The sequence below is a fragment of the Melospiza melodia genome, chromosome 2 (assembly GCF_035770615.1).
Source record: "Melospiza melodia melodia isolate bMelMel2 chromosome 2, bMelMel2.pri, whole genome shotgun sequence".
In the NCBI taxonomy this organism is placed as follows: Eukaryota; Metazoa; Chordata; class Aves; order Passeriformes; family Passerellidae; genus Melospiza; species Melospiza melodia.
This window is the reverse complement of record NC_086195.1, coordinates 74916022-75898994: the sequence shown is the minus strand read 5'-3', so window position 1 is coordinate 75898994 and position 982973 is coordinate 74916022. Positions and strand designations below refer to the sequence as shown.

The 982973-nt window shown below is 35.8% G+C and overlaps 1 protein-coding gene across 4 annotated transcripts; it reads right to left on the bottom strand.

Annotated features, from left to right (window-relative positions):
• Positions 1-78431: 78431 nt before the first annotated feature.
• Positions 78432-689884, bottom strand: CNTN5 (contactin 5). Of its 4 annotated transcripts, none has more exons than XM_063148896.1 (26): positions 689764-689884; positions 689260-689355; positions 499700-499839; positions 393469-393599; positions 312607-312825; positions 304272-304395; positions 298989-299164; positions 261796-261891; positions 238780-238983; positions 223978-224080; positions 208888-209069; positions 201886-202022; positions 200252-200381; positions 197982-198132; positions 143488-143615; positions 142373-142548; positions 128703-128823; positions 115093-115251; positions 114518-114667; positions 105316-105386; positions 102952-103186; positions 92054-92163; positions 85014-85200; positions 84443-84555; positions 82886-83054; positions 78432-81250 (listed from the first exon to the last, which is right to left on the bottom strand). In XM_063148896.1, exons 4-26 carry the CDS (start codon positions 393521-393523, stop codon positions 81147-81149), a joined length of 3300 nt encoding a protein of 1099 aa, XP_063004966.1. In that variant the 5' UTR covers positions 393524-393599; positions 499700-499839; positions 689260-689355; positions 689764-689884; the 3' UTR covers positions 78432-81146. The 4 variants fall into 4 exon arrangements, with proteins under 4 accessions (XP_063004966.1, XP_063004968.1, XP_063004965.1 ...); XM_063148898.1 differs by lacking the exon at positions 689764-689884 and adding an exon at positions 644362-644462 and having other exon boundaries at positions 689260-689512; XM_063148895.1 differs by lacking the exon at positions 689764-689884 and having other exon boundaries at positions 689260-689512.
• Positions 689885-982973: the final 293089 nt, after the last annotated feature.

Below are 982973 nucleotides of genomic sequence, written 5' to 3'. Positions count from 1 at the left end.
TTTTTTACCTTATTGATTATAGTTTATTTAACTAAGTAAACAATGGGACTATGAAAAACATCATCAAGGTGAACACCAAGAAATTAAATTTTCACATCAATTATTCTTTCACATACAGGATCTGGTTCCCTAAGTGGATGCCTTCCTTACTAGCCTTGTCACTTGTATCACTTTGAACATGAAAGAAGAAACAGGCTATAGCAGATGTAAATTGTGGTCCTGCCCTTAGTCAACAGACTGCAAGTTAGTGCCAGATAAGCACTGGGTGATTACATGATCTTGATGAGCAGCTAAAAGGCAGGGTATATTCAGCTCAGCCCTGTGCTACACCTTTGCACAGTGTTTGGGTCAAAGTGGATGTCTATGGTGACTGCAGCCTGAATAGATATCATGAAACAGGAATTACAGAAGGGACTGGAGGAAGCTCAGTCACTTTGGAAGATTGTGCTAGAAAGGATGCCACAGAAAGCTTAGCAAGAGAAGGCAAGTGGACAGACAGCTCTGCTGTCTGCTTTATCATGTGTACCTCTACTGCGTGGAACCTAGCTGGATACCAATTGCAGCCATGCTGTGTAGGGGAAACAGACCTCAGGAGACAGCAACTGGTGTCACACATGAAGCCTTTGCTATGCTTCTTGGGTTTTCAGGAGCCAAATCAGATCTATGAATATCAGGCAGTGAGATGGCATCATTTTCACCAACTAGTAGTTTAATAGTTTGATTTGCAAGTATGTAAGGTCCTTAAAGTAAAGGTCATTATTAATTTCTGACTTATCTTCATACATCACTCTGTAAATTTGAAGTGGTAATTGTAACATACATCCTGTGCACTCAGTGGAAGAAGATACTTGTTTATCTCTGCTGTCTGTCTGTAAGTTATGACACAAATGTCAGTAAGGCCAAGAGCTCTTGCATGCTCACATTAGTTACTGTTCACCAGAAGACTGAAGTCCTAAGCAGTACCCTTTAGCACATAATTTGCATTTATGTTGACTCAGCAGATAACTGGGAAGGCTTTTTATGGTACAATGTCATCATTTTTGGGTGTGTTGATATCTGCTAGGTCTGTCCTAGCAGAGCACCTGTGGGAATTGAAGGGCCTTCATTAGCAACTCTGGACAGTGGGCGCTGGTAACGAGCCCACTGTCAGCACATTGCTAGTACTGCCCTGTGCAGAAAGAACGCAGTTTAAATGCCCATCCAAAGGGCAAATCTTGCAAGTCTCTTGGCAGCCATGAAGCAGTGAAAGCATTTTGCCAAATAAGAGGCTGGATTCAGTTTGGAAAGATAAATCTGGATTAGGCCAAGTTAAACACAGTGATAGAAATATTGGACGGCACATGAATTACCGGTTTCTCAAAAGCAAGCCCTACCCTGAAAACTAAACTTAATTGCAGAAAATTTTACCCAGAAAGTAATGCAATTCCAGAGAAAATACTGAACAAATGCCATTTTGAAGTTAATCTTGAAGTATTTTTTTCACTAATGTAATTATGTGTTTACAGATGTACATAAGCCAGAAAATAAATCAATAATTTGTTTATTTGAACATTTCTCTAACCCCCTGGGTAACCTAAAGCTCTGCTTTTGTGCATGGTCAGAAGTGCCTAGGTCTTGACAGGAATAAGTAGTTCTGAGTTTATGAGTTCTGCCTGAATCCAGAAAAAAGGTATTCTTTATTCTTTTTTATGGCATATAAGGAAAGAATAATTTATGTACCTACTCATTAAAGCCTACAAGGATGTTTTCTAATTCTGTCCTTCTCTGAAAACTAATCAAGTAATTTATGTGAGTGTCACTGAGTAGCAGTGCTAGGGTGGAAGACACAGGCTATGCTTCTGGGTGTTTGGATCATATTTAGAACAGAATACATGCAGTGAAATATATTTTTCTTTTTACAGGTAGGGAAATGGAGACATTAATAATGCAGGAGAAAGTTACTTCCATAAACTTGTATACACTTGGAAGTTTGCTAAATACCTATTGTAGAAAAGCAGTGTCCCCTTGAGGATTTACAGCAAAATGATCATCCTAAAATAAATTAGGGATAACTATCTCAGTAAATCTCAAAACGCATAAAAGAAATATAGTGCAACATTAAATTGCTCAAGAATATTTTAGCTAAGCATGTTCTTATTCTTTCTTTATATGGGAATTCTGTTTGTGGGGTTTTTTTTCCCATTTGCTTTGTAATTGATAACTGCTATGGTGTAGATTTTTCTCTTCATCCTCTAAAATATGTGATTAACATTGTAATTTCCCAGACACTGAAGTGTTTACTGGCAAAAGTAAAAAAGTGCTTCTTGTTTTAGTAAGAAACCAAATCAAATAGAAAGTGAAGTCTGTTTTTCATGGCTTCATCTATGAATGCTCAACAGGTCTTCATGTGAACAAGGGAAATATGCTCTTTCTTTGAACTGTGTCCTCTTCTCATCAGTGTTTCATTTTTTGTTTAATGCATAATGTTTTCATTACATTAAGGGAACAACAGGGTATCCCTCCTGTAGATAGTGAAATAGCTATCTGTCCTTATACTTTAGTCCTCAGGGTAACTTTTTTTGTTTGAGTTAAAGCCCTCTTGGTTTTGAGTTTCATAGAGTGTATAACCAGAAACGCATTGATAGTCATGTGAGATATATTACAAACGTGTTTGAAAATAAACAAATCACAAATCTAAAAAGCTATTAAATTAGGCTGGATAATTTTTCATGTAATTGTAAAGACTCGAATAGAAGATGGTCTCAAATGTTGAAATTATGTTTCCTATGATGTAAACCAATTCAGATTTCATTTCTTGTATCAGTAACTTAAAAATTTGAATATTGCCTAGTGATGAGCCCGTATTTGGGAGAAGAGGAAGAGATTGTCCTCAGCCTATTTTACACGTGGCCAACAAAACTATCTGATGTTTCTCAGAGCCATGGGAAATCAAGCTGTGATTCAAATTGCTGTTAGTCTGTTTTGCTATTCAATATAGAGTTGCTTCTGTGTGGTCCTTGTCTAGCACTATAATTATGCAAATGATACTGGCTGAGGACAGACATCTTAGAAAGCAGATGCTCCTAATCTGGATTCCAAAAAATATACATTTTGTATCTCTCTCCTCCTTGCACCAGAAAAAGAATATTTTGAAATGTGTTTATTGCAGTGACTCTCCCACCTCTTCCCTCTGTTTCTGAAAATATAGAAATTTAAGGGAAGATCAAAGGAGACATACAGTATGAATTTCCTCTCCTGAATCATCCCTTGAGAAAGATCTTGATTGTCTTTTTTTCTCAATATATTTTTTTTAGTTTGTTCAAATAGTATCCTCTGTTGTTTCACCACCCTGCTGAAAAGTTTCTCCAGCTCTAACCTTTGCTATCAACAGTAGTTTTTCTTTTTCTTCTCCCTTGTACATGGAAGAACAATGATTGTCTTCTTCTGACATTTTTACCATGTTTCCTTCATCTTGCTTTCTAGACCAAACAAACTTCCTGCATTTTGTTTTTTTTTTTTTTTTCCTAAAAAAACCCTCATCCTCTTCTTAAAAACTCTTGCACTTAAAAAAACTTTAAAAAAAGAAAAAGAAAAAAAGAAATCATAATTCTGTCCAGTTTTTTGCTAGACATGAAGCTCCCAAACCAGGCACAGAATTACCTGTGAGAACTCACAAAAGCTGAATTTGTAGGATTGGTTATCGTTCTCAATATTTCATTCTATAAGGACATGGCTCTTTGGAAGGATATCACTCTATATAAATCATTGTAACCCTAGGACGATTCTGTCCTCACCATCTAAATAAACATTTCCTATTCCATATTTTGTGTTCTGAATTTTATTTTCTCTTTTCACCAGTGCACTTTTTTTATTGTTATTTGTTCCAAACCCGGAAAGATAAAGCTAGTTGTCTTACTGATTTGTCAATTTATTTTTTAATTCTGATCCTTTCACCAACAGTATTTTCTATTTCATCGTGACTAATTTTGATAAATGAAAATTTGAACTTAAATCTCTTTGTGAGCTCTCCTCAGGACAGGGCACTGAACAGGGCACTACTAGGTATTTTCACTTCCTCAGCATCTTTTGTTTCTCAAAAATATGCTCACTATTCCCTTTGTCTTCCAGTTACTTCTTACTGCCAGAAATTTTTCACTTTTTTTGTCTAACTCTTTATGTTACATTACATCCACTCACATCTTTGCTTTCATTGATGTGTCCTTGGTTTATGTTCATCCTTGCTTTCGGTTTTTGTATGTACCATTCTTCACTGGTCTAAGTTACTGAAGAGCTCTCAGTACAGACATAATTGTCTCTGCTACTCCTACTGTGTGGCCTTTCCTGTTAAATAGTTTGGCTTACAAAATAAGCTTTCTTTAGTTCTACCTGTGCTTCTTCAAATTCTTTCAGAAAATGTCTCCATTTACCATCTCCCTGTTTTCTGAAATACTCTTTTCTGAAAACCTTTGCCCTATTCAACTACTTTTGCAATCTTGTATCAGTAGAGCAATAACATTTTTCCTTTAATTATAATTCCCTACGCATAATTCTCTATGCTTTCCCAGGAGTCAGAACCATATCTAAAAGAAATATTGGTATGAAAGAAGAGACTGCTCTCTAAATAAAAAGTTTAAATAACAGTTGCTCCTGATGATTCCTTGAGCAACTGCTTCAAGTTTTATATGTTTTATATAAGTTGAGGTTATAGCAGATGAACAAGCTGAAATTGAATTATCAGTATTATATCATTGCAAGAAGGCATATTTTCTGTCAGCTTCATTAGGAAATAAGCTCTGGGCTGGACAATTTTGTCTTCTTGGTAGTTCAAGGATGAGGACTAGGTGGAGAGGGATAAGCAGGGAGCAGTGATAGTGATCAGAAGTCCAGGAAATAAGAGGAAATGCTGAAAGAATGCAATGTGTGCTTTATGCAGACAGAATACTCACAGTATACTAAGTGATACAAGACTGCTTTGGAGAAAAGGGGGTATTTGGTTTACATGCTCGGACAAAAGGTATTTGGTTCCAATTGCAGCATGAGAGATTTGGCTTATACAAGGAAAATGGCTGGTGATAAGGATACTTAAATTTTGGAATAGTCCCACTTATTCATAAAAGCTATAAATCATAGTGGAAATGCATTTTTTCATTGAAAATTTTCTAGTTCATGCATGTCCCTAAGTAATACTCGTTTCCCATAAAATAGAAAATCTCTCAAGGTTCTTCTTATCTCCTGATTTTCAGGTTATGACATCTCTAGATTTTATCATCTCTCTGAATTGCCCTATTTTGTCTGCTACTTATAGATCCCACTCATGGGGAATTGATCAGATTCATTGAAAACATTGTTGAAATCCCAACATTTGTGCTGGCCATTCACATTTTATTCTATCTTTTCAAAGACTAAGCTTAATTAGACCTCATTGAAAGCTTATTGAAATCAAGAGAAGTTCAGACTGTTTTCATGGGCTTTTAGTCTAAAACATTTAGCTTTATTAAACATGTCTTACTTTGGTTTTGTCATTCTAACCCCACATACTTATTGTGTAACCTTTCCTTGTCCAAAGATTTAGTTTGCTTTAGTTTGTCCTTTTTTTCTGAAGTTACTGGCTTACTGGAATAAAAGGTGCATTTTCTCCCACATATTAAGATTGTTCGAACATTTCCTTCAAGCAGTTAGGTTTCTGTTGAGCCAATACCTCAAACACTTTCATCCCAGTATTTAAGTTGCTGTAGATAAAGAATTTTCTTGCAACTCTGCATGGTTCCTTGCTGTGGCAGAAGGGAGCTTTTCACTGACTTCTCAAAATGAGCATTCACCCATCTGTCTTTAGAACAAACAAGTATGTTTCCACTTCCTACACCCTTGCCACTTCAAAGTGAGGTCTCACTTTGTGCTTGGAAAAAAATGCTGTTGAGTTTTTCTCGATTTCTACATCTCAATCTGATGCAAAGGAGAGGGATCCCAGATTTAGAAGAAATCCTGCTGAGTTTAGAGTTGTGTTCACAGTTCATGAGAAGAGTGCAGATTTCATGCAGCCAGGGAATTTCACAATGTGAAATTAGTCTGTCTTTTCAAAAAAACATTTTGAAGTAATAACAATATCTACATATTTGAAAGGTTGGGAAATTTTAAAGCTATAATCACAAATGTAAGTGTACTCTTTTGTTCATGTATCTAGCAGTAGATATTTTAAATAAATTTAATAATTTAATTTTTTACCCTGAGCACTCACAAACTTGTAGTGCAATTAGCACCGTCTCTTTAACTTTCACAACACAAATATTTTTAATGGTTCTTTTATCCTAGACTTATGTCTGGAAATTTCATGGCAGCTACTGAGTAATAAGTTCAGATGTCTTTTATGAAGATTGCACAATTTTAGAGATTTTATTTTGAAAGACTGTTTTGAAAGTCTGTGCCTTTATAATATCTATCATGCAGGATATCAGAAAAAAAGCAGAGTTACTGCCATAGACAGTCAGGCTACACAGACACCATTTTGCCTCATCAGTGCTGTGAGGAAGTAGGGTACCATTCTGGCAGAAACCTGAGGCAGGTGACTTAAATGACTTGTTCATGGTCTGATTGGAAGCCTGTGACAGAGCATGAAACTAATTCATGTCTTTTGAGCTCAGAATTAGTCACAGCTTTATGATCCTGATTTTCTCTTGCTTTGATGGGCATTTCAGCAAAGACAGTGATTGTGCGAACATGATTCTCTGTCAAGAGATTAGTATTAGGGATAATTTGTACAATTCTCACTCTTCTGCTGAAATAAACAGATGTAATCACCTTTTAATGGAGAAGAGGTTCTGTTTTATAAGAAAATATGATTGCTTGAAGTCAATTAAAAGAACTGTAATAATACAGTATTGTGATAACAGAAACATGGAAAACCAGTTTGTGGGCTAAGTGAAACAGTAGTGCCCATAATGAAACAACATCCTCCAGGCTATAGCAGAACCTTCCAACCATATAATTTAGGTCTTTCCAAAGACAAGGCTAGCCTTATGGCTTCAGATGGCTGAGGCAGAGAGACAAAACAGTCTAAACAGAACCAGAGATGGACATATGCCAAAGTAACAGCATTTCTCATCCAAAGATCAAGAGGAAATGTGCCAATCTGCAGTGCTTTTGGCAACAGGCCATCTTCCTCACTTAATCTAAAGAGAAGGCCTGTCTGGATGTTCTTACAGTCTTGAGATGCACTGAATTTGGTCTCTGGTGCTATGTGATGTGGAACAGAAAATGTTGATTGGGAACTTTGTAAGCAGGCATAGGTCACATTGCCACTTATTATGCAAGAAAGTCACTAGAAAAACAAGGTAAGTTACTTCCTGATGGAAATTTTTCCTCCCCTCCCACAAACATCTGTTTTTATTATACATATACATTCTTGCCTGAGGTGATCTCTATCGTGTCATAAATTTTGTTAGGATTCACTCTGGATAGGGGGCCTTAAGTGTGACAGGAACAGGATGCTGAGTCAGCAATATCTTTTTACACCTACAGATCTCTTACTTTCAAGCCTTTCTCATCTTATCCCACTTCTTCTCTACTACTGACTTAATCTCACAACTGGGTCTTTAAATTCAGGATATTTAACTGGGTCTTTAACATCAGAATATTCTTATTTCAGGTGGATTTGTGCTATAAGAGAGGTCTCGTTTACATCTAGAACATTTGGAATAATGGTATCTACTTTTACTTTGGAGTAAACAACATAGACTTCTGTTTCCAAATGTCTTTATATCACTTGCCTGTAATCTTTTTATTCTCATTTCTCCAATTTAACAATTGCTGTAAACTGTTTCAGTCAAGGGTTGTCTTCTTGTTGCAAAACATGCGTGGGATGTCTGTTACAAGAGACTGATTGTAAAAACTACAACAATACAAGCAACAATCCTGGGTCGAACTAATCTCCTTTATCATATATTTACAAAACAACTCCTGGAGCTGCTTTGATCATGCTAGTGTTCATCCCATGAAGGATAAATTTTATTCAGATTTGAACTGCAATTAGCATTTAAAATTTAAAAATGCCTACTTGTGTAGCATTTTATATAAAAATTCTGAAGAGTAAATGAACACAAATGTGCCTAAGTAATTTTTCTAAAATCTTCGTACTGAAGAAAACCCCTCGGGTATCTCTGGGTTAAAGTGCATGAATAATTTAAGTATTTTTCCTATATGAAGTTTACAGGCTGTTCTTCAGACTGCTTCATGCATCACATATTAAAAGCAAACAAAAAAAGAAGAAAAAAAGAAAAAGAAAAAGAAAAAGAAAAAGAAAAAGAAAAAGAAAAAGAAAAAGAAAAAGAAAAAGAAAAAGAAAAAGAAAAAGAAAAAGAAAAAGAAAAAGAAAAAGAAAAAGAAAAAGCTGCAATGGCCCTGAAGGCAGGATTCAGAACACAATGGAGCATAAGTCAAACTCAAATCCCCTTGTGCAGGATGTCTGAAGCTCTGTGTGTGTGCTGTGGGGTCGTAATACAGATTCAGGAAGGTGAGAGAACTGCATTAGGAAGAGAGGATGTTAAAAGTTTAAAGCTCTTTTGAGCTCAGAAGGGCTTAAAAGTCTGGATACCTTTATTTTTTAGAAAATACTCTGTCAGTCTGGTTTGACATTGTCTTAGAAATGCAAAAAGAAAAACCAAACAAATCCAAACTATACTTTAATTTCATTAGTGAAAGTATTTGTTTTAGTGTGTTGGTACAGCACTTGTTTTGGTCTGTAACTGTTACACAACTGCAGAGTGCAATGTATATATTTTCTAAGCTGAAATGCAGTTCAATGGGTGGATCAGTGCTCCTCCCTGCTCAAAGCTGCATGATTCTGCCCTTTCCTTTGCCCTTACCTTTGTCTGACCCAGGGGCATCAGACACACCAGTGCAGATGTAACCCTGCTACTCTATTGCACTGGCTTAGTGGAGCCATGGACCTGTGTTGTTGAAAAGCACGTGAGTGGTTATTTCCACAGGGCGAGCACAAAAGCAGCTACAGGCCTGCACTGCCATGTGTGCTTGCTTTGGATGGAGTAGAATTATTTTTCTTCACAGTGGAAAGTGAAGAACCACAGTTAACCAGGGTTAAACCACGACACCATGCCGATCAATAGTCTGGATCTGTGCAGAAACCAATCCAGAGAGATGTGGGAAGTTTTATTGGAAGAAACTTTGCTGGTTATTTAGGCAAAAGACTTGAGGACTCTGTTATTGGATTTGTACATCTGAATACTGGGTTTGGTGTCTTGTAGTTTAGGGCCATTGGGAACTTCACTGGTAAAAGTTGTGTGCTTCTTGCATTAGGAATCATTAAAGCTTTTGGTTCAGGTTTCCTAAACTGTCTTCTATATGTAACTCAATTTTTATCCTGCTAATTGCAACTTCTGGAAACTAGGCTATGGTAGGCAGCTCTCCTTTCATGGTCAAATCATAGACTTACTAAGGTTGAAAAAAAACTGTAAGATAATCAAGTCAAATAATTTACCTGGCAGTGTTCACCACTAGACCATATCCCCAAATGCCAAATCCACGTGCCTTGTGAACACTTGTAGGGATGGTAATTCCACCACTTTGCTGGGCAAGTGTTGTCTTTGCAGTGACTGCAATCATTTGCTCCCATTTTTAGCAGTTTTAAGAAAGCTTATTAAAATATATTTATGGTTTTACTGTTTGTAATTCATATAATGTATCCTAAACCCATGAAATTAATGTCAGATTCTATATTGCTTTTGCTACAGAAAAAAAGCCCAGCAAAATAATGAACAAAACCACAAACAAAAACCAAAATGGAAAATATTATTAATATACACCAAGGATAGATGACATGGAAAAGTAAAGTTGGTTTGGGTTTATATTAAGCGAAAAATAGTACTTTAGTAAAAACTGGAGGCTGCTTTTGAAGAATCATATGCTTTTAAAACTCTGGGAAGTTTGCTTCTTTTTTGCCATAAAAATCAAACCTAACTATAAATAACTTTCATGTCTGAAAATAGTTTTATTGCTGTTGCTATTTTGACAGCTATCTATGAAATTCAGGGTGCAAACAATTCTGTTAAATTAGATTCAGTGTTTCAGGTAATCCCTTTCTTACAGCGGTTGGCATTTTCTCAATTTCCTTAAATCAAATGAGATAGTCCTAAAAGTGAACTGGCAGGTATCAAACCAGTGATCACCAGCAGAAGAATGTAGCAGGTGAATACAGACATACATGGAAGAAAATTTTTTGACACAAGGCAATATCAAAGATGACCCTTGGCCAAGACAAATGACGAACATGACTGCTTCCACTGCTGCCTTAAGGAACCTTGTTCATTTGAGCCTTACCTGTATCAGCTGCAATGACATATTATTTCTATTGGAATGAACACAAAACCATAACATCTGAAGCTGCTTAGCTAAAGTTAAATTCATGTTTGTTTTAATACTTCTGGTGTTTTATTGTACAGGTTTTTGTTTGTATACTTTATTTCAGTAATAAATCTTCAGATTCCGTTTCTGATGGATTGTGATTGATTTCTATTTATATTACAGCCCATGCAATTGCATATTAGTTAGTTTGAACAAGTATTCTTTGGCTTATTCAAAGAAGTCTATGAACTAATTAATAGTTAATATTGAGGAGAAAATTCTATGTGAGCTGGCAAGCATTCTCCAATCTTTATAATAAGAAATTACAGTATTTGTTAGATTTTTAATGGTTATTTGTAAATGGTTTTGGAATATTAAAAGAGCTACATTAGTATAGTGAATTTCATACCTTCCTGGGATGTGAACAACATGATTTTTCCATGGAAGTTGATACCACCTGTCAGAAAAATTAATGTTTTTCTCATTTTCTGGAAAATATCAGATGATTCAGGAAAAATAGTCCGTGAAAACAAAGTTTTCTTAGTGTACAGTTCTTGTGATGTTTACCATGGAAAACCAAAAACTTAGACCCATAAAATTGAAACACATGGTGAATCAAAATCCTGTGTCTAACAACATCTCTTTCAGAAGTCTTCACTAACAGATTTTTGTAGTTCTAGAAAATAAGGGCTGTGGGATAGCAAATAAGCCTTACGCAGATTTACATTTCATGGGTTTCCATTCTGAAGGCTCTGCTGATTCAGCTACCAAACCTGTAATATGCTACAGCAATTGTATATGAAATTGCTGCTGTGCTGGCATGATTTTGCTGCTCTTGGTTTACAGGCTTAACATTTTCTGTTTTCTTTGGTATCTCAATGCTATGTTTAATATTAAGTATTTCTACACATAGAGAAACAGATTCCAGCCAGACTTCTCTGCATTTGTGCAGACCTGAAGTATCATTGCCAGTCTGGTGACACTCAGTCCTTGAACCTCTGTGTATTCAGTGTCTGCATAGGCTGTTTATTTGCTTTGTATTTTCTTTATACTGAGACAGGCTGCTTTGGACTCTCCCTTGTTCCCACCTCGTGTTGGATATTTTATATCTTTAATCATCACTTACACAGTCTTATCTGCTTGCTATCTTATGAGGTAAACAGTCTTGGGCCTCACCACTCACATGGGAGGCTGCCAAGAAGTCTGACTCATTTAAGAAATGCAAGACTTTTTTTAGATTGTTTACTTATGACCTCTATTACTGTAATATCTTCAGACTTACTAGTTTTAATTTTTCAATTTATGTATTTCCTCACAACAAACATGGAGTGGATGTCCCTCTTTTGCTTTGTTCGTTTGTCTCTGTGGTTTGGTAGACAAAATGTTGGTAGATCAAAATAAGATGGTTTGAATTTCCGTATGAAATAGATGGTGAATTCATTCTCTGCTGAAAGTGTTAGAATTTAGAACCTTGTGGTAAGAAACGTTTATCATTTATTCCTTAGAAATAAGATCTCATTGATTTATCTGAATGAACCCTCTTAGGGTACTCAAACTTTGCCCCTTATTATTGGCATCTTGAATGATTTTAAGTTTTCCCCTTGTATTGTGTTTTGTTTTATTAGATACATTTTACATAGCAATTAAGTATCTTCTGCAGTTCAGTTCCCAAAGGATTTCAATGTACAACTGTACTGAAATGTCCTGACACCCCTCCAAAGTCCAGAGTTCATCCCACATCTCCCAACACTCCCTGCAGTGTCAGGCAGCCACATTCCTTGGTGAATCTTATACCTCCAGCTCCAATTATTTTTGCCACATGTCCCTAATGGCTGCTTTCCTTCTTTCTTATATAAAGTCAAAGCAAGAGCTTGGTGTACAACTTCCTCACACCCCCTGACCTCTGAGCTGCTGGGAAGACATACCTCTCCTGTCACACCAAAGCACTCTGAAGGCTGCTATGAAGTCCAAGTTCTCCCACAGTCTGTAATTACAAAGCCAGGAAGGATGACTCTGACTAACAGTAGGTAGTCTGTGGAGAGACCTGATATATTATTAGAGCTGTGAGCTATGAGACTTTTGGAACAAAATGCAGATGTGATCTAAAGGGCAGTAACTCAATCTTTTCCATCCAAATGTAGGTAAAGAAAGTGGTGTCCTTTGGAAGCTGTGCTGGATATCTCACAGGAAATGGGAAATGATGGTCTGATTTCCCTGAGGACATGCACTGTGGGTAGATACCCTGATCCAAATTTCCAAGGAAAGCAGATGCTTGCTGGCAGAACTGGTACCTCCTGGTAATGAAGCATTTACACTAGCAATAGTAACAAATCTATCCTGAAATGCATCACATGGGTTTGGTAGGACTTGGTGACCTCAGCATCCTTTTGGTCCCACAGCTTGAAAAAAAAATTGCAATCCTTTGCATGCCTGTGTGGTTGTTAAAGACTCAGCAGCTGGGTAGGTGCCAGTGTCCAGCAGGGACAGAAAGTGCCTGCTTGCTTTATTCTCAAGTTTCAGTCCTTCTCCATCTCTACGGTAAAATGCTGGAGGAAAAGAAGTAAGAAAACAGATTTTTGATTAAATTCTTGTATTAATTCCTGGCTTGGCCTGCTATAGCCAGGATACAGATTACTGTGAATACCCTTCAAAAGTATGTCCTATCCATTACCTGGAGAGAATTAGACATCCAACTTGGAATAGTTGCTGCAATTTCAGCCAGTCACTTTAAGTTGGGCCCATGACAGACCTTGAACTCTTTATACCTCCTTTTTCATCCCTGTGGAAATTGTTTTGACTTGTTTTTTTCTTGGTGATTCATGGATCCCAGTCTCCTTCCTGGAGCTGTTTGGCTGAAAATTAGGAAGAAGTGAAATTCCAGATCGTTATCCTGGATATGATTTTGCAAACCCTCTATCTTCTACCTTTACTGCCTTCCTCGAAAATGTTACTGTCCTCTTCTCAGTTTAGAAAAACTTCCCCTCCCCACACACAGGCAGGCACACACATTCCCTCTCCCAGAAGAGCTTTATGCCACGAAGTCCTCTGCCTGCATTGTTTTGAACTCCTGACTTTATGGCAGTTACTCAGATCCTCTCAGTCTCATATTCTTCAGGTTTAACAAAGCAGGCATCTGTTATTCTTTTACTAACCGTGGGATAAAGGTCAGCTCTAAATGCCTCATCATGTTTTCTAACTACTGACGTGAGACACTAGTGCACAGTTCCAGTTGGCAAGATCTGTCAGCAGATAAGAGGATATAAATCAGTGCATATTGCCATTTTTCCCCTAAGATATCATTGCCTAAAACCTGAGTGGGAGGAAGTCAAGGTACCAGCACTAGCTACTGTTTTCCACAATGGAAGACTTGGATAAGCTCATCGATTTAGTTCTTTTAATGATATTTGAATTTATAAATCAGAAGTGTATTTGGTACTTAGACTGAAAAGATGAGACTCAAGTAACCTGTCATGATATCTTCAAATATTCCTGGTGGTAGTGCAGGTTTCCTTAGTATTTTATACTTTCCATAGTATTTTATGTTTCCATGATACGAATGGCAGTGACTTGAGAGAAGTAATATACTTTATACTGTATCTACTACAGTCACCTTTGGCTCTTGCTTACCCTCCTTCATGGGACAGTGTCCTCCTGCTGCTCCATGCTGGGGAGGGGTGGCCACAGGAGTGATCACCCCTGGCTTCATCACCGGCAGATCTAAAGGAAGAATGGCCAAGTGTGGGCAGAAGATTGAGGCAGTCCTTCCCACAGGCAGCCAGGGACTGAGCTGCGTCAGATGTGAGGTGCATTTACACCTGAGAACTTTCACCATCCATAACATCTTTTCTAGGGTTTAACTTTTTTTAAAAACTGGTATTCCATCCAGAACTTTGTCACCTTAAGTGACTAAGAGCTGCTGTGCTAGTGATTTAAGGGTATGGTTTAAGCATGGCTTTGAAAATGTTGGCAAATATTTAGGTGGAGTTTGGAGGTAACCCTAATCAGGTTCCTCATTTAATCAGATTACAGTGGGAGAAAAGCCTGATGGATTTTTTGGTGTGTTTGTGGGGGTTACCCCCCTTTTTCTTCTCCCCCAAAGTTAGGCTTGTATGCCTTTGAGTAGCCATCCTATTTTTTTTTTCCTCTCTGTCATTATTGTAATTTTCTTTTCATTAGATCATTATCACTCTGCTCATTTGACTGGGAATTTCCCCCAGGAGTCTGCCTTGCCAAAAGTGGTATTATTTTATGACAGATTTACATGAGAGCAGGTTTTTCAGGTTCTTGGTGGTAAACCATTTGGAAATATGTAGACTGGAATACTGCACTTTTCTGTAAAAAGCCTCATCAAGGTCACAAACTTTTCTTGTTTTCTATATCTTCTTTCAGCCTCCCAAATAATTACCAGCCAGCAGTGCAACCAAGGATTGCAGCCAACACGTAGTCCTTATGGCTCCAGAGCCTTTTACCCTTTTAATATCAGCATGGTATATCTGATATTAAATAACTGTTCAATTTACTGCTATGATTGAAACTTGAAACACTTTTTCATTTTCAAACAATAGATGGGGGGGGGGGGGGGGAACCCAGCAGTTTTATGGCAACTACAAAGGTTTGCAATCTGGATTCTGTTCTTCCCCAAATTAATACTTTGTGTGTGGGAATTTGTGTTCAGTACCAGTGCTTAAACTGTGAATGATCCTGAATACATGCTCCTGACAGGGAGGCTTGTCATTCAGGAGAAAGTGAGTATTTCAGAGATGTAGGTCACGTTATAATTTCCACATCTGGAGAAGGCTGAAGAAGAGATGCAGTGGACCCCTTCTTCCATGCCCAAACCTTGTCCAGTGGCCTAGTAGACAACATTTTTGGACACTGAGAGAACATGTGTCACATTAGCACTACGTCCCTCCTTTGTCATCAGTCTGAGCTTGTGGAAGATGCAGTGGAAGCTCTGTCATTCAGCCCTGCAAACTGAAGCTCTGTAACCTTAGGAAAATGTTGATTAGGGCATGGTGTGGCTGACTCTGCTGAGGCTGCAGCCTGAGACTCCAGCCAGGCCGTATGCAGTTGCACGAGCACTGTAAGGGGAACTGTCCCCTGAAATCAAGGCGTGTAACTGAATATCCATGTCTGAAAAGCCCAGCTGGTGTGACTGAGCATGTACTTAGGCAAGCAGATTTGTGTGTGCATCTTTTGAAACCACCCAGTCAGGCTGCACTTTTAGCACTCGTTCCCATTTGTGTTAACTTGTAGGAACTTGGCGATTATACATTATAATTTTCAATTCAGATTTTCAGGTGATTTCGAAGAACCACATCTGACAGTGAAAGTTTTATTGAAGAACTGTGTTATAAACTTATGATGTGGTTTTAATCAGCCAATACATAAAGCTAGTTTTAAACTGATACTTAAATGGTGAGTTTATTTATATAATGTAATTAAACATGCAGTTAAATAGTGCATGTTAAATTGCTGCAAGAAGAATTTTGCTCTCTAAAATGAAAATTTTCAGCCGTTGACTTTTGTGCAGGTTTCCCCCCTTCTTTGTAAGTGTATTATTCCTAAAGTTTTAATGTGCCTGTACAGTTAACTGTCTAAATGTCAGTTTTACAGTACTTCAGCGTATATGCACTATGAAAAAGTGCAAGTTTGAAAACATAGCTCTTAATAAAATAAATGTCACATGTGGCAGTTTGTTTAAATATTAGGGATCTGATATTTGTGTGGAAAACACTGCAGCTTATACTCAAATATTTATTAATCTTCCCAAAACCTGTACTTGTGCAGCGTGAGCAAACTGGTGGGATAGAAATTTCGGTCTCTTCATTTTGCATTCACATAGCCCAGTCCTAAAATGCCCTCTGCTGGGCACTGTCAGCAGCTAGGGAAGCAAGAGTGTTTAAGGTTGGCAAAACTGATATCATATGACTTACATCATCCAGCAGAGCATCTAAATTTTGAAGGAATGTCTTATTAAAGTTATTTAAAGCTTAAGAGTGTGTAATATGGAACAATTTAAAAGGGAAAAAATTAACTACTTCTAGTTAGATATGTTTCTAAAAAAAATAGTCTCGATAGTCTCGTACTGGGATTAAACCACTTTTTGTTGACATCATCTCTTTTTTTTCTCCAATTCTGGATACTAACAGCATTATGTTACAGAAATTAATAGGTATTTGGGGAAAAAAAAGATAAAAAGATAAAATCTAACATATTGATATTCCAACATTGTGGGGCCAGGAGAAGCCACATTTGTTACATAAAATTGGGGCTAAGAGAGAGTAGAGAGTTTCATCACTGGTGTTCACTGCTCTGTCAGAGCTTCTTTTCCCTACTCAATGTGATGATAACGTAAAAGTAGGAGGGGGAGATCTCAACTACTTTCTGTTGTTAAACATAATCTGATGGATAAATGGCCCCAGAGATTAAAGGACAATAATGTGATCAGGTCAGTTAATTGTGGCTCTGGAATATACCTAAAAGGATGGTATCCTGCTTAGTGAAAGGTAAACAAGGAGTTATCCTACTTGGGCTTTAACTTGGCATTGACACCTGTAAATACTTATGATGTTATGGAACTGGTAGTCTAATAATGTCAGCTTGTCACTGGTATGTTTTGTGGTAACCTTGTCCGGTGCTGTCCGTATACATGAGCTTCCACACATAACTGCTTTATATTGCCTCAATATACTAATCAAAATTGGAACTCCGTGTTTTGTATAAGTTGGTGTGTGAAATCTGATTGAAAAATTCTTAACAAGATTCTGCAAGAAATATTGTTACTATTTGTATTTACTTTCTTTAAGATCAAATATCTCACTTCTCTTCAGATGCAAGTCCTGGACTGCTGTGTACTTGCTTGGAACCTGGGATTTTTCCTTTTTCTGGAGCATAAATATATGTATTTTTAATGGGGAAAAAAGCAACCAAGAGTTTGGCCTGTGGGTACATGAAAATAGGTTTTCAATTTGGAGCTATTAATTCTTTATGATTAAAATTATATCCATTAGAAATTCTGTATGTATTAAACACGTTTTCTCTGTGCAGCAAATTAACTGACTCACAGAGTTTTACATCTTGGCTTCTGACTCTTATCTCTCATAGGGTCAGAAACAATTTTTTTGTCCAGATGGGCATGGATTAGTACAAAAGACATTTTAATTAAATGGAGTTAAAATTGTAGTGTACTGCACTTTGTTAGTTTAATTGCAATTGTGCAACATATGTTGATAATCCATCTGAAAATTTCAATCTATTCCATGCAAAAGTAGTCACAATAAAGTGCTAGAGTTTAATTGAAAAATAACAGCAAAACTGAACAAAGAGTGCTGTCCAAGTCATACTCATTAAACAAGCCAGACCCACTGATGTACTAGGGCTTTTGTGAAACTAGCAGGAATTTCCTGTCCAAAATACTTGTCTTGTCTTTTCCTAATTTTGAAATCTGTGTTAAAAAATATGGTTATTTTGCCACTATGTTACACGATACCATTTGTTGTCTTGTTTGTTACAATATGCTACTTCACGTTGGAAAAATAAAACAAAAATAATCATTTTTATAAAGCAAGCAAGGAGGAAAATTAAATCTCTCTCCACAGCTGAAACAGAACAACCTGCAGGGAAGAAACATGCTAAAGCACATGTCAAATTTATGTGACAGAAACAGTTTTTAAATGCCTTAATGTTATTTTTGGTATTTTTTTCTGCTTTTATTATTTTATACCACCCCTCAGTGTACACTATACCTCATAATGACTGCTTTTCTTCTGATAAGAAGGTAAGAACTGGAAAACTTTTGTTAAGAACTGGTAAACTTATGAGAGGTAATATCTGGCATTTTGGCAGGATGATAGTGAATTCAGTTGTCTTGTAAGCAATAATTAGGAAAAAAACCCCAAAACTCCATGGCCATTTGAATAAGGAATATACTTTTTGGCCTGATGTCTGAGATTTAGAAAACATCTGATATTGTGATATTTACGGTAATATTACAGTGCCTGCCAGGACATTTTTGTTCATCTTTAAATCATTGCCAGTTAAAGTTTTGGTAGGATAGTGGGAATAAAAGACAAAGCTAAGAACACCTTCTCCTCATCCTTCCCTCCTCCCAAGCTTCAACTTCACTTGCAATTTTTCCACCTTCTCTTCCCTGAGCAGCGTGGGGGGTGGGAAATGGGATTGTGGCCAGTTCCTAACACTTCATCACTGCTGCTCATTCCTCCTCACAACCTTCCTCTGCTGCAGCATTGGGTCAGGTCCATGGGGTACAGTCCTTCAGGAGTTTCTTCAGCCTGGGTGCTTCACATGGACTGGAGTTCCTCAAGAACTGCTCTGTCACGAGTCCTGTTTCTGGGGGCAGTTCTTCACAAGTGGACTGCTTCAGTCTGGGTCCACCACGAGCCACAGCTCCTGCCTGAAACACTGCTCCTCTGTGGGCTTCTCTCCACAGGCTGCAACTTTCTTCAGGTACACCAGTGTTCTCTGGCATGGGGTTTTCCTGGGGCTGCAGGTGGATCTTGGCTCCATTGTGGACCTCCTTGCACTGCTGGCCACAGCTGCCTCACCATGGTCAGCACCATGGGCTGCAGGAGAATCTCAGGTCCAGCATCTCCTGCCTCTCCTCTTCCACTGACCTTGGTATCTGCAGGATGTTCCTCGCACAGTTTCTCACTCCTGTTATCCCTCCTGCACAGCTGTTTTTACCCTTTATTAAACATGTTGTCACAAAGGTGCCACCAACGTCACTGGAAGGATGTTGAGTTGGCTGGAAATGGCTCTCTCAGATTTGGGCATCTCCTTCTGTCTCTTCACAGATGCCACCCCTGCTTTTCCCCCACTACCAAAACCTTGCTGTAAACCCAAGACATCTTGTACCTTCTCTGAAGGAAAGGGAATACTGAAATTCCTTTTAAATGTTTATACAGAGCCATGTCATACTTCTTCAATTTATATTGTTTTAAGAAGATGTTAGTATTTTTAAGAAGATGTTAGTATTGTTTTAAGAAGATGTTAGTATTAGAAAGAAATACTCTTTCTAATGAAGATAATACTGCCTGTTTTCACTAAAGGAAGCATATGCATCACATAAATAATGATAAGTCTAAGAACAATTTTTTGTGTGGAGTAAAAGAATTGATTTTACCACTTTATCTCCCACATTAAAATTATTTTTTTCATATCTCCTCTCATATATATATACATTATTTTTTCAAAGTTTTCACTTGAAATGGGGAATGTTTTGGAACCTTCCTTAACTAGGACTCCAATCCAGGCCAACAGAAGAAGTACTCTGTGCTTGCAGACCTAATTCCCCCTGTTCAAATGACTAGAAACTTTTCTGTATTTCAATAACAGATTTTGCTAAAATATTGCCCTGTCAATACATCATCAGGGGATATTTCATAAAGAAGACATGCCTTACTGTGATGCATAAAATCCCTGTGTGTGTGATGGCCGCAGCCTCTTGTGCTGCACAGGAAAAGCTCCAACCCATAGCTGTCGTGATCTTTTGCTCTCTTTATTTATAGCTGAAAGCTTTCATATTAGTGTCTGACACATGGACTTGTTTAGCAAGTCCCTGTCCTGTTATAAAAAGATCTGTTAATATTTTTAACAACTTTCTTTGCATGTTTGAACTTCAAAAAACAAGTACTGTAAAGGTAGCATGTCCTTATTATTTCAGTAGTGTTTGTCTGTGGGAAAGGGAAACCCACTTTTTTTCCTTTAATGGATTTCATCTATTACTGGCAGCTGATTTATTTTCTGAATGTTCTTTAGTTTTTTAACGGAGCTTATATATTTTTGCTTTATACATTGGAATCCTGCCTCATCCTTATGTGACACATCTGATAAAATGTTTTTGTAACTGCTTATTTTTTTTTGCTTTCAGAATTGGTTCTCTTCCCTTGGATATACATTCTCCAGTGGAAGCCTAAAAGCAATATATAGTTCTTCTGTTGCATCTGTCTTTTGCCAGTTTGGAGACCCAGACATCTAATTTTCAACTTGATTTATAAGCTGTGCAGCTGGTAGTGAATTTATGGTCATTACTGCTTTTAGACAATGTATTCTTGGATTCATCTTGCAAAGTTCACATTTTCAGAAATAGTGCCCTTTTTTCCCAAATCCTTCAAGTTGCAAAAAAAAGTTAACACTTCCTTCCCAAAGCAAGATCTTTAGGGAGAAATTCATTTTGTGCTCTCAGTGAAGGTACAAGGGATCAATACTTTGATATGTTGTTTTACTTTTTTATGTTTCTCTACTTTTCCTCTCAATTCTTATGGCTGAGGAAAGACCTTACATATGAAAGATCTCTGACTTATCATTTCCATGGGTCTATTATTAGTACTGTGGTTTTCTCCCTTAAAATTATCTTTTAATTTTTTTTTTCTGTGATGAAGTCAAGATTTTGTTTGCTTTCCTGGATCATGATCTCATTTTTATACACCAATTTGCTAATAAAATGCTGGGCTTAATGCTGTCCATTTGTAATCCTTTCTTTGGTGCATGGAGAGGCTAGAGTTGATGTTTTCCTCTCTCCAATGCTGGAATATTTGACATAAATATGTCAGTAGATTAGTGGATATTTCACTGTCAGTTAAAGAGTATCTCTCATCTATTTTTTTCTGTTTCTTTTCTTTTCCTTTTCTCCCCAGAAACATCAAGTTATTGCTGCCAAAACTTCAGAGCACAAATCAGCCAAACAAGATTTTCTTTCAATATGAATTCTCTAAATAAATCCCAGTAGAACTGGAGCAAATTAAGGAATTTGCTAATTAGCTGTTAATGAGTGATAAATGTTCTCTGCCAGCATATATATTCCCTGTTTTGATAGTTTAGGGAGCTCAATGGAACAAGTTGTTCAAACTAAACTGTGTCACTGCTAAATAGTACTTCTAATGCAGCAAAGCTTGTTGAATATTTCCAGGTAATTATTTTCCTGTAACAATGTACCTGGATCTTATGAGGATTAGAATTTTTTGTTAGAAGTGAAAATTTTGAAATATTAAGAAAAAAAACAGTGGAGGTGTCCATTAAGAACATTATGGCTTAATAATACTGTGGTTTTTAATTTGAAATTAATTTGAAATTATTTAATTTATTGAATTATGTGTATGAAATATTGGTAATAAAATATTTTCATTTTCCTGCTAGAAAATTATTTTACCAAATTAAAGTCAGGAAATTTTATGGGGAACTTTAATTGCAATTATTTTATTATTATCTTTTTTCCTCTCCTTTTCTCCTTGAAATATACTTATTGCAAGGCATGATCTCTGCATCCCAGTCTGAAATAACTAAGAATTTATTAGGTCTCTTTCCTGTAGAATTAAAAGAACTGATAGGAAAATTGCTATTGTAATGATCAAGAACTGGGGAAATACAGACCAAGAACAAGATTTCTTCTCAATTTAAAATAAAATTTGTGCATCTCAGATATATTTGGGAACATTTTCAATATACTGAAACTAAAAGAGTTTACAAAGAAAACCACCAACTATTTCCCTCTGGGGCTTCTAGCAGTGTTCTAATCAGTATCCTGTGTATTGGACAAAGCTGGATAGATGTAGAAGTGGGAAGTTCTCTGATGCTAACATCCTCCTAGGCACAGGGCAAATTGTCTTTTGAAAGATGTACATTAAAATGTATAGCATGCTTTTATCTGGCTCCTCTTTGTGTGCAGAATTAATAATTTCAAACAGTTTTGCCTTCTTTCAAATGGTAGTTATTGTAGGGGCTGTCAATGCTGTGCACTACATCAGTTACAGAGGAGTCTGAATTAAGCTAAGCACTAGAGTCTGCTTTTTTAAAAGCACGGATCAATTCACACTGAAACAATAGCACATGCACTGACTTAATTTCTGGTTGACCCACCTTTCCACAATTTCTAGTTCTTCCTGTACATGAGGAAAGCAGGGAAGGAAGTTTTGCTCACAGACTTTGTGTACACCAGGAACATGTTGATCAACATAGCTAATAATCAGCACCAAATAAAACCTATTTTATCACTACTGACGCTAATTTCACAGTCCAAGGTTCATATTTTCCCTTTCTCTATGAGTTTTTGAAGATTTTTTTTCCCGTCTAACAGCATATAAGCCAATAAAATGAAAATTCCTCTATCTTAGCTTGATGGTTTGCTCAGCACAACAGGGCAGTCAAATAAACAGGCCAAGCACTGGAAAACTGACACACTTGAAATTCATAAGAGCAAGTTTAAGTGGTTCTTTAAAACCATTTTGAAAGCATCATTAATCATGCTGGGCACTGAGCCAGTATAAGCAGCTAGTTACAATTGTATTATTCCTTTTAACAGAAAAGATGAACTTTCCTCATCTTTCCTCTGCATGGTTCTTTGCGCTTAAAGTCCATCCAGCCTCAGCTAGAAATATCCCTTAGCAGGTTAGAAAAGAGAGACAGCAGGAGGCTTACTTCAGTTTTCCACCCTCCCCTTCATGATCTTTGCTTTGTAATGGTTTTCTTTCATCAGGAATATATACCTTCAATTGTAAAACTAATGACAAGTCTTTCTTCTGTTCAGGGATACTCTACACACTATCCAAACAGGCAAAAGAAAAAAACAAAGCAGATCCCCAGGTTGTTCATTCCTCTACCACAGGTTACCAAAAGGATGGACTGCCTATACCAAAAATAAATTTAGAAGCATTTCTGTGGGCCACTTTCACTGTGTTCTATTGTTCTTTAAAGATCTCAACATGCAAAATTACACTGAACACTTAGAAAATAAAATTGCCAATAGAAACTTTTTGTGGTGTCTTATTGTTCCTCCCTTGCTCCCTGTCAAACTGGGGGAGTTTTTTCCACCTATAAATTATTGCATTCACTAATTATGGTAATTATGACTAATTATGCTAATTATGTCCTTTGAAGATGAAAAATGTTATTCTTTGATTTTATGGATGTAGCTTCCAAATTTATGGATGTGGGTTTAGAGGCCGTCCCTTCTCAAGGATTTGCACATGATAATAATCAGGAAAATTATATGTTGTCCTTTACTGGAATGCTTTTTATGTGCTGGTCTCATTCAGAGTAAAGATAAGCTTTGAAGACTTGTATTTAAGTCCACTGATTTAAATAAACTTGGGGTTAAACTTGGAGTTCTAGGAGGACTTGGTATGTCATCTTTATTTCCCTTAGTTCTGAGTCATACTCTTACACGTTTCTTTATTTAATTCTTAAAAAGCAGACAACAGAAAATTTGGCCCAATTATGACCTTGATCCCCTCAATTTAATATAATTTTCATTTATTTCAAGGTGAAATTTTATGATGGACATTTAATTAGCAAATGAGGCATCTGTATTAATTTTAATCTTTGCATTTAGCAAAGTAAGTTTCTCCTATGGAGATGAGGAAGTATATCCTCAAATCAAGATAAATTATTTGTACCGAGAGATGCTTGCCAGCCCATCATAACCACAATTAGAAAGCCACTGATGCTCTGTAAGGTATCAAGAAAAAATGTATTTGTCAGAGTCAGCGCTACAAGAAGAGCAGAGTGCAGGTAACCTTTATGTCGCTTTAGGTGGTGTAGCACTGAATGGCCCTTCAGCCCCTGAGCAGATCCCATCCATAGAACACACCCTCCCTTGTGGATCCTTGGAGCTATTTGTTTTTTTACATGGAAGGAGCTCTATTCATGATTCCTGCTCTCAGACAGGAGAGATGTTTGTGTGGGGCTTGCAGCTGCACAATTGGATGGAAGCAAGGCCAGGCAGGGAGTGGAACTGCCAGTATGAAGTAGGAGCTGCCACAGGCTCCTCTGTTAAAACCAGCTGGTTTTCTTTGTCCTGCAGCCAAATTCTGTGCAGCACTGGCTGGGCTGGTCCTGCATTTACTTGATCGTTCCTTCTGTGTGCAGTGGTGGAACAGTCAGGGCCATTGCGCCACTCCCGAATGGTATTTTATTAGGTAAGTTACATGGTGGAATTCAGTATATGTTGATACCTCTGAACTTCAAGAGAGTTTTCCTTTCCTCTGTTTCAGGGACAACAGGAGAAAACAAGTTCTCAACACAAAACCCCAGGGAAAGTGCTTGAATTCCTTATTAAGTCCACAAGCAATTTGTTGGGTAAATAAACCTAAGTAAGTGTTCTTAAATCATCTATTGAAATACAGGGTGATTTGTAACGTTAAAGACTGCTAATAAATTGGTATTGCAGAGCTGGTAAAACACATCATATATCACCAATTCTCGTATAGCTCCTGTGACATGAATGCAATTACATTATTTTACATTTCAAAAGCAAATACAGAGAGAAGGAACAAGTCAGAGGGAACAGCTAAAATGCAGGGGGAAAATGTACTTAGAGATGCTTATTGCATCATTTTTCCTGGTTTTTAACACTGCAGCAATGGGGACTCCTTCTTTGCCCTCCAATAGAAAAGCATCAGAAGTAAAAGCATGATAATTGATGAAAAACAGTGTGTACAAACATATAATGGAGAGTTAATGGGGTATTTAATAAATAAGCAGTTTAATGCAAAAGTGGCAGTTCTGTGAACATTTCCTATTTCAGAAAGAGTGTGGCTGAACACTGTGAAGATGCACTTCAATTTGTGAAGTAAATTCCATTAGCTGTTTCTTCTCTAATAAAAACACATAGAGTTTTTCTGTCCATCATCTATCTATCTATCTATCTATCTATCTATCTATCTATCTATCTATCTATCTATCTATCTATCTATCTATCTATCTATCTATCAATCTATCTATCACAGTTTGTACTATGATGAGAACCTCTCACCAGGCCTTCTAGTACTGTGAGGCTCCTTCTAAACTGTATTGTCAAAATTCTCATCAAAATTTGTGTGGGCACAAGATGTTCTTCTTTATTGTATAGAAATAACTCATACCATGTTCTCTCTCTCCACTGTTTCACTCACGCAGAAGCAGGAGGTCAGTGCAGGGCATTAATACTTTGATATTTTCCATTCTACTCACTGCAACTAAATTTCATCAACCTGTGATATATTCTGCACTGACTGATACAGGACATTGAGAGTTCTGTATTGTGCTGCATAAACCCAAAGACAAAAACAAGGCCACTGGTAAGTAGTCCAAAGGTTTCTCTACATTTGATGTGGAAAGAGTGAATGCTTTCTTTTTGCTCCCCTTTATGCTCTATTTGGTACATAAACAAATAATTATTTTTCCTTTTAATTTCTGAAGTACTCTTTATATATTTGAGTCTTGATCAATAAAAAAAAATCTTACTAAAAGCTCTATATACTGAAAATAGGACTGGATAATTTTATTTTTTCTCCTATAGGAAATTGCTGCATTGTAGTGATGCTACATTACAGCATGAGAAAACATACCCAAATGAAGTAATTGTGCATGCCTTATAGAGATTTTCCTGGGTACAGGATGGGACAAATAGACCTTTCATAACTAATACTAATTATTTTGCATTAATACTTTCTAGGAGGCATGAGTACTACTAAAATGTAGTTGAAAACAGAGTGCCACTACAAAGAGCAGATGTTAAAAGGTCTTCTATGCTTATACGTGGCTTCATGGGAAAAAAGAGCTGATAAGGTTCAAGATCAAATAAAAAATAAAGAAATTAAAAAGGCATAAGCTGAAAATATATTTAGACTTTAAATCTGTACAGTCTATGGGTTTTGTTAAATTAGACTTGATTTGGATATGTATATTTGTGTTGAGACGGCTTCAAATATCCATTAATCCATCCAATTTCAATCATAATGTTTAGAGGGCTTCAATGCTAGCAGTGCAGAGATCTACCTCAGCCAGCCTTAAATATGTGAAAGATTATGTTTAAGTCTGTACTTGTCACCCTAGTTGCTTTTGAAGTCAGTGAAAACTAATAGATGCTTTGAAAGAATGTCTCATGTGGCCTGTGGAGAGTGGAGAAGAGTGACTTACACTCTGCTGTCACTCACCCTCTGGAAGTGCCTGTTTCTTTCAGTGGCCTGCAGAAGGGGCCTGCCAACACTAGCTGGGATTTAAACCTTGATGTCAAAATGAATGGATTTCTTTCCACATTACCTGTCACTGCTTGAGCATGCTGTTGATGCTTTCTGTGTAGTTCACACTCTATTTAGAAACAGAGCTTGACTTTTTAATAGATATAGAAGGGGAAGGAGATAATGACTCCCCTTAGTTTAACAAACTCGTGCTAACTAAAAAATCAATTGCTTAATATTAAATTCTGGAGTAGCAATGCTGAAAAAGTTAAAGTCATGGTGAACTGAATGAGCTGCAAGGAGAAAAATCTGTGCATCCTATTAACTAATTGCACAACAACATACAAGTAGTTTTTTTGCTAGAATGCAAGAAGTCACAGGAGCAGAAGGAAAACTGTAATGTCCTTGAATGACCTTTGTGGTTATTAATGCTGTTCAAGTCACTCTGCCTGAAATTTCCAACACTTCAGCATGTCACAAAAGATCATTTTGTTTTAGCTGTTTTTAACCTTCTAATGTTTTTGTTTTCTTTGAATTTTAGAATGAGGTGAAGTTGTCTGGGAAAGTTCTTAATTTTTTAGATTTATATGCACAAATTTTCTCAAGTATTTTGTTTAAGAGGCTTTTAAGTATTTGTTTATTCTTCTGGAAGATTTTCAGCTTTCTAATCTACATTCTAGTAGCAAAAACAGAATTGGAATTGAAGATGCAGAGTCTGGTCTTTGAGATTTTTTAAGCAAAACTGATACTAATATTAATTCTATTTTATAGATTTATTATTATTTCCTTCCTGATGTCCCTACATGATTGCATGTTGCAGCCAAAATAGGTAAATTAACTTAATTTTCATGTTCCCTGTCTTCTAAGGATATGTGGTTACTTGATTTGAAGAAATTCTCATTTAGTTTTGTTTTGGGATGGTCTACTTACTTTTTTTTCCTTGCTTGCATGTTAGTTGAGCTTTTACTTCCAAGATCTATTTATTACCTACAATTACATCTTCTGCACACTTCCTGTGTGCAGCAATGCTGTGGTTGTGTCTAAGTAGTTTTTGCCTTAAAATGAAATGAGTGGTAATATCAGTCAGGAAAGATATATTCTTGACACCACTTGGCATTATGTTGAAACATTAAGTCAAAAAGGAAAAACGTAAAAGATGCTTGGTTGTCTTCTCTAATGTAAGTTTTAGATCTTCTTGTTCAGAACACCATTTACAACTGATGTGATATGTAATAATAATATCAGAAAATATCATGTTAATGGTGAGTTCTTTGAATCCATATACTATAGCTCTCTGAATGATGCTTTAGTTTCCTCGCAAACTGTTCTTGACTTCTATACATTTTTATCACAGTAAAAAATATATTTTTTTTTAATTAGACATTTGATCATATTGCACATAAATTAACGTCTTCAGATACTCTGAGGGACAGATTTAATTTCCTTTCAAATGTCTAGAAAAATACTGCTTTTTTGAGACTCCTTAACATTTTGGTGTGACTGTGTCAGAAGAATGCTGTCCTGTCAGCCTGATGGTAGCCACAATTTCATGAATAATCTACTATTTTTATTTCTGAAAATGTTTGTTCCTTTGTCTTTATCTATCTTGACAAAAGTAACCCATTGCTGACCTCAATATTCTTGGATTTTTTTCCAGCATAAGTTTGTAGGCAATAGTGAAATTAACCTTTGATCTCAACTTTGTGTCATCTCTTACTGCATAGCCTTATATAAATACCATTTTCATGTAATGTGTTTAAAGTCTGGCTCAGAGCAATTACTATTAATTGACGTTTGGTCTATCAGCAATTTTTTCTGCTTTAGAACTCATAATTAATGCTACTTGCTTTCAGTGCTAATCCTCTGGCCTCCTTGAATATTTTATGATTGTTTTTATTCTTAAATTGCTTTTTGTCTGCTCCTGGCCACTGACATGTGCTTATTACAGCATTCACGTTCATCCAATTCTTTTAGCAACTTTGTATTGTTGCAGTTACAGTTGCTGTTCCAAAAATTGACTTTCACAGTTTGTTACACCTTAATAAAGAGCTTTTTAGAGCCCTGGCATTCTAATCAGCAATGCTTGCCAAGAAGAGTTCATTGCTTGCAATGCATTAATTGTAAGGAGTACCTTGTTACATTTCTGAAACTTCCTTTTATATATGTGTATTTTTTTCTTCATATGGGCTGTAGTGCGACTCTGCTTCAGATACTCCCTGCCCTTGTCCTGATGGCCACGTTGCTTTTGCTGCCCAGGATATGGTTGGCTTTGTGGGCTCTTGGCTTGAGTCCAGCTGGAGGATATCACTTGTTCTTTCCCCATCTACAAATGCTGTAATCCCATTGTAAAAGGACAACGGATTTGTCAGACACAATATACCCATGGAGAAGTCGTGTTGGCTGCCACCAATCCATCATATTTTCCATGTGCCTTTCAATGATTTCCAGGTAGATCTGCTCCATGACCTTGCTGGGAACCATGGTGAGGCTGACTGGCCTATAATTACCTGGGTCTTTTTTGTCCCTTTTTTGAAAATGGGGGTTACATTTCCCCTTTTCCAGTCAGTGGGAACTTCGCTAAACTGCCCTGACCTCTCAAATGTGATTGAAAAGTGACTTGGCTGCATCCTCTGCCAGTTACCTTAAGACCTGTGGGTGCATCTCATCATCTGCCATGAACTTGTGTGCCTTTGGGTTCCTTAGATGTTCTCAGACATGATCTTCTCCTACAGCAGATGATTCTTGACTCTCCCAATGCCTGCCTTTGCCTTCTGCAACCTGGGCAGTGTGGCTGGAGCACTTGCTGGAGGAGACTAGGGAAAAAAAGTCATTGAGTACCTCAGCCTTCTGTCCTTGGTAACCAGGGCTCACATTTTCCCTTTGATTTAATATATCACCAATGTATATAATAGATAACATTTTGTTATGTATGCTGAATATAAAAGATAGATTACATTTTGTGCAACGTTAATATCCCACTTTGCCTGCTGGATCTGTATGTTGAGCATAGGAACCTGAAACAGGCCTCTCTTTAACATATGAGCTATTTGGATTTATAGAATGAGATGCATGTACCTGCAAGCTTGTGTATCTGTAACCTGATCCAAGACAAAGCTCACACTCCTTGCCATAAAATCCTGCTTCTTTAATTCCTTACATTATATTGGGAACCTCAGGTAATCAGGTCCTGATTTGAGTAGCAGGAAAAAAGGGTGTAGAATGGAAGTGTGCATCTTGAATACATTAATTTTATTTGATTTACCAGTTTGTTGTAATATCTGAATTGGAGCAAAATCATACCCTGACAGTTTGAGAATAATGTAAAATGTGAGTTCAATAAAGGCTTTTTCCTGTTGACCACCAGTATTTTAAAGCCCCATTTCACAAGTATTTTCCATTTTACTTGTTCCTGTTTCAGATTAGACAGCCCCAATGGTGAAACAGAAATGAAAATGTCAACATTTTACAAGACTGAGTCCTTGTGAGATAGGTATATTTTTTGGTGCAAAAAGGTTCATACTCGCTAGGTAGTTTTAGTGCACTGCTCTTGCAGACAAATGAATTAATAAGGAGAGCACTTATAAAAGCCCTTCAAAGTAAGTAAGATCATAAAATGGTGAATAGCTAGTTTTGACATTTTATTTATTTAATTATAAACTTTTAATGGTTTTTGTTAGTTTAAATTATTTTGAAAAATACACATTGCACTCATCTTCCATTTGTTATTTTAGGTTAATGACTGATTGTGTGGAATGGAAATAAGCATTACCTATTTAACAATTTCTTAATAGGAAATATAACTCAAAACCACTAAGCACGTAGAATTTGCATTTGAACACAAAGAGATAAAAGTAGAGAAACTTGTGGGGAAGAAGAGCACTCCATCTATATTATAATAAATTATATCCTTCCTGAAAAACTTTTCTATCTGCAGCAATTAAATGGGTTAATCACTTCTTATCTAGGGGCATCTACTGACATAATTAATTTAATTGTGAGCTAGCAGTGCTAGAAAAGATACCATGAATAAGTGTATACATTCTGAGTGGTGTTGACTTAGGATGTTTACCATTTTTAATCCATTTGTGGTTTGTTTTCCTGATTCTATTTTGCATAATATTAAGTACTCTAATTACTTGCTGAAGTAGCTAGCTGAACTTTACTTTAAGGAATCGAACATATACAGTGTCTAATGTGTGTGACTGTCTTGAAGACATAATTGCCTTGAGAATTATCTAGGGATGTAAAAGTGCATTGTATTTAAATTTGGAAAAAACAGCAGTATGTGTGCATTCCAAACAAATGTTCTTGCTTATGAAAAGGTAGGACAGTGTGGAGTGAGAAGCCATAACTGGATGTGTTGCAAATGTGCTGCTTCTAGGTAGGCTTCTCATATCTACCCATGATGGAAGAGTGTTGGAAAGATTCTCTGTGGTGTGTCTGGTGTTTCTGATTGATTCATACTGGATATCAAGAAGACAAGTCTGAGGTTACAGTACAGTCCTCACGGCAAGACAAATTAGAAAGACAGCTCTCATCAGAGATCCTTGAAGAGATACAAGGTCCTCATCAAGGCCATGGTTTTAAAGCTTTGTTTACAGGGTTTGAAAGCTTTGCTTAATTACTGACTGATATGAATCCTTTTTTTTTTCTGTTTACCCTGATACCCTTGAAGAAACATATTTTAACGACTAGATTGCCAAGACATGGGACAGCAGTCTCCAATAGTCAGATTTCTTGGATGGAATTCTAATTACAACTAACAAAAATATAGATTTAGTTTACATAATTGGTTTTCAAGAGAAAAATACTAATTGTAGGTGAAATGGGAAGAATTCATGCAAAATCCCCAACTAACCAGTACTCTTAATTAAAAAGCTCTACTAATTACTGCCAACAACTAAACAACAAGCCTATCTGATCTTTTTCCTTTCAAAAATGTCTTCCTCAAAGGCAGATAAGCCTTAGATATCTCTGAGCATAGCCTACAGACAGAATGGGTTATTGAATCTTGTCCTGCTGTGCATATACTTCCTTCTGTGTGGTTGAAGAAACAATTCTATCACATTTAACATTATAATATTCAGAGACAAGACCAAGGATTGTCAATATTACTAAGGTCTAATTTGGCCCTGATTAATGTAAATATCCTGAGATGGAATAAATCAGCAATTTCTTTGAAATCATTGTTCAGCATCTGATCTTCCTCTAAATTTTGCCATTCTGCTATGACCTAATTTTGTGGTTTGTGTCCTAGTGGATGGAATGATTTCATGGTGCCTTGCCTGGACCTAACATTATTCATACAGTAGTTGAGATTCAGTCTGTTATTTTGATTAAGTTTGCAAAATGTGTAAAGAGCAAATCATTGTTCTCAATCTGCAGTCATGTTACATTAAAGGTTAAGGGATTCAGAACCCATGCAAAGATTACTACCAAGATATTTACTCTCACAATGAAAATACCTGCAGTGCACAGAGGCACAACAAAGTAGAAATAGATCTGACCTTTTTATTAACATTGTCAGGGGTAACATTTCAAAACATTCACAGCAGGAACCTGAATGATCATGATTGCGTTACAGGGGAATTCAAATATTGTGGTCTAATTCCCTACAACACAAAGATATTACAGAATGAATCACTTGCCTTTTTCCCTTTATAAACTCTCTTTATCCTTTTCCCTAGTAGCCTACCAGCTTCTGAACTCTAAAATTTAGTATATCCTTTGCAAAAAATATTGATTTCCTGCTTTTCCAATACTAATCAGAATGAGTGGTTTACCTTTATTTTCCCATATTTAATTAATTAACAATTACTTTTCCCCCCAAATATTATAGTGTTCAAACATCCTTTAAACTGTGGTTTAGATATTCCTTCAGGATGATTTCTAATGGCATAAACACCAGATTAGCCAAATATCTTTGCCACGTACTTTAGATTTACATGTTCCAGGAAGAGTGCCAATGTGTGCCAGACCTGCTTGCAAGCATGCGTTTCCTTGTATTTGAAGTAAATGTGCTTTTTGACTAGCTTGTAAATAATTGTTTTCAAAAATCTGAATATATTCGCTGTTTAAAATTACGTAGATTTGTAACTATAGTCCTACTTCTTGCTTCTTCCATGTATAGAATGATGATTAAAATCCATGAAGAAACTATGAAAATCAAACTGACTTCCTTCTAGATAGGACTGACCTTTTGAACCTCTTTTTCGTCTATTAGAAAATGAGAGTAGTAATAGTTACAGGCAAAATTCCCAGAAATGTTGCAAACTTTTTCCACCTGATTTCCGTCCCTCCTTTTTTAGACTTAAATTGGATCAAAATTCTTTAAAAAATAAAAAAGATGAGGAATTCGATTAGCAAATGGATTGTTTCTAAGTGGTTGGTTTTTTGGGTTTTTTTGTGTTGTTTTTTTTTTTTTTTTTTTGTGTGTGTGTGGTTTTTTTTTGTTTTTTTGGGGTTTTTTGAGGGTTTTTTTTTTGTTTTTCTATTCTAGGAAAATAAAGACTTTACATGATGCAGAGAAATTTCTGGAAAACAGATGTGAGGACTAGAGAGGTAATCCAGGGGAAAAAACGGTAAAGAGCTGCTTCAAGGTCATGCCTGTGTTACCTGTTGAGGTGTAACCCAGCTCTTCTGGCCTTAAATCTGGTCTCCACTGTTTTGGAAATCTGTTTCCACATGCTGAGATGGAGTTGAATTTATACTATGGATAAATGGCACTCATGATTTTGTTTGGGCTTGAGAACTGAGATCTCTTGTGAGTAATAATTGATTGCACATAGATGTGTGAGAACATGGCCGTGTCATTGTGATTTTAGTGAACTATGTGCTGCCTAGTTATGTAGGTAATAGTGATTTATTTCAAAATGATTACTGAAGATATTTTATAGAATTTGGATAAACACAATCCATTTTGTGCTGTACCAAAAAACACTTTTCAATATGCATATATATATATATATCTGTGTTTTAATAACATTGTGTTTATCAATGATGTAAATATTCTGAATTTTTTTTGGTTTTTAATTGGCATAGCATATACTAAGTCAAATACTTTCTAAAGGTCTGTTAGTTCTATAAAACCATATTTATGAATCACCCTTGTAATCACACCTATGAATGAAATCAGTTTTGCTTTATGAGTTCTTTCTTCCAGGAAATCTTGCTGATTGGCATTACAGACATCTTTCATCTTCAGTGACTTCTAAATCTGACTTCCAAGTTGCTAGGCTTGGAAGAAGATCTTGTCTTTTTCTATTTAGGTTATCCTGTTCACCTTCTTCAATTAGCAGTTTCTTTATTAACATCAGAGATTTTTATTTTTAAATATGCCAAGAATTCATTGGTTTAATAAAACACAGTGTTTTCAGTACTTTCCAGACATCTACTTGAACAACTATGATGGATATTAAGACAAATAACAGAAAACAGCTGATTAAAAAGTGATTATTCCTAATGTATGCATCTAAAAATAAATATTCTTGGGCTGAATCTGAATGTTCTTTTTGTGCTATTATTTACTATTTTATTATCTTAATGAAGACTCATACAGTGGTTTGAGTTTGACATTTATAGATCATGTAGTTCCAACCTCTCCCACCATCAACAGGGACATTTTTCACTAAATGAGAATGTTCAGAGCCCCATCCAGCCTGGCCTTGAACACTTCCAGGGGTGGGGCAGCCACAAATTCTCTGGAAAACCTCCGTGTGCCTCTCAGTACCTAATGAATCTTTAGGTACAATTTAAATGATCCTCTTTCAGTTAAACCAATTCCTTCAGTGACATTATCTTGTTGCTTCTGGCTTTGGTAAAAAATCTCCTTCCAGCTCTCTTGTAGTCCCTTTGGGTACTGAAAGGCCACACTTGTGTCTCTGTGGAGCCTTCTCCTCTCCAGGCTGACAAAAACAATTCTCTGAACCCGTCTTCATAGGAGATGTCCAGCCCTCTGATCCTCTTCATGTCCCTTCTCTGTACACTCTCCAGTAGCTCCATGCCCTTCCCATATTGGGGGGCCAAGAGCAGCACTCAGATGGGGTTTTACGAGGGCAGACCAGCAGAGCAGAATCACCTCCCTTGACCTGCTGGTCACATTTCTTTTGATGCAGCCCAGGATGTGGTTTGTTTAATTTCTGTACTGTAGGAGCAGAGGAAAATTGGCTTATGTCCAATTTTTCATCCACCAAAAGCCTCCAGTCCTTCTCTGCAGGGTTGCTGTCAATCCATTCATTCTCCAGACTGTTTTGATATTGGGAATTGCTCCCACCCATGGACAGGACCTTGCAGCCTTGCTGCACTTTACGAGTTTCACACAAGCCTGCATCTCAAGTCTGTCAAAGTCCCTCTGGATGGCATCCCTTCCCTCCAGAGTGTTGACCACATCACCCAAGCTTGTTGAGAGTGCAGTCAAATGTAATAATGGCTATATTCTACAATTAGAATTTCACATTAAAAACTACTTAAATTTTTTTCTCTTCCCACAAACCATACCTTTGTGTTTCTTTTTTGTTTTTCCTTAATATGTTTTAATTTGCTGCAATTCAAGTTTTCGTTGCTTTGTGAGCATCTTTAGAAAAGCAAAGCTGTCTAAATATTTTTCTCAAGGTATTATGGACTGTTATTTTAAACCTGTTCAGTAAAGATTTTAACTTCTTGAATTTAATCCATTTATCAGGGATATTACAATGGCCAACACTCTTTCCTTGTCAGACTTTATGCAAATCAAGTCCAAAGTATAAAATTAAAGTTGCATGAAACCTTGATTTTATTTCTGATCAATCACTTAAGCTGATTATAGTTCTGTTATTACATAAGGCCTGCCATTTTCCAGGCTAAAGTAAAAACGCAATTTTTGAATCTATAAATTGAAGTCTCAATGATTGGTGCTCTTCATCAGGAAGTAAACACCAGTGAAGTGTAAATGTTCATTATGTGGTTTGATTTTAAGTAGATTGAAAAACATGCCATGGCCTCTTCTTCCTTTACACTGAGTGATTTGCCCCAGCGTTATGTGATGGCATTATGCAGCAGACTAAATGTAACGTCAAATTGTTAGGGAAATACAAACCACCCCTAAAATACTAGAATAAAAAGCTAAGTTTTATCTTAGGTTTACTTTTACCTCATCTGAATGATTTTATTTTACTTTAAAATGAGCTTTATTCTGTTCTTATTGTTCAGACAAATAGTAGAATAGCATAAAGTGACTGTTACACTATAATAATGCAAACTTGAGAGCATGATAAGAAATGTATGGTAATTATTTTGGTGCAATAACAGAAGCTTGAATTTTAAGATTCATTATTTTTCAAGATTTTAGGTGATTCCATGATTTAATGGCACATTTTGGTTAAATAGCTTCTTTGATTTAATAAATATGGAGTAAGACCCGTACCAAGTTGGCATCTTTTATACTTAGCTGATGTTTTGTGTTTGGGGAATAAAAGATGGAACTTTTTAAGTCTCCATAGGTAAATAGCAGAGAAAGAGAATAAGAAACTAATAATTTCTTTTGTTTTGCTCTTAATCTGCCAAGTAGCTGTTCCTGACAGCTTCCTCAAGGATGTACTTGAAGCAAGAAAAGTTCACATTATATCAGGTGCTGCACATCAAAAATAATTGACCAAATCCCTTTTAGCGCTATAGCTACATTTTTTTTGCATGTAAAGGAAAAAAACCAATTTTAATTGCATTAATTAGCTTGTCTCTGTTCCTACAGTATTTTATGTATCTAATGGATTGTCATATGTATCATTTCATTAAAAGGATGAGATTATTGCATAAAATAGAAAGGAAACCTCAAGGATTGATTCAGACATTCAGCACTGAACATGCTTCTGCTAGATAAATGATTTTATAGTGTTGGCTTAAATCAATGTCTCGTAGCTGAGGAGTATGCTCAGCATTTACTGAGTTAGAAGAGAATTTAGATGCACTCCTCAGTTTTCCTGAAACCCCAAGGCTTTTCCTTGGGCATCACTGCAGAAGATATTTATGACGGAAAACTTTTGGAAAGAATGGGATTGTTTTTTTACCAGCTGTGAAGTGAGGATGCAGTGTGTCCTCAGAAAGTGTGGCTGCTCTTTGGAAGGGGCCTTATCCTGGCGCTGGGAACAGCCCAGTGTGCTGCACAGACCTCAGTCCTGCGGCACAGGCAGTCTGTCTGCAGCCCTGTTTGCTCCTGGGAGCCTGGTCCAATGGCACAGCCTTGTCCTCCTGCCCAGCAGCCCAGTCAGCTGCTTTGTGTGACTGGACTTTTGGATGAACCCCAGACCACATTTACACTTGATCATGTCTGAGGTGAACTGCGTTGGTGAAGAAACTTCTTATTATCACCTCATGGCCCTGCTCATCCTTGTGGGACTGTGTGGTGGTCACTGAGAGCACGGCTCTGCCCCTTGGCTCTCCTTCGGGAGCAACCCTGCTCCTGCTTCCCCTTTCCACCACCATCGCTCCAGCCCCTCTCTGGGGGCTGACATCTGGCACCACGGCATAGTGCTTATGCCAATCAGCACTTCTAACAGAGCTCTGGTAATCTACAGTGTACAGCAACATCATAAGGAACAAAAAGACAATTTATATTACATGAAAAGATAGTGTCCTTCATAGCTGAGATTCAAAACAGAGCAGAAATTGGGTGGTTATCTTTGATATTTGATTATTGATAGTTCGATTTCTACAGGATTGATTTCTTCTATCCTTATATAGCAGGTACAGAAGTGTCCAAAATATGAAGGCTGAAAGCTCCTTTCTGGATGTCACCTCAAATTGAAGTCAGATGGAAGGACTACAGGATTTGCAAAAGCTCTGCTTTATCTGCTGGGTCACGATTTTCCTTTGGAAATGCATTGGAAAAATAGTACAACAATAGTGTGAGAAACAAGAAAATAAAATTATTCTGCTAAAATGCTACTTTAAAAGCATTTGAAATTCATTAGTGACAGAATTTCGTTTAAAAGCATCAATTTCTGTTTTACCTGCAGCACTTGCACAATCACTGCTTGTCTGCCTGGATAATAAAAGTAGTGTTAATTGTACCAATTAACAGGTGAGAATGTGAGTTATTTCTCTTTGTTACTTTCCAGGTCAGAGCAGATGCAAAAGGAAAATACATGTCCAACAATCTAAAGACAGTTTACTCTGAAATAGTTCTTTGCAATTTACGCATTTAATTAAAAGCTTTAAAGTTTAATTAAAAAGTTAAATCATTTGTCTATTTCTGTGGGAAACAAAACCAACAAGAACCACAGTGCTTATGTGTTTGGATCAATTATATAACATAAAACACAGTGAGATAAGCACTATTTTCTGGTCTGAAGTTGTAGCATTTTTCATGCGTAACAGCATAGCACATAAAAATGTATTCATAGTACTAGAAAAAAATAGATATACTGTTCTATTAAGCACAGTGTGAGAGTAAGTTTTAATCTAAAAAGATACTTTTTCTTTTTTTTTTATGATGGGACAAAGGCAAAAACCATTTTTTAGCATAGTGAAAATAATGAAAAGTAAAAGCTAAGTCTTTTATACTATACTTTAAACTTTCAAAACAGCAACCTGTTGCATTTATATACTGGTAATAAACACTCAGACCAACACCAGAGGAGAATATTGAAAAATGAATCAGTGGAATTTTTTTTAATCAACACGTGGTGTCATATTCTAAAAAATATTGAGTAATTGGATTGAAAAATCAGAAATGTGTGATTTAATCTCATAATTTACGCCTACAATTTCCAAAGGGCTGGCAAATAGAATAGCAGATTTGTGAATAACTCAGAAATTCAGAAATGCTCAGAACAAATACAGTTGGAGTAAATAAACTATGCTAGAAGTAACTACATGTCTACTCAACATTCCCCCTTGAAAATAAGAAAGCTGCTAGATATTATTAAAAATAATTCTATTCTTAAGTCATATTAATAAGAACAAAGGTCTTAGAAAGTATCTTTTTTCTTGTCAGTAGGGAAAAGTTGAATTTTATAATTTTATAGGCATCTTTCTTTGGAGTTATCTCCCAAGTGACATCAAATTGCAAGTTAACCATGTTAATCTACTCAGAATCGCCCTCTCTGAGATCATTTTTCTCGACATGGGGCCAGTCCAAATCGTAGACACACACTGCAATAGATCCATGCACAATTGCATGGTGCACTCCTGGCAAAAAATGCAAATTTACTGAGCTGCCTTAGAAAAAAACAAGTTTGGCCAAGTGAAAAATATCCCACTTACAGTTATCCCTGATTCCAGGTCTACTTCCTGTCTTGTGTTTCAAAAGGGATGTGGAGAAACTGGAGAGGTTCAGCTGACAGCCATCAAGATGACATGGGCCTACGGCATCCCCTGTGAAAAGGGGTTGCAGGATCTGTGCCTCTTTACAGTGGTGAAAAGGAGGCTCAAAAATGATTTAATAGCTGCCCACAACTATTGGAATTACAGCTACAATGCTGACAGACTTCACTTGGTAATGCCAGCTGATACAAACTAAACCAGATATGAATTCTGGTTTATGAAGTTCATAAGGGGAAAAAAAATATCAAGGAGATTAATGGAAGAGTGGAACAGATTGCCCATCAGGCACCTGAGCTCAGGGATGCCACCTGGTCATGGACTTTGGACTCTTAACCTGAGCAATAGAAGCCTGAGCAGATAAAACAACTGATAGAATGCTTAGTAAGTGAAACTGTGTATGTGCTAGTGACCATTCCTGGGAGGCATCATGGGCATGTCTGGCACAGATTTAGCCCCTTTTACTCCATTTAATCCTCAGTGACACCAGGCTCTATGCTCCTAGACTTGGCTGCTCTCATGCCATATTCCATTTTAATCAGTGCATAGCCTCACTTGCACCTTATAAAAACAATAATTTGATCTCTTGGCACACAACCCTCACATCATTTCAGACGCTTTGAATTGACACACTCCCACACGGTCATCCACTGCAAAAATGTCATCTGGTTACAGGAACTCCACAAAGGGTTCAGAGGAAACCTGGAGGCAACTGTGATTAGCTGGACTGTGCCATTGGCAGGTCAAAGATCAGTCCGTGACAGTCTTATACATCTGATTTTGGCTATTTCCCCAGTCTTTTCTACATTATATATTGGAAGGTACTTAATCCACTTCTTGTGCTACTTGAATTACCTGTTTTCTGGCTGCCCAGCTGTTGTACTTAAGGACTATTTGACCAAAAACTCACAGCTACAAATAGACAGCTGTTCCTTGAGCATCTTAAACTCAGTCTAATGTATTATTTAATGTGTTTAATAGATAAGTAATGTGATAAAATTCTGAAAGCAGGTCTTCTCCATTTCTTGTGCCCCATATCTCTACCTATTAACAGAGTAATACCTTTTACTGTCTTCAAATGACATGATGAAAAGTGTGATTTATTAATAAAAAAATCTATTATTAAAACTGTAGAAGCATTTGAAAATAATTTTCCCCACAAGGCTTTAGTTACCTATAAGTAAGTTATATCTCAAGGCAGTATAAGTACACAAATTATTCAAGAAAAATTCATAAAATAATCATAAGGTTGGAAAAAAAAAGTTCTATATGGAAGTTTGAGCCAAAATAATACATGTACATAAGTGGCCTGCTAAAAAAAAATGGTTAATGATGTAATATCCAAATTATAAAATATAGATTGTTAACCAATGTAACATTCAGAAATGTACTTTTGAGAACATAAAAAAAAGGTGCCTTCTACTTGTGTTGGGGAGCAGCGCAGGTATTTTTCAACAGTATTTTTATTTTTTGTATTGCTCAGGCTCAGTGTACAGGAAACATCATATAAATTGCATTGAGTGTGCATACCTCAACTCATGAAACTTATTAGACTGTACTTCAAAAGAAAGATAGTCCTATACTAGTAGAAATAAAGACTGAAGTAATCAGTACTGATGATGACTTTTATATGCAAAAGAATAGAATCTACTCAGATATTGTTGACTATGAAATGCCATGAATAGACTGTGAAATGCAGGTGCTGTGACATTAGTTCTCTTATCTGAAGGTAGTAGTAAAAATCTGAAACAAGTATTACTATGTGTGAACTATAAGAATGGGATTGGATTTATAGAGCAGTTCAAGAGTGCATACATTTTATAGGTGTTAGAAATGTGTATGAGATAAAAATGAATCACTTGTTTAATTTTATCTACTGTCAACATTAAGATTAAAGTTTTATTTTAAAATCATATTTCCAGTAAATCTGTAACTAAATGACTGAAGTTATTCTTTTATATATATCTAATCCAAATTTCTCTGCCTTTTTAAAGCAGGATAATTATATTCATGAACCTTTGTTGCATTATTCACTTGGAAGGCCTTGATTATGTATTTTACATATCAGAGTTTCATAACTATACATCCAGGGTATCCACTGTACTCAAATATGAGATGACATCATTAAGTCTTAAATCTCTAAAAATCTCATAATAAAAGGGTTTTCTTACTTAGAAATGAGTTAACATTGAGGCAGACTTTGATTCTTTTCTATTACATAGTTCAAAAATTATTTTGCATATAATTTTGCACAGAGAGTGTCAAAGAAGAGGTGAAAATGAAAACAATCAGTATTCAGATTTTCTTTCTAGGAGTAAAATTTAAGAGAATGTTTCTCAGCCTGTCACCTAACAATAGCCCAAGCTAAAAATGTTTGGACACAATTATGTGGTATCTTTTATGGGATTAACCCTTTCTTTGTATGCACAGCAGTTCACAGACTCTGGTACAGACAATTTTAGTCTAGGGAAGTTTCTGTTAGATAACAGCTAGATAAAAAATGACCACACCTAGGTGTCTGTGTAGGAAAGAGGCTGCCAGTTTTCCTATTCCATGTAACAGTTTTTTGACTGGTCTGGCTATATGCTGAGTGCTGAGGGAGTGGGGGGAAAAGCTTGGTGTTCAATAAGCACCTCACTGAACTTCTGGCTAATTCATCAGACATAACAGTTTCTTTACAATTTCATCATCTGTGTGAAATTTCTGGTGTTTCATCACCTCTTGTGATCTGATGTCCTTATGTTTGGACAATAGAATGAATATGTTTCTCCTGCTTTTTCTCCAAACACAGACACCTTGAACTGGTGCACTGAAAGAAGTCAGAAATATTTGGATATTGGCATTTTAAGTTATTTTTTCCAGGGTTGGCCCTAGAATAGTTTATCTACTATTCAATAATGTGTTGATCGCTCCAAAGTTAGAAATGTGCTCACTGAACTTTAACCATGGAATTCAAGATCAGCTTCATAATGGGTGTAAATGGAAAACAGTTAATGTAAAACTACTGTACTACTGCTGTCATACTGGGGAGGTTACGTGCTTAGTAGCCCAGATTAAAACACTCCAAATTCAAGATATATATAATCTGTTTCTATTTTTTCTCTTCATTATTATCTTCTGTCACATCTTTACCTCTTGCCTTTGGGAAATGCTTGCTTTACCTGTATGCTAGCCACCTTCAAATTCCAAAATTACCTTAAATTTTAATTGCCATAAATTCTGATGAACTCACGACCGGATATTTCCATGTCTGTAATGTTGCAGGAGTCCTGTGTGGACCTCCATTAGTCATTTGATGGTGAAGGAAGTTCTGCTTGGTGGCCTGTTGTTTATCTGCTGATCAAGTTGCTCAGGTATATCATTGTTACCCATTGGGCTGCTTTCCTAGCATTTCCTGGGACTGCTACTGTCATTGCCTGCACCTGGGCCTTAGGCTTTTCACAGACGAAAGCAGATGTTGAACTTGGTCTAGAAGTAGATGGCAAATAGAGAGAAACACTTAAGGCAGACTGGATTACCTTCTATTGGTTTTCAGAAAAAACCTTTAAAATTCTGTGTATTATTAGTGAAGCTGTTCTCAGTAGACTGAATTGTCCCACTGGGGCAAAGCTATTAAAATTTTAATTTGCAGGAGTACTTAAGTTAGAATGAAAGCAATACAAATGATCTTTTTCTAACCAAATCCAATATTTTAAGTACCTATTAGCATATAGTAGTGTAACATATCTGCCTATTAAAGCAGAAATAAGAAATAACTTCCTTTTAGAAAGACCAGCTCCTGAGTTTACATGCATCTTGTTACTTGCTTTTTGTTGTTGCTAGTATTTGCTTTTTTTCTGCATTGTAACTCACAGTTAGAATAAATATATGTTTTGCATGCTGTGTCCTTGATTGCACACTCAGTTTTCTGATAATAGGTGTCATAGTAGGATAATAATGGTAATGTACCTACACTCTCACACATTCTGTGTAGGAGCAATTAACTATCTACACACATGGGCTGTCAAATTGCTGTTCTACATGAGTGCTATATAATCCTGCAAGCTAACATAGCCATGGCTCAGGTTAACAGCAACAAAGCAATCTTCTTAGCCACTGGGTCTTCACAGCATTTGGGCATGTGGCACAACCAGTAAAATGGGTTGTGTTAAGGGCTGAGACAGCATGAAAGAAAAAATACAGTGTTTCTGAGAATCATGGGAGAGACTGTGTGAAGTTCTTTTGTGCATCCAACACTTCAACACTTTGGATGTCTCCAGCATGTCACAAAGGTAGACAAAGGACAGCAGCATGGGTAATAGCAGAGATTTGAAACATGCTGTTCTCCTTCCTTATATCAATGTTGCTAGTAATTGGCGATGCCTTTGTCCTTGCTTATTTTAGTGTTCCTAGTAACTGGCATATCTCTAATATTTCATAGGATGGGATAGATTACTGAATTACATTAATTGAAGATAGATTATCTCAATTGGGTAGAGAATAGTGCTAATAACACCAAGGTCATAGGTTTGATTCCCATATGGATTGTTCACTGAAGAGTTGGACTCAAAGATCCCTGTGAGTCCCTTCCAGCTCAGAATATTCTGTGATCTTGGGTTCAAACAGACATTAAAATAAAGAAATGTTGCCATTTGTATGAGGTTCTTCCCTTTGTCATAGAATCATAGAATAGTTTGGGTTGAAAGGGATGTTCAAATTCCTACCCTCCTGCCACAGGCAAGGATGTCACTGAATTAGATCAGTCTGCTCAGGACCCCATACAACCTGGCCTTGAACACTTGCAAGATAACAGGATCTGCAATGTTTGTCTGTTCTTATCTATTATGCTAATGACACTATTTTCAAAGTCAACAATACTTGCTTTTCATTTATTACAACACAGAACTTTCCCTCATAATCCAGAATTTTAGGAGGGAAACACAGGTACAATGGTTTTATCATCAAATTGAATGATGGGTGAAGAAAGACATAACTGAAGTTACTAAGAAATAGTAATAGAAAAAAGAGAGGAATCTGGGGAAAAAAAGAAAATAAATGAGACACTGACAGCAAAATTGGGTAGTAAATGAGACACCTGGAAATGGGAAATACCTATCAATATAATATCACTTTATTCCATATGTATTATTCTGAACATCTAATCTAATGTCTTCTTCAATATACTATTAAACATAGAATTGTGCTTCCATCTTTCATTGAAAATATTTTTACAGTATTACCTTGATATAGGAATAATTTTTTGCTATTTAACAACCTGCATGATGTTTATGAAAATTTTTTTAATGGCATCCATCGCAGGAAAATTTCTTGTTTTTAATCTTCTCAGAGCATCTCCATCTTTATGTCAATGTGAAGACAAAGGCAAAACAGCAAGACATCTCTGAAAGCTGCTCTGGAATCACTATGGTTGACTTAGTTAGATACTTTCAATTGAGCTCTACTTTTATACATTTGCCTGTTCCTCATATGTAAAATAAAGTAACAGTATTATATGAGCTTATAAATTGTTACATGAAAGTCAGGTACATGCTCAGATGTAGCAATAATGTGTGTCAGATAAATGGGTAGGCTCTGATTGTATGGGCATGTGCACTCATAGAATCAGAGGATGCACAGTGTGTAAGTGACTTTAATGGGATGTGCCTGGGTGCACAGCTACCTTTGGACTTCAGCTCTGAACCATCATAGTGACAGTTTGATGACAGAATTCAGGCACTGAAATACTCCAAGGAAGAAACAAGCTGCTTTGGATGGTCTCTGTAGATCATCAGCAGTTGAAGGGCTTTTTCCTTTTTTACAGTGAAAGTGACTAAACATATATTAATTTGGGCATTTGAAAACACTGTAACTTTTATTTTTTTAAATTCCAGTTCATTGCAAAATTTAGCTAGTAATTCATTAACAATTTAATTTTATATAAGCTTCTAAACAACTGAATGGGGATGCTTGAAGCATGGCCTTTTGTTTGTGATATTCATGAAATTACAGTTCTAGCAAGTCATACTTTTATTGCTAAACAGTGTGAAATTATAATGTAAAGGATATTTTAGAAATACAGAGGAAAAATCTATACAAAATAATTTTGCTTATAATGTGAATTGTAGCTGCACTTGAAAGGAAGTTCTTTGGGTAGAAAAAAAAAGGCAATACTTTGATCATGCTGATGATTTAATGTTTACTTTCACCTATCCTACTTTTCCAGCACTAAGACTGATCAGAAAATAGTTTTACCTTAACTTATACAAAGAAGTGCCATTCTAAATATGCATATTGCTAGCCTGAGCTTCACAATACAAGAGACACAACAGATATACCTTCCCTTGATGTAAAAAGTGAATTCCATTTGATGAAAGGCATGTTTAGATAGCCCTAGGTCACGCTCAGAGCCTTTTTGTAACATTATATATTTTCTATAATAAATACAGTGAAAGATGCATCATAAATATTCCCAAGTCACTTAAAATTATTTGAGAATCTGGAAGTGTGTTATTCTTGGTTAGCCTATGAACAGTGAAAATCTTTTCTTGAAACTGGGAACATTCGGGTTCATTGTTAGGAATTTATCACTCATACCTGACCCAAGGAACCAGCCTAATTTTAAGGGAGTGAGAACTAGCATGGCCCATTTATTTCAGCTGCAGTAACTCTCAAAATAAGGGCAAAGATCTGCTAACATGAATTAGCTTCCTTTAGGAAGCTACACTGTACGTTACAGGTGCTCTAATTTTATCTGAATGTCAAACATCAGATCTTCACCTTCTTTTCACCTTTAACTTATTCTTTTGTTATTTAATCACAAATGGTTTGTTCCTTGCCGAGCAAGAAGTATTAGCTTTCCCTTGAATTGTAATTTCAACAAATGGTTAGTGAAGTCTGAAACTAAGGTTTCACTTTGTGGAGGAAGAATCAGTGAAGCTCACGCCAGTAAGCTCAGCATATACATTTAGACATCTAAAGTCTAATTTGTTGTCAATATACTAAATTAAAAAGAAAGTTATAAACACCTCTAAAGAGATAAAGCACCTGAATGATTTCATTTGTCTACTGTAGCAGGAGATAGCTGCCTTCCAGTACTTGAAAGGAGTCTACAAGAAAGCTTGAAAGGGACATTTTGCAAGCGGATGTAGTGACAGGACAAGGGGGAGAGACTTTAAACTGAAAGACAATGGGTTTAGGTCAGATATTTAGAGGAAATTCTTTACTGTAAGAGTGGTGGGGTACTGGAAGAGATTGCCCAGAGAGGATGTGGATGTCTCACCCCAAAAGTATTCATGAGCAGTCTGTAGCAGCCTGTTGTAGTGAAATATGTCCCTGCCCATGGCACAGCGAGTGGAACTAGATGATCATTAAGATCCATTTCAACAAAAATAATTTTTTGATTGTATTCTTCATTTTTCTCCATTGACACAAAGTGAGATCTAGAAAATTCTCAGAGCTTCAAATGTAAACAATATAAAAGTGCAGAGTTTGGTGACATGAATTTTGATCGTTGCATGTGACAAATGATACTTTCACATGCATACATTTCCTTGCAGAAAGCAGCTTAAAACCGGACCTTTTTAGAAATAATATTATTAATTAAATACTATAATAATAGTGTTCTGAATAAAATAAAATATAAATTTTCTTCAGTTGTTTTCTGTGTTATTATATATTACAGAGCAGTCACAGAATATTCTGAGTTAGAACAAATCCACAGGGGCCATTGTGTCCAACTCTTAAGTGAATGGCCTGTACAGGGATTGAACCTATGGCCTTGGTGTTATTAGCCTCATGGTCTAACAACTGAGCTAATCCTCACCCTATTTTGTTTTATTTTGGTTTAAATAGCATCTTTTATTGGTCTAGCTCTTAGATATGCCCTTGCTAATTTTTCTGAGTAATGAGAATTGAGCACTTAGGAGAGCAATGCAGTAAGATGCATAACGTTACTTTTAAGAATACAGAAAGAAGAAGGCACAGTGTCTCAGTGGGGCAGTTAAGAAGCCAGTGACAGTGAGTTAACTAATATCTAAATACCTCTATATTGATAAAAGATTTAAACCTGAAGCATAGGAAATATCTCTTCATAGAAGAAATATGATTATATCTTTGAAAATGATATAAAAATTAACAAGTGAGATTTTGTGGCTACGCCAAAGGAAACAACTCATTTGGTGCAAAGTTCATGTTTCATTCTGGGTATAGAAGACACAGAGCTTGTGTTAGACTTTGAGTGTGTTTGAAATTCTGTGAGAGTAAAGAAAAATATTGATTGTGACAGAAAAGAAGATTACTCCTATTGTTATGTCAAAGATGAGACACTGGATAGGAAGATGTTGCTAGCAAAAAAAGGAAGAAAAGATACAGCCAGGAAAAAAATCCCCAAGTGTAAACATGCACTGAATTGAACAGAAAAGAACTGTCTCTGATGAAAACAATTTCATGCTGTAAATGTGATTGTTTGCTTGAACCAGATGAAACATTTTTTTTCTATCAGAGAATTTGTTGAATATGACCAGCAATTCTGAGCAGTCCTGTCTGTCCTCTAAACTATGGGTACTACCTCATTTCTGTCAGTGTATCACAGGAAGTTAATTTCAAGTTGTTTCCTCATCCTTCACAATGTAGTTTTCCTTCATTGATTTGAGATCAATTTGGCATTTGGTCTGCTCGTTCCTACAAGGCCAAATCCGTGGCAAAAAGCATTTTAATTATCTCTTTCTAATCAGTGAACTGGCAGGAGGTTGTTCAACTTGTCTTCTCATTCCCATTATTCTTCCATCTTTAGTTTCTAAAAGACTGGTATAAGTCTCTTGAGACGCACAATCTCAAATTAGTCAATACACTGCAACATTGCTTTCTTATATCTTGCATACACTATGAACCTTTCAACAAGATTGATAGGGCATGAGCATGAGAGTTTTGGCCTTTGGCTGTTCTTGAGGGTTATAAATAAAGGAAACAATCTATTGTGTCCACTGCTTCTGTGTTAAATACAAATAAGCAGAAAAAGTCAAGTGTCTACCTGCCAATGCATCTGCATATATTTCTGTGTTTGGATGGAAAGCTGGCTATGCAGTGACATAATGTACTGGACCTAGATATTTACCTTGTGGGCTGCAGCAGACTAGATCCTCCATTTAGGGTTTGAAAACATGGGTTTACTTTTTGCCCCACTGTGAATTTTCCTGGTGACCTTAGTTTTTAACTAGCTTATTGTCCAAATCCACAGGTGTGATAAAGGGCTGACCTTGAGATATGTTTGTGGCTCCCAGCCTCAGTGGCAGATTTGTAATATAAATGAAAAGACTAAAATGATTCCTGAATATTTATATGTGTGTCACTTTCAAATTATTACCTTTACATCTTTGTGTTTCACTTTGATTAGCTGAAAAATAATATAGTAATGATAGTGATAACAGCAGTAATAGTAATGCTTATAACAAAATATAAACATGAAGTCTATTTTCAGTAATATTTCTAAGTTGTTTTGAATCATACAGAACAGATATATAAAAAGAGGTAAACATAGAGCCATATCCTACAAATCATACCTATCCCATTGCCCCAGTGCTGGTTACTGGCCTGTCCCACTGGCTTGGTCCTGGTTATCTCACCTCCTTGGTTGTGGTTGCCTTTTCTAGAACAGCCTCTTGAGCAAAATAATGGAGTAACACTAGAATAGGCCTGATCAACTTTACTGCTCTGATGAAAAGCTGTCCATTATTCTAAATACAATTTTGGATTTTGTAGTTTTAGGTTGTCTACCCGTTTACGTCCGTTAAAACTCATCAAAGGACTCTGCACAATGAAGTGACCCAAAATGTGCAATGAATCCAAAATATAGTTCTGATCATGCATAGAATTATTCCAGTCGGTTAAGTGGGACCATAATATGCACTTACACGACTTTCTGATGCAAAGAATATTTCAGTGTTTTTATTAAAGAAAATATTTGCTGCAGTTCTCCAAGCCACATGACAATGTTATTTTATTAAGCTACTCTCTGGCAACTGCCTTGGTTGATGTGAAAACCAGCTTACAGGCTCACCACTCCTTGGTTCTTAGTAAAATTCTTATTCTTTTTAATTACATATAGCTGATTTTCCAGGAATGGTCAAGTAATTATTTTATTCTGGTATATGATTCCTTTTGTGCTGTAGCAACCAACAACGGACTTCCTCTTTCTCCTTGGTGTTTGGGCTTGTATCTTGAATGTTATGCAGTCCAACATATAAGAAAGCATGACTGGATTTGACTTTGAATACAGGATGAAAGGTCTGTCCCTGAGATCATCAAGATTTTGCACTTTCACATTTACAGCTCTGTACGTTCCCATATGTTCCCACACTTGCCGTGGAGCCATGGCAATTAAGGTGTTCCTATCACAGCCTTTAAAATAGTTTCTTGTCTTCACCTCTTTGGTCAACAATATCTCCTCTCTGCTTTGCAGCCTGTATTTTAGGTAGGAATTGTCCATCATAATTTCCTTTGGGTCTCCTTTTTCACTGCAAGGGATGTTTTAGTGCTCTGCAACAAGTAAAGAGGTTGGCCAGACCACTTTTGGCCAGAGGTCCAAAGGGTGTGTTGAGTCTAATCCTTTCACCCCAACCCATGACATTCTCTGCTCTCCAGAGGAAAGAAGGTCTACCAAGAAGTCTACAGTTCCCCAATTAAACTGTTACTTTTGGATACTGTGGTATACAGTATAATATTTCCTTGATATAAATATAAAAATATTTTCTTGAACATCCAGTGGATACAAAACAGAGCTAGGAAAGAAAGAGTGACTGCCTTCTTGCAAAAATTGAATTATAATATTTTTAAGACATAAACTTAATTTTCTATAAAATCACAGATCTTGCTTGCATGAACAATTTTTCCAAGCCAGTAATGCGATCTCTGATAACTGATTTTGAACATGTGGTGATTTAGGATGCTTTCACTACAGTTCACCTTGTTTTTCTGCCAGAGGAGGCTATCTACAGAGCAGGGCATAAAACTGAATTTATTCAGATTTTTCAATTCATGTTCTTAGTATCTTAACACTAACTAGCTTCACCTGCTGAAGTGTGCTAGATTTTATGACTCAGAGCATGAGAATTTTGCCTCAAGTGCCAGGAGAAAAATCAACATCAGCTTGGCTTTGTGAAAAAGTGAAAGTCACATGATCAGTGATCATAAACAAGTAAGGATCATTACCTTAAGAAGTACCTAAGATAAACTAAGCACTATAGCTGAACCACCCTAATCTGATAATTGGTCATTCATTGTAAAACAATTACTTACTTAGTGAAAAAAAAAGAAATTATATCTTTGATTTCTTGCAGTAATATGACTGTGCTTACAATGAACTTTAAAAACACTGCAAACAATGTGGTACTAAATCCTCTTTTTTCTGGGCAATGAAATTAAGACAAATGATTTCATTTTCTTCTGCCAGTGCCTCCAAAGTCAAGTGCAGACAAATGATCTTTCAATATCTCTCAGAGTATACTCTGGATACGCTAACTTTTTTTACACTATGATTGATCCATAATTTTCAACCAATAAAATCTAAAATGAATGGACTGGCAGACATAGGTTCATAGGCAGGTCTGCAACAAGCAGTTATATTATGCTTATTTTGTTGTCCTTACTTGAAGCTACAGTCACAGGCATGCTCAATTAATCAGGCTGATTTACTTAAAACAAGGAGATTATTCAGAAAGATGATCAGCTACATGGACAGGATTGGTTGCCAAAAGACTTCTTGTTATGCAGAGAAGTATCTCTAAGCTATCAAATGTGGCCAAATTGTGATTTTTTTTCTGGCTTTGGTGGCAAAGCAGCTGTTGACATGACCTGTTGACCTGGCAAAGTATGCTGATTGACATACTTTACTGATTTTCTCTCTTATGTTGCAAAATTCTGTGAAAATTGATGTATTTGCCATCTCATGGCACCAAACCTGTTGGGTGGTCCTCAGTTTCTTTGACAAGGTTCTGGACTGGAAAAATGAACTTCTGTTTAAAACACAAAGTTAGCTTTGAGAACAAACTTGAGGAGTCAGTGATCCACTTCAGCATGTCATCTGTAGTGGTACACTGTGGCAGACATGATGTCATCCTGCTGCCTGAAAGCTATCTATTTTTCATTTCTTTTCACAGCATCATTTCTCACACCATGCCATCATTTTTTAATGTAAAGGAAGTGTTGTCACATATTTCACATGTATGGCTTGCAAGTTAATAATAAAAAGACTTGTCATTCAGCAGCAACGTGAGTCTTTGTATGCCAAGACATTTTAAGACAAAGTTAATTCTGTACTGTCCTTATTCATAATCTCCATGCCTGTGATTTTCCAGGTCTCTAATTCTCATTTGCTGTGGTTAAATTTTAATTAGGAATTAAGTGAGGAAGCCTAGTACAATGTGCATATTTTGTAAGTCTCTGTTTAACTAAGTACTTTTAACTTGACCGTCTCTGAGTGTGTTGCTTAATTATTGATACTTTGGAGATATTTATATTTAAAGATTCAAGAATAGAAACTTTTCTGTCACATTCTTGCATTTATGTGACCTAAACTTTTTTTAAAAATTCTAATAGATAAGAATAAATTTAAAAAATAATACTTTGCAATTCATTCTTTATAGGCCTTCCCTGAAAATCATCACATTTCTTACAGTGGAAAAACGTTTGTTGCTATTGCTGGATTGTTGAAGTTTGAGGTCTATGTTTATTTTTCTAATGGAAATATATATTTTATTTCAGGGCATGCATAGTATAATTTCATTTAATGATGCATTCAATATGTATTAAGGCTTTGATTCAATATGCACTATTGCAAGTCACAAGTTAAAATTAAAATAGGATTATTGCTGAGGAATTTGTTTCTTAAATAACAAGTTTTCAATTTTAATTGCAGTAACCTTATCCCATGGAACTTCAATTTTAATATAACATTTTTTGGAAAATACAACACTAATATGGGAGGATATTTTGGAATGCTTTCTATCATGTGGCAGATGACTCAGTGCAGTTTATAGCCAAGTTCTTAGACTTCTCAGGAATGCTGTGAACTGACCTAGAAACCAGAATCCTAATAAACCCAGCTTGTTTGCAGGTGTTGAACCTAATGTGAATCCTGACCACATTTTCGTATCTTGTACTTTCTTTTCATCTGAAAAAGCCTGTGAGTGATGTGTTCAGGCTAAAGGTCTCTGGAATAGAGAGATTTTATCAGGGTCAGAAAGAGAAAATATTACTTTCTCACTTTTAATTTCAACAGCAAAGTATTTTGTACAAGAGAGACTGAGTGAATAGCTCTAAGGCGTACTTCATTATTCCTTCTATACTAACATTTCTCCATCTACCAGAATAAAAAATGCAGGGCCTGCCAGTGTGCACACTTCTTTGTGAGCATCTGTGCCTTTCCCAGCACCACAGAAAAATGTCACACTCCCTAGACCTTAACACAAAACAATTGTCTCTCTGCAGAAAATAACAATCTTGACTCATCTTTTCATTATATACTAACACAACAGGAAAAGAAGCAAAATTTTCCTCTTGATTTTTGACTTTTGCAAAATGAGGCAGTTTGGTAATGCCCAAAAGGTCATGTTTTTTCCTTGAGATAGCAGTCTGTGTATCTGGGAGGATGTCAGAGCTATGAGAGCTGCGTATTGCATTTTATTTGGAAATCTGTGGGCTGCTTTGCCCTGTGTTTGTGACTTTTAGAAAATAGCTTCTTCTGGAAGATGGTGCTTTTCTGGCAGTAATTTTTCTGCTGCAGAAGTTGTTTTAGAGTTGAAGCAAGTACATATCAATGTAAATCACAGAGACTGAGATGCCTGCCTGGGTATATATCTGGACGTGACGCACGAAAGGTTTTATTTGCACTCCCATGTTTTTGAGAAGTGCAGAATATGGAACAGGATCTCATAGGAAAACCTGTTACAATCTTCACACATTGTTCAGTGGGGTGGAGAGGCCATTCCTTTTATGTCTATGAGGCTGTTCCTCAGGAGGCAGAAGAGCTTGGAAGCTCCAGTGCCTGTAGAGAATACCCGAATACTGTAGAGAATACTTTTTCCTCTTTTGCAGACAAGTTTGAAGAAAAAGCACGCTTCCCTGCAATGCAATCTCTTTCAGCCCCTGAGGCACTAGAGGTTTGCTGCACCTTCATGCCAGTTACTGTCTAAAAACCACAGTATTCTTTTGAGGATGAAGAAACTGATTTTTGTTTGTTTAGTTTTCAAAACACTGAACAAATTCACCTTAGTGTTAACAGACTAAAGGAGGCAGAGCTTAAGGAATTTAGATTTGTGGAAAATTCTCAAAACATGTTCAGAGACACACGACAGGTGTGATGTGGTTATCTCACTGGATTTCTGTGTTTACTCAGAAAAATCTTCTTTCTTGTCTGAAAGTAGCGCTGAGAAGTCTTCATATAATGTGAGTGTGGTATGCTGTGAATGTGGCATATTTAATTCTATTTTTTGAATGCCCATCAGCTGTTTAGGGCCATAAAGTGTAACTCTTGTTAGAACTACTTTAAAATAAATGGGAATAATTTTTATCAAGACATGTAAAAAATACTAAGACGTGTGTATCAGCATGAGGGTAAAGAGAGAGGAAGGGCTGGTCAGTAAAGTATTGTTAAGTTGACCAGACATAAGTAGAATCTCACAAATGGAAGCAGGAGTAATAGCAAAGCTACAGTGCTACAAAATGTGATTGTAAATAGGGCATCAGTCTCACTGGCAATCCTTCCTTGGATTTAAATTTGAAAGGACTTTGAAATTTGAAAGGATTTCAGCTTTTCATTTCTTTATTTAGAGGTATGTCACTGTAAGCAGACAACGCTTATTCCTAATGTGTAAAGGGACTTTCTATGGAAAACAGGTTTAAAGTCAGGTGTGGAGGAGATTAAGGGAACTGCTTTAAAATCATTGTAATAGGTAGGATGGAGCTTAATCTAAGCAAACAATAAAAGGAAAGCTGAGAGCAAGCGTGTGACAACTGCTTCTGTATTCTGGTTTTAAGCACCTACTGCAGTGCTATCATCAGTCACTCACATCCTCTGCAGGACTCAGTGCTCAGTGGCTGTTGCAGTCACTCGCAGTATAGCAAAATTGTGGTGCAAAATTGTGGTTTAAGTTCTTTCCTTTCAGAAGCAGCAAATTAAAGCCACAGCATTAGTTATCTCTGGGGGAAAATTATGAAAATTCTGATTTTCATCAGTGAATTTGCTATATTTGGTGGGAAAAAAAATCAAATCCTTCCTACCCGGGCAATATTCTGGACCTGAAGCCACAGAACTCTGTTCCCCCTGTTGTTCTGGCTGGAATGTAATAAGTCTGCCTCTTCTACAGAGCTGTGTCACTAAAATTATGCAGATGGCCTCAACTTTCCATGTTTAGCAATATATTTTTAACTTTGGAACATCATTAGTACAGGTTCCTCTAGAGATTGTTCAGATAGAGTTTTTTTTCTGTGTCCTGATCAAGCATACAGAAGAAAAATTAGGAAAAACATTCAGCCTCAGAAATAGTGAAGTGTTTTGGAGTGTTTGCTTTGTTAGCAGAGTTTTAGAGCTTACAAAGTGCTGGTCTTCAAATCATACAGTGTCTATATAAAAAGATGAGATGTCTCTATCTTCACATGTTTTATTTTCCATGAAAAATACAATTTTTTTTTTTACTTACCCCAATTTGTGCTAGTATAGCAGCACTCGGCTGACTGCTAGATGTCCACAAGGCTTCTCTGTTATTCCCTCTCCTTGATAGCACAAGGCAAAAAAATGTGATAAAAAAACTCAGGAGTTGAAGAAATAATAAGGAAACTACTTACCAGTTACAGTTAAGAGAAAAACAGAGGATATATTTGAAATTCATTTTATTTATTGTCTCTAACAGAGTAGGATATTGAGAAATACAACAAAACTAAGAACACCTTCCCACCATCCCTCTAACTTCTTTGCAGGCTCAACCTCACTTCCAACTCTTCTACCTCCTCCCTGAGTGCTGCAGGGGGATGTGGAATGGGGTTTGTGATGAGTTTTTCTGCTCCTCTCTCCTCCTGCTCCTCAGCCATGCAGGGTGTCTCTCACAGTAAAAAGTCTTTCATGAACTTTTTAAAAAAGAGTCCTTTTCATGAGCTGCAAAGAATGCTCCAGCAGTGCGCTCTTTCCATGGGGTACAGACCTTCAGCAGTGGATCGTTCCTATGAGGGTTCCTCTCCGTGGGCCACATTTTCCTGACAGAAAACCCCCTCCTGGCCTGGGACCTACACAGGCTGAAAATTCTTCGTGGTATATCCACCTGATCCGGGATGGGATTCTCCATGGACTGCAGTGTGGATATCTGCTCCAGTGTGGACCTCCATGTTATGGTCCTCTCCTACTGCCGGGGAAATTCTGCTCCAGCAGCTGGAGCACCTCCTCCCCCTCATTCTTCCCTGACATTGGTGTCTACAGGGCTCACACATATTCTCCCTCTTGTCTCCTAGCAGCTGCTCAGCAGTTTTTCCCTTTCTTAAATGTGTTTCAACAGAGGAACCACCACTGCTGCTGATGGGCTCAGCCCTGGGCAGGGGCAGGTCCATCTTGGAGCTGGCTGGAGCTGTTTGTTTCTTTCAGACACAGCTGTGTAGAACCATTGAAAGGCTTGGGCTGGAAGGGGCCTTGGAGATTGTGTAGTCCTCACTCCCTTGCAGTGAACAGGGATACTCCCCATGAGATCAGGCTGAACACTTCCAGGGAAGCACAGCTTCTGTGGGCAGCCTGTTCCTGACATGGAGGCAGAGCCCAACTCACAGTCTCCTCACAGAGGCCATTCCTGCAGACACCCACCACCAGTACCTTGACACAAACCCCGTAAACAGAACTTACTTCTGTAAAATTTCATCAGATGAGAAATTAGGATAAAGAAGATGAAAGTCAAGTCATAAATATTTCAATGGTAGAGCTTCCAATTTTTAACCCCCATTAAACCCTTGACATTTTATTTTGTGGAATTGTTTTATGATTATTAATGTCTTTATTGGCTATTTGCCATTTTCTGCAGTCTGACTTGTGCAAATTTATTTCTCTGTTGATAATTTTAACTGCTAGTTACTTAGCGCAAACACTGTGAAGCATAGAAGTGTATTTTATAGATTTACTGTTCAGTTTGTGAAAGTGATTGGCCTGGTTACGAGTGATAAGTAGGAAATTGCTCTCCTGATGTAAAGTGCTGTCAAATGACCATTTGCAAGTTGCACAAAGATACAATTTCATTTAGTTTTCTAATGGCAATAATGAATGAGCAGGAGAATCTTGACTCATTTTGCAAATGTCAAATGGGGGATGAATCCCCCAATATTAAGGATGGGGGAATTGAGGGACTTGTGTACATTTAAATGAAAGGAATAAAATTATGCTGGGGTGATATCACTATACTTGCTACTGGATTTACTTATTGAGTGATTTATTTCTCAGATGTTGCAGTGCCAATATGTTTATGCATGAGGAAAAACAGGGATAAAAATGGTTTTCAGATGAATGAAGTAGTGGTACTGTATTTGCCATCACTAGTGATTCAAGTCAATCTGGGAATGTCTACTTGACATAACTCAATGTCATGTTATTGTGGGATTTCTAACCTACCAGGGGCATGCATTTTATTCTGAAACTAATAAATAAAATAGACTGCAATCTCTGAGACTCTGGTGACACTAAGGAGCTGCTGAAAGTTAAACTGTTGAACAGATACAGCATTAGACATTAGAAATGGACTCCTTTTGTGCATGGTTTTACCACAGAGAACCATATGAGCTGTGGTAATGGAAGTCCCTTTCATTTATGCACAAGCTCTCTGGCAGGGCTTGTGCACAATACTAGGCAAGAGATCTCGTGATTAATTCTTGCTCAGTGGTTAATGTCTCTTGTTTCCAGCTTATCTGATGCCATAGTAATGTCCTCATACAGCCACTGTAGTTTCTTTGTATAATAAAATCATTGTTCTTCCTCCAGTCTCCTTTAAGCTCAATTACCTCTTTTTGTCTTCACATTGTTTTCTCCCACATTTGTGTCTTCCACTTGTGTCCACACATGCACATGCTCCCCTCCCTACCATTTTTTTTTCATTATTACATAATTAATTGGATCTGATAGTTGTTTAAGTTGTTATAGAATGTTGAGCACGCACCACCTTGCAGAAGAGATTGCAGATTAATACATTTAGAAACTCAAATCTGAAAGAAACAGTAACATAGTGTTAAATAGTTGGATTTGGGCTATTCTCCAGTGAGCTCCACCTTGCCTGTAACACTCACAGGGTGCATTATCCATTCACCAGAGGAATTGTCCAGCTGAGTCCTTATTGAGATGATTTTGAAAGATCAATTTTGAAATTTTGAAAGTATCAATTGCATTTTAGTTTCAAGGTTGCTGCTTTTAGGTTTGCCCTGATAGTAGCAAAAATCAGGCCTCTGTCTGATGTCAGAAGTAAACAAGAAGTTGTTTTCTTTGATACAAATTGCATGAGAGAGATAGAGAAAGGATGAAATCCCTGGCAGACTTTTCTGATAATTTGAATTTGAGGGCAGACAGCACATGCTGGGATTGCCTTTAACAGATGACCCCATGAAAGGTTTGCTCATTATTCCCATGTGCCTGAAAAATATTAGAAAAAAATTGGATGCGTGATTGTCTTATCTGCAACAATTACTAAAGGTTTCCTGAGCAAAGAACAGATTGGAGTCCTATGCTCCACAGCTGGGGAGTTGAGCATAAATGTGATGGATCTAAAGTTTCTCTATGTTATATCTCTTTACAGACTCCATCAGGAGCTATGAAAGTATGCTACAATTATACATAACATCATGAGTACAAAAGCATTTAATCTCTGCTCAAGTCTATATTTTGTCCCTCCTGGAGATAAAGACAGGAAGGAGATAATGTACTTACAATTCTTTGCAATAAAATATGCTATATAAATCTAAATGTTTCTTAAATGTCTTGTCATGTTTGCTTATTCTGGGCATGAGATTCACACGAATTTTTAGGTACATATTGGTTGAGTGGTAATTCACAATTTCCATAGTTACATATGGTGCTCTGTTAAAAGGATTTTGGTACTCTGTTAAAAGGACACTTTTGTTCTGATTTCCACCTCTCCTATACTTTTAAAACTTTGTTACTCTATATGTAGTGTTTTGTGTTCTAGAATGGATAATTATTGTGTAAATGCTGTGCTAAAAAATATTATGAAAAATGTTGCTATTTTTATGACCCTTGATATCTGAACAACTGTGATCAACACACATCTGTGATGTAGAACTAAGGTTAAAGATTCCATTATTTTACCCATAAGTAGCTGAAGCATTCACATGACTGTTATTTATTAGGACTTAAGGTAGACCTTCAGTTCAAAATGGCAGGTTCAAATATTAGAACAAAAGCCACCTGCTCTGTAAGGTGGTGGTTTCCCATAGGGATCACACTTTCAAAGGATTCACATGAGGACTTTTCAAACATCATTGTGTTATAAGGACATCCTGGCTTTAAATATGAAACAGTACCTTTTTGCTTTTTTGTGTCTCTGTGTCTGCATGTGTCTGTGAGTATGAATTTCTTTTCACTGTCACATATTTATCTTTGTCTAGCTGATCTCTGCCAACTCTTTGGTGTTTCAGACACATGAATCTGTACCTGCTTCTTTTTAGATATTTTCTTCCAAAACCTGCTAAGTCAGTGTCTTTCATTTTACATTCCTGTGTGCTAGCCCTTCCCCCTGGATGCTTTTACATGCCCTCTTGACTTTATTTTAGGATTTACTGTTTCAGTTCTTGTTTCATCTTTTTCCACTCCCCACAGAGTCTTAGATTCTTTTCTCTTTCTCAATATTTTTGTAATCATCAGTTCTAGTCCCTGTGGCATTTGATACATCTGATAAGTCATTATTTCCATGGAGCTGTTGTATGGGATTTGGAAATGTATCTTCACAAAACACAATGATGAAGCTGAATGTTTAATGTTTACACTGACAGCATTTGGCTTCATGTTGTTTTCTGTGAAAACAAACAGGAAAATATTAATATAGAAAACAGGAAACCATAATGGAAGATTATCAGAAAAAAAAAGATAAAACCAGCTGAATTTGATATCTGTATTCACTGTTTTGGAAAGAGTAACTGAAAAGTGACTCTGTGTATACTACGTATATTGTTCAGAGGTATATGAATTAGATCTTCTCTCCTTAATTATAAGTTCAGCAGCAATCTTGTGACATATCTCTTTTCCTTGTTTTCCCATACACAGAGACTTAAATATCCCTTCAAAGCAGCAGCTAGTACTTACAAAGCATGGATTAACTATTGTCCCTGCAGCCTTGCAAACAAAACATGATACATTTCACCATATTTCTGTATGCTTGTGCTGCTTATTCACTTTCTTGAAGAATTCAAATCACTGTTTTCAATCTTTTTAAAAGTGAATAAAGCTCTGCCACTCAAAAAACAGCAACAAAGAGGTTAGTCATACCATAGAGCTTAACACAAGTTGATTTCAATAGTAGGGAAATGTGCACTTTCTATTTTAGCTTTTGAAATGGCACAAAACTTCAATTTTAGTTCTACTTTAATGCCACTCATTTGCTCGGTTCATAATTTCTTAGTGGAAAAGACTTAGCTTAAAGAATTTTTGGATTCACCATTTTTTATTTGTGTGGGTAAGATGTGGGAATCTCAGGAATCCACACAAACTCACATGACGAGCTCTCAAGGGCTGTTTCCATATTATGAACTGTTGTAATCGTGTTTTCATATTTTTTCAATATTTTACATTTTTACACAGTTCTGCCCTGAAAACTCTGGAAAAAAACATATTAATCTGAGCAATTGAAATAGATCTAGAAGACAAATGGATTACATTTTACAGTACATATGTGACTATGAGTACAACACCTACTGCTGCAAAGCACGTGAATGCTGTGGATTCATCTGTTTACAGAATTATTACTCTCTGGGAACTCCATCTCATTGACACGAGAAACATCAGCAGTGTAAACTGCAAGTGCATTGTCTGCTATTATGACCATATTTGACATAATCAATATAGTGTTGACTCTTGTGGGAAAGGTTTAGTCTATATTTGTAATGATGGGAATTTTTTCCTAGCTTGCTCCCTCTTTACTACTGCAGGGGACAATATATGTCTTGTATGAGTGATTTAACATTATTTTCTGCTTGGATAGTAGACCTAGCTAATATCTGACACCAAAACAATTTACAGTGTATATAAAAAGTTGAACACAACTAGAACATAGCTTATTACTGGGGACAAGAACAATTTATTTCCCAAGCCAGCTCTTAATGCTGTGAAACAGAGTCATAATAGCATTCTCTAATTCTTCCCTTTAATTTTTATTCTCCACCCTCAACTTCCTTTGCTGAACTCCCTACAGGGACTCGCAGCTGGGGTGTCCACTGAGCAAAAGGTAAGTTGGCAGAAATTTTAACTTGAGTAATAGAACTTATAGTACTGACAATGTAATTTAAAAGTGGAATCAGACAAAGCAGTGTAAAACTCAGTTACAATACTGCCGCAGAGTTTTACTTGATTCATGGTGACTCACAGGCAAATTTTTAATTACAGTTAGCCACAGGTAAAAAACTAGGAATCAAATTATTTACCATTATTTATAAACATATATGATTCTCTTCCAGGTGGAATCTCCTTTATTTAACTTTATATAAAATTTAAATTAATTCTCTAGGGAAGAGACTACTGCCTGGTCAATATTGCTTAGTAGCCTTTCTAACCACAAATCTAGGGACTATTTTTGCTGCAAACATTTTTTAAGAAAACATATTTTCTCTCATGAAGGGTGCTGCAAAACATCAACTACTAGGACAGATTTTGCCTCTATTTCTTGAATAAATTCTTTTCTAGAATTTTTCACGTGTAAAGATAAGTGTAAAAATGTTCCCATAATAGGAGCATTTCAATGTGTTTTAGCATTTTAAATTACCAATAATTAAATATTTAATTTAATTTAATACCTCTTTGTTAATACTTATTTTTCTTTTATACTTTCATATTTTCCAATTGTTATTTAGGTGTATCTGTAATCTGTGTATAGAGACAATATGTCTATTCTCTAAGGAAATGACACTAAAAGAAGAATTGCATTTTTGTAGGTATAAATAACTGTGTCAACAAGGGGCAATTTAGAATATGCAGTGTCACTAACAGGATTTATAGAATTCACTAAAAATGTCATACTTCAAAAGTGACTCTTGGCATGTGATTTCAACTGCGCTAAAATTAAAGCCTCTGGCATGACATTCTGAAGCTGTTTAACAATATTCAGTAAGACTATAAATGTTTAATATTGCAAAGAAAAGAGAATGCTATGCCAATAACTGTTTTTTATATTTTTTATCAGAATAAAAAATATTTTGGGGCCTGTGCAGAATTAATTTCTTCATCTTCCTGATGAGATTGAAGTGTTTTGCTTTGGGTGAAAAATAAATTCATTTCATTTTTTCCTAAATCCATAAATGTTAATTTTAAAGTGATTTCAAAATCTTGCAATAAAAAATATCTTTTAAGAGGACTGGAATTAAATGACTTTATTCTTTCTTGTGTATGTCTATTTTGGTCAATCTGTGAAGTCTTTTTAGGAGTGGTTTAATCCCAGTGGGCAGCTCAGCCCTATCTGTCCTCTTGCTCACTGTCTCCCAGAGGGATGGAGAAGAGAACTGGTAGAACGAAAGAAAAACATGTAGGTTGAGATAAAGGCAGTTTAATAGGTGAATAAGAAACTGTACATCCAAGCAAAAGAAAACAAGGAAGTCATTCACCACTCCCCATGGGAAGGCAGCCATCCCCAGGACAGCAGGGTTCCATCATGCATAACTGTGGCTTCAGAAGAGAAATGTCATCACTCTGAATGCCTCCTGCTTCCTTCCTTCTCCTCCCCGATGCATTATAGGCCAAGCACAGTGCCATAGTTGGGGTCAGCCAGCCCAGCTGTGTCCCCTCAGCCTTCTCACAGGGTGGTGGGACAAGGAACAGAAGAGGTCTTGACTCTGTGTAAGCACTGTTCAGAAGTGACAATATAATTCCTCTGTGATCTACTTCCTGTGTGATCCTATGGGTTCAGCACAAATCCAAAATGCAGCCTCATACCAGGTACAATGCAGAAAATTAACCATCCCCAAACCAATTCCATTGGCACAACAGCCATTTTCCATTGTGCTCAAGTCTTAGTGACTGTGCTTGTGTTCATGCCTTTCTCTCATCCTGGTCTTGTGCAGGGTTGGTAAAGCACCTGAAACCAGATCCTGTCATTGGAACTGTGTCCCTCTCACACTGTTCCTAGAAGTCTCAGCAACAGAGGTGGCTGATAGAGGACAATAAAGTCCTCTCTTTTCGTGAGAAGGCCATGGACAGCCTTAACTTATAGACAACGTCTGTGATGTGGTGGGGCAGATGCCCTGATGGGCAGCCCTCCCAGCTCTCCTGATAGTGTGTTTCAGGTATACAGCCTCTTCTGTGCCTCTAGAATTTATCTGGCAATCTTTGTGCTATCAGATTCCTTGTCAGTGATAATAAAACCTGTCTTGCCTATAGAGGATTTCCTAATGAAGCATGGAAGGCAATACAAGCAAAGCTTCTGTGCTCTGATGCACCTTCAATAAATCACACTCATAAAAGGCAAGGAGGTAGCTTGATTTAAAAGTAGAGAATTAAGGTCTTTTATTCTGCTGCCACTAATTCAGCAATTCCATGTGCATGCAAAGGCCCCATGATGCTTCAAGCTGTTAATTTAATGCTGCCATTTAATGAGTAATGTAGTGGTATTGTACAAAACAGTGTAAATTTTGCTGCAGTGTCAGGCAAATTGCTACAGGCTGATATGGTTTATACATACCAGACTTCATGAAATTATTTTTTCTCCAATCCTTAAACTTGATATATTTATGTATACATAATTATTTCCCTTATTTTGCTTTTTGTGACTTTTACAGAGGGGCTTTTTTGTGTTGTTTTCCTCACTCCAACCTACTGCATGGAAATACCTCAAAATAAACTATAAATATGAAGGTAGCTGCATAATGCTCCTAGTGATGTCTTATGTATGGAGGCAAAGGTCTTAAAATTCCTGGCAGGATTTATAAAATGAAAGGAAGCCCATTTCCAGTATGTCAGCTGGGGACTAACGATGGCATTCCTATCTTTCAGTGAAATTGAAAGAATTTTCTAAAATTGATGGAGTTTTCTGCACAGTGCAAGCAAAGCATGGCACGGGGAAGCTGCAATCACTTTTCCTTCTGTCAATTCCACAGCACTCTCCTCAGACAGATGTGCAAGGGTGTTTTTTCTTTAGTCTTTTATGTCCTTTGAAAGTGAAGAGGCACAATTACTAATTGTACTGAAATGTGTGGAAAAGATTTGAAACACAGCATTTATTTTTATTAAAAAAAACAACTTTAAGTCCCAAATGAGTAGAATAAGATTGGTTCTGAGGGGACATTGTTGTTGGAGGTACTTCTTACTAGTGCATTTTGGATACTAAAACTTCCATCCTTACATTTTTCCTGAAAGACAAATAATAATGGAGTATTTTTGTATATGCTACATATCTTCCATTATTACACAAACTCTTGCCCCAGGAAACCCGTACAGAACTGCAATGCAATTTTAGCAGAAACAGAGAACCTGTGAATAAAAATCTTGGGATTTGGCCCACAGTCTAAAAGAAACTTTGCAGTTCTAAAAGAAACCTTGCAGTTCTGTGCAATTCACCTGAGGGAAATGTTTATGAGAACACAGCTTACCTTTGGGTAACTTGGCAGCATTTAGCTGCTAGGTTGACTTGGACTGGCTGCAAAATTGCTCTTTTTGGAGCTTAGGAAAGGACAGAGGGATTTAGAGGACAAATGGGTAGAACAGGCTGCTTTGTATCAGCTTCAGCATTTTTATATGCTGCCCACTGGGGAGAAGAGCAATGGCTGTCATCTCTGCTTTTGACAACTTTTCCCTGAAATAAAATGACTAGAAGTCACCAGTGAGCTGCAGAATAGCCCAGTCCTAACAGTTATCCTGCTGGCTTTATTTTATCCACATGGTTTTTCTGGGCTCTTGTTCTTCCTGGCAGGTAAGGGCAGCCAGTTTTTCAAGAGGGGAATTTTCCCCTACAATGATTTAGGCCTTAGGAATCATGCTTTTACTCAGTCTACTCATCAGAACAAGTGCTTATAGGAGGTACTTCGAGGGGTAATCCTCACTGCCTGCTGGGATGCCAGGTCCTAGGAAAAAATGTAAAAGATCCAGAGGAGAGATTTCAAGTACTTCAATTTATTTCAAGACTTCCAAGCTGCTAGGGAAGGAAAAGAAAGCACATTGTCTGAACACGTTTTGAAGTTTATTTCTTTCTGACTTGAGGCATAACATTTTTTCTGCCTAACAACAGTGAGACACATAGGAGGTTTGAGTCTCTCTTGCTGATGTTGGCAAGTTCATCCTTCAAAAGGTTAGCTTTTCTCTTAGCCTGGGCCACTTTTTGACTGTGTGCCACATCATTAACACCTCCTGATGTGCAAAACTTGAAGCACTTTCTTTAACAAAAACGAACCTGTATTCCAGCAATGCCCTAATATGTAACTGGCCGCAGTTAGTGATATTTATAGCAAAGTTTGAGAACTCTGGGATTAGTCTCATACCTTTTCTGTAAGAAACAGATGAGAAATTTTAGTAATTAAACAAAACTTGTTTAATCCCATTTGATCTAGTACCATCTACCCCTCACCTCTGAGCTTGTGTAAGAACATGCACACATAAATATATTCATATTTTGCTCATTTATTTAGATCTAATGTTAATTTTTTGTGAACTTATCTCTTGAAGAGGGGTATTGTAGTTCTGATAACACTTTATGTAATTGAAGGCTGTTCCCTGAGAAACTGCCAGCTGAATAACCTTAAACCGCAATGGGAATAAATAGAGTAACTAATATTTGCTGAACTTCTGGGGTTTGTGAAATATTCTTATGCATAAATTTAGCAAGTGGGCTTCTGTGAATAAAAGTGGGTTTTAAAATTATTTATTATTATTTTGATGTGCATTGTAATTTTTTAACTTGGATTGAGGTGCTCTGCCAGTTTGTAGTTGAGTGTACTGCGAGAAATTCTGCAAACAAATTTATTTTTTTTCTCTTACCTATTTGTGATTTATGTTTGATTTTTAAACAGATCTTTATACCTGAAGCTATTCACTTCAGAGGTAACTACTGATATTACATGGATACAATAGCTTTATTCTCTTTCCTCACTTTCTGTTAGTTTACATGAAAAAGGTATTTACATTACCGGTAGGCCATGTCTAAAAAAAAATTCTTCCGTGTTTTGAAGCATGGTAATTGGGACAGCAAACTTTTATTTGGCTTCCAAGCACTTTGGACACGTGGTGAATCTTACTCTACTGTTCACACTAAGGCCTTGTACAATAAAACCTTGGGTTTGATTGCTCTTTGGCACTCGTGAACAAAGATAAATTAATAGGAAATGTGTCAGTTTAGGGGAGAGGCTTCTTCTGACTCCCAGACTGCTGGTCAGCTGGACGTTTCTTGGCTTTCTGTCTCCTGGAAGGGCAAGACAAATTCTATCTGTTGCATCCTATTTAAAGTAGCCAAGGCAATGGGGAGCACATTTTGTTACGAAATCCTGGTAAATTCTGGCTGGAAGAAAAAAATTATCAACAATTCATGATTCAATGCAATAACTGCCACTAATTATTTTTTAATATTAAATAACATATAGCCTTTTGCAGGGAGCTACAAAATGCTTAAAAGTACCCTTATAGATGGAACTTTTTGGGGCATCTTTCTTGGATAGCAGAAAGAGTGCTGAAAGAGCAGTACAACTATTCTATAAAACTCAGGTCAGTAGTTACTATACATCAAAATGTCACATTCCCTTGGAATAGAATATTAAGGAAAAGATTGCATGCTGATACCTTCGAGTGATTGAAGGTGGAATACATGATAAAAGTTAATATAAAAGAAGATGCCCTTAGTTTATTCTTGTGGAAACAGGTAAGAAATGTGAAATCAGAACAGAGATGATGAAGCTATATTTTGTCTAGTTCTTGTAGAAGTGCAGTCCCTGTCTCAAGAAATTCTCACAGGATATCTGTTATGATCAACGTGCTTGGCTTTTATGGTAGAAAGGTTTGATTTTGGTTTTTTTTTTTTTTTCCATTCTGAGAAATAAAGCTGTTCATCTCTATTTTTCCTCAGGAGCTGTTAGATTACTATTTTAATACAAACATATGTTTATGCACACAGTGATAGAAGTGTAAGAACAGTTCCTATGTGTTCCTCAAAGGGTTGAGGATTTCATGCCTGTTTACATTGCTTTGTGGCAGTCCTGGTGGAACAACACAAAGCTGGAAACCAGGATGAGACAGAGATTCCCTGCCAGCTTAGAATGGAAATTGCTGCATGAGAAGCTACCTCCTGGCAGAGATAGCTAATATTCTGATGGGTCCTTAAGTGTTATTAAAATGAGAATATCACAACATAATTGCCAACATTATGCTGCTGGTTGGTCTGAGTTACATGACATGAATGTAAGCAAAACTTTTTTATAGAAACAGCTATAAGACACTCTGAAAAACCTTTTTCTTAATTAGGCTGCAAAACTCAGTTCCAGTTAGAATAATTTTCAATCATCAAAAGAAGAAGCAGGAAACATATTTGAATGCCAAAATTTAGGAGTGTAGTAATAGATTCTTCAGTAAAGAGACTGCTGAATATCAACTGCACTAACTGTGTCCATGACAATCATCTGCACTGCTGATCATTAACTTCACAATGAGCAACAGTGCTGATTTATTTAATGAACCTGCAGGTAATTGTTGTTTCCTTTGCTAATTACGTCAGGGAAATGAGACCTGTTAGCACTGAAATGGCTTGAAATACTTCAGCAAATCTTTCTGAAGGGTAAAACACCTGGCTATTTTTCTCCTACTTTCTGTTCTGTGATAAAGTTTTTGTTATTCTCTTGTTGGTTGAATTAGTGAGAATTCTCTTCTTCATCCCTTAAATAGTGAATCTTGGACATAATGTATGTTTTAGTATTTGGGGAAACACCTCCACATAATTAGCACATAGTGCTTCTAAAAACTGGAACATTTCTACTGTTTATGAGGTAAAATTGGAAAACATTTAAAGTCAGTCTGAAATGCTGAAATAGTTGAAACTGCTACTTTCTAAAGCTCTGCCTAGTGCAGTACAGCTCTGTTGTTCCTGCAGGTCTGTGGTGAGACCTGCAGGGCTTCTCTTTCACCCCAGAGCTCTGCACATGGAAATAAGAGGTTGCAGCTCTTCTTGGTTTACACAGATTGTGGGTTGTCATAACAGATGGGAATACTCTGGCCACTCAACCTTAATTTTCTGTGAAGAAAGGAATTTTCTGCATAGAAACTGTAATCTCTGGCTGTACCTGAGTACCTAATAGTAGGCTTCTAAACAAGCTGCTTCTGTCTGGTAGAGAGTCTATGAGACAGCAACAGATCTGGTGTTTATGCTTGCAGTTAGAAAAGCACAGATTTTATTCAACTCCACTTTCCAAAAGTTGAGTATTTCTATGTTCTTGCCTGTTTTATCTAATATTAAAAATTGGATTTCCTCTCAGGGCCCCTTGCACTTCACTTGCTACAGAACCAATGAGGAGACTACCAATTTGTACCTCATTGTTCTTAAGACATAACTTACTAGGTAGGATGTGTTCTTCTGTTCTAGTGGTTATACCAAATTTGATTAGGTCAAAGAGAAATGATCTAATTGCCAGGGGGCAGGAATGACTGTGAGCTGAAATGTTTAGACTATGTGGGGTATCAGTTTCAGTTCCTGCTATTGCAAATACTTGATTCAATAGATTGCTGACTATTCACTTTACATTGGCACCTAATTCTTCCTATCCGAGTAATCAGAATTGAGAGTCATGCACCAGTAGCTTAATTCCCTTCTAAAAACAGCTCACAGATAGTACACTTTATGCAGAGGGTCTTTTTAAGCAAATGCCAGCCTATTCTGGCTAGATGATCAGAAGGGAAAAAGGTCTGCCCAAAATTAGATCTTGTCATAATATGAATTTGTTAACTTTACAAAGATGAGGAAATTTACAAGTTAAGGGTAGAAATAGAAGAATGAGAGTGTGTGCAAGAAGGGAGGTAAAATCAATAGAATAAATTTCTAGAAGGTGTCCATCCATATCAAGACAAATGGCAGGATCCAACTTTCTGAGGAAGAATATCATGATAAAGTCTATATTCTCTAATATCATGGTACCACAGCTCCAGATCAGAGGAGAGTAGAAGCCCTCTACTCAAGGCAGAGTTTAATTACAGGAAGAAATTTACCACGTAATGAGAGCTTATCTTGGAAAAGGATCACTGACCACAAAAGTCTTAGTAAACTGCTGCTGGTATTATAACTGAAACAAAATAATCTTCTTTTCCGCTTTAGTGATGGTGCTGATGTGAAAGAATAGAACAATCTTGATGTTCACTCAAAATTTATAATGATTTTCAGTTGAATGAAAATTTAATCTCTTAGTCTTTAGTCTTATTTTTGTCCCCTTCTCTCTGTCCACACCCTGAGCAAACAATTATTTTAATTGAGTTGTTGGCTTTCAGAGCTCCTACTGCTAACCCAAGGCAGGGCTCAGTCACTATTCTCACCTTGCCTTGGTCTAAAAATGCTACATTTTCCTAACGATTTTCTTAAGGACTAAAATACATCTGTAAGTTTTAAAGACCCATATTTTTTTTAAAAAAAACCCCTTGTGTCTGGATTAAATTGAACTATTTTTAAACTTGTTATGTAATTGCAGCAAAAATTTAATAAAATATTTGAATAAGCATAAAACTATGGAATTAAAAATTGAAGAAATGTCTGTACATCTAAATTAAAGAGCTTGAGAATGGAAGAACTAATTTCAAGGCATCCAAAATCTAATGAGCATCAGATTCTGATGTGAATATTAACAATTCCGCAATACCTGTGGAGATGCATAAATGTACATTAGACTTGCAATTGAAAATTCTTGATCTGCATTAGAAATAAATATTTTCTTTTTTGCAAAAGTGATACATAGAAAACAATGCCTATTTTTAAGCAGACCATTATTAATTCAGCTAATACTGTCTCTGAGATTCCTTGGATTGTGATTTCAACACCTTAAAGTCTTAGAATGTAAAATGCTGTCTTTTACACAGACTATATTATAGTACTATTCAGCTAGTTCACATTTAAGCTGGGTTTTTGTCCCCATTTTCATGACAGAGCTCTTAAAAAGCATTTTTGCATCCTGCTGTGACAGCCTGAAGCATTTCCTTCCCTGTTCCTCTTCTCTTATGTCTATTCTCATGTAGAATATTACCATAACTGTTCATCTCCTTATAAGAAAGAGCCTGGTCAACATTGAGATGGTCACTTCACTCAAGGAGAGCAAGTAAGTTCTTTTTCCTATGCTACCCATTCAGAAATAGAGAGCTATACCAATTAAAGACATTCCAGTATGAATTTCTTGTCATTTTTCACAAACTTTCAATTTCATGTGGGAATTATAGACTAATATAATTTCTGTACTCTGTACCTTCTCCATGTGCCTCAAGAGTTTAGAGGAGAGGTGGAAAGGTACAAAAAGAGCAGAAAATAAATCCCTGTGTGGTGAATTTCTAGGCTTCTGCCTTAAGCAGGACAATTTTTTGCTTATCATCACTGATAATGCCCCTCACTCTCTTAAACCTCCCAGCAATAAAAAAGAAAAGAAAAAAAGCAGTAGAGCTTGAATAATTAGGAAAAAAAAAGGATTTTTTAAAATGGGGATGTAAAACCAGAAAATGTCCTCTTGAACTGACTTGATATGCTAGAAACCTGTTTGTTATTACCTAAGCATCAGAAGCCTTTTCATCCAATTAAAGGATATATATTTAGAATCTTTACAAGGTCTATGTGAAAGATGCTCACAGTATAAGAGAGATAATATAAAATTTTCTTCTGTGTGAAAAATCATCTCTGCCTAAGATAGGTTCATTATTACTCCAAATTGAGCTTTACTTGAAAACTGTACAAAGCTCACTGACATTTCCTTTGAAGTAGAATTATTTTTCAAGTTAATAACACAATGCAGTGATACACAAATCACAGCTTATTTTACATATATTTTTTGACTATTTCACTTTTCTGCTACAGTTGTCTCCCTATACCTGCAGTATGCCTAATAGGTATTCTTATAAATGATGCTGAGAATATTGCCTTATAAATTTTGTCACATTCAGCAAAATCATCAATATTTTACGGGGATTCTACCATTAAAAATATACTTCCATGGAATGAAAAGGTTATGAAAATGAAATGTCACATGCTAGGATTTTGCTCTTGCCTTAAAGATTCTAGTCATTTGCACAGTGTTCTACAATGGTAGTATATAAGCAAACAGTCCTCCTATTTGATGGCCTTCATTCAGGTGCCAGAGTTTCACATTTCATGACATGTGTTATATATGGAAAATCACTTGGAAAAGGTCACCATCTATCCTAGTCACTTCTTACTTAATTAGGCATTTAGCAATGACACACATTTAGCAATGCTATTATAAATGAATTCCAGGAGAGATAAGAAACCATGATGACAGTCTCAACTGATGTTTATTTAGGTACATGAGATGTGCACAAGCCTGCATGTGTGCTTGACAACCAGTGTGAATTGTAGATACAACCACAACATCACAGAAAAAGAAGTTTTAGACTCCTGCTTTGCTCCTGGTGTATATGGGGGGAACCTTGGACTGAAATAGATGGAAAACTGCTTTTAGCTACAGTACGCCCATCTTGGCTGACAAATACAATAGCAAATATGCCCAGTTTGAACATGAGCACCAGAGAGAAGCACCAGTCTGAACATGTGAGACAGGCAGATATTATTCGTGTGTTTCACAGCAAAGAAATTATTTCAGTTTACATTTCAATCAATGAGTGTCATAAAAACTACAGGTTCAAACAAACTAAGAACAAAAGAAGTCTTATGTCACAGACATTTTTTCATAAAAATCCTCTCTTTAGGATTTTTCCTTCTTCTGGGAAGCTGAGGCCTCAGAAAGAGCATGTAAACAATAATTACCTGCTGATGTGAAATGCAATAGGTGCACCTGTGATTGGCTCATGTTCCATGTTTTCAATTAAGGCCAATCACAGGACCAAGCTCTCTGGAACAGTTTCACAGAGAGCTCTCTTCTTTTGAGATTCTATTCTATTCTTAGCTTAGCAGCTTCTGGACTTCTCTCTCTATTCCTTTTAGTATAGTCATAATGTATCATATATCATAAATTAATAAATCCAGCCTTCTGATCATGAAGCAAGATTCTCGTCTATCTCTCTCACCCTGAGGAACCCTCACAAGTCATGTAATAGTCATAAGCATTTAGTCTCCATTCTGCAACCTTGCTTTGGAAATGCCAAATTATTCAGAAAACTGCACAGAATAATTTTGGAAAGCCTGAAGAGAGGTGGTCTTTTCTCAGTGGAAAATACAGTACTGTTGAGGGTTCTTTTATTCTTTCTTTTTTTTTTTTTTAATCAGCTCTTTATAATATACTATCATTTCAGTTGTAATGGATGCCTTTTTACATATACAGAAAGGTGAGTTTTTAAGGTGTTTTTGTTTTTCACTGTTTTGGACACTTTTATAAATACTGGCTAAATGAGCAGTAGCATAACACATCTCTCTTTTGCATGTATGCATGATATAAACAAGAATTTATTTATTCTGCACATAGGCTATTCTGAGTGGAGAGTCAGGGAAGCTGCTGTTCCAGCACCACATCTGGAGCTGTTTACCAGGGTTGTGATGAAAGCAAAACCTTCCAAGGTATTAGAAATTATGAAAATGAAACCCTTCAAAGCAAGTTCCATATTCACAAGCCTTTGAAGCCCACCTCCACAGTGTGCTTTAGGGTGGTGTGGGTGTTTTCCTTCCCGAAAGAGATCATGCCAGGCTTTGCAGGAGCAATACAGGAAATGGAAGCGCTGCTTCTCAGCAGCTGCTCAGGTTGGTGCTGGTACTGAGGGGCAGAAGGAAGGTCAGGGTTTGGTCTTCAGTCAGCTCAGAATTACTGGTGGGTGAAGCTGTCTTCACCCTTCAGGCATGAAAGAGGCCATGAACAGAGGGAACCTGTTATTGACCTTTCCTTCCTATGACTGACAATTTAGAGTGAGATGCACAGGCAAGAAGGGCAAGAGAGTTTGCACGCAGTATCCTGTCATTAACTGGTCGTTCTTCCATGAATATTTAATAAGGGAAGGATGTCCAAGAGTCATTCCAAATTTGCCAGAAAGATATTTAATTTAATTCCTGTTTTGCTGGATTTTTTTTTCTTCCAGCTAGTATAATGCGATTTCTAAGATTTAAAATTATGTACTATGGAATACTGGAGATTTTAAGGTTTCTTTTATTATACTTCTCTGCATTCATTTCCCGCTCTTATTTGCACCAGATGTATGATCAGTGAGATCCCAATTTTATATCTGTGTTCCTTGAACTGACAATTTCCCTGTGTATGTAGTTGATACTATGGAGTTAACCAAGATTTTAAAACACTGAGTGCAATATTTTCATTTACATTGTATGTCCTGGGAATGATAGCTCAGTTCCTGTCCTTAGGAGCTCAAGGAAGAGTTCAAGACTTTTTATTTCATCCATTTTGCATCTACGGTAACTTGAGAGGTTATTTCCCTTCCTCCTGGATTTCACTGTGTCCTCCTTGAAGGTGTGCCTCCCTTTAATTCACAGAGTAATTTGAAAATATGAGTTGCTTGTAGTAATCAGTTACTTCAAGCTCTTCATGTTAACTTGTGGAATTTAAATACAATTTATTTGCAACTCAACTCTTTTTGGCTTAAGTGAACCCATCCATTTGCAAAATGGGAGAAACACTTGGTGCAGCTCTATTGACCCAGTCCGAGATAGTGACTCAGTACCCTGAAGTCCAGGACAAGCTTTGGCCCAAAATTAACCCAATTCTGTGACAGGAATGGCAGTCTTGCAAAGCTTCCCAAATTTATTTTATTTTATAAAAAGGGGATTTGAACAATCTAATATGCTAAAAATATGCACGTCCATGTGTCAAAGCACGTCCTAATTGCAATGAAAGATAAATAACTAGAGAAAGTAGCTGAATTGACAATTTTTCAAATATAGATATCCTGTTCTCTATTAGCAGCATTTTAAATCACCTCAAGTATATTTTAAATGTCATCTTTTTTTTTTTTTTTTAAGGGGATCATCTGATGTATTCAATTTCTGGATGTTTCTACAGCCCAGATAGTTGAAGCATACAGAGGGTCTAAAAACTCCTAGAGTAGAGCACACAGTGTCCAAAGTTAACAGGTTGCTTAAGTGTGAGTCAGCACAGCTTTCCTGAAGTTAGTTCAGTTCAGCAATAATGCTTGGAGCATCTGGCACCACTAAGAGTGGTTGGGGGTTTTTCAGAAACATATGTTTTATGTGAAAGCATCCACAGCAGTTTGAAAAATATGATTCATTTTCTTGTAAACAGAAATGTAAAAGTTTAAAATTAAAATGTCAGTCACCAGATCTAGAAAGATGTCTTCCTATTTAAATCAGTTGCACGTCCAATGCAAAGTACACCAAGGCTTGTATCAATCCTTAAAACATGCTAGTGAGAGCTGAATGCCAAATAGCTTTCCACAAGGCCTGTTATGCTAATCACTATGGCAATCAGTTATTTATCATTCTTGCAGACATGTATTTTCCATTTACGCTAACAGGGTGGTTGATTGGATTTTGTTCATTAAATGGGCAGAGTCAAAACTGGTCTTATAAACTGCTGTTCAAGTTAATTAGTGAGTATGTGTTTATTCAGGAGCAGAAAACTAAGTTTTAAAATTATAACCTACATCAATCAGGCCTCTTTACTACATTACATCAAAATCATTCCACTTAGTGTATTCGGTATAAAACAGGGAGTAAAATGCTGCATTTTCATTTCCTCCAGTCTCTGATGGTCTGGCAGTAAATGTGATGTTCTTAGTCATAAAAGAGTAGGAACAGATATTGCCTTCTCCTCTGCTGTCTTACCTAAAACTCTCCCAGGCTTTGTATATAGCTTAAAAAACAGTGCAAGGATAAGAAGATCCTAAAGCTTGTTTTTTTACAGTCTTGAGTTTATTAGCTATTAGCAGGTAACACAGATGGTCTGCAAGAGCTACCATGAGGATATAACCTAAACAGCAATAATTAGAGCAATAACAATAAAGTCTTAAATCCAATCACTGATGGAAATGCTAGACTGTGATTCTGGAGACCCAGTTTCATCTCCTACATTTTATGTCCTTGTGAGAGGAATGGTTTCATCAGCCTGGGTACCTTCATAAGCTTCTGTGAATACTTGCAAGTGTCCCTTTGTAAAACAGAGGAAGACATATTTCCTTCTTCTGTTTGCTGCAAATTGTTTAAAGATTCAGCTGAGGATTTCACAGATCTCAAAAGCCTTTTCTTTCTAACTTGTATCACAACTGGGAGTAGATTTGATTACTCTGGTCGTGGGAATAGGGTGTATTCTGAAACAGCATCTGTTCAGTGTTGGAACTTTCTTTGTGAATAGTTCAGCACTGGCTGAACAGATAAAGCAGGATCTTTGAATTTAAAATACATTTTCCTAATAGGAAGCAGAGGATGTTTGGGAGTCAGTCTTTCACAGGTCTTTTTAGTACTTGAGTGTATGATAGCTTATTCATTGCCCTGCTGTCTCCAAACTGAGAAGCCCTAGTCTTTTCAGCCTTTCCCCAGGTGGCAGATGTTCTAGATGATACCCTTGGTCACCTGAGTTATCTTTCTCTTTGCTATTTCTATTATGTGCCTTTCTGAGCTGCCAAGACCTGGAGTGCACACACTACCAGTGTGGTGCATAAAACCAAAATTTTGTCTTTTCTTTTGCAGAAAATTTGTTTTTTAATCTTTGTTTCAATAACCTTCCTGGTGGCATTCAACTTATACATTCTAGAAGATACTGTGTGGTGACCCATGAGTTTCTGACTCCCTTTGACATTATTTCAGGTTGCCTTTCCTGAGTTTCACTTGTCAGTTCCACACTCAGTGTTAGGTTCACACAGTTTAGGTTTTCTTCATCTCACTTTTGTTGGCATTAAAAGGTAGTTACTGCCTTTTCCCCCCTTAATCAGTTTTGAGCAGTCCATGAGTGCTTCAACATTATCTACCACTTAATTACCTGAAAGGGCTTTGTGTAGCCCTCATTATATTGAGATATAGGTTTTCAAAGGTAGCCAGACATCTCTCACCTTGCCACTGAGCTTTGTAAAAATGGCAGTGTCAACCACAAAAGGGACTGAAATGTTGTTTGTCCTTTCTCCTGGCTGCCATTCCTCCTCTATATCCTACCAGGAACCTTGTGAAAAGTTGGAATGACACTACAGATCTTTCTGTACTGACATTCAACCAAGGAACTTGGGTTTGCAGGGTGATAGGCCTCCACTCCCTCCCCCACCATGAATCTGGATGGAAGATAGTTTTATTTTGGGTTGTTTTGTTTGTTTGCTGGCCTATAAAAATAGACCTACTGGATTTGTGTGTGTTTTAAACATCTTTTTTAAATGCTTACAGTATCTTAACTGAATGTACTCTTTGATGAGAAGTAAGAAATGGTTCAGCAGTCATATAAGAACAGAAATACCTCCCTGTAGTTTATGAAGATAAATCACTGTTATTTACGAAGGTAAATATTTTCTTAGTGGAGGGAAGAACTGTGGAAGTAGCTATGCCTTGAGCAAAGATTATGTTTGCCAATATGTTGTCACACCAAAGTTTTCTTTGTCACACCAAAGTTGCTGCAGATGTCTTGTGCCAGAGGACTTTCAGTGTCGTAGATCTTAGTACATCAGAAACTTTCAAGAGATGTTTGGGTGTAATAAAAAATGGCCCAAAAGGAAGAACTACTCTTCTGGAAAGCAAACTTGCAGACATCCAGCAACATTCAAGTGTAGAAAGTAGAAATCTGACAAAATTTATGCCACTGCAATTCTGTTTCTCATGATGCAATAATACATTCAGCCTGCAACCTGCTAAAGTTATCTCATGCATTAAATGGACAAAGCTTTGTTAAGAGCATTAAAGACTGCTTTTTCCCATTGTATGTACCCTGAGCCCCCAAGAGGATTTTTTTAATATGAAAATCCATCATTTTATATGAATTCCATCCATGTAGCAATGGAATTCCTTTCACTTCCCATTCAAAAGCTGTGAGATTTGCTTGTATTCCCACTGGAAAGTCAGAAAATATTGACACAATGCAGTGGAAATCTAACTTAGTGTTTTGGATAATCTAGTGCAGCCATTCTCAGACAGGTAAACATACTTCCTCTTGTTTGGAAGGTAAAACATCTAAAACATTATCATCTAGAATGATGCTCTCCAAAATGATAGATTTGGGTGTATATACTACTCAAGAATAAGGGACTGAGATACACAAAAGTAGGCATTGACCTGGGGCTTTTCCAAGTTATTCAGTCACTCCATATGACAAATTTTTAAAGAAATATCAAGAGAATTATCCCATTTTACTACCCTAAAAAGTTCCTTTTGTAGAAGATAAGAGGTGGTGTCATTATGAAATGGAAATGCTTGTTCAGCCAGGGAGCAGAGCAATGCAGCTTTAAGTAAAATTGTTTTTGCTTAAGCTTTGATGCAGATATGCCTAAATTGCTTTCAGTATCTTTTTATTAAGTTGTTTTCTGTTATGGAAAGGAAATTGATGTATTTTCCCATCTTATTTTCTGTACAAAAAACCAAATATGCTGAATAACTTTATTTGTGATTAACACATATTGTTCTTGCCTTTGCTATTTATCTTACTAACTGTATTTTTCAGGAGCACTCTCCTGTTTTTTATTTTATAGTTTTTTTTAGAATTTGTGTGTTTGAGCATAAAAGTGAAAAAACTCCCAATATCAAACCATACCAAAAGGGAGGGTATTTTCCTCTAGCCTGAAATATTTATTTCATCAAAATAAAAGATGAACCAAAGCATCCCACACTTCTTTATCAGTTTCTTCTGATGACAGAGGTTTCTTATACATGCTGAAGTGCTTAGCTAATAATCTGACAGCAGAAAAGTAGCACAGGAAGCATTAATAGCTGCATATATAAATATTTTTGCCAGTTTGCACAAACAGCTGACCTGTAAGAACCTTACAATTGACTTGACAGCTGTAAGAAGTGATGTGAATATTGAAATTGTACAATTATCCATAAATTTCTCTTTCAGGCTTGTGAGGCTTTAATTTACATAAAATAAAATTATCTTGTTTAAAGTACTAAGAATACGAACCACAGTAAAGACAAAGGCAGGTCTCTCTTTACTGGAGCTGAGAGAAAAGTCTTAGAGAAAACTCAGGACCTGTATTTTTGGAAGCAGCCTGTCTGCCAGCATGTTTAATAAGGCTGTTTATAATAGCCTAAAGCCAAATAACCTGGTGTAAGAAGATGCTGTTCATTTTCTCTTAACCTGGACATTGTTTTGCTCAAAAGTACAAAAAGTAATTAAGAAGTAAAATGTCTTTCATCTTCAGAGGAACTGGGATGATGGCCATAACAGGGCAAGAGTGGGTTGGAGTTTGGTAGTAGTTCTGATAGGATATGGATTTTCAATATGCACAGTTCTCCCGTTCAGGAAAATCAGATCATTACAGTTTTCTGTGACATTCATAACTAATTTAATGGAAGTCCTGAAATAATATGCCTTTTAGGCCATAACCATTTTTAAATTGAAGTCTCAGTTCAAATGACGGTGACAATGTATTTTTATTTTCAGTATGGGCTTTTTGACTTCATGCTGTGTTACAAAGTCATTTACCATAAATATGCATTTCATAAAGGACTGATTGGGGATTATTAAGAATTCAAATCAAACTAACAAAAAATATTTGCTATAATTGAGTTACCCATTGTTCCATTTTTTTCTCAAAAGGCTATATGTATTTTTGAAAGATGTCCTATTGTGGTTAGCCACACAAAGTATTTCAAGGATAAGACAAAGCAACTAAACTTTTCAATTGAACATGACATGACCACACTGTGCTTTTGTGCCTCCACAGACATGGGGTACAAGTGATACTTGACAGAACCTTACAGAGAGGTCCTAGAAACTGTGTAATTATTCAGTACATTGAGGATTGACCTTGGTGAACTCCTTATAAAGCTTTTCTTTTCATGGAAATCATAGAAAGGTTTAAGTTGGAAGAGACCTTAGAGATCATCCAGTTGCAAACCCCAGCCATGGCAGGGACACCTTCCACTATCCCAGCTTGCTCAAAGCCTCATCCAACCTGGCCTTGAGCATTTTCAGGGGTGGGTTATCCACAGCTTCTTGGGAAACCTGTGCCAGAGTCTCACCACCTTCCCAGGAAAGATTAGATTCCCCTAAAACCTAATATACATTTCTCTTCTGTTCATGATTTTTTTAAGGCAGAGAATCTTTATCTCTGATGCTAAATTGCAGATTTACATTGCAGTTTTCATTAGGTGTACTTTCATTTTGAGAATTCAGGCCTTCTTTTACCTTTCAGATATTTGGCTGTAAAAAAAAATATTTACTTACGAAATCCAAAATTTAGATGAAATTAAAATGATGTCAAAATTATTTGATTATAATGGCCACCTTTTCCACATTCACCATTTCAGATTCATCACTTTTTCTTGAAAATAATGTAATTTAAAGGCTCTTGCAGCTGCAAACCAAATCATTTTGTCACCTTGAACTATACAAATATAACTGAGGAGATGACAGGACATAAGATAAAAGTCAATAAAAAGAGAATAATTTATTAAAAAGATCTAATGTTACAAGAACAGTACACAGAAACTATTATATTACTGTGTCTTCCACATCGTATATACCATTATATATAGCATATATACAGATTGTATACAATATATCTAACATTTTGTTATGGGCCATGACAGCAACTTTCTTTTGGTCTGTGTAACAAGGTTTTTTTCTAATAATTAATTTTTCTGAACAGATCCTGTGACATTATACAAAAATACAGTCTCCTCAGTGACGCCAGACTGCACTATTACAATCTTTTACATGAAAAAGGAAAAAGCTTTCCCTCGCAACTAAAAATGTCATGATAAGGAAACATCTTCTACAAAGTAACAAATAGGTAATACATAGGTACTTAAACATTTAAAACATGTTTATTAATATATTTAAGATGCAAAATACATATTCTGTTCATGTTGAATATAAAACATACCTCCTTTTGTCCCTGCAATACAACTACATTACCTGATGGTATGTTCAATATTTCTATTTGTATCTTCATACTAGAGAGGGAGATGTGTCTAGATGGAGCTCTGTCTCCTTATCAGACTTTTTTTCTTCCTATAAAGCATATCCATTTTTTTATAATCAGAAAGTTTAACGAAATGCCACCAGCAGTGAATGTAGCCTTTTTGAATACTCTGAAATGAACTGCATTGGCAAGCAACTGTATAAAAAACTAGAGGAAATTATGCATAACTAATTTATAAAATAGCCATTTGACTTTTTGGTTCACCACTTTATTCTTATTTATTTTAACATTTTGGCAGATAATGGATTGCTGATGTAGGCTCTCTGCACAGTAGCAGTGCTGCTGTTTTACAAGGGACAGCAGGTAGTTATTCTCTATGAGTTTGCTCCATCAGCAATGTACTTTACACCTTCCTGTCTTTGATCTCAAAGGCTTTTTAGAAGCAGAGATATAGAAGGCCTCTTTCCATATAGCTGCAGTCAATTCTTAGCTAGCTATCCTGCCTTTGTTTTCTGAGCAACATGGTGACTTAAATGATTTTGAAAACCAATTTTTTAGAAAATTATTTAAAATATTAGTGGGTAGCAAAGATTTAAGTTGAACCTCCTCTGAAAAATTTTACTGATAAAATACTCAAAAGCAAAAATATTTAGTCATCATCAGTTTTTACCTTCTTATCTCTGTTGTGCTTTCTTGGTTACTGTTTTGAAGCAGCTGAGAAAGAACACAGCTGCAGTGTATTATCTAAATGCCAAAAATTATTTTGCTAGTGCTGGCAAAATAATAGCACTTTGAATTGGGAACCCAATTCAGCTAAAATAGGTTTTCATCAAAACTCTTAGAGGGATAGACAACTAGAAGAACATGCTGTTAGGACTTTCATGTTAACCATTTTTGACTTGATTCTTCCAGGCAATGCAATGATTCTTCCCAAGGCACGGTCCCCAGATGTGTTAGCAAGATGCTGCCCTTCATAACACTGTGCCCACCATGATTGTACAAACATGCACACCATCTCCCCTGGGAGTCATTTTTCCTCAGGTTCCAGTAGGTGGGAAAGCCTTCCAATGTAGAAAAATTGTCCAAATTTTCTATTGAGTAAAAAATTTTCAGGTACAGCAAAAAATGGGGATTAGAACTGATATCACACAGTACTTACAAGAATGATCTCCAGTGAGCTATAGAAATAGAGCCAATTAGGTAAATAATTGGAATGATGCTCTGTAGCACTTTTCCAAGTATTTTTTTCTCAGAAATAAAATTCTCCCAAATATATCCTACTGCAGTCTGTAGATACTCGGGCAATGCATTTCTGAAAAGCATAGAATGCTACCAAAAATTGGACTCAGAGGAAAAAGAAAGTTACAACTGAGAACTATTGAGAAAAGTTGGTTTATCTCCTTGCATTGCTTTATTTGTCCTCTTAGTAGCTAATGTATATAATGTTTAAATGTCCAGTGGAATTTTCATTGTCATATACAGTAGGAATCAATTTCTTATTTTCTACTGAAAATTCTATTGGACATAAAAGCTTGTGGTAGTTGACAAAAACCAACTGGCTTCCTCCTAAGCTTGTGTTTAATTATTTTCCATTTACCTGGTAATAAAATAAACAGATTTTCTGCTCCATTTTGCTGAGTTCTGGGGTAAGCTGTCTAGTACTTCATTAACAATTCTTTTTCCTAAATGAATACATAGTATATATTCTTTCAGAACAAGTTCTTCTTTACCTTTGCAGAGATCTTTGTATATAAACTCTGTTTTTCTTCCTTGTCAGTAGGAGCAACCAGCTGTATCAAACTTTTTTTCCATATTTAAAAAAGGATTTATTTTCTCCAAACCATACAGGTGTACTGTACTAGACACCACCCTGTAATGATACATGACTGGGTTCACCAAATTTGAACATATTAAAAAAGGAAAATACATTTGACAGAAATTACCTTTGCTTACAAAAGTTTATTACATACAATCTGCATACTTTTGGGCCAAGAAGGGTCTCCTCCCCAGAGGACTTTTACAAATAAAAAGAGATAAAAACCTGATGAATTATTGACCGTGTCTCCAACACTTCTCTAATTGCACCACAGGCATTTTGATGGGTCTTTGAGCATTAGCTTGGGTTTTCAGTTTCTCCACAGACATAAAACTCCATCCCTTGGTGTCATCAAGTTAAAGCAAACAAATAACAACTACAACAAAGTCTGCACCCTTCACCATGAGGCTGAAGGTACCATCAGTGCCAAAAGCAGTGTTATAGAGGATGAGGAAGTAGACAACACATGTAGGGTGGACTGAGCACTTGTTACTTTCCCTCCTGAAATGAAAAGCAAAATAATTAACAAACAAATCATGCAAATGGTTCTCAGTACATTTAGATATTAGTTTTTACCCAAATTTATATCCTTTTACCCTCAGGAAAAGACTAATTTTAAGGCAATGGATTACTGTGCGAGAACTGTGGACGCAAAATGGTCTCCATACACAGATGGGATTTTGTGATGATACCTATAGCAACTCACATTCTGAATCCTCATATTCAGTCTGCAAATCAATAGGAAGTTCCAAAAGGATATATGTTTTTTTGTCTTAATCTTCAAAAAAGCATTAGGCTGCAGAAGCTGCCCGGAGTCACAAATTTTTGTCCCAGAACGAGGAATGAAAGCTAGTCCTTCATCCCTAGCCTTGTCCAGAGGAAAAAGTGGTCTTTGGCCCATTGGTGCAGTGTTCATTTTTGATCACATCACAGTCTTATGTGGCCTTGCTAAGGGGAAATGTGCTCTGGGGTAGTAGTGACAACAAGATGGGAAAGGAACCAGACTGGATTTCTTTGGACAACAATTTTCCTCAATGAAACAAATGTGATATGCACAGTCTAATTAGATGGAGGACTCTGTGGCCTAGAATTATGATATATGAAAGAAATATTCCATGTGGTAGGGATTAGTGTCTTCTGCATTCTGATGTAGCACTGCAATTTGTGACCAGACTAGAGCTGAAACTGTAGTTCTAGACTGAAGTTTCAGGGTCACGCCTTTTTGTTAGTGTTCCTTAAGGACCAAAGAGCAATATTTAATAAAATTTTAAAGTGTTATCAGAAGGTTATAATTAAAATGTCATCTTGTGTTTAGGCAAACATTATGTTATTTCTTTGCTCTAGTCTCTAATCCTCCCATCCTTTACCTACCTTTGTAATATTGATACTTTACATTCTTTCAACACATCACAGTAACTGAGGAGAGAGAAGCTAGACATCAAAATTTGCCTAATGAAGACACTTTAATACTGTTATAAGTTAATAACTAAATAGTAATAATTATGCAAGGGAGTGACTGGAATTTACGGAGAAATTCAGCTTATTCTCAAGGAGGTACATACACAGGTGTCAGGTACCTAAATCTATGCCACTTTAGCTGTGTTCCACCTCTGGTGGTACAGAATGGTACAGAATGGTGTATCCCCTAAGACCCACAGAATGGTGTGTGTATCCCCTAAGTCCCACAACACATCTGCCAGCTCTGTTTGGCATGCCTTAGGACATTGCAGGTGTCCTTAGGTGCTCATGTCTTAACACTAAAATTCAGAAGATTAGCTGAATTGCTGTCAAGGCTCCGCTGCTGCTCTCTGTGGATTGCATCCCAGCTGACTTCATTGCTGTTTGAGACACTAGTGCACATATAAACAGCTCAGGTAGGTTTTTAGGTGTTATCCTCAAATGGGAGAGATTTCCTATAAATCATCTTTGTTCATCAGCCTCACATGGTTGCCTCAGATGATCTTAAACATCCCATGTGTCACTAGACACCTTTGTTTCTAAGAAACTAAAGACTCAGATCAATGATTTTATTTTATAGGTAAAGAATTGCGAGAACATTGTTTTTCTGGTAGCGAATAGCAGAGTTAAAGAGCATTGCTTTCATCATAACAATTTCAAATAAAAGTGTAACCTTACCTGAAAAAGATGGAACTCTGATCTGGGGACTTGCAGTCCCATCCCCTCCTTCACTGACTGCACAGACCTCAATGATGTAGACTCCAACATCAGGAAGAAGCACCACTGCAGAGGTTTTTTGTGTCTCTATAACTTGGCTATTGCTCTGGCCCTCTTGCCGAAATAACACCTGTGGTAGGTAAAGTAGATAGTAGTCACAGTGGTCATTCAAACTCTGTACCAGACATTTTGTGTAGATAACACAGTCATTGCAGTATTAACTGTTTCATGCTTTCATCAGGGATTTACTCACATTGCATTTGAACAGACTTTGCTTTTACTCTTCCCTTTCTGCAGTGGCTTCAAAACAGTAATAGCAAAATATTATAGAGATTCATGAATGTGAAAGGACATAGATTATGACCTAGAGCAAAGACAGAGGACTTACCCTCTTTAGCATTAGGTGTTGTACAACTTTATCCCCCAAAATTTTATTTTGAGTTCCATTTGATTCAAATTCTTAGCCCAAAGTTCATGTTGATATTCACATTTTTGGGTCAAGAACCCAACTTCAAATGTAAGGAAAATAGCCTGAATAATGTATTTACTGTGTTTACCTTAGCTGGCTAAATCAACTGACAACAGCTCAGATCTGCCCCTGCATTTCCTCTGAAACTCAATACAAATTTATGGCATGTGGGAGGAAAGCAAGTCAGCACGTAGCTGTCTTTTTGGTATTTCTGCATAAAAGTTTCTGTTCCCAGAGAAAATTGAAAAGGTCAGAGAGATGTGAAAAAGCAAAGAAGTCAACTCTACTATTTCAGAATATCAACTATTTTGATAAAGGTTAAGACAGTTTCTGGTTTATTTGAACCATTTTATACTTTCTCAGTGATATTGCCTGATGTATCAGAAGAGATATGAGAATGCAGTCTATAGAAATGATTTGGTATGGGCTCCAAAAAAACCCAGACTCCACACTTCTTTAAAAACACTGAAATCATTCTACTTTTATTCAAGGTATTGCAGTGAATTCTGATTTTATGACTTGTTATTTAACAGTTAATCTGGATTTTATTCTTTAAAACTTCAAAACTTTAAATCCCAGGTATTACTATCACTGCTGTTGACCATCACTAACATGATCACAAAACAAACTGAAGTACTTGTGTTTCTGCTAAAAAAAATATTAATTTTAATGTAAATTAAAGATATCTCATTATTCTGCATTTTTCTAAATCCTACTGCAAACACAGTTGAAATGAAGAGGTATTTGGAATTTCATTGCAGTCTGATATTATTAATAGTCACTGCTGAGTCAGAGAGGATGGACTGACCCTCTGAGATACAGGGGAGTCAGATAGAGTTTGGCATTTGAAAATCACAACACAAAAATATGTTGGTACATTTTTCTGATTTTAATTTTATTTATTGCTTCTCACAGTGAAAGCTGTTTGGAGACAGTCTGTAGAGAATGTTTCATTTGCACAGAGAAACAAGAAAGGGAAAAAAGCCAACAAAGAAGAGGAGCAATTGCTTGGAAGAGAGAAAGGTGAGCCAGGAAAGGGAAACACTAACCTTGTATCCCATTACATCAGATTCATTAGCTAGAGGTCTGACTGGCTCCCACCCAAGAGACACATGTGAGCCATCCTGTATCCACATAATATTGCCTGGTGCTTGGCTGGGAGCTGAGGAAAAAAAGAACATGTACATATATATTTTTTTATACTTATTTTCTTCTTTAAAAACAAAAGAAAAGTATTTTAATTTTTCATTATATTTAAAACTAGTAATGTTATCAGGCTTCCCACCCTAGATGGAACATTTAAGATTTTTTTTCATCAGTACTGTAATTTGGTAGATTATAGTGTATTTATTCCACCCACCCCATAAATTCCACAAAGCTTATGGACTTGAGCTTTTTTTCTCTCCCTTTGTACAAAATGCCTTGTTTTCTAGGAAATTAACCTTTGTTATGGATGCAAAGTCATATGAATTAATTTCTAAACATCAAAGCAAAGCCATGAATCAAAGCTATACGATTCCTGATCATTATACACTCTTAATAAATAACCTCTGTTCCTCTAAGGGAACAGAAGTTGCTCCCTGATTTCTTCCTTTTAGCAAAGGTACTGAGATTACTTACGGGATTTTTTGGTTGCTGCGTGCACAGCAGTGCTAGGTGGTCCATACCCTGCAGCATTGTATGCCCTCACTGTTAGGTGGTATAATGTGTTTCCTTCCAATCCTGTCAGGAGGATGGATGACTCATTTCCCTCTGTTTTGACCTTTTCTGCTGCTTCCTCCTGCTGCATGTCCTTCCAGTAACCAACCTGCCAACAAGCAACCAAACGAAGGATTAATATATGCATGTGGCAAGCTCATAAATATTGCCTGATGCTTGTGCTTGTTACCCTATGGAAGGTATTTTTGCCATTTATGCCTTTTTCTCATCATCAGACCCCTTTAAGCATATGGGATTTGCAGCTTGACCTCAAGCTATTCAGTGCTCTCTTCTCCAAAATGGCAAAACATGGAATATTGTGGTGTGACCTGGAGCACATGGAATAGCTGTGTACTGGCACAAGAGCAGGTTACTACAAGACAGAAGAGGAGAGGGTCAACTTTGTCAGGGAGAACTCATCATTGAAGGACATCATTGAAGGAGAACTCATCCTCTGGTAGATCACCAGAATATTTGTGTTCACCCTGGAAAGCTCTGACTGCATCAGTTTAGTGTTGTGAGCAATATTCTCTTCCTGGCCTGGTGCAACTCAGATCCAGGAGATTTCTTATCAGTCCAATGAACAGGCAATTGCAGAACAAGGATGGAAATATTTCAATCATTTGAAAAATCCAAACAGAAGAAATAGAAGGAAATTGATTCAGTTTTAGTTCTTGGATATAAAGAGGTTTCTGGTAAATTAAGCTTTGATAGTACGTTCATGCTCTTCATTTTCAGACATAAAATGAACCTCTAAATGATCTTTGGTGGTTATTCTCTAGTATCTCTAAATTTATCATTATCTCAAAGAGGTTATAAAGCTGAGCTGAGAATTTGGCTATTCCTTTTCCTAAGGGACCAAGCACTTCCAGGCTGTAACTAAAGTAAATGTATGTAGGTGAGATACAAAAGTAAGGCAATTCTCATGGGACCCTATTTTGCCTAACAGGAGATGTCACTTAAATGCCATTCAAAGAACTATACTCAGTTGACTGTTATTCATGCTGAGACCTTCTTGCTTTTCTTCTACATTTTGACCTTTTGTGTGAAGCTGGTTATTCCTTAATAAGTTATTTACATTGTATTGGGAATAACATTTGCTCTGAGGAAAAAAAAGGTCAGAGACAAGAGAGAACTCTTGATAATGTTTCCCAGGAAAGGGTGAACCCAAAAACCCCAAGGGGTTCACAGGAAAACAAGACCAATGAGCACAATGCTGACCTTTTATAATTGCATTAGGACTTCCATAAAAAAAAGATCTGGTTGCAAAAATATACATTTGAGGTCCTACCTTCACTTGACAAAAGTGCGTCTGTTAACTTTGATTGAGGCTATATTAATTTGTGTCAGCTCACAGTCCACTCTTTCAACTGTAAAATTCAAGTATTTGTATTTTGTGTGTATGCCTGCATTATCTCATGTTAAAATGCTGTTGCTTTAATTCTTAGATCAGTTACAGCTCAGTTCACAGCTGCAGTCACCACTTGGTCTGAAATAAGTGTGATTCACTGACGTATTTTGCTGGATGAATACTTGGCCAAAGCTACTGATATCTGAAAGAACACCTATTCAGAGTCAGTTTTCTTTTCTTCAAAAGAAAATGGAATCAATAACCATTTATTCACATCCTATTATGGAATCTCCAATGTTATTATCTCTTGGGCAGTCAGATTCCTTTCATTTTACTTGTGATGCATCTTTACAAATTTGGTGTCACGATGGTGAGAACTGCACAATATTGAGCACTGTATGAACAGGCAGTGAGGGGAACATGTGTCCTGGAGACCCTATCATCCAGACACTGCAGTCTCCTGAGGATCCCACAAGAAAAGGGTCAGAAAGGAAAAGAGAGATGATTAAGCTTGCACAGGTGAACAGTAGCAGGGGTGGAAATGCAACTGAAGTTTTTCTCCTTTTTCTAGAAGGCTGGGAGAAAAATTACAAGTAGCTGTGTTTATTCACAGGACACATCATGTCTCATGTCTCTAATGAGATGTTCATTAATTAAGTTTGATCTCTTTTTTTTTGGGGGGGGGGCTGTAACACATACATCTATTTGTTGATGACCAAAGGAAATAAAAGAAGAAGTAGGTTTAAAAAAAAACTTTCCAATGATTTTTGACTGAGGTAGACAGTGTGGGGATTTACATTGATTTGGACTGAAATGAAGATATTTCTGATGTTTAAAAGTGAGAGACATATATCTTAAAATAGAGGGTTTGCTTATTTACACTTCTCTGCATTTGCTGGTTCTTTTTAAAATCTTCTTTTCTGTGACCTTAGTTTAAACTTCTTAGAAAAGATCTATAACACTGAACAGGTTTTCATTAATGATAACAGTGAATATTGATAATAGTATGAAGCATAAATCATAAAAAGTAGCCCATACTTGAAAACTGAAAGAAAAAGGGGAGAAGAAAGCATTTTTAGTCTGTTTAATACATTCTGGTTTGCAAGGTTTTACATTTTTTCTGGACTTTCTGTTTTTTGCCAAAGAAAGTAAACTTTGATACCTGATTTCCAGAGACCCATCCCTTTGAGCTGGAGAGGAGAAACCTGCTTTGCTCTTATCATGGGTTGATCAATAATTAAAAGCAAATCTTGGTAAAAAAAAAAAAATCTGTCTAAAATTCTTCTGCCTCTGATATTTGCAGACCATTTCCTTGAAGTTTTAAGTTAAAAAGCATCTTAAATGATACCACTCTTATCCCTCAGTTGGTTTCTACGTTATAAGTCTTTGTCATAACTTAATTGGATCTAAGTACAGGTCATCTCCACTAAAAGCAGTAAAATCAGTGTTACTGGCTGGCTATTCTTTCTGCTGACCACAGAAAATTAAAGCTACAAATTACGCATATAAAGAGTCTAAATTAAGTAGAATTTCTGTCTTGCTTTTCCAGGCTACGGTTAAAATATCCATATGCTCTTTTAAAATTACCTCAAGGTGTACTTCACTAAATAAAATAAACAAACAAAAAAAATCAAGAACCATGCAGATAAAATTATCTGTTCCATTATAAAAACAGACAAAGTGCAACTAAGAAGCAGCAAAATATTGAATATTTCTCCTTCAAATGCCATAATATGGTTTTATTAAATAAATAATATAATAAACCAAGTTATTATGTCAAGTAATCCTCTCTGAAAATGGCACTCAATATTTTTTTTTCATCTTTTATGTTTTTGTTATTTTTGGATTTTGTTTATTTGTTTTCTTCAAGTTGATCTTTTGATTGCATTAACCAAACTCCTATCCCTTAGAGGAACTCCAGCAAAAAAGACATGAGATTTTTCATTTATACTTAAGTATTAGCCTTGTCTTTCTGGAAAAGAAAAAAGAAACCCAAAATATCTCTTCCAGTAAGTAATTCTTTTTGTTTTCGTTTCTTACCAGTAGTGAACAAAAAAGAAAATATTGCCTTGGGCTCAAATAGATTTTATAACCTTCAGCTTATAGATTCCAAACAATAAGTATGAACAACACACTATATTTTTCCACAATTCTGACAAAGTTTTTGAGCTGCTTCTACTTTATCAGAGTGTAGCTGGCATATATTTAGTAAGGTCGGGTGGACAGCTGACAAATCTGTACTGAAGGTAGGAATAATATGTGCTTTGGAAGATGCAAATGAGGGCAGCAAACCTTGCATAAAACTCATGTGACATAACAGTTAACACTGCCTTTCAAGGATGACAATGTGAAATTGGACAGGTTCCTTTGCCTTTCATTACTCCTTACTACAAAGTGCAAGCAGGGCCACGGTGAAAGTGGGTCACTGTGAACTCATCCACATTTAGTAAATATTCTGTCACTTTGGCTGATTAAAGCCCAAACATTCAAGTGTTAAGAAAATAGCTGCCCCTTTTATAATGCTGTTGCCAAAAGGCCAGCAATGTGAAGACTGTGTAGGAGGTTGTCACTGCTATGATGACCACAGCCAGAATACGAATTGAGACATGAAAGCAAAGTGGCTAGTCAGATTGCTCTGCATACAGATTGAACCAAAGGCAACCCTTTACTTGTGTCCCACAATAATTCTACATTAGGAAACAAATAAAAAACTGAAAAAAAAGGTAATTAATCCTTTTATCAAAATTACTGTATTTCTGTGCAATATCTCTTTGTTGTTTGTGGATTAAAGGAGTACTACAGGCTTTTTTTCCCACTGCAGTGAACAAATGATGAACTTTAAGAATTGGTTTTGAAATTAAGAGTTTTCCCACAAGTGAAAGAAATTCTTAAGAAAAAAATAATATGGAGAACATAAAGCTATTCTGTACTTCTGGGTGGTTTTTTGGGGGTGGATTTTAGCCCTACATGGACTCCTTTGCATTGTGCACTGTGGGGTGCTTTGAAGACAGACTGTCAGTATGTTAGGAAAATTGGGCTGATAGTGTGGACCTAGTGTACTAAAATGAATATTATAATGCACTGGCTTACTGTACTGATCCTATAACTCATTACCTCCTTTTTGATGAAATCCTTCCCAAAAATGGAATTGAAAAGATCTAGCAATACCATCCTTAGAAGTTATTCTCTCCTGCTGGATTGTGCATTTACTTTTATGTTTACTGAGTAAGTGCTGCGCTGATTGTAATCATTCCAGTGAGGATGGAGGAAAGTAAATTATTCCATGGAAGATTTGTCTGTCAGAAAGTGGGCAGAGGAATTCTGGCTAAATGAACAAAGATGGAAAGAGCAGGATGGGTTTGGGTAGGATGGGGAGGAAAAAAATACCCTCATCTCCCCAGATAAAAGTAGTACCTTAAAAGGTATTGCTACTTAGGAGGCTCCTCTAATTCCTTCATGGGCGGAGGTAAAAGGGAGCAGTGAATTTTTTGTTTTTATACTTCATTTTTTTTGTTAGGTCAATTGGCTTGAAATATTTACTCTGTAATCTTCATGCTATAATCCTAAAATTGGTATACAGCAGAGTGAGGAGCCAAATTATTAGTAAGGTTCACTGTTAGTAACTTCTCCTGCATTAATCGGCATTTTCAGAATTGTACCTGAGAAATCTGTGAGAGACATAGAGATTGTAGAGACATAGAGACATTGTACCAAACAGTATTGCTGTTTGGGTCAGAGTATGCCAAACTCCCAAGGTTTTGCACTTTCCAAGTGCAGAGGACCACCTCTGACACAAAGCAAGCCCACTGCCCTACCTGTAAGAGCCATCTATTGCTGGACACCTCTGTAGAGCTAAGGGAAGTGTTATGTGACAAGCAAGTAAATGCAAAATCCATTCACATTATGAAAGGATAAGCTTCTAGGGAAATAAATTTCAATTTCAGAGAGAAAATCTATTTTTTTGTTTTAAAATATGTAATGCAAAGTTAATAGAACATTTTGAGAATCATTTTGTTCGATGGAATGAGGATAAGAGTGAAAACAGTAGGTATAATTTAAAAATATTAAGATAGCTGAGGAAAAAAAACCAAACCAGACACCTTTCTGAAAAGAAAAAAGACAAGGTGCAGCAAGTAAGTTATTACAAATGATAAAAGACTGGTCTCAAGATTGAAGTCAGCTTAGTAACAAGTGGAACACTTCAACATGGAGAGGAACAGTATTTGCAAGATGAATATCATCTCTATCAGATACTGTTTTGTTCTCTTTATAAATGGTATGTTTAAAGGTAAAATGGTCAAATATAACTTTTTCTGCATGAAGCAAGCTATGTGCAAAGGAACAGAAACATATTTAATGTAAGGCAGAAACAGGAGAAAAGAACAATGAAAGAAAACTGACAGAGGGTTAGCAGAGTTCAGCATGCAGATGTAGGAGAGGAAAAGACCTGAACAAATGCTAGACCTGAGGAGACACACCAAAGTCACAGCCCATTTGTACAGTGCTAGATATTAATAGAGATATTGCAGTCCAGTACATCAGGATAGGCTACAGAAACAGATATTAAAAAAATATTAACTGCCTGCATCTGAGCTATGAGGTAAATGTGCTGCTCTGGTTGTGGCTGGCCAGCCAGAGGCTGAGCTGGAGAAGGTGCTGGCTCTGGGGCTGCCCAGACACCTCCATTTCTTTCCTAAGGCTCTTGGTGACTGTCACCAGCCCCTGTTGTTGCCCAGATGTGCTACCAGGGAGATACCGTGTGCTAGGAGATTATTCTTTGACACCCACATGATTGGTGTCTACCTCAGACCTACATGTTTACTCTCTTTTCCATGTTACTGGAGAAAATCAGGAATGAGTCAGCACTGTCTAAAGGTCTAAAGCAGGACAAATAGCCTGTATCCCAAAATCAGTTAATTTGGTTTAGCTGGACTATTTAATGAGGACCAGCACAGCCTGATGCACTAGGTCAGGGTGGGTTGTGGTGGTGGCCCAAAAGAATAGACAGGTGTACTGCTAGATCTGGTCTGTTCCTGGAGGTTTGGATTGTAAACTGTATCCAAAGGTGCAGGGAGGTCCCTTGCCAGGGCTGGTTCACTCTCCCAGGTCAGGAAGTGCTCTCTCTAAGCAGTGCTTTATTTAAGGACTGTGCCGCTGCTGCTTCCCTCCTGACATCCTGTTGTTACTGTCTGCCCAGCAGATGTCCCTCGGCCACTGTGGGATGAGAGCACATGGATGCAGAGGCTCTCTCCTTTCTCTGTGCTGACTGCCGTCAGTAAATAACGAGTTTGAACTGGTCACTCAGAGCTGGAAACAGTCAATACCTAATTTTCCCCAGCCTGTGAATGATGCATGCTGGGTCACTTGCAGTTCTTTCAGCTCTTTCTCAAGTGACAAAGAGATGTTATAAGAACTGGTGTTGAACAGTTTTCAAGCACAAATAAATAAAAAAATGTTCCGGTGCTACAGCTGTGACCGTTGTTCCACAGCCAGGGGTACGTATGCTAAAACAAGAATAATTCCCATTGAAGTTTCACTACTGCACATGTTAACAGAATGCAACACTCTCAAAAGCAACAAGACTTCTCATTATGATATTCTGTGTTCATACCTCAAATCCCTGTGGTCTTCCTAGACTTTCTTTAATATGTTTCCACGCAACAAGAATCTCTGATACAGACAAACTCGTAGCTTTGACATCGATGGGAGCAGCAGTGGGTTCTGTATTAAGAAAAATTGAAACAATAAACCTCCACTGTAACAGCTTGTATTTATCAAAAACACTCTGCCTGAAACTGTCATTTACTTCCTTTATTCTACCTTAATGCTCTCAAGAAGGTATGACACTTAGGGGGAACATGAAAAACTGAACAAGATGAAGAGATTATTGTTGTTGTATTTCTTTATTTGTGTCATGCTACATCAATATCTCATCACTGATGACGGGTGCAGCAAACCACAAATGAATCTCTTGTCTGCGATTCTTTAAAAAAGCTTTAATATTTGTAAATGTATCCCCTGCCTCCACACACCCCTTTCATAGCCCTAACTGCAGCAGCAAACAGAGCATTCATGCTATTTGTGGCTTTTTAGCGCCGTTCCGTCAGCTCAGGATGAGCAATGCCTTGCTGGGGTGCTCAGTCAGTCCTGCCCTGGGGCAACACTGAGAGGAAGCGATACCCAGCACTGTAGTGAAACGCCGTGTGAAAGATACTTTTTTAAAGACTATGTTATTATGTCCTTGAAGAAACGGGCACCAGTATTTGGGATGTGCCACCTTCTCTCTGCTGTGCAGCATTTACTGTTTTAGGCCTTGTGTGCACATTTTTATGAAGACACCAAGACCTAATGTCCGTCCCTCTGATTACCTGCGTTTGTTTCCATTGGCCTTCTGTCTGTGCTTCTATCTCCATGCCACCCATATAACACTCTGCAGTCCCGACCTCCTGATTATCTGGAACAGAGGGTCCTTCCTGACCTCCAGCCTGGCTGGGTGCCTTTGGTGGTGCTGGGGCATGGCCAGGATGCTCACAGGAGGCTGTGGGATGCTTTACACACCACACTTGCCCAGCAGTGTTGTCACAGGCTTGTTTGCCTTTGTACTTTGACATCAATGAATGCCTTATAGAGGCCCAGCTTCTTTCAGTGGTTGGGAAGTTGAGTAAATGTCCCCAGATATTTGCCATTACAGGCTACTGAGCATGCCACCACTCAGTTGTATCACCTGTTACAATAGTGACAAGTGTCCAAAAATTGTCTCGTATGAAACTGGGACATGAGTCAAAGAAATCTTGTGAGTAGTTTGCTTTATTACCTAAATACAACTGAAAGCATTCTTGAAGACAAGCTGTGGAGGCAAGGCTTCTACATATATTGTACGGCACACAATAAGGCATTTCTCCACCTTTCTGGTGTAGTTCACTTAGTAAAAATGTGAATTCACATTCCCCTCTAGTCACAGAACCTGCGATTTCTTCCTTGGCCTAATGTCCCTCATTACATTTCTAATGTGTTGATCTGTTCCTGAAGGGCAGGCAGAGGTCTTGGTTTTATGTCACAGGGAGACACATCAAAGAGCTTTATGAAAAATGGGCTTTTGGGGACTTGTTTAACAGGGTTGCAGAAAAGCAGAGAGCCTGAGATAAAATTACATATTTTTCTCAGTGATCAAACCATCTAGTATGTAAGATATCTAATATCAATGTTGACTCATTAAGTACTCTCCTTTCTCTGCAGCTGTTGCTCTGGCACTGCTGCCCTACAAATATTTTTGACACAGCTCATACAAATTTTTCATCCTTTTTGATGTCAGACTTTTAATGTTTGTTATACTTTTTTGATCTCTTTTTAAATTTATGTCTCAAGAAAAGAAGTCAATCTGATGTGATACGAAGTGGTGTTTGCTGTTTGCCAGCAATGAGTATCACTAATAAGTGTAAAATATGTTTGGAACTTTTTAGGTAATAAAGAACGAAAAAAAATATGTTCAGGAATAGGAGAAATGATCTTTTGAATTCAATACTGAAAGAATTGCACTATGAAGAAATATATTGCTCGTAATATCATTTTCTGTTCAACAGTTACATCCTGCTTTCCATTTTATGTACTACTAAGATTTGTGTGGCAAAAGCTATTTTCTAGTTTTTGTATTATTGAAGCAATTACCTTGTTGTCAGAAAAGATTGCAGTGGTATAAATAATTTGAGATGTACACAAAATGTTGGTTGGCAGACTTTACATTTTCTATAAATGCAGGAATCATTTTCTCTTCACAGCATTCATGAGGAGTGGTTTATACCTTGCTTGAATAGAAACATAGAATATTTTCTGATATTTTTAAAAACTGTTTTCAACAAATGGAGCAGAAATAGTTTGGATTTTTTTATGTGAAGAAAATGTATTTCTCACATATTCAGAAATAATTCACTGCAGTTTCACTGATATTAGGCGCTGAGAATTGTGTTCAGCAAAACAACAGAAATTATCTATTTGGGAATAAGATATAGCATGACTGTCTAAAAATTTTTGGAGCCTAAATAGCATTTTTTATTGATTCAGATATGATGAGGACCATATAATTTCTGGTGATATAATACAGTCTGTGGTTCACTCCAATGCCATGCTTTATTCTCTGTGTCTAAAACTAATGATAAGTTTGATAGGTTCATTAGCTTTTTCTATTATGGTCACTGATGTTATAAATCATATTATTTTCTTCACCTATGTTAAACCTATAGGTGTCTACCTATGGTCATACTTCCTGAAAAAAGAAAAAGGTCCATCTTTAAGAGTCTCTTTAATAGTCCCTTCTTTGAATTAAAGATGCAGTACAACAAATTCTCATAAGGATGTGTGCAATATCCATGAAACACTGTCTTTCCCTGTGCTGCATGACACTTTAAAGAAACATGATCAATATGTAGGTTTTTTGGGATGACTGTGAAATGGCAGGACATACATTTGTACTAATTTCATTTCTAATGTTCAGAGAGGGAATCCTGAATTTTGACACTAGGAAGTAAAGAAAAGAATCAGTTACTAGCCCTTAGTGTGTACTACCTGTTTATGACTGCAAGCTGATCTGTTTTCCTGAAATATGCATCCTTAAGGATTTCCACATGAAGTCCAAGAGCCTATGCAAATTTATGTTGTTTTCATTCTTCTGTGGAGCAGAGCCTCAGCCAGGACTACTCAACCAATCACTTCATACCTGTTCAGTTCTTATTTTGATTCCAAAAAGAATTTTTACAAAGTAGTCTTATTCAAAATTCAAGCCCTTATTTGAAGATAAGAACCTCAGTCTGAGCAATTGCATTATGGCTGCAGGCAGTTCCTCATAGTTGAGATTTTGGGATTTCAGCCAGGATCTATTTCTGTGATAATGCCTCTCTGTTGAAAAATCCACAAGAGATACATCAGAAGGAAAACCAGGAAAAGTCATCCCTCTCATGTCAACCAATAAGTAAAGAAAGTGCTAGTATCTGCTTCCTTGCTAGAAATAGCCACATAGACTATCTTGCAAATCAGAGAACCTTTAGTGAACCTTTTCCATTCTGAGAAATGGGGGACTCCACCAGATCTGCAGTGAAATGTCTGTCTGCAAGATATAGAACTTTCTCCAGAATCTTGTGCTTAAAAGGGGAAAAATATCCAATTTCCTCAATAGCAGAAACAAGATTACTGTTTCCAGGACAGACCTTTGGAATTATCACTTTTCCACAAGTCCTTTCCATTTCCACCTTCTCTCTGACCAGCGTCTTCGCAGAAGACAAAACAGAGGAAAAATTAGAAGAATATTGGAATGAGCTACAAGTGAAGACCTCTGCCCTGAATATTTTTGATTTAGTGCTGAAATACTCTTTCTTGTTGGGTAGAACTTCTGAAGCCTTCTCCTGCACACTTTCTCACAGTGTACACCCTGCTGCGACTCTCCATTCCCTGTGGAATAACCCAGATTTATTACACAGCAGAATGTCACCTGGGAATAAGGAGCTGCCTTATTCCACAAAGAATTTACCAGAGGAGTGTTGCCATCTGCCAAATGGTTTGTTTCCATAAAGTGACATGGCAAAAAGAGTTACCCTCAGGATGTGAGGGGGGGATGTGCCCATTATATTTATTGCACATCTGCTTCCCAGGGGGCTAGTGCCATTGATCAGAGTGATAATAAACTCCTGCATGGCAGGGCTGTGTTTTCATTCCTTAAAAAGTCATTGGAGACAGCTCTAGCTGAGCTTTCACATGATCTCTGCAGACAGATTCTCTGGCAGAATCAGGTAAAAACCCTCTGTAGTTTACAGCTAATCTGCCAATTAGTTTTCAGGTTCACCTAAACCCCAAGCAGCTCAACTTTAGCTATGAAATGAATCACAGGACTTAAAGAATTTAGGATTTTAATTAAAGACATTGAGGCTGTATTCAAAGGTGTGTAATTGCATATTACTTCCTCTCAATGAAAAGAAAATAGCAACTTATTTATCTAAATATGGAGACACAAAACTGCAGGGGCTTATGTATGGTCCTTTGCCTTTTGGATAACTGAGAGTTTTAGATCTCCATTGGCTCGATGAACTACCCCAAATCCATACAAAGCAAGAACAAAATCTCTGTGCAGTATCATTGCATCTTGTATGTATTACAGAAGTGCATCTGGGGTCCCTCAGGAGGTTTTAAACATTAAGTGTGAGAGTCTTCAGGCTTTAACCTGTATCGCTCAGGGCTTTCTATTTCCTATATAGGAGTTTTTAGTAGTGTTCACTATTCCCTTTATCAAAATTATAGATCTTTCAATTGTTGTGAAGATAATTCTGTCAATGCCTGAAGGAGAAATTAGATACTGAAATGAACAGAACTGATCCTGTATCACCCATTATGACAACCATTTACCAAAAAATCCTTTATAAAAGGCCTAACTCATCTTGAAACCAGTTGGGTTCTCAGAAACTTGTTTCTATTTCCTTTTTTATTCTCATCTATTTCCATACTGTAGAGTACTCTAATTCATATTTATCCTTGTGCTTTTAGGCTGCATCTATACTTGTAAACTAAATGGAGACAAACAGCTATCTGTGCCATTACACTGTTGGCATCATCCATGTTGACTCTGGGCAATTTTTGCTGCCTCAGGACGTGACAGTTTTATCAGAGTAAGGCCTTCATGCAAATTAAAACATTTGAGTCTTTCTTATGTGAAATTTCTACCCCATCTCCATGAGTAGAAGAACAGATTAAATTTTATTTATGGTACATTTGAATAGCAAATTCTGCATTGTTGAATTTAGAAAGGGTTGACTTTCTATCAATTGGCAACACCAGAAAATTTCACTACAGATATAAAAATTTTCACTTTCATGTTCTTATTAGCTATCCTGTCTATAAAATCTTATTTATTTAACATAAATGATAAAGTTTTTAATTATTGTTTACCATTCCTTGATTATATTTAATATAAATTCCTTACTTCAATTATTCATGCCTTATATACTTTCCCAACTTAAAAAATAAAGAACCTATGAACCTTAATTTTTTATCTATACTTGTGTTATTTTTATCCTTTCCATTACTTGGGTTGCATTATGTATTTTTTTTACTAATTCTGATTATCTTTTAGAGGGTACATCTATAGATCCTCAGATGTCATGTCCTGTCAGAAATATACCATTTCTTGCAGAATAAACTTCAAATATCTGTTAAACGTTTCACTTAGAGACATTCCAAAACACTGTTGTTTTTAGTTTCATCAGTTAATTCCAGTTAATAAAATAATTTTCTGCTTTTTAATGATGATGTGTACCTCTGTTATTTGTTATGATCAGCTTTTCTATAGTGTCTTAATTAGTCATCAGAACAAGGCTATTGTACTGTTATTTCTTCTCACTTAGTCCATACTAGATAAAGAATCTGCTAATTAGCACAGTCAGAACACAAGGTCATTAGTCTTTACTAATTAGTTTTTACTATCCAAACTGCTCTGAACAGCTGAACTTGCTGATAAATAACAACATTCTTTAGTATTTTTGAACAATTAGAAATGTCTTTTTCAGCATCCAAATTGATCAGGGTAATCAGTAATTGACCTCTAGCTTGACTTCCAGCTTTTGTAATTGCCCTTTTCCAAAATTACATGGAACCCAAGGTTATTCTGCTTTATCCAAACACTGATTTTTTATTTGCTGATACATTATCACATCATCAGCATGTTATAACATCCAACTTCTTACTTTTATTTTGTCCTTCTTGTGTAGCTCATACTTTGTCTAAAGAAAGCCAGCCTGGCCATCACTGTTATCAGCACAGCCTTTTCCATCTTCTTACCATCATACCTTCACATTTGTATTTCCTTCTCCATTGCTATATTTGTGATCTCTCCAGTTTTCAGTTTCCAGTGAATTAAAGCCACACACAGAGGTTGCAGATAGTTTTCCCTGATACTGAAAGCTTGATTAGTAATTCTGGAATTCTTAGCACCTTGGTATTTAGGTGAAATGTAGTCATCGATAAAAAGAGGACGCATAAATGTTTATGTTGTAACAAACAGGGCTCACATTATTTTTGTTCATTGCTTTATGTTCAGCGTCTAGTGCCTTTACAAAGTATTTTTTCTTCTGTGGATAAAATTCCTCTGTACCTGCACTGAATTTCAGTGCTGTTTTAGTATTTCCTAGCAAGAATCTGATACCTTATTTTCCTGACAGAAAGTATGGTCAGAAGATTTCTCTCTGTTTTGTTCATGATCCTTTTCAGCCTCAGGCCTGCACATGGCAACCTTTCTCCTGGCAGGTAGCCTAATTTGCCGTGCCCTCATGTCTCTTTCTCTTACTAAAGTTTTCCTTTATGTAAAGTTCAGGCTCATCCTTTCCTGCTGCTGGAAATGCCTACTGTCTCCTTTTGTTCTGTCTTCTTACTGAGGTAATTGTGCATCTTTTTTCTATCCTGCATCGTCTGAGCATCATCCTCATTCCCTCTTCAGAACTGCTTCCTGATTCCCATCATCCCTTTAACACCACTACATGTGACCTCTATTTCCTTCTTTCCTTGCTTTATTTCCTTTCCTATGTTTTCCAGGAAAGGCTCTTCCTTCAAACTTCCCTACTGAATAAAGATACCTTTTGCAGAGAATCACACATATATTTGCTTTGCTTTTTTCCATGGGTTATATGTCTAGTTTTGTACAACCTTTTTGACTGATTCTCCATTCTGTTCTCTATTCTTCCATTACATTCATCTGCACTTTTAGGTCCTGGGCAGTCTTTCCCATGAACTATATTCTGATGATGATTTTTATAAAGTCAAAAGTCTGGTGAAGGAGGAAAAAGATCTTAAAGTATCTATGACAAGGTAGAATTTCTTGCCCCTTCAACTTTGGGTCACCACTGTTGCTGTTGATATTTTAGTGACCATTGTTGTAATTCTGTCTTCTAAGTACCTGTTGGGTCAATGTCCAGGTGGAGGCTGGTGACAAGTGGTGTCCTTTGGGGCTCTGCCTTGGGACCAGTGTCCTTCAATACGTTTATCAATGACATGGACAGTGAGATCGAGGGCACCCACAGCAAGTTTGCAGATGACAGCAAGCTGAGTGCTGCAGCTGACACACCTGAAGGAGAGGATGCCATCCAGGACCTGGGCAAACTGTAGAAGGGGGTCTGTAGGAACCTTTTGAGGTTTAACAAGGCCAGGTACAATGTTCTGTACTTCAGCTGGGGCAGTCTTAAACACTGAGTGGGAAAAGAACTAATTGAGAGCAGCCATAAAGAGAGGACCTTGTGAGTTGTCATGGATGAAAAGCTGAGCATGAGCTTTTCTCACCGTGCACTCACAGCCCAAAAAGCCAATCATAACCTGGGCTGCGTCCAAAGCAGTGTGGGCAGCAGAGCCAGGGAGGAGACTCTGCCCCTCTGCTCTGCTCTGCTCTGCTGAGACCCCACCTGCAGTGCTGCATCAACTCTCGGGTCTTCATCACAATAAAGACCTGGAGCTGCTTTAGCAGATCCAGAGGAGGGACATGAAGTTGATCAGAGGGCTGGAGCGCCTCTCCAGACCGGCTGAGAGAGTTGAGGTTGTTCAGCCTGGAGAAGAGAAGGTCCCAGTGAGAATGTCTAGTAATCTTCCCGTACTTAAAGGAGGCTTATATAAGAGGCAGAGATAATTTATACTAGCACAAAGTAACAGGATAAGGGGGAATGGATTAAAACTGAAGGAGGAGAAATTTAGAGTAGTTGTTAGAAAGAAATAACTGTGAGGTTAGTGAGACCCTGGAACAAGATGCCCAGAGAAGATGTGAATGCCCACTCCCTGAAAGTGTTCAAGGCCCGGTTGGATGGGACTTTGAACAACTTTTTTAGTGGAATGTTCTCTGCCAACAGCAGTGTGTTAAAATTGATGATAATTAAGGTCCCTTCCAACCCAATTCATTTTATGATTCTATTATATGATCTGACTTAATAGACAGAAAGACATTAGCCATTCTATTTACTTCTGAAAAAGTGCTCAGTGTTTTTGTCAAATTTCTGAGTTCTTTTACTTAGAAAGCAATGTTTTAAACCTTTTGCCCTAGGCAGAGTCACTATGCAATCAGAGGGCAGTCTATTGTGTTCAGTGAGGGAACACCTTTACTCAACACCACCTACCAAGTTGCTTGCTTAAGAGCAACTCAGAGCTATCACCAAAGGGCTCTGAATGTGAATCATAGAATATGATGTCGCAGTCATACAGAAGATGGAGGTGCATTCATTCTTAATAAATGTGAGATTTCTTCATGGTTCAGAATCTGTCCCATGAAAACGGGTTTTTTCCAGTGTGCTAATAAAAAGCAACATGATCAAGGGTACCTAGACTTCCTTAGGCAAATTTGTTACACCATTAAACAATTGTAGATCCATTTGTAGACGTGGGAAAACTTGTAATATGTAACATAAAGCCTTAATATTTAATAATTTTATCCTATTGCTTTCTCTAGATATTTACTGAGTGAATTGGATGTGTAATGAAAAGCATGTAAGCTAAGGCTTTGCTGGATCACCCCTAGGACCATAATACTGTCAATTGTTATTTAATATCTACTGTTCAATAGAAATCCTTGAAAAATTGTGCCTTCAGTTGTTTAGCTCCCTAGGCATGACAGTCCATACCTCTTTCAAAACCAGTTCCCCATTTTCATAGCAAACTACAATGTCTATTGTCCTCAACCTTCATATTGCCCCGAATTTAGCTGTAAAACTCTGTTTCATTGCTCCTTTAAATTCTCAGTAAATTACCTTGTTTTTTTCTGAAGGAAAGATTTTTATAAAATAATTTTGTACTGTAATGTCACAGCATCCCATATCTTTCCGGAAATATGTCTTGTAAAATAATAGAATTTCTCATGTGCAGACACATACAGAGACTGAATTAGCAAAGCTAAAATGGATAAATACTTTCAAGTTACTGACTTCAAATCAGAAAAGCTGGTTTTTAGAGAAAGTTAATTTTAATATTCTATTAAGACCATTTTTAAAGCTCATATTTTAAAAGAACTGATAGAAAAGATTGTTTATCTATTACTAATTATTCTATTTCCAGTTTGTCCAAATAACAAGCAAAGGTATAAGGAATCATTATTAACATTGAGCATTCAGGTTCTGTTAAAATAGATTTTGCCACTAAAAAAAAAAAAAGTGTTTGTCTCCCTTTCTTTGCAAAACTTTATTTGCAAAGAACTTTCTGCTTAGAGTATGAAATTATTAAAAATATAAACATCACCATTGACCTCACAGTATCCATTTTCATTGATGAACAGGAAAGTCAGCTGTACAATTTTCAACTTGTACTGTGCAATTTTTACATTTTAAAATGTAATTGTTTTATAAAAATATGACTACTGATGAATCCTGATTCAAAAAGTGGAAAAACACAAATTACTGGGAATACTTTTTGTAAAAACAGCAGCTCCAATTTCTGTAATTACTGTGAGAGAATAGTAGCAGACAGTGTCTACTACATCATGGTTCCAAAGGTACAGATTTATTGTGGGTTAATATGAAGTAACATTTAATGTTTTCCAGCTTCACATGAAATATTATTATCGTTGTATTACTGTTTCAAAGACAGAGTATGAAATTCCTCTCATCTGCACTAGGACTGCTAATTTTTACTCTCTTAATAGGAGACAGGGGAATAACTCAAGATAGTGTAGCAAAGAAAAACTGATATTTATAAATTTCAGTAATGGAGCTTCTGAAAATATTATGGTAGATAACATTTATTTGTCTTTTTTGTGTGTGGGAAGTTCCATACACTGGGTCCTGTCAAAACAGAACAACTTCTTTTACCAGTACTGATTACTGTTTGTTGGTTGTGTCTGTTTGGTTCTTTTCTGCCCAACAAAATACTGTTTAAAAATTATAGCAATTTTCAATAGGAATTTTCAAGAAATATCTTTCATTTGATCTTGGGAGCTATTTCTATAATTCACATTGAAGACTGGGACATTAATGCAGTGTCAGAACTTTCTACTAATGAAATAAAAATTAAAACAAAATTTATTTCTGTGCACTTTTAGAATGCATTAACTAGGAAATGAACATTCATAAGTGAATTTATTTATTCTCTGAACTGTTGTCTGATTAACCCACCAAAAAAAGGATCATGAATCTCAGAATCATTAAAAAGTGGCATCCTTTCTTTGCTCAGTGTTAGAGAAAGACCTGTCTGAAATTAAAGCTAATGATTTCATATAAAGGATGAACCTTTATGGCTTTGAGGTTTTTCTTGGGTGTTTTTGGGTGTTTTCAGTGTTTTTTATGACTAATGTGGCTTGAAGTCTATTCCTAAACTTTGCAATTTATTTCTTGGCAAATTCCTTCCTTCTCTGCAAAACTTGTTGAATGTTATTTAGCACATCTGCAAAGAAATTTGTAATTTAAGGTTCAACAAGTGTGTTGCAAGAGGATATATATATATATATATATATATGTATATATAAAAGGCTTAATATAGTTCACAATATGCAATTTAACTTCATGTTGAACTGACCTCCTTCAGCTGAGCAGATGACCACAATAGGGCTGAAGGGACCATCTCCTTTGTTGTTGTAAACACCAACTTTCACCTCAAAAGGAGTCAGAGGTGGCACACTTTCATCTCTGTAGATGAATTTTGAGGCATCTGAAGATGTCACCATTTTTTCCTTCCACCCACGCGTCCCATTGGGTCTGAAGGCTACAATATATCCAAATCCTTCTCCACTCTGAAACTCTTCTGACACTGGCTGAAAAATTAAGTTCAGAAACTTAATTATGATTGGAAATAATTTTACTAATTTAAAAAAATCTCGCAGTTCCATTATAGAATTTTGCTTAACATACCTGTCCTCATAAGGACAATTGCTTCCACAGAGGTACCTTCTAAGAGAGTTTCCTCACCTAATCACCATAGCCAAGTCATTGTCCTTGGACTGAATGGGGTCTTTTGCTCAGAAAAGTGTTTTCTTTCGTATATCCCACTTTTTATTGGGATGTTTTGACCAGTTGTCTGTAGGTGGAATAGCCCTATCAGTGGTCTTGTTAAAAATATAGACTAATACATTGTGATACCTACTGTGGTGGGACTCTTTTGGGTTTTAGGTGCCAGACTATCTAAATTCTGTTCCAAGTGGGGTGTTAGGTCTTAGAGATTCAATTCCACAGTTCAGTTTAGTACTTAGGATACATTGTAATAAATCTAAGTTGTTCTAAGTCTGAAAAAGTTTCTTTTTTTTTTTTTTTTTTTTTTTTGGTGGAAAATAACACATTTTCTTTTCTCTCCTCAGAGGACCTGTGAAGTTAGCCACTTAAATTGGGACACTTCTGACATAAGCAGTCAGTTAAAAAGGGATTTTTTCTGCTTTAGAGTCTGAACACTGTGAAAACTAAAACTTACATATCCTACTCAATGAATGGAACTTTTCATGCTAATTAGTACATTAGCAGTAGCTTACATTTTTTATGAAGCCAATGGGCTAGTTTAGAAACTGGGTTATATTTAACAGATGTCTGCATATTAAACCTATGTGAAATGTTGAAAAAATGGGTGTCTAAACTCTGTCTCTTGAAATGCCCATCCTAGAGATGCAGCTAATGGACAAATGAATCAGAGCCGGGGCACAGGTGAGACTGCATCCTCTCCCCTCCACGTTTCAAGTGAATATCTCATCACCTGTCACTTCACTTGCAGACAAAATTTTCTACCCATCCTTCTGAAGCTGTGCACTGCATATCCCAGAAAAAAAATCATCATGACTCCATGGGTAGAGGAAGAAAATCTGAATTTGTAACCTAGTCTCACCCATGGGTCTCTGATTTTTTTGGGAAGAAAACTCTGGTCCTTGATAGAGTGGGATTTATAACACTCTGCAGTAGTCCCCCAACCCAGTAACCTGGCACATGCTATAAAGGCACTTAATATGAATACTGGATATTAATATCTCTTCTTAGGGACTGGGATTGGGTCCATTCACACCAGAAACAGTTCTAGCCCCCAAGTATTTTTGTTCAGGATTCAGAAAATTCTCTCCTAATAAGAGAGATGTTGATATTTACCCTTACACAATATGAAGCAAACTGAAATCGGCTCTGTCTCAGCTGTCTTTGGTAGCTGATGTCAAAAAAGGCAGATGTGCCAACAGAAGGCAGTCTCTGTAGATGCCCTAAAATTTGCCAATTTAAACAATTAGAATTTGGTGTGTCTCTTACCATCTGAATCACTCCTCAAATTGGCTCAGCTTAAAATTTTTTCATTATAAACCCATATCTTTATTTGATGGAATTTTTCTTGAGTATGTATACATATATATATATGTATATATGAATTTTTATGAATCTGAAACTGCTCATGATTAGTCTAGAGTTTTGAAAACTCCTTAAGAAAAGTCTCTGTTCTACTATTTTTCATAATTAGCAGAGAAAGCAACTCTCCCACTGGCATGACCATACATCTGTGTTGCATCTTGCATTCCAAATATATTCACAGGATTCTCTTTAATTTATTTTTATTCAGCAATTAAAAAAATGTTTTTAATTGATATTCAAAATATTTTATAAGTCTTTCCTTCTCTTCTCTTCTCTTAGCTATTATTTAATCTGGTGTTTACATAAGATCCAGAAAAATCAAATTAACCCAAGCAATACATAGGAAGAAAAGCCTGATTGATAAGTAGAACTTCAGAGCTGATACCATGTCTTCTACTCAAAACTCATGAAAATCCACAGCACTCTGAAATTTTAGAGCATATTTAAGAGTAGTATTTTGTGTTCATGTGTTGACAAGATTTGTTGTAAGGAAACCCCAGTAGAGTACTCTTTACTTTGGCCTCAAAGAAGTTAACATGAAACAAAACCCTTAAACAGAAAAATCCCTTACCTCCCACGCTATTACTAATTCATGTCGCCTTCCACTTCTGCCACTCACGTTAGCTGGAGGTGTCTTTGGCACTGTGTGCAAAAAGGAAAAACAAAACAAAACAAAACAAACCAGAATATCCAAGTTATTGAAGTTTTCCCCATTGCCATAAGTTGCTGCAGAAGATATGAGACTGTTAAATCAGAACAGGAATAAAAACATAGCACTCTGTGGTAAAGAAAATTTGCTCAAGCCTCATTTGAGAGAATTGCACACACAAGCTAGAAAAATTAAACAAAACATAAGCAGAGAATGAAAATGCAATAAAAAATGTTTAAGCACTTGGTCTTCTGCAGATTGATAAAAATTTCAATGTACAGATCACTTAAGAGGTAAAACAGGAATTACCTTGTTAATGTTTGTCATTTTTTAACAAGCAACTTGAAATGCCAAGAAATCTGATATATTTCAGATTTCAGGTAAAATCTTAGAACATAATTAATAATGTCTCTAATATTTTTCAGGTAGTTAGTAATTTAGAATGTTTTAATTATTGTAAATCTATTTTTCATTGCTCTACTGGGGAGACAACTTTCAGAAATTTTAAAGCAGCCAACCGCAAATGTCCATCATGATTTCTTGCAAAATGCTGGAAACAGTACTACCCACACATCTTGAAAAATTGAGACCATCATTGCAGTTTTAAAGGACAAGAGCAATGAATGAAATTCTTTGAAGTAAATTATAACTATCGTCACCATTTTTATTTGGATTATCACGTTTTGCAAAATCAGAAATATCAGTTATTTCATTGGAATTGTATAATTTCTTTTTCCTTGTTTAGTGCCTCTAATGAAACTCCTACAATGGCCAAAGTCTTGAGTTTATTTACTGTGAAGAGGTAATACCTGCATGCTCTATTTAATTAAATTTGTCATAAGATACAAAATTTTTATTTTCTTCTTTACAGCAGTACATAGGTCACTGGTAGAAATGTACTGCGAGCCTTTAAGTGTTCAGGCCTTATTGCATGTTTAACTTATTTAGTGAGTAGCACTCTGCCTTTGAACTATACAAAATGAAATGCATTTAAATAAATGTACACAGTCCTCTCTGTTTCCTGTGCCACTGAAAGCTTGAGTTCAATGAAAATGCAATTTTTATTAGCTCCTCTCTGTCCACCTAAGACTTCAGAATTAATTTGGATAGTCACTTTTTGAATTCTCAACTCCTCAATAAAGAACAGAAGCCTGATTCTGCTTTTCTTCAAAAAAGATGCAACCCAACAAGGTGTAGGGACTGATTCTGATTCATAGCGCTGGAAATGAGGCAGGTATTATTTTATCTGTGGCTCTAACAGACTGATAGGAGAGATTTCTATTGTGTTTCTCTCCAATAAATCTGTGTTTGTCTGCAAATATGGTGCCTTCGATTTCCTTCCTTCCTTCCTTCCTTCCTTCCTTCCTTCCTTCCTTCCTTCCTTCCTTCCTTCCTTCCTTCCTTCCTTCCTTCCTTCCTTCCTTCCTTCCTTCCTTCCTTCCTTCCTTCCTTCCTTCCTTCCTTCCTTCCTTCCTTCCTTCCTTCCTTCCTTCCTTCCTTCCTTCCTTCCTTCCTTCCTTCCTTCCTTCCTTCCTTCCTTCCTTCCGCCACTTCCTTCCGCCACTTCCTTCCGCCACTTCCTTCCGCCACTTCCTTCCGCCACTTCCTTCCTTCCTTCCTTCCTTCCTTCCTTCCTTCCTTCCTTCCTTCCTTCCTTCCTTCCTTCCTTCCTTCCTTCCTTCCTTCCTTCCTTCCTTCCTTCCTTCCTTCCTTCCTTCCTTCCTTCCTTCCTTCCTTCCTTCCTTCCTTCCTTCCTTCCTTCCTTCCGACACTTCCTTCCGACACTTCCTTCCGACACTTCCTTCCGACACTTCCTTCCTTCCTTCCTTCCTTCCTCTTGGCAAAAGTGCAATGAAGTTTTCCTTTCAGGAACAGAATTTCCCTCTGGCTTTAAAAAAGGAGTAGGAAGAATGCAGTTGATGTGCAACAGTGTGACGAATGGTCTAGCATGAAAAGATGCAGATGAAGCCTCATCTGACAGTTAATTAACATCCGAAAATGATGATGCCATCTCTAATGGAGCATATTTAAACCTTGTTTAGCACCCATTTTTCTCTTGCCTCTCAAAGGTATTTTTGGGTAAATTATAGAGACAAATGAAGTTTTTATGTAGGTGCCTGCCACATTAGAAATGAGAGAGTACGCGGCAGTCCTTTGAAGCATCCAACATGATGAACTTATTTAACCTGCAGCACCCTCTTTCTGGAGTTTTCTTGTTAACAATGTTGCAGACTGTGGCCCTATTTAAATGAATAAACGTTAAAAGAATAAAACTGTCAAAACGATGAATTTCTTTTGCACGAAACTAAAATGTACACTCACACAGCGAAACTCTTTCAAATGAATAACCATTAAAAGAATAAATGTGTCAAAAGAATAAATTTCCTCTGTGCTGCAGCAAAGTAGAGCATGCACAGTTAGAGGGAGACAGTTTGAAATGAGTAACTATTAAGTGAAGAAAACTATTAAAAGGAAACATTTTTTGCCAGACACCAAGGCTGTACATCAGCCTTGCTTTCAGCACCATCCCCTTTATATCAATGTTATATCTGAATTTACTCACTCATGGCCTGAGTTTGTTGCTATGCAATTAAAGACTTCCCAATCTTTATGCTGTTAATTCTCAGCAGCGGAGATGCACTTGCACCAAATACACAAATATGATGCCTAAATTTGGCTCCTGGAGAAAGGATACCTGCACCTGGAGAACAAGGACCTCAGGACCTTTTTTGTTTAGGGTTTATCAAAGCTGAGAACTTTGGTATTTTTCTTTCTGAATAAATGCACCCCCCACTTGGTGCAAACAAACAAAAACCTTGAAATGAATGTGCCAGGAGTTTGATTTGAATGCAAACAACAGGATTTTTTTCTTACTGTTTTCCATTTGCAAGAAATTACTGTGATATGCTGGAAATGAAAGTCAAATTAAACTCTATCAAAACTTATCTCCTCTAAACCAAACAAAAAACCCATTAACATTTTCTCTAAGAGCAGGCATGAAGAATGTAGCTCTCAGCAGTCCTACAAAACATTTGACAAGGTACTTAAGATATCAATGAAGAAAAGGTGATATGGAAGGATAAAGCTTATACAGGAAGCCATGACAATTGTCTAATAATTCATGTGTATCTTATCATCACAAGCTAAATATGGATGAAAAACAGAGTTTTAATTTGAAAAAAAAAACAGTGCACAGAATTGCTATTGCTGAGGGTTTCATGCATAGGAAAAGTGGTTATAAAGTGCTGAAAAATGCTGACAGTGTCATGTATGTATTTTTAACCTATATTCAAATGTAAAACGTTTAAATGGGGAAGGTTTTAAAATGGTGGCTCTGAAACCACAAACATATGGGGTAGATGCTCACTTTCTTTCACTTTCACTGTGTCCAAAATTTAGAAAATTCCTCTGTGCTTTATGGTGATTTAATTAGATTTTAAAAATTCCTTTTTATTTAGTCTGCAAGTCTGATGGATTTTCTGTGGTGGTTTTTTGGTTTAGGTTTTTTGTTTATTTTTGAATGAAATTGGTGGACTGCAAAGATGAGCTGATTCAAAGATTCTTGGTACTCAGTTTTGGGAAAAATATTATAATTCACTAAGTATTTCATTTTCACATTATAAAAAATGAAGCATATCAAATAAACCTTAAAAATATAATTTGTACTTTGATTCAGTTTTTAAAATAAAAAAACTAAAACTAGAAAGACAGATGAGAGTATTATGGTTGGAATTGAGATTTTTAATTTTTATCCAAAATTATTATTTTTGTTCTAGTTTGCTAAAGAAAAATAAATAAGCAACCAATAAATAAGAAAATATCACATTGAACCTGGAAAAGTACTTGTAGGGCAGTTTATACTCTTTTTAACATTCCAGTCTTGCAGAAAAATTTAAAAAATGCTATTTGTTAAATAATTAATACTTTAAAAGTATTTCTGTTTTGTGTTTTTTGGTTTTTTTTACCTTTTTTTTTTTCTCAAGGAAATGTCTAGTGGCTTATTTCAATGTGTTTTGTTTATTATGAAGAGAAAATACAGATTCTTAATTTTGTAGTCTCTCTTAATTTTTTGAGAAGAACAAAAATATTTAACAGTCAAAATTATAATTTATTATAACTGAGTATAATTGATTACATTATTGCAGTAGAAACTTGTACCTGGATTTGATCCTACCCTTTAATAGGGAATATATCACCTAAAGGGAAGACAAAGAGAACGAATAGTCTTACTAAATTCTTGTTTTTAGACTAAGAGATGCTGAGATGTACAACCCAAATTTATAGTTTTCTCATAACCAAATGAGTCCAGATTTCTCAAATGCCAATTCAATACTTAGTTCACAAGGTCTTTCTCACTCTACTTGAATCCTGTATTTCTTAATTTACTTGTAATTCAATTTATTTTGTATTATTTGCTTTGTATATAAATTCTGACATTTTTGTCAAATAAAGAAAAATTAGGGAAAATGTTGATATTTCTACATTTTTTTTTGGAGATAAATTAATGACCTTGGCTTTAATCCTCAAGAAATGACTTGTACCTTTTGTCAAGGTACAGTTGCTGTTGCTTGTTTATTTTAAAGGTTTTTATAACTTAGGATACAGATGTAACTTGAAAAGCAACATTTTTTAGCTGTAGAAAAGACACAGGCAGGGGAAAGAGGGGTTTTCACCAGCTTGGCAGGACTGTTTAAAATGAGATCAAAGGTATAACACATTCAATTTTTTCTTCCCAGTTGCCTCCCACTCTCCCTCTGTATGCACGTATGCACATGTGTGTGTGTATCTCTGTCTGTCTCCTGCAGTACACATCTGGAAAAAGGAGGATGTGTTAAGGGACAATGCTTTCACTCTGTGCAAGACCAGCCCTCCAGCTGACGCCCTCCCAGGACGACAAGGCACAACCCGCCCGTTCAGGAATGGCATGTACAACATGCCAGCATCTCAGAAGTGGACGGCACGCATATTCAACTACTGGAAAACAAGGATGGCCCTACTGGTCTCAGAATCTGACATGCTGTTCTCATTTCCTCTGTATTATTAATATTTGTAATTAATTATGAGCTCGAATTCAGTTCTATTCACTGACAAGAGGGTTGTGTGTGACTGTCAGACTCTGCCTGAATAGTCTCCAAATCACCTAAGGAGCTGAAATCCTGAATGCTGTGGCATACGTAGAATACTGTGGGACAAATGCAGGTCTTCTCTGCTTCATTTTCTGTCACACACACATTTGGATTTCTTGTCAGTATTAGCATGAGCCTGCAATCCAAAGCTTAAGTAGCCTCCAGTGAGTGATTACAGCCCACTTTCTCCTTTTGTTTTTCTTCATGCAAAACCAGATTTTTTACAAAGGCTTTAGTAGACCATGCCTTCATCTGCAAATGTCCCAGATGCAGCAGGTTATAAATTTTTTTTTTTATTTTTATAGTACAAAAATAGTTTTGATAACGGGAAAAGCTGGAACTTCTTTTATACAAATCACAAATAAAACAGTACCCCCAACAACAAAAAAGCCCTGAAAATAAAGCCGGTCTAAAATGGTCACCTTTTTTCCTGGGACAGAGACATTCCTTGTTATTCTGTGAAGGAATTCTAGCTGAGAAAAAGGGCAACTTAATGCAATACAGGGATTTATTAAAAATATAGCCAGTGTACAGTCTGTTACTAATAGAGTGCATTACATTGTTACCTCCTAAAATCAAGTTTGCATGCATGATTAACAGGTTAAACTTAGAATCCACTCAATTTCTCTCACTCCATGTTTCCTCATGAATAGATAATGTAACTGATGCTTTGCCCCCAGGCTTCAAATGCCCTGACTGTCTTAGTGGAATGCCAGACATGTTTAAATTCATGTTATTGGCTCTTTGCAACTTGTGGACCTGTAAAATATGTATCAAGGCTAGAACTGACAAAAATGCAGCAGCTGGCTTTAAGTTAGATGTGCCAGAAAATTGTGGTATTTTCTGTTCCAATGGAAGTAGCAATGAAAAGCAATCATGTTAACTAAATATGAGCTAAGTAACAAGATTACAGTTTAATTAAAAAAATTAAAGCAAGTCAAAACCTGTTTATTATTCTGTTGGTTTCATTATACCATCTGAATTATTATTTTGTAGGTATTTTTAGATAATGGAGTAATATATGGTGTTATTACTATCTTGGATAAGGAGTGATAAAATAAGTGAGGTGTGGGGATAAAAAGAGACTTTAGTCTTCAATCAAATTTTCTTGTACCATTAAACTACAGATGCAGATTTCCATTTAAGTGTAAAATAATGGAACCAGAATCACACATTTGCTGCCTCTGTGGATTGTCTACATAGCTACCATTCAGCCTGAAGGGTCTCAACTCTTATCTGAACACGAGTCACATTCACTTTCTCAGCTGGGAGAAGAATATTTCTGGATTTCCACTCAGTGCACGGGCAACCTGCCCATTTGCACTTGTGGGCCACATCTACCATCAGTGAAAATAGCACTGATTATTCTGGTTGTTCTGCCTGGGTCATGAGTAGAGAGGTTCATGCCATGTTCTTTCTGAAATATGACTTATCACATAAATGTCCTTTAAGAATTGAGAACCATGATATTAGAACTGGTCATCATGCTAATAGACAGTTTCCCTTGAAGCTTTCAGATAAAAATAATTAGTAATAAAGAGATTGTGAAAAATGATGGCTCAATGGGTTCACTAAGATAGGCAATTATGTGCTAATTTGAAAACCCATATGAAAACTACTGTAAGACAATGAAAACTTATTACTGGTTTCTTTTCTCTTTGGCATCTAAAAACTATACCGGGGTGATAATTCCCAAAATCAGTGAAAGGTATTTCAGAATACAGAGGCAACAGACTCTGAATTTCAGGAATATCTGAAGTTAAGGAAAAGCTGGCTGCCTGAATGAAGCTGATCATGAAGGCTCTGACCTTTCAAGAGTGCCATACATATTATGTGTATTATGCCATTTTTCAAAGAATCATATGTGTAACAGTTTGGGCTTTTTTATTTATTTGGTTCTTTATTTAAAGCAGAATCTATTGTTTTATTGTTCCAGTTTAACAACCCTGTGCAGATTCTAGGTTTTTTCTTGAGTTAGACTCTGTTCTTTCTGATGGCAAAAACCGTGGAGTGTTACCCAGAAATAAAATCCAAGCACCAGGTAAAAATTCATCACATATTGAATGCTTTTCCTTTCCCATAATTTTGTTTTTGCTGATCAATATTATGATTTATCAATTCGTTTTAACAGAGGTTAAGTTGCAAAGAATGTTGAAAATGAATATGCATTAAGAAGAGTTTCACTTGAGTTATAAGAATATGTTTTAGCAAATAGAGGCTTTGTTAAACATTGGGCAAGAAGGAGAAGGACCTTGCCAGCTGGATGAAATTTAACATTTTCAAACTTGTTTGTCAGAAAAACTTAAGCCCACAATTTAACTGCACCTGGTCAATTGAGATACTGAACCATCCTTGTGAAAACAGTGAAAATATTCCTCAGTTTGAAAGAGCATAATACCAGGGGTGCAACCTATTTCAGGAAAAACTTTTTCTGGAATGTATTTCTCCTCTCTGATATGTATAATCTGAACAAATGGAAAAGTTGTTCAAATACTGAGGTCCAAAAGAATTTGTATTGCCAATGAAATATGGTACAAAATTAAGAAAAGAATAATGGTGGTGAAAAAAGGGAGTTTTTTAAAAAAATAAAAATTTGTGCTTTTTATTTGATTTTCATATCTTCTTTTTCTTAATGGAATGATGTATGGAGCAGCTGTAGTTTCTGTTATCAAGTTGTTGAACCTCACACTGTGGGGAGCTTGAAGAAGGTGAGGGAGTTTGAAAGGAAGCATCCTTCAACACACTTGAATGGGAATCAAATCTCTTCAGTGCTGTTCTGTGATTGCACAGTGAAATTTAGCATCAGCTGGCAACTACACTGTTATTTAAAAGAGGAAAACATAAATATGACTTATTACGACTGCAGATAGGTTTGTTAGACTTCATCTGAAATAGGGTATCCAATTTTGGGTGCCAAATGTGGAATACATTGATCAATTAGTAAAAATTCAGGGAAGGCCACTGGGGTGAAGAGGGGCGGGAGAAGTGGCCTTGTGAGGAGAGGTTGGGGAAGCTGAGCTTGTTCAGCCTGGAGCAGAGATGGTCTTGGGGGACCTAACAGCAGCTCCCAGTGCCCGTGGAAAGGTCACTGAGAAGACAGGCATGAGGTCTTCACAGTGGTGTGACCAGTTACTTAAGAATTATTCAACTGATGAAGAATCAAAATACAAAATAATCTGTCTAGGCATCTAAAATAACAAAAAAAGAATGAAGAAAAATCTGAAAGTGTTCTGACATGTAGTTCTCACCAGAGGCTTTGTCCAAATCCTATCTTTACCTCTTTCTGCTTCTTAAAATATGTCTTTCTAAGTGCCTAGGTATTTTTCTCAGATTCCCTGTCCTTCTTTATCTTCTTTAACTGGGGCAGAATGAAGGGAGATAAAGAACATATTGTCAATGATTCCAAATACTAGGAGTCTATTGTAGCTTTCAAGAGACGCAAATAGAATATTTTGTTTTTATGGTCTCTCAAAGTATCATCCTAATTAGAAATACAATGAAATTTATTAAAATGTAGTAACTGTTTGGAGTAGAGTGTGCAAAACAAACACTTAGAATACAAGGTATTTTAAATTAAGAAGCCTTTTATGACTTCCCTATCTTGCTGAAAAAGTTCCATGAGCTGTCAGAGAGAGAAGTTGTGAAAAATTTGGGGGAAGAGGCTGCTTAGTAGCAGTTGTTTGAAGAGACTTCAAAACAGCCTAATTTAAGAGCAGTAGTAGTTTATCAGAGGGAAGACAGCAATAGCTGAAGTGTAAGATAAAAAGTAAGGCAGCTCAGATGGAATAGAAGAGCAGGGAATAGTTTTATTTGAAATTTCTGCAAGTTAAGCAATATTCCTGTAATTGAAACAAACTGTCTCCCCACTAAAAAGGATATCACCTGGTTACTGGACACACAGATGTGTACCAGTGAAAAGAGATTAGGTCTATTATTATTATAAAGCAGGTCTTGTTTCTGATAGTGCTGTAAAAATAATCTTTTTATCCTTTTCTTACCTGCTTCATTGGTTCTGATCACTCGCGATGGTGCGCTTGGGTCTCCAGTCCCAATTTTATTGGTTGCTACTACTCTGAACTCGTACTCCACCCAAGGGTTCAGTTCCACAGCCATAGCAGACTCCATGTCACCACTTATCAGATCTGGAACTGGAGACAATAAACAAATGTGTAAGTCACTCAGAAACATGAAGCTGGCGTGCAGTATCTCAACAGAAAGCAGACTTTGTGGTACAACATGGTCACTAGAAATGATCGACATCAAGGATCTAACATGTCAGGAATCGCAGCTAGGTTTTTGGCACTGTAGTATTCCTGAAAAGACACAGATTGAAGGATTTAGGGGAGAGCTTCCTGCTTATTCACAGATGCATCGTGGCAGGTGTCTTTGTGCTGTCCTTTCAGAGCTGTTGCTAAGTAACACAAAAGGAATAAAAAAAAGAAAAAAAAAATCAGTGATTTTAATTTGTTGTTGTTTTCTGAAGAGTATCTGTTCCTGTAGTTGCCAGCAAATATTACTGTTATGATCAGGAGTTTTGAATAGTCTACTTGTGCTGTTTGAAAATTTTTCTCACCTGTTTTTACGGTCTGCCAGCCAAGAGAAAATGGACTGCGTGCTTGCAGGTTGTAGAGGGAGATAGGGCTGTGATTGTCTGCCCCAGGACTCCAGGAGAGTGTTGCTGTTGTGTCTGTAATTTCCTCCACTATTACAACCCCTGGGGGACCAGGAGGACCTAGAAATAAAGTGGAATAATCAAACAGACTACACCATCATCGTGGATGTGCAGCATTAATATAGGAGATGCATTCTGTAGGGACCCAGTGGAGTTCAATAGCCATGAAATACGAGAGCTAAGATACACAGTGCTACATCATGGAAATACCTCATTTCCACGATTTCTGATGGCAAACTGTGATTGTTGCTGTTCTTTAGATGCTGCATGAGTGAACATCCATTAACTTGTCAGAGTGACAGCTGAAGAACTAAAAATAGAAACAGATTAAAAAACACACCCAAAACTCGGTTATAATTGTTCTGAACCTAAAATTAGAGGAAAAAAAGAGGAACTTTAAGAAGCATCCAGGCTAGACTGAACAGTCACAGTCATCTCTTTGTGTGAGACTTGTCAGTGAGAAAGACAGATGGCAAGAAAAATGAAGCACAGGAGGATGTTCTTCACGAAGAACAATAATATCACTAATACCTGAATCAAGAATACAGCACTCATCCTTTTTCTCAAATTCACTCACTCAGGATAGCTGCATAGATTCCTGCTGGAAGTCCATTAACTGTTTGATTGAAAGCTTCTAAAAGTAAAATAAAAATCCAAAGCCAAATATTTTAAAGGCTGAAAATTATTTAGGGGCCATTAAAACCCAAAAAAATCACATGAGAACTCCTTAATTTGAAAAAGAAAGGATTATTTTTTCCATTTAGCTGCTCTAAATGAGAATATGCTAATCACCATTTGTATAGGCCATATGACTGCTGCAAAAAGTGAGGTCTCTGGAAACATAAAAGCCTTTGCAAGGAAAAATGTGGCTGTAACATTCCACTCCCATCCATAATTTTCTTATTTAATTCTTCTTGATGATTGATACGACTAGTGTTTTGAAAACATTGTCCGTTAACACTTGCTGAACTAAATTGGAGGTGGGTTTGTCCTGGTTCAGGATCCTCCTCCAGAGCTGTTTATAACCAGATGTTTTGGGGAAAATGTGTGTCTCTGTCATGTGTAAATGCAAAACAAAGCTCTTTCTTGTGGATTCTTATACTTAAAATCTTGTATAAGTCCTGGAGGACAGAACATGATACTTCCATAAAATATTCATATTATATTCATAGCTAAAATTATTTATGAAAAATATAATTTTATTTTTGCATCCAAGGCCCATCCAATTGTTTTCCATCTTCTTGCTATGGAAGGCTGATGTTTTGCTTGAGCTTCTAAAAAGATGGAGGACTGTGAAATCAGAAATGCACTAACAGATACCTTCTCCAAAAATGGAACTGCGTGAAGGGAACAAAACTTCATTAATAGAAAGTCATTGCTGGTACACTTTTGAGGTAGCCAATGTTGTTTGAACATATCATGAACTTTAGCAGAGTAGGACATTTGGAAACCTCCATTCCTCTGAGCTCTGGTGAGTGCTGTACTGGCATTTGCTGAAGTGTCAGAGCTCAGCACCTGTGGATCAAGGGGGCAAACGCAGGGACCTGGTGCCTCCCTTTGAAGAGAAAGTTGCAGCCAATATTTCAGCACTGCAGAGTTCATAATTTTTATATTTTAGTACTATTTCGTGCAATCAAATATTTTCTGGCTGGGTTTCTTAGTGCATGATTAGAAACAAATTCATCTGAACATCAAAGGCTAAAAACCCCATTAATAGAAGTGTTTGTATATAATGTGATTTTTTTGTCATTTGCAGCTGCAAACAGCTTTATGTTTCCTCTGATATGCCTTCAACTAAAACATGGCTACATGAAACTGTGGCAGCAGTAGGATCAGAATTTTGTAATAATTGGACTCAATATCTTCAGAGTGAAAGAAACATAGAATCCTATAAATGAGAGAGCAAATTGTGCTATTCACTTGCCTTTATTTACTTGCCAATGATCTACAAGCAACTAATTGACAGTAAAATGATAGAAATATCTGGCATTTAGAAATAATAGCCACAAGAAAGAGAAAAAATGTTTGAAATTCAGGAGATTCAATGCAGTAAATTTTAGTACTATGGATGTATGATGGAAGAATATTGTCTTCACAACACACTGCAGTCTTCACAGGAGTTCAGGATGTGGCTCTGGGCCATGGGAAGAACAAGAAACAAGGTTTTTGACTTCCATGGGCAATGAACATCTTCAATGCTGGGAATTTCTCCTCTTCCCTTGCTCTGCCAGCTCATCAGGCTTGTCTTTGCTGCTGTCAGTGCCTTTGGTTGAGCCACAAGCAATGGCTGGAATAAAATGGTTCTTCCCATCGGACACTGCAGCTCCTGGCCCTCCTGAGTCCTATTTCATTTGCAGTGGAAATGGCCTGCTTTTCCTCCTTGGAGAAAACACTGCAGAAAGATGTGCTCTCTGCACTCCTGCCTTCCTGCCAAGTGTTTGCTGCTCTTTGCTGGGAAGCACCAGGTCAGATCTTTGTGTCCGAAGATAAAGTCCTGGGGCTAATTTAATAAAATAGGGTGATTCTTCAATCTCCATCCTCTACTGTTTCAGGCTATCTGTTGATCTAGGAAAATATTAGTGAAATTTTTATTTGTAGCCACGAGGGAAAGTTTAGAGGAAAGCTGGGATTTTGATACAATCATATGCTTTTACTGGGTTGGAGCCCTAGGCCCAGAATTATATAATGGTCCCAAGCACAAACAAGATTAAAGGGAAATATTTTAGTACACTTCCTTTATAACAATATTTCTCCCATGCACTCTGAATGTTGTTAAAGTGTTTCTAGCCACTATATTATAACAAAAGAATATGCACTTTGCTGATATGAAAGGATGCAAAATAATATTTATGCAGACATCCCCTGCTAAATTCTCAATATATTTTGTTGTCAGAGTTTCTCTCCTGTTTTTTTTTAATGTTTTAGATGCATTCCTAGGCATGTGAGTGTGTTATTATGCTTTCGGAGATGTGTGCTCTTACACAGTCTGCAGGGTGACTGCTAAAAAGCATTTCAAATTCCAACAGCAGACATTCTGAAAGTGGATTAATAAAGGACAAAGGCCTCAGTGATGACAAATGTATGACAGTTAGCCAGGACATGAGTGCTATGCAGATGTCACTCATTTTTGTAGAAATCTCATTAAATTTGATGCTTGGATGTTATCATTCATGGTGTCAGTCTGATGGCTAATGCAGAAAGGTTTTTCTCCCAAGGGCTGTGTTATTGCTCAGGATCTCTAAAACAATTTTTTAGCTGGGAATAGACAATTGAGGAAAAAATGCATGGTCTGTTCAAATGCTTATCTGGAAACTAGACAGAAAATGACTGGTCATAAATGCACTATAGTGCAGTCGACCTTCATGAAGAAGATATTTGGGGCTGTGATAGGCCCTTATACAACTCTAGGAGCATTGGGAACCCACTGTCAAGGATATGAGTCAGTTATCTCCTTTCCACAGCAATTCCATAGATTGATACTTCATTTCAGGACATGCATGACTGCATTTTGGCAAATTTGTTTTATGTATCTTTTTATTGTTGGAATGATCATCCTGAGAGGTTGTTAGATTGCTTGCTATGATACAACGTTAATGTGAGAGTTCTTGAAAAACAATTTCCAAAAATAGCTGTAGTAACTCAGTGAGGCAGTGCCCTTTCCTAAGTATCCTAGAATATGCACTGATTTACTTCACTGCTGCTTCACCAGGAGAATTCTTACTTTACCAAACAGCTAAGAAGCCTCATATGTAGCAGTTCACAAACACAGATGTTTTGACCTGAAGATTTTTGCTTTTTGAATGACAAGGTACTCTGGCTGGCTTGTCCTCAAGAGGGTGAGAACTTGAGAAAAAGAGGATAAGAAAGAGGCAGAAATTACAGAATAGTGGGAAAGGCACATAGAACTGCAGCATAAAACGAGAGCTTGACTGCTGCAGCATTAATCCCTTTTGCTGTACTCAGCTATGATTGACTATGTGCTTACATGTGGTAGAGGAGATGATGGAGAGAAATTTGGATGTATAGTAGATGCTAGAGACACTCTGGTTTTAGTAGATGCATCCATGATGCCAGTCCCTCCACATGTGGTTTCTGTAAGGTACATAAGAGCTGTGGGCTGATGGAGAGGTTATAACCCTCCAGGGTAGACAGGAAGGTTAGGCTTAGGGTTGGAATGAAAGTAAAAGAAGACATTGATTATTTCAGCCTGGATAGTCTCAATTCATTTCAGGGAAGAGGGTTAAGATAAATCCATGGTGTACTGCCTGAGAAGTCCCTTAGTGGTACCTCTCATGTTGTGCCCCTTTGCCCTGATGACTTCTCTGCCATGTGCAAACCTAAACATAGTGAATTTTGATGAGGAAACCTTGAGAGATGTTGATTTTTCTGAGCTCCAATGGCAGATTGCAGTCCAGAACCTCTGAGCTGGACTTCTGTGTCGCAGTAGTTGTTGACATAAGTGTATGGAGAGCACAGGGAACTTGAATTTCATCTAAGGTGTAAAAGCACTGCTACCCTAAGAATTGATCCTGGATGACATTGCTAGCAGTTCCCAAACAGAGAAAGAGACTGAGTTTTGGCAGTGTCTTTTTCTTTGGCATGGCCTGCTGACTACCTTCAGTGCTGCAGGACATCCCTTGCCAGCTGTCCCAACCCTGGTCCACGGTATTCCCTTCACTCTCTGCAGTCCTACTGGGAGCACCAGCACTTCCAGGACTACGTGTGTCTTTTTCAGGCACTGAGTAATAAACATCATCACATCTGATCTGTAATTTAGTATTTGTTTCTAGACACCTTTTTGACTCAAGTAAGTTCATAACTATAAGTTGATGCTTTTAGAAAAAGCTTCTTAAAATAAAATATCATTTTAAACTCTTGAAAAAACCAGCTTTTGATAGATATTAATCTGTTGCTATTTCATATAATTAAAAATATTTTTAAAAAAATTAAAGGTCCTATTACAAGATCTAATTGCTGGAAATGTTTTGGTGAAGTCTGTGGGCTAAAGGGCTGATTCTACATCTACAGTAATAGACTATCTTCCAATGTAATAAATGTGTAAGGTGCTACACTGAAGAGGGCCGAAGTACAGATCTGAACCCTAGCCCTGATCCTACCTGCTCTTATGTTGGCAGACAGACCCTATCACCATTCCACAAGCCCTTTAAAATTATGACTTTTCCACCCAGTGCTTTGGCACAATTAATGGATTACTGTGGGCTGGGGCAAATCCTTACAGGTGATTTGCCATGCCTATCCTGAGGGAGGGGGACTGGGAATGTAAGTGTGTGAACTGGAACTCTGCTGTACCCTCTGGCCTCAGGGAACAGTTCTGTATTATGGACATATTCTGTGAGTCCAAATAATAGGGTTTGTGCTCAGGGCATCTTCCTGGCCTTTGCTACAGCTCAAATGTAATTTCAAGGACCAGCAAGAATCTGCTGACCTTGTTTATGTTCCATTTAATAATGTGTTTGAAGGCCTTTAAGCCCAAGTACTTGTCTTTAAGTTTTATTGGCAATATCACAACAGAAAGGAGCAGGGTGGTCAACCTAACCAGCAGTTCCTGCGTTATATTTGCTCTGGGTCACTGGAGTTCTGAGGAAACATTACTTTTCAAAAAATAAAGGATAAGAGTGGATTTGTTGCTTAGATTGCTAGTTTTGCCAGTCTATAAGAGGAATAGCTTTAACCTTTTATTTTATTTTTAGACCACAAAATGTGTACTCAAGCCACACATTGTAGTCACAAAGACTTTCATCCCTTCGCACTACCGGATTGTGCTCTGCTTCATTTCAACATCTTACAGCTTGCAGGTAGATGTTTGATTGTTTGATCTCAGTGCTCACATAACTTACAGTAAGCATGCATAGTGCCTTTGTTTATCTCTTAGGGCATAGTCTTAAAATAAATGTGTTATGTTGTAGGAGGAAGCTGATTTTCATCCCAATTTTAAAGAAGCTTCCTTCCCTGTTTTTTTTTTTTTTTTTTTCCTTGTTTTTTAACTAATATTTGTACTGGTCAAAGGATTTTAATTAGCTCTGTATATGCTCATAATTTTCCAAGGATATACAGCATTTATGCAGAGAATTAAGAGGACTGGGCCTTATTTTTTTTACTCTTAAAAAATCACAGTGCCTGTTGATATCCATAACAATAGAAATCACAATTTTAGCAGTAGGAGTGAAAAGGATAATAAAAGCAAACACAATGAGTAAACAATTACTAAAATACCCAGAAAATAACTGGCCTCTAAATCTACTAAAATCCTTAAGTGTAGATGAATGAGATAGTACTGTAAACAAATTAAGAGAGCACAGGTTGGTTTGTAGTGTAACTGACACCAATACATTATTTCTCCTAAAGTATATTTGATAGTAGATATGTAATATAAAAATATTTTATAAATTACTTTTATTAAATTATGAAATCATACAGTCATTAAGGTTGGAAAAGACATCTAAGATTATCAAGTCCAATCATTAAATTAGCCCCATTGTGTCCATCACCAATTCCTCAACCATGCACCCTTTGAAGACTTCCACAATTGGTGATTCTATAAATTTGCTAGGCAGCATATTCCAATACTACCCTTTCAGGGAAGAAATTTTTTCCTAATATCCAATCTAAAGCTCTTCGGGTGCAACTTGAGTCCATTTTCTCTTATCCTGATGCTTGTTAGATGGGAGAAGGGACTGACCCCTGCCTCCCTACAGCCTGCTTTCAGGTAGTTGTAGAGAGTGATATCTATCTATCTATCTATCTATCTATCTATCTATCATCTATCTATCTATCTATCTATCTATCTATCTATCTATCTATCTATCTATCTATCTATCTATCTATCTATCTAAAAATCTATAAATTATTAAGGGGACTAAATATGCTGAAATGACGCTTTATATGATCATTGATAAATAAAAGGCAACATGAATAAATAATTTCTATGCATTTCATTGATTTGAAATATTTTCTCTTTAGAAAATGGCACATGTCGTTAGCACCTCAAACTCAAAACTTGAGAGAACTTGCCTGGCTGCTGCATTGCTGTACTTTCCTGGCAGAGACCTCATGGTCATAGCTACACTCTCCCAGGCTTAGTTACCTTGTACTGTCAACCCTCACTACCTTTGTTTACACTGTTCACTGCAGAAATTCAAACACTGAGTAAGTAATTTTGGGATCCTTAGTCTTTGCTCCTTTGTGAGTAGGTGGAGAAATATTAAGGAAAGAAAGTTTGGAGATGATTTCGCTGCTTCACAGACTGGCAGTGCATAATGCAGCATCCAGCATCTGCCTGAGTAGTTTCAAACCTATACAAACTTACTCTTTTGGTTATAATGAACTGTAAAGCAGCTTTGCAAGACTAATTTGCGAGTAAGAGTTGATCAAATTAATTTGAAAATTTAATGTTACTGAAACCAGTAATTTGTTATGATAAAAAGCATTTATTTATTAAATAAACATTAACATCCTGGAAACTTGGTAGCGTTGATTTGGCACTGAAGCTTTCACAGATGTAAATCAATCTTTTTGATTCACAACTTTGTATTTCTAACTCAGTCATGATACTTCTAAATGTCATGTATGAAATGGATAACTGTGAAAAATAACTGTTCTGGTGTCTGTGGTGTCACTATCATCTCCACCAATATGGAGTTTTATATAGCAAAAATCACTCACTCTGCTCTAAATGTTTGAAGCATTGTCCCCATCCATATGAGATAAATATTACAGTAGGATTTGCGCTGATCCTCTAGTCTGCAAGAGACTCTGTTATTCCTGGAAACTGCTGCTGAACCAGGGCTACTGCTCATCTCAGTGTATGCAAAAGTGTACCTGTAATTGACTATAGGAAGGCTCATGATGACTTCTGTGAAAGCAAGTTAGACTATCGTGTGGTGTTCCCAACTTCCACTATTTTTTTTTGCTGAACTACAGATGTTTTTTCTCCAGCCAGCCCTTCAAGCTTGCAGAAGAAAGAGCAAGAAATGTACAGTAAACAGCTTTGGAAGGACATTTATCTACCCAAGCTTTTCTTTCTTGCAGCCTATGGCAAAGCAGTGCTTCAAGTGAATTCATTGGAAATTGTGAGTTTTAAGAGAAAAGAAATACTTTTTGCTAAAGTAAATGTAAGAAGTATCCTTTTGCTCTTATCTCTGACTTCTGCTGGTGTTCTTCAAAACCTCCCACTCACTGTATAATAGATTTTGTACTAATGGGTTAAATAAACACAAACTGTAAACAAAATACTGTAGCTATTGAACCAATGCACGGTAGTAAGGGTCAGACTTTTCATGGTGTCAATCTCTTTATGATAAAAGTATTTCTTGTTCTAAACATCTTCACAGCAAAACATAGTTGAAGCATGGGATCATTTAGATATACTCTGAACTGAAAACATGGAAACACAGATAGCTTTGGATTTCAAGAACATAATGTAAAATAGGAAGGTAATAAGCCCTTTTTGGAAGTTGTGCTTTAAAACACAAATTAATTCACCAAGCAGGCATTGTCTCAAGAAAAGCTGACACATTGCTGGCTACAAGATCACCTGAGACATCTGTGAGAGGCAGGTCTCTGGGCTGGTACTTGGGTGTTTGGTACCTATGTTTGTGATGATATCATTACTGTCAGAACATGACATGCATATTTATCCTGTGTTAGAGCCTTCTGCTTAGATAATCACTTCTTTGTGAAAAATTAGTACAGAGACAACTCAACTAGTGGCATGCCAATATTCGGTGGAAAATCAGCCAAGCTGTAGCGTTCTGCAGTTCTGCTCCTCTGCTACTTAATATTCACTGCAAGTTGAAGATCTGGGTGGATATGTAAAGACTGGTAGCCAGAAAATGCACACGACATGGGACAAATATTCTTGGACTGATGTGAAGGACAGAATTGGCATTCACAAAAATCATAAATCACTTCTTCTTAAATGGCTCTTGTCTTCATGTGCAGAGGAAAACATTTGTTGACTGTCCAGTGAGTGTCTGTATTCTCCTGTAAACATTCTTGTTTGCATGGCAAACAGGTATTCTGCATTTCCTTGGGTGAGGAGACAACAGAAGACATAAATGAAATGAAATCAGGTAATGACTTGAAATCAGGAAAGGACTCAGGAATGTAAGTCCTTAAGGGTGATTTTTGTTGTAGTCATTCACTCCACTAAAACTATTTGATCATCAGACATACATAGTTTCTGTCATGGGATTGCACTTGAGGTACCACATTTCTGCAGGTTTGATGCTAGAAAAGTTACCAGCATCTGTGAAAAGCTGTTTACTCTTCTAGATGTCCTTGAGATGCATCAGCATATATATCATCAGCTGTTATGGGGTCTGATGACTCTCTTCCAGAAAATATTGCAGAAAATTTACCACTATCTCCATCTTTGCCCCAACGGAGGGCAGTCTGGTTCAGAGGGTGGCATGCCTGTTATTTAGCTTTTACAGAGCTATTTAGCTTCTCCCTTTCCAATAAACAGTTCAGTGTATTGGCTTAAGCCATGGACAGAGGTTCACCTGAGGGAACTTCTATTCATTTCTAAGCAGCAGTCAATTCAATGAAAGAAGAAAATATTTTGGTTACTGGAAGTGCCCTAAATTGTGTCTTACATGTCCAGATGCTAATTTGTTTGTCACCTGATTTCTGTGCTCTTGGCTCCTCTGTGTTAGAAAAAAGCTTGAACATATCTTGATCCCACCTAACAGCCACCTGCAGGTATAGCATGCTTTTAAGGAGAAAGTGTGATTTGAATCATGGTCTGAAACAGATAAAAAGAGTTATCCTACTTCATAGATGAGCACTGCAGTTGCTGAGCTAAGTTAAAAGTGATTGATATTGCCTCTTCTGCCTTAAATCAGTTCTGGCCTTTGATCTGAATCTTCTCTCATCCTCCCCATTTTCAGAGAGTAAAGGACTCTCTGGGGACCTCTACAGAATCAATGTGTGTATCTAGAAGGGATGGTGAATCTCAGATGAATGAAAGATCATGAGGGTTTTTTTTGAGGCACGTAATAATAATAAAAAACTCTCTGATGACGAATTGCAAAAAGTTTTGTAGAGCTGTATTCTGAAGAGGAAATACTCCAGTCACTGGCAGAGCATCTCTTCCTAATGAAATCCACATTACTGGCAGCATTAGAAAAAAAATGCTAGGGATCACGAAAAAGTTATTCTTACTTTAATATATATGGTTGAATCACATTTTAGAGAACTTAGAGATGTATTTGGAGGGTTTTTTGAGTATTTAGTGCTGATAGGACTTGAATCCTGATTTTGTCCAAACATGACACAGAATGTTTGAAATGTTCCTGAAAGAGATCCACTAGGTGAGAATCATTATTGAAAAAATATTAGATATGTTTTTCACTGCAGATTACCTAAATTCAAGACCTGTGAGTAATGAATTTGAAAATTTGAGTTTTAAAATATATAACACATTATAGAAAGTTGCAGAATAGAAACTTGCTGCTGTCTTTATTTCCTTTGTTTTTCAGACACACACACACACATATATATGCAGTAAATTCAGGAATCTTCTTGCACCATTAATTACCTTCTTATGAGTAATTAGACTCAAATAAATTGAGATTTAGTTGGTACTGTACATTCTCTGTTCTTTATGCTTTCTTTCATTGGATATATTTTTGAAATATAGCTTTCATTGTATAATGCAGAGCAAAGAAGAGCAAGGGCAAAAATAGTGACATTCTCTGGCATATAATCAAGGGAACTTCCAGTAGAGCAAGTAGTAAAAATGGTTTCAAAATAGATAAATATTATTTAAGGATACTCTATGTTTTCCACATAATAAATGATACTGAGACATTGCACTTCCTTGAAAATACAGCAGTGAATGTCTGTCTGGTAAAGATCAGGATGTTAATATCGAGCAACAGAAGTCTGCAAAGTTTGTTTCTGCTTCCTCCTTTTGAGGAGGCTGCAGTGAGGTATAATACTGTTCCAAGTCACTTGTAATTAAGTGCTGACAAAAAGTCCTTTGACTTAAAAATAGAGAACCAGTTGAATGCATACTTCAGTTTAAATGTAATCAATTTACTAGTGGCAGTGATTCTGATATTCATGAATATCTAAAGGAGGGGGAATGAGATTATTTTAATTTAATTTATTCTCTATGTCCAATTTAGTTCATGTAGAAACATTGTAAGAAGGACAATTTTTCAAGAAAAAATTACAATGATTTATTAAAATACCATATGAACCCTACAATAAAAGTAATGATTGAAATGGGGTTATATGCTGGTAGGATATTATCAGTATTATCCCTGGTATTTTCTGCAGAGACAAAAGGAGAGAAAGAAAGGTCAGAGCATGGGTGTGCTGTAGGTTTGCTTATACCAACACATATAAGAGTTCATAACAAAGCTTCTGCTATCTCAGTTTGTCTTTGGGCTGTAGCATTTAAAAGAAAAGGATGTTCTGTAATATGCATAAAATGAAATTATTTTGACTATAAACTGTACTGGAAATAAAGAATAATATGGCTTTGGATAACAAACTTTACTGCATGAGTTTTCTTCATAGAGGATGACTTCCCTTTTCAGGTGGAATTCTTCAGCGTTAACTGAAATATTTACTGAAACGTCTGTTTCTGTTGGTATCTTCTCCTAAACAATGTCCAGTATCATCAGAAGCTAAACATAAAGAAGTTTGAAAGGTGCTACAATTTGGGATCATCGCTGTCAAATTGCACACCACTACGTGCACTCTACAGGCTGAGATAGGGAGAAAAAAAAATTAGAGATACTGAAATGAAAATGAAGTTCCTGTAAAAGTATAAGGAGAGATAGATTAGATTCTTATAAGTATTTTTGATTTTTGCACTGTTGATGTCTGTAAGGACTAGTCATTCACAATTCTACGCTGAAGGTACTTTAAACATTTTCTGCAATGCAAAACAAAATTTCTTGCTCTATTTTAAAATTATCCAGTTTAAGAAACAAGAAAAGGAGAAAATTGTAAGCAAAGTATATTTGAATTAAAATTCCACTACAAAGCAGTCATAGATTTTGCTTCAATAGGATTGGTGACATGGTGATGAGACTCTCATAAATGAATCCTAATACTTTTTTCAGTGCCTTTCTTAAAATTTAATCTCAGACCTCTTCCTCAGAGAATTTAATTTCCACAGGAAATTCAATAAACTAATTTATATGACCAGGATTCTTAAAAAAATAATTTTGTAATCAGTCTATCCTAGATAATAACTAGGCCTTTTTTGTCACAAAAGTTCAATTTTAAGTTGAGATTGCCTTGTCTATCCATAGAGCCTCCTGCTCATGTTTGAGACAAAGGGGGCACAAAAGGCCTTACATAACCCAGAAGGATGAATCAGATTTCATAAGGCAGCTAAAATGGTATTACATGGCGAGTCAGCTGAATACAACCATCCCAAAAGTGCCATAGCTCATAGAAAACTGACTGTCCTCAAAGCGTCTTTATGGAAATATTTAACTATTACTTTCATGAAAAATGAAGAGCCCTGCAGTCAGCCAGAAACATTTTTTAACATTTAAAACATATATTTACTCTGAAAGTCGTGGACAGGAACATATCATGTTTAAAGATATTGTGGAATGTGGTAAAATAAATTTTTTGACTTATAATACCCAAATAAATTTGATTTTTTAAAATCTGAAGTTTTTCAAATGTTAATAAAATATCTACCTTGATTTATTTTAAAAATGTATCATCCACAGCAAGGCTACCCAGCTGTGCTACCTAGCAGGGATCCATCTCTCTTGGCATTGCAGGACCCACCAGTCCTTATGCCAGTAAGTAAACTGCAAATCCTCAGGTCTCCTCAGTATACCCCTAGTGTTGAATGCAGAAACATTCTGCTCAATTGCTTAATGGAGTTGGCATCCTCAGCATGATCTGGGGATCCTTCAGGAAAAGGACTCTGAGTTCCTGTGCATAATCGGCAAGGTTCAATGGCAGGTGAAACAATTTAACAGATTACAGGACTGGGGCATAAAGATGCAGTGAACAATTGGTGGTAACAATTCCATGTGTGAAAAACCCAAATTCTTGTCATATTATGGGGCTTATGTTTCACTGCTCATATCTATAATTTTCCAAAAGGCTGCATGCGCACCCCTCTTAGGAAATGAATGAATGTTCCTAAACTGCTAAAACTGAAAGAATGTCTTGACCATAAAATGAACTGCAAAGCATCAAATAGAATAGCAAAAACTCATTATACCTACCTTACACAGGTCTGTGAAGGCTAATTGTCTGCATTTTAGCTAATCTGGTATACCTTTTGTGCTGTTACCTCTCTTAAAACTATTAACCCACTGTCTTTTGTTTCTCTCTGCAGTGTCTGCAGGTCAGTTTATGTTGAAACTCCTTTCAAAGGCAGCAGGTTAATCACAAATGGCTTCAATAACATGAAATCTGAGGACTACTGCATGGCAGAGAAGTCCCTGGTAGAGCTGTGTGTGGTGGTTGTGTTTTCAGGGGAGACCCACACGCATACTCACCCCTAACAAGCAGCTCTGTCTCATCCGACACAGTGTCCGCTGCGGTCTGGACCCTGCAACCGTATCTGCCAGCGTGCATCAGGAGGATGTTCCTGATCATTAAATCTGCAGAGGACGCTTGCTGAAACAGGGATAAAGTGCCAGTTTAAAACTCAGTAAATCTGTGTTCAAGGTAGTTCACAAGGGTGTTTTTTGCACAGTCAACTCTTGAATGCAGCTTTCATCTTAAAAAATGTATGTGTCCTAATACCCTCTTGTGAGGATTATCAGAACAGTGCATTTATACAATTATTAGCAGGGATTAAAGAAGAGCATTTCAAGTTTTTAATACCTTTGACTGTGCTGAAAGCACATTGCTCATATTTGCGTGTTCAAAGTGAATTATTCCAACTTGCACAAAGAAATTCATTAAGGAGATGAACAGAAATATTTTGAATGCTATCCATAGTATTCAAAAAGTCCTCTTAGAAATTCAGAACTTTCTTCCTCTCCCTCTTTACTGTAATGCAGTGACATTTGGAATATGTCTTGCTACTGTGCTAAAATTAAGATTACTTGAAAGATAATATTGATTGATTTTTTTATTAATAGAGAGGATGTTAATGCTAAATATGAATGAGAAAATATTATATGATTCTCATCCTCCCTGATGAAACATGTATGTATGATGTTGAACATGTATCTACAATGCTGAAAAGTGCAAAAAATATATAGAGAATATAAATAGAGAACCAGTTCAAATTTCTGTTTTTTAGAATTTTTGCCAACAGTCATTACAATTCCCCAAAGTTCACTTTAAGAAGCATTAATTGAGTTGTAAGCATTTCCTTTCTCAGATTTGGCCTACTTTGCCAACCAAGCAAACACTGACTGTCTTTCCTTGAACTATATGTTTCTATCCCATTCAATGGTTCTAATTTGAATCATTTTGAACATGAGTGAATAGAATTGTACCCTGGATTCAAAATAAAATCTTACTAGGGGTGTAAGTATTGATACTTCTCCAGCTATGTTGGAAATCTGTCAATGAATTCACCTAGCTTCATATTTGCTTGTTTCTTGGCTTATACCTATTCTGTGCTCATGTAGACATATTCAGATCTTTATCCTTATTCATTAGCAAGTTATGAACTCCCTCTTTATAACCAGTCATTCATACATGCATGACCTTGTTTTTCATGGGATTGAATTTCTTGTCTGTTCCCATCTGTTATTTTCATCATCTGCTGCATTGGTAAGATGTCCAATTTGTACCATACAATCGTCATTTGCATACTTCTTTCTTTTATGCCAAGGTCATTAATGACAAGATGAAATAGGATTCATTTCAAGATCCAATCTTCTATAATGTAGTTTTTTTCTTTTTAGGCAGAAGAGTTCCTTTGCAGCACATCTTGGCACGCTTCTTCAGTCAATCTTCTCTTCATTTGCATTTTTTGAACTAACTTCTTGTAATATCCCATGTAGCATCAAGGCAAAATCTTTACCGAAGGATATTCAAATGCAAAGAAGGAAAAGGAAGGCGGAGACATTAAGGCTGCCTCTGAGGCCAAAGTGAATGTGGGCATGATCTATAGCTTAATAACCCTGTAGATCTAAGAGCAGGATTACCATGGCAGTGTTTTGCCTTCTGAAGTGGCCTAGGTAATGATGTTGCTGAAGGGAAGATAGACCAGTCAGGGCGTAATGCAATTCTTATATTCTTGCTCTGGCATATGAGAAATCACAGCAGGGGAAGTGGATATCTCAGTACTCTTCAGCTCAAAATGCAAAAGAAGAGCACACACTCCTATCAGGAGTCAAATTCAGGATATAATTTTTTTTAAAGTGCATAACAGTAGTATTTACTAGCTATTGAAATGGGTTGCTCAAGATCACTAGTGATTTTGGTACAAAGCTCTAGTTACATAAAGGATAAGACCAGAATTGGTCCACATTTGTCCTCTATTGAGGGTAATTTACATCTAATGTGTGTTTTAGTGTTAAATGTGAGGAATAGCATAATGGCTAGCAACTGTCTGGTTTCATTGTTCAGGAGCTGTTAAAAACCTTGGCTTTCACTCTAACTTCCAGAGGGCTCATGAATGTGTAAATTCTAATATTTTTATCAGGAAAAATATATGTATTTCATCTGCACACCTGTGTAACTGGGCAGACAAGCATCAATTGAAAGAATCATTGCTGTAAGTGGAGAGCAACTCAGTGCAATAGATCTCTATGAAATGTTTTATTATAACATAACAGGATGCACAGCCAGCATTCTCAAGGATGTGTGAGTGGATTAAACACTGACTGTGCTTAATACAGATAGGTATATGCTCAGACACTAGATTCTTGATCATAATCAAGAAAACAATGATACATTTTAGCTTCCATTTAGATAAGTAGGAGATATGTTTGACCAAGGACTAAAAAAATACTGCATTAGTGCTATTCTGTGGCATGCATAAAGTGGTCTTCATAAATTTTACAGACTCTCCCAAGTCTTGGAAGAGAAATTGTTTGTTGATTAGTTTATCCTGTAATGAGAGGCTATAGGCCACAAAAAGGTCTGGGGGAGGTTAATCTTATGTGCTGACTTTCTATGTCTCAAGAAAAATTCTGCATCTTGGCCCTGTAGTTGCTACTTAAACTTGAAAAATTGCAATCCAGGTTAAGGAAAACACCTACTAAGTGGGAATGCAGCAGAGACTCCATTAAGAAAAATATCTAAGGTCAGAAACTTTCTCGTACTTTTAGACATCTGTCAGTGGAAAAAGATGTCATGCTTCAGCAAAGCAGAGACATTCACTTCCCCTTGGGGGAAGACAAAAACTGGGTGATATGAATGCAAACAATGTAGGAAGGTCTCTCTCACCTGGACTAACATGATTTAGGACAGCCTGGTGTATCAGCAACTTGGTGGTCTCAATTTTATTCAAAGTCAAAGATAGTGGCATTTAAATTTCTTTGTCTAGGTCTAAATTTTGATGCTATTAAGTGTATGTTTTTAAAAGCTCCCTTTTACTTTACTGATTTTATGCTCTTTCTTGACAGGGATTATTTTGCAAGAAGTGTGTTGCAAAATATTATTAGAAAAATCATTTTATTGAAATGCATTTTATTAGAAAAAAATGCATTTTATTAGAAAAATCCATATTCCTTGGTGTTGCATCATGTATTATCCACTTAACCAAGTATCAGCACCTCAATCTCAGTACAAACTTCTACTGTGTGAAATGTAGATCGTATTTTACTGAAGCTAAAACTTAAAAGAGAGCAAACCAAAACTGATAGGATCAACAACCAAGTTTTACTGATTTTCAGGAAAGCTAAGAGTAACCTTCAAGGTCAGCATCAGCTACAGACCTACTGTAGACTGCTGATCTTCATTAAGCAGCAAATAAATAATAATAGAGCTCAGAATCCTGTCTGTCATGACTAATGTTTCTCTCCAGGACTGCAAATTATTGTACCATTCATTTTATGCTCCCAACCATCCCATTCATTTAGATCTGGGCAGCTCCAATGCTGAATGATATGTCATGGCTCTGCTTCAGCGTGGTATGCTGTCTGAGATAATAGTCATGTCTGCAATGTATCTAATTAGCTGTACATTACTTGTACATACTGCTTGAAGCTATTGCTTTTTCAAATATTGGTGCCATCGATGCAATTGCATTTGCTTTAGATGTGAAAATACTTGCCCAAATTAAAAAAGGCTCCAAGAACATATAACATTCATTCTTTGCTCAATAGTAATGACATCATTGCATTTGTCTTTTGCACTCATTGTCCTAATATTTGGGGGGTTTGCAGAAACAAAAAACCTCAAGCAAGAAAACCAAAAAAAAAAAAAAATTTTCAGAGAATTTTCTGTTGGAGAATTAATACTTCTTCAGCCATCTCCAGTACCCACAGAGAGGAACTTGCATGTGGATTTTTTTTCTCTTTCCATCTCATAAATCTGAAGACGTTGTTGTGGGAGCCTGGACTGATGCTAGTTAATCACCCAATCAATCACTTAACTGCCCAGGTGCAGAAGGTGTGCACACCATCAGCAGAGGCTACAGCTGCCTGTTGGATAAGATAAGGGAAGAGGCTGACAAGAGGCAGATTCTGCAAATTGGGGTCCTACTTTTTTTCATGACAAAAGTCCTTACAGCAATGGCTAGCTGTGGAAACTCCCTTCCAGAGAAGTGGCACGACATTTACACACAGCCTGAAGGAATTAACCCCTCTTGTGGGCCATAATTGGCTCAGTTTTACTGATATAAGAGGCAGCTGTGATGTCTTATTCTTACAATGTGTTATAAAGCATCAGACTGATTAAGTGTTGGATGATTCAAAGTATTACATCATCCAGTGTAAGATTCCCTGCCCCAGGGGAAGTACTTGGGCATGCCCACCTAAACCTGAATAAATATGAACCCAGTGGATTTTGTGTTTCTCCCAGCCCTCGTGACTCAAGACAGTGACAATCACTTTGACTAGACTGGGACGCTCAGCACTGGGAAGACCAGAAAAAGACAACCAACAGAATCCACGCAGTGATGACATATTCCATGTCTCTCTGTCATTATTTCTTTCCCTGCTCCCACTCTCTTTTCCTATTTCTTTCTCTCTCTCCCCCTTTCTCCCTCACATTTACTGTTAAATAAAAATTGATACTAATGACTTTGACATATGGTCTCGTTTGCACCTTAATTGGCCAAAGACATCTCTCTCATTTTAATAACCAGATCTTAACAGTTGTGAGTTGCTTTGCAATAAACAACTTTTACATATGTTTCTTCCCTCAAATGAAGAGAATTGAACTTATTCTTCCTGTGAGAGTGAGTTCATGGTCCTGAGCCAGTTGCTAGGAAACCTCTCTGTTAATCTGTCCATTCATTTGCTGAGTTTTTATCTCTAAACCAAGGTGGTCCTTTCAGTGTATCCGACCTTTTCTTCTGTAGACTTTGCAAATTCTAATTTCTGATCAATTTTTGAAGACTTTGCACAATTTCTAATCTGTCTGCATTTGAAATGGAGCTCACAGTTACACCCTAGTGCACTTTCTTAACATCCAGTAAGTCTTTTGTTCCCTTCTCCCTATCTTCTCCATGAAAGAATTACACTTGGGTTGATTATTACATCATTTATGACATATGCTTAAAATACAGAATCATATGTGGAAAATCTATATGAAATATCATTATTTTGTCATTGTATCAAACCAGCTTTCATTTAATCTGCTTCTAATGCTGCCTATTTTCCACATTCATTGTCATACTTCCCGTCTGCACTCCAACTGTAGTTCTTTGAATGTATGAATGAATATCTTGGAAAGAGGGACAAAAAGCCAAAGAAGTTCATAGGAATGGGTAGTTGCTAGAGATGATGTGTTGACCCACAGCTCTCAACTTCTGCACTGCAAGGGCTTGAGGAGTGCCTAGCACTGTGCAGAGGATTCAGGCTGTGAACTCAGCCTGGACAACATGCGGTGAAAACTGTCTCTTTGCCTGGGAAGAGTGTGTCTAAAATGGGTAATGAGAATATTACAAATGATCATGATTCAACAAAAGCTTAAATCAAAGGGAAGAAAAGAACAGGCAAGCACTGACTGCCATTGCAGGAAAACTTTTATGATGAAAGCCAAAGTGGAGTTTGGGCCACTTTTTTACTATGACTACAGGGGTTTATCCAGGTTTGCTGCCTGTCATCTAGATCTCTTGACAGTGAGAGGTGAGGATGCTTTCCTACAAAGTGGTTTTTATACAGAAGAGAGTGCTTGTGAGGTACTAAAAGCCTAAAAAGATTCTATTCTCTTTAAATTGAGAGCAATAAAACAGTGCTGTGTTGAGTAAAAAGGACTGAGATTTGATCCTAAACAAGAAGGACCTGGGTTGTTAATGATAGCTTTTTCAATGTAAATGATCATTTAAAATATATGGGTGCTTTTACATATAACATACAGATTAGGTGAATTCCTGACTCATATATTACTTCATATAGAAAAATAGCCTTTAGTAATGAAATTAAGTTAGATTTAATTAAAAAATTATTTCACAGTTTATTTTTGCTATATTTGAATGGCAATGGAGTTTTTTTTTTGGTGAGTTTATCTGAAGCAAACAAATGATTTTACAGAATAATGTTATGGCAATGCTACCTTTGTACCATCAACAGTAAGTGAGGGCCAGCAACACAATAAAGTTCTTTTAAATAATGGTGACAATTTATATGTACATTAGGACGGATTGTTGTCTTCAAGCCAAATTCTGTTCATATTCTGTTTAGGAAAATTTAAGTATAATTTCATGCAAATTCTCAGGTTTGAACACATTAACTACATCTGTCTACTGCTTGTGATGATTAAAATTGCAAATACTTAATCTGAGAAGCAGCAGATTTCTTAGTTGATATATTGGTAATGGGAAATTATATTCTGAGCTCCGGTTTTTAATCAAATAGGCACATTTGGAACAAAGAAGATGAAATAATTGTTATCAGTTTTGTTGTGATCAATGGTATGAGGCAGGATAATAATGGTAATATATCAGCATCCAGACTGATGCAGACTGACTCAGGCATACCTGATAAAACATAACTTACATTTCCCCTGTCTATAAGAATTTCAAAGGATGTCTTTAGGTGTGTGAATCCTTTAGAATCATGTGGGGGGGAGTGTAGCCTCTTTGAGTGGCAGTATTTACAAACAGTTTGTATAGACATGGCAAGAATTATGGAAAGAGTTGTTTTGGTGAGTAGCGGTGGCTTTGAGTGGATGCCAGAAAGTGATGGAGTGCTGAGAGTGGAGAGGGAAAATTTGAATAAACTTGAAATGCTTCAAATGCATTTCAAGTGCATCTTGAATTGCTGCAAATGAGTTTGATAAATTTTATTGAATAAAGGTGGAAAAAGAGATGAAGTTAAAAGAACATCAGCTGTTAGGGGGTCTGTCTTGTACTGGGGTGGTTTTGTGAAATCAAGGGATTAACAAAAACATGGAAAAAGCTGTGAGAATGGGAAGGAATGAGAAAAGAGATGGGATATGAAAAGGCAAGCTTCAGGGACAAAGATGCCCACTACACTTCTGATGCTAAATTCATGTTCTGTATTTGCAATTTTATTACCATGAGAAAAAAGGAAGAAAAGATCTCTGAGGCTCCCTCAAGTGCAGTAGGTGACAATGAAAATGATGATTATGTTTTGCTCTTTTTTTCTTTCCCCCTAGTGTTATATCATTTTCTTTGGAACCTACTTACACTTCCTATTTGTAAGTATTCATTGGAATATGTTTATTAAGAGCAGTTGTTACACAATGATTGATTGTTAAGATTCTTAGTAGGTATATTGTTGGATAACATTTATGAAGTATTTATGTGAACATTATCTACTGTGCTGCATGCTGTGTCTCGGTTTACTAAACAAGAGAAAAAGAAAGGGGGCAAGAAGTAGAGGTGAGCTTCAGGACAGTGAAAGCTTCTTCCCATGAGATTTTCTGTAACAACACAATTGAGGTTTGCAGGTGCAAGGCCTCAAGAATAAAACCAAAAGATTGGGAGTGTAAGAACAGAAATGGAGAAATACTGCCAGGAAGGTTTTGGAAAGCACTGCCACAGCAGCTGGGGAGAAAGGGTGCAGAGCTGCAAGTGTAAAACAGCCAGCAGAGTTTTAAATGGAGGCTTCTTTAGGGGCTGATATCGATCAGTTGTTCAAACAATCGACTCTGCTGTTATAGCCCAGATTAACACTGTGCCAAGCAGCTAAATGATCCATCAGCTCCAAGTAAACAGAGGGAGGAATGGACTGTCATGAAATGTCTTTTATTTATCCCAAGGTTTTTTGCTTTAGAATGCTTCTTGTAAACAAGGAAAGATACAAAATACCACAATGGAACAAATCAGTAAAAATTATCTGACTCTATTTCATTACTTATTATAATCATTTTTTAATTGAAATTGGCCAAGAACGTTAAGTTTTGTTGAGTTGAGTTTGGTCAGAATGTTAAATTTTCCAAAATTATTGGTTATCTCCCCTGTCTAAAATAAAATTAAATAGAAGAGTTCAGAGAATTGCTAAGATTGGAAAAGACCTCTAAAATCATCAAGTCTCACCATTAACTCAGCACTGCTGTGTTCACCCTTAAACCATATTCCCAAGTGCCACATACACATTCCTGTTGAACATTTCCAGGATTAGTGATATCATCCCTTCCTTGGGCAGCCTGTTCCATTGCCTGACCAATAGCAGTGAAGAAATATTTGCTAACCTCTAATCTAAATTTCCTCTGGTGCAACCTGGTCACATCCTCTCAGCCTGTCACATGTTACCTGGGACAGGAGAACTGATTCCCACCTCATTAGACCCTCCTTTGAAATAGCTGAAGAGGGCAGTGAGATCCTCCTCAGCTTCCTTTTCTCCAGGCTAAACGAGGTCAGATGTTGCTTATCATCTCTGTCCCTTACTCTCTATTAACAGTCAAAGCCACAAGCACTTGCATGTAACAATTTACACACTTTTTTCGATTCTAGGAAAAGTTTGGAGTGTCTCTTTCTAGCACAGCATCAAAGAAATTCAATCTATTTACTAGAAATGTTTATATCCTGGAAGAAACACATGGTAAAATGCAGTATTACACTGTGGTCTTCTTTGTGCTGGGATTTTGCTTTGTAGTTACCAGTCATAGAACTCTAGAAATAATTATTTTATTTAGTACACTACCTAATTTACAACAGCTATTTATTACCAAGAAATAAGATTTAATTTTTTTTTTGTTAAAACTGCTCCTGATTGCTCAAATAGGTAACTGCTGTAGCATGACAAGTGGGCATAACCTGGTAATGAGCACAGGGCTGAAATATCTAGAGATTAGAGTTGACAGTAATGGCTGTGTTCAGCCTCTCCCATCAGCAGGAAAGGATTGCAACAGACAGTGAAACAAATTGGTAGCAATTGGACGCTGAGATGGCAGCTTTACCCTGAACAGAAATTCACTGTGCAAAGATCTTGTTGTCTTCTGCAAGGCTTCTGACAACTATTGCTGTTTCCCTCATGTGAGGGGGCAGTCAGGGTGTTCTGTAAAATCCCAGTTTAATTAACCTTGTTTGGGTTTACATCCAGTAAAGAGGAAAGACACTGCTATTAACAGCCTGCTGTTTTAATTGATTTCATATAGTGTAGAACTTGCCTCTTTCTATTTAGAAATGCTTAGGAAATTTTAATCCTAATTTCTTGAATATGATAAAAGTACTGCAAGAAATTAGGGAGTGACTTGAAAATACAAGGAAAGATGTAAATTTATGCATTCTCCAAAATTCTAGGTTATCGTATTGGAGTCTCCAGTACCAGGCAGGAATAAAATGCATTGTCCAATCTGTATCTACTGTCCTTTTTGAAGTAAAACAGTAGATTTCCAGTCACTTCCATGTGAAAAAATAACCATTGTAAAATATAACATGACAAGTTGTACTTCTTGCTTCCCCTGGTGGCAGTTTCAGCTAAGATCAAAGACCAAGAACATATTCGGACCAAATCACTTTCCTGAGTCTGAAAAGTCAAGGTGAGGGACATTAAGAGCAATGCTGCTGCTTACCAGTCTGTGGATAACTACAGTAAATCATTTTGTTTGGCTGCTATAAAAACAGTATCAGCCTTCTAGCACAGAGTTGGAATTATGACAGTTGGATGAAAATCTACATAAAAAATCAGATATTTTTAGATGAAAATGGGATATGTCTAAGAGAAAATTATGGTCAGTAGAGATTTTAGGAGAAAACATTTTGAATAGAATTTTGACTAGGACTTCTACATTTGGCACAAGGGACAGAAAACCAAAGTTATCCTAATAAAAACAAGCAAGTCTATACTTTATGAGTTCATTGCATACTGCGTTGCTACAAGAAAATTTTGGAAATTCAGACTTCTATGCAAAATTTTTTCTGTTACACAGATTATCCCTCATAGAACCTAAAATGTTATCAAGTATTTTGCTAGACAAAATAAAACTTTACCAATCCTGGAGGAATCTGGTTTTATATAACCCTTGGCACTATTGTTCTTCCACCAAATGTACTGTGAAGTTACATATACACATCATTTGGGATGTTTTCTTTCCCCTAGACTTCTATCTGCAGTGGAAATCAGCTGGTCCATTGTCCTTAATATTTACTTCATGTTCAACTTGACATCCTTATCACACTTATCTATTTGCCAGGCAAGTTCCTGAAGTACCTAAATTGGTATGGGCACTAAATCATTGATAGCTCAGTAGAGAACAGCAAAAAATACCTTTGGTTTGTATGAAAAATTACTTCTTGATATGAAAATTTATAACAGCTTTTTTTTTTTCTGGCACAAAAGCTACTGATATAATTTCAAAACAAAATAGTAATATTTATTAGTAAGAGAAAATTTTCTTTTTCACTGTAATTGCTAGGGATCACACAATTTTAGTAAGTAAGAATTTATCTGCAGCCCAAATAGGTGTTACTTTGGTGATAGCTTTTACAATACGGCATTAAGCATCAAGATGCTCATCATATTTAATGCTTGGGTCTGCCACAGTGAAAGTATGAGAACTGCAACCAGTGATGAGAAGTTTAGAGTGGTTTTATTATTAGAAAAATGGTTATTTTTAAATATTAATATAAAAATAAAAATTTTAAAATATAAAATTGCTTATTTTAATAAGCATTATTTAAATAATGCTTAATTTTTCAGGCTTTAAAATTAATAACCAAACTGCAGGCAATCCTGAAAATATTTTTTATCTGATGAAGTATCAGAGTATGGACAAAAAATGGACATGTAAATCTGTGACTATTCTGTGCACAAAAGATAATATTTTTCTTAAATGTACTCCATTAAAAAGCATTTTGTTCAGGATCAACTCATGCAATTTTAAAGTGTTTCATTCAGAAGAGCAATATAAGGGATGTAGATAGAACTCTATCAGACTTCAAGTTCCTCTTTTCTCCATACATAAACCTATGGCTTTAGCTCATTGTGTATCAGCTTTGAAACTGGATATATTAAAGTAGATTACATGACAGCAAAAAAGGAGTTTTTTTTTCCTTTGTCCCCAGTACCTGGCCATGCTTTAGATTTTAGTGAAGTAAAGAAACAAATTTTTAACCTTTTGATTAATTTCTCATTCTCATGTCGTTAACAGAAATGATAATGAGATGCAATTGACAACATTCCACAAATGAGTAGGTATGGGAATTGTGTCAAAACACACAAAAGAATTCCTGTATTACCACAGCTTTTATTACCACTTTCAAGATTTGTGTCTCTCAACTGATCCAGCTTCACTTTGGGACAATGCCAAAATAAAGATATTTTAGCCACCACTTTATGAGAGACTTGCTCAGCCTGGAGGAGGCTGAGGTGAGACCAAGGTGCCATCTACTTCCTTATGAGGGGGAGCAGAAGGGAGAGGTGAAGATCTCTTCACGTTTTTGACAAGACCCAAGGCAATGGCCTGAAGTAGTGTCAGAGCCTGACAGAGTTCAAGAAGCGAACAACACTTGAACAACACTCTCAGGCACATGGTGTGACTCTTGGGGTGTCCTGTGCAGGGCCAGGAGCTGGACTCCATGATCCTTGTGCGCCCCTTCCAACCCAGCTTATTCTGTGAGTAGTACTATTTTCACTTAGTAAAGTAGCAGTAACACTCTAGCAGCACAGTTAGGAGGAGGTCATGAACTCAAATAGTTGGTTAAATCTATACGAGTTTTGGCCAAGTTTTAATCATGTCAGGACAGTTAAAGCAATCAGTAATTTCAGTGAGATTTGCATGAAAATAGGATGTTGTCTTTCATTGGTTTGAATAAGCCTTATTTCTATCAATTTGAGGGTTTTCTCTTGTAGAAATGAAATTAATGAAGAATTCTTGAGAGAGATCTACAAAATCCTATTTTTTCATACGCTAAATTATATTAAATTAGCTTTATTTTGACATGAGATATGAAATTACTTTGAAAATCTCTTAGCCTGTGGATTTTTCCAGTGATTAAAAATTTCCCTTGAAAAGAGATGCTGAAATACAATGAAAAAATCATGTAGCATGTTTTAGACTCCAATTTTTTGGGAATGACTTGAAGTTCAATTATGATAATAGGGTTTTTTCTTGAATCAAAGAATGATCTTGAAGTTAAAGAGGAGTGAAAGTTTTCCTTCTTACATAAATAGTGTTGTTTTGAGTGTTATATTCCTCAGATGAAGATAACTATGCTAAGAACTTTCCCACTAAAATATACCTAGCTAATGTTGTTCAATTAAAAGGTTTGTTGAAGTAAACTCAAATTTTAAAAACATGAACCCCCCCCACCAAGACGATATGTCTTCCATAAAGAGTGTGATTTCCATATAGGCAAGCAGAAGAATAAATTGATTGCAGCTGACAAGGTTTTTAATGCAAAGTTAACTTTGCTACATTGTACTCAAATGAGATACATTAAGTTTTATAATTTCCTGACCTTTATGAACTTAATTTTTCTCTGTTAACATAGCATGGACATTTGATTTACATTTCATTAGTTGCAAGATTCAGTTAAATTACTGTAGATTCCATTTCCAAGCTTGGTCACACTAAAAGGCTTCTTTCTACTAAGAAATGTTCAAATCATTTTACATGAGACAGGTTTGAAATTCTTAAGCATACCATTTGATCACATGAAACTCTTTTAGACTAAAGTAGCAATATTTTAAATTGGTTTGCATATTTTTGTCAATATGATTCATATTGACTTAAATAATGGTTACTTGGTTAGGAAGTACCTCATGCAGGGAAGTTGGTAAATATAGTCCTTGCTATTCAGATATTAAAATATTTTCTAGACAAGTAAAGCATTGGGAGGTGAGGGCATTTCAACAGCCGTGCTATCTGTGAGAGAGAAATCAATATTTATAGCAGCATCTTTTCTATATTAAAATCAGCAGTAGGATTTGATGAAAACTCCTTTCTGTTCCTTCACAAAGATTATTTGATATATCACTAATAATAAGATATATAAGTTTAAATTTAATATCTTCTCGAAGAATACTACTAGGACTTATTCTATCGATCTGCAGTTTGCACCTCTGTTGGAGAATTTTGCTCAGACATGGCTTATAGAGTTTTGTTCAGACATGCCATAATCATATACAGCTGATTGAAAAGTAAAAGGCAGCTGTAAGCAGCAAATTCTCAAAGCCTGTTCCTGTAAACAACAAAATTCTTAGGCACGTTTCTGTAAACAGCAGAAGTTCTCAGGTTGTTTTTTAATAACAAGTAAATATTTTGTCCTTGGATAGTATGGGAAAGCAAAAGTGACAAACATGGAGGTCTTGAGAACCGTTCATAACAGGATGAGCAAACAAGTCTTGGTCTCAATAACAAACCACAGGTATGGAAAACAAAAGGAGGGGTTGGTGTGTAATCTGTAACCAATGATGAGCTCGGGTTTTGCAATATGTATGAACTTAATTACCACGGTTATAAAATGTGCATGTTGGATCAATAAATTGGAGTTCGATGCTGATCAAAGGATGGGTCGTCTCCCTTCGCTTCTACACACCTCCTCTATCTAATATTTCCTTCCAATGTTACTGAAACCAGTTATCTCTCAGTTTGGTCAAAATTTGGTAAATGGAAGACATATGACAGCATGATAATTTCTATCAATTCCCATCACGGAGATGACAAATGTATGGTCACTTACAGCCTTGATGCTTTCAAAGTGTCCACCTTCTTTCTCAAAGTCGATTGGCTGCCCATTGAGTGTCCAGTGGAAGGTGACATCCATGGTGCTGTCGTGAATGGCTTTGCAGCTGAGGACGATGCTCTCTCCAACCGTCAGCTCGATCTTCTTGGGAGTCAGCTCTATTCTTGTAGGTTCTGGAAACAGACAAGTGTTAGGAACATTCAGATGGACATTAACTTATGGTGCCAGACCTAAATGATAGGAATGACTGATGCTGAGTCTACCCTCAGCTTACATTTGTTGTTAGTATGAATTGCAGACAGTCAAATACTGCAAGATATTCATAATACGCGCTGAAGAATGACACTGGGGGTCCGAAGGTACAGATAGTTTCGTGGAGTCAATAAGGCAGAATCCTAAACAGCAATTTTTGGAACATCTGAGATGGATTAATTAATTAATTTATTAATTTTATAAGTTTCAGGAAAATATTTGTTTTGGTTTGGTTTTTTTTGAGGCTGCAGCACCCAGAATCTTGTGATTGCATGAAAATTTCAGTTTTGTCACATAAAATAATAAAGGATGTTTTTTGGATTACTAAATACAGGAAGAAGCTTGAAAAATGAAGTCAAAAGGCTTGAACACCTGCAAAGAAAATCCATTAATTCAGCTGAAAAATGAATAAGAAAAAAAAGGTTCAGAAATGGATTGCTATTCAGTAGTGTTAGTATTATTATTAATCTTCTAAGGTATTACCTTTCTCTGGATTTTATATAGATACAATTATTACTTTAATTTAAAGGTTTCTTCTCATGCAGAAAAAGTTAGGGGTAAGTGAGTTCCCAAAGATAAAATATGTTAAAAGCAACATTGATTCCTTTACTTATAAAATTATTTATAGTTTGATTGATTTAATATATATATTAATTCTTATGACACATCTACAATAAAACAGCTGGAGTATACAATCTGATTCAATGTTTCACCAGATGGAGTTTAGTCCCCTTAGCTTGTTGGAAATCCTTTTTTATTCTGCCTGGAGAATAAAAAAGGCTGGTTTATAGTTGGCTGGGGATAATATTTAAGTATTTGTTAAAATAAACCATAATTACCATCAAAGCATTTTTTCATACCTTTAACAGATAGCGATGCAATGATTTCTGCAGATCCAAATACATTTACACCTTGGCATAAATACCGCCCTTCATCAGACTTGGAAGCATTCAGGATTCGCAGACTCCCATGTGGAAGAATAGTTATCCTGGAAAAGATAAGTCCATAAATATATAAATACCTCTCTCATCCTACCAGCCAAACACCATGATGATATCTTTCAGAGATAATGAATAGGATTAAGAACTGCTGCCTCTGTAGCAAGGGATGATGAAGATGATAACTGAATTATCTTCTGTTTCAAAAAGGTTTTAATAAATCCATTTTACTAGTCCTTCCTTAATTCAAAATTTTCACAGAAACATCAGTGGATTAGTATCCTATGACACTTATTAGGGGTGAATAGTAATGAAACTTTTGTAGAACAGTAAAAAAGGTAATCCTTCATAATTTGTCTTCAAAGTTTCACCACTATATTTTTGTCAAATCACATTTCAATTTCAAGCACAGGCTATTCCATCTAGAAAAAAAATGACCTTAGAAATCAGATCTGAGAAGAATGGGAAGCAAAATTCAAAAGACAAGGGAAAAACCCCTATAATTGTATCTGGTCAAAAGAGGATTTATGGTATCACAGCACAGTGTAGCAAAGGGACTTAAATAATTTAAATAATCTTTGCTTTTTGTAGATGGGTTTGTTGCTTTTTTTTCTGAGTCTATAATTGCAGCTCCACTGTACCTCTTGGTAAGTAACCCCACTAAAGCATATTCATGAGAAATGTTTAGCTGCTCACATTCAAATTTTGGTTTTGCTTGCACAATATTAATCATAAAATCCATAAAGCAGTGTGTAAATTAACACTCTTTTTTCTCTTCTAAACAGACAAAGACACTGAATTTATTCTATCTTGGAGGTGCAGTCTGGAAGAGCAGTAAATAATCACGGCTCTTTTTCTGACAGAGCGCTAGGAGCCTAAAAGGAATATGACAACTCTTAGATGGTGTTTAATCCAAGCCCTGCTTGAAGGTGTTGTGTATCCTTTCCCAGGCTGAGTAGGGGTTGTGACTCTCTCAAAGGTGCTGGGAGATGTCGGCTGGGAGCACGGACACTGGAAGCAGATTATCCTCAGCAAATACTTTCAGCTATTTCATAGAAGTGGGGGAGGACATGGGATGCTTCCTTCTCCTGTATTTGAAAACTAAGGTAACACCTCTGTGTTAGAGAATCCAAATAAGTAGGTGGGTGGCTCTTTCCCAGGGATGGGTGGATTTTTAGGTATACCTGTCCCGAGAGGACTTTCTGGGCGATACAGTACAGACTGGCACTCCTTCTGTTGGGAATCCTCTGTGGAGTCTATGGTTAGAAATCATGGAAGGTATGGTACAATGTTGTGTTTTACTCTTGAGAAGTATTTAATCAGGAGTATGGCGCTTTTGACAGGACTGGGTTGGGCTCTTCAGCAGCAAAAGAGGAAAGGAATTGCATTTATAGGCTGTATGTGTTAAACTTCACAGCTGTTACCTTTGATATTAGAAGTGATTTATATAGGTTTAAAATTCAATAATGTGCTCAAATTAAATCGTTAATATGAGACTGCATTATTCTCTTTCTTTCTTTCTTTCTTTCTTTCTTTCTTTCTTTCTTTCTTTCTTTCTTTCTTTCTTTCTTTCTTTCTTTCTTTCTTTCTTTCTTTCTTTCTTTCTTTCTTTCTTTCTTTCTTTCTTTCCTTTTCCTTTTCCTTTTCCTTTTCTTTTTCTTTTTCTTTTTCTTTTTCTTTTTCCTTCCTTCCTTCCTTCCTTCCTTCCTTCCTTCCTTCCTTCCTTCCTTCCTTCCTTCCTTCCTTCCTTCCTTCCTTCCTTCCTTCCTTCCTTCCTTCCTTCCTTCCTTCCTTCCTTCCTTCCTTCCTTCCTTCCTTCCTTCCTTCCTTCCTTCCTTCCTTCCTTTTCCAATATTCCCTATTTTCTAACTCTTTAAGAAATGGTGGTTTATTATCCAAGGTTCATAAATATTTCAGTGGAGAAAACAGAATTTCATTCCAGTGAAAAATGTGCTTCTGTTCACTTTGGATGTGAAACCACTCACTGCTCTCAGCAGACAGCAGAAGGAAATAATAGCTTCAAAGGGGAATGGGGCAGAGGAAGGACATGCCAACTCAAGGGTTCCCCAGTACAGCCTGAGGATGCCTCTCCCATACTGCTCTAAAAACATTTACACCAGTATTTGAGTCACGTTATTTGTGTAAAGGTAATTTTATAGAAAACGTTATTGTATTAAGCAAACGACTCTGAATTCGAGTTTTGAGGGTTTGATTTTTTTTCCCAACAAATAAGAAGGCTTGAAACTTTGTTACAATATGTCACATCTCTGACGAAACACTGTTTTAGAAACTGACAATGATGCAAACTTCCTTCTTTGCCGCTCCTTCTAATTTAAAAAACAATTCTATCATCATGCTCAGTTTTCAATGTTCTGGTGACATAATTTGTATGGCAATAGTTTTTGCAGAACAATGATAGTTCTCATCAATATACTGACAGGATCAGTAAAAAGCCCAGGATATTCCTTTAATATTTGCAAATTATAGAAGCTTATACACTATTTAGGTCCTGATATAAAACAGTTTTGAAATTCTGACCTTGGAGGAAAAGAAATTTAGATGCATATGGAGGGTTATCTAATGAATCTTATGGATATTGTCAACTACATTTCTCCATAGTTAAAAGCTCCTGTTATCCATGAGGGAAAGAGTAGTCACTCAATCAGAGGAATTGCAAACACATTTGCTGGTGAATTATTTGGCTCAGAAATTAATATTTTCTTTAAGGTGCCTAGCACTCATCTGTTCTCCCTTTTTTTGTGTGTGTTTGGGAAAGAAGCCAGAGGCCTGGTTATGATGGAAACTGAAATGCTTTATTTATGCATACAATACTTGCTGCACACAGCAGGATCATAGACTTCTCCTCCTTCCCTGCCAGTATCTCTCAGTCACAGAGAGACCACCTGTGTAGCACGTCTACATATTTTAACAAAAAAGTTTCGTAGCAAAAAGTTTTTTTCACTTCATAAATAGAAGGTAAGCAAAGAGAGGAAAATGGGGCTGGGGTAGAATTAAGGACAATTCAGGAAAAGAAGCAACCCTAAATTATTAACTAACTAGCAACAGAGGGACAGCTGATGATAGATTAACAAATAGAAAAAAGATGGTTAAGAGATCACGGTGAGAGTTTGGAAATTATTTTATTTAAGTATAAGAAAAATTATTGTAGTCACATAAAGGAGATGGATGTTGTCCAAGAAAGGTTTCTGGAAAAAAGTGGCACAAAATCAGTGTCTTTGTAAAAAAGAATTTTCATCTGTCTAATAACATGAAGAAAAGGATATGAGAGTTAATGTCTCATCTCATGTCAAAAAATATCTTGTCTTGAGATCAACTGCAACAGAGATTTTAACAGTAATTGCTAGGAAAATGGAAGTAAGATATAACAGCAAATGGACTTCAGATAAAATTGAACATGGGTTAACCTAAGTACACTGAAAGAGATTAAACTATTATAATATTCCATAAAAAGAAATATTTTCTAGAGAAAATAAGTGCAGATTTAGTCTTCCATGGGTTTCAAGAAATATTTTCATGCTGAAATTCCCATGGTTGGTTAAATACATTTAATATAAAAATTAAGGATTTTTAAGAAAGTGGTTGAAGAAAAGACTTCTTTTTTTCAGAGAGAGAAATTGTTTTTTATACTATGATATTATTTTTCAGAGTTTCCAGGATACGAAAAGGCTGCTAAAAATTTGATTAAATAAATGGTTCTTTGAGACAGCAACTGATCACTAGGTTGGTAGAAAAGCAGTAGCTGTGACTCTGAACTAAGAGGACCATGCAGTAAAGGAAAATGCAACCCTAGAATATATCAGATACCAACGTGCATCTCTTTATAGAAGTATTAATACATGAAGTGCTGAGGAAATATAATTAAGCTAATTTTGATCATCAGTATTCAGAAAGATTAATTCTAATCAAGCTGACATTTGGAAAGATCAACATGATGACCAGGGAGGAAAGAAAACCTTTTGTTCTGGAGTCTGCTTGTAAAATTAAAACTGCACGTGAGATGAGTTTCTATATTACATATTAATTCATAGATCTTGTCAGCAGCCAGTTGAACTTCTATTAAAGGTAAAAAGGTGCAGATGTCTAATTCACATTGCAGATCTCCACACTTTGGATCTCAACCTGGAACTGAATCTCACCCTCAAATCTTAATTTAGTTCTCCAGATATAAGTGCATTTCAGGATCTGGCATAATTTCTGGGACAAAATCCCAGCTGCTGCAAGGCATGGAAATTAATTTCCTCATTGTCCCCACTTGCTGTGGCCTTGTTTCTGAAATGAAGCTGTCAGAGCACCTGAACTTCAGTTGAAGCTAAAGTAGAAGGGATGCTTGAGGACTCAATTGCTTTTCAGATAAAAATGGGAATCCATCTGTGGAATGGAACTAGAGCTATTCCAAAGACAAGCTTTGGAGAATGGACAGTGTGGATAGTATCAATTTTTGCTTCTCCTATTGATCCATGCTACCTGCTCATGCAGAACCTGACTATCCATTAGACACCTGCACTGGGCTGACACACATGGCAGAAGATCTGTGAGAGAGTGTAAGTTCTTGAAGCACAGACATGGAAATCAATTAGCCGCAAGCTTCACTGCCAATGAAGCTGAAACCCCCCAACAAATTAATAATTAAACGACCTAAATTGAAATTGAATGTGATTTCAAAGTATGTCTTATATCTCTGCATATTATAATTTTCCACTCTGATTTTATCAGAAGTAGTGCAGCTGTTGGATGCCCAGCTTGCCAAGAACATCAGCAAATTTGGACATACATATTAGTAGCATTTCTAGAATGTCAACTTTGCTAATGATTGCATAATCTGCTAAACTAGTTAGAGAACTGCTACAAAGCCATAGAAATATGAACGAGAGTATAAATTTTCCTCTCCGAGGCTTCAGGATTGGACTTAGATTAACACTGGAAAATACTCAGCAACTATATTTTTCAAAAAATATTTTCAAATTAGTATTTTAACTGTAAAAATATTGCAGTCTATTCAAGGTTTATAATCACCATAAAAGTTTAGATTGAAAACACACAGTACATTTGTTTAAACAAAAATGCATTAGCTCACTCAGATCAAGAATTTTGTAAATTTTGTTCTTCTTTCAGCAATGGAGTATGCATCAGGGAGAGTAAGTCTTTGATAAAGAATGTGCAGCTTTATCTGGAAGGATGAAATTCCACACTGTTTTCATATGGGATGTTGACATGAATAGAAAGGTGTTCTCTGAGGCCAAGTGTTTGCTAAGAAGCTGATGGATGGAAATCAGGCTCATAAGAAATGCTGGATCTTTTCTTATGGATGGTATTTGGACATCCTTTATTTGACAGTCTGGAATGCCTTCTCTTAATCTTCGGACTGACAGGAGGTAAGGAACATGCTGATGGAAATGAGCAGACTGTAAGGTCCCCACAAATGTGCATGGCTAAGCTCAGCTTCCTTCAGGTTTCATGTGATTTTGAGAATGGGAGTAGGATATGATATGATATATGATATGATATGATATGATATGATATGATATGATATGATATGATATGATATGATATGATATGATATGATGTGATATGATATGTAGGAGTTGCTTCAATGGGAAGTTTTGAATTTTTTTTTACAGTATTTTGATTAAAAGGTAGCAATTTTTTTTCCTTCCTGCTGCTCTGTTTACAGAAAAATTTTGAGAGTTTTGACTGTAAACTCTGGTCTTATGTTGAGGGGAGGGAGTAAGACGTGGGAAATACAGACATCATTGTTTTGATATAAAAAAAAGGAGATCTATTCTGCCTCCCATATAATTTTTCCTTTGACTGATTCTTTAGTATAAATGAAATATATTAGTAGTGCAGATACTTTTACTGTTCCCCCGTCTTACTAAAATATTATTAGTTCATTAACAGCTGGTATAACCCACCATGGAAAATCTCAGATATTATTTACAGCTAGTAGAGGACATACTATTTTATGTTGAAAATTGATGCTGGAAATTTTCAGCCTTCTTTATCACCAGGGACAGTTTTACCTTGACCCACTGGGGCCAGGATGTGCATTTGTTCTCCATATCACGTTAGATCAATGAGCAGAGATTTCCATCAAGATTCAGATAATGAGAAATGGAAACTCTAATTTTCATTCTCTAGCATCGTTCATAGCAGATTCTCACAAGCAGATGTCTTGAGGCTGTGGTAGAAATTGTTTCTGGATGCTGAAGAAGTTGAGGCAGCAAACTTTACAATTGCTGCACAACAATTTGGGATTTTACTAAGCACTTCTTACACAGTGCTTCAGACAGGGACACAGTGTCTGGATCTTAATTGAAATTAATGTCAGGCAGCTTATACTTGGAGCTCCATATTCTTTAAATAACAATTACAGAGTAAGAAAAAATAGAAGTCAGATGTACCATTTTTGGTGGGGAGGAAGAATTAGAAGTGGGTGGTTTGGTTAGGCTGTAGATATTATTATCTTTCTCTGCTTTCAATTAGTTCTTCTGGCTTTCAAACCAAAGAAAATTTTTACTGCACATTAGAGATATAACCACAGCAATAAGGGAAGCATAAGATTTAGTTAAAACCTTTACAAACTTAACATCTAGTAACTGGAATTAAAAAGAAAGTTCTTGGTGGTCAGAAAATCATACCCTGCATTTTTCATTTGGATCTAAAATCAGGAGTATGAAGTTGGTTTGTCTGCATGTTGGAAATAAGAATTTTAAAGATGCAAATGGAGAGAAGCTGCACTGACTCATTTAGCCTGTGGCCCCTCACAGTGTTCTGATCTGAACAATCTGTCATTTGACATTAGTTTGGGTTTGGGATCTGTCAGTTTCCTTTAATGTAGACTACAAGGAATCAGAACAAGTATTTGTAAATAGTTGAAAACCTTATTTCTCGCTGAATGGCTTTGGGCTATCTCATTCCCTTTTACTTTCTCTTGCTCCTTCATAATAGATCCACAAACCTCTAATGTTTACAGAAAATGGATGTGAGTCATTGCTATAGTAAAGCCACTAAGATAAGCAAAAGAAAATCTACTTTATATTAATTTTTTAATAATATCACCCTAGATAGAGTAATTTTTATTTTAATATTCTTGACTCAATTAGGAAAAAAACCCTATATTTGGCATAGTCTCTTGGCAAAGCATGAAATTATTTGGATTTTCTTCACGTCATGTTTTCAAACATTTATAATGGTGCAATTCCTGTGTGTGATATCTGAGGTCATTGGAATATGCTAAACCTTATTATTAATATCCCACAAACTACTTCCAGCTCTATTTAAGCTAATCTATGCAAACTGTCTTAGGGCAGTTTCTTTCAAAGTGTCACAGCCAGGCCTTTCATTTGTCCTTGCTGATTGCTGCACAGGAACATTTGTGCATGAAAATACATAGCTCTCCCTGGTGCAAATTTTGTCCATGTATGTAAATATAATTTCATGTGGATGACACTAGAAGTTATTTTTTGCTAACAAATGTGGTTTCTGTTCTAAGCCCAGGGAATAAATATGATCTCTGCAGTGTTTCTGTGCAGTAAAGTCTGGAAAACACTGATATGTCACAATCAGAAGGGTCTTTGGGAGTGCTTTTTTCTTTGTACAAACCAGCTAGTCGTTATTATTTTAAATCATCCTTTGCATTTATGAAGTTATTCAAACCAAAACTTAAGCACATAATTTGCTTTAAAGACTCTATTAATAGCACCAATGCCAAAGATGATAGAAAGGTGCTAAAAATTGAATTTCTAAGATAATAAACAAGATAACCGAGGTAATAAACTGAAATAGAGCCTAACTTTAAAGGTAGCAGAAATTCACATCAGTGAATTTAGAGTGAATTTGATTGGTGTATAATTAGAGAAATTATACACCAAGCAAATATTTAAATTATTCTACATTTTTACTGGTATGCTCGAGGAAGTGTTGGTACATATTGAAAATTTAATATCACTTTACTAATTGGTATTTTGTTGTGCTGCTCAAATATTTTACCCTCAAATGTGTTTCATCTTGAGCAAAGAAAGAACTGGGAGTATTACTCAGAAGACACATGAGGGTAAGTGTTCTAGAAACACTTGTTCAAAAAATTGTTAGGAAAGGCCATTTAAGGTCTTTTCTGCCCTGCATTGAAGTCCAAGACTTCCTTTAAAAGCCCTTATAAAATACAATTGGTTTAGAGCAATTTGTCTCTAAACATGCTGAAAATATTCTAAAATTATTAAAATGTTCTTTCATATTTTTAAAATCCATATCATACTTTTGACCCATTTAAATTTTATATATATTTTAATATTTAAATATTTTTAATAATTAAATGTGTTCCTCTTTTTTTGCACACTGTTTCAATGTCAGAAATTTTCCCCTGCTGCAAAAAGGTTCCTTCTTTTCAGGAAAAGCTTTATCACAATAATTTTCTCTGTGTTTCTAAGGGACAGCAATGAATTATTAACTTACTCTCTTTTACTCAGAAGCTTAAGAAATAATAACTTCTGCAAGGTCTGCATGATCCCTCCAGGAAAAGAAAAATACACAGGAAACTTCAGTTAGTCTAAGATATTTCTGTGTTACACTTGTTAGTTAGAAAAGTAACATTAATACTCAAAGGCAGACTTATATACAAGTGGTAAAATTCAAATAGACCAGGTGCTCAAGGAGGCAGATCTTCAGCCAGTGTAAAATAACATTATTTCATTCAACTACATGATTCTTTTATGGCTTGTACTAGATAAAACACGTCTCAAAACAGCCAAACTATGCTATGCTTGAAGAGTTAACATTAACTTCAGCAATATAATATGAAGAGTAGAAACTTAAATTTCATTCAAATTATATTCTTGTAAATTGAAGACTGCTAATTATATGCTTACATGGGAAGTTTTCATATGCTCATCATATGAAAGTCATCTAGCAGTCATCTAGCAAAAGCACTATTGTTGTAAGCTGTGTAATGATGTCCAGTCAGATGGAACCTGCTTTCCAGTGTTGATTCTACAGCACTACTAGAATATTAACTGCAAGTGATGCTTTTATGTAACACAGCAATGAAATTGAATATTTCCCACCTCTCTGAAAAATTCTTTTCTTAGATATATTGTTACTGCTTTCATGTGAATAGAAGAACTGGATAGAAGAGAATAAATTATTGTTCTGTATTAAACCCTTGCTCTCAAGAAAAATAAACACAAACAGTTATTGTGTCCTGCCCCCACTAAAAAAAAAAAAAAAACCCAAACCATTTCAGCTTGCAGGTAATACCCCCCCCCCCCCCCCCCATTGATTGAGGTATTTTCTACTTGGTAGTGCTCTCTCCCTGGCATACATAGACAGTCAGTATTGGAATGCCACGGGGAGCTGAATGCCCTAATCCCAAGCCAGGAGGTAAAGGATCAGCAGTTAAACTGATGGGTGGATGCTTGAGAAGGAAGCTGACTGGTGAGAATCAAATCAGCAAGAGAGTTGTAAATCCTTCTAAAATAGCCAGCATGGAGGTTTGAAAGGATAAGAACTTTCTGTGTCCCATTCATATAAAGCATCAAAACGCACCAAAGAAAGCATATTCTTTCCCAACATTTTCAGAAATAGGATAATGAGATTTATATGGTCTGGTAAGGGAAGGCTGAGGTAGTTTTAATGGTCTACTGTTAAATGCTATTAATGTAGCATTCTGTTAATTTGTTACTTTTGAATGAATTTTGCAAAACTGTAGTTTCAACCATCTCATATCTGATCTCAGTAGTAGTACAGAGACAGGACAGGTGAATGTGACAATGTCTGCCTTATCCTCACATCAAACTGACTGCATTGTCAACTGGAGACATATCATATGGTAGGTACTGCTGGATTCTGGAAGATGAAGACCGATTGCTTTCATCATTACTGTGCCTCTGGAAGAGCGTGCAAAGTCTGCCCTTACTGCATGTTGGTCCAGGTAGAAACTCTTTGGAGAGGAGATTCATTAGCATGATGTATGTTGGGCTTGGATCAATAGCTAAAAGTTCTTCACTGGTTGTTTAGAGCTGTCAGTATAAGATTCAGTGCTCCACAGAACTGCTGGCCTTCCAACCATTGCTGTTGTGAAATAGCCCCTATTTTCTCCCTGTCTAATAACCATAAGGTCTCAGCTAGACTACAAATGAGTTTGACATGCTGTTTTCATGAAAGATACATGATCTAGAGGGGACACAGTCAAATAATTTTTCAGTATAAAATCAACTTCTGAAAATGGGAAAAGAATAATTTGAACATAGATTACTTTACTTCCAAAATACATTTGCTGAGATGTTTAGAGAATTTTGAGCATTTATAAGCTTGGTAGATTGTACACAATAAAAATGGCATGTATTAGTACGGCAATAATGGGATAGAATAGAATAATTGGTCCTGCTTTGCAGTAAGATGTCCCTGCTGGTTCGCTGGTTATTCATATCAGAGATTACCATGCTGTGTCCAGTAAGGGGCAGTCATTACTTGTTTGCTTAGTTCTGTGATATTTCTGAGTTTACCCTTGGAAATTCCAATGCTTCTTTTTCTATCATCTTCACTGACAATTAGATCTAATGTGAAAGATCTCAATAATCTCTTGCTAGATCCAGAAAGAAAGCAAAGGCTAGAGGTGAAAAGCTATCTCATGGCTCCATTACTCCACACTACTTCACACCTTTAGACAGGAGCTTTACAGTGGAGAAATCTGTGGGATAGAACAGACTTCATAAAAAATGTGTGGAGTGAAAGCACACCTGACAAACAACCTTCCATCCATCTATGGTTCCATGATGCATCTCTAACCTATTTCTGTGATACAGCTCTGGATTTCTATATCATTTACACTCAACACACTTCCTGACTGCATCCTCGACAAGGAGTGTGCTCAAAAGGCCATACTTCTACTAACAACACCTTGCTGTTTATTAAGATATTGGTGCAAGAATAGGTTTCAGAAGCCTTGATTGTAAATAGTAGTGCAGAGCAAAGGCTGTGCTGTTTCTACAGCTCATACAAAATTACCAGAGAAAAATTTGTTCTGGAAGACAGCTTTGCTGGAATACTACCTTTCCTCCTAATGGACAACTCTCTCTAATTAGTTTTATCTTTTAATAGTAAACCCACAGGTTAATGATCCTACTTAGAAGGTCATGCAGTGTTTAAACCTTTATGAGAAGTAAAAAAATATATCTAACTAAGCTTTAAATCTGAGAGATCTACATTAATTTTCTTACCTTTTGTGAAAGAACCAAACTGACCTGTGGATGTAGACATCTTGCAGGAAGGAGAGACAATCAGTTCAGCAGAGAGACAGTTTAAAAGCATTGGCTCAGCACAAAAATACTTCCAGACTGTAGGAGTGGTAAATGGGATTTTGACTAAAATGAACTAGGATCTTATTGACTCCACTTTTCAGGTCAGATGAGTTCATTTTGCATTCTGGGGGGGAAACAGGTACTATGGCTGGAAAACTAGGTGAAACAAGATTTATTTTATTCTCATGTCACAAGGTGAAATACAGTCTATTAACTGGAAAAGGCAGTTAAAAAGACACATGTTCCCTCCAGAGAACCACATTGCCACTAAAGGTGAAAAGGGTACAAAGTTCTTACTGACAAACAATTTATTGATTAGAGTTGTTTGAACCTTAGAAGCTTTAGTTTACTCTGGAATATCTCACACTTCAGCCACAACTCAAAAATTTTGATTACAGGTTGGAATAACAGTTCAGTAGGACGTGATTCTGTTCAAAACTTCAGTTTAAAACTGTATCTATCTACAGCTGTATCGCCGTGCATGGAAGATAACAGATGGAATACCTGCAGTGATATAAGTTATGTGCAATAAAATGTGACAAAAATAATGGAACAAGAAAAAAAAAAAGTCAGTGACTCTATCTGTGCTCCTCCACCAGGCTGCTCCCAAAGATGGCACTTGTTTTAGAATCAGGTGTCCCATCATACACAGTGAGAAGGTCACATACTTTTTTGGGGGAAACACTCTATGTGAAAAAAAAGGTGTCCTCAGGCCAAGTCTATTTTGCTTTATGCATAAACTACCCACACACAACCTCTACATCCTGTCTCTCAGTGCATTTCTTGCTTGTGCATGGATGGAAATTTGTGGTGGCCACAGGCCCCAGAGACGAGCAAGAACCAATGAAAGTGCTTGGAGAGAAAATGCAAATGTTAATTTTTTGGTGTTGAATGCCCACATAATTTGAAGGATTTGGATGACTTTTGGGTTTCTCTTGCTTCTACCAGCCACAGGTTCTCTGATGGATGAGACTTAATGTCTCCCAATACTTACTTATCATGGTAAGTTTGGGTATACATCATTACATCCCACTGGTCAGACCACAGATTATCAGTTGTGGGTTGCTAATTTCAAGATATAAACTGTCATGGTTGCAACGCCACACCACATTGGAGAGGATCTCATATTGGTCCATATTGGTCTAGAGGCAGAAGTAAATTTTTGTGTGGCATTAGCTATGTCACACCGACAGACTGGTGATATAGTAGCTATGCAATCATTCAAAGATATCTGCTGTTGTAATTATATTGGGAAACTCTAATGATAAAATCTGGCTCTTGTTTCCTATTTGAGATGGTCAAAGCAGCATTAGAGCATTCACATGGTGCACAACTCCAAGCTTACTATCTGTCTTCATACCAACAGTCTCAAAAAAAAGGCATCTTCTCTCATCAGCATAGAGACAAGAACATGATACTTCTTCAGTGATATAATTTCCTTGTTCGCCTAAATTCTACTTCCCTTCTCAAACTTACTTGCTTCTCATTCTTTCTTCCCTAACTCTTCTTTTCTGCACAAAATGTTATGTTATGATATTCTCAAGATGTTAAGATGTTGCTACATCTCGCTTCTTCCCTAACCTCACCTACGAAGTGCATTATGGATGATGTTGGAATGGAGCTGGGAACACAGAAAGTAGGATGAAAAAGTTACTGACTCACTAGGGATAACCTGCTGGCAGATATGCAGTTGTGTCCTGTAATTCTACAGTTAGACTAATCAGAAAATACTCCCTATTTCATAATTTTATATAGTTGTACTGTAGCAAGCTCCCTTCTCAGGATGACAGGGAGGAGTACTGAATCAACAGAGACCTCACTGCCTACTCTATATTCACATCTCACTTTTGAACACAGAATTATTTTCCAGAAATTTAAAAGAATTTTAATCTATTTTTAATAACTTTACTTGTGTACTCTGAATCCATTAGACCAGCTAACTACTTGCCAGGGACCTGGCAAGGCTAAGCTAAGTATCTAAAGGCAGTAGTGTGAATGTGTCCTTAGAGCAGGTAGTGACAGATGGCACAAGTTTTGCCCATCATTTTGCAGTTCACTGTGTTGGCATCTTTCTTTCCCTGTCTTCAGAGGTCTGGGAAAAGACACAGTCAGGGATCAGAGGCAATGAAAAGAAATATATTTTTCCTAGTGATACAGAGATGACTACATACAGGTTTATTGAAACCTGATGAAAGATTGCTGAACTAAAAGCCAACCTGAAGGGAAGGATGACCCTTTCAAGGACACAGTGAATGAGGGTAACTTGTTTATAGTTTCACCTTTCTGCTGCCAAGTTTTCTCCATTTAAAAAATGGCCCTTGATTTTACTTCATTTCTAAGAAAACATAGCTCCTGTGGTTCAAAGATTTTTAGTGATTTAAGCATGCTCACTTTGATGAAAATTGCAGTAAAATCCTCAGAACTCTGTTTGACTCATGCTCCTATCACACTTGAATTCCTGCTGAACTGAGATTATGCTTATAACCTCATCCATAATTTTTTTCCTTTATTTTTGAGTGTTTGAACTCAGACCCTTTGTAGTCCTCTTCACGTAGTTGCTTGGATATGATTATAGGATTGTTTATGGATTTTGCAAAAGTAGTATGTAAAGAACAATTGGCCTTTTAAATCAAGATTTCACAGCTTCTTCCGTGAATAGTTGGCAAAAACAAATTGCTTTTTTATAAGAAAATTTTATTTACTGTTTTTATTGAGAGTGGAAACCTAAGCTGCCATTTAGCAGTGGAGCTGCGGAAGGGAACACAGTGAGGTGGGGTCTTTGCTACAAGGATCAGACAAAAACATCCCTTTGAGAGTGAATTATAGTTTAAAACCTTCAAATGTAGGGTCAGGATTGATAAGGCTTAGTGATACACAGAAATATGTGTATATTCAAGGTGCTGCTTGACAAGTTCCAAGCTCATAGATGGAATTTTATTTATGGACATTTATAAACACTCCAACTTATGGGCTTATCTTTACTGTGGAAGCACTTTGATTTATATCTTCAAATATAGAATCTAAGGAGATTCATACTCAAATACAGACTGATAGCACGAATTGTGAAATATCTGAACTAAATGAAATTAGCTCAATTATCATATGTTTATAATGCAGTAACATTACCTTTATGAGTCCTGTACCACCAATCTTCCGATTGGAACATCCTTCCAATACTTAAAGTACACTTAGAAGAAAGGTGGGAACACATTTTTAATGAGCCTTGCAGTGATAGGACAATGTGCAAGGACTTGAAATCAAAAGAGGGTAGGTTAGAACTGTATATAAGGAAGAAATTTTTCACGATGAGGGTGGTGAAGGACTGGAAAAGGCTGCTCAGAGAGTTGGTAGATAACCAGTCCCTGGAAACATTCAAGGTCAGGTTTGATGGAGCCCTGGGCAGCCTGATCTAGCTGAAGGTGTTCCTACTCATTGCAAGGGGTACTAGGGGGTCAATTCTGATCCGATCTCTTCTATGATTCTATGAAAATAGGAAAATAGTTGGTGGAAAAGAAGAAAATAGTCTTAAAATAAATGACAATGTAAAGGGTTTTGCCTCATATGAAAGAAGATGCAATGAATGCAGAACCAATATTCATCAATTTGAGTTTAGCTGCTTCTGTGATCCAAGAAGGGAAGATGCATTCAATGCCTGTAGTCTGTAGTGGAAGAAATGAACAGTCTACTTCTTCAGCTGCTCAGCAATGACATGAGCAGCAGATAAATCAGTTGGCTAATCAGTTGGCCCCACTGCCAAACATGAAATAATTATGGATTTGCAGTAATTATCATTGCAAAGCGGTCATTAGTGATCACTATACCTGTGTGAAGAGTTTGAGACCTGAGTCATTTATGAACCATGGCCCACTGACCATTCTTTCACAGACTACTCCTTCTACCTAATTGTGATTTGTATCTAAAAGCTTTTCTTGGTCAGTATGGAATTATACTTTGTTTCTCCACATTTGGTATTTATTTAAAGAACCAAGTAATGACTGTCTATACAATAACAAGAATGTCTTACCTTAGGCTTCATGGTTAAGCAAAGGAAATTATTAAGAGACTTATTATTCTTATCCCTGCACAGTGAAGGTAAAATAAAACTTTATTGTTACTTTCTAACCAATTTCCTGCAAGGGCCAGGCACTTTCCTGGGTTTCACCTAGGAAGGACAGATACGAGAAGAGTGGTGAGGGACAAATTGGGGTGAAGAAAATGTTGGACATTCTTTTGCTGCCTGTGCACCCTTAGAATGAATTCTAGCTCTTTTCTGAACTCCTCTAGAATATGGGCACTGTGATTCAAAAGTCACCATTAGTAAAGAAGGCAAGGTAGTGTAAAATAATCAAATAATAAAACACTACAGACTGAAGCCCTTAGGCAATGCTGCCATAAAAAAATAAAACAAAAAACAAAGGGTGAGATGAAAGATTCGTGTTCACTGTGACTATAAAGAAACCTTATAGCTGCAAGCTAATATCACGTCTTCTACAGCAATTTTCATCTCAAAATGAGAATGTTTATGTTGTTGACATTATACATAATTTTAACCTCAAAGCTCTAAGTTCACCACAAAGCAAGGGGCTTTGAGATAAGATATAGGTTTAATCCCATCAGATACTTTTCTGATCTGGTTTCACATCTGAGTGTTTGAAGATACAGGGCTTGAGATCTTGCTTAAGCTCAGCTATGCTTTAATTCTTACAGCTGCATGATCACTCAAGTTTTTTTATTTTCTCCTTTTTTTTTCTACGTTGTCTTTGATCCAATTCTAATTTTCCATTTAAAGATGAAGTCTTGTAGTTCTAAGAATACTTTCAGAAGGCAAGTAGTCTTTCCTGTAACACAATAATGACAAAACCTTCCCTTCTATTTTGCTTTTGCTTTACTATAGAAATTTAACCAGGTTGTAGGCAGCACGTAAGCTAAGAAACCACAGGAGACATTTGTGTCCAAGGTCACCTTCTGGGAATAGGTACCTTCTAAAAACCTTTTTGGCTGATGTTCTGCCTGAATTATAAACTCGATCAGAATTCAATAGTCCACTAGTTCCTTGTTTATAATCAAGAGAAAAATGTAGACCATCAAGAAATTCTTGGATGCAACACAGGTGTTGAACCATATTCTTAGCTGTGATGATACAAATGTGTGTTTGAAGTACAAATAATACTGGTTTCCTACCCATGTGTGTGAAAATATGCATGATGGAAAAAAGGAAAATGTTTTATTACTAGATAATTAATGTTTAGAGGATGTTCAAGTATTCTAGGGATACTATTCTGATATCTAACGCCATAGAGTTAGCCATGGTTGTGAAAGGTTCAAATTTACTACAGGATGTTATTTTTCTTTCTCCCAGATTTCTGGAATTTCTTTAACTTTGAACAAAAAATAGCATATTTTGATAAGAATATTTTTAAAAATATTTTTAGTATTCAACATTCTGCATCACTAGTCATATACAAAGTGTGAAATATTTCCAGTTTGGCCACTAAGTTGAAGTAGTTTCTATGAGATGGGATGAAAGAAAATAATAAAATTTGGGATCAAAGACAGGGACTTTAAAAATTAATTTAATAGGTTTTTGTCTAACTAAGCTCTATAGCAAGTACAAATGACTTCCAAACAAATAGTGCCAAGCCTTACTTCCTCCTCTTTATAACTCATTTTACTCAACAATGTTCTTATGTACAGAAATTTGTTTAAATAAATCATTGGTGCCTGAACAGAAATCCTGAATTGTTATTGGAGTAATATTTTCACGTGCAAAATGTTGCCAGTTAGGCAAAAGTTACCATCTTTACCAGAAAATATTAAATAAAAGAAATTTAAAATGTTTCCATTTAAATTAGGCCTGTGTTAGTCGAGATTTACAGATTAAGGCTTGATTCATTTAAGGCAATATGCCTCTCTCTAATTAATTACAAAATTACCATTTTCATCTTTGTAAATGCCATATGAATTAATCACCATGTTTAAACAACTAATGCCTTGACAATTAAATAATGACTTGTGTTTCATTGTATGGAGCTACATTAGTTCTTGATCTTCATGCTGGGACACTAGCCATAAGATTTGATTTCATTTGGTCTAATTAATAGGAAATTGTTAAAATGAAACCCACAAATGCAGAAATTCAATTTAAAGGTTCATACGCCTCATCAAAGAAACAAAGACGTAGACAAATGCACTGGAAAACATCTGCTTAAAATGGAAACAGGGCTGATTGTTAAAAATATCTTGCAAAGCAGAGGAATATTTTACTAGCATTTTCTATATTCAGCTCTGAAACTTATATAAAAACTGTGTATATCCTAATTCTGAGTGTCTCTGGATCTTACTCTCCCATTTCACAATCACTCTGTATCCCTTTCCATCATACATTTGAGACAGAAAAACAATAGGTGTTTCCATCCAATTAGCCAAAACTCATAATTGAGGGCTTATGATATTCTTATGTTTTTATTTTGTTTTCCAGTGGCATGGGAGGACAGACTACTTAATTCAAACAAAGTTTACTGATACTTGATTTCTGTTTAAAAACCACAACAATTCTGAATTAGCAGATTGCTTTTGTGCTTCAGTGTTTTCTAACATAGCTTCAGCACACTTGGTATCAGAACAAGCAGTCTGAAAGGGGATTTACTGTCTTGTGAGTCACAGCCATAGGAGGACCTTCTCAAAAGCAAATTTCACCAGTGTGTAGCACAGTGCTCCTACTGATCTCTCTATTTGACAGACCCCCTAATTTTAATAGAATAGATTTGAATTCAGTGCATTTGGAGAGGGAAATCTGGCTTGTACCACATTATGGGAGTTTGGATGTATACACGTATTATTTAAAAACAATATGCTAACATAATAGAAAAAATATTTCATTTTAACATACTAATGAAATTTTCCCCCTAATGGATGCTTTTCACATTTTATATAAAATTCCTCTCAGTAATAGTTAAAATATCTTTTTTAATGAATGTAATAACTGCTTCAAATTTTCTTTTAACCTTCCTGCCTTTGACAGAGAAACTTCCTCTGTTTCCAAGCGGAAAAGCCTGACAAGTCAGTGGCACATGATAACTTTCTCATCATTATTACAACAAGTTCAATATTATAGTTCTATTTCAAAAGTGTTTGAGATGCAAAACACCTGTAATATGTACAGTGAAGATGTAGTCAGAAGAAGCACATTAGTAATAAATTTACCTGAGTGCTATTGGCTGTTCTGTAGTTCTACTTGGAACTGGACAATCACCCTAACAATGAATATAAACACATGGTTCTAGGTTGTTGTCATACACACTTGAATACTTTTGGTGTCCCTGCTTGCAGCCTCCACAGTATTTGTTTTTAAATTTATACAAGAAAACACTTTTGTGATACTTTTGGGAGAAAATGTAAAATACTTCCCCTTCCAGCCTGTCTATTCCCTCAAAACAGGTGCAATTAAGTCTTGTAATAGGCAGACCACATGCATGGCATTTAACACCTTGATATTAGAGCCTGAATTCAGCACATATGCCCAAAATAAGCTACAGATGGAAAAACATTTTCACCTTTGTGTTCATTAGTGTCTTTCTACCAAATAGACAATCCTGTGAATGAAGTTCACATATTTTTTGTAATCCATCATGTGGTAACTATGGCAGCACCTGCTTCTATTTAACCTTGGCTTCTTGCAATAAGTATTAATCTGAAACAATACAACATTGGCTCAATTTGTAGAGACCTATCAATCTAGAAGACAAAAACCCCAGACTCTTGCAGTAGCTCCCTATAGATTTAGAATATCTACAGAAAGTAATCCCAAAACTTTATTTAATTTTAGACTATATTATTTGGCTAACAAAGTCATTTGCCTTTCCCTTTCCCCCTTAGACCTTCATTGTGCAGTAATTCTGGATTAAAAATTCAGTCATGCAATAACTAAGGATTTCCCACAATCCTTTCATAAATATTTTCTAAAAATATGTTGGTTTTTTTTTTTTTTTCTTAGTTTCATTCTAATTAATGTATTTAGAGTAAAGGCAAAGTCATCTGTTTTCTCCTTTGAACACAATAAAAAAGTCCTTTGTGCATTATTATGAAAAGAAGACGGACAATAGAGAGAGGAGTTCCTTTCCTTCCTAGATTTAAATATTTGTTGTTAGTGCAGATATGTGGGGTGTGATTATATAAATAGACTTTTCTACATTTATTAAACATACATTTTATCTTTATAAAGCACAGAAACATTTTTGTTCGAAAGCAGCTGTCTAGTTCAAGCTCAAAAGAAAATAATCCAGAATTTCAAAATCTGCAGTGACATAAAAAGGTCTGTACCATTGCATGAGAAATAAAAAAAGTCACTCTGAGAGACTGATAAAGTGTATGCTCAAACATGGAAACAGAAGTGTCATCTTCGTTTATTATTTTCAACTAAAAAATAAGTAATATTCAAAGACTGAGCAGCCTAATTCAAATTCCCAACCATGGTACATACATGATTTTGCCAGACCCAGCTGAGTAAACGAAATAAATTGTTTCTAAAGTTAACTCAATAAAGGAGAACTCTGTGGGCACAGAACAGTGTATTTGTAACTGCATAGATAATGGTGACAAATCAGTCACGTACTGAAATCAAATAAATCTTGAGCAGTAATGAACAATGAACTAAATCTTATAGCACATTAAGGAACCTATCCAACAAAGTGAATGAGGTGTCATTATGTTAGAATATTTGAACTAAACCCAGACAAATGACCATGCATTCAAGAGTTTGCAGCCAAATTACACCATGCTGTGGAAACAAAGGGTGCAAAAACATCTGGAAGAGGCACCTATTGCTTATAGATTAGATATTTACAAAACATTCCTTAGGATATGTGTGTTTTCTCTTCCTCTCTTTCTGTAATTTCTACATCTAGACATCTATTTAAGCCTCAGTTAAATCCGTGTTTTTCTTCTGACTGCTTCCTTGTTCACCTCCTTCTTTCTCTTTTGAAACATTTCATCTTTGACTGCCATTAGAGGGATGCAACTCCTCTTCTGAATCCATGATTATTGGTTTCCTAAAAATAAGGGATAGCTGGAAGAGCATTTAAGAAGGGAAAGAAATGGACAGTTTGATGTTCAGGAAGGAGTGAGTGGCTAAAGTGAGGAATTTTGAAGCATGCCAAAGACTGCTCACATACAGCTATGCAGATGGATGGGCAGACTGGCATTTATACTAAACTGTATGTATCTGTAAATATGAAGAAGGAAAAAAAGATTGGGTTTGAGAATTTTGAGAGCAGATGTTCAAACTTGGAACTCAATCATGCAGCTTAGATGACTGCCTCAGTCCTGGCATGTCTTGACATTTTCTCTGACTTTTGATACTAAAAACAATAAGAGAAATCACTGTGTTATTACCTGCCTCAGCATCCAGTGAAGTTTATATGAATGTTGTACTCATACAGGTGGGAATTGTCTCCATTAAAAAAGAAAACAGGAAAAATAAAGAAATATTTTATGCTGTTCTAAAACCCTGTCTTGGACTTTCTGCTCCTCACCACACTCAAAAAAGTAAAAATTGCATAAAAAAATGCAGGTCTTTTTGATTTCACAGTGCGTTTATCTAGTACAGAAATCTGCAACTTTGTTGTGCAAACAAAAACAATAACTTAATTTCTTGAACTGAGACTTGGGGCACGTACCCTCTTTTGATGAGTTTCAGTGACTTTATGATGCCTTTTTCCAATCACAAAGTAAAAAAAGATGAGAAAGTGCATATCCTCGAGCTCCAAGATGAATAGATAAGCACCTCAGCCTGTAAAATTTTGAAGTTAGATTTGAGCTGTCTATATAGAATATTATCAAAAAGGAGGGAAAAAGCAGTTTCAGCTTATTTTATTTACTGTAACTTTAAAAAGTACCTTCTATAATTGGGCTAGAATTAGATATAGACAATATGTATTTAAGGTAAGTTTTTTTTTTTTTTTATGGTCTTTTTGAACAATTAACACTCCGTACAGAAAAACCTGGATAATCCATAAAATTTGGCACTATCAATAATAACTACAGAAGTATGATAACCTTAGTGCCCGTATACTGCTCAATCCAATTAACAAAGAAAAAATTACTTCTATCATGTCTAAATCTTTGATGAAAAATGGATAATATCACAAGATGTTCAATGCACTTTGACTGTAAATAATAGTTCCTTGTCATTCCAGTGAGAACATTTGAAGGAAGGGGGCTTGGAACATATAGGACAATGCTGAAGACTGTTTTAAGAAGTTAGAGAAGGGAAAATGACACAAAAGGCAGTTTAGAGCAATACTTCAATCTACAATAGAGCTTTATCCCTGAAGTTCTATTAAAAATTAATAAATTAGTATATTTTTGAAATGTGGATATTTTTGTACAATTAAATATCTAATCCTTCACTGAATCTTTCAAAACCAATATTTTCTGTGACAGTCTATTATGATAAACTTTACAATGAGAATATTGGAAGTATCATGGATGACAATGGACATGGAAACTGATTTTTCATCACAAAAGTTGACTAAAACAGATTGAACTCTGAGCAGAGCTGAACAACTTGAACCAGAACATTTGGACTCCACTTTTCTAAGTACAATTAAAAATCAAAATATTAAATCTGTAGAAATCTCAAAAATTACGTTGCTGGCAAATTAATTTGTATTTGTTTATCTAGGCATATTTGTGTGCATGGTTGTATGTATCCTCTAAAACTGCCTCTTGAAGAAAAGGCAAATCAAATCATGGTGGTTTTGATAACAAACCTGTGGAGAGTTTAGTTCAAGCATGGCTTAAACAAAAAGGCCATGAAGGTATACAGTTGAGAGAAAAGTAAAAAGGTAGTTGTAAAGCAGTTCCCAGGCTTGATTCTATAAACAATTAGGCTCTCTCAAGCATCACTTTATAAACAATAAGGTTCTCAGACAGTCTTCCCATAACAAGAAAGAACTCTGTCCCTGAGCTCTCTGGGAAAAGATAGCTCTCTGGGAACAGATATGGAGGTTTTGGAACTTTTCATATCACAGTGGGAACGCTGATTCTGTTTTTAATAAACAATCATAGGTATTGTAAAACAAAAGGAGTGGTTAGAGCTTTCTCTGTTAACCTATTGTGAGCTTGGATTTTGCAATATGCATGAAGTTAATTAACGCTGTTATATAAAGTGGCTGATCGATCAATAAATTGGAGTTCGATGCATCAATCGGATGGTCGTCTCCCTTCACTTCAATAAAAACCAAAGAAAAGAGCTTTAGCCAGGGGATCATTTAATCCTAAACCTTTCTTGACTGGTAGTTTAGTGTACATTCATCATTGGGAAGACATTTCATGCCTGGAAAATCAACATCCCAACAGCAATCAGCCAGCTGGGCAGCTGAAGTGCAAAATGATCAATGTTGAGCTAAATGTTTAGTGAATTCTTGAGTGCTTACTTATTTAATTCAGCCAAGTAATCTTTGCTCAGCAACTGTAAGGTCAAAGCTATTGAATGCATCTTCTTGTTATTTAAAGTTTGCCAGAATACAGTTGTTTCCATGTGAGGAAAATGAGTAGATTATCCAGCATCTCAAGGAAGGAAGGTGAGAGGTTAAAGTGTCAAAAGAGGTGGCTCCTATTTAGCAGCTGCAAATCTATGCCCAACTTCTGGGGCACAACAGTTTGCTTCCCACACACAGAAGAGCCTAAATGAGATTTCTCCAGCTCAAATAGTCCAGGCTTTCAGTTTCCTTACTGAAATTCTTATAGTTTCTTACATTCATATCAGTGAGGCACAGAACTTATAATGTCAGTATGAACTTCAGGGCTACCATAACTCAAGTCCATGGCCTTGAAAGGTCTGGAAGACAGGGAGAACACAGTGTCTTCTGCCTGTTCTATAGATAAATTCATGCTTTTGTTCTGTTTGTCCCACTTTAACACATGACATGAGTGTTTTAGGTCTCCTGAAACTGAGTCTAAAAGTGATGGCTGGCATCTATTTTTAGTTATGTATATGTATATATATCTCATATTTTTAAACTCTTTTACTGAGATTAATTCTTTTATGTCTGCATTGGTTTTGGTTTGTTTGTTTTTATTTTTTTAATATAATTTCTCAACAAAATTTTTTTCTGAGACCATTTTTCAGTTGCTTGTCAAATTGCTCTCCTTGTTTTATTTAGCTGTGGTAATGGCTTAGGCCTTCAAATATAATCTAATGGATTCTAGGAAATAATATAAAATTGTTCCTCACACATTGTTCATTTTGACCCTCCTTTCTGCAGTACACAGTTTCATTTTTTAATCTCTAAGATTCACATTTCTGTTAAGTGATATAGCAAAAATCAGTGAAGAATATAGTAATTATCTTCATTTGAATGCATATACTAATGACTGATAATTTATTCTCATGCAGTAGCAAATGAGTATAGCTGACAATAAAATACTGCATTATTGCATTAAATCTGTGATTTCTCACAGAAACTCATTATATTCCTTTGTATTCCACCTGCAAGGTTTAGATTTATTATTTATGAATTTGATTCCTCCTTCAACATAAAATATTAAGAATAGTTCTATAAGTCACGGAGGGAAATAATCCATTTTCATCCAAGACATATGCATGAGTAAAACAAAAGAAAATTAAAACAGTGGCGAAAAGCACTTCTTGTTTGAGAATGTAATTTTTCCCTAATTTTTGGCAAGAACTTTAAAAAGAAATATATTTAGGTTTTTTTCAGTCATCCTCTTATTAAATTGCTAAAACTGACTGATGTCTAAACCCAGTATTTTTTCAAGGATTCTCTGCTTCCCCACTTCCATTATCAAGGTCATTGATGGGTTTTGCTGCTGTTTATCATACTCCAGGAATACAGCAATTGCCTGATGAATAAATCCGAAGAATGACAGGCACATGGAGTTAGACCTTTGGAAAGGTGTATGTACCTCACTCATTTAGTAAGCATATCAGCTACTCCCAAGACTCAGATGACTGCAGCAGAATTTGTCTTTGATCCAAAGCAAAGGATTGAGAGGACTTAGAAGCAGCATGCTTCAGTGCTGCCTTGCTGTCTGAATCTGCCGCTCCACTCCGGCTCGTCCACACCCGCAGTAATTGACAAAGATCGTGCAACACTTGGCTGCTTTCTCCCTTCCAGACTACAAAGGAGAAAACTGAACAGTGTCTTTGCTAAGGACCTCCTGGTTAAAAGTAAGGCAGGTTACGGGAAGAGGAGCTCTGGTTCCTTTGTAGTCTATGCTGTGTGTCTAGCAGCTCCATTTTTGCTTTATCAAAACTAATTCAGCTTCTCAAAGAGGTACAAAGGGGCAAACCTGTAAAAGGATTAATATAATCGTATTCAAATGGAACTCAATTATAGACTTTGGTGTTTGAAACCAGGTGAGTTCAATGAAAACAAAAAGGAACTATTGCAACTGGAGGTACCAGGGCTAGGTAGTACACTCCACTTCTGTCCCTCCTGGTGTTGGTTTTCCTCTGGCACTGGCTGAATCAGGTACTAAAGAACCATATGTTTTGAAGATGCTCTGAATCTCTGGTTGTTTCCTAGACTAATTCTTATGTAGTGTCAGTGCCAACCTGATGCCCACTGTGCCCATGAAGGCAGCCTGAGTTCAGCCTGCCCCTGTGACACCAAGTTGCTGCACTGTAGGGCAGAATCAGCATCTCATATTGTCATGCACTGTTGGTGGCTTCTGTGTCAGTCACTAAATTCTGAAAATAAATGCCATTACTGCACAAGCATATACTCTTGAAAATAAATGTGCATTTTTGGCTTTGCATGCAAGGATTAAAATAGACAAAAATTGGAGGGCCCTGCTTGATCTTGCTCTTCTTTCCACGTTGCCTCAGCATTGCAGCTTTGTAAGCTACCCCACCAATATTTCCTTATCTGCACTGTGTCAGAGGGCTATGAAATCAAAACAGTATAAATTATGTAAAAATAATTATGTAGGAACAGAAATTAGAGTAGCCTTTTAATAATCTCAATATTATCATAATTAATAATATAATATATTTATATATAGAAATATATACATTTATATATTTATGTACATTTATATTATCATAATATTATTATAATTATATAAATGTAACAGAATTTTTAGTATCTATTGGTATAATTAGTATACATTTTGCTATACAGAACTCAAGATTAGCCCTCCATAGTCATGGAAATTAGTAGTTTAATTACCATTAATGTACCTAGAGCCAAGATTTAACTTTTTGTAACACACTTATTTGCTTGCTGCCTAAAATTTGCTATTAGGAAAAATTATGTAAAGGGTTTACAGAGTTATAACTTCAATCATAGTCAAATATAGTGAAATGAAATTGGTTGGAGAAAATATGTTAAAATCTGCTATAAACTCTCTTCAGAAGAATAAATTAGTAATACCTTCAATTTTTCATTGTATCACCTCTCATAATGCATTTGAAAATGACAGAAACAATTTGTTTTATCTAGAGTTCCTCAACTGTCATCAGGTAATTTTGAAAATGATAAAATATGACATTAATATGATTAATGCATGCATTTTGTAAACAAATAAATTAAAAATAAAGCTGAGTAGTAGTTGAAATTCATTGTAATTAAAAGCATTCATTAACACTGCACAGCTGAGGACACTAGATAAAAGTCTGAGGAACTGCTTACATTCCATTCAAGTCCCTCCTACTGAATGTTTTGTAAATAATTATTTCCTATCAACATGCAGGATAGATCCTAATGTCTTTAAATCTTCTAAAATTTTAATTTAGATTGTTAGTTTATGTTGCTGTTAAATGTAAGAATAGCAGAGATGCTGGCTGCTAAGAAGTGTTGTACTTCAATGTCAAAAATCTGAAATGGGTACTATTCCTAAGAAAACTGATAACATCAGATTCAAAAATCCAGAAACAATCTTGTTGCAACACTACTTTAGCATAATGAAAACTGTCAGAGCAGCATCTGTTGTGTTTTAGAGCCTGAGTGGAGAGATTTCCCTGCTACCTCTGATTGATAGTGGAGATCCATCACTCAGTATGGAGGCTGAGCATGGATAATGCATTTTACTGGTATCCTTTTCCAACCTTAGCTGACAAGGGTTAAGAAAAACGCAGTGAGTTATGAACACAAAACCCAGACAAATGCAGGAAGGTACAGAAAACCATATAAAAATTAGTTGGGACAGATAAATTTCCAAAACTAGCACAGGAAGAGCCAGATACCTATCCTTTTATATATTTGTATTAAATCGAAGTCCCTTTTTAAAGGAAGACTTGCTATATTCAAACATGCTACTTGGTAGGGATAAGGAGGCTCTGAGGTGTGAAGCAGTCCAGACTAGATCATCCAGCAGCCTATTATAGTTCTAACCTCTACAACACCGAGAAATAACCTCTTACTGTGTTCTTCTGTGTCTCATTAACACTAACAAATGAGTATATTCTTGGCATCCAGCAATGCACTTCACAACAGTAGAAAGTTAAGAACATTTAGTGGTAAAGGGATATCATTCCAACTATGCAGCTTCTTGTTCTCAATGTACAAGAATGGATGATGGCCTGGAAGTAATGCAAAGCATGGAAAAGACAAGTTGCCTCTTGAACATTCCCATGAAGGCAGAAGATCACTCTTGTCTATTGCCACTGAATTTAGGATACAGAATGTATTGAGCTATTGTACAACTAGTCCTGATGTAGCAGAAGTTATAATTCCTCGGATTTGATCGTTGTCTATCTGTAGAGTAAAAAGATCCTTTGATATATTACAGAGTACAGCAAGACTTGGTCAATGTTTTGAATTGCCAAAAAAGCAGAATTGGACTGAGCTGAAAAATGTTCTTTGTTCCATTAATCTTTTCAATAAATCACTATTCAATACTCAACATAGCAACTCTATTTGATGTCAGCATGTTTTGCCTTCTTTCATAAACCTATAGTATGCCAAAATATGCTGAACATGATAATTTGGTCTATGTAATAATTGATTCTCTGGAAAAAAATACAAAAGGAAAATCACATTTGACAGCTAACAGAGTCATTTTAGTACAACACCACCAACAAAGCAGAAGGCTAAATGGAATGAGGGAGCTGAAGACATTGGAGCTGTATTCATACCAAACCTGGACATGGACATTAATGTCTGATACTATGTGGGTAATCATTTGCTGGTTTTCTGGTTGATAGAAGGATAATAAAGCTGTGCTCACTCCTGTTAAAGATGTGGAGGATTCTTACGTTCAGGTAGTAAGAACATTTACAACAATTATATTGTTGGGCAAGATACATTCATGTATTCATCACACTTATTCTTATCTCAGTGGAATAAACTGTTTGTCTTCTAACTGAAATATAAAAGTGTATAAGCAGGAGACACACTACTAGAAATCTATTTAACTGAATGTTTCCTCTGTCTTTCAAAGGGACTTTAATGATTTGTCAGTAAAATGGATTTAAAAAAGACCCTAACCCTGTTGACAATCCAAACAAGAAGGTAATAAATACTATTGCAAGTTAGTGATGTTAAAAAAAATCAACAAAAAACTCCAACCACTCAAACACCCTTTAAAAAGTACTATAAAAAAGTACTGTATTTATCTGACAAGAAGGATGCAATTTAAAAAAAAATAGCATTTCTGGTTTTGCTCAACAAGGAACCTTATTTATTAAGAAATTTGTACGTTCTCTTTTCCAGTTATTTGTATGTATTGTATGTAGTTTAATTATATCCATTGTCTGGTAGTACCCATCATGTGCTATATATCTTTTCTAAGAATATATATATGTATATCACTGCTATTACGAGCACAAATCATTACTGATAAAAGACGAAAGGAAGAAAGTGAAAAGCATGAAGGGGAAGTTATAATGTATAGGATACAGTGTTCTTAGTTGTTGACTCGGAAATACCTTTAGAGGATATTTGGAAAGAAAATACCAGCAACACTAAGAAGAAGACACTAAGCATTATATTCTTTTGAGGTAATAAACATAAAGTGAAGCCCCATTTGTACACAGAACTTTAGATAAACTGATTATGTAAATGAAATAAAATTAACCCTTGTCTTGCTATGCTATTTCAACTTAATTGTGGAGCAGATAGATAGGATAAAGTTAGTATATAATATTGTGGCATTATCTCTTTTGAGAGATTAGTTCCGTAGAAACTACAGTATGACCAGTATCAGCATGATAGAATGTTTCCAACATTCATGGTATAATTTCCATTTAGCATCAAAGCATCAGTTTGGATCATACTTTATCTATAACTGTGATCAAAGACTTGTTTTCCAATGATACTAAACTGAGTGGGAAAGTCTGTTCTTCAGAAAGGAGAACACTCTGCAGGAAGATCTGGATAGGCTGGAAGAGTAGAATAACAAGAAACTTCTGAAGTTTAACAAGGACAAATGTAAGGTCTTGTAACTGGGAACTCAAAATCCAGGAATGCAGCACAGGTTGGGATCTACCTGGCTGGGGAGCAGCTCTGTGGAAGGGGGTTTGGGGTCCTAGAGGGCAAGCTCAATGTGAACAGAGTGCTGCTGCAGCAAAGAAAGCCAACAGGATGCTGGGCTGCATCAAGGAGGGCACAAAGAGCAGAGTTAAAGAAGCCATAATCCTACTCTAGTCAGTGCTTTTCAGGCTACATCTGGTGTACTGCATTCAGTTTTGGTCCCTGCTATACCAAAAAATGTGGAAAGGCTGGACAGAGTCCAGAAAAGGGCCACAAAGATGGTCAAAGGGCTGGGAAGCCTGATAGGTGAAGAACAGCTTAGAGAAATGGATTTATTCAGCCTTGAGAAAAAAAGGCTCAGCAGACACCTTATCAGCATGCTCCACTCTTTATAGAAGAGAGGAAACTTCAATTTTGTGAAGACGTACATCAAAGACGAAAGGGGCAATGGGTGCAAGTTACTCCTGGGGAGATTCCAATTGATCAGAAGAGGAAAACATTTCACGATAAGAACAATCAGCCATTGGAATAACCTCTGAATTGAATTGGTGGCTTCTCCTAATGTTGGCCACATTTAAGATCCAGATGAACAGGTTTCTGGGCTATCTTGTCTTGATCGTGCTTTTGCCAAGAAAGATTGAACCAGATGATCTTTGATGCCCCTTCCAACTGGGTATTCTATGACATATTTTTACTTTAAAGGTAATTGAGATCAGAGGCTCTTTACAGCAGTCACTGCATACTGTCACTTCTTTGCAAGAACTGACAGCTATTGAAAACTCTGTTGCCTTAATGTGTATTTGCCATCCATGCCATTTCTGACAATACTTATTCACAAAGCTAAAATTTTCTCTTGATCATACATGACAGGCCATGATGGGCTCAGATGACACTGAGCATCACATTTCCTCTGTCGCAGAGCTGTGCCATGCAGGCAGAAAGCAATTTTCTTGACACATGAAAGCATTTTTTTGGCAGAGATTATTAAGATATCTGCACACTGTAAGAAAGTGAACTCAGGGTTCACAAACTTATTTGGCTTTTATCAGTGTAAGCTGAAGTGAAGCATCAAATGCATGAGGATCAGTGCAGTTTTCTGTGTTTGTAAAAGTAAGAGCTGCCCACAGGCTCAGCTGTATGGAAAGTCCACTGTCAGTCAAAGGCACCAGGAGAGATAATGAAGCATGCAAAGAATCCATCCAAACAAAAATTAAGACATAACTTGCCCATTTACCCTGAGAAATGTGCTGAAGGAGCACAAGTGTGTCACTCTGAAACATTGTGTGGTGGCTTTTTTAGAAGCTTGTCAGAGGAAAAACAAGAAGTTTTGGTTGTGCTATTTCTAGTGTAGGAAATACAGGGAAAAATAGTTGGGGGAAAAAAATCAGTTTGCATTCATAACAAAAAATTCACTTGTAAGGCAATGCCAGTGGTTTCCCATCAATAAACAAAAGAGAAAATGTAAGGATTATTCCCTTAGGAATGCTGTTACTTAAAGTCCCCAATTTTTTTAAGATAATTTTTTAATAAGACATATATTAATTCATAGCAGCTAAGGGTCATCAAGCTACAGAAAAATATTCTGTCCTTTTTAGAAGACAAATGACTGATCAGATTTTTGTCTAATAAGTTACCAGGTTGTAAATTTATTTAGTGCATTTACTGTTCCTATTGTAGTTTGAACAAAGATAAAATCAGTCAGGAATAATACCACCATATTAACTCATAAATTAAGGCCAATGACACAATCAATGAGTTCTCAGAACATGGTTTTCCTTTTTCTTAGTATCCCAGATAATTTCAAGTCTGATAGTTTTTAAGTATTCTCAAATAATTTTGGGTTTTTTTACTACAACAGTTGAAGAATTGTTAAGAGAACTTATACTTCAGCAGAATAGGTATTTTCTGCCATGTTTTCTGGTATAAGGATGTACTAGAAATACTTGAATCTCTTGTAAGCAAATACCTTTTAGTTGAAAAGAAATAGTGCTAAAACTTTTCCCCTTAAATTGAATTAATAAAAAATATGAAGTACGAATAGTTTTAGTTCAGCCCAAAGTACCATAATGCCGTGGTCTTTTTCAGCATATTTTGTCCAATGTTAGCTAAAATGAATCTGTTCTCTGCTAGGTAGCTACAAGTTCTTGCTTGCACTGCATGTAGAAACTAGCCAAATTCTGAAAATATAAACTCGAGGCTAAGTTTTCTTGTGATGATGTTTCCTCCCAAAGTCAGTTTATTTCATAGTCACAATTTGAAGCCACACATTATTTTTCCCCCCAAAATTATTGCTATTAATTTTGTTACTTATTTAAAAATAATTATCATAAGTACATCAAAGTTCTATGTCAGCCAGATCTGATTCACTGTTTATTCAACTTTGATCAGGACTAGGACTAGTGATCTTCCTGGGTCCCTTCTAACCTACTGGTGATTGATAATGTGAATAATTAACCCTGCAAGCCTCTGGAAAACAAATTAGAAACTCCCATCCCACTACTCAAGAAGAGGAATCCAAAGAACTCAGTGATTTAGGGTGATGGCAGTCCTTGTCAAAGTTATGTTCCAGTCCCTAAAGCTCATCTCTGTGTTTTTGGAGAAACAATGGCAAACACTGACAGTTTAGGAAAGTTTTCCAGAAAACTCAAAGAAATTAGGGCTTTCAGATGATTATCCAGAAGTCTTTATCCCCACTGCACTGAACTTTGGAATATTATATGTATTTGACAAGGAGCAATGTTTGAAGACTTTTCCAGGATTAGATGAAAAAGCAAACAAAAGTGCCCAACATGAAAATACTGAGACATAGAAACAGTGATTTGATATAATTCATTTTCTGGAATTCTATTCTCAAATTTAGGCTTAATTTCTGTGGCAGAATCCCTGGAAGTAGTAGAAAGGTACATATCTCCTCCCCTCCCTAATGAGATTGTCAAGCAACCTCAGCAGCTCTTGCCAGGCAAAGCTTATTTCTTACTGACGTAGAACATTCCATCAATATCTAATCTAGTGAATACATGTTTTATTAATTTTTTTTGTTCCAGTTTAAGAGCTGTTATGATCAGTGTAAAATAAACCATAAAGACAAGCAAAGGAGCATGGAATTGCCTGAAACAGGTAGTTATTCTGTAACCTTCATGTACTGCTCATTCAATTTTCCAGAAAAAAAAAAATAGGAAGAACTTGGTGGTATTTACTAAAAACAGTACATGCATCTCCTCTATTATAGTAGCAAGAAATAAAATCCCATGATCAGATGCATAGCATAAAATATGCATATATATAATAAATAATGTAATGTGCAAATTTTAATGCTTAGATTTGATATTTTTCTTATTTATAAATACATACAGTACATTTTATACTTACTATATCTATTTAATATGTTCCCCATAAGAAAAACCCTGCTCAAGAGCATACAGAAAATACTCTCAGTGATTAATAATATTCTTAGTGATTAATATCCATTTATTATGGGTATTTAATGCTGTAGTACAGGTGGATGAGTGTCACTTATCTCCTAAAGTTTTTAATGCAAATTTTTATTTTTCCACTTATATTCCTGTAGGGCTTTTCTCTGTAGTTAAAAATTCATCTCCTTAGAAAATGATTTTGTAGCACTTTTAATTAGTTCTATATTTTTTTTTCATTCTCCTGAATGTGGTTGACAGAGGTATCCTCAGTAATTGTTGAGGTCAGGGATATTAGAAAAACCTTATCCTCATTACTCCAAATAGGGATCACATCACTGGTTTTCTACACGAAAGATCAGAACTGCACAGCTCAACATCTTAGAAATACTTCTATCCTGTTCCAGTTAGAATATTGATGAAATTAAATATATTGAGCCTGAAACTGGCAGGACATAGGAAAAAAATTTGAAGATAATTGGAAGGGGGTATCAGCACTATCAAAATATTTGACTTTTCAAAAACACCAATTAAAATCAAATATATTACAAGCTGAAAGATTTATTTTTATTTAATGCCCAGAAGGCTGTGATTCTTTGGTGATGAAGTTGGCTCAGTGCCTAGAAGTAGTCTGAACCCTTAAATAAACATACCCATTTCAGTCCCCAGATATTCAATCCCCACTTAACTGGGATGGTGGTTGTGCAAATTGTATCATAATTTTATCTTGTGGTTATACTCAGTCTTTTGAACTAATGGAAGGAAGGAACTACAAATGAAAAGAATTTAAATAGTGACAATGTAATCAATTAATTCCATACTAAGGCAAGCCACCATATCTAAAGGAAAAGTTGAATACCATTGAAGGCAGTGTAATAGATGGATTGGAGTCAGGAAATTTATATCAGTGCCAAATCAATTACAGGTTGCAGGTGTCCAGAATTAATTAAAATAAATTGCCATAAATCAGACATTAACCATCTGTCATGTGTGAAGAAAAGCAGAAAAGGAAGTAAAAATAAATGTATTTCTTTTATAGAAATGTTGAAAAAGATCAGAAAATGAATGTTAGAAATAATTGTTTATATTGGTTGGCAGAGTTTTTATTCTAAAATAAAAAGTCTATGAAGATTTCTTATCATAGTAAAAAGTGTGCTTCATTATTAGAAAGGGATTTATACCAAATTACTTTGTTGAATCTGTTGTTTATGCTTTCTGTGTTTAAGACCAGATAATACAGCTTGCAGGCATTTCAATAAACTGAGATCTGTGTTACACAGACAGAAGCTTCAATGCAGGTAAATAAATATTGACTTAAACTTGCAAGTACTTAGAAAAAGAAATTCTATAAACAAATATTTAAGGGTCCTTGATGTTAGAAACTGTTTATATAAAAGTGATACTATATAAATATGTATAAACATTTTTCAATGTTACTTTTGCGTTAAAATTTAAAATTTTTCATTAAAAAATTAATATGCGAAATCATATCAAATAGTTCAAAGGTCAGAAAAATTACTCTCTGATAAAATTCCCTACAAAACCATAGAAGTCAGATAATGAAAACAATACTGTGTGCTTTTCTAAATTTTAGCAAAACGATTGGGCAAAATCAACTTTTACATCCACGGAGTACCAAGGACAATGATGTTGCTGTGTACATGACAGAAGTCCCAGCAATGTTGTTTTGACTGTAATGAGAGACTTACCCAGTAAAAAATGGTGAAATATACCGGTTTCCAAAAGAATTTGATGAGGAGGAGGGAAATTTGTGGTGTTCGCAGAAGGGAGAGGAAGAGAGAAAAGGACACTGGAGGCAATGAAAATGAGATGGCTTTATCTGCAACATGCACAATGCTCACAGAATCATATCAAAACAGTGAGGAAACTTGATGTGTTTCTGAATTGTGTTTTTGAATGAAGAAACGACACAGGTCTGCAGACTCCCTCTGGCTTTTCCTGCATGATACATTAGACATGCAGTGTCATGACAGAAGTGTTAAATTTAATTACCCATGTTCTCTTGAACAGGAAAAGAGGTGAAAACAAGGCCTTGTAATGACAGCAATTACTCAGGAAGCTATTAGCACTGAACTTCTTTAGTTGCCTCTACTGCAAATCAAGGCCCAGCTTTTCAAGCAACTTAAGGAAAACCACATACACTTGTAAAACAAGGGGATGACAGCTGAAAATGTGAAAAATCTGTAAATGAGATGAGGAAGGGAAGAATAAAAACTCAACATTAAAAAATACCAGTTATTAACTAGTGTCCCTGAAATGATTTAATGGAGACAGAAAATACTGGAAACGTTATGACCAGGGACATGACTGGCCAATATAGTGGTTTGTGTATTGTAAAACATCTATGAGTTTCATTTGCTTCTAGGTTTCTAGTTTGAAAGAGGAAATATTATACGACTCAGACCTGGGTACTGTGCAGTCCAGGTTACAGCCTCATTTTTCTGCTAGTTTGTTTCACACAGCTCCCATTCACACCCCATCTGTTTCTCAGGGCATAGTTTGGCCTCAGATCTTGTCCACCAAATCAAAGTTGCTCATATATCACCATTAATCTGGTAAACGGTTTCCATGACCCTTTGTCTGTCTATAAATCACAAGCTATGAAGATATTCCACAGCGATCAAATGAGTCAGTGGAAATTTCATTAAATGCAGTTTTTCAAGCTGCTACTTATAAACAAGGGGAATTAACTTTTCCTGCAGTAGAAAATTAGTGTATAGCTTACAGTGATTTAGATATAATTTTTCTGAATTGTACATTTAACTAAGAAATGTATTTATATCCTCTTAAAAACAAGCATATCAACTCCTGTCCTATTCTATGAACAGTGCTTACCATTTGAAAAGGATCTGAGGAGAGCTTTGGCATATATCAGAGAAAATATTTCTATTGTTTTCATGTGTCATATTGACTATCAATCTCACTAATACTGCTATATGCAGTATTTGTGTCTCATGACTAGCAACGTGTCCTGGGACAAACTCACAGGGCCAACTTTTCTACACAGAAAACATAACTTTTCATCTTGACTTCTGGATTTTAAATAATAAATTGACTTTCTTCCACAAAGAAGGAAACCTGCTTACATAAACATCGTTCATTGTACCATCCTACATCCTCATGTGGGAGCTGCATGTGCTTGAGCAGTGCCTAGCACAATGGATGCAAAGACAACGTTGATAGCAAACATATTATTTGTACATTTTTGAAAGCTGAATTATTATATCTAAAAATAATATATTGGGAAACAACAAATGCTATTTTATTTGCTCTTTTCCATCCAATTTTCTACCTCTGTTTGAATTATGAAATTATTGGTCCTAATTCAGTTGCTAGAAGATGAAGTGAAAGGACTACAAATAGTTCAATCAGGTTTTGTTCAATACTTTTTGGTTAAAAGTTAATAAACTCATGAAATGACAAGCAAGGTGGCTCTTTAACATTTGTGATCCTCTGACTTTACCTGAATTCAATTTTCACCTTATTTTTTCTTTGTCTCATAACTGTGAATAATTTACATTCATTTAAATATAAGATTTTTTTCTCTGTATAGACCTGGGATAAAAATCCTCTGTGATAGTTCTACATGCTAACAATAATCAACTTACATAATATTCAGTGAGACATTTAAGGCTCTTCATCATGTTCTGGGCTCAGCCTATGAATCTTTTAATGGAAGATTGATATATCTTACAAAATGAGAAAGGTGCCACCTTGCAGTACTTTAACTGTTTCATGTTTTATCCATTTCTGATGCAGTTCTCTGCTCACAGCCAGTTTAGGGCTAGAATGTGACAAGAGCAGCAGCTGGCAATTTGTCAAGACTCCTTGAGACTTCATTTAGTTGCTTCAGTAATTTTAATGCCTATCCAGAGTCTCTTGAGTAGAATCCCTCCTATTGATCAAAATTCTCCACTTGCAAAGTGCAAAATCTAAGTTAATAGTACATGGATAATAGTGCTGCAGAGAAATCTACTGCAGAGATCCACAGAGTGCTGTTAAGAACCTGGGGCATTGATGCTCATTTTTTCAATCACCCTGCTATGAGAATGAAAGCAGCTGCAGAGGCATTTCCAAGCTTCCAGAATGTGCATTAAAAGCATGGCAGGTGTTTCTTTTTTTCTAGCAAGGTTTCAACATCATACTAAAGAGCATTAAGCCACAGTCTACAATAAGAAGTTGCTGTCCTCTATATTTAAAGAGAAAGGAAAATGATTTTGAAGTCCTGAATCAAGAGTTTTAAAGCTGAGTGCATTTTGTGCTCACTTAAGAACCACTTCTTTTGTTGGCAGACATGTTCTTTACCTAGTTTTTTACCTTTTTTTCATTTTTTTTCTTGAAGTGTGTATTGTGGAAATATCAATGTAAACTTTGACGTTTGTAATATTACAAGTGAAATTCTTCACTTGTTTCTGTAATTAAACTGTTAATTTTATATTAAAGCAAAGGCTCGCCTAGTTCAATATGTGACAGCAGTTTTGTCATTTCCTTTTTCATATGCTTTTAAGGCACAATAAATTATACAAATTTTATACTTTCCTCTATATTTGGAAGGTATTTCCCTGATTTTCTTCTGGCTTTTACGTACAAGTTAAACAGAATTTTAACATAATTGTCTGTGTTCAAAGAACCCTTTCCCTCCAAATTCTTCTCCAGTCCTTCTCTTAACCAAGCACTTGCCAGATGTGGCTAATGGGGCAGTGTCTGCCTGCAGCCTCCTCGCTGGAACCTTTGTTACTCTGCTCACACCATGCTTCAGGTTGATACTTTGAGAAATGCTGAGAAGCCCAAAATAGACATGAATTTTACTTTGAATGTTGTGTTCTGATAATACTTATGCTTTGAAAATATTAGACATGATATTTAAAATTAATCAGCTCCTTGGAGATGATTTCTGCCAGTTTGATCAGTTAAGGAAGTCTGTAAGTCTGAAAGAATTGCATGAAATGTCAGATTTGGGTTTGGGAATTGCGTGAAGTCTCAGATTTTGGGTTTCTTAGCAAACAAGGAAATTCCTCCTGTAATCATGTCAATGTTGGGGACTATGTTGAATAACAAATACTAAATGGTTAATGGAGGCATTCCTGAACATGACAGAAAACTGACTCTTTTTTTTCTAACATTACTTCTGGATATTGGACCTGAGAAAAAAGGTAGAAGCTCAGTGACTTGATTATAGACGAAACCTGGGGAAGCTACTCACTGGACAAAGGACTGGAATGTAGAATGAGATTTTTTATTTAGTTAAAGGTACAAAAATTGTCAGGAATTTGTGCAACTGAAGACTGGTCATTTGAAATAAATTCAAGTGATGTCTCAAGGTAAATAGAAACACAGTTTTTTGTTTCTTTACAGAATTAATGAGCTGAAAAGTGTAATAGGACTCCTTCTCTGCATTAATCTGGAGAGAAGCTACCAGCATGGTAGAGCTACCTAATGCTATGCCATTTGTGCAATCAATTTTCAGCCCAAATGAATGACAGGGCAAAAAACATGGTGCTGCAAGTTGAATACTTATGAATATAGGCAATGTGCTTTTTATCTGTTCACAAACCTGTGTGAATGGCAGTAAAGGAAATGCCATGTAACTATAATAAACAAATTCCCATGTGTGACTTTAGCTCCAGTTATTTGGTAGAACTCATTTTTCAATTTTTTATGTCTTATTTCCTAAAATTATAGCTCATTCATGGAAGAAAATTATCTACATTAAAAAAAAAAAAACCAAAAAAACAACAAAAAAAGAATCAAACAAACAAACAAACAAAAAAAAAAAAAAAACAAAAAGCACATGGATACAGAAATCAACACACACATAAAGAAAAAAATAGTAGACAGAGTTAAATTAAAATTTATTAACTGCAGAATTAAAAGTTTAAAAAATTGAGGATATGATCTGCAAATGAGTGGTGCTCCTGGTTTTATTATTCAACCAGTGTATAGTCAATTTTATTACACAGTTTCCTACACTCTGGGGTCCTGTTGGAAGTGTCTGAATTAGTTCGTTTCAGTATTATGTTTTTACAGTGACAATTTTTTTCATTAATATTAGAGCAAATTATATTCAGCTGAACAGGAAGTCCCTTGCTAAGAAATAAATGAATTTTAATAAATAAGGATCCATTTACTGCTGTGGTTGCAAGTATTTCCTTTTATAGGACTTTGTATTAGACACAGGGGATTCTCTTCAGTATGAAATTTGGATTATACTTTCTAGTATATGCTTTTATCTCAGTGCCACATGAAAGTGCAGTTGAGCCATAATGCGGAAGTCAAACATCAAGCAGGAATAATGTCTTAAAGGAAAAAGCACGTGTGCTTAAATTCAATAGCCTGAATTGCATGAGTCTTTTAAGCTGACATTGGAATTTAGAAACGCTGTGTATTAATGGAATATCAAAGAGGATGTAAGATATCCCTGAGTGGGTAATCAGTGGACAACAAAGAACTATTGTGTGGGCCTTGATCCTGAGAAGGGGCCCAGAATGAAAATGCCAAACAAAACAGAACAACACAATTACAATACAATGTGCCTTGCATGCGAAAGTGAGGAAGTGTTCAAAACCTGATTCAAGATAAATTCACTACTAAGGGGAATCTGGTGATAAAAACTTCAGTTGATGTGTCTTTTGAATGCTGAACTTAGCTCCTGAATACTAGGAATTTTAAGTCCGCAGAAATACTACTTTTCATCTGAAAAGTATTCAGTGCAGAGATAAAGTACATAGTACAGTTGATTCCTAATTGGCATTAAACATATAACAGTGAAAAACAGCACCTCTTGTCATATAACTCAGGTAATGCTATCACAGGAAGTCTTTTACTTACCTTCTTTCTTACCTGGAAAAAAAAAATGTAATAAGTATTAGAATTCCCATTACAAGGTTTTCAGAGCAAAATTAGTGCGTGTTTTGCTCAGAGACAGGAATTTTTCAGAGCTTAGTGATGCATAAAATCAGAAAAAGGAGAATAAGGAGAAATCCTTAAACAAGGAGATAGGTTGTCTAAGATTAGTCTGAAGCTACAGAGATGTCAATCGTGAAGTCTGAACTGTTTAGCATAATTTCTCCTGAACGCACTTGAGGTCTAAGGTAAATTAAAAGTATATCAATGTTGATACTTTTAAAACTTTATTTATTAGAAAATTTCCTTACAATATAAGCAATTTCAGAGTTTAAGTGGATCCATATCTCAACTAGAAGCCAGCCACTGAATATTATGCCATTTATGAAGACAGAAAGCCAAGCTGCTGCAAGGCACTGATGCTGGAGTACAGGGTCTTTATGTCCCAGAATCATGTTTGGTTCTTCCCTTGGGCTGCTGTAGAGCAACCACTACCTTGCACAAACCTGTCTGATGCAGATTCAAGCTACAGGTGATCCATTTATCCTCCTACTAAGCCTCCCTAGAACTGAGCTGTCACTCACATACAGTAAAATGAATTAAATCTTTTCTCCTGTAATTAAATAATCACAGAATCTTAGTTTATCCTGGATTTATAATATGGGGTAATTAGAAAAGATGACTTTTTTTAAACTTTTCTTTCTAAATATGAGGTGGGCATAAAATGAAGTGACCAGGAAAGTTATGATTAAAAAAAATAAGTTGAGAAAATGTTCCCAACCCAGCTGAGAAAATACAAATGGGCAATCAAAAATCATCTATAGGGCAAACAGAGTTCCCAAAGCACAGCAAATGGCAACTAGCTGTTACTGCTACAGTTCCCCTCTTCTTTTGAGAGCTTTTTCTGGCATTTACTGGTGGGTTGCTATTGGTGAAGGTTGTCTTGTAGACTTTTGCTTCCTTCAGCAAAGAGAAGGCTTCTCTTGGTTGTTTTCTCTCAGGGAGAGCCTGTGTTTCTGTCTTCAGCTGACTGCTGCCAAGAACTGACCTGAGCACCTCTTTGGCTGGCTCTGAGAGGTGTCCATGTACCTGTCAGGCTGAGAGCCACTGGCACAGACCCAGGAGCTGTTAGTGCAGCAGTGCATGTGGACTGTGGGGCATCAGAGAGGGCAGACAGGGGATTGACAGGCTGTTCTCAGAGACCCTGAAGAGACAAAAGCCCAGGCTATGAGAAAAAAGAAATGGGGGTCAGCTAGAAACTGCATACAAAGGAATGGTACATGGAAACTCTCAAGATGGGGAAGATTTGAAACACGTGATTTTAGGTGTCAGCAATCTTCCTAAATCTTGGCTTGTAGGTCATTTACTCCTGTAGATCTGCAACTTCAGGCCAGGCAGAGTGTCCTGGGAGCAGCTGAGGATGAGGAATCAGAGAAGGCATCAAGGCCAGCTGATCCTGGGCCAGGCATTTGTGTAATGGGGCCTGCTTTGTGTGGGTGTGTGGAATGAATAGGTTACACTCTATTTCAAAAACCCGAACTCAGTGATATAAAATCCAGCTGGTGGCTGGTTGCTATCTGGCATTTCTTACAGTCTTATAGAGGGGCTGCTGCTGTTTATTGCTCCAATGAATGTCACGTGCAATGGCAAGGACTGCATGCAGTAGGTTCACAAACGATACCAAATGGAGAGGGTGATAGATATGCTGTAGAGCATGATTGTCATTCAGATGGACTTCAGCAGCTGGAGAAATGGACTGAGACAAACCTTGGTATTTTTATAAAGTTCTAAATCTCTAAAGAAGAGCTTTAGCATGACTAGCTAAAAGCAGGTCTGCAGAGAAAGACCTAGGATCTTGGTTGACATCAAGCTGAACATGAGTCAGCAATGAGCCCCTGCAGAAAAAAGGCCAATCCCTTTCAGCATTAGTAAAAAGCAGCTGGCAGGTTCACAGCAGCAATTGTTTCCCTCTCTTTGGCACTTTTTCTCTTGGGATTGTATCTGACACATTTGATTACATCGATGTACTAGACTCAGTCCAGAAGAAATACATAAAGATGTTCATGGGGTAAAAGTACACAACAAATGAGTAGAGGCTGGGGAAAATTTGAGGCTTTTTTCTTCAGCCTGGAGAAAAGAAGGTTAAGGACTTTTTTTTTTTTCTTTTCAGTATATCTATCAATTGGAGAGCATAGGGAAGACAGAGCTGGAATTGAAGATACAAAATTTAAGAGATGGCAGATACAAATTAGAATACATGGCAACATATCAAGTAGCAAATATACTCTGAAACTGCCCAAATACTGTAATAAGTTGACAAGGCAGGTTATAGAATCTCCATTTGCAGAGATATTCAAGACTGGCCCGGACAAACTCCTGAGAAACATGATGCCATTAGTCCTGTTTTGGATGGAATGTTGGGCTAGATGACTTTCAGAAACTGAATCCAGCCTCAATTTTTCTTTAACAGTCATGCTTTCCAGGAAGAGTGCAATGTGACAGAGCAATACAAAACAAAAGAAAGAAAAAGAAAATAAAGATCATTAAAAAAAAAAAAAAAAGATGATATTGTGGTTTTGTTTGTTTGTTTGAATAGTTTTTACTGCCTAGCTTGAATAATTTTGCTTTGAACTGATGACTGTGAATGATTTGGACTTTGGATTATTACTAAAGGATATCAGGAGCCATTCAGAGCAAAGATGTAGTAGAGGCAGAGAAAGGAAGCTTGAAAAAAATTGCTGACAATAAAAGAGTAAAAAGTAAAAGTGTTTCAAAGTTGTGTAGTGATACATCAAAAAAATAGAAGCTGTCAATGAGTCCAAGAAATTTGTGGATATTGTGCTGGTTTTGACTGGAGTAGAGATAATTTTCTTTATTATGGGTAGTATGGGGCAATGTTTAACAGGATTTGCTTTCCCTGTTAAACTGTCTTTACCTCAATCCATCAGTTCTCTGGCTTTTACTCCTCTGATTCTCTCCCTGATCCTGCTAGTGGATGAGTGAGTGGCTCTGTGGGGCTGCTGGCTGGGGTTAAGCCATGACAATGTTAATTTCTGTAGATAGGAGAGATAAAAAATTATCAAAATAGGCTGAGACTATTTGTAGGCTTATTTGGGCTCTTTCTAATATGGAACTTATTTTTTGCAATTTTTAGTATGAGGAGAGCTGTCTTGAATTTTGCTAGACAAAAAAAAATACTGAATAATTTTTAGATAATGATATCTTTGCAGAAAGCCTACAGATCCACAGAAAAGTCACAGAAAAACTTTTCAGTTCTAAAATAAAAATCATGAAGACTTAATGTTCCATGGGAATAAGTGTTTCTAAAAAAAAAAGAAGAAAAATACCACTTAGTATATGTCACTTGGCTTAGTAGTGACAAATGAACTATACCAGTGGATGTTCTTGGGGTTATGTAGTTATGTAATTGCAGTACATATTGAAGAGCTGAGAAAATTTTTGAGGATGAAAGTGAAAATATATGAAATTGCAAAAATATGAGATTAATAAACAGTCACAGACAAAAGTCTGAGAGATTTCTTTGAAGAATTATTGTTGTTCTTGTCAAATAATAAGTAATGCATAGATCTGAGAACATTGAAAAAGGTCACTCTTACAAAGAAAAACAAAAAAAAGGGCTCATGAAATATCCTTCTGCTCAATGGTTTGAGAACTTTGCAAAACTGGAAAGTTTATGGAAGCTACATCAAACACTTAGCTGCTTCAGAATGTGCCTGTTCTGATACCAGCATAACCATACTTCTATCACACAATATCACCTTTTTACATTGGTACAATACCATACCATCACTTTTCAGACTATGTAATGAGAGAAATTAGTTCAATATGACCTTAAGTCACACACACACATGAAAATAACAAACTTTTCTCATACAACTTCTTGAGTTTTTATCCAAAACCTCCAAATTTAAAATGCTTTAAATATGTTTCAACTATTTTGGCACAGTTAATTAAATGACACTTTGGTAAAATTTAAAGGATATATTTCTGACCTCTAGCCTTATTATATCTGCTGTGAACATAAGTGGAGAGATGACAGTCAGTGAGTGCATCTACAAAATCATGTTGGTGGCTGTACAGAAATGACAGGCCTAGGTGGCAGGAGAAAAAGAAGCCTACTACCAGTGAAGTGCTACAGATATTAATGTTGGTGCTAATTTTCCTAAATATTTTTTATTAATTGGATTTAAATGCCATATTAATTAATTTAGACTCTCTTACTTGTTAAATTTAAAAAACAGAAACTAGAGAAATTATTTTTTAAATGGATTTAGCTAGAGGAAAGTGGAAGGGCAAGGTCGAAGAATGCTCATTAAAAGCCTTCACAAATATCAAATGACTCAGCTGCTTGCTTTGCTAGAACATTTTTCTTTTTCAAGGCTAGTCTACTAAAAAGAAGCCTCGGTATATTTTAAGCTTCCTGTGTCCATTATATTTATTATTTTTTCCCTCTGATTTTAATTTATTTGCTGTACCCATTGAAAAGAAAAATGAGAAATGCAGGAATCTCAGATACATATGTAGAAAATCTACTTACATGGAAGTCACTAATATCAGAGTAATTTGATTTTCGCTGATACTGATAATATGCCATTGTGAAATTCATGTTATACACAACTAGATCTTATTAGAGATAGTATCTTTCCCAGTGGTAAGTGAATTTGCAATTTAAAAGCAGTGGTAGATCACTTATGCTGTTTTTCATAAATATTGTCAATTTCTTGCCTACTCGCTACCATTTACTAGGGAGAAACATTATATTTAAAATTCTTTTAAATTAACATGTTGTCTAAATGAGAGCATGAGACTGATACTGTTGAAATACAAGGAATGTAACCCGTGATCAGTAATACTGTGATACTGATTTGTGATACTAATTTTCATATTATTAAAAAAGTGAATACTTTGGCTTTCTTTACAGATAAAATGGCATAAAATTTTCATGAGTAAATATGGTGTCTATTTTTCACAGTGAAGCAAATCTGAGCCTTGACAACAGCAGTGACTGAGGTTCTACAGTAATTGAAATTATGTAAAATGCAAACAGGACAGATATCCCTTGTTCTGACCTAGAGTGGTTTTTTTTTGCTGAATAATATGTAGTTTCATTGCCAGATATTGCTTAGAAATACACCAGTGAGACTGCTCATTGGATCGCCACTTTATGGTCATTTATGGATTGAACTGTGTTCATAAAGTTGGGCAGAGACCTGAAGATCAATGACCTTGAGAGAGCCATTATCTTCTGTCATGACTATGTGGATTAATTGTAGCATTGTTTTCTAGATTAAGTGTAACTAATTTTTTTACTAATGAAATTAGAAAGCCAGTTTCTACCTTTTTTTTTTTTTCAAATAATGAATCATTTGTTAAAGTTTCTGCCCAAAATTTAATTTTCTGCAAAATATATCTACTTTTTAAAATACATGTATAGAGATTCTCCTTCTTTGGGACCAGTTAGCACATAAATACTTAGAGTCTATTGATTTCTGAGAGTGATAGACTGGAGAGTGTCAGAACATAATGTGAGAGGAGATGTCAAAAGCATCAAAATTCCTCTTTAATTTTGAAATTTCACAATAAATTTCACAATATAGCTGCAAAGATCATTACATCTAGATGCAATAGATGATAATCTGTTGAAAAACCACCGTAATTATTTTAGATTTATGATGGACAAGGAAGAATATTCCCTGTAAAGGAGATTTTCCAGTGCCAAATGAATTCTGACAACCCATGTGTAGAAGATCTTTGTAGCCTCCACACTGATCATGGATGCTGACTAGTAGATTTAAAAATATTAAGCATCACTCAAAATGCAATATGTGCTATAAGTTAAAATATATTATTGAAATACATGCTCATATTCTAAAGTCTGACAAAATTTTTCAATCTAAAATACCTGGGTTCATGTTACAACTTTCCCACAATGCCTTGGGAGCTCCTTTCACATCTTACTTTTTTGGAATTTAAGAATTGACTTGGTTCCTAGAGGCTTGAAACAGTTTGTTGCTGTATGGTTACATGTCACCGAGCCGTAGAAATTATTACTTTTCTTGTGACTAATTCAGTGATGATGCCCAGAGACTCTGGCTGAGGAGACACTCCCAGGTACTGTACCATTTATACAAGGATTATTTCTCCATCAGCAAGATAAATAGGTGTATTCCCCCTGCCACAGTGAAGTCAGCTATCACAGAAATGCTTTCATCCAGTCAATGATGTTAGCCTTTAAAACAGGGTGGCAGCATGCAGGCAGTGTAGCAGGACTTGCTGGGACTCCTCAGATGCTTAGGGACTGCTTGGGACAGCTACTTGAGGGAAGCTAAAAATCCAGCCAGGGTCTAACTGCTGAATAGCTAATCTGATTGCATCCCAATGAAATCCCAGCTGGGATTACAAGGCATCTTTTCATTTACTTGTGTGGGCAAATCATCTGCCCTAACTGGTGCAGAGCATGCACAGGCAGAAAAATGAGAGGCTGGGTGCGTGTGCTGTCCTGGACACTCTGCTGTGAGCGCCTCTCCCAGCCCAGGGCTCATCACTCCAGTCCTTCCTGGGCTGCTCTGGCAAGCCATGACTGCATCTGTATGACCTGCTGACAAGGGGATGATCTAAAAAACAAATTAAAAATCCAGACAAAACAAAGTTTAGGTGAAATAATGGGGCTATTTTTCACCTGAATTGGATTCTTGAATCATTTCACTGTAAAGCAAGAGGCCTGAGATGAGGGATAAAAATTTTGACAGTTTGCCTCTGAAACCACGCCTAACTGCACATATAGACACAGAAAAGCAAGTCTCTTGCCCAAAGTCCACAAAGCAAGTATCATTTCATATTTCTGGGTACTGGACTGTTTCCTTAATCATGTTCTCTGTATGCAAACATGAGTGGAGATTGAGAGATATTTAAGTGTGTGGCCAAATAAGTATGTTCTAAAAACTCATCTAATATACTCAGTTAGTAAAACAATGCTGCCTTGGAACAGACTCCTTTTGTCAAGGGATGATCTTGCCATTTGTTTTTACTGTTTAGTCAAGGTTATCATTGTTTCCCTTTTCTACTTTATAACCAGCTCTCTAATTCCCATTATGCGCCTGCCACAGATAAATTAGACCATGATTTATGCAAAAATTGAAAAGAAGTGACTTGCAGAACTCTCTCAGGAAGATTAGAGTTTCTGTCATGAACCTTCTCTTTCTTAATGTCCTGTGTATTTTCTTTCTTCACTACTTTTCAATCATTAAATTTTCCCTTGGGAATCTGTGGATGAGTGGTAGCATGAATTTAAGTGTTTATATTCCCAAGGTTTCTTTTAAGGGCAAAGCATGCTGAAAGTCAGAGTTTGAAGAGCCTTAAGCAAAGAAAAACCTTTAGGCCACTGATGATTTGTCATATTTTACCTGTGTGGTGAACAAAAAGGCAGCCATTTGTAACAACAACAGAGAAATGAATCATATTTAAAATCAAAATTCATTAACTTTTTGCCCAAATGATAATTAGTTGTCAGCAGATATTCAAGACAGAGAGAGAGGATCAAATATTTTGCATTCTCAGCAACTTAAAATGGCTGATCTTTTGAGCTTTTACTTTTATTAGGGCTATGGACTATATAGGGGATACTTACAGTTCAGTAACTGAGTCAAAAAAAGTGGAAATGCAATTTCATGGAAATACTAAAAAGCAAGATCCTACAGGGTGGGACTCACCTCCTCTAGTATTAGTGTCTAATCTGTAGGCTCCTGAAGAGGTACAAAACACCCACATGTGCCTGATAGATATGAAAGAGTAATTATGTAAGCTGCCAAAGCAGCTGGGTGGCAGTGGGGTTTTGGTAGGGAGCTGTGTAGCTATTTTCACACAAATAAATCCTGCTTGAATTGAAAATTGGTAAGATGTGGTGGAACACTTCTTCAAACACCAAGCCAATGTATGAAGAAAAGAATGTATTTCTAAAATGTAGACATCAATACACTCTTACCTAAACATATAATTCTGATTTGAATCAAGACTTATTTCCCTAAAAAGAGTCAGTGAGTGCCTACACAGCTGTATATGAAGTACTGTAGATAGTACTACATTAAGGACAAATAATAAAACATATTGTCTTGAATATTATTCCTGGAAAGAAAGACAGTTCAGAGAAGTCATGTGGAATCTCATAAACTATTCTATAGAGAATAGTTTACTTGGATATAAAAAGATAATTTTTTGGTATTCTGTGGGAAATGTTACTTGTTTAACTTATTAAAACTTGCAAATAGTAATTTTCTTTGGATATTTAACTGGCGGCACAGAGTAAAGTCTTCAAACTGCTTAACAAATTGCCCCTGTTGTTGTATTAACCCTAGAGATATTTCATTACTATGAGGAAATAAAGGGTGTTCTTATGAAAATCTGGAATGTTAGTAGGCTGAACTACTCTGCTGTCTGTGTGGCTGATAACACAAATGCAAGAAACCTTGTGCCAAGAACAAGTTGAGCCTGGTGCAATTCAGGGACCAAGAGACAAATCAGAAAATGTGATTCAGAATAATTTTCCATCCATTTTACATATACACCTTCTTTGCCTTCACAGTCCATATTTTCTGTTCAAACAAATGATACCAATCACAGTTATACAGAACTGAAATTATTTTGGAAAGCTACCACCATGATTATGAAGAAAACATATAATATATATCTAAGCCACATGTTCATATTCAAAAGCATAATAGAACGTGTACAAACCAAAGCTCTTTACAAAACTGAATACAGATTTTGCCTATAAACTCAATCTTTTTCTTGCTGCTGCTCTGAAAAACCCTTATTTTCCTTTTTGATTTTTCCATCATAATTAAGCTTAAAAGCTATTAAAATAGGAACTTCAAACGGAAACACTGACAGATCCTTAAATACAGTAGAATGAAGAGAAAAACTGTAATAAGAACCTGTCAAAACTGAAAAGGAAGGAGTTTGGGAGACTAGAAGACTGTAAAAACATGTCTGTTTCTAAGGTTTTGAATGATGATATTTTTAGATTTAAGTGCTCTATGTGTTTCTGCTAATTACATAGCAAAGTGGGACAGATGAAATATCTAGGCATACAGCACAAATACTTCTGCAGTTCAAAGATTTCAGTATTGACTTGAAGGCAGGTAAAAAGCAATAGCATCACATTTCCCTGTGTCTTTGTATAATATTCGCATTTGGAATTTAATGTCCCTGTAAAAGATCACTTTCTTCTCTTTCTTTTCTCTGACTTCTTTTACAGCTGCTGAATGTTAGGGAAGCATAACTGAAAGAAAGCAAAATAAAGCAAGCTTAGTTCAAGGCAGAACTTTAGCAGCCTCAATTCACTCCCTCATGTATTGTTACATGCAGCTTGAACACTTTGTCCCCTCCAGTGTCTTTATTCTAAATTTAGTACCTATAGACGATACTTCTCACCTAATGAGCACTGTTTAGTGCTCTCCTGTTCTTCACAGGTCAATGAAGGCTTGCAAGTTACCCACAGAAAAAAAGTTTTCTCGTAAACCATTGTCCATTTTAATGTCCAGTAACTTCACAAATATCCACATGTCCCTATTTTTTGTATCCACTAATATTATTTGTAATAAGGGAACAACTGTCAGAGCACTTTCTATTAATATCCAGTACTTTGTTGTTCAATTTATAGCCTCTACAGGCTTCACCATGGCTGCAAATCTGTCCCAACTACCTCAGGGCACGCTCACAGTAAATGAAGAATATGGCAAACAGAGAGCAACTTTGCAACATGGCAATACACTCTGGGAAGGTTTTGTATGGGGAAGTGACATCTCCATTTCATGAGTTTTGGTGGCCAGGCAGGTTTGGCACAGATCTGAATGGAGAATTTCATGTGCCATGGAAGAAGCATTGATAGAAACTCATAATATGGCCATATTTTTTACAGATCAGAGCCTCCCAGCTGTTAAAGGCACTGATCAAATGATGCACACACTCTGAAAGGATGAAGCAAGCAGATGTAGTTGGATGCTTCTCAGTGGTGCCCTGTGACAGGACAGAGACAATGGGCACAAACTAAAACATAAAACACTTGCAATTCCATGTAAACATCAATTCCATTAAAATATTAAAATGGTTTTGTTTGTTTGTGTTTGAATATTTTTTGGTGTTTTGTTTTACTGTAGGGGTGCTTAACTCTAGTAGAAACAAATTTCCCAGATAGGCTGCAGTGTTTCCCTCCTTGGAGCTACTCAAAACCTGACTAGTCCTGACCTTAAGCAATCTGCTCTGGCTGGCACTGCTGGGATCCTGGGAGTGGACCAGGAGCTATCCAGAGCTCCCTGCCACTCACTGCTGCTCTGTAATTCTTTTATATCATTCAGAAAAACAGGAAAGAATTTTTACCCACTTGCAATCAATACAATTACAATTGTGATTGCGTATTGCAATAATAGAGATGAAGTTTGTGTCCTGGCGAAACCCAGTCTATTACTTTCAAAATATCTGAAATTCCCTCTGCTGCTTAACATACCAAGTTTTCTCATCTTATGTAAGTACTCCTTCAAACAGAAGTGGAAAAAAGGAAGCTAATTGCAGCATAGAAAAAGTGACTGATTTGAAGTGGCAGGTGGAGTTTTGCTACCATTTATTTTCCCCACAGAAAGGCTTACTGTATTTAGGTCTTCAGCAAGAACTAATCTGGGACACAGGTGGATCAATATGAGCAATTGCACAGTGGCCACAGAGAGACTGGCACTATGCTGCCCTTGGTGATCTGTGGTGAGCCTGACCTTCAGAGACTGTTAATGCTTTTCCGCACAGCTCCTTCTGTGAGGTGAAGGAGAAAGCTTAGGCTGTGCCACTGTGCCATATGGGAAGTAAAAAAATCCATAAACACAGAACTACATTGCCAATGAATACATAGGTATTAGGTCATCCTGATATTTTCTTTTTTTTTTTTTTTTTTTTTAGATTAAATATTTATCTGCACACAAATTACGGTGTAAAACAAACAAAGCGTTATAATTTGAGAAGCTTCAAAAGGAGAAGAAAAAAGGCAAAATAAAGCAGCACAGAATTGGGACTAGAAAAGTCCTGCTGCTTCAGTTACTGATTTGTTGGTTAAACTGTGCTTTCTTCCTCAGTGGCACATTTTTTTGCTTAAACTGTGCTTTTTAAAATTATTATTTTTATTACTTAGTAATCTTAAAAAAAAAGGAAAAAATAGGGACTAAAGACAACATTTTCACTCCTAGAGTGCTTTCAAATTATTTTATTTTAACTATAATAATTGGATATGTAATGGAAATAATGAGCTAGACTAAAAATTTAATATAAGTTTAATGAGGAGAATATTTTAGTTGTACGAGACAGCACAGAAAACAGATGAATGAGGATTTATAAGACTTTTCAACACTTTTGACTCCTCAGGTGTATCTGTTTAAACATCAACTTAATCACCACTACAAGGCAATCTAGAAAATAAAAGAAATTTTCTTTAAGAAAATGAAGAAAAAGAGATTACAGCTCAGGTAGTAATGGCTCACAAAAATTTATGTAGTTGTAAATCATTAAAAAATACCTGATACCTGAACAGAGGAACTTAAAGACAAATTAAAAATGGTTGTCCTGAATTTAATTGTTAACTTTGTTAGGAGAACTCATGATTTGTATTGGTTCTACTGACACCGAATTCTGGTCAATTCTAGCGTTCATGATAACACTTACTGTCTACAAAACATCACTTTTGTTGCTTTTTTTTTAGTTTGATACGTAAGTTAACAAATGTTTAATTATGAACAGGCTTCTGGATGGCTTTGTGGCCTGGAAGGGCTGGGTCTTGGTCTTGTTTAGAAGCCAACACTAAAGTAGTAAGTGACGGTTTGATTACACTTTAGGAAGTACCTGATTGAAACATTTCAGAAACGTCACAAAAATATATTTTGGTCACTGAACTCTTGCCCAAGGGTCTAATTCCTCCTATTTAGGTTCTAAAGCAAAGTTCCAACCGAACAGTTTACTAAAAATAAAAGCAGGAACTTTTTCTTCAGACTTTGGTCCCAATATAATCCCCTTTCCTATAAAACCAAAACTATTTATGAACAAAAAGATTCCAAAGTTCTTTACAAACTTTTGTGGATGAAAATATTGTTCAAGTCAATAACCAGAGCATACCTTACCATAGCCTGCCATAAATGAGACACAACCATCTACCAGCCTATGAGAATCAAGTACTGAGACAAGTTGTTAGGAAAGATAGCTACGAATTTTAAATATAGTGAGATGATGAATGAAAACATGCAGCTTAAATATGTTCTATATCCAGACCACTGATATTGGTGTTGTGCTCAGCTGTATTTTAATTCCAAAATAGAAGGATAACAACTCCCTTCCTTAAACTGTTAGGTGAAATTGCAGATGAAATCATCTTTGATTGAATGCATTAATGACTCACTGAGATAACGATATCTGAAAGAGACTTGAACTCTGTTCAAAGGTTGATCATTAAATGTCTTGTACCAGTAAGCTTCACAGACTCTGCCTTGATCTTTGGAAGTTCTAGTCTTCTGCATAAAAGATCTCCAATATCATAAATTTTATTTAATTTCTTTTGCATCAGTTCTAGATCTTTGCCTTTGGTTAATAGAATTAATTGTAAACCTTTTGGAAACTTTATTAAATAACTATCTTTTTATAGGAGCCATTTAATTGTATTTTAATATATTTTGTGATTGTAAAACTTGGAGCCATGCTTTTATCAGCAAATAACTGATATATAATAACTGACATTACTGAATCTCCAAATTCTTTTGGATCTATCTCACAGACTTGCCACTCATTTGGAACTCAATTGAAAAACCCTGTTACAATATGCAGATTCTTTCCTAAAGGAATCAAATTACCTGGCTGCCCAAAATGATTTCTGGGGATCAAGCCTATCATACCTATACTATGAATTCAAAGGGTTTGACCTGGATAATTTGTTCAAAGGTAAAAGAGACCAAGAAATTAAGCTAATGAAGGCATTCCACAGTTATGTTCCTAAGTGCATGGCTTTCCACTGAATCTGAAACATTTGAGGCTTTCAGACTGCATTAAATTCCAGGAGTTTAAGTCAAGGTCTGACTGCAGTGAGGACTGTACCCAGCCATGAGTCCCACAGGAACAATCAGACTTCAGTTCCCTTTGGAAATGTTGCTAGAGGTATTTCTGTCAAGCTGTTTATACAACAGCTCTTGTATAAAAAACACCTAAGGGGCAACAGAGTTTGGGAGACATGGGATGGATTATACCAGACCCATTGCTCAAGTGAAATTTTTTCTTTGCTGTGGAGGGGAAGGTCTCTTTTTTATTCATTGATCTTGCTAAAAGGATCAGATTCCTTTGCTGGGCTCACAGACTTCACAAAACTTAAACACAATGTAGACTTGATACCCACACTTTATAAGAGAAAAAAAATTGTGACAGAAAAGAAGAAAATATATTATGGTGTTCTATTCTTGTCCTTCCTTATTACTTAACCTGAATGTTGCTATTGTTTAGCTATTTTTAAAATTGATTATTATTTTTTTGTCTCTAAGGACTTAATAGTCCATGAGAACTCATCAGATGACAGTAACTAATTAGGTTTTTTTCCCCAGGATTTTTATCAACAGACTATGAAGAAAGCCCACTTCTAAAGTATACTGATATGTTTACAATGTCAGCTTATTAATTTCTAAAATGTTTAACAGTGTTCCTTCCTTCTCAGAGTGCTCAAATCATGGAGACACACATATTATCTTCATTGATTTACACTTCCTTTCACAAATCAGAGTAGGCTTCCTCACCTCCTCTTAAAGAGACTCTATTATTTTGTTTAAAGTATACTGTATAGAGACAGAACTAAATTCCCTTGAAACTGATAATCCTCTCATGCCCACCCCTCTATAAACAGTAGATACAGGGAAAATGCTGTAAATAACAAAAGATAATCCTTGAACAGCTGACTAAATATTAAGTTGAATGCAAACCTCTTCTTTCAAATATCTGATATAGTTCAACCACCATTTCTTTTTCCATGTTTCATCATTTCTTGTTCCAGCCTCTGTCTAAGCAAGCAAGTATCAAAAACTACAAGTACAAAAAACCAAAACTTCAGATCTATTGTTGTAAGATTTTAACTTCAGAGTTAGGCTATGTTTGGACAGACATAAAGTACTTACTAAAATGCCTTACTGGTCTTTGATTAAAATGTGATTTACACGTGGTGATCAGAGAAACCATAGTGAGTTTTGTGGAGATGAGAGGAAAAGGTCACGTAATGAAAAGTATCAACTGTGTAGTTAGAGCATAGAGACATCAGTGTCCCAATATTTGATATTTTCAGCTCCTTTGTAATATAAATCTGTCATATTGTCAATATAAATGATAGAACTCCTGTTAGTAAAATGTATGTAATACTGTTTAGCTCTCTCCCCTTCAACAAAAAAAGTTCAATATGGTACAAGAAGTTACCCATTTTTCCTTTTCCAAACAAAACAAATGTCATGAGATAAAAATACAGCATACTTGAACAAAATAGCTTTGGCAGCTAATGAGGACAGATGCACTCTACTGCCTCCCGCAGTGTTGTAAAAATAAAAAAAAAAAAAAAAAGGGGGCTTGATTTCATCTTTCTGATTATACTACACAAGTCATTTTAAATTACTTTGTTCACATACCACATTACCAGAAAGAGGAAAAGATTGCTCTTTGTGCTTAAAGACCATGTGCAGAGTAGCAAAACTACTCCAGTGTACAGATAAGTAATCTTGTAAAGTGCAATTACATCTGGCATTTAACCTGCAGTGTTTAAACTACTTTTACCATACAAAGCTGGACAGAACTTATTTAATCAAGCATAATCTGTTAAACAGATGTACTGCTGAGTGCCAAAACTACCAGTATAATTAAATCCTATAATGGAATTATATTTTCCTTCTCTGAATCATTTTAAAGTTATTTTTACGTAGACTTCCATTGTGATCAAGCTATAAATCTGCCTTCTTAAAATTATTTCAAATGAATAAGCACATTTTATGTCTTCCTGAATAGTTTGGCCTTTATGCTTTTGATATGTTCATACACTAGATTTGCAGTACCTCTACAGAATAATTGAAAGGTTTTTGAAATTAGTAACAGAAAATAGAGACAAAACTCCACAAACAACACCTTTTCATCTCTCTGCATCTCTGAACAATGTCAAGGTTTTTCATTTCAATATTGTGGAAACTATAAAGTCACTACTGTCAAACAAATCAGCTTGACAAAATAATTATGCCATACCCAGGCTAACGTTCAGCATGTTCTTGTCACGCTGCATTTTCACAGAATCCAACATGCAAACACAATTTGAGTTTACTGAGCAAACTTCTGACCTCTTACTCTGCCTTAACACTTTGTCGCCTTTCTTCCAAGTGATAGTTGGCTTTGGAGAGGCTTCCGGCTTGCACTCAATGACAACTTCTTGGCCTTTGGTAACAATTATTGTTTTCCTCATTTGATTGAGTGGGAAAGTGGGAGCTGAAGCTGTTAAAAAGAAGTAAATTAACTCTACAGAGAACAACCTGTTGCATTGTGTTCTAATAGAAGATTAGAAAAATATATTTGGGGTTGGGAATAGAATCTCAGTTTCTCTCTTTGAAATTATTATGTCAAAGTCAAAATTTTACAAAACATTTGAAATCAGCAGCCAGGATTACATGATAGGTTTGTAACTTAATCCAGGTACAGGTTATTGAGAAATCTTTCGCACCCACAGATTACAGTAAAACTACTTGTGAAATCAAAAAACTTTAGAAATTAAATAATGCAAATGCAAGCTACAGTTTGCCCATCTCTTTTTTTTTTTTTTTTAATCAAAAACTTGTTAGATGTAAATAGTTCAAAATGAAACAAAGTTTTAATTCTATACCAATCCAAAATGCACTCTCTAGAGTTAATGCTTGCAAAGAATTTTAGTGTTAGAGAAGTTTTATTGCTTTCACTTCTTATATTTGTCTGAATACTGGGAATTTTGAGAACTTCTTAATAGAAGATATTTAACCATACTTGTTCTTAGTATTTAACTTTTTAAGAATTCCCCATTTACAAAAGCTAAGATAATAAATGCATTTCAAAATGTCATTAATTACTGTAATTTCACACCAAGAAGCTACATTAGTTCTCAAGTGTTTGATTGCATTTTTCTTGACCTACCTGTGTAAAGTCAAAAGTCTCTACCTCACTATAGGTAGGTCTATACCTCACCTCAGGTACACCTCAGCTACACAGGGGCATTACACTTCATTGCCTCAAATATATAGATTTTTCCTTGCATTATTTTGGTTAATTCACATACCAGAGATATTTATAGGGACAATTTATTCTGTTCTTTTCCCTTTGGTAAGGCAGCAAATTAAACACAATTGCTTATTTAATACAATATTGTGGTTAAAATTTAACATGGGTACAATCTTACAAGCGAGAAAATGAAAAACTAATTTTACTGCAGCAATATACAGGGTCTGTTTCTGATATTAAAGAACATCAAAGAAAGTCTGCAAGTACCTGACATACTAGGTATACTTATTTTATAACAGGTACAAAAAACAAAGGCAAAGAATGCTGTAACCTGTAGGTTAGTTGACTGAATCACAAATGACCAAAAAAAGTGATGAGAAGAAAACAATCATTGGCCTTGGTTTTTAACTTTATGGATATAAAGAAATGATTTTATAACTTATCAGTGAAATTCTAATGTTGGTCAGCTAGGAAATAGCTGAAATGTACTAAAAAGGTTATTTACCTAAAGAGCCAAATGTTAGCTGAAATACAGTATATTTCTGCAATTATAGCTTTGTTACTCATTTGACTGGGAGTTTAAAGGAATGATTCTCATGTGCAGGTCTAATCTCTGATAGGGCCATTAAAAGACTTTGGTGGACAGCTTACTCCCTGCTACGTCATACCCTGATAGAAATGATCTTACAAGTCTGTCTTAATCCTCTGGAAGGGCACTTATCACTATTGTTCCACTGCATGTTGCTACAGTTTGGTTTAAGTGAAATTAGTGTACAAAAGTTCCTCAATTTTTTCTTCATTAACTGCTTGCTTCAGCTTTTGGATAATGGCATTTTTATCATATTTCCAGGTAACACTATGTAGTGTATTTGCTTTCCTTTGAAGGATATTCAGCCAAGTAGGTAATTGATATTATTCAATTCATTTTGGTGATTTCATAAGAAGTTTTTTGAAACTAAGATCTTGCATAATTACCTTTGAATAATGGCCAGTAGAAATAATACGTTAATTCTAACAGAGATTAAAATACATTTACTTCCTCTAAATTTCATCTCCTGCACATATGTTTGAGGGAGTAAAAACTATTTTTCCATTTATTTGAACTGAAAGAGACTTATATGAGAAATATTCACAAAATGCTACGGAGTCAGCAATGTATGAATGACAATTTTTGTTAACAGAAGGCCCAATGCTCTCTGGGGCAAGAAAGGACTCATCCACATATAAGTAACAAGAATAAAAAGAAACCACTTTTATCTGCTCTGCTGTTTGGACTGGCAGAAGCTGTTTCTTGTCACAGCAGTCTAAGAAAAGAATGAATTCTCAAAAGGGGAGAAAAGAAAGTTATTCTTTTCCAAATACTCACCTAAAACCTTCAGCTCAGCACTGGCATAAATTGTACCATACTTATTTTCTGCTAAGCACTGATACATTCCAGCATCTGAGACATTCACACTATGGATCATCAGAACACCATTAATCATCTCAATCCTGCTCTGTAATAGAATTAAAAAACATTAAAAATTATTCTATAAAAGCAAAAAGGAATTGGAAAACTGCTGTGTTGTTAGCTTAAGGTGAAGCAACAGAAACAAGTTTCCTTGGGCTTACCTTTATCTTGTTATACAAAAAATTACAAGAACAAAAAGTCAGAAAATATTTGACAGTAAATATTTTCAGATCAATTAATTATATTCAAAGCTTCCTTTATTCTGTTTATTTGTTTGTTTGCTGTTACCCTTACATAATTTTTAAAAGCAGCTCATCCTGGGAACTTTAAGGAGGCAAGAAATAATTTGTGGATGTAATGTGTCTGATGATCTTCAAATAGATAGTAAATGTTTTGGTCTCAGTAATGGTGCTATTTTCATAAAAGGAGATATATGAAAGATTGCTTGCATAAGTAAGAACTAAAGGGTCCAATTACTTTCATCATTAGTACAAATTTCTAATTTGAAAGGCCAACTAGCAGAAAATAATTACCAAAACTGGAAGAGAAGGGACATCAATAACTGTTTATGGAAGGGAATATTTAATGAAGCTATAGTATGAATAATTTGAACTACTATAAAACAACTCTAAGTTTCATTGTAACAGTTGTTGTAAGTTAAAATTGATAAGGCATAAATTGTTTGGGAATGCAAAGGAAACTGTGATAAAAATTCACTTTGTTGTAAGCCCTCACCCAGCTCAAAGTAAAATTCAGTTTGAAATTTCAGAGCCTGGAGAAAGTAATGGTTTGGAAAATCAGAGAACCAAAAGTAGAGATATTTAAATTGTTTCTATTTCAGCACTAATAGCTCCATATAAAAAGGCAGAAATGAATAGAGTAACCTTATTTTCAATGCCTCACAGCTTCAAAAGTAAACTGTTTATATGTTTCTTTTCTGGTTGTTTGCATAATTGGTTGATGTTCCCAGATAGATAGAAGGGACATTTGCTGAAAAGGAAGACATTACATCTTTTATATTCATAAATCCATTTTGTTAATTTATTTGCAAATATAGACATTTTCTCCCAGAATGAAACAACTAGCTCTATTTTAATCTGGAAAAATAGATTAAGTAAATTTACAAAACTTTTCGTTACTCTAAATAATTTGAGACTATAAAATTGAAAGGTATTAAGCAAAAAAATCCACATGATGTGGGATGATTCTTTGATGATGCATTGAGAGAAACAGAAAAATGTGAAATAAAAGACAGACCATGCCATCCATCAGTGGTCTTTTAAAAGAAAAAAAAATTAATTTATGTCTAATTCTAAAATATATCAGGTGATTGTAGTAAAACACTTTCTTGCACAAACCGTTCTAATGATCTTCATGATAAATTCTGTTACTATCAGAGAACAGATTGAGTTGAAAATGCAATGGTCATCACACTTTTTGTGTTAACCAAGCAGTAATTTCTGAAGAACTTTTCTATGCTTTCTTTAACTGACTTGATCTGAATGAAAGGAGAAGCACCCAGCATAGAGGTGGCTCCTTGTGCAGTGTACCTGTGGCCAGAGAGGAGCTCCATTTCTCAGCCAGCGATAAGTGGGCCTTGGCTTTCCAGTGGCCTTGCATTCCCATCGCAGCTGCTCTCCACTGTCTAGCTGGGTGTCGTTGAGCTTCTCCACCCAGTGAGGGTAGGCTGCAAGGAAAAATTGCCATTTTAGACTCAAAGATTATAAAGCGGTAAGTCTCTAGCTGATGTGCAAAGACCTAATCAATTAAAAAGCTTAAATTAATGATCTTTGCAAGACTTATATTACTCTCAGAAAAAAAGTACACTAAAAAATAAAAAAGGCCCAGATCAAAAGAGATGGTAATAAAATTAACAAACTCCAAACTTTAAAGGAAATGCTGTAATGCTACCAGGTAGTAAGCAGTCACATAACCAACAATAGAAACCTGCCTGATTTAATAAAGTCCAATGGATTAAATTGTAGTACTATATATTATTGGGTTCATTATTCCTGAATTTAAGACAAAGGTTTGGTAGTCACGATAGAACATTTAATGATTCTCAAGACTTAGGATAGTTGAATTGTGATAAGGAGGTTAATTGCCATAGGTTGTGTTTCATGTACTTTTCTCAGTTTACAAGGAAATCACTATTTATTTAGCTAGGAGTGATTGGGTATTTGGTAAGGCATTTGCATATATTTTTGTTAAAGTGTCCTAAGTTTAATTCATGTTTCAAGTGAGAAAAAGCTTTTAATGTATTTAAGCACAAAACCCAGGAGATTTCCGTCATCCACCAGGAGCATGTTACACAGTAAATCAATCTTAAAACAGTCTTTATATAAAGGCAGACCGTTAATAGTTGAATATGTGATCACTAGTACCTAATTTCATGAAATAGTCCATCCAAAAACAAGGAATATGTTTTTCAGAGTAGAACTTTAATGTGGCAGTCAATCAGATAGCTATTTATAGGATCTTATAATTTGGAAAACATTATATGACTCAGTGAGAAACCAAGCATTGATATACAGAAATAAAAATGTATGCTTAAAAGTCAGCTTTTGGGTTTCATACTGTAGCCATATCACTTTGTATAACTCAGAGGGTGATGGATGACAATAATTAACTTAAGGATATCAAATGCTGGTTTGGGATTTTTGTTGTTGTTTTTTGTTGTTTTTCCAAATCATAAAGAATAAATAGCTAAAAGGCACAGCTAAAGGGATGTAAAATTCTGCATGGTGTGAACAGAAGCCCAGATCTGTCATAACAAAGTCTCTGCTTTGTTATGACAGACGACTGATAATGTACTCAAACATGTGGAATTGAGTTTAAAAATAAATCTTTGAATCTAGCTGAAATTTGACTGGTCATCAATCAAAGACATGAGAAGACATGAAAAGGCATGACAGGTGACTAACTGCTTCTAGCTTACATCCTGTGCATGGATGATAAAGAAAGTGAATGAGGTGTCTATCATTCCTAAGCAGGTAATAGTCTGCTTTAGAGTCCCAGACCAGACATCTGTCAGAAGCTAGAAATATTAGAAGAAGTATCACACACTTCCTTTTTGGTAGAAGAAAACAGAGAGATTGACCCAGCCCCACTCCCAAACCCAAGACAAAAAACTTCTGCTTCCTTATTCCTCTTATTACAGTCAAGACAATGCATGAAATCCTCTACATGTGCTCTGCTGTGCTGAATTTCTTCTTTCTGAAGTTATAATAAAGGATCCACAAAAATCTGCAGAAGAAATAGGTTTTGGGAGACCCTGTTTATTTGTTCTCCGTTGTCCTAAAAATATAATTTAATTGTATTGTATAGTTGATGTTCTCATTTTGAGTGCTTCAATATGCAAAGGAAGCATGCTGAGAATAAATTGTTTCCTTTGAAAATAACTACATTAATATGATTCTGGAAGATGAGACAGTTAAATGTGTAGCAAAAAAGTAATAAAAGACAGCCAGTGGTACCATAAAATCATGCAGTTTCAAGGAGGAACTAAGCTGTTCCTATTTATATTTACTTATTTTCATTATTTTGATTTTCTGTAAATTTTACTATTTGATCCAACACATGTATAGTGTCACATTTCTATTTTGAGTTTATCTCATCATGAATTTGAGTGTGCAGAAAAGGGTATGCACATTTTTACACTGAAACAAAGCTGCCCCAAGCCTGCATGCAGACTTGTCCTCTTCAGAACTGCGGTTCCCTACCCTTTGTCTGTGTCTGTCTTGCCAAAAAAATTGTGCCACAGGTTTTCTTCTGAAACTACAAACTTGCAAATCACAGTGGCATGACTGATTGGTCAGAACAACCTTTTTCCATTAGTGGAGGTATTTCTACTCTGAATTTTCTCCTCATAGCCTAAGTGGCCTTTGGAGTCACATTTTTCAAGCTGTTGAACTTGCCATCAGTGAAGGCAAGATTCCCACCCCTCTGAGAATACAGTAGCAAAGTAATAGGTTGATGTATCTGGAATAGAGCTAAAAGCATGATTGAGAGAAATACTGTTCATCACTTTTTGGCATCTATTTCTCTCTATGTACTCCTTACTTTATCACAGAGAATTCCCTCTCTGCTTGTTAGCAAGGGTCACTCCCCATAAAATCTTAACCCTTGTTCTAAAATCCTACCAGTACTTTTAAAGTTGAAGCATTTAACTGAATGTACAACCTCTTACTCAATGTAACATTTTTGGGTCTTTTTTTTAACATAACCCTGATATATGTGTATGAAAAGAAAACTTCATTCCATAATCACACTTTATTTTAATTAGAAAATTTAGCCAGATTTCAAAAGTAACAAGTCCTTTTTTTTTTCTTATAAATGCAACACTCTTCTTGGGAAAAAAAGATGTCTGGTTGTTTTTTAATCTGTCCAGTGAAGAGCTTTGGGTTGACTGTGAGAAGAGAAGGATTTTGCATTTTAGTGTTCAATAGTCTTTATGAGTGCTGTGCCAGAGCTCTATCCAGTGTTTCTGAGATACATCCATCCAATCCATGATTTATTTTATGCTGCATTTCTGCACTTGTTTATTCAAGGATATCAGAATGTTTATGTTTTGTAAACATAAATTTGAAATAAATCTGCAAGCTTACAGGCAGATTTTTAAATTGTCTATGTAGAATGAAATTAAGGTGAAGAAAATTTAGATTATTTCTCAAAATTTTAAGCACTTTTTGTCTGAGACAAAAATTAACACAAAATTTTACATAGACAAATAATTTAAAATAATGTTCTAAAATTGAATGAATACAGAGTTTGGGAAGAAAAAAAATATATTTTCCTGTATATGAGATTAATTGGGAAGAGTTAAGCAGAAGAAGCATATTAAGAAAGATAAGTGAGAAAATCAAGATAGAAAATTTAAAACTAATTTACTTTTTTGACTACAAAATCTCTTCTCTTGCCAGTTTTACTGTGTGGGACTAACGTGTAGTGGCAGGAGTGAAACTTTTTCCTGTTCAGTTTTTATAGGGAAGTAATTAAAATAGATTTTAAAATCAGTATGGTCAGTTACACTGCATTACAGAATATTCCTGCTGTCAGGTGCTTGTTCCACTCTTGTGTTATGGTGAGCCTTCCCTTCAGCTGCCAGGAAGGCACTGCTATGTGCAGAATGAGGGAACTGATATACAGCCAAAAGAAAAACAGCCAAAAACGTGTTTTTATAATTGCTTCACATCACCATCCCCTGCTGATCCTGGCAGTATTGAGTAGGAAACATAGAAAAAAACCCAAAAAGTTAAGAGTTAGACGGGAGCAGGAATTGGTCATACCAGCGCTTACCATTGGGAAAATGCTGTTAGCAAGAATTTGAGGAGAAAGGAAAAGGCTAATGGCAAATTTATCCACTCATGTTTTAGTTTTTGTGCTCTCTTCTATTAATCAACTTGAGCTTGAATAAAATTTCCCAGAAACCTACAGGATGAGCAGATCACTTGGGGGAAAATCACACCTCTCAAAATAGGTTGTAATGCATAAGAGGATTCCTGGCATTGTAAAAATTATGTTGTTAATGCCTACGGCTGAATTTCCACTAAGTGCTGAGACTACAATAATCTGAAGTTGTCAGCATCCGAAACAGTGCTTTCTGAACAACATCCAAATTGTCAGCTCCATCAGGCAGTCATGGTGTATCTGGACTGCAGCAGCAGGTAAGAAGCAAGAAATCACTAGTTTGTGATTAAATGTGACTAGACAGGCAGACTGGGTGTTCTGGGCTTTCTCCAAAATGCTCTGTGGTGACCCAGATCAGATGCAACTGACAGGATGAAGAAGATTCAAACAGACAGCGAGTGAATTCCTACAGAGATATGCAAATTGTGAGACCGCAGCATGACACAGCTGGTCCTACAGACTGCTCGGAAATTTTACAAGAAACCCCTGGTACAGAAATGACGGCCCACATCTGAATTTCTGAGCCAAAGTAATCATTGCCACCTGGAGGAATAAGATGTCAGTGGAAAGACAGTGAGCTTACAGTTAAATAATTCATGTTGACTGTTGTTATGAACAAAAGGTACAGCTGAAAAGGCCGTTTCAGATAATGCCCCCGAATCCTGCAACACCAGCTGTCAGCAGAGGAAATTGAGTGTTTTGTGAAGTAATATTTTGCTCAATTTTGCGTAGAAGCCTTCTCACACAAGCCCTCTCACACCTCTGGAAAGAGTAGCCAAGGTTTGTAGGCCGGTGACACACTGATGCTCTCTCCATGAGCACTGAAGGCTGAGAGTGGCTCCATGGGGAGTATTTTATCTTGAGGCCAAGAAAAGGCACCTATGGGATTGTAGTAAAGCCTGTGCTTCTTGTCCTGCTGTATTGGAGGTCACTGCTGGTACTGTCTGTCTGAAAGCCCTCTGTAACCTGTTCTGACCTTGCTGCCTGCTGATGCAGATAGGTGAAACTTAATCTACTAGTCTCACGTATCTGTTGATAGAGGAATAAGAAAATATGAACTCTCTTCCTAAAGTGTTAAAGAAATTGTACTGAATTATTGCAAAACAAAACCCCAATGAGCTAAATTTGTGCTTTATCCCTTAAAGGCAGAGACTATAAAAATATAATTTAGACAACAGTAGAGAATGAAAAATTAATATTTCTATCTACACATAATACAACAAAACTAACATTGTAAATGTATTCCATGGATTTGAGTAACAGCTTTATTTCTGCTCAGAGCAAAAGGCTTATGAGAGATGAAAGAGTTGTGTAGAACACTCTATCATGTTTGCTGTCATTTTATGCCACAGACCTGCATGGTGCCCTTGAAGAAATATAATTTCATTTTATAGCATCTTACCTTCTCTCTTGAAGAGCACATTTTATAGTCTTTTAACTGTGAAAGAGGGAAGCAGTGATAATTATAACACTTTCATACACTGCTTTGGCATCTAGTAGTTTCACAGCTCTAAAAAACAGGTAGGAAGTGTATGTATGGGATACATCTTATAACTCAAATTAAATTTCCTGAATTTCTTATATTTTAAGAAACATTGTAGAGAAAGACGAGCTGCTAAATTCCCCTGGCCCTCAGGTGCCTGGCAGGAGCTGCTATATTTTCATGGAAGTAATTTTTAGCAAGAATTTGAGAAATATCAGTGGAGTATTGTCATTGTAGGAGGCATAGAGTAGGTGCTGGGCTTTTTTTGACTGTTATTTTCAGCAAAAGTCTTATAAAAACTTTGCTGCAAGTGCAAGATGGAAAATCTGGAATTAAATGCACAGACTGTCATCTTAACCATCACATAATTTTTCCAGTAAATACAAAAAATTGAAGAAAAAAGACTCCCCTGGTCTCCTGAGAGATGAGAATCAAAAGCAAGGAAGGAAGCATGATTCAGAGATATGCTGTAACTCACTAAAATCAACTGAGTTAAGATAAAGACATTGGAAAGCCAGAGGAGACAGAAAATTGATTAGGGTCCTGAAAATATTGACATATGTGGAAAATAAACGAAATATACTATCCTGGTCTAGAGTTATTTGATGAAAGTGTGTAACAAAGACAGAGAATTCTTTATATTTACTGATGGGGAGAAGGCATTAGGAGCCACGGGCTGAAATCAGGAAAATAAAAAGAAAATTAAGAGGAGAAACTCCATAGACATTTCTATCTAAACTGCAGCATTTGGAATTCTACTGGCTGGGATCTTTGAAGACAGAAAACAATTCCATTTGAAAGATCTGTTGCATAACCTCACACAGAGGACCTTTAAGTCTTCTGCCAAGCATTTAAGGTTGTAGGGTTCATGGAATGATACAAGGTAGTGTGGTTTAAATTGATAAAAAGTAGTGGGACTCAAGCTTACATGTGATATTTGCCAAACTTTAATTCATGGTATGTAATACATAGATTTTTGTTTCTGGACCCTAGAATGCAGTAACAGTATAATATAGAATTCATAGGGTTTGTCAAATACTTTTATTTTCAGGGTTCCCTTTTTATTTTCAATCTGATGCATGACTTAGTCTTTTATTTATATTCAAAATTTTTTTTTTTGCTTCACTTTGTGAAGATCAGAACTTTTGGAAATTGTGCATGCCTTGAAAATTTTCTGGAAGAAACAAATCCATCTTAAGTTCTCATTCCAGTACAATGAACTTGACAAAGATCAGCACCCAAGCGTGGCACAGGTAAAATGTTAATAAAAACATGTTAATGATCTTAAAACATTTACAGCATTGTTTTCTGACAAATAATTCATGTTCAGGTTGCTTGTCATTGTAATATCCTAACGAAAAGAAATAGACTTTCAAAATTATAGCTCTATGTTTAATTTAAAAAATAACCACAAATCCCATATGAAATTATATTTAAGTCAATTCTTCAAAGAAGTCAACATTATTTATGTTTCAAACCTTAATGCAATATTAAGGAATAATAATATATACCTTAATTCAAAACTATTGTTGATATAAGGTGTATACTCTATATATCAAGGTATCTTGTTTCTGCTGAACCTTGGAATGCTTCACATGTGACCAAAGCCTTAAGTGTGGACAAAGCATTTCAGGACAATGCTGGGTGCAGTTCCACTTACTGTAGACTTGTAGCTGTCCTCTGAAGACATTTCTTCCACGAGAGTTTTCAGCCTTACATTCATACATTCCTGAGTCCTCGAGCTGCACATTAGGTATTTCAAGCACAGCTTGGGATTTTCTCAGGCGGGCTTTACTTGGATTATGACCATTAACTTTCCTCCAAGAGATTGTTGGAACAGGGCTGAAATATTTAGCAAAATTAATGTTAACACTCTTCCACTATTGAGAATATAGATTCTGTTATCTGGTAGTTTAAACACTTAATAATCTAAGTAGCAATAAAGCATAATCACAATTAAGGTTCCTGTAATGGTTGATCTAGTTCACTTTCTATAGGGAATCCTTAATAAATGGATTGCTACCTGGAATTTGTCTCTTTCATCCACAGGGGAGGCTGTTTTTACCGAGATAAAATAAATCACTTGAAATCACCCTCTCTAGAGTTTCTTTAGGACTCTGTGCTTTCCTCCTGAATGCTGCCACTCCATAAGTCAACGAAAACAACTTCAAAACTTGGATGAACTTAGAAAATTCCAAAACATCCCAATTCTCCTGTAATGAAACTGCAGTTCAGATCAATCAATAAAAATATCTGTCTAGGTGAGGAATTTCTTTTTTGGGTAAATTTAAGTGACCACAGGTTTGGAGACATTTTTCTTACAATATTATTCAAATTGCAAAAATGGTTGTATGACAAGACATGTTAATGGCACTGCTGTTCCTGTCACTGTCTCATAGCATTACACTCTTGCTTGTGGCAGCAGAAGGGTTTTTCACTGCAACTTGCTGTTCCAAAGTGGTCTGTGAGGACCCTGGATCATTTACATTCATATTTGGGGAAAAAATGCCTTAAATAGTGTTTGTACTAATAAAATTTTCTTTTTAGCTCAAAAACTCATCAGCCATTGTGCACCCAGTGGGCCTTATGGTACAGACATACATTTTTCTAAATATGGCAGGTATTTAAGAGGGAAAAATATAGAACTGTTAATAAAAAATATTTGATTGTTCACTGAAAAGTGGGCTGTTTCAGGTACTCCACAAGAAGCATGGAGGACGCCATAGCAAAACTGAACTTTTGAAAGACACATTTTGTATTTATTTCAAGTCTAACTTTAGATATAAACACAGGACCTTGTGGCAATTTTGATGAGGAAAAGCACTTCATAATAGTTCAAATTTATTTAGCTTATATTCAAAACTGCTATGAATTGCTGTCATCATTTGCTGACTTTCACTTGCTACAAATGTAGGGAGTTTCATTAAGAATATCACCTTTCTCTTAATATTTCAGGGCATCCAGTTTGAGGCACAAAAATAAGCATGTGACAAGCAAGTTCTGGTTATTCTTCAAGCAGTTAGTATCACATGCAGTAATGTGAATCACAGTAGTCGTATTCTAACTTGCAGAGAAGATGCTCCAAATTCTAAAATTCTAGTATATTATAGAGATTAAGACAATTCCCAAACTTGTACCTGATTATCAGAAGATTTGTCTAATTTTAACTCCTGAGTGCCACTGAATTTTATTGAGCCTATTAACATCATTACCTTACAAAACCAACACATAGTCCAATATGAAATTCATTTTAATATACCAGAAAGAGAAAATAATTATTTTTCATATCAGTTTGCTGCACTGATTAATTAACCTGACAAAATGAACTTTACTGTGAATGTGTATGTATTCATCTCTGGCATGTGATTCCTGCAATATCTTGTTATTATTGCAAAATGATCTTTTATCATTATCCACCACAGAAGAAATACCTGGATGGAATACTTTTTGTTTCTCCTTGCTAGGCAAAACTGGCTGGTCTCTTCTCTCTAGCACTCCAGTTATGTATATATTTTTCTTTTTATAAATGTTTTTGTATCATGTGATAGGTGTGGATCATAAGACCTCTTTTTTTTTTTTTTTTTTCCCACTATCACCATAGAAACTTTGCATCTTTCTCATTTTTAACCTTAAATTAATTTCTTGATGGCCAATTTCAAATTTTGGTGTCTTGGGTTTGGTGTCTTTGGGTTTGGTTTGAGGGCTCTTCTACAGATTGTATAGTTCTGATTTATAAAGTTTGTTTCTTATAAGAAGTTATTTTACATACTTTTCAGTTAAAGACCAAAAGAACTTCCCATTCCTATCTGATTAAAGTACTTCAACATGTTAAGTTTTAAATATGAAGGGTATTTTTTTCTGATGCACTAGTAAAACTTTCTTAGTCCCACCAGTTATGTTATCCCTTTCACATCCTTAACTACACATTTTATTTGCTATATTTTAATATCTGTATGTCAGTATCAGACGTAGTACAAATAATCTTAGTTTCTTCTCTCCCTTCCTTAGCTCTCATAGTTAATTTCTTATTGCACAATTTATTCTGATATTTGAATTTAGACTCTTTCTTGAGTGACTTGTGGAGATTGTGCAAGTTTTCTGTTTTACATTCGGCCTAAAGGGTTAACTCCTTGTATGCTAGTCCTCTTTTTATATGGAATATAATTGTGTCATGATTTCTGGCTGCAAAACATCCACCATGGACATATAAGAGTCTAACTGATCATTATTTATCACAAGTCCACAGTAGGAACAGGAATTCTTTATGTTGGTACAGTGTAATAAGACTCAGCAACTGCTGCTTTATGACTGAAATGAGCGTGCAGATATATTTTATTTGGCACCTTAAGGGTGTCATGCTTGCTGCCTTTTGATAGTTATTTGGCCTTCAGCCTTGCTTCCAGGAAAATCAGTGACAAAAATACTTTTTCTCTATTGTCATGGAGGAAAATGGGTTCTGCTGAATAGTATTAATGGAAGGATTTTTTTGGTAATGTATATTTCTGAGAAAAATTCAAGAGCTTATAAACAATGAAAATTGTCTCATTAAGCTGCTATGAGATTATTCTGAAATTCCTGTATTTGGAAACATTCCTTTAATTTACATTTAACAAATTTTTTAAAATTTGCTTTTGTGTTTCTTGCAGCAAGTAAATGTGTATAACATGGCAAACACAGAGGAAACTGGTTGTCTGGTTCATAAGGAAGCATATTTTAAAACAATTCAGTTATTTCTTCATCAGTATGAGGTAGTAAGTGGAAATTTCCAAGGAGAAAAAGTTACTTTAGCTGAGCAGATTTAATGATTTCAAAGGAAAGTACTCCCATATTGCAAATCAGTATTTGCAGAAAACTTGTAGTTCTGTTTAATGAAGCTTATTTTCCTTGCATAACTCACAAGTGACATGAATTTTACATCTGAAATAAAATATATCTATACCTATCTCTCCTCTGTGACTTCTGTGAGAATGAAATGAAACATATGAGTGAGAATGTGAAAGAATAAAACTGTATGACTGTTCTAGAAAACTGCTGAAGTTCACCATAAAAAACCAAAAACATATGCATGTTTTCAATCTTTTCAAATGATCTGCAGCATTTTGAAAAATAGAGTAACTGAAGAATTATTTCTAGCATTAATATGAGTTTAATGTAATATGGATAATTACTAAATCTTATAACCAATATAACCCATTTTTATTTTGGTCCCAGCAGATATTTATGGGAATACAGTTTCCTTGTTTATTGTCACAACAGCTACATTCAACTCCTGTGAATAAATTTATTTGAGCTTCAGTTGAGTTTAAAGACAAGATTTCTCCTCATTTTTGGAAAAAAAAATAATCTGAATACTATTGTTAAGTCCTAGTACCACCAAGAAAAACGCTACTTGATTTCAGAAATACCATCTTTAAACTTGTCATTATTCTAGGTTGAAATAAAAAACATAAGTGGTCCCTGGTAACTGAGATAGAAATCACTGTGGGCTTGCACACTTTGAGTTTGAAGAAAATATGAGTCATAATTTTACCTTTGCATTTACAAGAGATTGTGAGAGTTGGTTTTCAGCAGTGTATTATTTGGGATGAGTACTGTTGAATTAGTTGGAATGCTTCACAATTTTCAATAAAACATAGAAATAAAAACGTTTTAAAAATTATTTGAAGCGGTTCTTCTTCCTGCCAATTTCATATGTGACAGAATTTTATGACATACCTAAAGTCCATGTTTATTTTGGGAAAGGGGAGAGGCAGAAATAGGAATAATGTCTGAAATTTAAAATATCCTTTCCTTGGATCTGAGCTCTAGGATTTCAAGAATATTTAAAATAGGAATGCATAGATTACTTTTTCTGTACTTGGTTGGTACAGATTGATGTGATAATTTGAAATATTTTATCTACTGCAGTAATTTCAATTCTGCTCCACACAATTTCTCTTTACCATGCATCACTGTTCTGAGCTGTGTCTTCAAACCCACAGGTGCACATCATAATATATCCTGTAAACCTCTGCTTGCCAACGGGGACTAGGAAAAAAACCTTTTCTTTCTTACATCTTCCTGTCTTGCAACTGTATTAAATATCTTTCATTATTATAGGATAATTATGAGGGTTAAAATGTTGAGGATTTCAGGAATGGCTATCAACCATGGACGTCTACCTTTAGAATGTCCCATATAAATCTGTTCAGAGTTTTATGAGACATAATAACCACTTTTCCATTCATTTGGTTTTTAAAATATAGTTAGAACTCAAATGCATGAAATACAGCAGCCGTGAGTATGGTGATTCAAAAATTAAAAGAGAATAGAAGCAAATGATGATGATCTTGAAGACAGTGTACAGGAACAAGTCCAGGTCTTCAAGTCTCTTCAACAGATGCCCATGACTGTGCTGAAAATATCTATTGCATATATGAGTGTCATGTATTAATGTGGGCATGCCACAACTTATCACCACTATTAGCTTGTTCTTTATGGCACAGAGCAAGGACAGTGCCTGCTTGGCTGCATATCCAGCTACACAGCATTTTCTTCACACTTTAAGTTATGGCATGTTAGAGCATCTCTAGCATCTAAAATAGTGCCATGCATAAAGATGATTCATTTTCCATAATGGTTCATTATTTGCAGTGAATTATACTCCAGAGTTCCTCTTTACTGGTTGATCAGAGACTAAACTGATGTCTCAATCTTCACACTTAACTATTCAACAGCTAAATTTAGATAATGTAGCTGTCCATACCCTAAGTTAGATGATATAATCAACAATTTTGGTGATTTAAATGTTTTTCCAAATTCTTAAATTTGAGTTAATCATGAACAAATGAATGTGTAATCAAACAAGACCACAACAGGCAAAGATCTTGGCTTGACAAATAGTCAAGACAGTGGAAAAGCTATTCCACAACCTTTTGGGTTTGCATTTAAAAGTTAGGTAATGATGTTTAGTCTTGATTAAATGACAGCAGCACAGGTAAAAATTTAATAAGAAAGAGCTGAATATCTCCTATGTATTCAGTGTTGTTGTCCTCATTGCAAAACTCCATATTATATTCCTGCCATCCCAGGATTGTGGATGGCATTTCTGTGGTGGGATTGAGGAGGTAATGAGCCATTGTGTCTGTTAAAAATGATGGAAATCACCTCTGCTTTTCGTCAGCCATTCAGTAACCATTTTTTCTAGTCTCTGTATCACACTCTACCTCAGCATGTGTCTGGGGGCATTCTGAAGTGGACATTATTCTAAAAATATTAAAGACCTAACAGGTAGATTATCACCAGCCTGTGGTCAAGGCTGTTGAGAAGAGTAATCTGAAACAATCTGAAAAGCAAAAGACATAAATGATACCTGCTGTTTTACTAAAAGGGATAATACCTGAAGAATTCATGATTTTAAGAGATAATGCTTTGAAGCAGAAAATTTCTTTGAAAAGATGACATATTTGGCAGGTGTTCATACAGATCTTCAGGGCCACAATACTGCAATAGAACTCTGTTTATTTGCCTTGTGTTATTTTATAATTGAAATTTTGCATCATTTTCTCTCTTCTAAATTTTGCCTAGGCAGATTTTCTTTAGCTAGCACATTGATCTAGGATGTCCTGACTCTGCTGTACAGGTATGACCAGCGTATGTGTGCAGAAGATGAGGAAGACTAGTTGCAATGAGTCCAAAAAGATTGTAACATACCATCAATGAGGATGCAAATGTGAACAAAAATCTAGCATGTCTGAAGAGTGCAAGATGGCTTTGAACCTGCTGATCAGACACAGAGTTTGAAGACAATGAGTGTGATGATTTCCAGAAAAGCTGCATTTAAGGCTCTTGTGCCACAGTACCATATTCATTTATTTCTTTGTGGCAAATCCTTAAGGGAAACATAACAGTGGTAACTCTGGTGACCTTCTCCTGAGAAATCCTAGAATTCATTTCCTTCTGATCCTCTCAGACTGACACAGAGAGAAAGTCTACACATATGCTTCTGGATAGCAATTTTGGAATAACAATAAAAAAAAATGCTCCTCCATCCTTAAACCTACAGTAAAGCTGCAAAGTTGCGCAAGTTACTGAACACAGATTTTAGCAAATTTATAAATTTTCTTCGAGGGTTCTGAGAGAGAAAGAAAAGGGATTGGTAATATTGCCTCTTCAAGAATGACATTCTGCTGACAGGGACTTAGTTGGGTATGTTTTTCTCCTACTTCCATTATGCCATACAGCAAATTACATCAAATTTAAATTTTAGGTTTAGAGTGAGGCAGAATGAGGCCTGGGAGTGCTACTTGAGATTTACTGAAAAATCTTTATTACATTGCTATGAATGATTGCTATATCTGTAACAGTATTACAAAGTCTATTTAAGAACAAGTCCACTTAGAAGAAAACAGAAACAAATCCAGCCTGAAAATCAGGAACAAAATCCAGTCTGGCTCTCGTACCTTATAACACAAATACTTATTCAGCATGAGCTGAAAATGAACTTGAAATTGATGAAAGTCTTAGAAATATTTATTTGATATAAAAAATATGTGCTATCAAAGCGAAAAAAAAAAAAAAAGAAAGAGAATCCTGGATCTATTTTTGTCATATAAACAAACTCAACTTGAAGATGCCATGTCTGCATTTAAAAAGATGAGATATCCTCTCATCAAAACCTTATCTTGAGGGGAAAAGAAACCCTTATTTATAACATTGACAAATGTTCTGCAGAGAGTATTTATTTCCTTCTTGCAAGTATTTTGTTATCAATAAAATTTAAAAGTGGTTTCCACAGCTTCCAGATCTGGCATCTGATAGGATTAATAAAATATTTTGAAGTAGAGAGAACTGGTGTGAAGTAACATGATTTTTTTGTCCTATGGAATTTAGGTATTTCTATATAGATTTTTGGATCTATCACGCAGTTTCATTTTGGGCAAATAATGAAATCAGATTAATACTCTATGGCATGGTTTCTCTGTTTTAAAAAGAGAAAACAAACATTTCATGTCTCTGTGGTCTGTAGAGGGAAAATAGAACATCATGCTAAACCTTGGTTTTGATGGTAAATTACTACCTGTGGGCTTTTACAATGTGAATTAGCTTGAGGCTTGAAAATGTTAAATTATTAGCATGCCTTGTTCCCATAGCAATTCTGCTATATGTAGGAAAACGACTAAATAATTCAATCCAAGTTCCAACAATGAATTGGATGTATAGCACCTAGAATGACTTACTTAATGCCAGGTTACCTTTAATATCAAAGGTGTTTCTGTGGGAACAGGAAAGGACTGTTCAGTGCTCATGGAAAAGCACAAGTAGATTAATATTTTCCAAAAGACAACAACTAAGCAACTTCCATGGCTGAATGGCTATTCCATGAGCTATCAGAATCCTTAGCAAAGAGACACGCACTCCCCGAGAAGCTTCATACAATTGTCCAAGGAAAAGACAGCTCATCCTCAGGGATAAAAGCACAGATCTGCTGAAATATCCCAAATACATTGACAACAGAACTGTCATACTTAGCTCTAAAAGCAATGAAGCCTGATTTATATCCCAGATGTTGCTCTTTTTTATTTTGTACGCATGTATGTATGCATATATCTATACACGCCAGTGAAGCGTGTTCCCAGGACTATGTCCACTAATACTCATCTGCTGCTTGCTGCCTTGACTGCTCACTCATGTCAATGCCCTGGGTTTCAGTGTAGTGCAGTTAACAGAGGCTAATTTTGAGTATCACCAGCACACTAGCTCTGCTACTGTTTAGCACCACACCAGAGCTGAAGCAAGATGTGGATTCATGCTGATAACAAGAAGACTTAGGTTAGAAAATAGTCTGATCCCAGAATAGAAATCCTCATGAGAGGATTTCTAGATTACTGGGAAGGGGTCTGATTACAGGAGCATTTTATCTGGTTCTCTTGACAGTTCATAAAAGGAGATGCCTTCTGCCAGATCTGGGGGAAGAATCTTGGGAGACCTGTGTGGAAATATTCAAGACCAGTAGGTAATACTGGATTTGCCAAGATAAGACAACTAGAGGACAGAAGTCAAGGAGAAATATGTGCAAGACTTGGCTGACAGTTTTAACTGGTGATCTGAAAGTAAAAAGCCTTATTTCACAGATTTGAAGAGCAGAGAGGGTTAAAGTCAGTCCCTTGAAGTTAGGAAACAATGGTGCAATGCTGGAATCTTCTGCTCCCTTGTGTGTAGAGACCAGATGGGTAACTGCACGTGTTAGATGGAGAAGTGTGCAACCTGGATCTGTGACTCATTATAATACTACTGTTTATCAATTTCTTGTTCCTCCAAAAATCTCATATAATCATGTGGCCGATATAATAATCTCATTCCTCCAAAAATCTCATATAATAATGTGAAGGAAAAAAAGGAATCAGGTACTATGAAACCTCTGACCAAAGATTCATTCGTGGGTGTCTTTAGCCCTCTTTTCTGAAATTGTTCTCTTCATCATTACGTTATTTTCTAGATCTCACTGAAACAGCCCTTTAAAATGTGGATTTGCAAAGCCTGTCTTTTTGTACCTGCAAAAATGTTTGCAATATCTAGAAAACTGCTTCACAGCCATTACCCTGTCATTGGCTTAATGAGCCACACCAGCAAAAAATAACTTCTTCAGAAACTTCATGCAATTCTCCACAGTTGCAATCAAATGCTCTTCACCAGAGCATAAAGACCTTTTATTTGGCCGCTCTGATCTTTGCTTAGGTATTATACTGACTTATCCAAACACTCTGCCTTTATTTCCACATATTGAAAAATTTGTAGTAAGCTCTCCCTACACAGATTAATGGAATTGTTTGAGTTGGAAGGAAACAAAAATTATTGAGTTCCAGCCCCACTGGCATGGGCAGGGACACCTTCCTCAAGACCAGTTTGCTCAGAGCCCCATCCAACCTTGTCTTAAACACTTCCAGGGTGGTGCATCCACAACAGGTATATAGCCTGCAATGAAAATGTTCGTAGTGCCATGAAACAAATAATAGCATTTCTAATAAAAGCTTAAGATCAATTAGAAAAATTAGAAAAGTCTAGTAAAAGGAAATCAGGAACAGAAGGTAACAAAACTACTATATTTAATGGATTTAAAACTTTGAGACATTTATTAATTTGAATCAATTCAGAGTTCATGATTTCAATAGAACATTTTTGAATGCTTCTTAGATTAAAATCATAAATTTCATTAATTTGTATGACTTAAATATATATAGCTTCACCTTCTTTTTATTTCATTTCATTTAGAAAGGAAGATTTTTAAAAGGACTTTCAGCTGAGTTCTTGCAAGCCCTACTACATATGGGATGATTGTTTACAGCTGAGCTATAAATCCCTTCCAAACAAAGTTAACAATAGAATTATTAAGGCAACATTAAATATGACAAAATGAACAACACTCTATCAAATCTGCCTCATTTTACTTCAGTAACAAAAATAAATAAATATTTTTAATTTATTCTTATCATTAACTAAGTATATGTCAAATCAAAAACATAGTTTTGACATTGTCAAAGTGAAATAACTTAATATTTAAAGAGAATGTTGGTATATGATGTGTATGTTACTATTGTACAGAAATGGCATAAGCATAAAATAGTCTCTCAAAAATGCAGAAAAACAAGTCAATGAGTCATAAGAAAAATTGCCTGTCAACACTGTTGTTTATTGATGCTTTTGATTCAAATATCTGTGTTGATCTATATGGTTTAAAAATAACTATAGTATAAATAAAGGGATGCATAAACTTTTTTTGTTTGTTTGTTTTTAGCAAAACAATCCTTTTGGCAGTCTATACAGCCCTTATTTTAAGAGCAAAGATTGAAAACTCTGGTAACCTACAAGTACTTCAATACCCCAGATCTTGTAATTTGTTTTAATGAGAAATAAAATATGATTACTCACTCAAAATTGGCTGCTGGCACTATCATAATACAAATTCAATTCTTTTTTTCTGACAGAGCCAGAAAACCAATGAAATGTGACTTTTATATGGAAAATAAAGTAGAAGTCTGGTGTAATGCACAAACAAAAATGCACTGAGGAAAAAGCTGAAGTGTGAGGGTCAGGTAGGGTGTGTTTATAATACACAGTTTAAAATTTAAATATCTGTGTGAAAGAGTTTGAGTATAATTATTCATATAAAAGCAAGAAGACAACCTAGGGTTATATGCCGGAAAGAATAATAAAGGGAAAAAAATAAAGATGTTTCTGACACTTGCACTCTTCTTGCTTTCCTCTGCGGCCAAGGGTCTGGGCTCGTTGAAGAGGGCAGGAACTTACAGCTTTTCATGCCAACTTGCACAAACCAGTCCTGTATCATTTCTCAAACTATGAAAACGTTCATTTTGAGGTTTCAAAACAAAAACCATGTTTCTATCATTTCCTGCCTTTGAGTCCTGTATTTAAAATAATAGTGCTAAAAGTACTTATGACATAAGTAAGGAAGAGCTGAAGCATGCTTGGATGGCTGTCACCGAAGTGCCTCATTAATGAATGAGTCATATAGTGGGGATGGAATTTAGAGTTCTTTTGCATATCAACAGCATTAATTTCCTCTCTTTCTAATGAGCAGCTAAACAAAAGCATCAGAATTATTTCTTTGAAAAAAATACATGAAAAAAGAAATTAAAGAATGGACCAGTAGCCTCTATATGCTCCTGAAAGCAAAATCAGAAACACGTGAGAAAATTAAAATGGCAACCTGCTGTCACAGAAGGCAGTGTCTGAAAAGTTGCATTTCTGGAGCAGGAAAAGCCAAGAATGCTGTAACTTGTGCAAAAGTGTCAGCTAGGAAAATGATATCTTCTCCACCAGAACTTCTCTGCAGAACAAAGTTATCTGTCTTCCTGATTTACATAAGAAATCTAAGGTCTGACACTGAAATGGACATAAAAAATTAGGATTATGTGGACTACAAACAGAAACCTCATTATCCACTAGCTCATTTATTAGTTTTACAAATAATTAGCTTGTTTTTTTAAATAAGAGAAGACACAAGCAGTGAAAGCTGTCACTCAAAAGCAAACATTAACATATTGTTGTTTAGAACTAATTTTATTAATTTAGATATTTTGAATTCTTCCATTCAGATTTTTTTCTTTTTCTTTTCAATTATTTATTTTAACAACATTTTCTGTAAATACTAACCAGGATGTAGCGATTCTGCAAATTAAAAAGAAGTATTTTTGCTATGGTGGAAAGCTAAAAATAAATGGAAAATATTAATACCTTGTTATTGCCGGTGGATTTTTAACAAGTTTTTTTAAATATATGATCCCCTGATTTGTTAGGGAACAAAGAAAATTCAAATATTTATAATAGAAATCACATATTTAAATGGGTGGCAGAAAACATACCTATATACTATATATAGGTACATATATATCAAATATAGACATCACAGAAACATAAGTTGTTGTGTAGATGTGGCAGTGAATATGTCTATAAAAAGCAGCCTTGGGCCAGCATATATATCCAGCAAAAAAGGCCACTAATTGCAATATGCACACTCTGATGTATATGCAGTAAATTTTGTTTGGCTCCTCTGTTTTTCATGTCTTGTTAAATCTCAGCAGTAAATCACTGATTTATGCAGTGATTGCTTAGACAATGACTGATGCTCATGATAAGAATCTCTATCTAGTGCAAATTAGACAATCTTGAGACATTTCACTCCTGCATTGCTTTGAATTTTTTAGCAGCTACAAAGTCTGTTTGTAAGTGGCATCAGTAACAATATTTTCACTTGTAACTGAATCAGCTACATATTGCTTGGGTCAGAATAAAATCCTTCTCAGAAAATTTATCTCTGTCAAGCAATTAAGATATTTGACTTTAGTTTGAAGACAAAAGCTTCAGAGCTTCAATTCTTTCAGCCATAGTGACTGACAGTGCTAAATAAACATTATTAATAAATCATTAATCTGTAACTGAAGACAAGGATCTTGCTGGAATATTTGCCAAATGCCTGTTTCAGGAAATCTCACTGGAACATTTGTCATTACAGTGGAGAGAGCAGAGTTTTTCAGACAGTTAAATTAAAGCAGGAGAAAACCAGCAGCACATTGGTTTTAAGACTGTAATAAACCCAGGGTTGTTTTCAATATGAATTCAAAATATCAAGTTTGAATACTAAATAAAAAAGGGCCAAATTAGTTGTTGTTTCAGTTTAGCAAATGGGACCTATGGCAAGGTAAAAAGCAACAACCTCTACAAGGCATTAGGAAAAAGGAATGGGGACAAAAAAAGAAAATTATGAAAATGAAGAGGAAATTTGATGCATTTCTACGTCTCACCTCAGCCTCCAGGTTTCAAATGGTGCCTGAAATGTCATTCATGTAATTATTCCCATATCAAATTGAAAGCAATTTCAGCTCAGCTGATTTGATTGTGCATTAATGGCTGGGAAAAGAAGATAAGGAATGTGCATGGTAAAAATAACTGCCCATTACTTCAGCAGTAAATGGGGTCTTATTAGGTAACCTTAAATTCCTTGGTCATTAAGGTGGTCTTGATTTTTTTGTTTATTAAAGATTAGCACCAAGTAAAAAAAATGAAATAACCTAATCAAAGTCCTTCCTGTAATCTTCACCTTCCTTTTTAAATAGTGATTGAATCTTTTTGAGAGAGTTTACTAAATCTCATGGTGCTCAAGGTGAAATGTATCACTAGGTCTGTTTCTTGCCTTTCAGTGATGGTTGCAGAGGACAATGTGTGTCATACCTCCTTTTCACTGGGAAGTTGACTTGTAATCTGTCAGCAACTGTAATTTAATTCCAGCAAAATGAGGAAAATAAAAAGTAATATGTTGGTTACTTCTTCAACCGTAGCCTAGAGTCTAAAAGGGCCTCATTGCCAACTATTGACTTGGCAGTGTTTCTGACAGGAGAGGGCCTGGAGCAATCAGCCTCTGTTCCTCATTTATTTCAGCATCTCAGGGAATCACTCCATTTATTGCTTTCTTGTCCTTCGTTCTTATTTTTACTATCTAAAACAAAAGACTTGTGTTCTACTCTACCAAAATTCTTGTCTCACATTTTTTTTCTAAACTACTGCTTACATTTATGTTGGGACTGAATTTGCAGAAGCTGCTGTTGCTATAGGCTCCCTCCATGTGGGCTGTGGTCTCCCAGATTTTGTTTGGACAGGTTTGGCTATGTCCTGTTTCTTCATCAAATTCACTGAACCTAAATAGATAAAACTGAAAAACTTTGTCAGAATTTCTCTTCAATTATGTGTGTATAATTTCTGTTGACCTGAACATTGAGAGCATCTCAGTATTGGTCAAACATGAAAAAACAGCAAGAAGGAAGTAATTTTCAGACATATATCATCCACTCAGTAATTAGAAACTGTTAAGAGAAAAATCTGAGTAGAAAAAATCCAGTGACCAGTGACACGTAAAGATCAAAATGGCTATAAAACATTCAAAAGCCCTCTCAGGTAGTAGAGACAGGCTTTGAAAAGTCACTGTGGAAAACCAGACCTGCTGAACAACCTGGAGGAATGATTCTCAGCAAAACAGACTATTGTCCTAAAACTCCTAATCTCCTATGTTTTGTTCCTCCTTAGGTAAATAAGAAGAAATGGTATGCAAGATATAGTATTTCTCAGACTGTTTTGTGACATTCCTCCAAAGGATTTACAAAGACAAATCCTTCCCTTATTTTTCAATCAAGACCTGGCTGTAAGAAGTTTGCCTGTTTTTTGATAAGCTATGAACTATAAAAGCAAGCAGGGTATATGATATTTACCAGCATAACTTTGGAGACTAGGGAGAAGATGTCCGAAAGAACATCATTTTGAAAAGGAGCTGAAAAGAATTCAATACAGTGAGTTTGTTTTCAACACACCACGCAGAATTTGATGAGGTATTTTGGAAAGAACCCGACCCATTACAATTTTTAAAATGTCTCTAGAGAAATATCATTGAAAGAACATCTGTTTTTAGCAGCATATATGTCAAGAAGAAAGAATCTCTTTGAATCACTAGAAATGACTCAGTTCTGTCTGTCTGTATACTAACATTGCCATCCTTACTCTTGGGAACAATCACAATAGTAACTTGAGTAACTAATAGTAGCTGCCACCACAAAACTGAAATCTTATCATTTTCATCCTATATTCTGTAATCTCAATACTGTATAGAAGTAATTTTAGTTTCAGTTTCTCTTACCTTTCTCTCCCTAAACTCTTTTACACACAAACATGTAAAAACCCCTTGACATGAATAGCAAACACCCATTCTGTACTGGTACTATTAGGTCAGGCAGAAACTATAGAGTGGGAGATGCCACAAAGTGTGTTAGGACATGATCAGGACATTGCGCTCTTAGCTATGTGTATGAATCATTAATATGGGGGAGGGAAGAAAACTCTACGAATGTTTGCTTATTCTCCAAAGACAACATTTTTACAGGACAAACTCTAATTTACTGATTTATAGTATCCCTGTGAATGAATGGGTGTGAGTCTGGTAAAACTTTCAATTAAAAAGCCTTTCTGCTTTTTGTTTATTTGATTGGTACTTTTCATTTTGACAGAGACACTGTTAACCTGACTGAATTCCTGACCACAGAAATGGCTGGACAGGGAGTTCATAATTAGCTGCTTACTCAATTGGTTATTTTGAGAATGCAGTAAGGACTGTCTGTAAAAAAAATTCCAGCAAAATAATGAAACCACAATTCAGGCATGTCTCATCTTAATGAACAATGATATCTAATTAGAAAGAATCTTTACTTACTTTCCAAGTGCAAAACACTCCATCTTAACAGTAGTTCCCCTTGCAGCTGTAACTGTGTAAGGAAAATGGACTTCAATTTTTGGTTCATATTCCCCCATCGCACCTGGAAAATAATGAATGTTTACAATATGAAATATCATCAATTTTCCATTATCACAGAAAGACCCATGGCCTGCTTTTTGAATCTGCCAGCAATAAAGCTGGTAATTGATGGAGATAACCTCACTTGACCTGATGTGCTGTGCCCAGGTGCAGTATATATGTACTAAAATGCTCTTCAGTTTACCAGCAGCACAACATTGAGCTTTAAAAAAAGATTTATTTTTTTAAACTTGGGTTAATGTTTAAACGTCTGAAGATTAACATGGGCAATCAATAGAAGAATGAGACTTTTCATGGACCAAATCTTTGTTTACCAGCACATTCACAATTAGACAAATAAATCAATATATTGTGCTATGTTTGACTGAGGACCTTCTAAGTTGAGGGAAAAACCCTCAAATTATGTAGGAGCATTTGTGTACACAGACACAAACACAGATATGTAGACATGAAAATTTCAGTTATGTAATTTTCAGTGAGACTTACAATTTGGAAGAGGATTTCTTTTCAGGACAACACTTTAAGTACTATAAGATAGCATTCTAGGAAATGGGAAACATTCAGGAATGAGAAAATATAAAAGTGGAAATCAATAAAGTTATCTCAGATTTGGTGTAGAGTGATTGACAGCTTTGGAGAATCACAAGAGCTTAGGAAATGAGAAATCAGTAAGGAAATGGAGCTATGTTTTATAAGGTGTGGAGAGAAATTTGTGTTTAATGCCACTTGGAGAAAATACAATCAGCATGGAAGGAGAAGAATATGACTCTAACAGCTGTATTTGGTTAGATGGAATTTGGGCTATGGGGGTAGGAAATACTGGGGAGCAAAAGGCTGTATTTAAAAAAGTAAGAATGTTTCAGGTTTTTAGATGAGGAAAATGGAGTAAAATCTGACTTTTTGAAAAAGTAGCAACAAGGCAAATCTAAATCTATAAAATCAGTTAAGATTCTCCAAAAACTCTAAAGCAAGCAAAAAGGAACAAGAGATGAAAAGGCAGGAGAGAAAAGAGATCTCTTATGTGAGAAAGAAAAGAAATGAGCGTAAGAAGAAACATGGAAGTAGAGGAGTACAAGATTTACAGCTGAGAGAATAAGAGTTGGCAGAGATGGATGAAAAAACAACCCACAACCTGCTAGAGCAAAGCACAGTACATAAGACTGAAATTGTAAAACATATATTCCTAGCCTTCAAATGTTCCTTGTGGGGCTCAGGAGTTTCCAGTGGGGCTGTGCTCTCATTTTCCCACTGTCACTCAGGCCCCTGAAGAAGCCTGGTTCTGGAGGAAGTCTGAACATATATACATTTGAATGTTTCATCAGGGGCTTAAGTCTAATTAGAAAATCTAAATGTGTCTCATAAGTGAATCAGATGACAGAAAAAGAAAGCATTAAATGCTTTTATTTCAAATAATGTAATTCCATAAATAATTCTATAGGTAGCAGATTTCTTTGTAAAAAAATTATCCTGCAAGTATTATGTGGGCTAGCAATACTGACCCATTTTCTCCAAGACAGGACTAAATAAGTGTTTTGACATTGCTTTATGAATCCTCTTTTTTTAATAGGAAAAACCCCCATATGTGTCCTGGGTATTAAAATAAAGCCAGGCCATCAAAAAATGGTAGTCAATTAAAATTTTCCTTAGCCTAGACTGAAGTGATTGCTGCTATAATATATCGTAAAAATGCATTCCCACTGGATTGAAAGACACCAATAAATTAATAATTTAGTTACACTCCTTGTAACTTTGTTTACTGTTTTCTGATTTTTTTGTGACTATGAATACTAGTTTCTGACTTATCTCAGTTAACCAATTACATGGTTTTACAGGATATCTATCATATCTCCTCTCAAATATGTCTTTAGCAGACTGAAAAACCACAGACCATTAAACCTTCCTTAGAAAGAACCTTTACTAAACATTCCTAGTGCCCACGTGGCACCTCTTCAAATTCCATTCTCTCACTTTGAGATGTGAAGGCGAGAACTGCACAACAATAATGAAGATGTAGATCTTTCTTTCACACTATTTATTTCCTTGGAGTTTTTTGATTTTTTTACAAAATTCAGTTCTATTTGCTGTTTTGTACTTGAACTGATGCTCGTACACTGTGGCACTCTAATGTCTTTACAGATAATATCTAATAAAATATTATTACTTTGTTCATTTTGCTTCCAGATAGTTTATGTGCAGAAAAGTGAAGTCTCAGATAAGTCCTTACTGACAATCTCTCAGTTCTCCAAACAGTTTAGGTACTCATTTAGTAGATTTTTTTTCTAACATATTTTTAATTGAAAGTAGGGCTGTACTTCAGCTCCTCTAAGAATTTATTTTCCTCAACAGCCTTTGATGGGTGACCCTGTAAAGAACTATGTGAAATGCAAGCAGCTTGGACATTTCTGTTCATATTCTCTCAGACTCTTTAGGAAAGCTGTATACAGACTGAAGCACAATTTCCCTGGTCTAAATCTGTGTTGCTGATATATGACTGTGTGGTAAGACTACTGTATGATAATGTGCTGAATACAACCCTAAAGACCATACCTTTTTTATGGATTTTCTATCAACACAGGTGACACAGAAGTCAGACCTAGTGGTCTGTCATGCCTTAGATGTTCTTAGGAGTCCCTTTTATTGGAAAACCCCTCACACCTTTTCTACCTACCTTCCTTGTAGTCCTAAGCATCAGTCAAGGAAAATAGCACATCCTGCTTCCTTCCATGCAGAATTTCAGCCTTGGAACCTCATTATTATTTGTAGTGTCAATATTTCCGCTAAAATTTCTTCTATATAAACTTCAATTACAAGAGCATCAGTCCTGATAGAGAAATCTACTATGTTCCTTTGTAGTGAATACTGCTGAAAATAACTCATTTAGGTTTTATGATGGACCCTTATATTCCCAAGGTGTTTCTTTTAAATCTCTGGCACCTGCTGACTGTTCACACTCACTGACAGGTTTTGTGTTTCAATGAAATTAAAAATGGGGTGGTTTTGCTTTTGGGCAAGGCTTTGTTCTGGAAACTAATTGTCTTGAATTGTTACACAGTATTCAACACTTGCTTCTTTTAGCCCTGAATAAAAACAGAACTTGCAATAAGATTAAATAATTCTTGCCTTTGAAATAATACAGTACATCTGTACTCATCTCGGGGACAATATTATCTTTCAGATCTTATGTTTCTAACTTACATTAAATCCCTTTAGTGAGTGCAATCTGTACACATACTGAATGATCTTTACGTGTCATGCCATCATTTCATACTTTTAATGAAGTACTGATTGACTGATGCTTTGCACCACGTCCTGTTCTTCTGGGTTATTGCTACCCTAGCAAGAGACATGCCTGCAGCAGCTGGCAGGAAATGTATAAAAATTACTGAGCAATTGCTTGGTGTCCCTATGAAAATTAGGAAACAAAAGTCTATTATTGCAGAGGGATATTTTTCATCCTTATTATTTATGATCTTTGAGACCATGAAGGCCATTAGACTTGCATAAATATTAAGGGAATTGTTAAGTCCTTACCTTCCCATATTACACTATAATCGCTCTGCTATGGCTGTGCTGCCTCTAGGCTCTTTAGCTTTCTAGCTTTTGTTTTGGTCACTTGAGTCAGGGACGGCAAAACAACCATCACCTGCATTTTCATGAAGATTTTTGTTCATTTGTGCTAGATGCTAAAAGGAAGCTGAACTTTTAAGAAATATTCAGGTTTTGAGCTATGTGCACTGGAATCAATCTCTCTCAGGCTTATATACATGACTCCCTTACAGAGGTTTGGCTGGGGCTATAAAAAATCCTCTCAGTCATTTTTTATACCCAGTTATCAAACATGAAATACAACAATAAATAAAATTGATCAGCAGAGAATAAAAACATAATATACGATTTTCAAGTGGCTAACAAATCACAGAGCTCACATGGTTTGGGCACTACAGAGCAATAGGTTGCTTTTCTCAATGCTGCTGGGCTCTGCCTTCCCATGAAAAAAAATACTTTCTGAAAATCCTTTACCTTTCAAGGTCTGACCCTAATCATTCATTATTTTTTAGGCTAATTACATTGCTAGAGTCCCTACTTCCCAAACTTGTTCACCTGAGTTCAGATCTGGGTATAAAATACTGAATTTGTGATTGATATCAAACATAGCTCTTCAAAATAAATCTAGTTCACCATATCTTGAAATTAGGTCTGGGATTAGCATTGGGTTTAAAAGGCAAACTTTGTTTGTTAAAGAAAATCTTATCCCTGGCCTTCAGTCTGAAATATGTCATTCGACCTTAAATTTTCCAGTGTTTGGGTCTCTGCCCTTTCAGGCAGGGTCTTCTTGGCTGGAAGAGATTTAAAAACCAATAACCCCTTTGTTCTGCCTCTGATTACCAAAGAAGACACTGATTTAAAGGATTGAGCAGATCACAGGACAAAGTTTAACCTTGGAGTTAACAGTTAACACAGGCACCGTTTAACCTTGATAGAATCAAGGGCTTGTTAGTCACACGGCCAGAAAGAGATCTCAATATTTACAGAAGAGATCTCTCCTTCAGATTTTTTTTTACAATGATACAGTTATCACAAAGATAACTGTAAAAAATTATTCTCCAACCCAAATACAGAAAAAAAATTTTCAGAAAATCAGGTTTAATTTTTATAAGAGTTTTTATTTAACAAGTTTTTTCCTCCAATTTTACTGTAAATCTGTGACTTGAGTTCTACACTCTGCTACTCAATGTCTTATGAACACTAAGCTATAATGTCTGCATTTCATTTTTGTATTAAAAAAAAGATGACATAAAAATGTGATAAATATTGATTTTGAGGCAGTTACATATTACAGGAATAGAAGTAATAGAATTTCAAACATTTACAGATATTACTGCAGCTAAAATTCTTTACTTTATCCATTAGGGGCCATTTAATGGAATGGAGAATGGAATAAAGTAAAAAGATCACTTTCTGATTTTCAGTCCTTTCAGCTAAGAGCAAGAGAAAGAGCTACAGACAGGATATCAGACATTATTGCTTTGCAAAGGACTGCTCTACCTCGACATTTAGCCTGCCAACCCATGCCTTATACAACCTCAGAGGAAGAGTGTGGAAAACCCACAGTATTCATACAATAAGAATTTTTTCCTTCATGGGGCCTAAAAAAATCTGACTGCTGAGAAACCATGACCCATCCTCTTATTCAGATGTGTAGAGGCTGATTTGTGTTTGTTACATACTCTTTCACTAATAGTTCTTTAACTTCCTTTGGGGCCTAATTTTGAATGGAACAGGTTACAGTCAGTGCTTGAATAAGTGTCTGATAAACCCAGGAGAAAGATTAGGCATGGATTGATACTTGCCATTATTTTGTTAACAAATGATAAAACCCTCCCAGCTCTGCTACCAAGAATGCTCATCTGAGAGGTTTGCACAAAGAAGTCCCCAATCTTAATCAGGTGGTGCAGGAATGTTAACATGGTTTTCTTATATCCTGGATAAAGCTCTAAAGACAAATTTAATTGGGATTCTTACTAGTCTGCATCTTCCTATCAGTTTCTGGGAAACCTCTTGAGGCGTGATAAACTTATTCTGCTGCATTAGAATTTAAAAATAATTTTACAGATCAAAATTTGAGTATCCTACCACATTGTAATGATAACCTGTTGTGTGAATATGTCTCTAAACCCAAGAAAATTTTGCCAAAGAACTTGCTTACAGAATGATCATGCATAATTTCGTCTTCTATCTATAACCTGCGATGAAAACTAAGATTGTCAAAGGTATGGGTCCCTTTGTAGCAAATGAATATTTAGCATTTTCCCTGAAGACCTGTACTGTTAAACGTCTCCAGAAATTTGTTTGGGAGAGCCTTGAATACACAAATTTACAATGAGAGTAAATTGACAGCACAAACTGAATCGATTCAAGTATAATAATGATACCCACCATTGTCTCTGGTCTGCATCAGAGATTTTAAATGAACTGGGAAGAATATATTGACTCACCTACTCTTAATCTTCTTCTAAAGGACCAATACCTGCTGTAAATCCCTAGAAATTTACTGTGGAATTGTTGTTTGAAGGTAACAGTCCACAGCATTGCTTCCACTTAAACATCTCTCAGCCAGGTTTTGAGCTATAAATTTATCATTTGAGAAGCCCTGAAAATGCTCATGTGAAATTGCATTCTGTAATGCACTGAACTAAGCACTAAACTGAGTTAATGCTGAAGTGCCCACACTGTTTTCGTATGTTAGAGGGCAAATCCTATTGCATATCACTGGATGGAAGGAGGTCTTTACTGGAATATATCCTAATATGACAGAAAAATTGGTAATTCAATGTCTGGAAAAAATATCATAATGAATCCAGCACAAGAAGGGAATAAACTCTAGTTTAAAACTAAGGGATAGGATGTTGATGTGTTCTCAATTTTAGAGGAATAAATGTGAAAGAAAGTCACATTTAGCAGAAAAAAGTGTTAAAACATTATTTTACTCTCACCACTTTATAATCTATATTTTACTCATAATTGATTTCACTAGTTTATCAGTTACACTGAACTCTGAACTTTGGAAAACCCTTTCTAGAAATAGTATTACTATCTTGAAATACATTATTATTTATAACTCTTAAATGTATATATGTCATAGATACAAATGTATTCCTCTCTTAAACATCATAAAGAACCAAAACCACTTAATTTTCAGTTGAAATCATAGGTCTTATGAATAAAATAAAGGGAACTGAGTCCAAACTCTAAAAACACAAAAGCAATGAGATAGTCTCAGAATAAGCAATGTGGGAAATAGTATATTATTTAATTCTTCAAATGAGAGACCAAAATTTCTAGTGTACAGATTGGGCTGCAGAGATTTCTGTTCACCTGTGTTTGAAGATGTTGAGCAGACTATGACCAGGTCTGCAGTCTTTTTCTTTGTAAAAAAGTTTTCAGTGAGGAATAAGCTAGACTTCATCAGTTTCCCACATATTTGTAAAATGGCACCTAATTTCTCCTTCTAAATCCAGCACATCTGGTATTAGATGAAACCAAACTTCATGCTTTGGACATTCAGAGATGAGTGAGGACATGTGAGTGGCTTGCACACAGCACTCCAATATGAAGATCTGTGCATGTACAGATTGTATCTAAACAAGAAAATCTGATTATTTTCACTCATTAGGTATGTAGATAATTTTTCTGAGCAGCCATACACATCAAGGAACAAAATGGACTCATTACATAGTCTACATCTTGCCTGGGAGGCCTAGCTCAATGAAAACCAAATCATAGGGGTTTTGTTCCATTTTGTTTTTACAGGGAATGAGATTACATTGAACTTGGAATAAGAAATATGTGGCAGTTTTCTTTTAGGCATCACTGGCCAATGTTTATTGTTTCTCCTTTCCAATTGCCCAATATTTGTCCAGGACAGGCTCACAAAAGATATTCAGAAACCTGGGAAATCTTATTTAGTCTGAGTGATTAGGAGAAATATCTACTTTTATGGGGTTTGTAATTATCTTCCTGATGAAATTTCTCTAGGAATATCATTTTTCCTATAGGAAATGACATATTAGTTTGTACTTCAAATATGACCTTAAGCTTAATTCTTTTTTCCTTGCAACCTGCAATGTTTTACAGAATAAAAACAAAATATTCCCTTTCCAACAGGTGCCAGAAGCGTCAAAACTACTGTTTTGTGCAGAGATGGTATTTCCCTCTCTTCTGACCAATTAGAACACTACTGCACGTAACAGTGTTGCTCTAATATTCATTGTATCTAATAAACTGGGAAAAGGTTCCTAAATAAGGAAATTTTTTTCAATTGAGACTGCTCATATAACCATGCAAAACAAGAACATATTATTAGGAAATATCCTCAAAAACAAGTATTAAAATACCCATTGTTTTAGACCCAATAGAAACAAATCATCCTGTTACCTACTTGCTGCAGTTTTAACTTCGAGCAGAACTCCTGATGTTCATAATCAAATTATTTTGCTACTCTGAAAAGAATTCCAAACTGACAAGTTATTTCAATTTGAATATTATGCCATACTCTCAGACTGCAAAGCAACAGTCACTGGTGAATTTCTATCTAAGATCCTGAGACACTAAGATACATAACATTCAGGACCATACTCTGAAACCATTTACAGCTGTAAAGGTTACTTCCATTATCAAATGCAGAAGTTTGACTTTAGTCACCAAGAATTATAATATTACCAACATACTTCTGTCTGAAATCCTAACAGCTATAGTTCAGTGCAACACCATTCCTAATCCTGACAAATTTAGCAAATTTAGAGGAACATTTTTTTCAAGTTCAGTAATTTTAGGCTTTGTATATTCTGTGTATGGATCAGTTAACTCTTTGTGTAAGTTTCAAAAATCATAAGGAGAAAGAGTGAAACAAGAAAACATAAGTGCAGAAGATGTGCAAGACTCTACATGTCTAGAATCTTGAGCTAATTTTAGCTAATTTAGAAAAGCAACCACTGAGTTTTCAGCATATAGTGTTTCTATAAACCAATGGGAAGACTAAGCAATTAAGAATCCTGTAAAGAAATTACCTTAACTGAACTCAAAAGCAGACTAAACTCAATGCAAACTTTTGCAGTGAAAGCTTCTTGCTCTACAGTGAATCCTGGGACATAATCTTTTCCCAACCTTTCCCTGTTTTCCTCCTGTAATAGCCCCATAGATCCCTGGGTTCAGCCCTTTTACATTGTCAAAAGACCATCCCAAGTTATTTTGTCTCTCGACATTTTTAGATTAAATATTTTTCAAATGGTATCTTTGAACTGTTGTGTTCTGTTTGAGAGTGTTCTTCAACTATTCTACAGTTCCTATAAAACACCCTGTAGGAGGTTTATTGAATAGAAGCCCTCTATAAAATTCTCTGCCTACCTATAGATTTTCTTGCCTATAAGTTAAGAACCATTCCTGCTAACTGGAACAGACTTTCTAAATAAATAAATAAAATAAAATAAAAATAAAAAGTTAATATTTTGGAAATAAGAAAGTGCCAAACAAAACCAACAACCCTCCCCCATCCTATTATATGTATGGCCTTCTTTTATTTTTTTAAAAAATTAAAATAAGACTACACTAACATTTCTTAATCCTGATTTTCATCCTATTATTTTGACAACATTGCAGGAGGACGTTGGCACAATAGCAAAACAAAAGAGAAAAAAAGTACAAAATACCTGTAACTCATGCAGGATACATTTTCAGTAGAGTAAAGCAGAGATTGTAGGAAGACTTTTATTTTCAGTTTCCAGAGTGACCCATCATTAAAATACCTCACTACAGATTTACAGGAGAAACATATTTACTATCAGGTAATGACTGCCCAGGGACACTGCCATTTTATCAACCTTCCCCTGGAGCAAACCTTGCATACATTCGTGTCTCTGTCAGGGCTATCAATCTCTGTATACCACTAAAGGACAAACTTGATTTTTGCCCAGACATTTTGTCTGTGCTTGAAAAAAAAAAAAAAATCAAAGCAGGATTATGTCAGGTTTGATTCCTGCCCTGGAGTACTGAGTAAGAAGAGTTCCTACAGTCTCTATACAGTTTTTATGGACACAATTAAAATACAAGATGTTGCAGCAAAACCTTGCAATATAACCCATGTGAAAGAGGAAGCCTATGTGACTGGAAAATCCACAAAATATAGCACAATTGAGTCACAGCTGAATATGTATTTTGAACTCCTGTTAAAATTCAGGTGCATGTTGTTGTCTTCTAGAATTCAGCTCCATATGAATAACCTTATTAGAGAACAAAACCACTAATAAAAGTTGAAAAAAAATTAAAAATAAAAACTAGAGAAAGGCAAAGAAGACAGGTCAAAACCACTACATTTCATCTTTAAGCATTTTAAAAAAAATATTTTAGGTTTCAGTTAATTAACAACTGTCAGCATTCTTCTGGGGTGGGTACAACTATGTCTGTGAAATTGCAGATTTTGTTCTAGCTTTATTTATTATCTTATTATGCTACACTGGGCATTTTTTATTGCTTGATTTCTATTATTTGGGAATTTGCTCTCATTTCCTCCAAATTTTCTTTCATGCTAGTAAAGAGATCTTTAGATAACTTAGATCTTTAGATAACCAGATTTTTAGATAACCAACTGTTGCTTGTTGTTCAAGCAATATATCCCAGAGTTACATCTCAAAAAGCATATGCAGACCATATTTCATCATGGAAAATTAGAATTTAACATCCTTAATACCTTGATAGCTATATGTTCTATCATGTGAGACCATTAATCACATTGCATTAATCAACAGAATGAGAACAGACAAAATTCAGTTCACTGCTTCACAGATTATGAAGACATGGAAAAAATCTGAAAGTCAGTTACATGAGAATATGTCTGGTCAGACATACCAACATCTGGAGGTTAAACTAATTTGCTCTGATGGAACATAGTAGAAAGTATCTTCTGGTTTCTGAAATTGTCCAAGTTTGGTTTTTTTTTTTTTTGTTTTGTTTTGTTTTTGTTTTTGTTTGTTTGTTTGTTTGTTTGTTTTCTTTTTTAACTCTGGAAATTTCACCATAGCAAAGGTAATATGCAGTATCTGCACAGAGTTAAAATGAAGAATTATGTAATTTACTACTGTACAGTAATAACATTAAAGTTGCCATATTTTCCAAAGAACAAGAAGGATAAAAAAGTAAGAAAAACTGGAATAAAAATGTGTGAACTTGAAATAACTCTTATGCACTGAAAATCAAATGTTTATACTCCTTAGATTTCTATTTCCTTAATTTGAAAAGACTTTCAGATGTTTTTATGAGTGAAGATAATTTACTGCTCTCAATCAGCATCGAAGCCTCTGAAGATACAATTTAACAAAGCTGTTTATTATTCGTAAACAGTTATTAAATATTTCCTCAAAATTTGTAATGCATTAAGAGGCAGTTAATGAAATGATGCATATTCTTTTATTTCCTCCTAAAACATTTTCTCTCCTCAAAATTTTAGGGTGTTTTTTATAACCCAGCTTGAAGTGAAATTGAATTACATGAAATGACTGATTGTCAAGGACATCTGAACAAATGAGGTATTCATTTTATTCAGAATCCATTGAAGGATTTCTTGATGTTTTTATTTAATTTGCTTCATATCAAGCAGCTAAGCTCTCCTTTGAGACACATCACAGAAGAAAAAAAAGATTAATAAAATCCCAGTAAGTTCTCACAATCTTTCAGAGTTTGACAGAATGCCTTGATATTATTCCATTTCTTTCTCATAGATAAATAGAGACCAGTGTTGTCATTGAATTGCTCTTTGCCACCAGCTGTCTAGTCCCCTGGGCATAGGTACTCTATATACATCAAAATCTAAGAATGATGATAAATAAATCAATTAGAGTACTTTGGAATTAATGATATATATGTTTGGAGAATACAGGATGTATAAATTGTTTTATTTATGTAGAGCTATTTGTAAAAGCTGTTTAAAACCACAAGCTCTTCCTGTGGTTTCTAACAAATGTGCTGACTGCTTAGGGTAATGTCAGTTGTGATGCCAACCATTGGAACTCACAAAGATGTATTATTTTTAAACCTAAGGGAGTATTTGAAAAGTTCAAAGTAATTCAAGTAGTTTTATGACAAAGAAAAGCTTAAAAAGCCATATTTAAAAATATATAACACAACTCAGCAAACATAGAGTTCAGCATATTTTCAGGTAATTTAATGTTTGTTTTAATGCCATTTTTAAATTCTCACTTCCCTCTTGGAGTCTATTCACAGCAGTTTCTTTCTTCATAAATTACTTTAATTTTCTTTAACTAGTTAGCACTACTTTTCAACAGTTATTTTGTATTTTTGCACATAATGAATACAGACTTTAAAAATGTTGTTGTGACCCTTTAATATTTGTCAATGGACAAGGCAGTATTACCTAAGGCCATTTGTATGAAAATGAAAAAGTACAGTATGATTTATGGAAATTTTTTATTATAATCACAGATATTTTTCAAGAGGCCCATATTATTGCATTATGTGGGGGAGGTGGAACCAGACAGATTTCCCAAGTAATATGATTTAGCAACCAGTACTTTCCTTAACAACTTTTTCAAGGTATGTTTATGGAGACTGCAAGGTTAGGTAGCAAGTTGAGGTTTCTTCACTGAGAAATTTGCTCAGTCATACAGGAAAGGAACAAATTTACTCAGAAGTACTGAAGAATTCCATGACAAGAAAGGAGCTTTTCATAAATACCAACAGATTAAAATTAAGGCATGGAAGCCCAGTAGAAATTCATGTGTGTGAAAAAATGAGTCAGGAGACTGGGAAATTGCTGAGGAGCTGTTCATCTATGTGCAAACACTTCCCCAATACTCCAGCACAGTTCAGAAGGTTGGATTATCACAGTGGTGTGACAGCCAGCCGTGAAACAAAAAATTTGCTGGAGGCTGGTATTTACTACCCACTTGACATTTAAAAAAAATCTGCAGAGTTTTCCTTCATAGATTTTTTTCCTAGCTCAGTGATGTAGACTGCTGCCTTTATCCTTATTTACTCTCTCAATTTCTTTCAGTAGGTTGTCTACCTATGTACTGTCAGTACAAAACAGATAATTAATTTGCTGAATTTCTGCACAAGACAGAACCAAATAAAAGCATGAAGAAATATCACAAAGAATAAATAGAGTAAGATATGAATAATAAATATGTAAATGAAATTATTTTTTTTTTTCAGGGTCCAAACAGATTAAAAAGGCAGTCAAAATGTTTGGGCATTTTAATTTTGAAAAAAACATTACCAAAAAGATATGTTATACGGATTCACTATGTTAAGTCAGTAAAATTAAACAAACACCTGAAACTCAATAATTGACAGAAGTACTAGACCAGCAAAAGAAAATAGGAAGTGATAAATTAAAAGAGCAGCTTTTTGCTGCAGAGGTTACATGCTATGCAGAAGGAAATTTAAATTTGCTACGATGAAAAAAGCAGCTTAATTCCATTCTAATTGGTGAACATATTTTAAATTTACTCTAGTAAACTAAGTCATCTGTGTTTAAATCCGGATTTTGTAATGTGTTTGTAGCATAGGACTAATATTTGTTTGAGAAAAATTTATAAGTAAGATAAAAGAAAGCTGTCTCTTTCTTTTTTTGCTTTTTTTTTTGTTTTGTTTCTCTCTCTTTCTCTCTTTGATTTATGTATGTGTGGATTCACATGAGCTGAATTGTTGTGAGGAACTAGAAAGCATAATCAAACGTAGAACATCTTGGAAGGAAGGAAAATAACAGCCATTTTCTCTGTTCCTTTGAGACATGGCAGAGATTGACACCACGTCTCTGCAAGCTCCTTTTGGGCAGTTGTAGAGAGTGATAAACCCTCCCCCGAGCCTCCTTTTCTCCAGGCTAAACAACCCCAGCTCCCTCAGCCACCCCTCATCACATGTGTTTTCTACACCTCTAGCAGCTTGACTGCCCTTCTCTGGACTCACTCCAGCCCCTCAATGTCCTCTTTCCAACAGAGAGGCCCAGAACAGGACGCAAATTTGAGATGTGGCCTCAAGAGTACCGAGTACAGCTGGACAATCAATTCCTGCCCTGCTCCTGCTGGCCACACCTGGCTGAGCCAGGCCAGGATGCCATCGGCCCTCTTGGCCACCTGGGCACACCCTGGATCATGTTCAGCGGCTGTTTGCCAGCACCCCCTGGTCCTTTTCTGCTGGGCAGCTTTGCAGTCGCTCTGCTCCCAGCCTATAGCACTGCCTGGGGCTGTGGCAGTGGCAGATGCAGAATCCAGAATTTGGATTGTCCTTCTGATCCTTCTTGTAGGTAGGCCTCATATTTGCTATTTTCCAGTCAACTGGGACTTTTCTAGATAATCAGGACTGTTGGTAAATAATTGAGAGAGGCTTGGTGGACTCTTTCACCATCTCCCTGTTGGGTGCATCCCATCCAGGCCCATAGACTTGTTGGTATCTGATTGGCACAGCAGATCACAAAGCATTCCATCCTGGATTATGAGGGTATCACTCAGGTCCCCATCCCTAACTTACAGTTCCAGAAGTTGGGTATGTCAGGTACTACTGCTTTTGGTGTTAAGACTGAGGCAAAGAAGGCAATATCTCAGACTTTTTGTCATCCTCTGACACTATGGCATATTATGCACCCAGAAAAGGATGAAGATTCTCCTCCTTTTTCTGCCAGTGTATTTAAGGAAACTTTTTTGTGTTGTATTTAACCACAGAGGCCAAACACGTGAATAATCTCCTGGCATCTTGCAGCCGGTCTGGATGCCCCATGTGACATTTGCCAGTCCCTGGTGGACGTCCCTGGTGCCTGAGAGTATCAGTGTGGCAGTAGCCACTTGTGTTGAGGCAACTGAACTGTGCCCTAAGGCAACAGACATTGCCTATAAAGGAGATGTGCTTCTCTCTGTCAGTGAAAGAACATCAGAAGAGCAAGGTGGAGTAACCGTACTAAACAAAATACACCAAGAGGTGTCAGTTTGCACTTCAGCCTTCGCAGAGCTAAATATTCTCACAAAGTCTGTATGTTCTAAATGAAATACCTCCATGAACAACTTCCCTTTGCCATTTTCTACAGAAAATGCACGCATATACTGAAAAATAATAAAATCATGTTTCTTAAATTAATCAGAATATTTTTATTTAGTTTCTTTTCCCACATAGTACACAGAAACAATGCTTTCTTACCATCATTTCTCAGTGTCAGAGGCGTAGGAGGACTCAAAACTCTGGCGTTTGTCACTGTGTTTTTCACCAGGCATATGTAGCTGCCAACATCGGATGTTTGCACCTTGGATATGTAGAGATTGCCTGTCTCCTGAGAGATGAAACGCCTGCTGTCTTCTGCCACAAAAGATGGGAATTCATTAAATACCCAGCTATAGATGATCTCTAAAAGAACACAGAAAGAAAATGAGATAAAGTATTTGCAGAAACAATACTTTGTCATGTTAATAGATACACTAAAATAATGTTCATTAGCTTTATTTCAATAATGTACTGGGAGAAAAAGTTAAAGATTTTAAAAACTTTTAATTTGTTTGGTTTAGAATTTAAGAGGATATTTTTTTCTCCCCTTGGGAATTTGAAAGTATCATAAATGTTGAATCCACGAGTTCCTTGTGAAGGCAGAATTAGTTCAGGTGAAATAATTAATTTATTCATCAGACTCAGAAAACAGCAATAAGATATTAAATAAATCCCTTTTCTAGACTTTTGGGCCAAACCAATAATAATATCCAAAGAATTATTTTCTCTACTAGGTTAGATTTGCAGGGAAATATGTCAAGATGATTCTTGCAAAGCTATGCAAATGCAAATGTGTGTGTATAAACAGGTTTCATTCTGAATGTTTGTTTTTAAAGTCACTAGATTGTAGTAACTGCTCCACATACCTTGTAGGTAATATTACTGCTTTATAGTTCTATCTTTTACATCTGCTTCATTGAAGAATTCCTTAACCTTTCCTTTATGCAGCTTAAATCCCTATGATCAATTAATAATTCCTTAAATCAGAGCTACCAACAAATCATTGACTTTTAAAAATAGCAGTTAAATCCTTTCCCTTGGTTCTTATTTTTATCCTGTGAATCATCTATTCTATTTATCTGAACATTATATACTTTTCCCTTTATATTCATAATAATTAGTTGAGGGAAAAAAAGTTATTTCCTATTATTCTGCATGAGATTATATCATGATTTAATAAAACCTAGATTCATTTATGCCTCAGAATTAGAAGTATCAGTAAAGTTAATGAGATTCTGATTTAGCAGGATGTTCCTTGCAGGGAATTATTCATGCGGAGTTTCACCAACTCTGACTTTAAAGCCTTAACCCTATGTATACTTCTTTACAGGTTCTCCTTTTGAGCTTATTTTACATTGTTTCATTCTTTCTTCACCCTTGGAAAAAAATATTGCTCACTACTTAAACTGGCATATCCAATGAAAGGTTATTTGTTCTGTAATCTTCCTCCTGTAGCCTTCAAAAACCTGGCTTCAAAATGAGAAAAGCTGAAGTTAGTCCAGGAGTATAAAGTTCCCACTACTGCTCCAAGACACAAACTGCTCCACTGGTATAACAAATTTCAAGCTTTTAGACTGAAATTTCTTATGTGGCTACTCATCTTCAGCAGCAACAGGAAGACAGTAATTTCAACTATGTCAGTTTGGTTCTCTCATACTTTCATATAAAGTTAGTTGAAAATAAAAGAGTCAAAGGGGTGAGAGGAAACACCTCAAAATTTAAATTTTGCTATGTAGTTTCCTTTTAGTGATAGGAGAGGAACTGGTGTAAGAAGTGTGAAACATACTACATCTTAGCCAGATGTGCACTTTGACTATAACAGTACGGAGAGAATTAGGAATTCCAACTGATTTGTCCTTTCTATCCTTGTGTTGTACTATGCCCAGACACCGCGGTGAGAAAGGAACAAAGAGGCACAATCACTGCTTTTTCAACCAATATAAGCAAACAGTGCATGTAGTGCTAATAAGATGCAGTATCTTCTGAATCAATTTTTAGAAAGTTTACTCTAATTTTGAAATCAGATGAAAACTCTCTCCTAAAAAACCCTTGTGGTATCAATATAAAAATGCTATGTTAAAGGACTGAACATACTTAGCTGACAGGAGGGGAAGACTGTCTCAAAATCTCAAAATGGGGACTTAAACTGCACACATTGAATTTTTACTAAAATATTTTTTAGATTTATTAGTAATTCTGGGGGCTACATAGGACTCTAAGGAATTAAGATCTCTCAGAGAGTTCTCTGAGTGTTCAGATTTTCCTTCCTCTTCTGTTATGTTTTAGGCAAAATATTAATTATGCCCCAAATATATCTTGGAAAATTTTATTACCACATTTTGCCATAATGCTTTATCTGGCAAAAAATGATTCATGGCAGTACAAAATTCTACAAAATGATGATGAATACACAAGTTCAAGGAAAATACACAGGCTTTAGCTGAGGACCTGTTACCAATTCAAATGGAAAGTAATCAGTCTCACTAATTGCTCTGGTTTAAACGTAGTTCAAAGCAAATCCAAAACAGTCATCGGTGTGGGTTCACTGGCAGTTCACACAGAAGAGAATTTTCTCCATTCATAGCCCAAAAACACTTACAATTAATTATTCATTTATTAATTGGAATTAATACTAAAGAACAGATTTCAGGCAATAAATTTTTGTGCCTCTAAGGAAATAAAATACTTAGTCTGTGCCGGTGCTGAATCCAGGGGGATACTGTCATTTTGGCACTTTCTTAATTATTTTTGCTGTTAAAAATGGCGTGATGGATGAATGTGTACTGGCAGAATGTACTGAGACAAAAAATGTAACAGAACTCCTGCCAAACCTGAAGCTCAAACCCTTTATGATATAGAGCTGTAGTTAAGGCTTTTTTTTTTTTAATGCACACTTAGAGCATCTGTATTCCAGCCAGAAGCCCAAACTCTTAAGTCCAGAAGAAAGTGTTAGCGGTTTACTTCTTGATTCTTTTCAGCCCACTGACATTGAAAGAATTGCTCCTAATTTTCATTTCTAAAAAGCAAAACCCCAGGAATACCCCTTAAAATACTTGAAGAATGCAAAATCTGAATACTCAGATCTAGAATGCAGCTGGAATTCTTGGTCTCCTTTGCAGGTGAAAAGCCCCTTTGACACTTCACGAATTTTTTTTCTCCTGTTAAACCTGGTTAATGAGTTCAGCAGATTCTTAAATAAAATTTTGAGGGTCATGTCCATACACTATGCATAGGTTTCACTGGAAATATCTCAGGAAAATGTTGCAGACCAGTCAGAAACAACCACAGCTGGCTTGGGATCTGGGGACCCCACAGTTTTTAGCTGACAGAAATAGATGGATTATCTTGCAGAAGTGATTTCACAAAAGGGTGTTCACAGAATGACTGCAATTAAGGGAAAATGGGTGTACCTTGACATTGATCCATTGTGCAAATATCTCACACTTCTAAATTTGCAGCCCAAGAAGAGGATGAATCATGCATCGCTGTTCACATTCTTGGACTCTGACTGTTTCTACTTTGTATGCCAGCAAAATTACAAGTTAGAGTTTGTAAAAAACAAAATTGCTACCAAAGGCTGGCCAAATACAAAACCTGGGGGTTTGTTTTGTTTTGCTGGTTTGTTTTTCTACTGTCAGTTTTTAGCATAAGCCAATACCCACATGACTGCAAAGACACATTGAAAAAAACCAAACTAATAAAAAGACAATAATAGAGAATCAATATTTAAAACATAGCTGTCTCTCTGTAGACAAATGTGTAATCTATACTGTACATACACAATAAAATATTCTGAAACAGTGGATGTAGTTACATGTCACAAGTCCCACAAGAGTTCAGCACAGCAGCGCATGTAAACCACAAGAAGAAAGGTATTTAAATATTATCTGAAATCCTACTCATACAATATGGTAAACTGCTGGGTGAACTTTCAGGATTTGAGAACAAGAAGCCAAAGACCAAATGGATGATGCCAGGTCTATTTGTACACTGTTCACTGCAGTTTTTACTGAACTTCAAGCCTGAATTTTCCTGTAATGGTTTATGCTACAAGATTTTAGAACCAGTGTCATTTGGCCAAACACAAATGCAACTGCCATTACATTATTTTTCAATGGGATATTGTACTCCAGAGGTGCATCTCAAGCCTGACAGATAAATAATATTGACCTTCAAGAAATTTTTAAGCTAAAAGTCAGTGCTACCAAAATCTAAGTAAACCAAACCAGAACTTTAAAATCAGAAAGTAATTACTTTAGATATGGACCGTATGAAGTCATCTGCTTTTGAGAAAAATCTTAGTAAATGTTTTTTCCATGCTGTACACAATTTGCTTTTAATGGGGAAAAATAAGTTTAAGACAAAAGAGAAAACTAAACACTGCATTATACATAAGTTTGGAGTTTTTTTCAGAACATTTGCTGAGGTTTTTTTTATTTTTATGCCCACCTTTTTTATTTTTAATGTGACATCAATGACAAAATGACAAAGAGGATGCAGAGCCCTTCTTCAAAATTACAGCTGTCTGCCAACTTAAAGTATACACAGATACTTTGCGTCAACACAAACAGAAAAAGAGAATAAAAAGATGGAGAAATTATGTATTGTAGAATAGTTGCAAATGGATGTGCGGTGGGCTGAAAAAGTCTTCTGCTGCTATATTCTCTTATATATAATGGTGTAAAAATGATATAAGTCATTTTGGTAACGGCAAAACTGATAGTTCCTTTTATGAATGACCAACCTGGTTTACAGAAGGATGTCTCTAAGGAAATATTTATCTTTTTTTTCTGAAGATGATTTGGAAAGCCTTCCTATTGTAGCCTTCCTAATGTCCAATTTCTTTCTGTATTTTATTAAACACTTTTTACTAGGCTATATAGGTCAAAATCTGGGTCATTTTGTGATGGAGTAGTAAGAAGAGCTCATCTATTTCCTGACAGAATTAATTTATAGTCTGAAATCTTGCTTACTATAATTTCTTAAATGATTTTTGTAGTTCTGTTTTCTCTGCTAAACAACACTAATTCCTAAACTGTCACAATGTGATGTACTTCCCATAATGGATGAAGCTGGAATACTCACATATCAGCATTTTTCCTAGTGCTTTTGGAGATATTCTGATGCAGAAAATGTCAGTACTATGGCAATGTAAAAGTGTTCCTGTCACTGTGGGTCAGTATGAAATAATGCCTGAAGTATTGTAAAGAGAGCTGTGCTGAAGCATTCAGATAACACCAAATATTCACTCCTGTGTTTGTTACTGCCTGAATGTTTTCCAGATTTGCTGCAGGGATTTTCTCTTCAGAAATTGCTCCATTCATCCTTTTTTACATGAGGTTTCTGGACAGCCTTTTCAGCAGCCCTGTTAGCTAAGTGGTATTTTGGGTCCAAGTGAAGACATAACAAGAAGGTTGTTATATAAACTCTATTAAGGTCACTGAAAACCTAAGTGTCCTTAACATGGCTAAATTTTGCCTATTCAAGGGCAAAGCATGCAAAATAGCCATGCCATAATCGCACTTCTGTGGAGTTATAATGTTTGTACAAGAAATAATTCCAGCTCTAGACTTCATTTTGTTGTGTAGTGGGAGATCCCATTGGAAAAACATATTTCTCTTCATCCACTTAGCATTTGCTTTGATTACTCTAATTCCACAAGATGGCAGTACCTGATGAAAAAATGGCATTGATGCCTGATGACAGACAAAATCTGAGATAATCTGGAAGTTTTTGCAAATCTGAAGAAGTTTTTATTGCTATGTTTTAGTTGATAAGTAAAGCAGCAAAAAGTAAACTCAATATTACAGGCTCAACTTACTATATATTATATATATATAATATATATTATATTAAATGTATGTATAAATTTCAAATATATTATTAAATATATATATATATATATATATATATATATATATATATATATATATATATATGTGAAATATATTGAAATATTTCTACCTATCCAATGAAATTTTCAAGATGGATTTCCCTTAGCATTTATAACTATACTGTTCAAATGAAATAAACTGTCAGGATATATATAGGCCTACATCTCCTCTTCTGAAAATATAAAGCCTAATTTAATGTTAAGCCCAGCTTTGAACTTCTCCCTCATAATATTAGGTACACTATCCAGAGAATAAGGGTGCAATATGCAGTACCCTCTAATAATGGGGAACATTTCACATTAAGAGGGAAAAAAGGCTTCTTTTTAGCTAAAATGAATGAAAACAATGGGTTGTTCCTCCATCCTCCCAGTGCAACCACATAAATAATTGTGGTGCATTTCTCTGTGCTGCTATGGTTTATTGTCAGTGCTCAATAATCTTCCAAGAAAATATTTAATGAACATAATTTATTTGTTGCATTGTAACACACCCACATGGAGTAAACAGATATTGTCGATTTATCAGTTAGCAATTAAATTGGTTATTTCCTTCTCTGGAGGCTTTGTATCTACTGCTCACTTATCTGAAACACAATTCTACCAATCACATGTTTGTCTTTCTTCAGATTCAATTACAGTGATAAATCTCCAAATATTTTCTTTCTTATAACCACTCACAGAGTTAAATAGCTAAAGATATTCTAGAAAAGGTAAATGTACTGTCAGGATTCATCTTGTTCTGGAGGATGCAAATATTATTTTGTTGTTACCAGTGTAGACAGCCAATGTAGTCTCATTTGTACTTTAATATTCATGAAATGTAGCCAGTCACTGAAGCACATAAAGACTAATGAAATGTATTTCTCATACATGCACTCTTTAAAGAGACCACATAGCTTACGACAAAAAATACAGCTTTGAAAAGATATTGGATTATCACATGCATTTGATTGTCATTGGTATGATTCTCATAGTAAAAAAGAAACTTGTTCCAGAATGTGTCAAAATGCTGTTATCAAAACCACACATTATTCAGGCCCTTCTTCTGCCTTCAGGCAAGACCAAATATTCTCAGCACGCTATAAAAGAATGTTCATTGATTTATATTCCTAAATTTAGATCTTCACAATAACCTATTTTTATTGGATAATTGGACAGGTTTTTTTAATATTTATCTATATTATTTTTTAATACTGTTTATTGCCTTTAACAAATACCATATTGGAAGTACTGAAAACTCATTACTGGAAAGCAATATTAAACTTTTGCGGCTACAGTGGAATACTATGACCCCTGTGCATATCAAACTTTTGTTTGCAAGGCTGGATCAGCCAAATCTCTTCAACTTTTCTTCAGAAGTTCTGATTTTTAATCTTTTATTTAATTTTATTGTTTTCATCTCCTCTGCTTTCTACATCTTATAATGTAGGACCCAAAGTTGGACATCAACACTACTGAACGGTGGGACAAGAGTAACTCATACTCCACAGGTAGCAGCTCTCTTAGGGTGTCCTAGAATTCTACTACTGAATTATCCATTCTACTAAGTCTTCTGTTATTTTTTTAATTGCATTTAATTGCATTTAATTGCATTATTTTATTTGTATATTTGATCTTTGATAAATACAGCAATGTGAATTTTGCTGAATTTAGTGTTATTCCTCGTGAGCCATTTATCCAATACACTGATCATTTTTGCTTTTCATTCTGTGCTCTGCAGTAATTGTAACCTCTTTCAGGGGTCATTCTCAAATGCTAAATATGCCTTTCTTTCCTCTAGGACACACACACTTTCAAAAAATATAATTTATTTTAATATATATTCTCAGTAACCTTCTCATGTAAAGAAATGTTTAGACATACTTTAAGGTCATTTTATCAATATACATTCTTATTTTATGTAAATAAATAAGATATTTAAATCACAGAAATTTATGGGAGAAGAGCCTGATAGGAGAAACAAATAAAGTTGTGATAATATTTGAAAGTATTTTTTGAGGAAGACAAATACCAGAAACAGAAAATTCTCAAGACAAGGCAGAAAAAAACTACATAAAAAGTTTGAAATTTATTTTTTTGAAGCAATTAAGAGATTTTAAACAACAACTCTGTTATTTATATTCTTTTATTTTTTAGGTAGGAATGGAAATCAATGCTTATATAGAAAATTCCTGTATGCTCCATATAAATTGATGTTCTGTGGTTTATCACACAACAGGTAATACAAATGCCACTGTATATTGTTATTTTCTGCGAAAAGTAGGAAAAAAAATAGGTGATAAAGAGCAACAAAGTAAATAATGTAAATAATTAATACTAGAGAATCACTGTTGAAACTACTGAAAAATCCACAGCCAGCAGGAGCAGGGCAGGGACCGTCCCCCTGTACCCAGCACTGCTGAGGCCACAGCTCCAATCCTGTGCTCAGTTCTGGGCCCCTCAGTGCCAGAGAGACATTGAGGGGCTGGAGCGTGTCCAGAGAAGGGCAGCGGAGCTGGGGAAGGGTCTGGAGCAGAAATCCTGTGAGGAACCTGCCTGGAAGTGTTTAGCCTGGAGAAAGAGAGGTTTGGTAAGATCTCAGTCTCTAAAACTACCTGAAAGGAGATTGCAGCCAGGTGGGGGTCAGTCTCCTCCCTCAAGCAAAAGCTGAAACGATAAGAAGAAACGGCCGCAGGTTGTGCCAGGGGAAATTTGAATTGGATATTAGAAAACCTTCACCAAAAATGCTGTGGAACATTGGAACAAGCTTTCTAGGGAAGTGATGAATTCACAAATCTTGCAGGTATTTAGAAGACATATAGCCATGGCACTTAGGGTTGCTGGATTCAATGATCTTAAAGGGTCTTCTCCAATCTAAATGATTCTATGATTAGTAATTTCCAAAGAGAAGAACTAAATTTGGTCTGTCATTAGAAAGGGTAATCAAGATGATACACATCATTAAAAATTTATCTGTTTCAATCTTAGATGAAATAGTTCAGTGGGTGATATGAGATTTGATTAATATCTAATTTAAATAGTGAGATATAATTAACAGTATTGGAAGAAAGTGTATCTAGTCAAACTAACCCATTTTTATAATTCTTTGTATTGACCAAGAGAGCAAAGTTTCTGTAATGGGTCCAGAATTCAAATTCATACTTTGTAAAAGAACATATTGACTAAAATATTAGAATAAACCTAAAATTAACTTACTGTGCATTGAAGGGAATAAAAGCTGACTGCACAGCATGATCAAGAGGACCAGATGTGGAATTCTTTGTCCTCTGCTGCTGACCATTTTAACAATTAAAAGAAACCTGTGCATTTGTAATCACTGATCTACAGGAAATAAAAGATTTGTCAAAGGCAAAAATGCAGAAAACATCACTGATAAACTCTGATTTAGATAGCTTATTATTATTAGAACCTTCTTAATGATGGAAATGTGTTGAATCTGCAAGCTGATTTTTTCTTAATAATTTGAATGAACAAGGATTCTGTGGTAATGCTTAACTAACTGTTGCATTCATATGAAAAGTGTGGCACTGGAAAATAATGAATATGTTGTTTAATGCTAGGAAAACATCACTGTGTAGAATATGTGTAGAAATTATTTTCTCTGGCAAAACCTTCGACAGAATTTAAAGTATCTTTTAAATTTTTTTTTTCATTCACATTTTAGGTTTCTCTTGTTCCCTGATCATGCTATGACACTTGATTTTCTCTATGATTGAATGACACTGGTGATACTTACTGCAGCACTCTCTGCTCTCCTCTAAGTTTGATGCAGTGGTGAGTATGATGAAAAATCCTACTCCAGAGCTTTGTGGCTTGTAGTGAACCCAGAGTCCCGCACCCAAGGGGACGACTGCTTTACATGGAAATTTCATTTTATGACTGCTTCAATGATGCCAATAGATAGTGCATTTTGAAGGCATAAATAGGAAATTTTTCAAAACAGTAAAACAGAAGTAATGTTTGGATGATGATCATCCAAATTTACAGAATATTGCTCTGTCTTAACTCTTTTTCAGCTGAGAGATGCAAAATGTGTAATTTTCCTTATTCAGCAGAAGAAACTCTGAAAAGCAAATTCTGTAATTTGGCTACAAATGCTCACTAGTACTTCAATTATAGTAGTATCAGTCTCTCAAGGACTTTATATATATGTTTCAGTTCAGTTTCTTGTTCTTAAAAGAAAGAAGCAATTTAAATTTGTCCCTTTACACCTCAGTCACCTTGATTCCTAATGCCAGGAAGGATTAATAGTAGCAGAAAGATTTCTTTAGTAAGATTTAAATTCAGGCTTCTGGGTATAGAAATGGAAATAAAAGGCAAGTGGAGCTCTAGTTTATACTTCAAACCACTCTTTTTTAGCAGAATTCACCATTCTATACATGTAGTTGTTGTCATAGGAATTGTACTGTCAAAACGTAGGTTCTTGGAGTCTGTGGAGTTACCCTTGCATGACTGTACACAGTGAACTTAAGACATAGCCCACTGCCTCTCTGCTTTATATTCTCTTGATATTAAGCGTTTTAATATAAATATAAAGGCTTTTGCTGGGTCTATTTGCAGGTCAGTGCTTGGTGAATTCCACCATGGGCATAACACAATATGATTGATGAATCTTTCTCAGGCCTGCTTCTTTGGTCCTATAGTATTTCTTACCCTAAGGCAATAAAAGGAAGTGACTTTCCAGCAGCCCTGAATCAAGCCATAGTCAAATGGATATCTCCACTAACACATAGTTATTTTAATTTCTAATGTTTGTTCCTCTTCTCACCATTTCTTTTTACATCTACAAGAAATGCCAAAAGACACACACAAAACTTTATAGCCAATGAATCCTTAGGACTTTTGTGGGTGATCATCAGGGACAGGTAGCTATTCTCTCATACTCCCTCTGAATATGATTGTCAAATATGTAAAAAACTCAAACAAAATAAAAGTATAAATTTCATAATCCCCCAGATGTTAAAGGTCTAGTGCTCAGCTCCTTCTTGATGTATTTTCTAGTCTTAAATGTACCAAGGAATGTATTGGCAATTACATTTTTCTGAACATAATGGAATTGGGGAACATATGCCTCAGAGAATAGCGTAAAACCAATTTTATAGTTCAAAAGAAATTTTTTACATACTAAGAATGATGGTGACAGATGATTTTTTTCTGCCTTAATTAAAAAATAAAGTGCAGACAAAGAGGAAGAAACATGTCACATTAGCAAATTGCCCCAGAATGCTGATATTGCTGTTCAACCATGTTGTACAAATAAATCACCACAAATAACGTCAGCAACAATAAATCATTTAAAGTCTAACAGTGTTGAGAATGCAACTCCTACCTGTTTCTACATACAGACATTACTCGGTTGCATCCCTCTACACACTGTTCTGCACTGCTGGAAACCCAGCGAACTGCTTCCACCCATCTTCTACTTGTCACATAATTGTTGTTGAGACATAATATGTAGCCTTCTATTGTCTTATTTTTAGCCTAGACCACTATCACAGGATTATGTATTCCCTCCTCAAACCCTCAGCAATAGCAAAGTGAAACATTTTAAATAGGTATGATGTGTCCCATTGCACATAGGTATCAAATGGAAGAAGGTATTTGTCCAACTCTCCTATTCTTTTTGTTTATTCTAAAGGAAATATAATTAATAAAATAATGCAAACAGCAGGCAGTCTGTCACTCTTTTCTGCTGACTATGTACGTAATTTTCAGAAGTCTTATTCTGTTTTTCCAAATCCATTTTCATTTAGGAGTAGGAAAGAATTGTGACATGATGCCTGAAGATTTTTAGCTTTCTCATATACTTGTAGCTTTGTAGATTTTTAATATATAGATATATAGCTTGTAGCACTTTCTGACACTTTAGAATGGGAGTTATCCTTTCTCACATATTATGCCACACTCTTGAAATTCTGTTTGGTTTTCTTTTCAAGGGGAGCAATTTCTAACAAGAACATCCTGCTTTGCACCAGAAGTTGGGAGGCATTGCAAGATACAGGCCTAAGAACTCCAATGGAGCAGGTCCAAGGGTGGGTTAACAACCCTTCTCCCTTTGGATGTACTGTCCAGATATACTAATTAGTTAAGCTTACAAAAGCTGGGAAAATTCAATCCTCTGTGTGCACATAAGTATATTTTGTGCACCTGAAAAGTTTAATTTAAAAACTGCCATTTTTGTTATCAATTTCAATATCATTTGGAAAGTTTTCCTTCTGATTCTTGGCCACAAAAGATCTGGATCTTGTAAAATCACAAGATATGGATTGTAAATCAGTGCAATTTTAGTCTTTCTTTGATGTTTTCTTTATAGATCATCCACTGTTATCCTCTGGAAAATAGGTATTGCTTCTTTCTTCTCACATTTGATAGAGGTGAGAATAGACTCTTCAGGATTGAAACTAGCTTGCTAAACTCCTAAAGGACTTTGCGGTTCTGCAGGAAAAGCCAAGCTGTCAAATACTTTATAAGTATTACCTATATCCTTCTTTTCATTCTCTCTTCCTACTCCTGAATTTTTATCCCTGCAGTCTCCTATAGGACATTTTCTCACTTTTTGAAAAATAGCATGGAAATTAATGCTTCAATAAACTTTTAAATTAAGTAAAATTTTCTTGTTGCAGGTGTTCCACTCTGGGGCAGTAGCATCAAAACAACAGGAAGTGTATCAACTGGCTAAAGAAGTCATCACAATGATTTTAACAGGATTGAAACAGAGCATAAGAACATGGGAGATAGAATGGGTAATCAAATTATCAGAATTAAGAGTGATATTAATTATTAAATTGTTTAAAAGATGGCATTTTGGTCATAAAGAGTCACCTTTTCACTATTACTGGTCTGGAAAACATAATTTTTGTTAGAAGATATAGAATGTACATGTGCTGCTGTACAGTGATTCAGATCTGGCTATAATCAGATTGCTGTCTGAACTCTTACATTATTATGCTTATATCTATCCAGTCATTTTCTCCTTGAAAAATCCAAGCAATTGCCTTTAACATATTTAATGTTAAATTATAGCTGCCTTCATGCCACTTATAATTTTATAGTATAGGAAAAAACCCATAATACATCCATATATGTATATATATATGTATTTCTAAACAATTTCTAGTTTTCCATTTGAAAAAGAAAAATGCAAACGAGATATCCCAACCATTCTAACCACTTAATTTATTTGGAACAATCTTCCTGAACTGATTAAATTGGGCTTTATGAAAATCTATGTCTCATTAAGCTTTGAATCACCTCAAATGGTTGTAAGTTCACTTTCATACTTAAAAAACAAAAAATAAATGACTTTATTATATAGAGAAACTTGTTAATAAGATCTGGCAGAACTCAGATCAGGTCTGTCCAAAGCCTTCTGCCTCTGAATCCAAACTGGTCTCCTAACATTTGCACTAGTCATCTCTACCAGAATCACCATTGAATTCAGCTAATTATGCCTAGTGTGGGGAGAATTGCATTTTCTGAAAACTCCCCTGTTTTCATCCTGGTTTTTTGCATCCTTTAAGATTTCATCACAATGGTCATGGAGATAAAAAGCTAGAATCCAGAACCTTAGAAATAGATAATTTCTCATTTCTTTCTCTGTTTCCTCTTGTTTCAGCTGTCTGACCAGCATTGTATTTCTGGCTTCTCCTTAGTTGCACAGATTAATGAGTGCATTCTCACTCTATTCTTTTCTATGATAGGGGGAGGTAATTAGGATTAATTAGGAATTTTCTAACTTGAACAAAATGGGCCTTCTGATATTTAGCTAGTTGACATGTTAGTGAAATGGTATTTTTCCAGGCATCAACTTAGTAGAACATTGCATATAAAGAGTGAATGGGTTCTGATGGGAAGGTTACTATGAATGGGTCAGGTCTGGGGGAGCCCTGCACCTCTGAGATGGTAACTGCTGTGTGTGACATCAGTCTTAAATCTGTGAACCTTGGGCTGCTGCTGTTTTACAAATTGTGTAGACATTGCCACAGAAAGCATTTGTGCAACACTTTAGTTGGGACTTTCCAACACAAGCTGAGGAAAAGTGGATTCGATACCCTGAGCATCCATTTCTGTTAAACCTGGCAGGCCAATGCTGTCTGGTTTAACCCCTAAACTAAGAGGTTTCTGCTAGTTATGCCTAATTGGTTGGGACATATCAGTAACTGGCTAGTAACTTGTCTTGAGGGAAGAGGATCTTGCTCACTACAGAAACTTTTCATCATTGTCTTATTTGTCAGGCTGTAGACAAATAGTCATGTACAGCTGGTGCCTGAGAGGCAACAGTGCATGAGCCTGAGGGCCAACTCACTCCACATATTTTTAAAATTAATTAATGTCTCATGCTTCCTCCCTCTTTTCTTGTTATCTCCTTTCACTTTGTTTCTCCTGAGCTGTCAGCTGGGGTAATATATGTAGACAATACTGTGACTGTGAAACTACAGCACACATCCCTTAAGCAGAGCCCTGTCAGGGCTGCCCCCATCATCCATTGTGGTTTGCTGCCTTAATTGGGCAAGGTCAACCATCTTCTTCTCACTACATTTTCATAGTCCCTGAGGGGACAAACAGCTCCTGTGAGTGATCCAGTGGGTGTAGGGACATTTCAAATTACAAAACTGCCAACCAACCAACCAACCAACCAACCAACCAACCAACCAACCAACCAACCAACCAACAAAAAAGAAAATCCAAAACTCAGAAAAACTCACCAAAACTCCAACAACAACAACACAAAAAACCCAACCAAACAAAAAATGACAGAAAATCTAGACTTATTTATCCATACACCTACTATACAGACATTGTCTAGAATTTGGGGCACATGCAATCATTAAAAGGCAATTAAAATCTAATAACAACACATCACCAACAGACTGGGAGTAACTCCACTCTGGCAAATACAGCTTGTAAAAATGCTGCCCTACAAAAAATTTTATAATCCCCAAACTCTTAAATTTCATATTCTCAGATGAATGCCTTTAACAAGACTGAGGAAGGAAACCTTAAAATGTGCTTCAGGGAAGTCAGCAGCAAAATTACTGGTCATGTATTGAGTAATGAAAAGACCATAGAAGAAAAAAGTTAATTGCATTTTTTCATTCCATAATGAAATCTACAGGCATGGTCATCAATCAGGTGCACAAATAAAGAACACAGATTCCTATGTTGAGCAATGTCAGGGGCCATGGACATTCTATTTAAGGATAACACCCATGTGAATTATCATTATAAGACATTAAAGCTTCAAAAGCAGTCTAGTAAAAGTGACAAAGTAGACGATGCAAGAGTGAAACACCTGTATGATTCTTCCAAGCAAATATGTGATGTGTGAAGAGATAAAATAACCCTATGAAGTTAATGCAGAATTAGGACAGGAAAATAAATGTTAAGATACTCTGAACCTGTCCTCTAATGCTTTTTATTCTCCCATTACTGAAAAGCAAAATTTAAGGTTTATTCAAGTTATCCATAGAGGACAAATCATCACAAAACTGTGATAAAATCTAATAGGGAAATGCAGGAACCCTTCGACTCACAATCTAACTCTGGTACACAGAACTCTCAAACAGAGGTTTTAAAGCATTCTGTCTGGATAATTTATAAGTTATAGACATGCAAAGTAGAGATGAGGAACTTGTCATCTTGTATTTTATATGTGACATAATAAGTGTTTATTACATAAATGTTTCCATCCTGTACGACAAGCAATCATTTTCTACTATTGTTACTTAAGCGTCCTTTTTCTGATTCCCAGCTTCAGGCTCCTACTAGGAATCAAAACAAGTGAAGAACAAATTATGGCATGCAATTATGAGAAAAACAAAACAGAACTGAGTATTCTATAGTGTATATTTGTATAATATAGTGTACTCTATAGGATCCATATAGATCCCTTAGTGCAGGTCAACAGCTGGAGAAGTCTAGGAGATTAGGATTTGGCTTCCATTTCAACAAGAATATAAACTTTTAAGGAGAAAATACAATAACAACAACCACAACAAAAACCCCCAATCCTCAAACATCAGTGTTCCTCTCAACCTCATTTTTGTTAGTAGAAGGGAAAGTATACTGGAGCATTGGACAGTTTTACCTTCTCAGAAATTTTAGTAGTTAGGAAGAGATGATAATTGTTTACAGTGAATGTGAAATGTTCAACTTACCAACACCAGCTTCATACTTATTGACCTCTACAAACTAAGAGAAGGTACTGAGTGATTAATAAGCTCTGTTTAGCTTATGGGAGAGTCATGGTTAGAGGCATGCCCTGTCCAGCTGCTTTGGTAAACTGTGAGTTTCCAGTGCTTTGATAGGTGCCAGAAAAGCAATTCTGCCTTGGTCTCAAGGCAAAAGGAGAGATAACACTTTCACCAGCATAGTAGCCTCTCCTGGAAGGAAAATATTTAGCTTTTTATGCTAAAGCTAATTTGAAAATTCAGATTTGGAAAAAAGAAAAATCAGCCATGTAATAGAAAAGAATCTGGATGTTACTTTACTGCTTAATACATAATATTGTTTAATAAAGTATAAGCCATGATCAGGAAGAAATCTCACCTCTACTAACAGGTTAATGTGATTAAGTGCATCCACTCATACCTAGAGAGGGCTGGGGCATCATAAATCTAAGATATTGAAGGCTTCCTGTGATTTTGAAGAAACTGGTAATGGCTAGATTTAGGACAGAAGTTTTCTGATGTTGTGGATTGAAATGCCACTATTGGGTGCCTGGATCCTGGGACTTAATTTTAAAATAACAAGGCAACCTTCAAAAAAACCTTGTGACCCTCAGCTACATATAGACAGACATCTGAGAATTGTATTCCCAAAATCAGCTTAGTAAATTGAGATCCAGAGGGTGCATGGACCCCTTCAGAACAGAATTTGCTATGTCCTGCATGTAGCTACCTGAGCCAGTTGCCTGTAAACAAGGTAATGAGCACACTAAGAGCAGTCCAGCCCAAATATAACCATCTTGTTATCATAACTAATTTGCCTGGAGAAATTTACTAACCATTCTCTACCTGAATGAGGTGATTTGATTTACAGTCTGTCTTATTATTTTTATATATAATTTGTGCATGTTCAAAACAGAGGACTTCTAAGGCTATGTTTGACTTCAGAAGGACTTGGTTTCCAGCTAGTAGAGAAGCTGCAATCCAAAACTGCAGATTTAATGCAAATGCAGCTTTCATGTTCCTTTAGCAGACCCTGAACAGTAAGAAGTGATAGGTTTGTGTTTACTTCCAAGGTGGATGTCTGACTATGTCTGAAGTACACATAAATAGGAGCTTAGAATGACTTAAAGAAACTTTATTTTGTGTGAGTTTCTCCAATATGAGGACCAAGAAAACTGTGTAGGTAACAGAAGAACAAGACAAAATTTCTAGTGCACAGTGGCAGGAATTTTTTAGCAGCTTGCCTGTTTAGCAGCACAGTATGCAGACATCTAGACAAGGATGTCTGTGATCCCCATGGCACTGGCATTAATCACCTTTGATGAAACTTTTCTCATGAAAAGTACAGTTTTATAACAGTGAAGGAGAGGTATAAAAGATGCAGCTTACAGCACAGTTTCCAAACTTTGTAAGATCAGCTTTACCCTTTAGAAAGAGATTTAAAAAAAAAGTTAGACTTTAGCATCTGTACAGATGTCACATGCTGCAGATAGATTATGTAGCAGAGCTCCCTCCAGACGGCAGCATCCCTCTGAGGCAGGATGGAGCTCACATCTGCCTTCCCCTGTGTGCATCAGAGCTCTACTCATTCTAACAATGGGAATCGTCATTCTCCATTAAGCTCATACTGAAAGCCTTGAATAAAAGCCTTAAAAAGCTCAGCTGAAAGTATTAATTCTGAGGGAAACATGTAAATCTGGATGAAAACTTCCATTCATTTTTAATCTTGCTATGGTAAACCTTGTAATTAAGATGATTAAATGGCTGAATAAAACCCTATATTTACATCATTTAGAATACCACAATGAAAAACCATAATCCTGTTTATGAAAAGAAAGCAGTAGAGGCATTTTAAATCAGAAACATCAAACAAAGCTTGTTATTTAAGCAGTCAGTAATTAATGTAACTCTTGCTTAGCAAGGACAACTAAGAGTTAACTGACTAGGAAACGCCTCTTGGAGAAAAGAAATAATTGGGAAGAATCAGATATTGTGTTTATGGAAGAAAAATAAAAGATAAATTGTTATGTTTATGAATGATCAAGTTATCCACATTTAATATATTTCACAGGGGAGAAGTTAAGGATTAGCAACAAAAACAGCGCTAGTGGGAAAGCTTCTGGAGTAGGCACATCAAAATGACACAGCACTCCCAAGGAAGCAAGAGGCAGCATTTTTTATGAGCAATGGTCCAGGAAAAGCAGGAGGTGACAATCTCTTGGTGGCTGTTTGACATAAAGAATTGGCAGAAAAATCTTATCATTGAAAGTATTTTCCTTCCCCATTTTGAAGGAGTGGATAATGTCTCTCCAAAAAATCTCCCATAGTCTGTTGCCTTGCTATTACTCAGCAAAGATGACAAAAAACTTATTTATTAAACTAAAGAGATAATTCTCTCATCTGAATCTGCATGGCAGCATTTAGAAACTATTTCAGGTGTGCTTGCCACCCCACATTCCCCCTTGTTTTCCCTGTAAAATATTTGGACAACAATCTAATGAAAGCCTATATTAATAATATAAATACGTCACAAGTTTGTGTGTGTTTGCATGTTTAATGCATTACCTCTTGATAATATATCACAGCATAAATAAACAGAAATCAAGTCTATGAAACTGCCTCTCTGATTAAAATCTTGTCAAAAGAAATTAAGGTAGTATTTTTTTCAGTCAGTGAGCTTTGTAAAGGCTTTCAGACTTTTTTCCAAAATTGTATTCTGTAAGAATAGAATGTAGGTACTATTTAATCAAAAGTATTTACTTTATCTTCCATTTGAAAACATGTTAATAAAACTATATCTCTCTCAATACAGTGTTCTTTCGCTGTGTCATCTTTCTTTTCCCACAGTGTCTAAAAGGGCTCAAGTTGAAGTTCCTGGGCAAGCTCATATGCAGTTATTGACTGGAGAGATTGAGGAATGGGATTCTGTTGAAGGACAAATTGCTTACGGGGTTGTGGAGAATTATTAGGCTTGATATTGTATCATGGATTTATCTCCTGTGATAAGTAATTGAAAATTATTTCTAAAGGTGCTGATCAATGTGAACAAGTCAATATTGCAAAGCTTGCAGTGTTCATCCACAAAAAATTCTCTATCATCAAAAACACTCCCATAACTCATGGTCTTGTTAATTTGAGATGTTCACACATCGCAAACATGCTCTGAATAGTCTTTAGATTAGATGTATCCACTATAACATCTTAGGATCCACTTCAAAGTTTGTCTCCTGAGTGATTTCATTGTTCAAAATTTCTTAGGGCTATTTAGAAGATAATACCATCTTTGCAAATCAGTCACAAAAACTAAATGGAGTATTGAAAAATGGAATGCTTTGAAAAAATTTTAGATGTTCCTGCACACAAATACTTGAAGTACCTCTGCTTGGCAAAAGACCATTTTACCTGGACATTTCCTATTTGTTGTTAATTTCAGAATTAAATTCATACACTTCACTCTGAAATTTCAGGTTTTGTCCAGAATTATTTTTTACAAATGGATTCTGATCTGGCAGTCAACTTTCATTAATGTCTTGTATTTTATTGCCAGTGCTTTGTAAAATGATTTATTTTTGAAACACCACCAGGCCTGTAGAGATAGCTCTCCCCCTTCCAGGAGGACTCCAGCCATTGTAATAGTACCACTCACAGTCCCGCTGCTGTGTGGGAACTCAGCACATCACTCTGGATGTCCAGAGCTATCGAGACAACCCTTGGGGGGCTTGGAAATCCTGGAATGTTGCCAGAAGCGCCTGGTGGTTGGGTTTTGACCCTGCAAGGGATGTGCCACCTGTTTGAGGACATGAGAGTCACTTGGGGATGAAGGGTGTAAGAATAAAGTATTTACAGGGTGGAAATATAGATTTTAGGATTTTGGTAGAGGGGGGTTATGGAGACAAGATGGAGGGATCAAGGCGTGTCTTGTCCTTCTTGTTTCTTCTTCTTGTCATCCATTTACTGTGGTGATGTTGGCACTTTGGGATTGGTCCTTGGTGAAGGTGCACTTGCTAATATGGGTGAAAGGTATTGGGAAATAAAGGTAAATATGATGGATGTAGCTTTTAGAATAAAAATAGACGACCTTCCAGTGGGAGGTCAGAGTGCGCTTCGCTGCCTTGCTGGTCAGACCTCTGTCGGGCTGGTAGAAAATTTCGTAGATAAGAAAAAATAAACAATTCGAAGACTGAAAATCTGAAGAGTCCAGAGTTGTCCTTTGAAGCCCGGGCTGTCCCAGGGCCCTCCTACGCGTGACCAGGCAGACACAAATATCTGAAGCGGTCCCTGCTGTACCACAAGAACTTACTGGTCCTCAGTACTTTGCAAAGAAGAAGCTAAAGCAAATTTCCTGTGATAGAATCACAGATTTCTTTAGGTTGGAAAATACCTCTAATATCATTAAGTCCAAGCAGTAAACCAGCACTAGTTCCACAATAATCCATGTCCTTAATAGCCACATCCACACACTTTTCAAATACCTCCAGGAATTGTGACTCTACCACTTCCCTGAGCAGCCTGTTCCAGGGCTTGACAGCCCTTTGGATGAAGAACTGAATTACTTGCATTATGTAATGAACAAAAGGAAGGGAGGCCAAGTCCCCTTCCCATTGATAGTATCTTATGTTTACATGTGCATATCAGCTCTATTTTTCAGCTTTTGTAGATTACTTCATTACTCTGTAGAACCTTTTCTGGCTTAGCAATGGTGAAAAAATTATGCCAACAGAGGATAAAAATATTTTTCTGGAAGTAATTTTCCTGTTGGCATAGCCTACTGGTACTCAAACAATATAAATTAAAATGACTGAATGCTGTTTCTGAGCACTGTAGTTTGCACAGCAGGGGTTTTGCTGTCCCAGTGATGAAAATGAAGGATATTGGTTTTCACCATCAAAGGCAATATCTGTGTAACTGTAGTGTTAAAATCTGACTAAATAAAACGCAGAAGCATAATTTCAGGAAAACAATTCTAAATATTTTGATGATATATAAAGGTGCATTTTGTGGAATGGCAGCTGTTAAAAGGTGTATGACAGTTTTACTCTTGATTAATGTCCATCTATCTTTTCAATCTCAGCTTGTTTGGGGAAATGAAGTTCAGCTGCACTGCTGAAACCACCACTCACTTTTTCTGTCTACATCTTTTCCTTCTCAGTTTACTTATCACTATCAAGCCTTAACATCATGTACTCAATTTCATCATATAGACTGCAGTGTCAAACTCAGAAGGAGATTGTAGAGGCAACCACAAGAGAATTTGCTCAGAAGAGAGAAAAGCAGAGATATGGCATTGATAACTGTAATACAGTTATAACAATCCTTGCAGTATAAATAGATACTGAACACATTTCTCTAACAGAAACTCAGAGAAGACTTTATTTTCTGCAGATTTTCCATCTGCAATGTTGCTTTTCTTCAGGCCTAAAATTTGGAGTAGAAAAATCCCCTCAGTACAGACCTCATTTCCCAGAGAAGAAAAGGATAGGCTATACCACTATATCTGCTATATATATCACAGAATCACAGAATCACAGAATTTCAAGACTGGAAGAGACCTATAAGATCATCTAGTCCAGCCGATGTTCTAACTGTTCAACTAGATCATGGCAGCAAGTGCCACATCCAGTCTTTTTTTAAATTCTTCAAGGGATGATGCCTCCACCACCTCACTGGGTAAATGATTCCAGTTTCTGACCACTCTTTCTGTGAAGTATTTTCTTCTTACTTCTAACTTACATCTACCTTGACGCAACTTGAGACTGTGTCCTCTTGTTCTATCCGTTGTCGCCCGGAGAAAGAGGCCGACCCCCAGCTCACTACAGCCACCCTTCAGGAAGTTGTAGAGAGTGATGAGGTCACCCCTTAGTCTCCTTTTCTCCAGGCTGAACAACCCCAGCTCCCTCAGTCGCTCTTCATATGGCTTGTGTTCCAAGCCCTTTATTAGTTTCGTTGCTCTCCTCTGGACACGCTCAAGTAACTCAACGTCCCTCCTAAAGTGAGGGGCCCAGAACTGGATGCAGTACTCTAAGTGAGGCCTCACCAGTGCCGAGTACAGGGGAAGAATGACCTCTCTGCTCCTGCTGGCCACTCCATTTCTGATACTGGCCAGGATGGCATTGGCCCTCTTGGCTACCTGGGCACACTGCTGGCTCATATTCAATCGACTGTCAACCAGCACCCCCAGGTCCCTTTCCACCTGGGCACTATCCAGCCACTCCATCCCCAGCTTGTATCGGTACAGGGGATTATTATGGCCGAAGTGCAATACTCGGCACTTGGACTTATTGAAGCTCATCCCGTTTGATTCTGTCCATATGTCCAGCCTTTCCAAGTCTCTCTGAAGAATCCTACACCCCTCTGATTGATCTACACTCATTCCCAATTTGGTATCGTCAGCAAAACTACTAATAAAAGACTCTAAGCCCTCATCCATATCATCAATAAAAATATTGAACAAAATATCTGCCAAAAACCAAGTTATTCTGTCTAGCATGGTGTCTCCAGGTGTTGTATGGCATGGAAATATAAGCATGTACCCAGCTGTCTACAGGTTTTTGCAGGAGCGTCAATTTGAAAAGCAAAAAAGTAACCTCTCTGGAATTCCTATGTTTTCATTTGGGAATCCACAGGCATTTCATAGAATTTATGGTAATTCTGACTTTTAGCAATGATGCAGTTTTATGAAACTAAGTTATACAGGAAAGGAAGTAACTAAATCATGTCTCTACTACTGAAAAGGAGATAAAATTTGTATTCAACAAAAGTACCATGACATAGGAATTTGGAGCAATTTCTGAAGGCTTCTAAACACTATAAGCAATCTTTTGTGACCTCAAGGCAGCCATATTCACTGCTGATGGCATGGAGATTATTGTAACATTCAAGTTCTGTACTAGGAATTAGACAATCTTCTAGCAGAAACTTTGCTGCTATTCACTGGCATTTGCAATATGTGAGCCTAAATTAGTCCTTTGGTACTCCAAAAACTGTCAGAAGGATGGCGGATATCTCATCTTTGAAGTTCCACAATCAAATACATACTGTATCTAAACTCCTGGGCACCCAATAATGAGGAAACTGTAAAGGAGGAGCATGAATACAGGCTGCAGCCTACTGTACCTGGAGAATGAAGTGGAGGGGAGCACATCAGAACAACTCCTTGGCCTTCACGTACAGATACAGCACTTCTTGTCCGACCGCTAAAATTCCCCAGATCTATCAAAAGAACAGAACATTTTGGTTACATACCAAAGATTTTAAATTTTTTGGCTGCCGTAATTTTCATTTTATTTCTTCTTTTAAAGTTGGTTGTTCCTTTTTTCATACCTTGATCTATAATAGGAGAGCCTGAAAAATAAATCTATTTCCCTTACAAAAATTCCATGTTACATCAGCACTTTATTCCGTTTTTAGTGCACTTGCATACAGTATGAAAAGAAAAAGCAGCAGACTACATACACACACACACACACACACACATATATATATATATATATATATTCCATTTACAAATACATATGATAGTGCTTTTATTTCCTTTTACTATATCCTGCTTGATTTTCTCCCTTGGTAGAAGGGATTCATACACAGTGAAATGGAAGAAATACAACTGGAGGGAATACTTCAACTAACATCCAGACTGATGATGTTGCAGACCCCACTTGGACATTGCACACAGGACATGGTGATGACAGAAAGGAAAATCATCACATTGGTTCTAAAACTATAGAACATTGCTACTCTATAGCACATTTACTCTTTCAAATAATTTTCTTCTGATTTCTCTGATGCTATAAGTCCAAACCAGTATGAGTAAACATGTTTTCCCTCCAAAAGTTTCCCTCCATCAGGGCAATAAGAAGCATTTCAGTATTGGAACAAAAATTTTGAATAAAGTTGCAGGGCACTGCTATGAACAGTTCATTGTGATTATTTAAAGCCTCTCAACAAGAAGATCCTATTATTCCATTTACCACACAGAACACTAAACATGGATTCATATTTGTTGTGATTAATAATGGTCTAGCGTTTATATCTGTAGTAAAGAGATATGAGAGTTCAGTTCTGCCATCAGACTGTTAATGTCTTCACCTATTCCTTAGAGCCAGTGATGGTGTTTAAAACCTCTGTTCTGTCAGGGGTTTTCTAGAGAATTTTCCATCTGATGGGGATCAAGGTGAAGAGAGCAGGAACAAGAGATCTTTGAAAAGGATACAAAAGCTTCAAGAAACATTAAAGGAGGATTTGGAAAAAAAAATGTTATTTTCCTATTAGTTGTAGCAACCTTTAAATATATTTTCTTCCATTTCCTGCTTTGAATGTGCATTGGGATGGAAAAATATACTTTTTTTTCACCAAATGAAAATCAAAAATATTCTTTCTTATTTTAAAATAAAAGTATTACATATGACTCAAGTTTCTATTTGTTCAAAACAATTATTTTCAAACTAAAGGAGGAGAGTATCAAAGAACTTTGAATTTCAGCTTTTTTGGCTATCTATTGGTTCTGAACTGAATTTCTTGTTAGCATATGACAGAAAAAGGATTAGCAGGTACAAAAGAAGGGATTTAGCTCTAAAACAAATAAATGTAGAGAAGCTTAAAAGGAAGGAAAGGCGAAGGATCATGCTTGCAGTTCCCAATAAGGAACACAATAAGGAAAAATCAAATTAATGGAAAATTTAATTACTTTCTTGTAAATCTCAGCCATTTCATATCTATCGACACTGGAAAAAAAAAGGCAGCTACAGAAAATTTGTACAAATACCTTTCATTTCACTTTAAAACTCTGAAGAGATAGATAATAAAAGAAACAGTGGACAGAACCCAGCTTTAGAGGTGAGAACTGTAACCTCTCAGCCTTTGGTTCACTATTCTTGGTGCAGTATAAACCTGTAACACGTGTGACATGTCAGAATGCCCCATGCAGAATGAGTCTGTCCTTCATCTTATGATGTCTATGGCTGACTGATTAGAAAATGCCTTCTCGTGCTCCATAGGTGTTCATCTTGTGCTCTGAAAGATTTATTTACTCATATCTCAGTGCTAGTGGCAAAGATGGTAACATACACTATGTTATTTTCAAAGCTTTTACTGAGGTTCAGCTACATAACTCCCATACTTTTTAATGTGAGAAACAGCACTGAACACTTTGAAAAAATGTATTTATGTGCCAGCCACCATGTCTAGTGTAACTTACTATTGACAATATCTATGCAAACCACACATTCAGATGGAGGGCATGTGGCAGGAGTAACCAAATTTCCTTCACTGCTGAGAAATTATTCAGTTAAAAACATTATATAGTGTCACTAGTGTACAACCTGTGAGACAGGAGTGGTCTCCACTGTAAAAGGGAAATAGTAAAAATATTCCAGAGCTACTGATGATGCCAGCCATTAAATCCAATGGGTTTGGTGTAGTACTTTCTGGATGTCAGATTTACACTGCAAGTGTATTTACATTAGCTCAGTGTAGTATTTGGTCTTTGAGAGAAGTTATGACCTCTGGAACACCATTTATATATCTGATCCAAAGGAGCTGCCAGGTAGTGCTGCTTTCTCCACAGTGACTATTCCCATTTTTTGGAAATGAGCTAAGGCATGGGTTTCTCTCAGCACATACACCTATGTATTGGTATGCATTGTGGAACAATGACACCACCACAAGACTATCAGTTTTAACATGACTCAGTAGAAAAGGAAACACTTCCACAGAAAGTGGAAGGAGTTAAAGAGAAGTAAATGAGGAAAACCTCAAGGCAGACAAAGCAACCAAAAACCTTTGAAGGTCTAAAAACAAAGTAAATATTTAAATAAAAGTGGGGAAGTTCTGCCATTGACAGAAGGACTTTTACAAAAGTTGGATCAGTTTTTAGTATTTAATGGCCTTCCAAGTCACCTTCACTGCAGTCTGCATTTTAGGTATGTGCAGGAGGGATCATTGATACATTCTGCTCATCAGCTTGCTGCAGCTAATGGGGGCAACAGGTTTTTGTGACCCAGTCAACAGTCAAGGGGTAACTGCTATGAAATTAGGATCAAATTAAAGATGAAAAACAGATCTTGTTTTTATTGTAGCCAATTATTGCTTGGTAACCTAGCATGGAAACTGTAAAAGTCTCGGTACTTCATTATCAGCGACTTAAACCAGTCAATTTAGCTTTAAAGTAGAAATTAGATTGGTGCAGAACAATGTCCTCTGCCAGCTCGGTTCTGTAGGTTTAAACTGTTTTATATGCAAATTTATTATGCAGTTTAAAATGGACATAATATGATATGTATTAAAATGTTTAAAGACATATCCTGAAGATACCCAGACAAGTATAAAGCAGGCAATATTCTTTCCAATAAGGTAAAAATAGCTCTACACAAGGAGGCATTCTTCTGTCAGGCCAAGGACAAACTTATTTATTGCGTTGTCACAAAGAGAGGGTAGCCTTCCTCTCCTTGGATTTGAAAGACAGGACTAAGAAATAGACCTTGAGCTGGAATTGTAGCTCCTTTTAAAAGGTAAGATTTACAGGGAAAAGAATTCCATCAAAACATGTTTTTCAAAATCCCATTATAACCTAAATCAAAAACATGGTTTGACTGTACACCCTAAACAATGGAAAATATAAATGTTCTGTTTAATAAGCCACAAGCTATAGAAGAATGAAGGGTGGGTACTGAAAAGATATAATGTGTGATTGTATAGGAAAGTTTTACACTGAATGAATAAACACAATACCCAGAATATCCAACAGTCCAAGAAAATTAATAGATTATTTTATGTTGACATACACTTTTTTGTAGGAATACCAGGTTAAGGAAATAGAGCTGTATTAGTAGGGTCACTCATTTGACCCAAGTGTAACTTTTAATAATGAAATTATTCATTAGAAAAAGTGTGAAAGGAAGTTTGGGAAAAAAGATTTTTACCATTACAGAAACATCATCTCACCAGTGATAATGGGAGAAGTATACATCTTGAACTTTCAAAAATCACATTACCGTATGAATTTTAGGTGATAAAATAAGAGTAACACTCAAACACTTTAGAATGTATCATGCTTTTTATCATTGCTGCTGTTATTATTTATTACCAGAAATGTTTTAATTCTTCATGGATCATCAGACTGACAAGATGTGAAAAAGGTTATTTTTCTTTCTCAGAGAAGTTACTGTGCAAAAACAGAAATAGAGAGAGCACAGGAAAACAATGAAGAAGTCCAACCCTGCATGACAACAGCCCTCTCTCAGTGTACATCTGCAGAGCCATTAGTGTTTTAAGGAAAGGGGGGTTGATGCACAGATTTTTTCAGGGAATGCTGACAAAAGGTGACAAGAAACTCAGGAGGATGTTTAAAGATTTCTCTCTGAAAGTGTGAAAAACAGAGAAAGGACACACAAGATACTGTACTTATATTTAAACTAGCATATTCAGAACCTTTCTCAGATATTACGAGATATTTTTTTCTCAGAAAAAAAATAAAGAAGGATCTTTGAATAATGGCACTCTGCAGATGTGTTCTTGCAAAAACAAAGCACTTTTTTATGTACGTGTATCAGCATGAAATTTAAGGCATATACTATTGATTCATTACCCCTGAACTAAATTTTCACAATGAAAGGCAGATGAATAGTCAAATACACAAACATTTTTCTGTCTTTAATGACATATTTCTATTTATATAATTTCTTATAAATTATAACAATTTAAAAATACCTGGTTCACTGTTTATTGCTCTTCATTTAGTTGTATGTCATGACTATGTCTAGCTGTTTTACCTTGTAAGTAGAAACATTTTTTGATGCTTTCTACATTTCCTATCACAGTGAAGTCATGAATCCACAAATGTGGCAAATACATTCTATCATAATACAATACATTAGAGAGATAATTAACTATCCTAGTGTCCCGGTTTTGTCTGAAGTAGAGTTAATTTTCTTCTTAGAAGCTGGTGCTGTGCTGTGTTTTGGATTTATGTGACTAATGTTGACAAAACGTTGATGTGATCATTGTTGCTGAGCAGTAATTACCCAAAGCCAAGGACTTTTCAGTTTCCCATGCTCTGCCAGTGAGGAGGGCACAAGAGGGCAGGGAGGCAGCATGGCCGGGGCAACTGGCCAGAGGGATATTCCGTAGCACAGAGCATCCAGCTCAGTGTATGAACTGGGGGGAGCTGGTCGGGAGGCACCGATCGCTGCTGGGGGACGGGCTGGGCATCAGTCAGGGGGTGGTGAATAACTGCACTGTGCATCTCTTGTCTCTCTTGGGTTTTGTTCTTTTCACTTTCTGTTTTCTCCTTTTTAATTACAATTTTAATTACTATTGTTAGCATTATAAGTATTATTTTTGTTGTTGCTATTATATTGTACTGTATTTCAGTTGTTAATATATATAACTATTCCCTAAATTGATTTATAGAATTGTGTATTAAATCTAGTACAATTATATTTCTTTTAAAATTCTTTCCCAAAATGGGTGGTTTCTATTTATTAATTATTATTATTAATTAAAAAAAACTTTAACTTTTTATGAGAAAAAAATAGACTAGCTCACTATTAACTATGCCATACTTTTTAAAAGAGAATACTACATTTCAATTAAAATATTTGCTACTTGTGATCCTACACAGATTTTTTATAAGTTATGAATTGATATGCACCTTCCATTGTTTTGTCTTGTCTTACTACTTATTTTTTTCTATAATCTAATCTTGCACAGAGAGATACCCCAGGAAGTTTGAGGAAATTCATAGTGTTGAAAAACTGTTCCTTTTGTTATGCCTAGTTTCAATAACATCAATTAATAAAATCAGTATCATCAATAAAGCTTAATTCTACCCCAAGCCTTGAGAAAAAAGGGAATTCGTAGGTACCAAAACCTCCCTGAACTTCAGTAGGATTTCTGCATTCATAAATCCTGAAGTTGCTTCCACTGGACCAAAGTGGATTAGAAGAAATATTGACATACAGAATAAAATAATAAGATTATGTTGAAAACTATAGAGTTACTGTATGATTCAACTTGGCATGTTAAGTTCACAATAATTAGGATGCTCGTGGTTACAGTTGCTGATGGTTATGACAAATTAGTTATAATCATTCTGTGTCTGTCAGGTTTCATCTCTTCCCTCATGAATTATTTCAGCGCGCTTCTCAGCTGTCTTTCATGGCTGTATAACACAATTTCCAGGAAAAACACAGAAACAAGTGGAAATGTTATAGTTAAGCATTTTTCATCCATTCTGTCATTTAGAAGAAACAACTAAACCCAAACAAATAAGCAACCAATCTTAAGCGACAAATGAAAAATTTTCAAATGCAGATTCCAACATTTAACCACAAAAGTAAAGTGGGACAATAAATATTACTGCTTGCAGAGCTTCTCAGCAAACAGATTTTTTCACTTGAGTAATATATGCAATATATTTTTTTAAACACATTGTTTTGCATAATGTTATCTGCGTCTTGAAAACCACACATTTCTATTTCCAACATTCTCCATAGACGTTCCTGACACTGAGTGGTATATTACTATTTATGCACTGTATAAATCCCGTGCACATGATTCTACCTTCTTTTTTTTTCCTTTCTTCTTATGAGTCTTCCTTCCCTTTTTGTTGATTTCTCCTTTAGTAACTTTTTTCCAATTAAGTTAATTACAAACATTCAAGGATATATTGCAAACAATCTTTCATTTTGTTGTGAGTTTCTTCAGCTGGATGTGACTTTTCCTTCTTTTAATTAGTAATCCCAACAGCCAGTTGGGATTTTGGAAGATTTACCACAGAATGACTATCATAGTACAGTTTCTTATCATATGATGTGATATGAAATGGACAGTGACTAATCTCCATAGAGTTTATTGGAAAATTCCTGTGTAGGTGTTATGGTCCACAGGAAGCTGTAACAGTAATACACAGAAAAAAAACCCCTTTTCCTACCCTCTAGGTGAACAAGTCATTAAAGATAACTTGTTCTGTATTTTATTGAGCTAATTTATAATAGAAATTGCACTAAAACATTTATTGTATGTATTTATTACTTTTAGTTCATGGATTCTAATCCTAAAATAATATAATGGTGGCAAAGGAAATTTGCTTTCCCAAGTTCAGAAGTGATGGCACTGAGCTCATCTAAATTAAAAACTTTACAACTTCCACAGTATCTGTATCTGAGACTATCTTGCTGGCATGATACAGACAAAGAATCTGCAGGAAATGAAAGAAAAGTCTGACCTCCCATGGTCCCTGTTATGAAGATAATATGTAAGATGTTTGATAGTGTTTCAGTCAATAGACTTTTTTTTTTTCTCCCCTGAATTCTTCATAATTTGTTTCAGAATGCCCTTATATGCATGAACTGAGATAAATATCTGAGAAGCACTGTTCGGGTTTAAGGTTTGGGGAGTGGCATGATTGTTCAGGTTTCAGTAATAGCTGGAGGCTTTTAGTCACCATTTCCATGAGACATGACATATCAAATTCTGACTCCACTCTAGACAGGTCATTTTGCTGCACTGACTTTTCAGCAGACTAATGTGTATAAATGCCTCCATACTTCACTTCTGCTTTATCATAAAGAAAAGAAGAAGGTCATAATCTCCCAGAAATTATTTATTTGATCTTCTATGAGAGTTGTAGTGCCCAGCATGACCTACAAGTCAATTGTGACAAGATAACGAAGTGCTTGGACACATCCAAGGAGTAAATCTGGAAGACCTTGGTCTTAGCTGAATAGCTCAACTGGAAATGAAGGCTGTGCAAACACAGAGAGTTGCCTAGGTAGCAGCTTCTTGTTACATATGATGCTAGGTAATGTTTTTGATAAAACAATTTGTATTGGAACATGTTATTCTGCTTAATATCAGGGTGGTATCACCCACTGAAAATCACAGTTTAGGATATGAGCATGTAATTTTACAAGTAAGAGTCATCAAAGATAAATAAATCATCATGAATCAGCTGAGCAACTATAAATTATCATCTACGTGCTTTGATTTTTTCAATCTGTAATGTGTACCACATTAATTAATTAATAGCCCTGTGAAGGTGGTCTGAGCATTCCTTTAATGATCTAATGTGTTGCAAATCAACGGCCCAATATTTATTCATTTTTATGATCAGAGAAGATAAACATTCTTAGAAGCTTTCATAATTTCATAAAGTATGGGATAAAACAGTTTCAAACGCTTTCTAAAAGGCATTTACTTCTTCCATCCCTCTCTTTCTATTCTAATGTTATTTCCTTATGTCACTTATTTTCTAATTCTGCGCATATTAGTGTCAGAGAGCTTGCATAAGATGAAGTGTCTCTCCTCTCCTCTCCTCTCCTCTCCTCTCCTCTCCTCTCCTCTCCTCTCCTCTCCTCTCCTCTCCTCTCCTCTCCTCTCCTCTCCTCTCCTCTCCTCTCCTCTCCTCTCCTCTCCTCTCCTCTCCTCTCCTCTCCTCTCCTCTCCTCTCCTCTCCTCTCCTCTCCTCTCCTCTCCTCTCCTCTCCTCTCCTCTCCTCTCCTCTCCTCTCCTCTCCTCTCCTCTCCTCTCCTCTCCTCTCCTCTCCTCTCCTCTCCTCTCCTCTTTTGAGGAGATATTCCTTTGAGTGTCCTCAAAGACGTAATCACAGTCTTTGCTTTAGGAATGTATATCAGGCAGCAATCTCTCAGCAGCTCATCTGAGCTTTTAACTCCTTTGCCATCTGTCACAATTACATATTATCACTCACAGATCAATAGAAATAAAACTAAAATATGTTTCCTGAACTATGTTGGTTAGGTGCTCCACAATACTGATTGATTTCTTTAAGCAATCTAATAATTGCATCTCTTCTTTTGCGTGCCCTTTCTAGAGCAATTGCTACCAAGTATGTCCCAGCTGTAAGGTTTTTTTTAATGACTTTCGATACAGAAACGAAATGCAAGCAAAGCTGTAAGGCTGCTGATTTTGAAGCTATGGGCAATTTGTTAGTATTTCTAATGCAGTGGGGAAGAACAGCAGGACAGCAGGACAGTTTCTCCTCTCATATGGACTGCTGACAATACAATGTTCAAGGGTATCAAATACTAGACCATGGTGTCTAATCCTGCAGCTATTCCTAACCATAGTAATGTACAATAATTTAAAAAAACAAACAAAAAACAAAACAAAACAAAAAAATCCTGGACAGATATTTCTGGAGAAGACAACTGACCTTGCAAACAGGACAGATCTGGGCATCCTACCAAGGAACCATACTTCCTCTTAATTAATAAAAATGAATTACACAGCATTTGTAAGACTTGATTGACCATAATCACAGTCCTATATTTAGACAAAGCTTTGCCATACACTGGTGCAGCACAGCTATTGTCTAGTGTGGGTAAAATCAACCACTGAGATGTTAAAAAAAAAGAAAAGAAAAAAAAGAAAAAAAATTTCAGGCTGGAGAAGATTTGGGCCCTGAATACATTAATTCTCTGTGGAATAGGAAAACTTCTGTCACAGTAATCAGACTGTAGTACTAGCCTAGTAGGAAGGTACCATAAAGGAGTTACAACGGGTATTCAGAGACAGTCAGACATTAAAGAAGATATGGAGGAACTTGTTGAAAGGGTCTAGCCATTTTAAATATATGATGTGCTTTTGGTAGAACAGAGAGAATACACCATGAGGAAAAGAATCCAAGGTTCTGTCTTGAATAGACAGTATACAGAAAGCAAAAATGCAATTCAGGAAAACAAAAGAGGCAATGTGTTGAAAAAATAGTATGGATTTTATACTGAAGTAGACCAAATAATTGGAGACTGCGAAATGAAGACTGTGAAGGGGAATCTCCAGATTTTAATATTATGAATTTATGTAAAGAATGAATTAGATTGTAATGAATATCAAAAAGAAAATCCAGGAAACAAAATCCAGGGATTAAGGAGTTACAGATCAACAGTTTTTGCAACAGTATTGGGAGATGATCATTGACTGGTTTACAGCAAATAGATCTGTAACCTCAGATGTGCTGAAAGGATTGTTTCTGAATGTGGTAATATATTTAAAAAGGACCTAATACAGCTAACAAAAAAGTAATAGGTGAAATTTTGCATATGTGCGTCTGAAATATTTCAGCGGTAAAATCTTACTCATACCTGTCAGCTTCTATATAAGTTAAAATTATATCTTATAAAAGTATTTTTTTTCCCCGCTCCAGTGAGAATGGTAGTTGTTTTCAGCAAAAAGTGCTGGGATTCTGCTGTCTGAAAATCAGGTCCTTTGAAAACTTTTCTGTCAGATAAGTATGGTGTGCTTTTCTGATGCCGTACATGTAAAAAGAGGTTGATAAATCTGAAAGACTTCAGAGAAAAGTTATGACATTAATTTCCATTACAGAAAACGTTTTATAGTGATAAATGATTAAACATAAAAAAACCCCAAACCTGACGGAGTTTAAGGAGAGAAAAAGAAAAAGAGTTTTCCATAATTTCTTTTTCTTAAAAAAAAATATCCTGGTTTCTGAATCAATCTCCTAGTTTAACTGATCCTACAAATAAGCTTCATGTGATTCTTAGAATTCCATCCTAGAAATGGTTCCCTCACACTCATTTGGTATAGTGATTTAAATATGTGCATAATATTTTCCATAGAGTGGAATATAATTTCTGATATAAATATCCATGCAAAAAAATTTTACATGAAAAGTGATAGTAAACTAAGACATACTCTTAAAAATATAAAAAAAAAAATAGAAATATGAAGGCTTTTCAGTGATGTGTGGGACATCACAGGAAAATGGTATCAGATTATTACAGCGTTACTACTTTAATAATGATTGATGAATTTTTTTTTTTTGAAGGAGTGACATGTAAGGAAATGGTACCTAAATACCTGGGGAGAATAGAATCCATACTATCAGTGAAATTTATTATCAACTATTTTGTTTAATTCATTGTAACCCACACTACTCTATGGATGTTTCACACTGTGAGAATAGGAATGGGATTTTTATCAGTGTAATTGTAAATAATTGACAAGAATAGTGGTAGTATACATCAATTTTATCCAAGTCAGTTACTACTAGATATTATACATTTCCAATTAACAATACAAGCATAGATTTTAGATTAAAATTAACTGTAATTCAGTTTGCTATGAGTAAAACTATCATGTTAGAATATTTAGACTTAGGGATTCAGATAGTCATATTATAAATATCTATGTTCTACCATATTTTAATAAAATGTAACAAATCTAAAATGAATACTATAGGGACTATATAGTGGTGACTAGTATTTGAGGAGGTACATGTGTGATTATACTTATAGGTAACAATTTGGTGTTACCAAACTTATATATATAAGGCTGAAAAAGACTTTATTTAAAGACTGACTTTTACATAAATTATTTTGAATGTAAAGAAATAAAATCTTAAATTGTTGTCCCTATTATTTTTATTGGAAGGAGTCATTTCCCTTCTAATATTTTACCACAAAAGCACAGTTGCTTTATAGCTATATCTGAGCCAGCTATCCTAGTCTTCCTTTCAAGGCAATGCAAAGAAATAGACACTTCAAAGGCCTGATTCATTTGACCTATTTTAGATGTCAACTTGACAGGAATGAATTGCAACCCAGTAGTGCAACAGATTAAATAGGAAATCAAAACAATTAGATCAGTTGCAGCTGCCTATGGTGTTGACAGTCTGACATTAAAGGAGAATGAATAAAGTGTATTTAGAGGCAATTTACTATTTCCTTGATCTTCAGATTGTTTTCTCAACATAATTATTTTGCCTACAGTGCCCCGATAAAACTAAGTAGAAGATGGTAAAGGATTCTTCTCATATATATATATATCAGAAAAGGAACAAAAGGCAAATATAATTTTTTTAAATGTGTTGGACCTTTGTAAGTAAACAGTTTCCTACTCTTATAAGTAAAATAGTGATCTAACCATTTTTTAAAGCTATATAGGAGATTAAGATATGAGCATGGTAGTTTTGAAATAATGTCTAAATAGAGGTAAATTCAGCCCTTAACCTCATAGTCTTTCTCATTGTGGCATTAATTGTATGCTAAGATACCTCTCCTGAGTAATAAAGATGATAGGTCTAAATTTAAAACAACTTCTGTATACGCATAATGTGTTTCATATTGTTATGCAGTGTAGAAAATCTAAATGTTACATGTTTTAAAGGATTTTACATTGATTTTTATACGAACTTTACAACGTGAGAAACTCCATCTTCTGACTACCTGTTTGGTGATTAATGTACATATAAAGGAAAACTTCCAGCTCGGTTTGCTGAGCCTGATTGATACCCAGAAAACCTAATTTACTGCACCTTGGGAAGACACTTACTAGAGAAAAGAGGATAAGAGAAGTAGCACCACCTTAATGCTGCAATAAATGTGCATCTTAAGATGACTCAGAGTTTTCATACAGCATTCACAAAATCAACCAGCATTTTCTACTTATTGCTTTTAGTTCCAGTGGAAGCAAAAGGCTTTCAAAATAAGGAAGATACATCGTTATAAATACTCTATGGCATTGACTTTATAAAGAGTGTAGGAAACTATCTCCCTCTCTTAGAAACACTTGTAATGTCAGAGAAGCAATGCCTTTGGATAGCTATTGATTTTAAGTAGACTGCAGAAAAGATGTTTCTTTATCGTGTAAACCTGCTCCTCATCCTCACAAATGCAGCTTGAGTATTTCTACCTGTTTAATCCTTCCTTTTAAATGCCAGCATTATTAAAACATTTCCAAGTTATTTGAATGCTTCATTCTCTTAAGTTAGGATTGAATAGGAACTTATTAGATGCATATGATGGGATGTATGTACAAAGGCTAAAAATGTTTTCTAATTAGAAGTGGAAGGATTGATTTATTTTTTTATCCTAACAATGATTTCTAATGTAAGTGCAGCTGATGGAAGAAACAAGCTAGTCTTAAATTCTCAAAGTATTTTCCATAGTCACACTCTATTAAATTACAATCCAATCAGTAGTTTTTTTGGCATACCCTAGAAAATTAAAATGCACTCATATATTTTAATATCAACAATCAAACTACACAAATAGCAGCTTGGTGCACATGACTATCATTAGTGAAAAGATATAATTTGTGTTTCATCATTTCACTCAATTATCTTATCTACTACCTGAGGTTGCACTGCATTATTGTTTAAGTTCCAAATATCTTGTTAGGCAGTTTTATATCTCTACTACTATGAATATACTCTCAATGCTGCTCTGTTGGAAAAAAATAGTTTCAATTCCCCAGTCTGCAATTCTATCTCTTCAAAATAATAGGTGAATGGGACTATGATATAATCATTATGATAAGGAATACCCAAACTGTTTAACAAATACCAAACACGTTTGTCAAGCAAAGCTGTAAACACTGATTTCTGTCCAACAGTCCTGGAATCCTCAGCGGGTCATAGGAGGTGTTGCAAAAATGTGTTGTTGGTCAATAAAAGCCTAGAGCTTTTATGAGGATTTGAACTAAACACTTGAAGCTGGAGATGCAATGTGAGCCATAACAACTTCTGAGAGACAGCACAAACCAATGTTCTGAAGTTTGAAAATAACAATTGTAAAAAAATGCACACACACAGAGTCCTGCCCAAATAGCAGACTCAAGAGGCCAAAGGCAAAATAATATAATAACGGAAATTAAAATACTATGGTGAAATCTCATAGAAGAACAGAACTGAGTTCTTTCAAAAATACGTTTATCTTGAAAAATATTAATTTTACTACAACATGAATAGGGTTAAGCCCTTCAACAAACTACACCCTTTTATGACTATTTTTTTCATTAGTTTGATAATACTTTTATTTATCCCTCACTTTATTTGGGTTCTTTGTTTTCTAGTTAATGGAATGGTTGTGTTCCTGGTCACTGGGATTACTGGAAAAATAAATGGAATCCCACTTTTATTTTCTTTATGGTTTTCCTGAAGTGTCATTTTGTCTTCTTCTATTACTGCAGTGAATTTCTCCAGAAGACTTGTGTTTTCCTGAAGCATTTTGTAGACAAACACAATGACTGGTCAGTCTTGTTAGATCTTATAGACACTGCCTTTCAGTAGAGCTGGCACAGATGCTCATGGCACAATGCCTGAAGAGAAGGCAAGTCAAATACTTTGGTGATGGAGGCAATAAAAATTCTGTTTACCTCCAGCAGACTGCTCAAAAGCTTTTTGATAAAATAGCTCCTGTACAGCCTTTTTCTTACATAATGTAAAATATAATTTCCAGAATCATTAACTTAAGTATTCTTTTATGAAATATAATTTTTAAAAAATTTAAACATTTGAATAGATTTTGGTAAAGGCAAGTAAGTGTCTATTGTTTAGCTAGCACCATCCTAAGCATTCACCTTAATGTATCTCAGGTTTAAAAGTCCCAGGGCAGGTTCACAGACTTTACCATGTCCTTGTTTTTTATGTTCTAGTGTAAATAAGAGAAGGCAAAATATGATTTATTCAAGGATATACATACTCATGCATTTGAGAATATATTCCAAGGTTGTTTCACACTGAGAGTCTACACTAGTCAATTATATCAATGACAAAAAAATGCATACAACTTTTGCAAGCATTCTGAAAAGCTTTCTGGTACCCTTCCAGTGCATTTGTGGTGAGCACACATATTTACTGTGGAATGATGACTTGTCATTCAGAAAACATAGAGCCAAACAACCTTTCAGAGGCTGTCATTTAGACTGATTCCAAAACCAGGTTCTTTTTCATTTGCTTGTGCAACATGAATTTTTTTACGTTGCATCTGATTCCAGAAGCTTTCATAAGACTTTTCCAAAAGTAAGTGTTCTACAAATCAATTCTAGCCTATATGGACTCAAATTGCTTAGCTGGACATAGAAGGTCAAGCTTAGTATGTCCTCTGATCTGAGAGAAAATTTTCAGGTGTAGCTGAGAAAAAATAATATAGAACATTTCTCTCAAGAAGGAAGAGCAGGACATCTGCGGTAAGCGGATTCATAATCTTGTGTTTAGCATACAAATACAAATTTGAAAAGCAATTTCACTACAGTGGACTAAAATAATTACCATTTACTCCCTACTCTATCTTACAGCAAAGAAATTTGTCTACACTTACATTACAATATGCAATGATTCCAAAAGGTATGCCTACTGGTCACAGCATAAAAACAGTATTAAAAGGGGGAAATTTGCAATTCTTTTGCAATTTTTAATGTAATTTAATGTAATAATTTCTGAAAGGACATGTTTTTATGCTTTTCTGTATGTTCTTTAATACCATAAATCCTGGGACATGAATCTGTAGTTTCATAAGGGAAGGATGGCAGGTGCAGGACATAGATCTATATTTTATGATTCAGATGATATGTAGAAATGATGGTCAGGTGCTAAGCAGGGAAGAACATGCTGTCCCTTGCGACAGACATCAAGGTAGGTTTGTCTGCATGAAGGTAGATGGGGAAAATCAGGGAGAACGTGGATGCTTTTTGCTTGAGACTGGATGTCCTTCAACATTTCCATTGGTAAGTATGTTTGCAGCAGATCACAGATGGAGAAACAGAGCTGCTTTCATCTTTTGTCCCTCTGTAAGGAATTGTGACCAATGGAGCCAGAGCTTTCATTGCAATTTGACCTTCAAATGCCACAGTGCCACAGGAGCAGATGACACAAGTCCCTCTGTGTAGAGGTCTCTTTCCTCTAACTTTTAAAATCTGTCTTTCATTTCTTTTCAGGGCACATGTAATCTCAGTATTTTAAAACTAAAGCTGATATTACTTGAGGATACTTTATGTCTTCTACCCCTTAACTATACATTCAGCCAAATTTTTAAAACGTGAAGAGACAGTTTGTCATTTAGATATTCTGTCATATCAGCAAGCTCAAAGGACTGGGGGGAAAAATATCTTACAGTACTAACTCTTTATTTTGACTTTCTCCCTTAAACAAACATCAGTTGCTGAAACTCCTAAACTAACAGAAGCTCCTCTCCCAACAATAAGTTAAAAAATCTGAAGCTAGGTGATTAATGTTCTATTTGATGTTATTCTTACAGTGGAGGACTCAAGCCACCCTTAAATGTATTTTCTATATTTAATTCAATACACAGAAGTGCTGCTTTCTTTATTCCAGCTTCTCTGTGTAATCCAAATTGGTGTCAAAGTGCTTTCTGCCTATCTTGCAGAAAATGAAAATTCATGTCTTTGTTTGTCTTCTGAATAAACTGAAAATATTGCACTTCACAGCTCTACCCTGAAGTATATTTCACTCAAATTTAACAATGCAGCTGTGATGCTTCCTGCAATACCACAGACACATTTATTTAGCAGAAGGAAGGATACACGGAATATGGAAGTCAGAAAAATCAAAGGATGAGAGAATAATTCAGAGTGGAGTGGGCTCAGAAGATCCCTGATCATATTCCCAGTTTAAGTAAGGTCATCCCAAATGTTAGACCAGGTTGCTTGGAACTTCATGTAGTTGGGTCTTGAAAATCTCTGAGGACAGATACTGCACAAACTCTCTGGGGAACCTGTGCTACTGCATAGCTGTCCTCATAGAGAAAATGTTTCTTCTTATGATTTTCACTCCAGTTTTTGCCTATTGTCTCTTTTCTTTCTGGTAATCTCCACTTTGGAAAGTGTTGTGAACATCCCAGTAGGCACTGGGGAAATACTGCTAGGTCCCATCTCTGCTCCAGGATGAACAAACCCAGTTCCCCAATGTTCTTGTCAGGTGGCAAGAGCTCCAACCCTGATGACTTGGTGGATTCTCCTGAATTCTCCTGAGCTTCCTAATGTCTTTACTGGTGGGCCTGAAACTGGACAAAAATATCAATTTGTCCTTTCATGGAATAAATAGATCTCACGGTTATCTGCTAAGTATCCAAGCCCTTAATTTGAATCTCTTAAACATTGCCATATTACCATATAACTAATTATATTTAAAGAGCCTTTAAAATGTTTTGAAATTATTATTGAAATAATGAATAAGAAGTAATTCCTTGCCTCAATGTTTAAAAAAAAGACTGCAATTTAGGTACTGTGACACAGTCAGTCAGAATCTCTTAATGTTAAAAGCATGAACCTCTCTAACTTGGGTCAACACACCTTGGCAACAAATTTCATTTTATCAGACACGTTATGTAATCTAATCACTGTGTGGCCCCTGTTAGAGGCAGGAAGACACTATCTTTGTAAGCTTAATTTTTCCTCTCATTTACATCAGCAAGAATTTTATCGATGTAATCTCAAAAACCAACTCTGAGTCACATACTTATTTTATTACGTTTTAGTCTAAATAATTTCTGGGCATTCAACTCTTTCCACTGAGAGAGCATTGAGACCAGCGCTTAACATTTGTGGGTATGGAGAGTTGTCAGCATTATCACTGCAGAAGAAAACAGTTTAGGAGATGCTGCTCTTCACCGTATGCCACTGCAGAAGACAGCAATGCTGCGTTTTGTCCACCCTTGAAACTGGAAATGTAGAAGAGTTTTGTGCAGAGGCATGGCTTCATGGCTCCCGCTTCCCTTGCGTGTGTCACCACCTTCCATACCATTGCATGGCTGTACAGAACTATCAGCAGTTCCAGCCAATTCTAAGTTACTTTGTTTAATGCTCACGTCTAATGCAACAACAAGATATCTTGCATTGTTCTTTTTCTTTTTGGTGGACAGTAGGACTGGATGGCCAAATTTGAGTTACGGGTATCCAGGCTACAGCAAGTTAACTTTAATTTAGGCTTGGAACTGGAGTCTGACTTTTGCTATAGAAACTTTTCTCTTCCATAAAATTGTTTTATAATGATTCAGGTTGGAAGGGACCCCTGGAGATCATGCACAATTTTCTGCAAAAAGCAGGACCAGCCTTGAACAAGTTGCCCTGTCTGATCAAGTATATAATCTCTCCAAGGAAACTGTCAGGAGAGTAAAGATAGCAAACTGTCTCTTGGTGAGGGAGAATTTAGGACTAAAATATACGGAAAATAAAAATGAATTACTAATATTTTTGGTAACATTAGTGGCCACTTACTTTATATCTAAATGTCTGAATCTCTTTTATATGGTTAGACATGGCAATGTTAGTACTAGGATTGTCACAGAGAATAAATCAGGTACCTTGTATGCAGTTGACTGGAGAAGAGAAAATGGGAAAAGGCAAATTTCAGAGATCCTGTGAGTAAAAAGATGGCATGTCAAAGTCAAGCAGCTAATCAGACTACATACCCTAAGGTATATCAATAAATCAAGCTGTCATAAGTGCTCCTCATGAGGGATCATTTGTGAAAGTTTTACCTTTACTGTTTTTAGCCAGCATTCAGCAAATGAATAGTTACCATATTGTTCCCAACAGACAATGCAAAAGTCAAAATTATAGAAGGCATTTTTAAACCTCTTCAGCTATATTTAGAAGTGATAAATAAGGAATTACCATCCCAGTCATCTACTATAACTCCAGTGTAACGTGAACCACAGAAATTCTCAAAACTAATGTTTTCAAATAGATATGTCTTAAAAATATTAAATAAAAAGAAGAAAAATTTGCACTCATTGTCTAGACAAGTTCCTCCAATGGTTGTTTTTCCTCTCTGTGAAGTTGACATTTATACCCAATAAAAACCAGTACTTTTAATTTTCAAATGCTTGAATTTTTTGCTCCTTCTCCTGCTAAATTGCAGTCTTATTGCTTATATGTCAGTGTGCCACTATCTTTCCAATCTAGAGCTAAAAAAAAAGAGTCATTTTTGAAAACAAATCTGTTTTTCTACTCCTACAAATCTTCCCCTATCTGTCAAGATGCTTTTTAAGTTGTACACCCCAGGGTATGCCCTCCAGGATGGAAAGGAAGATCAGGAATCTTCATACTGTCAGTATGGAAGGATAACCTCGACTTTTGATTAAGAGTTCCAATAAAATGGAAGCTGGAATAATTCAAAATAATCATTCCCCTAGAATAGAAGTACCATGGAGACACAGACTGCCACCAAGGGCTGATCCATATGGTAATGTGACTCGTGAAGGAGCAGCAAAGAACAGCACCCTAGGAAATATTTAGGAAACATCCTAAAGCTTATAGGTGCCGGTAATACATGACCTCTTAAATTCTTTCAGACAAAACAGCTCAAAGATCCTGACCCTTCTAAGTCTCAGATGGGAAATACTACAGATAGATGCAGAAGGGAAAATAAACTTATGTTGAAAACTTTCAACTATTTTTTCTCATGAACTTTTGGGGTTTTTTCTAAATCCAGAACTGTTTTCTGTGAGCAGTTGAACTTCATAGGAAGATCTGCGTTTTTTGGACTTCATGCAAGATGGCAAAAGCCATACGTCACTACAGTTCCTTAGCAATTTTTGTAGTTTTCCATCAGACTTAAAGCAGTTATGATGACATGTACATAGTAAGTAGATTGCTGTGTGGGAAGACTGGGTGCATTTTTTGTGATATTCCCCTCACAGGACTAGAAAAGAGATCTTACAATCATTAATAATTGGGACAATTTTTATGTTGTTTTCTTGATAATCTTCATAAGAATTGGAGGTTTTAACCTACCTAACTGAATCTGTCAGGAGACAGGCTACTAAATATAAAATTTTACGTCTCTTCAGTCTATATTCTGAAAGAATCAATGATTCATCTTCTGATGGCAAAGAGATTCATGGTCAAATTTGTGCAGGAAGAGCCAGTCCTGCACTAATTTTGAGCCAGTCCCTTGAAAGTTCAGAGTAACCTCGAGATGCTATCTCAAGCATCTCTAGAGAATGAAAAATAATTTATGATTTAATTTAACAGAGGGAAATTTGGAGGCTAACAGCAGGCAATGACCATTACAATATTTGGCAGATTCTGTGGTTCACATCACCTTCACATTATATGCTCCTTTATTAGAAGATCTTGATGTACTTCTCAGTCTTGGAATCCCCCACTATTATCTGGCTCAGCTGCTACCTTATAAAAGCTTGTACAAATATGGCCCAATGAACACAGAGAGAGAGAGAGAGTCAAAAGCATTAAAAAAATGTTAAACAAATCAGTCTTATATAGAGTGACATTAAGTACAGAAGTCTGGGAATAATGACTAGCTCAGAAATTTAAAATTTATACATATATGTACATGCACATGTATATATATATATATATATGTATTTATATGTATATATATACATACATTTCTATATTCATATTTTTCAGCTAGATAAATATAAAAGATATATTGCATTTTGAATACACATAGATGCTTACACATTGCTTCTGTGACATTTCACTAGTTGATCAGCAGCAATTTTACCAGGGTTTATTAGTTATTATTAGTTCACCCTAGTGTTAGCTCACACTTTAAAATCCAGACCTATGTGCTCACAATGAGATGTAGAAAAGCTGCAAACTGCCAATTTTAGGTGAGCTGATAAATTATAACAGAGCTCAAAAAGTGATGTTATGCCATAATATAATATCTGCTACAGGCAGATTGAAAAATCTGAGTTCAGATATTAAGATGCTGCAGGGAAGAGAATAAAAAAAATTAAAAGATGATTGCTGTGGTTACTGCAAAGAGGTGGGTTACTATCTACTTGCTTTCTTTTAGAAAAGAATTTGTGAGATATGGAGCTCAAGATCAGGAAAAAATCCTCTGGTATAAACCCAGGAAACATTATGTCATGCAAATTCATGCAAATGGAATGTGGGTTCACAGTCCTTATGAGCAGCAGAGATTTCTTTCCTATGATAGTTATGACAACAATGCATAGCAGTTCAGGATGAAAGGAAAATTACTGCAAAGTACATTAAGAGACTGCCTACTGTTACTTTAATGCTCCAAATGCTTCTACATTTATTTAATACTTAGGAGAAAGCACAGTTTGAACTGACGTTGCTTGAAAGAATAAACAGCTGAGAAAATATAAAAGCTCAATGGTTTTGTGGTTATTTAGGTTATTTGAAACCTTTTTGCCTTAAGCTTCCTTTAATAATTTTGGGCGCTTCTGCATATAAGCAGAAAGAGGGATAGAAGAGGTGTGAAAGACTCATAAATTGGTGAAGTAATGATGCAACTTTTCCTCTCTAGTCATCTTTGTAATAGTATGCAGAAGAAGAGGAAATCCTTCTTAAAGAATATCTGGTTAAGGTCCTTTCTCAATGCAAAAAGACTTAATGAGAAGAGGAGTAAATCATAAACAAAACATACAAAGCAGCCATAAGAACAAAACTTGGTTGACCACGCTAATTGATGAAGGCAAGTGAGATTGTAAAAGCATTTATTCCAGCAAATTTATCTGTCAGCAGACCCTGTCAACTAGGAAGGAAACTAAATGGAAAGAGGGAAACACAAAAAAAAAATAAATCTAAGGAGACACACATCCACACACTTGAACAAATAAATGTGGAGAAAATGAGAGGAAACAAACCTTAATTGATGGACTATAAAGAAAACACAGGTACCATTTCCAGTGAGATCAACCTGGACTTTGCAGCACTGTAAGATTGTAAACCAGGGGAACCCGGACAAGTACCACTTTGAACAACATGTTCTAGTGCCTTACAAACCTCACAGAAAAGAATTTCTTCCTAATAGCTAATCGAAATCTACCCTCTTCCTGTTTTCTCTTGTCCTACCATTATGGACCTTGGTAAAAAGTCCATTATATCTTTTCTATAAGCCTCCTTAATATATACACTGTTCTGCTCTATTCTATTAATTTAATTTTATACTCCTGTGATGGGTGGGACTTAATTTTGACAGTTCCTGCCTCAAGATTCTGGGATTCAAAAGACATGAGAAGAAATTTCCAGTGGTAAACCAAGGAAAAAAAGAGTTTTTGGATACATCATTTTGTTTCATTCCAACTGTTATCAGATCAATTGTCTCATTTTCCATGTTTATATGTTATCTCAAACAATTTGTTCAGTTTGTTATGTTTGGCCTTTTCTTACAGAAAATACAGTAATGGAAAATACTATTCTCCCCTCTAACCCAAATCTAGAATGTGATAGAATTTGGGAACACTTACAGAAGTGGTAATTAGTTTTCTGCCTATACTCTAGTCATTTACTCACAGGTCTCATGGGTAACAATCACTGAGAAATGAGATGAGAGCTAAGCTGTCCTGTGTAGTACTTAACCCTATTTTGTTTAATGATGTATCTTCAGAAAATGAAGAAATCATCTAACAAAGTTCAGATGAATATCCTGGAAGTGCCAAACCACACCAAACACACTGTTTCAAAGTGGATTTTTTTTTTTTTTTGCTGTCTTACCTTTCTCCAGGCAACTCTAGTTTCTGCACATTACTGTAAAATGTTTCCACTATTTTTCTTTAAATAAAATATATTGCAGTGCAATCTGCTTATGGAGTCTGAGATTACTACAATTCTTTCACACCTTCAACCCTTTTTGTCTTAATGCACATTCTTGAAATAAGAATGATGACATAGCATCCACAAGAGTTTCCATGAAAAAAGTAAAGAATAATATGATTTATGTAAACTAAAACTGTTCTACTTTTACCAAGTAAATTATGCAAAGAACCTGCATAAAAGTAAATAGAAGTTTTATAAATCAAACCTTAAGTGCATAAATGCATTCCCATTTCAAGCAGTATTTTAAAGAGCTGAAGCGGAAACATCATCTTTGCAGGCATTATAATTCAAACACTGAAACTTGTAAACTTTTTATTATAGTCCTTTTTCAAAATGCCTATGCTTAAGTACAAAAGGTTTTTGTACTTTTTGCAACTTTTTCTATCAGACAAGTACAAACCATGAATGCCAAGTTGCTCCTGTAGGTATTTTACTTGTAGGCCATGTCAGTAAAATATATAAAATCCACCCTTTTTGTAATTGCTTCCAACTTAATTTTAGGTATCATATCACATTAATCTTTCACAGCCTTGGCGTTAGCACCTCAGATAAATTACATGAAATCAGCAGAGAAGACTGTTCTAATAGCAAAACAAGCCATGGATACAAATTCCAGATTGTATGTTCCATTGGTGTGATAACACAGAATAGCCAGAGATGTGAGATGCTTACTAATGATTTAGTTTGGGAACTAGGTTTCAAGACGTTGCCTGTTGACTCCCATCTTGAAAATCAATGTCACTGATTTCAGCTGTTGCCTTAGCACAGAGAAAATAATTACTAAGAGTGAAGAAAGTAAAATGTCTTTAATATATAAATTACTTTTGTTTAGATCTCAGTCCACATATTTATTTTCACCAGGGCATTCCCAGGAAATTGTATGAACAAATTATTTAAAGTAAAAATAAAAATAAAAAAAAAGGATATACTGTTAACCACAGTGAGAAGACATTTGGAAAAGCTTTTTCCAAATGCCACATTACTGATGGAAAATGGTTTTAATGATATTTGCTTTCCCTTTCTAGAGTTCTAAAGAAATCTCTTTTTTTCAGTTTAGGACCAAAGTCTGATATTTCACCCTGGCTGGTTGAGGAAAATGTGCTTTCCAGCTGCTTTGTGTCATTGCTACAGTATTAGCCCATGTGTGCCAATATCCTGGTGCCCACAATGAGCAGTGTATCAAAATCCCAAACCAGTTTGCAGCTCACAAACTCTTAATTCCCTTAAAGGTGACCCAATTTGTCAAACAAAATGACCACCTGATTGTACTAAGTCCAGTATAAATATTTCATTTCAGTATTAAGGTAGATTTGAGCAAACCCAGAAGTAAATCCTCTGGAATCTAAAACATTTAGTAAATGAAGACTCACATTGCAGCATATTGCAGCAGTGACCTAGTTCACTTGCATTTTCATAGCAACAACAGACATATCTGCAGTCTTTGCTTAAAAGGCATCCATCATAATTACTCTCTGGAAAAAAGGATCAGTTAAAGTGGATGAAAACATTTTAAGACCATCAATACTGAAAGCATGGTACTCTATGACAAACATAATTCACAGATTTTTCAGCTGCTAAGCCAGAGTTTTTCTTGCTTTTAGAAAATATTTTGTTTGGGTTTTATGCATCAGTGACTGATTCACTTGCCTTGACTGGTTTTTATCAACTGAGATAAGAATAAACAAGAAAATATAAGCAATATCCTAGAAAACTCATCATACTTCAGGATACTCAATAAGATTAAAATAAAAAGAAGAAATAAAACTTGGCAGCCCTGACTAACTGAAGTAGACTGATGAATGCTGTCTTCATTTCGATGCACTGCTAGAGTGCTAGGCTCTGAATTGATAAAGTCTGAAGATAAGAAATCTTTGTAACTGATCTGAAAAGCTTGATTATCTTAAAAAAGAAAAAACCCAAACCATTATATATTTTACAGATCTTCAAATGTTTTTGTAGAAAGTGAAAGAACTGCAAAACAAGCTTATTAGATAGTGTTGCAAACCATTGGATGTGGAAAACAACTGGTCTCAGGAATTATAGTTTTCAAATAATATTGCTCCTAGAAAGATGAAATATATGATTTTATGCACTGATATGTGTCCAAATGTAATACTTTAAAAACCAGATGTACTCAAAAAAAATTCTCTCTGGTGAGGATATCTCCATTTTATTCTGCATGAAAAGGCTACTTGGTCTGTTCAGCCTGGAGAAGAGGAGACTGATGGGAGACCTCACTGCATTCTGCGGCTTCTTTGTGAGGGGAAGAATCTGGGCAGGCACTGATCTCTGCTCTGTGGTGACCAGCGACAGGATCTGAGGCAATGGCCTGCAGCTGAGTCAGGGCAGGTTTGGGTTGGCTATGAGGAAATGTTCCTCACCCAGAGGGTGGTTGGGCCATAGAGCAGTGGTCACAACACCAGCCTAACAGAGTTCAAGAAGGATTTGGACAATGCTCTTGGGCTCATGGTGTGACTCTTGAGGATGGTCCTGCGTAGAGCCAAGAGCAGGACTTGAGGATCCTTGAGGGCCCCTTCCAACTGGTATTCTGTGATTCTGTTAAAGGTTACTTTAGGAGATAATATGTGATTGTTTGAAAACTGAATCACAAGAGGCCTACAGGAAGGATGGGAAGAGACTCGTTATCAGGAAGGCTAGTGACAGCACAAGGGGAAATGGTTTAAGCTGTGAAAGGGAGTAGGTTTATATTACATACTAGGAAGAAATTCATTACTGTGAGGATGTTAAGGTGCTGTAACAGATTGCCCAGAGAAACTGTAGATGCCCCATTCCTGGAAGTATTCAAGGTCAGATCAGATGGGGCCTTTGAGCAACCTCGTCCAGTGTAAGGTGTCCTGACAATGGCAGAGGGGTTGGTCCCTTCAAACCCAACCATTCTTTGTTTCTGTGATATGACTGTAACAAGTCCCTAAAATACTCTATTTTCAAAATGCTCATTAATTCAATTCAGTGTTTTTTACTTTTATTCAATTAATGATTGAACATTTTAAGTCAAAACATAACCATAAGGACCATAGAGTCAAAGTCACATGATTTATTTGAATTTATCTGAGAAAATATTTTATTTAAATTTAATAAGGTAACTGTGATGCTGTGAAAATAAACATTTGAATTTCATTCCTTTTACTTCAAGGCTCAACAAATTTTATATATAATTTAGATCTATGTCTTCAAAAGATACTCTGTTTAATTTGGTCTCACATAATGTGGGAATAATTTTATATGGTGGTTTACAGTCTTTCTTAAGTGATCTTCGCAAAGCATGTTTCTTTTCATGTTTTTGGTCTGATAAAAAGTTCATTTAAAACAGTCAGAGAATAGTTTTTCTTTGTCTCTTCTGTTTCTAATATTTTTTACTCTATACTCTTTTTATAAATCTTTACCTCAGGGAAAGGTTTGGATATGTATTACGTTCACAGATTTAAGAGTGTATACAAAATAACAAAAAATAAAGATAAGCTTATGGGCTGTAAGTTTCACTGTAGGTCTTTCACTGTGTGATAAGGCAGTATGTGCACACCTTTCTCAACAGGTAGGTAAAGTGAGCAAGAAAGGTTTAGAGGCTGTGGATCTATTTAAGGACAAGCTGTATGGAAGAGCTGGGTGGAAGAGAGGGAGGGAATTTAGATTAACAGTGTCATTTTCACTATGACTTCATATGCAGCCTTTCCTTCTTATTAGATTACCTTCTTATAACTTCACTACAACAATTGAATAACTAGAACAGAATTTAGAGACTTAGTGTCACACTTTTCAGAAAAAAAATTAAGATCATTATAATGGCATTTCTGTCTCAGTATTTTTTTTACCATTTTTATACATAAAAATAGTTTTATAGGCTTTTCGTTTTGACAGTACTAGGTCAAGTTTTGCCATGTCTATATGCACATAACATATAGATATGATTTTCTTATATTTGTAGTATAACATGGTACAGTGTCAAATTTGTAGCATTCAAACTGCTCTAAAAACTACTTTATTTCAATATAATAGGATATTCTTGACCAATGTATAAAAAAAAATGGTTTTATTAAAAAAATATATCATTGACTCCAAAATATGTTGCTTTGGAATCTTACCATGAAATCAATAAAAAAAGGGTCAATTTTAGACTAAGAAGAAAAGAAATGCCTAATTCTCCTGTAAAACTAGTATATCCCAGTATTTAAATATCCTTTGTTCACATAGTACACAACTCTATCTTTTAGAGAACGTTGGCCAAAATATACAGCAAAGATCTTTCTCCTGAATGCTAACCTGGTGACCTAGAGTGAACTGCTGGCAACTCTGTTTGGCAGGATAAAGTACTTAAAGGGTTGACTTTTCTAGTGAGATTGCCACAAGGCAATCTTGAATTGAAAATACTTTCTATCATTCCACTAGCTATGATTTTCTTACCAATATTTCTGCTCAACTTTTACATTCACTGACATATTTTATCCATGATCATTTCACTTTTTTTTTTTTAGCAGATCTGATTTTAATGAAGTAACCAAAGTTTTAGGATTCAATTAAAAATTAATGGCTGTTCCACTTTCCAATATCTGAGTATTACATGTTGTCAGACCTTATATAACCAGCTCTGAAACTAAGAAAAATTTTAAAAAACTTTCTCACATTTGTGGCACATCATGGCTAGTAATGATCATACACTAAGATTTTCTCCATTTCTCACACTTTAATTTCAATAGAGGAATAGTCTTTCATTTGTGAGCCATAAAGGAGGCAAGAACAGGAAAAAAATGGAATTCAGAAGATGACTGAAGAAAAACTGACTTAAATTGACAGTCTTGCAGTCACTAATCAAAAGACAGAGTTAATCTCTGTTAATGAATGAAGATGGTTGAAATCTCATAGTAAAAGAAAAAAAAAAAGTTTATAAATGAAAAGCATTTAAGTAGAAGTGTCATTCAGGCAGAAATTTATCCAAGGGGCACCTGTTTCATTATGGTGTCTTCTGTAGTAATAATTTAATAATTTAGAAGAGAAAAAACTGAATTATCAGTGGAAGTTCTTACTGAATGAATAGTTAAGATTGCCATTCAAATATTTGGCCCACTTATGAGAGCTAATGGAAGGGCAATTTAAGTTATTTATCCTGAAGATATATAAAAAATTCCAACTCAAAAAATCCATTCTGTCAGTGGATATTCATATTGTCAGGAAATCTATCCATTATTGTAAACATCACGGACAGCAAGTGCAGTGATTCAGATGGCAACATCTTTCCATTGGAAGATTCTGTTTTAGTTATTCTCAATAAATGTAACTAAGTGTCCATTCAGTCTATTGAGGATGCAGCAGGATATGGAAATAAAAAGCATGCTATAGAAGGTATTGAATAAGGACAAGGAAAGAGAGCCTGGAAGTGGTAAATGTGAGACAGAGGAACTGCAGGCAATTAAGCAGAATGTGTACATGGAGACTAAAATGGAGCTGGAAAGATGCTGCTGTCCTTTTTGATCAAACAGATGTTTTCAGTAAACAAGGAGAGTGGAAATGGGATCAGTAGCCTTATCAATAATAGGAGGGAGATCAGAAACCAGATGCAGGGTTGAGATATGACAGATACGAAGGCTGAGAAAAAGATTAGTCAGAGTGATGAATAGGAGACTGATCAGTTCTGGCTCCTCTAAGCATTTGGGAAAAGCAGCACCCATTAAGCTCATATACAGCTCCCCAAATTACTGGATATTTTACACTAACCTCTCATGTCTTAGTTTTCCATTTATAAAAAGGAGATAGCAATATCTACTCAGTTCATGGGAACACTGTAAAAAGAAACGTATTAATGTTCATGAAGCACTTACATGCTGTAATGATGAGCACCATAAAAGGCTTCTGAGGAAATTAATTTCATCCTCAGAGTAGATTTTGAATAGTCTGAATTAATGAAGGCAGGGGGCTGTGCACTGAACAATAGAAAATAGAATACTGTGCAGTAAGTGCACAGTAATTCTTCTGTGACCTGAGTCTAGTGTGTCTAATATAAAATAAAAAAAAGAAAAAAAAAGAAAAAAAAAAAAGAAAAATCAAAAAAATAAGATTTTGTGACAATTTTATATTTCAAAACTCCAGCATTCAAGGCAAAATTCGGACTCTATAGACAATGATGTATCCCTCATCCTGTAGCTTGGATATTTGACCTTGCAACTCTAAAAAAAATTACTGTAACATTTATTGTGTAGATAGACACACAGTATATAAATTTCTGACTTAATGTATTTTGTTTTAATTAGTGTGGTAGGTATGTGGGTGGGCTCAGGATTTACATATTTATAGAATCCTGAGGACATTTTTACATGTTCCCATGCTTGATGAGATATAGGGCTAAAACCTAATTAAAAGGTTTGTTTGGGGGATTTTTTTTGCTTAGCTCTGTATGTGCACGTGTGTGTGTTTGTATATGGAGACAGATTACAGTGCATTTTATAGAAAGAATTTGCTTCTTTTTATATATATATAAATGTCACTTCTAAAGAGTGACATTTAAAACCAGTGTAGAAGAAACTGTAAGCTGCTAGATGTTGATGGCAGACATGAAAAAAACTACCCATGAAAAAAACTACCATGAAAAAAAAATTCTCACAGAATTTAAGACTATAATGTTACAGAATTTGACAGTATCATCATATGGTGGTTATCTGCAAAGCCTTTTGATATTATCCTTGTCACCGGTCAGTTGACAACTGGAAATTATTTTGATTTTGTTTTCAAAATAATAACAAGAAATGACAAACAAATCAACAGTTGTATTACCATGATCATGATTTTGAATGCAAAATGCTAAAATAAAATATATAATTATTCAGTTGAGAATACAACTTCCGTGTTGACAAAACTTCCCATCTTGGCATCTTTAGGTGGTTTTATTGGAGTTCTGCTGTGAACACTAGTGGAAACATCAAGAAGGACAAAAGACAAATTTGTCTTGGAATTGCACGTTGTTGTAAAGTATAGTCACTGAAGTACTACATTTCACAGATGTTGGAACTAGTTTAAGTCTGGATTTACTCTTACATTGTTGTCTTCTCCCATTCCCAAAGTAAATGCAATTTTCTGTTACTGTTATCTCATGCTTCAAGATGCTCAGTCCTTATAGAAAACCTAACATAGGCAGCGATTGAAGTTGGGGTCGTATGTAGATTAACTTTATTTTTATCCCACTATCTCTTATTTTTAATTTTTAGTTATTTAACTAAAAAACTTGTATGTATTCTCTTTCATTTCCTTTGCCAGGCAAACTCAACTTGACTTCTCCTAATTCTCATTTTTCCCATGTGTTTCACAACCTTCCAGATGTTTTCTTTGATAATCAGTCTCCATTCATTGTAGGCTTCTATTCATAATAACACTTATAACACTAGTAACACTTCTTCAGTGTTATTAATTGAGACAGAACTCAACTCTTTCCTAGAAGTTTTCCTCCATGAGTTCCAAAGTATCATCAAAAGCGACTCCACTGCATTTATAAAGAATACAGTTCCTAAATCAGCTTAGATATCCTGTCTACTTCTCTCTTCTTCCGTTCCAGGCTTGTGCTGCTCTTTTCTTTGTACTATCACAAGTACTTGTGCCCCTGCACTTATAAACAGAAGAGTAACCAGTCAGACCACTTTACTTTTCAATGAGGCCAGGAGCCTGGTTTGTTTCTCAGGAAAGCCGTAATACATCTCTGTCAGGATAAAGGAGGGAGAAAAACGAGAGCAGGAATGTCATGGTAGCACCACAAATAGCGTGCAAGAAATTTCAAGTAAAACTTTTCATTGGAAAGAATTTACAATAGTGGTCACTACTATAGGCTACACCTGGAAGGGTCTAACCAGAGAGATGATACAGTAATTTCCAAAAGTCAGTCTGAGATAGAACTTGAGAGGGAAATTTACAAAGTGTTGTCTGGTCTTGGCACAAAATTCTCCTTCAACCTTTTAAAATTTCTTCTGTTTAGTAACGCTGTTCTTAATTACTGTCATTTATATTTAAATGCCAAGTCTAATGATTCATTAGCATGATAGATTAGATTGTGAAGGATAGGTGAGATAGGTTATGGGCAGGTTAAACACCAGTCTCCCAGTCCTGCAGAGAAATGCACAATGCTAAAATGAGAAGTCAGTTGATGTACTATGCATCTTTAAATGATTGCTGTAATTACATTTCAAACTGTGTCTCTCTACATGACTGACTTCTATTAATTCTTCCAAAGAACAAGAAATATAAAATGTGTTGTGTAAAGTACATTTTCAGAGTAAAAGACTAAGCAGAACTTACACCTCAGAGTACTTTTTTGGCATCAAAACTTATGTAGCAATAAATAAATTTGACAAGATTAATAAATCTCATTTCTACTTAAATAGCTGGAAATAATCATAACTTTTTTGGTGTTTGATGGATATGAGGATCAATGAGATTGAAGTTATCCCTATGTGCGATTCAAATGGAATGAGATAATAAATGTTGCTCAATGGAGTACATCCAGAACTGATACCCCTTTCTGAAGCTAGTAACTTATCCTAACAAGTATCAAATCTGTGCTGTATTGATGTATAATCCCTAATCAGGGATCTGACCTCAGCTTTTCACACTGCCTGCATTCTAGTGCTATCATCCAAAAGAATAAATGTTAATTTTAATTAAGAATAAAAGATTTGCTGTATTAGATTATCTTGACTTTTCTTTCGCAATGTTGTCAAAATGTCCCTTTCAGGCTGAGGTGATGTATGATTTCACCACAGAAAATTCAAGGGGATGAATTTAAGGAATGAGTGAGTTGTTTTTAAGGACAAAGAAGAACCAACTTCTTTTGAGAGAACAAGGAAAGTCTTATATCTTTGCCTTTCAGACAAAGATTTTGTATAAACTAATATAGTGAAAGGTATAAAGAAATAATCTCCTGCACTGGATTTTCATCACAGATAGTGTCACTGTATTGGAAGAGTACCTGGGATTCTTTGGTAGGACCACAGCCTTCTCCAAGGTAATTCTTGTAACATTTGGGTGTTAGCAGAATTGACTAGGGACTGTTCTCAAAAGAGAATTTAGAAGTACTCTGTGTCTTGGAAGGTAAATCAGCTTAGAATTATGGATGTGGAACTTTACATATGATTTGCTCTCAGTGCTAGGGAATGCTTAATTTACTAGCACAAAGGACGCCTTTTGGAAATGACAGGATACTGTTTTGAGAAAACACAGAAGATGAAATAATTTCTCCACTTTTCTCTTGTCTTTGTGAAAGAAAGCACCTGCTTTTGTAGATAGGAAAGGATTGGGCTTCCTTTGCTCTTTAATGTGTTCTAATGAAGAGACAAGGTTTTTAAATGCTGATGTAGCAATGGAAAAATGGAAATTGACTGCAATTTTCAGACAGCTTCAAAAGCAGAACTGAAGGGACAGAAACATAGAGGCAGTCTATCAGAGCTGATCTTATGCTATTACAGACAGGCTGCTGTTGATAGGGTCAGGAGACCATTTCCAAAGGCATACTGTGGAAGGGGAGCTCCAGGAAATGAGTTGTTTATTTTTTTCCAAAGCTTTCACTGGACACCACTCCTGAATAAAGCTGGACTCCCAGAGGGTTTACTGTTTGGCAATACTCAATGATTTTTTTGGAAATTTGAACAACTTAAAATTCATTAATTTTGCCATTCTTTCAGAAAGAGCGGGTGCTGTCTTCACAGTTTTAGATGACCTGCTTATTTTACTGATTTCACCATACTTGTTTTCAGAATTGGATTCTGAAAGTGATTCTCACTATGTAAAGTGAGGTTGGAGGCAAATTTTAATTGAAGAATCACCACAGCCACAACAGAGAATCAAGATAGATATGTAATTTCCAACAGGAAAAGCTTTGAGAAATGCTGCTTAAAATGAGTTATAACGAGTTCCTCTATTTTTTATTCCTAAAGTTTATTATTCTAAGGTATTTATTCACTTAAAAAAAAAAGAATCAAGAAATGAATGACAGAAGGCTTAATTAAACCCATTATGTGTCTGTCATGATGACACTGGCAACAAATCCATACAGATTGTTTCAAATCTTGCTTCAGGAAGTCTTATGTTTAACAACAACAAAGAGTTTAAGCATGTGCTGAATTTTAAGGACGTACATCACCGCACCAGCTTCAAAAGGATTATGCAAATACTTCAAGATGAAATGCCTTTTTAGACTAGAGCCAAAGTTCTTAGCATTTTGCACCACTGAACTTAGTTATATAAGTCGAATATTTCACTAAACAACAAATTACCATCACAGCTAAAATTCAAACAATTTCATTTTCCAGACTTCTACTCTGACTGAAAAGATATTTTTCAACATTTTTATATGAAAAAATATATGTGTCAGTTAATTTATTTCCTGATCCTCTTAAAAAAAGAAAGGGCTAGATTGCAGAATTTGAAAGTAGATATGTGCGAGTGGTTTGAACATTTATTTAGGAAATTGTGGCTGGAAAGAGCAGCTGAAACTGTTTGACAAATTCACATTCATTTCAAATTCACCTAATGATACTCTTAAATTAATAAATTATTAATGAATAAAATGCAAACAGTTCTACACAAAATTTACTTTTTCTGGCATTTACACATGACTTTCAGGTGCCTTTTAAGCATATATTTTCTGAAGAGAGCATATTGAGATAGTGAAGAAAACAATCCAAAATATTGCAGTGCAAGTCACTGTTGTATGTTAGCTACTCTTAACTGATACAGTAACATTCTTCACACAGCTGTGATGCTTTCAGAACAGAGCAGTCACAAACTTAAAAGTTTATTACTGGATGATCAGGGACACTTTTGAAACTGAAAGTATAACAACCTGCATTTTGATTTCTTTTCTCACTTCAGTTTTCACCTTTCGTTTACAGTACCAATAACTGTTTAGATTGATATGATTTTGAATTAAATGTTGCTATCGTAATGCCATTTTGTAATTCTGCATCTTCTGGAGTGAACATGAGAAACAAAGGCTTTTCTCAACTCTAGAGGGTGTAAATAAATCAACTCTTTATAAATTAATGCTAGGAAATTTTGATATATACCCAATAAGGTGTCCAGGGAGCAGGATGGCAGGAAAGAAACATAGGTGATTAAATTAATTTCTTAGTAGGTGAAGTCAATTAAAAGGTTGGCAAAAGTGTGCTGTGATAGAATGGGCAATGTGCAGGCTGTCTCCTCAGGAAACCATTGATTTATATGTCTGCAGCATGGGTGACTTATTCTGTACATCACTGGTCAGTCATCGTAGATCATCCATTGGAAAAGGACATTTAAATTAAATATAATCAATACCCTTCACTGTAGATTAAAGGGAATAAAACAGATTTAGTAAAAGAAAAAAGGAAGTGATGCAAAGAAGTCAGTGACAATTGGATTAATAAAATCGCAGTGAGGTATTCCATAAATGACAGGTGAGAACATGTTTTCCCCTACCACTTTAGGTTTTTAGTCCAGACTGTAAATATCACTGAGATGGTAGGCTTGTGAAAGGTTGAATAAGCCACAGATTAAAGAAAGAAATTTTGTTTTATGACCTAATGGAATATAAATATTGTACATGTGGCAAAGGTAAGCACAAAATACATCTGCTATTGAAGCCAAAGTTATTAGGACGCTGCTACAAAGAGAAGCTATGGAACCACATGCAAAAATATGCAGTTGCTTTGCAGTAAGGCAGATAGACTTAGTCAAGCTGAAATATATATATATTTTTTCAATTATGCATCAGATTTTGTTTGTATTGAAAAGATATACTTTTAATTTAATTTACAGCATGCGGTAGTTTTCTTTTCTCTTTTTTTTGCTTGCTCTCTAAAAATAGCATAAACCAGTATGACCTTGGGCATGAGACATCATAGGAAATGCAAAGAAAAAGAAAAGAGAGAACTTCTATTGAGTTTAAATCTTCATAAGTATTTGCTGTGGTAGTTTAAAATTTCAGGCAGACCTTTAACTGTGCATAACTGGTCTTCCAATTTTGCTCCATAAAAATAACCAGTGATAGAGTGGGCTATTTCAAGTATTATATCTCTAAACATATACAGAGTAATGTTCACTTTATATCTCTTTCTTTTTCAAGTCCAAAGACATGATATAAGTATCTCAAAGTATTTCCCATTTTAACTGTGCACGCATATGCAAATGATATAGTACATAAACATTTTTATTTGCAATGCATCACCAGTGCTGAATTACATGATAATAACCATAGCAACAGGGCTTTTGGCCATGGAATTGGGAGAGAACTAAGGGCCAGTGTAATAAGCACGCTCGCCTTTTTCCGGTTTCATGGTATTTTTACATAGGCACCTTAGAGTACACACTTTGTCCTTAAGAGGGTGTCAAAGACCTTGGTTAATGATCCCTGCTCCAGTTTGAGCTGTATGCCATTTCTCCTTTTAATTAGAAGAACAACTTTGAAGTTGCAAAGAGGTAACTATTTTCCACAGAGGTACAACCAATTGTTTGAATTGCATTCAAACAATTACATGAACTTAATTTTTGGGTATTTTTTTCCTGTGAAAGTGGTAAGTTTCTAAGCTTTTAGAATCAATATTCATGGTTTTCAGCAACGAAAAAGAAAATGAAGGCCATTATGTGTAGCTCTCTGTCTCCTAGTCAGAAATGGCTTTGCTTTTCCTTGGTATTATAGATAACCCTTCAAGCCATTGGATCCCAGTAAAACTGTCGAGCATCAATTACTTTAATTAATTTACGGTTAGGACATTTTCTTAAAAAATCTATTCCAATGCTTTACTTTCTGTCTTACTGAAATCAGCTGGACACATGCAGGCCAGCTGTTAACAGGAAATATTTCTCTATAAAGGTGGTGAGGCACTGGAAGCAGTGGCCCTTGGATCTGACTTAAAACAATTTTTCCGTGATACAAGCCTCTGGTACGTTAGTATGAGCTTACAGTGTGGTGACATCATTTAACTTGAATTAATTTAAACAATACTAAAATATGAGATGCTGCATAATGCAAATATTATTTCAACATGAACACCAACTATTTGAGGTCAGGGAATTGAAGAAGCATTAAAACAGGATCAGAAGAGAAAGTATCATGCCACATAGAAATTAAACTACAAATACACATTGAACTTGAAATTGCTCTTGTGAACAAGTTTCTCACAAACTCTTCTAAAAGAGCTTCAATCAGTTACTACTCTAACTGTAAAACATTAAAAATATTTTTATGTCCTTATAACAGCTTTTTCTCTGATGCAAGTCCTGCAACATTATTTACTACACTTCAGCACTTCGAAATAGCATTCTGCCATTAAACTTCCCTAAGAAACTTGCATAACTATTTCCAAATACTTTAATGAACAGAAATTCCAGAAGTTAAAATGTAATAATTTTGATACCTGTAAAAGTAGGTGTGTAAGATAATACAAACTTAAAAATCCAATGAAAATAAACCGTCGAAACAAAATAGCTTCTTTTTTTTTTTTTTTGGTCACTTAGTTTATCTAAATTGATTTTAATGGAGAAGGTAATAATATGGGGGGCCTGAATTAACTACTGGATGTGGATGCAGCTATTGAAACTCACAGGTCTTCAATTGTTGAAATTCAAAGGTCTTCAATTGTTTGAACTTCAGCTCTCACTTTCCCTCTATTTTTTTTCCAATTGGAGTTTAAATAGCCACCTCTTAGCCCTACTCTTGACCTGGGAACAGAAATCCAAGGTTCAGACTGTGGAACCATGTATTTTTACCATTGGTTGGGTTCTCTAACCAAGAGATTTGTTGTAGGATAATTTTCTTGTCTAAAAGATAAAATGCAGCACGATTTTCTCAGAAGCTACATTTAAGATGAAGTCCAACAATACCATGATACTCTTGTGGTGCTCAGAGTTTTAAACATGCTGCCCTGGCATGAGCAAATTTTTAAAAATGTCATTATTCTTCCCAGCTCAGAAGTAGGTGGATAGTACCATGATCTCCTAATAAATACCTTGACATAGGATGCAGCAGATAATAATTAAGCAATAAATTAAAGAAGACTGACCTGACCATGGAGGGGTGGATCAAGGGAAGATCAGACCTCACTGCTGAGTTGTTGACAACACCAGATGTGTTAGTAGACATGCAGTTGGCAACTTCTCCTTAAACCCATTTTTCCAGCTGTGGCTATATGAAGATGTGCCTCATATTTAATGGGATTGTCTTATTTTCAGCAGGATCTGAGAAACTAGGATGGAGCTCGTTTTGCACTCCTCCTCTTAAAAACCACTTATGGTGGGATTTATCTAGATAAACTAATAAAATTATGTTGGATTTCTTCCTATAAAGTGCTGAGGGGAATTTAGGGTTGAAGAGAAATCCCTGTTTTTCCTGCTAGTATTTTTGAATATAGAGCATCCTATTGATAGACCATAGTGTTTACTTGGGATCATGAACAATTGATAGCTTCTGAGAAGTATATTGTAGTGAATGATTACAAAAGCTAAGTCATTTTTGGTTTCCATTAACGAGTATAAAAACCTCTTCAGTTTCATATTGTATGAAAGGATATGTATGCAAAAACAAGGGCATAAACCATATATATTTATATACATATATACATGAAAAAAAGCAGTTAAGGTGCATCCTATTCAATAGATATATGGGCACTTTATCTCATTCTATTCCTAAGTTTACAGTTCTTTCTTTCCTGTTAAGAGAGTGTTGCAAAATGATAGATGTTTCAGGAAACTACCAATGAGTGAAACACATCACTGCAGAGTATTCAAGTATGCCATTAAAGTACAGCCTTTGGGATCATGTACTACAGTTATTTTCCCTGATGATTCTATTTTAAAAGTAACAAGTCTACAGAAAATCACTATCTTCCACTAAGTATTTTATGTCTAATTTTGAGATTCTATCTCAACAATGTCAGTGTCACTTGTATAACATATTCAAATTACAACTTAATGCCTTATCAAGCAATGTAGAGGTCTGATTTATCAATATTTAAAAAAATGTTACTCACATGCAAACTGAAGAACAGCCTCTCTGCTTAAAATACTGCCAAGCATGTTGGTAGTTAAACATTGGTACTGTCCAGAATCTTTCGTTTCACTGGGGTTGCTGATGATCAAACTTCCTTCTATTAAACTTAAGCGATAATCACTTTCAATGTCGATTTCAGTTCCATTTCGAAGCCATCTTAGGGGAAAAAAAACCAAAAAAACCCCACTGAAAGACTGAGCATTTAATAGCCAAGTGAAGGTATCAAGCTTAGGACATAGAATCTGACAGTCCCAGTTGTAATTACAGTTATTTAAAGGTATCCGGTGCAGCAATACATTGGTCTCGCAAAACTTGAAAGCAAAAAACACAAGTTAAACCTGATCTTCAGCCTCTGAAGAAAAGGGATATTCCTTGTTTTGCCTATGCTGAATGAAAATAATGATCTCTGCTTTTTTCTTCCTTTTGCCCCCTAAAAAACCTAATGTTCACAAAGGCTTAAGAATTGAAAACTGCATAGCAAATGCATCCTTTATGTCAAAAATGGGAATTATACTGTGCTTATGATAATCAAAATTTTAATTCATTTTCTATCATTAAAGCCTTAGCTGAGCTTACAGGTACTGCACTGCATACAAACAAGGAAAGGTTTTTTCCATTCTTTCAGCATTTGATCTTCTCAGGCCAAGAAACAGAGACACCTCATTTAAATACAGCAAAAAGAAGAGCAAGACCTGTGAAGAGCAGGGAGGTAGATTGATGTACATAGGCTGCTATACAATATAGGATTTTAACAACAGACAAAGGCAAAATAATATCACCTGAATCAGTATACACAGAATTCAAAGACTGGAATAGAAGACTGGAATTAACTGCTGGGTGGCCAAGGGCAGTCCCTGGCACCCACTAGGTACATGAAAACTAATAACAAATAAACAGTCTGCATAAAGAATGCTAAGTTAGGGAGGTGTTTGGGAGTGAAATAATAAGCCTGAGCAGTAAATTCAAGGATGGGAGTGAAGACAAGTTGGAAAAAGCCACGCTGTAGGAAACATTGAAAGTATCCTGACTGAGGCAAAGTTTTGAATGATTCCTGAAAAAAAACTTTTTTTTATGAGGTTTCAGAAGTAACCTGAGTGTCTCATAATTTTTCAGTTGTGCAAATGTTTTTATGGGTTGTGTTTCCCATCTGTCCCACATATTGTCTGCCAAAAAGCCTCAGCCTCCCATACATCTCAAAAGACTGAAGCAAAAAACCCTGCAATTGTCCACTGGCTGCAGGCGAAAATATTTTTTGTGGTAGATTAATAGACTTCAGCACTCTGGAATAACCTCTTATATGTGTGTGTTTGCAGTTTCTGAATAAAAGAAAAACATCCACATATGAAGACTTTCAGATTTTTTTTTTGTCAAAGTGTAATTACATGAAATTGTAAGAAGAATGCAAAGAAGAGATAAGCAATGTAAACAGATAGGGTACAATCATTATAATTCCCAGATATCTCTTTCATTATTCTTTTGCTGTCATTCTGCAGCTTCTAAGTTGGCTTGGGAAATTTCCAAGAACTTGAAAGCTTTGCCAGAGATCAGCAAAGACTGGAAGAACTTGGCTACATTTAGACTACAGAGACAACTTTAACAAAGCAAAATAATTATTAATTCACTCTATCTTGTTAACATTTGTGGTGAATAGGGTACAGAGAGCAGAATTCAGCTGCAGTAGTGGTGAATATTTCTTAATCTAAAGGTCAGAATTGTCCGAATTTGGATGAACTGCAAATCTCCTATATGTCCTTTCTTTTCACATTTGGACTTTTGATTGCAGAGCACCTCTGCTTCACTGAATGTTAGAAATGAAACAGTGTTGAAAATTTATTTATATTTTAAAGAATAGCAGGGGAAGTTTGGTAGGATTAACTACGTTTTTAAATTGATAACATATAAAGATGAGGTAAATAGGAAAGGAATTTTTAATTTGAACATTTGATTATTAGTTTTATTTGTTTTGAATGAAATCATAACAAAAGTTAACTTTTTCTACATATATCTTTGTCATATATCATACGTGGAAAAAAATGCAAAAGTAATTGATTTTGAATGGAAAGGTAGATAGGGAAAAGGAAAAAAAAAATGTTTTGGTATTTCCAAATGAGAACTGCCAGAAAATTCAGTTACACTAGCTTTATTCCTTTAGTTTCATTTTCAGTTAAATTCAATTAAAAAATATATTCTTTAAATTCTGCCTCAAAACTTTGGATCTTAATAGCTACCTGCCTCCATATCTTGGGATCAATCCTGAGGGATTGTATTCCCCTCATGTAACCTATGCACATTATAGGAAAAGAAACACCGAATTAGGTGACTTTTTTTCTAGGTAACCTGACTAATCTGGAAGAACAACAAAATTGTCCAAAATACAACACTTCCAAGGTCACAGATTGTTAGGAATACTCAGATGCATTTTTTCTTGAAGAAAAGTGACAGATAACATTTCAAATTACTATAATCTGGTTTAAGCAGACAAAAAAAAATAATTTTTAGTAAAATTTTTCAATCGCAGTAAATGAAACTGACAAAGCAATTACTACCCAGCTTATGTGTGTCCTAAGTAAAAGAGTCCATGGAGGGTTTCACAATCAGTGCAAGCCGTGTAGTTAAGCGGCATCTCGGGGAATTCAACACCTGCTTGTAGCTCAGTAACTCTGCTGACCTGTGAGATCCCACAGGAAGTTTGTCAATGTCTGTATTCATCATCAAAGGGATTGCAGTTTTTGTCTTCATTGAACTGCCCCTGACTCGTGATGCTAAGGTATGATTTGAAGAAATGCTAAGCAAACAGAATCAGTTCATGTCAGGGAGTTATTCCCTAACACTATGTATCAAAATGCCTCAATGACTGAAGGTCAATAAATTAAAACCTGTTATTTCAGGGTAGAGTTTGGATAAGGAGAAAAAAAGTTTTTTGAAAGGGGGAGCATCTGAAATGATGTGAACATTCTCCATTCCATTAAAACAAAGTCATTTCCAAGAACAAAAAGAAAAAATTGTGAAGAGGTTATGAACACTGGGACACAAATTAAACAGATTAAAGAAATGAATTTTAAAAAAGGCAGAGATAACTTAATATTGAAATTTTTGAGTGCTTTAAGTGTTATTTTAATATAAATTTGAATAAATACATACTGTGCTTTGGTTTTGGCTGAAAATAATTCTTAGCAGTACATGCCTCAGAGCACATGTAAATAAAGGTCCAGTGCAGCTGGCCAGGGCCTTTGGTAATGTGGTTAGGTAGTGACATACTCAAAAACTTTGTATATCTGTAGATCTTTTGCGGCTAAATTCCCTCTACATTTGTCCTGAAGAATAGCATCTTCCTCAGAGAGTAATTTTTACTTCTTTTCCCTCCCTTTGAATGGTAGTGTGCATTGCAAATGCTGCCCAGATAAGTGCCAGCAGGAGAAGATAAACTGTGCTGTTTGAGTTAGGCCTTTTGAGTTTAATCTCTCCTTCCTGTTGCTTTCCCAAGCAACAGTCGGGAAAGTTTTCTTATGAGGCTGGTGACACCAATTAATTTCTAGAGAATTGAAGAAAGGGATATCAAAAAACCATAAAACTTCCCAGGTTGGAAAAGATTTTAAAAGATTGTTTTCTCCAGCATTATATGGAAAATGGAGCCTAGACAAGATGATTTTTGTTTGTTTGCATCTTAAAAGACTTCAGTGAATTACTGAGGAGTATGAAACTTTCTTGCCTCTTGTCTTCTACGTGTAGCTCCCTGTGAAGAAAGAATCCTTATCGTCTTTGTAGTCACTCTTTAAAACATGCTGGAAGTCTGTATTTGGTGATTGCATTCTACTGGGAAAATGCAAAAAATATGGTTGTATGAAGAAAGAAAGGAGATGGCATAGGTTCTCCTCAGACAAAATTTCTACAAGAATGATGAAGTTTTTGGGGAGACTTGAATATAGGACTCTCTTCTTTTGGGGGTGAATTTGTGCCTTTTTCCTCATAGTCACAGGCTATGTTTAATGGACCGATGACACTTTCACAACGTGTGGCACTAATCCCCTTTTTTTCCCTTATTTTTATGATTAAAAATCACCAGTAGGTAACAGAATTTACTCATGGAATGTCAGTAAAGAAGAATGCAACATAGCTTTCATACTACATAGTGAGGAATTCATGCTATTCTAGTTTGGAGAATTTCTGGATGCTCATTCCTCATCCCATGTCAAATGTTTTAGTCATGTCTGTGCTGTTGGGGGAGGAGGTGGCTTGTGTCATGCATCAGATCCTTTTAATGAGTCCATATGTTGCAAAGAGGCAGATTGAATGGTTGGAATGTTTAAGGATGGTACTGCTTCTGGATTTCTTCAAGTTATAGAAATGCAAGAGCTCTGATTCAAATAGCTCTAAGGAAAATTCAACCAGAATTCTGAAGAATCCACAAGTTAAATAAGGATAAAAGGCAAAAGACAAAAGGCAGAATTGATGATTGCCATCTATGATAAAACACAATAGGAGTCCTGATGTTCCCTTTGTAATTGAAGAATGATTCTATGAGAAAAGATGAAAAGTATGTGGGAAAAAATAACTAACCATATGTTCCCCTAACCCTCTTGCATCACTAGTAATTTACATAAAATATGAGCAGAGACAGATATAGCAAATGGGTAAGGTGACTGCAACATACTGCTACCTCCTGTAAGTGAGCACCATCAATAAACTGCCCTCTGAGGCTCACAGATGTGTCATCAAAAGCCTGAATAACGGATAACTGTGGCCTACAAGCCTGTATGGAAAAATAAGCAACAGGTGATGGTTGCAGAGGAATAAAATGGTAGGCTTGTGAGTGGAAAACAACCAGATTTGACGCAGCCATGGTATCTTGTAGTTCCAAGTCACGTCATTTAATGTGCATGTATTTTGCTGCCTTCCCTATATGTTGGGATAGTATTTTGTAGCTTTATAGATGTTTAGAAATAAAAAAGAAACCCAAAGAATTAATTTTTTTTTAGTCAGTTGTCGCAGACACAATTCAATAAGCTGGACAAAAGGAGTCTCTCTGCATGGATAGAAATGATGCTCAGAGTATATAATTTGAAACTTAAAATATTGCTTTGCCTTAATCACTGCCATTTCTGCTTCTTGCTTATTCAGAATCACAAAAAACATTCAATCAGGAAAACTACTAGTGTCAGAGAGCTGTTTCGGTTGTTTCTCACCAAAATACATTGATTCTCAGAGTAGGATTGCAGTGGCTAAAATTCTGAAAGCTTAAAAAATAAAATTCTAAAACAGGTACCTGTATGTAGGAGTAGGATTTCCACGTGCTTGACAATTCAGAGACACTTTCTTTTCCTCAGAATCAGTTGGAAAAATCATATCATCTGGCTCTTGTACAAACACCGGCCCATAATCAACACTTTCTGTCAAAAAAATAAATGCTACTGTTTAGGAAAGCTCAAAAAATGCAAATGTGTTATAGATTTTATAATGTAAGATTAAAGTATGCATAATTATATTTGTTTTCTGAAGGTTCGTATTGCATTAATTTAGATGTTGTATTAAAAAGCAATTACTAAAAGGAAAATAAAAGACAAAGAAGAAATATATAATATATTACTAAGTGAAGCATAAAACATATAGTATGATTTAAGAGTTTATTATGCCTAAGAATGGCTTTCTCATCAGATATATTTTGGCCTGAAGTCTAGTGAGAAGCTCAAGAGACTTAAGAGGAATTAACTCTGCTTACAGAGAGCAAGGTAAACAAAACATTTCCTACTGCTTGCAGCAGATTATGTCACAGAAAACTGATACACAATATTCCCTCCCCTTTCCACAGAAAACTAATACACAATTCCCCTTCCTTACATCAAGGAATGCTAAGAAAAATCACTTGGACAATTAACGGCAGCAAATGGTGTCTGTTATTAAATAATATATAGCTAAATCTGACATTTCATTTTCCTCCACTGTCTCATCTAATTTTGGCATGTACCTTTATCTTGATAAGAATTTACATTTCTGAACTAAAAAAAGCTGTACAGACCCGTAGAGCGCATCTTTGATTCCAGTTCATTCATATTATGAAGTGAGAAGTGTAAGCCTTCAGAAAAGTAAAAGGTCACAAGCAGCGTATTCCTGTCATGTTGGTCTGAATGAATAAAATTCCCACTGTGTACCAGAAGCCTGTGGAATTTTAATATTTTTAGGCTTACTCCAGACTCATGGATGACTTAATCACATGGTGCTCTTCATCTTTAAAGCACTAGCCTGTCCACAGAGAGGTAGTGGCATTGTCCTGCTACTTGCAATGAAACATCTGGGAGCACGGGTTTTTCTGTTGGTTTTAGGGTTTCCTGTGTTCATGGGATAGATGTCCTCCAGTTCATACTGAGGACAGCACACCTCATTAAGCATTTTATAAGGTCCTGCTGTATTTGTCCTACCAACAGCAGCTTGAAGTGGAAAAAGGTATACCTGAACAATTGGGATTTGGTCACTCGCCTGAAAATTATTTACTTCATTGTTTTACCAACTTCACACAGCTTCAAACACATTATGATTTCACAGTTTGGGGAACTACAAACTTTATCATGCTAATTTAATACTTTATCATACTAATAATAACCTTTTTCATATTTTCTGAGGCTTACAGTCTCAGAAAATCTGAGTAGACAGGAAAAGGTACATGGGGCTACAAGTCTTGGTACAGAAAAGAAAGATTTGGAGTCTGAAAAGGATGAGAATTGTGGGAGACATAGGTCATAGCATGTTAGTTTTGAGATTTGAAATTTCCATGTCTTTAAATTCTTCCATTTGGGGCTTCTCAACTCTCTTATCATACAGTAAAAAAATGACATAAGACCCCATTATGTTTTTCAAGCTTTCTTTTTAGTGACTACACACTTATTATACACTTCAGTTTTGTCTTTTTACATTATTATTCAAATGCAGATTTTAAAAATACCTATATTTTCAGGCATGTGTGCTTCTGCTGGAATAGATTCAAATAATTAGCCTGCTGATTTGTAAAGTCAGCTAATAAAAGCAGAAGCAATTAGTAATATGTCTTTCCCATAATTTTCCAGCTTATTAGCCCTACTTGTAGGACTTTGTAAAGGACTATGGATTGCTGTTTTGCATATTTATAATAATGTGTAGGTACATTACTTTGCTGCGGTTTATTGGCAGAAATGTGTGCTCTGGAACAAATATCTGCATATTAAAAAAAAAAAACCCAAAAAACAACCCACAAACAAATCAATCACAATAAGTGACTTCTGATATGAACTGATATTACTGAAGACAAAAGAACTCCAGTAATGGATTTTGAGAAGTACATCTTAAAATGCCATGAGAGAAATGGATTCAGCTGGCAAAACTTATTTTAATAATGGAAAATATTGGTACAAACACAGTGAGTCGATTTTTTATCATTTGGTCACTTCTTGCATTGCACAAAAGAAAACACTAATGTATGTAGGTGAAAGTAAACAGAACTGACATTGAGCTAGAGTTTAGCAAAACCAAAAATTAATTAGGGATAACACATTTAAATAATGTCTTTAGATTTAGGTGTTATATCATGCAGATTAGTAGGCATATGGATAGGGTGAATATTAATGAAGATTAATGATTTTGTCTTCTCCCTAGGAGGGACTCTGGAGATAAAATATGATATCACAGTCTAGGACTGCTGGAAAGAAAAGAAAAAGATGCAAGCCTAGGTGCAAGACCAGACCATGGCACACTCTTGTCCTCTCCCTAAGCTACTCAGACAGAGATTTCTGCAGCTCTTGACTCAGCCATCGACCTTAGGACAAGGAAACACCTCCAGCCCCAGCCTGCAGCACACCATGGTCCCACAGACAGCTGGAAACTCCCCTCAAGCCACAGAGAGGGGAGCAACCCAACCCCTCTGTGTGGCTTTGGAATAAAACTTTCTGATTCATGAACCATTGCCTGGCTCTTCTGCTTTGTGTGGTCTTTTTGGGGAAATATCCCTGGCCTCATCCTTATTGTCCTCATTTTCTTATTGTGTTTATGTATATATCTTTGTATACATGGATATATAAGCTCATGTATGTTTTCTGATGCCTTCAGAGATCCAAAGACATCAGGTTTTTTTGCACCCATGGTTTTTTTTTGTGCCTATAGGTCACAGCTAACTGTGACCTATACTCTTTAACAGGATAGTCCTTCATGAGTGTGCATGGCAGGATTTGAGCCCCACACCTCATTTTTTTTTCCTAACTTATCAAGAACGTAAAATTAAATGAATATTCAATATGCATGTTAGCATGCATATATTTCAATTTACTATTATAATGTCTCAAGGGAAATATTTCCATTCCTCATAGATGTTTTTACTAAACAAGATACAGAAAACTAGTTGTTTTAAGTGCTGTGTTATTTAAGAACAGTGGTTTACCGCAGAGTCTTGGGAATACAGGTGTGCTCTGCAACCAGCAGAGCAGCAGCTATTTTGTGGTTCCCTCACAACTTTAAAGAAAGGCAAGGATATGGAAAACATTCAAGATATAAGAAAAATCCCTCTTTTAAATTCTTGAATATTCTTCAGAGAAGTTCTTCAATTTTCTTTCAGTGCCAGTGTTTTCCTTTCAGCACTTCTGCACATAAAATTTCTGGAACATGTGACTCCCTAGAACCAAATATTTAAACCCTCATGGGAATTTAAGCTAGAATCAGTATCCTGCAAGTCAGACAGTAGTCAAAGTGCGGTTTCTCTCTCTCTTATCTACAGACTTTCTTTCCTACTTTTATTCTCTCCCTCAGTTACTGATGAAGAAAAAAAACTCAGATGTTCTTTAGGTCTTCTTTCAATGCAGATATCATTACAACAAACTGCAGATAAGAGCAAAGTTTCCTGTACTTTGAATCCTGCAGCAATTGAAATAGTGTAATTCCTCAACAGTTACTTTCTTGCCACCATTGTTGATAAAAATACAGGTCAATTAATACACTGAGAAAATTAATTAATTCCTGGAACCCCGGGAACACAGAAGTGGACAGGAAAAAAATATGACCCTGTTCAAACTCCTGCATTGAAGCTGCACTGACACTATTACTTTTAGTTGGATAATTCTAAATGCTGTACTTCTAAAGAGGAAAAGAAATTAAGTTATCATAAATGTTTTCTTGAATAAGTACCCTCCAAGATACATGACTGGCCTAATCAGTCATGGAGCCATCTTCTCAGTCTGAGTTACTGGTGGGAAGGAACAACAGACACATTATGGGAGAGGATATGCTCAGGTAACCTTTGTATATGGGGGAAGGAAGTATTCCTTCAGTCTTCTGCCCTTCTGCTCTTGTCGCTTTAGAAGCACTCTTTACAGGACCAGGGAGAATGCTTTCCTATTGCTCTACTTTTCATCCCCACGTTTCAAAGATTTCTTGAGCCCATGTAGAGATGGAAGAATTTTCTAAAGAAAAGCTACACAAGAAATATAAAATGATAGAACCTCTAAAGCTGCCTAAAATGAGGGATCACTAACAGACCTTCCATCGTAAAATACAGATGATTTTACTCTGCGTACAGGGCCTATCCAGAAAAGTACCTACTAGACACAATGCAGACCAAACTACATCCCAATGATCTAGGTATTAATGTGTTCAGGACACACTAATAAGGTTGAAGAAATTGTTGTTGATAAGGCTATACATGTTGCTGAAATCTATATATAAGAAGAAGTAATTAAAATTAAGCAAAGCCCTTTCATTTCAGTTTGGTCCTACAAATTGAAAGATTCTTTTTGGTAGAGGTGGATCACACTATGATGCTACTTGCTATCAACTTCGTTTTTGAATTTCTCTCTTTCCATTCTTGATTTTCAGCTTATGCTTGTGTGAACTCCAGTCAACTGATGGCTCAAATGGATCATCTGATTACCTTTGTTATCATGGAACCAGACAGGAAACCTGTTCAGTATATTCAGAAATATTTTTTATATATATTCACACTGATTTAAATGGAAACCTATTGCTTTCCCCGCATAAAAGCTAGAAGCTATTTTGATTTTTTGTTTAAACACTGAAAAACTGTATTAACTTCAGTGGCAATACTTATTTTACAGGTAGGTTCTATGATATAACCTTTCACCTTTACACCTAAGAAATAAAAAAATTCTGTTCATTCTAATATCACAATCATATGTCAAAATATTACATATTTCAAAATTTCAATAAAATAAAAAAGAAGTCCACAAATTCATCAAGGCAAAACACATTCCAGTGATTAAATCTCTGTGTAACATATTTTGAAATTAACAAAAGTTGCTGAAATACAACTTTTACATTAATAATAATTATTTTGCATATATAGAAACAGAGACATTATATATATACACACACATACATATACACATATGTATCTTTGCAACATATGCATTTCTAAAAAAAATATTTAATTTTTAAACTGTGTTTCAGTAAATTTAAAAGCTGAAAAACTTTGAGACTCCTTTTGAGGTAAACTGAGGCTGATACATGTGCCTCAAGGTATATTTATTGATTCTAGTGTGCTGCATGGTGGAACATTGTACAGTACACGCATTATTAAGTTTGCACTGCAAAGAAGATTAACTTTCTCATATTTTCAGATTTACCTTTACTGAAACATGTTTATTTGCTTAATAAGCAAGATGATACAAGATTTTACTGTTTCTTGAAAATGCTTTCTCTATTCTGAAACAAATAATCTGTTCTAAATTTAGCTTATAATATCTAAACTGCATGCTATTGAATAAATGTTGTAAAATATTTTTAGTAACAGAAAAAAAATGAGTAGTTTGTGTCTATAATTCAGACTGGTAAGTGCTGAATCTAGCAGGTGGTGGGGAAACAGGAATTCTCATTTTACAAAAATTACATTCAGATCTTGCATATCTTGAGGTTCATTGATTCAAACACTTTCAGTTGTGACAGACTCTGTTTTTCATTTTCTTCCAAAATGTGTCAAACCAAAGATGAAAGGACAAAGAGAGTCCTTATTCAAGGTTAAGTTCAATTATCTTTACTACAGCAATTCCAAAAGTTTTTGGAGCAGTAAGAAAATATAAGAGTTTGCAGTTTTATGATTCTTCAAGAGTATTTAATGAATAATTCATACTCTTTATTCACATTTTTTAGTCATGACTTTACACTTTGATACATAGTTTGAACAGAAGGACCACATTGCCTTAGCTGCATGTTTACGCTAAATAATTCCAGATAATTTAAAATCAGCAGTGAGCTAGAGCTCAGCTCTTTTAATTTATCAGGAAACACATGTTGAATTGAAAGTGCAAATGAAATAGCATCAAGTCAGTATAAAAGGATCCTTATTACAAGCCATGTCAGGTGTTTGAACATGTCTGCTGGGAAATAATTTGAGAAGTCACTTGAGAACTGGTATAATTCAGCAGCTAATAAAAGTATTCTTGGGTGTTTTTTATGACAAACTTCACTCCTGAATTTATGCCATATATTAGATGTTTGAATTATGCAAATTCTACATTATAATAATCTAAAACATGTTTTATCTCTTCCTGAAAATGTCCTCTCACTGGAAGCTGTGGTGTCTTTTTACCACATCTTGCTGTAACATTTCCTCATTTAGGAAGCCTTGGCGGGTAAACATGACCACTTAACTCTATCATCACATAGCAGTTTTAGGACGATAACTAGAATATTACTTCAAGACCTGTAAAACTAAAATTAAAAAAAAAAAAAAAAAAGTACCTTTAGACTAAATCAATATCAAGAAATTTAGAAATACAAGTGTAAAATTCTCAGTTTCTAAATATCAAAGATATTTATTCAGGATCAAGCTATTAACAGAACTGAGAGAGGTTTAGAAAATTAGTTACATTCAGCTGCCATGACAGATGTGTTCAAGTCCTCTTAGATGATGCAGATTATCCTACTTGGTCACGTGCTGATCTTTTCTAAATGTCTCATACCTATGCTTGTGCTATGCAGGCGCTTCAGTTAATCAAGGTCTTTTAAATATCCTCAGGTGACTCAGATTTACCTATTTCTACAAATGTCTATACAGCTGCATATACCAAGATCTGTAAGCGAAATAAATCTCCTAGGAGTATTTTGTGTAGTCTTTAGAAGAATGGTGTTCCTCTCTTCTTGTTCAAATACTCGGTTCATTAGGCCTTATGAGGTATGGCCCTTTTACAATTTTGTCTACAGTCAGTGGTTTTTCACTTGCTCCTGAGAAACTGATGAGTCTCAACTGCTGAGCTGCAATGTGGCCCCAGTGTTTTAAGGAGAGTCACGATTGCTGACCTAAATCATAGATCATATCTATGGTACAATGATCATCCCTGAGCTATGATCTCACTGTGCTTTCTGGAGATGTCCAGGATTTCTAGTTCTAGCTTGCACTATATTATTCAAATAATCTGTATTTTTTTTTGCTTTCTCCTTCAGTCTTTAGACATTCATGCTGTAAAAGATCAGGATAATAGACTATGGTTCTAATAATGGACAATAATTTTAACGTGCTCTTAAAAGATTGTCAGGGAGGAGTTATCAGTGTCTGGTGAATGGGGAGAAGCTGAGTTCACTCTAGTCACTGCTTAAATGAATGTTACAGTGGAAGGACAAATGTAGAAACATGCCCCTATCCCAAAAGTGGTATCAAACAGAATTTATCTGCTGACAGGGTCAAATTGTTTCTTTTCTAGATCAAACTTTATTCAGGGAAAATTTTTATGCTTGTATATAAGCCATTTTTCTACACAAACCACTTGCATACACCATTAATTTTCAATAAAAGCAAGACATTTGCTGGGGAAAATATAAGACTTTGTTGAGTCAAAAAGTAACCTCTTATCACACTCATGATATTGTGTGAATTTCATTGAATTGCACACTATTAATCACAATTCTTTCCTATTTTACATCCTTAGATGTAAATGAGGAATATATTTATGCTTATGTATCCTCTAATCTCTCCCTCCCTCCCTCCCCACCTTCCTCTCCTTCCTTCCTTTTTTTCTTTCTGGCTTTCTATATTTTTTGACTGCAATTCAGGTAATTATTGTCACTAAAGAAATGGAATTACAAATGTGGCTTCTTAAAATGTAACCAAACATGGGAAAATATGTATTTTTCCTATGAATTATTGCATTTAGAGGTGAATGACATCATATCACACCAGAAACTCTATCCAAGCATGCACATAAGTACATGCATGACACAGCTGACTACACAGTAGAGAGAATTTAGTACAAAAGTAGTTTTATAAGGTTTATCCTTCATGTTTAATTTATATTACTGGCATTCATGATTAAATTAAAAGATTCCAAGGAGAAAAATTTGCTTAGATTTTACTACTAGATGAAATTGTGCTGTAATGGAGTTTCAAATCACTTGTTGGCTATTTTCATGTAGCAACACCTGCATAAAGCAATTCTGCATAGGAATCTTTAAGAAAGGATATTTTAACTGGTGACTTTAAGGCTGTTCTGAAGAGCCTAAAGGAAAGCAGCTCATTTCCTCCTTGTGACATTTGTTAAAATTCAAAATTGTGCCTGAGAAACACTGAAATAAGCTGACAAAAATACACTGATTTCGAAAAATGTTTGCAAGTTTTAGAGGGGAAAAGCTACACTTACCATCATGTTTGAAGGTCTCTGAGAAGTGGTAGAGGTTTGTTGGGGAGTGATAATGTTGTGTGGCTCCTCTCCAGCCTGGTGAAGATACACTTCCTAATGAAGGACTGCTTAATCGTGGTCTGTTCTTTGAATTAAATGAGGCTAAAGATGAACTACCAGATTTGATTCTTAGGATAGCAGCATATGATGTGGGGAGGCCAGGAACAGCTTCTGAATAATCTGGAAAAAAATCCAAAAATCCAACAAGATGTGAACACTCAATAGAGACTAAGTCTGTCACTTTGCAAAAGAATGTTTAGTTAAGCAGTAGAAAAGCAGAACAGTTTTATATATAAAAGGAGTGACAGAAACATACCAGGCTTGATGGGAGACTCAGCTTCTGAAAAGAATTGGGTAGCAGCATGGAGCTCTAAGAAAATTTCCCTGCAGCTTCACCACAATATAGAAATCAGGTATTCACTAAATTTCTTACTTATGGAAGCATGAGTTTTCAATGTTTTTAATTCCATTTATGTGACCCTGTAGTTCTATTTCATAGTGGAAAAGTGTCTGCCAGGCCACCATCTTTCCTTCACAGCCTTCCTTCCGCTTGTATGTGCAATGCAGAAACACTGACTGAAAATAAATGTGCTTTTCAATTCAACACTACTCTGCAAATCAAGCAGACTAGCTAAACGGGCCAAGAGTATCTGTATGCACAAATGCCTTCCCCAAAAACATACATATGCTAAAGTCACCTCCTCTGCTGTCTCTTCAACTTCTTTTTTTTTTTGCCTTTTCTGACTCTTAAAATTTCAGTGTTTACAAATATGAATAGTGCCCAAGTTTTCAGTCCCTTTGTGACATCAAATATAAAGAAAATAAATTACATTACAATAGATTAAAAACTGTAACTCAGGACCTGCAGGAACAAAGCAGGCAGAAGTATGCAACAATATTAAGGAGGTTAGAAGAACATTCAAAAAATATATTCGGAGATGAGCAAAGGGATCCAGACTGCATATCCAGTGCCTATGAAGTAACAGATCTTTTAGAGAACAATTGGAAGTGCCATGAAGAAAAAAAAAAAAATCACTGTTCTGTCATCTCTGCTGGTGATAAATATTTAAAAACCAGACATCCTTTTCACATTGACATAGCATGTAACATTTGCCATTTTTAGGCTGTGACTCTCCTTTTTGTTTGTGTATGTAACACAAAAAGCCACTCTAGTAAATAGGATTCAACAACAGTTAAATACTCCTGACAACTTCTTTTTGCTGAAATATTTTTTGTAGTCAGTTTTGTGAAATGAAGTTATTCTGTGCTGCCTCATCAAGTTAAGAAGACTGCAGTTCTTCTTCTGCTTAAAAATAACAAATGATTCTATAATTCTTTGTTATCTAGCAGAGTGTGGAACACTAATTCTGCAGTGGTAATCTCAGGGTTTGAAAGAAAAAAAGAATCTACAAGATCTCAGATGTTATGAATGCAAAGTACAATGGGAAGAAGGAGAAGGAAAGGATACAAAAGTCAGGTGATATGGTGAAAAGGTCCTGCAGCAATGCTACTGTTGCATAATCTGTTTTCTGCCCTTCTATGGTATAATTGCTTTGTTTGGCTGGATTAGCCATCAGTGTGAAATTTCACCCTGATTCCAGTTGTTTTGTCATGCTCATAGGGATACTGTATTTGAGTAAAGTTTTCCTTGTAAAACATAACTGGGAATGGTTAATAAATTATACATAAGGAAATATTTCATGTTTTGTTTACTGGAAGTCTGTAGCCTGTGATCGTGACTGACAACTACAGCAGAAAACACACTTACCTGAAAACAAAACTTACTTCCTAATTTGAACATTCATCTTCAGAGATTTAGACTTCTGAACTGCCTAGTTACAGTGCCTTAATTAGAATATATTTTTATTGGAGTACTATTTACAGTAAAATTATTCCTTTAATTTGGTTTGGATTAGACTTCTGAGATTTGGGAGTATAAATTTATATATTCCATTATTTAAGTATATAGTAGTTAAACTGCTGGAGAATTGATATTATTCTCTAATGTGCTTTTTTACTTTACCAGTCTACCCTAAAAATCCTTGAGAAATTTCATCAAAATTACTATGGGTAGTTCTCAAAATGCTGCTGCACTTGAGCTTCACTATGAAATTATGTTTTCCCTGGTCTCATTCTGAGAAACAAGTCAAGTATTTGGGATGAAACATCGAAAAGTTCCTTCAGCTGCATGACACAGATAAGGAAGATATAGGTCCAAATGGTAAGGATATAAAGCAACTAGAAACCAGCCACAATATCAGTGATTTGGGTTAGCCTTCATATTTCTTTGAAGTAGAACTATGAGATTTATAGTAATTTTAACAGTGGTATGACAGTTTTAAGATAGACTATTTCTTTTTAATTTTCTTAATGGATTTCCAACAGCAAACTGATATAGTTTTGGTAATTTTTAATGAATCTGTATGAATTCAATAAATTATTAATTCATCTCTTATTATTTCCATTACACACTGCTCTTCAGTCAATTGATCAGAATCAAGACAACAAGGAAAGCAACAGTGCCATAGGTAATAGACAGCCTGTCTTCCAATGATTACCAAGGGGTTTTCTTTGGTCTTAGAGAAAGCCATAAATATAAATGTCAAGATAATTTGAAAGAATTTTATTCCTGTAGTTTGTAATATCTATGTCTGATTAAATTCAACTTTATTTCATGTACGCTGTTGTGGCAGGACAAAGATTACTCTGAGGGAAAGGGGATCACAAGACAGCAAATGTTTACACAAGTTCCTTGGGTATAGTCCACAGGTGCAAATATAAACCACAAATACTACTCTGTTATATTTTATGGTTTGTTTTTAAAGGCACAGCATAGCTCAAAAAAGTTCAAATAATGGTACACAGTAATTTGACCAAAATGTATTCTTTCTTTAAAGAGAGAAAAGTGACAAGGAAAATTCATTGAATCAACCCCAACATTTCTTTGAAAACTGTCTTTGTAACATTTGAACTTTATAGAGAGTAAAGTATTCTGAATTTGGTGTGATGTTTTGTTTTCCTTTATTCCTTTTTTCTATAAGTGACTCCTGGTCAGTTACTAACTCATTGACATTTCTCGACTATCTAATTAAAATGTAGACTGTCTTATAATACTTGCAAATGTGACCTTCATTTGTGTATTTTTGCGAGCTAGCATGTTTAATCAAATGTCAGTAAGAATGATAACCCATTTTTTTCATTGTAACTTTTAATTACATTGTTTCAGTGCAAGTTTTCGGTCTTCTAAGCTTATGGAAATATGTGCATTCATTCTGTACAGTGGATTGTATCAGTGTTGCTCCTCATGTTTTTAAACAGACGTATATCTTCTGCTCTGGTCTGTGCATGCACATTGGTTTCCTCTTAGACTGCTCAATGACATGTAACTTGGAAATAACTTGGGAGGAGATGCAAAAATAGCAGAAATCTGTTGTTGATAAGATGTCCATACAAGTCATCTCCTATGAGAACTAGGAGCACTACTAAAACACAGTAAAATGTGAATAAGTAATACTTTTCTGATGAAATTGTAATAACTATAACAAAAAAGAACCCAAAGCAGACCCAGCAAAACACCAAAACCAAACAAAAACATGGACAAAAAACCTTCAACCAAAAGCCAATAAACCAAACACACACACACAAAATCCCTCAGAACTAAGTGGAAGCCAGTAGATTTCTCAAGAACTCGTTAGTTCATCTGACCCTCCTCTGTGTATTTCCTGCTGTGGTGGCTTAGTTTATCTGAGAGAGATTTTTTCTAAAGTTGCTGCTCTATCCCTCTTATCACTGAAAGCAATAGACAATGCAATATAATTGCATTTTCTACTGACATTGTCTATTGACATTGCATTGTCAAATTCAACAAAATCAAACAAACCATGTGATGGAAACTTTCACTGGAGACCTCTTTTTAAATATTTGGATTCTGGATGTCAGCACATAAGGTAATGAGGCTGGGCTCACTTTACAGGCAGTAGAAAGGAGGAGGAAAATGACATGTGATATGGTAGACAGTCTCAATAAATGGCTACTTCTTGCCACAGAATGTAAAGGAAAGTAAAATGAATAGCTAAGATGTCAAAATTTCAATGTTTCAGATCTCAGTTGTTTTAATCATAGAATTATAGACTCATAAATGTTGGAAAACTCCTCCAAGACAACTGAGCCCAACATTTGACTTATCACAGAGCAGCCAGACCATTGCACTAAGGCCTGTATCTAGTCATTTCTGGAACACCTCCAGAGACAGTGATTCCACCTCCTCCCTGGGCAATGCATGCCAATGCTTAAGCACCTTTCCAGCAAAGAAATTCTTTGTGATGTGCAATCTCTCTGATGCAGCTTGTGGTTATGTCCTCTTGTCCTGTCACTAGTTGCCTGGGAGAAGTGGCTGACCCTGATTTTGCAGCAACCTCCTTTCAGGGAGTTGCAGAGAGTGAAGGTACGCCCAGAGCCTCCTCTTCTCCAGTTCTCTCATCATAAATCAATCAAGCTTCATTTGCGTCTTTTCTGCTCAAAATATTTGTTTCTTCTGCAAAGGAGTGAAAAATCAAGAAATTTGAATTGTTTCCGTAGAAGCAGTGGGGGATGGCTTAGAAGCTGGAAGTTCTCAAGGAAAATATGTTGGTGATCCTCATCAGCCCTTTTCACCACAGATATGATAGCATGAGAAAGGGAGAAAATTATGTATGCAAGGTAGTCTTTCTTCAGGGAAAAATATATTTTTTGCCAGGTCTTTTGCAAAAATAAGTAAACCTTCAATCCAAAAATTGTTCTGTTGAGCTTTTCAGTAGTCCACTATTCAAGGAAGATGCATGATAATTTAACTTGAAAATCTGCAATAGCCTCTCATTTTATATAATTTGTCTTTTTCTTAGAAATCTGGTCATACAAGGCATCAAATTTAAGAACATAGGATACTGTAGACAGACATGGGAAAAAATAATTAGGGATATATTTTATTTTCCGTTAAAATAACAAAGAGGAAATGATTTGAAGACTTAAAACATTGACTCAGAGATGGTAAAGAATATTTCCAGCGGCTATTAGCAATTGAATCAACATCATTGGAATATTATACTGTTAGAGCTAATTTAAATGTCATGAATTTTTATGAGGAATTATTTTGAATAATATAAAGATGCTTTTGTATAGTTAGTCATTGCTTCCTTTCCTACTTGAAAAACAATCTATTTTTCATCTTACTTCCACTTCATCCTCATAATTCAGCAAGTAGATTACTCAATATCTGCCCAATTATTCCCACTTTGCATCCAACATATGACATACACCAGAGCAAACAAAATGTGCTTTAATACTGAACACCTTCTGCTAGAGAATGCTTCTGACTGCAGTAGTACAAATAATAATAGTAATGATATATTCCAATTATTGAACAGCATTTGTCCAAAGTAAAGTGATTCAGAACTGAAAAAAGTGCTTCGAGTTTATTGTCATATTTTTTCCTTTTGAAACACTTAATTTTGTCTCATTCAAAGCATGCTAATGTAATATACTGAATAAAATGAGCTGGGGTAAATAAAATGAGCTGCCATAGCATAGGCTTCAAACACAGTTGTTATGTTCAGTGAGTGTTTCGCACTTTTTTTTGAAAGTCACTGAAGTCATCTAATGAAAAGTGCTTTTTAGAAGTAAAAAATATAAAGCGTTTTGAAGACTTTTCTAATGATATTATTGAAGAAAAAATTCACTCCAAAGAATAGCAACAGACCCTTTATTATTTAGTGTATTCCATCTAGTTCAACATTTATTACTTCTGGTTTTTGCACTCAAAGACCAAAGGTGGATCTGACGCTTTACCACTGGGTGATTGTTTCTGCCTGTCTGTCTCATAAAAAGGAGTTTTAGGTCAGTTTTTCCTGAAAAATAAGACTTAAAGCAAACAGTGAAGATAGTTGAGGGGACCCAAATAATACAATCTAAGAATTAGCTTATTTTAAATACCTTTTGATCATTTACATCAAAGAGGAGTGCTATTGACTAGATGTAATTTGTTGACTGTATGAACATGTGTTTTAAGACACCTATGCAGGTTTGGTTTGTCCATTTTAAGATATACTTCACTGTAGTACTTCTTCAGGTGCTTTCCATATGATGTATTTCAGCCCAAACATGATACATATTCTCTATCAGGGAAGCACGGAGCATACTAATGTGAGATCTATAGATTAGCCTACACTGCATGCTTTTAATTGAAATCTTAACTTATTTTCCCCATGGCTGATGATCAGCAGAGTGAGCTGTCAATTTTGAATGTGAAGGGAGAACCTAGTGCTAAAGGTCAACTATTTCAGCACAAATCAATTAAACAAATTAGATGGAGAGAAATCCTTATTTATATCTCTTCCTTCCTGCAATGATATGCATATCAATGTTAGGGGGAAAAAATAATAGATCGATCCACAGCAAAGAAGAAATTTGTAACTGACTATTTTAATATAAAATGTAAATATAAAATAATTTGTCTGATTTATTAATACCATCAAGAAGCAGTCAAAATCCTAATAATCAATTAAGCAATCAATAAATCAATCAAAAAGGAAATAATTTAATGCAAGTTTTTCTTTTCTCTGTGATACACATCCGTACATATTATCCCAATTTGGTGTGTTTGTGTGTCCATTGGAAACACAGTCTTTAATAATCCCCTTTAAAAAATCTGTCTCCAGGTTAAAAGCTCTTTTTTTTGAGGCAGATAATATATTCTTCCCTACCCTTGGTTCCTCCTGTAGTTCTTTGTGGTTTGCTTTAATGTTTGCTAAATATTTTACAACACACTCTTTACCCTGGCTTGCATCTTTGAGACCTTTTTGTGGCTCAGTCTTCCCTTAGGAATCCTGTGAATTAATCACTGGATGTAGTGTCAGTGTAAACAGCTATTGCTAGCAATTAAACAGCTCTTACACACAGAGAGTGAAATTCATTCTCGTGCTCCGGACAAATAGTCTTGCAAAATGTTTCTTAAGTATTTTTTAATATTTAAAGTGGCACCTAGATCTACAGATTGTTAAGGAGGTAGTGGTTTATGTCACTTCTGAACTGTTTTTTAAAATAATAAAGAAAATAAAAATCTAAAAAATCCTCACCCTGTTATGATGGATATTGTTCCACTATCCTCCTGCATGGACACAACAGTGCCATGCAAATGTACATGCCAAAATGTGTCTCGTTTTCTTGTCTGAGATGAATAGAGATGAAATAGACATGAAAGACATAAAACCTTCAAAGCATCAAAAACTCCAGGATTTGCAATGAAATAGAGTGCACTGTGCAGGCATTTGTATTCTCACAGGGTAAATCTGTAACACAGGCACATCTGCACACTATGAACATCCCACAGTCTCTTCATAGGTTTCTTCATTCTTCTTTATTCATACTGGTTGGTTTTAACCACTGGACCTGGTGCCTGCTTGTGTGCATTTCCAACCGCAAGCCTGTTCTGGTGGTGACCCTGGCCCCCTCAGTGAAGTGTTTGCAAATTCAAAGGAAAGCCATCAAAAGGATGCAGGCAGACTAGCAGCTCCTTGAAGGACACAGAGAATTGAGCTGTTCCTACGGTCCTTTACAATGAGAAAAAGAGAGGCTGTACAGGTGATCTCCAACAAAGAGTGAATTATTTCAAGATAGTAATAGGAACACTAGTATAATTTCCAAACACAACTGTTCTGTCACACAGAATACCTGATAAGTGTAGTTTAGTAATTAGCTAGCTGGTGGTTTCCTAAAGTTTAGAAATGAAGACTTTAATTTTCAAGTTCAGCAACAGGTTTTAGGGATGTGAGGCTATTTGGAGTAATGTTGCTTTTTCAATAACTTTTAGAAATTGAAGGATCTATTTTAGAGGTGTCAAAAATGTCAATAACATATAGGTGCCATATATGTTTATGGTAATTTGCAATTATTGTTCTTATATATACATATTATAAAAAGTTTAGCCTATTTGAGCAAACTGGACCAGGTATTACATAAATTTCCAGTGGCTAAGAATAATGCTTAGCATGGAAGAGGGAAATTATGTGTTACATCTAAAAAGTAGGCAGATTGTAACTGCTTTACATATTATAAATACAAGTAAAAGATCTCAGCACTACAGAGAAACCTCACAATTTTATTCTACAGGGTGTTTGAAGGAGAATGGAGGTCTGCATTCTTAAATGAAGGGCCACATTCAAAATGATATGACAATATCATAACACAGCCCAAGGAAATACCCTGTAACATCATTCCATCCAGCAGTGGGCAGCCACACACCTCTTTTTAGACTAGTCAATGACTTGTTACAGCTCCAAAGAAATTATTGTGAGTTCTTTGCCTCATGTCTCAGTAAAGTCATCCTGAAGAGTTAAAATTAAGAATTAAAAAGAAGAAATACATGATATTTATGAAATTGGAATAAAAGCATGTTTTCTTATTACTGACAGCAACAAAAGGTCTAAAAATAAAATTAATCTGGCAAACAAAATCATTATAAATTTTTATGCAGAATTTTAATAAAATCTATAAATGTATTAGAAAAAGCTATGTGAAAAACAAATAATCTGTAAGCATTGGCACTGTAGCAGACGCAATTTTACTGCAGTTGGTCCAGCACTGAAAAAGCACGACAGACACACTTGGCCTCTACATGTACATCAGGTGAATAAGCAATGAAAATGCAAAATACAGCAGAAAAAAATCAGCAGAGTTGAATTTAGAAGTCAACACAGAGGACTTTTCTAAAACAATCAGACTCACATTTCAAAGTAGCATTATTTGGTCAAGGACTCACAGGAGTACACAGAGGAAACAGTAAGAAAACACTTGCCTTGTTTTGAATTGTTTTGGATTTATAGCTGATTTCCATTTCAAAAGTAGTTTCAAATATATAGACATGGAATATAGCTGGAATTTTTAAATAAAATAATTTTGAAATCAATCAAGTTTGACTAAAATGTAGATATCTTTCAAAGAGAATTAATAATAGTTCTTTCCACTACAACCTAATTTACTACTGTCATATAAGTAAATTTTTAAGTATGAATAACACTGAACAGAAAGATTTATTCTAAATCATCTATTTGGTATATGGAACTTTACTGTAAACACAGTTAGTGTGCCTGTTTTGAAGCCTGAGGTTATAGCTTTCATTTCAAAATCCTCTCCATAAAGAAAAGATAGTGAATCAGTAAGCCTTGTCATTTCAAGGGAATTTGCATTCTGAGGGTTTTATGTTCCCATCTATGGTTTTGCATACCTAAACGACAATGAATGTCAATCATCACAGAGAAAAATCTCTGCTTACCTGAAATTTCTCTTTCTTTGAAATAATTAAGTTTAGAGAACTGTTATACTGAGAGGTTTCAGCTAGTGTAGCACAGAGTCAGACAATGGCGATCAGTCACAAGTAGGGAGGGCATATTTTGGGACATATTTCCAGACACATGATTTCTAGAGCCAAAGTATTTCTATCCAGTTTTGATGCAAAGTAGCTTGAGGGGAGAAAGGTACAATAACTTCTAATGAAGCATAGGGGAAATTCAACTGTGCAATAACATAATAAAATCTTTCTTAGCTTAGTTCCAATCTCTATTTATCTCTAAGGCAGGTTGAATTCGTGGTCCTAATTACTCAAGAAAGTCAACTTCATGTAACTTTCTTTTATTTGCTCTCACACTGGAGTCCACAGATCTATGACAATAGAACCTCCACCGCAGTACACACGGGTCACCTATGGCATAATTCTGACACATTGGTTTCCTAATTTTAGCAAGGAAAACCTATATTTCTAGTATGTACTTCTTACATATGGGTAATTTAGAATTTGTGTTTTCTGCTAAGCAGACAGAGATTTCTGTTTTGGGACCTTTGAACATTTACACAGCCCAAAGGTAAATTTCAGAATTGTCACCATCATCCTGTGTACTCAGATTTCAAAATTTTGCAAACTCCCTTTGAAAAAGGTCTTCACTCAGTGGTCAAACAATGTTTTAGATTACTAATGTGTCTTGCATCAGAAATACAGGCAGTTCCTAGACGTACTTTTAAAATTTTATTATTGTGTGAAAAAGGTTTGCATTATTGACAGTTACTGTTTTAATATTTGATTCTTAAACTTTATTTGAGCTGCTGGCCCTCTTGTTTTACCAGAAAATATCATAAAGGCACATCTGGAAGGATTCAAATATATATTTTTCTTCATGTCTTTTTAATTAATTTTATATCCCTTGTGTATAAATGAGTAGAACTAGATCCTAAGTATTATCTCCCTAAGGCCTTCCATGAGGACAAACAAAAAAAAAAGTGATATTTTATTATTCATTTGTTTACATTTTTGTAATTTCCTCTAGAAGGAGGGAACTTAAGCAGAGAAATTTTAGAGCATGCAACTGGCTCTCTAATTTTCCCTAGCCTGAACCTTTTTGCTTCCTTTGTTACAATTTAACATTTTTGAGAGGCTCTCTCAAAGGGAGCGAAAGCTCTTATCCTTGGTGCTGTGTGGAAACTGTGTGGGTCAGATATTTCTATGCCTGTGCTTTTTAGCTGTCAACATAGGATGCAAATTGAATTTCTGAAAGCCTTGGTAGGCAGCAGCAAGGAAGGACTGTTTCTTTCAAGTGTCATTTAAGAACAACTTATGCCGGATTTCTTCATCCTCCATCCTTTGTCTTCTGTCAGAGAACTTCTGGGATGCAGAAAGTTAGTGGGAATAAACATTATGGTCTGATCCTGTGGGCAGCAGAATCAGAGGTTCATTCATTTCTTGTGCTGTTTAACAAGATTTGCATTTATCCAACTGTTTCAATCTCCATTATTTCTTCAAAGGCAGAAGCGAGGAGGTCCTCTGAAACTGAAAATTCTTGTTCATTCTGCCTAAGCTAGGAGACTTGAAAATACAACTTTTTGAAATGTGAGAGTGTCTTATGTTTATGCTCATTATTAGCCAGTGGAATCATATATGAAGGCAAATCTCTGCAGGATTTTAAACTTCAATATTACTTTTATTTTTTTTATCTTCTCACATTCCCCATAGATGACTGACACCAAACAGCATTGGAAGCAAGAAAAGAAAGAGAATAAATAAATAGAGGAGAGAAACTGTCAAATTTTAGGTTATGGAAGATACATAGACTTAAGAAGAAAATGAAAGTGGCTCAGTTTTGTCTCTCCCCTCTGCAATTCACAAAAATCACTTTATTCCTGCCAACAGAGTAGAGCAGAAGGGAATATTGAACACATGAAGAGAATCAGAAAATCTGATATAGTGAAAGCAGAGAAGTTAAAAGAATCACAGTATATTGATGAGAGCTGCAATAAAGATTAAAATCTGTCTGGATACATTTGTAACTGTCCTATAACTGGCAACAACAGAAACAGGAACAAGATACACAGGCACCAGCATAGTATCCCTAGAGTTAATAAATAATTATATGGACAAGATTGCACCCAGACCATGAATACAGGTGAGCAAATAATTCTAAAAAGTATCAAATTCTATGCCCGCAGATATACTGTATTGTACTTGGCAAAAACACCTGCTTTTTTTGTAGAATCAGATATGGCCATTAGGTTATTGATGAGCACTCACTAACACAGCAAAAAATAAATATCAGCTGCTGCTATTACTTTAACCTCTAAAAATACATGGCTCAGACTAAAAAAATAACACCAGCTCTCTTGTGCTTAGTAATTTAAATCATTGCTTGACCTTTGAATGAAAACCTTTTTCTAAAGGAGTTTGCAAAATTTTGAAATCTGAATACACAAGACAATGGTGACAATTCTGAAATTTACCTATGGGCTGTGTAAATGTTCAAAGGTCCCAAAACAGAAATCTCTGTCTCTTGGGAAGACAACACCAATTTTTCCATATAGACATTGCAGAAGAAAAGAAAGGTCTCTTGCTTGTGTACATCGCTATATTTGTAGTAAGATTTTCCACCAGTTTTTCTTCAAAAAATCTCTTTGCAAAGACGTCTGCACCAGGTTATTGTTACAATTACACTGAGACAGCTGAGCTTACATCCAGCACGGCTACAGAGTTGATTGAGAGCAGAAATGCCCAACAATGACCTTTACTGGGAACTTACTTCTGTAGAGCTTACAAAACCCCACTCCATCCTTCTTACTACTTATTTGCTATCTCCTTTTTCCAAACCAAATCACTACTAGCAAAACCCTGAGGCAGGAGCATTGAACTAGATGATTTTTAAAAGCACTTCTCAACAAAAATCATTCTGTGATTCTAGAAAGAGAAGATGGTCAAAGATTCAAAGATTTCTGATTAGATGGGCGGACAAAGAAGAATCATGTACAACATGACTAACTAACTCAGGCTTCCAGAAGAACCAAGCATCAGTGCTAATTTTGCTTGAGATTTTGGTGTATTTATTAATGGGTTCTAGAGAATACATTGATCCCAGACAAAAACTGAGGGCTGTGATGACATGGAGGATATTTATGGAAAGCTGTTCAATTTTTATAGGCCATATGAAAGCATCATTAATGGCTCTGAAGCAGTCGATTGGTATCACTTCAAGAATGCATCAATGCATCAGCTAAAGGAAAAATTTCCTGATAAAAGGGTAGCAGAAATAATTTTTTCTACTTTTTTTTTTTTTTTACACCATTAAAATACAATCAGAAACTGTCTTTTACTATTATCCTGTAGGTCTTCAATTCTCTCTATAGTAATCCAGATTTTTCATGATTTAGTAAATTGTGTGTTTGCCAATAATACCAACACTCATGAAGAGTAATAACCCAATAGATTACAGGACATGTTTTTTCATTTCCTCTGGACTGTTCCTGCAAGTCAGGTTTTGGATGCTTATGAACTTGCTTTATGAACTTGCTGTGGCAATAAAAGTCCAAGTTTGAAAAGATGAAATAACACAAAATAGTCTGAAATAAATAAATCTGAAAACTCTCCCTTTCAGTATATGAATTGTAGCAGGTAGGACTGTCACCATGTAAGGAGCTGTTCATAAAAACCTGAGGTCAATTTTTCTGCAGAAAATGTTCCTAAGGATATAAGTTTCCATCTAGAAGAAAAAGAGCGTCCTTTTGGTCATACTGCTCAGCTTTCCACCCACAGTTCACCTGTTTATTCTGGAGTTTTAAAATAATTTTCTTTTAAGTATTGCTTAATCAGGAGACCTATTTACCAAAGTGAAAAAAAATACATTGCCATATCAATTGGGAAAGATTTTTTTCTGAAATACAATTGATACAATTGGAGTGAAAAGCATCCTAGAATACCTGGCATTCACATAATATATGTGAGATACCTGTTCATGCCCCTGTTCATTTTAATTTTCAGATCAATCTTTACTAAACATAAAAGAAAGACTGATTCTAGAATTCAGCATAGAGAGCATTCCCTTGTGCTATAAAAATTATAGGTTAAAGACCCTGCTGCAATTAATATTTAGTTATTTACAGAGGTGGAAGAAGTAATTGGAACATCTAGACTCCTGCGTGAGAGTTCACTGATAACCTATTTTGGTGTTTAGGAAGCTCCCCTGTGATTGGGAAGATTGAGGTTCAAACTCCGGAAAAGCATAAATTGAATCTAATCAGCAAATACTCAATACGCATTTTAAACACTAAGTGTCTGAATATTATCATTGTGAGCTTAGAGCTTGGATTTAATCTCAGATTGCTTTTCACAGATAGGGCCAGGAACCTCATTTTAATAATAAAATTTTAAAGAAATGCTTAATCCATTCTTTCTCAAATGAGAACCTATAAAAACATTTACTACACTCAGAGATTTACTACTTGATGAAAAGAACAAAATAATCAAATCTCAAATAACTACTGTATATGTATATAATACAAAAATCCATGGTGCAGGATTTAGGTGGAGTATATTAAATCCACATCCAGTGAGTACCAATTGAGTGTTTACACAAACACTACCTTTTTTGAAGAAGTGGCTTCCACTTGGTGGAAATTATGCATATGTGCTGTGGATTTCTAAACATCTTCAGACCTTTCCAAAAGTAGGAATTTTTATTCTGCCTGTAGGTCATGTAAGAGACTGCAGGGTTATGGCACCGCTTTGCAAGAGTCTGATTCATGTCAATGTGTTTCTGACTCTCATGGGCTCTTAAGATTCTCTGCATGGCAAAAAGGAATCTGCAGCTACCAAGGACTAGAAACCTTTCATACCCATAAAGATAAGCTGAAGGCATTTGAAACATGCTGTCTTCAAGGAAAACTCTAGTTAGGTACTGGTGGTATTTTATTTTAGCAACATAAATTAATGAAAATATAATATAAATAAGCAAATATTTATCTGACATAAAGAACATCACTGACTATATTTTTCTAAATTTCCATCTTGTATGTAAGTAATATAAATATATGGTTTTGTGGGACAATGACAGTGTAAGAGCATGTACATTGTAACATCTAACTACTACCCACATAAAGCCACTAAAGCGCCTTCAAGTAACTGCAAAAATCTACAGTTTATGAAGAGTTTTTTGCACTTTTTCTTCATCAGCCCACACTATAAAACAGTATTTTGCTCAATGTCTCAGACATCAATATATTTCCCAATTAAACAAAACTTATTATTCTGTGGAGCTTTCTTGTTTTGAGGAGGTTGTAATCTGATTTTTAGATATGATCCCACCATTGTAGCCGCATGCTGCTACATTATTCCATATGCCCATACAATGCAATTTTCACATCTTGATGCCTTGTGAAGGCTGACCTAAAACAGGGACTAGACAGAACTAAAAAATAAAACAGGTATTTATTAGAAGGCTTCAATGGATACACCTTGGGCAGTACAAGAGCCCAGACAGGGCTAAGTTCAACCCAAAATGGTCACAAAATGGATGACTGGTCATGAGGTCTCACACTTTTGTAAGTTCTGGTCCATTAGGATATTGGAGCTAATTGTCCAATGATAGTTTTAGCCCATGAAGTTCCATCCTTCTTATTTTTCTGTCTTCAGTCCACCGTTGTTATGCTGTTGGGACTGAAATTTGGATCATTTGTCCTTGGTCCCCAGCTAGAGAAGGAATTGTTTTGTCAACCTACTCTGTGAAGAGAGCTTACTATCCCCTAATATGAAGCTCAGAACTACATAATAAAGCAGTACAGAATCTGAAAAATATGAAAGTTAAAACCTGAGGCATCAATCGTAGTTGCACTTGTCTCTAATGTTTTAAAATCAACTACCTTCAAAAGAAACAAACAAAAAAAACCCCACTAAAATAAAGATTAGTTATGTGTATTTTTAAGCACAATTTTTTTACAGTTCCAGAAAAAGAGAAAGGAAGCAATTTGCTTCTCTTAGCTTCCAAAATCAGAACCAGAGGCACCTTATGACTCATTCACCTCTGCAGAATAATGTCAAACAAATAGTACTGAAGTCGTTGCAGACTATTTTAACTGTCTTAAGTAGACAAACTACTCAGAAAACTTTCTGAGAAAGCCATTGCATAGCAGCCCTGTTTTCCCAGCACAATTATGAGAGCTTGATGTCACACACAGAATTAACAAAAATTACGTTTCTTTTGATGGATGCATAAGAGTTTTGAAGTTTTAATATGTCATTTGCTTGATAAAATATTAGATACCAGGATGTTAATGAAACAATGAAAGACATCCAACTTTTTCAAATAGGTTCCAATTTCTCATCCAAAGGACAGAAATTGACCTTTCACTAGCAAGCAGTAATCCCATTGTGTAAACTGAAAATAGACTTTGTAATTAGAAGGCCAAGTAATAGTGTTTGCTGATGCAAATGCAAATCCTTTTTTAAGTCAGTGAAACAAAGCTTGGTTGTCCCTGAATGATTTTTGATAAAACTCTTTGGGTGACTCTACCCTTTGTTATTTAAAAGGACACCAGTCTTCACCCATCTTATTGCTTTATAATCTCCTAGTATCCTTGTATCTGTTGCACAGATCCAGCCACACAGTCATTTTCTGCCCTCTGTAGGGATCCTCCTATACTGAAATGCTCCTTCTAACATCAGCTGAATTAGCATTATAACTAATTTCTCCCACTAGCTCTAATCTTACAATAGGCACCCCACAGTTACTTCAAAATAAAATTCTGCAATATGGTTCATTTTAAAGACACACCTATATTTAAAAATAGGTTTAATGGAAAAGAGTATCTCGGGCAGATGACTCATTATTTCATAGATACAAATTGTAAAGTATGACATTACATAGAAAAATGTATGATGGGGCAAATCTTTTAAGAGAGACTAATCCATTGTAATCAATAACATTTATTCACCCTTACGGAAAATGTATTTCTTCTAGCTTTTGTGACTTTCAATAATTTTATTTTTTTTACTCTGTTTTAGGACTAATTTTGACAAATATACAACTTGCTTGCTGCTGTAAGGGGGGGAATTTGTGTGTCCAAAGCTCAAATGGAGTTGAAGTTGGCCAGTACTGTGGGGGACAGTCTGAGCTCTCTGAGAAAGGAGAATAATGCTCCCAAGAGTAGCAGCTCTCATGTTCATACATACATACAACACAAACTGAGGAGAACCCAAATGCAGTTAACAGTCTGAACACCTGTTTATTTCAACCAGCTCTTCTGGTTACACTGAAATAGGAATTTCTGTATTGTAAGTCTTACTAAAAGAAGAAATGTAAGAGGCAATATAAACCCCTGGCTCTGTATGCCAGCTCATAATACAAAGCAGTTGTCCATTGGTGGATTTATGTCATGTTTGATTTTTAGGTCATGATTCAGGTGGTCTGTCTCCATGTTAGAAATATTTTATCTTTTATAATAATTTCCTTCATATAAGAATACTCTGTAGCATTTCTGAAAAATGCAATGAAAATCGCATTTCGAAAGTGCTGAATGGAGATTGTCTCTGAAGCACAATGTGATGACAGCTGAGCAGCATAAGCCAGGACTAATGTCAAAATGTTAGGGCAGGAAGAAAAAGACGTATTGGTTTTTTGTCTAAGTACAGCCTTCTGTATTGGAAACATCACACAGAGATGGGCAGCCTGGCAGAGAGGTTTTGTCAGCCTGAAAGGATATTCCTCATGTAAATTTGACAAAAGACTGGCACTTCAGAGTAGAAACTTTCCATAAAATAAAATATTTCATAACTATTTTCAGAGCACTGATTATGTCAAAAAGCATATTTTGGCTAGGCAGGCAAGTAAAGGTATGTGGAAGTTTAAAATATCATGATTTTAAAACTATTACAGCTGTTCATCAGGTGATAGTTTCCTCACTGACAGTATAAAACTGATCAGCAGTTATTTTAAAAATAAGAAACTAATCTGCTAGTAATCTACCCAGAAAATGTTTTGAGCATCTGTTTTATTTGCAATTCTTCTGTATGTAATAATATTTTTATAAATTTTGCAGTGAATAAAAATGAAAAAGGGGGAAGAGTTTTAAACTGGAAAGTAGCTGTTAGGAAGAAATTCTTCACTGTGAGGGTTGTGGGACACTGGAAAAAGTTGCCCAGAGAAGTCATGGATGCCCCATCCCTGGAAATGTTCAAGGCTGCATTGGATGGAGCTCTGATCAAACCAGTCTATCAGAAGGTGCCAAGCAGAAAGGCTGAAATTAGATGATGTTTAAGGTCCCTTGCAACCTAAATTGTTCTATAATTCTATGAAATTTCATGCAAGCAGACTGGATATTCAATACTGAGGAGCTATGTCTCTCTTTCAAGGTAAATTCTAGTTTTCTTATGCAGGCAAAGTTCCAAAATATAATTAATTCCAAAGAAAGACGTGTTATTCTATAATAACTCCTCTAGACTAATAACTCCTCCTAGTAACAACTAGCCTGTGTTCAAAGCCTTAACTTTATATTTTGACTAAGAATTTGCAAAATAAATCTTATATAAATGGGAAATACTTAATTAATTTGTAGTTTCTTCATGGGTCAATATTCCTGCACTAGGCTTACAAGGATTTACCAGCAGGTAGAATAGAGAAAGTTGGGTAGGTCTTCATGAAACCTGGCTGCACTTCATGTCATATCTAATATCTAATATTCTAGGTTGGTACAGAAATTTACCCAAATCATTGCTAAACTTAATTTAGTGAAAGCAGAGAAATTTTGGTTGAAGATCAGATAGCAGATATAGGACATGACCAGCAAAAAAAAACCAAAAACTTGAGCTGTTCAGATCAGTCCTAAAGAACAAAGGTCAAAGAAAAAAGGTTTGAGATATTTTTGTCTGAACTCTGGTATGTCAGTCATACTGTATGCATACAAAATTCACATGATTAGAAAGAGATGATGCCTTAATTCTTCAGAGTTCTATATTTTAAAATTATAGCTTATTGCAGTATGTTGTGTTCAAAACTGCTTTTAAAACTTTTAATTTCTTTTTCATACAAATCTGCTCTGAAATAATTATAAGTAAGTGTTTTATAATCAGATTTCACTGGAAAATGTCACTGTCAGAAATTCCTGGTTATTAAAGGAAGGAGTGGCATGCTATACACCATCTGTAGTTAGCGCTCAGCAAAAGGTTTCTTTGAGCAATGCAACTTCTCTTTTTGTCTTGGAATACTTCTGCAAACAAATACTGGTTTTCTTATGTATATTTTTCAGGGTTTTTATTCTTCAAATATGATTAAAAGAAGACAAAAGAAGACAATTTTTCATGTTTGGTCCTGGGGTTGGAAACCTAAGTGTGATAATTCATCTGGGCCTGATCACATGCATACACATTTCATTTCCTTGGCTATATTCAGAAATTGATGATTTCAGAAGTTCAACAGTGCTGTATAGAGCTAGAATTCTGCTTTTTTGGACTATTCAGAACTGTAGCCTTTTGAATGTTCCCAGGGCCAAGTTTGCAGGCTAGTAGCAGTTAGACACTTAACCATTCACCAGAAAGATGCAGCAAAAGACAGCGTTACTGCAGCTTGCGAATACACACTACACACAATCTTTTGGAAATCACACTGTTTTCATCACAAAAATTTCTTTTTTTTTTTTTCATAAAGAACATAATTAATAACAAGACAATGAAAAATAGGAATCAATATGGTTCATTCTTGTTGCATATAGGTAAAGCCTTATCAAATAATGGCCTCGTTACCCTTGTAGAATCACGGCTCAGACTGGCTACTTTGGCTAAGCAGAAAAGAACTATAGGAAAGTGACTCAGCTGAATTGCAGGTAGAAAAAACAAATTATATAACCATTATGTGTTCCCATTGTGGTTTATAGTGATTGGTTGGATTATGTTTGTTATGTTTTAAAACTGTGAAACTGATAATTGGCTAACTAACTGATAATTGGCTAAAGACCAGGCTTCTGCAATAAAGTGACTCTCCTTCACACCGGCCTGGGGATTGTGTGCTGTTCTGCTTCATACACCTTGCTGTGTAGTGAGAAGGAATTATCTGACAAAGTTTATGACAAGAGCACAGAGGAGAAAACAAACAGTTTTTGACTTCAGTTTCTTTGGGTTTTTTTCCTTTCTTTTTTTTTCTTTTTCCTTTCTTTTTTTTTTTTTTTTTTTTTCCTGTCAGTACATGTTTGCAGGCTTTTTTGGTCTACTGTCACAGAGCTTGGAGGAGCTCAGTGGTCTCTGAAACTTCTCTTTCTCTGTCCATCCTGGCAGAAATAGCTAAAATGGTGATAAAATAAATAATAAACCCAGAAATAGCAGCCAAATTCTTTCTCTGCTTTGTTCCTTTGAGGGCTGTGCCTTAAATCTCCACACCATTTTTATTTCCAGCAGGGGCACGCTCCAGTTTCTCTACACCTAACCCAAGAAGAGGTAACTGTATTTTTAAAACAGTAGAAAATAATACTCTGATAATGAATTTGCTAAACATGGTTTTTAAAAAAATTTTAAATCTGCTTTAAGGGGAACATTACCTGGACTTGGGCCACTTAAGTTTTTGCATTACTTGGTCAAAACATGTATGAGATGAGTGAAAATCTTAATATTAGACAAAATAAATAATCCAAGTGCAAAGCAATTTGCACAAATGTAAAATGTTCTCAAAATTGAGAGGAAAAAGATAAAATGAGAAACTATATATTCTTGTGAATGTCATGTACTTAGCAATAACACACAATACTTTAGGAATCTTTGTTAAGCTTCCTACTATAAATCATAGAAATAAGAAAAATAAGGATCAAAGAGGTGCCTCAGGAGACGTTATCACCTAATTGTATGCCTGGTGTATTTGTATTACCTAGAACTTATGCTTGAGCTACAGTGCAATACTGGTTGTAGGTAAAATGGAAAATTTGGAAAAAAGATTTAATCTTTTAGCTATTAAAAAATAATAAAAGCATAACAACTGCCTCACCTTTCCACTCCTTGTAAAATTATATCAGAAACACAGCAAATTTTCAGTGTAAATTTTCTGATTTAAGCTCTGTAATAGATCTCTTGAAGAAGTGACTCATGTGTCTAAGAAAGTTACATGCATTCTTTTTTCTCTTTTTTTTCTCCCTTTAGAAAACCTAATTCCAATTATATTTATTAAAACATCATCCTTATCTTGGAAGGAACTTGCTGTACAATGAAAGGTTCATATCTCAAGGCAGGATGATTTGTGAGAAGGGGTACAGAAAGGCCTTTTGTATTGTTACAGAGCTTGCACTTCAGAAAATGAGACTTACTCATACAGCAGTAGGAATAAAGATAACTTCTAATATAACCCAGGATACCCCATGGAAGTGAGTGAAAAAGAAATACACCTCCCTTTAAAAAGAAGTGAGTGTTCCTTGTGTGGCATATCTCAATGAAGGCATACTGCAGAAGTCAAAAGAACTTCAGATGGAAGAGAAAGAAGACATCAGTAGCACTGATGTCTCACCTGAGAAAACATGAAAATGTCCCTATTGGTATTCATGAGCTCAAAAGTAGACCTCAGGACTATGTGAATCTTTAGGCTGCACATTTTACACAGAACAGAAGTAATAACTTCAAGTTAATTATGCATTCTTTCCTGTGTGGGGGACAGGTCAAATGAAAAGTGTGAGAAAACCTGTTTTTCGAGACTACTTAGAGCAGTTCAAGGAATCCAGGACGACGCTCAAGTATTCATTTAGATAATAAGAAGAGGTTTTTCTCAGTTCAAGTATTACATATTGAATCATGTCATATTTTAAAAAACAAAGTTTTTTTTTTTAAGAAACCTCTAAAATAATTACCATTATATTTGCACTGAAAAGTTGGAGTAGATTATCAATTATGAATTATGCAAAAAGTGCATCTGACACTGTGTAGAAGCATTTATAAAAAAGCTGTTTTTTCCTATTATTTGATTATGAATGAAACATAAAGATCCATAACCATTCTCAGGAATTCAGTGCTTTTTAAGAAGCTTATTGATTATTTTTATTTTTGAATTATGCAATATATAGTGAAAAATTGGTATTTTAAAGTCTAGAACATTTCATTAAATTTCTAACTTAGTAGAATAAGTGCATTTGGTGTGTGATTCAGTGATGAATGCTGTAGAAAGTTGTGGAGGAATGCAGTTCAGAAAGTGCTTTTCCAGAGACACAGGTGATTTTCAAAAGATCTCTCTGCAAGTAACAAATCTGAATTTAAAGTTCTAATAAAAAATTGGAGAAAAGAAGTGAAAATGTCATTAAAATTGAGCTCATACAGTAAACAAGACCAAACTCTATTACTTCATGCATTTTTTCTGCCACTACTAATTACAAAACAAAAGCAGAAACTTTTTACTTTAGAGGAGGCAACTAAATATTTAAGTCGCGTAATTTTTGTGTTAAATCCATTTACTTTTTCAAAAGTAGAATTGCTGTGAAAAAGCCTTTCTTATCAGGCTAACATCACCCTAATTATTAAAAATGTTACACTGACTACACATGCAATTAAATATTTATTGAGATGTCTATTATCAATACTTATGGGCATCAATAAAGTACTGTCAAAAATTTTATTCAGTCAACAAATATTCTTCTATATTTAATTAATTTTAAATATGTGTATACTTGGTGCTGATGCTTTTGAAATTATGCTTATAGCTGGCCTTCAATTTTTCAATATATGTTTTTATTTAATAATGAAGTATTTTATTGAATAATTCAAGGATTTAAGTCATATTAAATTAGCATCACCATGTGCTGCACTTTCTTAATGTCATAGTGAAATAACATTACTGGTTTACAGAGACAAAATAACCTGGACTGCTTAATAAAAAATAAAAAATGTTTAACTCCATATATACTGTTTCCTTACCTAAGTATACACCTATTTTTCCTCAAATTCTAGACATTTGGCAAGATGGTAAACCTTACGTAACTAATTTTAGAGATGAAGTGGCATAAATGGTCTTCAAATATTAATGAACTTCTTGATATTAAATTATTTGAAAATCCAAGGACCTTAAGGAGAACAAAGGTCACTGTTAGTGATAAATATCCTTTCTTTTAGCGACTTTTGATTTAACAGCTTGAAAAAGGAACAAAACCAATACAACAAGGGAAAAAAATAACTCAGCCCTACAAGTAAGAAACAAGAATTGTTTCAAAGTTTCTAATATTAGTCACACCACACTGGAGCCTTTCTGCTTTAGTTTTCTATTTTTGGGAGGAAAGATGCCAGCTCTGTGTTGCTAAACTGTTTTTTATGAGTAAGAAACAGCATGAAAGACAGCAAATTTATTTACTGCAGGAATTAAAAATAAGTGCAATAAACTCCACTGTAGTTTTGAAATTTTCTTTAAAATTACCCACTACTACTACTACCAATATTTTCCTAGCTTTGCCTTTTAGAAATTTTCATGCGTTTCTTTTCAATTTTCATCATCAATGGTTCTTGTACAAAAAAAAGTTTGAATACATTCTAAGATCAGCACGGAACACTGAAATAATGACTAGCTTTTATGGCTAATTCCAATAACAGGAAAATCCATTAGTCTCTCTCTGCTTCAGCTTCATAATTTGTAATATTGGGATAATCTTGAAATTTTTCACAAGAAAATGTGTTAAACTCCATTAGTCTCCATGGAAAAACAAATAAGTATATCATCCATACTGAGAATAAATGCATGCTTAATCTTCATGACAAATATCACAAAAAGGCCAGTGTAGGGTGTTTTGGGCTCTGATGAGAGCAGTTTAAATACTGAGTCTTTTCGTTTCAACCGCAAAGACAGCAGTTTTTAAAAACCAATTTTTTCCATTTTTCCTTTCACAAATCTTTACATTAAAATTACAGACAACACTAAATGAGGCTGCTAAGAGCGTAATTTGTACCACAGGTAGGAGCTTTTCAATGCTGCTTTTGACCCACTTTGTATATCATCTAGATATCAAAGAGTTGCAGTGGGTTTTGTAGAAGTGCATTTACTTCACTTTAACAGTTTAAAAACCTGATCAGCAAAATTATTATAAACACTAGAATAACTTATGGCCTAGGGGAAAAGTCTGGCCTCATCCCACAGTGGGATGTTTTCCTCTCTCAAAGAAATGGTAGAACTTAAGTCCATTAAAGCATAGTACTGCTCAGCCATCTATCCCTGTGGTGCTGAGTTTGGGGTCCCAAATAAGAAAATTAAAATTAAAATCTTGGGAGTTCAGGGGATAATGATTTACACCCTTAGATTTTCTGAAGCAGGTGTGCAGCCTGCTGTTGAAGTTAATTACCAATCATTATCAGTGAAGCTGGCATATTGCCACTTCTCTAAAAATATTTTTTTCTTCCAGTGTAGACTGAAAATACTCTTCACTTCAGTCTTCCCCCAACTTATATATGTCCCAGATTTCACCTTCAAATTAATCACTTTCAAATAACAATAAACTGTAGCTAATTACCAGTTAATAAAACGTTAAAAAAACACCAAATAAGGAAAAAATATTCCAGTGTCCTACAGCTTAATGAATATACTTTTGCTAGTAACTATGAACTGAATGGATAACTGAAATATTCAATTCAAATACTTTTATTTGTGAAGTCCATTAATAATTTTGGATACAAATGTATAAATGAAATTTTAGCAATAATATTCAGAAATCAAACTATAGACTAAGTCTTTTGTTGCAGGTTCTATTACTGAGACAGTCTAACGAGTTGGCACACAATAGTTTGAACAGAAATTCGAGGTTTCCAAATCAGAAATGCTTTATCATACAATGCACAGTGAATTTCCTATGGATTATGGCAGATCTCATATTGGCAAATCTTGTCTCTCTTATATGAATACCTGAGAAATACACAAAATTCTTGTATTTCACCTTACAAATACTTCATGGAGGAAATAAGAAAAAAATCATTGAAGCATAGTTATGACTAAGGATTTATTACAGTCAGGGTTAGAAAGTAGATGGCTAGAAAATAGACGGCCAAAATTAAATGATAAACTGAAAAAATAAAATTGTTAATTTTCTATTTTTATTTTAAAACTATTAAAGAGCTCCAATAGGAGAAATTGCTGCTAACTTTTCTCCATTATGATTTCCTTTGATCAAAATTCTACCATTAAAAGCATCTTCAGATTTCTGTTCGCTTTTTGATGGGACTGTAAATGCTACTTGCAATGTGGGAATTATAGATAAGTGCTGACTTTTTAAAACTGCATTTAATGATAAACAGTGAATGCCCTGTAACATTAAAATATTAAAGACACTTGGACTGACAACACATCACTCCTAAAGTACAAAGGCATAGGATGGGATCCACACAGTGAAGTGCAGGTGTCAACATCAAGCAAATCACTCAGAGTGAAAGAAAATAAATACATCTGAGGTGAAGACCATAATTAATCTCTCACTGAAGTGGATGAATTTTATTCCTAAACTTATTTTTTTTTCAAATTATTAGCATGACTACTTCAGAAGTGGAAACCTAAAGGTGGGTAAAATAAATTACACATAATATATCTACTTCTAAAATCAGAAGCAAAATATGAGAGGTTTTTAGTGTATTTTGGTTTGGGTATGTGTTTGGTTGTTTTTTTTGTAATTTTTTGGGGTTTTTTGCATTTATTGTGTATTTAAGACTGTTTATCATATGATTTAAAAATATTTTGAGTTCTTAATTCTTTGTAAAATAGCATAATTATCTCTAATTTAATTATCTCTAATTTAATAAAGCATTTATGCTAGTAATGTTTATGGGGTTCTAATTATGTGCTTCTAGCCATGATAATAAAAGGGAACCAGTTCAGAAATTGCCTCTCCATTAAATTTAAAAATGCTTTAGTAGTATCCATCAGACCAGGCTATTTTAGAGAAAAATATATTCTCATTTTTTTTATATTTCCAGAAAATATAGCATTAGGATGTTAATATAAACCATTAAGTGATTTAATGTCTATAATAAAAAAAAATTAAAAAGTAGTATTGGAGTATCTTGTTAAAGTACTTTTGATGAACTTTTTCTTCTTTTTAAAAGCAAAAATAGAACATAGTGTGTCATGTGAATTTTATTAAAGTCTATGGAACAGCAATACTAATACATACTATATCATTTTGACAAGTCCTGTAAGACCAAGAAAAATCTAAACAGAAAAATATTTAATGATAGTCTGTGGGGATTCAGAAGTGTCTGTAGCATTACACTTTGAAAATGTAGTTCCTTGAAACACACAGTAGATCTCATTTTTTCCTCAGTACCAAAAGTATAAGCCATGTTACCTCATGCTACTCTCTTTAATGTACACTTCATAGACATAAACCCAAATAGCTTATTTAATATTTATAATAAAATGCATGGTCTATGGTTTGAAGGAGTTGAGATCTTCATTAAGGTCATACAGTCAAGGACCTTTGCACGGTAGAAGGGGACAATTTGTGAAGACAAGCAATGAACAGGAGCAGTAGGAGATGCAAACCTGATGGAAACAGGAAAATTGAGATGGTACCAAGCCAGAAGAAATAAGAGAAACTACTTTTAATGTATATAATGCTATAATACTGTCAGTGAAGGTAAGAGCTCTCCTTTTGTTGTGGTACCAGGTGTTGGTTTCTCTGGGTCTGGACTGAAGGCACTTGAGACAGTAATCCATTTTGGACTCAGGTGTTTATTATTTCCTATCAGTAAAACAGTCTCATCACTGCGAGTTTTCGGCAGCTTTTCATTAGAAGGCACGAAATGGCGAACTATCTCTTGTTACAAGGTCTTTTAAGACTAAACAATCCAATTAAGAACTGCCACCTAGATTATTTTCCCTTTTAACTCAATAACTGATCCCAAAGAGCCCACAATGTGGATTTTCTGCCCAATTACAAAATGCCACCCAAACTCATGAAGAAGAAGGAAGAAGCAGCATGAAGAAGAAACTCAGGGCAACACCCTGTGCCCTCCATCTTGCTTCCATCCACAACATACTAAAAATCCCAAACCCTAAATTTCTCACCAAGTGATACACCTACACTACTCTCTATAATCTATTTCACACTTTCATGGACTCTAATCTATCTTGAAGTCTAGGAAACTTTCTCCATGAATGAGGGTCAAAGTCAGTGCTCCCCTGGGGGTTAGGTCACCCCAGAATAGGCAGAGAAATATTCCCGGTGCCCTGGGTTTCCACATCCTTTAGTCAACTGAAACTGCAATCCCTCCCAAGTAATCATGTTGCTAAACAGCTGTGGTACATTTGGCCACAGACAAGGTGTCCTGAGGGGTTCCACTGAATCACAGGTCACATACATCCTGTTGGTGTACTTTCCTGGAGCAGTTTATACTTCAAGTTTACAAAATTCAAAGATCAATATAGGGATTAATATTGTTCTGTGTAGCAATGGTAACATGGAGAGAAAAGAGGTCAACTCTGTTTCACTTCTGACAGCAGAAATGACAGAAGTCTGTGAAGTTGGAGTGCAGCAAGGATGATGTCGGGTGATGGATGTGGATGACACCTCTGTGTGTTTAGCTCTACAAAAGCTTGCTGAAATTAACTTTTTTTTCCCTTCCCCTGTGTCCAGGACATTTAGGTCCTACCGGGCTAAATCCACACACACTTTTACATGCCTCAGCAATCATGTATTAAATTGAGTCACGTAATTCCGTGTCTGCAGGCTCTCTTATGCTGTTAGTGTGCATAATTGCAAGACTAACATTTAAGTTTAATGGTGTTAGAGAAGAGTCAGGGATTACAACTGCTTCACAAACAGCAAGACAATATATTTTTTATTGCAGTTCTTACAAAAATCCATTGTGTTTTTTGCCTTTTTAAATTAAGACTATTCTAGTAATCTACTATTTGAACTTGCTTGCCTTTACTTATTCAAAGTGAAGACAAAAATAGTCAGCTTTTGGATTTTTCTTTTTACTGATGTATCTTGGTTACAAAAGAGCTACAGGCTGGGGAGCAGCTTTCAGGTAACCATGAGCCCTCACAGAGCCTTGGTGGCAAAAATGACTGAAGGAGAATGGGCTGTAATATAAGCTCAGAGCCAGATGACCCAGGACAGTGATTTTTCCCTCACTACTTGGCATTTGTAGCAACCCATCTAGAAATTATGTCTGGTTTTGTAGCCTCATCTATAAGAAAAACAATTACCAACTAAATGGATATCAGGACAGGAGCTGGAGCATTTGCTCTGTGAGGAGAGACTGGGACAGCTGGGCTTGAGCAGAAGTGGCTTTGGGATGACCCAACAGGAACTCCAGTGGCTGTGGGAGGTTCTAGGGGAGATGGAGCCTGAACTTTGCTCAGAGGGTTGGATGGGAGGGTGAAATAAAGTGGGCACAGATTGATAAGACAGAAGTTCAGACTGGATATAGGTAGCAATTTCTACCCAGTAAGGAAGGTCCAGCAGTGAGACAGCTTGGACAAAAATCCTGTGGAGTCACTATCTCTGGAAATTGTGAAGACCTGATTAGATAAAGTATCCTGAGTAGCGTGGTTTGTCCCTAGAGCCGACACTGCTCTGAGCAGGTGGTTGGAATTGACACTTCCTGAGATCTCTCTCAGGATGTCTGGATGATGGCATGATCCTGTGATTCTTTTAAGATATTTAACTCTACTGTTTTCAGCACAAGTCATGCTTTTAACTAAAGCTGCTCTCTGCTCACAGTCATTTACATTGATAAAATTACACATGGACATTTCTTAAGCAGTTGTTCTAAACTTTATTTCAAATAATCAAGTTCTTAAGGGTGCTGGAGAAAATAATTATTCTATTTTCTATAAGGACTGAGAGGGAGGATTTTTTTTTCTTAAAGATAGTTTGATATTTCTTCTGGTATTTCCAAGATTTATCCTCATTTACGTCAGTAGGTTATCCTTTCTTGACCTGACAGAGGAAGATCAAGTACAAAATTGTTTAGAATACAAAAATAATTTGTAAAAGCAGATGTCTGGATTCAAAGTTTTTGATTTTTTTTTTTCCTCTCAAGTAGAGAATAACATTTAAACCTGTATGGAGTAGACAGTACTTTTACTAATAATGGCCACATGGGTTTTGCTGCTGCAGTGAGATAAGACAGCAGAGTACCAGAGCAAGCAGGTGGAGTGAACAAAAACACAGGTGCTCACTCTGTCACCTCAGCTTTTATTAAAATAACATAGCATTGGATATTTTAATCCCAGGACAAGAGAACAACTGGCACAGCAAATCAAGATCAGAAATCATGCAGGTGTGTGTTCTGTGGACTCAGCTTTTTGAACAGTACTAGTGGTTAGTAGGCTGACATAGAAAAAAACAACAGATAGCCTGTTTCCAGAAAATTCTGCATTATCTTTTATGAAGTGGTGATGTAAAGAAAAAGATAGAGCTGCTGGCATGCTTTGTTAAAAAATTTTAGGCAGGCAGTATTCTGGATTTGAAGAGAAGACAAAGCTACCTGTGAATAAGATGAATAGTTTCAAATTTCCTGAATTTCTGATTCAGATTCAAGTACGGATATTGATCCTCCTGTTTAGCCAGACAGCCTACACATGAAGCACACATTGTTCCCAGGACTGGTTCCCTCAGGTTTTCTGATCAAATCTTCTCTAGCTAATTAATTGAGAATTCTTCAGGCAGAGGAGAGAAAAAAAGAAAGCTTCTTGGTAATGGCATTAATGTGGAAATGCAGGAGTCTAGATTCTTTTCAAAACCAGCTTCTTCACTTATTCAAGAAACCGAATTTATTTGTGTTTTCTCACATTCACTTAATTTTCTTCATAGAAATTAACAGCTTAAGAGCAAGATGCAGCACTCATGTATTGTCTCTGCAAGCTCCCTGATGATGGAAATCTATTATTCTGTACAGATTTGACTGGCAGTTTTTGAGAATGCTGTAGGTGGTTTTGGGGTTTTTACCCTAACATTTCTTTCTGCTTCCATGCTGCAAACCTTTAGCACATCTAATCCTCTTTCCTCTATCTCCAGCTAAAGCTAGACAATCTATATTTTGAAAGTGCAAGGGGAAACTGTTACTTGAAAGTGGTTTATAAGGTATTCAGAATGTATTGTGGGTAAAAACATTTTGCTGGTGAAGAAATAGTCTTCGAAATTACCTTTTGCTTCCTCAGGCACTAGTATCTCCTCTTATGCTGAACACTGTTTCTTAACAATGAAATAGTATATATTTAGAAATATATACTGTTCTGCAGATTGTTTTGTTTTGTTAAGTTGCCTTATATGTAATTTGAAGCAAATGAATGCAGTACGTTGAAGAAAATGCTAGAAGTCTTCACATATTTAATGCAAATTAAGCAGTCAGTCTATGAAAAGACTTTTAATAATTAAAATGTTTTAAAATTTGAAACTTTAAAGTACTATTTTTCCCTGCTTCAAACAGTGGTTAACACTGATTTTACACCAATAACATAATTTATCATGCTCTGCAGGTAGAAGGGTATCAAACCCAGAGAAGGAATTTCATGGTCATCTCTCTGCAACCAAACAGCCAAAAACTGTTAGAGAAGGAAACAATATCACATTTATGTGCAATTGAATATAGTCATTAATGACATTTAAGATTAAAAATGTGTTTAGTCCCAGTACCAGTCCGGCTCTTTATGCAAATATCACCGCATGCACCCATTTTGTTGGGATGGTCAGTTACTTTGGTGTGACCTATTCCATCTGAAATCCAGCACTAATCAGAGACCTAACAGCTAGTAACACCACCACTGTGTATTTCAGGTTTTAAATACTGAAAAGTAATAAAATAATAACTTGACAGATATATTATTAAAAAAAAAAAAAGGAAAAACCTGAGTAGCTGGCTAGGAGGCACATAAAATGTGTATTTCAGAATAATTTGTGTAAAAATTATAAATACGTGGTCACTTATGTCCAGATCTGAAAACCCAATGCTGTTATCATTCTCAGTTAGATTAGGCAGTTGGTCTGCTGTCCTGCTGATTACAGACTTTGGAGTGATAAATTCTTTGCAGGAGTTACTTGCTCTGAATTTCTAAAATGCCCAGCACAACAGGCTCCTAGGAACTGCTATATTATTGACAATACTATACCCTCCTGGTATTTTATGTCAGTGGATGCATAATGTTGGATTGCTTTTTTAGTTTTCATTACCTCTTCTTCTTACTTACTTACTTCTATTGCCTACAAGAAATTAAATTCTCAAAGCAACACTTCTCCAGGGGATTAATGCACTTCTTGGGTAAAGCATTTGACCTCAGGACTTTAAACATATTTCTTATTCCTGTTTGTGTGTCTCTGGAGGGTGTTCAACAGTTCCCCAGAAGCATGGTGTCTGATTTGTCTTGGAGCATTTTGCCACTTTCTGTCATGTGCTTCAAAATATTAGCAGCAATTTGTGACTGATATGACTTCATATGAAGGCTTTCAAAAGATAAGCAACAATAAATCCAAATAAGTCTTTCAGCTTGTGATGGACTTGTAATTTAAAAAAACCAACAGTGTTTAGCAAAGTTTAAAAATGGTCCACGACTCTTACACAAAATTCAGTATAACAGGGAAGACATACTATGAAATGTAACTTCAAAATTGTAACTGTGACATAAGTAATATATGGCACAATCAGCTGCTTTTTCCGACTTAATGCATGTATAATTCATAAGTGACTGTCATTTTCCAATAACTTTTCCTTCACACCCACCATTTTTCTTATGTCCACCATATTTGAACTATACCTTTGAAATTATGCTGCTGAATTTATGCATGATCATCAACTGACACTGAATTTTTAAACAATTATTTATTTTTCTGCTGTCTTGCAATACTCTCATTCTTCATTCATTTTTTATCATAATTTTAAAATCTTAAAACAAAATTATTTTAGCATGGTTATTTAGTAACAGATAGAGCTGAAGGACATTTGAAAGCCCTGTAAACAGAAGCCTTTAGGCTATGTTTTTTGTCAGTTCACATCTACATTTGAATGAGAGATTCTTACAGGAAAATTCTGCATAAATTTGGTTTGAAGAGTCTACTGATACAGCCTGCCATATTTTGGTTAACTTATGATTTTATTATATGGTCCTGAACAAGATCCCAGATTATGATTGGAGTATCTAGCTCCTCTCCTTCTCCACTGCCTCCCTACCTCCTCCAGGCATTACAATTCCAAGGACTATACATCAACAGTGAAATGTAGCCAGTGAAATGTAGCTGCTCTAAACCAGCTTTTGCTCGTTAGAAAAAACTGGAGCAATCAGGCTGTAAATCACCAGAACAGCAGTTTTGTCTGTCAAGAATCTGTGAGCTTCAAGCAGAGGCTTTTCGAGCATTCACCTGACAGGAAGCCTGGAAAGTTGCGAAAGGGCAGGGATGGTGCCCATCAATCCCAAGAGTCAGCCAGAGATGTCTCTGCCAGACAGCTGTGAGACAAACACTGCTTGCCTGAATGCAGAGAGACCTTGACACACTCCCATAGGAATGAGAAGTTAAATTAAGGAACAATACATTAGGAAAATAATAAACATGCTAATTTATTTTATTTCCTTTAAGTAAAGCATCATCACATTCAGCAATTCTGTGTGAAGCCTATTTACTTGTAGCTTTAACTCTTCTTGTGTCCCCTTAAACCAAAGATATCTTTTAAGCAATGTTTGGAGAAAAAGAAAAGTCTGCTTGGTCTTTTCTGCAAATCCCAGGCATTAGTGCAATAATTGTACTGAGGAATACAGGGAGTTAAACAGAAATTCTTCCCTTTAAAAGTATTGAGCTTGAAGTATAGCATCAGTTGCCTTTACAGACCCAAGAGACTTGAGACTCCAAGATTCAGTGTCTGCATCATCTGCTAACAGTCTACTGATCGAATGGAAAGTGTTTTATCCCAGGATGTAATTAGCAAAATGACAATGCTAAGGCAATTTCTAGGCCAACTGAGCTTACTAGAGTTACTCCAGATTTTAAAAGTTTTGCTGTAAAAAGGAATTTAGCTCTTAATGTATGTCTAATGGTATGAACCTAAATTAATTCAGGTTTTCTCAGTTAAGCTTTTACTTGAAAAGATAAAAAATGAATAAAGTTAATATAATAATATTCTTCTATCTGACCTTCCAGAATATATCTTTTCCCAGGTTCTGTCTTCATTACAGTCTGTGTTGTATAGATTTTTAGATATATCAGAACAAAGCAAAGGAATCAAGAAAAAAATCACTTGCCATAAAAAAGAAACATAAACTAGTTTTGAATGCACATCATGCTTTTTCATCGATGACAGCAGCAGTACTTCAGAAGATACCAGATATGAGGTATTTATGGCAGGTGCATTACTACTTAGAAACTAATCTCACACACATGGCTGTTAACGTGAAATATGGATTTTAATAATCCAGCTTGGTGAGATATGTGAGCCTGCCCGATGGGGATGTGATTAGCCACAGTCTGCAAGATTAATTGAGATACACAGTGTAAGATTACATTTAGTGAACTCCAAGCCAGTCTGATTATGCAAGAGACCACTCAGTTAAGGCTGTATCTTTAGGGATATGAAAACAGATAAATCACAGACTCTACTATGACAAGAGAGTCAGAATGGAGACTGTTTAAATCAGTGAGCACAATGAACAGATCATCAAAGTAAAATATTAGGATATTTTTAAGCAGAAAAAAATAACCCCAGGAGCAAAAAAATATCCCAGGTGGTTGAAACAGAACAAAACACATATAAGGAATGAGATTTTAAATGCCTGCCATCATCGCTTTTTTAAATTGATGGTATGAAATTTACTATTTTGTTCAAACATGGCAATACTCATTCAAGAGTGTACTGTTTGTAAATGATAATTTTCCTTTTAATTAACAGTTGGGTCTAAAATTGCGTCAAGACCACCAACACATCAGATACCAGTTTGAAGGATTACATAACTTCAGAATGACACTGTGATGAAAACTTTAAGTAGTTTTAAGACAGTGCCATTTAATACAATTCCATAATAAACATATCTTCCAACTCCCTGCATTGCTGAACGCCAGTTTTTAATGGAGAAGCAGTAAGGGAGGTACCTGCAGAAATCAGTGCAGCCTGGGCTCAATTATTTTTTTTTTTTCTACAGGCTGTTAATTATTTGGATAATTTGTCCACTCACTCCTTGCCTCATTTTTCATGTCTGTGAACGCATTATTAGCCAACAGAGATACTGATGGATATTGAGACCTATTGTTTTACTTTTAAACCTATATGATTACCAAATGCAGAGAGTACCTTCAGAATAACCATTCTTACACATGGTAATTATTTCAGATGACCGAAGGCCTGAACCAAACGCTTACAATAATATATGAAAAAATGTAGATTTTCTCTTCATGATTTTTTTATTTTTGGAATTGATACATAAGTTGCTGGCTGCAAAACTAGTAACTTCTGGAATCATGTAACAGATATTTTTGCTCATTCCCTTAAACCACAGAGATATTAGTCATGCTTCTGAAACAGAAATGAACACACACAATAATACCAAAGTAAGGGAGTGTGAATTGTACTTCATTCATTTATTTTGACAAGTATGGTTTAGTTTAAATTATGAATAGGAACACTTTGCACTTACTAGTATATCTTAAATGTAAAAATGCTCAGCTTTTAGTACAGTGAAGATCAGTCAATAACTTTGCTACTAGAGGATTTTCTGGAACGAAAGACTTGTATGTGTGTATGTACATGTCCCAGGGAAACACTAGAGCGGTATAATGCAGAGAAAACGAACACTGAATTCACTTTTACTCTGCCTCATCAGCCTTATCACACTGGCTGCAGATTCAACAATCCTCTCCCTGTCACAGTCTGACATTCAGTGCCACAACACTGCTTCCAGTGCCACTGTATTGCTCTTGTCTTGCTTGAGGTATGTCTACTGAAACTCCTCAGGATGCTTTCTCCTCTCTGAAGTTCACTAAGGAAGCTGATATAACCAAAACAAGAGAAGCAATAGCCACAGATAATGCTGGGGAAATGATTAAGGAGAATGATCCAATATCAGCCCTTCTTGATTTTCAGTTGATGAATAGCCACCAGGAGTAAAAACCAAAAACCTGGAACACCCAGAAAGGATTCTACACTAACACATAATACAGAAGGACATTCCAGTCAAATATGATTAGAGTATAAGAGTTTTGGTAAGGTTTTAGTATTCACAATATACTATATCATAGAATCTGCCAGGGTAAAAGGGACCCATAGGAATTATCAAGTACAACATCCTTCAGGGATTCTCTTACGGATTTTTCAGCCAAAGTGTTTATTAGCTGTTGTGATATACAGGAATTTGCAATGTTCAGGAGGAATAAAGGAGCTCTACAATATATTAGAAATATATATTGTCTGTGGGTTTTGACGAAAATTTGAAAAAAGTAGATATGTGCAGTAGAATTAGGGTAGAAACTTTAATACTACAGTGAAAAACTCCTTTCAGCCCTATAATAAATCCCATTACACAAAACACTGATGCTTTTGATCTTTGAAAGCAAAGTATTCTGTATACATGTTCATACTCTATGATTAAATTTTAAAATCTATCTGCATGTTCTTACTGAATTTGCAAAAGGTCTGGGAACTGTAGGCTTTCAATTATGGTACCAGAGCCCCATACGCTGGTGGGTAGCCAGCTGCAAAGCAGCTTGGAAGAAAAGGACCTGGGCATCCAGGTGGGCACCTGGTTGAACATGAGCCAGCAGCAGCCCTTGTCATGAAGAAGGTCAGTGGCATCCTGAACTGCAAGAGGCAAAGCCTAGCCAGCATGCAGAGGAAAGTGATCCTTCCCCTCTGCTCAGCACTAGGCAGGCCTCAGCTGAAGGGCTGTGCTCAGCTCTGGCTTTCTCAAGAGAGACATGGACAGACTGGAGAAAATTCTGCAAGGAACTATGAAAAATATGGAAGTTTCTGGGGCACCTGTCCCATTAAAAAAAGGCTGAGAGACCTGTTATTTTCATTAATAAATGAAAAGGGGGTGCAAGGAGGATGAAGCCTTTAAAGAGAGTCACTCTAGTAGTGCCTAGTGACAGAGGCGATGCATAAAAACTTAGAGAAGTTTCTCTTTGAGCATCAGGAAACACTTTTTTACTGTGAGAGTGGCTGAGCACTTGCACAGGTAAACCAGGGAGATGGTAGAGTCTCCCAGCTGTGGAATATTCAAAGCCTCCAGTATACGGTCCCAGGCAAGCAGATCCAGTTGGCCCTGCTGCAGCAGAAAACACCCAGTGTTTTTTATCTTGAGTGAAATTGAATTTGTATTGTGTCTGTGTTTTCAAGTTATTTGCTGCAGTAGAACGATGGTTAGAAAATAATTTACTTATAAAGAAACACACAATTAATTAAACAAATTATGTAGTCTGGATTGCCTAGTTAGGAATTTTATTTTCCATTATCAGAGACATTGATCTAAAGAAACATTAGAAACTCCTGAATAGTATCCAGGTAGTCCTCCAGTACCTAGTATGTGATAAATTATGTCAGGCAACTGCCATAATAGGAGATAAAGTCCTTAGAAATAAATAATTAAATATTTTCCTCCCCAATAATGCTTTTTTAAAATTATATTTCTTTTTTCCATGCAGATAAAATACATGCAGATATCTGCATAAATTTTCAAAAAGGAAATTCAGAAATATTCTGATGTATGACAACTCTCCCATGAGTGTTTTGCTTATTTGTATTTTTCCATTTATATCAAATCTAAATCTTGTGCACTCAGAGATGCCTATGACAAAACTGCTATCTTTGAAACTATCTGAACATAAAACCAGTTTACAAAGCAAAGATAAGCCTATGCAAATAGAACTACTTTGTGATTTGAATAATGAAGTTGATGTTGCCCATGAAGTAACATTCCTGGAAGCATGAGAGGGGGACTTCCCAATTATGACTTTCGATCCTGTTACCATAAAAATTTTGCATCAAATAATGATTAAAGAGTAGCAAAGAAAAATATCTGGTTCATTTTTCTTTTATATATAAATCAAACCTTTTCTCTCGCCCATTTTTAAGTTGTATAAAAGTACAAGTTCTAGTCTCTCTAGGATAGAAAAAAAATTTAATGACAGAAAAAATCCTTTAAACTTCAAAATATACAAAAGTGCATCATCACAAGAAAATATATATAAACACAGACATTTTAAATTTTAGAGAAAGTATACTGAAAATAATATAATTGTTTTAAATAGAGATGACATTTGATGTTTAATATGCCTTGAAAAAATAATCTTTTAAATGCTTTGATATACATTTATTTGATATTCTTGTGTTCTTTATGGTACCTTGACAATAACTCTGAACAAGGCACACAGAGTTTAAAAATCAATTATATGTAAATTATGCTTTATCTTACATTTAATTAGAATTTAATTAATGGACCCAAATATTTAATTATAATTTGAGAATAATTAAAACACGCTTTTAGTATAATAGGTATGGAATAAGAAAGACTTGCTCTTTATTAACTTTGGGCTGTTTTATTCCTAGAATGGGTTCATTTTGTCTTTGTCTTATACGGGGAAAATTTTTGCTTCTGCTTGACCTTTTGATTTTTCAGTATGCTTAAAAATGAGGTTCCCTTAGAAGACATAAAAGCTAGAACTCTAACTGCATTGTTAACAGCAGAAAAATGATGCTGCTAAGCACTCTTTAATGAACTTTTTGTGTTCATGTATATTCTCTAATAAAACAATAAATTAATACCAAATATTATTAAAATACACTGCATATGGAGTGGAACCGGTCTTAAAGATTATTCAGAACAACTCTGTGACTTGCACTTTTTTTTAGCAGTAAGTACACTGAAACCTTGACACAGTTATGACACTCCAAGTGTTATTTAGACAACTGTGTAAAGAGCTGATGGACAGCTGGTCAGGGCTAGAATACCATGAGTCATGGTATGTATAAAAGCAATAATAGTTTGGATCATACCTTCATTCAATCTGAGAAGTTTGCTGCTTGCATTTTTCTTGTCAGAGAATTACATACAATGAACTGTGAAGCCTCCTTTTAGATTGCAAACAACATATGGGTGTACATCAAAAGAAGATGTTTAGAAAACCAGAAATAAGAGCTGTAGAGAATCTTTATCATCTACCTAGGCTAGCCCTCCACCATTGCAGCCAGTTCATCTTCTTCTAACCATTCCTGAGAGCTCCTGGGAGCGTTTGGAAGCAACACATATTCCACAATGTTTCACAGTAATTTTCCCAGGCTGAACCATTATTCTGGAAACAAAGGTTTAGTTCCCTCCTAGAAAACAGTGTTAGTACTCACACATGGTAGCTTAGAGACTGTCTGCCACAGTGGCTCACACTATTATGACTGGATTTTGGTCATTCTGAAAGAATTTCTGGAGGACTGCTGCACCTCCACACCCATCTACTTTACTAGAGGAATGCCTGCATTGGGATACAGCAATTCAATACTGCCCCTAAATGGATATGGAGGAATGTTCCGAAATGTAGTGATGAATAAAATTGAGACAAACATGCATGCTGCTTCCCTTTCAGATTATTTTCGCTCCCAACCTCATTATCTTCAGATTTTCGGTTGCTGTATCCAGAAATCTCTCTCATTTCAATGAATAAATACATTAAATATTTAAGATTTTACATAGCAATTTGTTATTGCTTTTCCTGTCTGCTGAACTGAAATGTTCCACTTTCTTTTCTTCTTCTCTTAATGCTGATATACATATGGAATTACTTTTTGCACTAGCTGTTCTTTGCTAGTTTTTAATGATTTTCCTGATAAAGGGATATTCTTATTGATTCGCCTGATGTATACAGTTTTATACTTATTCTAAAGCAGTATGCCTATTTCCGCATTCTGAAGTCTTTGTGTTTGAGGTCAATGAAGAAAAGCTCATGGGCCAGCAAGCTGCTTTTACTGCACATCCTATGAGTTCCCTGGATGAGGATAATTTCGTCTTTGTGGTTTTGGTTCATTGCCTAAGTCCTTCAGACTTTCTTCTCTTAAACCTGGACTCTGGATTTATTGAAGGATGCCACAGTGATGTTCAGTGTCATTACTTTGTTGCTCTTACCCTTTTTTTCCATAATAATCTGTCTCTTACATCTAACAGCACTACATCTAGTCATATAAAACCCCTCATTAAGCTTCCTGGTAGATCTTTCTAATAAAAGTCCATTTAAATTAAATGCTTGCTTATATCTATTTTAGTTTTGATGGAGTCATTCAACATATATACATTTCCCTGAACACTTTATAGACCTGTAAACATCAGCATGCAGTTTTGACATGTAGGACAACACTTTATATCCATTTTCTCTACGTGTCTCCACAGAAAAAAATAAATCTGTGTCAATGATACGGGCATGAGAATTATCACAGGTCTCTGTTTTGCCAATCAAGTCACAATTAAGCTTGTTACATTACTATATTAAGACTATCAGCTTCTGGTTTATTCTCTGCATTTACAACAGATGCACACACACATGCAAACATGCACACAGCTTCTTCCAAACCCTGTGTGTGCAGGGCTGAAATTTCCTTGAAAACTGCGGGAATTTTTGAGCTTTCTGGTTAAAAGAGGGGGAAATAGTTGAATTAAAGTAACAAGCTATAGAAAATTATGACACTGCAGGTAGTTCCTTTGAAATATGCCTTGATCCTGAGGGTTCAATGAATATATAATACTTGCTTCAGGTGCTTCTTATAGCACAAAATAGTAAGGCTGAAAAGAGAGTGTGGTCTTACATACTAGTGAAAATTTAAAACTTAATAAAAAACTCTTAATAGAATCAGTGCAGATGTGGATGAAAAACAGGAAGAGAAATAGATTAATGAGGATGTTCTGCTGCAACTTGAACATAGAAGACTTAGAAATGAAATAGTTTTTAACTTGTGCCTCAGTTAGTTTTGTGAAACAAACCTGCAGAAGGCAGAAGTCAAAGTTACTGCACATAAAACACTTGGTCCTTGGTTAATACAACTTTTATAAGGAAGGTAAATTAAACTAGAAACAGAAATAAAAGTATACAGGTCACTTCACGGGAATTTGAGTTCCTGCTGGTTACTGATAGAGGTTATAATTTCAGTGATTGAAGAACTTGTCACTGTATTCTGTCAGAACCTTTTTCTGAAAATGCATATATTTATATATTTGTATATTTATACATAGATTTATAGATTTATTTATATATTATTAGCAGTGGAACTTAGAGGAAAAAAAGACATGAAGAACTCATGGTTTAGATGTCCTAGGTGAGCACAGTCTGGCAGCCCTCACCTTGATCAGCTGTGTCTCCAGCACAGCAGCAAAGCAGCGCCCACCTGACGCAGACTTCTGCTAAAGGGAAAGTGCTGCAGTAAATTCATTTCTGCTGGGTACTGATCATCTAAATCGAGGGTTAATGGCACCATGGACTGTGATGCGGCAGGAAGGACAGAGAGACTTTGCTCATTCCCTGCACTGCATGTCCCTGGGAGTGCCTAGGGAAGCTCCCAGGGACATGCGGTGCAGGAAATCATGAGCTCCTTTCCATTCAGCAAATGTCAGTTCAGCCTCACAAAGGAATTGATGGACCTGGCTGGGATCAAAGAAAAAAAAGACAATTGACTTTCCCCCAAGAGCAGGACATTTTTGGGACTCCACAAATTATGGATTTTGAGGTGTCATAGAGGAGAAACAAATAAGGAAAGATTCAGGGGACAGATCTGGGGATTTCTATAGATGCTTCCACTTCCTCAGATAGCAGCTTTATGGAGAACTAAAGTGTTAAATTGATTGATCTAGATTTTAATATTTTCTACTTTATAGTATTTTTAAAACAGATTACATGAACTCAATTTAAAAGAAGACTAATGCACAATTGAGAGGTATCCTACCTATTATAAATGAGATCATTTGGGAGATAATTATTTGCCTGGTTGCTTGACAGCAAAGTGTTGAAATGGTTTAATGATGATGCACTTTAATTAAATATGTCTGTTTCTTAAGGATAATTTTCACTCTATAAAGGTTTTGGTTTCTTTGGTAAGGAGAAAAAAAGAGGGGAAAGAACAATGTTTAACCAGAAAATAATTTTCATTATTCATTAAATAATGAGTCTTTGAAAAGTGTTCATGGACCTTGATTAGATATTAATCAAAGCAAGGTGATCTAATTATAATTAAGGTTTATAAGTAACTGAAATACCTTCTGTTGATATTCTGAGCTTCATGAACTGCATACTACTATGGTCTGTAATACAACAGTTTTTTCATTCGAAGATTGAGTGAACATGTGTATTTTATCAGCTTGTTGGAAATTCATGAACTGCAATAATGTCTGATATAAATGTAGGCAGTGTAATGAAGAAACACACAGGTAAAAGTCACAAGAGAGACATCTAACTTAAAGAGGAAAAAAGAAAAAGAAATTTGGTCAAAAAAACTGGTATAAGTGCCTGAAATTCCAGAGCAACAAATCATCAGCAATTTGACACTGCCAAGGTCAGGTACAATGGTTTTAAATGGAAGGAGTTTAGATTCAGAGTATGTATAAGGAAGAATTTTTTTATGAAGAGTGTGCAAGGCACTGGAACAGTTTGCCCTGATGTACTGTGGATGTCTCATCACTGGATGTGTTAAAGGCCAGGCTGGATGGGGCCCTGAGCATTTTAGTCTAGTGGAAAGTTCCATGCCTATATGTATGATCTACATTTATCCTTCAGTTTAAAGCCATTACCCCTTGTCCTATCACTACATGCGTTTGTAAATGTCCTTCTCCATCTTGTGGTCCCCTTTGGGTACTGGAAGGCTGCTGGATGGTGTGCCATGAGCCTTCTCTTCTCCAGGGTGAACAGTCCCAACTCTCTCAGCCTGTCATCATAGGAGAGGTGCTCCAGCCCTCTGATCATCTTCATAGCCTTCCTTTGGACTCACTCCAACAGATATATATCTTTCTCATCTTGGGAGCCCCAGAGCTGGATGCAGCACTCCAGATGAGGTCTCACAAGAGTGGAGTAGAGGCGCAAAGTCACTTCCCTTGAATTGCTGGTCACACATCCTTTGATGCAGCCCCAGATACAGTTGGCATTTTAGGCTGTGAGTACACATTGTTGGGTTATGTCAAGCTCCATATCCACCACTAAGCTCAAGTTCTTCTCCCCAGGCCTTCCCTCAATCCCTTCTCTGCCCGATCTGTATTTGTGTTTGGGATTGCCCTACCCATGTCCAGGACCTTGATCTTGACCTGTTGAGCTTCATGAGATTCACATACATCCCACACTCTCAAACCTGTCCAGGTCCCTCTGGATGCCATTCCTTCCCTCCAGCACATCAATTGAACCACAGAGCTTGGAGTCATCATCAAAGCAGTCAGAGTGCATTCAATCCAACTTTCCATGTTGGCAAAGATACTTGTTCTTTTCAGTTTTATTCCCCTTGCATATCAATTTTCTCCCTACACTCACTATTTCTATCTGCTAGATCAGTACTTTGGACCATTGCATTAGCAATTACATGCATTATATATCCTACTTCAACCTTGAAAATTAAAAGAGAATTCTTGCCTTAAATCCCAAATGCTGAGTTTAGGCAAACCTAGTACTGGAAATCAAAGGGACTTCAAACTTAAGAATGGGGGAAAGGTGCATTCTTTATTTATTGAGCATTGCTTTGTACCAAAAACATAAGGGCCATATTAATAATATTTAGAGAACAAGAGAGAATAATTCACAGAGCCAAAACTGAGATATACATACAAGCAGCAATTTCTTAATGCAATGGTCTGGCCAGGCCAGTAAGATATATGTGCAAACATTAATTAAGGGACTAGATGTCCTTAGTGAACCCTTTCTGTGTAACAACTGAAAACTTAGTGCTGTCAATAAATTCTAGTTTAGACTGATGGGATATTTAAGTGTTAAAGGCTTATTCAATATCACATATGAAAGAGAATTTAGAAAACATTTAATGAGGCTGACATTATTTGGGCTTCTTGTTACCATTTTAGTAAGTAAGTAATTAACCAGGAAGTTAATTACTTACTACAAACTGCTGTACAGCTTTGTTACAAAATTACAGACAATCATAACTACTTTAAGTTCAAGTCTATTTTTTTAATGTCACCAGAACATTCTTTTTGGTAGTAGGCATACTGGATTTAGCTTGATTTTTCAAATGTGACGAAAATAGCAAAGTCTAAGGAATAAGAGAAATATATGCCACAATTATATATTATAATTATACATCTAGAAATAGCTTTAAGATGTAGTGAATGTACCCTGAAATGACTTCATTCTCAAGTGACACATTTTTATATTAGCCTGCCATAAGCAGCAAAGTACTGCTTTCTCTCTCTTCCCTTTTTACAAACTTTCCACTAAAATGGATTTCCCAGTGAGATTAATAGCTATCTGAGTGTTATCCGTACTGTTATTCACTATAAATATCTCCAGCAGCCCTATTAACTTTAATTCATTAGCTCTTCTTCTATTTATTGCATCTTGATGAATGCATAACAATTTTAGTTTAGGACACCATTAGCAGGATAGTTTTTCCAAGCTCCTGTAGCTCAGCAGATGTAGTGTCATAAATTACCACCAAGCTATGTGCTCTTTTATGATGGTCATAACGCAAAAGTATTAGAAAACCATTTTTTATTCTCCTACAGACTTTGCATTTAAAAGGGCTACAGGTTCAGTAAAAGCATCATGTCTGAATCCTATCATAAGCATATGTTTCACAAGTAACCAGGATTTAAGCAGAAGCAAAGATATAAAACTTGGCCCCACAGCATTCCTTGAGGTAAGGCAAGAAGACAAGATTCCAGAGGATATACATCAAATGCTAAGAAGCTGCTCATGTTTGACCATTGGGACTATTAACATATATTCTGTTCATAATAAGAGATATTTCCCTTCCATATTATTTGGAACAACACTTAATCAAAATGAACTGCACCTTTGAGGTCTTATTGAGGGTTCACATGAGCAAATGAAATTATATTTGTCATTCACTTCCCATCTATACAGATAAGCTGCAAAACAGAGATGACTAAGTGCGCTTCAGGGAAAATTTGACATGTAAAATGTTTTCCTAATCCCGCCCACACTTGAAAGCAATGCTTGAATCCTTGGAGTGCAGATGAAGCAGTTGTAATGTGTACTTGGGTAATTCATGGAAATCCGACATATAGAGTGAGTGTTAGTATGACAAAAAAATCAGCTTGTTGTGATCTGATTTTAAACTATTAAATAATGACCCAGCTTCAAGATCCAGATTATTAGTCCTACAGACATCAAAATAAGTCGAAAGGAATAGAATTGCCCAAGAAAGATCATCACTTCCTGAGCAAAATGTATGGTGAGCATTGGATGACTACTTATGGCATTATAACTTGTGCTATATTTGAAAGTACAGATATAAATTAAAAGAGAAAAAAAGTTGCATCAGTTTTAGATATTAATCAAAGCAAAAAAACTATCTGAAGTTGAAGTTCTATACTGACCTGATGAGGAGGTAAGATGTCCTTACAGAGCAGAGAGAAAAAAACAATATTTTCCACAATAACATTGAATTCTGTCAGTAAAAAAACCAATCTTCTTTAATCTTTTAGTCTTTTCATCCATTCATTGAGCTGTTTGAAATACATTCCAAGATAGAGTCAAGTATAAAGTCCTCAAGTTTTCATATTTTTCAGTGCTTCTCTGTTCTCTATGTGGTCAGTCAGAAATACTCCTTGAAATTCCATGTAATAATACAGCCATACACTCTTTGTGATCTGAAATGCTTGCTTATGTATGGTTCTTGAATAATCTTATTTATGTGTGTATAAAATCTTGTGATGTCTGAAACAATCTAAGTTACGTAAGGATTTTGGTAGCTATCATTTATATCAAAATAGCCTGAAAATGTTCATTTGTGTCCCTTTCCTTCAAAACTGCTGGTGCAGGACTGACCTATCTAAACTTCTCTGACCATTCTGGGATTCTTCAGCCTGAAGGGGACAATTGCTACAGGTGACAGAGCAGACAGCCTGCCCACCATCGAACAGAGATTTCCTTCACATTACTCATTCTTGCAATAAACTGGGATTGATTGAACAAGCATGCGACAGTGAGGAGTCTCAGATTTACTTCCCTATTATATTTTGTCATAGGATAAATAATATACTCTTACAGCCTACTCCAAAAAATATCCCTCATAAGCAAAGTTTAGCTTTCTTCCTGTTAGCCTGCACAAAGCTTTTCTGGTCAGTATTTCCTCAACCCCATGGGACCAGAAACTAACCATTCAATACTAGATGTATTTCTCTAGAAATCACGAGGAGAGACACAAGGAAATTTCATACCTGCTAGTCTGAAACAAACATCAGAAATCCTATAGAAATCATTACACTCAGTTCACAACAGTTCTTTATCACTTGTTGACCAAGACTTGCCTTTTGATCAATTTGTCTAGATTTCTCTGTGTTTGTATCTGTACATATATGCACTCTCACACACACATGCATGTTGCACAAAACCTCAGTAATTATGCTGTCTAATCAGCCTCTTTTTGGTGACTAAGAAAATATTAGAGAGACCTCTAATTCTGGTTTTTTTTTACTTAATTCTATTGGATTTGAAAACATAATAGGGTAATTTTTCAAATTAGTTCAGTATGTTTTATGCATAAGCAATAAACATAAATCAAATTATTCATGTTTACGCCTCAAAAATGATATCCTGGATGAACGAACAGCAAAAAGACTGATTGGTTTTGAACACCTTCTGCAGAGAATTTCTATTTAAATATGTTGTAACTTTGTCCCAAATAGGAATTTCTAGTTATGTCCCACTTTGCTGGATCAGTGTTTTTTCATGCAATGCATTTTGCTGTGTATATCAGTACTGCTGTATCCATTTGAGTAATCATCAGTCCAGAATTACCACCCCCTATTTGAGTCAGTGTTAAAGAGTTCACTCCAGATTTAAAATTTTATTTCTCCTGGTTTTAGTATTAGTGTATAGGTCAGTATGTAACCTCAACTTGAGACACGTGCTCTGGATATGGAAGGATTACCAGCACAACTAGTGTGGAGTCACGGCTGAACCCATAGGAATGACCTTGAGCATTTTTAGAATCCAGATCTTGAAACAGAAACTAATTCAGGTGAAGAGAATATTTTTACATCATAGAAAACCTAGTTTCTGGAACAGATTAAAAAAACCCCAAACCAAACAAACAATAAAACAATGACAAATAAAAGTCCCCGAAAACAATTGGAGGGGAGCGAGAGACTACTCTTTTCCTGCCAGTTCAGCAACTTTTTTTTTTTTTTAATTAAACAAATGTTGAACTAAGTTGTTTTATAATAAATTACTCCTTTTTTCTGCATGGGTGATAGCATTAGTAACAAAGGTTATAGTGGATTAATGTTTGCCTAATATGAAATTTAGGCATACACAGAAACACTTTCTTTTCTACAAAGAATGATATTAGTATAGCAGAGCTACAAAGGATGATTTTGTGGATCAGCAGTTCACTTAAACTCAAAATATCTGGTTGAATTCCCAGGTGCTAATCATAATACTATCACATAATACTATAATTATGCATTTAATATTCTCTCATCACTCTTAGTTTCCTTTGTAAACAATACACAGAAGTAGACATACTTTTATTGGCATCCTACTTCTGTGTAATATTTCTTCTGAACCTTTCTTTTGGAATGCAGATGTATTAACTGCAAAGAGTCACCAAAATGCAGTTTACTAAAACCAGCATATTATATAGGTATATGTGTCTATAAAATAGATATTATATACAATAATGTTTATGAGTAATGTTTACATATAAATAATAGTATCAATATATGTTATTATTTGAATATATATAATATAAACTTATAATATGTTGATATGTAATAGATGCATACATATTATAATACCTATTCACTGTATACTAAATACATATTATTATCCTGCACCAATGAAGAATCAGGCTATGATATGTAGGAGAACACCAGATTGTAAATGACCTTAAGTCCTCAAGACAAGTTAATTTCCTGAAGAAGCCTCTGTTATTGAACAAATTCTCATTTCTCTAAAGGTATTTATGACTCCTGTCTGACTTGATGGTGACCTAGCAAACTGCACGTCTGCTCCCCTCCAGGGAAGGTGCTCTGCTGAAGGAGGCAGAATAACTCACGCAGCAGAAGAACAAGGTGCTTACAATCAAATACTGCATTGAGGCCCAAAGCAGCCTGACATAAGCCTAGACTAATGCTTTAACTCAGCCCTTTCAGCACGCAGGTGTATCTGTTCTATCATCTAGAGGACATGCAAATCACTAACACATGTGAAGAACAAGCTGATGTTAACAAGATACTGGCAATGTGCACCTGTGATTTAGAAGGCAAATCAAGGCCTTAGAAGAGTAGGCTAGATAAATTATTATAAAACCTTTTGTCCCTAGAAATCAAGAGGCTTGCTGAATAAAACACAATAGAGCTTATAGTTAATATCTTATCAAAGGTTTAAGTCTAACTACAAACAAAAAATCTCTACCCTAAAATTTATAAATAATCTCAGATATTCATAATTTATGACTGGTTTATGGACAAATGTCAAGTTAATTTGGCTGGAGGAGAGAAATGCAGTGGCAGACAGCAAAGCCACAGTCTGATGTTGACAGACAGTGGCTGACTAACCGCCTTCTCTTCCTTTGAGTTAACATTTCAGATTTGGAAGTGTCTAACCTACTTACAGAAAAGTAAATTACTGATAGTACTTCATGTTTTCATCCTTTCACTCTAAGATTAATTACTTTGCAGTCACTTTACAGCATTTTGGTTTGCCTTTCTCTGTATGAGAATGTTTTCACATACAGAGGGGAATGAGGGATTGAGACTGGGAAATTGCTTTCATTTTCCTGCTATCACTAAATAACCTGTCTTCTCAATATCAGGCTAAAAGGTCAATATCTAGCTTAGAATCCTGTTTCTATAGTTCTTGAGATGAGTAACTCTTGACTTCAGGAAAGATGGTCTTGTGATTTAATGCATTTTTAATGTGGGAAAAGATGAGGAATTTGGCCCATGCTTAAAAGCAGTTGTTGAAAAATGCACAGTTCATCTCCTCTCCTCTCCTCTCCTCTCCTCTCCTCTCCTCTCCTCTCCTCTCCTCTCCTCTCCTCTCCTCTCCTCTCCTCTCCTCTCCTCTCCTCTCCTCTCCTCTCCTCTCCTCTCCTCTCCTCTCCTCTCCTCTCCTCTCCTCTCCTCTCCTCTCCTCTCCTCTCCTCTCCTCTCCTCTCCTCTCCTCTCCTCTCCGAAGAGCCTCTCTTTAGCAAACAGAACCCTTCATTTTTCCCTCCATCTGTATTTTTTATAGGTATAAATGAAAATCAGAAACTTGGAAACCATGCTTTTTCTGAAGGATGTTCCATTCCAGATATCTCTCTCTCTTTTAACCTAGAAAGTTTCTCCCAATTCATGTGGCCTTCTTAGCTTAAAGTTTTTTTGGCCACAAGCCAGTCTGCCAGATTAATGGCTGATACTGTTTGTTTTGCAGCTTCAACCAGACAAGAAGATTGATTTCTGTTAGAGAATTTGTCACTTTGTGATGGACTTAATACCCCTTGAGGCATTCAGTAACAAGGCAATTTTTGGAGTTAATGAGCATTCTTCAGTGATACACAGACAGATGCCCCACATTTTTACAGCAGCTATACAAAAATATAAATTTTCCTGATTGTAGACAGGGGATGTAAACATTTAGTAGAGTATCATACATGCTAATTATTTTAAAGTGTCTGTCTTATTATAGCACATATTTTAAGTTCAAAAATTCCCCTTTACAGAGTCTTGCTTTATTTCATTCTTATGACTAATAAACTACAAATTCTTTCACAACACTATGAAAACATATTGGAAAAATATTAGAAGAATTTCACACTTGTTCTAATTTCCCTACAAAAAGGCTAATTTATTATACCTAATATACAGAAATTTACTATTTATGTTTTACTATAAAAAAGTAGAACAAAAAGAGGGTGAAAACTATAGCAAGAGACTTATCAATGGAGATTTAATGGACACAGGCATACAGCATTGTGAACTGCAACAGAACAGAGCCTTTTCCTGGGCACTCTTCTGCCTCTGGCCGTTATGAAAGAAGAATATCTTTTGATCTCTTTCTACCTCTTTCTGACTTTGTGTGACCTTTCACAAGTCACATTAGTTGGATGCGCAGCATCCATAAAAATTAGTACATTATTGCTTTCCTTGTTCTCTTGAGGTTTGTGAGACTTAATTGGTAAATTTTACAAATCTTTTCTAGACTTACAGGTGCAAAGTGCTGTAAGGACAAAGTTTTATTGTCACCCTTCCTTTGGGAAATGAGTTTCTTAAAGTTATGTGAGATAATTAGTGTCATTCTGCAGGCTTTGCTGCAGCTAAACACTCCATTAAAGTAATCAGTTTTATAATATGAACAATACTTGTTCTCACAAAAGTACATGGCAAAAACAGATGTGAGTTCTGGGTTTCTGACTTGGCCTTTTCCAGTGGAAAGCTTTTAGGATGCTAGGATTTTTTCCTTTTTTTTTTTTTTTTTTTAATGGTGATAGATTTTTGCACCATTACTCAAAAATGACACATACTAAATGTTTTGGAAATGCTTTCTCCAATTTCTATTAAATTGTCCACAGTTGCATAGAAAGTATAATTTTCCTTCTCAAAATACTTGGAATATTCACTAACTATTTTTTGCTAAGAAATCTTGTAATTTAAGTAAAATATTTGGATATAAGTTCTGATTTACAGGCTGTGACTGATGGCTTGAAGCTTGTTTCAAATTGCCTCCTAGCTAGTCATTTACAAATAGGCTGATTTTTTTTTTTGAGCAACCAATGTCACCTTTTTTCATTATTTGGAGGAAGAGCACATTAACTCTCTGTGAATTGTTTAGTGGAATTACGGTAGGCTGTCTGCTTCTGTGGCATTAATAAAGGCACTAAGACAGTTACAACAAGTTTATTTAATGGGTCAGATTTTTAAAGTAGATGTATGAAGGTACATACATAAAGTAGATGTATGAAGGTACACCTCGTTCATGTTTCCATCTTCTCATATCTTTATCTCCTTTTTTAAGCTTCATGAATTTTCTTTATTAATGTTTATCTAAATGGCCTGATAATTTCCCTTTTTTATTCAATTTAGAGAAAACCATGAGGTTACGGATGCCATTTTGTTCTCCTTTTAACTGTTTTTGGAAAAAGTGTATGTTTAACACACTTCCAAACTTGCTTGTCAATCTGGATTCTACTGTGCTTGTTTCCAAGTGGCAGATAGGTTGTTTCAACCTTTCACTACATCTAAGACCTGTGCTTTGGGAAACTGCTCTAATCATGTGTGCAGATTCCTCATTCATGTAAATTTTCTCACTGAGCTGCAACCTCAGTCAGAGCACCCATGTTCCTCTCCCATTTGTTATCATGCGGACTTCCACCACATACAACTTCTCTGGTAACTCAAAGAAAGGACTTATATTGCTCATAGGCCATGTCATGTCTCCTTTTTCACTAGGCAGCACATCCTAGGCAAGATGTACAATTTATGACTCTGTTCCAACCATGTGACTTCAGCAATTTCTGTTATGATAACTAAGTTGTATATTCAATCATTATCATAATCATAGGACGCTGCTGTTTACATTTCTTGCATTAATAAATATTTATATAAGATGTTTATCAACTTGATTTACTCTGCACTTTGTTTTCTCTCTCTTTGTGATATGAGTAATCTTCTCACCTTTGATCCTATGATCAAATTTTAAGTTCTCAGTCCACAGGTCAGTATGGAATTTTATGTTTGGTTTTATTCTTCGTTAGTCAGCTATAACTCAGAAAGCTTGTGGAACTTCACCTTGTGGTATAGGAAGCCGCTTTGGAAAAACCGTCATCACAGCTATGCCTTAATCTCCAGGATATCCCTGTTTCTTCTAAAGGCTTGACATTCAGCAAGCAAAAGTGACAATAATGCTATCTGTGCCTTGAGGAGCCAACTCTAAATACATCTACAGCACTTCTGTACAAGAGAATCAAGGAGTCCTGGCCTGGGTGTAAAAAAAACCAAAGTAAAAATTTAGTAACAGCTGGGACTTGGTCTCATCCATACCTGCTGTGCCTTACAGACTTGTAACCAGAACTCCTGGCATTCTTGAGTTCACTACAACTGCTTGTTAAAGATCAGGACATCCTATATAGTCTGATTATGAGATAAGGAGTTTATATCTAGTGACTCAATAATTTGGAAAAGTGTTCCATGGACTTCCAAAATTGTATCCTGATAAAGGATACCATGACATCTAGAAATTTCTCTTACTTTCTTTCTATTAGTTCAAACTATAATAAAAACCATACCTTGAAATGCTTATTAAATATTTATCACTCTTTAGAGTTCATTTTAAAAAAGACAGGAGAGTACAGCTTCATCTAAACTATGTTAGTATGGCAAAAACCAAAACAAGCCAAACTTCTCTTAGTAGCATGAAGCAGTTCTTATGTACTGAAAGCGGTTTGCTTTTCTACTAACATTTATAGAGGATTGTGCGCAGAAGATCTAGATACTGCAAGGGGCCAGCAGAGCAGTCCTCTCTGTAGTTTATTCAAAATTTACCTGAAGTCATAAACCAAATATTCAGAACCTCTGCTCTCAAGTGAAGCTGTATAAAAAGGGAACACTTATTATATACACACTCTACCAGTTATAAAGAGATAGGTTGCAGAAATTAATTTTGACTTGTAGAGAACATTCGCTGCAGAGATCCATGTATTGCAACAAGGTATCTCTAAGGTGAAAATGTTCTTTATATTTATATAATAATAATTAGTGGCCATTTGTGCAGCAGGAGAAAGCAGTACTCAAATCAATCAGTGGTAACCAAAGTAAAGCATATTTTTTGCTTTATTCACACAATCTTGCTAGATCATTACCAGCAAGAAATCCCACAGTGTCATAACTATACATTACATTAAAAGGTTGATTTTTTTCCTTCCAATAACATGGCTCTTAGAATGATAAAGATTTCAAATTCTTTCACTTTATTCTAGTAAACAGCTTATCACATATAAACACCAGAAATCTTGAGAATAGAAGAAAAATAATGAACTATGCAATCTAATTTATAAACAGAGCTTATATTTTTAAGAGTAGAATAGTGATTCTAGCTGTTTTACTTACATAACCACAGGAGGAATGGTCTCAACTGACTGCACAGAACAAAGGGACTACTACAGAGAGAAATACTGTGGATATATGCAAAATATATGTGTTCTTATAATTTTGCTTTTTGTTTCTACTAAATATTCATTCATGCATCTCATCCTGGTAAGAAAAAGGAAGAGAGAAAAATATGAAATGTGGTCATCCATCTCCATCTTCAGCATAATCTTCTTTTCCTTAACAATATTAAATTCTACCTGAACAAGGATCCCCAGACAACTTAAGATATAGATATAACAGAGTGCTCACCTTTATTAGGGAATGTCTCAGTCAAAAAAAAGTAGCATGGTTTTTTACACATTTTGTGCTGATAGATGATATGTTACTGGCATCCTAAAGAATGGCATTTTGATAAGGCTGAACTAGTCAGCTCTTTATGTGGATAACATTTTAAAAGGAAAGCAGTACACTACATCCTTTCTCCCACCAATTGCTTTAGAATTGTCATCAGCTCCTGGCAACTCCAGTTTATCTTTTAGCATAGCCAGACAACAGTTAATTCAATGCAATTTAGGGTTTTTTGGTTTTTTATCTCCAAATCTGATTTTTTTTCATTGCAACATTTGTATGAAACAATGCTCCAAAGCAATAAGGCCCTAAGTTTAAGAAGTGGGCAAATTTTACTGTATTCTACTTCATCATGATACTTCTTTTAACTTTATAATGTTAAATATCAGCACTAGGTGCTGTTTGAACCAGTGCTGGACAGTTTATGTAATGCTCTACAATTTCAGCATGGCCTTTGAAAATATTGCAGGATATTGTTTGCTCTACCTGAAAACTAACAAATGTTATGGTTAAATAGAATTAGAGAAAGGTTTGGGTTGAAGGGACCTTAAAGATCATCTAGTTCCAACCCCTGATTTTGGGCAGGGAACCTTCCACTACGCCATATTGCCCTGAGCAATCTGACTGTGAACATTTTCAGGGATAGGGGCATCCACAACTTCTCTGGGCAGCCTGTTTCAGTGTCTCAACAGCCTCAGAGTAAATAATTTCTTCATAATATCTAATCTAAATATACCTTCTTACAGCTTAAAGCTATTTCTATTTGGTTTTACTTTAGGATGAGCCAGTCATGGCCTTTGATACACACATGATATGTAGACAAGGGGTATCTGCTTTCGGTTTTCTGATCTAATTTATTTAGAGGAAGATTATGAAGACAAGTACCTTATCTTCAGGGAAGCATCACACCTGTTAGATTTTAGGATAAATATTGTCAATATCTGACAGTTTGTCCTGCCAAAGGATAAATCTGATTACACCATGGCATGAGAGGCACATATTCAAGAATTAATACTATTGTGTAAATTACTTTCCAAATTTTGTGAAACTTGATATCAAACATATTCATTTTTTCTCCCACAGATAATTTCAATGTTTTAACACTGTTTCATCTAATATTTTATTATTGTCTGGCTTTTACATTTAAAATTTAATTTTTATTCTGATCTGTACTTTTAGTTGCATAACTTTGTAATTCTGTGCTACCTGAAATTTTTAGTTTCCTGTCCCAGCAAGGGGGTTGCTTTGAAGGAAGCCTTAATTTCTTTGAAATTTGAGACTTCCATTCTGTGAAGCAGAATAGAATAATAAAAAGTAGCTCTAATAGTTTATTTAGATGAAATGGGACTAAAGGTTTTGTATAAAGTTTTGCACTGACTGCTAGGAAACTATCTTTTAACTGAGTTTTTAAGAAACAGAGTGGTAGCGTACTTGTTTAAAATAAGGAACTATAAAAGACTGCTGACAGGCTTTTAACATAGGTAAGAAAGTCCAGACAGAGGAATGGGCCCTTATTTTCAGTGTGAGAGATTCACTGGTGCACCTCAATACAGATATCAGGATATAGGTTTCTGACTCTGGCTAAGGATGGAGCCATAAATTGTCATCTGCTGAGCGGTGCTGAATCAGCTCCCTGCTCTGAAATGAGACAATAAGCAAGAAATAGATTCCAGCCTTTTATTCATTGGGAAAGATTTAAACTTCTTTTTTTTTTTTTGCTTTGGGAGCACAAGGACTTCTATCTATTACCTCTGACAGAGGTGCCCTAAACAGAGTAGCAGAAGCATTCAGAATAAAGCTATCTCAATTTGTGTGGTTAAAGATGCTTCAGCTGCCATGTGATATTCCTCTGTTGTAGGAAGAATAGTGAAAGAATTGTTTAGTCAGTGGAGAGGAGTTCCACTGTCACTGAGGAGTCCCTGTAGAGAGGGAGGAGTACATGAAAAAATTCAGTTCAGGTCTATCTTATAACAATTTTAGTTATATTTATTTTCCTGGTTTATGTATCTGCCTGAGGCAAGTTTGAATTCTTCCAACTCAGGCTCCACAGACAGGAAATGCCTCACTGGGGCATCCTTAAGGGGCTGTGATGTCAGTGAATAATTTCACTGCTCTGTTTCACAATGGGGGTAGCTGTGTTTATATCTACTGCCTCAGACTCAGGCATTAAAGTAATATGTAATAGAACTTATGTTCACCCAGAGTCTAAGTCTGAGTAAAGACTGACCTGGGATTGTGAGCTTTGTATTTTTTTTGTACTGGGCACCCACAAACTACTATGAAATAAACCCTGAAGTACTTCACATTCCTTCTTCTTTTTGAAAATAAACCACAAATTATAATTGTAAGGAGATATGCACTGTGTGTGCAGGAATAAACTAAGTAAAGCAACTGCTTTAAGATCAAAAAATTCCAGCTCCTTGCAATGTGTTGCACAGATCAAAAATCAATACTGAGAAATGGACTCAGCAAAAACAAATTAACTCAGCAAGTGACTTGGACTTGCTCTGCAAACTTTTCTTCTGCTGCTTTTAACCCTTTCAGATATCAGATCACTGCTACATAAAGGAGGAAGTGCAGTCATGTTTTGCTTCTTTAGATGTTTCAACGCAGTTAGATAGCACAACTTTCAAGATTAATCTCATAAAGTTTTCCAAGCACATTCTGCTTGTTATGAGAAAGGTGATTTTTGTTCAAATATAGATTAAAGAATATAAGGTGCTTTTAGGACTTTTTTTGAATGTTAACAATGTCACATTTGATCACTCACTCATGGCTCCATATTCCTACAATATAAATACGAAATTTAAATTCTTAGTGCATTTTATCTACTTTTTCTTCTCCTTCTCTCGCTCTCTCTCACTTTCTTTTTTTCCCCTATGAAGTACTTTTGATGCTTTTGTTCTGCAATTTACGAAATGATGGCTACATGCCAAACAGATTTAGGAAAGTGATCAAACCAATATATCATAATGCAATTTTCTAGGACTGACTGATTCAAATAGACTTCTGACTAAGACTGCCAAAAAACAATGAATGTTCAAGATTACTCAGAATATTAATGTAAATTTTGCTTTCTATCTCTTTAGCATTAATTAAAATTAGAACAGACTTTCATCCTCTTTATCATTACAGCTTTTAAACAGCTTCTGACTGACACCTCAGCTGATTTCTTTTCCTTCAAAATTTTTACACATATGCCAGCCTGCCTGGCCACAAGTGTAGATGTAATTTTTATTCACATTATTTGTAAGTCTAAATTGTGTTGTGGGATAGAAGGGATTAAAAATTCCCTTTACTTTCAAGGACAACACCTTTTTCCTTCCTTCATTAATTATGGATGGGAGAATTTTATCCTTTGTAAAAACAGCAGAATACATCACCAAAATGGTTATAGAAGTGATGACAATTGAGAATAAAAATAACAGTACTAGTTTCAACATTAAAAATTGAAGATAGATAATACCATTAACTAGGTGTCATTAAGGGCTCTCTATTACATCAAGAAATATTTATATTTATTCATATAAACCTTACAAAAATATATTGTATTTCCTTTCCAAAATCTTCTCTTCAGCAGAACTACATCACATGATTCATTGATGTGCTGGAGGTAAGGGATCTTGACAGGCTTGAGAGGTGGGCCCATGCAAATCTCATGAAGCTCAACAAGGTCAGACACATGGTCTGGCATATGAGATTGGAAAATCACAATCAAAAAAGCAGGCTGGATGGAGACTGGATCTAGAGCAGCCCTGCCAAGATGGACTTGGGGATGTTGGTGGACAAGAAGCTCAACGCAACCTGGCTATGTGCACTTGCAGCCCCGAAAGACAACTCTGTCCTGGGCTTCACCCAAAGCAGTGTAAGGCAGCAGAGCAGGTGAAGGGATTCTGCCCCTCTGCTCTGCCCTTTTGAGATCCCACCTGGAGTGTTCCATTCAGCTCTGGAGCCACAAAATAAGATATAAGGACTACACGGCACTGATGGAGTGCATCCAAGGGAGGGCAACCTTTTCTATTCTGGAATAGAAAAGGTTCTAGGGAGACCTTATAACACCATCCAATACCTAAAGGAAGCAACAGGAAATCTGGAGTAAGACTTTTTGCAAGAGCATGCAGTAATAGAACAAAGGCTTTAAACTGAAGTGGCTTTAAACTGAAAGGCCATAGATTTAGAGGATATATTAGGAAGAAATCCTTTAGTGTGAGGGCAGAGAGGCACTGGAACAACTTGCCCAGAGAAATTGTGGATGTCCCATCCCTGGAAATGTTCAAGGCCAGATTGGATGGGGCTTTGAGCAACCTGGCTGGTGAAAATTGTCCCTGCCTAAGGCAAGGGTGCTGGAACTCAATGATATTTCAACCCAAACCATTTTATGATTTTATGATTCTATGTACCTGTTATTACTTCTATGATGGAGTTCAACCCATGCATTCTAGAAGGATTCCATACACCATTTAATTCCCAATTAATGTCTAGAAATGCAGCTTAGAGTGAGGTTACCTACCAAGAATTTGCTTTTGATTCTAAGGACTTTTCTAACCAAACCAGATTGCAGCTTCAAGGTCTTTTCTAATTCATGCTGTTGATTTATAGCCTTTGTAGAGATATCAGACATGAATTTTTATAGAGAAATACACTATAAAAATATGCCATTTAATTCCATTTATTGTGTTGGTGTATTCTTTTCTTCTTTTCTTTGAGAGAACAGGCTAAGCATTACAAGAATATATCTTTAATCTTTGTGTCCCCTCTCTCTTGTTTGCTGCCTCATACCATCCCTCCAAATGCTAGGATAATGCTGATTGTGAAACCATAAATTGTGTTCTCTGGTACAGTTTTATAACAAAAAAAAAAACCCAACAAAAACAAACAAACAAACAAAAAACCAAACAATCCTAAACCAAAACAAACTTTTGGAAACATAGTAAAAGTTGTACTTAAGATAAGCCATTCAGTCCTTTTACACTGGCCACTGGAAAATAAAAAATCTCTCACTGGTTAGATAGGCTAGGAACAAAGCACTGGTCACATGAATTAAGAGGTACTGAAATGGATGACTTCAGAAAAACTAATTTATATTACAAGAATAACATGGCAAGATCTTCACAGATCTTCCTCTCATTTTGTGCAGTTGGATGATTAATGGATTAGGTATGTTTTTGTGTTTGTGTTCTCTCATGTCTAGATTCCCAATATAGACAAATGCCTTCCTGTTTCACTATCAACACATTTATTCATTTTCTGAAATTAGAAGCAAGTAGAAGGAAGAAAAATAATTTTTAATTTAAATTATTTATATTTTAAGGATATTTTTCCCTTTACATATTCTTTAGTAAAATAAAACTTTCTTCTCAAAAATAAAACAAAATACACACACTCACAAAGAGATTGTTTTTGGTTTTCTGGCTTTCATTTGAGATATGTTTTTATCTGTAGGTTTTATGCTTCTAAACCCTCAGTACAATTTTGCAGTTAAGCAAAATCTTCTAGCCTGCAAGTAACAGCTTGGGAGGAACAACAAAACTGGCATTTGCAGAAATAATGCACATATTCCTTCAATTAGTAATGAGATACTTGTCCTTATCAGGGACACTCTCTTTTGTAAAGCTTCCCTGCCTCCTCATCTGTTTTCACTGCTACAAAGAATGTGTTTGAAATTAAAGAATGATCAAAATCTAACCAGCTGTCAGTTTGCAGATTCTCCAGCCTCTGCATATGTGCTGCCACTCTGCCAAGGCCATGCCTAAATGCCAATTATAACAAGAAGGACATGCATATTGTGTTACATTAGTTGTAACTAATTTTCCCAATTATTTTGGTTAGCTGTATTGATTCTTCCATCAAAATGAACAAATTGGATAGGACAAAACACTGGAAGAATCTCTAATTATAAACCCTCTAAAACACACCTCCATCAGGCATAATCATACCCTTATCATAGCTGTTATGCATTCAAAATCCCAACTGAGGCAAAAATGTGTGTTTACCTAAGAATTAGGGCCTTATTGTCTACTTCCTTACACCAATTTTAAGCTCTGCAAAGTCTGGGATCTTTTTTTATCCTGTTTCTCACCATTCAGAACCTACAGTGCAGTTTCCATAGGTACAAATCTCTCCCAGAAATTTTTAAGAAGCTAATGGTATGATTCTTTGGGCTGTCCTGTGCAGGGCCAGGAGCTGGAGTCTGATGATCCTTGTGGATCCTTTCCAACTCAGAATATTCTGTTCTTCTGTGAATACCCAAAATCACAGGGAAAAAAATCCAGAAAATACATATTTATGTTATAACCATCGCAGTGGAATCAGACTGTGGATCTTAGGATGCCTAAGAGTTTTCTTCTCAATCTTTACTTTTTGTAGTGTGCCAGTCCTGGATTGTAAGGTACTCCTGTAAAATCACCTCTGCCTTGAATACCCACTTCTAGCATTGCAATATACAGCTCAAGCATGGCAGCTCCAACTGCTTCCCATTATTGTCTAGATGATATTAGCCTATTTTCCCCTGTTTTTTCTAGGCATTCTGATCATCTGCCAATGTCTTCCAAACAGCATTTTAATAACAGCTTAGTGTTTGGAAATGAATTCGAGAGAAATGAGGGTTTTACAGCTAAAAGAAAGGATCTACAGATCTAGACATATAACCAATACAGAAGGACGTACATCTGTTGCAATTAGGTGGAAAAAAAACCCCAAAAAATCTGAGAAAAAAATTATGGTGAAAAATTCAGTTGAAAACCATATATTCCTCTGGTGTCTTTGTATTAGACAATAATTCTTGATTTTTGAGATGAAAAACCACAATAATCATGATATGGATGAGAATTAGAATACTGATTTTATAAATAGATTTTAAAGGGGAAATTGGGCATCTGGAGTGACTGGGACTAGTTGCAGAGTTATATTTTGCAGACTTTTACATATATCACCATGAAAATTGGTGAAAATCCTGAAAGCTCTTCGTTCTTAAAGAGACAAAGATAAACATAGAGACTTTCTTTTAGTATTTTATTACATATATAAATTTATGTTACCAATAGTTTAAATTAAATGTAATTCCACATCACATTCAGGACTGGGTCTAAGGAGAGAATTGTCACATTTCATACAAATATCAAAAATATAATTAGTTTCTTAAAACAAAACGTCCTGTGTGTATTAAATTTCTGCCTAAATCCCTCCAAAATACTTCGATGCAGTGATAGCCAATGTTTTGTTGTTGCAATTGCTATTTGTCCATATTGGTTTTTACAAGTATACCACAAGATTTTGGTCAATATTTCAATATTGAGGTGTCTGTCAATTAACATCCATGGGAACAGATGACTGGATTACAAGAGAAAATTTATCAGGCAGGGCTTGATTCCAAACTCTTCTTTTTTTACAACTTTTTTTTTGGTCAGAAAACAGATTTTGAAACATTAACTATCTTCTTCAATGAGATAAAACTAGAATAAGGAGGTAGAATTCCACCCTTCTTATTATAAAGTTTTGTAATGTTTGTGGAGGATGTCATAATCCAAAGATAGGAGCATTAGTATTACTTAGATACTGAAATTCCAAATATACATGAAGAGCTGCTAAATTCTAGCAGGGAATTGTTTCCTCTAAGTACTTTTCATACATGCATGAGTCTCTGTGCACACTCAGAGTGCTCCAACATGAAATACCCTCTATAAATGTAAATTTACACTAATATCTAGACAGTATCCAAGTTATTCCATAAACTACAGAGTGACATGCATAGTAGAGTTATAAATTAATAGCTGTGTATCACAGACAAAGCTCCTTGCATACAAGTAGTTTGTTTTACATAATACGTGTCATTCCAAGGAAGATTTGGTTTGTATGCATAGCTAAGGACCCATATTTGCACATACCTCAAACAGTGACACAGAAACAGATGCATATTGGAAATGACTGAAGAAGTAAGCTATCTCCCAGCCCCATTCATTTATACATGAAATGCCTTATTGATTTAAAATGAGGTGAAGAGGCTCAATCCTATGGAATAGGCTAGCCTTGTTTTGTAAATCTCCAGCTGATTTTCAAGCAGTTAATTCTGGTAGCTGTACAGGGAAGCCAAACTGACAGAAACACTATGTTTTTGATTTGTGAATGCAGAGAAAACTGCATTTAAAAGTTTAAACAAACTTTCTGGAACCAGCTTGCTTTTGCTCTCAAGTCTGTTCCTGCCCTCCAGATCCACCTTACCTTATTTCAGCTACTTGATGGGCCTTTAGAAATGTGCTAACTACATAAATTCATGGGAAAGAAAAGAACACTCTAGAGGGCAGCTTTACTTCCTAAGCCTTAATCCATGACAACAAAATCTGATCTTTCATATGAAAATCTTCATAATGGTCACAGGATTCTTATTACAGATTTCAGGGAGAGATGAAAATTGGGAGTTATACCCTATTAGATGGCCAGTTGTGTGATGAGACAGCTCACCACCTCATTTTAGCAAGGAATTGCATTGGGCAGGTCAAGGCAAGACCCATGACATGGCTCCAAGGCCTTCCCAGCTGTTTCCCTCCCACGCCTGTGGATTTAGCAGAGACAAAAGCCCTTCTCCTTTGTGGCACAACACGTCCCAGGTGATAGGACCAAGCCAGGGACATAAAGTACACGTTGGCCATGTGCAGCCAGCAGTCAGCACTGCCCAGCTGCCACCTGGCTCTCCCTAGGACTGATAAACAAAACAACAAATTACAATAGCTCACCTCCTCTTTAATCTATTGTCTTTAGGAAAAGGTAACTGCAGTATTAAAATGTCAGGATGGTTGTTGTTATTAACTAGGCCAAAAATAGATCTTTTGAGAATGTGAAAAATGAGGGCAGTAGAATTTAATAGGATCTCTGATGACCTGAAAAAAAAAAAGCCCATTTACAGCTCTTTTGCTGTGTATTCCAACACGCAAAAATAAAGCTAATTTATCTCCAAAAAAGCAAATTGCTTTATAGTAAATGGCTCATGAGGGTCCAATAAAAACATTAGAGAATCTTTGACATGGTAAATAATTAAAGACTGGTCAAAATCTTGATAGAAACTCCCCATTGCCTGCAAATTACAAGATCTCAAGGGTACTCCTGCAGAAAAGGAAATGTAGAGTAACACAGGAAATGACTCAAGTGCCAGGTCCAATGCAACAGCATTAAATATTAAATATTAAGTAACAGCAAGCCCAAAAAAAAAAAAAAAGAACTTTACATCATCATCATCTTATTTGGCTCTGTATCATGGGGATTTAAACATCTTAATGGTTCAAGCAATAAATTCAACTAGAAAAACCAACAGTGTAATCTAAAAAAAAAGTACCTTAATAGGTCATGTATATGGAAATAGCCTCTTAAATTGACCAATTAAGTCATAAAAGATAAAATTACATATCATCATTAGGTATTCTATAAGCTACTCTCTAAAAAATAATGAACATTTACCCTTTATTTGATTAAATTTTAAAGACAGTAGGCCCACACAGAAATATTTTTGTTCCATTGAACTACAACTCCTAAGAGCGATTTAGATTCCTAAACCCCTATGATGATTTTCATTAAAACCACCTCTGTTTTTCATAGTTCAAGACCTGTGCTGCCCCAGCTTAGTCAAATAAGTCTTTCTCCCAACTGCAAAAGCAAAAGCAAGAATCAAGTCCTTCACATAAAATGCCAATACTGTTCCCCAAATTCCACTTATTTTTTGAGGGTAAGCAATATTTTAAGAGAATAAAAACCCCCAAATCAGTGAAAATCATACCATTAAAATATAAGGTAAAATGTATTAGGGAAGAACAGTAACAGATTTTCAAAATGTCATTTACCCTACATTGTAAATGCAAAATAAGATTTTGATTTATTCCAAAAAATAAAATAAACAGAGTAGAATCAGATCTTCTAGGTTCACCTATATCAAAGTGAAACCTCAAAATAATCTTATGACTCCACCCATTCCAGCCAATGTTTGTTTTCAATTTTTTCAAATTTTCATTAACCATTACATTCATGTTACAACTCTTTACACCCACAAGCGGCTTTATGTAAATTATAAATAAAGCCAATAATTACAAACATTACATTAACCTTATAACTTGGTAGGAGTAGAGGTAATAAACAAGCTTAAACATAAGAAATTTGTGTTGGATACCAAGGGAAAAACAAACATAACTGTGGTTGAATACTGCAATATGTTTCCCAGGGAGGCTGTGGGATGTCTATTATTGGAATTCTTCAGGACTCTATTGGACATAATCTGGACTGGCTATCATGATAGAACTACCCCTGCTTTTAGCTGATGGCTGGATGAATTGATCTCCAGAGGTCCCTTCCAATCTCAATTTTTCCATGATTCTACTATTTTCTTCTGTCTGCATTTTCACTGTCAAGCTTTAAAAAAAAATTAAAAGAAACCAACCAACCAGAAAAGAACATGTGCTATAATGAGAAAAGAAAACACTTAATGGCAAAATAGTTAAACATCTTTTGCACTCCTGGTAGTGTCAGTTGGTCTAACAATGTCAATACTCCATTAATCAAGCCACAGAAGAATGCACAGCACATAATGTTCATACTTTGAAAACCACCCTTCTTTATGCTGTCAGTTCTCTAAGAAGTCACAGCTCCATGGAACATGTTTAGCAGTGACCCATGGCAATTACCTAGTGAGGGGAACTTGCTTCTGTAAAACTGTTTTTTGGAAAGGATGGAATACAGAGGAAAAAACATTATTGCAACAGATCTGAATTTTCACCACAAATCCCTCTCTTTCTCTTTTTCTAAGAAACTGTACAAGGTCAAGGAGATAATAAAGACGTTATTCAATCATTACCATCTAAAATCAAACAGCATTTGCTAATAAAAGCTTCTGTGCCTTAGCTGATTATATTCAGAGGATTTATACAGAGATTTATACAAATGTGTCTGCTTAACCTGGTAAAATTTCTTTGGCAGTAGATCTAGAAAATGCCAAGGTCTGTCAGATGAAACTTCACATGGTCTTTTGCTACTGTGCTAATACATGGGAGAATTTTGAATATGTATTATGAATCTGTACAGCACTGATATAACAGTTATATTAATTTATGTTTTTTCATGTACTCTAAGAGGAAAAGAAACGTATCAGAAGTGGAACTCAAAGCAAACTTATTTTTTATTTATCTAGGTCCCCAAGAAAATATTTGCACTATGATGAACATTAATTTTAGAAGTACCGTATAAACTACTGAGGACAGTACAGACTACAGTCTTTTTTTTTTTTTTTTTTTTGGTTCAAGCACTGTCAAAGAAAGCTTTTAAACCTCCTGTTGTGGGTTTTTTAAAGGACAACCAGGAATTATTAAGTAGAGAGGTATTGAATCAAAAATTCAAGCTGTCCTTTCGATTAAGAATAATGAATTAATTAGAGGCCAAACCATCTGTATTTCTTTGTCAGCAAGAAATTACTGTGTCATGGATTATGGCAGTGTATAACACCTACCAGAATAGTGACATTGTAATGTCATCATACTCATATTTTCATCTCTTTTTTGATGGGTGATCATGTCATTACAAAGGATGTGAAACACAACATCACCATAGATCATCCACATAAATCTATGTAACTCATGATAAATTCACGACACTGTTTGTTTTGCAGTCACTTGTCATGCTGAGGGTACAATTGCTCCACTACAACTGAGACAGCTCAATTCCTATTTTAATGTACTACTTGAAATTCTTGCCTCTCTGTAAAACATAGAGGAAAAAAATATACTTTTGACTTGAAACTTACCAAAATTAGGAAACATGCAGAAAATATATACCACAATACCCTTAAAAAAAAAAAAAGCTAAATCATATGACACAAATACACGTACAGAAACACATTCAAATTCTAGCCAAAAATAATTACTGAGCCATATTGCATTTTTTTCTTGTGAAAAAGATTGCAGAAAAAAGGCTGAATTTTAAACATTTGTATTCAGTGATTAATGTTTTCCATCTATGTATACATATTTTTTTTCCCTTTTGCTTAAAAGAAAGGTTCAAACCATCATGACTTCTTTACAGGAATAGCCAGGAACAATGTAGATCCGTGTGTAAATTGAATCTTTGTCTTCTTTTTGAGCTCTGCTGAACAAGTACAAAATAAATGTAAATGAGGAAGGGAAGCAGCCAGAGTTCCTTAGAGTTCCACTGGGAATGTAAAGAACATGTTGCTAGTGATATTTCTGCTGTTGTGTTTAGTGCCAACAAATCTCCAAAGAAATTTTTTTTTCAAAACACCAAACTGTTGCAAACCTCAGTTAATGTGCTCTGCATAATAGTACTTTTAAATTCATACATGGTTCCTTTCTGCTTTCTCAAGCTAAGCACCTAGAGACCCCAAAGCAAGCCAGGGAAAAATAACCACTGCATATATTAGAAAATTCATAACTACAAAGCCCTAGTCTGTAGAATTACTACACTTTTTACTATTCTACTTGACTGTCAGTACAAGGTGTTTTACAAGCATTAAAGCCAACAAGTCAAATGGGTAGACTGATATAATGTTAATATAGAAGTTTTCAGAGCATGTTTTGTGTAGTAATGAGATTATAAGAAAATGTATGCAAAAGAAGACAGAAAAAGAAGTGTGAGAGAGAGAAGGAAATGGTAAAATGTTGCTAACTTAATCTACCACATATGTAAAGATGTGGTAGATTATCCACAAAATGAAGAAATGTTTTTGCTTTTTTCTTGATGCCTCTCTAACTAGCAAACTTAATGCCAAGGTCTGCTGACTTCTCTAGGAGCAGAGCACCTGACGCACAAGGAGCAATAAACTGTAGGACAAGTCTATGGCATGCACATTACTGTTAAGGAAAACAATTCTGACCAAAAAAAAATCCTGCTTCTTAGCAAACTCCCAATGTAGTACCTACATTGATTTTTTTTAAGCCTCGACTGTCTCAACCTGTTTCAGTACTGATTAACTAATTCACAGATCAACTAAGGTTGGAAGGTACTTCCAGACATCATTTAGTTCAACCCTCATACTAGAGAAAAAACACATAGAACTGGTTGCACAGGATCATGTGCAGGAAGTTGTTGAGTAGATAAAAGGAGAGACTCCACAACCTCTCTGCACAGCCTGTTCTCAGTCACCCTCAAAGTAAAAAACTGTTTATTGATATTTCAGTTTTACTAATTACAGTGGGCACCAAAAAATCAAAGAGCCTGGTTCTATCGTCTTTGCACCCTCCTTTCAGGTTCTTGTGATATTGATCACATTGGCCGGAGCCTTCTCTTCTCCACACTGAACAAGCCCAGGTCTCTTAGCCCTTTGCATTGGAGATGTACTTCATTTCATGGCCCTTCACTGGATGGCCTTTAGTTTGTCCATGTCTCTCTTGTGGTGTGGAGTCCACTGGACACAGCACTCCAAGCGTCACCTCACCAGGGCTGGCAGAGAAGCTGTGGATGCTCAGTCCTTGGAAGTGTTCAAGGCCAGGCTGGATGGGGCCCTAAGCAACCTGGTCTCAGGGGAGGTGCCTCTGTCCATGTCAGGAGAGTTGGTATGAAATTACCTTTAAGGTCTGTCATAGGAAGGGGACCAGGACACCAGAGGGCTCATCACAGGTCCAGTTTATTGAAAAAAGCATCAAACACTTATACAGCAAATAATAAGCTTATGAATATTCTGTAAGCCAAGCAATCTATTGGTTAAACTATACCATCGACTCTTCCTCATTCCTTAGGGGTTACATCTCTCTTTTCTCATGTCTCTTTCACTGTTTGTTATCCTACTACAGCTAGGCCCAAGGACACACTATCTAGCAGGTGCAGGACTTGGAATTAGCCACGGCTTTGTACTTTTCCAGTCTGTAGTCAGGTAAATTTCCCAACAAAGGTCCATTCAACCCAAACCATTCTATGATTCTATGGATCTATGATTGTATGATTTTATTATAATGTGTTGGTGAAGGAAGAATACCCTTTTGCTTTTAAACTCTTCAGTTAATTCCTATAAATATAACCATTTAACATATTTTACTTATTCTGTTGTCACATAGTTCGGCTGCTCACTTTCAGAATTCACACTTACAGAGATGATGTGAAAAAGGAATGCAAAAATTAGCTAAATGACAAGAAGCAATAAACCTGGGAAACAAGGTGTAACATCAGTTGGAAACTATACATCTAACAAAATCCTATACTCTTTTTTCCCTAAATACTCCCAATAACTTTGAAATAACAGTGGGAGTGGCAGTGTCTGTTATAACATACTGGTAAGATAATTTGATTTGCTGCCTTATCAAAGAATAGTCACTTCCATCCTTGATCTACCTAAACCGGCCTTGTCTTGTGAAACCTGCCACAGAACTCTTAGATGGTGTTATTGCCTTGTCTCATAAAACACTGTAAATACCATCATTATTCTTGAATAAGGGAAGGTGAATACAATATCTGATAAAAAAGTACCAAGTGGAAATATAGACAAATATTCTTTAGTGCATGTCTTTTCTACATGTCAATAGTAATTCTAGTTTTTTAACCATTATCTAAATTCTTTCTGACAGAAACACGTTGAACTAATTATCTTCTGATGCCTTTTTTCTTAATAATTTCCAATTAAGCACAAGAAATACTTCCATTTTTTCATCTAGAAAAGAAGTGACAGCCAAGGAGAACAATATTTATCTAACCTTGACGGTGAAACAAAATAAAAGCATTAGTGCACTAATTGTGCACTAATAATTCATTTTTATGTACTTCCAGACATCAAAACTTTTACTAATTTAAGTAATATGTCACTCTCATATTGAAAAAGGTTGGAAAACTTCAAAAACTTCTCTCAGAGCTTTAATACTTTCATTGCATGAGAAATTTTCAATTTCATAACTAAAAATTGGCTGATTTTGTGTAATTCTTTCTACATGTCTGATTTTATGTAGAAAAAAGAGAAATAAGTAAAAAAGCATACAATGTGATGACTACACCCCATTGTAATGATACTAGTGAGAATGATTAATGAGGCTTTCAGCCTGTATCCTAAAATAATCTCTCAGGAGTGTTATTCTTGTCTTTGCTGATAATACCTGGAGGATAGACTCTTAATTTAATGTGCCTGAATTACATTTCTAGTATAGGAAGCAAAATTGTGTCCACTTAATTCCAAAAGTCTTTCATAGAAGGATGATATGTAAGGCAAGTATATATATAACAGATTTACAAAGAAACACATATTTTAGCAGCTCTTCATATTAATTAAAAAAAAAGCACAAACCTATCCTATGGATGGCAAAATAATTTCTGCATAGGGCTTCTGTTTGGAAGATTGAATGATTTGTTTGGTTGTCTACAGTTAAACATAGTAGAGGTAGAGTTTTGCAATGTATCTCCAGAACTTATTTTAGAAATGAAATCTCTATGTCTATATGTATATCTCATCTTTATATCCACAGATGAGATAATTAGAATTCTGTAGTTGGCTGATTAAATGAGAATATACTATTCTAAATCTTTCTACATTTACACATGATCCATTTAGGTTTTTACACTTCTGTCCATTATGAATTCAGGCAAGTACTAAAGCTAGTTAACTGTTAGACAGCAAGGTATTGTAAATTTTACTTTAACCATTTGGAATGTGTGATCTAACAAAATTAACAAGAAAAAATTTCTCATCCTTGGGGTTGTAAGGTTTACTTGGTGAATCTGCCTTAACAATTGGGGCGGCAGAAGGAGTGGCAGAGTAGGGCAGCAGGAGAGTAAATTTAGTCAGAGTTTTAAAAGCCTCAGGAAAAGGCAGTAGAAATTAGATTTGAGCTGTGATTTGGCACAAATCTATCTAATAGGAATCCACACTAGTGCATTTGTATAAGACTGATGGATTTGATTTAATCTTACCAAAAAAATGAACACTAAATTACACACACCAGATGAGGCTAAACTCACTTTATCACCAATAGAATGACAGTGAGTCATTTTTATGAAGTTAATCAGCTCATCTAAGGTATAATGAAGACTCTACTAAAGGACCAGCATCCATTTAACAATTGTTTTTCTTTTGCTTTTTCCTTTTTTCCCCTTTTCTTTCTTTTTTAAAGGCAAGAGGACTATCTGAAATTCATATTTCTGCAAATTGAAGATCAAAGCCATGGTGCCATACATGCTGCTACAAGAATGCTCTTGTCTCTACATAATCTCTAAGGAAAATATCCCTGGCTCAATCTACTTCTCAATTACAGAAATGCTCTTTGGGCCTGGTTGAGGCAATACAGAGACCAGGGCAGTTATTGCCTTATCTCGGATTATTTGATTAGCATGTCAGTTGAAAGAGCCACTGGTCAAAATTCTCTAACTTGTTTTTTAGAAGTCCAAATAAAAACCTTTCTGACATTTATTATCTATGACATTTCAATGTTTCCTAAGAAGCACATGGAGATATCTTGAAAAACGTTATACAAACATCTCTAAGTAGTCTAAGCAGCACAATTCCTCATTTTCTGAGTCTTAGTACTTAATACTTCAACACAGTCCCTGAAATTTCCTTTTTCAGTTTGAAGCAAGAATTAACAGAATATTGACTTGCTATTAGAAGAATGTGGTGCAGAATGTGAGGGACATACAGAAATAACTATTTGCAAATCATAAAAATTATGTGGTAGAGACATTTTTACCAAGCAACTAATATGCCCAGGAGGTCTCTGCATTTTCTCTATGAACTAAAATATAAAGGAATTGTGTAGGTCAAGCACAGAAATGATTAAAAGGCATATATACACAAATCAATAAATCCCATTAAACCAGTCCCTATTTGAATTTTGGCCTGTTTGACATTATTAAGATGAAGCTGGTAATCTATTAATTCCATCAATATTTAATATTCTGAGATTACAAATAAGAGGGAATAATTGTGAGCTAATTAATAGAAATCTTTTCCTTCTGCTAAAAAATATGATGTAATGCAAAATCTGACATAATTTTGCTGTATTTTTATATCAAGAACATAGGGGGTTGTTTACTTAGGTAATATGTGGCCTTTAGGATTAATCGTCTCTAAGTGTGTGGTTCTTGGAATTCATAATAAAAGCTTAAATGCAAATTTAAGTATTTATCTATTTGCAATTTAAATTTAAGAAAGAGGAAAACTACTGATATCACTGCCGGCTATGATAATGTTTCACTGAACACAAGAACAAAACAACTTCCACACTAACAAAAATATTTCTGGAAGGAATAAAACACATTCTCTGGGTTCAACTATAAGAACTTCTAAAATTATGTCCAAGAATTTCTGAGAACACATACTCTTAAAGACCTGCCAATCCTTCTACAGTGTTGCAGTAACTTGGGCAGACATCATAATGTGCTGCAGATATGCCTTTGAAACCAGAGCAAAGGCAAGTTTCAAGGCTCCCAACCTGAAAAGAACTCACCAATTGCTAATGTTTTTGTACTGGTTACTCCTAGACAAATTGAGCAAACGCTAGACAAATTTACTCTGAAATTAATTATAAGAATATTGTGATCAGAGCCTTGGAAAACAGTTTTGATGAATTTTTCTGCAGATGTATTAATATTCTTTGTGGATTTAGAACCAGGACATAGATCTATTTTTAATCCTTTACTTTTATTTCATGCCAAAAAATCTTCATTAAAGCATGCTGTGACTAGAGCTAGGTTTTTTATTTTACAATTTCTCATTTCTTAAGCATCAAGTAAATACCAAAATCACGCTAATTAAATCTATCTTTGGTAAGAATCTTCTCCCATGAGCCAGTCTCATAAATCACTGAAATCTTTATATTCTTTATACAGGTAAATAGTATATATATTTGATACCTACAAATATTTTAGGAATTTTGAGCTTAGAATATTGTTCAGCACTGTTTACACAGTGGATTGAAATAATATAAGACTTCCCTATATCAGCTTTTGTAGAAAGAAAACTGATCGTAATGTGTGAGTATAAGAGGGAGAGAAGAAATTTAAGTAATTAAACAGATATGAAAAAATATTCCAGGAAGACTCAGGTTGTAAACTGGAAGCCTTTCTAGAAAGGCATGTGCTTTCACTCTATTTGGAAGATTAATTAATATTTTAAAATGAACTTTTTCACTGAAATGAGTAATGCAAATATGAGGTTAATTAAGAAAAGTTCATTACAAAAGTCTCTAATTTATGACAAAATATACCTTATCAAAGTGGAAACTCAGTAATTTCTCCTTTTTAACTGTTGCTAAGAATTAGAAATATTTTAAACCATAATTTTCTCAAGCCTTACATCAAAAAATAATTAATAATTTTAAAACTGTTTTGCTTGTAATAAAATTCTTATCAGAGGTACTTTAAAACCTTACCAACAAATGTAAGGGCAACTGACCAGAAGGAACATAAAAGTGAAAAATACCTGGTGGGTTCCTTGGAAATGGTATTGAATTGAATCACTGTTTGTTTTTTTTTCATATACCACACAATCAAAAGGCTAATTTTTTGCTTTAGATCTACTTCATTTTTCTTATAGTAGTTTGCCATGTCTACTATACTCTCAGACTGCACTACAGGACTCGCTGTTCTGTGCAAGTTGGGAGACATGCAAATGCACAGCCTTAACTATGTAGAATAGAGTATAAATTATAAACATTGTTTAAGAGCATACTAACAGAATAGAGAAGACTGAGACAGTTTTAGAGGAGTTTCTTTTCTCTCAGTTTTTAACAAACTTATTTTTTCGTTGCTAAATCTAATCTAATGGGAAATTCTGAAATGCAAAGAAGGACACAGGATATCTTGCTAAACCCAGTTTCTGGTATTTGCTTTGACATCCTTAAAGATGCAGTTTAAAAGTTCTTAAATATTAAACAATTATGATGCAAACATCAAACTATAGAGCACAGTGGAAGTCTAGAAGTACATACTGGTTAACTTTTAGATTTTTGTTTGCTTTGCACTCTTTCCTATTAAACAAGGTAATCCAATTGTAAACAATCTATGTAAGGAGTTATACAAACTAAATCGTGTTAAAGTGACTAAGTCCATCACTAGGCCCCATTTCACCCAATAAGTCAAATCAATGGTGAAATTAATGTAACAAGAGATCTTCAATGGTTTCTTTTTATTTCACTATGTCCATTCCTCTTTGAGTTGCCCAATTTATACATTATTTATGATGTTTTTCCATAGATATGGATGTTAAACTCATTAAAGTGACACATCAAACACTGTTACAAAATTTTAAGAACTGCCCAGTGAATGGAAAAAACAAATTCTATTCTTTGAAAAATTCTATCTGAAATGGTCATCAAGAAATATGAGTTAAGCAAAGAAAAAATATATTACAAACAGAAAAATATGCTACTTTGAGTTAGAAATAAATGATAGGTACAAGTGTATACTCTACAGAATTTTAATGTTTCATGTTACTCCTGGTGGGTAAGGTCACCAAATCAGAGTGCATTTATTTTCCTGCAGATATGATCATTTCACTCCTCACTTTCTGCCCATCTCTGACATATGTACTTTTTGAACAGATCATCACAAACATGACTTTACAATATCTTAGCAAAAAAATAGCAATGAGACAAAAGGCATTCATTTCTGTATTCTACCATTTCAGCAAATTTTCATTCTGTGTTTTTTTCTATGTTTTGCATTCTAAAATAATTTTTGAGAGGTTTCTCATTTTTTACTTTTTGAACAGGGTAGGGCTTTAATGACAAGTAAAAAACAGTTGGAGAATCATCTAGACCAAGCAACTCATTTAAGAGTAGTTTCCACAGGGCTTAGAGGAAAACAGCATCTTTAGAGAGAATTTTCAGAAATGCTAAGTTACACTGTCAGGAAATATTTATGAACATGCTCATCTTTTTCTTCTAAAATGGCTGACTCTGTGATCCATTGTTCTTTTTTTAATCACTTTAAAATCAATAGTAAATTTCAATGATGCCACATCCCCTTGCAGATGATAAAATTACATTCTTTTTTTACCTAACTCGCTTAAATCACAGGCTTAGTCAGAATGCCTGTCTTCACATTTCTTCCTGGACAAAATGAGAGCACTATCATTCACAGTGTTATAGGGGGTTTAAATACCATCACTTGCAATTCTGTGCTGGGCAGAGATGATACTCTTAATGGCTGTGTGGTGAGCCATAGCAAACCACCTACAGCTTTACGCTGAGCTAAATTGACACTTGGTGTAGTGCCATGACTGTGACACTCCCTTTGCACAGTTGCACACCATACTAAGGGCAAGCACAGGCCTTGGTGCACACAGCACAGGGTCACACCCCAGTGGACATCAATGGCACAGGAACAGCTTAACCACTGAGCTCACTGTATTAGCTGTAGGGATGCTAAGATTAAAACATAAAAATCTACACAACCTCCTCACTCCCCCAACACACAACCACAGAAAATATTTCAATCAAAACCAGCTCTGACGGAGTATTTAACAGAATACTAGAAAAGGCCTTTCTACTTGAATACCCAACATTAAGGTAGATAAATTCAAAGAAGTAAACTAAACCCACTGCTGAAGTGGTCTCAGTACATAGCACATCTAGCCATGTTGAATAAAAGCCAAAATTGCAGGATATGTTCTTCGCTATTATAACATTTTCACACTACTGCACTTAATAGGGAAAAGCCTCCCTGTCAAAGCAGTCCACTGAGCAAAGCAGTTACCAATCTCAGTGCTGCATGGAGCTTGATAAACTGCCTCCCACTGCTATATCATGGAGCAATATATGCATATATCCCATTTTCTGACAGGAGTGAGATTTATTTTTCACACTCTTTTCATTCAGTTTTGGGAAGACATTTAGTCACAGTGCAGTTAAGAAGTTGCTGTCACTGAACTGCTAGCAACAATTTAAACAAAGGCACTATAGAGTTGACTAGTGCATCAAGTCTGGGACAGCAAGAAGTTTCCCCACATTCATCAGCTACCTACATTCATCAGCTCACACAGCTATGAAGTGTTTATTCATCGTTAGAGATGTGACCTCTCCACATCAACCAGCTTGTCTCCCACGTAGAGAAACTGGCACATTTTACTCTTACCTAATTTAGAAATTTTTCCAAATAGCAATAAGGTTTTCAACACAGGTTGATGATTACTATTTTAGGGTGACTCGAAAAAGTGTTTTCAAGTGGTAAGAAGACATTTTACATAACAATTGAGAAAAAAAATAGAAACAAAACCACATAAGTGCATTTTTTAAATATGAAGACTTCAGGTATGATACAGGGAACAAGTAATAACTTCATATTGTCTAAAATTGCTCTGAGTTTAACCTACTGCCATTACTCCAAGGGGAAAGCCTGAGAGAAAAAGGGAGCAATTCCACCTAGGGAGCAAAGGAGAATACTTGCAAGGAAGCAGATTATTTTATGTGTGGCCTTCTAACACAGATAGTTATCATATATAGAATAGCTATGGATATTAGCTGTGGGAAGAAAATCATATCATTGCTGAAAGTTTACAACCTTAAAAAGTTGACTTTTTATTCAAACACAGCAACGGGTTTATCTTCCTGGGTAATTTCTGATGGTGTTTTACACACATTCCATTTTTTATGCTCTAAATTTATTCAACCCATGGTAGCAATTAGTTTCTCTGATGTTATTTGCAACAAAAATCTTTTGCATTTGAAAGAGCATTTACCCTAAAAGTGTGGTCTGTCGTTTGTCAGTTTAATCTTGTGTTGTCATTAAGTATAATTTACCATGCTAGGTAAAGCCAGAAGAGACCACCATACACACTTGGCAACATATAACTTGAAGAGTCCTGAATGGAACTTTTAACCAAAGAAAAGTAAACTCTGGAAGTCTCAAGAACACAGAGAAATTTTGCAAGATTATGTTTGCTACCTAATGCTGGAATTGAGCAGTGAGAAATAAATACAGAAAACACACTTGCAGGTGTTTTTGGTTATTGGTGTGGTTTTTTTCCCTAACATGTTCCCTAACAGAGTATGGTTTTTTTCTCAGTTATTTACTGCAAAAATTATCAGCAATTTTAGATTTTTCTTGAAGATTTCCTTCTTTCTTAAGATTGTTCTTTATAGGTAGGAGGCAACCTTTAAATTAGATTTTGTCAGAAGGTTTGAGCTTGGTATTCCTTACGGTTAAAAGCACCAGGTGCTATTTCTTGGAATAAAGCTGGAGATGAACCAACAATTTGGTTTGCATTTAATCTTGCTCATGTGGTTGTAGGCCAGTAAAGTAGCAAAAATTCCTGAACACATCTAACCTGATAATTTGATAGCATATTGAGAAACTTCTGAGCAGCTCTATGAAAGTAAGCAATAGAGAACTTGCTATGCTCTGAATGAACACCCAGGGGGATGCAGAACATGTATGAAGGGGAAACAGGGATTAGTGCAGCTCAAAATGACTTTGAAGGCAACCCAGCCTTACTGTCTTACAGTGCAGGTACATGCACACACACACACAAACTCACGTATTCATTTATGTCCACCACAGAATTTCTATTAGAAACTTGAGAAAACATTTAACTTTTAAAGTTATTTAATTTTGCTTTCCAACTTAAAGCATTGTCATATCTGCCAGCCTCCTAGCAGACCTCTTCCAATATTGGTTTAACCTCATTACTGAAAAACTAGTATCTCATTTCAAAGCTGAATTTGTCATAATCTCCAAGGTTTCACTGCCTTTTTATTGCACTCCTATTAGAAAAGGCCAGGTCAATGCTTAAAAAACGTTGTGCTAACCACTAATGACTTTTTGAAATGAAGTTAATAACTTATTATGTATTTGTGATATTGTTACTGCTGCTTGGAAACTCTAAATTATTCCCTATTATGAGCTAACTACTCCTTGTACATGTCTGGCACTGGAAGTAAGAGAAAACAGACTTAGTTGCTTGTTAAGACCAAGTATTGCTCTTTTTATTACTTGCGATCATGAGAAGTGATCATCTAGAAGCACACTTGAAGAAAATGATAATCACTTCATAGAATGAAATACTTTTATCAGCAAACCAATTACAAATATTCCTACAAAAATTATATTACTGTTGCAATGTGTAGTATAACAGCCAAATTCCCTGTAGTATGAATGGAAGTATAAGATTCCTGGGGATGAGGACTTCTGGTGAAGGCCCACACACTGCAGTATTTGGGAAAGTATGACATGGAATATCTGAGAAAAGTCATAAGAACAATTTTCAACATCTTGCTGGCCAGCAGTAGGAAACCAGCTTTATAAATTGAACATAGAAAATTGTAAAAAATAAAGAACAACCCAGACATGCATACAAGCAGAAGGATTTAACCTAAAAATATTTTCTTAAATCCATACTCAGTGTCCTTTTTTGTGCCTGGAATTTTTCCCATTCTTAACACTCATGATTATTTAACATTAGATAACATCAGGAATCTGGAAGTAGTAAATATCTTTTTTCCTTTCCATTCTTCTTTTGAATTAAACTTAAAGAAATTGCAATATTTATCAGATAAGTGCTTTGCTCCCTGATTCAACCAAAGATCCAGGAGAGAGAGGATATGGACAGCAATCTGCCTTAGTTTTCAGTGCTGTGGCTGTTTTCTTGCCTTGCACCCTTTGCAAATGCAGTACGTCAGGATGAGCAGTAGAAGGTTTAGGTGTGTTATCTCTCCCATTTTTACTCTGAAGTCTGTGAATGGGAAAGTCCCCAGGCACTAATACTTATCGAGAGCTCTGTCTCCAGGATTTTATGCTCAGCTATCAAAGGTGACAAAGCTGCATGGTATTTCCTATACTGCCATCAGTGCAGGGCCAGGAGTCGGGGGCAGGGTACTGTGGGTAACTGCATAGATTTATCAGTGATAAACACTGGTCATTCATGTGTTCATCACTCATATGACAGAGTAGCAGCTTTTCACATGCTGTCCGCTGAATTGGGAAGGACATTGTCTAAAAAATGGAAGAATAAAAATGAGAAATTGTCCTGGAACTCAGAGTGGTATGCATATTTATATACTTTGGTTAATGAATTTGTGAACCTTAGGCTATGAATTTTAATCCTGTCCATGGCTGCTGTAGTTCTGAAAGTTACATATTGAGCAGGTTTGTGATGTGTTTTGGAAGCTGATAAGTGCAAATGATAGAGACAATTCCTAAAAGCCCCCAAGCAGCCAGATGGAGAGGGATGGGCACGAAAAAGACAGGAAGCACCTCAAATCCATGCCAGCTGCAGGTCAAAACTATTACAGGACGTGTGTTTGCTTGTGCTCTTTTACTTAAGAGCATTTTTGTAAGTCTCCATCCATATTATGTTCTAGCAAACAACTGCTCAGAAAAAGTCCTGCTGATTCTAACTTTGAACACCATAATGAGGGATACAGGGAAAAAAACCTCTATATTGAGGCAGTCATTTCTTAGTAGTAAGAGTGTTTTATGTGGAAAGGAATGAATGGTGCATAGAGATGAGTTTTAAGGACAAATGTTTACCCACTCAATGCTATGAGCAGTGACCGCAGGGTCTCAGAGGTACTGCCTCTATCTTGTGAACTCTTGCTACTTTCATTATACCCATAATTTTATTGATGCCATGAATTATACAGTCTTACAGAGAAAATGAGTCTCACTTTGACCCAATTAACATGCAGAAGGTAATATTACAGAAGTAGATAAATGGGCAGGGGAACAAAAAGGCATACAGAATATGTGTTAGATTAAAATAGAATTAGAACTCTATAAATAGTTTTCACTCTATTATGCAACTTTTAGCATATATTTAAATTTGAAACATCTTGTAACAGGCAGCAATAATTATTAAAAGGAATGACAGGAGTCCTATTCTCAAGCTAGCTTTTTTAAGTATCTTACATCTGCAAATAAAATCCACTATCTTAATTTTTCTATAAATCATGAGATGATAATCTGACCTCATTTTTTTCTGTTATAAAAATACTTCCAAGAGATCTACTTGTCTCATTAAATGGTCAGGGGGTTCTGTTTTAAAGAAAAACCTTTCAGTAATATGCATTTCCAACTTCTCTGAGAATTCAGTGCAAGAAAACTTTAACAAGCCTAGACAAAGAAAAGGTTCTCTGCTTTTTCACTCACTCTGTTCCTAGAGTGAACCAAAAATAAATAGCCTTTAGTACATGCATAAAAGCCAACTCTAAAGTGATTATGGGGAACCAGGACAAGAGGACCCTGGGAGTATACACCCAGACTAATTCTAATGAACTTAGATTAAATTTAAACTAAGCAGCCCTGTACTTTATGTATTCCTGTAATCAAATCAGATTTTAAAAAGTTACTCTGAATTTCATATTTACAGTTTCCCCCATAGTAAACTATTCTTTTGTAGCATGCTGTCTTTCTCTACAGGAAATCTTTATAGGAGGAAGAAACAGAAAAGAAAAAAATCCCCCCAAAACCCTCCAAAAATCAACATTTTTATTCCAACTGTCAATTCAGTAGTGAGGCAGTCCCTAGGTCAAAAACAACAGCTTAATTCTTCTTCAATTCCATTTTGGCTTGAAGGGTAGTATTACAGATAAGAAAGAACATTTCAATCTTGAGATCTTCTTTTATCTGTTAATTATCAATATTTCATAGAAGTTAAATTTTTGACAATTTAAATGTATAACTGTGAGCTGTACTCCTTGACTACCTTTGCCTTAAACCAGAGTAAGATACATAATTTAGTCCTCATTCTCATGTTCAGAAAAATACATTTTTCTCCATTCAAATATTATTTTCCATATAGCCTAAGCACACTTCTATACATTCATGCTTAAGTACAACCCAAAATAACAGAGTCAGTTTTAAGACATAAATGATATAAAAATGGGATCAACACAAACTAGAGAGGTCATCTCTTCTCTTGGATTCTTTCCCTTACCACTGCAAAATCAATACCACAGTGCAGAACTCTCTTCCAAACACTGCCTGCTGCTAGGAGTGATCCCATGATATGATGACTAAATGGACAAGTAAGTACTGAATTTTAACACAGTCTAGAAGAACAGAAATTGAATGAACTCTCTTCGTGGAGCACCATCAATATCTATTGCTCTGTTGTTAACAGTGCATTCAGGCATCAAACTTACTAGGCTGCCTTGAATTGCATCAGCTGTAGGAATGAACTATTTGCAGTTGAAATCATATTTTAATGAGTGCCACAATGTAAAAACATTTCCAAATGCAGGATGATGTAATCAAATATTATAGTTATGGAGACAGTAAATTGCTAGTTGTACAGATGATCTTGTTAAAATAACTTCAAATCCAATTTTTTTAAAATTTTGTTAATTTCAGCTCATATAGCATAAAACTAAACAATGAATAATTATTACTGCACATGAAGTGATTAAAATGTTACCTTATGCATGTGAAAAATGTATGTTATCACATTATATTCAACAATATGTGAAAACAAGAACTGCAGTTAAAAATATTTCTTACAGAAGTTAAATCTACTACATTAATATGGAATAAAGATTTAAAAACCCTAAAGAATCACAAATTAGAATGAAATTTTAAAAAATGAATGCTTTAGAAACCATCAGATATAAGTAAAAAATTAACAGATGAGAGGAACAGCCAATTTTAAATGTGGTGCTGAATGACTGGCAAGAGTTTTCAGGGTATAATGTAATTAAAATAAAATTCTTCTGTAAATATTGACTTTCAGTTTAAATTCCCAAGTAGTTACACACTTTTATGCTATATTAGAATTAGTCACTGCTAATGCTTTTAAGTCTTTGCAAGATGTTGTTTGAATGTAGGTGCCTAAGCAATGCCTGTGGCAAACACCTGAAGCTTGTTCCTGTGTATCCAATTTTAGGATACAGAATTGTCAGCATATGACATGTGTCTCACAAATTTTGAAACGTATTGATGTGTCATACAGAGTTAGGCAAATCTATCTGGAGCAAACTCTACAGATATTTTCTCTAACAGCAGTTGAGAGTAACGAGATATTAGCTATGTGAAACCAACTGCAGGCTCAGGTACATTAGTTTCACAGATAAATACCTTCTGCCAGATGTTAACATTTAAATCAAAGATTTCAAGATAAAAGAAATAATTCTTAGAAAGAAATCCTATATTTAAATTTCTGACATCCTTCTGAATTTTGCATCAAATTCCTTGCAATTTGTAGCAATAAAAATATAAATATCAATGTTAAAAAATTAAATTACATTAATAGGTGGCGGTTGTAAGGTATTACTACTATTGGAATCACCAAAATACAAACATTTATAATGCAAACTAATATTTACAATGTGGCTGATAGTCCAGCACAAAGAAAAAAGAAATTTCCCTGTCCAAAATCAACAGACTTAGATAACACAATGAAGCTACAAGAAAGAAACCAGATTAAATTAGACTCTCATGTATGCATGCAAACCATACACGTTGACATCCATGGGCACTTTCCATTATCAAATTACTGTGTCAAATATAACTTTATTGTTACTAATCAGACTTTTAAATTTCATCTTGTGATGACACAAACCCAATGAATTTTGGAAGAATTTGGGAAAAGAGTAGCTTAGTAACTGCTGAGATGCAATAATCACGTCTTAATACAAGGACAGCATTTGTCAATATCTTAATCTAAATCTTTACAGTTTCATCACTCAGTGTAGAGCCCCAGAGAAGGTGACTTTAGTTACGTTCCCACCCACCCTTAGGTCCCAATATGGACTGAGAAATGTTCCTTAGGCTTTGGCCTTGAAGAATTGCACCTGGACTAAGCCCCTTTCCAGCTTGTCAGAAACACTGTCTATTTCCAGGAAGTAGAAGAGCAGCAGATTTTTTAAAAGAGTAGCCTTTAAAACATATTTTTCTTGGCTGAAAAACCCAAATGGAATAATATTTCTGTTGCTGAACCTTCAAAGAAAGTTACCAACTTGAATTGCATCCAGGATAGAATACTACTATGACTAAAATCCACTTTCTTGCAAACTTATAAAAAGTGATCGTAAGTGAGACCCTTTCAAGTTATGAGGGGCTGATGAGTACTGAAGACCACTGTCTATTGACCTTATAAACAGTGGTCCAAAGTGAAGTTTTTTTTGAGCTCTCCATTTTCAGAAAATACTTGGCTAATGTGCCTAAAATATCAATAGAGCTGTGAAGCCAAGCAAGAACTTTTAGTAATAACAGACATGAAATTTTGGTAATAACCAAGGACTATTTGGACTAGCAACCTCTGAGAAAGAACAAGTTTTGACTGCAGAAGAGGGGCCAGGTGGAGACAGGCAGCACTTTTCTGTGAGAAAGAACCACAATGCAGTACATCTGAGTGCAGGAATGAATGGCAGAAAGAGGAAATAGACTATAAGGTGAGACTGGGACCTAAACAAGATTTTCCACAAAAAAAGTACCCAGCTCCAAGTCCAGGCAGTGACCCTCGGACCCTGGACATCCCATCAGCCACACTGATGCAGCTGGATTGCTGCTTGTCACCTGGGTTGACACTGAAAACAGGATGGGCATCCCCTTAACTGGGTTGGCACTGAGACCGGGATGGGCATCCCGATCATCCGGAGTGATGCTGCAGTGAGGGTTGGTGTACCCTTTTTTACTTTTCTTTTTCCTCTTTCTTGTTCTCCCTTTTTCTCTTTTCCTTTCTTTAATTAATCTCTGCCTTTTTAATGAACCTCTATAATTTCTCCTTTCCCTCCCATCCTGTCCTCTTGATCCAAGACCCACTTCATTGGGCTTAATCACTCTTTTCCCTTTACCCTACACTTTTGTCTGAACCCCACTGCCATGTGCCTACACAGCAGGTCAGGGACTAACATACCAATTTTCATGCCAATTGTATAATTTACCAATAATACTCCATGATTCTTTGCAGACTCTCTCACTTCTGTCATTTTATTCAACCAATGAGCATTTTTGAATCTTATGGGCTTCCTTCCCTTAAGGGTGGTCATCACACTCAGGAAAACAGTTTTCATAATGATGTTCATCTTCTCCAGCATGCTTCTACATCTTCCTATTTCTGTTTGCAGTTAAGAGTCTTAAAACGATAAGGAAAGTTTTCTTGTTTTTTGTTTTGATTTACCTGAAAGACAGCCAGTGAGTGACAGAAACAGCAAGAGTTTCCATGACAACCACATCCTTGGTCACAAAGGTCTCTCCGTCCCTCTTTGTGCAGTTGTTAGCAACGTTGACGTTTCTTAATTAAAGCTTAGCCTATTGGGAGAAAGACAGATCTCTGTTAGGAAAATTAAAAATATCTCTCAATAATGTGACAAACAATTAAAGAGACAAAGCTTCTCCTAATGCAATTAAAAATCTAGTTCCAAAGGACTCTCTATCCCTCTGACTCAGACTCAGAGGGATCTTGCTCCAGCAGTTAACAATGTTAATAGCTCAAATGTCTGTGGCAGTGCTCTGCATATATGCATATATATGACATGAATATAACTTTAAAACTACATGTGCTTTGAAGCTTTGAATTTCCAAAAAACCAAGATTAGAAGATAGTACACATATCTTTCACAGAAAATATTTTCAAAGCACATGGCCCAACATGTGTTCTTATTTTCCTTAAATTATCTTGATTTCTGATATGAAGTGTTTCAAAAAGCTTATGTGGAAGTGTGGGTTAAATGAGTGGACAGTGAGGTGGAGTGAGACTTGGCTGGAGGGCAGAGATCAGAGTGTTGTGAGCAGTGGTGCAGAGTCTAGTTAGAGCCTGTGGCTCACAGTGCTTCCCATGGATCGGTACTGGGTCCAGTTGTCTTCAGCTTATTAATCAGTGACCCTGGCTGAAGGCAACCCTCAGGAATTTACTGATGATACAGAACTGGGAGGAGTGGCTGATACCCCAAAGGTCTGTACAGCCCTCCAAAAGGGCCTCAACATGTTGGAGAGATGGGCAGAGAGGAACTGTCTGAAGGTCCACGAGGGCAAATGCAGCGTGTTGCACCCGTAGAGGAATAACCCCAGCACAGGCTGGGATCTGACCTGCTGGAGAGCAGCTCTGCGGAGAAGAACCTGGAGGTTCTGTTGTACAACAAGCTGTCCATGAATCAGGAGTGTGTCCAAGAAGGCCAGAGGGATCCTGGGGTGCATTAGAAAGAGCCAGCAGGTAGAGGAGGGGTGATACTGCCCCTCTACTCAGCCCTGGTGAGGCACATCTGGAGTGCTGTGTCCAAGTCTGGGCTCCTCAGTACAGGGAAAACAAGCAAGTACTGAAGAGGGTTCATCTGAAGGCAATGAAGATGATGAGGGGTTTGAAGCATCTCTGTTGTGAGGGAAGACTGAGAGTGGTGGCAGAGCACTGGAACAGGCTGCTCAGAGAGGTTGTAGAGTCTCCTTCTCTGGGGATATTCAAGACCCTCCTGGACACAATCCTGTGCAGGTGAATCTGCTTTGGAAGAAGCTTTGAAGTAGGTACCTGCATACTTCCCTTTCAACTCAAACCATTAGGTGATAATTTTCCTGAAATTAATATGTTGGTATATTTAGTATAAACAATTTTTAAAATGTTTTAGGAAAATCCAGGTGTTTTTACTACTTGCAAACTGGATTGAAATAGATTCCAGATACAACTTAGTGTATGAATAATCTATGAATACCTTTGAAAAAATCAGCACTTTTACAAAATATGTTGTTCATACTCATCTCCTACTCTTCCTCATATTTTTGATTCCTATCTGTCCCATGACATGAACATAAATTTTAGCTTAGTCTTTGATCAGTCTTCTTAGCTGTCACTTTAACAATGTCAGCAACTTTACCACATTGGAATCCAAGAAATTTTGCATTCAAATGTCTGAAAAGTCAGTCCAAAATATGAGAAATTTCAGCTGCTTTTGTATGGAAATATGTGTACTTCTGGTCTTTGACTTGAAAAGCATCAAGTTGCAAACATAATTTTCTATATATAATTAGTCATATCTATTCAGAAGGATTCTGAGATCCTCTTATTGGAGTCCAAGGAATCTTCAATCAGTAGAGGCTGTGATTTATAACTAAAAGAGCAATGACATGTGACATAATTATGAGACAAGGGAGAACTTCTTTTGTTCCCCTATCCAACCCCTTTTGGGAATAATAGGACTCCTTCATATTATAACCAGCTTAGTTACATGCCATATTTGCTGCTTTGGGTGTCCTATTCTCTGTTAGAACCCTGACAGTAAGAGAACAGAAGCAAAGCTCTACACACTTGCTAAAAATAAAAATATAAATCATAATGTAAAAATAGGTTCCTGCTGGATTATTCCATTTCAACTGTTCTCTGAGCATCTCTAGTTGTAACCAGTTCTGACAGTCTTTCCATCATATATAGAGAGACACACTGTGTGAGCACAAGATGACATCTCTTTATGTTGCTGGCAGTTATTCCTGCAACAATATAAAGGTGTAGCTTGTCAGCTTTCATTTAAACAGCACAGAAGATATGCTTTTTGACACAGATAAAAAAATCCCATTTTGGGTTTTTACTTCCTTTCAGGTAACTCAGACCAGGGAAACTTAATACTGGACATACACATAGGTATAAGCAACCCTGAAAGAGAGCCCAACAATCTGGTAGACGAGTGACTTTCCACATAGAGCTTGTAACTCAGGTAAACCTCTACAGGAAACCTCCTCAATTAATTATTAATGTCTTCTGCCTTTGTTTTTCACTTCAGTGATAATCTGCTTTTCAGTCATTGTGTTCCTTTGGTTAGTGAATTATCTCATTCAGCATTCTTTGTTGGCCAGGCCTTTGGGAAATAAGTATTTTCATTAAAATTTAAATTTTTCCCTCATGGCCATATCCGTTAAAAAGAGTAAAGCAGAGATTTCTCCCCCTGCCCCCAACTTTATTACTTTTTCTTCTTATTATTTTCCTAACATCTTTTCAGCTGCTTTTAAACCAGTGAAACACAGAAATTATTTTAACTTAGTGATTTTTCTCTAACATCAACAGGGAAACATACACCAAATTTTCAAACATTACAGAGTGAGGCTGTTGCTGTTTTTATTACTAGGTATTGCTGTGCCTATTGGATTAGACTGTTAAAATAATAATAATAAAAGTTGTGATTAGTAGAACAAAAAACAGGATGAAGAAGAACTGGAGCCAAACAGTGGTAATATTAAAATAAAAGACAGATTTATACACATTTCTCTTTGTATTCTTGAAAGACAAGATTTTAAATTCCCTCAGAAATTTTGAAACAGAATGGTTTTAAACTTTCTGTGAAAAATAAGATTTTTTTAATTAATGTGTCATTGAAAACATCAGAGTTATCACAAGTTGAGTGGGATAAAGAGCCTATAGCTGAATAGCTATAGTAACTTTTATGTGACAACCCTGTGTAACCTGTACCTATCAATATAATACATACTTCAGACCTGTTACACAGGGATATGAAAATGTAAAACCAAAGCACTCTAGAGAGATAATCTAATTTAAGTCCTGGATGTTGGACACTGGCCTTCCTATTTGGATATTTGTTGTATAAATACATTGGCTGATCTCTGTAGAATAATTGGCAGCAAACAAGCAAAGACAAAATATGTCACTGCATAGTTTTTAAAAAATCTGCATAGAAATCCTGATTATTTTCATAAGGAAAGGATTTTGCATCTCTAACTATTTTTCTATATTTCTTGTTGCTTGAAGGATAGTTGGCTAAAAATGTACTTGGCATATGGATGAATGAAATGCATACCAACATAGTAGGGTTGTTGAACATCTGGGGTTGGGGAGTACCAATCATGCAGATGACAAAGACATTGATTCTGCATGTGTAGGGCTGCCACGGGGCATGTGGGATAATGACAAAGGTGCTGTGTAGGAAATGACATGGGCAGGAGGATGAAAATGCTGTATTTAATAAAGATGTGCAGATAGTCAAATTTCTGTTCTAGATTTAATGAAGGGATGTACTCCTGGGTTTACTATCAGTGGTTGCCACCTATCTTTCCAATAACTGAGCTCTCACCCTTAGACATGTGCGTGATTGAAGAATTCCTTTATGCTTATAGCATAAAGATCAAAGCTGAACTAAATCCATTAAGAGGAGCATCTTCTTTCTTACTAAAGAAAAAGAAGGGGAAAAAAGGGTCTTATTGCTGAAAAAAACCCAAATTAACATTCTGTTATACTTACAAGAAGAATCTTCCACTTAAAATTGCCTTATTTTAAAAGTAGTTTAAGAGCACATACACCAGCAGTATTCAGTTGTTCTTGGTTTGAAAATTTTGTTAATTTTCTGTTTTGTTTTGTTTCTTTCCCAACCCTGACTGTCACAAAATGAGGAAGACTTTAAATAAAAAAAAAAAAAAAAAAAAAAAACAAACCACAAAAGGTGCTGCTTAAAAGGACTTTAAAATAATTTCAGCTGAACATTATCTATTTTTTTCCTCAGTTACAAATTAGGACTCACAAAAATCCAACTGGCTGGTTTAGAATGGTTTTTTGGCTTCATTCTTCAAGAAAAGAAAATTTAAGCTGTCTAGAATATACTATTTTTACAGATGTCTTTCTCGTAATAGCATGAATTGACAAAGCACTACAGTCAGATTTTTTATTTAAAGTTGGACTCTCTAACATTTCTTGATTTTTTAAATTCTGTCCTGTTGTTATTCTTGTTTCTTTGCAATAAACAGAGTTTCAGTAAATTATTTTTTTCTTAATACCAAGGATATGAATTTTCCCTGAAAGAAATTTGTATAAAATGGGGATCTAAAATACAGATGCATATAATGTGCAGCAAGTAATTTATCTAACGTCTTTTCCAGCACAAAAATTAGAAACAGTTTTCAATTTCCACACAGTACTACCCCAGTCCTTTGTTTTCCCCAGGATTTCTGCCAAATTACTTTTACAATTTATTTTAATTCTGTGTAATAATTGTAGAAAACTTATTAAAGCCCTCATCATTCAGTATGTTTTAATGAATTGCTTTAGCTGGTAGTGACAGGATGGATATTTTCCTGTGGTTCTGACTCCTAGCAGACTTTGCGAATACAGAGTACTAATTCAGTATTGTTAACCCTAATGTGCAAGAGGCTTGAACCAGATCCAGTGAAATCGTGCTTTTTCTAAAGGTAACAATAGCATCTACTATCATTAATATTTGCTTTCTGGCACGTAGGATAAATTTAAATGCAATGCAAGGATCTGTTCTTTTTTAAATTAAAATACTTGTAAAACAAAGCCTTTAGCATAGATACTGTGACACTGATATCAAAATGATTTCTTCTGTTATCACTAGCTAATTTCCCTTTTCCATCATATGCATATTTATCCATTTATGTGTAGCGACATGAAAGAGATGGCTGCTTAAATTCACATCCTGTCTCAAAGCAGTGGAGCAAATCTTTGTGTCTACAGTGACTGTACTTCTCAGAGGAAATGCTGTGACTTGTCACAAAAAATAAAAGTTTTCGCTGTAATATTTTTTCCTATATCAATATATATTAGAAGAATGTTCAAATTATTTCATTTTCCCTTTCCTTTCAAAAAAGGAACATACAAACAGGTAATGAAGAAATAACACCAGCGATATGCAATTCTGATGTTCTAGACAGAGTTGCAAAAGCAGGGACTAAAAAGAATTAGAAACTGAGCCATTCCCACCCATACATCCAAACAGAAAAAGAAGAGCATATGCTGTGCAGAACAAATATACTTGGATTGTTTCAGGTAGTACTATTAGGAAATCCTTTCATCACATTTAGTAAGTGGAGGATGCTGGCATAAGGTGCAATGAAACTGCTAACAATATACCTTACTTAGGGTGACAAAGCTATGAGATCAATAAATGCAACAAGCTAAGTACTAGTGACTAGGCTTTCTGTTAAAAGGCTTGTTATAGTCCTGGAAGAAGACAGAGGTCTGCCTGAAGACAGAGATTAAAATACTTCTAGACTTTAAAGCCTTCTGAGCTGCACCAAACTCTCTCTGCTTCCCAGCACAACCTCTTCTGCAATCAGGGCTTGGAAGATATGAATGGAATTGTTGCAGACAACAATTCAGCCTATCCTCCTCGTTCCCATGAGGATCAGACCTCTAATGCTGAGTCCACGGAGAATTAGAGGCTTTAGAAAACCAAAGGCTCCAATATTACAAAGCTCATAATGGATAGAGGAAGTAGCTTGGCTGGAAATTTTTGAAAAGAGCTGGTCTGTAAATATCTCCCTAATGAATAGTTAGATATAAAGTCAGGCCACAATTATTACAGACAGTGGTTATACAGAATATAAATAATCTTAACTGAGTTCATGGCCCTGCTTGCTTTCAATAAAAGTTTTATTTGTTCAGTACAAAGTCTTTTTGACAATACTGTTTTTATATTGGTATAAGTTTACTAAAACCATATGAAGTTAATATTTGATAAAAGTCATGCTATAGACACTTATACAATGAAATATCACTGAAATTTGTTAGAGGAAAAATGAAAAAGAAATTATATTAAGCTAATGTAAACAGCAAGGCATCTTGTAGGATTGATTACTACCCCAATGAAAGATCATTTATTCGCAAGCTTTAGTAATTGTTCAAACTATTGTAAAGGAAATTTAATAGAGATCAAGACTGAGCAGTTAAATAAAAAATTTCAGAGTTGTTTATGAACACTCAATTTACTGATAATAATATTAAAAGTTTATTCTGCAGTGGAAGCTTTCAGCTTTCTTTGTCAGGTTTCTTTTGGTGAGCAACCAAGACTTTCAACATCTAACATCTAAATTAATTTTTTATAAGGTTTTTTTTGTTTTTTGTTTTTTTGTTTTTTTTTTTTTTTTTGGGTTTTTTTTTTTGTTTTTTTTGTGTTTTGTTGTTGTTGTTTTATTCATGATAGTAATGAATTTTCAAAGATACCAGTTCAGGTCTAGCAAGAAGCAGAGAATGCTATTCTACAAAAGAATCAAATAACTTTTTCTGAAATAATGATCAATCACAATTTCAATACTGGTGAATGAACATCTGAACTGTCACTCTAAAAAACAAACCAAAATATTTGATTGTTAGCACTGAATAAGTATCTCAAAATACATATTAGTCCATCTAAATTATTCAGATGAATCAAACCTGTTTGGAATGCTGTGCACAACACCCATACAATAAAAACTTAATATTGTACTAATATTGTATTAAATATTGATTATTTTATAGTATTAGAATATATTTGCATATACATATTTAAAATAGAATGTTTGTATGTAAGATGCAGAACGTCTCCCTTTCCAACATTTCAACCAGTTGACTGCATTTGCATTGTGTCTAATATTATTTTTTTTTACCAAATCAACCACTAATATGTCTAGAGGAGAGTTACAACATCACTTGACCAAGAACTGGTTTATGCAGAATTATATGAGGGATTGTTCAGTGCTATTTGTTATAGAAACTAGATCCTCTTTGACATTCTTACTGCAAAGCAGACCTGAAATGCCTTTGTGTGCTCAAGTGAAGATGGCAGAAAGAGTCCTCAGCTTCTCTAAACCAGCAGTACTGAGGTGCTCTGTTTGGTAACATTCATATGAATAAAGCTTGAAAAAACTAGAGTACTGCTCAGGCAGTCAAATTACTTGGGATATACCTTGAAGTATGGGGTGCTGAGAAGAGTTAAAACCATGAACTCCTGTCTACTTTCAGGCATTGGGGCAGCTTCGAGAAGCTGCTCCCACCACAAGGCATGCCCTTGTTCTCTGGTGAATAAAATACCTGTTGGAAGAGGCCTCCTGAGAAGGGAAGGAGTGGAATTAGATCTGTTGTGGATTTTTCCTTCTATTTGCCAATCAGACTGACAGCTTCTAAAATTCAGCTCACATTTCAGAGAACAAGCAGCTGCTGGGGATAAAGCAGGTTAAAAAGCATTGCTCTCTCACTTAGGATTGTAAATGCAACATGGATTCACTCAACAGCATGATTTTGAGATTTCTTGAAGCCTGGGCTGGAAATAACAAAAATTTTTTCACAAACACCACAGTTAAGCTGTTTGGTTTCTTGTGTGAACTTTATGACCAGTCATTTCTCAAAGTCTCTCAAGCTGTCATTACACACTCTTCAATTTTTCTTATTTTTTGTTTTTAGTTCTGCCAATATTATTAATATCTAACAGGAAAAAAAGAATAAAGAAGAAAATTGTGTATAATTTGACACTTTGGAAATGAAGTCTGTAAGCTCTCTTGTTAGTAAATGAAGAGGAATAGAAAACCAGAAGGAAAATTAATTCAAAGATTTTTGACAGTTATTTTGAAGTGAGATGAACAACCTCATTCTTTTTGCTAACTCTGATGGAAACCTGATTGCAGCAGAAACCTAGACAGCTTAAATTATTCAATTAACTTTCAGATGGCTAAAGCTGAGTGATAACAGTCTTAACTTGTCTTTTTTCCTGTGTATATGGAAGTTTCCACCACATGTGAAAAACTCTACTGGTCATTTAACTCCCAATCTCAGTTGAATGACAATAAAATCACTCTTCATCTATGATAATCTGTTCTTGGTATCTCCCTTTAATTATTCAGGAAATTTATTTAAGCTCTTAATATTAAGAGTAACAGATGCCTCAGAGAAATTGAGAAGTTCAGGGAAAAACTATAGAATTGTAGGTCATGTTAGTAACCTGCTCTTAATATGCACTCTTTGTATTAGTATTTTGATTTTGTATTATTGATTTATTTGCAATGAAAAATCACAAGGAAAAAGGCATATTCTTATGCTATGTTTTTCAGGCCCACTTGTTTATTTCCAAATTCCTCTGGGAGATTGTAATATGTGCCAGTGTAATCACATCTGGAAATGTTCTTTCTCTGCCAAGCAAGGGGTTAAGGACAATGAGAGGACCAGCAGGACACTGCTGTTATTTTGTCTCTCTGCTGCACTTGGTAGAACCACCTCTAACATATAAAGAGCAGCTTATCTTGACCTTTGTTCTGCAGCAGCCAACTACTGCCAAGAGGGAAAATGACTGCAGTTAAACAAATATTCTTAACTACTACTGCATCTAGCACATCAGCCAGCATAAATGGGCCCAGCATAAGCCTTCCACTTAATGCAGCTGCCAGACTAATGAGATTTTGCATTTTAATAACATGTAAGAGGATCCTCACTCATTTCTCTACAAGGCTAAAGCCCTGGAGATTGTGTGTACTGCTCTGAAGTGGTGGCCACAATTTCTCCACGGACCTATAAATTCAACTCATCTCTGTGCTCTCTTCCAGACATCAAATCACCAAATCAGCTGTGCCATAACAGCATATTGTGCACCAGGGTGCTTAATACTATGCAGGTAAAGAATCAGTACCCTTTCTGTGCTGAAGATGTGAGATCCTATGCACTTTATACGGAAGTGCAAGGCAGGGTCCCAAAAACACGTTAAGGAAAAGATCCATCAATACTCTGCTTGGCTCCTACCTCTGGGCTTTATGTGATGCTGTCAGGCTGTCTGAGAAGGATGCAGGCTGCATGTGCTGAGTGCAAGAGGCTGTTTCATGTGTAGAGCGGACGGGAGACACAGAGAGGTTTGTGTGCAAAATGAGTGTGTGTGAGCAATCTGTCAGTGCATATGTGGTACAAGTCTGCCTCAATGCATATCCATAAATTAGAAAAATTGCAGTTGTATTAAAAAAAAGAACTTATCTTGACATGGTATTTATGAGTTCTGAGTTACTACCTGTGTAGTCACTGTTGCAGATTTCACACTAGTTCAGCCCCCAGGTTTAGATAACAAGACCATTTTTAGTCAAATATTCTATTTTATTGTGATCTATCATGAAATAGCTGTAAAGATCCATCTTATCACAGAATCACAGACTCATTTAGCCTGGAAATCCTTTTGGTTCCCAGAGAAGTTGTGGATGCTCCACCCCTGGGAATGCTCAAGGCCAGGTTGGGTGGGGCTGTGACCAACCTGGTCAAGAGAGAAGTTCATGGCAGGAAGGTTGGAAATCTTTAGCAACCCTTCCAACCCAAACATTTCTATGACTCTATGTTTCCATGAAAAGGCCTTCAAGTTGAATACAACCATAAAACTGCCTCTACATCTTCAGTTCCAGGGAGGCTAGATATTTCCTAAACTTAAGGGACAGAAGTCACTTTAGACACTTTAGGAAGTCTTAACACTATGTGTATTTAAAAAAAAACTGAGCATGTTTTTTAAACAATACATCTAATTAAATTCAATCTGTTCAGACGGACAAAAATAAAAAAAATACTATTTTTGACTTCAATTGTTGCAATAAACTATCTCATTACAATTAATAGTTGCCTCATCTCATGACAACAAAGAGTATAATATACAATAAAAGGACATTATCTTTGGAACATATATGTTAGAGGAGCAGATAAAGATGCAGAATTTGAACATGCATCTGTAAAAACAAAATTAATTAGGAGAAAACACCTAAAACACTCAGTTGTTGTTCTGTATTGATTGTGGTTGTTTAAATGTTAATCATTTTGTTCTTAGCTATTTTCTATTTGGAACAGTAAAATGCATTTTTAAACTGGCATACTGAAGAATATTAATGATGCAACAAATTGATTGGTACTACAGAGATGTATCTGGTTTTTTTACAAGCATATTTAATTGCACATTATTCTTATGTTTCTAATTACAACCAGTACTAAAAGTGTCCAGATGCTTAAGGATGCTTTTTTATATTTAAACATACTTCATTATTATTACTTATATGGCAGATAGTTCACTAAGATATAATGATAGGATATTAAAGTGGATTTGAAATCTCGTTATTAGAACACAGGCTTGTCTGAATAGGAAGAAAAAAAATAAAGTACTCTAAGTGGAATAAGCACCTCTTCATTTTCTTTCACAAATCACATTTTATTGCAAGCTAAATGTCAGAGACATAAAGACATAACTGCTGGCATGATCCCGTCAGGGAGGTTTCTATCTGCTGTTATATGGTATTCAACATTCTTTTTCCACAGATTTTAAGCAAAGCCAGCAAAATTTACTAAGGACTCAAATTTAAACCAAATATATTTTAGCCTATCTAGAGATGGATTGTTTATTTTTAAACATAGTAAGATATGAGTGCAGTCAAATAACATTTCTTCTTGTATTTTAACTCAGCATTAGGGCGCACACCAATTATGAAATTGTGCTGTCAGGTTACCCCTCTAAGGGCAGTCACACACTTCATGTTTTGAGTGGCAAATTGAATTTGACATTTAATTTGAAGCCCAGGATACCATAATGTAAAACCTTCTGCAGTATTAGTGACAAAGCATGAGGGCATATCTCCTGTCTGGCTTTTTTAAATAGTCCTCTCCGTGTGACTATTGTCTTCATTATTTTCCATGGAGATTATTTTCCTGATATTTAAAGGAAAATCACAGTAAATATTTAGAATCACAGTAGCTCACAACTAGAGCATTTCAGGTTTCTTCATAGATTCAAATAAGTGATCTAATATAAAATCTACCCATGTATACTGTTCAGACACCTTGTCATTTCTGAGTTTAGAAACAATTAGAGGAAACCTTAGAATAGCTCTTAGTAGGTGGTGGTGCCAAAATTTCCTCATTTGTTTATTCTTCAGAAGATAATTTAATTTAACATTGCAAGAAAATGTGCTAATAGTAGTTGCAAGCCCTTTATTGGTGAAAGTTTAATTTCTTGCAGAGATTTCCGTGTAAATTGGCTGCCCTTCCTTTAATACATTTTAGAGTAGTGAAATGCAATATTTTCAAGAAGCAGCCAGAATTTTTCTTTCCTTGACAGAAGAGGAAATTTTAGGACAAAAAATTGAGAATGTTACAGTCTGAAAGTCCAAAGCCTGGTTTGGTGCACATGCAAATGGAATTTAGCCAAGATTTCTGTGTTAAGCATCACCTTGGAAGCTACCGTTGCATATTACTACCACTCCCCCAACAAAGAAACAAGCAAACACAACAAAAACAAACATATCCTTCTTCAAAAAAAAACAAACCCAAACAAACAAACAAACAAACAAAACCAAACAAAAGAAACCAAACCAAAACCTCATGGATAATTCCTTTTCTTTCTAAGCTTTCGTATTGCAACAGCCATGAATTCAGCTGTGAAATTACCAGCCCAGAATCAGGCCCAGAGGCTCCAGCCACAGAGTACTATGTAGCAAATATCAGATCTCTGTGCTATTTAATATTTGTACACAAATATAACTCACCCAAATAGGAGCATATTTCTGGCTAATTGTCCTGCCCACACAATACACTCAGCATAATGTAAATTTTGCATAAACTGGCACTATCTGATCGACATGAAAGTCAGCAATGATCCAGTTATTTCCCACTTTTTTCCCCTACCATTTCTACCATTTCTACATTCTCTGCCAATTGGATGACAGGTTTTATTATAATTTTGTATTGTTGATATGCTAAAGTGGAATTTGCTGTCATGAAGATGAACTGCTTTAGCACTACCTACAGAGTGCCAGTATTTCCCTAATTATTTCAATAAGTGGTCAGAGTTCTGTCAGGAGATGTGGAAGTATATGCCCTGAGGTTTTTTTCCATTTTTGGGTTATATTTATGAAATGATTACTTTAAGGCTTTTTTTTCTGGGTAGAGAACACCCTCCTTGATTAAAAGAAGACATGAGTCTCTAACTGGTTTCCAGAGAGTATTGTCATTGATTTTGTTGACAGCACTTTAATTGATCTTGCAGTTTTTTTCATTCTATCAGAACATTTCTTGCAAAAAATCTTGTCCTTTTTTTTAATCCAGTTAGTTCCAATTGCTGGAACAGAAATTGTAGGTTGTAGGTTGTGTTCGCTGAGGCAAAAATTTATTCTTTAAATTTCTTCTTTATTCCCATTTATGAAGGAAGAGAATTTAGAATTTACAAGCAAGAACACAAACTATGCACAGCCTAAAGTTTACAGTGTGACACTTTCCTCGCTGTAGAAGATGCTTCACTTTGGTAATTTCACACCGTCTGTGATACACAATCTAAGAACACCAATTCAGCAAAATACAGAGAAATACAGTGAAGAAACAATGTACCTTGTGCTGTTAGAGCGTTGAAATTCTGCCAGTGCATCATGCAAAAATACAAGCCTGAGGCTACTGGTGCATGCTGGACAAGTGCTGACAAGTCCTAGTAATTACCCAGAGAAGGCTCTGTCGGGTCAGAGTTTTCACTCACTCGTTTGACAGGAAGTGAAGTGTCAGGCCCATCACGGCACCTATTTAAGACGATTTTTTGGGTTTTTTTGCTTCTGGAAGATATGCGGAATGATGCCTGCCTTTATTAAAAGTTCAGCCATCCTCTTCCAAGAGACAAGAACCCCTTGGCACAGTCCTGATTATTGGTTATAAGGAAACCAAGCTGGAATTGAGCTTGGAATTGTATGTGTGCTTCTCTTCCCTCCCTGATAATTAGTTGGAATCATAAGTGTTTTAGAATTCAATTTCTAACCTGTGCTGCCAAAGAGGAATAGCAGGATGGCCAATAGATAGAGTGCCACTTATATCTGAAAATGAATGCTGTCTAAGGATGCCTTTTCACCCTGCTGCTCTTCCCTACAGGTTTCATGCACAGCAACAAAGAAGGAAGATAATAAAAATGTATCTTTTTTGAGAGCTTAGTAAAATAAGCTCTCAAAATTAGTCTGATAATACCTTTTGTTAAATGTGATGCTATATTTTCTATTCTTCTTATCTTGAGTGTTCTCTTAGACTCTAATTATAATAGTTTATCCATAAAATTAACATGATTTATCTGTGCAACTTAGTACTGTGACAAGTTCTTAAAAATAGGTATCTGAGCAATTGGAAAGAGAAAATAACCCCCAGCACGTTCACTTCTTTTCTTTATGCTATCCATATTATGTCAGAATATTTTAAAATTATTCAAAATAAAAGAATGAGGATGTCATTAAGTATGATTATGTAGATTACTACTGAAAATGGAGAGGCAAGTATTGTCTGTGTTTTGAATATTTTTTAAGTGTAATTGTATTTTGAAGATTGTTTTTTAAGTGTATTATTTGTAGTCTTTGTATTTACATTTATATGACTACTTGGCCCCATCCAACAATCTACTATAGAATGAAAATTTATATTAATTAATCAATAAATTAGTTCACTAAATATAGTGAATAAATTAATTAATCAGATTTTAAGTGAAACTAATTTAAAAAATTTAACCAGACTTAATCAAGGACAAAGGGACTTTAGAAATTTGATAGTCCTTCATAGATAATTATACAGGAAAGAAGTCAAATGTTAGCTTGGCCTAATTCCAGTAAATTAAAATACAAAGTCTCTAATTGTAGACCCTTCAACATTGAAAGTATATAATGAATTATAATCTCCCATCTAAGGAAAATCCAAAACTAAAATCACATGATTGAACACTAACCAAATGTGTGGGAAGCATCTTACTTATATCACTATTTTAAATTTCCAGTAAAGAAGACTCATAACACATCCAGCAGTAAAATCTCTAATTTGAAAATATTGCCACCAGTTTTACCACACCTACATTTACACCTTGGAAGTAGTTCAGAAAAATAAACTTCCAGAAGAACAACTAAAAACAATTTCAGTTTCATCTTCATGATTATGAGTGGATCTCTTCTGACAATTTATTCACTAAGGAGAAAGACATTAAGAAATCAAACAAAGTCATTCAAAGTGCTTACAATATTTATGGAGAGATAAAAAGAGAAAATTAGTTAGTACAAATATTATGGCTGCAAGTGGATATTATCATCTGTTTTGATCTTATTTTCAAAAGATATAGGCTGGGACATATTTTCTGAACCATAGAAAACTCACCACCTTCAGAAAAGGATGTACTGATGTTGTGAGTAAATAAATTTTTATACAATTAATCAATTTAATATAATTATTTATTTCCTCACTAAATTCCTTTTCCCAAACAAACTGGGGTGAAGGGGGGCATTGGATATACAAGAGATGGCAGCAGCTGATGAGAAACTTAGAGATTGATTTCTCCTTGAGAAGACAGAACACGGATATTCCTTCACATCCATTCTCTATATGTCTAAAAATTTAGTTTGTTTATTACGTTATACAGGGGATAGAGGGAAAGAATTTCACCCTTCTCTTAGTGATTTGAGGATTCGCTGAACATATTAGAAGTGCCACAGTTTCAAGGAAGATAAGTTTCAGAGTTGCAGAGGAAGTGGGGAATAAGAAAAATAAAACAAATCTATGATCTCAGTTTGGTGGAGGGAATAATGAAGGAAAGGCAATCTAAGGACAAGAGAAGAGGCAATTTACCTTTCCTTACTCATAAGCCTCAGGTTTGAACTAGCTGGCTAAATTTCATTCTTTTTTATTTTAATTTACCAATCTCCTCAGCTGTTCTCTTACAATGTAAATTTTATGTGACCACCAGTGACTGGGATGAATGATTAAAGTCAGATCATGACTTTCTGCCCCCAAGTATTTTCTGTTTTCATAGAACAAGCAGATTAAATTTTACAAGACAGCCACACATCCAAAAATAAATCTGCTGCATCTCCTATTCCTGTGTACACTTTTGTAGCCTGTCTTACCCCTTGTCCTTGTTTGTTGGCCTCTCTAGGCCAATCTCTGCCCTTGATTATTTGCATGCAATACACTAGAAAGTTATGCATTATTTGTTGCCTCACTATTTACTAGATCTGCTTTTTTCTCTTCCACAAAGAAAGCATAATATTTGGAGAAATCAACCAGATTTATAATGCAGTGTCACAACCAATGTGCCTTATGTGCCATTTTTTATACCTTGGTACGTATAGAGTAGTTTAAAATAATTGAAAATAAATTAAGAAAATCCACAGACCACAAGGGATTTTTGGCACCAGGCTCTCTCTCCTACAGGCAATGCTCATCCCATTCCTCTGCCCACCCCTTCTCATGAAGATAAAATCCATGGCTCTTTCACCCTCCACCATTACTTAGCCATTTGGTTTAAAATGATGTGTGTATATGTATATATATATATATATATATATATATATATATATATACATATACACACACACATCATTTTAAACCTTACTTTGTCTTACACACTGACAAACTTAACTTGGTAAGACTTTTTTTAAACCTAAACATTTCAGTTTAATGCCCAGATGTACATCCATCTAATACAGTCTATATAAAATTAGGGTTTTTTAATAGTGTTTAAAAAAAGGGGTTTGTTTTTTTTGGTGTTTTTTTTTAGTTTTACCTAAATAATTAAGATTACAAAATTCATTTGGCTTTGTTTTTGTTTGTTGGTTTTTGTTTTGTTTGTTTTTTTTTCCAAAATTATAAGGCTTTTATGGATAATATTTTATGGATAATAAAGTTGCTGATAAAGTGTTTTACATGGTATATCAAGAATAGTTTTGAGACTTAAATCTCATTTTAAAGTTAAAAAAAAAATATTTTCTCCAAATTCTATGACAAAAAGATTTTCTGGAAATTACTGTAGTAAAAAAGAATTACTGATATTTAAGGCAACGCATTCTACCTACAATCCAGAACAGCAAAAACTGTTTGTTTATTAAAGAACAGATGTGTAAATAAAAATATTTGTTTCCCCCTGTGTTCAGCTACTCAAACATTTTACTTGTTTACACAAACAAAGACAAACTTATCACATGGATATGTGAACTTCAAGTATTGGAGAGATTGAGACAAACTTTGAAGCAAATTATATATTTGAGCATTTAGCTTTAAATCAGTGCTTTGGCATGTGGAATTACAAAGTAAACAGCAGAGAGTATGGAAACACAACCATAAGAAGCAAGAAAAGAAGAAATATCTGTATATAAAAGAAAATGCAATTACTTGATTTTAACTGTCATGACTTTGATAGAGGTTCAACTGCGCAATCACGACTTTCTGCTAAGTAAATTCTATCCTGAGAAATTAAATTAAATTAAGAACTGTTTGGCCTTGATGAAAATTAATGACATAGAATGAGTTAAAGTGATTATGTCATTCATCTTGTTTTTTGAGGAACAATTTTGGATACAGAAGGTTGTCCATAAAAAGTCCCTGGACATATTTATAATTCTGTGGGTATATCCTATGACAGCTGTAAACCTGTTATCACTGGCATTAAAAGAACTTTTTATTTTACACCCTCTTTGCAATGTAAAGATGTTTCTATGAAATCCATCAATATTACTGGTCTTATTTTTCCACTTTGAGAATAAAGACAGCCTTTCCAGCTCAGATTTTCTTTGAGCAAGTGTTTTTATGTTGGAGTTGCTGGGATTATAGGCAGCTATAAAAAGATCTGTTTAATAATAAATTAAGTGACCTGCAGATAGAGAAATTAAACTTGCACAAAACTCTCACAAAAAGTCTTATCTTCTTTTTTTTCTTCAGAAAGATCATTATTTAGCTAGTACAAACTTGTGTGTGTGTGCACATATAAATTTCTTTCCTTTAAAATAAAATATTGGTTTAGCTTGTTCACTTGCTGTGAAATGAATCCAACATAATTCAAGTAAAGCTGACATTTTAAAAGCCTCCTCAAAGCAATATAAAGTAATTTAAACTGCCTTGTTAAAAAATCAACTTAATTTACCCAGTAAAATGTATAATGCAGCTCTAATAATTAGGGAAATCAAGGATATATACAGTCTAAATTTAATTGGTGACTATGTGGGGATTTGTCCACACTGTTGTCAGGTTTCTTGATCAGTGAGATGATCATCAGAATTTTGAATATTCTTATTCAAACTTACACTATTAACATTTGAACTTCAAGGTATTTAGCCTTTCCAGAAGCTGAACTGTGTTTGCTCTTCCTATAATAAAGCATGAAGAGACTGTAACTACTTAGTGTACTTCCAATTATTTATTTCTTTGTTATGTTTTAGGTTCTATTGATTCTTCCTTAAAAGTAACTATAAAATTACTGGAGATGTTATAAACAAAGATTAAAATAAGTTTTTCTAAATTAAATTAATTATGACCTAAGTAACTTCATCAATCAATCTAGGTTTATGTAAAAATCACACAAAGATTCTTCTTTTGTAGAGAAAAAGAAGAGAAAAAAGCAATCAAAAAAATCCAGATGACAGCATAGATGAAATATTTTGTTGGGTGCCAGCTCCAAAACTGCTCTTTCCTTCTTACACATCAGATAATCTATTTAGCCATGAATTAGCTGTCATAATAATCTTGAAGAACATATTGCATTGATTATCTTCACTAACACCCAGTGATGACACACGGCCATTAAAACATGTTTAAAAGAATGTGAGAGTGAGATACAGGGACTAAATTTTTAAACAACCTGAGCCACTCACTCACATCACTATGTCTGAAAGTCTTTTCTATTAAGATTTTCTTTTTATTGGTCAAAAAAACCTCTTGCTTAAAGATGGCCCAGACTTTAAAAAAAATTGTTATTTTTGTTTTCTAGGATGTACTTTTCTTTAGGCAGATTGCTAACTTTCTCACTTCCTTCCTACAAATTCTAAGATTGTCTCAATTTTATCAAATATTCAAGCTTTATTTTTGCTCTCAGTAGGGATTATTATAGAGAAGCAAAAGACATTACTGTTTTTCTGGCTACTCTGGCCAGATCTTCTCATGCTTAACCAGAAACAGGTCTAATTTGGACACCTCCCCTTTTTTATCTATAATGAACTCTTTCTTGACTATTTGAAAATTGATACTGATATACAAACTCTTACTTTGAAAAAGATTTCATAAGCCATGTGCATCAACATGATCAGCTAAAGAGAAATAAATAAGATGAACCATCAAAATGAAATCATAATGTCCTGTCTTGTGTTCTTATTAGCACATTATTTTTTTTTCATAAAAATTGAGAGAAGTCATGCAGCTTTTAAGACAGATTTTGTAGTCCATGCCACTGCTGTTCTGGATTTTTTCCCTCGGCTAATCCTTTAGCAATAAATTATGACAACGAAAATCACATATATGGATGATAAAAGCATGAAAATCTGAACTGAAAACATTGTATTAAGGGAAAATAACACACCTTTCAATGCTATTTTGGACTGCAGTTTTACATGGGCTTTTGTCACTAAAAATCATAAGGATACCAGCTGCAAACATAGCCTCTGGGAGGAAACAAGCCCTAACATGATGAATCTGGAGCTATTTTGGCTGCCACTATTTAGTCACAGACAGCAAGGGTCGACATAACTCTGCACACACAGCGCCAATTGTGAATAGAGACCTCCACACACCTTCCAGGGCACGGCTTCAAACAGCCACAACAGCAGCCAGCACGAGCTGTGCACCTGCTCTGGGAACCCTTCTGATCCTGCTGCATTGGCTACTTCTTACCAGAAGTGCTGATAATTTTGTCTTTGGTTCACACAACCCCAGGGGACGGCTGAGGTTTAACTTGAGAAAATCCCCTACGTGTCGGGCTTTACCCCAAAGGACATATTATATATTAGAGGGACAAGAAAAACAATCTATTGGCTGCACGACAACATCAATATTCTGATTATTCATTCATTTATTTTTTTTGTTTGTTTGTTTATTTATTATGATTTATTTATTTATTATTTAAAAAACCATTTCTGGGAACAAGCACTGAGCAAACACCTCCCTAAATGGACCAGACTAGCACAATGAGAATTTCAGAAGTGCACTCAGGAACATCTTACAGGGTTATACTTTAACTGGAGATCTCTAAAACATTGAAAACTCATTATCACTCAGTGGTCACATTCTTTTCTCTTTGAAGAATCAAAAATAGCTGTATGAATTTTCATCGAGCTATACAAATATTTCATTGATAGTAAGATTGAGAAGCTACAGTTCAACAGCAGTTTAAGGGGAAACTGAAAAACATGAGACAAAAAATATTGCTCAGCAGCCTTGGAAAGAGAACAATAGAAAATCTAGAGAAAATTGCATCTTTGTGATAGGAGATACAAAGCACAGATCCAGAGCCTAAACATACTCCTTAATCCTTAATTGATGTATTCATCCAAAGAAATTAAATTTTGCTCTGAATGCAGATTGCCAGATGAGGGTAATTTCCAAATGCCAAAATGTCTGCTGCAAGTAAAGATGCCAGCTGTAACCAGGACTAGATATTAACTGTAATCATAACTTGGTGCAGATAACATACTGGAAAACATCACTTGCAAAGCTGTCTAAAATGGAGAACTTTATAAACTAAAAAAGCTGAGTAGTTTGATTTTTTTTTTCAAAAATGACTGTGTTAATGCATGGGACACTAATATGTGTTGGGATATTTTTTAAATACAGGATCAAATAGATAAATACAGATCCTATAGATATATTCAAAAGAAATCTTAAATAAATAAGATATATGACAAATTGCTGCCTTCAATTTGTTACAGGTCTCCGCAGTTAGTTTCTATTTGATCTATGAATGAACAACAGAGAAGGTGGGAAGCCAGACCATTCAACATCTCAGTCTGAGAAAAATAAGCTGTTATTAGAGCATTCTGGAGGAATTTAATTGCCTTCAGTCTGATTATGAGGAGAGAGAACAGAACAGCCATCCTTATATATTACAGAAATTAGTTGCTCTTCAAAGAAGTAGGAACAGATAGATTAACTTTTCATGTATCAGCATTTTTCTGCAGGTAGATGCAAGAAGACAGACAATTTTTTTCTCCTACCTTAATGTGTTAAAAATGCATCAGCATTTTATACGAGAAGAATATTTTCCTTTTCATAATCAATATGAATACTTGTACACAGACTGAGCTAAAGGCATGAAAGTGCGATTCAGGGAGTAAAAAAAAGGTGTAAAAAGTTGATAGTGCATTTTCATGAACTTTCTTTATCAATCAAGGAAGCCTTGCTCACTTAACGTGGTCATCATTGTAGACAGATTTGTACAGCAGAACTCACAGACATGAATCTTCTGCTGTCTTAAAATTAAGATACTCCAGTTTTCAAAGTAAAATGTGCCAAAAGAGTTAAAATTATTTTTAAACAAGCAAGTGAAAATATTAATGCTGTGGGAAAAATGAATGTACAGGACAAGACTTCACACAGGACTAACCATCCATCACTAAAACAAAAGAAGGTGGAGATAGAATATGTTCTAATCAACGCTTTTCCAAAGGACTAGATTATATTATCAGAGCACCAGATAAATTGTTATTCAGGATGCAGAAAGAAAAGCCAAAACATGCAATAGTCAGTTTCAAAAAGAATACATTTTTTCATTTTAAAATATAAATAGATTTTTAAAATAAGACTATTATGTAAAAAAATTTTTTTAAATGTGAATTCTAAAATATGTGAATTATAGAGTTTCTAAACCAAAATTCCAGATTGCCTTGGAGGGCACTATTTTCATTTCTAAGAGATAAAGAGTTTAAATGAATGACAGTTCAAATAGAATTTTTCTTGTATTTACTTTTGAGCCAGAAGAAATATACCAATAAAATTTCTGTCAGCCATAGGAAACAGCCAGATTGTGATGCTGGAAGAATTGATACAATCCTAAGAGCACTGGAGTTCTGTCGAATCTCAGAAAACGTACTGCCAGCCCTGCCTTTTTATAATAGAGTATGAGAGATTTATAAAGGTATTTGTGAAGCAACTTTCTTTATGAATACAGCTGGCATGGATATATTACCCACAACTGGCCAAACAGCAAAATGGTATTGAAGGTTTGTAGATCAAACTGAAAAACCTCCAACGAAAAAACCCAAAAATCTGCAAGGTGAAAAGTTTTTATGAAATCTTCTCCAGTACAAATAGGAAAAACCCAGTGGAGATAAAAATAAGGTATTATTTTTAAAATATTATTATTAAAATATTATTATTTTAAAAATAAGGAGAAGGAATTATTTTTATTTTCATTTACAATAATTTTTATTTACATTTACATTTAAATCAATGATGTTTTCATATTACTTTTCCTTAAAGAAAATTAGTTCACAGTTACTGACAGTTTGAAATAAAATCAAAACTTTAGACAGTTAAAAGCCTTCAGGATGTCATTGTTGAAGGCTATTTTAATAAGGATGTTGTAATGCAAAAAGTTTGGGGCTTTACATATCTTCTCCCAGTTAATCATAAATGGCAGCATAGCTTGAGCTGGGAAAGGACTGTTAAGCTCATCTCATTCCAACCCTTCTGCCGCGAGCATGGACACCTTCCACTACACCAGGTTGTCAGAGCCCCATCCAACCTGGCCTTGAACGCTTCCAGGGATGGGGCATCCTGTCTGGGCAACCTGTCCCAGTGCTTCACCACTCACAGGAATGAATTTTTTCCTGGCATCTAGTCTCAAACCAGCCCCTTTCAGTTTAAAACCCTTACCTCATGTTCTATCACTACATGCCCTTGTAAAAAGTCCCTCTCCTGTTTTAGCCCTTTAGGTATTGAAAGCTGTTTTAAGGATGCCCAGAGCCTTCCCCAGGATCAGCAAGCCCAGCTCTCTCAGCCTGTCTTCATAGAAGAGGTGCTGCAGCCTCTTTATCTGTAATCCAGATCACTGTAATCCTCTTGTGGAATCACTCCAACAGGTCTATGTGCTTTTCAGTCTTACTTGACATGTGGAAATCCCCAGAGAGAGTGCTAAGTAGCTGTTTTCTTGTTGTTGAGAGTAAAATGTTATGGAAAAGAAATAGTTCTTGCATATTACAAATAAAAATATTCTTTGCCAACAATTATCAGCAGCAAATGTTAAGACTGTGAGTTGTCAAAAGAGATTTTGACAGTGGAGAACTTAGTTTTGGAATGACTGTCAGCTAAAAAGTTCAGTTGAGCAGAAAGTTAAAATTAGTATTTTTAATTTATTTGCAAACTAATAATAATAATTAAAACAAAAATAAAGACCTGTTTGGAGTAAAATTAAATATTTTGTTACTGCATTCAAAACCAATTTTGATTATTATTTTAATGGTTATTAAATGATTTTAATTATTTTTAAAATATAAAATAATTTTACAAAGATGTAATTTATGTTCCTTCACACTGCTTTTATGTGTCAAAAAAGTCATATTGTACCCTGAGAAAGGAGTGAACTTAAAATTTCAGGTAGAATGATATCAAAGGCCTTTCAAACAATAAAATGAATTGTCAGAATCGTAAGTTTGGTGTCATTTGAGATTATTTCAACTATAGGCAATTAAGATGTTTCACAGATGAGGGAACATCAAATCTAAGTACTGGGGCCATGAAGGACTTGGAACCACAGGAAGCTGTAGAGTGCAATTGACAAGCACTTTATGTTACAGCAATGAGCAGGATGCCCGGGGTACAGCGGAAGACTGGCCAGTGGCTGAGTAAGGCCTGTATTATATCCCCGGGGTGTAGATGTTTTACAGACATGGCCTATCAAGGTGCATAATGTGCACTAAGTGGATTGCAGCCCATGATTAGGGCTTCCCTGTGTGCTTAGCAAAGGAATAACATGATTATCTAATTTGCAATGCATGATAAGATATGCCACTTTCTAAGGAACATAGGATGTATAAGTATTAACGGATACAAAGAGCATAAACACAAGTCATAATTTGTGCCCATGGACTCCAACTGCTTCAAGGTGAGATCCTACTGTGTGTTAGCTATCACTTGAGTAGATAATTTAATTTACTGCTGTGTTGTATCACTTTGAATAACAGGAACTGTGGAGCCAACCTCTGAATCTAGGTGAAGTCAGCCTTTGAAAGAAGTGGAATTGGAAAGGCTCTGGATGAATTAGAGGCAGCCAGATGCTGAGAAGTTGCTTTTCTGAATGCTAGTGCTGGGCATTCAAGGCTGTAGTCCCAGCTGTGGTTTAACTACATGCTCGTCCCTCCATAGAATTGTCACCAGAATTGTCAGGTGGTTTTTTTAAACATATATTTGGGATGCTGTGTGACATTGGCTGGTATTTTACCTGTGTTCTGCTCCATGCAGACTTTAAAAGTCCTCTGAAACATTTTTATGCATTAGGAAAAAGCTGAAGTAAAATATAATTAAAGTCTTCACCCTTTCATTTTCTCTTTTCTTGCCAAGAATGATGAATTGGGTTTTCAAGTGGAAGGTGCATTCTGATACATACATATTTGTATTTTTCAGAAGACATATACAGAGTGACTGTGAATAGCAGTAAAAACAGCTCTGCCAAGAAAATAAAAAGTACTACTGCTTTTCAGCACTTTTATTTTGTACTATCCCTTGGGCAGGCATTCAGATTAAGCCATAATATGTTTTGACTCTACGAAGAATAAAGGTGGAAAATGAAAGATTTCACTGAAATTATAGCAATTCTTTTAGAATACTGAATTAATTTGATGAGGCACCTTGACACCTAATTCTTATGACAAACCAGATAGGTTGCAAAAAAATAGCATGTTTTTTTTTTTCTTTTTTTCTTGTAGATGATTTCAGAGTTCCAGTATAATTTCATGTGTTCCCAGTTTAATATATGGCTAGTAATATTATCTAAAAAAAAATCCCTAGCTGATTCTTCTTCAATTCTCAATCTATTTTCTAAAACTCAAAATGAATGAAGTTGAAAATGAGGTAGATCTTTTCTTTCCATGTACTGTCATCAGGTCGTCTCCTCTGTTAAACTATTTGGAAAAAAGAAAAATGTGTATTTCTTTTAATGAGAATAAGGTATGTGCTAATTTCTAAAACTACATGTTCTACTTTAAGGGAGTGAATGCCATGGACTAATACCTTACTAGGTATATATAAATTTTATAATATATATATAAACTTTGCATTTCAGGTTTTAAAAAAGAGAAGTTTCCAAATTATAAAGAATTCGGGAAAAGCAGGTGTTCTTGATATTTCCTATACATGCTGAAAGTTCAGGCAATGGTATGATGAAACAACAAAGAAGCTGACAAGTCAAAAGCCAGAATATAAATGACCTAAATATTATAGGGTCTGATTTGCAGGTCTTTTGTCTAATGCAATTTTAAAAACCTAAAACAATTGTACTTTCATATTAAAACCTAATCTTTCTATAAAGAAATATTTCTATGGTGTTTTTAAAGGATGTAGGAAAACATAATGAGAAATTAAAGAAGTAATTTATTAATTGCAAAAAAAATTACAAAAATTACTACTTTTGTCTTGATATTTTAGCCTTTTAATTGCTTCTCTTATGGATGGTTGTATAGCCTCCCAATAATTTTGCACTTGCAGTTGTGATCTAGTGATAAAGACAAGCAAACCCTGATAGCATAATATTACAGCAAGAACTAGATAACTAAGGTTGATCTTGAATAAATTCCTCTAGGTCAAAGCAGCCATCCAGTCTGAACTCTGAGGTGGTGCTGGTAACTCCTTTTTGTCTTGCTACTATTTCATGGTTTGTTTGTGTCCAGCTGTAAACATACCTTTAAGATTCTATAATAATTTGCAACACTTCAAACAATAACCTTCTTTGAAGGTTGCACTAGTCATAATTTTTTGCTGCCGGGGTTCCTTTTTTCTACCTTTCCACTTTTCTACAAGTACCAGAGAAGTATGAAGACCTTTATGTTGTGTTAAAAATACTTCCCTTCCGTCTAGACTGTGAAAATTTCAGAGATACAATTGATCCAGTTCTTAAACGAGACCCAGTATTGTACTAACTTTCCTCAAACTGGATGAAATTGTATTCTGTACTTGTAATTTGCTGTCCAAAGTGAGACCTCCAAATGAAATTGCTTAGACCAGACAGCAGTCAAAAAATGGATGTGAGATATTTCTTCCTGTAGTTTTCAGACCTCTCTACAATTTAGGGTTATCAATTCTCAATTGCCTTTCTTCAGTAGCTCAGGGAAGGCTGGAGGTGAGCTGGGGCAATATCGGGGAGGTGAAGCTAATGTGAGGTTGTGCAGAAACACCCTCCTCCTGTAAAGGAACACTGGTGGCTGTGACACTGAAAGCAGTCGCAGCAAAATGGTGTGGCAATAGCTAACTCAAGAAAAGCCCAGTGACTAGAAAGTAGCATTCAATCATGCTCTTTTCTCCAGGGTCTTAGAGAGCAAAATCCATCCTGCAACACAGGGAGTGATCCAGTTTCAAACATTGCTTTTTCCTGAATCTCTGCATTGGAGCAGAGGCGAAATTTCTGTATCTTGGTCTTGCAATAAAGATTTGATCTTTATTACACACCCATCAGACTGCAGTGGGAAGCAAATTACTTTGAGTCCTCCATTAGTTTTTGGGAGGTTTATAAATACTAGTATTGTAGGTCTGCTTTAAAAATTAACTATACTAGCAAAGGACTTTGGAGGGGCCATGACCATGAACAATGCTTTCACTCTCATCACTGAGACATGGAAAGTAATTTGGAAAGTTCTGTAAGTGACTTACATGGCTTGTTGCCTTCAGCATCTGCAAAAGCATTGATAAGAACTATGCCTAAATTAAACTGGCACTGCTGTATTCAAGAGGTTTTTCAAAGTTGCACATGGTTAGCAAGTGTTCTTACAAAGTGGGAGCACAAATGCCTTTCTTCTACATGGGAGGGAATGGAAAACAGTATTCCTTCTCACTTATCACTTCCAGAAAATAACTTCATGCTTGTGATAGGTTCAATATGTAAAACCCTTCTTGCAGTTTACAATTTTGGGAGAGAGAGGGGTACTGGGATAAAAATTAGTGAAAGAGATACAGAGGCTCATTTTCATTGCATCCTGTTTCTATCTTGCATTCTGGTTTTATCTTGTACATAGAAAAAATGAATTCTTATATAATTAAACTGCATTGCCAATTTTAACACTACCCTTTGTTATGTCTTAAGATGAATTGAGAGCATAATCATTTATGATGCTTGCTATTTCTTCCTAAGCCAATATTGAACAATCTTTCAAACATGAAGTGAAACTTGCTGTCACAGGAAATCACTAAACCAAACATTGTACAGTCAAAACGAAGAATGTCACTTTTACAGACACACATAGAGGCGCATACACATTAAACTGAGCTAGTTTGTGCCTTTAAGCTAAAGATCATAAATCCTCCAAACTTTTCACCTTTTAATATGAAGTTTATGTAGTTACTAAAGTAGTTTTACTGAGCCATTTTCCATTGATCTTTGCTTGACTTGGCTTGGCGTTTTTTTATCAATGTTAGGCGGAAATTTTTGCAATGGCCTTAAGGAGTCATGTATCTGTCCAGCATCAGCACCTCCTAGGGATGAGTGGCTAACACTTGAGATTGCTCTTCTATCATGTACTTAGGTGACTGCCTGTTAGATGCAAAACCGTCGGTAGAATAATGAGATTACCCTTTTAAAAAGCTACTGTATAGTGATAACAGTAAAATTACCTGAGGAGTCATTTTAAATATTAGACTTCCACATCAGAAACTAATAAAAGGTTAAATTCTCAACATTTTAGTCTTGACTGCCTAAATTTTCTATCACTTATATTTCTCCAAATCCTTGAATTTAGCACGAAGAAGCCTTTTTTCAAGATTATTTTACTCATCATCAAGAAAAAGCAGCAGCATTTTCCAGCAATACAGCACACTGCAATTTCTGTACATCCAAAAACTTCTTTTTCAAGTACTAAACTACCAGTCTCTTCTCAACCTAATGTTTCTTTAAGTGACTTCACAGTATTAAAACCTAGAATTCAGAGGTTTATTTATATTGAAGCAATTTCTTTCAATTTACAAAAGGCTAAACAATTCAGAGTATATTCCATCACTACTAGATTATTAATGCAAATCTATATGATTAGGAGCTACAAATGCTTACTCTTCTGTTGCACTTTACAATCTGGAAAAAGAAATGCAAAAAGGGAAGGAAATTACTTCACTTGCTTAGTTAATCTAGAAGTTTACTGCCTCTCGCTAAGTCAGTTGTAGGTACTGACCTATTGAAATTAAAAGCCTCGGAAAATGGGTTAATGCTATATATATCAAGTCCTTGTAATACTAAAGCTAAAGAGTAAATCACTGAAACATTTTCAAGAACAAAAATAATTAACCAAACCTCAGAAAATTTAATACTACACTGCTACTTCTTTCATCTCTAAAGATAAAAGAACTGCTACTCTTACACATCTGTCTCCTGCAGACTTCAGTTTTATTTTTACAAGCTGAAATGCAAGTTGACAGTGCTAAATTTACAAGTACACTAATGTATGCATATTACTGCTCTTCTAAGTGTGACTTTGGTCCTTAAATATCTGTAGGTTTTCTAAGAAGTTGACTGGTTTGAAAATCTTCCTACTAGTCAAAACTTATTTTTGAAAGGAACATGATGTGTTTTCTCATGATGAACGAACACAATTCAACAGGGAAATGAAAAAAACTTTCTGGTTTTGTGTTTGTTTTTTTTTTTCCCCAAACATCTTTCTGAAAATTGAACTGATTTCCTTTCATAAAATAAAGGCTGATAGACAACTTCACCAAAACATTTGATTACTAATAAAGAACAATCACTCACAGCAATTTTTATAATAAGCACCTGAAAGAAAATCCATATTAACATTTTCAGTAACCTGAAAGAAGAGTTACGTTGCATTTGTTTCATAAATGAAAGAAATCAAGTATAATACAAAATTCATGTTATATGCAGTGTTTTAGAATCTGCATACTTGCATTGTGGGAAAGGAAAATTACTGTTAGGACTACAAAGATGACATCAATCTTGACAGCTTTTGGAATCAAGTACCTGCCAAAAAGATCTGCCCACCTACCTGACAGCTTGTTATTTAAATACTTAAAATTAATTTCCTCTCCTTACTCTTGCAGAACAGTGCTTCAGAGAATAAATCTTTTCTTAAATATAGATGACAACTCTAGAAAATAAGGTATACATTCTCTATGAAAAAGGTTCAGGATATCTTTGAGCCACAAACCTAGATCAGTGCTATACGTGGAACACGGGGAAATGTGTGCATTCTTTTACAACCACATGAACATAACCTTTTCAATTACGTACCTGAAAACTAATGCTAAAACAAAGGATCACTAAACTGTTAACTAAGAATTTTAGTTCTATTATTATAGAATTTTCAGTGTTGCAGAACATAGTAAGATAAAGTTTGGTTTCTGCAACACAGAAATTTTACACTCTGCATATGAATAAAACCTTCAAATTAGATAGCAGACATCCTCCTAACAAGAATAAAACAAGTCACTGTTATGAATTACAAAAGAAGCAATATTTAAGGTGACTGATTTCTGTCTGTTAGACCGTGAATACCTCAAAAAGATATATATTACAGGATAAAATATGAGAACTATCATGGTTTAACCCCAAACAGAGGCAAAGTACCACGCACCTGCTTGCTCACTTTCCCATTCACCAAGATGGAATGGAGAAGGGAATGGGAAAAAAAAGTAAACTCCACAGGCTTAGATAAGAACAGAAAATATCAATATTATTATTAATAATACAATGAAATAGGAGATAAAAGAAGAAAGATGGGGAAAAAGCCAAAACCCACAAGTGATGTGCAATGCAATTGCTCACCATCTGCTGACCGATGCCCAGCGGGTCCCCCAGCAGTGATGGGCTCCCACCCGCCAGCTTGACCCAGTTTCTATACTGGGCGTGACCTTCTGAGGTATGGAATATCCCTTTGGCCACTTTGGGTCAGCTGTCCCTGCTATACTCTTTCACAGCTTCCTGTGCCCCTCCTCACTGGAAGAACATGAGATACTGAAAACTCCTTGACTCAGGATAAGCACTGCTCAGCAATAATTAAAGCATCAGCGTTATAACATTATTCACATACTAAATTAAAAAAAAAAACAGACTATTGATCTAGCTACTAGGAAGAAAAAATAATTCTATCCCAGTAAAAACCAGGACAGAATCTTGTAATAAATATTTTAAAATACAGTTATAACTAAAAGTTCAAGATGTGTCTTTCTTTTATTGCATGATAAAAAGCACTTGGCAACTAACGTTTGGTAAATTGTCATTTTTAAATAAGACAAGTTTTTCTTTAAAACCTAATTCTAAGGTATTTCTCAGATTTTGAGTCACTAGAAGAAAGGGGGAAAACCATCACCTTCCTTTTAAATAAATACAAATACAAATATTATTAAAATAAAAGAAAATTATATTGTGCTTGCTAATAAAGACATACTTTGTAGTGAAATCAGTTTTTTCTCAATATGGTTAAAATGTGATTATTATTATTATTATTATTAAGCCTACGATATTATTACTGAGCTAAACTAAAAGTTTACATTGACCAATAATTCCCTTGAGATATGTGGTAGAAGGATAAGCTAAAGAAATGTGTTTTGTCTAGAGATCTGTCTAGAAACACAGCGTCTCTTCTTCTACATGAAATATGACTACACAGACAGGTGATGATAGACAGGAATTTAATCTTTACCAAGCAGAAAACCAGCATGAAGTTATGGCTTCTAGGCTAAGGTCAGTTCATGAGTTTGTGTTTATCTAAATGTACTCACAGTTATATTACAAGTGTGATTACAGGTGTCAACTACACATCTGATATCTGAGAAGGTATTTCTCTTTTACTGGTAGCATAGCTAGCCGTGTAGAAACAGTGTTGATAGCTCTGTGGAGCTTAAATTACTGTGTTGGAGATCTATGAATGAGCTCAAGGCTCTGCAGGTTATTCTATTGGTTTTATATTTATTTTATTGTATTGGTCTGGTTTTAAAGTTTTCATTTCTAAAATTGTTTTCTCACTACATATGTTGGTGAGATGTATAAAACTGCGCAATATGATTATGAGAAACATCACAACAAGGAAAAATAGTTATGGAAATTGTAATCTTAGCTCTCTGAGTCACTAAACACCAAAAGATAAAAAGGAAAACTGTAATCTAGGGTGTCTGACAAGCATAATATACAACATGAACTGATCCTAAAATTCCCTCTCAGACAGGAAGTGTCACATAAGTGTCTCCATATCCAGATGTTAAAGCTTGCCACTTGCCTCACAAACCTATGTTTTATACTGCACACCACATTATGCTATCAATATAAACATGTGCCACAAAGAAGTTTATTTGCAGAGACAGAGCTTTAGAAGAGAAAGAAACATAAGACAAAATCAATACCAAAACAGAATCAATAAAACAAATTAGATCTGCAGTATTGTTCTTCCTATCCCTGTTTATATTTTACTTACCAAGGCCTTAGTTGCTTTTTGGGTTTTTTTAACTGTAAATTAGTTTTTTTCAATTCCTGAATTGTACTACATGAAGTGCTCTAGAACTCAGATCTAACTGTACGTGGGTATGCAAGTCTTGCTGCTTCATTTATGGAAAAAAAATAAAGGAAAGCAAATAAATATTAAATTGCTACAGCATGTAATCTGAAAGTAACTATTTATGTATAACTTTTGGAAACATATTTATCCTGCCAAGGATTTACTAAAGGCTGTGACAAAAGGGGGATATTCTGATCTATTTCCAACACATTCATGTTGGAACCACTGTGGCTCATCTGCTTCCATGGGTGTGGTGATTTTGCATTAGTGAAACTAGAGAAAGTCTTCTGCTATGGATTGGATCTAAAAGCTTTTGAATTTAGCTCATATGAAACTGGTGCATTGCTGCTTAAAGAAATGCTCAAGCAATGCACTGCCGTTCTTGAACCAGTAGCCGCATGGGCTGGGCAGCAATATGCAGTGATAGGTACCGACATTTCAGAATGCCAGCTGTACAGGATTTACATGGAAAGGGTTTTTTTTCAAGGAGGAGAGGAGCTGCAGGCATGGCTTCTGAGAGAAGATCCTGACTTGTCTGCACATTGAACAGAGAAAGTTCCAGAGAACTCCAAGAATGACCCAGCTCTGCCCAACGCTGGTGCCTCTGCAATACTGTATTTGAGAATGGAGATATAAAGTTCTGCAACAGCATTTGGGAGACTGGAGTGAGAATGTGTGAGAGCAAGAGTTTGCAGACCCCAAGGTCATTGCAGAAGGAGGTGCTACAGGCACCAGAGCAGAGATTTCCCTGCAGCCCATGGTGCAATCCGTGGTGAGGCTGCAAATTAAGTAAGTAAAAAAATAAATCCAAGCATATTTTAACTGAGACTTGACAAAACCAGGGCAGAAATTCATGGCATAAAACCCCTAAAAATTAGGTACTATTGTATCACCCAAAAGTTTTATTTCTTTTCTCAAAGAGTAATCAACAGTGGAAACTTCAGAAGGGCATATGAACAGGGCATAAGACCATAAACCACAGGTCTTTAACCTGGGATAAACAATCAAGGTAATGTTGGTTTTCTGCAAGCAACAAACAGTGCTAATGTTTCCAAGCACTAGACTAGTTGACTAAGGAGAATCTCTAAAATATATTTAATTTGAACATGGCACAGGTGAAAACCAAAATTGATGACACAATGTATCAGAAGTAATAGAATATTCAAAAGTTAAAAAAAAATTAATCACCTCTGATTTCTGAAGTGCTCGTACAGGCTTATACAGGTAACATTAATTGACCTTTTCTAGATGTACCTTTCTAGGTACTTATTCTGTGGTGTGGATATGCCTAGTATCAATGGAAACTCCCATATTTTGTTTTTAAAATATATATAAGGTTTCACTACCCAAAAATTCACTTGCTTTAATGTACATGAAGTCTAAAAGTCTCACTGTCTAGAATAAAATAAATGTATGCTTTTCTCCTGAGTTATCAAAGTAATATGAGAGAAAAGAAAGGAATCACCAGGATTTCTGGCATGGCCTTGCAGGCTAAAATTAATTCTATCAAAAAAAACCCCAAATTGACATCACTGAAATCCCTCACATCTCAGGTCTAGATACAAATAGGCATCTAGAGACAGCTCAGCTCAACTCATATTTTCAGTCTAATCCCTCCCAAAAATGATACAGAATTTTAGCGCACTTTTCACGGTCGGATTTAGCTTGCAAACGCTTGGTTAATATACTTGAAATAGACTTTACATGTAGGAGGCATGTACTTTAAAGTAGCAATGCGTGTATGAAGCTTGAGAAGTGTTACATTGCACTGGCTACATGGAGGAGAAAATAAACTTGTTAGATGTCACGCCACAATGATCTGTTCCCCACTTGAAGTGATGTGCTTTGAGATCACAAGTTTACCCCTGAGAGAATGATGACTACTTACTTCACTACAATAAATCAGTCCCAAGAGCCAAAGAAACATATGGGTATGAACTTCTCCTACTATCAGCTTGGTCTGCTTACTACCTGCAAAGTTTTTAGCCTGTCCAGCACTAATTTACCAGGACTTGATTTTCAGGCAGAAGTAAGATCTGCTTTCTCTAGAGTGTTTTTACATTTGTATAATGTGTAGCTATTAATCAATATATTGTTTGCGCACAGGTGTGCAGTCAATTTGGAAATCATATTTAAGGTGACTTTTTAATTAAGTTCTATCCTGATTTGATATAAAAAGGTCAAGATGCCTTCACATTAAACAGTTTGTTTTACCATATTTGTTACTCTTTCTTCAGAGCTCTCACTTATATCTCAGAGGCTCAAAATCTACACAACTTCATCACATGTTACAAGAGTTTTCTCCAGGCTTAACAATATGGTCAGCTTCTGTCCCATGTTCATTTGCAATCTTAATTTCCAAACTGAAGGCACTGGAACTGCATAACTATCAACAGAATAATGACATCTCTCCATCTGCCCTTAAACAGAAGGAAAATTATCCTTGAAATGAACCTGTTGAAAGCTTTATACATGTCATCTTTTAAAAGGATCTTCAAATTCATTTACACTACATCTGTCAGTGAACAGTTTGCCCACTGCTAGTGCCTGTATCAATATCTAAATGTATCACTAGAAATCGCCTCTCTTTTCTTCAGAAAGTGTGGCTCTGTTTCCATGGGGAAAATACGTTATTTTAACTGAGACATGATAAATTTATATTCCTTCAGGAAAAAAAATAAAACCAAATGTGGCATTTATTTGTTCTTTCTCCTCTTACCACTTGGCTTCCTCACTCACATTTATTTTCTTCCAAAACAAGAATTCTGAATGCAGTTAATTTTCATTTCTATGTTTACCTTTTTTGGACAGTTTGCCTATTGTCACTTGCATAATATTGCCAAACTCAGTGTCTGACCATGAGTTTGTTGGCATTCTTATTGTTTCCTACTGTAGTGCTGCAGTCACTGCATCATTTATGATTTCCATGCAGCCCAACTTCAGAGAACAACAAAGTGATACAGCCTGATTATCATTCTCCTCTGAGGCAGTATCAACCTCTGGAAAGAAATGAGGCAAAAAGAAAGGAAACAGATAATGATGGAACAGGTAAATAGCAACTAAATAAGAATATAGTAATTAATAAATAATTTAAAAGTTCTAAATAAAAGCCTTGATTTAAGAAATTGTTTATTATTGTTGTTGTATAATATGCAAAAGACAAAGGTCATGAAAATAGAATTTCAATATATCATTTGATTCTGCTGCTTTTTAAAGGACATTTGGAAATTACAACTTTCTGCATTTAGCTATAACTCAATTTAAATTCTTGTGTTTATATTCATTGCTATGTTAAGCAAACCAATTTAGAAAAGATGTGAGTAAAAATGAGCTTCATCATATACATTAGGAGCCCTGAATCAAGTCATTCTTTTACTAAGGAAGCCTGAGAGGTTGCTCTTAAACATATTTAAAGAGCAACCAACCAGCAAAGAAATATTTCAGTCCAATTTGAAGAGGGCACATAATTTTTTCATTACTATCAATATATAAATTTATATTTAAGGAATGGAATTATTCTGTTGACTCTCGGTACTAGCTATCATTCAGCAAATAGCAGCTGCTATTTGAAATGCCTTCATCAGATATCCTGTTGAGATAGGGCACTCCTGTGTGTCAGGGTTTCATAGAAAGTTAGTGTCCTGCAGGAGACACAGTCTCAGGATTGTTCAAAACACAGTCACTCACAGCTAACAAAAAGGGTATATCAAACAGAGAGGTATCTTTGAATTCTCATTTTCTTTGATATTTATTCATAACACTCAAGATTATGCCTGCCTGTGCAAATTTAGTATACTGACTATTTTCCCAATGAAAGAATCCAAAGTGGCACCCCGTACAACCTGTCTCTGCTTAGGAACATTGAGGTGTGAAAGCGTCTGGAGTTCACATTTATTGCTAAAATATCAGAAGAAGAAAAATTTTTATTCTTTTCTACCTCAATTCAGTTACAAAAACTCAGGGCCATGTTTCCCAGTTTCCAGTTCCTAAAATGTTGACACACAAAATAGCATACATTATTCCATTCCTCATGTTGAAGTCAGTTTTCAAACACAAAATTATCAGACTGGGCAGAAAGAGAATGGATAGGAGGAATCAATCTCTACCATGATTGGCAAACCTGCATTCCAGTCTATTCCTTTTCTATGATATTGCTTCAGGGTTGAAGTCAATGGATGTTAAGTACAAAAATGTTGTAGTAATCTGCAGCGAAGCAATGGGGAATTAAGTCTTCTCACTGCCAAAAGGTATAACAAAAGCTATTCCATTCAGCTCTGCATTTATTGTCAGAATGGGAGTATACAAAGATGTTAATAGAGCAGTAACCTATCCTGAGCTGCCATGAATGACGTTTGTCTGAGGAGAAAGGAGGAATATTGCAGCATAAAAATAAACAAAAACATCCATGTATTTAAAAGATGCCACTATGGTCTTGAAGGCTGTTTTGGAAAGGATTGTGGCCTTGAGCTCTGGAACATTTGGTGCATACATAGCAACCAGGTCTTTGATGATGTTTTAGGACACAGAAATCCTTCTTAAATAATTTTCTATATCTTTACTTTAGCAAAGATAAATGCTAAAGTAACATCAGAGTGAAGTATGTGATGCCTCTTCATTTCTTACAAGCTTTCTGACCTGCTCTTCAATATAAGCACCTAAATTTTTGTTCATATCCTGTAAGCCCCACATAGGAACTACAGCAGGCAGTCTGTTCTCAAAGTACAGATCAGTCTGCTTTTTCTCTCTTCTCTCAGATTATATAGCTAAAATAAAGCTTCCTAAGGATGAATTCATTTTCATGATTTTCCAATACCAATCCAGGTATTTCTTTAATTTCTTTGTAATATATTTACTTTTCACAAAAAGCAATGGTGCATATTAAAGTCTTTTTCCTAGCATTCCTTACAAGAAACCAGCTATATTATATGCATTCTATCAACCATTTGACATGGTAGAACATGTATTTCACATTGTACTACCAAAAAAAGAAAACTGTTTCAGCGCTGCAATTTTTAGCACTTCTCTTTTGTAAACTTATAGGCTACTACTTTTTGTGAAAATTCAGTGAATTTTATTGCCTCTATTACCTTTAATACAAACTAATTCATGTCCCTTTGTACAGACATTTAGCCAAACTGCTGAAGTTTTTGTACAATGAATAAATGGATATTGGAATATTTTTGGACAGAGAAAATTGGGTGGCAGTTTTTGTTTTGTTTTGTCAGGTTTTCTCCCCCTTTGCTTTTCTTTATTTTTGTGATGAAATGCAATTACTTTTACCCTACACTATAAATTACAATAAAAGTTTTGGATATAAAAAAGGTTTTACATTATCCTTATAGACCCTGTTTTAAAGGCAATAACATTTTTAGCTCATTAATTTTCCAATAAAAGCAGAAATTCTTTTAAAAAATTTAAAAGAATTGGCACTGGCTTGCTACCCAGTCTCATTTACTGCTTTAATTTCTGGCTTTAAATCTTGTTTTTCCTATCTGTTTCATGCTCATGCAAGGCTCAGTCATTCTCAAAGGTTCTATCCTGTGACCCATTGATCTTCGTTTTCCCTTTTGTCCTGACTTCCATGAATTGGATCATTATAATCTCTCTTTCTAGAGACAGTAGGTTGCATGACCCACACTTAGAGATCAGCAGAAGAGAAAATGAGCCTAGTGTGTAAAAGAGATTATTAGTCCTGCTGTTGGATTCTGTAGTTGGTAACATGCTTCTTTCTGTCCTCAGAGCTTTACTGTACTTTTGCTAGCTTACAAGGTGATAAACCACTTTTGCCTGAAAATCTGTCCTTCAACCATCACTGCTCAAAAACTGTGTGTCTTCCCTGTCTGCCATTCTGGTACACTGCTTTACAAATCATACATTTTCATGGTAAAGTTAAAAGCTAATCCCTCCAGACAGGAATAAATTTGTGCAGTGGAGGATGCAGCAACAGCCAAGGAGTTCTGTGCACAGGGGGCCAAATCCAGTCAAGAGCTCCATCAAATTATCTCCATCTGGAAGTGTGTGAAAAATCCTGGTGAAATAATAGACTAAGCTGAGTTTTAGGAGAGCAGATGCTGGACAACCACATGGTGTCATAACCCATAATGATATGAGAAAATCTGTCACTGCAGTTCAGGGAAATCTCTCCCATGCACTAACATTTTGCTTTTTCCAGTCTCTGCCTAATTTTCCTTTATCCAATTCTCCTTGAGTTCTAAATTTTTTTCCTCTACCCTACAGTCTTTCCCACTTCTCTTTCTCTAATCCTTGTCACAGGGTATCTTCTATTGTCCTAAAAGACCATCTATTATCCTACATGTAAGGGGGCTTATTCAGCTTTGCTTTGTTGTACTTATAGCCAGCTGATATCCAGACATATCCAGGCTATAAATAATTCTCTTAATATTTTTCAAGTGCTAATTACTGTACCATATTCTTTATTAAAAAAAAGTTTGTTTTCTTAGATGCATTGCAGATATATTTAATGGAAAACATACCTTCTTCCACTTAAACAGGCATCCATTGGCACCTGTTTACTCGTCAACAAGTTGCCAAAACTGTTTGTGGATGCCTTGTGAGAAGGTTTACAATCTACTTTTGCATATCCAAAGTCAGTATTGTCACTGACAGTATTTCATTAGCAAGTTCTTCCAAGATGATAATTTGATTTGATTAATTATGAAGGCTAAGAATTTTAGGAACCCCCTGGTGAGCAGTAGCAGTCCATGGGAATAACAGTGACTGTCAATGAGGGGAGGAGACTGCCCAGGAGACAATGCTTGTTATCAAGTCTGTTGGTAATAAACGCTGCTAGTAATGCTGAAACAAACACTTCCTGAATAATTTCAGTTCCTTGCATCTCTTCCCAGTATTAGGAATGAGTTTCCACTTTTTATCTTGTTAGAATAAAGAAGGGCTTACTTTCCCATTAAATTTTACTCAGACTAGTCTGACACCAGGAATGGTAATCCTGAAGCACTGAAGAAACTGACTGCTAGGTTACTCTTGGTGTTCCATGTACTTGACTCAGGCTGTCAGGACAGGCAAAGAGGGAGACGCTCCATCAAAATGAAGCAACAAAGATGAGGGTTCAGCATATTTCTTCTTCCGTGGGAAATATTAGTAAGATAGACACCTACCAAATTTGAATAGAGAAAAAAAAATCTTGCTGAGAGATTCTCTCTTGCTGAGAGAAGGCTAGTAAAAGATATGAAGGTGTCAATCACATAAATTTTTGAAAGAAAACATCTCATTAACCTTCTTTAAAAATCAGACATCTTGTCTTTGATACAATTATAAAACAACTACAAGTATTAATAAAATGGGAAATTTTCCACTAAAATGAAGATGTGCCCTGTGGTCAGTCTAAGGACACCACACAGCATGGGCTAGTCCTTTTCTTTCAAAGAATGATGGAGGCTTCAGTTTATATGAAAGGAAGAATCTTGCAACTTTTGTAGTTGCATAATTGTAGTATCCAGTAATATTTTTTCTTTAAACCATAAATTTTAATGAATATGTAAACTAACATAAAGCTTGCAGTATGCACTGAATGCAAAATTACCTATTTTCAGTTAAATCCAAGTTGTAAACAAGAGAATATCTATTCAAATTAGAAGGGATTCTTTATTAAAAAATAAATCTGAAATTGCACTAATTACCATGATTTCCTTCAAGCTCACCTTTCAAATCTAATTTGGATTTTTACAGCCTAGATTAAAGCTTTATAGTCTCCAGTACAAAAATGAGAAAGACTTGGTGAAATGTACTGAGAAGCGCACACCAAATAACAACATGCTTTGCAATATTCATCTTGAAGTTCTGCAAAAAGATCACAAGTTATCAGTTTGTTTTTCGCTGTTCAGTGATACTAGTAGACTAGTAAATAGCTTAATGATAAGCAGAATATTTATATTTATCTATATATCATCTATATCTATATCATCTATATATCTAACCTGTATCTATCTATATCTATCTATGTCACTTTCTGTATTAGACAAAACCTATTTTCATAATCTAATTTTCAGCTGAAAAAAGCAGATGAGATATACTGATTACAATTGCAAGTTAGTGCCTACTTTAGAAGTACAACTTCACTTACTCATATGGAATGCCAGTTCCTAAATAAACAATTAAAGAAACAGACCTGAAGGTAATTTGTCAAAATCAAGAAAAGTTGCTTTGTGTATAGCAAGTGCCTCAAAAAAGATCTGAAGTTTATTTTCTGAAAATAGCTAAGTATTGCTATCTCTAGACTACCTCTTTGTTTGTTTTCTGTTTTGTGTGGGTTTTTCTTAAGGGTTAGATAATGTTGCTGCATTTTTTTTTCCTTTTCAAGCTTGAAGTTGCAATTTTATTGATTTTTGTGTCTTTCTATTTAATACAAGAATCAAGCAACTGCTATTCCATGCAATATATTTCATAATGAAAACATCCATTCCTGATGAATAGTACAATCATAGAATCATTGAGTATTTTAAGTTGGAAAAGCTCTCTAAGATCATAACATGGAACTCTGAATTAAGGACGACCCTATTCACTATTAAGCTGCATCCCCAAGCACCACATCCACACATTTTTGAAACAGTTTCAGGGATGTTGACTTCACTACCTCCCTGGGAATCCTGTTCCAGTGCCTTATCACCCTTAGAGTGAAGAATTTTTACCTAATATCCAAACTAAACCTTCCCTGGCACAGCTTGAGGCTGTTTCCTCCTGTCACTTGTTACATGGGAGAAGGGACAAATCCCACCTGGCTGCACGCTCCTGTCAGGCAGCTGCAGAGAGTGCTGAGGGCCCCCTGAGCCTCCTTTTCTCCAGGCTGAACACCCCCAGCTCCCTCAGCTGCCCCTCACAGCACTTGTGCTCCAGACCCTTCCCCAGCTCCGCTGCCCTTCCCTGGACACGCTCCAGCCCCTCAGTGTTTTAGTTGTAAAGATGGGCTCAAAACTGGAGTACAAGAACAAATCTATGGCTCACAATTTTAGCAAGCAGATACTTGTATCTGCTTCTTAAACGCTTGTATCCTTATCTCAAGTTGTTTCTCTCTTTTTTGGACAAAGGCTTGGCAGATGGACAACTACCCCATATCTTTTGCTTCCAAAATACTTCTCAAGCTTCTTAAATAACCTTTACTGTTACTGAAAACATGGCAGTTACTGAAAACATGGCAAAAGTTAGGTTTTTGTGGGGCTGAAAGGACTAATCCCTTTCATCCATTCCTCCAGTGTGTCTTGTCTTATTCACAACTTTCTATCTCAGAATAAAATGATTTCATTCAGACTTTTTACACTTAGTATCTTTAGTACTCCTAAATGCTAGCAATATGAATATAAACAGGAAAAAAATCTGATCAATTCAAGTTTTCCAATAGCTATCTTTGTACCAAACTAACTTCCTGGTGTAGGAACTTTTACAAGAGGGTTGGAGAGAAATTAATTTCAGCAAACTCTGATTTTCCTCTCTCCTCCTTGGTATATTAAGTCTAGTTGTCTAGAACATCAGACATTTTGGCTATTAAAATGTCTTGCTTCCTGACTCCTGTCTTTCCTAATGAACTGTCAAGTCATCTGTTCTGCCCATGGTTATGATTTACTAACCATAACTGATAGTGATATTTTATGACATGCATTTTTCTAATTTGGATGCCATTTCCATGTAGCAATTTTACAAGGGTGAACCTTATGCTATTGGTAGATCAACAAAAAATTTTAATACTATCAAATCAAATTTTGAAATCTGTTTGAAAAATCAGCATTTCATTAAAAAAAAAAAACAACAAAGAAACAAAAAAACAAAGAAACAAAGAAACAAAAAAACCTAAGCTTCTCCTGTGACCTTATACAAGAATATTCACAATTGAAATTTTCTGCTAAAAAAATATGACCTGTCACATTACATAAGTTTCCAGAGAAGAAAGCCAATATCAAAGAATTAGATGTCTATTGGAACTAAGAATGCAGTTGAAATCTCTTTACTCTTGTACAGTAATCTTGTACAGTAATCGGTTGTAAACAGCAAGTGAGCTCTCACATTAAAGAGCACATTTTTAATATCATTATTTCTTCTGTACCAGACTAGCTCATATATAATTAAAAGTATGATTTGATAATAAAATCTGTTCTGAAATTCCTTCAAATAAATTAAAATGTCTTTTTTCACTCTTGACATGTAGGATTAGATATTGAGATAAGATTTGAATACTTTATAGTCTTGTTAAATTAGAAGCCTACTTTTCTGGATTTTACTTGTATTCTTAAAGTTTTTAGCCAATATCAAAATTAAATGTATGAAGGAGAGACACAACAGCTCTTTGTCAAACACAGTGTATGAACCAGAGACTATAACTATATGCATTTGTGTGTGTATGTGCGTGTGTGTGTGTTTGGACAAGCGCAAGAGTGTGTGTGAGAGAGAAAAATAGATAATCCTTCTTCATTATGCTGAAATGCAGAAGTATCAACTAAAAGTCATGGCAAGCAGGCATTAACATGCATTCAGCTATTCCAAGCTTAGACTTTTTACACAAACCAGATCAATGCACTGGGAGCATAATACTTCAGAGATGGCATTATTTAAAACTTTTAAAACAGGTTGATGATTAATCAAATTTTATTGCCAACAAAAAGTAAAAGTCTTATTTGGATATGACCTTTTTATCTTTCTAGCATGTTGAGGTCCCCAACAACAAGGATGACTCCCAAATATTATGCTAATAGTATTTTTTTCCTTTAATTTTGAATATATTTTACATTGTATCAACCCAGACTATGGAAGAAAAATTGAATTACTATCTATCCTCAGGGTGATGACATAGCAAAGATCTATTACATCTGCCAACAGAAGCCTTTCTCTTATAGTTAAATATATGATGATCCAGCACTTAGAAATGTTAGGACTTCCTAGTCTCAGCACTTTGATCAGCATGAAGATGGTATCATCCTGCTTCCGCAGAGTTATAATAACCTGCAAATGACCAGCACCTGTAGAAAAATAATTTCTGCACAATAAATATAAACGGCATCTGCTGCTCAGAATACTTTAGCCTTATAGCTGGAATTGGAAAGGCATATTCTGAGCAAAACTGCTGCTGAGATAGCATATTTTAGAGGCTTGTGGGAAATTAGGGGTCTATCAATGACATGCATCATCACTTCAAATGAACTGTGGAATCCAATAAAATAAGTGTTCAGATTCCACATACTTGCAAGTGGGCACAAGAAGGTTTAATTTCTCTTGATTTCATGCAAGGGTTTTTTCATTATGGTACCAATTTTGGCACTTCTGAAATTGAAAAACTAAATAAATAGGCTAAACCTTAAAACAGCTTGGTAGGAGGGGAACATGGCTTAGAAGGACTGAGGATTATGCCTGACATATTGCTTGAATAATGAAGTTCTATTTCCATGGTAGAACTACTGTCACACTCTGTCAAGCTTAGCCAAGTTGCAGAATCTGTGCTAATGTATAAGAAAGGATGCAGGGCAAAATCAAAGGGCTCTGATCAATGTCCTCTTGTAGGGGTGTTTTAACAAATCACTGCACCAAAGAGAATGTCCTGCCTAATGCCAGAAGCTTTCAGTTTTTTAAGAGAGAACAGCATATTCTAGTCTAACCAAACCACAAAAACCCTATCTTTTCATTAGGAGTTTAAATTATTGCTTCAGAACACAAACTAAAAATGCTAGAGCATATTTCCTTTTCATCACCTCCTCCACAGGGGCAGTAAACTTTGCTTCAAAAAAGGCTGGGGGAGCTGGAGATAGATGTGTCACATCAGCCTAGCAAGATTCACTAGAGGACGTGCATCAAAACCCAAAGCATTTGGTTTTACAAGGGTGGCCAGCACTGATAAGGAGAAAGAAAGGAAATAATTTTTTTAATCTACTTAGCAAAGATGGCAAAAAATGTACACTGTTTTCTGGATGATGAAGATACAGACCGATGTGCCAGTACTTCTGAAAAAAAGCCCAAACCAAAAGTCACTTTGGAGTCTGAGAAATTATCACATTTCACTTTCATGAAATGTATTTCCCATAGAATACATTTTGTCCTTATAGGTAGTGTGTACTTTGGCACCACTCCTGAAATGTACTTCACATCCCTGAATATATATTTATCTACTAAGTTTTCAATAATTCAATGTTAGAAAACATTTAAATGATTTGTTAATTTAGGCATTCATCATGTAATTTTTCCTAATATTGATGTAATTCTGCGGCTACTGAACTATAAAAAAATTCCATGTATTTTATAAACACTTGTTTCTCTTCTATTAAGTTAGTCCTGCTGAAAGCCAGTTATAATTTCTAGATTACTTATTTTCCTCATAAAAAATGAACATAATTAATTTCTTCTTTTATCATCCTCATAGAGAAATATGTAGACTGAACAGTTTTGCCAAAGAAATCTTACAAAAGAAGCTTCAGAATAAATCCTGGCTGTATTGAAGTGAAATACATAAACTAAATGTGGTCCTTAACTTTTGGCATATATATATTTGTCATCTGAATCTAGCAGATAATCAAATACCTTATAAATATCTCTCTTCAAACAGTATTCTTTTTCAGAATGTTTTGCACTTTGACAAGAAAAAGGACTAGCACACTTTGTCAAAACAATTGCAACCAGAAGAATATTTATTGATAATACTAGAACATCATAACTATATGATATTATCTTGAAACTACTTTTTTACAAAAGATTGAGAGGATATTATTGTCATTATTGTGAAAGATTCTGGTATAAACAATGTATAGAAATACACTACAATGATTAAAGTACATGGTTCAATACACACAGAGACGACATGAAGAATAAACAGAGATTCAAAACAGAAGTAATTAATTCAGTGCACTAAGAAAAATGCATAATTTCAGACATCAGAAACTCTTGAAAAAAAAAAAATGTAACAGTTTTTCAGTACCATTAAGTAATAAAAAACCCATGTTTTTTCATTGAGGGGCCATTATGGTGGTTGTTCTCTAAAACCCCTGGAGATAAACATACCTTTTGGTCTAATACAGACTTTAATTTTTAGCTTTAGAGTACCATGTGATTTTTAAATGCATTTCATAAGTATTATGAAAGCCATGCATATGTTTCAAAAATCTTTAAAAGTAGTTGATTTTTTAAGGTCAAGTGACTGAAATTAAACAACTTTTAGGATATTTTTAACCTAGAAAAGATTGACTAAGTATAAATGGAGAAAAGATGTTGTCTGGGGAATATTTAAATTGGAAAATTGTTCTTTTTGTCAAGAAATGTATTTAGCACTAGAACCGAAATCCTGCCTGATGCCTCATCTCTCAGGCTTTCAGAGGTCTGGGCCAGCAAAAGCATTCTCATGTGAATATTTTTTTTTTACTTCTTCAATGGCTAGACTAAAAACCTTTTTCAAATGAAGACACAGAAGCTTTAGGAAAGCAATTTCCAAAAAAAGGGACATTTAGGAAAATTTAGCAAAAAAATGACAGTTCACTATCAAGAATATCAAACAATATCACCATTAGAGTACTCAAGGGAATAAAGAAACAGAAAATAAAGACATTGCATTGTCACATTTTTGACCATGAAAGTTGATTGAGGGCACACCATGTACAGCCATCCTGATGGATTGCTTCAGTAACCTCAGCTGTCTCTGTTCTGACCAAAACTAGCCATCCTTATCAAACCCTGACTGTAGAGAAGAGCTAATATGAAAATAAGTATGTCTTATGAAACCACAAACTTCTTACAACAGAATATTTAAATTATAGTTCTTGCTTCTCCAATTTTCTCTGTATTCCTCCATGGAAATTCATAAAACAGCAGAGTAAAATTGTTCAGTTTTAAGGATAGCAACTGGCTGCGTTTCTGAGAGATGATCTTTGCCACAATGTTGAATGAAATGTGTCATTTTAAGACTTTTGAAACCCATGCTTAGAATGATTACAGAAAAGGTTTCATAGTATACATCGCAACAATTCTATGAATAAGTTCATAAAATAATCTTCTTTTCTCTTTTAACCCCTAAAAGACAATTGCAGCAAGTAAAATGAATTCTTAATATTGACCATTAAGATTCAATACAAACATTTAATATTTTAAACATATATCTGCTGCCTTAAATGCAGCACTTCAAATGTCATAAACCCATATGTTTAGGGGTATTCATAATTTCTGAATTAATTTTGTCTGCATCAGATTATTTTAAAGACTTAAGCAGGTACCTTGTTTTAGAAGATTTTTCTTTTTATTAAAACTGCTTTATTGCCCATCTCTTCTTTAAATAGTTCTTAAGAAAGCAATTTCAATTTAATTTCCATTTTCAGTGAATGAATTATATCTTCTGTGTAGAAAATATGCTGTGTGAGAGTGAAAAGGAATTCTATTTGAAAACAACAATATTTTCGGGAACTGTATGTAGGTATCATTTTCCTGAACTTTACACGCCCAATTCTCAAAGACTATCTTTTGTTCATACTTTTCTTATCGGTAAGACTTGCCATTCCTTAATATTTAAGGACAACTGCATTTCATTTGTTGCTTTACTATATATATTTTTTTTTCCCATTTGAGACCTTGTAAAATATTTCCTTCTCTGTAAGTGCACTTTGTAAGTGCTTCCTCTACTGAACAGAAATATGTATTCATACACAGAGTTCCACACAAGGTTTTAACAGTATCTGACAATGTGGCATTCACGTTTCATCATTTCATCATTACTACTGAAAATTTTTTGCTTAATATATAAAATCATGCAAGTCACAGCCAGTCAGTGGGCACAGATAATTTCCTCCCTAGTTCCCAAGAGCTGAGATCCGAATTTAGAAGAGCACAGGAAGGACAGTTGTTGGAGTGAGTTCAAAGAGGAACCACCAGGATGATTAGAGGGATGGAGCAGCTCTCCTATTAGGGAAGGATGAGAGAGTTGGCTTTTTTTCAATGTGGAAAAGAGATGGTTTCGATGTGACCTATTTGCTGCCTTCCAGTACCTGAAGGGAGCTCCAAGAACACTGTTTACAAGAGCATGTAGAGACAGGACAAGAGTAAGTGGTTTTAAACTGAGAGTAGGTTTATATTAGATATTATTAAGTAATTCTTTACTGTGAGGGTGGTGAGACACTGCTGCATGCTGCCCAGAAAAGTTGTGCCTGCCCCATTCCCAGAAGTTTTCAAGGCCAGGCTGGATGGGGCTTGGAGCAAAATAGCCCAGTGGAAGGTGTCTTGCCCATGGCAGGGCTGGAACTAGGTGAACTTCGAGGCCCCTTCCAATACAAGCTTTTCTAGGATTCTCTTATTTTTAGTATTTTCCTTGAGCATTTTCTCTTTTTTGAAATAAAACAATATAAGGAACTTGAAAGTCAATGTGATTTACTCAAACAAAATTTTCCCTTAAGTTCAAAGCACAGCTGGACTTTTGACCACCATTCAAATATGCTAGAGTATAAACAGTTAATAAGAGCATTCACTCTCTTAAAATAAGTTTCAGATCCTTTTCATTTTATTCGCCCATGCTATAAAGACTCTTTTTCAGTTCAATTTAAAGCAGTTTGTAGGTTCTAAACCAGTAGAGATCCTATTTCAACCATTGAAACAAGTTCAACTTTTGTACTTTGTGGACAAATCAAAAAAAGCAAATAATAAAAAACAACTGAAAACATCCACCAATAAAACAACCATGAGTCATCTCTGAGTCATCTCAGTCTGTGAATATCCAATATTCAGATTTTGCATTAAGAAACCCAAATTGCCAACTACTTGCTTCAGAGGAGTAGAGCTTCAAATCAGATATTAACAAAAATAGAGGATATTGCTATGAAATACTTTTAGAAAAACAGAACATGACAAAAGTTAACAATTCCATTATCACCTCTTCAGCAAGACGTTAGAGAAATGAATCTTATTATTGAAATGCATTCTTCACAGAATCTTTGGGATATGAAAATATAAGAAAAGTACAAGCCCTCATTAAGTAATTGATTTACTATGTTTTGTACTGCAGATTTTCTGTGCTCAAGGAATTGGATGGTTCAGGAGATTTTCAGTAATTTTTTTGATTTGCAATGAACAGATAAGTACAGAATGCTCACTTCTAACTTTAAAATAAGACTGACATATGGATGCCAATTGGCACACCTCCTCATATGCTGCAAGTTAAACTTTCCCAAAAATGGGATAAGACAGCAGAAAGCAAGACCAGTATAGTTTCTTAAAAGGTTGTAAAAGTATTCCTTAGTTTAAATCATAGAAATATTATTTTTTACTAGTTATTTGACTCAAAATGCTGCAATGACTAAAACAAAGATAAAAGCCAAAATGAGCACAAAGGTGATTCGCATCAAAATCCTGATAGCACACTTCATAGTTAGCAGCTGCAAACATAAGAGTTCTGAGTGGTAATTGAGGAATTTATTTTAAACCAGATTAAATAGTTATTTTTTGAACTTTTCCACCCCTTTTGTTTACTTTCTGTAGCTTTAAAGTAAAAAGAATCATCAAACAAAATGCTTTTAAAACATTAACATTTTGACATTCAGGAATGCTTGCAGGAACCTGTCAGTTTTATATCAAACAATCTGTTTTTTTTAAAAAAGAATATAGACTAAAATTATAAAAGTGCCCAAAAAGTAAAAATTCTCCAAACATTTAGAATAATTTGCTTTATACAGAAAAATTCCATTTTTAACTAAAAGAATGCAAACAAAATTATTTCAGGAGGCCTGTTGAATCTGTATAAAGTACACTGTTAGTCATAACTTCAGGTTAAAGACTAAAAATTATGAACAGGCAGAAAAAACCTCCAAGGTCAGTAGTGTATGAATTGAGTAGTGATTGAATGCTTAGTGAAATAGGGGATTAATCTCTAAAAAGCCAAAAAAATCAACTTCAATTATTTAAATGCAGAAATACATGTCTTTATATAAAATAACACTCTACTAACTCTTACATCTGTAGAAAGCATACTAACTTGAAAGCTGTGGTGTTTCATTATTAAAACCAAACAGAGGCCATGACCAAAGATAAGCAGGTTAATAAACAATACTAGTTTTTTAAAAAGTATGTATTTTTCTGCTGCACCCATAATTTCTCGTTATCCTCAAGCAGAAAAGATTGTATTGTCTGTCAGAGCTCTCCAGATCATCAGGATACTCATCAAGGATACTTAAAAAGGAGAATGCATTTTAATTCAACTGAGGCACTCTTTAGACAATCCAGTTCCAAATTGCAAAAAGTCTCTGTACAGAACAAACACCTTAGAACTGGCACGACTCCAAAGGCAGTCTGCTTTTTTTGTGCTGCTCCACAACCATTCCCATTGCAACCATTTGGTATCGATTGTCATAGATCATTTCTCATCCTTAAGTAGGTTCATTTTCATTCCTGGTACATTAAGTACTGTTTCAACCTCAATCTGAATTGCTGTTTAATAAGATAAATAATCATAAGAAGTAATTACCCAACATTTAAGCTGATTTGTAGCTATTGCAGTGAGGCAGCAAGATTATCAGGAATATTACATACATATTTCTATTCCTTTGCATTCTATCTTAGAGAGCAAATGGTTTTAAGCTGCCTAAACTTGAACTAAGAGAAAGAAAATTGCAAAATTTCTCACATAGTCTAAATTTAAACATCTCATTTTCCTCAGAGAAACCTATCTAGTATTTCTTTTTCAATTCTTTAATCTGTTTATTATTATCTACTTACTAATAATATCAATTTACCTTGCGTTAAGAGCTAAAGATTCTGATCAAAATATCAAAAAATTTGAGTGACTCTCTACAGCAGGTTGCCTTGTCCCTATAAAGCATCAATTTCACCGACATCATTTTTGACAAGAATTTGTCCAATCTTTTGTTATCACTGTCATTGGTAAAAGAAACTTTACAATTGCATTATGAATTTTACTCAATCTGAAATTAGATATCATTCACTATCAGCATCAGACTATCTATGTCTTTATCTTTGGAACCTGAGCTGCAAATCTCATCTCATCCACTTTGCATACTGAAAAACTGATGGTAACTTCCCTGCTTCTTTTACTTTAGAAGGTTTCTATATTGAAAAAATGGTGGTTACATGTCTGCTATAGCTTTTTATGGTTTAGGAGGTTTCTATACTTAATATGAATTCTATATTCTTCAAGGCAGACAGTCTTTAATTGGTCAATCTGTTTTCATGAATAAATTCACTGCCTCTGGTTGTTCTCATTGTTTCTCTCTGGACTTGCCAGTAGCTGCACATATGTCTAAATCAGTCACATATGAAGCGTAACGTATTTTTTCCAACTGAGAACTACTATTGTACAGCTTACTTTAAAAATATTTTGTTTTCTGTATGTTTGCCCTGTCCAAAAGAGGGCAAGGTTGTTCATCTAAGGATATTCCCATTTGGGCAGCAACATGGCTTTTACATTTCATTTTTGCCTTCTGATCTCATGAGCTTTTTCTTAGCATCTCTTACCAACGCAGTTTGTTCTTATGTAAGATAGTATTTTCAGGTTATACATGTTGGTTTACATATTTTTCTCCCCTACATGATTGCTCCAGTTTGTCATGATAATTTCAAAATCTGAACCTTCCAATATTCACCGTGAGGTAGCTGTGATCTGCCATTTAATGTGAAGCTCCCTGTTCCATCATGCATTGGGTTTGCATGGCCAAGCTTTGGTAGTGGGGGTCTACAGTGAATGGTTTCTGTGAGAAGCTGCCAGAAGCTTCCTCAGTGTCCAGCAGAGCCAATCCTTGGATGCACAGCTGATTGAGGCTAGCTCAATTAGGAACAGTAGCAAAGCCTTTGTGATAACAGATTTCAGAAGGATTAGAAAAGTTATTGCAGAGATGTAATTGTGGCCAGAGAAGACTGGTGTGAGAATATGTGAGAGGGTAACTCTGCAGACACCAAGGTCAGTGGAGGAGGGGGAGAGGTGATCCAGGCACCAGAACTGAGACAGAGAGAAGCCCATGCTGGAGCAGCCTTTCCTTGAAGGACTGCACCCTGTGGAAGAGTGACCCACACTTCAGCAGTTTGGGGATGGACTCGCATTGAAGTTCATGGAGAACAATCTCCCATGGGAGGAGCTCCATGCTGGACCAGGAGAAGGAGTCCTCTCTTGGAGCAGCAGGAGAAAACCTCAGGTGATGAACTGACCATAACCCCCATTCCCCATCTCTTTGCACCACTGGGAGAGAAGAGAGAGCTGGAAAGGAGGGAGGGGGGTTTTAGGCATTTTTAAAGGTCTTATTTTACTTATTATCCTGCTGTGATATTGTAGTAATGAATTCAGTCAATATCTCTAATTTAAGCCTGTTTTGCCCACGATGGTATTTGATGAGTGGTCTCTCCCAGTCCTAACTCATGAATCCTTCTCTGTGTTTTCTCTCCCCTGTCCAACTGCTGAGGGGAGTGAGAGAACAGTTTTGGAGGGTGCCTGACATCCAGCCAGGGACAATCCACTACGCATCATTAGATTCTTACTGAAAGTAGCAACTAGAAATAGGACTAGAATAAACATTTTAGAGTTTAACAATATAGGGTCAGTGTTCCCTTCATACCTAATTAATAACTGGCAGCAGATATTCTTAGAATGCAGTTTTCTAGCTATTTTTACATTTGCCACTGAGTCCTATCTGGATCTTTTTTAGATTCCTTTAGAAAGTCCAGACCAAAGCGGAAAAATCAAAAGCAGTACTACATACTCCCTCTCTATTACACTTAACATATAACACTTAACAATGCTGTACAAAGAATATAAAATCCACAGTTAGATTTGTACGACAAAACTTATTCTTCCTGATTGCACTGGTAGCCATTCATGGCCTCTTTACCTGACAGGGGCTTAATGTATTTATATAATGTATAATGTATTTATTCCAGCATATTTTCTTGTCATTAAGATTCACTTTTTCTAATTTCATTCTTCATACAATGTTGCCTTTATCCCAGAGATTTTACAGCCTGGGTAAAATAAGTCTAGGGGGTTCTTTACTTTAAATATATTGACAAATAAAGTATTACTTAATCCTCAGTCTGTTGGTCCATTTGAAAATTGAGGCTTTCAAGAATCTAAATTGTGACAGAATTAGGCAGAAGATTTTTTTTTTCATACTGAAATCTCATTAAAAGGTATGAAAGTAAAGATTAATGTTCAATTCTCAGTGGGGAAAAGAGTCAGCAGTGCTGAAAATGCCTAGATGAAAATGCCTAGCGGGTTCAAATAGCAATAAAAAAAAAAAAAATGGAGAGTATCTCCAGCAGTAGATACCAAAAATGTATGTTTAGACATGTATGGTTTAATACCTGTAAAGCACTAACTACAGATGCTGAAGCAGAAAAAAAAGGATTACAGAAATTACCTACTACATAGGAATCCAAAGTACTTCACAAAACAGACAGGCTCCTGTGCTTTTCCCAGACACTACTTTCTATTGCCATCAATAGAGACAGGATCTGAATCACCAAAAATTTTCCATATTTTTAGGATAGAATTTTTCCTTACATAATTAAAAAAAAAAAAAAATCCCCAACAGCAAAACAATTCCTAGTAACATAAGATTATGGTCTCATTGTAACTCAGAAGCAATCTTGGGCCCAAGATCAATCACTGAACATATTTGCTCAATACTCAGAAGTCAAAAGTGAAAACAAACATTGGGTAATAGAAACTGTGTGAAGAACAGAACCAACAACATAACAAAGCTACCATAGAAGCCCATGGTTTTCCCACGCCTAAGATTCATTCTGTGAATGAATTCTTTATTCAAAAAAAAATATGCTATATTTGGATAATGGTCCAAAGGAAAACAGCAAAGATGTTATGAAATCTCTTTTGTGTGAGGAATGGCTAAGTAACTAAGACTGTTTAGTCTGAGAAAGGGAAGACTGAGAGAAGATTATGTAAAATTTTTAAGGCCACAAAAAGGCATATAAAAAAAAATGCCAGAAGTTATGAAATATAATCAGCAGGAGCAAGGTAAAAAAGAAAATAAAGAACAATGTTTTACCCAGGCAGCATACATATGCTTTCCACAGGATTTTGTGAATCTGAGTTTATGTGGGGCAGTAGTACAGAGAATTGAGAGCAAAAGGTTGCTAAATTAAAAAAAAAAATCCAGAGATAAATGTGACTTCTGTGCCAAAAGTGATTGCTGGCTGAAAGAGCTTTGGGAAAACTCTCCCAGTCCTTCCCTAGGCACGGCCTTTGGTCAGTGTTAGGGGCAATGTACAGAGGAATATTTCATGCATGCTTGGTCTTTTCTCACTCCAATAAAATAAAATTCCCAGCATGCTTGGTCTTTTCTCACTTCAATAAAATCATGAACCGCTGCTAGAAGTGAAGATAAGGACATGTGTGTTTTTGAAGAAATGTAAAGTCATTGTGTCAAACACTGGATTTAGGAATTTTTTTTTAACTTACTGAATAAGAACTCTTTACAGTTATTGACTCAAAGGAGAAAAAGACTTCTATTGCATGCAAATGAAAATCTGAAAAGAAACCCAAAATCAACAAACTAACTTGAAGTTACAGCAATGAGCTTTTTTTCCTCAGTAGATTTTGGTACTACTCATATTAACATAATGTCCCATAATACTGTCACAACAATTGAAAATCTTTCCATGATTAATGATTAGTGTTATTGAGAAATCATGAGACTGTTGCATCATGGAAATCCTGAATTTCAGTATACCCTGTGTTCTTGACATACTGCTGGAGGAAAGAGCCTTCTGAAGTAACAAACAAACAAATAAGAAGTATATTTCTTTTTTTACTGTACATATGCTTTTTAGCACAGTGATACAGTATTTTTCCCTGATTTCTAAATGTCTAGCAAGGCTTCAGACTGAAAGGCAGTTGGCATGTGTGGAAGCTAGACAAAGTGGGAGGTAACAGGGATTGGCAGAGGGAATTGTCTGAGGTTTTGGATAAATCTGCAAGAGCTGTCTTAATTAAGGGAGTTTTTTAGCTTCTTAGCAAAATGGTTCACTACTGGAGGTCCTAAGTAGATCAAATACTGTTACTGGCCTTTTATACTGTACCATGGAAAGGAAAATTTTTCAACTGATGCAGGCCTCTGGATTAAAGTCTATCGTCCTGGATGAAAATCCTCACACAGGAATACTCTGGTTTAGTGAGGAGTATCCAGAAATTACATTTCTGCAGGAGTCATTAAAATGAAACAGACTCTTGATAATTTTGTAATCCTCAAAAACTTTGTCTGGATGTTGAACTTCATCTCAATACCCAGTTTCATAGAAATTCAGATGGCATTTCCTCCAAGTAGAGTCTGGCCAGCTGTGTGTCAGCTATGTGTGAGGTTAACAGACATCACCCACTTTGAGATCTGTATCTCAACAGGAGGCTGATTTAAAGTCCTGAAGAGTGTAGAGTTTCCAAAAATACCTCCCAAATCAAGCTAGATTAAATAACATCTTTTACAGAATGAGACCTAGCTCAAGAGTGTTTATTCAAATATCATTCTAGGAAGCATAGTAGGTTTCTTTGATTTACACTTTTACCATCCCAGTGGTACCCCCTCTGGTTCTATTGTTACACATCTGGTAAGAGACAGCAAAGTACTCTAACAAAAAATGGAAGTTCAACTTTTTTTTTTTTTTTTTTTATTATTCTCACAACTCTTGCTGATGGGAAAAAAATCCTGAACTGTTTAATTTGATGGTGATATGTATTAAACTTCCAAAAACCACTATGTAGAAAGAACAGTGGAGTCCCCATATTTTGGCCTATATTGCAGAATTTATCTGAATGAGCTGGACTATACTCTGCCTAAGGAGGTAGTTAACCACTGGCTCAGTCCAAGAGCATACAAAATGCACAGAAGAACACCTCTGGCCATGCTAGACTCTGAGGTAGAAATAGAACCCCTTTCAGAGCAGCATTTGCTTCAAGTACTCTTCCCATCCTATCTCCATCCTCCCAGTCTCAGAAGGAATTACACAAAACCTGGGCTTCTCTAAGTGTCCTATCCATGAGATAAGAAAAGTTATGGATGAGATATATTAGCAAGTTCTTCCCTAATACAGTTCTTATCAGAAAACATCAATGAGATAATTTCTTCTGCTTAATAGAACTAGAATGGCCTTTAAAAATACAATTCCCTCATTATTTTTATGTTCAATTAAGGAAAAAAAATTTTTCCATTATGCACCACTTTGCTATGTATCCTGTTTGATGCAAACATATAAGGACTCCTTTTACATTTCTCATTAACAGAGTTATTTTCAGCATGCCTATGTTCTCTGCTGCTCATATCCAATTTTACCACATATTCCAAATAAGAAAAAAAAATCTACTCAGTCTTCTACTGAAGCTAAATATTTGCACAAAATAAGGTGGAAAGTATTTAAAAGTTCAATAATTCTATTGAGATAACAGTAAGTGTCACAAATATGCAATGTTTCCAACAAGACCAGGAAATAGAGATGAACAAAAAAGTACTTTGGACAGTATCCTGCATGCAAAATTTTCAGCCTTAAACTCACAGTAATTTTCATCCACCATTCTAATTTTTTCTTTTAGTTGACTGACCTTTAAACTCTTTAAAAAATGGAGTTTAAAAACAGTTTTTATTTTACTTATGTTTATTAAATATTAAATAGCAAATAGATATTAATGTATATTTATACATATATTTAAATATATATGTTATATATTAAATATATAGGATCATAAATCTCAGTACCTTAAAAATGGGAATTCTCTTTTATTTACATTTGTTTTATATTTCTGAGATTTCATTCCTGTCAGTTAAGACGAACCATCTTGTTAGAAAGCAGTCAGAATGAAGAGTAAGATGCCCAGTGTTAACCTTTTTACCTAATCACATTCTATCTGAACTCAAGAGAAAGTAATAACAACATTTTCTGCCACTCTGACTTTTGAGTAATTCACCTTGGCCTGTGAGGGTCTATGAGGCAAGGAGTTTCATGTCTTAAATTTTCAGTCTCTTGCTGTGATTAAAAGCTGACAACCCAGTTTTCACATACCTATTTTCATCTCATGATCAAAGCTGCTTTTCTACAAGTTAAGATGAATGCCTCTTCGCACGCATAATTTTGACTCTAATCCTTTAATAATCAAAAAGAAAAATGGAATAGAGTTTACAGTAGTTTTAGCAATAATCTAAGGCCCCTGTGTCCAAGTTTTCTCAAAAACGGTACAGCCTCTCAAAAATATTCCAGCAGAATTTAAAGATAAACCTCACACCAGTTGTACTAGGCATTGTTCAGACACACAGATTCCTGTTCCAAAGATTTTAATTGCAAGCAAGGAGATTGAGCAGCAAAAAGACTGATGGAGACCAATAAATTAAACTCAAACAACTCTTAAAGACAAGGCAAAAAGTAAGAGTGAGACATGGAATAATAACTTCCTTAGGAAGCTAATAAAGAAAATTTACTTTTCTCCTGTGGAAGCAGCTATCAATACACTTTTTTCCTTTCTAAAACCTTTATTTTTCCCACCTGTAAATGACAGAGCCATGTACACACTGTGATGGTCTTATAATAGTTGCTCATCCACTTGAGTGAGAGCAGACTAACACTGGCTGCCTAGGAGGAGCAGCAAGAAAACTCTTATAAAAGCCAACTGTGCATCCTATGCACTCAGCCACAGTTAGTGTTTACCAGCAACAATTTCCTTTCAGTTACATGCAGAGCTTTGGTGAACCTACCTTATTTCCACACCATTAACTTCCAAACATTTTTTTCTTCCCACTGTCACTCACCATGATCACTTCTGTGTATTTCTGTCAAATCCAATAGCTTCTCCAGCAGTCTTACTCTATCTCAGAGCAAATCCAGACCTTGTTTCTTCTAAACAGCTTTTCTCTCATTTACATCTGTTTTACTGAGTAGTTGGGGCAATACCTTGAAAATTGCTTCTCATCCTTATTCTATGTTTATCCAAAAAGTATGAAGTGTCCCATAATCCCAGGTGTGGTAGGCAGAGGCAATTTAACTGGGTTGCTTACAGGAGCAAGACACAATGCTTCACTTGCCCAGGCAGCAATATTATGTGCTAAACGCCAAACAGTTCATGGTTGGCAGTGCTCTGAAGCATGGGACTTTATCTTCTGTAAATAGGATTAGCAAATGAAAATATGTCTTCTAGTTTCACAGAGCAGGATTATCAGCAAACCAGTACATTTTTGTGATGTTCTTTTTAGCTCTATTTTCTGATGAGCACTAACACAGCTTTTGCTAATCTCTTCTGTGAAAAAATGCACATATTCGAACATGTTCTACATGTTAGATTGCAGGTTTAGACTCAATTTTAGATCATCACTTTAGTAAGACTAATAGAAATCTCTGAGTCATAAATTTTCCAATTAGAGAAGGAAAAGGTTGTGTTGTAGAGTCACTACAAATAACAGAGCAATTTAATGAGGAAAATATATAGCCACTCACTACACTATTTCCAATACTGTGTCCTTTCAATTTTAAGGCATCCATTTTATATAAACATGTTTAAAAATAAAAGGAAATGCTGTTGTAAAAGTCTTTCTTTATGACACTCCAAAAAATGGGTTTTGATACTTAAAAATTTTTGATAAGTACCTGGAAATGGTAAATCATCTGCTCACAATTAATTCAGGACTGGTTCAGGGACGCTGTCATCAGAAGCTTCATGGTACGTCTCTGAAACAGGCTGTGCTGGTTTTGGCTGGGGTAGAGCTATTTTTTTTTCACTGTGGCTAATATGTCTGTTGGATTTGTCATGAATGCAAAGTTATAATATAGAGGTGTTTTTGTTGTTGCTGAGCAGGGCTTACACAAAGCCAAAGCTTCTTCTGCTTTTATGCTGCCATGCTGGTGAGGAAGCTGGGCTTCCGTGAGAGGTTGAGAGGAGACACAGATAGGACAGGAGACCCAAAACAGCTGAAGGGATATATCCAGACCATATGGCATCGTAGTCAGTACATAAAGTGGGAGGAAGGAGAAGGAAGGGAGAACTTCTGAAGTAATGGTGGTTTTCTTCCCAAGTTATTGTTAGAAGTTGTGGGGCTCTGCTGTCCTGGCGATGGCTGAACATCTGCCTGCCTGTGGGAGGAAGTGAATTGATTCCTTGTTTTGTTTTGCTTGTGTCTGTGGCTCTTGCTTTCCCCATTAAATTTTTTTTATCTAAATCCAAGTGTTTTCCATCTTTTTACCCTTTTTATTTTCTCCCCAAACCTACCGTGGGAGAGTGAGCAGGCAGCTGCATGGGGCTCAGTTTCTGACTTGGGTTTAAACACTAGACAGGCTCATGAAAATTTATCATGTAAATATTTCAGTCTTTTACTGAAACAATGTAAGAAAGACTTTCATAAACTGCTTCCATATTTACTACAAGTTCATCTCCATTACATATTTCTTAGTTTTATTTGCAGTCTAAAATGTGATGTAGTACACTTACGTACAAAAAACCCTAAATTCCTGAACTTTCACTGAACAGCAAATTTACCAGCCTGAGCATGAATTACCTGAGTTGGTTCTACATGGCAATTGAGATATCCAGAGACTTACTTTCCAAGGAATGGATGCCATTTACAGTTTGTGGGACAAACTCAGGTTAAATGCATGAGGGAAATAACAGAGTCAGAATTTTTGTTTCTCTTTAGAGCTGTAAGAAATAAAGGCATCAGTTACACAAGATGTAAATCTCTCATTTGTCTTTGTGAAGACTAAAGTCAGGACCTTGAATTTTAGGAAACCAGAGCTAATTTAAGGAGTTAGTCAATAAGACCCCCTGGGAAACTGCCCTCAGGGAAAAGGGAGCAGAACAGATCTGGCAAATCTTTACGATTACTTTCCATACAGTGCAAGAGCTTTTAATCATCAGGTACAAAATATCAGGCCAAGAAGGCAAGACAACAACATGGATGAGTCAGGACCTACTGGCCAAACTAAAGGGCAAGAATGAAACACACAGACAAAGGAATCAGAGACAGAGGTCCTGGTAAGTGTCTAAGGACATCACCTATTTGTGTAGGGATGGGGTCAGGTGAGCCATGCACAGCTGGAGTTGAACTTCTTAAAGGATGCAAAGAATGAGAAGGGTTCCTAAGAAGAAGGTCAAAGAAAGTGCAGCTCCCATGATAAACAAGGCTGGCAAACAGGTAGCTATGGACGAGGAGAAGGCTGAGGTACTCAACAGCTTTTTTCCTCAGTCTCCAATGACAATCACCCTTTCTACTCCTCTTGAGTGGATGGACGGCAAGACAGGAACTGGGGAAGCAAAGTCCTTCCCACTGTAGGAGAAGATCAGTTTTCTTACCACCTCAGCATAAATCAATGTCTCTAGGACTAAATATCAGAAATAAATTTATAACAATGAGGGTGGTAAAACACTGGAACAAGATGCTCAGAGATCTGTTAGATGTCACATCCCTGAACACTTCAAGTCCAGGTTGGATGGGGCTCTAAGCTACCTGGTGTAATTGAGCATATCCTTTTATATTGCAGGGGCATTGGAGTAGATGGCATTTTAAATACTCCTTCAGGACAAAGTATTCTATTTTTCTGTTTCATTATTTACTTAAAAATTAAAGGAAATGTTATAATTTAAAATGCATACATTTTATATACCACATAATGCAACAGTGTCCTCTCCATAATCAACTAATATGGATCACCCTGATGATTTTTCTCTTTTGCTAAACTTATTCATGTACAACTGGATTAAAAAAAAAAAAAAAAACAAAACCAACTTTTTTTTTGCATGGAAATAATTAATATTGTTATTAATAATGAAAAGAAAAAGTATTTTAAAGCAACAGAGTGCATCCCTATCTTTTATAATATTGTTATAAAAGGAAGAAAAAAATTGTGTGTATAAGTACCTTATGATCTTTCCTCAAAATTTGTAAAACCAAAGCAAAACATCCCTTTTCAGTACTGCTAAGGGGTATAATGCTAAAACTGCCTACTAATAGGCTAGACAATTGTTCCCCTTATTGCAGACTGTGTCAGTTTGATAGAACAACTAGAAAGTTGTGTAATAGGAGCATAAATGGCATTCCCAGCTGTTTTGCCATCCAATCATTAACAAGGTGAAATTAACAATTTCCAATACCAACCAACACTCGGATTGAAAGACTCAGGCAAAAAATTCAAGTTACCAAATTAATTGGTTTAACAATTATCAGATATAGGGTAACAAAAACAAACAAACAATTAAACAAAAACACAAACAAACAAATAAATAAAAGTTGCAAACATACACAAAGGGAAAATGTTTTCAAAGCTTGGAATTAGAAAATTCTGCTTTCAAGGACTGACAGAATAACAATCTTCTTTTTTGGAGGAAATTATAGCAAGTAGACATGGGCTTTAGCATATTTAACATCCATCTGATTTCATATAATCACATCATTTGAAATATCATTTCAAAGCAAGAAGCAGTAAAATACATGTAAATTCTCTATCAATTCACCCTTCTAAAATATCTTTTCTGGTCTCTATCCTCCTCCCCCTTCTTTCTTCACCCTAGCAATGATTTCTGCCTCTCACAATCTTGATTGCTCTGATGACCTCAATCAAAAGGCAATTATCCAGCAAGGATGGAAGGTAATTATTCCCATCAAGGAGAGATTGAATGCACCTGAATAGACAGCTGCAGTTCTTCCAGGGATTACATTATTACTATAGAAACTGCCTCCATTAATTTGTGATGCATGTCAAATTTATGATAAAAACTTGATTTGTTTGCAAGACAACTACTTTCCCCATTTCATCCAACATTCACTTTAAGGCAAGAGCAACAGTCAATTGTAAGTTACTTTAATATATAAGTGACAACTGTCAGCATGCAACCATCTGCTCAGAAGTAAATGACATAAAATCAGGAAAGGGAATTGAAGCTCCAAATAGACATACATTATATAATTCTAGACAGAGCCAAAAGCATGGATACTTCAGCCTGATCTTGATAAGATCCTGCTGTAGGGGCAACAATAGAGGGGCAATATATCAATATATATTATATATATATAGAAAAGAAAAACAGGAAGGCTCAGTAAGAAAATAAATTTAATCACCCTATTTATCTTCAGTGCTCAATGGGAAAATGTTTAATTCTAGGAGAGAAAAAATGGAAAAATCTGTAAGTTATTATGAAAGATTTATATGTCAATATTTACAACATCCTATTTTTAAGAGAGGTTGGCAAGCTACCTGCTCTCAGACTCTTGAGGACTTATAAATCCTCAGATTTATAAGGTATATTGTAAGTAAAAAGCTTTGTCTAGAAATTTTGAGTAAGGGTTCTAATCACTGTAATCATTACACATGCTAAAATACTGCCTTCCTTAGGAAGAATTATAAGACTGATAAATTATTTTTAATATCAAAATTCAATACATTTAAAAGGATTAAAAGAGGCCATTTCCCTTACCAATGCTTGCCTCCTGAAAGGTAAAAAGCACAGAAGGCTGAATCAGAAAGCATTTTACTCTTACTGCTGAATTATAAGGCATTTTAACAGAAAATCAACCAAAAAAATTGCTGTTACATCTTATTAAAGGTTATTTTTCTGCATAGGCTACAATTGTAAATCTTGCATTTTAATGCCAGCAGAATATATAAAAGTTGTTTTTCTAATGCTAAAAGATTGTCATAAGTCTTGGCAGTAAGGTCACACAATTTTGTGCTAATTAGGTACATACATGGCATATTTAATTTAGAAATAAGGAATTTTCTGTTGTAATCTTACACTCCTTCATTCCTAGAATAAGAGTATGAAGTCCCATTAACTTATTAGTCTTAAATTTATCCTTCTTTCTATAATCTTCTTTTGAGACACTAAAGTCACTAATTATTATATATATATTATTGTTATTTTGAAAGTGTATCACAAAACAGTCTCTCTTTTAACTTGTAGTCTGAAAGCATCAAATATTTTTTCAGCATTTTCAACTTTTCACCATCATCTCTGTCATCTTTTTGTAGTTCACCAAAATATGAGAAAAGAAGGGAGAGAAGGAGGGAGTACAGAGTTATAAAAAAACCCGTGAGAACAGAAGGGGACAAGCATTTGCCCTGCCTATTGCAAAATTCTTTTTTCACTTTTTGAAGTAAAAGACACAGCTGAGTTTCCAGCCTGCAAAATGATAGCTGCTCAGTTCAACTGGCTTTGCTCTTGCAACACATGTTCTTCTTTTTCTTTGGTTCCTTGTATGTTACAAAAGTTGAAAGTGCAGTCAGAGTTCACTTCCTAAAGCCCTTTTCACTGCTGACTAAACATACAAGTCCTGGTTAGGCTTCACTTCTTTTTTTTACCACTACTTAGAGCTGTGTGGTGGTTTCTGTCTCAAAATTCTCAGTGAGCAATGTCAGTTCACACATAAAATAACTTTTCTTTTTCTGTGAAGAGAATAGCATAAATGTACTGTAGAGCACTTTATTAAAAGTTTGTGTGCAACAGACAGGGATAAAAGAAAACACAAAACTATCTTGCTTTCTGGGTAACTTCTGTATGTACAAATGATGTTCAAATTATCTTTAGGTTCATAACTACTGTAATTAAATTTTGTTGGTTTTTACATAACTGTCAGCCCATACATTTTTAAATTATTGTCAATTTCTGATTATCTATGGACAAATGGGTTCCAGACATTGTGATATACTATATAGTGATCCTAATAATTGAAGCCTGTTTCCCTATCCTAACTTGATATCAGATAGGCTCCTGAGAGACACTTTTCTATTTGGTCTTGATCCATGTCATGCAAGCTCCTTGTCAGGGCTATGCAGTATTTGTACCCAAAACCTCTCCAATGACTTTTTGGATATTCAGGGAACATGGAGGAATTATGTGCTTAAGGAGGTCAAGTGGCAAGGTTTCCAGATTTGCCTTAGTCTTCAGTTAGTAACTTGCTCTTGGTGAATTATCTTTAAATCATCCTTTTCTCAGGCTAGCTTAAAGAAAAATAATAAGAAAATATTAGAAACATCCAAAATAGCTGACACAGTTACCAAAAAAAAAAAAAAAAAAAAAAAAAAGGTAGTGGTGATCAGAATTTAATCTGCTTGCCCTATGATTAAATAAAAAAAAAATCCCTTTATCTTTAGCAATTGTGAACTTTGGCATCTGTGGATTTTATTTTTTCTCCTGCTTTGTACCCTAGGGGTTACCCCTGGAAGAAAATCTTCCCATGGCAAGAGAGACTTGGGGTTAAAATTGATTTCTTTTCTGGAGCTTTCCAGTGTATCTAGAGAGATTTCATTTGTTTTTCTAGAATCAATTTACTTCTCTTTCATTCTAGTGATAGTCTGACCATCCAGCTGAATCCAAATAGGCTTTCTTTTGCTTCCTTAGAAATGCACATTTTTTTCTTGGACCAGATCAGTTCTAATACCTGAAAGGCAAATTATCCATTCTTTGACTCAATGAAGGTATAATCTCCACTGTCTCTTTCTGGTCGAGTGACTCAGGGTGGTTTTTTGTGTTACACAAATTACAGTAGACCTCAGGCCCATTACTGATGGTGGCAGTACAGTTGCTTCTTCCCTCTGCTTTCCTGACATCATATCTAAGTGACAGGGAACATACCTAGGATTCATGGAATCTTGCATGTCCACAATGATGGATGCAGTGAAAACAAATAACTAAATGGGATATATGGTTTGTAACTGCCTCTTCATAAAGAGACAGACAGGAGTGAAATTAGCCTTTCTGGAGTGACGATGGGACTAGAAATATAAAACACCAGTCCAAACATCCCCCCAGGATAATATCCTAGGAGGATATTATGACACATAGCCCTTTTATTCAAATCCCTACTAACCTCTTGCAGTTTGCCAATGAGGATCTCCTATTTCCTTATTGCTTCTAGCACACTGAGGCAAGCTAGTGTATAATCAGAAAAATGATGGAAATAACTGCTGTAGCAGATGATGTCTTTAAGAAATAGTGCAGTAAGAAGTTATCAATTTGGAGCAAACAGACAAATTGTGCCCAGGCCTCTGGAGACACCTGTTGCTGCATCAATTCATAAGCTGAATATTCAGTTTGTTGCTGCCAAACAGTAATCAAGGTGTCTTGGGTAACCTCAGCAACCAAATTAGTAATGGGGGTCCTCAGCTAGTTTTACTTATGGATGAACTGCTTTTGATTCACCAATGTTTATTAATAAGTCCAGAGCAGAACACCCTCCATGCAGAGACTAGTTAAAGGGTAAATCAGAATAAGGTGACTTCCAGGAAAGAGTACATGACGTAGTAGCACCAAACTTATCAATTTTATATTGCCAGGAACTGCTGATAACAAAATTTTATGGCATACTGTGATATACAGCTTTAAATTAGAGTTGCCACTCTCATTGAATATGTCTTACAAGAGATTTATCTGAATCTTTAAAGGTTTATACATTTAAATATTCCTTTAAAGACCTCTACAAAATGTAGTCTACTTTAAAAGACATACATTTGGAACTCTAAGTTATAAGTTAGTATAGAAAGCTTATAAGTAGTTTAAAATGAGAACAAGCAAAAATTAGTTATAAATCACATTAGCAGCAGGCAAAGCCTAAATTAGCATTTTGAGTCCTTAAGAGTTTTTTTTCCTGACCCTTACTAAGCAAGCTGAGAGAAATTGAAAGAAAACAAACAAATAAGAGAAAAACATTCTACCTGAGATGTATAGAGTTTGTAGAAGTCAATATTATTATGGGGCAAATGTGAACTTTATACCACACTTCATATGTATGTTCTTTTGGGACTGTAATTTGATTTATGATGCTGCTCCCTCTTTATTGCTTTTCTAATAATAAACAATAATGAATGTCTGCAAATATCTATTGCAGAAGTGGGTGAGAGATGGATATAATGAACACACCAAGGGAATATATCTTAAAACCAGTATGTGATTGTAAGTATACAGAAACCCAATTATATAAATAATGCCTACATCACTCATGCTCTGTTTTGTAGATCAACAGGCATTTTAAAGTTCTGAGTATTAAGAAATGTCCTGATTGTTACTCAGGGAGGAGATTTCGAGCAGTTCTTTTTGAAAAAGCAAAAGAGCAACCAACGTTTATTTTTTGAGCTTTATTTCTGACATTAGAAGCTGATAACCTTTATACAGTTATTGCGGAGCACAGTACAAGAAACATGCTTCTTAGAAATAAACTAATTCCTTGCTAGGCAGACCATCTGTAGCAGGAGATTAATCTTCATGTTCAGTCTCAGTTTAAATCTGAAGAGGCTAATACAGGCAGTGAGTGCTAAATGGAAGGAGGGAGTCAGAATTTGACTACCAGATATAACTCACTGGTTTATAGCAATCATGGTTTGCACAAATCTGTTTTAATTTTCTCTGAAGCCAGCTAAGAATGACAGTGAAGCCTGGCTTTAACTGCAGAGCAGTCTGCAGCCTGCAGCCCCCTGACCATGACCTGGCAAGCTCCTCTCCTGCCTCATCTTCATCATCTGTATGGTCCTCTACCTGTCTCTAAACACCTACTTTTTGATCCAATTTACAAAGCAAATATTTTGCTGAACACTGTTTAAAAAAATTATGTAACCTCCAATTTTTGTGCTGATTTAGGAAAAAAAAGGCTTGTTCCTGCACACAATATGTAGTCAGAATGGCTTAACAGAGTTTGAGCCCTCTCCAGTTGCATTAACTCTGGTAATTGATGTGATTCTTGTAATTTCATTTCTTGTGCTAACCTTGGAGAAAGGACACCTGATGCTGTACAGTTTTCTGCCTGGTTAATGGTCTACTAGTCCTTGGGATAAGGGCTGAGGATTTGAAAGGGATGTGGCAGGACTGCACACAAGCACAGAGGGAGGAGGGATCACAGGTACCTTGAAGCTGAGTTGAGGCTGCAGGGGAGCCCCAGGCTTCAGTGCTGCACTTCTGCAGAGGCGAGGACACAAGCAGGACATAATGGATTTTACTTTTTCTTTTTTCAGCCCTACTGAAGATGAACTCAAGACTGAGGCAGCTACAGAGACCTGGATGACTAATGAACTGATGAGTCTCATGCATGCTAATATTGCCCAGGATTTCTCTCCCTTATAACACCCAAACGTGTTTTATGTGGGATCTTGTCTCTGGCAACAAGAAGTGATAAATATGCAGTGATCCCAAAACTACTTCCTGCCACATAGCCTTAGTGTAGCAACAGCAGTCACCAAAAGTATGGATACAGGGTAATGCTAGATGTCAGCAGCAGAGGCAGCTGGGTTATTATATTAGAAAACTCAGCAAGCCTGGAGCACAGGGTGACCCACACTGAGGGACATGCAGCCTCAGAAAAGGCAGCATCAGGGCATGATAGTTCTCATATTTTACAATAAGATGGAGGAAATATATATAATGCCCCTAAGACAAATGCCTGGATGTCATCTCCTATCACCAAGGTTTTGCTCACATATATTAATTTGAATTTCTCCATGGAGAAGACAGTAAAAATCAACAATAAGTACAAAACTGCCACACCTAAAATTCTGTTCTATCTGTGTACATTTCAAGATCTTGAAGTACAAGTTCTCCTTAAGCATTATGTGATTTCTGTGGACAGATAATATTATTTCGGGAAAGTGGGTATCTACAGTACAGTGATGAAAAAACCTTGTAAAAATTAACACAATATCCACATCATATTTGAATCCACTTGCATGGAAACTGCTTTGAGAATAAACATTATGTCCACTCTGTCCAAATATCTGCTAATTTGATGTGGTGAATAAATTAAATATTCTATCAGGCAGGATTAAAAATAGAGTAGTGTAGCTGCAGAATTGTGTGCAAACTCAAAAATACTTTTTTCATGCCCATTTCTTGTATAACAAATGGTTTAAAGAGTTTCAGTTGTAGTCATAACAACACAGAAAAATAAAAAAATATTTTCTAGATTGAATTCATTTATAAAATCAATTAGGTAACGTTATCCAAAAGAGTACTTATAAACAACACCCTAATATATTCTGTAAAAAAAAATTAGAAAATAACCCAGAAAACTATCTCCAAAAAATAATTTTGTTCTCTCTGAAGGAAATTGAATAAAGCCTCTTTATCTACAGCTCTTTGTCTTCAAAATTATGTGTCCATAGATATAGTACCATCAACTTCTTGCCGCATTCCAACCATATTGGTGTGGGTTAAGAGAAAGCGTAGTCTGTGCTCAATTTATCACTCTACATAGTAGTTTGCTCACCAGATGTACTGAACAGAATGTAGAACATCCACATTCTACCTAAATTTATCCCATCTCCATTTGGAGATATTTTTTTTGTCTGCTTAGATTTTTTCACTAAATTGTGTTGAACAGCAACACTGAGTACTCCTTCAATGTTCTCTGGAGCTGTCTAATGAGTTCTGCTATTACTAGTGTGGAAGAGAAAGAATTTCCTCACAGACAAATTACTTAATTGCATAAACCTTATGTCTTGTTGAAATTCTCCAAATAATTCTGTCAAAACTCAACAATAATTTTGTCTTTATACATATTATCCTATGTATTTTATATTACTGTCATAAATTTCCACCCTATAATGAAGTTTATTTGTGGTCTCCACGCTTCAATTACATTTTGGAAGAGAAATATGAGACTGTTACTCTTCTTATTGGAGAGAAAACAAAGAGAAGAAAACAAACACCATCTATCTACACTATACCTGTTTATCATAAAAAAGAATGTATTAAGATGAGAGAGAAAAGAGAGAACCCTGTTAAGTGAAATATTTAAATGACATATATATATCCAGAGAATACGTGGAGAACTTCAAACAGAAAGGATTTTTTCTGGCATGGTCTGAGTAAGGTCCAGCAGTAAGCTTTCATTGGACTGGCCAATTTTGCCCCACTCCTCTCTAGTTTGCCAAACCTGTTCATCCCTCTCTTTACAATCTCCTTATAACATCCCATAACAAGACTTAGGCATCTGAAAAGACTCTTAAATATCCCCTCATAAATTTGCTCTTACCCTTGAGACCCATGCTGATTGTGTTTCCTCCATTTTTTTTATTATGAAGCTCTGGGTAAATCTCTCCAAGGCTATGCTCCACTGATCCTTTCAGTGTTCTGTGAGCTCTTCTTCTATGGTAGTGTTTCTGTAACCTCCTCATCACTTAGGTTTTTGTATCTAGATGTTTAACTCTTCTCCTGATTCATATCACTGTTTTTAAGTTGAATTGCCATTAACCAGATATCATCACAACTCAGATGTCCTTACATTTCAGGTGTCCACATATCTTTTTACCACCCACATATCCTTATAATACTTTTTTGTTTTTCTAAACATAGAAGCATCTTAATTAAGGGTTTATGACAATTGCCATTTATCAATCTCAAAATAACAACAGTCTCATTGTGCAGGACTGTAATCTTAATATCTGGATTGTTTTTAAATTTACAAAGAGCTACCCTTAAAAATCACCCTGTATATTTGAACATGGCAGAACTGTAACACTCTCTTTTAGACTCTTTTTGGTGATTAAAACATTTTCTTACTGATATTTCTCATTACAACAAAGAACAGGAAGAATCTTTCATCGTTTTCGACCATTTATTATTATAATGACTTATTAATTATAAAGAGCAATTACAAAACCCATCTTTTTGTTCACTTGTGAAGAAACTGGTATAGTGGAGTCCTGGACCATGACCTGCTGCTGCTACTGCCTCACCAAGAGAAATCAAACTAAACCAAAACAAAACCCCAGTACTAAAGAACATGGCTACAGAGGATCGTTGGACTTCTCCCTGAAACCCTGGCCTTTGGCCTTGCTGATGCTGCTCTGCTCGTCTGCTGCTCTACTTAATTTCATCACTTCAATTTCCTATATTAATGCTCCTCAGGGTAGAGACCCTCTCTTACTCTCTGTGGTATACAAGGATGTAATCTCCACCAGGTCTCTACAAAACAAATAATAGACTTCAACAATTATGAAATGTCACTTTCCTTTTCTTTTTAACCATATATAACATCTTTGAAAAATGTCAAGATTTTCACAGGGCCCTGTTTAGTTATTATTGTTTGTATTGCACAGTAGATAGAGATTCAGAAATTAGTGATTTTACAACATTTTCTATCAGAATGCAAAAAATTTATCCCTCACATCAATAGAAAGAAAATAAATAACAGCCTGAATTTTCAAAACACTACAAAATTCTGATCATTTATGTAAAGAAAATCTTTCACCACCAGTAAAAAATTTCATAGTAAAATTAAAAAAAAATAAAAATCAAAGCTGAACCAGACTAGAATGCTTGATTCCAAGTTCTGGGAGACAAACTCCTTACTTCTCTTACTTAAATTAAAGTTTAGTCATTCTGAACGACAAGCAAAGCCTGAAGATTATGGATGTCTCCAGCTCTTTTAGTGATGTGCCCTCGAGGAGTAATGCCTCATCACTCCCCACCAGACAAAATCTTTGAGGTTTTTCAAGGACAGTGCTAAAGAGAGAGAGCTTGTTGCAATATTCTAGCCCAAAGGCACTGAGCGCTTGGGGCAGGTTGCTGTCCATTATCATCTTTGAATATTTCAGAAATTAAAATGGCTAAATAAATATGATGTCTGAACCGTTTGACTACAAGGCATCACCAGTCTACACTTTTATGGTTTTGAAGTTTACAGGAGATGTCATCCCTAAGTGAAATAAGGGGAAAATTGCCTGTATTCTTAAACTGAATAAATAAAGAGAAGATTAAAATTAAGTTTTTGCAGCAAATTGTAGAGGTGGAAGAGAGGAAAGGTGGTCAAAATCAAGAGGAAAAATTGGAAGAACAATAGACAAAGAAGCCTAGCTGGTGCTCTTACAAAATATTATTCTGAAAATAAAAGCTATTCAAAAGGTGCTCTAATCTTCAGGATGCACATCTGAAAGTTGTTTGGAGATTTTTATGTGTCCCATGGCACTTTATTGCAAATTCAGTTAAAGAGTTTAATGAAAGTAACATCAATTATTGTATAATCAGATACTCATTTTATTACAAATTTTTTGTTCAACTTTCTATTACTTTTTAAGTTTCTTTACATATTCTGTATCTTTGTGTGTTCATAGGTGGGAAATGCTCATTCTGGGAAATAAGATGTCTAACAACTTAACTCTCTTAAAAAATTTTTTTTGTAATAATTTATAAAGAAAAAAAATGAACAAAGAAATAAAATCCCTCTGTTTCCAGGGTCAGTTAAATATGCCCAATTAAAGGAACCCAAATTAAATAAAATGCCAATTCACAACCAAAGCAAAGTCACCCCAAGGTACTATTTATTGTCTATCTACTTAGTGTCTCCAGCACAAAAAAACAAGTAATTGAAATTAATAAAATATTATAAAAATCAGTCAGATGTTATAAATTGGAAAATAATATAATTTATTACAAAAGACATTAAAATGTCAGTTTTAGATAATTCTAAATATTTTCAGCTCTTTTTGGTAGCCTTTAACTGAAATCAGTCTTTCTAATAAAGGAAAAATAATCCTGAATGTTCCATTTAGACCATGTGCTACAAAAATAGCTTCTCAATTGAAATTACTCATCTAAAATGTACTCTTTCAGTTGTCCTGTCTTTCAGGATAGAAGCCTGCTCAGATAAAAGTGATGCAAATGACTGTTTATATCATCTAATTGTCATCAGAATGTGTTCAAAAGTTAAACCTGTAGAATCTCTCAGTGATGTAGTCATTCATTTGATATGTGACATTCCCAGCTTAAGAAACACCTTTAGAAACAGATTTTGCAGTAGACTAACAAAATGAAAGAAAAACAAACACACCAGTGATTGATTTCACATATGTGGTAAAAGGTGTGTGACAGAAAGTAATTTCTGGCTACGTTATTGAAAGGTAACACAACTCAGAAACACTGGTCACAAAACGGCTTTTCCCATTTCTTTATTTTATAGTGCATTGAGAGTTTACACCCATTGACCATAGTTTTGAAAAAAAATTCAGCCACTTTTACTAGGTAAAAATCTTCTGTCTATATTACACACTGTAAAGAAGGATTTACAACTCAACAAAACCTACAGGAGAACAACTAGCTTAGCTTTTTGAGAATTCTGTGGATTTTTTTAAATTTTCTTCCTGCAAATTCAAAGAATTTTGAGATCCTGTGAATAATCGATGTATCACCACCTCTTCATGTGAGCTCTCTGGTACTGGGAAAAAACCCAACTCTCATAATGTACTAGTTTCAAAAGATTTGCTGGGAAATTCTACAGTTTTTAGCAGTTTGGTGGACTATTCAACACTTAGCCAAATGCAATCATGAACCTAAAAAAAGCCACCTTTTTTGAGATTTATGTAGTGCTCGAAATGTATCCTGACAAAAGTTAAATAAAGCATTGTACTGAAATTTCTATTAATGGGTGGTAGCCTCAGGTCAAGACTTGAGAGCAGGTTCAAGCTTTTGCAAGTATAATGAAAATTTATAATTATAAAGATTCTTATTTTGTAAAAATAATTGTCAGAATGTGTCAAACTTGCTACTTGCTCTTTCTCATGATTTTCATATATCCTTGCCATTACTGGCTGCAGGCTTTTTCTTACCTGCTAAATTATTGAGAGGGAGCTTTGCTCAGAGGCCTTTTGAAATTAAAAATAATCAATTGAACTTGACTCAGTAGGGGTTAAGCAGCATTATACCAACTATTTCTGAAATTAAACTGCAATTTGATTTCAAAAGTAATCAGACTTTTGGACTGGATTAAGGAGTTGCACTATTCTTATAAATGTGATTTTATTAATTAAGCAATCATGAAAGAATTGCCAAATGGAACCCTGAGTGGGAAAAGTCATTGCAGTTTCTAATCATAATCTTTTGAAATTCCTAGGGGCAAAATGCAGTTTGTGATTTATATTTTCTTGTATTTTAACATCATTGAAGAACATTCCATTTCTGCAAGTTTCTATTAAATATGTTCTATTTGTGACTTTTCAGATCTTTCGAGGAGAATATTAATTCAATTTCAATTAAAGAAGGATGGACCTGTTTAATAATTATTTTACTAAATTTATCCCTCTGAAAAATTTGAGGGACTAGCCAGAGTTGTTATTAGATTAGATACATAATTCAATAAGTTTTTATAATTGTAGGTAGAAAATAAGCAGTGAAAGTTCGGCAAATTCCTGGGTAGGTCAACCAAACTTACCTAGGTTTTTAAAGGATTACTATGTACTGGTATCTGACTAATGAAAATTATATGAGGATGTGCAATTCTTTAGAAATATTATTTAATCTATATCAGCAATGGTGTTAGCCAAAAATACTCAACAAAATGTTGAAACAAATAATTTTATTTTTGTTTTGAGAATCTCTTTCAGCTGATTTTTTTTGTCCCTAAATATATAATGAATTACAAGTGATTTGAGAACATATTGTTATTTTTTGCAAGCAAGTGATTATAGTATGTCCTCGTATCATTGACACAGAGATTTTTTTTTCTGTAGATACTTTCATGTGTTCCACAGAAACAGTTATGATTACCTCTTACAAAAGGAAAAAGAAGAGTCATGGTTGTGTACAAATTTTGTGTTTTCATTGAGCAATATTGTCACAAAAGGCAGCAAGCAATTTATATAGCCATAAATTTCAAACTAGGAAAGTCTGGCAAGGATAAAACCCACTAGTTTCAGTTTATGACTGGCAAGATCTCAAAACATGGCTTTTCTCAGCATCCTTCCTTATGTATTGTGACCAGTGTATGGCTGGGAAATTCCTGATGATGTTGGCTCCACTGCTCAGGCAAGAAACTCAAAAAGTTAAAGAGAAATATTTCTGTGAGCATTGTATGTTGGATTTTTTCAGATCACTTCCACAGAGATGCAATATAAAACTTTATCTAGCAAATTTTCTGTAAGCACAAATAAAAAAGATCTTTATCTCCCTATTCCTCATACAATTTTATATTTAGTCCACTATTATTTATGAAAGAATTCATCATTATTTTTTTTGGTAGATCTCTGAACTAAGCTTTCAGCATGTTGGCTGGATTTTGCGGTGAGCTTGTGTCATCCTTTCCAGTCTCACATTTGTGTGATTTAAGTATTCCTGATTTAAAAAGAAATACTATCCTCATACTTAAAAGTGGACTGGTACTGGCTGCCCTAAACCCATCAGCACAAATATAAAAAGCAGTGACAGATAATCCTGAAGTGTAAAGAGAATGTTAATATGATGAAATGAAAATAATAGCATTTAGTTATGGAATTTCAGCTTTCCTGTACCAAACTTATCAGAGGTTTGAAAGTATAAAGTCAGCAAAATAACCTTTTGTTTCCACCGCCTATTCTACAAACAAAGACAGTGGACAAACATCTATTACCATGACTTACTTACAATCATCACCACCGCATCACATAGTGTCATTTAATTTATGTCTAAATGGTAGAACAAACCAATATTCTGCAGGAAATAAACAAAAAAACCCCAAAACCATAATTTTAAAAAACCACAAAAAGCAAAACAAAACAAAAATCCAAAACCAACCAACCAAACAAAAAACCCCACAAAAAAACAGACAAAAAACCCTACTAAAAATACTCTTGCAGGTTACTTTTTCTCTTTTACCACTAAATTCAAGGTTATGACACTCAAATTCTTCATAAGACTTTCATCTCTGCATAAATGAGTGCTTAAATACCTTTTCAGATTTATCCCTAAATAGCCAGCCCCTACCTTCAGGGATCCTTTGATGTTTGATTGAAGTCCTGGCTATGTTCAAGGAGCTAAACTCAGCTTCCATTTTCTGCAATTTCTGTGAATGTCTAGGTCAAGGTGATATCAACAATGGAATGATTTGAAGTGGCATTCTCTAGTAATGAAGTCTTCCTTACTCCCACTCAGTAAAACTGCTTTTTTGATTTTCAACAGTTCCAAAATAGGGAAACAGACAAAAAATACTTGCCTCTTCAGAAAGATGAATGACAATCAGATCGATAACCCTTGGCTAGTCTCTCTTTCACTCTTCTTGAAATGCTTCAAACTGCAGCTACTGTTGAGTGGCAGAACATGTCTCTCTATATCCTGATTCTAAACTTAGCCAGAACTAACCCATGTAGGTTACAACACTATATTGTGAATGGTTTCAGCCTCAGCATGAATTATTTCCACCCTAATTTTGCCTAACAATGTCAAAATAAAGAAGGAAAAAACTAAAATGTTCCAAGAAGGAGTGGGAAGGACAGATTGTCTCAGTTTAATCTATATATAATCTTTTTCTCAGCCAAGGGAACTGAAAGAATGACTGGAACCTTGATCCAGCAATAGCCTATTAATTTGGTGGAAAAAAGCCAAGTTTGTCCTTGTTCTTTTAAACTTGTTCCCTGAGGAATTAATCTCAGTATTTCACTTTTTAATGTAAGGAATTAATTAATATATGATAAAGGGTCAGTGCCAGCACTTGGGAACTGTGCTACTGAGGCTGGTTTCCAATGTCTCCAGAATCTTACTTACCACCCCTGGAGATGCAGCACTGAAGACAATAAATTCTTCAAAAAACCTTGCCTGAATAAAATTAGTGTTTTAAAACAACCTGACAAATATTTGAGCAATTAAAGATAATTAAAATAATGTTTGAAGAAAATGCTGTTTCACAAGCATACAACATTAAACACAGTGCTCCTAAAGACTCTTTTCCTTTATGAAAGGCTTACATTCAGTGATTTACTGGCTGGGGTAAGTGTACTATCATTTTTTCATTGCCATTGGTGCATGGACAGTCACTTTGGCATTAGCAGTGAATGGATCAGCATTACCAATTCCAGTCCAGGATGGATCGACTGACATGAAAATAACAGGATGGAAGGGTTGCTTCTTAAGCATATTAACCATGACAAACAGCACTGTCTAAGACATTTCTTGTTGTACAATTCCTCCAGGTTTAGAAATGGGCTATATGATCCAATTAATTTATACTGCTAAGAAACATCATAGTTTCAAGAATGAACACTTTTTATTGATTTTGTAGCCTAACAATTCCATTAATGTTTAAGAAATACCTAAAATCAAAACTAAAAAAAATCCAGAGAAATGGTCAGTGCATTTTTAACTTATTGGATTGAATTGGTAATTCGTGAGCACAGTAATTTAAGTAGGCTTTCATAGGAACAGCTTCCCTTCTGAAAAATGCTCCATTGATTACTCTCTTAATGCTCTGAAAATGACCTGTCAAAAGATGCTGTTGAAGATGTTTCTATTTGAGAGGAAGCCATGGAAGAATAGAGGGAGGATCAGACCACTTTCCAAACTACCTGACAGTCTTGTTCAAGAGCAGATTCGGAAAATAAACCTAACCCCCTTTGGCAGCAGAAGCTGAAATATTTTTAAAGGAAGGTTTTCTTTGGAAAAGAATTCCATTAAGTGTCACACCAGTGATGACAGAATAAGGATACACCCACTCAGAAAGCTGCACATAAGCTTTTTACTTTTCAGATTCTATTTCAGAGGATGATGACATAAGTATGTTACAATTTTTTGAGCAGGATCTTTGTATTGTCTTACATAGTGCTCAGCAGTGAGCAGAGTAGGGACATTGTCATTACTTTGCAGATTTTTAATTTGATTTCTGAAGACTCTCCTGTGACTCTTCACAGTCCTCTATACCTATGAAGTCATGTACAATGACACCATGCTGGCTTCTGTTCTTTCATAATCTTATAAGTGGATTATTATTTCTGAATTGAGAACCTGAGTACAGGGTACTATTTGTATGAATAACATTAAGCTGTAAGGGCAATATGTAGACAAACCCAGGCTGGCAAAATAAAACCCATAAAAAAACAACAGAAAAAAATCAGGAAATAAAATATTTCCACCTAATAAAAAGGGAGTTTTTACCTGTACATTTTGAAGTAAGTTTTCCAATATCTGTATCTTGATCAAGTTTAAGTATCATGTTGGTTACCAAGATATTAGAGAATGATGTCTAGAGAAAAAAAATGGAAGTACATTTCCAGTTACAGCTGGCATAATATAAAAAGAAAATCCTAGAAGGGAGTCATGGAAGGCATTACAGACAGCAAAAGTTAACTCTGGAGAGATTCTGTACAAATTGATTAGGAATACAAGTTCCTTTAAAATAATTGTGATTTCAGAAACTTGAAAGATTAAAGCTAATTTAATTTAGTTCCCAGAAACTAGATGAAAATTTCACATTTCTTAGAGTATAAAGAAATATTTGCCATGGAGGATATAAACTAAGGAGACTGATAAAAGTAATCATGATGCACAAATTTAAATCAGCAGTTTTAAAAAAATTATCCATGGCAGTCCAGTCTGTTGATGCCCGGCTTCAAGCCTTGAAGTACTAGAAATTTGAAGGCCATGGAACAAAGTTGATGCTGTGTCAATGAAAAGTAAAAGTTTCAGCCAAGTAATTACCAATCCATCAACCACATGTCAATCTTTTGAAAAAAAGCAAGCAGGACTCAAGTACTCAAAAAAGATGAGGCCATGTAAACTGGCATGAATTATACAAAAGTGCTGATAGTGTACTTAATAATTAAAGGAAGGAAATTAATCCAAAACAGCATGAAATTAGGGAAAGTAGATCTTAACTTAGATATCTTAAAAGGATTTTTTTAAATGCAGTCAAGAGATTGGTTGATGAAAACAATAATGCTGATACATATACTTAAGTTTTAAAAAGGCAACACAAAATTAAATAGCTTTCATTTCTTTTTCAAAATGCATTGTGAACACTGAAATCAATGAAAGAGTGGTTAATTGATAATGTGATTAAGAATAAGGATTGTATATTACTCTGATGGTTATCTTTTGGGATCCCAGGTACTTAGTCATGCCAAATGCCTGTTTCACATTATCTAAAAGTGACCTTAAAAAAATTCTAGTCATAGGAAATAAGCTATTTAAATGACACAATAATCAAACCACTAATCCTGGATTACCTGAGGAGTCAGAAGAAAATGCAACACCACCTCAGACCCACAGTTTGTTTTACAATGTCACTAAAGTCAAAAGAGTGTTGCTAAGTACCAAAACCGTGGACCCTATTTTTGAATTAAATGATCTGAACAACCTCAACATCAAATCACTACAAGCCAATGTCACAAATAACAATAATAATAAAAATCTCTGATGGTTAAAATAATGAATATTGTGTGTACATGTCAGTTCTTTTACAAAGCTCCTACTCAAATACTATATATAATTGTATACTGTTTATCATTCATAGAGGTTGTCAAGGAGCTGGAGGCAGTTCAGAGAAACTTTCTTATTGATTTAAAAGTGTGGAAATTACACCTTCCAGTGAAAAATTCAAGTCTTTATACTAATGGGAGTGTTAAAATTGTCCTGGACATGAGTAAACTACATATAGAATACAGAATTGCCAATGGAACATCTTATATATTAAGGGCATGATGTCACAAAACCATGATTAATAAATTTTTAGGCTGACATAATTACACATTTTATACACCAAGAGATTAAGCACAGGATCAACTTTATGACAGTCTTTTGCAGCATCTATGTCGACAAACATGTTTTAAAATATGATTTCTTTGCCATTTAATATTTGCTGTACTTACACAGATTTTGTAACATCCTTTGCTCAATTTAGAGAGATCAAGCCAAGTAATCACAATAGTTTCTTTGGTGTTAGTTAAGAATACTAGATTACTGTATTATTTAAATGCCATTCTTCTTGATAATTTCTCTGAAAGGGGGAAAGGTGCACATAAAAGTCACAAGTGTCCCTGATAATATTCTACAATATGGAACACTAATATTTTGGGGGTTAAACAGAACAGCTTATCTGCAGGTAATATTAATTCTGTTTTCAGTTTACTTTCTTATCAAAATTTCATCTGTTCTTATCATTCATTGCACTGAGACAAAGAAAGAGCTTTATCTATTCTGATTAACTGTAATAAATTCTGCTATGGAAACTCCCCAGTCAACTGCCTTTAGGTGTTTTTACAGCTGCTGATCCATAGGCATCAGGAAGAAGTGCAAGTTTAAGAAATTACAATCACTTAAGAGCCCTTTACCATTTTTTCCCTTTTTAAAAATATCCAAATTACAAAAACTCGTGGGCTACACACATGTTAGAATGTAATCTGTATTTGTTTAATATTATGGATGCTTGAGAACAACATTATTGAGGAAATACAAAGATCCAAGAAATTATTATGTTTAGGAACACATTGTTCATGGCCAATATATCCCAGTCATTCAATGTGCAGGCAACACTAAGATTTCTCTGCAGTTCTGCTGGTCCAGGAAGACAGTTACTTCAATCAGACATATATTTTAGGATCTGACCCATGATATATGTTTGTCATCTCCAAAATCACTAACACGGAAATAAAACCCTTCAGGCTCCTATTTGGAGTGGTTGAATTGCCACAGTTTCTTAAAGGAAACATTAAATTGTCAGTTTCACTAAGAAATTATTGCATGTAACAGTTCAAGATCATTTTTGAATATGTCTTAAGCGAAAGCTACAGGAACCTTCACAGCAGGCTGCAACATCTTGACCTGATTTCTACTTTCATAATCCTTTAAGGGCGAGCATGTCTTGCTGATATCCCCTGAGCTATGATCATCAAATTTCTTTCCATCCCATCTTACCTGCACTGCAGTATTATCTCTGGAAATCTATACTTTCATCTTCACAAAATAGGTACAATTATTCATGATTTGGTAAAGTAATTAATGTAAAATAATGTAAACTAACCATATTTATAGCACATGTTTACTTAGTCCACTGAGTCCAGGAACATGAGTGCACATAATTCGGTGGCGAAAAAAAAGAAACAACATTCTAATGAAATGTGGTGGAATAGAGTTTTTCAATGCCTCATATCAGATAAGATGAGAAGAATTTGAGGCCAGTAATAATGCTCTGGAATTACAGATGTAAATACTCTTTCTTATCACACTGGAAAATTCTGAGGTACATGGAAATTATGAATGATATGCCTTTTAGTATTTATTGTACTCAATGTAATTACAATTAACTACAAATCTGTTTAAAATCTGAACACTTTCTATATGTTAGTATGCTTTTTGGACTAAACTCTGAAGCTCTAATTCCCAAAAAATAATTCTGGGGTTTTGCTTTTCCTCCTAAAAGCAGAGTTATTCTGGACACAAATTCAGAAAAAAGTGTTATTTTTGTATTTCACTTGCAAAAAAACTGTATAACTTCAAATTCAATTTTTCTTTTAAATTAAATGTTACCATTTAATTTACTAAGGAGTAGCATGATGGTTGGGTAATGCAGCCTTGTTATGTTCTATCTCTGAAACACACATATGGAAAAAATATTTTGCCCTAACTAGATGCTAGCTTCCATGTAAGAGTATCAAAATGAAACCTATATGAAATGTAGAGAGTCTAATGATTTCTCCTGGCTCTTAATTGAGCCAAACTGGAAATGCTTTGCATGATATTTTTTTAATCAGAAGAAAGGAACAGATTTTGAATTCATAAAAGCGTGGGTGAATCAGTATTTGCTGAAATACACTCAGTTCTTCTATTAATGACCAGAGAATAGAGAAAATACTCCTTTTCTTCCCAATATTTCCTCGGCAATGTATCCAGGTCTTTTCAAAACTGTGTAATTTCCAAATGGTCAAGCCAGCATCATCTAAACACAAAACTTGCTTATTCTGTAACACATTAAAAATTTAAATGAAGTTCAATATCAATGCTTATTTGGTTTATACAAAAGATTTGACTTTTTGTAGCAGCAGCGGTAGTCCAAGGCAATCAATACAGGGCTCTTTGGCTCTGCAGGACATAAACCTCAATGATTTAATCTTCCAAAATGCACAAAATATCTCTTCCAGAGCAATCTTTTATGACTGAGATGATGATCAATTTCTAGACTATTTTAGACAAATCCTAATTAAGTAACTGTGCAGACCCTCTCTCTGTCTTTATAGTTTTATCTAAATAAAAAAAAAAGCAATGATTTCACATAATGTTTCTGAAATATAACTGGTTTTTTGTTTATTTGGTATCATAGAATAACCTTCACCAACTCTTCCATTTTGTTGATTGAATTCTGCTAACCCCAGGTGGCACATGAATGATGAGATAAATTAAATTTGACATCATTATTGACTGAGTCATTGAAAAATGAAAAGCAAATTCTACTAAATTCCAAAATGTTTTTTTTTTGTATGGAAGAAACCAACCCTTCTTTTTCTAATGAATAAAATTCTATTCAAAAGAAACTATTTCCTCTTAAGAGAATTGGAATTACTATATAGATATGTCATGTGCCACTTCATATTAAAATGTTTGATTATTTTGAATAAATGCTCCTTTGTTGTTAGGTTTTTGGGGTATTTTAAAATTTACCTCAAGTAACTTATAAGGCATTGTTGTTGAAATTAAAGAAAGGATTGTTCTGCTTGTGCTGAAGCTCAAACTGTTGAAATCATAAAAACAAGAAGTATTAGTATATCTATCTCATATATCTTAGACTTCATTTTTGCCAGTGTGATGTCCAGATGCCATATGCACTTTTTGCTCATTCTTCTGAAAACATCTACAAACTGCCTTTTATAAAACTCTGCATTTTAAGTTCACACATAGTCAGATGTCTTGGGTATCATCAGGCAAATACTCTGGGGATTGAGCATGTTTCACTTTGCACAGCCTATATCCACTATTCCTATTGAATATTGTCTTTGTGGAGAAAACAAAATATTTTTTCTCCAAATGCTCCTTTCAAGGTAAAGTACCATCAAGGAACTTTGCATGAAACAAATAAGGAAGACTTTCATATTTTCCTATACTCAATAAGAAGGGAAAGAAGAAACAATTTTCTGAAATATAGAAAGAAAAATAAAAAGACACAAAAAACCCTTACTCCAGAAGATAAAGCAAAGTGGGAAATATGAACAACAGAAAAAAGAAAAATAAAATGTGTCTTTCAGTCTGTCATAATCTCCTGGAAAAGAGTGAATTACAAAGGAGGAAGCAGCAAACAAATGACTGCTTTCCAGTGTCTATCACTTGCATGCATTTCTTGCTTAAGCATTTTTGAAAATCTTAGAACATGGCCAAAAAATTAACAGATAACAGTAAATTACTGTCAAAAAAATCAAGTAAAATCTCCAAATAATGACAGCACCCTCTACCCTATGTCAGACCCTGCCTACATCTAATCAAACAAAAATGCATCCTGAGTATGGCAGAGTGTAAAAAAATGAAAGAAAAGGTAGAATGTACCAGACAATATGTAACCTAAAATTACCCTGGCATATGTAGCTGTTCAGAGACAGTTTTTATTTACATGATCACATAGTTTTCCCCACAAGATCCCTATCTCATTTAGATACCGTGTACTGGAAAAATACAGAATTATATGTTCCAAATGGCTAAAGTTCAATTTACAGTTCTCCAAAGTGTTGATAGTCAAAAATGAAATTATTGGAAACTTTGCTTTAAATCAAACCTCTGGGAAAATGCTAAGAAAACTGAAAAAAAAGTAGTCGTATTCTTAGCTTCTTACATAGGACATAAAAACTGGTCAGCACTTTTATACATGATGCCTAACACTGGTGACCAAGTTCCTTAGCAAAGTAAGGATACTACAGCATCATCTCAGAAAACCATTGTAAGGATTTGCTGACAGCCTGGAAGAGGAAAAATACTCTGAATGAAGACTCCAGAGTCAAACTCTTATGAAAACTAACAATTTTTTTTTTTTTTTTTTTTTTTTTTGCTAAAGATTTTCTTGCTATAAAACTGACAGGATTATATAGGACAGGTATAAAACAGGTAGGTCAAATAAGACCCCACAAATATTGAAAATAAATAATGATAATAATTAAAACAAAAAAAAACAAACAGAAAAGCTACATAAAATGTGTAATGGATCTATTTCAGCATCATGTAGAAACGACTGCAGCCAACCATTCTGCCCAGAGATATAAGCGATTTAATTTGTTGTTTTCTATTTATGATACATAGTTACCATGCATTTAGTGCTAAGCATATGTCCCTCACAGTAGGAATTTTTCTCCATAGATGTAATATTGACTGTTCAAGTACTTGATAAAAAGTTGACAGAAACATAGAATTGTAGGTTTGTTTGTGCTGGAAGGGACTTTTAAAGATCATCTAGTCCAATGCCCCTGCTGTGGACAGATACACCTTCCACTTCCCATACTGGCACTGATATTGTTCCATATCTGTATTAATGGCACAGGCTTTGGGACTGAGTGCACCCTCGGCAGGTTTTCAAGTGACATGAAGCTGAGGGGTGCAGTTGAGAAGCTTCAGGGAAGGGGGGGCATCCAGAGAGACCTAGGCAGGCTTCAGAAGTGGATCCACATGAACTCCATGGAGTTCAACAAGGCTGTATGCAAGGTCCTGCATCTTGACTGGGGCAGTCCGCAGGATCAGTATGGACTGGGTGATGAATTAATTGATGGCAGGACTCTGGAGAAGAACTTGGGGATACTGGTGGATACAAAATTGGACATGAGACAACAATGTATGCTTGCAGCCCAGAAAACCCATTCATTCAAATGAAGTGTGACAAGCAGGACAAGAAAGGAGATTTTCCATTCCCTGCCTTTAGATTCAGGAACTCAGAAGAGTGGGGAAGAACAATTGCTGAAAAAAAAAAAAGTGGAGTACCTCAATCTTCTCCATATCACTTTTTGCCAGATATCCTGTCTTATTTGATGAGGCAGTACAATTTCTTTTCTTTTTCTTTTCTGACTGATGTAACTGCAGATTGTTTTCTTCTAATTCCTCACTTTTCTCAATTTATTTCCAACTCTGCCACAGCTTTCCTGATGCCACCCCACACTTTCAGGCAGTTTTGCTGTGTTCCTCCCAGCATGCACATCCCTGCTTCCACACCAAAAACTTTTCCATCTTGTATTTCAATTGGACCCAGAGGTTCTTTCTCTACCATGCTGATCTCCTGCGTTATCATCCTTGTAGTCTGAGTTGAGTCAGTCTTCTGGAGTGCTGTTTACCAGTGTGGCACCATCTACAATAGACATCGCTTTTTGCCTTTGGGACTACATCTGTAAGTTTTAACTTGGAAATTAGAAAATCAATGTACCAAATTTTCCTGTCAGTACCAATTAGTAGCTCAGACATGAAGATAAAAGCATTAAAATACAATCCTTCTCTTTCTAATCTTGCACAAGCACAGTCATTCATTGATACTAATATGAAATTCAAATGTCTGTGTTTTGTTTCTGGGGAAATGAAAGTTGTTTTCAACTTATATGTGCTCTAAATACAAAATTAATCATCGAATTTTGCAACAAAACCAGCAAGAATTCTAGAGGTGTCAAAGACTTTTTTTCAGTGCCATTTTTGCAAAGGAGATCTATGCAAATACATACAAAGAGAAATCTTCTCCAGTTTTGTTTAGAATAGACAATAGAACAGACATCAGACTGCTTTGGAAAGGAAATCCACAACTTATCAATTTTTTTCCTGGTACTTCTAATGCAAGGGCTGCAGGATATCTGTTCTATAAGCTATAAGATACACTCATTTATCTTTGTCTATACGTAGGAAGGGCAACACTAACTTTAAATGAGCTAAAAATTTCCTCACGCTCCTGAACATTAACATCCATTGTTCAATTTCTTCTCAAATTAATTTTGACTATTTGATGGTCTAAGATAGAGGAAAAAATGGCAAAAAGTTCCTCCAGTCCTCTGACAGTTTGGTCCCAGAAGTAAAGAATAAATAATTTCATGATCCTCAAACAGCCTGTGACTTTTAGCACTTCCAAAACCACCTACAAATGCAGTAGAGGGAGGGAGGATGAGTTGAGTTAGTGACAACTCTGTAAAGGTTTTGGCAAGCATTATAATGGAGAAGAAAGGTGAACATACAGAGCAGGTATCCTTCTCCATCTGGTAATGGGGACAGAAAGACACTGCTATGGAACGACCTCCCCTTGATTTTCTCTCTCTTCTTTTCTCACCCTTCTCTATCTGTAACTTGGTCATTCCCACAATCTATTAAAGTGGGCAGAACGGTGATAACAGTGGATCTACAACCTCCCTGCAGCTTCCAGGCAGATATTGCTTACGCAGCCAAAACCAGCTCAAATATTTGTTCAAACAATGGCAATGAATTTCATTTATTAATTTCAGCTTAGCACAGATTTTAAAGTTGTTTGTGGAATTCTTAAATGATAGTTTGCATTTTACACAATGGATCATAACTATGAACTCCATCTTTGTAGCAAGGTAATTTAAACTTTGAAAAGTGTCTTAGAATTCTAGACTCATTGCATTAACCTATTTATTCTTTATAAGCACAAATTAAAGACTGTCTATTTAAATTCCAACAGTGAAAGAGTTATCAAATAAATTAAAACTATATTTTATCTGTTCAGAAAAGTGATACCCTAATTTCAAATTGCACTTATATCATCTATATGTCAATGCAGTTCTATTAACTTCCATGCATTTTTCTGAAATTTTTACCATTTCAGTGAAAAAGCAAAAAAAGTGCAGTTGATACAAAAAGAGAAGTTAGGTGACAATCATCTGGAAAATGTTTTCACATTGCACATTCATATGTTTTCATTCAAGACAATATCAAAATTCACAGTGGCAGCACCCCCCTAAAGGTTCAAGACATAGGGAGGAACCAATTATTTCTTCTTACTTGTAGTAAATTATATATTTATTTGCACACACATTCAACTCAGTCTTGCTCTCTAAACAGACCTAAATATTTGTAAGAAGCACTTGATTTAATTTGCCCATAGTGTTGAGTTTTATTTTTTTGTTATTTTGAGAGTCAGTTTGAGTGCTAAATTTGGATGCTTCTCAATACAAAGAAAAAACTTAATTGCACAGAGATTATACTTTGAACTGGAATTTTTTTATATTTTTAAGTTTTGTGAAGAATTGAAGTAGAGAGGACAAGATTAGTAAAGGCATATTGTCTGTGCATTCATCTAATTGCAAATTTTAAGTAAATATCAGGAGAAATAAGCTACAACCCTGAAAGCTCAAATTTTAACCTTTATGTTATACAATTTTGAACAGATATATTTGCTAAGAAGAGAGAAAGAGTTTTCTAAGCTTTGGGAAACCAATCAGGTTGTCTTGCAAATCTGCAAGACTTAATATAGATTTAAGGAATTCATAATCTATCAAAGCTAAGCTTACTTTCTTACATGTCATAATTTCAGATCATACCACACTGGAACTTATAAACTTCTCAGAAAGCATCATACGCCATTCTGCAGTGTTTCTATACTGCTTCAAAGATCTTATTTAACTCAGAATAATGAAAAAAAAAAAAACAAAGCTAACAACCATTTCTTTAGATACTAATTTTTATGTAAGCACTACAAATCCATTTACTGGGTGAATTATTAAACATTATAAATTCAGATCACATCTGATACCACTTCCACTGACTGACCGGGAAGGTCAGGCTATTTAAAAGAACAGGAACACATAAGTCACTTATCTTCCTAAGTTGTTATGTATCATGGGATTAAATCCTAAAACACATTTTTGAACTTGATGTTTTACTTGTGTAAAGTAAATTTTAAAATGCTTTCTGCATAAGGCCTTAAAAACCTTAATACCTTTGATTTATTTTCAATTTTTTTTTCAATATTGAATATATTGCCTCCTGAGGAATGGTATCTGTCAATATCACAATATGATAGCATTCAAACATTTGCTATCTGAAAATGCAGAACATCTGCTATTTTGGCACTTAGCAACAACACTACGCAATAATTTTGCCCTCTCTGCTCCCCCCTTCATTATTATGCAAACTGTGGGCAGGACAAGAAGTGCTTGTAGAAAAATTGTTCATGCACTGAGATATTTTGACACAAAAATCTTTTCTCATCAAAGATGAAAAGCACCTTGTCATTCATTTCTAATTACAGCCTTCGTTCTGTCATTACAAAAAGGCACCAACTCCCTGTGGTGATGTCATACACTGACATTTGCAAAACTACATTGGACTTTGTCTCCTCTCAGTCTTTGCCAAAATCAGTCAGTGTCAGCACTGATATACACTGATAAAGGGAATTTAAAATTATGAACGTTAATTGTGTTTAAAGTCAAGGAAACTGCATAACGCTTTCTGATATTAATAGCTGCTGAATCATCTAAAACAATGGAGAAAGCTTCATTTCATATTCCTATTCTGAGATGCCAAGACATTAAACTGCAATGACAACAGAGATTTCACAGTCCAAGAATTAATTTGAATAGATGTAAACTTATTAAAGATTAAAATGAACTATTTAGTGTTCTGCAATTAGTGTTAACATCCAGGCTAAAACTACCAGTGGGGAAATACCAGAATGGAAGTGGCAACCATGTGAGAATGTAAAGCCTCAGAGAAATTCTAATCCTGGCCAAAACAGCATTAGAGAGTCTAATTCAGACTAATGATGAAGCCATATTATCATAAATCAGAAAAAGAGATAAATAAATCCCCCTGATTAGTTTTACTTAACATAAAGTCTCTTATTAATTTTCTGAAAGTAATAGAAAATACTTGTATGAGTCTAAGCTAGAGGTTTATTTTACATCTTATTAGGAATTATTTACAGCTGTCAAGATAGCTACAGCAACAAGATCTTTTCCACTCTTGACATAATTGTCCACTACGTATTCTTGGTAATTTCAAGACCTGGTAATTAAGAAATCTAGCTATGAAGTTATTGTAAATCTCCAACCTATTAATGAACTCAGCACAAATATGGAGCATGTTTAAATGACCTACAGTTTATAAGATTTTCATAGAATCCTAGAGTCATAGGATATCTGTTGGAGCTGACCTCAAGGATTATCTGGTTCAATGTTTCTTGGAAAAATCATACTGTCCTGGCACTCTGTCCAGCTGAATCTTAAAATTCTCCAGTGTTAGGGCATCCATCAGTTCCCTAGGAACCTCTTAACGTTCTCATTTAAAAAAAAAGTTCTTCTTGTGTCCAATTGGAAACTCCCCAGGAGATGGTCATCTTTAATGTTAGAGACTTTTCTCAAGAAGGGCATGAGATATAAACACTTTATTCCTGAGTATGTATATGTGTACAGAATACTTTGCTTTCAAAACTCAAAAGCATCAGCCGTTTTTAAATGGTATTTAATTAAAAGGGCCGAAAGGAGTTTTTCATCAAAGTAGTAATATTAAAGTTTCCATCCTGATTCTAGTGTACGTTTGTTCAGTTTTTGGTTTTATTTTTCTAAATTGCATCAAAACCTAAGGTTAATAATAATTTCTAATAAATTGTAGAGCTTTGTGGGTTTTTTGTTGTTTTGTTTGGTTTTTTCCTACTGAACAGTGAAATTTCCTGTGCATCACATCAATTAATATATAATTTTTCTGAAAAATCTATGGCAGTAACAGAATCCCTGAAGGATTTGAACTTAGGCTCAAAGATCCTTATGGGTCCCTTTCCTTGGGAAAACTTGTTCCAAAGGCTATGAAGGCATAAACTTGAAAGGAAAAAAAGTGGGGAAAATCAAACGTCTATTGAAGAATCCCATTTTCAAACCCTGTGATTCCAAACTCTATCTAAATATTCTTGCACCAACAAGAAAATCAAACTAAAATGCACAAAACACATTGAATCTGTTACATGGATGATGTTTTTGAAAATAGCACGGAACAAGGCCCATTTCATTGTACAGAAATACATGGGGTTTTTTTAATAAATGCATATATATACATAAATACTCTGAAATGTCTGACTTGTCATATAAACCTCACTTACCAGATGAATATCAGACTCCCTATATAATAGAACATAACATATATGGCACTTATACGCCATGGAACAGCAGCTTGGGTACTACAGCCAACTTGTATATTGGGGACAACTTCATGTAATCCAAGGGATGTGTTTTGTTTGGGTCTTTTTAAATTAGTATTCTGCAGTTCCTTCCACAGACTGTTCCTTCCACAGACCTTTCCTTAGGCAGAGAAAGATTCTACATTTTGCATAGTAGGTGTGTGTCCTTGCTGAACAGTCACTTATAGAATGGTTGAGCAGATCAACACTCCCACTCAGTTTATTGTCAGCTGGGAACTGGTTGAGGGGGAACTCAATCCTCTTATCCAGGTCATTGATAAATATATTAAACACGACTGACAGCAGTACAGTGGGGAGCCCCACTGCTGACCTGCCACTGGGTGTAGCACCCTTCACCACCATTCTTGCACCCAGCCATCCAGCTAGTTTTGAACCCAGTGAAGAGTGGACTTGTCCAAGCCATGGCCTGCCAGTTTTTCCAGGAGAATGCTGTAAGAAACAGTATCAAAGTCTTTACTGAGTTCAGGTAGACAACATCCACAGCCTAGTGCACAGTGCCACCCTGCTGACTCTCCTTCCTCACCTGTCCAGTCTGAAGAGCTTGTAGCCATCCATTGCAGCACTCCAGGCACAGGAGTCATTCCCCCATGTTTGTGTCATGGTGACTGTGTCATAGTTTCCAACTGCACAGTGGCTTCCAGCTCTTTCTCTTTTATTATTACCCACTGTGTGTAGATGAACTTCTGCTCAGCCGCTCATTTCACTCCCAACACTGACCTGTTGCTCGTGGCTTATCTCTAGCCAGCCTGATCCTGTCCCCTTTCCCCTTCAAATGGAGTTTAAAGCCCTCTCAATCATCCCTGAAAACTCATGGGTTACAGTCCTTTTCTTCCTTTTAAGTAGGTGAATCCTATCTCTCTCCTAGCTATCAGCAGGCCTGGTGCCATGTAAACATCCCCATGATTCAAAAAGCCAAAATTCCACCAATGGACCTGTCTTATGTGTGTATCAGGTGGGTTCTTCTGCTTCATATTCTTCTTTCCTATTACAGTGATTGAAGAAAACACCACCTCTGCTCCTGTCTCTTCAACATGTCATCCCAGTGCCAGGAAATTATTTTGATTGCCCTAGGACTTCTCGACCTTCTCACTGCTGACCTGGATAACCAGAACTTGGTAATATTCAGAGAGCTAAATCAGTCCAGGGATGCTCCTAGTACTAGAAAAAATATTTCACAAACACTGATCAGTCTACCCATATGACATATATCTGATGGATATATAAAAGAAAAACCTTTGCTGACATTCACACAAACTGCAGCAGTTATGAACAAACAACATTCAGTAACCATGAATGGTGGAAACAGCAGTGAAAATAACTTCAGAGTAAAAATACAGTTTTGTTATCTCACAACACTGATTCTGGCTTGTGAGTGTAAATGCGTTGCATTGATTTTTCTAATCTTTGCAAACAAGCAACTCAACTGCATTGCAAGATGTTTCATTTTTAAAAACCCACAGTTATTACAATATTAATATCTTAAGCTATTCCAAGGACAACTATTTTCCCAATGCTAACCAATTGGAAAGCTATATGAAATAGGCTCCTTTCAATTTTAAACTCCTAACAAATGCTCCAAAGGCACCAGGTACTAGAAATTCTTGAATGAAAGTGTCATGATTTTTTAATTAGCTTTCTTAAAAAGAATGCTTCCAGAAGAAATACCTATTGTATCTCTAACTCAGCTGTGGTGATAAATACCAAGACATACAGAGCAATTTTATTTCTCACCCAGCATAATCAAAAGTGGTCATGAATTCCAGGGTAGACAATCTCTTGTTGCAGGGGTTGCAAAGTTGTTCAGGACAGACAGTAATACAGGAAAAGGAAACCTGTCAACCAGAACTAATGTAAAACAGTGAGTTCCCTTTTCCACCTCCATAAATTGACACCTGCTAAGTTCTACCTTTTAAACTCTTGTAAGATGAATTTTAAATCAAGGTACGCATTATTCTATGAGCGAAGTAAGGCTATGGATTACTTTAGGAAGAGAAAGGGTCTTCAGGAATCATTCCCAAGAATAAGCTTTCATGAACTCAGGCATATATTTTGGTTTTTGCACTAAAACAGCACTGAGTGTAACTTAAATGCATGAAACTCGTCAAACTTTTCATAGTGTTAAAGCTCTGAAGCCAGGAACTTTAGTGTGTTACATGAGAAGAAAACAGCCACATCTTTAGCAGTTTCTGGCCAGAAGCAAGACACTTCAAGGGTTACTTAAACTAATGCAATCACGGTAAAGAGGATTAGTCCTTTTTTAAATAGATAAGGCATTCATATAGCCTGTCAAAATCTCAAATTTTTCCCCTAATGTTAGGGTCCTAAAGGAGGCACACCTCCATTATGTCACACCATAGCTTTTGTTACTCATCTAAATTTGTATTCCCTATTGGACAACTCGCAAATTCTGAGTGCATTTTGAGGTGCAGAGGAGCGAAGAAACAGTGGTGAGTTTGTTTAAAATTAGAATGCTAGACAAGAAAAAAGGAACATTAGCTAAATAAAACAAGTTAAATTATCTCTATAATTAAGTGGAAGTGGAAAGGAGAACTGGTGGGAGAGCAACCCTATGAAGGACTTGAGGGTGCTGGTGGATGAGAAACATCACTAGAGATGAAATCAAGATTCTTTCCACGAGTCCAAGTATACCCTAAATTTCCTGAAGGGAAAAGACTGTTAAAACTAAGTAAAGTGTATAAGCATTTGCTTTTTCAAAAGCTGTCAAATTAAAAGCTCTTACATAACTCTAGTAATATAGAAAAATCTGGACACACTACTTGCACTTAGTGACATTAAAGTATTACAATTTTAATTTGCAGTTCAAAACAGAATTAGATTAACTTAATTAATATTTTATTCATTTTTAAAAGGAACTTTTAGACATAAGGAGGTTGATATAAGTTATATACAGTAATTTTAAAATAGTCTGCAGTGTTTTAAAGGAGCTATAAGTCTGCAATTGCTAAGGAATTTTTTAAAAAAACCAATAAATTTCAGAAACTGAAAAATGTGTAAATGTCTACAAACATTGGGTTTAAAATAAGTGAAGTCATTTGGGTTGACTATTGTCTGTTGTTTTGTTGCTTTCTGTTAGGTTTTTTTTTAAATAAATTGAAATCTTCCTTTGAAAACATAGGGATTGGAATTTTAAAATGTATGTCAGTAGGTGTATTTAATTTCTTGTTGGATTCAAATCTATAAATTTCTTGTCAAACAAACTATTCACATTTATTAAAGAAAAAAATGCACTAAACTGAACTCAGGATTATTATTATTATTATTATTATTATTATTATTATTATTATTATTATTATTATTATTATTATTATTAATGCAGGGTAAATATTTATTACTCTATTCAAATCCAATTATATTTACTATGTATGGCATGTTTCAGCATTTGACAGGAAAAAAAATTGCTGACAAAGAAACAAAAAATAAATAAATGCTTTCTCACTTCTCAAATGACATTAAATAACAATTCCATTCCAGAGTAAATATATTTGATTAACGCAATGACTTAAAGTAATGATTTGTTTTGCAAGACGCAGTAAATCTGCCATTTATTCACATACTGGTAATCACTCCAGCTGAATTGCATAAAGAACACAGAAATTAGAGGAAAGATAAACAAATGTAAATTGGTTATCACAAGGTAAATAGACTCTAATGAATTCTCTATCCTATGCAAGCAACTTTATCCCCATCACTCTACTTTGATCTTAAACCAGCGAACATAGTCACATAGCTGCTTAAGACTGACTTTAAGTCAAAATATTTACAAAACAGACTTTTAAATTCCTCCACCTAGACCCTAATGACTGTACCACACAAATCAATATGCACAGCTTCTTCTTTCTTGTCTACAATGTTGTAATTACCCCAACACTTCCAGCAGGTTTGGAGCCCTCCAAAAAAACTGCCTATACCCTTCAGCTCACTGGCTTTCTAGGCTCTTCTCTCCCTACCAATTTTAGACCCTAACAAAAAATGATTATGTACTAAGAACTGTGTCTCATAAGAGACAAAAGGGATGCAACCAGAAGATGTAAAAGGAAAATAAAAGAAAATAAGGTTGGTAGTGATGTGTAAACCTATATCTTCCTTTTGCCAAATCATTGATAGAAGGTTAATTTTTATCAAAAATTATTAAAATTGGTACAGAAGCAGCAGAAGGGAAATACCAGGCAAGTGGGATTGCTCTCTGTTGGGGTGCTCGTGTGTTCCACCTAGCAGAGAAAACAGTACCTGGGAAAGCGGCAATGGGACTGAACAGCACAGTCTGAGAGCCCGTTTGCCCAAACGCTGACAGACCTAGAGGGGAAGATGCCAGCAACTGCTAGATTAAATTGTAAAAAGGGACTTACAAAGAGGTGAGCTTGAAAAGAAGGACTGAAAGACCATGGCAGTTTTGGAATTCCAGGATCACCCTGCCACCATTGCAATCTCTATCTAGGGCTGGCTGAGGGTCCTCAACATTGTGGCCACAGGGAAGCAGTGAGGGCAGTGGTGATACAGACTGCAACCCAGGACCCACACCTTGTGTGTGCACCCATGGAAGCTGCCTCACCAGTGGATGGGCTGATATGGGTGTGGGCAAAGCCAAATGCAGGCAGCTCTCTCAGTGTTTTAAATTCCCACTTCCAGGAATTAGCTATAAAAAGCCTGTTCGGGAATTTGAAAAGGTTTCTTACACTTTTATGTATATCCAGCATTGTGGTTTATCTTCTGTATTGTGGATATTGATTCTGAATATAGGGTCCATTGATTGTTGGTTAATTAGAAGTCATTAATAATTCAATAAACCAGTTGGAATCAGATTTGATAGAAACCACTTTGAGCTGAGCAGTTTTTATGTCCAACATTGTTATTGACTTCATGCTCAAAAAATGTGTCTTTGAGCAAGTTCTAAACATATAGCAGAGAAGGAATGTTCAGGAGTTGGAAAAGGGAGAACATTCTATAACCGAACATCAAACAGAAGTTTTCAATAGTGACTATTGAAAGAGACCAAAGGTTGTTAAAATCAGAATAATGCAATAGTAGTGACAAATATAACAGTGTATTGGTAGATATATAGTATGGCAGGGTCAGAAGCTGACTACAGCCTTGACTATAGAGGTATAGTAGGTGAAGGCTTTAACAGTTAAACAGGACTCAAATTTCAGCAGTTTATTTAGTTACGTCAGTTTGGAGTAACAGCTCTTTTATGAAAATCCAAGTGAATGAGAAAATGTTGTTGTAATGAGAACAGCGAAGCTCTGTTTTGTTAAGTATAAGGATGCAATTTCTTCAGTACATCACATTAAAATATTTACATGATAAGGGTTAAATGCATAATACAAAGAGCACATACTCTAAATAATATTATTTCACACAAACGCCAATTTGTATTTATTAAGTTCGACAGAGTTACAACATGAAATGCTGTTATACATTCTCTGCAATACCCCATTTTGCAAAACCTTAGCAAGATGACTTCTAAAGCATGACACTGTAGTGTTGCCAAATGAAGTTGAATGTGTAATATTTGGCCAACTCATCCCAACTAGGAATTCCAGGTTCCTTTTATTGACAGATACCCTGAGGATGATTTAGATGTTGGTTGAACTGAATTCACTTCTGCTATTTCTTTTTATTCATTATAAACAGAGACTCAGTGATGAGGCTCAAAGCCAAATGCCTTGGGCATGCAGTGAAGTGAATGGAATAAGAACAACTTTTTCAAGTCTTTCTTTTAAAAAAAATTCGTATCTTGGACTGGCTGCTTCAAAAATGACAAGTTTTTATAAGGAAAGTTAACAATAAATAAATCATGCTTTCTAATTCATGCATGCATTTCTAACCTTCAACCACTGGATTTGAAATATGCAAACTCATTTTTTGTGAAAGGTGTATTTTTATACCATGAAAAATGTATATGTTATCAGTTAAATAGACACTACTGCATATGAATCTGGTAATTTCATTTCTAAGATAGGTACAGTTGCATTTATTTTAATGTGCAAATTCCAGATTTTCTTGTAGCTGAACATTCATTTGTCTGGAAGACTGAATTTATGTGGGCACTAATTTGTTATGGATAATGAATGTACTATGCAAGAAAAACACACATTTCTTCTATATAAGCCAAATTCTTTTTAAATTTAGCAGCATGACTGATTACTTATGTATGACAATTACCATGTTTTAAAATAGGGTAATTTTATAGTTACTTATACAGAGGTCTTAAGAATTATAATTATTTAATTTGTGTTTATCAGGAAAATCTATACAGACAAAAAGAATATATGCTGCTAGATTTCATACAAGAACAAAAATATTAAAGACAAACATTTGGGTTTAAAATGAAGCAATTCTTCATCCCCAACTGAATTATTACTCTTTTGCTGTGTTGAAAAACAAGCTTCTTGTACAAATTATGATGTACACATGGGAGTTTTAATAATGCTGATGACTTGGTATAAACTCAGTAGGATAATCGTATATGCTCATTTTTCTTTTACAAAAGAAAAAATAAAAATAAGCAATAAAAAATATTCAAATATCTCTTACTCTTCTATTGTTTAAATATATATTTGATAGGAAAAAGAAAGGCAGAAGTGGCAGTTCAAGTTTTAGTTCCTAACAATAAAATATAATTCTCACACAATCCTCTTCTAATATATATATATATATGAAATTTTAAGAAATTACCCTATTTGCTTGTCCTATTCCTATTTATCTTTTGTGCTCTGGTTCCCTGATCATTCTAGTGAGTTAAAAGTTTGCAATATGTGGCTATGACTTCTATTTGTTCATTAGTTTGGTAGATTATTTGACTAGCACCGCTGTGTATAGTTTTTCAGTTTATTTTCACAATTTATAGTGAGTCACTTGCTTTTCAATTAACATGATGTTCCCAGTCATTCTGTGAGCTTTCTTGCATTTGTCTACAGATAATGAATGTTCATTTATCGACTGATATTGCTTTAATTAGATCCTTTCTGAGGGTTTTCTGCCACCCTTCCTTTCTTACTCCACTCTCAGATCTTAAAATGGATTTTAGCTATGAAGGGAAAATTCCAATTACAGTGGTAATTTCTGACTGATGAATGAGCTCTCATGGAGGGCAAGGAGGCTCAACTACAAGAAGGAGTTAAGCTGTTTGAAAATAGGGATGCCTGAGACAGAGGGCTGCTTTGCAAGGGAGTGAAGCATTTCTGAGTGCTGAGATAAGGAGCAGCCTCAGCATCATCCTGCAGCCATCCTGGGATGAGAGCACTCAGGAGCCATGTTTCACAGCAAGTGTGGACTGGAGGATGGACCCAAGGGTGGCCTGGAGTGCCCCATACCACTGTTCTTGCGACTGCTGCTGGTGCAAAGGTATACAAGGATTCTGCCTGTGATGCCTCTCTGCAGACTCCATGTAGAGTTGCATACTACCGTAGGACTCAGCACATTGAATTGTTTATTACCTTTTAAATATATATATTTGAGCACAAATATGTTTAATCTGCTTCAAGGCATGCCATGAAAATTCCCCAAGAGCTAGCAAACTGATTAGTCACTCTAGAGTTTTGAAAAGTTTAGCTTGTTCATTTGTTGTGCTTGGTTTTCTGGATTGTTTGTTTGGTTGGTTGGGTTTGGGTTTGGTTGGGGTTTTTTTGTAATATATTTTCTACAGAAACACAAGAAGGAATATTCTGTACCTTCTATTTCTATGCTATCTCATATTGTCTAGCTTTTCTTAATCCATATCACTACTCAGTTCAAATTAACTTTGAAGTAATTTTTGCTTTTTTACTGAAAGCTAATGTGCTCACTCCAAATTCCCTGTAGTAGCAATAGACATTGTGTCTTTGAAAAGAATACACATCTAGAATTTTTATAGGATTCTACTTCTCAGACAGACTGTATGCTGTTCTTCAAGTTTGTAGAAATGTCATGGACATATGCAACTCTTGGCACTACTGAAAGCTTTGCTATTAACTAGAATTTGAACTAGGTTTTCGGTGGAATTTGAACTAGGTTTTCGGTTGGTGGTTTTATTGACTTTCTACTTTCAAGGTCTTTTATAGCAAGAAAACTAGCAATTCAGATTTTCAGCTAAATTGCCTGTTGTTCCACCTTTCCTCCTATTGTAACAATTTGGATCAAAGATTCTATTTCTACAAATAATGATATAATTAGCCTGTAAAATATTTAAGATTCTTCATAAGTATTTTTATTAGATGGGTCATTGAAATGGAATAGGTAGATCAGTTGATTTATCAACTGAAAGAGAAACAGAGAAATTTGAAGATTGGTTTGTAGCTACACTATAATGGGAAAAGCATACTGCTACTTTACTATATTACTTGCAGTCTCTTGAGTTCCTTCTCAGCAGTAGCTATATGTTTCCTGCAAGCAGTATTGCTCATGGGACATAGCAAACAGATTTTCATACAACTGCATATGCTGGCTGGGACTTGAACCCAGCTGGAAATGTTTCTGAGTCCCTAAATTACAGAGAGTAGCTTTTGTACTTCCATAGTTTCTGTATAGAAATTCTTGTCCTCATCAAATGGAGTTCCTTTCCCATCTCCTTTCAAAGTTCTCTAATTTTCATTAGTGCATGATTTAAAGAGTAAAGGATATTTTTAATGAACCAAAATCCAATTCATTTTTTATTACTTGTTGCATTTATCTTAACAAATACTATTAATTAGTTTTCATCACGTTCGTGAAATAAATAATTCCTGCATCTAGTAAAAATGGCAATGTTCAGTGAGGGGCAAACTGAACCAAATAAATAGCACAGTTTCTCTACCCCACATATCCACTTTCCAATTTTGAACTCAGGAAGGCAATGAGGCAAATATATTTTTACTAATCTATGGATGTCTCCTATCCCTCCATAGGAGAAAGCTCTGCTTGAAAATTTGCATAACAAAAATAGTTAAATAAGATCTACGGATCAGTATATCTTGGAAACTGAACACATCTCTTTAAGTACACATTAATTACAAAAAAATGTGACATATTAAAAGAAAAGGAGAGCAGTAATTGATTTTGTAAATGAATTTGTATAGAAATACATATGAATTCTCGATGGGTGAGACCAGTATGGATACACCAAAGCACTGCAGATACAACAGCAATGCTCAGAGGGTAGCCCTGAATGTGAGCTCACAGACCGTTTGCAGAAGTTGCATAGCCAATGTCACCTTTGCTGAAACTCCAGAATAACTACCTGCAAAACCTGAAGATCTACCTAAAGAAGAAAGAGCTTTATCCACTACATTTATATCTCTAGAAAATCCTCCAGTATAGGATATTATCTCTATAGGGAAGTAGGTAAGGGAATTTGGACGAAAATAATGTATTTTTCTATGCTTCAGAGTCCAGCCAATCATGTGACTGAAGATGCATCCAGTCTGCCTACAGAAACTGCAATATTCCATTGTCTTTATTTTCCTAAATTTTAAAATTAAAAAAAAAAAGTTCTTTCTGTTTGAAAAAATAAAACAAGCATTTACCTCACATTTACTATGGAAAGCTAAACAAAGATTTTTCTGTTTGAAGTGAGTTTTGCTAGGGAATGGTTTGCACTTGCCAATGCCTTTCTGTTTCCCTTCTGCCTGTTCTTAGGATGTCTTGACTCCTTTGTGTTTCTGAAAACCAAGGATTTCAGTCTAAACTAACTAATTTGGATTGAAGAATTTTCAAGATCAAATTTTGAAAGTGGAATTTTGCTGCATAAAACATCTGAAACACTAACAAGGATTACTGTTACAAAATTTATATGTTACGTTTTACTTGATAGAAATAGTCATTTGCCTAAATTTGTTTTTATACTGCCTAGTCCTCATAAACAATTAAGGTATAAATTCTGTAAAAGATTCCTTGCACTTTAAATAAGTTAACATATCACTTTTATTTGCTTACTGTATGAAATGTTATGCTGATGTTTATTTTCATTTTCCATTCAGGGAAGACTTTTCTTGAAGGAGAGGCTTTCAAAGTCTGGCAAAAATGGGAATAGAATATCAAAAGCCTTGTTTTACAATATTCAGGAGCACCACTCACTTTATTGCATGCAATCACAGAAGCTCTTCCCTGAAATCCGCACATATTCAGCCTATCAGGTAACATTTCCATCCAGGCTATTCATCAATAGATGTGTTTCCTTCCATATTTTATTGTTTTGTAAATAAATTAGTTATTTCTTTCACCAGTAATGTTGAGATTTTCTGGTCAAAGCATTTTTTTCATCCACATAGATGTGAGTTTTTATTACATAGTTATGGCAGACTACTTGGTTTTTCCTTAAATAAATGTAGACTTAAAATTTTACTTGTCATTTACAGATAAACAAATCCCTAAATGTAGCATCTGAACTGGGATGATATTTAAATGAATATTTAATTACAATACACTTGAGGTAATAGGATTAAAATTAAATTTTAATTTTTGTGTATCAAGAACCTAAACCCCAGAATACCTAATGATATTTTAAGAAAGCTGTGTCCCTCTTTCATTTTTAGATTTAATTGAAAAGAACTTGGAATAAAAGAAAAGAAGCACTAAAGAAGCTACATTTTTCCTCTTTTGTTCTACAATAAGTGACGAACTACAACTTCCATTTAAAATATTGTAATATCACTTTCAACTTTAAATCACAAAGACTATATACTATGTTTTTAACATAAAAGAGACAGTTTAAGCTTTTAAAATTCCTTAAAAAAAGGCAATAAAAATAGTGCAGTCACTTATTCACAAGATCAATTGACTCGTGTCTCATATACAACCACTCTTCTCCCTTTCTGGCTAGAAATAAAACTGAGAGAATCACCCTATAAATATTTTCCCTTCTGAGATATTTGCATTAGGATGATATACATTTTTCTTCTGAACATACCACCTTTTCATTCTTGCCTCCAGAAGGAACACAGTGAGCAGCCCACATGTCTATCCATTTTGGAATCTCAAACCACGAGAAAACACTCCAACCACATGCAATGGGCAAGCAAGAGATAAAGCCATGAACTAATGGGGAAAGTTGTGCAACAGCAACAACAAAAAATGATTATTTACTAAGAACTGTGTCTCATAAGAGACAAGGGATGAAACCAGAAGGTGTAATAGGAAAATAAAGGATAATAAACTTGGGAGGGATATATAAAGCTGTCTTCCTTTTGCCAAATCACTGATAGAAGCTTAATTTTTATCAATTTCTTAAGGAGTTCTTCAGTATGTTCCCTGCCTTGAAAGCTGCTGCTTTGACGGTCATCACATTCCCAGTTTGGTTTCCTGGGAAAGCAGAGGTGTGCGTGAGAACCTGGTGTCAACCAGCGTACATGGAACAGTCTCATTGAGCTATTTCATTTTGGAGCATGAACTGGGACAGTTCATACTCATTTTAAAGTAAGCAAACAGGGATGTCTTTTGCATCAGTTAAAAGTTGCTTCTTTTTTTCTCTTTTATTCTAATAAAGAATGCAATATTTACACAAAACTGTAGCTATGGAAACATCACCAAAAAATGCAACCAGAGAATTTTCCTACAGAAATGAATTATACCAATTGTTCTTGCCTTAACTTTTATCTTGCTCTGATGTTTCTGATTTCAGGAATTTTAAGAGGAGTTGCATAATATCCTCTTTCAAGAAAAAAAATCCATCCCTTTGGATGCAAATGTCTGAAGATCAAATTTTGCTTTTGGTACATCAGCAAGAGTCTGATTCATGCTCCTGTAAATTAAAGTTGGTCTCAGCTCAAAAAAAATAGTACCAATGCAATCGTGATTCTAAATATTGTCTTATGAAGATAAAGGCTGCTTAATTTCCCACTTCTCCAAGAACCATCATATCTAGAATACTGCATCCAGTTTTGGGCCAGTCTGTAAAAGAAAGACAGTGATCAACTGAAGAGAATACAAGGAGGTCACAGAGATGGTGGGGCTGAAGAAATTGCTCTTTGACAAGGGTCTGAAGGAGCTGGGCTTGTTTAATTTGGAACAGGGTTGGCCTTGCAGGGATCTACCAGCAGACACCAGTGCTATGGGGAAGTCATTGAGGAAACATAGCCAGACTCTGCAAAACAACGCAAGCTGGAAAGATGAGAAACAAGAAGTATAAATTTAAATAAGAGAGATTCATCTGAATATAAGGAGAAGTTTTCCACCATAAGGAGAGATTGATCACTTCCCATTCTTGGATGATTTCAAGACCCAACTGAATGAAGACCAAAGCGTCTTGGTCTGACCCAACTGGATGAAGAACTCAGCAGTCAGGCCTGACTTCCTTAGAGCTGACCGGCCATGAGCAGAAGATTGGACTGGAGACTGTCCAAGGCCCTTTTTCTACTTAAACAATATGATTGTATGAAACTGCATTTTATACAGAGCTATTTCAGTTTACCAGATTTGGTAGCTACCTAGTTTATTTCATGGGAGAAAATCCAGGCAGACATCAGTGACAAGAAGTTATTTTAAAGTTGCCCAACCAATAAATATAAAGTCTATACTCTCCCTGTGAAATCCCATTAAAAGACATGAAAACCTAGGTAAAAGCCAGTTATGTGAGTCTGCCAAATTCATTAACATTAACTAATGAGACTGTTGAATTCTAAAATTGTTTGTCAGGTGGCAATGACAAATTTTATAAGACAGAACCTGCAGAATGTTATTAAATAGTTTGCAGCTCATTTCTATCTGTATCAAATATTAGATTAAGACAATAATAATGTTCATATGCATTTGAAAGAATTAATTAGAAATCCTGTTTAGAAACCCCACTGCATATGTGAAGAAAAGGATAAAAATGGCTTTCATTCTGAGAACTTTAAACAGGAAAAGTACTTCAGCTATAATAAACAAATAACAATAATTAGTATAATGACAATATATAATACTGAGATTTGGTTTTTCTCATCCTGTCAAAGCAGAAGTAATTATTTTTCCTCACAAAACTGCTGCTAAAGGAGTTGTGCTGCATATTAGGGATGTTTAATGCTTATTATCAGAGTCTCTGTTACAGAATGTAAAGCTTCAATTTTTGTGTGAAGCTGTGGATTTTCTACTATTTTTAAAAGCATTCCAAATGATGGAAATATATCTCATTTGCTAAGAGCTGGTCTCTACATGTCTCTGCAACACTTGAGCTATGAATTTGAATTCAGGTTTGAACACCGAGACAAGATCAAGATCTGTTGGCAGCCCCTTTCTCCCTCTCTCCTTGTAAGGCAGCATGGTATAAGCATTTTTATGGCACTTTATTTGGGGTCTTTGCAAGTCTAAGAAGATAAAACAACATTTATAAACATATGCTTTGCAAATACTTGTGAAAACTTGAAATGCAAATGAGTGTAATACAAAATGAGAAACATGAATGGCATATGAAGTTGTTCTGAAACATTGTGCCTGTATAAACTGCATAATGAAAATTTTACACAAGACTTTAGCTCTGTCAATGATTTTTCATTATCAATTTCAAATCATCAGTTTTCTGAATTTTCTGTACTCAAAAAAAAGAAAAATATGGAAATCTTCCAAAATTTACCACTAGCTCAGTGATTGCTGCATCTATCACCCAATTATCCACCTAAAATGGTGATAATTATGTTATATCTGGAAAGGCGTGGTCAATGAGCTCTCTTCAAGATTCAGTGCTTCTGACTTTGAACATTTTGAGCATTCACTACTCACAAAGTGTGTGTGGCTAAAAATATAAGACTTTCTCCTCGTCATTTCTTAGGAAAGGGTGTGTGTCTGTGTAGTATCTGTATCCATTCCCAATATGAATGAGTGGCTGCCTTGTAGCTAACTTCAACCTGGCTGGTAGGAGACAGCAGAGCAATGGGCACAGTCTCCGACAGCCAGGTTTGAGACTGGACTCACATATTCACTATGTGGAAAGTATCCATATTTTGGTCTTGATGGAGATTTTAGAGTTGTTTTTAACAAACATTGAAGGCTGCTTGGACGTTATTGGCTTGACAGGCTTGACTCATTGCTGCTTTCATGAAAAATATGGTGCCTCCCCAGATCCAACCAAAAGTGGGGTTGAGGCCCCAGCACACTTAATTTTGTATGTTGAATTTTTGTATTAGTTTATCCTTCAGCAGTGGGAGGTGGCACTCTCAGTGGAGTGGCTCTGTGTGCAGTTCACTCTTGTTCTCACCAGGATTTCTGATGCTGTATCAGCACAAGAATTCACCTGCTTCAAAAATTTAGGCATGCTTTGTAGCTTACTGTGATTGCAAAGCCAGTCTGATAGCAAGATGCCTTGGAAAGTAGAAGTCTTACTGCCTTGAAATTTCCCTTAAATCTAGTATATCGATATAGCCCTAAAACAGAATGGAATGAAACAAACCAAACCCAGAATGTTTTCCACTGCATCAACCAATTAAGCATTGAATATATGATCTGTAGATAAGCCACAGGGAAGGGAGGGTCACAAGGAGAGGACTGAACCACATCTTTTGCAGTGATTTTTCATTGGTAAGACTTCACTGTAATGCCAGACTGAGCCTAAGTAACTATCTTTTTTCTTCTTTGGATCACATTGGGATGCATAAAAGGTTTCTTGTATGGAGACAGATTTATAGGAGATCTGAAACCTGCATACATGCAATATGCTAGACTAGTATTTCTATTTTCCCTATTGTGTGTCAACAGAAGGCAGTGAACCACTATTATATGTTGCATTTTAGATTCTCATTAGCCTGAGTAAGCTGTAAACATATATATCACAATTTAATCCATCAAATTATGTGCTCAGTATTAATGAAAACTGTACTAATAGCTGAATAATTCAGAACTATAGTCTAATAGGACTTCAGACATTACTCAGAAGACTTTTAAAAAAATATATTAACATAAAGTCTTAATTTTGAAGTGCTTTAACCTTTGTAAACTTACAGAAAAGCAAAATATAGTATTTCATTACAAAATTAAAATAAAGCAAACTGTCGGAACATAAAGTTGAAAATAAAGCAAATGGGTTCAAGATCAAAAGCCTTGAATATTCTAGTTATTTCTATTCTAATTATTTCTATTTCTAAGTAGGAAAGGGAAGAATCACTACTCATTTCAGGCCATAAAAACATTAACTTCCTCAGAACAGAGGCATGCTTTTTTCCAACTAGATGTCAGTCATATAAGCCCCAAACCTCTTAAATCCTATTTTTAAATTAGTGTGTTTCTATTAACACTGCTACCTATGGTTCTCCTGTCTATATTCTCTCCCCACCTTGAAAAGAAAGTTGTTACTCATGTGAGATGATTCAGCTGCTAGGAAAGCAGGTGCTAAACTGCTATACTTTGCATCCAGCAGGCAAAACATTTTCTGTAAGATTGAAATTCGAGCCCTTAATGTATGAAACCAAAGGAAACCTTTTCTGATGAGAATAATTATGTCTGAAATAGATTTGATGGCATTTTCTACCTCCAGTACTTGTAATTCTATAATTAAGGGAAAGCTATTCGGGTGACCTATATGCCCAATGCAGGGTTGAATGGCCCTAAGTTAGAGAACCAATAGCTATACATGGAAAGCTTAACCAAGTCACTGGAGTATAGTTAGTAAACTTTAGTATTACTCTTAACATGATCTTTGCATTTGTATGGAAAAAGTATGATTTCTACAGGAACTTAAATGTAATTAAAAAACCCCAACCCAAAGTATTAGATGTAATCTCAAAAATCTTTTTTGAACACACTAGATTAGGAATCAGTGGGAATAAATAGATCCCTTTAGTTCTTCAAAGTTAAGTAGGTGACATGCAATAGCAAGTTATCTCAAAAGCAGGATTCCCAGGCAGAATCTCTTTTAAAAATAATTTTTATCCAATTTGATTGGTGAAACAATACATGTTCAAGGAGTCAAAATTTCTTTAATTAATATTTAAACACAAGCTCCCTTTTTCATGGTAAAATTCACATAGTGTATGTAATTTAAAGCTTATTGGTTCTCAAAAAATTACATGAAAGATAGAAATTCAAACCATCAGGATACAATTTAGAATCGTCAATTTTATGCTCAAAGAAATCATATTAAAATCATTAAATGATCAAGAGCCTGAACACCTTGATTCTCACTGGTAGTAAGACTTTTTCCTTAGCACTCTGTAAGCTTGTGCAGCACAAAAGTAATCACAAAAAAAAAAAATCTCCCTAAAAATGCTATATTTATCCCTTTTAGAGCCACAGCCGTTTCTTTTTTAGTAAGGAGAGAGTTCCTGTGGGTAGCTTTACCTGGCTACATGTCAAGAAAACAGCCTTGTTTGATAGGGAGAACTGCCCCCATGGAACATGAACTGGCAGAAAGCCAGAGTCAGTAAGGAAAATTCAAAATCAGTTGCAGCAGAGCAGCAACCTAAAGTATCAATTTTCAAAATAATTGAGTCATTATTTAACACATGGAGTACTCAATAATACATTTTTTTTCCCCCTGAATAAATTATAATAACCATTAGAAGTGAATTCAGTAAACACTCTTTTTCACCCATAGTTTTGAGCGAGTAGAATTTCTGGCAGGTTACTCAAATGGGTCACCATGAGTAGGATAATGTGGCAATCTGTTATCATTAGCTCTGTTGGAAAGGTTCTGAACACACTAGAGAGAATTAAATGACCTGGAAAACTCAGTCTATGGAAAAGTCTATTGTACTCATCTCCTTTATTTCCACCTCTATGCATCACTGGAACAGTGGAACAGCAAGATTTGCAGTGGTGACAAAGATAAAGGTCATTTTTCAGTTTCTCTTTCATCCAGCATGAACCATTTAGGGACTGTTAAATTCCACACAATCAGAAAATGACTATTTTCTGTCAGATCCTTCTGCTCTCTTGGTGTGTTAGCTTATTGAAATCTTCACATTTGGAAGACATTGCAGATTTGTGTTTTAAAAATCACTGCTACTTTTTTTCCGGACCATCATTGTTACAAGTGTCAGAATTTCAGATCATGCAAAATAACAATGTACAACCCCCTACATAGCCCATTTTAGCAACTGTTTTTCCTAACCAGTGTAATTTTTTCCAGCAAAACTTGAAAGAAAGAGCAGTTCTTAACAGCTCTATTAAATCAAATCACCATGCCAAGACCCAAATGGTCAAGATAAATACTATAAAGAGAATGACAGATGATTCAAAAACCTGCATGAGAGACGTTTCTATTGTTCATATAAACTTTATTGCTGTTTTCCATTTATTTGAGTGGTTAACTTTAAACAAAGTATGCAACTTTGATGTGCATCAGCTCTACTTATTTAACAGTTTTGTATGCAAACCTTATTCCTGGGAAATCCAACTAAAGGTATATCCGCATCAATTAAAGAAAATAAACAGGGAATCAGCAGAATCTTAAGCAAAATGAAAGAAATCTTTTGCATTTTGGGAAAGGGGAGATGAACATATGCCTTGACCTCAAAGTTGAGAAAAAAATTCAAGGGACTGTAGGAAGGGAAGCTCAGGGTTTTCCCTAAATCTGCTTTGTTTCACACTCTATACTTACTGAGAGGCTGAGGACATACACTACCAAATATATGATTTTAACAGCATATTCTTCACCAGTAAATAAGCAGCTCCTGCTTAGGCATAAAATTATACCAAATCTTTCCTCTTTATAGAAACATAACAAATTCACTTGAAATTTATCTTATTTTTTCAGTAGGAATTTCTGTATTTGAATATTTTATAATTTATGACAAATGATTATGACATGGATTTAAGAAACAGACACAAGACTCAGTTCTATTCTGTTGTAACAGAGGATGAATTTAACGTCTCACACAAAGGCTGACAGGTCAGAAGTTGGTTCTGTCACTTGATATTATAGATTAACGTAGAAAGAATATCTACATAAATGATCCTGAAATATTTGTCAAAACTTGACTACCATAAACTTCCAGTCTAAAGACTAACAGAATTCTGGAATAGTATACACAATTATTTAGGCTATAAGAAATCGTTTTGAGAAACACAAATCTGTGGGAAATTATGTCTTTCACATTTCATAAACAATTGTATCTCTAACTTATCTTTTCTCTTCTTTAACAAGAAAGATAAGAGAATGATTTTTCATTTATCTCTTGGGAAAAAAAACTTCTGCCCTTTTCTCTTCCCCTATCACTTTTTGCTCAAAACTATTAAAGACATCTCTAAGATTACAGAAAGCCTGCTTTGCGTGCATTCAGAACCAAAATATTTTTATATAACAAATGTCTTTCAATAAATCTTCTACTCTTGTAACATTTGTGGAAAAAAAAAAATTAAAAACCAACAAGTTAAAATTCACTTGCCAATCTTTCCTATGCTTTTAGTGCAATACTTTTCCAAGGGCAGGAAAAAGACTTGAACTGTGTTATTTTTAAAATGACACTGTGAATCTACTCATATTAAGTTCATCAGTTCTAATTCAGTTACGTCTTTTGGAGGTCACTGTCTCTCTCATTCATTACAAAGGCTTTCTGGTTCTTTGGTATGATTCTCAATTAGTTGGGTAGGCAGGTAAAACATCTGACATCCAACAGTGAACTATGAGCTTCCAAATATGTTTGCACAGCCACACATTACACTTTAGCAATCTCTTTACCTTAACCCATTAATAAACCATAGTTTGAGGTTAAGAATAAAGACTCAACTCAAAAATTAATTAGAGGTGTTATGAACTACATGTTCATGAGTCATTCAGCTATGAAATGATAAAGCACACCAGTTAACAGATAACTGCAGACATTTACTCCATCTCCTTTCAATCTGTGGCTGTACTCATGCTAAATTGAAAATGAATAACCATTGTTCATCTGTGTAGTGAATATCAGATTCAAATTACTCAAATCTGCAGCTGCTGCATCACAATGATTTGTATCACAACAGGCTCTTGAGCAAAGAACTTTCTGTATTCACCTGCTTCATTAATACAAATTTGTGTTTATTCAGTACTCTAGCGAGTACTCTATTATACAAACCACTTAATATAAGCTGTAGAAACCGTAACTCCTAAAAGGGGCATTATCCGTGACCTTCGAGAGGTTTACCTTTGTGGAACTCACTTGTCATATCAGAGTCTTCCAGTAAAACTCACCTATTCTAGACCTAGATCAAGCCCCATTGAAATACTTGAGAGATTAGACATGCAGTATAGACTTTGTGACTCATCCACAGAGATTTCTAAAATCAATTATATGGAACTAAACATGACAGAAAAATTAGATTTCAAAATTAATTCAGTGCATTCAGGTAAAGAGTATACCGCAGTCACGATTTTAAACACTTTCAAGGAGTGGTAAGCACTTTTAAAACAGAACCTTTTGCAAACTGATGGTGTAAAATAAAGCAATATCATCCATAAAACTAGATTGGGTTTGTAATCTCTGTTCCATTTGTGACCTTAATCAGTTTAAATTGCTCATGAGAGCATCTGTGTTTGAATTGAACTTTATAAACCAATAAAGGCAAAAATTAAAAACAATAAAGATATCCCAAAAGCAGTTTTGTCTAAATATCCAGTACCTCAATTTCCCAATTGTCTGTACAGAAGTTGTTCTTCACAACAGAACTGATCTCCACAGATTAGGTCCTGTATGAGTGAAAGCCGACGATGCTCAGGCGCTGCGCTGGATCCAACAGTATTAGGATTCCCTTTTCATAATCTGTGGTGGGGGAAAAAAATGTTACACGTGTGTAGAGCTGTTGTGAAAGTGTTAGATGTGTCAAACTTTCTTCTATGTGGACATATGTTCATTGGCTCTTTATGTTTCATTACTTGCCTATTGCATGACATGACAGCGCTGGTTGGCTGTATGAGTTTAATCTGAGCTACCTGTCTTGCTTCAGAGTGGATATAGAATGTAAAAGTTTGTTTTATGCCGTTTGGTGGGAAAAAAAACTCCTTATTTCTTGCAACAAGAACAAAAAAACATTAAGAGAATTAAGAGAAATTAAGAGTTCCTCTTTATTTGCTACCCTTTAAGAAAAGATAGTGCTGGGAAGAATGCAAAATGTACAGATTCACATTATTAGCCTCTTATGTTCAGGTAGACTCATCTATAATGGAAGGTATGTAAAATAATTTCTGTTGTTTGAATTTAAACCAGCTCATGAGCATTCTTGTAAAGATGTTTTCTCACAGGAATTTTTTAGAGTGACCTTTTTCACATAGCATGCAATTATGACTTTGTTGATTATTTCATTTTCAAGGTACTCATTTGAAAATACACTAGAGGCATGTGTCTCCATTTAGCTTATTATCCTAAAAAAATAGAGCATGGCTTTCTTAAAATAATTATTGTTTGAACTATTCAATCATTAAGTTAAATTGACAACAGAGAAATCACAACACTTTTAATAAATTTGAACAATTGTTAGCAGCCTCCATTAAGAAAGCAAAAAACCCCTTACCATTCCCCCTCAAAAACCAACTAAGCAAACAACCTGCAAAAATCCAAAAAGAAACCTTCCCAAAGACCCAAACAAAAAAACCCCTAAAACTCAAACAAAAAACTACTGTTGTGGTGTTCATGGGCATTTAGATTAATTTTCACATAAAGGCTAAAACACAGTCTTTTCTGTAAAAAACTGTTTATTAACTAAACAATTAACACAATTGTATAATGTTAAAGCTTTTCCTTTTTTCATTTTCTTGTATTCAATCTGATTAAGTTTTTAAATGCTTCTTCCCTTGACTTTTTCATTATTTCATCCTGTCTAAAGGAATCATGGGGAATGTCTTTATGTTCTGGTTAACTGTCTACCTCACCTGTTATCCTGGGGAACCAGCAGCATCTATTGAATAGTTTTTGCCCTCCTCAAAACAAAGCAACCAAACAAATAGCCAACTAAGGGTCCTAGTTATACCTCTTTATGTGACAGGCAGGAAATGTATTAGATGTCCAAATTTCTTCTACCAAAACACTGTGGTAGAACTGACTATCAGTTTCATAGCTAATTCACATAAGAATTATGAACAATCTTCCCTCATTCTATTAGCTTTGGAGTTTGAATTAAAAATTTTACTTAGACCTTGCCTTTGGAAAGGCACGGAATTCAGGGACTAGAGAACAGATTTGACTTACATTGCATATTTTGAAACAAACAAGCAAACAAACAGTATAAGGGAGAAAATCTGCTGTCATTCCTATTAATATTCTTGAAGTCCAGCCTAGAGGACAAGAATTTACTTAGGTGATATTACAGCTCTGCCTCGTACTGCTTGCATGATTCAAAGCTGCATCTGCAGTCCAGAAACCATTTAGATCTATGAAGCAAAGGAAGGTAATCTGCTCATCCTTCTTTTAGAGTTGGTTCACCCAGCAGAAAACAGTGAAATTTTATAAAGATTATGAAGACAAAGATTAATTCCCATCAATTCCCATCTCTGACAGAAGCACTTCCGCACAATCACCCTTTATTTCATTTGACTACACCAGGAGCTTCTCCAATCAGCACCTGGATATTGATGACCTCAGCCCTGAAGCATTTAGCTAAAAGTTAGAAAAAGCCCTAGATACTTCTCTGAGTGGAATGGATCCTGTAGCCCAGTGAATAAGATGTTGCTACAGCTATCAGCATGCCATGATCCTTTTACAAAATTTCAAGGCTACAAGACAGCCATGTTTACTTTGCCTGAACTTCTCTTACCTAGCTAAACTTTGTTATGAGCTCTATGCTAGAGCTGTAACAGCAATTTTTGAAATTTAAAAGAAGCTAGGTCTTATTTAATTTTGCTTTTGCTTATCTTCCTATGGTAAAATTTTCATATATGTGGTAGTAACAGATAGTTTTTCTGTATAGAATCTGATATTTATGACTATAAAATAGCAACATAGCATAGAGGAATACGGTTGTGGTGTGGAGAAACAGACCTTGAATGGTGGGACACGGGATGCAATGCAGAGAGGGTAATAAGAAATAGGATACAAACTGATGTTCCAGACCCAATGGCGATAAGCACCCTACTAATGATCAGCTAAGGTAGTATAGACCTGCAGAAATCACTTTTAAATGCATCAAAGAGAAAAAAAGCACATAACTAACATATGTAAAGTATGCCATAATTAATAATTACAGAAGAAGCACATTTGAAAAATAGTGACAAATAGCAAGTTATGAGAAAGTTGGCAAACATAGAAAAACTCCTTATGTGAGTCTAAGATGAGGAAGAAAACACCCACAAAATTACATTAAACGGCTGAAGCTTCTCCCCATGCTGAAGACAAGATTTAGATGCATGTGTTGGGAAACCAAACTTAATAGGACAAAAATGTTATCAAGATTGTGTACAAGGAAATTTCAACTTCATCTGTGATGTTATCATTTTTGTTATTTTAAATTTCTTTCTTTTTTTTTCTATTTATCTGTAAAGATAGGTACTGAGCTAAAAAGGAATCTTCAAGAGACAGTTAGGATTTAAATTACACTAACAATAAACTACTGAATCTACATAAAAATATGTTTCTTTTTTTGACCATAAAAATTATGCTTTTTCACAGCACATTTTGAAACTCATTCCTAGATATTATTAAGCTGATCAATCATTTGCCTGCAAAGCTTGTGGCTTCACCTGGAAAAGAAAGACATTGCTCTTAAGAATCATTTAATTTGATTCTGATAATTTTATATTTTTTATTTTGTAATGGAAATTAAAAGCAAATATACAAATTGCCTTTTGACAATAATAATGACAAATCCCCCCTCTTTGTACAGTTCAAAATTAACTTTTTTGTTTCCTTGTATTACTTTCTCTTTTATAAGTTACAGAGGTATATATCCATGACCTGGTTTGAGTGTGTGTCTATAATATAAGCTAGCATTTTGTGTCCATCTGTATCCATATGCATTTATTTTTTTATTTATTTATTTTTAGGCTGATTTAACATGAATTAACAGGAATAATGATTTTTAAACTACTAATGGTCACAGGTTTCATTTTAAAAAACTTCTTTTGTTATGAAAATAAATATAAATCTGTGTTACTTTCAGCTGTGAACTGAATGTTAAAAATATAATTTGGAAAGAAATGTTCCACAGTTACATGGAAGCATGATGCATTAAAAGGAAAAGAATCACAATTTATTCAAACATTTTATTAGATATAAACATCTGCAGATCACTGAATTCCACAGAAGGTGGGCTAGCCATTAGGTTTCAGCAACTGAAAGAAACAATAAATCACAGCTTTTACTTTTACAGCCCATTACACACAAAGGTCTAAAACCTTTCTATTTGCAAGCCTCAGAGTACTCCAGCTGCAGAGTCTTTAACTTTCCAACTTTCTGTGACTAATAGATGTTATACTGTAGAATGAACAGGAAATTAGAGTGGAGAGAGGTGTAAAATCAGTATCCTTAGAAAGGCTGTGCAGGAGGGATGTGAAGAATAGCTCACTGTAGGGCTATGCTGTCTCCCAGTGATCCTCAGAAAAGACAGATTACATTCTTGTTAATGACCATTTAAGAATCAGTGGATTTCTATATGTTAGAAAGGAGAAGCAGTTATAAAGTTATTAAATATTGTGGAAGGGCAAGGTAGGAGAGGCAAATAGAGAGGCAATAGATTCAGCAAGGAATTTCGTTGAGACCTGCTGTAGTTGGAAAAAAAATAGCCAGAGAGTTGTATAGATCTTTCTCCTGCTTTTGACCTCACACAGGAAAGTTACGCCCTTTTAAAATTTCATTCTGTGTTGAAGGGTAAATCCTTTATTTTTCATTAAAATATCTTTTCAATTGACTTGCCCTTCAGAATTTATTAAACAAATCTACTATTTCTGATGTAGCACAGTTTGGAAAAATAGTTATCTTCTTATCACATGTCTATTCAATAATTCTACCTTTTTTCTTGAAGTGGCCAAATCAGATCTTTCTCCCACTCAGTTTAGCCTTTTTCCTACTGCGCCAAATGGGCCCACAGCCCCTAGCTACTCTGAAAACGTGTCACGGCATCATCAGCTGTGTGGAAAAAAAGCTTTTCTAAGAAACGCAATACCTCCCACATTGAACTAGGGGAAACTCCAGGCTCCCTCAGACAGATGAAGCAGCTTTCACTATCTGTGTCTGTATTACAGGAAAGAGGTTCCTGCTGTGCAACCAGACTACCTGGTGACTGCAAGGCAGACGGCACCATCCTCACAAACACAGTTTTGATAAGATCAAAGACTACTGCGTTCCTAAATGTCCTCTGGGAGGCCTTGTACTGTAGGGTACACTGAAGAATAAGCTTGCTCTAAACCGCTCCCCCCACTTCCCTGCAGAATTTCTACTGCGTATTTGAGTTTCAATCCTGCTTTTGGAATCTCACTGCAATGTTTTCCATTTAGAGTCTTTTTTTTCTGCTATTTTCTTCAATCTATTTCTGGTACTGTACAGTCTTGACAGGTGAAGATTACAGACGGTGTAGATATACCAGATATATCTTAATGGCAAGAAATTCTTCCTCAGAGTCCTTATCAAATATACTGTCCATTGCTGGTCATATTTCAGCCCAAGCCTTTTTAAAATACATTTTAAAATAAAGCACATAAAACTACTACACGAGTTAGCTATTTCTCCCATCTCACATTATCCTTAAATGTCTGCTTTGAATAAACCCATAGAGAAATCAAATGTAACACAGGACAGGGTTTCTACTGGTTTAGTTGGAAGTGTGAAAGCATTTCTGTCCTTTTGTGATGGGCAACAGTCTGGTCAGCCCCAAGGGAAGCTGTGTCTAATTCTGACCTTAAATTTAGAATAAAAATATTCCACTTAGAAAACAAACTTCAAATCCTGAAGTGATGAGAAATTATTTACTCGCACAAGGGAATGATAGGTACCACACAGTCCTCAACCCTGTCCTTTGTGGACTTCTCCAGTAGGAAAATTTTCAGAAAGCGTGTTAATCAAGGAATTTATTTTAAATATATGCACATATCTCAGTAATTTCAAAAAAATAATTTAATAATACATTTTTTATCTGGTAGACAGAAGTAGAGATCATTATTCAAGTTCTTAAATACGTAGCAACATGTTCATCTTTAAATGATATATTGATATTCAAAAGTAATTTTTACTGACTACTTCCATCTACAAACTTCACGAACAGTAAGATGGTATCCCAGAATAGTCCTTCTTGCCTCACTTGCATTATAATAACAATAATAATGGTGTCTCTAATATCTGTAACACCCACAACTGGTGCTGTCTGCAGTGTACCATGATTTTTTTCACAATAGAAGTTAAAGTCCATTTTTCAGAAGGAAAACCATGGACACATGAATTAGTAAGTTAAAGGTCACCAAGAGCTGATGCCAATAAATATGAGGTTTTTTAATTGTCATTTCCAGTAAACTATAGAGCTCAGTATTGGAAGAACTCAATTGCTTAGATGTAGATTTTGAAAGAACAAAATTATATGGCAGAAGATAATTGTTAGCTGTACAGATGAAACTTTGAGGACACACACTCAGCTCCTAAAGATCATTTACAAATATTGTAAGTGGCATAACATTTGACTTCTGTTTCCTGTTTCTCTAACATCAGGAGATGTAGAAGGTGAGCAACACAGTGCTGCATGATTTACTTGGGGATTTTACTCTGAGTCACAACTAATACTAAGATAACTTTGTGATGCAAGCAGCCAAAAAGTTTAGAAAGTGGAAAAGTACTAACATAGAAAATTCCTGTTGGTATGGAAGCCATGAGCCTGGGAACTGGGTCCTGGAACAAGAAACATACTGAAAAAGTGCAGCTGACCTCTTTAAAAGTACAGGCGAGGAGCCTGGAAAGTGGTGACCTCCTGTGATACCATCAGTAAGTGCAAACCTCAAGAAACTGCAACTTAGACTCTGAAAAAGTGGAAGCAGTGCTGGAAAACAAAATTGGGCTGGACAAACAGAAACATCGCAACTTTTTTGGTGGTCTGGATGAAAAATAGACATCAACAACATCTACTGGCTGCTCAAAATGGTGTGTTCTACACCCTTTTATATCTCTAGAATAGACAAAGAACTTAATTTTTATCCAAAATAGAGCTTCTATCTCCCTGAAAACTTCCCATGCTGCACATGTTTTTAATTTTGTGAACAAGTTGAAATCTACACAAACTTTCTACAAGATCTTAGACTCTCATTGAGGATACCTGGCTAACTCCAGAGTCCATGATGTCAATCATTTTTGAAGTCAGACTCGTTTAAGGTGTTGGTTGCTGCTTCGGGCCCACTTTTGGAGTGGTTTCATTTTGTCCTTAAAAGCTCTGGCATGGCTGGATCTCTCTTGGTGACTGGTTTGTCCAACACTTCAACATTTGGCCAATTCTGAAACCTAATTCACTCAAAACTGGTAATTTACATCCATATAAGTAATATGTCATCTTATATCAGTGAGAAGTTGCTTCACTAATGAAAAACTAACAGTAACCTATATTAACTATTGGAAATTTTTATATTGATTGTTTCTATATGATTGAATGCTGATGCCATTGACTGTTGTCATGCTATTGCTTGTTAATTTATTATTGATAGCTGATAGTGATTTTTAATTGTTATATATATTCCCTTTATTGATCCTTTTTACATTTGCTAGTGATGATGTCTGTGATAGGATTCTTGCTGGTGTTGATTTTTGTAGCATTTTTGATACTCTGTAATAATGTAGACAAATTTTAAGGAATTAAAAGCTTCCATCTTCTTGTGTGTTACAGAATCCTACAAACCCCTTTGGCAATTTCTGTGTGTGTACAAGCTGTGTAACCCTGGCACTGTTATTGAGTTTAATCTCACCTTTTTTTCATGCATATTGTCTTGTCATAGTGCCATCTCCTCCAAGGGATCTGTCATGCAACTAAGCTTCTTCCAACACAGTAAAAATAGGTATATTGATGGAGAAGGAAACTGTGAGAGAGTTCCTTGGCCAATATTGTTTTCCAACTCCACTCCAACAGGATCTTCATATTTATATATAGGGCCACCTTTCTACCACACATGATGTTTCTGCTGCTGCATCATTGTTAGTAAAACAATACCCTTTAGAAACAAGCTCACTGGTTGTCAGTGCAAGTACTGAGCTCATGGTGGACTCCTCTGAGCTCAACTTCTGATGCATCTGTTTGCTCAGATTCTTTTTAGTTGTGGAAAGATACTTATTTTCAAATCTAACCAACAGGATGTTTTCTTTCAACTTTGTAGCCGCAGATGATTTTTCTTGGATATTTATCACTTTCTAAGAGGAAAGACAGAATTATGACTAATTGTGTCTCTCTTCTTTTTGACTCATTATGCACACAATAATGTGGATCAGTGTGCAGTGAAGACTGACTCGAGTCTTGTTTTTCAGAAGACCTGGTGAATAGCCATAGTCTAGCAAAGTGAGTCACTTTCCCTCTGGTCTTGTTTGTAATGCTTCCAGTATGTATAACATAATAAAACTAACATAAATCTCTTATTATATAAAACAAGCAATCCTAAAAAGTTTTATAAACATTTTCAATCAACAGAACTTGTGAATGCTATTATTTCCTATTTGCAGATACGAAAATCAAGGAACAATATTTTTCAAGTCAGCATTAAAAAAGAAAAAAGAAAAAAGAAAAAGCTTGACATCATCTAGGGCTTTAAGATATTGACTTTGAAATACTCTAATACTATCCTAATTGTTGAATCAAGTACCTGCACGTGTCATCACCTTTAACTGCTGTTCTCTCTGTCGAACACCACTCAGAACAAAACTCCATGGTAGGTAACAAAAGGAAGACACCCAAACTTTGTGCAGCTGCTTGCAAATTTGGACCTTCTGAGTGATTTTCTCAAAGTCAAACAGTGAGCCTCTGTCTAAACAGTAAAAGAAATTAAGTCTCCTGCCTGTCACTTTACTTTGGAAACATGCTGCTTCTCATTCTCTCATCCTCCTTTCATTAGAAAAGAGTGGTCTATTAAAGCAGCAAGGAAAATAGAATTACTTAATAAGTCAATACAAGAGAATAGGTAATGCAGGAGTAAAGATCTGACAATACACACTACCTGTAACTAAAAAACACTAAGGACAAAAGATGACTGAACTATTCTCTCATGCAGACAAAGGTACTGAGAGGCAGCACCATGATAAAACTGGAGAGTAGGGGGGCTCAGTGACTAAACAGTGGCCTCAGTGGCTTTGCCATGTCATTCAGAGCATTTTCTAACCAAGCCAGGGTGAAAGTAAGTTACACTGGAAAATGACACATAGATGCCACAATTCTGTGCAAATTAAGTATAGGTGGAGCAAATGAGATAAAGATCAGAGATACATTTTAGGACTAGTCATACAAAAATTTAATGAAGAATATATTTCTTTGTTTACTAAGTGTATGATCAGGGGGCAGATACATACATTGAATATTTTAAACATAGGAAAATTCCTTTCTAAATATATCAATTTAGTTAAAGCCAAGTTGAAATTGTGATAGAAAAAGTGTGATTTGGAACAGATGCCAGATTTAGAACTACAAGGGAAGAATGCTAAAGGCATTAATTTTTACTGAAAACATTATTCCAACATGCATAAGTGTCCTCCTGCCAACATTGCTTTCATTGCTCCCATAATGTGAGTCCTGACTGGGCTAAAGACTGAAGGTCTCTCCATCACCTCAAGATTATTAAATGCCCACAACTGTCCTCCTGCTCTCTTTCTCACATTGCTCTGTGCCTCAAATCACAGTTAGTTTTCAGCTAGTGCAACACTGTCCCATAGAACCCACTAGATCTTTGTTCATCCTCATTCCCAGGGGCTCTGAACACCTTCCTTTTTGCCTTCCTTCTCTTCCTCCATTTCCCCTTCCCCTTGCTTCTCTCCATCAACCTTAGAAATTCATCTATGTTAGAGGTTAAAGTAAAATGGAGGGAAGGGGACATGGATACATCTGGAAAAATTATAGATTCAGATGAAGGTGCCTGACTTAGCTAATCACATAAAAACACCTTAATGTGTTTCCTGTGCTTTATTAATTTTCTTTTTCATTCTCTCAATGGTTTCCAAACAAATATTGCTCTTCCTCTTAGTGTTGGAACTCTTAAATATTCAGAGTTGCTTTGATATGTTATTGAAAAAGCCATGAGGTTATTGGTGCATGGAGAAATATTATCAAGTAAAGATCTCTCCAGCTCATCTTGTTACACAAGTCCTAGAAATATTTCTAATATTAATCTTCTAACAACACACAGCCCACTCATGGAACTACAGACCATTCAGCCTTACCTTAGTCCCTGGGAAGGTTATGGATTAGCTAATGCTGGATACTATTTCCAGGCACATGAAGGACAAGAAAATCATCAGGAATAGTCAGCATAGCTTCCCGAAAGGGAGGTCATGCTTGACCAGCTTGATAAACTTGTATGATGAAATGACTGACCTTGCAGAAGTGAGGAGAGCCGTGGCAATTTTCTACCTGTACTTCAGTAACACATTCACAGCCTCATAGATAAGGTGCTTATGTATGGGCCGGATGAAAAGACTTTGGGATGAAATAAGAACTGACAGAATGGCCAGACCATTGTGGTGGTAATCTCTGGTGAAATATTTAATTGGAGGCCAGGGACTGGTGGTGAACTCCAGGGGTCAACACTGTGTCCAGTCCATTTTAATACTTCAATTATGATTGTATGATAATATTCTCATCAAGTTTGCAAGTGACACAGGAAAAGTGGCTGTTCTACCACAGGGTCATAGAATATCCTGAGTTGGAAGTGACCCATAAGGATCATCGAAATCCAATTCTACACCCTGCACAGGACAGCGTAAGTATCACAGCATGTGCCTGAGAGTATTGTCCAAACATTTTTGATCTCTGTCAGTCTTGATGATGTGACCACATTCCTTGGGAACCATCTCTAATGCCCAACCACCCTCTGAGTGGCAAAGAATCTTTTCCTAATATTCAAACTAAACTTCCCCAGAGACACAATTTCATGCTGTTCCCTTAGATCCTATCACTGAACACCAGAGAACAGAGCAGTGCCTGCCTCTCCACTTTCCCTCTTGAGGAAGCTGCAGACAGTAGTGAAGTCTCCTCTCAAACTCCTCTTCTCTTAATGAAAATGCATATAAGACTATTTTCAGAAATAAGTAAATATTTCTTTATCCTGAAGGAGTAGTATTTTTCTTTTAAACAAAGAAAACTACCATACATCAGAAACAATATTACTTTCAAATTGTACTTCCTTGGCAGTGAGGGCTCTGGGCATGCATGAAGTCTTGGGAGGGGACGTGTCCAGAAGAGTGGACAACAATCAAGGCAGTAAAAGACTCAACTTGTGACTTCTTTTTGGATTTTGCACAGAATTTTTGCACTGTTGCTCCTAGCATTCCTTGAAAAGGCCTGGAGTAATAAATATCTTTACAAATTATCAGATAAGTTAGAAACATTATGAAGAAAATATTGTAGCAGCATGTATCCTACTAAAGAAGTGAGTGAAATAAAGCAAATTGCATGATCCTGTTCGCTGCCAGTATACTGAGGTGTGCACCAGCAATTTACCTGAGTTACAGGACAAAGCCCATAGGCATATTTTTGGCCCATTTATGCCTAAAAAAGGATTTCAGGCCAGAACTGGCCACAAACCAGATATCATTTTGCCCTGAGATTATTTTGGAGAAAAGAAAACACTGATTGTGATATCATCCTGAAATCACCAGACATGTGTGTCATTAAAAATCCAGCAGAGGTAAAAACTATGAATTTTCAATGTAAAACTGTATTCATAAGTTTAACCTGTTTGATAAATATTCTGTAATAGCACTCCTTGTCAATTATGTGTCATGTCTGTTTTTAAATTAGTTTATATTGCTGCATTAGAAAATTAAATATAAAATTATACTAGGTTTGCGCTTTCATGCATGGAACAAATGTGTGGTATAGATACAAAAATCCTGTTCAAAATAAATAATTATTATTAATGTTTTTATTATTACCATCCTTTACTGTATTCAGGCTTTTTTTCTTAAATCCTAAATAATCAGTCCAAAGGGTAAAAATCAGAAAAATAATGTGTTGAGATAAAGACAGTTTAATTGGTTAAAAAAAAAATTGTGCAAGCAAGAAAAGTAAAAGAAGGAACTCATTCACCACATCTCATGAACAGGTGGGCAGACACCTCCAGGACAACCAGGGTTCCACTGTGCTTAACAGTGACTCAGGAAGACAAACTTCATCACTCTCAATGCCCTCCCCTGCCTCCTTCTTCCCCCAGCTCTACATGCTGAGCATGATGACATGGAATATCCTCTGTGTCCTGTGTCAGTAGTATTCAGCTCTCCTGGATGTGTCCCCTCCCGAGACTTCGTGCATGCCCAGTGCCCTCACTGCCAAAACAGTACAAGAAATAGAAGAATCCTTGAATCTGTGTTAGCTCTGCTCAGCAATAACTAAAACCTCTGTTATCGACACTTTTTTCACTACAGGTTCAAAACACAGCCCAACACTGGCTACAATGAAGAAATTAATTCTATCCTGACAGAAAAAACAGTACAGTTAGCCCAGAATATTTTTTCAGTCTTCCCTAGGTTTAGCAAAGGAGTAAGGAGAAATTTACAGTAGGAAATCATTCAGCACAGTATGATAAGATCAGTATATCTAAGTGTTAAATCAGTTCCCTACAAGACACATACGGCCCATGGGGTAGTCTGTACTGAATATTCATAGAATCACAGAATGATTTGACTTGTAAGGGACCTTAAAGACCACCTAATTCCAACCCATCTGCCATAGGCAGGGGTGCAACTCACTAGATCAGGTTGCCCAGAGTTCTGTCAAGCCTGGCCTTGAACACTTCCAAGAATCAGGCATCCATCACCTCTTTGGACAGCCTGTTCCAGTGCTTTGCACCTTCTGAGTTAAGAATTTCTTCCTAACATCTAATCTAAACCTGCCTTCCTTCAGTTTAAAATCAGTTTAGGGATCTGGAGAGCCTGTGCTGCACTGTCCTTGAAATATGTTTAGTACATACCAAAACCACACTAGTTCTAGTAGAAACATAAAGAAGGAAGGTCAAGGTACTTACATCAAAACTTCACTATCCTTTGAATCAAAATGCCTTCCTTCCTTCCTTCCTTCCTTCCTTCCTTCCTTCCTTCCTTCCTTCCTTCCTTCCTTCCTTCCTTCCTTCCTTCCTTCCTTCCTTCCTTCCTTCCTTCCTTCCTTCCTTCCTTCCTTCCTTCCTTCCTTCCTTCCTTCCTTCCTTCCTTCCTTCCTTCCTTCCTTCCTTCCTTCCTTCCTTCCTTCCTTCCTTCCTTCCTTCCTTCCTTCCTTCCTTCCTTCCTTCCGACACTTCCTTCCTTCCGACACTTCCTTCCTTCCGACACTTCCTTCCTTCCGACACTTCCTTCCTTCCTTCCGACACTTCCTTCCGACACTTCCTTCCGACACTTCCTTCCGACACTTCCTTCCGACACTTCCTTCCGACACTTCCTTCCGACACTTCCTTCCTTCCGACACTTCCTTCCGACACTTCCTTCCGACACTTCCTTCCGACACTTCCTTCCTTCCTTCCGCCACTTCCTTCCTTCCGCCACTTCCTGCCTTCCTTCCCCCTCCCATTTTTCCCTTCCCTTTTCCTCTCCTGAACAGGAAATGTCTCGTAATTGCTTGACATTTCACAAAAAAGAGAATTATCTCCTGACTAGTTGAGGTGCTTTCATGAAACATTGTATAATGTTTAACAATTATCAACATTTATAACATTTCTTGTACAATTAATTGAGTCACATTATCAGGCAGGAGTGAAGAGTGCATGTATTCATTAAAAGAATTAAAGCAGCAGCAGTAGCAGGTCATCTGTTCAAAATTCAAGTTACATCCCTCTTAGAAGGACTGGCGTCTTTAACCAGTTTCTTCTTTTTGAATGACAAGTTGACTGGTTTTTAAAAATGTCATCGCCTTACTCTAGATACACAAGTACAAAAAAGGCCAAATTTTTACTTTGATAAAGAAGGAAAATGGAGAAATAAGTCAGACTTTGTTTTGAATATATTTGAGGGTGGGAAAATAATTTTCCATGTATTTGATTATTCTTGGGGAATTTTCTACTAAAGTTTGGCACAAGAACATTAAAGAAAATACTGCAGAAAGACAAGACAATTTTGTGGAAATACTCTAAAAGCTGCAACAATTAAAACATTTGTAGAAGTAAAATAAATATTTGCCATATATTAATTTCAGCATGCAAAACTGTAATACATCTATCCATAGACAAAGTTCTCGGAAGCTGCCTTTGCGAATTATAATTCCATGTATATATGCTTGTTCTTAATTTAAAAAAAATATTAATCTCTCATTGTTTCATGAAATGAGCACATATCTCTTTTTCTCCTCTATAAATGAGAAAGCAATTTGTCAACAAAATTAAAATATTTTGAATTTAAGTAGACAACATATCAGTTACAAAGGCAGCAGTTACAGAAGTTTGTTTAGGTGTATGCTCATGCTGGTACAAAACTAAAAAAAAACATATCTGCCCTTCAAGTGAAAATTAGTAATTAAAAAAAAAAGAAAAAATCATAATAAAGGATTTTCTGCACAGGTCTCTCTATAAATTCCATTAATCACCAAAAAAAAAATGAACTTGATTTTGTGAACAATTTTCATCTAAGCAAATGTAGCCATGACTCTTTGTATTAATGAGCATTACTCTAAAATCACTATTGTTTAAATAACTATGCTATTTATCATCACAAAATCCCCCCCCCCCCCGGGGTATTATATGAATTCTCAGTATTGCAACAAGTGGTACATAAACCACAATATCACACAGGTTCTAAGGTAACTAACATCAGCTGGGAGCTGACTCAGTGAATGATCCTGTGCTCACAAAGGAAGGGGTGACCTTTTTCTTGTCTTGAGAAAACATTTAAGGATTTTACAAAATAACAGAAATTTAGTATGCACATATGAAGTTAAATGGAAGCAGTTAAGAATTTCAAATGCATTCTAAACAGAGAAGTGATTATATTATTCCTTTAAAAGCAATCTAAATTTTGTACTGCTCTCTTCTATCAATCCTGCCTGAACTAGGATCTTGTAATTGGACTGGACTTGAAGCTGTGTAAGGACTGTCTTTGGGTGGAACATAACCCAAACAGATGAAAATATGACTTGCTAAAAATTACCGCCATAAATCTATAATAAGATTACTGTGACCTTTTAATGTTTGAAGAATTTTTTTTCTCTACTTACTGTAGAGTTAGCATCATATGTATCTGTATAAATAGGACTAACTAATTAGGATATAATTTATTTTCAGCATTGGATATGTAACTGTGAATTGAACCAAAAAAACAAGTTTTTAAGTATGGGCCTTGTTTTGACAAAGCTGTTTCCAATCCAAAAGCAGGCTTGTTTTGTCTTGTCATATATATCCACCACCTTTCACTCTGTCAATTGCCACCTGAGAATCTCTGAATCCATCTTCTCCTTCCTTAGATTCACTATGGAAAGAGATGTTAAATACCTATAGCAGCATAAAACTACTTGTTTCAGATTTGAAATATGTACCTTATATCCAATCTTGTGGTTCTTTTCTCTTTCAGAATGCCTTCAGATTATTTGATTGTTAGGTAGTAGTTTTCATAATTAATGGCAGAAATTTAAAAATATGAGATGCAATTTTACATGGCTATACATTTTGGATAAAACCTCTTGTATATTTAGACAGACATTTTTAACATTGCATTCAGTTTCCTACCTTTTATGTATTTTTACATTTTAAAGTCAACGCTAGAAAACAATAAACTAAAATCTCCTAAATTTTGATCCCTCAGTCACAGTCAATCATGGTTAACACTGAATTCATCTTTTCTGTCATTAGCTAAGCCATATTTCATGATGGTTTGTAATGTGTGCAATGTACTTTTTCAGTGCAGTCTCCAAACATTTCAGGAAAAAAGAGGTAGGTCGTCAAAAATTCATTTTCCAGTCATCCAAAAGAAATAGACTTGATTATTTTTATGAGAGCTTTTAGAAATTAACTTATACTTAAAAATGGTGACAGCCCTGACAGATTATCACCCCCAAAAACTGATAGTATGATAATTTTTCATCTCTAAAGGGATATACCATTAATTAGAGAAGACCTAATGTATATATGCTGTCAGTTATCTGGAATATAAGTGTTGAGGTTTAAGTCCATGAAAAACATAAAATTTAAATAAAAAAATCACTTCTGAGTTTCAAGAAATTATAGAAACTTTAACTAAGCTTAGTTTTTCAGTTAGGTAAAATCTTAATAGCTTATAATGCGGTTTTTTTTCTTCAATTTTCTTGAAACTTTGCAAATTCTTTTGACCTAAAAACTGTCACATTAGCTGCCATAGGCAAAGTTTTGCAAAGACAAAGAAAATGCAAGCAAAAGCAGAAAGCAACAGTGTCTAAAACTGGAAACTTTGAAAGCCTAAATACAGTCCTAGTGCATTTCTATAGCAATGGTAAATCCTTGTAGCAAACCAGGTATATTCCTTGCACATTTTTATATATGCATCTATCTATACCTATTATTTTCTTCTCTTTTTCTTTGTCATATACATTCAAGTATTCATTAAATAAAAAGAAGAATGTACTGTAAAATTTTTGTGGTGTTAGCTAATGAATTCATTCCTTTTAATATTTCCAGAAATAACCTAGAATTCTACTGTAATATGTGTTTTCAGACAGAAATTCTGATGAGGAAAAGCTTGAGGATATTCTTATAAACTGAATAATAGTTGGTAAAAGAATGTGATGAAAATAATACTTAAAAATATTTTAAATAAAGCATTCTACTAAATTATGAAACAAAAGTACTTCAGTATAATTCCTATGAAACCTAAACCAAGTAAAGGTGAAATTTGAAATGCAGATAATGAGTTTTGGAAAGTAAAGCCTTTGGGATAAAAATTACTTCTTAAATTTCCTGTTTGGTAAAGGAGAACCTGTGTGACCTCAGGCAAATCAAGACAGGACTGACATCTATGGCCCTGTCATCTCCAGCTGGGCTAGTGAACTCACATGTGGCACTGGCATCTAAGTATCTTCAGACTTCAAGACCTATTGTATCAAAATTTGGTGACTTCCATTAATTTTTAAGTTGGCACTGTACAGTATTGAGAAGCTGGTTAGTCCTTATTTAATCAGGGGATGTGCAGATATGACCTCTCTTTAATCTTAATTTTTAATAGAAGCCTTTGTGACGGTGGTCAAAGGGGTCTTTGGATGAGGGAAGAGACGAGGATCTGACTCCATATTTCAGAAGGCATGATTTACTATTTTATGATGTATATTACATTAAAACTATACTAAAAGAATAGAAGACAAGGTTTCATTTCAGAAGGCTAGCTAAGCTAAGAATAGAAAAGAAAGAATGATAACAAAGGTTTGTGGCTCGGACACTGTGTCTAAGCCAGTTGGGCTGTGATTGGCCATTAATTCTAAACATCTACATGAGACCAATCACAGACCTGCCTGATGCATTCCACACCAGCAGATAATCATTGTTTGCATTTTGTCTCTGAGGCCTCTCAGCTTCTCAGCAGGAAAAAGCCCCGAGGAAGAATTTTCTCTTGTCTGCGACAAGCCTTTCCTAAAAATCCCTGTGGATCTTTTCCTTGATTCTGTGTTCTCCCTTAATTTGAGCAACAAGTTTTCTGAGACAACAGCTCTCTTTTGCTGGGTTTTTTAGAGCATATAATACATCAGCCATAATTTATAACCCAATCCCTAAAATACACTATCACAGAATCAGGAATCTTCATTACTATCATGTCATCAAATGACTAGAAATCCATCTATGTCTTTGGAACTTGACCATAAAGCAGCCTTTGTCATAATTTTTTTTTTTCTAAAAATTATGCTAGGTATATTAAATATACCTTAAGCTGCATGTAGCTGTGATCTTCCTATAAGCCAGCAGATTTCTTTGCACCCAGACATTCATATTGCATGTTTAGGGATCAAATACTGTAGTGTTCCAAGATATGCAAGATAATTTTTTCTTGACTGTTTGATTTCTCAAATATTCACATTTAGTCAACAGCTCTGAATATCTTTTGCATGTTTTGATTCATGTTACTTTAAAATGAAGTGAATAGAGAAATATCAACAACTGGTCCTTGACTGATAAAAGACAGGCCAGATGAAATGGATGTGTTTGTTCAAAAATGTATTCAGATTGAGACTCCCAAAAATTTAATTGGAAATATGGTCAGGGAATGAAAGTGAAAACAAGGCAATAAAATGCTTTCTTAAGCTTTTTAATTGAGGAAAACTAGAAGGACATCAACTTCCATGTAGTGGAATGTTAGTGAATCTGATTCAAATTTGAATGTAGTCTTTAAAACAAGTAATTAAGTTCAGGGTACGTATCTCTAGTGTATCTCTGCACCTCATGCTATTCTTAATGTGTGTAGAAAGATTCCTTTTGCTTGTGATGAAAAATATGGCAGTGTGACATTTTCTTTAATTGCAAATTCTGATGTGTTTAATAGCACAAAGCTGGCCTCCAGCTTGAGAGTTCTGTCTCTTAGAATCAATGGTTAGACTTGAGGGCACTAGCTTGGTCATCAAGATCAATATTAGAAAAAATATGTCTTGTCAAGACCTCTTGGCCCCTTATCGATTCAAATAGGGTACTGCAGAGAAATTAATAATGACATTACAGCTGTTGGCCAACACACAGAATCTTCTCTCATTGATTTCAGTAGAGGTAGATGAATAACAGAAAAACACAATTAACTTAGACACAGTAGGAAGACTTGCTACAGAGCTTCTAAGGTGGAATCTGGGACTTGTAGTAGTCACATGGAAGAATTTTCAGGAATACTAAATTGAATTCATGTTTGAAAGAACGTAAACAGCTGAAACTGATTCCAGGGAAGGATTTTTACATTTCATTAAGGAAGTATACCTCATTTTGCCAGCCTGGGCAAAGCCCTCTAGTTTTTCTTAGGACCATATGAAGGCGTTTTTGTTGTGAAGGTGGTTCCCTCCCACATATTTATCCCAATGAAATGTAATTAGTTAAATGGAGATATATTTTTAAAATGCCCTTATTTATCTTAGCAATCTTGCAATGTCTTCTCCTCAAATTGAAAAAGTCAGATATCATTCCAAAGTTGTAGTGTTAAACAAATAAACCCCTGTCATTTACTCCTACTCTCCAGGAAATTTAAACTACTATTTTTGAACCTTTGGTAAATGACAAAAGATTTTACAGAGCCTAGAAAGATCTGAGCTCTTCTTTTACTTTTAGTGCTTCAAAAAGACTTTGGAAAAAAATTTGCCCATGGGTCAGAGAGAACCTCACAGAAAACAGAAATGTCTCTCAAGATCTATTTTCATTTGGAATTTATTTTTTAGGTGTTTTATTACACTAGTTTAAGAGGAATTACTTAAAATCAGTAAGAAATTTTCTTCCAGCCTAATTTCCTTCATACTATGATAAATCATACTTCTTAAAGGCTTGAAAGTACTTTGCTAATATTTTAAAGTAATTAAAATAAGTAATAGTTTATTACTGCAATTGTAATAATTGAAAATAAAGCATAAATTTTGTTATAATCCAATGGAAAATAATATTTAATGGAGACCTGCTATGACACATGAAAAATTCTACACCAAAAAAGAGATAATGACAGGAGCAGAGGAGAGATGCATTTCCCCTCATCTTCTGCAGAAATGAAACATTGAGAGAATCAGAATTAAGGCCCAGAGGGGCAGAGGAATACATGTCGTATAGTCCTGTCAGTCCCTACATGCAGACTGAAATCAGTAGAAGAAAGTTCTTCCAAGTTCTTCAACACTCTAATCACAAGTGTGGACTAGGACCAATGCTGGGAGTGATGCCTGGAGAGGCTACCCAGAACAGAGGCTAGGCAGAGGAATAAAGTAGGTACTTATTAAAAAGGCCTTCAAAGGATGCACCTTGGGCAGCACAAGAGCTTGGCTGTGGCTTCACCCAAGATGGACCCTGGGTCACAAGTTTTCACACTTTAATAAGTTTTGGTCCATTTCCATATTGGGGTTAATTGCCCAATTACATCTTTAGGTTATGAAGTCCTATCCTTTCAGATTTCTTTCCTCAATTCGCTGTTGTTTATACTTCTTGAGCCTAAAGCTGCAATGGTGTCCTTGGTTCTCAGGCTGGAAAAGGATTGTTTTGTCTGACTAAACTGTGAGGAGAACTTGTTAACACTTTATATGAAGAGTTATCTACTGATGTAGTACAGAATCTGGAAAATATGAAACCTAAAACTAGGGCATCAGGAGACACCCACAGGGAACCTTTACTCTCCAAGTGCTCATATTCTTAATAGTTCAGAAGCAGTCTCTTTACACTTTCAACTTCATGCTGGAGTTAGTTTTGGCTCATCTATTTTTATTATGCCATTTTTTAGTATGCTGAAAAGATACAAGAATACAGCTGTATGGCTGTTGACTGTTTATATTGTTCTAGCACTTGTTTTGTTTATTAAGCCATATTCATAAGGAACTCAGAGTCCTGTGTGCTATAAACAGCTATTTGGGGTTTACTTTAGCCACAGAGTACTGGAATACCACTGAGACATCTGGTTCAGCACAGCTTAATCTTACTGAAAAAAAACCCTATTGCATAATAAAAGGACAAATTATAGGTATCTGTCATTCACTCTCTTTCTTTCAGTTGCACCTTAAAAAAAGCAGCAGCATTTTCCAACCTACTATTGAATCTGACAGGTAGAGGTCCCTGAAGAATCAATTATCTTCTAGTGGAATTTACTTCTTGCTTTTCTACATGAAGCTGTCAATTCAAGGTCTTCACTTACCCCTCTCTCTGTGTTCTATGTATATTACTCCTTTAAGATGTATTAATCTTGCTTGGTGCACCTGGAGGGCGAAACAGCCATCAGACCTTCTTATATTGAGCATTATTCAATCCATTAAGGATGCTGCTTGATTAACAATTTACTTAATAGAAGTACTGACTTAAACAGCTCTGCATTCCCCTGTTCCTCCTCTGCCACGCCCCTTGGATGCTCATCCAGGGCTCCATTTTGATCATTTGGACATTGCCAGTGCATGTACTGGGCAAACTGAAGATCAGCCCTGGCGCAAAAAACCTGTAGACATATGTCATGGTTTGGCGCTGGTGTAATGCCAGTGCTCCCATGAAAATATATGCTCCCGGGTGTCTGCTGTGAGATGTGGCCAGGAATAGAGCAAAGCAGGTTCCAGCTTAGGAATGAAGAAGAAAAACTTTATTAAACTACAACTATGTATAGAAACACACACAGAACTCAGAATGAAAACCTTCCAAAAACATTCCTCCTCCCCCCACCAAATTTCCAATACATCCACCCCTCAAATCATCAACTCTCAGTCCATCACCACCTTTTAGATAAGCAATTCTCAGTTCATCAAGAAGACAGGAGTCCCTTTTGTGCCACAGGCTTCCCCTAGAAACATAGTTGAGATCTCATGTGTTTCCATGTCACACGTGCCACCGCCCGGAGATCATTTGCCATCTAGACATCTTCCTTCCATGCCCAGTGCTCTCACTGCTGCACATGGACCAGAGCTACTTCTAGGGTTCCCCTCTTAAGGATGCTTTTCCCAGTTCAAGAAAAAGCTCAGTCTCTCACTTTCACGACACCTGTCTCCCCCAAATTTCACCCCCTGGGGCTGAGGGGTCTCAAGAACGGAGATCCTTTTCTTCTTCCCCACCACCACCCTCCTCACCCATTTTCTCTGCTCCCCACAATCCTTCACATAACATCACTGCACTCTCTTGGCTCCAAGCCATTGCCTCCCCCTAAATGCAGTCTCTGTGTCACAGGAAAAGTGGTTCTGTCCATGGCTACACAAGAAAAGTCCAGCCAAAGGCCACTCCACCACCTCCACCCACCCAAGATTCTTCTCCACCTCTCTTGTGGCCCATTTCCTCTTATTTCATCACTACCTCTCTTCTCATTCAACTCCAGGAGGATCAGCATTTGTAAGGTTTCCATCATCCAAGAAAAGGGTTAAAAGTCTCAGGCTCTGCCTGTCCAGAACTCCCACGGCTGCCCTGCCAGGCACCTTTTCACTGCACCCCCACTTCTTCTCAGTTGACCATGCTATCAAATTTCAAGGTGGCACAGGCACAGACACCGGCTCTCTCTCTCTCCTGGGAGCAGGGGGGTGGCTGCCTGATGCCTCTCCAATGTTCCTCCACCCTTCCATCCTGCAAGGGCCTCTTCACCTCCCCTCTCTGTCCAAGGCCCCGGCCTACCTCACCCGGCCGCATGGCTTCCTCTGCCCTGCCCAGCCCACAGCAGCCGGGCAGGGGAGGTCTGACCTCATTCACCACTGGAACCCAAGAGAGCTTCCCCCTGGGAGCTCTCTGTTTTTAACCCCCTGCATTCTCAGAGGTGTATCCATGTCCTCAGTGGCCACACCAGGTGCCAATATTCAAATCTGAGCACCTACTGGTTTGACCACAGCATCCCAAAAAAGTCACTTCCTCTCAAACCACGACAACATTCCATCAAGTATGGAATGATGTTCTGCCACTTCTTCAACTGGCTACACAAATTTTAAGATAAGGCAAAGGAAACAGGGAAGAAAATTCTACCCCGAGCATCTATTTCCTCTCTTGTGTGTGAAACAACATGATTAGGAACATGCAGATTGTGTTCAGATTTTGTTTCATAGAACCTATTTCTCTCCGCAATTTAAGCCCTAAGTTAGCTTTCCTCTTTTTAGTTCTAGTCATCCTGCACATGTTTCAAGGTAAGTGGCAATGTTTTATTGCTTTGACACTGTTGTCCATTTCTTTGTTAGTCAGTTGTCTCTGTTCCAGAGGTTACCTCCCTTTGTAAGTCAGGCATCTGTGACTTTTTTTTATTAGCTCTTACTTTTTTTCAGTAGCTTAGCTCTCTCTTTACCCAAAAGATTTTCCTCTCTGCCTGTTACATCATTCTGTTCATTATGAAAAAGAAAGACAAGTAAAATGTGGATTTTCAATGAGAAATTAAAAACTCACTTTAGCATCAAGTAAGAAGACACAATGTGGTTGTTAAAGTAAAAAAATAAAAGGCTATAACTACAAAGAAAGCATTTGAAACTTGATTTTCCTTTCTCAACCTATTGTATCTCATTCATTACTTACAGCATGGGACAGATTAATAAGAAATCTCATGACTTAAATACTGTGGCTAAATTGCAATTAATGTATATGTCATAAATATTAATAATAAAAAATACTCAAGGATGATAAATGTTCAGAAATAATAAATTTGATATGTTATGGGAGAAGCTAAAACTAGGATGAAGAGATGAAATTAGGAAAAGAAAAATGCACCTTAAATATTAGAGAAGACATTTTCCCAAGAATTAAATATTTTCAATTATGAAATCATTATCATCCACTGGAAAGGTAAAGATTCTTCTCCTTTGAAGCATTTACATTTGCCTGGGAAGAGATGCACTGTAGAAAATTTTGAGGCTGTTATGGTTCAATCAGTCAAAAACTCTAAAAATTAAATACTTATTCTGGTGACCTTGAACACAACATTCTGAATGTTCAGAATTAAAAGAAAACTAGAAGATATCTTATAAATTTATCAGCTAAAATACAGTAATAAACACATTCTGAAATACTGCCTAATGTTAATAGGTGAGGCTCAACTTAATATTCCTGGGAAAGCTAAACCAGATTTAATCACCATTACTTTTGTAGTGGGTAATAATTAGTCTTCAAAATAGTTGATTATTTATTAGCAAAGTCATCTGTATCCCATTAAATACCATTTCGTTGCAACCAATAGAAGTTCACATATTTTGTACTGACTTGGCAGTCTGGAACTGTCTATTTCGGTTTTGGCTAAGTTCATTTTCCTTTGTATTAGCTATGGCAAAACCTTTCAAGTAGTCAGGTTATTATTGTCAAATTTCTTTAATTGTGAAGATTATATGCCATAAAGCTAAAACAAACCCATGTTGTGAATGAATAATGAACATTAGTCAAGGGAAGCATAATTATATTGATGTTAATCAGTGCTGGGGAAGCTTATTACATAACTTCAGTAGGTAATGGCTGAAGACAGTCATACTTGAGGTAGAAATAGATGGAGATCAAGTCAAGCAATCTGTTTTAAAAACATTAAAAATAGAAAAAAAAATAAAAAGCCAACAAAAGAAGATGAAGAAAGGAAAATATCTAGGTGGGCTCAACACAGTGTACGAAGATGTTCTTATCAGAATCTTTTACTTGGAAATTCAAAATGCTGATGAGCTGTTATAAGTTCCTTTTTAAGGAAATCTGAACCTGTCAAAATGCAGGGAAAAATAGGAAAGTTGAACAATATACCAGAGAATGGGAATAGGTGCTAGGAAGTTTCTATGCATTTTTCTTAATTATACTACTAAATACAAGTGTTTATCACTGCAAATGAATAAATAATAATAATGAAAATAATTTCTGTGAAAATAATTATGATTAACCATTACAATTTTAGATAATGAACAATGTATATAAGGAGTGTTCCCTTCCCAGCTGTATATAAGTTTCAATTGCAATTTACTTGCTAAAATGTAACCTTTCCTGTGAACACATAGATTGGATTTCTACGTCATGTCAAACCAATATACAGAATTCTGAATCCACAGCTCATGGGACCACCAAAGTCCATCAAAATTTAAAAGAACCAGTGTCAGTACACATTTCTAGCTCCAGCAGGTGCTAAGCAAAGACATGAACTTAAAAAAACATTATTTTTAAATGGAGTCTGATTCCTAGAGCTTATCAAGAAAACTGATTATTTTAATAACCTGACATGACACCTATGAAAAAGTAGAGTTAACATGTCAATCTCTAGTTTGATTTCCTTACCACAGAAATAAGCATAACTTTTTACATGTTATAATTGGAGATAGAGAATCAGTATGGAAAGTTTTCAAGTCTCAAATCACTATGGAAGGTTTTTAAGTCTCAACGTGTATGATTATTACATTTTCTGAATGTTTACTGAGGAATTACTTGTTTTGCATGTGTATTTCTTTTTTTTTTTTCTTTTTTGTTAAAACCTTTGTCACATATATATGGTGACACTCCTATCCATGAAAACAACAAATTCAGTGACCCCTTCCCATGGTCAGGGAGACTAAAACATCCCTGTGTTATCAACACTGTTTCCAGCACAAATCCAAAACACAGTCCCATATGAGCTCTATTCCAGTCCAAGCCTCTATACAATAAAATAAAATTCATGAAGTTGATTACATTAATTTTTATGTAAAAATTCCAAACTCTTGGGTTTTGGATATTTAGTTCCATGAAGGAAACATTGTATGGGTTGAGATAAATGCTGGAGAAAAATTACTCAATAAAACAGACTTAGAAACAGGGCAAATATATTGCAAAATCTTCACATCTTCCAGAAATCTTTGATGCAGAGATTTTTCATCAAAACATTTCCTTAAACTTTTTGCGACCTGTGAAATGGAAGGATATCTGAATACAGGATAGAAGTAATTAGTTGCCTAGAAATATGTCTTCTGCATTATATCTTTAATATTTTGCATCTCAAGACCACATAATAGCAAATGAAGATGTCACTTGAATGATAGCAATTGGCTGAACATTAGTGTTAACACTGAACTCATTTGCACAATCACAGCCCAATTCAGTGCATATCCACTGCTGTTTATCTCCATTCTGTAGTTTCACCTGCTTCTTTCTTAGTATGAATAAATCATTAGAACAGATGGCAAAACCTTACCAATAAAAGGCACTCTTATTCTCAGTGTTAGCCCACCACACTCAAACCACATCTATTTTCTAAAGAAAAGGAGCACTTCCATGTCTTGGGAATGTTTTCTGTTAGAATCCCTTATCATCTTATTAAAACAATTAACCAAAAAGAAAACCATTCAATCCATAGAACTAGATCCTTTCATTGCAATCTTTAGTTAATTACAGATGGCTTATTCTGATTATGTTCACTTTTTTGAAGGCTATGCACACACAAACAACATAAATAGAATATCGTATCCTATGGTCAGAAAACAGGATGCATTGTAAAGCAGCCAGATCTTGAAGAGGAAACATTATTGAAATGCAGTGAGACTATTAGTCAAAAATCTTCCTCATGTATGATTGCTTATGGACATATTCAGCTGCAGCTCAGTCTGACAAACTTGCAATTGTTAAAACTTCCCATTGGCACAACAAAGTCAAGAGTGAACTAAGGTATTTTCTGCAATTATTTCTTTGTATACATAATAGGAATGGTGTAGCATCATAAGTAATACTAATTTTTTTCACTGAATTTTTTTACTAGCACTCACACTGTAATCATCCATCCAGTATAAAAATGTAGATATAAAAACTTAATAATTTGAAGATACAAAAGTAAAGGCTGGAATACTAGTTGCTTTATCTGTAATATACCTGAAGTGTCAGATTTCATTTCCAACCTCTGCATTCTTTTTTTATGATTGCTGTTTCTCTCAGACTATATTAAGACTCTAGCCTGAAGAATGTATTTTTTATTTAGAATCAAATTTCTGTTTACATTTAAGTTCTCCTATACCCCATTCAAGTCACCAGCTATATCATCCAGAAATCCTAGCGTGTTAGTGAAGCAGTACAGACCTTGTTTTATACTGACAACGCCCACTTTTTTACAATACTAACAGACAACTTGTAAGTAGAAACCATAAGAATAGTTCAAGAATAAAAAGGCTTGGGCATGAATCCTTATCTTAACTTGCTATAAAGTTAAAGGAATAAAAAATTTGCATAGCTTGTTTTCAGGATCTTTTCAGATCTGATATATTGTGAATTTGCCCAAAGGTCAAACATTTGAGCTTTGTGATTTGCTAATTAATATATTCTATGAAACCTCAGTGCACTCACTAAGGGTTAACCATTCAGGTATCTCACAACCTAGATTGTGTGTGTTTTTTCATTTTCTTCAAGTGACACATTTCTGAAATTTTGAATAGTGTAAATAAATTCTGATAAGGATTAATGACATTACTGAAAAAAATCCTTCTTATAAGTTAAAAATGTTTTAATAGAACTTTTAGAAAGCTTTTGAAGTGAATTTAGTAAAGATCAAAGCAAAAGATTTGACAGTCCTAGAGCCCAAATTTAAAGAAAAGGGAAGAATCCTAATGAGCATGTTGCATTAATCACTGACTGAGGCACTGTGCTTCCACAGAGCCAGTGTTGTTGTATCCTGCTAACTGAAATGATATTGATGCACTTGTGGGAGGTAAAAACATATGAATTAGATAAGTATTACCTGTGCTGAGCAAACACTGATGAGGAAAATATCTAAGCAAAACAGTGTACACAAGTCTTTTATTAATACACTAAATGAGTATTTGGCATTTATTATATCTACAGACACTATGCTACTGTATTACTTTGTAGTTCAAAGCATTTTAAAATATTTGCATGTTAGAGAATTTTCCATCTTAAATCCACTAAGGACCATTAAATTATAAATTGTGACCACATCTATAACAGGCACTCTAATTTAACCCAGTTACTCTTGCAGTAAATGCAATGGCCTGTGTTATGAGGCAAGACTTACTTTCAAGAAGTGAAGAATCTATCACTCCAAATAACTGATCAATTATTAAAGTGTTATGTCAAATTTAGAATTACTCTGAATTTACATTCCAGATATTGTCTCTTATTACACTTTTCTTAGCTAAATTAAAGTCTTTTAATATTCATGATTTTTTCTCCATAAAAGCATGACTCCGGGAAATGTTGAAGAATGTGCTTGGCTAAATTGCACTAAGACATTTAATATACTATAAATGTGGTTAAATACTAGTATAATCTTGAAAAATTGCTTATGAGTACTGAACAATTACTTGCAGATACCTGACCACTTAATTTCCCATAAATACTTGGCTCATTTACATATATAACAATACTTATATTTTAAGCAAAATAGCAAAAGAGAAAATATAAATTCACTTCTTCTAACCATTCAAATATTCCCCATTACCTGCATGGAAGATTTTGGGATGGAATGCTATGCACACAAAAAATGAGGACTTACAAAGCAGAAATTAGAATCAGGTTAAAAATAACAAAAGAAAATTTGGTTTCAGAATCTCTAAGTGAAGTTAAAACAGTATAATGAGTATGCATCAAAATCAATATATGTTTGATAATCATAATTTTTGTCATCATCAGAACATGAGTCATAAGTCTGTATCTATACTTAGAAATTGATAAAATTAGTGGTTCCAGTGGGCTGACCCTAGTTAAATGCCAGGCACCCACCACAACCACTGCATCTCTCCTCTCCACAAGTGGACGTGGGAGAGAAAATACAGCAGAAAGTTCATGAGTTGACATAAAGAGTGGCACAGACCACTTGCCAAACACCTTCACAGTCAAACTCAGCTTGGGGATAGTAATGGAATTTAATACTAACAAAACAAGAGAATTATAATAGGAAGTAACCCGAAATCCTAAAAACACCTAAACACCTTCCCTCCCCTCCTGCCTCCTTTCTCAGCTCCACCTCCTCCTGCAGTGACGCAGGAAGTCAGGCTATGGGGGTTATGGTCAGTTCATTAACCAGGGTTTCTCCCACTGCTCAGGGAAAGGAGTTCCAATGCTCCAGTGTGGGGTCCCTGCCATCAAAGACAGCTCTCCATGAACTTCTTCAAATTGAATCCACCTCATGGGCAACAGATCTCTGAGAACTGCTGTGATGTGGGTCCCTCTTCCACAGGGAGCAGTCACTCAGGCACAGCCTATGCCAATGTGGATTCCCCATTGGACCACAATTCCTATCAGGAAACTTGCTCCAGTATGGACTTCTCTCTCCACAGGTCAGCAGACCCTGCCCGGACCCTGCTCCAGCAGGGGCCTCCCTTGGGATCACAGCCTCCTGTAAGGCATGTGACTGCTCCAGTGTGGGTCTCCTTCAGGTGCTGCAGGTGGATCTCTGCCTCCCCATGGATCTGCATGGGCTTGGAGCACAGCTGCCTCGTCACTAACTGCTCCATCTGGCTGAGGGTAATAAATCTCAGCCCTGGAGCCTGGAGCACCTCCCGCCTCTCCTATTCCACTGCCTTTGGTGTCTGCAGAGCTGCTCCTCTCACATATTCTTGCCCTGGTCCTCTCTGGCTGCAATTAATCCATGCAATAAATTTCCTTCCTTCTTGAACATGTTACCACAGACAAGTTACTATCATTTTGGATAGGCTGAGCCTTGGCCAGCGGCATGTCCGTCCTGGAGCTGTCTGGCATTGGCTCTGCTGGACGCAGTTCCAGAAGGTTCTCATGGAAACCACCCCTGTAGCCCCCTCTCTTCCAATACCCGGCCACACAAACTAAATGCTGCAGTTGAAACAATCTGAGTGCAAAATATTCTGAATTTTAGTTCAAACAGTCAGATTCACACAGAGGAGAAGAACTGGAGAGGCTGTTCATTGGAAACTTCAGCTGGCCACAGACTAATTTTCTGATGTGTTATAGCAAGTTACAACCTAACTGAAACTGTGAGCATCATAGGGAGGAAACTCTGAGTATGGTTCTCTAAATAAAAGTTGCAGAGATATGATAATTTTTCATCAGTGTGTGTTTCTGTGAGTGGCTCTTTAGTTCATATTTGTATGCCTTTTTCCTCTTCTGCCCATCCCATGGTCAATATCTCTCAAATAAAATAGATAAGTAAAAATCTCAATGTTATTAAGAACTCGAAAATTTTGTCAAAATTGATATACCTTAGGTGAAGAAAGAGGCTTTGTCAGTGAACCTAATGAGAGAAAACATGGGGGAAACACAGAGATTTTTCTGGATTGGACTTCAAATATTGCAATATGTGCAAAGGTGTTACATATGTTTCAGCATTGAGAAGTGTTATCTGTATCAGTTAATACATTTACAGACATGTTTAAGATTGTAAGTCAAATCTGTGAGAAAATAAACTTCTGCTGCTAAAAGGATTGCTACTTTTTCTTTGGAATTTCTTTTCACTTCCGGTCTGAATTTAAATTCTTAGGGATTTATTATGTGGAGACAGCACTTATGATAGTATAAAGTTTGCTAGTTGAACCGCTTTATACTTTAGCCACTACATTCTAGAACAAAAGTGGCCTTTTTTTGCTTTTGCTTTTTCTTTTCCTTTTCCTTTTTTTTTTTTTTTCCTTTTCAAGGCAGCAAAAACTGAGATAGAAATGAGAAGGCTCTGGAGGCTACAGCTGTTGCACAAGAAATCTCCTTTTGGTGTCTTGTCCCTAGTTCTCATACACGCAGTTGCACTGCAGAACACATCATTTTAGTCCAGACTTGCATTGCAAAGATGCAGCTTCTGGTTCCTGATTGACTCTGACATAGAAATATGTGACACACGGGCTGTATCTCATACCTCCTGCACTTACAAGACTTTGGATTAAACTCTCATACTCGCCTTGGAGAAAAATATAGTAATGGAGAAAAATGTGCCATGCTACATTGTTGTACAGCAGAGTAAAGAATTATTGATTGTGGAATTAAGATAAATAAATATGCTTTTATTAGAGTTTGCTCAAATGATTCTTTTTGTTGTTGATGGCTTTTAACCTGACTCTACACATATTGAAACTGATCATCTTATTTAAAGAGCTTGAGAGTTTGATCCCAGATAAGGTTTTTCAGACAAAAATGCTGCTTCTCTCTACAAATGATTACTGAGTACTAGAATTGATGAAGTTCTCTTTTTGAAAATTTCTAGATAATGTACATGGTGTACTGAATTATTCATAACCAAACAACACTCTCTGGAATGGTTTCATGTTTACAAACCAGACATTTTAGAATTAGCCTAAATCAGCAACTGCACAGTTCTATGTACTACATATAATGAGGAAATATTGATGGTAGATTTTGATTAAGAGACCCCAAGCTGACTGTGAATAACAGAAGTGATTTGTTCAGCTGATTGAAGGAAGAAAGCCAATGGATTAAAATACTTTCATCCAGCTAGCCATAAAATTATCACCAAGGTCACAGAAACAGCTCTTGACTGTTCATTCCCTGATCCAGGAAAGGATTTGGCAAAAAATACCTGAGGCAGCAGTACATACATGTTTTTACTTTAGGCTATTGTTATTGGGCTTTACAAATTTTGATAAGAAAGTGGTTTTTATAATTTGTTTCACTGTATGTCTTTTATTGGCACTTTCAACCAATCAATACTTGTGTTTTTCAAGCAGTCCAAGAGCCATACTACAAATGCAACTGACTTTTTTTTTATTTAATCATTACTTTGGAATTGAAACATGCTGTTCACTGATGTAGATACTGAAGCACAATCCAGAAGACAAAATGAAAATGGAATATAAAGATTGCCTATTATTCTGAGCCATATCCTGTCACTATTTCTTTCTGTACCCTTTCCTATCTGCCCATTTCCTGCCTTTCACTTTTACATTTTAGTTATGTGTATAATATTATATATTATATATGTTACATATTGTAAGCTGTTTAATTTTCATACTTTGAATAGTTATATTATTAATCATTTTCCATATATGTGAATACATTGCAAAAATCTTTTTTTCATTCTATTACACAAACAAAAATGTATTCAAAAGCATTACAATGAGCTCAATCTTTTCAAATTGCTCGGTTCTTCTGTATGTAAAAGTGTGGAACTTATTCAGCTTTTGAATTCAAATAAAGATGAGGACGTGACAGATACAATTCAAAAGACTGATTCAAGGGACTTATTTAAAAGACATGATAGCTATGTAGGAAATGGAAAAAATAAGTTTTAGTAGATTTCTCTATTTGCTATAGTCTGTCTGATGTACAAGTTCACTAATAAGAGGGGAAGGCAGAGGGAGACTTTCACGCATGATGATATATGTGGTTTGATAATAGGTTCCGAGAAAGCTTTTCATACAATATCAATATTAAAAAAAATTATGTTTTTGAGGTAAGAACAGCCCTGATTGATAAAAGACAAAGTAACTTTCATATTGGTAGGAAAATCTAAAAGGAAGCTTCAAATATGCTGCTTACAATTGTCTGGATATAAAAAGAATACAAATATGGAAGAAGAAAAACAGTAATGAAATTTTGGTAGTTTGCAGGGGAGTTATTATTTGGGTTTGGGGGGTTTTTTTGGTGGTTTTTTCTTGTTTGGTTTTTTTTGTTTGTTTGTTTGTTTGCTTGTTTTTTTTGGTTCTTTTTTTTTTTTTTTGGTTGGTTGGTTGGTTGGTTTGGGCTTTATTGGCAGGGTTATTGTCATGAATCCTTTTAGAGAATTACCTTTACCTGCTTCTGAATAAAACCCCTGAGATTTCTGTTTGTACCATCAAATGTCTGCTATGTTCTTAGGGATAAATTTGTGCAACAACATAGAGAGAAGAAGTAATAGGAAAAACCTTTCAAGCAGTGCTGTATGTTTCATGTTCTCCTTTGTATTTGAAATCTAGGATAAAAGAAGCTTTTCTTTTTTCAGTCAGTACCCTATCAGCAGGATGTCTAGAGTCTGTGTGTTACCTAGATATCATGAAAGAACCCACTGCCAATAAAAGTATTTGACATCATACTTTCAAAAAGAAATAGATCAAAACACTGGAAGATTAGCTTACACATTAATGAAATTTATAACTGACAAATATTTTGATAAAAATCCAAAAACATGATAAGTAGCATTTTCAATTAGTATAATACAATTCACTTCCTTACCCTACACATAAATGTCCTGCTCTAATGGAAATGCATTTCAGAAACACTGACAAAGGTGTTCTCCTTTATTTCAGTCTCTTCTTGTATGGGTTACCTTTTCTTTGATGGCTTAAACTTCTATAGATGAGGAAGCGAGGTTTTGATGACTTTTTTCCTTTTTTTTCCAAATCAAAGACTCTGAACATTTTTTTTATAATTTTTTAAACTTTTTCTGCATCTATTAAAATGTATCTTTGGACTTCATTTCATTAAAAATGTAGTTTGTTAAAGTACATATAACTGCAGAAAAAGAAAAAGAAAAGTCACTTATCACAGATTTTCCTTTTCTGACAGGGTTTTATTCCATTACAGCTTTTGCTTTGCAATTTGTTTATGCTTCTCTCAAGTCCTTCTATCTAACTTATGCCTGCTCTGAGCTTCCGGCCAAGCTGTTATCTGTTATTCATTATCATCTTTCCTATGCCAATCTTTTTTTCAGTCAACTCCCTTCTCCAAGACTTAAATAAATGAAAGTAATATTGACAGTGTATTATCCAATGCAAAAACATGGCAAGTGCAAAATAAGTATGTGCGTTTCCTTGGAAGACTTAATTTATCAGTGGAAGTTTTATATCTAAGGCATATAATTTTTGAAAATTATTCTTCTTGCTAAAATATCAGGAGAATTAACTGTTAAAAATGCTGTATTAATATCTCTGAAAAGACTTTTCATGAGTTTCTTTAAATCCTTTTGAAAGAGGGGTGGAGATTTTACAACTCAGAACAGCAGTGCAGCAGTGATAAAAATGTAGACTTCTCATGGCTTTTGATCTGAGTTTGCCACATAATGGAAAGTATTTTTGTTAAAACATGGATTTAATTTATACAAAATGTTATTCTATGTTTTAATTTAGTTTATGAGTGCTATTTGATATTAGTTTGTAATTATTTTTATTACTTGATTTGTTATATTACTTAGTCCTTCATAAGAATCTGTTTTCACTAAGAACAATGATTAATATGAACTACAATATTTCACCATATAAAACATGCCATAATAATTTTCCAGATAGGGATATATGGTGTTTAGGGGCACTTTCACCCATTAACAGCTACAAAAGGGATTTTCTTCAATTTTGTGGGAATACAAGAAAACTTTATATTTAAAACTTTATATTAAAAATATGAAAATTACACTGAAATGAATAGCATATTCATGCATAAGTGGATTTAATTTCCAATTGATTCAATTAAAGTGAATTGAAGTAGAAGGGAACACAATTTTGAAACCTTTTATATCTGTCAGGTCCATTTCTATTTTACTTTGTTTGTTCACTTGATAAGAGTTTAGAACTCTTAGGCAGCCACAGACAAAAAGCCCATCCTAGGTAACAAGAAATAATAAAACAGATGTCCTGACATGATTTCTTTAAAAATAAGGATTCCTGATAAAAGCAAGCTGTATATATCAAATTGTTTCATTAAAGGGTTAGTTTTGATATTAACTGAGAGTTTAACTAGCCGCGTGTGTGTGTGCTTTACAGTGTCATGTCATTGTATTTTCATGAAAGATAAAGATTCATGCTTCAGAAGAGTCAATAGATGTGAGATTAAGATACTGAGACTAATATGGTGAATGTCAACTGCCATCATTTATGGCATCGGCTGAAAGTCCAGGCAGCAATAAGCAAGTGTTCTTAAATTCAGTTTGGAGGAAAACAAACCAAAACATCAACAAAACAACAAGGTTTGTTCCTTGCAGAAAAAAAAAAAAAGACAAAAGCTCATCATTTTTCATGAAACTGAACATCTGACTGACTGCTAATCAGGAATAGAATGACATATTGTGATTGATAATGACTGAGAAGTGAGATCTGCTTCAAAATAGACCAGAGGCAATCTATATGACTATTACTTTTACACATTTTTGGCAAGTTCAAGTGAATGAACAAACATAAAAGGTTTAGTAGTAAAGGGTCATTATGTAGCAGAGCACCAATGAGTTTAAGAATTTTATTTTTTCCTGATAAACCCCTCTGAAGTCCTGCCAAGGAGTTTGGACATGTCACATGTACTTGAAATACTTTGTTGAATTTCTTTGTTTTAGCACAGTTCCTTAAGATTTCAGTTATCACAAACAACTGGGAATTTATTAAATTTCATCTGGAATTTCAGTTAGGAGGAACACTTACATTCACAAAATCATATCTTCAAAGCTTTAATCTTAGCATGAAAATGTAAAAAATGAAAGAAATGCTCAATTCTGTTATCACAAGTATGACCACAGGACTTTCAAGCATGAACACATACTTTCATATATCCAGAATTAAAGGTTCAGAAATTCGCTCCATTATTGAATTGATAAGTAGGTATTCAAACATAGATATTTTACAATTATTGCATCCCGTAGCCCTTGCACATTACTGAACTCTATGTGCAGAGTTACTTTATTAATTTGAGGTGAAATTTTTATCTGCTAGATGGGGAGGGGATATTAGGAAGAGCAAGTGTTTCAGTTACTTAATGGAAAGCAGTGGGATTTTGTTTTTAAATAAGCTTGTTATGTGTTTAGGGAAGGTACATAGACATTAATCATGACAGATTTTGGGAAGGAGAGTACCCCATCTCAGCATGGCCCAGGTGAGCTAAACATAGTTGTTAAATACAGTGTTCTATATATGCTCTTTAGTCTTTTGTCCACTAAAAATATTGCATTTCCTTATTGTTCCAAGTCCCTACTTAATTCAACATGTCTTTTACAAAAGAGGTATAATTTTTCAAATTTGCTTTTTTAACTTATTAGCACTTAATAATAGAACCAACTTTGCTTTCTCTTATGTTAGTACACACTAATAAAAAACAACCACAGCACAGACATTAATACATTCAAAACACATGCAAGAAGGGTATAATATCACCTATAAAAAAAGGAAAATGAGAACTAAAGTGGAGATAAGAGCAATCAGTCATATGGATTTTCACTTCACTGGAAAAACTGAAGCATAAGAACGTGGAAGAGTAAAACAGATTTTCTAATTCTACTCAATCACTGAGTATAATTTTGAGGAACACTTTGACAACTTGTATTTAAAATGTTTCCATGTTGATAATGCTACACTGAACATTTCCTTTGAATTGTTCGACACTATTGTAGTCTTCCTTTATACCTTCTTTAATTTCTTGTGGTGAAAAACTGATAGTTATCATGACTTTAAGAATAGATATGGAGCCTAATCTGCTGCAGACTTTTAAAAGTCTTTAAAAGACTCTTTGTTTAAAATGAGCTGTATCATGGCAGCATTGGTTTTCAAATAAAAATATTTGTGAAGGATTCAGAGACATAAGACTGAACACTGAACGGGCCCATACAATTTGTTCACTACATTCCATTATTTGTTATAGCTTCTGCTCTGTTTTATTTCCCAGGTTTTGAAATGTTGAAATTAAGGCAGGAAAGTAAAAATTTACTGGATTCTATGCCATGCTTTCACACTGTGTCCTCAAAAATACACTTCAGCTTTTCAGCAAAGCACTGCTCAAATATCTGCATAACTTTGCATTAAATCTTTAAATAAAAAAGTCATGTCTAGTGTGAGATTTCAAGTATAAAGGTAAAATTTCCACCAATCATGCTTTTTTATTAAGGAATTTTAAATTACATCTGTTTTTCTTTTTTTTTTATATCTTAATAGAATATTTATGAAAGAATGTTATATATGTGATACAACTTATAAAGTTACCCATAACATGATCAACATGTTAGGTATCTACAAAAAGTGTACCCTCTTTGGATCATCTCTGAATAATCCTGTGGAAATTTTTTGGTCTTCTGACTTTAGAAGAAACCTGAATAACTTATATTCCTCAAACAGAAGTTAATATCAAATGTTAACAAGTAAATTACTAAAGAAGCAACAAAAATATTATTATTAATGAAAGAAAAAAAAAAAAACCTGTGTTCCATTGTGTAGCACTGCCAAATATATTCTCAGAAAAAAGTTAATGATGATGGTATGCTGTATACTATATGCCTATGGTGAAGAAAAAAAAGCAAAAAAAGCAACAAATGTAACAAAGATATCAGGATGTGATCAGTTTCAATTCAGTATTTTAAGAAAATTATAACCCAAGGCAGAATGCCTGGAAAATGACTGCAAAGTGTATACTGTTAGTTTAAGCATCTCTAAAATCAAGTAAAAGGGTGTTGATGGAGTTTTTTAATCCACTTTTTTTCCTTGAATGACTCTTGTGCATTCACTGAACATTCATTTGCTTTTACCAAGAAAAAAAAATATACTCTTGTTAAAATGAAAAGGAAACATTAGGAATAGTGAAAAGACATGAAAAAGAAGAAAAGGACATAAATGTAATTTTGAAAGAGCAATTCTTGCAGGGGTTCAAGGCCTATCTTTTACTTACTCTTACTTCTCTTACTTCTGAGGACAAGACCAAAGGATGAGTGAATAAACAGATTCTTTGAGCGAAGGAAAACCTCTCTGCACAAGAGATGCTACAGACTATTACTCACTGCTTCTAAGTGCCTATTTCAATAAAAAGAATTTGGAATATTATAGCAGCTAGTAATTCAGGCACACTGCCTGTTATTAGACCCCGTAAGTATGGTAATGAATGCTCCTCTCAAACAGTGATCAACTTCTTCCTTCTTGACCTGCACTTAGATCCTGCTCATAAAGAGAGCTTGTTGAGCATGTTATTTAGGGTTCAGTATAAAATCCACTTGAACTCCTCAAGTTGAAAGATTCTGCTTATTGATTTCGTGCCAAGGAAAATATTTGACTAATTTTAACCACCAGAAACTCTTCCTCAATGAGGTAGCTACCAGAGGTATATACCCTGCAGCTTGCACTAGCCATTGCCACATAGTTAGTTTGACTCCTTGCTGTCTGAAAATATCATTAAAACTGAATCAAGAATTTTTATGCCTGTAGAAGCTTTCCAGAAAATTTTGTTCCTATAGAGTATAAGGAATAAAGAATGCAGAGGAAAGAATGAGGATTGGATAAAATAGTTCTGTGGAGCCGAGATGTGTATTTAGATTATTTTAATCAGGTTTTTTTAGAAGTAGGAGAAAATATCCCCAGCCTTTACAGTGTCCTTTTTCTATGGTTTATGTATTGCAGACTTCAAGTGGGTGTTAGTAGTTATGGGTATGGCTATGCCTCTCTTTTCTCTCTGTGAAGGAAGATATGAATATATTAAGATCCTTCAACGTAGACATATGGAAAAATAATACATAAATCTCTTCACCTTCTGGGTTTTTTTGGGGTTTTTTTTTTCAGATTTTTAATCAGCCCCATCTGTAAATAGCAGCTGAACTTCCTAAACCTCAGATGAGAATCAAATAAAATGCTACCCTGAGCATCTCCAAAATTATTTTGGGCATTGCATTTTTCCCCCCTCACTCCCAGCAATTCAAAAGCCTATGCATGGTTTAAAAGGTTTTCTAGCTGGTCCATGGAACAGGATGTAAACCAAAAGTATGTTGTTTTAGACTGTTGAATCTAGTCAATAAGGATTGCCGATATCTTGCTAACCTCATCCTGAAAGAATCACAGGTAGAGAGAAATTTTCATTATTTTTAGGCAAAAAACCATTTTCTTGTCTAGTCTGAACTATACTGATCTCTATCTAGCTATCTACCTGTACAGCTTATGTGTATTCAGTTATTCTGTTTTAGAGAACATCTATTCTAAGCATGAAAACTTTATTATTTAATTAACAAATTAATGAACACTGTAAAGTTGACCTTCACAGGCAAAAAATTCTCTTTTTATAACTTTCCTTTTTAAACACAGAACATTATAAGTCTATGTTATTTACCCACAGAATATCTAAAGAACTTGTCAGCTGGGGAAGGGCAGCGGAAAAAAGGAGAAAAAAACCAAGGCTCCTAACTACAAATTCAAATGTTGAAACTGACAGAACTTGGTCTCCAGACAGGCCATGCTGTGAGCACCTGACTTATTAGTGCCAAATAATCAAAGAGTATGCATGATACAACTCTTTGGATTGTCAACAGAAATTTATTGGCTTTAAATATGTTAGTTGGCATTTTTTGCCATTTTGAATTCGGATTATTCATTTTTTCAAGACCAATAGAAACATTAGAGAAAGAATACAGGCTACAGAGACAGTTAAGAGGAGAGTTAGCCAAATCTCTGGCAGAACTATTGAGATACTAGGTAGAGATCTAAAGGAGACAACATGTGGAAACTATAGAAACAAAACAGTAATGGACTCTGTGTGATTTCAGTTCCTCAAAAGGGAAGCAGTCAAAGAAGCAGCTCCTGTGTCAAGCTGGAGAACATCAGATTTCTGAAGATTTATTGAAAAATGTAACATTTTCAGGCAATTGAAATGTAGATGGTAAGCAGAGTTTAGATATCTCATTAGAAGGGAGAGAGGGTTAGAGAGGTGACTGATATACTGAATCACTGAATTACTGAATTACTATACAGTTTGTACAAACAAAAAAATCCCGCCCAAATCTTTGAGGCTATTAGAGTAGGATTTGAAGTAGACATTGCGCAAAGTATTGACTATTCAAGAATTAATCATTTATATGTGATTAACACAGTGACTCAAAATACTTTGTGTCTCTGGGACTTTGAGGAAGGAGAAGAGGAAAGGCGTTCAGGGCAAGACAGATCTGGTGGCTGTAACTGCAAACAAAAGGGGGGAAAAAATGTACCAAAAATATTTCTATGTGAAAGTAAGGACTGAAAGTCCATCTGTGTCTCACTGTTATTACTTATTTCTGAAGAGCCTAAGAAAAGTCAAAGAAAAAAAAAATCACAATAGGTGACTATTATCTCTGTGGCACACATGAAGGTTTGCTTATAACTCTGGGAATTATGCTGTGTAAGTATTCATTTCTGGTTTAGAATAGCTGCTCTGCTGTGACACCAGCAACTGCACGATATTTATGGAAATAACTACAAGAAAATGCATCTTCCCTTCCCCTCACACAGTGGGGGGACAAAAAGCAGAAAAATCAACTGGTACATTAAGTAAGACCAGAATGCAGATGTGTGAGGTTTCAAACCTTTTAGTGTACTGGAATACTGCAGCGCGTCCTGGTTCCAGCCAGGATGGGGTTAATCATTTCAGTAGCCAGGAGAGGGCATGACCAGGAGACAGAAGTTAATTAATATCAGTCTACGTTATTGCTGGGGGTAGAGTTAAGGGATTCCCAGGGAGAAGGGGTTCCTTCCAGTCCAGCAAATCTGGCAAGGGACATTGTCCATTGTTGGGGGTTTTCCACGTGAATTGCTCCCTTTCCTTGTAGCTTCTGTCATTTGAACTGTTGCTGTTACTGTTTGTTTTGTTATCTCTCTGCTGTCTCCAGCAAATTCTTCTTATCTCAACCTGTGATCTTTTCCTTTTGTGCCTCCAGTTCTTCTCTCCATCCCCCCACATGGGAAAAAGGGAGGGGAAAAGCAGGGGATCAAGGGAGTGGCCTATGGTTTGGAGAGTCTCATTGGTGAGGCTGAACCACCATTCCTAAACCACGCCCAGTGAAAGGTTTGATTTTATTATTGTGCTCTTTTTCCACTTTTGCAAGTGACAGCCACATGGAAAGCAGCAAAATAATAAAAAATATGAATCTCTAATTTTAATATCCATGAAAAATAATCTCACTGAAGAAATAAAACTTCTAATACCATGATAAGAACATCTCTGACACATGTCTCCAGGTTTTGGGTATATTTACAAATAGTTTAATTCATTGCAACTTTTTAAATGTAGAATTTAAGTATCATATGCAGACCTAATGTCTTTCTCATCAGTGAAAATCTGTTGAGAAATTAAAAATTAAAATAACTCACCCAGCAAACTAAAGTAAATAGGTCTTATATTACTTACAGGAAATACCCCAGAAGACTACAGCAAATTTAGATTACTACTGAATTTTAAGGTTGCTTGTGTCTTTTTAAACCTGACCAGGTATCTAGTGAAGAGATGCAAATAAAGAGAAATTTAGATTATGGATGAGCCAGCTACTGAATGTTCATGACTTAGAATAGTGTTTTATAATTTATAGTTTATGGCTTTGTTTTAGAGCAGAGTGACAGCTTGGGTAACCATCTCAATTTTTAAGTAGTACTGTTTATTACAAAGATGAAAATTAAAAAAAAAAAAAAAAAGAGTGCTTTTTTTTTTTTTCTCTTTTTTGTTTGGCCTCCTTAGCCAGTATTTGAACAAGTCATCACTATTGCTATGGATGCACATGATAGTATAACTAATAGGATGCTGACTTTGGGTAGAGTTTGCCATATGATTTGCTACAGTAGGGAAAAGCAAAACTGAAAATTCAATGACATCTCATAAATAAGCAGATAGTGATGGAAAGATAGGTAGAAAGTAAGGCAGATGGAAATACTTTGAGATTCTAGACAGGGTTGATCATATTTTGAATGATAAGGAAAAGGTGGCTTTTACATTGTAACTGAACAGTATTTTCCATAACTGTTTTAAATTGAGATAGTCTTAATTTTCTATATCAAATGGTGTATGAACTGTTTCCTACTGAAGCTGGCAGCATTCTTGGAAAGGGATAAATGATTGAGACAGAAAAGGGAGAATATAATGTCATTCAGTTCTACAACAAACCTCATGAGACAGTATTTTGACAGCAAATCCTGTCAAAGTAAGACTCCTGAATAAACAACATGAAGTCTGTTTGTTCTCTGAGATCTTGCTCTGGAAAAAAATTGGATCATCGAGTTCCATCCTCCCTGCCAGGAGGAGCATGTTTCCATTAGACCAGCTTACCCAGAGCCCCATGGTTTAGAACACCTCCAGGGATGGGGAATCCACAACCTCTCTGGGCAATCTGTTCCCATGCCTCACCAACTTCACATAATCATAGCTATAATACATATATAAAAAATCATAAGTTACAAAACCAGATCTGTTCTGACTTGTGTCACAGACATCTTTTGTGAAAAATCCTTTCTTTAGGATTTTTCCCCTTTTCTGAGAAGCTGTGGCCTCAGCAACAAATGTAAACAATGGTTGTCTGCTGCTGTGGAATGCAGCAGGTGCGTCCATGATTGGTCTTCTGTGAATGTTTGGATTTACTGATCACTCACGGCAGAGTTGTTCTTGCTTTCTTCCTGGACACAGAACTTTGTTATGGATTCCTTTTCTATTCTTAGCTTAGCAAGCTTCTGAGACTTTTTCTCTCTATTCCTATTAGCATAGTAATAATGTAATATATAGCATAAAATAATAAATCAAGCCTTCTGAACATGAGGTCAGCATTCTCATCTTTCTCTTCACTCTGGAAACCCTTGCAAGCCCTGTAACAGACTTGAGGTGTATACTTCTCAATATCAAATATGTATTCCATGACTCACCTAAAAAGCCACAAAAATCACAAATCTTCATAGAAATGACATTAATATACATCATGCTTTCATAAGTGAATTTCAGCGTGTCTATGGTTCAAAATCAACACGGTGCTACACTCACAATTCTTCCACCTGGGACCAAAATTACCCAATGTGAACCCTCACAGAGAAATGTTTGTCTGACCTGTATTTGAAAGCTCCTATTCTGCCTTGCTTCAGTCTTTCTTCTTTCTAAACTAATCTGAATTTTATCTTTTTCCGCTGTATTTAAGCATGCCCCTGCCAAGGTGCTGGTGCTGGGGAGAATGCAGGGGCAGCCTCTTTAAGGAGAGGTTCTAATGGAACGACCTTCTCTGTGAGGTGCTGGTTCCGATGAACCCGTCACTGAGGAGACACAGCTGAGCCCCTGAGTCAAGCTGGCAGTTCTTCTGGGAAAATTAGATTAAGAAAAGGCAAAACCACCACAGATCACTCTGAGGGGAAAATGAGAAAAGAAGTATCAGAAACTTCTGCAGAGTTCAGGTGAGGGAAGGAAGAGAGGAAGAGGAGGTGCTTGAAGCACCAGAACAGAGATTTACTTGTGGAGCAGATACTCTCACTGAAGCCTGTGGAGGGAGAACTCCACACCAGAGCAAGGGCATACTCACTGAATGAACTGTAACCCATGGAGGAGCAGGGAAATAGCGTGAGGAGAAGGAAATGTTATGGACTGACTGTATTCCACCACCAGCCTGCATTGCACAGAGCAGGGAGATAGAGTCTGAGATGCAGGAGTGAGTTCGACTCTGGGAAAGGGAAGGAAGACAGTGTTATATTAATTTGTCTTTGATTCTCACAATCCAAATCTATTTTAACAGACAGTAAATTAAATTTTCTCTAAGTCTAGACTGTTTTTCCCCTGATAGTATTTGATAAGGGATTTCCCTGTCTTTGTCTTACTTTACAAGTTTTTTTTGTCTTATTTTCTTCCTCCAGTCCCATTAAGGAGGAGAAGTTCGAGTGGCTGGGTGGGGGTCTGGCAGCTTGCCAAAGTAAGCTGCCAACAGTATAACCTACCAGAAAAATGGGGGAGAAAAAAGAAAAAATCTCAGACCCCACAAGAATAAAATACTTCTGGATTATATCTCTATGATACACAGTTTGGCAGTGAAGCAGATTTCAGAGAGAGGTTATGAGAAGAAATATATGGTTTCAGTCTGTGCCTCACTGATAATATTGATTTGTAAAGGCAGACTATCACTTCTGCTACATCTCCATCATTCCATAGTCCTCATGTTATGCTGCTCTTGCAAATCCATTAGCACTAAAAGGATCAGCATACATCATTTGGCCTGTATCTGTGAGGAGGCACTTGCTAAGAAAGTTATTTGGCTGCCCAAATATATGCTATTTTGGAGCTGCTAATTTTTTGAAGGAAAGCGAGTAAATTTTACATGGCAAGCAAGGACACCAATGACCATGTGACTATCTCATACCTTTCTTAGACCAAACTAATTTTCACAGCTGAACTGGACCTTGGAATGAAAAAATCATCATTCAAATTTATGTAGGTGTCAGGTTTTGAATTAAAAAAATTAGTTATAAACTGTGTATGTATATGTATATATACATGTATATGTATATGTATATGATTTTATTTTTTTAATATTGAGCATCATCCAGGAGTCAAGCTTGTATTCCCAGTTCTTCATATCCAAATTTCCCAAGAGAATGCCTTTGCACAATTTCAAGAAGATTGTTGTCATTAATTGAAACCTATGTGAGAAAAAAATAAATTGCCCTTTTGAAGGATTCTATTCCAGTTGCACATGTCAATTTTTTCTTTACAATTTTCATTTTTTCAATTGTAGGATTCAGGATTGGATTGGTCTTAATGGTTTCTGTAAGGATGTGGTTTAGGTTACAAAAGCTGCTCTTCAAATTTTCTTTGTTTGGGACTTGGAATTTTTTTTTACAGATCAGTTTTTTATTTCAGTCTGCTTAAGTTTTCAAACTGTAATCATCTGGCCTGGGTCCCCAAAGCCAAAATTGCTTTCAGCCATTTAAATCATTATCATTAGGGTATAGATATGAAGTTACTGGGGTTTTGTTTTAATAAACTGCATTTCTTACACTAACAAACTTCAATGACAACTCTCATTCAGTCTTCTGAAAGCCAAAGAAACACAAATCGACTAGAGGTTTTTGTTTTCTCTTTTGTTGTTTACTCTATTCCTTAGTTTTTGATGGCAAAATGCATTTCTTTTAAATTTTACTGCAAGGCCCAGTGACACACTTCAATTAAAAGTCAGGGGTATATGCGCAAAATGAACTAGTGTAACTTTAGTTGCTTCACTGGACTGGCATAATCTCATATCAGGTGCAAAATCTCAGCAATAATCACTGAATTAGAAAAAACAGCAGAGTCCAAACTGAAGCATCACTGCTCTGTTTTTCCTTAAAAATTGCATATAGGAAGCAAGTATTATAGTTTAAAATGTATTATTTAAATATAGTTACTGGCTTGAAACTCATTAGACACACACAATTTATAATGACATTACTAAAATGTCTTCACTAAGGAATAATACAGACCACCACAGTGAATTAACACACTTGAATAAGAAATGTGCTTCCTGCTGCACAGAACAACAGTTGGATTTGGTTGCATGTGTCAGATCAAATCATAGTTAATAAGAGCATTTGCTTTTCTGATATGAACAGAACAGACAAAAAAAAACTTCTTGAAGATGTTTACCCTAGGATAAATGGAGCTCGAGATTAAGACACTGAAGAGCAGGATATCAGTGAGCAGATGTTAGGTGATGGCAGGAATTAGGGATGCTCGTGGGAGAATTGCCTACTGCCAGCTGCAACCACCCTAATTATTGTGAGACAGGGTGCCAGAAACATGAGAAAATGTAAACAGGGGTAATCAGGCTATATTGTAAAGGGTATTTAGGAAAAACTGTCAGATTTACAACAGCAAAAAAAGACTGAGAATTTTTGAAAAATATCTCTATCTGAAAAAGGTCCAGATTATTGGAACCACTGTGACAGAAGAATTTAGAAAATGATCATTCACTAAATAATTAGGTCTGCAGCAGGATGCACCACCAATGACTGCATCATTTCTGAGGTCTTATCTCTAATATTAAGACAAGTCTCCTTACACTTGAATTTGTTTTGACAGTTCAACTATTTCTACTTGAATTTACACTTCAAATTAAGGTCAAAAATCCTGTTTGGTTTCTCTGTTATGAACAGCCACCCATAAATCACTCAGTAAAACACTGAACATTCATTTTAGACCAAGGTAGTCATCGCAGAATTGTGCCGATTGTGGTGGTTTTGGCCAGGATAGAGTTAATAATTTCTTTATAGTATCTAGCATAAGGTGATCTTTTGGATTTTGGACTTCCACTGCAGGGATGAGCAAGCATTTGTGTGGGGCTGGCTGGAGTTAAACCACAGCACTGAGGAACTGAAGACAAAAACTGAACCTTGGTTGTTCTATGGACCATGAGCATCTGTGGCAGTGAAGACACATTGTGACTTCGACAAAGATAGTCTGGTCCAGTCAGTCATCCCCCCACACCTCCACACCTCTGATAGGCTGTGCAATTTGTCCTAAGATAAGGACAAGGATAGTCTGGTCCAGTCAGTCATCCCCCCACACCTCCACACCTCTGATAGGCTCTGCAATTTGTCCTAAGATAAGAATGTTGGGTGGACATCGCAGGAAGAACTGTCTGAATGCTCATGTAATTAAAGTATTCCAGGCATGGGGGAGCTGTGATGCATTGGTAATATTTAGATACTGTATTAGCAATAAATCTAATTGTAATTATACACATTATCAGTGTCATACCTCTTATGCCTGATCGAGAGTCTTCTAATATTCTGTCACACACATCTATCAGAAATCTCCCTCAGCTGATTCCCTCTACACTATTAGTGCATGAAGACACACACTTTTTCCATTCATTTCTGTTGCAGTGTTGGACTTATTTGTGGGTCTACAGAGGGAGAGAGGAGCCTTTTCGCTGTGCTTCTCCTACCTTGGTGAATCTCAATATAAAACAGCACCCACCTGCAGTGTTCTTGCCTTACATATTTTCAGCATCAGTTCAGTACTCAAAAGTATCTACAGCTATTTGACATTTCCTACCATGCCTAAAACGTCTCCACTGTGCTGACACATACATCTCTGGCAATTCAATTCAGGTCTAGCTTTAGGTGTTTATACATAGATATCTGCATGCTCAGTAGATGTCTGTGTCCCTAATACCAGCCAGCATGAAAATGAAAGTGGTTTAGCTCCCCTGCAAACAGGTGCCTGCACTTGCCAGCCAAGTGCCTGAGTATCATCTAAGCACTGAATTTGTTGCCTGGAGAATGGTTTTGCTGCTCACCCTAGGGCACCTGGTTTTATCTGAGACTCTCCAGAGAATCTCACCAGGCTTCCAGACACCTCTCCCAGCAGGCATTTGAGCGCAACTTCTACATCAGATCTGACAGCCCCACAGATGTCTGAACTGGATATCTGGGATATCCAGCCTGAGTGTGTCAAATGACAGTAAACACATCTGTGTGGGCAGTCATGCTCTAGATTTGCATTGTTTGTAACACAAGGCAAGCATGAAATAGAGTTGAAGGTAGCAGTTTAGGTTTCTTGATCATTGACCAAACCTCCATTTTGATTCTAGTCACATCTGAAGTCAAGTAAAGTTGAAGTCCAACTGATGCTAACAGAAAGAGAAAATAAGGAATAAAGACAAGGGATATCTTAATTCTTCAGCTAGTGTCGCAGACATCTTTTCATGAAAAATCCTTTCCATAGGATTTTTCCTCCTGAGAAGCTGTGAGGCCTCAGGAACAAAATGGAAACAGTGATTATCTGCTGCTGTGGAATGCAACAGGTGCATCTGTGATTGGTCTCATAGAGTTGTTTGTAATTAACGGCCAATCACAGCCCAGCTGGCTCGGGCTCTCTGTCCAAGCCACAAACCTTTGTTATCATTCCCTTCTATTCTTAGCTTAGCTAGCCTTCTGATGAAACCTTTCCTTCTATTCTTTTAGTATAGTTTTAATGTAAAATATATCATAAAATAATAAATCAAACCTTCTGCAACATGGAGTCAGATCCTCATCTCTTTCCTCAACATAAGACCCCTGTGAACGCCGTCACAAACTAGCACTTCCTTTAAGGAATGTGTCTGCAGTCGAATACATGCTATACAGTGCAAACTGAGTAGATAGAGCACTTCTAGATATTTTTCAGGAAGTGTCAGCAGGTCTAATTTTAAAAGGGCAGGTCAGACTGTAATGGTACAGCTCAGCTTTTATTTCCTCCATAAGAAGGTTAATACAGTTTTAAAAGGTAGGAAAAGAAAGAACATGCTGTAACCTTTTATCCTTGTCTTTAATCTGACACTAACAAAAAACGGAGGAAATGCAGCCTGCCACCTCCTCTCACATCAGCATGGGCTGCTATGTGCCTGGAGTTCCCAGAAAGCAGTCTCAGTCACAAACACCTTTAGATGGGTGCACAGATGCTCCCAGGAGACAGCCATACACACCAGTCCGCTCACACTGCATGGGAAATAAGAAATAAACTCTCAGGGGAGCAGTGACATAGAAAGAAAATCATGTTTCTCTCTCAGGCTTTAAATATCCTTTGGTACTATCAGTGTTAATGATCAGGTATTTGGATCAGGTATTTCATTGTGTCCAAAAGATTCTATTTAGGTCAGGGGTAGAGTTCTGCTACTCCAGTGAAAATATTGCCATCCTGGTCTCGCCTGTATCTCCACAGAAAAATTGTCTTGTCTTTATGGTGCCAACAGAGACAAGCATGTTTCTTGCTGTGGAGATACCACTGTTGGGCTGGGGGTGGGAAGAGAAGATCTGGAGGAAAAGTTACTTTTCATTGGAAAAATTATTGTTTCTGTAGGCCATTTGGTACAAAGCAGCAGTAGAAGTTCTGGAAGGATAAAAAGGTTTGTCATGTTTGAAGGAGCTCTCTCGAGGTTACTCCATTCTGTTGATTTCAGCAAGAATCCTTGGATGGAGAAGAATGATTTTATGGGGTAGAATGGGGTTTAAAGGCAAGCATGATTTGCAGACAAAGTAGCAAGGAGATATCTAGCTAACTGATAATGCTTTTGATCATTTTACACCCCCCCCCCCCCCGCTGAGTGCTTTAAAAAATGATGGTAGAAATCTCAATGAAAGAGATTTAATAAGGTTAGACAAATTCTAACCTTATTAAACTCAAAGTTTAATGGCAATTATAAGACTATGTACAGTATTGCAACCTACTGCTCTGACAACTCATATATGGAAGGAAAAGAAACAGAGAGGCTGCAAGGCACATGGGGAAGAATTAGCAGATATATTTGTAGGTAAAAGTCATGAAGCTGTCTCCCAACGTGCTTGTTAGCATAGTGTGTAATTCTTGCCTAGTGGCTTCTTATAGCTCTCTACTGGACATGGGCATCTCTGCATTTAAAATAAAAACAGCTGTACGCTGAGAACACCAGGAGAAATAAAAACAAAGCAAATATTTAATTAGGAGACTTCAGGAGTATTTAAGAAACCTTACTATGCAGTATTTATTTTGCCTGTTTAACTTTTGTTCATTTATACAAATGCTAGGTAAAATATAGAAAAATGAAGGGTATGTACGAAGGATTCATAGAATTATTCTAAGAAAAAATAGTTCTACATATCTGACTTCTTGTGACTTGTCTGTTCTAACTCAGGTGTGCAACAGAAAACAAAAGTCCATCTTACCCAAGTTTCTGAAAATGTCATCATTTTTGCTGAGAAAGATCCCAACTAACAGATTGCAGTCAGGATTTGTGGAATATTTGAAAAGGTGTTCTTCCAACACAGATGAAAAGGAAGAACTTTTATGTCATAAACAAAATTTGAGCTAAGAAATTTTATGTTTTCCTTTCCATAATCATCTTGAGTACTGCACAGATCAGAAACAGAAAAAAAAAAACAACAAAAACAACCTTTTTCTTTTCTAGAATTCTAAATGGAGCTTTAAGGTCAATACTACCAATCAGGCAAGCAGGATGAGACAGCTACTCATAGAGAGCAAATAATTTACTAGCTGAAAAGGTTGCAATTTTTAAAACCCTGGATATTTAACATGGCAGTGTTAGCATTAAAATAATGTCTGATCCCTTTTATCAAAGCATAATACATATTTTCTACCCCTGCCAATTGTAGCAAGACCATACACAGTAAATTTAAAAGTATAAGCCCATGATTTCCCACATAGCTTGTAGCATTATTTTGCACAAACACTATGACTGTGATATTATATAATAACAATGAGGTAGATGACCAGAAATAAGACTAGCTACTTTAGCATCCTAAGATAATACTAAATGGAAAAAAAAAATCCACAAAACAAAACGACAGGCAAACAACAGCACAAAAAAGTTAGAATTATTTTCTACAGTATTGCCAATGTAATACTCACGACTAGAAATGTAACTACACAGCTATGCCCATTACCAGTCACTTTCTTGGGATTGCACATGACTGAAGAAGGATAAACATAGATTAAAGCAAACAATGCCATGAAAACAGATGCTCAGTTTGGAGATTCTTTCCTGTAACAGAATGTGCTTAAAAAACGTGCATTTTCTCCACCAGTCCAGAATACACTTACTGCAATGCATTTCAGCAGGGAACAAATATGTCACAAGTTCTCAGCTATGACAGAGATTTTATTGAAATATTTTTTATACCTTATTAGAATATTTTCTTACTGCACTATCTGCCTGGAATGGTTTTAAAAACTGACTTCATTACAGACAGATGTAGAAGCAAATTGCAAGATACATAGCTGATAGCGAAAAGAGAACTCCAGTCTGGCAGAGCTTCCAGTCTCAGGTCTGAAGCTGCTGACAACAAGGCTCAAACTTTACAAAGCCTCTCATATTGTTTCTCCCAGATTCATTCTGAATTATATGTTCTTTTTGTTTCCATGTCCAGAATTATTAAGCCGAAGGACCAAACACATTCTCAGAAGTACATCTCCCTTCCAGTGCCATTACCTTGAAAGGTTTTTGCAAATATATGTGGATTTTACAAAACTACAGGTGTTATTTATTTTTCTGACTTAGGTTTACATGGCAATGTTTTGGTAGTGCAGAAGTTGCAGGGATGGTTTCCATGAGAGGACACCAGGAGTTGCCCCTGTCAGACACAGCTGGTTCCAGTGGACCCAGCCCTGGTCAGAGCTGATTCCACCAGTGACCCCAGTGCTGCATCTGTGACAACTCATTTATGAAAGGGTAGAAAATACTGTGCAGCAGCGGTGAAACATGGGTGGGAAAATATGAGCAGACAGCAGGGAAGAGTGGGAAGGAGGCGGTCGAGGCAGCAGAGCAGAGATTCCCCTGCAGCCTGTGGAGAAGACCAAGGGGAAGCAGTTTGTGCCCCTACAGCCCATGGAGGACCACATCAGAGACCAGTGAGAAAACATCACAGTGGGAAGCATCACTCTACAAGTGCTATTTCTTACATTGCACTTTTGAACATTAGCTAGTGCTGTAGACAGAATAGAGACCTACATGGACCTTAGGTGTAAAACTGTGTTCACTTTTATCTTGTTCTGCTAAGGAAAGTGAGATCTCAGAAATCTTTAGAAGTCATAGTGTCTTCAGAAGTTTTAGGAAGGCATAGTAGGCTTCAAACAGAAATGATAAGTTAAAGGTAGAAATTTCCATTCAAGTTTTCATTGGGATATACTGTGGGGTAGGTCTGGAGAGAAGATTTTTGGACTTTAGAACTGCTAAGGTATTCCTCTGCAAGTAAATTAGATTTGATTTCTGGAAGATGGTGTTTAGATAATTTAAAAAAAAATTAAGTAATCAGTAACTCTGAAGTGCTCAACATCCTTCACAGTTTCATATTCACTATGAGAAATAAAAGCACTCAGTACAGACTCAGATCCAGGAATAAAACCACTTATTTGAAACAGTTTTTACAGCAGAATATAGTAAGGACTTTTTATAGGACTCTCTAGGTTTTAATAGATAGATATTAGAAACTTTAATGCAGTAGAATATTATAATAAAACAAGACGAGTAGTAATATAAATGTACATTAACTCATTTGCTAATGATCAACATCAGCCACAGGAACAGATGTCAGTGGTTTCACGTCCTTTCATCAAACGGGAGACAGACCCTATTTAAATGTTTTAATTGTTGGGAGAGAAATGGATTTGCTTTTATCCAATCAATACTGCTTTGACCAAAAATCAATTAAACTGACAAGGCTTCTCTTATTGAATAAAGTAGGGGCTTTAATTAAATTCCATTCTATAGTTTAAGCAAGACCCTGGAAGACAAGGAGAACACAAAGGCTACTTTGTATTTACTGAGTGTATTAGAAGCATGGTTTTAGGAACAAATCATAAATTAAACTTTGGATATATTAACACTTTATATCATGCTACATATCAAAATGAAACCACAGATAGTGGTCTTATTTATTACAGCACATACTTTTATTCTGAATTAGCAGAAAACCGAATGCTATGCATGATCCTTTATTTATTACTGTGAATATAAGTATGTACAAGGGCATCCTCCTATTTCCTCAGAAAACATCATTAGTACTAAACAGTCTCTCTTTGCCTGTTTCTTTAGAAGATCACTACACAAAAATGAGACACTGCATAATAACAACAGGCTCCATTTAATTGGTGCAACCCTTTTCCCTGCCTATCAGCAGCACAACTCAATATTCACTCCGGGGCAAAGAAATTATTAAAGCATTTCAAATGATATTTTCAAAGGGAATTTTCCCTTTTTCTTATTACCTCTTCAAATCTGAATCACTGGGTGAGAAGGGAGGCCAAAGAGATGGAAAAAAAAGCTTACTTCCTAGGAAATTATTGGAAATGATGTCATGAAATCAAACAGGCTTTGGTATAAAAAATCTTCAGAGGAGAAAATACACTTTAAGCAAAAGATCTAAAATACAAAGTCTTTCTGCAAGTGGCAACACTTCAGATCACTTAGCCTGGAGGTTCTATCATTTCAGTCCTCTGATGTGATGCTATTCCAGCTAATTTTCCTCAGGCTGCTTTGCTCACTAAAGCAAGTAATTAGAGTAGCAAATAATAGATCCAGAGTCCCAAATTAACTTCCAATATTATCATCTTGTTGCTAGTGGCTAAAACATTGATAAATCTATATACCTCCCTGCAAAACAGCTACAAAAAGAAATGATTTAGTAAAAATCATTTTCAGCAGCCTTGCTCTAAAATATGCCATTTTTGTGCAAATTAAATAGCATAACAAGCCATCATAAGGTTCCTCTGGTTAAATATTCTTTTTAATTGCTCATTGGTTCTGTCCACATATGTTTCACCTACAGAAGTTTTAGTGTCAGTGAGGGTCTCCAACTCGTGTCTTCAACTTTCAATGGCAAGCTTTCTCTTTAGATGAATAGTTTTCAAAGATTAGTGGATTATTGTTAATGTGGTAGAGAAGTCAGCACAAAAAAAAGGATCCTTTTTGATTTCAGGAGACTTTTTTTTTGTTCTTTACAGTGTAATGGCAATTACAGTTCTCAGCACTAACTAGCACAGTGTTTTCTAGCAAAACAGTGTTTTCTGCTTATAAATAACTTTTTTTTTCAAAATTATTAATTAATAGTTAACTTATAGTTTGCATAAAAACAACCATATATATGTGTCTATTACATTTAACATTTTATATTATCTTACTATATAAAAGAAAGTATTTAATATAGGCAAATTATACAAACTGAATGGAAAATTTGAATGGAAAATTTGATGAACATGATTTTTTGCTTATTTCATAGTTGAATTGAAGCTTTTGCTTTTTATTCTGCTACACATCATCTACAGACTCTAAAGTATTGGAATTTCCTACGGAGAAATGACATTTAGTGAATATTTTTAAGTGATTGCAACAGCTGTGGGTAATTGTTCAAATTATGGTGGTATTTATGTAGAAGGTACAATGTTTCTATTCTCAAAACAACAAAAAACTTCTGGAACAATATAAAGGCAAAATTTAAATAAAATGGATAGATAAATAACTAAATAAACCCCCAAAACCTCCAAAAAAAATAAGCTTCATGCTTACCTCAGCTCTGTTCAAAATGTTACAGCAATGTATTCATACTGTGTGGTAATGTTAAACTTATGAAATTCTCTGTCAAAACCAGTTTCAAATTTGCATACGTCACTGAATTTTTCTAAGGCTCTGAAAATTAAATGTTTATGAGAAGTTTTGATACAGGTTTTGATGAAATTTGCAAATATAAGTATCTTCTTGTCTTTCTACAGCTGTCTGCATATGACGTAAGAGTAGAGCTCATGTTGCCTACTTCTTCCCATTGGTGGACAAGTTAAAACTGCTGCTAAAACATTGTGTTATGAGGGTCTGTGTTCCAAAAAATGTTTATTAACTCCTACATATGCCATATTGAGCTATTGACTTTCTTGCAGAGTGTTAAATACTTTGTTATTTATCATAATAGCCATAGCATGGATTTTGACCAAGAATAAGTCATTATTTAAACTAATCTGTAATATATTTTCAGCAAGAATGACCTGCCATACCCTAAGAAGGTTTAGTCAAATTCTGGTCCAACTCTGAATGCCTACTTTTGGATTAATAACTTGCCAGTTTCTTTGCCAAGCAGTGCGTAACAGCCAGGATGGGACACTTCTATCTGTCTACAGCACCTTTAGTGCTGATAGCAAGGAAGCAGCTTCTATGGCACCTTTTGAAAGATTTTCTGATATTATTAATAATTTGCTGTACATAGTTCATGAGCTGTTTGGGAAAACAAGGCATTTTAGGATTTATGCAGAACTGAATTGCTTTTTAGTACCTTCCTCCTTTTCCCAGGAGTGCACAATCCCATCAAAATGTCCAAGCCAGCAGCACCCTCAGTGTTCTGTGTCTCTCCGTGTTCTACACTATTTTTTACATAATGGGCTAAAAAGAGATTTGGAGAGCAGGTATCACACAGATCATGCTACAGAGGAGAGTATCTTTTAACTGAAATCCTGAATTATTTAAACTTAAAATGTTGCATAAAACCAACTCTACTTCAACTAAATGTCAGCAAAGGATCTAAAAGTTACTGAAAAAGCTGTTTTCCACATTTTTTGACTTTTTTTTTCTTTTTGAAGGAAATTGTATTTGAAGGAAATTTTAAACGTTATAGGTATCTCTTTACAAATTAAAAACTGAACAAGCAAGTCAATCTTTTAGTTCTATTTAAAACACACACTCCTTTGATCATCTTGCAAAATATATTTTTCATAATTTTGCTGAAAGATAAAAGTTGTATTTGAGTGCTATCTCAGAAAAAAGCATTTCATATATGTACCTATTTTCTCATTATTAACAACCCACATTCCAACATTACTTCATTCCTTAAATATTTCTTAATTCCTTAAACATCTTAAAATTTCTTCCTTCCTGTAGCAATTTGTTGAAAAATAAAATATTTGGGAAGTCTTATATTTTTGCATAACAGTTGCATAAACACTCTCCTTTTTCCTCAGTGATGTCATCAAGATGTCAGTCATTAAGAAAGGAAACCTTGGTTTCCTGTTATACAAAATTGCTAAGAGAATCCTTGTGCTTTGCTACTTCACTCCCCAGCAATACACTTTCAATATCCAGCTCCTGGTCCTTAGGCTCGTGTGTTGAAGGACAGTTTCTTCCCTGCCACTCTGTTTTGCAACACAGTTAAATGGACAGTTCTGGGTTCTGGTGTTCTGAGTAGCTTTTCTCTCTGACGCTTCCTTTGAAAAGGAGTAAATAAGCAAGCTACAAAGTCAGATCCACAAGCTGCAGCAATTTTTGAAGGGCAAGGGCCCCTGTCAGAGCCAGTACAGGTGAGAAGAGTTTTGGTTTTTTTCTTTTTTCATCTGCATATTAACAGGAGTTCTAGCACAAAGAAAGGGACCCGTTTGGCTAATAAATGCTCCGTGACATTGCATTTAATTAGCAATATGTTACATTTATTCTAGAGCAGTCATAGTTTATTATAGTTGTTGAGGGATCAAGATTTCAGGCTTTTATTTGACTGCTACTTCCATTTCAATAACTCACGTTTAAACAGATTGTCAGACATATCAGGCAGAGCTAGCCACAGAGGTGCTATCAGGGCAAGAATGACATCACAATTATCAAGGATTGCATGGGAAAGAACACAAAGAACTAGGGAACTGTGAAGGTTGTATTACTTGTCAAGCACTTTAGGACTATCAGGCCTTTGCACAAACTCTCTGTGTATGTGTGTTTCTGTCCAACACAGCCCCCTAGAGACTGGTGGATAGTCTTGCCACATGCAGGCACTTTTCAAGTATAGACATAGAAGTGAAGAAGCATCCTTATTTAAAAGAAGCCTACTGTCACTCGATGGTGGCAGTATCTAGAGTGGGTCACCTCTCATTTGTGTCTTCTGAGTTCTGTTCCCCAGTTTATCAATCACTTTGTCATGGTTGAATGACTTTGACAGATGTCTACAAAGCTTCTAGAACAATTAGCAGGTTTAACAAGGTTGAAGAAAACATCAGTTCCCTTTCTGAGATGGGAAGCTATAGAACCAGCTGAAGTACCTTTAGATTAGAGGTTAAGTAAGATCACAGAGTGATGCTCCATCACAGTTGATGGATTGAATCTTTTAGACATGGGGAAAAAAAAGGTTTTAAGTGTTACATGAAATTCAGCTAGTGAGACATTTATGCCATTTTTGAGGCTATTTTTTGAAGATCCTGGGGATTTTCAGTTTTCTATTTCTAAAAACTTGGTGCATTTTTCAGTGTTTCCTGATAAGCAGTAGAATTTTCTGTCCTAACTAATGGCACAAAAGAATCTGTTACTGCATTTCTCTAGATACCACCTTTATTAACCGGTTTGTGGCATATAATTGCTGGGGCTAGCAAGGTTATCTACAGATCTTCAGTTAGGAAAAGACCATTTTGAAGCATAGCATATTCAAATTAAAACAAGAATCTAACAACAAAAACCCCAAACCATGTATTTTTTTTCTCCCCAACAACAGCTACAGCATAATCTGCTCACCCCATTGCTCTGTGTTCAAGCAATAATTTCACATAGTCTCCCCTTTTTCTCAGATAACATGGAACATATGATTTTCCCCATCTTTAGCACTGAGTTTGATAGCTTGCTAGTTTGCACGATGATGCGCTTTTAATCGGTTGATTACGTATATGCCCCTGGCAAGTTACTATGTTAACATCTGATGATTTAGCAAACTGTTCTGTTTTTATTTATTTATTTTACTTCTGGCTGAAACATTTCTAGTATCAATGTTCAAAGTGTAATGTCCTAGTGAGAGCAGCCTATATTCGCAATTTCTGGGTATTTGCATTAGTGGCAAAGGATGCCTTGAGCCATGGGAAAACAATATGGGTTTTAATGCACATGCTTAACACTCAGTGCTAGTTCCCTAACTTTAAAAAGGCCAGCTTAAATATTTATGAAATGATATTTTTCATTTTGAATTGAGTAACAACTGATTATCTTTCATACAGATATCTGCAAGATCTGCAGTCAGGTTTCTATGCTAAGTTGCAGGGATGCAGATGTTGGTTTGACTTTCGTGGGCCAAAGAGTTCAAACTGCACTATAGTCTTTAAAATGAAAATTAAATTGAAGCTATAACCAAGCTGTGGGGGATAGTTCAAATTGGGTTAACACGGTTAGAAAACAGTGAATTAAGGTGGTGTGTTCAGAGCTCATAATTAGATAATTTCCTGATTTTATTTGACATTTGCTTATAAATCGTACAGATCTCCACATTCAGAATTTGCCTGTACAGCTTCTAGTGAAAGTTTCATTTTTTACCTGTCAGCTCTCAAGACATAGGATACTCCAAAATAAATCTACTGAAAGACCTGTTTGTCTGGTTGGTTGGTTTTTGGGTGTTTTTTTGGTTTTTGTTTGTTTGTTAGGTTTTGTTGTTTTTGGGTTTCATTGTTGTTTTTGTTTTTGTTTGTTTTTTGTTTTTCTTTAAACTCTCTGGTCCTTTAAGAAAGGAATTTCTACAATAAAGCCTCTTGGAAATGCATTGTAGAGTACGATTATACAGGCTTAATCATATGCCACAAGGAGAAAAGAGTTATTGTGCCTGCTTTTCAAATTGTGATACGAATGTCCTGTAAACGCATTCTTTGACATGAGCTGAAATTTTTAGTATTATCAACCAAAATTGAATCTATGGCCTTTTGGCTGGAAGAAAAACTCCAGTAACTCAGTCCATGTGAAAATAAAAATTAGTGAATTAAAAGTACTAAAGTTTGTTTGATTTGACTGAATAATTACTTTTTGTGCCAGTACATTACTGCTTACACAGACATTTCACCTATACTCTTCTTAATTTCATTTGATTATAATTCTTTCCCCATAGACAAACTTGTCTATGAGGTGAATATATTTGACTGAATAGTAGTGAATATTTAGATAAGGTACTAATGGCTAGAGGGTAATTGCAATATTTAGCAATTATATGTACAATACTCCATGCCTCAGTGGGATTTGAGAATGTGCTTTACCTTGTGTAGGAACAATCAAGGACAGAAAAAAGCCACAAATATTCCCATCAGGCAGTTTGGTGTTGAGGACTATTTCACAGGTTAGGATTAAAATAATAGATACAAATGTAGTAAGAACTTTGTAAACAACCTGAGACAGCTGTTTCCTGAGGAAGAGAATCCTTTCTGTGCAATTTATATCATCTGTTACTTCTGCTCTACTACTTCCATATTGTTTCGTCTCCACACACCCTCCAGAAGGAGAAAAATAAAGACTTTCTAGCCAGAATTAACTTAAGTCAATAATAGTAATCCTACTAATTCCAAGTTCCATCACCACCACTTGGCCCTGAGAACAACACAACAAAACTTTAAGCAGCACATTTTGAAAAAAACAAAATCTTGTGTCTGGGCACTGTGATGAGAAACATCAAGAGAATGGCAGAACTATTTTACCCACCTGACTTAGAGATAAAAATGTCATTTGAAAAGGGCTTGTTGGACCCTATTATTGCCATCATGAAAAGCATATTTAATGAAAGAAATAAATTGCTTATTATTTGTACACTGGTGATCATCACAGACTACATGTAAAACACAATTGCTAAACAGAAAACAGGGTCTGCAAAGGGCAGTGGGTTGATGATCTCATTACAACTAATGACCTTGAACACAATTCAGTCTCTTTTAAGACTGTCAGGCACTGCTCTGGTTCTTATTTAATTAGCTCTCAACATTCCTATGTGCCATAGGATAAAGGACAAGAATAAGTATCGCAATTCTGTAAAGTCTTCATTTTTTTCAATATCTCTTATGGACACTGGATTTAAAAGTCTCAGTCAAGATATTTGAAATATAATTATGAAATGGAATATTTAATTTTATGATGGCACAGAATTCTCTTTAAAGGCATGGAGATTATATACAGTCCAATAAATATCCCAGAATCTTTATACGAATAAGGTGTAGTTAACTGTGAATAGTCCTCCTTGTTTACTTGTAACTTCTTTTGTTTTCTACCATCTATTTGTTCTTTATCAAATTCTCTTTTCTACAGTTTCAACTAAAAGTTTTGCTCAAGAGTGCCCTTAAGCTGGCTCCCAAACACACCCCAAAATGCTAGCTTGAATTCCATAATAGCTGCAATTTGTGTTAGCTTGAATATCACAGAAGTTAGGCTGAATCTTTAGTGCTGCAGTAAAAGGCAGAGGTAGAAATTACAATTCCTGGGGTGTCAAACCTAATAATTTTGTTCTGCTAATTCAGCCAAGCTCTACTCATGCAACATGACTACAGAATATATCTGGCCAAGCAGCAGTCTAGATCGGGCCCAGGGAATGAGTTAACCTACGTCCCTGAGGTAGAACAGCAAAACTTGCAGGTTAGAAGTAAAAGAGATCTGTCAGAATTCCTACCCTGTTAAAATTGCTCCCAAGGAAGAAGAAAAAGAAAGCAAGAGAAAGGAGGGGACATGGTGTCATAGGGCATGTGGCAGTGTGTATTCTGGAATGTAGAGGCAAGGACATAAAGAAATAAAGGAAATGTAATGTGAAAATAGGGGATGTGAAATGAAAATTGGAGGGGCAGGATGAAAAAATAGCGAACACTAGAATGAGAAGATGAAAGAATAAAGAACACTAGAATGTGAGTTATAGGAAGAATGACTTAATGGAGTTGTATGCCTCAATGTCCCCTCAAAAACATTCGACTCCAGGTTGTCCAAAATTACTTTGGCTGTATTACAGTTTGGCTGTACCATGGATGAAGAGGACAGCCAGCATCAACCTTTGAAGGTTTGATCCTCATAATATGGGATGACAGAAGACCAGGCACGTCTATTTCCAAAGCCAATCTAATATAGAGAGCATGGGTTTGCATGTGTCCAGTTTGGGTTTTTGCTTAGCTGATGCTTGATAACACTGATCTGGTCACATGATTGAATATATTCTTAAATAACATAATAAACTCTTTTCCATTTATAGAGCTATTTGTAGCAAGATAGTTTGCATAATTCAGGGTAAACCATCTCAAATTTGACACTGTTTGATGGTTGGGGAATATGGGTCATGCTGTGTTTGGTGTTGAAGAATGCTGAGACCAGGTGGACTCATTATTCCTGAAGTTAAACATTCTGAGGACATGAAGAGCAATGTTTCCTGAAAGAATCTGGCACTGGGGAGTACAAAGCACACCAAATTTCTGATATAGGAACTAAGAAGCAATAATACTGCTAAAGGATCTAAGGGCTGCTGAGCTGACAGAGATTGTACTCAATCACTTTGTACTATAAAAACCAAGTCCCACTTTTTAATGCAGAGGACTTCTAACACAATCCTTTCAGAAGTGTGTTAGGGGGAGTCCTCCCATGAGTGGGAGACATTATTCAAGGTTAATCCTCAAGGCTTAGAGAAGGAGACTTGCCCACAGTTGTTGCAATCTCTACTTAATAATTACTAAGCTAGTTTTGAAATTATTGATTTAATAAATATTACATTGTACTAGTAGTTAGAACTACCTTTACTGTGTAGTAATTCCAATTAAAATATTTTAGTCTATTATCATTGGCATCATCAATATAAAGAAATACTGTGTTTGATTCATATGAATATGTTTGGATTCCTCTCCCTAATTTTGCAGGACAAAGTCATATAGTGGCTCATCTACACCTATGTAATCCTCTAGACATGAGCTGCTGACCAAACCTGGTACTTGGATTGGATGCAGCTGCTCCTGACTTCTCTCTGAGAAGCACGTTAGAAAACAAGGGTGTCCTTTCTGAACTTTGTGACTCAACAGATGCATCTCCCTGATTAACCTTGTCTGAAGCTTCCATTTTGCCAGTGACACTATCTCAGGCTTCCTATGCCTGTATAATTCAGAACATACTTATTATAACACAGGCTATTTTTCTTACTTCTAAGTATCCATCATGGAGAAAAAACATCTATCAATAATTCTAAAATCCTAAATGCCACAACTTCCATGACTTGTAAACAGGGCTCCTCCAAATGGAAGAAATGAGTATTAAAAATAAACCTTCTGTCAATTCATGCAGGTCCCCTGTCAAGACCCCACCAATAAACATCTCCTTGTGTTGCTTTCATACAGTTAACATGGCTGCAATACAAAGGCCAAAATTCTCTTGCCTTATTCTGGACAGTAATCCTTTTTAAGCTGATATGGTTGAGCCTCAACCTTAGGCTTCAGTCATATGAGTCTTATCTCTAAGCAGAGCATATTAAGGACTACCTGGCAGTAAGTTTGAGTAAGCAGAAAACCCAAGCTTAGCAATTGTTCAAAGCAAATTATTAGTTCCACATTTTCTGTGAAACTTTGGTAAGGATAGTAAGAACTGGAACAGATAAGTATCACATAGTGGTGCTAGTTTGCCTTCAGTGAACTTCATAGAACACTTTAAATTTAGAATTGTCTCTTCTATGTGTTTTTTTAGTTTTCTATTGATGCAAGAAGCTTCTTATTTGACTAGTACTTATTTGACTAATACAAGATGGGAAAGGGGAAAATTCTATATTCAGTTTTGCTGTTTTGCCGCAGACTTCAGAAACTCATGTTGAAATGCAGTTTTTGTCAGTGCTATCTTCTGACTTTGGTTTTCTCTATTGCTTGTATGTCTCTCTAAACAGACAAAGAAGCGCATGAAAATGAATCACCAAAACCCATATGAGCTGCCTGTCTGCCTATAGTTCCTGACTCTGTTAAATAGAGTTTGCATCTGATAGATGTCAACCTGAGGTCTGGCATCATTTCCTTGGACTCTTTTTATATTAAATTACTGGGTAAAAGAAAGCTGATGTTGTGACCAATGTTTTGGTCTGCTGTCTGCTAGCTGGCTCTGTTAGCCACTTAGCTAGCGAGTCAAGTTTCCAGCTGTTTGTCCTCCTTTTGTCCTCCAGGCTCTTCTGTTGCCTCTCATACAGAGGTTCAGACTGAAGAAAAGATGAAGCAGATGCTTAATCCTAGGAGTACTAAACTTCCAGAAGCTATTTTCTTTTTTTATTTAGCCTTTCAGGCTAAAACAACCCTGAAGCCCCAAGTCTCTTACTTTGTAGTTGAAAGATTTTGTCTTTGGAGTTTAAGTGTACAGTCCATGCCTCCTTCTTTTCTGGTACTTTAAAATAAAAATTATGGTGATACTGTATCAGATAGTGAACTTAATTAGTCCAGTAGAAGATAAGCATATAAAAATTATCAAACAGCAGAACAGCTGCAGAACTTGAAGGGAACAAGTGAATGTTATAGCAGAAGTAGGTGAGCTATAGGATCTCAGATACTTATACAAACCTGTGAATTTAATGTCTTTGGCTACATTGGAAAAAAAAATCTTAAATAAATTAATATCACATTTTGCTTCCATTTTTTTTTCCCTGTAAGTCTCAGCCTTAATCTATATGTCTTTATGAAAAACTTAATACTTGTGAAATCTGATTAGCTTTGGTTAGGAAAGTATATTCCAGGAATAAATTTATAGCTACATGGACTGTGTTTGGACTACTTTCACCACTAGTGTGGTTATCAAGCATTAAAGAGAAATGTATATCTGTGTCATAGATGTCACAGGCCATCTAAGCTCTCATTGGTCCTCAAGGTTTATGAATCAATTTGGACTAAGGTACACCTAATTTGATTATCTAGGACTTAATAGATAAAATAGTTGTGGTAAATTTTTTCCAACTGCATGAGAGAGAATGAATATAATCTCTCTGTAGAAGCAAAAAAAAAAAAAAGGAAAAAAACCATTTGGATTCCTTATCAAGACGGTTCTGCACTCTTCTCAGAGGCATTAATAATTAATGTAAAGGTATGAATCCAGCCTATTTTTAAGGTCAAAAGTCAGAAAATAGTATTGGTCAACTTTTGGGCAGTCTATTGCATCTGGGAGTTCATTTTCAATAATAATACAATCTGCCATGGTCAGCTAGAGCAGAGTTTTGGAACAGAAGCAAAAATTTTATGCTGCCTTTATAGAATCAGAAATTAAAGAAGAAGCAGACCAAGAAGGGACTTTCAGCTTCTGATTGACTCAGGGCAGGTTCTCTCCAAAGACTTTTGTTTCACATATTTTGGACAAATAATATCTTGGAGCCTTTGAATGTGTGGACACAAGTAAAATCCTCTGATGCAACATCAGTAGCTCAGTTCATATGCCATACTCTTTAGAATTTCATTCTGTAATGCCACAAGGAGCTCTACAACAGGAATTTCAGTTGAAAAAATGTTGAGGTTAGTCTGCACATTACCACTGGATGGTAATGGTGACACAACTGGAGTGCAAAGTTCCTGAAGAGAAAAAATGAGATCAACAGAGTGACACAATAATAAAAAAAAGGGGGATAAACAAATATCCCCAGTGAACTCATCCAGACTCCTAGAATTCTTTTTCATTTCTTCCTCACTAAGACCTTAGTATGCATCTGCCCTCTGGTCCTCTCTAGGGTTGCATGTGCCTGCCCAGGCCATGTCTCTGTTCTCTCTGAATTTTCACTATACTCTGCTCCCTGCACAACTCACCTTGTACTCGAGAAGTCCCTCAAGCAACTTATGAATTTCCAAATGTTTTCAGGAAGGAGTTGGATTTCATTTGATCCTGGTAGCAGGCTGCCTTCCTCTCCACAGACACCCCTTTCTTAATGGAACAAAATAAAGCACACTAACACATACAAGACAGTGATTAAACAAATCACTCAGTATAGATTTCTACAGTGATTGGCCTTCCCTGGTCATTGTTAATTCCCCCACACAAAGGGTAAATAAGCTGCTGGCAGTAAGGGAACTCTCCTTTTTGTTACCTTAGAAAGACAGTGACAAACTTGGAGACTTGCCAAGGCTGAGTTGTTAATCTCAAAAAGGGGATCTTTGTCCCCCCAATCCATAATTCCCAAGCAGACTAGAGGATGTGGGCTTTTAAAAAAGTTTTCTACTCTGCAGACATTTTTGTTAAAAGGCGTGTTGGGATAAGTATCACTATGGTTCCTCCCTCCCCTTTGCCTCTAGAGTCTCTCTGCCAACACTTGATATTTACTCATACAAATAATGAATTTTTGCCATTTTTTGATAAAATTGTGATGATTTTTTTACCCTTCAAGTTACAAAATGTAGTAATAAATATTCTCTTTGGGTTTCTGTGCCTTTATTCATTTGCAGTGCAAGCTTATTTAACTGTATGTCTTTGACAGAATTACTTAATGCCAGAGCCATTATTATTTCCTTCCCTTTAAGCTGATGCACATATTCAGTTAAAAATCAATTGTGTGCCACATCCGCAAACATACCCTCAGTCTTATTTCCTCTCATTTTTATTTTCTACTCTTTGCTTGGGTAGTTAAACTTCCATTAATACCACTCAGCACACTTCAATGTTTTTTTTTTAAATGTTCCATCGTTTCACAGTCCAATTGCCATCTGTGGCAAGATGACCTCCTACATAACATTCACAGAGCTATTTAACCTACAAAGCTATAACCTCAGTCTATAATGGCCCTTCACTCTTAATTTCATAAATAAATTTTGATAGCTGTCTCAAGTGCATCTCCAAATGCTTTTCTTGGATCAGTTTAAGAAAGCTAAAGCCCTGATAGAATTACATCTGTCCAGACATGTCAAGGGCAACAAGAAAAGCTTCTGTAGGTATGTCAGTGATAAAAGGAAGGTTAGGGATAAGTCTTTAAGGCCATGTTGGGTGACGCTTTGAGCCAGCTGTCTAATGGAAGATATCCCAACCCATGGCAGGGAGATAGAACTAGATGATTGTCAAGGTCTTTTCCAAATTAAACCATTCTACTGTTCTATAATTCTATGTAGCAAAAATATTACTTCATTCTACAAATATATCTCTAAGAATCTGCTAAAACCAGCATGGTTACAACAAAGGATTACTCAAGTGTATTTTGGATTGGCATGTCTGGATTTTTGTGTGGCAGGGCTACAAGGGTGACTTCTGTGAGAAACTGTGAGAAGCTTCCTCCATGTCCAATAGAGCCAATGCCAGCTGGCTCCAAGACAGATCCACTGCTGGAGAAGACCAAACCCATCAGTGACAGTGTTGGCATGTCTGGGATAAAAGATTTAAGCAGAGGGGGAAAATCTTCAGAACAAAAGCTGCCAGAGAGATAAGTGGGAATATTTGAGAGGATCAACTCTGAATCAACTACCATGACATTAGTGAAGAAGAAGGGAGATGAAGTGTCCCAGGCACCAGAGCTGAGATCCCCCTGCAGTCCCTGGTGCAGCCCATGGTGAGGCAGCTGTGCCCCTGGAGCCCATGGTGCTCCATGGTGGAGCAGAGATCCACCTGCAGCCTGTGGGCGCCCCTACACCAGAACAGGTGCTCATGAGTTTTGCTCATGAATGAGGCTGTGATCCCATGGGAAATCTGCACCAGAACAGGCTCCTGACAGGATCCAAGGTCCCCTGGAGAGAGGAGTCCATGCTGGAGAAGGTTTGCTGGTAGGACCCCACAGGGGACCCACACTGGGCAGCCTGTTCCTGAAGGACTGTGCCCTGTGGAAGGGACCCACACTGGAGCAGTTTGTGAACAACAGCAGCCTCTGGAAAGGACTCATGATGGAAAAGTTCAGAGGCCTGTCTCCCATGGAAGGGACCCGCTAGAACAGGGGAAGGACGTCAGGAGTCCTGTCCTGCCTGTGAGGAAGAAGGAGCAGCAGAGACAGCATGTGATGAACTGACTGCAGCCTCCATTTCCTGTCCCCCTGTGCCACTGTGGGGGAGGATGCAGAGAAATCATAAGTGTGGTGTGCCATTCACATTCTCTGAAAAAAACCCTTCACCCAGGGTTTCTCTCCTAGGAATCTGAGAGGCCTCAGAGAAAAGGAAAACAATTCTTATCTCATTTGCTTCTCCTGTGTTGTGCTCGTCTGGAATGTGTTTGGAGATTGATTACCCACAGGTGATTGTTTCATTGGATTCTGGTGTGAGTTGTTTTGACTCGTTGGCCAATTGGAGCCAAGATGTGTTGGGACTTGAAAAGAGTCACAAGTTTTTATTATTATCTTTTTTAGCTTTCAGCAAGTATCCTTTCTCTATTCTTTAGTATAGTATAGTATAGTATAGTATAATATTATTTAATATTATAGAGTTATAAAGTAATAAATTAGCCTTCTGAGAATATGGAGTCAGAGGCATCGTTCCTTTGTTGGGGTTGCCCTGCAAATACAATAGTGTGGTTGAGCCTGGGAAGAAGGAAGAGGTGAGGAAAAGTGTTTTTAAGATTTGTTTTTATTTCTCATTCCTCTCCTTTGATTTCATTGGTAATAAATTAAATTACTTTCCCCAAGGCGAGTGTGTTTTGCCAAAGAATATAATTGGTGAGTGATCTCTCCCTCTCCTATTTTCAACACATGAGCTTTCCACTACATATTGTTTCTGCCAAGCTGAGGAGTGGAGAATAGAGCAGCTTTGGTGGGCACCTGGCACCCAACCAGGGACAGCCCAACACAAAGTGCTGATCAGTTTTAGTTTGGTTTCCTTGCTATTTCAGCTTCAACATGTACAAAATAATAAGATAATAAAAATGGAAAAGTTCATGTTTGGTATGCCTTTTGACTTTCCTTCTGATCATCTAAAGATGAAACAACCATTATATTAGAACTCTCTTAGGTAAAGTGACCGCTGGCTAATTTATCAGCAAGTATATATACCAATATTTTCAATTAACACTGCTTTTCCCAGTTCTACAGTATCAAGAATTTTTTACATAAAGGAAAATATTTTTGGCTCTATTAGCCAAACAATTCAATATTTAATCCTAACGTAATAAATTCTGCACAGTGGTCTACCTATCTTCCTTTGAATGTATCAGCAATATACCAGTTTGTACAAAAGTCTTCAATCAATATGCTTTCTTATTTAAATTAAAAGAGATTTTTTCTCTGAAATTGCATTCTTTGTTACTTTTATTCACCACAGATATTATTTGAAATTTCTTTTCTGAAATTTTAAAGTAAATCAGTAATCAAACAAGCACCATGATTTTCCTTAATGTTACATATGTCCAGTTTTCACTTGGCACGTATAAGTATCTTCCAGTTCTTCTAGGAAACAGGAAAGAAACAGTTTCTAGCAGCACTCGAAGCAAACATCAGCTACAATTATTTCTGTGGATCACCAAACAAGCATATTAAAAGATTTGTTCATTCAACATGCAACAAATTTCTTTGCCTAAGTATGGCTGGCTTCTTTCTGTCTCCTTCACATTCTTAACTTTATGAAACTCAGTCAGTTCCAGGGACAGTTATTCCTCAGTTATGGTGATCTGAAGAAGGAGCACCATGTGTAACCTCTGCAAATAGTATCTGTCAACCACTTATATTTTTGGAAATAGCCAATTTTTCCTTGATGTTATGTAAATCAAATATTCCTTTAAAAGTCACCGAATTCTAGGTGCAGTCATCAGTGGCAATTATGAAGCTACACACACACACACAGACACACACACACACACAGACACACGCACACACATATATATATATATATACATGGGATAATATTTATTTGGGAAATAAAAATTGAAAAAACCACACAAGCTGTACTATTGAAAAAAATGTTGTTTTTTTTTTTTCTTAGTTCTCTATCCACAAAGAAATCCATTAATGTCTTCTGAGGTCCAGAATAACCAATATACAAGATAATTAAATTTTCTGCAGAAAGGATTTCTGTTGAATGCATCTTTAACAAATTCCCCTCATTTCAATAATTTTGCAACACTGGTATTTATTGTGTAGTAAAATTTTGAGGTTGGAAAAAATTGCAAGAAGTGTTTCTGGATTGTTTGCAATAGCTTTCTAATCATTTTAGACTCATTATAGTGAGTTTTCCTAGTAGTCCAGAAAAAAATCAATTAACATCTATTGCCTATAAGAGGCAAGAATAAAATTTAAAAGAAAGTCCTGGTTTTATTTCTTCATTTTTGCATGACTTTGTGACTGATAGGAAAAACCACAGGTCTGACAGTGTCTATTAGACAAAGTGCCATCATCTTTAAATGAAAGGAGAGCCTTACAGTTACCTGGTATTTCTGCTTGAAATTTTCTCAATGGCACTGAAATACATAGTTTAGGAAAGAGAATGTGACCTTCTGATGCAATTAATTGCAAAAGAGATGCTCCAGTGCTTTACACAAACCAGTTATTTTGCCACACCTGACTACTGTATAGTGCCTGTATGAAATACAAGCAACATAACTTCTGTGTCACTCTCTGATGTCATAGATCATGCCATAAGCTCCATGACACCACACACATTCCTTGCTGCTAATGGTGGTGGCACTTCTGAAATAAACTAGGTGGATAATAACACAGGGATTTCTTACTGAAGCCTGAGTCCTTGCCAGCCTTTGCAGTAGCCTGGGGACACCAGTGATGGATGGAGTTTAGAACAGGTCTCTGTTTGCTTTCATACTAAATATGAATATAGTATTCTACAAGACTGTCTTGGGGTGAGTTCAAAGATAATTTTGCTCGTGGAATGCTCAGCACTGCATTAAAGTCACAAACCAGGCTTTGACACGTATTATTCACCACCAGATTTGGCAGTTGTACAATTGGGATTTACACAGACCCCTCCCATCCAACTTTTGGAATGTCTAAAATAAGCACTGGAAAAGGCACTGGCTTAAAAATTTATAATAATTTTATTAAAAAAAAATTAATAATGTTACAGCAACCATAGTTACTAAAATGAGATTTATTGTCTAGATAACAAACATATATGTTACATTTTTGAGAATAGGCAAGATCATTATACACTGGTTTATCAGCTAAGCCACCAATTATCTAGCCTTTTCTATTATTTAGAAGTTTCTTGTTCTTTCTTTGCTAATATTTGGACAGAAACAGCTGAACCTGGCAATGCCAAAACTGAATGCTTTTCACAGTGTACACCTGGGTGGAAAGTAAACAATGCCTGAGCACAGGAGATTCCCTTCCTTTCTCATACTCTGTCACACACTGCAGTATATTTATTTTTTGTTTGCATCTATCAAATTACTGCTGCTACTTCTGGAAAAAAAACCCCACGTCATTAAATTCAAACAGGGATCTGATTTGGAATCAGAGATTTTTTTAATACAGTTCAATGAATTTCATTACTTCAAAAGACTGCTACTAGCTTATATCAGTGTTGATTCATTCTGGTTAAAACAGGGTGCATACTCTAACTATAATTATAAAAACAAAAGCAACAGCTGTTCTGTGTGATTCCACTCAGGAACAATTCCCAGACCTGAGTGGTGTGGATTAAAACAACAAATAGCCATCCTGCATCACAGGCATTTACCTATCCCCTTTTTGTCACAAATTATTAACTTTCTGAAGTAAGCTTTAAGTATATACCTGTTATCTCAACTGCAACATGTCTTTTATGCTTAACCTTGATCATTAAAGCTGGCAGATTTCTCTACAGGAAGCCATGGGGTGGCTTTTTTCCAGTAAAAGTTGGGCAGAAGATGTTAAACCATATCAAATCAACCTTTGAGATTAATTCAGATATCTTACCTCATGGAGTCAAGTTTAAAATTTAAAGGCTCACTTTTGTAAAAACTTTACAGCAAAAAACAGACTAAAAGGCAAAAAGAAAGTGTTTTTCATGTGACATCGTATCTTTTCTGTAATACTGTGAAATAAGTAGATTTTACTTCTGTGAAAAAAAAAATGTAGGGCCATGACTCTAGTATCTTTTATGTAGCTACTAAGCAGATGAAAATTGCTTTAAAAATATATGCAGTTGTTTTAGTGCTCCTGTGTTGGCAAAAACTTTCTAAGGTCTTAAAAAATTACTGCCAAATTAGTCCTGTCTTATGTTTTGGTTAGTTTTGTCTGAAGTATGAGTTGCTCTTACACAGGACACTACCTGTTGTTAGTTTATGAAATTCTTACCTTAATGTTTTACTCCATGATAAACTGATTAGCAAAATTTGTTCTTCTGTAATATAAGCTTTAAATAAACAGATAGCAGTAAAGAAAATCAAAAAACCCCACAAAACTGCCAACCATGAAACCCAGAAGCTTTGCAGTTGCAACTATTTAAATTTTCTCAGGTTTCCTGTTGGAAGTATGTCATTAATAATGATTTGTGGCTCTGGTGGTTAATAAAACATAACAGATATTGCTTACTCTTACTTAAAATCATTGTTGAATTTGCATTGTAAGCAAAGTATTTTTTGGGCGCACATTGTAGTCTGAATAATACCAGATAGACTAAAGTATTAGAACCCTATGTGCCTATTTGTGAGTCACAGAATAGCTTTGATTAAGAAACTTCTTTGCTGAAACCCATTCATTCTTAAATTCTGTATGCCACAAAATATTGTGCCTCACAGCATTTTTGGGAAATCCAATGCAATGAATAAATGAAAATGTAAGTTGTCTTGCAGTGAAATTTTCATTTTGTAAGTCCAGAAAAGCAAAATTCATATGTGTATTAGGCCAATGTTACAAGATCATTAGTGTCTTGTTGAGGGTTTTTTTTTCCCATGGCAACACTAATGTTAATTATGGTTTCTGTTTATGATTTAGAAGAAACTCTATTTAGAAATCAGAAGAATTCAGAATTCACTGCAATTGAGGAGCTCTTATCAACTGTTTAATTGCTTCACTACATAGTGCTAGATTGGGGTTTGGCTCATTCTTCTTCATATACAAACCATTTAATCAAGCTTGATTAAAAGCAAGACTACAAATCCATAATATCACAGAGTGTAACTACATGATTTAACTATACTCTTGGCCTTATTTTATGGCAAAGTAACCCAAGAGCAATATTGAAATTTTTTGATACAGACAAGAATAATTTTATTGTATCAAAATTCTAAGCACATAAAAGGAACATTTGGAAAAATATAGAACTTTCTAATTTATGGAGATTTTCAGTGAAAATTGATTTCTCACTTATTATGCGTCAAGTCAGTCAAAACTTCTTGACTGAATAAAAAAGTAGTTCAATTCCAAAAAAAATAATTCAAAATGTCCTCCATAATTATGTTTGTCCCTTCCCTTCCCTTCCCTTCCCTTCCCTTCCCTTCCCTTCCCTTCCCTTCCCTTCCCTTCCCTTCCCTTCCCTTCCCTTCCCTTCCCTTCCCTTCCCTTCCCTTCCCTTCCCTTCCCTTCCCTTCCCTTCCCTTCCCTTCCCTTCCCTTCCCTTCCGTCTCTCTCCTTTTCCTTTCTATCAGAGAAAGAGTATTTATAATCAGCACAGAATGGGCAAGGTATAATGAACAATTAAGGTTCTTGAGATCTTTACTGAGTTTTATATTTCTTTTGGTTTTATACCTCTAGTGATACATTTAATCATTATTTCAAAGTCTAAAATGAGCTAGGTGAGTTGCCTCCTGGAAGTGCTACTCTCAATCATTTTCTTAAATTCTCAAAAAAAAAAAAAAAGCATTTCAGGAGATCTTGCCAGTTTAAAGATGTCTAGATGACAGAATATTATATGTTATGTAATCCTATTTAAAAATGTATTCAAGCCTTCAAAATGTTAATGTACTGACAGCATCATCACTTTCAAAATCAGGTTGGAAAACTCACTTATATGCTTTTCATGGCTTGCTGGATGTGAGTCTGAGTCTTCACAGACAGAAAGCCCATGTACCTTTACCAAGCCTTTGAGAGGATGCATTTACTTTCCTGTACAATTTTGTTGACCTTCAGGACAGAGATCAGGAAAAATTCTGGAAAATATGTAATTTTACACATTCAGTGAAATTTTTTCTTGCTGACTCTGCTTAATTTTCCTGAGTAGTCTTTGAGATCTTTAGTCAAGCCCACAGTGTCAAAGTGAGTGAGCCAGAAGGGATTGGATTCCCATGTCATAACTTCCACCCATATCAAGCACACTCCTATGGCTGATAAAGTTGACTTATGTATCAATTTTCTAGACACAGGTTGTATCTATAGCCACATGGAGTATATGTGTGTACTACTGAAGCATAAGTTTGGGGCTACGCACTTGCAGGTACTGTTTCTGAGCATCCTCCTGAGACAACTTTGGCCTGTGACAATTAGTATTCTATGCCATAAAACCCAGTTCCAAGGTTCATTTTCAATAGGCTAACTTGTGCTGGGGGGTGGAGATTTAAATCACAGGTATTAGTGGCAATGTGTCTTGGCCACTAGATTTATTAGGCTAGGAATATCCCAGAACTCTTTGGGACCAGAAGCAAAATGTTAATTTTAAGTAGTGTGAAACCTGAAATTGTAAAATAAGGCTGAAATAACCAATTTGAGGTAGGAAAATACTCCAGTAGCATCAACAATTACTGAGAAAATATTACCAATGGAAAATATATAACTTGTATTTTATCCATTTATACATTATTCTACAGTGTCCTTTGAGTAGGAACGCCCAGCTATCCATATTCTCCAAATACATCCAGGGTTTGCAGAGAACTACATGAGAAGAACATAAAATTATAAAATTATTCTTAAAATTTAACAAAACCCCTGCATTTGAAATTATGTGTAACCTTTTTTTTAATTGATGCTTGTTTATTTTTCATTTACTTTCATTTTTCTGACCCAAGAAGTTGCTATTTTGTTCATACAGTGATTTTTTTATGCTTTATGAGAAATCAATTAAATTATGATTTAGACTTTGCAGGGAGTTAATGGATAGCAATTTAAGGAATTATTGCTGTGCTTCAAGTATCAAGTATCTCTTTCTGCCTACATAATTTCTGTATTCCTACCACTTAAGCAGCTATTAGGAAGTGCTCCTGACATATTCTTATGTTGTGTATTTGCAGAATTACACCCCGTTGCTTCAAATCCAGATGTTTTATATTGGTTACCATAGAATTTAAGATATGAGACAAGGCCATTATATAAAGGTAGTGTAGTGTCATTTATTTAGGGAAAAAAATCAAACCCAAGAGAACAGATTTTAAATTAAAAAGGCATAAATATCAGGATAAAGAAGAAACAAACCCAATTTTGCTCAGGAAGCTTAGGAATAACATTATTCAGTCAAACAGTCTGAAATAATTGTGTATCTGAAGGTATTCTGCATGCTAAAAGCAGCTGTGATCCAAATGGATGCATGAGCTCTGTGTGAAAAAATGCTTCTGATTAGATGCAAGTAATAAAATAATGGAATAAGCAGCACTTCCCATGCATCAAGGAAGGGGTACTGAGGTGTTTTTATGACTAAAGTGCTACTTAGGTGACTCAAAGCAGCCATAAACTTCATATATGGATTCCTTAACCTGAACATTCTAGGGAATCTGACCTTTTTGAGTAAGAAGCTGTTGCCAGTTACAGTCTCCTAGCTATTTAGACTTATTTATAAAAGATTTTTAACATTTGCTGGGATTTTTTTTTTTTTGGCATAGATGATTTTTTTTTTCAATAAAGCAATTTTTCCCCATTTAACAACTGAAGCACTCCAGAGAGCCTATGAAGCAAGAGACTGGGACTAGATGCCTTTCTGGTGGTTCTTCCACTTCACAGTTGCTCTTGTTCGTTTTGCAAGCCTATTATAATTACACTACGTGTGGCCATTACTGCTTTCTAAAAGATGTTACAGTCAACCACTTGCTTACCTTCATCTTTCACCTGCAAAAAATCTAAATGATGATGTTTAGCTTGTCTCTCTATAACAAAAATGTATACATTATGTATGTGGATATTCTGGTTTATGATCCTTTCAAAACTAAATGTGTTCTTTAAAACTGTATCTAGCATATGGGCTAGATTAGAATTGACTTTGCTTTGTCATGCCTGGCCATGGATAAGTGGAAAGTATGAGATCATAACCAAGTCTGCCAAGTCCTATCCTAGTTAATAATCCAAGTGGAAATGGAGAATCCATGGTCAGCAACTCTCTTTGGTTTCCATATGGCATCACAAACAAGAGGCATCGTGATTCACATTTCACCTCCTCACTGTCTGGAGTAAAGAGTTGCTATGCTTCAAATATAAATTTATCTAAAATGTTCCAAGAGAAAAATCTTCAAGAATTCTTGACTATCTCTAAATGTTTAGATTTGTACTCTGTTCTGAGTAATAATTATTTACCCTCTCTGTGGAAAAGAGGACCTTTGACTAATAGGCTTCACACTGCATACTGACATTTCAGAAGGTTGCTGTATTAGTTCTATCATTCACAGCCATGAATTATTGAATCACCTACATAACCCCCTTCAAACTACTGAACTATTCACCTTGTACTGATGCAAATATCTAATAAATAAGCAGAATGTAAAATGTCCTTATTCAGCTTTAAAAGGAGGTTATAAAGTTTTAGTAGAGCCTCTACAATGACTAGTGCTAGGTAGTAAATTTTGTTTGCAGCTTTCAGGGTCTGCCATATCCAAATTATTTTCAGCTTAATATTTAATGGAGATTAGACATTCATTTGTGAGGTAAAAACTGCTGCTGTCCTTCCAGTGGTTCTTTGACACCTTTGTACTTTAAACCTCAATGTGCTCTTCCAGGGAGCAGAACTGTCCTTTACCTTCCTTTTATTTCACAGATTCACAGAATATTCTGATATGGAAGGGAACCACAAGTATCATCAAGTCCAGCTCTTAAGTAAATGGTCTGTATCGGAATTGAATCCACAATCTTGGTGTTACTGGCACCATGCTCTGACCAACTGAGATAATTTACTACAGGTTTTAATTATTTTATAAGTTAATATTTGTGCAAATCAGGAAAAATTGTGGCAATAATTGCAGCTGCACCATGGAGAGAAAAGAGGGGTACTGTTAATTTTCCAAAAAACATTTTTCATTGAGCTTAAAAGCTCTTAATGACAAAAAAAAAATATGACAGACATTCTAAAGAATACCCCCTGACATTAGTTTTTGAAGACATGTACAGTCTGCTGTAAAGGCTGGCAACAATACTCAGGGTACATAAGATATTACATATGAGATATTACAAATGAACTGTAGAGTATTCTGATAGAGTAACTTCAAAATACAGATAGCCTGGAACATTTTGATTGCAAGGCATTCTGCTGCAGTGGGGAATTTCTTTATCCAGAAAATCAAAAGAAATTTTGGCCAACTCGTCCTGTTTGCTTTTGTTTACTGGGCATAGATATTTAAAATTTTTCTTTTTTTTGTAGGAAATATAATAGATCCACTACTCAGATAGTGATATGAGGTGTGTAACACAAAGACATTAACAAGAAGATAAGGAAGTAATGGAATATTTCCCCATTCAAGCTCACATAGAAAAATATCAAAAGCAGCAATTACTTACACCTGGGCCATTTTCTCTGAAGATAGACACTATGCTACAACACACTTTTGATACTTATTTTGATGATAAAGAGTGTTTTTTCAGTCTCTTTAGATCATCTACATACATTTTTCATTTGAGAAGCTTTGAATTTTCCCTAAGACAAACTAGAAATTTACTGAGAATTGCTAAAAATCTTTTTATTTCTCATGTAACATAAAAAACCCCACCCAGCCCCACTGTGGTTTTATGGAAATGAAGCTTAATGGAAAACTTAGAAATCATAGAACATCACATTCACATTCTAACACATGAGAACACAATTAGAGATCCTGATCAGTTCCTTTGTTACCTGGAAACATTAAGGTTCTTAACCAGGCATTTAGCTAAAATTTTGAAAACCAAATGCCTACAAAAATACCTGCTTGATAATTTGGGAACGCCTGTATGGAAGCAATTACAGAACATTAAAAATTCCTTTGCTCCAGCTCTTGGGAAAGTATGTGTGTGTCCTAAAGAACTGAGCTCAGTAACTCAGCACTGGCTGGATGGGAGGTCCAAGAGAAGAATGAGCACCAAGAGCAGCGCATTGATGCCTGTGAGACTCCCAAGAGAATGCAGATTCAGCATCAGCCTCTCCTTTTGCGCTGCACTCGGGTAAGGAAGTCCTGAACTGACTGAGCTGTTGATGGGGAAATTTACCTGTGGGTTTTAGAGCTTAAGCTGCAGTCCTGGCCTTGGGGATTGGCTGTAACACCTGAAATAGGTCACGTCAGAGCAAGTTGGAGTGTGTCTATAATATACTGTAGCCATTTATGTGACTGCAGTGCTGAGGCGCTTCTATTTTTATCCATTGCATCAAATTTTTATGTTTCACTTATAACTGGCAGGAAAAAAAAAACCATTGTCTCATCCATAGTTGTTAAGTGCCCTAATTACTTACTTCAAATGACACAGCTCTTCCAGAAAACTTTTAGAATAGCATTGAAAGCTCTCATCAGCTTACATGTGAAAGCCAAATGTACAGGATCTAATTCATTTACACTTTGTAAAATTATGTAGGTCCTCAATAGGTCCCACAAATCACTTCAGTATGGTGTGATTTAATTTAAACTTCATAAGCAATGTGATGTAAAACCTTTCAAGCAGGAAATTCTGGGTTTTATTTTCATTGACACAGTTCCAACCTGTGACTTCTCTTGTTCAAACCTTTATCAATATGCAGTTTCTTCACAAACCATTCCAAATACTCAGTTTTTTTTCATGTCTAAGGACCAAACCTAGCCATAAATATTTTAGCTGTGTCTTTTTTAATTTTTTTTTTTTAAGTTACAAAATCCTCTTTAATTTAAACTGTAAAGTTCTGGGGCTTTTGGGGCGCTCTGTAACAGCCATCCAGCAGTAGGGCTATGTAGGTGTAAAGAGATTTAGGGTGTTGATTACAGAGAGAAGAAGTATATGAAGAATATTTCTTGAATGTTACTTTTATCAAAGAGGTTTATGGGATCCCTTTCTGCTAAATATTATGATAGTAATTAATTATATGACAATTTTTTTCCCTATGAGATCTTTTGTGTTTAACTTCCTTATACCTGAGCACTGCAAATTTCAGCCTTCATAAAATTTCAAGATAATACACAGAAATAAACATGTATGATTCAGTGGAATGATTCAATATAATGTGTAATTATCACCTAGTTTCTTTTGGAATATTATTGATTTTTAGTAATTTTGTGTGTCCAGTGAAACTATAAACGTCATAGAAGATAATCACCTTATTGGTTTGAACCCTCTGCTATATTTTCATTCCTATCTTTCTTTTTATTCTGTTTTAAAAGTGGCTACCCTCCGTGATAACATTTCTTAGCATTCTCCTTTTTTTTTTAATGAAGGTTGCTATTTTTTCACAAAGTCTTGATGCATGTCAGTTAATCAAAAATTAATTAATGCAAATGCAAGTATGCATCAGGTGAAGTAAGTTTGAAAAACATGGAAAAAACCAAATTATACTCACAGAAGTGATGGCACATTAGTTCCCTGTCAGTCTCTCCATCACTACTCTGGCAAATCTGTGTTTGTAGGTTCTATTTTTCTGTGAAATGCTCTACATAGTCACAACAGTGCTTAGCAAGAAATCTGGACTATTCTATGTGAAAGGGATGGAATGGATCAAGGGAAACCCATTTTTGAAAGGTTTCCCGATTTATTGTCATTCAAGTGTCTCTAGTTGCATTCTGACAATTTTCATCTACATAGAAAAATACAATTTGAAAAATTAGGGAGAAGGCATTTGGCTATAAACTTAGTATGAGTTCATGCTTTGAAAAGACTCAGCAATACTCACAAAAAGCGTAAGTGAGAAAAATGGGTACATATTATACAAATTAATTTAGTCTCCAGGTACCAAGTTCAATTTACAAACAATTTACATATGTTGTATAGAAAATTCACTGCACAAAGATTTTCTCAACTATTTAGGTACTGCTACATGACACTTATCCAACCCTTGAGATTAAAAATTATTCTGAAAATCTTCTACTACAATATGTAGATTTTGTCCCCTTTCAGAAAGTTCTCAGGAGAAAGGGGTAAAATGAAAGATAATTCCTACTTTGATTCTGTACTTTGGGAAAACAATCGCACCATTACAAACTTACACAGCGTTGTGAACTTTATTAAGTGATTTTCTCTCTATTTTTAATTCCCATAACTTGCTTGCATTTCAAAGGCGCTCTGGAGCAGAGGCAGTAAAGAATGCAATCACATGCTTGGCTTTGCCCATGTGCAAAATCTTCTGCATATTCTGCCTTTGAGATACATTCTTAAATTAGTTCCAAGGAGGGTCAGGGCAAAATTATCTAGTCAACGTGTGCATAGCCACTTTGTGCCGGCAAAAGAGAGCAAAGATCAGTGCCACCAGCAGCTCCATGGCTGGCACAGGCTGGCTGTGCCCAGAGGGGCCAGGCACTGGATTGTCTGCCAGAAGTATCACAGTCAGCGTGATTTACTAAATTAAGGAAAAAATAATGCATTTATATGCATATATATATAGTGTCAGAATTTTTATGATGTGTTACAACATTAGAACCAAACACCTCTCCCCACAATGATTCCACAATATATCTTAGTACAACTAATATGTCCTGTAAATAGAGGAAAATGCTCATTATATCATCTAAAATACTGAACTATATGTAGACAACTAACCTGAATTTCAAAAGTACGTTTTCCCTATGGGAGAACTTGATCAAGAAGTAGAAATAAGTTTTTTCTAAATTTCAAATTTTTTCAAAGAACAGGAGCTACAGCTAAAAAAAAAATTATGCTGGATTTGAGTATTGAGGACAAGAAAAATTGTTCCATGAAAAGACGTTCAAATACTTAAATAAAATACAGACCAACCTATAGGCTATGTTAAATTTAGGTTGTCAATATCAAAGTATGATAGTTTCTTTAAAATACAAGAAGATCTTTTTATGATGGGAAAAAGATTAGGCCAAAATAGGAGGGTGAAATGACATCAGATTTATTTGAGACCACGAGCCTAAGGTCTTAAGTCTTTGCAATATGAGCAAGATCTGTAACTACAGATTGCATTTCTTAGTCTTCTGAAGTCTGATGCAGTGTAGATGACAAAGTATTTTCAACCTCTCATCTTCTGTGTGGAAATAAATTTAAATTATTTCCTGAGTTTCTTAAATATCCACTTGGAAGTCAAGTACTTGATATGAGTCAGATTGTATATAACAGGGCTTCAAAAAGGTCTTTCAAATTTGCATACTGGCCCACAATAAAAATATTCCTTGGTGGAAATAACCATCTTTGCCTTTTTCACTGATGCATGAAAAATCTAGCAATATTCCTTTTTTTAAGTAATGAGAATACGAAATTTAATTATTTTTGCTGTACATGATAAGCAGTACATTTGAAGGCATATGATTATGGCATTTTTCTCTGCAAGTCTAGAGGTGGTTGGACTGTTTCAGAAATTGTTTTTTTAAGTTCAGTTAATCTTTTGTCACTAAAACCACTGTTTGTATATATTTTATGCATCTTTTGTCTCTAAAATCATTGTTTGTATATATTTTAAGCAACTTTCTCAATGCTGGATCAAAAAATATTTTCTAGAACTGCAACAGAGTTCATGAGGTTGCTCTGTGATTTGCTGAAGACCTTTTATGTATAATGAGGTCCTATCTTCAGAGTGCATGCCGTATGTTTACAATGGAAACTATTTGAAGCCAATAGTCCTTTCTTGTTTAAATGTAGCAAGGGCATTGACCCAGTGTCATGTCCTTCAAGAGGCTCATACTCATAGCAGAAGAAAGCACCTCCTATGAAAATTCACAAGGAAGAATAAACTTAAATTAACTAAAGGTTATTTTGCAAGACTGTAGTTTTTTTAATGGTACATGAGATGTTTTGCAGAAGACTACTTTATGTGTATACAGTTGGCACAAGAGTTTGAGTTTTGCTTTCATTAGCATTGTGCTGATGAAGAATATAAATGTTATGGAATAGCTACTAAATCCTTTCAGAAAATTAGGATAAAAACAACAAATAAACAATCAAAAAGACCCCAACACTTAAATGAAATTATCAGAGCAGATGGTAAAAAGATACTGAGTTTGAATATATTACTTATGTTGGACTAGAAGTGCTTTTCTTCTCTCCTACAACCCCTGCCCCCCTTCCCTTGCCCCCATCATGAGCAATGTCTTTGGTGGAACTATATTTTCAAAAGCAATTAATTGTAATTTCTAAAACAGTAGTCAGTACACTGCACATTGAAGGTTAATCCTTTGGGTGTTAATTTAGTTTTATCATAGAGCAGACAGAATGCCTGTATTCATATCACTGTATTTAATATACTATCAAAATTAAGGTCTCTATAACCAAAATATCTTTGAAAGCACTACAGCTTAGTTGGTGCAAAAGTAAATGCAGTGGTTATTGCAGTCACTTCAATGCACAGCATGAGAATGTACATTTAATACATAAAGTGAATCATCTGAATCATTTGAAGAGTACAGGCTCTTCAGATCTGCTATTTATTGTGCATGTCCAAGATTTCTGTGTGCATACAACAAGTTCACTTTCATACTAAAATAGTCTCTAATGCTCAGTCTTTTAAAAATTGAAATCAAATATCCTGATAAAACATATATTTTTATACAGCACATTAAATTTCAAAAAGCTATCTCCTTAAATAGCTAAAAACATTTTTTCAGCTTTAATTAAAATTATTCTGACTTTAAAAAGACCATTTCTAGTTTTAAAAATAGATTTTAAAAAAATAACTAGCCACCCTCACTAAAACAAACTCATTTTTAGTCTTAAATTTAACAGAGCAAGACACTATCCTTGTTTAAATGTGTTTCAACACATTTAGCTTCCTGAGAAAGTGAGGATTTACAATGCTGTGTTGCAAAGTATATATAGCACATATAGGGTTATCAAAGTTGTCTTGCTTTCCTCAGACTCACTGGGAACTTTGCCTGAAATTGCCATGAAACACCGAATGGATAGTTAAAAATGCTAGGGTTTATATGGCAACTATTACATGACAAACAGGCTCATTTTATAATTACCTGTTACCAAGCATTCACAGACTTGTGTGGTTTTTCATCACTAGGTCCACAGAAGGACTGATACAAAGCAATAATAAATAAACATACAAAACGCTGTCCTGATATCATGAGCAGATACCTGTGTCAACAGGGTCGCTTGGAACGCAATCAAATGTTAGACCTCTCCCAGCTCCTCCTCAGCAGACAGAGTTTCCATTTGCAATCCACTGTGGCAGCTTAGCTGAGTCGGTATATCAGTGTCTATGATACAATTATTGCACTACTGATTACTTCAGACTTTAGTGAGTTAACTTTGGTGAGTTAATCCTTGGGGTATTAATTTACTGCTCTGACTGTACAAAACAGATCCTAGTATTTACCCTTTTGAGGTTTGTCACTGTAATTTTTCCGTATGGCATCACTAGTAAAATCTTCCTGTTCATCTCTCCAAGTAAACAGATTTTAGGTTATTTTCAAGTCAATCAGCTAAGAAGTATGAAATTTATATTGCTTTCAAGTACTGCAAAATGTAGTGATCCTCCTTTGAGAAGAATTTCATTCTTTCAAAGCCTTGCTATATTTCAAATAGAAAGACTTCCTTATTTCAAAAAGTCTTCCTGAAAGAAAATTCTAAAATATTCTATTGTATATAAGTTCAAACACAATTCTGGTTTAATATGTACAGATGTAGGAAGTGTTTAAATAACAGGTATTGTGGAAAAAAAAAATTCAAAACATTTAGACAAAAATCCTGAAGCAGGCTACCTCAACAAATATGAATGCTCTGAAATTATGTTTTGAAACTAAAATTGAAAAAAAAAATCCCACTTTGGTAAATAAAGTCTATTTATTTCACCACATTTTTATATCTACTGTCAGAGTTGCTCGTAACAATTGATACTTACTTAGATTAATTTGTAAGAAAACTAACTATGAATTAGGTTTAAAACAATCAACATTAATTCAGTCTCCAAAGCTGGAAACTCCAAGGTGGGGATGATTTCTAGTGGTGATGAAGTAAACCTTGAATTTGACATATTTTCTTCACTGTTACTGTGTTTTATTTCAATGCTACATTTCTTTGTGCATAAGGGGAAAGTGAAGAACAGAGAAGAAATATTTTCAGGTGGTCTTTGTCAGGATATTTCTCAGAAAGTTGTAATGAGATAATTAAGCTTGGGAGATAGGGCTGTGTCATCATGGATTAAAGACTGTCTATGAGTTAAATCTCAAAGTTTACAATTGAACAAACATTTTTTCCTGCTATAAAGGACAAATTTATTATCTAAAGTCTGAGAAAGAGTGCATTAAGTGATGGTATTTATATTACCTTAAACGAGAGCTAAGATGGAAATTTTTGCAGCAAGACAGCATTACTTAGCTTTTAAGAGAACTGGTAGCAATTTCACATCTCCAAAAATTGGTGAAGAGGCAAACTATATGTTTCAGACTGAATGCTTAACTGAAGAAATTAACCTCAGCATCAATTAAAAAAAGGCAGTTAAGATCTCTTTGCAAATTATGAATAGTGGTAATAAAAACACTGAAATAATATGTTTGGAAATAAATAAGATGATCAGGGAATCAGAGAATATGCTGAGTTGGAAGTGATCCAAAAGAATCATCAAGTGCAGCTCCTGATCCTGCAGAGGGCCATCACCAAGAGTCACACCATGATGCGCAATCCAGAGCAAATGTTAATGCCTCTGTAGGAATCAGTGCTGCAGACTCATTGGGTTATGTTAGCAGAAGTAGCAATAAGACCCTCCTAAAGAAGTAGGAGAGGAAGACAGGAGACTGAGAATGAGGCTAGCTGAGGGCATAAAATACTTGCAGAATAAGAAGGAGGATCGATATAATAAGAATTGTGATCATATAGAGTTATTGCAATTAAACTCACATTGCAATTAATAAATATAGCATCTATATATTACTGCATGGTTTGAATTTCACAGCTGTGCATATTACTGTTATTAACATTAAATGGAACTTGTGTAAGTTACTTCGTGTTTATACATATATAAGCTTGGATGGAATTTCACAGCTTCTTTTTTGACCTCTTTGAAAGATTTGTGCTGCTTTCTTTTCAGACTGCAAACTATCTCCTTCAGATATACCTACTGCTGACAAGCTTTTGATAATGCTGCTTATTTGTTCTTTATGGCTTATCTGAGCTATTCCTTACTTTTATACATCAGAACATGTTTGTGTTGATCAATGCAAGAAGCCCCTTTGATCCATGAGCATTTTTTCAAACAAGCAGTAAAAGACTACATAGCAGACAACTAGTGATTTAGTTTTTCAAATTTTCTTCTTTAAAAGCAAAACATTACTTCAGAGAAATAATCTCTCTGAATTTTAGTTTTTAATAGAATTTACAGATGCACTTTAACATTCTTATTGTGCATTTTCAATAACACTGGACTGTTATTAAAAAAAAATCATAAATGGATCTGCAAAGCAATTTGCTCTTGCCACTATTAATGGTATTCCATAGTGGCATTTATTTAACCAAACACAGCTATCTACATGTCTGCATCTAAGCTAGTCATTTTTGTATTCCTTTGTCATCAATGAAAAGAAAAAGACACTTAGGTGGGAATTACATCATCCTAAACAAGACATCCAAATTCCATCAAATGCATCCAGCTATAAAAGCAGCTTTTTCTCTCCCTTGACTATAAAGGCAATCTGATCAGCAATATCTGCTTGGCTCAGACATTGACATATCTACATGCACATGTCTCAGATGAAGTGAGGCAAATCCCTGGTTTCTGCTTGCCTTTCACCTCAGGACTCTTTCATTTGAGTATCATAGCAATGCATCACCTGCACCTTTGGAAATATTCAAACACCTTGATATTCCTCTGTGAATTTCACATGACTAGCGTGTCAAGCAATGGCTAAAGAAGCTCCTAAAAGCAACTTTGACCCTAGGGTATCAAAATAGTTTCCTCTCAATATCCACTGAATAAAATGACTACCGAATTCAAATTCTAATTTCTTACATGGTAAAAACAATACAGGGTTGCCTGGTCAGCCATGAGCTCTCTCTCACAAGACATTAAGGTGAAGCTTTAGTAATCATAAAACATTTTCATGCCTGAGTGACATTGCTTTGCTGCAATTGCCCTTGAAGTGCTTCAAAAGTAAAAGGAGGGTTCTTAATGCCTTTAAGCTATGATTGAAAACTGAATTTCTAATGCTCAAGGCATGCTGAACTTAGCAAAATTTGATGCACAATTTAAAAGCAAAGTGATAATGGAAACTATGTGATTATTCCATTCAAATAAATCCATGTTAAAATACACTAAACATTTAAATACACTGTGGTATGTCAGTCATCTACCTAGCTGCAAATGTAATTAACTGTTGGGTCAATAATTTTCAAACTCAGTTTAAAATAAATGAATGAACTCTTTAGAAAAGAAAAAAGCTGACCATTCATCAAATACCCTACTATGTTACATGGCAAATTGAAACAGACTTTGTATTCTGAAGGAAAATAAAACTAATTCAAACACTATTGTTCCAGATGCACAAGCATGTATCTATAGAACACGCCATATCCAGATATGGTAATATCTAGGATACATCTAGAAAATAAATTGATTCATTACTCTAATTTAGAAACTTTTCTTCACTATAATCAATATTTTGTTTTCAATATCCTCTTTGTTCATGCAAAAATTGAAGTCTCAACCTGTATCAATATAGCTTTCATTAATAGATATATGTGGATGTAAATGTACCTTTAGAACTTTCAGGAACAATCAGGAATGCTGCATATTCCAAAGATTTTGGAGATTCTCAGATGAGAAAAAGAGAAATGAAAATATAATTTTTAGCTTCACAGGGAAACAAATAGCCAGAATCACAATTTGGCAAATTCCACCATCTAGGATGCAATATTAGCGGAAGGAAGAACCATATGCAAAAATGATCAGAGTATGATAGAAAATGTTCCTTAGTGGGAAATTATTGTCCTCTGTAAGAGCTTGCCCTAAACTTTGAAATGCAAAATTAAGTATACCTTCCCAGGTTAAGATAATTATGATTATTCTGCTAGATATTTTTATATTTATACAATTCGCCTCTTTTCTTTTGAATCATCTTTCATTTTTGTTCTCAATAATACTCCATAGCAGTGTGTTTCTGAGACTTACATGATTCACAAACTATTCAAAGACCACCAATTAACCAAGAGACCTTCAATGAATAAATACTGTAATTTAATTGAAAAATATCATGTCCCTATGTGATGAGAAAGGAAAACAAAACTTCTCATCTGTCTGTTTCAGTCAATAATACACTAACATTATGTCCACTCTTGACATCTAAGGCCAAATGTTTTTGTGACGCAGTCTGACCTTCCTCATTTTCAAATCCATTTGTCCATTATTCTCCACCTTGCTCTTTTCTACATACAATGCCTTTGATGTTCTTTTGACAACAGCTTTACCAAGAATTGAGTCCTTATAACATAAAATAAGCTCTCCAAATTCAGTAAAATCTTTGATGACAGGTATGAAGCAAATAAACCTAACTCTTTTGAGGAACTCATGTGCTTATGGTCCAAGACAGAATAATAGATGACTGATGATAAAAACAGAACAGAATTGATCAAGTTTCTGAAAATTGGGATTTGTTCTGGTCATGAGGTCTTCTTCCATGTCTTCCTCCTTATAAGATTTCGTTCTTGTTTGTTCATACATTTTCAGTTTTAAGGCATTCTAGAGTGGCAGGCACTTATTTCAATGAGATTCAGAAATACATCATCCTAGTGGCATATGCTTGCCTGAACAGAATTTTAGAGAAGAAAAATAAAGGAATAAAAAGGCAAAATGAAGGTCACTCCTCTTGGCAGCATCAATTTTAGAGTTTCTAGCTGTTTATTGACCTGACTCAAATAATAATAAGTACACCTTCACCATGGGAGAAAATACACATCTTTCCAAAGTGAACAAAGTATTCTTATGTTTATCACACTCTAAAAGTTTTAAGTGTTTCTTTGCTTCAAGTCCATGAAAGAAATTAATATACAGCTGATTCTTTGAGAATGAGAATGAATTATCTTTACCACAAAACACAAACAAGCTTATATTGATTCATGTTGGGTAAATGTTTCATAATACATGAGTCAACTGCTATTTTGTCTTGTCATGTTCACTTCAATCACTTGACTTCTTTTGAATTGCAAAAAAATAAATGTGTTGTACTAGAATATTTTGGTATTGACAAAAAAATTACCTGGCCAGAAGTGAGCACCTTTGCCTATTTCTAAAAGGATTTTCAGAACAATCTGAACTACAAGCATGCCTCGTCACAAGTTTTTATTTACACTAGGGTGGCCTATTCTTAACTGTTTTGATGGAGGTCTAAGCATGCTTCCCATCAGAATGCCAGGTACAGATTGTCCAAATATGTGCATGAGCTTACTACAGTGATTGGAATAAGAAAGATAAGCATGAAAGAACAACCCATAGGAGAGTGTAAAGAGTATGAAAAACATTTATAAGAATTTCAATATAATTTCCTACATGCAAAACCTCAAACACATCTGAAAATTTAAAGCGTTTTACGCAATTTCTTTTAATTTAAAAACTACTGATTATTTACCTACATATTTCAAGCCTGAGGGCAACAGAATCATAGATTTACAAGCACAGAGTGAAGAAAATGTGAAGAAAATATTGGAATTCTTGAGGAAAGAAGAAATAAATTTTTACAGGTTTTGAACCCTACTATGATCTAAAATTTGTTCATGAAAAGTATTTTTAAATATATGTTACTTGTTATAAAATAAAAAATGTTCAAACCAGTTTTTTCCTATTCCATCTTTAGTTTGCATCTTAGTCTTCAATGTATACACATTCTGGACAAATTTGCTAGACAGCATTTACAGTGCAGGCAGGTACTGCTATGAGTGACTGTTAAGTGTGTGCACTGATATTTTCAGTTATACTGGTTTGGTTGCTTTTCCAAAGACAACTTTATGAAGACTGCTTGTGTCTATCTGTTTATATATAACTTTTACAGGTTAATTTTGTCAAGAGAGGCTCATTTATTGGAATTACTGCCAGGTCACTAGTCCTAATTTTGTGGGGGAAAAAAAACAAACAAGTAGTGTTGAATACTTCACTTAGGTGTTTTGCAGCTACTGATGGCTATAGTGACCAGAAGAGTTTAACAAAGGAAGCTTGCTTCAGTGCTCAGTCTGGAATGACACTAATTACACTCTATCTGTGCTAAGGTACTATTGCTCTGCTTGTGTCTTATGCTGGTCATGAGTCAGCTCCATACAGATAATCAATGTAGTGAGACGTTGGGTGCCAGAAAATACACTCTGACACGTCTCAGTAATTAACAAGTGACAATCTGGTAACCTAACTAGAAACATCATATAACATTTTGTTAGTTTTAAATATTGGGTAAATTACATCTACGTTTTTACTTAAATTACTGTATTGATAGTAATTTGTCATTCCTAAGTCTACAGAAAATAGTGCAGCAGCTTGACAAGCAAACTGTGTGATCTTTACCAAAACTAAAGTAAAAGTTACAAAATATATTTTCTGCAATGTTTTCTCTACAGTGGAGTCATGGTCTCTGCTTCCTAGTCCAACTGCTTCTGCCATCTCTAGTATAATTGAATTGATGACACCTGTTCCAATTTTTGCAGTAGGGCTCCTTTAGAGTGGGCAATGGGCTGAAAAGGAATTAGTTTCCACTTTTCCCTCACCTTTTTACCACATGAAAAACCAAATGAATCTCCGTGGTAGAAGCAATTTGTTCATTAGAGTTTCTCAGACCATTTCTGCAGTTTGAAAACAGATTCCTCTTGCTACTTTCACATGGCCAGGGATGTGAGGGCAGCTTTTACCTGCAGCAGCCTAAATGAGGCAAAAAGGAGCAAACTAGCAGTTGAAAAATTGAAAATTTTCTTTAGAAGAGAAAGAACTGTTTCTTGAATTCCAAGTTATATGAATGTCCTGCAGGAATTCATTGAGTGGTTGCATTGCTGTAGTTTTGGGGTTTTCTCTCCCTCCACAATATGACTTCTCTTGACACAATTTCAGCACACACGTGCATTAGCTAATGTACTTTCGGTATGCTTTACTCTTTTACCTTCCAAAACCATCTATATTCTGCACTAGCAAAATGTCTAAAAGCTTTGAAGACCATTTTTTCTGTGAAAAGTAACTCCAGGAAAACGCATCTCAGTAGTCCACCCTTGTCCCTTGATGATATACAAATCAGCTCTGCTCCATTTACAAGCAAAATAACCCCTCTCTGAAAATAAAGTAAAAATAAAAATAAACCAAACAAACCAACAAAAAAACCCCAAAAACCAACCAACAAACCCAAACCAAAAGCTCAGAACTCCCTAAAAGCTTACTTGATATCGAGCAGGATTTGCGCATGGCTAGATCTCTATAACCCTGCAGCACTATTAGATTTTGCCGTACTAGATCTTGTGGGATCTCAGCACCTGAGGACTGAGGTGCTGAGAGACCGAGACCACCTTTGGGGGGCTCGGGAGTCCTGGAACGTTGCCAGAAGTGTCTGGTGGCAGGACTTTGATCCTACACGAGAGACGACACCTGTATGAGGATGGGAGGATTTCACTGGGTGAATGGTGAAGGGATAAGTTAATTAGAGTGCAAAACACAGGGTTTAGGATTTCTGTACAGGGGGGTTTAGAGAAGTAAGATGGAGGAATTGGGGCGTGTCCTGTCCTTCTTCTTCTTCTTCTTCTTGGCCTCCATCTTCTGTGGTGATGTTGGCACTTTGGGATTGGTCTTTACTAGAAGTGCACTGATCAATAAGGGTGACAGGTATTGGAAGAAAAAGGTAAATATCGTATACGTAACTTTGAGTATAAAGATAGGTGACCGCCCCGGGGGCTCTCAGTGTGCTCATGGCTGGCTTGCTGTGCAGACCTCTGTCGGGCCGAGAGAAAATCTTTTAGATAAACAAATAATAAATACTGAAGATTGAGAAAAAACTTGAAGCCTCTTCTCGTCCTTTGAAGCACGGGCTGTCCAAGGCCATCCCCGAGCCTTTCCAGGCCATAAATCAGCTGGGAGAAATCTGGCAAGATCTGATAGAAGAGTCATCAAGTATAATGACTCCTTCAGCAGCACAGAGTAAATGTTTTAGAAAGTGAAAAATCTCTTGACTTTGAAAGGCAATAGCGTAACACTACAGCTCTCATTGTGAGCTGGTGTAACTAGAAATCAGCTGAAATCTGGAACTATGATGGTATAAATTCGTCACAAGTCTGCGCAGACAACTTTGATAACACCAGATATTCTATTATTCAATGCCTGTCCCATTTTGGGGCTCATAAAGGTTACTTGTCTTCAAAGGCTGGGTTTTTTCAAAGAATTATTATCCAGTTTATATAGAGAAACCATATTATCTGTCTGCTCTAGACACCTGATAAAAACAATATTGACCACAATGACTGAAGTACACTAAAAGCATTTTTAGATTATATGAGCTATAATTGTTTATAAACACTCTATAGAAGAGTATAATTTTTAAACATTATTTTGATAAATTGGAGAAAAATCTCAAAATCAAAAATATAAAATTCAATAAGGAAACATGCAAAGAAAGAAGAAAAAAAAGCACAGATAAAAAGTGAAGCAGTTATATGATGCAAAAGGATAAGGCAGTTGTGATGGATCATTAATTGAATGAGTCAGTAAAGCCTCACAGTTGCTGAAAAAAAAGCAAATCAATCCAGTTTGAGTTAAAAGAAATTACTTATATAATAAGACAAGGAGATAATTTAAATTTTAGCTGATTCTTGTGAGGTTTTAAATTTAGGACTCTTAGATTCTGGGAAAGCTGCACTTGAATAAGATGCAAAAAAAATGGAGAGAAGGACAGAGAAAAACAAACATATTAAATGAAGGCTTAGGGAATATGTCTACTAAAAAACCTTGAAGAAACTGATTTTTTTTTTTTAGAGGATGTTCAAGAAAATATTGATGTGTTAGGATTTTAGCTTTTATACTTTTCATATATTTGCAATCCTGCACATCTTTAGTCTATAACTCTAAACTCCATATAGAGGTTTAGCTACTTTTGGCGAGACAAAACAATTCCTCTCTAGGCCTAGAAATAAGGACGCCTTACTGTCTCAGGCCCTGAGAGATGTAAACAAAAGTGAGTTGAAGGGGAGAAAACTTGGCGTAAAATTTTTTCGTTACCCGCGGTGGTAATTGGAAGATTAAGCCCCAATATTCAAATGAACCAAATTTATAAAAGGGTAAAAACCTGTGATCCGCTGTCTGTTTTTGGGGGTAGCCCTTGTGTGGGCTTTGTCTGCCTTAAATGTACCTGAATGAACTTCAATAGATATACTCACTTTTTATTCTCTTAATTTTGTCTGGCCTCTGTTTATAGGTAGCCCTCAAAAAGGCATCAATATAAAGACAGTATTCCAACTTATGAAACACTGTCAAGGAAAGGATAATAATAAGAATTTTCCATTTTACCTGCAGTAAGTGAATTTTGTAAGAAAAACAAAGGTTAACAATGGATGTGTGTGGGAAAATTCTACACTGACTTGAGTGCTTTAATAGGACTCTTACATATATCATAAATATGATATATAAGATATATATATATACATATATCATAAATTCTGAGATATTTATGATGGGAATATATATGTTGAATCATACATTCTTTCCCTGTTTTAGCGAGAAAGCCTATATACACAAAGATGTGATAAAAAAGAACTGATAAGTTTTAGCAAGCTGGGAATTATTACATATATTTTTTATAAATCTTTATATAAGATGCATACCTACATCTTATTAGCATGAGTTCTATGGGAGCAAAAGCACATTGCAAAAAAACTTCAAAACCCTAGAAGATGACTAATTCCACCCAAGGAAAGATCACTAATTCCACTCAAGGTAATCGCTACAGTAATTTCAGCCTCTGATAATAATAGCAGTATTTCTCCAGATATATGAAATCTTCTGCAAGGGAAGTTCCACTGGAAAGAGCTCTGAGGGCATCAGGTGGACTCTGTTAGTCATTGTATTTTATTATTTCATCTTATGCCAATATAAGGAATCTTTCACTGGTGAACAATTATTTTCCATATTCACTGGGGACAGGACAAGAACAAATGAGCTTAAAAGGTAAAATTATGTTTGATATAAGGAAAATAGGTATAATTATGTAGATAGTTAAATGCTGAAAACCGTGACCCAAGGAAGCTATGGAAACTCATTTTGTGCTTAAGCAAAGGGAGGAAGAGTTAGGGCCTGGATGCTGAAGTTCATGAGGTCTGCAAGAATTTGTTGGATGTCCACAACTTTGTTTCTATTAACAACCTAGAGAACAAAGAATCACAGGACCAGAGAAAACTGGCACTGCAAGGTGACTGACTTTTTTCCTAACTAACTTTGGTTGTGTGCTTTCAATAAATAGTTTATCTAAACTGTTCTTAAAGTCCTCCAGCAATCTGAATCCTACAAGCTCCTTATGCAAGCCAGTCTTAAGTTCATGCTTTTAAATCAGAGTATGTATCAATGTCTACAGAAACAGCCTCTATGACAGTATCTGAAGCCAAGTGAGGTAAAACAGAGACATGGAATGGAGTAAATATTGCTATCAGCAACCTCTGATGTTATTTTTGTGCAATTGGTACTTTAGAAATGCTTGATAGCAAAAATTATTGGCATATTTTCCTCAATCCTTATTTTGCTATATCATGAATCTCATAGAAGAGAATAGTTTAATCAGCATAAAAATGTAGAAACCTAATTTAGAGTCTGATCAAGCTCATTACAACAGACAGGACTCACAGTGAGTCAGCAGACTGTGCAGGCTGTGCATGTAATTGGGTGGTGTAGGCTACCCTGCAAACCAAGCCTCCTAAAAGGGACACAGAAGTGTAACTTTCTGCAAGACTGCACCATTTTTAAAGGCTTACTATGCTTTTCCACTTCTGTTGCCACTTGAGAGCAATGAACTCCCATTAGTGGAAGATGAAACAAAAAAATAACACTGAGGAAAAAATATGAGCCAAACCCATTTATTTTTAAAATATGCTAACTTTACTCAGTATAATTTATGCGGTACAAGTGACAAAGACAAGTGTCAGTAGCATATGGATTTGGTCATTTGTGTTGGTATTTGCTTTTTTGTGCTGATGACAAAGCCATACATCTGCTTAAAACAGATGCACTGTAATACTGCCTTTAACTAAATTCTGTACTGTGTGCCTGTAGATGGAAGAGCCAATAAGCAAAACTGCCCCTTTTCATATTTCATAGCATCAAAGGGATTTTCTTTCCACAGTGTAATTTTTTAAAATGCATATTCTAAAGCACAATGCTGTGACAAACATTGATTATATAAGTAGCTTACCTGATACAAAGTACAAAAATACAAATATTAATACCATATGTGCTAATGCAAATTTTAAAAGCAGATGTTTTCTTCAATAACTTTTAAAAGTAAAATCCTATTCTACAAAGCTGACTGTTTACATGTACATAACTGCATTTTAGTAATCTCTTTTAAAATTTACTTTCAATTAAATAAAATAACCAAAATAACCCCAAAATCTCAACAAAATACTATTCAGCTACTTAAAGGAAAAAACAGTGTTACATATCCAGTGATTCCTTTATTCCCTAACCTACAACCAGCCAGACAGAAGTGGGCAGAAGAAACAAAGCCAGGAAATATTTAGACCCTATGTTTTCTCAGGTTATTGTGAAACGACCCCAAAATGCTTTTACACAAATATTTCAGCACTGCCATACAAATGCTGACTATACATAAATATGATTCACCTTTCAAAACTCTATGATAACCAGGGACAACATTCTTACTGGGGTTTAATAGTCACCAATAGTATTTTCAAATTCTGGCATAAACTCATTCTAGTACAAGAGCACTCAATGTTATTAAAAAAAAAGGACTTAAAATAGATTGGTTTTGTTTACTTTTATTAAAAATGCAATTTTTTTTTCCAGTCTTCATGAATGCTAAATCCATGGCTTCCATTTTGGGCAGCTCAGGAAATCTCAATTGCAAAGCATACACAGAATATGCTTTTAGCAAGGATAATACAACCATTTTTCTTAGGGTAAAATAGACAATATGTGCTGTGAAGAACAAATGTTCCTGCTTAATGGATGCATGGCTGACCATAGTTAGGTCTGGAGGTGTATATACCATACACTCTTTCAGAGCCAATATATGGGATGCCAGATTTTTAGAGGCCTGGTCTGGCCTCTGTGTCTCAATCCTACATGTTGAATCACATAAAGCTCACTCATTGACTTCTGTAATCCATTCCAATACTCATAAACTTCCTGGTGCCTAAATGAACTGATAGTTCTGAGCACAAAAAAGTATATATTAAACACAGTATATTTGAATATTTATTAAAAAAATAAAATAAATAAATAAGAAGCAACAGGTACTCCTGGACTTCCTTTGCAAAGCTAAATATTCTGCAAGACCTTTATATTAGAGTCTTTATTTTAAGGTATCATTAACTCATATTTGCTTTAATAAAGTCCTCTAGAAGATCTTTCCCATTTGAAACTGCATTCATTTTGCTCCTTATCCTCCAAAATGAGCAACTGATAAGGCTGTCCAAGATTTTAAGAACAGAAAGCTGAGATCTCAAGTTTACCCAGTGTTTACACAGCCATTGTGGTTCACACTGATGCATCTTTATGAAGTCTGAAGAAATGAAAGCAACTTAGAAGTTTTAAGCAGTGAAATGATTAGATTGTATAAACCCAGATGATTTTTAACCTAGGCAACTTTTAACCTAAACTGAGTAGACAATATATATCTATATTCTGGCAAACAAGCATCCAAGAGGCATGCTTTTCTATGACTATCAAATTTTCATTCATCTTTTGTTATATCTTTAAACTATAGGAGAGAATGTCTTCTGATATTTCAAGAAAGAGTACATAAGGAATAGAAGACAGTAAATTTGCATCCTTTAAAAAACAAAAAAGTAAATAAACAATCAGAAAGCTCTTTCCTAAAGCTTTGAAGGATGTGTTTGGCTGCATTGAAATAAAGTTGAAAGAGCACAGTATCATTATAAACTATCTGTTTTCTCTCTAGCGCCAGGAGATGGAGGATGAAGAGGAAACCCAGATGATCATATATTTTGAGGCCAGAAGGCAAAGCTATGATCATCCAAAAAAGGCATGCTGAAAAAAACTGCCATGTGAAATTTATTATAGCCTTTATTCTCAAAAAATAAATAATGAAAATTCTTCTTTAGAGTCTCCACATATTCTAAATGTCATAGTTATTCTGGGGTAGATGAAAGCACATTGCTAAAAGGAAAGCAATATAATTTTGTTTTCTTTTGTTTGCTTTTTATTTGTGAGAAGAACGAGCTATCACTTTTTGACATGTATAAAAAAATTGTTTAAATGCAAAGCACTATGAAAAAGAAAGATGTTTACTAAGAACATTTTCTTAACAATAAGAAATCTGCTGAGAGCTCTTTTCATATTGTCCTGGTTACTCTACCACAGGGAAAACTTGTCTACAGTTAAGCATGTGTACTAATATTGGAAATGATGGGGATAAAACTTTAATAAATCCTCGGGAATCAAGCAAAGAAAGAGAACTTACTTTCTGGGGGGTTTTGTTTGTTTTTTGTAATATAGTTATGAGAAAGCCTTTTTCTTTCTTCCTTTTAATATCCTCTGTGAGATAAGCTAAAGACACGACTGTATTAAAAAATATTCTTCTTACAGACATAGCAGCTCCTTAGAGGTTATCTCCCAGGTGGCAGAAGATCAGCTTTAAGTTGGTTTGCCCTTTTGAAAAAGAAATGTCATTCAACATTGTTATCTTAGAATTAAAAGTAATTTATTTCCTTCAAAAATGTATGATTCAGTTATAAAAGGAAAAGTAATAATATGCTGGGTTTAGGTATTACTTCACCTATGCTGTGAGATCCCAGTATTTAGAATAAATTAATTAATTCTGCTTTTGGTCTTGTTTTTTCACTAATTTAAAAATAAATTCCTTGTGATAGATTGCAGAATTATTAAAGATAACAAAAACATTAATTTCTGCCATGAATTATTAATATTACAACTTTTATGAACAGGTTGAATGTCACCAAGAACCGCTATAATTTATTAATGAGCAAGTTTAATGGTAAAAGCCTTAACGTCAATGACACAAGAAACTTCAACTGATATGATAGTTTAAGACTTGTTAGTGAACTTACAAAATCAAAAAATAAAAAATAAAGGTTTATTGGTTTATTTGACATATATATATGACTACACCGTATTCCTCCTATTGTGTGTTGGGTAAGATACAGAGTGTTTTAGTTTAAGTGATATTAAAGGGGATGTGCTCACTTGGGACAATCAAAGAACTGCAGACAAAATTAATATTATGATCATGAGTGGTTTTGAAATGAAAATCCAAATAAATTGTGGTTTATAACCACAAGAGTTACTACATTTTTGATCATGTGATAGACTTCCTTCACCTGAAGTGTGATTTTTTCCAGCAGAGATGAGGTCATGCCCAGTAGCAGGGAGATTACTACCTTTGACCTCTGATCTAGTACATTTCTGATAACCACATACTAGTTTACTCATGTTGCCATAAAAAAGGTGAGACTTTGGGTGAAGAATCTGTTTACAACAAAAATCAAATTGAAAAACAAAATTGCAATTAGGACTAGCTCAGTAATCTCAGCATGTGTAATTATATTATGATTTTTTTTGTGCATTGGTATATTGGGTTTCTATGGCCAGGTTTTGGTAGTGGCGGGGGCTACAGGAGTGGCTTCTGTGAGAAGCTGCTGGAAGATTTCTCCGTGTGCAGTAGAGCCAATGCCAGCCAGGTGCAAGATGGATGCACTCCTGGCCAAGGCTGGGTGAATCAGAAATGGTGGGAACACTCTGCGATAACAGATTTAAGAAGAAGAAGAAAAACAAAAGGTTATTGCATAGATGTAATGGTGACCAGGGAAGAGTGAAGTGAGAATATGTGAGAGAAACAGCCCTACAGACTCTAGGGTCAGTGGAAAAGGAGAAAAGGAGATGCTCCAGGTGCTGGAGCTGGGATTCCCCTGCAGACCATTTTATGCAGACCATGGTGAGGCAGCTGTGCCCCTGCAGCACATGGAGGTCCACTGTGGAGCAGAGATCCACCTGCAGCCCTTGGAGGGGCTGGAACCCACCCTGGAGCAGGTGGAGGCCTGAAAGGAGACTGTGAGCCCATGGGAGGCCCCTGCTGGGGCAGGGTCCTGTTAGGGATCTGCAGACTCAAGGAAAGAGGAGCCCTCTCTGGAGCAGCGGTGCTGGTAGGACTTGTGACGCTGTGGGGGACCCACACAGGAGCAGGCGGTGCCTAAATGACTTCTCCCTGTGCAAGAGTGATCCACATTGCAGCCGTTCATAGAAAACTGTTGCTCTGGGATGGACTCAAGCTGGAGAAGTTCATAGACAATTGTCTCCTGTGGGTGGGACTCCACACTGGAGCAGGGGAAGGACTCATCTCCCTGAGCAGCAGGAGAAATTACGTGACTTATGAGCTGACTGTAGCCTTTCTTCCTCACCTTCATGCACTGCTGGGGAGGAAGGAGCAATATCTGAGAAGGAGAGAGGGTGGAGGGGGAAGGTGTTTATAAGGTCTGTCTTAACTTATTACCCTACTTTGATTTTGTTACCAGTAAATTTATTTAATACATCTAATTTTAGTCTGGTTTTTGACCGTGATGGTATTTGATGATTGATCTCTCTTTGTTCTTATCTCAACTCATAAACCCTTCATTATATTTTCTATCCCCTGCCTAGCAGGGGAGAAGAGTGATAAAGAGGTTTTGGTAGTTCTAGGCATCAAGCCAGGGTTAACCCACTACCCAAGTGGAAACAGCTAAAGGAAGTCCTAGCACTCATTGCCTCTCTCTTGTCCACCTTTTCTTGGGAGCTGGAGGGGAAAGGACTTATAAACCTTGGATTCATTCAAGATTAGTACATATAGAACCTCTCTAGCTAGCAGTGTAACTGCATTGAGATGATGGCTTGTGAGAAGGTGAGTGAGCATACACAAGGTGAGTGCACAGGCATGCTGAAGCTTTCCCACCACGAATTATGGAGTAGGTAATCACATTCAGCTTTTCTAATTTGACTTGCTTTAAATATCTTACTTTCCTGTCTCAATATATAAAAATAGCTTCATTTTGCAATTCAGTCCTTTGGAAGGGTATTGTATATTTTTTTTCTTTTTAATAAGTTTAACTGATCTGAATACGTAAGCCATTGATTTTCACTTGATATCATGTGTTAAAAGTATGGTCTGAAGTTTTCTTGTCTCATTCCTTCATGTTTTGTCTCTTAAAGGTTACTTTTTGCTCATGTTTCCACTTCCTATCTGTATTCTAGACTATGGTTATTAAACTCATTTACAGGAGAGCTCTTTTGGAAATGTTAGCCTATGATTGATGTAAACTATTGAACATTTTTTAATTTCATGTTTATTGCTTCAGGATAGTGGTTAACAAGTTATTTCACAAGCTGATTCCAGTATGGCACAATATTTCAATGAACAAAATATCATTGCCAAGCGCTATTTAGTTTTGAATATAAATTTGTGAGTTTTAAATGTCTGGAGTTGATTACCAGATAACCTAAAATGCTGGCAGACTGCCTTGTATCATATAGACAAGTTTTCCACTTTCCGTGCTAATCCCTTGCATAGCTGCTTCCATATTAGGAACTTAATTATCCCTTCTGCTTCCCATTTCCATCTTTGCACTTGCAGTTACTTTAAATATAATGAATGTAATGGTGATGAACCACAGAACTGTTTGAATAAGTGCCCACCTATGAATTTCAACACCTGAACAGAAAATTAGGGAAATGAAGGCTACTGTCTTGAATGCCGTATCCATCAAAAGTAAACAGTGGCATACAGAAAGGATTCTGTCCTGTCTTTTAGAGAATATATTTCTTCTGTTGAATGTATCTCATGTTAATACTGCACAGAAATACGTGATAGCAAGGACTTTGATCGGTAAAATAAAAAATATGCAATTTTAGTGCTTCCTTTTTTATTTTCAGTGAATTATGTTAAATAGAGATATTTAAGTAAATGTATCTATTAAACTTATGTCTGTGCTAATTGGCCTCACAGGCTGTGTGATGGGGCAGGTCACACAGTCATCTGCATTTAACTCCGTTTTAAAATTTGCTTTGACATTTACTTTTATGCTTCAGGTTCTGTGATTAAACAGAAATGATGGATGAGTGCTATAGATGACTACTCAGTTGTCTGGGCTACAATGCTGCCACTTCTGCATCATGACCTCTAATTTCCCCTATCACTTTTTCTCCTGATTTATTCAGAGTAGTCAATACTAACCCCCAGATATTTCCAAATCCCCACATTTTTTACCGTTTCAGATATTGCTCCCTCACCAGAGGGATGATTTAAGGAAATGGAAATCACCACAATTTAATCACCACAACATAACTGGGAAAGGTGTTGGAGTTTCTACTAGCATTAGATACTGAGCCTATTTCAATTTCAGTGGGAAAAATTTATATCAGCCTATCCTAGACATACACTCCTGTACACACAGGTTCGTTGTGTACAGCAGTTTCTCAGCTGGGTTCTTCTTATAGTCAAGCAAGGAAAACTATCCCTTTTTGGGTATAATTTGTCTTATTCTAGATTGAGATCCCCATATGCACCATTCACTTAAGAGTTAGACTACATGATCCTTGTGGGCCCCTTCCAACTCAGAATATTCTGTGATTCTGTGGAATTACTTGGGATTTACAAATACTTATTTCTTGTAAGAGGAACAATCAATTTTTAGAGCAGGTATAGGAGTTAAACCTTCAGTGAAGAAATCAGATGTATATGTTTGCATCTGCTAAGAGAATGAGATAATCCTATTCTGTCAGATTCTCAGAGATACAAAATTCAAGTAATTATATAGAGTGGATGAATTTTAGATTAATTAGTCCCCCTTAGAAAGAGACAAGACAATGACATCAGAGTGATTAAGATTCTGTTGCTCATTTCCAGAGACAGGAAACTATCAGGAGCCTCATAGGCAGGTAATTACAGATTTACTATACAATCTTCCTGGCTTTCTCCTTTTCTTTTTAGTAGAGCTAAAACTGATTTGATTTTGATTCAATTCATGCACATTTCCATGTCTAGGAAAGTTCCCTGTCTGACCTTCCAGGAGGCACATCAACAAGTCATTCTTATTTTGAGTTGCATTACCATCTTGATTCCAGATTTCCCACAGCAGGGTCTAAGATGACTCCATCCTTAAAACAACTTAATCTTGGTGCAGCAACTAAATAACAAAATAGCAGCTCAAGCTGGTGCCTCTGAGGAGGGACCCCAAACAAAGGAAGCCCTGGGCTCTTACACCCTGCCAGTGTAAATGCAGGAAGGTCTGGAGTCACTGGCTCCTGCCGTGTCTCTGGGTGTCCGGTCACCTGGCCGGGACACAGGTCCCCAGGCCCTTGGCTGTGCAGTGGGTTGGCAGTTCTGGCCTCTTGGCTCAGACTCTCATCACACATAGCTCATCTAAGTTTGCCCACTGAGCTGTGTACAACAAATGTATTCCTCAACAATCCAAGGCAGGTGTCCAAATTATGTCCACACTGTTAATATCATTGTGCTGAATATGGTCCTTTTTCAGGATGCCCTGAGTCTAAAAGTTGGTCATATTGTGAACAAGGTGAGCATGTTTGGTCTTCTGGGCAGCCTGAACTCAGCCTGGACACTTGCTACCAAACCCAACTGATTTTATGCCTCCAACACTCCAGTGACTAAAGGCAGATGCCTTTGTGATAGGACCTTGTTTGTCCAAGGTCTACAAGAAAGAAGAGGAAGAGAAGAGAAGAGAAGAGAAGAGAAGAGAAGAGAAGAGAAGAGAAGAGAAGAGAAGAGAAGAGAAGAGAAGAGAAGAGAAGAGAAGAGAAGAGAAGAGAAGAGAAGAGAAGAGAAGAGAAGAGAAGAGAAGAGAAGAGAAGAGAAGAGGAGAGAGAAAATGAGGAAGAAAAGAAAGAAAGAAAGAAAGAAAAGATTGGTCCTTGGAAACACTCCCTGCTCCACCTGAAACTGTTTTATTCTCTTTTAATGGGAGCAGGGCCAGCTCAGAAAGAGTTCTATATTCCCACATCCAGGAAGCAAAACTGAGGGCTGCAAACGTCTGTGTGTCTGCTCCATATGGCACTGAAAATGGAGCCAGGCAGTTAACACTTTTTATGAAAGAAAGAGTGAAGACGTCTAAAACACAAACACTTAGACAGTCACTTTGTAAAAAGTGAGGAAACCTTCCTGACGAGAGCTAGGAACGACTCAGGAAAATTTAAAGAAAAGTCTGCAGAGATGAGCAAAATGATGAAAATGGATTCACTGACTATTTAATCATTGCTAAAGACATCCTTTATTCTGCCACTCTCCTTTTCCACTTTCAGAAAATGCGTGATTTTTCTTCATTTGCATTGGAATTTATCTTCTGATTTATGGTAATAAAACTAGAACTCTTGATGAAGTATTTAAAATCCTTGAATAAGTCATTCTGATATTTCTTTTTATTTTTTTATTTCTTAAATGATCTTCACAACTGACTGCAACTGGAATCCAAAAATTGATTTTTTAGTCATTATCTTCCATTGTGAAGTCAGTAAACTCTTTAGATTCTGTTTAACAATGAATTCTGTAAGACAAACATGGAAAAGACCATTTTAAATGGTTCTCTGAAAGACTGAATTATTAGCACCTACAATAAATGTCTTAAAACTGATTTGCAAGAAGAAACTTTTCACTGTAAAACAATATTTAATTTCCTATGGTATCACCAATCTTGTCTTCCTTCTACTATGTTTGGCTGATTCTATGGAAACCATGACTATTATTATAATTTTTTAAACCCTTTCAGATAAAAGGTCATTATTACAGGATTATAGATGTTGACATATTGCTTGGTGATTTTCCTTTGACTTTTTTTATTTTTCATTTATGTGACTTTTTCTTTCCACATTCAACACTTGAACTCATTTTATGAAATCAAGATATTATTTCGCCTCTCCTGACTATATTGTACTCAGAACTCAGGCAGAAAAAACTAGTCTATTTTTATTTTTTTTTGTATTCTGGATAGCTACTCAGCCACCAACTTTGTTTTGAGGCAGGATTAACATCTATTCTATATCTCTTAGTATTCAGAAGAAGCTGGTCGTCAATCAGAAACTTGTTATTAAAAGGAAAAATATTACGTAGAAAAATGACCACTTCCAAATGAATTTAAACCACTTTGGCTACATAGTAGATTATTTGGAACAAAACCAGTTGCTTTTGACAGGACTATTTTTTACTGTGAGCAACAGCATAGCCAAATCTATATTGAATTACCATTTTGTTTTGAGGTACATACCTGAATCTCACTAACTTCAGAAAGTAAGGAAAACTCAAGTTTCTAGCTTTTAGTTATTAAAAAAGCCTTCATCTACCCAAATTATTTCCAGACTAGTAAAATCTGGAACCTTCAAAGATTCTGTAATCCAAGCACCAGATATCCACCATGTGTTTAAGACAGGTGGTTAGTAGGGCAGCTACAACAGTTGATTAAATAGGCAGCAATATTAAAATGATTCCAAATATGGCTTTTAGGGAAAGATCCATACTCTGGTATTCAATTTAGATTATCACATTTATCTACATAATCGCTGGCCAAAGCTGTTGATATGACCCAGTTTTGCATGCACATCCTTCCAGATGGATATTGTCAGTAATACATTCTTAATCCGATTCTTAATCTGTGGTAAATGGTTAGAATTAAATCCTCTGATCGATGTAAAGGTCTTATTTGAGTTCCATGGAGCATGTTTGTCTTCTCACATAAAAAGGTTAATGTGAATAAAAGATCTGTATATTCTGAGGGAAACTGCAGAACCTTTGTTGGATTTCTGTTTGAATAAATCCATACCCAGTTCTCAGCACTGTAAATGTGGCTTTAGTGAAAATTGCATGCATAATTCTGCCAACCCATACTAAGCCATACCCTGTATAGAATCTGAATGACTTTTATATAAAACACAAAGAATAAAAAATTTGTTCAGTTTTTGAAGCTTTGTGGCTCATTGTTACTTGGAGCAGCCCAAGTCTACTGATTTTGCTACCACTTGCAACACCAAGCATCAGCACTCTGGTGGAAATTATACCCCAGAAGGAGGTGTTTAATTGTCATTCCACCCTATTAATGGTCAAACTAGGGAGGAGATTATTAAAATTCTGATCATAATGGCATTTTGCATCTGTATGGCTTTCCCATTCCCCCCCCCCCCCAACACCTCAGCAACAGAGGTAAGTGATCAAAGAGGTGGAGAAGAAATGCTAGGCATTTCTTCATATATCACACCTGTGTCACTTAGTGTTTCCTGTGAGGTAAAAGTGCTTAAATGTCATCTTTCACCCAACTGTTGATGCTTTTTTTTTTTGTTTCCAATTGTTACCCAATGCAAAATATTCATGACTTTGAGGGACATTACATCTATGGATACTGCAGAAACTTCCTATTCATTTTATCTTCATCTAGCTCCTCTTTATGTTTATGTCACTAATAATTTTGTTGATGCTTTTTTTCTACAGGCAATGAGAACCTGGATGGCAGTGTTTTCTATTTCCTGATAAAACAATAGGTACAGCTGTGCATCACCAGCTTATGTCAGGCATTTGAGCCTGTAGCATTTTATAATACCACTGGCTGGTTTTGCACATATGTTGGACAGGAAAGAGAAAAAAACCTCTACCTATTTGAACCTGTAGAAGATAAAAAGACTTCTGCTTGTTGACAGTATTGTCACACCTGGGATTTATCTGAAAGAAAGGAGTATAATCCTGAGTGATCCGTTCTTTCAATTGCTTCTGAATAGTTGATATAATATTGCAGCACACCGTGGAAGACATTGTTACACAAAGTGAATAGATACAGCAGGACCAGTATGAATGCCTTTGCTCTGTTTTTGGCTAGGAAGAGATAATCTCTGAGGAAGAATGTCTCTCTCTCTGTATTAAAATTTCTGAATGTGTGAAATGTCTTAAGGCAAATGCTGAAGGAGATAGGTAGAAACTATTGCCAAGACACTTAGGCATGACCAGGGAATGAAAGACAGAATTCTTAAGCAACAGCTCCAGTAAGTGCAGAATGTCTGTGCTGCTGTTCAGAGTGTGCTAAAATATCTTTTCTGCTTATTTGTTTTCAGTTTCCTCACCAAGTAAAGGCATTCTCAAAAAAATTGTCATCCAAACTAAAACAACCCACTGCCCCCTAGCAAAAAGAGCAAATCTTTCTAAATTATGCATTTGTCACCCAGCAGTCTGAATTTATTAGTGATGGTGTCCCAGTCACTTGACTATCTAAAGGGTATTCTATTTTATGCAAAGCATTAATTCCCCAACTGGGAATTCATGACTGGTGTCAGGCAACACCAGAAATAAATGCTAAACTCCTCTTTTTGACATGTGTCATCTACACTGCTTCATATCTGTAACCCAGTGTTACATCTCATGACGAAATAATAATAAGAAAATGGAGGACAGGGGTGCAACTATTAAGCTTCTTTGAATTTTTTTTGTAATATTACACTATAATCATTCAATAATCATATTCTACGTCTAATGAACTTAACAGCTCATCAGAGAGACACTCAGAATTCTGTTTGTTTCCTTCCTGAAACATTTTCTTGCCTTGTCTGGAGCTTCACCTGAAATTTCCATGGCTCATAAAATCAATGCCTTTAAAAAGTGTCCCTATACAGCTTTTCCTCTATGATCCTTCATGAAACAGGACATTCTTGTCAGACTAATGTGAAGGCCCCTGATTTGAATTAGAGACTGTCCTGGTTTTAACTGGCATGGAGTTAATTCTTTTCTTTTTGCATATTTCATTATTATTCATTCATTATACAGATTCACCTCAGACTGGCCATGTTATCTACAGCTTTTAAAGAAATACTGGGTAAAGGTCAGGCTTAAGTGTACACATATTTACGCCAGATTTTTTATGATTTTGGAGAATAACAACTGGATCTGTGAGCTCAAAACAAAATTCTTGCATTTCAAACAATGACATAAATGACATGAAATGGGAATAGGGACCTGCTTCATGTCAGTGATATTTCATGTTTATTCAAAGAAGTTGTTGCTGCTTGCATTTTGGCATTTTTAGTTTTCTCATGTGCATAGCACTTTGTGACTATAGAAACAGCAAAGAAAACTGCTCTGTTAGTTTGAAACCTGTTATTCAGATATTTTATTATTTTTCTTTTTTTCATTGTTTTTATTTCCCCCATGATGTTGCTTCTTTACTTGAATCTCTGGACTGAAGCCTTGAAAGCTGGCACTAGAGGGGTTTTATTATATTAGTGCAATGTTATTTTAGGAAAGGAAGGGGAGGAAAGCCTTCTTCAGCAATGCTTTAAATGTCCAGAATAGCCAAATCAGACTTCTTCTTGGCAAAAATTTGCTTTCTAATCTGAGTCCATGAGCAAGCATAGTCCCCTGCTCACAGTTAGTGGAAGTGGAGATGGGAAGAACAGATGGGGTGTAGGAGACAGGGGGGCCAAAACTGAGCCACAATGTAGCATGCCAAGCAGCAATTTGGTCTTCCCCATGAACTGCTAATTAGCAAACAATTAAAACAGCAATATTCACAGTGGTGTCAGTAATCTCACAGTTATGGGAATTATACCATGATCTAGTAAGATTAAGTGAGAATTTTGCTGCTAACTATTTTATCCTATTTGAAAAAATTGCCCTATTCAATAAATCTTTCAAGTTGTTTTCAATAGTTTTTTGCTTAAGGAGGACTGTGAGTGTACACATCACTTTGCAAAACATGTTGAGTGACTAATGCATGCCTCAAAGAATTTGCAATGGATTTAAAAGAGGTATGAAAAACAACTGTTCAGAAAATAGATGGGGTAATCTTAAAGACAAAGAAAAAAAGAGAAAAAGAGAAAAATAAAAGACAGGCAGAGAAATATTTGCTAATGAGTTCCGGTAGAGTATCACCAGTACTATTGTATGAAGCTTTGCTGAGGCAGAAGCAATCATGTCCGACCCGGGAGCTGTGCTTCACTGTGATGAGCAGCTCCCGTGGCTAGCAGGGTGGATGGACACCTGCAGGTATCTCATACCTTTTCCCCATGCTCAGTCATGAAATAACAGAGGAGGCTACTCTGAAATGAGATGCAGCCTCTAGACAACACAGCTGTGCCGTGCCACTGCCACTGGTTTCAATTCTTCAACCATTAATTGCAGCTTCAAAATCACTGGGGCAAAGATTTCCAGCAGCCCTGCACTGATAACTGACTCTAAACACAAATCCCTATGGCTCCTGCCAGAAATTGCCTGTATGAATCTGGAAGCTCCAAGATTGTAGCTTCTTTGAAGCACCTGGATTTCCTGCTGTGGAAATAAGAGCTTGGATCTACCTTGAACCTCTATTAATGATGGCATCAAAGTTTATCTCTTCATGGCAAGAAGTACAATATGCTCTAGAGTTAGCTGCTCTGGAGCTGCTACACAGCAGCCCTGGGAAATTACCACTGCAGACACATTTTCATACTTTAGGCACACTTGTAAGAAGGACTAGGTTGAGGATTTAAATATTCTGGTAGCACTTTCACAGGGAAGATTTTCTCTGATTCTGCAGGCGCAGAACATACAGGCATGCTGAACCCAGGTCTTTAACAAATTCTGCCAACTTCTAACTGAACACTTGACTTGTTTACATCTATCCAAGATCACAAAAACTTGTCAGCATACCAGAAACATCAAAGTAACATCTGTTTTGCACAGAAATTGAAAGATGTAAGAAAATAAGATCTTGTCCAATGCCAGTTGAGTTAGGATAAATATTCTTTAAAGCATCCATTGATTTCAGGTTACTTGGGGTTCAGCTAATCACTGAACTGATTTGTTTATGTTATATTTTACACAGCAATAGTTATAGAAATCTAGGTTACAAAAAATTATCTGCATTTTTGACATGAAAGACTGCACATAAAATGAAATAGACATTCCGTTTATTTTTGTGCATGTAATATTCTATGCCAGATTTAGGTTTTGCTATGTTTAAATACTGCATTTTGGATTCACTTTAAACACCAGTGAAGGAAGGGGGGGGAAGAGCAATACATCTCTGGCTTGATTTAGTCCTTCTGTATTTTAATACAGGTGCTGAAATAGGTGCTAATCCAAACCAAACCCATTTATTCCACATGAAACACATCAACTTGTGTAAATTAGTCAGCAACTTTGTGTTCTAATTGAATACACAGACAAGTCTTCTGGGGCAGCATTACTTCTCCGCAGTACAGGTTTAGTGAAGCAAGGCAGCTTGTATTGAGCATTCTGGAACTGGGTCTCTGGGCTAACCATAACAGGAAATGATGGGATTTAATTAGAATTAAATGTTAATTACTCAATAATATTGAGGAAAAAATCATCTGTAGCACTTAAGCTTGTTAGTTATGTAAAAGTCATAAAGGAGGTATACTTATTAAGAGATTTAATTAAGTAAACAGGCCTTCATGCCAAAGTCAGCTTTCCAGTCTTATGGAGCAGCAGCCCAATGATTCTGCTGGGTGTATTTAACTTGTTTATTGTTCAGTTTCAAGTCTCTGCTCAGCAAAGAAGTCAAGAATGTGCCTAAGCACCAAAGAGATTTGATCTCATTCATTAAGACTTAAATTTAGGTCCATGATAAATATCCTATGAAAGAAAGAACTAAATGGTACAACCAGTGTGGTGTTTAAGAGCTGTGCCTGCAATTCAGCCTTAATTTTAAGTTGCTTCATTCATATATATTTCAAATTGGTGAAAGAACATATTATCTAATAAAAAAAACTATATAGCTTCACCATTGCAGTGTCTGAGAACCTCATAATCTTGAATATATCTCTTAGGGAGTAGCATTAATTCTGTTGGAGAGCGAAGACAGTGCAGAGATGAAGTAAAGGTAAATGCATGTCTTGCTCATTTGGAAGAAGTCATACTTGAGTCTTACATGCCAAACGTCCTTTAGAGGGTTTTGTAAAAGTTAAGAGCTGAGAAAGAAATTCACAAAAGCCATTATGTTAGTCAGCATGAGTGGCTAATGAAAGAATGACATTTACTGATTATACATTGAAATCCAGTTTCTGAGAAAACAATGCTACCATTGCCTTGATATACTTAATGAAACCAACTAAATTCTGCAGCCTTGAAGCAGTCAGAATATTTGACAGTGGCTGAGGTACTGTCATGGGAGACTGGATACAAACTGGGGATCTTTGAATCCAAGCAAGGGTAGGGATTTAAATTTCATTTAACTCCAGTGAGAATATAATCATATGGTTAAAGGAATGAGGAAGATACACCTAACTCCACTTTCCTTCAGAAACTCACAGTTTCAAAGTGAGGTCCTACCAGGAATAAGGAAAGACTAGTATTTAAAACAGAGAAGCTACCAGTTTTATGGAGATTTTTTTGGGGGCTATGGGTGTCAGCCAAAAGAGAAAAATTTGGGAACCTCACTAATAGAGGAAACACACACGGAGAAGTTCCAGTCTTGGAAAGCTAAAGAATTAGACAACAGTAGAGATTTTCGAATGCAAAATAATTGTTAAAAATTGCATTTTATTAGTCTCGTCTTGAGTGAATATGAGCAGATTTTCCAGTTCTTAGTTTGCTAACCAAATCCCTGGTTGTTTCCAAGGTAATCTACAGAGATTAATCCATTGAAGAGGGTACCAAAATGAGACAAAAGCTAAATGCTGAGTACTTCAGACTACAATAAAAAGTCAGCATAGAAATTTTAATACCCTCCTGGTTTTCAGGAATGAAGAGAGGCAGTGAAAATATTGATTTTTACTGAGAGGTCCATTAAAAAAGGAGAGTATTACAATTCCAGTTTATATTTCCATACAGAAAAAAAGTGCCTCTTGGGGAGAATAAATATGCCAAGGCTATTAAATAAAAAAACTACAAGTTTTTATCCCTCAGAGAGTTTCACTACACAAAACAGAAGTTGAATTTCACAATTCTTTTATCACTAAGACTCTTCTGTTTCAGAAGTGCAAGCATAATGTCTCTGCTTTGTATAAATTAGTGGAAAAAGGAAACAATACTAGTGTACCTGATTTTGTGTCTCAAATTAAGCTAAACCCTGTCACATGTTCTGTGTGGACAGTGCTACCTATACATTACAAGATTCTGCATCTGTGGCTTAATCAGAAAAACTGGCTTAACACTGCCCTTATTTATATGAAGAATAACTTTACAGCCCTGCTTCTATTATATTCAAGTTGACAGTGCTTATAGCTGCTTATTTTCCCTGAATGGTTAAAATATGTCAAGTGAATAAACATTCTATTGTTTCCTTTACAGTTATATCACAGGGAATAATAGACACAATTGGGGTACTTTTACTTATTTTTATATACCTCTTTTCATAGCTCTATGAAATCATGACATGTTTGCTTCAGCTTTTAAATAAATACACAATACACCTTGAATACTAGTGATGCTGAGGATGTGCATCAGTGTTGCCACCAGCACAGTGTGCAGGTTTTTCAGGCACTTTGGTTCCTCTTCAGGATAGCCTCTCCCTCACCCACAAACTGATTTCTTCTACCAGACTAGACTGTCTTACTCTAGTCCTGCCATCCTCCCACGTTAGAGCTCATTTTTCCAGTAAGTTCCTTTTAATTTTCAAAACATACACTACAGTGCAAAACTACTTGGAAATGGGTTCCAGTATGAAGGAAGAAGTTTTTTTAAAATCCCAGCATCCAAGCTGTTCTGTCACTTTTGCATTATTACTTGCAGTCAAAATAATTGAAACACAGTGTTGACATCTGTCTTTTTTATTGATGTGTTGAATGGATTTTTATGTTTTCTTCTACACATTCCATAGATTCTCACTCTTGCTTTCACTTGTGAAGCAGCAGAAAATACTTTGAATATTGGGAGGAATATTTGCTATGAACCCCTAGAAAATTAATAACACCATGTGGGTTCTTTCATTTTCACTATACTTTGTCCTTATTTTCGTATTAGGAATATTCACACAAACTCCGAATGAGTATAAATAATTTAAATGATATCATTATCATGAATAATGCCATTGGGATACAAAAAGGTATGACATCTGGAAGCCAGTATCAGTGGAATTATTATGGTAACTTTCCCTTTGGTGAAAGACTAAATACACCAAAAATATAACATCATGTTTATAAAATTCACATACAAATAGGGGTGGGTGTGTGTAAACTGTGATGCTTAATAATCTCTCTTGATCTTTACTTTCACCTGCTTAACTAAAAATTGAAATCCGTATGCAAGATTAATTGAAAGTAGCTTAGCTAAGTGAATCATTTTAAACTACTATATTGTTTTCAATATTTTTCTTTGAAAATTTCACTAGTATTTCTACAAGGAAGTGATTGAAATTCACATCTTGAAGGTGGAAAGAGTGGAGATCAGAAAGGTTAAAAGCCTACCAGATGTAGTAGAGCTCATTGATGGACAACCTGGAATTGGAATCTATAGCTCATAATTGCTATCCCTGTACACAGTTTTCTGCTGGAAGAGAGCTTCCTACCAGAAGAAAATCTCAAACCTCCCCCAAAACTTAGCCATCAATACCCCCCACCCTAAACTCCTATGACTCTCTAGAAATTTTTTCTAGTCCTAGACTTCATTCATCGTAAGTCTTTAAGAATGAACAATTGAAGGAGTTTGCAAAACAAGAATGGATCTTATCCCAGGACTTGAAATTAACAAATAAATACATGATAATAAATATTTATGTGAATTGCCCATAAGAATAATAAATTGTTATGAAGCTTGAGTTAAAAAAATAAGGAATAAGATGAAATGTGATCAGGAGATCTCCCTGTTTGCCCTAGGACAAAAAAAAAAAAAAAAAAAAAAAAAAAAAAAAAAAAAAAGACAGACATATAGCTAAAAAAAGAAAGAACTGGATCAGGATATAATGAGTTTGAATGAAATGCTGAAGATGAAGAGAGAAACTATATAATGAAAAAGTAAGCAGAAAACCCCTTAAAAGTTCTGTTGGATTCTAGTTTCCTCATAGGACCTGAATCAAATGTTTTAAAGCTTCCATCTCATTCACAGCAGTGAAATTTTTACAGGAAGTCTGTACTGCAGGAGTGATGCACCCATGCCTGACATGTGAAGGTAACACAGGTGTCTCCAGAATAAATGGTAAGATGTGGAAAATTCTGTGTGCTCATAGTGACTTCTAGTGATTATTTAGCATTGTCCTCCAGAGTCCAAAGGGTACTTGGGCCTATTAAACACTTCACCTTCACGGACTGACACTTTTTATTTGGTAACACTCTTGAAATCCTTGTGATATTTTCATGAATTACGGGTATCAAAGCTCTTAGAAGTGCATGCTACAGGTGTTGCCTTCAGAATACTTCACAGTACATCTTGCTATCTTCCAGTTTCTCTTCTCCCATCCCTGAAATGATATTGTGAATACTCCCATAGCTTTCCTTTCAAGGGCTGTGGAGAGGGAAGAGTAATGGTACTCCTGCTCAGTGCCACATGCTACACCATCAGTGCTCTAAACTATACACTTCTGGAGTGTAACATACTAAGTAAAGAAATTATTAAATGCAAATTGGGAAGTGTGGTAGAATCTAGTGTCTATACTGATGCTTATTCCATCTTAATAATCATTATTATTATGAAAACATTTTTTTAGTTCAGTTTTAGTCTGAAAATATATTTATCTGGTGCTGCTCACTTCATCACATTTCTATGCTTCTCACATTTGCCACATCTGTCAGAATTCTATTCACATTTCCTGACATTTTCCATCATTATGTAATAAAGCCACTTCACTTTTAATGGGGATGTGATGAAAAATTGCACAGGAAATTAATTTAACTAATTTAGTAGTTTTAGCACTACAACCTAAGTCAGATTTGAAGGACATATAGATTAAGGGGTTGGTTTTTGTATCATAATTTAACTATTTTAATAATTTCATAACCAATTTTGACATATCAAAAGGTCAAAAAATGTACTACTATATGCATTATAACATGGTCATGCCTTTCACAAAGTCCTGAAGTATAGATGGTAAAGAATAAAATAGTGCCTTTTTTAAGACATGCTAAGTAAATACACCTGTCACTACAGAATATCACTACTTGGAAGTATGCTACAGGTAATACCAACAGGTTTTCTGAATGAATCTGAGGTACTAATTCCTGTGATTATCTGATCAATATATTAGTGTAAATTTTGAACATTCATATGTATTAATATGGTAAAGAGTTTAAAGAATTTACTCATATTTCACATGTACATCTTTGCGTAGAAAAATCAATATAAATTGAGAGCAGGTAAAGTTTTGTCAAATACTTCTAATTCTTTCTGCTGCTTATTCAAGAAATACTGGCAGAACAGTACTTTTACTTTATGTGACCTTTCAGATATGAAATAGGGAAAAAAAAGAAATTGATAAGCATTCAAAAAATTTGTACTACTGTCATAAAAATTTCTTAATTTCAAAATTTAAATTGAAATTATGTAAATATATTGATCTTCTTGTAGTCATCATCAATGCTCTTTTTTACAGTCCTTCTCCTATATACAGAAATAGATATTTCTATATGTCCATATTAGTACTGTATTTTAATTATTACATATGTAAAATGATATCAATTCACATATACATGTGGCATGTGTACACACATGTTTATTTTCACAAAGAGAAACACTGAGCCACAGAAAGAGAGCAGGAAAGACAGAGTGTATTTGCATTGTGTGATGAAAAGTTCAATTATGATAAAATGAGTGAAGTCTGGGTATTTGTAAGATGTTTCAATGTGTTTTAAAAAAATTAAATGCTTTTTTAAAAATCTTTGGTACATAAATGTGAACTAAAAAAAGCTTATAATGATAAAGCTACCAATTAATACACAGTAGTGCTCAAAATCAATATAATAATTGCCATGGCAGAGAAATCCTTGGATAAAATAAGGAAAATTAGAATGTGTTCAGTGTTTTGAAGGAATCATTTATGAGACTCCTCTACCTGGGTACTTACACATGGCAATTCACACACTCTGTATGTAAATCACTCACCTTATTTTGCCTCTCTTCAAGACATTCCTTACCACAGGATGCAAGGGGCTCTTCCAGGACCTTTTACCTTCCGCAGGACCAGGAGACTTGAAAGGCAGCCTAAGTCAATAGGACCCACCTGTGATCTCAAAATCGTTGACTTGTATACTCAGTGCTTTAGCTCAGATTGAATTGTGCATGACAAGGGTTCTGATTCATGAGGAGCAGAACTTAGTAATATCTTTTATGGACAAGCAGGTCCCAGCAGCGGGAATATTGGACTAGAAATTAAAAGTCCGGGGTGTTTTTTTCCACATCTCCCACATCTGTCAGTTTTCTCATAACAGACTTCATCAGACCAGATGTAGAAAGACTTCCTTTAGCCTTGTACCACAGTTAATAAATGTGAATAGATATTTACAGTAATAAGTTAATATCATTCTAATATAGCACGTTAAATACATGGGGTTGAATCATGCCTTTCACTTCTCTACAGTCAGTTTTTTTCTTTCAAGAATTAAAATTATATATAGTATAAACCATGGTATAGATGTCTACTTTATAAGTATAAAGAGATAAGAAAAAAATTCTATTGATATTTGCTTTGCCTTGTTTTTCTGTGAAATGGGATAGTAATATCCCCTTCCTGCTTTTCTTTGTCCATGCTAATCTACCTATGCAAACTACAATTTGACATTTATGGTAGCAGCATCCCACAAAAAGCAAGACTAACATGGACTAATATCTCAAAAATTATTGCAAGTCAGGTCTGCTCAGTATGTCATATTATATAAAAGTAAAAGATAAAATCACAAATAATTCAAACTATTTTGTTTGCTATTTATTTTGTTCACTATATATTTTATTCACTATTTATTTTACGCATGATTACCAAATGATATGGGTCTTTATATAAAGTATTTCAACATTTTCACACTCAGAAAGAAAATTTGTGTAAATTATATTTAACGATATTAAGATCAGAATTTTGTTTATATTGACATTAATAGTTGGGCACTTGTGCCTATAATATTATTTTACACTATTTAATGCATTTTGCATAAATTACACAGATAAAATTAACATTACCTTACTGTTTAAGATACATGTTTTCTATGTCTGTAATGCGAAATCTTATGCAGACTACATCTTAAATGAAAAATAAATATGACTAAATCTAATGCCAGTGGTCTGAAATCCTCATTAGAAATGGAAAAAACGGGTGAGCCAGGAAGACATCCTTGCATCTTCCCATAGAGGGATTTCTAACTTAAGAAGAAATAAAGCAGAGACTTACAAGACAGATGAAGGCATTCAAAGATGAATGTAACTGATACATCCTTCACCTCACTCAGGTTTGTTCTTAAACAGTGACTGCCAGGTACTGCTTTCAACATGTTGGGGAAAGGTTCTGCATTATGGTATTATAACTGTAAATAGAACCAGCTGGTAAAAGTGGTTGTGTATAAATTAAAGCAGCCTAAATCTAGTTTTTTTCTGATTAAGCCATGAATGCAGAAATTTTTTTATGCGTGGATAACATTGTTCACACAGAGCAAGTGACATGCTTTAGCTTAAATTCACACTCGAAATCGGGTACATTCATATTGTTTGCTTTTTCCACTAATATATACAAGACAGAGACAATGTGCTTTCACTTCTGAAACAGAAGAGCCTCACTGATGAAAGAAATGTGCAAATCCAACTTCTGGAACTGTTTTGTGTAGTGAAACTCTCTGAGGAACATTAACTTGTCTAGTAGTTTTATTATTTAATAGCCTTGGCATTCTGAGTCTTCCCAAGTGGCACTTATTTTTTTTTTGGTATGGAAATATAAACTAAAATTGTAATACTCTCCCTTTTTTAATAGACCTCTCAGCAAAAATCAATATTTTCACTTCCTCTTTTTGTATAGTTATCTGACTGTACAATAAGTAACAAATCTAAGTGAAAGGCAAGAGGACGGGATCCTCTCCAAAGAAATTCAGTGACTCACAAGCAAAATTACTCAGTACTTTAAAGAGATACCTTATTATCTTGTATTCTCATTAGCATTTATCTTAACTAATTGGACTTCAGGTTCTCCAGGGGCAGGGAATATTTTTGATTCATTGCGACAGAGGAGTATCCTGACCTCCCGTACTATACCTCAGTGCTGTATCAGTATATGTAACAGTGTAGTATATGTATACTCCATTGTAGCCTATGTAACCTCAGCAAAAAACAGAGAGACATCTTGTAAATACTTTGTGTCTATTTATGTATATTATGAAAAATTTTCAAAGTGTTTTCTGATGATTACACTTTTAAAAAACCTCAAATTCCTCCAATTATCCTCACAAAGTTCTTTATGGCATTTTAATAGATATTACTGATACAAAAAATACCAAGAGTACTTATGATGCAAAACATACACTAAGCTTCCTTTAAAATACAAAGAAATAAATCCTTTTCATTATGAAATTCTTTGTCTTTATCTGCCTTTTAAGCTTTGTAACATCTAAGAACATCATTCTTTTTCAATAGAACATCTTCTATTGACATCAGTCAATAAATTAAACTGCAGTAAATCTGCAGTTTAACTTCTTGGTAAATCTAAACTGCAGTCCTTTGCTGAGCCTACATAAGAAAATCAAGTTTCAGTCAGTCACTTAAGGTTTCCCTCCTCTGCCACCATTGTTTTCCAAACAGATTTCCAATTACCTCAGTAATTGGGATTGAATCTGTTTTACACCATTTGCTTTCTTCATTTATCCTTTAATGTAAAATCACTATCTCATCTCTGAATATGTGTAATTACAATTGTTAAGTGTAGATAATATGCCACACATTCAAATCTACATCAGTATCACTGTGCCCATATGTTTAGCAAAACATCACTGATCAATAAGAGCCAGCAATCTCTGTGAGAAAATCAGAGCTGTTTCACAGAGACAAGATTCAAGTACAGTTGGATATTTCCATGTTGTTATAAGTTTTGATTATTGAAATTTACAAAATATCTTTACTTTTTTCTCAAACTTAAAAATATTGAATAATTTAGAACAATTTAATAACATACTATAAGTGTTAGGATGTAGAGTCTTTGTTTATTGTATTTCAGCTGTATCTTTTGCCTTGTTTCCCAAACTCCCTAACCTGCTGAGTTAGGATTGCTTTATTTTGTCTTGTTTTCTTCCAAACTAGGTTAGTGTGTTTTTAGGGTTTAAATTCATGGGGTGATTTACTGAGTATAACAAACTCTCTTCAGCTGACCATCAACTCATTCTGTTATGCTCAGAACTTTTCTTTCTGCATTTAAAATTATGATTTAAAGCAACTGAAAGAGCTGCCTGTACTTCCCAGGGTCTTGAGATCCCCCCTGTCTCCACAGCTTTGCTAATCCAGTCTGGGTTATCCTGAAGTACATTTCTTTCTTAGGTCTGCTTGACAGGAGCCTGTTTATATCCTTCTCCAAGTTTAGGTTTCTTTCTGTATCTAGAGGGAACATCTAAGACAGTTTTGACTTCGGAATGTTACCTAAAATTTCTGGTTGTTCACAGATCTTAAAATTTCTTCCTACTGCTCTTTAAGAAAGAAATTACAACACTGAGAGGAATACTGAGCAAATTTTCCTGACCAAATGTGAAAAGAAAAGGCCCAGTTTTTTTCCTAATACTCTTCCCATGACCATCCTACCTTCTTTTCAATATCAAAATAAATGTTCCCTTCTTGGCAAATTGGACATATTGGTATTTTTTTACTGATCTTTTCCACAATTTCCTCATTCCTCTAAAACGATAAGCTTGACGAAGCAACGCATTTGCTTCTAAGGCCTGTTATTTGATGGCTTATCTTATTGGTTTTCCTATGGTTCCAAGTCAGATAGCTTTAGTCTCCCTTTTTAGAGTCACTGAACAACGTTCAGTAACAACCCAAATCAATATGAAGCTGGTAGGAATTATGGAACATTGGTATCTTAGGGCATCAAGGTGAAATCAGTGAAAAAATAATGATTTTGGCGACAATAAACCATGTGCTGTAGTGTAATAACCTTTTCTGCATACTCCAAACCACAGTTGCTATGCAGATACTGTTCTGTTGGGCAGATCCTGACCTCTGGTCCATAAGGACACTCCTACAAGTGCTGTCCTGAGCACACCCCGAGATAACGGGAGTGACTTCAGCACTTGTATCCAAAGGGAAGGTAAAGAGCTCATATCCTAAAATAATTGTCAAAGAACAGCAGTCCCTCTCTCTCTTCTACAGCCAGATGAAGGCTGGACATTTGATGCATACATTTTAGATGAGTAACATTTTTAATGGAGCCCATGTAGAAAGCTAAATATTTATGGAAGTAATTTGATACTTCTGTCTACTGTTTTATCATATGTTTTAGTACTAACATGATATTTTATATTTCCAACTTGGTGATTCCACAAGCAAAACAGAGGTGCTTATTAGATGGAAGAAAATTAGCGCAAAATCTTTTAATCCTTCAGAATTTATATATTTAAGTTAATAATTTGTGGCTCCTTATTCTGAAAATCTGCATAAAAGATTCTTTTATTTTTTTTCCTACAGAGAAACATCTCTTTTCTCTTCAATGCAGTCCCAGCTCCATAAGCTTGATTAAGGATAGTTCTTAAAAAAAAAAGATAATTTCAGAAAAAATCCAAAGCCAAAGAATTGAAGACTTATTTAATTCTGTTATAAACATTTTTAAAAACCCAAATCTGATGTTGAATTAAATCAATAGTTTTTGCTTCTAACTTATTTGGAACAACTAAGTTTTCATGGAATTGAGTGCTGTAACAGTATTTTTACTTATACTTTAAGTAACTATACTTTAAAAAACTAAGCTTTATTAATTACATTTTTTCATTAACACTGTGTATTTCAACAAAATGCACATCAACGATAAAGAGAAGTTCAAGGAAACAGAACACTTATTTCCTTTTTTATATTTAAGTGAAATACAGCCTACTGAGACAGAAATGGAAGTAGGGGTTTTTTGTTGCTGCTTTCAGTCCTATCATATTTTTAGGGAACAGATACCCAAGATAATTGTTTCTTATGTTCTGAATTTTGTTATTTTTGCTTCCAAAAACAAGTTCCAGGCTTAAATTTTAATCAAGACCATGGAGGGTTCAGTTCCTTCAATACAGATTCATCTTGAGAGACTCAAATTACTGCAATTTTAGTTGTGAGTATATTATGCCTACTACTATCATCTAGCTAGCAAGGAACAAAACCTTAAAAATAAGACCGACTGAATTTAATGTTTATCCCAAATCATAGTCAAGCAAGAGACACAACTCTATGGTAAACTGCTATCATCTGGACATTTCTCCTCAAGTCAGTGAGACATAAATGCTACAATTTAGATATGTACTAAAGCATCTCGTTAAATGAAAGCTTATATATATGTAAGGCATTTTTAGTGTATTAAAAATGTTTATACTTTACCACATTTAGCAACTGCAACCATCCTGATGTAATTAACTGAGAAAAAAATCTGACATCCTATGTTTTGAAATATTCTGTGATAAGCTTGCAAGTATTGAAGTGAATTATGTAATTTGTCTTTGGAAAGTGCTAGAGCTGACCAAGGGCAATTTAATTTAAGCATACATTAATATACTTTAAATTATCCTTGAACTCTAACTGCAACACTTTTAAGAATGCTTTTAGAATTTCATTATCAGTAAACAGGCAGGTGCAGTAGCAAGGGGGAAAGCCTGATTAATTCTATTGAATATGTGAGGAGTTAGCTTCCATTTGCAACTGACTGTGGTACAGAAAATGGCCTCTCAAAATCCTGCTTTCTCCTTTCAGTTTCACACAGAGCTCTGAGAAATATTCAGCAAATCCAAAGATATAAACTAGTTAAATGCTGCTGGCTCAAAATATGATAAAAGTTTGGGCATTAAAACCCAAAGTGGGCACAATGATGTCAAAGCCAGACATGTAATTATATGTTTTCACAATGCATTGCAATTACTAAAAACAGCCAAAATTCTTGAAATTAGCTTGTGTTGTTAAAACATATCTGGTATCTAAGGAATCTATACTGAAATAAATAATTGTATATATTTTCCCATTTACTTAAATAGTTAATATAAATATCACCATCTACTGGCAGAACAAAATATGTAGCAGCGTTCACAAGCTTGTAGGATCAATAAAGGTAAATACACAAATTGATTCCAATTTACACAGCTCTTAAAAATCTGCAGAAATACTGTTAACTTCATGGTGCCTGACAACAGCCCAGGTTGTTGTATAGAGTTACAGGTGGCTTCCTGAGCAACTTCACACACTTCTCTAAAATTGCTCCATGTGATAAAGATGCTCATCTTCAATAAAAAATGATCTTAATTTGAATTTGAATTAAACTGCATACTCACTATGGTCTCTGATCAATATGAAAAGAACTTCAATTTATTGTTGTAGTTTGTGTTTATAGTAGCAGTGTTTGCAAAGTGTTTCTTATATCAGTGTGAGCTTTTATTATTTTCCGGTTTGTTTTTTGTTTTTTTTTTAATTAGAAAGTATACCTCTAATTTTCATTTTGAAATATTACTGAGAAAGTATTTCTCCTATTTTCTCAAAAGTGAGGCTGGTTGGCATTTTAATGGAAATAGTAGTAAAATGTTAATAGAGAGATAGCCTGGGCTTTTATTTGCCTTTTTGTATGAGTCCTTAATAAGTTCTTTTGTGTGTTCAGGTTTTTTGAGTAATCCTGAAGGCTAAGTTTTAGTAATTTTGATAAAAGCTCAGAGTTTCTTGTTCTCAGTTGCCTTCAGGAACTGAAACTTTAAGTAAAAGATTAAATGGTACAAGACTTGTCATCAAATTTTAGAGTTTGCACAACTCATATTGCAGAAATAAAATCTTGACCTGATTTGAGCTGAGACAAGTGAAATAGTTCTGAATAGAAAGATATTGAGAGGGAAAAAATATCAGAATATTACCACAGTTTGGATAACAGAAGATAAGAAAGAAACAAATGAAAAAAGCAAAATTGAGAACATAGCAACAAGGGAATGGAAATACTGTATGTGGAAAATAGAGATAACAAAGTATTTAGAGGAAACGATCAATAACCTAGCAGATATAAAAATGTCCTCGCCCAAAGAAAAAAAGATTAACCAGGGAGGGCAATCTCATGAAAGTCAGGGAAGAGCAGAGCATTGAGGTAAAAGTACTTATGGGCCCAGAAAGACTGGGAAGTAAAAATAAGCCAGAGGATTAGAAATTTGGCCAGAATTTACAGGTCTTTGACAATTTGAGTGAGATCCTTCTAAGTAGAGGAAACAGTTGGGAAGGTATATTTGAAATAATGTAGGAGAAAGACAATACTGCAGCTTGTTCAGTCATTATTATAGGCTGGGATCTTGCAACTGTTTTAATATCCTAAACTGATTGTTGCATCTCAGAAGACATCCCAGCAAAGAGTAGGAATTGCTGTTGCTGACTGTACCACCTGACAACACAGTTCTCATCAGGCAGATCTACTGGAAGATAGGTAGCCGAACAAAATCTGTGTTTTACACAGAACTAACATTATGAAGGAAGTTGGAAATGGTTTCTTCAAGAACAGTAACACAAGCAGCAGTTGTTTGCACTGTGGCATGGCCTGTAGGCAAGGAGTGAGCTGGAAGTAAAAGCCTTTGCAAATGTATGTGAAAACATAACAAGAGTTCAGAAAGGACGAGAGACTGAAAAATAAAAGTTGAGTTGTTTTTTATTCCTATATGCCATTAATCAACCTTAAATTGCAGGGCCACTTTTTCACAAAACCTTGCTTTAATGCTTTTAAACACAGAACACAGAGCCTACATTCAGGGAAGATAATAAGCAGAGTGAAATGCCTATGGCTTGGAATTTGCCTTAAGGTGATATTGTAAGGCTTTGGTAGAGAGCAGATTTTTGCATCTCTAAGACCTCACTTATTTTTCTATGCAGTTGGATGTGCAGTGTCCTCATCTGCTCCCTCAGCCCCCTGCCTCCACATCATTCTTTTGGTAAACATCTCTATTTTTTTTCTGCTTTAGCCAGAGAAGCATTTTGGAACAACACCAGGGTTTACAACAGGTTCTTCCTGAGAACTGCATTAGTATTAAATGGCCCAAGTTCAGGCTGTCTTGTGGGACTGACCAAGTCACCACTAGTCTTTTTGGTAACTATTTCAGCAAATGGTTTCACAACACTCAATACAAATATAGAAAAAAATATTATCCTATTTAAAAAAAAAAAAAAAAGGAAAAAAACTTTCACCCACATTTTATTTATTTTATTTTTTCCAAACAAATCAACTGTTCTATATTGCACAAAACTTTGAAAACTATCATCTATCAATTTGCTACTAATGTCATCTTGATTTTTATTTTTTTTTTTACACATCTTTCATTCTGGAATTAATCTACTCCTTTTCCAGAGAAAGAAAACTAAGCACAGAGGGGAGTTGTCCACATCTGATTTTTGCCTCGTCAGTAGGTTTGGACACAGCTTGCTTAAGCTATTTGGCTATTAGAATTTGATCCAAAACAAGGTAGTTAAGACATTTAGCTGTCTGACTTTATAGGTCAGTAATATAAGCAAGGATGTCACAGAGTGTCACCCTAGAATTCTGCTACAGAGAGTGGAGATAAATAAGCATTTGTAGAGTTCAATTCATCTGAACTGTTTTAGATTTCTGAGTCATGATTAGATGAATCGTGTCCCACAAGTGACTGTTTCTCTTCCCTGACTTACGAATTCACCCTGCTGTCTAACTCAGACAAATGCATCCATATTAAGGAAGAATGTTTCAAGTTAGGTGAGATTAATCTCAGACATGGAGGTTAAAGATTAGGTTTTATAGTATAAAAGTGGTTTACAATGTAGTCAGGGATCATAGTATGACTTTCCAATGTATTTAGATGCCCTGGCACTTTTGAAAACCTCACCCGCTGTCTATCTACAAACTTTGGTACTTAAATATTTCTACCAAGTTTTCCCATAGAAATTTCCCATGCAAATATTCTCCCAGAAAGGTTAAATGAAGTTCCTTATCCTTAAAACCAAAATAAAGGAAAAATCCTACTAGACACACAAAAAAATGTAAGAGTCCGAAGAGCTGTACTTCCATTTCTAGCCATATCATAAGATGTTCGTAATCTTTTAGGATCAAAGGGTTGTCCAAAAATCCAAAAGCTTTGAATTACTTTCTGATTGTAATCCTCTCTAAAACAAACTGAGAAATGTGCTCCATGATAAATTTTATTTTTTGTGCCTACAATTTTCCAATCCTAGAGCTAACCAATAGTCTTCCAAAATGTGTAAGAAGTGGGACAAAGGCAATATTATGTATTTCAGGTGATAACATATTTGCATTTGCTGATATAGCACAGAAATGCAAACAAACAAAAAAAAATCTATTTTAGTTGCATAATAAATATGTTGTTTATTCCAAAAAGTGTGTTTCAGATGATAAAAATATTGCCTTGCAAGCCCATATCAATGCTTCTTTGAATAGCAGCATATGCATGCTGTATAATCAATCCTAAACATGTTTTGATAGCAATTAAAATACCTTTGTGGGTTGTGGGGGGGAGTGCTTCTTTGTTTTGTTTTTAAAGACTGAAATTTCTTGTAGTCTTGCCAGGAAAATATCCCTAGTATGACTGAAAGATGCCTCATTTCCTTCGTACATCTGGCAAAAAAGCAGATAGATGAGTCAAGTGACTACCCTGCACTTTTCCTGATGCTGGGTTCTCTGGAAGCTCCTTAGATGCTGTAGACTTTGAGACTCCTTTACCAATATTAATCAACCAGCATGCTTATTGGAAGGCACAGAAAGGGCTACTCCAGATGTCTCTATTGACTCTAATATACAGTCATCATCATTTCTCATAACACAATGCCATTTTAAAAATGTTTTGTTCTCCATAAAGTTTAAAATTAAATTGTAAATGTGACATTGCTCTGCTCATTCTCCCAGCTGCAGTCATAGTTAATTTAACATACAGTGTGTAATGGGAAATATTAGTAATGTCCAAACATTGACTGACATTACTGTCTGCTGTGTGTCATTAATACTCTTATTAATTGCTATGAGAGGTTGGCTGAATGGGCATTAATGGCCTTCAAAGATATTTATTCTAAAAAAAGGCTTCTTTTACACCATTTTTTCAACAGCAAATATGTATCTATGGAGCTGAACTACTGTAATTTATCTGCAAAGGAGAATAGCAGTTATCAAAAGTAACATATACCACTGTTAGACTGGGGGCTTTGACATGAAATTTTCTGTTTTTAATGGGAATGACACCTATAAAACTTGTGATAGGACACAGACCCCATAAATTCTTAAGATAAGACTTTCAACATTTGACATCATTTTCTAGAAGAGCTTGGCTATTTCTGACAGATTCTCACAACACTTATGGATGTGCAGGTTATGATTTGCACAACATTAAAGAGCTCCTCTGTTATAAAAAGAATAAAGGGGTTGATGATTAATTACCAGTAGTCACCTGCTGTATTACTATCTGATGAGAACATTAACATGGAAATAATCACTGCAGTCTTCTGAATAAAGTAACCATAAAATGCATGAAATCAGTCATGCACAGAGTGAATCAGCAGTGGAAATATATGTGTATTGGCTCTGTGAGGCATGTGATCAACGGATGATCTACACAGAGTCAGCAGCTCAGCAGAGCATGAAACATGGAAGACAGAAGAAGCCAAATGTGCACAGAGCTAAGAATGACTAAGGAGTTAAAACTTGTAGAGACAGAAAGCCAAATTTTACCATTCCCATAAAGGTGTAACCATCTGTCAATCGAGCTTTGTCTGCTGAGATTCCTTCAAAGACTTTAAAAACCAATCAAATAAAAATGGTAAAACTGAGCTAATGAGTTAATTGCTGTGGGAATAGAGGCTAAGGCTACAGTAATTGCAGAGAAAGATGAGAAGCAAATTTCGTAGCTGCGAGAACTCTGTGCAATCTTTTTCTTCACTTCCAACTTGCTTAATAACTGAATACTGAAAGCTGGCCCTTAAGCTACAGAAAGTGGTTCTCTTGGCTGATACATTTCTCTCCAGTTGAGTTGCAAACTATTTAAAATTTGCCCTTTCTTCTGCACTATTATGTTTTCAGCCACATTTTGCACATGGGACAAAAGTAGCAAGTAATCACATCCACTCTCTTGAAAAGCAAGTTCATGTTATGAGCAAAGTCCAATGCTGTGAGTGCCACCGAGTTAATGGATATTCTGAATTCTATTTTCAGCTTTTGTGTAGAGGGTACTTACAGTATTGTTAATAATAGTTTTTAACTATTTAACTCTAAGCAAGAGCTAGATTCAGTTTTGACAGCAAATCTATGCTGAATTATGTCAGAGGAAAACAATTGGGTAGGTCGTATTCAATTGCTGATGTCCAGATCCCCAGTTACTTACACAGGTTTGAGTTTTCAGCAGAGTTTAATTGACATTTGATAGAATTCTTGCAAGGTTTGCATCTTCTAAGATAGCAGAATTCATTCATGAAGTACTAAGGCACATACTTAAGTTTTAAACCTAGCCATCTTCAGCAGAGCAGTCCACTGATAACAGGATTTGCGCTCATACGCAAAGTTAAGCAAATGCTGAAATAACCCGAAAAAGAATTATACTACAAAGTTCTGACTGAAAACATGAAAAATAATTATAAATTTGTGGATAATTCTTGTACAACTATTTGCTTGATTTTCAAGACATTTAGGGCAAAACCCCTTAAAATCAGTGTGATATCACTAAGGAAAGTATTTAGTTAAAATTATTCGTTCATCGTGGTACTCTAAGATATCTTTGCAATTTAGACATTTGTCTCCAAACAAATATCTATATATTGATACTACATTCAATCTTTTCTTCGCAGAACTCATCAAGTCTGTCAATCCTTAATACACACACATACCTATATACATAAATTTATATATATGTATAAACATCTGTTTTATCACATTAACACAATATAACATAAATGTTGCCCCAGCACCCATCCATATGGGCCATCCCACCACCCTGCCTCCATAATAAAATGTAAGTACCAGAAGCCAAGGTATGTCTAAGCCACTGAAAGATAAAAGCTAAATCCTTCTTTAACAGAGGCAGAGGACAGTCATTCCCACTTTCAATGGAGATGCCAAAGCAGAAAAACCATAATATTTTACAGAAATAATTATAAAACCATAATAATTTTACAGAAATTAATCAAGCTATATATGAACAGAAGGATCTTGGACAGTTTCCTAGATAATAAGGTTTAAAACAGGGCAGGATCCCAATTTGCTTTGTCTTTAGCCATTTTGTTACAGAATTAAAAAAAAAAAAAAGAGTTTTGGGAGGCTGAAGATGAATACAGAGGTGGAAAGACTAGGTAAAGCAGATGTTCTCACTACCTTTATCCATGATTTCTTTCAAAGAACAAAGCATTTGTTTTCAGAAAAAATGGGATTTGGTTTTCTTTTGATCCCTCCCCCAATATTTATAATTTTTTGTCTCAGATGTAGGTGGCATGAGCAGAAAGTTTGGAGATTTTCTGAATAAACTTGTCTTCACAAGAAAAAGATAATTTTTCTGGCCAGAGTAGGACATCATCCTCTCAGCCCCTCTGCTGATAGAGCTTGTATGTCTGAAGTCCCGGAAGATTTGTTAATCTCCCATCAGCATGTTCTTATTCTTTTCAGGTTATTCTATATAAAAGGTATAAAACTGTGCAACTTGATGGGTCAGAGCTGACTCTGACTTCCACTCCAACGTTAAAAGCACATGCCAGATGAAATGTTAGACAAATTGTATGACCTGTGTTTGAGAGAAGAAATTGTGACATTAATGCAAACCATGAAATGAAAGTGATTACCAATTAAGAAGTAAATAAGATTGAGAGGGAGAAACAAAACAGATTAAAAATAATTCATCAAGAAAGAGTCTTAAAACTGGAAAGATTTGCTGTCTCAAAAGTTATCCCTCAAAAAGTACAAAGTAATATTTAGGTAACACTTGCACACCAGATAAGAAGAATCATAGTATTAGAATAAATGTGCATTTATCTATCCCAGAATTCCAATTCTGCATAGAAATAAGTCCAAATACTGACTTACAGACATAGGTATACTTTTGGTTTATGCCAGTCAGTTGAACCCAGTGAGTGGGATATTATCATCATGGCAAGCTCAGACAGTAATAATTAGAACTGAGAGTCTATATGGAAAATGATACAAGTATATTTTAAAATGTATTTTGATTTTACAGGGTTTATACAATTTAGAATTTTTGTTCTACTGCTGTTTAGGTGTTTACCTTTTTTCATGGACAGGCATTAACAGAAAGATGGTGCTCCTGTCCAAAGTTCTGGATGTGAAAAATTTCAGCTTGCACAGTCAGTCATATAGCTGAAAGCTGATACTTTGTTACCTTCCACATACTATTGATTTTTCTCTCTTGCAGACTGTCTTCTAACTAATTAATATATTTATCTAACTGATTTGCAACCATTTATTTCACTGCTTAGATAGCAGCACATAAATAGTTATGTCACAATAAATTGGACTTAACATAAACATAGAATTAAATGTGAACTGTTTACAGAATCAAAATACAATAATTTTTCTTTGACAATAATTTATGAGAAAAAAGCAGGCAGAATATCTAAATTAAGATTATTTTAATTAAAGATACTTGACCCAAAAAAAAGGTCAATTTTTTGTGATCTACAAACAACTCAATAGAGAACTTACACTGCAATTCTGAATTACTTGAAGAGTTACTCATCTGTTTGCAAATAGCATGGTACTAATAAAAATTCTAGTTATAAATATAAATTATTGTGCAGAACTTATTTTTCAGTCTTATAAGTATACATAGTCTTATAAGTATACACAGTTTTATACATAAGTATACATATACACACACTAACATCTAGGAGGAATGTATTTAGTGCTTTGGGAAGTAATTATGAATACATATTTTCTCATATGAGATTTTAATTAAAACACCTTAATTTTTATAACTCTTTTAGGGAAAAGAAACTAATAAAATGGTGGTAACTTTTTTTTTTAATAGGATAAAGCTTTCAGAGCAAGTAAAAATCTCAAAGCTGAATTCTTCTCAGCACAGAAACCTGTTTTGGAAGGAAAATTCTAAAAATTGTATGAATTTCCAGAGCTGTGAAATTATGTGGGCCGGTATGAACTGGATAACTTTTTTGTTTCCCAAATCAAATCACAGAGGTAGATTATTGATTCATTTGTTTTACCATGACCAGTGCTTCTTGGATCTTTCTATCACAGGGAAAATATGAACTTAGTTAATTTCTATCAAAAAAACTAGAGCTGTGAGTGGATATACATTTTTCTAGCAATTCAGACTGTCAGTTTTAGCAAAGCAGAGAGAGGAAGCAGCAAGCTCATGTTCTGCCAAATGCACAACTGTAGCAAAGAAAAGAACATGTACAAATATATATGCATATATTGGGGTGGGTGCATCTTCAGAGATGCGGCTTTTACATAGCCAGCCTGAGGCACTTCAGTGGAACATCACTTTCACTTCCTAAAGCCCAAGAGGCTTTAAATGTTCCCTAAATTAGGCAGCCAAAATCATTAATCTCCTTAGAAAAATTTGGCAAACCACTGAACTCCTATTGACACAAGAACTAGGAGGTAGCAGACTCAATTAACAAAACCATTTCTCTCCTCTGATGGCTTGCTCTTTCTCTCTGAAATCACTAGGGTAACACTGACTTTATTGCAGTCACAGAGAAGGAGCTAATGTTTCAGGATGGGAACAAACAGGTTTTGATAAAATAAGGACTGAGTCAAGCCTGAGTCCAAACGGGAAGTCATCCTGCTTGCAGGTTTGGGTGAGCTGCAGTCCTGCTCCTGATCCTGACACTGATAATCCAAAGCTAAGCAAGGCTGGCCCTGGCTGCAGCACTCAGGGCACTCAGACCCAGCAGTGAGAGAAGAAGAGGATCATGTCCTCACTTTCCTAGCCATATCTCTGCTGGGGTAGGAGGGGGTCACTAAAAGAAGCAAGGTTGTACAAGGGAGTGTGATGCCAATTAACTGAGATAAGACCATGTGGTCTCACCTCTGACTTTCTGTAACTTTAAGGTACAGCAGACAGCTGGATTAGTAATGGCTTTGTTAATTACCTTATGGAGAAGCAAATCAGTGATTCTCATGTTCCTGTTGTTCACCAGATATTTTACAAAGATGCCCCCAAATAAAAAAAGAGATCCTAACTTTGTAGGTTTTAAGGAATGGTTGGACAAGAAAAATACAATTTGGTCTCCACAGACACATTCGGGGCATTTTTCACTCACAGTACAGCTGATTTTCACACCTATTTACTGGCAAACTGTGCTCTGCAAATAATCCCAGCAGGACAAGTAAGCTCCTATTTACTCTGCAAAAGCAAGGATGGCTGTGTTTGACCATTTTCATTCCATCACATCACCACTTTTATGGTCTATCACCTTCACAGCATTTTGCTTTCACATTATACCTCACTATCTCAAACAAAACTTGAAAAAATACTTAAGCCCTGGGACTCAATAAGGTTTCTATCCTATTTGACACATCATTAAATCAGGTAGACTGTTGTCTAATGGGTGTTTTCTCAAGACATATTTTCTTCACAACTTCCTTGTCTTCAACTCTTAAGCCCACCAAATGATTGAAGCATATTTAGCCATACTTTGTACACTGTACCTTTCTAAATCAAATAATGGGAAGAGAGAATAAATAAATGTAATGGAAGAAAAAAATGCTGAAAAGAAAATTATTGAAAAATATTGAAAAGTTAATTGAAACCTTTTTTTTGCTAGAAAGAAACCTCATATGCATGCTTGTCCTAACTCACTCACTTTTCCTTGGTTATTTTTTCTTTGTCTGTTACTTTAGTTTACCAAAGCATCCCTGCAAATACTGAGGGATTAAATTCTGATTAAAATGTAGAGCCAATGAAGATGGGGTTAAGTTAGATTCACTGCCTTTCCCCTGCCTAAATCTATATAAACCAGAAGAGTAGCACTCCCTGTGAGGAAACTCTGCCATGCTTAGCTTATTTAAGACTGATTATGTTTTTCAAACACAAGGGCTTTACAAAGGTTTAGCAAACTGAAAGAGAACTGTTCATTATTACTAAGCTAGATATGGATTTTCTGTGTTGATAGTAGCTTTTCTCCTCTCCCAGTCAGGATCTGGAGAACACAGAGTGCTGCTGGTGGGCAACACAGCTATGACCTCTGCTTTATAATGGTAATGTAAAGCATCACACTGTCCCTGTAAAAATTAACAGATGTAAAATTAGCTACCAGTGAGTTTTCTTTAATGAAGTAAAGTATGTCATATTTTAATCAAGAAAAATTAATAAAAATCAAGATAAAGTTGACAGAATTCCGTTAGGCAGTGTACTCTCATTGCAATCTGTGCATAATCCAAGTCCCTTAAATACTTCTCTGACACATGGAAACTAATACAGCAAAAATGTTCAAATAAAGAAGACTAATATTTGATTCAGAGTTCTATTGAACTTTCTTGTGTGTTTTTTTACACAAGGTCCCATGCTTTTAAAAGCAAACCTGAATTTCTGAAGCTGCCCAGAAGTAGTTTCTTCCTGATTTGTGATTAAGCTTCATCTCCATATTAATTGGACTGTGAGATAAAAGATTTTCAGCACCTCAGAAAATTAAGCTATGCATTTCAGCATGTATATAATATCAAATATTAGATAATCAATTAGGAAAATATATCCTTATCTCTTTTTGTATAATGGTGTCTGTATGTCATGGGTGAAAGGTATTTGTGAGCATCTGTATGTAATCAGCTTTTCCACCTGCAAAGTGGGGATAATTATTCTTTCTTTGCAAGTATCATGAGGTTTAGCTTAATAATTTCTGGCAATTGGTGTGAGATGCTCTTAATGAATAACTACATATTGTAAGTGGTAAGGTTAATTATCCCACTATGACAGAAATCAATCACTAGTAAATCCTTTTTATTGGATAATGAGGTAATCTTAATTTTTTTGATTTCACTAGAGTAGTCACATTGCTACCATATGTTGGAAATCTATGAGACTACAGTATAGATCACAGAATGTCCCTGTGCAGACTCCAAAGGACGGAAAGGAACTATAAAACAAATTATGCCAAGTTTTAATTTTTTTGTTGTTGTTATGTTTCAATTTAAATCAATAATGTTACTCTAGAAGATAATTTATTATCCTAACTAGGGCATAGAATAAGCCCATGACTCTCCTCATGAAGTGCTGTTGTAATGTTGAGTAATTAATGAAGTGCTATCTTGAAATAACAAAACAAATAAAAGTGATTTTATACCCACAAACTTTATACTTAATTACAACAGTATTTTGTCCATTGGAATGATTAAGATTCAGCATTTGCCAATTTTGGGTTTGACTCCATTAAGCATCACATTTGTCAGTGATTTTTAAGTAGACAGGTAAGGACAGATATTTAAGTTAGTATCTGAGGAAGACAGCAAACCAGCACTGATTTGTGAGGCCAAAAACCTTGATACCTGAGCGTGTACATCTCTCCTACACAGGGAATATAAGGGCAGTCGTCTTTTATTCAAAATTCAATTTATTTATTCTACCACTCTCTGTTAATGACATGAAACATGCGACAGTATTGGGTGGTGTTTGTGGACAGCTGGATAGGCAAGCCTCTTCCAAGAGTGGAACACATACTTTCACAACATGGGAAATTCAAGCTTTCACATCATTAGTGGAGTTTTAGACCATATGCTGCTGAGCTCAAAGGTAGCCAGGATGAGCTTTCTGTGTCAAACTCATTATCTCTCAAAACAAATGTAGTCTCATGCTTTGTGAAAACAGGAGATGAAAGTCTCAGCTTTCAGTCAGTCTGGTTTGTTCATAATTAGGACCCATAACAGCGCAGAACACTGTCTTTTTTTTATCAACTTTTTTTCCTATTGTATCAAGGATCTTTCAAGTTCCTCTCCCATTCTTGACATTTTAGTGCCAGAAGTTACATGTGTACAGCAGTTTTAAAAGGAAGGAGAAATGTCACTGGGAGGTGGTTACTTTTATCTGATTTGATTATATATTTGAATTTCTCCCTGCATTTTCTCAGCATAAAATAGTTAGTTAAAAATTAATAAAAATTTTAGATTTGCACTGTTAATTGAATGTTTTTATAGGCAAATGCAATGGCCTAGGAAATGGAGAAGGATTCTTCACTTCCAAAACCAGGCATTTCTTCCTCTGCAACTCTCCTTTTGCTTTCTACTTGATAACTTGTTTTTCTTGTTTATTGAGTCTGATCCTCCCTATGTTTCTTTGTATTAGTTTTCTCTCTTGCTTTATTAATTGCACTATATTAACTTCACAGCTGGGGTCAGTTCCACCTCAGAAGGCCAGGGACAAGCCTATCTCTGCAAACAGCATTCCCCACAGGAACCATAAGCAGTTTTCAAGACTGTGATGTTTGTGTACAGAACTGAACAGCCAAATATTCCTTCCTGATAAATTCATGAGTTTTCTCTTTTCTTAATATAGCTGTTCTAATTCAGACTGCCATCCTTAACAGTGTAAGTCATCATTAATCACAGAAATAGGAATTTTCTCATACTATGACTAAGTGGGCAAGCATAATCTTCTCAGGATTTTGTCAGATAATTTTACTGTTTTGATAGCCCTGAAACTTTATAGAGCACTTTAAACTGTATTAAAAAATGATTTAACGAGACATAAACTTCTAAGTGTCTGAGCCATCAAAGAAAACAAGTCCTAGGAGCTGAAGTAGTTCAGTATTGTAAGAGAAGAATGATATATAATTAACTTCATATTCTGTGTCATACCATTTTTTCACAGGAAGCCTGGGACAGAGAATTGAATTTGACCTTCACAGGCTCAGTCAAGGACCTGATGCCACTTGCTGGACATCTTCTAAATAAACATTTCTTTAATCCAGTCCAGACCATGTCCAGCATTTGCCAAGATTCTCAATTTCATGCATAAGCAAATTCTGTGCTAAACATGTATGGGCCAATTCCTTATGGTTAGCAGAGTCTGTGTAATTCTGTGTGACAAGAGATTTTAAAGCATATTGGCTTTTTTGTTCTTTAGAGGTATGGCTGTGAATAATTTAATTTGTGAATGTAAATGGAGGTGTTTGTCAAGGTTGTGTTTAACCAAGGTTGGATAATCTCCTCAAGTTTTTACTGTAATCAGTAGAAGGAGAAGCTCCCCTGGAGGATGTCAAAATAGGCACTTTTCTCTGTGCTAAGCCTGCAAGGGGCCAGGGAAGGTTAGGTTTGCAAGGACATAGTAAATCTCATGAACAATTAAGACTAACTCTATGATGAACTCTAAAATGCCAAGACAGAGTTCTTCTCCTTGTCCATTATTTAGCTAGTGCAGTAGCAGAATTCCAAAGAAAGAGGGACGGATACAGCTATAGCTATACTGCAACACAAATTCCTTTGTCTAAAGCCAAACCTAAGCCTGATGTGAAGCCTCCCATGATGCAGGATGCCTTTAAATTTTTATAAAAGTGGTCTCTCTGAAAGTCAGAGAATGGTTTCTGCCTAAAAATTCCATATATCATATAAGTATATATAATGTCTTTGTGTGTGTGATGCTTTTTTAACAAGCTTTTCTGTTTTCCTTGAATTCAACACCTAAAATAGGAAAAAGAAATTACCATTTCACCATGTGCATTTCCCATCTCCCATGAATCCTAAGCAATCAGAAACTCATGTTGAAAAGTAAAAGGAACAAATGATTTTGTTTTGGTGTTTGCTAGAGTCCTCCATTGCAAATGCAATACGTAAGGCAAAGTTAGTGATACCAAGCTGTTAATATACTTCAGTTCATAACTGAAACATAAAAAAAGATATTTTTTATACAATAGCCAGTAAAACTTATCAGAGAAGAAGAGGGGCTGTGCATGATTCCAGCAAAGTGAAGGAGAGAGATGTTCTGTGCAAAAGAGGGACACATAATCTGCAGTGACTTCTGGAATCACTGTTTTAGAGTGAGCTGGAGTCACAGACTGGTGCTGGTGCAGTAAAGGACTGTGGCACTTGCTGTCTGCCTCCTGCCCAGTGGCACCTCAGCTCATGCCACCCAAGAGATGAAACAGCAGAACACTCCCAGGGCTGATGTCAGGAGTCATGGCCAAAGATGCTTGTAAACGTGCCTGGAAGTGCTCATCTGACCACAACAGCTGCTTCCTCAGTTCCTGCGTCACGCTCGGGTTCCTTGGATGGAAAAGGATGACCTAAGCAGAGGCTGCCCTGGTTGCTATGAGTCTGGAAATCTGCTCAGTGTGTTGCAAAAGTGAGGAATCAAGTGTGGCTTGTTGGCTGGATCAGATCATGTAACAGTGAATCCTCTCTAGCAGTGAGAAGACTGGCAATATGTCTGGTGAAAGTTGTCTCTAATACCTCAGACCTAATAATTTAAATTCATATATGAAAGGGATCTCTGGTCATCTCCTGATCCAACCCTTCCACTCAGAGAAGCACTAGCCTCAAGGTTTGAGCAGTTTTCTCAGTGTTACAAACTCTGAGTCAAATATGCACCATTTACAATTCATTCCACAGACAGAATGACTCTAGTAGAGATCTTTATTCAAGAGTCTCATTTCAGCCATCCATTCTTTGTATAGAAGTATATCTGCTTGAAGATCTAGCTTTTCAATCAATAAAGCAAAGAATTCTCTTGCTTCAAACTAGTAATTACAACCTTTCCACTACATAGATAAATATTTCAGAACTTTTCTTTTACTTTTTAAAACTATTTTACAGAAGCCCACTGTGTGACTAGTAAAAGAAAGGTAAAATTAAAAAGGCTTTAAATAACATGGAGTGATCCTTAAGTTATGGTTCACAAAAGTAGTTATCCTAACTGTGCTTGGATGATCAAGGCAGCTTTATATGTAGGATTTGGACAGTGAAACGTAGTGAACAGGGTCACCACTTTGTCAGCATACTTCACTTGGTTTACATAAATTACATAAGCTTTACAGCTTCAACTTTATAATTTTAGAAATTGATAAAATCAATAAAATGTTAATTCATTTTCTCCAAAAATCTCAGCTTTGTAAGAAATTATACAGTGAGTATCTTTAAACATAGAACATTAGGGAGAGAGATTACTCTCTGTCATAGAATCTCTTAAAAGCTTTGATCTAAAAGATCTTTGATTTTAAGGTTAAGGAAAAAAAAAACAAGTTTGCAATGAAATGGTACCATTTTATGATCTCTGACACATAGCTGTTGTTTCATAGAGGATTTGTAGAGAAGAGAAAAATGCTTTAAAATGCCATCACTAACTGGCTTCTGAAAGAACATATATTTCACGTTTGAACAACAAAATTGTTTTTCCACATATAAACATTCATTTAAGTCCCACTCCCACACAGAACTGACTCCTCCAATAAAGAGTATGACTCACACAACTGCTGGTGAAAGATATTGACTTTTCTTTCGAGAACAAACATCAGACAAGCATCAGAAACTACAAAGTTATTAACTAAGATATATCACAAACTAGTATCCACAGACCTCAGAAAAGCTTCAGTTCAATTGTTACTGAGCTCTTCTCATCCTTTCTGAGTGCAATACTGGGTTTTCTGTTTTTTGGGGTTTTTTTTTTTTGGTTTTTTGTTGTTTTTTGTTGGTTTTTTTTTTTTTGGGGGGGGTTTTTTTTTTTTTTTGTTTGTTTTTTGGTTTTTTTGTTATATTAAACCCATTAATGTCATTTGCTACCTCAAAAGTTGCATTTTAAATACCCAGTATTGACTCATCTAAAATCTGAATTTATCAGTTAAATGAAAATCAGACAAAAGCCATAAAATCTCTTTTTTTCTTAGGTAACTTCCAGAAACCTTTCTCTTACTTTTATTCTCTTTCATGGTTTCTGAGCCAAGAGTATTTCTAGTGCTAATAGTTTTCATTCCCTGTATCACAGATATGTCCTTCCCTTGTCCTTCCCTTTTCCCACACTATTCTTCTCACCAGCTTTTCAAGCAGATACCTCGTCTTGAGCCTACCCCCAAAAGATCAAGATGCTGAGACACCTCTTCATATTCTCATAACATCTTGACTCATATCCTCTGATTTACTCTGCTATCGCTCTGTCACAAATATTTGTATTGAAAGAAGCAGCATCAAAAGCAGCATGACCAGCAGATCACAGAAGGTGACTGTTCTTGTGAGACCCTATTTGTACAGCCTGGAGAAAAGAAGGCTCCAGAAAGACCTTATGGCACTTTCCAGCACCTAAAGGGAGCTACAAGAGGGCTGGAGAAGGACTTTTGACAAGAGTATGCAGTGATAAGAGAAGGGGGAATGGCTTTAAACTGAAAGATGGCAAGATGAGATAAGATGGTAGGAAAAAAAAAATCTTTACTGTGACAGCAGTGAGGCACTTGCACAGGTTTCCCAGAAAAGCTTCCCCATTTCTGGAAGTGTTCAAGACCAGGCTGGATGATGAACCTGGTCTACTGAAAGGTGGCCCTGCCCGTGGAAAGGGGGTTGGAACTAGATGATTTTTAGGGTCCCTTCCAACCCAAAACATTCTATGATACTATGATTTCTGTATTTGATCTCATACATAATTAATCAGGAAACTGTGCATATCAAAGGGGTCTTTTTGCTTGTTAAGTACCAAAACTGATAAATTAGTGCTCAGTTGTAAGTGTTCAGGCAATGTTTCAGAGTAGGAATATATGTAGTTATGCACAGTCACTTAACTGTATTTCTAGGAAAAACATTCCTAGAATGGTGCATTTGTGCTACAAACAAGTGAATTCATGCATGTGTCAGTACTGCTACTCTCATAGCCAGCCAGATCTGTATTTATACTGCCAAATGGGAAAAACATGTACAGTGATTTCCAGGCATGTAGAAACCCAGTCACAGGTGCTCTGAGGACTAGGAGTGCCACAGCTGTTAGTCTGTCAGGGGCAAGGTCTGTTAATGAAACTGAATTGCTTGCTTATGGCAAATAAGCCTTGCATGTGAATAAACTGACTGTGGTACAACAGTGGCTGAAAACCAACAATATGACAGAAAAAATGTTGGATATAAAACACTGACCTGGGGGACTCAGATGTAGAGTTATGCCTAATTAACGTGAGTAGAGTCAAACACACAATTCAAACAACAGCATCTGTTAGAAAACAAAGCCACTGAAAAAGCATTTGGTTTTACGCTGAGTTTTAGGAATCATTCACTTCAGGCAGGTTAACTGTGTTTGTTGTGTAACTCCCAGGCATTTTTCCATGCTTTGATAATAGCAAGGCATCTATGGGGCACTTAAATAGAGAATGCCTTGAAACAAAGGCATTTAAGTCCTTCCTGGAGAGCCAGCTGTGGTTATTCCTGAGGTTTTATCACAGAAGCTGAGATCAGAATAGGAAAAACTCATATTCTCCCTGAATCCTGCTGCTTCTTTTTTTTTTTGCTAAGAGTTCTTTCATCTAAAATGGGAAAAGAACTGCAGTATCACAGTACATCTAACTGAGAGAATTATAAAGTTCAACTCATGCTTTGAAACTCCCACATTGGTGGTAGGAAATTCACTGCTCAGATTTTCATTCTCCTTTCTTTTACAATATTTTTTTCCTTTCTCACAGGTACATTGATGCCAACTCCTGCAAGTCAGATATCAGTCTCATAGCATGTAAGTTACTGACTCCCTGAGGCACAGTGGAGTCTCCCCTTTGGCTTCAGCGAGCTTCCAAACAAGTAAGAAACTTCCTCTTTGTGCCAGTTTCCTCTATTGAGGAATTAAAAAACAACACAGGAGAGAGAGGGAAGAGGCAGGGAACATGTGATGCTTTCCATCTGCACTCTTCTCACTGCATTATTTATACTAATCTGAAAAATTTAAATAAGTAATATTCTCCCCTTTTATTTCTCTGTGATTGATGCTCAAGAACACTGCAGAAGCATATTTAATAACACTGAGTTATTAGATTTGGTTATACAAATCTGAATGATTGTATGTACTTAGATCCTAATTAACTCTTCATCCCTGGTTATGTAACTAGAAAGTGCCAGAAGACTACACTTGCTGTGTTACAGGAAAACCCAGTAAAAATATTGTGGAACTCATACAGCAAATAATTTTTAGTCTCAATCATTAGTCTGAATAGAAGAATATCTTCAAACAAAACAAAACAGAAAAGCAGGGAAAGCTCATTAAACCTTCCTAGGACACTGATGTGTTATTTGCATGTAAAACGGTGTGATTTTGTAGCAATTTTTTTTTTTTCAAAAACATTAAAAGAGTACAACTTTTTCCTTCTTGTTTTTATTAAATAAGGTACTTTTTTTCTTTCCTCTCTGTTAGTCACAGAATTGGTCACAGATCTCCAACCCAGATGTTCAATATTATATGCAAAATAATATAAAGACGCTCAAAATTAAAAATCTTAAAAGCAGAATTGTTTGGAACTATCATGTACTGAACAAAGGAGAATGAAGGACTGATATATTTAAGAGTTTTTTCTTTATGATTTTTTTGTCCTGTTTGTTTTAAATGCAGTTTGAGGTCTTGGTCACTTTTCTTTAACCTCTTTTTACAAAACTCCAAAGTAATTTTGATTGCTGAATGTGATTATTCTCATCTGTCATTATTAAAGCAGTGTTTCACACTGTATTTTTCTCAGAAGTCTTTCCTCTCTTCTAGTTTAAGAAGACATCTGGAGCAAAAGTTCGAATATATTTGTATCATCCGCTTAATAAATATCCTAAGTCCCAGTGTTATAGGACCTGCAGAAAATCTAGACTCTAGTGATGTCATTTGCTTGCCAAAGTGTTGGCAGCACTTGGGCACACAAGCCACAACCACCAGACTGCACACAGTTAAAGGTATAAGCAGCGGTGGGAGAAGCTTCTACATGCAAGAAACACAGAGTCTGTGGAATTTATGATTCACTTATTCAGCATTACTTCAATAATTAACTCAGTTAACTAAAATATCACCAAATATCACAAGCGCATTGGAGAAAATAGAAACCATGTTCCTTACACAGCAATTAACCCATGGAATTATTTCTTTCAGCTATGAGATATCTTTTCTGTGCTGGAAGATCTGAAGAGTATTCAGGACAGGAGATAGCTCTGTTGACTTTTCCTCTGAATTAAAGATCCCTTGTAAGAGAGCTACAAAATCCTTGAGTGTTGTCCCTTTAGCTATAGGTTATACATGATAGGAGATTTACAGAGGGTAAAGACACCTGCTAAATCAGACCAATGTAGCAAGATTGTAAGACTCCAGATCTGAGTTAGTTTTCATCTGAGAAAAAGAGACTCCAGATCTTAAGGTTACTTTTCATCCCAGCTCTGTAAAATTCTAACACTTTGGGTTTTTTCCTGAAATTGTAATTCCAAATAAATTTTCTTCAAAAGAAATTTTGACGAAAGAAACTTTTAAGCATTTCATAGTCCTCTGAATCAAAATGAAGAAATTGTCCTGCTAAGTTTCATTTAAGATCAGATTTAATATTAAGCTATATTTTGAGTATCACACTGCTAAAAGAAATATCTCTTCTGATGTTTCCAATATCCTACTTTTCATCTTTTCTAATACATACAGAGTTTTATTTCTCATGAAATGGTATTGAAGTTGTATTTCTGTCAGCAGGAGCTCTACAACATGCTCTTGAGAGATACAGAATTTCTGCTGGCCATACGGAATAAAAGAAAACAACACAGAAATATTGGAAAACACCCCAAAACTACAAGTGATTCACAGTTTTTTATAAGACAGAGTACTGATAAGAAAATTCCATTTTAAAATTTTTGATGTTCCAAATTAAATACTTTACAGGAGTTAAAAAATGAAATATTCTTAGGCTTAAATGACCAGCAGATCACATTTTGATTTTTCTTGGACTTTCTTCCTCATTAACAATCTGAGTTTGAAAAAACTGCAGCTTCCTTTGGGTAAACAAACAAGCAAAAAGAAAATAAAAATCTGTTTGTGCCATTCAATTCCTTGCTAGTTACCTTGGTAGCATTTTACATCCATTTTGTGTTAACTAGCACAGGCTGGTAGAGGAGTGTATGTGAGTATATAACAATCTAGCTCTATTAATAAGCACATAAATTTAAGTAGGAATGCCAAGGAGCAATCTTCATTTCTTCAACAGGCTATTATATAGTGGAAATGTGTTTTCTAGCTGTTGTGCCTGTCTAGACTGCTATCAGCAGCTTGTATTTGTTATGAAAGCCTGCAGCTGGTCCATGCAAAGTTTGCTGTTTTGCAGCCCATCTGCTCAGAAGAGATCTGTAACACTGCCCAATTTGGAGTAACACTCCCTTATCATTGCTGTTGTAGTTCCTGAATAGAAATCTGAAATAATGATGATTGCTTTCTACTTTAGATCCCAGTACATTTTCTCCTGTCCAAGCAAATGGCTATCTGGCAGGTGAAAACGGAGGCCACTGAGAATCAAGCATAGCAGGCTGGGGAGTTGTATCCTTTTCTTTTGGTGGCTTGTTTGATCCCTGTAGTCTCACCAAAACTGTGATGCTGAATGTTCTTGGGAGATGAGAAGGTGGCAATGAAGATAAATCCAGCGTGAACAAATGGATGAGTTAAACGCAGGAGACAAAAATAGAAGTCGTTGCTTGGAACTACACACACTATACACAGCTAACGTGCTTCTTCCTGAGCAAGACCTGAACTTGATCTTTAGGCAAAATTACAGTAAGCAAGCTCAACACACTTTCTAGCAGTAGTCATTAGCTGTCTCATTAGTAAACGTTCAAGAAAACCCACATTCACGCTGTCCTTAATTTAAACTGACAGTAGAATTATTTTCAATTTTCTACCCACTATTTGATATTGTGAAAGGAAAAGTTTGACTTTGGCTCATTTTAAGTCTTTTCTGATATAAAAATGCTGCCCCTTTCTGAGTTACCCAAATAAGAAAACTGGTTTATCTTGTTATAGATTTAGCTTGATGTTTTGGGATCTGAACTTACCCTTATTGATGTCAACCACTACTGATTTAAAAATGCAGCACGAATGATCATTGAATTTATAAAATTCTTGTTAGTAATGAAAAAGCTCTTCTTTTTCAGGTGCAGGTTCAGTAATGTGGCTCTGCAGTGGACCACCTGCTCTTACTCAAAGTCTTGCAGTGCTGATAGAGCCAGCAAAGATGGTGCTCTATGGATCAGGAGGAATGGGCAGTGCCCCTTAGCAGAGCGTGGCACAGATCATTATTGGCTGCTTTGTATGCCACTGTGGCTTTCTCCTTGGTTTTCTCTCTTGCATGCTTAGCTGTGACTGCAAGCACCTGCTTCTGATTTCTTGTTCCTGTTATAATTTGATTTCTGCTATAAACCTCTCTTGCTTCTGATCACATTTCTACACAAATTCTTATCCTGGGAAAACTCTTGAACTTCTCTGTCCCATGACTGTGAATCCCTGTCTCCAATTCTGCTTTCAGACTTATAACCATCAGGACTAGTCATACAGGTTTCTAGCATGATGAACCTGATATAAACAGGTTGTGGTGTACAATTTTAAACCAGGAGAAGAAACCAGATCAACAACAGCAACAACAAAAAAAAAACCACAAAAAACCAACAAACAAACAAAAAACCAAAAAAAAAAAAAAAAAAAAAAAAAACCAAAGGAAAAAACCCAAGAGATTTCAATTCCAGAAATATACTGTATACTAGCAATTGAATTATTTCATACTTGTAAACTCAGAATTCCTGAAATTTTAAATTGGATAAAAAGCCCTCATGAACTATTACTATGTAGTGGTTGATACAGAACTTAAAGTAAGGTATCATTAGACCATTTCTAAGATCAATCCAGTTTCCATGGCAAATATGGGTATTATTTTCTTAAGGATTGTATTTATAGAACAGATGGTCTATCTACATAGCATAGTATCTGACCTGGGTAAACTCTGCTCTCACATATGGTTTTTCTGGGGCCTTGTTGATGTAACCATCAGGGCTTTCTGCATGTGTATGTTTTCAAAGTGTCTGAGAAACAGCAAAAGATGAATTGTGACCCACAAAAATATTTCTTCTATAGCATGAAGCTAAATATGTATTTCGTGCCCTAGAGCAAGATAGGAGGTTATGCAAAAATATATGAAAATATGTGTGCAGTGTGAGTAGCATTTAACTGTGTTGGAAGATCAATGCATCAAGCATGTCTAAGAGCAGAAACATATGGAATAGTTCCTTAGAAAAGAAAAAAGCTGTAGTCATCAAACCTTAGTTAAAACAGAACAGGGAACACAGCTGGCCTTCTTTCTGCTGCTTTGATTTACATTCATTGAAGGAAATAAAAGGGGGAAAAAAGACACACCCTCCTCTCTTCTAATAGAAGAACTTATGTTTTTTCTGCCTTTTGCTACTCTGTAGAAAAGGAATAAAGGAAGGGAAGGCATCTCAAAGACTTTCCTGTAATTTACATGCCCTACACAGGCAGTATCTGACCTTTAATATGGCTAGATGTGCATTGATTACGACTGAATCTCATTAAGACACAATCTACTGAGGGTGGTGCAAGAGAAAATATAATATTGATTAAAAAATAAAATAATCCTCCTCTCTCTCTCACCTTCCTGACTGCCTTAGTTCATAATTAGCCTTCTCATCTAGCTATCCTCCTACATGTTATGTAGCTGTCAGTCTGACAGGAAGCCAGATCATAAGAATGTAATTAGAAATTTCAAATTAGCAGTCAAGCACAGACATGGGATGGATGAACCTGCATCATGCCCAGTATGTCATTTGACTGAAGTGTGATTGCAGTAATGTATTAAAGATTTTTATTTCAACATAAAAATATTAATGCATTTATGCCTATGCTACAGTTTAGGAATTGCATCACATTTTTCTTACACAGGTTGACCATGAGAATCAGCTGATATGCATCAGCACAGATAAGGTCATTTTTGCCCTAAAATGTAAGACTGAAAGGATTATTTCTTTTCACTGTAGGGACACTTAACAGAGAAAGCATTAAAAGGAGAACTTGGCCAAAACCCTCTCTGTGTAAGAACTGTAGAAAGGAATTGAATCAGAAAGAACAGAATTTACCTTTCCCTTCCTTTTCATGATCTTTTAGAAATGTACAGTACCATGATAAAGGTTCAGAAGAAATGAGACAATACCAGGCTATTCCCAAGCTAAGTCCAGGCTTTCTAAAAAGTGACTGCAGCACTGACAGTGTTTAAATGAGTTTAGATTAGCTTTGCTCAAGTTTTATTTGAGACTAGCAGCATCTGTTTTGGGATTTACAAGATTTTCAAGTTCTAATATAATGATTATCATTGTGTTTATTCTGGTCCTAACTTAATTGTTGGCAATTTTTCTGGGGAGGTATCTTCATGGAAAATACCCCAAAAAACAAACAAGCAGCAGATTTGTGTATTAGCAAGGTAATTTTCTTTCTGGTAGAAGAATTAATTTGAGCTGACCTATTAAAAACAATGCTGGTTTACTGTTTGGACTCTTCAAAATGATCGGTCACTGAGAAACGAGCCCAGAAAGCCACAGTAAGCAACTTCAGCTGGCATGTACCACCACTGAGTCACTGAAGTGATGCTCTTCTGCTCTCTGCCAAGGTCTGGCTAAAGCTCAATGTTCAATAAGTTTTATTTCTATTGACCATTTAAGAGATTGCTGTGTTTCTGTGTTCATAACCCAGAGTTTCCAAGGAGTTGTTCAGTGTTATATGGTCTTCCTAAAAGGTTTCAATCAAAGCCAGCAGCTCACCTTGGTTCATTCAGTAACAGAGAAACAGCAATCCACCTCTGAGGAAAAGGTACTGGAGAAAAATCAGAAACTAAACTGATGGAGTCTGGGAGAGGAAATATGAGTTTCAGAGCTTCCACTGTGGCTTACACATTGCCCTGTGAAAAAAGAAGAGAAACCTCTTCACAAAGAACTTTGAGAAATGTAGTTTTTTCTCCCCATCCTCAGTTCTTATACTGTGGGGACTTCTGAAGCCAGGAAAATGTAAACCCAAATAAAATTTTAGTAAAGAAAAGAAATCATGGAAAAGCAAGATCTTACTGTTACTTGATCAATAAAGTGTGATACACAGATTGAGAAGCAGTAGTAAATTTAAAGGTCTTTAGAGGAACACAAGGAATGTAAAACTTGGAGTTTCATTTTACCTGGTCTGATAATAAAACACACTGTTCTACCCATATCTAACTGAAATTCTGTTCAGATATTTGCAGTCATTACTCTGTTTTAAGCTTGTTTTCAAGAATACTTGAACTGATGTATGGCATTCTTTTAATTTAAATCAAAGAGGGCATTTTCTCTTTTACATTTTCCCCCATCACCACAAGGGTTCAGGAGTTCTATTGTCCTCTGTGTGGCATTTTAAGAGAAGAGCCTTGCCCCTAGGGTTTCTACTCCTACCTTGTACTGCAGACCATTCATTCAGACCCAGGCATTTAGAAGAGATAGTAGCTCTGGATCTGAGGGTGCTACTTCCAGACCTTTTCTCTTCCTTTAGTCAAAATTGCTGTGTCTTTCTTAAAATTGTGGTAAAGAGATACATCAGCTAGGATCTCCTTTGCGAAGTAGATAAAATCCACTGGTAAATTCACATGAAAAAGTTCCTATGGATCATTCTATGCTCCAATTAAGAATGTTGTTAGCATGACATTAGAATAGCATTTTAAATTTTGAGGTTAGTGCATAACTTTCTTTATAGAAATTAGCAAAGAATAAAAAAACCTTATAGTTTCTTTTCCTTCTACTTTCACTTAGATCCAGAAAAACTGGAACACCAACTTTGGCAGGTATGAACAGAGTATAGTACACAGCATTGCAAATACTTTCTGGGAAAGTCCAATAGAAAAATATGCACTGGTAAGATCTGAGAACAGAAAAATATAGGTGGATATATTCTTAGTGCTGAAGAGTTAATTAATAAAATGATTATTTGGTTTCTGTGCAAAAGGTGACACAAATACTAAAAAAAATATGAAAAAGTCAACTTCTGTATGTTGTAGTTTAATGTTGAGAATGAGAGTTAAAAAAGTAGAAATATCACTTCTCTCAAGGAGAATAAGCATTAAATTTAGTAAGCAGAAACATTACCCTAAGGAGAGATTGAAATTCCAAAATGAGTTATATATCAAACACAAACTAATGCCTTATGCTAGATTTTTTTAAGCAGAAGTAGAAAAAAAAAAGAACCCCAACATCAAAGAAAGGAGAAAAATGCTGATCTTAACACCCAAGTTTAATTATTTTTGAATTCTATATTCACAGTTTGCAGGACATGCCAAAACAGGAAACTCTTCTCTCTTTTCTTAATCTTGTTTTTGTTTGTTTGTTTCTTTTTATGAGGTTTTTAAAAGTGTTACACAGAGTTCCTATTTATTGTATGCAGTAATTTAAAAAGAACATGTTTCCATATTCAGAAATGCTGATAGGCTTAAACCTTTTTACAAAAAAGGGTAAGATAGACAATATGAGATTTTGGTAGTTCAATTATTTCAAGAAAGTGTGTGCTAGTCAAATAATTTGATCTCTGGTTCAGTCTACTATTCTAAATATAGACTATATATACTTATCCATAGATATATAGGAATGAAAATGCGAATTTGGTATTTCTGGCACTACCTAGGGTTTACACAGGATACCTCCTCACAGACTTAATTACCATCTCTAGTAATTTGTCAGCTTTTCAAACCTTTTAATTTAAAATTGTTTAGGTGCCAGCATCCTAGCTAGCTGATGTAGATTTACCGCTGTCTGAAACATCAATAGTAGCAGCTCCTATTTTTGCAGATCTGATATCCTGCATCTCTGTAGCTCCCTGGACACACACTCTTTTTCTGACCAGCAGCATTTTCTGACTGCATTTCAGTATTTTCACCTTTGACCCTTCACCTTATTATCTGGAGTACCAACAACCAGAGAACACAGTGAACAGAGATGGCAAGGTGGGACCAGAAGAGAAGGTCTGATGCCCAGAGATTGTGTGTGGCACTGCCACAGCTGGTGAGACACTGTCATATTTCCTGGAAAAATCCCCTTGCCCAGGATTCTTCTCCTGGGCAGCTGAGAAGCCTCAGAAAAAGAAAACAATATTATCTCACTTGCTTCTCTTGTGTTTTGCTGCTTTGGAATGTGGTTTGGACATTGTTTACCAACAGGTGATTGTTCATTGGTTTCATGTCAATTGTTTTTACTTTTTGGCTAATTACAGCCCAGCTGTGTTGAGGCTCTGGAGAGAGTCACGAGTTTTTCATTAGTGTCTTTTAGCCTTCTATATTCTTTCTGTATTCTTTAGCATAGTTTAGTATAGCATTCTTGAATATAATATACATCATAAGATAATAAATTAGCCTTCTAAGAAGTCAGATTCATCATTCCTCCCTTCAACGGAAGTCTCAGAAAATACCACACCAGTGTTGGACACTGCCGGGACAAATTTGCAGGGCCAGTTTGAATGAGAGCTCCTGACACATCCTCCCAGTCTCCAATGCCTGGCGCAACTCCCTGAGGCTGGGACATAAGCCACCTTCCCTGTGGGAGAGACACCAAGTCACCAGCTGAAAGGTGTATAGGAGGAGGTGAGCAAACTGTCCACCATCAAGAAGGGATGGACAGGGGATTGAGGGATCCTTTGGCAGAACCTTAACACCATACTGTGTGTAAGGAGCAACAGGTAGAAGCCGGTCCTGAGCAAGTAGAGGATGCAGGATGCCAGGAAGCAGAAAGCCAGAAGCTTGAAACTTTGGTGACAAAAGGAAAAGCTCTTTCCCCACTTTGCAGCTGTGCATGGACAGAGTAGATGTAAAGTGCTGACAAAAGAAAAGGAGGAACAAGTTTTTTTCACAGCACAGTGGGGAGATGTCTGAGCTTTGATCTGGATTTGGATCACATATTTTGAAAAAAGCTCTTCCAACATGAAGTGTTCTAATTGTTCTATTGATTCTAATCAATGATTCTATGACACCAGTATCTTTGAAATTTTTGAACTGCAGTCACAGATCAATATCCAGAACAATTTGAAGGAAGTGTATCCTACAAGCTGGATTTGACTGACTGCAGCAGCGTCAACATTCCTGGAAAATCTGGACTTGGTGTTTCCATACCGAACTGCCCACTTTTATTCCAGCAATTATCACATGACTTCATCCACAGATCTAAGCATTCCAATCTCATTTGCTGATGTTTCAGGACATGTCACCACGCCAACAACTATATTATATCCTGCTCCCATTTCATGTTTAAGAACTATAAGCCTTTCTGTTATTATAATACTGTGAGGGTGGAGCAATAAACATGCTGTTTCTAGTTTTTATTATAAATGCTTCTTTTTTATAGAACAAGTAATTCTTTGCAAACAGTGCTCTGAATCTTCTTTCATTATGTGCCTTAAAACCAGTTATAATTATTGGAATTATCTGTACATCTTAAGCATCATGGCCTCAACCACTGATGTTCATTCCGATTCCATGAGGGAATCTAATAGGGAGGAATAATTCACCTTTTCTTTCACCTGTGGAATAGTCTAATTTTGGAATATGTTAAAGTAATCTGAGTACATTAAATAGTAACCATGTCCCCATAATTAAAAATGAGCTTTTTGCTTATTGCCATACCCGTGATTCTTTGAGAATTCCTCCACAGGAGGTATAGTAGCTTCTGTCTTTTCCCATCTGAAGCTGTACATCACATATCCCCAGAGAACTTCTTTGTGTTACTAGAAAATGAGAAGGAAAATAAAGACATCTGGTTTATAGGATCTGGGGTTTGCCAGTTGGCCTATGAATCATCTGTTTTGGGAATGATATCAATCCATCTTTTTTGATACTCTAATAGTTTATACCTGTTCAAATAAAGTCTTTAGAGAATTTAATCCTCATTTAATATGACAAGAATTCAGAATATACATGAAAACAATCAACTGCTTTAAGGAACTAAAACTTCTATTTTGATTTCATTATTCCTATTTAGTTTATTTATCTATTTGCTATTATGTAAATATTTTGTAACTACTAAAATATGCATCCAGAATACTTTTTTTTAAGGAAAATTTGCGTACCAATGAGCAAAAAATGGAAATGAACAAGAATGTTGCAATGACTGAATTTTTTTTTTTAAATTTTTGAACTTTCTGTTAAAGTCATACATTTGCACACAACATTTTTATTTCTCATAAGCTGTATTTTAAAACAGAATACAATTCAACTTCAGAATTTCAATTAACTGAAGTAGTAAATTTTTTAAGGTTTAAACATTTTAGTTAACTTTTTACTAAAAGTCGAAATATTTGCGGATCATTTTTTGCCTGAAATAGATGCTTCACATACTTTCAATAAACACATATCCCTGCTACTGAAATCAGACCATTTGTATGGTAAACAACATATTTCCAAGGAAATGAACAGATTTTTTCTTTAAAGCAGCATATTTTTGGTAATTCCAATAGCTTTTATCCAGTCCCAATTATTTTTCAAAACCAATGCACTCCAATTTATATCAGGATTCTTTTTATCACGTTATTAATTTTTCAGTCTAATATATTAAACTAAACCAGTAGATATCGTGTGTAGAAATAAATAATTTCACATCAAAACCACTGAAAGTTAAATTTACTGAGTTCCTTTTAGAAAAATCCTTAAGTTAAAAAAGTCAGGTGAAGTTTTATCTGTCTTAGAGTTACATTATTTTCAGAAGACCTTAAGTCATTTAAATGAACCCATATTTACTACTTGTAATAGTCATATTTATCGTGCTTAAAAACATACACTGAACAGTGGAATGGGAAAGAACTATCCTATTTAATAATAAAAAAAACCCAAAAAACCCAAAAGAATGAAAGATTATTTGGTATTTTTTCCCTTTTAATTGTAGAATTATTAGATATCTTGAAATTAGCCATTAAAATTAGCAGGTAACAAGCATCATTCAGCTTGCACTGAGGGAGAGGCAGCAGTTTTCCAAGCAGCTACTTGGTTACTGCCGGCAGTAGTCTAATCACAGACTAATGGTACAAGATAATTCAGATCCAAAGGGTCTTCTGAAGGTCTCCAGCCTGGATGGAGTCTGACTTCTTGCTCAGTACAGGGTCTCCCATGAGATCTGGTGAGATTTCTCTGGGCTTTGTTTTGAAACACCTGCAAGAACAAAGACACCAATACCTGACTGGCCGACCCGTGCCACTGCTCAGCTTCCCTCATGGGGAAAATGTTCTCCTTACAGGCTCAGAGTGCCTCTCACACGTCTGTCTATGTCCATTGTCCTTTATCCTCCTGGCCTGCACAGCTGAGAAGAGCCCAGCTTCATCTCCTCGATGATCAGTGATGTTTGTTTAGGAACTATTATGTCTATCCTGAGGCACCACTGCTCCAGACTGAAAAATTCCGTTTCCTCCAAGCCTCTCCTTACAGGGCAAGTGCTCCAAACCTCTAATTTTGGCTTGATTCTCTGCTCTCACTCTCCTAACTAAGCCTGCAAGAAGCTCACCCACTTTCCATATTGCACAGATTCAGATGCAAAGCTGGAACACTGAATATATGTGGCTTCTACAAGCAATAGCTTTAAACCAGCCAAAATTATATAAAGAGCTCTCTGGGCAAGAGATGAGGAAGGTTTAGAAAAAAAGAAAACAACTTTATTTAATGCCTGGAAGATTTAGATAAATAAAAGGAGTGCTTATGCACTACTCATTCAGCTAATTTACTCAGGTTTTCTGATTGACATACAGATTGGTGTTTGACCACACAAAGATAATTCATTGTTAACATATTTTTTAATCTCTGTTCTTGTTTTTACATTGCTGAAATATTTGTCTTTCCTCAACTTTAATGTGATCATCTGTTCTTCTTTCCTCTCTCTGACCTCCTCCTCCATTGTTTTTAATATGTTCCCCTATTTTGCTTTGCACATTTTACAACAGGATCCTACTGTTTTCCTTTCCTGCTGAAAATCCCATATCTACTCTGACAATGTTTCTTAGTCTTCAGATTTTTGACATTTCTGCTCCACCCAGTCTCACATTTTGTTCTCTGCAGCACCTCTTTTGTAGCTATATTTGTCACAGCTGGTATAAAATTTTGCTTTTATTTTTTCCAGTGACATTTTTAATACATGTTTATTTTGTTCTGTTGTATTTAGCTGAAGACAAGGAAGGTAATATAAAATCTATCTCTACTCCTTTGCACACCTTTGTAAGATTATTGCTAGCATCACTATTGCTAAACTAAGGAACTGCCATTGTGTGATTTCCTCTATGTGCTTTAAATTTTATAGATGTATATTTTGCATTTAATAAGATGCATATTTGACATTCAAGTATTGCAATCTTCCTATGACTTTGATGTTTTTACCCTCAAAAATATCTGTCCTTACTCCTTATAATTTATAATTTTCTTATTTTTTCCTGTAAACAGTTGAAGTAGTAGACTGCTGTAGGCTCCTTATGTACTCTATTCTAATTCTGATTCTAATTCTAATTAATCCTAATTCTGATTCTGATTCTAATTCTAATTCTATTTCTATTCACACCTTTTAGCTACCTTCTTCAAACGGTGAAAATAAAAATATATTCATATTTCTAATCAGTTATCTGCTGGTCATAGCTGTCTTTCCAAGCTATACTTGTGTTGTTCTCTTGCATCTCTGGATTTTAAATTTATATGTCAATAGTAGTATGTCAGTGTAATTGCATTCCTGAAACACATTACATACCTACTTTATATATGAAAACAGAACTAAACTGAAAATTAGTGGAGATATTAAAGTGAGATTTACTTTACAGGGATATCTCAAGGTGGAAGAGATTATACAATCACTTAATATCTGCAGATATATAAATTATTTTCACATTAGTCTGCTTTTCTTAACCAATTCACCAAGTGATGACTCAAATATAACTTTCCATGTTTTTCTGGCATTTCCCTTTATAGATATTATAATTACAGTGATGATGAACAGTATTTTAAACATCTTTGGCTACAGTGAAGACATTATCCTTGTCAATTATCATCTATGTCTTGATTCTGCAAACACTTCAGCATGACAGTAGCTTACCCTGAGTAGTCTGATTTTTGTGCACACGAGTTGTTAATGTGAGATTTCCAGTTTTCAGAGCCAAAAAGCAATTTTACCACCACCTGACCTCTTGCTTTATACAGGCTGAGGACTTTATCTTATCCAAAGACATTTGCATCAAGCAGATGCTTTTGCTACAGGTGAGGAGGCTTAGAATGGTAGTTACACATGCCTGCCCTGCATTTGTTACAAAGTAAAATTCTCCAGAACAGCTGTAGTGAGGACACTAGTTACCACAGTCAGTTTTTTACTCATAGCAGTAACTGCTACTACAGAAATATGCTCCTTGCTTCTGAAGACAGTCCTGAACTCCTTATGTGAGGCAGATTCTGAGACAACACAGTACACAGAAGAAAAAGAAAAATGTTTTATTTTACTTTTATCAGATAAGTTTCAGTTTTCCAGCCATTAGTTTCTGTTAGTTTTTTTTATTTTGTTGGTTGAGGGTTATTTTTGGTAGGTAGCAAGTCTTTCTCTTCTAGCACCATTTTGTGACATTTAGCATAACCAGATTCATTTAAAATGGAATTAAAATCTTCAGTGCATTTCTTACTGTCATTCCTACTTTAAAAATATTTTTAATTTAGACTGATGCTGTTATTAACTGCAGAATTAATTCACTGATATTACGGAATGGCCTTTCCTTATATACCGGAGATCAAGAGTGAATCTTGGAATTATTTTCAGATATAGAAAAAGGCAGAAATTGAGAGCAGATTTTTTGGAGTTAAAAGTTCAGTGAATTCAGGGAACCACTATGATATTTTATTTTAATTCCAGTTCTTTAACATAATCACAAAAAAGCCACCTTATATTTTCAGGACAACAGAAAAGCAACTAGTTTATGATCAACTTTTTCCAAGTTTAATTAACCTGAGAAATAAAACTAAAATGTAACACATATTGAATTCCTTTCACCATGATTTTTACTGCTAAAGGTCATAGATAGAAGTTTGTCTCCTTTCAGAAATAGCTTCATTTCTCTTTAAATAAAACTATTTTAATAAACAACTGTAACTCAAGAAATATATCAGTTAATCAGATGTGAATATATTGTCAACATCCATCAGAGACAGATTAGTTATCTGTAACAGAATTTACAAAAGCCCAAGATTTCTAATCCATCACAATTGCTAAAAGCTTTTTAACTCGTGAAAATGTAGGGTTGTAAGATCTGTGCTCATAGGTGCACAAAACGCAGGTAATTCTGCCTGAATATTTTACAGGTGCTAATCTGTGGTTGTAAGACATATGTCAAAAGGACTGGCATGTAAAAAATGGCATTGTTTCACCTGCATTTCCTTGTTGAAAATTCATAATAAATGTCAGTAGTGCTACAGCCTACAGTCACACAGCTTTAATATTCCAGATCATGACCATGAAGACATACTCATGAGGAAAAAAGAAAGGAAGAAAAAATAGAAAGTCTCATTTAAAATTTCTTCAGTGCAGGTTAGAATTTTAGAAATTAAAACCTGTCTTCTGTAAAATGCCATTAAAGAGTACAGATACAGAGTTTAATACGGAAAGAGAAAAATACAATAAACTGTGACTTCACCAGAATGAGAAGGAACAATTTAATAACAAGGCTTTTATCACACTTGCTCAGAGATTTTCTCCCTTTTTTGTTTTCAGTTCCATTCATGAAAACCCATAACTGAAAATGTATAATGAAGGTTAACATTGACATAACCCATAGCAGCTACATAATTTTGAATAGTGAAGGGAATTGTGTTTGCTGGGGAATGAGAGAAAATTGAGAAAGCTAACAAAGTTTAATTGCAAATATTTTCACTAAAGGGCAAGGATTCTCAAATTACTTGCATTTGGTTGGAAACATCTCCTTGCCTTTGAAATAGACACCCCTGATCCAGGAGAAGTGTAATAATCGCTGGTAATCTGTAAACAGTTCCATATCCCCATCCCTGGAAGTGTTCAAGGCCCGGCTGGATGGGGCTTTGGGTAATCTGGCCTAGTGGAAGGTTCACCGCCCATGGCAGTGGGGTTGAAGCTAGATGATCGTCAAGATCTCTTCCAAATCAAACTATTTTATGATTCTATGATTCTTTTAGAGTATATCTGGAATTTTTACCTCTTCTATATTTCCTGATTCCCCTTCTCTTTTGAGGAGAGTTTTCTAAGAGAATTAAAGTTGCACCAAACTGTTTGGCTTTTCCTAAATAAATTTTACTTTTTAGGTTGGTTTTATTTTGACAACCTAGAAGAAAATATGGTCAGATTATTTCAATTTACAGTCGTGTTCTGATTTTTCTCTGATTCCAAATCTAAATGAAATATTCAAATATTTTTCTTCTCAGTGCAGCATAAAAACCCACAAGTGATCATGTACTCCAAGCCCCTAATATATTCAAGTGATCCTGGCTATGACAGATCTTCTTAGGGAAGATTCTTCTTACCATATGGGGTCAACAGACTTATTAATTACTTCATTTATTTATTACTTTATTTATTTATTTATTTATTACTTATCCAGAAACTGATAATAATGTGTGACAGTTATGATCTTGAAACATATATATATATATATATATATATATCTAAATGGAAGTTAAAATAGATGACCTCCTGAGGCCCTTTCCTACCTTCCTATGAGCTTAAAGTTTTTATTTTTTTAATATAAGAACATGCAGGGATACTATGTCACATTGCAAATATTTGCTTCCACTGAATACTTTTTTTACTTATTTCTGGAAATGCCCAGTATCTTATGGGACTGTACCTTTCTATCTCAAAATAATACCAATAAAACTCCTTCAAAATACATCACTTTCCTTGATGACATTTTTCTCTCATTTATTAAGGAGAAGAGCAACATGTTCTGAGATCTGTGCCATGAAAGAAGAAATTCTCTTTATTATAGCAGTACCTTTTGTTGAACTAGGATTCCCATCAGTTTACACTGGTGTGTTTGTTGTTTCACAGTTAATTCTGAAGTGTTATACTTCATACAAAACACGAAAGAGATTGAGAAAATTGTGTTCTGCAGAGGGATTTATTTTCTCTAATTTTCTTGACAGGATAGTTATTTGTTCTTCCATTCAATAGGAATACAGAAGTTTCAAGTCCATTCATTAATATTATCAAAGCACTAAAAAAGTAGTAGGTGGCATCACACTTTTCTTATTTGTGATTCAGTCATTGGTATTTATTGTTGATGGCATAAGAATTTGGTGCTGTTTTCTATCTGTATACTGTACAGCTAAAACTCTGTTTAGTAGCGATTCTGATTTTCCTGGAACCTGGAAAATCCAATGTGTTGTCTTTGCATTTGCACACATACAACTAGTCTAACAAAGGGCAGATTGGACTGCTACTGAATCTATCAGCACTGGTGCCATGTGATACCAGAGCCAAGGTGCCATCAGAAATTGATTCTCTCCTTTCAACCAAAAAACAAAGGAGGTTGTCTATCCAATCAACATGCACTTCTTGTAGGAGTTAAGACCCTCAGAACAGGCTACTGTGTAAATCCCAATGAATGCAGGAATTTATATAAAACTACTGGACCTTATTTCTTCAGACTGGCAGCACAAAGGGAAGGTTTGGAAGTTTCAGAAACATAGTCCTCTATATATAAATAAAAAGATACAAAAAACTATTTACAGACATGGCACTATCAGCAAATTTTCATTAACATGCAGAACACTTCAGCATCAAATGTATCAGCATTGTTATCTAAAAGCTTGTACGATTCTCCTACTAATGGATGACTGATAAGAACAGCTCCAGTTTCCAATTAAATCAATTACAAATCTCCTTCTAGCTTCAGTGGTATATGGATCATGTCCACAGTGCATCGTGTAATGGAACATTTATTACAATTCCATACCCTTTGTTAAGTTCAAATATACGATTTACAAAAGTGCAAACTGCAGCAAAGTCTCCATCTTTGTCTCTCTAAAAATGTTAACAAATACCTTTAGGTACCCAACAGCTGCTCTAAGCTGAGTAAAATCCAGTTTCATACAATAAAAACTACTGACACTCATCTTCAGGTCTCCTGAGTATGAAACAAAAGTAAGTTTGTAAGAAAGAAAAGTAAGTAAGTAGCTCTGTAACTGCTAAGGTATCACTCAATTCTTAGTTGAAACATCTGTAAAAAAATAAGAATAAATGAATCTGCAAAATAGAGTGAAAAAAATAGCTCTCTTTTGAGAATACAGAGAAAATACTACAAGAAAATAACACAAAAGATAAATGTTTATACAGGTAAGGAAATCTATTAGAGGATAAAAGTCTTCTTGAGCTTCTAAAATGCACAGCTGGTTGCACTGCAACTGTGCATGGAAAATAGATCTTTGTCTTAGTTTACAAGATATCTGTATTACTATCAGATAGCTAAATTAGTTCTTAAAAATGAGGATGAAGAAACACTCCTCCATTGTGTCATTTGTTAGCTAACCACCCAATACCTTGAGATTCCATAATAATGTATAAAGTTATTCCTGATGTACTCTAGAATGAAGAAATAGTCAAGGTAACATATCTTGCAGAATTTCCATGGTTATGTTAAAAATGTAGGAGTTTTTTGCAGGTAAATTAATTAATTCAATTATATGTCATCAATTAGAAAAAACTTTCTCAATGTTGTTAGCTTTGCTCTCAAATACAGTTTGTTGAAAAATCCTTGGTGAAACAGCTTTGTATCAAAGTCAAATCTGTTAAAAATGAAACTGACTAACTTTGACTAGACAAAATTTTAATCTGAGGAAAGTTTAAAAGAATCATTTAAGCTTTTCAGTTTTGTTATTAAAGTACAGTAAGGACTTAGAGAGCGCTTCAGCCTGTCTCAAACATTGTTTAGGCCACGGAAGGACTTTGCCATGAGATAAGTACACAATGAAGGAACAGAATGGTGTTAATTCCAGGCCCAGTAGAGCTGAGGTCTGGCACATCCTGGTAATGATCCAGACAAAAATTCCCACTGGCAAACTATGTAAGGAGGAAACTGCTCATACACATATCACAGTCAAAGAGAGATAACCCTAAATTATGGGACAGAGGGCATCTGTGGCCACCAGCCCATCGCAGAACTACATCCCCCCTGCAGTATGGCTCTGTGGGTAAGCCCCACACTGGAGATAAGATAAACCTGGCACTATTGTCTGGATGTTATCTCAGACCTAGGGGGAGGGGAACAAACCTGGGGGAGAAGAAGGTATTGCTGATAATGGACACAAAGAATGTAGAATTTAAGAGTCATGAGGACAGTTAACTCAGCAACTGTGTTGAAATCAGCTTTGTTGGCTAAAATGTATAAGTAGGGAAAAATTTTCAATGACTTCAGGAGCCCCATAATCGAGAAGCCCAGGGTGAAGAAAGACAAAAAGGACACTGCTGTATCCATAGACCGTGTGTATCTTCTGCTTTATCTTTCATTTCCTCTCCTCTATCTTTTATATTTCTTTCTCTCTCTCTCCATAAGATTCATTGTTAAATAAAATCTGTATTATTGACTTTGGCATATCATCTCATTTGCAATTTAATTCCAGCAGAAGCATTTCATTATTCACATCTTAACAAATACAGACCAACTTTGGTAGGTTAACAAATACATTTAATTTTTATTGCTTAGTTGCATTTCAGCCTTTACAGCAATATTTGACCTTTTTTGCAACTATATGTATACAATATTATATAGATTACAGACTACTACTATAATGTAGCCTGATACTAAACCAGAATAATTGACTTTATTGAAGTGAAAAGGAAAAAAAATTCAAAAGTCTCACAGTAGAAACAAATTGCAGAGAAGTCTGCTAAGAACTTCACCTTGTATGAAAACATCCCATTCTTCCATTATATAAAAATTCCAAATGCCACCGGTCTTGGTAGAGCTTTCATGAAACTCATTATGTGATTGAGTTCACAGCATGGTTTCTGTGATTCTTTTAAGTGTAAAATAATGCAAAGGATTTGACAAAATAAAACATTGTGCTATTCTTGAATTAATTTACATGATCTTAAGTCACTAATAAGTGAGATTACAAACAGTCAAGGATTAGGACCCAAAGAAAACACAATACCAATGTCTTTAAAATAACTGGTGAAGATGCTTGTTTTCAGAAATACAATAATTGAATTGTTGAGACTGGCAAAGACTTGAAATTTTTGGAGCTTTTTTTTTTGGCTTTTAGTGGAAACAAATATATCAGCAAAGAAAACAGAGCTAGGCTACCAGGCAGCAGCAGTGTCACTTACTCGTATTTGGTGCAGCTCTTGCACTGCCCTCTACATGACAAATCACAGCTTGAGAAAAATGTTAAGAGCTTCTAACAAACAAGGTTTCTACCTATGTAAGAAAATTTGTATTCATGAATGCCTACCAACTGCTACACTGCCTTAAGTGTGCTACTGAAATACAAGTGTAGTTCCTCCAACAGGAACCCCTTCATATTCTCCACGCCTGCTCTGGGGTGTTACTCGAAGCAGAGAGAAGGGGAATGATGAGGAGCTTCAGTTAAAATATGCACTCTTTTTTTGAATTGAAGTGCTGCTGTAAACACGTCCTCTACTTCTGGGACAGGTACAATCCAGACAAAATTCATCAGTGATTTGCAACAAAGTTAAGGGTATGGTCAGATCTTTTGTCTCTCAGCATACACACTAGAAGAGGACTGTGCAGAAATGGGGAGTTAAGTTCAAGTGCTACCAGAGAAAAAACCATATCAGCTTTCCTGCATATCTAATGCCCAGCTCCAAGCATATAAAAAGCTTTCTGCATTTCTCTCTGCTTGCTGAATCGTTTACTGCTGAAATATGTTTCTGAGAGCTCAACAGCATTGAGCATGGTGAGATAAGGTATGACAATGACAGAATATCTATCAGCAATTGATGGAGCAGTGAACTGGCTGAATTCCAACAATTCTAGGATTTTAGGAATAGCCTTGAAGTGTATCTGTCACACCACACTGGGATTATAGCATTTGCTCAGTTTCTCCTGCTGTCTAACCCAGATAGATGTGGAATAAAGAAAAGCTTTAAGTTTATTTACAGCAAGTATATAAAATATTAAAATGCTAGGTTGTGTTAAGTAAAAAATAAATGGTAGCATTATTTTCCTCATGGCAGATCTTAATGTTTTGGTGTTTTCATGCTGCCCGACTCATTAAAACTTCAACAGTCCTGTTGTAGTGTGTTCTGTTAGTTTGTTTAATTGCTCCCCCATTTTCTGTGTTGCTCCCCCATTTTCTGTAATGGTTCTGCCCTCACAGTTTTTCCCGCCTTAGCTTTGTCAGTTATTATGTTCCCATAGCAACTCCCGCCATGGTATTGTCTGTCATTTGGTTACCTTGGTTACTCCTGCCTCAGTTTATGTCAATCCTCTCTGTTATATGATTTCCCCTCCCCTGTGTTTCCTTATATGTGAATTTGTTCTCCTCCCTGCGCCCTGTCAATCACTCCCCACTCCTCCTAGTTTGCCAGAATCTTCTGTGCTTAGGGAGACTTGATCGGCTGTGGCTCCGGGGCCCCTCCTTTACATTGTTTCTATTGGGTTTTTCCTCATGTCAGTTATCCTAAGTCCACTCCCCTACCTTCCCCTATTGGTCCTTTGTAAACCCCTCCCTGAGATCGCTCCTCCCCTTTATAACCCTGTTGCACCCTTTGTTCGAGATCACTCGCTGGCAGACATGTTAGATTCAGCGCCTGGGTGTCTGTCACTCCCTGGACAATAAATCTGACAAGTTCCCAGTGAGCATCCGGACTCTTTACTCTTGTCGGCCAGCAGCGATTCCGTCCCCTGTGAGCACAGCCTGAAGCCTTCTGACGCCAAGGGATGCACACACATTTGCAGTTGGGTGTTGGCCGCCCTCCTGCCCGCTGGACACCTGACTTTAAGGCCACACCTCGCTGCACAGTCCCTAGGAAAATTTAGTGTATTTCTTTCCAATTGTATCAACAGGTATTGAAAACTTGCAGATCATTCACTGAAAACTTGTTTCAGAGGAGATGGGTAGTTAAATACAGATTATTTTCCTGGTCTGTAGAGAATGTATATTAGCATTTTAAAATATACACATAATTTTAAGAATGTTGTACAAATATCTTTGTAAAGGCTGCACCATCTGGTAAAGTCAACCCTAATTTTCTTCACTTTATTATCAATATATATGCATAAATGCAATTAAATGTAACTAAATATACGTAGTTTAGAGATTGCTTAATTGCTACAAAGAAAGAAGGATTTTAGAAAAAGTTTAAGATAAATCAAAACAAATCTCTTCAGTTTATAGATATATTACCAGGGATGCTGATAAAAATTTGAATTGTTCATAACTCAGAATGGTGAGAGGGCAGCTACAAATACCTGAAGGAATATCTACATAAAGCAGATAGTTTTGGGGTGTGCACACTTCAGAATGACATTACCAAGAATCATCGTTTTGAATTGTAATTTGTCTATGATAATATTTTTGGTGTAGGAGAATCTGGAAGTGTTTCTCCTGAAGAAAAGGTTTAACTAGAATAAGAGGGAAAAAGTGGTGTTTCTGTCACTTTCACAGATAAAAGTTCATGAAGACATTCATAGAAAGGAAATCTTGGGGTAAGACCTCATCGCAAGATAGACAAGATGATATAGCAAAAGGTCATATCAAAAATAATATCAATTCAATATCAATATCCAGTGATATCCTAAGTAATCCTGCTATGATCAACTATTTAAATACTTTTCCCATTTAATATTTCATTTAATTATTTGTTTTCTGAAAAACACTTATATAATGAAAAAAAGAAAGCCCACCTTTGTCCCAACACATAAATAAAATGCCTTGGAAAATTAATTTTAAAAACTAACTGTCCCAAAAGAACATTTTTTATAATTTTATTGATAATATTTTGTTGTCTTGGTTCAGAAATTTTTCTTGTTTCAAACCTCATGTTTAATAAAACACATTCTAAAAGATTAGGCTATAATATTTTCTATTAAGGTTGAATGAAAAATAGAATGTGCTGAAATTCTGATTTTTTAAAGTAACTTTTTTTTTCTTGTATTTTGATATGGTTAATCATTTCAGGTTTGCACTCAAATAATTTCTTTAGTCCTCAATATTTTCAGAGGACAATAATTTTTTAACTCTAGTTCAATATAGGTTTTAGCTTTATAGGGACCACCACCTCAAAGGATAAATTAGAGTGTGCTAAGATTAGGGAGGCAAAGCTTTTACTCCCAAGGCACTACAACATAAACTGCTCTGGTAGAAGGAGGCAAATGACAAAAAAACCTCTCTGTTGCAGATGATGATGTCATGGCAGTGAAAAAAAGTTTCAGACACCTTTTAAAGAGACAGAAGCATGGCTAGGGTTTTTAGTCTGCAGAGAGTTGTGAGTTTGCTCTCTGAGGAGGGCAGTGTTCACTCTGCATGGAAATGAGGGGATCAGTTCTAGTGGACACAATGGAAATAATTTCCTTTCCTTTTCTACCACAGTCTTCTGGTGAGGTCAAAAGGAGAACTGTCGGTTTCTCTGTTGCTTTTGGCTGATTTATGACCGGAGATAGCTCAGGGATGCCACTTGTCGGTTTCTCGGCTGTTTAGGTGACCTGGAAAGGCCCAGGGTGGCCTTGGACAGCCCGGCGCTTCAAAGGACGAGGAGAGACTTCTGATCTTGTCTCGGTCTTGGTGTTTATTAATTGTTTATCTAAAGGATTTTCTTTCAGCCCGACAGAGGTCTGCTCAGCAAGTCAGCCATGAGCACACTGCAAGCCCCCGGGGCGGTCTCTTATCTTTATACCCGAAGTTACGTATACAATATTTATAATTTTTCCCCAATGCCTTCTACCCTTATTAGCCGGTGCACTTCTAGTAAAGACCAATCCCAAAGTGCCACCATCACCACAGAAGATGGAGGCCAAGAAGAAGAAGAAGAAGGACAGGACACGCCCCAATTCCTCCATCTTACTTCTTTAGACCCCCCTGTACAGAAATCCTAAACCCTGTGTTCTACACCTTAATTAACTTATCCCTTCACCATTCACCCAGTAAAATCCTCCCAGTCCTCATACAGGTGTCATCTCCTGTGTAGGATCAAAGTCCTGCCACCAGACACTTCTGGCAACATTCCAGGACTCCCGAGCCCCCCAAGGGTGGTCTCGGTCACTCTGCACCTTCATCCTGAGGTGCTGAGATCCCACAGAGAACAGCTTGGTCAAAAGCTTAGCTCTGTGTCAGTTCATTCCTACTCTTAGTGTGTATACTTCTACTTCCTAATAATTCAAATTTCTGGTTTTTTTTAAAGAGTATATGATAAAATGTGTCACATTACCCATTTCTTTAAACTTGTTTGTTTGTGGTCATCTCAAGATTGTCAAAATTTCTGTCTTTCTGGATAAAAATAATAGATTCTCTTCCTTGTATAGCCAACTATCTGGCTTTATTCTGGTCAATAGAGTTATTCTAATTTACAATAATGAGTATTTATATATAAAAAAATATTTTAACAGGAGCTCCACCTAAGTAAGGTGGATATTCTTCTCACCTAACTGCCCACATCCATTTCCATTAATTTATATCCTTGCAGCTAGCCCTAGGCTCCCTTTTTAAAGAAGAGAAGAAAACCAGCCTTTTTAGAACACAATCCGTCTAATTTGGGCTTCAGTAATTGCCTTAAAGTGAGGCCAATGATGCTCTAGAAATTTTTGTGAGACAAGTCTAGGAAAAGCACCTTAGATAAAGTCATCCACAGTGTACATGTCTTCTTTTGTTAGATTTCCTTCTGTTCATACATAGCTGTATAACAGAGATATTTAATATGCATGTAGCAGGGAACCTATTGGATATTTGCAAAAAGACAAAAATAAATAGCTTATCTTTCTTACAAGTGTTGGAAAAAACAGAAGTGCTATGGTGAGAAATCAATGCTATTTTCAGTAGACCAATGAGTTTTTAATCCATCTGCTTATCACTTGAGCTTTACATTTTGATCACATGCAATAAAGGGCCAGAACTAAACAACCTTTCAGTTCAGGACTTGTCTTGCCCTCAATTTTGTATTACTTTATCATCATGGATAGCATTTGCAAGTGTAAGGCACAGGGGTTCTTGTACTAAATCTTTGAAAGACTGCTGCTTCCTTAGAAGGTATTGAGAAAAGAATGTATTTATTTTTTATATCACTTACTTAAAATGCAGAAGGTCACTCCCATGTCTCATTGATTATGCCAGGTGTAACCAAATCTAATATTTTTACCTTTACTATAGAAGAGTCTATGTTTTGTTCCAGTGCCTATTCCTTAAGAAAGGTCAATTATGTGCAGAGTAAAATTGATGTTTATGCCTAGAGATGGTGCAGAAGTAAGCAAGTAAACATACTATCCTGATTCTGACTGCAATAGATTGTGTTTGGTTATAGTTTAAACTAAATTTAGAAGTGTAAAATCTCATCTATTTGAGAAGAATGAAGTAGGGTGAAATCATGTGGCATTCCTAAAAAGAAAATTTAAAATTAAAAAAGAAAAATAATCTTTCTAAAATACATTTAAAATATCCACCCATATCTTTATTGGTCTGTATAGCCATGTTTCTGTTTGAGACTTTGTAATTCATCACGATGGATGAACAAGTCCATGTGATTCAAAGAAATCTACAAAGGCAGCATTTTCAAATTTGTTCTACTTTATTTTAAGAACGAAACTAACTGATAAAAAGCATCAAAAGGATCATTTTTCAGAAGTGTAAAGTAACAGTAAATAATAGATTACAAGAGAGCACATTGTTGCTATTGACTGGCTTTGATTGTCATCTTTGTAAGTTTATGCACCAAGAAAAGAACTATTTGATGAATTCTTATTGGAGCATATATATTAATATATTAATGTATTAATGTATATTAGACATAATTAAAGTTATATAATCACCTTTTTTCTCCACACATTGAATCTCATATGACTTCCTAAGAGGATACCTTTAAATGTACTGTATCTAAATAGCAATAAAATATTTACTGTTGTAGCTATGGCTATTAATAAAAAACCATAATTGCATGCCTTAATTATAATAGGGTATGTCAAAAGCTGAATAGATTGCTTCCATACAGAGTAATATAAGTTCTATGTAGTCATATGCACAAATTTTAGCAGTAGATTTCACAGTAGTAAGGGACACTAACAAGAGCAAGTTTAAATTTTTTTTACTTGATTACTCAGATTTTGTGTGTATTCTATGATGAATTTCTTCATTAGTTCTTTTTTCCAGCTGGTCCTTCTTATTCATTAAAGAAGGGAAGATGTAGAAAATTTTGTCTAATTGTTAGCAAAATTTATTTTAGTTGTCTTCAGTAGAATTTTGTTGGTTTTCATCCAGAAAAACCTGCCCACAAAATGAGACAGTTGCACCATAATGCAAAGTACTTATCTTGAGAAAGTAACTTCAAATAATTTTTAATCTGGTATGTCCTAACATTATCTTTCCTTAGTATAATAGGGACAAGTAAAATGAAGTCAGATCTTGTTTGTAAATGAATGTATATTATGTCAGAGTAGCTCAGTCCATTGTATCTGTTCTGTGACAGCGTCCTGGTTCCAGGCAGGACAGGGTTAATTTTTCTGCAGTAGCCAGGAGGGGCCATGTCCAGTGCCTGGCTGTTATCCTACACCACCTCATGTCATTGCCAGCAGTGGTAGGAAGGGGCTGGGCTCTCTTCTGAGGAGATGGGGTTCCTTCCAGTTGATAAAACCTGGCAGATGGAGTGGTCCAGTATTAGTCTATTGTCAGGGGCTTTCTGTGTAGATAGTTTCTTTTTTCTGACACATTTTATTATTAATATTGTTGCTGTTATTCTTTGTTTGCTTACCTTATTGCTATTTCCAGCAATTTTTTCTTATCCAAAACTGTAATCTTTGCCTTTTTCAGCTCCAGTTGGAGGGGGCAGGAAGACAATGTGGAACATGGCTTTCTTAGTGGTTGTACTAAATTGGACAAAAATTCAAATTTATAATTTAAAAATGTTAGACTATGCTGCTGAACTCACACTAGTTGTTCTTCTAAATGGAATTAATAATTGTGTAAAAGAGAAGTCTTACTTTAATTAGGAAGTGATTCATACAACAAGATGTCTCACAGAACATATTTTTGGAAAAAATAACTTTGCATTTTGCTGAGTACTCAATCAGGAAAACCACATCACGTGCTTAATATATATCAGCAAAACCCCTACTTTATTTATTTATTTTAGGAATACTTCAGATTTGTTGGTTTTTTTTCCCCCATAGTCTTGTACCATTCACTTCTGTTGAAAATGGGGTAAAACAAGACATTGGGACTTCCCTCTACACAGATATGACTTGGAGTCTAAATTCCATTTTTAAGAATTAAAAGATACTTTGGAGATTATTGTAAGGTAATAAATAACTGCATTTCAGATACCTAATTTATTTCCAAAGTCTTTCCTCTCCTACAGCATCCCATACAATATGTGAGGTAATGTAGCTTACCTTGAAAAAGAGCAATGACATTGAACTTTTAATGGGCAATACAAATCATATTTCCATGGAAACCTACTGTGAAATACATCATGTATAATAACCGCTTACTGTCTGGGAGCTACTTATTTGTCAAGACTCTTAGGTTCTTAAATGCCCACAATCCATGACTCTTTTAAACTACCTGCAGTAAAATTTAACAAACATAAATATTAATTTTAGCAAATCTAGCTTTATTATTTATTTTTTTTTACAGGTCAAGAAGTTAAAATCCTATCTCTTCCTTAATTAAATGAAATATGACAGTGATTGCAATAAAGGGAAATAAAAGCAAGAGCCTCCAATCAATCATTAATACCCCAAGGGGCTATTGCAAGTGATCTTAAATCCATAAGAAGCAACACTTCTGGTATTGTAAGGTAGATGTGAATGTAGTTCTAGATTTAAAGAGTTTGGTTTCTCACTATGTCAAATATGTAGAGGGAAATGGAATGAAACGTTCTGGAGATGGCTAAGCACACCCCAGAGGTTGCCTCTTGTAGGAAATTATCACTAGATTAAAAAAACAACAAACAAACAGCAACCCACTGAAAAAGAAACAGTCCAAAAGAGCTTTTGTGTTGGGCACACACAGTATGGATTTCCCATCTGTCCTAGGGTGACTGTATGATGTTTGTATCCCCAATTGTCTGTTCTGTTTATGCTGGTTATTAAGTTCTGCACCTTTATGATTAGGTATGAGAGGGAAGGGGAGAGGAGAAGAAGTGTGCAGTTTGTTTTCAGAAACTGCACTCACTCCTCCATGTTCCAGCTCCTGGACTGTGTTGTCTGCAGCACCAACAGACAGCAGGAGAGAACTCTTCTTTTGCTTTCAGTTAGTTTTTAGCTAGCTGAGGCAGTAAAGTTCCCCAGACTCTGGTTATTCTTTTTCTTGGAACTGTTCAAACCTGCTCTGGACTGAAAACCCAAAAAACCACATGCCTCTGGCCCAGTGGGGCCTGGGACACTGCATTCCAGTGCCAGCAGGACTGATAAGAGACTGTGCTACACTTCACAACAAGAACTTTCTGAATTTACCATCTCTTCACAACAGTGAGAAGTTCTATTATTTAATGTTATTCATTTTTTATACTTCTGAATACTTTGCTTGTTAAATAAACACTTTTTTCCACTTTTCTCCAAAGAAATCTTTTCCTGGACCAGTGCAGGGAGGCACCGCTTGAATTTGCTTTTCTAGAGAAATCCCACTCAGAAATTTCCTCCCAAATTCTTAAACCATTCAGAAGTTTCCTTCCAATTCTTAAACCTAGACCCTAACTTGAATAATAATAATAATCAAAACTCATGCTCTGAACCATGCTGATTCACACAGTCCTTACAGCTAATGAACCTCACTTGAAAAAAAAAAGTTATGCACATGATAAGTGAATATTTCTATAAACCAGTTTAGAATCCGATTAACATTTTAACTGACTAGATAAATCCTTCCCTTTAGAAGCTCCTGTCCCACTGAAATTCCTTCAACATTTTCAGTGAGCCTCTTGTAACAGGTGTCAGGGTCTGAGCTAAATAGCATCTGATGTTAAGTACCTGATTTCAAGAGTCTTTGTTAAGGGGAACAAAGACAAATATCTTCGCAATTAGAGCTTCAAGTATTCATGGAAATTATTTCTGGGGGAAAACAAACAGACAAAAAAAATTGTCCTGGAAAGGCTGCATGTCCATATTCACTTTTACAGTATCTTATCACTGAGATAAACTGATGACAGGTTTCATGTTCAAATACAAGCAAAATTTGCAAGCAATTTCAAAAAATTCCTAAATAAATAATCAGTTGAGATTCTCACTATGTTGCATCACAGAGTAAAAGTCGAAGTGGAGATAATAATAGAAATAACCCTGTGCAAAGCAGCTCAGTGAATATTGAGAAATATAAAAAGGTCTTTATCAATAAGAGCAATTCAACAACATCTAACTGAAGCATGACACAATAGAATATTAAAATAGAAAGTCTTTTATAGCCAGTGGGTCTTTAAACCCAAATACTGAAGCTGAAAGGTGAAAATATGAGTGCAGCAAGAGATCCAGTCAGAAATTGCAACTGAAAAGAGACAACCCAGAGGCAACATTCGTTCAAACTCTTATGATCAGTCTGAAAGAATAGAGCCTGAGGACAAAAAGCATTCAGACCCTGGCAGTAAATTTGAAAGAAGAGAGCTTTAGGGCAGGAATTGCACAGGCCTTAACAATGAGCTGGGATGCAGAGATCTTCAGGACAACCCTTAGTCAGGACCTGGGACTGGAAAAGTAAGGAGTTAGCAGGGGACTATGTGGATCCTGAAGTCTCTGAGAATGAGCTTCACTGAACCTCTGTTATGCTCTGGCCATCACCAAATACTGAATTTAAATTAATGCATGGAACTGCATGCTAAAACAGTAGAGTAAAAGAAAATCCAGGAGAGGCATCACAGCTAGTCCAAGGCTGAAGCTGCCTCCTTCAGTGTAAATCCAAGCTATCCAGTTACATTAACAAAACTGACTGCTCAAAGAGCTTGCCTAATGTGCATTATGTCTCATCAAATGGCATTATCATTTTTTCAGGATATTTAAAACTCTACAGTAAAATTTGACAAAGGTGACTTTCTCTTCACTATACATGGGCTATATAACTTCCTTTGCTTTATTTTGTCTTGCTAATATAAGCTATGTGGCGATCTGTAAATTTAAAGGAAAAAAATAAAATATTAACTAGTAATATGGAAAAAAAGAGTTTTGTAAAGGTGTAGTTTTGCAAAGGAAAAAAATCTTTGCAATTGTTCTTCCTTTCTAAAAAATGAACTCTATACATTAAGATTTTCAGGATCATATGCAAACTGCCTAAGTTAGACACCCTGTTATACAAAAGAGACATGTTTCTTTCCCATTTCAGAATTCTGACTTCCTAAAACTCATTCATAAGGCAACTGAGTGAAAGAAGCATCCCAGAGGTCTCCTGAGGGTGGCTCAGAACCCCAGTAGTGGACAGCTGCTCTGAAGACAGTTCAAGAAAGGAGATTTTAGAGTTGTACTCTCTGGAATACCTCTGTGTTCAGCCAAGTAGCATCTAATGTCATAAACACCCTAGTAGCTACTGTTAACCAAAGCATAAGTTCTGGAATAACACTAAAGAACTGAAAAATTAATATATATTTAAATGTATAATAACTTTCAGTGCATATATCCTTCTATGACATACTGAATCAGGTTTCAATTTCTTTGGTGTTTTCTTTCCTTTCCAAAAAAGTACTCTCAATTAAAAGCATGCCCACTTTCCAGAGGCCACTTGCAACAGTTTTTAAGCTATACAGGGCTTTGTCATAATATTTCAACTCTTGCAAGTCTATGCTGAATATGCTACTTCTTCATAGGAAATAATAAGATTTCAAACCTTTATCTTTATTCTCATCATCCTCAAACTATTTCAGGTTTTAATTTAGAAATGGAATGACTTGTAGATTCTTCTCATGGCCACAGAATCTTTCGTCCTTTAATGAGGTAGCAGTTGATGCCTCTTAATGGGAATGTCTGACTGTTCTGCTTCACAGCAATTCTTATATATTCAAGAATTATGGAAGTAATCACGTTCTGTAGAAATACATCCCACTACAGCGAGTGATATGGTTCTCAGATTTCCAATTTACGTGGTTTAAATTAATAGCTGTTTACTCTGCTGTACAATAAAAAGGGTAGTTATCACTGGAGCTAATTCATTACATAGTACTTTATTTCTGAGATTCACAGTCTTTCCATGTACAGGACACAAAGTAAGCAATTACAATAAGCATATATCTGTCAAGATATAAGGTAACATTTAGATTACCTAAGCCACTTTCTGCAAAGACTCATCATCATGCCATTTAAAAGACTTTAAAGAATGTTTTTGCCTTCTGAAATTGATTAGGAAAAAGGCAAAATGGGAGAAACTGAGGACAAGAGCTTTAAGCACCAAAAATCTAATTTTTTATATAATGTAGATTTCATTCCCTACTGGTTTAATTTATACCATTTGTTCAGCACTGCCTTCAGCATTTAAGGGAAAATAAGATTGAATGATATTGCTTGCTCTGTAATATAGCAGTCAATAAATATCCCTTAACATACAATGCTACTTCTTAGTACAAGAAAAATTTGAGTATCTTTATTCTTCAGAAAAGTTAAGATCTGCTTTTTTGTTCTTCGGAGTAGTACCAAATTGGTTGTAAGCAGAACAGGCAATACAAACAACCTACCAGAGAAAGAAAATCCTTCTAGGAAGGAAACCATCATCTACCTGGTATTTTTTCAGGCTTGCAGTGTTTTCTCTGATTTATGAGGAGAGAGACAGTGGGGACTGTTTAGAAACAGTGGGCCAAACATTGAAATAGAAAAAGATTCTCAGTTGAAGATGGCTACGGATAGCCTACAATGCACAGAGTACTTTAAACAACAAAACCTAAATATAGGCAAAAAATATATGTTCTTCAAATGTTACTTGCTTTGTTCTTTTTTTTTATCAACATTTGCAATGATTAAATATGCATAAATACTATAGCTAGATCATAGGAAAATATATTAGAGCTTTTAAAGGGTAACTACTAGTGTTGGAAGATTGGTAGCATTCATTTGGTCCATCTGTGTGGATATAGCTGCAATGCTGAAAGAGAAACACAAGTGGAAAACACTGCACACAGGCGAAGACTCTGAATTACAAAACTGTCAGCATTCCTCAAAGTTGGCGCTGTTCACCCTTATAGTATTTGGGTCCTTAGTTGAAGTCAGTGTGGTTTTGTTCCACAGCTCATGATTGAAGGGTTTAATATAGTTAGAAGGTTTCTTCCATACTAAACATGTTTTTTCATACAGATTTCTTTAATTGCTTCTCTCAATTGCTACTCTAAATTTAAATTAAGCTACAGAATTCACAGAGTTTTACAAGGAAAAAGTGATTAATCCTTGAGTGTATGTTATTTCTCTCTTTTAGAATTCTGTATTATTGAATCCTTAGAAATATTTATCTATTACAGTAAGTTTTGCTATATATGTTAAGCATGATTATTTTTATGCTTTTGGTGTAAGTTATGTGATCATCTCTCCTCCTCTTCTTAAATGCAAATAATGAATGTGCTATGTAAATGGAACAGTCTGAAAGACAAATTGTACTGCAGAGAACTCTCAGTAACTAAAAGCACTAGTACATTATGGAAGTATTGAAAATCGCTGATTATTATTTAACAAAGGAAAAGATGTTTCAGAGCATGAGCAACTTTATGTTCTCTTATTAAAGAAGTTGATCTAAAAGACTTCAAAGCTTCAGTATTGCTGTTTGAAAAATATGTTGTTTACTTCTTTAGTCAACAAAGGAAAATATTAAAACTCAAAATCTTTTCTTTAATGTAAAATATTTTCAAGATGCAATATCTCATTTCTCAGTTCAAAATCTGAGAAAATGTAATTGGAATTGTGATTTACTGAGGTATTTGAAGAAATAAGAGATGTTATAAAGTTGTAAAAAGTAATGTCTGAATGTCAACACTATGCAAGATTCAATACCAATTGGAGATTTACTGCTGCTGATGTCTCAGACACTGAATTAGGATTTTATCTAAATATCAGAGCCACAGTCATGATTCTGAAACCCAGCTCTAGCTAATAGATCTGAATACATATGACTGCAATAGAAATTATATATGTAGAACGCATTGTAGCACCTGGTCCCTCTTGTAGTTTAGGTCATATTCCATTCAGTCTCTGAAGCAGTATAAACAGTATGATGACATCTTAGGAAGTACAAGCTGTAGCTGTGCATTGACTGTAAAATGCTTTGGGCAAAATGAAAGACTTGAAAAGGGTTATTCTGGAAATTACTTTACATGGATGATTTTATTATGCTACTGAATTATAGATAGGGCAGTTCATTCCTATGTCATTCATGAGCCTGTCACTGTAAGCAAAAATACGGAATAGGTTTTTACATGTGTAGGTAAACTAAATCACCATGTATATATGCATGTATATGCACAGAATTTCTTCCTAAACACACCTTTTAAAAATCTAAATCTGAAATTTTAAATTCAATGCTGATTTCATTAGCTCCATATGACAAAGTTGGGAACTGAGATCTGCTATTTGAGTGTTTTAAAGTGATTATTTCATATTCCTAAACGTTTTAATTTACTTTTAAGCAATAAATCATTGGGTGATTACTAATGGAAACTAAAAATACTTTTAAGGTTAAAAAAAAGCTTTCACTTCATTTAGTAAGACATGAAATCTTTCATTTGTCTTTTGTTTGCTCACAGGGGTACTTTCTCTGCAAATATCTCAGAACATCTTCCTGTTAGAAAGATTTAAACTGAAGTAATCGGAAGATTTAAACTGAAGTAATCACTCAAAAATGTAAAATACAGAATCAAATACAACAGGAGAGAAAAAAAATCCATCATGTTTTCGTTTCAAATAGTGATTTCAACACTTTGTAGTCAACACAGAAATTCATGTAATAAAATTTCAAAAGAAATACAATGAACAACATATTAGAAAAGGTTTACCACCTTTAACCAGAACATTCTCTTATTTTGTCAAACACTTTTTACTGCTTTTGAGAAAATTGATCTGTAAATAAAACACTGCCCTGCCTTGACAAACAAAGCAATACTTGACATGAATTCATGAATAGAAAACAGCGTTACTGCCAATTTTAAAAATGTAGCACATGCTAATATTTTAAATGATAGCTAATTAACACATTGGGAGTGTTTCTACTGAGTTCAGTAAAGCTGTGGTGTCCATCTTAGTGTGCATCTCACTAGGTTTGTCAGAGAAAGCAGGTGATGTGACTCTACTTGCATTTAAACATCACCAGCTCAGGCTCAGTAATACAAACATTCCTCTAGATGTAGTCACTGGAGATTTTAAAGATGGATAACTATCATATCTGTTTCACAGACAGTGAGGCTAAGGCTCAGAGGCTTTACAATTCCCACTGCAACTGCCTCATAGACTTCATCTCTCCTTGGTCAGTGTAGAGTATTCCATCTTCCCATGCTACAGCACTTCTACTATAACCTTGGAAAATTAAAAACAAAAACATCTCTGAGAGCACAAGGAATGTCCACAGAATTCTTAGAAAGTAATAATCCTGACATTAAGAGTGAAGCATTTAATGTATTTTTCTTTGTTAGCAAAACCTTGGATACAAGTATAAATAGTGAAAAGGGCTGGTCCAGTTTCTTTCCACAGATCATAGAATCATAAAATTGATTAGGTTGGAAAAGACCCTAAGGTCCTTAAGTCCAGCCATTATCCCAGCACTGCCAAGTCCATCACTAAATCATGTTCCTAAGAACTATATCCACAAGTCTTTTAAATACCTCCAGGGATGATCATTCCTCCACTTCCCTGGACAGCCTGGTTCAATGCTTGATAATCCTTTTAGGGAAGAATTTTTTTTGTAATATCCAATCTAAATATGCCCTGGTGCCACCTGGGGCCTTTTCCCCTTGTCCTGGGAACAAGAGGACAACAATTTTCTACCTGGGAGAAGAGACCAGCCCCACCTGACTACACCCTCCTTCGGGCAGATGTAGAGATAGGGTGCCCCTGAGCCTCCTTTTCTCCATGCTAAACATCCCCAGTTCCCTCAGCTGCTCCTCACAGGACTTGTGCTCCAGACCCTTCCCCTCTGGACACGCTCCAGCCCCTCAATGTGTTTCTTGCAGTGAGGGGCCCCGAACTCAGCACAGGATTTGAGGTGTGGCCTCACCAGTGCTGTGTATAAGGGGACATCACAGCCCTGTTCCTGCTGGCCACACCAGTGCTGATTCAGGCCAGGATGGCATTGGCCTTGTTGGCCACCTGGGCACACACTGGATCATGTTCAGCTGTTGTTGACCAGCATCCCCAGTCCCCTTCCACTGGGCAGCTTCCCAGCCCCTGCATCCAGCCCATAGCACTGGGGGTGCTGTGACCCAAGTGCAGGATGCAGCATGTCCACATCCCTCGGTAGAAGCTCCCTGACCTCCAGAAGATCAACATTTCCACTGAACTTGGTGTCATTCACAAACTAAGGGTGCACTCCATCTCCTCATTCAAGCTGTTGAAAAAGACATTAAACGGGGTTGGCTCCAGCACTGAGCCCTGGAAAACACCAGCTGTTTCTGGCCCACAGCTGGATGTCACTCTGAGCCTGGTTCTCTAGACAGTTTTTTACCTAACAAAGGGTACTCCTGTCCAAGCCATGCACAGCCAGTTTCTTCAGGAGAACACTGTGGGAAATGGTGTCAAAGGCTTTATTAAGTCCATGTAGAAAGTAACCAAAGCCTTCCCTTCATCTACCAAGCAGGTCACCTTGTCAGGGAAGATCAGGTTGGTTAAGCAGGACATGCCTCTCATAAACCCATGCTGGCTGGGCCTGATCCCCTGGTTGTCCCCCATGTTCTACAAGATTGCATTCAAGATGATTTGCTCCATGTTGTTCCCCAGAACCAAAGGCAGACTGGCAGGGCTATGGTTCTCCAAATCCTCCTTCTGCCACTCCTCTAGATGGGCGTCAGACTAGCTAGCCTCCACTCACCTGGGACCTCTCCAGTTAGCCAGGGCTGCTGGGAAATGATCTGCTATGCAAGTATAAATTCTACCCCTAATTAATTAATAATTAGCATAAAAAATGAGGTCTTTCTGAAGGTAGGATCAAATAAGAGGGTTGATGGAGACAGCTGAAGTACATACAGATGCTGGGAGTTTCTAGGCATGTTTGAAGTTTTGAAGGGAAATGCGACCAGAAAAGAGATGAAAATGATACATCTAGAATGGACTGCATTCCTTTGAAAGCTACTATAGGTGATGTGCTGAAATATCAAAACTGACATAGTAATTGCCTACATTTGGGTGGATAAATAGATCCCTGATCCTCCCCAGCATAATTGACCATTAGCTTTCCTTCAGTATCTTTCCTGCCTGTACTTTTGTAAATAAAATTTAGAGGAAGGACACATGCTGGGACACAACATCCCCTCTCATGCTGTAGGTCAAATAAAATACTGTAGTAAAGATGTAATAAATTAAGTTAGATTTTCAGAAGTGTATTATTTTATGCTGTGTCAGCTAAACCAATTTAAAACATAAAACAAAGAGACATCATCTGCCGCTGGAGACAAAGAGCCGCTGGCAGCTTCGCCTTCGTGAAAGCCACTTGTATTGAATATCTGCATTTGGGTTTTGGAGCCTACCTCTGTGTTCTCAGCAAATACCCTTAAACTCTTCAGAATTGTCTTTTTTTTTCTTTTTTCTTTTTCTTTTTTTTTTTTTTTTGATAGTACAATCCCAGGTAAATTCAATAAAAAATAAACATGCTTCTCATTTCCTGCAACAATTTATATAATTTACCTTAATGTTACCATATTATTTATAACAAATGGATATTGTTAGTTTGTTTGCTGTCCTTTCTTCATCACAATAATTGTTCAAAATGTGGTGCTATGTCCCATGGTCTGCCTAGAGATTTTGTGGTGTCAATGCTGAAGCTAAATCTTTGAAACCACCTACCTAACACAAAAGCATATGCAAAGAAGCCTTCAAGTCCCTCCTCAGGCCTCTTGCCTTTTCCCACAGCTCTCTCTGACGGCATCATTATTAGAGAATCACCACCCACTTTCCTGTCCAGCCCAAGTTCCTCCTTCCCTCCCACCCAAATATTCACTATTCTTGTGCACACTAGAGAAGAAGGCCTTTAATCTTGATTCAAGGGTAGAGCTGTTGTAATTTTCTCTCCTTCTTCCCTGAAACATAATGTCAGTCTTTTCTGAGCAAAAGTCCAAGGGGAATGTTCTCACACTACTGCAAAGAATGACTAAATCTCCCAAATCAAATAGTGTTTCTTATTGAGTAACTCAGCTAGTGTACTGCATATTTAAAGAGCAGTTTATTGGTGTTACTCCTGTTGAGCATCTTATTCTAAAACTGCAAGTTTATTTGCAGTCCAATTCATTTGCTGTGGAATCAGGGCATAGTGAATGCATACAGCACCTCATTAAAATAATGTAGTGTCCAGCAAGATGCAACGTTTTGTGCCAGTCCAGCTCCTGGCAGTGTTTTCATTGATTTATAGGATTTTTTTTTTTAGTATTCAGAAATGGCAGAGAGAAAACTAAAGTAGAGAGTTTGCAAATTAAATGGAAAGATGTGAGGAACACTCATCTTCTCTTGAAAAATTCTTGTATGTAAGGAAATGAAAATTTGCATGCATTTGTATTCCAAGGAAATGACTGGGCAGAGGATAATATGCTTACATGAATTTAAAGCTTTCAGATACTTCAGACACAAACATTTCTAACAATTTTAATAAAATTGCTTTGTAGATAATGCACTGTGTTTGACTCTAACAGAACACCTGCTTCATAATGCTCAATCGTAACATTAGGAAAAAAATAATTAAAATATATTAAATTTGTAATACTCCATCGTTCTGTGTAATGCAACATTTAGTGCTAAAGAGCAGCTATTGAATGACACTTCCAGTGAATGGAGCCAGAATGTCTGGTCATTAGATGATAGCAGCAATATTTTATATAGTAAGCAGATGTCAAATGAATTCATCAATACAAATAGAAATCTGCTTAACAGGATCTAAACTCCATCTTTTAAAGCATCAGTAATTTAATTATGCTTTCCATGCACAAAGGACAAATTTATATTTTTTACTGGAAATTACTTTTGGTTTGGAGTTCTATAACAATAAAACAGGGAAGGAAGGGAAAAACATTCAGGAAAGTCTGCAAAGGAAGTACAGTTCCTCTTCCATTTGGGATGAGTTGCAGAACCTTTCTAAAACACATTTGCCATGGTCTTCTAGACCACCAGTACACACAAAATGACACTGCTACAGCGACAGTGAGTACGAACACACATACAACCCATTTCCCTGTTGATAGTTCTCTTAAATAAAAATGTTGCATGGCATAAACTAATATATATTTATAATTGAAGGAACATAAAGTAATTAGGTTACTCTGTTGCTTTTTCATGTTGTTGCCTTTTTCACTCTCATCCTTCCTTTTAAAATGATGCCTTTCCAGGAATTAGAATGACAGCTCATGGGCTTGTTTGAAGCTGCATAATACCATTCCAGATGCTCTGCTTTATCTTTGGCTTTCAGTAACAGTTAGGCAAAACACAGAAATTAATTTGGAGGCCCAATTTTTTAAGAATAGAGAGTCCTGGATTACACAAAATATAATTCAGCAGAATTCAGACCATGTAGTCTGAAGTATCATACACAATTCCCTTGTTTTTCTGTCATAAAAAATGCCATCTAATCCTTTTGTCTTCTTGTAGTGGTTCTCCTGACATGTATTCCAATCTGTTTGGGTTTTTGACTGTGGTGACAGCTTTCCTCAACATTCTTCCTGGTGCAGAATTCTACAAAAGGATTCAACAAAACAAACAAAATTATTATCTCTGTGTAAATTAAATTTTCTACCCGTTACTGATGTATTTCCTATGTATTAGCCTACAAATATACTGCTTTTTGATGCTTTTTGAGGTGAATTGTTGTATTTGAGAAAAAATATCTACATAATGACCAATTTTGCCCTATCCTTTCACAGAACAGGGAAGGTTTTTCCCTTGACTCTCCAATATTCTCTTGTTGAATAATCAGAAATTTTCTCAGATAAAATTAAACAGATATTTTTTACCCTTTTATTTTTTTTCTCTGCCCTCTGGACTCACCTTGCTATAATAATATGCTGGCCTACATCTTTCTGTTTAACATACTTTTGATAGTTTCTTCATAGTCAAATAATGCTTAATATCAAGGCCATCATTAAGGTAATAAAATTCTCTTTAGCTCTTCTGTAATTATACTTCTTCTTTTTTCTTGTCTACCACTCTTCAGTTAATTTAAATATCACCTGCATCATCCAGTTCATAATTTACATTTGTTTGAAGCTGTACCAGATTGCCGACTGTGGTCCCTTCCAACTTTCCCATTCTGTGATATGTGAGATCCCACACACTTTATTAGTTTGAGCTTCCTGGTATAGTTAGAGTTTATTGTAAAAGTATGAACAGATTGTCCTTTGTGTGAGGTAAAAGAGGATGCTTCTAGCTATAGTTTTCCAGTTCTGAGTGTGCTACCTACAATCACACTTTCCAATACAGTGCAGGCAGGCTGGCAAGGGAGGGGGCAATCTGCAAGAGGCTGATTTGTTGGAGGTATAAACTGCAGTTCACATCTTTCCTTATTAGTTCCAAAGTGAATGAAACAGCAATTGGAGATAAACTAAATAAAACCTTGTGAGACCATATAAATTAAGGTTCATGGAGGGCTTAGGTCTACTGCTGACTGTTTCATCATTTTCTATTTAGCAGATACATTTCTGGCAGCAGAACTGAGGACTACCTCCCAATGATTCAGTTCTGAGGAGCAATGAAGCTTCCTCCAGCATCCAGCTGGAAGCTTCCTCTGTCTCCATTCAGCAGCACCTAGCTAATTCCTTCCTGCATTATCAGGGACCACTAACCATGCTATGGCAATGTACCTGTGCATTTGCCCATTCCCTGGCTCCTCACGAAACTGAACCCACGACTCACACTTGGTTGGGGGATGGCTCAAACTACAGATAGTCCAGTAATGAAATTTATCCTCTTGCATTTCAACAGAATGAGTGTTGTACTTTTATTTTAAAGACATAATTCTCGAAAGAGGAGATTCAGTGACATGCACTGTTAATGGCTGGGTCAAACTGTGGTGGCCTCAGCAGGACATAGGGCTTGTCCCGGTCATCGCTTTTTGCCTCCAGCATGCTCTAGGTATCTGCATGCTGAACATACAGATCTTAATTGGCTTCTTTCTGGTGTCCCTTCTCCTATTCTACAGTGAGTCTCAGTGATAGAAGAGGTTTCAAGATCTTATTCTGATAGCCAAAAGAGCTGATCATGATATATGATACCTTTAATAACCTTACTAATTAGCCTATTCTTTCATAGGTTCATGTGCCAGTATAGATAACATGCTAAGAAAAGAAAAAAAGAGGCTTCATGTGCCACTTTGCAATACTTACAGCCTGGACTTTCTCTTCAGCAACTATCCTCCTAATTTTCAAATAAATTTTTAATTTTCACTGAGAGAATTACCAAAGAAGTAGTCTTTAAAAGTTGCATCCATGATATACTCCCCTATTTTTTATTTCTGTTGATTTCTGAAATTACCATGATAGGAGAATGAAGGATGTGTTTATGAAACTCACAATCACATTTTAGTGACTGTGCCTACAACCAGCAGCTGCCACTCTGGTATCGACTGAGGCTTTCACATTGCCAGAAGCCTGTTAAATATTAAAAGCTGGACTTCACACAAATTCTTTTCCTCCTGTGATGAGCTCCAGACTTGCCATTGTCCATTCAAAAATGGACAAAGTGCCCACAGTTTTCACATGCTCCACATGTACTGCAATAACTACAGTTCCTCTGCATGGCTCCTGTTGACGTGTAAATGCTGGCCTGAGCTATTCAGAGCTACTGGTTTATGCACAATCATTCAGAGAAATCCTTGATACGCATCACTGAAATTCATTGTTGCATGCAGAAGTGTGCATGGGTGTGAACGTATGTGGGTCTGTGTAAATAAATCCCTTCCTGGCCCCTGTAGTGATGTAGTGACCCTGTAGCTGATGCTGTGAAGCAGGAAATCCAATTTTACCTCACTTAGCACGCATAACTAAAAATATTATTATTGGTCATAAAATTATCCAGCCCTTTCAAAAATCAAATCCATGAACTATCTGACTGTACTCCTCAGGGTGACTTCACATTGTGTGAGGAAGTGCTTCCTTTAATTTGTTTTAACTCTGCCAACACTATTGCAGGCTGCAATTTGTTGTGGGAGAAGGTGGGGCTGAAGTGGCTAATTTTCCTTCTAAAATATCTGGGAATTTTTGTCTGGGAGCAAACTCCTTGAAGTGCACAGAGCTTTCACATACACTATATGGCATTTCCCAAGTCAAAGCAAAGCAACATCTCCACCACCAACAATATCTGCTTTCCAAATGTGCACTAAAATGAAATGTCAACACTTTGATGAACAGCTTCTGTAGCAAAACAGCGTGTATGTGACCAAATGGCAGCAGACCACTGTTTACATGAAAAATGAGCATATTGGAATAAAATTACTCTGAACCGCAACATTCCATGCTATTTAAAAAAAAAAAAAAAGTCCATATTAGAGCCAATAGCGAGCCACATTATCTTTTAAAACCTTGAGCATACACAGATTCATCATATTGACAAATGAGGTAGACGAGGGTTGAGAAAGACCATCAGTATTTTCTGTGCTCTGAATTCCTCTCCTAAACCTTCAGTTCCAAGGGGAGCACTCGCTCACAGAGCCACAGTGGACAGGCTGAAAACTATGGAGGTTTCAATGACAAGGCACCTATGTTCAGTCCAGTGCTCTGGAGTATCTTCTTTCTCTAGCTGGAGGGATATTTTATCTCCACTAAAATAAATTCTTTCCCCCAATTCAGCACCTTGGTAATATGTGTCTTGACATGATTTACTTCAATTTTTCCATAAATATCCTCTGAACATTAACTTCTATAAATGTATTTCAGGATGCAAGTCCTTGAGGATGCCTGCACAAGCTTGTTTATTTGTATTTGGAGAGTAGAAAAAAATGTTGTATTTGTGACTTTCCCCATGCTGCTAGTAAACTAGACAAGCTTAATGGTGCAGTAAAAAACATATTAATCAAAACTTCAAGTCGTATTTTTACATATTGGTAGCAGAGGTTACAAATAAGGCAAACAAAATCCCAGTTGAGCCTGAATGCTTGAAAACTGACTATTTCCTGGTCACTCTCCCTTACCGAGGGCAGTCATGTCTCAGAAATCACAGGTGACAATCACAACTCAAAATCTTTTGAATTTTACTTGCAATTCTGAAAAAAAATCCAACATTGCCTTTTCCTGTGCACTCATGCATACACACATTTAAAATAACAGCTTGGGATGCAGAGGCATTGGGCTTGGCAGTCTTTGGTAATTAAAGATCCCTTTCCGCTCTCCTAGGTGCACATCTCACCTAGTACAGGCTCTCCAAAATACCCAAAAAATTTTAAACTGCTATTCAAAAAGATGTACACCTTATCTCCCATGAAAAGCTGTTACCATTTTTTTCTTAGTCGGCCATGAACATTAAATATCATACAATAAATCTGCTTATTCTGAAAGCTCATGGATTTTATTACCTTGGCAACAAAGTGATCTGTTCTAACTGCTTCTTGCTGCCAGTTTTAGAGTTTTCTGTGCCACAGAAAAAGCCATGAAGAGAGGATGAAAAGTTAACTGACTCCTTCCCTTATGCTTGCATCATCAGTTTCTACAGATGGAGGAATAGATATAATGTGAGAATGAGGTCCTTGGTTGCTCAGAACCAGTTGTAGTTAATAGATGAGCTGGATTAAAAATAGGGGTTTTTTCAGTTTTATGACAATCACCAGCAAAATCTGTCAGGAATGGAATTTTATTTTTAATATATAAAAAGAACTTTTTTAATCTGGAAAAGAAAAACAGCATAAAAGAAAAAAATATTTGAACAAAATAAAGTGTTTATTTTTTCACATCCATACTTGGACTTTCATTTCCAAATAAGCACCCAGATGTGGTCATCAAAGATTACTACAAATGAATAAATAAAAAATAAAATCACTTCATTTGGAAACTTCTTTAAGTCTCCCTTTTTCTTAAATGACTGTGATAATTTGTTGCTTCTTTCCAAAGGGGGAAAATAATGACAGTGATTCAGACAGCTAGTGCTTCAGTGCTGTTGTATTGGTGTCACTGGGAGATGAAAATCTCCCACCCAGCACAAGGACGAGATGGAGCCAGTTTCCCACAGAGGCTGTAGCTAAACCCAATCAAAACCTCCTGCCATGTTAGAGCATACTTCCAGGAAATTCTCCTACGCAAATGGAAAGGAACCTGCAGCACTGTCTTTAAATTGCTGAAGGCAGCATGCCCTACTGAAAAATATAACCAAAGCTCGATCTTTCTCTAGAAAATAACCATACAGAAATGGCACACCAGGGAGTCATATTAAACATTGTACAGTGGGTTTTGTACCAAACACTACAGGTAAGCAAATATTTTTGTGATTTTTCTGTCAATCCTGCAAATACAGTGTGAACTATGAAAAGCAGTTAAGGCTCTAAGTATGATGATGATTAACAAAAAGAGTTGGAGGGAAAACTCTTGTGAGTTACAGCTCAGAAACCTCATCATGAGCTGCAGTAATAGAATTAATTTATCAAAGTGGGCATTAAGAAACTTGCAGATATTTTTTTGAGTTTACACCAGGCAGAAATTAATATTATTTACTACCCTCACATGGCACTGGTTGCATCTTTATCTAGTGTCCCAAATAAAATGTATGGAGACCTGTTTTTCTGAATATTTTATGCCATTGAAAGAGAACTACATTTGACTGAATCAAAGAGATTGTTTAAAAAATTTATGATGAGTTTATCAGATATTCAATGTTTTTGTGATTTTTATAATAGGAAATATAAAACCTGATAGAAAAGAGATATTGGAGTTTACAAGACATAATCTACAAAAATAAGGACATTTTTAAGATTAAGGAACATGGTTTTGTATGTTTCTGATAGAAGTACAGATTGGCTATAATTATAATCCAAAAGTACTATTCCATGCCATGAAGTAAAGATTAAGTGTAATTAGCACTCCTTTTCTCCAGGTACTTGTTCAGGGCTACACCTAAGATTGCTTCACTAAAATGCAGTCAAGGTTTGTTAAGTGTAGGCTTAGCTTAGGACTGTGCATGAAGTTTCTCAGAACATGTGTGCATTTCCCTGAGTCAAAGCTTCAATCACTACTGGTTTCAGCATGTTCCACACATAAGCTCTGACTGCTTTCCTGGGTCTCCTCTTCCCCAGAATAACAATATTTAGAAGAAAAAGCCAATAAATTTGACTAAGAGAGATTTTTTTTTCTTGCACTGAATTTACAGAGGAGTAAATCACTAGCTGAGATTTAGATGTACATGAGACACTTTTCTCCTGTAAGACCTCAAATGCAGATCTAACTAATCAGTTAGTCATTGAGCTGCATTACACACCTTTCTATCCTCTTGCCCTCCTCTCTGATTTCTTTTACCATTCCTTTTCTGACAGCTCCTACCTTTTCATACCCTGATTTTTAACATTCATTTTAACACATTATTTCTTGTAGCCCTTACTGGTCAGAAGCAGTTACAGGATCCTACCTTTTTTCTCACAGCTCAGCTTTCTTGCTTGAATTGTCAGGGTAACCAGGCACTTTTCAATAAATGATCGGTCACTCAGATCAAAATGCTAAATATTTAAAGGGACACCACATCATTGATAAAGTGAAACCTAAAGTGTTTGTTTGCTCTCTGCTAATTATTTTAGTTCAAGCAGGCAGACTCAACTGTCTACATTATTAATTAAACCTTTAAAAATGAGCTAAGGACAGGAAATGTTCTTGCTGTTAGCAGTGCTAAGATTAAGCAGCAGCTCACATCAGCTGTAACATGAAAACCTTTTTTCCAAACTGCACCAATATGAAGCTAAAAAAATCATATCAGTTCATATTTCTGAATGGTTTGGAGAGAAGATTAGTAAATGGGAAATCTCAGATGTTAACTATTTTTAGGAAGTAAAAGTAATGTTACTAGTTTACTGGTGTTTGTGGCTATCTTTGGCCTGGAGTAGCAAAGATTCACATTCTCTAAAGTAACATGTTTAAACACTAAAGAGCTTGAAGGTTTTCTTAAAGGAAAATGGAAGGTTTCCTCAAAGGCCATACAATAGCAATATATAATATTCCTCATGCAACTTATACCAGTGATCTACTTCTCTACAGCTATATTTTTGCTATAAGAGAATTATCATTGGTTTTTCTGATCAGGAACACTGTAATGGGATGGAAACCACAGCAAAAATTCACATTCATGCTGGAAAGAATTGTGTGAAAACACAATTAACATTATATGCTTTTATATAAATTTTATAGTTTCATTGCAGTACTTGAAATAATGCAAGGTCTCTCAGCTGGTATTTACCATGATGATCTGAAACTACATTCCATTCTGTCAAAAGTTTCACACAGTGGTTGAGTGTTGATTTGCAGTTTAGGACTAGAAACACTCAAAATTCTCATTTTTGTTAGACACAAGGGGAAAGATCCAAAGGGAATGGAAGAGTCTAGTTATAGCTTGTAAAGAGGTGGGATAGATATAAGCACACAGGTCTGTGAACTGAAACTTTTGAGTGCCGCAGAATATAAAGCCTACCACTCTGCTGTGTGGTCTCCACAGGACTCTGGAGCCTAATTATAGAGCTGTATGAAAAAGTTCTGCTTGTCAGCAGAACCGGCAGGAGGGGAAAAAATAATATTTTTGCACATTCACAGAAGAATAAAATATTTAGGCAGAAAATCATCATTTCTGCAGATGGACACTTACAGAACAAAAATGGGTAATTTTTGTGCAGCTCTGCTTGTCACTAGCATAGCCAGAATACATTTGGTAACAGATTTGAAATCCAACCTAGAATTCCTCAGTCACTGCCAGTGGCAAAATATGCTTCATAGAGTAGTACTGGTTGAGGGTTGCAGGAAAATTCAGGGTGGGGAAGCGGTCCTAAAATGAGCAGTCAGCATTCCACCAAATTTAGCATTGCTGCACTTGCTTATGCCAGCAGAGAATTTGTCTCTTGATGGTTTTGAGTCCTTCTGAGTAAAGGCTAGCCACAAAAGCCTGACGACAATCACAAGGCAAAATGTGAGGATCTGACCCTATTGAGGCAATGAGGAAAGAGATCTAGAAGAGATATTAAAGAGATGCACAAATTGTTAATGAAAACAGCAGTAAGAAGCTGCTAGTGGCCAATAGATTTTAACTGCTTGCTTTCATAATATTTAAAAAGACACTCTTTAAATGCATGCTTTGAGTGAGAATGTACTTATTAAAAACTACTCCATGCCCCCAACATTTCACACAAATAACTAAAGTATTTTTAGGAGAAATGTGACTTGACAGGCTGATAGGCACAATACATGATTCCCGATGGTGCTCAGGTGAGAGCTTCTATCCAGTATATCAAAAAAACTCAGTAACTTAGAACAGCACTTTGTGTGTGTGCTGTGTGACCCTCCACAAAACTGACAGAGGGATTATCCATTTGCAGGTGCAGGTCTGTAACACAAAAGGTGAATAATTTATGTGGATGTCTTCTTTCTTCCCCTCACTTAGCACCAAGCAGAGAAAAGGGGATCCATCACTGCATGGTTCTCACAATTTCTGCACTCCCTGGCCTGTGTTTGCAGCCACTCAGTGGAAAGCTTTGCTGCTCAACCCAACTGTAGTGACCTGTACTTTCAGCTTTGGATAAGTGTTTTTCTCTTATGCTTGTTAAATGCAGTGTGAATTTTATGTGGAAGTGTTTTTTTCTTATTCCTTTTTCCTTTCTTTTCCCTTGGCACCATCCAATTTGGCAGTTCTTGGAGTGCTAGAGAGTGTCTTTAATGTATCTCAAGGCACAAGGACTCTGACTTTACTGCAATAACAGAATACATTTATTTGCTGCCTTTATAAGTGGCAATGGGAACTGATGAAGGATTGTGTTCTCAATACTTCCCTCGTCTCCTTCTTTGTCTGACATTGGCAATAAAATACAAATTACAGAAAAGGCAAACCAAGAATACAAATTAAAAAATTAATTTCATGCCAGCCAACATATGGGAAAACCTCAGGTGATGAGGAAATCAAAGGAAAATGGCAATAAAACAGACTATGCTAAGAAGTAATAATTATAACTCAAGATGCAAATCCAATAATATCTTTATACACAGTAATTAATAAAGGAAAAATTAGTAGAGAGTAATAAAAATTTCCTGTAATAGGACCCTCTGTTAATAATCTGACAAAGTGTCTGTCTTAAAAAATGAAGAGAATTCCTATATCTCTTAGTTTTCCTAAAATCTGTCCTATATTATAAAGTAAAACAACTCTGTGTTTAGTGTGCTTGATGCTGGAAGCTGATTCTGTTCTGTTTAAATTTTATTTTCAAGTTAACAGATGAAGTTTTTCACAGCCAATTCAAAGAAAGCCTCAATAGAAGGTAAACCTTCGTATTTGCTTTTCTGTTACATCATTACAATTCCAATAAACCCGGAAATAATAACAAAAAGTCCAAAGTCACTGTCTTGCATATGGCTATTTACAGTCTGTTTTTTTCCACTGCAAAATATTCCAGATCTTATTATACCACCTACAGGTAGTTTTTAGATAAACTCTTGGGATCCCCTAAGCTTCTCAGTTACTCTACTGTAGGTTTCAAAGTACAAGCATGTCCATTATAGATTTTAGAGAAGTTTCTCGTAACCCACACTGCTTTGCCTTTAAAGCAATCCTCAGGAAAAAAGTCTGCTATTTTTTTTTTTAATCTTAGATAATACATGAAACTAGCATGCCATTTTTGCTATAGACATTATCTTCAATAAACATCGCACGTGTTCAACTGGTTGTATTCTCTCATATGCCAGCTTTTCTTTGATGCTGAATGTGACATATGAAACTACTAATCATTTTCTGTTGAAGCAAAATAACAAAAACCTATGATAATTTTTTCTTTCTCTCACACATTATTCTCATTCACAAATCCTATAATCCTATATAATCATGCACATATTGTTTATAATTTCAACATATTTTTGTAAGCTTTGAAAGAAATCCTTGGCAAATTCCTTTACATTCCTTTACAATTAAAGTTGTGTTGCTTCAAAGGAACTATTTTGCAAAGATTGACAGAGAAAGAATCTTGATAGTAATTTATGGATACTTAATGAAAACTTACAGAGTAAACAGACATTAAGTAATGACCTTTGAAGTGTAGACTCTTTAGTGCTTCTATACACTTAATGCTTCCCAATTTTCTCAACCTGTATTTATTTTCTAGGGAAGAACTTTGGGTTTTGCATTATTTGAATCAATCAGTCTGTCATGCTTCTAATTTGTAGAAAATATGCAAGAATTTAATCCAAATTCAACTGAATTGCTCTGCTTTGATGCTGCTTATTTTCTCCAGTTGTTGATTTATATGCCCCTTGTGCAAACGTCTTCCTCCTACCTGATGCCTTCAGTAATGTCTCAATTCGTTGCTGATGACATTCAAATTTCCTCCAGAGATGCCTTCTGAAGTCACAAACAGAGGATTATGCCCATCAGTGAATGACTCAGGCACAAAGTGATTGATAAGACAAATAAATACTTAGATCTTAGCAATCAGTCAGTTGTGATATGCAAAGGGGAAAACAAAACTGCAGACATTTCGGTTATATATCATGTTTTCTAAATTATCTTTATATTCCAATGGCCCTCTTTATAATTTATTCTCCCTGGTTGTCTGATCTGGAATATATTTTCAATTATGAGTCTTCTCAAACATGTGACAGTCTTCCTCAGTCTGAAGCTGTTTCAATGTCCAAGAAATACTACACAGCTGCTTTTGAGTTGAAAAGCTGTGCACACACACATCAGAGAGACTTTATGACATCAGAGAAGTCATGGCTTTATTCCCAGACTCCCTGAGCTGAGTTTTATGTAAGCAGCAACAATACATGACACTGCATATGTTAAAGAGGAATAAGAACATTTTGAGCATCTTGCACAGCATGAAACTGAGAAATCAGGACCTTGTATCACCTCAGATGTGCAAAAGTCAAAAGCCAAACAAAGAATAAGGTCGTAATACAAGAGTGAGTAAATTATTTATTTTATTTAATTCTTTTTTTTTTTTTTTGGAATGACAAAGGAAATAAAAATTTTTAATTAAGAGAACTTATCTATTAAAATAATGTCACGTGAAAGTCCATATGCTTGTTTTTAATAAGTTTTGATCTGCACGAGGTTTTGGTAACTTCAAGAATAAGTTAATTTAGAAAAGGGGTCTAAGAAGAACACATTTCAGCAGCAATGGATTGCTACTACAGTTTTCATACAAATATTCAATGCTACATTTTGTAGCTGTTATATGTGATCATTGCACATGTCACAGTGTTGCAGATAGCATCTTGGGCTTTTTTCCTCGGGTGGGAGGTGATCTTGAAGACATCTGTACGTGATCATGGTAGCATGGTTGTGAAACACAGAAGTCTTTCCTTAGCTGAAAGCTATTCAAAGGTCATACAGAACAGCAAAAAAAAAAAAAAAGGAAGTCCTTGAGTTAAGCCATACGTTCTTTGATTCAGGGTCCATTTTTTGCTTACAGCCCTCAGTGCAACACAATCTTGATTTATGATTATCATGCCTACTTGTCACAATGATGATAAGGTTTATAATGGAATAAAGGACCTTAATAATAAAAAATCATCTAGGTCAATCAGAGTTCTAATCTAAATAATATTTAGTATAGACTTGTGATGTGAATTAGATGGGTAAGGCAACTACATTTTAAAGTGACATCTACATTTTTTTTAAATATATGTAAGACGTACCTACAAATTAAAGTAAAAAAGAAAAATCTAAAATTTATATATACATTTGTTAAACTATACATCAAAGTAACCTATACAGTAGGTAAAGAAATATACTTGGGAGGGGAGGGGGGGATTGGTTTTCAAAGTGCCACTATACATACAAAGTTTAATATCATTAATTTGGTCCAGAAAGAGAGTTTTAGTACAATATACCAAGAAATGAATGCTTATAGGAAAGAAATTAGCAAGCATAGGAAAAACAAAAGTAATGGAATTTTAATTAATTCTGCGTCCAGTACTTTAAAGGCATTTTTGTTCCTGCCATACTGAAATTCCTATATAGGAACAAGACAGTTCCTGAAGTTGTCAGTATTTTCTATTTCCTCCATTCTGTATAGCTTGCCCCCCATCCAAGCCATCACAAGAATAAATGTAAAGATAAATAATAATCATAATTACATTGCAGTAATATGAGCATTATGAAGTTGAATGACTTCATCAGACCAACAGTGCTGAATATCACCAAGTGTTCCAGCCTGTCCAGATTAGTTTCTTGGAGTGTCTATAAGACTTAGCTTTTGGAAAATGTTCTCTGTGAGAACCACCTCAGAAGAAGAGGTAAAGCATATACTGTGACTTTGTTGACTCATTTTGGTGTGGTTTTGTTCATTACACCTCAAGTCTATGCAGAAAACTGAATAACCAAGAGTAAATGGCATATAAAAGTCTATGGAGTAAGCTAAAGGGAGCAATGGGTCGTCTTTCAGAACATATGATATATGTGCTCTTAAACAGTTAATAATTCATCACCTTTCCCAAAAGTAAATTTCTGTTAATATCCTTCCCATTTATCATTTCATTTTGAGGGCACATTTGTGGGGAGAATGTTGCAGCAAACATTTTCTGAATATGTCTCTTCATGGCTGAGTAAGAATTACAACTTTTCAAGTTCAGTGCCTGAATATCTTCCCAAAATATTATTATAAGGGCGTTATGCTTTTAGATCATCTTCTTCTGTTACTATGACCAAACAATCTTCATTTACTTGCTCATCTGTGCAGCCATTACTCTTGGTTGAAGGCATAGGAGGGTGGTTACTACCTATAGCAGGCATGTCACAGCCACAGGGCAACAGCCATCATGTACTCAATCAAGACTATAAGCCCAACAAAAATAAAATGAGATCTGTGAATTCTTGCAAATTGATGCTATTTGCTAAGGGAAGACACCCAAAAGACTGGTCTAATACTATGCCTACATCAATTACAAAGTAGTATATTTAGCCTTGAACAAAATGATTCAAAGGCTAGGAGTCTCCAAAAATATAGTAACTCTTTAACTATTAAAAACTGAACAATTTTCACTCAGAAGGAGGCTGAAGCCAAAGTCTCTGTATGTTGAGTGAAAAGTTGTCATTTCTTACCCCTCTCTGGAACTGCAGTGAACTACCTGCAAAGTTTGTCCACTTTTAGTTTCAAAAGCTGAAGGTTCTCCAAAGACAGCATCATGTTTTAACACGATTTACAAGAAAACCTTTAAGAGCATGTTTGAAAAGGAAATTCCCAAAAGAGCTTTCTGATGGATGGAAAGAGTTGGATGTATTTTCTATTTCTAGGTGTGCGAATGGAGAAGAGTTATCAATTTTTCCCAAGACTGATGTGTAAGTTCGGTCCTAAAGGAGATGTAAGGAGGTGAGCTATGGTGGTGTTACTAGTACATGACAGCATGCATCATTCTGATATAACCTCATGGCTCTGTAAGCTTGAGAGTTTGGTTGAGTGGATGACTACACAGAATAAGTATGAACATGTTGTGATCAGGAACATCAGCTGTAGCATGGATAGAAATTTTAATGTTTTATTACAGTCACAACATAGAGAATCTGACGTAGTATTTCCTTATTACATATCCACTTGCACCATCTTCAAATTGATTTGTTGCCTTTATGAAATACAGTGAGAAATCATCCTGAATTTCCTTTTAGAAACCAGCACATGAGCAAAGATCAAATTTTCTTATGGTTCACACACTTAGAGATATTTTCATAAATCAGCCAAGAAATTAATAATAAAAACAAACAGATTACATTTCCTTCCACTAACTAGAAAACGTTACTGTTGCTGCTATTCCAGCTTGCAAAGACACAGAATCATTGCTCTTCAATATATATGTGTGTGTATAAACACATCTATGCATACATACACACACATTGTGAGGTCTTCAAATCTTTAAGAAAAATAAGAACATATTTACCTTATAAGGTTTTAACAATTTCATAATTTGCAAACCCATTTCCTAATAGAGCATTTTTGATCAAAATCTCTCAGGAGATAAGAATCTGTAGGGACCCCATCACTTCCAGAAAGAGTACTTTTCCCTTGTAAAGCACTAATGAGTTGGTAATCCAGGGTGTAACAGACCCTGAAAAAAGCATCACAGAAGCCATGCACAGAAGGAAGAAAATATACTGTGAAGCACCTACCAATATAGTATTTGCAACCAAATGTCTATTTCACATTGATTCTCAGGGCATTAAGAATGCGCTATAAACTGTGGTGCATTTTATTTAGCATTTTAGAGCACAACAAATTGTTCAAATGATTGAAGTTGTTCTGAAAACGAGAGAAAGTGCAATGCAGAATCTTTAGCAGGAGTATAAGGAGGGAGCAGACCAACACTGGCAAATTTTGCAGTATATTTGTACGAAATAGAATCTGTGTTGCAGGCTACAAGCAGAAAGACAAAATCAGTCAGAAGAACTATTGTTTTCTCAATGCCACTGAACCAGTCACCTCAGATGGCTCAATACCTTTGTATGTATACTCTTAACATACAGATTTCTATGATGTCTTTTGTAAAGACTTGCATTAATTATTTAAAATAAATATTTCTATCATTAACCTAATCAGAAAATTTCCGGTGTGTTGAATTGTTCAGTGGAACATTTTTTTCTATATTTCTAGAAAATCAGACTAAGCCTTTTTGAACATACCAGATTTACAAGAAACAGGAAAGAAACCTGGATCTCAGACTGTCATTTAAAGCATCATGCTTTTAACCTCCTCTTTCCATACAGAGCTCTTTACCTTTACTGACACCCTCTGGTCCCTATGCCTAAGTCAGGTTTGAATTCATTCCAGCACTCCTTCAAAAATTTACTCTCCAAATCAATATTTTGTGGAGCACAGATCTAGACATTTTCTGAAACTCCCATAAATCATATCACTGGTTCCCCAATAGTTCACCATGTCAGCAACTTATTTAGGGGACTCAAGCAAATTTGCCAGTCACGACCTTCCTGTATTGAATCTGTGCTAGCACTCCTCCAAGATATGCATTTCTTAAAGTTGCCCTTTATTATTTTCTAACAGCAGAGCTCTTAATCGCACTTTTATCTTAGCTGCTATGATATTTTTCCTCAAGACCTCTTCTCAAAGTTACTTTCTTTCAAATTGTCAAGTAGAACTCAGCCAGTGAGATGTTTTTATTTTCTGTTTTCATTCTTAGTACATCTGCCCTTGTTACAAAATGAAATCAAGATCCCTTATCCCGATATTTTTACCTAGAATTCAAAATATGACCTTCAGCTTTCCATTGACCAAAAAAACTAAAACCTACACTTTTAATCTCCCAACTATCCCTAGCTTCCCACTTTCATGTCATGCTCTGCAAGTTCTGACTTCTTTTGCATGGGCATTTGCTTTGTAAGTGTATGAAACAGAAGTGCTGTATGTTCAATAGTCCACTTATAAAACTACTTCGCTGTTATCCCCTTCAAGAGTGCTTAACACTTCATGCTCCCTAATATATTTGTTGTCTTCTGAAACTATATCTTCTAAACCACATCTTTTAAATATTCCCATAGTGTATCAACAGTAAATCTCTGCTGAAGGCCACTGTACATATAACACTCCTCAGTTACAATAGTTCACATCTCAGTTTTCTGTCTTCCTTTCAGCATACCTCAAACTAGTAAACAAGAGTTTGTGTTTTCCCTCACAACAAGATAGACAAGGGGTTTGAGGGAGAAGGTTGGGGTTTTTCTTGTTTTCTTTTAGCTTTACTTGAAACTTTGTAGGTAAGTGTTATAGTAACTGAAGTCAATTTATAAAATATAGTTTTAGAAATTCTACTAGAGCATTGGGTAGCTTTTTTAAGCAATGGTCCAGTTAGTGCTAATTCTTTCAATAACTCTGGTAATAATATTAATCAGAATGAACCAAACTTGTGCTATTGATTCTCATAAAGTACTTCTGAAGGAGTGGTATTACAACTCAGCAGGAATTAAAGGCAGTTTTATTAATTGGAAAATTTCATTCAAATTTTAATTATCAGGAATCCCCCCATAGCTTTTGGATAATAGTGAATCTATAATTTATTTATAGTTTCAAACTTCAGGATCTCATCAACAGCTCACTGAAGTCTAGGGAAATGCTGGAACACCTCAAAAAAACCCCTGGCACAAGTTCCTTCATTTAAGAAACCAAAACCAACTAAAATTGTGTCATTCCAAGGAAGCATTACTTTTTAAACAAAAAAAAAAAAAAAAAAAAAAACAAAAACAAACCCAAAACTTTGAAAAAACTTTAAGCTGCATTTCTGAAATATTGCAACACAGAAAAAGTAAGTCCTAAGTACTCACATTACATTATCTTGTCTAACTTCTGTTGCAGGAAGTTTCTGAGCTTAATAGATGTGCAGTTGAACATCTGAAGAAGTACATATACAGTCATGGAATTTTTTTTTTTTTTTCTAATTTAAAAATCTTAAAAAGACAGTTTCATGCTCTATGTCACAATAACTCTCAGTTCATCTTCTAGCCAGTTCACAGACATTCCACATAGTCTTATTAACTGCCCTCACATCAGAGACAAAAAATCGGTGCATCTTTATGTAATTCCATCTCCTCTGCCTGTCAGCAAAGGAGAAGAGTCCTGGAGCTGGACTTTTCTAATTCCAGAGATAGCTGTTTATCCCAAAGCCAAGTATCATTCAAAACTCCAAAACAGCACAACTTTCAGTGCATCGCTATAAACTCAATATCCTGGGTTACTTCCTGATTCAACCTCGAGCATTAGCATGGTAGCTCTCCCAAATATAAAAAATTAGCACATTTGCATAGGCATTCCTTCTCTGGAGTATGTATTTGTACTAAAAGCCTCTCATCTCTCTTCACAACTCATTCACTGCAGTAGTTTGCTCCCCAGTTAAACGACAGGAAGCATATAGCAGATCATAGTAATCTCTGCTTCAACTTTTCTGCTCAATTATGACAATTTCAATGTAAGATTCAAAACAAAAAAGCAAAACACATAAACCTGCAGCCCAAAACCGGGATCTCTCACCGTTGCCGGCTTCACAGTAGACTGCTCACAGAGACGCTGCGATAGATATTACAACAAATAATCTGCACACACTCCAAAGTCTAACCAGGGAAATCAGTGTCTGGCTGGAGGAACGGCAGAGACACTTACCGCTGCTGTGGCACCGTCTCTCTCGCCCTGACTCTCAGTCTCTCTCTCCCATCCTCCTGACAGCCTCAAATATAGCAGTCCCTTATGTTGCTGAGCCTGGGGGAGCAGAGGATTGCAGAGTTGGGTTTTTTTCCTTTTTTTTCTCTCTTTTTTTTTTTAAACCATCCAGAGGTAGTTCTCCAGACCCGACCGCTTCTCCGCCTCGGCTCGCTCAGTGATGGAGAGCCGCAGGTGAAGGCATCCGCGCCGCGGCTCCCGCGAGCCCCTCCCGGCCCCGCCGTGCCCCCTCCCGGCGGGGGGACCGAGGCGCCTCCCCCGGCTGCTCCCGGGGGGCGGCGGAGGCTCTGCCCGCCCCTGCCCGCACGCGTGCGGATGTATGGATGATGTGGATGTGCGTTTATGCGAGTGCCATCTCACACCGCCGCCCGCCGCTCGCCCCTACCCCTAAGCGCGCAAGGACCCCCCTCCTCCCGCTCTCCTCCTCCTCCTCCTGCTCCTCTCCACCTTCCTCCCCGATTCTCCTCTTCACTCCTCTGCCCCGGAGCCTGAAGGCGAGAGGGCAAGTTGGCGAGCGCTGTCCGCTGATCTCCTGCTCCTCCTCTAACCCAAGACACCAGCCTCTTCCATCCACCACTTTCTGACCCCATCCTCTCCTCCCTCCTTCTCATCCCCTTCCCCATCCTCCTTCCAGGTGGATTGATTTTTATGATTTTTTTTTTCTTTCTTTTATTTTTATTTTTTTTTTAAAGCGTTTTACTCCTCTCCAGCGGTTATGACCCTCCCTACCCCCGCGCTCTGCAGCCGGAGCCGGGAGCTCGGGAGCCGCGGCTGCTGCCCTCGCCGCACCGCAGCTCATCGCAGCGCATCGCGGCGCATCGCGGCGCACCCTCTGCTCCTTTACACCGCGGCTGCTCCGGCTGGAGGCACACCCGGGCCGGCCAGCGCTCGGCCGGCACCCAGACCGCCGCGGCTCCGGCAGCCGCTTGCTTCTCTCGCTGCTCGCTTCCCCGCCATGCCCCCGTTCCGGCTGCATCCCCGCCCGCAGCCGGCAGCGCTGTGCCCGCCCGGCCCGGCCCGGCCCCGCCGAGCGCCCCCGCCCGCCCCGCGCAGCCCCGGGCACGGCTGCCGGCGCCGCCACATCGGCCTCCGGGCGGGTCCTCCTCGCATCCACCCACACATCCAGCGCGTTCCCACTCTTCTGCCTCTCCCTAATGGCTGTCCTCAGCATCCAGGCTGATTCTAATCCTTCCTTTCTTTTTTTTTTTTTCTTTTTTTTTTTTTTTTTTGTGTTTTTTTCCCCTGTGGCAATGGCAACTTGTGCTATAAAATTTAATGCTTTTCTGGCCTTCTGTTCTTTTCTTTCATTGCCTTTTCCTCCCCTTTGCCTTCCACAAGTAGTTAGGACTTTTTTTTAACCTACGCGTTATCTGAGTAATTATTGTATAATTCCTATTCTCTGAGAATTTTCTCTGCTTCAGTGATTCCATTTCAATGGTTTATGCTTTCTGAACCTCTGTGGTCTACAAATATCTGTGTGAGTGCACGTGTGTGTTTGCATTTTTCTTTACTAACTTTTCTTTATTTTTTTTCTATCCCAGGTAGTTTCTGGCCAATTTTCAAAAACTCACCCTTTTGTGCTTTAGATTCAGGAGAACAAAGATTTTGGATTAATTCTGGAATTTGCTGGGGGTTCCTACACAACTCTGATCTCAAATTGGCAATACTAATATGAGTTTTTCTCTGTGTCTTTTGCTTGTCTCTTATATTGAAGCCTCTAGCAAGATAAGATACTAGTGATGAGTAACACAAAAGTTTTATACACTTTTGTGGTCCTGTATAATATATGGACGTCTATCAGAGGATTTACAGCTCAACATCATGTTCAGTGAATTCTGTGCACTACTGTCAGTGAGGATGAATTGAAGAAAACCCCTCACTTTCAATTCTTTTTTTTATTATTCTAAGATTGAAAATTTCTGGTCCTTCATCACCATCTCCCACTCTCTTAACTATCACAGTGGTAGAGAGAGAATGCATCCATCATTAGGAATGGACTTTGTCTGGAAACACTATTTCATACAAGCACAGAAGACAATTGTCTCCACAACTGTGGATGGGTCTCCAGACATATTTCTGTTGAGCAAGTAATGTTGCAACTTGACATATCAAAGCTTCCCTGACTGACTCAATTCACAGAAAATTATCATCTGGTCATTATTTCCAGTGTTACTAGGTTACAAGACAGCATTTAATCAGAAGCCAGGAATAGTGACTGCATTAATTCTGATCTTATGAATAACTTACGAGGCTCCATTTCTCAATATTTTCAAAGTGAACGTTGAAGCCAGAAGTATTTTTGCCTTTTTTTTTTTTGATGCGTACTGTATCTATTTATGATGATAGTGAGGAATTACTTGTGAGGAGGTGATTTTCATTGGTTACTTTTTTACAGATAGAGAAGAAATTAAAAGCAATGCAGTTGTTTTGTTTTGTTTGTTTTTTTAAGTCATAAAGACTTGATTTTATGGTCCTTATCATCCTTTATGAAGTTTATAGGATTACTTTGAAAAATTACTTTACGGCCCCCATGCCATACACATTGGGCTACACACTAACTCAAACATCTTGTCAAATATGTCAAAGTACATCTTTCTTATGAATGGCAACATTTAATGTTTGCTTCTTTTTTTTTTCAACTTCACATCAGCAATATTTCTGCAAGGAGGTATTTGTATCTTTTCCTTTAATATAATCAGGAATTAAATGGATTTGTACGAGTACCAGTTTTATCTTTCTTTGGAAGGAAAGTGGCACACAGATTTTAAACAGGTTAAAGTTTCATTGGATTGTGTGTATCCTTTGCAAGGTCAGTTCCTGCTCTACTTCACCACAATCTACTCACAAGATTGTGAGATGTTTTATGCCGTGTATGTTCAGTGCTCAGTGCATGGGCAGTGAGTTATGATCCGCATAAATAGCACTTTGTTACAGTACTGTTATTGCAATACACTTTAAGTCAACCTAGCTGCATTTTGCATATCTGGTCTGACTATCTGTCAATTAAAACCTTAATCTCTCTATCTTGGTGTCTGCAGCGGACAAGCAAACAGTGGGTGCAGCACATCTGCAGTCTGAGTCATTTATGAGCTCTTTTCTTATTTGTTTTGTACTTCTTTTCATTGAATCTCTTCTTTTAAACAGAACACATTATCTTTTTCTTTCCCACATGGGAACTGCTCCACTCTCTGAGCTGTACCATTACTGCTGGGATATTTCACTGTACTTTCTTGACCAGTTGCAGAATGTAAGATAGGGAGTGAATTTTGAAGAAGAGAATTAGCTGCACAAATTTCTCCCCCTCATTTGGGTCTGCAACAGTGCTGGAGGTGTATATTTAGAGATAAGGAAGGCTTCTCTTGCTCTTCCCCTTCCATTTATGAGAAGCTCTTTCAGGCACCTGGAGGACAGTATTTGAAAATAGTTTTTGAAAGGTGTACGTTGGCCCTCTTTTAGTATGCAGCTGTATAATTTTAGTGGCAACCACTATATTTTGTCCTCCCCTAGAACATCTGGATAGACTCCTCATGGCTTTATAATTAGAGTTATAAGAAAATTTTCTAGGGGGATAAGCAGAATTGTGTGTAAATTTGACGCATAATTCTTCAGGCCTTCGGCAAACGGCAGAAGATTCAGAGCCTATCATGAAAGCTTTCAGTTATAGCAGATAATTAACAAACTGGAGACGTTAGCAATGGAAAGAAGTTGCTGCATAAAATTAAAAATAAAACCCCAAGCTCTGGGGACTTAAGCCTCTTAAATTTTCAGAAGTGCAAACAGATGACATCTGGTCCAACATAAAGACTGGGATAAAGTTAACCTATTTGAAAAAGATTTGAAGCAGCAGAATGAAACATGTTTTGTACCACAGCTTTATAGCATGACACAATGGTCGTTTTGATTTTGTAAGAGAAACCTGTAAATTGAATGTATTGTTTCATTGAGCAGTGGCCTGAGAGGATGACAGAACTGCACTGCAGTTGGTCCAACACCTTAAGGATGATGAGGCCATTCTGTTACTTGGTGAACAGCACCATTGTAAATTTCCACTGCTGCCTGGTTGAAGAGAAAATTATCTGGGTCCAATACATTTTGATACATCCAGGTATGGGCAGTATGTTGCTACTGAAATAGTAGTCATCAAAGAGCCAAATAGCAATGCTGTGGTATTAAATTATTGACAGGAGGGGACAGACTGAGGGCTCCTTTGTTTCTGCAGAAGCCACAAACTCTGGAAGAGACATAGGGAAGTGACAAGTGTGTGTCTTAACCCTATTTCAGACTTGTTCATACACTGATGTTCCACTGAGTGTTACTGGTTTTGTGAGGAACTGATTCAAAATGAAAGCAAAGGAACAGGTTCTTAAAAATCAATCTCCTGGCTACTGCCAGAAGCAAGGATGAACTGATCGTCAGAGGGGATTCCTCTTTTCTGTGCATGCTTTGTGCAAGTGCAGTACAGTTTTGCATTTCCAGAGTCAGAATACAGATGAGAAGGGATTTGCAGATTCTTACTTTCTCCTGGCTTTCCTAACCTTATGAGGGACATGCCTAGGTAAGCTGTTATGAAATACAATGCATTGCTTTTGATGCGGTGATACAGCTACTAGTTAATATGCTGAGAAAAGCAAAACCATAATTTTCCTCATTCCTTCCAGCTTGATCTTCACCATATGCACAGGAAGGATCCGGTGTCCCCTGGAGACTGATTTTACCTTCCACAAAGATGGAGCAAAGTTCTTACTGCACATGGGAGCAGAATGCACAGAAGAGTAAAGAGTGGAGAAAGAACAGATCTGTTTACCACTGTAGCTATCCCATGGTAACATGAGCTGTTGTGATAGGGAACTAGCTGGGGGGTGTGCTGATCCATAACACTTAAAGCAGAGGAAAAAAGACAAGGGAAATGAGATGTTCTCTAAGTACCACAGAATTTTAAAAAATAACAACCCATAATTAAAGCTGAATATTCCAGCAGCAAGGAAAACTCAATAGCAACAAAGATAAAACCCCCTATCTCTCTAACCCATATCTCCAAAGAGCCATGAGCACAAAGGATGAAAAAACTGCCCTCTACTGAATTACAGAATGGTCAGAGTCCATGACTGCTGAATGCAGAACAGGACTAGATACTAAATTTAGTTTCCTAACTTCTATTTCAATACCTAAATATAAATGGCCTGATTTTTTTTTCAAGGATGTTGAACAGTTCCAGATTCCTCTGATTTATGTTGCTACTTAAAGAAAAAAAAAATTTTGTTTAAGTATCTAACAATAGGACGCAGAATTCTGACCTTACAGACCAGAGGTTTGCAGCCTACTTTGTAAAATAAATGGATGCCATTGTGCCTTCCTAAGATGGATAGAGCTGCAAAAGAAAATATTTATTCTGTGTTTTCCTACTAATGAAGGAAATGAAGAGCAGAATTCCCATGGCCCTGTGTGCAGTAGCAAAAATTTGGGTTTTTTTCTCTCCCTCCCACCCTAAGTTCAATGGAAATACACTAGAAGAGAGACTTAATGTGGGAGGCATCCTTGTCATTGCAAACCTTCTTTGGAGTATAGTGCAGTTATAACTACACTAGTAGTGAATTAAGCTTTTCATTATTTTTAAATGAACCTTCAGTCCTCAGTGATTTTTTTGTTTCCAGATGTAATGGAAATCTAGAATTTGTGACATAGACAACTTATGTATCCAACAGTATATGACATTATCTTCTATTTCAGAAGATTTGTAACCCTGTGGAAGAAGTACTAGGAAGAATAAAAGTTCCTGTCATTTTCAGACCTTCATTGCTTCCTGGACAGTCACTCAAGCATTTCAGAGTGACACAAGGGAAAAGGGGAAATGTGGATTGTTACACAATGTACAAAGCCATACGATAAATAATTTAATGCATAAGTAAAGCTGAATAACCCTATCCCCAAGAAACCTGAGTGACACTATTATCAAGTCTTTATTTGGTGAAGCATGTAAAACTGAATTTGTGAACTCATCTGAAAATAAAAACCAAACATACCAAGCAAGCCTTTTTACAAACAAAAGCAGAAAACGGGCAGGAGAGAAGTAAAACTTTGGAAATCATGTCCTTGAGTCTGTGAAAATCTCAGATTAGAGTGTTAGTGTCAGTGTCCCAGAAGGGCTGACAATTCTACTTTGCTGTGTTTCTCACAGAAGAAAGCATTTGACCAGGAATGTCTGAAATTGAGAGTTTCTGTTAGCTGTGATGAAAATGGCACAAATCACCATTCCCCAGTTTCCTTGTTACCCTACCCGCAACGCCCTTTACTCCCCCCCCCCCACCCCCACCACAAGAGGATTAGATTCATCATTTGACTTTGATTTTGATGGTTTATCTTTTATATGACAGTTTACTGGCAATAGTGTATCTGGAGTGCCCTATATGAAAATAATACAAAAGAAAGCTTGAATTATTTCTTCAAGTAATTCCTTCAAGTACGTCTGGAATAGCCTGCTTGACTCCTTTATTAATATGCTGAGTACCTGATAAATCTAGGTATGTGAAGATGGCATTAACTTAATAAAATAAATTGATCTCATCTAATAACAAATTTTATTGGTGGTGACTTGGCAGGTGAAAGCACAAATGAAGATGACTTTGAAACCTTTAAATGTTTTCTGAAGAAAGTGCAATTACTCAGTGATCTTTTATCTTAGGAACAAAATACTAAATAAATTGAACGAAGGTTATAACATATAATTAATAACATACATATATACAGGTTTTAGTGTAACCTACAGAACATTAATTACAGCACTTATTTCACAGCTGTTCTAGGAAAGCTCAAATAAAATGTGTCTACAATTAAAATTGAATATATACTGAGTTCATTAACTTAACAGCTGCACCAATAACCAATACCAAGGAACACAGCCTACTTTGTTAATGTCTTGATACCATCTGCAACATTCAAAACTATTGGGTTTTAAAGCAGATGATGTCTTACTAGTATTGTGATCACAGCTATCACAATATGCTTACACATGCTACTAAAGTGAATTGATCTGTTTCAAGGGAATTTCAAGGGTTATGAGCTGAGCTGCACGACAATTTCCTAAACACAATTGTGGTGACTAGAAAGTCAAAACCAGAGGTTCTTGGTGGCTTCTTCCCAATTCTTATGTCCTCAAACATTAATTTCACTTGTGTCCAAACAAGCAAAATTCAACTTTATAGCAAAAATAAGGGGACTAAATTAATATAGGAAACTTTTATGCTATCACTTACTTTTCAATGTTTTGACATAAAAATTTTGTCATTTTAACCCATATTTCAAAGTGTAACTTCCAGCTTTAAAAAGAAAAAAGGAAACCCACATGCACAAAAAAAAGAGAAACCAAACAACAACAACAAAATCCAAAAAACCCCAAAACACCCCAGAAATCCCATCATATAGAGAATCATACAGACATTAAAGAAAATGTACTAGATTTTTAAATCTGCTACACAAACTATTCTAACACAAGCAATAATAGGTGACAGCAGGCATAAAATTGTACCCCAGAAAGGTGTAATTCCATTTAACATGTACAGCAGTTGATTTCAGCATCTGGTTCTCCTCCAGGCCTTGGTTTGGTATGTGAACTTAATCCATTCTATTTGCTTCTTTGAATATTGACTAGCAGTAGTTTTACTAGTATTAAAGTCTGTCGCTGCAATGTTTAAGTTATATCTGTACACATTTGAGAACTCTCTGTCTCTATCATTCTTTCAAATTTTCAGTACAAATTCTACTTTACCATTATTATCTCCCTGCCTCCTTTCCTCTTTTTGTTCTTTCATACTTTTCTTGTTTTTTGCTCATAATTTATGACTTGTGTAGCTTTCACAGCTCTAACTTCTGTGTTCCTTATGTTCCTCTACCCAGAGTCCATTTCCTTGTTTATTAATTGCACTCTCTTCCCCATCTTCAACCTTCTCGTACTCCCTCAGGTTCCTTGTCCCAATCTGCTCCTCCCCTCAACAGTTGTCTCTTCCCATCTGTTTTTTGTCCTTGACTCAGACGTTGTGATGCTTTTTTTCCATATTTCCTGTGCTTCCGTGTCACTTGAGCAGCAATGAAGAAATAACCTATAGCTCTAGGAAAATAGGCCATTAATTAGTTTACAGGTTCACATCCTATGGACTGAATTAACTGGCATTGAAATTCAGGAAGAGTCTTCCTTGATCTTTGTAACTGTGTTCCAGATCATACTCAGTCTTTTTCAGGTGTGAAACTTGCTCAGATAAGTCAAAGTTCTGAGTTAGAATCTGCAAGGAATGCGTCTGTCAAACCTTTAGAACTTTCCAAGCTGCTGTGAAAGGATATTTTTCAGTGGTTTCCGGAATGGAGAGAAGGCAGTTTTATCATTGGGGTGACATCAGAAACACTGCTGGCTTAAAACCAAATTCTGCTAAAAGGTCAAGATTTTCCTTTAAAATGTTCATAAAGTAACTGCTGAATTTGTTATAGTTTAACATCAATGAAAGAGCATTTTTCTGTTAGCTTTATATAGAAATGTCTGAATTTTTTTTTTCAGAAGTGTTTTTAAAAATTAAATAAATCTTCTACCTGACATAAACCCAGTGGAGAAAATTTCAATCCAAATATACAGATTTGGCAAAGTTAAAAAGAACTTAACTTGGAAGCATCCAATAAGAAATATCAAGGAAGAATTACTCCAAAGACACTATGAACTCCATCTATAATAAAATATTTTTTTATTAAGTTATCAGCTATGTTATTATCAATGAAAGGGAGTATTAAGCATCTATCTGTTTTCCTTTGAAAGTGTTAACATAAAGGATGCAATATAAGGGCTTTTAAAATATCTATCTTATGTTATTCTTCTTTGTAAAAGATGTGACAGGCTGGGTAGCTATTTAATTTTTCCATGCACACATTCCTTTAGCCAGGAATGGCCACCCAGCCAGATGGATGGCTGCCTTGCTGCTGGTCCCCAGAGGCTCAGTTAGATGGGATCATCTGAAGGGGGGAGCTGCCCCCTTCAGGGGCCACTGAAATGGCAGAGAAGGGAAGATTGTGAAAAGTTTCAATTGTCTCACCGAACCAAAATAGAAGGAGGGACAGAGAGAGACAGCTAGCATGAAAACTGCAGTGGAAGAGAGCAAGTCACAAAGGGGCTCAGGCACAGAGAAACCAGTTTTTATGGCCAGCCTGGGATTTGTAATTGAAAAGGCAGCACTCTCTAAGGACATAAAAGGAAATGGGGAGATTTTTGTTGCTTTTTCTAAATCTTCTTTTCAATTTTCATTACTTTAAAAAGTCTGCTTTCTATTTTCCATTTCCATTAAAAAAACCCAAAAACTTCTGAGCTTTAGAGTGCATGTAAGGAATGGAGGAGAAAAATCCCCTTCAGAACTTTATTTTGATGTTCTATCTTAAAGAATTTATTTTGAAAGAATACTCTTACCCAATAACAAACTGCATCAGAACAATTAGGTAAAGGATGTGTTAAGTATTTAATATGATGCCAGTTATTGTTCTGAAACAACAACCAATTAGTGTAAAGAACCTTTTATATTGGAAAAAATTGGAAATAGTTTTATAAAATTAACTCAAATCTTCTCTATAGAATATTTAGCATAGGATTAAGGTCTGGACAAATATATTTCTGGTTTTAATTGAACAGACTGAAAGCAAAACCATTTGGCAGATGTATAGCCCAGTACCTTGTAGTGAAATTTAAAGAGTGATGACAACATGTAAGAATTTTTTTAGCATACTAATAACATAATTTAAAGGCAGAAGCAATTTGTTAAGGATTAAATTGCATACTCGGCATATGCAGTAAAAATGTTTTGTGCCCTTCAAAATGTTTTATTTTCTTAGGGAGAGTATAAGTGTTAATTGAATAATAAACTTAAGAATAGCATTTTGAAAGCATTTTATTCTATTGTCTGGATTACAAATTCAGAACACTGACAGACTAATCCTGCTCATATTAAGTATACAATGCATGTTATGGCATAATTGTGCTTTAAATGTACTTGATAGATTTTAGTATGCACTTTAAATGTCATGATACTATGAGAAGCAGCTGTAAAAAATGTCATCTTGGTGCTTCATATTTATGCTATGACTTCCACAGGAGTTTTGAAAGTCTGAAGGAGTGTTAACTGCCACCATTGCCATCTCAGGATGGTGTGTTAATATCTTTCTCCCTGACATCCTTCCCCCCTACCAGTGCCAATTATGACAGAGATGGTCTCCAGGGATTACTGACAATTTCTTTGATGATGTGTGAGAGCTGCCATTGCCCAATCGGAGCACTGACAGTGACTGAAAGGTGTGTGTCTTGGCTCTTAAATGTGTTTAATAGCAGCATGCCATTTCCTGTCATCTCCTGTACCTTAAGAAGAGTCATATTGTCTCCATATGTCTGTTCATGACAACTTTCTGTGTCAGTGTGGCTGAAGTTCCACATGTGCACACGTGTCTGCACATGTGTAGCAGGAGCAGTGGACTGTATGGGATTTTTCATTGTGTCTGCTGTATGCATGCCAGGAGTTAAATGGCATTGATCAGGATTACAAGGGCGCCAATAAAAGTGCTGCTGAATCTAGTTCAATTATATTGTGAAATGAATCACGAGAAACATAATCTCAAATATGTATAATATCACCAGTGATTCAAATCAGGAGAGGATTCATTTTAGCCTTTTGCACTAGGTTTTGAAAATTACCTAGGACTTCCAGGGGTGATTTCCTCCAGAAACTGCAAAGAAGAGTATTCATAATTCTGAAAAAATTCTGAAGTCATGTAAGGAATCGTGCAAATCAGCCAAGTAAACAGCCATAGCTGATCCACCTATTAATGACCTTATCAGAATTTCCTCAGAGACAAAAAAGACTTATATTCATTTTTACTAGCTTTTGAAAAAAAAAACCCATCTAATCTTCCTATAAATCAGTTAGTAAAATTCAGGTATATTTTCAAACATTTATATTTGCGATATGGTAAAAGGAATAATTCATTTTATATTTTTAAGCTTATATCAATATTATTCATATCCACATGGTGGTGAGAGGATTAAAACAAGTAAGAAGAACTGCAGATTTTCAGAATAACCTGAATTTCCCAAATTCTGTGAAACACTTCCTCCAATTTTTGTGGTTTTATGCCGACAAGAACCTTAAATTGCACTCTGAAATTGTTTCACGTTTCAGATCTATAAAATCTCAATGACTGATCAATTGTATCTCTAATATCTTGTAGTTAAAGCACTGAGCCAATTTTCATGAGATCTGGATTCAATTTCTTGTTGTAAACTCCTTAGGTGGGTGTGATTTGGTTTTTCAGTTCTTCATACTTACTTTTCCTGAATTTATAAAAATACACAGCATATTATCTGAGCTGGAAGACTATGTAGTAATAATTCCTATTATGTATTCATAGTGGGGTTTCATGTAACAGTCTGATTTTGGGTATTAGTTAGAGACAGAGTCTCTAGATTCTGTTTCATGTACAGGTTTTTAAATTTTCTTTCATAGTAAGCTGCAGATCTCTTTGTTATTTGATACCTAGGAATAATGCTTTAACTCTGGAAATAACTATGCAATTGATTTAATAAAAAAAATTGGAATATGTTTGGTTTTAATTAAATTTCTACACATGAATGTTAATTAAAATTCACTTCTACTGATAAAAACATTATTAACATGTATACAGTGTACAGTTAACAGAAACAGAAATAGAAGCAATTAGTGAAATTAGGTGTTTTCCCTACCAGGACGGAATATCCCAAAGAGTAATTGCTTATATTCATATATTCTCTGTAGATATCACTAATAGCATCATTAAATCAATATAACACCACTTTAGAAACACTAAACAGATTTAATGACTGGGGACTTGATAGGAATGACACTTTTTTTTTTCTTTTTAGTTGTGTATGAGTGTCAATAGAATTTGGCATTTTCATGTGGCTGTCAGGACCTGACTCTATTTTGCATCACAGAAACTAATTAATGTACGGTGAAGTGTGTTGCTTTTCAGGTGCTTTTGAAATACTTGTTCTCTTATTAAGTGTCAGCTGTGTAAATATGTATGCTTATCTAAAGGTTCACATCTATTTTCTCAGAAATTAAATTTTGGTGTTGTGAATGATTATGTAAGATTTATTGCTAACACAATATCTAAATATTGCCAGTTTAGTACATAATATGAGCAGGTCTAAACTTTTATAACATAAGCAGGTCAGTGCAAAAATGTCCAAGTTTACAGTTTTTGGCCTTGCAGGATACTAGGTGACAAAGCAACAGCACCTGTGTAGTGCTAATTTAGGATTTTGCTCCAGATCTTAGTGATTTACACACCCATGCCAAAGTGAGCGTTCCCTGTCTTCAGGCTAGATATATTCTGCAGGCATCCCTCCCAATGGATCTGCCTGGGAACCGCCTACAACCTTGGGAGAGCAGTTCACCCTGTTGGCCCAGTCCTCAGCACCATTTAAGACCCTTTTCCAGACCCATGTGTACCGAAGTCAAACTCAATCATCACAGCTTCCCCTTCTTTGGGATGCATTCATTATGGGAATATCCAGTCAGCTCCTCCTGTAATGCCCACCTAGCATTCTTATTTTAGGACAAATTAAATTGTCCATCACATACAGCAAAGGAGAGGGGGTATGTCTGGGGAGGTCTGAGGAAGATCTGGCTGTTTTTGATGCCGTCACAGACACTATTTGAGTTATTGTACACAATTTACCATTTTAGTGTCTTGTCTGGGTGCTAGAAATGATGGCAAGAATAGGCAAACAGGGAAAAACACTTTTTGCTTTTCAGAAAATCAAGTAAAGCCAACAATAAATAAAATAATTTAGTTTTATAGCCCTTCTCTGCCCCTTCTATACTGGGGAGGAACGAGGGGCTTCAATAGCTGTAAGTGCTTCTAGAGATACTCTGTGGTGTACATCGGGAGATTGTGTAACCCACCATCCTATCCACCCAGAGTACAGTGCAATCATACCAAAACCCTTGGAATTCCAAATATTTCTCTTTTAGTAATATCCCAACTGAAGTTTTACAGGGATTGATTCTCCTTACACTTCTGTGCGACAGATACAGTAAATAAATTTACAGAGGGAAATGCCATGACAGAAGAGCTAAAAGGTTTCCCCAGAAGCACTACACTGCATGTGAGAGAATTTACAATTTAGCAAGCCTGACTGCCAATTCCTGCATTCAGACCTCAAATCCAAAAGACTCCTTGAAGTTTAGATACTTCTTTTTATGAATGTAAATGGTGTGCTATTATTTCAATTAAGTTGAACTATATTTGTTATCATCTCTTGGGCAGAAAGATGTAAGAGATATGTGCTGTATAAATCCTTCTATGGATAAAACTGTAGTAAAAATCAATGTCAAGAAAATTAGGTGTGTGTGATTAAGGAAGCTAAACATGACATTACATTACACAAATGGTCACCTTGTACTGATAGAGCAAGTTGACTGATGGAAGTCAACGTTAGGCAGGGTTTGTGCAAACACAAAGAAAAAAGTAGAATTAATATTGAATTACTGGTATTTATATATTATCAATATGCCTTTATATGCTTGATTGTTGTACTACTGGAAGGACAATGAAAGATGCTGACGAGTCTTTACATTTAATTTTAAAAGGTGAAACTTGACAAACATGCACTTAAGACAGCTAAATGTTACACACCTTGATGGTGTTTGGAGAAACATCTGGCAATACTGGGGCTTGCAGAAGATGCTGCTCTGTATATATGTTACCAAAATGTTCTGCAGGGGCATTCAGCTCTCATAAGACTCCAGCCCCACAACAAAACACACAGGGAATGGAAGAAAATATGATACATAGAGAACATGAAGTGAAACGAAATGAGAGTTTAAACTTCAATCAATGTACAGCCATATGGTAATTATCTCTAAATTTTATATGCAGTGTACAGACTTTCAGTTATCTCCCTGTTTCACATCTTCACATGACATTTTCATGACTTATTGGCAATGGATGCCATGAACATCCAGTCAATGTCATTTCAAAAACTTCTTAGCTGAGGAAGAATGGCTTAGGCACATGCTTCCTTTTAAGAGCTAACATCCTTCCTAGAGGCCAGTGCCTGGAATCATAGAATCATTTAGTTTGGAAAAGACATTTAAGATCATTGAGTTCAACCATTAACCCAGCTCTGCAAAGTCTGCTACTAAACATGTCCCCAAGTGCCACATCTACATATCTTTTAAATTCCTCCAGGGATGGTGACTCCACCACTTCCCTGGGCAAATTGTTCCAGTTTTTAATAACTCTTTAAGGAAAAAAATTTCTTGTAATATCCAGTTCTGAACGTCCCCTGGTGCAAACAGAAGTTGTTTTCTCTTGCCCTGTCTCTTGTTACTTGAGAGAAGAGACTGGTCACCACCTGTCTACAACCTCCTTTCAGGCAGTTGTAGAGAATGATAAAGTCTCCCCTGAGCCCCCTTTTCTCCAGACTAAGCAACCACAAATGTTCAAAAATCCTCACTTCTACATCCAGGAAAGGAAAATTAACCTGAGAATTTGAGCAGGAATGTTCAATTTCAACTGAGGCGTGAGGATTCTTACAGAGTGTCTGAGAATATGAGAAAATATAGCAGAAATTGTCCTGTACAGACAACCAAAAATGATTATATTGCACAGAGCATCATGAGGCCCAGTAGACATACTAACTGGGTCTGCGAGATTAAATGTTCCTTCTTTTGGGGAATCTGAATGTATTTTGCCCAAGGCTTCCTTTCCCCAATCTTTTTGTGAGGAATGAGGGGGTTAGCCATGATATTGCCTATAATTCCAAGATCTGAAATAGTGCTGGAATAGAACCTGTGTGATACCTGCTATGAATACCTTTGGAGCCTGTTGAGAGATGCTGTCACTCTCATTCACATTGACCCACAGTTTATTTTATTACTGTTCTCACAGATTAGTAACACAAACCACATGGTGTAGTGGGCATTTCTAGAGGACATTTCAATTAAATTACTACTGAATATACGAATTCTATGAAATCATAAGGCATTATGGACTCTAATTTGTAGCCTTCAAGGAAGTTTAAACAGGGTATTTAAAGTCACCTTGGAGTTAATTGAAAAATAAAACAAACATAGCAGATTAATAAAACAACCTCACTAATCTATCACTGTTTTATGGAGGGAAGGGATCAAAATAATTACTGCCTGTCTAAAACACACCTTCTGAAGAAAGAATACAACTTCTAAAATTGAGTAATTGAATTCTTACAAGTGGAAACTACATAAAAAATAAAGTAAAATCCTAAAATATTTTTACCACTTTAATCCATAATTATGTAAATTAATGATACAATTCTAACAAGCAAAGTTGTAGCTTTACATGACAAAGTCTAAAATATGTTACCTTGAATTCTACATAGCTGCAATCTGTTCTGGTATCCAAAAATATTATGGTGTAAAAAAATGTGAAATTTTACAGTATCTACTGTTGGAGTTTTTTAAATATAAAAAGAACACTAAATACAGTTATAAAACAAATCAAATAATAAATTTAATTTTTATATAATCGATGTTTACTAGTAAGCATATATACCACAAAGTAAGAACATATTTAATAAAGAGTGAGAACATATATAATAAAGTAAGTAAGAAATCTTTATAATCAATGTTTTTGTGTTCCTAGATTAATATATTTGAAGACAATATTTGGATATCAATGCAACTCTGTTCTCTTCAGTCTCATTCCTGCCACCATAGGTCTGTCACATAACAGGTGGCATATGGGCAAGCAGCTGAGCTGTAACTGGGTGCATCAGACTGTCCCAGGGCTGCCAACTGCAGCATGGGGATGCTGGTTTATGTTAGTTCAGTAAGTTGGGAGTGCATATAGTGCGCTGGCACTGAGCCTGCCTCCTTGGCAGGTGTGATCCAAGCACCCTGCCATGTATATGCTGTTCTGGGAATATCCTGTCAGCACTGCCATATTTCTCAATCACAAGAAAATATCCATATTCTTCAAAATGTACAACTATGTGTGGAAGTTCACACCTCTGCAAGAATGTCTCTGATGCCAACAAATTGCTAGATGGCAAGCCATGAATGCATTATTTATGGTAGAAAGCAAGATGAATGCATGAGGAAATAGAGTAAAAACATGGAAGCTGAATTCTAGAGAAAATACACTGACTAAAAATGAAGAATTTGTACTCTCCTAGTCCTCCAAAGGCAGACAATACATAGGCACGGTGCTAATGTCTTGTCTGCTTGCACAGATATTGGGTGTCCAACTGTCTGTAAAAAATAATTTAGCACATAAACAATTTTTAAAAATCATGCTTTAACATTTTGCATTCATCTTCTTTTCCATAGCTTAATTCTCTATTGTTTCCCTTCTCTGTGAAAATACAGTCTTCTAAAACTAGCATTCCTTTCCTTTGCTTTCATACCCAGAGAACATGAGTACTTCTATCTTCTACTGTCAAATCATTAAGCAGTCCTTGTATGCTATTGTGTGATCAAAATTGGAATGGGGATTGGCTTTCCCAGGCCCTCTTCTTGTCCCTTTCTTCTCTGAATTGATGTCATCTGCCAGGCACCTGGAGCTCAGCACTGGGGACAGCTCCTGAGTCACATCCATGTCCCTGATGCTGACTTGTTTTGTGATCTTCAGAGATGACAGACCAAGGCAAAAATTGTACTTCTAATAAATAATTCAAGCACTCAAACTGAAATTCTAGCTCATGGACCTGCTGAAAAGTACCATACGCTATTACACTAAAAAATGGGAAAGTACTGGATATGCCAAAAGTAACAGAGAGGGTTTTTTATTCTTGTCCTGGCATGTACTGACAGTCTCATATCTCATCCTCCAGCTGCTGGGAGTAGGAGGCTGCCTCTGTACCTAGAACAGTCCTATTAGAGTATTTTTTTAGTCTGGATTTTTCCATTTGCAAAATGAATTTATGTATTCTTCAAAGCCAGGAAATTTAGTTACTACATATATATAACAGATGCAAGTTTTTATACCAGGAGAAAATTCCTTATCCTCATTCTCATCCCCATCCCCATCCCCATCATTAAACTGAGCATCATCTTCCTTCATGTTATTATTATTCATCTCTTTTTTTCTGTTATATTGTACAAGGATAATACTTTTCCCCTCTTTAAATATGCATCCTTTTCTCCCTGGACCAGCCTATTTCTGCACCCAGTTTCCTTCATTTGCTGTCTATGACACGGTTGCAATAACCTCTTCTGTACCAAGTTGTCTTGTCATTTTATCTTTTAGTATAAAATGTTTTGAGAGTTTTGTTTGAAAGAAGCTGTACGAAAATGAATTAAATTTTACTGGTTTATCCTGAAGCAGATGTTGCGCTGAGTTGATTCCCCATTTTCTCCCTTCTAGATTTGACTTGTCATCTTTTTAAACAGATTTCTGTCCTTCTGTTTTCGTTGGAGTTTCTTTTGTTTGGTTTTGGTTTGATTTTTTAACATTTTATTTTGATTCAGTGCACAAAACAACTTGCACTTAGCGGTTTTCAAAAACATTCTTTTTGGTAATGTCCTACTCTCATAAAATAAAAACTAAACCAAAACAAAACCCTGAGAATAACTGACCTGCAGAATGCAATTTCCTCAACAAAGAACTCACAATGAGCATGAGAGTCACAACACAATTGAAAAGACACACATGGAAAGGGCCAGATGCGGGAATGTATCTGTCACAGGACCATTTTCTTTGGTATGTTGATCTCTACAGTTAATTTCTAAAATTTTCAACTCTGAGACTTTATGCCAACTGGTAAAAAAAATCTGTCATGTATTAAATAAGTGGAGGATCTGTTTTGCCCTCTAGATTTATATTAATGAGGTGTCAGAATGTTATGTGGGACCACCTGAGTAATCAAATTAATATGTATACAAGGGGCTCTGCATATGATACTATGATTTTAAAGCTCTGTGCTGGCCTACATGAAATGGACAGAAATTCTTCAGATTTGCACACAGCAGTATTGCTATCTGTGGATGGACAGCCTCTGGTTCTTTAAGTCATTCAACCAAAAAAAGATCTGAGAGGGCATTGTTCAGCCCTCTGTTCACATCAATAGGTTGGATCCTGACAGGAAAAGAAAAGGTTTGATGCTCACATGGTGTTCTCAGACTATTCCTTCTGCATGGATGAAAGACTGTAATCCACAGTTAGGAAGGTATGATTTCACTGAAGTCAGTGTGAGTTTTACCTGTTACTTCGTGGGAACTGTGTTTGATGCCTGGTTATTAGTACTGTCAGAAGTAAAATATTCACAAAATAAAGAAATGTATGCAAACAACATCAAACAAACAGTTCTGCAGGAGCTTATTTTTTCTGTCAAACTAGCTGCCCTCGCTTGCAGATCATTGGAAAAGAGGTAAAACTGGAAAATCAGCAGGACTCTCATCCTTTTGTGAGATTAGGAGCAAGACAAACAGGTAAATTCCAGAGAAACATACTAGGAAAATGAATCAGTGACACTTGGAGAAAAAAGGTGACAATTCTAACTACACTTTCTCAGTGCTGTTTCATACCTCTTCTTCCTTGCCACTGGTCTTTAAAGACTGTTTTCTTCCTTTAAGAAATCCCATCTCTTGCCACTTATTTCTCACTTAGATTTGTAATACACTGTAATAATATGATTTGTTACGATGTTAAATAATCATGCAATCACAAATGAAGGATTATGACTTTGGTGGGGGATGTAATGATTAACTCTTCTAAAAATCAGATATATATGGATGTGAGGCAACATGTATTGACAGGTTTCTGCAAACTATGCAAGGTATCAATTTTCAAATAAAGCTATCACAGGGATTTACTTATTCCTTTGAAATGACTGTGAATGCTTTTAATTTGTTTTTTTTTTTTTTTTTTTTTTTTTTTTCTTTCTGTATGTTTGGTAAGATTGCAATCTTCAGAATGACAGAACTCTTTAAAATACCCAGTTTACTGGGTAGCTATCATATGGATAGGTTTTCCCATTATTACCCATGGCATCCTGGTTCCACTCATTCTCTCATAGGAAAAGTATGGTCTGTGATATTGTTTTGCTGCTGGAAATGGCCTTTGCTAAAGATTTTTTCTTTCCCTCAGGAATCTGATTACTATTCGTTGTTGGTTGTTCAAGTTGGCAGTGACAAAATAACAAAAGTCCAAAGGCAATCAAAAGAGACTTCAGGGCTCTGGAACAATTGATAGAGGGATCAAAAGCACAGGAAGCAATTTCCTTGATTCTTCCTGTAACAAGAAATAATATTTATTGGAATAGGGAGATCCACTAATCAGGTCAATTCATGGCTCTGAGGTTGCTATCAGCAGAAAATATTTGGGTTTGTTGACCATGGGATGATCTATTCAACACATGATCTACTGACACCTGATAGGTTGCACCTATTGAAGAGGGGAAAAAGAGTTCTAGCACAGGAGTGCTAGTGGGACCTGTTGACAGAGCTTTAAACTAGCTTGGAAGGGGAAAGGGACAAAGTCAGGCTGGCCAGTGATGAGCAAGGGGACAGTGTATCAAAACTTGAGGAAACAGCACTTCCTCAATATAGCTCAGGAGGTATTGTCTATGATACAAAACACCTGCAATATTTCTACACCAATGCCTGCAGCATGAGGAACGAACAAGAGGTGCCCGAAGCTGTGGCCCAGTTCCAGAGATTTGACATCATTGGCATACGTGAACCAGGTGGGATGAGTCCTATGAGTGGAGTGCCCTGTGGGGCAGTTACGCACTCTTCAGGAGAGACAGGTGGGGCAGAAAAGGTGGAGGGGAGGCACTGTATGAAATAGAATGTTAGAATGCATGGAGCTCACGTGTGGCAATGACTCAGCTGAGAGTCTCTGGATGAGACACAAGGGATGAACAAATAGTGTGGATGATCACCATGGGAATCTTCTATAGGCTGCCTAGCAAGGACAATGACCCTGACAAACTATTTTTTGAGGTACTAAGGGACACTTCCATGTTACCTGCCCTTGTCCTTATGGGGGACTTCAACTTGTCAGAAATTACCTAGGATCATCACTCAGATGGCACAGCCTGGGGCAGAAAATTCCTAGAAAACCTGGATTATAACTTCATGGTACAGATCTTAAGGGAGTTGACTCAGGAAAAGGTCCACTTTGATCTGGTGCTTGTCAGCACAGAGGACCACACAGGCAAAGTGGAGACTGGTGGCCGTCTTGGCCACAGAGATTGTGGAGCAATTGAGTTTAAAATCTCTGCTGACTGAATTGCCAGGAAAATCTCAGCTCTGGACACAAGGAAAACAGACTTCACCCTGCTTGGAGAATTATGGAGTAAGGTCCCTTTGGAAAATGATTTTGCAAGTATCAGGATCCATTAGTGCTGCTTACATCTTAATAACCTCCTAAGGGCAGAAGGGCAGGCAATTCCCAAGTGTTGTAAGTCAAGACCGTGAGGCAGAAGGTTATTTTGGCTGAACAGGAATCTTCTCTAGGAAATAAGTGAAAAAAGAAGGAATATGCCCAGTGGAAACAGGGTGACAAGGTGAAAAGGGTGCCTAATTCTGCATCTGGGATGAGACAAGCATAGGTATAAAGCCTGAGGAATGAGATGCTGGAAAGAAGCACCATGAAAAGGGACCTGGGGGTCCTGGTCTGTGCCAAGTTGGACATGAGCCAGCAGTGTCCTGGCAGCCAGGAGGGCCAACCCTGTCCTGGGGGCATCAGGCACAGCACGGTCAGCTGGGCAAGGGAGGGGATTGTCCTGCTCTGCTCTGGGCTGGGGCAGCCTCACCTCCAGTGCTGGGGGCAGTTCTGGGTGCCACAATAATATAAGATCTAAAACTATTAAAGTGTGTCCAAACGAGGGCAATGAAGATGATGAAGAACCTTGAGGGGAAGCTGTATGAGGAGTGGTTGAGGTCATTTGGTCTGTTCAGCTTGGAGAAGAGGAGAGTGAGGGGAGACCTCATTCCTCCTGAGGGGAAGAGGAGAGGCAGGCATTGATCTCTTCCTCGTGGTGCCTAGTGACAGGACTTGAGGGAATGGCCTGAATCTGTGTCAGGAGAGGTTTAGGCTGGATGTCAGGAAAAGGTTCTTCACCCAGAGGGTGGTTGGGCACTGGAACAGGCTCCCCTGGGAAGCCTGACAGAGCTCAAGAAGCATTTGGACAACACTCTCAGGCACCACTTGGGGATGGTGCTGTGCAGGGCAAGGAATTGGGCTTGATGATCCTTAAGGATGATCCAACTCAGCTTATTCTGTGAATGTGTGATTCTGTGACTTCACACCTTAGAGCTTTACTGGTGTACATAGTTTAGCCGGTCTTTGATTGCTCACAGAGAATATATAAATGCTTGGAGAGGAATCTATTTCAATCAGTTCTCCAAATTTGTGTGTATAATTAAATTTCATATCTTCTTAAGCTTTCTACATATTAGATAGGTAATGAGAAATTCCACCATATGGCAAAATGCTTTGGACACTACCTTCTTTCTGCAGTAATTGTACAGAGTGATTATGAACATCATCCACCACTGTTTTCTGAGGCAAAAGGAGCTTCTTACAAAGTTGATATGCACAATAAAGCAAGAATAGATCTGTCACCACTGTGAAGCATGCATAATATCAAACTTTCTAAACCTGTGAAATGGTCCCTCCTGGGTGTTCTCATCTCTTCTGAAACACTGAAAATATCTGTTACTTGGTTGAAAAAGGCAGGAATAATTCAGCTATTCATCTTTTATTTTTAGTTAAAAGGTCAGTATAGCAAGTGAAAACTTCTGGAATGGGTCTTGTTCTTTCTCTCTTCTGTTTCCAACCAATAAGACAAAATTCTTCAGAGTAGAATTGTCCCCTGTGAGAAAAACTGTTTTCCAGGCTCAACACATCCAAATACTTTAAACTAAGTCTGTGGACAAGCTAAAAGTCTGTGTTTTAGCTGGAATGGATCATGCTACTAATCTGAAGTCTTTAAATCATTGCAGAACTCTGCATGGTTTGTCTGAAAGACTGCTGATTTTAGCACCAGAGGCTGTTGCCAAGGTCCCACTCTTGGCAAGTAAAAAGATCTGGGAAACCTATATTTGATTTGTTTTTATTTTTCCCTAGACTTCAATTGCAAATAACTTTTACAGCACTTCAAAAAAGCTCTAGTGTTCTACAGGATTCAATATTACTTCAGGTTTCATTCATGTAGCAGTAAGGTGTCCAACATTATAGATGTAAAAAGACAGACCTTACTATTTGCTTGATGATCAAAGATATGAAAAAGGTTGAACGTCGCTGGTTTCTCCATTGTACCAAATATGGAGATAAAACATGTAATTATTACTGGGATCATTTTCCATCTTCTCATATTAAGATGCTTCATGAAGTTTTTAAGGAATTATCTGGAAAACTGAAAGAATAACAAATCCTTCACTGTTCCAAATTAGAGAGAGAGGTGTGGAAGAGACTAAGCTTGTGAGGAATTATCTGAAATGTAGGGAAAGCATGTGGTTCTTTAGAATGACATGAGGAGAAAACTACAGAGAGAATGCATCTGTAGGTACTTGTATGTGTGCCCAATGTCTTTCCAACAGTCACAGGTTCTCATGGGAAAACTTGGAATATACATTACAGAAAGGAGTTTCATGCTCATATGTCAGTACCACTCTTCCTCTGGAATAAACTACCGAAAATATGTACATTTGGTGCATTCTCTTTTCTCTGGTTTCGTTTTATTAAATATTTGGTGAAAAATCAGCAACATGATTCAGGAGGGATCTCTGGGGGGAGGACTGTTCACTGTCCTAATGAGTAAGAGAAAAACAGAGCAGAAAAAAAAAAAAATAACCCAAGAAAGAAATCAAGCACAAAGTCTACTAAATTAATCCTAATCAGGTAGGTGGAGTTATTTGTAAATGGTCCCCTTATTATGCACTTTGGGTCAGTCTGTCATTTAACTGCATTATCTTATTCAACTCCTGCTTCTATGAAAGACTATTATGGGTTCCAAAGATGGCTTAAAACCAGAATCCTTTAGTCAGCATCTGTTAGAACATTTTGCTTTTTTCCCCCTTCTTGACCAAGGGAAACCATTATTAGTTCTGAAGTTATCCTGAATTCCACCAAAAAATATGTTTAATTTACTCATAGTAGTTTCTTGTACACAACATATATATTTTCCACTCAGGTTTGCCAGAAGGGCTTCTTTCTAAGAAGTTACTGTGATCAGCAAAAAAAGTAGAGGAAGAAAATGAGTCTATGCATCCTCTGGATTTATATTAATTTACAACTGTAAAATAAAGATCAGAAGGACCCATCCTAAAAGACAATGAGTACTTGAAGCTTCCGCTCCAGGTAATGAATGCATGACTTTGTGCAAAACAGGGTCTTCTAGTGCAGGCTGCCCAGGGCTATATCCAGCTAGGTTTTGAAAAAGTCCAGGGATGAAGGCTTCACACAACATCTCTGAACACCTGTCCTATTGTATGACTAGCCTCACTGTAAAATAGGGTGTTTGCTCTTTTGTTTTGTTTGTTTGGATTTTTTTTCCTTGTATGATTCCTGCTAAATTAAAGACTTAATACACCAATTTAGTATTGACCTTCAGACCAAAGGTATGAGATTTGATTTAGGAGAAGAATCCTTTTTGCTCTCTGTGTTTATGTACGTGTGCACTCGCTGCCTGCATTTATGGCACCAGATATAAACAGCTCTTTCCAGGAGTACAGGAACAGTACATAACAAACCAGGGCTCCAGGAGTGCCCTGTCAGTAGCTGTCCTCTTCTCCCTTCCTCCCATAATGTGATTTTCACAGAAAGGAGGATTCAGGCGTATAGGTCAGATATGTGTTTATCAAGTATTGTACACCTTTGGTAAAGAAAAGGAGTTTCCAGCCTACAGCTGCAGGTCAGTTTGGAAGTGTCCAAAGGGAGCACCTGACTGAGAGGACTGCAGGTGCTGGTTTGTTCTTGCTGTGTTGAGAGTTCTGGTCCTGACTAAGAATCCAGAGGTCACCTACAGCTTGCCCTAAAAATATGAATTGGCAGAACATTGTTTCACCTGCAATATAAGCCTTTTTTCAGAAAGATTTATGCTCTAAATCAAGTGTCTTACAGAATGACTTCTTTTGTTAGGAGAGCTTAAAGCATTAAAAGTACATTTTGTGTCTCAAAGAAACAAAGAAACAAACAAAGAAAATCTTTTGTTTTACAATGCAGCCCTTTTTGCCCTAATTTGGTTTGGGGTTTAAGCTTGTTTTTTTTAAATTTGTTTAGTATTTTTTGGCTAGTCTCAATCTGACAGTTTTCAACACAAAAACAAACAAACAAACAAAAACCATCAAGCAAAATTGGATTGGAAAGAAACAATTGTTTAAGGATTCTTCTCTTTCATCTCAGCAGTTCTGTAGAATTCATACCTGAATATATGTTTGTGCACATATAGATAAGCCAAATTCTGGACTTACAGATTTATTCTGAGTTTTATTTTTCATGGAAACTTTGTGAAGTCTGTGGGTCATTCCACTTCATACTATTTAAGGTTTTGACATTTCAGTATTTTCCAGTTGAGGGAAAACCTTTACCTACTCCTGCTTAACTTGATAGCATAGTGTCAGAGGTTCTTTAGCACCCTCAGCATTAACAGAACATGCAACATTTTATCATCTCTATGTGCCAAATGAGTAAGGACAGAGACATTAATTATGATAGGCTTTGATTTATTTTGTTAAAAAGGCAACATTGCATGCACGCAAATTATCTCAAGAAGTATATCAATAAAATAGAGATTGCAGATAGGTGGATCAGTCTGAGAGTAAAACCAGGAGCCTGTGGGTCTTCTCATTTGAAGGAAGGTCGGGTAAAAAATGTTTCCAAACCCTCATGGTTGTACAAACTACTGGTCTAGGACTATTATCAGTGAACTTACTTTTTCAACCAGCCAAATATAATCTATAATATTTGATTTACTTATCAAGCTGAGTTAAAAATCAGGTATTAAATAATATTTGCTCTCTTCTAGTCTGCAGTTAGTGGAGAATTTGAGACACTAATATACAGTAAAAAAGGGAGAAATACAAATATATAGGGCAGAACCAGATGCATTATGACTTGGAGAATACTTAAAACTAGAAATTTGGTACTACAAACTTGGCACAATGATCCAAAACAGAGAATCTAGATAACTGCAGGCAGTCATGGCATTTAAATTTACCTGAGAAAATGGCATCATATCACAAAAAGAGAAAAATTAGAAAAAACCCTCACATTTTCTTATGAAACAATGTACTTAAAGTATGAAAATTCTGAGAAAAATGATTAAGATATCCTTCCTTTCTCCCCATTTTTCTTTTCCAGACCCATAAAGAAGTTCTCAGATAAAGCTGAACAGAAAAGTCAAAAAGCACCTATTTAAAATATTCAGAATCTGAAATTTTACTCTCTTTCCTATATTTATGTGGAAGCCAACCTTAGGAGAAAATTGGGAAATAGGTCTGCAGCTTTTTTTCGTGGTATTTTTTTCAGCAGGGGAACATTTATATCAGATGGAAATATCCTTTCCCTAGGAGTTGTTTTCAAGGCCATGATGTCACCTGCACCTATGCGTAAAAAGTGCTGTGTGAGGGCTTAAGGGTGTGTGCTCATGGATACAGGCATGGCTGTTCTCAGCATATGCTGCAGATCTGAAAGACATCTGTAATTAATATCTTCCAGGGGATAATTGTACAAAGGACCCTCTGTTCTGTCCCCTTCCATCACTGAAGCCAAAGAATACTAAACATTAATAGTGACACTTTCTGCTGAAAAAATACTTGATACATAGCACCTTTGTTCTAAAGGCATGAGGCATTGCATTAATGTCAATGAGCTTCTCTGAGCATCCTTTCTTTGGAAAACTTATTAGTTAAAATCCTAAACAGAGGTTCAGCAGGATTCCTCTCATTGTCTAAATGCCCAGCAGATTTTGCATCCTTGCAGAATGGACAGGGGCTTTTATTAACAGGTTTTTGGACTATGTCTCTGATTCTGGCTTTCTATAATCAGGTTTTTCAGGACCTGATAATGCCCATGTTTTCTACTCTAAAAGACATAAGGCCATATCCAGAGGAAAGTATATAATGAGAAACAACAGTGGAGCTTTAGAGAGATTCTTCAAAGCAGCAGTGTTCAAGCCAGCATTGTAGCATTCAAGCCATCACTGTAAATTTTCCATGGGATAGTGAAAAATTAAAGTGAGTTTGAAAAGATTGATCTGACATGGACATTGTTGACTGCTTCACTTGCTCACAGGACTGGAGGTCGCAAAGAAATATATGTTCCTTTTTTTGGAATTATAGATTTATTCAGTAAATTAGGTCCTGTCACCAGTCATATTATGAATTTTGTAATGATTTCTTTTTCTTGACTTTCTTAAATTTTGCTTTCTTAAAATCATCACCTTTCTTTAAAAAAAGCTTCTAATGATTCAAAAGTATTTTTTAATCTCAGTATTAAAATCCAATCTATTTTACCATCATTGTTTCTAACCTCTTTATTTTTAGGGAAGATATTGGCTTCAAGTGATGAAAATAGCTTTGCCACAGAGATGTGTGGAGAGTAAATGAGACCTTTGGAGATACAATCTATTCTGCTATTGCCTTTCTACAAAGCATTTAGAATTGGTTCTTTTCTAGTATAGGATGTTGGACTGATCCTTGATCTGGTATGTAAATGACGTGTCCCTGAAAGGACTCCACTAAGGTCCCAGAAAAGACGGAGGAAGATTTTATTTTTTCCTTCCTTTGATCCTTCCTTCCTCCCTCCCACTCTATCCCCTTCCCCTTCAATTTCCAGACAGTGCCCTGAATTGATTGCTAGAGTGAAACTTTATTAAGATATTTGGGTTTTGTTTAACAATTGCTACCTCACACTCAGCTCTGGCTCTGTTCCATTTGTCTCCTCAGCCTGCTCCTGTTTTTTGCATCTCTCTGCTGCTCCCTCCCCTCTGCAGCACTGCCACAGCTGGGAAAAAAGCTCCATTTTCAACCCAGCACAAACCAGTTGTGCCTAAGCAGAGCAGTACTACGTAAAGTGTGTCTGTAGCTGAAACAACTTGTCTGTATCTATGACTTCTACCCATTGTAATTACCATAAGCAGTTAGGCTTAATTTTTTCTGACTTATGACTTCCTTTTTTCCAGTGGATGCTTGGGGCTTTCTGGAGTTTTCTTATTCCACTTCTTAGCAGAGAAGTGGCTTTGCTCTATTTTTGAAAAATAAAATTTAAAAAGCAAACAAACTCACCCTAAAACCAAACAACACCTCTTTTACAGTATTTCCAGTAAATATGGAGTCTGGAATGTGGAGACACTGGAGGCCATTTGAAAAAGACAAGCTGGCCTTACAATTGCAGGCATTTGGGAGCTTGAACCATGAAGTTAGAATGTGGATACCTCTTGCTTGAGTCCTCTATTCTGAAGTTGGCCACGTGTGTCTCCCATATTACAGATGATTCTTGGGTCATTGGACAGTGTCATCCTCCTTTTCCCCTCCTCACCTACCTGCAATTTTCTATCCTCCCTCTGCCCTGCCCACTGCACAGTGGCCACATACCTTCTGTCTATTGTGATTTCAGATGAAGGGAAAAACATTTTAGGATTGATAGATTTAACTGTTCAACAGATTATAATTTTTGGACTTTTGTCTTATCTTCCAGACTGAGTATCCTTGATATCTACGGGAGTTTTGACGTTTATTATGAGCTGCATTCTTTTTCTCCTTAATATATTTCAACCTTGGAAGTTCTCAGACACAGCTTTTCAAGACTGAAAAAACTTATTCAGTGTTTAAAATAAATAAAAATACAGATATTTTCTACAAAACCCGTTAAAAAAAACACCTATTAAATTATCCTGTGGCTTCCTTCCAAGGCTTCTGTTAAACTGTCATACTTCTTTAGGCTTTCTATCATCCTTTTTCAACCCAAGGCTCTTTGTGTGAGACATGAAGAGATGATCAACATTTTTGGAAAAAGAATAAGCTTTCTAGAGCACAATGCAAACTTGTTTGAGTAATAGCAGGATCTCAAACTGTAACCTTGCCAAAGCCCACTATTTAAAAATCTCGTTGACAATGCCAGATTCTGCAGTCCTGGAGATAACACCTGAATAGAGCCACATCAAGTACTTCTCCACTTTTCTGCCAGGTGCTACCCAGTTTGCAGGAGGAGACGGGACTGTCTCTGCAGTTTATTAAAAGTTCTGCACCACAAAGTGTGCTGTTTCTCTAAGTTTGTTACACAAGTTTTTTAATAAATCAGTTCTTTGCCGCAATTCTTATACGTCTCTCTCTTGCTCTGTTGAAGTAGGCTGATGTTCTTTCCAGGAACTGCCATACTCTCCAGGAGCTGAAATCCCATAATTCAGGAGAAAGGGAGCAAAGGAGGAAGTGTTAATGGGGACCTGGGACTGCAATGGGAGAGCCCAGAATACCACCTGATCTGGGGTGAGTACTGTAACTCTTGTTTTATCAGGGTGCAAAATCTACTTCAACTGGGAACCTAGCTTTCAGCTTTTAAACAGTAAAATGGATGCTTTTAGGAATAGTATTCAAATCAAAGTACTATGGGGGTAAATATACTTATATTTCCATTAAAATGTTAATCACTAAGTATATTTAATAAAGTTTTAGTATAAAAACACTCTAGGCAAGTGCAAGGAGAAGCAGAAGGAATACTTCAAGTTGGTTAAGGAAAAAATTTGTGTTCTGGTAAACTAAACAGAAGAGTTTTGAAGATGAAGAAAAGCTCTAGTGAAAATCAATTATTTGTAAACAGCAACAGCATTACAAATATGTCTATTTACAGGACTGATTAAATTAGAGGGAAGAAACCACCAAAAACTTGAAAAAGTAAAAGAAGTTGCAAAAATATCAAAGAGATTGATTCACGTTGTCCTTCAATTTTTATAAAAAAAGCAAAAAAGTATTTGGAAAAATGGAATATTTTGTTTTGGGTTAACCTGCATGATTTACTTGCTCAAGACATGCTTTTACAGGCCTGCCTGTGCAGAGCACTGGGAATTATTCCCACCCCAGTACTGGGGATTGTACCTAAAACAGGTCTGGACTGACATTTCCCAAGATCTGCTCAAAAAATGGAGACCAAACTGAGAAGGATTTTTTAAAAAACAGCACAGCAATTGGCAGGTGACCTTTGGGGTCATGCAGTTCATTTTCTCTCAGCGATTCGGATACTCAGGATATCTTGTTCAGGATAACAAGGTACAGCACAAAAAATGTGAACCTTGCTTAAACCCCAATAGAAGCTTTAGCAGAAAGAATACTATAATAATATTTTTCCTTTAGACAAAATGATGTGAAAATTAATTAACTTTTCAGTGCTTTATGATTTGCATTTTTTTTCTCCTGTAAGTGCTATTCATGAGTTTATTCACACAGATCTGAACAGGCTGAACTTAATATGAAAGAGAATTTTCATGTACCATGTTAAGCATGTAGGCCACTGTTCACAACATGAGCATATTATCAGCTGCATTTGTTGAAGGGACAAACCAAAATTAAACAAAATTCACAACTGGAAACTGAAAACTCAGTCTCAATACTAGAGCTGACTTCTGATTAGAAATAGTTATTTGTGTTCAGTTTTGGGTCTATGCTCCTGAGCTTCATAAAACTAGAAAAATCTGCCAAAGCAGAATTAATTTTATTAGTAGGGTCATTTGTTACTACCAAATATTGAATTACAGAAAAATCAAAGTTTAAAAGCACTTTTCATATGAAAGTTTCATATTTCTGAGTCATTAAGTTTAACACAATTAATTTTTTAACAGATAATTTTTATAAGACCTATTTGTTTTTATGCTGAAATTACCTTGTAGGTGCCTTACAAAATTTAAGAGCAGCTGTAGCCATATAACACTTGAAATTTATTAACCCTATGCTGCCTATGAAGCTGTCCTCATCAAGCTGCCTATTGAATAACAATTTGTCATGCAGCAGTACTGTGCTGGCGTATCTTCTCCTTTTCTAGAAGGCCTGGATAATTTGTTTCTGTCTTTTAACTTTTATCAGCTATAAAAGAAACCAGCATTTGGCACTTTTCAGGCTGCTCCTAATGCACCATGTCTTTCTTTCACAATGAGTCAGTCTAAAGCTTTGTCCCACTGAAATTATTTGATAGACCTCAAAAGTAAAGCTCAAATGCAGTTATGAATTTGCTGACCTTTCAACAAATTCAGCAACTGCAGGCAGACTAATCGGGTCGACCACTTTAATCCCATCACATCGAATGTGTCCTCATTAAGAAATTAAGAGGAAATGCCACTTGTTCTAGACAGAAACATACTTCAGTGTTTTTACTTCAGTATTTACTTCCATGTAAATACTATATGAATTTTTGTGTATGTATATATACACACACAGCAATACATACAGGAAAGGATAAAACAGAAACTTGGAAATATGAAGTTCATTACATATCTACAAGCAAAACACAATTCATTAACCACTGACATTCAGGCTTAGGAAATAAAACCAGAAATATGTAATAACTGCAAGATCTTTCTATCACTTTGTCTGTTTTAAAGCACTCTGAAAGATAAATGGTTACTGTTGTGTTGATTGTTATCTGCCTTCAGTTGCCCATTTAAATTCAGTGATATGATACCTGTCTGTACTTGATACTTGAAGTAAGAACATCTTTATTGTGCTTTGCCTGTTATTGCTTTTCAGTATCCTGCTAGAGCTGAGAATTCTCAGCTGACAAGTCCCTTTGTGCTCAGTTCCACATAAGCCTCCAGTAAGACACATCTCTCTTCCCCAAAAGTTCATAGACTAAATGAAAAACTGACTAAAAGAAAAAAAAAAGATTGAAAAAAAGAAAAAAAAAGTTAGAATAAAATATCATCATTGTTTTATGGGTACGGAGAAAGATTAGCAGAAGGAAATGAGACTTGCTCTTCAGTGCATACACAGTGAAATCAAGAACTGACTTTAGATCTCCTGTTTTGCTAGTGCCATCAATACAAGACCCTCAATCCTATCTTTGATTTAACTTTCTTTTATACTTTCTCCCTTCACCTGCTGTTCAATATCAAGGGTTCAGATGCTACAGAATGACAAGGTGAGCATACAAATATGCAAGGTTGTAGACATAACCAAGATAATTAACATGGAGAGGCATGCTCAGCATATTTTTACTTTTTCTCCTCACAGATAAAGACTTTCTTGACTTTGAATTTAAGAACAGGTACTATATAGTATTCCTACTGCAATTAATTGATGAATACATTTTCCCCCTTGAGTTTCTTCTTTGCCTGGAAACCTGCCACTGTGCAACCTAAATATGTATATCTGAAATAGGGAAAAGAATAAAGAGAAAGATAGAAGGGCAGGAGGGGGGAAGGAGAAAAAGAGAAGAACTAGCTGAGAGGTGTCAGTTACAGTATTTGTATTCTGAGTTTATTCTTCTAACCTCACTTGAGATTCTACAGAAATTTGGTGCTTCAGTTAAAACTGACCTTAGGCACTTTCAACTCACATGATGATTATTTGCTCAGAAGTTCACTAAAGGTCTATCTGACTGTGGCAGTATTACAGGACATCATATTTTTTCAAAGAGGAACAGTTCTTCAAAATTTTTTTATAATTCAGTGTGCAGAAATAAGCCATATCAATATCAACCACATTTTTCCCATACACTTCCCTTGCTTGTTTTTTTTTTCATTACTGTTTCTTGAAGACTTGACAAGAAAATGCCACACTTTTTAAACAATAGAATTCTTCATGTCTTCTGTTACAACACAGCAAATTTTTGATAGTTTATAATATCTCATTACATTCTAAGATTTTTAATTTCACAATGTGAAGTTTTGGAACCAATAACAGTAACAGGTAATTAATATTTTCAGTGTTTGGGAACTTTAAATAATACATAGGCCCATTGTGCTGGAACTTGAATATATACTGATAAGTTTCTGATGTAGCTGCCTTTAAAAATGAGAGATAATCATCCAAAGAATGAAACTATGCAAGATATTGATAAACTTACACATATATATGCAAGTTTATACACATATATGCGTACACATACATATAAAACAATAACTTGTTTTAGAATAATACTGTAGTTATTTTTAGTCAAAAGCTGAGATATTGTTCTAATCAAACATATTTGACTCCAGAAAAAGTGCCTTCCCATTGTTTAGAAAAATGTAAAATTGTACACAAGTATGAAAGCTGTTGAAATATAAGGATTGAAATTTGAAATTTAAAGATTTTTCATAGCTAGCTTTCCAAAGATAAGCAATTCAGCACAAATAAGTGAGGCAGATATGTGAAGCTATATACTGTTAAAGAAACAGAAGGTGCCCTATACTACAGATCAGAAATAAGGAGGCAGACAATAAAATAGAAAAAAAAATCCAGAAAGAACAAAGTATTTTCAACAAACTAAGAAATGTCTGTGGAGCTCATTACCACAAGATACAAACAGGATAAGAGATAGATATAAATCAAAAGAAGGTGGGAAATATATGTGAATTAGAAGAATAATTCTATCAGGAATTAATGCTTTTGAAAGAATTTCAATGCTTTTCCTTATGGTTCTTCAGGAGTTAAAATGGAACAGGAGTTAGAAAGGAGACTCTTCCAGGTGATGATTAGCCTCTAATTGTCTGTAACAGGGATTTTCTAAAATTGCTTAGTGTCACAGGAAACTAATGGAAAACATAAAACCACAGATTTTATCTAGAATGGTGTCTGGTGTTATTTGGAAAATTTTAATTTTTTTCCTGGTCCTTGTCAGTTACCAGTATCTGGTAGAAACAGTGATTTTTAAATAATTTATAAACATTAACATTTTATTTTTGTTGTTGCTACAAAGATCTCTGGATGGCAGAAAATATTCTTCCTGTTAATTATAGGCTAGATTAAGACAGGGAGGAAAACCCAGAGGGCTGCACTAAGTGCAATGTTTATTTTTCATCATCTGAAAGAGTAATTAGAAGTATTTGTATCACTTTTGCTAGCCTACCTGTAGTTTTTCATGCACACATCATATCCTCCTGCATTTTTTTCCTTTCTTGAAAGAAATAGTCCAAGACTTCTCCATACAGAAGCTCTAATGCTTTTCTCACATTCCTGTTAGATGTAGAATGATATAACAGAAAATGGTAATCATCATCTATCATTCATTTGTATAAAAAAATGTAATAATTTTGGTACAATTTCCTAACCTTATTCCTTTATTTTTATAGTGTCTTGTTCATCTTTCATCTGCTACCAAAAGCTAGATCTGTAAAATGAATAAAAGCAAAATTAATGCGATGAGCTGTTGGAAAGGATGATGGGTGAGATCTGTTTTCTAAAAAAAAAGTTTTAATGGAAGAGATATAAAGTTCTTTGGTACATGGCACCACAAACTGTTTACACAGGTGTTTGAGGTTATATGTGAGCATATCTACACCTTCAGAGGCATGTATTAGGGACAAATAGCAGATTCTGCACCTGGGAAAGTGTAACCCTGGATGTAGACATGTAGGCTGGGGGACGAGTGGCTGGAGTGCAGCCCTGTGGGAAGAGATCTGGGGGATGTGGCTGATGCTGAGCTCAACATGAGTCAGCAATGTGCCCTGGCAGCCAAACGAGCTGCCAGAATCCCGGGCTGCATTAGGGACAGCGCAGCTCCCTGGTGGAAAGGTGTGACTGCCCCACTACGCGCAGCACGGCTGCAGCCTCACCTCTAGTGTGTGTGTGTGTGTGTGCTCTTTTGGGCTCCATGACATAAGCATATAAAAATATTGTGTCCAAAAGATGTCAAGGAAGATGGAGAAGGGACTAGAAGATGTAATTTAGGAGTAGAGGTTGAGGGTACAAGTTTGTTCAGCTTAGAGGAAATTGAGGGGTCATGTCTTTGCTGCCTAAAACTTGCTAATGACGGGGAGAGAAGAGGGCTTCCCTGCTGTCCCATGACAGGAGGTGAGGGATGTCTTAAGTCTGTCAGGGGAAGCCCAGATTGGATATTTGGAAAATATCTTCCCTGAGAAGGTGGCCTAGCACAGGAAGAAATTCCCCAGGGTAGTGGTTCTTGGCTCGATCCATACCTGTCAGTGTTTGAGAAGAATTTGGACAATGTTCTCAGATATGTAGCTTAACTTTTGGGTTGTCCTAAGTGGAATCAGGGAACATCAACCCAAAGTTCTTGATTGGTCCCAGCATATTCAATGATATAATGAAGGCTTTTCTGAACTAAATGGAAAGATGAATGGAAAAAAAATGTGGAGAGATTAGAGTCTAAATAGAAAACTTCTCTGAGTAACATGTTTAAGACATTTATCAAATCCTTTATATTCCTGATAAAAAGGGAGACTAAAAATGTTTATTTGAACACTTTTGAGAGTAATTAGCATTCTTGTATCAAACTTCACCTCCTGTTCACTCTTCCAAGTAACACCTGTTATTTATGGCAAGCTTTATAGAAGTCATTACTTTCAGATAGCACCAGCATAAATTCATCTGCTCTTCCTCAGGCTCCATTTCAAGCTTTATTGAATAAGAACTGGAGAGAGGGGTTTTTTCCTTATATTCCTACATAATTCTTTCTTCTGCAGAAAAGATCAATCAACTGGCATTACATTACTCTTGATATTGATACCATACCATTTTGTGAAGAAAAAAAAAAATAATTCAGCTTTAAGCAATGCCATAAGTCTTGTTCAATTAGTTCCACAGACATAATGGCTAATGAGATCAGGAAATGCTTGTGCAAAGGAATAGCTCCAGAGAGCTATTAATGTGAATAGAGTAAGGTTCATGTCTAGGGCTATTGCATACTGCTTTGAAAGGAGCCACCTCTTCTCTCTTACTGGAGACAGAGGCTCGCCTTGCTTTGAAATCTGTTAAGACAAAAGACTTTCAGAGCATGTGGACTTGATTAAGAAAGGCAGGAAACATCTACATAACTTATTTGTGTTTTGTTGCAAGAATTGCCCTGCCTGATTTAATGTGTAGTATTTTTCCTGTACTTCTGGGTACTTTATACTTTGAAAAGGTGCCTGTTTGCTCACTGGGCTCACTGTATAGCTGAGGCTGGAAGGGTTCTCAGGAAGTCTCTGGTCTAAAGTCCTGCTCATAGCAGGGGCTGCTATGGGCTTGGACACGCTGGAATTCAGTTGTATCCTGAAAATCTTGAACTATTGAGACGCTGTACTACCTCCCTTGGCAATCTGTGCCATGGCTTGGCACTGCCCATGGGGAGCAATCTTCTCAGCATAGCCCTCTGAACAGCTCACGTGTACACTTGTATCTACTGTCATTTATGAAGAGCATGGATCTGATGTCTTGGTTACTCACAATAAGTTACTGAGAGCTGTTGTTATGTTGTCTAAAGTCATTCTGCTCCTGGCTCACAAACCCCAGCTCCTCTACCCTCTCCTCACCCAAAAAGTGCTCCAAGCCTTCAGAGTCTCCATGGTGTCCCCTGAAATCCCTCCAGCTTTTTCATGTTTTTCCTATACTGTGTGCACCACACTGAATGTAGTGGTACTGTGCTCTCAAAATCTTTAATTGGAACGTCTCTAACTTGTGGCCAAAGTTTCTTTAAAATTTTTTTTTGTTTTTTTGGGTTTTTTGTTTTGTTTTGTTTTGGTTTTGGTTTTTGTCCTTTTTTTGTTTGTTGGTTTTAAAGTAAAATTTAATGTATTTAATTTATATCTCTGCCATAATCCATTTGGTCCTCATCTAAGCCACCTGGAAGAGAGCCACTCTCTTCTGCATTAAAAAGTGGAAACATGGGAATGCAGTTACGGTCAGTGTTCTCCAGAGAACCTAAGATAATATTTATTTTCAGCCGAATCAGCGATTTAAAGTTCTTGTCAGATCCTGAAAATTTTCCAACCTATTTTCTGACCTTTTGTGTTGCATCAAGATCCATGTGTTTGAAAATTAACTATAATTTTCAAAAGAAATAGGCATTTGTTGCCAGCCTTTAACTTTCATGAAATAGGAACCTAAAGAAAGGGAATTTGGTCTTCTTAGGTGAAAATAATATAAATATTTACACTTTGAGCTGAATTTTGATTTCCATTTGATCCTTGCATTGCAGTTAGGTGTCTAATGGAGTTTATCATGACTAGAGGGCAGTTATTGTCTCACAAAGTATCATTTTACCTGTAACAATGCATGAAGGAAATATTTTGTTTTAATCATCTAGTGTTTCCTGAAATTATGTAGTCCTCATTGTTTGATTTCTTGCTTACCCTAAGCTATCCCACAAAAGAAATCAAAGGGAATGATGTAAACAAAATTTAAGTTCTTAAAAAGCACTTGAGTGTTGAGATTCTCAACATTTCGTAATTTTTGTTGTTACTTTTCAGAAAGGCTGATTTTCAACCAGTGGTATAAAAATAAATTACAAAAAGTTAGGGTTGTCTTCTCTTTTTCTTCTTTTTAGCACACTAAGAGATAGACTTGGCAGATATAGTAAGAAAAGAGAAGGTTTTTCTACCCTCGTGAATGTGTAAAATGTAAACGATGGGACTGTGAGTTAATTTCACGTTGCATCATTTTTACACTAACATTAATTTAATGATTTGCTCTTGATTTGGCATTCAGTATGGAGATTTCTACCATGGTCAGAAAAACTCTGTGAGGGCATTACTTATATTCTGTAATGGGTAATTTCTGCAGCAGGGAAAACAAGTGGCAGTGGGAATAATTTGACAAACTATATGTGTACCAGTATAGTTAATCTATTTTTTTAATCATTAAATAGTCTACAGTGTAAATTCCCCCTTTTTGAAATAAGACACTAAGAAAACTGTGTATTTGCTGTTTAGCAGCTTCAAAAATAACCCAACGAATTTGGGGTTTTGGGAAAACAACTTCTGTCTATGCTTTTAAATACTTGCCTAAACTGGACTTGTCTTTAGGAAAAGAAACCCCAAAAATCAATATAATCCAATTGGCCAACAAATTCATCTTGAAAGCAGCATTTTAGAATAAACACTTTTCTATGTTGTTTAAGGTTTTTTGATAACATGGCGCCTAAAATCAATACTTTTTACCTTTGCCCATAACAAAAATAATAAAGAGATCCATGCTTTGTGGTGTAGCCAAGTCAGACGAGTGCAATGCTAATGCAGACATTCATTTCAGTTCTGTTGTGCTCCCTGTCCAGGCAGGCAGAGTACAAAGCAGCTGGGAAGTGTTTGAACTGATCTTATCATGACAGCTGCTTAGGAGTGCGAGGTACAGTGGTCCCTTTAGGTACAATAGATGCAGAATAATCACAAAAACTATTGTGAGGCATTTACCAACATGTGCAGCAAGTACTGCGTCCTTTAAAACATCTGAAAACTTAAAGCAATGCTTGTCCATTAAATGGTGGTCATAAATATAATTGTATGCCTACAAAATATCTTATTTCTTGTGCTTTACAAGGAGGTAGCCTTCTGAAAATTCTTTTCAAGAATGTTGAGTCCTGTTGTGTCTTTTAAAACCTTTGACATAAAAAAAAAAAAAAAATCAGTATCTTAAAACCCAAGTTGGTCATTAACACACTATTTTTAGAGCCCAACAAACACATTTCACTTTCAGCTTAGCTGGTGAATCTTACAACTCCTGAACTTGCTGTAACTGTACACTGTTACAGCTTCCAAGGAGACTAAATATTCTAAGGTCTTACTGGCTTGCTTCTGTTAAAAAAAGAACAACACACTTCTCTTAGTGGAATTTGTATTTTGACACTATGTTGTTAATTAATCACTAAACAGAATAATTGCATCTAATTTAGATAGCCTCACATCACAAGGATTTTTCCTCTTAGATCATGAAAATCTTTTGAATATGTGTGATGGCTTTTGCTCCACTAAAAAAAAAGAAAACTCTGAAATATCCTCTACCAATGCAAGTTTACACCTGTATTCCTGAGTGATCTGCTAGACATAATTGCTCCAAAATAGGGACTATGCCAGAGATTTTTCCCAATTAATTATTTTCAACTAGAGATCTTGGTATTTCTGTTCAGAAATACAGTAGATGTGGTTTTGATTAGATAGGTGTAAGAGATAGATCACTCCTCTGGAATTTGTACAATGTTTATAGGACATTATTAATATATTCTAATTTTCTTTATTTACATCTCCACAGATTACCCCAAATAATTATAATTTATTTTATTTCTATAGTGCTGCTAAAACCATACTTTCAGATTTCACAAACTACAATGCATCCTGATTCTGTGACAGCAGCTACTTCTTTTTGCCATTTTTTTCTGCTTTCTAATATTCTTCATACCTCTTGGCCTCCACTACTGTAATTTGTGTACAAGTAAAGACCAATACCTTTTAAAATTGGTCAGCCTATTTCAATTGTGGTATTTTTCAATGAAATGTGTTTTTAAGAGGTGGAACCTCTTAGGAATTTCCAACACGATAATTTTGATAGGAGATGAAGCAATAACAACCTGATTATATGTTATTATTTAATGTCCTATTCCTAAATTCTCATGTCTCAAATATTGAAAGAAAAAAGAATAATAAAAAAAAGAGTGGAAATGACATTTTCATTATTTACTGCAAATGTTGTTACTGAACAACACACCTTTGCGATAGCTCAAGTGGATCAAATTTTTGGAACTGCCAACCTTGTAAAAATATCTCTTCTTTTAGCATAGGAAAATTTATATTATCATCAAAAGCTATGGATAAGAGAGCAATTGTTTTGGAGACCAAGCTCACTGAAGAAACTCCCAAAACTGCTCAATTTTTCATTAATTGCTTCTCAGAATCTCAAATGGCTGTAGATAATATGATTCTGAGTTTATTATTTGAGCCCCGTAAAGCAAGAAATTTTTAAAAATTCAAGAGCTGGTCCAAGATTGAGAAAATCAACCATTTTCCTGTGAGAGACAACAAGAGAAGTTGAGATTTACCCAATGAAATAAAAAACATTCTGTTATTAAATATAAGAACTGAAAAGGCTGTCAGGATTTTTTTGTCCAGCTTATCTCAATTTTAAGTAAGTTTTGTGTATGAACCCTAACATGAAATAACTATTGTAAAATTTTTTTATTTGTGCAATTCTTCACAAGCTGTCACTGTGCACTGATGGCCTCGTCCCATGCTTCTAGCTGAGTCCTATCCATCTCATGTTGGAAGCTGCCATAAAAGCACTACAGCAGACCCAGCTTGCTGCTTGCTGTGTTCTGTCTTTCCTTCACAGAATTTTTTCTGCCTTTCTTTGCAAGGAGTCTTCATCTGAGAATTTGGATTCCAGTCATAACACGATCATTATGGTGGTCCCTCCCAGGGAGCTATACCAGAACAAGTAGTTCTTGTTGGTTTTGTTTCTGGGAAGGTTTCTCCCAGTTGAGAAGCACCACTCTTTGTCTTTGTGACACAGACCAAATGCAACAAGTCAAAATTCTTGAATTACACAACGCAAAGTATATCCAGATACTGAACGGGAGGTAAAAGCCATGGAAGCAATTACAGCAAACATTTTTGTAAACAGTCAGAATTCAATTCTTAACTGAGATAAAAATATGCCATAATTTTTTTAATCTGCTTCAGGTCAAGAGCAAATGCTTATCTGTAATCAGCCTGCCCAGTTGCTTACATGGTTGTATTGCCCTGGCTAGATCATCCTGTTATGCTAGAATATTCTGAGAGTTATCGCTGAATCTTTTTTCAGCACATATAAATTCTGAAATGTGCTAAAAATTAAGACTTAATTGAGAATTTTCTAGACTGAAACTGGGTGTAAGTACTTTCCAAAAGTGGTACTTTTGCTAACAAACAAATCTGGAAACACTTTTTTGGGAATATAAAATCCTGCACTCTAGATTTGAAAGAGTTACACATTAAATAAAAACCTCTGGTAAGGCATACTTTCTTTGAAAATTACTGCATCTCTTTGGATGCTTGAAGCTTTTGTGATACAGAAATCGATGCATAGAATTACTGCATCATTACTGAGTAAAATCTGGAATGTACATTGAAACATTATGGGTCCTAATACCAAAGTGAAAAGTGTCAAATAAAAACCAAAACAGATCTAATAGAAAGCAGAAAAAAATAGTCACAGTGCCTGTAATTATTTGGAAAACTTCAGAGGTTTGGTTTGCAATTTTACAGGTTCACAAAATATATCTTTATGTGTGAACTGACAGATTGACACACTGAACAAAATCCTGAGATTGGAAAGAAGGCATAAAAATTAAACAGAAATACAACAATAGAACACCAAAACTTCTTCATATTGTGAAAAATCAAAAGCCATTCAGAGGGAAGTAGATTTAATGCATAATATTGCCATTTTTTGAAACACAAGGTTTAAAATATTACGTGTATACACAGAATTCAGGTATTTGCTTTAAGAAAAGATTTCCAGTGTGCCCCTGTTACATGGAATCATAGAACATCCTGAGCTGGAAAGGCACCCACCAGGATCGTCAAAGCCCAAATCCTGGCCCTGCACAGCACAGCCTGAAGAGTCACACCATGTATCCGAGAGCATTGTCCAAACACTTCTTGAACTGTGTTTGGTGCCTTGACCACTTCCCTGGGGAGCCTGTTCCAGGGCCCAACCACCTTCTGGGTGAAGAACCTTTTCCTGATATCCAACCTAAAGCTCCCCTGACACAGCTTCTGGCCATTCCCTTGGGTCCTGTCACTGGTCACCAGAGAAAAGAGATCAGTGCCTGCCCCTCAGCTTTCTCCTGTGAGAAAGTTGTAGACAGCATCACTTTAACATGCAAATTTTTATGTTGGAGTTAAAACATGTGCACATGAATTAGTCTGGATTATAGTTCCATATTTGTGTAGACCTAAATTTGAACTTTAGTTCAACAACTGTTCATATATAGTTGTTACAGAGAGTCACTGCCTGTGACATTTCCAGGAAAGCAATTACCAGGGAAGTAGTGTGTAAAAACCGGTTTGAAGTGTTCCTTTATCAGAGTCATTTTATGATGTTCCTTGCTTTGAAAAGTCCAGAAAATCACCAAGACAATTGAGATCCCAAAAACTTTGTGATGGATACACAGAAATTTCAGGAAGTGAATGAGACAGAAAACTACTTTAATCCAGTAATTCATATAATAAATAGCAATAAGTATTTTCTCATGGATCTCAGCAGTAGAGGTACTGGAAAGAAAAAAAAAAAAAAAAAAAAAAAAAAAGCAAAAACCCAGAAAAATTAAATTGGTGGAAAAAACCCTTATTTTTTTTCATTTGATTCTACATTAACACTCTTACTGGATAAGGCAGAGGAAAAATATATAGGAGACATAAAGTTTGAAGACCTTCAGAGTGAAAATGTGATAGAACTGAATTGCAAGCATGATGGGGTCTAAGTGATACTTCCAGAGGTGATTAGGCTGAATGCATGAATTTAATATATTTTAAGTTTTTATCTGGTTCTTAGGAGGTGTGTGAAATGTGGAAAAGAGTCAACAGACAAAGGGAAAGACTGACCCCAAGTCTATTTGTCTCACATCCAGAACTGCATATCTTCCCTCCATCTCCTTTTGAAAACAAGTATTATGACTTCTAGAATCATCTGCACAATGAGTGTTGGCTTGTCACTGGTGTAACAAGAATGCTGTTAGCTAAGGCACTCAGCTGAGAGTCAGAAGAACATCCCTTCGTGAGGAGAAGAAGGGTGTAATTGGACTTTTGACCTCCAAGGAGACGAGGGAAGTGACATGTCCTGGGGTGGTGTTTGGGAGAGGGTGGAGGTAGAAGAGGAAGAAGACAAGAAGTGTGGCTGTGATAATTGTTAGTGTTTATACATATGAAGGCCAGCTGGGGAAAAGTTTTGAAAAAGTTGCAGCTACAAAGATATGTAGAATATGTTCTAAGGATTTAGGCAGCATTATGCGCATCCAGTAAGAGAAATGTGGATGGTGCAAGTCTTATATGCACACTCCTTATTTTTGTACCTAAACATGTCTGTCTTGAGAATCTAATCCTATTATTTGACCTGATGAAGCAGAAAGCCTGTGACTGAGCACAGAACTGTGATCAGATACATCAAACTTAGTACCTTCCCTATTGAATCATCCTTCTTTTCTTTTCCAGGCACACTCAAGTTTGAAAGTTTTCCTCTAGAGCATCTCTGGGGCATGCTTTGTTTTGCAATTCGCAACTCTGCTTGTGAAGTAAATACCAATAAGTCTCACGCTGAGCTTATAAAACCTGTGCCTGGCAGCACGTACACCAGCTTTGTTGCTCTCCTGCACTGCTCTGTCTACATTTTCTAACCTTCACCCACCACTTCTAGAAATATGAGGCTGGTTTGATCTTCATCTGCATTCAATCTGTTCACATTCTTAGCAGAGCAGGAATCACTGAGGGATGCCAGGTATTGTGTGCCTTTTCTGAAAGGGACATGTGTCTACTAAGCTTGCTTAAAATTATTAAATGCTTTTTTGCACAGTCCTGTGTTTTAATCTGAGCGTGGGATTTTGCATATGTACCTTGAAGAACTACAACTTTCTTTTTTCTTTCTTTTTTTTTTTTTTTTTAAATTAGCTTTTCAGGGTTTATATTGTATTTTTTTCTTACCAGGCAAGAGAGTGACTGTTTAACACTTTATAATGAATATAATTTACTTTGAGTCTTTCTATTATTGTACCCTTTGGTTGCTAAGTGCTTCCTTTAAACATTAAAGAAAAATTATTTTATATTTCATATTGGGAATAAAAAGGAAAGGATAAAGAATTGGCCTTTCTTCATCAGACTCTTTTTCTTCTTGGACCTTTCTTTCTCTAGTGATTGATCTATCTTTTGCCACCAGATAGTTCTCTGATTAATTACTTTGGCTTCTCTCCACCTATAGTGTATATTACTTGCATTAAAAAAAACCCAAAAACCTGAAATCACAATTACAAAAGAGGTTTCTAGGGTCATCTTCTTTCCTTACATATGTAAAAGGAAACATAGAATTATGAGTTGCTTTGTGTTACTGTTCCATAATCATCTGCAACATTTGTTGCTATTTTTAAATAGATTCTTTAAGTAATCACTTGCTTGAGAAAACACACAAGAAATATAATGATAACGTGTAGATACAAAGACAGTGTAGCACATTAAAGAAGTGAAAAACTTATTGTATAACCTGCCTATTGCCTACTCTGCTGTTATTCTCCAGAGAGAATTCTCCTTCAGTGTTTTCTATTTTGCTATAATGAGATTATATAGCGATTCAGGATACAGACTTCTTCAGTCTCTTTGTTATTTTCCCTCTGGGGTTGTCACTCATGTCAGTATTTTTAGATCACTGCAGACACGATATTTGTTTATAAGTGTATTTGGATATGTATGCATGGATATGTGTTTATATGCAGAGAGACAATCTTGAGAAGTACAGATATTAGAGACTGAAGAAAACATAAACATTAAAATGATACATTCTTCCTGTTTTAATCTCACAAAGACATTCTTAAATGATGAATGCTTACAATTCTTCCTGAAAGTCATCTTGCTTACAGTTACCTCCATGCTGACTGCAGGAAGTCACATCCCCAGCAGGCTAAATTGGCATCTCTCTGTCAGTAACCATAGAGCTACACCAGAGGACAATCTGTCCCTGCACAAGCATAAATCATACAAGGGCTAATTTTCCTTTGTCTTGAACACAATATAGTACATAGCATGTAGGAAAGAAACGATAAAGAAAGAGTGAAACTCTCACGAAAGTCCTAATGGCCAATGTTTCCAGGTAGAAATGAGTAGTCCCTGTGCATGCTTTTGCAGAGTTAGGTTCAAATTAAATAGAACCAGAGAAGAATAAAAATAGACCGAACCACAAAATAAAATCAACAAAACCTCCACAAAAACCCATTACTTTCTCTCCAGGAATTTTTTTTTAGACAAAGCTCTGGACAGAATTACCAGAAAAAGTTGTTACCTGGTTGGTCTCCTACCACGTATCTGGGGCTCTCTTTGGTGCATGAAAAAAGCTTTAACCTTACTGATACCAACTCTACTAAAAAGCCCTGTGGAATGAATTGCAGGAGTGAGGCCACGGGGTTACAGTAGCAAAGATGTTTTAGAAAAGTGGTGAACTTGTTATAATCCCTGAATCTAGCTTGGCATTTGTAGCACCAACTACCTTTTGTTTCCAAAATTGTTGCATCTGGAAGACGGGCAAGCTCATAAAGTGAAAGACTGATTTGTACGGAGCCAGAGGACATCAAATGTCAAATCTTGATTGAGCATCACACTGCAAAAACAAACAAACAAACAAATAAACAAACAAAAAGTCCTCTCCCATGAAAAAACAGTTGATGACCAGAAACAAATCTGAATCAGTCTCTGAGTCAAGTTCTGCACAAAGTTGCACGCATAAATCTCTATTTGGAGTTCTGGAATGTAATTATGATTAAGACTTCAAAACATTTTTTCATTAAATTCAGAGCTCAAATTATGCAATTTATTTGCATTTGAGATAAAAAGAGATGCATATTTTGTATGTTGAAATTAGATTTGTAGAAGCAAATGCTCATTCCCAATGGCAAATATTACTAAATCCAATTCCAGTTATGAAACACTAAATTGTTTTTTAAGTGTGAGCCTGCTCTCTTAATAGGCTTTCAATATTAATCCTCTAATGTTTATTGTTTCTTTACTTTCTAGAGGTTATGATAAAATGGATGAATCAGGAAAGCCTGAATTAGATTTAAACTAGAATTTAGTGTTAAGAATTAGAATTACCTGGCATGAGATTTTCAGTTTAGATTTAATAGGGTTAAAATTGTGGCTGTAATTGTAGACATACCTCTTCCTAGACAATATAGGATTTAGATGGGCTTGGAGGTCATAGACTATCTTTAATATTAGACTTCTGAATATCAAACTTTTTCTGAAAGTTTGTAGTATGATAATATTCAGAAAATACCTGCACTCACACATCCTTACACAGGAACTTGCTGAATAGAACAAAAAAATTTACATTTTTAAGTCTTACCTTTGACAGGGAAAACAAAATTATAAATAAACAACCAGAAACTTCAGTTCTGCCCTTAGTTTATACAGCAATGGCAGACGTAAGAATGTCTAAGTAGATCAGTAGCAACCATAAAATGTAATGCACCATTACCACACTGTGTGGTCCAAATGGCAAGGAGACAGAGAAAAAAATTCCCTTTACTCTACAAGTTCCATAAACTTGTGGCAGTAGGAACCAGATGCTTTTTGGAATGTGAATACCAATTTTAAGAAAATAAGCAAGATACGATTGCAATCAAGAAAGCAGAGATATTAAGGTCTGTATCCATACTAATTGCTAATAATAATTAAAATTAAAAAATCATAGACATGATGTTTAAGCTGTTCTGCAGGTGCATGTGGGTTGTCATGGTGTAAATATAGTTAATTTTTGAGACAGAAGCCTCTGAAATCTGTGAGTTTTCCAGGTTCTTCAGGCTACTATTAATCTTTCTCTGATCCAGGCAACTTCTTCTTGTATAGGTGTTGACTTATATATAGGGTTAAAATTATGGTGGTTAAAATTAAGCATTTATGTAAATGATCTGTTACAGCAGTCTCCTGTACGAACCAGCTCTCTGTCTCTGGCTTCTCCATTGATGAGTTGTGCCAACAATGATGCTAATTAGAACTGCTTCACAAACTGTAGGAGAGTGTTTTTAAAGCCTTCAAAATCTAGTACATCCTATTAATTCTCTCAATATTATCAACTATTTGGCACTGAAATTACATGAAAATTGGAAAAGGTCAATAAAAAATCAAATCCCAAACTCAGTATTTTCCCTGATGTTACTGAGTATCCTGCCTTTTTCGTGGGGCAGATATAATGTACCTGCCTCAGGCAGGCCTGCTCCACTCCAGGATACTCCAGGGTTTCCAGAGGTACTTTCAGAAACACATTCAGAGAAACCTCCATAAATCACGAATCAGGAATGTGGAATAGCCTTTCTGTGTGTTTCTGCTACTGTGGCCATCCACTTACTCTTAAATTTGTCCACTTTTTGCAAAATACATTTGGGACTTCAGTTGCACATTTTTCACAGGTTTGTTCAGAGCCAAGGAGTAAACACCTCCTATGCCCTGACCTCCACTTCCATATCCAATAATCAAATTTTATAAAATTGAGGACACATGATCCAGGAAGAGAACTCGTGTTGTCTTTTTCTCTTCAATGTCTAGTTGTGTCTGATTAACTGGTTTGGATTTTGCTCCAGATTTAGAGAAAACATTAAAGAACATGGATTGAAACAGCTGCTGGAACATGGGTTTTTCAAACTCAAGCTACAACTCAACCCATAGTAGCTACAGCGACAACAAAACTAGAAAATACAACACTAAAATGCCCAGGTTCTGTTTCTTCATCCTCAATGGACTGTCTTTGCTAGAAAAGAGACAGCTTAGAAAGACCTTTCTACAGCTAGGAGCACTTCTGATTTATAAGGTTATGTTGTGTTAGTGCCAGTTTCACTGCATTTCTTCTGATCTCTTTGGTAAGTATCATCCAGTTTTGCTGGTCTATTGCTGCTGAATTCCCAAATTGCTCCATAATTTCTTCTTTATGGTCTTCAATGTCTGTAAAGGCTACAAAAGAGAAAGGGCATTGGAAATTGAATTTTCCTGCTATCCAGATTAATAAATGCCTTGAAAACCTCTTCCTGAAATGTCAGTTCAATTGTTGTTTACCTTTACATTTTAAAATAATTTTAAAAGAGAATTTACAACAGCCTACCTTGAATGTTGTTGCAATTTGACTTTTTCATGATGGCAAAAAGAGATGCAAACACACAGTCCATGTGACTGTTTTCATTCTTAAATCACCAAAATTATAATATTAAGATCTAATCCGCTTCATTTTTGTTGTCATTTTCATAGTTTCATTTTAGGCAGGGTCACATATTAAATCCTGAACATATGTGATCTAAAATAGGGTAAAGGAAAATGATTTCACCAAGAAGATTTACAGAATCATAGGACTAGATAGTGAGATGCAGCCTCTAATTGAAAGGTTATAGTAAAATAATCTGTGCTACCTCTTGAAATCATTGGAAACCTGCTTTGATCTGCTGTTGCTGCAGCAGCTCCTTGCTGCCAGGGCACAAGCTAGCCAGTTTCAAAATGTGCTGAATATATTAAAATGCTGTAGCAATGCAGATATATACCTGCAAGTGATTATATGCAATTGTTTTTCTGCATCATATCTCCTCTGTGGTGCAAAAACCTCTAGCTCTGTTTCTAGAGCAGAACATAATTTATAGTTTCTGTAGATCAGACACCAAGGGTATAATGAGATGGGAACATATAATGCCCAAATAAAATGTACAATAAATACCTCCAAATGTGAATGGTTAAACATAAATATACCTAGGAAAAACACCTCACTGAACTTAAGCAGTAACTCCTTACTTTTTAACACTTGGAAAAAGGAAAGTTTATTTGAAACTTGACTTGGGAAGGGGAGTGAATTAAAGCTGTAGACATTAAAGTTTACTTGCATTTGTTTAGTAAAAAGGCATCTGGTTTATATGAAAAACAGGAATCTGGCTTATAGGGAAATATTTCACAAGTCCATAATATTTTTAAGGGTCAATTCCTACAGCAAAAAGGCTAAGCCTAGACTTGGATAGGCCAAGAGTACTGGGATTTTTCCCTAGTTGCTAGCTCTCTCTTTTTCTGAACAAATTTTGTTCTATCAGTACTTAGTTTGGTGCTGGGCCCAGAACAGATACTTTGTTACAGAAAAGGAAGCACAGGAAAATATTATTAGTCCTTTGTCTTTTTCTTTCTCTCTCATTCTTGCCTGTCTACTTACTTTCGTCTTTTTTCTCTGACAATAATGTGAAGAGCAGAATATTTTTTGACAACTTGAAAGTCTGTTTATCCATCTGGTTTGTGCTTGCCCTCATGTTTGGGAGGAATTTGCTTCTTGTCTTCTCCCTTGAGTTCCACCCTGTAAAAAGGTGTATAGAGCTAATTCAGATGGATGTGGGGAAACATCTGTAACAACAGCATTTTCTCTCCCTGAAGGAGACCAGGCTCACTTTCTGGGACAAGGAAAGCTCTTAAAAGTTTAGGTCACCAGCAATTTTCCTGACAGTTCTTTGCACACATGGGAGAGGGGAGGAAAGAGGTCAGAGTAGTGATGAGAAGATCCTGGAAATCAGCAGAGAATAAAAAGGATAGAGGGACTGAAACATATGAGAATATCTGTCCTAGAACTTTTCATTATTCCCCCCTTGCTCAAATATTACTGTGTTTTTAAAGGAATGGTTGCATAAATATTTTGGGTAGAAACAAATACCAAGAACCCTCTGATTAGACAGAAAAAGACATTCCAAGAACATTAAATGGACTGGCAATTAGAAATAATGAACACTGTACTAAGTGTCAAAGACTAAATTGTAAACTTGAGATGTATAAAGTGGTCTGAAGGGGAGCGAGTAAAATTCACTGACAATTCACTTGTCATAGGGTCAGCTGAAAAGGTGATAGAACCTTTTTGTATTTCTGAAAGATATGATTCAATGAAACATAGAAAGCACGCCCCAAATAATAAATACCGTCCAGAAAAATGCAAACAATATCCTAGTCTCAGTCCTAGTCTCAGTCCTAGTCTCAGAATAACTGCGTTCATTAATATTTTTTTAAAAAATATCAAGATTGTTGCCAGATATTTAAGATCTTATTTTTTAAGTAGGCAAGTAATTGAAAGTTAATTTCTTATTAGGGAAAACATATTCTAAGATCTAGGTCCTTCCAAGGATCTAAGTGAAAGAGCATTCTTCTGAGTTTTAGGTGCATGAAAAACATTGGAAGGAATTATTATTACAACACTGGCTGAAAAAAGAGCTTCTTTATAGGAACAATAACAAAGTCAGTGCAGGATACAGGCATGGCCGTCCTTCTATAGATCATGTAAAGATAAGGTTTGATGTTGTTTAGGATGTTATGTATATTCCTTTTTTTCAATATTAAAATACTCTTTAAAATATCCTCCCTTCTGATCTGTGAGTTGCTTGTTGCATTTTGCTTGTTGCATTTTGCTGATTCTATCTGCTTTTGCTGCTTTTAGCAAAATCTATGACAGTTTTACCATAGTTTTGGCAAACTCTTCCAAGGTGGTAGCTGAAATAGACTGACAAAGTGATATGCACTGAAAACCAAACTCATGCACTAAACAAAAGGTTCTGTCATCAACTAAGGAAGCCTTGCATTCTATCAACCTCTATCTTCTGGCTGATTCAATTTATAAATGAATAAAATTAAAGATTCCACTGTAATCCACATGTTCTGAGGCCAACAATGGAAATGGTGGGGCATGGAGGGAAGCAATGGCTTTAAAAAATTTCAGGAGTTCTGAAAAGTGAGAGTCTTTTTTTTCTTTTTTTCTTTTTTTTTTTATTTTTTGACCATAAAGATTGCACGTGACAGAAGAACCAGGACTGAGGAATAGATTGTCTCCTTTAATAAGGCATGAGGTTGACCTGAATTTTTCTCTAAAGCTAGGTCATTTGTAATAGAGCTGTCCCATATTGATTCTCCAATGTCTTGCATGGCAAGTGCTCATGCCAGATATTTTCTTTCCATGAAAACTTGTGTATTTGGATACCCATTTTCATGAAGTTTGTAGGCACCAACACATTTGAATATTGATGTATCTGAAACTGAGAACGAGTTTGAGAATTGCTGAGAACCTAAAGACTTAAAACCTGTACATACAGAAACACTATGATCATACATGATCCTTATTCTCACAGGAATCAAAATCACAAAATACTTTTTTTTTTTTTTTTTAATGAGATAGCAACTCTCTCTGAAAGATAAAAGCCTATATGTGTTAGAAATTAAAATGCATGTAGGTCATGAATTTACTAACTAATTTTGTTAAAATAGAGGTTATTTGATTCTGCTTTTTCTTGGACCATTCATGCTTGTTCATGGCCTAAATAATATATTCATTTTGGTAACCATCTGAATACACAGTATACTGCAAAGCAATAAATGCACATAGCTTTACATATCCAACATCCCAAATTAATTGTCATAACAGAAATCTGGAAAATTATATACAAATATATGACAAGTAAGCGTACTCTTTGGAGGATTTGAAACAACTCCCTAGGCACCTTTATTTCTTCGTTAGAACTGAATACAGAAAATCCTTTGGTGTACTTGCATTAAACATCTTGGCATTTTAATGATGATTGTTTTTCATACAGAATTTGAGACTACCAGAATGAAGGAAGATCTAGATTGTCCTGAGTCAGCTATACAACTTGTACCTTTTGGTCTCTCTCTAATAATAAAAGGCCTATGACATATTTTCTGTGCTGAAAAATATGAGAAAGAGAAAATAAATACAGTGAAGGGTAAAGGACAGGCTCTTTCTGTGTTCTTTGAAGAACTGTTGTATTTCTAAAACTAAAAGTTATTTTCTTACAAGGTCTTTGCAGTCTCCATTAATCATTTCTTTAGCTAAATCTGCCTGTTAGCATTTTTCTAGCTGCCATTGCAGGCTCAGAGCAGTTTCTTTAAGCAGACCATGCATTTGTTTTTGACAGAGGTTGGCCTTAAGACAAAATCATCCATTCAAATCAATAACCATCATGTAACAATTGTTGACTAAGCCAATGCCTTCTCCTTCAGAAGAAAAATCCAGTGGGAATGCTGTATAATTTTAAATTTGCTTTTATATCAGGACTCATCTTTGTAATTCTGCTCTGTCTCTCTCCACCTTGTGGTTGTTTTGTACTGCTGCAGTGAATTATTTCAGGGCCCAAGCCGAATGTTGTTTCCTTGTGTATAAACAAAACTTTTAAGGATGTTATCCTTTTCCATTCAGTTATCTATTTGCTAGCTTTTAAAGATGAAATTTATATTTGAAAAAATTATTTTAATGGAAAAATTTTTTCTGTCTTGTCCAGGAAAGAACAACTCTGGGTTACAATATGCTTAGAGCTTTCCATACCAGTCATGTCAGGTAGATTTTCTTTGTGACTCTTTTCCTTGAAGCCTCAGCTCAGAGTACCTTTTAAACATATGGATGATAAGAAAGCAGCCCTCAAGGGATTTTCTATAAATTAAATTCTGTAATATTTAAAAAGAAGATAAAAAAAGATCTTGTAATCAAATATGGAAGAATGTTCCTTTTCCCCTTTTCACAAAATTCAAATTGGAGTGGATCAACAAAAGGCCAGTTCTGATTATTGCTGTCCTTAAAACTAATTTTAAAACTAAGTGTCTAGTGACAGCATAGCTTGAGGTGTTTTTGTTACCTCTGTACCTCAGATAGAGGTCATAATGGGAATAGGTAAACAATATAAAGGTTCTTAATTTCATTCAGTATATGAGTAATTAGCTGAAAATTGTTCGAAGACCAGCATGTGTCAATCATGAGACTTTTGATTTTAGAAGGATGAAGCAGATGTCATCTCATTCCATGTGGTTAATGTTCTTTCTTTTTTCACTTATAAACTGGAAGCTTGAACCTCACTCTAGAGCCTGGTATTTAAAGCCTTTGGGAAGGAAAACAGAGACCTGGAGGCCCTTCATTAATCTAATCAATACTGAATATTAAAGTATTCACAAAGTGGAGCACATGGTCGCTTTTGTCTTCCAGATGAATCCATCAACCTTTATAATCACACTCATTCTGTCTTCTGTGCCAAATGAATGTGCATCGATCCCATGTAAAGCGGAATGATTGGAGCTTAAGGGAAAAAAAAAACAAAAACAAAAACAAAAACAAAAACAAAAAAAAAAAAAAAAAAAAAAAAACCAAAAAAAAAAAAAAAATAAACCACCCCAAAAACACTTCCTTTCCCTAAACTTTACCTCTGTGTGGACATTAGGGAACACACATCCACAGGATGCATGCATTCCAGCATAGAACAGCTAACTCACCTAGCACACATGTTTTCCATGTGTCTCTAAATAAAAGTTGACCAAATAAGGGATAGGATCTTTCTAGGTTTGTTTTTTCTGGAATTAAATTACACTGAGTATTCTCTGAGAAAGCAAATAGAAACTAGCCCTGCTGGTGACATAGGCAGAAATCTAGCTTATGAACTGGAACATGACAAAAACATGAATTAGACCTGTAACTTCTCAGGTTTACCATGATTCAGGTGAGGTGAGGAGCTGGTTTTTAGGACTAAACATCCTCTGAGCATCTGCAGTAACAAATAAACTTCCAGTTCAATACTTTGTAGTACACTATTATGCAAGATACACAGTCAGTACAGTTTTTGGATTTTTTCCCCTTGATTAGGATCTCCTGTACTTCTTCTTATGGCTGTAATTTGTGGCTGTTTTTCTTTCCAAAGAAAACCTTCACAAGGCTATCAGACATGCAGGTTTTCTAGCAGGTGAATAATTAATAATTCATTTTGATGAGAGTGACCACTGCTGTGAGACAGCCCCACGAGGATTTCCAAAGGACCATTTGGTAATAAATATTCAACAATTTGTAATGTTTAGTTCTGAGTCATGTCCCAGTACCCATCAATGGCTGGATGTGTCCAACGTCCATACATAATATCCCCTTTCACCATCATATAATGACATCAAAATCATGCATTCCACCATCTTGAAACAGAAAACTAGCAGATTTTTAAAGTCACCTTGTCAACTCTAAGACTACACTTCAGCCTTGTAAGTCCGTAAACTCTCTTTAAATGCTTGTTAAAGATTATAAATGATGTTTCTACTTCAGTGGAGCTGCTCTCATTTACAGTCTAAGATGATTTGGTTCATTATTTGCAAAGTCAGGTGATGCAGAATGGAAAGTTATGTGGAAAATGACTATGGTAACAGAGAAAATACTCTTACAAGTATAAAAATGATAGTTGGAAGGCATTTCCAAACTTAACCCCACAGTGAGTTATCAAATTACATGGATTTATAATCTAGTGATTTTTTTTTAATCAGGTAAATTCATACAATTCTTGTGAAGTTCATTCTGCATTTTTTCCAAGTAATAGACTCATGGAAATTATGCTTATACCAAATATATGCAAGAATGTGAAAGAACAAAGCTTTTTAATAAGTGTTTCAATCTGTCATTTCTGTGTGTTCAAATCAACTCATGATTGCTGAGAAAGAGATGAAAATTAAAGTAATATTGTCAAGGCCTTTCTCACTTTAAACAAGCCCAGACAGAGGAATGCAACTTTTGACTGACAGGTGCTTCTTCAATAAATGCCAGTGCTGATGACGTGATATAAGCAGAGTGCCAGGTTGAAGCAAATTTGGCATCAGGAAGGTCATGGGGAAGAGTATGAGATCATAGTTATTACAACCAACTAAATTTTAGTAGAATGCAGTGAACTTCTTTTCCTTCAATAACCTTCTTTGTTTCTCCTTTTTATGATGTGATAGAAAAAATAAAAGTTTCTTAAAATGAGAATGACACCTGAAGAGCAGGAAGGAATGAGGATAAGGAAATAGGTCTCAAAACTGACAGCATAAGGACTAAGAAAAAAATTATTTTGGATGCCTCTGATACTGATAAAATTATATTTAGTTATGCTCTCATTTACACTCTCAGAAGCACCACTAATATTATTAACATGATGCACCCAAACGTGGAAAACAGCATAAACTGGAGTAAAAGACATTCTATACCTTAAGGATTTATATTTTGTCAGATTTGAAAAGTAGTTATTAGATTCCCAAAATCTGAAATAGATAACATTCCTATTAAAAGGTTAAACAAAATAATTTGCTTGACTATTTTTTCTCTTTATTTAAATTAACCTCACTGCTCCCTAAAACTTCACAATTAAGTAATCCAGTAAATAAAAAATTTATGAATGAAGTAATCCAGTAAATAATAAAATTCTGGATTGCTAGTCACAAAGACTGGATTGATTTTCCCTAAGTTTAACCTTATGAAACATAGTTAAGCTACTTGTCTGGGCTAGTTGACAAGACTCCATCTGTAGCCCATGCAGGGAGAGAGACACCCTTAAAAAGTAATTTATCAACTGCTAAGATTCTGTCTGAGATATCCCCGACAAGATGTCCTTAGGACATACTTGGCAATTGAGAAAGCTTGCACAAATCTCTTAGGTGTGACTCGTGATGTCTGAATGGTTAATGTTGGGTAAAATGTATCCTGCCCTAAGATCCCTAAGGGGTTTTGAACCATAGGGCACTGCAGAGGTTTCATACTGACTCTAAACACAGACTTCTGTTGGATAGAAAAGGTGAATAAGTCATTACGGATACCTAATAATAATAAATGTAATTTTCTAAAGAATAGCTATACATGACATGACAACTTCCTAATATTCCTGTATTTATAAGTCTCTTATTTCAGGCCCACTCATGAGTTTAGTATATAGTGAATCAAAGCAGTTGTAGACACCAGAGATCACAAATCTCTTAATGCTTTCTTTGTAGTGAACCCTCATTGACTATAGGTTTTTGACAGAAAAAAAAAAAAAATTTCATCTAAAAGAAAACTACTATTCTTCAAAAGGATTTACTGAGTGGAAGAATAGAATCACAGAAAAATTTTGTTTGCAAGGACCCTTAAGTACATGGAGTCCAACCATTAACCTAACTCTGCCCAGTCCAAACTAATCCATTTCCCTAGATAATTCTAGTGATGGTGAGTCAAAGCTGTCTATTGAGATGATAAAGAAGATTATAGCTTTCTCTGGCACCTCATTAACTCTGTTCAGTGTGGGCTGCATCTCCACTGCAGACTCAGTCTGTCTGTAAGAAGAAAGCTGTGCTAAACTCTCTTATACTGATCCCCCCTTCTATGCAGGGCTTCACATGCCCTAACATTTCTTCATAAAGTGCCTTTATTACCAAAAAGATGAGCTGCAAATAGAACTAATATAATGGAATTAATTTTGACATATCTCAAGGGACAAGGTGCTGAAGAAATGCATCAAGTCTGTTTAGTTGACTGTGATTGCTGAAGCTACACTTTTAAGAGCTGATCATTATTGTGCCTTTAGTCTGAGAAACCATATCCTAGTGATAAATCATATTTCTCACAGATAGGCTCTGACATGCTGTTTTCTCTATGTATTCTATTAATTTCATGTGCTTGAAAATTTTGCATTTCTATGACAAAGTTACTCAAAATGGAGATCTGATATTTCTTGAAACAATATGACTCTTAGTGTGAAATAAATAGCAGAGAAATAAAATGGTAGCCCACATCAAGTTCACCAAGGTGTTTTTTCAAACTCTTAAAGGCAGTAGCTAACCAAGGACCTCTGACAACTTCAGAAGAAATTGTAAATAAATAAAGAAAAATAAGTAGATATGTAGATTTAATAAAAAAGACAGGTTATTTTTTATCATATCTTCCAAATGTAGTTTTTTTATTTATTTCTGATCTCTCCCACAAAAGACAGTCCTCTATGAAACTCCAATGTGAGACCTTCCCAGGGGCTGCAGTTCTTGACAAACAGCTCCAGCATTTGTCCCCAGTGGCGTCACAAGTCGTGCCAGAAAATCTGCTCCAGCATGGACTTTCCAGAGGGTCACAGCCTCCTTTGGGCATGCACATGTGTCTAGACATTTTTCCTGGACATGCCCACAGAGCCAGGGACCTTCAGACGTGTCCATGAGTCGTGAAAGTGAAGGTATCTGTATGTTTGCAAGCAAGCTCCAACCCATATCACCTGAAGAGGAGCTTCAGGGTCAGCCCTGAGCACTGTCCACAGTGATGAGATGGCTGCTGGTGCATTTTTGGCTTCCTGTAAAGGCACTGCTCTCTCTGTTAATTGGTGTGGCTGGATGCATGTGTATTTGTGCATTGTTTGTGTGTCTGCATCTGTATAATATGTACTTAACCTTGTGCTGGCACGCACACACGCAGGAGCAGGAGCAAACAGACAAGAATGGAGTCCTCCAAATTCAACTTCCTTAATGATTGTAAAACTGAATGCCATTTAAATACAATGTTCAGAGTATTCAATAGTTTATGAAAGATACTATGTCCTCTGTCAAAGTTATACAAAAATTTATAATGTTGGGAAATGCTAATTATAGACATAGACTTAAACCAATTAATATTAAAGTAAGTTAGATTAATTCATATTATATATTCAAAGAAGCAGACAAAATCTAGGAGACATTGGTGATTAAAAAACACATGAAAAAGAGGTGAATTCCCTAAGGATTGAGGAAGGACAGACATCATACCTATTTTTAAAAATCAGGTAGGTGGTAGAACTTAGGTGCATCAGCTTAGCCTCGATACCAGAAATATTCTGGAACAACTTGTTAATTAGTTTGGATGCACCCTGTGGACAAGGTGATAGGGAATAGCTGACATGGATTTGTCAAGGAAAAAAAAAGAAAAGTCATATCAAATCAATCCAAGTTCCTCTTGTGGCAGGGTAATTGCCTAGTGGACAAGGGAGAAGCTAAAGATTTGATATATCTTGACGTTAGTAAGCATTTTCACACAGTCCCATTTGGCACTGTCATACACAAATTCCAGAGAAACACAGCCCAGCGGAAATTGTCACATGGAGGGTGCAAAACAGTTTGAAAAGCTGAACTCTGCCATTGCTTGCTGTAGAACATCCAATTGGGAAAATTTTCCAGTAAAATTAACCAATATAATTAACAACAATGTAAAACCAATTAGAATATGACTACCAGAATTATACTACTCCTTGTACTAGTATAATTAATAGGTTGAATAATTAATTAATTGATAGCACAAGGAAGGCTTTCTAGGGAGTTTTTTGAGTCTTTGTCTTTAGAGGCATTAAAAGTGAGTTAGATTCTTGTGTGTTGGGATAGGTTTTCTTAAGTTCAGTGGATGGATGTGACTTGACAGATGTTTGATGCTCCCTGTGCCTTGATGATGTCTTCACTGCTTTGTTTCTCTTTGGCTCTGTCACAGCTTCTGACATTACTCTGGGGTGTTCATTTTCTTGCTTCTTACCTCGAGCCTTTTTGTGCCTTATAAAATCCTTGACATCTAATGGATCCAAAATAGAGGCACTGCCTGGCGCAGTTTAGAAAGGTTTTGGACTGAAATCACTTTATAAGCACAAAGTTTTCTCATTATGTGACAAATAAGAAGTTATTTGTGCTATAATTTTCTAGAGATAACTATAAGTTTAGGAGTTATCAGTCTGCCTATTGTGTGTGTGCATGTACTAAACAGAAAGATTGTATATAATTTCCTTTAATTACATTTTTGCCTATTAAAAGCCAACTGATTGCATTTTGCACCACATGATCAATGGTGTTAAATCACTTGCATTTCATTGCTGAATATTTATTTTTGAGATTCAGTACTTGAGGCTATAATAGATCTCCGAATTCTAAATCACAAAATTATGTTCTTCCTAAATTACAGTGTAACTTGCAGCAGAAGATGCTTTGTGTCCAAATATAGGATTTTATGTTTTGTGTGAACTGCAAAAGCATTCTGTTAAAGATAGTTTTGCATAATCTTGCATTTGTTTTACTGTATTCAGTGTGTTTATAGAATAATCTATATTTATGTAGCATTCTTCCTACCACACACACGCGAACACAGTAAAAGAACTTACAAGTTATGAAGTCAAATATTTCAACTCTGGAAACCATGGAGTGCTGAAATTCTGTGGGTTAGAGATAATTTGGCTTTTTGTGAGTTTTGTTTGGTTGCAGTTGTTTGGGTTCTTTTTTTCTTTTTACCTCATTTGCTAAATGAATATCATTGGGCTGTATCTGATCCCACAACCTCATAATATTCTTCTTCTCTTGAGTGTGTTCTTGAAGCTGCTATTAGCTGAGAGATAAATAGATTTGACAAACTACCTGCAAACTGTAGAAAAAGATTTGTTTCCTAGTAATGGAATGAAAGAAAATTATGTCTCTAGATAATGGCAGCCAAAACACTCTCTCAAAAAAACCCCCACTTCCTCCCTTTACCAAAAAATACAAATCTCCAAAAAGAAAACTGCATCGTGAGAGGTCAGAAGAATCTAGTACGAAGTTTTGAGTGCTTACAGCACCTATGCAGGCACATTCCTGATATCACATGTACTGATGTGGCTGCTTCTAAGCAGCTGCCGTTCAGTGAGCAGAGAGCCAGAATCATCTTACACCTAGCACAGTGATGAGGTTCTCCCTAAAGTTATGAAAGGCTCCCAGAATAACCTGGGGGAATACCTATGTAGAGGCTTTCAAAGGTATCCTACTTCTTCTGATCTATCCCATGGTTCTGGGTTTTCTTCCACATGCAGGGAACGTGAGATAAAGGTACCTTGGATCTTATCCCAGCATTGAGTTAAAAACAAGGCTTTTTCCCCCCAGTATGTTGTTAGCTCATAAAACAGCTGTCAGCATGGTAGAAGTGCCAGTAAGTCACTTATCCAACTTCTGACTTGTTAGTTGATGGATCAGGAAAATACTCTTTCCAATGAAACAATTTCCAGCCATTTTAAGATGCTGTCATTTATCCCATTTCAACTTTTAGAGATGCAAAGTAATTTTCAGTTAAGTAAAACCAAGTAAAATCAAAGTGTTCAAACAGCCTTAAAATTACAGTGTTTAAGTAACATAAGTCTGTAATTAAGTGAAGGCAGTTTTTACAGGCAGGAGCAGAAGCAGCACATCTTTGGATCATAAGCTACCTTAACACGATTACTCCATTTATGAATCTAAGGTGAGAGCACAGCATATGGAAGCCAGGTTAGTAGAGCAACCAGTGGAAAATCAATATTATGTGACAGATATCTGCCCTTCAAATAGCTTCAGTCTTCCCACTCACCTAGAAACTTTACTCTCTTTTTTTTTGGATCTGATGTCTTGTCTATTTTAAAGGATTCCTATTTGACCATAAACTGGGGTGGGGGGTGTAAAATGAAGTACAACCTTCTTTATCAATCTGTGCCTTGATTAATACTCTGTGGAAGATTGCCTCTGCATGGTTTAGCCACTGTTACCACCTGAGTTTCTGGTGTGTGATGTGGCCTCTGATTCAAATCTTGTCTGATTTGCTGCACCAAAGCAAACACTTATGCAGAAGTTTCTGTCTCACACACAAATTCTGAGGCCTGAAAACCTACTTAAGAGTGAAAATTTGAGACCTATTCCTGTCTATGTTCTCCCAGTGAGGGTAACCAGAGAACTCAGAGAACTGACCCATATAATAAAAAAAACCTTTAGCCCAGCATTTTCAGTTCTAACGGACGTACATGGATGCACATTCTCTGTTATGACCTGCCCCTGAAATGGAGTAACTCAGGTTATTTTTAATAGACCCATTAAAGTGGATCTAATGCATATTAAAGTGAAACTACACTGAATGACTGGTGTTTTAATATCTCTATCTATATAATCTATATAAGTATTGCAGGTTTATTTTAGAACAATTTAGTTGCAACTGAAAGGAGCTATTTAGCCATTTTAATTATTATCTATAGAAATATAACAATATAAAAGTATAAAATATTAAGAATATAAGGAAAATAAAGAAGGAAAAAGAAAGGATAAGAGCACATTGTGGAAAAATATCACCATCTGTGGATGCAGTGACAAAGCTTGATTGCTACAATTTCAATGTCTGTAGGTTGAGGTGATGCCATTGGGGATGGAGGAAGACCACAAAATACAAAGTTGGATGGGTGACACATACTCAGGTTCTGGTGGGCATGCCCAGGAACCTCCCGTGGCTGTGGAGTTTTTCACTGTCTGATGTAACACTGTGGATGATCCACAGTCCTCTGGTGGAAGTCCCCAAAGGTGAGTCTGGGGACACTTGTGGAGGTGTTTGGTAGTTTGTGAGTCCTTTTAAGACATGAGAACTGCCTCTTCTGTAGTGGAACCAGTTATGCCCCGTAAGAAGGGATAAACACCTTCAGGCCTTCATCTCAATGCTTCCTTCAGCACCTGATTCTTATTTGGAGGGTATCAGCATAATGAAAAGCATTATCTCACCTTAGAGGATGTACTTATTATAGTCTTTTTCCCTTGTCTGGCTCAAAACCCAGCTTATTGCAAAGTAAAGGTCAATTTATCATGGTTATCTTACAGTGATAAGAGAGCACCCCTTCTGCACCTGGGCTGTTCTTATGCAGATGGGTGGTTTCATCACCACACAACCAAAACCTCTCCTTATCCCTTTCAGTCACGGGAAGTGCAAATCTGGCCTTAGCAAAGTACCCTGCTGTTTTTCAAGTGGCACATTACTTGAGTCATTAATATTTAACATCTCATTCTCTCATAATTTCTGACAAAAAAAAAAAAAAAGAGAAGCCAAATTGTTAAAAAATCTCTGTCTAACTGAAGGCTCAGTTTTGCTGAAATACCTGAAGGTCAGTTGCATGGATAGTTACATCCATGAAGATGCCAATGGAATTCTTGTCTCCAACAGACATCATCAAAAACTTCAGCTACACATGAAACAGAATCCAGTCCTACTGCTGTTGTTCATGTTCTTTACATGATTACTTCTACTCAAATTTTCGCCTATGTTTAAGTCCTGATTCATCTCACCTATGTTTCTGTGCCTAACAGAGGCTCTTTTGTTGGAAATGCAAGCACACTCAACATCTAAGGAGAGAGAAAGGCACCTCCACAGAGGTGGAGATAACAATTCAGAATTAAGACCATCTCAACCCCTCATAGAGGCTTGTCTTTGTCCTCTGACAACAGCCAGTGCCTGCAGCAATCAGGCTGCCAAATTAGGTCCTCAGTTAATTGGGTCAATCAGGATCCATCTGGGACTTTTTCTTAAATTAGATTTAGCACTGCTACTCTCCTTTTTTTCTTACTTCTTTTTTACATTACCTGAAAAGAAAATTCTTAGACTTGATTAGTTTTTCTCTCTGTGCTACAACCTAATGCAATAACATGGAGTAAGCAAATAGGTAGGTGATATTATGCTGTGATCCTGGCAGAATTTCTAATCCAATTAGGGTCAATGTAGATCAGTTTTACGCCTGCAGGGAGTAGGGGTAGCCAAATACTAAATGATTCAGAGAAGCAGCAGAGAGTGTGGTAACAGGAACAATAGGACTGCCTTGGGTCTTTGTGTGGATTTAAAATATACAGGGGAAGAAAAATGCATGCATGAGTCAGACTTCAGCCTCCTGGCCTATGAGGGAATGCTGATTTCAACTTGCACTATCCCTAGTGGCAATATCTACCCAGAGGGTGTTATCTTATCTGCTGGACAGCTGTACGCCTGCTAATGCTGACTTGTAGTTGCTGTATTGGCAGGGACTGTGGGAATTAGGCCAGAATTCACACATGTGGTTGTTAAATTCCCAAGCTGAACCTTCCAAAAAATGTTGCATACATATCTTCAACGCAGCAGGAACAATTATACATGAATATTATGCTTCTTTTTCAGGAGGAATGTTGACACTAATTTGTCTAAAAGAGGAATGAGCATACAGAGTCTGCTGACTACAGTGCAGGTGGAATCCATAAACAAAAGAGATTCTATCACTACAGCAAGGAGAAGTCAGACAGTAATGATGTGACAGTAAGCACCCGTCTCAAAATATCAGTGAAGAAAAAGAGCAAGGGTTAAATCACAGATGTGGTGGTTCAAAATCCTTTCTCATATATTACATGTAAGGATCATGCTCAAATACCAGAGAGATGAAAAAGCTGTACAAGGATGCAGGCAGGAGACTTCTCCTGCACAAGTACACCAATACTCTCTCCACAGATGTATTTTTAAAGGGCAAACTGACATAATGTTTTGTAAAAGAAAAAATTAGTTTCATGGACTAAAATATAAATGTGCAATGCATTGCCTGCTTAGTCTATTTTCCCAATCTGTAAAATAGGAATGATAATCTCACCCTGTCACCCACTATCTATACAGTGAAATTCCCATTCAGAAATTTTAAGTCCAGAGGCTCAAACAGCTCAGCATATCCGATATCTTTGTATGCAAAAAATTTTAATTATTAATCTTGATTTTAGCCTAATAATTGACATTTGAATAAATAGTAACCTCTTACAAAAAAAGGTCTGAGCTTTCTTGGAAGACTCTAAGACACGGAGTCTGTCTTCTCTGATAGCTTTTGATTAAAAATAAATGTCTCATTTCCAGCTTGAATCGATCTAGCTTCAGTCACTGTTTCTGGAGATGTGTTTCTTTCCTAGTCAGTAAATCTCACAGGGGTAGCACAGTGGGCCTTGAACTCAATGCCTCTAGATAGCCATGTAATAAGTGCAAGAATAGTTCTTTATTTTACTCAGCTGCAGTAATATTTGATGTCGGGAAGTGTTGGGGAAGGGTTTGATCTAAAGGCATCTGAGTTGCCAGGAGTTCTCCTCAGCCTACCTTAAATGAATTAATGTTCCCAATTTCAGTTGGTAAAGGGGGAAAGAATGATGTGTCACATTACAGGACAATTTGAGCCTGTTCATTATAAGTATACAGGAGATATTTTCTCAGCAGTCCTAGCATGAAAACACAGTGCAATCTAAGAGCAACAAATCACTGCAATAACCCAATGGTCAAAAAATTAATTAATATAAAGATCAAAAAATCCAAACAACTTAAATTTATTTTAATCCTTTCAGACATAAAAATGACATTTAAAGGCAGAATCATTACACTGTGCTATTCACTTTGTAAACAAATAAATCTGTGCTAATAGTTTTTAACACTTTGCTACAGTTGAACCACTTTATACTCCTCCTACTTGATGGTTTGTTGAGAATTAAATGATATGGCAGAGTAACATATTCACACCTGTGTATTACAATATGGGTATGTTGACAGAGGTAGAGGTAGGTACTGGCACAATACCTCTATGTCACACAAAGACTCACGCTTTACAAACAAAACCAAAAAAACTCAAAACCAATCCAAACCAATCCAAACCAAACCATGCCAAAGCCCCCTCAGACTAACATGCTGCAGCTTTTTAAGACATGCCCTTCTGTCAGTTCTGCTAGTGTACTTTGGAAAAGAAGGAACAGATCTGGACTTGAGTATTTACTTGAGTAAATATGCATATAAAAGTAGGAAAACCTGAAATAAGTTACCCTCCAGTTTGAGCTCTCTTGTCCCATATTGCTGGGTGGTAGCTGCTGAAAGGAAAGGAGAGGAACCTTTTTATTTCCTCAGACAGAAAAAAGAGGTAAGTGATGCACCTATAAAGCTAGGTAGGCTGCATCTTCCCTTGTTATAGAATACATAGTGGTGCTCCCCAGGATCAGTATTGGGCTAGTCCTGTCTAATATCTTTATCTATGATTTGCACAAGGGGATTGAGTGTTCCTTCAGACAGTTTGCAGACAGCACCAAACTGTGCAGGAGAGTTGATCTGCTGGAGGGCAGGAAGGTTGTGCAGAGGGATCTGAACAGGCTGGAACAATGGTCTGAGGCCACCTGTGTGATGTGTAATAAAGTGTTGGGTTCACCTCTTCAGTCACAACCCCATGCAATGCTGTGGGCCTGGAGAAAGAGTGTCTGGAAAGCTGCCCAGTGGAAAAGGAACCTGGAGTTTGACAAGGCCTGCATATGAATCAGAATGAAAGGCCAATGACATCCTGGCTTGTGCAAGCAGTAGTGTGACCATCAGGACCAGGACAGTGACTGTCCACCTGTGCCTCAGCATGAGGTGAGGCCACACTCTCATATCCTGTGTTCAGTTCTGGGCCTCTCACTACAAGAGAGATATTGAGGGACTGGAGTCTGTGTCAAGACCTAAAGAATGCAATAAAATGTCTTGAAGAGGGAAGGTCATGCAAAATAAGCCAATGCAACAGGCACAGATGGAAAAAAGGAAGATGCTTATTTCAAGCCTAAACAAGGTGAAAGGTTTGGAATTTGCACACTGGACATCATAACACTGTGCAGAGTGGGAAAAGCACAGATAGTAACAACAGGAAGATATCAGGCCTGGTGAGGCAGAACTGGGTAACCTATTCAGAAAAAAATTCCCACCATGGCTAACTGTAAGAAAGGGGTTAAATCTTTGTAGACATACCATCCCAAGTTGTGGGAACAGCATTTATGCCTCTGGATACCCAGGACTTGGACTGTACAAAAGTGGTACCTCCAGAAGAGCACTCTGGGAACTCTTATGACTGCACAGAGCAGAAGAAGGGCCAGATGTGGATGTGATGCAGGAATCCATGTGATAATGACTATAATATGCCTCTGTTTTTCTATCCTTCTTTTTCTTCCCCTCATCTCTTCTTATTTCTCTCTCTCACTCTCTCCTTAAATAAAATCCCTTACTTAAATAAAATCCTTGCTTTTGGCTTTGGCATATGGTCTCCTTTGCACCTAATTCAGACAGAGGCATCTTTTAATAATCAGACCCTAACATTATTTTAGAAGTGGGATCATAGCAGCCTGTCCAGAGAGGAACAATGAAGCTGGGGGAGGGTCTGGAGCACGTGTCTTATGAGGATCAGGGAACTAGGGTTGTTCATCCTGGAGAAAAGGAGGCTTGCTTAGACAGAACCTTATTTCTCTCTACAACTACTTGAAAGGAGATAGCAGTCAGGTGTGGGTCAGTCTCTTCTCCCACATATCAAGCAACAGGACAAGAGGAAATGGTCTCAAGTTGCGCCAGGGGAACTTTGGATTTCCTATTAGAAAAAAATTCTTTTATAAAAGGATTGTCAAACATTAGAACAGGCTGCCCAGGAGAATGGTAAAGTTAGCATCCCTGGAAGTACTTAAAATATATGTTGTGCTTCAAGATGTGGTTCAGTGATGGTCTTGGCAGTGTTAGGTTGTTTGGTTCAATAGTCTCAGAGGTCTTTTCCAACCAAAATGATTTTAGGATTGTATATATCATCTTTTGAAGTAGTGACAGATTTGTTAACAGAGTCAGAATAAAACCAACAAACTCCCAAAACGAACTTTAAATTCTTTAAATTTATGTGGTCACAAAATAAAAATATCATTCACCCAAGTCATATGCAGTTAAATTAGAAATTCTTATCTACTGTTTCTAACAATTTATGCCATAAATTATGGTATGATAAACTTATACTTGAAAGTCACTATATATGACAGCACATCACACTGTCCTGCTTTATATATTTCTGTCTCAGGAGCAAGGGTGTCCCTGATGAGGACTGAGTGGTTCACACTGTTGCAGAAGACAAGAGATCGCAAAGGCAAGCTTTCTCAAGAATTCCAAGAAGTATCTGAGAATTAGAGCACAGTGAGTCATTTCAGCTATGGAATTATTTTAACTGCATTTGTTTTTGGAAACATTTACATTGAATATTTTTGTCACTGTAATCAAAAGATTATTGTATATTTTCTATTTCTACTTTCAGATGTTTTTATGATTTCTGTGTATTTTCTTTTTTTTTCAATAGAAAACTTTTAAAAAAGGTTAAAATTCTCATCACAAGTATAAGGATGTATGTTGACAATTTGAATCATTGTTTTTCAGAAAATCTTGGAGAGTATTTTTACCAAGGAACTACTTTTTAATACAAATTAAAAAACAAAAACAAAAAAACCCCACAAACCTGAAAAACCTGAAAAACATTTTGGAAAACAAATGGAACGTCCAAAAAGTAAAAAATAATTTTGATATTAAATTCTTAAAGGTCTGTCTAAGTTAACATATGATTCTTAATAATCCACATATTTTCTTATTTACTAGGAAAAACCTGCTTGACATTATTGCAAATGTAGCGATAAAGCACTATCTGAATTGTGGCTACTCCACTTTCACAGCCATTTGTGGTGCCAGAATTGTATTCCATAGAGGTACAGAGGTGCAAGACTGCAAATGGGTTAGATCTAGTAATTCATTCAAACTACAATTTGCAGTAAAGAATTTCCATCTATTTAATAAATTATGGGTCTATTTCTTGTAAGGTCAAAATCATCCCCTTTGAACTTATCAACAACCTCCTCTCTTTCCTGAGATTAAATTGCAAAGGATTTATTTTGTGAGGTGCTGGAGTGGAGTACTCCAAAACTCTTTGTATTGTCTGTTAGTTGTCTATTGTTAGTGAACCCAGAATGATCTCCGTTTATAAAAGTGAAGTTATATTTTATGAAGTCCATTATTTAGAACTATAGTTAGGATTTTTAGATCTGTGTTTAATAGTGAAACAGATCTTCAGGATTAACATACCATTAAAGCTTTTCAGGTGTAGGCATTAATGTGATAATAACATCCCACAGAAATAAGAGGCTCATCCCCATTTGACAGTCCATTAAACATATCTGCATCATTATTAGTAGTATTAAAATTGTGATTTCAATCACAGTTGTTATTCACTGTACTGGGACCTGTAGTGATACACATTAAAAATACTGTACTACAGTTAGAAAATAAATCATTCTAATATCTATGAGGTAATCAGTATCGGTAAGTTAATTCTCATCAGTTTAGTATTTAAGCAGTGAATTTCACATATCATAAACCTGACACATTCACAGAGAAAGCTGTGCTAGGTCTTCATAACATTAGTACCCCAAACTGAAACATAATTTCTAAAACTGACTCTTGTCTGCTTCCCCCTGCCCAATTTTCTTTTATTTATAAAACTTCAAATTTGCTTCGTGTTAAAATGCTTGGTTTTGAAAATTGAATCAGGGTGAACCTTTTAAAGGGAATGTGACCAACTGTTAGACGCAAGGCTCTCCAAAGAGGCTTGACCATCCACATGGGAGAGGCAAAGCTGTCACACTCCCTCTTCTATGGCATAATTCATTTCCCTGAAAACTCAGGTTTGGAATAAAAGAGGATGTTAAGGATCTGATATTGCTCCAAGTGTCAGTAAGAATGCAGTGGATTAAGTTACAAAGCACCAGAGGCAAGTGGGCAAAACAGAATGCCAATGAGCTGAATGGAGCTTGCCAGGGGGACAGGTACATACAAAATGTTGTTAGTCTGAGTTTTTACGTGCTTAGAATCTTTGGGAAGTTTGTGAGTTATCTTTGCAGCATTTCATGGTAAAACTCTACTGTCACATAAACTGAAAGAACGACCAAAATGGAGATAGGTGTATACCATTAAAAAATTGGAATGCTCATTTTTTTTTAGCTGTATCGAATTAAGACTGATTTGGCCTTGAGACACTACAGAGAAATTTAGAAAGTTCATTCTATCATTAAAAAAATCACTAGAGAAGTTCTAAATTAGGAAATGTATGCCAGCAATCATGCAGTGGTCGTATAAGGACACCAGACTTGGGTGAACAATTGGAAATTATGAAGTCCATTCCTTTGTTGCCACACATAACCTATATAATGTTTTACACTGGTCATAAACACAAAAGATCTGTCTCTCTGACTATATATTCTACTCTAAGAAAGAAGAATTAGTCTTGAACTCCTCAGGTACAAACTCTTCAACAGAGGAAAATATCCAGAGAAGGGAGAAATAATTCTCCTATAACCTCCCATAAATCCTTGTACAAGTGACTTGAAAAAAGAGACATATTTAAAATTATAAAGAAGAGTATGTGCAAAATAATTATTCTCAGAGTTGTTGGATTGCAGAAAGGGCATTTTCATCCAATATACATTAGAGTCAAAGGGTTGCCTAAATTGGGATTGAAAGAAGACTCACAGATCGAATTAGTGACTTCACAAGTAATTGTTTCTTCTTAAAAACTGACTCCTGTGCATAATATTGCTCTCATTTTCTCCACTGACAGTTTTGATTCTCCATTTTGTGTGATAATAAAAATGCTTATGTCTCTCTTGGAACTGTTTCAACTCTTTTCTACCTAAGTTAAAAAGAGATTATTGAGACAAACTTTTAGAATTTTCCTAGTCTCAGGAAATCTTACTCAGCTAGTGATGTCACTCCCATGGAGAAGAAGAGATTGAATTTATTTTATTGACTTCTGAAGCATGTGGAGAAAAGAATCACTGAAATAAAAAAAACATAAAAACACATTTTTGGCAACTAATAAATAATGCAAGAACGAACCTGCAGCTGCTCTGGAAGTGGGTGATTTCTGCAATAATTCCCTATGCTCTCTCTTACATATAAAATTCAGATAAAAATGTGAAATTCACTTAGGTATATAGTAAAGATGATGTACTGAACTCTGATTCTGCTTCTATTCATATTACTCCCTATTCATGGTCTTTTCAATGTTTAATCTCCTTTACATTATTAGACTTTCAATCATCTATGATTCTACCTTTAATTTATTTTCTATTTTTTTCCAATTTATTTCTTTCCATGAGTACTTCCAAGATGTTTTGTGAATTAAAATAGAATAATAAAAGGTAACTAGTCTAAATCACATAGATTTAAATAAATGCCTGATGGCATGGGCTTAGAAATTGGACAAGCAATAGTTCTATACTTAAAGCACAGTTGCATTTACTGTACTTTATAAAGGAGTTATAGAATGGTTTTGGCTGGAAGAGACACTAAAGATCATGGGAGCATCATACAGCTGATACAACCCAGCTGAGAAGATCCTTAAAAACCCTAGACGGCAACTTTATGGATCAGTGGGAGATTATCCTCACCCTCTGCTCAGCTTTGGTGAGAAACATTTAAAGTGCTGTGTCCAGATCTGGGCTCCTCAGTACAAAAGAAACATGGAAATACAAGAAATAGTCCACTCAAGGGACATGGAGATGGTTAAGAGCTTGGAGCACCTATCATATGTGGAGAGGCTGAGAGGGCTGGGACTATTCAGGGGGAGAAGAGAAACTCAGAGCTATCTTATAAATGTTTTTAAATTCTTTATGAAAGAAGGGAAAAAGATGGAGCCAGACTCCTCTCAGTGGTGCCTGATTATGAAACAAGAGGGAGTGGACACAAACTGAAAAACAGGGAATTCCATTAAATATAAGAAGAACATTTTTTAGTTTTATGAGAGGCTTCACAGAGAGGTTGTAGAGTCTCCAAATGTGGAGAAATTGAAAATCTGATCAGACACAGCTCTAGACAAACTTCTGTGGGTGACTCTTCTTGAACAAGGTGGTGAGATTATTTGATCTCCAGTAGTGCCTGCCAAGCTCAGCTGTTCTACAACTGTGTAGCAAACTGAACAAGGCTGAAATACTGCAATCAAATCAGTTCCTGTTTACTTCTTTCTGCCAAAAAGTTGAAAATTTCCCCTGGAAAACACGATAATCTCCAACATTGACCCCAGCCAAGAAAAGTCTGTGGTTAAGGCAATATTCCTTGGTGCAAAAGTTACTTGTTAAGCTTTCCTTCAGAATAGGATTCATTTAAAATACCTAACACATATTTAGATCTTTGTTGCCTGAGAAGCTGTTCTCTGAAACCAGTGGCAGTTCTGAATAATAACTATTACTATATATTACAAACTGCAGCAGAGAAAACTTCCCTTTAAATGACAGATACAGAGTTAGAATCATAGAATCATTAAAGGCTTTTCAGATCAATTCCAGCGGTTAACCCAGCACTGCCATGTTACCAGCAGTTCCCAAGTGTGCCATGTTACCTCATGTTCCCAAGTGCCGACATCCACACATTTTTTTAATAGTTATGTGTGGATACACGCAGACGGTGTATGCAGCAGGCAGAGATTTACCCATTTAGAGAAAACCTGCTGGATAGCTTCACAATGTCATAGCATTTGTATTTATATGCTTCAAATATAATAGTTGCTTTTTGTAAAACTGCTTCTTTTTTATTTCCAGTTACTCAAGCATGACCATACACATAGACATGTGTCCACTTACAAGAGGCCAGTTTGTAAAAATCTGGTTTTACTTCAGTTTGATCAAAAATATTTTAATAAAACTTGCCTTTTCAATTAAAAGGCTAAATTCTCTTTGAGATAAGAAGCTTCAAAAGTGTTGCCTATGGAGACAGAACTGTTTGCCTTTAAACTGCAACATTACAAGGACTGTAGAAGGCTTTGGATTCTTGCTGGGCTTTAAATCTTGGAGTATATAATAATTTATTTAACACGACTTGAAAAGAGAAAGAGTTGTAGAAGGTGATATTAATTGTTCCTCCTTTCTTTTAGGTTCTGTATTTCACCCAGAATTATGTTTGACAATGAAAAAAAAGTCAATACAATCTCTTCTACAAATAAGCAACTACAGTAAACAACAAGGCTCTTGAGAAGGTGTGAACACTACCAGACTTGAAAGAATAGGGTAACTCCTATTGTTAACATAGAAGTATATGGATTTGTATGCTGCCTGAGTTGAAAAAACCTTAACCTGGACTGGAAAACACATTCCTTATTCCACAAATATAAATGCAAAATAAACAAATGAACGGGTTTTAAACAAATATATGATTATATATATAAATACATGAAAATTCATGTATATAATATATTTAGATATAACATATAAAAAAATAAATAAAATTTTAATAAATACAAATAAATTAATTTCATAGTATAAATAAAATAGAAAATTGATTCATATAAAGGCAATATGAAATTATCTTATTGTTACAAAAAATGGTAATGCCAGTAAACACTCTTAATCTGAATGCAACTAATTTTACATATGAGCTTAATACAAACAAATATGTTCAAGAATGTTTCACTTTGCCTGGAGTATAACACTCATAAACTTCTAAAACATAGATTCCTGTAAGCTACAGTATTTTCAGTGTAACTCCTAAAGCTGGTCAATCACTATGCTCTTCTGCAATAAGGAAGTCAGACATAAAAGTTCTGGACAGATAACTTAGTAAGACTTTCTGCTTAACTCCTCTTTAAAAGCTAACTCAAAAACATGGACTTCTGATGATTGCTTAACATAGTGCAGCTACTAAAAGATTATTTTTAAAAATTGAATGAGTGCTTTTTCCTTTCTTAGTTGCTTTTGCTTTCAAATTCCAAGCTTGATCTCCTTTTGCTGTATTACAACTCATCTCACCCAGTGTATTTTAAACAAAGCTTTGATCTTACTCTCTCTCCCATAATTAAGCTAACCATGTGTATATGTAATCCTAAAAAATAAGAGCAGTGGGTTTTTGGTTTTGTTTGGTTTATAGTTGTTTTGGTTTTTTTCCCCAACAGAACCTTATTTTGCCTTGTTTTCTTGAAAATAACAGGTTTCTCAGTATGATCCATCATACACTGATATTTTATCTGTTTTCTCAATAACTTCTCCTGGATTATTGCTCTGGATTCTACAAGCCCTTTTCTTCTATTCTTGTCATGGCTGATGGACGTGTGAAAATCATGCTGCAATCCATTCAATCCATGCGTACTACAGAAGCTCTCCTTGGTGTTCCATAACTGTGCAGGTGGCAATTTAGTAAAAGCTGCAGATTTGGAAGTGATTAGAAAAAAAAGGTCTTTGTACCTCATCAACTCAAGTGTAATTAATGAATTTTCAATAAATATCATTAATTTTGTGATGAACTTCCAGCTCACTTCTAATTGAATTTCACACTATTGCACACTCACACTGGTGCAAATTTGGAAATCTTTAATTAAATTGTAGGTGATATTGTAGCAAAACAGTTGATGGCAAAAGAAACAGCACACAGTACTTGAGGTCAAGGCCTGTGTACTAGAAAAGGTATTTAACTACTTCAGTTTTTCACCAAGCAGCTATCACTTTGCGCAAGATGCTGTTTAGAGACTAACATGCTTTATTCATCAAGACCAAACAGGAGAACTTATATTGATAATTGGCTTTCAAATACTCTGCAACAGTGCAAATGTCAGACATTAAGCTCAGGTGAGAAAACTTTTCTCAGTGAATTTAGTAAGTGAAACCTCCAGGTGTTGGAAAAATGTAAATGGTAGATCAGTGCAGTAAATGGCTACTACTTGTCTACGTCTTAGTTGCAATTACATTCCTTGTTTCCCCATCCAAATTTTCATTTCTACAAAGGCATACTTTTTGGAATCTTTCTTTGGTCAGTGTTGCCATTTGGCTGGTCTTCGTACTCAAAAATTCAGGCATAAATAAATTATATGCTATTTGTACCGAATTCTTCTACATTTTTTACTACTTTGTTTTATGGTCTAGGAAAAAAATATGTACTGACAGGCTTCCAACTTGAGAAGTTCAAAAATATAAATATAGAGCTAAGAGGAATATCTATGATGTTTTTTGGGTTTTTTTTTTTTTCATTTTTACTGGTAAAATCAACTCTTTTTTTCATAGAGTTTTCAGAGAGGTAATAGAAACTAGATAGATGTTAAGCATTAGCACTGAGCTGCAAACCATTCATTAATGGCATTGTTGTTTCACCCTGAAAAGGGTATTGGATCAGATAAGTCAACGTACACTTAAATTCACAACTTTTAAAGCAGCATTTTGTATAGCAGTATAAGAAAGAGCATACTGACAAGCCATAGAAAAATAAAATATAGACTCTCTAGCTTCAAAAAACATTTAACTTCTCTTTTTGATGGCTGCTGCTAATTTCTGTTAATAATAAAATAGAATAGACCCTTTTATTTCTAGCTACAGGACAGCTGTCCCTTTTTTAATGGTGGGGAGGAGATGGCACAGAGAATAAAGAGGACAGGAATTTTTCATCCAGGAGGTTGAGCAGTTTAAGAAAGCTCAGCATTTGTAGTGCTCAGCTCAGACAGCAAACTGAAATAGATTACACTGAGCATGTTCAGCCATTCAAGTGTTTTGAACACCAAGCAGCTGGGCAAGAGCTGTCTTTAGCTATGATGTTGAATACATCATTAACCCAGAAGCACACACACTTCAGCAAAGTTAATTATCCTTCAGTGACTAAAGTAGCATGACCATTTCTTGTTTATCAAGTTACATATGAGATACCCAAACTAGCTACAACCTGAAAAACATGCAGTTTTGTATTCTTTTGATTCCTGTTCATGTTTTCAGACAGTAAAACCTGTATATAGCAGGTGTTGGGGTTTTTTTTGCTTTTTTTTTAAAGTGAAAGTCACTCAATCTTGTCCATGTAAATTAACTAGCAAATATTCATATCAAACTTCTGCGCCAAAATGGAATCCAGATTTCAGAGCCAAGCAAGTTTCCTTAAGCATCATTTCTCTCACGGAATGATTAATTCACCACGGTGTGTGTAATATATGCAGAGGGTAAACTATTTCTCTTCTCCTACAGCATCTTTTCATTGCTGGCAGCATGTTCTTACATCTTGACCCATCATACATTTACATGCTATTTTCTTCACATCTGCTACTTCTGTATTCATAGCTTTAATCCCAGCAGCTCTTTTCTAGTGTTCCGGAGATTGCCAAAGTGCAGAAGCAAGCCCTGCTGTAAAACTCCATGTTCCAGTAAGTTCTGGCTGCTCTCTGTGGAAGGACGGCAGTTATTCACAAACTGAAGGACCAGCTTTTTTTCTGTGTGAACTCCAAAGCTCTAATCTTTAAAAGCTGGAAGAAACAAAGCCCATTATTACTCCAGACAGAATGATTTGTGAACGCTGCAAGCCTAGTGATCTTCTGCTGCCTCCTGTGCTCTGCATCCTCTTGGCATTGCATTTAAATAAATGAATACAACCATTAATGGATCACCTGCTTCAGTCAGATGAGGCTACAAGTGTATTACTTAAAAAATAGGAGAAACCATAGGGGAAACTAATAAAAAAATGCAAGAGCATAAGTCTTCTATTGACTGTTACATTGACTTTACCTGCTTCTGGCTCTGGGAAGATTCTGTAGTGTTTCAGACAGTTTTCTGTGCAAAAAAAAACATGGAAAATCTCTGTCTTAGAAAAATACATAGGCAGTACCTGAAATTGTATCCTAAAGCTGATTTGTTTTCACTGCTGGGGCATTTGGCAAGTACTTGGAATTGCAGCAGGGTATTCTGTAAAAGGCAGCAATCTGGCTGGAGAAATGTTGGTGAAGGCAGTAATTTTCTGTACCATTAAGGAGCTTTAAGCTCTGGAGTTCAGCCCATCAAATCACAGTAGGAAAATTACCTGTTAGACCTTCCAAGTGTGGCTGACCTGTGCCTGCACTGACCTTATTGGTATTCAAGCCCTAATGCTGGGATATAGGGAGGCAAATTGCCCTCCTTAAGGTCACATGAAACAAAGGACACTTAGCAAAGAGTCTCAGATTCAATATTCAGCTCCTGCCAGTGCAGGAGGCCTGTCTAGCCCATGTTGTGGTTCATTTTGTGTTGTGGAAGCAGTCAGATACATTGAACTACAGGATTGCTGCTAAGGGAGCAGGAGGAGGTCTGTGGACCTTTGGGGAAGACGACCCTCTGGTCATTGCAATATCAAATCATACTGAATGGAATGATGTATATCAAAAAATTTATATGACAAAACCTCCAGGGATTATGAAAAAAAAAATGCAATCATATTATTTCCCAAATTTGCAATGAAAAGCAGTGCTTCAGAACTTTGGTATCAGCTGACACTTCCATGCAGTCTAGGTTTCCTTCACCCTCATGCCTTCAATGTGAGTGGGATGCCAGCACTCCTGACTGAAGAAGCTGCAGTCCTTCCATGGAAACTGGCCATCTCTTGTCACAAACACGTGATAATAATTCTGACATTGGAAAATCAACTCTGGCTGGTAGTACTGGAGGACTGTCATGGTCTGCTGAGAATATTTTTGCCTGTCATTGTGGGCATATGTGGAGAATAGCATTTTTGACAGGGAGAAGAGAGAGACTGACTCCTTGTTTGCTGGGGGCTCCCTGGGAGGGTCAGGGTCTCCCCATAATGGCACGGCCTAGCAGCCAGGATTTGCTTCATTGCCCCAGCCAAGAGAAGGGAAGCCAGGAGGGTGCCAGAGGCAGCCACAGCCCTGGGCATTGGGCATCTCCCTGGTGATGATGATGGGTTCAGTGGGGCCCATGGCCAGCCAGGCAGGGCAGGGCTGGGAGGAGCTGGGGACCGACATTCCACACTGCAACTGTGGCACGGACAGGGCTGAAGTGGGCAGGGTGGTGAGAGGGCAGGGTAGGACTGTCAGGGTCCTTGGTGTTTTCACAGTCCTGACAGTTTTGTCCTGCAGGGAGTGGGATTTCCAAGATGGGCTAGAGCCATTGTGTTAACCATTATCTGTCTGCATCACTCTACCACTAAAGAGTTTATTTATACATCTTCCATTGTTTGAAGGGGCAGTAGACCCATTAATTTTTTTATGATAATGTGAAAACTGATGACAATACAGATCTGAAGAAATAGTTTATTTATGCATCTTCCTTTGTTTGAAGGGGCAGTAGACCAAATTTTTTTTTTTTAATGATAATGTGAAAGCTGCTGACAGTACCGATGACATCATCACAATCCTCTGAGAGCTAGTGTGCTTATTCTGCTTGGTCCTTTTTCCTTTCCAAAACTGTACTGTAACCATTGCTTTTACTCTTTATATGGAAGAATCCTTCCTCTCTTTGTCTAATATAGAATATAAATATATAAAAGGCCCCAGTGAAAAATTTTTCTCCTCTCTCCAGCTGCAGAGTGGTGGTGGAGTGCTTATTTTGACAGCTGAAATTGGACTTGCATCCAAAATTACTTTCATTATAATAAGACTTGAATGCAACCAGTCCAATAAAGAGAATGCTAGCTTTTTATATCTATTATGTATCGTTCAAAGCCCCTCTTGTTTCAAGAGCTTTCCCAAGCCCACAAGGGGGCAGGACTCAGCCTGAAGTCCTGATGACTCTTTGGAGGCTTTGCATCTGGGCACCCTAAAGCCATTTGGCTTTAGTTTACATTCACAAGCAGGGTTCTGGATATAAAATAATACTTCATGGGCAAAAACTGAATAAAAAATTATACCCTGTGTAACAGAAACTGTATTTTTTGTGAGTTTTATATATAAATGGAATATGTGTGTGTTCTTCAGTGCTCTACAGAATTGAAGCATTTGATTCACCAGAGTTTCTTACACATTCATGGACTTCTTTACCAATTCATGCAGACAGATATGTTCTGTGAAATCACATGAATCCATGGTCAAGGAAGGCCTGGAAAGTAGGAAGTGCTTGAATACATTATACATATTGTAGTTTCAATGAATGATGGATTACTAGCACATGCACGGTTTATTGGATTGTGAAATGCCAAGGAACATCTTTCAGTGTTAGCTTATAGAGAGCTAAAGCAGCTTTCCACATGTTTTTTAATATACCTGGGGTGAAGAGACTGCTAATCCATATGGAGTATATTGTGCTTGATTAGTTTTATGGAGTGTGTTGGGTAAAGGTTGATTTATTTACTGAATAAAATATCAACTTACGTGCAACACTGTGTGCTTTCTACTTTGGGGACATGCAGTGCCATTTAATTGGCTTGTGTAGATAGCTCGCTGGTTTTTGATACCTTAATAAAAGCTTCTGGTACACCTGTCTTTTCGCACTTCCTTACAATTAAGTGAATAGCAATATGGTCAACAACAAGTGCTTAACAAGCACAGAACTTTATTAAACTTCCATTTATGAATCATGGAAAAAATTAGGAGCAATGAAGTCAGAGTAATCAATGCTAAAAAGAAATAAATAAGCCTCTAAACTAAATTTTGAAGTTTAACTTGCAGAAGTGAAGTAAGTGAAAAAAGGAAAAAGCAAGCAACTTAATTGTGATATTCTTGGCCATTAGCATCCCTTTGTTTCTTTTTCCCATTTCACCCCCTCTGAAGCATTTTTCATCATGAATTCTGTACTCAGATTTGTCCTTCAAAATTTTTTGGTTAATTCTATGGAAGTTATGTAGTTATCATTTGTACAAATAAAACTTTTTTTTTAATTGTTCCTTTCAGGATCTCATGACTCCAACTCTGATTCAGAATCATAAGTAGAAATTAGCCCAATTAGTCAGGAAATGTCCCCACTAGAGCATTTCAGTATGTTTGATTTTACTGGTCACAGCAGTAGAAAGTAACTGCTGAATCTTTAGATCATCATTCAAGGAACCAGTTTTACTGTTATATTATATATAAATATATTTTCATTTTACAGCAAATTCAGTGAGTACCAAAACAATTATTCAGCACTGGAATGAAGTTACAAAAGAGAGAAAACAATCAAATACCTTGTTAAGCTTAGACCCCAAATCACATTCATTTGTATTCTCTTTGAAAATATTTCAGTCCTAACTTAAAATTAACACTGTTTTTCCTTTTTTTCCCCCTTTCTCTTTTATTTTCTAATGGATTTTTTTTCTCCTTTCCCCTTCTTCTAGTGTTGTATTAGAGATTGAGTAAAGGCTCTAATTTTTGCTATACAGAACACCCCTCCTTTGCTTCCTGCTAGGTGTTATTTCTTTGCAATGGAATATTACATCATCATCCAGGGCTGTAGCATTATATTTTTGAGGTTAGTAGCACTTCTTAATGTCCCTTTTCTCAAGCTCTTTAATTACAAATATTAATTAGCACCCTCCTGTCTTCTGGTATCTTCTCCTTCTTATAGGCTTCTGAAGACATAGGAACTTAAGAATGGCTGTAAAAGGTCAGATTAAAGATCCACTTGGCCCAATAGTTGCCAATAACGCTTAACACACATCCTGGAGAAAAAATTGAAGATGACAAGCAAATAGAGGTGCTCCCTTCTTCTTTCCTCCCAAAACACCAGGTAATACGCTACTATGGACTATCTGAACTAGCAATAACATCTTTATTCTTATATTCTTAATTGCCTTAGAAGAATGTTGTTTCCAGTAATCTTGAAAAACCTTCTGTGTCCTATTCTGAGATCAGTAGATCAGTAAATGCATAGATGTCATACTAACCACTCTCTCTTTTTTTTTTTCCTCCTGGAACATTACGTACAGGTTAACGAGTCCAGAAATAGATCACAATTAGGAATGGGTTGGTCAATTGGTCAGATATAGCAAAAAAAGCTCCCTTCTTTCTCACTGCTTTTCATATTTTCTGTTTTCTGAGGATAGTATGCACCTGTGTAGAACCCCCATTCTCAAACAGCAATAGACATCTACCTGCATTAGCAGCAGAGTCATCAGTCCATGTGAGTTTTGCCAATGGAGCCCTGAAACCATGGCAATGAACTGAGATATATCATACATTTCAGGCTACTCAATGCACTCAAAATTGGAGTTTACATCTAAATTTAGCTGTATATTCTTCTGTAGCAATATGCAGCTAGAATGACTGTAAATGTGTAAGATCATTAAAATCATTTCTTTTTCAAGCACGTATAAGGAAAAAAGTTTTAATACTTCTGCCTTGCTGTCCTCCTTCATATTTTATTAATGTAGCTCTAGTTCTTTCTTGCTGAAGCAGTTTCCTAGTTAAATTTAAAAATCAGGAAATTAGTCTTTAATTTCCCTTTCATTTACATTCCTGTGTTGCTTGATGCATGGTTTCAGAGTTCTGAAAGGAAATAGGCTTGCTGTTTTTAAACTCCCTTCAGCGTGAACAGTGAAATCTTTATTTCAAGAAGCACATGAAAATAATTTCCATTTAGAATCTAGCAACATGTTAAAATAAAGATTATTTATCCATTGGTCTTGGTTCCAAAACTGAAACTTATAGGCAATGAAAAATGGTATTTTAGACAAATCTATTGCTCTCTTTGCAACCCTTTTGTGCTCCTGTGGGTTATTTTGAGGTGTTTGGAGGGCAAAATATCAGGAATGAAAATGGAAAACCAAGAAAAATTTCAGGTAATTTTAAGTAATGCTTGAATCTACATAGAAGGTAATGTATAGAGTCTTTGGATGAAGATGGACACAGTCTGTCTAGCTTCAGAAAATGAGAAGACAAATCAAGCTTTTCTATAACATTTATTCCAAAACTGACTGAGAATTTCAAGATAAATCAAGACAAAAATCATGGTAGTTCAAAACTAGAATCATCATGATATGATGCTGCTCTCTCTCTCCAGGCTCAAGGCTGAGGAGGAACCGATAAATGTCTCTCTCCCTTTTCTACATTTCTCTTTAGCCCTTATCCCATGTGAAAGATGCAAACTTTTAGGAAAATTGTTTCTTACTGCCTTGGGTTTGGGGTTTTGTTTGTTTTTTTTTCCTTTGGTTGGGTATTTTTTTATTCCTGTTGAGAATTTTATGAAGACATCAATGATATAACAAAACACATCTGAATTGCATGAAAAACCACAGGCACATGAGAAAATTAGTGGAGTTCACTATTACAGAAAAAAATGTTTTCATATTTAACTGAAGATCTGCTTTCTATTTATTTTAGTAGAAAAAAAATACTATTGTTTTCCATACTTTAATACTTGCCTTTTAGATCTGAAGAAATGTATTTTTTCTTTCCTTGTAATACAAATATTATTTTTCATTTGAAAGTGCAGAAACTTGGGATGAAATATAATGCTTTCTTCTTTCTTTGAAATGCTTTGTGAAATGAATTTTGCTTTTTTTCTTCAGCAGTTGTGCTGTGACAGTAGATTCTGTAAATCAAAAGATTACAGTAACTATTAAATAGGCTTCAACAATTCTTACTTTGCATGTCCTGGTCTCACCTTTGATGCATAGTTTCAGAATCTGAGAAGACTTTGTTCCACACAGTCTGCACCTGTTGAGAGGGATGGTGTGCTCCCTGTCCCCTAGCCAGACATTTAATTCCCATAACTCTTCTCAAGTGATAAGTACCTGTGGCAGTCCTAATGGATGTGACTCGTCGTGAAGGCTCTATCCCTCTTGAAGTGGATTCAGGGGAGATGGGAAATACAACAGCCAAGGGCTAATTTGAGCATGTGCCAAATAAAATATGGCTTGTATGCAAATATTAGGCAATCATTGTACTCCATAAATAGTAAGGGCCCAGTGCCTGTTTAACTCTCCTTCATGGCTGTGGGCTGTATGCCAGGATCTCCCCTGGAGCAGGGACACCTCTCAAGGTTATTCCCAGAGTGTGAGAGATTCCTTATAGAATCAGATACTCAGTAAGTGAATTGGGAATAAGTAAAATGAAATTTTGTAATCTTTGATAAATGGTGTAAAGGACATACTGTGTGTATATCATCGTTTACACACCAAAAAAAAAAAAAAAAAAACATTGCAAGTTTGAACTTGGAGTGAATCCAGCTGCACTCTGAGAAGGAGTTTAGAATGCAAGGGGCTCCTTTCTGAACATCATGACTCAACAGGTGGATGTCTCACAGTTGTGTCTTACTTTGTCCCCTGTGCAGTAGATACTTGTGTAACTTGCCATCAAATCTCATTATGCCACCATTGCATTAACTATTGAGTTTTGTTATAAAAATAAAATATATCGTTTCGTCTCTCTTGGGAGCGAAGTGCATGACTCTGCCTGTGGCACTGAGAAAACATTACCCAAATATTTCTCCTAAAAATCCAAGTTCTCTCTGTTTTCCTCAATGTTGAAACTTATTTAGAGAATGGTAAAGAAATTATGACCTGTACTAAGAGGTTTTTTACTCTACCTATGTAATGTAATACTTAATTCAAAATACACAAGACTACTGAGAATAGAAACTACTAAAATGAAATAATCCAAATATCAGACAGATTGGGATGCAATCTTATTGTTTAGAATGATAAAGCTGTGTAGAGAGAACTAAAAGAGACCAAAGAGTTGAAGTCAATGTAAAAGACAAATGAATTTTTGAATACAATAAAGTTGAAACAATCTGTTCCTCAGGAGAAATGAAAGGAATGTGAGGAAAAAAGGCCCATAAAAAAATCCAAAAGCACTCAAAAAACAATGAATACAGGATAAAGATCTTACATAAAACAATTAGGAAAAGTTGCAATCATTACTAATAACAGGTGGATTAGGAGTAAGATTTTATTACAGAGAAAATGTTTAATGTAGTTTAGAAAGATTTTCTACTGTACAGTGTAGACTGAGAAGGGAAATTGTCTCTCCAAAAAAAAAAATTAATTATCTAACTTATCCAAGTCCTTGTGATAATTTTTGCTTTTACATTAAATTAAAGGCAGCACTTGCATGAGTTACTGCCCTGAAGATCAAGACTTGAAACAGAAATTTTAGTGAGGAAAAGAACACACATTCTTGTTTCAAAAGCCATCTTCTGACATGCTTATCCAAGCACTCTACTTTTCTTAAATTAATTGGGAAGATATCCACATGTAGGATAATGGATCACAAACATTTACTCTCCCAGATGACTGCTCTAACCACTAGAATTGGGTTAATCTTTAGTTGTATTAGTTGTGGTAATCTTGTCTATTTTTTCCCCTTTACAAGAGTGGTCTCCTACCTACATCACAGATATTAAGAATAATATTTTAAGCTAAGTTGCATACCCATCCTTGAAGATTTTATGCAGCTATATTCCTTTTGACAATATTCCAACACATTCATCAATATTTCATTACTCAAGCAGATTTTTGAGACTAAGGTGGATCAGTATCTGTAGGAAAGGAAAAGGATCACCTTTGTCATTATATCTGTACTGCAACAGTCGAGACACTTCTTAAAAATGCTGTTTCTTCTGGAAAGAGACTGAATATGCCTCTTAATTCTGATAAAATGCCCTCAATAGAAGGAATTTCTTCTATTTCTTAACATATCTAACACTCTTCTATTTCAAAGTAGTTTTTTTTTACTAACAAATGTTTTTAATTGCATTATTTGTGTGAATTTCCAGTTCCACAGAAAAACAAATAAACCAAAAAATTACTCCTAGAATTCCTGTTTGGGATAATTCAGCTGTATGTGTGTTTCTGTGTGTGCATATGAACAAATATGGCAGATAAGCAGGCACACCTATTTCTGTAAATACCAGGAACTCAAAGATATTTGAATTGTAAAACACTGGATTATTGGTTTGGAGGTAGCTAGACTATTTCAGGCAGCCAGAAGAACTGTCAAATAGAAGTACAGAAAAAGAAAGTAAAATAAATTCTAGTTCAATTATACATAAAATGATATGAGAGTTTTTTAAAATTCTTTGCATCTTGTAGAAGGGCAAGTGTGTGTTCTCTTGTATCCAAACACATCATTAACATGAAAAAACACATTATGAGGGGAAAGAGTTTGCGCAAATGAAAAGCAGACTGTATGTTTTTCAAAGACACAGAGCAGAAAATAAGTGTGAAAAAATTATGGAATACTTGAAAGTATTTTAATTAATGAAGATATTTTTTAAAGATATAATATTTCTTCACAGCATTTCTCTGATGCTATTCTCAGTCTGTTTCTCATGTTGAATAAAACTCCATGTGCTCCTTCCTGCTAACTAGTTCTGAATCTGGCAATATCCACTGCCTATAGTAGAAAGATTTCATGTATTTAGTCCAGTATTCGTGGTTAGAAAATCAAACTCATAGCTTTCCTTAAATCTATAACAATCCACCATCCTAAAATGCAAGATGTATTTGCTTAACACAATAAAACGATGAAATGTGGAACTTTGGTACATCTTGAGCATTCAACTGGAATTTCAGGTTTCTATACAGATTTTGTGCATGGAGTTGTATGAGCATTGTGGACTATTTTCCCCATTTAACTAAAAATGTTTTAATCTGTACTGTCCTGCCCTTATGCAGTGGAGTAATCTCAGGTAAATTTACATCAAACATATTGCAAGGATTCATTTGATCCCATCCATATTTCCATTTTTAATTTGGTCAGTGATGAGAAATAAGAATTTCTAGATCATGATTCATCTTGACCTAAAATAGACAGCTAAAATAGGTCAAATGAGTCATACCCTGAAAAATTCTGTTCTTGTCCCATTGATTATAAAGAGAGCCTAGAGGAGAAAACCATAGATAAAGAGGTTTCTGTGATAGATTTCTAATGTTATGTGTCATTAATCCAGACCTTGATATATTTCCTAACAAGCAACACTGACAGCATGCATGACTGCAAAAGCTTGTCATGTTTTCAAAGAAATGGACATGGAAATCGAAATTTGAAGGAATAATGCTGATCAGTTCACGATTGTAATCAAGATGTCATGGTTTAATGTCGGCCTAAGTCAAGATAAAGTTGTATCTCATTATTTGAATTATTTTGATACAAAAAGCAGGACAAGACAAAATGCTATATGAATATTCAGCAGTTTAAATCCATATACTTAGTTTTGATTCACAGTCCTCCTCTAGCCATTAGGCATCACAACATCCCTTGTGAGCTCTAGTACAAGATTAATCAGCAGAAATTATATCAGTCTGTAAGAAAAAACAAAAATGCTGCTGCTCTCAACTTTAGCACTTTGATTCTCACAGTTAAAAAAAATAAAGAAAATTAGGGCAATTTCAGTTGATTTTAAGTGGAACATTATGAAACTTCAGTAAATAACATCTATTGAAGCACCACAGAGAACAGTACAACAGATGCAAAGTGACTGATATTTGCAAAAGTAGAGCTCCTGCTAAATATTATCTGAAATAGTTTCACTAAGCCAATGTAGAGGAACTAGTAGATTAAACTCCAATAAACTACTGTAGTGGAGCATTACTAATTTGCTGCTTCTGTGCAAATAACTTGTACAAGTAGCTAAACTTGAAAGATGACTGAGAATCAACAACATCTGCAGCATTAGGGTGAAGATATTAGTCCTGAAGAAGTTGGGTGAAATTATTATTAACAAGGAACTGAGAAGAATAACAATAAAAATATTGGATCTTTGTAGAAAAAATAGTGATATCAACTGTGACCTGTTGCTTACTATGCTGAGTGGAGAGCTTAAGAAGAGAATCAACCTAAATCAGAGTTCCAAAGACGACTTTTCTCCTAGCTAAGTTTGTCCTTGGATCTGATTATTATTATTTGTTTTTTTATCTTCCATCTAATTTGCTTACAAGTGATTCTTCTATTGCAGAAACTGCCTCTAGAGTATGAAGTCTTAAATGGGACTTAAGTGAAAAGATAATGCTTTGTGGGCATTTTTGCTAACAAAAAATCAAAGTTATAGCATAATAGCAGTACATAGGTGAGTATTCCAAATCATGGGTCCATAAGGCAAGCTTGTTTTGGAATAGTACAAACTATAGTATAAAGTATTGTATAAAAAAACCAGTCCTACTGTATCAAAGACATTGGAAACTATGACTTTTTAAAGTGAACAGGAAATGCCTCCCAGTCACAGCGTTTTCAATACCCTAAGTATTAGGCAACTAGAAGTATTTGTGTATAGAATCACAGAGTGGTTGAGGTTGTCAGGTACCTCCGGAGACCGTCTAGTTCAACCACCTTGGTAGATCAGGGTCACCTACAGCAGGTTGTTTGGGACCATGTCCAGTCAGGTTTTCCTTGTCTCCAAGGATGGAGACACCAAGGACCCTGGGAAACCTGCCCCAGTACTCAATCAGACTCTCATGAAAAAAATAAAAAGCTTTTCCTCATGCAATTTCCTGTGTTTTAGTTTATGCTCATTGTCTCTGGTCTTGACACTATGCATCATGAAACGTGCCTGAACCTATCTTCTTTACTCCTCACTGCCATCAATTATTTGAATGCAATGTTAAGATCCTCCTGAGCCTTCTCTTCTCCAGGCTGACCACTCCCAGCTCTCTCAGCCTCTTCTTGTGTGTTAGGGGTTTCAAGATCTAAGTCATCTTTTTGGTGTTGTGCTAGACTTGCTTCAGTAAGCAACACAGAATCACAGAATTCTGTGCCTTGCTGAATCACAGATCGCATCCAGCAGTGGATACAGAAGTGCAGATGTTTCTCACTGCAGATGTTTCTCACCCAGGCCGAATAAAGCAACAGGGCAGGGGACGTTCATCTCCCTCAGCCTGCTGGCAACACTCTGCCTGATGCAGCTTTGGAGGCTGTCAGCCTTTTTTGCTCCAAGGGCACATTGCTGGCTCATGGTCAGCTTGCTGGCAGCCCTGACTTCCAGACCCTCCCCTGCCAAGCTGCTTTTCAGCTGATTTACCCCAGCCTGTCCTGGTGCTTGGAATTGTTCTTCCTCTGATGTATTTCCCTTTGTTGAAGTTAATGAGATTCCTGTGTGTAACCTCTGGAAGTTCCAGTGAATGTCAACACACTGCTCTGATAGATCAGACACTCCTCATGCTTCTGTAACATCCACAAACATGCTGAGGGTGCAGTCTATCCCAGCATCCAGGTGATCAGTGAAGGTGTTAAACACTGCTGGCTACAATATTAACCATTGGGACAAAGCATTAGTAATTGGCCTCCAGCTGGACCTTGTGTTTGATCACAACCCTTAGAGTGAACTGTTTTCTACCCTTAGATGCCCAACATACTGCCAGGTCTTTACTCTCCATTTATCTTGTCTGTAATTAATAATTTTGGCTGTGAAAATGTTATGGAAGTAAAGGCATTGATTTCCACTGAGCTGATAATTTTATTATAGAATAAGACTGTCAGTTTGGTTGAATTTCTCTTTTATAAATCCAGGCCAGCTACCTTCTTGACCTTAGTGTGTTTGGAAATTACTTCCAAAATCACTTGCTCTATCACCTTACTAATGTAAGGGTATATAGATCTTTATATATAGATTTTTTTAATGGCTGTATTTGAAATATGGTAAAAACTTTCTATATGAAAAAAAATCTACATTTTTATGTTGTACGCTTTCCAAATATTTGCATTGCACAAAAAATTCTTTCAAGGTATTAACTTAAAACAATACTCACATCAATCAAAAAAGAAACAAACTTCCATTGAGCCTAATTGTTTAGGAAAAAAACAAAACCACACAGGATTTGAAGGCAAAGAATAATTAGGTGACATCACAGAGAAAGCAAAACTGTAGAAACAGATACACTTTGCACAAAAGCATGAATATCCTGCTACCCCAGGCTCCACAACAAAGAAAAGAGACAACTGAAGGTCAAATGCCATCCAGTAGAAAATAGTTTTTACTTTGCACATAAACTAGAGGTTAAATAGCAAAAAGAGTAAAATCTATCCGACCTAGGGCAAAGAGACTCTACATGCATTTCTGATAGCATGAGCTGAAATCAGATGGGAAAAAAAAATCATTATAGATTCTTAAATATATCCAGAAGCATGCCAGAAACCAGGATACTGTTAGTGACATCCAGGTAAATAAGCTCACCAATTGTACAGTGAAGAGTGTATGTAGGTTTAAACCAATTCCTTCTTATGTGGTTTGTGCAGCAAGGTTTTGATGGCCAGGAGGCTGCAGGGATCACTTCTGTGGAAAAAGACTGGGGACTGCCCTGTCCCCCACCTTTGAGATAGCTCCAAACCAGACCAAAAGCTTGCCAAAACTGACACCGTCAGTGATGCTGGTGGTCCCTCTGTGACAACATATTTAAGAAATTATAAAAAAGGCTGTGTAGGAACTGAGAAAGGAGTAAGAAAAGATATGGAAAACAGCCCTGCATATCTCAAGGACTTTGAAGAAGGAAAAGAGGAAATGCTCCAGGTGCAAGAGCAGCAATTCTTCTGTAGCCTGTGGGGAAATCTGTGGTGGCAAGGTTGCCTTCCAAGCCCATGGAAGACCATGTCTGAGCAAATATTCACATTTCAGTCCATAGAAGACCCCAGAATCAAGCAAATGGATATGCCCTCCATATTCTCAATAGTCTTGACTGAATGAGCAAATAGAAGTGGAATGCAAAATAGAGGAGAGCCACAGTATCACTGAATATTTGATGTTGGAATGGACCTGTGGAGCTCCTTTGGTTCAAGTCCACCAACTGAGTAACAGAACCTACAGTAGGCTGCCCAGGACTGTGTCCAAACAACTTTTGAATATTCAGACTCGACAACACCTCAGGGAAACCCGTTCCAGTGCTGTTACCACGGATGGCAAAAACAGCAAAGGGTGAAAATATTGTTACTTGTGAGTGGTGCCAGACTTTTGCATCAGAAAAAAAAATACCAGATATGATCCAGATATGCTCAGAGAACTTGAACTGCTGTGATATAAATCACACTTGTATTCATCGTATTCAATGCTGGGAGATGCCATATGGGTCAATATGGAAACTGCCTTGCAAATGTTTAAAATGGAATCACAATACAGAGGCATATCATGCTTCTTAGACTGTACCACAAGTACAGAACATTGTTAATTATCTTATCTTGAGGGACAGGACATGACCTTTCAATGTCCCTTGCAATTTAGACTTGCATAATTTAAAATGGGACACATTATTCTCTGCAGTTGAAAATAGATAATTATACATTCAGAGAAATATGTTTGCAGGGAACTTTCTCAGGCCTGCATGTGCAAGGTCAAGAGATTAATATTTCCTTTAGATATAAAATAGACCAAAGAAACATATTTGGTTCAAATGCTTTCATACTTTTTAACATGTATAGTCTCTTTGGCCTAGGGAAACAAAACACTTAACATTGTTAGAGGTTGTATCCACATTTAAATTGAAACAATAATTCCTGTATTCCATAGAAAAGGATTGCAACCAAACGTTTTTCACAGTCAACATCCAGAGTGTGCACAGCCTTTGCTTTTGCATTATTAAGCTGCCTTTACCTTGACCCAACAGGTGCTTCTCCCCTTATATTCTGTTCCTCTCTTCTGCTGAGGAGGTGAAGTGATAGAGCAGCTTGGTGGGCACCTGGTGTCTAGCCAAGGTCATCACACCACCGCTCTTCACAGTGCACAACACAGGGCATGAGGAGCTTGGGATAAGCATAGTAATTGGGAGAGCCAATGGGTAAAACACAGATGGGACACAGCTAGTGAGTGAGCAGCAGAGTGATGATGGGGAATTTTGGCTGTTGTAATCGTGGTGAAGACAGGAGTGGATTGAGCACAAATTTTCCACTTTCAATCAGTGTTGTGATTGATAATGCTGTTTTGATTTTGCGGTGGGAGTTTGTTTGGTTTTTTTTATGCAAGCAAAGTTTGTGAAAATTGTGATGATAGTGTAAGAAATGTGGATTGTAATGATAATTCATAAATATGTGATTCATAGAGATGAGAAATGGAATGCATTGGATAACGTGGCAAGATTTTGGTACTGTGAGGGCTGCAGGTGCAGGAGCGGAGTGTGTTTAAGAATTTGAAGACAAATTTTTTGTTTGTTTTTTTTTTTTTTTATTTTGGGGAGTTTTGTTGCCCTGGTGTTTTTTGGTTTGGGTTTGGATTTTTTGTTTATTTTTGGTTTTGTTTGTTTTTATTTTTGCTTGTTTTTGTTGATTGTTTGCTTTTATCCTGACTCTCTAACAGTGCCTTAGGAGCTCTGTCTCAAAGACTTTAGAACAGGACAAACAGATGTTTATTTCTTTTGCATTATAAAAGAGGAAAAAAATTCCTAATGTCAGTAATTTGCATAATCAACTTTTGTATTCTTAAACAAATCATTCCTAAAGATTGTCTAGAGAGGTTCTTAGACCAAACTCCTGTGATAGCTGCCATCCAAAATCAAAATTGCACAGGATCACCATAGAAATAATTTAGTTTCTCCATAGTTATTATGTAGTAAGACTTCACTGTATGACATCAGTTTATAGTGTATTTCCATTTAAATCATGGCATCAGTTGTAACACTGAGTTTCATTATCAGGTTCTGTATAAATAGACTGAGATTTTCTGCATAATTTTGCTAGTAAGGCAAAATTTTATATTACTCTTAATTGTAAAAGGTGAAGTAGAATTTGCTGGTCTTTTTGATATTCAAGAGGGGAACATGGAACAACAAATATGAAATCTTTGCACTTCTTTTCAGCTTCAAATGGAAACTTTGCAGTTGCAGGGAAAGAAAAATGTTTTTCCCCCAAAATGGATTTTCTTAAGAATGAATATCAGCATGAACTCAGAGCTATCTTTTATCTCTTGTGAAAAGAGTCTGTAGATGCCAACACACTAGGTGCTTGACAGTGTCCCAGTACACTAAAAATACAAACTGTGAATCTAACAGAACAGAAAAAGTCTGCAGAAGTCTGTTAGATGTTTGTGGAAAGCTCCATCCAGAGAGTATTGAGCAATCTATAGTGCATGAAGGAGATCTAGCTACAGATTTAGGTAAGACACTGTTTTTTGACAACTGTGGAGTTTTAAATACAGTTTCTTCAGATCATCAGATAGGAAAGGATCAAAGGGAAAAGAAATATCTGTTAATAGGTAAGGATCAAAGAATTTTTTTTAAACTTGCATGCTGCCACACAGTGTGATACTTCATGTATTCAGGCACAGCAGCAGCCCAAAATAAATGTACCTTTTTTCCTTTGTATGGGCTGTCTGGAAGCAATTGTTTAAGAAATATTTCCAGGAGTTTCTTTACTTCGTTTTTTTGCTTGACCCATTGTGTAACACATTCCATGGAACCCTTGATTTACAGATTTTTAAGCACACTTACATTAAATATCTAGTGACACAATAAGAGGTAGTTTGCACAAATGGAAATACAGAAAATTCCATTTAAACTTAAGCAGAAAAAAAAATACTTTGAGAGGGATTGAACAATGGAAGAGTTTGCCCAGAATGGTTGTGGGTCCTCCATCCTTGCAGGTACTCAAAACCTCGGGTTCAATAACCTACTCTTAATGATTCTGCTTTGAGCAGAGTTTGACTAGACATTCACCAGAGGGAATTTATACCATCTTTTTCTGTCTTTCATTTTAAGTTTGCTGCCAGGTCATTTGAGTGATCCAGGAATATGCTTGTCTTTCTAAATTACTCAACAAAAAATATTGTTAAAAGTCAAGCTCTCACAAAATTGTGAAGGCTGGAAAACTTTAAAAGACAAAAAAACCCCAAACAAGCAAAATCCACACATACACACAGACACACAGACCCTCCCTTGTGGTCCACACCCAGGAAAGAAAAAAGCAGATGGATGACAGGAGATTAATGACAGAAAAGAAGATGAAGATTCTCTCCTTGTTAATCAGAAACTGGCTTACTTTTAAGTTTAAAGTTATGCAGCTAAATTTAATCTGATTTTAAGATGTAGTAAGTACTGCTGCTTCATTAGCTTCAATATGGCTGCTCAGCTTCCTATGAGAGTAAGGTCACCTTTTGTTAGGTACTTAAATATGTGTTTCAAGGCCTGATTCATAGAAGTGTCACACACTCATAACATCCACTGATCTCAGGAATTCCAACACGTGAAAACCAGGATGTTTATGTCTACTTCTAAGCATGGAACTTTGTGATTGATTTTGATTAAAGAGGTTACTCACACTGTTTTGAAAGAACAGAGTTGATTATATGCAAGAGCAGCACTTCGAACAAATTTTATATTCTCACTGTAATGTGAAAACAAAAACCAACAATGTTTAAGACCATTCTTCATCTGAAGTGACATTAAATCTTTCTGATTAGTTGTACTTCTTCCAGAAAACTTTGTGAAGAATATTTTCAATCTAGCATAACATACTGCAGAAATTAGGTGAAAGTAGTTGTTACTCATTTTGGACTTAAAGGAGGACTAATTATGCTTGCACAAATTACTGAAGTTCATAGATTTTCTTTAATGCTATCATGGTTTGATGCTGGCACAATGCTAGTGCTCCCATGAAAATACATTCTCCCTGGTGTCTGCTGTGAGATGTGACCAGGAATAGAGCAAAGCGGGCTCCAATTTAGGAACAAAGAAGAGAAAACTTTATTAAGCTACAACTATATGCAAAAAGAAGCACACAGAAAGAATGAAAACCCTCCAAAAACATTCCTCCTCCCCCCACCAAATTTCCAATACATCCACCCCTCAGATCACCAACTCTTAGTCCATCGCTACCCTTTAGATAAGCAATTCTCAGTTCATCAAGGAGTGAGGAGTCCCTCTTGTGCCATAGGCTTCTCCCGGAAACACAGTTGAGATCTCGTGTGTTTCCATGTCACACGTGGCACCGCCCGGAGATCATTGCCATCGAGACATCTTCCTTCCATGCCCAGAGCTTCACCACTGCACATGGACCAGAGCTGCTTCTAGGGTTCCCTTTTTAAGGATGCTTTGTCCAGTTCAAAAAAAAAAAACACAGTCTCTCACTTTCGGGACACCTGTCCCCGCCAAATTTCACCCCCTGGGGCTGAGGAGTCTCAAGAACAGAGATCTTTCCCTCAACTGAAGATCGAGGGCACCAACCACCCTCCTCACCTGTCATCTCTGTTCCCCACAGTCGTTCACCTTCTCGCCACATCCCCCCTTCTCCTTCTCAGCCGGCCGCTATCAAATTTCAAGGTGGCACAGGCACAGACACTGGCTCGCTCTCTCTCTCTCTCTCTCTCTCTCTCTCTCTCTCCCCCCCGTGGAGGGGCTGCCCGATGCCTCTCCAATGTTCCTCCACCCTTCCATCCTGCAAGGGCCTCTTCACCTCCCCTCTCTGTCCAAGGCCCCGGCCTACCTCACCCGGCCGCATGGCTTCCTCTGCCCTGCCCAGCCCACAGCAGCCGGGCAGGGGAGGTCTGAACCTTTCACTGACCAGAACCAAGAGAAGATTTTCCTTGACGTTCTCTGCTTTTAGCCGCCCCCCCACCATCTTCTAAGATGCGTATGCCTGTCCCCAGTGGTCACACCAGTTGTCAATACTCAAATCTGAGCACCTATTGGTTTGACTACAGCATCCCAAAAAACTCACTTCCTCTCAAACTGTGACAAATGGAAAGAACTTTATATGAACTGAGGGAACACTACTAATCTTGAGTGTGAAATAAACTGGTAACAAAAGGAGAGAGAGTGATTTTGTGCAATCTTTTTAATATTTGCGATCATGTGTTGCCATCCTGATGTTCCAAATATAGTTATTCCTTTGGACAGGATGAATTTCTTTATGGTTCTGTGTATTTCATGTAGACTATTAAAAAAAACAAAAATAAAAATATAATGAGTTGAAAATTTATGTCAGTCGTATTTATGGACTGTTATAGGAGTAAATTGAATTTTGAGTACGCATCGTAAAGAACTTAGCATACCTATCATACTATAAATTATCACAGAATATATATTGCTAAGGGGAAAAATAGGAGATCAGATTTAAATTATATTCTATTGTTCAAGTAGGACTTATTTCTAGACTAAGAAACATATGTATATCAGTGTCAACATATCTAAATGGGAGTGTACGTTCCCATAGTGTAGGCAGTGGAGATGAAGCTAATTCTCATCTGGAGCTAGAATTGAGATAGGAAATTATTTGACTCATGGTAAAGCACATTATTAGGAATATATCCACTTGTTAACATACATGTCCAGTGCTTCTACAGAGAATTTACAAAAGTATTTTTAATTTTAAATACCATACAAGAAATTTGAAAGGTCCTGTGCAATTCCAGACTACAAGCTGAAAACCAGATAGGATTCCACACAGTAATTAAAATGTCTCTAAAGGTTGTTTTTAGCCAGCTGAATCAAGATTTTTTCCAGGAGAGAATTTAGGTGCCTAACCATAGTTGCCTAATATATCAGGTATAATTCCTGCACTGCATTTACTAGCCATGAGGAGACTGTCCAGATACCATGTCACTACTCAACTTACATGAAATTAAATTTTGCTTCTGGTACATGTGCAGTTGAATAGCCAAGAAGGCACCAGTGACTCTATTGACTAAATCCTTTTGGCCATAGACCTATATTTTACTCTCTTTGTCTGAAACTTGGTCATGTCTCTTGTTGTGGGAATTGTTCAAATTCACTGATATAGGCGTAAAACAACATTGATTTTAATAAAACCATTTAAGCAGAAAGGAATATTTGTGAGATTTATGATGTAACAACATAGGCATGCAATGGAATAAATGGCTTTTCTTATTGTTTATAATTAATAGAAATACAATTCCTAACACAAGTTTTGCCAAGTTCTAATCATTTTACACTGATACTAAGACTATTAGTAGTTCCTGCAATATGGAACTTGAGGATCATTAAAGTCCCTTTCAACCCAAACCATTCTTTATGAAGATGCAGAGTCTGACAGTATTGTGTTAAACCCAAGCTATGTTCAATACCATTATTTTTCCCCAACTGAGATCATGTTTTTCCCAGGTGAGCTTAGTTTTGCCAGAGAAATTTTTTTCACAAGACTCTTCAGCAGCAGTCTTGAAAGAATATTCTTAATACTTTGCAATGGTAAGTCAGAAGCTGCACCAACATTTGTCTCTGGAGCCTGCAATGCTGTCTTACTCAGTTATTGACTATTTATGCATTTAGCATTTGTCATTAATGCTTACTTTAAAAAAAAACAGAAGTGTTTTTAAAGGAAAGCTGTTCAAGACAATGAACTTCTGCAGAGATCAATGCCCAGAACACTTAGCTTTCTTCAGTAGAGTAATAAATATATTGTCAGAAGCAGAGAGCTTGCATGCAATAACATTTATTTCATTAGATATGCAGTACTTATTGCATGCACTTTTACAAATACATTTAAGCATTGGCATAATTCTGCAGTAATTTATGTGTGACTCTTATTAGGACTACTTCTTTATGACTGAGTTTCCAAGAAAATACTCTGACCTTTTCTTGTGATTCCTGAAATGGCTTATGGCTTCCTATTCCTGTAGACTATAGAACTGGGACTCTTTATTTAGACAAATTATTTATCTTTCTTTAATGGCCTTTATAGGAAATGGAAGCTGGAAAGCAAATAACTTTAGGGAAAGCAATATTCTTCTTGATATATATCATAGCAGATAGACAAAGAACAGAAATCCACCAAAAGTTCTTCCTTAATTCACTGTTTCCCCTAGTTATTGTTTGGTGGCTGCTGTGAGTTATTTTATTGTTGGTATTTTGGAGGGGGAGATTGTGGTTTTTTGTTTGTTTGTTTGTTTGTTTTATTTTTTAAAAATTTATTTTGGGGTTAATTTCTTTTTTTTTTCTTATTCAAGCATACATTCTGCTGAAGGAGAAACTTGAAAATATTTAGAACAAAGTGGTTTATTAAGATTTTATATCGGCCATGTGGTCTATATTTTTGCATAAAAACACCTTCTGAGGGCAGACATACAAACACTGTAGTTGTCAGGATCCACAGACATTCAGAGGAAGGTTAAATACTGCCACCTCTTCTAAAAATAGGTGGCCTTTAGCAATTACAAAAAGTTAGAGTAACAGCTCCATTAGATGCCAACTGAAAAGATTTTGTATACCATCTGTCTTCAGAAGGGAACCGAAAATATCCTCATGATGTATAAGGCAATTGCAAACAGCCATAGGAAACTGCAATTTGCATGGTACCAACCTTCATGTGTATCAGCTTTGTGTCTGAGGTGACCTTTTTTTGTATTCCTGCTTTAAAGGTATATTTGCTAGAGTTAAATATGCAGGCTCCATACCGTGAATTCACCATTTTTTCTGTACCTCTTTTTGCTTCAGATAGGACAAAGACATGCCAAATTCTTACGTTAATATCACATCTTTGTATTTTCATCTTATGCAAAGGGGTGAAACACACCTTCCTAGCTTGTGTAGAATTCTACACTTCCACTAAAATCCTATTGCTTTCTCCATCAAATGATCTCAAAAAACCCTTTACAAATATGAGTAGAGATTGATTTAGGACTTGATCTAAATCTCAACTTGGGAGCTTTGATTCATGTATAGCCTACACATTTCCAGATATTTAAAACCTAACTGAGTCTGAATGGAAAAGCATTCAGAGAATAAATCCTCTGACTGTTGCTGGAGGTTGTCTATCTGAAATTTTAGATCCAAGAGTGAGACATGCTTCTTGCACTCAGCCATGAACATGAAGATAATTACTGTGGTTTACTTAAAATAGAAGAAAAACCCAAAGCAAATCCAAAAAAACCTATGAATCACATTCAGATGTACAATTATTTTAAGAATACAAAATCATTTGCTATGTATCTGATACATCATAATATTCTATCCAACATTTCTGTTGCTTGCATTAAGGATATAATTATTCAGAATATTCCTTTGACATTGAAAAGACCATGAAAAAATTATGGTTACTTTTTAATTATTTTAATGATTGATAGGAATGTTTAATCATGTTAGACATATCTACAGTATGTTGTATTTAAATTTACAGCGTATTATTTTAGTCAGATTTACTGGTATTATAGCCTAGACTTAGAGTTGGAAGATATTTTTCCAGTCCCAAAAGGAAAAAAAAGTGGTAAAATTTATCTTTAAAAATGTTGAGATTTCATCCTCAAGGCAGACAACTTAAATTAGTTGTCCAAATCTTCTTTTTATTAAGGTTGAATTTGTGTAGTTTAGAGCAATTCTGCACAGTTTATTTTAAAGAAAATTCCCATACTTGGAGGATATATTTTTAAAAAATCTTAATTTATTTAAAAATAAATTACATATTTTTAAGGAAATCTGCATGCATCTTTTTTTTCCCATACACTCCTGAATTTAAAGAACTTAAAAAACCCATATTTTTTTAGTCTGTTTTGCACTACAGTTTTGTTTCCTTGAGTGGTGGTTCCATCCATAAAACAGAAATTACAATGCCTTCTGAAACTTCAAACACATCCACTCACACATAGTTTTTCACTCAGAACTTTGGATGAATTGTCCTGTAATAAATTTTACACCTTGGTTTACAAGAAACAGAAAAAAAGTTGGAATTAAATTTGCTTAGAAATATGTTTTTTATATAACAATACCATAGCAAAGTGCCCTTATCAATGGGAGAGGTCAGGAAGATTTCACCCTGTAGCTACTTTTGTGTAACATTGCTCATTTATCCCAGAATTCTTCAGAAAACGTTTGATATAAATGTTTCAGTTATCTTCATTGAAGAAATTCAGAGCCAAGCATCACTTATTATGCACAACTTCCCAGGGCTCTTATTCAAAAACAGTAACAGTAAAACAAAAGGAAGATAAGAAAAAAGGGACCAGGCTGGGAATCACAATTAGTCTAGAAAATTACTCCATTCATGAATTATACAGAAAAAAGAGAAAGGGTTTGTTTTGTTTTGTCAAATGTTCATAGTACATTTTATTGCCATTTAAAAATGGTTAACAACATCAATTTGTGGAAAAGGTGAGGCTGTGTGCACAGTATCTAAACTAAAAACTTGTGTTGAAAAGGTACATTAAATATTCTTACTGAATTCAAGTTCACCACTCTTCAAAACATCCTACTGAATAATCTGGAGCAGTGAATGATTCAAACTTGGATGCTAATTGTTGAAAAAACTGACATTTTTGTTTATCTCAATTGAGATCTAGTTAGTTTGCTTCCATAATGTATAATGGTTTTGTGCTATAGATGAAGGAAATTCAAAATAATATTTTGTTATCAGTTTCAAAATGACCCTTATTTTCTACATTACATAGAGCAAGAGACAATACTTTCATGCATTAAATTTTTTATTTGTATAAATTTGGCATAATCAGGTCAAATTTAATGGCTTTTCCTGGCTTGTTAAATTAAAAGTAAATTCAAAATTTGGTTTGTACTATATAGACATGAATGCTTGTCTAGAGGATTTGCTTTTCCACCCCTTTATATTGCATAAACATTGTCTGTGTAGATAGTGTAATGTTACTTCAGATTATTAAGCAAATAATAATAATAATCATCATCATCATCATCATCACCATCATCATCATCATCATCACAATTAATTTTTGTGTTTACTCAGGCATAAGAAAAAATATCTTCTACAATGGGGCCCAAAACACTTGAAGTCTATACTTTTTCCTAAGTTCAGTACATTGTTAGAAACATCCCCTTCCCCTGATGTCACTATTCATGTTGACTTAATCTTAGTTTTTAATCTTAAGTGGTACAAGTGACAATATTTTTTCTGCTAAAATGTGTTTAAGAAAATCTCAGAATCCAAGAAAATGTCTTGAAAATATTTTAGAGATTCAGATTAAGATTTTTAAATTTGCACATTTTTCCTTAGTAAGGCTTTCATGACTTCATTATAAGGTCAGAGCCATTGCCCATGACATTGAAAACATCTAGCATAATCTCTGGATCACAGAATCACTGAATCACAGAATATGCTGAGTTGGAAAACAGATATTTGCTAAATCTTTTCTGTATTTTCTGTTTATGTACTAGTTTCAATGTATAGGAAATTGCAGTAGGACAACAACATCTCCAAGGAAAGGGCTGTCAGAAATGCTTAAATTCCTTCTGATTTCTGTGAAGTTCCAGGCTCCATTCAGAAGCATTTATGACAGTGAAAACCTGAAAGTTTGAAGTTTTGAGGACAAGGAACTTGTGATTGGATTACTGCGACTCTTCCTTTCAGAAAAAGCATTAAATATACAGCAAGAAGTCCTAAAACTAAGTGTGCTACTTTATGGAGTTGTTCTGTATCTGCCTAAGTCAAACTTTTAAAACATAAGAATTATTTTGACATTTTTCATTTTAATGGAAAGCATTCAAAAATAACCCCCCCCAAAAAAAAAATCCAAGCAAAACAACTTTGTGTACATCTAGATGAAAAATATATTTGTGAATTCTCACCTCCTTAAGGAAGTCTTAACTATGATATGAGCAGTAAACTGATACATTCATATTTCCACACTTTTGTACCATTATTTGAGCAGAGAAATGGAGAACACCAGAGATTTTGATGATGTTGTTGTTGCCTATGAGGAATGCATCTGACACAAAGTTGAAAAAAGCAGTCATTTATAAATACTATAACAATGACAGCAAATATTACTGCTTGAGGAACTGTTTAAAAATGGAACCAGTACAAAAGGTAATTCCTAAATAGCATCCTAAATAAATAACCTGGTAATCAGAAATATTTAACATCCAGAAATCTTAAATAATTCCTTTCAAAATCTACATGTGGGGGTGGATCTTTGTTTAAAAAACCACCATGACTATAGGAACTTTATTGTTCATTCTTGAACATTCATTTTATTAATTCTGTTCCCTGTAAGACTCTGACTTCATTAAGAATATTTGTGAGGTCAATTATAAAAAAATTTCAAGCTTTATTTTAATGGCCATATAGTCATGATATAATTGTTTCTACTGTGTACATTTCTTTATTTGGCATGTACAATCTGTTAGGTTCTCTGAATCAAAGAGTTAGGTAATTTTAGAGCTTTATCTAGTGGGTGTTTTTTGGCTTTTTTTATTATTTCTGCTTTTTTTTTTTTTTTTTTTTTTTTTGGTTTTTTTCTGAAAAGACAGAATAGCTGATACAAACATGTAAAACAAAAGATTGACAAGGGTAATGTAAGGTACTAACTGCAAAAAGTGGTGTGTAGCTCTTTCTTTTCCCAGCAGTCTGGAGCTCTCATCAGGGACCTTATGGCAGTACAAAGTTTTGAGTATGTGAGATTCTGTTCATCTAACTAGAGATACTGAAATAAAATAGATCATACCCAGAAAGTACATACTTTATTTATTTCTTTATTTTAAAGAAATATAAAATATAATGCTCAAATAATATTCTTACATGATTCATATCAATTTTGTAGATATTATTTTATTTCAGAAGGGAAATAAATACATTGTGGAGAAAAAAAATTAAAATCAACATGAGTGTTGCTTTTCATGCTCTTTGCAGTTTTCAGGAGTTTCAAACCCAAACAGATGAAGAAACTAATTTTTAGAGACATTTTACAAATATAAAACTCTTTCTACAAATGGAATGGAACATATGATACCAGTCCAAGACGTGCAGGTGCCAGACATGTTACTTGGAAGGATACTGAAAAAGACACAGACAGAAGCTGAAGGTATCACTGAACCTGGAACTGTGCCACTTTTCTTTGAGAATGGTTCTCATATTTCCTTGCCACAAAAATTGCACTTTTTCCTTCAATAGTAAACATGATTATCATCTACCTTCCTAATTTCCCTCAGTGCCCTTCCCAATAATTTTAATATTAGCAAGTGCTATTAATCATATGTTTCCTCTTTCAGGAATGAGTGAGTTTAATTTGTCTCCTGATGTCCCTCTGCATATTCCACTGATGTTAAGCATGGGCACAAAAGCTCACAGATACAATACCTAACCATCTTAGACATTAACTATTGCAAAAAGCCACTGAAAATTCTAAATACTAATGATGAGTCTTATTTTCTTGCAGTAATAAATGAAACCTGATTTTCTCTGTTTTACCTTTGCTATATTCTGTTATAAATACAACATTTGTGCTTTCAATACCATTTTTGAAGACACTCATATGACAGCAAACCCCTGATGTAAATTTGAGTGAAGACAATGATTTACTTATTTTATTTTCTTGGTCTCTGACATGAAAAGAATCCTTCCTAGGTGTTTACAGTGTTTTAACCACTGAAGTTTACAACCAGAAGTGTAGTTTTACATTTTCATATATCTTCTAAGATTGAAAAAAAGATTTTTCTGTACTTCACGTTTATTTAGAAGGTTCTCAAAACAAAACATAAATAGGTTGCAGAATTTGAATTAGATCTGCAAACTCAGTTTGAATTCAGAGCTGACTCCTGGGGTAATGTTCAGTTACTTAAATATAAACACATACTGCCATTTGAAATATTTGATCAAGCAGAAATATCTGTAAGGGCACAGAAAATATGACAGAAAATCTTCTGGAGACCTACAACCTTTTGAAATGACCACAAAAAATAAAGATGTAAGTCCAAGTACATGTAAAGGGCAATAAACTGCTCAGATTTAGGCAACTGAATAAAAAAGAAAAATTATTTAACATAACAGGGGACTCTGGATATTAGATTTTCTCCACATTATATCTGTAGACAATGAACTGGCCAAGGAATTTTTTTTTCCTCAAAACTTGAAAATGATCACTATTTTATCTCTACTCCCAAGTGAGGATTACAAAGGAAGAATAGTTTTCTGAAATCTCAAGACATGGGTGTACCAGTTCAGGCTGTTCTGTGATCGTGTGAAAAAATGAAGATCCTGAAAAAGTCGCAACACAAACTGTGAAAAAACAAATGTAATTCAGTTAAACTATTGACATCTTAAATCAACTAAGGGTCCTAAGAATAAGTTGAAGGAAAGGTTAGATGTGTTTAGTTTTTTGAAAAAAATTAGCAATGTGACACAAACATTGTCATACAATATGATACAAACATAACATCTGTTTTTTCATCCAGTTTCAGTGTTAGACATCCTAAAAATCTGAAATTAGCCTGTATTGGAAGCCTTTTCCTTTTAATGGAAGACGATTGCAAAGACAGGTTTTACAAGGTTAATCCGAACTGAAATTACAGAGATTTTTATACTTTAGGGGTTTTTGTGGTTTAAACACATAAACCCACATGCAATTAACCTTGTTCTTATGCTGAGAAGTGACCTGGTGGCAGTACTGTATGGTTTTCTGATTGCCTACTGGGAGCACTCAAGCCAAAGGTGTTAGGTTTTTGTCAAGGGCTTCCATGTGTGAATCCATTTTAAAATAAAATCTTGAAAGGATGATAGTACCTTCTTTTAATCATTGCAGGTCATTGGAAAACCCTGAAATTGTATCATGCAAGTGCACCTGATTTGTGATGAAGTGTTTTCATTTCCCTGGAGTAAAACTGAGGGTGATCAAACTGCAACTGAAGAAAAAGCTTTGGATGGAGGGAAAGGCAGTGAGGAAAAATGGTATTTATTCTTTTAGAGACAACAGGCTTATCATGTTTTCAACAGAGGTATTGCCCTTTCTTAATGATTTGTTTCTTTTATATTATTCTTTTAAAAATTATTTTTATTTACTTTGTAATTTGCGACTCCATGTTTAGGAAGCTTGCTGCTTTGGAAAGTATGCCAAACCCTTCAACAGGAATGAAAAATTATGAGATATAAGGCTGAGGTCCTCAAAACTACCATCAAATGAAACAAAGTGACCTAATCTAAGTGACCTTTCTTTAAAGTATGGATTTTATGAAAGCAATCCCCTCCTTTGGAAACTTCAGAGTGTGCTCCTGAAATATAGGCAGCATCAATTACCACATCACATTATGTAGCCAATGCACAGTAGCTATCTTTGTGCTGGCTTAGTGGAATTTAAGGATGAAGTGTAGATTTCACCCATGATTGTGTTACATGGTGGCTTCCAATTTTTTTTCCTGCAAATTCAGGTGCTGGGTTTAACGTTAAATACTCCGTGGTCCACTAGAAGTATTTGCTTGGTTTTATCTTTGTATTTTAACAAAGGAATTAGTTGATATGTTAAGACTGTTGGTCCCTGAATTTTCCTGTGGTGATGTGTTTATTTTTTATGATCTACATCATGAGGGAATTTATGTTGAGTTAGTAGCAGAAATTAGAATAATTTCACTAAATGATATAAATTTTAGGTTTTTATTTAGTAAAGATCATAAACATAGAAGGTGGGTAACATTCTATTTCAGAGCAGAGTTGGGCAGGTGTAATTAGAAGCCTCAATCACCTCAGCAATATTTTCAGTCAGACTCCATTGCATAGTAATGGATCAAGAGAAACTTGAAGCTAGAATTTTGCCTTAACAAAGTCCAAGAGGGAACTCTATACCAGCTCACCATTTATTAGATCAGAATATTTGAGTGTATTTGGATATCTAACTTTAGATTTCTTTATTGAAATGTCAAACTTGAATTTCAGGCACTAAATGCAGATCCTAATTATTACATCCCAAATGAAAAACTATATCTTTTCAATGAAGGCTAGCCAACCAGAAGCCTTCCAAAAGGAAATAATACCACCTTGAAATTTTAATACAAAAATTTGGGCAGGTAGATCAATATTTTTATATTTTCACAGATCTAACATCCATTTCTAGGGACTGCTTAAAAAAAACCGGGCAACACTGTCAGCATGGCATTACTAGCAGGATAGTCTTTACTTAAGGATAAAAAACTCTCTAGTGTAATAAGCAGAACCATCTTTTGTTCTCTTTTTTAGGAATACCTTTATCTTTGTATTTTCCACAACACAGCTCTTAATCACTTACCAGTGCAAAGGGAATTCTGTGTTATAATTACACCTTGTTTTCCCTGTGCTGTTTTTAGCATTATATAGCTGACTACAATGCTTTCCTATATTTTGATTATTTCACTTTCTCCCTAACACTAGGGGAAATCAAGAACAGAGGGCATTGTGTTGGGTCTGGCTGAGATGGAGTTCATTTTCCCCGCAGCAGCCCCCACAGGGCAGTGTTTTGCATTGAAAGGAGCTGATAACACCCCACTGATTTGGCTCTTGCTGAGCCAAGCTATTAGGGGCTGGGGGTGGGTAAAATGTTGGGCAGTGACATAGGCAAGATAGTGGACCCAAACTGACCAAAGAGATATTCCATACCATATGTTGTCTGATCAGCAAGGAAATCTACAAAAAAGGAGGAAGCCAGGGTATTTGTTATTACACTGTTTGTCTTTTGGGGCAACTTCAACATGTCCTAAAGCTCTGCTTCCTGGGAAGAGACCAAACATTGCCTACTGTTTGGAAGTAGCAAATAAAATGTTTTGTTTTCCTTTGCTTTTACATGTGACCTTTTTCTTTGCTTTATTGCAGTGCCATTATCTTGCTCCATGAGGGCCTTTATTTCATCCTATTTTCTCCTTTTCCTGTCCTGCTAAGAAGAGGAGTGAGAGTGGCTTGGTGGATGCCAGTGTCCAGCCAAGTCAACCCACAAGTATGAAAAGAACAGAGTATGTAGCAGAAAATGCAGTCAGTTAAAAAGAACTGAAATTTTCACATACTGTGACTCCCTTATGGCCTTGTGACCATTGCAATAGTCGAACTATTGAAACTATAAGCCACATCATATGCATCTTTAGTATTAAAGTTAATATTGAGACACATCTAAAAATATTTCTGAAAATGTAAGAATGATCTAGTGTTTCCTGAAAACCTCTATATATTCAAACTTGATCTTTAAGTACATAACATATTTCATACATTCTAGAAATACAAGGATCTTTGTGCATGCAAAAAGAACAATTATAACTAATGTTCAAGTATATCTGTGACAATGACATTTTTTCCTAGAATCGTGAGTTACACCTGAGTTTATGACATTCAGAAATCATAAACAGGAGTTGTGCTTAGCCTGATGATTCACCTATGACAGCAGTAGGGCAGCTGATTGTTGAAAAGACAGAATTGAAAATCTTTGTTTATAGTTTTATAAAAAAAACATGGATATCACACTCTGTGTAATCACATGCTGACTATTAAGAGAGAACAACTACTTAATAACAGTCCCATCACTGACACTATTGACTAGTTGAGTGCTTTAAATTAGTCATGTTTGATGCAGGTGATTTTGAAAATGCATATGCTTCTATACCCTAGGGGAAGGTAAAGAGGCATATAGAAAAAGTACTTATTTTGGAGTCTCATTTTATATTTAGTATAACAGGTCTCTTGGGATATTAATAGGGATACAGGATAGATTCCATCCTTTCTTGCTGGGAGTAGACCATCAGATAAATAACATAGACAAAGTGATTCCTTTAATATTCTTTTTTTTCTTTTTTCTTTGAACAGAGATGTGATTGTACTCATTAATGTCCCCTCATTTTCAAAACAAATTTAGATTAACATTCAGTTCATCTAGTAGGTCAATATTGTATAATCGGTTTTTCTATAAAATATTATTGTAGTATGAGTTTTCTGTAGTATCAACATCAAAAACATCATCAGTATTGAGTAGTTTCCTTGTTTACACATGTAAAAAATATTGCATTGAGGTCTATTAAGAGCTACTGATTACTGATACTACATTTAGTTATGATATCCAATAAAGAAATAATTAGAGAGTGTTCACGTGAGCACTTTGCTAATATGTTATTCTCTTTCCCTCTTCAGTCTTAGAAGAGTACCTCTAAAACACTCCAAGATCAATTAAGCACTCCAAAACATGCCTTACCATGTGTTTATAAGTGAACTCTTCAAAATATTGCTTTCTGTAAATAAACTGAGGGGGTTGAGCAGCTGGATTCTAAATTTGCAACAGGAACTTTCATGAAAGGGAAAATAGTGAAATTACTTAACATGTGGCATGTTACAGGTAATTCATTTAGCTAATTGGTTTGGAAGATGGGCCTGGGTTTTTTGAATTTCATGTAAAAATAAATTTATTTTGTGCAAGAGAAGGTGCCAATTCCCTACATATTAAAAAAAGAGAAAATCATTGGTGTTGCTTGGGATCCCAGGAAACTTTAGTTCAACTTGCCTGTCCAAAATTGTTTCAAGTGAAGCTGTCTGCTCAGGGCCAAGTCCAATGAGATTTTGAGTACCACTAAGAATAGAAACATCATTGTATTTCTGGAAAACTTGTTCCAGTGTTTAAATCTTCTCACAGTCAAGAATTTTTTCTTATATTTAAGAGCAATTTCCATTGTTACTATATCATATCTCATCATATCATACTATATTACTACATGTTTTTCTTGTACTGCTATTTTACCATCTATATTAATATAACTAAGCTGCTGTACACCAATCAACCACCCTGGAACAGTGATGGGATGTTTTTCTTGTAGTTTCAATGATGAGATTTTCAGCCTGATGAAAGCATTAGATCAACACTGAAACTACTATATATTAGTTAAATAAAAGCTGTGAATGTTTTATCTTTGTGTACACAATTAACCTACAGCTGCAAAGATTTAGAAAGGCTTATTTCATTGCTTGAACCTGAATTCTTAGTGAGTAGTATATAGCTGACTCTTCATTAAAATTCATATGTGAAACTTATACATCTAAAGATATAGTTCTATGTGCAAGTACAGAGAGTGTCGACCACCAAGGAATAATGAAAATCAGTGTGAGTTTTGTGCTAAAAACTTATACCAAATACCAAGACACCCATCAAAATTGGTTTCTTAATATGGCTGATAACAAAAAAATTCCATCTCAAACAACTGGATTGAGTCCTCTATCTCTTCAGTTGTAGTTGGTACATTTGTAATTCTTCCAAAGTGTAGCTGAAGTTTAACTTTACAGATGCTAAATTATGATTGTATGCTGAGAGAATACATGTGACGTCCTTACAAACGTCAAATGAATTCTTTATGATCAGTGCTATTAAAATGAATACCAAACAATTCTGTTATAATTAGTGTTATTATAATGAATACCAAAGGAATTCATGGTAATTGGCTGCAGTAACTGAATAAGAAATGAGCTCAAAATGGGAGTTGGAGAAATCCCTTGAAAAGAAGCTTTAAGCTTCCTGTGAATTAGCAAAATTTTATACTTATCTAATAATGAAAGGATGAGAACATTGCAAATGCTGTCTTCAATGCAGTGTGATCTGTTTCACCCAGGCAATCTCAAGAGATGGACAGATTTCTGCACTGGACAAATTCTTTATGATTTTTTGGGACAGAACATGAAGAGGTGACAAGATAGATTCTTCAGGTGTCTCTATGGCTTCACTGTATCCCACAGCATACTGAAATTTGGATAGTAAACAATATTTTCTAAGACATTAATGTTGTGTAAGATCACTAACTAGCTTATTGATGCTTGACAAAGAAATTTAAGAAGACTTCTAAAAGAATTTCCCTCCCTGATGTTCTGTCTTTTTATTCAGTGGCATTTGATCTTCCCATTCACTTCTGTGGATTTCATTTTCCTAAAGCCTTCTGAAAATGTTTTCCCACATTGCTCTTAGTTTAGCTACAGCAGTGAGAATAATTACTGTGAATGATTGTGAATAATGTATAGTTATGGTGGCTAGTCATTCGCTGCAGTTTTTATTGTTATTTTATAAAATTATTGACTTTCATGGTAGTTGGGCAAAAATGGGACATTCTTGTAGATTCTGAAGAGAATTGAACTCCTGTACAAACTAGTGTTTGTTCATCCAATTCTTGCTTGTTCCACATGTTCCTTGTATGGTTGTTCAAAATCTGTGTAAGTGCTATGTTTTGTTCAACCAACAGTAACAAAGGTTGATAAAATAAACAAATTAGCATATATTTCATTTTATAAGACCACAAATATTTCAGAAACTAGACTGTAAAAGTCAAAAGCAAATGGGCTTCAGTTGGATTTGGTTTTTTAAAGAAATCCCATGTGTCTGAATTTATGTTTGCATTTTCGTTATTTCAGCTGGCTTTTCTGACAATTGATGTAAGAATAAAGATTTTAAAATATACTCAAAATTTTCCTTCCTCATTCATACTTTTATTTGAAATCTTTCATTCTTAAAGGAAATCAGATAAACAAAGAGGACCACAAAGAATTTATAAGATGTAATTTATAAGATTGCATGAACCCTATTAATGGTCCCTTGATCAAGACCTTAGTTGAGGAAGCATAATGCATCCCTCCTGGCAGTATAAAATGAAAGAAAACATCATGAGCAAAGTGAACTGAGCAGGCAAGACATTTAGATTGACTTTTATCAAACAGAAGGTTTAATCTGCACTGTGCCATGTCTTAACAATTACCCAGTTTCATCACATGAATCCAAAGGCCTAACTTCCCCTCTGAAGAAGAATATGTCAACTCTGACAAAACAGAAAAACAAAAGATATTTAAATATTGATGGAGCAAGAAATGGTCTTCTTTGTATAAAAGTCAGTTACCACAGCCCTTGTATTTTTAATGTGTGCCAGAATAGGAACAAAGTAGAATCTAACTGGTAAAACCCAAACCAAATCAAGAAAAAACACAAACCCCCACAATCTTAAAAACCAAAACAAGAGCTATGAAGTATTTGACTAACATGAGGTATAGTTACATATTTTGTGGAGGAAATAAAGGGATAGCTTTCATTAAAAGTGTTGTCAGAAATTATATCCTAAGTTTTAGTGAAATTTATAGGATCGCAGGACTCTTGGGGGATTGAACTAAGGCTAGCATTAAATACTGCTTGATGACAGCTTCTTTGTAAGGTAACTCACAGAAAAATTTACAAGTTAATATTGAAGGAAGCTAAAGAGCTTGCACATTTAGGTGTAGAAGTACTTTGCTACACAGTGGGGAGAAGAACATGTTGCAAACTTTTAACTAATGAGATAGGAGTAGCTATATGTGGGAGGTGAAATATTCTAAAATAAAAATGATTGGGAATGTTTTTATATCTTGGGAAAATTGTTATTCTTTCATGTAGATAAAAAATCCCTCCTAAATGCTAGTAGCTCAAAAGCAAGGAAATGGCTTCAGTGGTAGACCTGTGCCTCATTTTCTGGTTAGTGTCTGTATTTCTATTGCTCCACTCAAAGTTAGAAATGGCTACATAACCTTTCTATACCTACCATTTTCTGTGGTAAATGAAAAAGTGCTTAGAGATTCTTCTTTCCCTCCTCCTTTCTCAATCAATGGAATTTCTGTCTATACCATGATAAGCAGAAAAATCAAAACATTTTTGCTACTCTGAGCTACTTTTACTGAATCTTCCACCATGGAATGACAGTTTCTTAGGGCAGGCTCAGTCTAAGGAAGAAATAGGACTGATCTGTTTGAATACAGAGATATAGGTGAAGTATAGCTCCCTACAATGTGCAGGATTCCTCAGGGAGTTAAAGGTTTGGAGCAGAGAGAGAGACATAATGAAGACACAACTGTCTGTCCAGTGAGATAAACCATTCAAAGACAACCTTTTCTACAATGAGGGAGATTAAATTTTTCTATCTATGCTTCTAGATAGGACAAGGAAAGATATTTTTTAGCTATTGTTCTGTCTTGTGTAGCAATGACATCCCCATTATTTTGGCACTGTGAGTAACACTTCTAAGCAGTCATCAAGACAGATGCATTTTCTCTCATATACACTTAAATGTGCCTTATTTTATCTTTTTTTCTCAGTAGTACACATAATAGTTTTAGACTCCATGTATATATAACATTGCAGGAATTCTAGTATTGGCTGAGGTTCCCACATAATTCTTATTTGTTCATGGCATGACAGCGATTTTCCCGAGTAAACTGGGAAGAAACGACACCCTACCATGTGTATTGTCAGTCTTCTAGCAAAAGACTGGGGGTCTTCATAATACCAGTTCCTATTCTGATTCCTAAATGAAATAGTCTTGAGTAGGACTGTTAGTATGAATCTAAATATTTAGAATAACAGTAAGTGATTTTTACATTTTGATTAGTTGTAAAGACTTTTTCTACAATACTAATAAATTCTTACATCCATAGAATGACAGAATCACAAGAAATGTGGACATTAAAAAGGACTTCTGGAGATCATTTAACCCAGTTCCTGTGAACATAAGATTTCTTTCATTTGTCTGAAGAAAATATCATTTGATTCTTGTCCCTGTGTAGTGGAAACCAGCATTAGTGTTGCCATGTTATGCTAATCTAAACCTATAAAATCTGTTTTGACTCTGCATTCATCCTTAGCAGAATTCCATGCATTCCATGTACACAAACATCTAATTCCTCCTGACTATCTTCACGCTCTGTGTGTTAGCACACACACTTCAGAGAGATACTCAGTCATTTATATTTCCAGGAACAAAAAGCATAAAGCACCATCATGCTTTCTCGCATTTCTATATTTGTGCTTGAGATGGGTCTTGTTTAATCGATTACAACTTTTCTCTTGTCCACAGGAGTCCTCCCTACCTGCAAGGAAGACTTTGTCCCTCCTGATCAAGAGAATCTTATGTTACATAACAACCCTCAGTCTTCAAAGGAGGTCCAGTGACTACAAGAACCAAATCTTTGGGTTTGATGCCTGTTTCACTACTAATGTTGACCATCACAATCCGTCTACTCCATCTCCAGCCCTTTACCCTCACAAGCACGACCAAGTTAAAAAACACCTGAGCCACCAAGCCCTTGAGCATCACCCTGGGCACCTGCAGGTATTCCCTGACAATGTCCTGGATAAACCATCATGTGTGTTTCTTTTCTCACATTACAAGATTTTGAATGTAATGAACAAATAACAGAGTTTAGATTTAGTTCTTGTGTAGGCACATCAATCTGGCCATGGCCTGAGATTATGTGTTTAATCTGGTCTTTGGTACTTGAAGAAGTACCTGTGTTTCTCATAGATTTGATTCCATCTACTGCATCTGTCAATCTGTAGGTCAAAAGTATCAGCCTACTTCAGATATTTCAGATACCCCAGATCACCAAAAATGGCATTTCAGTCATGAGAGTTTAGAAAATAACTCTGTTCCCAGACCATAGAATAGCTGTCCTGTCTCCACAGATGGTAGGGACTTGATTCAGTGGCTTAAATTTAGCATCTAGTAGCATTCTGGGTGCTTCATGCTGATCTCTATCTGCCAGTCATAAAGGGTGCAGGTCTCATATGTTCTGGGTCCCACTAGGGCCTTTAAGTTACATGTAGCTCTCTCATATGACATTAGGAAAGTTAATTAATCCCTGGATCTCTACTGCATATACTGGGAATTAAGACACATTGCATACAAATATATTTTACTTCACATTTCTGAACCTAGGCCTGAATCCCATCCCTGTGGTGTTGTGGTCACATTCACAGTGTGAGGAATGGGGTATCTTCCATGTAAAAGTGCATAGAATATGAATGCACAAGATCTGAGGTAGCCTTTGGTTTTAGTGGTTTAGGTGTTGTCCACGATGCACTCACAGGCTTAGTAAACAGTGCTCAAATCCTGACACAGAAATAATCCAGACATAGATACTAAACTGAGCGGGAACCATGCCAGAATTTCACCTCAGAGGGAATGTGCTAATCTTCTGTAATGTATGTACATTTTTCAGATTACAGCCAAAAGAGTAGAACTGAGCTTGTAATGTGTGACAGAATTTTTTATAGTTACACCTGTCAGAAACGTATGTAATAAATGGATTAGTTTGCTAATATCACAAGGGGAATTTAAGTAGAGCAGGAGAGTGAATTTTTTTTTTTAATCTTGTACTTAACAAATGTATTTTGAATACAGGGTCTGACTGGGATGAAGTCAACTTTCTGCATAGCAGCCTCAATAGTCCCATGCTTTTGATTTGTGGCTAAAACAGTGTAGAGAACTCAGCAGTTTTTTGGCTAATGTTGTAGTGCTTGCACAGCATCAAGGCTTTTTTAATTCCTCACTCCACCCTTCCTCCTGCTTCTCCCTGATGAATTGGCTGGGAGTGAGCAGAAAATTGCAAGGAAGCATGGACAAAACAGCTGACCAAAGGAATATCCCATGTGGTGTGACATTGAGCTCAGCAATAATTGATTTGGGAGAGGAAGAGGTATGGGGCACATTTATGGTTGTGGTGTTTGCCTTCCCAATGATTGTTATTTGTGCCAAGATCCCACTTTCCAGGAAATGGCTGTATATGTGCCTGTTGGTGTGAATAGTAAAAAAATTTTTTTTTTTTTTTTGCTTTACTGACACAACTTTTATTCACCTATTAAATTGTCTTTATCTCAGTCCATGAGTTTTCCTGCCTTTGTTCCATTTTCTCACTGCCCTTTGGAAGACAAAATCAAACAAGAGTCTGTATGGGTGCTTGGCTGCTGATGGGGTCAAATTGCTACAGTTTGAGACTTCTTGCCATAGTCATAGAATGGTTTGGGTTGGAAGGGACATTAAAGATCATATAGCTCCAACCCCCCTTCCATGGGCAGAGATAAAGCCCTCTAGATCGAGTTTCTCAAAGCCCCACCCAATTTAGCACTGAACACTTCCAGGGGTGGGGCATCCAGCAGCTTCCCTGCCCAGCATGTTCCAGTGCCTCACCACAATCACAGTAAAGGATTTCTTCCTAATATCCAAACTAAATCTCTCCTCTTTAATTTAAAACCACCCTTGCTTGTCCTATCACTAACTGTCTGTGTAAAAAGTTCTTTTTCACCTTTTTTGTAAGGTCCCTTTAAGTACTGAAAGGCTGAAATGAGGTGTGCCCAGAATATTATCTTCTTCAGGTTGAACAACCTCAGCTCTCTGTCTCCACATGAGATGCTTCAGCCCTATGATTATCTTTTTGGCCCTTCTCTGAACCCACTCCAACTCCCATTCTTGTGCTGAGGACCCAAACTTGGATACTGTATTTCAGATGGGCTCTCAGGTGGGCAGAATAGAGGAGAATCACTTCCTTCACCCTGCTAGCCATTCCTATTTTGATGTAGCCCACAACAGGGCTGTCTTCCTGCACTATGAGCACACACTGCTGGCTCATGTCCAGACTTTTATTGACCAGAACCTTCAAATCCTTCTCCTCAGAGCTGCTCTCAGTGAGTTCTCTGTCTCCCTGTCTGTGCTTATCTCTGGGATTTTTCCAGGTTCAGGACCTTGCTATTGGCTTTGTTGAACTTCATGAGGTTCCCACAGGCCCATTTCTCAAGTTTGTGCAGGTTCTTCTGAATGGCATCCCATCCTTCTGCTGTGTCAACTGCACTGCTCAGCTTGGTGTCATCTAAAAACTTGCTGAGGCTGCACTCACTATCACTGTGTACTTGATCCAGTTGTCTATGACATTGATATTAATCAAGGACATATCAAGGGATGTTAAAGAGCTCTGAATCCAAGTCGGAGCCCCAAGGGACAACACTGATCACTGGCCTCCACTGCAACATAGAGCCATCGACTGCAACTATCTGGCTGCATGCATCTAGACAATTTCTCATCCTATCCTTGGTTTAACTTCTATCAGGAACAGTGATTATATTTTATTTTAGTCTGTTCTCAACAGAAAGTGATTTTACAGAAAAAGCATACGCTAACATGACTTTAGCTGAGCAGCTGGCAAGAAATATTTAATACAGTTCTTTATTTTTATTAGCTAATTATGATTTCACAGTCAGTTTTTATTGCACTGTGCTTAAGCTCAGCAAAGTAACTCTCACCTTGGTAAGAGCAAATATGAAGTTCTTCCTAATAGCTATTTTTCTCCACACAAACACTTCCCCCATGACATCTCTTGGAACTGTGAAACATGCTCGCATGGTCTGTCCTTGCATGTCTGTACTCATAACACTAGCAATGACAATTTCAGAAATCAGTAACTGAATTAGTTTGAAAAGTGTGGGATCAGCTGCAGAAGCATGTAGGGAAAATAGTCCAATTCTTTCTTTGCCTTCAATCCCTCATCATCTCAGGATTCCAAATGTGAACACTGAGAGTGCTGAATTCCTGCCAGCTGGAGCATACCAGAAGACAATATTTGCAAAGTGTGAAAGGAAACCAGGGAAAGGCAGTCCAGATATCAGTGGGAGTGAGGATGGAGGGATGGGGAGAGAATAAAAAAATAAAAATAGTCACTTCAGGCTTGGATATGGCACTTCAAAGACTTTTTTCTGGGCTAAGCTAAATACGCATTTAAAAATGAATTGTAGCTGTGAAAACAATTCGTAGGTCATAAAGTCTTTCTTGTTGGAATGAGTTTTGAAATCAGCCTAGTACAATTCATTAGCCTCATGTCACATTTAAGCTGTCACAAATCCTTCCATTAGGTGGGAAATTAGTTTACCCACTGGTGAACCAAAGGGATGAAACATAGGAATTGTATAACTAGAAGTTGGACTCTGCAGAAAAGCTGACAGGATTGCTTGATAGAGTAGACAAACTTCTCTGGGGGTTTGTAAATCCTTCATTCAATCCATGCCCCTGAGCAGGAGCAGGTGCACTGTTCTGACATGAAGCAAAATTTCAAAGGTTTAGTGCCTGAATGGGAGATCAGACCTCAGTACATTTCAAATCCAATGAAGCTGCATCACTAATGATCTCCCCTCTAGAATATTTTGACATTGGCAATGAGTAGAAAGAAAGATATTCCCCGTAGTCTGATTAGCATAGCAGGCAATTGATGTAGTGCAGGACCACCCAGAAAATAATTAGTAAATTAGCATGATGGAATGTTAAAACATAAATCAGTGTGTGGTAGAAAGATAAAAAAGAAAAGACATAAAATTAAATATTGACTTTGCCTCACAAAGCACTAAAATAGTTACTAAAAGCATGAATATATTGAGGATACTGGTTTTCAGTGACAATTGCCATTTCAATTAAAAGCTGTTCAGTTACTAGAACTAGTAACACATGAAGGGCATTGAATATTAATGACACGTTGGTGAGTAGAAACCTGACATCCATCTGCTGATCTGTGGTAACTTATTAGGTAGATGCAACTCAGCCCAAAGCCAGTATGATGTAATTTGAGCTAACATAGTCACTAATAGGAAAAGAATACTCTGAATTCAATTATCCTGTATTTGCCATGAACTAGGAGCACAAATATTTATTTATGTATTATGGATATTTATTGCAGATTAGTCAATGTGCACTCTTACTTAGGATAACTTGGTCATGTTATCTGGTGTTAAGTTGCATTCGTGGTTTAGTATTCAGAATTTATTTATAGCCAAAGCATTTTTATCTTTCTTTTCTTTTTTTTTTTTTTAATTTAAAGCAATATGAAACCAAGTCAGAACTCTTAATCATATGCATTAAAACATTTAAAGTTTTTAGATTAACTAAGTGTTAAACATTGAGTTTACCAGAAATGGCTGCTTTTATTCCTTTTGTTTATGAAACCACTTAAAAATTGGAGTGAAAATAAAAATAATTACTAAAATTATTTTACATAATTAGTAATATGTTGTTCTGCTGAGAACAATAAAATATTCAATATTATTAGCAAAATATTTTTATATGCCCAGCCTAATTTAGTCTAATGTGCCATTAGAAATGGTCCTCCTATCATGAGTGAAAGTCAGGTTTGAGATCACCTAAGGAATCTGTATGTACCTAAGTCCATGGGACTAGATGAGATACACCCCAGGATGCTGAGGGACCAGGATGATGTAGGTGCTGAATCATTTTCCATCATATTTCAAAAGCTGCGGCATTCAAGTAAAGACCCTAGTGACTGGAGAAGCCACACTTTTGCCCCCATTCTTAAAAAAGATAAAAAGAGATAGCCATAAAATTAGTGACCAGTCTGCCTTACTTCACTGACTGGGAAGATCATAGAACAGATCCCTCCTGAGAAATGTCAAAACGTATGGAAGACAAGGAGGTGATTAGAGGCTGCCATAATGACTCTACCAAGGGCAAATTGTGCCTGAGTAATCTAGTGGTCTACAATGGAGTCACTGCTTCCCTGGAGAAGGGAACAGCTATGGATGTCATCTACCTAGATTTCTGTAAGAACTTGGATGCAGTCTATCACAACGTACCTATCTTTAAATTAGAGACTTAAGGTTTTGATGGGATGTGCTGGTTGATTATTCTTCATAGTAGCTAATGTGGGTCAGTGTTTTGGATTTGGGCTGAAAACAGTGTTGATAATATAGAAATAATTTTATTAGTGCTGAGCAACACTTGTACAGCATCATGGACCTTTCTACTTGTAGTGCCTCAGCAGCAAGGAGGCTGGGGTGGTCAAGATGTTGGGAGGGGAGACAGCAGAGAGAGGTGACCCCAAATGACCACAGGGGTATTTCAAAGCATGTGACATCATGCTCAGTACATAAAGCTAGGGAGAAGGAGGAAAGGGGTGATGTCCAGAGTGAGGGTGTTTGTCTTCGCAAGTCAGCATTGTGTGTGATGAAGCCCAGATGTATTGGGCATGACTGAACACCTGCCAGCCTATGGAAAGTGGTGAATGAATTTCTTGTTTTGATTTCCTTGTGTGCATGGCTTTTGCTTTACCTACTGAACTGTCTTTACCTCAGTCTAGGAGTTTTCCCACTTTTACCATTCCAGCTGACTCCCCCATCCAAATAATGGAGGAGGTAGTGAGTGGCTTCGTGGGACTTAATTATCGGCTCTGGCAAAACCACAATGTGTATGAACTGTCATCTGGGCTAGGAATTGTCTGCATGGCTACATCCAAAGGACTGCAGACAACAACCTCGTATACAGGTGGAAATTAATAACGGGTGCTGTCCTCCCAGGGTCTGTACAGGAACCAACACTATTTAATATCTTCATCAGTGGCACAGACAGTGGGATTAAGTGTACCATGAGTAACTGTCAGGACCCAGACATCCCTCTGGCTGTCCTGAGCAGCCAAGACCCCTGCCAGGGGTCTCAGACACTCTGGCACAGAGCCCAGAAATGACTGTGGTTTTGATAAAGACCCGTGGAGCAAGTTACCAACCTTAGATAAAGATCTGAAAGCCATGACAAATTAAGTAGAATGATAGTGAATTTATCATGGGGTGAAAAAGTAGATTTTGGGGTTTCTAGAGTGGAGGTTCAAAGGGCAAGATGGAGGGATCTGGGTGTGTCCTGCCTTTCTCCTTCTTATTCTTGGCCTCCATCTTCTGCTGTGATGCTGGCACTTTTAGACTGGTTTAGAGTAGAAGCTCATTGTCTAACATATGTGATAGGTATTGGAAAGTAATTGTAAACATTGTATACATAGTTTTTAGTATAAAAAGATAACACTGCCCTGGGGGCAGGCAGAATGCCTCTGACTGTCTTGCTGAGCAGACCTTGGCAGGACAGGAGAAAGAATTTTATAGATAAGATACAATAAATAACCTTGAGACCAAGAAATGAAGAGCCCTGACTCCTTCTTCAAGCACCAGGCTGGGTAAAGAGACTTTCTAACTTTTCTCGGGGTCACTCTGACCAGCTAGAGATCCCGACAAGCAAGTTTGCAGATGACACCAAGATGAGTAGTGCAGCTGATTTGCTAGATGGGTGGGGAGTCATTCAGAGCAACCTTGAGAGGCTTGGAGAGTGAACTCGTGTGAACCTCATTAAATTCAACAAAGCCAAGTGTAAGGTTCTGCACATGGATTAGGGCAGTCTCCAGTATTGGTACAGACAAGGATGAAATGAGAAGCTGCCCTGTAAAGAGCCTTAAGGGTACTGCTGGGTAAAAAGCTGAACATGAGCTGCAAATGTGCACTTGTACCTGTATCCTGGGTTGCATGACATAAGTGTGTTCAGCATGATGAGGGATGTGATGCTCCCTCTTAGTCCACTCTTGGAGACCCCACCTGAAGTGCTGCATCCATTTCTGAGCTTCCAACACATGAAAGACGTGAAGTCATTGGAGTACATCCAGAGGATGGCCACAGGAATGATCAATACCTCTCCTGTGAAGTCAGATTGAGAGAGACCTGGCTCTGTTCAGCGTGGATTACAGAAGATTCTGAAGAGACTTCTACTTTTCTACTGTTAGGACAAAATCCTGCCTTTAGGGATCTCTCCTTCCTTAATAAAACACTGATGGAGTGACATTGAGACCATTTCATACTTAAAGGGGCCTTTTAAGAATTAAGAAGGAAAACTTTTTACCAGGACTTGTAATGATGGGACAAAGGGCCATAGTTTTAAACTGAAAGAAAGTAGATTTAGGTTGGATACAAGAAATGTTTTTTGGTTTGTTTTTTTTTTTTTTTTAATGATGACACAGGAAAATGTTTTCCAGACAATTTGTGGATGTCCCATCATTGGAAGTGTTCAAGGTGAGGCTGGATAAGACTGAGCTGCCTGTTGCACTGAAAGATATTGTTGTCCATGGTGGTTGGACTAGATGACCTTTAAATATGTTTCTGTGAATCTAACATTGTATAACTCCATCATTCTTTGAGGTTGTCACAAAAACCTTCCTTTTATGTCCTTATAAAGTTTTGACAAACTTGAAATATTTTAGGAAACACACCTTGCGCTGATAATTTCATCAGTATAAAAGGCTATTTTCAAGATTGTCAGCTCTCTGAAAAAGTCAAAGCAGTATGAAAATGTGTAAATTTAAAAAACAAATGAGATGGGTTTTTTGGTGTTTGATGGTGAACTAACAGATGGCTGGTGAAAGAATGCAGATACTTAGTATGAGTGGATATGTTTGAATTTCATGAAAGAAAATTTAGAAAAAGTTAGAAAATGGGTGAAGCTTGGTGCTATAATAAAAATAACACCTACAACAGATGTTCCCAAATTGAATTGTCCGGTTTGGGGGGGGATTTTTTTGGATATCGAAACAGAACAAGACAGATGCTTTGAAAATGTAGAAAAGGAAAGGAATATGTGAGATAAATAATATTGAAGGATATCAAGTATGTTTTTTTCAGCTGCCTTGAAACAACAATGTTCTTTTCCTTATTTACATATCTCTAAGGGAAGTTTTGAAATGGGTGAATGATTTTATATAAAACCACTGTGATTCTTTGTATAGATACAAAATGAAACCAAATCACAGACAATCAGGTAAATTAGAATGTGATTGTGTGTTGAATGGATCTTTTTGAAACATGTTAGATTAAAATGTTTCAGTCTTTCTAAAATTTGACTGCACACTTGAGTAAAATGTATTATGTTTCCCCATAGGTATATCTTCACTAATAGCTTTAGAGATACCTCTAATCACAGTTTATTGCTTGTATTTAGGAAACTAAAAATGCCAAAACAAAAATGCTTCAATACATGAGAATGTGTACCAAAAGAAAAATCCTCAAATATGATGAGAGTGGGTACACGGTAAAAACCTATTCTAAATGTGAAGTAAACTTATTGTCTGATGCACATAAAATATTTACATATAAAGCCCTATTTTTTCAGAATCAGTGCATGTTAAAAAGGGCAAACCTTCAACAAAGATTGTCTTTACAATGTGAACTTTGGAGACAAAATAGTGCCCAGCAGGGAGAATGATGGATTTTATCCCTTGAGGTTCAGAATTTTTATTTAGCTCTGACATCACATGTTGAATTATTCTGTTAAGCACAGGAATCTTCTGGGAAGTAATACTATTTGCTAATTGTAGAGTTTTTAAAACTTATTTACATTTATTCTGCAGTATAACACATAATATATACAAATAACTAACCCTTGTTTAGTGGTGTAGTATACTTACAAAAGAAACACTCTGAAATCAGAGTGGAATATTAGACTTAAGTATACTTCTAACGTTTTAACCTATCAGGAATCCACATTTCTGTGAATCAGCTATGACAATAGCTGATTATTGGTTATTGCATGGTTATTGCATGACATCTGGAGATCATGAGGCTAAATTTGTTTCTAGAATAAGAAAACTGAAGAGCTATATATTGATTGTTAAAGCTTAACTTTTTGGTTGGGGAAATGCAATGAAGGATGGATTTTGATGCTGGTTTGTTTTCCAGCAGACTGTATTCCCTGAGTTAAATCCTGTCAGAAGTTCAAAATCTATGCCTAATTTACCTTAAAAAAATCTTTTCCTGATTTGAAAAGAGAGAGTCATCACAACTCTTGATAAGGTATTTAAGTAGTCAAGTATGTTAACTTCTCTAAAAAATGAGCAACTTACTTCATTTTGAAGTTAGCTGCAATTTCTCACCATATGACTGTAATGTATTAGGTTCTAAACTTAAGGTTTTTTTATTAACAAGTGCCTATTTTTTCTCTATTAACAAGCATAAGCATTCATAGACCACAAGAATCATAACCATTTCTCTGATAATATAATAGACTGATCTACCTGAGTGTTTCATTGGAATGCATTTTATAATCCTTCATGTATTTTGGTTCTCCTCTAAGCCTTCAATTTTTCAGTAACCTTTCAAAATGTATGTCAGAACTGGCTATGGATTTCTGGAGTGTAATGGAATGACCAAATAAAGAAAAAAATGTAATGATTAAAGATACTCAGTGTTTATCTCTTTACATATTTCAATGGCATATAAATCTAATTGTTCAAAATATCCACTTGGAATATCATGTTCAGTAATTTACCAACTGTGGTACTTCAGAAGCTTCCCTGTGCCTCCTCCATTCCCTAGACATCTGTTTCTCAAAGTCTTCTGTCTTTGCCCTACATTCTCAGGTGTATCTATTTACCTCTGTAACAAAACCTGCATGCTATGAACTGATGAAGACCTAACTTTTGTATTGCTTATCTTTGCTTCTGTTTTGATGCCCTCTGAAACTTCATCAGTGCCTATTTAATGTCTTTTGGGTTGTTGATTAAAATGTTAACCCAGAAGGCATCAAGAAGTTGTTCTCTTCAGGACTTTATTACAGACTATTTATCATTGATTCCCAGTTACGTGTTTCATTGCATTCCCTTTATTAAAGCCTAGTTTTATTCAGATTATCTTCCTAGAAACAAAACCTTCATAGTAACAAAGAACCCATGCTAAAATTTCTAGATAATAAGCAAACACATATAAAAAAAAACATTTAAAACCCCTTGTACTTCATGACAACTAACCTAATTAGTGACAGCCCTGTACCACATAAATTTCAGTTATTAACTGCACCCAGCTTGGTGTCTGACACACAGTTCCACTGTAAAATTAATGCAATTCTAAAAATAGTGCTTCTTCTCCTTTGTTCTCATAACTCATAATATTTCTACTGCAGGTTGTGCAACACATCCATACGATGCAAGTGAACAAATAAACACAAGGACTGTGATGCATATGGATTGGATGAAATACATCCATGGATTCTGAAAGAAATACCAACTAGAAACACCAACAGTGGTGTTAGATATATGTAATATTCTCAGCATATCCTATTTCTCAATACTGTAAAATAGTGGGAATCATAGATTGCCTATCCTTTGATATTTCCTTTTTTCTTGTGGCAAAAAAACCAACGAACCAATATTTTTTTAACTACTTATTTCATGCCAATGAGGAATAAAATATGTGATTCCTGCCTGTCCCTCTATTTTTATACTTCCTGTAGTCTCACTGATATTTTACTTATCAGGTTCCTTTTCCAAACATATTCTTCTGAAAGTGTTATGGTTCATTAAAATATGGATATGATTCAGCTCAGGAATTCTTTCTGCAGTACGTGAAATTTGTCCTTTGGCTGTCAGCTCAGACAAGACTTCTCACTAAGACATGCTTAGGCTTCACCAGTAATAGCTACCTTTGACTTAAAGCAAAGTTAGCAAAATAATTGTCAGCTGCCCTAAAACTCCTAGTTTTTCTACATTTTTAAGAAACCATCAGCAGAAGGGTTATTTTTTCATATACCCATTTACTCTAAAAGTTGTGAAATTACCTGTGTTCAATATTCCTGTTTAGAACAAGCCAAAAGTTTAATTTGGAAAAGGAATGTGATTTCTCACAGTTACAAGTTAGAAATTGAGGCTCATGAGAGACTTAGTTATGCCAAGATAATTGCAAAATATTTTCTTAAGAGGGTGGATCTAGGCTTCAGCCTCTTTGTAAGATAAATGGCAAAACATAAATTTCAGTATTCTGACATTTACAAAAAACAATATTTTTTCTGTGAGATTAAAAGAAAAAAAAATTAAATGGGTAAAGCTAGTAGTCAAAAAATTATTTTACTCAATGTCTGATAAAATTTTCTTCAAATTTCTCCTTTATTTGTGCACACTGCAACTTATTTATTCGAAGCCAGAAACCTAACTATCATGATAGTCACAGCCCATGATAGTGTCCAGTCTCTCCTCAACAGAAAGAAATTCTGTGTTTGATAGTGCTGCATTCTTCTAAACTGATGATGGAAGGCACATTTATTTTCTGATTCCTTGAAACTGAAGGTCCTAAGTGATGGCTTTTCCAGGTCTCTCAGAAGTAAGTATTCAAACTTTTTATGTGAAATTGATTGGCTACTTCAGGAGAGATCAAGAGGTATCTCATCAGTTCATGCCAGAATGCCATATAGAGCAGCAATTTAAGTTTGTTCACTAGAAAGAAGCTCAAATATTCTCAGGCAAATGAGAAATGAGCCTCTGTTACAAAGAAATTCTAACAGACTCAGGGAGATGATGAGTCTTTTCTCCCTCCATACTTTGTGAATGAACTGATCACATACCATTCTTGTTCTGTATAGGCTGAGGTAGTCTGAATGCACACTGACTGCATCAGGCTCAGCAAGTGAGATTACAGAGAAGAAAATAACTTCATCATGTCCTACTCTTAGTGCCAAATCAAAATCTAAGCTAAATCAAAACCATGGTGGGGGGAGGGGAGGGAGGGAACATCTTATTAAATTTTTCTGATTGCTGAAAATATAGAAATTCTGGAAAAATAATTTCAGTCCCTAATTCATTAAATAATTTCCTACTAGTTTGACAGCTATCTGCTTTCTCAATGTCTGGGAGACATTGAAAAAAAAATACAACTTATTTAATGTAAATTGTTTATACGAAGATCTTAAATATATGAAAAGCCCACTGCCCTAGTGGCTGCAATGATTGTGACTAACCAAGTTAAAGTTGATCAATTAGGAGATATGCCTTATTTCCAAATACTTTTCAACCAAATGCACTCTCTCTCCTATTGCTGTATAACAAGCTCAAAATCACATTGTTAGCGTTAGAAGGCCACTCCTCTTGTGAGACATCATATAGTACTACCTACAAGACACTGAAGCTATAATGTTATAATCTGATTATTGTTGTTATAATCTGATTATTAAGAGATACTTAAATCAAGCAACTCTTAATATTAAGATGCCCAAATTAAGATGCAAAAAAGGCTACACACCAAAGTCAATAGTATGGATTTTATTTAACAGTAAATGTGAGGTAAAGAGATGGTAAGAAACAGGAAAGAGGGGGACAGAAAGAGAGAGAGCGAGAAAGACAGACAGACAGATTAAGTAGAAAGATATCACCACCCAGTGGATCCTGTGGCATGCTGCTGGTCCTTCTTCATGTCTTCTCAGTGGTGAGGGATCCGGAGTCATTCTTTTGCAGGTACCATTCTTATACAGCCTAAGTTTTGAGTATCCACAGGGTGGTCCCAGATGTTCCCACAACTTGGGCTGGCATGGGTGTAAGCAGTTGTTTCCTTTCCCATTGTTTGCACAGTGGAATTTTTTTGCCCGGTACGCTAATTCCAAACCTTCAACTCTGTTAGGCCTGGAATTGACAGCTTCTGTTTGCCTTACAGTGCTTATGTCAAGCTTCTGTTGTGGTGGCTTATTTTATGGGAAGATCCTTCTTTGATAGTGTTTAAGGAATTTGTGCTCTTTAAATCTTTACAGCTTCCATTGTACAACAGATTCTAAATAGTTACGTTAAAAACATAGTCCACTGTCTCTGCTCACCATGAAAAACTGTGATACTGAATTTCTTTGTCTTTTACTGTTGAAAACAATGCAAAAGCAGAGTTTAATTAGTCCTAGTATCCCAATTAATATAATACAATTATTTTACTTGGACCTGTGATCTTTTGTCAAGTCTTCACTGAAATTAAAGTGAGGCAGCTGAGTTTTGTGAGGCAATTAGCAAGTTCTCAGAACAACAATGTGAGAATTAGTTGCTGCTTTTCACATTCAGCTTCTTTTTGCTATTTTTTGCTGTGTGAAGGACTTGTGAATGGAAAAATAAGTGAGCTGAACTGCTTTTGTTCTCCCCAAGACTGGGAGGGCGTGGGGGGAGGAAGCCAAAAGAAATTACATCAAGTCCCTTTAGGATTAATTACTAGCATTGCAAAGAACATTTCTGTATCAGTTTAAAAGTAGAGTAAATGAGAGATGAATTGGGTTTTTACAGGTGAAATTCTTCCCAAAGCAATTCAAACCAGGAGAGGAGGATGGCTATTAACTTTAAGGTGCTGGAATTTTTCCTGCGGACTGTGAGGTCTTTCAAGAGTATCAATTCATACTAAAATTAAAAAACATAAATACAGCTTCTTTTGATACAAAGTTTTTCTAGTTCCTTTCTATATCAACTTATATTGGTATCTTTGATTCGCAGATATTTTAGCTTTTCATAGTATGAAAAACATGTGGATTCACTACGTTTTCAATTGGGAGTTCAAGAGCATCTCAAAAAAAGTTCATGTTTCTAGCATGTACTGATGAAATGAAAAAACAAAAATACCCAACAATCAAAAAAAAAACCAAAAAAACAACCCCACAAAAAAACACCAAAAAACAAAAAACCAAGATCACTCAGAAGAGTTTAGGGGAGTTTTCAGTAGAATAATGAGAAAAATGTAGCATCATAGAATGCAACACATTATGATGATAATGACTAGAATTGTCTTACATGTGAAAGAATTCACTACATGGGATGATATTCACTGCAGAGTGGAAGGTGTTTTTTAAAATCTTCTAAAATCTTCCCTGGATTTTTTTTTCCTAAACACTACCATGGCAGTGGTCATTCTGTGCGTATCCTTAGTCCACAATGACAAGGTTTTGATTCCATTTTGCACAATGGGTTAGTGTAGCAACATAGGCAAATTCAGCAGTATGATAATAATGGAAAGGTGAGATTAGTGAGTTTCTACTACACTTCCACTAGCAGTTGTTCTTCAGGCTTTTACAGAGAGGAATTTTTGTTTGAGGAGGACAGAAGAGAAAGTAATCACAGACCAATGGGTTGCTTTCCAAAATTTAGGAGGTTTTATGTCTGTATGAAATGATATTGCTTTATATTATCCTCCTCCAACCGATGACACTGCTTAACATAAAAAGAATTACAGTATGGGGACTATCCACAGAGAGGTCATAACTGAAAAGAAGAACTTTCCCATTCCCTGATGGCTTCAAAAGCAGTGTTTTCTCTGTTCTTCTGGTCCTTCTTTTATTTTACAATAGAAACCCCAGTAAAATAGCGGGGGGTCATTCACAGCTAAGTTAATTAACATGCTGCCAGTGCTGATGGAACAAAGTCTGATAAAAAGCACACATAATCATAGAAGAAGCACTGCAGGAGTTCCTTTTAGCTCATGGCAATTCAATAATTTTTAAAAAAGGAAAAAAGCAATTTGGATGTAATATTTAGCAGAAAATCAAATATCTCAATTAATATTAATTAATAATTGAAAGAATAGTGTATAGACTGTTGGAGCATTGCTTAGTTGAGTTTTGTAACCTCTGTATTTGCTGAGCCTTCTTTGGTATACTATAAATTACAAATAAAGCTGTCTGGAAATTGAAACACGTATAGACACAACCCATCAAAATATGTCTATACTTGGAAAAATTGTTTTGTTGGACTTCCACAATGCAAAGACTTGACGTGTTCTAAATAAAATATCTACCAATCTAAAAGGTTGCAGTTTATTTTTTTTTTAAGTAGAGGCAGTTTGTTTTTCTCCCAGCATAGATTTGACTTAGCAACAAAATCATAACATTCTTTCTCTTTTTTTTAATCATCCCCCAAAATGTAGGTTCTGTAGGCGAAGCATGGTCTTCTGGGAGCAACCAGACAACTTTATTGCCTGCTGTTTACACACTGCATGAGGCTGGAAATGCAGCCCTGCCATGGGAGTATCCTCCAGCTCACTAATCCTAGAAATGCTTACTCGGAGTGCTTCTCTGAAAAAGACAGCAATAAAAGATACATTTTTCTCGCTCAAGGACACTGAGAACAGAAGGGACCAGCATTCCCTTTTGAAGGGACCATCTGGCCCTATGCTCTGCCTCTATAAGCTGCAGAATTTCTTCCAGAAACTGGATTAAAATATGTTTCTCAGAGAACTATCTAATCAGTTTTTAAAGACTCCAAACAGTAGTAAGTCCATGGGCTGCTTCTGGTAAGTTGTTCAAATAGTCAATTAGCTTCACCAATGCATTTTACTGCATCTTATTTCAAGGCTGAATAAGTCTAAGTTTAGTTCCCATGCAGTGCATCTTCTTATGCCTTCTGCAAGATTTGGACACCTTTTCCTAACAAATATAATCTCTATGGTTAAGTCTATATGTAGCAGGATAGTAACTTCTTTTTCTCTTTAATAAACCAGTTGATAGGATTCCTTAAGCATCCCTCTTCAGGGATTAGTTTAAGTACAACTGAGTAATTTTTTTAGTCCTCTGTATTCTTTACATTAAATTCATATGTTCCATGAAAAGCAGACTTCAATCTGGATGAAGAAATTTTCCAATTCATACAAATTCTGCATACAGATGTTATCTGGCTCCCTTCCTGATAATCTTTTAGAAATTCAGTGACAGCATTCACTGAACTTTATACTGAGCTTCACACTGACCTGGTTCTCTCTGTAAACATTTTTTCTCAAGTTGCTGCTTTCCAGGAAATAATCTTGCGTTCTGCTTCTGAAGCCTGCCATGCTTCCCACATGCAACAACTAACAGTTTCAACACTGCGCTGAAATGTATTTTGCTCAGTTATGACCTTGTACCTGGGGCCTGGAACACCATGTAAAAGTGCCCTCTTGTCATGGTTTAATGCTTCCATTGAGCTGTACAACATGCTGTCAAAGATATTACTTGGTCATCCAGATTCATACATTATCATTACTGATTAAGACATTGAGTAGCATCAGATCTGGAAGAATTCTCAGTACTCCTAAATCTCATGGACTCTAGCATTGAATTTTCACCCTTATCTGCATTTTCTACCTCTAAATATCAACTAAACTATATGACCAACTGATTATATACACTGCATGCCTTCTCAGAATATAGCATTATATTGCGTCATGTCAAAAACTTTGATTTATTTGAAGAGTGTAATTGCTTTTATCAACTTGTTTTATCATCCGATCAAAGCATATCACAATATTTTTGTGCTCTCATTATATTTTCTAAAAAAACATGGCAATTTTATTTTTGTACTAATTTCTTTTGGCTCTTTGAAAGTGCTCTGAAAATTAATGTTTAGTGAAAAAAGAGAAACAGTGTAAGTTCTAATATGATGTTAAGGGTTCCAGCTTAAATAAGGTTGTTAAAATCCCGATTTTGAAGGATGAAGGATGTAATAAAATGAGAGCAATGAAATTGCTTTCCTTTCTCCAGGATGAAACACATGTAGACCCTTAAAGATAAAGTAAGGATCAGTGATGTAATTATCCCAGCAAACAGCAGCATATTTGATGGAACACAGAATCCTTTTTCTGTAGTGATTGTACTGATATGAATATATACAAACTGTATTTCACATAAATAAATCTTTCTAAAAAATCTTTATTTCAACCTCTGTAAATGACTCTGAGTATCTTCATTATCTTTTGCTGTGTGGTCTGCATTTTGTCTTTCAAGTGACATCGGCTTACCAGTCTTTATTTTTATCTCCACCCATTGACCTGGGTTTTTTTTGGGATAGAGTTAATTGTCTTCATAGTAGCTGGTATGTCAGATTTGTGCTGGAAAAAATGTTGATAACAAAGGGAAGTTTTAATTACTGCAAAGCACAGCTTGCACAGTAAAGGCCTTTTCTGCCTCTTATCCCTCAGTGGGGAGGCTGGGGATGTACAAGGAGTTGGGGGAGCACAGCCAGAATAACTGAGCCCAAGTGACTCCAGGAATGTCCCATACTATATACCATATACCATATACCATATACCATATACCATATACCATATACCATATACCATATACCATATACCATATACCATATACCATATACCATATACCATATATCATATTCCATATACTATATACCATGTACCATATACCACATACCATGTACCATATACCATATACCATATTCCATATACCATATACCATATATCATATACAATATAGACATATATCATGTACCATATACCATGTACCATATACCATATACCATATACCGTATACCATATACCATATACCATATACCATATACCATATACACATATATCATATACCATATACCATATAATGACATAGTGCTCAGCATTAAATGCAGGGGGAAAAAGGAGGAAGTTGCGACATTTGAAATTATGAGCTTTATTTTCACTGTTAATGAAGTTTTCCTGTTGATAGCTGAACATGTGCCTGCCTGTGGGAAGTGGTGAGTGAATTCCTTGTTTTTCTTTGCTTGTGAACACAAATTTTCCTTTCCCTATTAAATTTTCTTTATCTCAGCCCATGAGTCTTTTTACTTTTACTCTTCCAATTCTCCCTCCATCCAGCTGTGGGGGAATGAGTAAGAAGTTGTGTGGGCCTGAGCTGCTCAGCAGGGTTAAACCACTTCATTCATGCAGCTCTGGCTTTAGGTCTGGCTTTCTGGCTAAAAGTAAATGGTTTTTAGAAAGTTATTTTATTTTGTTGGCGTTACTTTTGGTTCTTTTAAAGTTCCAGTTGCTATTGCTGTGGTCTTGAGAGTCATGTACGACTTCTTGTGTCTGGAAGTACTGACAAGATGATGAATACAAGTAGCTGAAAACTTTTTTTACTTCAATTATTCTCAGGCCCTTTGTGGTCCTTGCTTTGAGAACTGAACATAACTGAGTTGATTGAGGGTCTTTTGCTCTATGCCACTATTGGGTTGAAGATCTCTTTTTTGTGCAATTGCCATTTTTATGCTATGTTTAGACAAGTATGTTTATCTCCAACCCTTTCTTGGTGTACACATCAAAACAGTAGCAGTGCAAATTCAATGAAGGCATTTTGGAATTGTATACAATATATTTCTAAAAGCACTATCCTCAAAAGCAGCTCTGTGAATTTAGGCATGCTGATAAAATTTTATAAATGTGAGCACTATGGCAAACGTTCATTTATATGGGCATATTTTTTTCTAATGGCAACAATTACCATGACTAAAGTCATTGTTACCCTTTCTGAGGAAGATGTATAAATCTTCTTTTTCCCAGTGTTTTGTATGAATCTTTATCTGTTCCTTATCAACTATTTGCAGGTGACAGGTGATGTAGATAGCATGTTGAAACAGCTAAGGTAATTTCTATCTGTCTCCAAGGCTTTTCACAGAGTGGCAGTACACCAGCAGAAATGAACAGAAGTTTCATAAGGCTTTTTATTATTTAGAACACATAGATATGAGCATGGTATGCACACCTTTAGATTCTAAGAGTCAGCCTGCAACTTATGGATGACCTGCCAGCACACCCTGTCTGATCCTGTATCTGCCATAGGCTCACAGGATCTCTTCTTTGTCTTCTGGCTCTGTTTTAGAAGAGAAATAGGTTGTGTTCATGATCTCCTAAAGCACTGACAATGCTATGCCTTCATCCATACACCAGACTGGCACTGAAACCTGAGAGTCTGTTATTATGCTCTACCACTGTTTTTTCTGCTGCAGCTTTATTCCCTACTAGCATTTTTAAACTACGCCTACCTGCTGGTGTGCCAGATGTGGGGAGGTACTTTCTTTATCTGTTCTCATAGCATGGGCCAAGTTACAATTTTGGCATCAAATACACTTTTTCTCTTATTATGTCAGTTAATTTCTCTTTATTTGACAATTTGTTAGTGAGTAGGTTTTTTTCTTATACAGCATGAGGAGAATTGGCACCAAGAACTGGAGAAGACTTTAATGCATTTCAACTGCAATCTACCCTTTTATTCAATCAAAGACTTCAATGAATTAACAATCAATGATTTCACTTCTCATTTGCTTTCTTGTTATTATTTTTTTACTCGATGCTGCAGGGACAGTATGTGAGAGTAATGATTTCAGCACATGAGATGAACTGTGAGCTCTCATGACTTTGGAAGTCAAGCTAGCAGACTTCTGGATCTCACAGTTCAGAGAATATGAAGAAGAGTGACCAAGTGTCCTCTTACAGCTGATGATTCTGTAATAAAAATACAAAAATAACATTATTTTTAAAAGTAGCAAATAAATTTTGGAAAAATAGAAATGGTCATATGATTAAATAGTCGCATTTTTGGTAAGTGACCAAAAATATGGAATGATTTAAACATTTAAAAGTTAAGAATAAGAACCTTTAATCATTCTGTGGTGAAAAGAAATTTTCCTGTTTGACTTGTCAGAAAACCTGTATCCAAGCAGTGTAATTGTTATTCTGTGAGTTTTATGACAGGATTAAAAAAAAAATGTGATAATGAATTAAAAAAAAAAGTAATTGTAAATAGTAATTTTAAAACTCCATGGTAACACTGAGCTGGATAAACAAGAAATCAAGGCTGGTTTGATTAAACTATTTGCTGAAGTTGCAATGGGTTTGTGAAACCATGTAGCAATCCTGGTCTCCCCACTGTGCTCTCTGTCCTTGCATCTCCAGTCCCTGGAAATGTGAAGACTGAGCTCGTTTTTGTGTTCCCCCTTTTTCTTCACACCACATTCCTGTCTCTCTCCCAGTCATCAGGTAGCCTTTAATTCAGCATGTGCTACTCTTCTCCAAAGACTTGTATTTTCCACACAGCCCCATCCCCTTTCTTTCCCCAATTGTATGATATTAAATGGACAGGAAGCACCATAGTTGAAGTTTGCAATTTTTAGCCATTTAAAATGTCTGGAGATGCAAATTTTGAAAATATTCAGGAAGTAAACTCAAAACAATAAAGCATGAAATGTTGTAGTGGTGGATTAGTAAAGAATTCACAATTCTTTTAGATACTGTACAAAATTGCTTCTTATGGAGAATTAAGGCAACATAACAAAATGCAAAACTCACATATCCCATTTGGAAAATAAAATATAAAGGACAGTGTGGTACCTCCTATGTTATTCCAGCCTATAAAATATATTATTTAATACATAAATATTGCCATTTATGATGACAGTATAATGAGAGAAAATAATCTTTTTTTAGTTAAAAAGTTGGTAATATAGTACACTTATTATGGAATGAACTTCATTTATACCTTTAAATTTTTACAGATTTTAGGAAATAGCTTGCATGTCCTACATAATACAGGATACAAGAATGTTCATCATAGTATAATATCTCTACACTATAAGTAACTTTTAAAATCTTTGTGCTGATGCAATATTTTATTTGTATTCACAAATTCTAATATGAATATAGTAAAATTTCTGCTGTTTATGATGCCAATATAGGATTAAAGTAAAAAATTAGTCATCTACAGGACTTAGTTATATAACCTTGATTGACTTATTACTGAAATAATTAAACAGAGAGTTACAATGATGGTCAGAGAAATTGAGTTAGTAACTGGAAATGTTGAGCAGAAAATTCATAATGATAAAACAAGAAATAGGAAAAATATATTTGGTCATCTAACAGATTTGAATGTATTTCTATACTCAGTTAGAATACCTGGGAGCAATCTCTCAACAACTCCAAGAAGGAACTGGAGACTTGGGTGGAGAGAGAGTTAGCTGGCATGAAGGGGATTGGCAGTAGCCATGTCTTAGATGGCTCTTAGACAGAAACTTTGCAAGTTTACAGAAAAAAAAATCATAATGGTGAACAATTGCATCTAGTATAATTTGAGACAATAGTAAAAAATAGAAAGATAGATTTCTTCTTATTTGAAGGAGTTAGGAAATTACTATTCAAAAGTTATAACACTTACTTCTGTCTAATACAAAGGCAAGCTGACAGTACATAGAAATACTGGCTTTTCTTCTGCATGAATTCCCCAGTGAGAAGGATGTGTTTTAGGCCTACATTTCAGGTCATTATACCTGTTATTTTTCATATAAATGTGAGCTTTGGGATCTTATTACTGAAAGTAAGATAGATAGATAAATACTCCTGAAAATAAAATACTGTGACAGATTATAGGGCCAGGAAAAGGAAAACAAAATCTAATAAGGAATTGTGAGAAGTCTACAAACATTCAAATAAAATAAACACTGTGATATTTCAACAATATCGGTAGGTAGAACACATGATTATAGTGAAAAGGGTACACTAATTATTTGTCTTTTGATGAAAAAAGAAGAAAAAGCAAAGAAGGATAATAGGGAAACTATAAAAAATCTCAGTGTGAGATTTAACAAGAGAAATAATAATCCTGACAGAACAGGCGGAATAAAACTGTGAGAGTAGCTAAGGGTTTAAACATGCATGGGAGTAATAATTGCAGCACTTCATGAGGCAGATGTTGTACAGGGTGAATTCCTTTATTTTTTTACCCATTTAGCATAAGCAAAGAATCCACATATTCAGATATTTAATGAATCTTAAGAATTTTCTGCAGACTTCAACAAAGGTGAATCACCTGCTCCAGGTATTGTTGCTTTACTTGTGCATCTATCTACTATTTGTCCTGCATAATAGGTCCATCGTTCTTGTATTCACTAAATTTAGACCAAAGTAGGAGATTCTCAAATTTATGTACTTCCTCTTTTTCATGCTCTTGTCTCTGGAATTTGAGTTGTACATTAGACTTCTCTAGAAGTGTTAAGATGAATCCATCAAACTGCTTTGCCATTTCTCGTTTTCTTATGTAAAATTCCAAGGAAGGCTTGTCAGCATTTTACTGATTCCTCTGCAGTGCCACTTTGGTGCTCAGATTTCTGTATCTGTGCTGCTGCTTGGTTTTTCCATCTTAGGACACCATGAACAATTCAAGTAATTTGTTTCAGTAATTTTTAATTGCATTAAAGTGAAGTATGAAAAATCTTAGCCTCCAAACCACTTTGCTGCCCTGCCCTTCCCTTCTCTTTTCCTTTTTTTTTTGACACCTTTAGTATAATAAATTTATTCCTATAGTTATTGAATAATAATCTCATAATTAAAAAGTATAATCAGTTGTTAATTTTCCTCCTAAGTTAGTTCTTATTTGGTATCTCATCTTACCTGCTTATGATTTTTCTTTTGTCCTAGATTGCCAGAGTTTCTTTTGTTGTCTTCAAATGTAGTGTTTATGTACTTAAGTTATGTAACTGTACATTTATAAAATCAATTTAATAAATTTTCATACGTGATTCTTTATCTTCTTAACTTTGATTTCATCACCAAATCCAATTTCTTGCAATTTGGAGTATAGCTTTATTTCTAAATCAATAAATTGCAAGTGTTATGGATCACTAAAAGTGAAGACAGAAGACTGAATACAATGTTATTATTCATTGATAACTATACTGAAGATAAAAATGCTACTGAGAAAATTCTGAAAATTGCACAGGACTTGGAGGAAGGTAACAAATTATTTATGAATCATTGTCAGGGATTCGGGTTACCTTGATTATGTCTTGCTTACACTACAGATCTTTTCTTGAAAGTTAATGGTACAAATTCTGAAGACAACATATAATTCCTCATAAAATCATACATGAAATTCAGTGTTTGTTAAAGATTCATTCATATTTAATGGATTTTTTTATATATAATGGAATATAATTCCATTATAAATCTGTAAAATAAACAGTTGGCATTATATAAACTTTAATTGTTACTCTGATTATTTTTTTTTCACTAAGTATATAGATTTCTGTATATGAAGAAACCCTTCCAGGTTTTTTTAATATGCTACTTTAATATGCTACTGATCTGTCAGTAAAACAGCACAGACCTGATTTTCCTTGTCTTTCATAGAAATAATGTGGCCACTTATTATTTTTTTTTTTGTAGCTGATTACAGAAAGGATGTTTTGTGTGACTCAAATATTGGTTTTGTGGGTGACTTTTCAGCTATAGATCATTGAGAGACTATCTGCTTAATGAAGAACTTTGCTTTTTTCCTTCATCCATTACTGTAAGCTTGTATGTTCTGTTGCTGAAATGTCTCATAACAAAAAATGGGAACAAAACATACCATATATTTATTAAAGAAGGCAATGCTGTCAATTTATACGATATGATCCTCATTAGCCCTGGAAGTCTGTATTTTTGTGGCCAAACTTACTACCCTTAAAGGTTTTCTTTCCTAATTGGCAAGATTAGGTCACAAGTTCTGTGAGTTGTGCTTATTGAACGTTGAAAACTCTCTATAACTACAGCAGCACTGGGAATAAAACCTGTCATTCAGTTCTAGGGACCTGTAATCTTCTGCTTGCAACCTGCCATCTGCTCCCGTGCCCAGTGTCAGCCTCACAAGGCAGAGAGGGTTGGGCCACTCCAGTTGGCATTTTCTGCATTCATGTCACTCCCAGGCAGAGGGACAGCACCAAGTCCTTGTACCACTGCAGTCCTCATTTCCATTAGTACCACTTAATTGAACCAAAAACCACCAAAAACCAGAGATGATATGGACAATAAGCTTTCACTGCCACCTAATCACAAGTATCTTAGTTATTTAGTTTTCAGTAATTTTCTATTTGGTTCTTCAGTTTGACTACAATACTCGACAAACGTTGTTTAGCACAGTGTTGTGCCATGCAAGAAATTCTTGATTTGCCTTTGAGCTAGCTGAAATTGACAGCTACCTGAGACAAGGCAACACTGCTCTGTAGTTCCTTAAATCACAGTAACAATGTTAACGTGTAGGCACTCACAGAATAACAATTTAAACTCTAAGCAGAGCTGCTTAGGCAATGGCGCAGCTCTGCAGAAAGCTGCCTTTGACATATTTTAACAAAGTAAACCTAGCTATGAGTTTTGTTATACATTTTAGCATTTATTAATAGCAAGAAATCATAGTAATTTAATTTTTTTAAAGAAAGAATATGGCAAGAGTATTAAAGAAAGTTGAAACCAAAGGTGGATGGGAGAGAGGGGGCATTTAATGGTATTGTACCATTTTTGACACATTTCTAAACTCAATTCCAGTACATTTTCAAGTGCTCTTTTTTGCAAGGAGTTTGGGAAGAACGTATTTTTCCTTAATCTTGAAGTTTACTGTACCAGTGTCAGTGTCAGCCACAATTTGTACAGATTTAGAAGTTAAGGTTGGTTTATGTTTATCCAAAGAACTGACTGTTCTTATCAAGTTCACCTTTTCAGTAAACCTCTTTGCAGTTTGCCTAAATTAAAACAACTTATAACAGTGGAAAATGCTTCCTAAAAATTCCCCCTATGGTTAGTAGAAAACCATCTAAATTTATATTATCTGTAAAATTTATCAGATTATTATTTGCCTCCTTTTCCAGATAATTTTCTGAGAATTCTATAATATCTGTTACATACTCCAAGTTCCAGAACCTTGGGTATCCTACCAGAAGCCTTCACCTGCTGTGAAAATTGGACATAAACTTCTATTCTTTATTTATGATATTTTTAGGTACTCACTGACCTAAAAAATACCTTCCTTCAGTCATTCATGGTTTTTTTAGGAGCCTCTGGTGAAGGTCTGAGTGAATATCTTGTTAAAACTTCAGAAAAATCCAAGTACATTCTTTTGGCTGTCTACATGCTCATGATCTCAAAAGCTTATTATCAAAAGCTGATAATATTGTTTCCATCCAGAAGAATATCCAACCTACCAATTTCAAGTCAGAAGTGTTTGCTGTTCTTGTCTGTACTTTGATGGGAGTATTAGTACTGAGAGTATTCAATATATGAGCAAAAACAAATAAATTAAATCATGAGCAAGGATGGCATTTAAAAGTTCACTACCTGCCTATGATAGCCTGTTCTAACAGATCATGCTGTGCCTTGTTTATCTGTTGTTTAATCTCTGCATTTTTTTAAAGGTCCTAATATTTGAAAGACTCACTGTGAGGCAGTGAGACCTCTGGGTAGGAGATGTGGCAGAAAACTACTAGATTGTAAGAAGCATGTGAAGAAATTGACCTGTGAGAAAAGAATCAATATACAACAGGGGTGTAGCAGGAGACAAAGTGGAAGTGAATAGAGGCAATTTGTCAAATTGACCTTCTCCCATGCACACTTTGCCCTTTATGGATAAACATGATCATCTGATACAAGTACCAGGTAAGTGTAATCACAAGCAGTGGGTGAGTTAATATGATTTCTCCATTAGATACTCAAAATATGGTTTAAGGAGAACCTTGGGCACAAACCTGCGCAGCATGAAAGAAGGAAAGACATTATTTGATTAAGCTAAGGGGCAGCAAAGACTTAGAATTTAGGAATCTGAAGTATCTACAGTGGAAGAGAAAAGAGATGGAATGAAATTTTTGGGAGTGGTTGAAAAAACTAGGAAAGTAGATGAGTTCTGGAAAGTATTAGTGAAAATTCCAGCTTGATGGGGAAAACTGGAGGCATATATGCTTTATCAGAAGGGCACTACGTGCCTTGGAGAAGAGGACAAAGGAATGACAGAAAAGGGGAACAAACTTCTGAAAAAGTAAAAGGAACACATCTGAATAAATTGTGAAACCACCCCAGAAAATTTAGAACAGGTTTAAATGCCTCTTATTTCCAAGTTTACCAGTTAGATCATTATCCAAAACACTTTAGTTTCCAAAAAACAAGTACCTTCCAAATGGAGCAGATCTCAAGAAGAAGTAGTTGGTATAGAAGCTGTCCTGAAGCTATATGTAAAATTTTCTGATGTGTTTTCTCTGACTTAAGTCTTAACTCAGACACTGTAGCCTAGGAGGTTACAGCCTACAAAGGAAACAAAAGCCAAATGAAATAGTTTTCCTACAGCTGCATGTTTTCCACTCCTTTCATGACAGAAAAGGCTGTGACTTCATAAAATAAAATGAAATAAAATAGGATAAAATGAAATAAAGTAAATAATAATTAAAAAAGGGAAAATTGCTATTGTGCAGAAACAGTCAGTTTCAGTAGATTATTAGTTTATCAGTCTCATTTGTTAGCTATCGTGTTCCTCCTCTCATGACCTTCTCACCTTTTTAATTGAGTAGCTTTTTGCTGGCAGTGGAACAGATAGTGGGTTCTATTACTTCTTTATATTTTAAAAGGATATATAATTTTTTTAAATCTGCACTTCCCATCTGTGAATAAAAATGACGATGGGTTTTCTAATTATGTAAAATTTGTCCCTCATCTCTCATTTGAATCTTTATGGTGACTCTTCAGGTTCATTAAATGCAGAGTTAAACTACTAACTGGGAAATATAAGGAGAAAGTAGTAAGCCCACCATTCTTTTACCCTGTATCCTTCAGCGCACATTTCAATAAGCTCATTGTTGTAACATTGGCCAGAAGACATTTTCTAAGACAGCCCTGCTATTTCTTGATCAGGAATTTTTTGTTTAGTTCTTTATTTCCCTGAGAAATAAAGATTTATTCCACCTCAGTATTGGAGTATTGTCAATAGCAAAAGAAGAGAGTTAATCCATTAATGCAGCAACGTCCTTTATAATAACCAGAGTGACCATGACCTCTTACTGCATTCTGAATTTGAAGGTGAGATGTCTAAATGTACTTCACATACAAAGCACTTAATTGGTAAGGAATTAGAAAGTAATTTTCTGTTGACTGAGACATCACGCATATTAATGCAAACACCATAAAATGAAGTAAATTATACAGAGCCTTTGCTTGGGATGATGAAGTAAAAGATATCATGGATGTATAAAATGTGGGAAAATCACAAAACAAGTTCTTTATAATGCAATAAATACTATGTAATCCCACTGAAATAACATCAGAATTAACACCATATTGATAATGTGGTGTTCCAAAAAAGAGACAAAGAAAGGAACAGAAGAAAGAGAAGGAAGGAGAAGGAAGGAAATAGTAAGGAGGAAGGAAGGCAGGGAAGGAGGGAGGAAGAAAAGGAAAGAAGCTTGATTCCAAAATTACCCAGAATTAAATAGTTTGTTAAAGATGTTAAAATCTTTTGCTGTTATACTTTTAAGAGATTTTTTTTTTTAATCTCTAGCTTTGTGTAAGGAGAACCTGCCAGCAGGACATATTCCATTTAAATGCACATAGCAGTTCCATATTGCCTAAAACAAAAATAAAGTAGTTGATATTTAATGAGCTCCATGTGGTCACCATCCCAAAGACTTTGGCTGGCTTTTGTTGTGGAAAGAACAGTTAACTTCCATAGCTGTCTATACTTATTATTCAGCCATCTTCTCATCCCCCATCAACACTGAAATATCAACACAACCTGATGGTTTTACTAATCCTCATTTGAATCTTTTTTTTCCTCTCAGGATTTTAAACTTTTTCATGTTGATATTTACCACTTTGAATCCAGAGCTACTACCAATACTTTTCACAGCATGTCTTTGTCTCTCTGTAATTTTACATTGTATATCTTTCTACAGACTTTATTTATCACATGACTTTGTCTCATGGGTTGGACATGGTCACCAACTGGGACAAAGCCATGAGGTTCTATCAGAATTGTCCCTTAGATCCTGGAAACACATGGATCCAAATCCTGAGGTGACTGAGAGGAAGGTGAGTTTCAATGGAAGGAAGATACAAAATCCAGGAAACATTTTTAACTGTTTCAAATAGCCATCATCTTTACTAAAACTACATCACCTGAGAATCCAGTCCACTGATCTGAGTTAGAAGATATAATTCAGCAATGTGTAACAGTCCATCTCCAGTAATTTGACATCACTGTGACAATATCTCTGTAAGAACTTAGCTAATAAGAAAACCTTCTTCTCTGTCTTTCCAGGAAATTTAAAGGAAAAACTCAATAAAAAATTCAAACCAACCAAAGATTGTTTTATTATGAAGAGCAGTTTACCAATCCTGGCAATACAGGAGTCTATAACTGGTCTGCTTTCCAGTGGTCAGGAAACTAAGGAAGACTAAGCCTTCTCTGTTCAATCCTCTGCAGCACCTCAGTTTGGTCTGCTCTGCCTGTTAGAGTAGAATGCTTTTACTGAGGCTATTGTTATTCAGGGACATGAACAAGATAAAATACGAAGGTGTTTAGAAAATGCAGCTTTTTTATATTCTGAATTGATATTTGAATTTCACAAGTCCAGAGGCACAAATTAAAGATTCAGTTTTGAGAGTGATTTTTATGGTGCTCATAGATTTCAATGTAACTCTCTGCAGCTGTAATGGAAGTGCAGCAATTTTCTGGATTGGGACATAACTGGTTCTTAAATCATAATGCACTCAAACTCAAAGAAATGTTGAGAGCTAATAGTTTCTCTGTCTTGTTGCAAATTCTGCCTATGGTAGATGTTGTTATAATATAGAACATATAATAATTGTCTTCTCCAGATGGGAAGTACTATGAAAAATAGTTTTATTTGTATTCATCAGTAATACATCTGTTTCCAGACACATTTGTTTCAAAGACTTAACATTCACATCATTAATTTTAATCCTTCTGGAATGCCTAAATGAAAATAAGAACACTTGTCAACATTTTAACTATAAAAATTATCATATACAATCATATATTGAAGTTTGGTGGCTTTTGTACTTGGTCTCCAACTTTTCAGCAAAGCAGATGGAATTAGGATAGCTGTCTTGTAGAAGAAACCCTGATATAAATAAGTGTGTGACACTCAGAGGCTTTCAAGAGGGAAATTGTTAGATATTAGACAAGAAAGGGAGAGAAAAACTATTTTGTTTTTATCTGTAAAATGAATTAATCATGTTTTGCCAGTCCTAGAAAACTTATTGGCATCCCCGTAAGTAAAAACATCTACTACTCCACATGACTGCTTTTGCAATTGTAGAAACCCTAACATAAAATTTCTCTTAAACTTCTTTCATTCTTTGAAAATATATTTTTAATGATATTTCTTCAAATGTTTTCACCTGTCAGTCTTGCTGGGTTTTCTTTTTCCAAAAATTCCAAAATTGCTGGAATAAGAAATTTTGTGGTAAAAATGAAAGTGACAGAGACACAAATCTAGTCTCTCCTCATGTTCAGATGAGTGTTGCAGAAATGACAATTAATTCAGATGTTTAACAGAGTTATTCTGAGGTGTGTCATGAAATCTTTCAGGCAAGACCTAACTGAGGGGGGGAAAGAAAAAAGGATAGGAAGGATAATACTTTTCTCAAATTTGATTTTATTCCTTTGAGTCAGATATTGAAATTGTTACCTTGTGCTTTTGGAAATCAGAATAAAGGAAATAAATAGTTTCATGCAAGGCCAGTATTTTTCTGGATTTTCAAAACAGCTACAAAAAGCACTAGATACTTTCAGACCCACACAAATTAATGAATTAATAACAAGTACTATGCTCAGCATGTAAGTCATGCTTTGATGCAAAGTCATAATCTGGAAGAAATCTGTCATAGTGCTGAACAATGGACCATATGCCATCATTAATATCTTCCAGATTGCTATGAGTAGAGGAAAAAACCCTGATTTGTTTTCATAGGTCTCTGAGTCAGCAGGATACTTTTGAGGCAGGAGTTTCTGAACCTTCCTTTCATTCACCAAAAGCCAGAAAGTGTTTTAAATACACCCACCTCAGAGCAATACTGAACCAGATTTTATTTGAGTATAAACCAAGAATACTTGAAAATAAGTAACTGGAAATTTGCTTTTTGCTCACTATATCACTGCAGGCAAACTCTTGCTTGTGGCCTTTTCTTACAACTGACCCAGATTACCTGGTATCAGAAATATCTTCTCAGTTATCTTTGGTCCTCAGGAAGTGCTGTCTGCTCCCTAGTTGTCTGGTTCTTGCTCTCTCATTTTCAGATCATCTCTAGGTCTCCCCCATGAAGTTCAGGCTCTTACCTGTGTTCTTTGCAATACTTTTCATCTGCGTCTGTAATGACCTGTAGACTCCAGGAAATGCCCTTTCCAATGTCCTCTGGTGTTCACAATGCTAACTGTAGTATACTTCCCCTCTAAGAGTTTAAATTGATCTAGTTATTTCTTAAAAAAAAAAAAAAACCAAAACTATCCTGAATAAGTAATACAAATATCCTCACTAACTTAAAAAAAAAAAAAAAAAAAAAAAAAAATTCCAGTTCCTATGTGCAGACTGCAAGCATTTGTTCTCCGTGTACCGTGCCACATTATTTTTGTTTCTGAAATCTCTGGACAGAATGACTAGAGGAATGACATGGTAACTGCAAGGATTCCTTTGCATACTAACGTGCAAGCAGCTTTCGTTATCATGACACATGTATACTCCACTACAAGGAATTCAATAGATTATTTTGTTTCCAAATATTAAATTAAATATTTGTTTGCAACTATTTTCTTCATGGATTTCTGTAAGATGTTTTGTTTCTTAGACTTTGACTCACAATGTTTAATAGAGAGACAAAAGATAACTGTAGTCTCAAGTGTCCACCATTCACTGTAGATGATTCTTGAGTAGTCAAGAGCTTTTTCTTGTCTCTGACAGACTCTAAAGCAAGACAGATCCTGATTTGGTATCCTTATGTTCAGTGATCCAGGTACAAGGATGAAACTCTGGAATTCTCAGTGGATATGATAGATGAGTTTGGTTAAATGACTAACAGTCTAACAAATTTGTTTTAGGAAATTTTCAGCAGGTGAAGAAATCTCCTTTTATTATTAGTAGCAGAAGGCAATACATTTAACCACTAATTAGAGCACTCACATTTCTCCTGTTGTTGCTCCACTTCAGGACAGTGTCTATATTTGATAGAGGTAAAAGGAGGACACCTAAGGAAAGCAACATTTGCCAAGATTTACTCAAATATAACTATCAGTGTACATGGTTTTTGCAGCAGTTCACATTTATTATTTGGAGCTGTACACTGGATCTCATTGTTTTGACTTTCTAGGTTCCAAGAGGGCAAACAATGTGCATAATAAAAGTGACAATCTAAGGACTTTAATTTAGAAACTAGAGGACGGGGGGCAAGGGGAGGGATGGGGATGGGGTGTGGGGGGAATCATGCCAGGTTATGAAGAATAAATCCAACCACCAATACTAATTCTTTAGTTTTTATTTTTTAAGTAAATCTGTGTCTGACAGAGGAGCATTCTTCAACTTTGCCATTTCAAAAAAGGTACTGCAGGGTTTTAGTGAAAAGCAAGAAACTGAACATTATAGAGAGTGAACAAAGCAAAGTGAAAATAGGGTTCATTATATTTTAGGCCACATGAGCTGTGGTTTTCATCACTGTCAGAAAAGGGTTAGTATGCCTGCATTTTTTCATCAGAAATGCAAGCAGTTCACTTAAATATTTTTTTTTCAGTTTCAAAGAGATTTCATGAGTGTGAATGCTCTCTTCAGTATTTTTTCCTTTCTTCTTTATTTCTCTTTTTTTTTTCTTTCACCATGTAGATTTGAGGTGCATATTATCCATTTCCATTTCTAATCTGCTGTTGGAACATTCACTTCATAGAAACTCATCAGTTTTTGATGCAGTTGTGGCTGTACAAAGATTTGTTCTTCTCCACTCACACTCCATTTGCTATAGAGAACAACCTGAGGACAGTTAGCAATGTGAGCCTTGATATGATTTACTTCTGCAATTTTGTCTTCTTTCTCAAACTACAGGTTTTATTATGGGTTTAACTCGCACTAAATGTTTTCTTTTTTCCTTTAAAAAATATGAATACATGTGTGTCTTACCAGCCTCACTTTGAATCTTGAATAGAAAGAAATAATTCCGGTTTAAAAATATTGAAGTGACCTGAAAAAATATTTAGAGGCATTTAATCTTATCTTACTGATATAATCATGGAGGTGAAAAGGACAAAGTGCTGTAAACAGCAAAAAATTATCAAGTTTTTATCTATCTTCCATGTTACTGTTATTTGCAATATTGTCATTCGTAAAAGTTGCTACTTTGGGGCATTTCAGATTGTAGGAGTAGATGATCTAAAAATAAATTTTCTCAAGCCAAGTCTAAATCTCCAAGGAGCTTCTTCTGAGCAACAGTCTTGCTCTGAGGCTAATTTATCCTTTCCACCCTTCTCCATTGCTACTTTTTTTAATGCTTCCCTTGTTTCCTTCACCAGACTCCTTTCCCTTTATCAGACATCTCTGAAGAGAATATATTCATTCTTTTGAATCCTATTTCACAGAATCACAGAATCATTATGTTACAAGGGACCTCTGAGATTTTTTTTATACCAGGGTCACCCACATTGGGTTAACCAGGACCATTCAAGTTTTAAATATTTCATTATTAAAGACTTCATAGTCTCCCTGGGCAACCTGTGTCAGTGTTTCAATCATCCTCATATGAAAAAGCAAGTGTTCAGATGGGATTTCTTTTTTTTTTAATGTGCTCCCACTGCCTCTTCTCCTGTGAGTAAATGCTGCTGAGTCTGTCTACTACACTGTCCCCATCAGATTCTTCAACACATGGATGAGCCATCTCTTAAGCCATTTCTTCTCAAAGCTGAACACTCCCAACTCTCTTATGTCTCTTATCTGTTGTCACATGAAAATGTTCCAAGACCTCAGTAATCACATGCTAGACTTGCTCCAATAGGTCCATGTCTGACTTATGCTGGACAGTCCATCACTGGACACAGTGACTCACCAGGACTCAGCAAAGAGGGAGCATGGGAGATCTGGGCTGCTTGGCATTCTTTGTCACAAACATATTGCTGGCCGCTGCTCTGGTTGCTGTCCGCCTAATTCCTCTCTGTCAGCCTCTTTTCCAGCTGCTAAAGTCCAGCCTGTTCAGCTTCTTGAAAATCTCACTAAAAAGGTCCTTTAAAGGTCCCTTTAAACCAGTCTATTTTTTTTTCTCCACAGGCTGGAACTGGCCTTTTCCTTCAGTAAACTTCATGAGATAACTCTCTGATCACTTTTCCAGCTCCACTCACCTAGTCTATAGGTAAGGGCTCTGGGTTTTGCTCCATCCACAAATACGCCTAGGGTGCTCTCCATCCCATTTTACAGGTCATCAAGGAAGATGTTAAACAGTATTGGCTGCAGCATTAACCTCTGTGGTACACTACTAGTGACCAGTTTTCATCTGGACTGATATATGATTTTCATGTATCAGTTTTCATGGCAGTTTTCATGCCACTGATACATGATTTTGTGTTATGTTGTGATACAGATTTTGGTTGTCTGTGTCAGTTTTCTGGTGTACTTTATAGCTATCCAATAACTATTTCCTTATTGTTAGTATGGATTCCAGTCTGTAAATTTGACTACACAGCATTTGATCTTTCTCCTAGAATGCATGGTAACTTCTACTACAATGGTTTCAATGAAAGAATAGCAAAGTATTTTCCCTGATGTTGACAAAATGTCATGGAAATTCCCCATTAAATCAGTTACTTCTTTAGGATGCCAAGAAAGATATGGACAAGTTAGAAAAAATCAAGAGCTTTGCAAGAATATTAAGAGGTTTAAAAGATATGGTAATGTTGAAAAATAAAGGGCATTTATTCTAGGCAGAAGAAAGCAAATAAAGATATAGTTGCAGTCTTCAAATCCACGGAAAACACAAAGGGGGTTATGATTCATTCTATTGTTTTTGGTGTGAGTACAATGTGAAATCATATATTAATGGACTCCAGGGAAAAATTTTGAATCATTGTAACAGGGGGCAACCAGAACAGTGATTGTAACCTTAAGTATTTAAGGCTTCAGAACACAATAGGGAAATATTTTAGGGGAATGGCCTAGATATTAGGGGCAGAGACACTCTCCTGAAGACTGATTTGATTTTAATTCCTATGCTTATGACTGTTTTCATTCCATTTGTTGTTCACGGGTTATCACCACTTTAAATTTTTGAGAATCTGTGTCAAGGGTAGTCTTAGAAACTATAAAATGACTGAAAAGTTAGAGCAAAATCCAGCTCAGACATTTTTGGAGTAAATTAGAAGTTATGACAGGCTTCTCTTAATATCTCCAGCATCAACATTTTTAGCCTAGTAGCTCAAAATTTGGAATAAACAGATAGAAATTTATGTCCACCTTCTAGCCAGAACAGGAAAAAACTCCTGAAGAATATAGTTCACAAATTTACCTGAGATTCCACATTTTTACTGCTAAGCATAATTCTGCCTGAGATAATCACCTCTTAACATTCTGAATGAAACGGGCTGTACAGAGAGCTCAGGTTTTAGTATGCAGTAAAAAAAGCAGACATCAGATACATGGTGAAACAGCAGAGGCAGAATATACATGGTAGCAGTTAGGAACTTCAATTAAAACTTTTAAAGCTACCAGATATGTTCTACTCATATTAAATAAGACTTGAAGTGTATTCAAATTATCTTAGATTTTAAAGAAATCAATGTAAAAAATTAATTTTCTTGACAAATAGAAGCATAAGAAAAATGAGCACAAGGCAAGTACTGCTAGAACTGTAAGATATTTACTAATAGCAAACAAATCTGTAAGTGAGATAAAGGTATTATTTGTTTATTTTTCATGCTGCAGTTTTATTCTTGGAATGTTTTCTCAGAGAAATTATACTTTTGACACAGCAGTTCAGGGAATATGTTTCTGCTGCGGATGAGTTGGTTTCAGATGCCTTCCTTTACCAAAAAAAAAAAAAAAAAAAAAAAAACGAAAAGAAAAGAAAACAAAAAGGTTAAAAGTCGATTTCAAATAGAGATTAAAAAAAAAAAAAACCACATGATACAAAGTTTACAAAAGAGAGAAACAATACTTTGCTATTTTTAAGTATCAGCCTACTTGTAATCATCTTCCCCCTTTTTCACTGGGGTTGTGTTTTTTCCAGCTCTTCTTGTTCTGTCCCTGACACCTCCTTTACACGTCAAGTCTAAACTGCAGTATTTGTCTACACCTTTTTGAACCTGCATATATTTGCTATATTTCTTTGTGTCCTGACATACTTGGCATATGCTTTTCTTACTCTTGTCTCCATACCTTCCCACCTCCCAGTTCAGGGCCATAAAGTATCTGTCTGTATTCAAAGCACACGCCTATTTAAAGAAGACAGGCAAGTTACGGTAAATCAGTCAATTTACTGCTTGGCTGAAGAGCTGCCATGATTCTCCTTTTGTATGCTCCTATCTTTTGCAAATATCAGGTAATTCACTCAGCCAGGATCACAGCAGAAACTGTTGATCTGTGGTGAGTGACCTTGCATCTCCTGTAGGTTAAAAATGGATGCGGTGTTGCCATGCTTTTACTGATGGCTCTTAAAATTCTGTTAATGCTTAATGGGAAAGTGTGTTTGTCTCACATTCCAAAAACATAACTGTGACCAAAATGGATGAATATTTTGCCCTCATTTTGGTGGCATTAAAATTAAAAGAATAAAATTATCTCAGCAATTGTGACCAGATCTCTAATGCTGAGTTCAGAATTATATGGCAACCCACAATGACATCCAAAATATTGCTCATGTTTGAGGTTGCACTCTTGACATTTCATGTTACTCAAACATTTTCTTCTTCCAAGTCTTTCCTTAAAGTTTTTTATCTTTACAATCAGATATAATCTTACAATCATGGTATGATAAATGCCAGCATTTTTAATTCTGTTCTACATTAATTTACATCTTCTTGTTTCATTTATTGTCATGAAAGATTTTCCATTTTCCAAAACGATAGAAGAGCCTCCCTTGGTTGCAAGATTTGAGTGCCAGATGCTTTTCAGCCATAAGTATCTGTAGAAACATATGCAGAAGACATACAGAGTAGGATAGAATTCAGAAACAGGTTTTTTTGTACATCGCTTTGTAGTATGTAGTTATTAGCTCAGAAATTCAAAACTTTGCAAATAGGTCCACAGAATTTTTAACCAACTTTTTATGAGAAAGATTCCACTTCTAAGGAGAGAAAAATGAAAATTAGGTCTCTACTTGATGTTGACCACTTTGTAAGCTTTTTAATAATCTAAGTTGCTACAAGAGCGCATGCATCCTGTAAGGCAGAAAACAAGATTTTTTAAAAAAGCAGTTCAAGATTGTTAATCTGAACAGCATTTCAAGCAGTTGCTGTAATAAGGAGCTATGTGCAAGTCAGTAAATTTGATTGCATATTCCCTTTTTAGTTTAACTCTATGTGTGCATGAAATGCAATTTACTAGCTTCTAATACTCTACATCTGTTATTCTTCCCCACAGCCTCATTATCTGTACTTTGAAATTTTACTCAAGGGATGACATGATAAATTTGGAAAGCTAATTCAATGAGTATTCTTAGGTTATTAACTCTGTGACCTACTCAGGATTAGTTAACCTCATTGTTTAACACTTTTCATTAAATGATGCAGTGCTAACTTTAACATCTTTGATTTAAATAAGTGGCCTGTATGCAGTGGATGTGATTTTCCAATTGTCACAAGGCATAAAACATTACATTCATTCATAATGGAGATAAAGTCTTTCTTTCAGGAAGGCTTCCTTACAAATGTGGATTCTATTCATATAAAACCAAATTCTTCCAAGGTATCTAAGTAAATTTTCCAGGGAGTTTGTGCCAGTTCTCCAGCTGAAAATTACATTGAAATCTTCAGAGTTCACAGGTTGAATTTTATTTGACTCAGATGTATATCTCCTCGATATACATCTTGTATTTGGGTTGCATTATGTTGATCTGAGTCTACAGCAGGTGACCTCCTCTTGGCCATCAGCCTTTTGTGTTTATGACTGTGTTATTCATTAACACCATCAGCTGACAACAGAAGAAGAACACTAGGAATTCCTTTTCTTTCACATAATGACTTTGTGAAGATTTTTGCCTAGAGCAGTTTGTCTTCTTTCCATCCTATTTTTGCCTATGGTTTAAGCTGTCTTTCCTGCCTGACTCCTAGTTGTTCGTTGCTGTTTTCTTGCACTCTAGGTGTCAGGCTGAGGTAGTGCCAAAAGCTCAGGAGAGAGAAGCCTCTTGCTCTTGTTGAGGATGATTGTGGCAGTTGTAAAAGATCATGGAGTTTGAAAAGGGAAAGAGAAATCTCAAGAGAGACAGCATGTGCAGCCCTGGCACAGAAAGAGACCAGTCACTCTAAGAATGGATGATCAGTTTGGTGACAGAATTGTGAGGATGCAATCATGTAGAGCGAAAGCTTTCAGAGACCTCACTTTCCACAAAAGTTTACAGGTTTTTAGTCATGTTTAAGAAGAGACATCTCTCAAATTCTGCTTCTTGAATTTTATGCAAAGAGATTTATTATTTTGAAAATGAGCGGAAGTATTTTGTAACATGAGGTTTTGTCACAGACATCTTTTGTGAAAAATCCTTTCTTTAGGATTTTTCTCCCTTCTGAGAAGCTGTGACCTCAGCAACAAAATGCAAACAATGGTTATCTGCTGCTGTGGAATGCAACAGGTGGATCTGTGATTGGTCTCCTGCGGATGTTTGGATTTACTGACCACTCACGGCAGAGCTGGGTCTTGCTGTCTGCCGAGAGACAGATCTTTGTTATTCATTCTTTTCTGTTCTTAGCTTAGCTAGCCTTCTGAGAACTTTTTCTTCTATTTCTTTTTTAGTATAGTCATAATGAAATATATATTAAAAAAAATAATAAATCAAGACTTCTGATGATGGAATCAACATTCTCCCCTCTATCTTCACCTGCAAACCCTTGTGACCACCATCACAGGTTTTTGGGTTTCTTTGAGTTTTTTTGGTTTTTTTTTTTATTTTTCTCTATTATTGATTCCAGGACCAACATAATCTTTACTGATACCCATGGTCATATTTATCCTTCTGGTTAGATTTAACCATAGTTACACCTTCATAGTCCATTTACAATCCTGTAGGAATTGATTAAATGTTTCACTAATATATTTGATGAAATAAACAGTTTTGGAAGAAGATGTTGGTATCCAGTTCTATATTTCTGCTACTTTCTTCCCTTCTTCCTTTTCTTTGACATACATTTAACAAGTCAAGCTTGTTCTTTTTATTTTTGACCCTGCAAACATTTTAATGTGTCCTACAAAATATTACATTTGGAGCAAGAGAAATGCATTCTCTCTTTAATTCTGAAGTGGCTACTACATGCACATTCAGCTTTGAATTACAGTTGGCTGCTTGGCAAAAGGAAAGAAATGTGAGGTAAAGCCCTCACAGAGGGACGAACTGAGGTCTCTCACATTTACAATGAGGGAAATACTGTTAAGTTAAAAACGTAGGGCTGTTTTTCTTCTCTAGCCATGCCAATGTGTTAAAAGAGAAGGATGAGCCATGCTTCCATTTCTGAAGGAAAGATTCAAGTATCTAATTACATTTTTTATGGACATGCAAATTCCTGTCAAAGATATCAAATGTCTTTCCATAGCCTGAGGTTTGATTTTCAGACTCAGGGAAAGCTAGGATCTAATACACACTTTTTTCATCAGCATTCTTTATTACTTGGTTGATCTATGCCCTCCACTCATTGCACTCGTTCTCATAATTATTTTTTTCCCCTAACAGCCCCCAGTCACCTAATTCAGAATTCCATACATATTCCATACATATATATTCCATACATACATACACAAATCCTTCAGTGGATTCCTTCTGGTAGCAGAAAGTGTAGCTCTTCTGGTAGCAGAAAACATTCAGGAGAGGCAGTCTAATACAAAGCCAAGACTGGAAGTCAGAAATCACTGTAATAGCGAGAGATACCATGACTTTTACTGAAGGAATGTAATGAAAAAGAATAAGTAAATTTTAAAAAAAAGGTCACCCATAAAGTGAAAAAAACCTCCAGAAATCCAAGCTCTGAGAACTGTTTCCTTTTATGCAACTCTTATTAACTATAGGCAAAAGAGAAAGGGTACACTGGGAGGTGAAAAAGAGAAAATTTTGGATGTGATCTCTGTCTACGAAAATGAGGGGTTAATTATTACCATTGGAACATTTTATGTAAATATGCACACTAATAAACAATTGTCAGATTGGATATTTATGTATATCTTAAATAGAACAAGGTGTTCTTAAAATTTTCTTCCAATAATTCTAAGAATTTGACTTAGTTCTGTTTTCTAAAATCTTGATTACATTTTTGTTAGTGATTTGGGTATTTGGCTAACTCTGTGTATTCATTAGATAATGAAAGTTAAACACTTTGGGAGATCAGCATCTGAATTTTTTGTATTCTGTCCAAATGTCAGATTTGTGGAGGGAGAAGTGAGGCTCTTGGTACTGTTGATAATAAGATGATTTTGAAATGCAAAATGTTTGCATCCTGGAGTCTCTCGAGGCACTTATAAGTGGCAATTAATCCTGTCCTAAAGTAAACTTGTAAAATTCATCAGGGGACTCATATACTGTTTTGGTTTTATTTTTTCTGTTAACTGTAAAGTAAATTCAGGGTGACCAAGTGCAGTCTTGCTCATTTGTTCATAATAATCCCATCCTCAATGTTTAGGAGTCTCACTAACTACTATTTTAAGATTTCAAAGGAGATATTATTAGTCAAATGGCATTAATGACTTCTTCACAATCTGTAATAGCATTGAATGCCATTGCTTAGACAATGACCCAGCCTAGAGGTGGATGAACATTTGCATTATTTACACAATACAAAGGATGAAACTAAACCATAATTTCCACATGAAAGTTAAGACTCCTGTTTTAGCTCTATTTATTCAAGAAGTACACAATTTTCTTTTATAATCTATGGATGTCACCATGCGAATATGTCACAAAAACACATAATAAAAGAACAGCTGCTGGTTGAAGGAACTTGGAGATCTAGCACCAGTTAGATCCTGTTCAAATACAACATTTACTGTTAAGTTCTGTATAACTCCAAGTATGAAGACTCCACAACCTTTGTATGCAACCTCTTCTAGTCCTTGGCCAACCTCACCATAAAAGTGTTTCTCTACTATCTAAGTGAAATTTCCTGCATTTCCTGGACCTATATTTTACCTTTCCCTATAGAGTGTGGGTTTTTTTCCCCTAGCATTGAAATTAGCTCCAATAATATAAATATATTCTATATAAAAATATTTAATATCCATGTCTTTCTTGAACCAGGTTGCTCAGAACTGGACACAATACTCTACTTGTGACCTCACCAGGGCTAAGGGGATGAATCACCTCTATCAAACTTTAGGCAATAATTTGTTAGTGCAACCCATCAGGGTTTATTTTTGGCAAAAGCATGTTGTTGGGTCATGTTCAACTTTGTGTCCACTCCAACCTTTTCTGCCAAGCTGCTTTCCAGCTGAGTGGTCCCCAACAAAGTTTGTTCCTTCCCAGTTGAAGACTTTGTATTTTCTATGGCTGAACTTCATGAAGCTCCTGTCAGCCCATTTCTCCAGCCTTCTGAGCTCTCTCTGAATGGCATCAGCACTATCAATGTATGACCACTCCTCCCAGTTTTGCGTCATCTTCAAGTAGGTGTGTGTGTAGATAAATGCAGTATTTCTATTTATTCTAACTTTATGCTGGTATATCGGGGAGCACAGTTATTCAAGTCTTCTGATAAAAAAAATATACTACTTTTCTTGTCTGCATGATGAAAAAAAAAATTTCACAATTTTGTAGAGCCTGTAATTTTTTTAATTGTCCTTCATATTGTCATACAATTGTGTCCCATTTTGCTGTTCCCTGTTAACTAGAGATTTTTCATTAATACATTTTCTAAACTTTTATATTGTCTGTGCTTTATAACTTTTTATTAGATATTTATTTAAAATAAGTAATTAATTTCCATTGCAAGTGTGAGAGGAGGACTGCTACTTTCACTGTCTCTCTTGACCCAGATTTTTTAATAGAAGCCCTTTAGGTGACTGAAAAATTGATAATAGTAACAAAAACCCTAATAAATCATTTTTAAACATTTACCAATCATTCATGGTGTTCATCAGCTTTGCTGGCTTTGGTTTTCTGTCTTCCCATTGAGTTTTGTTCACGACTGTGCTTGGCTTAGGTGATAAATCTTTTTAATGTATTATAGTACAGATCCTCAAAGGCTTTTGGATTCTTAACTCTGACTGAAATAATGGGAATTAGTTGCTTTAGATGCACAGTTGAAAAAAAAGACTTGTGTCTATATCTTGCTGGCTAGAATATTCTGCTTGAATGTAGGAAATAAAAATTAATCCAGGAATACATGCAATAAACTTGCCTTTAACTAAATCAATGAAGTTTCTTATAGAAATGTCTTGTTTCTAATTTTTTTTTCAAAACACCCGTTAAGAATATCTGCTTCATGTCCTTTTTAAAAAGCCTGTATTAGTTATTGTTTTTTTAATCTTGTTAACAATTTTTGAATGGTCCCTGAGATTTCCAGTCTATCTCATGGTAGGGTGATGTGATTCTGTGTGGAGGTGCAGTTTGTGGTTTAGGTTCAACATGCTTCATTACCATCTAATTTGTTCCTCTTTTGAGGCAGAAAGAAAAGCCGTGCTACTCTGCTGAAAGCCCTTTGAAGACTTGTGTTCACTACTTCCCTCCTGAGCTCACACAGCACAGAAAGCCTTTTACTCCTCCAGAAAAGGCGCATAGCATACCGGGTGAATCAGTCGTGTTTGTTTACTGTAAATAAGGGCAACGTGCCTGTCCCTGTCACCTGGAGGACTGAGGACACTCAAGGTCCTTCTCTATAGGTTTTTAAGCACTAAATCTTTCCAGACAAGTCTGATTGCTTTTTGATGTTATTACAAAGCTAGAAAATGATCACACTCTCAACATTAATTAAAATCAAATGGAAAATTACTCTTTCATATTGACAGGATCTAACTGCAGGGCTGTAAAACATAGCAATGATGAATAACAATATTTCAAGTTTTGATGAGGAATGGCACTTGTTTGATGAGGCTTATTTTAACATTTTTATTAATAAATTTACATGGAGCTTTGGCCTCTCTGAAGTGAAATACAAAACTTATTCTCTTTGACAGTCTAGAATGTGTAATAAATGGTACATTGATGAAAGTCCCATCTGATATTTAAGCTTCAAATAATGCTGAGGATAGAAAAGACATTAAAAATCCCTGTTGCAAGCAATAAACACAGAAAATAAAATACCGAAAACTGAAAATCAAATTAGTTTTGATTTGAAAATGTATTTTCTCATTAGTGTGTGACTGAAAAAATCCTCTAAAATAAAATCCTCTATTTGGTGGGGGAAGAGGGGAAGGAAAAGAAAAAGAGAAGACCTTGCAGAAAAGTCATAAAGATGGCAGAAAGATCCTAGAGTAATATTTAAAAATATGTTTGTAGTTCATATGGGAAACATCTGAAATCTTGTATAACACAAACTGATAATGACATTATTTATTTAGTGGTTATTGAATAATTTCCACATACATATAGATGAACACCTACCATTGTTTGTGATGTAAAAATTGCTTTTATTTGTATCCTTAAACTCCAACAGAACAGAAATAAAGCGTACACTCTAGAAACCTGACAACATTATTCAAGCATCTAATAAATATATTGATCTGTATAATTGAGCAAATTATGCAAAAGGTGGCTAAGAGAAAGACTGAGAATATTTTTTTCTATATCTGAATGAGTCATAAACAAAAAATATGAGTGTAAGTCAAAATGTAAGTCATTAGAAATGTTAACATACGGTTTCCCTTGATTTAATTTAGAAAGCGCAAATTATCTAAGAAAACCAAATATCAGTAGCTTATTAAAAGCAGTAGCACCTAGGGGTAAGTAGAGAAAAAATTTGGATTGTTAAACAAGAATTGTATTGATTTACCTAATCAATGTTCTTCACTAATTGATAACATTGTTAAACTGATTAAAGATTTGCTGAAAGACATTTGTCCAGTAAATATATTCACATTGGCTTGCCCTCATATCCCTCCACTATTCTATCCTATGTAACTTCATGTCTTAATTAAAGTAAAACAAATAACAACAAAACAAAGAAAGAAAACCATAAAAACAAACAAACAAACAAACAAACAAAACCCATCAAAAGCATATTTTTCTGGAAAGATAAATTCTACAGACATCTTTCATCTGAAGAGTTATTATAATATCTAACAGACATGCAATACTTCTTATCTACAGAAAATAGAGATATTTTTGAAGAAATAAAAGTGTCAAAAAAAAAAACAAAACCCTAGGAAGCCTAAAATCTCTCCTAGACATGTTCCATGAGCAAACAGAATACTTACAATGGCCAAAGTAGAATACTTTCAATTGGCCCTTTTATGAATTTAGTGTATTTTGGAGTGAATATCCAAAATCCAGGCAAGAGCACATATGGGTCTGACAAATAAAGCTGGCTGAAAATCAGTGCTCTAGCTTGTGGGAAAATGGAGATCTGTCAGGCTCATTAAATAATCTAGCTTCTGAGTTAAAACCCAAGCCCTGATCCCTTGGTCTTCAACACTGCATAAATGTTAATTTGTTACTGAACTCTATTTTGGAGTACTATCAATCAGTTCCCCATGACGTAAAATCCATCTGTTCTTAAGGAGTGAGTTTTCTACAGAAATGGTTTCAATGAAGTGAGTGGATGAAGGCTGCAATTGATTCATTTTTTTTCTGCTTTGTAACATTCTCCAACATTACCTGGTGAGTGCTGATCTTTCACAATTAGCATAACTTAATGTTCCTTGCCTTGGGGCAAGCAATAGATACCCTGACTTTCATTCTGTAAAGGCCTCTCCTCTTGGGACTAAACAGACATTTCTCATTATATCAAGAGACACACTCAGGCTAAAAAGAAATAGTGGGGGCGCTGCATGTGACACAGGTCTGGGGCCAAGCGCTGTGTGGCTGAGGCTCATCTGCCACAAAGGTATCTGGGTCTGTGGAGCGTTTGGGCGTGCAACTCCTTGTGTTCACTGAGGGCCAAAGACCACTGGGTGTCATAGATGCATTTAGCAATGTAGATATGTACTTTGTTCCTTGGAAAGTTTGATCTAAATCAAACCGAACCCCAAGATGCTTGAATTTCAAGCAAAGCACAGGTAAGAGTGAGAGCTGCTTGTGCCTACAGTAGTAGTACAGCCACAAGAGCACCAAAGCTGGCAGCAAGATGTGCCACTGTCTGTGGCATATGGCCATACAGGGCAGCTCTTCTCACAATGGATTCCGAGCCAAAGTTCTTTGAAGCCAAGTTTTTCAAACACGTGCCTAGGACCCAGAGGACTGAAACCACTCAGGCATATGAGTTCACAAGGATCAGACAGCTATGATCAAAGGCCTCTAAAGGTGTTAAGATATTAATAACCTGTGACACGTAGTAGTTGATCCAGCCTACAAGTTGATCCTGTGAATTTCTGATATGTGCCATATTCAGTATGTACTACTGAATTTTATTCTTCCTTCTACTTGTGTTGATATAATACTTGTGAGTGAAATGACAATGTTGCTGGAATAGATCATAAGTACAGTCCAAAAGAAAGCATCTTTACAGTTTGGGATATTTTAATAATTGCAATTGTAAAAATAAAGAAAAAATAGCTATTTTTATTGTTGCTATTATTATTTGCTATATTCCTAATAACTGGGTTGCAATCTGTTATGAGCAATCAAAATAATTTAAAAGGCTTGACAGAACATTTAAGAGATGTAAGGACACAACCTCCAAAAGTGTCTAAGGATATGTGTTAACATTTATCTGAAAAAGCCTTATGGGAGCGCTGAATTATATTTTTTTTTATCTTGCTGTATTTCTGGACAAGAAATGTATAGGAAATATTAAAGAAACACAGCAGGTGATAGGCTGAAGGAGTCTCATTGCTATAAACTTCATATTTACTGGAAATACAACTAAGAAAGAATCAGAGCTGGGACCACATCACAATGTTATGCTCCAAAATCTCAGATATTCTTTATATAATGAGGAAGAAAATCCTTGAAATTTTATCCTTATTAAATGCAATAATAGGAAATTTTGAAGGGGGAATTGCCCTGTCTCTCTTTGTAAGAAACAGACAGTAATACCTGACATGCAAGAAGAGTTGAAAAAGGTGTTACTGATTCTTCCTTCCATTAAAACCACTGAGAAGAGACTGGCCTGTCAACAGCAGCAAAGTAACTAATGAAGGCCTACATTTTGTTGTTGCTGGACAAAAAGCATTTTGAAATAAAATGAAGTTATATATATGTTCACATCAAGATTTTGATAAAAATGGGGGTAGATTACTTACCCACTAGATAAATTCTCGTTTCATAGTTTCTCCTTTTGTTTCTCCAGCTCAAGAAAAGGAGCAGGAGAACACTTTTACATCTTTCAGTATTTTGTAGCTCAGAATGGCAAACAGATTCATTACAACACATATTTCCCCATTATTTCCTTTTCCCACTAATCAGAAATTATTATCTTGAAATAACAACCCACTCTTCTATTCAGATTCGAAAACAATCCTCTGTGTGGTGGATGCACCAACCCATTTTGCTTGATGGGCATAAACCACACTGATGCACAGAATAGCTATAAAACTGTACTGGCCACTGCAATATTTGATACATTTCCTTCACCTTGTCACCTACTAAGGACTTTGCTATTATCACAGTAAAGACCTCATACAGCACACCGATAAACAACACAAAGTTCTTGCCCAGGAAGAGCAGCCGCAGAGATGTTCTGTGAATGTTGGCTATTATATGAGATCTTAAAAGCCAAATGGAGAAATATATAAAATTGGTGGATTTAACATTGGTTTAACTCTCCTCTTGCTGAAGGAAATCATAAAATTTTTTGGAGGCAATGTTAATCCTCTGTAGGCAGAGACTTCCAGCCATGAATTTCCTCCTGTGTAATAAATGCAGATTTATTTTCCCAAGTTGATCCCTCACATTTACACTAATTGAGATTTTCTCCCCTCAGATGTTGAAAAATTAAATATGAATGTTTTCTACCAGACAACTGAGGTCTATTAGGTTTCTCTTAGAAGCCTTAGCTTGTGTGTGCACCACGTATAAACTCAGAGGTAACCAATAGTAAAAGAAAGTTAAAATGATCCCTTTTCCCTTTAGAAGGAAAGAAAACAGAACCCTGCTTTGTTCATGCATTCACAGATCAGCAGTTTGTCTTTGATTTCGAGCTGGTTTGCACCAGGGGTGCCATGACACTGATTTTAATTTGGGTAAAAATAAGGATAACAAGGCACTTAATAAGATTAAGTGATTTAGAGATACATCTGCTAAGCATAGTTTAAAAACATCAGGCATTTTCTTTTTTTTTTATTTTCCCTCCTTTTCATCTCCTGCACAAGAGCATAGAAACAGACTTCTGAACTGCTGCTTTGACTCTACCCAAACCTCATGTATTTATATCTATCTATAAGTATCATATCTATACCTTTATCTATACTTATATTTTAAAAATATTCTTTACAACCAGCTGACTTGCCATTAAATCATCAAGTGCATTAAAATAAGCACAGAGAAAAACAAAGAAATAGTGCACAATTATTGAATCACCATTAAGAATGGTCATTAAGAATTGCACACAATCAAGCAGATCCTGAAGTAATTAGAATTAATGGCCTCCAGTTGTCTACAGAATTTTTTCTAGCAACCTGGGACTAGTCCAGTTCCCCCCGTGTTCATCCTCATCTGCCCATTCTCAGCCTCCTTCTATGTCTTCATTCTCGAAGTACCTGCTGCTTTCTGCAATCCGCTGTTGATTTTCCTGGGTCAGAGAGAGCACGTGCCCTGGCTGGTTCAAAGGCTCGCAACAAGGACTCTCTTAGACTGACCAGGTGACTGCTTGCTCTTGGAGCAGGTGAGGCGAGAAGTTAAAACTGCTTTTCTCCTTTTGTCAGACAGTGCTGATGGAAGAAATGACAATTTATTATTAATGGTATTCATGAAACCTGAAAAAATTTTGTCTCAGTAAGATCTCATCTGTTATTTTCAATGCACTTGAAAGCTGGTTGATGATTTCAGTGCTGGTAGAGGAGGATTGACAGATACAGACAATGTGATCATATAAACTTTATGCTTTAGAAAAACATTCTACAGTATACAAAGATAGATTATTTCTGGCTTGGTATGGCTTAGTGTTGCTCCCAGAAGGATTTAACCTTAAAAACAATTCAAGCCCAAGATTTCCATTGTAAGAACATGTTTAAGTTCTTTAGTGAATCTGAATTTTAGTGATTTCTTCTCATAGAATGCCTTTCAAATAATTTATTTTCTGGTTTTTGAGTGTTTTTTCAGTTATATTCACAGATAAGATCAGAACATTGAAATAAAAATGTCCACTCCTAAAAACAAAATGTTTTCTTTTGAATTGGCAATATGGTTTAAAATGTAGAAAAATAAAGGCAAAAATATGAGGGGAAATTCTGTGAAATATGATTCAGAGAAATTATATTGTTTCAAGACAGATTTTTAGTCTTGAAACAACAGATGTTCCTTCTAATGTCTGGAATCTATACACTTCCCTGTGCCAGCAGACAACTTCATAGATTGCCAACTATGACAGGGCCTAAATCTGGGAAGAAACTTTGATAATCATTAAGGAATCTTTGAGAGTTAGTAAGAAAAAAGTCTGGTGAACACAGATCTGTTAAACTGATGGTTTCCATTCTGAGGATACTCAGCTAGTCTAATCTGGTGTAGAGTCACAAACCTTGGATTTTTAAGATAAGGTAATAAAGGGAAAGACTTTACTACAACTACAAACTGAAATGAGATAGCATTCTACCTTCAAATTAATAGAAAATTGATCCCTCCGGATGCCAGCATGACCCTCTGGTGTAAAAGTCACTCCTCTCAGTTTGGTGCATTATGAAGTCTTGCTGAGAATACACACTTCCCTGTTACCTAGATGATTAAAGATCTTGAACAGGACTAGGCTCAGTAGAGACCCCTGGGCTGCACCACTAATTAGTGGCTTCCAACTACACTTTGCACTGCTGGTCAGCACTCTCTGGGTCTGATCATGCAATCAGTTTTCAATCTACCTCAGAGTCTGCTCATGCAAGCCATATATAGCAGCTTATCTGTGGTGATCTCACAGGAGGTAGTGTCAAAAGCTTTGCTGAATTCCAGGCACACAATATCCACTGCACTTCCCTCATCTACCAAGCCGTTTGTTAAGGTGGTCAAGCATGACTCCATCTTGTTTAATCACTTGGGCTATTTCTGTTTATTTTATTGTCCTTACTGGGCCTAGAAATTTTTTCCAGGATTAGCCGGTTCATCACCTTTCTGGAGATCGAGTTAAGGTTGACCAGCTTATACTTCCTTGGGTCCTTGGGTATTGCACTCCCTGGAGACAGGAATCACAGCCACTTTCCTGTGGTCTTTGGTCGTCTCTCCCAATGTCCGTAAGTAATCAAAAATTAGTAAGAGTGACCTCCTCGTGATATCAGCTAGCTCCTTCAGCACTTGAGACGACACTCCCCCTCAAAAATAAGACTGCATACCCACTGACAGCCAATGTAGGAAAGGCCCAACAGTCCTATCTCAGCTACCACAGGCAAGTACTCTTCCTCATCTCTTAACTCTCTGAACCACAAGGCAAGGGACTACTGGAATGAAGCTCCTTCTAGGAGAAATTGAGATTCTGGGACACTGGGACTGCAAAAGGAACACCTCCAGGCTCATGGCCGGGCACTAACATTTCTGTCCCTCCTTTCAAATCTAGGCCACCCAGAAAAAAATGGTTGAGGTTGTTGGGGCTGTTTAGCCTGGAAAAAAAGGCTTTGGGAAGACCTTGCTGTAGCCTTCCAGTACCTAAAATGGACTTATAGTAAAGATGGAGATCTTGCTGCCCATAGAAGCTTTGAATGACATGTATTTCAAGGTATTCAAAGTCAGCTTGGTTTGGTCTTCGAGCAACCTGATATTGTGGAGAATATTCCTTCCCATGGAAGTGGGCTGAACTAGATGTTCTTTAAAATGTCTCTTCCAACACAAACCATTTTATGATGCTTTCAGCACTTCTGGGTTTATGTATGTACATTTTTCATGCACTCCAGCTGGTCTGCCACATAAAAGGCAACAGTCCCTCTTCAACTTCCTTTTTTTGCCTTTTCTAATGAGTCTTTATCCCATCATCGCAAGATTTGAGTCATGGGAACCATCCCACCTCATCTTCATCATCCCAAGGTTGTTACACTGTAAATACATGGTATGTCTTAATCCATATTTAACTTGTGTTAACAACTTCTGTTTTATTTCCCTGTGCATTGATGTACTGGCTTTTTAGAGATGCACCTTAGTATTAGGAGTTGCTGAGACAGTTTGGCAGATTTCTCCCTAGTGGTTCCTTGTAGACACTTCCTTGCTGGCACGTTAAGTGCTGGAGGTGACCTCATTTAAACACCTTTTGTTGATTTTGTCATCCCTTCCTGACATATTTCCCCCTACCCTTTGCTCATCTTAGTATAATAAAGAGTTTATTTTACAGTGAGAACAATCGTTTACTGGAACAGCCTTTACAGGAAGGTGGTACAGTCCAAATTATTTGGGATTTTCAAGAACCTGCTGGACAGTGATAGATAATCTCATCTAGACTTCCTTTTTCATAAAAGGTTGTAATAGAAGTTATTTCAAGATATTTCTCCCTTGCAACATGAGCTGCTCTATGATTCCATGATCTTGTTTGTCACTCTTTCAGAGAACTGCAGGTTGCTCTTCCCCTGCCGCCCGGTATTCTTACAAAGCCCTCCTAATGAAATTGGACGTGCCATTGGCAAGAATAGAGAGGTGGATTCTGCCTCACACAGGTGGAAGCTGACCTGAAAATAGGATCCCATAACCCCTTCTCTCAATGTGAGCTCTGCCGCCCTATGAGTGAAGTCCAGACTCAGTGGTGTGTTTTTAACAGTGGTATATCTTTAACAAGGGCAACCTGCCTCCAGTGATGGACTGTGTATGTCTCATAAACCAAATGAAGTCTTTCTCATTGATGTTTGGAGATTTCTAAGAGCTTAATTTTGATCTTTTTTTTTTTATTAGAAGATTTAGATAGGTTTATACTATACTAAAGAGAGAAGAATCAATAGCAAAAATTTCAAAGCCTGTGTATTTTGCACTCTGAAAGGGTTAATAAGATTAGTACTGGCACTTGATATTTCAAAATTTGGAGTAAATACATAAAATATGCAGATCCAAACATTAATTTCTTTTCTTGCATGCCACATTTGGAAACTATCCCTGAGTTATACAACATTTCTTAAAATTAAAACATTTCTAAATACATAAAGCAGATTGCAGGGGACAAATATAATTTTTTATAAACTGCCTTCAAAAAACATAACCATATGGATCTGGCTTTTTTACAATATCTTGTACTGAGCCAGGCCTCCTTAAAAAAGAATTAGAACAATAATAACAACAAGGAATGTTGTCAGTTTTTAAATGTTTTGACCCAAAAGCATTTAACATGGGTTTATCTGATGTATTATAAATGAGAAAAGCATTGAATTGCTCCCAGTGCCTTAGAGTTCTGGTTACATTTTGCAAGTACATTTTTGACATTTCTATGATAAGTGCACACCTTCTAGGAAATTAAGAAAAAGAAGTTTTTGAATACATCTGTTAGTGTCATTTTTCAGTTACTGTCAATAAAATGAAGTCTGTGTCTGTTACTGACAAAAACATAACACTTTTAGAAGGTCTGCTTTCATTGCAAAAGTAGAGAATAAAACTGCTGATTATTCAACTGACAGTGTTTTTATGTAACTGAAAAGGTGCTCAATGAAAAAGTTTAGATTGATTTAAAAACATGGGGCTGAATTACGAAGTAAAACTATGGATAATTAAGGGAGTATCTTGCATTCAAGATGAAATGTAGTTTCTTCTAAACTAAACAGGGACTTTGCTAGTGGTAAGAGTGAGGCAAAATATCAACCTTATATGTCCAACTACCGCCAAATTATTTCGACAAGAACCCTGAGTACTTCTGTGATGTCTTCATAGAAATCCACCACCTGAAGATCACTTTTTCAGAACATACAGCCTAAAACATAAGCAGCGAAATTGCTTCATCTCCTTACCTATTAAATAAATGGTAAGGTAATGGAACAGTTTATATTGAGTGTCATCACAGAGCACTAAGAGGGTGGTCAGGGTATCAGACCCAACCAGCATGGATTTAGGAGGGGTAGGTCATGTTTGACCAGCCTGCTGTCCTTTTATGACCAGGACACTCACCTGGTGGATGCAGGAAAGGCTGTGGATATTGTCTATTTGAATTTCAGCAAAGTCTTTGACGCTGTCTCCCACAGCACACTCCTGGAAAAGCTGGAAAAGCTGGCAGCCCATGGCTTGGACAGGAGCACTCTGTGCTGGGTTAGAAACTGGCTGGATGGCCAGGCCCAGAGGGTGGTGGTGAACAGTGCTGCCTCCAGCTGGGCCCAGTCAACAGTGGTGTCCCTCAGGGGTCTGTGGTGGGACCAGTTCTGTTCAGTACCTTCACTGATGACATGGAGGAGGGTGTTGAGTTGTTCATTAGTAAATCTGTGGATGACACTAAGCTGGGACCGTGTGTTGATCTGTTGGAAGGTAGGATGGCTCTGCAAGAGACCTGGAATGGCTGAATGGATGGGCAGAGTCCAACAGGATGAAGTTTAATAAGTCCAAGTGCCAAGTCCTGCATTTTGGCCACAATAACCCCCTGCAGCATTACAGACTGGAGGCACTGGTGACAGCCAGCTGAACATGAGCCAGCAGTGTGCCCTGGGGGCCAAGAAGGCCAAGGGCATCCTGGCCTGTGTCAGGAGCAGTGTGGCCAGCAGGAGCAGGGAGGTCATTCTCCCCTGTACTCGGCACTGGTGAGGGCACACCTTGAGTGCTGTGTCCAGCTCTGGGCCCTCAGTTTGGGAAGGACATTGAGACACTGGAGCACATCCAGAGGAGGCAACGAGGCTGGAGAGGGGCTGGGAACACAAACCCTGTGAGGAACGGCTGAGGCAGCTGGGGGTGTTTCGCCTGGAGAAAAGGAGACTCAGGGGTGACCTTATCACTCTCTACAACTCCCTGCAAGGTGGCTGTAGCCTGGTGGGGTTGGTCTCTTTCTCCAGGCAGCAACTGACAGAATGAGAGGACAACGTCTTAAGCTGCACCAAGGGAAATGTAGGTTGGATATCGGGAAAAGTTTTTTATGGAAAGAGTGATAAAATTCTGGAATTTTTTGCCTGGGGAGGTGGTGGAGTCACCATCCCTGGATGTGTTTAAGAAAAGACTGGATGGGGCACTCAGTGCCGTGGTTTAGTTGAGGTGTTAGGGCATGGGTTGGACTCCATGATCTTGAAGGTCTCTTCCAACCCTGTGATTCTGTGTAAATAAGTACAATCTTAAGGATTTTTATCATCTGCTTCTCCTCTACTTCTTCTTTTCTTTTTTTTTTTTATTTTTTGCTGAACTTGAAGCGTAAATCTGCTTCCTTCCTCATGTGTCTTCTTCGTTAGAAGCGTGTCTTCTTCAAGTCACTTCACTGCAGTGTGCTTTGTGACCCAACGCAGCATTGCAACACACTCTGAAAAAATGAGACTTAAGGAAACTGAGTTCACATCCTTGATATTGTTTTTGAGGGCTATCATCAAGATAAAGATGAAATATACCTGCATGTTCCTTTTAGAGTCATAGGTCGTACTCTGCAGAGTCTCTACTTAATATGTAACTGTGGAAATAATATGGGTCTGCAGTAACTAATGTTTCCTATAGAGTTACAGATTGCATAAAAGCTGAGTTATGAATCTTGAATTTGTCTGAAAACAAACATTGTTTCTATTTCAGTCACAGAGAGAACTGAGTAATGATAAGCCCTAGTCTCATCAAAATTCATTTTCTGTCTCTCTTGCTGTGGAGCCTTCACTGCCATCTGGTATATTTTATTTTCTTCCTCTTCACATGCATATTCTCAAGAGCCAGCTGCTCTACAGCCCTCAATCTCTCAATGTCTTTCTCCAAAACTTCCAGGCTTCATTTATGCCATCTAGTCTGTTCACTACTGGGGAACCTTTAACTTATAAAGTCTCATAGAACCCAATATCAGAAGTTGTCATCTTGGCTAAAATGATAGGTTCTTAAGCCTAGTATTATTCAAGCTAAATATGAACCAGGTGAGTGAGCAAAAAATCAAAATACAGGTGTTTATAAAAGAGTTGTATGGACTTTATTCATCTCTTATGAGTTCTGCATGAATACAAGAATGATCTTTGCAGCTTTTCCAAAAAGTCATTTTGGACCCCACATGTTCTACATTAACTATCAGCGGATGTTCAGCAATGGGTAGAATTGCTAAGAAGTAGATTTTCATTTACAATATCAAATTAACTTCAAGTAATTTACCATGCAAATGAAAAATCATAAGTCATTTGGCCTGTTGTCTTTGTCCCTTCTCTCCACACAAAGACATTTTAGAGCAGTGATAGTTGCAGAGGCACTTACAGGGTAGATACCAGATGTCATCCCTACACTGATGACACTATGTAATGGACTTGGCCCAGCTCCTCAGGAAATTAGATCACCATTGCAAGCTGACTGTGGGGTATTTCACAAGTTCTTGATGAGTAATAAATTAGAGTTAAATTTTGAGGAAAAGTTATAAAATTCTCCTTTAATTCTTAATTAAGATCATTACTTCTAACTCTGCTTTTGGGCCACGCATATATTGATGTTTGGTTTTGGGTTTTTTTTGAGCTATTAGATTTCTATAAATAGCCTGTTATTTCCCCATCTGAATTGCATTTTACCTGGCTTGAAGTAGTGAATGTCAATGTGGAAATTATATCTGAATGCATTATCACTCAAGAATAACTGTCACTGTCCATGTAATCACTAGAAACTGATTTCCTGAGTTGATTCAAATAAAAAGCTTCAGATCTAGAAATCACATATCTATTCATCGAGAAAGTATTCTTACTATCTGAAACCTATTATAGTTGTTTAAAGATTTTTTAAGGTAATGCCCACTGCACACCAAGAATAGTTTATCACAGTCTTAAAGATCTGTGCCAAGTCTGGACAATCTGTGTTCTCTTTTGGATGAGGAGAATGATACACTTTAAAAGTTCCTTATCTGTGAACGGGACTGTAGGATTTCTGTTTTGTCTTGTTTCAGTTTCAGCGCAGTATTCCTTTTGTGTTAAAGCAGTTTTTAATTGCTTTGCTGGACATGTTCATGAAAGCTGGTTTTCTTGATACTGTCGTATCTCTGTGTCTTATAGTACATATTAATGACTTGCATATGTTTAAGTCAAAAGTACTCTCAGTTCCTGGGGTATTTCAAAAAAGTAGTGGTAAAATTGCAGGAACTTTATGAATGCAGATAATTTTCTTTATTTTCAAGGAGAATTATAATCCATACAATTTTACAAAATAAAATTATTAACATAAATGCAGCACATTTTTCTTATTCTATTTGTTTGTTGGTAAACATTTTCTCTAGGTGTCTGATGATGTCAATTATTGCATTCACTAAACATATTTTAATTAAATTTGTGATGACAAATTTTTCTGTTGAATATTGAATTTAGTGGTTACAATTGTACTACCCAGGCAGGGAATATTTCCATACTTAATGCAAAGTTTCTTCTTTTGAGTATTTTTTTTCATTATTTTAGCTAACTAATAATTTTATTACAATGGCATAAGAAGTAATAACTTTAATAATTATGGAACTTTCAAAAAAAATCATGGAAAAGAAAGAAAGGAGGAAAAACATATAAAAAGTAGCAGGCCAAAACATCTACTCTGAGAATAAGGGGATAGTGAGTTGGCAAGACAAAAAATCTATGTACTGGTATGAATAATTCCAGTTCAGAGGGATTTACTATCTCATTTATAGTCCTGATTTTGTCTAGTCTCATCAAAGCTACAAAATAAGAATGAAAACTAAAAGGAATAATGACCCAAATAAAACTGATAATTCCCCATATGTCTTTACAGGAAAAGGGTAATAATAAATAAGTTGAAATAGTAATAAGCTGCAAATTTCTTAGTGGAATTACACCTTAGTCATGCTGCTGGGAATATGGCAATACAGAATATATCTGCATTAGCAAGTAATGTATTAAGAACAAGAATCCCCTTTTGGCACAATCACAAGTAGGTATGTACAGGAGAAGGTTGAGAATTACATTGAGAATTGGACCTATATGCAGTGAGTGTAGAAAGAAACTACAGCACTGAAAAAACCTAACAAATGGGGAAAAGCTTCTTGTAAACTGAGGTAGCAGAATACCAAAATATGAAATAATGAAATATCAGTAGGTACTGTTGATGCATATTCAAGGAAAAGTAAAATTTTTCTTAAGTTAAGCTCCTTAAATGTAAAAGCCTTTAAAAACTGTTTTGAGACTCTCATGTAGGCCTGTCTCTTTTGCTGGTCAATGTCATAGAAACAATGATTATAAAAGCAATAACATACACTTTTTTTCTTTATTTTTTTTCTTAGCTAAAATCACTCTGAAATTATTCTGTAGAAATTTATTGGAGGGTCCTGTAATCTAAACCTCGCGGGGCAGCAGGGTGGTCTTTAGGCAATCAATGAGCTCAGGAAAAGAAAAGATAACACTATCCCACAGTGGATCAAGAATTTCCTGGGCTTGCCCTGTCCCTCAGTTTCAAAAGATACCCATAGCCTTAGTCCAAACCTCAGTCTTCTGTGAGTATTTAAAAGTTGTACACCACAGTTATCAAATCCTACTAATCAGAAAGGCACCCACTGCAGGTTTGCTGTTACGGAAAGTGTATTAACTGTCTCACCTAAGTGAATTAACTTCCACGTTTGTTTACAGTTTTCTTATGGAGGAAGGAAAATTGTTCTCTATTCTTAAGAAAAGGTATTAAGAGGACTATGAAAGTTATTCTGGCTATCCTTCTGGTTAGCTGCCTGGAGAGTGCTGAGGAATAACAGGAGTATTTACAGGAGATAGTTTGAGGCAATCCTTTAATAGCTGTGACAGAAGATTACTTGGATGCAAGTGCCTAGTCAGAATAGATTTTCTGTCTATTGCATGAGATCCAAACCAGTTCCTTCAAGAATCATTCATTGTCATACCATTCAGACTTTTAGAAATAGTTCACCAAGCACTGAATAAAAAGCTTTTTATAAGACTGACCAGATTCATACCAGCTCTAAAGCTTTTATCACTAATTAAATAGACACATTAAAGCTTACCATTAATTATTGGGTTATTATTTTCTTCTCCACCATATATCTTTTTTTCGCTTCCTCTTTTTCTTTTTTTTTCCCCTCTTCTATGGGTAAATACAATGCTTCAGTATGATAGGTAAATTGTTGGGCATGTCAGATTTTGTTACCTTGACTTACTTTGCTACAGCAACTTACTTTATAACCTTTTGTTTCTGTTATTGCAGCCCTCACCTTCATCTGGCAACTGTCACTAAAATAATTTTCCTTTGTCAGTGCTCAGATCATATCATTCCATGGCCCTGTAGCTCCCTCTTATCTTTTGAATCACAGCTATATGTTTTATCTCAACTGACAAGGCATTTTAGAAACAGCTTACATTCCTATTTTGGATAATAATTAGGTGCCTGATTCAAGTTTACTTTTCTCTGGGTCACTTTTTCAGATATAGTTATTGTGAAATTCTCATCTCATGATGAACTCAGTCCCCAATAGCTGGGAGATGGAAACACACAGGGCTGTGTGCATTTTTTCTGCATGCTCTATCCTGTGCTTTATTATGTGAAGCAGACGAAATTCCAGGAGTTGAAGTAAACCTTATATACAGTTGAGCAGTTACTGATTTTGCCAATTCCTTAACTAAAAATACTGGTGAAAAGGCAATATTTGTGACAAGCAAAAGTCAATGTTTTTCTTATTATGATGGCAACAAAAAAGAGACCTTTCTAGTGCAACAATTTTTTTTTTATTTGAAAGGTTGGAACAGAAGTACAGCATTTTTTATTTTAAATTGAGGGGGAAAATAACCACTATGTTGAAAAGAAATATTTTACTTTTTCAGCTTCTCATCCATTTTGGTTTTGGGGTTTTTTTGACTTAGCCCTTGCAACATGCATCAAGAATTTTCAAGCAGTCACATTTTTCATTGAAACAGCTAAAACTAGATCCATAGTTAGTTTTAATCTGTGTGACAGTTTTGCCTGAAGATCTGACTGTGCATGCAACTCCCCCTAGTAATGATACTTAACACTGCTGTGCAGCCAAGAATATTGTTCCACCATTTCAGACTAGTGTGATTTAACCTGCACTGAAAATAGTCTTGTGTTTTACCCATCCAAGCAAGCTCAGCAAGGAAGACATGAGCACCATGCTCAACTGATCATTTACCATCCCTCCGCCCGCTGCCTCAGTGCAGATTTCTCTCTTTACTGAACCAATCTTTTGGGTGTTTTATATTACCCCCCAGGATCTCATATCCTTTCAAAATACTTTGTCTTGAAGAATGGCTAGAGCTCCTTTGGCCATAAACCTGTATTTAGTATTTGACAAAGCAACAGCCTAAACTAGAGACTATGAATTCCTTCTCTGAGGCTGTTTTGAGTACATCTGTTAGGAACTCCTGCTATTTGCCTTTTCTAAAAGGGAAAAAAGAAGACTCATATTTTCTTCATCTGAGAGATAGAAAACATTTGACGAAGTTCACCCACTTTACAAACAGATAAGCAAAGAATCATTAAAACAATCTCAGGATTAGACACTTTGGAAGAAATATCTAATCTTAAAAAGTAAATTACAATGGAATCCAAGATGACACAGATTAATTGATTTTCATACAGTTATATCAGTGTGGGAATTTAGACAAGTGATAACATCAGAAGACAATTTCCAACTTTAAAAAATGCTTTTCTTGATAGTAACACACTTGAGGTTTAGAAGTCAAGTGAGGTGAACCAGGCAGATGTAAGAGGGTTTTCTGTTGCTTTTTGGAGGTTGTTTTTCTTTCACTTTTTACAGTGTGAAACAATTCCAGAAGAAGTTTAAAAATAAAAATGAATTTGACAATCTTTTCCTATAGCATTTGAAATACTAGAGCAAACTATGGAAGAACAAGAAAATTCTACCTTATAACTTGGAGAAGATTATGGAGAAAAAAAATTCCCACTAAGCAACTTTTAGTATTTACAGAAAAGGGAATTGTTAACCCATTAACTTAAAATTTAAGCAGTCCAAGGGTGGTTTCTTCTAGACTAAGCAATGATAACTAATCACAATTCTAGCTGCTGTCCCCCAGTGCCCACTGGAAATTATTGCCCCCACTGATCTGTTAGGAGCTTGGTTCATAAGTATTCCCTGTAATGCGCTTCAGGCAAGAACAGTCAGACAAGCTGGAACCACCAAAATTCACTGTTTAGGGAAGCCTGTCTGATTTTTGCCTGAAGCAAATGAAAAAGACTTGCTGTTGCCCTGGAAATCATGAAGTACTGGAAGTAATCTCTTCCACTGGCACATCTGTGTCAACTGTGTGGGAGCACATTTGTCCAGAGTTGGAATGGAGCTTGATTCTGCTTCTCTTGTTCTGACAAAGTAATCCCATATTATGCAAATATTTTCATAAATTAAGATAGCACTGTGTCTTTAGACATTTTTTTTGATAGCACAGTCATCCTTACGTAACTGCTATCTTGTGCACTATCCCAAAGATGTCACTTATTAGAAACCTGAATCAGAATTTTGACCCTTCAGTACTAGGGTCAAAATTGTTAGTCAGACATAAACAAAAAAATGAAATCAGGGGAACTTTCGGATATTAGGGTGATAGTAGGCTTCAGAAAATGCATACAAATCCTCATTCGGCTGGATTTCCACTTTTACTGACAATATGTGTTATAAGTTAAACAGATTAGTCTGACTCGCCACAGATAAATGCAGAAAGCCCTGTGTCCTTCAGTTTATGGCAGGACAAAGAATAGTGTGTATTACAAGCTTCTTCAGTGGAGTCAGCTAAGATTTCTGGAACTCTAAGAGATTCCTATTTTTTAAAGCAGAAAGAACTAGTCTATTTTTATTTAGTATTATAATTAAACCAAATTAATTTCATGGGGTGTGGACATGAGAAAGACAATGAAACAGAGAAAATAATCAAGGCCCTGAGTAAACAGAAAATTTTAAGATGATAGGATATTGTCTCTTGGAAGAGATCTCAGGGAACTTGAGACAAATCCAATCTCCTGCTCACAGCAGGGTCACATAAGTGATCACAGCAGATTGCTCAGGGTTTCATCTGGTCAGAACTTGGAAACCTCCAAATAGGGAGATTGCCCAAAGTGTCAGGGCCATTTCCACCACTGCCCTACTATTCTTATGGGGCAAGAAAACACAGTCTTGTATCCAGTTTTAATCTCTCATTTCAGCTTGTGCCTGTTGCCTCTCTGGCTCCCTGCACAGCTGTGTAGAGTCCACTGTCACCTCAGTGACATCCCCAATGGCACTGGGGTGCAGTAAGGCACCCCTGAAGCCAACTCTGCTCTGGGCTGGCTGAGCCTTGCTGCTCCAGATGGATGTCTATGCTCAGCTTCATGACTTTTTGGAACTGAGAGCATGGAGCTGAGATACTCCACCTCTCTCAGACTGTTTGGTCCAGCCTGATTTCCCCTAATATTAAACTGTGAAAAAACTTCTTGGGAGAAGTGGTGAACACTGTGTTACTGAAAATGTATTACAGGGAACCATCTGCTGTATCAGCAAGGTGATCTGACCACATAAGCAGCCATTACATAAAGCCACAATAATTTTGTTTCAGGCAGTAACCTGCATTTGTATTTGCGATTTTTATTTACAAATCTTTGGTTTTAGAAGAGGAAGAAGATTGACCTAATAGTAAAAAATTTGTTCATCATAAGTTGATATAAGTCAACAAAGCTCTCTTAAATCCCAGATGTGTGTATATATATATATATATATATATATATATATTAGACAACATTTTAATGACGTTTGTAATAATGTGATCTTTGATCAAACACAGGACAGTGGAGGAATGAGCACAAGAAAATGTGCTACTATTTGATAGGTCGACAAGTGGATGGCATTTTTCTCCTAGTTTCTAATCTTAAATAATTGACAGGGTAGTAAGAGCATTGCAATTGTTGATTTTTATGTACTCTTTCTCTCAATGAATAGATCTAAAAATATATACACTAAGAAAAGAATACAAGCTTATTTACCATGCCCTCTAATTTCTTCATGTTCACTCTACCATGAAGACATTGAAAGGGATTCTTTTAATGCCTACTTTTAAAAGCAGGATGTGTTTTGGCATGAGAAGAGCATTTCAGAAACACAGGAAACTAAAACTGAAATGGGTTAAATTGTACTCTGAAATCCAATACTACTGACCTAATTAACAAGTTGAATTAAGAGTCAAGTATTCATCAAGAAGATTTTCCTTTTCATTAATCTCTCCAATCATGTAATCCTCTGAGTGCCAACCAAGTTCCTTGGTCACATCAAATATTATGAGGATAATTAAACCAAAGCAAGAACTGAAATTCTTTTAAGTATTCACTCATTCCAAAGTGACAAAACCTAGTAGAACCAATGATTCACAGTAAAAGGGCTTCCAAATTTCCTAGTGAAACTTATGGGCCACAAAGTCAATGTGTCCAAAATTCAATTTCCTCCACTACTCAGCAGAGACATTAGGACCTCCCATCTGATAGATAGAGGTTTCACCTGGGCACTAAGGCTATTCATGATCTCTAATATCTAAAGAATGTCTTACTGCCAGATCAAGATGCAATCTCTTTGCTGGAATCTTGTTAAAAGTTACAATTATATTGGATATTTATATTCAGAATTTTATGTGTTCACTCTGTCTTTCATTCTCATTTACAACAACCATATGTGAATTTCCAGGTTCCACAGGTTGCGTGAGAAAACATTCTTCAGTCTCCTTCTAGAAATCAGAAATTATTTTTTCAAAAAAATCATCTGTGCACAATATACATATAAAATTTATGAAACAAATCAGGAGCTAATGTGAGAAAAACAAACATTACAACAAGCCATTTATTTCCTAACTTATCAAAGGACTTAGGCATCATAAAAAAAGCTTGCAGGGTTTCCTTCTTTATTGTGTCAGCTGTGTTTTCAAATATAAATCTTACTGTATCACCCATGTCCAGACAGTAAGGTGTTCAAGTGCATGCTTCCCCTCACACACACCTTCTCTTCCCTTCAAGTGTCTCTGTTGGGCAACAGGATTTGTATAATCGTAATCCTAATAGAAGAACACCAGGTCAGAATAAAAATATTAATTATGAAGGAAATGCATAATTAATACATTCCAGAGACGGTGAGCTGTGATTATTCACGTTGACTTTGGGACACATTGGTCTACAAAAGGGTGTTAAAGACTGCTACAGAGTGGGCCCATAGAGCAAACTGGTCTCCTGTGGTTGTAGGCAGTATTTCTGTGTGGATCCACCCCTGACAGGAATGCCTGTAGGGTATGTCCAGCCTGAGCACTGTGAACACTTAGTTTTAGACCATTGAGTAACAGCTCTAGGGTATGGTCACCCAATAGAGATAAAATCCTAAAGTAGTTTCATCATAGAATCATTAAGGTTGGAAAAGACCTCCAAGATCATCAAGACAAACCTTTGAATGAACACCACTCTATCAACTAAACCACAGCAATAGGTGACATATCAAGTAGTTTCTTAAACACCTTCAGAGATGGTGACTCCACCAACTCCCTTGGCACCCTGTTCTGGCACTTGACAACCCTTTCAGTGAAGAAATTATTTCTAATTTCCAGGCTAAACCTCCTCCAGCACAACTTGAGGCCATTTCCACTTATCTCGTCACTTATGGCCTTGGAGAAAAGACAGATACCCACCTGGCTACCATCTCATTTCAGTCAGATGTAGAGAGCAACAAACTTCCCCCAAGTCTTCTTTTCTCCAGACTGAACAACCTTAGGTCTCTCAACTGCTCCTCATCAGACTTGTGCTCCAGACCCCTCCCCAGCTCCACTGCCCTTCTCTGGACACCCTCCAGCCCCCCAATGTCTTTCTTCAAGAGAGAGACACAACAGGATTTGAGATGCAGGGAAATAATCACTTCATTAGCACTGGGTGGATCTTAGTCCATTTAAAAGTGAATTTAGGAAAGGGTTAGGGTTAGGACATGAACTAACTAGGGTATTGTGCTTAATATTGTATCTTTCATGCATACACTAAGCTTGGAGCTTCTGTCTTGGCTCATTCTATGTGATACTTTCCTCTGAGCAACAACAGAGGATAAAAGCATTTAGCAATTTCTCTGGGATGACTGAGAACTTTTAATTTCTTTTGACTCATTTTTAAATCTCTCTAGATGTACTGAATTTTTATTGGCTACAATACAGTTTCTTATTTATGAATTTTTTGAAGACATACTTAATATTCCAAAAAAAGAAATAAACTTTATAATTTATAATTAAATAATTGCATGTGGGAGCATATATGTGTGTAATTTAACATGAATATGTATATGTGTATTTGTGTACCCATATAAAAATGTTTTGTAACCAGAGCTTTATTTTTCAGCCAAATCAGAAATATCAGTCTTCTGAGTTTCATTCACCTTTTACTTCTCCCCTGACCATAGATTAAAAGAATAAGAAATGGGGAAGATATATCAGTTCAAGTACTTCGGACCCTTGAGACCAATGCAGGATTGTTGCCTACACTATATCTTGTGCTTCGTCTTCTCATTATAAATGTCTCAAGTGACAGAGTTTGAATATTTCCCTTGCAAATTTGTTAAATAAATTTAAATCTATCACTGGAAAGTAGTTTTCCTCAGATATAATATTTTTTCTATCTTTAATAACAGTTTTATTCCCGGTAATCACAAGTAACACTCTCACAGATCACTCTTACTATCTCTAACTAGTCATATCTTTCAAATAATGTACTTCATACTAAGCGGGCTATGTTTTTTCACTTTTTAAATTTACCATTTCTTCAAATCTTTTCTATTTATTCCTTTTAATATACCCTTGGTTCATATGAGTGTGAGTGAACAATTATACCAATTGAAGAAAATGGAAAAATTACCTAACTTAGCGCAACTGTAGGTTTGAATGTTTTTTTCCAGTTTTTGTCCCAAGCCCTTATATGATCCAGTTGAACAAATACTGTCAATTAGAAGTAGTATATACATGAAATCCCACAAAAAAATATCTTCTGTAACTCCCTCTTGGTATTAGTCTTTCAACTCTGTTGATTGTGACTCTTTCTGCTGTTAACATCTATTTACAATGCGGGAGCTTCATAAATAACATTTTTATCTACTCTCAGCATTCATCCCACTCTGAAAAAATATGATCATAATTAAAAAATCTTCAATGGTTAAAAATCTGATTTTATAGATTTATCTGTGTGGTTACTCAATTCTGAGTTGGTTTAGCAAGATATTTTCTTTATTCTCATGAATTGAATGTTGCTAAATACTATTTTGCTGCTAAACATGTGTTAAATAAATTAATCCTCTGTAGCCTTTAAACTCACAAACCATGTGGTTATCATTTTAGCAGGAAGCCAGAGTTTTTGTATTAATTTAACAGTACATGTCTCAGAAACTGCTGATTCCTGTCTGAACTTGTATTGTCTTGAGTTAATTCTAGGCTATCTGCTCTGAAATAGTTAATTTTTTACCTGTGACATAATCAATATGTGACTTTTTAGTACTATTTTAGGGGGGGTTTTGTGATTGCAAAGTTTTACTCTAAAACTTATACAAACTATTGCAATGTTTACTGTGACAGTATGGAACACTAGGGAAAGAACCATTAACAACAGATCATTTTGAAATTTAAAAAATCACCTATAGCACTCAAAGAACATTTTATCTTCAATTCATACTACTCCCAGTGAAGGAGTGTTTTGACAACCTTCCATAAAAACAGAAAAGAAGGATGAGTACAAAAGAAAGGCGCCAATATTAAAAAATTTATGCAAATGCTTTTTAGTTGCATCTTAATATAAATTAGAAATTAGAATTAATTGCTAGTTTTGTTTGGGATTTCCCCACCCCCCTCCCCCAAAAATGTTGCTATCATAAATGTACTAATGTAGGGTAAATATCAATTTTTCACCATGTTTTGAGGGTAAGACTATCAGAGGTGTCTCTAAATGTCCTAAGACATGTAGGGGGAAAGAATATTTTCGTCCTAGTCATAAGAAAAGTTAACTAGGATAATAAGCTAAAATAACAGTACTGGAATTTCATCGTGCCTCTCTCCCTTGCCTGCCATAATGACAGCTGCAGGGACCCAGCTCTTGCCTCATTAGCAGCAGTCTCTGAAACCCCAAGTTTTCAGGACTCTGGCATAAATAAACTAGGCAGCAGGCTTGTGTCTGTTTTCCTGCCCTTGACTGTATGCTGTCCTCCACATCTGCTTACATTTTTTGTGCCAGCAGAGAACTCTAGGTATTTCTCATCCACTTCCTGACTCCGATCCTTGTTGAAAGCGAAGGGAGACGACCCATCTTTATTGATCAGCATCAACTCCCAATTTATTGATCCAAAGGCACATTTTTATCACCGTGTTAATTAAGATCATACATATTGCAAAACTCGAGCTCACGATAGGCTACTGAGCAAACATTAACCTGTCCCTTTGTTTTCAATACCTGTGGTTTGTTTATTGAAACCAAGATTTTTGTTCTCACCCTGATATGAAGGGTTCTCAACCTCCATATCTGTTCCCAAGGACAGAATGTTTACCTGTTATGAGAAGACTGTCTGAGAATCCTGCTGTTTATAAAATGTGCCTGAGAACCTAATTATTTACAGAAACAGGCTTGAGAACTGCTGCTTTACAGCTGCCATTTACTTTTCCATCAGCTGTATATTTTCATGGCCTCTTTCTTTAAGCCATGTCTGAGCAAAATTCTCCAACAGATCCTCTCCCTGAATTTTTGGCATTTTCTAAATTTTCTGTAAGTGTTGTCACTTGAAGCAAAGCGCCATACAGTGCTTATCAAAGTTCCTGAATTCATCCATATTCATCAGGTCTCCAGGTGACCACAGCTATTTCCTTGTCTGATCTTCCATTCTATCTCTCTATCTGTGCACTTGTTTTATTTGAATTTCCATCTTTGTGAAAAATTGTCCTCCTGGCCCTTCTTTAATAATTTTATAGACTGAATAATAACTTTATTAATACTCTGGCTGAAACCATATAAACCTATGAAATCAACACATGCTTCCAAGATAAATAAGCAGAGATTCCTTCTTGTTATGATATTATTGCTGGTAGGTTGTCCCTCTGTAGGAGATAAGACATCATTTCTTTCTTCTTCTCTGAGCATCTTTTTATAACTTTGTCTTCAGAACTTAGTAGTCACAATTCAGAGAGAAGAATTAGAGAAGTTATTGTGGAATGCAAATGAAAAGATTTTATATCTTAATAGAAAGAAAATCTGACTTTCCTATCTCTTGAACATCACTTTCTTTTAGAGTTTCTCTGGCTACATGAAAAACATGTGACCCTAGAGTGTTAACCTATCTCTGAATTGTGGTTGTCCATCTTGGCCACATGTTAGGATGAGACCTACATGCAGAAAAATTCACTTCTAGTTCTTCCCTTCACCTGTTTCAGCCTTCTAGAATGGAAAAAAAAAAAAAGTGAACGTGGACGATGAAGTACTGAACCACAGTGTGTTTCAGGAAAAACCTGTTGGAGAAATTAGAAGAATATCACAAAAAGCAAATATTAGAGCATGGCCTACCTCAAGCTCTTGGACTGAAACCTGAGGAACATGGTACTGCTTATGAGCGTGCTCATTGATCCATTTTTTATCATTACATTGAAGGCAAATATTAGAGCAGATTTTTGTTAACATTACTACTTATACTTGCTTTTATCAAGATGAACCCACATGAAAACAAACACTAGTTGACAACCAAAGGTTTTGGCCCATAAGCCCCTTAGGAAACTGCACCTTGTTCCACTTTGAGCCAGGTAGGGTGGGAGTTGGTTGGTTAGGAGGGTTTTTGTAGATGATTTTTGTCTATCACTAGCAAGCAGTGATAGATAAATAGCTGGTTAGCAGAGAAGCTGCTATTAGTAACTGAAAAAAGGTTTGTGCAATCTTTGCTCCAGAAGGTCTTAAGAAAGGAGGCAAAGCCAGGTTAATACACCTTGCTCTGCACATAGAAGCAGAAAACAATTTTGGTTAGAAAAGACCCTAAAATATTTCAGCCCAACAGCTTCCCAAATACCTTCAGGGGTGGCGACAGAACAAGAGCAAATGGCTTCAAGTTGCACATGGGGAGGCTTAGATTGGAGGTTACATTGAATATTAGGAAAAAAATTTCTTCACTGAAAGTGTTTGCAAGCACTGAAACAGGCTCCCCAGGCAAAAGGTGGAGGCAAGGTCCCTGGAAGTGTCCAAAAAAACGTGGATATGGCATTGAGGACTTGGTTAAATGGTGAACATGGTGATGGTGTAGTGTTGATGGTTGGACTTAAAAGTCTTCTTTAATCCTAACAATTCTATGATTCTTTTTGATAAAAATTGATTCTAGACTTACTACCTAAAGAACTAAGAAGTTAAATTTGAACAAGAGTTATTATTTTATTGTAAAGAAGTTCTGGTTTCTTCCTTTATTTGAAAAACTGAAAATAGCAGAAGAAGTTTTCTAGAACTTGTCATTGTTTTTTTTTTTCTTTGTTTGTTTGTTTGGGGTTTTTTTAATTTTGGTTTTAATTCTCATAAACCTATTTCTTAATTAGAGCAACAAAAATATAATGAAATATTTACATTACTTTTCTTTCAAGTCAAGCAGTTAAAAAGAAGGAAAGAAAAATAAAAAAGATTTATTTTTTTTTTAAAGAAAGCATTTTGGTGAAAAACGCTTTCTAGTGGTTCTGCCTTGAGTGTTCCTAAAATTTAAGTGAAACCTTTTTATTAGGTAATTATTTTCAGGAAAAATATACACGTAATTAGACTTAAAACCTGAAATTTTCAAATTATTTTACATTTTTATTTTTAATATTGTATTCCAGTGATATTGGAATCACATACACTATTTATTCAAAAGTGAAAAGATGAAAACATGCACTTCTAAACTGAGTCCTTAAAAGTTTACATGGCTTTTTACTGATCAGCAAAACAGGAAATATCTACTTTAAAAATATAAATCAACTGTTGCAATCAGAATATTTAGAAAGAGCTGCAGTACCACCAAAATGGTTCAGATTGCTTTATAGTATTTCAATTTCCATAATCTTTTAGCCTGCTGTTGTCTTTGTTTTTAGTAGTTCGAATCCATTCATTTTCAGCTGGTTTAAATTGGGTACTTAAATTAATGCATTGTCAATTTGCTCTTATGGCAGAATGAAATTAAAGTAGGAAACATAGATGTGTTGTAATGATAATATAGTTTTAAAGATGCTCCTGATTGCCAAAAATACACATTTTCACTAGCCGAATAAACTTAATGACACTGACAAAATGGTATTGGTGAAGGCTATTAACAAGATGTTCTCTTTAAAAATCAAATTGTTGTTCAAGAAGAAATTATATTATTGAATTTAAGTGGCTGAACGCACACCTATTAGTTTTGCAAGTACTTTAGATAAGGCAAATACAAGAACAAGATGTAATAGCAACAATTAGTAGCGCCACATTCTCAGACAGTTGCTTCCTTGATATTTGAGTTTAAAGTTTTTGGGGTAAAAAACTGAAAAATACAAAAACACTTACATAGCATTTAAACATTAATTTTATTAAATAGGGAGGAAATAAGTAGGCAAGAAGCAAGAAGTCTGAAATTTAAAGGGTCGAATTTTTTATCTCTGGGAAGCACTGCAGTGTTTGGAAATAGCTTGTCTGAAGGCCTCTTGCTCGTGCCAAAAAGCTGCATGCACAGCTCCTGGTAGCCATGCTCAGGTATCAGAATACCAGATACCACTGCTTCTCAGGTCTGAGCTTGTGCTCTTCAGTATGGAATTGTTACCTCATAATCTATACAGCAAGTGGAGGATTTTTTGTTCAAGAAGACCCTTTCTTCTTTTTAAATTTCTGGAGGTTATTCCCAGTATCTAGTTGAAACCATTAGGATTATATACTTGGTTTTAAATTTTGCCCTTCGAACTTTTCTCTTTACCAGTATTTTAGAGCTCCTCCCATATCTGTTAACTATAAGATTTTTAGGCTGCCATTAAAATTCTCAAGTCTAGGGTTATAATTAAATTTTGTTTGAGTTAGAGATCATATATAGTAGAAAATTTTACAGGCCTATTTCTTTCTGAGGGCATAAGCATCTTCCTATGTCTACTGTATGTGAAGGTCACATTGTGCCCATTTGTGTCAATACAGAAAACAACCTGTATGCCTAGCTGAATTCTGTGACAACAAAGCTGTAAGAGTGTGGTGCAAAAGTCCCAGAGCAGGAGGGACAAAACCAGCTGCATTCTTGGCACTTCCTTTGTTTTGGTTCTGCTCCTACACACGTACTTGAAAAATGTTGAAGGTGTCCCTTTGAACACATTTTAGGAGTGGGCCACCTGGTATCACCTTTTCAAACTCAGTCTCAATTTTGCTGCAAAAGTATTTAAAAACATATCCCTAAGAATTTGAACTAACATTTTCAAATTCAGGCTGTAATGTCCTACTTGAGAAATGCTATAAGGCTGGGGATAGGTTGAGTGACATCTTTGCATTTCTGGACACAACATACTTGGGAGCTGCAGTTCTGGCACCAACAGTGCAACAAGATCTTGTATTGCTAAGATCAATAAGTATGTGGACAAAACAAAACCCTGGAACCATGCTTTCACTAAGCAGTTCAATAGCCACCTATCCTTTTTAACAGAGTGAAAAATACTGTGTCACTGGTGTGGCTTTTTTTTTTTTAGCAACTCAGCTATGGATCTTATAATTTTGCTTCTCCTGCTTAGAGATCATGTACTGTTGCTGTAGTTTTAAAATCATTTATCTTTTAATGCCACAGAGCACTATGCACTCTTTTTCAAATTCAAATTTGCTTAATTCATTTAACTAGAGAGAATCATCTTCCTCTGGAGATTAGTGGAAGAGGTCACTTCCTTCACATCAAACATTTTAATCATTATGATTGAGATTGTCACCAGGGCTTCCTGCTAAGAATGTGTCATTTTCCTACCTCTAAGTCTCTGTTACTTTAAAAGGCTATATTCCCATGGTCTTTTTACTGAAGTGTTTTGGGGTGCATTTTTATATCTTGGAGAAAATCACTGGTTTGGCTGGAGTATGTGTATGCATGCATTTGTGTGCTGGTATTACATATAAGCAGTTGCTTCCATACATTGGAGTAGAGAAGATATACTACAATAACTAGCAAGAATATACATATAAAAGAACATATATAAGTTTCTAAATGTAGTAAAGTTGGAGTAATTTTCTTGACATTTTCAAATTCTAGATAAATTGATCTATCCTTTTTGACCAACTGAGGCAGGAAAAAACCCCATAAATTTAACAAACTTCTGATACTACATAAATAAAAATAATCAGGGATGCTGGAAGACATTTCTTACTACAGATATTAAAATTCTTAATAGAAAGTCAAAAACTGATATTTCCCTTCAAATTTTTTTGCATTTCGTATTCTTCCCATGAGAAAAATATTTTTAACATTAGGTTGTCTTATAACTCCAGATCAATAGTATACATGCACATGACATCAAACTTTTAATTATGCCCAAACCACATATAAAACTTTTAATTATATTTGTTCAATGCAGATCTATTCACAGCAGAGCAAGCATGAGATGGTCTGCAAAGATGAGTAAGACAAGTGGGACCCTATTTTATGACAAATTAAAGTGAATCTATCTGAAGCACTGTGCTTGAGTGCTGTAATAGCATGAGCTGACATTTCTAAATGACACAACCTATGTGGTTTCCAGTAGCATTTTATTCTTTTGAGTCAGATCTGGAGGAAGCAGAATGATTGCCTTGGGTATTATTCTATACTCTCTGTCTTTTGGCCCAAGCTGCTTGGTTTGAAAGAAGTGTAGGGATCTGCACTGCATTGCAGTTGGTGATGTGGGTAGGCCCCAAAAAAATTGAGTTTATTTGTTCTACCAAACAGAGGTCAAGAGAAATCAAGATTGCTTGCCATAAATATATGAGGGAGATAAATGCCAAAGAAGGAAAAAAATCAGAACAGTTTAAGCTAAAGGACAGTGTTGGTACAAGAACAAGCTAGTTTAAATATCCTTGAACGAGTTTAGACTCCAAATGAGGACAAATTTTCCAGCCAGCAATAAGGTCCAGAATAGCTTTCTGGCAGCTAAGATAAGTAGGCATACAGAATATTAGCTATTGTTAAGATGAAGTACAATCCATTTATGAGACTGTTTTATGCAATAAACTGAAACAAAAGAGAAAACATAAGCTCCAGAGGACTTCTTCAGTTGTCATATCACCTTGTCCCTTTCCCCTCCCAAATGACAGAGACATTAAACCCCATTCACCACACTTAACCTTTAGCATCCAGCAGAATCTGGTCCTTGCAGCTCATTGCACTGACAGTGGAGAGAAAAAGTGATGTGCAGAAAGCTCCTCATTCACTAAAACTTTGAATTGTCCTAAGCAAGTAACCTCACTCTTCGCTTTTCATCTATAATGTGCAGCAAGAATCTCTACTTACAACAAGTACCTAAATTCAGTGGTATCAAGTTGAGCAATGTTAACATATTTTTGCTTTTTTTCTTCAGCTCTTAAGGTTTTTTTATATATGTTTAAACTGCGGTCTTGTTAATAATTTGTCATGGTTTCAGGCCTACTGCACTAAATGCTCCTTAGTAACTTAATAATGTCAATGCACCAGAGAATTTTGAATAAATAAAGGAAGGTGCTATTTAACTTACATGTGATGTTTCATGGTTTTATAGGTCTGTATCTTTTTCCTCATGTGGTGTCATGTGGAATAGGTTAAAACCAATATTTAATATGTTTACAATATAACCTTATTTTCAGTGATAAACATAAGACAACTTTCATGATGTCTAAGTAGTAATGAGTACAGCACACACTAATGGAAGACTGTCAGATATTTCAACATAGCTAAGTTAAAAGACCTGAAAAGAAAATCCTTAGGACCAGAGAACCTGATGAAGCAGCAATTGCTTTGCAAGTCTATAACTGATTCTCCCCAAACTCAAGGCAAGATTTTGCAGCCTGAGTCAGATAAATCATAAATAAATAATGAATGAAATTCTGCTGGATAAGGAAACATTTCCAACTGTGAACATTTAATCTCCAATTAAACTTTTAAGAGGAAAATTTTAAACCAGCATAGCATTAAATTTAATGAAAGATAAAGGTCAGCATTTACCAGACTCTTGTGCTTAGCTGCTTTACCCAGTGTACCCCTGCAGTATGTGTTCCAGTCCAGAAACACCACTTAAAAAGAGTTCACCACCTCTCAACAATGGACTTGATGAGACACAAAATCTGAAGAGACACTAAGATTCTGAGCATCAGTAAAGCCACTTCTCAGTTTTGCTGTTTTTCTTTCTGCGAGGAATTTACTAGCATTTCAGCATTCTGCAGTGTTTACTTTGCTACTCACTACTCCTGCTGAGGCAACTCTGAATTTGTCTTGCAATACCGTGAAGGCTGGTTTCCTAATTCAAAACAAAGAGTTACATTTCCTTTAGAGTTATCGTGCTACTCATCCCAGCTACTTAAGGACGTTGTGATTCCACCATGGGAAGACTGTGCTGGCAGCACAGTGACACTGCTGAAATGTTTATAGCAGCCGAGGAGCTGGGGCAAGTGCAGATCTGTATTTCCACAAATAAAGATTGGGATATGATCAGATATGATCAGATATCTCAGAATGTTAATACTGCTCTCAGAGAAATGTCAATTCTAATGTGACTCTGCCCAGAATCGGGTGCACGAAGTGATGTGCCTCAAGTGGGAAAATGTATTTTGACTTCAGATCACACACTCTGAACTTCTTACTACTCTCTTTAACCAAAATAATAAGTATTATCTGGCCGTGTTCCAGTAACATTGGTAATAGCTACAGGTGAAGATTTCCCAAGCCCCCCTCAAGACAGGAACTCATTTCCTTATTACTGTATAATGAAAAGTTTGTAAAACCTTTGGGAGGACAAAAAAAAAAAAAATTGTTTTATCCAGACAGATCTTCCATCAGAATGAACATGCAATGCACTTTTAAAACCATAGCCAACCATCAAGCAGGAGGTAAAGAATAGGCTCAGAGTATTGGTGCTTCAAGAAAAAGAAACAACAAATAATGGAATTTACTTTACAGGTTTCCAAAATACAAAATGTAATTATCCAATGATAATTTGACCCTAACATATTATTAAATCTTGAAGCTGAAAATTAATTGTTCCTTACAAGATGAACTTGAATCTAGGGGAAAAAGAGGGTGAACTATAATCTAACAAATTCAAATAATTATGCTCTTCTTGATATACTTTTGCAAATAGCTGTGAAAGCTCTCTTGCCTTCATTACTTTCACAGGCCAAATCTATTGGTAAGTAGCCAAATATATGAAGAATTTTTTTCAGAAAATTAATTGCATTGGCATGTGTGGTACAATCTCAATACAAAGAGAAGATGCAGAATCACAGAATAGTAAACCAAGGCACTAAAATGTTAATTGAACTTCCTGCCCTTACAAGTCAAATCCAAGGTGGCAGAAGAAATCTAAGTATCTTTCATAATTTTAAATGCTGTTTCTAAGACATCTAAGCCTAGAGGCTGTGCTTTGCCTTTAACTAGTGACAGGCACATGACCAAATTCTTTCAGGACTCATTTCTTACTGTAGTTACCATCTTTGGGATGCAATTGACTAGCTTTGTCCCACATTCCTTTTACATTAGTCTCACTCTGTCACCTATTACCATGGGTTATTATCTACTTTATCATAGAAACTCCTTCTGGAAATACACAGTATATTTACAGATGTATAAAGACTTGCAGATACTCATACAAATTGTGGCAAAATTTAGCCTTTTCCCTCCTTTTTTTAATCTGCACACAACAGCTAGGAAAATGTGGAGGAACATTTTAATCTTCATTATATCAAAATAATACTGAAGTATTATTATAACCAAAGTTACAAGTTCATAAGCACACAGCCATTTTTTGTAGGGAAGCCAGGGTTCCTCATTCTTGAGCTGCTGTGTTCACCACTCTGCCTCAAATGAGCATCAACTATCACAGAGTTTGAAATGTCCACACTTTTTTTTTTTTCCAAATTTATGGCACTTAAGTGCATCCTAACTTTCCAGTTTCTCCATGGGAAAGATGTAAGATTCAAATAGTCATCCTGATTTATTCTTCATGCTTTCATCTTTCCGATTACCTTTGGAGCGGCAAAGAATAACAATCAGTTTCCATGAGTGTTCCCTTTAGCTCTAAGAATATTAAAGAGGGTATGTTGGGAGTAAAAAGCCAAGCCTTTATGTCCAGGCATTGATTTTAGCCACACAGTACCACTCTAATTAAGCCCTATTTGAAAAGCAAGCTTAAAGCTGCATAGCACAAAATATGTGCTGCAGAATCTCTTGCTTGACCACTGATCTTCTCCCAACAAAATTTAAACAAGGTGCCTAAATTAGAAATGTAGTCCTGTAAGGTGATATTATGGTAAGAGAAAGATATTGCTTGAAGCTATATGAATAAGTTATAATTTCTGTAAGATAGCAGCAGAGGAAGTATGAAGTGACTACAGTCTTCATATATGTTCTTTTAAGAGAATCTGGGTCTAGGTTTGCAGAGTTTCTGAGCAGGAGTGTCAGTGTTAAAGGTTATTTACAGGATTTTTGTCTTTTTCTTGCTAACTTAGGAATATATTTCTTTTCTATGAAGCTGCATTTTAAATATGGTAGTATATTTCAGCTTTTAATGTTTAAAATGTTATTGTTTTGAATGGTAAATCATGAACATATTACAGTCATGTCAGCTTGCTCATAGTAGTCAATACTATGATATGTTGATTTATTCAATAGTTCTTTGCTGTAGGACTATCCCTGAAAGAAGGTTTATTTTAAAAAAAGAGGAAATCTTAATCCAAAGTCAGTTGTATGTTTTTGTAAGGCCATAAACTGCAGTGTGGTAACACATCTCTACTTCAATCTGAAGTGTAAAAGCAAACTGTTTTCTATTCAGTGTTTTCCTTCCTATGAAATCCAATAACTGATTATTGGGGAGTGGTGGGGGGGGGGGGTGTTGGCTTTTTTTCTTTAATGACAGAAATTAATTCAGATTTACCATATACAAAACTGTCAAAGACAAGACTCAAATAGTATTATTCTAAGTCTACTAGCAGGTTTTTTAAGTGTATATAGGTTGCAAGACCATTACTTTATCTTCCTCAAACCATTTTGAGCCATTGGCAAAATTTTATAGACTGCTATAACTCTTCAATTATATAGCACCTTAAAATCATTATTCTTAAGCTGTACTGGTGTCCCTGCTTTTTACCATCAAGCCACAACTACCAAAGGTGGATCAGCAAGATTATTGTGGGAGATGCAAGGTTCTATGGACAAATAAAATGTGTGATCATTTATTTGGCACAATTCTGTGATGTCAGCAAACAGTTTCATTTGAACAGTTTGAGATTTCAGGTCATTAAATGATTGACACTAAAAACAACACCTGTGAGAGATGCCCAGTGATAGTATCTTTCCAAACTTTGAAACACATTCAAACATGTAATTGTGAAAGAAAAAAATTTTGAAAAGTACACTTGAAAAAGTATCAAAATTTTTTCAGTACATGCCTAAAAATACCTCCTTTTATTTTTACCATGACTGCACTGGTGTTTCTGATAAGCTAGAGAGTTATTTTCCTCTGCTTGTACATGGAAATCTCATGGTAGAACCATGATCATGAAGTAACTTCTGATCATACATTTTATTCCTGCAAATACTTTGCCTCTCTCGTGAGACTTTCGATTTAATGGTAAGAAAGCAGCTAGCAGAGATGCTATTTGTTTGGAAATGAGCTGTGCAGGCTTCTCCAGATTTTGACTTCAAAACAGAAATGTTAATGTTAGGTATATTTGCTTTACATGTTTGGCTCTCCTTTGCTTCAGTCTTATACAGACTTCCTCTTTTCACTCCATGACAGTGGCTAAAGAAAAAGTAATTTCTGACATTTCCATAAAGTTTAAATATGTGTCTCTTAGAGACACCTCTGCTTCTCATAACTAAAAGAAAGTCACTACCTTCAGGTCATCTTTCAAGATCTCATTTTCTCTCATCAAATTGTTCTATGGGTTCAAAAGCAACTCAACAGCAGCATTAATGTTTCCAAGAACTGATGTTTCTAATAGGTATACCTCTGATTTTAGGAATGCAAGGAACAAAATTGGGGGTTGTTTTTCTTTCTTCTTTTCATTCCTCATACTGAGCAGTGGAATTATACAGAAATACGAAATCATGCTATGAAAATGGGAAGTGAACTATTCTGAACAGAAAGATGGTCAGTTAAACTGAGACAAAAAATATGGTCCTATACACATCTCCTAACTGGGACAGAAAATATGTTTCCAAGGGAAAAATGTAGAGATATTAGAAAGTCAGTTTGTACTACCAATTGTGAGTCCTGCTCTCCCTTTGGGAGAGGTGAAGCAGCACATCTGGAGATTGCATAGGCACAGATAAGCAGCGAGGCTAGTAAGGCAGCGCCATGCATGGGAGAACACGCACCTGAGCTACAGAATATTTCAGGGCCATGTTTTTGTTCTTTTTTTTGAGGTGCTTTTAGAAGTGTGGAATAGGATTAATTTTATCAGATGCATATATAAGCAGTGTAATTCTGCATCTGAGCCTGACATATGCTGCCTTTAATTGAATAATAGATAAAACCAGGTTTTTCTACAGTAGATGTCTAAAATTTGTTATAAGGGAAGATAAAGGTTATTAGTGTAGGTGAACACATTTATGCTATAAACTTCTAAAGCTAAATGAGGTGAATCCCACATTCCCATCTTACATTTTTGGAAAATTTATTTTCCAAAGTTTTTCAAGAAAAAAAGAGTTTTGAGAATTTTGGCTTAGTCAAAACTCTAATTTCAGTCAAAAAAAATTTGATGGAGAACTGTGGACTAGCTCTAAATGCACATGAAATCTATACTAAAGCACTGTTTTATATAAATTTTAAAATTTTGATTAGCTGGTCTTGAATTTAAACTAATTTACTTTTAACCCATGGAATCCCAGAATATTATGTATGACTTAATTATCATCTAGTTCCAACTCCTACTCCATGAGCTGGTACACCTTCCGCTAGATCAGACTTCTCCAAGCCCCATCCAGCCTGGTCTTGTACATGTCCAGGCATGGGGCTTCCAGAACTTCTCTGGGAAACCTGTTCCAGTGCCTCACCACCCACAAGGTAAAGAATTTCTTCCAAATATCTAATCTAAGACTACCCTCTTCCAGTTTAAGGTCATCACTACTTGTCCTGTCACTACATGACCTTGGTTTTTTGTGTTTTATTGTGTATATTTTCTGCAAATCCTCTTGAACACTGAAAGTTGTTTACTACATGTTTTTTGTAATATATGATATTTGTTATATTAATTGGTTATAATATTTTTAGTATATATATGTTTACTTGCATTTATAACACAGTCTTACTATTTGCCATTTTTGTGAAGGTTTTCATGTTGATTTAAAATAAGATTCCAATTTTGTTTCTATTAAATTAAGTCTCCAAAACTTTACTATTTTCAACAGTGCAGAAGCTGTACCCTAAATACCTCACTTCTTCTTAAGCTTTAACAGTGCTGCCCTTGTAGCCTGGGTTAAAAACTTGTAATTCAGCTACTCTCTTTTTCAATATCTACTTTTACCTTAAATCATGTTAATTTGCTTTACAGCCAATAGGAAGGTATAACCATTCATAGCTCAGAACAGTGACCAATTTAGACCAGTGAGCAATTTAGACATTGCTTCAGAAGAATAAATTTCACTTAAGTGTCAGGCTCTGTTCACTGGAGCAATCCATGAGATTAGGTGAGATGTAAGTATCAATGTCATAGGCCCTCACACTCAATTCAATTTTCTAAATAGGTATTTAGAATCAACTGGGATGTCCCAAGGTATTCACCTGGTCTCCAGCTGCCAGTCCAGAATGGTGAAAATTTCTTTTACTTTGTCATATGTCAGGACCTTACAAAGGGCTCAACTACTCTGTAGATACCTAGATGGATATTTTAGATAACTGAATTATCTCTCATCTCTCTCAAATCTCTCCTACAGGGCTGGCTTCAGCTCCATATTGAGATATCTACGTGTCTACATACAAATGTGTCCGTGTGAAGTAGTCTAAACTGCATCTATCAGCTGGGGTCAAATTTGTCTAACTCGACAAAGGTTGGAGGTAGATGTTCAGCTCATCTTGAAGTAGATATTAGGGCTCTAATCAATAGATTCAGCAGATTCATCTACTGCAAGCTGAGGGTCATTGGGGAATCTTGTTTGACCATTGCAAGCTGATATGGAAATATCTGGTACCTTTCAGGTCCTGTGCCCCAACTGCCACTCTCGTGCAGGTGTACTGGATAGTCTAGCAAATGCACTCTGTCATCACTGGAAGACTATGTAGTGAAGCTATTCTTCTGTGAATTCTTTTTCTGGAAGAAAACGTATAAATCCCACTCTATTTTGTGTACTCAAAATTAGTTGTGATTATAATTTTATGCTCTGTCACCTAATGGCCTGGCCATTTATTTTTTTTTACTTCCTTTTAATATGCTTTTGTCTTTGTTTAATCAGTGCAGTCAGATTAAGGCAGGGTTTTTGAGTGTTCTTAGTTTATTTTTGAGCTGAGCTATTTTTCCTGCTCCAGGCTTATTCTTAGTTACCTTCAGAAGTGAGGTCCCAAGCTTGAGATAATGCTAGCCACAGCAACAATGATCTTTTACTTCTGGGACCCATTTCGTAATCATGCTTTGAGCATGAGGTGACTGAGATGTAGTCACCTCATTAAATACCTCCACAACCAGAGCCTAAATTTTGTCTGTGGGTATGTCCCTGTCACCTGCAGTTTTACATCATTATTTTGTTTTACTTAGCACTGAAGTATAAACTACAAATGGGAGACATGACCTTACCACAATGAAAAAAAATGCCAGTATAGTAAGATTCCTGTTCTGAGTCTTTTCTTACACTGTTGAACAACAGATTTCACATGAGAATCTCCTCATCATTAAATTAGATTAAACTTTGTAACTCCTTTTTAAAAAATGGCCGATCATGTGTGACCTTATGTGGTACCAGGTCATTGCCTCAGAGTTTATCAGAAGACAGACATTTGCTGCCAGGCACAGCTATCCCCAGCTGAGCCTGAACCAACACATTGTCTCCATCATACTATATTTCTTGAAAATCATGGAATCATAGAATTATTTAGGTCAGAAGAGGTCTTAAAAATCATCAAGTTCTGTCCCTTCCAACATGGATAGGGGTATCTTCCACTAGGCCAGATTGCTCAGAGCTCCATGCTGCCTAGCCTTGAACATGTCTGGGAATAGGTCTTCCACAACTTCCCTGGGAAACCTGGTCCAGTTTCTCACTACCCTCACAGCAAGGAATTTCTTACAAATACATAATCTAAGTCTAGTCTCCTTCAGTTTAAAGCCATCAGCCCTTGTCCATGCCTTGTAAAAAGTCTCTTTTTAGATGCTGGGACATGCTGTAAGTCTCTTTGCTTCTCCAGGCTTAAAGAAAGAAAGAAATAGAAAAGACAGTGGGGGGAGAAAGAGGGAGAGTCAGATAGATAAAGTAGACTATCCCCATGGATACAGTGGAAGGTCACTGGTTCTTCTTCACCCTGGGACTCAGGAGGGGAAGAGGAAGGGCAGACATGGACCCCTTCCCTATGGTGACCAGTGACAGGATGCAAGGAAATTGACCTGAAGATGTGTCAGAGGAGGTTTATGTTGGGTATTAGGAAAAGGGTCTTCACCCAAAGGGTGGTTGGGCACAGCAACAGTCTCCCTGGGGAAGTGGTCACAGCACTAACCTCTCAGAGCTCAAGAAGCATTTGGAGAATACTCTCAGGTATGGTGTGATCTTTGGGGATGGTGCTGTGCAGGGCCAGTAGCTGGAATTCATGGTCCTTGTGGGTGTCTTCCATCTCAGTTTGTTCTGTGCTTCTGTGATTCTCATTGAAGAGGATCCCAAGGCTGGTCAAGGCTTGTAATATTTATAGATTTTAACAAACAAAGAAATTAATCCTACCTATTTCTCTTATTCTGTTGGTTAAAGATTCCATCACTTCTAATGGTAATTAGTCCCATGCTAAGTTTTCCTCTTGTTTTTAGTCAGCGGATTTCTTCAGTCCATGGGTTGTGGTTGGTGGTTGCACTCTGCCCCTGCCAGAATTACCTTTTATTGAGAGGGAATTGATTTCAACACAGTTTCTGAATTGGCTTTCCTTGTGGTCCATAAATTCTGCATTCTTTTTGTCCATTATCAGTAACGCATCCTTTGCGCCCCCCAGCTTTATTAACATTTGAACAATAGTGCCACCTTTATCTTATCTCAAGCTCCTGTCACAGTGGCTTAGAACAGTCCAAGTTCCATGGAGGCATATTTGAGGTTACTGCAGCGGCTGCAGATGCGATCTGTCTCATAACTTGGGCTGGTCTTTGTTTGACTCTGATATGTGTATGAGCAGTTGCTTCCTCACAGTGTTTGTCATAGTGGGAATTTTTGTCTGTATGCATTACCCAGGATGTGCCAGCCAGACATTGCCTCTGCCCAGCCCAGAGTTAACACCATCCTGTCACTCCAGTCAATGCTTTTCTCTTGGCAAAGTGGCCTCAACAGTATTTGAGAAAGGCAACAGTACATTTGAAGTCCCAAGAGATGGGTCTTCAGTCTGCAGGGCATTGACATGGTTCTGCAAGGGTACCTCAGGCTTCAGGAAAAGTCTTTTCCTCCTGTAGGTCCTTGAAATCTCAAAAGAGATTTGTAGGGGGAAAAATTTCTAAAGCTTTTTGAAATTCTACTAAGACAACTAAACAGAAAGCTTTGGATTGATGCGCAGTTTATTTTCTGACTGAAGTTTCTCCAGAACTGTGTGTTCCCCACTGTGCAAATTTATTACTCGCAGCCTTTGGGACTTGTTTGTTTCCCTTGCAGTTTATGCTGCTGACTATACTTCAGCTATGCCATCTGTTGTTCTTCTTTCCTCTTTCTTAGTGTTTCTTTTTCCCTGTGTCCTCATTCCAGGCTACATTAACTGCTCTGTGTCTCAAAGGGTATTTAGGAACTTTCAGCTATACTCTGCTACTGTCAAGCACCAGTGCTGGAGAACGCTGAGTTCCTTTTCACATCCTCCAAAAAGCATGAAATTGCTTCAAAATAGAAATTATTTTTAGTCTTCTGGTGGGTATCTTCATCTATACTTGGTTCTTTCACCTCTATTGCAAAATGTATGTAGGTTTCTTCTTTCTACCCCAAGGACAGATTTTCCTATCTCAGTATTGACAGCTCTTGAAAAAGAAGTAGTTTTTGTCAGTTAGGATTTTTTTTAGTCCTTATTCACTGAAATAATCTAATGCAAGAAAATTCTTAGCTTTTATTTTAAAACATATTTCCAGATCCTTTGTTTGAAAAGATATAGTGGAAATTTTGCCACAAATAAACCCAGTATGAACATGGGCTGGAAGACTGGAACACTGAATCAATAACTGACAAGGAAAAAATTCTTAATTCTCACAATTTCTAAAGAAATAATGCAACTAAATAATTTAAAAAAATATTATAGATATTTATTATCCACGTTTTAAGGAATACAAATCTGTTCTAAGGTGTAAATTTTGAGGGACAGCTGAAATAAAACTGAATTATTTTAATTTTTTGAGATTGAATTGGCATCACACCATGTATGCTCTATATTTAGTCTTAAATAGCTTGCTTTTTAAAGTAAGCTACAGTCACTTTAAACATTTGCGAGTGCATGGAGTGCTGGGATGCTGTGTTAGTGGGGTAATGTGCATTTACTCTATTGTTTGGATTCTTGTGTGTGCTTAGTATCTTATATCCTCTGTGCACAGCTTTATTTACCTCTATGCAGTAACTAGGATGACCTAATGAATCATAGTTTAAGTAAGAGGGAGAACACACTGAGCTGCTTTAATAAGGAGATACTAAATAAAGAAGTACTTATTGTGTATATAGCTGCACAATAATAAATTTATTTTACAAATAAATACTCTGCAGTTTTGCAGAGTATCACATTTGCTTGCTTTCTTGCTTATAAACTATTATATTATATTGAAACTCCAGTCTTTGGTGAGAGAACTCTTGGCACAAAAAGCCTGGCCCATTCATTCTTCTACTTTCTATAATGACACAAATAGCAACTGATAAATTGCAAAAGATTTGCCACCTGGGCAGAAAGAGAAATTATATGAAAGGATATAACATCTACTTATGCTATTAAAAGGGTCTTGTACTGTCGTGTGGACTTTTTTAATGATTATTTGATCGGTTTTTATTGTAGATGTGGAGATCGCCCTTTAAAAAGCATTTCTCAGATGTTAAAGCATATATGTTGAAATGAGTTCCCTCAGCAGAAGAGGTCAGCAAGTGTATTAATGCAAACATTAGAAAACTTGATCAGTTTAACACATCAAACTATTTACACTGACTATATAATGTAAGCTCTGCTACACTGTAAATTATTGTCTTCTACCTTTTGAATATGGCAAGCAGTTGATAAAGCCCTCTGAGGAATTTGCCACCCCTCTGCTTATCCATCTGTCCTACCATCTCTGGCTTTTGGAGAAACAGCTGTCTTTAAATATTATACAGTAATCTATGCCAAAGGAATGCATGCATTACTGGAGCTAGTATTGTCTTGTGCATCCTAAAAGTGATTAATTTTTAACAGGTTTCAAGAGATGCATTCATTTATCCAATAGGCTGAACAATAAGCATGGACTGTGGAAGGTAGATTACCTCCTGTTTTTTCAGTTGTTAAGTAGCTGATAAATCCCCATGGAAAAGTAAAATATTTATCCTGCAGTTTCTTTCAGTGTCAAACAAAATCACAAATGCCATTCATAATGAAGAAATAGTAGCAATGTCATACTGTTTTGAGCAAATGCACAGTGGATAAACTTCAAAGCTCAACAGTTAATTCCAATAGGAAAATTAGATTTTTTGAAAATTGAAACAATAATCCTGTTAGTATGCTACACCATAAAATCCATAGTATTTACATACTGCTGTTATTGAATCAGTGGTTTTCAGTTTTGTGGTTTAACAAGTAACAGGAGCTATGAAATACTGAAGAGAGAAAAAAATTGCTCAAAATATGACACGTATACTCACTTGAATGGGATTCACTATGTCTAAAGGTGGAACTTGACTAACTAACTTAGGCAGTTGGGGATTTTATACAAAGTCAAGGGTACTTCCCACTACAGCCTTCATCCATCACTAGAGAATAACATGAATCTCCCACAGACCTTGAATCATGCTTTTGACCCTCGTGTAAATGCCTTAGGTGCGCTAGGGCACCTTATATGCCATTACAGAGCTATCAGCTTATGAATGTTGATCTAGATGACCACAGTATAGGTATCTGCCCTTGACCTAGTCATCCTATTTTACTGTTCATGGAAGAAAGAAGACAAAAAAATATTAGGGCATGATTTGTATTACTGTGCTGTGAGTAGTGAACTGCCTGCTAAAATACTTATTGCTCTTTGCTGTATGAGGAGCTTAGTGCTCAGCTCAGATGCAGATTTACACATGGTCAGATGAACCCCAGGCTTTCTTATGAATAAATGAAAAGTGCCGGTTGAAAATATTAAAGCGTTGGCAATCTAGATCCCCTTCTTGATTGAAAAGGCAATCTAGAGAAACTCTAATCTCAGAAAGCTTTAGCTTCCTGGTCACTTTTGGAAAGAAACAGATCAACCCAATTACTCTATTAGTATGAAAAGATGCGATAACATCCACTTATACTATTCACTGGGCCCTTATTTCATCCAAGTGGTTAGTGTGCTTGGATCCCTGAAGTGTGCTGCTATTCCTTTGGAAAGAAAATTAGTGGGCAGCAGACAAGAGAGTAGTAAATTACCTTAATCTCCTTTTAATTACAAATGTGCAGTTCCTGCAGACAGGCATTGGTGAGTGGATTTTAATACTAGAGCAGCACAAACCTGGTGTGCACATTAGGAATTGAAAGGTAAAATTGCTCTTGCTTGGGCAAGACAGGCTTGGTTTTTTCTCAGCAAAAAAACCCATACTTTAGTACAGCTTTCTTATCTTGTTGTCAGTGGGATCCTTTCCTGGAAACTGTCAGTGTGATGGTTCTTCCTAATATGAATACTTAAATAATATTTTACTCTTAAAGCACTTAACAACTGTACTGCTTTTGACTGTGACAGAGTTAAATATATTCATGGGGCTATGATTTGTGCTGAATACAGTGTTGATAACACAGGGATGCTTTCATTACTGCTGAGCAGGGCTTACACAGAGTCGAAGCCTTTTCTGCTGCTCACCCCACCCCACCAGTGCAGAGGCTGAGGGTGCACAAGGGATTGGGAGGGACTCAGCTGGGACAGACAACTCCAATTGACCCAAGGAATGTCCCATAAATTATAACACCATGCTCAGCAATAAAACTGGGGAGAGGAGGCTGTCAGGCTGGCATTGTTCTGGAACTAGCTGGGCATCTGTTGATTGTTGCAGAGCAATTATTTTCTTTTTCAGCACCCATTTTCCTTGTAGTTTCCTTCCCTTCCCCTCTTTTTTATTTATTTATTTATTTTAATTATTAACTGCCTTTATGATCTTGACCCACAAATTTTCTCATTTTTACCCTTCCAAATCTACCCCATCTTGCTGTGGGGGAACAAGCAAGTGGCTGGGCAGGGATTAATTGCTGCCATGTTTTAACCTCAGCTGGGAATGAAGTACCCAATAGCTGCTCACTCACTTCTTCCCTCCCCTGGTGACAGATGCAGCAGAATGAGGGGGAAAAAATTTAAAAGCCATGGGTTAATATACCAACAGTTTAATAATTTTAAAAAAATGAAATAGTATAATGCTAATTCTACTAGTAGTAATATTTGCAAAGAAAAGGAGAGAGAGAGTGGAAAGTAAAGCACAAGGAGATTGAATGATGCACAACACAGTTCACCACCTGCCAACTGATGCCCCATCCATGTCCAGCAGTGATCAGTGCCTTCTGGCCCACTGTCCCAGTTTATAAGATGAGCATGACATTCTGTAGTGTGCAAAATGAGTTTGGCCTGTTTGGGTCAGCTGTCCCTCCCAGGACCCTTCCCAGCTTCCTGTGCCCCCTCTCACTGGCAGATTACTGAAAAGTCCTTGATATATGGTAATCACCACTGAGCAACAACCAACACATAGTGTGTTATCGTCATTATTCCTATACTGAATCCAAAATACAGCTCAGTACCAGCTACCAGGAAAAAAAAATCTAACTCCAGCCCATCCAGCCACAATGTGGACAGCTGACTACTGGAATTAAACCATGACACTGATCCTAAGCTATTGGTTGGTTTAAAGCAAGTCGTATGCCCAGAAGTCACTTCAATAAATTCCCTAATTTGAAACAGAGCATTAGATTTGATTGCCCTGTTAGTTTGTTAAGATTATGATTATATCTGGAGTAAAGCCATGTTTTATACAGCATTGAATACACATAAAACAAATAATGTGTTCTGATTTGTTCCTTGGCCATCAGGTTTACCTGTTTAACTAGTAAACAACTGCCTTTTGATGATTATTTACAATGTTGGACAGAAAGTTTAAATATGATATTTTCAGTGTGATTAGACTGATTTACTGGGGTGGTCAAGCAATAATAATAAAAAAAAAAACAAAAAACAGGGGAATTTCAGGAAGATTTCAATTGAAATTCCAGGTAGATTCCTGAAAATACCTAGTCTGATTAATTTCTGCTGCATATTCCCAGCAGACCTAGAGTTAAGAGCTTCAAGAGACTTTGGGATAATGTATCTGCTAGCTGCTTTAGCCTAATGTATACTATTACATGAACTTCGCAGAATGTTAGCTGGCTGCTTTCTAGCTCAGTTGTGTCCTAATACACCAGCTCAGCAATTCATTCAAATTATCCCTTTAAGGAAAAAGGGCATCTATAAAATTGTACACTGTTAATTTAACCTTTTTTTTTCTCAAAAGCTACACAGAACTTAAAGGGATAAAATAATTAGATGTAAATTAACATTCATATTTACATATAGTTAATTAGAATACTTTGTTTTATGTTCCTAATTTATTTTTGACATCATAACCTTTTAAAAGCCTGTCTAAAAATGCCGAAACCTAATAAAAGCATTCATTATAATATAACGAATTTTTATTTTTTTATTTACTCATACTTTGATTGTTAGGCTGACTGGTACATTTACATTATACATATCTTTGATAGCCATTCTATTTAAATATAGAAATATTAATTAGCAAAGGTGCTTGCAAAACATAGAATAAAGGGATTTTAGACAAGTCCTGTAAAATATGCAGTCTGTGACTCCAGATATTAAATAAATTTTAAAAAAGTTGTACGTAAAACAAAAAAGAACTTCAAAATACTGTAAATATAAACAACAAAAAAATTCATGTCTGTCATTTTTATTGTGAGTTTGCCTTTTTTTTTTTGGAATTTTCATTCTGTCTAAGTTACTTTTGACGATATTCAAGTGGCTGCTGGACTCATGCAAATCCATTTTACATTTCATGACCAAGAGAAGGGCGCGACCTAGTCATAGTCTCTGCAGTGGATTCCTACATGCACCAATATAGTAATGTGTTTTTCACTCAGACCCAAATAATCCCAGACAGAAATACTGGACACTACACCACAGAAGCAATCTTCTTTTTTATTTTTATATTAGCAGATATGGAAATGTTATACTAAAAAGTCAATGGAAGCATAGGCTGTCCCTTTTGTCTCCATGAATCACGAGGTCATTCATTTCGGTCTTAGTAATCTAGAAATGAATTATGATCTCCAATAAACATTTATGAGTTTACTATGCAAATATTTTAGGCCCTTAAATCATCACTATTAATTGCATTTTACTTAATAAAAGTAATGTTGATACATGTTTTCAAAACATAGAAAATGTTATCTTCTTCATATGTTGGGTATCACACCCAATGAATGAAAAAATGAATAAATGCAAAAGAGACAAAAACATTAACAATACAAAAAAAAAAAAAATCACCATTATAGTTACATGTTCATGAAGCCACTACATTTTAGGAGGTATGAAAAATGTTAATCTCATTCATCATTTAAAAATATCCATAGTATTAAGAGTGCAAGAAAAGCCATTATGACAATAATGTTTCAGTATTTACTTTGATAACTGTCTCTGTGAGATACTGAGGTGGGAATTCTTTTTTAAGTTTGTTACCTGGTCTAACAATATTCAGGGAAGGTAAATAATATGATTAAGCTGGGGTTTTTGACAGTGATGGCACTTTGACAAGGGATTTTGTCTTTAAAGATTAAAATAGTGATCAAGATGACCTCATGGAATATATACCCTGTCAAATAAACGTGGATTCTTATTGCAAAATAAGTTTGGTTGAAAATGGCAGCAGATAACTGCATTGACATAATGCAGTTATACTTCTATAAAGCCGTTTTCCTTGTCTTTCTTCCTTCTGGTGAAGCTACTGCTATGCAAAATCAATGAAGCTTAAATATCAGCTATGAAAGATATTTTAGAAAGTAATTACAAATGAAGTATCAGTGTCAACAGGATGCATAATCAGATGACTCTGAAAAGTTAGTTCTTGCTTTCCAACCTCTTCATCAATTATCTGATTGAATTTGCTGATCATGGGTAATTAGTGAGCAAGAAATAATGGGCAAAGACCGACTCAACTAAATTATATTGCTGAGGGAAATTACTTTTCATTGGACAGCACATGTTTAACAAAGCCAAATGAAAGGGCATGCAGCAAGGAACAAAGTGTGTAGCTCACACTTTCAGGATGAGAAATGGAATCCTGGTGTTCAGAAAACTGTTGGACTTAGAGGAAATAATAGATAAGTGAACATGAGCTCCCTGAGCAACACTACAAGCTAAGTAGGTGAGCATGTTTTTAAAAGCATTACTGGAAAAATATTAAATAGAAGTGAGGAGGCTGTATTTGTGTACAACACTTGAGAGACTTTTTATACCATGCCTACATGCATTTTTTGGTGATTGCCTTTAAAAAGGATATTGATACATTAAAATAATTTAGAGAAAAATTACAAGGGAAGGTCAAGATTTTGGAAATTAGCAAAATATACCCAAGATAAGAGTTGTCTACAGGTTCATATGTGGGAAAAATCGATTCTGATAGGAGACAGAGCTTGAACACATTAAAAAAGTTTATGATTGAAAAATAGATAATTCAGAAGACAAACAAAAATCACCTCTTAAAATCATAGATTCATGTAATCATTGAGATTGGAAGGGACCTCTAGAGGTTATCTAGACTGCTTTCCTGTTCAGAGCAGTACTAACTTTAAATTAAGATCACTTTGAGCAAGGCCTTGAACAATCAAATTTGAATGTCCCTGAGGGTGAAGGTTTCTCAGGCTTGTTAAGCATCCTCTTCTGGCTCCTACCCATTTACTTTGCAATTTTTTTCTTATATCCAACTAAAAACTTCCATGGCTTATAGCCATTCCTTCTCATCTATAGATTGTGTAGCGATGAGTGGAGTCTGGCTCCATAATATTTTTTATTTCCTCTACATAGTAAAAAGAGAATTTAGCTACATATTTAACACTACCATAATTGAAAATTAAATGTGACTTGGTGAAAAGAAAATGCTTCTATTTTGCAAGTGATATGGATGGGATATCCAAGAGGTTTAGGGTTCATATAAATCATGGGCCTGATGCAGGAGTTGCTGGATGAAATTCTGTGATTCCTACCACTTAATTTAACTAAATTCAGTTTTGATTTACTGTAGAAGTTCATGCTAGACATTGAACTCATGATGCTATGAAGTCAATCAATTGCAAGAATAGTCTGGTTGAGTAATTAACAGAATTAAAATATTTCTGGATAGCAAGGGAATAAAGTCCTTCCTTGTCCTATTAGTGATGTTCTTCATTCTCCCAACGTTGCTGAGCTAGTAGATTCATAATTGCTTTGGACTCTTATTTAGTAGCCTTGGTACTGGTATTTGCAATCTTATGGAGATTAAATTATAGGCTTGGAGCATAATGTTGGGATGGTACTTACCTTCCTATATATGTCTATAGGACCAACATTCATACTTTTTCTGGACTCAGAATACTCTTTTTAATCAGTGAAGAGAGAAAAAAGTATTTCTAATGAAAAAAAAAATCATGGACCAGAAGCTCAGGCTAATTTTGGTGAGATTAATTTTGCCTCAAAGTGCCTTCTCCTATCCACTGATCAGGAAAAAGAATATAGGTGAATGATTCAGGAGCTGATATGGTACTCATCTAAGTAGCTTAAATTGTGTGAGATGGGTTCTGAGAAAGACTGTGTGAGAAAATAAATATCCATGAAGAAAAAATACACATAAACCCTGAATTCTCAATTCACAAACTTAATCTTTATATGATTGTTCTCTCCTAAAAAAGAGCAACAATGATGATGAAAGGACTAAAGGGCATGACATATGAGGGGTGGCGGAGGATACAGGTTTGTTCAGCCCACAGAGGAGACTGAGGGGTTGTCTCTTTGCTGACTATCACAAGATGATGAGTAGAGTGGGAGGTGCTGCTCTTTCTGGTGTTGGGTGATAGCCACAAGGGGAAGGCTGAAAAGTGTGTCAGGAAGAGTTCAAATAGGACATAAGGAAAAAGTTCTTCACTGAAAGTATGAACAACAATGAGAAAAAGCTCCCCAGGTAAGTAGTCATGGCCCCTAGCCTCTCACTGCTCAAGATGTTTGTGGACAACACTCTCAGACATATGGTTTAACTTTTAGATTTCCCTGTGTGGGAAATCTAAAACTGTGTGGAGTTTTGAATTGGAGTTGATAACTCTTGTGTCCTTTCCAGCTCAGGATTTTCGATGATCCCATTAATCTAATCTTTCGTGATCGTGTATTTGGATAGATTGACATTTCAGCTGCTATTTATATTTCATGGCACACAGTGACATTTTGAATAGAGACTCTGCTAGTGCATGTACAGAATTGTACTTCTTCAGGTTCATGATCATAATTTTATGTATAGGCCGGTAATTATCACTCTAAGTATTTCAGTATTTCTATCTAAAGACAGAATCAACCCTTTCATTCATTTGATACATTTTCGCAAATGTTAATTCAGTTTTGCTGGGGTTTAGTGGGAGATCAACTTCTGCTTCAAGTGCCTACCTTAACTAAAAATGTCCCTTATTTTCTAGAATATCTTAAATCTTATATGTTTCTGAGATTAAAGCTGAAGTCTTCAATGGTACTTAACATTTATATAAGGTAGTGAATTTGGGACTTTGTTCTGTGTTTGATTAATATTTTTGAGGCTTTTCGTGTTTAAAAAATGACTGCCTCATAAATATTCTGTTTCATGGACCTACAAACCAATATTTACATTTACAGTCTGCAATTACATTCCTCCTTTCAAAAAACTTGCATGTTGCAGATCAATAACTTACCCATGTATCTTTCCCAACATGAAGATAATAGAGTATTAAAGAAAGTTTTTGTAAAGTTATAGTTTATTCAACGTACAAATCCATGGAAATAAAAAGCCCATTTTTTGCATTTAAGGACTCATTTAATGTGATTTTTTTATTGTGTACTTGATTTCCAAGGATTATCCTTTAAAACTGATACAGTTCAAAAATAATACAGTTATGGATCATGATTCATATATAATTAATTATGAACATTCTTCAAAATTTAGTAAGTACAGTTAATAACTTGAATTTATAATAGGCAACAGTTTAAAACATAGATTTTTTATAAATATTTAGACCACTGTTCAATTAAGTTTTCATTGTTTTCACTGTATAGTGTAAAAGTGTATAGTCATTTTGTATCTAGGTAGCACACATATCTATATAATAGAGGCATTACTAAGATTCGCCTCAAATATGCAAAACTAAAGATTAAAAACCTAGCTTTAACCATCAAAATGTATAAAAGATTACAATTGAACAACCAACTTTCTCTTCTCTGGACATGCCCAATGCACCTGTTCTTTAACTTCCTGTTTTCTTAGAAGCACTACACTAAAAGTGGAGATGTTAACCATTGTATTTGAGGGGTGCCATGATGAAGGAAGGAATAATGAATCTGACTCCATGTTCTCAGAAGGCTAATTTATTATTTTATGATATCATATTATATTAAATAATACCAAACTATACTATACTAAAGAATACTTACTGAATACTTACTGAATGCTAAAAAGATAATAATGAAAAGTCATGACTCCAGAGTCCCGACACAGCTTGGCACTGATTGGCCAATGAGTGAAAACAACTCACCTGAATCCAATGAAACAATCACCTGTTGGATAAACAATCTCCAAACACATTCCAAATGAGCAAATCTCAGGAGAAACAAATGACATTATAGTTGTTTTCCTTTTTATCTGAGGCTTCCCAGGAGAAAAATCTTGGGCAAAGGAATTTTTCAGAGAATGTGAATGCCACAGTTAATTTTATTAGAAAGGGTATTACTACTAAATTTCAACTCTTTCTTGCATTCCAACAGAAGAAAATAATGAATAAAAAATATTTTTGTGGAAAGTACCCTGCTGCTACTTCTGTCTGCTTTCCTGTTCCCAGTGTAGATGATGACTGGTTCTTACCTTCTGTCTCCCTTTGCATATTAGAGGCCCCCTCTGTATTTCCACATCATCTGATTCTGGTGCACCCTTTCATGATATTTACTGCATTTTCTCTCTTCTCTTATCCTCTGCCCTGAACTTTGAGACAGAGAATGGGACTTTGTTAACTGGGAAGTTGAAAGGCACCACATGCCTCTCCAGGGAGAATAATCAAAACATTTGTGTAGCCTTGCTATTTCAAAGCCTGTGCCTAAGTATCAGAGTTCTGACACACTGTCTACCACCAACCCATTGGACTGTGTCTGCAGGTGGCAGGTATAGTTTCAGAAGCTTTGCATGCTACATAATTAAGTCCTGGGTAGACCATGGAAATAGTCTTTTGGGACTGTGATTAATTATATTTCTGTTGCAGTTATTATAGGTTATACTTGTGAGATACAGCTCAAATGTTGAATTGATATCTTTTTACTGAAATGTATTAAGAAAGCAGATTACTGAAACATCTGTCAGGCAATATTCACGTAAGTTCATCACTAGGCATTTAAATACACACCTTATATTCAAAATTTTCTTGTTCTTCCTAAACTCTACCTGATTTAACAAAGAATTTGTTGTTAAAGCAAGCAGAAGTGTACTCAAACAAAGGTGCTTCTGCAAGTATATCAACACACTGGGATTTTTTCACTTTCATGGGTAACTTCACAGTCAAACAGCTTTAGTGCATTCTATTACATGGACCAGAATGGTCACCAGTCTGTCCTGTATAACATCTTGCATGCTGCATAGTCATGAATGTTTGTTACACTGCCAATTAATTTGTAATGATAATATTTAACAAAGGATGATTTTTCCAGCTGGAAGCAAAGTTATTCCCTATTCCCTATCCTTCCTAACACCACTACCATCATGTCCCTCGAGCCAGTATCATGAGGTCTTTATCATCTCAAAACAATGTTAAAAATAAGCAGATGGGAAATCATTTTAATTTCTTATTTGGAGGATAGCATCTCCCAGTAGTGCAACTGCCCTCCTAGTGTTGGACTTTGGCATCAACACAACAGAAACCCACTCCCAATGTGTGACACTTTCTGTATGCCCTTGTTAGAGGTCTTATGTTTGCCTCCTTTATTCAGTGTTTCATCGTGACAACTGAAAGTGGCATTTCAAAAGCTGAGAGGATTTTACATAGCAGGACCCCTATTGTCATTCTTCATTTCCTTTCAATTTGAGCACGTTTGCTGCATTTTCATTATGTAGGAGATCATGCAGCATGTCAGCACACAAAGTCTGTTCCTTCCTGCTGGCAAGGTACATGAAGAGTAAGTCTCAGGGCCAGAGAGTTATTCTTGCACAGAATACAGAAATGCCTTTTATTAATGGAGGCTAACAGCCTGTGCCAAAAACTAGCTTGACATGGACAAAGGACGAAACTAAACAAAAGCTTATGAATTTTGTCATATAAAATATTCATTGTGACAACAATGCAACAATGCAATGATATAGAGAAGAAGCAAAAGAAAGGCAACTGACTACATTAACTGGCACAAAGGACCTACAACTACAATAGAAGTTTGGGGCTCATGTCTCATCCATCATCTCTTAAACAGGTTGAAAAAAGGGCACATAGATATGGTCAGAGCATGGAGAAAATTTTGGGGAAATACTTCTGAGAAGAGGAAGATTATTAAGCTTCTACATTTCTCTGCAGGTTCTAGCTTTATCTGTAAAGACCTCCATGGCCACCAGTTTGATGCTCTAACAGGACTAAAAATGGGCAGCACATAGAAGTGCTGAAATAATTGAAGCCCTGCTGAGAGTCCCATGGGATCTACTTTGCCCTTGCTGCACTTGTGAACTCCTTTCTATTTTTCTGCTTCTTCTTCACTAGGAAAAAAAAAAATCTGACTATTTAACCAGCAGCACAGGAGCAGGTGGATTCTGTTTCACTGTAAGAAGAAACAAGCCCAGAGTATCTCAGATTGAGGAAAATGGAGGAAGAACCAAAGTATAAAGACAAAATCTGTTGTCAAGGCTCTAATAGTCTGAAAATATAAACACATGTATCCTTCTATGTCTTCGGTATTTCCTTTATTTTCTCTTTGAATTTGCCTTTGACTGTCCTGCCAAATAGGAAAGGTAAATCTAAGTGGCAGAACTATCATATTCTTACCTGATAAAAAGATAGAAAGTATGACAGAAATCCTCACCCTCTAAAGGGAATTTTTATTTTGATTTATTGATCTTCAGAGCCACCTCAACTTGCTTAATACTGCCTTCTGATCTTTCAAAAAATAGCAAAAGGAAAGCAGTAGATAAATCTAGCTTGTCCCAATCCATTTTATATATTTTTGGGGTTTTTTTTAGTTCTTTGTTTTTTCATTTTACTTTACTTTATTTCTTTAGTAGTCAAGTCCAAGTCAGCCATTGACCTCAGATTAATGCTGGCTAACAAAACTGCAAATATCCAAGTAACACATCTTTATTTCCTTCCAATTAACTACAACACACTCAGTAGTCTCACTTTTCATTCAGAGTACTACAATAAAAAGGGTTATTTCTCTATTTGAAATTTAAGCATGTACACATGTATAATTATTGGAGAAGCTTGGATTTCATTTAAAGAAAAGGGTTCAGGTGTTTCAATGGACTAGTACTGAACTATGTATTTTCAAGTGCATCCCAAAATCTCAAGCAGCAAAGAAAGCTAGGAAGTATTTTTTTTTAATAGACATATATTGTAATATTTATTATCAATATATTTTATGTATATTATATATATATATTAAGACTGATCATTGAAAAAATTATCAATCCTTTCATGTAGTACATGAAACAAAAATTAGGACCTTGTAAAACATATCCTCCTCTCTTTAACTTCTGTTTTTTGTAAATCATGACATTTTTATTAGATGCTGCTAATCTGTGTATCTCTTCTTTTACTTTCTTCACTGATTATCTGACTATGGAAATTATCTGGAATTGTTTATCTCTGTCTCACTCTAATTAAATTTTCTAACATCTCTTTTAAAAAATCTGATTTGAGCTGGTATACATAAAAAACTTAAAAGTTTGGAAATAGCTGTTTGAAAAACAGTGTGTCATTATATATGCTCGTACACAACTCTGCTTTTGCCTCTATTATTTGCCTCAATGGGGTTTTTTTTGGTCCAACTGTGTTACCTTAGTTTAGATTCCTCCTCAGATTCTCTCTGAACCCAGTGTCATTTTTTTTCTCAACATTTTGGTGTTACATGCTGCTTTTCCACTCAAGCTTTTTTTAACTGAATCAATATGGCAGCAATCTGCTTTACCCTTCAGTAACCACTATGTTTATAAATACTGAACAACCAAGTCAGAATGAGGAGAAGAACTTTCCCCCATGTTATTAATTATGCTGCTTTCAGTGGTGTTTTATTTCTATAACAGTGATAAAATTTTTAAATGCGGGAGTACTGTCAACTTAAAAGAACTGCATTTTGTGAAGTTATTTCATTTTATATATAAATTTCTAAGTCTGGGAAAAAACCTCTGGTGGATTTACAATTCATTCAAACTTATTTTTCCACCATCCTTGGTTGCTAATACATTCTTCCAAGCAATTTATATGCAAATATCTATTGATACAAAGGAGAGTGAATGAGGAAAACAGACAAGCTACACCACATACATTACAGTATATTTTCTTAAAAGTACTCCTTTCAGCAAAAGCAGTAGAAAGAAATAGCAGCATCAGTGTCTTTGATGTAGGACCTGTTGCTCCGTTTCCACGTCACTGCATCAAAGAACAAACTAAGGGGCATGCAGAGTTTTTGGTCAGGTGAGCTGTGGAATCTTTGTATGTTTGTACAAGTTCTCAAGCCACGTTTGGTCTGTCTACACGGCAGCTGTGGTCACCTGCAAGAGCCACATTGTCCCTACAGGCTGCATAACCCCTAATGCAATTAGGTTTAGGGTTAGCCAATGCAGTCTCTACTTAGTGCCTGAGCTAGTTTTGATCTAGCTTACCACTGCTGCAATCACACTTCTGATTGCTGCAGGCTCATGGCTCTTCATTCTCATTGCACAAGGTAAAATGCTGAAGAGATTACCCAAAGCAGTGGGATACAGGGGTAGAGAAACCTCTAAGTTTTGGTTCTCAGGAGAAATATAGGAAAGAGATGTGAGTGAGGCTTTGGAATTTCACAGAATCACAGAATATTATAAGCTAGAAAGGACGCACATGTCTCAAGCCCAATGCTTCAGTGAATAGCCTATATGGGGATCAAACCCACAATCCTGGTGTTATTGGCACTGTGCACTAACCAACAGAGGTAATGCGTCAATACACACAAGTTCCTTACACATCTGCATCATGTCTGTGCACATAAGATCGAAATATGCAACTCTATATACTAAAATGAGCTGTGTTCATGAATGAAGCAGAAGAAACACTGACCAATTTCCTCAGAAAAACAAAACAAAACAAAACAAAACAAAACAAAAATAAATGTATATTCCAAATTTTGTCAGCTTTGAGAACTACAGTATATAGTCAGCTTTGCATATACTGTTGTTGAATCTGCAATGAAAAAGGCTTGTCTTTTGTTATTTTTTTCTCCTTTGCCCAGCTGGGGAGGGAAATGATGGGGCAGCTTTGGTGGGCACCTGGCATCTGGCCAGGTTCAACCCACAGGGCACTACACTTATGTAAGGTCACCCTCTTCACTGACTTTTCATAAAAGAAAAAACTTTTAAACATTCATCGTGCCTTTAATGTACAGAAGGAATGTGAACTTTACAAATAGGATGAAAAAATTGGTTTGGGTTAGACAAATACAGACCAGCTTATTTGCTCAGGCTTCCTTACATGCCTGGCCTTCAGCTTCCTTCCTGAAAGGGTTGAGCCAGGTGTCCCCAGTTTCCTAAGTCACAGCATCCATCCCTGTGCAGATGGAAGTCTGGAATACTGCCTGCTGCCTACCTTTAAAAACAGGAATTCAATCTGTGGTAAGCTGAATTAAGGTCTACTTCTTGTCTTTTCTCCATTGACTTTAACAGGAGATTGCACATGTGCACGTTGGCAGCTACTGCTGCAAAAAATCAAAGCTTCAATCCCTATTGTACTGTTTTGTGTTAACCTCTGCCTTCTGAAATGTCTGCTCTCCCATGCAACTTCTTTTTCCTCAGAGTCCTACCATCTTCAATCATTTACATAAGTAGTTCGTCCTCCTCCATCTGTCCTTCTGGAACTAATGGTTTCCTAAAAAACTTTTTACTCCAAATCCTTATGTGATTAGCAGCTCAGAAAAAAGAATGCAGATTTTGCCAGATACGTGACATTTTATCACACATCACTTTGATAAAGTTTTTTACCACATCTGGCAGTTCAGAATGTGCAGGAACATTTCTGCTGAAATTGAGCAAATTCAGTTCCAATCACATTTAGGCATAGGAAAGCAATAGGCATGAAACTCCTGTTTTGTTCTTTAGGAAAACACAAAAAGTGTGCATCTCAATTTCTCTGTAATTAATATCAACTAAAATTATTCACATAAAGTTAGTAGAACAGATTATTTTTCTTCAATAATTATGTCTTTAAACATACGTTTTACCTTTTGAAGTAAACCAAACATTTCAGGCAAAAAGAAAATAAAATTATCATGAAAAACTATTGGAAAGTTTCAAACAAATAATTCAGGTTGCAGAACAGAACCTGTATATCTAAAACATTTTTAATTGCTAATATAAATATCAGACTGGATATTTGCAAATAGATATATCCCCCCATAAATGTTAAAAGATTTGCCACATTAATAGTTCTAAATGCATCAATAAGCTCATTTGGTGGATCAGAAACTTTCATTTTGCCATCAATCTTTATTAGTTGCAGTTAAGTTCTGGTATTGAATCACAGTAGATTAGTTCAGCTCAGGTCATAAGTATTTACATGCCTATTTTGTCATGCCGATAAAATAATCTGCTTGCAAAAATTCAAAAACACGCTTACAGGAGATGTTAAAAAAACCCAAACGTTTTACATCACACATTGTAAGCACAAATTGCTGCAGTAGTTCACAAACTACTGCAGACTCCAGGCTACAGTAATATTTTCAATTTATCCTTTTCTAATAAATATATATATGACACAGATAATTACAAGAAATGCAATCAGCAACCCTTCCCAAAATTATCCTGTTTAAGAATAGAAAAAAAGTATAGACTAACATCAAGGAAAGAAAGATTTTGGCAGAGAACTGCTTCAGGAATGAAGCACAAATACATGCATCTGTCATCCTGGTGCTGTATTGGAAGTTAGAGCCATGTAAGTGATTGGCTGAATGAAAGTTTTACATATTTATTTCCTGGAGTCACTGTTTCTGTTCAATGGCTACTCCCAGTACCTGAAAATAAATATCACCTTCATTAGACATGGAAACAAATGTCACCTTCATTAGTTTTTCCTCAGGGTTACAGTCTTCTTAGCATTGAACAGGCTGCTTCTGTTCTGGTTTCAGGGTACTGAGATCTGCACATAACAATATTGCCTTAGAACCTCCACACCATTATGGATTAGTAGAAAAGGCTGATCACTACAAATTAAATATTGAAGGTGAATTTTTTTGATTGAATTAATATAAAATTATTTTCAATGCATGATTAATTCAGTAAGAAAGTTTGGATGATGATATATCACTTTGGTTTTTAGACTGTCAGTCCAGGGTACACAAAACGCCGTTTTTTATTTCAAATTAGTAAAATATTTTATCGACACATGAATACCATAGATAAAGAAAAGATGACTTGCACAATTTTTCTGGTAGTAATAAACCATTAGGTATTTTTCTTTAATGAAGTGGACAGGCACAACTTACACTGGATCTCACCAGTGGAATAACAGGTTAGTTCATGAATGGAAGACTTCCAAGTCAAGGACACAACAGCTGAAATTCTGGCCCAGAAGAGGAACAGATACTAAGTGAAGATTCCTTTTGATCGGTTTTCTCCAAAGTTACCACTGTCTTTGTAATAAAAAAATAAGGAAAATATTTTTCAAAACAACTGTTTAATTAACAAAGGAGTTTTTGCAAAAGCTGATGAATTCTAATGATGCCTGATCAAATTCTTTTCTGACTAATTGTAAGTTGTCCTCACACATTTGAATTGACCTTTTTTAATCATGCTCTCATTTTTCTCCTTTTTGTAAACAATTGTGTTACAGTGTTTTCATGCATAGTTTGTCTTCTATCTGCATTTTGAGTGCCATGACTGCCTTCCTGTTTGTCATCTGTATTTCCATTCCTTTTAGCAGCTGTACAAGTAAAGATACAGTTTCCCATTAGATGATACAGTAAGAAGGTAAATCCAGCCAAATTTTTTTACTTCCAACAGCAATCAATACAAGCTCAAGAAAGAATTTATAGTAGGAATCTCCTGTATACAAATATCTCTCTTTGGGGATACATTTTCTTATAATGTATTTTTTTAAACTCTAATATCATCAATCTAAATCAAAATTTGCAGCAGAGCAGCAACCAGATGATCAACTGTACAATACTGCAGGTGATGTGGCTTTAGTGTGTATCTCTTCACTCTGCTAACAAAATCCAACATTTTATAGGAGAACTTTTCTCAAAGGCGTGAGAAAACTGAGCAACTGTTTCAGACTCTGATGTAATCACTGAGGTCAGTGACATTCAGACAAGAAGTCCATTGAACACAGTGACTAAATTTGCAAGAGCTCTGTTATCAATAGGAGAATTATAAGGTTGGTGAGCAAAAAATTGGAAAGTCAGGGATATAGGAAGGATATCACTCAGAAGCAAAGCCTGAGTAAAAGTGGATTAATGGCACATATGAACCAAAACCCTGCAGGTCCATGAAAATCAGTAAGTACATAATATACTTCTTTCAAACATAATATTTACAACGTTACTGCAGAAAATGGGAGCTGTCTTATGGGTCCTTGGTCCTGACTCTTCTTTTGAAATGCAAAGTGCTTCATAAGCATTGCTTGAGTGTGTTTGTGCAAAAAGCTGTGTTCTTGCAATTCTTACCAGCACAATTAAAGTCTATTCAGAAAATTTGTTATTCAAAGTAGACAATATTATTGTCTACTTTGAATAAAACACAATCTATGTGTTTTTCTTTGTTTTGTCTCTCTGTTGTTTTGGATGGTTGGTTTTGATTTGTTGTTGGTTTAATTTTGAGAAAAACCAAATTTTGTAACAACTATAAGGTATAACCAAAGATATATCACATCTTTCCTTTGTACGTGAGAAGGTAGACAGAGAGCTCCAGCCTTCTTGCTCTGCACATTCCATGACATGCTGTAGGTCTGCATACCACAAGCATGAGATAGAAAAATAGCAAAAAGCCTTTTCTATTGAAAATGAATAAATATCATTTTCTGCAATGCACTAATTGAGAAGTGATTGAGAAGAAGGTGCAATGATCAGTTGAGAATATTGAGAGTTGAGTTGAACATTGAGAGATATTATTTGTTTAGCTTAAGTAAATTTTATATAGAATGAATTACACAATCAAAATATTGTTTGTTTAGTATGCTGTTTGCCTTAGCATGAGTAACTAGGCTGGGTGAAGCCTTAGGCTGCAAGCTGTGAACTTACACCTAGATATGCTTTTGGCTGGAATAGATTATAGGAATTCATTTCATAGTAACTTTCCTAGTACTAGTACAGTGATTTACTTTGTCTTTAGTACAAGAAAACATTGGCAACCTTCTGATGGTTTGGTTGTTGACAAGTAGTATTTAGCCCAGATCCAGGGCTTTTTTAGTTTCCCATGTTCTACCAAACAGCAGGTGCAGCAGTGGTGCAAACCAGACACTACAACTGCCAACAGAAGTTGTAACTCCACAAGATGAGAACAGCGGACAACCTGCCTACACAGAAAAATTGAAAGAATCCAACAAGTTGTTAAAAGACCCCAAAATCACCATTAGAACAAGAAAAGCACGCAAGGCATGGGAAGAGTCAGTGAGAGGTGGGTGCAGAATTCATACAAGTAAAATTGCCTGGGGATGTTTTTGTGCTGTGTCACTCTCTGGAGGCACCCAACTAGAGCTGACCTGCTGCTGTAGCACTCTATTATTTTTTTTTGTAAATCCAATGCCTGAGACTCTGCTGTGGGAAACCTAAGGTCAAACCCAAAGGAGGAACCATGTCCATGAGTGAGTGTGCATGTGAGCAAGGAGTTGGCTCACTGGAGCCTCCTGCTGCACGGGCACTCTGGTCTCAGCAGCTAAAGTTTCAAGTGGTGTGTGTGTGACTTCTTGAATGGATGCTCAGGCAGCAGCTTCTCCTTTAAACAGTGAATCAGGTGCTAGGTGAATGTGTGTGTATCTATATATTTAATTGGAATGCTTCATCAAATTTTACTCCACCAGCCAAGCATACTAAGATAATTTTCTCTTAATCATGCATAACGTAATATTTCTATGCATTCTATTATTTACTATTAATGAATTCTATTTCATTTCAAAATGCAAACATATTTAAATTCATAGTGAAATACAATTATTGCAATTCCTGTGCAGTGACCTTCCACATAGTGATCATAGCATGTGCTAAATAATGATTTTAACCTCAGAAGAACTTCTGTCAAGTACTAAGCAGAGAGAAGACAAGTGACTTGTTCAAGTTCATACAGAAATAGAAAGCTAAGAATAGAAATCCAGGAATAGAATTCATGGGACAGAGTAACAGCTCTAATTGAGGCAGAAACTTGGCCTTTACTCTTCCAAACAGGTTTAGTTCTGTGGTTGACAAGAATTATTGATTTCACCTGTTTATTCATGCTAGTAAGAAAATACGTCATATTTGAAAACCCTCCTCTATTGAAGTTGATGGAATAGTAAACTGAAGAGGGAAGTGTGACCGCATGTCAGTTTTATGAAGCTAGCTCCAGGTAGCCAGGGTGTGTGTAGGGTTGTAATATCAATGAGCCCAACAAAAAGTCCAAAATATCATATAGTATACTGAATACCGGCTGAGAAGTAGCATGAAATTACTCTAAATAAGACTAACTCTTACTTTTGCTTATGCTGCTCTAAAATTATATTTCATTCTGTGTTGATGAGATCAGATTTATAAAAGTCGAGATAAACCTGGAAAGTGAAATGAAGGGGTGCTGTTTGGTTAGATGTGCTATTCACATCGGGGGGAAAAGCACACAAGAATGCAATAGAACAGAGTGAGAAGCAATTTTTTCAGTGAGATGATTTCAACAGGTAACCAACAATCCTGAGGATAGATGCTCACTCCAGATGCGTTTGAGATAATTAACTCTTCCTGAATGTGCTAGGCACACAGCTTCTATTAAGTTTCATTTAAAAATTTGCTCTTAAAATTATAACAAAAGTGCCAATGATTTTAGCATCTCACGTTAGGAACTTCACAGAAATGGAACACGGTCAGTCTGACCTGGGAACCTACAAACCACATGCAGCTGGTGATGCTCAACCAATGCAGCAAGCATCTTGTGTATACATTAGAGACATGAGAACCAGTAGAGGATGAGACAGACAAAGTGATAGTCCAGGAAGATTATCTGTGAAGCAGACTTAATGAATAGAAGGAAAGCTGTAGCTGACAGAACCAGAGCATGGTGCAGCAAAGAGATAGATTACAACAAACTGGAAATTTTCATTTCTATATGCAGTTATTGTTTTACACACACACATAGCTAGGCTATAAGGACAAGCAAGGGGTCAAAGACATAGCTCAGACACTGATATTCTCCCCACTGATGAGAAAAGGAATTACAAGAACTTGCTTAAGCAGGACCTTCACTTTACTACCCCATTTCACCAGACACCCGACTTCTAGACCTTATAATCCAAATAAGTTTTAGAAAGGGAAACTGAAACAATTATGAGTCATCACACATCACTACTTACTCTCCATGTGGAAGAACAGCCATTAATTTAGTCAGCGTTTATCTAACTTCCTCTCTATGTTTCTGCAAGAATCACATTTCCAAATGTCTACAGAAGGATTTTAGTGTGGTTTAGGGAATTTGTATATTTTTAGTGCTGCTGTTGATAAGAATTGCATAAATAGTGCACTTTGCCTGCAAATAGCTAGCATGTAGATCAGAAACTTTTAAACTACACATGTGAATTAAAAGGACACTAGTACATCACAAATTATTTTGGTTTATATTCTACAGAGATTTCCCAGATTTATGCAATTTTCAAACTGTAAACCTCTTCAGAACCTATCAAAATGGAAAAACTATTAAAACTAACTAAACTAAAAAAAAAAAATCAGTTCCAATCAGAAAAGACTTGTGGTAAATAAGTTCTCTGAAGAATGAAGATGATTTTTTTTTCTCAGAAAGTCACTTTATTTTAAAATAATCCAAGGCCTTCTAATGACTGACTATTCAATTGAGAGATTAGAGAACAATTAGAAAGTTGTTTTCATGTTATGAATTCAGCGTCAAGAACAAAAGTGTCTCTTTAATGAATAAAATTAAAAGTTATGCAGCCAAAGAAAAGCTTTCATTTCACTTATTACACAGCATGTACTTTAGCCAGCTCAAAAAAAAGAAAAAGTAGAATAGTGTACCTTTTGCTTCAGGTATCTGCCTCACGATAGGTTTTTTATTTATCTTTGAGTATTAAATACAAAACAGTAATGTAGTGTTTGTGATCATTTCTTGTTAATACTTTTAAAAAAATTCATCTATGAAGTTTAGGAGTTATCTTAAAATCATCCTAAGGTAACAGATTCTTATTTGCTGTACAAAAAACGGTTGTTGCATATTGCGACCATTAGAAGATTTGAGATTGAAATAATAATATGAAAGAAACAACAAATAAATGAAAGAAACCCCATTGAAATGGGTCTTGAAATTTTTAAGTAAGCTGTCTTTCTAAGGAAGTTGGCATCTTTTCTCAGGTTCATTTCCAGCAATAACATTTCCTCAAATTTATTTTTATAAAATGTCAGTTTTGAGATTTTGTCCCTCTGGTCAGTGACATGAAAAATGACCAAGCCTAGGACAATTGGTTCCTTGTTTAGTCTAATGTATCCAAGAATCATGAAATTATAACTAGTACTTATTGACCTTAAGAACATCTATTTATAACAATAAATAAAAGAAAATGAGTCACTATTAGTAACAAGGTTGAGAGAAGAGTGAAATGCAAGACATCTTCTTAAACTGTTTGTCAGATTTCTGAAAAACGGATATTGGACTGAGCAATTCTGTGACACATTCAGGATACAGCAAACCCACTCTTTACAAATAAATGATTAATGGGATGTAAGACATATGTACAGAACAGAACAGGGTGTTTTGATTATGTCAATTCAACTAGTGCAGGTAGAGGTAATTAGAAATAAATTTTAATAATTTTTAATTTTCTTGGAACTGCATTATAAGGTTATAGATCACCTACTTTTGGCCACTGAAAGAGTTTTCAGTTTGACTCAATGAATTTCATGCTGCTTTTTTTTTCTGTTTAAAAGAATTATTTTGTTGTTACATAGATGAATAAAATGGAAAATGTGACCATTTGTTGAGATGTCTCTCCAAACACCATTGCAGTGTGGCATAAAGGAAGAGCTCTGTAGCTGATCTCCATTTTACATTCCAGAATGTACAAGTCTTCCATAGGTCCAGTATCCTATTCCACATTTACATACTAGCCCCATGTAAATGTCCTGGATACCTCAGGAAAACAAAATAAATTCTCACCCGTGCATCTGCCCTTGAAATTTATGTATCTTAGTCACATTTAAATCCTTTTAAATTAACAATAAATCTAAGTATCTTAATCTTGAATGGAATACCAGTTCAATTTCCATTTCTAAAGTATCCACTGCAATTTTGTTTTATTATCTGCTGCTTTATGTTGAATTGTTCCTAATTATCTGAAAGAGATGACTTTGTTTTAACTAAGAAACTCTCAAGAAAGATTTTTTTTTTAATCCTGTTATTTCATTATTTTTGGTTTTACTTCCTGTACAATTCTCAGGGCTTCACATTCCATCTCTATCCTAATCATCATTTGGGAAAAAAATTGTGTTTTACAATTGCTACTCTACATTTCTTGTTTTGTTTGGTAAGGGTTTTCACTCTCTTTGGGGGTGGAGCGTATCTCTGCCATCTGAATGAAAGCTCCAAAGCTGCCTCCTCAGCTTGGCTGGTCTCTGATTTGTTCTTCACCTTTACTGTCACTGCATTACATCTGCCTCCAAAGATTTGCTATTGTCTTCACTTATGTCTCTCTTTGGACTATCACTGTCTGCTCTTTCAAATACATTATTTTCCTTGGTAAATATACCTTTCCAGTCATCCTAGAAATATCTATGATTTATATACTTATGTACTGATAAAGTTTTCCTAGAGACTCTGACACAGCTTTCTAACAAATAAAGTGGATGATCTGACAATAAAGATCTGATCTCAAAAACTATCTCTGAAATAAAAGTTGGAGACTAGTTTTTACAGACTTGGATCCAAAGCACCTAACTTTATCAAACAGCCTTCATCAAGAGTTTATCAAACTGAGTAAAGATGGGCAACCAACCTTTCTGAAGTGGGAACAGAAATAAGGCTGGAAGAATGGAACTGAGTGCTGTGGGAAGAGAGCCATTATTCTGCACATCTGCAGTCAAGTGGTTTCCTTAAAATTTTCTCCTTATTCCTGGTGTTCTACCTCAACTGTGAAACACTTTGCAGTTTGTTCGAGTCCTGTTTCTCCTGAGAGACACAGGATATCACAGGGCTTGTCTTTTTAATGCAATACCAACATTTCCTCTTGGGAGAAGATACCATATTCCCTCCCTCAAGTAAACAGCACTTGAAATCAGTTCTGATTAGTGTTCTCCCTATTTCATCCAGAATCAATTAGTGAAGGATATTGAAGCTGTGAATTACCTGTCATCCAAAGCATCATGGTGTGTTTAGAAAAGCAAATGGACTATATTATAAGAATATTGTATATGAAAATCTGGCTACTTATTAATGTTTTTTTTTTTTTTTTTTTTCCTAGAGCAACCTAGTACAAGCATTATCTTGGAAATAAACTGTACAATTATTTCTCCTTGCAGTTTATGCTTTGATTTCCATCCCATCATCACTATCACCCCTTCAAAAAGCCACTAGAATACAGAATATTTTCACTGCAGCTTCAAGAGTATTTCACTGCAGAAAATTACTTTGATCTTACTGGAGAAGAAGAATTTTAAGATGTCTAGTCAGAAAACAGGAATTTTAAGATGTTAGTCTTTTTTCCAATCTGATTCTCTGCATAGTATCTATCCCTTCATGGAAGAAGGGCAATTGCAACAAGTTTTAAAAGATGTCTGTTATGCAGTGAAACAAACAGCCAATTAAAGGATAGACTTTTCTTATGGGTAAGGAGCAGGATACTGAGGCTACCTTTCAAACCTCATTTGCCTGGCTGCACGTAATTCTGTTTGAATGCTGTGCAGCCAAAATTTATGATAAGACAGGGTAGAAAAAAAAGGATAAATGGGTAGAGTAAATTTAACAGGAAGAAACTGAACACTTGGGAGAGGGTATGTACTTTGATTTTCTGTTTATCTGTCTGAAAAGATTAAAAATTAATATTTTTGATTTCTTGAAGCAATTTATGAAACAGGTTTGTTATTCATTTATGTTACATTTAATGCCTGAATCTGTTTTTTATGTTTATGGAGCTGACTGCTGTTTGTTAACATACTCTGTAATCAATGCCCCCCCATTACTAAGTACTGCAATAAAAACCATTAACACAAATTACTACCCAGGGCTCATGTGTCTGTAGAGTGTGTAGAGGTTCATATGTACCTCTGTAGCAAGCCAGCTCATTATTGACTGTGAGCAAAAAGTCACACATTGGTATTTTCCGTGATATAGCTACAACACCATATATGCCCATCTTAATTATTTTACAATAATTTTTCAGTGGGCCTGTGGCCATAAAATCAAACTACTCTTCTCTACTTCAAGAGGGATTGATAAGCCATCAGATTTTTAAAAACGATTTAAGCACAAGAACATGTAAAATAATACCTACCAGTATTTCAAAACCATGTAGAATCCTAGGTGTCACTGTCTCTTCCGTGGAATTGATGCTTAAATTCGTGAAAATTATAGTAGAATCCTACCTACCTCAAATATCTAAATTCCTTTGAAAGTCTGGCCTAAATGTTTTTTTAAATTATATCGCATTATTGGTTAATGATTTATAGTGCTGCAAATAATCCAGATGCATACAAGTTTTTAATGACATGGATTTATTTTCTTTGCATCTGTGCATCACTAATTAAACTGAAAGATAAAGAGGTGCAGCAAGATACCATCAGCAGAAACCATAGATTTTCTTAGAGTATTCTGTATGATTAATATATCTACAGTGTTTTATTACTTTCAGTATATTTAAGAAAATTAACATTTAACATTCTAAATAAAAAAAAAATGATTACTAATTATTTGATTTTTTTAAAATTCACATTTTAAGTAAAGGAAGAACTATATTTTAACAATGTAATATTAACTACAGTAATGACTTTTTGTCAGAGTTATTGTTACTCTGATTTATTGCAGCAATATTTTTTTTCTTTTATGTTGGAAGATGGACAATGGAGCCTCTAAATTTAAAAATCAATTATTCCCCAATGATGAATGAAAATTCCCACCAATCAGAGCACAAATGCCTATCGGGAATGTAATAATTGGAGTTTTCTACCTCATCCAGTACCTCCAAGCCTGTAGAGGATGTGGATATTTGGTTTCTTTTAGCCTTTTCTCCTTATTAGAGATAAAAGATTAGGCCTTAAATATTATTGCCAAAGAATTCCTCATTACCCTTTTCTGATTGTTGCGATATTAGTACACAAAATAAGCTGCTGAAAAATTCTGTACTAACGTTCTAGGGAATGCATAGAGCATATTTGATCATTTTCTACATCCGATTTAAGACTTTACAAGAAACAGACACCAGACATACAGATCAGTGCTCTGTATTTTAATACCTTGTTTTAGCTAAAAAATTTTTGGAGAAAGAGGGCAGATATTCAAAATTGTTTTACAGCAAATTTGGCTAGGTAACTTTTAGATATATTTTTCCTAAAATTATATTTAATTTTATGTACTCATCAAACACACTGTAAGCCTAGCAAGGTGGTTTTTTTTAATCTTTTGCACTCATTTTAATGAGAAAAGTACCACATATTTTCACGTGCATTTATGTGCTTATGTGGACTCTGTAGTGATCAAATTAAATGTTAATGGAAAAGAAAAGTATATGATACACAGTATTTTCTTTCATGGCTTTAAAATCATGGGTCTACTCCCTGTTTAGGATACAGATCAAGTTTTATGTTCCTTACCTCTCAGAAAGGCAAACAGGATGGTCAGCTTCTCTGGCATATATGAATCCTTCAGGTTGTTTAAACTGGTGTTTGCACTGCTGCAGTGAAAAATGGTATTGTTATGTAAGGTATATCAATACTTGCAGATGACATTGTTAGTTTTCATTATTATTTTCATATTTTCTCTGTAAATGTGTTTCAATTCTCATCAAGATTCCTGCAGTGCACTAAACAGTCATATGCTTTTTGTAAGAAATATTTAATATGATGTGTGCTTTGCTGCAAATGAAAAAAGCATCTAAAAAACCAGACATTTGAGTATTTTTTTCTCAGTTGAACACTTACCAGCAAAAAATATTTTTCTATTAAATGAAGAAGCATAACACAAAAAAATGGAATTCAAGTTCTGTCAAACAGGACAAAAGAAAAACAAGTTGTTTAAAATGCCAATGAATTGTAAAGAAAGACTTTTAAAAAATAATTACTACTTAGAAGTAGCTAATTATTCTGCAGAGATGTCTCCCTTTCTCATGAGTCTTCACTGATTTCTGAACTAATTTCTACTTTTGTCTCATGGAAATTTTAATCTGAGAAGGCTACTGCAGGGCAGTTTTTGTGTTGTGGGGGTTTGGTTTGGTTTTAATTTAGGTTTTCTGCTGTTACATATTTCACTGCTCATAGCATATCACCTTCTGGATTTTTTGAAGCTCAAATGTAAAGTTCAGCATTCTGCTATTCTTGCAAACTATGCCCAAGATCTTGACTACAAAATCACATCAAGGACAGCATACTTGAAATGGTTCCATTTTTCTCTTTGCTCTTAAAAACCTGCAAGTTTTTCTGGTAAATTATTCCATATACAATGACAGTGGCTGGCAATGGGGACTATGTGCATCAGCTACTCTTGTTGATTGTGCCATTAGCATCTCATTTTATTTGTGTTTGAGAAAGAACTCATCCTTTTTTTTCTGGGAATTCTTTATCTGGAGACGTAGATACTATCATGCTATTCTAACAGTACTAACGACACTAACCAGTGCGTAAAATAATGTCATTATATAGTTACTTATTTGACATAAAGCAACTGATACCTCTTGGTTTGAGACTGATTAAACTAATAAATCATCTGCCTACATGTCCATGTTTAACACTTGCAGTTACACACCTCTAATTTTGGTGCTAGAACATTTCAAGCTGTGGTCTCAATATGCAGTGAACATTTCCCACATTAATAAGATCTTCAATAATAAAAGGTTATTATGAAATGTGATCACAGTTGATGAGGCAGTGCTCCATGAGGAAAGAACACACATGTGACAAACAGTTTTGTCTTAAAGTTGAAGTTGTTTTGTTAAATATGTGTGTTTTAAATATGTGTGTAAATATGTGTGTTTTGTTAAATATATGTAAAAGAACACGTGGGCTTTCACTGGTGAGTAACCCTAACTGCTAGCACAATCATTGAGATTAGAACCAGTATTCCTGCTTATCTATTTCTTATCTATCTCTTCTAGTGATGTGTCAGCTACCATCTCTAAGCTGAAAGAGCAGGACAAATTCACTGGATTCAGGCCATTCCAGGCCTTTCATTCATGTAGTGCACATAAAGCCTTTAAAGCAATAACTACTTGTATGCTTACATTCTCCATGTTGGTGAATAACTGATATGAATCCTGCATCACACATTTACCAGATAAAGTAAAAGACACCTTGCCATGCAATAATGACATAGGCCATTTTATTTTTCCTGAAATTCATGTGAAACCATATGTTGTCCTGTTGAAATATAAGGTTATTAAAAATTTGTTTACAATGTCATTTACATCCTTCTCTTCAAGCTCATTCTAATCACCTTCTGCTACAGATCCAGGGTATCTAGGTATTTAGTATTTCATTGACTTTTACTTCTAAATTGTACTGACACATACTCTTCTGTTGAAGCACTGCTAATTAAATCACAAGAATGTAAATAACCTTTTCAAGAAAAACTGAGAAAAGAAAAAGTGAAATAAAAAACCTACTAGCATCAATATTTTGTATTTTGATAGGTGGTCTGTGTTTATATTTGATAATAATCTTTATTTGGTAGAGTTATTGTGTATTCAATTTATGTCAGTATACTTTATGGATAAAAATATTTCTCAACAGAAAAAAGCAAGAAATTCAGTTTTCACAGGCTAAATGTCTTTCTGGGCTCATGTTTATCCAAATCATATTTGTAGTAAAACTGAAAATCTTTCTGGGAAAATATATTTTAACATTAAATTTTCTTCTCTTTCATCTCCAGCTGACAGTGTTGCCTTTGGACCTACACCTTGAAGAGTAAGTTTGTTCTTTATAATCTTAACAATGAGGGAGTTAGGTAAATATTATTTTAGTTTTATCAATGTTTCCAAATCTAATATGAATGTCTTTCTGTCTGCATGTAAAATACAAGAACCATTCAGCTTCCTTTCATTCTGTAGTCCAGCAGGAAGCTGTTGTAAGTTATGATAGTGTATAACCCCAGAAAGTACTGGTTAATTGTGAGATCTGGCTTTAGGGCCCCAAAACATTATTGTAGTTTTTCTCTTCTGAACTCCATTTTAGTGACGTATTTTTTAACATCCTTAGATTGGTTGCACATGAAATAGAAAACACGTTCAAAAGTTAGGTGTTCTATGTCATTTGAATAAATAAACAGCTACTTGTTATTTTCAAAGGAACAGAAATTTTTGTAGCACAATACAAAGAGAGTTATGGAACTTTTCCTCAGGAGCATCTTGTACTTTAGGATAAGTCTAGGCAATATGTTCTGCTAGAAAAATGCCAGAATTACATTACTTTTGGTAACTTAAAATACAGGGCCTTCTTACACTATAAAAATCAAGATTTAATGGCAAATAATTTATGTAATTTATGTCAGGGTGTGGACTATGGACCACCTTTGCTTGGGAGTTGCATTAAGTTCAGGCCTTTGTCCTGATGTCACATGAAGCTGCACATGTGCATCTTTGTTAAGTGCCCCAGGATAGAGTGGGCATGGTTCTGGTAACCAATTTATGGTCTGCCGATACATCAATTGCAAAGCTCCGAGTTTCCTGGGTCCTAAATCAAAATTCAGCGACAATTCTACATTTTGTTCCTGTATCATTTTTTTATCCTCTTTTACTCCTCCATTCCTTTCATTACCTGCTTCATACTGAGAGGTCAAAGTAATTAATATCCTTATTTTTGACAGAATGGATTAGCCTATTCTTGCTCTAAAAGAAACTGACTGTGGACTCAGCTCATTTCAATGCCTTCAGCGATTACAGCAGAGGTTGACAGTAAGCTGCATTTCATTCAGCTGTGGCTGATCTATTTAAAAAAGGAGACTATATGAATAAACCTAATCTTTCTCACGCCAATAATCTAGCATGTCTCTCTGCAACATACTAAATTGTTAAAATTCATAAGCCCCATTTCACAAAGAAGTTTCCTAGTCTTTTTGTACCTCAGCACAGCAGGAATATGACTAGGAAAAACATCTAATATGATTACCTGTAACAGCCAATTTTAGGTTAAATAGATATTTAAATTCCACCAAATATTTGTACTTTCGCTTAACTTTCTGCTAAATTATTGTATGAAATTACAAGCCTACTAAAGATAAGAGGACACAGTTATTTAATTAACTAGGACTCTGTGAAGATTTGAAGACCAGACAACTGCAATTTCTGAACTACAATGTTAGCTTTTACCTTTATGATTATTAAGTTCTAAAGTAAACAGATGCAAATTGCAACACGTTCATGTTGGTTCATTCTGACTGACTCAAATAGAACTTACCTATATGAAAAAACCTTACCTCTTATGAACTACACTCCTGTTCACACACAGGAATAGTAATTCTACCAAACATTGTGAATATATTAATTTTGTACACTGTGAAAAATAAAGATTTTTTTATAGAATTAAAAAAAAAAACCCACATTATTTACATGTGCTATTTCTCAGGCTTTTTTCACCCGCCTCTTCTAAAAATGATGTCTCTTCTCTTGATGTTCTGTGGAAGAGGGCTGGTTGTATTATATACCTTCTGGAAATCCGAGATATATCTTCTAAGATTCAGAGTGAATGTGTAGATGTGTAGATTACTAAACATTTGATCAAAAATACATGAATCCAACCTATCAGGGGAAAAAAGGATATATGTAAATAAATAAGTTGTTCAAACTTTCAGCTTTGCTGTTAAATAATTTCCATTCAGTGTCTTTTGTGAAGTGTAAGGATAAGTTAAATAAAGGACATGAAGAATAAACTAAGAGAAAACACAAAAATATTTTGCATAAAGCTTGCTTATATCATTCCAGGAAAAACTTGTTGAATATTTGGAGGGAGTTGTGAATTCAAAGCTTGCAATATACCAGAAATCTTCATGGGAAATAGGGAAATTATGTATAATGGTATATGAAAACATGTTTAAACAAAAGTAGTATTGTGTTAAATTGGATAACAGTAATGTTTGCCAAGAAAAAGTTGACACAAAATTAGTTTTAAGAACACAGATATTCCCTTATTATTATATCTTTCAAGGTTATATACTCATAAGAAACAATTATCACATCATTACCCTTGTGCTATAAAACTAATTTTCTCTTTCAAAACTGATGTGAACATACTTAGTTGATTGAAAGGAATGGAGAAAATCCATGCATAATTCTCTTTAATGGGTTGAGTCAAGAGAGAGTTTACCTTTCACAAAAAAGTAATAAAGGCTGAAATAAAGGCACAAAAAATCAAGTTTTTAGTGCAGATCCATGCTGTGACTAACAACATGCAATCACATTGAAGAGATCTGCCATAGTTTAATTGAAAGGTTTTCTTATATTTCAACTATTTCAGATAATTACATATGAAAAAAAACCCCCTAGTTTTGTTATATGCTATTTGCATACTGCTTTCTCATCCCTGCCCCAACTGACTGTCAAACTTCAATCCTTTTATATTTGTTTCAATAGATAAAAGATTCAGAAAAGAAGCTGGTTTGAGAGGAGCCCTTTATGAGCATCTATTTCAGTAGGAATTAGGTACATCTTAGTAATTTTGAGGAAATCACAATTAAAAAAGGTGAATGCATGAAAGAACTGTGAAGTCCTGGAGCAGGCTGAACAAAACAGAAGCAATATTTTCATGATCACCAGCACAGCTCAGAGCTGTTTCTTGGTGCCTGCCTGGATCTGGATAAATATCATTCATTTATTTGTTTAAAGAGTACCCAACAAATAGAATGACATGTTCTTGCTGTTTAAATAAATAAATTTAATGTAGATCAAGATTTTTTCCTTGCCTCACCACCCTTACAAAAGTAATTCAGGAACATTTCAAAAGGGAACTATCAGAACACAATACTGTAAAAATTGCTCATTATTCAAATTCATTTTAGTATTTTTTAAGAGTCTCCTTTTTTTAGATTAATTTAAGTAATTTCAGTTGACCTGAGACTATTGTTCAGAAAATAAGCAACTCTTCAGAAACATCTTGCTCAGCTATCTGCCAGCTGCATCCTCTTGAGGTTTCAAGCAGATTCTTGTTTTCTGTCATTGTGAAGAAGGCGGAAATGGAAGGAAAAGAGATGACAGATTTACCGCAATTTCTTGTGTATAATCGACCATTGTAAAAAAAAGTCTTGCCTGAAAAAAAAAAAAATTAGGGTAATCCAGTGCCTGCTGAAATCTCTGCTTCGTTTACTTTTGTCGTCTTTTCTCAAGAGGCATTGCTGCTTTAGTCACCCCCACCTATAATGCAGAAGTGGCAGAAGCATGGGCATTAAATAAGTCTGTAACAAGAGAAACTGCAGTGTCAAGAGGCCACTGTAAAAGGTGACTACATAAGTAGCATTTCTAAGTATCTTATGCACAGGCAAATAGGGTTCAATCCAAAATGATTCCTCTTAAATTCTATTACATTTATGCTTCCATTACCATGATTTAGAGTTCTAGTTGGGGTTTTCAGTTGTTTTTTATCTTTGTTTTTGTTCTTGTTTTGTTTTTTTTTTTGGAATTGTTTTTTGTATTTCTTTTCTTTGTTTTAGTTTGGATTTTTGGGTTTTTTTTGTTGGAGTAGTTTTCAATATAAAATCTTTATCAACTGGAAATATTTAGTGGGAGAACACTAGTCTACACCTTTTATGTAAGTGCAGTCTAGTTCACCTCTCTTCTGAATGTTTTAATTCCAAAGAGCTGGTTGGTGTTATATACTCTGAAAAATGAAACACTTCAGACAGTTTCTCAATTGTTGTAATTAGAAACAGGAAACAGCAAGATAAATAAAGGAATCGTGGGATCAATAAGGCACTATTATTTTAATGAAAATCTCAGAAGCCCAGATCATAAAAGGCTAGCATATAAAATGCAGGAAATCTGAACAAGTACAAGGTGTCTCTGATGGAACTCTTGAGTAATGATCTGAACAATCTAAGCAAAACTTAGGTGTTTTACTAAATCTGAGCTCTTTGTTTCTGAAAATAACAAACCAGATTTCTGGGGAATTGTCAAAATTAAGATCATAGAACCATAGAAATCTTGGGTTGGAAAGGACCTTAAATATAGTCTCTTTCAAACACCACTACCATGGATAAGGTACCTTTCACTAGACCAGGCTGCTAGTAATTCCTAAACATGCTGCAAAAATATGTGAGTGGTGGAAAATGATACAGGAATCAAAACTGAAAGAGAAGACAGGCAACAAAACCTGATATTAATGTAGAAAGAGGTAGCTCCAGTGACAGTGGATATCAAATACCAACTCATTTTATATGAGGTGTGTGGAGCTAATGCTTGTGAAGGGAAATAGAAGGTGGCTGAAGCCACCTTGAGTCACATTGTGCTCTCCTTGAAAAAAAAAGGATTCTACCAGATCAGAGAGGCTCCTCCTAGTGTTTAACACAACAAATATCTTATTAAGATGATTATGGGCTGTGGTAGAGAGCAGGGCACAGACACAGAACACACCACACAATCCAGTGCAGTGTTACGGCTGAGGGACTGTTTCTTGCACTTGGTTTCTCTTTGTGGATCTTGTGGTGCATCCTCTAGCACCCACGAAGTTTTCTATCCAGTCACTACATTTTTTTGCTTTACTTTTCCTACCCCTGTGACTTGGCCAGAAGAACTGAAAGTGTTATGGCAGAATTGACCTGCTAAAGAATATGATGGATAGTATGAATATTTGTGTAATTCTTGAGATAGGTTTGTATTTGTCTGTCCTCCATTACAGTTCTGGCTGATTTATTGCATCGGCTCTATTCTTTGGGCATAATTTTTTAAGTATTAAAGCTCCAATAATTATAAGAGATACCTATCTGGCAATATTTACAGGTTGTGACTTGAAACTGATTGCCAAAGTGTTTGCCTTTTGAGGGTCAATAATTTTTCTGTGTATTGCAGAAGCACCTTGGGAACTTAGAGATTTATAAAAACTGTGAAGCATTTGCATTACTGATACTAATGACCTTCAGAAGAACTAACAGTATACTTCTATTTTTACAGAAAGAAATGTAACAATAAATGCATTCTGCAGAATGGGGTACATATTAATATTTTTTCCCCAGGATTAGTACTTCCTTTTAATTTCTTTAAGAACAGTCGAAAGAGGTCAAAACTAACTTAATAACACCAGCAGGATTTTTAGTGAGAACTTTAAACATTGTGAAGCATCTAGCATCTTAAAAAACGCTAGTAGAAATACTGTTGTAATCAATACAGTTACTTCATAAGATCTCAGTTTGTGGTTTAAAATACAAATACACTTAATATTGAAATTAGCTTTTACATAGCAGGCAGATCAAAGGTAGTCCACTGCCTTTGTGGGTGCGCTGGTGAGCAGAGAGCAATTCAAAAGAGAGAGCAGATGAGAAGTTAGGCAAAAAAGAAACTTGTGAATAAAAGGAATGCTGTGATAAGAGACTGAAGCTAAAAGGTAGGATTGAAGGTAGACTAAGGTAGGAAATGGTAGGGAATAAGGGGATTAAGAGGAAGCATCAGTCTGCAGAAAGTGGAATCTTGAATGGGAGATTTGGGGTACATGACATGAGATGGTCCAAAGCACCACTTATGAAGAATATACAAAGTAAAGCTGGCTGAGGAGGAGATGCTGATTTTGTATTGTGGGTTGTGTAGGTGTTGCAAAGCAGATTCTCTAGATGAGAGACAACTTCCTAAGGAACATAATTTCTGGCAGGCCTTTGCAAAATCAAAAGGCAAAATCTTGAGAATGCCCTTAATGATGTGTCAGAGGAGAGATTAATAAACATAAAATGCATATTAATTACTCATTTGCTGTCTGCATTATTCATACCTGCATCATTTCATGAAACTGCCAACTTGGAATAATTCCTTTGAATCAAGATGTGTCATACACCAGAGGCTCTGATCCACTTTGACAGTGCAAGGTTTGATCTTATGCAATTTTGTAGAAAAGGATTTTTCTCTTGCTGCTCTGACAATATCTTAAGCTCTTTCCCCTTCATCATTCACAGAAACTCTTTTCTTACACTTCCTGTTGGAAGCTGTCATATAAATATTATTGAGTCACATCAAACATCTCCTAGATATGGCAGTAATATGTGTAAGAAAAGGTCTCTGAAGAACTTTTATTTCCTTGAGTGTATTGAGAGATTTATAAAGTCATCTATCAGGTGTGTAGTTGAGAGAAAGATTGATTTCAGCAATGCTTGAAACAATATTCTTGCCCATTTTTAAATGACTGCCATAAATATAAAGAAATAAATATACTAACCATTATCAAATATTTGTAAGAAAATACTCTAAAACTTTTAGAAGGGCAAAAAATTAGGTACATATTTGGACAAAATTCTTTCCTCTATTACATGGTGCAGATTCAATGGCTTTGCTGCTGTGTTATTAAAGTAGACCAGGCCATTTTTCTTGTCAAAAATGTTCTTTTAGGAGTAAGAATTACACAGGTAATTTGGCAAACGTAAAGAAACAAAACAAAAAATTATGTACTTTCTTCATAAGAATTTGTTACAAATGCATTATCTGTGGCAGTAAACTGAGATTTCTTTGCTTTCTTTTCCTGTTATTCATAGCACTCCGTGAGTTTCTAGTGAAGTGATAAGAACACTCATAAGTATGTATGTTTCTGCTTCTGATCATCTTTGTATTATCAGAGTTTTATTGTTCCTTGGTATTTTATTTTTCCCTGTGGGACCTCTATTATTTAATGGATTTATTTAACAATTGTTTAGTATGTTTGCAATTTTAAAGAATTAATTCCATAGGCAGAAAGGTGCATCATTGCAGAGTGAGAAACAGGTGAACTTTACTAAAGGGAGAAACACTGATCCTGTTGTTGCTAGGAGGAAAATTAGCACCAAATATTGAGACAGGAAAACTGATAAAAATAATTTTACATGACAGATTGTTGATCTTTCTAATAATTTCTAATAATGTATTTTTTGATTTGACAATAATCTATGCATGATGTTTAAAAAGTTCACTTAAATCTCCCTGTGGAGCAGCTTGTTGGAGCACCTTGGAGCAGCTGTGCAATGTTATGTTATAAGGAAATGTCCCTTGGCCTTTAAGTGCTGAACAGCTTTTCAGTTTGATTAATTTTCATTCCTAATCAATTCAGTTCACAAAGTTTTAAATATTTAATATTTAGCCATATATTTTGATGATAGAAAATTAATTACTCAAGAATTTAAGAGTAAATTATAAAAAGTTTATTTAGTCACTGTGCATGGGCATGAGAGTTCTGTGTTGAATTGGAAGTACAAGCAAAAAAGCTACACTCTAACAGCTCTTCTTACTTGGTGTAGAAATCTGCATTTTAAACATTGTCCTCTTCCTGTCATAGAGTTGTTCTCCACTCTTGACAGTCCAGAGAAGCAAGGAATGAATTATTTAATTTTGCAAGTGCAGTCAATGTATAAGTAAATTCCTCTGAGGATGTGACACAGAACTCAATGAGGACAGCGAAAAAATCCCTTTTATATCATAATTCTTCAGGTTTATCAATCTGATGCTGTGTGTATGTTTAAATAATGTGCAAAATTAAAAAAGAGATGGTACAGAGGAATTAGATTCTTTTTATCATAGAAAATACCAAATTGGCACTCACAGTTTCATATTCCCATGCAAAACTTGAGGCAGGTATGTTCTAATATTTTGATCATTATTACACAGGACGGAATGAAGGACAGAAAATTATTCACTGTGATTCCTCTTGATATCTTCTAGATTCATCTTGAGTGGCATTACTCTCTGCAGCCTTTAAGGCTTTTGACAAAGGCACAGGGCCATGCTGATCTGTATCACTTTGAGATTACCCCATAGCTCTGCTGTGGATTTAGCTCTTGTGTAGCTTATCTTCAATACTCGGCCGATCCTTGCTGTTATCCATTGGTGGCCACTTTCAGTCTTTTGACAAGTTGCACGTTCACCACTTGTTTAAACCCTGCTGCAACACTTCTTCTGCTGTTTTTAGGCACACAGACATGCCCCCTCCTTCATACTCCAGGCAAACTTGAATATAGACTATGCTGTGTATTTCCATTACAGATCTTTTATGAAAGCGTCAACTTGGAGAATGGAAGGTAAGGAAGAAAAATGAACCACTGCCAACAGCTGTCCCTGTATTGTTTATGCTTAATGTTGAGATCACAAGTTAATGGAAAGAAGTTAATCAGTACCTTTACAGATGCTAGAAGAACCACTCATTTGAAATATCACTTTTATTTTTGTTTTGCAATTGCCAGACTGAAACCCAGGGACCGCAACTTTCTCTTTATTGCAGTCTCCTTCTTCTCTTTACCACTAAGAAAGTGAAATTACTTTTTAAAACAATAGAATTTGCAAACTTGGTCTTCTCAAACAGAGCGCAAGAGGATGTCAGGTCAATGTGTCCAAGGAAAAAAGGAATAAATTAATAACATGAAATCTCTTTTTAAGGCATTAGATGATTTAACCCAGACTGTATGTTTCACTATTAAAAAAGGTTATTACATCTAATACAAGAATATATAATTTTTGACAATCTCCAGGTGCTTTTAATAAGATTTGTTATTCATATTAAAACTAGAAATGGCCTTGTCTTCATCAGTATACTCCTAATTCAATTTACCTCCATACCTTTTTGTGAGGGGAAAAATTTAGATATCAAAAATCAATTGGTCACTAAGCAGAAAAGAGATGATCCCTCACTTTATTCCATACACGAGCTCAATAGATTCAAATATGAAGAAATCCTCCAGTTAATATTTAAAATTTATTTTGGATTATATGAACAGCAGATTGCATTGAATTTTGATGTCTATTCTGCTGGAACCCATGACATAAAGAGGGCATAAATTTTAGGCTACAGAAATCTAAAGAATGTAAACTGAAATGCAAGCAATGTAAAACAGATATTAAAATAATAATTTTGGAGATCTCTATTTGCTTTTGGACTTCTGAAACTTTTGATTGTCATAATAAACTTACCATATACTGTAATATTTAGAGAGAAAGCAGATGAGAATCATTATTTTATTTTTAAATTTAAATGCATGTTTTCACAAGGATTTTTAACAGAAAACACTCTTCTGTGAATGCCAGGTATCTCTAATGGGAAAAAAATCAGCTTAGAAAATGTATATAAAAAACCACTAGACCTGTTTTTTAGTCACTAAAATGTTTGAATTACATTAAAAAAATACAACCCGATATGATGAAGTGTCATTTATGTTTCCCCAAAGCTCTTGTAGACAGGAAAATTAATGTTCTTCCTGATATTTAAAAGAATGTGTTTCTCTTCAACAGTGTATATCATGGCAGATGCTATTATCTACTTCAGATAAAGCTGTGCATGAAATGCCTTTGTTAGATTATAATGCTTGTAATGTAAAATTTTGCACATCTCATAAATTTCACGGTGCATTTAACACAAGAAAAAAAAATTCTTTGTCGAAGATCTCAATAGTTTTGTACAATTTTGACAGGTAGATTAGTACTACAATTTTGAATTGGCAGGTGTTCAATCTCTGATATAATATCAAACCCTATCTGTGAAAACTTTAAAGTTGTACAATTTTTTTACTACCACAAGTTTAAACTTCCTTCTACTCCAATATTAAGAACTCAAAATTTGCTCTCAGGTAAAAGATAAGTGCTTCAGAAAGGAGAACTTGGAATTTCTCATTTTAGATCCTTGACAGTACAACAACTATTTTTTCTCTTCCCATTGTTGGCCTTTCTCAAACATCCAACTATTTTTTGTTAGGAAATAACACTAGGTGAAATACATGTAATGGTATAAAAATAATTAATATAATAACTTATTTTTTCACAAAACAAAATTAATTCCTTGCTTATGCAAATAAGACCTACCTACTGCCAGTAAAAGGTCTGTGTTGTAATCTATCTAAAATATCTTGGAGTAATGTCAGGATGTGTAATTCCAAATATTTCAGCATTTTGGACTTTTTTCTTCCTAAACATATTGATTGTTACTGCAGATTTCTCTGTAGACTAGAATTTGAGAGTTACTAATTTTTGTATTTAATAGCATAAAAAACCACCATTTATGTCAAAAGAGTCAAGTCATGAGACAAAAGCAGATCACACAGGTAATCAGAATTTATCCTAACTGATCAGCAAAAGCACAATGCAAACAATATACAGCCCTAAAATCCTTCTCATGGCATGTCTGACAAATACTTTTCAATAGCCAATATGTGGATGAAAAAATCACGTTTTGTTTATTCAGAGCTTCCTACCACCTATTCAAAACTGATTGAGACATTTACAGGGGGAAGGTGCTATGAAGCTCTGAAGAGGTTGGACATGTGCTATTACTCATTCCAGCACCCCTGTGAGGGAACAGGAGACTGGAATTCTGCTCCCACCTCCTCAATTTGACCTTATCAATGTGAAAGCCTGAAATATAAGGAGAAGGATAGAGAGGGACTTTACTTATATATTATTTCCAGTCACCAGTCAATTCTCAAAACCTTTTTGATAAGGAGGAAAAGGATAGTATAGAAAGAAGATTTTCTGATGAGTAAAGTAGAAAAAAGTGGACAATCTTCAAAGGTTGTTCTCATCTGTTTAAAATGCTGTATTGTGAACAGCTTGTATCCAACTCAACCCATCAAATTTTTTATTGGCCTGTAATGGGAAGGGTCAACTTTTATAACTTTTTAGTGCAGCATAAAAAACTATCTAATGTTTTATGCACTAAAGTATTTTGTTTCCAGCGAAATTGATTTTAAATTAAGACATAATTAACTGAAGAATAATGAAACAAATTAATTCAAATAATAAAACAATAACTGCCAATTAGCTGTAGAAAAATTAATCTAAGAGATGGCAGAGAGGCAGAGTCCTTTGGTGAATGGTATATGAATAACATTTTGTAGCTCCTAAGATTTGGACAGCATTCCTGTAATTGCATAGTTTATCCTTATCCTGTATCTTTTTCTTGCTGGGCATTCCCTCCTGAACCTGAGCATGTATAAGCCATTGAACTTTGTTTTGTTGTCTTCCCCCAAACCTGATGGGTCAAGATTGTGGTCATCACCTCAACCAGCAGTCACTGAAATCGTGACAATGGCATCTTGTCCCTGCATCCATGGATGGTGGTATCTTTCCTCTCCACTATGTGCTCTTCTCCCTTCTTTTCTTTTTCTTTTCTGTATATATTTTCTTAAGCGATATTTTTATACTTTTAGATTGCTGTATCTCTTTAGATAATAACCAAAATGGCTGCATACCTCCTTTCCATTGCAACCAAATTGTTCTGAAATTAACCTGCCGTATATAAATCAACACCATTCATTCAGCTTTGTTTTACTGTAATCCATCCCAAGGGATCTATTAACAAGAACCTCAGTTACCCACACCTTCAGAAGCGGGTCATAGCATCAGAATATTATCCTTTCTTATAAATCACAGGGAATAAAAGAATGTTCTAATCTAGCATTTACACTCTATGTATTTGATGTGGCCTTTTTATATTAGGTAGAGGGCAAAGAAAGTACTGAGATAAGAAATAAATTCACTGTGGGTTGATCTGGACTACAGTAAACTCTGTAAACACAGTCATCCTTTAGATCAAAAGAGTGCAAAAGGTGAATATTTTAAAGGCTTATATAAATTTAAACCCTCAGATTTAAAACCAAAGAATATTTTTTTACTCAATTTAGGTCTAATCTTTCCAAGTCTCATCTTCAGCTACTAATATTTTAAATTTCACTTCAAAAAACAGTTTTGTCATTCAGTTCTTGAAGTTTTATGGAAAAGAGCAGAAGAGCCTAGAGATGGTCAGAGGGTATTATTGCTGTTGTGGTCTAGATCTGCTTCACAAGGCTACCAACCCTTAATTTGTCTTCTGGATATGAATCCTTGTATCACTTTGCTCAGCTTGTTTCACAGATACCATCTACTGTTTCTTAATATTCTTGTTCTAAAATGTGTTGTGGAAGATGTAGATACATTTTCTTTTTTTTTTCCTTTGTTATTCATTGGTCACCAGAAGGTCATTGTCAGTTCATGAAAGGCTTTTTGCATCTGTATGCTTACCATAAACCAGTTTAAAACTCCACAGTCCTTATGTGACTTTCCAGGATAATATGCTTACTTGGGATTTTTAAAGTTTATTTTAAAATAAGCAGTGACACATACAGGTAGTCAGCAATATAATCTTCCTATTGAGGAGTATCTTCATAACACATTTTAAATAGCATTAAGATTGTTGCCAAATAACAGTCCAGATTTGACTCCTTGGCTAATATAGCACCTTTTTTATAATTTAGTTACTTTTCTTTTTTCCTTCTCCACAACGCAGTTGGATTATAGACAACCTGACACAAAGAAATCACTTTTAAATAACAGTTTTAAAATGCAATTAACCTTGTGATTTTATAGTTGAACTCCTTATTATAGTTGATACACAGAGCATTTATATAGTGTGACTATATATTTTTGGCTGCTGTATTCTCAATAAGCACACTTTTTGGAAAGTGAACTCAGTATCTCTGTCCATGAGACACAAATAAATTAGTATGAACCTTGGATCATGTTTCACAATTTTACTGAAAATATTATATGGGCAAATCATACAACAAACTTTGCTGTATATTTTTACTGTTTTTTTGGAATATATTGTTCCATTATCTTCACAACATTTATCTCATGCTACTAACTTATTGAGATAAAAATGTTCTAGAGTGGTATTACATCTTACATATAATAGCTTTCAACTCAAGTTACCTTTGCAGTTATAAAAAATCATATTCTTCAAAGTTTTAATTTTTATGGCATCCATATTAAAACATAATTTCGACAATACAAATTCCACAGAATTAATCCCAAGCGAGAAGTTGTCTGGAGGTCAGTAGGACTGCTGACAAATACAAATTAATAAGTAGGGAAGAAGATTTGTTCATGAGGAGTCTGCAGCTCCAGCAAAACCCCAGTGTTGGTTGTAACTTCAACACTGGTTGCAATATAGCAAAGTAAAAGAAAGCTAAGTCTTGTTGAAGAGTATTCACTAGAAAAATGAATTTGTTCACTGTTTGGTAAAATATTCAAGGTTTGCTGTTTACTTGCTTCCAAAGGAAAAAATTGAGAGAAAATTGCAAATACTAGGAAGATCTGATTTTAAGATAGTGTCAGTAAATACAGTAAAACATTGCTGAGGCACATCTTTGAAGACAAAAGTGTCTTGGTTTAGAGATTTATCCAGAACAAGAATAGAAACAGCAGGTTTTCAGCATTGCTGTCCACCTCGAGTCCCCCATATATAAGATCACTTTAGAGTCACACAAGAAAATGCAACATTGCTGTAACTGTGACTCTGCCACGTTTGGTACATTATTCCTCTTGGACATACATTTATTGTATTACGTGTTTCTGCCATGAGCATAATTTTTACTTGTCTGTCAGAAATTTAACAATAGCCAAAAAGAAAGAAAAAGCAGAAAGTTCCCAAAAGCCAATTTCCATGGAACCGATATACTGTGTACTGAAACAAAACATTTTTATACATAATTCACCCATGTGTATGCACCTCTTCAAATTTTCCTGAAGATAAAGGACAAAGAGCTTTCCACTGCATAGGTAACAGTAAAGATGAGCCACCTTTGGGCATGATCTTTAAATCACTGTATCCCTACAGCAACATAATTTCTTTATTTTTCTTAAATATTGCCTCAAAGTGAGAACAGCTGAGGTAGATTTTTGTGTGAAGTGGCAATCCTCTTCCATTAGCAATCACATGGAGCTGCATGACTTGGTAGATGTTGAGCAGGCACCTACTGGATGGATCAGATTTAAGTCACATATTCCCAAGCATGGGAAGTCTGCCAGGCATCTGTGTGAGTACTTCCATTATTAACAACAAAGCAGAAACTGCACTTTTACTCTGTGTTTGCCTGGAGACATAATGTTTTGCACATGAACCATAACAGATTACAAATTACAAGTTTAAATATAATTTTAACTAAATATTTTCAGAGCTTTATTAAATCTCTGCCTTTTTTTTTAACATGAAAGAAAAAGAAATTGCTTCATTTCCCAGCCTGTTGTACCATATTTTTGATCTGACACATTCAGTTGTAACAGTAATATTATGTTCTGCCATGTCAACAGAGTAATGAAACATGACTGAATTAACCAGACACAGCAATGAAATAGGTCACAAAATGTAACAAAGTGGAGTTTTCTGAACAAAAGGAGGGAACAAAGGCTCAATACTTTTGTAAGTATAGTACAGTTTCTTACCTGAGCATCGTTTAAAATGAATTTTAAAAATTTATTCACTTTAGAAACATTTTAGATACTGGAGTCATGGGAATTTTACATGCTTGACCTGGACTTGCAACTGTTATCACTATGCTACATCATGCTGAAGTCACTTTATAATTTGACAATGTAGTTTTCAAAATCTTTTAGTACTTTGCAAGTACTAAGCAATACAATATTGCTCTGAATAAAGCATGCACATGCAGGTATATGTGCGTATACACACAAATTCACACACACACAAAAACAGTAGGATACGAAAAGCTAAAAAGTATCCTAAGGTCAAGTCTACACAGCTCCTTAAAAGAAGCACAGTTAATACAACAGAATTTTCTAGAGAAATTTCAGTCATATTCACAAAGTGTATTTTCATATTCGTAGCTTATTCTGCATCTGAGGAGTCATTTTATTTTACCAAAAGCAACATAAGTTTGCCATGAGTGTTCTCTCACACACTACAGCAATTTCCCACAGGAGGAAGTGTTCTTAATTCTAATTAGAATTTGTGTGCCTGAAGTGTTGGCTTGTCTAGAACATAATACATGAAGATGGAAATCAACCATGGTTGAACACTGTGGTTTAACCAGTATTGACTGTATAAATTACATGTATATATACCATTTTAAAAAGTACTCTGCCCTCAAACTGAGATACCCCAAATCCCTGTGCCACCATTTGTTGATATTTATTAGCTCAGACTTATCATTGTGTTGCCTTTTCTTCATCACCAGTAAAAGGTACAGGATCCCTATTTATGCTTAGGATATGAATACAATATGAATAACTGTCTTTCCATATCCCATACAGCAAGCATTCTCATGAAAGGATAACTCTTCCATTCGGTTGAGTATATCAACTAACTAAGGTTCTTGAACCCTGTCCATAAAAGGCATATGGAACACTGAAACATCAAACTTCTGAAACATGTGATTAAAAAGTTGTTTGTAATTCCTTATTGTTGGAAGGATCTTTAAAAGTACTGAAAAATATATATATTTGACATAGCAGGGACAAATTAGAGACCAAATGCATGACTCCTCTGCATGTATTCAATGTATTTCTTATGAAATAATATGTTTAGAGTCTGTGTCTTTATTTTCATCTTGACAAGGCACCAGAACTACAGTATGTCCTGATGTGTGGTATGGTAACATTCAGGTTGGGGAAAAAAAAATTAATCTAAGTAATTTTTAAGGGCTGATATTGAGACTGATGTTGTTTAATGCCTTCGTTGCTGGCCTGTAAAATGGGATGAAGTGCAATACCATATTCATATGGTATCAAACTGAGAGAAGCTGGCAGAGATTTCATGAAGTTTAACAAAGATGAGTGCAACATCCTGCAAATGCTGGGGACACGCTGGCTAGCAACCTGTTTAACAAAAAGGGTTTGAGATGTCTCAGTGGCCAAGTGAAACCTTATTCAGGCATGAAGAATATAAGCTGTATGAGAAAGAGTGTAGCCAATAGGCCAGAATTATTCTTCTTCACTTGGCACGAAGAATGTAGCATCCAAAGTATTATTCCCATTTTGGTCTCCCCAGCAGTCCAGGAATATTGGAATAAAGGAGTTAGTGCAGGGCCACTGAGCTGTTTAAGGGTCTGGAACATGAGATATTCAAGGAAAAGGAAGGAAAGACTAAGGTACTTGGTTTTATCAATATGGAAAAGAGAAAATGAAAGGAAGCTGGTTTCAAAATTTCAGGAGCAAAGTGCAAAAAAGGTAGAGCCAGATTCTTCTCAGAGGTGCACCATAAAGATATTACTGCTGCATAAGTGAGCTGCAACAGGGCAAATTATTAATAGAATTTAGGAAAAAAAATTAACAATATGAGTAATCAAAGACCACAGCAAATTGCGATGACAGGTCAGAGATATTCTGCACTTCACTGTGATTTAAATTTGAAACAAAATCTAGATTGGACACTGTCCATGCTCTGAGTGGGAGGTTGATTCCTAGGAGTTACATTAGCAGGCTCCATTATGGGCTTTTGTCTTGTCTTAGATGTTCTCTTTCAAAGAAAATGCTGATTTTTAAAACCGACAATTTTTTGCTATTGCAGGGACTTAAACCATTGAACTCACGATAAAATTTGCTTTGTATTTTTAACGTTTTGCACAATGAGACATAAAGAACAAAAGAAACCTATCTAGCCTTTCCTTGCTAGGTTGATCTGTCTTTGTGGATATTCTACCACCAGTTACAATTCTCTGGCAATTATCCACTAAAAGGAGCAGGAAACATTATGGAAGACATTTGTTCTAGAAACAGATTTATTTTATTTTCTTATTGGTATTTTCATGGCAGGATAAAAGAATGAAGAGACATGTGGTCTCATTATCTCTTTTCTCATTCAAACATTATTTTTCCAGGGGTTCTCTAATCTTATTACAACACCTTTGTAATTGACAGGATCTAAACCCAACTGCGCTGAATAAATCTTCCCCATGTTCTTTCTGTAACCTCTGAATTTTTTTTCTGCCAGTGAAAAACTGTGAAAGTGAAAAATACACATGGAAATTTTATTCTTTAAAGTGGATTTTATCTGATGGGGAAAAAATGCTCAGGACTCCACTTCTCTAAGTGCATATAAATAGTAAAAAAATTTTTTATTCCTTTCCTCTTAATTTATCATTAGGCTAGAAAATGGTTTAGTGCATTGAAATCAGAAAAAGTGACATCCAAAAGTAGAATCAAACATCAATAGTTTTTTGCTTGTATATTCATTTTTATTTGGAGACTTCAAGACTTCAAAGACTTCAATATAGTCTTTTTTCCATTTTCTTATCAAAGCTTGAAATATGAGTCCTAAATCCAGAATCTTTAGTGTTATGAAATGGCTATTCCATTGTTTTGTGGGTTTTTGGTTTGGTTGTTTTTTGTTTCATTTCCTTGATTTTGGGTTTGGGTCAGGGTGTTTTTTTTTTGATCATAGAATGGGTTGGACTGGAAGGGACATTGAGGATCACCCAGTTCCACCCACCCTGCAATGGGCAGGGACAGCTTTCCCTAGGCCAGGTTGCTCAAAGCCCCGCCCAGCCTTGCCAAAATTTCATGCAGGATACAGGGGTGGTACAGACACATACCAGAAATTTATGCTTAAGAAGATGGTGAAGAGCAGATCACCGTCCTGTGTTTTGAGGAAAAGAGGAATGCATGCTGTGAACTTAAGTGGGAAATCGAGACCCAAGTGAAAGCACAGGGTAGTGGTCTCTGATATGCTCTGGCCTTAGTACTGTTGCTTATAGGCTGTTGTTATGAACCACAGTCAGCACACGGATGGGCCACCTGCAAGTTCCTCTTTAAATCATGGAATTCTGGGTGCTCTGTGATCTGTTTGTGTGGTTTCACAGACTATCAGCATTGCACGAAGTGACCACAGTCTGGGAATAAATCTTTTATTTTTCTGTTTCTCCTGCTAGGATTGTCTCTCTTGCTGCTTGATGAAATTGTGAATTTCTGCAACTGGAAAAAAGCAACAGGAGGCTAACTACCCTTCCTGTCTATTAACAAAAAAAGTGGGAGAATATAATTTACTTCATAATTCATACAACTTTTCAAAGCCTTTTCAGACTTTAAGCACGGCTTAACAGTAAAATTCCTTCCTCTTGTAAAATTCTCACATTGATCATTACTTTCTGCCTACACAAATTTCCTATTCACTTTCAAATGTATGAGTCACTGTTGAGCTGAGTATGTATTTTATTTCGAGTGCTGGTATTCCATCAAAATGTTATCAACAGAACTGCATCCTTCACTTTCTGCCTTATATTTTCTCTGCACTGTTGTTGTGCCCTGGTGAGTAATGTGTAGAATGGTGCAGGACGGAGTGTAGCTTATGCTTTATTGAACAGTGCTTGCGTTTCACTCCAGAAAAGTAAGTTTTTGATCAATGTAAACTAAAAGTTCTGAAACCTGAAAGCATCTAAAACTAGCTAATTGTTTTAGAGGGGCAGGAACGTATCATTTAAATTTGGTATATGTCAGGACCCAGGACATCCCTCTGGCTGTCCTGAGCAGCCAAGACCCCTGCCAGGGGTCTCAGAGACCCTGGCACAGAGCCCAGAAATGACTGTGGTTTTGATAAAGACCCGTGGAGCAAGTTACCAACCTTAGATAAAGATCTGCAAGCCATGACAAATTCAGTAGAATGATAGTGAATTTATCACAAGGTGATAAAGTAGATTTTGGGGTTTTAGAATGGGGATTCAGGGGGGCAAGATGGAAGGATCTGGGTGTGTCCTGCCTTTCTCCTTCTTATTCTTGGCCTCCATCTTCTGCTGTGATGTTGGCAATTTTAGATTGGTTTAGAGTAGAAACTCATTGTCTAACATAGGTGATAGGTATTGGAAAGTAATTGTAAATATTGTTCATGTAGTTTTTAGTAAAAAGACATAACACCGCCCTGGGGGCAGGCAGAATGCCTCTGATTGTCTTGCTGAGAGGATCTCGGCAGGACAGGAGAAAGAATTTTATAGACAAGATACAATAAACAACCTTGAGACAAAGAAATGAAGAGCCCTGACTCTTTCTTCAAGAACTGGGCTAGGAGAAGAGACTTTCTAACTTTTCAAGGGGTCACTCTGACCAGATAGAGACCCCGACATAAGTATACAAAGTGCAGAAGGGTATAAGAGGAGCATGTATGGTGAGTTTGTCGCTGAACTTTAATTAAAAACTGTTCTGGTAACTCATACAAAAGTGTTTATGACACAAATGGCTGAGTAGATACAAAATCTACAGAGATTGTTACCAGGCCTTTTATCTTTATAGATACTGGGAATTCAAAAATATGCCTTTTAGAAAAAAAACAGTCCTTAGTGCTTTGTATTTTGTTGCAATTCTTTGCAACAGAAAACAGAAAGTGTTGCACATGATATGACTCAGAATATTTGTACTAAAAGAAAATCTACAAAGTAAATATGAAACAGTGTTTTAATTTTAAATAGAGTTGATTCTGATCTTCATAGACTTTTTTTTTCATCTTTTATGATGGACATGTAACTGTGTCAAAATCAACCAACCAAAAAACCTCTCAAAATAGAAACAAAAAACAATAATAATGAAAAACAATAGTAATTTTAAAGTCTAAGAGGTTTAGAGCTGCATACAGAGATTCCTTTCTGAGCCTTCATATCAGTATCTTAGTAAGCCACAAAGTAATAGAGAATCAAAAGCCTACATACTCCTAAGCTGCTGCCATCTCTATCAGGGCATCCTACACTTCATTCTCTTGATGGGTTGTAGACACTAATGCAGTCATCTGTCATCTGTGATGCATCAAGCACCAGAAATTAAGTGCAGAGCTGCTGACACAGGGTAGCAGTAGGAGGAATGTAGCATCCAGTGACCTCCCTTTGAGGCTCAGGTTGAATCATATGAAAGTCCAGTTTCCTGACCTGCCAAACCATTAATGGCTGAAAGATCATCAGCTGGGAAACTGCAGCTCGTGCTCCTGCTTACCTCTTGCAGGCAGTGTCGATTACTGTGCAAGTCATGGGCTGCAGCAGGTCAAGTGTAAATGTGAAAGGGAGCAAGAGGACATGAAAGCACATGGCACTTCACCCCTACAGAGATGGGGATGTGACCAACAACCAGGCTGTACTCCTGACATCATTATGATGCATTTTTTTAATAAAAGAAGACTTCAGAAATTGGATACCTGAAGATTTCATTATGTCTGCTTTTGGTTTTGGCTTTTCTGTTCCTTTCCAGCTGATAATAGATAAGCAACCAGCTTTTCTGTATATGTTTTTGTCTTGTAGAAGCTTATGAAAAGAAGCAGCTACATTAAATTTTTACTTAAGGATTTGATTAAAAAGGATGGTATCTGTAGTTTTGTACATTCTCTTTTTCTAGTGACCATGTGTTTCTAACACACTTGAATGCTTTTGTTCACAATGATCCATACTGATTTTGTGGGGTAGTGGGTTGATGTGAATTCTATTAATATACAATGGACACTTTTTAAATCTCTTTAAAGGAGATATGTAAACTTTATTTTTGTCTTGAAAGGCTTATTTTATTTTTTTCATAGAAGTACAAAATAAGTCATTCAAGCAGAAAAGATGAATCTGTCCTTTTGTGTCTGAAAGAAGCAAAAGATAATTAAGATGAGCATTTAAAGTATATATACTTTCAGGATTCTATTTATTTATTTATATAGATATATTTATTTTCTGTTCTAAATAGTTTTGGAACTCAATTGTCTCTGCTTTCCACTGTTTTCTTTGTCATGAAAAAGGTAATACAGAGAACTGTTTAATGCGCTCTTCCTCTCTCCCACCCTACCTTGTATGTTATTGAGATTTTGTACACAATACAGTAAAAAGACAAGTAGTCAGGCACTGATGTTGATGAATGACAGTGACCTAAGACCTGGTTCCACCTCCTCACACATTTTAACAGAGCATTTACTCACATAAGCAATGACTTTGGTTTCAGAAAGAAGGTGGACTCTGGAAGAATCGTCACTGCTTTCAAAATACAAAGTTCACTCTTTCTGAAAAGCAAAATCTCACTAGTCGACTTAATTAACATTGCAAAAACAACTTCATTTACATCATTCATTGAAAAAAATCTGAAAGGTAGAGGATCAGAAAGGATTGTCTGATGAGTAGCATTAGTGTTAGAATTCTTCTTGTTTGGGAGTGTTTCTATTTAACACTCCCTGGGAGCCACATGTGGCATTCTCTTATGAGCTCCAACATCTAGAAAAAAATATAAATACCCAAATTGCCATAATAGTCATGGGAAGAAAAAGGTAAAATTAACCAGAGTAGTTAATATATAAGATAAATATTTTTTTAAAAGTTTACTCTCTCTTTTAAGATATTGAAAAGTACTTGCCCTCTCTTATCCTCAGTCCTCATGAACATTTAAGAGTAAAATAATGTGGGGTTGATGAGCTGTGATGGCATGCACAAGAAAGTGCACAATTTCATTTTACTCCATTTAACTCCATGTATCACAATGGGTCAAACTCATCCCCTATCTGACATTAACTATGTAGCAAGGGAATTGAACACAGAAAACATGCTCTTGTGAAGATACTCATTCCTTTCTTAGTGAGTTTTAAAAATCTGGTACCATGCCGATAATCTACATTTATCCTAAGTACTGAGGGGCTCAGAATGGACAGCTTGCTCTAAATTAGAAACTCTGTAGGTCATTCCAAAGACTATTCTTCTCTTTTCTTTATTTTCCCCACCCTAAATTACATCAACATGTATTCAAAAAGTTTGGATGCTTAAATTATTTAAAAGTGGTAGATAGATGTTACTAGCAAGTTGACAAATTGATTCATTCTGATGATGTAACAGTGATACTATTTTCCCACTAGCACAAAAAAAACCCAAAAAAGTGGCAATATTTTAATATCTCACCCACCTACCTGCATTAAGAATCAGTCACCTCTAACAATCAGTACTGAGAAATGGAGACATCTGATAGCAGGAAATCACCTTTTGGAGCTGACTGTATCTCCCTTAGCTATATAGGACAATAATCAAAATCTAGGTGTGTTCAGTCTGATATATAAATTCAGATAAAATTTTCAATTAATTGCAAACTACACAAGGAGCATAGATATTTACTTACATTATTTAAAATTATCTGTTATGCCAAGATCTTTCACTACCTCTTCTTCCACTGTCCCCAGATTAACTGCATATGCGTAATAAAAACCACGGCTTATACAGAATAAGGACATTCAGAGCTTCTATTGAAAATATGGGTTTTTTTTCTTTTTTCATATTTAGCCATTAAATGTTTTTTGTTTTGGTTTGGTTTTTGGTTTGGTTTTGGGTTTCTGTTGTTTGGTTGTGGGTTTTTTTTTTTTTTTGGTGTTATTGTGGGGGTTTTTTTGTGCAGGTTTAGTTTCCTATAAAAGCTGTTGGAATTCATCTTTTTTTTTTTCCTTTGGCTGTTTTTCTCAGTTTCATGTTGTTTTCCTTCTTGTAGCATCCTTGCTTTCTTTTCCCTGGCACCCTTCGCTTCCCTCCTCCAGGGTTACCATAGAAATATACAACCACAAATTTGAGCAGAGAAATTCAGGCTGAAGTAATAAACTGAAATGCCAGGAAGAACTACTTTGCATAAGTCACAAACCAAATTGTACATTTAGATAATTATCAATTATGTGATATTTTTACAGAATTTGGGTATGCCTATGGAGATTTTAGTGTTTTGCTTTTAGCGTTTTGCTTTTAGCTTGTACTCTACTATTTGCATTAATAGCATTGGCAATAAATACACTGATTTGAAGTGTATGAGCTTGGCAAGCCCTTTATCTTCTGCCTATGGTATTAATTTAAACAGATATGAAAATAAAGCTTGGCACTTTCCAAAACAAGACTGCAAAAAAAGCTAAATATACTATGCACAGTATGTATGTACATACATGCATATATATATATATGTACAATGTGTATATGTATATGTATATGTATATGTATATGTATATGTATATGTATATGTATATCTATATCTATATCTATATCTATATCTATATCTATATCTATATCTATATCTATATCTATATCTATATCTATATCTATATATATGCACGCACACATGCACACACATATGAGTGTGACAAACATCAAACAAAAAAGCCCAAATGAAAAACTAAAAAAAGGCAACAACCAGCAATGTATTTCTTTTTAAAAAGTACTGTTTATTGGTAGATATGGGGTCATTATGAAGATAATTATATCATTAGATACATATATGGCTAAAATGGTAATGGCCAGTTTGTACTGGCAAAGCCATGTAAAAATCTGACCTGGTTCTTCATGTGCTGCATAGTGAACCAACCTCAATTTATGGAAAATGTATTTCACATGCAATAGTACTTCAATGTCAATCTGAAGTGGCAATTTTCACCCCTGTAGTCATTGATTGTTCAATTTGAGAGTTCATTCTTCACTTGTTATGGTGTCTTGCTGGTCACCAATTGTTTTACTTCTAGATTAGCTGTTTGGAACCACTGAAATAATGGAATTATTTATATGGCACTTCTTATGGCACTGAATAAAATATCATTATTTTATTACTAAGACATATGTATATATTAATTCTAGACAGAAAAATCAGAAAATTTTTTCTGTCTTTTGTTTTTCTCTCTGATTCAAAATTTTTAATGGAAAAATTCATGTAATTATTTATACAGGAAAGAAAATACAGTCCTAGGAAAAGCTTAACTAAAAATTAATTTTGAATGCTTTTACTTCAAAATTCTGGATCTTGAAAACTTTATTAGAAAAGGTTCGATGCACTAGAAACAACATCTTATCTTTTTTGGAGTTCCATAAAAATATAAACGTATCCTTTCTTACAATTATTTTGGTAAAAACTTTTGAGTTAATATTTTCATATTTTAATATAAAGAATCTTAGAAGGAGAAGAAAAAATGGAAGGCGTTGCATTTCAAAACTGAAACTGGAACAAAATTTGGATTAATTTTGCCCTTCCAAGCTGATAAGAAAATAACTACATATGGAATTGGAATAAAGAAAAACTCTTCAAATTTTAAATACAAAGAAAAACTTAAATTACTTTTGCATCATTTGTTTAACTTCTTAACATTAATTTCTCAGAACTTCGTAAAATTCAAAACAAAATGCTGTTTTCACTCAAAGATGTCCAAAAATGTCAATAAGAATTTGAAATTTAATTCTTTAAATATTTCAAAATTTAAAAAAAATACCTTGACTTAAGAGACTGATGATCTCTAACACTAATTCTGGAAAAAAATCAGTATTAACGACTTCAATGAAACATCAAAAACCAGAGATTTTAAATGTCATCCAATAATTTTGAATGCTGCATTTCAGTTTTCAGGGTGCCTCAAATTTGAATGTCTCAAAATAAGAAGTCAAAGTGCCAAAAGGGCTACAGATCTTTGGTGGTTCAGATGATATATGATAATTTGTCAGAATTACATTATTTGCTCACAAAATCACTGGGAGAAGTAGGAAAGGGTGTCCATGAATTCACTGAGTAAAACCCTGTCTTCCTCTGCCAGTATCGCGTGAAGGTTCAGTCTTTTAAGTGGCTCAGCTGTTTCTTACAGAGGTTTAATACATATTTTCTGCAAATATCTTTCAGAAATTATTCCAAAGTTTGGCTGTACTTAATGTTAGGTCTTACTTTAATGGTTAAACTAAGGGCTGTGGTAGCTTCATCTTAGCAGACAAAATCAGGCAGATGAAGCTGTTAAAGCACTAAAGTGTTTGTCTCTTCTGCTGTCCTTTAATGCAGGGATGGCTGATACCACAAGTCATCACTTGCTGCCTTATCACAGCATTCAGTCCTGTATATTAAGCTAAATGAAAACGAGATATCTGATTTTAATCTTCTGCCACAAGCTTGTCTGAGTCTTAAGTATCTTTTTCAGCATTATAAGCCTATTGCTTTTTTTGCCCTATCTTCAGTGAGCACAGGGAGCAATTTATTTATTTCTGTTATGCCACTTCTTCTGATGTATTTATAGGCTAAGAAGGATGCAGAGTTTTAAATAGTAAATTTGTCTGACTTCTCTCAAGGAACTCTGTGTCAATACATAACAATAAGCTGGGAAGAAGGAATTGTGGGATTAAATCAAGACATAGGGCCAGCGAGCCTTCCAGGAATGGTGGGTGTGGAGTGCTCTGTCAGTGATGAAGGGGAGATTTCATGTCTCATGTTCTTTGTGGAGTTGACTATAAGGCACATGAGACAGGTAGATGACTTTATATTTTCTGTGAAAATCTGTGGGTTAGGCAATTTTGGTGCTTTCCTCACACAATTATCATGAGCCATTTTAATTGAATCATGCAATCTCAGAATATGCTGAGTTGTAAGGCACCCATCAGGATCATGAACTCAGTTCCTGACCCTGCACAGGACACCCCAAGAGTCACACCAAGTGCCTGAGAGCGTTGTCCAAATGCTTCTTGAACTCTGTCAGGCTGGTGCTGTGGCCACTTCCTGGGGAGCCTGTTCCAGTGCCCAACCACCCTCTGGGTGAAGAACCTTTCCCTGATATCCAATCTCAACCTCCCCTGACTCAATTTTGTGCTGTTTCTTTGAGTTCTGTCACTGATCTGAGTGAAGAGATCTTTACCTGGCCCACTGCTTCACCTCCTGAGGTTGTTGAAGACCACAAGGAGGTCTCCCCTCAGTCTCCTCTTCTCCAGGCTGAATACACCAAATGAGCTCAGTCATTCCTTATACAGTTTCCCCTCCAGACCCTTCAGTATCCTCATGGCCCTCCTTTGAACACTCTCTAATTGCTTAATGTCAAAAATGACAGATTGTGTGATTTGATTTAGGGATACAGCTCTCCTTGAATGAGTCATCCTGGTGCCAGATGTTTGAATGCTCTGGAGATTCAGAGATCTCTTTACTGAGTGCTTACGTTTTATCCATCAAGGATACAAGAGATGCTGGAATGTCTCTCTAAAGAGTGCACTATAAGAAGCTAGAAAGGGACAAGACAGAATGAGTGAGGCAGAAGTATTCATTTAGCCATCGTTCCACAGCAATGTTCATTTAGCCATCATTCCTTAAAAATTAAACTGCTGAGACAAAAAAAAAAAAAACAAAAAACAAAAACAAACAAACAAACTAAAAAACAAAGCAACAATTTATGTCAATACATCAGACAGGTGAGTTGTTAAATGTAAATCAGTATGATTGTCTATGTCATTGACCCTCCCTACAGCTTCCCACCAGCACAGCTCCAGTACAAGACTGTACCATGGGAGGATCTCTTTCACCATTAAATATAGCTTTTGTCGCCTCATTTTAATTCACTATATAGCCCTTGTCTAATTGTTAATGAGTACATACAGTTCACTCAGCTATCTCAATTTTCTACAGTATTAAGGAAAAGTTGGTTTCAAGAGCATGCAAGTTATTGAAAGGTATTCACCTGAGAATATTGGCCTGAGTGATGTTTTGTTTACTTATATTTCACAGGAGGCCTGTGCAAGCAGAAGTAATGAGTGGGCAGTGTCTGGGGATTCTTAAATTCAGAAAAATCTGTCCTGTTTTGGAAACTGCACTGATATCAATCATAAATACATACTTTCTGCCTTTTTACTTATTGCTGTAAAGTAGGGATAGAACTAAACTCACTGTATTTTACTCACCTTCTCTTTCATTCACCATGCAGCCTGAGAGTATGGTTTTCAGTGATACAAAGTCTCATCGTAAATATGTGGAAGATATTTTTTGTGGCTTTTGTCTCTAAGACGTGTGTGACTGCAGGGAATAGTGGGAATTCAGAGCCTCAATCACAGGCAGAGAAGTGGAAGATGGGGAGTCCAGCCTTCCAGAAAGATGAAGGTTACAAACCCATTGCAACCAATCAGCTGCAAAGTCAAGTACTAAGATCATTGATATTAAAAGTTGTCTTACAGTTGTTTCCCTGAACTAAAGAGGTGATGACATGGCTTTCCCACCACCAACTCCTTTGAAAGGATATATGTTTAACCTGGGGGCTGAAGTGGAAGAAAGGTTCTGAGCATTTCAGAAAGACACCGTCCCAGCTCATCATAACTACGTGCCTTCTACAGGTGATGGGAGATGGACTGGACCAGGACAGACCACATCAGTCACTGTGGACTTGTTAAGACTGTAAGTGAACTCAGGATGATGAGGAGCACCTGGCTCAGAATAAGTGATGGAGCAGGAAGTGAAAATCTGCTGGACAAGACACTAGAAGCTGCTGAACATAACAAGTACCTGTGTAGGAAGCAAGCAAAAGTCAGAGTTGTGACAGGTGCCTGAATCTCACAGGTGGTTAAGTGGGAGGATGTGAAAAAATGCCAAACTTTGCAGATAATTGGAGGGGAGTACTGGGAACATTTGTGGGAGTACAGAATTGTAAGGCAAACAGCTCTCAGGTAACTGTCAGCAATACCATATAATGCCAAGTTTGCTGAGCAAGTGGGATGAGAAATAATGTATTTGTTATCACAATTTGTACTAACTGAGAAAAAAAATTGCATTCAGGTGTTTACCTGAGGGAAAACAGGAGGTGGAAGTTAGATAGAAGAGTGTTGGAAAGGAAGGCCAAGAAGGGGAAACGGACCCTTAGGAGTGGAAATACTGTGAAGATGGTGTATGAGGGCCCTACCATGAGACCTGTTCTAGCTGGAGCAGGATGCAAAACCAAACCCTCTAGTCTGACCCTGAATCAGGTTCGCCCTGTGTCTGAGTCATAAGTCAGTGGGTTTGGGATGAGTGTAGGGCAGGTGATCTACCTCTCCAGTAAGGGAACACAAAGATAGGTGGATTAAGCATCCCAGTATTTCTGTGTCAGTGTGTTCCAGGCCCCACAGCTTCCACAGCCACCCACCTTTTCAAAATGGGAGTGGGGTTTTTTGCTCATGTAACTTCAAAATCTGACATCCCTTCATTTCAAAGCACCAGCATCAAACATCTTTTGTAAGCATCTGCTATTAGATCTCAGTTTGCTCTTTGGTCTGTGCCTTTCATTAACCTGCATCATTCACTAGGATAGCAATGAGATGCTATGGGAACCCTCTCTAAATGACAGTTTTTGTCCTCAGAGTTCTTTTAAGTGAAGCTCTTCAATTTGTTCTCATGCCCTGTATTCTCTGCCCACTTGCATGGTACCAGCTTATCAGCTCTGTCTCTGCTCTAGCATGAACCAGGTTCATCATCACTTGAAGCAGCCTTTTCAGGAGTCTGCAAAAAGCCTGTGAAAGATAATAATTTATTAAAATGAGTCCCTGTAAAAAACCCCAAACACCAACCAACTAGATCACAAAAAACCCCAAAAAACAACAACAACAGTAACAACAACAAAATTCTCCTCCCTCCCCCAAAAAAATCAACCAAACAAAAAAACCCATGAAAAACTTCACAGAGAGGAAGAGGGAAAAACACAAATGGCCAACATACATAATATGATTTCTCTTGGGCTTCAAGGTGTACATGCAAGTTTATTAAAAAACACTAAATCTGGAATTTTATTTTTCAAGGAAATAGGATGGAAAGCAAAGCTATGTTTGAGTTTGTCTCATTGTAATGATCACTGAAAATTCCCTGGTGAATTTCATAGATTGTCATTTTACCAGCTTCAGAGGTACCCTAGGCTCCCACAAATCCTAAACTGGTCACCTCTACCCATTTTTTTTGAGCAGATATGTCAGTATCAGTCTTCCAATAGAGTTTTTTGCTATACAGTCCATTAAGATTCAGTAGCAGAATTACAATTATTACCTGTCTCTGTATAAGCAAGTCAGACTCCAGAGCAATTAAAATTGTAATATTCTGTATAAAAAAACTATAGCACACTCTTCAAGGTAACAGATTATATACACTGTTCATAAAATTAGTATGTTCTTGGTAGACTCCACACTGAAATTCAACCAAGGAAATCCAATCTTACTTCCTCAGAGAAACACAGCTCACCTCAGATGGATTTTATCTGTTAAGAAAGATGAAAGATTCACACAGCAAAGAAAATTATACTGTGACAAGGGGAGGAATGAGTTAAACAATTATCCATGCAGACACTTGGAGAGACCTTTCAGAACTACTGCAGTTTTAGTATAGCCCTGTTAGACCACCCTGCTGCTCGCTCATCTGGACGCTCTGTTGGCTGCTGTATTTGCCTCTTACTACTCTGCACAGGTGTTCCTGTGATTCCTTTGGTCTGGGAGTTTCTCTGGCATATTCACAGCACATATGCTTTTGCTATTTTGCCACAGAAATACGATTATGTGAACCAGGTGGCCTCATCCCACAGAATAGGTACTGATGCCTGTCTCACCCCTCCATCATTTAACTGCATCCTGTGTTGTGGATACACCTTGTGAGGATGAAAAGTGAATAAATACAGAGGGCTGCCAATGAGTTTTAGGTACCTTTTTCTGTTTTTCAAATCAGCTAATGAAACACATAGATCTATAAAACATCTAATGCTTTGTAACTCAAGATACACATTTTCCCTGTCTCAGTGCACGCAGGGTGTTGCAAGGACTGTAACTTGAAGCTTCTAGGACTGTAATTTCTCCAGCAAGCAATTTCTGTGGCTCAAGTTTCTGTCTTTCTCAGTTATGTATTTTAATCTTTTAATTTCTTTAACAATGGTTCTACAGGCCTCTATGATGCTAAAAGTGCATTTCCCTTCTTACCCTGGTCCTTCCTATAGAGGTCTGTGAATTTTAAGCTTTGTAGTAGCAATACAAGAAAGTTTTTTGCTCTCCTTATTGGTAACATTTCACTCATTTGTACTAGTCCTCTACAATACAATTTAAAAATCAAAAAAAATCAGATGATACTTATCCTTCTCTGTTCAACAACAGATGCCCAACAAGTGTTCTCCAAGCCTCCTTTCCAGATTTATTTTTTGAGATTTATTTGAGAAAGGCTAATTTTTTTTCTGCAACTAAAAAAATAGCCTTTCTCAAATACCTTCACTAATGTAGTTCTATAGATGGTTTTCTTTTGTTTCCTGGTGCAAAAAGCATGCAGCTGGTATTAAAATACAGTGAAAAACAAGCTCTAAATATCCAAGACCTACTCATGGAGCAACAAGATTCAGCACAGATCCTAGGCAAGTCCCCTTCTAAAATTCTAGTTGTAAGTCAAACAATTCTGCCTTAAATGACAATAAATGTTAGCATGAAGAAACAAACTTAATTTCTGGTCTGTACTACCAGTGGAACCTTGAGAGTGCTCCAGTTCACTTTAAATGAAAGACTGAGAAAGTGATTAATATTCCAAAATGTAAATATCAAGCTATGAGGGATAAACCACCAGCCTCCAACTGCTTTCTTTTGGGATTCAGATCTCCAAGATAATCTCCAAGATCACAGATACTTTTCCCTATGTGTTTGCATGCTTTGGACAATGTTAGGCAATTGTGATTTGTACACTTAGTGCCTGGTAAGCTCATTTACAAATTACCCGTAATGGCTAATCATCAATGACCACACTGGGAGCTTAGAAAACCAGCTCACATGTATGAACTACAAATAGACTTTTAAAACAGGATGATTTAATTTTGAACTGAATTCCTAATGCAAGTTGGATTGATCCAAACCCATGGAATTCGTAGCTTGTATATAAGCAAATTTCCTAATTTCATATCAGGAATCAAAGCCATTTTCTCTTTTAGTACAGACAGATGCAGCAAGAAAGTTCAGAAGTAGGTATGGTTTTTGGTTTGGAACTAATTGCTCTTCAGTCTTGTTCTTTCTTACACCATCAACAAGTCCTCATTAAATGATGAAGGATTGACAATTAGAGAAAATATGAACATCTAATCAATCCAGTGAAAAGAGAAAATAGAATCACACCACATAATAAACTGAATTTTGTTTCCAATGTAGGTTTTTATTGTTCTTTTGTAAACATAATGTAGACAAAGCTAAGAAAAGTACATAGTATCTGATTTTTCCACTGTCCTTCTCCTGTGGAGTCCGTTGGACTACTTCTCAGGTGGGCACAGGAGAACACTTATTTTTAGGTTAGTGCTTTCATTTAGAATTGTTTTTTTCAATCAACTTTTTATCCGGTAAGTTTAAAAGTCCATAAATTAATTTTTAAAAAGGCATTTTTAAGTGGAAACAAAAATTGCGTACTTGTTTTTTGCTAGCATACAATAAAAAGCACATCAGACAACTCAATGTTGAATCAAAGTTAAGAAAATAAACATGGAAAAAAGCAAATGAGTGTTTGGAGAGGATGGGGAAGAAAGATATGTGGTTCACTGAAGATTTCATCATACTAAAAAGCCTTTTCCAGATTTCTTATTATTATGGCAGTGCAACAAATTTTAGAGCTTTCAAAGCATCACTCAGATGGCTAATATCTCCACAAAGTGCAATCTGAAATGGACTGAATTCCTGTAATGTTTATTGGGAAATTTCAAAAGTAAAAATAAGATTTTTTTTCTTAATAATTACTACATAAAAATGCACTTTATATTCCTTTTTCTGAGAAATACACACAATAAGGTGTACCAAAATCCTCTTTCCTCTCATAACTACAAACACCTATTAAATTTAATGCTCAGACTAAAATCAATTCAGTTATTTATGTTCGTCTTTGCCAGAGGAATAACAGATGTGTAGAGACATTAAAAAAAAATACTTTTTTTTCTGCCCAAGACAAACTTTTAACTCTTTGCTCACAAATCCAGACATTCACATCAATGGGATAGATATAGGAGATATAATGCTCTGAAGAATCTGAATTTTATCATTAATCTGTCAGCATTAGGTTACAGGAGCCTAATCTTTAGAGAAGTCATATGTAGTAATTAGGAGCTCTTTTCTTTCACCAAAAATTTCATTTATGTCTTTTGCAGCTCCAGAAGGGATAAGCAAATTGTCACCTCATGCCAAAAACAAGAAGCTTCTATTCAGAGTTCAGCTCCAGGGATGAGCAATAATTTGCTTTCTACAGTATCAGTTCACAGGTGCTAACAAGGGCAGCTATTAAATCCCCCCCTCCCACCCCCAAAAAAAAACAACGACGACAAAAAAAAAAAATCTGATAAATCCCTTTGGTGTTTGTGTGTTTGTTTATTTGTTTTTCTTGACTGCTCATGTTCACACTTCCCCACCAGAATTCCTTTTTTTTTTCCTAAGTCATCTGCCTCACTATTTAGGAAGAGGTGGCAATGCTATACTTTATGCAAATGTAAATTGATTCTAATTAGCATGCACAGCTCAACATTTTTATCTTGTATTTCTAGGTGCAGTTAAACAGAGCTAGTGTGCAACAAGCTTATAAACATATCAGCTACTATTTATCTGAAATGATTTCTTTACTGAAATCTGCCCATACATTTACATTGTGCCCTAAGAAGAAAAACTAAAGCAAAGTGAATGTTTCTGTCTTTTTTTAATTTATTTTGTACTTGCCCAGTATAAGTATTGATTTTCATATGGAGGGGCCAGAAGTTCAATGTACACAAAGAAAATGTTGGGTAGGGAAACAGTCTTGAGACACTGAAACATTCAGAAAGCAGGAGGGTAAAGAGAGGCAGCCTGGTTTAGGCGGCTGCTTCCTCATCTCATGCCTAATGGTGCAGGATGTGGGAGGAAGATTCCAACAGCGCTAAGGAAAAGGGAATTTTATTTACCACAGAGACAAAAACTTTCAGACAATACGAAACCAGCCTTGCTACAGTTGAATGCAGGCAGAAACAGCGTGCTGAGAAGGCTTCTGCAATTGCCTAACCATGTGTAATATGCCATTCATAAAGTGGCATTCCCACATTTATCTTAAGGCTACTTATTGACAAGTGCTCAGCCAACTACAATTTGGAGCTTGATAGCTAGATAGTCTTGACAGATAATCAATGTATGTAGCAGAACATGTTCAATGGGCTTGGTGTTTACCAAATGAATGGCCATGGAATACTAGAATCATTAACTTTGGAACTTTCAAGATTATTGAGTACAACTCTGCCAGGTCCACCAGTAAGCCATGTCCCTAAGCACCACATCTACACTCCTTTTGAACAGTTGCAGGGACAGTAATTCCAACACTTCCCTGGGCAGTCTGTACATATGCTTGACCATATTTCAGTGAATAACTTTTTCCTAATATCCAATTAAACCTCCCCTGGCACAACTTGAGATCAATTCCTCTTTTTCTATTGTTTGTTACCTGACAGAAAACATCAACCCCCACCTGGCTACAGCCTTCTTTTAGGCAGTCATAAAGAGCAATAATGTTTCCCCTCAGCCTCCTTTTCTTCAGGTTAAACAACCTCAGTTCCCTCAGCTGCTTTTCATAAGACTTGTGCTTTAAGAAACATTATAGAGCATTCTTGATTTCCAAAAATGTTCAGGTTGCCACACTCCCATGCATTAATATAATAATGATAATCTTAATAACATTCATCCCTCTGTTTAGGATTGCTAGCAGTGTATGACAGATTTTAAGCAATATAACAAATTTGTGGAGGCTAGCTATTCAGTGCTTCTTCCACTGCCACTAGTCATGAAAGTTATTGAAAGTGGTGGCTGTCCTTATTGTTTTGATTTTTGTAGCATAATTATTTATCATTATAAATTCTTTTTAACTTTGGTAATTGCACATACATCCATTGATACAGAGAAATGCATGCATGAAAGAAAATGACGAATAAAAGAGAAAAAGGCATTTTCTGACTCTTTGAAGTGATCAGGCTTCCAAGGGAGGAATGAGTGAATATTTGCTCTGGCACAAGCCATCTTGAGCGCTGCAGCTCTCTGGCTGTTGATCCTCACGTACAGCCACCATTTTGTGACATAGCCTATTACACAAGACCATTCGCCATAGGGTTGTAGGTGTAATGTCCAGTGCACTTGGCCATAGCCATACAGAAAATAGTTCTTGTGTCCTTATTCATGGGTTTTAAGTGATTTTGCTTTCAGCCTTCCATGTGCATGTCATAATTAGATGACTTTTCAAAAAGAGGGTTTTTTTTTAGGGCATAAATGCTGTGCAACAAATCTGAGGCAGAGCAAGTAAAAAGTTTTCCAAATATTGGTTAGCAGCTTGTGTTGGTGGCTTTTCAGAATGTCTCAACTGGATGTTGCCAGTGCTTTTTGGGCAATTTATTGGGTTATATTCTGATGATCTGGTATATCATGAGGAAGTTTTAGAGTCACTACAAGTTTCATGTGCTATGTTATCCTTATTATGACAAATACTGAATGATATGAATGTTTTTTATACAGATGAAAGTTACAATCACTGATGGGAATTCAATAAGAATTGCAAACCTCATCCTGTTCATTCAAATACCAATTTTGAATTACCCTCATTTTCAGAAAGAAATTTCTCCAGTGCTGCATTCATTTCTGAGCTTCTATTCAATGTCATGGGCATTTGGTTAGTTATTTCAAACAGTTTACTAATTTCAGGGCCAAGTCATTTATGGAGCTTGAACTCCTAGTAAGAAGAGTAAAAGTGAAAAATATGTAAACCTGAAAAAGCAGAGAAAATAAATAGGTGGATTGGCTTAAAAAATTTTATTTCAGCTAGATAGATGACTGATAGATGTAATGTAGTCAGAATTTTAGCCTTGGGTTCAGACATCTGAGTTGCAAGCTCTGTATTTGATAATTGTTTTGCAGATATTGCGGCCAGACTATGTTGAGGTAAATAATTTGGAACTTCATAATATCATATGTGTGTCAATTACTTCTTCCCAAACTCTGATAACATAAAGTTAAATTTTATAAATTATCTATGGAGGCATTGTGGAAGGCTTCAATAAATAGCAGTAGGAAGAAAAAATGTTTTATGTTAACAGGATATTAGCACTAATGAGAAATGAAAGGTGTTCACAAGGAAACATAATGTCCAGGTTTAAAACAAGTCTCTGAAACAGGTCACAGCTCTGTGATTTCAGTGCCTGGCAGGTCATAAATTCAAAGAAGTAAACTTACAGGTCTTCTTGCATGAGAAAAATATATCCATTTTATTCTGCCTTGCTGCCTAACACACAAATAGCTTCGTACTTGAAAAAAAAAGTTGAACATAAACATTGAAAACTTCTCTGTAGAGAGACAATTTCTTATGCTATATAATGGAATATAAATATTGTATCAAATAAGGAAACCATAAATATTCAAATTATATGAAGGAACAATGAGTGAACTTGGACTTTGATTTAATCAAAAACTGAAAATCAAGTATACACAAGAGAGGGGATGAAAAATATCTTTTTTATTGAGCCTATGTTATATAACTATTCCTTCAGACGTTTTCACATACCATCCATTGTGTCCCTTAATCCCCTTCTTTCTTCACCTAACCTAGTCCGGCTGCAATTATTCACAGCTAGAACATAAAGGATGTTCATATCTTTAGTTAATATCTCCACATAATATTATACATTCCTCTATTCAGTTGTATGGTGCTTTACCAACTTTAACTACTGTTTGTTGGCACAAAAGAATGCTGTAAGGTGTGAGTTGAGATACGTAAATCCATGTATCAACATTAAGGCAGTGTAGGCATCTATCCCACATGGGGAAATAGGATGCCCAGACCAATATGACCCACTCGTGAAGCCTACAGGCCTTTCAAACTTAACCTGCAAGAATTCACATAACTTTAAAAATGACAGTGTGCCTATCAGCAATCTGTCTGATTTCAGATGGCTTGGTTTGGGTCATGCAATTATTTTTCCTAACTTTACCTGTCCTAAAGAGTGAAATGACATAAATAGACAATCCAAACTAGCCCGGAAAAGATAAGTGAGTGACATATCATCTGGGACCTCTGACAGAAAGTAACAGGGGTGACAGCACACTCTAGACCTCCAGCCTGACTCATCAATGCTCCTCCACTTATAAAATGAATTAAAAAAATAAAACTACATTCAGACCAATACACAGACAAGCTCTAATCCCTAGTAAAAGTTTTCAGCATGCATAGAATGGTTCTTACCCAAGAGGTGTCCCTATGGGGAGAAAACCCATAAGTTCAGCCCTTTAACTCATCTCAGCAGCTATGGTGTGGAAGGGGCTAACAGCGGGCCTGTTAGCTAAAGGAGCAAGAAAAAGCTGAGAAGTAAGAAGAAGCTGATAAGGATCTCTCTCCAAGGCTGTAACCAAGGACACCGAGAGAAGAAAGATATGAGAACCTTGCAGCTGGACGAAGCATTTTGAGAAAGTTAGTTGAAGTCACTATAACTTCTCACCAATAGTATTATATTGACTTATTGTGGCCAATAGTTAGGGTAGAAGAAGCATAAACAATTGGAAAGTGTATAAAAGTCAGCCATGCTCACTAATAAAGAGTTGTCAACAGAGACTGCTTGTGGTCTCTGCTTTGTGTCGTGACCGCCTCGACAATGACATTATGGTGGAGTCTCTACTAACTCTTCCCCATTGTCAACATACTTTTAGAGTATCTCTTTATGTTTAGGTGGAGCTTGAGTGATTCTTGTCATGGATACCTTTGCTGCTGACAGATGGTAGATTATCTCACCTCATTTTACAGATACAGTCAAAGAAAATATAGAGCACGTTTCCATTATGGGGATACCTTTGGGATGGAGTTGTGCATTAATATTACAACTAGGCTATAATGAACCAAGTCAGTCTGAGGAGAGCAATTTTTCCACGGTTTCTGGTTCAGCAGCAGGAAGTCTTCCTCTGTCTCTCTTGGTTGATTGCAGCATGCCTCCATTCCAGCCCCCTCAACAGGCTCTATGGTTGCAGGTTGTGGATGTAGGGAATCATTGGGGGATATGTTTTGAGTATGTCAGCCACATCCAACCAGGGAGTAGCAGCTGCACTTTACCCTATAATTTCCATACTGTTATAACTTCTGTTAGGATGTGAATATAGCTTCCCAGATGCCTCTAATTTAACCCATAGCCATCTTTCCATAATAAGCCATAGACTTCACTTTGTCATTTTATTTTTAGTACCAACTGCTACAATAGTTGCTTATACTTGTATTGAGAAAGTATTCTGCTGAACTCAGTAAACAATAGATTTTTAATAGTAGTCAGAGAGTTGAAACTTAGTACATATATATTTTTATAAGTGCATTGATTGTTTTCTACCTCAATGACACAAATTTATGCCTACAGTGAAGTCCTTAACTTCAGTTTAATTCATCAGCAAAAAGGGGAATTACATGATCAAACAAGTTCTTAAATCCTTCTTTTAAGAAAACTTTCTAGTGAAAAATGTGTAAAATGTAAAGCAATAATGCAACATATTGAAATGCTTTGGAAGTAAACGAGAAAATATCTTTAGACTGAGTCTGACATTTTATGAGGAAATATCCTCAAAGTAAACTTCATGAACAAGAAAATTTGAAGATGACACTTCCTTGTAAAAGAAAATGTTATAAAAATCGTTATCATGACAAAAAATCAGTTTATTTAATGGGTCACAAAACATGAAATCATTTAGCTCATCTCAGCATAAAATTATTATAATATATAAAATTATTTATTAAGATTCTTTTAAGCAGTTACATATTTCACTTTTACTAAACCAGTTACTGCATTTCAAGGTTTTATGATGAATCCAATGTCAACACAGTATTAATAAAATATGTTTTCACTTTATTGCATGAGAGACATAAAATAGATACATGAAAATGTTTTGCTACTACTTCATAGCAAAGCGGAGTCCATAAAAACTGTCAGCATTACAGTGTTTACAAAGAAGTTATGATCTACTGTTAACTGAAGCTGAACATTTAATGTCTATTTATTTCTTAATTAATTAATTGGTTTCTAAGCCATCACTGCTTACATTGGAGAATGGATTTAAAATATTAGCTAGCAGTACTCACAAAAAATATATTTTTGTTATATAAAGGTTTCATTTGGCTGGGAGCTAGACTTCTCTGTTCGCTTACCAATGAAGGGCAGAAGGAAAATTGAAAGTATAAAATTCCCAATACAGCCCTGCCCAGATGGCTAAATTTTGCTCTGTGTTTTCCTGGAGAAATGTGTGGCTTCCTTGGGACAATTTGAATTCTCAGCCTCTTAACTGAGGCAGTTCATGGGCGAGAGTATCAAGTCCATTTGCACCAGAGAGACCAATGTAATACCTGATGCTTTTCCATACAAAAAAATTTGTGTAAAAAAAATTCCATCTTTTTGTAAAAAATGACACCAAAATAAAAAATCAACCAAAGCTAAACAGAAACCAAATTTTTAATATTAAAAATAATAGGACTTAACAGTGTTATATAGTCACAATAATCCAGTTTGGTATAGAAGATTGTAACAATGTCTTCAAAGGCTTTACAAGGTTATATGTGTTAGAGAGGACTGATAATGGACATGAAGAAAAACAAAACTAACAAAAATTTCACAGTAGCAGATTAAAAACAAAGACTAAATATGAAAATAACTCTATTAATTAGTTCAATTAACTACCTCTGAGTGAAGCAATTTTTCAGAAAATTTGAAATGTTCCCTAATGATTACATTTGTTTTAGCTCTATTAAAATTATTCAGCAATGAATAGGGCTTTGATTACAAGCATATAGGCCACAGTTTTGATTAAAAATTGATTGTGCTGGATCTCTACTACATAGTGCATCATTTATTAACTATTCCATCTAAGACCACCTTACACATTCTAGATAAATCAAATTGTCCATCATACTTTCATATATATTTACACACAATTGTCACAGATTTTTATTTTCTAGAACTTTCCTCAGTTTATAGGCAAAATACTTGGCCAAATGGCAAAGTGCATTGGTACGCACTTAACAGCGTTTGCTCCTGAGTTACAAATACACTAAAACCTGTTTACATGCATAAACATGAGGAAGAAATATATGATCAGAAAATTCATCTTTTAGAAGTGAAAGTTCACTACAGCTTCCAAACTTTAAAAGAGAAGCCTTTAATATCGTGCCAGCTTTAAATTCTGTAAAAAAGAAAAATAGAACTATTAATTCAAGCAAAGAACAAAATGAATATTTCAGAAATGACAATAAATTGTTGTTCACGACTAGCTAAAATTTGACACAATGGTATGAACTACCAGAGCTGAAAGAACTTCAGAGTTCCAAATGCATAATTAATACCAACATACACTCTAACAGTTAGGTTTACCTAGATACTTTGTACATGTACAGAGGATCACAGGAGCTCTGGCTCAATTAGTATGGAAATGAGCAAAGTTAGCCTGACACAATGTCTTTTCTAATTTACCTTTTCCAAACCTGCAACTTGGTTATCTGCAACCTCTGTTGCTCTATGACATGAAGGCCTAACATATATTCTGAACTATCTACTACAAGATATTGCACTGTAGACAGCAAAAAACAGCAAGCAGTTACTCCCAAAACCATGTACTGGCTTTAACTGTAGACAAATACCTTTTGATTGAAGTCACTATGCAATGAGTAGTCTAGAGAAAACAGCACTCTTGTTGATAGTTTATGGAGATCAAAATTAAATTCTGTCTATTTAGCTTGTGATAGTGCACTACTCAATGTAGTACCCATCCAAATTCTAGTGAAACATTCTGTAGCATGATTAATATCTATGTGATGAATAGGATTTTTTTCTTTAAGATCAAATGGTTAAATACAGTAGGGTTACACAAGTTTGGAAAAGTGGGTACATTAAATGTGAACTTCAAAGCAGAAAAATTCCTTTGCTTGAGCCCTTTACTGATTCTATGTTTTGTAAAGAAGACTCGATGGTTTCTTTATTTATTTATGTATTCTTTGTATAAGATGTTGTTGATTCTGTGTTATTTACTCTTAGCTACATGAGAACTCTGAGTTCCAGGCTTCTTTGCTCTTTTTTATTTTTCCCTTAACAGGAAAGGAACCATATTGAAATATGGTTCCAGTGTGAACCTTAGAGAAAAATAACTTTTTTCCTATGTAGTTGTCAGTATTTTAGATTAAATGACATTTAGAACAACAATGAGATTTAAAAAATATATATACAATAATTTGATAAATAGTTTCTTACTATTCACTAAATTCTGTAAGACTATATTCTCAGTGGTTGTCATCTAAAATCACTAGTACAAGGGGTAGGTGCATTAAAAGAATGCAGAACATTCATCCACTTTGCCACTTTTATTATTTATATCAACTTCAAAAATTTTAATATTGCCTAAACCAGAGAGAAACTAAATCTGGAATACTCACAGTCAATCCTCACAGCTGATATGTTTATGCAAGCCTCAAAACACTGAATGAGTTTTTTAATTAATTATTTCAAGGGAAAAAAAAAAAAAAGATAAAAATGTAGGAGAAAATCACAAACTAGCACTCTCTATTTTCACTTTCACAAAACTTTTCTGTGATTCATGGACTATAATTTTGGTGCTTCTTTGTGAATATTAAAAAGTTAAAAGTTAAACAGCAGAGTAAGAGAGAACAATTGGGTTGTTCACAGTGTGTTACTTTCAGATGCTCTTGAGCAAAATTTGGGGACCAAAGTCTGCTGGCGCATTTTCTCTGATTTGGCCAGCAAAGAAATTCTTTACTGTGAGGATGGTGAGACACTGGGCAGGGTTGCCCAGAGAAGCTGTGGTACCAAATACCAGGACACGTTCAAGGACGGGTTGGATGGGCTCTGAGCAGCTTGGTCCAGTGAAAGGTGTCCCTGCCCATGGCAGGGAGGTTGGAACCAGAGGATCTTTGATATCCCCTCCAAGCCAAGCCATGCTATGTTCTTATGATTCTGTAATTTAAGTAACTGATCTGTACAAAGTCATAAAATAGAGTGGTTGGGTTGTGCTATCAGTTAACAATCTGATACTTGATGATTGTGCAGAAGGACAAAAATACCCTTTAATATAATCTCCTCATGTTCTCTTTCAGATACTTAGTGAGCATATTCTGAAACCTCTTCTTAATAGACTTGATTTAATTAGCCTCCTATTGGTTTAATTTTTCTTTTCCCATTTAAATACTGTATTATAAGCACATTTGTAAATCACACTGTTCTGAGGCCAAAACATTTCATTCAATGAATGATTGCTTATACACTGTAACAATTACCCAAGCAAATTAATGTCTTTGAATAAGGATGACACTCAGTGATGCTTTAGTTCTCTAAATTCCTGCATTTATACTCCAGTTAAACAGGATCTGTCACTGCATAGTACTAATAACAAATTAACTCCCACGCCATGGAGAAATAACAACCTATCAATGTTATTCTCCCCCTATAAATTACTCCAAAACAAATGATCTTCTTGGGCAGATTGTTATATAAGAGCTATTTTGCTAAGATCTTGAGGGAGAAAGAAAGTGTAAAGAAAAGGGAAATTATAATCCTCATCCTAACAGAAAAGCATTGTCATTTTCTGAGGCAAAGATACAGAAGTTCAGAGCTACATTTTTCTTCAGACTCTTCCAAACCTGCATTTCATTCAAGTTTGGACAATTATATCAGATGCAGATTATATGAAGTAATTCTGCTGGGCCAAAATAGGATTAGCAGGGTGAGCATATAAATCTGTAAGTCTGATTTACTTGGAGAACTTTATATTTTTCACAAGAGTGGTCATGGGTAATTCGTCATCATAGTAAATGCTTTAATCACTGCATTTGATAATGTTCTCTTACTCCAGGGCAGATGGTGAGGTAAGTTTTTGAGAAGCATGGCACACATAAGTAAAAGGTGGCTAAAGAAGGAATAAATTTCTGTTGTTGTTTAAAACCAGCTGGAAATTAAGGTCCAAGCAGCCACTTCCCTTCCTCTCTCCCTCTCCAGTGAAAAAGAGACAAAAAGGCAGAGATTATGGCTTAAGGTGACAATTCACTGGAAAAAAGAGCAATAAAATAAGGAAAACAAACAGTAACAGAACTATACTAGTGATAACAGTTTATGAAAGAGGGTGATGGCATAAAAAAAAATGCTTACAGAGGTCCAACTGACCTAGTGTTACCATGGCCAGTAACATGCAGCTTCCCAAGACAAAGGAGAAAATGGCAGCAGTGCCACAGTTGGCATTTTTATCTTGAGCCTGGGCCAATGAAAAACAATGACAGACAAACCCTACCAAGCTGGATCATCTGTGCCACCCCACCCTACCATGCTTCTTACTGCTTTTCTCCTCAGCAAAAAAAGGAGGAAAACCAGCCATGGTTCTGCTGCACCTTCCTTTATAATTCCCTCGAAGCCATATTCCCCCAGGGATAATGTGCCTGGTGTAAAAAAACAACCTAAACACACCCAGGCAGCTGCAGGCTCCTCCTCCGTGGAGGAAACTGAAAAAAATTAACTCTGTCCTAGTGAAAACTAGGATAGATCTCTGCACTTTTTGCACCCTTAAAAGGAGAAATGCTCAGATAAATGATGCAAACCTTTTAAACTGCACAGCTGGATCATTAGGATCCAACTAGAATCTGAAATCTGCATTTTTCCAAATTCCAAAGGTATCCAGACTAGGGGATTTGGTTGAAGGTCCATTAATTAAGATGTGTAGTAAACTTTGCAACCCCCAAAATTTCAATTAAACAAAATACAACTTTTTATATTAGATAGCTCTTTTTAATATATTGTGCAATTATTCAGCTGGCTTAAGATTTCTATGATTTTATAGATTGGGTTTATTATTAATTTTTTATAAATATCTCTTTTTATAGAGATATTTTTCTTCAGAGAAGTTGCATGCTAATGCTCAGGTTATTTAACACTTTATGGATCAGATCCAAAAATTTGGCCATAATAGACATCATTCTGAAAACAATTGAAGTAAAAGGGGGAAAGAAAATCATATTTGGGAAAATCAGTCTTCACACTGATTTTTTTTCTCACATTTTTCAAGTTGTTCATAACAGCTGTTAGTAGGCTGACAGCTACAATTAAAAGCAGGAATGAGAAATACAGCACTAAGGATGACCCTAAATTAAAAAAAAAAATTTAAAAAAAAAGTGGAAATATTTGTCTACCTTGTGGAAACAGCTTCTATAAATATGAACACTTTATGCTCTGGACTCTTCAATGCAGAGTAGAGGCTTTGAAGAAAGATGCCCAATTCATGGGCTTATTTCTATTTGATAGGATATAGGAGATTCTAGAATTTGGCCTCTTTGTTCTATGGAACGCAGACATTCTCTTGCTTAAAATGTTGAGAATATCATAAAAACATTTTTTATAATAGTTTATAACTGTATATTAGTGGATTACATACATAAACTATCATGCTTTTCTAGAGTGTTTGTAAATTTTAAAGTTATAAAATTAGGATTACATAATCCTTATTTTTGCAATCCACTAATATTTGGTTTCAAGTGATTTGCATGCTACAATACCTCTTTATACAAAAAGTAGTGGAAACTATTGCAGCAAAATTTCTTAACTAGGCCACCCAGGAAAGACAGTTTAATTATAACTCTTAATTTCACCAATCAACATTTTTAATTAACTTTTAGATCTCTGTACCTAATTTATGTGGTGCAAATTAGAGCATCCGTTAAAAGATTTTCTGTTCACTGTGTTTATACTTTTGTGGTTTTGTTCTATGCTTGTGTCACCTGTTTTCCATAATAGCACATGTCATTTAATCTCAAAAGTGCAAGCAAATCAAAGACCAAAAAGAGGAAAAGAATAACTTAATAGGAAAAGTGCACGTTAAAAACAGAGTAATGAAATTCAATTACCAAAAAACTCCAACAAACCAACATCTAAAAATATCCCCAGCAAACAAAGAAAACAAAGGCTCATTGATAGATAACATTAAATTGTTCTGAAGCACTCAGTGCAGTTCTCATGAAAGCACATTGCAAGTTCAATCTTCTGCTTATGATAGGGAATTAGATTGATCTGCATTTGTTGAGCTTCTGACACTGGAATTTTAAAGGAGCTGATGAGATGCTGAGCAGCACTCAGAGTATGCATCTTCACCCCTATTAAAACATAATTTCTGGGAAAGGTTCTCAGTGCCATCTTGGCAGAAGTGGACAGCAATTTGGTTTTGTTGCAGACATTAAACCAATAGTTCTACAGTATTAAAACTGCTGTTACATGATGTTCAAATCATTAAATATCTTGACAATAAAGAAAAAACTATTTAGCCAAATTATGTACCTACTCTCCAAGATAATCTTGAAACTCAGATTTAGGGAGTTGTGTATTGACATGATAATAGTAATCCAGTTGTGTTAGAACCTAAAATTAGTTTCACTAGTCTCCAGAGCATGAAAAAAAATATTATGTTGAGCCATTCACCAATTATTTAAGAAAACAGTAGTAACAATACATCAACTTTAATAATCAGTTGAATATAGCAATCAGTATATATAGCAATACAGTCTTATACCTCTACTCCCAGATAACAAGGATCCTTAATGAAAAGACATACTACCAGGTGTTAAATCCTTTGATTTACTGTCCTGCTCTAAGACGGCTCATAATCACACTACAATAATTTATTTATTCACATAGCTATTCATTTAAACTTTCTTACCATATTACAAGAGATAAAAGAGATAGAAAGTAACAAGAAATTTCACTGTTTATTTAAAAAAATTAGTCTTGCATTAACCATGAAGAGTATGATTTTCAAAATTCTATGGTTGTTATCCTACCATTTTTGTTTTTACATTTCAGTTTAAGTAAAGATTTCTTTTAAGAAGTTAAAAACAACTGTGGCCTCTGGTAAGGGGTAATTTTGTAATTGTTCAGTTCTACAGACTTGTTCACACAACCTGTCAGGACAGGCTTAACCTGTGCTTTGAGATGTGTGTAAAAAAGTAGGTGTAATACACAGATGTTATTGGATGAACAAGGATAGCCTTAGAGTTCCAAGGTGAATATAAGGGTGCACAGTCTGAGTTCACTGGGGGCTGAGTTCTGCAAGTGAATTACAGTGGTTATAAGCCCCCAGCATGGCCAAGGCATGTGCAGTATAATGGATGTAATTGATGGATGTAGTTCCTTGCAGAGGTAATTATTGGATTAGAATCTAGAAGCACAGGAGCTGCTTTTCTATATGATACTGGGGAATTGAATTCTGCTCCAGTGCCCTCGTTCTGCTAACAACTGTAGCAAAGAAACAACACTGTAGCAATTGGCCCTGAGTAATACCAAACTGCTGCTTTTCACTGATAAAATAATTTGTTAACATATGAAAAACACATGGTTATTCTCATAGGTAGGATCTTGTATGGTCAGAAGCACTTTATGAGAAATTGTTAATGGAAATTTTAGGATTTTGTTATAAGCAACCTATTGGCCAGTTAAAGAACAAGGCAATGCAATTGTTCTTCTGAGCAGCATAAACATCATCAATAACTGGCAAACCAACAGTTTCTACCATTAAAATATTAAACAACCTATTGCTATATATTTGGCAAGGTCCAATTTTCCTCATTTTCCTCTAATCATCTAAGTGTCTCTTTTATTATTGAAAATTTCTTGGGGTTTTTTACTGCCTTTTCATCTAAGTATGAAAATAGAAATATTCCAGATTAAATAGGTAAAAATTAGGAAGAAAGTAAATGGTCTCTATGAAGCTTGTGGGGAATCCAGTGGTCCTATGACGTGTTCAAAACATCAAGCTAAGATAGAATAGGCTTAGTGTTCTGACATGGGAAAGAGAAAATGAATTGTTTAAAGGGGAATAATAAGTATTACTGGCCATGATTATTTATGTCACAGTGGCTCCTTATTTGTAGATTTCTGCATGAAGAGATCAGATTCATGGATGGCTCATATTCTCACTATCTTCTAAAATATATCTAGTTTAGGTATAGTTCACTACATTGGTATTGTCTAGAAATAGTTAGGGATAAAACCTTCTTGAAATTTTGGCTTTTCAGAATTTCATATTTCACACTCCTTAGTTCTGAAAGTGAGTCTTGGGCTTAGAATACATACTTTGAAAAGGGAGAAGCTAGAAAAAAATGACAGAGGAAAAAATCCATGGCAAACAGTGAATATATTTGGTTTTATTTTGTTACTATTATTCTCAATGAATACTAAATGTGAAAAAGCTAGGCTGGCTTCACATGCCTCATGCTACTCTCTCTTTGTAGACTCAGAATCTAGGTTTTCTTAACAGTGCTTGTTTGCCCTTAGATTTTTTCATGTCAAGATGTAATTACAAGCATGGGTTCTACACATGCATCATGTATAATTTCTTTTTTATGTCATATGTTCTCAACATCTTTATCCTTTTTTCTATTCTGCTTATTTCTAATGAAAAAAAGTATTTAACATTTCAGTTTTATTTTTAATTCTGGGTGAAAGGAGAAGTCAACAGCAAGGTTTTAGAACTCTGCAGTAGGAGATCAAAAGCTCTTTAAAGAGTATCACCTAAGAGAGAATTTACTCTGAAGGCAAGACAGTACTCTAAATTTCATGAGGACTTGGCTGGAGTGTCAATCACACATGTCAATAGATTAGAAATGAGCTACTCCCTATAGGGGAAACTTATTAAAAATCAAAAAATTCAGAATGGTTTAGGGAAATAAAATCTGTCTTGAGAGAGTGAGAGTGTCAGCAGTAAGAGGGAAAGCAGAGAAGTCATACAGGCTCTCCAGCTACCTGGGAACAGAGAAGCAGAGTGAGGGCCCATGCATGAGGGAGAGCCAGGAGCTGTGAGTGACCCTGGCATGGGCAGTGGCCCCTGGCCCCCCTGCAGCAAAGGAAGGTTTGTGTCGCAGTACCTTGTGCTGGTTTTACTGTAATTATCTGTCAAAGGGAATTAGAGCCAGGATGGACCCAGGAAGCCCACAAAGTGCAGCAGTAGACAGGACCAAAGATGAGAATAACTAGAGCTTGGCTCAAGACAGGTCTGCCAAAGGTCTATACTGAAATGGGGGCCCTGATCTCATGAGCAAGGGACTCAATGGCCTGGGCCACTAAGTTCTGTTAGTGCCCTCAGTGTCCCTACAGCAGCAGTTGCAGAATTTCCTTGGCAGGGGCATGTATCCAGGAGATTTTTTTACTTTTTTTTTTTTTTTTCTATAGCTGCCGTGTGAGGTTACTTTTATTTTTTGCAATTAAGAGCATTTCAATGCATTGAGAAGAATTATGACAAGTATGTATCACGCAGTTCCAGAAACTCTTCATAGATTCCTGTACTTTATCATAGACTTCCAGCTCTGCTCTATCAAGAGGTTCAGTAGAAGTGTTACTGCCATGGCACCCAAACCATATCACAGAATCAAAGATTCACAGGGGGGTTGAGGTTGGAAGAGGACTTTGGAGGTCATCTTGTCCTCAACACCCATGCTCAAGCAAGACCACCTAGAACTGGTTGTCCAGGACTAGGTCCAAATTACTTTTGAACGTCTCCAAGGACAGAGACTCTACACCTCTCCTTTGCACTCTCCCATAAGATATTTATAGATGTTGGTAAGATAAGCCTTTTCTTCTCCAGGGTGTCTTAGTCCTTTCCCTTAGCTCTTTCCTCATAGGACAGGTCTCCAGGTCTGGAGTCTCCAGTACGGGGGAGACTCAGACCTTTGGAGTAGGTCCAGAGGAGACATCAAAATGATCGGAGGAATGGAACCTCTCCTATGAGCAAAGGCTGACAGAGCTGGGATTACACTGCCTGGAGAAAATTCCAGGAAGACCTTGTTGAGGTTTTTCAATATTTAAAGCGGGCTTATAAGAAACTTGAAGACAGACTATTTAGCAGGGTTTAGTAGTGAGTTAGGAGTGTTGATTCAGACTAGACATAAGAAAAAAAATGTTCAAGGAAGGTCATGAAACCCTGGTAAAAGTTGTTCAGTGGGGCTGTAGATGACCTATCCCTGGAAAGATCAGGTTGGGCAGGATTTGGAGCAGCTTGATCTAGTCAAGGTTCTCCGTGATCATTGCAACAGTGTTGAAATAGATGACTTTTAAAATTCCCTTTCATCCCAAACCATTCTGTGATTTTGTGATCCTGCTGAGGTCTTTATGGATGATAGCATGACTTTCTGGTGTATCAGTAACTCCTCATTCATGCAACCTGAAAATTTGCTGAAGGCATACCATCATACAAATCATTAATGAAGGTGTTAAACAGGACTAAAGCTAGTACTGGCCCCTGGGGTACAAGTGCAGTTACTGACCTCCAACCAGACTTTATACTGCTGGCTGCCACTCTCCAGGGCTGGACATTCAGACAGCTTCCAATTCACCTCACTCTCTTCTCATCCAGCCCACACAGCAAAAGCTTGCTTCTGGTGCTCTTACAGGAGACACCATCTCCCTTCCTGAAGACTGGGTAGGTAATATCACTGCATCCTGCTTGTCTACTAGGCTAGTAATTTATTCAAAATTTATCACAGAGGTTTAGGAGTGATGTTGGCTTTCCTCCAGTCTTCAGGCCCTTGTCCAAGTCACACTGGTCAATGAAAGTTTGTTAATAGCTGTTATGTAATTTTTACACTACACACCTGCCAGACCCCTCAGCACTCACAGACACATTGCATCATATCCTCTGAGTTTATTCATTTACAGTTCACTTTTCACCAGGGTTATATCTTCCATGCTCCAGACTGTTCCCCTGGTCTCTGGATCCTCAGAATTCTGGAAGTGGGTCTTATAAAACTGAACTGAAATAGACACCTCAGTATTTTCTGTCATTTTAAACTGGGTGCCTCAGTCAGCAGTGGACCAACATTTTCCCTAGTCTAAGTTTGTTACTTAGATCATTACAGAAGTATTTTCTTCCTTGAACATCCTCTGTGACACTCAACTCTGTGTAGGTTATGTCTCTGCATTCTCAGATAGTTTCTATATTCCAAGTTACCTTTACCTTCATCCACCTTCTAATCTAAGTCTTGCAAAAAATACTTTTTTGTCTTTGTTAGTCTTCTGTGGTTTTTTTCTAACTTCTTGGTTGTTGGGATGGATTGTTCATTAGCTGGACGAGGGAATCCTTGAATGTCAAACAGCTTCCTTGTATTCCTTTTCCCTCTAGAGCCTTATGCCACAAAACTTTTTCAAGAAAATCTCTGAAGGGAATGAAGGCAATTCTTCTGAAATCTAACACTGAGCTCTTGCTTTTTGCCCTTCTCCCTCCTGACAGGATTCTGAACTCCACCATCCCATGGTCGCTATACCCAGGGACAGAAAGGCTGATGATCACAGTGAGGGTCGAGAGACCAGGGAGGATATTTCATCTGACCAAAGCACATGGCTAAAATAACAGCAGACAAGTTTTGAAGAAGTACTGCAAAAGTTCTGTATGGAGCAGAATTTAAAATTGGCTCATACATTTGGTCTATAATTAACAAAAGAAGAAACTTATTATGTTCTGTTCCCAATCTGTGGTATGTGTCTTCTATGCAAAAGCTTGGGGCTTCTTCCATTGTATTTTTCCCTTTTGGTTTGGTCGTTTGGGTTTTATATTTTGTTTTTGATGAGTGGTTTAGGTTGAGTTTTTTTTTTTGCTTAGTTGGGCTTTTTGTTTGGGTGGGTTTTGCGGTTTATATTTTGGGGTATTTTAAATTTTTTTGGTACAGTGGGTTGGTTGGTTGGTTGGTTTGGTTTATTTAGGTGGCAAAACACATTTTCTTTTTGTTTTGCAAAGGTGTTTCAGAGATTAACTCTGTAGCATTTCTGAAGTTCTTTGTTCATCTGAGATCAAAGATCACCTTTAAGTGCAAATATCAATAATTGAAAAGAAATTTAGGACCTGATAAATATTGGGGTGCCTTTTTATTTTAATTCAGCTGAAATGTAAGGAACTGTCTGATACCTAGAAGAGTACATTTTCTTCTCAAAATTCATTCAGAGTTTAAAGAACATATGAGGGCAGACCTGCTGCAGATGAAAACTGCAACTTTAGCTTTATTTCACACCCTGTGAGCTTTTCCACTTCATCCAACACATGTTCTTACAGGGTAGATCTCATTCTATGGTTTAAACAATGATTAACTAAAAACTAAAGAAATTATTGTAGCGAGTATAGTCTTTAGTCTTGAAATTGGTCCTGATAAATGTGAGAGAGCTGTGCAGTGAATGGCAAGATTGGTTTGTAGCTATCTTTTGTTAGCTGAGCTTTGCCTCAGGGTCAGCTAAAAAGAAATAAGGAAAAGCACCAACGATGATACAAAATAATTTTTTGTCACTTATAGACCTTCTCCCTCACCTGTTCAGTTTTTCCCCACAGAATCTTTATGGGTATATTATTGCCACTTTTCTCTTTTTGTTTTTCTCTTTTTCCTTTATTTCCCTCTTCCCTTTCCCCAGAGGGCTGCTTCTCTGAGCAATGTGAACATGTGCCAGCTGGGACATTCAGAGCATTTCTTTGCCGCTGTGTCTGAAAATTGCTTGTGGCCTTTTCACACACAAGTTTGTCCATCAAAAGGAAACTTAGAGGTGCAGAGAAGGAGGAAACTGCAGAGAGCCAGAATGAGCCCCTGGTCTTTTTGTACAAGAAACTTCAGCAGAAGTTGTAAAGGAGCTGCTTGTGCACAAGTCAATTTATACTCCAAATTGTCTTTTTAGTCAGAACTGCTTCCAATTATCTCTGTTAATTGCCAGCAACTTAGGTAACAAAACAAATGTTACTCTTCTCATCTTTTCGTGTTTCACCACTTCCAGTTTTGGAACAAAAAGCCTGCACAAAGTTATTTTTTAAAGCTTCCCGTTTACTATTGCCATTTAGCTTCGAGGGCTAGTGGCTTCCAAGCATAAGGTAGTTTAGCTATTCCTTGGTAGAAGTCATTCATAATTTCTCACAGGTTTAATGTTATTAATAATGGAACATGGATTAAAAAAACTACTGAGAAAGATTAATTGAAAAGAATACTTCAGCTAAAATTCTGAAGCCTTAATGTTGCCAGAAATCCTAAGAGTACTAACAACTTATGTGTTTTTATGGAATTTTATGTAGATATGTGTATCTGTGTGTGCATAGGCAGACGTGTGTGCCAATAGACATAGATAAACAATGTTTTCCTAAAGCCCTATTCATTCTGACATACAATTCAAAATCATTTATTTTACCAAAATGTCACATTATTTATCAAAGGTCATTCAAGTATCAAACTTCGTTTGGTTTGCATTTCCCAGGCTTCGACTTGGGTAAGTATCAAGATATTGATATACCTGGCACTTCCAAAATATAGTGGAACACACATATTTTAGAGTCGTCACTATTACTCTGTGATTTCTGCAAAATGTAAAGTGATGGAAATTTTGTATCAGACAATGAAATTGCACTAATTACAAGAGAAAATTTAGATATTTAGATCCTAACTGGGTTTTTACATTGTATTTTCTGAAAGTATCACTAGGAAATCAGTAAATTAATCCTTGCAACAGTGAGAAATAACTTTTTTGGTAAAGTGAAAGAGGATTGTACAGTGCAATAAGGCTATGTTTTATGCCCTGTGCAAATTGACTTGTCATATAAAAGTGGTTAATATAGGTGCAGCATTGCAAGCTCAGGGCATAAGAAACTTTTTGAAGACAACATGGATGTTGTGTTGGATATTGGAGAAATTACTTTAGCAAGTTTCTCTTTCCATTTTCTGTTTCAGTCTCTCAAGATACTGTGAAGAGTGTATATCTGGATTGTAGTACTCATCAGAATGAAATCTCAAACATTCAGACTTTATCAACCCCACAAAAACAAATCAATAAATAAGTAACAAAGTTCTGACCATGGAAAAGAAACCCTTGACATAAACCTCTTCTCTGCACAATTTGAAAGTAGAACTCGATTTTCACAGCCTATTGCTCCATTTTGTTGAGAATAGTATCTGGCCCTAAATACTTTAATAAAAAGAACAATGAGATACACTTTTTAAAAACACTGCAGATTGACACACTGTTCTTCTTATAGGTAAAATTCTAAACTTTAAAAAGAAGCCTGGACCAGATGGACAACATTTGAACTTGTGATGCAACACAAAGATGCCCATTGCTATCCACTCATGAAAAAGAAGACTTTCCATATTTCATGATCATCAATTCGTTCTACCTACAAAAACAATTGACTATGAAATCCAGATATTTTTCAAAAGGCAATCAATTTTTAAGCTTTTAGAGGAGGTTATAATTTGAATTATTTTATTTCCAGTATACAGATGGGAAAATTCTTCTTCATATCTCTTTTTAATGACTCTTCAGATTTCCTAATAATTATGAAATTCTAAGACACTTCAGGAAAAACAAAACAAGTAGAGAAAACAGTGCTTAAAGAGTAATCTTCCCACAGTTCTCCCCCTGCCTTTTATTTCCTACAGAAACAGAATGTCACAATCTCATTTTTTATGCATCTGTCTACTTTTATCACTGCTTCATTTTACATCTCAGCAGGCCTGACTACCCTGAAAAATACAGGCCTGACTACCTGCATAAAACTTGCAAGGAACAGAGAAAATACATAAGTAGGGGTGAAAAATGAAAAGACAGCTCCCTGCACTCTTATCACACCTTTTAGCATCTATCTGTTTGAGGTCTCCTGTGATTCATTCACCCTTTCACTATGTAAAAGGCCAAAGCAAAGCTGCAGTGATAGTAGCATCCAAGATGAATATCAAGGAGGCCAGGACTAAGAGGAGAGCAACACTAAGAACACCCATGGGAATGAAGGTCACAGAAAAAGATGGAGAGTTTAAATAGAGCAGTACGGAGCAATCAGTCAGACATGTTCCTGCATCACAGAGTGGTCTTTGAGAAGCAAATGATAGGAAAGGAACATGTAAAGAAAAACACAAACAAAGCATTGTGAAAAGTTGTTGCTCATTATTGTTGTTTTCACACCTGAGCAAATAAAAGTATTGTTTTGTAATAAAGTCAAAGACTAGAGGAAGCTGGTTTATGCTTTTCTAAAGGGCAATGCCTATATTCTAGAGCCCATTACTGGGTTCACATACTTAGAGAATTTCCAACTTCTAGAAGCTGCATGGCAGGAACAGAGTAGTTTCCTTCTGAGAGCAAATGACTATGTCCTCCACAAAATTATCCTTTTGTCTACTGCCTTGTGTTTTCCATTTCCTTATTATACCAAAAATATTATTGCTGTCGGTATTCTCCATCAGCAGTCCTCCTCCATTAATCATCTAATTAATGAAGAGGCATAAGACTGAGGCATCTGATACCATGCTGGGCTTCTGCAGACAGACTACCCAGGTAAGGAAAACTGGGAGCTAGTGGAAAAGAAAATCTCCCAAAGAAGTGGTCTTAGAAGTAGGAAGGGGACCAGAAAGAAAAAGGTGAAGACCCTGGCTAGGGGAAAGATCCTGGAAGTAGCAGGATTCTGTAGATGTGGGAGATGCATGGAAATGAACCCTAGGGGATGGTCATGATGACAAATGCTCCTGGGACTGAACCATGAGTGTGGACTGACATGATTTCTGACTGAACTTGCACCACCAGCAGTGACAACCTTGATGAGAAGGAAAGTTAAGATCTAGTGAACATAACACCAAGGATAGTAGGACAGGGAATATATGAGGTAGGCAAATAGGATAAAAGCTCCCTCTTCATTGATTCTTAAATAAATCCCAATATCCAGAAGCACTATGGGTTGTCTCTTATTTTGTCCTGCCTCTTAATGCTAACACCATAGCTGAATGGTTCACAGTTTGGAAAGTTATCTGTAGATTCCTTAGCAGCTGCTGCTATGACTGCAATTAAATTTCTCCCAAAAATACCAAAGTATCTGAAATCTGCATTTTTTAAATACAGCAAACTAAAAATGTTTATATTTGGAAAGTAAAATTATTATACTTTTTAATATTATTTCATATTTTCATACAAGTTTTTGTTCATAAATACATGTAATTTTTCATAATTTTTTACTATTATCTCTCTTTTTAAACTTTGCATCCTTTTCACCAGTCTGAAATCCTGCAGACTACTTTTGGAAGCTGCCTTTTTATATGTTTCCCAGCAGGCAAGCAACTCCTGAAATCTACAAGTGAGAGAGCTCCTTCTCAGCTAATGGCAGCACGCTGACTACCTATAGCTTTCTGACCCTGTTTCCACAGAAACCACCAGAACTCGTTAACTTTAAGCAGTCTTATTTGAATAATGGAATGTTTTCAACTTAAACAATATCACTTTTAGGGTAGAAAAATGCTGATCTTTTTTCTTTAGTTTTGCATTATGTGCCTCCAAGTAATTTTGTTTTTCTTTGCCATTCTATTTTTTTCTCCTTTTTTTCTCATTTTGTATGTTTAATGGTAGGACTTGAATAAAGATTATTGAATTATTTAGATTATATGATATGTGGTCTGCCCCTAGTAACACAGTAGTCTAAAGACTTCCTTCAAAAGAGCAAGTAAATTTAAATCCAGATTCACCTATTATTGTTTTGGCATGGACAGAAAGATGAATCATGACCTGTAGAATTGTAAAAGAGAACAATAGAATGGACACCCAAGCCTCAGTAACGTCATTTGTTATTGAGGATAAACATGCTACACAATATCTCCAATAAACAAAACATCTTTATATGAAAGCACATTTTGCACCAAGCATCTCTGCATGGATATTTGGGATCTCACTTCTTGAGAGGCCAGATACTTTCTTTCAATTTTTAGCTTAAATTTATCGACATATTTGTTTTTTTCAATGTTGCATCTTCTAGGTTTTATAAGTTAACATTTCTTGCTTTTTGTTTTTTGTTTGTTTGGTTGGTTGGTTGTTTTTGATGGTGTTATTTTTTTGTTTGTTTGTTTGTTTTTCTTTTCTTTTTTCCCAGCAGAAGCCACACAGATGCATCTGAAGTATGATCACACTTCACATGCAACGACATATCCTTACCTCTAGCAAAAGACCTGTGCCGTGCTGTCTGTGACCCTGTCTCACTTCGCAACAGGTTCTTCTTGTACCTTCATTTCCTGTTTCCACCTTTCTCCTTTCTCTCCCACATCTAAGTATTTTACAAAGACTTGCCTAAGGTGTCAAAGCAATTTACACAACTCCAGTATTTCCTTTACTGTCATTACAGAAGACTTGTCCAGTCAAAGAGTAGTTAGTGCTCCAGTAATGTTGCAAGAATTCAGAGAAATTGGAAATACTTGTGTTTTATTCATTTCTCTTGGCACATAATTGCCTTCTTAGGTGGACACTGTCAATACCCTCTCCACATTTGTCATTCATTTTAGCAAAACAACTGAATTACTTCGATTCTGTCTCATAATGGAGACACCTCATTTTTCTTCTCCTAATAACCTTATCTGTTCTAGTTAGATTCATCTTCTGCAAGGCGAGTGGGTTCAGAACTACACCTATCCTGAAAAATGACATTTTGGTCATGGTTCTTCATGCAGCAAACAATTTTAGTGATCTTTACCTTTACTGGCTGTCACAAGTGAGGTCTTTTGTCTTGTGTGCACCATTTTCATGCATACAATGTATGGTTAACTCCAACAGGTGATTTTCTTCTTTACTATTTTCCAGTTAAGATATTACCTTCTATAGAAGAAATTCTTATTATTAGATCCCAAGTAGATAAGCTTGCATTCTGCACTGTAGCACACCATAAAGTTTTTAGCATTTCAATAATTCAGTTTTTCTAATATACTCTTATGATTTCCCTCTGGATCAATGATGTACCTTCAACAACTACAATTTTTGCATCACTAATTCTTTTGGTTTTTTGCCAATGTGTTTAATTACAATATTAACATTAATAGCATTGCCAAAAGAAAATAACAAATTTATTAGGGTTACCTCAGACAAGGTAACCCTACCTCAATTCACTAGAAAATATTGAATGTGAATCTAATAAAAGCATTTGAAAGTTATTAACATATAAATGAGAAGCCGAGAAATGGAAGCATGCCACACTGTGTCTTGCTGAAAGGCATGACTACCATGACTTATAAAATGTAGAGTGATGACATTTAATGGTGTCTTGGTGTCTGTTGGGGCTTTTAAGCTTTGGTGATCACTAAGGAGAATTTGGAGCACCTTTAACAAAGCCTATGAGTCTATATTAAACAAACAGGTTAATAAAACAGAATAAAAGGGCTGTGATGGAAGACCTATGTGTTTTAAGCTACAACTGCGTTAACAGTGATATAGGAGGTAACTAGTAAATTCTGAAGTTCGTACTGCAAGCCACAATAAGATTCAAGATAGGGCAAAAATCAATACAAAGTATAGTATCTTATTTTCTTTAATGGCAAATAATTCATATTGAATTAGTTCAGTAAAATACTATGTTAGGCACCTCCACTGCTGCCTTACCTTATGGTAGGATAGCCAGTGCTCTCATCATATTTCAGGAGCTTCACAGAGGTTGCATTTCCCTTGATATAATGGACATTTCCAATTTCTGCTGATCCAGTGGGGGCTTTTAGAGCAGACATAAGTTTCAGGGACTTCATCCACACCAGTTAAATATACCATAACCAAGAACATTCCTGGGCATTGAGGACAACCAATAAAGAAATATTGGTTGCAATAGCAAATTCTTTCACTCCCAAGTAGGCTGCATGCCTACTCCCCTATTGAGGGTGATCCCTGAGGCGTTTTACCTGTCGCAGGTGACTGGAAATTGCTTGAAAAAGTGATGGATTGTATGGATGAAATACCTGCTGGATTAGGGCCTAGCAAACCACAAGGACAGGCAGCAATTTTCTTAACTGCAAGGATGTTTCCACGTTAATTTCCCAGGTGAGATGTAGCACAAGTCTGCTGTAGCCCATGGTGAACATGTGTGAGGTTCTCCACATGCTTTGGGGTGATCATGGCCATGGAAATGGCACATAGGAGACACCACATCATTTCTAAGTTCCCATCATGATGCAGCCGTGCCTGGGCTCATGATGGTTCTGCTGTTTCTGGTGCCAGCCCAGGGGCTCATATCTTGTCCCCATGGAGGTCCTGAGGACTGTGGCTGGGTTCATCACCCTGGTGTGCACCCTGGTTCCAGCCCCTGTGGTGATGATTATTTACTCAGAAGAGGAAAATAAATGTTTCAAATTTGGGGAAAATTTTTTTAGCCCTGAAATGGCAACACAAAGTCACTGTATTTCTGAGTCAATTTCTAAACTTATGTGAAACAGTCAGCACTTAAGATTTCCATCTTGCCTTGAGGTTCAGATGAGAAGTTTCCTACAGGAAGAAAAATGCCTTCTTTCTCAGTTCTATCTGTAACTAAGGTTTAAAAGGCCAGAGAATAAAAGGAAAATGTCTATCAATGATAAGAAAGGAAATTCAGTTAAAAAAAAATATGGCTAAAAACATTACTGAAGGATAACAGTTGAGTCATTTCCAAACTATATTTTTATTCTGATTCAAGTCCTTATAACTGGTATACAATCCCAGCCTTTTCTTAGCCACTCCTCCACAGAGACACTTATGGATCTTTATAAGTTTGCTTAGTTTCTGCACAGCTACAATCCTGCAAGTAACTTTCTAGCAAAATACAGTGCAAATGAATATTAATGAAATGCAAATATTCTGTCTACTGCTAGCAAATTTAATTGGGCTTACACATCTGCAGTGAAAAGTAAAAGGAAAAAAGTATAAATATATATATATATATATATATATATATACTTATATATAAAATATATATATATTCCTTAATTAGTTCATATAAGTTAAAAGAAAATATATACTCAGAGAATCCAAAATTTTCCCATGAAATGTATTTTGAATGACAGAGTGTAAAAGTCTTGCTAACTGAAAAGGTCTTTTGATGTCGTTTCCATGTAGCTTGACTGCAAAAATGATCTCTTTCCAGGAAGGCTTGTACCCCTCTTTCTTCTTTTCCTCAAAGGGCTTCCAAGGTGGAGTATTGCAAAAGAATTGCTCTCAGGTTTCTGCCAAGGAGATGCAAATGAGCTTTCAAGGCCCCCCATTGCTAGGTTCTGCATACACATGTAGTAAAGATTTAAACTACAAGGGCTTGACCCTGCAAATACTTCCACAGCTGCTGCTTAACTTTGTGAATTTAAATAGATTCTTTGAATTAGCTGGTAAAGTCAGGCAGGTGGGTAAAAGGTAGGATTGAAGCCTGGTTTAGACCACTCAGGGAAGCAAAAAGGAATATGTAGACAAAGATGTGCAATTTCATAAGCTGTTATTATGTAATTTAGTTACTAAGCTACTATTTTGATGTTAAATTCTTTGGAATAGAGATTGTGTTCTTATCTTATGTCTGCCGCTTTCTGATCTGTAATAGGAATTATTCATACAAAGAAACCATTTACACAAAGAAGCCTTTATATTTCCTCTGTAAAGAAAGAAATATTTTTGAATCAAACTGTCTCTTGGCCTTCTCAAATATAACATTTTGTTCTCTTGCCAGACAATTTAAAATCTACACTGTTTAAAAGCGTGTTTGCCCATTTAAAGGGTATACCTATAAAAGCATATAACAAGCAGTGTGCTTTATGAAAGCAAAGACTTGCTTTATGAAGAACAATTAAAAATAACAAATACAACTCATGTTGTGAAGATTAAACTGCTAAAGTTCAAGTGAGGGTCAAGATTGGAAACCTTATCATTAGGAAATGACATATTATTGCAATGGAGCATTGCTTTACAATCCATACCAAAAACTGTTTATTTTCAGAACAAATTGTTTTAGACATGAACTAAATACAATTCTGTCTTATATACAAAAATTAGTTTTCCAAGTAAAAATGCTGAGAGTTCTCTCTTAATACAATTAAGTTTCTGACCCATACAATATTCTGATTTGGATGAAATAATGCCTTTCTGATGAAATATATTTCATTTTTTACAAAACTCTATTTCTAAGGATTTTATTCCTTCAATTTTCCTGCTCAATAAAATTGTTTTCTGAAGGGAAGAAAGGTAAAATTCTATTATATCTTGAAACAAAGAAAAATGTTGTAGATCTTACTATATGTAATTCTTATAGTATCCTCATAGAATATAACTTTTTATTTAGGTACTAGAAAGTAACTTTTAGCTGACGTAATCTGGCATGCTGTTGAGAAGATTTTTTTTTTTGTGGTAATAAGGCTATTGATGCCTTATAATCCTATATTTTCTTTTTTTTTTTGTGCTTTTTGTGTGTCAAAAGCTTTTTCTTGGCTTACATTAATGAGACATTGCACCATCTACTAATGAAAATCTATATAAAATAAATTCTATCAGTCCAATTCATACACATGCACTTTTGAAGATTTTCAGGATAACATAAATCAGCTTACCTTAGATGACAATGTAGTACCTTTTATTTATATCATCTTTATAATTTTTTAGGCAGAAATCTTCCTCAAAGGAAGGAAAAATTATTTCCTTCTAAAAAGTTATTCTGTATTGGACATCACAAAAAAGGGCAGCTACTACTACTTACTTCAATTGCCTGTTTTGAAAGTAATTCACCTGATGTTACTGAAATAGATGAAACATTTAAAGAATGACACACCCTCAGAATCTGCAGTTTAGGTGTGTAAGAGCATGTATGGTAAAGGGAAATACAAGAAATTATGTGAAAAAATTTTGTGTGTACAGTTTTGTTTCTCACAGAAAAAAGAACCTGTGTCACTATGGCAGTGATATTTATTTCCACATACTCAAGGAGCAGCTAGTTTACAATATGCACTGCAGCTATCAGAGAGCTGATAAAACTAAAAATTCTTTCCTTGTTTTATAGTACTTTGAGATTTATTAATGTTTTGGGGGGATTAAGACAATAAAAAAGCAGTTTGTTTAGAAAAACTTGTGTTGAATAAGTAACTTCAGTCCCAGATACATTTTTTTTCCTAAATAGAAAAAGGTATTTTTTTGAAAAGCAGAGCTATTTCAAGAGTTGAGGATTTCTCTTAGCATTAAGAGACTAAGATTTGAATTCCTTTTCTTTGGACTTTGTTGTGGGATTTGAACCTGGAGGTTTTATGTGTTATGTGATGCTCAGTCCTCCTGTGTGAAAATATGGTTCCTTACCAGCAAAACAAATTTTGAGTTATTTGTCTATTTTTTTCATTTTAATACATTCAGAGAGCTCCTATGGTTAGGAGCCATCAAGAACTTGAAAACAGACCTTTCAGTGTCCATAGAAATCCCAATTACTGAATATATCTGTTAGCTAGTTGTAGGCACAATATTCTAATTTACTTCTGATTTTAAAGAATTCCAAACCCATAGAAAAAAAATTAAATTTGTTTTCTTTCCACAAACAAAAGTAAACAACAACAAACTACCTGAAGTTTTGCTGAAAATGTTTTTTTTTCTGGCGTCTCATACAGTCAGTGATTAGGTGCTTCAAATGAAGGTGTGCAAGCTCTTTTATTTGTTCGTTGGGTGGGGTTTTTCTGGATTTTTTTTTTTTCTGGAATGTACTGGTTTACTTCATTAGGTTTTCATTTGTCCAGCTTTGTACTGGGCATCAAGTCACAATTCTAGATTTGGCAAGTGTCATATATTACCTATGTAGACTTATTTTACATTCAGAACATGGAGAAATACTGATTGTTATGAATCATACATAAAGATGAAAGGCATAAATATTTAACACATAAGGCTGGATAAAAGTAAGAATAACACAAATAAAGGTCGAAGGGTTGCAGACAGAATGTATCTGAAAATAGGACGAATTTTGGAAAGAGGATGTAGAACAAAATAACATATATACAGGTCAAACCAATATTAAATTGGGTTGGCAATAAAAAGCAATGCAACAATGGAAGCCTTGGCTGTTATGAAAATGTTATGCTAGGTCCAGAGGGTGCAATCATTTTTTCTGAATTTGAAGGAAAATAAGGAATAAAGGTGTCAGGCCCTTCCTGAGGAGAGATATAGGACAACATGAGGGGTGCTGTCAGATCATTGCCCTGTGGCTTTGGTCTTGTAAAATGCCCAGCACTGAGGAGACCTGAATTTGTTCTAAACTGATTGTACCTTCATTGTAGTCAAGGAGAAATCTGCATAGCAATACCACAGCTCAGAAAAAAAGCCAGGTATTGAAGGACGAAACCCTTTCTGGAGTAGCATCATCTCACATTGGTTCTCTTCCTCCTCCCTTTCCTGTTTGTAAAAACTTCAAGCACTGTATTTTCTTTTACAAAGAACAAGCAAAAACTTTGTGCAAAATTGAGCTGGTTTTTGGCAACCCAATACCCAGAATAAAACTAGGTAGATCAATTACCTGAGTGAATATTAAGGTAGAAAAGCACATACACTGCTGATGTTGAGGCAGAAAGTGAAAGCAAAATTGTTGCAAGCCTTCGCCCAAAAATTGGGAGTGGGTGAGTTGCAGGAAGGGAAGGTCATAGTGTTGACATCTGGTAGAGTAAAGGAGAAAGAGATAAAAAGTCTTTTATTTCCCCAACCAAAACACAAAACCTAAAGTCTGGGAAAGAAAGAAAGAAAGAGGGGACTGTGTGCAACCTTTATGAAGAAATTGTTTAGGCTTTTCTGGTGGGCTAAAAAAGCTATGGTTATTTCACAGCTCTGCACCCCCTCTGCTGAGAACAGAAAACTGAAAGAAAAGCTTCCAAAGTTACCTTAGTCAGTCTGTGAACAAGTGGGCACAGCTTCTAGAAGTGAGCAGAAATACAAAAAGTAGCATTAGGTCAAGCATAAAGTGTAAGATCTTCTTTAGAGAAGACAGTCTAAAATATTATTCTTCAAGAACTGTGTAGAATGATCATGTTCATCTGTTATAAGAGTTTTCTTTACATCTTTAATTAAAATTGCTTTTTCAACAGCTTTATTCCCATTTGTGAGTGTGAAAAATTATCTCCCATAACACCAGGAATTTCAGTATGACTCTCTCAAGAGTTTTTGTAATGATCTCCTCAAATATGAATCAACTTGTTGATGTCAATCAAGACCTGTCAGAAAGGTTGCAGTGGGAAAACCTGGCAGAATAAGAGTCTTTGGAACAAATAGAAACCAAGCCAAGATCTCTTGAGCCCTAGTCCTAACTTTAAGTTCAAGACTCTCAGGTACCTCATATTTTGCAAATGTTTACCTAATTAATCTGTAACTAGCTAATACAATCTATGTTAAATCTAGCACCTGATGGCATTTATCTCATGAATATCTACACCATTATATGTTTGCATTTCTGGAATACTCACATTACTTCAACAGAATTGGTGAACAATGGTGAAAAGAAATCAGTGTTTAAAAAGGCTTTAAGTCCATTAATTCAAATAAGACCAACTCCTTTTTCTATAAACAAATCCATAAATGAGGAAAACTTGACAAAGGAACCACTCAGGTTTTCTGCCAGAGACAGTGAGCTCCCTAGACTTAATTAACTAATAAGTTTCGTGTTGATGATTTTTCCTTCAATGAAATGTTTTTTTCTAGGAGTTGTTCCATCATACCTATAAAAAAATGCAGAGAAAAAGGGTGCAAGAGTGACTTCAGGTAACACTTCAATTCTCTAAGTCCTAAATCTGGCATTGTATTTGTCTTTTTCTTTGCTGAATTTACAAGCAGCCCTCTCTTGTAACAACTGGTATTGAAGAGTAATCCCGAAGGTGGGGAAATGAGAAGTTTGCTTGGCAAATATAGTTAAATGAAAAGAACTTAAGTTCAGCTGACTTCTGCTGAGCTGATGCCTGTTTTTCACTGAAATTCACTCAGATTTTTTGCAGATCTGGGACTTTGAAAAATTATGGGACCTTGGGCCATGGCAGACAGTCCTGAGAACGTCAGTATTTGAAATACCACAAAACAATTAACTGATTGTCCTTAAAATATTATCTGGTTTATATATAATTTTGGGAGGGGGAATGTAGTTTATTTGTATAATTATTAAATAAAATAAACTAAAATAACCTTCTGCTGTATCAGTCTGAAGTTGATTAATTTATCTCTAAAATACTGAAACAATTTTCCCTTTCATTTAAAAACTTATAAAACTTATTTCAAAATAAACTTAAAATATTACATTAGATAAATTAGAGCTGTCAAAATGAGATATTTGGATCCATATTAAAAAAAAATTAAAAAATTTGAAGATCCTTTTTTTCTGATAAATGTCCTAATAATTTCTATCACTCTAAAATTAATTTGGAGACAAAATTGATAATAATTGAAAAATACATCTAGCTCTGTGGACAAGACACAAGGAGCCTTCCTCGAAGCAGGATTCTATATTCCTTTTTTCTTTTCAGGCTTCTTGTATTGTAAACATCTATTAATTTAAAAATTCTATTTTTGTCCCTGTCTTTCTCTGTTCCACTGAGCTTTTCCAGATGGTAATTCCTTTGTTAGGAAACGGAGAGCTTAGTCCTTTGTTTCATATAACTATTTTTTTACTCTTTGTAGCAGTGTTCTAGATCAATGACATCCTTACAAAGAAACCCACAGACCAACAACCCCTTAATCTGTGCTTACACGGTCACCCAGTGCTTGCCATCATCTGTAGATGTTTAATACAGAGCAAATTATCACTGTGCTCACTGCTGTGGGGAACCCAAAAGCTGATTCCAAGGAAGGAAAGACTAATCCCGCTCAAAGTACAGATTTTCTTGGAAGTGTTCTAATGCGGCAGAGCACCCAGTTGCTACGCTGTCTTACCAAGACTGAGATTGTGATTATAAACTTCTCTGCTTCAACTCTAAGCATTCTCAATGACCTCCTGCAGAGCCAAGAAATCTGTTTTATCCATCATTGCTGCCTTGCAAAACGATCACTAAATCACTGTACGGAAACTTAACTGGTGGCATACTCTCCCTTGCTCTACTGACACCAATAACTATTTTTAAATAAAAATAATTATAATAGCCATGGACTGCCCTAGTTTATGGTATTGTCTCTGTCTTCAGTCAGCCTAAATTATTTTCACCATTATAATTTCCAAGATGGAAACAATATATTTTGTGACTTTGCAGCCTGGCAGTTCTGTCTAGACTCCGTATCAATGCAAGGGGGGAAAAAAGTCATTAAGGATTAATTCTGAGAAATGATTAATTGAATTATTGATTGCAAGGTTTCCATATACTTTGCCTGATCCCAGAAAAAATGCAATTTGCCCACTCTTGAAAAGCGTAGAAGTCCGTTTCCATTACATAAAAGAAACGTTGTGTAAATATCCTGGAAAAAAATTTCATTTTATCACATGTAATTATGTGATTGTGCGACATGAGTAGCTCATTATTGACATCCAATGCAGCCCTCCATAATGAACTCTTAAAGAAAATTAAGAGCTTTGTTCTATTGTGCCTTAAATACTTTTTCATAACACCTAAAATAAAGGCAAAAGCGATCCTTATCATACATTGTTTAATAGTTGCTTATATTCAGATTCCCAGGCCATGAAATTCGCTGAAGAATATGTTCCTTTGCAGGAAATTATGCTGAAACATAACTCCAAGTAATAAAGTAAACATTGCTAATACCTTGATATGAAAGGGAAGCCATTGAATAAATTACTCATTTTCCTAATTCACTTGCTATAGCTCTATCTAACTTTGAATCTCATTGATGACAATAGGGAACTGTAGTCTATTAGAGAAACCATCCTTTAAATCTCCTGTAAGAGCACATGTTCTGCTTGGGACTTCACAGGGCTTTGCTTATGATATGCCACAATTGATACAAGACAGATGATAGTGATAGGAAACAACAGAAAAATTAATGAAACACCTTCAAAAAGCAAACATACAGCATGGACATTATATTTCCAGCTGTGTGTTCAGCAGAAAATTCTACATGAATTGTTTTCAGCCCTGGATAGAGTAATAACTTAGATGACACCCCAAGGAAGCTCCCCAGCAGTCCACACACCAGGGCTTAGACTGAGCTTAGCAGGAGCAGGGTTCTCCACATGGTTCCCTCTGCTTAGTACTGCTCACTGCTTCGCTTCTTGACTGTCTGATGAACTCATGCATATTCCATGAGAGATTAAGTTTTAAAACAAAGAGAACAAGGCTGTTCTTAATGATAAGCCTAAGATTTTTAGAAGAATAATTGGCTACAACCAACCCATAGATGCACCCTAGAAAATAAGTTCATACTACATCTGCCTTATTATTTTAAATAGCTGAAGTTATGCAATATTAAACTTTAATAAAAGGGTAAGAAATAGATTGGTTTTGGAGACTAAAACCCCTCTTGGTTCAGTATAGTAAGATTTAGTTGATTTAACCTGATCTGTTTCTATACTAACCAACCTCAGCACAATACTCATGCAATAGACAAAGCCAGACAAAGGCTGATCTGTGCCTGTAACTTGTGTTTGACAGAAGCATTATACCTTTGTGAAGTGTATTTCTCGGAGTGCTAGATGAAGTCTGAGATATAAGAATACTTATTACCTTACAGAAAATGTGTGACAAGTGCAGCTGACAGGAAAACCACTTGCTTTGTTTTACTTTCCTAGAGAATTGAAACATTTTCTTATTCTGTTGAAGAATACAGTTGGAGATGAGAAACTAGATGTGGTGTTAAGGAAATGTGAGTCTGAGGGGGTGTCATGGTTTAACCACATCCATCAGCTCAGCCCCACACACCTGCTTACTCACTGCCCCAGTGATGGCAGAGAGAATCCAAAGAGTAAAAGTAAGAAAAAAAATTATTAATTTACCATTTCTCTGTGATGTTCAGCCATCCCCAGGAAAGCAGGGCTCCATCACATGTTACTCAGGAAGATAAATTACTTATCTCACAATATACTTCTCTCCTCCCTCTTCCACCAACTTTTACTACTCATCATGGTGCCATAGATATGGAATATTATTTGAGTGACTTGGGATCAGCTGTCCTAGGTGTGTTTCCTTCCAACTTCTTGTGCACCCACAGGTTCCTCACTGGTGCAGCGGGGTGAGAGCAGAAGAGGCCTTGACCCTGTGTTAGAGTGCTCAGCAGTCAGAAAACATTTCTGCATTAGCAACAGTTTCCAGTATGAGTCTAAAACACAGGCACATGCAAGCTACTGAAAGGAAAATTAGCTCTATCCCAGGCAAAACCAGCATGGGGGAATAGCTGCACAGCTCTCTTGAGATGCCTGCCCTCTTTCTTACAGGATTGTTACATGGGATGCCCTCACTCTGCCAAAGTTAATACCTTGGTCCTAAACACCGAGCCCTTGGGGACTGAGCTTCAGATTGCTGCTGCTCCATTATTCTTTCCAGGGCTTCCTGTCCACAGGGCCAGAAATGAGACCTGGGTGGAGCTGCAAGTCCCAGAGCTTCTGTCTTTTGCCAAGGCTGCCTGTCCTGAAAATCATCCTCTCCAGCCTGTGCTTCCAGGCTTCCTGTACATTATGCAGGGTACAGATAATTGCCCATATTTAGTCAGCTTGCAAACAGGCTGACTTAAAATTATTAATTAGACATTTACAGGTTCCATGAAAAGAAGTGGGTTTATTGTCAGAATCAGGTTCATTGCCCCAAATGTATCAGGTAGAGAGAGACACAAACATTGAGAATTTAGGCAAGCGTGCTTAGCATAAGTGCATTAAGTGTCCCAGAGCTGCTACTCGAGGAGTAATATGACAGGAATCTGGACAGAGTAATGTGGAGCTTTCCTGAGCTTTCAGTGCAGGTTTGCTTGCTGAAACCTCAGGAGGTTTTCAGTGAAATATATAATCCACCAATTCGTATTTTCCAATGAAACGCGGTTTCATCGCAAAATATATCTGTGGTCCTTGTAGTACATGATCTCCTGTTATTGCTGTCTCAGCTTCAACTGGTGAATAGATAGAGAGGTAAAACAATCTCCAATGTCAGGATGAAGTTTTGTTGTTGGGTTTTTTTTGGGGGAGGGGGTTGGCTTTTTGTTTGTTTGGTTGGCTTTTGGGGTTTTTTTGTGACATTATGTTTTGCTAGACTGTGCCCTTGGGCTTTGCCTTACCAACCCCAATGACTGTTGCTCCCTAAGTGCTAGTGCTGTTAGTTTGAAAAGAAGCAAGGCTCCATTTCTTTTTTGTTGAATTCACACGTGGCCATAGTAGCTTAATGCTTGCCACAGGAGTCAGTATCTCTGTGATAAAATGTGTCTATATAAATGGATGTACCTGAATGTACAGACAAGAGTAGCATTTTTTTCTCTTAACTGTGATTTTTTTGTTTTTGTTGTTTTCTGATGTTGACTGGTCTTTTTAAATGTAGTATCTGCAGAATGAGTGCTTTCTCCCAGTTTGAATTTTGTTGTCTTCAGCACAAAGTTGCACAGTCTGACATTTGTGGGCTGTTCACACCACATACTGTTTCCAATTGCTTATGTTGCCATCTTTTCAGGCTTATGTGCTTTTTGCTTTTTATGGCTTCAGGGATTCTTCTAATAGCATCCTTATTATCTTCCATTATTGTCAGGAAAAGGCAGTTGCAGAACTTTGCTCATCATCCCACAGGAAAGGCAGGACTCTTAGTAGCAAAGAGAGTTGAAAAATTTTAAAACAGATGTGCGAATCAGGCCTGGCATTCAGGTATAAATTTTCTTCTGATGTTTTGGTGCCTCTGTTTATGTCCTAGTTAAAACCTGAAAGGATAACACTGTTCTAAGAAAACAAGTGCAATTTGAAGGTCTGGATTTTTTCTCTGTGAACACATCTTCATGGGTATGTGTGCCTTTCCCAGCTAATATGGGTAGATTTGCAATTCACTATTCTAAAGCTTAAATTTATAATTAAATCCACCCCAGATTTTCACATTATGTAGCAGCTCTAACACTGAGCATACTCTCAGCCCATGGCACAGAAAGGTCATTCAAGTTAGGCAAGCTATCAGTGAAAAAAGGTGAAGGTGAGCTGCATTATTGTGCACTTTCCATAGTGCATAAAGGGACAGGTACTTGTAACCTGGTATATGAAAAATTTCTAAACTGTAGTAATTTGAAAATATATTTAAGTCCCCAGAGTTGAATACATTTCAGTATCCCTGGCTAATGGTTGAGGCACTTCAGGTTCTTTAGCCCAACAGAAAAAGTGGGCAGTTTAAATCATGATACTACACGAGCTCCTAGTGCCCTTTAAAAACAATGCTTACAATCTACAAGATTAAGCTCCCCTGGTAAATAGAAAAAGAAAGTTTATTTCAATAATAATTTATTTGTAAAAGAAAATGCTTCATTTTTCTAAAAAAATTGTGCTGTGATTTCACTTCTTATTGAAATACATCCTAACATCATGATTTTGTGTTTCTAATAAAAGAGGTTGGCTTCTAGGATTTTCTTTAATCTTTAATTGGAATCATAGTGATTGAGCACCATGTTGAAGGCATAAAGTAATTTAAAAACAGAACCGTTTAAATTCAAAATACAGTTCAGGACTGTCAGTATCTAAACAATAAAATGAATAATTGTAGTACATCCACCCCTTCTCTACCCTGAACAAATAAAATGTAAATATAGAGACGTGAATATTCTGGCAGAAGAAATCACCATTGAAAATTTCTGGGTTTAAATTGCTAAGAATTACTCCCCATTTCAGCATCCCTTTTTCTCTCTATACAGACTTATTTAGATGTGATTTTCCTTTTCTTCCTTTTAACCATCAGGTGTTAAAAAGCTAGGCACTGCATGAGGATTTTAGGACTTAAAAGTTGAGAATGTGCATGAAATCAGATTCAACACTCATAAAGCACCTTGCTTCTGAAAATTAAATGAGAAAATCTAGATTTTAATAAATATATAAGGGAGAGAGCTGTGCTTAATTTTACCACCTTTGTTACAGTGTAACTTCATTGACCTAAGATTTACAATGGGAGAAAGTAGACAAAAGCTACTCCTCTTGTCTTTAATATGAAGAAAATATATTTTTATCATCAAAAAGCATCCAAATGCTCAGAAGTTACTTAAGACTGTACATTCCTTTTACTCTCAATTTACTTATTACTTAGCAAACCAAGAGTTTATATTTTAAGAAACATAGATTCGTTAATCTGTTAGATACCTTTAATATTTTTATCCTGTGTATACTCTGCTCCTCATGACCACACATTAAGAGGTTCATTCTTCACTATCTCTCAGTCACTACAGAGGGTACTCCATATGATCCACTAAAATTGCCTTTGAACAGCACAGTTCTCAGCTTGATTACTTAGGCAAAGCAGTTATCCTATAAAAAAGAACTCAGCACATTTCTTTTTTCCCCTTCTGTTCAGAGAAGTAGTTCAAACCTCCAATCACAATAGATTTAATCACATTTTTTGTCTTTTCCAAAATTTGGACATAGAGCATGAGTTCAGTGTACACAGCAAAGCTTCTCTTCATGGCAGTTCTGAAATGGTGCACACATATTTCCCTCTGGTTGTACCCTTGAACATTTCTTTCACAGTGTATGATTGTGCATGACTGGATCCTCTCCTAGAAATATTGTCCTCTCCGATGGGGCACTTGATTGTTGTGCTGATTTGGATGCAGTGTCTTTATGCTACGCATGATAAATTGCCAAGCAAGCCAAAACTTTTCCTGAGTATTTAGAGAGGTAAAAGTTAAAGGAAGGAAAAGTGAAGGTCTACAATAAGTCTTAGGAAGAACCTGACAGAGTCCAAGACTGCAACATAAACCTGAAACACCCCAGAGGCAAAAAAAAACAAACGTAAAAACAAAAGAAGGAAGAAGGAAAGGAAGAAGGCATAAGTAAGGGAAAGCATTATGAAAACTGTAAATCAAATTTAAGTCAAGATACCAGTGATGCATCTGTATTATAAGGCCAGTTCTCATTATGGCCAGAGTTGTCAAGTAAAGTGTAATTTTTCTTCCTTGCTTCCAGTTTGTACCAGAAAGCAGGAAAGAGGGGTAATTTCCTAACTTGATCTGACATTATTCTTCATTATCATATTTTTTAAATCAATTACAGCAATGGGAAAGGGGTCATATGATATTCTTTATCTGTAAAAATAACTCTAATATGTTTGCAGCATGTATATGAAGAAACAGCTTCCTTCCATTTCCCAACCAAGAGCGATGTAGCAGCCTCTTGTCTTGGTGAACAAACAATAAAACCCAAAAATACAGCTTATTATTTATAGAAGAAAGAAGACCTAGATCAAAAAGTGTCATCCTCAATGTCAGTAGCTGGGTTGCAATCTCAGCTCCTCTAATACAGGTGCAATAAGAATTACTATTCTTGTCACATTTGTAGTTGTGCAGAAATTCTAGAAGACTTACAAGAATGCACCACAACCACCCTCACACAGCCTACTACAATATTTTCTTGACAAAAGCTATAGAACTACTGGTCATATTTTGAGGAATGTTTTTTTTTTCTGGTTGAAAAATGAAATTTAATTGAATGCAATAATTTTTAAGGAAATATATTTGATAAATTTCTAGCTAAAGAAAACAAAACAAAATTTCAAAAATTAACTGCAAAAAATTCAAATATTTTGTTTAAAGGTTTTGAAAATGAAAAAAATGTTAGTTTCAAAATGCATAACATAAATTGAAAAAGATAAAGTTTTTGGTGGCATGACAGCAGCTGAACTAGAATCTTCTTTTAATACTAGTTGGTAAGTATGTATATATATATTTACATATAGTTTCTTGAGAGAATTGAAGGCACTAAGACATAAAGACCCAGGGAGAAGCTGAGATATAAACAGAGGCAGATGTAGAAAGACAGAATAGTAGGGAAAATATTATACGCTGAATATTTTTCCAAGACAGAACAATCATCTCCCTTTCTGGACAGCTCTTGAAGTGATAAATACTTCTGTGCCCCAAATATAAGGCATTTCTTGATCCTGAAGGAAATGCATTTGAATTGAACTGTTGAGAAGAAATGTTTCCGCAAATATAAAGGAAGTTGACATTGCCTATTGAATCCACTTAACATTCATTCTGTGTTTGTCCCTGAAAATGAAACAGAGCTGGGATAAGTTTGGTGGCTGGCCACAGCAGGCTGAAGGAAGGAGGCTGCCCATGAGCATGGCACAATACAGAAACTACTGCTGGGAATCTGATGAGAGCAGGAATATATAGCCACATGGCTTCTCTCCTGAATACATTTCTGTGCACCATAAAGACAGAGAAGAATTTGTCTGGTTTATATTTGCTGCAAGCAGAAATGAAGACTTTGTCCCAAAACTCACATTTTTTTGCATAAATCCAGTCTACCAAGCCTGATGTTGAGTTTTAGGACTATAAAGAACGCTGTATCAACAGCCTAAACTGTTAAAATGGCCTTGAATAGATATGACAATTACTGGAATGTTAACCTAAATGTTAGTGTGTGTGTGTGTAAGGATGGAGAGAATTAGGGTCTGGCTTCTATTGTAAACCATCAAGTCTCAGAGTAGTTTCCCAAGGGAGATATTTGTTAAGTACCTGACTTCTGAGGTAATTGCATCCAATTGTATCCAATTGTATGTACATTCCAATTGCACTTCAAAAATACTCTGTGACAAAGATAATTTATGTGAAGAACAGCAATTTCTAGCAGTGACAGAGAAGTCATAGTCCTCTTTACTTAGCTTTGTGCTGTATTTTAAGTTTTGACTGTGGCCAGGGTTACTGTCATGGTTACAGGATGTCACCCCAAGGTTTTGCAGCCAGAGACACTCTGACCCCTCTCCTTGAATCTCTGTTACTGGCATAAGTAAATTCGTGGAGTCCTTCACAGAGAGGCTTTAGGAAAGCATAGCATTCAAAACAGCACAAACCCAAAATGTTTAAATGTTTTCCCAGTGAGCTAGTTCAGAATAAATACAGGAATGTTGTATTAAAAGTCCAACTGAAGATAAAATTCACATATGATCAAATTTAATCACATCAACTAAATTAAGGAGAATCAAATTTAGGTGCCTGTCTTCAGAGTCCAGTCCCCTCTGGCTCCTTTTGTCCTTTGGTAGAGGAAGGTTGACACATCCAGAGGGAGAGAACCTGATGAAGGCAGAGCTTAGCTCTCACTCTCTCTGTTCAAAAGATAGAAAACCCAGCAATTAACTTGCCCTAGTTACATGGAATTAAACCAGGATGAGTCATCTACCTTTTTTCCATGAATAATAAAGGGTGTTCAGAGAAGGCAGTTTCCTAATTAGATAGGAATTAGATTCATTCAAAGCAGAATGAATATCCAAAATAGGAAGCAATTCAAACACCACCACCACTTCTGGGAAAAAAAATCAAACAAATAAACAAAAAGTCCTTGTTCACATTCATTGAATGTATTAGTCAGGCTTACATACTCAAAATAATCTAAGAATAACATGGGGTCATAAAGAATGAGAGATGACAGTCACTCTTAGTCTTGCTTATATTTGTGAACATCTGGACCACAGCAGTTATTTCAACAAGTATGCTTTGCAATAACACCGTGAAATATGAGTAGGATCTTTCTTCATGTTAAGTGAATAGTCGTCCTCAGGATGGGCACAGGCTCTGAGGCTCCAGCCTCACACTGTGGCATGAAGCAGCTCTGAAGTTGAAGAAAAAGCCATAAAAGCATTACATAGCTGATGTACAACCTTTCTGTGATGCTGGTGGAAGTTTCTAACACATCACTCTTATCTGCTAGATAATTATCTACTCCCAGCTGTTGAGGGGCTGTGGTCCATCAGGCAGAGCCTGAGTCTTTCCATGTGTGTTTCCACAGGGTATGATGAGGACAAGCTGTTTCTAAAACTCCACACCTTTGCTTAATTATATACAGTTTTTAGACACAGCTGTAACTCAAAAGAGGGCAAGAAGCATCGGTGTCCCAAACAAAACATTTTATTAAACTCTTTCTCAAAAAAAAAAAAAAATTATTGTCTGTTTTAAAAGAGTTTGAAGTCCTGTCACATCCACAAAGATGGCTTTATGTGTCACTTGTACAGAAGGCTAGAGAACTACATTCAACTCCTCTGTATGCTCAAAATAAGTCAAATCTACATATTTCATTTTCTGAAGGATTAGAACACTAATCAGAAAATTTCAGGCTTTTCTGGAGGTCAAGATTTTCTTATGTCAAGTAAACCATTAATTGCTTTGTATACAGTTTATGGAAATATTTTTCTTCATTTTCTTCTTTTTTTTTATTTCTTTTCTTTATTTTTTCCTCTTTTCTACAGAAAGTCTATGAAGCATAACTAAGAGGTAAATATTTTCTTATTATTTTTCAGATGGCAAAAGTTTTTAAAAATTTAAGAAATACAGTTACGCTCAGCTTAATCTGAACAGAAGAAAAATCATCCTTGTAATGTTTACTTCCCAGGGAGAAATTAGTGACTTGCAATTCCAGCAAGAAAAAATTTTCACATCTTTCTTTTCCTTTACTCAATTCTACTAAGTGTAGCATTGCCAGCCCTCAGCATATTTGTCAGTAGCTTGAAAGTGAAAGAATGATTTTCCAGACAATGTTGAATTGGCAGGAATTGAAGAAGAAATTAACAATAAATCTAAGTACAGAAGGAATTATATTAATTTAAGTGCCTGGTCTAATAAATAGAAAATATAGCCCAAAGAGGTGAAACTGAAATAAGTATGTTTTGAAGCAATAGATGAACAAAGTTTATATATTATAAAAGGAATGCTTCTGACAAAGGAATAGAATTTCACAGTTTCAGAAAACTCTCCAAAGCCTTTATCTTTAGAAGGAAGTAAACATTGTTAGGGAGGCAATTACAAGGGGAATATGAGAAATCAGCATTGCATATCACCAGTGTGCAAAGCTACATTCCTGACTTCTAAGAGTAAAATCCTTTTGCAGACCCACTGGCACTGATAAGCAGACCTCACCAGGGCTTTCATCAAATTTATCCTTAACGCACAGAGAGACAGCGCTAAATTTTTGAGCACAGGGCTTAGACAGGGCTAGAGTGTTCTTGATGTCCCATGAACATAGGAAATAAATAGCCTGAACTGAAATAAGAGTTAAACACATATTTTGTTTTTCCCTGATAAGGATGCCTGGGGCTGGGAATAATTGTATTCCCTAGCAGGATCCATCTGCTGACTTGAAGGAAGTGAATAACAAGCAAATATTTTCAAAAACTAGATGACTTGACAGCAATCGCCATTTCGAGCATTGTAGACTCTGCTTTTATCCAGTGCAGGTGAAGTGATATGAGCTTACAAAAAGACTATACCCTGACTTTTGTAGAATCAAGATATGTCAGATAAATAAAGAATTCAACCATCTCTGAACTCAGTCACCTATGAATTACAAACAAGATGTGAGCAGTGTCCAGTGATGAACAAGTTACCAAATCCTACTAAATCAATGGGTATTTGGTGCACAGTGTCACTTCCCAAACTTTCATGGGAAGTACTCCAGAAGAGTACAAGGCATTGAGGGGCCTGTCCTCAAATGGATCCAGCCAAGCTACTGTCAAGCTGTGATCCAGCTCTGGTCCTCATCAAGGCTAAATAACATAAATGTTTCACTAATTTACTTCTACTGATTCCAGTTCTGCAACTAGCTTTCTCTGAGCTGTGTTCCATTGCCTGCTGCTCTTATGCCCAAAGATTATTTAGATATTTAGTGACTGGTGAAATGAAGAACAAAAAAACAGGTTTAAGTGAAAATAGACAACTGAGTTCTTGGTCCAGTGCCTCCCCAAAGGCAGCCCTGAAGTTCAGTGCTTCCATGGAGTATATTTACTTTGCTTTAAAAATTTCACACATTTTATTATGAGTGAACATGGCCTCATCTTCCGCTGCATACAGCTACTCCAATTCTTCTTGCTTTTATTGAGCAGCCAAGACAATTACATAGCTCACAGCTATTTAAAACAGATATCAGTTTATCCTGAAGTCTCTAAGAATTCCATATGTCTTCAAAGTCTTTAAGATGCTTGACAAAAAGTTTCAGTAATGTTGATATCAGTGCTCCATGTCGTGAACACTGTCTATCTGACTAAGGGCTAGCACATTTTTAAGAGTACCAGCCTCAACCATATGCCTTGTGAGGACTTGTGTGCTTCTGTTTGACCTTTCAAAACAAAAGTCTTGGCTCTGTAGAGAAAACACCAGGTCACAGCAGCATCACTAAACAGCAATTATGTCTTATCACACAATCATGTGAGGCACACAAGCATCTGAGACCCCACTGTAAAATGGTAAATAGATATCATTTTACAGTGGCAAAGGAGAGTAACTGCCTAAATACTTTATAGTCCCAACATGTATTGCCTCATCCACAATGCAAAGGAAATTTGTGATCAGAGCCTGGATGTGCCCAATCTTACTGGGAAGGCAGTAATTCAGAAATTAAAAGCTGGAACAATAAAATTAAGCACATTCATTGATATGGGTAAAATTCCAGTACAAATAATAATGATATAGGCTGGGCTGTGTTGATGAGTCATTCTTAGAAAGAAGTAAATTATTCCCAGTATGTCTTGAACAATAGGAACTGTGCCACAGACCAGCAAAGGCACCACTACTAAGTATGTCCATTCAAAACTCAGAATTGGTTTGGCCACAATTCAGTGTGCAAAAATTTTCAATTTTCCAAGAAATTTAAAGGCAGAAACATTTTGAACCATAGAACTAATCTTATTTGCAAAAGTCAAAATCTTTTTTGGTTTTGTCTTGAGAAATGTGTATTATGATTTCAGGGAAAACAAAAGAGAAGAAAGTGATTTAACAGTGTGTGCCACAGTATTCCTATTTCCAATTTGTGCTTTTTCAGTCTGAATGCATGGACAACCAGATCGGCTAAAATAATTGTATAATCATGCTTGGAGGGTAGTAATTAAGGGGCATTGTCTACATGGAGTTTGGTAACAATGCTGAGACAATCTTATTCAGTACTTTGTGAGGGATCAGAGTGCATTCCCATCAAGTTTCAGTTGACAGTGCTCTAAGGGGAGTAGTAGGTGGGCTCTAGGGCTCCTCTGTCATTCCAAAGCTTTCAAGACTTGCTGTAGGAGTGAGACAACAACAACATAAGAAGATCAATAAAGACAAATTTAAAGCTTTTTACCTGGGAAGAAAAAAACCTTGCAACTGCACAGCCTGGGCACTGACTGCCTAGGAAGCTGCTGGGCAGGAAAATCTTTGAGGGTCCTGCTGGGCTGGACCAGAGTTGATCATAGGCCCATAGTTTTCCCTGGAAGCAAAGGGGTTAACAGCAACCTGGACTGTAGGCACAGGGCAGAGCCTAGAGATCCAGGGAAGGAACTCTTCTCCTCCTCCCCACATTTGTGGGGTCATAGACACAGTGCCCAATATG

Bases quoted from the DNA above. Each gene is read 5' to 3' on its own strand.
- CNTN5 (XM_063148896.1), bottom strand. From the start codon at position 393,523: ATGTGGTTGTCATGGAAACTCTTGCTGTTTCTGTCACTCACTGGCTGT. The intron at 299,165-304,271 runs GTACCTGTTTTA...TTTTCCCCTAAG, and splicing joins AATCCTACTCCTACATACAG to ATGGCTTCGAAATGGAACTG. The intron at 92,164-102,951 runs GTCAGTTCAACA...TTCTTAATACAG, and splicing joins CATCTGCTCAGCTGAAGGAG to AACCCACTGCTGCTCCCATC.